This window comes from Saimiri boliviensis, chromosome 8 (assembly GCF_048565385.1).
Source record: "Saimiri boliviensis isolate mSaiBol1 chromosome 8, mSaiBol1.pri, whole genome shotgun sequence".
Lineage (NCBI taxonomy): Eukaryota > Metazoa > Chordata > Mammalia > Primates > Cebidae > Saimiri > Saimiri boliviensis.
In genome coordinates this window covers 37,384,549-38,474,987 of record NC_133456.1, presented here as the reverse complement: position 1 = coordinate 38,474,987, position 1,090,439 = coordinate 37,384,549, and the positions used below count along the sequence as shown (strand labels likewise).

General features: G+C 40.0%; 12 protein-coding genes, 1 non-coding gene and 2 pseudogenes across 46 annotated transcripts; 6 read left to right on the top strand and 9 right to left on the bottom strand.

Moving 5' to 3' along the window:
• Window positions 1–12,009: 12,009 nt before the first annotated feature.
• CCDC80 (coiled-coil domain containing 80) lies at window positions 12,010–48,408 on the bottom strand. Of its 2 annotated transcripts, XM_010345992.3 has the most exons (9): window positions 48,113–48,408; window positions 47,533–48,025; window positions 45,236–47,130; window positions 37,017–37,173; window positions 25,640–25,776; window positions 23,685–23,833; window positions 16,541–16,644; window positions 13,922–14,002; window positions 12,010–12,505 (listed from the first exon to the last, which is right to left on the bottom strand). In XM_010345992.3, the coding sequence occupies exons 3-9, from the start codon at window positions 47,105–47,107 to the stop codon at window positions 12,159–12,161; spliced, it is 2,847 nt and encodes a 948-aa protein (XP_010344294.3). In that variant the 5' UTR covers window positions 47,108–47,130; window positions 47,533–48,025; window positions 48,113–48,408; the 3' UTR covers window positions 12,010–12,158. The 2 variants fall into 2 exon arrangements, with proteins under 2 accessions (XP_010344294.3, XP_039333279.2); XM_039477345.2 differs by lacking the exons at window positions 47,533–48,025; window positions 48,113–48,408 and having other exon boundaries at window positions 45,236–47,140.
• Window positions 48,409–187,458: 139,050 nt separating this feature from the next.
• LOC101044972 (cell surface glycoprotein CD200 receptor 2) lies at window positions 187,459–226,916 on the bottom strand. Of its 6 annotated transcripts, none has more exons than XM_074404372.1 (9): window positions 224,595–224,685; window positions 215,030–215,292; window positions 208,747–208,815; window positions 203,478–203,543; window positions 201,522–201,839; window positions 201,178–201,426; window positions 195,120–195,246; window positions 194,688–194,753; window positions 187,459–191,858 (listed from the first exon to the last, which is right to left on the bottom strand). In XM_074404372.1, exons 2-9 carry the CDS (start codon window positions 215,073–215,075, stop codon window positions 191,690–191,692), a joined length of 1,110 nt encoding a protein of 369 aa, XP_074260473.1. In that variant the 5' UTR covers window positions 215,076–215,292; window positions 224,595–224,685; the 3' UTR covers window positions 187,459–191,689. The 6 variants fall into 6 exon arrangements, with proteins under 6 accessions (XP_074260473.1, XP_074260474.1, XP_074260472.1 ...); XM_074404373.1 differs by lacking the exon at window positions 215,030–215,292 and adding an exon at window positions 221,160–221,240 and having other exon boundaries at window positions 224,595–224,679; XM_074404371.1 differs by having other exon boundaries at window positions 215,030–217,182; window positions 224,595–224,642.
• GTPBP8 (GTP binding protein 8) lies at window positions 195,183–351,762 on the top strand. Of its 3 annotated transcripts, XR_012518781.1 has the most exons (10): window positions 195,183–195,264; window positions 304,437–304,530; window positions 314,966–315,058; window positions 316,215–316,976; window positions 318,583–318,681; window positions 320,362–320,492; window positions 322,404–322,503; window positions 325,023–325,141; window positions 348,499–348,576; window positions 351,675–351,762. XR_012518781.1 is itself a non-coding variant. In XM_074404381.1 (9 exons), the coding sequence occupies exons 4-9, from the start codon at window positions 316,641–316,643 to the stop codon at window positions 332,809–332,811; spliced, it is 891 nt and encodes a 296-aa protein (XP_074260482.1). In that variant the 5' UTR covers window positions 195,183–195,264; window positions 304,437–304,530; window positions 314,966–315,058; window positions 316,215–316,640; the 3' UTR covers window positions 332,812–339,285. The 3 variants fall into 3 exon arrangements, 2 of the variants coding, with proteins under 2 accessions (XP_074260482.1, XP_003935505.2); XM_074404381.1 differs by lacking the exons at window positions 348,499–348,576; window positions 351,675–351,762 and adding an exon at window positions 332,706–339,285; XM_003935456.4 differs by lacking the exons at window positions 348,499–348,576; window positions 351,675–351,762 and adding an exon at window positions 326,645–330,223.
• CD200R1 (CD200 receptor 1) lies at window positions 247,111–300,442 on the bottom strand. 2 transcript variants are annotated; one of them, XM_074404344.1, is made up of 8 exons: window positions 300,108–300,442; window positions 273,144–273,227; window positions 258,815–258,889; window positions 256,924–257,241; window positions 256,555–256,800; window positions 251,314–251,419; window positions 250,727–250,772; window positions 247,112–249,905 (listed from the first exon to the last, which is right to left on the bottom strand). In XM_074404344.1, exons 1-8 carry the CDS (start codon window positions 300,172–300,174, stop codon window positions 249,783–249,785), a joined length of 1,065 nt encoding a protein of 354 aa, XP_074260445.1. In that variant the 5' UTR covers window positions 300,175–300,442; the 3' UTR covers window positions 247,112–249,782. The 2 variants fall into 2 exon arrangements, with proteins under 2 accessions (XP_074260446.1, XP_074260445.1); XM_074404345.1 differs by lacking the exon at window positions 273,144–273,227 and having other exon boundaries at window positions 247,111–249,905.
• Window positions 330,222–346,423, bottom strand: RMP64 (ribonuclease MRP subunit p64). Its single transcript, XM_010345988.3, has 9 exons — window positions 346,284–346,423; window positions 344,267–344,421; window positions 340,685–340,764; window positions 340,025–340,150; window positions 339,208–339,285; window positions 337,221–337,582; window positions 336,817–336,878; window positions 334,049–334,290; window positions 330,222–331,280 (listed from the first exon to the last, which is right to left on the bottom strand). Exons 1-9 carry the CDS (start codon window positions 346,384–346,386, stop codon window positions 330,815–330,817), a joined length of 1,674 nt encoding a protein of 557 aa, XP_010344290.2. The 5' UTR covers window positions 346,387–346,423; the 3' UTR covers window positions 330,222–330,814.
• Window positions 351,677–600,314, top strand: BOC (BOC cell adhesion associated, oncogene regulated). 12 transcript variants are annotated; one of them, XM_074404353.1, is made up of 20 exons: window positions 523,313–524,100; window positions 529,293–529,380; window positions 562,578–562,756; window positions 563,398–563,676; window positions 580,923–581,069; window positions 583,263–583,406; window positions 584,866–585,159; window positions 585,529–585,801; window positions 586,857–587,164; window positions 590,856–591,018; window positions 591,401–591,511; window positions 591,959–592,165; window positions 592,533–592,714; window positions 593,259–593,364; window positions 593,717–593,839; window positions 596,339–596,560; window positions 597,247–597,482; window positions 597,696–597,772; window positions 598,266–598,459; window positions 599,550–600,314. In XM_074404353.1, the coding sequence occupies exons 3-20, from the start codon at window positions 562,678–562,680 to the stop codon at window positions 599,735–599,737; spliced, it is 3,333 nt and encodes a 1,110-aa protein (XP_074260454.1). In that variant the 5' UTR covers window positions 523,313–524,100; window positions 529,293–529,380; window positions 562,578–562,677; the 3' UTR covers window positions 599,738–600,314. The 12 variants fall into 12 exon arrangements, with proteins under 12 accessions (XP_074260452.1, XP_074260455.1, XP_074260454.1 ...); XM_039477327.2 differs by having other exon boundaries at window positions 529,293–529,384; XM_074404351.1 differs by lacking the exons at window positions 523,313–524,100; window positions 529,293–529,380 and adding an exon at window positions 351,677–351,766.
• CFAP44 (cilia and flagella associated protein 44) lies at window positions 599,787–737,660 on the bottom strand. Of its 6 annotated transcripts, none has more exons than XM_074404347.1 (36): window positions 737,570–737,660; window positions 732,463–732,693; window positions 724,936–725,037; window positions 718,930–719,076; window positions 717,874–718,027; window positions 712,029–712,191; window positions 706,217–706,319; window positions 700,789–701,005; window positions 698,650–698,764; window positions 695,777–695,941; window positions 693,577–693,732; window positions 693,240–693,287; window positions 692,553–692,652; window positions 691,917–692,011; window positions 688,531–688,740; window positions 687,442–687,552; window positions 676,603–676,764; window positions 675,161–675,397; window positions 666,448–666,593; window positions 665,501–665,771; window positions 662,679–662,734; window positions 662,347–662,509; window positions 661,578–661,708; window positions 654,362–654,558; window positions 650,697–650,871; window positions 642,767–642,944; window positions 638,898–639,398; window positions 636,095–636,298; window positions 634,640–634,835; window positions 623,203–623,313; window positions 621,617–621,747; window positions 620,435–620,551; window positions 619,334–619,535; window positions 611,849–612,009; window positions 609,842–609,976; window positions 599,787–606,067 (listed from the first exon to the last, which is right to left on the bottom strand). In XM_074404347.1, exons 3-36 carry the CDS (start codon window positions 725,030–725,032, stop codon window positions 605,891–605,893), a joined length of 5,532 nt encoding a protein of 1,843 aa, XP_074260448.1. In that variant the 5' UTR covers window positions 725,033–725,037; window positions 732,463–732,693; window positions 737,570–737,660; the 3' UTR covers window positions 599,787–605,890. The 6 variants fall into 6 exon arrangements, 5 of the variants coding, with proteins under 5 accessions (XP_074260448.1, XP_003935502.4, XP_074260450.1 ...); XM_003935453.4 differs by lacking the exon at window positions 737,570–737,660 and adding an exon at window positions 732,787–733,723; XM_074404349.1 differs by lacking the exons at window positions 638,898–639,398; window positions 737,570–737,660 and having other exon boundaries at window positions 732,463–733,723.
• On the top strand, window positions 669,358–671,198 carry LOC120367183 (mitochondrial import receptor subunit TOM6 homolog pseudogene; annotated as a pseudogene).
• Window positions 733,810–802,404, bottom strand: SPICE1 (spindle and centriole associated protein 1). Of its 4 annotated transcripts, XM_074404360.1 has the most exons (19): window positions 798,188–798,277; window positions 791,082–791,167; window positions 789,631–789,729; window positions 786,630–786,677; window positions 782,025–782,168; window positions 777,098–777,191; window positions 776,264–776,370; window positions 772,427–772,545; window positions 764,306–764,445; window positions 763,969–764,106; window positions 763,346–763,611; window positions 761,057–761,188; window positions 756,390–756,537; window positions 754,530–754,775; window positions 745,149–745,633; window positions 742,359–742,539; window positions 740,084–740,186; window positions 739,413–739,500; window positions 733,810–738,191 (listed from the first exon to the last, which is right to left on the bottom strand). In XM_074404360.1, the coding sequence occupies exons 3-19, from the start codon at window positions 789,727–789,729 to the stop codon at window positions 738,138–738,140; spliced, it is 2,592 nt and encodes an 863-aa protein (XP_074260461.1). In that variant the 5' UTR covers window positions 791,082–791,167; window positions 798,188–798,277; the 3' UTR covers window positions 733,810–738,137. The 4 variants fall into 4 exon arrangements, with proteins under 4 accessions (XP_074260461.1, XP_074260464.1, XP_074260463.1 ...); XM_074404363.1 differs by lacking the exons at window positions 791,082–791,167; window positions 798,188–798,277 and adding an exon at window positions 802,284–802,403 and having other exon boundaries at window positions 754,554–754,775; XM_074404362.1 differs by lacking the exon at window positions 791,082–791,167.
• A 12,507-nt stretch (window positions 802,405–814,911) lies between these two features.
• On the top strand, window positions 814,912–900,143 carry SIDT1 (SID1 transmembrane family member 1). Of its 4 annotated transcripts, XM_039477473.2 has the most exons (26): window positions 814,913–815,786; window positions 844,021–844,142; window positions 845,441–845,611; window positions 854,911–854,956; window positions 858,111–858,212; window positions 858,869–858,952; window positions 861,294–861,381; window positions 862,575–862,646; window positions 863,057–863,150; window positions 867,183–867,226; window positions 874,240–874,311; window positions 875,651–875,796; window positions 876,902–876,975; window positions 877,867–877,933; window positions 880,249–880,322; window positions 881,305–881,428; window positions 881,630–881,747; window positions 884,458–884,594; window positions 885,225–885,333; window positions 887,673–887,687; window positions 888,741–888,817; window positions 891,087–891,133; window positions 895,155–895,260; window positions 895,349–895,459; window positions 897,835–897,948; window positions 899,578–900,143. In XM_039477473.2, exons 1-26 carry the CDS (start codon window positions 815,580–815,582, stop codon window positions 899,638–899,640), a joined length of 2,484 nt encoding a protein of 827 aa, XP_039333407.1. In that variant the 5' UTR covers window positions 814,913–815,579; the 3' UTR covers window positions 899,641–900,143. The 4 variants fall into 4 exon arrangements, with proteins under 4 accessions (XP_074260466.1, XP_074260467.1, XP_039333407.1 ...); XM_074404365.1 differs by lacking the exon at window positions 899,578–900,143 and having other exon boundaries at window positions 814,912–815,786; window positions 897,835–898,084; XM_039477474.2 differs by lacking the exon at window positions 887,673–887,687 and having other exon boundaries at window positions 814,914–815,786.
• Window positions 900,144–908,942: 8,799 nt separating this feature from the next.
• USF3 (upstream transcription factor family member 3) lies at window positions 908,943–969,567 on the bottom strand. Its single transcript, XM_003935451.4, has 7 exons — window positions 969,287–969,567; window positions 937,450–937,565; window positions 934,792–934,856; window positions 932,870–932,898; window positions 930,374–930,456; window positions 924,810–924,906; window positions 908,943–921,602 (listed from the first exon to the last, which is right to left on the bottom strand). The coding sequence occupies exons 3-7, from the start codon at window positions 934,836–934,838 to the stop codon at window positions 915,142–915,144; spliced, it is 6,717 nt and encodes a 2,238-aa protein (XP_003935500.3). The 5' UTR covers window positions 934,839–934,856; window positions 937,450–937,565; window positions 969,287–969,567; the 3' UTR covers window positions 908,943–915,141.
• Window positions 959,305–959,432, bottom strand: LOC120367263 (small nucleolar RNA SNORA40). The gene has a single exon (XR_005581681.1). It is a non-coding gene; the product is annotated as a small nucleolar RNA SNORA40 (small nucleolar RNA).
• Window positions 969,568–970,012: 445 nt separating the features above from the next.
• LOC101032434 (U3 small nucleolar ribonucleoprotein MPP10-like) lies at window positions 970,013–977,719 on the top strand (annotated as a pseudogene).
• Window positions 977,720–990,930: 13,211 nt separating this feature from the next.
• NAA50 (N-alpha-acetyltransferase 50, NatE catalytic subunit) lies at window positions 990,931–1,020,471 on the bottom strand. Of its 2 annotated transcripts, none has more exons than XM_010345977.3 (5): window positions 1,020,151–1,020,471; window positions 996,509–996,642; window positions 995,971–996,090; window positions 995,573–995,639; window positions 990,931–993,870 (listed from the first exon to the last, which is right to left on the bottom strand). In XM_010345977.3, exons 1-5 carry the CDS (start codon window positions 1,020,156–1,020,158, stop codon window positions 993,693–993,695), a joined length of 507 nt encoding a protein of 168 aa, XP_010344279.1. In that variant the 5' UTR covers window positions 1,020,159–1,020,471; the 3' UTR covers window positions 990,931–993,692. The 2 variants fall into 2 exon arrangements, with proteins under 2 accessions (XP_010344279.1, XP_003935499.1); XM_003935450.4 differs by having other exon boundaries at window positions 996,509–996,645; window positions 1,020,151–1,020,470.
• A 591-nt stretch (window positions 1,020,472–1,021,062) lies between these two features.
• ATP6V1A (ATPase H+ transporting V1 subunit A) lies at window positions 1,021,063–1,089,787 on the top strand. 2 transcript variants are annotated; one of them, XM_003935448.4, is made up of 15 exons: window positions 1,021,063–1,021,316; window positions 1,048,556–1,048,650; window positions 1,051,157–1,051,285; window positions 1,054,292–1,054,506; window positions 1,054,764–1,054,901; window positions 1,057,221–1,057,372; window positions 1,060,203–1,060,365; window positions 1,061,514–1,061,622; window positions 1,066,696–1,066,818; window positions 1,066,914–1,067,028; window positions 1,067,785–1,067,848; window positions 1,069,939–1,070,142; window positions 1,081,016–1,081,110; window positions 1,083,325–1,083,496; window positions 1,087,088–1,089,787. In XM_003935448.4, the coding sequence occupies exons 2-15, from the start codon at window positions 1,048,566–1,048,568 to the stop codon at window positions 1,087,178–1,087,180; spliced, it is 1,857 nt and encodes a 618-aa protein (XP_003935497.1). In that variant the 5' UTR covers window positions 1,021,063–1,021,316; window positions 1,048,556–1,048,565; the 3' UTR covers window positions 1,087,181–1,089,787. The 2 variants fall into 2 exon arrangements, with proteins under 2 accessions (XP_003935497.1, XP_074260444.1); XM_074404343.1 differs by lacking the exon at window positions 1,021,063–1,021,316 and adding an exon at window positions 1,047,511–1,048,292.
• Window positions 1,089,788–1,090,439: the final 652 nt, after the last annotated feature.

Below are 1,090,439 nucleotides of genomic sequence, written 5' to 3'. Positions count from 1 at the left end.
TTTCTTTGGCATGTGGACATCCAATTTTCTCAACCCTATTTGTTGAAAAGACTGTTCCCCCATTGATTAGTCTTGTTATCCATGTCAATACTAATTTGACTACATATGTGAGGGTTTATTTCTGGAATCTTTGTTCTCTTCCATTGGTCTGTATGTCTATCTTTATGGCAGTATTATACTCTTTTGATTACTATAGCTTTGTAGTAAATTTTAAAATCTAGACATAAAAGTCTTTGGCTTTGTTCTTCGTTTTAAAGATTGTTTTGGTTATACAGGGTCCCTTGATTTTCTATGTAAGTTTTAGGATGGGTTTTTCCATTTCTTTAAAAAAAAAAAAATTAGATTTTGATAGGGATTGCATTAAATCTGTAGATCATTTTAGTTAGTATTAAAAGTTTAATAAAATTGTCTTGCAATTTATATACATCTTTTCATTTAGTTATATCTTTGATCTTCAGAAATGTTTTGTAGTCTTCGTTGTAGAAGTCTTTTACCTCCCTGGTTAAGTTAATTTCTAAGTAATTTGGGTTTGATTTGGTTTTGTTTTTTGTGTATGGTTTTTTGGGTGTTTTTTTGTTTTTGTTTTTGTTTTTTTTTGAGATGGAGTTTCACTCTGTTGCCCTGGCTGGAATGCAGTGGCGTGATCTTGGCTCACTGCAACCTTCAACTCCTGAGTTCAAGAGATTTTCCTGCCTTAAGAAATTATGTATCATCATCAGTTCTCTCAATGGTTCAGAGAACTGTTCTGTGTGGAAAACTTCAGACATTTACAGCAATGAGTCATATATTGATTCAAAAAATTCTGGTTTAAAGTGGGAAAATGTTTTTTTTTTTTTTTTTTTTTTTTGAGACGGAGTTTTGCTCTTGTTACCCAGGCTGGAGTGCAATGGCGCGATCTTGGCTCACCGCAACCTCCGCCTCCTAGGTTCAGGCAATTCTCCTGCCTCAGCCTCCTGAGTGGCTGGGATTACAGGCACATGCCACCATGCCCAGCTAATTTTTTGTATTTTTAGTAGAGACGGGGTTTCACCATGTTGACCAGGATGGTCTCGATCTCTTGACCTTGTGATCCACCCGCCTTGGCCTCCCAAAGTGCTGGGATTACAGGCTTGAGCCACCGCGCCCGGCGGAAAATGTTTTATGAATAGCTTTGTTATTTAGCTTATTGTTTCCCTTTTATGTTATTAGAGAGTGATACATGATAAGTCTTTAAGCACTCCTTAAACAAATGTAAAATAAAAATTCTAAGTAATAAAAAGGCATTGTATTTAGTTAGCAGCATACTTTCTTAGTAGGATATACAATTGTGGTGCCTTTTAGAATTTATGCTGTCATAATTTGTTAACTTGGAAGTTCCTTTTAAACTTTTTTTTATTACATATAGTTTTTTAAAGAATGATTTACCTTTTAGTTTATTAATCCCAGTTATCACAACTAGTTAAACTTAATTTGTTCATGACATAACTTCCTCATTCATAATTTTTTAATGCTAATTCACCTATCAGCTGGAAGCACTCTTTAATAGTAATTTTTCTTTTCTGAAAGAATTTTGACTGATACATTTCCTGAGGTTTGGTATATATATCTTTAGCATCTAATAATTATGTACTAGCTCCAGATTTTGTCTATTTATCTTACTACTCAAAGAGGTTTTGCATTTTTTATTACTTTATATAGCCATTTAATACAAGGGGCAGCTTGTCTGGAAAATAATTTGAGTCGGGTGACTCAAATTATTTTTTTCCGTCAGAAATTAATGTTTTTTGTTTTGTGTAAAATTACCAAGAAGTTTAAGGTTTCCTTGCTATATTTTAAGTGTGTAGGGGTGTGTGTGTGTGTGTGTGTGTGTGTGTGTGTGTGTTTCTTTGTAGATAAGCAATTTTTTAAGCCTGAGTGTTTGTATGCCTTTTATATAGGCCCTTTCTTTAAAGTTCCTGTGTACTCATCTTTAAACAGTTTAACATTCCAGTTGGGCCTAATATTTGCTAAAAAGAAAAAAAAGAAAAAATAGCATAGATAGCATATTCCTTACATAATTCCTCTTTTCCTGGACAATGTTTGAATTCCGTCTTTAACTTATTCTAAAGGGCTGGAAGCTACTTTAAGAATGTGATCTTTTCCTGGACAATGTTTGAATTCCATCTTTAACTTATTCTAAAGGGCTGGAAGCTACTTTAAGAATGTGAAAGGAAGGCAGGGACCATAGAGAATTACAGTGAGGGAATTTTGTGGGTGTGTGCTTTTCCTCTACATTTCTTGAAACTCCTGCTTTGAGAGCCAGTTCCACACAGATAACAATTACTACTGTCTCCTTTTTGTGAGGAGGGGCTATCAGTTGAATTTTAGTTTCTTCCCTTATTTTAGATTAAGTGCCCTAATTTGTTGAGAAATCCGGTTAAGTGAAGTTCCTTGAAAGCAGCACATAATTTTTCACTAAAGCTGTGTAATTGGTAATTAGAATTTTTTATATTTTATTCTTACAAATACTATATAATATTTTATGTTTTATATTTGTCTCATATATTTAATATGAAATACTTTAACATTTTAGATTTAATATTTTGTATATATGTAAATATATATATTCCACCCTGCAAAACCAGAATCTACACAGCATAATCAAAAAAACCTTTTATTTACAGGCAAAGAATATAGTACAAGAGGAAAAAGAGAATACAGATGACATTGGGGGTCCAAGAGACATTCCATACTTAAGCTCTGCAATATCCTTGTTTGCACACATATACCACACTGCCTTCATTTTCTCCAGCTTATAGATTTGTGTAAGAAATCTTGACTTTGAGAGCTCAAAGTCATTCCCAACAGGGTCTTTATGTCTCTTTGGTCATGTTATCAGCTAGGCTTACTTAATGTAAGTAATGTAAGGCCAGTTGGAAACCGTCATTAAAGAAACACCCTGATGGTCACCAGAGTAGTTTCAGACATTAAACACCACGTCATAAATCCCACTGCTCTTATATTGGCCCTGGAGACAAAACCAAACATTCTAATGACCCCAGAGATTATGACAGCATTTTCTAGTCTAATTAAACCATGGTCTTCATATACCTTTACCACACCTCCTTCCTCCAATTAGGAAGCTAGGTGGGTCAGAAGGAAAAAATAAAGGCAGAGTATAATGATGTCACCCATCTTTTTGGCCTCTCAGCCACAGCTGATCCTTCCATGGGCAATAGATGATGTGTTAATTATTTTTCCTACTGCAGGGTTTCTTCATGTTGGGATGATGCATAGGCACACAAAGCTCAAAGTGCAAGTCTAAGGATATTCTCTAGTTTCAATCTTGGTGAAATTTTCTTCTATGAATTCATTACTTTTTATTTAGTTTATTTCAGGGAGTGGGTAGTGTCTTTTAATGAATTAATACAAGTGTCACCATCTTTCATGGACATCCAGACAATTTCTTAAAGATGGGAAAGGTAAAAAGTCTTCAGGAGAAATTGTGCCTGAACTGTGAGTATCCAGAAGCCATTGACTCATGTTAATGGTGGAGCCCATATGAAGTACTTGCTAAAATCATGTGGTGCTTGAAAGAAAGAGCAGTGTTATAATTCTATCTTCCAAAAGACTACATAACCATTATCACTCATCATCTCTCCCTGGTCCCTTCCACCTGCCATTCCCCCATAAAAACCCATAATTGATGATACATACTAACTTATAATTAACTGTTTACCTAACTGTTCTCTACTAGTCTGAGCCCCTGTACAGAGAAATGTCAGTTTTGTATTCCTGGTTCCTGGCAAAGTACATATTAAATAGTATAAATACAATAAATATTTGAATTATCGTATAACTTGAGTCTAAACTTTAGTATCCTGTATTAAGAACTGGGTTGATCAAATGGTTCTTTGCACATATCAAGGCTTTCAACTCTTCCCAACCAGATCTTACCAATTTTGGGCATATGCCTGCCTCTGCCTACCCCATTCTAATTTGGCACTTTAAAGATAGTTCATGATAAGAAGCAAGCCAAAGATGGAAAAGAGAGCTAAGGCTACAGGAGGAATTTACTCTTTAACATTTGGGGGCAGGAAAATGAGGCTTGCCTACAGCAGAGACTGGCTGTCTTCCAGAAATGGTTTGCCAAGGTGTTCCCCACCTCGCTTTTTCTTGGATCCTTTTGCATTACAGATAGTCTTGGGAAGGGTGGCACCTTTACCCTATCAGTTACACCTAATCAATTGTAATCATCTGAGAGCCAGAATTATCACTGATAGAGGGGCCTGGGAAAGGAGAAAAGGACCAGGAGAGAGGGGGAAAAAAAAAAAAAAAAAAAAAAAGAACGTTTGCCCATGGGTGGTCTTGGCTATTTAAAATCACCAGCGTATTCACCCGGCTCCCTAGGCACATGTATCAACCCATGGATTAAAGAAGGTATAGGACCATTCTTTTGCTTTCTGGAAGGAAAGCACTGACATTTAAGATCTGTGCAGTCTGCCCAGGGGCTTCTCAGTTTGTCCAGGCTTTAGGATGTTAGATTATGTGTTTGTGGTCTCAAGTTAGGAAACTGTGTTGAAGAACAAATATGTGCCATATTAGAGGGACTCTTTAGATTTTTAAGATGTTCACAGTCCTCACCTACCTGATGTCCTTGGAAGTCCAGTCTGGCTGTAAGGAGATGATGAGGGGTTCTGTGTGTTGGAGGTGATGACCTCATTGAGTCTCAACCACAGCAGTTCATTATGTGGGAAAGAATTCAATGGAGTCATTTAATACCTTTCCCCATTCCTACAAAAATCTGGAACTGGGTTCTGAACTAGGAAGTCTGGGCTCCCTGAGAATTGGACGTCAGTTTAACCACAGGAAGCCTCTAAATTTAGCATTCTACTTACAAAGGGCCAATAAAAATTTGTAAGTGTCACAAACTTAGGAACTTAGGTATCTAGTCTTCTCTGTCATTTTGTAATAAGAAACTGAGGCCCAGAGGTAAAACATCTCACCTCCGGTCACACAGGGAAGTACGTGGCAGGGCAAGTGCAGCCACCCAGTTTTCCCAAGTCCAGTGGCCTTTTCATGATACCCATTGATTTCTGTTACAGCTGGCCCTTTGCCCCTCATCACCAAATCTTAACTCTTTTGACTTTAATTACCTGCAAAATTAGGAAATCTGGCATCAGGAGCTTTGCACAACTTGGAGAGAACTGAGGAGAAGTAGTTAGCATGTTAACAGTGCCTCACTTGGACCTGAAGTGAAGAGCACTCACCAAGCCACACCCCACTATCTGCATACCCCAAACCTTGAAGTAAAGGGCAGCCAAGGAAGAGAAAGGGAAAAAAAGCAATCCAGCAGAGGGAGCAAGGAGCATGGTGGCAGAGAAACAGAGGCTCTTTCCAAGGGCCTTCTATTTCTCTAGAATCTCCACACATTCAGTGCTGAGATACATTAAGAAGGTCCCACTGAGGCCATCATTTCACCTACTCTTGAGCTGCTTTCATCCTCCAGGCTTCTAGAAGTTGAGAAAGTATGAGCTTCATTATTAATTATATTACAGAAAATGAGACCAATAGTGTTCTGTCCACTTCCCTGTGTCTGTACCTCCTGCCTATATAGCAGGAAAGGATCTTTCTGCTGAACTGATACTCACCTTAGAGCCCTAAGAGATGTCTGGTGAAAAGTAGTTTTTTATTTTTTGTCTTTTGAGATGGAGTCTCACTCTGTTGCCCAGGCTGGAGTGCAGTGGCGTGATCTCAGCTCAGTGTAACCTCCGCCTCCTGGGTTAAAGCAATGCTCCTGCCTCAGCCTCCCGAGTAGCTGGGACTACAGGTGTATGCCACTACGCCCAGCTAAGTTTTGTATTTTTAGTAGAGATGGGGTTTCACCATATTGGCCAGGCTGGTCTTGAACTCCTGACCTCGTGATCCACCTACCATGACCTCCCAAAGTGCTGGGATTACAGGCGTGAGCGACTGTGCCCAGCCTGAAAAGTAGTTTTTGAAGAGTCTTGTGACAACCAGCAACCTTGGCAAATCTGTGTCCTCAAGAGTCTTTCAGATTTCCCCAACTCTACAGAATGCTTTTCTTTCTAAATGCCATAATCTATCATCCTTCTCAAAAATTATAAAATTATATTTTGTTTCACTTATTTATTTGGGAGTTTGGTAAGAAATGTTTGGGAGGAAATGCTTTTATGGAAAAACTACTCAGATTTCAAACTACCTAGTCTATACTACCACAAGACAGAGATTCAGGTTAGCTAGTTCTCTAATCCTCACATTTTCGGAGATATACCTTGGATTTTTCCAAATTATAGAATTTGAGGACATTTACCAATAGCATCTTCCTCTGAATGTATTTCGGTCCCTTTGCTAAGCTATGGCTTATTTTATAGTCCTCCAGGTGATGATCTGTGACTTCTCTGCCTGCTCATTAGCGAAAGAAATGCTCAGATACATTTCTAACTCTTACCTCAATGCCAATAAACTGGAGAAATGCTTAAAAAAGTAATTTCAGGTTGTAAAAAGAAGTATTGTCTTTTTTTTTTTTTTTTAATCTAGCAGAAGCTAGAACCCTATTATTATTCTAAGAGTACATTTTCTATTATTCCTATCTAATTCATTTTCTTGGGAGATGAAACTCTGCTTTTTTATTTATTTATTTATTTATTTATTTATTTTTTTGAGACAGGGCCTCACTCTGTCACCCAGGATGATGGAGTGCTGTGGCATGATCACGGCCTCCTAGGCTCAAGCGATTCTTTCGCTTCAGCCTCCTGAGTAGCTGGAACCACAGACACACACCGCCATGCCCAACTAATTTTTTGCATTTTTTGTAGAGGCAGGGTTTTGCCATGTTGCCCAGGTTGGTCTTAAAGTCCTGGGTTCAAGCGATTGTCCACCTCGGTTTCCCAAAGTGTTGGGATTACAGGCATGAGCCACTGTTCCTGGCTCCCTCGTTATTATATTTCCAGAAATTGAGATGATTTGGGTCCTTAGAAATTGTCATTACACAATTTTAGAAGCAAAGGTAGAAAAATCCATTTTTATTGGCAACTTTGGGCTGTGCTTCATCCTGGCAAAAATTTAAGAGCAGTACACTTGACCTGGCTCACATTCCTGCACACCTCAAACAGCTGGTACAGACTGCCCAAGAAAAAATGAAGGAGGGAAGTGCCCCACCAAGGAAGAGGGGTGAGATAGGAGCATAATTCACACACTAAGAACTGAGTTCTAAATTCACTTGAGTTTTCTGGAGCTCTTTTGCCTGTAAAACAAGGAAGAATTAATGGCCTTTATGGAGAATGAATGGCAGAATAAGTGATTTGTCAAGCTCATTGAACTATAAGTTCCATTTTTACTGTCATTTATTTATAACAAAGTTCAGATATAATGACAAATCTGAACATACAGTAGGCACAGACAAGCCTATAGCAAATATTCACACGGTTTGAATGCATTTATTAATCTCTGTGCTTATTAGTATTAATAACAATACTAAAATTATTTGGAGAATTAATGATTAATAACAGTGGGAAATAGCCATCCCATTATTGACAGAGGATGGTGCCATCATCATGCTAAATGCCCATCTGAAGGCAAGCTCATAAATATTACTTGACATATTACTTGATAAATATTTGTTGAAAAACGAAATGTTGTAAAGAAGCAAGGATGGCTGGGCATGGTGGAGAATGCCAGTAGTCCAGGCTGCTTGGGAGACTGAGGTGGGAGGATTGCTTGAGCCTGGGAAGCAGAGTTTGCAGTAAGCCAAGATTGTACCACTGCACTCCAGCCTGGGTGACAGAGTGAGACCCTCTCCAAAAAAAAAAAAAAAAAGGAAAAGGAGGGAGAAAGAAAGTTGACTTTGATATGTCATATGATTAAACATGTGCAGATCATGTGGGTTGCTGCCTCCATCCCCTCGTCACCTATATCTGTCTTTTTTCCCCGTTATCCCTCCCAAAGCTCCCCACCCTGCTGCTGTCCCTCCCCTGCCTGCCCCACAGACCCCAGTGTGTGATGCTCCCCTCCCTGTGTGCACATGTACTGCAGAACATAAAGTACAATAAAAAAATAAAAGAATACTCTGAGCAATCCAAAGACACAGTGCAATCTCTGTCAAAATAATGACATTCTTTACAGAAATAGAAAAAAATCTTAAAAACAAAAACGCTTTTTTAAAAGACAAGGATTATACTCCTTTGCATTCCAGCTACACTTGGGTCCATTGTAATTTGGCAACTTTTGCCTTGAAAACAAAAAGAATCCCTGAATATAATATCTTTCCTTGTAATTTTTAAATAAGATGCCAGTATGGTAATGGGTCCATTAGCAAGTAAGTACAGGCACATCTTTATTTTATTATACTTCTCAGATACTGCATTTTTTTACGAATTGTAGGTTTGTGGCAACCCTGCATCAAGGAAATCTGTTGACATCATTTTTCAAATAGCATGTACTCACTTCATGTCTCTGGGTCACATTTTGGTAATTCTTGCAATATTTCACACTGATTCATTATTATATCTGTTATTAAAACCTGTAGTGAATGATCTTTGATGTTACTATTATAATTACTTCAGGGCACCACAAACCACACATGTAACATACTTCTTATAAACTTAACAAATGTTGTGTATGTTCTCACTGCTCCAGTCACAACCATTTTTCCATCTTTCTCCTTCTCAGGCCTCCTTAGTCCCTCAGGCACAATATTGAAACTGACCAATTAATAACCCTAAAATAATGTACAGGTATTCAAGTGAAAGGAAGACTTGCACATCTTTCACTTTAAATCAAAAGCTAAAAATGAATAAGCTTAGTGAGGAAGATGTGTCAAAAGCTGAGACAGGCTGAAAGCTAAACCTCTTATGCCAAACAACCAAATTGTAAATGCAAAGGAAAAGTTTTTGAAGGAAGTTAAAAGTGCTACTTCGGTGAACACATGAATGTTAAGAAAGTAAAACAGCCTTATTGCTGATATGGAGAAACTCTGAGTCATCTAAATAGAAGATCAAACCAGCCACAAAATTCCCTTAAGCCAAAGCCTAATTCAGAGCAAAGCCTTAACTCTCTTCAATTCTATGAAAGCTAAGAGAGGTAAGGAAGCTTCAGAAAAAAAGTTTGAAGCTAGCAGAGTCTGGTTCGTGAGTTTTAAGAAAAGAAGCCTTGTTCATCCATAAAAGTGCAAAGTGAAGCAGCAAATGTTGATGTAGAAGTTGAAGTAAGTTATCCAGAAGATCTAGCTAAGATAATTAATGAAGTTGACTACACTAAACAATAGATTTTCAAAGGAGGTGAAACAGCCTTACACTGGAAACGGATGCCATCTCAGACTTAAGTAGTCAGTGTCTCACTTCAAAGCTTCAAAGGACAGGCTTACTCTCTCGTGTTAGAGGTTAATGCGGCTGGTAACTTTAAGTTGAAATCAATGCGCATTTACGATTCCCCTAAATGTAGGACTTTTCAGAATTACGCTAAGTCTACTCTGCCTGTGCTCTACAAATTAAACAACGAAGCCTGAATGACAGCATGTCTATGGGCAACATGGTTTACTGGATATTTTAAGCCCTCGTTTTTGAGTCTTACTGCTCAGAAAAAAAGACTTTAAAAATACTGCTGTTCAGGCTAGGCGCGATGGCTCACACCTGTAATCCCAGCACTTTGGTAGGCCAAGGCAGGCACATCACCTGAGTTTAAGACCAGCGTGACTAACATGGTGAAACCCCATCTCTACTAAAAATACAAAAATTAGCTGGTGTAGTGGTAGGCACCTGTAATCCCAGCTACTCAGGCTGAGGCAGGAGAATCGCTTGAACCCAGGAGGCGGGGATTGCAGTGAGCCGAGATGGTGCCATTGCACTCCAGCCTGGGCGACAGAGTGAGACTCTGTCTTAAAAAAAAAAAAAAAAAGGTATATATACATAGTATGTATATATATAGTATGTATATATGTTTCATATATATTTTATATATAAAACAAATTATATATAAATTATATATATAATATAGAGGTCAATGCAGCTGGTGACTTTAAGTTGAAATCAATGCTCATTTATCATTCCCCTAAATCCTAGGACTTTTCAGAATTATGCTAAATCTACTCTGCCTGTGCTCTATAAATGGATCAACAAAGCCTGAAGGAATTATATATATAAATTATATAATACATATAATTTGTAATTTACATATACATATATAATTATATATAATTTATACATAAAATTATATATAATTCTATACAAATTATAAAATATATAAATTATATAATTATATATTAATATATTCTATAATAAATTATATATCATAATTACATATAAATTAATATATAATTTATATTATATTCATTATATATTATATAAATATTTAAAATATATTTATATGATTATCCATGGTTATATATTAATTTATATAAAATTATAATTTATGTTATAGAATATATTAATATTAATATACATATATTAATATTTTCATGCCTGCTAACACAACATCTATTCTGCAGCACATGAATCGAGGAGTCATTTACACTTTTAAGTTGTGTTATTTAAGAAATACATTTTGTATGGCTACAGCTGTCATAGATTGTGATTCCGCTGATGGACCTGGGCAAAGTAAATTAACCTTCTGGAAATGATTCATCATTCTAGATGCCATTAAGAATACGTGATTCATGGGAGAAGGTCCAAATATGATGATTAATAAGTTTGGAAGCTGATTTCATCCCTCATGGATGATTTTAAGGGGTTCAAGACATCATTGGAGGAAGCTCTGCTACAGATAGGGTGGAAATAGCAAGAGAACTAGAATTAGAAGTGGAGCCTGATGATGTAACTGAATTGCTGCAATCTCATTATAAAAGTTTAACAGATGAAGGCTTGCTTCTTATGAATGAATGAAGAAAGTGATTTCTTGAGATGGAATCTACTCTTGTGTAAGTTGCTATATAGATTATTGAAACGACAACAGAGGACTTAGAATATTTCATAAATGTTGCTAATACAGCAGCAACAGAGTTTAAGAGGATTGGCTTCAATATCAAAAGAAGTGGTACTGTGGGTAAAATGCTGTCATACAGCATCAATTGCTACAGAGAAATCTTTCATGAAGAAAATGTAAATCAAAGTGGCAAAATTCATTGCTGTCTTATTTTAAGAAATTGCCAGTCACTCCAAACTTCAATAACCACCACCCTGATCATTCAGCATCCATCAACATCAAAGCAAAAAGATTATGATCATTAGCAATTTTTGGCAATAAAGTATTTTTAAAATAAAATACATACCTTTTTTAGACATAAAGCTATGGCACACTTAATAGACTGCAATAGAGTGTAAACATAACTTTCCTATGCACTGAGAAACCAAAAATTTTATGTGACTCACTATCATGATAGCTTCTCTATTATGGTTGTCTGGAACTGATTCTGTAATATCTCCAAGGTATGTCTGTGTTGCACAGGGGGTAAAGTGTGAGGGGTCTAGATTTTTCATGCCAGAAATTCCATAGCAGCCTACTAGAACTCTGGAAGTATCACGTCTGGCTGCAGTGCCAGATTCTGGTGAGGATTTCTTGGACCCTGATTTATGTATGAAAAAACACTAAAGATAACAGAAACAGGGCAGAAAGTGGCTGTAACAAAGCTGGCTTGGTACTTTCTCTGGTTATTGTGACCAGTATCACTGGACTCCTGTCATATCAAGTTTCATAAAAGAAACTCATACAAAGCAGAGCTATTAATTATTTTCAGACTGGCATTTCAAAAAGTGTTAATTTCAATGTGTTAAAAGTTATTTGTTCTTTGTTTTATCTTTTCAGATGTTTTCTGAAAACATTTGTGGCGTGATCTTTAATTTTAACAGTTTTCACTTACCAATTAACACAAAAGTAAGGAAAGAGCTATAAATACATATTTTATATAATTTTATATACCAAGAAAAGGAAAATAATATCTATTTTCAGTATCATCATTTAGCCCTAGAGCCTCTCCAGCTAGAATAACATTTCTTTTAAATGTCTTTATGATTTAAGGTTTCAATAATAACTCATGAATAGGTGAAAGTTTGCTATTTATTTAATCTTAGAAAAACACTGAAAAAAAAAAGGGAATGTAGTATGCAGTGTGGAAGAATGGCGCTGGCCACATGTGGTTTTAGCAGCTGCAGAGAAAACTGGCTGAGGCTAAGGTTACATATTTCTGTTCAGTAAGGGTATCCATGGTGATAACTTTCATGATGACGATAGTCATCCTGGTAACCATCCTGGTATCCTTGGTGGTAACTATGGTAACCATAGCCTGCATACTCATCTTCTGGGCAGCGCATCCCCAGTGACTGCTGTATCGCCATTTCCTGTCTTCGAAGTTGCATCGAATCAATTAAATCGTACACAATCACCATAGACCACATTGGGGAAGGATACCAGGATTTGACATTTCCGTCTTTTCCAACTAGAAGCATGGAGAAGTACTCCGGGCTCACTTGAAAATAGTTACGAATGTCTTTCACCAGATGGGCTGGTACATCTTCTCGCTCAACAACAGAGCTCCCTAGAATAACATTGGAATAGTTGTTGTTAGTGGATTAAGGAGTCAAAGCCCATGAAAATATTAAAGTGAGAAGAAATCACTGTGAGAATAGGGAGGACCCATAAACCTGTTCTCTCTAGTTCAAAATCTAAGTAAAGAAGTTTGCTGGGGCTTTTTCTGCTAGAAATTATATGTCCTTGTTGTTCTGCAACATGATTAGTATCAAACTTTGGGGCACATAGTGTGTCTTTTGTAGGAATGTTACAAAATATACTACCAATTCCTTAATCCCAGCAAGATTAATTTTTCCTTAAAATTTGTCACTAACAAGGATTATAAAGTTTTTAATTCGAAGTTTATTTCCAATTAGTTTAGTTACTTCTCTGTAACCAAAGCTTTCCTTTTGACACACCTTTATAATAAAAAGCTTATTTCATTGTTAAAAGTGAACATATCAATTATGTTAAGGTCTAGATGTACATTTAAACTATTGTGGATAGTGAAAAGAATAAAGGGGAAAAAGAAAAGGAGCTGATACTTTCACATCTGCTGTGTCCAGCACTCTGCCAAGTATTTTACACACGTTATTTTATTTAAAAAGCTTGGTTTTGGAAGAGAAGACTGGATTTGCTTTCTGAAACCTTCAGTCCACAGTCATTTTCTTTTATTTTTCTTTTTCTTTCTTCCTTTCTTTTTTTTTTTTTTTTTTTTTTTTTTTTTTTTGAGATGGAGTCTTGCTCTGTTGCCCAGGTTGGAGTGCTACAGTGGTGTGATCTTGGCTCACCACAACCTCTCCCTCCCAGGTTCCTGCCTCAGGCTCCCTGGTAGCTGGGATTACAGGCCCACACCAGCACACCTGGCTAATTTTTGTATTTTTAATAGAGATGGGGTTTCACCATATTGGCCAGGCTGGCCTTGAGCTCCTGACCTCAAGTGTTCCACCTGCCTTGGCCTCCCGAGGTGCTAGGATTACAGGCATGAGCCACCATGCCCAGCCTAATAGTCATTTTCTTTCAGCTTCTCTGAGCCTTTAAGTGTATGTCCTTATCTACTGAAAGAGAATCAATGAGCTATGACCTATGTGCCCAAATAAAACTATTGTGAGAATTAAATGATATAAAATAGAAGAAAATGCTTTGTAAACTATAAGTGCCTATATGGACCCCAAAAAGCATGATTTTAGTTAAGAAAAATAGATATCTTTACTGTTACTTTGAATGGTTTTATATTAAAAAATATTATTAGTTCTCATACTCCACACCCCTTCCCGTACGTATCCCATGCACACAACGTGCACACATGCACAAATGCATGAGGTGGGAGGAAGATTCAATGAACTTTGTTCACTTAGAGGTACACCCCTGTTGGCATATAACATAATGTAATTTAACTGAACTTAACACTAGTTCATACTGTTTCAAGAAAACAACACATTACCATTAATTGGGAACAGTTCTAACACTCCCCCAACTTCCTCTCCAGTGCCTAAAAGCTTCAGAATGGTTATGTGGCGCAGACCTGAGAGAAAAAAGAAAACCATAGAATTAGAGGAAAGGATTAGAAGTCATCTTTTACTTCAAAGCCCTGATATCTGACAATTAAAAATCTCTTAAATTTAAAAAGAATATAGAGCATAACCTGATTGAGAAGAATAATCTATTTTAAATATTTACCATAGGAAGGAAATACTTTTTAAAACCTTGAAGAAGACCAACTGATTCTCATTCTACTAAATTACAAAAAAAAAAAAAGAAGCCATTAGAACATTAAAATATCTGAGCTGATCTAAGCTAGTGTTCTGAATTTATAACAGCTTTTATAGATAACTTTCAGAGAGAAGACTACAGATTTGATCAATTGTGATGGTTAAAGAAATTGTTCGCTTCCTCACACAAAACTGTTGGCTTAAAGGATAGGTTTTTAATCACTAAATTAGAGGATTCAAAGAAAAAACATTTAGGCAAGCATAGCTTGCTTTCATATCCTCTGCTAAAGTTTCAGGACAGGAGGGAAGGTCATGCCTTGGTAGCTTGTTGGAATTCTTTTGAAGACAAAGTGCACATGAAGAGATTCCAGAGAAAGAAAATAGGAGGCCAAAGGGACTGTCAAGCCATCATATCAAGCTTTCACAGTTTCAAATAAAATCCCAGCCTAGTCAGGGTAATAACTTGGAACTAATTATAAGGTGGTTGGTGCTGTTTATTGTCCAGGTGAGAAAATTGAACACTGCCATGGAAGGGCTCTTCTAAGGAGAAGCTAAAATCCAGGCAAAATGCTATTCAAAAAAATTTTTTTTCACCTTTACTCTTTTACCAGAGAAGTGAAATATTCTGTTCTACATATCAGTTAGTCATGTTTTCCAAAGGGAAGATCACGAATTTAATTATTCATTAATTAATATATTTGAACATGACTTGTTCACATTTCGGGAATATTACAAAAGGATTTGCTTTCACCAATGTGACATAGGCTCTGTGTGCAGAGATTTAAAAATAAAGTACCACCAAATAGCTGCCACAAAAGTATCTTTGGAAAATTAACAACCTTGGCTTTATTTATATTTTTCTTGTAAAGGTTCTTAACTGCTGTAAGAACTTCTGTCTTAACTGGCAGCATTGGTGCCTATAAATAATTTAAAGGGTGCTTAAGAATACTGGCACAATCAAATCTGTATGTTAACGTGAAGTCTTAAATTATTAACCTTGGTCATAGGAGTATAAACAAAAATTTCTGAATTTTCTATTGTTTTTACCATTATGAGCTTGGTTTTGGCCTTCCTTGAGTTAATTCATATCTTAAAATTAAAATGTACTTATAATCTACACATACTGGGTCATAACAAGGACCTTGACTGTGTTGATGCTTTTCAAAACGTACACTGCTGCCCTTTTTTTAAAAAATCAAGTATATTTTCTGACTAAGAGATGATTCTTCCTCCTAGTAGAGCATCAAAATAATGATGATTCATCTATGTTCCATGGAGAATTTTTTAATCTGTTGTCCTTAGCTACTTCCCCCTGCCTGCCCTGCCCAGTGAATCTCTCAAAATTCTCCTTCTGCAGAGGCATATCTCACAGGAGATTTCACTTATGACTTCTACTTTTGAAATTGTAGTCATCTCTTGATTCATCAATGAACTTAGTAGTAAGTTCTATTAACTATTCATTTTACCACTGCCTATATATCCAGATCCAAAATGATATTAGCTCTTTTAGGACACTAGAATAAAAATGTTTGTTAAGTAAAGCATATATTAGTTTTCAAACTACTGAGCAATTCACTACAAAAACAAAACAAAACAAAACAAAAAACATGTTTTCCTTTGGCCTGCTTGTTTTAAAAATAAGGTTGTATTTAAGAGATCTTTCTACTTTCTTAGTGCTCTGCTATAGATAAAAATCCTTTTATTTAAGGTTTTTTAAAATATACTTTAAGTTCTGGGGTACATGTGCAAAATGTACAAGTTTGTTACATAGGTATACACATGCCATGGTGGTTGCTGCATCTATCACCCCGTCATCTACATTAGGTATTTCTCCTAATGATAAAAAAAAAATTCTTTCACTACATCTTCTGAGTTTTGAAGATAAAAATCCTTTTTAAGAGAAGGGCAATATAGCCTGCTTCAATTAATATATTAATTCTCAGAGCCATTACTATAAAAAGATATTTAATCTATGGAGTATCCAATGATGGTATATAAGTAGATATTCAAGTATTACCTAAGTGAATGATAATACCTAAGTGAGATAAAACAAAAAAAAAGCGGAAGACAAATAATACAGATCATTAAAAGTAAATCAGAAGATATTTTCAAACACATGAACGAAGAAGAACTGAAGAGGAGAGAATATTGAAGGAAATAAAAAAAGTCCACAGTCAACTAAAGCTCCAGTCTGAAAGCAACGTTATACTCAATATAATAGAGTATGTGTCTGGAAACCTACAGTCTGAACTGGGAATCATTTTGATGATCTCAGGTTCTATGTTCCATTTTAGAATTGACTGGGAGGAGAGTGGTATGAGAAAGCAGTAATGAGATGGCTTCCCACTCACCAAAATTGCATGCCTGACCACTGAGGGCAGAGAGCTGCTGTGAATAGGCCCAGTCTTCATCGTTAGGAGCAGAAATCACCAGCAACCGCCTCCTCCACCGGAACCTGGAAAAAAGGCAGAAGGACACCATTACTGCTTACTGATTTAAACAATAGAAACCAGTGTAGGAAACCAGAGTGACTTGGGCTATCAGTTTTTTTCTGTGCCCAGAAAAACAAAACAAAACAAAACACTGACCCTTAGAATTGTCCCATAGCTTCTCAAAGCCATGATTACCACACTCCTGTATTTTTTCTGTTGTCACTTCAGTCTTTCTGCTTTGCCATTTGCATGACGTGTCAAGCATGAGTGTGGTCACCATGACTAATGAGGTCACTTGGGGAGAGATGAAGCTCTCAGATGCAATGAAGACGGGCCAAAATTGTACATTAAACTGTAGCAACAGAAATGAGAAACTCAGAAGATAACTGAAGAGAACTGGTCTTAGAAGAGTTCCTGGTAGAGTTTGGAGGGGGTTTAGAAATGAATATATGGATAGGAAATAGAGTAAAACTGTAAAAAAAACTTTAGAGTAAAATAAAACTGAATTTTAAGTAGATTACAGTGACAGAAAAAAGGAAAATGGGAAAGTGATTTAAAGGTTCAAAGAGGATTCCTGGAAAAACAAAACCCTATGTACCTTCCTCCGTCACCTCAGGTTCTTCCAGCAGCAAATGCAATTTCTAAAATGTACCCTATTATTAATAAGAGCCAATGCTAACAAAGTACTTCTATGAAGTGGAATGGTATTAAACCCAGAACCATAGGATTTTAGAATATATAGTAAACTTGGTTTCTGCTTTTACAGTTCCAACACAGTAGAGTAGTAGAAAAAGCTTTTGTCTTTTTGGGTGGTGTTGAGCGTGTCACTCAATTCACCAAAGTTTCAGTTTTTCCTTACTTCTAAAATCAAAAATAGCAGTATGTTATTCACAGGCAAGAATTAAACTCTAAACCTATCAGTGCAAGTTATCCACATGATGACATGGATATAGAAGATTATGTCTTAATCTGCAGGTTTCTAGATGTAGAACTTTATCTATTAACAGACATTGACACTATCCATCACAGCACTGTAAAATAACCTATTCAGTCCTTAGGTTTGTGTATCATTTTATAGCTCACTTTCACCAATGCAATACGGTTCTTCATTAGATGTCAGTGAGGCTGCAGGTTATTTTCCCCATTATGCAGATAACAAAACAAGGCTTAGAGAAGTGAATATCTTGCCAACTAGTAAATCTAAGAGACGTTACCAAAATACAGACACTTCTCTGACTCCTGGTCCAGTGGTTTCCCTGATCTACCACCCTCAGAGACACTGATACTTTGGCTGGTGCTATCAGTGTCTGCAAGAGGGTATAAAAAAAAAAAAGAGGGTATAAAAGAGAGAGGGTATGCATCTAAGGGGCAACTGTATACAGTTGTCTCAACTTCAATCTTCACTGGAGTTTTGCTTTTTGCCTTCAGTGCAGGTGACCACAGGGTGCTAGTACATTCAAAGGGCTGACAGCCAGTTAATTTTATTCATGGCTTTGCTCCCATGAATTTTATTCATGGCTTTGCTCCTACACTGGTTTCTAGCATCAGGAGTGAACATGAGCATTTTCAACTACAAAGAAAATGGCATCTTGAGGGAATAGTGGTTTGGGTGAATGAGAGAAAATGATAGTTTGATGAAACATAACCTCTGAATGGACGCCTGTTGCAAGGCTTGCCAAGTATTGCTTGCTGTGACATTACATTCACTTCCTCTGCTTGTTGTTTTTTAAAGGGAAAGAAAAACTAAAATCTCTACTGAGGACAGGGAGAGGAATGTGTCTGGCACAGAGGGGAAGAGAGGAGTCTCTGAGACTGTCCAGGGTTTCTTAGGAAAGGGAACAGTGACTGCTGTTGGATCACAATCATGACAGTCTCTGGTACTTCTCCTGCTTCCGTAGGAGGCATGCCAGACCAGCGCTGGCCCCCTAGCCAGTGTGCAAACCAGACCAGCCTTCCTGGCCTCACACTGAGCTGTAGGGTGTCCTGGAAGGGGCTATTTTAGGTGAGGTCTATTTTGGTTTGTTTACCTATGTGCACCACTGAATGCAGTCCTGATTGGAGAGGGATGGGATCTCAGACTCTCTGTCCCAGACACAACTAAGAGAAGGTCATTTCCCCTAAGTAATGATTCATCTTCCCACAGACCTTCACATTAAGTTGCAATGTCCCAGCTCATGACACTGAAGGAAATAACTTCCAAAAGATGTAACAAGAGTTGTGAAACTGACCTAGACCCTTATTTTAGACAAATTGTTTTTCTGTCACTTTAGCTTCCCACCAAATAAAAACTTTACAAGCTATGAATGTGTTTGCTTCTCTTAACTGGCACGCCCAAATTAGTATGCATTTGCCCACTCTTTGGGGCTTCCGTCTTAGGGAAAGGTGATTATACCCTGAACCAAATGAGTGCTGCTTGAAGACTAGACTGGCTTCAGGGTCTGGTGAGCTGAAACTAGCCTGTGTAAACCCACCAACCACTCAGCACACTTGAAGGAAAATTCCCATTTGGATACTGGTTTAATCGCAGAATTGTAATTTTTCTTTTTTATTTCTCTTTGCCTGGGTTTCAATTCTGGAGTATTTACTAAATCTTTCTGTTAACTCTTGCTTTATGGCAAAGTTCTCTATAGGACCAGAATAACTGACCCTAGGGACTACTAATAAGTAGCTTTTATTGAGTACTTGCTTTGTACTAGGTACTGGGGCATCATTACCTTTAGTATTGAATGTACCCTTCACAATAGTCTTAAACAAAAATACACTTATTATTTTCATTTTACAAATGAGAAAACTGAAGCCCAGAGTGGTTAAGTAATTAGCTCAGGGTCAGACAGTTAGTAAATGGAGTAACCTAGAATCAAACTCATTTTGTCTTGCTCGTGCCTTTAAGTAGTACACTATTCCACTTTAATCCTTCAAATCAATTATAATTATTAGCGGAATGATCTTAGGAGTGGTGACCACAAGCCAGGCACAGCCATGGGACATCCAAATTGTAATTATATGTATCTCTGAATATCCATAAAAGATATATATTCCTGTAATGGTAATTAATAATATAAGAGCCCATAAAACCCTTACATTAGATGGGAAATACATTTACATATCTTAGGACCCTGTCTAGTTCAAAAGACTTTAGATGTATAATGTTTGTACATTTCTTAAGAATCAAAGAAATATAAAAGTTAAGTAATCAACCTACAGGAGTATTACAGGAGTTTGTGAGTGAAAAAAAATTGAGATGTCAGCTTTCCCTTTCAAATTTGAAACCCATAAGATAGTGTTTATAAAAAGACACTCTACCTAGGGATGGTGAGAAGAATCTCTGAGGATGTCTGTGACTGTCAACTCATGACTGGCTCAAATCTCTGGTTTTAAGTAACATCCATGAACTGGATAACTGTCTGTTTTATAGTGTGGGCAACCTGAGTTCACTGGGATAGATCACTAGCCCTGGAAGATTTAGAATTAAGAAGAAAAAGTTTCCAAAGACTCAAAATCATAGTAATATAGTAATAGTAATTATATGTGTGTGTATATATATATGTTTGTATATAGGTATATATATTTATATATATACGCACATATATGTATAATTTATATTATTGTGAAGCTTAAGAGAATTTGGCCTAAAAAAATGACAACTTGAAACTCCAAATTAGAACGTGTAATTAAGTCATCAGTTTAGATGCGTGGCTAACTTGAAATCTTACTAAATGTATGCAGTTTTTGGAACATCTAAGAAAACATTAGATTTACTGTATTTGTAAGATTAACTTATTAAACTTACAGATATTTAAGTACTCAGAGATTTTGTTTGCTTAATTTCAAATAATTAAAAAAATGTATTAAATGTATAATGCCTATGTGAAATGATGAAGTTGATTAATTACTGGGTTTATAAGCAAGATCAAACATTATTCAAAGCCTTCTTAAAAGTGATGGCAAAAATTTGCTAGTTTATAAATAGAAAGATAAAATTTAGAAGCCTAATTCAAAGGTTTGGGAACTGAGGTCTTGAATTTATAACTTGGAATATATTTACAACTGTTAAAATAAAAAATAAACTCCTAAAGAAGTTCTAGCTTAAAAAGAAAAAAGAAAAGCATCTAAAGAATTTTTTTAAAAAGCTCTTAGTGTAAATCATTTGTTTCTTTCTTTCTTTTCTTTTTGTTTTTTTTTTTTTGTTTTTTTTTTTTTGAGACAGAGTCTCACTGTCACCAGGCTGGAGTGCAGTGGCATGATCTCAGCTCACTACAACCTCCACCTCCCAGGTCCAAGTGATTCTCCTGCCTCAGCCTCCCAAGTAGCTGGGGGTACAGGTGTGCGCCACCACATCCAGCTAAGTTTTGTGTATTTTTAATAGGGACGGGATTTCACCATGTTGGCCAGGATGGTCTCCATCTCTTGACCTCATGATCTGCCCACCTCGGCCTCCCAAAGTGCTGGGATTACAGGTGTCAGCAACTGTGCCTGGCCATCATAAATCTCTTCAATTATTGTCATCTAGAGTGATGATCTTGGATCAGAAGTTGGTGTTTTAGTGCCCCCCCCCGCCTCCCCCCTCCCCCAGAGATAAGCCATTGTTCAGTGAAGCTCAGAGCCCTTTCTCAGTGGAGGGTGGGCTTAAGGCTGAATTGAGTTTTAAGTCCTTATGGAAGTGTGTGCCTTCTATTTCCATTTCGGATACTTGTACTGCATTAAGAATTTGGATGAAGGAAGAGCCCCAGGTTCCTTTCAAGTCCAAAATTCTGTTCTTTTAAGAGTACCTTCCTTTGCTTCAAATGCTAGGCCTTCAGGTTCAGAACTAATAAAAATTCACATTATATTTTCAAAAGGAGCATAAGATTAGAAGGTAGATTTAGAGATTCAGATTATCTCAGGATACTGACTCTTAGAGCTGACACTAGCTCAGTGATGAGAGAAAGTTACTTAATCTCCACTGGCATCAGTTCTCTCTCCTGCATCATGACAATAGTCACAGTATTTAGATCATGGGATTCTTGCAAGGGTAAAACTAGGGAATGAAGGTGAAGTGCTTGGCACAGAGATTAGCACACAAAAAGTGATGACAGGTGTAATGGCAATGTTAAATGGAGATGGATGAAGATAGATAGAGCTGCTTGTATCGTTATTTTCATTTTATGGGTGAGAGATTTTTGAGGCAGGTTAATTGAAAAGAATAGGGTCAACATAGCCAGTAAGTTGCAGACTTAAAAGTTGGAATAAGGCCGGGCGCCGTGGCTCAAGCCTGTAATCCCAGCACTTTGGGAGGCCGAGGCGGGTGGATCACAAGGTCGAGAGATTGAGACCATCCTGGTCAACAAGGTGAAACCCCGTCTCTACTAAAAATACAAAAAATTAGCTGGGCATGGTGGTGTGTGCCTGTAATCCCAGCTACTCAGGAGGCTGAGGCAGGAGAATTGCTTGAACCCAGGAGGCAGAGGTTGCGGTGAGCCAAGATCGCGCCATTGCACTCCAGCCTGGGCAACAAGAGCGAAACTCCGTCTCCAAAAAAAAAAAAAAGTTGGAATAATGGTAAATTCTACTCTCTTTGTATATCATGATGTTATATCTTAAAAGACCCAAGCCTCACGAATCTATAGAAATTCAGATTATCAACTTAGTAATCATATCTTTCTTAATGTTGTGACCTACATATAGAGAATGTGCTTTTAGAAACATGAGTAAAGATTCTGCTTGGAGGCTCAAGCACTAAATGCATTACGTGCTTGCTCGGTTTCTGGAGTCCCTTAACCTCACAGTATAGTTGGAATGGTATTTATACTGAGACCTCTGTGAGTTTGTTGTGTATGGATTTCTGCAGCTTTACACTTCCTAGGGCCCCAGAGTCACTGCAGAAGGTTCATCCTACATTGCGGGAGGAGAGGAGAAGGGAGAAAAGTGGGTTTGTCAGAGGTGTTTAAACCAAAGCAACTCCATCTTAAATAGGAGCTGGGTCAAATTAGGCTAAAACCTACTGGGTTGCATTCCCAGACAGTTAAGGCATTCTAAGTCACAGGATGAAACAGGAGGTCAGCACAAAATACAGGTCATAAAGACCATGCAGATAAAACAGCTCGCAGTAAAGGGGCCAGCCAAAAACCACCTAAATAAAAATGGCGATGAGAGTGATTTCTGGTCATCCTCACTGCTATGCTCCCACCAGCACGATGGCAGTTTACAAATGCCATGGAAACATCAGGAAGTCACCCTATATGGTCTATAAAGGAGAGCCATGTGTAATCTACCCCTTGTTTAGCATATCATCAAAAAATAACCATAAAAATGGGCAACAAGCAGCCCTGGGGGCTGCTCTGTCTATGGAGTAGCTATTCTTTTATTCCTTTACTTTCTTAATAAACTTGCTTTCACTTTGCACTGTGGATTTGCCCTGAATTCTTTCTTGTGTGAGATCCAAGAACCCTCTCTTGGGGTCTGGACTGGGACCCCTGTCCTGTAACAGATTGAGTTGTTTATGTGCTATGGCTATGCTTCTCCCCCATGGACACTGGGGTTGCTAGAAGACGGCCTTCAATAAATGACACTGTTGAAAAAAATCATGAAACTGGGTCAAGAGGATTTCTCCTTTTGAGGTCTTAGTGGGGCTTTTGTTGCTTCCTGCAGAGCTGGAAGGAAGCGGAAAATCAAGCACAGTGTGCCAAATCCTGTTTGGAACCAGAAGGGGCCTAATAAATCAATATGTAAAATAAAAATACTACATGCAGAGCTCTCCAGATTTACTGATGGAGTAAATTAACCTACTTGGAAGGTCAGAATTTTATTCTCTGTACCAACAAAAGAACAGAAAAGAGAGAAAAGACCTATCCAGAGCCACCAAATCCATATTGACACTTGGAGCTGAACCCAGCCAGCCTTGCAACCAAAGCCGTTTCAACAGGACAAGACTAAGCCCAGTGGCCAGACTACTCCAAGATTACTCTCTGTACTGCAAGGTTACTCTCTGTAAACACACGTGGGCTTTGTGTTTCTTTGGCATTTGCATGAGCTCACTCAGAACGAATTTGCACCTTCCTCTTTAGCGACTCCAAAGGTGATGTACCTGGATAGGAAGTTCTCCAGGGACTGCTTTTTGTCCTCCTTGCAAACAATGCCCTCCTTCTTCTGCTTCTCCATATCTTTGATTCGGGACTGGAAAGTATCGATCAGATCAAACACAGACTTCATTGTTATTGGCACCTCATAGTATTGCTGTTTAAGAAAGAATAGAATGCATTTAATGTACAAGTGCATCTCTTCTCTCTATTCAGAGAATAGAGAACTGTGAGAATTCAGGGGAGCTCTGGGGAAATCTTTGAAATCAGAGCCTGGAGGACTCATTGCTTCATAAATGCTCTCCTGCAATAGGGCTCTCTGCTGATGTTTTGAGGATCGGAGTCCATGAAACAACTGCCTCTTTTACAAGGAATTCTTAACTATGCTCCTTTTATTGGAAAGGGTCCATGCCTTCCTCACCATACAAGTCCTAGGTTCACCCCTCTACCTTTGGGACTAAGCTGGTTCCTATTTACTATACAACTGGAGAAGAAGTGAGAAACAGTGTTCCTAACACAGGGAACTAAATGGAATGACATGTTCGAGTGTGTAATTTGAGCAATAAGAGTAAATTTCCACCAAGTCCTGTTCTGTGGTCCCAGGGATTGTTTTACTGAGTAAGCATCACTTAATATTAAGTCATGTTTGCTTACATATTCTCAGAAATAAGTTGGGATCCAAAAAAAAGAAAGAAAGAAGTTGGGATCCAACTGAAAGACAGTGAAATTCGGGTTCCTGAATTACAGCTGCCTGGACTTATAAAAGCAACCTGAGGTAGATTCAGGTGCTGGCTGAGTATAATCAGCATAAGCTGGAGAGCAGCCTGGACATGGCCTGAAGCTCTGTCCTCAGTGGGAGTTCAGTAAATCACAGAATGTAAGAGCTGGTAAGGACCTTAGAGATTATTTGGCTCCAATTCTCTCATTAAAGATGGGGCAACACACGTGCAGAATGAACTAATGATGCCATCTCTCCAGATCAAGAAAAATATTGTGTGTTGGGTCAGCTGTTGTAATAGCACGGACAGCCTTTTTCCCCCTAAAGATTCTCACACAAGCATGGTATATGGATGACATTGTCATGAACAATTTTTATGTTCCCCATTTCACATGGTTTCAGAATCCTGGAATTTTAAAAGAACATTTTGATAAGTTGTTTTAAAAATTGTTTAGGGAATGCGTTAGAGAGGTATTAAGATAAACTTTAGTAAAATGTATTTTTAGTGTTACAGTGCCAGTATGCCAGATTGTTAAGACAGTGGGTTCTGGAGCCAGCCTGTTTGGGAATGAAGCTCAACACTAACTGGTGGATGACCTTGGGATAGTTACTTAACCATTCTGGGCCTCTGTTTTTTCCTTTGTGAAACAAAAATAATACTAGCATTTATCTTAGACGTGTGAGATAAGGATTGCAAAGGGTTGAACACAGGGCCAGGCATAAGAAAAGCACTTGATAAAGTAACTTTTTGTTATTGTTATTATTACATGGCATGGTTTTTCATGGTTCAGAAGCTTTGTCCATAAGCATAGAAAGAAAGTGGTTATAAAACCCCAAAGTCTTGTCCACAATGGATCAGGAGGCAAAAATCCCTCTGAGATAGGCCTGTGTTAAATATGGGTTTCCTGAAGGCAGAGACCACTCTTCACCTTTTATCTCCAGGACCTGGCACATCATAGCTATTTAATCAGTGTCTTATGAATGTACAACATTGGTGTTAGAAAAGAATTTAGTCTGAGTCAGGTAGCTGGGCTGTGGGAAGTCACTCCAACTCAGTCTTTTCTAGAAACCACATTTTTGGATGCAAATTCATAGGACAACCTGGAAAATTTGGCCCATCTCAAAACCCTCCCGTTTATAAAATAATTTATGCTTACTCATACCTTGAATGGACTCATTAACAAAACAATTCAGATTTGCTATTCTAAGAAATAGCACTACATTATTCAAAATAAGAAACTGTACCTTGACTCTCAGATCCACGTCTGTTAGCACCATGAAGAAATCATTGTAGGTCATGCCGTACTCTTTCCTCAGCTCGCTGATGAGATGCTGGTCTACCAAGTCTTCATCATCCACCACTCGCATGGGTTTCTCATTATCTTAGGGCAAATAAAATGTGAATAAATATGGGTGTAGTAAGGCAGAAATCATTGGGAAGTGAATGGGTGAAGGCTCTGGGGCTAATCACACCAGGCTTCATTAGTTTTATATATTCGATTCACACTGCGTTTGAACAAAAGGTTTCAGAGTAAATTAATAAATATAGAAACAAACACATGAATAAAGTTTTGAAAGCTACTCTTCTATAGATGATCAAGGTTCTATCTCTGTTTATCCTGTTCATAGCAAACAGAGTGGAGACTGTTGAGTCATGCCTAGGAGAAGACTGCCATCTCACCCAGGGAGTGAGTCTTCACCCTCACAGGGAACTAGACTAACCCAGGCACTTTTGTTAAGTTCTATTTCTATTAAACGTAATTCTGAGTCTCCTCATTTTTAGTATAGAATTACCTTTGGGACCCAGTAAGCATGACATACCTGTAGAGAAAAATAGAGTTTCTGTTGAAACCTAGTCACAGGTTCATTTTGGCTCCAAAAGAAGTCAAGCTATTCATAATGCAAATTTTGTAAGTGAATGTAGTTTCAAACAAAATGTGACCATTTATGGAAACTTTAAATCACTATTTTTTTTCAATTATCAACACCCCCAAGTCAATCCTTATAATTCAGAATGGTTCCTGAAGGTGTCACTAGGTTAATGGGAAGCATGAAAATCAAGATATCAGTGGCTTTATATGGCAACTTGTATGTTGGGAAAGCATTTTAACGTTTTCGAGAACAGAAGAGCTTTATTTACTTCTTCTCTTTCAAGTCACAGTATATCTCTCAACCCTACCAAAACTTTTATCTGTAAAATAATCCCCTATATTAAAAACAAATGTGAAAAAATTGAAGTTAGCAAATATGTAATAACAGGAAAAACAAAAATGAGAGCCTGTCACTATTACCAACATCACTACCCAGTGAATAGTACTGTAGTATACTACGATGCCACAGTAAAAGCAACCACAATTTTGCAGACAAGACGTTATAATTTGAGTACCAGAGACATTGCTCTTTATTAGTGAAAGGGGACAATTATAATTTAACTGTTACTTTTGTTTATTTGATTAGGATTGTTGAAAGTGTATAAACAAGCAGCCTTATTTCTCCAAAGCAAATCAAAATGACAGGGGAAAGAATCTGTTTTCCTTCCCAAAGTTGTAACAGTGCTTCATGGAGGTAGTCCAAAGGAACAGGAGCTGAGAGCCTATATGAGAACAAGCACTGTCTGCAACATAAAAAATGATAGGCCTCATGCATAAAAACTATTTTTCAAGTGTATTTTGTTATTAGCAAAATTTAAATTAATTTACAATTATTGGACTCATGTTTTAAAATATGTATTGTTGAGTATAAAAAGCAAGTTGCAAAACAAAATGCATAGTATGACTTTATTCTTCATTAGAAAGAAATAAAAATGAAAGAATATATATTCATATGGAAATACACATAGGAAAAAGTCCACAGGAAAAAGTGAAGTGAAAACTTTTATTGTTTACTCTGCATACCTGTTATTCAAATTTTAATGAGGAACATATTTAACTTTGTGACTAGTAATAATAATAATAAAAATCATTGAAAAACTACTTTTTCTAAACGTCCTTAACAACTAATGTTCTGATTCTGAGACTTTACAAACCTGATTTTACCTTGTACTTAGGAATTACAATTTTTAATTCCCAGCATACATTCATTCTTACTTTTGTAATATTTATCACCAATGTAATATTTATCACCAATGTTCAGAGTTGATTCTGTGCTGAGTAATAGATTCAGAAATTAATAACTCGGACAGAGTTCAAGCTCCTGTTTAGAACCAGAATTAGACCATTAGAATCTACTTAATGGATAAAGTAACAAAAACCACTGAATAGCTCAGATGGGAGGAAGTTGGAGATTGCAGCAGATTTTTAATATAGAACCAATTCATCCCCGTCCCCCGCCCCATGCCTATACTGTTTGCCCAATAACTTCAGTTTCTTCATATGGAAAATGAGTTGAGCTGTACTTCTTCTTGATTCTGAGCTCATCTATATCACTTACTTTGGCCAATGGGATACTAGTACAATGACATAGCAGAGGCTAGAAATGGGCCTATGTGGTTAGGGATTGTTCTTACTTCTGCCATTGCCGTGAGAATATGTCCACGCCAGCTTGCTAGGGGATCAGTCAAGCCAAACTACCTTGTTCTCATTTTAACCAAGGCTACCCCAGGTCAGCTGACAGCCCATTGACCCCCCAACATCTGTACAAGCTCAGCCAAGATCAGCAGAACCTCCTACCCAACTTATAGCCAACTGCAGATACATGAGCAAACCTAACCAGGCCCAGCTCAGATCAGCTGAACCCTAGAAACTTGTCACTAAATGAATGTTTACTGTATGTTCCACTAATGTTTGTGGTCTTTGCTACCTCGCCTTATTATGGCAATAGATAACTGAATATAGACATTATCTGCACCACCACCCCCCCGCCGCCATCACATTATTAAGGTTGAAACTAAGGAAACTGTAGTGGACACGATGGTGTGCTGTCCAGATCCTATGTTCAGAACTAAGGTTGCTGTGAATATAAGCAGCTAGATCTTTGACAATTGATCTGCTTAGAAGAGAGCCATCTTTCCCCAAGACACACCCCTACCCGGGGATAGCTCACATTCAATGGTTGATGTAGTAGAAGAGGGGATAGATATAAAAGCTATCCCCTTTGTCTCAAAGTGGGCAATTCTGAAGAGACTCTATTGCAGCTCAAATTCTCCCTGTCCAGTCTTGTATCCTTCACCCCTCATAAGTATTGTTTCGAGAATATACCACTTTAACTGCCTGCAGGCAAAACTCAGAGTCTCAGAATCTGTTTCTCAGAGAATCTAATCTGTCAAGACCCTAAGGTGAGGAATGACTTGCTCAAGTTCACATTGTAGGTTAATGATAGAGTAAGGATAGGACTCAGGTGGCATGATCTCATTCCCACCCAGTATTCTTCTGCTATGCCAAAATGCCTCATGGTCAAGGGTAAAGAGGACCCAGGACCAAGATTTAAGGTAAACTTTGCTTTACTAGTACATGGCAAGAAACCAACTTCATAGCCTATTTTCTTTCAAAAAAATGTTTTCTGAAATATTTCAACCAACATTAAAAATAAAATATTTTGCACTCTCAGATTACAGGAATATTTACATGTTTCTGCTGAGTAGGAGAATCTGCCAAAGGAAAATAATGAAAGTACTGATCATCACTGGATCAGACTAAGGTGGGGGCAACTCAACAGCAGGAGAGAGTCCACTCTATGCCAGTATGTGTGAAGCCACATCCTGTCTCAGCTCCTGCTCCTGCTACAGGTCTTTCTTGAACTCTGTATTTTGTCTAAATTGGGAATTGGTAAACCAGAGGTTCTCTTTAGTCTGGAAAAGCAACATAGACTTGGCAGGTTCTTGTTAAATTTATCCAACTTCTATTTAAACTCACTAATCCTTGTAAGGATTACAGAGCTTAGAAGGATAAATTCTTTTTTTTAAATTATTATTATTATTTTTGAGATGGAGTCTTGCTCTTTCACCCAAGCTGGAGTGCAGTGGCGCAACCTTGGCTCACTACAACCTCTGCCTCTGTGGTTCAAGTGATCCTTCCACCTCAGCCTCTTGAGTAACTGGGATTACAGGCATGTGCCACTATGCCCAGCTGATTTTTGTTGTTGTTGTTGTATTTTTAGTAGAGACAGGGTTTTGCCATGTTGGCCAGGCTGGTCTCATACTCTTGACCTCAAGTGATTTGCCCACCTCAGCCTTTCAAAGTGCTGGGATTATAGGCATGAGTTACTACACTCAGCCAGAAGGAAAAATTCTTTAGGAAACAGTCTCTAAACTATCTACATGCTTCTGATCCAGCTAACATGCTTCATAAATTCAATCCCATTTGCTGGGATTATTGAGGTGAGGGATAGCCAGGGAAAGTGAACTCTGTATGTGCTGATAAGGACTGGCCCTAGAGGTGGGACATGTGCCTAGAGTGCCATCCTTTAAAAATTCCAACCCCAACATTAGTCAAATTCAGGTAGTACTAAATTTCTTCATGTATTTTTCCTTTCACAACTAATTATAGACAGCAATGACACTGCAGAAAATTCAGCTTCAGTTGTAACATATCAAACACCAACTGCATGCTAGACATTATGCCTAAAGCTTCTGTCTGTAACTGCTTTCCTTGTGACATCCATGGATTCTCCTCCTCCAACCTTCTCTTGCCTAAATTCAGGCAATTTCACCAATGCCTGGACTACTTGCATTGCTTCAAGAGTTCCCAACCTCTTCTAGCAGTTTTCAAAAGTATGATCCACTATCCACCTTCATCACAATCACCAGGAGTCCTTGTTAAAATTACAATCCTTGGATCCAGGTCAATTGACTCAGAATCACTGGTGGTAATGCCCAGGAATCTGCATTTTAAAAGTTTGCTGGGTAGTTGTTATGCATTCTAAGGACAAAGAGCTACTGTCCCAGAGGAGAAAATCCAAATCCTTGTCATAGCATACAAGATCATTTATGGCATTATTTAACTTACCTATTAACTCTTCCTCCATACATTATGCTCCAGCCCTCTCTTTTCAGTCTCTAGAAACACGCCCTCTCTTCTTGGAATGCTAATCCCCATGAGTACTCCTTATTGTCTATGCAGGAGGTCTTTACCTCACTTCTGCACTCAACATTTTGGCATTCTTCTGTAATAATGTGAATCACCTTCCATTGCAACCAATTGTTTACATATCTGTCTTTCCCCTAGATATGAATAATCCTATGATAGGGACTGAGTTTTGGTCATCTTTTATATCCTTTCAGCCTGGCACAGTTCCTAGCATACAACCAGCATTCAGTAAAGATTTGGTAATCATTATACATCTCCCCTAAGAAGGGTATCATATGAAAAAGACAGTAGTAAGGTATAGCTAAGGTGAGTGATTCTGGGACTGTGTGGAAAACCCACCATAAAACCTTCACAATTTCCTTTGATCTTGTGAACCTGCAACACAGTCTAATGTAATTTGAGAAAACACATTCCTATATATTTATTTTCTAAATTTGGTTTTGCATGCATTAGATCTTTTAAATAAAACATATTTGTAAGGCATTTAAAATATATTCTTTTCAAGAAGTCAGTAGGGGCCAAAAATCTCTTGGTTGTGCTTTAGATAAACCTGGAGATAGATGCCGGAAGAAGCTAAATTGCTTTTACCCCAAGAACATTGCCAGAAGTGCTGAGCAGTCCATGGCAGGTAATTTCAGTTATGATAACCTTAACCTCCAGCTGCGACTTACTTCCTTTTGATTGGAAATAGAAAGTTTAAATTACTTTGCAATTGATCTACTTACTCCTCTTTTACTCTATGAGTGGGTCATTTTCCTATCTACTACCCTACTGTGGGAGGAGTGATCTGATTGAATTTATAGGTGGGACTACCCTGGCCATTTCCTGATCACTTGTTCTCTAGAAAGAGCAACTTGTCTTATTTAATAGTGTGTCCTGTCCAACTGATTTGCTGTCCTACAGATTGACTCCATCAAACTTTACAGTTATTTAAAATATATTTGAAAAATATATTCAGAAATATTTAGTGACTACATATGGTTTACATATAAAGTTTGAATTCATCTTGGTATTAGAAATCTAATTTCAGGTGCCAAACTACATTTCTAGCCCTCTCTTTCCCTCTTGTCCTCTACTCAGCCTTCTGCTCTAGGTCAAATCTAATAGCAAATCAGAATCATCTGAGCAACATTTGAAAATATAGATTCCTGGACCTCATTCCTAAACAAATGAGTCATTATCTTGGAGTAGAAAGGGACGTCTGAACTTTTTTCCAATTTATATAGAGTACCTACTCATTGAGATGAAAAAGATGACAACCCAATAGAAAAATGGACAAAGAACACTAAAAAGGAAATGTAAATGTTCCCTAAACACGAAAAGGTGTTCAATCATATGCATAAAAAGAGAAACACAAACCAACACTACCCTATACTTATACCATTTTTCACATACTACAATAGCCAAAAGTATCCAAAAGTTTGATCACATACATTAATTGGAGAGATTTGGGGAAATAAACACTTTTAAACATTGCTGGTGGATTTGTAACACAATTCAACTTGTATGGAGAGAAATCAGGAAATATCAACTCAAACTACATTTTCTATTTGGTCTAACAATCCTGCTTCTTAGATGTACACACAATGTCACAATTAATAGTAACCTTGTTCATATATCACTCTATGTATGTGTGATACATGTTTAAGAACAAAATATTGAAAATAGTCCAAGTGTCCACAGACAAAATGTTTAAACCATAATAGAATCTCAGAAGTTTTTGATAAGAAATGGGGAAGATTGCTATATACTCATAAAAAAAGATCCTAGAAATATTTTTAGTGAAAAAAGCAAGGTGTGGAACAATATACATAAAATACATGCTATATTTTGTATAAAAAGAAAAAATGTATAGGTATTTATTTGTATTTGTCTTAAAAAGTACTAAATGAATAAATAAGGAATTATAAGATTACCTGTGGGGGCAGAGAATAGTGGGGTAAAGGGGTCAAGAATGGATACAAGACTTGTCTGTAGAAAACCTTTTTATACAGTTTTGACTTTGGAAATTAAAAAAAAAATTTCTTTGAAAAATTAAAAACAAAAATGCCTTGATCGAGTCATCACCCTATCAAAAAAAAGGCTACTCATTTTTCAAGGCCCTTCCATTAAATCAAGCTACTTTTCAAAATTCTCTGATATTTTTAATACCTTATCTGATGACTACAATTGGAAGAGCAAATCCCTCTGCTACATTCTTCAAACACTTGTCGTGTAACATTTGACATAGCAGGCACTTTCCCCCTTTGGAATGTCTGGGATTAGTCTTGACATTGATATGCTTGATGTTGGATGCAGCAAGGTCAGTGGACTGAGAAGACCGAGCAGGTTAGGAGACAGGCTCTCTAGTCCCCAGGGCACAGAATGATTGATAAGTAAAGATTAAGTAAGCAAGGGGGGACACACAGCTGGTATGTGGAAGTCTGAACACTCATCCAGCCTCTCCCCCCAGCTTAGTGTTGCAGGGTCTAGAGAAGGCAGCTGCCAGGCACTGTCACTACTGATGAAAGGAGGAGTTGGGGGCAAAGGGTCAATTTTTTAGGACTGCCCCAGAGGCAAAGCAGTATCTTTGAATTGTTATGGATCCTGATGACTATAAGGCTTCTCTAGAAAGAAAAATTCTATTCAGCAGGATCAAAGACAGAAAGGGTATTTTAGGCTGATTTGTATACTATCATTCTCATTTAAATTTATCTATCTATCTATCTATCTATCTATCTATCTATCTATCTATCTATCATTTTGAGACAGAATCTCACTCTGTCACCCAGGTTAGAGTGCACTGGCAGGATCTCGGCTCACTGCAACCTTCGCCTCAGGTCCAATTCTCCTGCCTCAACCTCCCAAGTAGTTGGAATTACAGGCATGCACCACCACTCCCAGCTAAGTTTTGTACTTTTAGTAGAGATGGGATTTCACCACATTGGCCAGGCTGGTCTCGAACCCCTAGCCTCAAGTGATCCACCCACCTTGGCCTCCCAAAGTGTTGGGATTACAGGCGTGAGCCACTGTGCCCGGCCTATCATTCTTATTTTAGAAATTCACTTATCAAGTCCTTAGATAGTAAGAAATCAACATTTTCTCCCTCCTTGTTGCCATATTCCATGAACTTTGCCACCTCTCTTGATTACCCTCAAACTCTCCTTTCTTTAAAAGAAGCTATAAAAAAACTTCCCTTGCCCTATTAAATGTCCTGGGTATTCTAGCTCTTAATATCTGGTGATAAAATGCCAATGTTAAAATATTTTTCATCTCTAAATATTGCTAAGAAAGAAACATGCTGGCTGTATGTTTCCCCCTACTTCTTTTTTCATTCTGCAGTGAAGTGCCTTTAGCCAGCAACTTCTTCCTGTATGACAAACTTTGTAATCCATTCACTTAACATACACACCCAACATTCCTGTCCTTGACTGATATTTTATACCACTAACAAGAAAGAATGACTCTATATGTTAGGCCATTTTAAACGCCACATGCAATATATTCTGTGCTGATAAAACCAGATAGGCATTGGAATTTGCTCAAGCATAAATAACTTCCCTTTAGATGAAAGCCTAAAATCTTACTTAAGGTAAGTTTCTTGGTGTTTGTAGGTTCATCAGTGGTGTCCAAAGATGTTTAGCAAGATGGACCAGCTGGTGAGTACAGCCCACACTGTAGTTGGAAGCGCGCCACTGCTTTCAAGGGCCAGAAAAGTCTGGAATAGTAGGCAGGGCTTGATTTATTTTTAAGGAAAAGTAAGGCCATCTGATAGATTTCCAACTGAAAATCAGTCAAGGCTGGAGTTTGGTTCACTGAGCCCATGGCTCATGCCAATTCTTATTTTCCCATGGCTGACTCCCAGTCTTGGCTGAAAGTGCTACAACCTTTCCCATAAGGGTAACCTGGGACATGACACAGGGAGAGAGAGGCCTTCCAGGAATTAGAAGAGAAACAAAATAAAGGATCCCCCTCCCCAAAATCAGGTCCAGGCTGCCATTCAGTGAGGAAAATGCGCAAATCATAAAACCTGATTTCCAATAAGGCAGAAAAAAAAAAAAAAAACCCTCAGCCCTTCTACAGTTCATATTCAATCCAGATGTCTAGAAAACAGCAGGATTATGCTAAAAATTTGCCAAGGCAGTACCAGATGCCTATAATGGGACCATGTAGAAGTTGAGGTGGAAGCTATAATGATTTTTCCAGACCCCTCTGAAATAAGGAATGAGAACACTTTGTGAAAGCGTTAGTAGGTAACACGTTTGACACTGGGAACACCTGGTTTGTGAGGGCTTTCATCACTAGCCAGCACCAGTCTCTGTGAGGGAGTGAATACTTGCTTCCTTTCTGGACATCTGGAGTGCAATTAAGCTCACTGCCCTCATGCTATTATTTGAAAAATCCAGGAAACAAATGGTTGAATCCTAATTAATCAATAAATATGTGGCTTTGTAGTATTAGTCTCTTGGCCTTCAGTTTTATCACCAAGAATAGTAATGAAGCCTGATGTGAATGATCTGTTGTGAGGGTTCATGTGTCAACATTGTGTAATCAGCACAAAGCAATTACAAGTATTTTGGTTATAGGTGCTCTAGTGACAAGTGTGACTTGATCATTGATCTCCACATGACTACCAGATCAAATGGTGATGCGGAGGATGACCACATAACAGTGCCTGTTACCTGACCGGTACTTCTGTCCACTATCTTCTTTAATCCTGTGAAACAGATATGACTGTCTTCTAAACAAAGACTTAGGAGTAGCTTTCCCCAGGTCACACAAGTAAATTGTGACCCTGGATTTAAATCTATCTATCTCCAGAATTTATTTTGTGTCTTTTGTTTGTATGATCCTTATTGTTGTTGTTTTGGTTAAGGAAATTCCTTTTTGCTTTTTCTCCCCCTAAATATACACATAGTGCAGAGTAAATGTCCAAAAATGAATCATCAGCCCAAATAATTTATGATGGGATATTGGAAAGGATGCCATCTCAGAGGAAGATGGGCTATTTAAAGTAGAGAATGCACAACTGATACTTTACACTGGATCAGCTCTAGATATCTGCTGTATAACATTGTACCTATAGTTATCAATACTGTATTGCGCACTTAAAATGTATTAAAAGATTTCACATTAGCTATACTTACCACAATAAAAAAATATGAATTAGAAAGCTAGACCATATTCAAATCAAGTTGACATTATCATGACATAATATAACTGATATGTGTTCAATTATACTACAATCGTATGATAGAAAAATCTGTGAGATAATATATTACATGTATTGAAGTTAAATGTTAACATATAGGCCGGGCGCGGTGTCTCAAGCCTGTAATCCCAGCACTTTGGGAGGCTGAGGCGGGTGGATCACAAGGTCAAGAGATCAAGACCATCCTGGTCAACATGGTGAAACCCTGTCTCTACTAAAAATACAAAAAATTAGCTGGGCATGGTGGCGCGTGCCTGTAATCCCAGCTACTCAGGAGGCTGAGGCAGGGTAATTGCCTGAACCCAGGAGGCGGAGGTTGTGGTGAGCCGAGATCGCGCCATTGCACTCCAGCCAGGGTAACAAGAGCGAAACTCTGTCTCAAAAAAAAAAAAAAAAAAAAAGTTAACATATAATTTGTTATATATTATTAAATATATTTTTATAATCCTTCAGGTGCCTTTAGATAAAGTATGTTTTATGAAAACTATATAGAATATGAAAACAATGGAATATAAAGAATTACTCTAAGGGATTTTTTTTTTCTAGATAAAACATGAACAACAACAACAAAACAGTAGAAAATACATATAAGAAAAACATTCTTTAAAAAATATAAAGCCCTAGAAATGCAATAATTGTAAACGAACCAGGTGGGTCAGATTTTGGGCTTCTGACTATGAAGCTTAACTAATCACAGTAAATCATCTTGCAGTGTTCTCATGAGAACTGCAATGAGTTAGAGCTCAGCTGCCCAACACTGGGCTGTATGCCTCATGAGTCTCAAATGCACCATTAATATGTAAAATTGTGAAAACCCTAAATTCATCCAAATTTTTCTGCTCTCCGAAAGGACTTGAGTGCAGTTCAGTCCATATTTTCAGTGACTTTTCATTTATCTTAAGAGCTTCTCTCAGCTCTGGTTAATTCCTTCCTGAAGCTTGCCAGAGTCAAGTACTTCCAAGAGTCTGGCAAGTCCCATCTGAGATGAGCCACCTGCAGCACAGAGTCTGCAGGAAGATCAGATGGGGCTGCTCACAGGCAAGAAGACTCAGTAGCCAGAAGAAAATGTCTGACTGCCTCTGATTCTCTCCCTGTATTACTTTGTACACTGTTGTAATATAATAATACACTGTATTACTTTCCCCATTTTCTTCCACTTTACTGACTTTCAGACAATAGAGTGTTTGCATATTTTTCTTTTTAAAGTGTTGAAAACTTAAACTGGAACCATCCTGGAATGGCTATTTAAATAAGCAGGCAAACTGGCCTGTGTTACCACAACCAAAGAGCCCTCTGAACATCTGCATTTTCTTCTGGGTCCTTGGGTCCCCCATGTACCTCTCCTATAAAGCTTGTCCCACCTTAGATATGAGAAAAACAACAATATAATGAAAATGTTGAAGAGAACCTAGCTGAAAGTGGTCGATTTTCATGGTGCTGTTGTTGACAGGGCCGAAGATGGTGATGACAGATATTTTCCTGGTGGCCATCTTGCAGAAACTTTCCAGATATTCATCACGTTGTTGCACATACATATTGTTCTCAGCCTTGGGAGCAGTGATCAGCTGGAGGTGGGTGAAGACAAACAAATACTAATTTATAGTGATAGTTTCACACTGGGGCAAAACCCAAAGAGAGGATTTGGAAGAGAGGGCTGGTAGTGACTGCATCTAAGCTACAGATACCCTGCTGAACAGTTAGCATAATTAGGGCCAAAAAGGGCCATTTGGAAAGGCCTCCTTTTGTCTCCAAGACAGCTTAGAGTTTTCTACCCACTTCCATTATTTACCTTCATTACTAGTCTCCATGTGTCTCGGTTTTCTCATTTGTGAACTCTGCACAGGAATACTTATTTTGCAAGGCTGTTGTGAACATTACATGAATACTTGGCATGCAATAATTGTTCAATAAGTGTTATCTTTCTGCCTCAATTTTGATCTTCATTATTCTCATTGGCTGATTAGATATTGGTTAATTCAGTGGTTGCCACTGTTACTCACATTTCACAGAGCTAAGAAAGTTTTATAGTCAGGCCCTGGGCACTATGAAACATTCTGAGATTTAGAACTTTTAGAAAACCTTGCAGAAGGGTTTTTTGATGACTTTTAGTCCTATGTTTTGTCACATAGAATATATTCATTGTCACACTAGGCCTGCACAAGGTTAGTGGTGTTTGTCTTTTGATATTGCAGTTTTCCAACAGGATGTTTTTTACTTTAAGTTTAGCCGTCTCTGTAGCTCAGACCTGGTATTTTTCACCTAATCCTCTGTCTTTCATCCTCACTCTGTGACCCCTGTCTTCTGGGAAAAAAAAGAAGAAAGACAAAGCAATCAAAGAAATAACTTTAGTCATCAGCGATCTGAGAAAATGCAATTTATTTTGGATGCAGTGAGGATAACCCTATTTTTAAGAGATTCTCTTGAATCTTTTCTCTGAGAATGTCTCACTGTTTTTATCTAACCTCATACAAAAGCTTCTTTACTCTCTTGATTATTTTAATTACCCTTCTCTGAGCCTTCTCCAATTTTACGAGGTCTTCTTGAGCTGAACCTAGAACTGTGGTGTTCCACACTCCACAAGCTAGTGGGTACAGGGCTGCTAACCTTGGAGGTGAGAGGATGTGAAATTTTATTCTGATGATGACCAGGTCTTTGCTGAGATCCTTGATCCCACATAGTTCACCAGGCTGATATCTGCAATGAACACTGCTTGGCCTTTGTTGTGTCATCACTAAGCTCGGAGGCAAAACTCCATAAATTATTTCTCTGTAAACAACTTCTTGCATTTGACTAAATGCAAATTTATCAGTCAGTTTTCTTGCATTTGACTAAATTCAAACTTATCAACCAATTTTCTATTTATCCACCTAACCTTATAACCTGTTTCTGAAGTTTATGACTATTAGCTTGGCATTTTTTCAGAGGGCAAGTCACCAGGCTGTGTACCTCTTCCAACTATTTTATCAAAAATGGTTAATAAATCTGGTCTCAGCTTGATCCTGCTGTTTATTTTTCTCCATCAGAAACGTCTGTATCACTGCCTGTGGGCTTTCCCTTCTAAGAATTCTCTCCACATGACAAAATACTCTTCCTTGAGGAAACTAAACATGTTCAATCGCCTTTGAATGGAACATTAACAAAGGTTTTTCTGGGATGAAGTTTTTGTTTTGTTTTGTTTTTCAGATCCTAATTAATTTTAAATAGATATGCTCTAGTTTATTTTTAATGTGTTTCTATGCCTGTTCATATATACATTCTGGGTAGGAAATGTTTGTTTTAGGAACATAATTTCCCATGGGGAAAAACAAAATTTCTCCAAATTTATTCATTGATTCACGTTTAGCCTTAAAACAAGATTTAAGGCAGCTATAAAAAGATGTGGTGATGGTATTTTTAGTTGCTTGGTTTGTCTTTAATTAGTTTTATGGCATCTGAAAATATTTTTTCAGATTTTGATGGGAGCCCAGATTCCTAAGTTTTATTTTAAGTCGGTATATTTTAGGTATTTTTTTCTGACTGTCACGTGCTCAAAAGCACGCTATTCTGCAATAAATAAAATGAATGTTTAAGTAAAAACACAAAATGGTAAAAACAAAGGTAACAGAAAGGGACTTAATATTTATGGTTTTGGATTCCCTGTTCTAAATTAAGGATAACCCCATATTTAGAATATATTTAAAAGAGTTTCTAAGGCAAAGCTGCTGAGATGTCAGATGACAGAAAATTGCCTGTTTCTGTAGCTTCAGATTCATACATAGATTCCATTTCATTCATCTCATACTTTGCCTTACAATCCATGGACAGGGCATGGTATGATAGGATTTGAAGAGTCCTCAACCCTCCTCTAGTCATCTCCCCCTGTATATATTGGGAATTTCAGATAGTATGTAATCACATAGAACCTAATCCTCCCCTGTGTGGTAGGCTCTCCCACACAGCTCTATACACAGTGGCGTGAGGCCATGGATACCCAGTGGGAATCTCACTTAAATAAATAAGAGCCTCTGATGTTTATTTTCACGTCAGACCTTTTGCCCGAGAAGGCCTTTAACCACCAGTAAGGTGATGTTCATTTTGCAGGACTCACTTTCTAACTTCTGGCCCTCCCCATTCTGGCCCTGGGCTCCCTTTTGGTAATGTCCTCTTTTACCTGCCTTACCTGACCTCTTGACCCCCTAGAGCCAGACCAGTCTAAATTAGGAAATGAAAGGCATCTTGGACAGAGAGACACAGAGAAAGAATAATTCCAGTCAAAGTCAGGGTGCTGTCATTTCAGTCCTAATTCAATCCCGGGCTTGCTTGTAGCCTGAATAAACCACTTACTCTTCTGAACCTCAGCTTTGTCATTGTTAAAATGAAACAACCTTCCTGCCAACCTCATCGTGTTGTGAGAACTGAGCAAAAGTAAATATATCTGTATATCTTTATAGGTACATAAAATACACTTATTACAGATTTATTTATTCCTAATAAATAAAAAATGTGTCCCCCAAGCACCTGCAGGTATGTCACCTCTGAACAAGTCACCCACAAGCCTTACCTCTGTCTTTGCCCTTGTCACCCTCCTACCTTGGAAGCCTGCCCCCTTCCTTCCCTAAATCTGAATCTGACTTTCAATGCATCATCTTCCTTAAAGTCTTTTCTAGCATTCAGGGATCACTTCCTCCTTTTAATTATTGTTCTCATTGTCTGCCCCGCCACTTGGAATTTAAATATTTCCTTCATTTACCATATAACTGTCACATCTCCCCAGGCAGAATGTAAGCTCCACAGACCGTATTACTGTCCTGTAGATGGTAGAGGCATAAATGCTGGCCAACACTCCTCAGGTTACATAGATCACCCCAGTCAGAGGAGAGGAGAGGGACTCAGGAACAAAAGGTTCCCGTGGTTATGAATGTCTAGATGCAGGCTACAACTTTACCAGTTGGTAAAGACACTTTCCCTTGCATTTAATCTGCTCCTCAAGTTTGCAACAGAGAAAATAGAGAAGGCTGATGGTCTGAACCCATTACAGGGACTCTCTCCCTGTGTTTTGACATCTCCATCCCATTCACTTTCTAGTTTGGCAGTATTTCAGGCAGTGTTTAAAATGGAAACGATTTCCAGTCCCCTCTTCCTAAAAAGAGCATCTTAGAACTCCTCAGTAAACATTATTTTCCATCACTTGGCCTCTTTCCAGTTTGATGGCAATAAATTAGGGCATGTATCCTGAATTTAAAACTGTGTTGTATTTCTTTTTCATGCTTCTGTTCCAACTGGTGTGTTGGCTCAATGAGCCTCAGAGGATAAGGAAGCCTGTTTGCATAAGTAAAGAGAGCAAACAGCAATGGAAAAAAGCTAGAGGGAAGATATTTTAAATCTCAGATTATTCAAAATACTGTGTTAGGCTCAAAACACTAGATTTTTTTTATAGGATTCTGAAAAATAACTTTAAAGCTAGTAGTCTGCCTTAATGCAACAGGAAACCTCCAATCCTTTCCTAAAATTAAACCAAATAAGTAGATTGTTGCCCCAATGCACAGATGTTTGAAGTAAGGTTGAATATATTAACCCACTTGAATTACAGGAGATTCAGTCACCAAAGAATGCTTAAACTTGCACTTGAATTCGTGCAATTCAGCATTTGAGGTCCCTTGTTAAACTGACAAGTGAATAGATCTCAGAGCGCAGAATGATGGCTTGTCAGCTCTTCCCCATAGTCCAATGTTTTGGTGATAAACAGCTTACCTATACTCCCACTATCATCAGCCCCAAACTTAACACCAAGCGGGTTGAAGGATTAGGTTAACTGGAATCCAATCTATTGTTTTTGACTGAATGCCTGGAAAGCCAGAGAACTGAGCGCAGAGAACTCGCCATGTATTAAAGGCAGAAACTCCGCATTTGTGCTTAGCAATCCCTTGCTACTTATCTGGGTGATTCAAAGTTGAAAATAATTTTTTTTTTTTTTTTTTTTTTGAGACGGAGTTTCGCTCTTGTTACCCAGGCTGGAGGTAATGCAATGGCGCAATCTCGGCTCACCGCAACTTCTACCTCCTGGGCTCAGGCAATTCTCCTGCCTCAGCCTCCTGAGTAGCTGGGATTACAGGCACGCACCACCATGCCCAGCTTGTTTTTTGTATTTTTAGTAGAGACGGGGTTTCACCATGTTGACCAGGATGATCTCAATCTCTCGACCTCGTCCGTGATCCACCCGCCTCGGCCTCCCAAAGTGTTGGGATTACAGGCTTGAGCCACCGCACCCGGCGAAAATAAATTTTTTAATTTCTTTGTATTCATATTTATTAATTTTGAAAATTCATATTTATTAACTAGCAAGATCATTCCTCAGTTTCCCCTTTACTTTATGGCATATTCCACAGGAAGCTCGTACCCACAAGAATTCAGAAAGGGAGATTGGCCTAAATTTGAGCTTTCAACTGAAGCAGACCTGAGTTCTAAATCTGACTTCACCACATATTAGCTATATATTTTGGGTAACTTCAGCTTCTGTTTTCTCATGTGTAGAAAGGAGTTAATAAGTCATTCCTTGAGGGACTGTTGTGAGAATTAAACCACACAGTCTCATCAAAGTACCTTGCAGGCCATGCCCTTCTTTGTCGATAGGTTTAGAGGCAGGAGGTTCAAAAGAGTGAAAACTAGTCTAAAAATAGGACGCTTTGCTCCACCTGCAGCTCCTGTGAAGGCCTCTGGGAAGCCATCCGTCCAACTGTGACCTACACCATTGCTGCCAGTGTTTCTCTAAGTAATTGTTAAGTAGCAGTTATGCGATATGTCCACATCTAAAGAATGGTATAAATAAAGACAAAGCACTAAGGATTTACAATAAATGGTAGTTAGGTACCAGGTTACTGAAAAACTGAAAAGAGGAGCTGAAAGTCCTGCACAATTTCTTGGAATGTAAACCTTCTTTCAGTTAGAGCATACTGGTTAAGGCCAGCTGGAGGTAGCTGTTCTCAGCCATACTTAAACAGCTTGAGAGTGCTAAACTTTAATGAATAGTAGTCGAATCACTGAGCTTCCTGAGTAACATTAGCCAAGTTTGATGGGAAAACTGAGTGGAAAAGGAGAAATGGCACCAACAATGTTTTTCACCCATTGGGCTCCTCTCTGGTGAAAAATTCTTTTTTCTCCATCTTTTGCTTTTGTATCTTGTTTATTTCATCTGATCTTTTCTAATCCATTCTTACTTTAGACATCATTAGCTCTTCAGAAGACACATCTCTGATATGATCATCAGCTGGCGACACATAGGATCAAAGCCTGAAAAGCCTTGTGTTAGTGTTTTCTTTCTAATAACAAACCTGGTTCTCTCACTAGCCCAAAGAACCAGCACTGCCAGGAGCAATTCCAGCTGGTTTCTGTTTTGCCTCACATGACATCAGTAGAAACTGTCATTTGAGTTTCATTTGCTAGAAATTTATAACCAGGGATACTGTTAAAAGCAGAAAGGGCCCAGCTGGGCTTTCAGATCCCCGACTAAGGGAGTGGTGAGAAGCAGGGAGAAATGAAAAGCATTACTCATATCAGGGATACACTATGAAAACCCCTTTCTTTTGATTCACAAGCTAGCAGCAATGGGAAATATTTGCCAGTCGGGTGCACAATTACAATCCTGACATTTTGCCCACGATTTTTTTTTTTTAAAACCTGATCATGAGGAACACTTTGCCTGCCCTGTTGGCTGAATGAAAAGAGTTTAGTGATGTACTTTGGTGGGCTGGACAAAGTTGTAGGTACTCAGCATTGGAGCAAACCACTAATGCTTTCCCATGCCCCAAAAAGAGCAGTTTGCTCCCCACAGGGTCCCTAACAGACACTGAAGTATCAGGTGGAGTTTTACCCTGAAATCTGATTTCTTTTTTGTTCTAATGGGAACATTCCCATTTAAATTTATGTACTCTGAGAATATCCAAGCAGCTGTTAAACTACTCTAACAGCCTGTCACCTAATAACCTAAGTTTATATAGACACTTTAAGGCTCTGGTTAGATATTGCACCAATGTACATAAAATACATAACAAAACACACACAGGCACACACACAAATCCTTAGAATCAACCAGAGCTAGGTTTTGCTCTAATACATAAACCCACTATCTATGTTAACAGCTAAGAGAATTTGAGATATGCCTCACTCATGATAAACATCACAAGGAACTTTGCTCTGAGTAATATTTCAAATGCACATTTAAACTTTCTGAAACCACTTACAATAAATGGGCACCAGAGTCACTCTGCCCAGATCATTAACCCAAATTTAGGCTAGTGTGGAAAACCTACAAGATCTTCTCAGAAATGCCTGGAGAAAAGAGTTTCTGTCTTTTTTGGTGGGGGGAATGCAGGCTGTGCAGTCACCTTGTGGGGGTGGGTTCATTCAGGAGGATGGGTGCTGCCCTCAATGGCATGAGTTGATTCTCTCACCCAGGCATCTGAGAAAATCATTCTGATTCACATTACCCAACATCAATTTACTGACCTTTTACTTAGAATTAATGGTAACAATATCCTTTTCCTCCTTGACAGCCTGGATTAAAAAGCTAGCCTTGAGAAGCCAGGGATAGAAATTTTGGAGGGTCACTAAAAGAGGGAAGGAGAAGACATGAAGAGGAGAAGGAGTCATTTGCACATCACCGATAAAAACTGCCCTTATATGTAGGATGGGCTCATTCCTGCCCAAAGCCCTCATTTAGTGGTGGCACGTGATGGTCAAAAGAGAGGGTTGCTGAGATAAATCTGTGACTTATTCAACACGAGTGGTAGAACCGCAGACCAAGGGCAAGTAGGGATGGCTTGTCTCCTTTTTGACACACAGGTGCACAGGCACATGCACATATTCATTTTACAGTGACCTGGAGAAACTGACATCTAGATTTCAAATTCAGGTGTATCTCTAGAGTACTGGAAATTGAAGCAATCAACCCAGTTCCCCACATTCCACTCTGGCTCTTCCTAGCAGTTGGATAGGGATGGAAGAGGTAGCTTTTAAGGGGAGAAGATTTCTGCCAGCTAATTTTAAAAGGACCCATGACGGTCACACCAACAAGGACTCTTCCCTACTGTCAGTCATGCCCACTACGCACCCAGGCTGTCTTACTTTCCTCATTGAGTGCTCCGATGTTGATACAGACCTAATTAGAGAAAGAGGGGGCCTCTGCTATTGTCTCATAGACATGATCCTAGTTCCTAAGTCAGACAGAGAGAAATGCTTTTATTAAGATGTGACTGAAGTCAGTGCACTCTCTTTTAGGAATTTCATCATTCTTTTCATCCTTTGGACTTGGTAAATGGGACCTGTGTCCAGAAATATCCCTTAGAAAAGAGTGGTAGAAATGAAGGAAGAAGTTGACTACAGGTGCTCCCCTGTGCTCATGTCTAGGGTTCCCCAACCACTGACTTTGTACCACAGGGCCATGAGTTGTGTGAGCAGAACTTCGTAGGGCACTAAACCAGAAGGAGCTACTGGCCTGCTGCCCTCTTTTGCCAGACTTCTGATCTTCTTCACACAGTACAGGGTCAGCCACAGTCTGGCATCTAGCAACATGATTTTTACAAAATCAGCAAAACAGACATTAACATGCCCTGCCTCAGCCCATAGAACAATGCCAAGGAGAAAGCTACTTACAAGGAGCCTTCGCTTGCCTTCAAAGGACCCCAGCAGGTCGGCCACTGACTTCCTGGGACTCTGTGTGAACTGTTTGGTGGTGGGTTTCTGATAGCCGTCCTGTTCTGTTTTCGCTCCTTTTTTCTTCTTGCTCTTCTCTTTCTCTTGCTTGCTCTTTTTCTCAGACTTCTTCATTTGCTTTTCACTCTTAAGTAACTTGTCTGGGTTCTCATTCTTCATCTTTTTTTTCTTCTCCTTCTCGGGTTTCTCAAGCTTTTCATGCTTTTTAGACTCTTTTGCTTTTTTAAGGGGAATGTTCCCCACCTGCAGCTCCTCCTCCAGCTGAGAGGCAGTAGGCCGGCTGAGGTCATACTTATCCTCGTACTCATTACTAAGAATTTTGTCCTGGGCCTTCTTTTTGGGAGGTTTCTCCTTTGCTGGCTTGGGATGACCTGGCACCACATTTGGGTCTCGGTGGCCGTGTTCCCGCCTGTCCATGCGGTTGTCTCGGAAACGGCCTGGGCCAGCAGCCCTTGTGCTGGGCTCTGAGACGGTGGTGGGAGGGGCATCTGTGAAGCCCTCTAAGCTGGTGGCCTTGCTGGGCCTCCTGGTGGTCTGTGGCCTCTCCCTGTGCTGATCCTTCCGGGGTGGAGGGTAAAGATTCTCTGAGACTGAGGGTCCCCTAGCAGTGATCACCTCAGTGGTTGTTGGGGGCCTGTGGGAAGGTAAGGGGGTCCAGGGTCTCTGCGTGGTGGGAAAGGCAGTGGTGGTCATAGGTCTTGCAGCAACTGTTAAGACCCGGGACGTGGATCGAGTTGCTGTTGTGGCTGGAGCAGGAGGAAGGGTGGTAGCCCTGGGGGTTGAGGGAGGGGAGTGCAAAGCCACTGTAGTGGTGGCCATCTTTCTCAGGACCTTCATCCGACTCTCTCCGGTTGGTGGGACCTGTGCTCTCCTTGGGTCCTCTTTCCTCTTCTCACTGCCCAGGCTCTGCCTTCCTGCTCCGCCATCATTCCCCTCCTCCACTACCTGGCCCTCTACACCAGCTGCCTTACATTTCTGGACAAAGCCCTTCTGCCTGATCTTCTCGATCCTGCGGATGGGACCCTGGTCAATGACCTCGTACATGGCTTCCAGCCTGACGGGGTAAGGGTAGCGCTCCTCCACTTGCAGTGTCTTTTTCAGCAGCACCATGCCAAACTTGCCCTTCTCCAGCTTCAGAAAGCTCATCAGCTTAGGGATGAGGCTAGGGTCCAGGGGCTGCTCCAGGATCTGGCCCTCGCTGGTGATCCTTCTCACCTTGCCTCCTTCCTCACCTGCCTGGTGGAAGAGTACAATCTGCTGGATGTGCCTCTCCGCCAGCTCGCAGTACACATCGTCTTTCAGCAGGCTCATCATGAGGCGGTAGTAGCCTTCTGAGGCATGAGGGGCTGAGATGACCCATACTCTGTTCTTCCCTGCAAAGCTGGCAAGGATGTTGGGAGAGCTGGACCCCGAAGGGAAACGCAACATTCTCGACCGAGCTGAAGACCCCTCATCTCTGATCATCTCACGAGGAGAGCTCCTGGCTGCTGGTCTTTGTTCAGGTCTCATGGGGGCCCCATTGATGTCCAAGCGGGCTGGCCGCTCTGTTGGGCGAGCTAGTCTCAACACTGGAACACTCCTCCTTCTCTGGAGAGGCTGAAGGTTTGGTTCTTCCATAGTGGATCTCTCAATTCCACGAGACCTCCCAGTGTGCCTCAGAAACCGAGCTGGCCTACTGCTGTCCCGGGAAACCAAAGGCACTTTCCGCCCTCCATGGCTGTCTCTAATCGTGGCATGGGGGTGGGGTTCTGAGCCACACACTAGCCACATAGCCAACAGCATGGTGAAATGGGGTCCCATTCTCCACGTCATTGTGTAATCCACTTTGCGATGCACTGAGGTCATAAGACAAAGGGGAAGGGGAAATAAAGAAAGAAAATCATTTAACTGGAAACAGAACATCATTTAACTGGTCATTTTCTTTTTCTCTATCCCAGCCAAGGGGAGGGGAAAAGGGTGGTTAGAGAAGAAGGAGGCAGGTCAGGAGATGGAAAATGGGATGAGATCCTGTTACTTTCAAGCCCCTATAATTTGTCAGTGTTTAACAGAGACAGTTACATTAAGCAAGAAATCCAATTCAATTCCCCAGGGAGCAGGCTTGCACTGTTTCAACTAAATGCTGTGGATTCTCCAAAGAAAATGCAAACTAGCATATTAATTATTCACATTTCATCTCTTCAAATAAGCAACAAAGAAACAAATAAACAGACCAAAGACAGAAAGGATTACACACTTACATGGTGGCTCATAGAGATGGAATGCAGAGAGTTGCAAAAGAAATCAGAAGTTTGGTTCCCAGGACAGTTTCCTAGATGAACTACTTTTCCTCCCAGCCCTCTCTCTCTTTTCCGAGGCTGAGCAATACAAAAGGGGTGTGCTGCAGCTCCAGCTTTCAGGGCACCGCCACAGATCCACAGCCTGTCCTGATCTGAGAGCTGAGCCGATTTCTTTTCTTTCTGGCTGTGTCTTTTTACCTTCTGGACAAGTAGGATGAGGTGAAAGGAGCTGTCCTTCTAAGTCTTTGTATCTCCATTTGTCTGCAGTTTCTCCTTGGTCTCGTGTGTCTGTGTGTGCCAGTCCCTTGTGCCGACACAGGACGCCCCTTAAAGTCCAGTCCTGGCGATTTCTGAATCTCACTCTTTCCCTCTTCTTATCTCCCTTTCCCCCACAGTCTGGCTTAGGCTCTTTGTTTCCGGGCGTAAAAGCACTGGGATTAATATGTTTTCCAGGCTGAGGGAAAACACAGGAATGTAATGTTGAAAAAGGACTTTTTTTTTTCTTTTCCTATGCTTCTCTCCTCCCTTTATTTCTCCCTACCTTTTTCCTCCTCTTTTTCTTCTGCTTTTTCTTCTTTCTCTTCCTGGATTCAGTCCCAGAAATGTTAGGACTACATCAGTTTTGCTCCAAACCAAACTCAAACAACAGCAGCCACTGGAAATCAAGAAAACTTCACTAAGAATTTAACAGATCAGCAAAACACCGCCTCCTTCCCATTTCAGCATGTTCAGAGTGGACTCAGTGAGGAGGGAGTAGGGCTGTTCTTTGGGGTGGGGGAACGTCTTGAAACTTCACACATCATCATAAATCACTTTAGAATAGGATGACTGGGGACTTAACCCCTTCCAAACCAAGTCATCGGGGTACCCTCTCTTCAAGTCTGTTCTTACACTGCACTTTGGAAGGAGGAAATTCTCAGATTTCTGCATCAGGCTGCAGGCTTTTTTTAGAGACAGTTACTTATTTGGGTCAGGGTGCTTGGCTGTGCAGACACAGACAGTATATATGTATTTATAGTCCCATGTGTATATTTTTATATCTTTCTCCCTGCTTTGTGCTTTTAGTTTGAGGTTGGAAAAGCCCATGGAAAACATGACTAGCTTGTTTTTATTTTATGCTAATTGGGGATCATATTACTGTGGTCTTGGTCCTAGTTTCTCCTTGGCATGTAAAGAAGCTGGTAAAAGATTAGAAATGCAGGCAATGGCTGCAAGTGGAGATTGCAGTTGACTATTACATCAGGGAATGGGCATTATCATCTCTAGCTTCAAAGCTCTGGCTGCAGATGGTAGACTAAGGGTTTCCTTGGAGGTCTCGAGTCATTGATTGTGAGTGTGAGTGTGTGTGTGTGTGTGTGTGTGTGTGTGTAGTGCAATATTTTCCTCTGCAGAGGCTTTAGATGTCTGAAGGGCTTTAGGCAATCCATAGACGTACCCTTACCAGGTTCCTAGAGAGAGAGTGAGGCAGCTTTGGGCTTTTACCTCCTGGGTCTCCCATGAGGATTCAGTGAAGAAGGAAGGGGCCTCAGGTTACACGGATATTTCTTCTGGCCATGCTGGGCGGCTGACTTTCCAAGTCACTGTTAACTGCCACCAACAGTGGCAAGCCAGGGTCGTCAGAAACCTTGCAAGCTCAGTCATGCAAATAGCATCCCTCACTGGATCAGACTTCATCCCTAGTTGTTACGCCCTGATCAGCCCCATCTTGCCCTGGTCACATTTGGCTTTTTTTATATAAGCTACAAGCGTGGAACTGAGAAAGTCCTTTATAGAGGTTAACTGTAGAGCTGCCAGGCTACACCTTGAAGTCCAAGGGGTACCAAGAAGGATGGCTGGCCCTGCTGTGGCATTCCCTCGGAACCTTGTGAAGACATTAACAAAAGAGGGCTTCAGGCAGAGACCCTCAGTCCACTGGAGTCATAGATTGCAGCCTTCATGGGATTCACCTGTTGGGTTGATCAACCTAGGCTCGTGCTAAGTTGGAGGGTCCTAGATGTTACTTCCTTCCTCATAATTTCCTAATGCATTCTACACCATCCTTATTGGGCTTTCTCCCTTCCGTCTTTTTATTTCCTTTTCTCTTCTCTCCGCTTAGAACAACTACCATTTGGTGAGCATTTTCATATGAAGCTTTGGGCTTACGATTTTCATGTATTCTTTTATTTAACTTTCACAACATCCTTAGGAAGTAAATAGAATGATCCTCATTTTATAGATGGGCAAACTGAGGCTTGGTGAGTTTAAACAAACTGCCTATTGTCCACAAACGGTAAGTAGTAGCTATGAAATTTGAACCCAGGTTTAAAACAGTCTACAAAGCCTGATGTTATCCTGCCTCCCTCTTTCATCTTCTACCCATACCTTCAGTTTTCTCTTCCTTCAATTCCTTTGTGCGCCTCCCACATTCATAGAAGAGTTTCATTTACTTGTTCAACCAGAGTTCTTATACTTGTGGAGCCCTACTGTCTGGAATAATTGTGTAACTGTACTTTTTGCTTTTCTCAATAGGTCCTTAGAGCCCTTATTTATGTTGAATAAGTCATGACTTACACAAACCTCTCCATGACGTGCACAACATTTGTCACCGGTGCGCTGGTAAAGCTGAAATACAGCCACTTCAGCAACCTAGAGTTGACCCTGAGGAGCCACCCCAACCCTGAGTTGTGCCTGTCTTGCTAGGACCTCAGGCTATTTTCCCTCTGTGAGCTTCAATCACCAGATGGCGCACTAAACACATACAGCAGACGGGACCTACTACTCTACCACCTCCGTTACTCCCCGCCCCAAATGCTTTCCTCCAGTCTGTTTTCACACACAGATACAGAAACACACACTGGCAAAATGGGGCTTCTCGCGCTTGTTCTCATCTCAATGCCTAAACCCTTACCTGGGGCTTCAGAAAATCCCCTTGAAGAAGTCTGGGAGGCATGTAACTAATAAGAGCAATGATACATTCTCATTCATTCATTTCCGGGGAAGCCTATAATGATTTATGGCTTGTAATGATTCTCAGTTCCAAGCCCGTTATTTAAGAGCTGTGTATTTTTTTTAAGTCCCCCACTTAGATCCTATTTTTCTGCAACATAAGAAAGAAACAATTAAACAATTAGTGCAAGGGGGTTAGAGGGCAGTAAGGTTGGTGATTTATGGAAGGACATTGATGTTGAGTAAGAAAAAGGTAAAAGGAAGAAAAATTTAAAGTAGATTTTAGAAATGCTAATTTGGGGATTAATTGACAGGAAACAAGCTGACATTAGTTTTATAGTAATTTGTGGGGAGGAAAAGAAAGAATGTACAAACCAGAACTGCTTTGGAGAAACTAGGGTGGGGGTAGTTATTTGATGAAAGCTGGAGTGAATGTAAGAAGGCGTCCAGAAAGGAGTCTGCTAACTGGTCAGGCTCATACTGATCCAAGACTTCAGCAACCTGGGACCCAGGCTTAGGGGAACACGCTGTGCCAGGCACGCTAGAGAACCCAAGAGTTTCTGTCACCTGCCCTTGGTTCTCATGCACAAAGTAACACGCAGAGATGTTACTGAATTCAAACATTGTCCTGTAGCTCAAAAAAAGCATTTGCTTAAGAGGAAACAAGAATAAAAAGAAAAGGAGAGGAAAACAACAGGCTCTTCAGGTGTGATTTTGGTGGGAAACCACCTCTCCTGCTCTGTGATCATCAATCAGTATCTCCAGCAAGAGAATTAGCAGAACCATTTTACCACACCTTTGTGGCAGAGACACGCAATACTTACACTGAGGATGCTGCTATGTGTTTTTTTCTTTCAATTTGCAGGACTCCATCAAATATTCCATCTCAGGCTGCATTTATGTCCTTCAGAATGAAAACAGAATTCTCTTTCTCAGTATCCACAATGTCGGACAGATTGAAGGAATAAGTTGCAAGGTCGAGGGAAAGCTGAGGATGACTATGAATGCAGGGTGCTGCTGCAGCCCAGGTGATAGAGTGAGCTGGAGGGCTCCCGGGTGCCGGTGGGACCTTGACCCTAGCCAGTGTACAGGCTCTTGACACAGTCAAAAGAAATAATTCAAGGATATTCTAACCTGCCACATCAAGAGTCTCCTCAATTGTGATGACCATGCCTTTTATGGGAGCTGCCGGGGACGCTAGAGAACCCCAGGGTTTCTGTCACCTGCCCTTCATTCTCTTGCACAAAGTAACACTCAGAGATATTACTGAACTGAATTCAATCATTGTCCTATAGCTCAGAAAAAGCATTTGCTTAAGAGGAAACAAGAATAAAAAGAAAAGGAGAGGAAAACAACAGGCTCTTCAGGTGTGATTTTGGTGGGAAACCACCTCAGTCCTCAGTTATAGCCATTATGGCATCGGGTGTCCTCCTCTCCCTTCAGAGCTGAGGGCAATCCCTTTTCTAATGGTCCTCCGGCTTGCATTGAGGACAGGATCTGGGTAGGCTTCTCTGGATAGGACAGCCCTTGCTTCAGTGTCCTAGCTTCCCACACTTGAAGCAGCAACCATTGCCTGCAGCTTTGCTGTTGGGGCTTTTTGGTCCACGGCAAAGCATCTTCCTGGGTGACCCTGAGGTTGCAGGGTGCTGCTTACAGTGACTGCTATCGTTTGGGCTGGTTGTCTATCCCATTGCTTGCCATTTGGGTCATTTCAGCCTTTTCAGCCCTGTCCCTATTATCGAATACCCCAAAAGCTACATCAAACATTTCATTAATAGGTTTGTAGAGTCCTAAAGTCGATTTCTGTAATGTTCTTCTTATGTCATGTGCTGACTGGCTAATAAAGTGTGTCTCTAGTAAAATTTGGCCAGCATCAGCACTGGCATCCATGCTAGTATATGTTCTTAGGTCCTTCACAAAGGCGCCCCTGGAACAAAGCTCAGTTTTCATCCTTTTCTTATATCTCTTATTTTATCATAGTTCACAGGCTAAGTGGTATATGGTTTTGTTCCCTCCACCAAACACGTCACCATATGATTTTTCTTAGATCAACCTGGCCCTGTTGATAGTTCCAGTAAGGGTCATTGTTAGGCACAGGTGTGGCCCCCACAGTTTATTGTTCAGGGTCCCCAGCAGACAAGCTGTCAGCATCAGCCTGGGCCTCTGCCCAAATACGCTGCTATTCCTCAGGGGTGCAATACGTGGACAAGATAATACGAGTATCTCCCTAAGTTAATTCAAATGAGCCCAAAGCTTCTCCGTGAATTTAGTAGATCCTCTCAAAACTGGCCCAACCTCTGCCTGCGTTGTGCTAGTTCACACATTGAAAAAGGTACATGTACCCAGATGATCCCAGCATCCCCTTTGGCCACCTCCCTAAGTGGGCATAACTTAGAACGGTCAGAAAGATAAGAGGTGCTGTGGCAGGCAACCCCAGCAGGGCTGTGTTCCTTTGGCAGGGAAGGGCATATAGGTTGGTAAGGAGGCAGACTAATGGGAGTTTGGGGGCTGGAGATGGTAGAACTAGCAGAAGACTGGGGAGTTGAAGGTGGATTTGGGTGAGATGGAGGAGCTGAGGGTGCTGGAACTGGGTCCAGGTTAAGAGGTTGGGGGAGGCTCTGAGGAGGTCTATTTCCCTAAAGGGGATCACCCAGGATATCTGGTTCCTCATTTGGTTCCTCTAAAGGAATACGGGTGTAACAAAGGCAGCAATTCCCATGAAGGTAGAGTTCTGATAAGAGCCATGAAGGCCTATACATATGGTGTTTTAGTCCATTTCTCATGATGTTTACAAAAAAGATCTAATTATAAGACAGTGTTAAAATTCAGGGTCCTGTTCTCTGGCCATTGCAATTCATTTTCTAAAACAGAGTTACTCCTGGTTCTGACTTGTCTTGGGCATGACATGAAAGAGAGAAGAAGGGGGAAATAGCAGTTTGGTTCCCTCATGGAGGGACCATTCCTGGCATTTATGAAATGCCAGGTGTAGGAGTGTAGCTCTTATGACTAGCCAGCTCCAAGGCCAGGCCAGGCAGACAGGCATCCCTGTCCCCATAACTGGCTACCTTGGCATTCAGGCATCCCTGGACCCCTATTGTGACCCAGGTATCTGATCCCCTGGGGCTTTGAAAACAGGAAGCCTTTTGAGGTCAAGTAAGATGAATTGTGGGCCTAATTTGAAAGCACAAAGCCTGTCAATATTCATGTGAATGTTTATCACCAAGTAAAACTTGGGAGTAACGATGATTCGGCATGGCCAGTAAACAAGGACCTTGAAGGAACCGCTTAAGAACCATAGGCCTGCATTTGGCATTCTAGAGGGTAGTATCTAAGAGGCCCATCTTTCTGTGTCCAAAGAGTTCACTAAGCTTTTGTGTGAAGTATGAGGAAGTAACGTGAGAAGAGAAAATCACAAAATCAGAGTTTAAGGAAAAACAGGAAAGAGAAACCGGTTCCCAACCATTTATAACCGGACACCCACTGTCATGGCACTCACGGGTATATGGTTTAATGTGTTCATGAGTGTATAATCAGGTCTAGGTCGAATCCAGCTCCACGTTGGGGCCAGGAAGTCTTAGCCAGCTTGGTCAGTTGGTTTTTCAGGACTCTTGGTCCCTGGTGTTTCAGGATCTTATCCTCCTTATCTTTAACCAGGGTCAGTGTCTTGGTGCAGCTGGTCTCCTGAGAAAACAAAAGACCCTTCCCAGGAAAATGTCATAGTGCTCCTTGGAAGCTGTCTCGCCACTGCACGATACGGATTTTACTCTACCATCCTCATTAGCCTCCTGGCAGGGAGGACCCTGGTGCCCCAGAACAATTCAATATTGATCAAAACCTTCCCTCTTCCACTTGCGGTCACTCAGGGTAAACCAGGTTTTCTGGCAGTAAGTAGCAGATGCGCTACAGGTGAGGGGAGTTAGGCTGTGGTTAGTTCCAAGGAACATGAGAGAATGTAGTAGTAACTCCTGAGAATAAGAAGACTCTGACTAAGGTCAGAGTGGGACTTACCAACTGCTGGTGCTTCTAAAATGAAGATGACAATGCTCCAGGCCAGATTGCCATGAGGATGACGCCTGAGGGCTTGGGGAGCTCCCTAAATGCTGGTGAGACCTCAACTCCAGCCCGTGTCTATGCTCTTGACACCATTTTGCGAATGAGTTCAAGGATGAGTTGGAAAATAGTAAAAGTAGGAGATTTCCTGCAAAGGAAGAAGTACACACTCAAGAAAAGAAGGTGCCGGGTGCGGGGGCTCAAGCCTGTAATCCCAGCACTTTGGGAGGCTGAGGCGGGTGGATCACAAGGTCAAGAGATCAAGACCATCCTAGTCAACATGGTGAAACCCCGTCTCTACTAAAAATACAAAAAATTAGCTGGGCATGGTGGCGCGTGCCTGTAATCCCAGCTACTCAGGAGGCTGAGGCAGGAGAATTGCCTGAACCCAGGAGGCAGAGGTTGCAGTGAGCCGAGATCGCGCCATTGCACTCCAGCCTGGGTAACAAGAGCGAAACTCCGTCTCAAAAAAAGAAAAAAAAAAAAAAAGAAAAGAAGGTATGGGTATACTCAAGAGAGAGTCACACAGTAGGGTTTGGGGTTTCTGTCTTTACCAGTTTCTTTAACGAAGGTGGGTAATATTCATGAAGATTCCTGAAAAAAGGTGGAGATTTTTTTGGAACTGTGGTGCCACCGATTTTTATACCAAGTATGGGTGTTCCCAGAACCATCATGGCACTCGTGGATGTGTGATTCAGCGTGTTCATGAGTGCATAATGAGGTCCTAGGTGAAACCTAGGTCGAATCCATCTCCATGTTGGGGCCAATTGGTTTTAGCCAGCTTGGTCCATTGGTTTTTCAGAATTCTTGGTCACGAGTTTTTCAGGATCTTATTAGCACATATCTTCTGAAGCTATTTCCTTTTGCTAGACATGTGAAACTGCTGCCTGCGATTTTCTAATTTCCCCCAACTACCCTGTATTATTCCTTTCTCACAGGGAGGTTCTGAGAAAGGGTAACCCCCAAAAAGAAACACTCAGTATTGTCCATGAAATCTCAACAAAGTCACATGTTTAATCCAAAATTGGCGGAAATGTGTACTTAAAAATAAGTTACCTAATGGAATAATGGTCAAAGCTCTCAAGAACAGTTGTTAATATTCTTTCTTTATGCATTTATTTTTAATTACTTAGGTTTCTGTGGAAAACCTGTAGGCACTTTTTTCCCTATTGAAGGTTGTTTAATAAGAAAATGTCCATCTCCTAGTTAGAGCACATTAAAGATCTTGCCCTAGCAGAAATTAAGGAGCTGTGTGAATGACCTAAAGATTCATTTTAAATCTCTAAAGTGAGTGATTTAAAGTTCAAATATTTATTGATTGCTATTTTATGTAAAAGACGTGAACTTGTGGGCATACGAATTTGCCACTTGGGAGATTAATGCTTGGCTTTGGAAGGGGCGGATTCAAAGTCTTTATCATTGGTTATTTAATGCGTACAAAAGATTAGTATCAATTGGATTTGAAGGAGAACATTCTGATTTTACCTCTCTCCATGCCCTTAGGTATGGCCAAGAATAGAGAGATGATACAATTTTTTTTCTCATTTCTTTCAACTTTTCTTTCAAATGTTTGGCAAAAGTACAGACTGTGCACTGGAATGATAGAGAACCAAGCAGCCTCTCCACACTAGAAATTCACAGCCCATTGGAAAAGATAAACAAATACTATACTCTCCACAGCAGTGCTGCCAACCTTCTCTGCATGTAGAAGTTCAGTGCTGACCACAGCTGCAGCCAGGATGCACAGAGTTCATTTCTGTTGGAGAATTTGCCTCTTCAGTGCCTTCAGCAGGCTTTCCACAGAAAGAGGCTTGCCATGGCAGCAACTGTGTGTCACCTGGAACATCTCACTTGGTATGTCCTTTTGGCTCTAGAGTCCCCAAGAGTCCCAGACACTCTGTCTGGCAGAATGTGTTGTGTCTTATTTTCTTGGCCCTGCCCCTGTCCTGCCAGCATTGCCCTATTCTTCAATGGTCAGTTCACTATACTGCCCTTGCATGCCAGGTTTTGATCACATCACTGAGAATATCACCTTACATCACAAAGGGCAAACCAACAGGATGGCAGCTCATTCATTCCACAGATATTTACTCAATGCAAGGCACTATTCTAGTTACTAGGGATACACCAATGAACATTCCCTGATCCCAGACAGCTTACATTACAATGGTGGGAAACAGACAATAAAAGGAAAAACAGATATGCCTAAGCCTGCATACATACTTGAAAGATATTTTTTTTTTAAAGGAAGGGAGTAAAAGGTGATGAAGGGGAAGAGGCCGTTTTAGATACCCTTATCCAAAGAAAAGGATTTGAAGCGAGAATGGAAAGCAAGTCACTCACGTATTGGGGGAGGGAAGACCATTCAGAGTAGAGGGAGCTGTGAGTGCACAGGCACTGACGCAGGGGCTATTTCACAAGCATGTCTCAGAAGAGCAATGTTGGCCGATTTTAAGCAAGAATGTGGCAAAACCTGATATATGATTTAAAAGGAATGCCAGGAATGCTGCCTGGAGCATAGAGTATGGCGGCAAGAATGACAACAGTGAACCGGTGAGGAAGATAATGTAGCTGGACAAGTGAAAGGGGCAGTCTGTTGAACCTGGGTGCTAGTGGTAGGGTAAGTGTAGAAAATTCACTCCATTTGGTATATATTTTGAAGACAGAGCTGACAGGAACAGTTTGGGGCACAGCAAATCAAACATTTTGTTTGAAATTTCTGTAGGGCACTCTGATACAGATGCCAAGCAGGCAGTTAGATACATGAGTCTGGACTTCGAGGAGGGCTGACGCTGGAATTGTAAATTTGAGAGGCGATTTAAAGCAAGCTTGTCCAACCTGTGGCCCATGGGCAGCATGCAGCCCAGGATGGCCTTCAATGAAGCCCAACACAATTTGTAAACTTTCTTAAAACATTGTGAGATTTTATTATTTATTTATTTATTTATTTTAGTTAATCAGCTATCATTAGTGTTAGTGTATTTTTTATGTGTAGCCCAAGACAATTCATCTTCCTCCAGTGTGGCCCAGAGAACCCAAACATTGGACACCCTTGATTTAAAGGCTAAGGCTAGAAGAAATTCCTTAGAGACTGGGAGAAGAAGAAAAGCAGTGAAGAACATGGAGGAGGAACAGCTAGTGTCATGGGAGAAAGGCAAAAGCACGAGGTGTTTTTCAGTAGCCCGCAGCTGGGATCATGTGCCTTCTTTGGCCCTTTCTCCACAGGTCCTTGCTACATTGGTCCGCATTCAGCTTGTTCATCAGTGTCCAGGTCCTGCGTCACCTCCTCCACTGGGTTTCTCCAGATGCACCAACCCAGACAGCTCTCTCTTCTTTGAGATCAATTCTGTAGAGCATTACTCATCTGATGATCTTTCTGTACTTCACACATAGGTTCTTGTTCTTCTAAGCAGATCTTTAGCTTCTAAGAACATGCAGTAGTATTATAGTATGTTGCATCCTTCTTATCATTCCGGTATATAGTAAAAATACAAAAATTATAAGCGTATGTCAATCAAATACATTTAAAAACAAAGATGGAAAACCCTAGAAGGCAACCCAACTATGAATTATCATATTAAAGAAGGAAAGAAATGAAGAAAAAAACTTGACACTGTTATTGAACCAGGGAGTCTCTTTAGCTCTATGTACTAAATAATAAGAGTGGAAACAGAAGACATAGCACTGTAAATCATCAAAAGTAAACTTCTTTTTTTTTTTTGAGACAGAGTCTCACTCTGTCACCCAGGCCAGAGTGCAGTGGTGCTATTTCAGCTCACTGAAACCTCTGCCTCCTGGGTTCAAGTGATTCTACTCCCTCAGTCTCCCAAGTAGCTGGGATTACAGGTGTGTGCCACCATGCCTGGCTAAAATTTTTTTTTTTGTATTTTTAGTAGAGTTGGGGTTTTACCATGTTGGCCAGGCTGGTCTCAAACTTCTGACCTCAGGTCATCCACATGCCTCAGCCTCTCAAAGTGCTGGGATAGCAGGCATGAGCCACCGTGCCCAGCCTACATTCACACTGTTATGCAACCATCACCACTGTCCATCTCTAGAACTTTTCCATTATCCCAAACTGAAACTTGGTACCCAGTAAACAATAACTTCCTGCTTTCCCTTCTCCTTAGTCTCCGGTAACCACTATTCTACTTTTCGTTTCTTTGAATTTGACTGTGAGTAGTTATTCTTAATGAATGAACCCAACCGTGTCTACCGCAATGCTAATACTCAACTAATGGTGGGAGAAATAATACCTATGCAAAAGCGGTCATAAACTCTTAACATCAAGCGTAAGGCAAAAGGCTATCAAAACAGCATAGATAGCCACAAGGGAGGCTGAAGTGGAAGGATGGCTTGAGGCTAAGAGTTTGAGGCTGCAGTGAGTTAGGATCACACGACTGCACTCCAGGGTCAGAAGGAACTCAAGGGTCAGACAAAGGTGCTAAACACCAAACACAAACAGAAATTATTGAAAAATAGGAAATTTACCTGTTGACTATTAAGTACCGCTATGCCAATTTGTCATGAAATCAGAAGCCAGGACAATATGTGCACTTTGTGTCTCCTGTTTGCTTTCAACTCTGTGGCTGCAGTAGTCTTCCAGTTGGTCCTCCAGCCAGCAGACTCATCCTCTTTAATTCATCCTCCAGTGGCCCTCACTATAATTTTCCTAAAAATATCAATGTTTCATTCCTGCTGCAAATTCCTTGACATTTTTCTCATTCCCTTCAAGTTACATTTCAGCATCTCAATGAGGCTGTTACAAGCCTTCCCATGGTCTATCCCACTTGTATCTTCTTGGCTTCCCTACACTCTTGAATGCCTACTCTTCAGACCAGCTCTCTCATCATTCCTAGGACACCTTCTCCTCTCTCATATCTTGGCATTCATGGTTATGATATTCCTTCCATCTGGAAAGCTCCTCCCTCTTCACCTTGCATCTTCCTGCTAATTTTTATTCATCCTTCAAGACTCTTCTCAAATGTCATGTCATAACACTTAGATTAATTTTCTGACTTCTTCCCAATCAGACTGAATTTGGTGCCCCTCTCTATATCTCTGTGAAAACCCATGGGTTTCACTGTTTAACATATATCATTTCTAGTCTGTTCCTTTACCCTAAACATTAAGCAATTTGAAGACAAGGACTGTGTCCTCAAGATCTAGCACAGTTTGATTAGCAGATGGTAAACGCCAATTACAATTTGTTGAATGAGTGAATAATCTAACAAACAAATGCAAACTCATAAGCTTTTTATTAAGGCAGCATTTCAGTATAAGCAGAGAACTGTTTTCTGGTTTAATCAGAAAAGGAAACTCAGTGTTTAAGCAAACATTGATAACCCTTAAATGTAAATGTGAGAATCTCTGACTATACCTAGGTATTTGTATTTTATTTCTTTAAACTCACCCAAAGTTTAGCATTACTTAAATATATTTATATTTATGTCTGTCTACACACACAAGCAAATATATGTTTACAGATATATATAGACATATCTGTAAATATGTATATGTATATATACATATAATCTATACACACAAGCAAATATGTATATATTTGTGTGTGCAGATATATTATACACACATACATATACACATACATATCTGTAAACTGATGTACCTATAAGGTTCACACTTTTGATATTATCTCATTCTTGCAAGGAATAGTTTTTCTTGTCAATGAATACAGTGAGATATTTTTTACTCTGTGGCCCTTTCAAATATATACCAGGTAACCAATCAGATACTGTGAAATGACACAGTGTGATTTCTGAGTCTAGGTCATAAAAGACATTATGACTTCTGCTTTTTCCTTCTTGGATGACTTGCTCTGAGGGAAGCCAACTGCCATCCTGTGAAAATGCTCAAGTAGCTCCTTGGAGAGCTCCATATGCAAAGAAAATGAGGATTCCTGGCAGCAGCCTGCCCTGACTTGTCTTCCTCATGAGTGGGCCGTCTCAGAACATATTCTCCAACTCCATTCCAGGCTTCAGGTGACTACAGCCCTAATGAACTTCTCAACTGCAACCTCATGAGAGACCCCAAGACAGAACCACACTCAGTTATGCTGTTCCCAAATTCCTGACTTACAGAAACTGTGTGAAATAATACATGTCTATTGTTTCTTTAAGTTCGGGCCTTATATATTATGTAGAAATAGATAACTAATATCCTTGACATTTAGGTTGAGGAGGTTCACACTTTTTTAAAAAAAAAAAAATGAATGTTTAAAAGCAACTGAAAGCAATAAAAAAATTAATAGAATTGACTCCATTGCTGGGTTGCAAAGAAGACATCAACTAGAATAACCTTTTCATTAACCTTATCCAAACCAGGATTCTGAGAATGAAAGAAGAACACTTTTAATAATTATAAGAGAACACCAAGTATAAACTGGTATGGTTACAGGAAAACCAGGACAGGCAGTCACCCTATATGTCACCTGACCTGAAAAGAGATCAGCTGGAAAAAATTATCACTGGGTGTAACCAGCGAAGAATGGTATAACCAGCTCAGGCTATGAGAAGCAGCCCAGGACACCAGAGAAGCCTGGGAACTTTTTGGGCTAATATACAGCATGAAATTAAAACTAAAACCTGGAGAATTGAGTAAAAAAAAGGTGTTGCTTCTCAAGTGAGCAGAGAACTTCAGAGAGATAACTCAAGGATCCCTGGACCTAGAAGTTCCCTGAGCTGGGAAGTAGGTCGTGATCTTGGCAGTAATAGTGGAAATCTAATAATGATCTGAAGTTGAATTCAGCTGAAAGGAATAATGAGATGCCTGCAATATAATATCTGAGTGGAGCTTGCTACCCTGAGACTTCCTCCTGCAAAGTAGTTTTGGAGTTCTAACTACCAGATGAGTATGACATAGAAGACACCCTGGAGAAGTCCAAGAGGAATGCATGGCTTCAGGGCTGTGATCATCAGGAGAAAACCACTTGGTGGTTTGAGTGTGGGCTGAGCGAGAATTACCAGAATTACGAAGCATGCTAGACACACCTCACAGGGCATATTGAATAGTGAACATTCCCATATATGAATGGAGAGCAGAGCCACACAGCCTTTGTTTCCAATTAAACAGCAGCTTACTAGCATGATTGGAAATTGAGGAGCAGTGATGCTGTTAATCAAGGGTTTTAACAACTTGGTTATTTAAAAGTTTGCCTAGGTCTAAACTTGGAATAAGATGGAAAGAATCTGTTTTTATCATGTGGGGCCTAAATTAACCTGGCTATACAAAAAGTTGCTTTTTTTTTTTTAAGGAAAAGAAAGGCAGAAAGAAGATGTGGTTTAAATTTTATTTTTAAGAACAAAATAGCTTATTGTATATATGTATATCTGTGTATATATGTATATATATACTTTTTTTTTTTTAAGACAGAATTTCGTTCTTGTTGCCTAGGCTACAGTGCAGTGGCATGATCTTAGCTCATTGAAACCTCTGCCTCCTAGGTTCAAGCAATTCTCCTGCCTCAGCCTCCCAAGTAGCTGGGATTACAGGCATGAGCCACAATGCCCTGCTAATTTTTTTTGTATTTTTAGTACAGATGGGGGCTTCACCATTTTGGCCAGGCTGGTCTTGAACTCCTGACCTCAGGTGATCCACTCATCTTGGCCTCCCAAAGTGCTGGGATTATAGGCATGAGCCACTGCACCTGGTGCTTATGTTATTTTTTAAAAATTGTGGCTTTATTTGTAATGTAATAGTGTCTCAAAATAGATGGCCATTAAAACATGACACATTTACACCTGTTCATGGTGAGCAGGTATATCTGAATTATCAAGATTTTGTATGAGTGATTATGGTAGAAATATAGCATAAAACAATATCTTAAATCCAGAGGTTATTTTTTAGTTTTTTTAAACAAATATTTTATTATGTACAAGTGAATAGTATCCACCCAATTTATTGATGTGACACAGGTACTTGAGGAAATATTTAAAACTATTCTATACATATTCAGAACTTGACAAATTGATGATTTAAAGAACCGATCTCTCTCCTGTTTTTCAATTACAGCACAAGCTAGTTAAATGTTCACTCAGCTATTCAAAATCAGCTTACTTCTGTAAAAAGAATAACACAGTCGCTTTTCGTTCTCCTTTTTCTCTGCTGTGTGTGCCAGCATCCTTTCAGCTGTACTTTCACATGCCCAAATATTAGAGAATATTTCAGCTTACTGTAAGGAAAATGTTCCATCGAGCTGTTTGGAGATGGGGAGAGATGCGTGGGGAGGCAGAAAGCACCCTGTTGGAGAAGATGTTAAATTGAAGTGGGAGGAAGGACCCTTAACAGAGAACTTAAGCCTTAGGTGCCTTTTATAAAATTTATGAACTCAGCTGTTGGTTATAAATATACAATCTTTGGGACAAGGCGGCAAGGTGAAGCATTTGAAGAGGAGGCCCTGAGGTACCATTCTCTATGGGAGATCTTCAGTTACTTGCTCATTATTAGGAAAAAGGGTTTAGCCTCTGGCTGCCTTTCTTAGTTACATAATCTTTTCATCCTTGAGGGCTCAACCCTAAGGCACTGGTTGCTTATTTGAATGAAGAGCATTTTAAATTCTGGACTTTGAATTTGTTAAAAGCTTATCTGGTTGGCTTGGCATCATTTTCTCCTATGGTGGTAAATTCATGCCAGATGTATTTATTTAATACAATGACTTTTATGTGAGGTAATAGGACAAAGTCTTCAGCTACCCATCTTGTTCCTACTTTGTTAGTTTTCCTTGCCTTGGGAATGGGCAGCCTTCTCTCATCTTTGCCCCTGGCTCCAAACACACCCAGCAAAGCACTGAGAACTACTCTGTGGGACATACCAAGACAGTGTCTCATGCTCTCTGGAGATCATCATAGAAATGTGATGATGAAGGTTACAAATATGTAGATCCTTCTCTTTGTGTTTGTCATCCAGACACCCTGTGAATGCTGGCAAAAACTGTTCTTATTCTCCAAATATTCACTGGCATGTATTTGTGTAGTAAAATTATGTTTCAGGTTTGGAATTTTTTAAAAAAATGAACATCTGTTACTCTCTTTCAGTGGAGAGGTTCTGGACACAGCTGAGCAGGGCAACTTGGCTTTATCCACGATCTCTGTAAAGTCACAAATGGAGATTGTTGTCGGCAGCTTTTTGTTGATTGGCTGACCAGCTGCCACTCATCTCCACAGCTGGTTTGGCTCTGAGAGGCTCATGGGAGAGGAGAGGGTCAGGGTCAGGTTGTTCTGTGCACACAGCCCGTGGGAGCTCCAGGAGCAGGGATAGATGATTTGATCAGCCATTACTGAATACTAAAGTCATAGCCCTGAGTGGGTGTGAGGGAGGGAGAGGGTTTGGTATGTGCCTTTTAAGATGTTGAATCATGGCAACTTAGTTTTTCGAGCAATCATTTTTACCTCCTGTTGTCTCTCTTCCCTATTTCTATGATATTAAATAATAGAGACTGTGACCTGTGCTAGGGTAAATGTACTAAAGAGTGCTTTATTTTGTTCCAAAGAAATATGATCTTTGGGTCCATTTTATGAGTTCCATATTATTTTGAGAAGGAAGTTTGTCTTCAATGTGCCTCAGTACTCCTGAATACAAAAATACTTCAGGATCCATAGACTGTGAGCTTCTAGACCCTGGATTTCAAGAGGGCCAAAATACAAGGTTAAACGCACTCTTTCCGAATTCTTCAGCAAAATTATATGAATAGTCACAACAACACATCCTATTTGCAGCTGTAGATACTCTTCCTGACTCAAGGCACACAATTCCTGATTCACAGCTCCAGCCGACTTACTGTCTTGCTCAGTTTCCTCTGATGGCTCTCAGCTGTCAAAAGTAATACTATGCAGCCATAAAAAAGGATGAGTTTATGTCTTTTGCAGGGACATGGACAAAGCTGGAAACCATCATTCTCAGCAAACTGACACAAGAGCAGAAAACCAAACACGGCATGTTCTCACTCATAAGTGGGTGTTGAACAATGAGAACACATGGACACAGGGAGGGGAACATCACACACAGAGGCCTGTTGGGGGTGGAGGAGATAGGGGAGGGATAGCAGAGGATGGAGATTAGGGGAGGGACAGCATTAGGAGAAATACGTAATGTAGATGACAGGATGATGGATGTAGCAAATCACCATGGCATGTGTATAACTATGTAACAAACCTGCATGTTCTACACATGTACCCCAGAACTTAAAAATAATAAAAGAAAAAAAAATATCTAACAACAGATTTTTTTTTTTTTAAGGTACAGGTCATACTCTTTAGCTCAGCATTCGAAGTCCTCTATGTTCTGATCCCAAACTACTTCTCCAGAGTCGTTGCTGACTACTGCCGTTAATGCCTCTTTCAATCTAACTAAATGCGTTACACACTGTTTTTTTGTTGTTGCCCCTGGTTCTCCCACTTCTGCACCTTTGCATGTTCTGTTCTCTGATTTCCTCTAGTCCACATGCCCCCTAATTGTCTAGACCCAGTTCAAATGCATCTGCTCCATAAAGTCTTCCCTGAGCCCTCTCTAGCTGCACCAATTTCTGTCTCCTCCAAATATCAAATCATTTTCCCCATCCCTCTCTCAAAGCACCTATTAGTACTTTCTGCCTGGAGTTGAATTAATAGCTCATAGTGCCAGTTGTTTTACTTTCCTCCAGCAGAAGCAGGCAGAACCTATGTCTAGTTCACCTTTCTACTTTTCCTACAGCCTTACAAATAGCATGTGCTTGATATATTTTTGTTACAAATGCAGCAATTAATATTTGTAGAGAACTTCAGAATTTACAAAGTAAATTCACATTCATTACTTCACTTAATTTTCAAAAGTGAAAGCAGAAAGAACAGGATTTTTTCAGTTACAGATAGGAAAAAGAGAAAGGGAACCAACCTTTAATCAGAATTAACTTTTACTTATGTATCAAATTATTATTTATAACATTATTAATGTCTGCCTCTGCTGCCATATTGTTAAACTCCATAAAAACAAGAGCCATGCCTATTTTTTCACTGTTATATTTCCATTGCCTGGCATGGTGTTAAAAAGGCAAACATTGTTGAATGAATAAATGAGTGAATAATATGAGCCAAGCGGTGGGTTGAGTGTACTATATTTACCATTTTACCCTCACAGAAGGTATTATCTTCATTTCACAGCCAAGGAAATGTAGTCTCCGGAACACACAGTGCTTATGTTTGTAGCTGGAATTGAAACCCTGATGATACCTTTCAACTGGTATTATTTTATTGAAACCTTTATAAACTCCTGTTTATGTGATTATATTATACAATTGTAGATAGCATGTAGTTTTCCATCACGCAATCCGCCTCCCATGAGGTAGGTGCCTTTAAGTTGTTTTTCTTTTGTTGATATTATTGTTGTTGTTTACCCCAATTGCTTTCTAATTCTGTTTTTAAAAAGAATTGTTCAGAATTGTTTAACTTGACTTAAATATTCGTCTTTGTTAATTACAGACACCAGAGTTAAAAATAGTGGATAAAGTGTTAGTCACTATTGCCAAGTCCAATAGCATGATCGTGTGAGGGTAATTGGGAATGCATTCTTGAAAGGCAGGGGATAATTTTCTAAAGACTTCTCTACCTCTACTGTAGTTCTCTACTTTCCTCTAAAAGAACTTTTTTTTTTTTTAAAGTCGGGGTTTCACCATGTTGGTCAGGCTGGTCTTGAACTCCTGACCTCAGGTGATCTGCCCACCTTGGCCTCCAAAGTGCTTGGATTACAGGCGTGAGCCACCGTGCCTGCCAGAACTGTTTTCTATCTAAGAGTAAATAATAATTAAATTCTCATCTCTATTTTGTGATAAGTAATCCAGAAGAATATTTATAGTTACATTTTGATGATTCTCTTTGAAGAGAGGAAATGAATATGTGCTGAGTGACCTTTTTGTCAGGCCAGAACTTTATTTTATTTATTTTATTTTATTTTTGAGATGAAGACTTGCTCTGTCACCCAGGCTGGAGTGCAATGGTGCTATCTCAGCTCACTGCAACCTCCTCCTCCTGGGTTCAAGTGATTCTCCTGCCTTAGCCTCCTGCATAGCTAAGATTACAGGCAGCTGCCACCATACCTGGCTAATTTTTGTATTTTTAGTAAAGATGGGATTTCACCATGTTAACCAGGCTGGTCTCGAACTCCTGACCTCAAATGATCCACCTACCTCAGCCTCCCAAAGTGCTTAGATTACAGGCATAAGTCACTACACTTGGCCCAGTGCTAGAACTTTTTAGGTGAATAACCTGATGAAGTAAATATTATCATCACTGATATATCATTTTATTTATGTATTTTTTTATTCCAACTTTTATTTTAGATTCAGAGAGTACATGTGAAGATTTGTTACATGGATATATTGCATGGTGCTCATATATTTGGGGTACCATTGATCCTATCACTTAGCTAGTGAGCATAATACCTAATGTTTTTTCAAGATTTCCCCCTCTCCCTCCCTCTCCACTCTAGTAGTCCCGAGTGTCTACTGTTCCCATCTTTATGTCCATGTATACTCAATGCTTAGCTCCCATTTATAAGTGAGAACACGCAGTGCCTGGTTTTCTGTTCCCACATTAATCCACTTAGGATAGTGATCTCCAGCTGTATCTATCTTGCTGAAAAGGACAAGATTTTGTTCTTTTTTTATGGCTGTGTAGTGTTCCGTTGTGTATCTATTCCACATTTTCTTTATCCAACCCACTGTTGATGGGCACCTAGGTTGAGTTTATGTCTTTGCTATTGTGAATAGGTTGAGTCTATGTCTTTGCTATTGTGAATAGTGCCGTAATAAACATACAAGTATACAATTACCTGTGTCTTTTTGGTAGAATGATTTATTTACCCCGTAATGGGATTACTGGGTCAAACGGTAGTTCTATTTTAAATACTTTGAGAAATCTCTAAATGGCTTTCCACAGTGATTAAACTAATTTACATTCCCTCCAACAACATATAATGTTCCCTTTTCTCTGCAGCCCCGCCGGCATCTGTTGTTTTTTGACTTTTTATTAATAGCCATTCTGACTGATGTGAGTTGGTATCTCAATGTGGTTTTAATTTGCATTTCTCTGATGGTTAGTGATGTTATAATTTTTTGATATGTTTGTTGGCTGCTTGTATCTCTTCATTTGAGAAGCATCCGTGTCTTTTGTCTATTTTTTAATAGTGTTATTTGTTATTTGCTTGTTGAATTATTTAAGTTCCTTACAGATTCTGAATGTTAGACCTTTGTCAGATGCATAGTTTGCAAATATTTTCTACCAGTCTGTTTATTCTGTTGATAGTTTCTTTTGCTGTGCAGCAGCTCTTTAATTATATCTCACTTATCAATGTTTGGTTTTGTTGCAATTGCTTTTGAAGACTTAGTCATTACTCCTTTCGTAAGGTTAATATCCAGAATGATGTTTCCTAGGTTTTCTTCTGGTATTCTTAGGGTTTGAGGTGTTACATTTGAGTCTTCACTTAATCTTAAGTTATTTTTGTATATGGTGAAAAGTAGTGGTCCAGTTTCATTCTTCATATGGCTAGCCAGCTATCCCAGTGCCATTTATTGAATGGGGAGTCTCTTCCCCATTGCTTATTTTTGTTGACTTTGTCAAAGATCAGATGGCTGTAGGTGTGTAGCTTTATTCCTGAATTATCTATTCTGTTCCATAGGTCTATGTGTCTGTTTTCGTACCAGTACCATGATGTTTGGTTACGTGTATTTGAAATCACGTAATATGATACTTTCAGCTTTGTTCTTTTTTCTTATGATTTCTTTGGCTATTCAGGCTCTTTTTTGGTTCCATACAAATTTTAGAATAGTTTTTTCTAGTTCTGTGAAAAGTGACAGAACTAGAAAAAACTAGTTCTGGTAGTTTTTTGGTAGTTTGATAGGAATAGCATTGAATGCGTAGATAGCTTTGACAGTATGGCCATTTTAATGGTACTGATTCTTCTGATCCATGAACATGGAATATTTTTTCATTTGTTTGTGCCATTTATGATTACTTTGAGCAGTGTTTTGTAGTTCTCCTTTTAAAGATTTTTCAGCTCCTTGGTTAGATGTATTCCTAGGTATTTTATTCTTTTTGTGGCTATTGTGAATGGGATTCAATTCTTGATTTGGCTCTTAGTTTGAATGTCATTTGTGAATAGAAATGCTACTGATTTTTGCATATTGACGTTTGTGTCCTAAAACTCTACTGAAGTCATTTGTCAGTTACAGGAGCTGCCAAAGTCTTTAGAGTTTTCTAGGTAGGAAATCATAGCATCAGTAAAGATAGACAGTTTGACTTCTTTTCTTAGTTGGATGCCTTTTATTTATTACATTATCACTGCAACCTGTCGGCATGATTCTCCAGAGACAAGGTAGACGGGAACATTTTTATTTGGAAATCGTAGCAGTTTCTGGATTACCCAATGGTCTAGCTCCTGTTGCCCTATTAAATAAAAGATAGTATATAAATGTAAATGTAATTTTTTCTTCCTTAATTCAAAGAGAGTAATTTTGAGTGTGTTACAATTCTGATTTCATTAAGGTTAAATGGAATTTTAGTCAATATTTTTAATTTAAGTGATTAGCCCACAGGAAATCCTAAAATCGAAGTCACTGGGTCTATGTTTGGTTTTAACAGAATGCTTGCCAATTTTTAAGTTCTGAAGGCAAGTTCCCTAGCAACTCGAAGTTCCAGAAAGAAAAGTATTCACACAGTTGTAGCCAAAACTTCTTGTATGAGAATAAACAGTATGACCATTTGTGGTCATAATTCGTACATGGCTTTTATCTGTCTGGTATTAGAGAACAATAAGAAAAACACATGGTTTGGAGAAGAGAAAAGAAAAATTATTAGATGTAAAGGCAAAATGATTATCCAGCTGAAAGATGGACTCTTTTTTGCCTGTAGAAAAGAGTCTAATGAGAAAAGGACAGTGAGGTGGAAGGTCATTTCTGTCAAACCTTAATTTGAGTAAACATTAAACTATCACAAACTCTGCAAAGGCTTGTAATGAAATTAACTAGTAGATTAAAATCTATACAGGCAGAGCATGGTGGCTCATGCCTGTAATCCCAGTACTTTGGGAGGCCAAGGCGGGCAGATCACTTGAGGTCAGGAGTTCAAGATCAGCCTGGCCAACATGGTAAAACCCTGTCTTTACTAAAAATTTAAAAATTAACTGGGCATGGTGGCATGCACCTGTAATCCCAGCTACTCAGGTGGCTGAGGCAGGAGAATCCCTTGAAACCTAGGAGGTGGAGGTTGCAGTGAGCCAAGATTGCGCCACTGCACTCTAGCCTGGGTGACAGAGCAAGACTCTGTCTCAAAAAAAAAAAAAATATATATATATATATATATATATGTGTGTGTGTGTGTGTGTGTGTGTGTGTGTGTATATACACAAAAAATTGTATTATAATAGTTTATGACACTGTTTTATTCCATAACTCAGTAGATATTCTAGGTGTTGCTTGAGCCACTGAAACAGATACACAGACCAACCTAGTCTTTTTCACATATACTATGCTGATGTCAGTTATTCTTGCAAGTGAATTACAAGGCGTTGTACTTTTATGCATTTTAAGCAAATGGATCAGCACCACACTGAATATTTTTGGAAGATTTTTAAAATAGCTCAGGAAATTCTATTTTCAAGGGTTTTTTTTTTTTAGGTATATAGAGAAAGAGTAATACCTAATAACATTAAATTATTTTCAGCAACAAAACCACTTATTAATGGAAGCATTATTTTTATAAAGCTATTTTTAGAGTGTGAGTTTCTTTTGAAAAGCAATTATCTTCTCACGAATTTTTTAAATACTGTTTACCTGGAAAGAAGATGTGAAATTTACTTTAAAAATATCTTCTATATGGTATACCATCAGGTTTGTTTAAGGCATAATTTTACCTCATTTTGTGGCTGACAGTCTATACAGAAAAATACAGAAAAGTGACAGTTTTGATATTTTTTATTCTTTCTTTAAATTTTAATTGTTAGTATTATCTTCAAGATATGGATTTTTGTTTTTTATAGAAATCTTTTTTGTGCCACTTTTCCATTTTATGAGATTAGGTTAAACCAAACACTGTAACTGTAAATACACTTAGCCAAGCACACATAAATCACAATACATTACAAGCAAGCCAGCCAGTGAAGATGCTTGTCAAACCTCCATGGTGGGAGGTTCTACCCTTCCCGTGGGATCTCACATGTGTCTATGATATATGACCATCTGATATTCAGATCCAGTGAGGGAGCCCATATCAATCTGTAACATAAATAGAAGAGAGCTATTTTTATTGTTTTATGTATATTTTTAAAGCAGGATCAGGGAGGGAAAACATGGGGAGAAATGCCAGATGTAGGTGACGGAGAGATGGAGGCAGCAAACCACATTGCCATGTATGTACCTATGTAACAATACTGCATGATCCGCACATGTACCCCAGAACCTAAAGTACAATAAAAAAAATAATATTAAAAACACACGCACACACACAAATACAAATAGAAGTTCTGATGTTTTCTTCACATACTTCAGTAGAATATCTTGTGCAACTCTGTGGTGATTCAGCCCAATTGGAAATTACTAAGCAATTTGAAATCAACTGCACTTTATGATATCCGTTCATTTTACAATTAATGACAATATCATAATGAGGGCACTACCTCACTCCTTCCAAAATGTTCTTGTGTACAAACATGACAGTTCAATCCAGAAAATTAATGAACAAGCCTATCCTTCTACCTTCCAGTAATGGGAACCAATCCCAGACCTTGGACTCTATTCTGCCTCAGTGTAAGTGTATTTGGGGCTGGGAAGTGGATTTCAGTCCAGCACCACTGACTGTGGGAAGTAAGGCACGGAGGGCTAAGGCAAAATTGGCCACGAGACGTGGCCCCAGCACTCAGCTGCAGGGCCAGTTCTTTATTCCAGTCCTTGTGTATCAGTATTTCTTCCTTTTACAGGCTCACTCCACTTTAGCTGCAAGTCAGATCTATAGTACAGAGTCAGATTTGGCTCAGTAGTTTGCCAATGTAGAGATGTAGACCCTCATCTTCTCCCTTTTAGTGCCGAGTTTAGACTTCAAAGCATAACATGTTCTTCCATCCTTTTTGTTCCCCAGACAATGAGACAGTTACCTTCTAATGGTAGCCACCTATAGTGATTCCAAACAATATCCTTTATCTCAACCTCAAGAACCTAAGGAACATTGATCTCAGTGAGTTCAAGGTGGTTTTCTAGCTCCTTTTCTGTTCGTTTGTTTTTAGAGAGTTTCACTCTTGTCACCCAGGCTGGAGTGCAATGGCATGATTTTGGCTCACTGCAACCTCTGCCTCCCAGGTTCAAGAGATTCTCCTGCCTCAGCCTCCCAAGTAGCTGGGATTATAGTATAGGTATGTGCCACCATGCTCGGCAAATTTTGTATTTTTAGTAGAGATGGGGTTTCATCATGTTGGTCAGGCCGGTTTCGAACTCCTGACTTCAAGTGATCCACCACACCTCGGCCTCCCAAAGTGCCAGGATTACAGGTGTGAGCCACTGCACCTGGCCACTCTTTCTTTTTGAAGTAAAGAAAACAAAAACAAATTCTATCTCCAGCTGGGCCTGCTGCTACAAAATTGAATACATACTGTGTTCAAGGCAATGTGCTAAAACATTCACAGTCACTGTCTTATTTAATATTCACGCAAGGCTATGAGGTAGATATGATTATTATCTCCATTTTATAGATGAACAAATTGAGCCTTAGAGAGGTCACAAAACTGGCACAGTTCAGAAAATGGAGGTTCTATGACACAAACACAAGCTCAACTCAAACACGCATAATATAAGCATGCTGTATTATAATTCATAATTGTATGTATAGACAGCAATGGCTATCTACCAAAATTATGCTCTGTAGTACAATGGAATATTTGCCCTCAATTAGGTCACAGTCTGGAGAGGCAAAGACAAATATGTAACAAAAGAGAATGGCAAAGATTGCTGGGACAATAGAGAAAAGAGAACACCTAACTCTTCCTGGTTGGGAATCAGAGAAAGTGCCACATAGGAAGAAACTCGTGAGCTCATCTTTGGGGAATTAGTAGACATTAGCCAGGCAGAAAAGGCTAGTGGTCATTCCTGGTAGAGGAATGCAAAGGCAGGAAGGCTTAAGAGAATCTGGCACATTGCAGAACAGTAAATTCTTTCCATAGTCAGAACAGAAGACATGGGATTTTGAATACGAAATGGAAGAGCGATAAGAGATAGAGATAAAAGGGAGAAGGCAGAACACAGAGAACTTTGCATGCTATGCAAGGGCTTTGGACTTTTTCCAAGCACAACCAAAAAAAAAAGGTCATTGAAGGACTGTCTGTAACATGACCACATTTGTGTCTTAGATAACTTTAAGAATAGATTAGAAGATTTTTATAAGGGTTAGAGCCTTGGGTAGAAAAATTGCAATAGTTCATGACACCCTTTTATTTCGTAACTCAGTAGGCATCCCAGGTGTGGCTTAAACCACAGAGACAGATACGCAGACCAACCTAGTCATTTTCACACCTTTCAGAGTTGAGGGTCTAAAACCACCCAGATCTCCTAAGGCCACTTACTCATTCACTAATTTCTTAATTCAATAGTCCTGAATTTGACAGTTGTTTTCCAAGTGCTAAGCTCAGACTTAGAGCAAACTCTTAAATTCAGTTTTTCCCAAGACAAACCCACATCCTCTAATCTAAACTAAGACAGACTGAACAGGCTCTTCCCCCTATGCAGTAGAGATGTAAAGTTACCATTATATACATCTCTCTCTGCCCTCCACTCCCTAGCAGTTACCTTTGTGTATATATCTTACTACCAGAACCCCACCAGGAACACTAGTCATATGGGTCCCTCCCTCTAGATAATCACCTGTGGTGACAGAGTGCTCTGCAGAGATTTCTGCAGAGGGACGGCAGACTATTGTGGGATAAGTGCTAAACAGGAATCAGAACTGCATTGACTGAAAGATGCCAGTATCTTTCCTTAGCAGACCAATCTGTGGAAAGACGAAAATTTCTGTGTGGTTTGTAGAGACATTTCAAATAAAACCCACATCATATTCACAAAGGAAATGATTCATTTCAGGCTCACCAATCCAGAAAAGATGAAAATTTTTGCCTTCTTGCTTGCATAGATCATCTGGATTCTCAGTGTAAGAACAGGAACCAACACACCATACCAACATACTTTATTTTTTGCTATGCTTTTCTTTCCAGATTCTACATTGTTGCTGTCTTCGCTAGTCTCAATAACAAAAATTTATTTGAAGATCTATTGTGTGCAAAGCACTCAACAGGGCACAGAAAAAAAAAAATGTGTGAAGAGTATTACTGTCCTTGAGATCAGTCTAAAAGAGGCAGAAAAAAAGGTTCATAAGAAAAAAATAATACATGGAATATGCTATGTACTAAGTACAAGGTATAGGTAATGATTTCACCCAAAGAAGAAATTTATCTGAATTGACAGGACAGGGAGGTACTAAATTATCAGAGAGAACAATCCTGGAGGGGCTCACAGAAGAATAGTGTGAACACAAGAACTGGAAAATAATATTTAACATTCACACTACATTGCTAAACTGTTCTGGGCACTGTATACATCTTAATTTATTTTATTCCTTATAGCCTTATAAGTTCTAAATTATCTCTTATATTAAAGATGGGGTGAATACAGCACATTTAATGATTTGCCCAAGGTCATGGAGCTAAGAGACTGTTAACCACTCTTCTATATAACACAGCATAGAACGTGTAAACAGCAGACAGGCTTCAGCCAGGGGCAGTAGGAGAGAGTAGAGGTGGGCAAGGGTGTGTGTGGGGCAGATGGCAAAATCTGAAGGGAGCGAGGCCACTCACAGAATTGCCTCTCAAAACCTGATACTCTCAAGGTATGTAACAGCCTGAAAGCCATTCACTTCTGAATTTTAAGAATCAGCTCATTTTATATTTAAAAACATAGGTAATTTCAAAAATCAGAACTCAAGTGGTACAATCTTCCAGAATCACAGACTGCAGTAGTATTTGGATTCAATGGGAAACTGGGGCAAGTGGTATTTTGTGCATCTACAGAAATGAATATTAACATCGCCTTCAATTGTTAAAATGTACTAATTAGTACTTCTCTAGAATCAGTACTTACAGAACTGACATTTGCGTGAACATCAATTTTAATTTTAAAAAAACCTCATGAATATTGTTTGGCCTCTTAATTTATCCCTCTCTCTGGGATTGTTTCTTGCCCCTCCTTCTTTCTGCCAAAAGCCAGAGACAGTGAGCAGTGACATCCTGAACAGGTCATTCCAATGCTCATCAGGGTGGAAATGTGAAGTCAGCTCGCCTCCTCCCAACTCTGGTCAAAGGAGACTGCTCTGGTTTAAGGAGAGGCGAGAAGAGTAGAGGCCGGTGGCAGAATGGTGACATCGTTGGCATTTTAGGAAGGGAAATCTTCTGTAACCAAATAGACCTCAGTTGAATTGACACTATCTATTCTGGAACAAATTCACAGAACTCTTTCCTAGCCCAAAGCATGTTAGGAAAACAATGACCTCATTTAAAGGGGCAGAGAACCGTTAGATGAAGACTTCATTAGACAAGGTTACCTGAAAAGGGAAAAAAAAAAAATCAACATCTGAGTTTCACAAGTGCCTTAAAAAAAGTTGCTGAGGGAAAAGCCACTAACTCTCTCCTCTCCATTCTTCCTTTAGTTCTAGCTCAAACATCACCCAAAATCCACACTCTTATTTTGAGATTTTGTTCGTTTCTATAGTTTTGTTCCTCTTCCCCCTCCTGAAGTTTTTAAAATTTTGAAAACTTTTCAGTCTTATGACATTCATTTTCACACCTTCGACAGCTTCTATGTTTCTGAATCCTTTTGGTGAGCCCAGGTTTCCCAGACAAGCCTCACTTCAAGATAAAACAGGAGGCAGACTCATGTCAGGCATGAGATAAAATGTCTCTTTTTTTCTTACTGGCTGGACAGAGACTTTCTACATAGCCTCATAGTTCTCTGGAGTCCAGGAAAGGCATGATCAAGGACAGGGCCAACCAGGAGTTATAAACAATGTTTCAGACTGCTTAGAGGAGACCCCTCTATGCGGCTTCAACTTCCCAGGACCAGAGAGGGAATGTGGAGAAGGCACCTTTCCCATCCTCTCCTTGTCTCTGAATAGGTGATACTTACTTAAGGTACGCATACTGATTTGTAATTGTTCAGATCTTCTGGAAATAATTTTTTAAAACATAAAATTGTACAAAGTTCCCCGGTGGAAGAACAAAACATATCAGGTACTTAATTACTTAAAATATTTATTGAATGGATGAAAGCAATAACCAGCATGCAGAGTGGAAATAGAAGCAGTGTGATTCTCAGGAGAAGTGTAGCATCCATGGAGGACGTGGATCTTGCAAGGGAAGGTACCTATGAAGAGTGAGTGGTGCTGTTGGGGGAGCTGGGCCTGGCGTGTGATTTGCTGTTTGGAAAGTCAGAAGGTGATCAGTGTTTCTCATCCTGGCTGAGAAACAAACACAAGGAGTCAGGATCTGCGGCTTCCTGGGAGGCAACAGGGCCAGACAAGACAGTTCAGACGGGACTAGAAAAGGAAGCACAGGGAAGCAATTGGCAAAAAGGTTTTCCAATAGTCAGAGATGGTGACAAGCTGGTCCCACTTGCTTGGGCCAAAATACTTAGAGCAATAAGTTGGCTTTATAAGGTAAATTGTAAAGTAGACAGTGTTGATCCATATCTAATTTAGGTGTCCTCATGATTTTCTTAAAAAATTATTATACATTTTAATTCTCTTGGTTGTTTTCCAGTTTTTTTCAATGCTTCTTGTTAAATGTTAATTTGAATCTCTTCTCCCAAAGCCACCGTATACATGAGTCTTTATTTTGAGCTTTTTTTTTCCTTCTATTTATTTCCTGAATTCAGTCAATACTCTTTATTTCTTCCTGGCTGGCCTTTGTTTGTTTATTTTATAGTCCACCTGGGTTTTTGTTTTTCAATTTTTGATTCACCTTAAATACAAGTAAGCAAGGCTGGAAAGAGATGTGTATTTGTGGAAGCCATGGCCAGGCAGAGAAAGGAGCATCTGCAAAGGTACTGGGGCAGGAGGAAACCTATCTTATTTGAGCAAAATTAAGAAAACCCACATGGCTGGATTAGAGGAGCAATGCGATTGTTCTTATTATGTGCCAGGCACTGTTTTAATCCTCATAACAGCACTACAAGCAAGATAAGAGTTTTAGCCTCATTTCACCAATGAGGAAGTGAGGCACAGACCAGTTAAGTAATTTACTCAAAACACACAGAAAATAGAGCCAGAGAATAATCTGCCTCTACTTTCTACACTAGGAGGAGGAGGAAAAGAAAGAGGAGGAGGAGGAGAGGAAAGTAGAAGGGGAGAGCGAGGAAGAGGTGGGGGAAGACTAGGACAGGTGAAAGGTAACAGGGTGCCCCAGCAGGTAGGGTCTTGCAGAGCATTCCTGGGACTCCGACTTTTACTCTGAGTGAGATAGGACATCATGGTAAGATTCTAATCAAGGAAGTGACATAATTTCATTCACACTGGAAAAGGATCCCTCTGGCTGCTGGGTGGAAATAGAAGCAGTGTGATTCTCAGGAGAGGGGAAGCATCAATGTAAGAGAGGAAATGATGGAAGCAGGAAGGCCAGTTAGGAAGCTATTAAAGTAACACAGGGTGTCAGATCAGCTGATATTCACAGATTCTGATTTTTCATGCTCCAAAAAATCCCATTTTTATGTTTCTTTAAACATATTGGCAGCTAATTCAAGCCTTTCCAAAACATTGTGCCTGCTCATCAAAAGACATGTTGACAAACACCACCCCCTTCCCCCAGCACACACCTACACATGCATACCTTCTGCTCTTGCATGCCTCTCTCAAGGCTGAGCTGTTTTTCTGAATGTGCCGCAATGAATCAGCTGCTTAGTCATCTCTGGAGTGCGGGAGTTAGTAGAACAGCAAAGAGGCATTACAAACCCCATAGCGCCTTTCACTTCCTTGAGCAGTATTTATTCTGCTCTCCACCTCATTCTGTCCAAACTGTTGGAGAGGCCCCATCCACTCACTCTCCCTGCCTTTCTAGCCCTTATTCTCTCAAATGCAGTCACAGAGGAGGTAAGAGAGAAAATCCTGGTTGGTGGCAGACATTTTCCTAGTATCGTTTTTCTTGCCTCTGGAGGCATGCGATCCTAAGTTATAAATGCCCCCTTCACATTTGAAACTATATTTTGCAAGCCCTGGTAAGGCAGCTGCGCAAAGCTTACAGGGAGAACAGAAGTGTGCAAGCTTTTTTTTTTTTTTTTTTTAAATTCCCTCCTTAATAAAACCATACCAATTGATGCAGATGAGCCCACTAGCCACCAGTAGATATCTGGTATCAGTCTGAAAATTCTAGACCTGATTTCTGAGGTGTGTATGAGCTTTGGCCTTTGTTTTAATAACCAAAGGCTGAGATTTTCTTTGGGAGGAAGGTCCTCTCCCATTCTTTATGCATTTTTTGTTTGTATAAATTTAACAGGTACAAGTGAAATTTTGCTACATGTATATATTGATTGCATAGTGGAAGCCTTGGCTTTTACTGGATTTGCTACCTGAAAATGTAATTTGTACCCATTAAGTAATTTCTCATAATCTCCCCACCTTCTGTGCTCCCACCCTTCCAAGTCTCTAGTGTCTATCATTCCGCACTCTTTGCCCATGTGTACACATTATTTAGCTCCCGCTTATAAGTGAAAGCATACAGTATTTGACTTTGATTTTCTGTTTCTGGGTTGTTTCACTTGTGGCAATGGCCTCCAGTTCCATCCATGTCACTGCAAAATACATTATTTCATTCTTTTTTATGGCTGAATAGTATTCAATTGTGTATATATACCACATTTTCTTTATACAGTTACCCATTGATAAGACACTTAAGTTGAGTCCATATCTTTGTTATTGACCACACATTTTTTTAGATGTGGTTACAACAGCAACATACTTGTCAGGTCAGCCTCGGGACGGCAGCAAGAACTTCTATATTTGCATCTGGAAGCAAATGTTTCTTCTTAGCAGCTGGCAAGAGAATTTCCTAAGGGAGAAATGGCTTTGTTAGCAATGAGGAGGGTAAAAGACACAACCTTGGTCTTCAGTGAAGAAGGAAAGTAGATGGAAGACTGGGACCAAGCACTGCAGAGGAAATATGAAGAATGAGTCTGGCTGGAGAAGGGAGGGGAGGCTTAGAGAAACAGGTAGCTGCAGGAGGCGGGAGATGGAGCAGCACTTTGGGAGATGTGACTTTCCTATCAATCTCCAGATCTCCACTAAAATTGCCAAAAAAAAAAAAAAAAAGTTCTGGAGATGCTTAGTGTGATTGAATTTGCTGTAAAAACTGGTGAAGGACCTTGAGCATTAATTAAGGTTGGCCTGGAGCAGGAACAGAGTCACCTGCACAAATAAGGCAGAGTCAGGTCTAGGCTGAATTACTCGACACAGACAGCGAGGTGTTATACAGTCAGGATGCAGTTGCAGGACAGGTGCGGAGCAAGATCTGGACTATTTATCACCCCAAACCCAGTTCTGGGTGATTCTTTCTGGCCTTCATTCAGCCCTCCTCCCTGGCTCTGTGGAGGTCTCTCTTCTAGTCTAGTATTTCTCATTCAAGACAGCAAGCACAGTTCAACAATTAAATGAGTTCTTTGTCTCACTTGAGGTAGTGAGTGTGGTTGTCAATAACGATTTAAATCCTGACTTTGCCAGTTTTAGCACTAAGTATTTGGTTTAGTCCATCTGTTTTCCAATTATGAAATGGTCTAACAGGGCTATCTATCTCACAGGGATGTTGTGAATGTTAAATAACTAACATATATAAAGTATTTAAAATTATGCCTAGTGCATGGCAATATCTTAGCAAATATACTTACTTCTTATTACTTCATTTCTGATAGAAAAAAGGGAATTGAGCCACAGTATCAAAACTTCCATTTTTGTTCACTGAATATATTTTCAAAACTTCAATCTATGGTCATAGTTTTATTTTTTAAATGTTTTGTTATTTAGGTATAATTGACATATAATAAACTATACATACTTAAAGTGTCAGTTTGATGAATTTTGAGGCTGTATCTATGTCTAGCTATGAAACCATCACCACAGTCAAGAGAATGAACACTTACATCATCCCCCAAAATTTCCTTGGGCCCTGTCTTGGTCTTTCAGGGCTGCTATAACGAAATATCATAAATTGGGTAGCTTATAAACAACAGAAATTTATTCCTCACAGTTCTTGAGGCTGTACAAGATCAAGGCACTGGCAGATTCAGTGTCTGGTGATAGCTCTGTCTCTGCTTCATAGGCAGAGCCTTCTCCTTGTGTCCCCACAAGGTAGAAGGGGCAAAGGGGCTCCTGTGGGCCTGTCTTATGGGGTAACAATCTTATTCACGAGGGCTCCTCCCTCATGACCTAATCACCTCCGAAAAGGGCTCACCTCATAATACCATCACCTTGGGGGGTTTGGGTTTCAGCATATAAATTTGGGGGGAACACAAACATTCAGACCACAACTATCTTCTTGGGATTCCCTCCCTCCCAGTTTTCCACATTCCCCTTTACCCCCTGCTCTCCCAGCAAACTATCGATTTGCTTTTTGTCACTTGATTCGTTTGCATTTCCTAAAATTTTACATAAATAGAATCACACTCTGTCTTCTTTCACCCAGGATAACTTTTAATTTCCATCCATGTTGCTCCATGTATCAATCATTCCTTTCATTGCTGAGTAAGTAGTATTCCATTGAATACATATGATACAATTTATCTATTCACCTGTAGATAGATATTTGAGTTGTTTCCATAAAGCTGTTGTGAGTATTTGTGTACAAGTCTTCATGTGGACATAGGTTTTTATTTATCTCATGTGAATACCTAAGAGAAGTGGCTAAACAATAGAGTAGATATATTTTTAATTTTGTAAGAAGCTGCCAAACTCTTTTCCAAAGTAGTTGTGTCAGTTTTACATCTCCATAAATAGTTATTCCACATTTTCATCCACATCTTCACACCAAATTTAGCCATTCTAATAGGTTTGTAGTGTTATCTCATTGGGATTTTAATTTGCATTTCTCTAATGACTAAGTATATTGAGCATCTTGGCATTTGCTTACTCATCATCTGAATATCTTCTTTAATGAAGAGAAGTATCTGTTCAAATATCTTGCCTAGTTTTAACAGTTTTCTACTACTGACTTTTGTAAATTCTTTAATATTCTGGATACAAGTTCTTTCTCAAATACACACTTTGCAAATATTTCATCCCAGCCTGTGGCTTGTCTTTTCATTCTCTTAACAGTGTTTCTGATGAGCAGATAATTATCATTTTTATAAAGTCCAATTTAACTTTTTCTCTTTTTAATGGATAGTGTCTTTGATGTTGGGTAAAAGAAATTTTTGCCTAACAGGTACCCAAAGATTTTCTCACATGTCTCATCCAGAAGTGTTAAGTTTTGGTTTTACACTTAGGTCTATAAACCATCTTTATGTATTTTTAATATGGTTTGAGACATAGACCAAAGTTCTTTTGGTTTTGTTTGGCATAAATATATTCACTTATTTCAGCAGAATCTTTTTTTAGTTTTTTAATTTAGTTAATTATTTCATTTTCTTAAAATATTATGTCAGCACTACACTGCTGGAATAAACACAATCTGATCATAATATATTACCCCTTGTACATATTATTGGATTCATATTGCTAAAATCTAACATTTTTGCATTCATATTCACAAGGGATATTATACTATGGTTCTCTCGCTCTCTCTCTCTCTTTTTTTTTTTTTTTTTTTTTTTTTTCTGAGACAAGAGTCTTGCTCTGTTGCCCAGGCTGGAGTGCAGTGGCACAATCTCAGCTCATTGCAACCTCCAACTCCTGGGTTCGAGCGATTCTCCTGCCTTAGCCTCCTGAGTAGCTGGGATTACAGACATGTACTACCACTCCCAGCTAATTTTCGTATTTTTAGTAGAGATGGGGTTTCACCATGTTAAGTTGGCTGGTCTCAAACTCCTAGCCTCATTATCAGTCCGCCTTGGCCTTCAAAAGTGCTGGGATTACAGGCGTCAGCGACCGTGCCTCGCAGGGTAATAGCCTCATAGAATGAACTGGAACTACTCTTTTAATTCTTGGAAGAGCTTGAGAAGGATTGGTGATAATTCTTCTTTAAATATTTGCTAGAATTCTTCAGTGAAGCAATATGGTCTTGCACTTTTCTTTGGGAGGTTTTTAATTACTGATTTAATCTTTTCACTTGTTATAGATATGTTCGAACTTTCTGGTTTTTTTTTTTTTTTTTTAGTCTGTTTTGATAGTTTTTGACCCACTGGTTATTCAAGAGTGTGTTGTTTCATTTCCATCTATTTGTGAATTTCCTAAATTATTATCTGTTATTGATTTCTGATTTTATTCCATTGTCACCAAAAAGCATATTTTATATGATTTCAGTCATTTAAAATTTACTGATCTAGATACACTCTTTAAACCAAGCCTATATTAAGATCGCTTTAGCATCTGTCAAGCTAGATCCATTCCTGATGAGATGGAGTTTCTTTTGAAGCCAGGTAATCTTGTACAGGCTGCATGTCACCAGTGAGGGCTGGGCTTAACCTTCCTATCTGGGTTTCTTCCTACCTAACACCACAAATCATCTGCCTGGTATAATTTCAGAAATGCCCCTCTTTCTGTGGTGGGTAGAGCCAAAGTTATCCCAATCCCAGGCAGATTAGTTCAGTAGACTGACATAAATGTAATGTTTATACTTGTGAGGTTACTTTGCAAAAGCTGTTTTATTAAATTCCAGTGAGTGCTAGGAAGATGTGGTTAGAATTCTGATGGCAGGGTTTTTCTTCATTACAGGTTTCATTTCCCTACCTGGCATCCACTCAACATCCCTTTCATCGACTGCTGAAATCAGAACAATAAACCATTCCCTTCCTCAGAAGTCTCAACAAAATTCCCCCTCATAACAATCTCATATTTCCTGGCCTCTGCCAATTCTTTAGGATGTTTCAGGATCTTTTTCCCTTAGTCTCTGAAGACCTTAGTTACAAGGATTTATAAAAGAGTGCATTGAAGTATCCTCAGGCAAGTATGATTCGGAGCTCGCTTCGGAGTTATTTATCTGAGGAAATATCTAAGCCAATGAGTTGAGACCTAAGTTTAGATTCTTTAAAGAGAAGGGAAGCAGAATAGGTAAATAGACACGTGGGTACATAGAATAGTTTGCAGGTTCCTTTTGTGACATGGCTGCACCATCATGGTCAGGTCAAAGAAACCCTTAGAGGCTCTTTTTTCACCACTTAAAAACAGGAACATTACACAGAGCTTCTAAGTATACTGTGATAGTCGCCACAAATACAAATGTCCCACTTTTCTTTCATTGCTTCTCTTTGGGAGCTGCCACCAGGCAAACGGGGATGTCTTAGTTATGATTTTGTTTGACGCACAGGATATTCCTGACTCGACGAACTGAGAATACTAATGAAATAGTTTCTTTAAAAAGTTTCTAACTTCAGGCCAGGCACAGTGGCTCACACCTGTAATCCCAGTACTTTGAGAGGCTGAGGCAGGTGATCACCTGAGGTCAGGAGTTCAAGACAAGCCTGGCCAACATGGTGAAACCCTGTCTCTACCAAAAATACAAAAATTAGCAGGGCATAGTGGCAGGAGCCTATACTCCCAGCTACTTGGGAGGCTGAGACAGGAGAATTGCTTGAACCTGGGAGGCAGAGGTTGCAGTGAGCTGAGATTGCACCATTGCACTCCAGCCTGGGCAACAACAGCACTTTGGGAGGCTGAGTCAGATGGACCACCTGAGGTCAAGGGTTCTAGACCAGCCTGACCAACAAGGTGAAATCCCGTTTCTAATAAAAATACAAAAATTTAGCTGGGCATCTTAGAGGGTGCCTGTAATCCCAACTACTCAGGAGGCTGAGGTAAGAGAATCGCTTGAACCCAAGAGGCGGAGGTTGCAGTGAGCCGAGACTGCCATCGCACTTCAGCCTGGATGACTGGGTGAGACTATCTCAAAAAAAAAAAAAGTTTAACTTCATATTAAATATCAAGGTAAGGGAATTAATATCTAGTTGCAAGAAAGAGTAATATAACCTGGAACAAAACTTATAAAAATACAAATCTCTAAACCTGCATATGGACGACTATTTATTACTAAATTCAGCTGTTGCAATCACCATTTAATTCAATTTAACTCTAGTTCAAACTCTAAGACATAAGAACAAAATTCACCCTGACTTCTTTCCTAGACTCAAGAATTTTTTTTTTCTACCTGAGCTAGAAGGCTAAAGCATCTTGATTCCGTAGTGACTCTAAATAGCCCTAAATAATAACTTTTAATAACAGTTTTCTTCCTTGATTGGCTTAAATGACCAAAATAATATGGACTCAAATTATATTTATAATTATGAAAGCATCTGTTTTCTCTTTTCCTTTACCAATATATAGGCCCTAGCTGTTTTTATTAAAGGTGTCTTAGCAGTTTGATTCTACCAGGACCAGGCCTTTTTTTTCCAGATTATTTAAAAACATGTTTGAACTTAATAGAACAATGTTAAGCAAAGTTGTATAGTAGTTTTCTTACATACAGATTTGTTGGGTGTCTGCCATGTAGCTTATTTAAAACAAATGTTTGCTACCAGGTTAGATGCCTCCGACCCCCAACCCTTCATAGCCTACTTTTCCTTTTTTTTTTTTTTTTTTTTTTTTTTTTGAGACGGAGTTTTTGCTCTTGTTACCCAGGCTGGAGTGCAATGGCACAATCTCGTCTCACCGCAACCTCCGCCTCCTGGGTTCAGGCAGTTCTCCTGCCTCAGCCTCCTGAGTAGCTGGGATTACAGGCACGTGCCACCATGCCCAGCTAATTTTTTGTATTTATAGTAGAGACAGGGTTTCACCGTGTTGACCAGGATGGTCTCGATCTCTTGACTTCGTGATCCACCCGCCTCGGCCTCCCAAAGTGCTGGGATTACAGGCATGAGCCACTGCACTTGGCCCACAGCCTACTTTTTCTTAACGTATTCCAAGGAAGGTAAACACATTGCTAAAGAAAATATAACACATTGTGAATACAACTGAAAATATTTTATTAACTCTTTTGTGATTCATTCTTAGCAATGTTCCAATGAGTACACAGACTCATACAATTGAGAATTTTAAAATTATTAGTCAAATATTCACTCTCCTCCTTTTCATTTAACCAGTAATGGGTGTAGTCCTTATCCTATATTCTCCATGAATATTTCTCAGATACTGTTAGAAGTGTGATCCTCCATAGTCCTGTGGATTTACCTCTGATTTTGTCTTACCTGAGAACAAATCCTAATTTCCAATCCATTTGTCCTTGAGAGAGAAGACACAACTTTGTCTCTTTCTATGCACCTTTTTATTTCTAGAAGAAGCACCACACCGTCCTGTTTTCAAAGTATTTTAACACTTTGAGTGTTCAAACAAGTCTAGAGAGGTATATCTACCCCCTCCCCAGTTGTCCGCCAAAATTTTTTCTCAGTGTTCAAAATTTTCAGTGTATAAAGTTCCACTCTCCTATCAAATTCTGTCCATGTGTCCTGAGTCATCATATAAGAAATAAGTAACTCCTTCTGATACATGATTGTTTAACAGGTTGCCCCTCCCAGGGATACTTGCATTTAGAAGAAGATGCCTGGAGGTAGACAGCCTACAACCTTGGACAGCCTACATCCGTGGCAGTCATGTGCTGAGTTCTGGAAAATGACATACTGTCTAACCAGAATCCATGTGTGGGCTCCTGTAACAGATCTGAAAAGAAAGTAGCTTAGTCCAATTTGCCCAGAAACACTGACTGGGGGCTGCACTCTAAGGTGACACATTCTCCAGCACCATTTCTAACATAACCAGTCTGTAGATACCAGCTGGCACATGGAATAGCCAGCGAGGTCAGGGAGGAAGTGGTAAAAACAAAAGGATAGAGGAATTCCAGAGACAGAGAGCATTAGTGCTGATTGAGCATTGTGGATTAGTTCTTGTCACTCAACTATAAAGCGGGGTCAACTGCATCAAAGGAAATAAATGACTGATGCTGTTTTATCTGTCTTTACATTCTCCCTTTTATTCTGGGAATAGTGTTTGGAGTATCTTAAGCCCTGGAGCTAAGACTGGAGCCATTCAGCTCCAGACTCGACCACTTAGTTACTAAGAACACTTGGGTGGATTTTTGATCTTCCCTGTGCCTTGGTTACCTCTTTCGTTAAGTGGAAATAAAAATGCTTTCTATCTCATAGAGTTGCTTTGAGAATTTAAGGACTTAATATATATTAATTTTTAAAAAGATTAGTGCCCAATACAGAGTAAGCACTATGTAAGACTTTGTTACTGTGCTAATCTTCAAAAGGGAAAATCAGTGGATAAGATTTAAAAAGTTTTTGATAGAGAGCTTGAAAGACGGTCAGATTTGGGATTTATTTCCTTGGAGCATTCTTAAGCCTTTCACCACCTGGACTTCATCTGATTCTTTCTGCCGCCTGCTTCTTTATGGGGGGAAAAAGAAAAGGCAGAAGGTTCTCAGACTTGAAACGAATTATTACTGTTGCTAAGGTTCCTCTTCTTTCCACCCTTGGGTCTGCTCAGGAAAGAAAGCAATTTGTAGGTCTGAAATTAACATTTTCCTTCTCTAACTGGGCTTCGCTGGCTAAAACAATATTAGAACTCATGTTTCCCAGTGAAGATGGGCTTTGTCATACAAGCCAGACAGGCTTGCAGGCTATGTCTGACTAGGATTGACAGCAACTATGTCGCTGATGAGCCATAAACCAAACAAAACTTTAGGGCTTTGGAGTTTAGACAATAGCCGAGTTACAAGGGTACTGTCCCAGAAGGGACCATGCTTATTTTTTGCAGACCTGGACAATGAAATGGCTGTGTCTTTCAAAATAATTTCCCAGGTCTTTGCTTTACTGAGATGTGCCTTTCCTGTGACAACAGAGAATTTCCAACATGGGGAGAAAGCAGGTTCCCTCTCACAATCTTCAGGACAGCTTGATTGACTATAATTTGCAATCTTTCAAATCTGCAGGACACTAGCAAGTACTGACTTCTTCATGCTGGGAAAAAACATACTGGCCCAGAGAGGAAGATGTTGTTTTGATTGGCAACTTAGCCAAACAGAGAGATTATTGCAAATTCAGATGGGTGGAGGGTTTCTCAGAAACTCTTAGTAATGGCCAGAGGATATGCCATGGTCTGAGATAGATGCTTAGCCAAAGATAATGTCCCACAGGAGGCTAGCTGGTTTCAAGTGAAATAGGTCCAACAGTCCAGGACCAGCCCTAGGTTCCAAATGGCAAAGGGAGACTCGTTGGCATTCTGAACACTCTTCAAAATCCCCTTCTTCTGGGATGCTCATTATGTCCAGAGGGGAAAAAGACTAATAAAACCATTCTCATTAAGATGTTTAGGTCTCAATGTGAATCTTCATCCATATTCTAGAGTTATTTAGTTTTTGAAAGAGAACTGAAAAAGAGATTAGTCACCTCCCAGCGTAAATTCCAAAGGTAGAATTCCAGGACGTGTGTAATCCATCATATTATCATCACCTATGACACCACCTTCTTCTCACTCACAAGGCTAATCCTGAAGCACTTTCCTGAACAAACGGTTCCATTCTATAAACATTTAAGGGTGATAATGTGCAAGGATTTATGATTCCAAACCAGTGGAATGCTGCACAGAAGTTGAGGGACCTCGGGCAGCAGTTAGACATTGGATAAAATCCTTGCTTCACCTTTTACAGGCTTTATGAGTTTCAACCTCTTGACTTTTCATTTGCAAAACAGAACTGATAAACTTACCTCCTTATAAGGCTGCAGTGGGGTATTTGGTAAGACGAAGGTCTTTGCACAGTGCCTGACATATAGTAAGGGCTCAGTAGATGCTACTTGTGTGCACTATTAAGTAGAACCCAAGCACATGCAAGAATAGGTTCTTTAAAGCTCAGCTGATGACTACTTTGATCACTGAAGTCCTAGCACCTGGCACAGGGTGAATACTCAACAAGTACTTGTTAAGCGAATAAAGTTACAAGTTTTTCCCTGCTTCATTTACCCACAAGCCCATAAACTTCATCTCTTGCTTCCTCTATCACAAAGGAACTTTGATAGAGCCAGAGGAAAGAGTACCATGAGTAGGTGAAGTTGGTTATGCTAACAGGACTGGTCAAAACTTAAAAACAGCAAGAGCCTAGTGAGAAGACTGCAGCCAAGAGGAACCAGACGTCTGGAAGGTCACAATTAGGAACCGGGAAGACGGAGAGACTGAATAAAAGGGCAGGTCCAGGGCACGCAGATTCTGTGTGCTGCTTTTTCCAAGGACTGGCTGTGCTGGGAATTGCAGCAAGCTGAATCCACCAAAGTTGAAACATAAAAGCTTCTTTCGAGTTTTGCCAGAAACTGTGTGTGACTCATTCCAGGTAGGATGTAAAAGACCATGTTCAATAACCAGACACATATGTATTTATTGTGCTCCACCCTTTTTCTCCCTGATTCCCTTCTCCCTCTCCCTCCAGGATTTCCTTCCATTTATAGGCTTGATGGGAATGGCAAGAGTTGGGAAGCTCTGCTTCTTTACATTGTTAAACTTGAGGCAGCAATCTGCTTTTATAAGCATCAGTAAAACCAGTGTTGTCACCTCATTTCTGTGAAAATTAGATTCAGTTTTTGTTTCAATTAAATAAAATAAGTGGTCTGTACTCAGATGGTTGAATGCAGGAAGATTGTTGATCACAAACTTATCAGTTGTTAGTCACAGATCTAAAGTTTCCCTCACTCTGGTCAACCTATTTGATGTACTGTGTCCTAACTTCTTCTTAGCAGGAATGTTCCATCAAGGGGAACATTTCTAGCCTTGGGTTTTAAAGCCCTCAGCTCACCAGCTCACCACCTCATGGAGGAAGAGAAAGTATCATATGGAAGTATGTTTTCAGTCTTGCAGACAGTGGTTGGAGATTGCAAAGCCAACCTGAAATAGGTGTGGTTTTTTGTTTTGTTTTCAGCTAAAATTGCTTGCTGGTATTGGCAGGAGGCTTAGTAGAAAAGCAGGGAAGAATTTGTCCCTGGCAGTTTTTAAATACATAAAAAGCCGGCATTTGCTTTGCAAGCACATGTCTCCTATGCTTTGTGGGCTCCTGCCCGCAGTAGGCAAGCAGTTTACTCTTTGTCTACCATACTCACCATGCTTCCGAAGACTCCTTCAATGTTGATTCCCCATTTGGTTCAAACTCTCTGACCTATAGCAGTTTTACTACTACATCAGCATTGAGAGTAGGCAGCAGCATAGATGTCAAAAGAAAAAGACCTTTGGCTTATTTTTAACACCCTATTGTTCAACCTTTGTTGTTACTGCATTAGTGACTTTTCTGCTTTCATTCCGTGGTTCTCTACTTCTGTAGCTATCCTTTCTTTAGTTCTTTTAATAAACATTATTCATACTTCCCTTTCCTACTTTTTAAAAATCCTAATTGTCTCAGGCCAGTAGCAGCCTTGCCAGACACAGGCCCAGTGGACCGGGCACCAAAGCTAGGAATGCGGGGCAAGCTGAATCCAAAGGTCACAGGGGCACAGGAAAATCCTAGGACACAAAGGTCCCAGTGCAGGTTGCACAGGAGAGACAGGTGGCTAAGTTAGACACCATATATAGACTAGGTGCTGATGCCAGGAGCAAGTAGCATAAAAAGTAAAAACTAAAGCCAGAATTCAAACCAGGAGCACTGAGAACCATGGGTCTAGTTTCAGAGGTAAATTAGCAAGGAATGGCCTTTTAACCACTGGAATAACTACCCTTAATTGAATACTGACCATGGACCAGAAACTCTGCGTGATGCCTTACACATATCGAAACTTTGCATGGGTTAGTCTCCATAATCCCTCATGTGCAGATGAAGAAACTGAGGCCCAGAACTGAAAGTTCCTTGGCTACACCACAATTTAGACCTAGGTGTGTATGACTATAAGCCATCCTCTTTCCATGAGTCTCACTGCCACTGAATAAGCTTTTGGCATTCTATGTCCGGCTACCTCTTCTTATTTTAAAACAACAGCAACAACAAAACTCTTTTATTTTAGACTCAGGGATACATGTGCAGGTTTGTTATACAGATAAACTCATGTCCCAGGGGTTTGAGGTACAGATTATTTTGTCACCCAGGTACTAAGCCTAATACCCATAGGTATTATTTCTGCTCCTCTCCATCCTCTCACCCTCCACCCTCTGGTAGGCCCCCATGTCTGTTGTTCCCTCTCTGTGTCCATGTGCTTCATCATTTAGCTCCCACTTAAAAGTGAGAACATGTTATATTGGTTTTCTGTTCCTGTGTTAGTGTGTTAAGGATAATGGACTTCAGCTCCAACCATGCCCCTGCAAAGGACCTGGTCATATTCTTTTTTATGGCTGCATAGTATTCTATGGTGCATATGTGCCACATTTTCTTTATTCAGTCTATCATTGATGGACAGTTGGTTTGATTCCATGTCTTTGCTATTGTGAATAATGCTGCAGTGAACATACATGTGCATGTGTTTTTATAACAGAATACTTTATATTCCTTTGGGTGTATACCCAGTAATGCCATTGCTGAGTAAAATGGTATTTCTGTTTTTATGTCTTTGAGAATTCGCCACACTGTTTTCCACAATGGCTGAACTAATTTACACTCCCACTAATAGTGTATAGTGTCCCTTTTTCTCCACAAACTCACCAGCATCTGCTATTTTTAAATTTTTAAATAATAGCTATTCTGACTGGTGTTAGCTGGTATCTCATTGAGGTTTTGATTGGCATTTCTCTAATGATCGGTGATACTGAGCTTTTTTTCATATGCTTGTTGGCTGCATGTATGTCTTCTTTTGAAAAGTGTCTGTTCATGTCCTTTGCCTACTTTTTAATGGGGTTGTTTTTTTCTTTCTTATAAATGTCTTTAAGTTCCTTATAGATGCTAAATATTAGACCTTTGTCAGATGCATAGTTTGCAAAAATTTTCTCCTATAATGTAGGTTGCCTGTTTACCCTGTTGACAGATTTTTTTTGCTGTGCAGAAACTCTTTAGTTTAATTAGATCCCATTGGTCATTTTTGCTTTTGTTGCAATTGCTTTTGGCATCTTTATCATGAAATATTTACCAGTTCTTTTGTCCTGAATGGTATTGCCTTGGTTGTCTGCCAGGGTTTTTATAGTTTTAGGTTTTACATTTAAGTCTTTAATTGATCTTGAGTTAATTTTTGAATATGGTGTAGGGAAGGGATCCACTTTTAATCTTTCACATGTGGCCAACCAGTTATCCCAGCACCTATTGCTTTCCCTTTTGTTTGTTTTTGTCAGATTTGTTGAAGATCAGATAGTTGTAGGTGTACAGTCTTATTTCTGGTTCTCTATTCTGTTGCATTGGTCTATGCGTCTGTTTTTGTACCAGTACCATGCTGCTTTGGTTACTGTAGCCCTGTAATATAGTTTAAAGTCATGTAGTGTGATGCCTCTAGCTTTGTTCTTTTGCATAGGATTGCCTTGACTGTTCAGGCTCATTTTTGGTTTTATATGAATTTTAGAATAGTTTTATCTCATTTGTGAAGAATGTCAATGGTAGTTTAATAGGCATAGCATTGAATCTATAAATTGCTTTGGGCAGTATGGCCACTTTAATGATATTGATTCTTCCTATCCATGAGTGTGGAATGTTTTCCATTTGTTTGTGTCATCTCTGATTTATTTGAGCAGTGGTTTGTAGTTGTCCTTGTAGAGATATTTCACCTCCCTAGTTAGCTGTATTTCTAGATATTTCATTCTTTTGTGTCCTTTGTGAATGGGAATTCACAATTGGGTAAAGCAGTTGAGGGATCATCATGACTAGATTGCAGCTCCAACTCAGCTGGGCAGAGAAGCATGTGGAGGATTGTATCATGAATTTTAGTTCCAGAAAGACTGAAGAACAAATCAGGAATCCCGAGAGGACCCACAGGCTTGGGTATTTCTTTATAGCAATGTAATAATAGATTAATACAGCTTTCAAACTAGAGAGGTATCTACCTTTAGTGTCCCACTTTGGTTAAAAATCTGAATGATCTGATTGATATTATTTGGCTCTTTGTCCTCCCTACCCCACAAATTTCATGTGAATTATAATCCTCAGTGTTGGGGAAGGGACCTGGTAGGAAGTGTCTGGATCATGGGAGCGGGTTTCCCCATTGCTGTCCTCATGGTAGTGAGTGAGTTCTCATGAGATCTGGTTGTTCACAAGTGTGTGGCACTTCCCCCTTTGCTCCCTCTTCCTCCTGCTCTGGCCATGTGAAAACCTGCCTTGCTTCCCCTTCCCCTTCCACCATGATTGCACATTTCCTGAGACCTTCCCACCCATGCTTTCTGTACAGCCTATGGAACTGTGAATCAATTAAACCTCTTTTCTTCATAAATTACCCACTCTCAGGTATGTCTTTATAGCAATGTGAGAACGGACTCATACACCCATTTTGTAAATGGTTTTTTGAGAGGTCACACAAACCATTATCAGTTCTTAATGGAATAGTAGAAAAAACATTGCTTCTGGAGTCCAGGATGAATTCAAATCTCTGTCTTGCACTATACCAGCTGAGAAAATTCAGCCAGGAATCAATCATTTTATGAAAACAACAATAGTATCGTACTTCATAGTAATTAAATGAGGTGATAGTATATAATGTGGCTAACTCCAGGGCCTGAACACATAGAGGTACTAAGTAAGAATCTGTCATGGAGTAGACTATTATGAAATGGGTCACAGGACAAATAGGTTTTCATGAATGTAATAACTAGCCAATTGGCTAGGCACTGTTCTAAGAGTTTTACAAATGCAGACTCAGAGGCCAGGTGCAGTGGCTCATGCCTGTAATCCCAGCACTTTGGGAGGCCAATGCAATAGGATCGATCACTTGAACCTAGGAGGTTGAGGCTGCAGCTCAGATTGTGCCACTACACTCCAGCCTGAGCGACAGAGGGAGGCCTTGTCTCTAAAAAAAAACACAAAAAACGCAGGCTCTTTCAGTTCTCACAAAAACCTGTGAAATAGGTACTATTATTATTTCTATTTAATAGATATGGAAATTAAGATAAAGACAGATTAATTTGACCAACATTTGAGCTTGTATTAGTCAAAGGTTATTTTTAATTCTTCTACAGCTTCATAAACCACCCTGAAATCTCAGTGACTTCACACAGTCCAAGTTTTCTTCCTTGCTCATGTCACAGGCCAGTTAGACATTCAGTGAAGGCCATTGTGCAGGGATTCAGAGTTCCCACCAAAGGTGAGAAATACCAACTTTTAGGTTCTCAGAATCCTCTTGTCGACTCTGCATCTGGGCTGGGGAAAGAATAAGAAAGAGCTTAAAGCAGTCTCTCAACCTCAGTATTTGTATGATTAATTTTATGTGTCAATTTGGGTTGGTTAAGGGATGCCCAAATAACTGGTAAAGTATAATTTCTGGCATGTGTATGAGAGTATTTCTGGAAGAGATTGGAATTTGAATCAACAGACTGAGTAAGGAAGATCTGCCCTCAGCAATGTGGGTGGCAACATCTTAACTCATTGAGGGCTTAAATAGTACAATAGAGAAAGAACAAATTCTCTCTCTTCTTGAGCTGGAACATCCATCTTCTCCTGCACTTGGGCACCTGTGTTTCTGGTTCTTGTGTCTTCCAACTCTGGGACTTTCACCAGGTACCTCTCAGTTCTTTGGCTTTCTGCCTCTGTCAGGGCTTTAGACCCAGACTGAATTATATCACTGGTTTTTCTGGGTCCCCAACTGGCAAATTTAATACTTCTAAAACTCCATAATTGTGTGAGCCAATCCTCATAATAAATCTCCTGTTACATGTATCTGTGTATATCCTAATTGCTTCTATTTCTCTGAAGAACCATAATATGATATTATTGGTATTTTGGACTGGATTATTTCTCATTTGTTGTTCTGTGCATTATAAGATGTTTAGCAGTATCTCTGGCTGCCAGTGGCCACCTGCCAGTTGTGACAAGGGGTAGGGGGGTATATGTGTGTATACATCAGTGTATGTCCCTCAGTTGAGAATAGTGGCCTAAAGAATCACTCCAAGGTTTTCAAGGTTAAGCTAGAAAGTGGTCATACTTCTTTTACCCAAATTTTATTGCCTAGAACTCAAATGGCCACATGTAAGTTCTTGAGAGTTGGAAAGCGTAATCTAGCAATGTGTCCAGGAAGAAGAGGAGGTCTGGAAAGATTAGATGAGCAATGTTGGATTCCCTTGAGAGATATAGACCTCCAAAAACATGCTAAAAGCTTGAGAGAAGCTAGCAAAGATATTCAGGACATTCTAAACAGTATTGGAGACAAAACAACACTTTTTTTTTTTTTTTTTTTTTTTTGAGAAGGTGTCTCGCTCTGTCTCCTAGGCTGGAGTGCAGTGGCATGATCTTGGCTCACTATAACCTCCACCTTTCAGGTTCAAGCGATTCTCCTGCCTCAGCCTCCCGAGTAGCTGGGAGGCTACCATCACACCTGGTTCATTTTTGTATTTTTACTAGAGACAGGATTTTACCATGTTGGCCAGGCTGGTCTTGAACTCCTGACCTCAGGTGATCTGCCTGCCTTGGCCTTCCAAAGTGCTGGGATTACAGGTGTGAGCCACTGTGCCCGGCCAAAAACATATGACTATCAAGATTTTTTTCATGGCTGATATCATCAACCTATATAGTTCTGCCAGAATACAAAGTCACTACAATAAAGCACTAGATGCCATGTTTCCTGGCTATATATATTTGTCAGATAACACCAAAAAGCAATCAACATTTTGCAATGATCTGTGGAAAGCTGAACATGGGAATAAAGCTGGGATGATAGGAATATTTTCATGAGGCTATCTAGTGCATTCCAAGCGCATTCCAGAAAGATGGGCATCTGCAATATGTAGACCAGGAGTGCAAGAGAGCTAGAACTGCATTTTTGGGAGAGGGAAAAGTGGAGAATCTTTGCATACATGTCACAAATAATGAAGAGTCAAAAACAAGGAGAGGTAGAAGCAAGAGTAAAGTTGCCATTCATTTACCATCAACGGTTTCAAGTGAATATTTTGGCCTACTGTAAAGGCATGTTGTAAAGTTGATTAATAAGTGATGTTTCCTAAAATCCTACTTGAAGCACTGGTATTTTTGTATTTCAAAGCAGGTTAGGTCATTTTTTCTATACAGAAAAAACCTATGTCTTTTGTAAGGATCATATCTAAATTATAGTTGGCTCCTGTTGGTGCATTAAAAAAAAAAAAACTTTAAATAGGCCGGGCACAGTAGCTCATGCCCGTATTCCTAGCACTTTGGGAGGCTGAAGTAGGCAGATCACCTGAGGCCAGGAGTTTAAGAGCAGCCTGGCCAGCAAGGTGAAACCCCATCTTACTAAAAAGACAAAAATCAGCAGACATGGTGGCACGTGCCTGTAGTCCTAGCTACTCGGGAGGCTGAGGCACGAGAATCGCTTGAACCCAGGAGATAGAGGTTGCAGTGAGCTGAGATCGAGCCACTCCACTCCAGCCTAGGTGATAGACTGACTCTATCACACACACACACACACACACACACACACACACACACACGCAACCTTTAAATATCCCTAATTTTCCCTGCTTTATGGCAATGAAATTAAAGTCAAAATGTTTCTTGAGCTTTTTATTATATGGTTTGAGGAAAATTATTTCTCAGCTGCCTAGTTTGGACATTTTTCTCCTTACTATGTAATCATATCAAAAAGAACTAGAAACTCTCAAGTTTCTACCAACAGGCACCAAATCAAATTCTAGGAGCCAAGGCTGGCTTCTCCAACCACTCTTAGCTCCATCCCACCCAACCCCTGCCCTAAGTAAAAGACAGCAACACTACATCTTTGTGCCAATAAAACAGTCTAATTCAGCCTAGGTCAATGGGTTAAAAAAGTAGTCTTCTAATAAATTAAAGTTATTGATAGCCTAAGTCTCACTAAAATTAATAATTTCATTTTTTGAAAATAACTATAAAAGCTAATGAAGAAATGAAGAAAAGGGAAAAAGGATGGAGAAAAAGAAGAAAGGAGGAGAGTTAGATATTCTGAGCTCGTAGATAAGTCTTGAAAGAGAATTTATTTCCCGCCTTATACAATACAAATGGTCCCCAACTTACAATGATTTAACATTTTCAGCTTTATGATAGGCTTATCAAGACATAACCGGATGGATTTCAACTTACGATATTTTCAACTTACAATAAATGTATGGAGATGTAAACCCATCATAAAGAGCATCTGTAGACCTCATTAGTTACATTTTCCAGAGAGTGGAAGAAAAAGTCTGAGTCATGAAATGACATTAACTGTTAACGAGAGACAATGACTTTAGATGTTTCTACTAAGGAACAAATTTGTAACCACAACTAACAGAAGCGTGCATATGTACATTAATTCACCAAAGTTATTGAGAAATGCTATATACAAAACACTCTCCTAAATTGGCAGATGAGGGATGGAAAAGGTGAGAAAAATGTAGTATGTTTCCTCAACAAATTTGAAATATAGTACGGATGTCAGCTAAGTCAACGAAATACAAGTACACAAAATACTTGTCACACACAAGTAAACAAAATAAAGAACAGAGAAGGGAGGGGAGAGACATGGAGTGGAGATGGGACAGGGAGGGGAGGCATGGAGGAGACTGAAGGATTGAAATTTCCTGACTGAGGAAAGAAATGGGGTACAGATTTAAAAACAAGAGTTCTGAAGAAGCATAGTGAGGCTGCCAACATGAAGAATCTCTCTCCTTTCTGGGCAAGATCATACTTGGTTCTCTGGATTATGATGAAATGGAAGTGTCAGGGCACTAAGAGAAACCATAAGGGTTTACATGCCCTTTATTATCCATCAAATGTAGTGCCAAGCCATCCCCAGCAATTACTCACATGACTGTCTGTCCTCTGCCTGAAAATGGGATTCTTCATTTCTCCGAAGGTTCTGGGCCCCAGGTCTGGCATTGCTCCCTCAGTGACCTGAGGCTGTCAGCAAGAGGGTGTGCCTTGTGTGGTACAGTATCATCCTATCACTACTCTTCTGTCAAATTCGGAATATTATTTCCGAATATTCGGCAGGTTTCTCTTTCTTCTTTTAGACATACAAAAAAGCAAGCCAGAACTGAAGAAAACAGAATGAATTGGAGAAATTTATTGCTTTAGCCAAGTGCCTGTTCTCAGGCTTCTGATAAAAGGGTCCTCTTCCACTATCATTAAGCTGTGGAGGCTTGGCCTGAGAGAGTAAAAATAAAGCCTGCTGTGCAAACTTGCAAACCTAGTGCATAACAGAGAAAATAATCATTTGCCGGTTGTAAAAACAAACAAAAACAAACAAAAAAAAAAACCAAAAAACAAAAAAGCAAGCAGGCACCTTTCAAGTTAAATGGGCCTTTTAGTAGTGAAATTGGCAATATTACATGTTCTCTTTCCTTGATGCAATATGCAACTCAGCTCTTGGAGAGCTACAGTGTGATGGTTAAAGGTATGGATTTTGGAGTCAGTTAGTTTGGGTCTGAATTTTGGTTCTACTACCTATTGCTGTGTGACCTTGGATATGTTTCTTAACTTTTCTTCAGTTTCCTTCCTAACCTGTAAATGTGGGATAATAGTAGTAATACTTTATAGAGTCATTATAAAGTGATTAAAAGAAATTATCCATTAAAGAATTAATAATAGTACTAGGGTCACAATATGAGTTTAGTAAATGCTGGTTATTAATAACATTACTTTTAAGAACCAGGGAATCGTGATATAATATTAATTCTTCATGTTTTTCTTTTTTTATTTTGAGTTCTGGGGTACATGTGCAGATCATGCAGGATTGTTGCACAGGTACACATGCCATGGTGGTTTGCTGCATCCATCCCCCCAACATTACATTAGGTATTTCTCCTAATGTTATCCCTCCCCAATGCCCCCACCCCGTACTCTTGCTCCCCTAGTTGCCCCCCCAACAGGCCTCGGTGTGTGATGCTCCCCTCCCTGTGTCCATGTGTTCTCATTGTTAACACCCACTTATGAGTGAGAACATGCAGTGTTTGATTTTCCATTCTTGTGTCAGTTTGCTGAGAATGATGGTTTCCAGGTTCATCCATGTCCCTAAAAAGGACATGAACTCATCCTTTTGTATGGCTGCATAGTATTCCATGGTGTATATGTGCCACATTTTCTTTATCTAGTCTATCATTGATGGGCATTTGGGTTGGTTCCAGGTCTTTACTATTTTGTAAACAGTGCCACAGTGAACATACGTATGCATGTGTCTTTATAGTAGAATGATTTGTAATCCTTTGGATATATACCCACTAATGGGATTGCTAGGTCAAATGGTATTTCTATTTCTGGATCTTTGGTGAATTTCCACACTGTCTTCCACAATGGTCAAACTAATTTACACTCCCACCAACAGTGCAAAAGCATTCCTATTTCTCCGCATCCTCTCCAGCATCTGTTGTCTCCAGATATTTTTTCTTTTTTTTATTTGCAGCTTTTCCAGGTGCATGTCTCCAGAGTTTTTAATGATTGCCATCTAACTGGTGTGAGATGGTATCTCAATGTGGTTTTGATTTGCATTTCTCTAATGACCAGTGATGATGAGCTTTTTTTCATATGTTTGTTGGCTGTATAAATGTCTTCTTTTGAAAAGTGTCTGTTCATATCCTTTGCCCACTTTTTGATGGGGTTGCTTTTTTCTTGTAAATGTGTTTTAGTTCTTTGTAGATTCTGGATATTAGCCCTTTGTCAGATGGGTAGATTGCAAAATTTTTTTCCCATTCTGTTGGTTGCTGGTTCACTCTAATGATAATTTCTTTTGCTGTGCAGAAGCTCTTAAGTTTAATTCGATTCCATATGTCTATTTTGTCTTTTGTTGCCATTGCTTTGGTGTTTTAGTCATGAAGTCCTTGCTTATGCCTTTGTCCTGAATGGTATTGACTAGGTTTTTTTCCTCGGGTTTTTATGGTGTTAGGCTATGTTTAAATCTGGAGTTAATTTTTGTATAAAGTGTAAGGAGGAGGTCCAGTTTCAGCCTTCTGCATATGGCTAGCCAGTTTCCCTAACACCATTTATTATATAGGGAATCCTTTCCCCATTGCTTGTTTATGTCAGGTTTGTCAAAGATTTGATGGTTATAGATGTGTGGCATTACTTTTGAGGCCTCTGTTCTGTTCCATTGGTCTATATCTTTGGTACCAGTACCATGCTGTGTTGATTACAGTAGCCTTATAGTATAGTTCAGGTGTCCCCAAACTTTTTACACAGGGGGCCAGTTCACTGTCCCTCAGACCGTTGGAGGGCTGCCACATACTGTGCTCCTCTCACTGACCACCAATGAAAGAGGTGCCCCTTCCTGAAGTGTGGCGGGGGGCCGGATAAATGGCCTCAGGGGGCCGCATGCAGCCCGCGGGCCGTAGTTTGGGGACGCCTGGTATAGTTTGAAGTCAGGTAGTGGTGATGCTTCTAGCTTTGTTTTTTTTTGTTTGTTTTTTGTTTTTTTGCTTAGGATTATCTTGGCTATGTGGGCTCTTTTTCGGTTCCATATGAAGTTTAAGATGTTTTTTTCCAGTTCTGTGAAGAAGGTCAATGGTAGCTTGATGGAGGTAGCATTGAATCTATAAATTACTTTGGGCAGTATGGCCATTTTCACGATATTGATTTTCCCTAACCATGAGCATGGAATGTTTTTCCATCTGTTTGTGTCCTCTTTTATTTCCTTGAGCAGTGGTTTGTAGTTCTCCTTGAAGAGGCTCTTCACATCCCTTGTAAGTTGTATTCCTAGGTATTTTATTCTCTTTGTAGCAATTGTGAATGGGAGTTTGCTCATGATTTGGCTCTCTGTTTGTCTGTTTTTGGTGTATAGGAATGCTTGTGATTTTATTCACATTGATTTTGTATCCTGAGACTTTGCTGAAGTTGCCTATCAGCTTGAGATTTTGAGCTGAGATGATGGGGTTTTGTAAATATACAGTCATGTTGTCTGCAAATAGGGACAATTTGACTTCCTCTTTTCCTAATCGAATACCCTTTCATAAAAAGGAAAAATTATGGTTATCAGGGGAGCTCAGTTCCCATGGTGTAAGTAGAAGGCTCTTCCTGTCTCCCATTGCAGAAAAAAAAAAAAAAAAAAGTCAGTAATGGTCCATAGATCCAGAGATACAGCTCTGTTTTCTCTAGAAGTCTGGCTGCCTATCACTAGATTTGTCTTTGCCAACAAAAGTATCTTACACATCACCATCAGAGAAAGACAGTGGCACTAGGCTTGGGAGCCATTGTCTGGTTACTTCTGAGATGTTACCCCCAATTTCCATTACCCAACATAGTAACAAATTTTTCCAGATTTGTGTCACATCAAAAGTTTTTAAGTATTCCATTTACATCTTTATTCCAGTTATTGATAACACATCATACAGGATTTCACCAGGAACAAAGACGTATATGTGGGTTTCTCTACAAGTGTAATTCAGTACATTTTGTTCTACAGAGCTCCTACTGCAGCTTTCTTTCTACTAAAGCATTGTCTCTCCCTCTCTGTCTTGCTCACTCTCACTCTTCCTCTCTCACCTCTCCCCTCTCTATCTTTCTGGCTCTTCCTCCCTTCATACTCCTTAGTTCATGATATACTGTGACATTGGTCTGTCCAAGTTCTTTTTATCACCATACCCCAACGTCTCCAAATCATTCTCATATGTCTAATTAATTCATGTATGTGTTTATAAATCTACTTTCAAAATATGCATGATTTTGCTATGTGTATTTTAGAACACATAATTGATATTCTATTATGTATATATCATTCTATTTCTTACTTTTTTTACCCAGTACCATCTTTTTTAGCTCCATACATGAAGCTGTCTACTTCTAGTCTGCTGGTTCTAACTGCTGCAAGATGCTTCCTGGCATTCACCTACCACATGTGATTAGCCACTTTTCCCCTGATGGACACCCTGATTATTTCCAATTCCCTATCACCACCAAAATGGCTGGAATAAATTATGAACCTGCCTAAGTTCATAATTATAAACCTGAGATATATATCAAAAGGGCCAAATTGCTGGGTTGTGACATACATACAGTAGATCTGACCAAGAGCTGCCACTTTGCTCCTTGATGTGGCTGCACCAGCTGGAGTAGCCTTAGTTATCACCCTTCACACAGCATCTCACAATCGTAAGCCCTATCTCTTTATGTCTTCACAGTTATGTTCTGAAATTGCATTGACCACCTGTATTAAATGCAAATTCTATTAGTTTGTAGCCATTCTTTATGCATTGGAATATATAGTAAGACAGGGTCATAAATTTACTTGTTGATCTCTTCCTTGATATTTTCTTGTTAGAATTAACTGAGCACTTTCTTGGCAATGGTTCTTCCAATGCTGTATCAGTTAACCACCAGACTTATTTTAGATCTTTATATATGGTTTATTTTCACCTCGTTTTCTTTCATATTCAGGTTAAATCCATTCTGAACAGGTTAGAAGTTCTCCTATCAAACAGTTTTCCTTTTCTCATCGCTGCATATCGTCCCTTGCCAAGGTTCAGATGTTCTGGCATGAAAAATCATGGCCTACAACACTTTAAAACAATTTCTGTGGCCAATGGTTCACTTCCCCAATGGCTTTTCCTCTTCCAAGTGCTCCGAATGCCTTGATTTGTAGTCTGGACTTCAAAGTCACCAACAATACATTCCAGATCCCTTTGGCTGCTATATTATTAATTCCGAAAGAGATCAGCAAAACAGCCAGCAGTTAATGGGTTTCAGGAGAGATGGGGCTGCTACTTTTTCAGAAGATTGAATCACCCTTCCTCTGAGTTACTTTCTTTACACATTAACTTCCAGACAATGGTTTCAATTCCATTGATCTTTTGGGATATTGTTCCTCCCAGTTTCTCCTGTGGTTTATTTTCTCCATCTTTGAGTCTTATGATAGGTGAGGAAATTGATTTTTTGTTGCAAACCTCCAAAAAATTTTCTGATATATTTGTTGAAAAAAATTGCATGTAAGAGGGCCCACACAGTTCAAACCTGTGTTATTCAAGAATCAGCTGTACTTTACATACCACTCTGGTACAGAATCGTTTATAGAAGCCTTTCTTTACATTAAGCCAGCTGGCAGAATAACCTTTTTCAAGCAATGGATGGCACAACTATTTGCAAAGTGAGCCCTTGAAGAGTTCACAGTTAGTTTAATCCCCTTGGGTGAAAAACAAACAAACAGACAAACAAAAACACTTGTTCCTAAGATATGATGATTTGCAAAACAATAAAATCCCCACATAATTGTAGGCAGACAATATTGAATTTAGAGCAGTACCTGCGTGAATGCCTAATCTAGGCAAAAGGCCTCAAATACAGGATCTGGCTCCGCCCCTAGGGAAGGCTGTTTAGCAGACATTTATAGTATGATCACAGTGTTTACTAATTCTATAAAAATAATACCTCATCTCTGTTAAAAGTCTGAAAAGACTTCTAGATTGTTTTATAATCTTAGCCAGATATGTATAATTACTTCTTTTTACTGTGTAATTTTCCTATTTGATAAATAATTTAAGTACTTTCATCTATATTATCATTCACTGTTTTGCATTATAAATTGTAAGTATTTAAAGAAGTTGTATACATTTTTTAATTCACTTTTATAAAGTTTGGTACTTTCTCTTATTAGGAAAGTTTGTAAAAGACTTTGAAATGGGCACGGAGATTACTTGGTATCTCTTTTGGCTTTCTCTTAACTACCACAACAAATTACCACTATAGAGGCAGAAAGATGTGATACTTTTCCTCACCCATCGTAAGGGTCAAGCTGGATACTCCTATAACAAAAGACAGGTTAGCAAGAAAAAAGCATAACATATTACTTAATCAAAGTTTAATATGGCACAGGAGTCTTCAGAAATGAAGTCCCAGGGGTCAGATGCAGTGGCTCATGCCTGTAATCCCAACACTTTGAGAGGCCAAGGCCAACAGATTGCTTGAGGCCAGGAGTTCAAGACCAGCCTGGCTAACATGGTGAAACCCTGTCTCTACTAAAATTACAAAAATTAGCCAGGCATGGTGGTGTATACCTGTAATTCCAGCTATGTTGGGAGGCTAAGGCAGAAGAATTGCTTGAACTCAGGAGGTGGAGGTTGCAGCAAGCGGAGATCGTGCCATGGCACTCCAGCCTGGGCGACATGTAAGGCTCTGCCCCCCCCACCAAAAAAAAAAAAAAAAGAAAGAAAGGGAGAGAAAGAAAAAGAAAAAGAAATAAAAACTCAAAGGTGCAGAGGAAACTGTATATTTTTATGCTTAGGTTTGATGAAGAATGGACAGCTGTGTAGAAATGTGACTGGATCTAATGGAACAGACTGATAGGGGAAACCTGGCAAGATCTGTCTGCTCAGCTTCTTCCTGTCCTCTCTCTATAGCATTCCTTTCCCCCAGGTATGGGGCAGGCCCCTTCTGGAATGAGCGCCTTAGGAAATATTTTCAGGCAAGTTAGGTTAGAAAATTTCTTTTTTGATCAGTTCTCGCACAGAAAATAGGTGAAGGTCACAATGACTTCTTGGTTCTGAGACCCTCCCAATCTCTTTTATTATATAATACTCTAATATTATAACATTATAATAGTGTTTTCTGAGCCCTAACATCATAAACCTAGTAGATCAAAACAACACAAATTTATTATTTTACATCTTTGGAGGTGAGAAATCTGAAATGGGTCTCTCTAAGCTAAAATCAAAGTGTTGATAAAGCCCGATTTCTTCCAAAGGCTGTAGGGGAAAATCTATTTTCTTGCCTTCCCAGCTTCTAGAGGTCACTTGTATTCCTTGGCTTGTGGTCTCTTGTGCTGTATCCAAAGCCAGCAGTGTGGTATCTTCAAATCTCTGACTGTGACCTCTCCCTCTGCCCTGCTTTTCTATTTTAAAGGACATTTGTGGTTACATTAGGTCCATCTGGATAAACCAGTACAATTTCCTTATTTTAAAGTCATTTGATTAGCAAACTGAATTCCATCTACAACCTTCATTCCCATTTTCCACATCACATAACATATTAATAGGTTTTGGGAATTAGGACATAGACATCTGGGGTTGGGGGGGTTGGAGGGGCACCATTCTACCTACCACAGTGTCCTTTCACTGGAATGCTCATTGCTATCTAATGGACAACCTGGGAGTTTTATCTGATTCTATAGGAACATTCTCCTTGCTTTGACAAGGCTGTTTACTATTTGCCAGGCTTTGGAATGAAAGCTGTGCATAATCTCATTTAATATCTAAACTAGTGATATCCCCATCTTACTAAAGGAGAAGCTGAGCCTTAGAACCAGTGTCATTTGTTCAAAGTCACATGGCACATTTTCTCTTTCTATGGATCTTAGCCTAATTTGCTAAGGCACATATAACAAAATATAGATTAACAAGAGAAAAGCATGCCAATGTATTTACATATTCCATATGCAAAGGTGCCATATTTTGGGATGGCATGTCCTGATCCCCATAACTGTTTTATTACTTCATTAGTTGAAGAAACTGAGGGTGATGCAAATAAGTTTTTCTGTAGAAATACAAATGCATTTTGTCTAATTGGTATATAATTGCTTCATGGCTTGTAGGAAAGATTATTATTTATTTATTTATTTTTGAGACAGAGTCTTGCTTTGTCACCCAGCATGGAGTGCAGTGGCACAATCTCAGCTTACTGCAACCCCTGCCTCCTGGGCTCAAGCGATTCTCATGCCTCAGCCTCCCGAGTAGCTGAGACTACAGGCATGCACCACTACACCTGGCTAATTTTTGTATTTTTAGTAGACATGGAGTTTCACCATATTGGCCAGGCTGGTCTTGAACTCCTGACCTCAAGTGATCAGCCCACCTCAGCCTCCCAAAGTACTGGGATTACAGACATGAGCCACCATGCCCGGCCTGAAAGATAATTTCAAACATTACATTTTATTGTCCTATAGATACTAAATAATTCTGCAACTAGTAAATTTATTTCTGCATTGCTGATTGCCTGTATGTGTCTATTTTTTAGTTTCTCTTTGAATCAGTTTCAACATGTTACTGATTCCTCCATTAACTAATGTATTAAATAAAATCTTTGACATGTATTCAATTTACATTCAGATGACAGTGATTATTTTATTTTTTAATTAAATTTTGACACACTTGAAATTACCCAATAGCCAAGAATTATCTGCCTGAATAATCTACAGAAGCTGATACTCTCTAAAATAGTATTTCACCAGATACACTCTATCTAACAGAAATTCCATGGGTGTTAATAAATATTCCCTGAGGGAAGGGTTTCATTTTTAAATAATTTGGGGAATTTTTTTATTCAAAGGACCTCTTGCAGCACTAGTATTTCATGTACAACATTTTAGAAAATTTTATTGTAGGCCAAGTGCGGTGACTCAGTCCTGTAATCTCAGCACTTTGGGAGGCCGAGGCAGGCAGATCACCTGAGGTCAGGAGTTCTAGACCAGCCTGGCCAACATTGTAAAACCCTTCTCTAATAAAAATATGAAAATTGGCGGGTGTGGTGGCACGCACCAGTAGTCCCAGCTACTTGTGGATGCTGAGGCAGAAACATCACTTGAACCCAGAAGGCGGAGGTTGCAGTGAACCAAGATCACGCCACTGCACTCCAGCCTAGGCAACAGAGTGAGACTCTGTCTCAAAATAAAAAGAAAAGAAAATTTTATTCGAGGTTCTTGGATCATTGTAAACCATTAGCCAAGACCCACATAAAATTACAGTGCTCATGTCAAAAAAAAATTATTCTATTTCTTTGCCTTAGTTTTACCAACTTCAAAATGTTCTTGGCTGTCTGGCTGTCTTTAACTAAAGCCCGCTTGCAACCAGTAGGTTGTAGGTGTATGGGTGTGTCTCAGGATATTTCTGATTTTTGTTTGATTTGATTTTTTTTCTAGATACTCAAGAGATTGAGACAGGATTTAAATATCAAATTATTGATTTATAATGGATCATCAGTGGCCCAGAAGCTCATGTTCATCATTCAAGATTCCACCTTCCTGGTAACAGCAGGCCTGGTGGCTGGTAGTCAAATGACTCTTTGGTGACTGTGAATCAGAGTAAAATGAGGTATGTACTCTCTCAGATCAAGTAATAATAACAAAGTATGATAATAATCACTAACATTATAGATGTTTACTATTTGCCAGGCCCTGGGCTGAACACAGTGCATAATATCATTTAATATCTAAACTAGTGTTATCTTCATCTTACTAAAGAAGAAGCTGAGCCTCAGAGCCAGTGAGTCACTTGTTCAAAGTCACATGGCACAGGCTGAGCTGTGATTGAGGCCCACACAGTAGTGAGCATTATAATTCACAGGCCCACAGTTTTTTGGATGATTGGGGCCAGATGTAGTTCAGATTTCTGAATTTTTAAGATTTCAGAGAAGTAAACAGTTCATATACTGTACATTAAACGCCCCCCAGTGGGAACTGTACCTGTTAACACTCCCAGGGGAATAACGGCAGCCTCTTATGATTAAACACATTAATATATCTCTCATAAAAGATAAAAATACTCACATTAAGATAATAAAGACTATAAAAGTCTCCATATTTCAGGTAAACATTGCTGCAAATGGGTCTCAAAAGAGTTTCCATTTTCAGAGTTTTTTGAGTTTTAGAACTTCACACAAAGGATTCTACTGCACTGTTCACAAGGTTCAGTATCTCTCTTTCCAAGGTAGTTCTGTAGTGCTGATTTTTTTTTTCTTTTGAGACTGAGTCTTGCTCTGCCGCCCAGGCTCCAGTGCAGTGGTGTGATCTCGGCTCACTGCAACCTCCTCCTCCTGGCTTCAAGCGATTCTCCTGCCTCAGCTTCTCGAGTAGGTAGGACTACAGGTGCATGCCACCACACCCAGCTAATTTTTTTTTGTATTTTTTAGTAGAGACGGGGTTTCACCGTGTTAGCTAGGATGTTCTCAATCTTTGATCTTGTGATCCTCCCGCCTCTGCCTCCCAAAGTGCTGGGATTACAGGTGTGAGCCACCGCGCCCAGCCATACTGCTGATTCTTGCTCTTTTAGGTTTGTTGAGCCAAGAGGCCAGCTTTCTAGCTCCAGGTTTTCTTGAGTCAGGGTAAAATACATTTGGCCTCTAGGGGGAGCTCCAGGCCTCTAGTTTCACTCACACCCCAATCTACACCCACAAAAGCAAAGCGCTGCAATCCCAAAGAGGAGCTGTACAACTGGACGTGTCAAGAAGGACTTAACATCGAGCCACCACACAAAGGCTGTGGTCTCTTTCTCCCAGCATTTTCTTCTCTGGGAGTATGCTTTTCCTCTGCACACGTGGTGCAATAGATGTCCAGGAGCTGCTCCTGGCTGTGGTTCACCTCCCTGAGAGAGCACGAGGTGGACACTGTCCATAGAACAGTGTCCCATAGGGCATAAGAATGTGGAGGCCGGCTCTCCCTTTCCTTGGCAGGCTTTCCTACTGCCCTTCCTTGCCATCAGCGTTGTGCAATAGAAAAGTCAGAAGCTCGGTGGTTCATGCCTGTAATTCTAGCACTTTGGGAAGGCCGAGGCAGGCGGATCACGAGGTCAAGAGATCTTGGCCAACATGGTGAAACCCCATCTCTACTAAAAATACAAAAATTAACTGGGCGTGGTGGCGGGCACCTGTAATCCCAGCTGCTCGGGAGGCTGAGGCAGGAGAATCGCTTGAACCCGGGAGAGGAAGGTTGCAGTGAGCAGAGATCGTGCCACTGCACCACTCCAGCCTGGGCAAGAGGGTGAGACTGTCTCAAAAAAAAAAAAAAAAGAAAGAAAGAAAGAAAAGAAAAAGAAAAGTCAGAAGCTTTGCTTTGAGTCCAAAGAGAAAATGTTTTTGTTTGTTTTTTAATGATTTTCTTTAAAGGCAGCAGAAGTATATCTGTGTCCTAGGCGTGCTGCACAGGGTGCCTCATTGAAACTTGGATAACAGTTCAAAGAAGCAAATGAACATTTTCTGGTCTTCTGCTAAATGCCTGTTTTCCCACATGAGAAAGGTGGCTGTAGAAAGACTGTTCCCTAGGTTCCCAGACAAACCCCGTTCCTTTCCCATTCAGAAACAATTTATAAATACAGTTGTCTAGGTGCTTTGTTTTGGTTGCATTTCAAACCTGCTTTCTTTCATTTACACCTTGAATTTAATGCTTTTAGACTTTCTCAGGTTCCCATTTATGGGAATTCTTTTGGTTGTGCCTCAAGCTAGCTCATTGCATTCATTGTGTGTTATATTTCACCAGTTTAGCTTTCAGCAATAACTGTGTACTCAGGGTTGGTATTCAAACCTCTGAGCAACTGAAAAGACACAGGCACCAACCAATTAGAACAGATGCTAGCTATAAATAACCCACTCAGCTGTGCGGTGCCATGCACACAGGTGGAGCCTCAGGCTGGCTGGTGTGAACTATGTAAGAATCTGGTCTATGATTCCATTCTAGCTTCTATTCCTACTTTGTACTTGGCCCACTTGTGAAATATGTCTTCATGCAACGTTGAGGAAGGGCAGTAAAAAGAATTTCTATTGCCATAAAAAATATATAATTCATGCTACAGTGCCACACAAAATCAATGCTAGTATAACCACCCAAGGGGTTCACCTTGCCTGTTGCCTAGACGGAGCGAATTCATCAAGACAGGGAAATTACGATAGAGAAAGAGTCATTCAGCTGTGCGGGAGACTAGAGTTTTATTATTACTCAAGTCGGTCTCCTTGAGCATTCAGGGAGCAGAGTTTTGTTTTGCTGTTTTGTTTTGTTTTGTTTTTATTATACTTTAGGTTCTGGGGTCCATGTGCAGATCATGCAGGTATATGCATGACCATGTGGTTTGCTGCCTCCATCCCCTTGTCACATGTATCTAGCATTTCTCCCCATGTTATTCCTCCCCAACCTCCCTACCGTCCCCCCCCCATCCTGCTGTCACTTTCCTAGTCCCCCGACCCCAACAGACCCCAGTGTGTGACAGGGAGCAGAGTTTTTAAGGATAACTTGGTGGGTTTGGGGAAGCCAGTGATCCAGGAGCGCTGATTGACAGGGATGAAATCATAGAGAGTCAAAGCTGTCTTCTTGTGCTGAGTTGGTTCCCGGGGTCGGGATGGAGGTTGGGAAGTACACAAGATCATATGAGCCAGTTTACTGATCTGGGTGGTGCCAGCTGATCCATCAAGGGCAGGGTCTGCAAAAATATCTCAAGCACTGATCTTAGGAGCAGTTTAGGGAGGGTCAAAATCTTGTAGTTTCCAGTTGCATGACTCCTAAACCATAGTCGCTAACCTTAGCCAACCTTAGTCCTACAAAGGCAATCTAGTCCCCAGGAAGAACGAGGTCTGCTTTGGGAAAGGACTGTTACTGTCTTTTCTTTAAACTGTAAACTAAGTTTCTCCCAAAGTCAGTTCGTCCTACACCCAGGAATGAACAAGGACAGCTTGGAGGTTAGAAGCAAGATGGAGTCAGTTAAGTTAGATCTCTTTCACTGTCTCAGTCATAATTTTGCAAAGGCAGTTGCAATCGTGCGAATTATTCTCACTACCTACCTCTGTGTAGTATGAAAGGAACTATTCTCCGGTAGAAGCCGATATCTCTATCTGAAAGGCAGGATGTGGCCTCTAAGAACCTGCTCTTACTTTTAAACGGACAGGTCCTAAGAGACCGCATCAAGCCTTCAGCTCACAAAGAATTGCTGCTGGTACCATTCAAATTATTCACTCTAGAAATCCCCCAAAATATACTTCTTAAACCTGTTAACTATAACCTTCCACTATAGCAGCATAGACTACCAGAAGCCCAAAATACACATTTCATTTAAATAGCTTTGAGCTTTGTGAAGCGTTAAGTACTGAACTGCTCATTGTACATAACTCAAAGTGTCTACCTCAGGGGTGTTTTCTGCACACATTAGTCAATGGCATCTCCTAACAAACTATGACATGCCATTTGCAGCTCTACTAGGCATTCTAAGTATCAGAAAAAAAGAAAAGAATTAACATATGAGATTCTTACATGCAGTTGTGAGTAACAGCAGGGAAAAGCAATACAACAGAGGTCTCTGGGCAGAAAGTTCTTATCAGAAAAATTCTGTGGGCTTGTAATAATACCCAGACACTGAGTTAGCTTCTAATGCAAAAGCACAAAATATTGACATTAGAAGGAATATTAATATAACCTCTCACTCTATAGAGGAGAAGGCAAAATTTTCAACTGCATCTTAATTTTAATTGAAGCATTTAGAGGAGTTTTCTGATGGATGTACATAAAACATGCTCTATGCAAATTGGCTTTATGGTGTCCTTGGTTGGAGCATTTCTATTACATAAATCATGAAATGACTGCTATTGGAAAAATTTCCCCTTTATATTTCTCTACACTAGAGAACCTGATATAGAATATGAAGAACCTTTTATCCTCTTCCATTCATTTTTTTCAGGGGCTCTTTTTTGGTTCATCATTGTAGGTTCAAGGACAGCTCTGTAAAGAATTTTGAAAATTCAGACACTCAACCAATTTGCAGCTATCCTAACCCAGTACTGTTGAAAGCGTGTTCACAGACTACTGACGACTGTTTCTTATCAGTTCATGACACGATTCATATTGAAATTGAGAACTGCATTTAGAATGTTGTAATAATTTTAAATCCCTTAAAGGTAATGACAAAAAAGAGGGGTTTATATTTTGTGGATTCATCTATGAGGAACTGGGAATTTAAAAGAACTAGCTGGTTTTTAACCCCAGATATTTTGAGAAGCACTGTCCTAACTTGTGGTCTTTTCAATTGCCAGTGATATGCTTTTGATTCATAATTATATAATGATATAATGAACTCTTTTCTCCAAAGATTTATACAGAATTTCGTTGTTTAAAAACAAATATATATATCTACACACACACACAGAGTAAAATACATACATTCTATATATGTGTATATATGCTATATGAGGCATAATATATATACAAACTCATAGTATACATGTGTATATATACACATATATATGTAATACATGCATATGTATATACAAGGGATTATTTTTACTGGACCTTGTGCCTGATTTTGTACTTAGTATTGTATCTGTGTGTTTGTGTGTGTGTGTCTGTATTTGGTGACAGAAACAGTGTGATCTAGTTTCTGACTCACTTAGCCTCTCCTGGGCCAACAATAGCCCCCGAAATGCTTTCTCAGGCTCCTGTGGCTTCATGAAGCACAGTCTAAAAAACACTGTCTTTTTCTATTAGTGGACAGCATGAACAAGTGATAGTAGAAACAACCGAAATGAGCAGAACTGACAAGAATTTATAGTAAGTTAGAAAAAATAAAGGCAAGCATAGACTCAGAAACATAGGTATCTCTCCTGAAAAATGTCCCAGAAATGATAGCCACGAGTCAATTATTACATTTATCTTTGAAAGTTCAACCTGTAATGAGTTATCCATAACCTTCTGTGGTTCCACCTAATTATGTGTTTTGCATGTTTTGAGAGAAATGCAGAATTTCCTGTAGGGTGCTGTGGTTTTCATCGTTTGGTTGATATCGTGAACATCCAGGGCCAGCTTTCCTCAAGTTCAAAGACAGGAAAACACAGACACCAATGAAGAAGTTACAAACCTCCTGATACTCTATTGACCCTGACTTAGAAGAGTTAAGTAGCTGGAAACAGTGACCCGATTAATCAGAGGAAGTAGAATGGGACCTCTTTAGCAATACTACTTGAAAGAACTTGCTACAGCCCCAGGTCATGTGCTACATAAGACATCTGAGCTCCCCCAAAATTTACCTGGGTACAACAGTCAGTGCACCACGGGAAGCCTGCACTGCTGAGGACACTGAAAAGGTAGAGTGCCAACGGGCCCATCCATAGGTCAAAGTGAGCACATATGCCCCTTGGTGAACTGTCAAGATGAAGCACTTAGTTGTAGCTCTGCTGAGTTCATGGAGAAGGCAGCACACATAATGCATTTATGAAAGTGCCCAAAGGTTGAAAGAACCCTGTGTCCTGACTTTCCTGGTTGCATTCTCTCATCTACATAGCAGATGGACTCCTCTCCGTGCTGACAAACTTAGTATGGTTTGAATTAGCAAATGCTACTCCAAGGTATTGCCATTCCATTTGTCTTTGTCTTTTTTTCTTAAAACAGAGCCTTGCTCTGTCACCCAGGCTGGAATGTAGTGGCTCCATCTCGGCTCACTGCAACCTCTGCCTCCCGGGTTCAAGTGATTCTCCCGCCTCAGCTTCCTGAGTAGCTGGGATTACAGGCATCTGCCACCACACCCAGCTAATTTTTGTGTTTTTCGTAGAGACAGGGTTTTGCCATGTTGGCCAGGTTTGTCTCAAACTCCTGACCACCTGCCTTGGTCCCCCAAAGTGCTGGGATTATAGGCCTGAGCCACTGCACCCAGCCTGATTTCTCTTTTTCTTTAATTGCAGAAGCTCTAATATGTAAGTTGGAAGGTTCTTATCTCACTTTAAACTTATCTTTTTGAGTCCTGCAGACAACAGAGGAGGTGGGTAGGAGGACAGGAAATATTTTAAAGAATCTGAGAAGACATCTCTTCAATCTGAGGTAGCAGCTATGTTTTATTTCATTTTTCCACTGCTCCGAATGATCTCTTCAAATCATGTGACTTATGAGATAGTGACAGATAATACAGGAGTTCATGATTGCAGCATCATTTCATCTAGAAAGATCTCAGTGCAACTTGTAAGATTTATATCGCTTTCTAGCCATGAGTTACAAATTAATATACTTTTGTAACAACACTCTAAAGACAGTAACCTCAACATTTCACAGAATAATTTTGAAATAGTATGTTTGAACATCAACTTTGATGTTCAATTAGCAAATGTACCTTTAATTTGAAGCAATAGAATATTTCATGAAGACACTGGAAATAACTGGAGACCATTTTTTCTACTTTACATATAGGTGAAATTTAGGCCAAGAAATGTTAGAGGGTGTTGTAAATTCTGTGACTATACTCCACTTTTTTAGGTTTCTGACCATTAAATTAGGGTTCATTCAAATGGTGTTTTTTTCAGAGGTAAAACCTTTCATAGTTTTTCATACCACAAAATTTTCTAGCCTCGCATAGAGAATTAAAAAAAAAAAAAGGTAAAACTTGACATAGGGGTAAGAAAATTAAACCACCTTTTGATATTTTGGGATTTCCAAACCAAGACTGTGCTGTCCAAAAATGTATTACCACCTACAATATTAAGTTTTAGGGGAAATATCTTTTTAAATATCAGTTGTCCTTCTAGATTATTCTTCTTTCAACCAGAAGACCTAAAAACTGAATAGGGAGTTAATGAAGACATTAGAGGCTGTTTACCTTAAAGCTTGAAGTGCTAGAATCTTAAAATTATTTCATTTTGAATGCCTCTCTGGGAGAGATGACAAGGAGAGAGAGAAAGAGATTTGTAGGTCATAGGGTCATAATGAAATGTTCATTTCTCTATGTACAGCCTGAAGGTTGAGATGGGAGAAAGTAGTGAATTGCTTGATAGAACATCTTGCAGTTGATGTATCCATTCAGCAGTTGGTAACCTAAGAGGAAGCATATCCAGGTGGGGTGAAGAGAAAATTGGTGAAGATGACGTGAGATTTATTTTCATTCTCCCAGGTCAGGGAAAAGGATCCAGGAAGGGAAGAAGCATGAGAGTAAAGCAACCTATCTTGCAAATTATGCTACAAACTCCTAATTACACCATATAAAAAATTTTATGTACTTTTCATGAGGGTTTAAAATTGGCTTGGCCTCAAAGGGAGGTGAAAAGTTTGGGATTCCAGTCCACCCTTATCCTCCCCTTTGATGCCACAAAGATAGATCACAGTCTCTCAAGCCAAGAAGATGCATTTTGCCAAAACTAACCTGTCTGGAACCATATTGGGTATGAAATCTCAAAATTATGATTTTATAATGAGTTTGCACAGTCATTATGAAAAATATGATAGTTTTACCACATAGGCCAGCCAGGGTTTATTCCATTGGATTTCGGTTTGTAATGCAAACATTGTGATCAGGAGTATTTTCGTAAGAGACTCGATAGTCTTCCTTTTTAAAGCTTTCAAAGTATTCAATTATCACAATTGTCTGTGTCTGGTTACCACAGTGGTTTGGAGTACTAAACAGGGCAAGGTCAGAAGTTTGATCTCTTTAGGTCAGCTGGCCTTTTCAGTTCCATGTCACTGCCAGGATGAATAAGAGCTTCCTGGCCCTAAAATATATGTAGTTTATACCTTCTTATACATGGTAACTACTATGATTAGCATCATAATCAACCATTATAATTCTAGCTGGAAGTTTTGCTTATAAATTCATTCAACAAATATTTACTGAGCAATATATTAGGCACCACCCCACTTTCTCTTCCACTGGACAACTCTTCATACTCCTTTAAAATCTAAGAAAATATCATTTCCTGCCCTCCCTATTGCTATTGAATATGATCAGTAATAAATAAGAGTAATACCAGTCAGAGTGTTAGGGGTCTTCCCTAACACTCCTCCCATACAGTCACTGACTAATTACTTTCCCCATTCTACAGTGAGGCACAGTGACTTCTCTTATGTAACACTATTATAATTGTAACAAAATAATCAGCTATTATTTAATGTCCATTTCACTCACAATTGGATGGAAAGGTTGAACAGGGCCCTTTTATTTATGACGCATCTTCACTATCTAGCAAAGTGTCCAGCATATAAAATATTCTTTGGATTAGATGGATGATTGAAAGGTTGTGATATAAAGACCAAAGGTTCTGCGAGGACCAGAGGCTGTGAAAATGGGCTAGAAGCTGCTGCTCTAAACCCTGGTGTGTATGTGGATGGGACAAAGGAGTGGGAGAAGAGTACACTACGAAGAGGAGCAATATGACGCAGACACTCAGTAAGGAATCTTAGGGAAGACACTCAGGAATATGCTGCTAATTTGTACAGAAGATAAATTTATGAGATTTTACTTTTTTGAGAAATTAATCAATTTTCCTGTTCGTATACATTATGAATTCCAAGACATGGATGCACACACACACATTTAAAAACTGTACTGAAGAGTGCATAAAGATTTCCAGATGAAAGTATCTAAAAATAGCTCTAGCATAGTTATCATCCCATACAATAAGTCAAATACTTAAACAAATGTTCTGCAACACAGAGAACTTAGAAACGTCCTGGAATCAGAGATTGGAAAAGAAGAAATCTCTTCTTTCTGGAGAAACAATTAGGGCTTTTTTTTTTTTTTCCAAGGAATTCATTAAAAGAAGCAGTTTTAAGCAAGTATTTTCTTATATCTTTTACTTTCTGATTTCTTTCCAAACCAGATGAAAAGTACCAATTAAGAAGTCTAAGTCTGCTGCTTCGAATTTTCTTACATTTGCAATGAAGAGATGCAGTTTCTTTATGAGTTCTGCCCTCCCTATTGTTTTTACCTTAGTATTCTCCAGGCTTCATGGATTTAAGCCATGTCATAGCTGGCTGAGCCTTATCAATGACCTATTCCAGCTTGATCACTTTGCAGTTGAAGAAAACAGAGGGGTGGAGAGAATTGCCTATGCTAGTTGCTGGCAACCAGAACCCAGGCCTCTGTACTCCCTGTCCATCCAGTATTCTTTCTCTGGACCACATAGTCTCCCAGAATGAGCCGTGTTTGTATGTGTTTTGGAAAAGGGTGGATGAGAGGATGAGACAATGCCCAGGATTTGAGACTAACTAATCACTTATGTGACCATGAACAGCATTAGGCCAAAGGGATCCAGACTCCCATGCACCCTAAGGAGCCAAAGGATATAATAATCTTTTAGCATAGAAATGAGAGACTTGAAATGCTGCCTGATGTCTGCAAAAGAGCTTCTGACATCCTAAAGGAACTCAGATTTGGAATCCCTAACCTAAAAAAAAAAAAAGTGGCAGGAAAAGGATTTGGAATATTAATTTGTTATTTATTGAAATTACAGAATTAGGTCTGCATCAAATCAACATTTGGAGAGTATATTTTCTACCATCCTTAAAGTGTATTTTGAGAATACAATCAATAACAGACAAAAGTAATACCAGACAGAAAAATGAATACGTTCCCGGACCTCCTCATCTATACATCACTCCCACTTAATTAAAGAAGGTAAGATATGGAAGCCAGATTGGAAAAGAGACAGCCAGGGTAATTTTGTCACTTCAGTGACATGTCAGAAGTCTTGTAAAATATGCAAATGAGTGTAGGCCCACCAGACATCACCTAATGAAGATTAATGTATATGAACCACCTAAGCAAAGATAGCATATAATGAAGAGCAAAACACCAAATCAAGCTCTTCTGTGCTAAGGAGCTTCAGAGAGCTGACTTTCATCTGCTTGTGAAGTAAATAGAGAGTTGAGACCTGGCCGTGTGCCTGGTCAGCTCACCCCTGGAGCTCAGCACATCTGGGCCCTGACTTTACAAAGAAAAGCAAGGAACCATGTAATTTTCATAGTCTTTTGGCCCCAAAGATTCTTCAATCCGTTCCCAATCTGTCAGGGTGCTAATCTGTTTTGAACATTTGGTCCTTCTTTCCAGAATGTCTTCCCAGAGTAACCCAACCCTTCCTCCAAAGTGCCAGTACAGCCTAACTTCTGTGCTTCTCTCAGCTGGAATTCTACTGCACACACATCTGGCTGGCTGGCTTGTTTCCCTAGTAATTTAGAAGCTGCTTGAAAAAAAATCTGACTTTTAACATGCATATTGGTCAGTGGTCTGCAATGCTTTGCCCTGTGAGTGTTCATTTTAAAAATGTGGCCTCATACATATAATACCTATGAAAAAATGCCAGTATCTACTAGGCAGGAAGTCATTGTGTTCTTTCTAAACACTCTCAAAACTATGGTTGTTATATACATGGAGGTAGTGAGGCTTGTGAGGAACAGAAGGTAAAAGAGAAAAAGATCCTTTATCATTTAAATGGTCCTAAGAAACTAACTTACATGTTCTATTTTTAATCGCTCATATAACTGTAACCCGTATACAACCAGGCCTGGTCACTCCTGCTTTGAAGCGAGGTGCAGCCAAGGGTAATAGTTAAATCGCATCACTCTGACTCAGAAGACTTTCAAGAATTTACTAGATCTTTGCCGTGATTTCTTTAAAACTTCCTAAAAATCCTCTTTAGAGACCTTTTCTTCTTAATTTTATGTTGCCATTGACACCTTCCCTCAAATTTTAGCAGCTAAAGTCCTCCATCTAGTTGTATATCAAAGAACACGTTGATGTAACAAAGGAGAGCCATGTAAATTATTTCATTGTTTAGCTTAATGAACATTTATCGAGCACTAGCTGTGTACCATTCACTGTTTTAAGCTTCATGGTGACAAAATAAATAAGACATAAGACACAATCCCTCCCTATTGATGATGAAATAGCAGGGCAGGCAACATCGCTGTCTCCATTTTATAGGAAAGAATCTACACTCAGAGATTAAGGGAGACTATACAGCAGGTGGTGGTGATGTCTGAACTAGACCAAGGACTGTCTCATTTTTTGCAGATTGAAAAACATGAGGCCAGGTGCGGTGGCTCACACCTGGCCAACATAGTGAAACCCAATCTCTACTGAAAATACAAAAATTAGCCAGGCATGGTGGCAGGTGTCTGTAGTCCCAGCAACTTGAGAGGCTGAGGCATGAGAATCACTTGAACCTGAGAGTGGAGGCTGCAGTGGGCTGAGGTCACTGCACGCCAGCCTGGGCGATAGAGTGCAACTGCATCTCAAAAAAAAAAAAAAAAGAAAAAAGAAAAACATGAACTATTTCACAAACAAAAGAAAAACCACAAAACTATTTGACAAAGAAACCCCACAAAACTTATAGTTAGTTAAAATTCATGAACTGTCATAGGAATAATAATCTTAGTCAACTTGGAGTTGGAAAATGATTTTCTATATACCATGTGAGACAAAGCGACAAAAAACCTGTGTTTGCTCATTTCCATTTGCTACTAAAATTTCAAAAAGCCTCTGACTCTATGATGATGTTCAGCTCTCTTGAAAGATGTTTTGGAGACAGAACACATAGAGCACACACCTTCCTCCCACCTCATGTCTTTTGCCTGAGTCATTATATTTCTTAAAAGATAAATTACCCTAGTCCTTGCCTTTTCCTGCACATAAGATAACGTCTGACAGAGTTAGTGATTATGCTTCTGTAATCTATAACCAGATGTATTTTTACACCCAAACTTTGAGGTGATTCTGAGCAAGTTTCATGTGATTTTGCAAGTATAGAACCCGTACCACCAATATAAGCTGTGGTCTAAAATACTATGCTGAAATCGGTCTGACAGAACCACTCTGGGTCTGTAAACAGTAGTCTATAGTCCTCACTAAGACTTCTGAACAAAATTAACTTTAATTCTTTAAAAGCTTGATTTTTTTCTTTAGTGAAAAGATATATTTAGTCAATTGAGCTCCTGTAGCAGTGCTGTCTAATAGAACTTTCTGAATAAATGGAAATATCCTCTGCCACCTAATGGAGTAGTCACTAGCCACATGCAACTACTGAGCCCTTGAAATGTGGCTGGTGCAACTGAGAAACTGAATTATTTTATCTGATTTTAATAAATTTACATTTAAATCTTCACATGACTAGTGGCTGCTGTATTAGCACAGCTGTATAACGTGCACATCATGCTAACCTTGGGGATGGCCAAGGATCTCCTCTTACTGGAGAATAATCTTCCCCTTAACAGACAGAAGGGATATTTAACAGATATTTAGCATGTTTTAATATTTTGGGTGGTATAGGTTCAAGTATGGTTGAAAGAGAAACAGACTAGAGAAACGTGCTAACAGGCAGCTTTCCATGAAACAATTGACTGACCATCATTCCACATGCTGGTCCCTGGTAGGAGATGGATGATCTGTCTGCAGAGACAGGCAGTTGTACTTGCAGTGATAGAGAAAATGAGCTTGTGCTTACAGAAGTCTGTTTCTAAATGAAAGGGTTGGCTATTTTTATCTGTGTAAACCTAGACATATTACTGAATATTAATAAGCTCTGTGGTCTGAAATGAAGTGGTTGAAGATGGGAGAGAAAGAAATATTTTTCTTCCTTTTAATAAGAGACAAGCGGCCGGGCACGGTGGCTCACACCTGTAATCCCAGCACTTTGGAAGGCTGAGGTGGGCGGATCACGAGGTCAAGAGATCGAGACCATCCTGGTCAACATGGTGAAACCCCGTCTCTACTAAAAATACAAAAATTAGCTGGGCGTGGTGGCACATGCCTGTAGTCCCAGCTCAGGAGGCTGAGGCAGAAGAATTGCTTGAACCCAGGAGGCGGAGGTTGCAGTGAGCTGAGATCGCGCCATTGCACTCCAGCCTGGGTAACAAGAGCGAAACTCCGTCTCAAAAAAAAAAAAAAAAAAAAAAGAGACAAGCAAATCTGAAACTTTAAGTCTTTGTCTGTGCACACCGGAAAAATATTTCAGTCCTTAAAACTTCAAGAGTTGGCTCAACAGAAGGCAGGCTGTGTTTTCTCTATTATCACTTATTCCCATAATCCTCTGACTGGCACACTGTAGTATCTAAGGATTTTTCTAATAAAAGCACACCTGATTTTTCTTACTCATTTTGCATTCTCACACCACAAGAATATCCAAGCTGCTCAGTGTAACAACATTTCACCTAAGCCAAGGATACTGGGGAGTTTTGGTGACCAGAGCCCAGGTGATTTAATAATAAAAGAGAAATTTAAAATGAAACACTTTCAACAGATCCATTCCACCAGCCCATTTTGACATGATCAAGCAGAGGACAAACAGAAGCCAACATTCATGACGCGCTAAGGACATCATAATCTTCTTCCCTTAATTATAAAAAATTATTCTAAACATACAAGAGACAACATATGGTAATATAAAGGTAACAGGATATGAGTTTTTAACCGGTTTTAATATGGTGACGTCACTACCTGTTTTCTGTTTTTCTTTTCTTCTTTGCAATGGAAGGAGTGATTAAACCCATTCTAGGAGGGAGGAAACTTTCTCTGCCCCTGCTCAGTTCCTATCATTCCCCACACCCAGGAGGGAAGGCAAATATTTCTTCTCCCTTCTAGGATGTGTATGATGACTAAGCCTCCCTACCCTGGAAAGAGAAGTTAGTTTTTGGTTGTTAGTGATTTGAGCCCTGGATTTCACAGTTATTGAGGATTATTGCACCAAAGAAAATGAACTAGTAGAGGGCTTTGAGCCTGAGGGATAGAGGGTCCAGAACTGGCACTCTGGAAAGTACTAAAAGTAGGGGATAATGAGCAAAAGAAAAGGGGTATTACTAGATGGGGAGAACTATCTGGGAATAGAGGATGGGGCAGAGAAGGTGGATAAAGGGGCATTGAGCAGGAAATACAGGGTGAAGAATTGGAAAATAGTCTTGAACATGAGAATCATAGTTTTCTCAATTTACCACTCAGTGCTCTCACAAGTGAGAATCATCTTACAAATCTGTGCACAAGACCTCAGTGGGGGAGGGACTGTTTCTCCATCTGTATCATGACTTCACTAAATTGACTGCCCAATAAGCATAGCAACCTTTCTTGCCACAGAATGTTGTCATGCTATTTGCAGTAGCACTCCATGGGCCATCTTGCTACCATATTCCAAAATACCTTAAGCCTGAGGGGCTCCCTGGACTCTTCCACAGGTCATAGGGAGGAGTCTCTTCAACTGTATGTGGGAAGATTGAATGACAGAAGTTTACATCTAAGCTGGGATAGAGACCTTTAAGTAGAAAGCTCTGTGACATTAAGTATAGTCAACTGCTGATTGCTCCTCTAGTATCTATTCCCTTTTCCATCTTTTCCAAACAGATCCCAAATATTTTTAGGTGTCCGCTACCCCTTTTCTTTGTAGTCCTTGTTACTTAGGGGAAGCTGACCCTATTCTCAGTTTGGGGGTAGCGTCTTACGGATCCAAGCATGGTTATCCCATCTCCATTGTCAGTGATTGGTCCAGGACTCAGGCTTAAGCCAATTTTCTCATGCTATTCCCTCCTTGTTTCAGCTACTGGTCCAGGGCTGGGGAATGTGAACTACCTGGGATACTGACCCAGTTAGACAAAAGGAAAGAACTTTTATTTCAAGATTGGAAGAGGTGCGATTGCTTTATCCTGCTGGACATTTAAAAAAAAAAAAAAAAGCATACCTCCTTGATTCCTAATGGCAGCTATCTTATAATCCCATATAACCCCAACAACCATACAACATCTTATAATCCTCTAAAATTGAGGCGCTAACCTTAAGATGTTCAAAAGTTGTGACACAGAGAGAGGTGGAAAATATCTTCGTGTCTGAAAACATTGTTGAGTCATGAAATCAGCCATTTTTGCAGCCCACCCTACCTATGGATTTATTCAGTTCCTTGTTTAAATTAGTTTTCTTGATGTTTTCTACTACTTGTAGAACTGGCTTAAAATCTTTATCACAAACACCCAGGAAGTATTTAATAGAAAATTACTTTTCTATTAAAACCCAGAACTTTCAATTATTATCCAGAATGGAAAATCCAGTGTAGACATAAGTAGCTGATTAAGCAGCTCCAAATCTATCCCCCCATATCTCACACTTCTACGTGGGGTTCTCCAAAGTTAGACACTGTAGCCACCACCTTATTTGGCCCCAGAGGTGTGTAAATTCCCTTTTAAAAAGTCAGATGTAGATACAATCAAGCTGTAACTTCGAAGACAACTTTGTTACATGCCAAGAGAGAACAACAGGGACATAAGCAAAGAATATACCAGTGGATCAAATTTGTCTGACTTTCAAAATACTACATAATTGTTTCATAGCTAGCTGGGGCCTGGGCTCACAGACATTGTCCTATTCCTTGTCTTAATAGCTGAGATGTTTACCAAAATTGACCCAGCTTCACATAGGATCCTACTCAGGCTTCTAACTTCCTCCTAATTGACCTCAACATAGAGAGCACCATTTTAAAATCTGTCCCTCTGGAGTTCCCTTTTAGGACTTTGATAAATTTTAATGTAAGATTTCCACTTGAGTTCTAGTCAAGAGAGTCTATATCTGGCAGTGTTTCTCAAAATCTGATTCAAGAACCACCCACAGTAGGATCTCCAGGGATTATCATTTAAAATGCAGCTTCCTAGGCCCCAGCCTAAGGATTATGATTCAATAAGTCTTAAGTGGCACCCAGGAATCTACATTTTAGCCAGTTTCTTTGATGATTGTTCCCAAGATAAAAATTTTAAACTCTGTTTCAAGAATAGCTTTAACTTTTACAAATCAAGCAGTAAGGGTAGCCTGTATATCATGCTATAATTAAACAAACATGCAAATAGAATTCTCCATAAATGTACATATAGTAGTTATTTTGGACTTTTAATTCTGGCCTATAGCTGCAGTTATATAAGCCATTTTCGATATTCTGTTTTTTTCTTAAACAATCCAAATATATACTTTTATTTTTAAACCAGAAGAATGAGTACAACATGACAAAATGTTTGTTCTCTCCTGGGTTTAAAGAATTATAGTGAAAGTCCATATATACATTTCTTTTTAAAATGGGAATATCACAAGAAGCATATGGAAAGATATATCTAAGGCTGCACATAGAATTTTGATGGAAATAATTTGATTTACAATAAATTGTAAAGAGTACTAAACACATATTAGAAACAGAATGCTAACATATTAGAATGCAAGGGTGACTAAAAAGCAAAAGAAAAGGCTCATTCCTACCCATAACATAATAAGAAGGGCCCTCCTATGGCAGCGTATCTCCCTCACCCATCTAGTCACCACCCACACCCACCCACCCATTGTTTTCTGTTTCTACATCACATTTCTTTAATTTATTATGTTTCAGGCTGCTATAACCTTACATCATTATGTGGAAAGTCATATTTAAGTAGCATGTAAATCTACTCTAAACAGTTTATTTGAATGCATGTAATTGTTACTTAGGTGGAATGCCTTTGCTGTAATGACACCCAGGTCAGAAAAGTTTCACTAGGGTCTCCCAGAAGCAGCTGTCTATTCAAAGATTTAACTACTAGTAATTTATTTGATGTCATAGCCAAAGAATAAAGGGTCAGGGAGAGGTGAAGTGAAACAGAGAAGAGAAAAAAGAATAACAGGGTGTGATAATGAGCCATTTACTTCTGCAGCAACTGGGACTTATCCCACAGGGGACCTTTAGGACACTACATATAGCACATCTCAGAGTTTTCCCAACCAAAGTGTAAGGAACTGGGGTATTTATTCACCAATTGCCTTTCATCATTGAAAGGTTGAGGGATGCTCCAGGAACACCATCTTTCCAAGCACTTCTCTTGCCCTTCTTGTGTGGTGTTGACTGGCCTGGTTCTCAGGAGCTTCGAGTAGAAAGCCATCAGCATGTAAGGAACTGGTGAGTGCTGAGAGGATACAGATTGGGCACCAGCAGTGTCTGCCGCAGTCTAGACTTTGCACCACTGAGATTCTTTTCAGGTCCCATGTTAAATGAACACAGCCCTGACACTGATTTTTCAGGAGGTGATTGGTCAGAATTTTTTAAATTGTTTTTATTTTTTAAGTTTTGAGATGGAGTTTTGCTCTTGTTACCTAGGCTGGCGTGTAATGGTGCAATCTCAGCTCACCACAACCTCTGCCTCCCAGGTTCAAATGTTTCTCCTGCCTCAAGCCTCCTGAGTAGCTGGGATTACAGGCATACGCCAGCTAATTTTTTTTTAGTAGAGACGGGGTTTCTCTATGTTGGTCAGGCTGGTCTCGAACTCCCAGCCTCAGGTTATCTACCCGCCTCAGCCTCCCAAAGTGCTGGGATTACAGGCATGAGCCACTGTACCTGGCCCAGAATTTCAAAAGAAGGAAAAAAAAAAAAAAGAAAGAAAGACAACAGAAAGTTTAATAGGGTAAGATACAATCTAGACCGCTGTATTTGAGCTGCAGTTGATCCCAAAGTCACCCTTGATAACTATTATCTCGCTCCTCTACTCCTTGTTTAGCAGTCCTGTTAGTCTATGTTATTTGCTTGGTGTGATATCATAGACTTTCATTCCTGAGGGATCTGAAACCCTAATTACCATGCTCTTATTAAACTACTACTGCTTGAATTGCCTGGTCATAAGGATCACAACGTATGAACTCAATAAAAAGTGCCCCAATGATTTTCCTGAGTTCTAGACATCTTTCCTGCTGGCATTTTGTTAGAGCAATCCTATTTCTTTACAGTAATCAGGACCAATGACCACTCCCACTATAGTAATTCTTGCCTTTATGTTGATCTAATAGTATGTGGAATCCAAAATGACTAGGTGTAAATTATATCTTTAAGTAAGAAGATCTCAAAGAGAGGTCTGAAGAGTTCTGGGAGTTCCCAAGACAGTTTTAGGGGGCGACAGAGGTCCACTATTTTCAACTGCATATCTGCAAGAGACCAAATTTTCTTCACGTACTTAAACCAAAACAACATACTACAACAGAGTGAATACTGAAGCAGATATGAGAATCTATCTCTTATTAAATCAGATGTTAAAAAGATTTGGAAAAATATAAAACAATGGCATTCTCTCATTAAATCTTTTTGTTTTGGAAAGAATTCATTTTTCATTAAAATGTGTTATAAAAAACAATAAATATAATGGGTTTACTATGGATATTTAAAAAATATTACTAAATACTACAATTTTTTTTTTTAAGTTTTAATTACGGACAGGGTATTTAGTGATGGAGAAAACCCACAAAAATAAAACTCATTGGTCTGCAAAGAGTGTAAAGATTCCTGAGAGCAAAATATGTGAGACCTCTGCTTTAGGTTTAATGGCACACTGACAGTATTCCCTAATAATTGCGACCCTTCCCTATGATAAAAAAAACTTCAGACAAATTAAATTGTATGGAGTTCAATTGAGCAAGAAAAAAAATGACTCACAAATCAGGCAGCCTCCAGAATCATAGCTGAATAAGAGAGATTCCAGGGATGCCTTTTGATCAGAACAAATTTATAAACAGAAAAAGCAAAGTGACATACAGAAATCGGAAGTGAGGTACAGAACAGCTGGATTAGTTACAGCAGGCATCCCCAAACTACGGCCTGCGGGCCGCATGCGGCCCCCGCCGCACTTCAGGAAGGGGCACCTCTTTCATTGGTGGTCAGTGACAGGAGCACAGTATGTGGTGGCCCTCCAACGGTCTGAGGGACAGTGAACTGCCCCCCTGTGTACAAAGTCTGGGGACGTCTGAGTTACAGGTTGGCGTTTGCCTTACTTGAACAGTCTGAACACTTGGTACTGTGGTTGAAGTATCGTTGTTGGAATTGGCCAATACTCAGCTATTGTTACAGGTACATATTCTTACGTTAGGTTTTCAATCTTGTCTGCTTAATAAGTTAGGTTCCTGTTGGTCCACAGGGATTCAAATATAGAAGTAGGGAGTCCTTCTCAGGCTGTATTTAGTTCCCTTTAACACCTGTGAACTAGTACCTCCACTGCAGCAGAGCTTAAAAGTGCTAGACTGGAAAGTACAAATGTCCAGAGAGGGTCACTGGGAGTGACAGTGAGGGAAACCACTTCTACCACTGGTTTCTTGACCTATGTATTATAACTTTTGAGTCACCGAACCATCTAATGGCTATAGATTCAATGTTTAGGGTGGGCATGGTGGCTTTTGCCTGTAATCCCAGCACTTTGGGAGGCTGAGGCGGATGGATCACTTGAGGTCAGGAGCTCAAGACCAGCCTAGCCAACGTGGCAAAAACGTGTCTCCACTAAAAATACAAAAATTAGCCAGGCACAGTAGCTTATGTCTGTAATCCCAGCTACTTGAGAGGCCGAGGCAGGAGAATCCCTTAAACTCAGGAAGTGGAAATTACAGTGAGCTGAGATTGAGCCACTGCATTCCAGCCTGGCAACAGAGCAAAATTCTGTCTTTAAAAAAATTTGCATCTTTCCAACTCTGCAGGGTATCATTCCCAAATAAGCATATTAGTTGTACTTTAAAAAATGATATTATGAAAATTTTCTAACATACACAAAAGTAGATAGTACAGTATAAGGAACCTCTGTATCTAGCATCCATATTCAACAGTTGTCAAAATTATGTAACATGGTTTATCTTTATTCCTTTGTTTAATTTTTCCTCTTTTGCTCTGCCTATGTCATTTTGAAATTCTTTTACATTTTTTGAGATATAATTGAAGTACACTTCACACATTCAGATACACCCTTAAAGTCATCACGAAAATCAAGTAACAAACATTTCCATCACTTCCAAAAATTTTCTTCATCATGCCTGTTTGTGATTCATTCCTCCATCCTCCACTGTCCTCAGGCAACCACTGATCTGTTTTGTCACTGTAGATTAGTTGCATTTTTCTATAATTTTATGTAAATGTGTTAAAAATATTAATTACAAGCCCAAGACTGAGGTAGCTCTGGGGCTCTGGGTCCCTACATAAGCAGACCAAAACCCAACTTACTGTAAATAAAACAAAGCTTAACCAGTCAGAAACTAGCAACTAACCTCTAATTAGGGACTTTCCACTGGAATGGTCCAAATAAGCTTACTGCTCCACTCTGACCAATTTTTAAAAATTATTTTGCCTTGCTTTCTCATTTAGCTTATAAAATTGTTCCCCTCATACACCTTTAGGGAAGCTTCCAAGCCACTTGTGGTCTGGAGTTGCCTGATTCATGAATCCCTGTTTGCCGAAATACACTCTGGATTATTTTAATGTGCCTCAGTTTATTTTTAAACAAATCAAATTATATAATATGTGCTCTTTTTTTTGCTTGGATTCCTTTATTCAGCCTAATTATTTTGAGATTTCTGCACTGATATGATTTGGCCATGACCCCACCCAAATCTCACCTTCAATTGTAGTTCTTATAACCCCCACATGTTGAGGGGGGACCTGGTGGGGGGTAATTTAATCATGGGAGTGGTTACCCTCATGCTCTTCTTATGATAGTGAGTTTGCATGAGAGTTGATGGCTTTATAAGGGGCTTTCCCTCCTTTTGTTTAACACTTCTCCTTCCTGCCGTCATGTGAAGAAGTATGTGTTTAGCTTCCCCTTCTGCCCCATGATTGTAAGTTTCTTGAGGCCTCCTCAGCCATGCGGAACTGTGAGTTAATTAAACCTCTTTCCTTTCTAAATTGCCAAGTCTTAGGCAGTTCTTTATAGCAGCATGAGAACCAACTAATACATACACATTGTTACATATCTCAATAATTTATCAATTTTACTGTCAAGTAGTTTCCCACTGTATGAATATAAAGTCATGTGCTGAGTTACAGTGCTTTGGTCAAGGACAGACTACATATATGACAGTGGTCTCATAAGATTATAATACTGCATTTTTACATACCTTTTCTATGGTTAGATATACAAACACTTATCATTGTGTTACAAATGCCCATGGTTTTTAGTATAGTAACATGCTGTACGGGTTTGTAGCCTAGGAACAATAGATTATAGCATATAGCCTAGGTGTGTAGTAGGCTATACCATGCAGATTTTTAAAAGTACACTCTATAATGTTTGCACATAAATAAAATTGCCTACTGACACATTTCTTGGAATGTATCAATTTCATTAAGTGAGGCATGGCTGTACTGTAATCTGTTGATCCTTTCACCTGTTGATATACATTTGAGCTGTTTCCAGGTTTTGGTTACTAAAAATAAAGCAGGTATGAATGTTTGTATGTAAGTCTTTTTTTTCTTTTTCTTTTTCTTTCTTTCTAAAGAAGAAGTATGCAAGTCTTTATGGGGGTGTAGGTCTTCTGTTTTCTAAGAGCGAGCTGGCCTGGTCTATTTTGTTTTGTTTTTTGGTTCTTGTTTTTAGTCTTTTAAGGAACTGTCAAACTAACTTTCTTTCAAAATAGTTGTTTCATTTTACATTTCCACTAATAGTCCAGTTGCTCCATATCCTTACCAAAACTTGGCTGGTCACTTATTTTTGTTATTGCAATAGGTGTGTACTGATATCTCACTGTGGTTTTAGTTCATATTTCCCTAATGACTAATTATGTTAAGCATGTTTTCATGTTAATTTATCATTCATATGTCTTCTTATGTGAAGTGTCTGAATAAGACTTTTGCTTATCTTCTTATATTTAAGGGTTTTTATGTTTTAGAAACAAGTCCTTTGGTAGATATACCTGTTGCAAACATTTTGTTCAAATTTGTGGCTTGTCCTTTTGCTTTCTTTTGAAGAACAAATATTTTTATTTTGATGAAGTCCAATTTTATAATTCTTTTTCTTGTATGGTTTTTGCTTTTTATGATCTGAGAAATCTTTCTTTACCCCATTGTAGCAAAGCAAAGATTTTCTCTTATGATGTTTTCTTTTTTTTTTTTTTTTTTGAGACGGAGTTTCGCTCTTGTTACCCAGGCTGGAGTGCAATGGCGCGATCTCGGCTCACCACAACCTCCGCCTCCTGGGTTCAGGCAATTCTCCTGCCTCAGCCTCCTGAGTAGCTGGGATTACAGGCACGCGCCACCATGCCCAGCTAATTTTTTGTATTTTTAGTAGAGACGGGGTTTCACCATGTTGACCAGGATGGTCTCGATCTCTTGACCTTGTGATCCACCTGCCTCGGCCTCCCAAAGTGCTGGGATTACAGGCGTGAGCCACTGCGCCTGGCTGATTCTTTCTGATGTTTTACAATTTTACATTTTATATTTAGGCCCTTCATCCATTTCAGAATAACTTTTGTGTATGCTGTGAGGTAGAAGTTGATATTTTTCATATTCAATGATGAGGAAGGTCGAGCCTCCCATGTGAAAGTTGAGCATCAACTTTCTGAAAAGATTTTTTTGTTTCTCATTAAATTGATATTGCCCCTTTGTAATCAATCAATTGATCATGTGTCTGTGAGTCTATTTCTAGACTCTATTCTGTTGCATTGATAGGTTAATAGATATATAATCTTTTTACCAATGCCAAAATGTATTATTATGACTTTATAATAAGTCCAGAAATCAGGAAGAATAAATCCTCCAGCTTTGTTCCTTTTTTGAAAAATCACTTAGGTTATTTTAGGTGTTTTTCACTTCCATATATAATTTCAAATCAATTTTCTAACGTTTACAAAAGAGCTTGCTGGAATTTTTATTAGTATTGCACTGACAAATTAGGTGATAATTGAAATCTTCATGATCTCAAGTCTTCTAATTCATAATCATGGTATGCGCCCCATTTACTTAGGTCTTCTCAAACTTCTCTCAGCATGCTTTGCAATTTTGAGTGTAGAGTTCTTGGACATTTTTTATTACAGTTATTCCTAAGTATTTTATGTTGTCCAGTTGCTATTGCAAATGGAATTGTATTTTTTCAATTTAATTTTCCTATTGTTTGCTAGTGATGTATAAGGAACAATTGATTGTTGTATATTAACCTTGTATCCTGTGGCATTGCTAAATTCATTCATTAGTTCTAGCAGTTGTTTTGTAGAGTTCTTAATATTTGCTGCATGAACAATCATACATCTGCAAATTCTTCCTTTCAAATTTTTATGCCTTTTTAAAAAATTATACTGGCTAAACCTTCAAAACATGATAAATAGAAGTGGAGAGTGTGTGCAGGGACATTTTTCTTGATTTAAGATATAACAATTCAGTCTTTCACCAGTAAGAATAATATTCACTGTACGGTTTGTTTCTTTTGTGTTTATCAGTTTAAAGACGTTTCCTACTCTTCGTAGCTTTTTGATAGGGTGCTGAATATTTGAAATGCTTTATCTGCACATATTGAAACAATATGATTCTTCACCTTTATTCTGTTAATATAGTGAATGACAATTGATTTTTGAATGTTAAAGCAAACTTGCATTTCTAACATAAAACTTACTTGACGATGCTCTATTATCTTTTCAATATATTATTGGATTCTGTCTGTTGACATTTTCTGTTTTATTGAGTTTTCTTCTTCATTGTTTTCTTTCTTTGTGTTTACTTTGCTCCTGCTTTTTCAGATTCTGCAGGTGAAAACTTACGTCATTGTTTTTAGACCTTGCAGATTTTCTAATATAAGCATTTAAAGCTATAGTTTCTCTTTGCATTCTTGTTTTTATTCAGATCAACATGTTTTCTAATTTCCCTTGTGCTTTCATCTTTCATCCATGACTAGAAATATGTAATGGTCAAGGAATACATTATGTCTGAATTTGACCTTTCTAATTTTATTAATTGCATTAAGAATTATCTGGTTATAAATTTATAACAATACCATGTATTAGATAATATTATTTTACAAACAATGAAACTGAGACTTAGAGTTCTACAGCTGGAAAGGACAGAATCAAGATTCCAGTCCAGATAATCAGACTCTAGATCTGGTGCTAGGAAGGGCCATGTGAGATAATGTCTGCCTGCTTTCAGGCCTCAGGGTATTAGCCATGTGTGCTCTGTGGCATGGGCCCTTCAGAAACCTAACTCTGCTAACAAATTCTTCTCAGCTGGGTAACCAACAAGGCATTGCTCTGTCTGCATTAACAACTTCTGGCACCCAGACAAGGACAGGAACGGGGCTGTCATGGGAACTAAGAATCATCTTTTGCTGTGGGCCCTCCAGAGCAGGATCCTGCACTCCACCCTCAGCTGATCCATGGCACTAAGCACACAGGGGGGTCCCTGACATGAACTTTCAGGATGAGGTAAAGGGAGGGTCTGCAGCATCCCAGTCATTTCATGCAGCAGCTGCTTGGGCCCAAGCTTGCTGTGGAACTGCAAGGATGGCTCCATTCCAGGAGCTGGTGAGGAAGGTCCAGCCTCCCATTGAAAGCTCAAGGCACCAGGTGGCCTCTCTTGGGACTGATGTTCTTTGAGCACAGACCATTTTTCTGGCGTGTAGTGTTCTTGGTTACAATTTATATTGACTCAGCTGCAGGCACTCTGCTGACACAGCTGTGTTGTCCTCTGAAGATTGTTAATTCCCCATATAAATGTAATGATACACATGTATAAGCTTTGGTCTGGGTCTGGCTGGAAAATAAATGAGCAATTGCCCCCTCTCCAAAATTACATAGGAGCCCTAAACCCATGGTAGAGGTTACTACTAAATCTAGACATCTTGTATTAGTTAATGCTTTGCTAGCCAGGCTTTAAATCATGCCACTCATATTGTTCTCTCTCACATACACCCCTTCTACAAATTCACCATCCTTCACCCTGCCACTAATACTTTTCTGTGAGATGTATGGAATGCAGCCTGAAAGAGGACCTCCATTTTGTAACAAGGAAACTGAAGTCCAGGTAGAAAGAGTAACTCACCCAAGGTGAAGCTAGACCAGAAATCAGAAGCAGGAGGTCTTTGTTCTGTAAACTTTGTAGTAGAGTACAGCACCCTGGGTTAAGCACGGTGGCCATGCTCTGCCTGTCAACCTATATATACTATTTAATGGAAACTGTCAGTTCCACAGGGATGTTTGAAAGATAAATAGCTTCTCTGCATTTCCTATAGATCCTGTATTAGTTTCCTGTGGCCACCATAATTACCATAAATGTGGTGGCTTAAAGCAACAGGAATTCATTCTCTCACCATTCTGGAGGCTGGAAGTCTGGAATTCAAGTGTGAGCAGTGCTGGTTCTTTCTGGAGACTCTGAGGGAGAATCAGTTCCATGCTTCTTTTCTAGTTTCTGCCGGAAAGTACTAGTATTTTTGGCTTGTAGATGTACCGTCATCTTCACATCACCTTCTCCTCTGTATGTCTCTTACAAGTTTACTTGTTATTAATTTGGGGCCCACTTGAATCATCCAGGATGAGCTCATCTCAAAACCCTTAACTTCATTATATCTGCAAAGAACCTTTTTCTAAACAAGGTCTCATTCACAGGTTCTGGGCATAAAGACAGGGACAAGTATCTGGGGGAGCAGAACCCCCATTTACCTCACTACGGGTTCCATGTGTCCTATTCCTTTGTATTAAAGTTATCTGAAATTGCTACATGCTAAAGCTAAGTAAAATACCAGATTCCATCATTAATTTAAGTAAGAAAATATTATTGAGTTTTTAGTATGAGACAGGAATTCAGCTGGGGATAAAGAAACAAGTGAGATATACCATAACATACCTAACTGTAATCTAATAACAGGCCCACATGCAACTGATCCAAACACTGGCGAGGTACATGCACAGGAGCAGGTATTAGGCCATCATCTTGTTGGAGACATACTTAGCATATATGAGTAATTTTAACAACAAAAGAAATCTTTCCTAAAATCTCACTCACAGTTAAAGGACATGCCATCATTTCCCTTGCTTCTGGTGGGAACCCAGCATACAGAAGATGATAGTACAAGTTGACAGAGTTAAGACATCAAATCCAACTCTTTGAAAATACTTCATGTGGTGTAGAGCAGAGCTCTGGCCAGTTTCATCTTTGATTTCTATGGTCAGACCCTCTGAAAGTGAATATGGAGCTCCAGTGACTTTTCACTGTATCAAGTAATCATTCCCAAAAGGCAATGAAGAATGAAAAGATGAGACTCGATAAATGAGAAGTGCGTTTCCCTATAGCAAAAAAAAGTCACTGCTTCAAGTCTTTCTTTCCTATGGAAACCCTAGAAACAAGAGCATGTTCTCATGGAGGTCCACATTCTCTCTTAATTAAGAGACTGGTCCACTTTACTAACTTTTTCCATCAATGCAGATTTCATGGCTAATTCACTAAGACAATACCCCTAAACCACCAGAATTTACAGGAATCAAAATTACTGAATGAATTGTGTCTAAAGTTAAGGGAGTGCCAAATGCTTTTAACTCCACTTCCTACTCCATTCCATTACCCCAGGTATGGCATTCAGTAGATTTTTTCTTCTCTGATTCTGACCCCAGTTCAGTGAGTTGGAGCCAGATTTAGAAGCAGATGCGGTTCAATGCTGTCTTAATGCAGCAATCTCTGAAAGACAGTGGCGAACAGAAAAGGAGAAGGAACAGTTTATACCTCTATGGATGCATATTCCTCAAGTTTGCTGGAAATATTAGAAAAGATTTAATCCCCTCTAATTTGAGAAGATTAAAGCTTAAAAGTCATCTCAAGGAAAGCACTGTGTTCTGCCACCACGCTGCTGGCATGGGCCACAGATGAGATCAGGGCCCAAGACTTTCTAGGTTTGAGCTTCTTTTACCTAAAAGAGAGTGGGAAGGACAGCGAGGGAGAGAGGGAGAGAGGGAGATGGGGGGAGAGAGTGGGGGAAAGAGAGAGAGGGAGAGAGAGAGAGAAGGGGGGGCGGAGAAAGCGCAGGTGCGCACAAGCACACAAGCCTTTTGACTTAAGTAAATGGCCTGATTCCAAGCCCAACTTGCCAAAGTGCCAGGATCAGGTGTTTCAGAAAAAGGAATCAGAATGGAGGCACCCACAAGAAAGGCCTTGATTTGGATTCTAACTTAAAATTGCATTTCCAGACAGCAGAAGGATGCACTCCTGCCTAATTCTCCCTGCTGTTGTAATGACCAGAATAATTCTGGTCCACATCCATTCTTATTTGGTTGGTTACATTTGATCCTGAGGCCATGAAATTGGCCAGTTGATTATACCCTTTCAGAATGGTTCTCTCTGGGAACTGCAGTCTCATGTTACACTGGATGGGAAGTTTCCTTGTGGTTTTTACTCCTACAAAAAATGCACTTCTTTCTCCCAAAGCAAGTCTCCTAGGCCCTTCCCAGTGTCTCTAATAATTCTTCTTTGCCCTTCTCTCATATTGTAGAAGATTCCCAGGTTGTAACCTCGAAATTTCATTACTTAGGATTGTTTATCCCCAGTGTCACAAGAACATGAAAGACTTACCCACCCTGACCACTCTTCCTTTCTGGGGCACACTCCAGAAATGCAGCCACAGCCATCTTCCTTACGTGTGTGAGACTGCAGCTTTGATATTTGCTAATAAAATTTGGCAACACGTGGTCCCAAGTACTTAGTTTTCTTGGGACATTTTCTAGAATATTTATGTTCTCAGATTTGATTATTCAGTCCACAAAAAATCTGCCCCTTAGTCCTGTCTCGAGCATTTGCATTCAGTCTCTTTTGTCTCTGGGGAAACAAGTGAGCCTTAGGCCACAAAAGATGCTCTAATTTGCCCATCCCTTTGTGATAGCAAGAATTATCCAGCCAAAGACTGGAATAAAACTATCACTACTTATTTCCTATTTTACCTTGAGGACAAAATGATCACACGTAAAAAAAAAAAAAAAAAAAAAAAAAGATAGTCAAGTTTGGGAGAGGGACAGAGAGAGATAAAAATGGTGGTTTCATTTAGCAAAATTATTATGTTCATATTTTCCAATTTGGTTAGTCCACACTTGCTTTATTTTCCCTGTTTGTGTTCACCTTAGTGAGGTTATTTTCCCAGGGTGTGAGTTATAGATAGTCCATGCAAGTGTTTTCTTGGATAACCTTTGGATCTAAGTAGCATGAGGTCATGATTCTGCAGTTTACGTGTGAAGATGATAGGAGTGAAAAGAATGGGCCAGAATTAAGGCCATTTAAACAAAAAATTAATTGTGAAGAGAATAACCTTCAGCAGCCCCCTTCCTGAACTTTCCTAAATCAATTTTATGATAGTACCTTTTATTATAAGGAGAAATCGTCTCTATACATAGGCTTTCAAAGATCAGAGCTCTTCAGTCCCTGCTATACTGACCATTATTTAACCTTAATATTTAAGATTCTTTCTGTCCATTCACTTCCTTCCACTGAAGACTTTATGTCAACTCCCATCCCTCAATAAAAAAGAGCTAGAAAGTTCAACTGTGTTTTGACTAATAAAAAGAAGAAAGAAAATGGAATGAAGCCTAAAAATGTGACTCCAGAATGACCAAATTATTAGAGTAAGGAACATCTCAAATAAGAAATGCATTCTAGTCTGAAAAAATTTTTAGGGATAGAATAAACCAGTGGTGGTGAAATAGTTTGAGATAGATGAAATGCTGTGTCTTTTCTGGACTGGCAATAATTCTCCAGTGGGCCATGTTTTTAAAGCACAGAGTATATTGAGTTTGCTTTTCATTTAAGAAAAAAGCACTCAAGATCATCAGGAAAAATACTGAAAAATATAGAACAGGAAAGAGGAAAAACAAACCCACAAGAAACACCCACTTATAGTCCTACCAGATTAGAAACAATTTTGGGAGTCTGTGGAATTCTTTGAAAAGAACATGACCTTTGAAATTAAGAGAGATATGGATTAATTAATTAATTTTTGAGATGAAATCTCACTCTGTCACCCAGGCTGGAGTGCAATGGTGTGAACTCAGTTCACTGCAACCTCTGCCTCCTGGGTTCAAGCAATTCTCTTGCCTCAGCCTCCCGTGTCACTGGTACTATGGCTGCATACCCCCATGCCCGGCTAACTTTTGGATTTTTACTAGAGACAGAGTTTTGCCATGTTGGCCAGGCTGATCTCCAACTCCTGGCCTCAAGTGATCTAACTGCCTGAGCCTCCCAAAGTGCTGGAATTACAAGTATGAGCCACCACACCTGGCCAAGATCTGGATTTAAATCCACTTCCAAGCTGTGTGACCTTGGACAAATCTCTTCGAGTAGATGCTTAATAAATGGAAATTGAACAACAAATCTGATCATTTTTTGATATCAGAGTCACTGTAGAGGGATACTCACTTTCTCTATTCATGTACCTCACTGAGTTTAAGATCAATGTTTAACTATCTTTAATGTTCCTGATTTGGCTTATTTTTCATTGTTACGATCTGAGTTCCACGTTACTGGCTTCTTCATTCAGCCAGTAACTGCAACTCCATTGCAGCCTTATTTTACCTAAGTCTATTGTTGTAGCTCTTACCTTTCTCCCCACAGGAAGCCTTCTCTAGCCCTTTCCAAGGACACTTTCAGTCCCTACCTACTAGCCGTGGCATGCCAATGACGTCCTACTCTTCATCTTGAAAGAGGGAGCAGCCTGGGAATCTGTTGCTGCAAGCCCTCCTTCTTAGTTCTCAAAGTAAACAAAGGTTAAAATGAAAATGGTTATGATGAATCATATTGATGGCTGTGTTTTGAAGAACTTCCTGTAGTATTATGTCAACGTGATAAATTAATTCCAAATTCAAATGTTGGAAAAGCTACTGCACCTCTCGCCCACTGCTTTTTGTAGTGTGCTTTGGTAGAGCACCCACTGACGCAAGTCCTTCTCACACAGCTTGCAGAGCAGCACCCAAGAGTCCTGGGGGCTGCCCTCTCAAATGGAATGAAAATGAAAGTCGATGTAAAAACTCTTCATTACCCAGGCTGCTGAAAGAGCCTTCTGGAGCTCACCGATGAAATTCAAAAAGCTCGAGCAGTAGGAAGCCTTGATGCTTATTGAAAACCAAAGGAAAGCGAAACAATAAACCACCTTGTTTATGAACACCTTTCCTGGGATTAGGTGAAGTCACGCTTTCTGAAAAGCCGTGGGTTGTGAAATTAGTTTGACAGAGGCAGTTCAGAATTAAAAAAAAAAAATAAGGAAAGCATTTAAGTAGAAGATAGATAGTACAGGTAGATACTGTTTTACAAACTTTCATATGTGTGTGTGTGTGTGTGTGTGTTTGTGTGTGTGTCTTTGTAAAGCAAATATTGCTTCCCATGGTCACAGTTAGAAAGGTTTAAAAACTTTTCCCATGGTCTGAATGTTTGTGTCCCTCAATTCATAGTTGAAATCTAACCCCCAAGGTGATGGTATTAAGAGCTGGGGCCTTGAGAGGTGATTAAGTCATGAGGGCAGCACCTTCATGCGTAGAAGTAGTGTTCTTCTAATAGAGGCCCAAGGAACTTGTAAGTCCCTTCTTCCATGTGAGGACACATAGCAGGTGCCGTCTATGAGGAACAGGACCTTACCAAATGCTAGATCTACTGGTGTCTTGATCTTGGACTCCCCAGTCCCCAGAACTGTAAGCATTACGTTTCTGTTTTTTATAAATTTCCCAGTCTAAGGCATTTTGCTGTAGCAGCCTGGATGGACTGAAACAACCTTTGTGATAGGACTTGGGCCTGGAGTAAGAGCAGAGTAGCACTAGGAGTTTGAAAGAGCCTTGGAGAAAAGAACAAGGCAGTGATGGGGACTGGCATGTGCTGGGTGGGTACCAAAGAGAATTCTCTTCACAATTCTGCCAAATTCCTGCACATATATGCATGTACACCAAAACACACCATACCCTACATACATATTTGCCTATTCCTAACACTGCTCTTCAAAATCCCTAATATGTTCCCACTTGCTGCCTCCACCATAAGTGCCAGAGACTCCATCCTTGCTCTGAGAGAATCTTCTTGGAAAATATCAGTCCAGGTGGATGTCCACAGGAAGAACATTAGAAACAATGACAGACCTCTGTTTCTTTCTTGGGCTGGGTATAAATGCTAATGCAAGAGTGATCAGCCTTGCATATCACATATATGTTTACATATCTTCCTATTTTAGAATTTCTGCTTGGGAATATTTAGATTAATAAGAATATTATATGTACAAATATTGTATGAACAAAGTCTCCAGTTTTAGGTTAGATTGCTAAGCAGTTGTAATTCAAATACGAACAAACTTGAAGTTTTATGTTCTTAGCCACATCATGTGCTCTACAAATGTGACAGTCTTTCCTACGGAAGGTCCAATTAAACCACAGCCTCCTCTCAGTTCTCTCTAAATCAAGGAGAGAATGTGTATGTTGTTCCTTCTTCCTATGTCTTTATCTCAAGATGTACCTTGGGAAGGCTGCTGTCAGACAGCTGAGCTAAAGCCACAAAGACTGCATCTAACGCTCCTCCTGTGGGTACATTTGACATGTTCTCACATCTTATCACCACGGAAATCCCACAGAGAGAGTATGAGAGTGAGGGAAAGGAGAACTGAAAAGGACTCACCCACAAGACATTACTGCCATGCCCAGAAGCAGGTTGGTGAGAGGTGGAAGCAGCCCCCTGGATCTCTTCAGCTGCTGGATCTATCCAGCCCCTCATAGGGTGTGGGATGCTGAGCTGTGTCCCAGCTTCCTTCCCTCCCTCCTTTGGGGCTGAAAGGCAGCTTCAACTTCATCTTTCAAGTTTCTTTCCTGCCATTCCTCCCCTGACCCTCAGCCCTATGACTCTGTCCCATAACATTTACTGCAGTAGGCAGATGTTCAGATCATCTCACCCAGGAAACCCACCTCAGAGAATTTTGCCGCTTCTATTATCCTCTGAAATTTTTATTTCTATAATTATTTACCTTAGTTTTGGTGTGTCTTGTTGCATATTTAATCATTAGCATCCTATGGGTTTTTTGTACTATGCTATTTCTTTGTGTTCCTTTTCAAGCTTTCTTACAAAAACCAACTATTATGCCAGTTTGGCAGAGTGCCCTTATATTTCATAGATGCTGCCTGATTTATGAATTGCTAAAAAAAAAAAAAGCCAGCCGGGCGCGGTGGCTCAAGCCTGTAATCCCAGCACTTTGGGAGGCCGAGGTGGGCGGATCACAAGGTCAAGAGATCGAGACTATCCTGGCCAACATGGTGAAACCCCGTCTCTACTAAAAATACAAAAATTAGCTGGGCGTGGTAGCACGTGCCTGTAGTCCCAGCTATTCGGGAGGCTGAGGCAGGAGAATTGCCTGAACCCAGGAGGCGGAGGTTGCAGTGAGCGGAGATTGTGCCATTGCACTCCAGCCTAGCGCCTGGTGACAGAATGAGACTCGGTCTCAAAAAAAAAAAAAAAAAAAAAAAAAAAAAAAAAAAAAGCCAATAAATCACTGAACCACATCTATTGAAATTTTGTTTTTTGACATTGTAAGTATGAAAAAGAGCCTCATCAGTCTTTGACATAGAACACAATATAGCCCAAGAGTGGGGTGTGTGAGCATCAAGAGAATGGAAAAGCCAAACGGAAAGACCACCAAAAAGACAGTTGAATCTGGATGTGATATTTGGGGCAGTGGAATGAGCTTCAAAGGATAGAACTTATACCATGTAGGAGAGTATAAACATGTTGTATCAGGTGGCTTCTCAGGAGCATTATATGGCAAGTTCTAGTTAGTTTTTAGTCTTCAACACTGTAATATGATTGACAACATTTCCTAACATTAAACAGGCTGTATCATGTAAGCAAAGATTTCTTAAACAGATTACAAAAATAAATTGCTTATACAGAAAAAGATTAATAAAGTACACTTCATTAATTCTAAGAACTTCTCATTAAAAAATACCATTAAGAGAATGAAAGCCACACACTGAAAAAAAAAATATTTGCAACTCATGTATCATTTGCAACCCATGTATCCAACAAATAATTCAATACTTAAAGTACTTAAAGAAATCACACATGTCAATAAGAAAAAGACAGTTGACTCAAATACAGTGACCCCTTGAACAATGCAGGGGTTGGGAGGGGAAGCAACCCCCATGCAGTCAAAAATGTAAGTATAACTTTTGACTCCCCAGAAACTTAACTACTACTAGTCTACTGTTGACCAGAAGCTTATTGAGAGCATAAACAGTTGGTTTGCACATATTTTGTATGTTCTATGCATTATGTACTATCTTCTTTCAATAAAGTAAGCTAAAGAAAAGAAAATAATATACAAGAGAAGTTATATTTACTATTCATTAAGTGGAAATGAAACATCCTAGAAGTCTTCATCCTCGTCATCTTCACTTTGAGTAGGCTGAGGAAGAGGAGGTGTTGGTCTTGCTGTCTCAGGGGTGGTGGAAGCAGAAGGAAATCTGCATGTAAGTGGATTTGTCCAGTTCAAACCCATGTTGTTTGAGGGTCCATTGTAAATGCAATTCTACAAGAGGAGAGGCAAGTGGTAAAAAACTTGAACTTCACAAGATATTCAGGGAAATGCAAATTGAAACCATCCTTTGCCAAATTCCTACACGTATATACATGTACACCAAACCACACCACACCTTACATACACAGCCAGCTTGTCCCCCAACTAGAGCCATATCTTCTACCGACACAGTGTCAGAGAAGAAGGAGGCAACTTAAAATAAGTGTTGTGAGAATAAAATCTCCAGGAACTGAAAGAAACAGAGTTCTCTTGCCAATAGGACTCTTAAAAATGACATTTTATAGTCGTTGTGCATTTGCCAAAAACTGTCCTGTTAAATCATTGCTTGAAGTCTGTCTGATTACAACATTAACTATGAATTAATTCTCCATCTGTATAGGAAACAATGATATGCAGTAATGTAAACTATGTCCATGTTTAACTCATTTAGAAATACTGGCAAGAGGCTGGGTGTGGTCCCAGCACTCTAGGAGGCCGAGTTGGGTGACCTGAGGTCAAGAGTTAAAGACCAGCCTGGTCAACATAGTGAAACCCCGTCTCTACTAAAAATACAAAAATTAGCTGGGCGTGATGGAGGGTGTCTGTAATCCCAGATACTCAGGAGGCTGAGGCAGGAGAATTACTTGAACCTGAGAGGCGGAGGTTGCAGTGAGCCAAGATCACCCAATTGCACTCCAGCCTGGGGGATAAGAGTGAAACTCCATCTCAAAAAAAAAAAAAAAAGGAAAAGAAAAGAATACTGGCAAGAGTGAACTGAGAGATGCTTATTTACAGACAAACATGCCATGCAGGTGTGGGCGTGTTGTGAACAATGCCAAGTGTTAGGGTCAGCTGCCACTAGAGATGATACATGAGATATAAATAAGGTTCTCAAAAGTCTGCAATAATGTCTTATTTCTATGCAACCTAGGAAAAATTTAATTAAAATAATTTTACTATCATCCCTGAAGGCATGGTCCTTGCTTTGAGATCTTCATCAGGTAATACTGGGAAATGCCTCTGTTTCTGGGAAACAGGAGGCTATTTCTATAGATAAAACCAGTGGTTGCCAGGACCATTAATAGAGGAGTTCTGTAAACCACAGGGCTAAACCTCTGTGCCAGGACCTGTGTCAAGTGCAAGATCAGCTGATAATTTGCAGGGTTGCTTCCTCTGTGACCCGCTTCTCTCCACATCTGTCAAACGGGAGGAAATGAACTTATATAATGAGGTGGAATAAAACAGTAGGTAGAATGTACACATATTGCAGGACTCTGCTGCTCACTGAAAGGAGCCCTGAAGTGCAAGAGAATGAATGTGCCTTCTCTGATCCTCCCTAAAGTAGAAATGGAGCTTTTAATCTAGTTTCATGAAGGGAATTATTGTAGGGGGGCAGGATATGAAACTCAGGAGAAGAGAGCAGAATGAAGCACATCATCAGTTCATGGTGCCCAATCATCATCATTCTGGGTGAGGCTCTTTCTTGTTTTGTTTGCTCTATTTTGTTTCATATGAGTCATCTCTGGCTTCTACTTGCCCCCAACCTCCCACAATAGGTAATCACTAAATGTTCTTGTTTGTAGCAATACATTTGAAATTTTATGATGTTGCATTCTCTATTCTAAATATATATATGGTAGTAACTATAGAACTCATTCCTTCTCTTCTTTTTTCATTCAGCATTGTGCTTTTAGAGTTGTCCATGGGCTTGAAACACGCTGTTCCATATTTACCTGCCCATTCCCAGTGGAGGAGACAGAAGTAGAGCATCAAGCATAATGGTTAGGACTGCATCGATTGCCTGGAAGCACACCCTATTCACCAGCTATGTGAACTTAGCCCATTTACTCCACCTCTCATACCTTACTTTTCTCATTTCTGAAATGGAGATGTAAGGTGCTTAATCTCATCATTATTTTTATTCCCACACCCGGTGCTGCAGTGAACACCCTCATACACATCCCTTTATGGGTCCAAGCCCGGGTCTGTCTGGGGTGTAGGCTCTAGATAGGGATGGCTGGGCCACAGGGCATAGACACACTTCATTTTACCATGTACTAACAAACTGCTCTCCAGAATGACTGCCCCAGTCTACAATCCCACCATCAGGTCCTGAGCATTCCGGGAAAGCTTTTCACAGCCAGAGAGAGCACAGACTTTAATGTTTCCCCTCCAGTTGCACTGACATCATCTGTCTGAGAGACTTCTGTCCAAGTGGGATGGAGAAACAGCTCTAAGACATGTGGCTGATTTACGAGTCTGTGCTATTCTGCACTCTAGAGCCCTAAGCCCTGTGGAGATTATCAAATAAAGTGAAATGAGATTCACCCTAGTGGGGTGGAGAGGTCCAACCTGCTTCCCCATGGGTTTCTGACCTGCACATCCTAGAAGAATGTAGACCTTCAGTTCATTCCCTGAGGGTAAAATCTGTCTTTGGAAAGCATTGTCACTGATGGATGACATCAGCCCAGGACAACAGGCAGAGAACCACTAAGGGAAGGACAGCCCTGCAGTGGCTCAAGGACCTGGAGAAGGCTGATGCAACTTAATGGGTCAGGGGCACTGAATGTCCCTTATTCCAGAAAATTATTCTATTGTCAAAGATCTCTCCACAGCCTGGAGAATACCAAAAATGCCACTATTTAACTCAGTCTTTGGAATTCAACCCATATTTTCTCTGGAAGACCATGCACTATCAACAGTTACCTTGGAGGGCTCTGGGCTCAACACCTGTTAGTACCAGAGAGTGTAAAAAATCTAAGCAGTAGTCACTGAAGAACTTGGACATTTGATTATTGTTTGGTGGGTGAAGCAGGAGATGTGTGTCTCAGGCTCGCTGGGGATGGTGAATATAGTTCCAGGAGAGACTCTGAGGCTCATGCAAGTGTGCCATTGAATTCCATTATGGCATCTACATCACCATAAAGATATTAAACCTAATAGCTTCCAATAATCCCAAATCTAAGTCTGGGATTAAATATCCTCCAAAATACTCCTTTTGATGAGAGGCAAGTCGGTAAAATTTTGTTTCCTCTGTGTATGTCTCCCTCATAAGGGTTCATTCAACTTCAAAAGCAGAAATCATGCAGTTCACCCATTGCCTCACCCACTGGCGAGCTGTTTCTTACTTGGTCAGCCTCCCTTCTAAAAAGTAATGCTCTGGGGCCGGGTACGGTGGCTCACGCCTATAATCCCAGCACTTTGCGAGGCCGAGGCGTGTGGATCACGAGGTCAAGAGATCGAGACCATCCTGGTCAACAAGGTGAAACCCCGTCTCGACTAAAAATACAAAAATTAGCTGGGCATAGTGGCGCGCGCCTGTAGCCCTAGCTACTCGGGAGGCTGAGGTAGAAGAATTACTTGAACTCAGGAGGTGGAGGTTGCAGTGAGCCGAGATCGCGCCATTGCACTCCAGCTCGGGTTAACAAGAGCGAAACTCCATCTCAAAAAAAAAAAAAAAAAAGTAATGCTCTGACTCCCAATTGTGCTGAAGCTGGTAGGAAGTGAAATTGACACTTGGATATATATGACGGTTAGTAGCTCCCGGGGATGAGAAGCAGAGAAAGAAGTTCTGAATCACGTGATGAGCAAGCAGCTTCCTACCTAGTGAAGTAACAATCATCTGATGCAGATGGGCTGGGGCTTTCACACTCTGGTCTCAGCACAGTCTGCTAGGTATTCACATTTTTGGATGCTAGAGAAGATGATCAAAAAAGATTTAAATTGGCATAGCAATGGATCGCTAATTTTAAATGTTGTTTTTTATTACTTTTGATTCCATGTAATTTTTTCTGTACAGCAATAAGCTGACATCTAGCAACAGATATTTGCTGATGAAGGAGAAGTCAATGCAAGACAGGTTCTGAGATCTCCCTGAGGCTTGAAACCATCCTCACTTTCCTACATGGCCATTGATACCATAAGGTAAATATTGATTAAAATTAAAGAAATGTTGAAATCTAGTATAAACATCTCAGCTGGAGGGTGATCAAGCCACAGTTGAAGAATTAGTTGGAGGTGTGACAAGATGGGGATCTTGGGGGCCTGAAGCCTGGGCCAACAGCTGCTCAAGAGAAAGAAAGATCAAGGTCCTGTGAGGACCAGGGTTAGAAAGTGGACCAGCCTAAGAAACGACGCTTACAATGAACCCCTTAGAGATAGCAGGCACTGATGTTGCGAAGGCAAGGATGAATTAAACAAGGAGCATCGATGGAAGAGGCTGTTGAAAGTTGACTCTGGAGCTGGGCTTAAGGACAGGGATCTGGTGTGCAGGCAGTGAGGGGTGCTGGGATGAGTAAAATCACAAGGCATAAAAGAAGTAGAGGCTTTAGACGGGTTTAGAAAGAGTTCTGTTACAGTTTCCCCTTTCCCATGTTTTCTCCCTTTACAGCATATTCCACCCCCATTTCCTCCTCCCACTCCTGCATATGGGCAGTGGGACTCAAGCTAGACCCCATGGCATCCAGAGGAAGGCATCTTCTGGGGGTTTGTTGCCCCAATTTTGTCAAATTGGTATCATTGACTGTTCTTGTTTTCATCTTCTGGAACCAGGCCCTGCTGGATTCAAGCCTCTGTGGCCCTCCAAGTGAGGCTCCCAACCCCACCCAAAGGTTTTCCCTGCCCCAGAGTAGACAGGTCCAAGAAGAAAATTTACCCAATCTTGCCCAGCCATCTGGGTCCTGGACTCAATCACTTTGGTCTCTATCCCTGACTTTGACCCCCAATACTTGTTCATAGTAGACATTTATTGGTAATTTGATTAACCCAATATACTGCTCTGTCTTGTTTGTACCTCCAAATCTTCTTCCTCATTTAGTTTCACTTTTTCCTGTTTTCTCATATGGTATAACTAAAAGCTGTGCTCTGCGCTCTCCAGGCTCAGCACTCCAAGGAACAGAAGACACTACAATTTGAATTTCCCCTATTAAGTCCACATCAATAACTCCTCTGTGAATTCTGACTCCTTGAACATTAAGACTAGATCTTCCTAGAAGTAAGCCCACGGTTCCAGGGTGTAAAAGGCCACAAACTCCTATAGATATTTTTTGCAGTGGTTCTCCTGGTAAAATGCTTACCCTTTGAGAGCCGCACAATTCTACTGCTGTACTCCCAGCTGTGGCGGGGAACAAGCATTGTATAAGGATCAGAGAATAGTTCATACTGGATAGGCCCCGGTTTGGATCGGGGTCTGAGGTGGGCCCCTCAGCCTGTTTCCCGAAATCGGATTTCCTTCCTTGTCAAACTTTGAATGACACTGACTTGCCCAATGCCTTCCTTTTCTACATCTGAGATGTAGAAAAGGGCTCCGTAACCCATTGCTTTAAAGAAGGTAAAAGCCTTTTTTGCCCTTTTCTGCATTCCTTTCTTGTATGACCTTTTCCCCCCCACAATTGTAACATGCTCCAGGAAAAACCGCATCCCCTTTAAGTCCAGCCATAGCTTGTGCCAGCAAAGAAGCTTTATGCAAACTTCCCCCTATTCCATCACACACCTTGATGTAATCCACGAAGTGAGCTTTCCCTTAAGTGGCCGTAAAGCAGCCTGGCATTCAGAATTAGCATTGTCAAACGCTAGTAAGTGTAAAACATAATCCTGAGCCTCTGTGTCTGATATGGCCTTTCTTACGACTTGCAATTGAGCTATAAAGTCGGCATATGGCTCTTTCGGCCCCTGCTTAATAGCTCCAAAGGAAGAGTTCCCCCCCCCCCCCCCCCCCCCCGCTTCCTGTTGTAATTTTCTCCTAAGCTCTTAATCACACCTTCCTAATCTGCTCTATGACTAAATCAGCCATAGCGGCTTGAGCCTGCAAAGAAGCCCATACACTAGTTTCTGTAAGCTGTTCCAAGGCAATATTAATTGGAGGTTGAACATTAGTTATATTAGCTCCAATATTAGCTTCGTCAGTCCACCAGGTCCTGAACTGCAAAAACTGAGACGGCAATAAACAAATTTGGGTTAAAGTATCCCAGTTTATTGGAATCAGCCACTAAGAAGTAGCTACATTCTTTAACAAGCCTAGCCCACACGGAGACCCAGGCCCATATTGGCTGATGGCCTATGTAAACTCCTTCAGCAATTTGAAGGGAAGGGGCTCAAAAGCAAGCTCTACTTTCCCCTGCTGATCTTGAGGGTGTACAACAACTGGAAATTGCCATGGCTCCAAATATCCCTCTTTCCTCACTTGTTGAATTCCGGCTTGGATGGAACTGGTTACCATAGTTCTAGGAATACAAATGCCAATAGAAGCAGAGGTAGAAATATTGCGAGAATCTGGCCATCTCTCAACAAGATATTGAGGGGGTGCTGACAGGCACACCCTTTCCTCATTTGACTTCTCATCCTTTTGCTATAATTTCTCTACATACTTCATCACACTCCTTCTCCTCTCCCGAATCCTTTTCCTCATCCTGTCTGAAACAGCTCCAGGGCAGAATGCACCAAAGCCCAAACAGACCACACCAGAATAGAAATATCCTTTACTCTCCTCTATGTACCTTCCATAAAGTAGTACTCACTTTTTCCCATTCCTCCTTGCTCAACACTTCCTTCTCAGGAAACCAGGGACAAAATTCCTCAACCACATCAAAAAACTGTGTTAAACTGTCAGCATTAGCTCCGATTCCCCCTCTCTTAAGCAGCTGACAAAGCAAACCAGAACAAGCGTCTAGCTTGCTTGACCCTTGTCCCATGTTACCCCAGTATTACCCAGCTCCCCCAGCTCACCCTGGGAGATTTTCTCAAGAGTTCTTGGGCCAATTCCAAACTCCCTCAACTAACCCTGGGAGATTTTTTTCAAAAGTTCTCGGTCTACTTCCGGGTTCTCCCTAAGTCATATGTGAGATTCTTTCAAAAGTTCCCGGGCTACTTCTGAGCTCCCCAACTTATATCAGGGATTTTTTCCAAGAGTTCTTGGGGTTACCTTCAGCTTAGCCTCTCCTCTCTCCATTGCTCTGGCAACTCTTCATCCCAAGTTTGAGTCCCCACACTTGGACGCCACTTACTGAGTACCAGCTCAGCTGGGAGGCCTCCACCCAGGTGGCACTGAAGGCAATGAGAGGCAAACACCCAGACAGAACAGCAAAGTAGATCTAGAGGGAGAGAGGGCAGCAGCCTACTGACCTTAGAGCCTCAGGGGCTGACAGCTTTCCAAGCTAAGAACCCTGAGCAGATTCTGATCCATGTCGTCACTCTCTCTTAACAGGTGATTAGTATTAATAAACAGGTGTTCTGTATTTACTCATAACTCAAAAATATACCAAGTAGGCAGCTGTTACCCACCTACCACTAATTGCAAACTAAAAGGTGTTCTCCGTAAGAGAGCCACAGGGCAGGGTAAATTTAATGCGTCTCAACAGTAAACTTAATATTTCTCAACACCAGAATACAACCCATTACTGCTCATATGGTTTGGCTCTGTTCCCACCCAAATCCCACCTTAAATTGTAACTATAATAATCCCCACATATCAAGGGCAGGACCAGGTGGAGATAATTGAATCATGGGTGTGGTTTTCCCCATACTTTTCTCGTGATAGTGAGTGAGTCTCGTGAGATCTGATGGTTTTGTAAGTGTCTGGCATTTCCCCTGCTGGCATTCACTCTCGCCTGCTGCTTCATGGAGTGGTGACTTCTGCCGTGATTGTAAATGTTTGAGGCCTCTTCAGCCATGTGGAACAACTGAGTTCCCCATGGGCTCCCCATGGCATGAAACTGTGAGTCAGTTAAACCTCTTTTTTTATAAATTACCCAGTCTTGGGTATTTCTTGAAAGCAGTGTGAGAACAGACTAATACAATGTCTTCCCTGAGAGACCTGGGTTGACTACCTAAGAACTCTTTGTAACGTGGTTGAATCCATGGTATCTGATGCTCTAAACTCTATTTGTCCCTGTCTGCCCAGGGAACTTCCTTTCTGTCTCATTGAGGCTCATAGTGACTCTGTGAGCCTCGATGACTGTATGTATCTTAGAATCAGTTTGGGTCTATGATAATAGTTGTGGACTAATTCTCCTACCTTCAGACTCAAGAACTTGTAAGCATATCTTTTTAATGACTCTGCCTTGGCCTTGTCTTGAAGTTCCAACACCCAGGCTTTGCTACATCCTAAAGAACAACCTGATCTACCATTCCTCCCTGATACTGTTGGACTAAAGCCACAACCACAGTAATGAATGCAGTTTCTCTTTTAGTTTCTGGGCCAGGGATCCCGGCACAATGATCCCACAGGCGCACGAGTTTCTGAGGATTGTATTCCCCTCTGCTAGAACTTCTCCTAAATTTCATAGAATAAAGTCCCCCAGACAGAGGTCTAAAGACCAGGACAACAATTCAGAAAGGCTTAGAATGTGAGGTTTAAGAGATGGGAAACTCCTTTGCTTTATTTATGTCTGTTTCCCAATGTCTAGCCCAGGGCTTGGAATTTAGCCTTTGTTCAGTAGTAATCAAATGCATGATTAAGAATATCTAAAAGAGGCTGGGCGCGGTGGCTCAAGCCTGTGATCCCAGCACTTTGGGAGGCCGAGGCGGGTGGATCACAAGGTCAAGAGATCGAGACCATCCTGGTCAACATGGTGAAACCCCGTCTCTACTAAAAATACAAAAAATTAGCTGGGCATGGTGGTGCGTACCTGTAATCCCAGCTACTCAGGAGGCTGAGGCAGGAGAATTGCCTGAACCCAGGAGGCCGAGGTTGCGGTGAGCCAAGATCGCACCATTGCACTCCAGCCTGGGTAACGAGAGCGAAACTCCGTCTCAGAAAAAAAAAAAAAAAAAAAAAAAAAAAAATCTGAAAGAATTATAAATTTGAAAATATGGAATATAACAAATATAGCAAGAGGATTGGGTTCCTCTGTTTTAAGAGAAGACAGTTTTAAGAGGAATTTAACAAAGTTTTAATTGAAAAAAAACTGAAGGACTTAATTAGAGCTGGAATATAAGAAGTAGTATTCAATAATGTTAATAGTATCTGATTCAGTTCAGACTGCCTGAGTTCAAATTCCAGCTTTGATGCTTACTAGGCATGCCAATGTGGGCAAGTTATAGAACCTCTCTAAGCACAGTTTTCTTGTCTGTAAAATGGGAACAATAATGATGCCTGCCTGATGGAACTGTTGTGGAAATTATACGAGATAATACATGGAAAGAACATAGCACCCTGACTACAGGGCCCGCCCCCATCACGGTTAGCTCCTGCCAATAGTAACATAGTGTTAGCATTATCTCAAGCCAACACCAGCATTGTGGTGATGGCTTTCTAGAGATCTGTGTGAACAAGTGTGTCACTGAGCATCCAGGCTTGGAAAGAAAGAAAGTCATGTCTACCCTGGGTTGGAATGTAAATTTCTTGAAAATAAAAACTGTGCTTATTCATCTCTGCATCCCCAGCACCTTGCAAAGTATTGTATGCTTCGTAATCTGTCAATAAGCTTTCGTTCAAGGGTGGGTTCAACCATAGCTTTTCTCTGCCTACAATTCCATATGATGGATCATTGCAATGACAGTGTTATGGTTGCATAGTAAGTATTAGTGCAAACTCTGGTCTCAAGTTAGGTAGTAGTGATATGTTAAGGACATACAGACTAAAACAAAAATAGTCTACATTCTATACATTCAATACATTCCAAGAGAGATTAAAGATATGTCAGGATCCCTCGCCACCCACCCACTCACATAGTGCTATACGTGGACACTCTTGACTTTTATCTTTTTTCTTCGTCAGAAATTCTATTTTCTACCCCCATTTGAAATGTTTTATAAAAATTCTTTGAGGATATTGCAGTTTTGTAGCAGTAATATGGCAATGACCCACCTATATTTCACAATAAAATACTGTAACAAGCAACACCCACAAGCTTTCCAATGGATTCCTCAGCTACCTTCTCTATGACCTATGAAAATAGCAATTTAAAAAAAATCATCAGCATAGAGATGATGAAGACTTTGTCTACAATTTTAATAAACACCATTCAGCACTAGAATAATAGAGCAGAATTAGATGCCTTAGTTTTTAATCTCTAAACACAAATTCTAGATTATGTCAAAATATACAAGTATTCCTGACTTACTACTAGGGTATAGAATAAAGAATGTTTCTAATATGTTCTAGAAAAGTGATAATTATTAGAAATGAGGTAGTATTCCGTAAATAGAAGAAAGTGTACATTAGGATAACATTAAGTTTTTGGATTGAAGTGAGCATTTCTCCTGATTGTCTCAAAGAATGATTACCCACAGTGGCTCAAGCCTGTAATCCCAGCACTTTGGGAGGCCGAGGCGGGTGGATCACGAGGTCAAGAGATCGAGACCATCCTGGTCAACATGGTGAAACCCCGTCTCTACTAAAGGTGCAAAAGATTGGCTGGGCATGGTGGCGCGTGCCTGTAATCCCAGCTACTCCGGAGGCTGAGGCAGGAGAATTGCCTGAACCCAGGAGGCAGAGGTTGTGGTGAGCCGAGATCACGCCATTGCACTCCAGCCTGGGTAACAAGAGCGAAACTCCATCTCAAAAAAAAAAAAAAAAATCCACAAGTGAAGCTGGTTTATTCAGGATAGCGCAGGTAGGATGTATCTGAGGAATCTCACTCTGAACTTATTGTGGCTCCTGGTTAGGATAAGAATAGGATGAAAGATGAGGCCTGGCTCAGTTGCAGTTAATAAAAGCTGGTGACATCTAAGAGGAAATGGATGGATATTCAGGCAAAAAGTCAGCAACACTTTGGTGTTTACAACCCAGTAATCATCTTCATATAGCACCCTCTTCCTGGGAAAAAGAAAGTGTATTCAAAAGATCAAGATTTTAAATCAGAAGGATTATATGGTTAACCATAAAATTAGTCAGAAGTCAATGGTTAGAAATTCTTCAGGTGTATTTCTCTTGTTCGGTAGCATATGTATTTTAAAAGCTATTTAATTCAGAAATGTTTAGATAGGGATGTGTTGATGGAAACTAATCAAGCTTTAAAAACGCTTGTGCAGGCAGATTTATTTTCTTAAATCTTGAATAATTTTGCTGTTAGTATGATCTCTTCAGCAGTCCGGAACAAAATAAGTATACAAATTCTATTCTAGCTTCAAATAACAGAACTCTTCAATAACTCTTTGAAAGATAGAAAAACTGAATCAAGAAAACTTTCATGGCTTTTACCTAGACCCAGGGAAAGTGGAAGATTCCCTAACTATGAGAAAGGCCAGCCTGACCTTTTTGTGAGAAATAAAACCCTGCAGATAGTAGTCAGATGAGGCTTCAGCTTCCCACAGCCCTACCCTGAGTGGCCTATTTTAAATTGGGAACACCCGCCCTGAAACTTCCCATCCCAATCACTTTACTCTGTTTTTTTCCATAGCACTTACTTCCTTCTAATGTGCTATTTACTTTTTACTGTCTGTCTCCCCTCACCAAAATGTAAGCTCTACAGGGGTTAAGGATTTTTGCCAATTTTGTTCATTGCTGTATCTCACCATCCTAGAGCAATCTATTCCTAGTACATAATAGATACTGAATTTGTCTTTATGTAATCAAAACTGGGAGACAGTAGACTAAAGAAGGAAGATCAGAGTCTTAAAGACAAGTGCTAGTGATTCAAACTGAGTTATGAGCAAATAGTGAAATATCTAATAGGGAGGGTCCAACAGCTAAAATTCAGTGAGCCCCAGAATAACAAGCTGCTCAGAAGCTTCAAAGATTGAGAGTCCAGAAGACATTTAATTCTTTGGCAGACACTTTAGGTACCTACTCACTTTCCACTCCCCGCTTTTGCTTACCATCTGAAACCTTCTTTTGGTTATAATAACATTGTGCAACACTCCAGATGGGGATCCATAAATGGACTAAGCCAGTTATGACCATTCTTTTCCCGGTTTCTCAGCCCCTTAGTTCAGGCCAGTGAGAACTAAATAGAAGTCAACTGGGGCCGGGTGCGTTGGCTCACGCCTGTAATCCCAGCACTTTGGGAGGCCGAGGTGAATGGATCATGAGGTCAAGAGATCGAGGCCATTCTGGTCAACATGGTGAAACCCCGTCTCTATTAAAAATACAAAACATTAGCTGGGCATGGTGGCGCGTGCCTGGAATCCCAGCTACTCAGGAGGCTGAGGCAGGAGAATTGCCTGAACCCAGGAGGCAGAGGTTGCGGTGAGCCGAGATCGCGCCATTGCACTCCAGCCTGGGTAACAAGAGCGAAACTCCGTTTCAAAAAAAAAAAAAAAAAAAAAAAAAAGCTGAAGTCAACTGGCACATTATGGAAAATAGAAATTAGTTTTTCTGGTAAATGGAGACATAAATGATTGGCATATCCTTTCTCTCTTCTTCCTATCTTGGACATGGACATGAGCTCTGGAGCTGTACCCGCCATCTCAGGTGCCCAGGGAAAGACCAAGAGAATTATCTTTATTTAATTCACCGTACAGGTTATTTACCTGCTTGTTCCAAAATTTATTTTGCACCCTTATCTGTAAATAAAATTTCCAAACTTCCTTGCCAACTGCCTTCCAGCTAGGTATAGTCATTGGCAGCACTAGGAGGAAATCGAGGAAAAAGAGGAAAGGAGAAACCAAGGAATTTATCTTCCCTTCCTCTGCTTCCAGCGGTATCTCCAGTATTGACATGGCCTTCATAATCCCGGCCAGTGCCAACACTCCCTCTTCCATGGTACCAGCTCCCACCAGACAGCCATCTTACACATCTTACACATCCAGCTCCAGGTGGCTCTGACTTCCAAGCTCTGGCACACACTGTCTCTTTTCTTTGTCCCTTCAGTCCTGTGGTGGTAGTGGCTTCATACTGTTACTAATCTTTAAGATGCTAGTCTTTAAGAAGCCCTGTTTGTCTGCTCAGCTCTTCCAGTCTTTTTGTAACTAGTGCCCTATATTAAATTAGTTCTACTGGACACCTGGCATGAACTGGGCTTTTCTCTCTGGATCCTGATTTATATTACCTCTTATTTGGCGTTTTCATTACTTGACACAACAACTTTTCAAACTGACTCAATCCTTAAGAAATAATTACAAATTCTCTATCTTGTGGACTGGTAGATTCTGGTAAAGTCTGTCCCCTATTTAGGCTCATGGCCTCAGTGGGTAGAGAGAGAGTAAAGACAGCAAATTGGAGTGATTATATATGTGTGCATACATATAGAACCACCTGTTTATGTATGTCTTCACTCTCTCCTTACCCACTGAGGTCATGAGCACCCTCTAAAAGCCATGGCTTCTCCATGCCTGGAAGATTCCAAAATCTGACTCTTCCACATTATACTTGAAACATTCTTTCTTATCTTATCTCTAACTCGCTCCATCCCAATGGCTGTATACCCCGACTCATGCTTTCTGCCAAGCCCTTTAAGATAGATAACTTGTTTAGATAGTCTATCATCTTACCCCAAGATTTCCCCTCCCCAGTTTCTCCCTGGATGTACTCACCTTAACCCATAAAACAAATGATGCACTATTCTGCAGTTCACCAGTGGTCTCTTGGAACCAAAACCAGCCTGGACCTAAAAGCCTCTGGCCTTCTACCTCTGCAAAGAAAGATCCAAACAGTGTGTATGTGTGTATGTGTGTACACATGTACTGGGGGATGAATTTAAAATTTCCTTCTTCTAATGGGTGCAGAACAGGATGGACACTTTGGAGGATAAACATATTTATTACTTCAACCAATCTATGTTTAGCTTTTGCTTTGTGCTTATTCCTCTTCTATATGCAAGGGATACAGCAGTGAACAAAGCAGACAAATTCTTGCCCTCTGGCCTCCTAGAGCTGGTTCTGAATCTCCAGAATGGCAAAGAGAGCCATTTACAGCCAGTAGGTCACGTTTCCATAAAAGATAGGGTCAAAGTTTTGATTTCAAAAGGAATATAAGGTTCTCCTTATAAGGTTAGATTGCGTTGTCCTCCCAAAAAATGAATGCTCATCCTAGCAAGGTGTGGCTTGCTTCCTGGGAAAATCAGCAAGAAAATAAACCAGAATGCTAAGTGACAAGTAGACCAAAGTAAAGTATTGGCAACACTTTTGCTTTCTCTCATTGACTGGAATTTAAACCCTCCTCATCTATAGTCAGCAATTTGGAGGCTCAGTACTTGATACTGCAAAGTATGGTGGCTTGGCGTGCTAAGTACTTCGGACTGAAGGAGATTGGGAGGACCTCAGAAGCAAGGCCTCTCTGACCTTCCCTTGGCCTCTTGTCTTCCACCTCTCTTTCTTCCCTGAAGGGAGTTAGAGAAACCAGAATTCCTCTTCACCGTGGCATATCATTAAAACTAGAACTCAGCTCGCCCAAAGCAAGTTATGAAACCTAGAAATGTCATGCTCTCTCTCCCTTCTCCTTGCAAGACCCTCACTCTATAGAGTCCTGCCCCAGGGAAAGGGATGCTACAGAGAGAGACCAGAAGAATCTGAGCAGACAGCCCTTGCTAGGTTTTCCCATCAGTCTATTATCATTAGATTATTGCCGTTATCATTATCGCACCTTTGTGCCCAGGCACATTTCTACACAGCTGTCCTTTCTTCATCAAACTTCAGTGTAAAAATGGACAGTTTTCCCTGGGTCTTTGGGTCTTCATTTCTGGAAGTTCCCACGTGACATAAGACTTTGTTATGCTTTTTGCTTATTAAACTTTTTGCTGTAAGAATATTGGTCATGATCCTAATGATGGGTAAGGAAAGGCATCGTACCTTTCTGCCCTGATGCAATCTCCGAGTTAGAGTCTTCATCAGAATTCAGTCCAGGACTGAGGCACCTAAAGTGTGAAGGGTATGTGAGGTGAAAATAAATCTAGGGACTCCAAGTTCACTAAGCCAAAGTGAAAAGTCAAGCTAGGAACTGCTTAGGGCAAACTTGCCTCCCATTCTATTCCTTAAAAAGATAGCCACTAAGCAGCAAATGCACATCAATCAAACAAAAACTACATACCTCCCTCATAATTTGTCCACAAGGAAATTCCTTGCAGACAAAGGACAGACAGAACTCAAAGTTATCCCTCCGCTCACTGAAATAAATGCACATCTAATTTGCTTCCTTTGGAAATACTAATCAGAAACTCAAAAAAATGCAATTGTTTGTCTCTTATCCACCTATGACCTGGAAGCCCTCTCCCCATTTTGAGTTGTTTTACCTTGCTGAAATGAACCAGTGTATAGCTTACATATATTGATTGATGTCTCCTGCCTCCCTAAAAATGTATAAAACCAAGCTGTGCCACGACCACCTTGGGCACATGATGTCAGCACCTCCCGAGGCTTCGTCATAGGCTAGTCCTTAACCTTGGCAAAAAAAAAAAAATCTTCCTAAATTAACTGAGCTCTGTCTCTGATATTTGGGGTTTATAGATGCAAAAAGGGAGTGGATAGCAGGGAGGAGGATGACTGAATTTCTTACCAAGAAAGAGTGGAATTGTCAGAGAAAATAGAGAAAGAATGAGTGGGAGGGAAAAAGAGAGGGAGAAGAGAGAGACATAGAGAGAGATAAGACAGAGTGTCTTCATGGGACTCCCCTCCTTTTGAAGGTATGAATACATCACTCCCTCCACAGCTATACTCGAAGAGATGTTCTTTAAGGTTCTTTAAGAGATGTTCTATTCAGCATTAATATTCCAGGATCTAAGATCTAAAGCAGGATGGGAAAAAAAAAATCCTCAAATTTATTACCTGGATTTTTTTCATTTTAATTTTGTTTTTTACTTTAAGTGCATACTATATCTGGCATTTCTCCCCATGTTATCCCTCCCCACCCTCTCCAACCCCCAATGTCTCTCCCCTACCCCCTCAACTGCCCCCAGTATGTGATGCCCCTCTCCCTTAGTCCATGTGTTCTCATTGTTCAACACCCACCTATGAGTGAGAGCATGCAGTGTTTGGCTTTCTGTTCTTGTGTCAGTTTGCTAAGAATGATGGTTTCCAGATTCATCCAAGTCCCTACAAAGGACATGAACTCATCATTTTTTATGGCTGCGTAGTATTCCATTGTGTGTATGTATCACATTTTCTTTGTCCAGTCTATCATTGATGAGCATTTGGGTTGTTGGTTCTAGGTCTTTGCTATTGTACACAGGACAGCAATGAATATACGTGTGCATGTGTCTTTATAGTAGAATGATTTATAGTTCTTCAGGTATATACCCAGTAATGGGATTGCTGGGTCAAATGGAATTTCTCTTTCTAGATCCTTGAGAAATCGCCACACTGTCTTCCACAATGGTTGAACTAATTTACACTCCCACCAACTGTGAAAGAGTGTTCCTATTTCTCCACATCCTCTCCAGCATCTGGTGTCTCCAGATTTTTTTTTTTTTTTTTTTTGAGATGGAGTTTCGCTCTTGTTACCCAGGCTGGAGTACAATGGCGTGATCTCGGCTCACCGCAACCTCCGCCTCCTGGGTTCAGGCAATTCTCCTGCCTCAGCCTCCTAAGTAGTTGGGATTACAGGCACGCGCCACCATGCCGAGCTAATTTTTTGTATTTTTAGTAGAGACGGGGTTTCGCCATGTTGACCAGGTTGGTCTCGATCTCTTGACCTCGTGATCCACCTGCCTTGGCCTCCCAAAGTGCTGGGATTACAGGCTTGAGCCACCGCGCCTGGCCTTGTCTCCAGATTTTTAATGATCGCCATTCTAACTGGCTTGAGATGATATCTCAATGTGGTTTTGATTTGCATTTCTCTAATGACCAGTGATGATGAGCATATGTTTGTTGGCCTCATATATGTCTTCTTTTGAAAAGTGTCTGTTCATATCCTTTGCCCACTTTTGAATGGGGTTGATTTTTTCTTGTAAATCCGTTTTAGTTCTTTGTCGATTCTGGATATTCACCCTTTGTCAGTTGGGTAGATTGCAAAAATTTTTTCCCATTCTGTTGGTTGCTGGTTTGCTGTAATGATGATTTCTTTTGCTGTACAGAAGCTCTGAATTTTAATTAGATCCCATTTGTCTATCTTGGCTTTTATTGCCATTGCTTTTGGTGTTTTAATCATGAAGTCCTTGCCTATGCCTATGTCCTTGATGGTTTTGCCTGTGTTTTCTTACAGTGTTTTTATGGTGTTACGTTGCTATATTTAAATCTTTAATTCATCTGGAGTTAATTTTAGTGTAAGGTGACAGGTAGAAGTCCAGTTTCTGCTTTCTGCACATGGCTAGCCAGTTTTCCCAACACCATTTATTAAACATGGAGTCCTTTCCCCCTTGCTTGTTTTTGTCAGGTTTGTCAAAGATGAAATGGTTGTAGATGTGTGGTGTTGCTTCTGGGGCCTCTTTTCTGTTCTGTTGGTCTATGTCTCTGTTTTGGTACCAGTACCATGCTGTTTTGATTACTGTAGCCTTGTAGTATAGTTTGAAGTCCAGCAGTGTGATGCCTCCAGCTTTGTTCTTTTTGCTTAGGATTGTTTTGGCTACGCAGGTTCTCTTGTGGTTCTGTATGAAGTTTAAAGCAGTTTTTTCCAGTTCTGTGAAGAAGGTGATTGGTAGCTTGATGGGGATAGTGTTGAATCTATAAATTACTTTGGGCAGTATGGCCATTTTCACAATATTGATTCTTCCTAACCATGAGCATGGTATGTTTTTCCATCTGTTTATGTCCTCTGTTATTTCATTGAGCAGTGGTTTCTAGTTCTCCCTGAAGAGATCCTTTACATCCTTTGTTAGTTGTATTCCTAGGTATTTTATTCTCTTTGTGGCAATTGTGAATGGGAGTTTGCTCTTGATTTGGCTCTCTGTTTGTCTGTTATTGGTATATAGAAATGCTTGTGATTTCTGCACACTGATTTTGTGTCCTGAGACTTTGCTAAAGTTGCTTATCAGTTTAAGAAGATTTGGGGCTGAGACAATGGGGCCTTCTAGATCAATCATGTTATCTGCAAATAGAGACAGTTTGACTTCTTCCTTTCCTAATTGAATACCTTTATTTCTTTTTATTGCCTGATTGCTCTGGCTAGAACTTCCAATACTATATTGAATAGGAGTGGTGAAAGAGGGCATCCTTGTCTAGTGCCTGATTTCAAAGGGAATTCTTCCAGCCTTTGCCCATTCAGTATGATATTGGCTGTAGGTTTGTCATATATAGCTCTTATCATTTTATATGTTCCATTGATACCTAGTTTATTGAGAATTTTTAGCATGAAGGGCTGTTGAATTTTGTCAAAGGCCTTCTCTGCATCTATTGAGATAATCATGTGGTTTTTGTCTTTGGTTCCATTTATGTGATGGATTACATTTATGGATTTGTGTATATTGAACCAGCCTTGCTTCCCTGGTATGAAGCCAACTTGATCGTGATGGATAAGCTTCTTGATGTGCTGTTGCAATCTGTTTGCCAGTATTTTATTGAAGATTTTTGCATCTATGTTCATCATGGATATTGGCCTGAAGTTTTCTATTTTAGTTAAGTCTCTGCCTGGTTTTGGTATCAGGATGATGTTGGTCTCGTAAAATGAGTTAGGGAGGACTCCCTCCTTTTGTATTGTTTGATACAGTTTCAGAAGGAATGGAACCAGCTCTTCTTTGTACATCTGGTAGAATTCAGCTGTGAACCCATCCGGACCTGGACTTTTTTTGGTTGGTAGGCTATTGCTTGCTGCCTCTATTTCTGCCATTGTTACTGGCCTATTCAGGGTTTCAGCTTCCTCCTGGTTTAGTCTTGGTAGAGTACAAGTGTCTAAGAATTTATCCATTTCTTCCTCGTTTACTGGTGTATGTGCATAGAGCTGTTTGTAATAATCTCTGATGGTAGTTTGTATTTCTGTGGGATCAGTGGTGATATCCCATTTATTGTTTTTTATTGTATCTATTTGATTCTTCTCCTTTTTCTTTTTTATTAATTGGCTAGTGGTCTATTTTGTTGATCTTTTCAAAAAACAAGTTCCTGGATTTATTGATTTTTTTTTTTTTAAGGTTTTTTGTGTCTCTATCTCCTTCAGTTCTGCTCTGATCTTCCGTTATTTCTTGTCGTCCGCTAGCTTTCGAGTTTTTATCTTCCTCCTCTGGCTCTTTCAATTTTGATGATAGGGTGTCAATTTTAGATCTTTCCTTGTTTCTCATATGGACATTTATTGCTATAAATTTCCCTCTCAACACTGCTTTAAAGGTGTCCCAGAGATTCTGATAAGTTATGTCTTCATTCTGATTGGTTTCTAAGAACATCTTTATTTCTGCCTTCATTTCATTGTGTATCTAGTTGACACTCAGAAGCAAGTTGTTCAGTTTCCAAGTGGTTGTGTGGGTTTGAATGTGTTTCTTAATCCTGAGTTATAGTCTGATTGTGCTGTGGTCTGATTGACTGTTTGTTACGATTTCCATTCTTTTGCATTTGTTGAGGAGTGATTTACTTCCAATGATGTGGTCAATTTTAGAGTAAGTGCAATGTGATGCTGAGAAAAATGTATATTCTGTGGATTTGGGGTGGAGCGTTCTATATATGTCTATTAGATCCGCTTAGTCCAGCTCTGCATTCAAGTCCTGGTTATCCTTGTTAATTTTCTGTCTCGTCGATTTGTCTAATATTGACAGTGGAGCTTTGAAGTCTCCCACTATTATTGTGTGGGAGTCTAAATCTCGTTTTAGGTCATTAAGAACTTGCTTTATGTATTTGGATTCTCCTATGTTGGGTGTGTATATATTTAGGATAGTTAGCTCTTCTTGTTGGATTGATCCTTTTACCATTATGTAGTGTCCTTCTTTGTCTCTTTTGATATTTGTTGGTTTGAAGTCCATTTTATCAGAGATTAGGATTGCCACCCCTGCTTTTTTTTGTTCTCCATTTGCTTGGTAAATCTTCTTCCATCCCTTTATTTTGAGTCTGTGTATGTCTTTGTTTGTGAGATGGGTTTCCTGAATACAGCACACTGATGGGTCTTGACTTTTTATCCAGTTTGCCAGTCTATGTCTTTTGATTGGGGTGTTTAGGCTGTTTGCAATCAATGTTAATATTGGTATGTGTGAATTTGATCCTGCCATTTTGTTACTGGCTGTAGTTTTCTTTCCCATTAGTTGACTCACTTTCTTCATTGCATTTTTGGTCTTTGCCAATTGGTGTGCTTTTGCAGTGACTGGTACTTGTTCCTTTCTGTACTTAGTGTGTCTTTCAGGAGCTCTTGTAGGGCAGGTCTGGTGGTGATGAAATCGCTCAGTAATTGCTTGTCCGTAAAGGATTTTATTTCTCCTTCACTTACGAAGCTTAGTTTGGCTGGATATGAGATTCTGAGTTGAAAGTTCTTTTCTTTAAGGATGTTGAATATTGGCCCTCACTCTCTTCTGGCTTGTAGGGTTTCTGCCAAGAGATCCCCTGTGGGTCTGATCAGCTTCCCTCTGTGGGTGACCTGATCTTTCTCTCTGGCTGCCCTTAGCATTTTTTCCTTCATTTCATCCCTGGTGAATCTGATGATTATGTGCCTTGGGGTTGCTCTTCTTGAGGAATATCTTTGTGGTGTTCTCTGTATTTCTTGAATTTGAATGTTGGACTGCCTTGCTAGGTTTGGGAAGTTCTCCTGGATAATATCCTGGAGCACGTTTTTCAGCTTGAATTCATTCTCCTCATCATATTCAAGTACACTGATCAAGCATAGATTAGGTCTTTTCATATAATCCCATATTTCTTGGAGGTTTTGTTCATTTCTTTTCACTTTTTTCTCTTGCCTTGCCTTCTCTTTTTATTTCATTGAATTGATCTTCAATCTCTGACATACTTCCTTCTGCTTGATTGATTTCGATATTAAAACTTGTGTTTCTTTATGTAGTTCTCGTGATGTGTTTTTTAACTCCATCAAAAGCTGGTTATTTTAGTTAGCATTTCATCTAACCTTTTTTCAAGGTTTCTGGTTTCTTTGCATTGAGATCTAACTCAATGCAAGTTCCTTTAGCTCAGAAAAGTTTGTTATTATCCACCTTCTGAAGCCTGTTTCTGTCAACTTGTTGCAGTCCTTCTGAGTCATATTGTCTTCCCGTGTTGTTGAGGAGTTGTGATCCCTTGAAGTAGAAGAGGTGATCTTTGATGATTTCATCTTTTTTGCACTGCTTTTTTTTCCCATCTTTGTGAAATTAGCTGGCTGTGGTGTCAGGGAGCTGCTTGATGAGGTCGCTTGTCTGCCTGTCGAGGTGCTACTGGGTTTCTAGGGACTCCTTCAGGTTACTAGGGAAGCTTCCTGCTGTCTTTTTTGTTTACACTGGGGGTTTAGGCCTGCCTCTTCCACTGACCTGGAGGTGCTGCTGGGTGGTCAAGAATGCAGTCCTGTTGCTAGGTAGGCTTCCTGTGTTTTTTGTTAAAACATGTAGCCCAGTCCCACCCCTCTAATGGTGGGTTGTGCCCTTCCTCCGCTGGGCTGGATCATTCAGGGTTCAGCTCAGACTGTGGGCACTGGCTATGCAACCCACTAGAGTCAGAGCTTCAGCCCTCTGGGGTTTGTTGGGGAGAGTAGGGACCCACCCAGCCTCACCCAGCTGTCTCCCCATTTTAGCTTCCCCTCTCTCCGGAGCCCTCCCAGCTGCTCCATCCGCAGTAGGTCCTCCAGCTTACAGCTCCCTCTCTCTCTGGGCCTGGGGAGGGGGCAATAGCTCAGTCCGCAGGCTCTCCCAGCTGGCATTTGGGCTTATGTGTCTGTTTAGGTCTGTGTGCCAATTCAGGACACCATCCTGGATTATTGTTCAACTCTACACTTTTAATTCCTGATGCTTGACTGGCAAAGATCCCCTGTTCTGTGTATTGCTGAGGCTTTGGGGGAAGCGCTGTATCTGAACTGGAATGCCACAGGGGGAGCCTCCGACTTGCCAGTCAGATGCACTTTCTGGGTGAAGCAGCACGCTTCCCTGCCTAGGTCTGCCCTGCGTGGGCTTTGCTCACTGTCGGACCAGACCTGTTGAAATGCACCTGGTACCTCAGGTGGAGCTAGGAGATCTCTGGATTTCTGCATCTCTCTTGCTGGGTGTTGTACGCTGGAGCTGTATCTATTCAGCTATCTTGGAGAGTCTCCTTGGGAATCTTTAACTGGATTTTATCTCATTTGATAATGCTCAACATTTCTTAAGAACACTTTTTTAAATTAGTTCTCATAAAGAAATAAAAAGTACATTCTAATTTTCAAAAGTAGTTATGAATTTTAATGCTTTATGTGTCTCAAGAAAGGTCTAAGTTTGGTCAACTTGGTTGAACTCATTTCTATAATCATGATAAAAATTCCTTCTAAAAGCAAGAAATAACTGCTATATTAAACTGAAGTGAGACCTTTGAAATATTCTAATACTTACTTTGCCTTTATAATCCAGCTTAATCTTCACATCTACCCTACCCTTAAGTTTTGTATTTATAGGTGTGGAGATTGGGCTTTGGAAAGCTGAATAACCTGCTCAGTCACCTGGCCAGTGGTGATGGAGCTGGGATCTGAACTCTTGCAGATCGATAGCTAGCTATTTATTTCAGTATCCTTTTTTTCTTTCTTTTTTTTTTTTCTTTAAACTATGCGTGACGAAATTCACCTGATCCACTATCCTATATTGTCTCGGATACACTAGAGGATGTTACAGTGTCAAAGACAGTAAGAAAAGTCTTGAACTGTGTTTGCTTTACTCTTCCCTATGAAAGTGAAAACAGAAATGCTTTGTGTTTCTTTTTCTCTAATGAACATATATTGCTTTATTTCATCAACTGATTGGAATTATTCAGAGCAGAAAATATTTCCTAAACAACAACAACAACAAAATAATTTGAGCCAACAATTGTAAAGCTAAGCAGAACTCAAGATACTGTTTCCCAAAACAGACTGCTGTGGTTTGAATGTACCCCTTCAGTTCATATGTTGAAAACTTAATCCCCAATGCAACAGTGTTGAGTGGTGGGACCTTTAAGAGGTAATTGGGTCATGAAGGCTCTGCCCTGATGTGGATATAAACATGGTTAGGATGAATTCAGCCCCCTTCCATCATCCCCAAACTTGTGCTTTCTTGCCCTCTGCCTTCCTCCATAGGATGATGCAGCAAGAAGACCCTTGCCAGATGTGGGCCCCAAGACCTTGGACTCCCAGCCTCCAGAATGGTGAGAAATAAATCTTTATTCTTTATCAGTTACTCAGGCTCGGGTATTCTGTTACAGCAGCACAAAATGAACTATGACACAGACAGACCACTTCGTATTTAATTAGAGCAGCACACATCCCAACCATATACAGAAACAGCTGTTTTGTGTGTTTTTCAACAGCAGGAGCACCATTTTGATGGTTTTATCATCATCACTGTGAGAAATTTAAGTGCCAAGCAGAATATATTTCCAGGTTTCAGGAGAGAGGCAGGAATTTTAGCAATTACTTCCATGTGAACTTTCTGTCTAGCTTACTTAACACAGGATTTTTAGCCTGCATGGTAAATAAGCTTTTGGGGTATTGGAGTGTTTACATATATCCTCTCTAAGTTTGAAAGGGAATTTCCTCCAGTGAAATGGATGTGAAAATAATAGATGAAGGAATTCGTAAGTGCTCCAGCACCTAATGCAAAGGCACCATGAGATTGTACCCCACACACATTCTGTTCGGTAATGAGCTTATGAGTACCAGCTTCAAGGCAACTAGTCTGAAAGGACACTGAAGAGCTTTCTATTCTAAAGACCCTTATTTTCCAGCTTCCTTATCTTTAAGTGAGGAGATTATCAGCAACAAAACTATGTATATCACTTCCTACAAAATCCTTGCTCCCTTATCCACATCGATTCATCCAGTTTCAAAAAGGAAATACAACAAACTTTATCACCCTCACTCAATGGTCTCACTGCAGCAAATCTTTGTGGTCTGCAGCGTAATTTTCCAGATCATTGGAACAGATCCATTTTCCAGATATTTGTGAACACCTGCTGACTGCCTTAGCAGTGGGGGTAAGCAACAACCAGCATAGCCCAAGTTTATCTTTATTTTTATTTTTAGTTAAAAATAAGAGCATAGTCAGATGGCACTCTGGGGCTGGGATTGTGAATGAAAGGATATAGAAACCACAAAGAAAAGGGGAGAGAGAAAGAATGGCAAAATTCAGTTATAGGGGGCTGGCTTTTATAAAAAATATTTTTTAATGCCTTTGACCTGACAGCTACTGATAGAGTTTATGAGTTCAACTGGCTCCATCTGTGTTGAATCTACAATGAAGATCAGTCCTCTCCTAAATTCCCAGACTCCTCCAACAAAGTGTTATATTATTCCACAGGTTAGGAGATTTAGAGCATTGGTTCACTAACATTGTATGTAGAAATTGGGAACCATGGTTCTCAGGCTGACTTATGTAATGGAATCCCTTAAAAGCTTAAAAGCTACTGATGCCTAGACCCTCACCCCCAGCATTTTGGATTTAATTAGGCTAGATACAATCTAGATATCAGAATTTTGAAACTCTTGCCAACGATTTCTGGTTCTAGACAAGAGTGAGACCCAATGCTCTCAAACCTGCCTTCTTGAAACAACCTTTGCAAAATTATGACTGAGGCAATGAAAGAGATCTAACTTAATTGATTCCATCTTTCTTCTAACTTCCAAGCCATCCTTATTCATTCCTAAGTGTAGGTTGAACTAACTTTGGGAGAAATTTCGTTTATAGTTTGTAGTTTAAAACAAAGACGATAACAGCCCTTTTTCAAAGCAGACTTCCCTCTTGCCTGGGGACTAGATTGCCTTTGTAAGACTAACATTAGCCACAAGATTAGAAATTAGGATTTAGGAGTCATGCAGCTGGGGGCTACAAGATTCTGACCTTCCCTAAACTGCTCCTAAGATCAGTGCTTCAGATATTTTGCACACCCTGCACTTGATGGATCAGCTGGCACCATCCAGATTGATTAGCTGGCTCACCTGATCTTGTGGCCCCAACCCAGGAAATAACTCAGTACCAAAAGACAACTTTGACTCCTTATGATTTTATCCTTGACCAATCAGCACTCCTGGCTCAGTGGCTTTTCCCACCCACCAAATTGTCTTTAAAAATTCTGCTCCCTGATTGCTCGGGTAGACTGATCGGGGTAATCATAAGACTCCCGTCTCCCACACAGCTGGCTCTGCATGAATGTCTCTTTCTTTATTGCAGTTCCCCTGTCTTGATGAATTGGCTCTGTCTAGGCAGCGGGCAAGGTGAACCCCTTGGGTGGTTACATTCTGAGGCCCAGACTTTCTACCTAAAAATCAGGATTCCTTGGGACACAGTAAGAAGGATTACACAAGTTGTCAGTAAATATGGTCTTGACTATGCGGGGGTCCCCTGTGGCTCTACAAGTCACTACTTGAAAGACTGGGGCTTGAGGACAGATATTTACTGTAGCATACCCACAATGCTGCACTTTCTAGCAATATAAAACCTCACAGATTTGAGTCAAAGCTACCAGGACTAATCAAAACCTGCCCATCCTTCTATCAATAAGTAGATGTAGTAGGCTAAGGATGACTTCTTGGTCTGCTGTTTGCTTCTTGAACATGATATTGAGTCAAGTTGGATTTAAACCATAATCACAAATGAGAGTTCATCTTCTGCCCCATAATTCAGGTTGACCTGGAAAATACATTACCTCCTCCCCAATTCTCATGCCAATCGCATGCATCTGATGCTCAGAGGAGTGAGAATAAAACCAGGATTTCAAATCTCAGAACTTGAAGTATATCCAATTCAAATTTAAAGCATTGCTGAAATGATGCATTTAGCAAAGAACAAGATATCTCTCCTGCCAGTGCCCTGGGGAATATGTGCATAATAAAGGTATTATCCATTTTACATGCAAGTACTTTGTGGAGTTTTCCAGTGTCTCAAATCTAATCACAGTTAAGCCAACAAAGGGATTTATCGGGAGTTTATTTTGCAAGACTGCCACGTGGCTCTGCGAGATATGGTATCCTGTTTTTCCCACTATGCTGAGCCCAAAAATCCCATTAAATAAAGTTAAACTCTTTAGTTATGCAGAAATATAAACAGTCTGCTCAGTGTGGCTTGGTATTATATTTTCATTTAGGAAAAAAAAATTCTAATGCTAAACAGTATTGATCCCTGTAACTCAGAAGTTTGAATATAATAAATTCTAAAATCTTACCAGAAGAAAAGGCACTATATATTCACACACACACACACACACACACACACACACACACACACGTTTTGCCATTTAATGTACTGTAGCTATAGAGTCTACTTGTTAATCAATGATGCCTGAAGAGTTTTTCAGTGGATAAACTTTTAGTATGAAACCCCAGCAGAAGTCTTTATAGCATCAAATCTAAACTATTTTCCTGGTACACAATTAGTTCATCCCAATCTGAACACTTGGTATTGTGTGAACTTGGTAACAGAGTGGAAAAAGATACAAGTAGAGTGGCACATCTCCACTGTTAGGTTTCCATAAGCTAACTATCTAATGTTGCCATGGTCCTCAGTAGGCCAAACCAGTGGAAAATAGATTGTCCAGGGCCAGGTATGATTAGATTCAATCAACTTTTTAACTAAAACAAAATTATTCTATTTCCATGTAAAATTGCGAACTTCAATCCCAAGGAGGAAATCTATTATATACCTTCAGACCTCTACACACTCTCTTTCTACTGACAGTCATAGAAATTCAAGCTGCATCTCCTCAGGTGCATTTCCTTTGATGCAATGATGGGTGATCTGGTAGGAAGTGGTGGCAATGGCAGAAGGTTGTGGAACTAGTTCTTTTGAAAGGACGTTGATAACCCCATTCTACGTTGCATTTTTGTTCACCCACATAGTTGCCTCTGGGTTTTACGTCCACATAAAGGGATATATTCCATTTTCCAAAATGGCTGCAACAATATCTTCATCTTTCCTGCTCTTATCATGTGATCTCCCCACTCCTCTATCTTGAATGGAGTCTAATTCTCCTCCATTTGAATCTGGAAAAAGCATGTGGCTACTCCCACTAGTAGAATATGGCAGAAGTGATGCTGTGTGACTTCAGAGACTAGGTCGTAATAGACAGAGGGAGAAGTCATAAGCCTTCAGTTCATCCTGATGATGATACATGCTTATTCAGGTTTCGTTGTTCTGAGATGCTGTTGAGTCTGGTGTCTCTATAGTGTCCTCTGCTGTCTGTGGGCAGAGCCCTGTGCTAGTGTCCAGCCCCTAAGCTGCAGCTTTCTTCAGTTGTGTCTCCTCCCTGGGTCTCTTCATGGTGCAGGGGGCAATCTGCCACTCTCCACACAGATTTCCATTCACTCCAGTCTTACAGCGTCACTCTTCTCCAAAGACACTGATTTCTCCCCCATATCCCTGGTATATTCCTCTCAAGGGGCTCAGTTATTGGGAACATAAGAGCCAGAAAGATCCATGGTCTACAGTAATTTTTGCTTTCTATGCTCACCATGTAAACCTCTCTTGAGGCAAGGGAGGGCAAAGCTGCCTTCCTGGGAGAATGAGAGGAAAACACATGGCAGAAAGAAAACAATGACATCTCAACAAAACACTCGAACACATTTCACAAGTTATTCCAGAAGCAGCAGCTACTCCTGAAAGTAGCCCTATTTGAACCCGAAGAAATGGGCCTTTTAAAGCGGGTCCTCTAGTTACTGCGGGTCATGTAACAGCCCCTCCACAGAAAGGCTACACCCATTTGAAGCACGATCCATTTGAGAACAATCTTGAGTTTAGCCATGCTATTCTTGGAGGCACATTTCTTGTCATATAGCAATGCTTGTGGGGCTTTCATTTCCTCTCAGTGGAAAATTCAGAACTGAGATGGTCACAGCACCCACAACAATCTTGGGATCTCTCTCTGATCACAATGTCCTTGATTCTTTCTAAGGCGGGATTAACCGACCTTTGCTCTTGAGTTCAGTTTCCCTGCCCACCCCAGTTTCTACCCCATAAGAGATGAGACCTGCCTGCCAGGACATGGGCTTAAATGACCTCTGAGAGGTAAACATTGAGCAGACATTTTCCTGCCCCAGACCCTCCCCTCCAGGAGCATGTCAGCAATGATTCTGAGGTTAGTCAGCCAAAGGCAGCCCTGTCCTACCTGGCTCCTGCCAGAAGCAGCTGCCTTTGAAAACAGCAGAAAGAGCTTTCTCTGTTAGGAGGAAGCAACCGAACCCCTGGCAACAAATAGACCTCATACTTCCCCTTAAGTCACCCACCTGTTTACAGACAGCCCAGAGTAGGGAAAGTGAGGTCAAGGAGCTGCTTCTATTTCCCTCTTTCCTGGGCCCAGGTGACCTGAGAGATGACCTTCAGAACCAGATACCTTTATCTCCTGCCTCGGTGCCTGTGAGACTTGTGATATCAGAGGGGTTCTGCGGAAACCCCTTGTTATCCTTCTGAGAATGGCTAACTTAGAAATCTTTTAAAAGAATATAGATTTTCATGTACAAACTAAGAGAGATACTCTGGAAAACTCCAAGCTATATAGTTTTCAAAGGGTACTTTCCTGAATTAACTTTGATCAGATAACAAGCAGCCTGTCTTTACTCTCTGTTTTTTTTTTTTTATTTCTTTTAGCATCCTCTCGATAAATGAGGTAAACTGAGGCTCAGAGGGATTAAGTAACTCATTTCAGGTTCCAGAGCTGGTAAATTATATAGAATTCCAAAGATTCCAAGCTAAGATTTCTGATTCTCTTTACCCATTTGTAGCCTTTTCAGATATATATTTCACCAAAGCATTTTTAGGTTTATTTGTTAGTTTAAGATAGATGATCTGAGATTGAAACTTTCCAACATTAGGAGAGTCTGAATCCCTGTTAGAAAAAACAGACATGTATTTATGAAAGTCTAAGAAAATCATGTGTCTCTGGAAGAAATCAGTAGATCACAATTAGCAAAGGAAGTCTAAAGGAGTCTCTCTTAATCATGTCACAAAGAGTTGCTTTCTGTTTATAGGTCATTAACTCAATTTGAGCATTAGTGTGTGCAGTGGGTGTGTTTTTTGTGTGTGTATTAGAAGTGTCTGCGGGATAGACAAATAAGCCTTAATATAGAGCAGGGTAAAGCCAAATAATAAGTACATTGTATATAACAGAACAACTAGAGTGTTCTGTAGCTTTGAAAAACATTGTGGCCAAACAAAATGTTCTGCCAGGGGCAACACGGGCTAGCTCTCTATCATCCTAATATGAACGGTCATATTTTCAGGTTCTGTTGGCCTTCGAGGCCCAGCCTAACACACTGTGTTCTTGTGTAGCTGAGTTGCCCAACAAAACCAACAGTTCCATCTGAAGATCAAGAAAGAAAAAATTAATTTTCATTTCCTTTCACAGAACTGTACCTTTTTTTTTTTTTTTTTTTTAGACAGAGTTTTGCTCTTGTTACCCAGGCTGGAGTGCAATGGCACGATCTCGGGTCACTGCAACCTCCACCTCCTGGGTTCAGGCAATTCTCCTGCCTCAGCCTCCTGAGTAGCTGGGATTACAGGCACGTGCCACCACGCCTAATTTTTTGTATTTTTAGTAGAGATGGTGTTTCACCATGTTGACCAGGATGGTCTCGATCTCTCGACCTCGTGATCCACCCGCCTCGGCCTCCCAAAGTGCTGGGATTACAGGCTTGAGCCACCGGGCCCAGCCTGAATTGTACCTTTTTTTAGAGAAATCCTTAGTTCTCAACAAGTGCCTCTAAAGAGAATAAAAAGAAGCACATTTCCTTCGAGAAGCTATAGCATTTTGAAAGCATGTTTTCAATTGGATGAGGGTTTCGTTACAGCCATGTAATAGTAACTACTGTTAATTGAATGTGCAGATACGATACAGATGTTATCTAATTTAACCACCAAGAAAAGTTTGTGAGAAAGGCAGCATTGGTCACATTTTCAGATTCAGAAACTGGGGTTCAAGTATTTTAAGTAATTTGATCAAAAAGAACCTGTGGAAAGTGATGGAGCTTTCTGGCCACAAAGTCTTAGCCACTATGCTATATTGCCTCTCAATTTTACACCAGGGAAAGGCTAAATTATCCACACAGGATAGATGGGAGTTAGCACTAGATGACCAAGAACCAAGTTGTGAGGAACTGTCCTTGTAAATTAGAGGACAACTTTAATTTTGATCTTTGCTTTGAAGGGAACTCACCCCCATAAGCACAGTCTAGTTTTTTGTTGGTTACATTTGTTTTAAAACATACTAAAATTTAAATGTCTTGCTAAAAACACAACTCCTCTCATCTTCTGAAACAAGAGAAAAAAAGTCACATAAAATTATATCCAAATTATTCACATGCAAGAACTTCTCCTGAGCTGATTACATAATTATTTTGTCCTAAAGGAAAATTACATGGAAGTTCAAATGGAGACCTCTGTGGAAGCTTCACTATAAGTATCAGTGACATTGATAATCTTTTTTTTTTTTTTTGAGATGGAGTCTTGTACTGTCACCCAGGCTGGAGTGCAATGGCACGATCTTGGCTTACTGCAACCCCTGCCTCCCAGGTTCAAGTGATTCTACTGCCTCAGCCACTCAAGTAACTGAAATTACAGGTACCTGCCACCAGACCAGCTGATTTTTTTTTTTTTAATAGAGGCAAGTTTTCACTATGTTGGCCAAGCTGGTCTCAAACTCCTGACCTTGTGATCTATCCACATCTCAAAGTGCTGGGATTACAGGCATGAGCCACCATACCCAGCTCTGATAATTTTAAATCACAATAGTTTTCATACAAATCCCATTGTGATATTCTTAGAAAGTAAGAATGATAGCACCAAAAATTGTAAAATAGTGATTAGTTTTGTCTACTTGGCATTGCTAATCCTAAAGTCAAGATACAAAAAAAAAAAAAAAAAAAAAAAAAAATTACAGGTAGAAGTTACTTACAATGCATACATAGACAAAAAAATTATAGCCTGAATATATAATGAATACCCGTAAATCAATAGGAAGCAGTAATCCAATAAAAATAGAGACATAAATATGAACAATGACAAATGACAACACAAGGAAAACAAATGGCTTATGAACAAATGAAAAGCCACTCAACCTCACTGATAATCAAAGACACGTATTTTAAAATCATAAGATGCTCTTTTAATCCTTCAGAGTAGCAAATGATAAAAAGTCAGACAATACCAAGTGTTGGAGATGATATTAAAAAATAAAACCATTAAGGTGTAGGCTAGGCACTATGGCTCACACCTGTAATCTCAATGCTTCCAGGGGCCAAAGCAGAAGGATTGCTTGAGGCCAGGAGTGTGAAACTAGACTGGGCGACACAGCAAGATTACGTCTCTACAAAATAAAATGAAATTAAAGAGTAAATTGACACAATCAGTTAGAAGAACTAGGAGCTAAGACATTTTATATCTTATGTATATGTCAAGAGGTTTTTGTTGTTGTTGTTGTTTTGTTTTGTTTTGTTTTTTTGAGACGGAGTTTCATTCTTGTTTCCCAGGCTGGAGTGCAGTGGTGTGATCTTGGTTCACTGCAACCTCCACCTCCCAGGTTCAAGCAATTCTTCTGCCTCAGCTTTCTAAGTAGCCAAGATTACAGGCATGCACCACACACCCTGCTGATTTTGTATTTTTAGTAGAGATAGGGTTTTGCCCTATCAGTCAGGCTGGTCTTGAACTCCTGACCTCAGGTGATTTACCTACCTCAGCCTCCCAAAGTGCTGGGATTACAGGAGTGAGCCAACATTCCCAGCCTCAAGAGTTTTTTTGTTTTTTTGTTGTTTTTTTTTTCAGGGAAAATCCTTGAAATAAAATTGTTAGGAAGGAAAACTCAATTTACTAAATATAGCTACATTTACAAGAAAAACTCTTGACATATACATAATAAGACATGTAGGATTAGCAGCATTATATGTCATAGTAAAAGTGTAGAGAATATCCATCAATGGTAGAATGTCTAAACAAATTGTGATATATTCAAACAATGAAATATTATTTAGCAATAAAAATGAAAAGTATAGCTACACACAGTAACATGAATAAATACTTCAGACATGAAGAGAAGCAAAAACCATAAATTTCAGGAGAATAAATAAATATGAAATTGTTTATATAGAATTTAAAATATGCAAAATTTTTAAAATATATTTTATAAGCCATCAAACATCCGTGGAAGCTATAGAGAATTTCAAGATGATGACACATCTTAAGTTCAGGACCATGGTTATATCTAGAAGGTAGAAAGGATATTAAATCAGGGAGGGGCACACAGAGGGCTTTAACTGGATTTGTCAAGTTTTGTTTCTTAAGCTGAAAAGTGGATAAGTTATTTCTCTTTTACTCTTTACATCTTTTTTTTTTAAAAGCAACTCTGTGGGAAAAAAAATCTAATCTGATCAAAAAATGGGCAAAAGATTTAAACAGACATTTCTCAAAAGACAAACAAATGGCAAACAGGCATATGAAAATCTGCTCAACTGGCTGGGTGCGGTGGCTTGTGCCTGTAATGTAATTTCGGCACCTTGGAAGGCTGAGGCAAGTGGATTACTTGGGTCAGGAATTTCAGACCAGCCTGGCCAACAGGGTGAAACTTGGGTCAGGAATTTCAGACCAGCCTGGCCAACAGGGTGAAACTCTGTCTCTACTAAAAATACAGAATTAGCTAGGTGTGGTGGTGCACGCCTGTAGTCCCAGCTGCTCAGGAGTCTGAGGCAGGAGAATCAGTTGAACCGGGAAGGCAGAGGTTACAGTGGGCTGAGATCATGCCACTGCACTCCAGCCTGGGCAACAGAGCAAGACTCTGGCTGGAAAAAAAAAAAAAAAAAGTGCTCGAAATCATTGATCATCAGAGAAATAAAAATTAAAAGTAAAACTATAATGAAATATCATCTTACCCTAGTTAAAATGGCTTATATCCTAAAGACAGGCAATAACATTTTATAAACTTTTGAAGGTACCCCCAGAGACCAACACCCTTTCTCCAAGTGAGCAAAGTGAAGGGCTGCTTGTTGCCTTTGGAATGAATATCTTTCTTTTGACCATGGCTATCACTAAACTCACAAGAAGTTACATTTCAGATGAAACAATGAAGACAACTCAGAAGCCCATTCTGGAAGAATAAGAAACTCTCTATTTACCCTTAGCTCCTGTTTCAACAACACTCAGGAACCCACTAGTGTGGATTCCAGGCTTTGCCATCAGTGTGGGAGCTGGTGTGAAAAGGAGGACTAACTTTTAAAGGCAGAGATAGATTTGGGTTTGAATTTTAGCTTTTTCAGCTTCTTCATCTGTAATACAAAACTAAGAAGACAAATCTACTTCACTGGGTTTTTATGAGGATGAAATTAGTTACTTCATATAAAATGCCTGGTATATGTAAGTGCCCATAAGAAATACAAATCAGCAGTCTAGGAAAGTCTATTCTTATTCTCTTTCTTGCTCTTTTTCTCTCTAAGATGTCTGCCATTTTCAAATTTGCCCTGTAACTAAATATTTTCTTTCAGATTCCCTTTCCTGAGGTTTATGGTGACATGCACCCTAATTCACTGTTAGAGAGTCAATTTTCTAGTTATTTCTAAACTTGGAAAAAAAAGAAAAGATATTAAAATGTTCCACTTATTCATAGTTCTTGCTCCCTTAGAAGCACTAGTGGAGGTCAATTAAGACCATTACCTCAGAGTGCTCAGACATTATTAAAACAAATTACTCTGGGTCAGTATAAGGGGAGCCTTAACACTCATTCCAGCAGAGGAGGTTGGGAGGCCCCCCTGAGAAAAAGTGAAAGAATGGATCTCTTGTTGGCTCACACATGACATTATTTAGAAATGGTTTGTTTTTCTAATATGACCAGATGGCTCCCAGCCACATATAAAAACACTCCAAACTACACTGATTTGCTTGATAAGTGTCCTGCAAAATGCAGTTAACCTAGACTGAAGGGCATGTGTCTATCTGGGGGTAAACCTTATTCAAGGATTGTATGGTCTGCTGATGAGAGCTCTTCCTTGAGAATATTAAAATATCAATGTTAGAAGGAAAAGCACTTGGTTGAGCCAGAAGTTGTAGGTTTGGATATTTACCCCAGTACTTCCTGGTGAGGTGGCATGAGTACACTGTTTGGTTTCTAGGCCTCTGTTCCTTCATTCGTGAAGCAGGGATTATAATACTGTAACTCACAGAGTTCTGGTAAGATTTAAGTGAATATTGTGAAAGACTCTGGAATGAAGCCAGATGCCTAGTAAGCACTCAACAGATATTAGGTAAAATATTAACTGACAGTAGATCAACTTGGACATGTGTTTTCAAACTTTAGATTCGTGTTTCAAGATGGTAGGGAACATAATGGAGTCGAAAGAAGTTTTCGACTCGCAGCCAAGGGGCTGGGGGGAAACACATTGGCTGGGTGGCTCTGAACACATTTCTCAACTTTTCTGAGTCTTATTTTATTTTTTTAATTTTTAAAAAATTTTTGTGGGCACATAGTAGCTATATATATTTATGGGATACATGAGATGCTTTGATACAAGCATGCAGTGTGACATAATGAGTCTTATTTTCTTAATTTACAAAATGGGGCATCATCACATAAAGTATCTTCTCTCTCTACTTTCTAGGATCATTGAAAGAAACAAAGTTTATCTTTGTGTGTCTCCAACCTTCACATTCTGTATTCCTTCTGTCTCTAAAAGTAATAACCATCGTTAAGCATGTATTTGTGTTTTCTTAAATTACTACCTTCTGATGGAATAGTCTTTAAAAAATTCAGTGAAAGAATTATAGCTGTGCTTTGGAATTCTAGTCTTCTCTCAGGGAGCGCTTTATATATAAAGGCAAACAGCAACTCCAGAACAGAATACTAGTAACGGTAATTAGGATAATTATTTATCTCTGGAGAAACACCACCATCTTCTGTGACCTTGTGCTTGCAAGTTCAATCAGATGAAATAATTCCATAATAGTTTAAATTCTAGAACTACCTTGACTCAGAATCTGAGTAATAGTTTCTGAACACTCTAGAAATCAAACAGTATAGCCACTTGGCTGCGTTGTTGGCTTAATCAAAAGATAAGGTCTGTAATAGCCTGAGTTCTTGAAGGGTTCAGACTCAGTGAGTTGGGTGGTATTCTAGCACATGGGGTATGCATGGAAGTTTACAGAACATGGCCTGGAGGAAAATAATTCTTTTTAGATTTTAGTTTGACTGAAAAGAAATATTCAAGTTTATTTGTCTTATCTCTCTTAAAAAAAAAAAAACCAAAAATCTGTTCCATTGGTCTATAGCTCTGTTTGGGTACCAGTATGGTACCCGAACAGAGGCCCTGGAGGTAAAGCCACACATCTACAACCATCTGATCTTTGACAAACCTGTCAAAAACAAGCAATGGGGAAAGGAGTCTCTGTTTAATAAATGGTGTTGGGAAAAGTGGCTAGCCATGTGCAGAAAGCAGAAACTGGACCCCTTCCTGACACCTTACACTAAAATTAACTCCAGATGGATTAAAGACTTAAACATGGCCAGGCGCGGTGGCTCAAGCCTGTAATCCCAGCACTTTGGGAGGCCGAGGCGGGTTGATCACGAGGTCGAGAAATCGAGACCATCCTGGTCAACCTGGTGAAACCCCGTCTCTACTAAAAATACAAAAAATTAGCTGGGCATGGTGGCACGTGCCTGTAATCCCAGCTACTCAGGAGGCTGAGCCAGGAGAATTGCCTGAACCCAGGAGGCAGAGGTTGCGGTGAGCCGAGATCGCGCCATTGCACTCCAGCCTGGGTAACAAGAGCGAAACTCTGTCTCAAAAAAAAAAAGAAGACTTAAACATAAGACCTAACATAAAAACCCTAGAAGAAAATCTACGCAAAACCATTCAGGACATAGGCATAGGCAAGGACTTCATGACTAAAACACCAAAAGCATTGGCAACAAAAGCCAAAATAGACAAATGGCATCTAATTAAAGTTAAGCGTTTCTGCACAGCAAAAGAAACAATCTTTAGGGTGAACCAGCAACCAACAGAATGGGAAAAAAATCTTTGCAATCTACCCATCTGACAAAGGCCTAATATCCAGAATCTACAAAGAACTAAAGCAGATTTATAAGAAAAAAACAAACCCATTCAAAAGGGGGTGAAGGATATGAACAGACACTTCAAAAGAAGGCATTCATGAGGCCAACAAACATATGAAAAAATGTTCATCATCACCGGCCATCAGAGAAATGCAAATCAAAACCACATTGAGATACTATCTCATGCCAGTTAGAATGGTGATCATTAAAAAATCAGGAGACAACAGATGCTGGAGAGAATGGGGAGAAAAAGGAACACTTATACACTGTAGGTGAGAGTGTAAATTAGTTCAACCGTTGTGGAAGACTGTGGCGATTCCTCAAGGGTCTAGAAATAGAAATTCCATTTGACCCAGCAATCCCGTTATTGGGTATATACCCAAAGGATTATAAATCTTTCTATAATAAAGATACATGCACACATATGTTCACTGTGGCACTGTTTATAATAGCAAAGACTTGGAACCAACCCAAATGCCCATCAATTATAGACTTGACAAAATGTGGCACATATACACCATGGAATACTATGCTGCCATAAAAAACGACAAGTTCGTGTCCTTTGTAGGGACTTGGATGAATCTGGAAACCATTCTCAGCAAACTGACACAAGAACAGAAAACTAAACACCACATGTTCTCACTCATAGGTGGGTGTTGAACAAGAACACGTGGACACAGGAGGGAGCATCACACACTGGGGTTGGTAGTGGGGAGCTAAGGGAGGAACAGTCAGGGAAGGGAGGGTTGGGAGAGAGAACACAGGGAGAAATGCCAGTTGCAGGTGACAGGGGGATGGAGGAAGCAAACCACCTGATCAAGTATGTACCTATCCAACAATCCGGCGTAATCAACTCATGTACCCCAGAACCTAAAGTACCATTAAAAAAACCAACTTTCTTTAATGTTTAAGTTATACATGAATACATTCTTAAAAAAGTAAATTCTTGGATAAAGTTTGTCTCCTTAATCATTACTCCCCTTCTTAAAGGTGACTACTATTCATCGTGCATCCTTCCAGAACTGTTTTCTCTGAATTTCTTAGCACATATATGTTGTGTAGAAATATATAGTTTCATGAATATGCATTTGTACATTAATAATACAAACTATTCTATGACTAGCTTTTTACTCTACAATGTGTATTAAGAGGGAATTCCAGGTCAGTTTTGCAGATAGCAACCTCAGTCTTTTTAACTGTTGTATAGTACTCTGTAGCATGAATGTGCTTTTTTTTTTTTTTTAAAGACAGGGTCTCTTCTCTGTCGCCCAGGCTGGAGTGCAGTGGCGCAACCTTGTTCACTGCAACCTCCACCTCCGAGGTTCAAGCGATTCTCTAACCTCAGCTCCAGAGTAGCTGGGATTACAGGTCCATGCCACCACAACCCAGCTAATTTTTGTGTTTTTAGTAGAGGTGGGATTTCACCATGTTGGCCAGGCTGCAATATGCTACCTTTTGTTTAAGTGTCTTCCTACTGACTTACGAGTGAGTCATTTCGAATATTTTCCTCTTACAGATACTGTTGCAATAAATATATTTGTTCATGCCTTCTTAGGCACATGTATAGATATGAAAAAAGTAATTACTGATGTTAGGATATACACGTTAAAAGCTATAACACTGACAAATTATCTTCCCACATGCCTGTCCTAGTTTATACTCTCATCAGCAGTGTGTCATGGAACCCATTTCCCTGTACTTTCACCAAGATTTAATAGCAAATATTTCATTTTTTGCTTAATGAGAAGAAAATGTTATCTTATTATAGTTTTTATTTGTATTTATTAGTTTTGTAGAAATATTTATTACCTTTTCACAAGTGTATTGCTTATGTGTATTTTTCTTCAGTAAACTACCTGCTAATATATACTTAAGTCTTCTCTGGACTTTATTCTTTGAATCTATTTGCATTTTCCTGCATAGATGCCACATTTACTTAATTAATCTAGCTTTTCTAGCTTTTTAATATGCTTTAATATGTTAAGAAGGGGTCTTTTTTCCGAACTTTTTACTTGCAAATTACTTACACAAGGAAATATCTAATCTCACATTATACTTGTCACCAAATGACAGATATTATTCTCCATTTCTTAGAAATGAAGAAATAAAACCACAAAATGTACAAAGTCAGATCTAAAACCCATATCTTTGGCTCCAGACTTTTCTTCTGAAGTTCTGCAGTTATACTCAGATGCCACAGAACCATAGGATCTTAGAGGGAAGTAATTTAGGGAAGAATTATCTAATCTAAATTCTGCTTTCTACAGATGAGTAAACTAACGTATGGGAAAGCTAAGTACCTAAAACCAAGTACTAGAACACAGATCTTCAGGTTTTTGTTCAGTTAGGTTTCTATAATGGCAGTACTTCATAAACAAATGCTAGTGGGTTTTTTCCCCTATCACTGTCTGGAAAGAGGGGGAAAAAAATTAGAATCATTGTAAGACTGTTAGTTTTTTTCAGTTTTTAAATTATGAAATAAAGGGAAATAAATTGTCAAGGTTGAGACTGGGCACATGTGAGTTCAAACTCAGGAGACTTTTATATGTTTATAGCAGCTCTGTGGGAGCTATGGGGAATAAAAGCATTCCCAGTTACAATAATGAATATAGTCTGTTTATCTACTGCCCACCTCCTAGGTATCTCAAGCATTTCACAGTGCTGCATCTGTAAGCAAGGATGGGCAAATGTGTCCAGAACAAGCAGTTGTAACTATTGTGAGGCCCCATCTGGAACAGAAGGTGATTCAAGCTCTTTCTTTGATTGGAATCTTTCACACCTTGGTTTTCAGCATTCTGAGCTGGGAAACATGTGAATACTGAATTTCCACAGCCATCTCATTTCACCTGATAGTACTTATTTTTGCCTGAGCAAAGAACAAGATCAGTTTAACCTGCATCTCAAACTTCAAAAGAGTTGTAACTACTCCTGGAAAGAGAGAGACAGGAGGCTGCCCGTGCATCAACATCCTCTGGATTTTCAGCCAGAATGGAAAAAAAAAAAAAAAAAAAAAAAAGACAACACGTGAAGTTCTGACCAAGTTTGGGCCCACAGTCTCAGATCCTCTGACTTACATAGCAGGAAGGAGAGAGTCCCATGTGGGGTCATGAACCACATTGCCTGATTGAATAATTTGTGCTCATTTCTGGGTCCTCATCTTGGCTATCTGACTGCTTGCATGTATTCCATTCATAGTCCTCAGGCAAATTCTTTAAGGTTTTGGGTTGCATTTTTCATTTCCATTTGTTATAAATAATAGGTCAGGACACATGTCTTGAATAGCCTAAGATCTAAAACATATGTTTGTGCAATGAGACCACAGAGGTAGAACTACAGAACGTGAAGCCAATTTTATTTTTAGAAAAGACTGTTGTCGTTCAACGTATTTATTTTAAAAGTAATTTTTGTTTATCCAGTATGTCATGCTATTAAGAAACATATCAGGCCGGGCGTGGTGGCTCACGCCTGTAATCCCAGCACTTTGGGAGGCCGAGGAGGGTGGATCACAAGGTCAAGAGATCGAGACCATCCTGGTCAACATGGTGAAACGCCGTCTCTACTAAAAATACAAAAAATTACCTGGGCATGGTGGCACGTGCCTGTAATCCCAGCTACTCAGGAGGCTGAGGCAGGAGAATTGCCTGAACCCAGGCGGCAGAGGTTGCGGTGAGCCGAGATCGCGCCATTGCACTCCAGCCTGGGTAACAAGAGCGAAACTCCGTCTCAAAAAAAAAAAAAAAAAAAAACATATCAGATAAGAAGGCCAAGCTCCTGCCCTCCAGGAGTTCATAATCTCATTCCTCAATGTCCCTTCTTCATGCTCAAAGAGTACCAGTTTGAAGAACTGGGGGTCCCAAAAGTAATAAAGTGAAGTTGAAGGGGAGTACACTTTCCCCTCAGGCAGTCCCAAGCCAGTGAAGAATCCCTACGAGTTTTCTTCAGGCCCTTCAGTGGGAATGTAGAATAGCTGTATGGACCTCTCAACTATACATGGTAGCTTTGGTCTAATTTATAAAACTGTTCCTTTGTTCCCTTTGAGACTGCAGTTCTCCTATCTGCACACACACTTTCCTGGCTCTGCAGCAGAAACTTAGTTACAAGACCCATTTCTTAGGTCATCCTGTCCTACTCTTTGGGTGAAGAAGTTTCCTCCTTCTCAGATATTCCTGCCGTGAACTTTATGTCTTCCTTCACAAACTTTGCAGACACTTTCCTGCTCCTTCTGGAGATTTCTGGTCCTAGAACAGTTCCACTATTACCACTCCGCCGCCGCCGCCGCCGCCGCCGCCGCCGCCGCCGCCGCCGCCGCCGCCTCCTCCTCCTCCTCCTCCTCCTCCTCCTCCTCTTCTTCCTCCTCCTCCTCCTCCTCCTCCTCCTCTTTCTTCCCCTTTTCCATTTTCTAGAAAAATAAGGTCTAAGAGATAATGATGTTGTGGTACAATCCTGAGTTAGGATCCTGACTCCACCACTTAATAATCGGAGCTTCAATGCTCTTGACTGTAAAATAGATTAAAACATTCATACCTACCTGCCTCAGCAGACTGATGAAATGATTAAGGTATATGAAGCAGATACCTCTATAAGTATTGGCTCAAGTCTCCTTTTTCTAATTAAATCCCAAATTGCTCTTTTAGGCTATATACCATCCAACTCTGGTCTGTGGTCATCTTTCTTACTTTTTTTTTTTTTTTAAAAAAAAGCATACTTGGCTTTAATCCCCGATTTTCTCCCTAGACAGTTTTCTCTGTCCTCTGAGCATTGCCTTCAATTGGCCGAGCCAGCGTTGTCTCCAGTGATGTTCAGCTTTCCTCGCCACCACCACGACCACCACCACTAGGTTGTTGTAAACTGTAGATCACAGGACCCCCTTCTAAGACATCCCCGTTATATACCTCCTAGAGGTCCTGTGATATGTTGATTAGTTGCCTCTTTATTGAGATGGGTGAAAAGGGAACACTGATTTGCAGCACGCTCTAAGTAGTCTTACCACAGCCTACCTCAGCTACCAATGGTTTAACAATCAGCTTACAAATATCCTGAATATTTAATAATACGTTTTTCAACCTAGCAAGAGCTGGCTTCAGTATACAGCTGATACACGTTCCAGCTAAATATTCTTCTTGATTCAAAGGGATCTTTTTATAACTCTGTAACAAATTTCATAGGACCTTCTACTATGTCTTGCCTCCACCATTAGTTTGTAGCCCATTTGCAGGGCTGAAATGATTGACGTACCATTGAACTCAGCAAATTCCTCAGTTTTTTCTGGACTAGAACTCGACTTACCTCAGATAGCAAACCATTGTCTTTGCCCCCAAGAATTTAGTTACTTGAATATATTTTCTTTCTTTTCTTCTTTCTTTTCATCTTAAATGTGATGTTATTTATTTAAATCCAAAGAGACACGTGCTGTAGGCTGGGTGTTTTCGTCCCTCTAAAATTCATGTGTTGAAATCCTAACCCCCAATGTGAAACTATTAGGAGGTAGGGCCTTTGGGAAATGATTAGGTTATGAGAGCAGAGCCTCTTATGAAAGAGACTCTGTATAGCCCCATTGCCCCTTCTGCCAGAGAGGACACAGCAAGAAGGTGGCTGTTCATGAAGCAGGAAGCAAGCCCTCAGACCCTGAACCTGCTGGATTCTTGCTTTTGGGCTTCCCAGCCCCCAGAATGAGAAATAAATTTCTGTTGCTTATAGTTATACAGTGTATGGTATTCTGTTTTAGCAGCCCAAACAGACTAAGACAGACATATATACAAATAATTTCACTTAGACCTGAGAAGGAGAAACCTGTCAAAATTCTTTCCATTTCTTAGTTGATTTTGTGAGAGCAGCAGCAGAATGAGAAGAGTCTGAGTTAAACTCATGAGAGTTAAACAAGAGAAAGACAGACTTGTCCTAAAGCATGAAAAATAATTGATCTTTGTCTTTCAAGCATCTGTGTCTAAAATTGCATGATGAAACACAATTCTAGATGAAAAGAATCTAATGCTTTAAAATAATTTAAAACCTTTCCACACAGCCAAACGATGCTCCAAAAAGAGCACATCTCCTTAATTTTCTAATTTATCATTTTATTCTGATAATTTTTGAAAGAGGACCAGGAAGTATCTTTCTTTCAATAAAGAAATTCCAAATTGGCTTTAGTTGAAAAAAATTCTCGACTCTTTTTGTGACACATTTGAATTTCTGGGTTTTGCTTTATCATTATAATTTAATGGATTCAACAAAGCTTTTGGCTCTCAAATCAAGTGATTATGATAACCTCATTTGTGTCTATATATCCCAGAGTCACATGGGTTGTGGATCCATTTGAATGCACTACTTTTGTGCAATGAACTAGATAGTTCACACATTCCTATTTTGCTTTGGCTGAAGTCTGCCAGCTTCCAGTGATCCTCTCCTCCTGGCATTCATGCCCCAATGTAGTTCCTTTCTACACTGATTAGGAATGACTTGTGTTTCCAATAGAATATTGTACAGAAATAGAAATGTCTGATGTGTGTGTGTGTATGTGTTGTTTTTGTTTTTGAGACAGTGTCTCACTTCGTCACTCAGGCTGGAGTGCAGTGGCACAGTCTCGGCTTACTGCAACCTCTGCTTCCTGGACTCAAGTGATCCTCCCTCCTTAGCCTCCTGAGTAGCCAGGCCTACAGGCATGTGCCATGATGCCCGGATAATTTTTCTTTTTCAATTTTTATAGAGATGAGGTCTCACTATATTACCCAGGCTAGTCTGAAACTCTTGGGCTCAAGCAATCCTTCTAGTTTGGCCTCCCAAAGTGCTGGAATTACAGGTGTAAGCCACTGTGCCTGGTTGAAATGTCATTTAAAAGCTTCTGCTTTCCTCTCTCTTGGATCACTAACAGCTTCCACATCATGAGAGCCCCAGGAGAGCATTCAAACAGCCCTATGGAGAGGTCTATGTGGTGAGGAACAGAAGCTTCCTGCCAACCCTAGGCATCAACTGTCAGCATGTGAATAAGCTGCCTTTGAAGTGAATCCTGAAACCCAAATCGAGCTTTCAGAGGACTGCAGCCCCAGCTGACATTTTGATTGCCACATCATGAGAGCTCTCGAGTCAGAACCATACAGCGAAGCTGCCACTGAATTCCCAACCAATAGAAACTGTGAAATAATGCTTACTTTTACTTAAAGGTGCTGTTTTTAGTAAATTTGTTATGCAGCAATAGAAAACTAATACATTTAGGTAGAGATTTAAAACCCACTATTAAGCCAGTGTTTTATAAGCCTTTCAGGGTCAGTTGATGCAAAAAAATTCCACATTAATTCCTGTAGTAGACAATACTGAGTTTTTAAGACCCCCTTGGCCTTTGAACTCCCTTTAACTGCTGTGAATTCTCTATCTTCTGGGTCTTGGTGACAGGCTGAGCATTTTCTTTCACCCTAGACCCAGAAAAGGTAAGATGTGCACTTGCCAACCTAGGATCTTGAATCAAGCAACAGCTAGTGATATAAACAGGTGGACTATGAGAGATGGAGCAGTGTCTAATGCCCAGTGGCAGTAGAGACAGTAGAGTAAGCTGCAACCACACAGATTCCATGAGATACCCTAGATTCCTTAGTAAATGTGTTTTGTGCTTAAATCAGCATCTTCTGTGTGCATATGGTATCATGGTAGGTACAACTGAAGTTACAGTAGAAGAATCAAACACATCAAACGACTGTTTTCAACATTAACTGCCCAAGAGAGAGGATTACCTCATTCTGGTCAATTGAATCTGTCTTCAAAAGTGCCAGTTAATTGACACGAAGAAGCTAAGTCACAATGAGGAAAGATAAAGGTTAAAAGGCACAGTTTCTAAGAGAAATCGTTAGAGATATACATCAGTACACCTTGAGTCTGAGTCCTCACGCACTGGTGATTCAGAAGTGAAATGTTTTACAAAGCCTAAATTCTTTTCCTTCAGTGGCTTTATATTTAAATGTGTAGTAACTTACTAAAAATAATTTCAAACCTTTAATAAACTTCAGGAAACAGAAGGCATCAAGATATGGAAAACAAAATCAATTTTAAATGAATACTAGTTATAGAGCAATGACACGTAGAAAATAAAATTTAACTTGCACACAATTTAACATGCCTAGAATTGAAACCAGCTCTAAAAGTATGAGATGGTTATAAACATCAGATTTTTATACTGTTTTCCCAAATAATTAAGAAGGAATATCCACGACAGAACTTGGATTTAATGTTTCATCTTTTTCCTCATATGCCTTTGATTAATTTTGAGTTACAAATTCACATAAATTTTGGTATTTAGGCTGCTAAGCAGATCTGTAGGCAGGCCAGAGAAATTCTAGAGGAAGAAGAAACAAAAGTGCAGAATCACAGCTTTTTGCAAACAGTATTTGGCCAGCTGCATCCCAGCCTCATTTGGATCTGCTCTTAGTAGCCTGTCAGCTTTAACCTCAGTCCCTCTCCATGGCCTTAGCAACTCCTAAAACTCTTGCTCTACCTTTTGGCAGGAAAGTATGTTGGATTGTTTTACTTTTTATATTTTGGAAATACTTAATAACACAGAGTACATAAATACATTCTTGGTACAAAATTCAAAGATTACAGAGCAAGCCCTTCTTCACCACCACCCACTGTCTATGCCTGCAACCTTCCAGACATTTTTCCATGTACATATTAAACTATATATGTACAGGCAGATGTAAAGCCCAGCCTTAACTCTGATGTGTAAGAAAAAATTATTTAAAGGATAATTCATAAAAAAAAAAATTACTCCCAGTCCATTAACCCCTTCTCTTCTCCCTTCCATCATAGTTACATCTAAATTTGGTGATGGTTAGAAAACTATCTTGTCCTCCAAATCATTTGTGCCGTAGGCATTTAGGGAGAAAACGCTTGTTCCCATCTTTTCAGCTCTTTAGAACTGGAGACTGCCTTTACCCCATTAATGTTGGAAGGGTAAGACTCAGTCACCTACCTGCAGTGCTATTATAGCAAGAGAATTCCTGCAATGCCATCCAGGTTCTTCTCTACCAAAACTCCCTTTGGGGTCTTTCACTTTCTGGGTACTGCCTGGGAGAGGTAGCTCCCCCCAAGGGAATCCACAGTCCCATTGTTTGCCCCATTTGCCCTGCCCCTCTCAGTTCAAGGAATTTTTGTTCTGTTTTGCTTTTTAGGCTGGGGGGGGGGTATAATGAGACAGAAGACTCAGAATTCCCTCTGTCCTCCTGAAGCTTTGATGCTTTTAAAAAGCAGAGATTGGAAGAGACATGTAGCTGATATTTCCACCTTTTGTCCACTTAACGTCTTTCTGCTGAGGTAATGAGTCTAGAATGGCCATGTTAGAAACAGGAAGGAACGAGGAGACAGTGAAATTATTAGAATAATATTACAAAAAAGAAATTATTTTGTACATATTCTGCATGAATTATATAATTCTATATGAATTACTCTGTAAATTTCTTTTTCTTCTTGTCAATATGCCTAGGTGAGTTTTCTATGTTGCTATATATAGTTCAATGTTATTCATTCAGTAACAATGTATTGTGTCCCTATACTATTTCAGGCAATATGTGCTGGGGCTCCCTGTATGACACTGGAGAAACAGACTACATGTCTATTTTCATCAGACTTACATTTTAGACAGGGAGGAAGATAACAGCCAAATAAGCATGTGCATAACTAATACAATAACCTGAAGTGATAGGTGCTATGAAGACCAAGAAAGTGTGTAAAAGGACATAGTCAGGAGTGGTATTTCAGTCAGAGAAGGCCGCTCTGCTGAGGCAAACTCATTGCTTTTAGCTGCTGCATAGCATTACATTTTCCTAAAAAAGGATAGTGAGGTTCACTTCTCATTTTTTTTTTTTTTTTTTTTTGGCGATTACAAATCATGTTGTAATACTTACCTCCTTATGCACACAAATCAGTAGTACTTTGAGTAGACACTAAAAAGTAGAATTGCTAGGTCATACTTGAAAATTGCTGTCTGAAATGGATAATTTCCACTCATTAGAAACTGCACGTTCCCTACACTTCTCTTAGTAGTTAATACTATCAAAATTATTAATTTTATCAATGTGATGTGTGAAAAAAATGATATCTCAGTTATTTTTAATTGGCACTTCCCTTATTACTCTTTAGTTTGAATATTATTTCAAATGTGTATTAAACATTTATTTTTCCTATCTTGTAAAATGACATCTTATTTCCTTTGCCCATGTTTTTGTGTTTCTGTCTTTTCCTGTCTTTTTCTTTTGATTTGTTGGCATTCATATATTCAATTTGTCGTACGTATGTTGCAAATGTTTTATCTCATTCTTTGTTATCTAGAACTTTATTCATTCATGTTGATGAAAGTATCCATGTATCCCTTTAGTGGTCATATATTTCTCAGTCCTCATGTTTTCAAATTCAAATTCAGTGTATATTTGTTAAATATTCACTATATATAAGACATTGTGCTAGGCAGTTTGAAAAACATCAAAGTAAATGAGATATGGTGTCTGCCCTCATGAATCTCACAATTTATTGGTGGGTACACATGAAAACAAACACCTGTAAAGCCAAGGGCCTTGATCATCCACAAAATACTATAAAAAGAATTGCTATGGTAGAGCAATGCCTAAGTCAGAACCAGGAACCTAGGAAATTTTCATAGATACAGTCGCTTTGAAGAGAAAACAGCCTATTGTAAGACGGGTTGAAAGTAAAGACCTCCGTCTTAGGAAAAACAGCATAAACCAAGGCAGAAAATGCAGCAAGGAAGGGCTAGAGAGAAATTTCTAAGAAAGCTGGACAGTGGGTGTGAAAATAGGAATAAAAGGAGTGTGGTAGAGAACAGACTGAAAAGGTAGACACAACTATTTAATCTTTTATCTATTAATAAGAAATACCGAGAAATTCCACACTTTCTCGTCCTTTTGAAAGATAGTCATTAAAGAAAAGAACAGCTGACTCTGAGAAGTTAGGCACAGATCTGGAGTGACTGGGTCGACACAGCCTCACTCTAGTATTGGAGGACAGCTGAAGGTGCATTGTCACACGGCCTGTGTGTATGCCTGTGTGCACTGCCGGTGGATCTGCTGGTTTCCACCGGGCCAGAGCCCTTGCCCAAGAACAGCTGCAATGTGCAAGTCTTCTTGAGTCTGTTTTACCATCCTGCAGAGGTAAGAGTTGGATAATTTATGCACTATGACTTCACAGTCCTCTAGGGAGGCTGCCAAGAAAAGCATGTTTTGGATAGAAATCTGAAAAAAAAAAAAAAAAAAAAGAAAGAAAGAAAAAGAAAAATGTAAAAACCTAAGCCCAGTTTGGCATAGGGATAGGGTTTCACATCCAACTCCTCCCTAGGTTCTGCCATTTAATCATCCTCCAGGATGCAAGGGCTGCCATGGGTTACCAGGGATAGCGATTAGGCATCCTTGAGCCGCATCAGCAAACACCGTCTCCTGATAGGCAACTGGCAGGTAATGGTTTTGGGTTTTAGTTGTGAGAGAGTGGTGGGAAATGTTACCAACAGCTGACCTCCTTTGCCCCTGCTGAAATAGCGGCCTTCCGCTGCACATTTTTATGTTGCTTTGGGGAGAGTGACAAAAGACAGATGCTTCTTGCCGGAATGCCAGTTGTTTAATCATTCTTTCTGGTCCCAAGACATTTACTGTAGCTTCTTGGAGCTGACATCTTGGGCCGCTCCTTGGTTTTCAATGTCTTGTAAATTGTGTTGCAACTTTCCATTACATGGAATATGGGAAAGTTTGTGGGAGAGTTTTTTGAAGGTGTTATGATGCAGATGGTGTCCTCAGGCAAAAAGCCTTAAAGTTGGGAGTGCAGGAATTGCAAATAAACTGTAGGCTCTCTAGTGGGACACAAAATCCGTAACCTGGTCAGGCTCCTGTCTCCCACACAGCCTCACTCAGGTCCACAGAAGTGTTTATGTCCATTCCAAGGCTCGGCAGTAACATCTGAGGTTAAAGTTCCCAACAGCATGACCTGACCACACCGTGCCCACTACAGAGGAGACCTGCTTCCTCTCTAGATTGTGTGGTCCCCACAGCACCCCAGGAAGCTGCATGGTAGATAAAATGTCCTTCAGAATTAACCTCTCATCTTAGCCACAGACTGCCCTCCTCAGCAGGTCTCTTGCTCTCTCTTTTCAGAAAGATAACATTAAGGATAAACTGAAAAGGTGTAATGTAGTCAGGCATTTTTATTATCTTAAGGAACAAGAGTAAATGATTAGTCTCATAAACATGTGTGTGTGTGTGTGTGTGTGTGTGTGTGTGTGTATACATATACATACACACACATACACATAACTTGTTTCCCAGTAGGATGATATGCTTAGGAACAGGCAAATCATGACAGTGATTTGGAAAGATATTCATATTCTTTTCATTCTTTTCCCCTAAAAGTCATAACATTTGGTTGAACTTCATGATTCCTCTTGTTTTACTGTATCTTATTAAATTTACTTTTTCTAAACCAGGTGTGGTGGCTCAAGCCTGTAATCCCAGCACTTTGGGAGGCCTAGGCAGGCAAATTATAGGTTAGGAGTTCGAGACCAGCCTGGCCAACATGGTGAAATACCATCTCTACTAAAAATACAAAAATTAGCTGGATGTGGTGGTGGACACCTGTAATCTCAGCTGCTCAGGAGGCTGAGGCAGGAGAATCGCTTGAACCTAGGAGGCAGAGGTTGTAGTAAGCTGAGACTGCGCCATTGCACTCCAACCTGGGTGACAGAGAGACTCTGTCTCAAAAAAAAAAAAAAGAAGAAATAAATATATTTTTTTGTGTGAGCCCGGGAATGATTTTTCTCACCCTCATGTTATGTTTATAAATTTTCTTGATTAGCACCATGACCTCCTTCTCTTGTGCTGAGATGCTTATTTCTTTCTTCTCTGGTAACTATTATACTCTGAAGAGCTCTCTCCTCAATATGTGGGAGCTTCAAACTGAAGAAGACACAACTAAAAATGTTGTGTCCGTGTGTTGGCCCCTGTGTCTTAGGGAGAAGAGACATTCTGGGGAGGAACACACTCACATTTTGTTGATGTACCAATGTGTGCATGAGGAGCATTTGGAAACAGTAGGAAGGATAATAAGACTTTGTGTTTCTATAACACTTTTCACGTGGACATTTAGAAACATATAAAGATTATCCTCCAAACCCTCTCTTCAGCAGGATTAAAACCAAGAAAAAATTTCATATTTTATCAAGAAAAATCAAAGGAGAAGTGTCTCAACTCTGCCAGCTGTACCCAGCTCAGAAACCAAGTCCCACCCTTCTGAGATTAGAGACATCATCTGTCAGACCTGCTGTCTCTTGCTGGCCTCTCTTTGGTTCTCTACTTTGTATAAACCAATGTTCTTGGCTCCTTATTTAATCTAAAAATCAGTGTTGGGTGAATCAGTCAGAATATTTGGACATTCTGTTCAGAAAACATTATAAATTGATCAAGATTTGCTTGTCCTGCAAAACTCTCCTGGCATTCTTAATAGCAGTTTTCTGTCCTCAGATGACTTTATGAAATGTAGAGTTTGTGTGAGGAGATCTGGACAATTTCCCCATTGCCCTGAAAGAGACACACCCTGCCACACCTCTGCCTTCATCCATGCTGTCCTCTCCTCCCAGCATGCCTCTCTTCCCTGTTCTCATCCACCTGCAATGTTCTTACGTGCCTTCTAAAATTCAGTTCGACTGTTATCATCCCCCTCATCAGGCTTCACATGCATTCTTCATTTCTCCTTCTTAACAAAGCCCCAATTTTGCTCAAGTCCCGTTCATTCCTCTCCCACAAGATGTGTGTCTAGTGAAAGGTGTTGATCTTAGTCTCATCTCCATGAAAGGACTAATCTTCATAAGCATAATCTCATTCCCTTTGTCAGGGTTTGGCTAAAGAATTGTCATATGGTCTTGGCCAATAAGACAGGAGGGAAAGCATGTGGAGGGCTCTCAGTCCTCACTAGTAAGAAAGAGATGGTCAGCCCTCTTCCCTTCGTTGTGCCATGTCTGACTATGGCCTAATGGTGGCTGCCTTCCTCTCAGGAGCAAACCAAGTAGGTCAGCTGGCTTTTTAGTAAACACTCCATGGTCACTTACCTCCGAGAGTCTCAGTTTCCTCTTTTACAAAATGAGGAAGTTGACCCCATTTATCTGTAGCTTCCTTTTAACTTTAGAATACCATGTATGCCTCTAAAAGATGATGGGGGAAAAGATATGGAGGAGGACCTAGGAGTGAAGAAGGCCAGCTAATTTTATTTGTCAGCAGCTATTTGCATTTTAGCGTTTGGGTGATCTTAACTTTCCAGTTTAAGAAACAAGTACTAATCTTGGTTTAACCACTAAGATATCCTCCTATTTCCCCTTTCCCTGAAGTGAATCTATTAATATCCCTTTATCTTGTTTCGTAAACAAAATGTTTTTACTAAAATTAAGTGGAGAGGGTAGTACAATTCAAGTTTAAGAGCCAAAAAGATTTTTTTCCCTGAATTTCAAGTAAAACCATTTTATCCTCCTGTAATTGTTCTAAAACCACCCAAGAAGATCTAAAGAGTTTATAAATGGAGAAGAAGTATGGAAATTTTTTGATGCAGGATTACATTGCTTAAGGTTAGTAGATCTTAGCTTGCTTCAAAATGTTAAGAGACTTAAGTTGAAGCACCATCTAGTGGTTCTCAGCTGTGTTCTGCTAAAAGTTGCTCCCAGTCTCCCTCTATTTAGGACCACAGTTAATTTGATGGGCATAAATACCATTGACCCTTGAACAGCAAGTTTAAAGTGCACAGATCTATTTATATGTGGGATGCTTCCATTTCTTCAGCCCCTGAGACAGCAAAACCAACCTCTCTACTTCCTCCTCCTCCTCAGGTTACTCAGTGTGACGAGAACAAGGATGAAGACCTTCATGATGATTTACTTCCACTGAATGAATAGTACATATATTTTCTCTTCCTTATGATTTTCTTAATGTTTTATTTCCTCTAGCTTGCTTTATTGTGAGAATACAGTATACAATACATTTAACATACAAAGTATGTGTTAATCAACTATTTATGTTATCAGCAAGGTTTCTGGTCGACAGTAGGCTGTTACAGTAGTTACGTTTTGGAGGAGTCAAAAGTTTTATGCAGCTTTTCTACTGCATGGAGGGTTAGTACCTCTAACCACCATGTTGTTCAAAGATTAGCTCTATATGAACACATATACGTGTTCAGAAAAACGAATATGGAGTTTTTAATCTTTATGTAGGACTGGGAGGATGGGGGTAGTAGCTATAGCTTTTTACTCTTTCAGTCTAATATTTCCCACCCAGAAAAATTATGGCAGCGAGAATGGGATAAAGAAATAACATGAAGTCACATAAATCTCTTCTAGAAATCATGAAGTTCATCCAGTGGAAAAAAAGAATTAATACAAGAAAGTTTCATAGATTTCAGTTCTTCTGTTTCTCCTGCTCACATCCTCTTTAAAAGCCCACACCAATATCTTTATCTTCCTTCTGAATTGCATAATGTAGACGTGTTCTCACACATCTAGGTACTGGCTAACAATTAGATCATTTTTACATACCTCCAAGTTCTCAAGCTCTTCTCTACCACAAGCCCAGAAGATCTTTTATATAACCAACAATTTTTTTAAAGTGTCATAGAGATAACTCTCATACCTATGATTCCTATCTTCTGAAGTTACATCCTTTCATTACCTCTATGGCAATAATGAAAATGGACCATAACAATTTCACATGAGTGGGAACATCTGTTTCATTGTCACTAGGGGAAGAACAAAAATTGGGCGTGAGAACATACATGAGTAGAAAATAACTTGTAGCAACATTGACACAAACCTTCATATTAACAAACTAGGTATTTGCATCAATTAGGATTAAGTTTAGCTATGTGTAGTGTAAAACTGAAAATAACACTGGCAAGAACAAAATTTTATTCACTCTCACACAAAAGAAGTCAATGAATAGATGGTTGAGAGTTTGTAGGGAAACTTCATGGTCATCAAGCCCAGGATCCTTCTTCCATCTTTCTTTTCTTCTGTCCTACTGAGTGGTTTCTGTCCTCAGCATCACCCATGGCCCAAGTTGGCTGCTGGACCATCACTCATCTCACCCGTGTTGCAGTCCGGGAAACAAGGAAGAGAAGCAAGAGAGGACCCTTCCTTTCTCTTTAAAGAGCTTTCCTGGAAATACTCCACAAGATTTGTATTTATATCTCAGTTACCAGAACTTACGCAAGTGGGCATAATCAGCAAAGGAAACTGAGAAATGCCTTTTAGCTAAGTACATTCCAACAATAAATTAAATTGGAGTTATGCTATTAAGCAATGTGTCAGTTACCTAAGATACCAAGAATTCTGTGTAATAACCATAAAACCTCTGTGGCAACAATTGCTAATATACCTGAGATCAAGTGGAGGTCAAGTCTTCTGATCTTGACTGCACTTCCTCATGTGTTTAGGGGATGGCTGACTATTGCATCTTCTAGACTGGCCTCAACAGAGAGGTAGGGGTGGGACTGATGGGACTCAGCTTTGCTCTGCATGGTTCTCATCCTCCATCTGGCTGGGCCAGGCACGTTCTCATGGAGTATCAAGTAGAACAGAAGTTCCTGAGACCTGTGCTCAAAACAGGTACACTAACACTTCCATCTCATTGTATTGGCCAAAGCAAACTGCATAGGATGGATAAATATGTACTGTCTGTATGGAGAGAACTCTAAAGTCAACTGAAAAACTGCATGGATAGAAGGAGAGGTGAAGATGCAGACTCATGAGTATAATCATCTTTCACAAGGAGAAAGGGGAGGATGGGCTTTGGACCAGTGATAAGGCTTGGCTGTGTCCCAACCCAAATCTCATCTTGAATTGCAGCCCTCGTAATTCCCATGTTATGGAAGTCAATTCTATATTGTAGCTCCCATAATCAATTCCATAATCAATAGAAATCAATTCCAATTATAGCTCCCATAATTCCCACGTGTTATGGGAAGGATCTGGTGGGAGGTAATTGAATCATGGGAGCAGGTCTTTCCCATGCTGTTCTCAAGGTGGTGAATAAGTCTCATGAGATCTGATAGTTTTATAAATGAAACTTGCACACACTTTCTCTTTGCCTGCCACCACGTAAGACATAGGCTTGCTCCTCTCTGCCTTCTAACATGATTGTGAGGCCTCCCCAGCCCTGTGGAACTGTGAGTCAATTAAACCTTTTCATTTATAAATTACCTAGTCTTGGGTATGACTTTATTAGCAGTGTGAGAACAGCCTAATACAACCAGGTAACCATCAATCCCTGCCACAGTATTTTTTAGTCTGTTACAGAATTGTATTAGTAGACTGCTTCCCATTCTATACCCTGTCTTAAACATAAAGGAATTATAATAAAAAAGAAAGGCACACAAGAGCTTACATCATATTATATATATGTATATATATTGTGGGCAGAGACTGGGCTATATGTCACAGTGAACCTGATTCCTTTTCTTTCAAGGCAGCTACACTATATTTTCCAACTTCTGTGGGTGTTAGAATAGCTATGTTACTAAGAACTAACCAATGGAATGTGAGCAGAAGTGATTACTACTCCAAGCCTGGCCCATAAATACCTCCCACATAACATCCTTCATTCTCTCTCCCTGTTTCCTATTCACCAGCTGAACTAGAGAATACTCTGAGAAGGACAGAGCCATAGGATAAAATGATATCTTAAAGTAAACAGCCTTCCTCCACCACTGCCTCGGCCTCACCAACTGCACTGTAGTGTGATGTGAGCAAGAATTAAATTTTTGTGGTTTGAATACACTGAGATGTAGGGCCTGTTTGTTTCAGCAATTAAATGATCATATGCATATAATATGACCCAATATTATACATTCATTTTTTTCCGTAGGATTTTGCTAAAAATAAAAGTAATAGACCAAATCACCTGCGTATTAGTTCGTTTTCATGCTGCTGATAAAGACATACCTGAAACTTGCAACAAAAAGAGGTTTAATTGGACTTAGAGTTCCACATGGCTGGGAAGCCTCAGAATCATGGGGGGAGGTAAAAGGCACTTCTTACATGGTGGCAGCAAGAAAAAATGGGGAAGAAGCAAAAGCGGAAACCCTTGATAAACCCTTCAGATCTTGTGAGACTTACTCACTATCATGAGAATGGCGTGGGAAAGACCAGTGCTCATGATTCAATTACCGTTTCCTGGGTCCGTCCCACAACACATGAGAAATCTGGGTGATAGAATTCAAGTTGAGATTTTGGTGGGGGCACAGCCAAATCATATCAATCTGCTAATTTAAATGAGAGATGTCTTCTTTTAAATGAAAATACTTTTTACTATATGATTACCATCTGTATGAAGTGAATATTGGATCTCAGTTTACAATGGCCCTAGAAGATAAAAGGATTTCACTAATATCTTACTCTTACCATCATTAATCCATCCAACTGCTGAAATCTGAGTGTAAACAAGAGAGGGAGTTGAGACATTCGAGGTCTAAAAAGTAAGGGGACATTCAGTGTTATCTCCAGTGACCCTGACATTTTCTTAGTGGAGATCAACTTAAACAATTTCTGCTAAAATGTAAATACTGCTAAAAATGACGTAGCCATTTACTCAATAATCAGTCCAAACATGCAATACTACTGCCCCACTAATTGCTAGCAAGGAAGTAATGGATGAAAGGTCAGCTGCTAGCTGACTTGCAGACAGTGTTTGCAGTGGTTCCTGCCATTGCAGCGTTGATTAGCATCTTGTGTGTGCAGAGGAGCCAAGAAGCTAAGAGGAAAGCACCATTCAAAGAACCTAAAGGGTGTAGAAAAACTGCCCAGCATCGTCATTTGCCTTTTGCTGAGCCATCTTCCTCTTTAGTTTGAAAAGCAGTTGTTTCACTTTTGCAAATAAAAATTGACTAAGGGAAATGGGAAAGTAGATAAAGTATCCTAGGCATTTACAACGGCAGGCCCCAAAGCTTTTGCATGTGTACTTAACACTGTATGCTAAGAGTCTGAAATAGGTCTTGGTAACTATTAGTCCATTTTCACACAGCTATAACGAATTCCTCAAAACCGGGTAATTTATGAAGGAAAGAGGTTTAATTGACTCACAGTTCCCATGGCTTGGGATGTCCCAACAGACTTACAGTCACAGCAGATGGCAAGGGGAAGCAAGGCATGTCTTACATGGTGGCAGATGGGAGAGCGAGCAGGGAAAACTGCCGCTTATAAAACTATCAGACCTTGTGGGAACTTTCTCACTGTCATAAGAACATCATGGGGGAAACCGCCCCCATGATCCAATCACCTACACCAAGTCCCTCCCTCAACACATCAACACATGGGGATTACAATTGGGGATGAAATTTGGGTGGAGGCACAGCACCAAACCATATCAGTAACTATCACATCAAGTTACAGAAGTTAAGATAGACTTTGAACATGAAGGCTTACTGCAAATGGCTGCTTTTTTGTGATGTCTCAAATGTAAGTTGACTTCCAGCTCCTTCGACTTTCATTCTTTGGGGAAAAAAGAAACACATGAACTATATGATTAAGCAGGAATGAACACAAGCTCTTTACAGAGAAATTTGAAACATTTGAGAAGCCCTAGAAACTTTATTTCCCCCACCACATTCTCAAGCTGTGGGCTAGGCCACTTCTCTCCTAGATCAAAGCCACAGTGAAGCAGAAGTCCTTGCCCCACTGCTGCAGGCATCTGTGCCTGGGCTCTCAGTTTTACTGATGCCTTCACATTAAAGAAGGGGCTGGAGGGAGAATACAGCATACCAAGAGTGTCAAGCTTTTCCCAGTACATTGTAAACTCAAAATGTTACAATGATTTTTTTTCCTACTGTGTCTTGCTTTTCAGGCTTCAGTTCCTACCTGACATCATTTATCCTCCGGAAGAAAACAAATCCCGTGGTGACCAGAATCACCACAAAAAGAGAGAATTTCATATAAAGAATGATCAGTAAGGAGGACGACGCTGGAGATCCTGAGCTTCTGAGACCTTTAAACACAGACAGGGGTAAGAAATCATTTCAAGGATTCTTCTAATTACAAATTAGAGTCAATCATTTTAAAGAACACTTAAAAGTATTCTTAAGAGTTCACAGACTGTCATAATCATAAAAGCTTCTAAATTACAACTCAAATGTTACTAATATATCATTCTTTCATGGCAGAATTGAGGAACCATGCTTGTGTTTTGTACACGGTAGGTTTCTGACAAATGTCTTCTGAACAAATAAATGCACACTACACATTGCTGATACTTTTCAATTTTATAAGAAAAACAATATGTTTTCGCCAGTATGTATTAACTGCCTATGCAAATATTAGCCTTTGAAAGAGTATTACTCTTAATATTTGGGGTATGATCTGATAACACTTTCCACACAGTGAAGTGATTTTCTTACTTAGTTGATGTAACCTCTTTCGTAAGGTGTTTTATGTCTTCCTACTTTCATTTTATTTATCTGTGAAATGACCCTAAGAATTACTGAAAGGATAAATCAAACTAGGAACATCATTCTTTTTTTTTTTTTTTTTTTTTTGAGATGGAGTTTCAGACTGTCTCTCAGGCTCTAGTGCAGAGGCATGATCTCGGCTCACTGCAACCTCTACCTCCTGGGTTCAAGCAATTCTCCTACCTCAGCCTCCTTAGTAACTGGGATTACAGGCACACACCACACAGCCCAACTAATTTTTGTATTTCTAGCAGAGACGGGGTTTCGTCATGTTGGCCAGGCTAGTCTCAAACTCCTGACCTCAGGTGATACGCCCGCCTGGGCCTCCCAAAGTGTTGGGATTACAGGTGTGAGCTACCACACCCGGCCAGGAACATCATTCTGAAGTCTTTTATCCTATGAAATTGGCCAGCTAGGCTGGGCATGGTGGCTCATGCCTGTAATCCCAGTGCTTTGGGAGGCCAAGGTGGGTGGATCACCTAAGGTCAGGAGTTCAAGACCAGCCAAACCAATATGGTGAACCCCGTCTCTACTGAAATACAAAAATTAGTTGGGTGTGGTGGCACGCGCCTATAATCTCAGCTACTCAGGAGGCTGAAGCAGAAGAATCGCTTGAACCCAGGAGGCGGCAGAGGTTGCAGTGAGCCGAGATCCTGAGACTGTACTCCAGGCCGGGCGACAGTGTGACACTCCGTCTCAAAAAAAAAAAAAAAAAAAAAAAAAGAAGAAGAAAGAAATTGGCCACCTAAAGAGTCTGATTACTGGCTCCAAGAGGTCATTTTATCCTGTTAAATAATCTTAAATAACCTGCTCAAAGACTAAACTAGAAAGATGTCAGATAACCCTAGGCATTATGAGGAAATAAGAAAACAATATGGTTACAGTCCTCAAAATATCTCACAAACCAACTGGAGAAGTCAGATCCATACAAATGAAAAGACAACTTATATGAAAGAAAAATAAAAGCTCAAGACCCCAATTCACTATGCCAAATGGGAAAAATTAAGCTGAAAGCTGAGTCAGGCAAGCAACTGCCTTTCCTTTTATTCCTCAGCAGATAGCTACAGATAAAACGTAGATTTCTTCACAAGTAGTTACTCTGTGTTCGCCTTATCATAATTGACTATCCCCCTACCTGCTCCTTTTCTCTTACATCTGAATTACCATACCCTTCCTCTTTCCCCTCCAATGCACTTTTACCCTTTAGACATTGAAGCCCTCAAAGTCATCTTTGGAGAAAGGCACAGATCACCAACTGTTTCTCTGATTCTGGTGGTGGTTTTTTTTTTTTTTTAATCTGTGCAAATTGTTCCAAACCTTGGCAAAATAAACTTCCAAATTAATTGAGGCCTGTCTCAAAATGTTTTAGTTTAAATGTACAAGAGAGAAAACAGTGCTGGATGAACATTACAGATGATAAATCGTCTAAGGAATAAAAGCATTTAATCAACTCTAACAGGGAGGCTAGGGAGAGGTAGGACTTGAACTGAGCCTTGCTAGTCTACAGGATTGAAAAGGTTAAAAGAAGAAGGACTTTTCAAGCTAAAGAAACAATCTGAGAAAACTGTAAAAGATGAGTTCACCTAAGTCATATTTAGAGGATAGAATGGAATATATAGAGATGAATCTGCAGTGACTTGAACCTAATTCTGCAGTTATTTGTATTATGTCAGGTACTATGCCAGACTTAAGGAATACAAAAATCAAAGAAGTGGTTCTAACTCTCAAGGAGAGTCACAGAAGTAAGTGGTTGTAATATAATAAGAAACATATATTTGGTCTTTGGCCGCCAGTTCCTGGCACAGTTCCAAGGATTTTTCCTAAACTCCTTGGAAATCCCACAGTGATCCATCTCTTGTATGCTAATGGGATAAGTGGTGGCTGGGCCTTCAGAATGGGGCTGGTAATTAGAAAGACCAAGGTATGGTTAGAGGGTTGAAACTCACCCCCCACAACCACCCTCCCTTCCACTGACCTCCTGGGAGGGGGGAAGGGCTAGAGATTGAGCTCATAACCAATGCCCAATAATTTAATCAGTCATACCTGTATAACAGAGCCTATACAACAACCCTATACAACAGAGTCTGGAGAGCTATCTGGGTTGGGAGATTTTCCCAGCTGGTGAACACACTGAGGGACTGGGAGGTTGGCACTCCCCGAGATATCATGGAAGCTCTTTTCTCCATACCTTGCCCTATGCATCTCTTCCTTTTGTCTCTTCCTGAGTTGGATACTTTATAGTAAATCAGTCATAGTAAATAAAGTCGCATTCCTAAGTGTGAAAATAAGTGATTTAAAAATCTAAGCTGTTGGTACTTTAAAATATTTTGAGCCTTAACGGAATACGATTATGAGACCTGAGTTATGTAAACAAGCAGCTATGACCTAGGGAGCCATAACTTTTGTTTTGCTCATTGTACATTAGCCTTTTTCCTTACCTACCTTATCCCTTTGGAGTCTGTGTTACCTGAATGGCTTTTCTCAGACTCTCGCTTAAATAAACTCTTTTAAACTGGATTGTGATCCTTTTGATTATATCAGGTTAACATGAGTTCTGTGAGCCATTTTAGCAAATTATTAAACCTGACAAGGGAATGATGGGAACTCCCTGAATTTATAGCCAGTTGATTAGAAGTTCAGGTGGCAACCTGGGACTCGTAACAGGTATCTGAAGTGAGGAAAATCTTATGAGACTGAGCCCTTAACCTGTGCAGTCTGTGCTAACTCCAGGTAGTCAGTGTCTGAATTGAATTGTAGGACACCTAGTTGGTATCTGGAGAGTTGGAGAATTAGTTGATGTAGGGAAAAAACACATGCATTTGGTGTCAGAAGCATTGTGAATGAAAGCAGTGCCGAGCAGTCCAATTACAGGGCTGTGGAGGTACTTTGACAGAGGAATGCATAAGCATTCTGTGAGCACAGAGGAGGAATAGCTAACTGAACTTCAAGGCAGGAGAAAATCATCCCAGAGGATCAATGTCAAACTAAGTCTTAAAACTTCAACAGGGATCAATCAAATGTAATGGAAGAGGAGGGTACAGGGAAAGAAGTACCTTATGGAGAGGTAGAAATTGCATGTAAAAGGGAACAGAGGAATACATGCATGGGGTACAGGATAGAGATCAGTGAGACACAAGGCTAATGAGAGCAGCCGGTTGAGATTGTTAAAGCATTTCACTTGATGTAAAGCAAAGAGATTATGTAAGTAGGAGAGTGGCATTTTAGGAAGGTCCCTCCAGAAACAGTAGATGGGATAAATTGGAGGAAAGTAACCTGGGGCCAAGAAGATTTGTTACAAGGACATTATAATAATCCTGATATGAGATACTATTTCACCAACTAAGACAGTAGGGAGAAAGAAAAAGAGCCAGATGTAGGAAAAAAATTAAGGTCAAATCAACAAAACATCATAACTGGCATTGAATATGGGGATAAGAAAGAGAAATATTGTAGAATATTCTAACATTTCTAGCTTGAGTCATTTATCAAGATATACAGATGTAGGGCTCACAAAGGGGTAGTGGAGAATTGTTTCAGAAATATGTAAGTAGAGGTGCCCTTGATGCCTCCAGGTGATGCTGTCCAGTTGGAATGTGGTTTTGGTCACTGTGTAGCCAAGGAGAGAAATCTGAGCAAAACTATAGATTTGAGAGTCAGGAATTAGACAGTGGTTGAAACCACGGACATGGATGAGATGACTTAAAGAACAAAGGTACAATAAAGAGATGGATAAAGATGGAATACATAGAAATGTGTCCATTCGTGGGGTGAACTGATGAAATGAATCTATTTAAGAAAAAAATAGGTTGACAAAGTTAAGAAAAGAACCAAGTGAGAATAGGAGAAAAACACATCAGAAGGGAGAAGAAACCGTAACAACTACTACTATTAAAAAGCAAATAAATAAAAAATTTAAAACTATATTGTATAAAATTATATTATGATATTTTAAATTAGTTAGTAATTATAAATATTACAAAGAAGCTAATTAAGTGAACAAAAAATGCAATATTTATATTTTATTTGGCATCTGAGAGATGCTTTTTGTCAGGGCATTTTCTCCGCAGGGAGACACAAATGAGTTAAGGGATAAATGTGAGGTGATACAGAAGAGACAGTAAGTGTAGACTCCTCTTTAAAAAAAAGTCTTCAATATGAGTAGAAGCCAAGAGTTAAATGTTTGACGAAGTCATAACACCAAGTTTTTAGATATGAAAGAAAAATAGGTATGTTTTATGAGCAACTTTAGGAAAAAATGATTTAAGGAACAAAAAAATTAAGCAAAAGAGAGGTGAATGAAGCAAAGCTCCTAAGGAGGTAAAGGGGGACAAAGGTTTAGAATATACGTTGAATGTTGGTACTATAGAAGCGAAGATCAGATAATACCAAAGATAAATGCACTGATCCATAGATAAAATGTATGAAGTAAGAATTTAGACTCGATGGGAGATTGATCATGGAAAACACAGTTAAAGAATATATGGTTGCCTTTTGGGGTGAGAAATATGTTCTAAAATTGATTGTAGCAGTGGTCACACAAACATTGAAGTGCATGCTTTAAATGGTTGAATTGTATGTTATATAAATTAGATGTCAATAAAGCTGATGTAAAAAAGAAAATAAACAGGAAAAATTAATATGATTATGTTTAATATTAGTATAATTATTAAAATAGGTAATTTTTATTAATAAGATAAATATAATGCCAATATTTATTAATATAAGGCAGTCTAGTGGCTAACATTTGCTAAGTATCAATTATGTAGTAGGTGTATATTAATACAATTAAATATATAACATGTTTTTTATATATCTACTTTTATTTAATTAAACCAGTAATCCTATTAGGTGGGTCTCATTATCTTCATTTAACAGGTAAAGAATCATGAGACAGAGTTTTAAGTTCAAGTTCATATAGCTGGTGAACAAAAAGCCATGAAAGCTTTGCTCCTAATCACAAGAGTCTCCTGTCCAAAACAATATAAAGATGTAGACCTTATCTTTTCATCCTTGCATCACCAGCTTCAAACTTATAAATAGAATTCAATAACTATCTGGTGAATTAATTAATAGATTGCTTTTAGATGATGAGATGGGGAAGAAATACTTGTGTCTTATTCAGAGTAACATAGTGATAACGACTACAAGAAATAAAAATCAGAAAGGAAATAACTGTCATTCTGGGCTATCTACTGAACAAAGATTGTTAAAACTATATAAAACTCTTGATATTTCATATCAAGAATTAATCTTAAAGTAAGAGCCTATATATCACAAATTTAGCAAAATATATTTTTATGGCTGTTCCACTAAAAGATAGATTCCAGCATTGCAATGCATTTCTCAGTTTTAGAGAATATTTTCAAACTAGGAGCTCAAATTTTCCTACCTGGTGTTTGATTATTCATTATTTTCTGTGGAAGAAAAAGTTGAGCATTAAATTTACTCTTCTACAAGAAACAGACACTTACCTAAATTCAACTTTATGGACAGACTTCTGTTGCCAGTCAAATGGGAGACACGGCAGGTCGCCGTAGACACATCGTGGCCCTCCCAGTGGCATGTACTCTTAACAGTCACTGTGCCATCGTCCCAGTATTTTTGCTCAGTGACACAATCCCCCTCTGGGATCCAGGAGATCTGTGCAGCTGGCTTCCCTGCACCTGCCTTGCATACCACAGTTCCATTCCTGCTTTGAAACAGGGTCACTTCAGGAGTAACTGCAGAAACAAAAGGGAAAAAAGAATTCAGAGAGACACTTGTTTCAGTCACAGATCTGATGATGTGAACTATCACAATATATGATGCTCCTTACCTAACACTTGGAGGTCATATCCACGATGGAAATTCCCGTCAGGTGCTCCCATTTTGCATCTGTAATACCCGTCATGAGTGATGGCCACTGGATGAATCTGAAGGGCAGGATTCTGATCAGGTCTAGAGACCCAGGTTATTCTCTCATCAGTACAGTTGGTTTCCTTGGTCTCATTTGTTTCTTTCCTGTAGGCTTTTTTACAGGAAGGCTGGTCTCTCAGGATTATTTCCCATGTTATTATGATCAAACATTTTAATGCGATAGGAGGGCAACGAAGCACAGTGTTTTTACCCATCAGTACAGGCCATGAAGTGTTAACTGGATGCATACGTGAAAGGAGAATGATAAAGAAAATCTTGATGAAGACTTCAGGCGCTATGTTTATTCATAGTAGTATATTACATGAAGTTGTATTAGAACATAAATTTGCTGATCTTATTCCAGAAATATTAGGCTTACACAAGAAAATAACATTCACAAAATATAAATAATATATTGAATCCAATCTAGAAATTAACACATTTTCTCTAGTTTTATGTATTATTAGAAAAACAGTATACATAATATTGTATTCTGAAATAGAATAAAGTATTCTGAAATCAATTCAGGAGTTTTAATATCTAGAAACAGAGAAGAAAACAGAATTGTAAATTAAACAACAAAGGCAGTGTTCTACATCTAATCTTTAGGTGGTAGAGACTACTTTATTTATCATACAATTCATGTGCCTTGTAAGGGAAAGTGGAAAAACTGGTAATGTGATTGTCTCCTCCTTTGTTTTGGTGAGCACAGGAACATCAGTAACATCAAAGTTAAATGCCTGTCTCTAAGGTTGTTATTTCAGACAAGCAAAAATGTGGAAAGTTTATAGCTCTTTCATTAAAGGTAACTAATATGGCATTCAGGTTTAGCTAGCTGGACATTTCTTAAGTTTATTTTTTGTTTAGTGAGAGCCATAGATCTTTAAAAAAAACTATAATTTTACCAGCTGAGCCATCGCATGTAAATTTAAAAAAAAAATGCCTAGGAGCTGAAATTTTCTTACCTAGAAATGTTCAGAAATACGTATTTCTAATTTAAAAAGTAGTGTGGCATATATTTTTTAAAATGCTTTATTTTCCTTTGGACATTTATCAGGAAAAAGTTTTATTGTAAATTCGTGACGTTGTCAAACATAGCCTTTGGATATTTTCCTTCCTTCCTATTTAGTCACACGTACAATCCCAGACAGTTCAGTGGTAAACTTTGCTGATAGATTTTATTTCTGTGTATTCAATGAAACGTCAGAAGTAAATGTGTAAGTCGACCCTTTTCTGTCCGTCTTTTAAAAAAGTAAAAAGTAAGCCATACATCCTACACATCCTACAAGCATCTTCCGACATAGATTCTCATGCATTTCATAAGCTGCCACAATGTTTCCACAATGGATCAGGGTTTACTGAGAGGTAATTATTCTGTCACTACTCACCTGTAAGTTAAAAAGGTGAGTGTCAGAGATGTCATCACTATAGCATAAGCAGAATCAGTTGCAGAGGGGCAAACCCTTATGTGGATGACGTTTATTTTTGCTAAACCCTACACTTAATATCTCTCCTCTCCTGTTTTGGTGTTACCCGTCTCTTTTACAGTACTTTAACCCTTGTATTTCACAGTCAAATAATGATCACATAACTAGATGCAGAAAGAGGTAGGACTTTAATGCAGACCTCAAAGGTCCTTAAATCCGCGCTCCTTCCACCATGCCACCTTAGCAAAGGTTCAGAGGCAAGCAAGAAGATGGCTTGTTTGGAAAACTAGAGACTGGGACATTCAGGGTCCCTCATACCACAGCACTCAGATCAACATGTTCTTCAAGTAGTCATAAGGCCGGCCTCCAGCCAGGCCATCGGCTAACAATTCTACTGAAGTTCAGCTTTCCATGCCTCAGTCTTGGCCACTACTAAGGAAGCATATTACCTTCTTGGAAAACTGTTGAATTGTTCTGCGTCATCTGCTTTTCATCCATACATGAACTACTTGAAACTGGAACATAGTTACAGAAGAATAAATGAAATCAATTTTATATATTCAGAATGGAAGCAAGTATTTCCCCACAAAGTCTTACTCAACATGAAGACAATTAGTTAATAACTAAAATTATATAAAAATTATTGTAAAAAAGAAATTAGAAGTTATGCCATTATTAGAGGAAAAAACATGTTAACATCTTTAAAAGTATGCTTATAAGCAATTAATAATGATTTCTCATTCATGAGACACTTTGTTTAATCAACCAGTTTGTGTGAGGTAACCATGCCTCCCCCATTCCTCCTTTCCTAGCCAAGATTGGTCCACATGGGCATCTCACATGAGCTAGTCCAATTATACTCCTTTCTCCAAATGCTGGAGAGAGCATCTTTAAATGAAATTACTCTGCACATTTTTTTTCCTTCTTAACCTAACTCCTCTAAAAGAGAGAAAAAATTGAACATAAAACTGGAATGATTACTAACCAGGAAGTAGCTCTATAGACACTCTTGTTGCTAGTCACGTGGCTATCACAAGGTCATGGTAGGCACATTGCGGCCCTCTCAGTGGCATGTACTCCCAGCAGTCACTGTGCCATTGCCCCAGTATTCTTTCTCAGTGACACAATCTCCCTGTGGAGTCCAGGAGATCTATGCAGCTGGCTTCGCTGCAACTGCCTTGCACACCACAGTTCTATTTATGCTTTGAAACACTGTCACTTCAAGGAGAATTGCAGAAAGGTAAAGAAAAAGTGCTTCAATCTTAACATAAAGAATATGAAATTTAGAGAGACATTTGTTCCTTACTTAACACTTGGTAAGGTTCAGACTAGGTCCTTCAGGTCCCCCGACGGCCTAGGGGAATGACTGCTGTAGTAATTCTCAAAGCGTGGTTTTTCAGATGGCTAGGGATAACCAAGACCCTTTCAATGGACATTATCATGGGTAATATCTGCGATGGCAGTTTCCATCAGGTGTTACTGTTATTCACCTGAGGACAACTGGATCAATCTGAAGGGCAAGATTCTAGTCAGGACTGGAGGCCCACGTTACATACTCTTGTCATTGTAGTTTTTTTCCATTGTCTCATTTCTATCTCTCCTGTAGGCTTTGATGCAGGAAGATTTGTCTCTGATGAGTGTTTCCCATGCTGTTACCATCACACTTATCAGTAGGATGGGATGGCAACAGAGCGCAACTTTTGTATCCATTAGTACAGACAGTGAACTGCTAACTGGACACAATAAGGAGAAAAAAATGATAAAAATTTCTACAGGTCAATTTCTTCTACTGGGTCTCAATTAAAATCCCATAAAACCTTTCTTTCTCTTAAGTGGGTATTTTACCCACCCTGGATATAAAAGGTTGGTTGGAAATAGTTCAGCTTGCAACTCAAACATTTGATACAAATGCATTTCCTCAAAATAACCATCATGCTTTGGGTATGCAAGAAAAATGCATTAAATGTATTTCCAATTTCATCATGTAGAATATTGAAAAGATACCATATATAAGGCTTGAGATGTAATACATTAATAATTTTTACTGAATCACCAAGGACAATTTTAGGGAATTGTATGTGTGTGCATGAGTGAGTGAAGAATACAACTATTGGTACAAGTTGGTGCCTGTTATGGGTTGAATTTTATATCTCAAAATTTATATGTTGAAGTCCTAACCATCAGAGATGTGACCTTATTTGAAAATAAAATCATTACATATATAACTAGCTAAGGTAAAGTCATACTGGAGTTGAATGAGCCCCTAATGCAATACAATTGGTGTTTTCATAAAAAAAAAAAAAAAAAAAAAGCAAATTGGACACAGATATGGACACAGGAAAAGCTTCATGTAAGAATTGGAGGTATGCTGCCTAAGCCAGGAAATACCAGAAGCTAGGAGAAAGGCTTGAAACAGATCCTTTCGTAGTGCCTTCAGAGGGAGAATGGCCCTGCCAACACGTTGATCTCAGGGTTTTCATTTCTAGAACTGTAACACAATAAGGTTCTGTTGCCTCCACCTCTCAGTTAATGGTTCTTTGTTACAACAGCCCTAGCTAACTAATACAGTGAGTGCTCTGCACTTTATTCATGCTAAGGCACCAGTAATTTTAAACAACAGTTCAACTGTACTATCAGGGAAAATATCAATAGAAAGGCAAATACCATCACTGTATTATCATTATTATTATTGTAACTCATTTGTACCGAGGGGACCCACTGAAAGGGTCTTGGTTGTCCTCAGCCGTCTGAAAGCGATTCCCCTAGTCCTTCACCAAAGGACCTATGATCATGTGTTTGGGTAGCCATAACTGGGGAAAAAGGAATACAAAGATCTTTTGAGGGTTGTTTGAATACTAATCTGAACTGATCTTGATACCCAAGAACACAAAGAACACTAAGGGCCTCCTGTTAGAGTAGGAACATATTGGAATCAGGTAATAAAAGAAATCCTGAGTCTGGTTCATGTCACAGTAGACTTTCAAATTCCACAGACTTATCCAGTGGTGATTTTTCAATTGCTGAATAATTAGAACAAGCATACTTAGCAGCTTGCAGATCCTCTTTTTGTTCCTTGATCTGTAAAGTAAGAGCTATTATAATAGGACAGTCCAAGAGAAATCCCCCAAACCACCCACCTTGGCCAAGACAGTAAATAAATATTAATATTGAAGACCTGAGGAAGAGTCTCCTCTCAGAGACTTAAAGTATGCTAAAATAGTGATCCCCATCATATCTCCTACTTAATTTACCTGTTTGATCCCTGCAAAACACTGGATGGTGAATTGCAGTAGGCCAATGCAAAATTACCAATATGTTAGCCCCAACTGCAGCTACTTTGCCAGATAAGCTACCTTTACTAGCAATACTCCAGTTGTAGAATACGGTTATCGATTTGGTAAATGCCTTATTTTCAATATTCATCAGGAAGGAATATCAGAAGTTTGTTTGTATCCCACAGGAGAGTAAGCAATATACAAATATGGTCTTGCCTTAATTTCTACTTGCATGTACCGTGTAATCTAAAAAGATCTAGGCTGTCTAGGCATTCAACAGAAACCATCACATTGGTCTACTATATTGATGACATATCAATTAGATCTTCTGAGCAAAAAGTGAGAGGTATTATGAATGCCTTAGTCAATCACATGCATTCCAGAGGTGAGAAATAAATTCTACGAAGATTTAGGGCCTGAAAAATCAGTAATGTTTTTAGTAGTCCAGTGGTCTGAATCCTACCATATAGCTCCTCCCAAGAAAAGGACAAATTATTGAACCTTACTTCCTACCACTGAGTAGAACAGCACTTGGTTTTGGAGGTAGCCTGCTGTATATTTGAGATTACTGCTCTAACCCTCTAATAGAATGAGAGTCCAGGTGTGTTCCAGACCAAGAAAGAAATCTGTAACAGGTCCCTGACAAGTTCATAAAATCAGGCAGATCTGTGATACCAGGAGATTCTGTGATAAAGGTGCAATGTGAAGCCTCAGAGAAGTCCAGTAGGACAGTCACAGTGCAGGCCAGGGTTTCTGGGGTAAATCCATGTCATCTGAAGCAGATAACTAGTTACCTTTTAAAAAACAGCTCATGGAATGCTAGGGGACCCTGGTGAAGACTGAGCATCTAATTATAGGATATGAAATAATCAGGCTCCTACAACAACCCATTATAAGCTAGATACTATTAGACTCACCAAACCATAAAGTAAAGTGGGCCCAGCAGCAATCCATTGTAAAACAGAAGTGGTACACTGGGGATCAGGCTCCAGCCTCAAAAGAACACCAGTCATTTGAGAGAACAAATAGTTCAGGCCCCCACTTCATATACCACTGTTATCCTGTCATCTCTCTCTTAACTCACATCTAAGCCCTCCCTGTGAGTTCTCTAGGACCAAAACCCAAAGCTTAGCTGTTGGATGAGTTGCCTCAGTCTGTGATATAAGCCAAAAGTGGGCTGCTGCAGCACTGTAGCCCCACTCTGGTCTGGCCCTGAAAGACAGTGATGATGAAAAATACCGAAGTAAGAAATGATACCGTAATAAAGTAGATAAACTAATGAGCAGTGGCAAATGGTTTGGCTTGTTTGGTTAGAGACCTGGAAGAGTCAAGATTGGGAAGTAGAGGCTAAGAAGGTGTCAGGTAGAGGCATGTGGATGCATTCAGAAATGGTCTGCTTGATGGAGCACTGGCATAGCCTCTTGAAGGCACAGCTGAAATTTGGAAATAATATCTTATGAAGATGGGACACCATCCTTTAGGATGATGCTGTGTCCTCAGTTCATAGTTTAAACTGGATCTGAGAGACAAGGAGTAGAAGTAGGGGTCTCACTCACCATCATTCTTCTATACTGATATGTGGAATCTTTACCTCTGCATTTACAAGTGAAACTAGCTTAGAAATTTTTTGTACACTAACTTTGTCAAGATTTGATATCTGAGTTATATTTGCAAAATTTAGAAAACATTTCTTCTTTCTCTATGGAAAAACTAAATGGCATAAATATTATCTGTTCTTTAAAGGCTTAAAATAATATAAACTATTTCTCTTACATAGCAATCTAAGGCCACACATTTTTGGCAGTAATTCTCAATTTCTTCTGTGGTTCTGTATCTATTCATGCAGTTCTTCTTTTGACTTTATTACTACCCTTTCTACTTCCTTCCACTATTTGACTGCAACTTGACTTTTCAGGCTCCAGTCTCACTGCAATCCAGCAGGCACACTAAACTCCTCCCACCCCAGACTACTTCTATTGACTGAACATTTTATGTTCCTTTCTACCCTGTACCTTAGTCCACAATGATCTCCTGGACTCTTTTTTCCAATAATTTATGCTTTCTGAAATCCTTCTAGAGCCTGTGCAAAAGCCACTCTCTGTAATACACTAATTTTGTATTATAGTGCTCATCTCATTCTACCTTGTAATATAATTCTGTGTCCTTGTCTAATTCCAAGACCAGAATATATAGACTAGTTGAAGGTACTGTAAGTTTTCTTCTTTTAACTTCTATTTTACCAAGCACATTTTTGTGTGCTACTAAGAAATCTACATGTTTGGTTTTTGTTGTTGTTGAATTAAATTGAATAAGTAGTTGGTCCTCAAGCAATGGTGTGCAGAGACTTATCTATTACAATTGCACACAGGACAAATGATCATGTAAATGTTTCTAATGATGATCCAACCCTCCCATCAAACTGGTTATTAAGCGAGCATTTTACCTTCATTAAGAAATATTCTCTGGCTCTGCATTTCCAGTTGTGTCATCAGACAGGAATTATTATCTGAAGCTAGAAAACATTTACAGAAGAAATAGGGAGAAAATTTAAAAATTTTATTTACTGAAATGGACTAGAATCCCCTGATTTTGTATAAGATGATCACAGAAAACATTTCAGTTCTTAAATTAGTTAACAATCACACTAAAAATCACAGAAACCTCTACATAAATCAGCAGTCAGACCATAACCAGATAAATGGATATATGACAGGATTTTGACATTTCTTTTGCACAGTTATGAATAAATGATTCATCCAATGTTACTATAACAGATCAGCCTCCACCAGTCTTTTGCCAGGCACACCCACTTCTAATCAGTGGAAGAGTTCAATGCAGGCCCCCGGAGTAAAGTTCCATTTCCAGAACTATTATAGAAATGATAACCTCCTCTACTTCAAAGAAAAAACTTAGAAGTATTGGATAAACTAGAACATTCTTGTTTCAAATGCATGGCTGAACTTGCAAAAAAAATGCTAAGGGAAACTTCTCAAGGTAAAAATAACAAGGAAACAGGAAACCACAAGATAATTTGCTGGTCTCAATAACATAAAGCCTTTTAAAAATAATTACTGAGATAAATTTAAATGTATTGTGATTTGTTTTATGGCTCATTTAGTGGTCTGCCTTGATAAACATTCTGTGTTCACCTGAAAAAATGTGTATCCTCCTGTGAGAGCTAGTTTTATGTGTCAAGTTGGCTAGTGTATAGTATTCAATCATTCAGTCAAGCAAACACTAATTTCGGCATTACTGTAAAGGTATTTTGTAGGTGTGGTTAATAACTACAATAAATTGATTTTAAGTAAAGGAGATTATTCTCAATAAAGTAGGTGGGCCTCACTCAATCCATTGAAAGGCCTTAAGAGAAAAAGTAAGGTTTTCCGGAGTAAGAAAAAAAATTCTTCCTCAAGACTGCAGCATTAGTTGCGTTAGTTTCTGCCCAAGAGTTTCCAGACAACCAGTCCACCCTATAAATTTCAAACTTACCAGCTTCCACAATTGCAGCAATCAATTGCTTGAAATAACACACACACACACACACACACACACACGTATATACACTCATACATACACATACTTTCTACTCATTGTGTTTCTCTGGTGGAACCCTGACTGATACAGATTTGGTACCATAAGTGGTCCTCAAGAAACAGAATCATAAGGATGAATTTTCAGAATTAGTCCTGAGTTTTCTGGAATTGGTCATCTAATCTAGTTAAATTTAAAAGCACTAATGACTGTATTTCTAGTGCTAGAGGGCACACTGAAAGTCTATGGCCATGAAGTAACAATGGAGATATGCAAAATGTCACCATTGGATGGGCCTAGTCAAATACTTACAAAAGACAAGGTCTGAGTTGTATTTGATACATTTTACCATAATGAGATTGGCTGGTTTCTCCTAATTTGCTGGGCAAATGGAGAAAGAAAAAGATGAGTTCAGGGTTTCAAATTCTCAACTTAAACTATATGAGTGAACTGAAAATTTCTATGTCTGCCATGAAAGAACCCCCATCTTCTCAGCAAGGCTGAAGTTTCCAGAAACCAAAACTCATCCTGTAAATGGCTGAATGACAACACAAACTGAATTCCTAACCTGTCAGGGTATCTCTGCTATAGTGAGGTTATTGACTGGAAAGGAATGGGATCCTGAAATTGGAATGTGAACATAGGAGCAAAAGCCAAGGAAACTGAGCATGTAAAATCTCTAAAATCTCCTAAGTCTTTGCCCATAGAAGCAGCCTTCCCACCCCCATTTGGAGATGTTAACCGCCTGCTTGGCCTGAAGAAACTATAATGACTTTTCTTCAATTAGTTGCAGAAACAGAACAGAAAGACACTTTCTGTTCTTAGGATCTCCCCACTCACTCCTCTTTGCTTCCAGACTTATAATTAGACTCCAGTCCCAGCAGGGCCCAAAGAGTGAGGTATGGTGTGACCCACAAGGAGGTATACTACACACCAGAAGATCTATATGATTTCTCCAATGTATACAGTTATAAATTTGGACAATACATATAGAAATGAAGATTAAGAATGTGAAATAATGAAAAAGACAAAGCTGAATGAGGCCAAATTATTAACATGAACCCACTAAGCAGAGATTCTAGATTCAATGCTGTAACTCCAGGCATTAGAAATGGCTCTGTGTGTGTTAGTCAGTTCTGCCACTGATATCAAGAAACACCCAAGACTGGGCAATTTATAAAGAAAAAGGGTTTAATTGGCTCATGGTTCCATAGGCTGTACAGGATGCATGGTGGCATCTGCTGCTAGGAAGGCCTCAGGGGGCTTTTATTCACGGCAAAAGGCAAAGCCAGAACTGGCATGTTCACACAGCCAGGGCTGGAGGAAGAGGGTGTGGGTGGAGGATGCTACACACTTCTAAACAACCAGATCTCATAACTCACTCACTCACTGTCATGCAAACAGCACTGAGGCAATAGTGCCAACACATTCATAAGAACACCACCTCCATGATCCAATCACCTCCCACCAGACCCCACCTCTCACACTGGGAATTACAATTAGACATGAGATTTAGTGAGGACACAGACCCAAACCATATCCCTATTCGTTTGTTTAGTGGGCCGAAACATGGACCAAATTGTGGTCTACACTAAGTAAAAATAAAATATCAGAACTGCTTCAGTATATGGAAAAATGAGAGAGCCAGAGAAAAACAGTTCCAAAATCTGCATATAAACTCACCCCATTTCTTGCTAGAATTCTAGCTAGAAAAACTTTCAAATTGTTAATACATGAGTGTTAATATGTGAACAATGTCATTACATGAGTGTTAATAAATGAACAATGTCATTTCTTTCTGGAAAACATGCTGATTGTGACTGTGATTATTATATAAATTATACATTTGATATTATTTAAAAGTGATGGTTGTTGATTTGATTCTTATGAGCTATTAGTATCACACAGTCCAAAGCGATTTCATAACCACAGATCTGCTCCTTAATCCTAGTCAGGGATATGGAGTGTATGTTAGTAATAGCAAAAGAAAAGAGGCAAACATATATCGATGGCTTAATATGGTTTGGTTCTGTGTCCCCACCCAAATCTCATTTTGAATTACGATCCTGAGTGGCACCTGGTTGGAGGTGATTGGATCATGGGGTGGTTTCTTCTCCCCCTAGTGCTGTCTCATGATAGAGTTCTCACAAGATCTGCTTGTTTAAAAGTATGTAGCACCTCCCCACCTTCTGCTGGACATTTGAAGACATGCTTGCTTCCCCTTTACCTTTCCACCATGATTTTAAGTTTTCTGAGGCCACCCCAGCCAAGCTTCCTGTACAGCCTCTGGAACAGTGAGCCAATTAAACCTCTTTTCTTTATAAATTAACCATTCTTGGGTAGTTCTTTTAGCAATGTGAGAATGAACTAATATGTGGTTACTTAATGCCCAGAGAATAGGCAAAGGTACAGCTCAAACCTGTGTGGAGCCTAGAAAATTTCTCATGTGGGACAGGTATAGCAAAACACAACCATATGCATCCATCACCACAGTTTGCCATCTTGCTCTGAGTGACTCTAGCCCCTGCTGAGTGCCAGGCTGGCAGAAGGAAGGGCTGCCTTTCCCACAGGACTACTGTGTGTCTAAGCTACCCTTGTCCATCAGCCCCATTCAAGGCCCATGCCTGGCCACTCCTGAAATAGGGTGCACACAAAAGAGCCTCCATTTCCCCACCTGAGTGTTTTGCAGTGGCCTGGGAGCAGTTTGGCCTCCCCAGCACACCTGGTGCTCAGTCCTGAGGGGTCAGAGGATAAAACCATACACTCAATCCCAATATCCAGCATTCAAGCACACCACCCAGAGGTATCAAGATGAGATCTGCCACCTGAGTTCAAGCCAGGGAAGAGCCCCCAATCTCAGAACACTGAGAAGAGTGAAGAGTAGGTTTGTGTTTTGGCATGGTAGTTGGGTGTCCCTTTATCCATGAGACTGGTCAAATAGGGGTTTAGCCTATTGGTCAGCTGCAGCTTCTGCCCAAGGGATCTTCCTAGACAGGAAGAGAGAGTAAGCAACTTAGAAAACATATTTGAGGATACAGTCCTGAAAAATTTACCCAATTTCACTGAAGAGGTCGACATGCAAATTCGAGAAATTCAGAGAATTGCAAGATACTACACAAGATGACCATCTCCAAGACACATAGTCATTAGACTTTCCAAGGTCAATGTGAAATAAAATCTTACAAGCAACTGGAGAAAAGGGCCGGCTCACTTACAAAAGAACCCCATCGGATTAACAGCAGACATCTCAGCAGAAAGCATATAAGCCAGAAGCGATTGGGGTCTATTTTCAGTATCCTTAGAGAAAAGAAATTCCAACTAAGAATTTCATACTCTCCAAACTGTGCTTTGAAAGCAAAGAGAAATACAATCTTTCCTAAGCAAGCAAACACTAAGAGAATTCATTGCCACTAGGCCAACCTTACCAGAGATCCTGAAGGGAGTTGTAAACATACAAATTTAAGAACAATATCTGCTGCTACAAAGACACACTTAACTACACAGCCCTATAAAGCAACTACACAATCAAGACTACAAAGCAAACAGCTAACAACATCACAACAGGATCAATACTTCACATATCAATATTAATCTGGAATTAAGCAACCTAAATGCCCCACTTAAAAGGCACAGAGTGGCAAGTTGTGTAAAAGAACAAGAACTAACCATCTGCTGCCTTTCAGAGACCTGTCTCACATGTAACAACACAGATGGGCTGAAAGTAAAGGGGTGGAAAAAGATCTATCACACAAATGGAAGACGAGCAGGGGTTACTATTCTCACATGAGATAAACCAAAATTTAAACCAACAATAGAAAAGGACAAAGAAGAGCATTACATAATGATAAAGGGTTCAAATAAACAAAAATACTTAACTATCCTACATATATACATGCCTGACATTGGAGCACTCAGAATAAAAAAAAACAACAACACATATTTGTAAACTTACGGAGAGACTTAGTGACTTAAGAATAGCTGGAGACTTCAACATCCCACTGACATCATTAGATCATCAAGGCAGAAACTAACCAAAAAATTCTGGTCTTAAATGTAATATTTGCTCAGTTGGATCTAACAGACATCTATACCCACATCTCCACCCAACAACCACAGAATAGCTATTTTTCTCATGACATGGAACATACTCTGAGGTCACCCATATACTTGACCATAAAGCAAGTATCAGTAAGTTCAAAATGTCAAAATATGCCAACCATACTCTCAGACCACAGTGGAATAAAAATAGAAATCAATATCAAGAATGTCTCTGAAAACTATACAATAACATGGAAATTAAACTACTTGATCTTCAATAACTTTTGGGTAGACAATAAAATTAAGGAAGAAATAAAAAAATGTTTAAAATTAATTAAAACAGAGACACGACATATAAAAATCCCTGAGATGCAGCAAAAGCAGTGTTAAGAGGAAAGTTTATAGTGCTGAACACCTACTTCAAGAAGTTAGAAAGCTCTCAAATGAACAATCTAACATCACACTTAGAAGAACTATAAAAACAAGAACAAACTAAACCCAAAGCTAGCAGAAGAAAATAAATTGCTAAAATCAGAGCAGAACTGAATGAAATCGAGATCCAAAAATCTATACAAAGGATCAACAAAACCAAAAGGCAACTCCTTGAAAAGACAAACAAGATCAATAGAGTACTAACTAGATTAACAAAGGAAAAAGAAGATGCGTAAATACAATCAGTTATGACAAAGGTGACATTACAATTGATCTTACAGAAATACAAAAGATCCTCAGAGACTATTCTAAACACCTCTATGCACACAAACTAGAAAAATCTAGAAGAGACTGATGAATTCCTGAAAATACACAACTTCCCAAGATTGAATGAAGAGAAATTAAAACCCTAAGCAGACTAATAAGTTCTCAGACTGAATCAGTAATTTAAAAAATCTACCAACAAAAGAAGCCCAGGACAACTTTTACGTCACAGAAGTTTAGTTTCACTTCAATCCCAGCTTCCAATTACTGTGAATTCAGCTAGTCACCTAGTCAGTATACCACCAGGTTAAGGGAACTCAGAAGGAGTTTAATGTACACATTTATCACTGCTGCTAGGACAAGTCAAGAAACACCTTATAAGTAAGTAGATCAAGAGTATCCTCATAATCACTGAAAGAAAGCTTTATTTTTAGCTGAAAATGTCACAGTATCAGACTTACCAGATACCATGATAATGATGGAGATCAGTGACATTGAAGTGGACATCTTCCCCACATATGCATTTGAAGTAGTTTTCTACTTAAACATAAATCCACTTTAAATCAATCAACAGACTTAGTCTGTTTCTCTTGATCACTTTTGTTTGTTCTCTTTTCAACAGGATTGCAAAACATGTTCGTCATCTTGCTGATCTTTAACTTCTGCTTTTATTGCATATGTTTTTGACTGATTAGCCACAGACAGAAAGTGTCAGTGCGTTTTGCTGAGTAATAAACCAAAAAAAACAGTGCTTACTACTTATTGCTTCTCCCACAGCACTGAAGTAACAAGATTAATTATATAACAATTAATTTGAAAAGCAGCGTTTTGAGAGTATAAATTACGTATGGTAAAATGAACATATCTTGAGTATACAGCTTGATGAATTTTTACATATATATGCACTCATCCAATTACTTCTGAAACCAAAGTGTCAATAATTTTTATTACTCAAAGTGTCCTTTGTTCCCTCTGTGCTAATATCTTCTCCTCCAGAGATAAATACTACTTAGACTTCTAATAGCATTAATTCATTCTGACAGTTTTTGAACTTCAAGTACATGGAATTCTTTGCATAGTTTGTTAATGCTGTATAGCAAATTTTAATAATTGTATCCCAATTTATTCCTTTTTCTGTAAATTTAGATTGTCCCAATTTGGGGCTAACATAAAGCTAAGAATATTCTTTTTTTTGTACATAATTTTTGGTCTATGTGTACATTCATTTTCTTGGATATATACCTAGGAATTAAATCGTTAGTTTATAAGATAAGTGTGTTATAAGATATGTGTGTCTTTAATAAGTACTTTCAGTCATGGGTTGAATAGCGCACCCCCTACCAACATTTATTTGTTGAAATTCTAATCCCCAGTACCTCAGAAGATGACCTTATTTGGAAATAGGATCATTGCAGATATAATTAGTTAAGATGTGGCCATCCTGGTCCCTACTCCAATATAACTGGTGCCTTTGATTTATTCTTTTTCTCTTCTTTTGCACTTCTTAGCTTCTTATGGTGTCCTTATAACAAAAGGAAAACTGGGTGCCTACATAGGAACACCATGTAAAGACAAAGGCAGAGATCAGAGTGATGCTTCTTCTACAAGCCAAAGAAAACCAAGTGTTGCCAGAAAACCACTGTAAACTAGGATAGAAGCAAAGATTCTTCCCTCCTGTTTTAAGAGATTAAAGATTCTTTTGATGACAGGACCTACAACACAAAGACTATCTTGGATAGATGAAAGGCAAATCTCTTTGTTACTTATAGCTCCAAACAAAAGACTTCTATGTAGGGCTGCACAGTGACTGCACACAGGGACTGGGTAAAAACACACTGGAGCTGTAGAGAACACCTTATATATATGGCAATTGGAGCAGGATTAGGTTTCCTGAAAACCCTGTGCCTAAGCTAATCTGAATGACTTCACAAGCTCTGGGACATAGCTGACTATCAGATATTCAAATGGGAAGCTGACCAACCATTAGGGGCTCAAAACTGGGACTAGAAGGCATTTTTTTTGACATGAAAACCATGTTAAAATTGACCTCGTGATCTCCACATTAATGTTAAGCTTGATTACTTGACGTATTTGAGTGGCCTAAATTGCAGAAAAGACTTTTAGAGTAGTGCATACATTGGCCTAAATAGCATAAAAAAATTTTTATTATTTTTTCCTTTAAAAGGAGGAAAACAAGCAGGAGTATAAGGGGTCCTTGTAGCCTGGTTCATAACCAAGTTGCACATTGTATGGCCTTAGCCAAGAAAACAGATCTGGGATTTCCAGGATCTCCAACAATATGCTGATTGAATTAAAGTATGTTAAAGCATGAGTTGTATTTTTGTGTGTGTGATAGTAGTCTCATATATTCCAGGGTTCAAGGTGGCAGATCCAACAATTACAGTTTTGGAGAGTATGAAGTTAGTTAAGTAAGATATATGTAAAGATTAGTGACGTTTGTGACCTAGGGGAAGAGGTAGCAGCTGTGGTCATGGATGCGGGGCAGGACGTTGCGGCAGCAAACTGGAGTGGAAAGTGTCAGACGAGGTAGCGGGCAATGGGAGGTCCTCTGTCTGCGGGGTTGAGGGGTGAACCCATATGTGGCAGTTACTTCCTGGAAAAACAAATAATCTCATTAATTATTAGAATGGCACAAAGACCAGTACACTCTACCAGATTTTTCTTTAGGTGTGGAAGTATTAAGAGGTACATTTTGGCAGAGTATAAGGGTATGAAGTAAGCAAATGCTAAATTCAGGGAATGAAACAATTTCTCATATCAAAGGAAGTAAAATGATAAATGTTCTGTGTCCAATTTTTCAGCTCCTTAGGAAAGCCAGCATATGTAATGTTTCTGGGGTGGTGATCTCAGTATCCTGGGTGAAGTTGTTTCTGGGAAAGGGGGCAAAGTCATCTTCAAGGTCAAAGTTGGGCTGAAGCAATATCACCTATAATGTAAAACTGAAACTGGAACTGTGATATGGGACAACCTTTTCAAATGATCACAAACTTGAGTTGATTTGGGTCTTATTTTTGTGGGTCTATGGTACTATAATGAGGCTGAGCCACACGTGGAGTATGAAGGCAATGTTAGGCCTGGGGACTTGACATGCAAATATCATTTAAGTCAAGGAGCTTTGTGGCACACAGTTAGCAAAGGTGGGGTCAGTATCCATGATACTGCTCTAATGTATCAAAGCACCAGAACTGAATAGCATAATTAAAGCCTCAATTAAGTGTGGTTGAATTTAAAATTCCCAGCAGCCCAAGGTTTTGAGTTATGAAATAGGTTTTGCTGCAAATAGATTTTCAATCAGGGATTTCTCCTCCAAGAGAGTCAACTAGACACAGCCAGGAGGAATATCTTCCACTGAGAGACCCGGACATTGGAAAGGCTGGCACACTGCTAGCGTCTGAAGACATTGAGAGCAGATGGAGGGAAAAAGCAGATGCTGGGCTGAAGGAGGAGGAAGATGTGAACCCTACACGGAACAATGGAACACTAGAACTCGCTTCTGGCCGCCAGCGACTCCTACAAAGGCATGGGTTAAATAGGCAAGGAGCAACCCAGTTTCTGAAATCCCAGCAGGAGAAGACCCCTGGACCACCATAGATACTTGAATTGACAGAAAGACCTGCTTAGAGAAGTGATAGAAGTAGAGCTCCTGCTGGTATGAAGCCCAGAGAGTGTGGTCTGGAGCATCTGTAGTGAACCACACAGCCAGGGTTACCCATACTCCTAGGCTCAACTTGCTCCCACAGGAGACTTGAGCCCTAGGGGAACTGTTGGACCTTAAGATTGCAGGGTAATATTGCCCATGGGATGGGGCTGGTTTGACCTGGGCACCTCTTGGTCTGCTGGCCTCTCCCAGGGCTCCAACCTAGTGGCACCTGCTTACAGTGCAGCCGCCAGGTACCTTGGGGGCTCAGATCATAGCTCCTGCACTGGTGGACCATGCCTGACTGGCAGAGTGTTTGGCAGAATAGCCCCTGCAGTCACATCCCAGCTCACCTGTACTCTCCCCCAACCCCCACAGGCTCACCTGTGTCATTTTGCCTGCACACACTCACCCACAGCCACCCCCCCATCACCACATTACTTTGTTGGTGCACGTGTGCACCAGGGGACCTTCCCTTCTCTTACCCACTAGTATGTGTGTGCACATGCACCCTGCTGTGCCACTGCTGCCAATGTGAGTGCACTCCGCCTTTACCCCTTGCAGAGCAGCCATTGTCATTGGAGCATTGGCAAGCATAGAGCACGCTAGCCCTGCCCCCTATTTAATTCTTCTGATATTAAAACAGCAGAATATCAATCTCTCTGATATTGCCACCAGAGAGAAACTTTAGAGGGAGAACAGCAAAACCACCCCTGTCCTGAGCAGCCAAGGCTGCCAGTGTGAATACTCACAGAAGGCACACACAATCCTGCGTCTGCCAGTATCCTGTCCCCATGCTAACACCACGAATAGCACAAATGAGTGCACAGACATTGGAAGGGGCCCTGAACCCCTGAGGGATGATGCCACCATACTGCTGAGAACAACTACATGGAGGCTGGCAGCCTGGCACCAACTAGCACCCTACCAAAGCCCGTGAGCATGCAATCTGACATGCTGCCACTGCCTGTGCTGCTGATACATGTGAACCAGGATGGATCCTGCTGCCACTGCCCTATGAAGTGCTTTGGCTGGCACCACCCATTAGAGTGTTGTGACCAGCATTCTGGAGCACCATGGCACCTCCAATGAAGCAGCTTCCTTCCTAACCTCAAGAAGCCAAAGAACAAAATGAGGGCCCAATACCAGAGCCCTGGAGTTAGAGCATGCACCCAGGGGTCCTGAGCTGAGCCTTGACCCTCTAAAACATTCCAGAAATGAAGCCAGTTGGTTGTTCCCACCTTATACCACAATCAAACACCCAATGTCATCAAATAGGATAAAAGAAAAAGAAAGACCATCCAAAGGACAGTAGCTTCAAAGATAGAAGGAACATCAGTCCACAAAGAGGAGAAAAAACAGCACAAGAACTCTGACAACTACAAAAACCAGAGCATCTTCTTTCCTCCAAATGATCATACTAGATTTTTAAGAATAGTTCTTAACTCAGTTGAGATGGCTCAAATGAGAGAAAGAGAATTCAGAATATGGATTAAAACAAAGATATTGAGATTCAGGAGCATGTTGAAATCCAATTTGAGAAAACTAAGAATCACAATAAAATGATACAGGAGCTGACAGACAAAATAGCCAGAATAGAAAAGAATGTAACCAACCTAATATATCTGAAACCACAATGAAATAATTTTATAATGCATTCATAAGTATGAACAGCAGAATAGAAAAAGCTAAGGAAAGAAACTCAGAGCTTGAAGACTGACTTTTTAAAATAAGACAGTCAGACAAGAATAAAAATAGAGAATGAAAAGAGATAAATAAAACCTCCAAGAAACATGGCATTATTATGTAAAGAGCCTAAATCTACAACTCATTGGCATCCCTGAAAGAGATGGGGGAAATGGAAGCAACTTGGAAAACATTTTTCAGGATATCATCTATGAAAACTTACCCAATCTAGCTAGAGAGGCCAACATTCAAATTCAGAAGTGCAGAGAACCCCCACAAAACACTTCACAAGAAGATCACCCTCAAGATACATCATCATCAGATTCTCCAAGGTCAAAATGAGAGAAAAAAATGTTAAAGGCAGCTAGAGAGAAAGGACTGGTTACCTACAAAAGGTAGCCCATCTGAATAACAGCAAACCTCCCAGCAGAAAACCTACAAGCCAGAAAATACTGGGGTCTATATTCAACATTCTTAGAAATTCCAACCAATAATTTCATATCCAGCCAAACTAACCTTCATAAGCAAAAGAGAAATAAGATCCTTTTTAGACAAGCAAATACTGGGAGAATCTGGTACCACAAGACCTGGCTTATAAGAGGCCCTAAAAGAAGCGCTAAATATGGAAAGAAAAAACTGGTATCAGCCACTATGAAAACACACTTACGTAAACAGACCAGTGACACTATAAAGCAACCACACAAACAAACCAGCATAATAACAACCTAATAACATATGGCTAATAAGATAGATAGTCCTAGGCTAGCTAGAACTGTCTCTGAGTGGTATTTTCAAATTCTCATTGCAGAGATCTTTCACCTCCCTGGATAATTGCATTCCTAGGTATTTTATTCTTCTGTGGCAATTGTAAATGGGATCATATTCCTAATTTGATCAGGAATATGAAGATACCAATTCTCCAATAAAGAAGAAATGAGACAAGATCCAAACAATTACAATCAAAAAGCATAAAGGAAATATTCCACCTCCCCCATGAAAATACAAATAACCATCAGAGACTACTATGAACACCTCTGCACACAAACAAGAAAATCTAGAAGAAATGGATAAATTCCTGGACACATGCACCCACCCAAGACTGCACCAGGAAGAAAAGGAATTCCCAGACCAGTGACAAGTTTTGAAATGAAATCAGACATAAATAGCCTACAAAACAGGAAAAACTCTGGATCAGATGAATTCATAGCCAAATTCTACCCCGTGTACAAAAAAGAGCTAGTACCTACTGAAACTATTCTAAAACATTGAGAAGGAGGGACTCCTCTTCAGTTCATTCTATGAGGTCAGCATCATCCTGATACCAAAACCTGGCAGACAGAATGGAAAAAAAAAAAAAAAAAAGAACACTTCAGGCTAATATCCTTGATAAACATGAATGCAAAATCTCTAACAAAATAGTAGCATAACAAATACAGCAGCACAATAAAAAGCAAATCCACCATGATCAAGTAGGCTTTATCCCTGGAATGCAAAGTGGGTTTAACATACACAAAACAATAAACATGATTCATTACATGAACAGAACTAATTCCAAAAACCACATGATCATCTTAATAGATACAGAAAAGACTTCTGATAAAATTCAACATTGCTTTATGTTAAAAACCTGAAGAAATTAGGTATTGAAGGAATATACTCAAAATAATAAGAGCCATCTATGACAAACCCACAGCCAACATCATGCTGAATGGGCAAAAGCTGGAAGCATTCCCCTTGAAAACTGGCACAAAATAAGGATGCCATCTCTTACCACTCCTATTCAACATGATACTGGAAGTCCTGGCCAAAGCAGTCAGTCAACAGAAAGAAATAAAGGGCATCCAAATAAGAATAGAGGAAGTTAATCTAGCCCTATTTGCAAATGACATTATTCTATATTTATAAAACCTCATAGTCTCAGTCCAAAAGACCCTTATGCTGATAAACAACTTCAGAAAAATTTCAGAATAAAAAAATGACTAGTATTCCTATACAGCAACAACAGCCAATCTAAGAGCCAAATCCGGAATATGATCCCATTCACAATTGTCTCAGAAGAATAAAATACCTAGGAATGAAGCTACCCAGGGAGGTGAAAGATCTCTGCAATGAGAATTCCACAATACCACTCAAAGAAACTGGAGATGACACAAACAAATGGATAAACAGTCCATGCTCATGGATAAGAATCAGTATCATTATAATGGCTCTACTGTCCAAAGCAATTTATAGATTCAATGATCTTTCTATCAAACTACCAAAGAGATTCTTCACTGAAGTAGAAAAAAACTATTTTGAAATTCATATGGAACCAAAAAGAACCCAAATACACAAAACAATACTAAGAAAGAAGAATAATACAGTAGACATCATGCTACCTGACTTCAAACTATACTAAAAGGCTACAGTAATGAAAGCAGCATGGTACTGGTATAAAAACAAACACATAGCCGGGCGCGGTGGCTCAAGCCTGTAATCCCAGCACTTTGGGAGGCTGAGGCGGGTGGATCACAAGGTCAAGAGATCAAGACCATCCTGGTCAATATGGTGAAACCCCGTCTCTACTAAATATACAAAAAATTAGCTGGGCATGGTGGCGTGTGCCTGTAATCCCAGCTACTCAGGAGGCTGAGGCAGGAGAATTGCCTGAACCCAGGAGGCGGAGGTTGCGGTGAGCCGAGATCGCGCCATTGCACTCCAGCCTGGATAACAAGAGCGAAACTCCGTCTCAAAAAAAAAAAAAAAAAAAAAAAAAAAACAAAAAACAAAAAAACCAAACACATAGACCAATGGAACAGAATAGAGAACCCAGAAATAAGACCACTCATCTATAACCATCTGATCTTTGACAAAGCCACCCAAAAAAAGCTATGGGGAAAGGACTCAATAAATGGTGCCGAGATAACTGGCTAGCCATGAGCAAAAGATTAAAAGTGGATCTCTTCCTTACACCATATACAAAAATCAATTCACGATGTAATAAAGACTTAAATGTAAAAACCAAAACTATAAAAAACCTTGGAATACAACATAGGTAATACCATTCTTAACACAGGAACCAGCAAAGATTTCATGACAAACACACCAACAACGATTGCAACAAAAGCAAAAATTGACAATGGAATCTAATTAAACTTAAGAATTTTGAATGGAGGAAAATATTTTCAAACTATGCATTTGACAAAGGTCTAATATTCAGCATCTATAATGAGCTTAAATCAACAAGCAAAAAAAAAAAAACCATTAAAAAGTAGGCAGAGGACACGAACAGACAGAAGACATAAATTCGGAAAACAAGCATTTGAAAAAAAGCTCAATACCACTGATCATTAGAGAAATGCAAATCAAAACTACAATGAGATACCATCTCACACCAGTCAGAATGGCTATTAAAAAGTCAAGGAGTAACAGATTCTGGTGAGGTTGCGGATAAAAGGGAATGTTTATACACTGTTGGTGGGACTATAAATTAGTTCAATCATTATCGAAAGCAGTGTGGAGATTCACTACAAAGCTAAAAACATCATTACCATTCAACCCAGCAATCCCATTACTGGGTATATACCCAAAGGAATATAAAGTAAATATAACATGTTCATCATAAAAACGCATGCACACGTATTTTCACTGTAGCTCTATTTACTATAGCAAAGACATGAAATCAGCCTAAATGTCCATCAATGATAGACTGGATAAAGAAAATGTGGTACATTTACACCATGGAATACTATGCAGCCATACAAAAGAATGAAATTATGTCCTTTACAGGAACATGAATGGAGCTAGAGGCCATTATCCTCAGCAAACTAACACAGAAATGGAAAATCAAATACTGCGTGTTCTCGCCTATAAGTGGGAGCTAAATCAGAGCACATGGACACAAAAAAAGGAACAACAGACACTGAAACCTACCTGAGTGCAAAGGGTGGGAGGAAGAAGAAGAGCAGAAAAAAATAACTATTGAATATTAAGCTTAGTATCTGGATAATGAAATAATCTGTACAACACACCCCTATAGCACGAGTTTTCATATATAATAAACCTGCACACATACTCCTTAACCTAAAATAAAAATTAAAGAAAACGATTGTCTATTATATGGTCTGATTTGTGTGTATGTTTTTAATAGAGGACAGGTTGTTTGCTAATTAAAGTATCTGTGCCTGCAGTTGGAGCTCCAGACGGTAGCCACACCCTTCCATTTAGCCAGTTTCTATGGGCCCTTTGCCTCCATTTTCACTTTGGTTGGTGATGGGCAAGCCAGTGAGGTTTTGGAGCTTCAGGGTTTGCATTAGCCAAACTCAGTGGCATTTAGGCCCCAGTATTTGTCATATTGGGTTGAAACAATAGCTTACTCGAAGAGGGTTTGGGTCTTTGGATTACCAAAAACACTGAAACCAGTATTAACAAGACCAACGGTCAACAGAATGACGTGCAGCTACCCTTGAAAGTCTTTTGTTGTCTGATTTTAATTTTTTTCAGCATGTTTATCACCAAGGAGGGGTTGTCTGGTTTTATAATTATAGGATATGGTTAACTTTATTACTATCTCCAAATATGATTTTTTATTTACTAACTAGAGTTTTCTATCTCCCTTCTTGGCAACACACACTGTCTGCGAGAATGACCTTGGAAACCAGGATCAGTTCCCTGAAGGGAATCAAAGAGCTCAAATTAATTACCTCTTATGACCCAAATATTCAGGAAGGTTTTTCTGGGTGGTGGAACGTCAGATATAAATGGGTCCTCTATCTCATGGGTAGGTACTTGGCCGTTGGGGCAATCTATGATTAATAGGCCCCAGGAGAGTATGTCTTCCATCTTGCTTCCAGCCCTATGTGGACAGGATCAAAAATCCCTAAAGACAGAGGCAGAGGAGACATTATTAAATGGTCTCAGATATAATGAGCATCACATACTAGGATATGAAACATAGCCTTATTAAATATAGGAAAGGGTGATTTAAAACCTTTCTAAAATTGATATGAGGTATAAATTAGCTAAGGAGACTTGAATTAAGAAAGATTGAAGTCTGAGGCAACAAAGACCCATTTAGGGGTTTATTTGCTAGAGAGGCCCTTTAAAAAAGTTGTTAAAGGAAACCATTATGTCTCTCAATTAAACAGACTGTCTAGGGAGATAACGGCCATGGATTTAATAGCCCCAGATAAAGGAAGTGGTTGAGGTGTGCCCTCATTCAGGTGCTCAAAAAGGGGAACTTTCTGGCCTATAGCCACCAGGACCTCTAAACTGAGCCAAGACAGCTTTAAAAACAGCACTAACAAGTTGTCAGAATGAACCAGCCCTGCCGACTGACACCTTGATCTCAGATTTATATTAACAGTTGTCAGAATGAACCAGCCCTGCTGACTGACACCTTGATCTCAGATATCTATCCTCCAGAACGGTGAAAGAATACATTTCTGTTGCTTAAGCCATTTAGTTTGGTAGTATTTTATTACAGTAGCCCTAGCAAACTAATACACTTCCAAACTAGCAATGCCATTTTTCATACCCATCAGTTGCAGAGGGCAGGTTTTACCACATCCTCACCACATCTCCTACCCCAATTATCCAAATTTCTTTTTGCAGTCATGATTATCCTCCTTTTAAGTAGTCAACAGCCCTTGTGGTTAGTGCTAACATGTTAGTCCACACCATTCCATTAATAGAGCATAGTTCATTTGTATGGTCATTATGATGCTCTAAAATTTTCTGATAACATGTATTTTTCAAAAGATAAAGCGTTTAATCCTTTCTCAGACCTTGAGAATATTACCAAAGTTTATTCTAAACTATTTTTCATCATATGGTTTTAAATAATATACAGCGTACACAGCTATCAAAATATACACAAGTTCATTCTTCTGTGTTATTTACTCAAATTTTCCAGTAGAATTTACATAAGCTGCTACACCAGAACTTTGATAACAACATGGAAAACAAAAGATGAAAATTGTATTATGTCATTTGTCAGTTTCCCTAATGATTTTTCTTTTTTTCTCTCTCTCTTAAATGTTGCAAGTCACTAAAAGACATTTATCAATTACACAGAAAAGTCATTTGACAAAATTCAACACCAATTGTCTTATTCTTCCCAGGCTACCATAAAATACCACATACTGTGTGGTTTAAACAACAGAAATTTATTTCTCACAGTTCTAGAGACCAGAAGTTCAATATTAAGATGCCACCAAGGTTGGTTTCTGGTGAGGTTTCTCTTCCTGGCTTATGCAGAGAGAGGGAGATCTCTAATGCCTCTTCCTTTTCTTATAAGAAAACCAGTCCTATAGAATTAGAGTTTCACCTTTATAACCTCATTTAATCTTAATTACTTCCTTAAAAGCTTTATCTCCCCAAATGGTTATGTTTGGGATTCAAGCTTTAACATATGGATTTTAAGAGGACACAATTCAGTCCATAACACCAATTCATAATGAAAACTCAGAAAAATAGGAATAGAAAGGGTACGTCTCCAACTTGGTAAAGAGCATCTGTAAAAACCTATAGATGACATTATACTTAATGGTGAAAAACTGAATGCTTTTCCCTTAAATATAGTAAACAAGGCAAGAATGTCAGGTCTCACAACTCTTATTCAATGAAGTATTGAAGGTTGTAGCCAGTGCAATAAAGTAAGAAAAGGAAATAAAAGACATACCAGTGAGAAAAAAAGAAATAAAACTGTTTCTACTTGGAGATTACCTGATGGAAATGTTACCAGGAAGTGTGGGAGTACTCGGTTCTTGCTTTACCTCAGAGAAAGAATTCAGCCAAAAGGCAATTTAACGAAGAGAGCAGAGAGTTTACTGAAGATAAATAAAGTACACTCCAAGGAAAAAGTGGGCTGGTCTGGCTGGAAAACAGCAGCCGTAGCAGCCAAGTTTAAGTAGTAACAGAATATTTAAAGAGGTAGTACACCCTGAAAGATGAGGCAGAGCAGGCTGCTGAAAAGAGAGTTGAGTCACCAGCCCTGAGACTTCTGCATTGTGGTTTTTATTATGTTAGACGCTTAAGTTCCTCATCTGTCTCAAGTCTCCACTTTGTCTTTGTCCAGTTTTCCACTTCCGTATTAAGTCTCCACCTTCCCCCCACCCCTCAATGCTGAGATCCTGCCCCGGGTTTGTGTGATTCCCCCTTATAGTCAGTGGATGCACATGTGCAGGCCTGATAATCGATACAAATCCTACCTAATGGTGCATTGCTCATGACTCCCACCCCAGGAAGGTTGTAGTGAGGTTAAATCTGCACTTACTAGATCTGCATATCTCTCAGGAATTTCCCCTTTGTGCTTTTTTCCTTCTTATTAGCATGTAGCTAGCTACATTCTGACAGTTTAACAGCAGAATGAGCAATTACTGGGTGTCTTTAAGGGGCGTTTCTTTCTGCATTGGTATCTCTCCTCCTTTCTACTCACATTTGACTAATTGCCCACCCACTCCAGCATTAGAGATGTTATTAGTATGCAGGTTTGCAATGATCCCTGAGTGGGTGAGGCTTCCCAGATGTCCCTTTCTCACAGGCTCCCCCTCCTGCTATCTGCCTACTCTAACAGAAATGTTTTCTATTTTAACTGTGTCAGTGTCAATATCTTGCTTGTATTATTGTTCTAAAGTTTTGCAGAATGTTAGCATTGGAGAAAACCGAGTGAAGGGCATGTAGAATATCTCTATATTACTTCTTACAATTACCTGTGACTCTACAATCATCTCAAAGTAAAAAGTTTAATTTGAAAAATTAAAGTTAAAAAGAAATTTCATTATCTGTCACTTGTAAGTGTTCATAAAGATTCGTTTTCCAATAAAAAAAAATTAACTAGGCATGGTGATGCATGCCTGTAGGCCCAGCTACTCAGGAGGATGAGTTGGGAGGATCACCTGAGCCCAGAAGTTTAAGGCTGCATTGAGCTATCATCACACCACTGCAGTCTTGCTTGAGCAACAGAGCGAGACCCTGTCTCTTAAAAAATAATGAGATTCTTTTTCCACCTTAGATGTTACAAATAACTAAGGTGTATTTTTCATTACAGAAAATACATGTGACAGAAACTTCACTGTTTTGCTCATTTTAAATTGTACAATTCACTGACATTTCATTACATTTACAATGCTGTGCAGCCATCACCACTGCCAAGTTCTAGAAGATTTTCATCACCCTGGAAAGAACATTTGTACCCATTAGACAGTCACTCCCGATTCCTCCTAACCCAGGCCTTCATAAACAGGAATCTGCTCTCTATCACTGTGGATTGGCCTATTTTGGGTATTTCACACAAGTGAAATCATATACCACATGGCCTTTTTGTCTGGTTTCTTTCACATTGTATTATGTTTTAAAGGTTCATCCATGTCATAGTGACTATCAGTATTTCATTTCTTTTCACATTTGAATAATATTCAGTTGTTTGAATATATTACATTTTGTTTATACATGTAACAACTGATGGATTTGGGATTTGTTTCTTACTTTGGCTGTTGTAAATAGTGCAGCTGTGAACATTAGTGTGCAAGTTTTTGCGCATCTATTTGCAATTATTTTGATATATGCTGAAATTGCTGTATACCATGTTGTAATTCATATTTAATTTATTGAAACTGTGGTTCTCAGTGGCTTCATCATTGTACATTCCCACCAGCAATATATGAGGTTTCCAGTTTCTCCACATCCTTGCCAATACTTTTTATTTTCCAATGTAAAAATTAGCACTATTGGCCGGGAGTGGTGGCTCACGCCTGTAATCCTAGCACTTTGGGAGGCCGAGTTTGAGACCAGCCTGACCAACACCCTGTCTCTACTAAAAATACAAAAATTAGCTAGGTATAGTGGTGGTCACCTGTAATCCCAGCTACTTGGGAGGTTGAGGCAGGGGAATTGCTTGAACCTGGGAGACGGAGGTTGCAGTGAGCAGAGTGAAGTGTATCACTGCACTTCAGCCTGAGCAACAGAGCGAGACTCCGTCTCAAAAAAAAAAAAAAAAAAAAAGAGTTCAACATCTGTTTTTTTTTTTTTGTCTTTTTGATAATAGCCATTCTAACTAACTAGGGTAAGATAATATGTCACTGTGATTTCGATCGGCATTTCCCCAATGATTAGTGATGTTGAACATTTTTCATATGCCTCTTGGCCATTTGTATGTCTTGTTTTCAGATATAAAACAGATTCTTTACCCACTATTTAATGAGATTATTTGGTTTTGTGCTGTTGTCTGAGTTCTTTGTATATTCTGAATATTAGTCCCTTGTCAAATGGATATTTTGCAAATATTTTCTCCCCTTCCATAGGTCGTCTTCATTCTGTTGTTTCGTTCCTTTGCTATGCAGAAGCTTTTTAGTTTAATGCAGTCCCATTTTTCTACTTTTGTTTTTGTTACTTGTGCTTTTGAGGTCTTAGCCATAAAACTTTGCCTAGACTAGTGTCCTGGAGTGTTTGCTCTATGTTTTCTTCTAGTAATTTTATAGTTTCAGGTCCTATGTAGAACTTTAATTTCAATCTGTTTTGAGTTGGCTTTTTTATATGGTAAGAGATAGGAACCTAGTATATGAGATTGGAACTTAATACATGAATATTCCTCTGTCGTTGAATATCTAGTTTTCCCAGCACCACTGATTAAAGAGAATGTCTTTTCCCCAGTGTGTGTTCTTGACATCTTTGTCAGTTGGCTGTAAATACATGTATTTATATCTGGGTTCCTTATTCTGTTCTAATTGGTCTATGTGTCTATTTTTATCCCAATAACATGCTGTTTTGGTTACTATAGCCTTGTAATAGATGTTTCAAGTAAGGTAGACGGAGAGCAATGCCATCAGCTGTGTTATTTTTACTCAGAATTGCCTTGACTCTTTAGGCTCTTTTTTGGTCCATAGAATTTTAGGATTGTTTCTATTTCTGTGAAAAAATGTCATGGGTATTTTGAGAGAGACTGCATTGAATCTAGATTTTTGGGGGGTAATATGGTCATTTTAACAATATTAAATATTTCAGTCCATGAGTACACAATGTCTTTTTATTTGTTCCCTCTTTAATTTATTTCATCAGTGTTTTGTACTTTTTCTTATAAAGGTCTTTTACCTCTAGGGTAAAATTTATCCTTAGGGTTTTTTGGGGGGTGCACAGATTGTAAATGAGATTGCTTTACTGGTTTCCTTTTTAGCTAGTTTGTTTTTGGTATATAGAAATGCTACTGATTTTTTTGTATGTTTATTTTGCATCTGGTAACTCTACTGATTTATCAGATCTAAGAGGTTTTTGGTGGAGTCTTCAGGTTTTTCTAGATATAACATCATGTCCTCTGCAAAGAGGGACAATTTGAATTTTTCTTTACCAGTTTGGGTACCTTTTATTTCCTTCTGTTGTCTGACTGCTCTGGCTAGCACTTCTATTACTAGACTGAATAAGAGTGGTGAAAATGGGCATTTTTATCTTATTTCAATCCTTTGAGAAAAGGCTTTCAGCTTTTCCCCATTCAATATGATATTAACTGGAGTTTTGTCATCTATGGCATTTATTATATTGATGTATGTTCTTTTTTTGCCTAGTTTGTTGAATTTTTATCATGAAGAGATGCTGAATTTTATCAAATGATTTTTCTGTGTCTATTGAAATGATCATGAAATTTTAGTCCTTCATTCTGTTGAGGTGACGTATTATAGTTACTGATTTGCATATGTTGAACCATTCATGCATTCCTGGGATAAATCCCGCTAGATAAGTCCCACTTGATTATAATGTATTATCTTTGTATTGTTGGATTTAGTTTGCTGGTACTTTGTTGAGAATTTTTGTATCTGTGTTGATCAGTGATATTGGCCTATAGTTTTCTTTTTGGTTTGTCCTTGTATAGTTTGCAATTAGGGCAATTCTGGCATCATAAAATGAGTTAAGAAGAATTCCTTCACCTTCAATTTTTTGAAATAGTTTGATAATAATTGGTGCTCATTATTCCTCATAAATTTGGTAACATTCAGCAGTGAAACCATCTAGTCCTGGGCTTTTCTATGAAATTTGTTATTATTGATTCAATCTCATTACTTGTTATTGGTCACTTCAAGTTTTATATTTCTTTCTGATCCAATCTTGGTAGGATGTATGTGTTCAGGAATTCCTTTATTTCCTCTAGGTAACCCAGTTTGTCAGCATATAATTGTTCATAATAGTCTTTGATGATATTTGTATTTCTGTGGTGTCAGTTATAACATCTTCTTTTCTGTTCTTAATTTTGTTTATTTGGGTCTTCTCTCTTTTTTTCATGGTTAATATAACTAGCAGTTTATCAGCTTTATTTCTCTCTTTAAGAAACAACTTTTCATTTCATTCATCATTTATATTTTTTTAGTCTCCATTTCATTCAGTTTGCTTTGATCTTTATTATTTCCTTTCTTCTACTGATTTTGGCTTTGGCTTATTATTGCTTTTCTAGTTCCTTGAGGTACATCATTAAGTTGCTTATTTAAAATATTTCTACTGTTTTTTAAATTGGGGGTTTTTATTGAGGTAAAATATGCATATAAAATTTATCATCTTTACCGTGTTTTTAATTTTTGTGAGTACCTAGGAGGTATATATATTTATGGGGTATAAGGGATATTTTGATATAGACATACAATGTATAATCATCACATCGGGGTAAGTGAGGTATCCGTCATCTCAAGAATTATTCGGTGTGTTACAAACAATCTAATTGTACTCTTGTTGTTATCTTTAAATCACAGCAGGTGACATTAGTCAGGCTTTTGGGCTATCAATTACTACATCCTACTAATTCTTTCTAACTATATTTTTGTACCTATTAACCATCCTCACTTCCCTTCCACCACCCCCAACGCTATCCTTGCCAGCCTGTGGTAAGTAACCATTATTCTACTCTCTATCATCTTGAGTTCAGCCATTTTAATTTTTAGCTCTAATAAATAAGTGAGAACATGAAAAGTTTCTCTTTTTTGTGCCTGTCTTATTTCACTTAACATAATGACCTCCAGTTCCATCCATATTGTTGCAAATGAAAGGATATCATTTTTGGTGGCTGAATGGATAGTGCTCTATTGTTTATACAGATATTGTTTATCTGTTGACAGATGCTTCGGTTGCTTCCAAATCTTGACTATTGTGAGTAGTGCTGCAATAAACATAGGAGTGCAGACATCTATCTCTTCGAGATACTGACTTCCCTTTTTGGGGGTATACACCTAGCAGTGGAATAACTGATCATATGTTAGCTCTATTTCTGAAGATTCTCCAAATCATTCTCCATATGTGCAAATTGACATTCTCACCCCCCAACAATGTGTAAGGATTCTGTTTTCTCCACATCTTTGCCAGCATTTGCCTTTCTTTTGGATAAAAGCCATTTTGACTGGGGTGAGATAATACCTCAATGTAGTTTTTATTTGCATTTGTCTGATAATCAATGATGTTGAGCACCTTTTCACATACCTGTTTGCCATGTGTATGTCTTCTTTTGAAAAATGTCTATTCAGATCTTTCGTCCATTTTTGAATTGAAATATTAAATTTTTCCTATAGAATTGTTTGAACTCCTTACGTATTCTTGTTATTAATCCTTTGTTAGATGAATAGTTTGCTAATATTTTCTCCCATTCTGTTAGGTGTCTTTTCACTTTGTTAATTGTTTCTTTTGCTGTGCAGAAGCTTTTTAACTAGACATGATACCATTTGTCCATTTTTGCTTTGGTTGCCTGCGCTTATAAAGTATTACTCAAGAAATCATTGCTCAGTCCAATGTCCTAGAGAGTTTCCCCAATGTTTTCTTTTAGTAGTTTTATCTTTTAAGATCTTAAATTCTTAAATCCATTTTGATTTGATTTTTGTATATGATGAGAGATAAGGATTTAATTTCATTCTTCTATATATGGATATCTAGGTTTCCAGCACCATTTATTGAAAAGGCTATATTTTCTTCAGTGTATGTTCTTGGCACCTCTGTGGAAAATGAGTTCACTGTACATATATAGATTTGTTTCCATATTCTCTGTTCTGTTCCATTGATCTATGTGTCTGCTTCTATGCCAGCACCATGCTGTTTTGGTTACTATAGCTCTGTAGTAAATTTTGAAGTCAGATAGTGTGATGGCTCCTGCTTTGTTCCTTTTGTTCAGTGTTGCTTTGGCTATTCAGGATCTTTTGTGATCTTATATAGATTTTAGGATTTTTTTCTATTGATATGAAGAGTGCCATTGGTATTTTGATAGGGATTGTATTGAATTTTTTAACTGCTCTGGGTGGTGTGAATATTGTGATTCTTCCAATCCATGAACATAAAATCTTTTCGTATTTTTGTGTGTGTTCTTTTCAATTTCTTTTACCAGAGTTTTATAGTTTCCCTTATAAAGAATTTTCACTTCTTTGATTGTATTAATTGCAACATATTTTAAATTTTTGTAGCTCTTATAAATTGAATTGCTTTCTTCATTCTTTTTCAGATTGTTCACTATTGGAATATGTAAACACTACTGATTTTTCCATGTTGGTTTTGTATCCTGCAAATTTACTGAATTTGTTTATCAGTTCCAACAGTTTCTTGGTGGAGTCTTTAGTTTTTTCTAGGTATAAGATCATGTTGTCTGCAAACAAAGTTAATTTGACTACTTCCTTTCCTATCTCTATGCTATTTCTTTTTCTTTCCTAATTGCTCTCTACAGGAGTTCCAGTGTTATGAATAAAAGTGTTGAAAATGGGCATTCTTCTTTTATTTCAGTCACTAGAGAAAAAGCTTTCAATTTATCCCCATTCAATACAATGTTAGCTGTGTTTTTGTCTATATAGCTTTTATTATTTTGAGATATGTTTCCTCTATACCTATATTGATGAGGGTATTTATCATAAAGGGAAGTCAAATTTTATCAAATGCCTTCTTAACATCTATTGAAATAGTCATTTTTTTTTTCTTGGTTCTGTTAATATGATGTATCACATTTATTGATTTGTGTACATTGAACTATCCCTGCTTCCCTGGGATGAATCTTACTTGATTATGGTGACTAATCTTTTTAATGTGGTGTTGAATCCAGTTTGTGAGTATTTTGTTGAGGATTTTTGCATCTATGCTCAGCAGTGATATTCACCAGTATATCTTTCTTTTTTTGTGTTACATCTTTGTGTGATTTTGCAATCAGGGTAATGCTGTCCTCATAAAATATGTTAGGAAGGATTTCCTTGCCTTCAATTTTTTGGAATAGTTTAATAAGAATTGGAGTTCATTCTTCTTCATAAGTTTGACAGAATTCAGCATTGAAGCCATCAAGGCCTGGGCTTTTTTTTTTTTTTTTTTTTGGGTGAAATAGTTTTTGCTACAATTTTGGTCTCATTACTCATTATTGGCTTGTTGAAGTTTTCTATTTATTCTCTCTTATTTAGTCTAGCTAAAGACTTGTTAATTTTGTTTATCTTTCAAAACACCAATTTTTCACTTCATCTTTTGTATTTTTTAGTCATTATTTAGTTATGCTCTGATCTTTATTATTTCTTTCCTTCTACAAATTTTGGGTTTGGTTTGTTCTTGCTTTTTTTATTCCTTGAGGTTTATTGTTACATTGTTTATTTGAAATCTTTTTACTTGGTAAATGTAGCCATTTATTGCTATAAACTTCTCTCTTAGTACTGCTTTTGCTGTTTCTCAGAAGTTTTGGCAGGTCATGTTTTCATTTTCATTTGTTTAAAGAATTTTTTTATTTTCTTCTAGTGCCTTCATCTTTGCAATGACCATTCAGGAGCATGTTGTTTCATTTTCATATATTCAAACCTTTACAAATTTCCTCTTGTTATTGATTTCTAGTTTAATCCCATTGTGGTTTCAGAAGTTAGTTAATATGATTTTGACTTTTAAAATTTGTTCAGACTTGTTTTGTGACCTAACACATGATCTATTCTGGAGAAGATTCCATGTGCTGATGAGAAAAATGTGCTTTCTGTAGTTGTTGAATAAAATGTTCTGTAAATATCTGTTAAGTCCATTTGGTCTGTGATATAGTCTAGATTCAGTGTTTATTTGTTGATTTTTTTGTGTAAATAATCTGTCCAAGTCTGTAAGTGGGGTGTTGAAGTCCCCAACTCTTATTGTATTGCAGTTTATTTCTCTCTTTAGTTCTAATAATATTTACCTTATATATCTGGGTGTTCTGGTATTAGGTGCATATATATTTAGAATTGTTACATGCTCTTGCTGAATTGATCCCTTTATCATTATATAATGACATCTTTTGTCTCTTTTTACTATTTTTGGCTTGAAGTCTGCTTTATTTGACATAAGAATAGTTATTCCCACTCACTTTTGGTTTCCATGTGCCTGGGACATCATTTTCTATTCATTCATTCTGTATCTGTACAGGTGAAGCGAGTTTTTTTAGAGGCAGCATAGATTTTTTTTAAAAAAAATTCAATCTATATCTTTTAAGTATTTAATCCATTTACATTCAAGATTACGATTCATGTATGAGAACTTATTCATGTCATTTTTTAAATTGTTTTCTGGTTCTTTTGCATATCCTTTGTTCCTATCTTTCTCTTGAGTTGTTTATTATCGTGGTTTGGTGGTTTTCCGTAGTGATAACATTTGAGTTCTCTGCCTTATTTGTGTGTATGTTCTACCAGTGAGTTTTATACTTTCATCTGTTTTCATGATGGTAAAAATCATTCTTTTACTTCCAGGTGTAAAACTGCCTTAAACATTTCTTGTAGAGCTGATCTAGTGGTAATAAATTTTCTCAGCATTTTTTGTGTCTCAGAAAACTTTATTTTTCTTCATTTATAAAGGATGATTGCTTGGTATAATATTCTTAATTGGCAGGAGGTTTTTTTTTTTTGTCCCCCCTCCTCCTTTTAATATATCATTCCAGTCTCATCTGGCCTGTAAGGTTCTGCTGAGAAATTGACTGGTAGTCTGATGGGGATTCCATTATATGTGACTTGACACTTTTATCTTGCTGTTTTACAATTCTGTTTTTCTCTTTAACTTTTGATAGTTTGATTATAAAGTACTACGAGGGACAGCACCAGGTAGAACCTGCCTGTCCTTAGGCCGGCACAGGTGTAGGCTGTAGTGGGTGGATCAGAGGAATCCCCATGACCCCAGGTAGCATGCTCAAGTGGCAGCAGCAGTGGCAGCAGTGGTTGGGGAGAGCCTATTCTCAGAAGCATGTAAGTGTGCTGAGGCCCTGCTGTTGAGGAGAGAGTTTCTGTTAGTGGCAGCTAACCCAGGCAGGCAGCTTTCATGTGTTTTGCCCTAGAGTTGTTTCAGACTGAAGGAGGATGAAGACAATTCAGGAGAAGATTCAGGAGAGGAGGAGTGTGATAAAGTATGTAAAGAAATTATAGAGCAGAAAGATGAAAACTCAAATGAGGAAAAGTTGTGCCCGTTGGCCTCCTCATCAGTATCTTGTCGAGGGATGGCCAGGTTCTCCCAGTATTTCTACCTCTGCTTCTGTTGGCATTTGTATTCCTAGAACTACGGTAACCACTTCAGGCATTTGTATTCCTAGAATTAAGGTAACTGGTTTCACCCAGGTTGGAATTCAAGTGAGAAAAGAGGGAGGAGATTTGGTGGCAGGGCAATTTCCAGTTGTTGTACACCCTCAAGATCAGCAGGGCAAGTATGGGTTGCTTTTGCACCTCTTCCCTTCAAACTGCTGAAGGAGTTTAAGCAGGCCATTAGCCAGTATGGGCCTGAGTCTCCGTTTATGCTACGATTATTAAGGAACGTAGCTATTTCTTACCAGCTGATTCCGAAAGAGCTCATTTCAGAAAACAGGCTGAGGCCGATCCAAACCAGGCCGCCTCGGGCCGATCCAAACCAGGGCCTATCCAGTACGAGCTATTCCCTCATTCCTATACAATGCTTGTTCCCGGCCTGGCTGGGAATGCAGCAGTACATTTGCGCAGCTCTCAAAGGATAAGCATTTTACCAGGAGCGCCACCGCAAAAAATATCTATAGGATTTTGTGGCCCTTTACCCCCCAGAACTGTGAGTTTACTTCTAGAAAGATTTAATCTTACTGCTCAAGGAGTTAGAGTTCATATAGGAGTTATGGATGTGGACTTTATAGGGGAAATTCAAATTGTAGTGTCGTCTTCTGTTCCCTGGAGTGATGAGCCTGGGGAACTCAGAGCACAGCTTTTAGGTACACCACATGAAAAACAGGAGGAGGTGAAATTAGAACGAGAGGACTTGGAGGCACAAGCAAACAAGACAGAACAGCATATTGGTTAAATCAGATTACTGGTAAGCATCCTACATGTGAGATTACGGTTCAAGGAAAGGAATTTATAGGACTGGTAGATACTGGAGCAGATGTTTCTATTATTTTCCAACATTGACCACTTTCTTGGCCCATGGAAAATGCTCAGTTCAATGTGCTGGGAGTGGGGCAAGCCTCTGAAGTGTATCAAAGTAGTCACATTTTAACCTGCATGGGGCCTGAGGGACAGCTTGGAACTATTCAGCCTATGGTGATGCGAATCACTGTTAACTTGTGGGGAAGAGATTTGTTAGAGCAATGGGGAGCTCAGGTTTTAATACCTGAACAATCATGTAGCCCCGCCCCCTCCCCCCCAGGACATCAAACAATGCAGGGTAAGAGCTATGTGCCTGGGATGAGATTGGAAGAAAATTTGCAGAGCCCAGAGGAATTTTTAGAAATTAAAGGACAAAATTATCACCAGGATTTAGGATATTCTTTTTGATGGTGGCTATTGTTGAGCCTCCAGAGCCTATCGCTTTGAAATGGATGACAAACAAACCTATATGGATAAAGCAATGGCTGCTGACAAAAGACAAACTGGAGGCTTTAGAAAATCTGGTTACTGAACAACACTTGAATAAACAAACCAAGGAAGAAACTGTAAGGCAATTGAGCTGGATGGTGAAATCCACTCACAAAGAATTGGGAAAGAGGTAATAACCTGGAGGAGAGGATTTGCTTGTATTTCTGCAAGTCCAAATCACTAACCAGTGGTGGTACCATCCAGACATTTAAAGCTCTACTATAAGCCAAATACCAAACAAGAGACCCGCAGAGCACCCCCACCCCACTCGAAGGGATGGCGAGACTAACATTGAGGTGGAGTACTTCTCCCAAGAGAAGAACACACCAAACATCATCACTGACTTGGAGTCAAATTAAAGAAGCTGTCTCAAATAGTGGAGGAGAACCTGAAGGAAACAGAACAGCCTATTATGGGAATCATGATGATGGTTATCATGATTAAAGTGAGTCTTTCTGAGTTTGGGATAGAAGTACGTAAAAGAAAGTTTCACGCATTGGGCATATATTCTTTCCTCTGTTTAATGATCTCTGGCCTTAGTATTTTTTATAATAATTTAGGAAATAAAGCAACAATATTCTGACCATCAAAATCTTAATGCAAATAAAGGAAAGAATGGTCCCCTAAATTAAAAATGTTAATCTGGAGAGATTGTGTTATGATAGAGGCTGAAGTGCTGTGAGATTATTTCTGTGGAATTATTGTTGATTCCCCTAAGGGGATGCTGAGTGTTTGATTGCACCAGTCAGTCCTCTTGTAGTAACAGAAAGCTCAGATGATGGATAAAGAACTACAGTTATTTAGAATTTATACATACTAAGATCAACAACCCAATTATCTGGAGACATGGGGCATTAGTAGGACCATGACCAAAAATAATAGGCCAATGTTGCGAGCTGAATAAAAAGAACTTTGAAAAATACCTATGGCTCTAAAACCAATATAAGTGTGGGAAGGAAAATATAATAGAGAATCAGACCCTAGTTCTTATTCATTAGAGGTGTGCGGGAAATAAAAGCTCTTTAAATTCAGAGCTGTGTCAAACCCCCCATAACTGCTTTATGCTTTTATACATTTACTTATTTCAAGAGAAGCAAGTGTATTTGATCCATGATTCAGATCCAATTGTAATTTATTGAACTATGTCCCATTCCTGAAGAATGTCAATGGTAGTTTAATCAGAATAGCATTAAATCTATAAATTACTTTGGACAGTATAGCTATTTTCACAATATTGATTCTTCCTTCCTATCCATGAGCATGGACTGTTATTCCATCTGCTTGTGTCCTCTTTAATTTCTTTGAGTAATTCTCCTTGAAGCGGTCCTTCACTTCCCTTGTTAGCTATATTCCTAGGTATTTGATCATTTTTGTGGCAATTGTGAATGGGAGTTTATTCATAATTTGGCTCTCTGCTTGTCTGTTTTTGGTGTATAGGAAGGTTTGTGACTTCTGCACATTGATTTTCTATACTGAAACTTTGCTGAAGTTGCTTATAAGCTTAAGCTTTCGGGCTGAGTAAATGGGGTTTTCTAGAAATAAAATCATGTCATATGCAAAAAAAGATAATTTGACTTCCTCTCCAACTATTTTGAATATGCTTTATTTTTTCCTCTTGCCTGATTGCCCTGGACAGAACTTCCAATATGTTGAATAAGATTGGTGAGAGAGGGCACCCTTGTCTTGTGCCAGTTTTCAAGGGGAATGCTTCCACCTTTTCCCCCTTCAGTATGATATTGACTATAGTTTGTGATAAATAGCGCTTATCATTTCGAGGTATATTCCTTCAAAACTCCCAATTTATCTTTCTTTTGACATAAAGAAAGATCTTGAGTTTTATTGAAAGTCTTTTCTGCATCTATTGAGATAATCATGTGGTTTTTGTCTTTAGTTCTGTTTATATGCTGAATTACATTTATGGATTTGTGCATGTTGAACCAGCTTTCCAACTTTCTTCTTTTAATGGTGCAAAGACATGCTCTAAGAATTATCGCAAAGTCACAAGACTCTTTTCAAATAACAAGACTTCCTTAAAGCCTTGCTATTTCAAATGTGCTTTACAGATCATCAGTAGCAGCAGCAGCAGTAGCAGCACTCGGAAGCTTGTTAGGAATGCAGAACAGTAGGCCCCCACCCAATGACTATTCTGAACTTCTTGGCCACAAAAACAAGGAAGAGAAGAATAAAACTGAGTATGTTTAAGGACATGAAAAAGTATTCTAGTGAAAGTACTTCTACTGAAAAAATATTCTAATGTATTTTTCTAATTATGATTTTTTTCTCTACTTCACCCAGCACCCCTCAGCCTCCCCCCAACTTGGCCAACAGACTTACCAGCTATGAAAAAAAAAATTGTGAACAATATCCCCAAAGCTGAAGCCATCTTCCAAAGGGAGTTTCTTCTATTTTTTTCCTATCCCTGTCTCCATGTTTTCTTCTACATTATAATAGGCCCAGTTGTATTATTTTACTTCTCTTGCTCTGCTTCATTAGCACTGATGAGAAATCCCCTGCTCTTCTAGAAGATTGTATTTCTGACTCATGAGCAACTTAAAAAGAAGCATTTCCTGTTTGCATAGTTGAGCTGATAATGACTGTATTTTTTGCTTTGTGCTTTTATACATTTACTTATTTCAAAAGAAGTATGTATATTTGACCCATGATTCAGATCCAGTTGTCATTGGTTGAACTATGTCCGAGATACTGTCAAAATGGTTCTTATGAGGGATGTATAATCATATTTTTTTATAGATAAGGAAGTAGAGATTCCAAAGGTTAAGAAACTTATCCTAAGTCAATTAATGATACAGTAGAAGAACCAGGAGAGAAACAAAGATCTTTTCATAAGTAATTTTCCTTACTTTGTATTGCATTTTGTATGTGTGTCTATGTATATTTGTTGGTATTTTTTTGTGTGTAGTTTATGAAAGAAGTAAAAGGGTATGCACTTTAACACAGAAATCACTGAGGCAGACAGTATTTAAAAGTAACATGCTCATAATACAAAAAAAAGAAGACCACAATACAAATAATTCTCCACCGAAATGACCATATTAGCCTCTTCTACTTCATAATGTCTACTAAATATCTCTTTCCATCTCTTTGTTCAGTTTGTTTTTTGGCTAAAGGGGTTTAGAATATGCTCTTCTCTTCTGCAAACTCATGGTTGCTATGTGGGTTGCAAAGATAAAGACAGATAATGCTGAACTTTCTGCCCAAAAATTCTCCTTACATCTTCCTGACCACACAATAATCCTGCCCTTGGATTTTCCTGTGTGTTCGTCCCACCTACTTTCAATGGTTCATACTCGTTTCAGTTTAGCTAGACAAAAGGAATGGTTAGTGATAATTTTGTATGAAAAAGGTGGATAAAACTATGCACATTTGTTAACTTTCTAGACTATATAATTATCACCAGGATCAGATTCTTGTCTCCAAATAGATCATTCCTCTGCACATTTGAAGGTTAAATCGGGATTTTTAGTGAAAGAACAAAGCAGTTCTATCCTCCATATCTTGCCCACTCTCTATTTCGAGTTGATTTTTGTGGAGGCTATAAGGTAAAGGCCTAATTTTATTCTTTTATATAGGAATATTCAATTTCTCCAGTATCAGTTGTTGAAGAGACTGCCCCTATTGTGTATTCTTGGAATCCTAGTTGAAGATCAATTGACCATATATGCATACATTTATTTCTGGGGTCTCTATTCTATCATGCTGGTCTGTATATGTCTGTATGCCAGTAGCATACTGTTTTAATTGCTGTTAACTTTGGCCAGACATGGTGGCTCACGCCTGTAATCACAGCACTTTGGAAGGCTGAGGCAGGTGGATCACCTGAGATCAGGAGTTTGAGACCAGCCTGGCCAACATGACAAAGCCCAGTCTCTACTAAAAATACAAAAATAGCCGGGCATTGGTGGTGCATGCCTGTAATCCCAGCTACTTAGGAGGCTGAGGCAGGAGAATTACTTGAACCCAGGAGGCAGAGATTGTGGTGAGCTGAGATCATGCCATTGCATTCCAGCCTGGGCAACAAGAACAAAACTCCATCTCAAAATATAAAATAAAATTACTGTAGCTTTGTAGTATTTTTTGATATAGGGAACTGTAATGCCTCCAAGTTTATTCTTGGCTGTTTAAGGTCTTTTGTGGTTCCATATGAATTTTATAATTGATTTTCTATCTCTGTAAAAGTGTCATGGAATTTTGATAAGGATTGAATTCAATCCATGGATCTTTGTAGTGTCTTAGCCTATTTTACAGCTATAGGCTGTAAAATACCACAGATTGAGTAATTTGCAAACAAAAGAAATCTATTTCTCACAGTTCTGAAGGCTGAGATGTTCAAGATTAAGGCACCAGTAGATTAGGTGTCTGATGAGTGCTACTGTCTACTCCAAAAACAATGCCTTCTTGATGCATCATCAGCAGAGTAGGTTTGTTGTGGGCAAACTTGCCCCTATCTTCCTCTTTAATAAGGTGGTAGTTCATTCATGATGGTGAAGCCTTCATAGCCTAATCACTTCTGAAGGACCCCTCCTCTTAATGCTGTTGCATTGAAGATTAAGTTTCAACATGAGTTTTGGAGGGGATACAAACATGAAAATCACAGCAGGTAGAATAAACATGGTAACAATATTAAGTCTTCCAATCCATGAACACAGAATGTCTTTCCATTTGTTTCTGTCTTCATTAATCTCTTTCATCAATGTTTTGTAATTTTCAGTGAACAAATATTTCGCTTGCTTAGATCAGCTTATTTATAAGTATTTTATTTTTTGATGTTGTTGTAAATAGGATTTTTTCTCATTTTCTTTTCAGATAGTTTGTTACTAGTATATAGAAATGCAACTGATTTTAGTATGTTGATGAAAGTTCATAAATACATGGAAGTTAAATAATGCATTTTCAGACAATCATTGGGTCAAAAAATAAAAGGGGATATAAAAAACACCCGACATGTACAACATACCAAAACTCCTAAAATACAGAAAAAACAGTAGTAAAAGGGAAGTTTATAGCAATGAATCCCTACATTAAAAAGAAGAAAAACCACAAATAAAAAACTAACTCTACACCCCAAGGAACCAGGATAATAATAACGAACTAAATCCAAAGTTATCAGAAGAGGGAAATAATAAAGATAAATAAAACAGAGATATAATAACAATAGAAAAACATCAGTGCAACTAAGGTTGGCTTTTTGAAAGATAAAATTCGCAAGCCTTTAGGCTAAGAAAAAAAGAAAAGACAAAATCAGAAATAAAGGTGAAACATTCCAACTGTTGCCATAGAAATAAAAAGATTTTAGGAGACTATGAACAATTTTATGCCAACAAGCTATATAACCTACAAGAAATGAATACTGTACATTCTTAGAAACATACCACCTACCAAGACTCAATCATAAAGTAATAGAAAGACTTATAACTAATAAGATTGAAGTCGGAATCAGAAAACTCCCAAGAAAGAAAGGCCCAGAGCCTGATGCCTTCACTGGAAAAATGTACCTAACATCTAACAAATAATGTATACCAGTTGTTCTCAAACTCCTTCAAAATCTTGAATAGGAAGGAACACTTCCAAACTGATTTTATGAGGCCAGCATTACCTTGATGTCAAAATCAGAACAAGGTACCACAAGAAAACTACAGCCCAATATCCCTGATGAAGATAGCTGCAAAAATCTTCAAGTGACTCCTAGTAATATTTGCTCCAAACCAATAGCCATAGAGATGATCTTTTTACATAAAACAGGGGATCTGCGATGGTAATTTTATAGCGGGGAGAAAGGTGTTAGCTGCTATAATGAATGAAGACAAATGAAAAGGTGATACATTTGTTATGGATTGAATTGTGTTCCCCTAACATTTACACATTGAAGTCCTAGCTCCTAATACTTCAGACAGGGTCACTTTAGGGATAATCAAGTTAAAATGAAGTCATTAGGGTGGGCCCTAGTCTAATATGATAAGAATCCTTATATTAAGGGGGAATTTGGAGACAGACATATACACAGGGAAATGTCATGTGAACATGAAAGTGGCCATGATGGTTAATATTAGGTGTCAACTTGGATTGAAGGGTGTCTAAATAGCTGGTAAGGCATTGTTTCTAGGTGTGTCTGTAAGGGTGTTGTCAGAGGAGGTTAACATTTGAGTCAGTAGACTGACAGAGGAAAACCCATCCCCAGTGTGGGTGGGCACCATCCAGTCAGCTGCCAGCACAGCTAGAACAAAGCAGGTGGAAGAAAGTGAGATAAGCTGGCTTGCTAAGTCTTCTGGCTTTCATCTTTCTCTTGTGCTGGATGCTTCCTGCCCTTGAACATCATACTCCAGGTTCTTCAGCCTTTGGACTCTTGAAGTTACACCAGTGGTTTGACAGAGGCCCTCGGGCCTTCAGCCACAGACCGAAGCCTGCATAGGTGAATTCCCTACTTTTGAGACTTTTGGACTTGAATTGAGCCACTGCTGGCTTCCTACCTCCTCCACTTGCAGACAGTTTATTATGGGACTTCATCTTCTGAAACTATCCCAAAGAATAGAAAGGAGGTAGTCCCCCCTAACTCATTTTATGAGGCCAGCATCATCCTGATACCAAAATCTACCAGAGGCACAACAAAAAAAGAAAATTTCAGGTCAATATCTCTGATGAACATCAGGGTGAAAATCCTCAATAAAATACTGGTAAACCAAATCCAGCAGCACATCAAAAAGCATATCCACAACAATCAGCTGGTCTTCATCCGAGGGATGCAAGGCTGCTTCAACATACACTAATCAATAAACCTAATCCATCACATAAACAGTACCACTGTCAAAAACCACATGATTATCTCAATAAATGCAGAAAAGGCCTTTGATAAAATTGAACATCCCTTCACTCTAGAAACTCTCAATGAACTAGGTATCAATGGAATGTATCTTAAAATAATAAGAACTGTTTATGACAAACCCACAGCCAGTATCACACTGAATGGGCAAAAGCTGATAACATTCCCTTTGAAAACTAGCACAAGACAAGGATGTCCTCTGTCACCATTCCTATTCAACATAGTATTGGAAGTTCTGGCCAGGGCAATCAGGCAAGAGAAGGATATATAGAATATTCATATAGGAAGAAAGGAAGTCATATTGTCTCTGTTTGCAGATGACATGGTTGTATATTTAGAAAACCTCATCTTCTCAGCCCCAAATCTCCTTAAGCTGATAAGCAACTTCAGCAAAGTCTCAGGATACACAATCAATGTGCAAAAATCACAAGCATTCCTATACACCAATAATAGACAAATAGCCAAATCATGAGTGAACTCCCATTCACAATTGCTACAAAGAGAATAAAATACCTAGAAATACAACTTGCAAGGGATGTGAAGGACCTCTTCAAGGACAACTACAAAACGCTGCTCAAGGGAATAACGAGGACACAAACAAATGGAAAAACATTCCATGCTCATGGATAGGAAGAATCAGTATCAGGAAAATGACCACATTGCCCAAAGTAATGTATAGATTCAGTGCTATACCCATCAAGCTACTATTGACTTTCTTCAGAGAATTATAAAAAAATTACTTTAAATTTTGTATGGAACTGAAAAAGAGCCCATATAGCCAAGACGATCCTAAGCAAAAAGAACAAAGCAGGAGGAAGCTGGGTGAGGTGGCTAACACCTATAATCCCAGCACTTTGGGAGGCCAAGGCAGGTGGATCGCAAGGTCAGGAGTTCAAGACCAGCCTGGCCAACATGGTGAAACCCCGTCTCTACTAAAAATACAAAAATTAGCCGGGCCTGGCAGCACATGCCTGTACTCCCAGATAGGAGGCTGAGGCAGGAGAACCGCTTGAACCCAGGAGGCAGAGGTTGCAGTGAGCTAAGATGGCACCACTGTCCTCCAGCCTGGGTGACAGAAAGAGATTCCATCTCAAAAGAAAAAAAAAAAAAGGCTTGTGGCATCATGCTGCCTGACTTCAAACTATGCTACAAGCTACAATAGTCAAAACAGCATGATATTGGTACCAAAACAGAGATATAGATCAGTGGATCAGAACAGAGGCCTCAGAAATCATGCCACACATCTACAACCATCTGATCTTTGACAAACCTGACAAAAACAATCAATGGAGAAAAGCTTCTCTATTTAATAAATGGTGTTGGGAAAACTGGCTAGCCATATGCAGAACACTGCTGCTGGACCCCTTCCTTACATCTTATACAAAATTCAACTGAAGATGGATTAAAGATGTAAATGTAAGACCTAAAACCATAAAACTCTAGAACAAAACCTAGATAATGCCACTCAGGACATAGGCATGGCCAAAGACTTTTAGTGTTTTCATGACGAAAACACTAAAAGCAATGGCAAAAAAAAAGCCAAAATTGACAAATGGGATCTAATTAAACTGAAGAGATTCTGCACATCAAAAGAAACTATCATCAGAGTGGCAACCTACAGAATGGGGAAAAAATTTTGCGATCTATCCATCTTACAAAGGGCTAATACCCAGAATCTACAAGGAACTTAAATATATTTACAAGAAAAAAACAAACCACCCCATCAGAAGATGGGCAAAGGATATGAACAGACACTTCTCAAAAGAAGACATTTATGTGGCCAAGAAACATAAAAAAAAATGCTCATCATCACTGATTGTTAGAGAAATGCAAATCAAAACCACAATGAGATACCATTTCATGCCGGTTAGAATGGTGATTATTAAAAAGTCAGGAAAGAACAGATGCTGGAGCAGATGTAGAGAAATAGGAATGCTTTTACACATATGTTTATTGAAGCACTGTTCACAATAGCAAAGACCCAAATGCCCATTAATGATAGACTGGATAAACAACATGTGGTACATATACACCATGGAATACTGTGCAGCCATACAAAAGGATGAATTCATGTCCTTTGCAGGGACATGGATGAAGCTGGAAACCATCCTTCTCAGCAAACTATCACAGGAACAGGCAACCAAACACCACATGTTCTTACTCATAAGTGGGAGTTGAACAATGAGAACACATGGACACAGGGAGGGGAGCATCACACACCAGGGCCTGTTGGGTGTGGGGAGCCAGGGGAGAAATAGCATTACCAGAAATACCTAATGTAGATGACAGGTACTTCTTCTTTTTTTTGGTTGGACTTCTTTTCTCATAATTATTTTGAGAAATATCTAAACATTGATACTTTATACTTTTTATTGCAAATAGTGAATTTTATAACTAAAATTATAAACTAATATATAAATATATACAATATATATTATATAAATCATTTATAATTATATATTATAAAACATAATATATTATATATTATGTAATAATATATAATATATACATTATATAATTTATTGTATATTATATATTAGTTTATAATTTTAGTTATTAAATTCAATATTTGCAATAAAACGTACAAAGCATCAATGTGTAGATATTTCTCAAAATAATTATAATGAGAAAAAAAGTCCAACCAAAATAAAAATAGCTATTGTATGATTCTCTTTATGGAAAATTCTAGAAAATGCAAACTAATGCATAGCTACAGAAAGCAAATCAGAGATTGCCTTGGGAGTGAGCGATGAAGAGGAACAAGATTGTAGGGACAGGCTCACAAAGAAACAAGAAAATTTTGGAGGATGATGGATAAGTTTATTACCTTGATTATGCTGATAGCTTTACAGATGTAAAGTTAGGTCAACATTTACCAAACCATACATTTTAAATGTGTCAATATTTAACAAACTGTACACTTAAATATATCAATTATATCTCAGTAAAGCTATTTTCAGAAGTTTGCAAATGAAGCATAGACTCAATAGATGTATATTTATGATGAATAAATTTCACGTAACTGGAGATGTTGAAAGACAGAGAGAGACAGAGAGAAAATTAACAAATCTAGCAAAGCAAAGGAAAAGATACAAAATGGGGTGGGGAGAAAGCACAGTAAATGAGACATATAAAATGAGATTTGTAAAATGTAATTGACTATGTAAGTAATCGCACCTAACTCCATCTCAGCCTCTGCTTCCTGGATGACCTTGCTGACCTACCAGATATAATCTCTAGATTTTCTAATTTGACAGGTCTAGCATGGGTTTGGAGAATATGTATAATTTTTTTATATGATCTATAATGTTCACCCTTGTTCCAGCTCATAGTTGAGATTTTAGTACAATTATTTTCTGTACAATACTTAACTTTCATAAATTATCGTGAAGTCTTTACTATGATGTCAGTTAACATGCCTGTTTTGGCATTATCAAGTTAAGAGGTAAGTATAGTACTGTCTTACTTTATCAGTAATTTTTAAAAATATGGTCTTGGACCTAAGTTAACTATGAGGCTTAGCTCAACCAGGGTTGGATGAAGAATTATTAAATTTCAAGGACAGTGTAATCATGTTTCTTATGAACATTGCTTGGTCATATTTATATGTAGAAACCTAATGGACTCTGTTTTTTGGCCAAGTCAAAATGTTTTGATCAAAATATCAGGTGCCAAGTGTCATTAGATTAGCTTTATATCCAAAATAGACTAAGAATCCTTTTAAGGATTAAAGTCCATAGTAACTGAAATGTCTAGAGGGAGAAAAATGTAAGAGAAAATAGATGTCTTAAAAGTCTCAGATGGCATGATTGAAGAATGAATACATTTTGTTTTAATTTCTATCATGACCAAAAAAACTTCTAATTTTTTTTCTTCTATGGAGCAAATAGACTTATTTTTTATAATTAAAAAATAATTTCATGATATTAAAAATGATTACACATTGCCAATATTTGACTCTACAGAAATATGGAGGGGAGGGACATGCCATCCCATGGCCACTCTCTTGTCATGTAGCTCATATCTTATAAATAATGCCCCATGTCCTTTATGGTGCATATTTTGCTGCTGATATGGTCATTAGACATTCATTATTCAATAAATGTAGCACAATAAAATGTATACCCTAAAAATACTTGATTCCAATGTAGCACATCTGCAAAACTGTTAGGCATCAAGTATCAACACCTCTGTAGAGATATAATGAGTTCAGAATAAGCTAATGTTCTCATAGGTGCATTCACTCTCATACAAACATGACCAAAAATATAAATTCATTTTTATTAAATAGTATAATTCTTATTATAATCTCACATCATATTTAATCTGGTTGATTAAAAAGAAAAATCGGCAACTGTAGAAGCAGGAATCTTACAGATATTACAATAGAAATTCAAAGAAAGGCACATTTAAACAATGTTGGAGGGAATTTGACATATGTATTTGACACAATTTGACATATATGTCAATGGTAAAATTTATAAACCCTTTGTCATGACAATTCCACTTAAGGATATTCTACAGATATACTCAAACAAAAACAAAGAGACATAGTCACAAGAAACATTCTATGTGGTGTTGTTTATACCACAAACAAAACTTCAAAGAAATAAACAAAACTTAAAAGAATCTAAATGTCCATCATTAGAGTTGTGCTTAATTAAATAACGATATAACTATACAATGGAATTTTATATAGCCATTAAAAAGAATGAGGTAGCTCTACTTGTCATGATATAAAATGATCTCTAAGACTTATATTATTTGGTTTTCATATGTATAGAACAGTATTGCAGTGTATTCTTCCCACTGGTGCCTTAGCAAAGATATCTGTGTGTATATTTAAATAGACATATAAATGGACACATATACCATAGGCATATAGACATGTCATATGTACATAAAAATATTCTGAAAGGATACACAAGAAACTGTTCATGATTGTTCCTTCTTCAGTTATTTCTGGAGGAAATTTGGTTTTCATTATTTACTGTCCTGCAAAATTTGAATATTTGGTCATCAGCATGTATTTTCTTTGAAGTAATATCAGTTCTTCAGAGAACTAGCTGGTAGCTAAGAATCTAAAATTCCAATTATACAAGGGTATAAATGAAAATTCATTAAAATGTCTTCTGTACATTCCAAGAACCTTGGAAAACCTAATTTCAATATAAGTCTTCATTCTGGAACTGTAAGAAAATCAGACAGTAATTATAATGTATCTTGTTTGTTGTTGTTGTTGTTTGGTGCAAGAGTCCAACAAATTATAAAGCATGGAGGTTTGTGCCAGCTTCACTTTGTAATGCCTGAGATACCTTCACCTTGTTTGTAGTATCATAGAGAGGATTGTTTTTCTCGGTGTAGCTTGCATAGGGCTGCATTTCATCCTAAGAAAGAACTCAAAGTTAAAATCAACTCAAAAGAATCTATAGAAACTATCTGTATTCTTGGAGCAGTAACCCATAGCTCTATTTCTAACAGGTGCTCCAGAGTGCTTATAATTATGTTTCTAGGCTTATATAAACATAAGAGCAGGCTTTGTTCTAATGTTTTATCAAAAAGTGTTTATCAATTACACAAGTCTCTGTGTAGAGACAATGGCTCTGTGAAAGTAGGAATGGAGATGAATGAAGTGATATGAGAAATATTCCAAAGGAGAGCTTTGGAGACTTAGTAAGCTACCTATAATAAGAGATTAAGGAGCAGGATATGTTTTAAGTTTGTGTAAGAGAGAAATGATGATAGTATTGAAAAGGAAAAAGTAGAGATTTTTCTAATGCCTTAGAAAGCATTTCATTGATTGCATGTAACTACTCTTCTTTGGTACATGAAGGAATTGTAATTATTTACCCAAATGTAAAAATTAACATGCACTTTGTCTCCCAAGATCCTGCCCTATTCTCCCAAGATCCTGCCCTAAATTGATGAAAATAAACACCAATTCAGTTTCTCCAAAGATTACAGTCCAAAGAAGGGAGACAAACATCATGTGTGTTAGGATATGGTTCATGAAGTGAAAATGTGGATCTAGAGTGATGTATAAATAGTATTTGATAGATAATGAACAAAGTAATTACACATATAAGCATTGTAAATCAGAACTGTTTGTTTTTCAACTGAAACACTAATATTGACACAAACTACAAATTAAGTTGCTAGATTTTACAGACTATTGGCTTAAGTTTGTAAGTATTCTTTTTTATCTTACCTCCTCAACAACTGGAGTAGCTTCTGTTTTATTCCATTTATATTTTCTATAAAAATAAAATAAACTGAAGTGAATGGAAGAAACATCATTGTTTAGATTGAAAATGGGAAAAATAAGACAGTATACTATTGACAATTGTGGTTAATTTTGATAGAAGCCATAATAAATCGGAAGGAAACTACTAGAAATGAGTGAAGAATACTGCTCGTGATTAATAACCCCAAGCAAGAATATTCTGGATTTTGAAAAAGGAAATGCAATTATGCAATATAAGCTTGATGCAATTGAATGAATGTAACAACTCCTCTTTCGTACATGAAGAAATTCTAATTATTTACTCAAATGTAAAAATTAACATGCACTTTCTCCCCCAAGATCCTGTCCTAAATGGCCTGATTTTCCAGGCTTCTATGCAAAAGCAACCTAGCAAAATTTCTGTCATCATTCAAAGTAGTCCAAGTCTAATGCTCTCAAGATTTGATTATGGGAAATTTGATGTTAACATCCTAATATACCTCAATCAGTTCCATATTTCTGACTCTTTTCTAGCCTAATTAAGCTGAAGAAGAAAAATCATCAGTCAATACCTGCAGCCACTGATTTTCAATAACACAATGAATCCCACGATGATCAAAATAATAGCAAGGATGATATATGTAATATATAATTTTGCTGATATTTTGGCACCTGCAACTACAAACACAAAAATATAGGATTCAAATGTGGTACAATCCAAATAATGTACTATCTTATTATTCAGTGACAAAAACAGGCAATGGGGAAAGGAGTCCCTGTTTAATAAATGGTGTTGGGAAAAGTGGCTAGCCATGTGCTGAAACTGGACCCCTTCCTGACACCTTACACTAAAATTAACTCCAGATGGATTAAAGTCTTAAACATAAGACCTAACACCATAAAAACACTAGAATAAAATCTAGGCAAAACCATTCAGGACATAGGCATAGGCAAGGACTTCATGACCAAAACACCAAAAGCATTGGCAACAAAAGCCAAAATAGACAAATGGGACCTAATCAAACTCCACAGCTTCTGCACAGCAAAAGAAACAATCATTAGAGTGAATCGGCAACCAACAGAATGGGAAAAAATTTTTGCAGTCTACCCATCTGACAAAGGGCTAATATCCAGAATCTACAAAGAACTAAAACAGACAAGAAAAAAACAAGCCCATTCAAAAGTGGGCAAATGATATGAACAGACACTTTACAAAAGAAGACATACATGAGGCCAACAAACATGAAAAAATGCTCATCATCACTGGTCATTAGAGAAATGCAAATCAAAACTACATTGAGATACCATCTCACACCAGTTCGAATGGTGATCATTAAAAAATCTGGAGACAGCCGGGTGCGGTGGCTCAAGCCTGTAATCCCAGCACTTTGGGAGGCCAAGGTGGGTGGATCACGAGGTGAAGAGATTGAGACCATCCTGGTCAACACGGTGAAACCCCGTCTCTACTAAAAATACAAAAAATTAGCTGGGCATGGTGGCACGTGCCTGTAATCCCAGCTACTCAGGAGGCTGAGGCAGGAAAATTGCCTGAACCCAGGAGGCAGAGGTTGCGGTGAGCCAAGATCGCACCATTGCACTCCAGTCTGGGTAACGAGAGCGAAACTCCGACTCAGAAAAAAAAAAAATCTGGAGACAATAGACGCTGGAGAGGATGTGAAGAAATAGGAACACTTTTACACTGTTGATGGGAGTATAAATTAGTTCAACCATTGTGGAAGACAGTGTGGCAATTCCTCAATGACCTAAAAATAGAAATTCCATTTGACCCAGCAATCCCATTACTGGGTATATATCCAAAGGATTATAAATCATTCTACTGTAAGGACACATGCACATGAATGTTCATTGCAGCACTGTTTACAATAGCAAAGACCTGGAACCAACCCAAATGCCCATCAATGATAGACTGGACAGGGAAAATGTGGCACATATACACCGTGGAATATTATGCAGCCATCAAAACTATCATTCTCAGCAAACTGACACAAGAACAGAAAATCAAACACTGCATGTTCTCACTCATAGGTGGGTGTTGAACAATGAGAACACATGGACGCAGGGAGGGGAGCATCACACACTGGGGTCTGTCGGGGGGAAATAGGGGAGGGACAGCAGGGGGTGGGGAGTTGGGGAGAGATAACATGGGGGGAAATGCCAGATATAGATGATGGGGAGGAAGGCAGCAAATCACACTGCCATGTGTGTACCTATGCAACAATCTTGCATGTTCTTCACATGTACTCCAAAACCTAAAATGCAATAAAAATTAAAAAAAGAAATGTGCTATCAAACCATAAAAGACATGGAGGAATTTCAAATGTATATTACTAAGTGAAACATGCCCATCTGGAAAGATTACATATCGTATGATTCCAATTGTAAGACATTATGGAAAAGACAAAACTAGGGGAATAGTCAATAAATCATTGACTATGGTGAGGAAGGAGGGAGGAATAGGAAGAGCAAGGAGGATTGTGTAGGACAATAAAGCTGTTCTGTATAATACTATACTGGTGGATACATGTCATTACACATTTGTCCAAACGCACGCAATGTACAACACCAGGAGTGAACTCTAATGTATAAAGTATGGGCTTTGGGTGGTAGTGTTGCATCAGTGGAGGTTCAACAATTCTAATAAATGTAACACTGTGGTGCAGGATACCTGTAGGTGGGGGAGGTGGGCATGGGCAAGGGCAGGGGTTATATGAGAAGTTTCTGTACTTTCCACTCAGTTTTGCTGTGAACCTAAAACTGCTCTAAAAATTAATGTCTACTAAAAATAAAGTTAACTATATTTATATCCATGTCTATAGATGTAGATGGCTCAATAATGTCTCACATTACATGAAATTCATATCTGTAGTTTCATTTTCAATACTTCTGATCCATTAATAGTTTAAGAATTATTAAAATTGCTTTTTCAATGCAGACTCCACAGTTTTCAGCAAGACATCACCTTATATTAGGATTTTGTTGCTTTAAAGATTCATGAGGGGTGAATTCCTACCACTCTTTTATACCAGAGTGTTTCTTCCCTCCAACATTCATAAATGGGCAGTAATGGCATTTATTAATAAATAGGCAATTTTAAGGAAAGTACTTGGAAAAGTAACCCTAATTCTGCAATCATCTTTCTGCCAGGGCATTGAAATTAAAATGAATATATAGCAGACACTCTATTTATTAGCTGCCAGCAGCAATACAAAACTCTGATAAGCATGCAAGTCAACAAAGGAATTGCCAACTTGAGAGGCAATGATTTGCAAACTATGCTCCTGGTGTTGCGTGAATATGGCTCAGGGGCAGCAGAAGGAGATGAAGTGGAAACTGAGCAGGCTGGTGTCTGGTCCTTTCACTTTCCTTCCAAAGTTGATGTTTTTAAATATTGCATTTCTCCATATGTTATATGAAAATGGAATGTTTGGTTTCACTGTTTAAAACAACATTTTTTAAAACCCTTGTTTTCCAACCACTAAGCTCTCTCTCATTGAGTGTGTACTAGAGAGGCTGAAGATCCATGGTGCAAAGAAGACATCAGGGACATCCTTGCACTACATAGGAATTTGAACAAGAAGTTCCCTTCAATTCTGAGACACTATAAATCTGACATCATATTCTAATATGAAATGGCGAGATTTCATACATAACCAAGGCACAACTGCTCTTTTCAGTAAATACTACTAAAAAAATGACTTAAATAATAGATATAAAAAAAAATCGTGGTTTCAACACATGAGATTTTTCTCTTCTCCCTCATTAAAACTTACTAAAGTGTGAGTAAAAAGATTTTTTTAGTGTAGATCTACAAAGACGAAATGAAGAGGGATGAAGACAAGAACAGATGAAAGATTTCACACTATTTTTAAGTGAGAAATGAATAGAAAACTGGCTTATGATTTACAAGATAGAATAAATAAAAACCTTAGTACACACAAAAACTCCAGGAAGCCTCTAGAGTAGGAAGCACCAAATGTAGAAAAAGGAGTGTGTGGAGGGGTGAAGAGTGGGGCTAAAAGTTCAGAGCTTCTCTGAAAGTTTGTCTTGAGAACAGGCAGGTCGCCACGTCTCCTGCCCCATCTTAGGTCGCACACCTTTCCCAGCCGGCAGGAAAAGGGGAGATTGGCAGATTGGCCTAGAGACGATGACTGGAGAGACTCCAAAGTCAAGGATCCGGACATCAGGGAGGGTGAGAATAACATACCACACTGAATACAGGCAGAAAGGAAAGTCTGATTCTCAAACAGTGCCGCACTCACATGCACACTCGCACACATACACACACTGTTCTCTCCCTTCCCAAGCACTGGTAGGCTTAGCTCTCCAAGGCCAGAGACTGCTGAGTTAATTTCTGCAGAGCCTGAACAGCCCCAGAGAAAAGGCCTTCAGCTATATAACAAATCTGCTAATTAATAAAAAATCACGCAGCTCTTTTTCACTGTACTGAAGCTAACTGGTTGGCAAACACAACCATTAACTAGTAGAACTTCCAGTTAGCTCATTAGTACTCACTTCAAAATGGTCCATACCCAAGGACTACCAAAGAGTTAAGGAAAGTCTCATATATGAAGGAAAGAGTTAATGTGTAGGAGACAAAAGAAACTCAGATTACGTAGATTCAGGCTAAGAAGAGGATTGAGGCGGTGAGAGTGTCCAGGACAATAGCCGTACAGCAGGTCTAGAGGCCGGTCGGGAGACTAGACCAAGCACGTAGAAAAATTCAAGAAGGAATGACTTTGAGAAAAAAATAGAACTAACAGCTTACCTAATAAATCTGCCCATATGGAACATATTACTAAAGGGTTCTCTAGTTTTGTCAGTAGGCTTAGTGATAGTTTACAACAGGTACCTACATTCTTACGGAAACAAGAGGTAAAGCAATAATAAAGTCCAAAAAAGTGTCATTCAAAAGGGAAAGCATGAGTGTATTTCTTGATTCAGCACTTAACAGTACTTAAATATTCAGTTTAAAGGGAGCATAGGCTATCGCATTACCTCAATTGAAGTTTGAAGGAAATAAAGAGGGTAATGTGAAATCCTCATCTACCGTAAGAAGTTGTGATTACATAATGTCTAAATTTGATACAGTAAGAAATAGCAGTATGCACACATTAGATAAAAATGACACCAATTACTAGAAGAAACACTGGAAAATTTGAAAGTACCTACCTCTGGGGAGTTTAATGAAGATGGCAGTTGGGTTGGAAAGACAGGGGTAGGGCTAATGGTTTTCATGAAGCCTTACAGAACAATTGCACTTTCAATATGTTTGTTGATATTTAATCATTTTAAAATAACAAGAACTGAGAGTAGGATGAGAGCAGAGTAAATAAACAGTAATGAACTGAATCATAATGTTATTATAAGACATTTAAGAAATTCAGTGATGAAAAGCCTAGAAAATAAAATTACACCAAACTAAAAATTCATAAAAGCAACTTATGAGTGAATGTATTCTTCTAATAAAACCATAATTATGTGCTTCAAAGTATACTTTATTTTTCAATAAGCCATAAGTATTATTTTTAAAAGAATACTCATGCCAATTAACTACTAGCATAGTAGTGGACATTAATCATAGAATTAAATGGCATTCTGAAAAAGGGCTTTTTACAACAAATGCTTGGACTATTCTCTGAAACATATCTCTTTATTTTGGTCAGGGAAGAGATAAAAATGTACAGTGGAGAGAGCATCCTTGAACAAAATCTATTTGCACACCTTTTTTTTTTTTTCCTAATATAATTCCTTTAAAAGAATGGGAAAAAGTCAAAACTAAAACCATTACTGACCAGGAGGTAGCTCTATGTCCAGACTCTTGTTGCCAGTCAAATGGGAGACATGACACGTCACGGTAGACACATCGTGGCCCTCCCAGTGGCATGTACTCTTAACAGTCACTGTGCCATTGTCCCAGTATTTTTGCTCAGTGACACAATCCCCCTCTGGGATCCAGGAGATCTGTGCAGCTGGCTTCCCTGCACCTGCCTTGCATACAGTTCCATTCCTGCTTTGAAACAGGGTCACTTCAGGAGTAACTGCAGAAACAAAAGGGAAAAAAATGCTTCGGTTTTCACATAAAGCATATGGAATTTAAAGAGACACTTGCTTCAGTCACAAATCTGGTGATGTGAAATACCACAATATATGATGCTCCTTACCTAACACTTGGAGGTGATATCCACGATGGAAATTCCCGTCAGGCGCTCCCATTATGCATCTGTAATACCCGTCATGAGTGATGGCCACTGGATGAATCTGAAGGTCCGAATTCTGATCAGGTCTAGACACCCAGGTTATTCTCTCATCAGTACAATTGGTTTCCTTGGTCTCATTTGTTCCTTTCCTGTAGGCTTTTTTACAGGAAGGCTGGTCTCTCAGGATTATTTCCCATGTTATTATGATCAAACATTTTAATGCGATAGGAGGGCAATGAAGCACAGCGTTTTTACCCATCAGTATAGGCCATGAAGTATTTACTGGACGCATACATGAAAGGAGAATGATAAAAGAAAATAAAGGATTTCATGTGTTACATTTATTAACATATCACATGAAGTTACACTAGAACATAACTTTGCTGGTGATCTTATTCCAAAATATTAGACTTTCATAAAAAATTAAAATTCACAAAATAAAAATAATATATTAAAACGAATCCAGAGATTAACCAATTTTCTCCTGTATTATGTATTATTAGAAATATATACATTTGATAAAGTATTTTTATATTCACTCAGAAGTTTTACTATCTAGGAACAAAGAGAATTGTAAATTAAACAACAAAGCAATGTTCTACATCTAATCTTTAGGTGGTGGAAACTATTGTCTTTATCATACAATTTATGTGCCATAGGAAAGAAAATGGAAAAATTAGTGATGTGGTTGTCTCCTCCTCAGCTCTGGTGAGCCCAAAAAAGTCTATCTCTATTTATGTTTTTGTTTTGAACAAACATAAATGTGGTTAGTATTAATATATAGTTATTTCTTTTAAAGTAACTAATATGGCATTTGGGTTGAACTAGCTAGAAATTTTGTTCAGTTCATTTTTCATTTAAGGAATCACAAAGTCAGTAAAATCCACAGATAAAAAAAAAAAAACACTTATTTCACCAGTTGAGCCATCCCATAAAAATGAAAAATGATTATGCCTACTGATAAGAGATGCTTAGAAATATTTATTTCTTGTGAAAGTGTAGTGTGATATATAATTTTTAAGAAAGATTTATTTCCCTTTAAACATTTTTCTTAAGTATTGTATAGCAAATCCATTAAATTATCAAATATAGCCTTTGGATGAGTTTTCATTCCTTCCTATTTAGTCACACATACACACTTTCAGATAGTTCAGCTGTGAACTTAACTCACAGATTTTATTTCTGTATACCCAATCCAGTTATCAACACTATATGTGTAAGTTGATCCCTGTCCATCATTTAAAGGAAAAATTAAGCCCTGCATCCTACAAGCATCTTCCAAAATAAAACCTCACACATCACATAAATCAACAAGTTGGTGACTTGGTAAGGGTTTGGTGAGAGGTAATTAGTCATCTAAAGTATCTGTCACTACTCACCTGTAACAAAGGTGAGTGTCAGTGGTTTCATCACTATAGCATCAGCAGAATCAGCTATAAAGGGGCTAACCTTTATGTGGATGAAGGATGTTTTTGCTAAACCCTGTATTTAATATCTCTCGTATCCTGTTTTGGTGTCACCTGTCTTTTATGTGGTTTGTATTCCAGCCCTTGCATTTCACAGCAAATTAATAAACTCATAACTAGATGAAGAAAGAGATAGTACTTTAACATAGATCTGAGAGGTAGTGAAATCCCTGCTTCTTCCACCACTACACCTTAGCAAAGCTTCAGAGGCTTATTTGGAGAACAACCAGAGGTTGGGTCATTCAGGATCCTTCATATCACAGTATTAAGATCACCGCATTCTTCAAGTAGTTATAAGACTGGCTTCCAGTCAGGCCATCAGCTAATATTTCTAAGAAAGCTCAACTTTCCATCCCTCAGTGCTGGCCATGACTAAGGAAGCGTTTTACCTTCTGTGGGAAGTGCTGAATTGTTCTGTGTAATCTGTGTTCCATCCATACATGAACTGCTTGAGGCTAGAAAATCTTTAGAAAAGAATAAATAAAATCAATTTTATGTACTTAGAGTAGAAGCCAGCATTTCTTCACAAAGTCTTAATCAACATGATAGGCAATCAGTTAACGATAATTACACAGAAATCACTGTAAAATTGTAATACCATTGATTTGATTTTAAAAAAAGGAAAGAAATCATTGTAAAACAGAAGTTAGAAGTCATGTCATCAAATGTGTTAATATCTTGAAAGTTATAAGTGGTTAATCAATAATTCTCCTTCATGATATACTTTGTTTTGAACTATTTTGAAAATTGTAAGCCTGCGTCTACTGCATCCTTCTTCCCCAGCCAGGAAGATTGGTCCATGCGAGCAGCTCACATGAGCTGGTCCAGTTATATCCCTTCCTTCAGCTACCGCTTCTTTATCAAAGTTATTTGTCCAATGTTGGGGGTGAATACAGCATTGCCCTTTCTCAAGAATTTTAGAAGCCAAACTGAGAAGGATCCATCCATCTCTGTTCATTTCTCATTTTTCTACTTATTAGAGTACAAAGGGAAAAATATAGCAGAAGCAAATGTCAGCAAGATCGCTGACTGAGGCCCCTGGTGCACATCTACTCCACAATAAAGGACCAAGCAATGAATAGATGGCTAAGATTCTACTGGAGTATCTAAGGGAGAGTGCAGGAGAGCAGCAGAGGAGTGGGGAGGTGCCTGTGGTCATCAGAAGCTCAGGAGGGAAGCATATAAGTACTCTGCCTCTGGCACCCCATCTTCCCACCTGGTGGACATACATCAGACCAGCTGAGCAGCTGGGGAACTGTGCCTAGGGCCTGAGAAATAACCTTGTGTTCCCACTCCCAGCAGACATGTCCCCAGACTGGCTGAGTGGCTGTCCACCCACTCTAGAACCTAAGAAAGCCCAGTGGGTCCACCCCGCGAAGACATGCCCTGAGGATAGCCAAGCAACCATGTGCTTGTGCCCCTGGCTGGGGAAACAGCCCCATAATCCCAAACCCAGCAAGCCAGATGCCAGGTTGAGTAATCCATCATGTGTACACAAGCACCCATGACCTGAAAAACAAACTGGCAAACCAACTCCCAGCAAAGCTGTGCCACTGCTGCCACAAACTCTCACCACCTAGGTCACAGGAACATTTGCAAACGTCACTAAAATGGATTATATATGAAAAAGTTTTCTCCTAAGGAGCCTATACCATAAAATTAGAAGAGGCAAAATTGTGCCAGATGTGTAAGTATCAACATAGAAAAACATCAAACATCAAAAAGCAAGAAAATATAATAGACCCCCCCAAAGGAACACAGTAATTCTCCAATAGCAGAACCAATTATAAGGCAATATCCAAAATGCCAGAAGAAGAATTCAAAATAGCAATCTTAAGGAAACTCAGATAAAGGAGAATACAGATAAACAAATAAAATCCGGAAAACAATTTGTGATTTAAATGGAAAATTCAACAAAGAGATAGCTATCATAAAAAAAGAGCCAAACAAATTTTAGAGCTGAAAAAGTCAATGAATGAAATATAACAATTTTTCAACAACAGTATGGAAAAATTAGAAGAAAGGATTTCTGAACTTGAAGACAGGTCTTTTGAACTAATACATGAGGATTTAAAAGGAAAAAAAATTTTTTAAATAAAGTTTACAGGATTTATGAGACACCAGTAAGCAAAAAACGTTCACATTGTAAAATTCTGGAAGGCGAAAAGAAAGAAAAAGGCATAGAAAACACATTTAATAAAATAATAGCAAAAAATTTTGCAAGTCTTGGGAGAGAGAGAGATATCCAAATCCAGGAAGTGCAAAATTCTCCAAATAGATTCAACCCAAATACATCCTCTCTAAGGGACTAAGAGACATTATAGTCAAATTATCAAAAGTCGAAGACAAAGAAAGAATTATAAAACCAACAAGAGAAAAGAATCAAGCCAAATATAAGGGAATCCCCATTATACTGATAGCAGATTTCTCATCAGAAACCTTACAGGCCAAGAGAAAATTGAATGATGCATTCAAAATACTGAAAGAAAATAACTATCAGTCAATATTATATTCAGCAAAACTACCCTTTAGAAATAAAGGAGAGACAGTCAACAACCAGAAAAAAATATATATATCAAATGACAGATGTAAATTCTCATCTATCAAACAACCTTGAACGTAAATTGATTCAATTTCCCAAGTAAAAGATTTAGACCGGCCAAGTGGATTAAAAACAAAGACACAATCAGGCATGGTGGCTCATGCTGAGGAGGATGCATCAACTGAGGTCAAGAGTTTGAGACCAGCCTTGCCCATATGGTGAAATCCCATCTTTTCTAAAAATACAAAAATTAGCCAGGCATGGTGGCAGACATCTGTAATCCCAGCTACTTGGGAGGCTGAGGCAGGAGAATTGCTTGAACCTGGGAGGTGGAGGTTGCAATGAGCCAAGATCATGCCACTGCACTCTACCCCCCTGGGCAACAGAGCAAGACTCCATCTAAAAACAAACAAACAAACAAACAAAAACACTACTATCATGAGAACAGCATGAGGGTAACCACCCCTATTATTAAATTACTTCCCACCAGGTTCCTCTCACCACACATGGAAATTATAGAAAATAAATTCAAGATGAGACTTGGGTGGTGACACAGCCAAACCATATCAGAAGGGGTCTACTTTCAGTTTTCTGTAGAGGGCTAGCCAGCTGTCCCAGCACCATTTATTAAATAGGGAATCCTTTCCCCATTGCTTGTTTTTGTCAGGTTTGCCAAAAATAAGATGGTTGTAGGTGTGCAGTGTTGTTTCTGGATTCTCTATTCTGTTCCATTGATCTATGTATCTGTCCTTTACAACTACCATGCTGTTTGGGTTACTGTAGCCCTATAGTATAGTTTGAAGTCAGGTAGCGTGGTGCCCCCAGCTTTGTTCTTTTTGCTTAGGATTGCCTTGGCTATTTGGGCTCTATTTTGTTTCCATATGAATTTTAAAATGGTTTTTTCTAATTCTGTGAAGAATGTCAATTATAGTTTAATGGGAATAGCATTGAATCTATAAATTACTTTGACCATTTTCACAATATTGATTCTTCTTATCTGTAAGCATGGAATTGTTTTTCCATTGTTTGTGTTATCTATGATTTCTTTGAGTAGTGGTTTATGGTTCTCTTTAAAGAGGTCTTTCACTTCCTTATTAGCTGTATTCCTAAATATTTTTTTTTATTTTTTGTGGCAACTGTGAATGGGAGTTCATTTGTGATTTGGCTCTTGCCTGTTGATTTGTAGGGATACTAGCAATTTTTGCATATCGATTTTTGTATCCTGAAACTTTGCAGAAGTTACTACTAACCAGGTTAAGAAGCCTTTGGGCTGAGATGATGGGGTTTTCTAAATATAGAATCATGTCATGTGCAAACAAAGATAATTTGACCTCCTCTATTTTTATCAGAATTTTTTTTGTTCCTTTCTTTTGTCAGCAACTTCCAATACTATGTTAAATAGAAGTGGTGAGAGGGGACATCCTTGTCTTGTGCTGGTTTTCAAAAGGAATGCTTCCAGCTTTTGCCCATTCAGTATGATATGAGCTGTGGGTTTGTAAAAAGATTAACAAACTTCACAAGCCATTAGCTAAGTGAACAATGAAAAATAGAGAGAAAACAAATTAATAAAATCAGAAACAAAAAGGAGACATAATCACCGAGACCACATAAATACAGATGATCATTAGAAACTATTATGAACAACTACACACAAATAAATTCAAAAGATTAGAGGAAACTGATAAATTCCTGGATACAGACAACCAGCCAACTTTAAACAAAAAAAGAAATGGGAAACCTGAGCCTTCCAATAATGAGTAATGAGATTGAATTAGTAATGAAAAGTCTCCCAGAAAAGAAAAGTCCAGAAACAAATGGCTTCACAGCTTAATTTTTTTTTAATTACAAAGATTTTTATTCAGATTTTTTCCCTTTATAAGATACATAAATAGCTGGGTTTAGTAAAGACCCTTTTGAGACCATTCCTGTGCTGAATAATATTCACAGAATAATCATACATCAGTCTTATTATTTCCTCAGTAGCATTTTAAAAATTATATTTTAAGTTCTGGGATACATGTGCAGAATGTGCATGTTTGTTACATAGGTACACACATGCCATGGTGTTTGCTCCAACCATCGACTCATCATTTACATTAGGTATTTCTCATAATGCTATTCCTCCCCAACCCCCCACTTACAGGCCCCTGTGTGTGATGTTCCCCTCCCTGTGTCCAGGTGTTCTCATTGTTCAACTACCACTTATGAGTGAGAATATGCGGTATTTGGTTTTCTGATCCTGAGTTAGTTTGCTGAGAATGATGGTTTCCAGCTTCATCCATGTCCCTGCAAATGACATGAACTCATCCTTTTGTATGGTTTCATAGTATTCCATGGTATATATGTGCCACATGTTCTTCATCCAGTCTATCATTGATGGACATTTGGGTTTGCTCCAAGTCTTTGTTATTGCAAACAGTGCTGCAATAAACATATGAGTGCATGTGTCTTTACAGTAGAATGATTTATAATCCTTTGGGCATATACCCAGTAATAAAAGATTTCTGGATCAAATGATATTTCTGGTTCAAGATCCTTGGGAAATCACCACACTATCTTCTACAATGGTTGAACTAATTTAGACTCCCACAAACCATGTAAAAGTGTTCCTTTTTCTCCACACCCTCTCCAGCAGCTGTTGTTTTCTGACTTTTTAATAATCACCATTCTAACTGGCATGAGATGGTATCTCATTGTGGTTTTGTTATGCATTTCTCTAATGACCAGTGATAATGAGCTTTTTAAAATATGTTTGTTGGCCAAATCATCGTCTTCTTTTGAGAAGTGTCTGTTCATATCCTTCACCCAGTTTTTGATGGGGTTGTTTGTCTTTTTCTTATAAATTTGTTTAGGTTCCTTGTAGATTCTGAATATTAGCCCTTTGTCAAATGGATAGATGGCAAAAATGTTCTTCTATTCAGTGGGTGGCCTGCTTATTATGATAAGCTTCTTTTGCTGTGCAGAATCTCTTTAGTTTAATTACATCCCATTTGTCAATTTTACCTTTTGTTACCATTGCTTTTGGTGTTTTAGTCATGAAGTCTTTGGCCATGCCTATGTTCTGAAGGGTATTGCATAGGTTTTCTTCTAGGGTTTTATGGTTTTAGATTTTACCTTTAAGTCTTTAATGCATCTTGAGTTAAATTTTGTATAAGATATAAGGAAGGGATCCAGTTTCAGTTTTCTGCATATGGCTAGCCAGTTTTCCCAACACAATTTAATAAATATGTAATCCTTTCCCCATTGTTTGTTTTTTCAGGTTTGTCAAAGATCAGATGGTTGTAAATGTATGGCATTATTTCAGAGGCCTCTGTTCTGTTCCATTGGTCTGTATGTCTGTTTTGGTACCAGTGCCATGCTGTTTTGGTTACTGTAGCATTGTAGTATAGTTTGAAGTCAGGTAGCATGATGTCTCCAGCTTTATTCTTTTTGCTTAGGATTGTCTTGGCTATGTGGGCTGTTTTTTGGTTCTATGTGAAATTTAAAGTAGTTTTTTCTAGTTCTGTGAAGAAAGTAGTAGCTTGACGGGGATAGCACTGAATCTATACATTACTTTGTGCAATGTGGTCATTTTTCTGATACTGATTCTTCCTATCCATGAGCATGGAATGTTTTTCCATTTGTTTGTGTCCTCATTATTTCCTTGAGCAGTGGTTTTTAGTTCTCTTTGAAGAGGTCCTTCACATTCCTTGTGAATTGTATTTCTAGGTGTTTTATTCTCTTTGTAGCAATTGTGAATGGGAGTTCACTCATGATTTGGCTATTTGTATATTATTGGTATATAGGAATGCTTGTGATTTTTGCACATTGATTGTGTATCCTGAGACTTTGCTGAAGTTGCTTATCAGCTTAAGGAGATTTGGGGCTGAGAAGATGAGGTTTTCTAAATATACAACCATGTCATCTGGAAACAGAGACAATTTACCTTCCTCTCCTCTTATTTGAATACTCTGTATTCTTTATCTTGCCTGATTGCCCTGACCAGAACTTCCAATACTATGTTGAATACGAGTGGTGACAGAGGGCATCTTTGTCACCAGTTTTCAAAGGGAATGCTTGCTTCCAGATTTTGCCCATTCAGTGTGATGTTGGCTGTGGGTTTGTCATAAATAGCTCTTATTATTTTGAGATACATTCAATCAATACCTAGTTTATTGAGAGTTTGTAGCATGAAGGGGTGTTGAATTTTCTCAAAGGTCTTTTCTGCATCTATTGAGATAATCATATGGTTTCTGTCTTTGGTTCTGTTTATATGATGCATTACATTTCTTGATTTACATATGCTGAACCAACCTTTCATCCCAGGTATGAAGCCGAGTTAATTGTGGTGGATAAGCTTTTCAGTGTACTGCTGGATTCAATTTGCCAGTTTTTTATTGAGGATTTTCACATTAATGTTCATCAGAGATATTGGCCTGAAATTTTCTTTTTTGTTGTGTATCTGTCAGGTTTTGGTGTCAGGATGATGCTGGCCTCATAAAATGAGTTAGGGAGGAGTCCCTCTTTTTCTATTGTTTGGAATAGCTTTAGAAGGCCTTTTACCAGCCCCTCTTTTTACCTCTGGTATTATTTGGCTGTGAATCTGTCTGGTCCTAAGCTTGTTTTTGGCTGTAGACTATTAATTACTGTCTCAATTTCAGAACTTGTTATTGGTCTATTCAGGGATTCAACTTCTTCCTGGTTTAGTTTTGGGAGGATGTATGTGTTCAGGAATTTATCCTTTTTTTTTTCTAGATTTTCTAGTTTATCTGCTTAGAGTTGTCTATAGTGTTCTCTGATGATAGTTTGTATTTCTGTGAGATTAGTGGTGATATCACCTTTATCATTTTTTATTGTATTTGTTTGATTCTTCTCTCTTTTATTTTTTATTAGTCTGGTTAGCAGTCTATCTATTTAGGTATTCTTTTCCAAAAAACCAGCTCCTAGTTTCATTGATTTTTTTTGAAGGGTTTTTCGTGTCTCTATCTCCTTCAGTTCTGCTCTGATCTTAGTTATTTCTTGTCTTCTGCTAGCTATTGAATTTGTTTGCTCTTGCTTCTCTAGTTCTTCTAATAGTGATGTTAGGGTATCGATTTTAGATCTTTTCTCCTTTCTCCTATGGGCATTTAGTGTTATAAATTTCTTTCTACACACTGCTTTAGCTGTGTCCAAGAGATTCTAGTACAGTGTGTCTTTGTTCTCATTGATTTCAAAGAACTTATTTATTTCTGACTCAATTTTGTTATTTACTCAGTAGTCATTAAGGAGCAGATGGCTCAGTTTTCATATACTTGTGTGGTTTTAAGTGAGTTTTTTATTCCTGAGTTCTAATTTGATTGCACTGTGGTCTGAGAGACTGTTTGTTATGATTTCTGTGCCTTTGCATTTGCTGAGGAGTGTTTTACTTCCAATTATGTGGTCAGTTTTAGAATATGTGTGATATGGTGCTGAGAAGAATATATATTCTGTTGATGTGGGGTGGAGAGTTCTGTAGATGTCTAGTAGATCCAGTTGGTCCAGAACTGAATTCAAGTCCTGAATATCCTTATTAATTTTCTGTCTCATTGAACTAATATTGACAGTGGGATGTTAAAGTCTCTCATTACTATTGTGTGGGAGTCTAAGTCTCTTTGTAGGCATCTAAGAACTTGCTTTATGAATCTGTCTGCTCCTGTATAGGGTGTACATATATTTAGGATAGTTAGCTCTTCTTGTTGCATTTATCCCTTTACCATTATGTAATACCCCTTTTTTTTTTCTTTCTTTTTTTAATCTTTGTTGGTTTAAAGTCTGGAGACTAGGGTTACAACCCCTGCTTTTTTCTTTTTCCTTTTTCTTTTTTTTTTGGTTTCCATTTGCTTGGTAAATAGTCCTCCATCCCTTTATTTTGAGCCTATGTGTGTCTTGGCATATGACATGGGTCTCCTGAATACAGAGCGCCAATGAGTCTTGACTCTTTATTCAGTTTGCAAGTCAGTGTCTTTTAATTGGGGCATTGAGCTCATTGATATTTAAGGTTAATATTGGTACATGTAAATTTGATCCTGTCATAATGCTAGCTGGTTATTTTGCCCGTTAGTTGATGCAGTTCTTTCATAGTGTTGATGATCTTTACAATTTGGTATGTTTTTGCAGTGGCTGGTACTGGTTTTTCCTTTCCATATTTAATGCTTCCTTCAGAAGCTCATGTAACGCAGACCTGGTGGTGATAAAAATCTCTCAGCATTTACTTGTCTGTAGAGGATATTATTTCGCCTTCACTTATGAAACTTAGTTTGGCTGGATATGCAATTCTGGGCTGAAAATTCTTTTTTTTAAGAATGTCGAATATTGGCTCCCATTCTCTTCTGGCTTGTTGAGTTTCTGCAGGAAGATCCACTGTAAGTCTGATGGGTTTCCCTTTGTGGATAACCCTACCTTTCTCTCTGGCTGCCCTTAACATTTTTTCCTTCATTTCAACCTTGGTGAATTTGACGATTATGTGTATTGGGGTTGCTCTTCTTCAGGTGTATCTTTGTGTCTCTTAGATTTCTTTCTTCAGTGTTTTATGGTTTTTCTTGCAGAGATCTTTCATCTCCTTGGTTAAATTTGTTCCTAGATTATTTATTTATTTTTGTAGCTATTGTAAAATGAGATTGCTTTCTTGAGTTCTTTTTCATCTGGTTTGTTGTTTGTATATAGAAATGCTACTAAGTTTTCTATGTTGCATTCCAGCCCAGATACTATGCTTTTCCCACGGTCTTTGCAACCCACAGACCAGGAGATTCCCTCAGGTGCCTATGCCACCAGGGCCCTGGGTTTCAAGCACAAAACTAGGTGGCCATTTGAGCAGATACCAAGCTAGCTGCAGGTTTTTGTTTTTGTTTTTGTTTTTTTTTTCCAATACCCCAGTGGCATCTGGAATACCAGCGAGGCAGAACTGTTAACTCTTCTGGAAAGGGGGTTGAAGTCAGGGAACCAACTAAGTCATGGTCTACCCCAGTGGATCCCACCACCGCAGAGCCCATCAAGCTAAGATCCACTGGCTTGAAATTCTTGCTGCCAGCACAGAAGTCTAAAGTTGACCTGGGATGCTTGAGCTTAGTGGGAGGAGGGGCATCTGCCATTACTGAGGCTTGAGTAGGTAGTTTTCCCCTCACAGTGTAAACAAAGACACCAGGAAAGTCAAACTGGGCAGAGCCCACCACAGCTCTGCAAATCTGCTGTTGCCAGATTGCCTCTCTAGATTGCTTCTCTCTGGGCATGTCATCTCAGAAAGAGAGGCAGCATCTCCAGTTAGGGGTTTATAGATAAAACTCCCATCTCTCTGGGACAGAGTACTTGGGGGAAAGGGTGGTTGTGGGCTCAGCTTTAGCAGACTTAAACATTTCTGCCTGCTGGGTCTGAAGAGAACATTGGACCTCCCAGCACAGCACTTGAGCTCTGCTAAGGGACAGACTACCTCCTCAAGTGGGTCCCTGGCCCCCATGCCTCCTGACTGGGAGATACCTCCAAGCAAGGGTTGACAGATATCTCACACTGGAGAGCTCTGGCTGGCATCTGGTGGGTTCCCCTCTGGGATGAAGCTTCCAGAGGAAGGAACAGGCAGCAATCTTTGCTGTTCTGCAGCCTATGCTGGTGATACCCAAGCAAACAGGGTCTGGAGTGGACCTCCAGCAAGCTCCAGCAGACCTGCAGCAGAGGAGCCTGACTGTTAGAAGGAAACCTAACAAACGGAAAAGAGTAGCACCAACATCAACAAAAAGAACATCCACACAGAAACCTCATTTGAAGGTCACCAACATCAAAGGCCAAAGGTAGATAAATTCACGAAGATGAGGAAAAACCAGCACAAAAAGGCTGAAAATCCCAAAAACCAGAACGCCTCTTCTCCTCCAAAGGATCACAACTCCTCACCAGAAAGGGAACAAAACTGGACCAAGAAAGAGTTTGACAAATTGACAGAAGTAGGCTTCAGAAGGTGGACTAGAATAACTCTCGGTAAATTGGGATAAAAAGAAACTTTCTCAACTTAAAGAATATCTACAGAATAAAGCAGAAGCAGGAGACGAACAAAGATGAGAGTCCTCACCTAGTTCACCTACTTCAACTTGCCAATTCCATAGTTTCTGAGAGCAACGTGCATTCCTTCCCTTTCGCTCTGTAGAATTTTTTGCAATCACAATTGTTTTAACCTATTTCAAATTATGTTTTTGAATAGTTGCTATATTATGGTTTTTAAAAAATAAAAGAAAGAAAATGGAATACTATGAAGAATTCTATGCCCACAAATTTGGTAATACAGATGAAATAAACCAATTTGTTAAAAGACAAAACCTGGGCCGGGCGCGGTGGCTCACGCCTGTAATCCCAGCACTTTGGGAGGCCGAGGCGGGTGGATCACGAGGTCAAGAGATCGAGACTATTCTGGTCAACATGGTGAAACCCTGTCTCTACTAAAAATACAAAATAAAAATAAAAATAAAAATAAAATTAGCTGGGCATGGTGGCACGTGTCTGTAATCCCAGCTACTCAGGAGGCTGAGGCAGGAGAATTGCTTGAACCCAGGAGGCGGAGGTTGCGGTGAGCCAAGATCGCGCATTGCACTCCAGCCTGGGTAACAAGAGCGAAACTCCGTCTCAAAAAAAAAAAAAAAAAAAAAAAAAGACAAAACCTGCCAAAACAATTTGGCCATTTAAACAGGACTCTATCTATTAATTAAACTGAAGGAGAAAGAGGTAAATTAAACAGAACTATATCTATTAAATAAATTAAATCAATAATTAATAAACTTTCAGAACATTTAGCACTAGGCCTAGATGGGTTCAGTGATCAATTTTGTTAAATATTTAAGGAAGAAATTATACCAATTCTTATAATCTCTTTCAGAAACCGAAGTGGAGGGAATGCTTCCTAGCTCATTCTGTAAGGTTGACATTATCCTAATACCTAAACCAGACAAAAGCATTACTAAAAAAGAACACGACAGACCAGTATCTCTCATAGACATACATCTTAAAATCATCAGTAAAATATTAGCAAATCAAATCCAAGAAGGTATTAAAAGAATTATATTTCATGACCAAATAGAGTTTATTCCAGATATGCATGGCTGGCTCAAAATTCAAAAATTAATTAATATCATCCATCACATCAGTAGGCTAAATGAAAAAAAATGATCATTTCAATCGATACAGAAAAAGCATTTGACAAAATTTAACACTCATTTATGAGTTTTTAAAAACTCTCAGTAAACTGGGATAAAAAGAAACTTTCTCGACTTAAAGAATATCTACAAGAAACTCTATAGCTAACATCATAATTAATGCTGAAAGCTTTCTCACTGTGATCAGAAACAAGGCAGGGATGACTATTTTCACCACTGCTTTTCAACTGGAATTTCTAACCAATGCAATGACAAGAAAAAAAAAAAAATAAATGGATCAAGATTGGTAATGAAGGAATAAAATTGTCTTTGTTCATACATGACATAATTATCTATGTAAAGCATCTGAAAGAATTAACAAAAAAAAAAAATAAGGAATTAGTTTTGTATGTTAACCTTGTATTTTACAAGTCAATCACTTTCCTATAAGCCAGCAGTGAACAAGTGGAATTTGAAATTAAAAACACGATACCATTTATATTAGCATCCACAAAGTGAAATACTTAGGTATAAGTCTAACAAAATATGTGCAACATCTATATGAAGAAAACGATGAAACTCTGATGAAAAAGAACCAAAGAAAATCGAAGTAAATGGAGAGAGACCTTGTGTTTGCAGCTAGGGTGAATCAATATTATCAAAATGCCAGTTTTTCCCACTTGATCTATGGATTCAACACAATCCCCATCATAATCTCAGCACGTTATTTTATGGATATAAACAAACTGATTTTTAAGTTTATCTAGAGACGCAAAAACCTCAGAATAGTCAACACATTGAAGGAGAACAAAGTTGGGGGCGTGACACTATCCAACTTCAAGATTTACTATAAAGCTACAATAATCAAGACAGCGTGGTATTAGCAAAAGAATACATAGATAAGTAAATGAAACCAAATAGAGAGCTTAGAAATAGACTTACGTAAATATTATATTTGGCAAATTAGCAAAGGCAATACATTGGAGTCTTTTGAACAAATGATATTGGAACAACTGGACATCCATATGCAAAAATAAATTGAATCTAGATAAAGATCTCACACCTTTCACAAAAATGTACTCAAAATGAATCAGTGACCTAAATATAAAATGCAAAATTAAAAAAAAAAATCCTAAAAGGTAACATAAGAGAAAGTCTAAATGACCTTTGGTTTGGCAGTGATATTTTAGCTATCACAGTAAAGGCATAATCCATGAAATAAAGAATTAATAAGCTGGAATTCAGAAAAATTAAAAATTTCTACTCTGCAAAAGACACTGTCAAGAGAATGAAAAGACAAGCTACATACTAGAAAAAAAAACACAGTCATTCTTGTTACAAATGGGGGATTGGTTCAATCACCCCATGGATACCAAAATCCACAGATGCTCATATACCTTGTATAAAATGGCTTAGTATTTGCATATAACCACCTGTATTCTTTAAATCAACTCTACATTACTTATAATACCTAATACAACGCCTGTATATCACTACATCCAGAGGATTCAATGTAGTATGGCAAATTCAAGTTTTGCTTTTTAGAAGTTTGTGGAATTCTTTCCAAATATTTCCAATCTATGATTGGTTGATTTGAAACCCATGGATAAAGAGGGCCAACTGTATTAGCAAAATATGTATTCAATAAAAGACTGTTACCCAAAACACATAAAGAACTCTTAAAAGTCAGCAATATGCAAGGAAACAACCAGATTAAAAAACAGGTTAAAAATCTTGACAGACACTTTACCAAAGAAGACATACATGGAAAATGTATCTATGTATGGAAAATAAGCATATGAAAAGATGCTCTACATCATATATCATCAAAGAAAGGCAAATTAAAACAACAGTGAGAACCACTACACACCAAAGGCGAGGAGTGGAGCAACAGGTACTTTCATTAATTACTAGCAGGAAAGTAAAGTGGTACCTCTACTTTGAAATACAGTTTGGCAGTTTCTTACAAAACTAAGCAATCTCTTACCATGCGATCCAATCATGTTTTTTCTTATTTACCCAAAGAGTTAAAAACTTACATTCATACAAAAACCTGTGCATGGATGTTAATTGCAGCTTTTTTTATAATTGCCAAAACTTGATAGCAGCCAAGATGTTTTTTTAGCAGGCAAATACATAAATAAACTGTGGTCTAGTCAAACAATGGAATATTATTCAGTACTAAACAAATGAACCATTAAGACATGAAAAGTCATGGGGACACTTAAATGCATATTTTAAAGTGAAAAAAGCCAATCTGAAAATGCTGTATACTGTAACATTCCAATGATATAACACTTTGGAAAAGACACAGCTATGGAGACAGGATATCAGTATTGCCTGTAGTTAGCTGGCAGGGAAGGATGAATAAGTAAAACAGAGAGGATTTTTAGGGCAGTGAAATTAGTCTGTAAAATGCTATCATGGTGGAGATATGTCATTATATATTTGCCGGAAAACATTAAATCCAATCCTAAGCATGGCCCCTAATGCAAACATTGGACTTTGGGTGATAATGCTGGTGTTTCAATGTAGGTTCCTTAATTCTAACAAATGTACCACTCTAGTCAGGTATGTTGATAATGGGGGAGGCCTTGCATGTGTGGGAGCAGAGGTTACATGGAAAATCTCTGTACTTTCCACTAAATTTTGCTATGATCCTAACACTTCTCTAAAAAATAAAGTCTATTAACTTTTCTGTTTCATTGTTAATTATAATGGCAAACAAAAATTTTGGAGACAATCGGGTTGAGAGAGGATGTGGAAAATATATCATTGACACCCATTAAGAAATGCTTAGTAACAAGTGCTCTGGGATAATAATCTAGGTTTCAAAAGTTGAATAAAAAATTTTTGAATAGACCATGGGTTTGTTTAGTGATCCCATTCTTAAAATAGGTACTCAATAAGCATAGGAATAATTTCAGAATGAAAAATGTATCAACACTCTTAAATATAATATCATTTAGATAATACAGATAATGCATGAGACAATTCAAGATCTAAAATGTAAACCCTATATGGACATCAAGCACTCCCCTACTAGAATTATCATTAAAAGATGCACACTACCTAAAGTGAGATTCTCCTTGCTATTCTGCAGTATTAATGAGTTGTTTGGTCGAGCAGCACCCTCTGCTTCTGAATGTATGCATTCTGAAAAAGACATGGGGGTAGAGAGAGAAATATGCATTAATAGATCTGACTCCTAGTTAAAATCATATTTTTTCACATTCTTCAGACTATTTTTGTATTGCAGATGCCAATGAATATCTAAATTATGACAGCTAAGCAAAAGTCTCGGCACAATGTGTCCCAGTATGAACTTTTGACTTGCTCTTCCTCACTGATTGGCATAGTCCTGCTTTAAGCCCAGCATACCCATCATCCCCCTCTTGCTTTATATGCAAGTCTTCTTCCAGGCTTATATGCATTTAGTCTATCTCTGAGTGTGGAAGAAAATGATTGACTGTCTTTTACAGGCTTTTCAAGCACCAATGAGAAGGTAGAAAAAGTTTAGTGGTGATGTATTGATTGGATGCTGGTATGAAACAAAAGGATTTTCCTAAGCATCATTGAAATCACATCACAGAGTCTCTGATGGGAAAAAGGTCCCCAAACTTTTTGGCACCAAGGATCCATTTGAGGAAGATAATTTTTCCACAGACAAGGGGAAAGGGAGAGCAGTGGTTCCTGGATGAAACTGTTTCACCTCTGATCATCAGGCATAAGTTAGATTCTCATAAGGAATGCACAACCTAGATTCCTGGCATACACAGTTCAAAACAGGGCTCATGCTCCTATGAGAATCAAATGCCTCCAACTGATCTGACAAGAGGTGGATTCAGGCCACAATTCTCACTCACTTGCCACATGCCTCCTGCTGTGCAGCACAGTCCCTAACAGGCCCCGGGGTTGGTGACTGGTGATATAGACAATGGCCTATTAAGTTTACATTTTTGTCAGCCAAGCTCTTAGTGGGAATTGGTAGTACACATCTTTTAAGCAGCAGTTATTGGCAAAGTACTCTGCTAGGCGCAGAGATATCATAATAAACAATACCCCTTTTTTCCAAGAGTTTAAGGTCCAGGAGAGACAGCAGTTAGGGAAACAATTATAATGTAAAGTTTTCAGTGCAGTGACCAAAGTTGCATGTGATGTACAGAAGTTTAAAAGAAGAGATGTTTAAATTCCAGGAAAACAGGAGTAAGAGATTAAAAAAAACTTTCCTATACTGAGTAATGTTTTAGCTGGATCTAAGTACATGAGGAGTTTTCCAAGAAAATAGAAGGGAAAATGTGAACAAAAATAATGGCATTTGAAGAAGGTACAAAGCCAAATAAAAATTTACAAGAGTTATAAATAGTTTAGTATTGCCATGAAGTGAGAAAACCTGGTTGTGTAATTGGAGTTGAGGCTGGCTATCAGCAGGCTCTAACTGTGCAAGGCACAAAGCTCCTAGAAAGTGTTCACAAGGAAAAGGTAACGCTCGTAGCTTATCTATAGTGAGTGTATCTGACTAGCAAAGAGAAACATTTTAGAGTAAAATTTAAGGCTCAGTGTTATTCTGGAAATTTTTTTTAATCTAGTGCCCCTCTCAGCTGCCATTTTCTTTAACAAACTGTTCTTTTAAGATAATAATTTGTTGAATGAGTAGAGTAGGAATAGAGTTTGGGTAATTTGCTTATGTTCTTTATTTCCATCTCTCTATGACTAGCAGATATTATTATTCTTATTTTACAGATAAAGAAATGTAGATTAAGTGATTAAACAATTTGACCAAGACTACCTGGCTAGTAAGCTGCTTCGGTTACCCAATTATAAATCTTAGTGCAAGTAAGCCTTACTTGCACTTACATCAGTAGAAATCACAGGCTAGACCATAAGAAATAGGCTAGGATATATACACAACCCAAATTAACCCAAATCGAAGTGAGTCTAAGCCATGTTACTGCAAGAGCACTGAGAGACAAACTTTTAAAAGAGAAGATCGAATGTCAAGTCCATAAAATCAGGATTACCAAGACATCTGGACACAGACAGTATGAATTCTGGATCTGAATGGGATTGGTTAAGTTAGGGAAGAGACAATTGTCAGAATTCATGGGCTTAGAATAGAGGCTTGCACAGTTCCCTGGTACATGGCTGGATCAAGCTGGATTAAAAATAAAGGTCAACCCAAACCTATAGTGAACCAGACTAAACATATGGACAGAGAGTTTATGGAAAAAGAAGTAAAAATGTCTCTTAGTCATATGAAAAGATATTCCACATTAATCATGGTAAGAGGAATGCAAATTAAAAGTATTTGGAAATACCATTTCTTATCTCTAACTGGCAAAATCCAACAGTTTAATAACATACACTGTTGGGTGAGGTTGTGGAGAGATAGGTATGTCTATATGTTGGTATTGTTCAATTTTTTAGTGCGGAAGAAAGGAGATATAGATGTAAAATAAGTAAGTTTAAAGCACTTCGGGAAGCTGAGGTGGGCAGATCATGAGGTCAGGAGATCAAGACCATCCTGGTTAACACGGTGAAACCCCATCTCTACTAAAAACACAAAAAATTAGCTGGGCATGGTGGCAGGCATCTGTAGTCCCTGCTAGTTGGGAGTCTGAGGCAGAAGAATCACTTGAACCCAGGTGGCAGGGTTTCAGTGAGCTGAGATCAGACCACTGCACTCCAGCCTGGGCGACAGAGCAAGACTCTGTCTCAAAACAAACAAACAACAGCAACAAAAAAAACCTCAGTCCTAAATTTTAATCAAAAGTGTCAATATCAACTCATGATGCATTTTTATCTTTCAAAATACATATATCTTATCTCCTGCTATGTTGAGGGATAATTCATTACATAGTTATAAACAACTAATGTAGTTATCAACCACATTGACCTCATTGATATTTTTAGAACCTAACCCAACATCTGCAGAATACATTTTTTGCAAGTGCACATCGTATATTCACTGAGTTTGACCACATTCTGTGCCACAAAACAAGTCTCAAAAAGTTTAAGAAAGTGAAGTCATATAAAAGATGTTCTCCAACCAAAACAGAATTAAATTAAAAATCAATTGCAACGAGATTTTTAAGAAAATGCCAAATATTTAGGAATCAAACACATTTCTAAGCAACCCTTTGCTCAAAGAGGAAATTCATAAGTTAGTTTTCACTGGATAATGAAAATACAACATACAAATTTGAAATAAGCAGCTAACACAGTGGATTTAGAAAAAGTATTACCTTGAGGTGCTAATTTTAAAGGAAAAAAATGTATGCAATTCACCCATAGAAGCAAGAAATAGAGGAGAGCAAAGACAATGAGAAATCTAAGAGTAGAAATAAATAAAACAGGAAACAAGCAATGCAAAAAATTAAGGAAACCAAAACCTGGTTTTTTGAAAAGATCATCAACATTTATAAACCAACAACTAGACTGATCAGGAAAAAAATAGAAAGAACACAAATCTCTAATATCAGGAAGGAAAGAAGGGCCATTCATATAGATTTACATTCGTGAAAGGAAAAGTGAGGGAATCTTATTAAGATTATTATGCTAATCAAATTCAATAACAGTTGAAATGGACAAGTTCGTTGAAGACAAAGCTTTTGAAACTTAAGAATAAAAAAATCTGAAAACCTTATATCTTTAAAAAACTGAATTTGTTGATAAAAAGCCTTCTATCAAACTGGCTACACTGACGAATTTAAGCAAACATGTAAGGAAGAAGTAATAGTAATTTTACACACAAACCCTTTTAGAAAATCAAGGAGACAACACTTTCTAACTCATTTTATGAAAGTAAAATTAACCATAGATCAAAACCATATAAACACATTACAAATTAAAAAACAATGACCAGCAGCACTTACAAATGATACAAATTTTTTTCACAAAATATTAACAAATCAAATATTGCACTATGTAAGAAGTGAAGTATTAGGTATATAATTTCCACAGATACACTTTAACAGTTTGAGCAAGTTTTTTTCCCTAGAACTAATTGAACTTAGTAAAGTAAAAATATAAAATACTAATACTATTTCAAAACAACTATATTTTTCTATACTAGCACAAAAATTGAAAAATGAAAATTTTAAAATTTACAGTAATGCAAAAAATACCTAGTAAAAAAGGTAATAAAAGATGATAAGACCTGTACACTGAAAACTATAAAACATTGCAGAGTAAATTCAATAAATCCTGTATAATGGAAAGTCCCAATGTTATTAAGATGTCAATTCTCCTCAAGAACAGTCTCAATCAAAATGTGGTAGTCTTTTCTGTGGAAATTGCAAAGATGATTCTAAAATTTATATATAAATGGAAACCTAGAATAGCCAAATCTATTTGTTTAGAAAGAATAACAAAAAGAGAGAGAGAGAGAGAGAGAGAGAGAGATCTACTTAAGTTTAAGCTTCACTCTGAAGCTGCAATAATCAGAACAATCTGGCATTGGCTAAAAGATAATCACATTTATCAGTGAAATATAATGCATAATCCAGAAATAGACACACACATATATACTTTATTAATTTTATCTCCTTGGTTAAATTTATCTATTAGTATTTTATTTTCTGTATCTATTAAAAATGAGATTTTTTAAAAATTTCCTTCTCAGATAGTTCACTGTTAGTGTGTAGAAAAGCTACTGCTTGTTAATGTTGATTTTGTATCCTGCAACTTTACTAAATTCATTTTTTAGTTCTAAGAGTTTTTGGTGGAGTCTTTGAGTTTTCCATATATAAGGTCATGTTGTCTGCAAACAGGAACAATTAGACTTCTTAATTTTCTCTCTGGATCCCTTTATTTCTTTCATTTCCCTAATTGCTCTGGCTAGAACTTTCAGCATTATGAGGAAATATTATTAACAACTTTATGCTTCCAGTACCATGTTGAATAGAAGTGGCAAGAATGGGCATCCTTGTCTTGTTTCTGATCTTAGACGTAAGACTTTCATTTTCCCCCACTAAGTGTGATGTCAGCTGTGAGTTTTTTATATATAACCATTAATGTATTGAGGTACCTTCCTTCTATACCTAATTTATTGAGAATTTTTATCATGAAAGGATGTTGAATTTTTTTAAGGCTTTTTTGCATCTGTAGAAATAATCATACGGTTTCTGTTCTTCATTCTCTTCATGAGATGTATCATGTTTATTGGTTTGTGTATGTTGATCCTTACATCTCTGGATGAAGCCCACTTGATCATGATTAATGGTCTTTTTAATCTGCTATTTAATTTGGCTTGCTAGCATCTTGTTAAAGACTTTTGCACTTATGTTTACCAGGGATATTGGCCTGTAGTTTTCTTTTTCTGTAGTGTCCTTGTCTTATTTGGGTGTGAGGATAATTCTGGCCTTGTAAAATGACTTTAGAAGTATTCCTTCCTCTTCAATTTTTGGAAGAATGAAAAGAATTGGTATTCTTCTTTACAAGTTTGGTAGAATTCAGCAGTTCCTGAGCCAACAGCTCCTGGACTTCTCTTTGATGGATGACTTTTTGTTACTGATTTAATCTCCTTACTCATTACTGGGCTGTTCAATTTTTTTATTTCTTCATAATTCAATCTTGGTAGGATATGTCCAGGAATTTATCAATTTCTCCTAGCTTATCCAACTTGTTGGCATATAATTGTTTGTAATAGCTTCTTGTAATCCTTCATATTTCTGCAGTATCAATTGTAATTTCTCCTTTTTCATTCTAATTTTATTGATGTCTCTTTTTTTCTTAGTTTAGTTGTAGGTTTGTTGATTTTATCATTTTAAAAAGGAACTCGTTTCGTCCCTTTTTTTCTATTGTTTTTCTAGTCTCTATTTTATTTATTTATGTTCTGGTATTTATTTTTTGCGTCCTTCTACTAACTTTGGGCTCAGTTTGTTCTTGTTTTTCTGGTTCTTTACTTTCAACATTAGGTCTTCTTTCCTGATGTAGGCATTTACTTTATTGCTATAAATCTTCCTTTTATAACTATTTTTGTTGTATCCCATAGGTCTTGGTATGTTGTGTTTCCACTTTCATTTGTCTCAATAATTTTTTTTTATTTTTCTTTTAATTTTACTAGCCAATTGGTTGTTTAGGAGTATGTTGTTTAATTTTCACGTATTTGTGAAGCTCCTCCTGTTATTGATTTCAGATTTATATGATTATGGTCAGAGGGGATACTTGATATGATCCCAATTGTAAAAATTTGTTAAAATTTGCTTTGTGCCTGTGATATTGTAAAATGTACATTTGGGTTTTGACCCTGTTTCCTGACATACATCTCCTAAAATTCTTAAAGTCTCCAAAGTGATGTCTTTTGCATATGCTCATTAGCTGACTGGTGGTTAGTAGCTTCAGGGTGGTGGCTGGTCACTGGGAAGACCAGGGCATGATTACCTGGTTTACTTTCAGCCTCACCCTTCAACCTCTGGGGAGAGTAAAAGTGCTGAAGGTTATGTTGATCACCAATGGCCAATAACTAATCAATCATGTTTGTGTAATGAAGCCTACATAAAAATCCAAAGGACTGGGTTTAGAAAGTTTCCAGATAGCTAAACATACAGAGGTTACTAGAAAGTGGTGTACCTGGAAAGAGCATGGAAATTTTGCACCCCTTCCCACATGCCTTGCCCTATGCACTTTTTCATCTATATTGTTTGTATTATCTTTTATAATAAGCTATTAACAATAAGTAAGTGTTTCACTGAGTTCTATGAGCTGTTCTAGAAAATAAACCCAAGGAGGGGGTCATGGGAACCCAGACTTATAGCCAGGCAGTCAGAAGCACAGGCAAAATAACCTGAGGCTTGTAATAGGTATCAGAACTGGGGAGGGAAGGCACCGTCTTAGGGACTGAGCCCCTTAACCTATGCGATTTGATGTTTTCTTCAAGGAAATAGCGTCAGAATTGAATTGAATCAGGATACAACCAGCTGGTGTACACTGCAAAATTCATTGTTTGGTGTGTAGAAAACAAACAAACTTTTGGTCACAGAAGTCGTCTGTGTTGATTGCTATGGTGTGAGAGCAAAGGAAAAACAATTTGAGTTGTTTTTCCACTCAAAGTAGTCTAACCTATGATCTAACCTAGAGAATGTTTCATGTGATATTGAGAAAAATGTGTATTCTGCAGCTGTTGGATGGAATGTTCTGTATATGTCTGGTAGGTCCATTTGTTCTACAATGTAGTTTAAATGTAATGTCTCATTGATTTTTTTGCCTGGATGATCTGCCCATTGCTAAAAGCGGGGTACTGAAGTCCACTAATGTTATTTTCTTGCAGTCTATCTCTCCCTTTAAATCTATTAATACCTGATTTTTATATTTAGGTGCTTCAATATTGGATACATATATATTTACAATTGTCATATGCTCTTACAGAATCGACCTCTTTTTTATTATTTAAAGACCTTTTTGGTCTCTCTTCACAGTTTTTGACTTAAAGTCTATTTAATCTTATATAAGCATGGTTATTCCTGCTCGCTTTTGGTTTCCATTGCATGGAATATCTTTCAGTGCATGTGTCCTTACAGGTGAAGTGAGTCTCTGTAGGCAGCATATAGTTGGGTCATTTTTTTTTTAAACCAGTCAGCCACAATGTGTCTTTTGATTAAGAAACTTAATACATTTGCGCTCAAGGTGATTATTAATAGATAAGAACTTATGACTACTATTGTGTAAATTCCTTTTTTGCTGTTTTGTAAATCTTTTGTTCCTTTCTTCCATTCTTACTATTTTTTTCTTTGTGGCTAATTTTCTCTAGTGGTATGTTTGATTCCTTGCTTTTGACTGTGTATCTACTATAGGTTTTTGCTTTGTGACTGCCTTGAGGCTTACAAAAATATCTTATGGTTATAACAGTTTATTTTAAGGTGATAATAACTTAACTTTGATAACAAAAAGAAAACGGCTACATTTTTATTTTACTCACCACTCACTTCCTAACATTTTAAATGTTTGATGTCACCCTTAGCATCTTTTATATTGCATATCCCTTAAAAATGATTCCAGTTGTTTAATTTGAAATCATTTTACATTTTAACCTTCAAACTAAAGATATAAGTGATTTACAGACCACCATTACAGTATTAAAATATTCGGAATTTGACTATGAGTTTTATGCTTTTAGATGTTTTTGTATAACTCATTAGTGTCCTTTTCCTTCAGCTTGAAGAATGTCCTTTAGCATGTCTTTTTATTATTATTTATTTATTTATTTATTTGAGATGGAGTCTTGCTCTGTGGCCCAGGCCGGAGTGCAGTGGCATGATGTCGGCTCATTGCAACCTCCATTTCCCGGGTTCAAATAATTCTCCTGTCTCAGTCTCCCAAGTAGATGTGATTACAGGTGCCTGCCACCACTTATAAGACAGGTCTGGTGGTGAGAAATTCCCTCGGCTTCTGTTTATCTGAGAAAGTCTCTCTCTCCTTCATTTCTTAAGGACAGTTTTGCTAGTTACAGTATTCATGCTTGACAGGGTTTTATTTTTATTTTTATTTTTCAGGTATTTAAATACATCATCCTACTCTCTTCTGGCCCATAAGGTTTCTGCTGAGAAGTCCGCTTCTAGGCACACTGGAGCTCCTTTTCATGTTATCGCTTCTTTTCTTTTGCTGCCGTTAGGATCCTCTCTTTGCTTTTGATTTTTGACAGTTTGATTCTAATATGTCTTCGGGTAGTCTTACTTGAATTGAATCTAATTATAGAGGTTTGATTTTCCTTTAGCTGAATATTTTTATCTTTCTTCAGGTTTGGAAAGCTTTTTGCTATTATTTCCCTAAGTAAGTTTTCTATCCCTTAATCCTTCTCTTCTCCCTCTTGAACTCCAATGACTCAAACACTTTGTTCTTTTGATGCTGTCTCACAAATCCTGTGAGCCTTCATTTCTTTTCATTCTTTTTTTCTCCTATGACTATATATTTTCGAATAACTTGTTTCAAGTTGACAGATTCTTCCTTTTGCTTGATAATTCTACTGTTGACATTCTACATTATATTTTTCATTTTGTTCATTGTATTTTTGAGCTCCAGGATTTCCGTTTGATTTTTTTCAAGATTATTTCAGTCTCTCCATTAGATTTCCTTTTCTGGTCACTCAGTATTTTCCTAATTTCATTGAATTGTTTCTCTATGTTTTCTTGAACTTTGCTGAGCTTCCTTAAAACAGTTATTTTGAACTCTATCAGGCTCTTCAGACATGCCTTTGTGGTTGGTCACTGTCACTTTATTTTGTCTCTCTGGTGATGTCATGTTTCCCTGATGTGCTTGATCCTTGCGGCCTTGCTCAATATCTATGTTTTTGAAGAAGGAGGCACTTCATAAATTTATAAATTGACTCTGGGAATGCTTTTCAACAGTAAGCTTTTCCAGAGATCCTGGGAAGACCTACTGCCATGACTCCTATTGTGGCTACTGGAGAACTGGGTGCACCCTAAGCCTAGTACTGCTATTGCCAGACTGGAATCCCTTGGCCACTGAGATTGGTTTAGTGTTGGAGTGCACCCAGTGCCATGTGGTCACTGAGGCATGCCTGCCTCTGAGGTTTGTTCAGAGACAGAGGACATTGTAGTTAGCTAGCAGTGATGCACAGTGCCGACTGAGTTTGTCTCACATGGATTATGGGTTCTCACCTGGTGCTGGGGGGGTCTGGAGTCCATGGGCACCAGCCTGCAGTCAGGGCTCATGAGAATCTTCCCAGTGCTGGATTTTACTTTGGTGGGCCCAGTGTTAGGGTCCAACGCAAATTTCTATGTTTGTTTCCCTCTCTTTCCCCCAGGTAGACAGTATTTCTCATCACAATGTGCTGTCTAGAATTGGGTAAGAGGTGACATAAGTAATTTAAAACTGACCTCCTCTTCAACATATCTTTTCTTATTAATATACTTATAACTAGGCACTGTGTTCTCTCACTTGGTTTCTTTAGCTCTTGTGAAGGTATTTTCATGTATAAATAGTTGTTCAAATTGATGTTTATATGGGGGAATGATTGCTAAGGAGTTCAGAGACCAAGGACAATGTAGTCAACTGGCAGTGATGCAGACTGCTGATTGAGTTTGCTTCACATGGGTTATGGGTTCCCGCCTGGTGCTGGGGTGAGTCACCTTCTTGCTCCACCCTCAACCAATCTATTGATTTTAAATAAAAGTGTTAAGGCAATTTTAAAAAGAGCTACAAGTTATTCAACAACACATGTTGAAAAAGCTAGTATATATATGCAAAAAAATAAACCTCAACCTTTTTTACACGTACACCAAAACAGTTCTCTTTAATTGGATTATTGGCTTCAATGTAAAAGCTGAAACTATAATACCCCTAGAAGAAAATATATAAGAGAATCTCTCACTTTGACATAGGCAAAGATTTATTGGGACATAAATAGAACAAGCCATGAAAAGAAATTTGATAAATTGGACATTAACAATATTTAAATATTTTGCTTTTAGAAAGATATCATTAAGATAATGAAAGACAAACCAGAGTAAAAGAAAGTATTTGCAATATACATATCTAACAAAAGACTGCTATGTAGATTATGTTAAGAACTGCTACAATTCGGTAACTTTGAAAATCAGTTTTAAAATCTGGACAAATGATTTAAACAAGCTTCCTCATCAAAAAATAAAAAGATATTAAAATGGTCAATAGATACATGGAAAGATGTTCAGTATTAGTAACCATAAAGTAAATGCAGATATAAAACATAGTGAGATAATGATTACACACCTATAAGTATGATAAAATTAGAAAGACCAATAAATCCTGGCAAGAATGTGGAGAAATTAAAACTTTCATACATTACTAGTGGGAATGTAAAATAATGTAAATTACACTGGTAAATTTCTGGCAGGTTTTTTTAAAAAATTCAAACATATGCCCACTGTATTACTTGGACATTCCAACTGTATTTACCTAAGAGAAATGGATACATGTACACAGAAGACTTACGCATGAATGTTCATAGTGGCATTATTTGCAAATATTTATTCAAGATTGCCAAAAACTGGAAACAACTTAAATGTCAATTAATAGTTAAATGAATCATTTATCCATACAGTGGAATAAACCAACCACAAAAAGGAGGACACAATATTGACATATCTCAAAATCATCCTACTAAGTGAAAGTACCAGACAGGCACAAAAGAATGCATGCTACATACTACAAAAACATACTGCTACTAATATAAGATGCTAAGTAATCTCTGGTGACAAAGAACAGATCAGTGATTGCCTGCAAATGAGGGTGAAGGCAGGGATGGACTAAAGTTACATGAGAAATATTTTGGAAAATGATGAAAATGTTTTGTATCTTGTTTGTTGTGATGATTCACAAGTATATCAACTGTCAGCATTTATCAAATTATAGTAGCTTGGGGGTTTAACACATGTAAAATTAGAATATACATCCACACAAATAAATACAAAACAGAATCTAAACAAAGATCTTTCACAGTGGAAATAATGTTTTAAAAAAACCCATTTCTATCGAAGTCAAAATCATCAGAAGAATGTTTTTGTGATTTTACTACTAGCGAAACCTCTTACTCACTTTGAGCACCAGAAGTTTCCTTTCCCAAATCATCATTGTCACATGCTTGAGCAAGCATATACCACCCACACCCAGAAACTTAGGCATGACTGTGCAAGCCCATACTTTATGGAGGTTTCCTCCAGTGAGGAAAAAAAAAAAAAGGCTCTCAGAAACAGCACATGATTTTCTTGTTATCTTAAGCAGTTTTTATTTATTGTAAAATGCTGTGCTCTGCATAATCTACTCTCTTAAAAAACTTAGAGACAGACATTTCTGAAACGTCACCATTCCTGTTAAAAACACCTAATTCGGTAACTATTACTAACCAAAAGAGAACGAGGATTATTTCATACTTAAATTTCATACTGAACATTGTTGCTAATATTCATGAATTATTTCTAATGTATGGAGATGGAAAATAAGGACAATATTCTGCCCGTTCATTCAGTTGCAGGTCTTCTGGAGGAATACAAACTAAGTTAGGAGTCTGATGAACGAACTTCAAACTAAAAGTCAACTTGGGGCCAAACTGTGGACTAACTAATGTGACTATGATTTTATAAGATAACCGTATTAGCTGCAAAAGAGAATAGTGTATAGGTTTAGTTTTGACATTTCTATGGACATTCTCTATAGGACTTGGGGCCTCTGTGGTGGTAATGAGCTAAGTAGAATTCATTCTTATTGTTTATTATAATCTTTACTGTTATTTAAATTTTAATGAATTTACTATAGGACTTCAAAAAGTAGAACACAAACTAAATATACATTAAAATCTAAAAATATCCTGGAATTTTACTTGAGGAAAACCAAATACAATTATTTCACTCTATATTTGGTGAGTCAAGATTTTAACCCTTGAAGTCTGTTTTCTTTCAAACTTCCGTAAGTCTTAAAGTTTCTTTCAAACTTCAATAAATCTTCAAAGTTATTATAACAAATGTAGAGATGAACCGCTATGGATTATGCATGGATTAAGCATTAAACAATTTCTAATGGCTTGAAAATATTACTTTTACTTCTTCCTTTCTTACTTCTTTCTGGAATCTTTTTAGATAACTAAATGAATTACATGCTCTCATTTTCCCTTCAGTAAAACGTATACTATCATTCTTACCCACTTTAACAAATAAGGAATTACTCATGAAAGGTATTCAAAGTACATTACAAACTGAAGAATTAAGTCAATTGCAATTACGTACATTTCTCCTAAAGATTCAAGGTTTCATTTTAAATGAATGCAGCTTTTTAACTGAGATCTTAATCACACACAGACTCAGAAATTCAAATTAGGCTGCCAGAGCAACTTTTATGTGCCTACACTAAGCATATGACTTTTTTTTCTCATCACCAGTATGGTAAAGTTAATACAACACAGAACCTTTTACTCTGAATTTCCTGGAAAAATTAATGTTTGCCATTTTAACAAAATGAAATGCAACATGGTTTTCAAATGAAAACATTCTTGTTCACATGTCTCATAGCATATTATCTTAATTGTTGTTCCTTTGAAGAAGGAAATAAATTGAAATAGTAAATATGAGATTTGTTTTATAAAATCATGTTTGTTACTTATGAACCAGAATTTTTCCAGGGAAAAAAACTATTTTGCAAACATTTGAAATTTTAGAATAAAAGTTATTTATATTAACAACATTATATGGACAACAATTACAAACTTAAACATCGATAAATCTCAACTGTAATGAGTAAATGAAAGACATTATAAAGTAATATACACAGTATCATTCCATGTATGCACCATTACCAAAAAAGACAAAATAAAGTATGGTGTTCAGGATTCCACACACATGATAAAATGTAAAGAAAATCAATGAATAACTATCCCTCAAACGGAATGATTAGCTTAAAAAACAATGACTACATTTAGAGCAGAGGTGGGGGGATGTAACTGGGGAGGAATTGGCAATAGTCTGTTCTTAACTTACATAGGATTCAATGTATAATTATTCTCTAAAATGTATGTAAATCATATACAATATATATTTCATGTTAATATAAAAGAAAACTAAAGTAAGCCTAAAGAAATACAAAAAGTACAGATGAGTACTTACTTTTTTACTTTTAGCATTTTAAAACACAATTTGAAGAATTATTTCATATGTTAATGTTCTGACACTTTATGAAACTGATTTTAATCGTTAAAGATATCTAGTTAGTAGCAGACAACACCAAATTAGATGTTCAGTTTAAAAAAGTAGGGGAGGGGGTGAAAAATCAAAGTTCTGGCAGAGACAAATAGAGACAAAAACTTCAAAATTAAAATTAGAAAAGTGACTAACATTTGGGCTCTTTCATTTATTACCCTTGGAGTCTTGCAGGGGTTACTTTCTAAACCCCACTTGCTTCATCTACACATATGAGAATGTAGTATCTGATATCAGTGGTCACTCAGATTCCTAAAGGGAAAGATGACTATTTATGTCATTGATAAATAGTATTATGAGAAATAGCTAGTCATGTGGGAAAATAAAATCAGATTCTCATTTCACTTCTCATATCAAAATAAAACAAAAGATTCAACTATACAAAACATAAAAGTACTAGAAGAAAACATAAGTAATTGTTTTTTTAATCTTAAAAGAGATGGCATGAGTAAAATCATTGTTTGCCGGACTCAGAGGCTTCCTGGGATGCAGGACATTTCGTGCTAAAACTAGGGAAAAAGTTCCAGGCAAACTGAGGCAGTTTTTCACCTTCAGTGAAGAAATCTTTCTAATCCTGATATAAAACATGGACACCATAAAGAAAAATATTGAGAAGTCTGACTCTAGAGAGAATTTAAAACTTCTGTATGACAAAAAAGAAAAAGAAAAATACGTAAAATAATGCTGCCAAGCAAAAACCTGGGGGATGCTTGCAGCATTTAAAATAAACAAAGACTAATTTCCTTCAAAAAATATGCTGAAAACACATAAACCAATAAAAAAAATAAGAGATGGACAACTCAACTGAAAACAAAGGCAAGGATATGAACAGGCTGACAAAAGATTAAACATGTTAAAGGTGATATAGCTAGTAATTATAATTCTACTCTTTAGGTACAACCTAGAGATGAAAAAATACAGATGGGTTATTAAAAAAACTGTGAGAAGTGTTTAGAAAAGTAACAAGTTTCAAAACAATAACTCAATAATGAATTTGATGGATGGACAAAATTTAGAGAGCAACACAAATTATGCTAATATATTTGGCCCTAATTTTTAAAGGCAATATAAAGTCGGTAGCAGTTATTAGGGCACAGTGCTAATAAAAGCTATCTTACTGGCCTGTTTTATTTTTTGAGTTTTGATTTTTGGTTTGGGGAGTATTTTTTTGAGGAAGTTACTGTCACAAACTCCAAAACTAGTTAACAGAGACAAACATGTCTCTAACCTAAGGCAGATGTTGTACAAATGTGTATCACTGATCACAAAGGACAACATGTTCAATGGATGTGTAAATATTGAATTCATATTCATATTAACATATGCAAAGATACATGTACTAGGATACTAATTCTAGCATTGTTTTCCCAAAAATCTGAAAACAGTTTTGAAATTGTAATTTTAAAAAACTGAAAACAACCAAAAAGTTAATCTGTAGGGGACTAATGAAATGTTATAAAATAATATATAAGAAAAGCTTTGAAAACCACAAAATATCATTAAATTGTCATTCTTAAATGCTTATAAATGCAGACCCAGTGCTAAGTACTTTACATGCATCATTGGACTTAATCCTTACTGCCACCCCAGACAGGGATTATAGATAAAAATCTCCAAATTTTATTCTTAATTGGCAGCTGATTTTTTAAAAAAAATTACATGCATCAGCTAAAGGTGTCTGCAAGCCAGATGTAGCCCATGAACTGCCAAACTGCAGTCTTTGATGTTAGAGAAGAGGCCGAAACTAGAGCCTTGAAAACATTGTTAATTAGGGATCTCTTGGAGGCATTACACTTAACAAAAACAATGAAGAAAAGTAGGAAGTAAATGCAGTGCCTTAAAGACAAATTACATGGTTTGGCTGTGTCCCCACCCAAATCTGATCTTGAATTCCGACATATTGTGGGAGGGACCCAGTAGGAAGTAACTGAATCATGGGAGCAGGTCTGTCCCATGTTGTTCTCATGATAGTGAATAAGTCTTACAAGATTTGATGGCTTTAAAAAAGGAGTTCCCCTGCACAAACTCTCTTCTCTTGTCTGCTGCCATGTGAGATGTGCCTTTCATCTTCCACCATTATTGTGAGGCCTTCCCAGTCACATGGAACTGTAAGTCCATTAAACCTCTTTCTTTTGTAAATTGTCCAGTCTCAGGTATGTCTTTATCAGCAGTGTGAAAACAGACTAATACAGTAAATTGGTACCAGAAGAGTGAGGTGCTGCTGAAAAGATGCCCAAAAATGTGGAAGTGAGTTTGGAACTGGGTAGCAGGCAGGCTGGAACAGTTTGGAGGGCTCAGAAGAAGACAGGAAAATGTGGGAAAGTTAGAAACTCCCTAGAGACTTGCTGAATGGCTTTGGCCAAAATGCTGATAATGATATGGACAATGAAATCCAGGCTGAGGTGGTCTCAAATGAAGATGAGGATCTTGTTGGGAACTGGAGCAGAGGTGACTTTTGCTATGTTTTAGCAAAGAGACTGGCAGCATTTTACCCCCCTGCCCTAGAGATTTGTGGAACTTTGAACTTGAGAGACACAATTTAGGGTATCTGGTGGAAAAATATTCTAAGCAGCAAAGTATTCAAGATGTGACTTGGGTGCTGTTAAAGGCATTTATTTTATAAGCAAAGCAGAGCATAAAAGCTAGGAAAATTTGCAGCCTGACAGTGTGGTAGAAAAGAAAATCCCATTTTCTGAGGAGAAATTCAAGCCAGCTGCAGAAATTTACATAAGTAACAAGGAGCTGAATGTTAATCCCTAAGACAATGGGGAAAGTGTGTCCAGGGCATGTCAGAGGTCTTCACAGCAGCCCCTCCCATCAAGGCCTGGAGGCTTAGGAGAAAAAAAAAAATGGTTTCATGGGCCAGGTCTGGGGTCCCCATGCTGTGTGCAGCATAGGGACTTGGTGCCCTGTGTCCCAGCTGCTCCAGCCATGGCTGAACAGGGCCAACATACAGCTCAGGCCATGGCTTCAGAGGGTGCAAGCCTCAAACTTTGGCAGCTTCCATATGGTGTTGAGCCTGCCAGTACACAGAAGTCAAGAACTGGGGTTTGAGAACCTTAGCCTAGATTTCAAAGGCTGTATGGAAATGCCTGGATGTCCAGGCAGAAGTTTGCTGCAGGGGCAGGACTCCCATGGAGAACCTCTACTTGGGCAGTGTGGAAGGGAAATGTGGGGTTGGAGTCCCCACACAGAGTTCCTACTGAGGCACTGCCTAGTGAAGCTGTAAGAAGAGGACCACCATTCTCCAGACCCCAGAATGGTAGATCCATTGACAGCCTGCACTGTGCCCCTGGAAAAGACACTCAACACCGGCCCATGAAAGCAGCCGGGAGGGAGACTGTACCCTGCAAAGCCTCAGAGGCAGAGCTGCCAAAGACTATGGAAACCCACGTCTTGGATCAGCATGACCTGGATGTGAGACATGGAGTCAAAGGAGATCATTTTGAACCTTCAAAATCCAGCCCTGCTGGATTTTGGACTTGCATGGAGCCTGTAGCCCCTTTGTTTTGGCCAATTTCTCCCATTTGGAATGACTGTATTTCCCAATGCCTGTCCTCCCATTACATCTAGGAAGTAACTAACTTGCTTTTGATTTTACAGGATCATAGGTGGAAGAGTCTTCCCCTGATGAGACTTTAAACTGTGGACTTTTGAGTTAATGCTAAAATGAGTTAAGTCTTTGGGGAACTGTTGGGAAGGCATGATTGGTTTTGAAATGTGAGGACATGAGATTTGGGAGGGTCCAGGGGAAGAATGATATGGTTTGGCTGTGTCCCCAACCAAATCCCATCTTAAATTCCCACATGTTGTGGGAGGGACCCAATGGGATGTATTTGAATCACGGGGGCAGGTCTTTCTTGTGCTGCTCTTGTGAAAGTGAGTAAGTTTCATGACATCTGATGGTTTTAAAAATGGGAGTTTCCCTGCACAAGCTCTCTTCTCTTGTCTTCTGCCACGTAAGATGTGCCTTTCACCTTCCACCGTTACTGTGAGGTCTTCCCAACCATGTGGAGCTGTAAGTGTATTAAACCTCTTTCTTTTGTAAATTGTCCAGTCTCAGGTATGTCTTTACCAGCAGCATGAAAACATACTACTATACACCAAGTAAAGAGGAGGTTTCAAGACAGGAAGAATCCATATCAAATCATGTGGAGAAAAGTCTTAAACTACGAATTAAGAAGCTTTGAGTTTTGGTAATAAGAAGGTCATGAGTGACCTTAAGATCTGAAAGAGAGTAAGTTTGACAAAGAAGTACAAGTGGAAACCAGATTGAAAGGGGCTGACCAGAGGTAATGGAGTCAACAAATGTGGATTTAGTCTTTCAAGAATGCTGACCTTGAAAGAATGGGAGAAATGAGACTGGTTTTATCCTTTCATGTCAAACTTGAAAGAGAGACAGATGTGGCAACATCAGGAGATATGAGGGATCAAGAAGATATTTAACAATAGAGGAGAACATAGCACGTTTGTAGACAGAGAGAGAGCGAGCCAGAAGTTACAAGAATGAGGAAGCTAACTGGTCAACCAGGATCCTGGAGGTACTAGAAGGAAAGAGACAAAGAGAAGGTTTGCTTTTGAAAAGACTGATATTTCATCTCTGAGAGGGGAACAAAAAGGGTAAGAGCTATTACAGACACAAACATTTTGACAAGTAGCTTGGTAGAGCTCAGGGAATGACAGCTGGAATGAGACCAGGTTCCTGCTCTCAGAAACCTTCCCATCTGTGGGCATTAAAGAAGTCCACACTGAAAAATGGTAAATCAGGAGGTGAGCAGCTGTCTGCAAAGGAAACAAGGATAGTTGGGGTACTGAGAAAACTGGGAAAGACCTAGGGCAGTGCTCTGAACCCCGCCTCCCATCAGAATACCCTTGGTCTAGACTTGTGAAAGTCTAGATCTCTATACACTGGAAAAATCTGATTAAGCAGGTTTGAGCTCTATAGGCAATTTTAGGCTCTATAGGGATTCTGTCTGGCAACTACCTTTATATCACTGGATTAGAACTATCCCTGGGGAACAGCTAAGGAAAAGACAATTAAAGATAAATAAGATAATTTTTGGAGAATAAAACTAGATTTTATTATTAGGAATCCGTAAACATTTACCATTTGGACATTTTTTTCCAAGAACTTATCGGCACCACAAAATGAATCATATAACCAGATATTCTCATATTAAGTAATGGATAAACCTTTAGGCAAAGGTAGCATTTCATGGTAAAGTAACAAAATGGCAGAGAAAAAGAAAAGAAATTACTAAACACCTTAAAACTACATGAACACATACTAGCTGGAAAAATATTTGTTCCAAATCACTGAGTTTTCTCAAATAGTATCCTTTAAACATATTCAGATTTCCCCTATGTTGGTAGAAAAAAAATTATTAGATGCTACTTCCTTTTCTAGCTAGGATCCCTTCTCCTTTCTTTGCTGTCTAACTTCTAGAATGAGTCGTCTGTGCCCACAGCCTCAATTTCCTTCCCACCCACTCCCTCCTCAAAACCAGCAGTCTTGCTGCTCCCACGTCCATCTACTCAAACTGCAATTTTCAAGGTCACCAGCCTTTTACAGTCAAGATTTTGGCCTGTTTTTAGTGCTGGCTTTCCTAAGTTGCTTGGTGGATTTTGATACAATTAATCAGTTTCCTCTCCTCCTAAAACCCCTTTCCAAGCTTTCCCACTACACCCATGCATTCCTTCTCTGTCTCTTTCCCCATCTTCACTGCCTCCTCACGTATCTATTCTGCAATCTGTCTTTCTCCCCGAGCATCATAATGTCAGTATTCACAGAAGTCTCAGCTGCTCTTTCTCTTTACACTTTTCTCCTCTTGCTCCTCAACCTCTTGAACTTCAACTAGATCTCTACACAGGTGATTTCCTCTTGTTTTCAGCACTCCAGTCATGGTTTAGCTCCCTTCATCTGGCCTGTTTGACCAGCCAGGAATGTTCTTCCCTCCACTCTTCTTACCTTGCTGTTTTTGCTCCTCTTCATCTTAAACCTCACTTCCTTGGAAAAGCCTAACTTGACCCTCAAACCAGATTAGACTTACTAATTACACGTTTCTATGTCACTTTATATTTATCCTTATGTACTTCCACATGATTTAATTATTTGCAGTAATTAATTTAATATCTATTTTCCCCACCAGATTTAAGCTCCATGAGAGCAGGACCTATGTCTGTCTTGGTCAAGTGTCCACAGACATGAAGCACGGTGACTGATACATGACAGACTCTAAATTACTGAATGACAGAGTAACCCACCCATATTTTAGCTTTGACTTATTTTTCCTAAACAAGAATCCCAAAATTTAGCTGAAATATTTCCCCACTTGAATGCTTGCTGTCATTTCAAGTGTATCACATCTAAAAGCCATAGATTTTTCTCCCACATACTTGCCCCATCCCTTTCCCCTCTAATTTTTGTACTATGAAGGTGTTCAAAACTCAGCTCATACCCCAGAAAGCTGTGTGATATTATTAGCAATTCCGTGTACACACCTGGGCTTTATTTGCCGCATGTATAAAATGAAAGATTTTTAACTTGAAGGTTTCTAAAGTCCTTCCTTCCTGAGGGCTTTATACCTCTTAATAGTGTCATACACCTCCTTCATTTCACAAATGAGGAAATTACTGTCAAAAGAAGTTAAGCAATTTCTAAAGATGAAACGGCTAGTGGTTAGAGTTACATAACTGATCTTTAGACCCAACACAGAGTTATATTAGTATTTAGAAATTGGTATCTATTGGTATCTATAATTTAAATTGGTATCTATTGGTATCTATAATTACAGATACCAATAGAAATTTTACTAAACATTGTGGAAAAGAAGAATGAAATTTAATTGAGAAAAGTGAAATGTACCAAAACATTCAATGCATGGGGAAAATTTAGAAAGCAAAAAGGCATAATATATTCAATCTTAACATCCAAGGCAATATAACCACTAAGTCAATATTATTCGTAAAAATACAATAACATTTTACAATATGTAGATGAAGAAAGTTTCACTTTTTTATGAGCCAGTGAGTTTCCACAGATAGGAACTATAAATTGTGGGCAAAATATAAAAACAACTACCTGAGGCCACCAGAAAGTGGAGGAAGCAGAAAAATTCTTGAAGGGTGTCAATGCTTGAAAAAACACAATAGCTCAGGGTTGTGGGTGTAGGTTCCATTTTTTATGTAGGTTCCCATTATTTCCCCATTTTTGCTGATGTTAGTCCCAGGAAGAGCTGCAGTGGATACCACATTAGGCAGCTAAAACTCTAATAGAAAACCCACAGTTTTCTGAAGAGCTAGAGAGCAGATTTTAAGGCAGCCTTACTCTCTGAAAAGCAACAGAGTCAAAGTAAAAGAGTTCCAAGTTCTGCACACACTCTACCCATATCTCTGCTGACTTGAAAGCACACATTGCAGGTCACAGTCAAAGCAGATTAGCTAACAGTAAAAGAACTGGTATTTGAGATGCTGTCCAAGGGGTAGAGTTTGTAGTTTGAGTCCAACCAAGTAATATCAAAACTGCAACGTAACAGAATCTGTGCAACATTCAAAACCCAAATAAAACTATTTAATTTACAAAGAACCAAGGAAATGTGGCCCATTCTTAGGAAAAAATACATTAAGAGAGACCAACAACTTCAAGCTGACCCAGATATTAGAATTCTCAGACAAGAGTCTTAAAGCAACATTCAGCTATGCTTGGTGACATAAAGAAAAATATACTCACAATGAATGAATGAAAACACAGAAAAATCTCAGCAGAGAAAAAAAAAACTTTTAACAAATAAATGGAAATCTTAAAATTGAAAAATATAGTATCTAAAATAACATATTCACTAGGGCTTTACAGAAGAATGGAGAGGAGAGAGGAAATTAAAATCATGAGTAAACTTGAATATATAGTAATAGAAATTATTCAATCAAAAGAACAGAAAGACGAGATATTGGGGAAAATACCTATAAAAGGAGAACTAAAAACTAAGAGAACTCCTCACTAGCAGACCTATACTACTAGAAACAGTAGCAGAAATTATTCTGGGATGAAAGAAAATAATACCAGGTAGAAACTTGGAAATTCAAGAAAGAATTAAGAGTATTACATATGGCAACTACAGTGGACATAGTATGTGCCACCAACAATTGCTTTTGACTTTTTGTTCTTGACACGAGGATCACTGTCAACAGACAGTCTTCAGTTTTCAGCCTCTCCAGGGATGACTTCAGCTACTATGACCAAAGTCAGACCCTTCCCAGGGGAGCTCAATCCAATAACTGATTTAGATGGAGGTATAAAGGACCACCATTTTTATTCAATGCATGGCCTCTCTAAGACCACTCTAGCTCCTGAGCTCCCTGTGGGGTCAGGTGAGGGTGTCAATTGGTTTAGATTGCAGGTAGACTTCTCCCTGTGCTCAAAAGCGTCTGTACACAAAACTCTATCTGAGAGTTTAATTTCCAAGAGAACCTGCAACAGCATCAATAACTCAAAGTAGCAGAGATTTTTAAACAAAAGTATTTCTTTAAAAGTGGAAAAACTGGCCAGGTACAGTGCCTTATGCCTGTAATCCCAACAGTTTGAGAGGCCAAGGCAGGAGGATTGCTTGAGCCCAGGAGTTCAAGACCAGCCTGGGCAACATGGGGACACCTTGTCTCTACAAAAAATACAAAAAACATTAGCCTAGCATGGTGGTACACACCTGTAGTCCCAGCTACTTGGGAGCCTAAAACAAGAGGATCACCTGAGCCTTGGAGGCCAAGGCTACAGTAAGCTATGACTGTACCACCGCATTTCAGCCTGAGTGATAGATAGAGTGAGACCCTGTCTCAGAAAAGAAATGGAAAAACTTTTAGCCCTGCTTTAATCCTGGAACTTTTTGATATTGCTTGCCTTAAATACAAATTGGATTTTGGTTTTAGAATGGGGTCTAAGCATACATATTCTAGCTAGAAAATCTTGGAAGTTGTTTGCTTAGTGTTAATGCATGTCATTTCTTCCTGGGAAAAAAACAGCTGATTGTGACTATGTCTATTAAATGAATTATATAAATCAGTGATATTTATTACTATTAATATTATTTGAAAAGTAATGATTGTTGACTTGATTCTTAGGGGCTACTAGCATCACACAGTCCAGATATTTTACAACCACAGATCTGCTCCCAAATCCCAGTCAGGAATTGACAAAGGTATATGAGTGATAATAAGGGAGAAGAGGCAAAAATATGTCAATGGCTACTACATTTTAATCAATGTACAGGTTAATTTTTCAGATATAACATAAAATTAAACAACTACTGGGTTATTTTATTAACTAAATACCATTAGCTGAAATATTCATGATCTTATTGGGAGGAAATTTATCTTCTATAAACTCTCTCATTTGTTCCCATTACCTGATTGCCATCCTCAACCTACTAGAATCCCTATATCTAATGTCTCCTCTTAACCCTCAATTTCAGAAGAGTATCTTCTCCTATTTGAGGGTAAGCACTCAATTGGCACTCCATATTGGCTCCCGTCCTGTCTCTTCTCAGCTCTTCCTATCTTTTGTAGACTAGAAAGAGATAAGTACGGTTCTCAGAGCCCATATCCAAATATCTCTAGTGCTTATTCTGTTCTTTTTGTCTCTATATTTATTCTGTTCATGGAATGGATCATCTACTTCATGAATGATTCGCAAACACTAGAATTTTCTATACAGTCATCCCTCAATGTCTTTGGGAGATTAGTTCTAGGACCCCCAGAGATAGCAAAATTCAAAGAAGCTCAAGTCCCTAATCTAAAATGATGTAGTGTTTGCATATAACCTATGCACAATCTCTCATATACTTTCAATCATCTCTAGATGGCTTATAATACCTAATACAATGTAAACGCTAGATAACCAGCTCTTACACTGAATTGTTTAGGAAATGCCAAGAGCAAAATCTGTACATGTTCAGTGCTAATGAAATCACCCACTTCTTCTCCTTATATTTTCAATCTGAAATTGGTTGAATCCAGGGATGCAATACAGAGGGCTGACTGTATTTCTAAGTGTCTGTAGGAATTTTCATCCTACTTGTCCTCGCTTCCTGTACTGAACTTAACATCTTCCTCCACAAAGAAGCTCCCTTCTCAGTCACAGATATATCTCAGTGGCATCACAGAACTTTTTCAAATGAGAACCCTAGCATAGCTCTTGACTCATGTTTCAAAATAAGTATTTAATCTAGTGCCACTACCACTCAATGGAACACTGTTACCACATCCAAAAATACTACTTAATTATATGATTTTCCTGTTCACCAAAAAACAAGTGGTTCCTCATTGTCTACTGACTAATACCCAGGTTTTTTTACTTAGCTATTAAGGACCCCAAAAATCCAGCCTTATTTCCTGTTGTCATTTAACACATAATTGCTGTTCCTGCAAGCTACGGTTCTTTCTCTCTCTCTGAAGCACCTTGCATTTATACATGCTACATGTCCTATCTTTCCAGTTCCTTTCTCTACGTTTCCCTGTTTATCCAAACCTGTCATTCAAAGCCTAGCTCAAGACCCATCCCCATAAAGCCTTCAACAACTCCAACCCCCTGTAATATCTCCCTCCTTTAGATTTGTACTCGTTTCATACACAATTTCAAGATTTACTGACTTTAAATATTCACGAACTGTTTTATCTTACCTATCTCTTTCTAATTGAGATGGCTAATAACTTTTAACCACTATTCTACACACACACATATACCCATTAATAAGGACTTTTAATTAATTTATTAATTGCTTAAACATGAACACTTAGAGAAAAACACACCTATAAATTATTATAATATGTAAATTCAGAAATGTCACAAACTAGAAAAGGAAGATAGAGCTAAAATTATTAAGGACAAACCCTTCTTTTGCACAATTGTTTTTAATCTTTTTCCATTGTTTGCAAATCTGCCAAAGCTACCTTAGAGCCCTCTCTTGACTTTTATCTCCTCTTCTTGTTACTGCCTGTCCTCTAGTGGAAGATAACAATAAATGAATAAAAATTAGCCCAAAGAAGGAAAGAAGTAGAGGGTTCCTTTTTAGTAACTCATAATCACAAAACAGTAACTTTTACAAAAGATGGAATAATTTTAAATGGAACAGAAAAATACAATTTGAACATACACAAAATCTAGAAGACTAGGGCTAAAAGAAGGAGATGGAAGTGGCACAGGGTGCCAGGGAGGGGGACCAGGTACAAGCTTGGGAATATTGCTCTGACATGCACAATTTAGGTTGTTTTGATTTTTCCCCTCAGGTTTTTCTGGATAAATCTTGTCTACTAACTACGATGCTGCCTGAAGTTACAAGCAAATAAGTAAACAAAAAGAAAATAGGGATACCAAAAATGAATACTATGTTTTACATTTAAGTCATTAGCTCCCTTGCTCCTTTGTTATCTTGTACAAAGCGAGTTCTGTTTGGCAGTATTAATAACAGAGCAGTTTTAGCAATAAAGACATAAAGTCATTTCCCCAAGTGATATGCTTCATCGTAAACCTATCATAATGAATCACTGCATGTAAAGTAATATGCTTTTTTATATCTTGATTTTAAACAAATAACTTGATAGTAACATAAGCACAGACTTCATAGGTCTGATACATGCAGTCTTTCCTAGTTGTATTCAGAAATAGTTTTAAAATGTAAACCTTTCAACCTTTAAAATTGAAAATTATAAATTATGTTTTAATGTTTTTTTTTTTCCCTTTTCCCAAAAGTAACAGTGCAATTTGACATAAACAGCTCCTTGCCTATCCGGCTTTCCCAGCCGAGCTGGGTCCTGCACAGTTTCTATAAGAGTTTTCTACAAGATCTCAACTACTGAAAGATTCAGATCACTTGACTTTTTTTTAGGTAAATAACAGTCTATTAAGACTAAAACTAAGTATTGGCTTGACTTTTTTCACTGGTGCCCTTCAGTGAAAAGCACAGTGGTTAAATAATGAGGAAAACTGCCTACTCAAATGTTTAGCGGTGGTGATGTATGTATATCATTACTGATTGTGATCCTGCCATATTCTAGTCATATCTAACCTTGGGAAAATCATTTCACCTCTCTACGCCTCCATTTCTACCTTTGTAAAATGGAGAGGTGTCTTCCATGTCTACTTCACTGGGTTGCTGTGCAGATCAAAGGGGAAAAAGTATGCTAAAATTCTCGATAGGAAGGTGCAGTCATAGAGTAGTTATTTTGCATGTGCTTACTAGTAAGATTAACATATTGAAAGCAGATTTTTTGCTGGAAGATGAGCAGCATTTTAAAGTCACTCAGAAATGAGGAAAAAAATACCTTTTCTTCTTTCAATTATCAAATTATAACATTTAAAACCAACTATACTCTTCCCTTGCAGCTGCTCCATCTACTAAAAGTGAAACCTGAAAACTCCCTCCCACACCAACTCCTACCAACCTTCTACAGTGAAACCAGGACACCCCCACGTTCTGTATGACTTCTGTAGGAACCTAGATGTTGAGGAGTGTGTTCTCTAACTCATAGTGTCTCTTACAGCCCACACATCTTGAAGATAAATACAGACGTACATCACAGACGTGCCACTGTAACTGTTATATTTTTTTAAGTGCCTTATCATTGAAAGTGACAGAGAGCAATGAACTGTCCTAATCTATGCTACTGGCAATGTGTACCTAAATGAGTTAGGATTCTTTTTTGTTTGTTTGTTTAATTCTTAAGAGAGAAGAGGCTGGGTGCAGTGGCTTATGCCTGTAATCCCAGTGCTTTGAGAGTCTCAGGTGGGAGAATCGCATAAATCTAGGAGCTGAAGATCAGCCTGGACAACATAGCAAGACTACATCTCTATCAAAAAATTTTAAAATTAGCCAAGCATAATGGCACACATCTGTAGTCCTAGATACTCTGGAGGCTGAGTGGGAGGACTGCTTGAGCCCTGGAGTTACAGGCTGCAGTGAGTTATGATGTACTACTGCACTCCAGCCTGGGCAACAGAGCAAGACCCTGTCGCGAAAAAGGGGGTGGGGACGAGAATAAGATAAAGAGGAGCTAAGTGACTTTGATTGCTGCTGGTGTGTATTTGATGTATCCTGCTTCGTTCGAAAAACAGGAGGAAATAAGGAAGTGGGCAGTAAGACAAATACAGATGTGTGTATTACAGTCGGATACAAAGTAAAATAAGTAAGACATGGGAAAAAATGATGGTAAAGTAAACTAGACAACAGGAGTAACCCGTATTTAGCAACCCTCTATATCTATGATTGCAACTGATTTTCATTGCCCCAGAAGAAAGACAGAAAAAAACTCAGGAAGAGCTGAGACCAGGTTTCTCACCATTCTCCCAAAGAAAATTCAGACTTACCAGTCACTAAGAAGACAGTCAAAATCAACAGTAGCCCTAGGTTAGCAGTTCTCCAAGGACAGAGCATTTCTGTTTTCTCTCTTTTTGCCCTTCACTCAGTAATTTTCCTCCACACAGGTACAGAAACAGCTGTGAGCATGGTGAGACCCTTTCCGGTCAACTTCTCGGTACAGAATCCTCTTAGCCCATCAACAGCGAGGCACTCCCTTCTTTCAAGCTCCCTCCTTCACGTCTATGTGGTTTAGCCTGATTAGTAACTTGGGAGAACAGAAGCTTTTCTCTGGAACTTGACACAGCAATAGATTTCCTGTATGAAGCCCTGAAGCAAAGACGGAGGAAGCAGATTGATTGAGTTATCTCTCAGCTCATTGGTTCTCTTCTCACTTCTGCTGTACACAGATAAACTTTACAGCAAGGCATTGAACATGTCCAAAATAAACAGATTTGTCTAAACTTACACTAAAAAGTAAAACAGAATATTTATTTATTTTGTCCCATCCTTGTAAATTTCCCAATCATGATAGAGGTTTCTCCTGGTTGAAGAGCTTTATGGCCTTAGTATTCAAGTCTGGAATATAATAGTTTCCCTTGAAAATTATCATGTGAAATTACTGTCTATAATGGAAGTCAACACAACTCTGTAAGCCTCATAAGTGTATTCGTTTCCTATTGCTACTCTAATAAATTACCACAAACTCACTGGCTCAAGACAATATAACATTTATGATCATCCAGTTCCAAAGATCAGAAGTCTGAAATGGATCTTAGGGGACTAAAATCAAGGTGTTGGCAGGGCTGCACTCCAGCTGGAGGCTTGGGCAGAATTTGTTCTCTGCCTTTTCCAGCAACTAGAGAATGCCTGCATTTCTTGGCTTGTAGCAACATCATTCTGACCTCTGGTCCACGGTCACATCTCCTTCTCTGACTGTGACCCTTCTGCTTCCCTTTTATAAAGACCTTGTGATTATTTTCAGTCCACCCAAATAATCTAACATGATCTCCTAATCTCAAGATCTTTAATTGAAACACATCTGCAAAGTCCGTTTTGCCACGCAAGGTAACATATTCACAGGTTTTAGTAATTAGGACGAAAGTATCTTGTTAGGGGTGAGTGAGGGCATTCTTTTTATCAGAATTCAATAGCTACTGCCAGTCACTTTCACCTTTGAAGAGTTAGACTGATCATTTTAACCAAATTAGAAATAATTACCCATCCTTTATTGGCCACACATCCGGAATTCAGACTCTCCTCCCCCCCCAACCCCAAAAAAACCCTCTTCCTTAAGGTGGCTAGTTCCTATGCTTTTAAGTTATGTTTGAGAGAGGGGGAAATCCTCTATGTGCTAAGAATTTTCTACCCCAAGGCAAAACTGTACAGGAAGGGGAAGAAAACATTGCAAACAGGAAAAAGATTAAACAGCCTGAATTTTTTTCTGTTAGCAGTTTCATCTTCCTTCTTGCCAAACATTATAAATATTCCCCCTTTCCCCTTCTGAAGCTTTTTTTTTCAAGTTAATTAATTTGATGAAGACAGTGAAATCAAGTCCTTGAGGGCACGGAACACGAGAGTATGAGCTATGACAATGGGGAGGCCATAATAAAAACGTCTTTCCTTCTGTCTAATGTTTCACCAGGTGTCGGGAAATTAGTGAGAATACATCATTTAAAATATGGGTAACATCCTGGTTTTCTACCAAATAGAAGTTCAAGTTGGCTGGGAGGGGTGGCTCATGCCTGTAATCCTAGCACTTTTAAGTCTTTGTAAAAGGGAAGCAGAAGGGTCACAGTCAGAGAAGGAGATGTGACCGTGGACCAGAGGTCAGAATGATGTTGCTACAAGCCAAGAAATGCAGGCATTCTCTAGTTGCTGGAAAAGGCAGAGAACAAATTCTGCCCAAGCCCCCAGCTGGAGTGCAGCCCTGCCAACACCTTGATTTTAGTCCCCTAAGATCCATTTCATACTTCTGATCTTCAGGAGGCTGAGGCAGGCAGATTACCTGAGCTCAGGAGTTCGAGACCAGTCCAGACAACATGACAAAACTCCAAACTCCATCTCTACTTTAAAAAAAAAATATATATATATATATATATATTCCCCCCTCGCCAAAGTTAGCCAGGTATGATGATGGTACTCATCTGCAGTCCCAGCTACTCGGGAGGCTGAAGCATGAGAATCGCTTTAACCCAGGAGGGAGAGTTTGCATTAAGCAGAGAGAAATTAAAGTTAAAATTCACACTGGTTTAGGATACAGATAGACATTGGGTTAAGTCTCTGTTGTGCAATTACTAGTCCAGTGATATTGGGAGAGTTTCTTACTCAAGTCTATATCTGTTTACATTATATTGATATGAGCCTTTTCTCATGTCATTAAAAATTCTTGGAGATCATTTAATGTCTGCTCAATGACACAGCCAAAGCTAAACCACAGGAGGGCTAAATGGCCTAAGGCCTCAAAGCAACTTGTTGGCACAGCTGGGAATAAAATGTGCTATATTTTCTAGCCCTGTGTTCTTTTCACTCAACTCCTCTGCTTCAAAATTGCATGCAACAACTTTCATAGACACGCTCCCAAGCACTCACCTGAGGTCAGATCACAATCTGCAAACAGCAGTTTAAGAATCAAGTGGGCCGGGCGCGGTGGCTCAAGCGTGTAATCCCAGCACTTTGGGAGGCCGAGGCGGGTGGATCACGCGGTCAAGAGATCGAGACCATCCTGGTCAACATGGTGAAACTCCGTCTCTACTAAAAATACAGAAAATTAGCTGGGCGTGGTGGCGCGTGCCTGTAATCCCAGCTACTCAGGAGGCTGAGGCAGGAGAATTGCCTGAACCCAGGAGGCGGAGGTTGCGGTGAGCCGAGATTGCACCATTGCACTCCAGCCTGGGTAATGAGAGCAAAACTCCGTCTCAAAAAAAAAAAAAAAAAAAAAAAAAAAGAATCAAGTGATGGGTATCAAAAACCATAACATTTGCAAAATAGATTTGACAGGATGAAAGGTTCTCTCCCTGGTCCTTCATCCTCTCCACCCGCAAACCCCACTCCTGTAACCTCTCAACTCCCACCTTCCACCTTTTATGGAGGGTGGATGTTTAAAACAATAAAGGGACTAAAAGTTTGTTAACATAATCATCCACCAAAGACATGCCACGAAAGTCAGTATAAGAGAAAGATGTGTGTGTCTGGTAATACACCACTCTAAAAACTCTAAAGGCCACAGATTCTCCCTGGTTGGGCCTCTTGGGCACAGGACCCAGGAAGCAAGGCAAAAGAGTGAAAAAGGATGAAGAAACAGGTGTCGTTTAAGCCAGAAACCCAAAACTTTTACTCCACCAGTCTTCCGGGTCTCCTTCAATAATACCAGTTATAAATCAGAGCATACGAGAGAGAAACAGAACAATGTAATGCCAATTAATGTTGTAGTAGCCAAAACAAAAAGACATAGAAGCTTTAGTAAGTTAGAACTATTTTAGGCCATAATTCCCCCAAACCAACACAGTTGGTTTACTCTATCAATTGCTAAACTGAAAATTGATTTAGGTACCTATAAATGCTGTTGAAGTAAACTTCTTCCAATCAGGGGTATTTCTTTCTCTCCAATGTCAGATTCATACTTAGCCACAACTGAAATCATTTAAGATGAAATGTTGCAGTCTTGCCCTTTCATTCCTCCCAATTATGTGGAAGCTTTGCATGGCTCTTGAATACTCACTGCAAAGACTTCATGGACTTTTATTCCTGACTTCTTGTTCCCTGGACCCTTTGTTCCCCAGTAACATTGCCTACCATTCACCTCCTGTATTTGAGTCTTGACTGCCTAGAACTTCAGCACCTGCCTGCCCCTCCTACCATAGCTGAATTTTCTGGATATGTGTCCTTGCAAAATGGGCCGATAACTACTTCCCTTTTCATTGTTACTTTTGGTGAACTCTCTGGCCTAGACATCTGACCTGACTTACCCTTCTCTACACATGCATTATGTGCCCCCCTACACACACACACACACACACACACACACACACACTCACACAAATGTACTAGCTAAAAACTTAGTCCTAATTCCCTCAATCTACCCTGTCCTACTGCTAGCCAAGTACTAACATACCAGAGGAAATCCTTTCACAGAGGAAAAAGAACAGTACCTAATAGTCTAAAGAATCTCAAGGGACTCAAACTCTACAACACTCCACTCTTTTCTTTACTTCCTCTCTGCTCCCATGTACAATAACTAGAGATTTTAATCAATGAATTACCTTGGAGATGCTATAATTCAACGTAAAATTGCATAAAAAGACTGCTTTCCTGGCCATATTTCATTTTCTATTTTCCAGTTCACCTCTCTGTAACCTTCATTGACCCACGCTCTCAAGACTCGTCTGAAATCCTGTATCTTCCTCCATGGACAATCATTAAATGGACTAAATGGTAACTTAAAAGAGCCTCACAAAATGCATATTTCTATTTTTATACCTTCCATTATATTGATTTTTCTTGAAATTTTTTACTCTAATATATGGTTGATCTATGTCACATGCATGAAAATACTTAAAGAGTTAGAAAAAATATGTCACATTGCAATTAATGATTACTTTTTATTATAATTTTATAGATTATACAAAAAGTAAAATTGAGAAATAGTTATTTGAAAATTAAATGTGGGTAGTATTGAAATAAATAAGCAAAATCAGAGTAGAGGAATTAGCAATCACATTTTATATTCAGCTAAATATCAACCGCAAATCTCACTGGTTTTATCCATGGCAGATATTTATCAAGCCCTAAGTTTAACACCCTGGTCTTGTTCTAAGCAGTTTATAAATATTACCTAATTATCTCAGCAATCCTATATAGTAAATACCATTTGCCATTGAGGAAACCCAAAGCAGAGAGGTTATATAAAGTGTCCAAAGCCACACAGCTGAAAAATGATAGAAACAGGATTCAAACCCAAGAAATCTCACTCCAAAGTCTACTTCTTAAACTATGAGGCTAATTAGTCTCTCCTTTACTACCTACTTTTTTGAAGGTGGTAACGGTTTTGTCTCCAATACATCTCCCACATTTCTAACCCCTACTGACTCTATTTATCTATTCATTCACTCTTTCTTCCAATTAGACACCCTTACCATCTCATAATTGGTCTGTTTTCTTTAAGTAAATAAGCAAACCCTGTGCTGTTTCTAATCATCTATTTGCATTAAGATTGCTCTCTGCTGCCACCTGGAGATAATTTGGTGAAACCAATGCTAAGATTTTTGTAAATGTATCTAGCAAATTAAAAAATAACTACACATTAAGATTTTGATCACAAAGTATGCTAACATGCCTAAACATTATACATTTAATTTACATCATTTGGAAACTGCTGAAATATAACAAATGACAACCTGTTAGATAGTACTGATATTACACCTTGAAGAAATGTTGAAAGAGAAAAATTAATCTTTTGAGTTGCCAGAATGGTTTAATAAAAACAGTGCTGCCAGGCATGCTGTTTCATGCTTGTAATCCCAATACTTTAGGAAGCTGAGGCAGGAGGATCACTTGAGCCCAGGAGTTTAAGATGAGCCCAGGTGACATAGTGAGAGCCCATCTCTATAAAATAAAATTTAAGAATTGTTTTTAAAGCAGTAATGTAAAGAAATGGATAAAAGGATGGATGGATGGATGGATGGATGGATGGATGGAAGTCAGATTCCCTACCTGATTGCATGAAAATTTGAGAAGATTGTCATCATTGGGTACTGCGGAATGCAAACTCTAAGATGGAGTTTAATGTGAAAGAGTGTTATTATATTAAGGAGTAACCTCAGATCATCACTTGGGGATAAGAAGGAACAGAAACTGATGTGAATAGGGGAAATCAAACTGTAAGGTAGGCCCACACCAGACTCAGCTAACCCTATGGGAAGCTCTAGAGCTAAAATTTACCCTTAGAGTTGTCCTGTCTTGGCCTGAAATGGCCAGATCTTTACACTTCTGCATCTGTCCTTGGGTAAGGCAATCCATGAAGAGACCAGCCCCTGAACTGAACTGTGGAAAACACTATCAACAATGGAGCAACAAAGTCCTTCACTGAAGGGGGTTGATGGTACCCCACAGTGTCTGCCAATTGAATAAATGTTAGAAAATAATCTACTGTAATTCTAGTCTCAAATACAATGATATTCCACTTGGCCAATTGTCTTTGACTCCCAAGAAACCAAATTAATGGAAAATCTTGCCAAAAATATAACTTTGAAGGAGCTCTGCATTAAGATATTTCCTACCTGAGGCGGTCAGGTAATTTTCATCTGTGTCAACTGAGAAGTCCAGAAGATATGGAAATAAATTTTTAAAAGGAAAAGCCGAGTCATACATCTTGGCTAAAAACTAATATCAAGGCAAAGCATGCTGAAGAGAAACAGGTATCATCGGATCTCCAGAACACCCTGATACTAAAGTCAAGAAGAGCAGAACATTTTAAAAGGAAATATTTCAGACTGAGTCAAGTGGGTTTACCTTAAATGTCTCAGACAGTATTAATTAATAAGTAAATTAGTTCTATATGACTTTCTAACAAAAGAATATGAAACATGAAAATCATATCAGTCAGAGAAGCTTGTATTTGCCTGAAATTTTATTCAAATTTTATTGGGCTTTTCTCAAAGAAATGATCTGTTGATCCATCATGGTTTTATTATATCAGTGGCTTGAAAATTTTGTCCCCAAATTACATATTTGACCACACTATCTTTTATAATATACTGTAACGTTTTCAGTGAATAACTGAAAAATAGTTTAAATTGGCTGAACTCTAAATAGTTAAATTTGCAGTTTAAGAATCTCACAATTTTTTATCTAGTTTTGGGAGTAGCTGTTAGTGTTATGGCCCCTAACTTGAACTTCCTGGGTTCAAACTTCAGTTCGGCCTCTTAGTTTTTGGTTACTCTATTTTTTGTTTTCTGTTCTCAGATGCTATTTGATTCTTTTTTCAAATCTGCAACCATTTTAATAATTTTAGTTTTCCACCAAAGCTTCTAGTCTTTTATGTCCTGGAATATAAAAATAATGCTTTAAAGTCTCTGATCATTCCAATATTTGAAGTAGCTGTGGGTAAATGTCTATTGGTTCTTTCCGTGAAATGTGGTCTCCTCATGTGCCAGGCATCGTGATTTCTTTCTCAAATTGCAGAAAAATTGGAAATGATTTGAGGCCCTGCAAATTTTGTCTTCCTCCATAGAGGAATTTCATTTACTTCTGCCAGGACTCCATAAACATTAGCAATCAGGAATCACCTTAATCCAGTTTTAAGGACTAGAGTTTTCTGTGCAATCAGATCACTCAAATGTAGGTTGCAGTCTATGTGCTATGGCTTGAATGTGTCCTTTATATTTCATGTTGGAAACGAATCCCCAAAGTCATATGCTGATTAGAAGTGCAGCATTTGGAAGGTAAGCAGGATTAGGTAAGGTCATCAAGTTGGGATCCCGATGATGGGACTGCTGGCTTTATAAGAAGAATAAAAGAGACCTGAGCTGACACACACAGTCTTGCTTATTAGCCACGTGATACCCTTCACCATGTTATGATGAAGCAAGAAGGCCCTTACCAGATGCCAGCCCCTCAAACTTGGACTCTCCAGCCTCCAGAACTGTAGGAGATAAATTTCTTTTATAAATTACCCAGTCTGTGGTATTATGTTATAGTTATACAAAAATGGACTAAGACACTATATAAAGGGTGATTGTATTGTCCACACCACCCTACCCCAAACCACTCTTTCCCATTTCAAGAGGCTACCAAAGGCATTGCTAACCTTTCAATCAGCTCTTCTGTATCAATCAGTAAACATCCCCAGGGTAAAAGTAGTTCCAATGCCAGTTTCACCAATCTGTATTTCTTTCTTTTTCTGAATCTTGGTGAGGTAATTCTTCATTACCTTGCCAGAGCACTGATCTGCCATCTGTAGACTTTTAAAATGATTATGTCTAGATTTTCCACTTAGCTTGAGAGGGAAGACTAATCTAAATTTCTTTGTCTGTATCACCTGATGTAAAAGTCCCATCCCTTGATTCTTTACCTCAACTATCAGCAAGTCTTTTTGGTCTCTTCTTTAAAATGTTTCCTGAATTTGACCATTTCACATCATCTCCACTCTACTGGATTAGAAAAGGGGGGATGCTGGGTGCGGTGGCTCACACCTGTAATCCCAGCACTTTGGGAGGCTGAGGCAGGTGGGTCATGAGGCCAGGAGTTCAAGACCAGCCTGACCAACATGGTGAAACCGGTCTCTACTGAAACTACAAAAATGAGCCAGGTGTGTGCACCACCACGCCTGGCTCATGCCTGTAATCCCATCTACTCAGGAGGCTGAGGCAGGAGAATCACTTGAACCCGGGAGGCAAAGGTTGCGGTGAGCCAAGATCACGATATTGCACTCCAGCTTGGGCAAAAAGAGTGGAACCGTCTCAAAAAAAAAAAAGAAAGAAAGAAAAGAAAAGGGGGAATGTAGTTACAGATTCAAATGCCTGTTTTTTAAAACTAAATCACTGTATCATTTAACTTGTGGGCAGCAGTGAAAAGGTACAGATACCAGAAGCCACAGAACACTTGTGTTCAGTGACTGCTTCCATTTTATCACAGCTTTCTGAAATATGTTTTATTAAAGTCATTTTTATTTTGGTCACTTGTAGCATTGATTATGTTGCTGAAACATAAAAGCTCAGATATTTCATACATGAAATTTAAGAATTTTAAAAGTTAGAAGGCCTACACTAAGACATTTTTCTTAAAATAATTTATGCTCCATTGACATCTAAGTTATGTTTTTATGACTATTTTCCTACTAGTGATCTTTCTTTCTGTATGCTTTCTTTTTACTTATCTAATATACTACCAAAAACTTGGAGTGATTTAATATGATTTCAAAATGTGTGTAGGGGAATTTTCTAAAGAATACTGTTATGATTATCTCACCTTGGGAAAAGAAGAAGTAGGAAATATGAAACTGTTGAAAATGTTTGAAAGTTGAATGTTCTGTATTTAGAAAAGGAAATAGATAAGATCTTTTTTGATTTAATATTTCTATCTTTTACTTGGCTAAATATGATAAAGCAATCAAACCTGTAAGAAGTAGTGCTCTGCTTCCTACCCAAAGTATATCCTCCTTTTCTTTCATTTATTCAAGTGACTCCCATAATATCGTTTGGTTTGTTTTTGTTTTTTTAAGATAGAGTTTTGCTCTGTCACCCAGGCTGGAGTGTAGTGGCGCAATCTCAGCTCACTGCAACGTCTGCCTCTCAGGCTCAAGAAATTCCCATGCCTCAGCCTCCTGAGTAGTTGGGATTATAGGTGTGCACCACCATTACTGGCTAATTTTTTGCATTTTCAGTAGAGAAGGGAGTTTCCACCATGTTAGCCAGGTTGGTCTTGTACTCCTGGCCTCAAGCTGATCCACCCACCTTGGCCTCCCAAAATGCTGGGATTACAGGCATGATCCACCGTGCCCAACCTTTATAATATTGTTATTTAAATTTCTTCTTTTCACCTTCACAGCTCTTAACTTTTTAATTTTTTATATTTTTTATCCCTTCCTAATAATCTTTGGATATTCTCCAATCTAATTATCCTGCTTACTACTTTGTTCTTTGAGTTGAAAATATTATTCAACTATTAAACATATCCATTGAGAAATTTACTTCAACAATAATGTCATTCCTATCCAGTATTTCCAACTGGTACTTCTCAGAAGCTTCCTGTTTCATGTTTGCTACATATTCCCTTATCTCTGAGGATATTTTCTGTTTTTATTTTAAATGCTTTGTCCACCAGGTCCATTCATTCTGATTACTTCTAGAATGAATTATCTTTTTCTCCAGTGCTTATGGGTTCATAATGCGAGTTTGTAAGATTATAAGATTATGGTAATATCAGCTATCTTTAAAAAAAGATCAGCTATCTTGGTAAATAATGGTTACCTATAGAGGGGAATGAAAGGCTAGGTTCTGGCTTGTACTAGTCTAGGCAGGAGAAAGATATATCACAGCATTCTGGGCTCAACCACCTGTGTGCCCACCACCCATGAGATCCTGCCTATGAGGTAACCACCTAGTACTACTACACCAGGCATTATTCCTTTCTAGAGAGTAATCACAAAACATCTTTTGAATCTGATTGTCCAGCCCCTAGAGGAGGATGGGGAAGGAGGTTGGAGGGAATGTTCAAGGATGTTGCTGCAGTCAACTCCAGCTAAACGTACTGTTCATACCAGTTGAATCACCAATTCATTGCACTCGTCTCCAGAGGCCCCATACTTTATTACAGGTGGCTGAGACAGCAGCTTTGATAATAACCTCCTTCCACAGGAAGAATTCTAGTTTTGCCATGTCCTATTAAAATGACTAGAAAAGGTCTGTCCCACTTTTCTCAAAAATCTACAGAAAAATCACTTGTATTTAGAGCAAGACCTGGAATACATCTTTCCTACGAGTATACAACCTCACAGTAAGTGCAGATGAAAACTTCTCCTTTTTAAATGCTTTTATCTTTTAATTTATGTGCAGAAAACAGTTCACATAGCAGGCCTATGGCTGCTACCCTTAGAAAGATTTGTTTATAAGATTGCCGCTGGGCTGACGGTTGAGAACTTGATTGGTAAACAGTTTCCTCTATGAATGGAAACTTTCTATTCATGGTGAGTGGCTCACTGTATCTAATCTATTTGTACAAACAATGTGGTACATACTGAACCTGCTTTCCTTTTGCAAATCTTAAATTTCAGTGACTATAGTCAGTCACACAGGGACTAGATGCCTGTATGATCAGCACTCAGTAAAAACCCTGGACTCCTAGGCTCAGGAGAGTTTTCCTAGTAGATAGCATTTCACACATGTTGTTACAACTCGCTGCTGGCAGAATTAATTGCATTAATGTGCAACTTAGAGGATGATTAGAAGCTTGTGCCTAGCTTCCTCCAAACTTCACCTTGAGTGCCTTTTCCCTTTGCCAGGCTTGCTTTGTATTCCTTTGTTCTGGGAAATTATAGGCATAAGTACCACTATATGCTGAGTCCTGTGCATCCTTGCTCACCTAATTTGGGAGCTAGTCTTGAGAACACCTGACATACTCTACCTATGAATAAGGTAAAAATTTGAATATATATCAACATATCTGCCTGTGAATGTTGCCTCATCTCAGGGTGTTAGAAAACATTCCATTCACTTCCAATAAGGTAACGTGATATAAACTAGAGGTGTACTACAAAGTAAACTTGCCCACTAAAATAACCTTGCTTAATACATGACAATAATTAAAATGTTAATGAATTAATCATTCAGAACAGCAAAATCCATACTATTTTCCAACAACAATAAAAAAAAGTCATCTGAGTTTGTTACTGTTACAAAAACACAATTTGAATATGGTAAATAGTATTCCAAATTATTTTCATAGCACTGGTATGACACAGAGTCAAATGCAAAATTACAAATAAAAAAAATTAAGACCACTTAAAGCAATCATTTCTCTCTATTGATAAAAAACAACCTTGAAATAAATGAACCTTTACCCCTCCTCCAGAACCCAAATCATTTCTACAAACTCACCTCCTACATATGAGTACTGTCTGATGGTTAATCTCTAGATCTCTTTAGAGAAATCTGTCAGTACAGTAGGAACAACCTTAAAAGGAAGCTCAAAAAACTTACCTGAAAAAGAAAAAAAATTCTCTAAAGTTAGATATATTCTCTAAAGATACATTAATCAGGTATTTAAAAAACTCAATGCTTTCATGAGCTCCAAAGAAGCTCCAAGATCATGGAAAATATGTCTCTACTAGTTCTTGAAAGATGATAAAATAATAAATCTCAAGAATAATAATTTATAACTTAATTAAGAAATTAAGCCTGGGTGTAGTGGCTTAGGCCTATAATCCCAGCACTTTGGGAGACTAAGGCAGGATGATTTCTTGAGGCTAGGAGTTCAAAACCAACCTGGGCAACATAGTGAGACTCTGTCTCTACAAAAAAAGAAAAGGCAAAAAAAAAAAAAAAAAGCTTTGTAAAATTAGCTGAGGATGGTGGTGAGTGCCTGTTGTCTCAGCTGCTTAGGAGGCTGAGGCAGAAATATCATTTGAGCCCAAGAGGATGAGACTGCAGTGAGTCATGATTGTGCCTACTCCAGCCTGGGCAAAAGAGTGAGACCTTGTCTCTAAAAAAAAAAAAGAAAGAAAGAAAAGAAAGAAATTAGGTGAACAATTCAAACTTGTTGTTCCATCAACGTGTGTCAATGTGTCAGGTAATATCTAAAGTAAAATTTTAAAATGAATGTTGCACAGAAAATTTGAGAAAAATATAATTAAATGTATTTTAAATTTAAATTCTTCATTCAGATCGTAGTTATTACAATTTAAGTAATTTAAGTTATATGTGGAAGGTTCTCCCATGTCATGCTCCTTCACATAAAGCCTCTTTCATCTTCCTTTCTCCCAATATTTTCTTCCTAATACAAGAGTTTGAGATCCCAATTTGAATGTATCCAGGTATTTCTCATGGTTCGTTGGTACTCAGATAAATTTCTGGCATAGCAGGCACTCAATAAATGTTCATTACTGTTGTTAAGACAAGGGGAAAAGTCAGGGGAGGAAAGGTTTGCTGCAAATCAGACATCGAGATGTAATCCGTTCCCTCTCTCTAATTCTAGAAGTAAGTTTTGCTTGAGTCCCTGCTTTTGCTTCTGTCGGGGCATTCAAACCATGTTTAACTTAGGATGGGAGTTCTCTCATGTCCCCAGTATCCCCTACTTACCTAGGACTACAATGCAACCTGCTTCATGTCTTAGAGGGATTCCATAAGCTTTAAACCTATAGGACCTGGACATAAATTGGGATCACTCTGGACCCAATGGCCATTCACAGACATCACAGAACAATTGAGAGGATTCTGCCCTACCTGTCTTCCTTCTATTCTCAGCTCAGCCTGACAGAGTATAACCATGACATGTAGGGCAGATGAATTTTAGCAATAAAAGCTGATTCTAGGGGATGATGTATAAAGTATGTAAATCCGTCAAAATCATATTAGATTTTTAAAACCTTGTTAACTCTGTGGTGAATGACCTCCTCAGCATCAAAACAGAGGCACTTTTGTTTCTCAGAAAGTTGGCCATAAATGCATCCTAAGTCATAGTGGAATAAGCATGTGATTATCTGAGGTAAGCATTCCAGGGAGGAGTACAAGGACAGAGGCAGTTGTGTCTATATGGCTTGCTTGAAAAACAAGGAAGCCAGTGTGGCTGGAATGGAGTAGACAAGGGAAAAATAAAAATAGACGAAGTCAGACAAGAGTGGAAGAAGAAAATGAAAGATCACGTAGGCTCTCTTAGGTTAGTGCAAGGACTTTTTCTTTGAGTGAGACAGGAGGCTCTTGGATTTAGCTTATAGTTTAACTGGATCATGGTTGCTGCCACTGAAATGAGAAAAGTACCCTTGTCCCCCTCGCAGGGCATGTGATGGGGAGTGGCTCACTTCTTCAGGGCCCCACTGCTCAAACCTCAAGAGGAGCATACAGATGGGCAGGTTATAGGGCTCCGACACCACGGCAGTGTCTGGGGTGGATGTTTACAGCTCCTGAAGCCCCAGTGGGTGTGTGCTACCGTGTGCTCTTTTAGTTTTGCCTTCTATAGGTGGCCTGTGTTAACCAGCTCAATTAGACCCCTCTGCCTTTACAGAGGGCTTTCGGTATCCTGGGTTCTTGCCTTGATGTACTGGAAGAATTGGATCACACACGTGGGCTTGGAGAATGAGTGCATGGTTTTATTGAGTGAAAGTAGCTCTCAGCAGATGGGTAAGCCGGAAGAGAGATGGTTTTCCCCTGGAGTTGAGCCACTCAGTGTCACTCCAACTGCCCCAGCCAAACTCTGCATCATTCTGCCGGCCCATGACCTGCTGGCAAACAGCCAACATCCTCTTGACATCCAGCAGCTGTGTCTTCTTCCATCGATGTGTTTCTCTCAACATCCAGCCGCTTGTGTGTCTGCCTGCTAGGATCTCAGGGTTTTTATAGGCACAGGATGGGGGCATGGCAGACCAGCATGGTTTTGGGAAATGCAACATTTGGGCACAAAGCCAGGAGTGCCTGTCCTCACCTAGGTCTGTGGGCACAGGCTGGGGACGGAGCTCTAGCCATGGACCTGCCCTTTTCCTCCTGGCACTTCCCTGTCTCCCTTCTGTATCATCATGGTGCAAATATACTGAAGGGGGCAGAGGGCAAAGGTGGGTGATCAATTTGAAAGCTACTGCAATAATCTAGGTGGGAGATAACGGTGGCTTATATCACGGTGGTAACAGTGGATGTCGAAAAAAAGTGTCCAATTCAGGATATGTTTTGAAGGTAAAGCCAAGAGGATTGCTAACGACTTAGACTTGGGGAAAAAGAAAAAGAAGTCCCGAATTTCTCCCAAGACTTTTGGCTAGATCAATTGGAGGAATGGAGATGCCATTTAAAAGGAAAGAAGAACAGATTATGGGACAATTCAAGAATATTAGAAATTCTATTTTGGACATGGTAAATGGGAGGCACATATTAGATGGCAAGGTTTTCTAATCTACAGTCCTCATTTTCCCTGCTTGGACTAAAACCGTATTCTGAATCTTAGCCCTGACCTAGGCCTGATCTAGCAGGCTAGATCCCTGACTCCCAATCTACACTTACTGGCTAAGGTCCTACTGCACACACAAAAAGATCACCTGGAACCAAGATGATGCCAACAACCAGATTCACAGTACTATTGCCAGAACCCAGAAAATCCTGTTGCAACATCTGATCCACCAGACATGATTCCCTTCAACACTAATTTTGTTTTTATTTTTTTATTTTTACAGGGACAGACTCTCGTTTTGTTGCCCAGGCTGGACTTGAACTCCCAGGCTCAAGCGATCCTCCTGCTTTGGCCTCCCAAAGTGCCAGGATTACAGGTGTGAGCCTCTTTTCATGGACTATGACAATTCCCTGTAGACCAGATTATTTCCATTGCAGCTGTACCATGGGGTTAGTTATTATAAACAAATTCCTCCCGATTCTAGCTTTCTCCCTTCTCACTAGTAGGTCTCACTGCTGTGTATGTTTCATATTTGACCTTCTGCAAATCAGGAATGAGTTTAATCATGTTGAGGGAAAACATAATAACCTATTATTAACTCTAAACCATCCTTCTGTCGCTTTATGTGCTTTGTTTATATAGATGCTTTTTAAAGGTGAAGTGAAAGAGAAAAAAGATAAATTGTCAAGTGGTTTTACTAGTCATATTTCTTTCCGGTAGACGGTGTGATCCCTCAGACTTTGTGTGACAAGGCAATTTGCTGCAAAAACTGTCCTGTCAAATAATTCTAAAATGTGTCTATTAGTCCTGGAACACCTCTAAAACCTTTCTAAGAATTGCCAAAACCCTTTCATGCTCTTAATTCCAAACCTGGGGCTCCAACGTTTGAAAACAAAATGGCACATACAAAAGCACTTTCAAAGCATATTACATACATAGTAATAAGAATCCCAAATTTCTGATGTATATAACGCAGTGTTATATACACTTTTATATACGGAGGAGAGAGAATCACGAACAGAAAGGCACCCCAAACCCTAATGCAAAGATCAATAAAAAGCCAGCCAGCAGCACATCAGGCTGCTGTATTGGCTGCCCTCAAAGTCATTGGGTCTCTTCATTAATTTTTGTATCATATGTATTCGAGAATTGTCCCGTTTAGTTACTCAACAACTTGGGAAATAGCTCAAGAGGCCATGAGTCACCCTTTCTTTGCTATTTGCTGCTGATGCTTTAGAAAACCTAGTTTTTGGGTTTTTTTTACATATGAATATTTTTGTTATTCATTTATTATGATATCTCTATCTCCCATTCCAGCACTGATCGGCCTTAGGCAGAAATAAGGTCATATTATGAAACGTCCACGAAACAATTTTGTACCATCTGTGCAAAACTGTTTTGGTAAGAAATCTCTAAAATTTAATGACATTTCCTGCAGCTACAGAGAAGGCTGAAATACAAACAGTCCCTTTCCCGAAAACGAGGTGCTATTTCAATCACATTTCTCACCAGCACTTGTCTTTTTTGCAAAGGTGTTTGTTCTAGTGATATGGACGTATGACGAACGTCAACGGTTAAGAAGATAACCAGAAACTGTGAAAATCAAACGTGCCTGGAACGCATCAGTTTCACACTTTTAGTCCTTCGCTTGAGACTCAAGGGCCACACGGCCAGGTAGGTCTTTCACCTCTGGAAAGCGTTAAACATCCTTCCAGTAAGAAATAATCGTTAAGGGCAAGGTGTTAAAGAAATCCAGAGAGCTGTTCCCCGTGGGTCACCGCCTCCCTCCACTTGCCTCCACCCTCCTCCCGCGCACTGAACGCAAAAAGCTTAGACAGGAACGAGCGAGGCCAGAAGAGACTACAACTCCCAGCAGGCGTCGCGGCAGTCGGAGGTCACGCACGGGCAACCCAGGCCCCAGGACTAAAGTCTCGCCGCCGGCCTTGTGGGAGGCGAGAATGGCGGCGTCCGGGCTGCGGCTGCGAGCGGAAAAGCTCTTTGAAATGCTTGCGGTGCTGGGGCGACTGAGCCGCTGTCAGAGCACGTCCCAGGCCTTTGCTGAGGTGCTGCGGCTGCCGAAGCAGCGGCTGAGGAAGCTGCTGTACCCGCTGCAGGAAGTCGAGCGGTACCTCGCCCCCGATTCGAGGAAAGACCTTCACCTGCGGATCTTTAACCCGAGCCCGGAGGACATCGCGAGGGCGGAGAGCGTCTTCACGGCCACTGAGCATAACCGCATCGACTACGTCAGCTCCGCCGTCCGTATCGACCACGCCCCGGACCTCCTCCGGCCGGAGGTGAGAGCCGCGATTCTCACGTTTTGCCTGCGCTTCGGCGTCCCAGCGCTAACCGCTGCCTCAGCCATGGGGCTGGCGGGTGATTTTGCTGTTGTATTTTCTAGCTTTGTGTGGGCGCATATATTATTTTAACTAAATAGGGATATGCCGATGCTCCATGTACGTGGGGATACCCGAGAAACCCATCGTAAGCAGAAAATGCAGTCAGTACCCCATAAGCCCATCGTAAAGTCAAACGTCGTTAAGTCGACCCACTGCCTGGATATCGTTTACATTATTTGGGAATGAATATAGAAGACTTAATGCTTTAAAAGATTTTGAGACTCAAAACTAAGCATTCAAAATAGTAACTTGTCTTTTTGTTTGTTTGTTTGTTTCCTAAATAAGTAGGGAAAACATGCCAGACAAATCAGACAGAATTTAGACAGTGAACAATAGGAAACGAATAAGTTTCACAAATGAGATGATCCTTATCAATAATTAACTTTCCCCTAAACTTCCTATAATGTGCAAAAATAGTAATTATCTCTAGATGGCAATAATGTGGAAAGTTTTTAATAGCAACTTTTATTAGTGAAATTTCGTAAGCATTTTTTCATGTCTTACGATTCAACGATATTCTAAGTCTGCTAAAAGGCAGCTGAACTCTCCATATGTATTTACAGTAACTGCACCGTTGCCCAGAGATTTTTCTTCTAAATATATGTAGAACTATAGTCAGGATTCAGAGTACCTAAATTATTTAATGATTTTTGAGACAGCCATTGCTTTATAATTTAAGCTTCTCAATTACTGGATTTTTTGCAATTTGTTTTTAAAATTCAGTTTTATCAACATATTAGTATGTTTCCTCTGGCAGAGCATTTAAAATTTTGCAGGACTCAGATCAATTAATTTTGAATGTGAATTTTGCAGGATAGGACCCCTGGCCCCTACCTACTAAATGTCCCCCAGTTGTCTTCATAACCAAAAATGCCCTTAAAATCTCCAAAAATGTCCCCCGAGGACCAGTACTGTCCTCATTTAGAACAATTGATTGGTATTGTACCCCTCACCTCCAATACCATGTTCAAAAGCAGAGGAGAAAAGCTTAATTGGAACAGGAGTGGTCAAGGGAAAAGAGTAAGTTTTTAAATTGCGGTGGTGTTACAGTATACAATGGGAGTGCCTGAGAAAATGTGCTTCCAAACATGTAGTAGTACTTTTTCATCAGTTTTGTTGAACTACATCTAGTTTTTACTCCAAAAAGCTTTGTAAATAAGAAATGCTTAATAAAAGTTGTATGTATTATTGAGTAGCGTAGTGAAACTAAAAGCACAGATTCTAGATATACATGTCCTGAGTTCAATTCCCAATTGATTTACTTTCTGTCTGTATAATTTTGGGTTAGTTGTGTTCTCTCGTCCGTAAAATGGGGATAATATCACCTACCTCCTAGGATGCTGTAAAAAAATAAATAAGAAAATATATGCTGAATGCTTAAAATAGTACCTGGCACATTGAATTCATTCAATAAATATTAGCTATGTTACAATTTGAGGGTTTTTTGCAGCTAATGCAGAATATCATATACAGCTAGTACTTACCTTCTTTTTTCTTGTTATAGGTGTGTTTTATAGGCAGAAGCAATGTTGGAAAATCCTCCCTAATCAAGGCTTTATTTTCACTGGCCCCTGACGTTGAAGTCAGAATCTCCAAAACACCAGTATGTTGAAATTTTTAAATATGTTTGGACTATCTCTTGGGTTAACTGGCATGAATAATAAATGTTGGAAGGTATAAGAAATAATTGCTAAGTTCCTAGAGAAGTTATTTCTTTCAAAAAAGTAATAAAGTAAGATATTCTAATGCCTTCATAGTTCTCTGAAGAAAAGGAAGTGTAGCTGGATTTATTTGAGTAGTCTTGACAGTATCTTCAGGAAATATTTCTTTATCCAAATTTTGCAAAGAGTTGCCAAATAAAGTGTCTTATTGTCATTCTATATTTCCTTCTATAAGAGTGATCATCTAGTTCTACACTGATTTTAGGGGAAACAGCTTTTAGGTTGTTTTGCATTTTTCCTCCTATCAGCTTTTCTAAGGTATAATGTACATGAATTAGTTACACACACACATTGGGCATGTTCTTACATGCTTATTATCCTAGCCAGTCTGCTGTAATAGCTGTCATTTTCCTCTACTTTCTTCTCAACAACATGGTCTCTACCAATATCTACGATACCCTTTCTTCAAAATCACGCCCACTTTCTCTCACCTTCTCTGGCCATGGTAAACCTTTCCACCAACCCTAATGTTCACTATACCTGCGCGCGTGCATGCAAGTGCATGCATGCAAGTACGTGCACACGCACACACATACACGCACACTTTTCATTGAGTTGGAACCGTTCTATGAGACTTCACTGGGTCTTTTCTTGCTCCCCACTTCATATAATGATTTTCTGGCTCCATTGCTAATGATTCTTTCCATTCCTTAACCCTCCCATCCTTACTCCTGCCCTGCCTCATAAAATAAATCAGCTAAATTATCACTTCTAGGTAGAGTGATCTCCTTCCTTTTGTGAGAGAACAATGGAGGAAATGTATTTTTGACATTCCCAATCTGTAATTCTAAAATCATTTTCCTATAGACAAATAAACTAGGAACTTAAAATCACCATTTATAAAAATCTTTCGTTTGATAAGGAATGATCTTTATAAGATCCAAACAATTGACTTAACTTTTAAAATTGCCTATAGAATCTTTTCTGATTAATAAATGTCCTATGGACACAAAACTACAAATAAACTACTTTTCACCATCTTTACATGAATTTTAGTTGCACAATTATGTTGTACATGCAATAAATGTTTAATGAAAGCACTAAAATCCACCTAATAAAACATGCAAAATATCTTGATTTTAGGGAAGCAATAGTCTAGGTATAAGACATGGTGATACTTTGGATCTAGGTTATATGAAAACATGTATGACTAATGGTAAGCTTTTTAACTTATCCTTGCCATAATTAGTTTCTCTTTAAAGTGGAGATACATTGTTCATCAGAGAATATTGATTGATGCAGTCACAATTTAGAATAGGGTGAATTTTTCACTAAGGGTTAATGAAATAGGAAAGACTCCAAAATATTTTGCCTACATATTTCTAATAAGGAATCTAAAGTTCTAAGTCATACAGATTCTTTTTGTAAAATGAAGGAAAAAGGAGTATGTTCTAAACTTATCTCCAGCCATTTCTCTTCTGTCTTGTCATCATCAGCATAGTTAAGGTTATATACTTGGATTTTAATAAATATTTATTGATTGAGTGGAAAAGATTTTGAATCATTAAGTAGATGGAAGACATATTTTAAGACAGCTTTTCTTTTTCCATTTACTTAATCAGGGACACACGAAGAAAATGAATTTTTTCAAAGTTGGAAAACATTTTACAGTGGTGGACATGCCAGGGTATGGCTATAGAGCACCTGAAGATTTTGCTGACATGGTAGAGACCTACCTAAAAGAACGAAGCAAGTAAGGAAAATATTTTCTTATAATAATAGGTATACATTTAACCCCAAGGCATGTTTTCATCAGTAGAGTAATACACACATGGTCAACACTTCAGTTTTATCAAATGACTTATTTTATGAGGTCCATTTTATTCTCATAATATTATACAGTATTTAGGACCAAGGTATGTACTGCTTGCTTGTTCTCTGTCTGTAGTTTAGCTGACCCTTAATATTAAATTTAAGTGTTTTCTCAAATTGAGATTGAAACTAAAGAGTAATTCAGCATAGTTTTTTTTTTTTTTTGAGACCAGACACCCAGGCCAGAGTGCAGTGACGCAATCTCGGGTCACTGCAACCTCCATCTCCCAGGTTGAAGTGATTCTTCTGCCTCAGTCACCCGAGTAGCTGGGACTACAGGTATGCGCCACTGTGCCCGGCTCATTTTTGTATTTTTAGTAGAGACAGGGTTTCACCATGTCGGCTTGGCTGGTCTTGAACTCCTGACCTCAGGTGATCTGCCGCCTCAGCCTCCCAAAGTGTGGGATTACAGGCATGAGCTACTACACCCCAGCCCATTAGCTTTTTTTAAAACCAAACTCTTAGTTGGCTAATTTTGAAGAAGAAAATTATTGGTTAAAACCAGCAAATTCTGATCATTTTAAAAATACTTCAGACATCACAGCTGCTGCAAATGTTACCTCTTTTTTGTCTCCTTATATAGTCAAGTGATAGTTCTGTTTCAATAATTGCACAATATATAGAAAATTGATGTTAATCTTTTAAAATGTAAAAAAAAAAGTTTGTAAGTATCTTTGTTGTAACTTTACATGGAGGGTAAAATCAAATATTTACATAGGAAAATGCAAAATATAATGTGTCTGGCTTCTGTTATCTGTTAGTCTTACAGTAATATTAAAAAGTTTCTGGCCGGGCGCGGTGGCTCAAGCCTGTAATCCCAGCACTTTGGGAGGCCGAGGCGGGTGGATCACGAGGTCAAGAGATCAAGACCATCCTGGTCAACATGGTGAAACCCCATCTCTACTAAAAATACAAAACATTAGCTGGGCATGGTGGCGCATGCCTGTAATCCCAGCTTCTCAGGAGGCTGAGGCAGGAGAATTGCCTGAACCCAGGAGGTGGAGGTTGCAGTAAGCCGAGATCGCGCCATTGCACTTCAGCCTGGGTAACAAGAGCGAAACTCCATCTCAAAAAAAAAAAAAAAAAATTCTATACAGGCCAGGCACGGTGGCTCACGCCTGTAATCCCATCACTGTGGGAGGCCGAGGCGAGTAGATTACTTGAGGTCAGAAGTTCGAGACCAGCCTGGCAACATGGCAAAACACTGCATCTACTAAAATTAAAAAATAACAAAAAAAAAATTAGCCAGGCATGGTGGTGCATGCCTTTAAGCCTAGCTGCTTGGGAGACTGAGGTAGAAGAATCACTTGAACCCAGGAGGCAGAGGTTACTGAGCCAAGATCATGCCATTGCATTCGTCTGGGTGATAGAATGAGACTGTGTCTTAAAAAAAAAAAAGTTTCTATAACTTATGGTTAATTTGATTTTTATAATTTATAATCTGTAATTTATGGTTAATTTGTGTCTTTTACTTCTCCTCAAGTTTAAGGTTTTTAGAGGCGGGAACTCACTTATTAATCTATCAAGCCCCAGGCAGAATGTCTTATGTCCAGTATATCCTTATTGAATTAAATTAATATTTAGTGAATTTAGTTATTGACAGTAAATAGAATTGAGACCTACTGGACTGCAGGATAAACTTCTGGCAAATTGATCATTCCTTTTGCCTAAAGAAATTTTTTAGTTTTGGGTTGAGAATTATTCAAAGGAAAATTTCTTAGTATAGTAAGGAAGAGGGGATAAACAGGTATATTTTATATTGCCATTAATCTTCATTTCTACCTTATTATAGCTTGAAGAGAACATTTTTATTAGTGGATAGTGTTGTTGGAATTCAAAAAACAGACAATATTGCCATTGAAATGTGTGAAGAATTTGCATTACCTTATGTGGTAAGTACTTCCTTTGAATCATGGTTGCAATTTAGGTATCAGTTCTATGTGCATCTGTGCATACATGTACCTTTTAACAATTGAGCTTGTATTGCCTCCTCAAAAGATAAAGGAGGGTGTCTTTTGAATAATCTTCAGTTAATCATACATTAATATTAATTAAAGTAAGTTCTATGGCACTTTTATTCTCTTTTCCATCTCTCAGCTGTATGTTTTGAAAATTATAGTCAAAGTAAAGGTTGCTTTAATCTGTTCATTTAATGTTCCTATGTAGTTTTCATATTTTTTTCTTTTTATAGCAACATAAATATTTGTTCAGAACAAGTCAGTAGCTCTTTAATAGCAGCTTGGCAGATAGTACTTATAAGAATGTGAATAAAACTGCAACTTAAAAAGTTGCTTGATTTAAAATTTTAAAATTGTTCCAAGAATATAGCAGCCTCCAATACACACAAGTAGGATTTTTATATTTTTAAATCAAACAAAATTTCTTCTGGGAATTTCTTAGCAGTACTGTTTGTCTTTTGACCTAGAATAGAATACAGAATTGTAGGTTGGTATCCACATTAATTTTGCTTTGTGAGACTTCCAGATAAAACAGCACTCTTAAAGTTTCTTTCCAAAGAAAAGTGAAGAACCCAGTAACTATAATTTTGGTTCAAAATCATGTCAGAAAGCCACTAGTATGTAACAGTGGAGTTTAATACAAATCACATCATATTACTACTAGTTAACCACTTTTATTTTATTCTTGAGGTCATGGAATTCTTGGGGTTTGCAAAAGTCCTATGAAGCATCAGAGATAATTTATAGTTATGAGGAGTCAAAGGACTGATAGTCTACTTAGTAAAAATGCCTAAATATTGCCAAACTAAGTAATAGTATTCCTTATTTGGTATCACAGATACCAGTTTATGAAATCATATATTTTCCTCAATTTTAACTTTAAGGAAATATTACTTTCTTTGTTGGAAAAGGAACTGGAATAGAGAAATTTTATCTGTATCTCCTTTTAAATATCAGTACATTTGCCTTTATAAGGAAAGACTCCCATTTGTGGAGGGATTCACAGGTAATTAGAAACCACACCCTTTCTGCTTCTCATTATGGGAAAAACACTGGAACCATGTTTTTCCTTTGCTCTCATACCACAACAGTTAACACAGAAGACTTCTGTGGCCCAATGTGTTGGGGGTTTTCCCCACCAACAAGCAGAGGACACCGGCTGGGTATCTGAAAATTTGATTCTCATACTGTCTACCTAGAGATAGCATCAGATCCTACATATTAAGGATTCTATTACGGATTCAGTCCCCAAGACTGCCCCTCTCACCCAGCTTCAGACACTAGTCACAATTTTGTGCCTCTAGAATATCGAAACTAGCTTCAAGTCAGGGTTCCCACTACCCCCTTTTTGGGTTTATTTGCTGGAGTGGGTCACAGAACTCAGAGAAACATGTTTACTGATGGTATTATAAAGTATGTTACAAAGAATACAATGAAGATGCACAGAACCTGTGTGTCCTCTTTGGGCATGCCACCCTCTTGAAACCTCCCTGTGTTCAGCTATTTCAAAGCTCTCCAAACCGAGTCTTCCTGAGCTTTTATGGAAGATTCATGACATCAGCATCCCTTCCCCCCGGTATGGGGTGGGACCCTCTCTGCAATGAGGGTCATATGACCCACATCAGAAAGGTGAGGGAAGATCACAAGTCTTGTCTTAGGGCAGGTGAATGAAAGGCAGGAGGTCAGATTTTGTTTCCCGATGCCTAACACATCCAACGTTATAACAAAAGATCATAACAAGGGCTATGGGAGTTATGAGAAAGGAACCATGGACATAAACCAATATATGTATCATGACACTACACACTCCTGCCATTAGCATCTTTTATGACTAAAACGCATAAATGATTTTCCAGGAAATTTAATCATACAGAATCTCACCAGAAATACCTGGTGGATTAAGGTTTTATATTTAATTGATTTTTGTAATCAACCATACTTTGACCTTTCTGCACTATGTACTTGTCTTTGGACAAGTAAAATTCTGGACTGACTTGGAATATAACTAGTAGCTGCAACCTACAAATACACTGATTTCTGATTTTTTCTTTAGAGTATAGGTCAAAAACTGATTACAAATGGGCAATTTTATATAAAGCCAATATTCATTTATATATCCTAAGCTATCAGGTATATTGTGATCATCTAAACATTTATCACAATTGCAAATATGACCCTTCTCATTGATCTTTCCAAGATATTATGGCCCTGTGTGGTTAAAGCACTATAAGCAGCAAACACATACTGTATACTTGATGTGTTTCAGACATTTGCTTATTTAATCTTCACAGTTCCTCCTTTATGGATTTTTGTTATTTTTTAGATGAGGAAATAGGTACAAAGAGATAAAAAATTTACACGGATAACCTAGTTGTAAATGAAATATTGTAGCTAAAATGTGTAAAATTATTAACAACCACTTTCCTAATGCTTAAAAATTTGTTTTCTTATAGATTGTATTAACAAAAATTGACAAATCTTCCAAGGGACATCTTTTAAAACAAGTGCTTGAGATTCAGAAATTTGTTAACACGAAAACTCAAGGATGTTTTCCTCAGTTGTTTGCTGTAAGGTAAGAATGGAATTGTTTTGTTTTCTGGTTTTTAAGGAAGTAATATAAATGAGAATGTTGTTGGTTTTAAATTTTTTGTTTTATTTCAGTAGTTTTTGAGGAACAGGTGGTTTTTGGTTGCATGGAAACATACTTCAGTGGTTATTTCTGAGATTTTAGTGCACCCATCACCTGAGCAGTGTACACTGTACCCTATGTGAAGTCTTTTATCGCTTACCCCTCCCACCTTTCTCTTGGGTCTCCAAAGTCCATTTTATCATTCTTACACCTTTGTGTCCTCATAGCTTAGCTCCCACTTATAAGTGAGAACATACAGTAGTTTGTTTTTCATTCCTGAGTTACTTCACTTAGAATAATGGTCTTCACCTCCATCCAGGTTGCTTCAAATGCCATTATTTTGTTCCATTTTATGGCTGAGTAGTAGTCCACGAAACATTATACCACATTTTCTTTATCCACTTGTTGGTTGAATTGTTTTTATAACTTTATGTACTGAAAACCTGTAATATTATATCAGTGTTTCTTAAATTAAGGTGTCACTTAAAACTAAAGGTATTTGAATGCCAGCCACAGTGGCTCATGCCTGTAATCCCAGCACTTTTGGGAGACTAAGGCAGGTAGATCACCTGAGGTCAGGAGTCTGAGACCAGCCTGGTCAACATGGTGAAACCCTAGCTCTAGAAAAATTTAAAAATATATATATATATAAAATATATATATAATATATATATTTTTTAAATTTATATTTTAATATATATATTTTAATATATATAGTATATATATAATTATATAATATATATATAATTATATATATATATGCATGCCAGGTGTGGTGGCAGACGCCTGTAATCTCAGCTGTTCGAGAGGCTGAGGCAGGAAAATCACTTGAACCCGGAAGGCGGAGGTTGCAGTAAGCCAAAGATCGCACCATTGCACTCCAGCCTGGGTGACAGAGAAAGACTCCATCTCAAAAACAGCAAAAACAAAAAAACTGTAGTATATCCATACCTGAGAAACATTTTGACTGATCTCCATACTGATGGATGGTTGGATATAGAAAGACAGGTAGATAAATAATATATACAATCATATAAAAATAATATATAAAATAATAGTAAATTTTTTGAAAAGTCTAACAAGGTAATTGAATTTTTGTTACAAAAAGAACAAACTAGAATATTAAAAAAATAAAAATAAAAAACCCAGGCAGAATGAAAAAAAAAAAAAAAACAAACTAAAAAAATCAAGACTTATTCTGGAAAACAAAGCAAGATGGAAGGTATACTGAAATTTTTGGAATCATGAAGGAAATGGATGAGATAACATTGATCATCAGATCTTAGACTACTACACGAAGCGGCTGGGGGAAGAGAAGAAAGCTAGAACAGATTAAAAGATGTTCTGCTTTCATGCATGAAATCACAAGAATTTATAAATTTTTTAATTGATGAATTCAGATTTTATCTCTGAGGAAAGGAAGAAAATTATTTTTTCTTTTCACAGTGCTGTGACCTTTTCTGGAATCCATTTACTCAGATGCTTTATAGCAAATATAACAGGAAATCTTGACTTGACTAATTAATGGCTCCCAGTTTAGCTGAAGATTCAAAAAAAAAAGAAAAAGAAAAAGCTTTCTGCTAACTGGAGTTAAATACCTAGAAGAATTTCAACATTAATTTAAATGTGCATCTGTAACTTCCAGGAAGATCATTTCAGCTTTAAAATCTGCAACTTTGAGAAGTCAAAACAAGAATTAGTGCCTCGGGGAAAAAAAGGTTTATAAGTAATTGAATTATGGTGTCCATTGGAACAGATGCCCTATTTTCACAAACTGACAAGAGCATACAGAAGTCTATAAAATGAAAACCTGTTACAACTATGTAGAGAAGGGTTTGCTGTTTTATTGCGCTTTTGTCTTTTAAAGAAAATGTCTACTATGTGTATTTTTTAAAAAACATTAAAATAGGCTAAAAGGAGGCTGCTTTTCTGTTAAGCATCAGTAGGTAAGTTGATGAAATGTTCCTATGTAAGCCTATGTGAGTCCCTATTTGAATATTGAAAACACTCTTGATAAAGTGTTAGTCCATGTTGGAAACAACCAAAAGAACAGAATTCAGGTTCCAGTTCTGATGTTTATTATGTATGTTGGATCTTGGGCAACTTACGTGATTTCTCTGAAATTCATTTGTTACTCTAACCTTGAAAGCTATTAAGATTAAAATGAGCCGGGCGCGGTGGCTCAAGCCTGTAATCCCAGCACTTTGGGAGGCTGAGGCGGGTGGATCACGAGGTCAAGAGATCGAGACCATCCTGGTCAACATGGTGAAACCTCGTCTCTAGTAAAGGTGCAAAAATTAGCTGGGCATGGTGGCGCGTGCCTGTAATCCCAGCTACTCCGGAGGCTGAGGCAGGAGAATTGCCTGAACCCAGCGGGCGGAGGTTGCGGTGAGCCGAGATCGCGCCATTGCACTCCAGCCTGGGTAACAAGAGCGAAACTCTGTCTCAAAAAAAAAAAAAAAAAAAAAAAAGATTAAAATGAATGGTTTTACAAAAGGTAGCATGTGAGAAGACAGCTACACATTTGTAAAGCTAAACCAACAAAGAAATACAGCAAAATTCACAGCTAGATTTATCACATGAAATGTCCTTTCATAAGGCAAGTAACATTTTCACTAGTGAAAAATCAAAAAACAAAAATAGCTTTAGGTAAGAAAACTAATTTGCAAAGGGCAAGAGAAAAAAGCTGACAGGACAGTTTAGACTGCTACATTTAAGGTTCAGAATGGAAAGTTAAAGCCTTTCAAATAAAGTTAATAGAAAAGATTTTTTTTGCAGGTGCCACTGACCTATTCATATAAGTGGCTTAGTTTTTCAAAGTGAAGCTGAATAGTAAGAGATTATAGCTGTAGTGCTGGATAAAAAATTAAAGCTATAAACCAATTTTGTGGCTTTCAGAAAACTCAATCTGAACATATTGTCAGTTGTTTCATAGTTCATGGAATTGGTCTAATTCATGAACTAGCGGTATTTTCAGCCAAAATGATTTTTTAATATAGGCATTCATAAAATACATAAGTGACAAGAATTTTCTTACAAGTCATCTAATTGTCTGCCAGTGTTACTGTACTGCTTTGTCTTATTCTTGGTTCTATAAGCAGAGCCTGAGCCAAAAGCATAAATATATAAATTTGGAAAGTGATCCCAGGGAACAGTGGCAAAATGAAACAAGACAGACAAGCCTATTAATGACATATTCATTGAGTCAGCCAAAACAGACACTAGTGCTAGATCTTGAGGGAACATCTGAGAAGTCTTAGGAAATATGTGTTCTACATACACATAAAGGGAGCAGGTTCTGTGCAGCCTACCCTCAAAGGCTGAGGGTGCTGAGATGCCAAAGAGGCTGCCAAATCCAGTTTGTCAGAAACATTTAATAGGGACTTCTGCACAGAAGCTGTGTCTCAGGCAGTGATGAGACAGTGGATCCCCGCAGTTACCTGCAGACCCAAGGCTTATATGCCATAGAGAAAAGGGCATACATGCTTCAGAAGGAACACGTAAGACACTGAAGTCAACCCTCAGGGAAAGGCAAGAATGCTGTGTGCAGCATAGCATATAATTTGCTTAAGGCCAGGATTTACAGTGAGTATGTATTATTTTAATAGTAGATAAATGTAGAAATCTTAGAGGCATTCCTAGAACAAGTTATCAGAAGTCAACCTGGTAGATTAGTATCCAAGATGGAGTTATTTTAGCTTTACACTGTGCCTCTGAATTTCTTTGATGAGGGGATGGGGTGGCCCCACACCTCTTCCGGGTTGTACATACCCAAGTGCCAGGCAATTCCTGCAGCTGCTCAGAGGCTCAGGGGCAGGAAGTGAGAAGTTCCCCAGAGGAAAAGGCAACATTCAGCCCCTACTTGAAACTGGTTGCCACAGCAGTGACTGTAGTTACGAAGGCCAAGAGGATTTGAAGTGGCACAAAGGAGGTCTCAAACACTGTTCTTATAAATGACCTGTGTGTCCAAAAGTGATAAAGTTGCTACTCACTAGGGCATGGATAATCCCAGCACTTTGGGAGACCAAAGTGCATAGATCTCTTGAGTCCAGTGAGACCAGCCTAAGCAACATGGTATCTCTACAAAAGTGTTTTTTTTTTTTTTAAATTAGCCTTATGGTCCACAAAGCTATATACCAGTTCTCTTACTAATTTACCCTCCATTTCCTAATAGGTAAAGGAAATGTATTGAACACAAGGACACTTAGAAGTTAATGGCCTTTCTGGACTTCTCTGGAATGAAATCTCATTATTATTGTCCATACTTTAAGCCACTAAATAGCTACTATCATTTGGTAGGCAGCAAAAAGGAATATGAAAAGTGACTAAAGATTAAGAAACCAGTTAACAAGAGAGAAGCTAAAGCAGTGTTGATATAACTGGATTTGGGGCCACTTGCATCAAAATCACTCGGGACCCTTGTTAAAAATCCAGGTTTCTGGCCCGTTTATCAGTCTCTGGGAAAGGGCTCATCTGCCACCACGTGATTCTCAAAAAGTCTAACGTTTGAGAACCACTGGTAGAGATAAACTGAGAAAATGCAGAAGGCAGACAGGGAAGGAAGGAAGCCGAAAAGAATGGAAGGGAAATAAAAGGGTGGCTGAGGAAAAGAAGGATGCAGTACATACTACAGTACTGCTTTTTCTTTACATCTCTATGTAACAAAAGTCAAGGGTATGACAAAAGCTTATTAACCTAATTCTAGAAAAGTTAGGACACTGGAAAAATACCTACCTCAAACTTCACATCATTATTTGAAAATACTTAAGACATATACCCTCAGAGCAGTAGTATAAAGCAACATCCCCTATCAGATTACAGCATCAACACCAAATTATAAATGTACTAGCCTCATTCCTGGGTCTATTTTGTGTGTCTCCTAACGTGATTTTCTCATTTTACTTTCTCAACTACTTGTTATCCTGTTGTTTTTCATATGTTGCCATGAACCACTTTATATCCTTTTTGTAAAAAAGGTTTATTTGGAATCAATCACTGGCATCCAAATAAAGAAAATTAAAACTTCTTGGAGAATTCCAAACTCAACTTTAATATAAGATGAACAAATGAACAGAAATAATGGTTGTAACCAGGCCCTGGTAATACAAGCAGTGGCAACGCTTGATGATCAATTCCAATATATAAACAAGACAGCACAATTGTCAGGAGCTACAAACTTTAGTATTAAGAGGCAGAGCTATCTACAATGCAGCTAATAAGGCCAAAGTGACCTTTCAGGTGTTTCCTTGCTACTCCTCATCCTCCCTCATCTACCTCAAGGCACAATGGTTTTTGCAAATGGTTATTAAACTGTCTCAGAGAGACTTACTAGCCTCACTCAAGGAATTACATCTGGTTCTCAAAGGCAGGCTGTGGCAGACTTTTCATCTTAACACCTGGCATGTGGTTGAAGCCAAAAAGAAATACTTGTTGATGAATGGCACAGTGCTACTTTAAATGTAAATCTAACTGAAATGGAATTAATTCCTCTGCAATGCTGCTCTAAAGCAGCTCCTCTGTGAGTCCAGGTGGTACTTCCAGGTCTCAGCAGTTCCAATTAAAACAGAATACTGAACTAGCCTTGTTAATCACTTATTAAGTCTCATGTACGAACATCTAAACTCCCATTAAAGCAAAAATATCATCAATGTCATCTGTCTCCTTAATAGTTCCTGATGTACTGTTTTTATTTCTTTGCATCACCGTGTACGAATAAGTTTCATTTTCATGGATACCTCTAAGATTTTCATGAATCATTTTCCCCTTAGTTTGCATGACAGTCATTGAAACTCCACTACTCAAGAATTGCTTACTCTTAGGGTAGAGATCAGTTCTATACACAGTACAGTGTGCGAGTCTCCACTTAGCACCAGTATCTGCAGCAACATTCTGAGTCCCTTGAGAGAACTGAATTTCCCTTAAAAGAGTCGACTGCAGCTTTCTTTGTGGTTTCCTTTGTCTCCGTAAAAATTTATTCTGTGATCTTCTCTGTCTCAGATGATGCTTTGAAGTTTTAATACCTGAGCCACGAAGAAGGCAGTTGCAAATAGACGTTTTTATGCAGTCTAGTTTCTTCGGCAAACTTTAAAGGACAGAGAGGGGAAAAATCTGGGCTTAAGATGCAGAAAAACATTCTCAAGCACTTTTACCAACTGAGAAGAAAAATACACAACTTATCTACAAATCCAGTGCCTGTGTACAATCCCAGAACCACATCAAAAAATATTAAGAGTTTCACCCCAAAGCTGTTTTTCTTCAGAACACAAATGTCCTCTGATTGAAATGTAGATTTGTCCCCATTTTGCTTTCAAACTCTCACAAGTACAGCTGCCTGGCAATCAGCTGAATGCTGAGATACCTCCATACTTTAGTGTCATAGCTTTTCACTCATAACTGCTAATCTGTTCATAATGTAATGAGTGGGTATGATGAAACATAACAAATGAAAAAATCTGACAGTATATATTTATCCGAATCTGGAGAATCAACTTCATGCTGTGGCAGAAAATGAACAAGGAAAAAGGAATAAAGGCTAAGAGTTTATAAAACAATGTGAAGACAGGGCTTCTGGCCCAGACAAACTAACAGCCGTACCCTTACTATGATTCTGCAAGTTTGGAAATTCAGAAGTACAACAGCTGATCATTTTAGATGTTTTGCTTCCACACAGGGTACACTGCCACAAGGTTTATCCATGCCTTGCTCAATTGTTTCACTATTTGCCATAGATTTTAAAAGATGAGCATGGATAGAAAACTTTGAGGAAGCCCATTATAATAAAGTAAATCATAATCTCTGCTTCCAAACCATTTTCTTTTCTTTTTTTTTTTTTTGAGACAGAGTTTCGCTCTTGTTACCCAGGCTGGAGTGCAATGGCGCGATCTCAGCTCACCGCAACCTCCACCTCCTGGGCTCAGGCAATTCCCCTGCCTCAGCCTCCTGAGTAGCTGGGATTACAGGCACGTGCCACCATGCCCAGCTAATTTTTTGTATCTTTAGTAGAGACAGGGTTTCACCATGTTGACCAGGATGGTCTCGATCTCTCGACCTCGTGATCCACCCGCCTCAGCCTCCCGAAGTGCTGGGATTACAGGCTTGAGCCACCACGCCCGGCTAACCATTTTCTTATCTTACTATAAGCAGTGACTTTTAAGTGGCGAGCAGGTGGGTGTACTTCCAAGTTGAAAGGAAAACAGAGGGCCTGAATTGAGTTCCACATCTAACCCCTTGAGCAAAATCCTCCATTTACCCATCTATGAAATGGGAAACATACTGTGTACCCCACAATGTTATGGACATTCAATAAATTAGAAAGTTTCCTATGAATATTTGAATGAAACAGCAAAACACTGCCATATGAAGGAGCACTGTATCTGGGGGAGTACTGAATAATAGTTTAAGCAATAAACACCAGTTTGCTACCCTTCTCATTAACTTTTAGTTGTTACCTCTGCCTCATCCACCCTTGATTTTAAACCCATTCTTTGTTTTGTTTTGTTTTTTTGAGGTGGAGTCTCACTGTCACCCAGGCTGAAGTGAGTGGTGCAACCTCGGCTCACTACAACCTCTGCCTCCCGGGTTCAAGCGTTCTCCTGTCTCAGCCTCCTGAGTAGCTGGGATTACAGGCATGCACCACCACACCTGGCTAATTTTTGTATTTTCAGTAGAGACGGGGTTTCACCATGTTGGTCAGACTGGTCTTGAACTTCTGATCTTATGATCCACTCACCTCAGCCTCCCAAAGTGCTGGAATTACAGGTGTGAGCCACCACACTCGATCTTTAAACCCAATTTTAAACAGAATGCCTCTCTACATCTCAGACTGCATTTTCAGCCATAGAACAGATCACTTTTAGGTTATTACAGAGCTGTAGGGGGCCCACCTCAATGTAAAAACTCCTCAAGCACTTTATCCCTTAGGAATATTCAACCACTTTTCCCATAGCTCCTAATCAAAATGTGTTACAAAACCCACTGTATACTATTTTTTTTTCTAAAACAGGACTATCTTTTCTGTAAATTAAAAAAAAAATTAACACATTTTCAATAGCTGGTTCATCCCAAGAATGAATTTTGAAGCCCTGAACACCTGTTAGCTAATAGCCATAGCTATGGATAACTATGGATAATAAACTATGGGGTATGCACAGGCTATTTCTTAAAGAAAACATTAAAAAACAGGTCAGAATAATTGCCTCTGTGAAGGTGGAATAGGCTCTTAATACCTATTTGTGTCTGAAATCATTAAGCCCTGAAGTGTCTAATGTCTAACTTCTAACTTCACGTAATGCTTGATGCAATACTGGTTCACAAGCAAAGATAAGCACCCTTAAACAGTTCTGAATATAAAAATCACAGAAAAGAAATCAATATATAGAGTGTCCAGCCACTACAAACAGCAAACCTGACCATGACCCCAGAAGTCTGGTATGGGCCTCATAGGAGGTAGGCACCTTCTGCTTCTGCTCTCATACCCTGATCCCATTGCACTAAAGCTGTCTGCAGAAAAGCTGCCTTTGCCCACAAGACCCTGAGCTCCCTGAAGACCAACTCCTGTCTTTATGCAGTGTATCTTCAGGCTCAGCACACCAGATACTCTTAATGCTTCCTGCATGAGCGAAGAGCATAAATGACTGAAGTCCAATTAACCTGCTTATCTTCTTCCTCCAATGATATATATAGCTTTGCTCTTACAACAAAAGCAACAAATGCAATTGCAGTTTGAGTAAATCCCAATTTAGCCCCGCTGTGGCTGCTGGACATCACATTTAAAGAAAAATGACCTGAATATATGCTTTTACTCATAACAACAGGAAAAGTAAAGAAACATAAATTTTGTTATACACCTACCTAGTACCTTGAGCTTCCAGATGTTTAAGCCGGTTGCTTTTAAGAAGTTTGTTACCCAGAAAAATGGCCTGAGCCTTGAGTTTTTTGCTCCTGCACCATACAACTGCCATTTGGATTTCTTCAGAAAGTTGTGTGAAAGACTCAGCCTCTTGGAATCTTTGCACAAAACTTCTGGCTTGAGAAGTTGATATCACTTTCTGAGAAGAATGCTTGGTTGTCTTTAGTTTAAAATCAAAGCTGGTCTGAAATGTGAAAAGATGAGAAAAATATGACGTGTTACTGATTTGTAATTATATGACAACAGGGAAAGCTAGCTCACAATCAAAATTTAAAAATTAGAATGATCAGTCCTTAAATGCCTGAAGTGATGGATACACCAATCGCCCTGTGATTATTATGCACTATATGTCTGTAACAAAATATCTTATGTACCCCATAAATACATATACCTGCTAGGTAGCCACAAAAATTTTAAAAAATGAATTATCAATCTTTAAGGAAATTTTTTTTGCTAACTAAGCTTTCCTCATGTCTTTAAACCCTGAATTTTTCTCCACTGCTCCAAATACAAGTTGTTTTGTTCCCCCTGTGTACCAGGACAGGTTCCATCTGCAGCTGCATTAGATGGAAACAGGAAAGTTAACATAAATATTCTAACACACATATCTCACACAACAATAAAACCTCACATGATTAAATGCTGGCAAAAGCCTAACTGCAGGGGGTTGGGGGTTGGGGTCACTGAAAAGCCCTTCTCTACATCACTAGACTATCACAACTTGTTTTTCACTTATTTCCATATCCTGAGCAAACATCTTCATTGTTAGAAATGTTTCTGAAAACAGGAAAGACATGGGGCCTTGCAAAGTGCCCAGCAGAGTAGGCCCATTAATCAGCTAATGACTGCTGAACATCTGTTAAAAATGCTCAACTGAGCAACACTTCCAGTTCTACTTCAACCATCTTGACAAAGCACCTTTGCTTCTTCAACCCCTTCTTTCTATATCAAGTCACATTTGGATTTTCTTTTTCTTTTCTGAAAACACATTTACTGTTTCTTTTTCTTTTCTTTTTTTTTTTTTTTGAGATGGAGTTTCGCTCTTGTTACCCAGGTTGGAGTGCAATGGCACCATCTCGGCTCACTGCAAGCTCTACCTCCTGGGTTCAAGCAATTCTCCTGCCTCAGCCTCCCGAGTAGCTGGGACTACATGCGTGCGCCACCATGCCCGGCTAATTTTTCTATTTTTAGTAGAGACGGGGTTTCACCATGTTGACCAGGATGGTCTCGATCTCTTGACCTCGTGATCCACCCGCCTCGGCCTCCTAAAGTGCTGGGATTATAGGCGTGAGCCACCATGCCTGGCCACGTTTACTGTTTTTTAATGAAAATATGTACCTATAACATGATGTGCTCTATTTTTCTGCTTACCTTCTTCCAAATTTCTTACACTTAAAAGGAACTTTAAAAAGAAGTAGAAAATATAAAAGTAACAATCCATGTCAATAGTTTATGTTTACAGAAGTAGTCTGCTTTAAATGCAAGCTAAGCATGTTAGTGCTATTTGCGAAAAATATATTAGCAATTAGTCTTGAATAAGAGGGATGCTGACCCACCAGCTTCAAAACCAGCTCATCTACAAACAGGTGCATGGGCTGCAGAAGTTTGAAGGCTCACAAAGCACCATAGTTCTTGAGACACAGTTGAAAAACTATTCTGGGGACTGGTGAATGGTAACGAAGAGACTACGAAACCATACTGCCTTTATTCAAATCGCAGCCCTGCCATTTATTCACTATGTGGCCTGGCCAACTTTCTTGGCCTTTCTTATGCCTCAATTTCCTCATCTGAAATATGAAAACAGTAATAAGAGTGCCCACCTTACAGAGCTTTTGTGCTATTAATAATTATATGACTTCATGTATATAAAGCACTTAGAACAGTGCCTGGCACAGAAAGTATTATTCCTCACTCTGAATTAATGAATTGGAATGGAAGATGGAGTCCTTAAAGTTCAAGAAAGTACGCTTAAGAATTCTTGAAGTAAACTAACCCATGAAGAATATCAGAAGTAAAGACATTTTGCAAAGACGGGGTTAAAAAAAAAAAAGTCAAGTTACTGAGTAAAACACTAATGCTGATATACTTATATGCTGTTAGGTTCAGAACAAACAGAATTTACAGACATTAATAAATCATGTTAAAACTTGAATCTCAACAACAGTAAAGGAATAGCTTCATGACAAATGATGAGGATGATGAGACCAAAATGGTGACAGTAGCTAATAACATCTAACTGCAATTAAATGCTTGGCACACTCCAGACTCCTGAAGACTTTACCTGCATTAAACTGGCACAACCCTAGAAGGCACATATTACTGTTACAAAACAGAGATTCTAAGAGATCAGGAAACTTACAGAAGGTCACACAGCTAGTACCAAAGCCAGGATTCAAACCATCTGTCTGACTGCAAAGCCTGTACTCTTAACCTGCAGCACAATCCATACTTAATGATAGATCTTGCAGTTACGTTAACATTCTACAGAAACTCCTACTAAAACATTTTTAAAGGTACTCTATTAACTGAATTAACTGGATGTATTAAAAATCCCCTGCCCCTATTCATTCAGAAGCAAACACTGACAATAAGAAGGCATTAAGCTTAGAGCTGGGGATAAAATGAGAAAATTCAATCTCTGCCCTTGGTAAGAAGCATCCTCTACAAATTAGCAGAAATCATAAGCTAAATTTAATGAAGCCAGACAAACCTGAGTAGCTTTGTGTTTCAACTGGTTGCAGAAAGCCCTCACATCAAATTCTGATGACTTTTCTGTGGAGGTGGAAAAATTATAGATAAAAAAACTTAGGCACACTATTTTCAAATCTACAACAAATAATTAAGTGCATGACATTTCTTGCTAAATTACTACATACGAAATAAAGCAAGCAAAAAAACTAGGAAGCTACTACAGAAATAAAAAAACATCTTTAAGTACTCAAGCTTAGAAGGCATAGGTATTACAATACCTCTCTAAAGATAATCAATGTGGGTCAAAATTAAGATGTGAGATATTGAATTCCTTTCCATGCATTGCAGGACTATACTTTGAACAGGTTTCTTTCTATTTGCTTTTTGTTTTACTAGAGTATGTGCTGTATCAAAGCAAATTACCTTTGAAAACTTTCTTATTCTTTACTGGCTGTCCAAGATCCTCATTATTCTGTGTATTTATCTTAATTTGTTCATCATTTTTGGAAATTCCAAGTAAGATTTCTTCAATGGCCTTTGGTGACTGCTCACTTATTAAAAACAGCTTATTTAGCCATTTACTTATTCCTCTAGTTGCAAAAGCTGTAGGTATTTCTTTCTCAAAGACTTCAAAAAATGGCTCTCCTAAAAATTCAGTGATATCAGAAGGAAAGGTAAAATCTTTGAAGTAAGGCATTGGTTGAATCCTAGACACCTCTTGAAGCAATCCAAACAAAGTCTCGTAGAACAAAATCAACCTTTTAAAAACACCTTTATAGAGAACCCTAGAGAAAGAAACAGAAGCTAATTAGCCAGTAATTACAATTTGCAGATCACATAAAAAACTTGCAAGAGTAAAAGCTGAAAATAAATGGCTATCAAGGTCTTCCAGTATGTATAAAAAACTCTATAGTGCACACTTGCAACAGCCAGATTAGTCCAACCCAACAAAAAAATCCCAAGTATAAAATGTTACTCAAGGCTTGGCACAGTGGCTCACACCTGTAATCCTAGCACTATGGGAGGCCAAGGTGGGCAGATCACGAGGTCAGGAGATCAAGACCATACTGGCCAACATGATGAAACTCAGTCTCTACTAAAATGCAAAAAAAAAAAAAAAAAAAAAAATTAGCCAGGCGTGGTGGTGCACGCCTGTAGTCCCAGCTACTGGGGAGGCTGAAGCAGGAGACACCTGAACCCAGGAGGTGGAGGCTGCAGTGAGCCAAGATCTCACCACTGCACTCCAGCCTGGTGACAGAGCAAGATTCCAGCTCAAAAACAAAAAAAAACATTACTCAAAAAACCATACGACAGTCCACCAGGAAAAATATATTTATATTCAAAAACAAAGTACTACATGGAGAAATGTACAAAAGGATGCATATCAAAGACTTAAGTGTGGTTTTATCTAGATGAGATTTTAGGCAAACTTCAGGTTCTTTACATTTTTCTTTAATCTCTTAAAATAGGCATGTATTATTGTAATCAGCAAAAATTAAAGCTATTTTCATTACAGAAAAGTTTCGCAGGTTTAGCATTTTAAAATAATATGATTTGTGATCAAACACTGTTATCTCTGATTAAGAATCAGGATAAAAAACAAAACAATAGGAAATAGTACCTGAGATATCCAGGTTAAGACATCAAAACAAGGTTTTCAATCTCTAAGCACAGAAAAACTTTTTTGCCCCCTCCCAGTGTTTTCTTACATTCATATTAGAGCTAATAATCTTAATTGCTTGAAATGGCCCAAAACAGGCCTTCTTATGAATACAGACAAATTCTAATTATCCATCAGATCAGTTTCACAATTCGTACTGAGAGACATGTAAAAGAACATCTCTTTAGTTTGCAAGTATTATCAGCGTACATTAACTCAATATGCTTAGAAAAGAAGTGGTGTTTCAGGTAGCACATAAGAAGGTCAAAAATTGCATTTATCATTGCCATTACAAATTAGAAACCAAGTGACAGAAGGAATCAAGTGACATAGCCAGCCCAGGAATAGCATCATTTTAAATGGCCTGTTGTAGTGTGACTACGGCCGACAATTATTTATTACTGCAATTCCCAGTCCCAGACAATAATTTTTTTTAATGCTCAATACAAGTCCACTGATGTTTCACTACAACCTACCATGACCTAGATTTCAATGTCACACCAGTCACTCCCAATTTTTTTAGTTGCTCAATGTTGGACTGATCTTGCAGATTGAGATACCAAGCCTACTCCTTTGACATAACCATCAGCACTCGGCTTCCCATCTAACCCCAAAAAACTCTGATCAAATCAAAAAAGAGATACCTGCACCTTCCATAACCCCATAGGAAAGTAAGTTTGAATACCAATAAAAAAACTAGGCTGAAAGGAAATGATAAAGAAATGAAGGATATCAGAGGTATGTACATACCATAACCTGCTCACCAGCCCTACTATCACAAGGTTTAAAATAATGAACTCTTGCAAACGTAGATGTTTCACAGTCCAGCTGGAAAATCAATTTAAGGTGGGAAAACAAAACCAAAGTTAATTTGGATTTTGTTAAGTTTGGAAGTAAAGAGAATTTTCTTTTTTTCTTGAGAAGGAGTTTTTGCTCTTGTTACCCAGACTGGAGTGCAATGGCACAGTCTCGGCTCACCGCAACCTCCGCCTCCTGGGTTCAGGCAATTCTCCTGCCTCAGCCTCCTAAGTAGCTGGGATTACAGGCACACGCCACTATGCCCAGCTGATTTTTTGTATTTTTAGTAGAGACGGGGTTTCACCATGTTGACCAGGATGGTCTCAATCTCTCGACCTCGTGATCCAACCGCCTCGGCCTCCCAAAGTGCTGGGATTACAGGCTTGAGCCACCGCGCCCGGCCAAGAGAATTTTCTTAAAGGTAAGCCTTAAAGCATGTTCTATTGAAGAATTTTAAACTTTAAAATATGGTAATAAACACTCTGCTAGTGCTCCCATTATTAAATTTAATTCTTAAAGTTTAGTTTCTAAGATTAAGAATTTCTAGCTATCAATGCTTTTAGATAATACATGCTGAAGAGTGACAGGCAGTCTCTGGCAATGGCCACATCAGGCAATTCCTGAGAAAAGGAGGCCAAGAAGCAAAAGTTTAAAAATTCCTACAGGTTATAACTCCTATCAAGTGTTAGCTTTCAAACAAAACTACTGTTAAATATATCCAAACAATTTCAATTCAAAAGAAGGTATATTTTAAGAGATTCAAGGATACAGAAATGTTTTGCAGCAGCAGTCCAACAAGCGAAGCAACAACTTGCAGGCTCCCAAAACCTTCATGAGCACCACTTCCATCACTGGCTGACCGGGGATGGCACTGGTATTTACAGGCTGATTTTTACTTGACAAAAAAAAAAAAAAAAAAAAAAGAAAAAGTACGTTACTTTCATTAAACCAAAAAAAAAGGTTTATTTTACATTTACCACTTTATTATAAAGGATATGACAAAAGATTCAAATAAAGAGATGCATAAGGCAAGGTATGGCAGAAGGGGCATAGAGCTTCCATGCCCTCACTGGGTTACCCTTCACGTACATGTTCAGCTATCTGCAAGCTCCCATTACATTTTAAAATATAAAACATTTCTATAGCAGTTTTCAAGTGAAGACTTGCTTTAAGGTCAATTTGAAGTAGTTATATGCAGTAACAGCCCACTGATGTTTTAATACAATCTACCATGACCCAAAGTTCACACTCGTCACTCCCCATACACCAATGTCAGAAGATTACCACGAACACCAGGTACTCCATGTTAAAATTTATACAGCTGAGGTATAATGATTATATTCCAACACCAAGCATAGAGAAATCAAAGGGAGATCACAAGACATTGAGTTCCCACCCTACCACATCACAAAACAACTGGACCACTTACCTGGGAAAAAACAACTCAAACAGTTCTTGAATTGAACCTGCCAAATTCATGTTTTTCAAACGTTTTAGACATTGCTCAACCTGAAAGAAGAAGAGCAGCTCAAATTCATGTGTATGTAATGCAGACATGGTCACTGATTATGACCAGGAAAGAGAAGAGTTCTAGATTTTCAAAGTATGGAAATATGCTAAATACCACAGACTACCTTATTTTTTTTTCAGGTTAGAGAAATCCAAAGTGCAGGCAATTGTTTCTGGTTACAATTTTGGAATTTATCCAGCCAAACACATTTTTTAGATCAGGTGATTCCTAAGAAATTAGCATATGCCACAATGACCCTGATGTTACAAAAGGGACCAAAATGAGTATAGATTATTCTCAAGATTATAATTTTGCTGAGGCAACATGATTTTTAATAGTGAAACTACTCGGCCGGGCGCGGTGGCTCAAGCCTGTAATCCCAGCACTTTGGGAGGCCGAGGCGGGTGGATCACGAGGTCGAGAGATCGAGACCATCCTGGTCAACATGGTGAAACCCCGTCTCTACTAAAAATACAAAATATTAGCTGGGCATGGTGGCATGTGCCTGTAATCCCAGCTACTCAGAAGGCTGAGGCAGGAGAATTGCTTGAACCCAGGAGGCGGAGGTTGCGGTGAGACGAGATCGTGCCATTGCACTCCAGCCTGGGTAACAAGAGCGAAACTCCGTCTCAAAAAAAAAAAAAAAAAAAAAAAAATAGTGAAACTACTCAAACAAGATAGCAAATTATTAACTACTAAATTTCAACAGTCTATAAAGTACCACAGAGATGAGGAAAATGATTGGCTTTAAACACTGAACAAATATATTCCTTGAGTGTATGAAGCTTGTTCTCATGTTCCTCTGCATCTTTCCTCGTCCTCACTTCTCTTGAGTTTTTCCCTTTTGTTTCCTTTTGAACATAGTTCACTTACTGTATTTTCCAAGTGCTTTACCATCTTGCTTTGTCAATACCTCCCTCAAAGGATAGTGTCCAGACTTGAAAACTGAAGATAGGAGCTGACCCTAAAGAATTTAAGGACTGTTCCCTTCATTGTTCTGAAAACCGCTGCTAAAACAGAATCCATAACCTTGGTTCAATTTCTAGAAGTATATTTGCAGCTCTAGCAAGATACTCTAGTTGTCATTGCCCACCCACATTTTTATATCTGTCTAGGTCCGGTCTCATGCTGTCCTTTGTGTTGTATTCCTGAGGACTACAGAATTCCTGCAGCATTTTGTACAAGGCATGGCTCTTACCTTTTTTTAAAAAAAATTTTTAATGCTATTGAGCGCCTAGTGAACACTGTTCTAAGAACTGGATCACAGTGGCAAACAAAAGGGACAAACTATATTGCCCTTGTGGAACTTACGTTATAGCTGGGAGAAAAAGGCAGTCAATCAATGGTAGGTAGTGTTAGGAGTTATGGAGAAAAGTAAAGCAAAGAGGGAGTGCTGAGGGAATTGCAATTTTAAATAGGGTCTGTTTTTTATTTTAGCATTTAGTTAATATTTTACATGTCTTCCTATTTTTACTACTAGATTTTTAGCAACTAGAGATAGAGAAGTTTCTAATACCATTTTATCTCCCAGCATGCCCTACATATACTCCACAAAACAGGAATCAAGACTGTTTTCTGTGTTTCATTTAGGGGACTGTTTACTTACATGAAAGTTCTCTGTAAACCGCGAAATGTTAAGCAGTTATAAGACAGTAGTAGAAGTAATAGCAGCTGCAGCAGCAACATAAGCATAAAACATGTTTCCCACCTAAGGGCTCACATAGAATATAAAATATATACACAAATAACTTCACCACAACACAGACTGTATTAAATGCTTCAAGTACAAAGAGGAGGCCCAAATAGCCAAGAATTAAAAAAAAAAAAAGAATTCAACTTCAGTAATAACCAGAAAAATACAACTTAAAATGAGATTACTATAACATAGACTATCACTGCCAGGAAGGCTTAAAATGCGACTTAATAGGAAGGCCTTTAACAGGCAGACATGGAGAGGCTGGCATTCTAAACATACAGGACAAGGTGAGCAGACTCAGAAGGAGAACAAACAGTGAGCATGTAGGTACGTTAAGAGTTCAGGTTAGCTGGAATAAACACATCTGAACGTGAGACAGAAGCCTGAGCTAATAATAAGACTGAAGAAGCCAGATCACAGATCTTGTAAGCCAAGCTAAAAAGTTTGGTCTTTACTCAGGACACAATGGAGAACCACTAAAAATCAAAGTTGTGTTTTCAGATGATTAACCTGGTTTTCATATTTAGAATATGCCAGAGCTTAGGAAAAGCTGAAGGAGGAAACATCAGTTATGATAGTAAGATAACTAAAAGTTGACAAGGTCTAAGAAAGGAAAATAGCAGCCAGAACTGAAGAGGTGACCAAATGCAGAGGAAGTTTTGCCTTATGGACTGCCTGGATGGGAGGGCTACATAAAAGAGACGAGAGAACACCTAATTTTTATGACTAGGTGATTATTTACAACTAGAAACCAGAAGCAGAAATACATTCATTTTGAGGTCAGCAAGCTTGCTTTTGGATTAAAAAGACTCCAAAAAAAATAAAAGCCAACATAGAATAGAAAATTTAGGGAAGGACCATGATCCCGTATCTTTCTTTGATAAAATCTTCATCCTTTTTACTTTAAGTACTAGGGGTAGAAAACTAACGAGAAAGCACACATCTGTAAGATTAGAGACTACATCTTTTTCATTCCTGTATACACAGCACTACACAGAGGGCCTGGTACACAGAAAGCTCAAAAACACTTGCAAGGTGGCCCTGTCACACAATGGAGAGCCCTCTGACCTTCACAGGCGTCCCCAAACTACAGCCCTCGGGCCGCATGCGGCCCCCTGAGGCCATTTATCCAGCCCCACCCGCCGCACTTCAGGAAGGGGCATCTCTTTCATTGGTGGTCAGTGAGAGGAGCACAGTATGTGGCGGCTCTCCAACGGTCTGAGGGACAGTGAACTGGCCCCTGCGTAAAAAGTTTGGGGACGCCTGAGCTAGAGGGCCCAATTTTGTCTTAAATTCCAGACGTTACATGAAACCGGTATATACCACAACTTGCTATATACCCATTTACTCTAACATGCCACCAATTAGATTATGTACCCCATAATAAGTAAACAGATTTGTTCTTTTTATAATTTTAGCATTTTGATTATGCTCAAGGAACTGCTTCTTAATGTCCAACACTTTGTATTGCTCAAATCCTTTCTCTTTGAGCTCAAATCCTTTTATATACTATCTGTAACAAAGGCACTGTTACAGATAGTATATAATGAAGACAACGTTTAGGTACCCATTAGAAACAAGACTGGGAAAGAATTAACCTAAACATACTTCTTTTCTAAAAAATTACTTTTTGAAATGCTTTCAGGAAAAAAAAAAAAAAAAAAAAGCCCCATGTAACTATGGGCTATAGACCTATATATCACAAATAATTTACTGAGAGTCCCATAAATAGCAAAATAGTAAGTGGCAGTGTGATCTACATTTTCAAGTGAACAGGTTGGGTCTCAACTACAGGGCTTCCTCACCTGTTTGAGGGCCAAATGGGATTTGTGGCGGCCCATTCTGTTGTGATTGCTGTAAAGGACTGCACATAACACATCTGTTTCTGCATCTAAGGCTCGGCTCTTCAGCGATACTGTGACGAGATGGCATTCTTTAATCACATTTGCAATCCAAAGGTCTGAAGCAGAGACATTTAATAAGATTTAGTATGTATTTCTACATTAAGTATATTATATTAAAAACATACTGAAAGAAGCATCTTTCCTTATTTGTTTTAAAGGAATCAAAAACTAATGTAATCAGTCTCAACTGTAAGAACACAAGGATTCTAAGCTTAAGAAAAGCTGGAAAATGGTAACAGATGATATAAAGTCCAGGAAATCATTAAGATAACATCTGGTAAATAAGAATCTCTATCTTCACATTGCATTTTATCATGGTTTAATAATCTTTCATATGAATACTGTGCTGTCAGTTATTTGGTGTACACTTACACCCCCACCTTGAAGGTGGGGCACAAGTCACAACATAGGTAATACTTCTCTAACTCCCCATGTTGCTATGCCTGAAAGCAAGACAGAATGGATAAAATCAGTCTTCAAAATCAAGGGTTCTGTGTTTGGGTATCACTGTAAGGGAGACACAAACATATTCGGAAAAGAAAAAGCACCATAATAACTGGAAATCTTATTTGATGAATGATTGACTGAACACCAGGTGCTCATCAGCAGAGGCTACCTCGTCTGAAAATCTGTAGCAGTCCATAAAGTCGAAGATGTAGTTGATGTGCTATTTATGGCTCTAAGGTTAGCACTAGCATTCTAGGGGGAAGTAAAGGCTGGTTGCTACCTAACAACAATTTTCTTCCTGTCCCAACAACAATCTGAAGGCAGAATGGGCTGCCTCGGGGATGGGTAGTGAGTTGGTGATTTCCCATGCCTGATAGGAATTGTTAAAGAATAGAGAAAAAGGGACGATTAATCTGTAAAGTGTGTAGGAAGGACAGATGGGATAATCTGATAAATGGGATAATGTGTAAAGTGTGTAGGATGGATAGATGGGAAAGAGGATGTGATGATCTAAGTCAAGCTTGTCCAACCCGCCTTACTTTGTTGTTGTTCTATTCTGTTTAGTTTTGGGCTTTTTTGCAGCCAGAAGCCCTGGTTTTTAGTTTGTCTCTAGTGAAAAGAGGGATGAGGAAGGGGCTTTACTGGCCCAACCAGAAACAAACCAAGAACTCATGACTATTCTCTCCCTTTGGGCCCCAGATCTAAGCAGTTAACATTCATAATAGCTACCATTTGAGTGCCCATTTACCATGCCAGGTAGTGTTCCAAATGTTTTCTTCATAATATCAACTCTTTCGTCCCCTACAACAGCCCTATGAGGAAGGTATTTTTATCTCCATTTGAAAGCGAGATTAATGAGGCACAGAAAGGTTCAATAATTCCCTCAAACTCCAGCAAAGGGTAGAGCTAGTATGCGAACCTACTATGTGCTATATACCCTAACAATCCTAAATTACATCATTAGGTATTCCCAACGCCCCAGTGAGGGGTGGTAGGACGACTAGCTCCATTTTACAGATAAGTAGATAGTGTCCCGGTGCTTAGGTGACGTCGACCGCTCCCCGGGGGCAGGGGGCAGGAAAAGGACTGAAAGGGGAAATGGACGGAAGGGTAAACAAGGCTCCCCAAAGCCCGGGCGAGCAAGGGTTCCCAGGCAGCACTGTTCTCCGGCACTAGCTAAGTCCACCTCTCTCCGCCCCCTCTGCTCACGGCTGAACCTCAGTTCTTCACCTCTCCAAGCCCTGCATTAGCACAGTTGGTTCCATGAAGAATTGCAAAGCCAGAGGCCCTACGAGCTCCCCCAGCAAAGTGCAGGGACCGCGCGACCCCTGTGTGTCCCCCCGCGCCCCTTCCCAGCGTCTCCGGGACTTCCCGGGCCCGCCCCCACCCCCACCCCCACCCAACGTGTGCCGGCCCGGCCCGGCGGCCTCCTCCGAAAACATCCCCGGTCCTCGCCCGGCGCCTCACTCACGAAGGGTCACGCTTGGGTGCTGCACCATCACTGCGCTGAGGCTCCCCGCCTTAGGAATCCTCACGCGGTTCCACGGCTCGGAGCCCAGCAGCCTCTCAGCCATCTTGCGAGGCGGCAGACTTAGAAAAGGCGGAGCTACGCGAAAGCACGTAGAACGATCGGAGGAGGGGCGATGGGTCCGGGCGGGAAGGGAGCAGGGGGTGGGACTCGGGCGGGGCCAGGAGCTGGGCTGGGGGCGGCCTTCAGCGAGTAAACGCGTGGGGGCGCTGGAGGGCACCGAATGGTGGGACTGGGAAGGACGTAGGAGTAGACAGTCATCTGTGCATTGGTTACCAACATATGGCGGCATAGAATCAGGGGGGTGTGTTTTGGGGGAACAAAAGCCCCGTCCTGATACTAATCAATCAGAATCTCTGAGAATGGGGTGAAGAAAATGCATTTTATTTAAACTTCGCACAGGGCATTCGGAAGCACAACCAAGTTTGGAACTATTAAATACTTCTAAGCATTTTACGAATATGGAAAATGAGGCCCAGAATTAAGTTGGTGCTTTCACCCCCAATTCTGCCTCAGACATTAGAGGGAAAGGAAGAAATGAAATAAATAGATTTATGCAAGGCCTGGAATTTGTAGCAAAGAAGGAGTGATTTGCTTTGAGTAGTAAAGGAAGCCTCCTTTAATAATGTCCTGAACCACAGAAAAACCTACCATCACCTAAGAGAAACTTGGAAGTCACCTGTCATTCCCACTTTTGTCAGCCTCCAAGACAAGATCATATTCCAAGCTTTACTGATCCTTACCTCTATTATCTTTCTAATAATTCACTTATCCTCAGCCGTATTAATGTCCCTTTACTTAAGTGCTTAAGACTCCCACAGTGACGTATCAGAAAAACATTAGAGTGAGTTTTGGAAACAGACTGCCAAGGTTCCATGCATTTCTAGCTTTGCTGCTTACTAGCTTGTTGATCCCAGGAAAGTTACCACCTCCTCCAGACTTTAGTATCTCTGTGGGTAAAATGAAGATGATAATAATAGTATTAATCTCACAGATTTGTAAAATGCCAAGGCACTCCTGACACACAAACAATAAACATTTACCATAATTGATATTGTTGATGTTTTTACTACTATTTAATGCAAGCAGTCTTTATTGGAACACTTTCCAGGCTCCTTCTGTGCGCCTTTACACATAGTACTGACTCTGCCTGGGCCATCCTCCAAAACACAGTCTCCTTTCTTCAGCTCTGGGGTCATATTTTGAGTAATTCTTCCTCAACACCCCATCCTCACTCACTCCATGATTTGACATAGAGGCATCTTTAATGTATTACCACAGTGCCCCGTGTTGGCCTATGTATTAGTTTTCTATTGCTGCTGTAACAAATTACCACAAATTAATGGCTTGAAATAAGTAGAAGCTATTTTACATTTCTGAAGGTCAGAAATCCAAAATCAGTTTCATTGGACTGAAGTTGGCAGGGCTGGTTCCTTCTGGAGTCTCTAGGGAGTAATTGATTTCCATTCCTTTTCCAGCTTCTAGAGGCTGCCTTCATTCCTTGGCTCGTTTCACTATTCTCCACCTTCATAGTCAGCATGGTACCTTTCAGTCTCCTCTTCTTTTGCTCTCTCTCACCCTCCTGCCTGCCTCCCTCTTAAAAATACCCTTGTGATTACATTGAACCCACCAAGATAATCAGGGCAGTCACTCCATCTCAGAATCTTTGACTTAATCACATCTGTTTTAGAACTCCAAATGCAGGCGCATGTACCTGACAGGCAGCTGATGCCAAATACTGAGATACTGGTGCTTGGATATAGAGAAATATTTATTCGATTTGGCCAAAGTGAGAAGGCAAGAGAGCAAGAGCTCTCAAATCCACAGTAACAAAAAAGAAGCAGGGAGTTTTTATGCAGCTAGAGAGTAAGGGAGAGGGAGTTTCAAGGAATCCAGGGGAAAAGTCTGCATTTCTTCAGCTTCAGATAACACCTTGTGCAGCCATATGTACATGGCAGCTGGTTGCAGTGTCCTTCAAGGAACTCCTTCCTTCTCCAAACTATTCTTATGACCCTGAAGTTATGTCCTCCTGCTTGACAAAGAAACAATACATCGGCAGTTTATAATTACGTTATGGGAACAAGGAATACCGGGCAAAAAGTGAGTGGTTAACATGTACAAGCAAGCAAGGGCCTGATCAAAATTTTCTTTATTTCAGTCACAAAAGAAAAATGCTGGAGTGCTGAAGTCTCAAGTGCCCTGGTTATATATCTACAAAATTCCTTCCCAGTGCAAGGTAACATATTCACAGATTATGGAAATTAGGATGTGAACATCTTTGGGTGGGAGGTGGGGGGATTGTTATTCAGCCTACTACAGCCTTTCTCGTAGAATTTACCTCACTGTTTTGTATTTCTTTGTTTACTTTCATGTCTGTTTCTCCAATGGCATACGAACCTACTGAAGATAGAACTACTACCTCAATGCTTAGTTCAGAGCCTGGCATGTAGTAGGGCCTCAATAAATATTTACTGGCTATATATGAGGTTGTATGATGCTTGAATAGAGTCTTTTGAAGGATGTATAGGAACTCCCCGGGCAGTTAAGGGAAGAAGAATATTACTACAGAGAGGTTTTAAGCAGCATGGGTTTGAAGAATCACTAGTCCTGAGCTAGTACTGCTGGGACATGATTTGTGCTGAGGGATAGAGCTGGGAATACTGGTGTCAGGTCATGGGAAGAATTTGGATTTTTACCTAAAGACCAGTAGTTCAGAAACCTGGCTGATTATCAAAATTGCCTGGATAGCTTTTAAAAATAGAGATTTCAGCTGGGTGCGGTGGCTCACGCCTGAAATCCCAGCACTTTCGAAGGCCAAGGTGGGCGGATCATGAGGTCAGGGATTCGAGACCAGGTTGACCAGCATGGCAAAACCCTACCTCTACTAAAAATACAAAAATTAGCCAAGCATGGTGGCAGGTGCCTGTAATCCCAGCTGCTCAAGAGGCTGAGGCAGGAGAATCGCTTGAACCTGGGAAGCGGAGGCTGCAGTGAGCCAAGATGACGCCACTGCACTCCAGCCTGGACTACAAGAGTGAGACTCCATCTCAAAAAAATAAAATAAATAAATAGAGATTTTCAGGTCCCATTTTAGAAATTCTTATTAGTTCTGAGTAGGGCTGTTTTCAAAAGGTCTTTGTGATGGTAGTCTAGGTTGACGTGACCTCACTATAGGTGATAAAGGAGTCACTCGCTGAGTCTTCAGCAGGGCAATTTTTGTCACCTTGCCTCAGAAGAAGAGCACTCTAGAGAACAGATTTGGGAGGGAAGGGGTTGGAACAGACCTACCTGTTCTATTACAAAAGCTAAGGCCAGAAATGATAGAGGTCCAAACCGTCAAGCATTTCTACTGAATATAGACAGTATGACTTATTTAGATATCTAGCATGGATTGAGAGTATCCCTTATATGAAATGCTTGGGACCAAAATTGTTTCAAATTTCCCAGTTTTTTAGATTTTGGGATAATCGCAAATGCACATGAAATACCTTGGGTATGGGACCCAAGTATGAACATGAAATTTATTTATGTTTGATATACACCTTAAACACATGGCCCGAAGAAATTTTATGTAATATTTTTAACAATTTGGTACATGAAACAAAGTTTGTGTACATCTCAGTCACCCCTTTGGACAATCTGTGGTTGTTTGGTGTCAACATCATTCCTGACTCTGAATTTATATGCTACTGTTAGGCAATCATTATCTTCTGCTTATTCACACATATGTGCTTTGTAGTAAAAAAGAAAATATGATATACCATTAATACAGTGAAAAATAATATGTTCAGGGTAACTTGTATCATCATGTCAGTACTCAAAAAGTTTGGCATTTTGGAGCACTTCAGATTTTGGATTTTCAGATTAAGGATGCTCAACGTGTATTTACATATTTACATGTCTAAAATGATTATATGGTTTGGGTCTGTGTGCCTACCCAAATCTCATGTCGAATTGGAGTTCAGGGGTTCAGGGGTGCCCTCAGTTCCCCTGAGAGGACGTTCTCCAGGTTCTTGGTCTATCACTCCCCAAGAATGGGTGAGGAGACCATGACGCAGTGCGCTCTTAAAAGTAAATACCAGACTCAAAAGCGCGGAAAGTGATTTTATTTAGGTAGAGAAAGAAAAAGAAGGAGAGAGAAAGAAACAGCTAACTCTCACACTGAGTGAGAGAATCCAGAAAGATGGAATCCAGGAGAGGAAAGCAGCTTTCACTCTGAGTGGAAGGGAAGAGAGAGAGATGGAGTTTAGGAGGGGAAGACAGGCTTCCACGAGAGAGTGTGGAAGGGGACTGCAGAGGGGAAATCCAGGAGAGAGAAAGACAGCTTCCACAAAGGGAGTGTTTGTCAAAGGTGTAAGGCCGGTTGCCTCGCTGGGAGCCGATGGACAACACCCACCCCTCTCCATGTCTGATAACAGCATTATCATTCCGGAGGCCTTACTCAGCATCTGGCTTCTCCATGCGGGCTCCCCTCACCCACTTCTGCATTCTGCTTCCAGATCTATATCCAGCACTAGACTATGCACTCTCAGCACTAAACTATGCATTTGAACCCGCCAAAATTTTAAAAAATCCCGACATGCCTTATCCAATGGCAGCTTACTCCATATGTCCTTAGCCAGCCCACCCCTAATAAGTCCCACCTCCCCACCTATAGTGGCTCGCCCCGTCTGGGCCCTGTCTCCCTACAACTAATGAAATTGCCTATGCTTTGTTTCCCCAATATCCAATCAATCACCTCTAACCCCTATAAAACCCCCTCCCCCGAGAAGGTAAGCACGACTTCTCTGGCCCCATCCTGGACCATAGAACCTCGCCCAGGAGTTTAATAAATAGGATTTTCATTTTCGTATACTGGCCTCAGTTTCCTCATTTTGACTTTGCAATATACCTTACAAAAGGGGATCCAAACATGGAGTCTGAAGGGGTGTGGAAGAAGGGGACTTTTAACCTGGGAGGAACCCCCACCTTTCTAAGTCCCCTGGCCAAGGAAAGGAGTTCCTTAGAACTTCCGCTTGGGTGATTGACTCTTAGTTTCTTCCCGGCCCCTGAAATTTACACATAAACAGTTAAATTCCCAGATGGAGAGAGATGGGAGGTGGGCATGGCAGTGGGAAGTTCTTGCCCTTAAAACTACGCCCCCTTGTGGACCCAGAAAGAGACCACATTCTGTCAGAATTATCACCCCCAATTTTGGAAAAGGGGCCTGGTGGGATGCAATTGGATAGTGGGGGCAGAAGTCCCCCTTGCTATTCTGGTAATCGTGAGTTCTCATGACAGCTTGAGAAATGCGTAGTAACTCTTCTTTTGTCCTCTCTCTTCTTCTTTGGCCAGGTAAGATGTTCCTGCTTCCCCTTCACCTTCTGCCATGTTTGTAAGTTTCCTGAGGCTTCCCCAGTCGTGCTTCCTGTACAGCCTGCAGAACTGTGAGTCAAACTTATTTATAAATTATTCAATCTCAGGTAGTTCTTAATAATAATGTGAGAATGTATTAATACAAATGACTTCCACTTAAGTTTGAAATGTGACAAAATACGACATTCAGAAGAAAAATAGATTCAGGTAAGGTGGCAGGGGTGCTACGATAACTTTTGATATGCTGAGTTTGAGATTGCCCATGGCTATCCATGAGAAAATGTGCAATTCGCCGGTTGTATAAATTGGACTATAGCTCAAAACTGATTGCAAAGGGATGAAGTGGAGACTGAATATAGGACAATATTTTTAGTAGCTTAGATAAAAGTGAAAATGGAGTTTATTGGTGACAGAGAGATGCAGGATCAAGAAGAGTATTTTGTTTTGTTCTGATTGTAGGGATAGTATACCAGTCAGGATTCCACCAGCCAAACAGAAACAGTAGGATATATAAAAGGATTTACAGAAAGAAATTGACTTATGCCATTTTTGGAGTCAGATAGGAAAGTCTGAAATTCATAAGGCTGGAAACTCTCAGGCAGTAGCTGAAGCTGAAGTCCACAGGTAGAATTTCTTCTTTCTTCACCCCTTCAGGGAAACCTAAGTTCTATTCTTTAGGCCTTTCAACTGATTGGATCAGGCTCACCCACCTTACCCAGAATAATTTCCTTTACATAAAGTTAACTGATTGCAGACATTAATCACATCTACAGAATACCTTCACAGCAACACCTAAGTTAATATTTGATTGAATGACTGGGTACAGCCTAGCCAAGTTGACACATAAAACTGACCATCACAGATGGAAAACAACTTGATAAAACATATATATATAGGCTAAAGGGAATAATTCGAAGTATGAAAGAAGCTGGATGTAAAAAAAAAAAAAAAAAGGAGAGAATTGTTGGAGAAAGACCCATTACTCATTCAACAAAGTTTCTGAGCATCAGTTGTTTGCCAGACACCATACTGGGAACCAGAAGAAACAAGCAGGAATGGAATCAAGTGCTAAAGTAAAGGGGTTGACTTAAACATCAAAAACTTTTGTTCTCTGAGCCAGGAAGAAAAATAAAAATAGCTATAGATATGGATCTATTTGGGATGGAGTGATAGATAGCTTCTGTGTTCTCAGTGGAGGAAGATTTGAGATCATTACAAAGAGTGGAGGAGGGCAGGGAGGTGGTGTTCTGGATGAGCAATGGATGTTGAAATCTGAGCTTCCTTCAACCAGGGGACATGAAATAAACACAGGCTATATACATTAGAAGGTAAGGTTTTAGGGCCATACTGTAAAAAAAAAATCTCTAGACTGCAAAGGAAGGCTGTCAAAGGCACAAATGACGGCCGGGCGCGGTGGCTCAAGCCTGTAATCCCAGCACTTTGGGAGGCCGAGGCGGGTGGATCACGAGGTCGAGAGATCGAGACCATCCTGGTCAACATGGTGAAACCCCGTCTCTACTAAAAATACAAAAAAATTAGCTGGGCATGGTGGCACGTGCCTGTAATCCCAGCTACTCAGGAGGCTGAGGCAGGAGAATTGCCTGAACCCAGGAGGCGGAGGTTGTGGTGAGCCGAGATCGCGCCATTGCACTCCAGCCTGGGTAACAAGAGCGAAACTCCGTCTCAAAAAAAAAAAAAAAAAAAAAAAAAAAAAAAAAAAAAAAAGGCACAAATGACCATTAAATGTAAAATCTTGTCCATATCATTAGTAATTCATGAAATACAAATTAAAATAATTTTTAGGTTCCACCAAATAGACAAAGAGTAAAAAGCATGGTGTCTGGTGTCGTTAGGGCTTTGCACTAGAGTTTAGCTGCAAAGTTATCCTTTGTTGTAATCATGAAAAAGGAAAGTGACATGGTATCCTCACAATAATTTGATTACTTTCTAATACTTTGACAGTGGAATTTTTTTTATTCCCCACAAAATCATATACAGAAACCAAATATGTAAAAAAAATATATAAAAGTAGGATTGCAGTGGTTAAGGATGTATGGGGGAATGCAGGGCCCTCCCATTAAGGCCATTTTGAGGGCCTGTTTCATGAGGTACTTGCCTGGGATACTTCTAGAACAGTTTGAAACCCACTGTTGTAAATAAATATGTATTCATGTGAGAAATTATTGATGATGCATTAGGATTTTTTTAAGCAGTTCAGAAAACTATATGTCATTCCTTGAAAAAAATACATAGCCACACATTGCGGAAAAGGTCTGGAAGGATCTAAATGAAGGTTATAAAGGATAGATTTTTTTCTTCTTCTATGAGTTGTTTTATTTTTATATTTAGGAAAAAAGAAGTATTGCTGTTGTAATGAGAAAAAAAATTATTTATTTATTTGAGATGGAGTCTTACTCTGTCACCCAGGCTGGAGTGCAGTGACACTATCTTGACTCACTGCAAACTCCACTTTCCGGGTTCAAGCAATTCTCCTGCCTCAGTCTTCCCAGTAGTTGGGATTACAGGCACCCACCATGCCTGGCTAATTTTTGTGTTTTTAGTAGGGGTGGGGTTTCGCCATGTTGGACAGGCTGGTCCCCAAATCCTGACCTCAGGGCATCAGCCTACCTTGGCCTCCCAAAGTGCTGGGATTACAGGCATGAGCCACCTCGCCTGATGAAAAAATTTATTTTTAATGCCAGATTACTGTGTACCAAGATGTTTGTGTGTGTGCATGCACATGACATATGCATGCACAATATATTTAGAGACATATGCCTTTTGGCTTATTCACCTATGGCCTTTCAGCTCTAATCCCATTTTCTATGTTTGCTCTGTGATACTGGGACTGGGGCTCTGCAAACTACTTTGCTAGCTGGTAGATATATCAATATGGGCCACTAGAGGGAGGTTGAAGGCAAGAACAGGAGAGAAAGTATTTCTCTGTTACATTGTCCCTGGCAGTGTTGCCCAGCACTGTATTCACTCCAGGTAACGGCAGTTGGTTCCAGTCCCTGACTCTTTTTGACACACACCCAGAACTACCCTCAAAGGTACTAGCAGCACCAGGATGGTGTTCTGTCCTCAGAGATCTGGGTCCCAATTCTGTAAGTCCTTTTCTCTAAAAAACCTAAACTCTGATAATCCCAAATTTCTTTGCCTGGCTTCTCCAGCTCCAGGGATTATAACTGCTTTTAGTTACATCTTTGCATCTTAGTTCTTAAACATTCATTTAACCAATTCCTTATATTCCTTAAATTATTTCTCGTGGCCAGGCACAGTAATCCTAATACTTTGGGAGGCTGAGGTGGGTGGATCACTTGAGGCTAGGAGTTCCAGACCAGACTGACCCACATGGTGAAACCCCAGCTCTACTAAAAATGCAAAAAATTAGCCAGGCATGGTGGTGCATACTTGTAATCTCAGCTACTTGGGAGTCTAGGGCAGGAGAATCCTTGAACCCGGAAGGAGGAGATTGCAGTGAGCCAAGATTGCGCCATTGCACTCCAGCCTGGGCAACAAGAGCAAAACTCCATCTCAAAAAAAGAGAAATCTTTCTGGTAAAATGTATAACATTATATTGTTCTCTTTTACTAATGGAATCTGACTGGTATGATACTTGGAACCAAAAGTGATCCCAGGAAACAGCCCCTCTAAATGGAATTCTGTGGTTGGTTTGACCATATCCTTAGCTTTAAACACAGGAGTGATGGGGAAATTGGGTCTCAGAAATCCTTGGTATGCTGTAGCATCACACTTAGTCACCTGAGGCTGGCTGTGAGGAAGTGCCCTTGGAAGCCCATTGACTCCATGACTGTTACAGTAGCAGTGATGCTTCTGAGTGCACTGGAAAGTCTACAGAAAGTGACATGCTTAGATATTTAATGCAGCTCAAGTCACAGAGAATCAGGGAGCAACTATGGTGGCCTTAAAATAATCAGTTATTTCTTATAGTTTCATAGCTGAACTTGACCCAAAATTCAGTTGTGTGGGTTGCAAAATTGCAACCTAAATTGAATTCATAGACTCACAGATCTCATATGTGAAAGTTAGAGCATTGATTGGTAGGAAGAAGGACTCTAAGCCTTGGAACTAGTTGAACTTGGGAAAAGCTGAGAATCTTGGAGCAGTCTGTCTTCCTGTGTCTGAGAAGACTTGTATGAAGACCCTATAATAACCTCAAGACTCACCAAAACCACTTCTCATCACCTTTAGAGGTATAACTAAAGTCAGACCTCAGTTTGCTTCAGGGGACAAGTACAAAGTCTAAAATGGAAAGTAGTAGTTTAGACTACAAAGTAATTCCAAAATATTGCATTAGTGACAGAAACTGAAGTAGTGTTGGATTTTAAGGTTATTAGACCATAGAGGATGGAATATAAAGCACTGGACTAGACCAAATGTATCAATATGAGTCATGATATCATTTACTAGAGAGTCTTGTAAAAGGATATATCTAAAGACTTAGGAAAATTAGAATGTTGGAATGGATATATAATCTGTGGTCTGCACATCCACCCCAGCATGACTGTATGTTCTGAGAGAGCTCCAAGGTCATGCCCTCCACTAAGTCATTGAGAAATACATTAATGAGGGGCTATCAGTTTCTTTACAAAGTTCTGCAATGAATGTGTTCTGTAGGTCAAAGTGATGGTAGAAGATACCTTCATTGAAATTGGCTTCTTGATTTCAATGGGATCCCAGAATGAAAAAGGCCAATTGGCAATGATTAATTAGAAGAGACAGTTTGATGCATTTATTATAATGAACATTAGGAATAAAATGGTAACCAGATTGTTTTGACTAGCAAGGAACTTTAGTGGAGGCTATTTAATTGCACTGTCTATAGGAATTAAATAGATTGCACCCCATGAAAATATTACTTCATCTGTATAACAGGAACCAGGAACTTGATTTAAGCTCCAAACTAGAGAGACATAAGTTCTTACTTAGTTTCCAGACTTAACCAAGTTCAACAATGTAGAGTCTCTTGATGGACAGGAAATTCAGGACAAGGATGTTTATCACTGTCATTTATAGTAACAAAAGTATGAGCACATGTAAATACCATTGGGGTTCAAAGTGTGGGACCTTAGAAATTGAGAAAACCACAGAAGCAAGGTCATTCTTTCATATTCTTGCACCTTTCTGCATGACAGCCAGCCATAAAAGAATTATTTGACCTACCTTCCCTGAAAGTAGCCCATAAGACATCACAAGAAGGTGTTCTGCTCTATATCTAGAGGAGATAAAGGAAGACATACAGAAGAATCTGAACAAGCAGGCCTTGCTAAGTTCTCCCCCAACTCCTGTTTATTACCATTATTTCATCCTCTCCTTTGTCTAATCATGTTTCTCCACAACTATCTACTTCTTTCATCAGATTTACCATAAAAATACATATTTTCCCGTAGGTCTTTGGGTCATCATTTCTGAAGGGTTCCATGTCATGCAAAACTTTGTTAAAATATAAATTTTATGTGTTTCCTCTGTTAATCTGTCTTTTGTTATGGGGTGGTAGGGGTCTGTCATGAACCTTGCAATTGGTGAGGAAAAGATACTGCCTTTTGTCCCCTACAATATCCATGTTTCAGGTGTCTGTTGCTGGCTAACCATCAATAACTTAGTGCCTTAAAATAACTATGTGAATGCTTACAGTACTGTGGGGCAGGAATGTGAGCAGGGCTCTGTGGGGTGGCTTGTCTCTCCTCCACATGGTGTTGTTGGCTGGGTGGTGTGACTAGATCAAGAGACTCCCAGATGGCTTCACTTACAAGTCCAGCATTCCTCCCAGGATGGCTCAAGTGGCTGAGGGTGAACTGAGATGCCTGGATCTTTATTCCTATGACTTTATCTGGGCTCACACATATGTGTAGGTCCTCAGTTCTCTTCCATGTGGCTTCTCTCTCCACACAATATCTCATCCTCTAGGACCTCTCTCTCCACACAGACTCTCTACAAATAGGATAATCTGGGCTTCTTTACATAGTACTTAGCTGGGGTCCACCCTGAGCAAAAGCAGATGCTACAAGGCCCCTTAGGATCTGGGCTCAGAAGTCCTCAAATGCTACTTTCATCACATTCTTCTAGCCAAAAATTTATAAGGGCAGCCTAGACTCCAGGAATGAGGAAATAGATCCCCGCTCTTGTTGGGAAAAGCAGTCAAGAATACTACAAAGAGACATGGACACAGGGAGATGTGATTCACTCATTGGGGGCTATTTTTAACAACCTACTACAGCTTAATAAGAAACATTTCCTCTTAGAAATTATGGTATGCCCATAGAATGAAAAACAGTTAGGGTAGGCAAAATGGCTATAGCAAACAGATCCAAAATAAGTAATAGATCAAACACATTAGATGTGTATTCTTACCTATTTCCCCATCTTATTCAACACCTGATTATTCACATTTTAGTTTCTTCCATTCTTGTGACCTTGAAATCTCCCTGGGCCTTGTCATCATCTGCATCCAGCTATATAAAGGGGGAACAGATAACATAGAGGAGACATGCCTGCCTCTCATTACATTCATTACACTCATTACATTCATTCACGGTTTTTGTTTGTTTGTTTGTTTGTTTTGTTTTTGTTTTTGTTTTTTGGCTACACCTAACTGCAAGAGGAGGCCTGGAAACATAGTCTAGTTGCATACCCAGAAAAAAGGAAATATACTAGGTATAGAAGCTTATGCCTGTAATCCTAGCACTTTGGGAGGCTGAGACAGGCAGATCACTTGAGGCCGGGAATTCAAGACCAGCCTGGCCAACATGGTGAAATCCCATCTCTATGAAAAATACAAACATTAGCTGAGCATGGTGATGGATGCCTGTAATTCTAACTATTTGGGAGGCTGAAGCACAGGAATCACTTGAGCCCAAAAGGCGGAGGTTACCGTGAGCCAAGATCACACCATTGCACCCCAGCCTGGGTGACAGAGTGAGACTCTATCTCAAAAAACAAAACAAAACAAAAAAACCGAACAACAGAAGAATTTGCTACAATCATTTTTTTAAAAAGAAATTTTTGATGGCCCAGAGAAGTGCTTGTCACTGCTGTGACTGGCTGGGGCTAGCGTTGCAGGTGGTAAAGGAATTTACCAAGACAGTTTTAGTTAAAGAAAGGCAGGTTTATTAGAGAAAGTATGAAGATGCATTGCAAGGGTGAAACGAGCAGCACAGCAAAGAAGGGGCTGTCTGCAAAGAGCCAGGAGCTGGAGGAAAGTTTTATAGGGTTGTCCTGGAGGGCGTACATATAGAACGAGGTCATGTTGTAGGGCTATGTGCAGAGTGAGGTAATTGTGCCAGTGGCTGTTTGTGGTTAGCTGTCTCAGAACAATTGTTCTCCCCCACATGGGACCCCTTCTTCATTGCTGCTTACTCATCTTAATAGGACTTCACAGTGCTCACATTTTATTAAATGATTAAAGGAGATAATAAAACTGGATACACAACTCCAAGTTGGGAAAGAGGCAAAGGGGGATGCATAACCAGAGTAAAACATAATGCTGAGATATTAATAATAGTTATTTCCAGTTAGTGAGAATATGGAAGTTTTATTTTGTATTATTTGAACTTTCTGAATTGTTCAGTGAACATAAATTACCGCTATAAGATGACATATTATTTTTTAAACGTTAAAATATCTCAATTATAAACACAAAGTGCTCATTTAGCAAGGATCATTGCTGACAATCCATCTCCTGTCTCAACTCCTAGAACCTCATAGAAATGTAGAGAAAAACACCTGCTGATAGCAGTCTATTTTCTGAGGTATTCAGAGGCCAGCGTGCAATTTTAACCAATCTCTAATTTATAAAAGCCATTTCTAAGTCCATTGTTTGAAGAGTAATACATTCTCCTACAAAAAAAAAATGTGAAGGATGATGATAAGAATCCAGGGCCAGCCCACCAAAACCGCTCTACTTCAACCATACACGACATTCCTGCCATTGATCCCATAGAAGCCAACTCTGGATCCCAGGATTGCTACAGAAAAGTGCTTTCCATGGTCAAGGGGAAGACCGCGGGAGCATACCTTTCCTCACCTTGTGTCACCCTCCACCCCAACAAGCCCTAGCAGCCAGAGCAGGAGCTTTGTTTTCCCCACTCTGGTGCATGACTTCAAAAGATTGTAATATATTCTGTGGAAAACGTTCAGCAATATGAAAGCCTTTCCTGGGCCCATGTGTCCTCTCATGGTCCACAACTGGTAGAACAGTCTGGAAATCCTTGAGTTCTGGAGAGCTCCCTGGTCAGTCCTTGGGGAATGCAGGTAGTTATATTGAAAGAACCTGCTTAAGTACAGTTCTTGACATCTGGGCAATCCATTAGGGGAAGATCACTTCAAACTCAACAACGAAGTCTTCATATTTCTTGGGCACTTTGGGGATGGAGAGGTCTTCTCCAGGGGCTTTTCACTGCATGCCAGGCCTGATGACTTCCTTGAATACAATGGGTATGGTCTTGCCGTCCAGAGTGGCCTGTTCACTGTGCAGCCACACAGAGCCTCTCAGAGGCTGATCCTGGCAGGATAGATGACATCTGAGCCATTTTTCTTAAGAATACCATGTGGCTTGTCCTTTAAAACAAAGATGATGTCAGCTGGAATGTTGCTAAAGGTTTGGTCTCCTTCCTTGCTTGGGAAAGGTGATTTTGGTCCCTTATTTCTACCGTGTTTTTACTTCAGTGGTTGAGATCTTGACTAGAAACCAGCTTCCTCACTATGTGGAAAGTGGGAGCTAGGACTTTCTCAGCAATGAGCCTTGCCATGGTGGGAGCACAGAGGCAGAGGGGAGCTACTTCCAGGCCGGGGGCAGGGGCTCCCACAGGGCATGGTCCTGAGGGAGACAGGTGGTGGGATGTTACATGAGGATGACTAGGAAGATGCCAGGGACCCCTAGGATGGGGAAGGGATGTTTTCCTCATTTACTTTTCCCTTCATGGAAGCAGCCATCTTAGAAACTTTGGTTCCTCTCCATCCCAAGAACTCCATTATCCCACTCCCTTTAGTGTCCTCATCTCCAGGAACCTTCACATCCACCTCACTGCAGGTATGCACTGTTCAGCCATATCCCACGTCTTACCCTCAACCAGAGTTTTTCCTTCTCTGAAATCATGAATTTAGACATTTCCCTTTCTGATAATTGGTGCTTATTTTCCAGCTTTCTTACTCAAGTTACTCCTTATAAATCTGATCTTAAACCACACTGAATCACCAGGCCCCAGCACCCTCTCTCCTCTCATCAGTACCCCCACCTTCATCTTTATTTGTGCCCAGTCTGTTTCTTGCCAGCATTCTCAATTCCCTTGCCCCATCATACTTCCAGGAGATTTGCTGGGCAAATGCTCAACTCTATAATAATTCTACTCTGAATTTTCTGGGATTCCAGAAAAAAACAGAAGTCCTTAGATAAGAACTCAACTTTCTAACACCAACCCTACAAACTTACCTGTCTCCAACTCATCCTGTCTTCCATTCCTTCACCTACAACAGATAAGGTGACCTTCCCCTCACCCAAGTCAGATCCTCCCATTTGCATCCTGTTTCCCAAATCCTTCTGCTGTCTCGTAAGTTTCAAGCAATCAGTAAGTCCCTTACTTTATTACATCAACAATAAACTCTTTCCATTGGGTCTTTCCTATGAGTAGTTACACATTAACAGGTCTCTTCCATCTTGGAACAAACAAACTCCTTCCACTCAAGGTTTCTCCACTTGTCCTATCTCCTTTTCCTTCCTTTCCTCCTTCCTTTCTCCTTTCAGGGAAGTAGAGAGAGATGATGAATTCCGCAGCCAAACTCCTTGAAAGCCTAACTCCTACTTCACCAATTAAGTACTTACCTTTCAACCAACTGCAAATTAGTTTCTAAACACTAAAATTACCAGATCAGTCAGCATACCAGCAAGAAGCAGAATTCATCCCACATGGTTAAGGGAAAGAAGCTGTTGACAGAGATACAGGCAGGATGAAGGTGTCAAAACGGAATTGTGAAGCACTCCAAGAGCAGTGACAGAAGGAAGCCGTTATCATTCCTAGGGCTGAAGAGACAAGAGGAGGAAGTAGAACAGTAAGAAAGGGAACCAGGGAGAAGAGGACACCTGGTGGGAATTAAAGTCAAGGAGGGGTGGACTTAACTGCCTAAGAGAAGACACTAAAGTTGGATGGAACTGGGGAAAATGTTCTGCTCCCTCTGTTTCAGTCATCCCATCTACCATTGCTTTCTTGGCCAAACCCAGCTGAAAGCTAGAGTGCAAGAGAGCCTAAGTGATAAAGTCTACAGAGTTCAGCTTTCAGGGGCACAGGGAAGAGGGGAGAATGATGGATAAACAAAACAACCAGAACATGCACCCACAACTCTTTTTTATAAAAGTCAGTGTCTTGTTTTGATATGGTTGCCCACTGCCTCCTTGAAATAATGTCTTCCTGTGGCATGTGTGGCATCATATTTGGCCACTGTTCCCTCCCTCAGGATGCTCCTGCTCAGTTTCTTTAGCTGGTGCCTCTTCCTCTGTCCTTTTCTTTATATTGTTTTTCTCTACAACCCCCCAAGGCTCCATCTATAAGTTGAAAACTCACAAAGGTGTACCTCTAGTTCAGATTTCTTTCCTGAGCTGTAGACTTCAGGGTATGCAACCAGAGTACATCTCTGTATATCTGATGATCTTGAAGCACCTCATATTCAATGTGTCTTCAGTTGAACTCACTTCTCATCCTCCTCCCTGGAAACTCACACTTCTGCCTGTATCTCACTGAATAACATTACTACCCACTCAGTTATCCAATCAATCATCCAAGCCATTCTTTTTCTGCTGATAGAATGATTTTCCAAAAATGAAAAATATCATGATTTACTCCTTTGCTTTCACTGGCTTATTAATTCCATGATAAATCTGAACTTCTTAAAGTGGCTTACAAAGGTTGTGTCAAATGTTTCCAGGTGTTCAATAAGATCTATATTCTCCTCTTATTCCTGGGTGCACAGCTCAACTACTTTTTCTAGATTTGAATTAGGTTTGGCTAAATGACTGAGTTCTAACCAATGGATGCCATTTCCAGACCAGTGCAACTGAAAAAAGCATCTGTCCCTTTTTCACACTCTTTTTCCCCTTCAGCTGTGAAGATCAAGTCCTAAGGGATGGCAAAATCACAAGAAGGAATTATGGCTGGAGGAAAGCCACTGTAGACCAGGAACACCTGCTGGGACCATTAGGTGAACTAGGAATAGATTCATATCAAAAACTGAGTGTAAAGAGGTTAGGTAGCCCAAGGTCATATGGCAAGTATTCAACAGAGCCCAGATTTCAGTCCAGATTGCCTTACACCAAAGGGCAGGTTGATATTCGTGGTGTACTGCTTTTCTTATTATAATTAAGAGTTGTATTCTATTGCTTAATTGGTTGTCTACAGCCAGTAAAAGCTTTTTAAGAAAACGGACCATGTATGCTTGCTAACTATTGACTTTTGGCACCTAGCAGTATATCTGGCATATAATAGGTGCACAATAAATATTCACTGAGCCAGGCATGGTGGCTCATGCCTGTAATCCAGCACTTTGGGAGGCCAAGGTGGGGAGATCGCCTGAGGTCAGGAGTTGAAGACCAACCTGGTCAACATGGCAAAACCCCATCTCTACTAAAAGTACATAAATTAACTGGGCATGGTAGTGGTTGCCTGTAACCCTAGCTACTCTGGAGGCTGAGGCAGAAAAATTGCTTGAACCCGAGAGGTGGAAGTCACAGTAAACTGAGATCATGCCACTGCACCCCAGCCTGGGCAACAGAGTGAGACTTTGTCTCAAATTAAAAAAAAAAAAAAAATATATATATATATATATATATATATATATATATATGTGTGTGTGTGTGTGTGTGTGTGTGTGTGTGTGTATGTATATATATACATACATAGATACATACATACATACATATATAAAATGCTGTGGTCTGAATAGTGTATCCTCCAAAATCCGTATGTTGAAATCCTAGCCCACAAGGTTATGACATTAGGAGCTCAGCCTTTGTGGAGATTACTAGGTCACAAAGTAAAAGCCCTTATGAATGGAATTGGTGCCCTTGTAAGATAGATACAAGGTAGCTCATCTCCTTTCACCTTGTGAGGACACAGTGAGAAGGCACCAACTATGAAGCAGGAAATGAATCCTCCCTAGATATCAAATCTGTGAGTACCTTGATCTTGGACTTCCCAGCCTCCAGAATTGTAAGAAGTAAATATTTATTGTTTATGAGCCACTCAGTTTATGGTATTTTTGTTATAGCAGCCCATTTGGAGTATCACATCAAATGAGTAGCATTGGTGACTTAAGGAGAATATAGTGACAGAGCAGATAAAACAGTTATTCCTCCTTTCTTGTTTTACTGCCTTTGGCTTGGTAAGAGAAGAGTATTTTGAGGAAGAGGGCAGAAATCGCATGTGTAAAGGGCAGAGATCAATCAATAGTTGACAGTGTCTGAAATGTCATTAACTCTCACATTTCAAAAGATGCCCGAGAGAAAGTCATTTATACGGCATTTAGGGCTGTCTATAGCTTATTTTCCCAAGAAAAATTATACCTAAGGAAGAAATTTTCAATTTTTTGTTATGTAGAATGAGTTTACGTCCAAATCTTATTCACACTTTAGTTTCTAGTTCAGAAGTTCCTTGTTTCACCTGCCCCCAAAACAGCAAGTAAGCTCCTTCATCTCTGAATTCTTTTTTTTTTTTTTTTTTTTTTGGTGGGGGGAAAGACAGAGTCTCACTGTGTGGCCCAGGCTGGAGTGCAGTGGCGCCATCTTGGCTCACTGCAACCTCCGCTTCCCAGGTTCAAGAGATTCTCCTGTCTCAGCCTCCTGAGTAGCTAATTATTTTGTCTACTAATTTTTGTATTTTTAGTACAGACGGGGTTTCACCATGTTGGCCAGTATGGTCTCAAACTCCTGACCTCAAGTGATTCGCCCACCTCGGCCTCCCAAAGTGCTGGGATTACAGGCATGAGCCACCACACCAGGCCCTCGTTTCTGAATTCTGATCTCATTTTACCACCACCTCTCTTGTTAGCTGCCCATGGTCTGCCTTGTTCTCAAGACATTTACTCTCAGCTCTGTAAGCACCTTCATGCAGGTGACGAATTCATCTTCCGTAGTGCTGGCATGTGGGTGTTCAGGGAATATTTGTTGAACAAAAACCGAATGAATGAATAAAAAAATCCTTCCTGTATGAACCAATCACTAACTGCATTAAGAATTTCTTAATTCAAAAAGCACAACAGCTCTAGCGGGCACTGGAACACATTTGAAAGTCATACACTGAGTGCATAATATGTTAATATCCCATACTCCAGTCTCCAAAATTTTTCCTTGATTCTAAAAAGGGTAGTAGCAGATTTTAATTAAAATTGCATGCTTCTACCTGGATACACTTGAGAATTTTTACATTTTTAGGGCTTAAAAAGATAAACATATTCTCTTGAAATGTAACTTGTATGCAAAAGTCTTAAGAAGACTTTTGTGTCAAGGAGCTCTCACTTGTGTCAAGGGACTCAGAAGGCATAAGACTAATATGCTTTATTTAAACTTCTGAAATGAATTTTGGTTTGGAATTCGATCTGAACATGTAGGTCTAAACCCTAGTTTACAAACTCAAGTGTATTAATAATTAAAATCTTCTTGGGTCACATGCTGACTTTCACTTTCTGGAAATGTTTTTAAGTGAGCATATAAGAATTTTATGATTATTTCAAAATACACAAAATGTTGACAAAAAGGAAGAGCAAGTGTGGAGAAATGAGAAACCAGTTCTCAGCAAACGAAATAAAAAGAGGATAGAATTAAAGCTCCTGTTGCTGAGAAATCAGATTCTCCTAGAACAACCTTTCCAACTCCATTCATTTAGATTAACATTTTAGTGAAACAATAACTGTAAGTGTAATTGTTCCTCGTAGACCTTTGCACTGACACTTCACAGCATTTGCCACAGAGATCAGTACTGTTATGGCTTGTTCAATACCCGTTCTTTCCACCAGAGTGCAGCAAGAGGCCGCACCCAGATTACTCTCTAAACGAGTCATTCTGTCTTCAGTGAGAAGCCATGTGGCGGAAACTACTAGGTTGCAGCCCTCCTCTGCAAACCAAGATCCACAGCCTCAGACAGAATGGAGACAAATCGCCTTATCCCTGGCAGAAGATTTTCAGATAATCAGAGAAACATCTCACTGGCAAAATGCACATAATTTCAAGTCTTGGCCCCTGAAGAAGGAGTCAGTGGTGGTTTTGGACAGGAATGGCATAACTTAAATGTATTTTCAAGGAGCAGAGTCACCTGATGCTGAGAACAGCTAGACTGAAAAAAAGAAAAGAAAAAAAGTTGATAGATACTTGAATTATTTTATCTGCATTAAATACTAACTGCCCAAGAATTGGACTTGGAGAAAATGAAATCGTTATGTCTGCTCTTTGACAGCCTTGAGACAAAATTTCCAAGTCAAATTTAAACGGCTTCAGATTTGGTTGCTTGTTTTGCTTACTTCTGTCTTGCCAGTTACCTCCTCAGAGTTGGGCAAAGACCAGTAAGATCCCTCTGCTATGGCTGCCAGCAAGTCTGTGCCTGATTTGATGAGATTCTGAAAAGGTACCAGTGCCTCCTCCCTCAAAGGCCTCTCATGGAACATAATACCCTAGAACTATGCCAAGAGACAGCCAAGCCACATTTCACTGTCTGCTGCTGAACCAAGCTCTGAACAGGGGCCATCTTTTCTGCTCAAGAAGTTGTTATTGAATTCTTTCAATTGCTTGCTTTGGGGACAAAAATGGTCAAGAAAGATAGTCTCTGTACAACCAACATTTCCAGGAAACCCATTATTTGTGCATTTTCTGCATACTCACAAACACTCATAAGCACACGCACACATGCCAAGAAATAAAAAGTTTTCAGTTAAGAGAGCCATGTTCCTAAAGGCTTTATCTTTTGCACCAGTATTTATTGCTGTCTATCCTCACAAGATCTACTATGGGAGATGCTGGCATAGTAAGAACTTTGCCTCAGGAGTATATGAGAAAACATAATCAGGCAAAAAGCGAAGGTATTCAAATAAGTACAAGGTACTAAAGTGTGTTACAGCCAACACGTGAACTCACATCTAACTCAGGTCAACTCTGGGATAAAAATAAGCATCAAGTATGTAATCTCCTCACAAGTATTTAGGCACCATGAGAACAGCAATATTTAGTTTCTTGTTCCATCCCAAGTGCCTGGAACATTTCTGATGCTCAATTAATATTTGCCAAATAACAAAAATACTTAGGGAATGTACCACATCAGAGACAAACATACCATCTCTTATAAGTCCATTTTAGACAATCCTTTTATCTCTCCAGCATTAACACACATCATGATTTCTTTAGCTCAACACCAACTGAAGTAGTTGGCTTAGATTTAGGAGCCGTGTTGTATCTAAAGGAGCAAGATGCTCACCCAGGAGAAGTGCGTGGGCAGAATGAATGGAAGACTCCCATCTCACTCTCTGGAATATGGTTTCTGGATTTAGCAAACAAAAACATAAGGTGTTCAGTTACATTTGAATTTTAGATAAGTGAGTTTAGCATGGGACAAACTTATACTCAAAAATATTCATCATGTAACTGAAATTCAAAATGAGCTTGGCCTCCTGTATTTTATCTGGCAATCCTACCATGGGGCATACACTTTCTGAGTGGAAAGGTCGGGGGATTGTCCGACTTCTTCAATTATGACCTCTCTTTCTCTCTGGGCACATAGGTTATATCTTTTTAACTTTAATGTATGAATGCCATTGTAGTATGATGATCACAGTGGATTTCATTTAATCCCTTTAAATGTGCCATCGAAAATCCCAGTATTTGAAAATGTTCCTTGAGCTTAAGGATTTGAGAACCACTAGTATGCAAACTTTAGTAAGCACCCTTCTTTAATCTGAATGAAGGGTGTGCCGTATAATCTTCCTCCCCTTTACGTTGGGAAATTATTTCTGGGCAGATATCTTTGTTTAGAAGGTTGAAAATAGGCTTACCTGGCGCTGTATTTCCTAAGTAACTTCCTGCCAATTATTAACCTCTTCATTATAACATGAGTCTAACAGCTCATTCAGGGGGTGACGCAGGGGTTCCTAATGGAAGAGCGTGGGAAAAAAGGACTGAATTTTAAATGATGATGATACAAACTCAACCTTTCCAACACAAATAAGTCTTAGAAAAAGTGATCCCCAGACTTCTGTTTGAAAACATCTTGTGTTAGTCCTGGACCACAGCCAGTATTTTCTGAGAACCCACACCTAGTTGTTACTCTAAACAAGTGATTAGTTCCTAGTTACAGTCTTAAAGAGACCAGGTCCACCTGAGATCAGCGCTGTGCTTTATGGGTCAACTTAGCCAAAAGGCTCAGCGAATAACCCTGATGCCTTGGGTGGAAGCAGGAGGCGTGGCTGGATGCAGAGGAATCTAGCTAGTAACCAGGCAAAGGATTTGAATAGGTGCTTTTCCATTAGAAAGTCTCTCTTCAAATGACCTCAAAGCTAAAATTGTAGAATTCTGTAAAGAAAATTCTCTTTTGTCACTTATAAGCAATAAAAAATGGTAACATTTTTTATTGAATTATACTATAAATGAATATTGTTGAATCAAATGAGGCTAAGTAAATCAATGAAAATAAAATGTTTACCTTTTCTGGAAGCCTTCATTATATTATAAGGCATTTAAGATATTTTACAAATTAACACCAACCTATCTTTCCAACCTCATCTCTTTCTGCTTCTTTCTAGAACTACTACATTCTAGCCAAAGGTTTCTAAACCTCAGTATTATTGACATTTTGACGGGGAGAATGCTTTGTTGTAGGAACTGTCCTGTGCATTGTAGGATATTTAGTGGCATCTCTGGCCTCTACCCACTGGATACTAGTAGAACATCCCCCAGTGCAAGAGCTTGACAATTAAAAAATGTCTGTAGACGTTGCCAAATGTCCCCTGGGGGGCAAAATCACCCCCATGAAGAACCACTGGGAGCAAAATCACCAGCATTGAGGACCACTGATCTGGCCCATGAGACAACTTTCCCTTCTATGAACACATTTTCTTAAGCTCTACACACACTCGCCCACCACACACACCTTTCGTTCCTGTTCCCTTGACCTAAAACATCCTGCTTTCCCCCTTTCCATTGGCAAACTGGTGCTTATTCTCTGAGGCCTAATTCAAACCCTACCCTATACAGCTTTCCTTACAATCTACACCAACTTCGTTTCCTTTGCCTCCTTAGGCTGCCATGGGCACTGCATACCTCTTTCCTTATACTAATAATGTTGACCGTATGAAGTTGCAATTATTTATTCACCCTTCCCTCCTCCCAAGAGGCTGTTTCTCAAGAGCGAGGTCTGTGTAACTATACTACCCAGCATGGTTTCCTGTGTACGCATGTCTGTGTGTGTGTGTGTGTGTGTGTGTGTGAGAGAGAGAGAGAGAGAGAGAGCGAGAGAGAGAGAGAGTGTGTGTGTGTGTGTGTGTGTGTGTAAATGGACAAATATATACGGCATTCAAGTAAGTGCTTTTTTGAAGTATATAAGCTATACCATTTACTGTATTTCCTAAAGAAATGTGGATTTTAGTTCTCATCAGATAGATTAATTTGTTAGAATAGATCTCACTAGACCTTATGTTCCCCAAATCCGGATTACTATTTTTCCAAATATGCATTGTATTTTCCCATCTCTACAACATTTTGGAAATTGTTTTCTTCACCTGGAGAGTTCTGCTCTCCTTTCTCCCTGTCAAAATCCTCTTCAAACATCACCTCTACTTTTCACAACCCTGGGCAGGCACACACACACACACACACACACACACACACACCATGCATACATACCACATGCACACAACACACACACATGCAACACACATGCTGTGGTCTCTTCCTGAGAGAGCTCTTGCTTTTTTTCTTCTTTTCTAGCTCTCCTCATCTCTGTCTTCTCGCCAATGGTCTCCTCTAAAAAGCTGGATTCTAATCCTTGAAGGCAAAGACTGTATCTTCCTCCTCTTACTTCTGCAGCTCCTCATACAGTGACTTGTACATTCAAAGTATTGAGTAAGAATTAGTTACATTGAAAAGAAAAATTAGAGATTTAGAGATTGTCTTGAAAGCAACCGCTGAATATTTAATTAATATCCGGATAAAATATCTGGACAAAAATGTGGGTAAATACAAAAAGAGAATGGATTTTGACGGCATCAGAGTCAAACTTTAGAAAGATGAACTCATCTGGGCTGGGAAATCATGAAGATGCACCATCAGGCACCCATGGCGGTGCAACGGTGAGGTAAAACCATGACAAAGATGGCAGGGACCATTTCAGAGTAACACGAAATAGGATTGGGTACCTAATAGGAAATGAGGCAAGGGAAAGAGAGGAGTGAGGAATGAATAATATCATTCCAATCCTCAGTGGGTGCTAGGGTGATAACAGCATCACTCATCAAAATATAAAGGCATGGGGGAGAAGGAAAGAAAGTCAGAATTTGAGAAGCCAGTGAGCTACCTCAAGGAAAATATCACAGAAACAATTGGAAATGTGAGAGTGAGGCTCAGAGAAGCTGAAGAACCCAGAGACAGGGTTTGGGAGTCAGTCATCTAGCTGAGGCCAAGGGTCATTAGGGGATCACTAAGGAGTGGGATCTGTGACAAGGGAAGGGAAGAGGGGCTGGTTGGGATGGGAGTAGCTGAGGAACAGGACTACGGAAGCCAGGAGGGAGCAAGGTTTCAAGAAGGTGAACATTTCAAGCATTGAAACGATGCAGAAGTTGGTGAACAAGAGGGCTGGAGATATGCCAATAGACTTGTGGATGGGAGATCTGCTGACTTTTGGGAGATAAGACTCAGTGGGGATCAGGGGCTAAAACCTGTTAGGTCAGCCGTGAAGGAGTGGTGAGAATGTAATGGCTGAGAGAGAGGAAACCAATTTCCTCAACAAATGTGTTAGTAAAAGGAAGGTGATAGGCACCCGAATCCCTTGAGGGAATAGCAGGGTTTTTAAAAGTTTTGTTTGTTTTTAGGTCGTGCAAGGCTGGAACTTGTTTGTTGAAGGAGGGTGAGGAACTGGAAAGTGGATTTTGAAGCACTAAGAAAGAAAACTTAATAAGCAAAATCTCGCAGGTGGGTTGGGACTGGTCTCGCTGAGGAAGGGCTGCCTTTTGAAGGAATAAGGTATCTAGAGAGAAGGAAAGGATGGATTAGGAGTGAGGAGTCACATAACTAAGGTAATGAAGAGAGTGAAAGGACCCACCTGTAGACATTTCCACTCTGCTGGAGCTAGAGAGTAGATGGTGAGCCAATGCCATGGGGTTTGTGAAACTGGACTTCCACATGATCCTGAGACAAATGTCTCAGGAAATTGACAAGATCATTTAAAGGATTAAAAAGCAGCAGTGAGGTCCCAGGATTCCTTTCAGATGGATATATCTCTTTCTGGAAAATTCCATCGCACCCGTCAACAGCCAGTTCAAATGTTCCCTTCTCTGGCTCACCCAGATGGCAACGAAACTCATGGGAGTCATTCTGTCTCCCCGCACCTCCACAACCTTTCTAAAAATATTTACCTTGTTGTATTTGACATTTTATGTTCTCTCATTTGTCTCTCTCAATAGTTCTTAAGTTTCTAATTGGATAAAGATCATAATTTATCTCTAAATTCCTAGTGTCTGGGAACATGGCTAGCATACATTAGGTGCTCAAAGGGTAACAAGTGAGTGAATGAATGGAGAGATGAACACAAGAATGAATAATATTTTCCCCACTAGTGGAAGCTGACTTTTGCTTATAGCATCATTAATTCATGAGAGGACGGAGAGTTCCAAGGAAGACTGGTCTTCTTTTCTGGCTACACAAGATCAGAGAAAAACTGCACATGTGGCTACATGTGAAGTCAAAGCAAATAAGAACAATCATAGCCATGAAATGAATGTGAAATGCAAATAGGTTTCTCAAAACCCATATGCAGTCCTGAATAGCAGAAGAAAAGAGTGGGAGGATGGGGAACTGAGTGAAGAAAGGGACCAAGCCCAAGAGATAATTTTCAGTTGGGAACAGAATGACTTCCTAAATCATAGAGTGTGTGGTCCAGAAAGCAGAGAGCCACAGATGCCATTACTGTAAAAAGCCCCTCGTGACTTTTTTTTGGGAAAAGTAAAGTCTGTTTTGGATCTGGCTATCTCTCTAGCATAACTTTGCCTTAAAAAGTCATGGCTCTGTAAAATGCTATTTCAGGTGGAATTCAGTTTAATGTGAATACGTGATGCCTTTTGAATCCCTAATTTGTATTCTGCGTGCCTGTCTTTATTTTTCACAACCTTTCTGCTAGTTGGGTGTGATTATCCCTGTTTTACACATAAGGAAACTGAGACAAGGAGCAGATAAGGGAGGAAACTAGGATTGGACACTGGTACACGAAGCCTAGATTAAAGACCAAGTCTTTTTACCTGTAAAACTCATATCTGTCTACTTTACTACACGATGCTCCATCATGTGTAATCAGAAACAGGCAGCCACGGCGATGCGTAGAATCAAGGCCAGCTTTGTGGCACACTACCTGTGAAAGCATATGAACCCCGTGTGTAGAAGGGCCTGGTGCTTGGTTTAATTCTGCTGCTACCATCTTGAAATTTTCGTTTTGCACTGGGCATTTTCATCTTGCACTGGGCCCCACAAATGATGGAGACAGTCCTGCATAGAATCAGAATGTTGGAGCTTGAAGGACTTTGAGAGGTTATCCATTCCACCCCCACCCATCTTGGAGATGAAGAAACTGAGGCACAGACAGTAGAACTGGCCGCCTTTGGTTACACAGCTCATTCGAGTCAGAGCAACAATATAACCCAGGTCCCACAGAATCTTTCCCCTTTGCTGCAGGAGCTTATCTCCAGCCAAAGTATCACTGTGGCTGAGCTGGGTCAACTCATTTTACTCCTGGGCAAATGGCCCTATACTTTTCATGAAACCAAAGGCACATAAACCTGAATGTGATTCCAGCAAAACCACAATGTCTACTCTGTGGTAAAAGAAACCTTTAGCTGAGTGTCTCACCAAACACCTCTCTCTCCTGCCCAAACCTCACCAGCATGCATTTCCTATGCTGGGGGTGCCAGCTCAGCCAGGATCAGGGGGTGGTCATCACCAGGGCAGCCAGAGAGAGGTCAGGCTTAAGGCCAAGCCCCAGCTCCCACTAAAGCTGGCCCAGAGAGGGATGAGCATTGGGCCCAAGGCATTGATATTTCACATCTGCTAAATTGATAGCACATTAAGCCCCTTAAGAAGGGCCTCTTAGAGCTACCCTCAGGTCATTAAGACAAATAACCAAGCATTTGTAAGAGTTTGTGCTCACCTCTTCTATGCCCACATATTTGGACGCTCCAAAAGAGGACATAGTGCTCTGATTGTCAGCCTACAAAGCATGGATTTGCAGCTGGGCGCAGTGGCTTGCGCCTGTAATCCCAACACTTCAGTAGGCTGAGGTGGGCAGATCACTTGAGATCAGGAGTTCAAGACCAGCCTGGCCAACATGGTGAAACCTCATCTCTACTGAGGTTATTCTCTAAATAAAAAATTAGCTGGACATAGTGGCATGTGCCTGTAATCCCAGCTACTTGGGAGGCTGAGGCAGGAGAATACTTGAACTCGGGAGGCAGAGGTTGCAGTTAGCCGAGATCGCCCCACTGCACTCTGGTCTAGGGGACAAAGCTAGACTCCATCTCAAATTTAAAAACAGAAGAAGAAGAAAACATGGATTTGCCTCAGACACACTGGAGTTGGTGGTTCTGCCTAGTGGAGAGCCAGAGCTGAGATGTATTGGACTGTTTCAAAACCACATGTATCTGCCCCAGCCCAAAGGAGAGAAGTAAGGCACATACAGCTGAACAAGGAAACTTGGTTTTGTCTTAAAAGAGCCTCTCTTGGCCAGGCGCAGGGGCTCACGCCTGTAATCCTAGCACTTTGAGAGGCCGTGTTGGGCGAATCACAAGGTCAGGAGTTCGAGACCAGCCTAGCCAATATGGTGAAACCCCGTCTCTACTAAAAATACAAAAATTAGACAGGCATGGTGGCACACATCTGTAGTCCCAGTTACTAAGGAGGCTGAAGCAGAAGAAATGCTTGAACCAGGGGAGGTGGAGGTTGCAGTCAGCTGAGATCGTGCCACTGCACTCCAGCCTGGGCAACAGAGACTCCGTCTAAAAAAAAAAAAAAAAAAAAAGCCTTTCTTAGTTTCTTGGAACTGTGATAAGATTTTGCCTGTAGGAACAGTATGAACAATTTTCAGGTTAGTGTGATAGGACAGACACACATAAGCCCCACCTAGCATGGAAGCAAGATGAGAGCAGGGAATTTTACTTCTTTTGTTCAGTGATGCATCTTGGGTACCTGAACAAGTCCTAGTAGATAGCAGATGCTCAATAATTACTTGATATGCAAATAAACGCTACTGTGATCTTGAAGGATCCTTAAGGCATCCATATAACAATACATAGTATAGGGTCACGGATTTTTTTTCATTTGTTAATAATATGATAACCAAGGAGGGATATTCAGAAACTCTGAGGTGGTAGAATGGGTCCACAGTGTCTTGTGTGTGTTTAATCCAAATGACAGCAAGCAAGGGGGGTAGGGTAGAAATATTAGAATTTACTATTTAATTTATTGGATTATTCCTATATGGCTCTATGGATTTTGACTCATTCCAGAAACTCTACCAGACAATGAGAGTGGGTATTGCCCAGCCTTCACCTCCCTTCCCTTCCCTTCTTGGGATATTCTCTTTCTCTATTCTACACAATCTTGATGGGACTGGAAATCAAGATGCTACTATAGCCATGAGGTGGGCCTAGGAGTCATGAGTGACCAAATATATACCTCTATCTCAGGTCTTTCCATTTTAAGTAGACCAAAGCAAGGATGCAAAAGATAAACAAATGGATGATATTTTTTCCAGCAGCAATGACCAGACAGGGTGGCTCCTGACACCTGGATGTCCTGAGTTTCTCCGGCTCCTCCCTTGCTTCTGAGCTGATTTCTGTGGCTTCTTGTCCTTTATGTGAGCTCTCCAGTATGCCAGCAACACATTCCTCTGTTATTTAAGTTAGCCAGGGTTTGCTTCCATTGCTTGGAGCAGTAGAATCCTATCTGACTCATCTGATTCTGTAACTGTCTGCTAGTTAGCATCAGAAGCTTTGCAAACAAATAGCCCCAACAGGTATTCCAATTAGGAGCAGCCTGGAATTCCCAGGACCTCTCCTCATCTCCACCCCTGATTCTAGTCTAGGATGGGTCATACCTGTTTGATTTTAGGGGGAAACAGGCAAATCATTTGGGGCCATGAGTGCCCCAAGCTTCTATCTGCCTTAACCTCATCTCCCACCATAGAATCACCATCTTTAGAATAGTCCAAAGTCTGCATGACCCTTGGGCTCTGCTGTGGTCTGGGCCTTGAAGGCAGTGATCATGTCTCAGAAATCTTCATTCCCTGTGCTTGGCCCTAAGTAGGCAGTTAGGGTGGCTCCTGACACCTGGAATCAGCTCAGAAATCAGCTCAGAAGCAAGGGAGGAGCCGGAGAAACTCAGGACATGAGAAGTATGCAGATGGCTTAGAGCTGTGGCATTCAATCCTGGTCATACCTTTAAATCACCTCAAAAAAATTTTTAAATCCAGACACTCAGATCAAAAATTCATTTCAGTTGTTCTGGATTAGGACCAGGAATTTTTCTAAGTTTTGTTTTGTTTTGTTTTGTTTTGTTTTGAGACAGAGTCTCGCTGTGTCACCCAGGCTGGAGTGCAATGGCGTGATCTCGGCTCACTGCAACCTCTGCCTCCTGGGTTCAAGGGATTGTCCTGCCTCAGCCACCCAAGTATCTGGGAATACAGGAGTGCATCACCTCACCTGGCTAATTTTTTGGGTTTTGTTGCTGTCATTGTTTGTTTTGTTTTTAGTAGAGACAGGGTTTTGCCATATTGGTCAGGCTGGTCTTGCACTACTGACCTCAGGTAATCCACTTGCCTCAGCCTCCCAAAGTGCTGGGATTACAGGTGTGAACCACTGTGTCCAGTCTCTAAGTTTATTTTTTGAAATAGTTTTAAACCAACAGAAAAATTGCAAGAGTAATCTCTTTACCTGGATTCCCTAATTAATATTTATTAACCTTTTAGGGAGAAATAGATATGTATGTGTGTGTGTGTGTACACATATACACATAAGTGTGAATAGCTATACAGAAGTGTATACATATATGCTTTTTATTTCTTCATATATATGTGTGTGCATATTTATAGAGAAAGAAATGAAACTGAATTTATTATAGTCTTTTTTCTGACATCATGACCCATAACTCCTACAGATTCCAGTGTATACTTTCCCCAAACAAGAACACTCTTCTGTATTACCATATTCTACCTTTCTAATCTGAAAATTGGCATCAATCACACTACCTTCCAGTCCGCTAATCCCTTTCAAGTTTCTCCAACAGTCCCAACACCATGTTTTTCCTCGTTCCAGGAATACCTATTGTCTCACTGTTTCCTTCAGTCTGGAACAGTTCCTTCTTCTTTCTCTGGCTCTGGCTCTGTGTGTCTGGAAGTCTTAAAGAGGACAGACCTTTCATTCATGAGGATGACCCTCAACTTGGCCCAGTTGGATGTTTCCTCAGACTCAGGCCTTGCACTTTTGGCAGAAAGACTGAAGAAATGATGCTGTGCTCTTCTCAGTGTGTCACGTCAGGAGACTCTACTCTCTCAACCAGCCCCACTGTTGGGATGTTAACCTTGGTCACCTGGCAAATTTTTGTCTGGCAAGTTCTCCACTGTGAGGCCACCACTTTTGCTTTGTATTTCATCAGTACCTTCTGGGGAGACATTTCAATGTCACACCAATATTCTATTCCTCATCAAACTTTTACCCAGCAGCTGGGTATCCATGAATGACTCCCATCTTTGTCAGCCACCATAGGTTGACTGCCAGATGGAGACTGTCCATTGCCAACATTTGAAATAGTCTGTGTTCCCCTTCATTTGTTGGTTTATATATTCACTTATTTATATCTGTGTGGACTCATGGATTCTTATTTTATTCATTGAATTTCAATCCAGTATTTTCATTACTTATTTTGGTGCTTTGGTTGTCTCTGATTTGGTCAGTGGGAGCCCCTTCACACTAACTTCTCTCTCCTTTCGACATGTCCCTGTCATTTTTTGAGCACTTCTTTATTTTCTGTCACAAGATAATTCAGGCTTCTCTTGTTCTTTCTTTGCCTTAGCCCTGTAATTAGCCATTCCTCCCAGGAGCTTGGCTCCTTTTTTGTGGAGGGAATATTTAAAAGCCGAGATCTGGGAACTTGGTGTGTATATTGCTAGATGTAGATCTATAATTATATATATATGTGTGTGTTTCAAATATATATATATATTTTATATATATATATATTTGAAAATTCATGAGTTTCTACCAATACTTTTCAGTTTCAATCCAATACCTTAAGATCTCCCTAGATTTTCCTATTTCCATGATTATAACTCTTGTCCCAGATGATAAGAAACATGGATCTGACTATGCTCAATTCATTTGCCTATTTGCTCAGTGGGCTAACTTATTTGCTGAATGTAACCAGTCCCCAGCCTTCCAGCTGCTTCTCTCACCTGCCACCTCTGCATCTTCCCCCACCCCTGTCTTCCTCAGCAATCAGACTGCCTCTTGCCACGTCATCACCACAGCACCCCCTCCTCCCTCACTGTCTTGATCCCTTGGATGAAGATTCAAAGAGAAAAAGAAAGGATTCATATTTTTAAAGGGTTTCCCAAATGATTCTAAGTATGTTGGCAGACTTATGTACATCATTTGGACCACATAAGTAATAGGAAGACAATACTTAAATCTAAGCTTGAGTCCCAAATTATCAAATACACCATATGACATTTTCCTGGAAGCATTCCTTTTTTAGTAAGGATTCAGTGTTTCACAATTAAGAGTGGAGTTGGTAGGCCAGGCGCGGTGGCTCAAGCCTGTAATCCCAGCAGTTTGGGAGGCCGAGGTGTGTGGATCACGAGGTCAAGAGATCAAGACCATCCTGGTCAACATGGTGAAACCCCATCTCTACTAAAAAATACAAAAAATTAGCTGAGCATGGTGGCACATGCCTGTAATCCCAGTTGCTCAGGAGGCTGAGGCAGGAGAATTGCCTGAACCCAGGAGGCAGAGGTTGTGGTGAGCCGAGATCGTGCCATTGCACTCCAGCCTGGGTAACGAGAGTGAAACTTCATCTCAAAAAAAAAAAAAAAAAAAAAGGTGGAGTTGGTAAGCCCCTGGAAGTGACAGGGAGTCATAAGACTTCAGAAACAAGATGGTTTCTTAGTCAATTCAGGCTGCTGCAACAAATTACCAAAGGCTGGATGACTTAAACAACACATATTTATTTGTCACAGTACTAGAGGGTGGAAAGTCCAAAATCAAGGTGCCAGCAGGTCCAGTGTCTAGGGAGGGCCAGCTTCCTGGCTTGCAGATGTATATCGTCTCATGACATCCTCACATGGCAGAGAACAATAAGAGAGAGCAAGCTCTTGGGTCTCTTTCTATAAGGGCACTAATCTTATTGATAAAGGCTCCACCCTCATGATCTAATTACTTCCTAGAGGCCCAACCTTCTCATACCATCACATTGGAGATTAAGATTTCAACATATGGGCCTGGCACAGTGGCTCACGCCTATAATCCCAGCATTTTGGGAGGCCAATGTCAGGAATTTGAGACCAGCCTGACCAACATGGAGAAACCCTGTCCATACTAAAAATACAAAAATTAGCTGGGCATGGTGGCACGATTCTATAGTCTCAGCTACTCAGGAGGCTGAAGCGGGAGAATCACTTGAACCCGGGAGGCAGATGTTGCAGGGAGCTGAGATTGCACCACTGCACTCCAGCCTGGGTGACAAAGCAAGACTCTTCCTCAAAAAAAAAAAAAAAAAAAAAAAAAGAAATTTCAACATACCAATGTGGGGAATAATGCAAACATTCAGTCCATAACAGTTGGTAGAATAGCAGAAGTGGGAAATGCCAAGGGAAAGTACATAATTTTGCTTCAGGCTTGCCCTGCCTGTGTCCTCTCAAAATTATCTCATGTACCCTCTCTGAATGTGCATATGAGTCACTGTTCCCTAATCTAACTTGCAGTTAACCTTTTTTGACTCCTGAACTCTATGAAGAACGTACCTGCTTTAAATTTTTTGAAAGCTTCACTCTATTTCTAGAGGTCTTGTATTTTTTCACTTTGAAGAATGAATTATATTCCTCACTCCTGGTGAGGAATATAACCAGTGGGCACACAGTTTTGTCTTTAGCTCATCTCTACCACTACCTCAGCCTTGACCTCTTATGTCTGTTTTTGGCTGCCTGAACCTTGGACCCCCACTCAGCAACCTCACTGCCTTTTTTATTTAGTCTTTGCAATATGGTCTGGTAGGAATCACAAACCCGGCACTAAACTCCGCAGACCAGAACTGCCAAAGTAGAGCAGTATTAACCCACCTGAGCCAAAGTTATTGCATTTTCTTCAGCTCCACACTAATGAAGAAATTTGTCAAATATTTATTTTGGAAGACAAATTAAAATCAAGTTAATAAGAAAGGAGAGTGAATGATTGAATTCTGTTATTGCCTTTCCTGGCTCCCTATGTTACTGGAAAAAGCCATAAAACCTTATTTGTGCTGTTCATTTTCATATTTTCATGCTTACATTATAGCAGAAAGAAAAGTCAAGGTTGGCTCCAGATGAAACATCTCTGCTTGGAAAAGGAACACTTTGTCCCAAAGCCACAATTGGCACAGCCCTGCAAAGCAAACTTACACAACAAACTCAGGGTAAAAGTCAAATAAGAGAAGAGCTAAAAGGAGACATAACCCAACAGATGGAGCCTCTTTAATTTATTAAAGCTCTGAAAAAGGTCCGTGAAAAATATAGTCAATATCTGGTTTGCTAGATATTGACTATATATTGACCAACAGCAGGTTGGTCTCCAGAATCTTCCTCCAACATGATCATCAGTTCCCAGAGATCATTGTGCATGGTATTTCAAGAAGGAACCCTTGAGTAAATCACAGACCGATGCGGACCCCCCCGCCACCCCCTCCCCCCCAAAAAAAACTTATGTGAAGTAGATGGTGTTCACACTGCTTAAAGTGTAGCACTGGGAGTACCTACCCTTTTCTAAGATAGAAACAGGGAAGCACAGAAGTTACTATGTTTTCATGGGTGTGTGTTTCTACATTGAAAAGAAAAGTATCAGAATGGGAAATGAACATAAATAAAAACAAACCACACCAACTTGTAACCTGAAAAGAATACCACAATAAATAGAATAAATTAGAGCCTGAAGCTAAGACCAGGCTGGGAAATCATTATAATTACATTCCATAAGAAAAATTTTGAAGGTCAGGAAGATTGTTCTGATCAAGGCATAGAGAAATTCAGTCAATCTCGGCTTCACTTATGCTCCTACTATGTGCAGTGCATTGTGTTGACACCATGGACTGATGAAAGAACTAGAAGGTATAGTTCCTTCTAGTTATGCCAGGTCTGTGGTGTGCTGGAATTGGCTAAGACTGACTTGTGGGAACATATTATTAAATATTCAGGAAATTCTTGAGCAGGTTGCTAAACCATTGTTAGCTTGAAGTTAGCCACAAAAGAATATTTAAATCATGAACATGGACAGATGCTACACATCAGGACTTTGTTTTCAGAGAGTCATCTTAACAACACACCACTGCCATAAACATACATAGACCAAGTCCAAGGCTGCGAATGATAGACTTATAAAGATTTGTCTGTCAGCTTGAATGTTGTTGATGTATATAAATGCTACTGATGTGTGTATATTTATTTTGCATCCTGAAACTTTACTGAAGTTGTTTATCAGTTCCAGGAGCCTTTTCACAGAGTGTTTGTGGTTTTGTAGGTACAGAATTGTATCATCTGCAAAGAGAGATAGTTTAACTTCCTTACCTGTTGGGCTATCTTTTATTTCTTCCTCTTTTCTGATGGCTCTGGCTAGCACTTCCAGTACTACGCTGACTATGAATGGTGAGAGTGGGCATCCTTATCTTTTTTCTGTTCTCAAGAGGAATGCTTCTAGCTTTTGTCCATTCAGTATGATGTTGGCTATGGGTTTATCATAGATGGCTGTAATTAGTTTGAAGTGTATTCCTTCAATGCTTAGTTTCTCAAAGGCTTTTCATTGTAAAGAAATGTTTGATCTTATTGAAAGCTTTTTCCACATACATTGAGATGATCATGTGGCTTTTGTTTTTAATTCTGTTTATGTGGTGAACTACATTTATGAATTTGCATATGTTGAACCAATCTTGCATCCCAGGAATGAAGCCTACTTGCTCATGGTGAATTAGCTTTTTGATTTGATGTTGGATTCATTAGCTAGTATTTTGTTGAGGATTTTTATGTCTATGTTTGTCAGGAGTATTGACCTGTAGTTTTGTGGTGGTGGTTGTTGTGTCTTTCCCAGGTTTTTCTATCAGGGTGATGCTGGCTTTGTGGGATTAGGGAGGAGTCCCTTCTCTTCAATTTTTTTGGAATAATTTCGGTAAATTGCTACCAGCTCTTGTTTATACATCTGGTAGAATTTGGTTGTGAATTCATGTGGTACGAAGCTTTCTTTGGTTGGTAGGTTTCTTATTAGTGACTCAATTTCAGAGCTCAATATTGGTCTAATCAAGATTTCAATGTCTTTCTGGTTTAATCTTAGGAGATTATGTGTTTCCAGGAATTTATCCATTTCCTCCAGATTTTCTAGTTAGTGTGTTTATAGGTGTTCATAATAGTTTCTGAGAATCTTATGTATTTCTGTGGGATTGATTATAATGTCACTCTTGTCATTTCTGATTACGTTTATTTGGATCTTCCCTTTCTTTCTTTCTCTCTCTGTTTTTCTGTCTCTCATGTGTGTGCTGATGCATTAATGTAGCTAGTAATCTATCAATCCTGTTTATCCTTTCGGTGAGCCATATGATCATCTCAACAGATGCAGAAAAAACTTCAACATAATCCAACATCACTTCATGATAAAAAGCCTCAACAAACCAGATATTGAATGCATACCTCAAAATAATAAGAACCATCTATGACAAACCCACAGCCAGTATCTTACTGAATAGGCAAAAGCTAGAAGCATTCCCCTCAAGAACCAGAACAAGACCTATTCAATATAGCACTGGAACTGATAGCAAGAGCAGTCAGGCAAGAGAAAGGTATAAGAGACATCCAAATAGGAAAAGAAGAAGTCAAATTATCTCTCTTTATGGATGATATGATTCTATACCTAGAAATCTCTTAACAAGTCCACCAAAAGTTTTCGGCAACTGAAAAACAACATCAGTAAAGTTTCAGGACACAAAATCAAAGTACAAAACTCAGTAGTATTTCTATACACCAATAATGTGCAAGTTGAGAGCCAAATCCAGAATGCAATTCTGTTTATAATTGCCACACACACAAAAATACCTGGAAATACAACAGGCCAAAGAGGTAAAATATCTCTGTAAGGAGAATTACAAGACACTTTTGAAAGAAGTCATAGATGACACAAACAAATGGAAAAACATTCCATACTCATGGATTGGAAGAATCAATATCGTTAAAATAGTCATACTGCCTTGTTAAGCCATTCTTGCACTGCTATAAAGAAATGCCTGAGATTGGGTAATTTATAAGAAAAGAGATTTAACTGGCTCACAGTTTCTGCAGGCTGTACAGGACTCATAGTGGCTTTGCATTGTTTGCTTCAGACCTCAGGAAGCTTCCAGTCCTGGCAGAAGGCAAAGGGGGAGCAGGCACATCACATGGTAAGAATGGGAGCAACCAAGAAAGAAAGTGGGGACAGGGAGGTGCCACACACTTTTAAATGAACAGATCTCACAGAACTCACTCATTAGCGTGAAGACAGCACGAAGCCATGAGGGACCCACCATGACCAAAACACTTTCCACCAATCCCTACCTTCAGCACTGGGGATTTCATTTCAACATGGGATTTGTGCAGGGGCAATATCCAAACTGTACTGCTGCCCAAAGCAATCTACAGATTTAACACTATTCCTATCAAACTACCAATGGCATTTTTACAGAACTAGGAAAAACTATTCTAAAATTTACGTGGAACCAACAACAAGCCCAAAATAGCCAAAGCAAGCCTAGGCAAAAAGAACAAACCTAGAGGCATCACTGTACCCACCTTCAAACTACACTTGTAAGGTATATTAACCCAAAACAGCATAGTACTGCTACAAAAACAGATACATAGACCAATGGAAAATAATAGAAATCCCAGAAATAAAGCCTTATATCTACACCCATCTGATCTTCAACAAAATCAACAAATATAAACAATGGGGAGAGGAGGATTCCTTATTTAATAAATGGTGCTGGGATAGCAGGATAGCCATATGCAGAAGAATGAAACTGGATTTTTAGTTTTCACCATATAAAAAAATTAGCTCAAGATGGATTAGTTTTAAATGTAAGACCTCAAACTGTAAGACTCCTAGAAGAAAACCTAGGAAACACTATTCTGGACACTGGCCTTGGGAAACAATTTATAACTACGTCCTCAAAAGCAATTATAACCAAAACAAAAATTGACAAGTGGGACCTAATTAAATTAAAGAACTCCTGCACAGCAAAAGACACTATCAAAAGAGTAAACAGACAACCTAAAGAATGGGAGAAAATATTTGCAAATGATGCATCCAATGAAAGTCTAATATCCAGAATCTATAAAGAACTTAAACAATTGAACAAGCAAAAAACAACCCCATCAAAAAATGAGCAAAAGACACGAACAGATACTTCTCAAAAAAAGACATGCAAGTGGACAACAAACATATGAAAAAATAAATGCCCAACATCATTAATCATTAGAGAAATGCAAATCAAAACTACAATAAGATACCATTTCACACCAGTCAGAATAACTATTATTAAAATGTCAAAAAACAACAGATGCTGGTGAGGCTGCAGGGAAAGGGGAATGCTTATATATTGTTAGTGGGAATGCAAATTAGTTCAGTCACTGCGGAAAGCTGTTTGGAGATATCTCAAAGTACTTAAGACAGAACTTCCATTCAACCCAACAATCCCATTATTGGGCATATATCCAAAAGAAGACAAATTGTTCTACCAAAAAGACACATCCACTCATATGTTAATCACAGCACTATTCACAATAGCAAATGCATGGATTCAACTTAGGTGCCCATCAGTGGTGGGCTGGATAAAGAAAATGTGGTTCATATACACCATGGAATACTACACAGCCATAAGAAAGAAAGCATCATGTCCTTTGCAGCAACATGGACACAACTGGAGGACATTATTGTAAATGAATTAATACAGGCAAAGAAAACCAAATGTTACATGTTCTCATTTTATAAGTGGGCACTAAATATCAGGAACTCATATACATAAAGATGGCAACAATAGAAACTAGGGAGGAGGGAGAAAGGCATGGGTTGAAAAATTAACTATTGGATACTATGCCTAGTGCCTGGGTGACAAGATCATCCATATCCCAAACCTCGGCGTCACACAATATATCCAGGTAACCATCCTGCACGTGTACCCTCTGAATCTAAAATAAAAGTTAAAAAAAAAGAGAGAAAGAACATGAGGAATGACACTAGAAAGGACACGGTGACCCTATGAAGCCAGTCTCCAGGACAAGGCAAAGCCATTGGTGCCATGGGTAAATTCCTGTTGAAAGCAAGACTCAAGAAAATTGACGGGGTAAAAATATGCGCTTTTTTTGCTTGGCAACCTTAATCACCATCCTCACATCATCCCTAGTCAGGGCCATCCCATCAGCCTATTAGACTTTTAAGGAAAGGCAGAGAGGAGCACAAAGGAAAGAAGGGGAAAATAGAAAAGCTGCTGAGGCATAGAATTCATTGGCTCCTAGAGATGGAAGGGCCTTGAAGATTACCCACCCGACCCAACCCCCTTACTTATAGCTGCGGGAATAAAGCCAAAGAGGCAAAAAAAAGACACCAAGTTTATATAGCTATTTAAGTGGCACAGCCCAGGACAGAAACTTGGTCTCACTCATTATCCCTACAAGATGCCAGGTACTGTGTTGGTTTCTAACTCTGGCTCTTTTACTGCCATACCGTTATGACTTACGAACACATATGGGAAGGCAGTGCGGAATTAAGGGAAGAAATGAAGCTGATTAATCCCTCCCCTCCAAGCCAGCACATTTAGTATTGGTTGTTTCAGAAATAATTTGGTTTATTAATTCCAACCAGGAAGGACCTGCCGACTTAGAAAAGGGATGGGGGCTGAAGAGCTAATCATGAAGATGCTGTGTATGTACCATCTGGTGTACATTGGAAAAAAGTGTCATGTGTCCTAACTTGAGTTCCAAGTCATAATTTCTTCAGTCACAACCTTTACTTCCTAAGAGACTACCAAAAATGAGCTGGTGATTTCAATTTCTTCCAGATGGAAAAATGTTGATGTCATCCCAAACCTTGCCTTTGTGAGAGTCATTTTATTCTTCCCAGCATAATGGAGCAGCTGAAACAGAGGTTTCAGAGTTGGAAGGAGTCCCTGAGACTAAACTGACCCCTCTAGAACCATTTCCTACCTGTGAAGGTTGCACTTCTCAGACTAAGGAGAGAAACTTGTGCTGTGGCTGCACCAGTGGCACCTTCTCGGGAAACAGAATTCGTTCTGTACTTGCCAACCAATTCCTGTTACCAGCATTACACTTATGTTATATTTTAAGAAGAGAGGTTCTTCTTTAGACAGGCTAAATAAAACTTTTGTGAGAGAATGACTCCAGGCTGGTCCTGAAAGGGATGGACGGAATGTATAGCTTGATTGTTCCCCTGCCTCTCTGATTGCAGTGATCATTTCAACAGAAGCAGCAAGCAAGTCAACTTTTGGCAATGTGGACTTTCCTTTGCAAGAGGATTACAGAGGTTTCCTTCAAAGGGTCATTTTGGAGGCTAACATTGGGGGAGAATAATCATCTCAGGTCAATTTTCAAGATTCTTACTTTGTGCCTAATAATTAACTGTATTGCTGAGATGACTCATCACTCATAGCTATGTCCACCAAGCAGATGGTGACCCCACATAGCTGGGAATAAAGTGAAGCTGTAGAGACTGAGAACAAAACAAAACTGAAAACATTTACTACAGACTTTACCCCCTTACCCCCCCCTTTCTCTCTCTCTCTCTCTCTCTCTCTCTCTCTCTCTCTCTCTCTCTCACACACACACACACACACACACACACACACACACAAACATACACAGTCTATAACTAAAATGACAGGAGTGCTTTAGAAGTACCTAATTAAGTCAGCTGAATTCCAAGAAGAGGAATCTTTATTCCAACTTCTCATCAAGGGCTCTGGAAGGATGTTACCACCTAGATCAATGTGGGATATGTTACGTCAATGCAAATCTAGTGGTACAGTGTAGTTAAGCAGAGAAAGGTGCACAAATTTATCTTTCCTAAGCCACTTTCAGTTGCCCATGGCATGTAGAACTCAAATTTAGTTGAGAATCTATCTAAAAAACTTGCCAAAGAGTACCTGTCAGCCTGAGGTGACCCTCAGCAGAAGGGACCACCTGGATCAAGACCAATTATATAATAAAGTCCCAGCTCAATTCCAGAGGGATTCACAGATGAGACAAGAATACCAGGGATGGTTACTGTCCCTGGTGGAGCCAAAAGGGACCTGAACCAGTATGATGCTGGCAACTGACTTTAATGAATGCCTGCAAGTCCAGTGGTGACCAGGTGGACAAAGGACATCTCTATGAGTCCAGAAGAGCAGAAGGCACATAATAGTAAGCACTTAACAAATACATACTCTCCCCTAACTTACGTCTATTTTTCTTTCCTGACTATAGACCCTGGTATCTTTGGGACCAATATTAGATGCAGAAGCAGTAACCTTAACTAGACTGCTTCGCCACCTTCCATGACTGTTCAAGATCTAATTCCTGCTAAAGATTCCCTTACTCAATATCTCTCATCTCCGATCAAACCCTAACTAATTAAAAAAATGGTACCAGGAGTGGTTTCAGAGTAGCAAAACTTTAAAGATGGATTATTGAATTGCCTTTGGGTTTTCTGAAAGTGTTACTCTGATCTGATTAGATTTTACCTACTTCCAGGGGTAAATGACATACTGGTAATTCACAGCATGCAGAGGCAAAATTTATGTAATCATCTTCCACCTGCAAATATAGGTAATAAACTGCCATTAGGAGTCAAAGCTTCTTTTTTTCCAGTAAGTTTTTCGGGAACAGGTGGTGTTTAGTTACATGAGTAAGTTCTTTAGTGGTGATTTCTGAGATTTTGGTGCATCCATCACCCTGGCAGTATACGCTGTACCCAATGTGTAATCTTTTATCCCTCACCCCACTTCCACCCTTTCCCCCAAGTCCCCAAAGTCATTATATCATTCTTATGCCTTTGCATCCTCATAGCTTAGCTCCCACTTACAAGTGAGAACATACAATGTTCGGTTTTCCATTCTTGAGTTACTTCACTTAGAATAATGGTCTCCACTTCCATCTAGATTGCTGCAATTGCCATTATTTCATTCCTTTTTATGGCTAAGTAGTATTCCATGGTATATGTATACCACATTTTCTTTATTCACTCATTGGTTGATGGGCATTTGGGTTGCTTCTATATTTTTGCAACTGGAAATTGGGCTGCTATAAATGTACATGTGTTAAGTGTCTTTTTCATATAATGACTTCCTTTCCTCTGGGTAGATACCCAGGAATAAGACTGCTGGATCAAATGGTAGATCTACTTTTAGTTCTATAAGGAATCTACACTGTTTTCCATAGTGGTTGTACCAGTTTACATTCCCACCAGCTGTGTAAAAGTGTTCCCTTTTCACCACATCCACACCAATATCTATTTTTTTTTAAATTATGGCCATTCTTGCAGAACTAAGGTTGTATTGCACTGTGGTTTTGATTTGCATTTCCCTGATAATTAGTGCTGTTGAGCGTTTTTTCATATGTTTGTTGGCCGTTTGTATATCTTCTTCTAAGAATTGTCTATTCATGTTCTTAGCCCACTTTTTGATGGGATTGTTTTTTTTCTCTTGTTGATTTGAGCTGCTCACAGATTCTGGGTATTAGTCCTTTGTTGGATGTATAGATTGTGAAGGTTTTCTTCACTCTGTGGGTTGTCTTTTTACTCTACTGATTAATTCTTTGGCTGTGCAGAAGTTTTTTTAGTTGAATTAAGTCTCAGCTATTTATCTTTGTTTTTGTTGCATTTGCTTTTGGATTCTTGGTCATGAAGTCTTTATCTAAGTCAATGTTTAGAAGTGTTTTTCCAATGTTACTTTCTAGAATTTTTATGGTTTCAGATCTTAGATTTAAGTCATTGATACTTCTTGAGTTGACTTTTGCATAAGGTGAGAGATGAGGATCCAGTTTCATTCTCCTACATGTGGCTTGCCAATTATCCCAGCACCATTTATTGAATAGGGTGTCATTTCCCTGCTTTATGTTTTTGTTTGCTTTGTCAAAGATCATTTAGCTGTAAGTATTCGGGTTTATTTCTGGGTTCTGTATTCTGTTCCATTGGTTTATGTGCCTATTTTTATACACGTACCTTGCAGTTTTCGTGACTATGAAGTCGAGTAATGTGATGCCTCCAGTTTTGTTCCTTTTGCTTAGTCTTACTTTGGCTATGCAGGCTCTTTTTTGGTTCTATGTGAATGTAAGATTGTTTTTTATAGTTCTGTGAAGAATAATGGTAGTATTTTGGTGGGAATTGCATTGAATTTGTATATTGCTTTTGGCAGTATTGTCATTATCACAATATTGATTCTACACATTCATAAGCATGGCATGTGTTTCCATTTGTTTGTGTTGTCTGTGATTTCTTCCAGCACTATTTTGTGGTTTCTCTTATAATGGTCTTTCACCTCCTTGGTTAGGTATATTCTTAAGTTGTTTTCATTTTTGTTTTCTTTTTGTAGCTATTGTAAAAGGGGGTGAGTTCTTGATTTGATTCTCAGCTTGGTCGTTGTTAGTGTATACCAGAGCTACTGATTTGTGTACATTATTTTTGTATCTTGAAACTTTGCTGAATTGATTTATCAGTTCTAAGACCTCTTGTGGAGTCTTAGAGTTTTTTAGGTGTATGATCATGTCATCTGCACACAGAGACAATTTGAATTTCTTTTTATCGAATTGGATGCCCTTTATTTTTCTTGTCTGATTGTTCTGGCTAGGTCTTCCAGTACTATGCTGAATAGAAGTAGTGAATAGGGGCATCCTTGTCTTGTTCCAGTTCTCAGGGTGGGGGATGCTTTCAACTTTTCCCTATTCAGTATAATGTTGGCTGCAGGTTTGTCATAGGTGGCTTTTATGACCTTAAGCTATTGTCCCTTCTATATCAATTTTGCTGAGGGTTTTGATCATGAAGGGATGCTGGATCTTGTCAAATGCTTTTTCTGTGTCTATTGAGATGATCCATATGATTTTTTGTTTTTAATTCTGTTTATGTGGTGTATCACATTTATTGACTTGAAGATATTAAACCATCCCTGCATCCCTGGTATGAAACCCACTTGATCATAGTGGATTATCTTTTAGATATGCTGTTGGATTCAGTTAGCTAGTATTTTGTCGAGGATTTTTGCATCTACATTCATCAGGGATATTGGTCTGTAGTTTTCTTTGTTATGTCCTTTCCTGGTTTTGGTATTAGGATGATACTGACTGCATAGAATGATATAGAGAGGATTCCCTTTTTTTCTATCTTGTGGAATAGTATCAATAGGATTGATACTAATTCTACTTTGAATGTCTCATAGAATTCAGCTGTGAATCCATCTGGTCCTGGACTTACTTTGTTGGCAATTTTTGTATTACCTTTCAATGTTGCATGTTATTGGTCTGTTTAGAGTTTCTGTTTCTTCCTGGTTTAATCTACAAGGGTTGTATATTTCCAGATATTTATCTATCTCCTCTAGGTTTTCTAGTTTATGTGTTTAAAGGTGTTCATGGTAGCCTTGAATGATCTTTTGTATTTTTGCGGTATTGATTGTAATATTTCCCATTTCATTTCTAATTGAGGTTATTTGGATATTCTCCCTTTTCTTGGTTAATCACATTAATGGTCTATCAGTTTTATTTATCTTTTCAAAGAACCAGCTTTTTGTTTCATTTATCTTTTGTATTGTTTTGTTTGTTTGTTTTAATTTCATTTAGTTCTACTCTGATCTTGATTATTTCTTTTTTTCTTCTGGGTTTGGGTTTGATTTGTTCTTGTTTCTCTAACTCCTTGAGATATGACCATAGAGTGTCTATTTGTGCTCCTTCCCTTTTTGATGACGGTACTTAATGCTATAAACTTTCCTTTAAGCACCACCTTTACCGTATCCCAGAAATTTTGATAAGTTGTGTCACAATTATTGTTCAGTTCAAAGAATTTCTAACTTTCCACCTTGATTTCATTGTGGACCCAAGGATCACTCAGGAGCAGGTTATCTAATTTCCATGTATTTGCATAATTTTTAAATATATTTCATTGCACTTTAGGTTCTGGGGTACATGTGCAGAATGTGCAGAATTGTTGCATAGGTATATACATGGCAATGTGGTTTGCTGCGTCCATCCCAGTCACCTGTATCTGGCATTTCTCCCCATGGTATCCCTCCCCAACTGTCCCTCCCCGAGTCCCCCCAACAGACCCCAGTGTGTGATGCTCCCCTCCCTGTGTCCATGTGTTCTCATTGCTCAACACCCGCCTGTGAGTGAGAACATGCAGTGTTTGATTTTGTGATTTTGTGTCAGTTTGCTGAGAATGATGGTTTCTAGACTCATCCATGTCCCTGCAAAGAACACTAACTCATCGTTTTTTATGGCTGCATAGTATTCCATGGTGTATATGTGCCACATTTTCCTTGTCTAGTCTATCATTGATTGGCATTTGGGTTGGTTCCAGGTCTTTGCTATCGTAAACAGTGCTGCAAATGAACATACATGTGCATGTGTCTTTATAATGGAATTATTTATAATCCTTTGGATATATACCCAGTAATGGGATCACTGGGTCAAATGGAATTTCTATTTCTAGGTCCTTGAGGAATTGCCACACTGTCTTCCACAATGGATGAACTAATTTACACTCCCACCAACAGTGTAAAAGTGTTCCTATTTCTCCACATCCTCTCTAGCATCTGTTGTCTCCAGATTTTTTAATGATCGCTATTCTAACTGGCATAACATTGTATCTCAGTGTAGTTTTGATTTGCATTTCTCTAATGACCAGTGATGATGAGCATTTTTTCATGTTTGTTGGCCTCATATATGTCTTCTTTTGAAAACTGTCTGTTCACCTCCTTTGCCCACTTTTGAATGGGTTTGTTTGTTTTTTTCTTGTAAATCTGGATATCTGTAGATTCTGGATATCAGCCCTTTGTCAGATGGGTAGACTGCAAAAAATTTTCCCCATTCTGTTGGTTGTTGGTTCACTCTAATGACTATTTCTTTTGCTCTACAGAAGCTCTGGAGTTTAATTAGATCCCATTTGTCTATTTTGGCTTTTGTTGCCAATGCTTTTGGTGTTTTAGTCATGAAGTTCTTGCCTATGCCTATGTCCTGAATGGTTTTGCCTAGGTTTTCTTCTAGGGTTTTTATGGTCTTACATCTTATGTTTAAGTCTTTAATCCCTCTGAAGTTAATTTTAGTGTAAGATGTCAGGAAGGAGTCCAGTTTCTGTGTTCTGCACATAGCTAGCCAGTTTTCCCAACACCATTTATTCAACAGGGAATCCTTTTCCCATTGCTTGTTTTTATCAGCTTTGTCAAAGATTAGATGTTTGTAGATGTGTGGCATTGTCTCTGATGCCTCTGTTCTGTTTCATTGGTCTATATCTCTGTTTTGGTACCAGTACCATGCTGTTTTGATGGCTGTAGGCTTATAGTATAGTTTGAAGCCAGGTAGCGTGATGCTTCAAGCTTTGCTCTTTTTGCTTAGAATTGACTCGGCTATGTGGGCTGTCTTTTGGTTCCATATGAAGTTTAAGGTAGTTTTTTCCAGTTTTGTGAAAATGGTCTTAGGTAGCTTGATGGGGATCGTGTTGAATCTCTAAATTACTTTGGGCAGTATGCCATTTTCACAATATTTATTTTTCCTAACCATGAGCATGGAATGTTTATCCATCTGTTTGTGTCCTCTCTTATTTCCTTGAGCAGTGGTTTGTAGTTCTCCTTGAAGAGTTCCTTTACATCCTTTGTTAGTTGTATTCCTAGGAATTTTATTCTCTTTGTAGCAATTGTGAATGGCAGCTTGATTTTGATTTTGCTCTCTTTATGTCTGTTATTGGTATATAGGAATGCTTGTGATTTCTGCACAATGATTTTGTATCCTGAGACTTTGCTGAAGTTGCTTATCAGTTTCAGGAGATTTTGGGCTGAGATGATAGGGTCTTTTAAATATGCAATCTTGTCGTCTGCAAATAGAGACAATTTGACTTCCTCCTTTCCTATTTGAATACCCTTTATTTCTTTTTCTTGCCTGATTGCTCTGGCTAGAACTTCCAATACTATATTGAATAGGAGTGGTGAGAGAGGGCTTCCTTGTCTAGTGCCAGATTTCAAAGGGAATGCTTCCAGTTTTTGCCCATTCAGTATGATATTGGCTTTGGGTTTGTCATAAATAGCTTTTATTATTTTGAGATATGTTCCATCAATACCTAGTTTATTGAGAGTTTTTAGCATAAAATGCTGTTGAATTTTGTCAAAGGCCTTCTCTGTATCTATTGAGATAATCATGTGGTTTTTGTCTTTAGTTATGTTTATGTGGTGGATTATGTTTATAGACTTGTATATGTTGAACCAGTCTTGCATCCCCAGTATGAAACCTACTTGATCATGATGGATAAGCTTTTTGATGTGCTGTTGCATTAGGTTTGCCAGTATTTTATTGAAGATATTTGCATCGATGTTCATTATAGATATTGGCCTGAAGTTTTCTTTTTTTGTTGAGTCTCTGCCGGGTTTTGGTATCAGGATGATGTTGGTCTCATAAAATGATTTGGGAAGGATTCCCTCTTTGTGGATTGTTTGGAATAGTTTCAGAAGGAGTGGTACCAACTCCTTTTTGTATGTCTGGGAGAATTTGGCTGTGAACCCATCTGGACCTGGGCTTTTTGTTGTTGTTGTTGTTGGTATGCTATTAATTGCTGCCTCAACTTCAGCCCTTGTTATTGGTCTATTCAGGGTTTCAACTTCTTCCTAGTTTAGGCCTGGGAGGGTGTAAGTGTCCAGGAATTTATCCATTTCTTCCAGGTTTACTGGTTTATGTGCATAGAGTTGTTTATAGTAATCTCTGATGGTAGTTTGTATTTCTGTGGATTCAGTGATGATATCTCCTTTATGGTTTTTTATTGCATCTATTTGATTCTTCTCTCTTTTCCTTTTTATTACTATGGTTGGTGTTCTGTCTATTTTGTTGATCTTTTCAAAAAACCAGCTCCTGGATTTATTGATTTTTTTTTTTTTTGAGATGGAGTTTCGCTCTTGTTACCCAGGCTGGAGTGCAATGGCACGATCTCGGCTCACTGCAACCTCCGCCTCCTGGGTTCAGGCAATTCTCCTGCCTCAGCCTCCTGAGTAGCTGGGATTACAGGCACGTGCCACCATGTCCAGCTAATTTTTTGTATTTTTAGTAGAGATGGGGTTTGACCATGTTGACCAGGATGGTCTCGATCTCTTGACCTCGTGATCCACCCATCTCGGCCTCCCAAAGTGCTGGTATTACAGGCTTGAGCCACCGTGCCCGGTGATTTATTTATTTTTTGAAGGTGTTTTGTGTGTGTGTGTGTGTCTCTATCTCCTTCAGTTATGCTCTGATCTTAGTTGTTTCTTGTCTTCTGCTAGCTTTTGAGTTTTTTTGATCTTGCTCCTCTAGCTTTCAATTTTGATGATAGGGTGTGGATTTTAGATCTTTCTTTGCTTCTCATGTGGATATTTATTGCTGTAAATTTTCCTCTAGACACTGCTTTAAATGTGTCCCAAAGATTCTGGTACGTTGTGTCTTCATTCTCATTGGTTTCGAAAAACATCTTTATTTCTGCCTTCATTTCATTGTTTATCCAGTCAACATTCAAGAGCCAGTTGCTCAGTTTCCATTGAACTCAGAAGTTGTGCTGTTCTGAGTTAGTTTCTTAATCCTGAGTTCTAATTTGATTGCACTGTGGTCTGAGAGACCGTTATGATTTCCGTTCTTTTGCGTTTGCTGAGGAGTGATTTACTTCCAGTTATGTGGTCAGTTTTAGAGTGGGTGTGATGTGGTGCTGAGAAGAATATATATTCTGTGGATTTGGGGTGGAGAGTTCCATAGATGTCTATTATGTTTGCTTGGCCCAGGTAGGAGTTCAAGTCCTGGATATCCTTGTTAATTTTCTGTCTTGTTGATCTTTCTAATATTGACAGTGGAGTGTTAAAGTCTCCCACTATTGTTTGGGAGTCTTAGTCTCTTTGTAGGGATTTGACAACTTTTAAATTTCTGATATTAACACACATGACTTTTAATCTTCTAGACTGAAACGTGTCAACATTTGAAAATCTGCATAACTCAGTGAACAAATATTTGTCAAATGACCATTGCATGCTATTACTAAATCATATATGATCCATTCAAAGTTCAATATAATGGATTTTAACAGTTTAAATAAATTTTTGTGATATAGTTTCAATTTCACATTGTAATTAACCTTTAAGAAAGTAAATTTACCAAATTTTGGTACAGTATCAAAGAAAAAATTTTAAACTTCTCAGTTTTAATTTCTAAGATGATAAACAATAATAGTTATAATTCAAATAAATAAAAACTCTGGCACTCTTAACAATCTTTAAGAATGCAAAGGTTTCTGAGACCAAAAAGTTTGCAATAGTCTACCACAGGGGAAGGTACCTAAAGGCTTAAGGAGCTCAAAATGAGTGCATTTACCTTGTAAGATCTTCCCCTTCAACTACATCCCCTACGAGAGTCCAGAGGACTATTCTTTTACCAAGTCTATAAGAAATATTCTCAAAAAGGGAGTTCCAGCATTCTTGATCTTTTCTGTGTTGCTCTCTAACTGGTCCCTTGAATTCAGTGGGAATGATTGGATCCAGGAGTGGCAGGCTTAATTATCAGAACCAAGGTGGATGTGGTTACTGTAATGGGCAACACAGCCAAAGCAATAAACAGAATGTTTTGAATCTCAGACCACTGGTTTGGCCACTTCATTTTCATGTCTGTAGCACTGAATATATGGACTGAATATATTAGTGTCTGTAGCACTGAATATATTAGACTGCATACAGTCTAATAAAGTTTTACTTAATTTGGAAAAACAGAAAAGCTCCAGGTTTGCTCAATGGAAGTCTGACTTGAATCACCATAAAGAGACTTGTGACCTCTTAACCAATTCCTAGACTTGAGATAGTTCACAGATCCAAGCACTTTAAATGAAGAGGTGGCTGAACCCTCTTAAGGAAGTTCTCTTAGGCAGCCAAAAACTGTGTGCAGTTGTCCCTAGGTATTCTCAAAAGATTGGTTTTAGGGCCGGGTTTGGTGGCTCATGCCTGTAATCCCAGCACTTTGGGAGGCCAATACAGGTGATCATTTGAGGTCAGGAGTTCCAGACAAGATTGGCCAACATAGTGAAACCCTGTCTCTACTAAAAATACAAAAAATTAGCCTGGCATGGTGGTGGGAGCCTGTGGCTACTTGAAGGCTGAGGCAGGAGAATTGCTTGAACCTGGGAGATGGAGGTTGCAGTTGCTTGAACCCAGGAGATGGAGATTGCAGTGAGTCGAGATCATGCCACTGCATTCCAGCTTGGACGACAGAGCAAGATTCTATCTCAAAAAAAAAAAAAAAAAAAAAAAAAAATTGGTTTTAGGATGCCTCCACAACAGATACCAAAATCCATAGATGCTCAAGTTCCCTCTATAAAATGGTCAAGTATTTTCATATAACCTATGCACATCCTCTCATATACTTTAAATAATCTTCAGATTACCTGTAATACCTAATGCAATGTAAGTGCTATGTAAATGGTTGTTATACTGTATTGCTTTCTATGTGTACTACTTTTTTTTTTCCAAATATTTTTGATCTGTGTTTAGTTGAATCCATGGATGCAAAACCCATGGATGCAGAGCACACAATACAGAGGGTCTGCTGGATCTAAATCATCCTGGCCTTCCCTTCCTAGCAAGAGGTTTATATTCCATCTCTCTAGGGGCTTGAAACTGTTTTAAGTGACCATGGTTTTTCCATTTAAATCTTACCTGTCAAGCTAGTCATCACTTGGTGAAAGACCCCACTTGGGCCAAGAAGTTGAGCCCAAGTCCCCACAAACACTGGGCCCTGCAGCATGGACCTGGTGTCCACAAGATTAAAAGCAACTGACCTTCCCCAATAAGCATGTCCCACTTTGTCTCTGCCTCCTCTCCTCTACAACTCCCTTCTTTAGTTATCAGTCTTCTCTTTTGCTTCTGGCCCATTTTTGCCTTCAGGGTTTTTGTCTGTCAATTCAGTTAGTGGCAGGTCTATTCCATATGAGGGAAGTCTTCTAAATTTGGAATTGAGAAGATACAGGCAAGGTACCAATGTCATGTTATTACTGGCCACAGCTTTACCTCCCATCCCAAAGTAAAGCTATCTCATAAGAATGTTCCAAGTCAGGTGGGATTTGGCCCTGCCATTATTGTTATCTTCTTCTTTTGATACAAAAGAAGTATCAGAGTGCAATGGCGTGATCATAGCCCACTAACCTCAAACTCCTGGGCTCAAGCAATCCTCTTGCCTCAACCTCCCAGAGTGTTGAGATTACAGGCATGAGCCACTTCACTTACCTACTATAGTCTTCTTGAAGGCCTGGCACCACATATTACTCATGAAAAAGTTGGTTCATAGAAGGAGCTCAGGAAATACGTGCTGAATGAATGGATGAATGTTCATTCTCAACCTTGTTGGATGTGAGTGTTGAGAGCAGTGGCCAGAGCACCTGAACACTGCATCTTAGTAGCTGAAGAACCCCAGCTCCATACTTCATATAAGAATATATAATCCATGTGATTCTAGAACAAGCTAAAAGGCATATGCCAGACATACTACTAAGCTAGATAATGACAGGAAAGTGAAATTTCAGCTCCATCCACTGGAGCCCTCAGTCAGCCTTCTGTAATGTGAATTTTCTATGTAGCTGAGTATGTCTCTTTCAGGATGAAACATTTACATTGGAGGTTCTTGAAATTATGTATATATTTTCATTTTTTTATATATTTCATATTTTTCATTTTCTATATGTAGCAACTGAAAATGTAAATATACATAATCAATATATATATAGTATATATTTCAATCTGCCTTCTTAACCAGAGCCTGTTCCACATAATTCACTATGTTTTGAACACCAAATTGTATACTAAATACTAAATGTAGTTTTTGATGTAGTAATCCAGTTTCTGTGGCAATTTGATATGTCTACAAGTCATTCAAGAATGAGGCTGTGTCTCAAAGAATAATTCCAAAGCTAGGTACTGGAGTGAGCTCAACGTTCCCCTAATGTTCTTTATGTTCAGGGGAACAGTTCAAGAACTCTATTTGTTTTATGCCTACTTCACGTCAGGCACTGTGCAAGGGGCAGAGTAGAGAGGAAGAATAAGACTCTGTAAGGACAGAAAGAGCTCAGTCCTCATAGAAGTTCCTTTAGGAGACAGGATGAGAAGTCCTGGGAGCCTTTTTTTCTACAGTTTATCCTCTACCTCATCCAAATTGAATTGTGACCAAATATCTTTTTCAAGGTTCTTTTTCAAACAGTTGCTCTGTTTCTCTTAGAGAAAAAGTTTTTGTAGTGGTGGCAGCAGCAACTCGATGTGTTGAATACTTATGCTAATCAGTGATTTGGCACCAGTTTACTGATTCTTTGGTCTTATTATTTATTATTTATGGAGTGTGGTAAATGCAAATGGCATTTTGCAAAGCATGGAACTCTGAAAATGAAACCCCAGCCTCAAGGCGTTGACTGTCTGATTTAGACATAAACAAAGCACTGAATAAACAATGAGACAACTAGTTGAGATGATGTGGCTGGAAAGGAGGAAAACACTGGGAGACCGAGAAACAGAAGTGGACATGATGGAGGGATTTCCAGGAGGAAAAGTAACATGAAAAATGTGAGCTATTTCAAGAGGAATACAGGGAAGGGGTTAAAAAGGAAACAAAAGGAGCATTGAGGAGAAATTCCCAGGAAAAGAAAGAACTCAATGAGATTTTTTTCTGCATGTGCCTTTTGGTGGGAGAGATGAGAGGCAGGGATGTCTGAGGGGAGAAAACCGTAATGATCAGAGGCAAAGGTGACAAGGTCTTGGACTAGCGTTTCATTTCTGGAGAGGAAGAGAAAAAGATGACAATTGGATGTGCGGGAAGACTTGCTTCTCTACCTGAAAGTCTGAATAAGAAAAGAGGAGAAAAATGGAGAGCTCAGATGATGAGGTTTTTAGCATGGATCAAAAGAGCTGTCAGCTGGGCCTTCTGCACCTGATTTGACTTTTTAGGGTCAGCGTTTTCCTCTTGTTGATTTATATGGAGAGGATCATATTCCTTTTTTTTCTTTTCTTTTTTTGAGACAGTGTCTTGCTCTGTCGCCCAGGCTGGAGTGCAGTGGCATGGTCTCAGCTCACTGCGGGAGTTTGCTCTGCCTCTTGGGTTCAAGTGATTCTCCTGCCTCAGCCTCCCGACTAACTGCGATTACAGGTGGCTGGCACACGCCAGCTAATTTTTGTATTTTTAATAGAGAGTTGGAGTTTCACCATGTTGGCCAGGCTCGTCTCGAACTCCTGGCCTCAAGTGATCCGCCCACCTCAGCCTCCCAAAGTGCTAGGATTATAGGCATGAGCCACCACACCCAGCCAGGATCATACTCTTTTTTTTTTTTTTTTTTTTGAGACAGAGTTTCACTCTTGTTACCCAGGCTGGAGTGCAATGGCGCGATCTCGGCTCACCGCAACCTCCGCCTCCTGGGTTCAGGCAATTCTCCTGCCTCCGCCTCCTGAGTAGCTGGGATTACAGGCACGCGCCACCATGCCCAGCTAATTTTTTGTATTTTTAGTAGAGATGGGATTTCACCATGTTGACCGGGATGGTCTCGATCTCTCGACCTCGTGATCCACCCACCTCGGCCTCCCAAAGTGCTGGGATTACAGGCTTGAGCCACCGCGCCCAGCCTCGTACTCTTAATATCTTACTCAAACTAATAAAATTCACAAAAGCCTGTTATATAAACAGGGATTTAGATGTATTGATTTAGAATCGGTGAGAAAAGTTTCAAGTAACTGGGTAAAAAAGTTAAACCACACAAATAGCATAAGAGAGTAGATAAGAGTATTTCTAGAGATAAAGAGGGATATTTCATAATGATAAGGGAGTCTATTCATCAGGAAAACTTAAAATTATAAGTGAGTATGTATCCAATAACAGAGCTTCAAAATACATAAAGTGAACTTGGACAGACTTAAAGGGAGAAATAAAGTCCACAGTCACAGTGGGAGATTTTAACCCTTTTCTCAGCAACTGATGGAACTAGATAAAAATTAGTAAAGGCATAAATGATTTGAACAGCACTATTAATTACCTTGGCCGAATTAATATATTAGAACACCTTGGCTTGGATGTGGTGGCTCACCCCTATAATAGCAACATGTTGAGAGGCCAAGGTGGGGGGATCATTTGAAGCAAGGAGTTCAAGACCAGCCTGGGCAACATGGCAAGACCCTGTCTCTGCAAAAAAAAAATTTTAAATTATCTAGGTGTGGTGGTATGCACTTGTAGTCCTAACTACTTGGGAGGCTGAGGCAGTAGGATTGCTTAAGCCCAGGATTTGTAGCTTGCAGTGAGCTATGATCATGCCATTGTATTCCTGCCTGGGCAACAGAGCAAGACCTCATCTCTTAAAAAATAAAAACAGTTATAATGTGCACCTTTTAAAGTTTGCACAGTATGGAGGCAAGAGGAAAGATTGAAGGTAAAGATAAAAATAAGCTGTTGGAAATTTTGTAGAAAGACATGTTGAATGACATTGATCTTACAGAAAGGTGTGTGGATTTCAGCCTAGGAATGATGGATTCTATGCCTCATTCTATCCTGCTGAGTTACCATGCACTAGAGATTTAATTTCTGTAAACCTGTTTCTCTATCTGAAAGATGAGAACAATAACAAATGCCACTCACCACTATCCTAAAGCTTAAGTAATGTTTGTAAATGCTTTGAGCATTTTGGAAGGGCAAGAGTTTTATGAATACAACACATTATTTAGAAAAGCAAAAGGACATGATCAGAGAAGACTTGGAGTGTCTCCCTCTACATAGCCTTTTAATGAGATTCCTCTTTTCGTCTTATAAGGGAAGAAAACCAAATCAGGAGATGACTAATCTCACTGGCTAATCTCTTCCCTTAATGCTCTCTGGACACACAATCTTCTCCTAAAAAAGTATGCTGGAATTTTGTCGTTCAGATTTCCTCATCAGTATAAATACATTCTTTCCTAGAAATATAATAGTGAAAGATGAAGGCTGTGGTTTTTTGAGGAGCTGGCTCTGGGCCCAACAGGCAGATGTTCTTGATCTTTTGCTGTACCTTGGATCTTGTGTAAATCACAGTGTTGTTCAACTTCCTTCCTCATCTGTGCAATTGGAATAAAAGTGCCACTCTCTGGGAGGTCAAATGGACATTAATTAGCTGTGTTTTTGTGTTTTTTATTGTTTTTCTTTTTGAGATGGAGTCTCACTCTCACCCAGGCTGGAGTGCAGTGGTGCGATCTCAGCTCACTGCAACCTCTACCTCCCTCGTTCAAGAATTCCCCTGCCTCAGAGGCTGGATGCGTTGGTGGCTCACACCTGTAATCCTAGAACTTTGGGAGGCCAAGGCGGGTGAATCACCTAAGGTTGAGAGTTTGAGGCCAGCCTGATCAACATGAAGAAAGCCTGTTTCTACTAAAAATACAAAATTAGCCTCGTGTGGTGGCGAATGCCTATAATCCCACCTACTTGGGAGGCTAAGGCAGGAGAATTACTTGAATCCTAGAGGCAGAGGTTGTTGTGAACCAAGATTGTGCCATTGCACTCTAGCCTGGGCAACAAGAGTGAAACTCTGTCTCAAACAACATCAACAACAACAGCAACAACAACAACAACAACAACAACAAAGAATTCCCCCACCTCAGCCTCCTGAGTAGCTGAGATTACAGGCGCACACCACCATGCCCAGCTAATTTTTTTTTTTTTTTTTTTTTTTTTTGTATTTTTAGTAGAGATGGGGTTTCACCATGTTGGCCAGACTGATCTGAACATGACCTCAGGCAATCCGCCCACCTCCGCCTTCCAAAGTCCTGACATTACAGGTGTGAGACACCACACCCAGCTGCTGTGTTTTCTTTTCCTCCGTTGATATTTCAGCATTCTCTTCAGTCATTAGTCAGAACAACACTTCTAGAAGTTACTTCAATCCCACGACCACAAAATTCTTGATGGAAATGTATATGAAAGGATCTGGGAAGTTTACTAATCATTAAAGATTGGGGTTTCTGGTGAATTTCCTGCGATTTGAATTTTTAAAAGGCACAAGAAACCTTTGCCAAATCTATTGACCCCTTTCAATTAATGCATTTCATTAAGCACACCAAAATATAAGAGTTTTTTCCTCACTCTGCTGGTTATCTCTTTGTCACTGTTTCTCTCTGAATCTCTCTGGGTTTCACTCTTTTTCACGCTTTCTCTACTCTGTTTCTCTCTCTTTTCCCTAAGATTTAGTGGACATGTGAAAATGAGTTTAGCTGAGGTGTAATAATAAAGTTAGCCACCTTGCAGCCTCACTAGGAAATAGAATTCTGTTAAACACAACTGTCATCAAACTCATTAGCGCCTCCTCCCCTTGCCTTCTTGCCATTGGGTCACTAACCAGTTACAGTGTTTTTCTCTCTGCTCTCCAGTCCCCCTGGTTTCAGGTTTTGTTCTCTCCTTCCTGCTTTCTGCACTGCCTGCCCTGTTGAAGATGCAGGGGCTGCCCCTGCTGCCACCACTGCCGCCACCCCCCAGCAGACAGAAAGGCTAAAATGTCAAAAGATGCATGGTCGCCTCTGAAAAAAGTGCAGATCAGCCCTGAAAGGGGATAAATATGATAGGGGGCCCAATAATAACAGTGCGCACTTGTTAACTACGCAAATCCAGCAGGAGCTGGGGGCAGGGAGGGCGGGCACGGTGGAGAATAGAAGCTGCCCGGGCAGGAGCCCCTTGGGGGAGAGTGGAGGGGGGTCCTCCAGCAGCCACCATCAATTATATGGGCTGGTTTTGTTTTGTTTTGTGAGGTCTGAGCTGAGGCTCAGCTGATGGGGCAGGGGGGTGTGGAGGGGGTGAATAAGGGATTTTACCCAAACCAGTGACTCTGAATGGAGGTCTCGGGCTCAGTTGAGGGGGCCTCCGCAGTGAGAGCTTGAAAAGAGTGCCTTTGGGTTATGCAAGGGAAAGGGGAGGTGGGGCAAGGTGGGGGCGAGGTGGGGGCTGGGGGACATTTGAGGTGGGAGGGGTAGGGGAAGGAGGAGAATAGCACAATAATGGGAAAAAGGAGGCCAGCTTCTGCGCTCTCATTTCTCACAATGAGTCCCATGTGGTTCTCTTTATCTCAGCCTTTCAGCAGTCAATAGAGGGAGCTTTTTTATTTTCAACTCTAAGTATACAGCCACCCTAACCCACAACACACACACACACACACACACAGTCCTACCAGTGTGGACAGTGAGCAAAACATTTGAAATGTCTGAAGTTATTTCCCCTGCACAGGTTTGCCGGATTTTCTATCCTCCTGCCAGACCCGTATTTATGGGACATTCACTCCTCCACGACTGCTCTGTCTCTCTTGCCCCACCTTCACCTCCCTAGGCTTGATTCCCTCCTCCTCTGTTATACACCCCTCCCCCTCCCCTCCATGGATGCCTCCGAAACTCCAGAAAGGTTGAAGGGAGAGGAGGTTCTTGACTCTCTGTCATGAGTCATATGATGACAGGTAAAGTGGAGATGGATGATGGAGTGATGTTGATTGCAACCCATAAAAAAGCAAAACTAAAAGATTAAAGCAAGCCCCAGCTTGAAGTTCAGACTGTTTTAAGGCATAGAAAAGAACAAACATATTTTTTGTGTGTGGTGGACCTCTCTGAAATGTTAAGTCCCCATTTAGAGAAGTCCCTTTCAATTTGTTCTTAAGTCTATGACTGAAGCAGCCACAGCCTCTGAACTTACTTAGCTCGATAGAAAATAATTTGTCCATTTTTCAAACAATATTGTTATATATTCTCATAGGGTGCCTGAATTTGAATAGGTACAGCATTCTCAACCTGTGGTGGAAGCTTTTAGAAACAGATTCCAGGCCTCACCTCCCCAAGATTCTGCATCAGCAGCTGTGAATGGGGCAGTGCGTGTGTGTGTGTGTGTGTGTGTGTGCGCCTGTGAGAGAGAGAGAGAGAGAAAGAGACAGAGATTAATCTTGTTATACACTGCCATTTGAAAATCTCAAAACTAAGTAAAGTGTTTCCCTTTAGTTAGATCAGGGAAGTATTCGTCAAATAACAGTCACTAATTATGCTGGGAAATTGAGCCAAACCCATCTCTGCTACCAAGCATTGTAGCTGGATGAAAGAAAAGAAAGGAAGAAAGAATCATGGTCATCACCAAGAAATGAAGGGGGAAGGTACGAACAAATGAAAATAACAATAACCTCAAGGAATTGTTTAGTACCAGGCATTTTTTTCTACAAGGATGGTTACCCCATTGGAAGCAGGAATGAGACTCGTCTTAAGCAACTTACTCAAGGTCACACACCCAATAAAATGGCAGAGCCAGAATTCCTTCCTGTGCTTGAATGATCTGTGCAACATGCACAGAACTGGGTAAGACCCCAGGAATGGGGAAAGGAGTCAGGCAGCAATCCAGAAACAGACTCTCCCAAGGCAATAAGAAGGCTCCTGAGTGTTGCTTATGCACTCAACATCAATGAACTGTGGGGTGGCTCCTGGCTGTTGGTTTCTCAAGAAGTACTCCAAACCTTTCTCACCTCTTAAAAATCTTCCTGTCTCTTCCTTCTAATCCAGCTTGCTCTGCTAAGCAAAGTAACCTGTAACAGGCATAGAAAGAAAATGAATATTGCTTTCATATTTTTCTCTGCATAGGGAGATGTACTTTTAGGTCTCCCTCACATGACAAGAAAATTACAGTTGTCCTTTTTTTGGCTCCATTTCCAGTCTCGTGAAGGTGCAGCTGTGTTGGCTTGGCCATGAGGATTGGAGAGGTACAAAAGAGGGCAGGAGAGGGGATGGCTCCCATTTTGCCACCCTGGCAGCTCTCAACCAGCTCTGCTCCAGCCAACCCTTCTTAGTACTTAAGTCCTTTTTCAACTACACAAAGCGATGCTCCCACAGGGTTTAGATGAGCTCATCTCCTGTCTAAAGTGCGTCAAGGGCTGGAATACTGCCTCATACTTCTCCATCCCTGACCCCAGTGCTGATACAGTGCTCAGTAAATTATTGTCCTTTGGTTGATTTGCAACAAGTGCTTTTTAAATTGGAATGCACAGGGTTGAAATAGTCCCTCAGTTGTTCTGGGTCACCATTCTTGGTGTACTATGGTTTCTGGATATTCCCAGTTGAGGTATATTAACCTCATGTGGCCTCACTGGACAGCCACTTTGACCAACACCTGTCATTCTGTTGCCTTCACCAACACCTGTCATTCTGTTGCCCACTTCATTCTCCCCAGCCCGTTGTGTTGGTTCCACATCCCTGAGTCATGCCCACTGTCTCCTGTCTTATTCCAGTGTTTGTGCTGACTTGACAAATTACTCTCATCTTAACTACAGTGTAGAAAGAGTTTTTATTCAACTTTTACCAATTTCCTGATACCATGTTCAGTCCAAACCTTCTCGATGCTTTGGCTTTACCTCAAATTTCCATCCTATTTCTTTCTCTTTCCTAAAGAGAAGTCCACACATTCTAATTTTGTTATGACTTGCCTGTGCCTTAATCTTTTGTCATCTGGTTTCCGCTCTTCATGCTATGTTGTCCACACCAGGAAAGGCACGTTAGCCTTGAAGAATCTGTCCTTGATCTCGTCTTGCATGGTTTCTCTGCAGCCTTTGATGCTGTGGGCCACTGCCTGGTCCTGACACTCCCTCTTGCTTTTGCTTCTTTAACGCTCTATGTGCCTCTATTTCTTCTGCTACTGCTATTTCTCCATCCAGGCCTTTCTGAGACTCAATCTCTGCTTGGTTTTCCTTAGAGGCAACTTTCACTCCCATGACTTCAGTATGACCACCTGTACACCAGGTCACACTTCCAGTTGTCTACTGGATTTTTCCGCTTGTCCATCCCACTATGACTTAAAACTTGAGATATCTCAAGCTGGATTTATTCCCCCTTCCAAAACTGCTTGTTTTCTTCTACTAACTTTAAGGCTCAAGATCTCAGCCAATCCATTAATTATAATAGTCCATCAGTCATGAAAGTATATGATTCCTTTAGATCTATTCTCTGTCTATCCCATCTATTCCGTTTCTGCCACCACCCTAATTCTGACCCTTTTGTCCCCATATAAACTGTTGAAATTAATCTCTTAAAATATTTGTTGTAGGATTTTATGTGCAGTGGCTTATGCCAGTAATCCCAGCACTTTGGGAAGCCAAGGGGGGCGGATCACGAGGTCACAAGTTCAAGACCAGCCTGGCCAACATGTTGAAACCCTGTCTCTACTAAAGACACGAAAAATTAGCTGGATGTGGTGGCTTGCACCTGTAGTCCCAGCTACTCGAGAGGCTGAGGCAGGTGAATTGCTTGAACCCAGGAGGCGGAGATTGCAATGAGCCGAGATTGCATCACTGCACTACAGCCTGGGTGACAGTGTGAGACTCCATCTCAAAAAAAAAAAACAAAACAAAACAAACAAAAAAAACTTTAAAAAAATGTGCTCTTCTACTCAAAACATGTTACAGGATCAAATCCAACCTTCTTCACCTAACATTCAAGACCTCCCTTAATCCAATCCCAACTTTGTTGTTCCCACCATTTCTTCCTCTATTATATTTGCCTTGAAGAAATAAATCAGTTTAGTGAAACTGTTCTGCTCATAAGCTCCCAAACACTTCATATCCACACAATTGTTCATGTCCTTCCACCTACCTGCTACATCCGTCCCTCATATTCCCATTGCTTCTGGCCTAACCTTCCTTCAACTCTACCTTTCAAAACAGCTTCCTTGACCATCTCAATTTAAATTAACCTCTTCCTCTCATAAACTCCCTTTGACTCCATTAAGCTCCTGGCAGTTTATGAAATTATGTAAATTCCAGTTTATATGATAAATGATTGCTTCGTTTTTCTTACATTATCTTTCTTAAGAGATTGTTTGCTCCTTCTGGATTTGATCCCCTAGCTGGCACCTGGCTCAGGCTTAATTAATGCTGTTTGTTCTTGTGTGAGTTTCCATGAACGTATAAATACAAGTTGCTTTTGCAAATTGAGTTCCAAGCCCCTATGTTTATAAGAGCAAATGCTATGTGCAGGTATGGATATTCTGTTGTACTTATTTCTAAACAAAATTTTATTTATTGGCTACCTATGTGTCTTGGTCCGTTTGTGCTGTTGTAACAGAATAGCACAGACTGGGTAATTTATAATGAACATATATTTATTGGCTTACAGTTCCAGAGGTTGGGAAGTCCAATGTCAAGGTTCAGGCATCTGGAGAGGGCTTTCTTTTTGCATCATAACGTGGCAGAAGACATCCCACTAGTATAAACACAGGTTTAGGTACCTCACCTTACACATTTTGCCTTTTTTTTTTTTTTTTTTGAGACGGAGTTTCGCTCTTGTTACCCAGGCAGGAGCGCAATGGTGCAATCTTGGCTCACCGCAACCTCCGCCTCCTGGGTTCAGGCAATTCTCCTGTCTCAGCCTCCTGAGTAGCTGGGATTACAGGCATGTGCCACCATGCCCAGCTAATTTTTTGTATTTTTAGTAGAGACGGGGTTTCACCATGTTGACCAGGATGGTCTCGATCTCTTGACCTTGTGATCCACACGCCTCGGCCTCCCAAAGTGCTGGGATTACAGGCTTGAGCCAACGCCCGGCCACATTTTGCCTTTTCTTTAGCAGATCAGGAAAGGAGAAGCAGGGTACACAGCAAGTTGTATTCTCTTCCAAGCAACTTCATTTATTATACAGTGGCTAATTTCTTTCTTTCATCGTGCCAAGTAACTGTACCATTTAAAGTGAAAAAAAAAAGAAAGAGAGGAATGAAGGAAGGAAGGAGGGAGGAAGGGAGGGAAAGAGAGAGAGAAAGAAAGAAAGAAAGTTTGTATAATAATAGGGTCTGATTCCCTCCTCCTCTGTTATACACATTCAAGAGTGTGGTGTGGAAAATATAGAAATTTACACTTGACAAACACCTTTACTATCTCCAGGACATGAATTAATTTGCTGTTTCCAAGCACCTGTCACATTCATTCACCAAAAAGGAAATATACAAGAGTCATAGATATAAATGTATAATTCCTTATATGTAGAAACAAAATATTTATTAATGAAATTCTTGCTTCTTTAATTCAGGTTAGAGTCAGTCTATCTGACTCCAAGCTCCCCATTTCTGGCCATGATGGTGAGGTGATGTCCTTCTACTCAGTGTGTATGTGAACTAGCAAAATGGCATTACCTGGGAGCTTGTTAGAAGTGCAGCATCTCAGAACCTTTCTCAGAATCAGCATTTTAACAAGATTTCCAGGTAATTTAAATGCACATTAAAGTTTGAAAATCACTAAAGTAAGGCAGATGTAATAACAAGACAGCATTGGAAATTCCTCTCAGAGGCATTACATGAAGCCTCATGGTTCTGTTGGAATCTTAATGCACTATGTGGATGGTGATGGGTTGACAATATAATGTAGCTGCAGTTTGCAGACCCGAGTCCTCCTCTGGGCAGTGTCCTCCCAGTAATACCCCAGACTTCAAGAGCCCTGAAATAGATGCTTGCCACCTTACTGATTTCCACTGAGGAAATCTCTCTGAGAGTCACATTCCACCTACTCTACCCCCTCACTTGTTTCCATCATATTACCCTCTTCCTGAGACTCCCCCTCTGCCTTCCTGTAGATGTCTAGATGAAACAGGATGGAAGTGTCTCACTGCATCTGCCCTTAACTCCCCTATATACCCTGCCCTAGGCCATGCCCCAGGAGAGGAAGGAGCTGAAACTGTGTATAAGTCAGGGACTAATTGCCCCAGACAGTGTTTTCCTCTACTGTGTCATCCTCTATTACCTTTACTCTGTCATCTTACTTTTTTTTCTTTCTTTTTTTTTTTTTTTTTTTTTTTTTTTGAGATAGAGTTTTGCTCTTGTTGCCCGGGCTGGAGTGCAACAGTATGATCTTGGCTCACCGCAACCTCTGCCTCCCGGGTTCAAGTGATTCTCCTGCCTCAGCCTCCCAGGTAGCTGGGGTTACAGGCATGCGCCACCATACCTGGCTGATTTTGTATTTTTAGTGGAAATGGGGTTTCTCCATGTTGGTCAGGCTGGTCTCGAACTTCTGACCTCAGGTGATCCATCCACCTCTTCCTCCCAAGCTGCTGGGATTACAAGTGTGAGCCACCGTGCTTGGCCTACTCTGTCATCTTTCTTAAACCCATCCAGAGAAATATAATCACTTTAAGCATTGTATTTACTATTGTCTATTAGATCTGCTCTTTTCCTATCAGGTTTTTCTAAGTGTATCTTTGTTTTGAATCTTAAGGAAGGCTTGGTACTTAAAGATAGCAAGCCAGAAACAGGCATTCCATTTTGGTGTGAAGCTGGTTCTCCTGAACCCTGAGAACAACCGTAGCATCACATCTTCAAAACTTCATTCAGTCATTCATTTTCAATAAACATTATCGAGCTCCTACTTGTCCATGGACTGCAACAAAAACTCTTATTCCATGGAGTGCAACAACGACAAAAAGTTGTCCTTATGACGACTCATTCTAATGGAAGAAGCAGTCAATAAGCACATAAACATAATACTATTTCAGATACTGAGTTGGGCTATAGAAAGAATATAATAGAGTAATGGGAAAGAACACCTGGGTATAAGTTGTGAACCCCCCCTTACCTTGAGAGGTCAGGGAATAACTGTGTTTGGTGTCATTTGAGCTCAGATATAAAAGATGAGAGGGAGACAACTATTGAAATATCTAGAACAGGTGGTCCAGGCAATGGTGACATCAAGAGCAAAGGTCATGAGGCAGATCCTGTTATGATAAACATTTGGGGTGAGTAAGGAAGGGGAGAGAGGGAGAAGAAATGGCTAAAACAAGCCCTTGGCCTCAAGTCTTTAGGAATCAGTGGAATGATCTAGGCATGGTAGGAGGAAGAGGGAGAAAATATTGGAAAGTAGAGAAGAAAGAACAAGAGGTAGAGGAAAGAAACAGAAAGACATGAGAGTGGTAGGAGATGGCCACGTACAATTCACTGCCCAAGCCACTGGCCAGCACGAGTGCAGTGGGCTCCCTCCCTGGAGTCTGTGACCAAAGAGAGTGTTTCTTCTTTAGAGGGAGGAAAGCTGCAAAAGGAAAATATACTAATAAGCCAGAGGCAAAGGAGGCCCTTAGTAACAAGAAACCTTCAGAAGAGAGAACTTAGGAATCAGATCCTAGCAAAGATATAAGCTGGAATTTTCAAGCTGTGTTATTTGCAGAGGTTATAAGGACATTTCAGAGCCTCCTACTCTGAGAGTTCTCATAGTCCTAGGCGGCATTCACACACACAGGTCGGTATATGAATATATGAGTGTATGTGTATATCCTGTGTGTTGGGATCATGGGGGTGGTGCCTGGGCAGAGGAAAAGAAGGGAAGGCCATTAAAAGCCTTGCTGAGAAAGGTATTTCTTGCAGACAAAAAAGAATCAGGCCCCTCACTCCCTACTGAGCCCATTTCTCCTGCCTTTACCCGAGCTGTCAGGCATGAATCCCTGTAGCATTCCGTAACTAATTGACAGTAATGGGGGCCATTAGGAGTCTAAGAATACATGGCATTACCCGGCGTGCATTGGAAAGAAGGGGGGCTGCTTCAGGAGCAGCTGTGGGGAAAATAAAGGCTGTCTTTTAAACTTTTTTTTTCCCCTTAATCAAAGGTAGGAGGTAGAATAAGGAAAAGCAGATTTAGGCAAACTTCTCCTCTAGCTTAAAAATAAAAAATTATAAATCTCATATCTTATCCTGAGCTAATTTCCCAGGATACTGTGTCTGCCACAGAGAAGAAACAGATGGAATTCCAATTAACCCTAGGGCCCCCTGTGAAATCTATATTGTACCCTCTGGATTTACAACATATTGTAATATATGACTGCAGGCTCTGGAGATTCCAACGCAAATCAACCCTCTTTATTCCAGAGGTTCAGAAAACTACTACAAAAGCCCACTTCAGAATCAAAAGTGACCAGTTTCTTACAACTTCATCTTCAGAGTTGAAACCCGGTTTTAATTTTGTAGCAGTTTATTTATTGAGCAGTCCCCATGTTTTTATAAGAGAAGACATTTATTTTTTTTTCCTTTTATGAATGATGATATTGACAGACTAAAACTATTTATGCCAAAAAGAAAACTGGGAAAAGGTACAGCATTATGACACCTTGATGAATGATTCACCATACACTCACAGTCACTTATCATCATTTATTATAGCTAAAGGATTTTTATATTTAAAAAATCATACCTTTATAGAATGTAGTCTTTAATAGCAAAGATATTTGAAATCAAAATAAAAGCAGTTACCTCTGCTATGAATATCACATGAAGTTGTAAATTTTGCAACCATTTTAAGAATTCAAGTGGTTTTTCAAAGTCGGGATTGTTTGTAAGGTCCCTATAAACTTATGTGTCTGACTTTCATGTCTTTTATTATTGGCCTCACCTCTCTGCATTTGTTCTTCATTTCAAAAATAATATTTGCATAAATCTTCAACTTCTCACACTCGCAAAAACTTTCAAAATTAATTTGGACCTTTTGATATTAAGGAAAAATTTTTTGTGCATTTTTCTTACAAGACTGCTTTTCCGTAAAATTATATGTAGACTCAAATCTTGCATCACCTTCTGTAGAGATGAATTTTCCCCATACAGTGGTACGGACTCCTTTTCTCTGTGGATTGCTGTTGTGTTACCCAGCTCATTTTATGAAAAATTTGCCTCTGGACCCTTGGGGACTGTCTCTAGGAAATCAGATCAGCAAACTTCCTGTCTTCTGAGAAAAGTAACTTTGGAGAATTGAAATGTGTCTTTTTAAGGGATTGCAATATGAAGGCTCCTCCTCATTCCAAGGTAACCATGAGGAACTGAGGACATACGCTTCCCTCAGAAGCACAATCTGTTAGTGATGTTGAGAGCTGGGCAGAGTAAAAAGAGCCATCATTCAGGGACCTAAGATATTGTTTATCCCCACTTTGCTGTTTCATGGAGGTAAATAAGGCAGTTGCTGGAATGTTCCTCTACAAATTGTCACAACAAAGGAGTTCTCCAGCCTGCTCTTCTTTCCTCTATCAAATGCACAGCCTTGCAGGACCACTGGGGAACGCTTCTTTCTCCCTGTGTCTACCAGCATGTGGCCAGGCCAAAAGGGACCGTGACATGGTGAGGGCATCCCTCCCAAATCAAGCAGAGCTTGAATGTGGCACAGGGACTGGGGGCCACCAAGGAAGTTCAAAGAACTGATCAATTTGCTCTTCAGGCAGGTTAGGAACATTGGCTCAGAGGCTGGAAGAAGGTTCTTCTAGTGGAACAAGCTCCTCTTATTTTTAACGAGGTTGCTTCATCCCCTTAAACCACCCTTAAATTAGAAAAAAAAAAGTGATTTTAAATAGGCTGAACATTTGTCTGTTTAGGACATCTTAATATCGGGCAATCAAAGGTCATTTTGATGTAATCATTAAGGTTTATTTCCTCATCTGAACAAAAACATGGATTTGTTATTAAACCCAGACTAGCATTCATTTAACCTGTCTCATTCTCATCCTAGATATCATTTATTCTGGAAAGAAAAAATATGTAGCCACTTAAAAATAATATACAAACCACATGTTAAGATTGACTGAGTTTTAGTTTGCTTTTTTAACCTTTTGTGTGTGCTTATTATATATAAATAATAAAAGTCAATTCTTCTATAACACTGTGTCCAGGCATTATTCTAAATGCTTTATATGCAGTAATTATCGAATCATCACAATACTCTATGAGGTATTATTATCGTCTTTTTCCTAAGAGAGAATATTGGTAACACAAACAGTATTTGGAATACGTTTGTTTCTTAGCCTTTAGGGGTTATAGCAGGGATCAGGTTTTCTGATTCCTGATCATTCACAGAAATTGAAAGTGACATCTTTCAAAATATAGTCAGTATGGTTTCTCTTCTTCCTCCCCGGCCCCCTCTCGCACCCCCTACTACCGCTTCTTCCAGTCTGTCCTGAATTCTGCACTCTATTTTCAACTTCTTATTGCGGCTCCTTCACTTTCAGTCTTCCTGTATTTATTTTTATCCTATTAATTTCATGTTCCAACACTACCAGAAGTTAAGGGCAAGATGAAAGAAGAAGCAAAGGACAATACAGGAGGTATTCTAAAGTTATCTGCAAAACTTCACGATTGGATACAGTGGGAAAAGCATGCTGAAGAACTCAATTGAAAACATATATATGATTGGTGAAATGTTTTGCTATTACTTTACCTTTTCTTTCTTTTCTTTTCCGGGTTGGTTTTACTATTTTACCATGATTTTTCCCTGAGGTTCAAAAAGAAATCTATTTTCCTGTCAGTTTTTCCCAAAAGTCTTCACTCAGCCTTTCCCATAGGTATCTATTCCCTTCTCACTGCCAAACCCTTGTTTATTATCTTGGCTTGAAACTGTTCTCTCTTCATTTGCCTTATGCATATCTTAGCCTCAGAACCAAGTTCCAAAGAAAATGGCAATTGTTTTTCTTTGCAGTTTCTGCAGTTTTGTTTTGAAAGTTAGACAAATTTGTTGAGCTGAATTAGGGAGAGTTGCGATATATACATGCCGTATTTCCCTGATGTATGATTGCTAAGTATGAAAGCACTGAACTGATTGGGAAACTGCACCAAATAAACACAGTATCGCAGCAGGAATAGGAGAAACATTGGTCTGGACTGGGCCAGATGCTGGCATATAGAAAGATAATCTTAGGTGGGGACAGAAGCCCAGACAGCAGCAAACAAGGTCTGGAGTCAAGCTTAAGCCCACTGTCATAGTGGGACCATATGAGGAAGATAGTCTAGAATTTTGGAAGAGGCTAAGGCTGAGGTTACAGCTGAGCAGTAAGATTGAGTTTCCTCTAGGCCAAAGAAGATATATTTTCTGTATCATTTGTAGAGAAGAGTCCAGGAGAAATGTCTACACTGAGAATGGAAAGCACACTCCTGGGACAGTAGAGGTGAAGATGCTCAAGGAAAAGCGCAATGATGGCTGAATGACTTGCCAGGAAAATTTGATTGCACTGTGATGACAGAGCTGATTCCAGGACCTCGTTTTTGTGGTTTCAAAAACTCTTCATTTATTATCTGAAGATTGCCTTTCATACCATAGGTATGAGTTTTGGCCTTTCATCTTCTGTGTCCCTGAAAGCTCCAAGGGAGTCATTGTTTAAGGAAGATCAAATTCTGCTTGTGAGAGCAGTCCTTGCGAACTGACCTGAACTTGGGACCAGGCACCGTTGGCAATGACAGCCACTCAAGCCCAACACTGTTGCTATTTCGTACCATATCTTTTTCTACGTACAGGCATACCTGGGAGATATTGAGGGTGCGGTTCCAGACCACTGCAGTCAAGCAAATATCACAATAAAGCAAGTCACAAAAATTTTTGCGTTTCCCAGTGCATATAAAAGTTATGTTTGCACTACACAGTAGTCTATTAAGAGTGCAATAGCATTACGTCTAAAACAACAATGTACATACCTTAATTTAAAACTACTTTAATGCTAAAAATTGCTAATGATCATCTGAGCCTTAAGCAAGTCGTGATCTTTTTGCTGGTAGAGGGTTTTGCCTCGATGTTGACAGCTGCTGACTGATCGGGGTGGTGAATATTGAAGGTAGGGGTGACTGCATTTTCTTAAACTAAGACAACAACGAAGTTTGCCACATTGACTGCTTCTTCCTTTCACAATAGATTTCTCTTACCATGCCATGCTGTGTGATAGCATTCTACCCATATTTCTTTCAAAATTGGAGTCGATCCTCTCAAACCTGCCACTGCTTTATCAACTAAGTTTATGTAATATTCTAAATCCTTTGTTGTCATTTCAACAATGTTCACAGCATCTTTATCAGGAGTAGTTATTTTACCAAGAAACTACTTTCTTTGCTCATATATCAGAAGCAACTCATTCAAGTTTATCATGAGATTGCAGCAATTCAGTAATAGCTTCAGGCTTTACTTATAATTTGGGTTCTCTTGCTATTTCTATCACATCTACAATTACTTCCTCTGCTGAACTCTAGAACCCCTCAAAGTCTTTCATAAGGGTTAAAATCAACTTCTTCCAAACTCCTGTTAATGTTGATATTTTGACCTCCTCCCATGAATCAAGAATGTCTTTCACGTCCTTTGTAGGGACATGGATGAACCTGGAAACCATCATTCTCAGCAAACTGACACAAGAGCAGAAAATCAAACACCGTATATTCTCACTCATAGGCGGGTGCTGAACAATGAGAACACAAGGACACAGGGAGGGGAACACTACACACTGGGGTCCGTTGGGGGGAAATGGGGGAGGGGCGGGGGGCGGGGAAGTGGGAAGAGATAGCATGGGGAGAAATGACAGATACAGGTGAGGGGACGGAAGGCAGCAAACCACACTGCCATGTGTGTACCTATGCAACAATCTTGCATGTTCATCACATGTACCCCGAAACCTAAAATGCAATAAAATAAAATTAAAAAAAAAAAAGAATGTCTTTAATAGCATTTAGAGTGGTGAATCCTTTCCAGAATGTTTTCAATTTACTTTTCCCAAATCCATCAGAGGAATCACTCTCTATGGCAGCTATTGCCTTACAACATTTATTTCTTAAAAAAACAATGAGGCTTGAAAGTAAAAATTACTCCTTGATTCTTGGGCTATAGAATGGATGTTGTATTAGCAGACATGTAAACAGCATTAATCTCTTTGTGCATCTCCATCAGAGCTCTTAGGTGACCAGGTACATTGTTATGAGCCATAATATTTTACAGGAATCTTTTCTTCTGAGCAGAAGATCGCAACAGTGGGCTTAAAATATTCAGTAAACCGTGCTGTAAACAGATGTGCTGTCATCCAGGCCTTATTGTTCCACATATAGAGCACAGGTAGAATAGATTTAGTATAATTCTCAAGGGCCCTAGTAGTTTCAAAATGGTAAATAAGCATTTACTTCAACTTAAAGTCACCAACTGCATTAGTCCCTAGGAAGAGATTACTCAAGGCCTGTCTTTTGAAGTTGAAGTCAGGTATTGACTTCTCCTCCTTAGCTATAAAAGTCCTAGATGGCATCTTCTTTCAATCTTATATTGTCTTGTCTATATCCAAAATCTACTGTGTAATGTAGTCACTCTTGTCGATGACCTTAGCTGGATCTTCTGGCTAAGTTGCTGCAGCTTCTACATTAGCACTTGCCTCTTCCCCTGGCACTTGTATGTTATGGAGATGGCTTCTTTCCTTACACCCCCTGAACCAACCTCTGCTAACCTCAAGCTTTTCTTCTGCGGTTTCCTCACCTCTCCCAGCCTTCGTGGAATTGAAGAGAGTTAGAGCCTTTCTCTGAAACAGGTTTTGGCTTAAGGGAATGTTGTGTCTGGTTTGATCTTCTATCCAAACTCAAACTTTCTGTGTATGAACAATAAGGCTGTTTTGCTCTCTTATTATTCATGTATTCACTGGAGTTGCACTTTTAATTTCCTTCAATAACTTTCTTTTATATTTACAACTAGCTAACTGATACAAGCAGCCTAGCATTTGTTCTGTCTCAGCTTTCAGCATGGCTTCCTTGCTAACCTTAATTATTTCTAGCTTTTGACCGAATGTGAAAAATGTGAAACTCTTTCTTTCAACTTAACTCTTAGAGACCATTGTAGAGTTATTAACTGGTCTAATTTCGGTATTATTGTGTCTCAGGGAATAGGGAAGCTTGAGGAGAGGGAGAAAGAGATAGAGAAATGTTTGGTCAGGGGAGCAGTCAAAACACACACATTGGTCAGTTAAGTTTGTTGTCTTATGTGGATTTTGGTTGTGGCATCCCAAAACAATTACAGTAGTAACACAGAAGACTACCGATCACAGATTACCCATAATAGATGTAATATAACAAAAAAGTTTGAAATATTATGATAATGTGACAAAGAGATGTGAAATGAGCACATGATGTTAGAAAAACGGTGCCAGTAGATTTGCTCAATTCAGGGTTACCACAAATGTTCAGTTTGCAACAAATGCCGTATCTGTGAAGAGCAGTAAGTGAAGTACGACAAAATGAGGTATGCTTATATTAGCAAGCTGTTTTCATACCTTCAGAAGTCATTTCATCTCTCTCGTTAAGAATGGTAAAATAAATTGGCATTCATATAGTATCTTTCCAGCAAACAGCTCAAAAGTCAGTAATGACGAAAGGGTCCTTTCTTTTTTTTAATTAATAGACTTTATCTTTAGAACAGTTTTAAGTTTACAGAAAAATTGAACAAAAAATACAGAGAGTTCCCACATAGTCCCTCCTCCACCCCATTTCCTCATCTTCTTCTCCACAGATTCCCCTATTTTTAACATATTGTATTAGTGTGATATGTGTGTTATCATAGATGAGCAACATTGATACATTATTAACTATAGTCTATAGTTTACATTAAGGTTTACTATCTGTTATACATTCTGTGGATTTTTGACAAACATATAATAAAATACATCCACCATTATGGTATCTGTCAGACAGAATAGGTTCACTCCTCTAAAAATCACCTGTGCTCCACCAATTTATCCCTTCCATCCTCCCTCTCTCTACCAGAGTCTCTGGCAATCACTGATCTTTTTATTGTCTTTATAATTTTGCTTCATATGGTTAGGATATACAATTATACAATATGTAGCATCTTCAAATTGGCTTCTCTCACTTAGAAATATGCATTTAAGGCTGGGCGTGGTGGCTCACGTTTGTAATCCCAGCACTTTGGGAGGCTGAGATGGGCAGATCATGAGGTCAGGAGATCGCAACCCTACTGGCCAACATGGTGAAATCCCATCTCTACTAAAATACAAAAAAAAAATAATAATAATAAGTGGGCATGGTGGCATGCCCCTTCCCAGCAACTCGGAAGGCTGAGACAAGAGAATCACTTGAACCCAGGCAGCAGAGGTTGCAGTGAGCCGAGATCGTGCCACTGCACTCCAGCTGGGTGACAGAGCAAGACTCCATCTCAAAAAAAAAAAAAAAAAAAAAAAAAAAAAAGAGAGAGAGAGAGAGAGAGAAATATGCATTAAGCCTCCTCCATGTCTTTTTGTGGCTTGATAGCTCACTTCTTTTTATTGCTGTATAATAATCTATTGTATGGGTGAACCACAGTTTGTTTATCCATTGGCCTACTAAAGGACATTCCAGTTTTGGCAGCATCGGTGCTGGACGTTTCTCTCATTTTGAAGTTAAGTGACAGAGAAGCAAGCTTCCCAGAATTTTTTGCCCCCATATTTTCCCAGCTGTTTTATTGACTGGCTTGGTCCATGGCTCTGGTAACTATTTCCCTACAACTGTTCTTGATTCTCCTCCAAGCTTAATATGGCAGAGGTTAAAGTCATAGTTATTTCCAAATTGTTGGATAGCTGATCCCAGACCAGGGCAAGATGAGCACCACCATTGCAGAGGAGAGATAGTCTCAGCTGACCCAGAGAGGCCAATCCCACTAGGACCTGTGGCCCATAGAACATGAACTTCCATCCTAGAAGCCATTTGGCAAAACAGTTTTCAGCCACATGCTACAGACAGCTTTCGTCTTCTGAAGCCAGTCCCTGGTGTCTTAGTTTGAGCTGCTCTAATGGAACACCATAGGTCAGGTAGCTCACACAACAGACATTTATCTCTCACAATTCTAGAGGCTGGTAAGTCCAAGATCAAGGCAGTAGGCAATTTGTTGTCTGGTGAGGGCATACTTTCAAGTTTGCAAATGGCCATCTTCTGGTTGTATCTTCACAGGGCCAAGAGAGATTATTTCTCTCTCATATTTCTCCTTATATGGTATTAATGTCATCACGAATGGCCTACCCTCATGTCCTAATTACCTCCCAAAGGCCCTGCCTCCTAATGTAATCACACAGAGAGGATTTCACCATATAAGTGGAGTGGGGTACCACAACCTTTCAATCCATAACACCCAGCTAGATACTAGTTAACTATAGTAACTATCTACCAGCTGGATAGATACTATAGTTACACCCACCCTTCATACCTTTCCACCCGTGTCTTTTTAAACCCTGCTCAGCCTCAGGGAAATAGTCACCATGTCCTTTCCACTTAAAAAGAGAGAGTGTTCGCCGGGCGTGGTGGCTCACACCTGCAATCCCAGCACTTTGGGAGCCCGAGGTGGGTAGGTCACCTGAGGTCAGGAGTTTGAGACCAGCCTGACCAACAAGGTGAAACCCCATCTCTACTAAAAATACAAAAATTAGCCAGGAATGGTGGCGGGCGCCTGTAATCCCAGCTACTTGGGAGGCTGAGGCAAGCAATTCTTGGGAGAATCTCTTGAACCCAGGAGGTAGAGGCTGCAATGAACCGAGATTGTGCCATTACACTCCAGCCTGGATGACAGAGCAAGACTCTATCTCAAAAAAAAAGAGAGGGTCTTGGTAATTAGGACCATCCATTTTCAATTTCTTCTGTTGGTTCCTTTGCTGTTAGTTTGCTGTTCTCTTGACTTCTACATACACTTAACATGCACTTTGGTTTTTTTGTTATTTTTCTTTTCAAGGAATGTGAGGTGTTCCACTATCAAAATTGCAGAGGTGGTCTGTCTCCTCAGGCTCTGCTCTTTGTGACTTCCTTTCTACCCACCCTGTGGTGCTTCTATACTCACCTCAGTACCAGGACTCAGTACCTCGGTACTCAGTACCTCGGAACCTGGATCCTTTCATGGCCTGCTCTCAGGCTTTCTTGTCATCCCAATGATCCAAAACTGTTTTCAATAAACAGTTGAAAAGAGTTTAGGCACTGCCCTGACCTTATTGCATTCAAATAAGGAATTGCCAAGATAAGCCAGAAGTAGACTAGAATGTGTGAAACTGCAAGATGCCAGACCCTACCTCAAGGCAGCGGCAGTGGCTGTCCTGAGATGGTGGAAGGGCAAAGCCTCCCCTCCTAGTTAGCCCCTCACTTAGACCTGTCTCAACATCTATTGGAAATTTTTATATCACATAATTCATCTGCTAACATTCCTTGAAGAGGGTCCAATTTTCAGTGTTCTTGGCTGGGAGTTCACCCTTCACAGGGATCTGTTCTTCTAAGAGCTCCTCATCGGGGGAGGGACCATCACGCCTCCTGTCAGCAAAGTAGGCGTCTTCTGGCCTGGCCCAAGCAATCACTCCCACTTTGTTGAACTTTCTGTAAAACATGGCAACAGCACTTAATATGGGATTACCCACAAGCCTGCACATCGAAGCTTTAGAGGAAAGGCGACAACCCTGTACCTGTCAATGGCAGAAAAGGGGTTGGGAAGGATGCAGGTGTTTAAAGACAGCACATGAAGCAGGAAAAGAAATAGCACGAATTAGGGATAAAATCTTGGCAGTCCTGAGGTGGAAGGTAGCCGAGAAAAGGTGAGAAGCAATGAGGATGAATTGAGTGAGATGGTTTCATTATGATGTGTCTTATGTACCAAGATCTCTGTGGATACAGAGGTAAAGAAGACAGTTTGTTCTCAAGGTCTGGTGTGGCCATGAAAACACTTCTCCATTTGTCACTCAAATAGCCACACTGGGTTTGAGTTGGGCAAAAGCCATTGATCATCCTACCACCAGAACACTTGAGTCAGCGCTGCCTTGTTTCATAAGCAGAAGAAGCAAGGCAGTAGGTTCTCATTTGAATGTTTGCAAAGTACCTTCCATGTTTTCTGAGCCACACTTCAAAGGGATTTATGTACATTATCTCAGATTACTCAGTTACCTCTATCTTAAATAGTCAGTGAAAGCAAGAAAGGTTAAGTGACTTACACAAGGACACACAGCTAGTAATTTTTAGAGCCTGGGTCCAACTAGTTCCAAAGTGCCTTTGTATGCCCAGTAGGTGATTTGAATTCAGCTTCTCTACTCCCCTACTTAAGACCCTTCTCCTACTAAGAAAATGAAATTTTACAATTAGATATTTATTCCTTTATCTAAGCACTTTATTCTTAGATGAATTTTCATTAAGAGGAATAAGCCATTAAAAAGTTTGCCATTAATGTATCCTGGCTAAGAACATATTTATGAAAGAATTTCCTGCAAGAAAATTTTGATTTGTGTGCATGTAGAGTGGGGAGCAGTCAGAAAAATGGTGAAATGAAAGACCAGCACAGAAAACAGAGGCAAAGGTAGACAACATCTTTGCTTACACCTCACATTTTTGAGGGCACAAGTGGAGAAGCCCTGCTCATCCTCACTTCTCACTCTGTCCAGGGACCTTATTACACCCCAGAGTTTCAGTGAGTGGGAGGAAGCTGGAGAGGAGAATACTGGCAATGGCAGAGATGCGGGCGGGAAGGGGGGTGGTGCAGGGAGGGTGGAGACAAAGGGGGAAGTAACTTTTTAAATAAAAAATGATAAGTGTTGAATGGAATGGCTAATCCTGGGGAGCCCTGAGAATGCCAGACCGCCAAGCGAGGGCCTCTCTTTTTTTCACTGTTCTTTTTCTTTTCTTTTTAATTTTCTTTTATTTAATTTCGCTGCAGCACGTATAATCAATTACAGACTGAATCGGGATAAAGGGAGGGGAAGCACTTTAATTCATAAATCAATTTTATACGGTCATCAGTCAGGTTGTGAATGCAAATACCTCTGTCGGTTTAGGTTATTCAGAATTAATTGACTCCCACCGGGCTGGGCTGCAGATGGAGAGGGGCTTTCTCACAAAGTCTGCTCCGCCCGGCATGGGGGCCGACCACTTCCTCCCTCCCTCCTCTGGCCCTCTGGCTACACCCCCCTTCTCCTTTACCCTCTGGGCCCCAAACATGGAGATGATGGGGGTGGGCATCCAGCAAGAAGCTGGGTGAATAAGAGCCCAGAAAGGCTGTTTGAAGAAGGAAGGGGATACACAGAAAGATGAAAGCCCCCAAACAAACCCTCTTCAGCCCAGGCTCTGCAGAGACACCTTTATGTGATTAGAAATGCTTAACTTTCAAGGGTCTGCTTTTAAGTTCTCTTGAGCTTCTTAAGTAAGAAAGAAAAAAGAAAACAAACAGAAAAACCAGAGGCCCTGGGCTGAAGCTGAAGGGATATCATTCAGAAACCACTGGGTTGCAGGGTTTGTGTAGTTGCCAGATTTTAGCAGCCAGAGAGCAGCCCAGGACAGAGGCGGAGACGCCAGTAGGCCCAGTGAAAGTGAGTATGAAGGCCCTGCCCAGGGTACCAGAGGGAGTAGCCCTGGGCTGTGGCCCTGCAGCAGAGGACGGAGAGAGAGAGAATAAATGATGGCGTCGAACCGGCTGACCAAGGCTTCCTAGTTGAGTTGCATCTGTTTCCTAAGTTAGGGTCTTCTGTCTGCAGGCGTTCATTCTAATTTGGAAAAGACACGCACCCATCCACCCACACATTCAACATATTTTGACCTCGACTTTGCCACTTTTTACCCTCAGCTAAATATACTTCTCATTGTGCTGCTCCAATTCAGACTGCCTTACTGGTTTTCAGCACTGTCCTCCTACAAGGGAATCACCCAGAACGTTTGTTTGTTTTGTTTTTCTGTTTGTTTTTTTTTCATGTTTTTATCCAGGGCCACGCCTACAATTCCGCTTTAATTGGTCATGAGTCGATTCCAGGGAATTGGTGCTTTTTAATAGGGTTACAGATGAATTCAAAGTGAAGCAAGGGTTGGAACCACTGAAGCATCCGAGGACAATGGTGGACAACTCTAAAAACCCATGCTTCCCTCCCCAGTCCCCATTCCCTTCCCACAGCCTGGCAGTGTTTCTGAAAGTGTGCTCCCTTGGAATTACATTAGAAAAAGTAAAACAAAAGCATTGGTAAGAAAAACAGGAACAAAATAAAATTTGGGAATATGTATGTTGTAGATTCCCTGGCCTCCTCCAGACACACTAGTCAAATCTCTGGAAAAATTTAGAATTTACACAAACTCCCAGTAAGTGTGGGAACCCCTGCTGAGGCAAAGCACCAAGACGTTTGCACTGTCTTTATTAACATCAAATCCTAGCCTGCCTGGTATGCATCACATTTTGCCTTGACGCATAGCAGTTGCATTTGTGGGTTTTGTCAGAGAGCTCTCCTGAGAGACCAGAACTTGAATCTGGGAGCAAAATGAAAACAATCTATTAGATGAGATGATCTCAAAGGCTGCACATTCCAAAACATGAGTTCTTTGAGACCCGTATTGAGACATTTAAAAATCTGCTGCAAAACTCTTCTGCATTTTTAATTTAACCAGCAGTTAAATAATCTTTAATACTTGTATGTATGTAAATGAGCCATATCCATTTATTTTAAAAGGCTAAGAGGAATTCTTGGAAATGCTTCATTAGTCATTCATTTGTACTACCATATGCTACTGAAAGCAATAAAACTGCTTTTCTTTTAAAATTTTCAGAACTTTAGGCTTCTTTCCCAAGTCAGACTTGACTTCCTCTCCAAAAAGTCTGAAGGTCTTAATGGAGATTAAGTGTGTGTTTTCTCTTGCTGTACTTAGCCAGCAGCAAAGAGAAATTTGGGCAGGGGGTGGTCCAGAATGAAAGGGCATCTTGTTCACAAAGCCCTGGGTTTCTAAGGTAGATAATCTGAGGTCATGAGTCAAGGTAGACATCCATAGCGGGGAAAAAAATCCTTAGACCATTCAGGCAGTATGGCAGAGTGAATACACAGTTTCAACATCAGTACTGCCCAGCTTCATGATGTACATTGGACAAGATATAGCACCTCTCTGTGCTTCAGTTTCTTCCTCTTTAAAATGGCAATGTTAACAGTAGGTACCTCATGGGGTTATCGTGAAGAGTAAATGACATAAAGTATCTAAAATCCTAAGCAGAAAGCAAGCCCAATAAATGACAGCATTTGCTCTGATTGAGAGAGGCCATGGATGAGTGGTAATCAATGGACCTGTTAGTCTGATTTGGTCTTCCCAGTAGCATCAGCATCACCTGGAACTCTATTAGAAATGCAAAATCTAGGGCCCCAGAACTACTGAACAGCAACTCAGAGGTAGGACCTAGCAGCCTATGTTTCAGCAAGCCTTGCAGGTGATTCTAAACCACATTACAGCTAGAGAACTACCGGGCTAAGCTAAGAGCTGGAGGCTGGAGTTTTGGAGAACAGTAAGAATCTCCTGGCTGGGCCTGGGGGCTCATGCCTGTAATCCCACCACTTTGGGAGGCCGAGGTGGGCAGATCACCTGAGGTCACGCATTTGAGACCGGCCTGAACAACATGGAGAAACCCTGCCTCTACTAAAAATACAAAATTAGCCAGCTGTGGTGACTCATGCCTGTAATGCCAGCTACTCGGGAGGCTGAGGCAGGAGAATTGCTGGAACCCTGGAGGTGGAGGTTGTGGTGAGCCAAGATAGCACCATTGCACTCCAGCCTGGGCAACAAGAGCGAAACTCTGTCTCAAAAAAAAAGAATCTCCTTAGAGTCAGGCAGTTTGTGGTAAAGAAAGAGGTTGGATTTAGCTCTCTACATAGGAAACTAAGACAAATTGTCTTACACAATTATAAGTCTGGGATTGGGAAGAAAGGAAGTTTGCTGGGACTGCAGCCTGGAGTATCCAACTAAAGGATGGAAATCTCACCAGTAACCGTGGGCCTCGTACAACAGCATTGTTTGCAAACCCTTGCCACAGACAGCATCTTGTCAACCTCAAGACCTCAGGAAACCTTCCTACCCCCATACCAAGACCCAGGGGTGCCTCCAGCCTCATTTGCCCTGGGACTTCAGCAAACTACACTACCCAACTGTGTCACCAGATGAGAGCAGAAAAGTCTGAACCTCCTTCCCTAGACTTGTGCAGAGAGGGAGAACCTGCCGGAAAAAAGAGTTACAGAAGAGCCATCTCAGCCATGTCGCTTTGAGATGCCAGTAGCATATATGCATAGTCCTTTCCTTCTCCCACAGTAAGGAGTCTCACAGTGCCAGAAGGTAGAGATGGGGGGAAGGCAGTCAGGAGGGGCGGATACTAAAGAATTTGGAAGTTATCTGCAGAAAGGTTATTTTTTTTTAAATATCTGAAAAAAGAGAAAAGATAGTGAAGTTTGGGGCTTCAGAGGGAAACAGCATATTCAGATTTACGAGTGGCTAAAAGAGGCATAGGTAGGAGCTAAAGGAGGTGGCAGGAAGGTGCTGGTTTAAGGGATCTACTTCCCTTTATAGGAAATAAAAGGTATTATATTTTCCTCATCCGATGCAAGGTTCATGACTGATGTCTCTATAACAAAAGACAGATTTTAGAGAAAAGCCAGAAATAGAGAAAAGCATAACAAATTTATTTAACCAGAGTTTTACATGACAGGGGAACCTTCAGAGATGAAGACCCAAAGATTCAGGGAAAACTGTCTTTTTATGCTTGGATTTGTTAAGGAATGAAGAGTTGTGCAGAAGTGTGATTGGACGAAAGGGGGATGATCTAATGTTGCAAAACTAGGAGAGCTTAGTAAGGCTTGTTGGTTCAGATTCTTCTTGACATCTCTGTGTCTCCATTCCTTTCTGCTAGGTGTAGGGCAGGACATCTGGCATATGAGGGTCTTAGGATGTCCTTTCAGGAGAGGCAGGTCAGAGAATTCTTTTATGGCTAGCTCTCTCTTCTTAGAAAGGAAGAAGAAGATCAGAGAACTTCTTACCTCTGTGATTTTCTCATTTCCAAGGTGCTGTGTTGTGTTTGGGGGTAGTGTGTCCTGCACCTATCACGTTTAACAAACAATTACTGAGCACCTACTGGGTACCGGATACTCTGCCAGGCTCTGAGAGGACAGAAATGCATAAGACACAATTCCTGCCCTCAAGACCGCCTTTCCAAAAGAAGAGAGGAGAAAAAATTCACACATTTCCCCCATCCCAAAATGACATCTGAAGAAAGGAAACAAAAAGGGTAACTGCCAATGCGTCTTTAAACATTTGACTCAAATTCGAGCTTTTCTGGTTCGGCAACCAGCTGAACTTCTCCCTCTCCTTTACATGCGCGCGTGTGCGCACACACACACACACACAGAGGCATGCATGTGTGTGTATATACACATTCTGTAGCACCCGTGTCCTCGTCCAGCTGGCCAGCAAAGGATGGGCCTAGTTATTGCTGACCCTGCTAGTACTTCAATTTTGATCAGAGAGGTATTAGAAGTTAATTAAAGAAACAACATCCTAGTAGTTTCTGGCACGTAAGCCAACTCCAACCTAACCTTTCGATGAGGTAAGGTTAAAGGAATCTGATAAACACATTTAATTTCCTGTGAAATGAACAGGGATTTAGAAACTAAGAAAGAAGTGGGATTTAGACAAATTACATTTTGGGTTTTATCTCACAGGACACATAAAACCCTTTTGTTCTATTTATTTTAGTTCCAGGCCCACTGGATCTCACCCACCCTTGACATGCACCTCCATTACCTATCTAACCCTCAGCCTCCCAGGGTCTCCTGGACTTTCCCCTTCCTTGGGGAAAGAAGTCAAAGCGACATTGTTGTGATGCAATGGCCAGGACTGGGGTCACATGGCTCCCTCCAGATCTGTCCCAGTGGTCCCTTTCCCAGGTTCCTGTCCCACTTTCACACTTTGTCTAAACGTGATACAATATTTCTGGGGCAGAAAGGAGACTCTAAAAGGGGCCCCTTTGTTACTCTCCGTGCACTACCCCGCAAGGTGTCCTGAGACCTGTTCACTTGATCCCGGAAGGAAAAAATGAGTGTTTATTCCCTCTCAGACCTCTGCTGATATTTGCTTTTCAGCTAAGTTCAAGACAGCCAAATGAATTTTTCAGAAAGACCACAGCTGGCTTGTCAGGACCTAGGTAACAAGATGATAATAATTGAGAGAGGAAAAATCCCAGAGACCCTTGTGTATCATTTTCACAAAGTTTTCTTCTGGGTATCCTTATGTGTTCATGGCTATTCATTGCTTCTCTTCTGTTGTGCTCACTGGCAATTTTCCTCTGCCTCTTCTTCTTCTCTATAGTTTTCCCAAAAGCATAAGCTATGTGTCTCTGATCCTGAGCAAAGTTAATTTGAAAATTTTTAAAGAACATTTCATAGACAAAACACAACCCCAGCTGCAGCTGGAGGCTGCTGGGATTTCTGTGTCTTGTTTTAATTCATGGCCCCTTTCATGAAATCTGGGGCAGTTAATGAAAAAAAAAAAAAAGAGGAGGAGGGGGAAGAGAGGCATGAACTTTTATACCCAACATGGGACTTCAGAAGAATGTACAGCCATATTCTCTGGAGACCATTAAGATTCTTTTTTTTTTTTTTTTTGAGATGGAGTCTCACCCTGTTGCCCAGGCTGGGGTGCAGTGGGGTGATCTTGGCTCACTGCAACCTCCACCTCCCAGGTTCAAATGATTCTCCTGCCTCGGCCTCCCAAGTAGCTGGGATTACAGGTGCCCGCCACCATGCCCGGCTATTTTTTGTATTTTTAGTAGAGATGAGGTTTCGCCATGGTGGTCAGGCTGGTCTCAAACTTCTGACCTCGTGATCTTCCCACCTTGGTCTCCCAAAGTGCCGGGATTACAGGCCTGAGCCACTGCGCCTGGTCAAGACTGTTAAGATTTTATTGCCCTAGTACCAGCAGTTACAATGCTCTATAGAACTCATAGCTAGGCCCATGCCAGGGATTCCCCAGCTCACTAAAGCTGGAAGAAAGCTATCTGGACTGCAGAGTTCACTTTAGGAAGAGAGAGGGAGTTTGCTTAAAGCGGGATGTGGGTTGGAGGAAGGATAGAAGCCCAGAAAGTAAGTAAGGTGTTACAAAGTCACACCTTAGGCCTGCAGTCAGACAGGGCTGGCTGTGGGTAACTTTCTGCTATTTAGTAGCTGAGGATATTAAGCAAGTGCTTTAGTCATGCCAAGACTCAGTTTTCCCATCTGTGAACTGGAGGTCATAATAGCATCTGCCTTGTTAGATTGTTGTGAGGTTTCGATAAGATAAAGTCTGAAAAGAATTTGGCACAGTGCCTGGTTCACGGTAAAAGTTTGATCAGTATTATTTTCTATTATCATAATTATAAATAATGGCATGCAGCAAAGGAGAGGCTTCGAGTAGAGTCCACACTTTCTCTCCCTAAATGTGAGTATGTATGGAGAACAGACAAACATTCTGACATCCAAACAGCCCCTTCCGTGTGACGCTCTCCTCCAAGCCTGCTGGGTACCTTGAGTGTGAGGGCAAAGAGTAGTAAAAAGGAAGAAAAATGAAAGAAAAAAGAAGAGACCAGCAAAACAGAAGAGATTTGCTGGGGATAGGGAGCACTGGGGTGGCAGGGTGTGGGGTGGGCAGGAATGATTGGGAAAAGACGTGCAGAAGAAAACTAAGAGAAAGAAATGAATACGGAAATGGTCAGAAATGGAAAGAAGTTTTGGAGCTGGATGTGGATGGAGCAGGAAATGTGGAGGAGAGGCGTAGGAGTCTAAAAATGTACAGGTTTTGATTTGCTGGCCAACACCTCCTCTGGGGAGGTAACAACTCCTGAAAGCCATGAACTTTTCAAAAGGAACCTACACAGCACAGCCAACCTTCTTGAAGAACATGCAACCTCACTGTGTACTTTCTGTCAGCCTCAATTCCTTCCCCACAGCTTTCACCAAGCCATTGATAAATGACGCACCCTTCTCTCCCACAATCTCACACTCAGCTGTAACCCCAAAGAAGACTCTGCTCCTTAAGACATCCTCAGCACTGTGCTGTGCAGGCCTCTGCTGCAAAGGGTAGGAGAAAATTACCCCATGCCTGGAGCTTAGTAAGTGTGCAGTCATGTTGATTGAATGAACAGATGGATGAATAATGTGGTATATATTCAGGCAGGCCTACATACAAGTCAACCAGACTGCTTATGGGATCACTTGAGCCCAGGAGTTTGAAATCATCCTGGGCAATATGGCAAGGCCCTTGTCTCTACAAAAAAAAAAAAAAAAAAATTAGCCAGGTGTGGTGGTGCACGCCTATAGTCCCAGCTACTTGGGAGGCTGAGTTGGGAGAATTCCTTGAACCCAGTACTTTGAGGCTGCAGTGAGCTATGATAGTGCCACTGCACTCCAGCCTAAGGGACAGTAAGATTATCTTTAAAAAAAAAAAAAAAAAAAAAAAAAAAACTTCTCATGGGGGTAGGATTTCTTTCTGGGGAAAAAAAATTTCCTGGAATTAGATGGTGGTGGTGGTTGCACAACTTTCTGAATATATTAAAACCCACTAAACTGTACAGTTTAAAATGGTAAAATGGTACGTGAATTGCATCCCAATAAGTTTTAAAAGCACAAACTGTAGTCAGGGAGAAGCAAATAGTCATGACTAGCACCTCTCTTCCAGTTGCATTCCTTTTTTTTTTTTTTTTTTTTTTTTTTTTTGCTTTCTTCTTCCCACAAGTTATTGGGGTACAGGTGGTATTTGGTTACATGAGTAAGTTCTTTAGTGGTGATTTACAAGATTTTGGCGCACCCATTGCCCAGTTGCCCTCTCGATACTGGGTTCTCTTCTCATCCTTTTGCTGCTTCTCAGGACATAGTAATTATCTTTAAAAGCCTTTCTTTTTTTTTTTCCTTTTTCTTTCTTTCTTTCTTTCTTTTTTTTTTTTTTTTTTTTTTGTTTTGTTTTGGTTTTTGTTTTTCGTTTTTTGAGACAGTCTCACTCTGTTGCCCAGGCTGGAGTACAGTGGCATGATCTCAGCTCACTGCAACCTCCACCTCCTGGGTTCAAGTGATTCTCCTGCCTCAGCCTCCCCAGTAGCTGGGACTAGAGGCACGTGCCACCACATCCCGCTAATTTTTGTATTTTTAGTAGAGACAGGGTTTTAGTAGAGACAGGCCAAGCTAATCTTGAACTCCTGACCTCAAGAGATCCACCCGCCTCGGCCTCCCAAAGTGCTGGGATTACAGGTGTGAGCCACCGCGCCTGGCCAGACTAAAGACCTTTCTCCTATGGTTGGTTGGTTGTTTTTGGATTTTCAAGTGTTCTGGAAATCTTAGTGGGACCAAGAATGGTTAGATCACGTAGAAATAAAGTGGCTATGTAAGAGGGGCTCAGTTCTTTCTTGAACATTTCCCTAAGAGCTGTGTAAACTTTTCAAGCTTGAACAGTCCTCAAGATAAAGATTCACTTTCATAGTAGGCCTCTTTCACGTGGCCCCAGCCACCTGAGGCTCTGCATCAAATAAATTTTTGAGAAACTCTATTGCCTTATTGTCATGTCTGTTAGCCTAATAGTGCCTTTATGGAACACTTTATCTTCCCTGACAGTCAAAAGCATTTAAATGAACAGAAATGGTTTCCCAGACAGGATGGATAGGAAGAACACAATCTAGCAATAGATTCTCCCAGGGGTTTCTTTGGTTGTGTTTTGGTTGTGTATGTGTGTGTGTGTGTATGTGTATGTTTGAGTCAGGGTATCTTACTGTCACCCAAGTTGGAGTGCAGTGACCTGATTTTAGCCCTCTAACCTTGAACCCCTGGGTTCAAGTGATCCTTCCGCCTCAGCCTCCAGAGTCACTGTGGCCAGCTCTCCTGTTCCTTTAACTTTCCTGTTTAGTCGCAATCTCCTTTCTTATACATACCTATAAACACATGGACTCCAATATTAAAAATTTTTGTTTTCTATGGACTCAAGTTTGGTGAGATTATGTGTTTAACAGAGCATTTCTCTAAGGATTTTGTATAGAGCTTACTTCAGGTGCCTGCTTAACACTGGCAAAGGAAACCCCTGAATCTTTTTTTTTTTTTTTGAGACGGAGTTTCGCTCTTGTTACCCAGGCTGGAGTGCAATGGTGCGATCTTGGCTTACTGCAACCTCCGCCTCCTGGGTTCAAGCAATTCTCCTGCCTCAGGAAAATTCTACCCAGTCATTCATTCTACATAACTTGTTACAACCCACTGAGAATCTCAGTTACTGAACTACAAAATGAGCTTTTATCTCTAATGCCTATCATTCCTACAGGCATGCACCACCATGCCCAGCTAATTTTTTGTACTTTTAGTAGAGACATGGTTTCACCATGTTGGCCAGAATGGTCTTGATCTCTTGACCTCGTGATCCGCCCGCCTCGGCCTCCCAAAGTGCTGGGATTACAGGCGTGAGCCACTGCACCCGGCCCCCTGAGTCTTTAACACCATTTAATACATCAGTAACGAACTGTTTAGAAATAATAGGACTTTAGATTTGGGGGCTGGTATCTGCTCTATTCCTGTAAATTAAAAAGGGAATGAGTCCATACATATCTGCATTCCATTCTAAGGTTTGGGGCAAATTTTGAGTCTCCAAGAAACACTGGGAAAAGCAGGATATTCACATTCATATTCCTTCTTCAGCATCCTATCCAAGCAGAATAAAACTGAAAAAATGGAATGCTACCTATTCAAACTTAACTTTGGATCTAAACAAAAAAAGTTTAAATATTCACTCATTCAGGGACTTTATTTGAACTGAGAAGGAGAAAGTTCATTTATTGCCTCAGGAGCTTCTGAAAATTCCACCCAGTCATTCATTCTACATAACTTGTTACAACCCACTGAGAATCTCAGTTACTGAACTACAAAATGAGCTTTTATCTCTAATGCCTACCATTCCTATATTTTTGCCATGATGTCATGATCAGCCAACTAGGGCCTCAAAGGCTCATGAGTTACTGGTGCTATCAACTGAATTGCTTGGCAGTATCATGAGTTGGGAAATTTGTTAAAAATCTAAGTGTATGATTCCCTTTTAGGCTTTGAAAGTTATTGAAGAAAAGCTTTTAGACACTTTTTTTTTTTTTTTGCCTTTGAGGATCCCCTACCTGTTCAAAGACCTCAGGTTGGGAACCACTAACCAAGTACTCTGTAAGGTCCTTTCCAGCTTTAATAGTCTCCGAGTCTGGAAAAAACTAAGCGAATGAATAAATGATGAGTTACCCGGATGCGTCCCTTTTTCCAGCAGGCCCTGCTGATTTGCCCTGTAAAGTAGAGTTGTTTCCCAGCTGGACTGTACCCTCAGAACCAGCTATGACTATCCTCACCCGGGAAAACAATGCAAAACCTTCAGAACTAAAAGAAATAGTCATTATTTGGATTTAAATACTAATTGCTTAATTTCTCCCGAATGTCTTTAGTGTAGAAATTTAAGGAAAACAACTTTTCCTTAGTTATGTCCAGTGACACTCTGTGAATATAGGAGATCAACAGAAACATCCTTTTCTACTGTGCCCCAGACAATTAATGATAAAACTCTTGAGCTCAGAGAGACCCTAGAGAGTCCTTACCCAGTGGGAAACAGCTATTCTGCTGAAATGTAAGAGCAAAGCAAGGGAAAGGAAACAAAAAAGACGTCCAGAAACTTGGAGAGTCTAGGGCTTCTTTCCCAATCCCTGTTTCCTTGTAAAGGGGCTGAGGCCTAGACCCCATACTCGTCCTCTGTCTTTTATACCTCTTAATGGCACATATTGGGTTTCTAGATACTGTGGGGGGCAACCTGTGGTTATTAAACTTCCCTTAGTGCAGAAAATCCAGAATAGTGCTCTTTGCTAGGAAAAAAATGACATCAATGTCAATAGCCCTTCTCAGGGTGGCCACATGGTCACAGGGCTGCCTCTGCAGGCAGAAAGCTTGCCATGTGACTCACTTCGTCCACTTCCATTAAAATTTTTCTTTGCCATTGTCTGACTTTTAAAGATCAAGTTCTTTTTTGACCTCAAGGCCTGGAGTCATCACTCATTTTGGGAAAAGGAGAGTTCCTCGCTATATTTATTCGTGGTCTAACTGAGTTCCTAAGAAGATTTTATACTTCTCTTTGGAATCAAAACAGAAGACGTTATTGAAAGCCATAATTTGTATACTTTTCATTGTACCCCATCAGTCCTCATTCTTCCTTCCCAGAGCACCTTAAGTGGAGTAGTGTCCTTTCCTTGATGCTCCTTCAACAAAGGGCTTTCTATTTTGAGGAAGAATGTGCTATTCACTTCTGTAATGGATGAGCTTCTTCAGAGAAGTTAACTCATTTCCTGGTGATCTGCCACAGACTCTTTGCTTGGTTATTATTTGCTTCTTGGATTGATTTTGTATTGCTCCTCCAGAGAAGTTGGAAAAACACCCAAAGAACTTCTAGAAATGTAGTATTCCCCAAACACTGGTTTTTATTCATAATTACCATTACCATCATCGTCCCTCTGACTGTGATGTTTAAAACCTTCTGTAAACGAATAATCAAAAGCTGAGCATGGTGGATTATGCCTGTAATCCCAGGACTTTGGGGGGTCAAGGCAAGACAATCACTTGAGCACAGGAGTATGAGACCAGCATTGGAAACATAGTGAAACCTTGTCTCTACAAATAATTACAATACAAAAAAAAAAAAAAAAGAAACTCACCAGGCATGGTGACATGCATCTGTAGTTCCAGCTACTGGGAAGGCTGAGGTGGAGGACCACTTCAGCCTGGCCAGTCAAGGCTGCAGTGAGCCATATCACACCACCACACTCTAGCCCTGAAAACAGAGCAAGACCCCATTCCAAATACATACGTACATACAAATGATCAAATGGATTTCCAGTGTCAGAAAAGCAAAAGACTGCTTATTGTTTTCCATCTTATTGACACTTGAACATGAGGCAAACTCATGTTTACCTGTATTTTAAGGAAGTAAACCATGCTCAGAACATTGAGGCTTTTCCTTTAACTCTTTTCCTGGACAGCACCTTCAAATACAAAGATGAAGAGTAGAAACAATTTGTAAACCCTCCTCCATGCTGTGGCTGTGACTGGGTTATCTTGGCTAGTGCTCACCACAGACCCTTGGAGCGGGTGTTATTAATATTACGTGCCTTCTCATTTTTTCACCCACAATGGCTCCTAGTTAACCCTTGATTATCTTTGTTTTGTGCTAAGCTCCTCCATTTGTTTGCTTAGTCCCTCTTATTCCCATAGGCCATTCCCATTTCATCTCCACAACCCTTGTGCAAGGTGTTTAATGTGTATTTGAATGTGTTCTTGCAAAATATATTATTCTGTGCACATTTTTTTTACATAAATGGATTTTAACAATACTTTTTCACATTTAAATCTCTGAAGTCAGGATTCATCTTACAGTAAATGGTACATCATCATTTAATTGGCAAAGCTTTTTTCTTTTTATTGGTACAAAATATGTTAGTCCATTGAACAATTGGCGGTATTTAGATCTGATGAAATATGGTCTATATCACATCCTGTGTTTTACTTCTCTTCCCCCTGGAGTACCCGTTTAAGACCATGCATGCTTCATGTGCTCATCTCATCTGTCACTTCTCATTGCTGCCTAGCCCTCCAAGGAGGACTTTCTGTCCACTCCCAAAGCCTGCCAGGTTGGCCTTATTCCTGGAACCACAAACAGCACTGGAAGCAGCATGCTTGTACTATCCCCTGTGGACCACTGTCAGCATTTCGTAGGGCTATCATATCTAGGATTGAAATCCAGAGTCATATGGTTTGCAAATATTAATTTGACTAAGTATAGCCAGATTACTCTCCAGAATGGCTGTGCTATCTATATTCCCACCAGTGGTACATGAGGGTCCTTTGTGCCCATATCTCTGCCAACTTGGCATTATCCAACTTCCTTATTTTATGTATGAGAAAAGAGATTGTGCTGGTGAACTCTATTTCCTTGATATAGAGAAGAACTCGATATAGATGTAGTTAGTGGTACCAGAGCCTGGACTACACCAAGATACCAGATTGAGCCTATGGCCAGATAGATGAAATATGTGGTTTCTTAATCTGCATTTCTTCTACCAACTAAGAATGTCTCTCAGCTTCTCTGGGCATCAATTGTTCTCATTCCTTAATTAGAGGAGTAGCATTTGACAACATCCAGGGTTCTTTTCCAAATCTCTGATTCCCCAGCTCTGAACACTCTTTGGTCCATCAATAGCAGTTGCTTCTGATGGCAGCTAAGTGCCTTGGGGGCTTCAAGATGTTGGAAAGGAAAGGCTTTCTGGTTGTACCTTTTCATCTAAGTGACAAGGGAACCTAATGAATAATAAAGTGCCCACATTTAACATTATCACCTTTCATATGAGCCTTCTCTCTCAATCTTCCCCACCCTCAATGGAGTCAAGGACCAGAAATAAAAGACAAGGCATTTAGCATATTTTTGCAAAGCTCAAGGGCCTAGATTAGGCCTTGTTCTGGTCTGAAAAGTGATATTTCTGTCCTGGTGAGGGTTGGAGTATATCATTTCACTAAAGGCAAAATCTAAATGGAAATGACATCACCCAAGCAGGGAAAAGCCAAATATCTATCCTCAGTCATTTCTTGAACAGGGATGGAGAGCTGAGATATGAAGTTGCTAGTGCTTTGAGGAATTTTGGCTAAAATGCTCCCTTTTCACTTATTTTTCTGTCCACTGGATGAGAGTATGCAAACTTTGCTGGCTTTCAACCAGCAATCTGAAAGGATCATTAGCGCACGTTTGTATATTCCAGCCTCACAGAGATTGACTTTTTGACAGTTCCTTAAGGAAGAGGAACCCTTCTTGAGCCTCACAGATGAGAGTTTGGCAATTGGTTTCCACCAGGAATCTCCAGATTTAAACTTATCAGCCCTTTCCCATGTCACCTTCTTGTCAGGTTTCCAAATCTCAGAGACCAGAGAGGCTGTATTTTTGCCCAAGTGTCAACTTCCTCTTATCAAGAAGAGAATACATTACTTGCTATGGAGGGAAATTCCAGGGTGAGATTCTCAGGTCCTAGTCTCTAGTCCACAGAGCGTGTGCATCTTACGTTTCTCTGTCTCTCTGTCTCTCTGTCTCTCTCTCTCTCTCTCTCTCTCTCTCTCTGTCTCTCTGTCTGTCTCTCTCTCTGTCTCTGTCTCTCTGTCTCTGTCTCTCTCTCTCTCTCTCTCTCTCTCTCTCTCTCTCTCTGTCTTTCTCTCTCCCCCTCTTTTCCCTGATCCCTTATAGTTCTTATAGTTCCATTCAGAATACCCAGTATACCCCTCTGTCCATCCTTGCATTTTCAAGAGCAGGGTAGGAATTGTTATTGATAGGTACAACTACATGCTCATGTGCCGTCTCATGTAATTCAAACATTTTGGTATCCTAAACAAAGGACACTTAGCTGGCTGTTTCACTCTTGCTTTTCTGCATGAACTGTCCCAGTGGGCCCCTTTGTCAGCAGCAGGATTCAATCTTCTCCCCCTCAACAGCCAAGTTGGGAGATTTATTTTACACTGCATGGCCTGGGTCTGCTTATTGGGAAGAATTGCTTAGCCAGTTCACATCAGCCCTTCAGGGACCTGGATGGGAAATCCAATATCAGCTCACATGGAATATTGCTTTGGCTGAGCTTCTGGGTAATGGTTCAGAGTTCCAACATGCTTGTTTTCACTTACTCTGTAGAGTCACTACTAGGACACAAGGAGCCCTACCTGGCTCAACTGATAGGGATTCCTCTGGTCTGGGGCTCATTGCTTCTTTTTTAAACTTTAATAGCATGTTATAGCAGAAAATGCAGTGCACTGGGAAGCCCTAACTTATCGATCACACTAACTGAGATAAATGAACATTATAATCAGCCTCACATCAGTGCAGGCCAGGTCTGCCTCCACCCCAACTTTTTTTTGACAGTCTTGCCCTGTCACCCAGGCTGGAGTACAGTGGCATGATGTCGGCTCACTGCAACCTCCACCTTCCAGGTTCAAGCAATTCTCCTGCCTCAGCCTCCCGAGCAGCTGGGATTACAGGCACCCGCCACCATTCCCAGCTAATTTTAGTATTTTTAGTAGAGACAGGGTTTTGCCATGTTGGCCAGGTTGGTCTCAAACTCCTGACCTCAGATGATCCACCCACCTGTACCTCCCGAAGTGCTGGGATTACAGGTACGAGACACTGCAACTGGGCAAGTCCAGGTTTTTTACCAAAAGAGTTTTTCAGGAAAACATTCTGTGATTTTTAGAGCTCTTTTTTAGATTTGGAAATTGTAGGTAAGAGACTGTAGACCTAATTATTGAAAAAAGCATGCTAAGCTTTTGACACAAGAAAGTTATAGTTTCAAATGCAATATGAAGTTCAGTTTTCTCATTTGTAAAAAACAAAAACAAGCAAACGAACAAAAACAGGTTATTGTTACTACCTTGCAGTGTTACTTAGAAAATTAAATGAAACATTGTGTGTGTAACACCTGACATCAAGTAACTAAAAAAACCCAAAAAGATATATTTGTTATTTTTAGGATATGTGCAGATATGCAAGGATGAAGAAAAATGAAATATTGAGAGAAACAAGAAACTTAGATTTGGTGAGGCGGATCAACCATAATGGAAAACCTTAACTAGTGTGAGAAGCAGTGGGGGATAAAAGATCCGAAAGATGAAAACTTGATAATGAGCTATTGGGTTCCAGGGAAGGAACATGGCACCTTGGAGCAAAAGAATGGGCCAAAAGTTCAGCTAGAAAAGATTGAGAACCAGCATGTATACCTACCTATTGGATTTGTAAAGAACTAGTCAATGTGTCTGACAGCTTCAAGTAAATTTTTCTCGTAGGACCATCTGATTTTTATCCACCTGGGTATATATCTACCACAACATTTAAGTGCACTTTGAACCAAGTGACTAAATCCATGTTGCACCAAAGCCCGCAAATGGAATTGAGAAAGAAATGCATTACAGCAGCTGCTACTTAGCGCACGCCTCCCTGAAGAGCCGGGCACTGTGCTAAGGCATGTTACGTTCATTCTCCCCTTTGATTCTCACAACGCTATGTGGTATATATTGTTTTCCCCATTCTACATATGAGGAAACTGAGGCTCAGAGAGGTTAAATGATTGCCCAAGGTCACATAGGTAGTGAGTGGCAGAGCTGGAATTCGTTTCAGAGTCTGATTGGCTGCAAGAACCATGTTCATAACCACTGCAATATGTTTATTTCCTGCTGGTGAGCAAGAAATGTCAGTCATTGGTTTTATACGAGAAATTCCTAATCTCTCGGATATTGGAAATGGAAGGCTACCGCAGTGGAGCATTTGTGGGAAAGATCTTGGGCCCCTTCACCACAGTTGCTCCCCGAGATGTGTCCTGGCCCCAGGCTGACATCCACCAGCTACCACCAGCACAGGGCCAGGACCCCACCATTCTTTTTAAAGGGCATACAAACATGTTTTAATTTATCATAAAATCAAAACAAAAAAATGATGAATATAATTTATAGCAGTAGACTTGTAAAAGATAATTTTTAATACTTCTTTTATGGCGAAAGTGTGCATGAAGGCAAAAGTACCCGGGGCCCATGAAATACAGCCTTGCCTGTGTTCTCAAATAATCCAGAAAGTGTGTGGTGTGTAACTGCTATCTTTGCAGAGCACAGGCACCTCTTTCATTCATTTGGGGGGTTATATCATCCTAGAAACCCTTTAGTAGAAAACATGTTGCTTCTTTTGGCAGGCTGTTCTTCTTGGCTAACACAAAAGTTGATACAAATATGTCCAAAAACTCAAATATACAAATGTCAACAGATATTTACGGCTCAAGAAACACAAGCTAAACCCAGGAATAGTATACCCCTGATTTTCCATGGGCATAAATTCACAAGCATCAGGGGACAGCCCTAGGAACTTCAGTGCAAATATACTGACCAATGTGCCCACGTATGCGCGCGCGCGCACACACACACACACACACACACACACACACACACACCCCATTTTTCTCAACAATAAACAAATAGGCCATGAGCCAAGAAGATCAAATTACCATCCCATGAGCAGTTAAAAAGAGAAACATCCCAGATTTGGAGCCTAATTTGCAGAAGGTAAATAAGAGGGTAAGAGCAAGTTGAAAAAGAAGAATGCTTTGCAAATTGAACTGATGTACTATTTTTTTTTTCAAGATCCAAGACCAGTTCTCCTTAATGATGGTTCCCAGAGATTCTCCAATTAAGCATCCCCTGATCTTTGAGGAGTCCAGATCTGCACAACTCGGCAGTAGCATCAGATCTGATCTTTTATGGCCCAGAGACTTGAACTGGGAGTTGAAAGGAGGGGAGAAGGGAAGTGGGTAAAAGCTTTGTGAGGGCTCCATGGTTAAAAACAAGTTCAAAAACAGCTGAAAAGCCAGGGAAGAAACGATCTCATTAATTGGACCCCTTTCACCCCTTTCCTTTCCCATTCCGCCCACAATTCTCTTCCTTCCACAGAATGTACCCAGGCAAAACAGTTGAAAGAAAGGAATTATCCACCCTATTCTCCAAAGCCAAGGGTTTTTATTTTGTTTTTGTTTTTGTTAATTGGGATAAAAATGTGAGGCAACCTCTGGGCAAAACTACTTTGCCTATTTGGAGTCAAATCCCAAATCTATACTGAAAGGAAGATGTATACTTACCTCAATATGGTTTCTGTAATAGTTATTTTACTAGAATATTCAGAGATTTGCATGTTTGGGGCCACAAAGATATAATGCTATCTTTTAAAATAATAGCCACAATAAGTGATAATTCTGCCAGGCACTATGCTAAGTACATTATCTGCAATGATGCCATTTAATCCTCACAGCTTCATAATGTAGGTGCTGTTATTGCAGAAACAGAATTTTATAGAAAAGGAAACTGAAACCTGGAGATGTTAAATACTGTCCTCAAGTCATCACAGCTATTAAGTAGCTCAGATACAATGTAACTCAGATGTGTCATTGTATAATTTACATTGTGAGTTTGTTCTATTATTTATCATTTAATTTTTTTCCAAGCTGTAACTACTAGAAATAATATATTTTTTAAATTGTACTTTTTAAAAAATTTTATTTTTAATTTTTGTGGGTAAATAGTAGGTGTATATATTTATGTAGTACATGAGGTACTTTATATAGGCATTCAATGTGTAATAATCACATCATATTAAATGGAGTATCCATCCCCTCAAGCATTTATTCTTTGTGTTACCAACAATCCAAATATACACTTTTAGGTTTGTTTTTTTTTTTTTTAATGTGACGATGTACTTTTTGTGCAAAAAGCTTTTATCCATTTTTCGATTATTTTATGATTATCTTAGAATAAATTCATATAGTAAGATGTCTGGATCAAATGGCTTATATATTTTTTGGCTCTCACAGTGTGGTGCCAAATTGCATTTTCAAGGACTTTGCCAATTTATGCCGGGAATGTCAACGTAAGAGTGGTGTATTTTTCTTATATACTTTCCAGTACTGTCATTTGCAGATGAGTTTGTCCATTCTCTGGTCACCATTCCACATTCAAAGGCAAGGGTTCCTAGGAATTTCGTTTGAGTGGTCAGTAACATTCCAAGGCTTTGAACAAGCTGGATTATAATGGGCTCGCAAAGGTCCCATTTCCCATCTGTCAGCGAATCCCTTTAATTCTACCAATAGGGACTTTTCCTTTTAGCTTCAGACTTAGAGTGTTTGCAAAATGCCTTCTGGAACGTGTTACTTTAAAATGGCTAACACTATTTACGGTCTCTTGTGAAGATGAGGGACCAGGTTGTTTTAAGAAAGGGAAGCCAGTAACTGGAGTTCTGGCGGGGAGTGGGGAAGGGAAGGGAGTCAGAGAGGATTCAGAGCTAAGAAGGTGCAGGTCCTTTCCCCCTCATTTAGCCAATGTTTTTATTTTTCCTGTTATACCTTTTCAGTGCCAATGCATGGGAATGTAGATTTTGTTTATTCATCCGCTCATTCTTTTTTTTTTTTCTTTTTCAATAAAAAGAGTTTCCCTCTGTTTCTTGGGCTTCAGTGCAGTGGCTCAATCATGGGTCACTGCAGTCTTGAACTCGTGGGCTCAAGCAATCCTTCCACTTCAGCCCCAAGTAGCTAATACTACAGGTGTGTGCCAACATACCTGACTAATTTATTATTATTATTATTATTATTATCATTATCATCATCATCATCATAGTGATAAGGGTCTTGCTCTGTTGCCCAGGATGGTCTCAAACTTCTGTCTTCAAGTGATCCTCCTGCTTCAGCCTCCTAATATGCTGGGATGTGAGCCACCATGCCTGGCCTCCATGTTTTTTTTGAGTGCTTACTCTGATGTAGACTCCAATTATAGACATTGGAGAGGGACACATCAGTGAACAAAACAAAACCTCTATCCTAATGAGGCCTATAATTTAGCAAGGGCAGACAGTCAGACAAATAAGTATATATGTCAGGATGAGATGCATGCTGTAAAATGTCTCTAAAGAGGAAAACTGTCATAAGCCACTGCCTCTTCCTGTGCTGGAGACAGGCAATCCACAGACTCAAGGGTTTGGGGGCATATGTGTGAGACTGGAGGATATGGCAGAAAAGAAAAATTATAGGCAAAGCAAACAAGGCAGTTTTCTGACTCTTATTAGAAAGTACTACAGATTTCCTTCACTTCCCTTAAGAAAGATCTTTGATTTTATTCAGCAAGTCCTTCACTTTGCTGTAAGAACAGCGTTACTGTTCTCTGTCTAGATACAATCTCACTGGTTTATAGCAAAAGATAAAAAAAAAAAAAAAAAAATCCTGCAGGCTTCCCAGGCTTCCCTCCGAGAAGCTCTGTGCTGGAAGGAGTAGAGAAGAAAGCCCTGGGAAAGTCAAGACTTGCCCCAGCCAGCTGAGAGACTTGGGCAAGGCCCTTCACTGCTCTGCCCTGGACCTCTTGGAGCCTAATTAAGTAAAATGAGGAGTACAGACTCTAGAAGGAAGGTCTCTGTGGTCCCATCCAATCAGAACCGTCTTTTTCTACCCCAGCTTACATTTCTGCCTGTGAGCCTTACAAGCACACAACGGGATTAATCCATCAGCTCCACCGGGCTGGGAGAGGGAGGGAGGCAGATGGAGGAAGTATCAATGATACCGCACTCCAGTGAGCACTGAAGAGGCTCCATTCATGGGCCAACAAAACCTGGGAGAAACCTTGGACTTAATCAGCCAAGGAGGCTCCAGCAGCAAGAACAAAAGAAATCAAAGCCTCACAGGACAATGCAGGCACAGCTTCTGTGCTCCTCCTGAGACCTAAACCCACTAGGTCCCCAGCAGACAAGAGGTGGTGGGCGTGAGCACACACACACACACACACACACACACACTCTCTCTCTCTCTCCCTCTCTCTCTCTCTCTCTCTATCTATCTATCTCTGAGGGGTTACAGGTTTCCAGAAGAAAGGAGAGAACAAAGATGTACAGACAAGGAACCTGCAGAATGAAAGTATAGCTGATAGGACTGAACAAGAGCCTCATTCAACATTACCTCTTAGCCCATACTCTAGGAATGCTTACACAGTAGTTTAACTTTTTTTTTTTTTTCAATTAAGACCCATGCTGTACTTAATAAGTGAGGAATGCTTTAATGAGATTCAAAATGAAACTTGCATGCACTTCTGCATAAAACCTTTCAGGGCCCTAGAGTTACTTGTTTCTTAACATAATACAGCAGTTGCAATACTTTGTATCATGCCTTTCCACAGAACATCTAGCTAGGTATATTTCTTTTTGTTCCACATCTAGCTAGGTGTGTATCTTTTAGTTATATGTTAAGACACTCTTCTAGTGAAGTAGGTTGAGATTATGCATCGCTCCTAAGTGGGATGCTTAATCTCAGTTAATAAGTGGGAAAACTGAGGTGGTGTTTCTTATGGCTGCTTATTACCCCTATGAGTGCCACCATAATCACTTGGACCAACTTCACCAATAGCATGATCATTGTCCCTGGTGATGGGAATGAACAGATTGTCATCACCCTTCCATAGGGAAGTGCCAGAAGGAGGGCAGGCAACTAAGATGCCACATAAAACTCAGTAACCTTACTGGAAAGAATGCCTTCTCTGTGCTAATCTAAATGCCACACTCTGTGTCTTTGTTACAGAGAGACAAATACACAGTGAAAATACCTGGAAGATTCTATTATTATCAGGATGAGTCACCAAATTTAATAATTACTTGTTTTTGTTTTGTTGTGTACACCCATGTTTTACATTATGTGACCTTCTGTTCCCCTGTACTATCATAAGTTGCATCTTTCTGAAGTCAATTCTGAGTAAGTTTGTATCCATGAGTATGTGTTAGCTCATGGGCATTGCCTTAAAGAACCAGCTGGAGCTGTCAGCAACCTGTTGTGATGTCTTCAACGAACTCTTTTATTAAATAGCTTTAGGACAAACATTCTTGGCTGAAAAGTCTAGTATAAAAATTAAAAGGAGAGTCCTGTAAACAAAGAATACAGTTTACAGTGTTCAGTTATTTTTCCCTTATAAAATAAGTAAGGGACGTAGAGTTAAAACATTATTTTTGAGTTGTCATGAACAGTAGATGACAGAGATAGTTTTTACTTTTAAGATATGATACCTGTGACTACAACTGAATTGTAGGCAAAACCACAGAAATGCTTCTTTTGCTTGAATTCAGCTATTTTCCTTTTCTGTGCTCTTCTCCCCACTTGTGATTTGTTCTTACCCATGAATTAGGTGGCCGTTGTCATCTTACTGAGTTGCTCTTGATCTTACCCCTGTTCTTTGCTGCTGTCCCTGAGCTGTTTATCTGGGGCCAAATCCACTTCTCTCGTCTCAATACTTTCCAGCCAAGGGTCCTGACTTTCCAGTCCAGGTGCAAGTTCCTGATGCTGGGTAATTGCAGGCATCCTTTCCACAACAGAGAGCTTTGGGGACAGAAGAGCCTTTACACAGCACTCATCAATCTCAAATTCCCCATGGAGGATCTGCCTATGCATTGAGTCTGGCCACTTCAGACCCTTTTCCTGTCATCACAGAGGGAGCCCGAGCTCTTGGCCCGGCCTGTGAGCAGAGCAAAGGCAGTTGCTATCACTGCAAAACCATTTTAAAGCTTTTTGTGTGTATGTGAGGAAAGACTTCTGGTGGGCTTTGTTACATCCTACTGGTTCTCCTCCCACTTCTGTGGTGTAAATGTTTAATTAGGAGCAGGCCACTCCATCATTACAGATCTCACCTTCCCACCCTGGTATATTTCCCAGTGAAAACATGGCTTCTGCAGACCTCAGCCCCTAGAGTTGACCCCTCCGTCTTTACAGGCACTTCCTGCTTTTGGTAGCAATTTTTATCTGAAGGGATTAGAGGTGTTTTGTGCAGCCAGCACACAGTGGAGACAATGCACGTTTGCAGAGTTGAACAGACTGCCAAGAAAGACAGTGCCCTTCTGCTGTAAAATTCCAGTAGAAGTCCCGCGGCTGGGATGGTGACACACACAAGGGTCTAAGGCTCACAGTTAGTGATCATAGTCCACCTTGTAAGCCTTAAGAATACTGAAATATGGCTTTGAGGGGGTAGTTTATATAATATAGGATGAGGTAAGTTAGACATAGGACTTTCCCCATAGTCAAAAATGTTTGAGAGCATTGGAGAAAAGTATAGCCTTGGTAGGAAGCCAAGGGATGGCTACCATCTTTGAAGAGTATCTGCTGTTGTGCCTGAAACTGGGCAGTTCAGCCTATGACACAGAAGGATGCAAAGAAGGCCAACTGATGGCTTTGGCCTCAGAGACTCATCACTGTCCCTTTAGACTCCAGATCCTGACGCCCTTGACATGATTAGAACAGCATCCTCCATGTCCCAGGTGCTGACAGAGACTCCAAGCCATGCATGTGCAAACACACACACACACACACACACACACACACACACACACACACACAGAGAGAGAGAGAGAGAGAGAGAGAGAGAGAGAGAGAGAGAGACCAGTTTGTTAATTTACCCAGAAAAATACAGCTGATAAGAGTACTGGTTGTTCACCCTGGCCTGATCTGCACATTGCCTCAGAATGCAGGTAGTGAATTGAGCTTGGGAAGCATCTCTCCATTGAGATGCTTTAGGCCCTCTCAGCAAGCCAAGGGCAAGAAGACTCTGTCCAGAGATGTTATCGTGCCTGAGTAGGTTTACCAACGTTTGCCTCTGCCACACCCCACCTTTTTCTTTATTCTTAAAGCTGATCATTTCTTCCCACCTACCCCACTCCCCAGACAGACACATTGTGACATTCTTCCAGCAGTATGCATACAACTGCTTGGGTTCTAAGTGCTGCCCTTTCTGTTTCCCTGAGATTTCTCCTAGTTGACCTTGGTTGGTTTCTTAGGTATTCTTAAGTTCTTGGCTCACACATTTATGAATGACTTTTTACTTTACTTCCAGAAATGACTACTTACATCAATTGTGCATGGATTTTAGTGGTTTAACTCTTATTTAAACTGTATTTCAAGTCTTAGAACATATCTTTCTGTGGACTTTAGGCCCTGCAATGACTTTTTAGTCTTCTGGTCTGTTGGTAGAAGCAAACCTTCCAAAGTCCAAGCTCCTGGATGGCAGAGACAGACACTGAACTATGCATTCCAGCTATTATCCTTCCACTGAACTGAACATTACTGGCCTTCACTCCTTCAATGATGCCAGTTTTAAACATTCTTCCCACACTGCACATGGGGAGCTGCGGGCATAGTTAGCTGAACTCTTCCCCAAACCAACTTGTCGAAAGCAGAGGAATCAAATAAGTGATGAAAGCAGCTACAAATGACCTTGTGTGTGAACTGAAAAGTGAGCAACCCACGCCTCAGTTAGGGCCAGGGGCGGAAGTTTAATGGCCCTCCTCAGGGTCATTTTGTTAGTTATAACTTAGAGGATGGTCCCAGCTCTTGAGGTATCACTTGCTCCTCAAACATCTACTCGTGGCCTCTACCATGCTAGGCACGGAGTGTGGGGTAGCATGACTACCAGATGAATAAGGCATCATGCTTGCCCTCCAGGAAGTCACAGCCTAGTGAAGGTAAGATACTGGCTTGCTGGCAAGTGATTCCTGAAAGAAATTATGGAATAATGACTGACAAGAAGGAGAAGGGAATTACCTCAAGAGGCATTCCACCTTGCAGAACCTCATGCAAGCACAAGGCTGTTTCTTTGCTCTAAGAGCACTCGTTCCTCCTTTTTCTTCTCCCTGTCTCTTTTCCCCTGGCCTGTGGGATCTGGCGGCTTGTCTGTGTGATGACTGCACCTGCTGCTCTACAGAATGAGTCACTTCTACCCATCCCCCTGCATAAGCAGCTCCGCACTCCATAAAGGGATCGTGGATCTTCAGATTAAGCATAATTTGAGACAAAGTATTTATTTATTTATTTATTTATTTTAAATTAGAGTGAAAACTCTTATTTGAATATGAATGTGCTTCCCCACTTCATTTGAAGCATAAGGACTGTGTTAATTTCTGTTGGAGAAAAGGGCACAGGAAGGTCCCCTTTAAAAAATGGCACGTTCCCAGTATCCTGAGACCCCAGGGCCAGAAACCTTGGACTAACAAGTGGCAAAAGGCAAAGGAATTAAACCAGCAACAATTAAAGAGCTAACTAGGAAAGTTGGATTGATTTTGGCTGAATTAAATCCCAAAACCATGTAAAATGTTCCAAGAACATGTATTCCTAAAGATTTTATTGTTTATAAAATAATAGGCAACGTATTATAGAATCAGCAATATTTAATAAGTGTCAGTCACCTTACTCAGCACGGGAAACACTGAGCAAGACACAGTCACAGCCGTCGTGGTTTCTTGATGTTTCATCACAGTAAAAGGTACAGCTTCATAAAGGTTCTGCCAGAAGTGAAAGTCAGTCTCTGTCTCTGCCTCTGTCACTGCCTCTGTTTCTGTGTCTGTCTCCATCTCCTCCACCCTCTCTCTTCCCTTTTTTCTTTCTCTCCTCCCCTACACTGATGATGGTCATGAGCACAGTACATTGGCAACTAGCATACTGATGTTCAGGCACTGCTTGTATGGTCCACAATGTGCTACATGATTGTTATCAGTCAGGACAGACTAGGTTATGCTGCAGTAACAACTCTAAAATCTTAGTGGCTTAAATAATAAAGGTTGCCTTTTTACCGAAGCTACATATTCATCACAATTCAGCAAGAATCTTTGCTTACTGTAGTCACCTGGAGTCCCGCGCTGATGGAGTAGCCACCATCTTGAATGCTGCTGGCTATTGTACCAAAGAGAAAAGAAAGCTCTACAAAGTCACAAATAGGCTCCAGGCTCCAGCCTGGAAGTGTCTGTCACATGTTACTTCCACAAAAAAATTCAAAGGTCATAAATAGTTACAAGATCCCACTCAACCATAGGAATTCAAGAAATTCAGTCTTGCCTATGCCCAGAGTAAAGAAAATGAACAATTTTGCAAAAGCACTAGCAACCACTACAATGATGTATAGTGGATTCGACATGCTGACCTAGGCCTAAGATGCTGGGCCACTGGGTGACCTTAGCCTTATCATAGTGAATCTTGTCTCCCCAGCCTCAAAGGAAAGTAGAAAAAGCACAGAACTGGATAGCTTTCCACAATAATATGATACCAGGGTGATCCGTCATGCCACCCTAAAGCCACATAGATAAACACAAAAAATGATGATGAGGGTGGGAAGCTAGTGTAATGAGATGATTAAATGCAGAGACTTAAAAACCGGACAAATTCGAGCTTGCATTCTGGTTCCCCCATTTACTGTTTATGGGAACTTTGGCAAGTTCCTTAACTTTCTGTGTCTCAATTTTCTCATTTACAAAATGGAACGAAGAAAGCTTACTTCCTAAGTTTGTTGTTGGGATGAACTAAGATAAAACATGCAAAGCCCTTAGCCCAGTACCTGGTAACTGACAAGTACTTAGTAAATGGTAGCTGTTATTAGTAGTGTTAGGATTGGAATAATAAGCCAATATTAGCACAATGTCTAAAAGATGATATATAACAAACTAAATAATTTTTTTTTAATCGTTGCCTTTCCTTGAAATGCTCTAAGTGTTAAGAAAATGAGTATGTATAGGCTGAGCACAGTGGCTCACACTTGTAAGCCCAGCACTTTGGGAGGCCAAGGTGGGAGGACTGCTTGAGTCCAGGACTTTGAGACCAACCTGGACAACTTAGTGAGACCTCATGGCTACAAAAAATATTTTTTAAAAAGCCAGGTATGTTAGCATGTGTCTGTAGTCCCCACTACCTGGGTAGCTGAAGTGAGAGGATTGCTTGAATCCAGGAGGCTGAGGTTGCAATTAGTCATGATCAAGCCATGACACATTAGCCTGGGCAACAGAGCCAGACCCTATTTTTAAAAAGAAGAAGAAGAGGAGGAGTACAGGAGAGAGATGACTCCAAGTATTATTCACCTGAGACATTGGTATGCTACATCTGGAATATTAATATCTTTCCCAGCATACATCCTTTGGGGACACTGTGTATGAAATTCCTCAAATAGGTATAGTGGTGAGGAAAATAAGCTCTAGTGTCAGACTGTCTGAGTTAAAATTCAAACTACCAGTATACAGTTCTGTGACCTCAGGCAGCTACCTTTACTTCTTCCTCATCTGTAAAATATTGATAATAATTACATGGTATGGGGTTGCCACGTTGATTAAATATATTAATGTATATGAAACACTTAGCCTAGAGCCTGACATGTAATAGTGACTCAATGGATGTTAGAATTACTAAACATGGGCCAGGCGCGGTGGCTCACGCCTGTAATCCCAGCACTTTGGGAGGCCGAGGTGGGTGGATCACAAAGTCAAGAGATCGAAACCATCCTGGTCAACATGGTGAAACCCCGTCTCTACTAAAAATACAAAAAATTGACTGGGCATGGTGGCGCGTGCCTGTAATCCCAGCTACTCAGGAGGCTGAGGCAGGAGAATTGCCTGAACCCAGGAGGCGGAGGTTGCGGTGAGCCGAGATTGCGCCATTGCACTCCAGCCTGGGTAACAAGAGCAAAACTCCAACTCAAAAAAAAAAAAAAAAAAAAAAAAAGAATTACTAAACATGAGGAAATAAAGACTCCAGAAACTTAAGTCACTTACCTAAGATCACATAGTAATTAGAAAAATTTAAACTCTGGTTTTTCTAAATTCATAGCACATGTGCCTGCATTTTACCATATCATTCCATTATTTACACTTATATAATTGCCCTTACGACTTCATTAATCTTCTGAAATTTGGGTCAAGCCATTCCCAGGCATAGTTTAAGAAAAAGCAAGAAATCATACAGTAGGCTATCACAGTCGCAGGAAGTAAATGGAGTCCCTCCATTTTCAAGACTGGTCCAAAAAGGCTCCTAAATTTGCTTACCCTATAAGAAATGAGAGGTGTTACTTCAGTGTTTGATTACCCACTACTGAGTATCTGTGCTTCATCAGGCTCAGGTACTAGATGAGTTGCTTGTGTTTTCTCATTTCATTTTCACACAGCTCTTTGACAGAAGTACTTATTATCCCCATTTTACTGAGGAGGGAAGCTAAAATTCAAAGGGTTAAGTAACTTACTCAAGGTCACATAGGTAGAAAATGGCAAAATCTCTGAAAGATAAATTAGGTGAAAATCAACTTTTCCATACAATATAATGTTAGTTTTTAAAAAATCTTTGATCAGCATCTTCCAGATCTTCAGAGTAATAAATGCTCATTTTAGAAAATGTTGAAAGTAAAGTCTAAAGAAGCAGGAAATGTTACCCATGATTCTACTGCCCAGTGTCACTCGCTGTTAACGTTAGTACAGTCCCTTTGAGTCCTCATTCCATCTTTCTTGTTCACTGTATAGTTGAGATCATATCATATAATTGTGTAATGCAGTTTTATTCAACTCTAAAGTAGGTATTAGATAATCAAATAGCCAGAATAGTTATGTAACCAGTATTTTAATACACTCTACTTTTTAAGAGAAAGAAGTCAAGGACCACAAAAAGGTGATAGACCTAATTCATTTCAAAAACCCCAACAAAACACTACCAGGCTGTGGCCTGTGGGTGCTATAAATTCCTTTCTGTTTTCCACCCCTTTTCCATCTACAGCTTTGAGGACTGGTGTCCATTTCAATGACCACAGTGATGATTCACAAGCATCACAGATTAAACGATATTTAACAACACTTCCCTCCCTTGGCTTGCAGTTGGACAGGCCAGCACTTGAGCAAGCCAGACTATGCGACCACTCAGTGGACATCAGAAACAGGAGACGGGCCACATCTCCCTCATGTGGCCTGGAACACGTTCCCATTTCCTCTTTTGGTCATTTTTGCTGGCTCTACAGTAGCCCTTTTGTCTCTAGGATCTAAATTTCAGGGCTTCCTTCTCTGCAGCCCTTAGACACTTCTCTGACTAACCATAGACTTGCGGATGATGGTAGCTGGATTGCCTTTGGGTGGTGTCCTTGCTCTGTGGCATAGGAAGCAAAGGAAAGGAGAGAGATGCCATTTGAGATTAATGAAAAATGCTCTCAGCCTAATAAAATCTAAAGATAGCTTCCCCGTGATAAGAATGCATGGCCCCTAAGGGTCCTAAAGGGAGAGCTAGGGGAGGTTCCAGCTGGCCACAGAGATGCTAAAGGTCAGGAGCAGACTTTTAGAGTTTGCTGTTTTATAGGTTTAAGGACCAGGTCTGTGTTTTGATAACTGAACTTGCTAATAGCTGGCCACTTGAGTTGCTGTTTCCAGCTCTTTGTTTTAAATAAGGAGATTCAGCCAGTAATAATGGGAGGAGGTGCAAATGACTTCCCCAGTTGGGAGTGCCTGCTTGTTTTTCCTTCTGCCTAGGCATGCTGATGTGCAGGCCACACTCACAGACTCACACATCTGAGGAGACAGCCCAAGGGAGCCCTGGAATTGTATATTTATATAAGATGTGTGTATAAGAGTGTGTTCAAGTATCAAAATACATAGGTAACCATGGCCAAAAAGAGGAATTCTGTTGCAAGAATTTAAATATACTATTTCTCATACATTTGTTTCTTCATTCATTCCTTTAATAGACATTTATTGAGCACCTGCTGTGAGAAGCACTGTGCTATTTGCTGTGAGACATGCTGAGATTTCTAAAAGGCAGGCCTTTATTTCTCCCTCTTCAGAAGCTTACCATCCAATGAGGGTACTATCTGATCATTCATTAAAGCACACGAAAGTCACCCACAATGAAAGATATTGTGGCAAGACAGGTGCTATAAGAATCCAGAGGAATATGTGTTTGCTTTGGGCTGAAAAGGCATCAGAGAGGATCAGTGGAGGAGGGAGAGATGTGCTAGGAATTGTACAGTAAATATCCAGTGGCAGGAAAAGGCACAGCATACTGGGAGTTTCAAGAAGACTGATTTACCTGGAGAGGATTCTTATGGTAATGTGGATTGAAATAAAATTGGAAACTAAGAGTTGGATTGTATAGGGCCTTGAATGCCAAGTTCAGTTGACTTATAGATGAGGAAGTGGGAGGGAGGTAGCTCCCAAGGTCTCAGAAATCCAGGTGATAGGACTGAAATTCTAACATAAAATGGCTCTTTATTTTCAGAATGGCTTCTAGGCCAGTAAGCCATCAATACACCCTAAGAAAATAAATTCATATGGAATTTGACAAAGTTGGAGAAATAATACAACTTCAAAATAAGGGAGAGCCCTTTAAGTTAAATCTATTAAGAAAAGTTAAATTATGCTGCTTTTTTTTCACCATAATCTAGTGAAAGTTCTATTGCAACCACTGATACAGCTAAATCCCCTTTATTCCAACTCCAAGCTCCTCAAGGAACCTTATGAGTATCAGATGGGGCCATAGGAGAAGACCTGAGAAGCCCCCTTAACGCATTAGCTGCCACCCTGGTCTTGCACTTTGGTCTCTTGAGAGCCTTGCTAGCATGAAGAAGCTTTCTCAAGTGGGATCAGCTCTTGGGACGCTGGCTAAGTTACATTTCTTTTTTCTTTGCTTTTCTTTTCTTTCTTTCTTTCTTTTTTTAAGAGACAGGGAGTCACTATGTTGCCCAGGCTCGTCTCAAACTCCTGGGCTCCAGCAATATTCTGGTCTCATCCTCCTAAAGTCCTGGGATTTCAGGCATGGGCCACCATGTCTGGCTCAACCAAGCCACATTTCTGAATCTTCAAGTTTAAGACTAAAAACCCTGGACTTGCCTTTGTGAATCCACTGAGCGGCTCTTTCCAGACTCTGACTTGGGGCAGTTTACCCGCTTTCCCTATGGGCCTCCTTAAAAAGCACCCAGTCATTCAAAATACACACAGTTCTGGGTGATGGAAAAGTTTAATTAATAGACTTATGTGGATTACATATGCAAATCACCAAGAAGTAAATATAATTAAAAACCTTACACTAGAAAACCCTAAATACGTATACATTTTTTTGATGATTCAAGAACTGCATCACCAAAAGACATAACCAGAATATATCAGAACTCTCAAAACACAACAGAAAACAAACAACTCAATGTAAAAAAAGAAAAAAAAATGGGTAATTAAACAGGCACTTAACCACAAAGGATAGCTAGATGATAAGTAAGTACACAAAAAGTTTTCAAGAGAAAATGTCCATTAAAACTACAATGTGTTACCACTATGCATAAAATAAAAAATACTGACAATACCAAGTGCTGGCAAGGATGCAGAGCAACTGGAAATCTCATGCATTGCATAGGTGAATGCAAAATAGTAAAGCCACTCTGGACAATGGTTTGGTAATTCCTTAAAAGGTTAAACATACACAAACTGTGTGACCCAATAATCCTATCCCTCAGGTTTTCATTCTAGAGAAATGAAAGCTTATGCTCACACAAAAACCTGTACATGCATATTTACAGCAGCTCTAGTCAGAATCACCAAAAACTAAAAACTAACCACCCAATTATCCTTAAATAAGTAAATGGATAACAAAAGCTACTTCAGAATCTTACAGTATTTGGGGGGAACATTATGATCAATTAGTGTCATGAGGGTACATAGGAGGGAAATGGTCATATTTTTTCTTCTACTTACTAAGATTCCAGAGAAAGTGAGGATTCCAGATAAAGTAGGCTCCTTATGTTTATAAGAAAATGTGTAAACATTGGCCATACTGTGAGTTATGAGTGTTTGTGTTGCAGCTAAATGCACAAGTATTGAGCATGAAATGCAGGTTTCAAAAGAGCAGAAGAATAAAGCATGTGAGTGAGAGAAGCAAGAGAAAGGCCGCATGCAGAGTAAATAAAAGCAACTCTGTTCATCAGTGTTGACTTCAACTTCAGAACCAAAGTGAAGCAATCATATGTATGAGTCTATGTATGTGTGTGGTCCATGTTCATTTGGAGAGTCAAAAGCCTTTGATTAAACTTTTTTTAAATTAAGACTCAGAATCATCCAGTATTTAAAAAAACTGATCTCTTTAAGGGGAAGAATGCAATATTTTGATGGACATGAGAACAGACAAACTTAAAGAATTGGGAGAGCAGGAGGTCCTGCCAGAGGAAAGCCTGTCTAAATCCACATATCAGTGCAGGCTGTCTTCGGCTGTCCTACGTGCTAAGGGACATGGCTCAGCATGACCAATCCTCATGATGCATCAGTCACTGCCTCCGTAAACCAGTGACCACTTCCAAAGCAGCAAAATTTATTTTGCTGCAAATCTGTCTCCAGGATCCAAAATTTGTTTAATCAGAGGTGAGAGAGCCATTAGCTGAATGAAATGAAACGTACATTTACCAGCAGCTAGCAATAGAAGTAATAGTGTCTCCCAAAACATTGAACTTGCATTATTTTATAAGCCAGAAATGGGAACCTTCAAAACTTAATTGGGTCCCAACTTAACTTCACTCTATCTTACATTTGCATTCTGAGATGAAATTATTCAAGCCAAGATATTGTAACCAGAAACAAATTTTTCTTTTACTAACCTGATATTGTGCTTCATTTTCTAAGGGTGGCTCCTTCAGGAGTTTGATATTTTTAATGGAAACGTTTGAAAAATAAAAAATTATTTATAGTCTCACAAATTAGACTTATTTGTGGACAAGAGAGGCCTCAAAAGGTGAAATAAACACTATTTCAAATATAGCTACCTAGCATTATTTAATGAGGGGAATCCTAATTCTCCTGTAAACAGAGATGAAGCAATTCAACCACTTTTGAATGTCAAAGGCATACTAGGTTCCTTAGTGACTCTCTCAAACGTTTGTTAATTTCTTTTACATATGAGAAAATCCTTAAGTTTCAATGGAAAAAATAAACATTTTATTCTCACATAATTTCAAAGACTATTGTAACAGGATAGTTTGCTCTAAAGCTCACATCCCAAGTGGAAGGCATTGTTGCAAAAACATTTTACCTGACTGTCCTCATCATCCTATAACTTGTAGAATGCCTGTATTTCTTTCTGTTTCACCAAACTTCTCTGATTCTCTGGCTTCTCTCTTTCAGGATAGGTTCCTGGCCTCCTGTCTACACTTAGTCTCACTTCCCCTGGTCCCTCTCTTCTCTTGCGGTTTATCACTCCTTTCATTTTCCACAATGCCACTCTCATAACTGGATTTGGAATATATAATTTAGAAAAATATATACGTAGAAAATAAACATTTTATTTAGAAAAGAACTATTTCTAGCTATGTTTTATGTAAAGGCTCATTCAGTTCTGTATTTTGAAAAACCAGAAATAAGTTACTTGTCAATTATTTAACTTAATTTTTAAATAGGTATGTGATTCAAAATTTAAAAGGTACACAAAGGTAGTAAAAAATTTCCCTCCTTCTCTTTCTTCCAGCCAGGAGCAACTAATGCCTCAAGTTTCTGATGAATATTTCCAGAGATATGCATATACTGGCAATTACATATATGTGCAGGTGTGTGTGTGTATACAAATATACACATGCACGTGTGTGTGTGTGTGTGTATTCTTTATCTTTCCTAGTTCTTACACAAATGATGAATGATAGCATACTTTACACAAAAGCACCTTGCTTTTTTTTCCTTAGCTATTATACATAGCTTGGCAATTATTCCATATCAACCCAGAGACAACTTTCTCTTTCCTTTTTCTTTTTTTTTTTTTTTTTTTTTGAGATGGAGTTTCGCTCTTGTTACCCAGGCTGGAGTGCAATGGCGCGATCTCGGCTCACCGCAACCTCCGCCTCCTGGGTTCAAGCAATTCTCCTGCCTCAGCCTCCTGAGTAGCTGGGATTACAGGCAAGCGCCACCACGCCCAGCTAATTTTTTGTGTTTTTTTTTTGTTTTTTTTTTTAGTAGAGACGGGGTTTCACCATGTTGACCAGGATGGTCTCGATCTCTCGACCTTGTGATCCACCCGCCTCGGCCTCCCAAAGTGCTGGGATTACAGGCTTGAGCCACCACGCCCGGCCTCTCTTTCCTTTTTCATAGCCATAAAGTATTGCATTGTGTGGATAGTCCATAATTTATTTCAATCTGACCACTACACATATCACTTTGGTTGTTCTTAGTTAAATGATTTCTGCTTTTAGTTTCTACTTTCTACTTTCTTTAGGTTTATTATCATTCACTTCTTTTTATTGACTCTTTGAATCAGATGTTACTTCTTTCATTATCAGTCTTTTTGTTTATTACTCTACATATGGGAGGCTATGAATTTTCCTCTGAGCACTGCTTTAAATTGCACTGCTTAGTTTCTAGTATGTAGTTATTTCTAAATTAGTTTTTGGCACAGAATTGGATTAATTATCATCCTGAATTCATGGCACATCCTCATCATTGGTAAATGCCATTTTTTGTTTAGCTCTTCTGTTTTTTAACATAATTTTTAAAAGTATGGACCCATCATTCAACATGTCTTTACAATAACCTACATTTCACTATATGGCCCCTCCCATTCCCTCTCTCTGCTTCTATCCATACCACTCTCCCAAACACCAGAGATAAATATTATGCTGAATTATTTGTTTTTCATTTCCTTGCTTTCTTTTTTTATATAGCTTTATAGCTTCTATCTACTATCTTTCCTTAAAATATATTTTTATTTTAAATTCAAACATTTTATTTTTTTCTGAATATTAGGTTTGATTTTGATTTTCTTTATGACCCAAGAGTTGCTTTAAGAAGAGTTCTGTGGTTGTTTTTCCTAGGTATTAAAATATTTTGTTTGTTGTATTATCTTGTTTTATTATTAAGATCTGGTGATATTACACTATGAACAGAAAATGCCTTCTGCACTATTTTTACATTTTGGAATTTCTTCGTGTTTTTCTTTGGCTTAAAATGTGTACACTTGTGAATATCCCATAGAATGCTCTGTATCCACCTGTCTGTCTCTCCAATTTTGGAGGCAGTGATTGCCCTGTGATCTCACTTATCTGACAGATCTAAGAACAGTTGCTGATTTTGTAGTTTGTTTGGCTTTTTAAATTGTATATCTTTAAGGTATGCAACATGATATTCTGATATACCTATAAACAGTAAAATGCTTAATCCAGCCAACCAAATTAACCCTCCCATCACTTTCCGTAGTTATTGTCTGTGTGTGTGTGTGTGTGTGTGTGTGTGTGTGTGTGTGTGTGTGTGTGTGTTTAGAGCACCTAAAAAATACTCTCTTAGCAAATTTTCAGCATATGATACAGTAGGATTAACTGTAGTCCTCATGCTGTATCTCTAGGCTTATTAACCCTACATAACTACAAATTTGTACCCTTTGACCTAGTTCTCCGCATTCTGTACCCCTCCCTTCCCCTGGTAACCATCGTTTTACTCTCTGTGCTTGGTTTCTTACTTATTGTTAGAATGGAATGGTGACGCTAAGTTCCTTAGCTGTCAGACTGCAAACCAGAAGTCCTTATGTCAGTATTTAAAAATCAGTTTAGAGGTGATAAACAGTTTATCCTTTCCAAACATATCTTACACAAATCAGCATGGCTCTGAGGTGACAGTTAAGAACCAATTGACATAGAGAAGTTATACAGGTTACCCAAGGCCAAACAGCAGGCTAGCAACTGAGCAAGAATTCAATTTACAGCCTGAATTCCCAGCCTTGTGAGCAGACCGCATTGTCTATAAACAAACTAGCTCACAGCCTAAACTAGATGAATGTGCCTGAAAATAGTTACTTGTGGATGCCAAACTTGGCTTCTTATGCATAGTCAATAAGCAAAAGAATCCAAAGGAATCCCATCCTGGTACACCTTTCTTTGTCTCCCTTCCTATTCATAACTTTTCATTCTAACCTCATCTGTGGAGCCATCCTTGACTATCTTTGCTCTCAGTGATCAACTGTTCTTTTGAATTTGTTTAACTGGAGAGTTGACATGCATAAATTTTGCACTCATTTTTCTCCTGTGGTATTGAGTTATTTAGGTACATGACATACTCGACTAGTTGGATTGTAAGTTTTTTTTGTTTGTTTTTTGAGACGGAGTTTCGCTCTTGTTGCCCAGGCTGGAGTGCAATGGCGCCATCTCGGCTCACTGCAACCTCTGCCTCCTGGGTTCAGGCAATTCTCCTGCCTCAGCCTCCTGAGTAGCTGGGATTACAGGCACGCGCCACCATGCCCAGCTAATTTTTTGTATTTTTAGTAGAGACGGGGTTTCACCATGTTGACCAGGATGGTCTCGATCTCTCGACCTCGTGATCCACCCGCCTCAGCCTCCCAAAGTGCTGGGATTACAGGCTTGAGCCACCGCGCCCGGCGGATTGTAAGTTCTTTAAGAATAGGGCTTGTATTTAGTAGAAAGCCTAGCATAGATCCAGGCACATCATGGGAAATCAATAAACATCTTTTCACTGACTGATTAAATGTAAAACATTACTGGAGAATCTGCTTCACTGTTTGGAAACCTTCTAAAGCATATGTAGCATTAGGTGTGCAATATCCCTGACCATGCTGGGGTGTCAAAAAGTTCTTCTCAAAGCCAAATGAATCATACTCCTATATCTTCCTGTCTCATTCATCTTCACTGTTCAGCAGATTAACCTCCGCACAGGGCCTCTGCACGCACTCTCAGTCACCTCTGGCCTCCTGTACCATCAGTTCCCCCCAGACCTCAAGACTCATCAGCTGCCATAATGCTGCCTCCTGGATTTGCCTGCTCACCTACTACTGAGTCTGAGCCCTGAGTCTGAGCCACACACCCAACCCTCTTTTGCTACAGTGGTTATCCAAAAACGTAGTGAAGAAATTATGGAAATTTTATAGAAAATAAACTAAGGCTATAACAATAGTAGTTAAAAATATAAATAAAATTATGTTCTTTTGGCAGTCTGCAGGTTATCTACTAGAATCCTTCTTCCCCTTCTTCCTGGGCATGTAGCAGAACTAAATTTTCTGGTCTTCCTTGTAGTTAAGTAAAGCCATGTAACTAAATAACTAAACTCTTTCCAAAGATGTAAGTGGAAGTGTTGTATACCCTCAACCGGTATGGGTCAATTATTCTGTGTTCTTCCACACATTTTCTGTGGGCTTGGTGATGTGGCCTTAAGAGTTGGTAGAGCCACAGGGTCCAAGAAGCCATGGTCCATTAACTACCGTATGAAAGAGAGGTGCACTTCAGCAGGAGCATCTCCCTTGAGCAATTATATGAGAAACAATCTTCTATTGTGTTCAAACCATTATGTATTTGAGGTGTATTTGTGACAGCAATTCAGCCTACCCTAATTAATACATCCATTAAGTGAATGAACAAAGGTAGAACTGTTACTCTACTCTTAATAGACTCCAGAGAAGCATATAATTGAGAAGAAAAGAATATTTGCCTAATAACAAAAGGGAAGAAAGCCATAGGTGAATGTGAGTTCTATTTGCGTAAAATAGGATTGAGAAACTTTGTGTGATGAAGGTTGTCATAGCAAAGACCTGGGTTTTTCATTGTTAACTGTCTCATTGGAATTATTATTATCCAATGGATAAAACAGAATTCCTTGGGGACATGTTCCTTGTTAATTTTCAGACCTTACACATATTAGGTATTCAATAAATACTTGTTAACTAAAATTAAATCAAGGGGGTAAGAATCCCAACTCCAGCCCATTTCTAGACATGGACCATAGCCAATTCTTATTAACAAAGTGCAATGTCCAAAAAAGGGAATCAGGGGTAGTAAGGTCTTAAAGCCATTTCAGATGAGAAGCATTGAGGAAATGTAAATGTCTAACCGAGAGAGAGAGACCAGCGGGGGTTGGGGGGGGAGTAGAGAGGGAGGGGGGAGTAGAGAGGGAGAGAGAGAGGTACTGAGAACCACAACTGCTGTTTAATAATTTGAAAAGCTGTCATGGGGAAGAGGAGATGTATTCCACATTCCTTAAAAGTAAAACTGTAACTAAACTTCCATTTTATACAAAAAGAGACTCCCAACAAGTACAGACAATGGAACACGCTGCCTTGGAAAGGATTAAACTTCTCCTTATAGGAAGTACTTCATCCAGGGCTGGCTGCTGCCACTTGGGAACATCGTGGAAGGTTATCCTGCACTGAGTATGAAATTAGAGGTGAAATTCCTTTTGGAAGGTTCCAGGTAGTTCCAAGAGGCTTTCACTGATAAGGCATTTGGGAGACATTCTGTTCCAGGATCACCTGTGATTTCCAGTAGTCTCTGTGCCAATTCCCAGTTGTTCCCACAAAGATGACTCTAGCCATTGCAAGAGGGAAGCACAAAGGAAGTCTGGGAGAAAAGAAGCCACATGCAAAGTCACAAAATTTGTTATCTGGGTATTTTATTCAAAGTCTAGTTTGTGGGGAGAGGAGAGCAGCTGACAAAGACAGACAAAGCTCTTGGTCTCCCATCATCTCCCTTATCAAATTGCATCAGTTTAATGGTGCTTTTAGTCTAGAATACCTAACAAAAAGATAAAGCCAGTTTGATTACTTACATCTTACTGGTTTTAAGAGATCAGTACCTGATGGGAAAGAGGAGAAGCTAACTTTACCATATACTTTTTATGAAGATCAAGCCCAGTTAGACACCAAGGAAGGAATGTCCAAAGTTGATGGTGTGAGGGCTGGAGGCATCTGGGGCACTGGGGAACTGAAGGAGTGGGAGGAAGAGTGGTGAAGAGTTTTGCCTACTCTGCAGTTTAGCCTGAGGCCTTGGTGCCTCTCTGAGAACTTTCTCTGGGCTGAAGACATTGTTTGCCAACACCCAAATTGGGATGTCAGGACTTGTTTATAAACTGAAAACAGCTCACCACAGCTTATCCTCATCTTCTCAGTCTAGGCCAGTTTGGTCTCCTCAGGTTCAGGCCCAGGTCTCTTTATCCCTCTCTCTGGGAGAAAGAAGCAGGGAAGAAAAAGAAGGATGCTCTCTGTGCTAAATGTCTTCCCACGAAGAAAGAGTATATCAACTGTCTATTCTCATGTGAGTCCAGTCACCACTCCCCGCCAACCCCAGCAATTTATTCCTTCTATGTTCAGTATGATTCCAGTATGACTCTGCAGTTTCTTTTTCAACGGACTTCTAGAATCCATCTACAAAGAATGCCAGGTGGTGGCCCTTAAATATCCAGAAACCTAACAAAGAGTACCGGACACTGCAGATACCTAAGAAATGGAATAAGATAGACACTACCAGTTATCGGGCTGTGAGAGAGGGGAGTTATGGGTGAATTGCATTCAAGGAAGCCTTCACAGAGGAAGAGAAGGTGAACCTGAATCTTAAGATTTAGTTATATAAAGAGAAAGCAAGGGAATTTCAGGTTGGAAAGACTATGCAGGGAAAAGGGAATGTAAGAGTCTGTTGAGAGCCAATGTGTGAGAGTCTGACTGGATGAATTTATTGGAGAAATTGAATACTCTGTGCAACAAGCTCTCATCACCCACAGCCTCCAAGGACTAACCAGCTCCATCCATGGTTGTTTATGAGTCTCTAGACAGGGATGAACATTCTGTGGTTGAATCTGGTAGATTAGAGAACGTGCATGTAACGTTTACCTTCAAGGAATATGGCAAAACCTCTCATGAAGTTTTCAGATAAAATGGAGAAAAGTTGCCTGGAGAAAAGCATGATTAAATAAATTTACAGCTGGTTCAATCACTCGACCAAATTTGTACTCATCTCTTGCCCCCAGCTCTACCACTGTTCAAGTTTTCCCTATCTCTGTGATGGATTATTCATCCAATGGAAATGGTAGTGGGTTCTTAAAAATAAGTCATCTCACACAGATTAGAGTATCCCTGGAGATTCCCAGGATATGTATTGTCTCAACAAAGGTACTTATTGAGCTTAAAGGGTATTTTAGGTCCTTTCTCCAGGACCTAAATGTAGGACATTTAGAAACCATGTTTCTAAATGTGTCACATAGTACTCGGGACTTTTATATTTTCTAGTTCTAGAGTAGTGACACATTTTATTCAGGTTGACATTGGATATCCTAGATCATTTAAATAAATGTTTCCATTTAAACCAACTCAAGAAGTAAGAATAAGAAATTCAGGCTAGGCACAGTGGCTGACGCCTGTAATTCCAGCATTTTAGGAGGCTGAACGAGGAGGACTGCTTGAGCCCAGGAGTTTGAGACCAGCCTGGGCAACCATAGTGAGACTCTGTCTCCACAAAAAAAATTTTAAAAATTATGCAGATGCGGTAGTGCACACCTGTAATCTCAGCTACCCAAGAGGACAAGGCAGGAGGATCACTTGAGCCCAGGAGTTTGAGGCTACAGTGAGCTATGACCATGCCACTGCACTCCAGCCTGGGTGACAGAGCAAAACTCTATCTCAAGAAATAATAATAATAAAGAAAAGTTCAAATGCCAGTGCCACACATAATGTTTTTGCTATTGAAAAACATGACTTAGGCTGTGTTTTACCGACTAATACTCTCTGACTCACACAATTACAGTGGTTGACCTACATCTGCAAGTCCATGTAAAATACATGCAAATGAGATGACAACAGTGAAAAGAGAGAAAAGAGACGGCTGATCATAGAATGGAAGGAAGGGTGAGAAATGTCTTATAATTCATTAAGACTCAAATAGAGATATCTCATTGTTTGTTTTAAGGCACTGGCTCTACTGAGAAACAAATAAAAATTAAAATATATATAAATATAATCTAAAGGACAGCCTGGATATGCGGAACATCATGACTCAAAAAGCACCAAACCAGCAGAGTCCATCCAGCAAACAAACTGTAAAATGCCAAAGCATCCTTTCTCCGGCATCACTTTGAAAAGTTGAGAATCACTTTCCTGGCAAGTCTTGAGGAATAAGCACCTAATGGCAAGTCTAACCTGGAAGTCACAGTAGGGAGATGTAAGCACTCTTGAAATCCCTTCTCTCCCCAGCATTGTGAGAGTTCGGACTGAGTTTATGAGAACCGTTTTTACAAATCACAGGAGCGTATGAACTGTGGATGATCAAGGAGAGTCTTCATTTCCGAAAGATAGATGCTTCCGTGGACAAGATGGGGCTGCCCCAAAGCTATAATCTGTCCGCCTGAGGGGGCTGGTTGTGGCAGAACCTATATGACAGTTTGAGCAGAAATTTCTTCCAAAGGGGAAAACATTTCCACCTTTTGTTTCTAAGTTTCACCTTCCTCCCCCCTCCCCTGAAGTTCTTAAAACAGTAGTAATTATTTTTTTCCTAAGAGAATGCTGCCATTTTTGTCAGCATGGGCTTTGAACTGCTTTGACTTTTTCTCTAAACTTGCTGGCACAGAAAACTTGTTGCTGAGTTAATGAAAAGGGCGAACATTTTGAATAAGATAGAAAAGCACAGAGAAGACCTCCTTGAGAGACTACAGAGACTAGAGGTTTGTCTTTGCTCGTCAGATGTTGATAGTGCCCAGGAGCCACTCTAGCACTTAGGGCAGTGTCATATGGTACCAAGACAGGTACTTGTGTCAAATTGAGAGATAGGAGTGAGAGCATGTGATCAGATAAGATAGGAAGTGAATCAGTTGAAAGGAGAAAGCTTCCATCACACTGGTCATTGTGGCCTCCTCTTGGAGCTTTGCCTGCACGGGGAGTCTGTGGACCTTTCACAATTCATGTACCAGTGGACTTGCAGGTTAATCAGGAGAAAGCTGTCCATTAATCCAATCATAAGTACAAATACAGTCAACATTTTCACACATTCACCAACCTCAATGGACCATGAAGTCTACAGGCAGCACTTAACATTTAAAAAGGGAGAGGTCTGATCAAAATGACTTGAAAATCCCCTAAATTGTCCTTCGAGAACATTATTATACCATTGTGTGAGACCAAAATATGCCACCCCAAAATATGAAGGATTTTTGAACTGAAGGTAATTAAAAAGAAATAGATGCAGGAAAGCTCGCTGCCTTTTCTCTATTTGCCTAAAAGCAGGACATAGATTTATAAAGACAATAGGTATCCTGCACCCCATCACCCCACTTCTACCAGAGAGAACAAAGGTTTACCACTAAAGACAACTTGGAACTCTTATAAACCTGGAGATGGTTCCAGAGCAATCTACACAAACAAGCTTTACTAACCAGCCTTTAATTTGCCTTCCCCCAAGTTGCCACCCCTAGAGACCCAAAGTCTTTTTCCTTTGTCTTGCCACTTCTTTTAAAATGCTGAAGATATTACATAAACTGGAATTCAAAGCCACCTTTTTGAGAACTACTCCCTGGTGTCTCTCATGTATATATAAATATGCATATTAATATATGAATGTGCATATTAATGAACTTCTGCTTGTTTTTCTCTTGTTAATCTATCTTCTGTTACAGTGGGCTAGATAGGGTTCCTATCTAAGGACTTCTGAAAGTTGAAGAAAAAGTTATTTTTCTTTCCCTACACTATTTTTCAACAAAAGCAGTGTAACTTGTTGGGTATTTTCATTCAGTTGGGTAGAAGATAAAGCAGTGAACTTTTATTTAAAGAACAATTTTTTATTTTAAAAAAATCTTATTTCCTTAAACATAAATTCACTGATATTATGAGATCTATCTGAGAACCAAGACCAGAGAGGCCAAGGGAAGAGGAGATTCACATCTCTCAGCTCACCCAAGATTCCTGCTCATTGTGTTGAAAGATGGGCAAATCATCCTTACTATTTGAATGGCACTCTGTCACTTTCTCTTGCTCTCTCTTGCTTTATTTAGCCTAACGTACCGTTGAACTCATATCAATTAAACACAGAACTTTACTCCATAATTCATTAACATATCCTCTCCCACTCCCCAAGAGCCTAAGAGAAAGCTAGAGAAATAAAAAGACCCAGAGCTTAAGCCTCAGGACAAATTGGCTTCTGGGAAGTGCCTCTGCTTTTGGCTGCTGTCTTTCTAAATGTATGCCCCAGATCCCAGCCCTAAATTACGGCACTTCTCCCATTTATGATACCTCCTCCACCTTTAAGTGTTCTTTACACAATTCTTGGATGAGGCATTGGGTCCAAAGACCTTGAGAAAGAAGGAAATACAGATTTATGGGAAAGGGACCTGGAAAATCTCAAACAGACACATCTTTATTGCAACCGTCTGAGTCTGTGGGAGAGAGAACAGGGCCCAGAAGGATCAGCTCTGAATTTGTTCCAACTCTAGACTTAACTCCCTTCTTTCCGAGCTCCCCACTCGGGCCAACATTTTAATCTTTCAATCTCTCTCCCTCCCTCATCATCCCTGTTTATTCACCTTTTCCATTCCCTCGTCTCATTTTCTCATTCTTTCTGATTGCCCCACTCTCTCGCACTCATATCCCCTTGCGTATCATCTTTCTGTTGGAGCCTGCACTCGTGGCCTCCTTCCAAGAGCAGCAGGTTTGAATCAGCTCCAGTTGAAAGTGAAGGCAGGAGGTGGGGGTGGCGTGAGGCCAGGAGGGGAATAGCCACTTTCTGATGGCCAATGTACAGTAAGCACAGCCCTCCACCCTGCCTCCACGCGCTCTCTCTGCCCAGATCCCCCTCCACACACAGGTATGTACGACAGAAGACCTAATAATCCCCTACAGGGAAAACCAGAGTCCCCATGCCCAATACAGCAGCTGGTTTCCATTAGATGTTCCAAGCCCTATAAATATTCTCTTTTCTCACTTATCTCTTATTATTTTTCCTTTCCCTTTCTCATGTTCCCGCCTCCGGATTCCCTCCTGGGAGGAGGCCTAAATTAAGTCAGGAAGGCTTGCCAAACTTTGCATTAGCCATCCTGTCATGCCCCAGGCCTCTGGCTCAGCACAGCCCAGAGAATAGCTTCTTGTTTGTCCAGTTTGCTGCTCCCCACGCCAAAGGCTGATGTGCCCCCAGGAGAGAGGAAGGGTTGAGCTCAGCCTGAGCTGGAGAGTGTGGCTGGAGCCACCTCACCTGTGCATTCTGGGTTGTGTTCTTGGCTAAGCCTGTGGAGTCCTCTGTCAAGGTTGTCTCGTCCATAGCAGTGGATATGTACAGTGTGTTGTGCACAGCTCTGGAGGGCAACATTCTGGGGTTCAGATCCCGGGGCCTTTGTTCACAGGGGATCTGACCTCAGGCAAGTTACATAACCTTTCTCATTTGTACCATTGTGCTGATAACACCCACCTCAAAGGACGGTTAAGAAGATGAAAATGAAGTTACTAATGGGAAAACATTTAGCTCAAGGTCTGCAGGTGGCAGATGCTGGTGCTCCTCTCTTGCCCCTACCTGTAGGATTTACTGTAGGAAAACCTGTCCTCCTCCTCCACCAGCCTCCTACCCCTTGCAAACAGTTACAGAGTTTAATTAACTGAACAATTACAGACTCTGAATACCCAAAGGCCTGACTTGGGGAGCATACAAATGTTTACTTTTTGTTCTCTCTCCTCCAGCCTATTTTAAGATAAAGAAAGAAGCAGAGAAAAAGTGAATATAAAATCCCTAAATTAGAACCATGTTTACAATTATTAGTACTTCTTATAAACTAGGCGGCAAGAAGCTATGTCATTGTTGAGCCAGTGACCCCAGAGCAAAAGTTTCTCCAGAGGTTGGGGAGAGGGAGGAACTCAAGAACCTCATCCTAAATTGAAGTGATTAAGGGTACAGCCACTTGGGTCGGACTCTCTCTGGACCTGGACTTAAGCTCCAAATCTCCCAGCTGCTGGGCCTAAACAAGTTACTGACCTCACTATGCTGCTTTTCCTCATCGTAAATGAGGCTAACAGTAGTACTGTCAGAGGCATGTACAGAGAAACTTCATCTTGAATAGGGGCTGGGTAAAATGAGGCTGACATCTACTTGGCTGCATTCCCAGACAGTTAAAGAATTCCAAGTCAGAGGATGAGATAGGAGGTTGGCACAAGATACAAGTATTAAAGTCTTACTGATAAAACAGCTTGAGTAAAGGCCAGCCAAAACCCACCAAAACCAAGATGGCAATGAGAGTGACCTCTGGTCGTCCTCACTGCTACATTCCCACCAGAGCCATGACAGTTTACATATGCCATGGCGTCATCAGGAAGTTACCCTATATGATCTAAAAAGGGGAGGCATGAATAATCCATTCTTGGTTTAGTATATAATAAAGAGGTAACCATAAAAATGGGCACCCAGCAGCCCTTGGCTCTGCTCTGTCTATGGAGCAGCCATTCTTTTTTCGTTTACTTTCCTAATAAACTTGCTTTCACTTTACTGTATGTACTCGCCCCAAATTCTCTCTTGCGTGAGATCCAAGTACCCTCTCTTACGGTCTGGATTAGGAACGCTTCCTGGTAATAGTACTACTGACTTTATAGGGTTGCTACAAAGACTAAATGAGCTAATATAGTTCACCAACCTTTGAATAGCGCCTGGCAGAGTAAGTATGCAGCACATGCTGGTCATCCTTCCCATTCGGTAAATCAGTCCTAGTTTCGTATAGCCTGGCTCCTTCATCATGGCCATTCCCAAACTGACCCATATGCATGGGCAGTAATACAGCTGGGATTTGCTCCTCCCACCTCTGCATGCTCCTCAGAAGAAGTCTAGCCACTTTGGTGGCTCTGGGTAAATTTCAGTCCTCACTGTGGAACAAACTCTGGAACCTCCTAACCAACTGGCCTTTTCAAGCAGGATGAACCTTTCGGAGACCATGCACTGTGAGTAGCAGGGATGCCTTTCCTGTGCCCCAAACACCCATGCCGATCATCTCCATGGCCTTCCTGAGACCAGAGCCTTCATCTGGGAATGCAGCCCATGACAAGCAACACACTACCAGCCAAATAGAGCCAAGAGTCTTCAGATTATTTCAGGAAAACCACGGTGCTGGTCTGTCGTCTCTGCACGTCTCCTGGGCTGAGGGTGAATGAAGGGTATTCCCCTCCCAGCACAGAGGCACGTATAGCACAGAATCCCAAAATCTTAAGTCCACAGAATTGATTCCCCTGTCCTCTGCACATGAACCAATCTAGACTAATGGCACTTCATAAAATGACTATTTTCTGTATTTCTTGTTAATTTCTTTGCCATATAAGTCAGCCTTGTCATACACTGTGGAGTCAGCTAGACCTGGTTCTGTCACTTCCTCAGTGATTGACTTTGGTCAAGTTCTTTAACCTCTCTGAACCTCCATTCATTAACCTATAAAATGGGGCTAACAAGCTTACAGCTTTAAAGATATATCACATTTTCCTCAATAGACTTTAACCATGGATATTCACTTTTATGACTACTTATTCTGACATTTTACTACAATTTAATCCCACTTCCTTTTATTCTATCCTTAGTGCAGTGAGAAAACAGCTGGTCACCATCATTCCTATATATAACTACCTTCCAGAGACCTGAAAACAGTTAATAAATCATTCTTCAGCCTCTGAACTTTAGGCTAAATAATGTCAATTTCCTTAATCTTCCTCCTAAGATCCTATCTGAAAATCTCGAGTAATTTTATTTTTGCCTTCTGGTCTCTCTAAAAATGAACACATCAGATTTCAGTGCCTAAACATGAATGTATTATTGTAACAAGGCCCTGAAAAAATTTTGGACTGTTTAATTCATCCAATTCATCCTCAAGTTGGGGTGCCCACTAGTATCCTCCCTATCTTTTATTTTTGCAGATAAAATGTTAGATCATTCAAACATAAAATAGAGAAGAAAGGCCCGTGTTTATTTCTTTAAGAAGGCAGCCTTGCAACTTGTTAAACTTTATCCCATTTGCTGCGGTAGGGGAAAAAAAAAAAAAAACGGGGAGAGAGCTACCAAAAGGAACTCTGAAGGAAATCGTTAGAGTAAGGAGAAAAGCTCTTAAAGAGACGTTTCTTGCCCTCTGAACTTTTCTTGCTCAATTCTGTTCTCCCATGGTGACAGTGCAGCTAATATAAGTCTGTGCTCCACTGGGCCCCTGCTGAGCCAGGCCGGGGTAGGACAGGAAATCACCACTCAGAAAATAAATGACCTGTCCCAGAGCCTTTTGTTAATGAGTCCAGGGCTTAATAAATCAAGGTGACCCAGTCTCAAGAAACACAAGCCTGTTTAAAACGAAAAAAACCAAACCCCGAAGCCCCAGAGGTGAAGAGGAGGAGAAGGGAGAGAGAGGACTGCAGGGAGTCCTTATAAATCACACCCAAACGAAACTAGTGCAGATGTTTTCCAGTTTCAGAGCCACTCAAGAGGCAGAGAATAGACGCATGTGAACGTGAATGGAAAGAGCTATCTGTTTTGAGGGAAGACAGGAGACCGCCAGCTAGCTCAGCGAGACGGGGCCCCTCCTCTCGCTCAGTGTCTCGGGCATTTAGTGGCACTGTCTGCAAGCTCCTTTTTAATGTTCTTCAGGCTGTCACTGTCCGCTCTGCTTTTTCACTTCTCCGGGGTCTCCCTGTAATCAGCATGGCAGGAGTGTCTGAAGAAGGGTAAATACTTAAATCCTCTTGGTGGAGAAAACCAAGACCCTCTTGTCAAATGTGGGTCCCAGCTTTCTACAGTGGAAGGCCTCTGTAAAAAGAGAGGGGTGGGCCGGCAAATCATGGGAGAGTCTTCACTTATCAAGTAAATTGCAAGCTCTCTGAATGTGATATCTAAGAAAAAAATAGAAAACAAAAATGTCAGGCTGGAAGTAAATATTCCATTACATGGCAGAGAAATGCGGCCCTATAGATCTAGGGTGAGGTATAATGTGAGACTCAGTTACTTGCAGAGGGCTTCATGTGGAGCTAAAATACACTGGTGAGACAGGGGTCACTGGCTCTGTTTTATAAATGAAGAAATTGGGGCAAAAAGCAGGAATAACAACATAGGCATTTCTAATGCACTTTACAGTTTGTAAAGGGTTTTCACAAACATCATTTCATTTGGACACTGCCTGGATAGTAGGCTGTTCTTCTTTTGCTATAGATGAGGAAATCTGGGATAAGAAAGAAGTTTAAAACTTCTCCAGGTTACACAGCCAGTGTGTGCAGGAACGCAGGCCCACACCCAACTCTTAATTCTGAAACTGTTGTTTTTCTATTCAACCACAGCTATTTAATAGTTGCCAGGGTTCTATGATGGGCTATAGGGTGCTAGGAAAGTATGCTGAAAAAGAGGATAAACTTTGGCAAAGGTCTGTTATTGTCTAGATTTTGTTGTGGTGGTGGTGGTTTGTTTGTTTTTTAGTCCTCTTTACCATGCTTTAATGTTTAGTGTTTAGTAGCAGCTGGGAAGTAGATGAGTGGACAAGTGGAAACTGTAGCCAAAGATTTTTTTTACCATAATTCCATCACGTAAAACTCATCATTCAGTCATTCTCTCCTTTCCTTATAAGCATGGCCTCCTCTGCTCATTCTCTTTTATTAGCCATCATTTTTAAAGAAATAGCAACACATCACAGCTTTTTAAAAAATTATTTCCTATGCTGAATTCAACCCCATCATATACCTCTGCAAGCTATATATATATATGTATATGTATATATTTCAATATTTATATTAAATATATATTTAATATATATATTTAATTTTGAAAAATATAATATATTTTTCGATATATATATTAAATATATATATATATTGAAAAATGTAATATATTATATTTTTCAAAATTCTTTCATGTCTGTTACCTTCTCTGAACTTGTTAATCAGGATTGTAATTTACCCTTGAAGAAACTGAGACCAGAGTGACTTGCCCATGATTTCTCCACAAGTTAGAAAGTAGATCCATCCTCCTAGCCTGGATTGCCTCCCGAGGAGACACAGTTTTTCATGTTGGTTTTCTTCATATTACCCTAGTTCTGCAGTAAGACAGATATCACCTTCTCCCAGCAGGACTCTCCATGAACTCCTTATGTCAATTCCCCCTCCTTTTGAAATAAAATAATGAGCATCAGTCTCAAATCCAAATAGAAGCCAAGCATTTGCCCAACCACACAATGTCCTCAACCACAATAGGAAGATGCCACGGCAGGCTGCCTAAAATAAACCAAAATAAACCCATAGCTTTTAATTGCCCAGGACCTAGATATGTAGAACAGCAGGCACACCCATGAAAATTACGACTGTTCCAAGTATTTTAAGTCAAATAGTAGCCTTCTACCAAGGCAGACCATGGCTTGAGGTTTCCTTTCCTTGTTTTTTTGTTTGTTTTTTTGGTTTTTGGTTTTGGTTTTTGCTTTGTTTTCTGTTTTGGGTCTGCTCTTTGAGTCCAAATCTTTCATATTGAGATGTTGACTTTCAGCTGGGTGCCCAGAAGCAAGACTCCCAGTATGTGAGCATTCCAGTGAATTCTGCCATGTCATGCTTCTGTTATGAAAGTCAGTCATTCATTCCACAAATACTCTTGAATTCTGAACTATGTAAAGTGACTATGTTCAGTGCTGAAAAAGATTGAAACTTACTTTTTTTAACACTCTCCTTGCCATTAACTAGCAGAGAGAATTTAGGCAAGACTTTCTCTCTTTATGGACGTCAGTTCCTGCCTCTGTAAAATGAAAGTATAGCTTGTTTGGTCTCCAAGTCGTAACCCTGCTGCTCTACAGTTCCTGGGAATCTGTGATGATGGAATAGGCTTGGGTACAGCACCTAGTTTTGATATACTATTGCAAAGAACTGGCAAAGGAGGAGGGAGAAGTGGAGATGATATTTTGCAAGGAAATCAAATTGCAGATTGTTAGTGTGGCTACTGAGTTTTCAAATTCCATTTTATACGTCGCTAAAAAATTCTCAAATACAAGTATGTGTATCAGCTCATGCATAATATTTTTCACTCTTTTGTTTTAACTAACATTATTTTGTATATACATTCTGTGTATCAAAAAGTGTAGCTTGTCTTTTTTCTTTTCTTTTTGTTTTTTTGAGACAGAGTCTCGTTCTATCACTCAGGCTGGAGTGCTGTGGTACAATCATTTCTCACTGCAGCCTCAACTTCCTGGGCTCAAGGGATCCTCCCATCTCACTTTCCTGAGTAGCTGAGGTTACAGGTGCATGCCACCATATTGGAGTAATTTTTTTTTTTTTTTTGTAGACACAGAGTCTCACTATGCTGAACCATTAGGCTCAAGCCATTCTCCCACTTCAGCCTCTTAAAGTGCTGATATAGGCATGAGCCACAGCAACCAGCCTTTTATTTATTTTTGATAACGTAAAAATAAAGTAATTTTTTCACTAACTTCTATAAGGTTGTCTATATTTTCATTTCTTTCATTATTTTTGGGCTCATCTGTTTTCTCTGTGTTGAGTAATTTTCTGTGTTTCCCCTATTTGAAGAGTTTATTCATGTCTTTTGACCTTGTGTTTAGTAATATTGGAAAAACATGTTAAGGTTTACGTAGATCAAATTCTTAGGCAGTGCTGATATTATGGATTCCCAAATGTGAATACATTTGTCATCAGGGTGGTGGAGAGTTTTATCTTTGCTCACTGAAGTATTCCAAACACTTAAAATAATGGCAGGCACACAGTAAAGGAGGTGCCCAATATGCAATTAATGCGTTACTACATTATCATTAATATTTATGAGATACCCACAGCATGTTGGGACAAATGTGAGCACTTCACATTTGCATTGGATGGTGAGAAGAAAATAAGGTCAAAACAGCAAGGGAGAGGGAGTTGTTTCGCACTTTAGAATTTTAAAAAATCCATACCAGGTGAAGAAGGCAAGGTAAGAAGCTGCTAAGGAGTCCATTGAAGTAATGACTAGACACTGCCAAAACATGACACAGGTATTTGACTATGTTGTGCATATGAATATGTCAGACTAACTTCAGTATTATCACAAGGCAAATTTAATTCAAGAAACAAACATTTTCTCAGCCATTACTATTATATGCAGGGACTGAGCTAGCCACAGAATACTCATTAGTGTACACAACACAGGGTACACTGTACACTCCCCTGTGCAGTCCCACCCTGGGCAGCATGATAAAACCCTATCTCTACAAAAAAATACAAGCATGAGCCAAGAGTGTTGAGTGTCACGTGCCTGTAGTCACAGCTACCTGTGGTCTGAGGCTGAGGGATCTCTTGAGCTCGGGAGGTTGAGGATGCAGTGAGCTAAGATCACACCACTGCACTCCAGCCTAAGTAACAAAGTGAGACCCCGTTTCCAAACAAAAAACAAATAAACAAAAATTAGTTCCCATGTATCTGTACAATGGAATACCATTCATCAAGAAAAAGGAGTCAACCACTGATACGCACTACAACATGGTTAAACCTCAAAACTCTTATGCTAAGTGAAAGAAGTGAGATACCAAAAAAATACATAGTGTATGATTCTGTTTATTTGAAATGTCCAGAAAAATTTATAGTAGATCAGTGGTTGCCCAGGGCTGGGGTGGGAATGGGGTGACTGCAAATGAGCATGAGGGATCTCTTATGGCTGATGAATCATTCTAACACTAGACTATGGTAATGATTGCACAACTCTGTAAATCTGCTGAAACACCATTGAATTGTACACTTAAAATGAGTGGATGTTATGGCATGTAAATTATACTTCGATAAAACTGTTTAAAAAAAAAGTGACAAACATAACCTGTATACTCTCAAAGCAAAGCAAAACACAGTCCCCAGAGCAGAGGGACAAGTAGAACACTGTCTGTTAAAGATTGCCATTGGGATGAGCCCAGGGGCCAACAGGAGCACTGGGATACTTAACCCAATCTAGGGGCTGAGAGGAAGTTTCCCAAACAAGATGGTATTCCAGGTAGAATGAATGGGAAGTGAGAGAGTAGGAAAGGCACCACAGTAAGTCAGTGACAATAGCATTCATGTCCTGGAAGGTGATGCTGAAGGCAATGCCCACCTTCATTTGAGTTTACCAGATTTCAGAAGAAGTTAAACACTGGAAAATACTTTGTATTTGAATTATAACTACTATTTATGAAGCACCTTGCCACAAGTCAAGAACTTTACGTTCAGTAACAACAATCCTGCAAGACAGGATTACAGATGAATAAACTAAGGCAAAGAGAGACTATATATATATATATATATATGTTACATACTTAGTATGAAATAACAGAGCTGACATTCAGACACAGGCCTGAGTCTGAAACCCATGCTTTTCCCATCCCACTGTCTGCTTTTGCCACCACACAGACACGTAACTATTATGGGATAGGAAATTAATTAATTAATGGCCTTTGCTGAGAAGAATGTAGGTTTTTCTGATGTACTTTAAAGAATTCGTGGAACCCATCTGCAAAGAGTTTTGTAAATGCAGTTAAACAAGGTCTCAGAATCATGGCCTTTGTAATTTATCACTGTCCCTAGCACACTGCTTTGTATACAGCAAGCAGGCATTTGAAATGTGCTATCCTTAGCTTAGGATGTGCAAGTAAAATTCAATGTTCTTGATTCAACATAATTTAAAGGACATTTAACTTCCAATTCTTCTCCCTGAATAGTTGGCAAATTCTGGAAGGACACAGAAATCCAGTCTGTAGCACAAAGCTCTAATAAAAAAAAAAAAATCCTTATTAAATTTCTTTCAATAATAATTTTAAATGATCACACAAAGTGCTTAAGATGATATGACCAAAACAGAAACATGATTTCTTTAAAACCATGTTATTTCTCCTTTAGATTTTTTTGAGAATTTCTCCTTCCCCTTATCTTTGGCCCAGGTGGTCCAAGTGTATCTACCCTTTATGGGAAAATTGTGAGTCCACTTGGGTGAGGCAAAGACACACATTCCTCTCTTTAAAGAACAGACTTGCATTCCTATGAGTAAAATAAATTAGGCCCAGTTTCTCTGTCCATTAATTACATGGAATAAACAATCTTCTCCTGTTCGGGGCAAAGCACAGGAGACCAGCACAAATTTCCTCCACAGGCTCAGGGGAAAGATTACTTGACCATTCAGGAGAATGCCTGTGGTCTGGGAGGACTCAGAGAATTGGAACAGGCCAGATTCTGCTGCCAGATGTTTCTAAGAAATCCGCTAATGGAGACAATCCCATGATATGATCCACAGAGGATTGCTGCTTTTCGGGTAGAGGAGGCTAGAATTGCACAAGATCAACAGAGTGAGAAGGAATTTGCATCCGACTCTGACCCTGGGGAGTATCCCAATCTTCAATCCTAAAGACAGCATATGGAATCTTGGAAATGTATGGGGCCAGGTACTTATATTACTCTAGAGTCTTAGAATATGCCAGGAACTTCACCCTGAGGAGGGTGCTCAGGGTAGAGGATGAAGGGGCAGTAGGAATAAAGTAATGCATGGCCTCTGATGGTCTATAGCTAAATTAAACATACTGGGATTTGCAAGAGAATGGAATATTATCATGAAGAATCTAAAGGAGAGGAGAAATACAGCAAATGAGAGAAGTTTCAGAGTTGAAAATGTGTTTGTGGTTCTTGCCTTTACACACTGGTGACTGATACTGCTATTCATTATCCCCATCAACTAAGACATCCTCAATTTTATTATGAGCTGCAGCAATGCACCCAGTTAAAACATCAGCTTCCCAGATGGCTTTGCAGGGTAGGGAGGCCATGTGATCCACTTCTGGCCAATGAGAGGTAAGCAGAATTCGCTAAGACGGGATTTATTATAGAAAACCCACAGGGCTTTGGCCTTTGCCCTTAACTTCTCTTCCTGATTGAAGTGTGGCCAGAATAGCCACCATCTTTGGAGCACGAGAAGGAACACTGAATGATAGTCTGGCAAGCTGAAATATGAAATCAGCCTAGACCCTTGATGGGTCCCAGCAAACACTGCACACCTCTGGGCTGTTCCCTCTACTTTTTATTACATGATATATATCTTGTTTAAATTACTGTTGCTTAGTAATTAAGCATAACCCTCTGATAGCAATCTGAATTCAGTTAAACTTAACAATAATTACCTATAATGTGCCAAGTACTGTGCTAGGTTTGGGAATGCAAAAATGAAGAAGATAAAACCCACTACCCTCAAAAAGTTTACAATCAACTGCACGCAAGAAGATAAGCAACTCATTTATAGTGTAGTTTTTGCTTAAAGTGCTATGGAAACAAAATAATTATGAGTATTAACAAGAAAGCAAAATACACTGGGGTAAATTCTATGGAATTTATCTCAGTATCTCCTCAAACCTTCGTGCATATGTGGGTGAATCCCATTAACTCACCGAATGTTCACAATTCCTATTCCTGATACAATCTGCCAAATCCTGGAGTCACAGTTATTTTGTTCTCCTGTAAGTACCACTTTACGCTTGTTTATTTTCGCTGGTGGGGTCAGAGGACCTCCATGTTTCCTAAGTAAATTTTTCAAACCCTTGTCAATTCCTTATACACAGAGAAACCCCAAGAAATCCGTGGAAAAATAAACTCAATCTCCAAGAGTGGTAGTAACAAGGGACAGTTTGGTCTGAAGCACACCATGAGTTGAATGCCGGAGTTCAGTAGCAGCGTTTTAACCCAACAGTAGCACCTACTTCAGCAACTCTCGTCTCTGCCTGTTTCCCTAGTTTTCTGTGACTCTCTCCCTCTGTGTCTTTCCCTCTTGCCCTATTTACCTTCTGCCCATCGTCCCTCTCTAGTCTCCTGGATGGTATCTAATGCTCCCATTTTCTCACACTCCATCTCTCTCTCCCTTATTCAACCATGAATTGAGACTTTAAAATTTGTTAAAGCTTATGTGCTGTATTTGTTGAGATCTTTATCCAAGATTTTAGTTTATGAGGTTGATGATTAGATTAACTGATAATTCTCAAAGACAAAAATAAGTTGCCTCATTTGTTTGAAGTAATATACTGACCTATTTAAAACTTAGAAGGTTTGAAAGGAAATAGGTAAAATACCTCCTTCACATTTCTCTCTCAGCCACCTTGCTCTTTTGCTTAAAACAACCAACATTGCTAGTTTTTTGTGTATCCTTGCAGAGCTATTTCATATATACAAGTAAATGGATAGGTGTATTTCCCCACTTTGTCTCACAAAAAGATGGCATACTCTATGCATTATTTTGTACTTTGCTTTTTTCCACTTAATGTATTTCTAAAATCTTTCTAGGTCAGTACATAAAAATCATTCTCATTCTGTTTTAAGCTGAAAAATGTTTCCTTGTATAAATGTATCATAATTTAACTAATCACCTATTGATGGGCACTTAAATTGTTGCCAATATTTTATTATTTCAATAATACTGCAATGAATTGCATCATTCTTGCATCATTTGACAGATGAGAGTATATTTTAAGATAAATCCCTAGAAGGGAGCCAAATGGTGTGCTCATTTGTAATTATAATAAATTTTGCCGTATTTTCTTTCTTAAAATATACTATTTTATAGTCCCACTTACAGTATATGGGGGTGCCTATTCCCCTACTATTTCCCTAAGTCTTCACCAACAGTTTATCAAGCTTTTTTGACTTTGTCAATTTAATAGGTGAAAAACTGTTTGTCAGTATATTTTAATTAGTTTATTTTGTTGTGAATAAGGCTGTTCATCGTTCACATATTTTATAGCTATTAGTATATTATTTTCTGTTAAATCTTTGCTAATATTTATTCTTTCTTCTATTGGGTTAGTAGGGATCTTTAAACTGATATTGTTGGAGTTCTTTATTAGGAAAATTGATCGTTTGTCTGTGATACAAGATGCCACAATGCACATTTTTCCCTAGTGTTTCGTGTGTCTTTTTTTTTTTTTTTTTTTAGAAACAAGGTTATCTGTCATCCAGGCTGGAGTGCAGTAAGTAGCACAATCATAACTCACTACCTTCAAACTCCTGGGCTCAAGCTATTCTCCTGCCTCAGCCTCCAAGTAACTGGGATTACAGGCATATGACACCACATCTAGCTATTCTTTTATTTTTTCTTTTATTTTTTTGCAGAGACAGGGTCTTGCTATGTTGCCCAGGCTAGTCTTGAGTCTTGAACTCCTGGGCTCAAAACATCCTCCTGCCTTGACCTCACAAAGTGCTGAGATTATAGGTGTGAACAATCACCACACCTGGCCACCAAGGATTTTCACCTTGCAGAGATGTTTCTTTTATATATTTAGTCAAATTTATTTATCTTTTCCTTTCTAATTTCTAGGTTTTGTTTTATACTTAGAAAGACCTTCTTATAGGAGAGATGTGAGTTGATATCTTCTACTTATGCATTATATTGAATGTCAATCAACATGTTTTTTCTTATATGATTGCAAGTTAGCAAATGATCAGGAATCAATGCTGACGTTGCAGGGAGAGGGAGGTATGTGGCAATAAGAATTGGATTCTTCGACTCCCAGTTGTGTTGTGAGGCCAGAGCACTCGGCCTTATTCTGCTATACACCCCATCTGTTTGTCTGCTTTAGGCAAATGAACATGCCCAAAGTGCTGCAGGTGAGGTGTATGTGAAATGAGAATGCTAACATGCTTTCATGACATATGTGCATGAATATTTTAATTTGTTTATCTGCACATCAAGCATCATGTCTTCTTCCGGACAGCTAGGTGCTGCCTGTCTACATCATGTCATTGCTATTGTTTGTCCTCATAGGGAATAATTCTGACATGGGAGATATAGCAAAACTCCTTATAGATTTAAAAAAAAAAAATCCCCCAGTGTATTGTAGTGAGAAAGGGGAGGGAGGGTCACTCCATCAACACGTATAGTCCTTGACTGAGCAGGGCTTGAGTGAGAGCCAAGCTTAGACCTGTGTGTAGGGAGGCAATTATAGCTAGAGCCATCCTGCCCTTTCTGTCCTCCTCTCTTCTCCAGCCTTAGCCTCCCAGCCTCATGGGGCCCACAGTCCTCCTTCAGATGAGGCCAGTGTCTCAGCCAACCCCTGACATAGGAAAAGCTGCCATCCTAGAGGATCAGAAAGGCCCCACCAGTCAGGAAGAGTAATTCTGATGATGTCAGCTTCTAAGTTTTCAGAAGCAACAGCCCCCTTGGCCAGTGTTGTTACAACATGAGAAGAGCAGAAAAGCTGGCCACTGAGGAACCCCAACACTGTTACAGAGCATCTTGGCTTTCTTCCAAGGAGCACCACTTAGGCTTTGAAGATTTGTCCTTGGATTTTACTTTTTAGGACTTAATGAGACAACATTATGCCTACACAAGATTCTGAACGGAGCAGAGTGGTCCAGAAGCTCTGCTAACATGGAGTCATATGTGGTAGGCCTCTCTAAGGATATTATCCTCAATCATTAGATTGTTCAGGGCTTGGGCTTTAGGCAGGTGGATGGTGGAGATACAGGAGGTCCAGAAGGATAGATTGAGGAGTATCCACAGAGATCAGAATGAGTTTGGGTGCCCAGAGGCCAGGCCACCTCAAGTCTATGTCATAGACTGTGTCGTGAACATAGAATCTTGATATAGAGTTAGAAGTGGGGGCTGAAGGATAGATGAAGGTGTTTTTATAGCCTTATAGCTCTGTGTGAGAGATGGCAGAGGCCTCCAGATGCCCTTCTCCTGTACCCTGCACAGTTGCCATCGGATTATGTGATAAAATCACTTAACATTTGGGCATTAGTTATCTCAGGTGTGAGACATGGCTGACTTTGCTGGTTTTAGGAGGGCCCCACCTATTTCTGATTTGAGTAGAGAGAAGAGCGGATTCCTTTAAGTTGGGAGTTGCAGGAGAGCTGAGCAGGAGGCTGTGTCTGAATGGATAACTTATATCTGGGGGACTTGTACTGATAGATCCCTCTGATGTTCCCTGAGTTAAGATTCAGGTGGTTTGAAGGCATTTTTTACCTGAAACTATGGAGGTAACTCGAGGCTTCAGCACAGGAAGAGACCAAGAGCCATACGAGAAATGGCTGTAAGTTGTAGACTAAAAGGTAAGTTAATCAGCCAGCAGGAAAGGAAAAAATCACCATTCATTCATTAGCCACTGTTTATTGCACCTTATGTGTCAGATACTGTTAAGATGCCAGGGGTATGGCAGTGAATAAGACAAAGTCCTTGTTTGCAGGGTATTTATATTCTAGTGTGAGAGACAGATGATAAACAAGATACATTACATTTATAATAAGATTATAAATAAGATATATATGTATGTAACAGTGGCAATCATTGCTAATCAACCCAGGGAGGAGACGAGGTAGATAGCTAAGTGATGGAAGGAGGATGCTATTTTAGATTGGGTGGTCTAAGAGTGACTTGGTGGTAATGATATGACATTTGAGCAGAACTGGAATGAAGTGAGGGAGTGAGTCGTGCAAACATTGAGGGAAAGCGCTTCCAAGTCTAAGGTAACAGTAATAACAGAGGCAGGAGTGTGCTAGGTGTATGAAGTGCCACATGGAGACCCCTGTGGTTGGAAATAGTGAGGGTGGCATCGTAAGAGATAAGGACACAGAGGTTGGGCCAAGCAGATGCATAATGTAAGTCACATAGGGCCTTGCAGACTGTAGTGAGGATTTAGGAATGTGTTCCGAGTGAGATAAGAGACCACTGGCAGGTCACATGCTCATCAGATTATTAGAGGGCCTGGAAGCCACTATACAGCTTTGTGTGATTTTTCCAGTGCTGGACTTACCTCCTAGCCTGTGAACAGATTGTGCCCCCCAGACCTCCAATTACAGGGAAAATAGTTGGACCCTTTCAACCACCAACTGTGCAGTTCTGGGAAAAAGACATAAACAAACACTACACATCTCAGGCCACTTGAGCAAAGCCTTCCTCATCTGTATGCCTGTGGCTACAATTGTGACCTTGTAGGTAGGGACTTTGCTGTCCCCAACTTGAGTTGTACCATATGTACCAGTAAGTGGCTATTGCTGGAACATTCAGGAAACTGCTTCTATTTCCTCATCCCTGAACATCTCATAGACCAGGCCTCTGCTTAACATCTCATAGACCAGGCCTCTGCTTAACAGAACCTGACAGGACACCTGCTAGGCCCATTTTCTTCCACCTGGAACAAACTACTGGCGGGTCTTCCCAAGTTTCGTCCTCACATAGGAAGTGAGACATCCCCTCCAACTTTCCATATAGTTAAAGAACAAGATGTGTCTAATGTATTCATAGGTTCAGTCTGGAAAATTTTGCACTTCTCATAAGATTCAAATGCACTAGCAGTCATACACACAGAAGTATCCCAGACCCCAGAAGCTGATTTCTGTCAGAGAAATCACCTTGAAGCCTTAAAAAATACAGGCGGTGTTATTGTTTGTATGTTTGGTTTTAATCATAAATTTCTTAAATACACACACACTAAAGTCATAGTGCTGTAAAAGACTATTTAATAACCAGAAAGTTGTTCAAATGAAGCAGCATGGGCAAGGCTGTGGAGAAAAGGAATGCCTCTATACTGTTGCTGGGAGTGTAAATCAGTTCAACCATTGTGGAAGACAGTTTTGGTGATTCCTCAAGGGTCTAGAAATAGAAACACCATTTGACCCAGCAATGCCATTGCAGAGTATATACCCAAAGGAATATAAATCATTCTAATATAGAGGCACATGCATACGTATGTTTACTGCAGCACTATTTACAATAGCCAAGACTTGGAACCAACTCAAATGCCCATCAGTGACAGACTGGATAAAGAAAATGTGGCACATATACACCATGGAACACTATGCAGCCATAAAAAAGAATGAGATCATGTCCTTTGCAGGGACATAGATGAAGCTGGAAGCCATCATTCTCAGCAAACTAATACAGGAACAGAAAACCAAACATCGCATGTTCTCACTCATAAGTGGGAGTTGAACAAGGCAAACACATGGACACAGGGAGGGGAACATCACATACCATGACCTGGCGGGGGTAGGGGGTAAGGGGAGGGAGAGCATTAAGACAAGCACCTAATGCACGCAGGGCTTAAAACCTAGATAAAGGGTTGTTAGGTGCAGCAAACCACCATGGCACATGTATACCTATGTAACAAACCTGCACGTTCTGCACATGTATCCCACAGCTTAAAGTAAAGAAAAGGAAACAGCGTGTTCATATGATTGTGTGTGTGTTCTAAGCATAGGCAAATATGCACAGACCTACCAAAGTGATAAGAACAGGAGTGATTTTAATTTTAATTTTTCAAGTGTAGATTTTCCAATTTAAAACATATTTTACAAAATTCTAACATTCCAAACAAATGGATGTAATGTTAGAAAGTCACAGTCTCAACCTCAGTCTTCCCATTAACCGTTCTACAGGAAAGGGCTGGTATATTATTCCAACAAATCCCCTTTGAAATAGAGCACGTGTATGTAGTAAACATTCATTCATTGATCTCCTGACCCACTGACTGATGCCCTGCTTTTTTCAGGCACTTGCACATGGCTTAGAATCATTTACACACAGGAACACAGCATCAGAAAAGATTTCAGAAATGATCTTGCCCAACCGCCAGCTCAATGCGCAGCTCTTTCTGCTGCATCCCTGACCGGGGCTCTTCTGTCCTCTGCTTAATCACGTCCCCGGCTGGAGACACCAGGGCAGTGAGACCCGCTGCTGGTGGAGGGTGGCTCCCATCTTGCTGAGAGGAAATATCTAACTCCCACTCACAGATCCTAGCCCCAGATCTATGGCATTTCATAGTTCTAAGTACTCATCTCACAGGAAATAAAAGAATTGGAGGGTTGGAATTTTCTTCGTCTTTTTTTGTTGTTTTGTTTTAAAGATCTCTTTAGTGTTTCCTAGTTTTCTTTCCATGCTGTTTGGCTTTGCTCAGAGACTTGCCTTATTCTCTTTCTCTGTGTCTGTTTCTTTCTCCCCGAGGCAAAGCACCATAAGCTTATTGCTCCCACTTCATCTGGCCCCCTTTCTTCAGCAGGCGGTCCCTACATGAATTTCCTACCCCACAGATAGCTGACTTTCTTTGTCTTTTCTCTTCTATTGCCATCATGTTTTTCCCCCTTTCTTATTCAGAACTTCTTATTCTCGTTCCCTTTAAGGGTCATATTAAAACAGTTGGAGACATTATAATATTTTAATGACTCTCTGAATACGAATAAAAATAAAAGCAGTATTTAGTTATAAATCAAGTTTAGGATAGACCACATTTTTTCCAGATATTCACAATAATGATTATTTTGATACTTTTTAGAAAATGTTTGTATTGTGGTAAAATACACAAAACGTGAAATTTACCATTTTAAAATGTAAAATTCAGGGGCATTGAGTACATTTACAATGTGACACAACCATCGCTATCAAGTTCCAGAACTTTTTCCTTGCTCCAAAGGGAAACCCCATGCCCATGAAGCAATCACTCTCCATTCTTCCCTCCTCAACCCGCTGGCAACAACTGAGCTGTGTACTGTCACTATGGGGATTTGCCATTTCTGGGTACTTCATATGAATAAAATTATACAATATGGCCAGGTGCAGTGGCTCACGCCTGTAATCCCAACACTTTGGGAGCCCAAGGTGGGCGGATCACGAGGTCAAGAGATCAAGACCATCCCGGCTAACATGGTGAAACACCGTCTCTACTAAAAAATACAAAAATTAGCTGGGCATGGTGGCACGTGCCTGCAGTCCCAGCTACTTAGGAGGCTGAGGCAGGAGAATTGCTTGTACCCAGGAGGCAGAGATTGCAGTGAGCCGAGGTTGTGCCACTGCATTCCAGCCTGGCACCTGGCAACAGAGCAAGACTCTGTCTCAAAAAAAAAAAAATCATACAATATGTGGTATTTTATGTATGGCCCCTTTCACTTAGAAAAATGTTCTCAAGATTCATCTCTATCATTACCTGTATTGGGACATTCCTTTTTATGGCCAAATAATATTCTACTATATGCGTATGCCACATTTTGTTTATCCATTCATCAGCTGATGGTCATCTGGTTTTTTTCCGTCTTTTGGCTATTATGAATAGCCAAAATATTTGTGTACAAGTTTTTGCTTGAACCTGAATTTTATTTTTTGAGGTGTTAATCTTTCCTCCAAAACCAAAATGTGTTTTTTTGTTTCTTGCTGGGAGCATGGGTGGGTAGACCGCTTTCCTATCGTCCTAGGCAATGCCTAGCCTGTCACTGGTAATCTCTGTCTTTTTCTCTATTTCTTTCACTCTCTGCTTGCCTGCACAAATTTGCCTGTATATGTCGGTTCTCCCCTACTTAAACAATTTGGAATTCATATTGGCAAGTAAATTTCCTCCCTCTTACAGAGGTGATTAAAAAAAAATAATAAGTACAGTGAATGTGTCCAATTCAGAAACGCCTTGGGCTTCAGTTCTTAGCTTCCCCTAAGAAGGCCTCCTTCCAAGTGGATTCCAGGAAAGCAGGCTCCAGGAGCTCTAGCCAGCAGAGGCCCTGCCTCAGGCCTTAGCTCATAAAGCCAAGGTGTGTCTGAGTCCCTCAACTCTGTCAGGCTTAGAACTTGAGCCTTCACTCACTGGCTGCTGTCAAGAGTTCAGTGCTCCCTGCCAAGCCCTCGGAAAGCTGGAGGCCAGAGAGAAAAGGCAAGAGGCATGGGATTTCTGCCTGCAGATGGGAATGGGACTCACACTCCCCACATAGGGTTTCTCTGTGAGCAACCACAGCCATTATCAGTATCACATCACAAAACACAGTCTGATTATCTTGCCTTCTCTTTTGCCTCCTCTTAGAGATGCAGATACGATTGCTCCTTTCCCCTTTGCCTCCAAGCCTTTTCCTGTCTTTGCCCCTCTCCCCTGTCCTCCACAGCTCTGGCTTTCCCAGGTCTGTTTTTCTGTTGCTTTTCCACCAAAGGCTCTCCTGTTCTCTCCTGTCCCTTTGATTCCTCCCCCTCCTTTCATCCTGCAAATCTTTCTCTATCGACTCCCTGTCTCCTTGCCTTTCTCGGTGTGCCTTTCGGATCTGTTTCCTTTGACACTGGTCCCAGGCCCGCTGCCAAGTTTCAGACCCATTAGTGAGGTGCCTTGCTGACTGAAACACAAATCAAGACTGATCCGGGTACAATTAGCAGCTGCTCACACCTCATCTGGAAAGCATTAGCCAGCACTGAGAGCCGAGGGAGGGAAGCACAGGGAAATATTGATGCCAAACAGAATAGAGCTCCTACTTTTAGAGCATGAAAGGGTCCTGACCCAGTAGACATGTAACTGAAAATAAGATACAAATGGACAATGCAAAGTTGAGAGGCATGTCAACTTACCTTGGCTACTCTTTAGCATCTACGCAAGCAACACAGGCTCCCTAACACAATTCAGGTGTATAAATAGCATCCAGGAAAAGGGATGTCTGTTTCATTTAATCCAGGTAATTCTAACACTTGTGTGATCCAGGAGTCCTCTGCTCTCTTGCAAAATTCTATCTTGGTACTGTTTCTAAAAATTTAATGTGCAAAAGCATCACCTGGCATTGAGCTAACAATGCAGATTCTAATTGACTGCGACTGGAGAGGGGCCTGAGATTCCGCATTTATATCAAGCTGATTGGTGAAGCACACTTTAACTAAGGGTCTAGGAAAATTTAAGACATATAACTTTGGTCAAGTACCCTCCCAGTACTCTGTCCTTCTTCGTTGGAGCACTCACAATTAAGGATGAATGATATAATTAGCTGTTTGATGCCTGTCTTCCCAACTGAAAGGCAAGGACCAGGCCTGTCTTGTTCTCTTTTGTATACTCAGTACTAGCCCAATATGTTGCATATAGTAGGTGTTCAATAAACATTTCACAAGTGAATTTTTACAAGTGAATGAACAAGCTTAATTCCTAAGGCCCATCAAGTCACTCCTCTTTCAGAAAGCCTTCCTAGGCTTACCTGCCTGGTGGCATTTCATCATTTCCCCTGTGCCTTATCTTAGCCCCTCAGGTAGATCATTAGCTGCTTGAAACTGGGACTTTGTCTTCTGGGCTTTTTAAAATGTCCTTTTTTTCTCCCTTCCTCTCACTCCCCATCATAGTAAGGGCTTGCTCTAGTGGGCATTTAACGTTAGTTGATTGATTGAGAGACCCTAGAATGAGGCCAAGTTCTATTCAGACTTCAGTTATAATGCTCGAGGGGTGGCTGGATTTTGGCTTGGACAAAAGCCAAGATTTTTTACATGCCCCAGTGGAAAACCTTTAATACCACCTAACATATTGTGGGGTAGGAAGGCTAAGGCATTATGTGTGTACAAAATCAAGCAATGTAATTCTGTGAGGCTCCCAAGGCAGTTATAAATCAGGCCACTGCAGAGGGGTAACTGCAGGCTGTGGCCATTACTTCACTCCTGTTTTCTCAACTGAAAACGATGGCTCACATTTGCCAGGCTTTACTTGCAGGGGTGGGGGCTGCCGTTCCCCAGGATTGGGCAGACCATTTCTCTTGGAAATACAGAAAACTGACTCACAGAGTTCTACCAAAGATAGGAGAACCTGGTCTTGTTTAGAACTAATCAAATGCCCCAAGTATTTTTCAAACATTCAGGGCTGTGTAAAATGCAAAGTGCTTTTGTCAAGCACTCCTCCCACACCCCATAATATTAAAGCATGCATATTTTAAGGGACATTGAATCCATATGCTTTTTATTTACTTACTCTTAAATCATCAAAATATTATTATGAAAATCTGTTTGACATCTAAGAAACTTTATGAGCATAATTTGGAAGTTTAAAAAACCTTGCTTTTAGGGAAAAAAACAAAACAGTAAGTCGTGCTTTTCCAAAAGCACATTGCTTTTAACACAAAGAGACTTGAGGGCCTTTCAAGCATTCTGATTTCCCAGGGCTTGAGGGGTTCCACGCCGGCACAACACACTCTGATATTTCTCATCTCTCCAGTGAGTCGCAAATGGAAGTCTCAGGCATGGCAGGCTTGGGCTGCTGCACTTGAGTTGAATCTGTGACCCTATAATACCTGACGGTGACAAAGCTTAATCTGTCTGCAAACTCCCAAGCATATTTTACAAATACCCCAGATGCATGTTCAGTGTGTATTTCTGCAAAGTGTGTGACTGTCGCCTGATTATCTTCTTAAGCAGATAAGACATAAATCCCAGAGTGTTAGAGACAACTTTTGAAGTTCAAAAGAAGTATCTGGCAATGAAAATCTACCACAATGCAGCTCAAAGATTTCATTCTGCGAAATAGACTTGCAGTGATCTGATTGATCTCAGGGTGAGGCATGAGGCAGGAAATGTGGGATGTCCCATGTTGTCTGTTAAGGTCTTGTTTGAAATTGTCCATGAAAACTGAGAGCCACCACTTTGGTCTCTGAGTTCTGATTCCAAGGTGGAATAGTGTAATGAGTGGGGTGTGTGACTTTCAAAACAATGCAGATGTACACACATACACACGTATAGAGCATTTGTATGCAAATGTCCTATAGTAACACAATGAATCCAGAGCATGTGAGCAATAGAGAAGGTAAGAGATTCTGATGGAAGAAGAATTGCAGTGTGCCTAACACAAAGAAGCAGCTCAGTGCATAATTGTTGAATGGGAAGTGACTGGATGTTGCTGGAATAAGTAACAGGAGGTCTGGATCCATGACTCCCTAGTCCCAGACAACAGGCTCACCTCTTCCAAGGTAGGGACATGAGGTTTGAGGTAAGAGGAGATTAAGAGGTAGCTGCAGGACAGGGAGCAGTGGCCTAAGCAAGTGGTGGGAAGCAGAGGTACGAAATGATACACATTCCCCAGGCCTCCCCAGTGTCCTCCCTTTTCTGCTGCCTTAGAGCTCAGCCTGAAATGAAATGAGTAGAGCCCTGCCTGGACAGTGAGTCCCCAGTCATGGTACTCAGCATCCGAGTTAACCACTCAGTAGACCTTCACTGAGGGCCCGTCAAGCGTGACACTGCTATTGTCTCAGAGCCACAATGGTGGAGAACATTTCAGTCCCCAGCCTCACAGTTTGCAGTCTGGCAAAGAACGACCAGCTTCCCTCCTGTCTGCCCTAGATTCAAGAGAGTGCCGATGGAAGCAACAGGACAGGAGACGTGAGGAAGAGATGGGCTAGAGAGCACTCAACCCAGAGCAGATGTGAGGGGCAAAAGAAAAGGTGGCATTAAGGACCCGTTCAAGTCTCAGCATCCCGGAGGATGGTGAGGATACAGCAAAAACGAGTACAAAAGGAGAAAAGCAGTTGAACGTGATGATAACAGGGTCTTTGGAGCCTACCTACGAAGTCTGGTGGGATAACCTTGTAAAGTGGGAAGAGGGAGGCCTTTCTTGGTACATTTTGGGAGGGAAAAATGACTGCCTAGAAAGTTCATATGCCAGCAGCAAGAAGAAGAGCAGAATGGGATGAGAGAGCATAAAAGCCCTTCTCGAGGAGGTTAAGTTCTGGCCGGGTGTGGCCATCAGAGACCAGCAGAGACAACTGGCTGTCTGGCCTGAGTTCACCTACATCAGAACCAGCACATCTCTCTGTCTCATTTCTGATCACTGCAAATATTTTCAAAATGAAAGAAAAGAGTAATCTCACATCCCAATAAACTGGATCAGATGTGTGTGCTTCAGTGGGTAGTGGTAAATCTACTTATGGAAAATTGTATTCAGAAACGCCTGACACCAGCACTTAAATTCCATGGCACACATGGAATGAATTGAGAAGATAGCCAAACTTACAAACTTACAAATATTCCACCCACACTGTGTAATATGGCATCCTGATGCGTTCAGGAAATCGAAGAACAGTGTGGTAAGACAGCCCCTCAACGGCTAAACGTGGCCACCTTAGCATAGACTAGATTCTCCTTTCTTTTTTGAGATAGAATCTTGCTCTGTCACCCAGACTGGAGTGCAGTGGTGTGATCATGAATCACTGCAGCCTCAAACTCCTGAGCTCAAGTGATGCTCGCATCTGAGTCTCCCAAGCACCTGAGACTAGAGGCCTGTGCCACCATAATTGACTATTTTGTTTTATTTTTATTTTATTTTATTTTTAGAGATGGGGGCCTCATGATGTTACCCAGGCTGGTCTTGAATTTTTGGATTCAAGCAATCCTCTCACCTCAGCCTTCTGAGTTGCTAGGATTACAGGTATGAGCCACCATGTCCAGTGGACTGGATTCTTTATGAAATTTTGATATCACTAAGTATTGGGCCAGTCTCATCATTTTCTTTTTTTAACTTTTATTTTAGGTTTGGGGTTGCATATGAAGGTTTGTTGTATAGGTAAACTGATGTCACAATGGTTTGTTGTACAGATTATTTCATCACCCAGGTATTAAGCCCAATACCCAATAATTATTTTTTTCGGCTCCTCTTCCTCCTCCCATCTTCCACCCTCAAGTAGACCTGACTGTCTATTGTTCCCTTTTTTATGTTTATGAGTTCTCATCATTTAACTCCCACTTGTAAGTTTGAACAGAATATACATCTGTTCCTATGTTAGTTTGCTAAGGATAATAGCTTCCAGCTCTATCCATGTTCCTACGAAAGACATAATCTTGTTCTTTTTTAATGGCTGCATAATATTCTATGAGGTATATGTGCCACATTTTCTTTATATAATCTGTCATTGATGGGCATTTAGGTTGATTCCATGACTTTGCTATTGTAAATAGTGCTGCAATGAACATTCCTGTGCATGTGTCTTTATAATAGAATGATTTATTATCCTCTGGGTATATACCCAGTAATGGGATTGCTGGGTCAAATGGTAGTTCTGCTTTTAGCTCTTTGAGGAATCACCATACTGCTTTCCATAATGGTTGAACTAATTTACACTCCCACCAATAGCGTATAAATGTTCCCTTTTCTCAGCAACCTCAACAACATCTGTTACTTTTTATCTTCTTGATAATAGCCATACTGACTGGTATGAGGTAGTACCTCATTGTGGTTTTCATTTGTATTTCCCTAATGATCAGTGATATTGAGCTTTTTTCATATGCTTGTTGATTGCATGTATGTTTTCTTTTGAAAAGTATCTGTTCATATCCTTGTCCACTTTTTAATGAGGTTTTGTCCTGTAAATTTGTTTAAGTTTCTGATAGATGCTGTATATTATACCTTTGTCTGATGTGTAGTTTGCAAATACTTTCTCCCATCCTGTAGGTTGTCTGTTTACTCTGTTGATAGTTTTGTGCTGTCAGAAGCTCTGCACAGACGCCCTTAAATTTAATTAGAACCCATTTTTCAACTTATGCTTTTGTTGTGATCGCTTTTGGTGTCTTTGTCATGAAATATTGCCCCTTCCTATGTTCAGGATGTTGTTGTTAGGTTGCCTTCTAGGGTTTTAATATTTTGGGTTTTACCTTTAAGTCTTTGATCCATCTCGAGTTCAATTGTATCATTTTCTGAAAAGAAATAATCCCCACATTCTAAATCCCCTCTGGCCATTTAGAATGCTTTGGAATATTCATTGTTTTGAGGAGCTAAAATGTTGCAGATAACAAAGGATTTATCTTTTTTGATTTCCTGTCTACTTTCTGACTGAGTTCCAGATGGATAAGGTTCTTAGACAAATTCTGGTTAGATTAGGCAATGATATTAATAAAAAATAGCCATCATTCATTGATCATTGTAATGCTAACTATGTGAAGTATTTAACCTACAGTATCATTTAATCCTCACTCTATGAGGTAACTATTTTATTTCTAGACTGGAGATGAAAGAATCTCATACCTTGCCCAAGTTCCCAAAGCTAATTAGCTGCAGAACTGGCCTCACTAGGCCTGGCTGACTCCAGAGCCCAAGCTCCTATCACAGAAGATGCTGTGTTCCCGTTCCTGTTCCTTCAACGTAATCAAAAGTACTTTTAAATGTCTCCAGTCTTTAGGGTTGGAGCTAGATCTTTTTGAAGGAGATAAAGAGGATAAGAAGAAGGGGAAGGGAGAAGAGGAAGCAGTAGTCAAGAATCCAGGTCTTTCAATGAGAACACATGGACACAGGGAGCGGAACATCACATACCAGGGCCTGTCAGGCCTGTAGGGGAGGGATAGCATTAGGAGAAACACCTAATGTAGATGACGGGTTGATGGGTGCAGCAAACCACCATGGCACGTGTATACTTATGTAACAAACTTGCACATTCTGCACATGTATCCCAGAACTTAAAGGATCCAGTTCTTTAAAAACCTCAAGGAAACAACAGTGCTAAAAATAGTATTATTTTATATTGGTAGGTCCTTTAAAAATGTTTGTTCAGTGGTTCAGAAATAAGCAAGGTTTCCCTAACTATTAGAGAAAGAATACTTTTTTTCTCCTTTCTATAGCTGAAATCTCTCATCTATGCTGACTCTACCTCCGAATGCATGGCAAAACCAGCCAGGAAACCTTTCTCACAGAAATGTCAAGGACTTGGATTTGAATTGTGTAATTTCCCTTCAGAGGCCATCCTTAGGAATTGTGTGCTTTTCATTTTGAAGAATTTCTGTCTTTGGTTACCTGACATCTGAATAAATGCTAACGATCTCACCAGTCAGTCCACAGAGTCCATTGTTTATGTGCTTCAGCTGTAGTGGGAGACAGGCGGATAAACACAAAAGAAGGAAAAGAGAGTGCTCCTTCCTGCTTGCAAGATGCTTTCCATCTCATCCAGCAGAGAACCTGGTCTAAGAGGGACAGAAGGAATGTGTCTATTCTATAAGGGAACAGAGGCCAGAAACCAGCAAGGCTGTGGACCTAACCAGCTGTAAAGGCAGAGAAGTTTTAAACAGAAAAGGCTGCTGGGCCTTGGCATGTATTTTGCAATGGTTTGTGGTGTGAGGGATGTTTGGAGCAACTGTAAACAGGAACTGCTATGTCCTTATTAGGAATAATCACTTCTCCAGGCAAAGAAGGGGCTATCGAGGGTTTTAAAGATGTTTTACGCTTAAGGTTTCCTTTCTCCCTCCTAGCCCAGCCTTTTCTCCCCATTCCTCCTGTAGGAACTCACTGAAACTGTACTGCATAGTTGCTCTTTGAGATTGCTGCTTGGCAGGACCCAAGAAAAAAAAATCCAGGGACTCCATCTGGCTGGATTCACCTTGAGCCTACCTGCTCACAAGAGCTATTTATTCCCCCAAAACTGAGCCTAGTATACTTCTTTCTACAGAATGGCCTTCAGAGCTATCCAGCAGGCCTGGTAACTTTTACCAAAGCCAGAACACTGGGCAAGACTTCAGGGGTTGGGGATGAGTATTCAGCAGCCTGTATTTGGAGAGCCAAGAGCTTAGTAGAAAGTAGGGTGTAGCCAGACGCGGTGGCTCACGCCTGTAATCCCAGCACTTTGGGAGGCCGAGGCGGGTGGATCACGAGGTCAAGAGATCGAGACCATCTTGGTCAGCAAGGTGAAACCCTGTCTCTACTAAAAATACAAAAATTAGCTGGGCATGGTGGTGCACGCCTGTAATCCCAGCTACTCAGGAGGCTGAGGCAGGAGAATTGCTTGAACCCAGGAGGCGGAGGTTGCGGTGAGCCAAGATTGTGCCATTGCACTCCAGCCTGGGTAACAACAGCGAAACTCTGTCTCCAAAAAAAAAAAAAAAGAAAGAAAGAAAGAAAGTAGGGTGTATGGAAAGAACATATTAGTGCTTCAATTTCCCTGTAGGAACGGGCAGATAAACTCTCAGGCCTCAATGCCTGAGGTGATTGCCCAGGGGCAGCTTTGATCCAGTATCACCTGTACAGAGGTGATTAAAACATAGGCTATGGCAACAAACAATATGGGTCAAAATTCTGGCTCTGCTTCTTCCTAGATGCATCTGCTTGGGAATTAAAGTGAGATGTGGCAAAAAGCTGAATTTAGGAGGGAAATGAAGAGTCTTTTAGAAGTCTAGCCATAGGCCAGACCACCTTGAGGAGGTGAAGGCTATTTATAAACATTGGGGATTAAGGAGACTGAGCAAATTTGGAGGAAAAGGTAAAGTCAGTTTTTCTCATTTTGAGAGTCAAGAATGAATGAAATATTCAAGTGAAGATGGCAGTAGGCAGTTAGAAAAACAGAAATAGAGTTTAGAGAGCGGTTAGAATGAAATTTTCTTCATTAATTATCCATTTATGATCCCATTTTATTTATTTTATCTTTAATAATATGAAGAAAACTATGAACCTACTGATAGCACAAGAACTAACCATTACCAATAACTCAAATCTACAAAGTCTTCATCCATATCCAGCCCTTCACCTCAGAGAAACCATGATTTGAAATTCTGTGTCTATCATTCCTTTTCTTTGTTTTCTGTTTTATTACAAATATATTCTTGTGTAAAAAGTAAATTGATTAATTTTTCTTGTTTTTAAACTTTATAAAGAGGTTATACTATAATGTCTGCTGGGACTTACTTTTGTCACTCCAATTACATCACTAAGATTTACCCATGTTCAGTGCAGCTGAATATCATTAATTTTCACTACTGCATAATATTCCATTGCATTAATATATACAATTGATTTATCTCTTGTCATTGGTCATATGAGTTGTTTCTAATTTTTTGCAAGCTATGGACATTTTTTCATATGACTCCTGGGACATAGATCTAAGAGTTTTCCTTTGGCATATACCTAGGAGTGGAATTAATCAGGGAAGTGACTGTCAAAGTTTGTCCAGGGAAACCATGTAAAGCAAGAAAAGAAGCAGACTGGGGTCATATTCTTAGAAACATATACATTCAAGTATGTAGAAGAAGAAGAGGAGCCAGAGAAGGAAATTGAAATGGGTGGCAGAAGAGAGGAAGTGCACTCAGGAGAGAGGAGGGTTTCTTAAAGACAGGGTGACCAGCATCAAAGGATGCTGCAGAGGCCATTTGAGGAGAATAAGATTGAAAAAAGGCCAGTGATCTTTGACAAAGCTATTTGTGGCTTTGTGGACTGCTGAGGGTAGAAGCCAGATATCAAGGAATTAAGGCTGAGTTGTGAGGGGAGAATGGGGTGTAGAATAATACTGTCATTATAAATACCATTTGGATAATTTGGCAGTGGATTGAGGGATAGATATAGAAAGTTAGAGGAGACGGCAGAGCTGACACATGATTTTTAATATGTTAGTTTTTTTTTTTTAAGGATGGAGAAGACTTATGTTTATAGATTCAGAAGTAGAAGCCAATGGGAAGGTAGATGAAGAAGCAAGAGAGGTTCGTTGCAGAGGAAGGTCTTTTAAGGATCTGGAGAGGATAGAATGCGAAGCATAAGTTTGTTCTTGGCAAGGAGGAAGAACTCTATGTCTCTGAGATAGAGAAGTTGAGAAAGAATGCATCAAAAAATTATCGTCATCATCATCATCATAGCAAGTTACATGTATGGGGTGTATCATGTAAAAGACCCTAAACTCATCCATAAACAAATATTATCTCACTTAATCCTCTAAACAGCCCTGTGGCATGAGTACTTTTATCATCGCTATTATAATTTTCATTTCACAGAAGAGGAAACTGAAGCTCAGAGACATGACTAGACCCAGCTAGCTGGTTGAGGGTATGTGCTGTCAATCAGTACATGTAAGCTGAGAATTAGGAAAGCAGAACAAGCCTGAGCTAATGGCCAAAGCTCAGAGCTGAAGGAAATCAGAAATGTTAGAGGAATGGAAAGGCTTGAACTAGGCACTCTTGGGAATGTGACAACAAATCAGAAAAGGGAAGTAAACATATTGGGCTCCTACTATGTTTCAGACTAAGTGCTAGGACCTTTACATACATTGACTTATTTCAATAGAGATAAGTAAGAAGATGACTAAGAAGTAGCAAGGGCCCAGTGGTGACTGGAAAGCATCCAAATATACCGGAATCAAACAGTCTGGGTTTTCTCCAGTATGCTCAAGTGCCAAGGACAAGAATCTGGAAAAGACAGTGTGGTTGAGACCAGGTTGGGGAGACACATAGTAGAAGCCAAGAGGCAGGGGTGTTGAGGAGGTCAGAGAGAAACATTTACTGGTTGCCCATGAGGACTCCCATGGGAAGGAAGGTGAATAAAGTCATAGAAAAAGAGACTGAGATGGGGCTGGAGGAAGATCAATGGACTAAAGCTCACAAAGTGGTACAAAGCCAATCACTGGCATGAGTAGGAGGGAGGTGGAAAGGCAAGAGCTTAAGGCATAGAGGACTTTCATGATTTGGAATCCTAGAGGCTGAGGAGCCGAGGGCTGAGAGGTTTGCAGTGTGGTCACCCGGGTGGGTGCTGAAAGAGAAGAGGGTGTAGATGAATGCCACTGAGACTGAGAAAACAGAAGGCTCAGGTACACATAGCACTTGTCATTTTGTTATTTTATAATCTTCATAGCTGCCCCATGGGGTAGGTGTTTCTAGAGACATTACACAGATGACCAAATTGAGGCTCCCCCAATTCAGAAGAAGCAGCAGAACGATGTGAACCAAATTTCTGTGTCCTAGTTCCCCTCTTCCTCTTCTTGGCAGAATATTTTCACTCACCATTCAAGAATCAGTTCAAATATCATCTCCAAGAAGGGTTTGACACTCCCAAGACTGGGTCCAATACCCTGCTTCTAGGATTTCATGATTCCTTTTTCACCTTTGTCCCAATTACTCATTTATTTGTCTCTTGCTAGTCTAGAAGAAAGTGACGGTGCCTCGATTTATTTCCAGGGCCTGGCACCATTATTGAGCTGAGATGGAGTCAGTAAATGTTTGTGGAATGAATTAATGTGTTGGAAAACAATAGACTGGGCTTAGAGACATGCCAAACCTACGAGTCTCCATTTGTGCTATTTGGATATACAGTCCGTATACATTTCATTTGTGGAAAAAATGGTTATTTATTTAAAAAAATAATAATAAGTTCAGCGTGGCAGGGGTAAATAGAAGAGCAGCCAAGAGACGCAAGCGGGGGGAGTGAAGGAAGGGGTGGGCTCATGTGGACAGGAATGAGTTTGGAAAAGAGAGTAGGAAATACAATTAGACCAGTATAGGATACATGTTTGCCGAATTACTTAAGTCATTAATCAAAAGCTCCCAATTTCCTTGGAGGGCAACTAGGGTTTCATCTAGTGTTCTCAGATAAAGGTCTAGATAAAACTAGACAGAACTAGATAAAACCTTTGTTACTCTCCAAAAAAATCCTACCTTCATCACTCACTCTTCCTCAACCCCAGAAGAATCCTCCTCCTCTCCTCAACTGCCCACCACAGCCTTGCTTCATTCCCTGTTCTTCACACCAACCTTCCCTTCCAACCCCAACTCCCCCAAACCTCCCAATTCCCTCACACATGTCACTGCCTCTACACGCACACACATTCATGCACACACACACACACACACACACACACACACACACACACACCCTACATCATCCCAACCCCAGATGAGCATCTGCACTTGCTTTCTCCCTGGCTGTTTCTTCTCTCTCATTCCCAGACTGGGAGAAGAGAAAGCCTGTTTTCAGTTAGGGCTTTGGTCACACACAGATGCGTTTTCCATTACTCTTGTTTTTCCTCTTGAAGTGTAGCATTTCCAATTAATGCTCTACAGGGGAGGCGGCCATGCATTAACCACCCCACATGGGCTTGTGAAGAGGGGAAGGGAAGCAGGGCCCTTGGAGGCCTGACCTGGACTGCCTGCAACTGACCCCTGCACAGGCTGCAACAGGAGCTTCCTCCCCTTTGGGTTAGAGAAGGTGACCCTGTGGACACATCGCCTATCTCTATGGCTAAGGTCTGTGAAATAGACACTCTCCTAATACCTTGTACTGACCCTCTAGCAGCCTAAAGACACGAAAAAAACCTTGTCTGGTGAGATCCTGAAATTCATCTTGCTTTATCGTAAAACTCTAGGGAAAAAGTTAGAAAGCAAGGACTACAACAGACTCAGGAAAATCAACAAGGATTTATCCCTCATGGATCTCCTGTTTTGTTCATAACTCTAGAACATATAATTTCCCCCACAAATTACCGTGGGGTGTAAGTGAAAACATGAAGGAATTCCTCTGCCCCCTATGGAGAGCTTCAGCACATGTGATAAAAGGAAAGACACGAGATTTCTTTGGAACTTGGATGCTGAGCAGTTGATTCAGCTCTTGTCACTAGTCCTCACCCATCAGCTCCACACACAGGAAATTCAAATTTGAGTCTTCAGAAAATGATAGATTGCCATTTCATGGGTCCCGAAGTTTGGTCAAGAATTGTCAAAACTGCGAGTATTTTACTTATAAATGCCAAGCGTTGTGATAACAGCCCTTGGGGTGATTTTTGTGAACTACAATAAGCCAGGCCTGGAGCTTCATGATCACTATGATGTGTGTCAGGGGTTGACTGCCATGATCGTGTGATACACCAGGACTGTCATGGAGAAATTCCATCCTCACAGAGGGCCCAGACTCCATTGTTTTGCCCGTTTGCATCTCCACTTCAAGAATCCTTAATACTGGGTTTCATGGCTGGAGATTCATCTGATTGATTCTGGGATTGGTGAAGGGATTGGGGCAGTCCTTTTCAGCAGTAGGAAGAACAAAGGCCATGGGAAATGAGTGGTAGGAAACAGCAGGGAGATGAGAGGTATTTGAAAGGAGGAATAGAAGATTACTGTCGGATTTCAGGCCCAGAGAACTCTAACAGTGAAGGACACATGCTATTTATAATTGTAGGCAAAATAGGCTTGATTTCACCGTGAAAGCCTTGGGTCCCCTCTCCTACACACCAGGTCCAGTTATCCAAAGTCTCATCTACCTAGAAGACAAGGTGCATCCTGCTCTGATTCCTAGCCTACTGTATCCTCTCCAGAGTCTCATCTACTTTCTGAAGTGAATTTAAAGGAACTAAGTGGAAGAGGGGATCCTGGTTAACCCACACACCTGGAAATACATCACTATTTCATATTTCACGTCTGCCTTGAGTTTTATCATCAGCAACTTATTTATTTGCATAGTTTGTACTTGTAATAATGTTTCACACCGAGATGCTTATTTTTAAGAACATATCTTGTAGTTAAAAATTCTTAGGAATGGAAATATGATTTGAGAAATACAGTCAGCAATATGCATTGCATATTTCTTACCTTCAGATTACAGGAATGGGCACTTTGGAGATAAAATACAGAAAGTATGATCCTAGACCTCTAGAAGCAAACCATCCGCTGTGGTTTCAAGGTTTTTGTCCCCGTCAAAACTCATATTAAAACTTAATCTCCTATGCAACAGTGTTGGACGCTGGAGCCTAATGAAAGGTATTTAGGTCATTAGGGCTCTGCCCTCATGAATGGACTAATGTCACTATAAAAAGCGCTTTCTGGAGTGGGCTCACTTCAAGGTCTTCTGCCACATGAGGAACAGCATTCCCTCCTCTGAAACATGCAACATTCAAGGCGCCCATCCGGGAAGCAGAGAGAGTAGCCCTCATCAACTATCAAACCTGCCAGCACCTTGATCTGTGACCTCCCAGCCTTCAAAACTGTGAGAAATAAATTTCTGCTTTTTATAAATTACCCAGCCTCAAATATTCTGTGATAGTAGCACTGACCAGACTAAGACACCTTCCAAATGGAGAGGCATAATTTGCCCAAAGGATAATTAGGTGCTTCACTACTCAGGCTAGTAGGGGAGGGGACCTGATCTACTTTTAACAGGATAGTTTCAAAAAGCTTCTCTAAAATGATGCATTTAAGCCAAGACCTGAAGAATGGAAAAGAGTCACCCTTACAAAGAACAGGTGAAATTCTTTCTAGGGAGAGGAACCAGAACATGTAAAGTCCCTGAGGCTGAAAAGAGCTTGTTCAAGGAAATTAAAAATATAATTGAGATATTATTACACATAAAAATTTATATACCGTAGTTCTACTTAGTATGAAAATACATTTTCTATGTTATTAATTTTTTAAGTTTCAATGATCATATAGTAGTCTATAAATGTAATTTGCATAACAATACCCTTCATGAATAGTTTTCAACTTTTTGCTTTCACAGAAAATAGCAGCACAGCTTTATACATAAATACATAGAAATACATGCCTATATAAATATTTTCTGATTTGCTTATTTTTCTTCAGGAAAATTTGCCAGGAATGAAACTATCATTTGATGCATAAACATTTTCCAATTAAATTACTTTCCAGAAAGTTGCCTATATTACTATTTTACCAGCAATATATGAAAGCCATTCTAAAAGCAATGATAATTTGAGCAGGATTTTAAATATGAAATATTAAACAAATCCTTAGTGTGGAAAATAATTTAAAATTATTGAGAAATGGTAGGAATGGAAGTTGTTTCAAAATATGTAGACTCAAATATACATAAGAATTCGTTTAAGGTAAAAGTATTCTCAAATCATTAAATATCTTTGGAAAAAGTTTATATTTGGAAAAAAATTTAAATTATCTCCTTATCTCATACCATAGACTGAATAATACAGTGCTCAATTAACTTTGTTGATAGGTTCTTGGAAACTGAGACTTTAAGTGAAACGATGTATAACAAAGCCAATTTTATCATAGCCTAATTAATATAAACAAGAATTAGGTTTCTACAACATATTTCTGGTTACAAAAACATCTAAATAAAGACCCCAAACACTTATACTACTAAACATTGAAGTAAATTTGAGCTATACATATATTTAAGAAAGATTAATGAAAACAAGAATTATTAACCCAATTTTTGGTGAATCAGTGAGTGATGGTCGTCACCACAGTGTTGGTGACTTAAATCAATAAATGTTTGAGAAACAAAATTGTAAGGAACACCTCATACCACCACACAGTTCAAAAACGAACAATAATAAACACGGTGGGCTCACAGAGCACTTTCATTCCACAGTGCTTATCATCATGCATTTGTGTGGCTATTATAGACTTGATGAATTTTTTTAAATAATAATTTACATTCATTCATCCATTCATTTTCCAACCTGCTTATTTCCATTCAGAGTTGCAGGAGGCTGAAGCCTTTCCCACCAGCAAGGGCACATGGCCCCGGACAGGACTCCATCCCATCGCAGGTGTCCTCACACCCAACCGCAATCACTCAGACCAGGACCATTTAGACACATCAATTCCTCTAGCATGCGTATCTTTGGGGTGTAGAAGGAAACTGGATTACCTGGAAAAACCCCACACAGACATGGGGAGAATGTGCAAACTCCACACAGATAGTGGCCTGGTGGGAAATCACATTTCTTTTTCTTATCAGTGTTTTAATGAAATGATGCTAAACTAAAGGACCTGCTCTACATTCCAGATGACTGAAAACATAAATGTAAAAGAGGTATACTTATAGGGGAAGAGAAGCATAAAAGTCAAGGGAGAAAAGATTAACTAACTGCATACGGATTCAAACTTTTGTATTTCAAAAGTCCTGTAGACATAAATTCATCCTCTAAAGTACTACAGGAGGTTTCTGAATAGTAGTAGCTAACATGTACTGAATGCTCACCAGGCACTCTGCTATTTACTTAATTTGCTTATTATTATTTAATTCTCACAAGAATCGTATGATTCTATTACAGATTATTTTCTCTCCTGTCATTAGGTAATAATTTTTTACTGTAACAGATGGACACTGTAACTATCTACCTGTGCCTCATAGGTGCCCGGGATTTTATAGCCGTTAGTCATGGAGCTGAGCTGAACCGGGTGGTCTCTCTTAAGCCTCGTCGATTTACCCAGGACGCTTACTCGGCATTCTCCCTTTGCAGTGCTTCCTCAGCCATGAGCCTGGCCTGCTTGGCAGTCATTTGCCCATCCATTACTCTGGAATTGCTTGTCTCACTCCTATCTCACTCATCCCAAGGCCAAAGACTACAGTTTTGTGAACACTGATTCACTCTGACTTTTCCTCTATTGTCTAAGCCAACCCAGGAAAAGGCACCATAGAAACAGAAAATATTATTAAAGCTTATATCACAAATCCAGGGATCATTTACACTGGGCTCAGACTGAAAACCGATATGTTTATCAGGAAAGATAACACTTGTCCACAGAGTGCTTTCCAGGCCATAGGATAAACAGGGGGAGCCGCCAGCTTGACCTCAAGGCAGAGCATCTGCATGAGGCTGGGGAGCCCGTGCTCTGTCCACCTCCAACAAAAACAGGCTGCTGACTTCATCCAGCTTCCAGTCCTCTCCCAGACAAGTCCCAGCTCTCAGCCACAGGCATCTTCCTCTACGCATTTTTATTGTAAGAAGATATTCAAGAATAATTAACAAAGTAGAAATAAATAATTTCTCAGAAAAGAGCTAAAAGGCTAAATACGTATAATGTAATTAAACAATGACAAACACTGGCCCCTTCAACAACTTGGCAATTCCCTTGGAGAAGGCATTGGGTAGGCTGGCCTGTGGGCCAAGGATCAGGAGATGACTCACCCCAACATGGGCCTCATTGGTCAGATGCCTCCTCCATTTACTTGTGAAAACAGCACAGAACTAGACCTGACTTCAAATCCTGACTCTGCCACTTTAGCAAAATCCTTAGTCTAAGACTTAGTCCTAAGTCACAGTTTCATTACCTGCTAAATGGCAATAATATTTTCTAACTCTTAGAAATGTTTTGGTGATTAGTGATTATAAAGTATTCAATAAATGTTATTAACCTATTTTCAGAATGGAACTTATGATTTCCTCATTCCTACTATTTTTCCTGACTTCCCTTTCTGATCCTCTCTCTCTTTCTTAATAAAAGAAAATGATTACAGTAATAAATTCACATGGATTAAGAAAAGCAAGTAATACTAAAGGGGCAATGATAAAAAGCAAGAGCCACATCTCTCACTCTTCTCAAACTGAGTCTTACTCTACAAAAGTAACTATTTTTAATATTTTCTCTGGCAATTATCTCCATATTTCTGATAATAAGCTTATATGATTTTTTTCATTTTTAAATAAAATTTTTACATGCTAAAAAAAATTTCCAACACTGCAAAAAGAACCACGTGTGCCTGACATGGACACGTGGCTCTCAGGTCTTGGAGTGATTGACCAAGGACCCCAGTCCTGTACTCTGAAATCCATCCCCACACACAGACGCCATGATTCAAGGGTGCCAGGGATATGAAGGCAGGACTATTCTCGGGAGATGACGGACTCCTTGGAAGAGCAACTTTGGCTCTTCCTCAGATTGCACCACATATAACATTTTTCTTATCCAACCTTCCTTCCTTCACAGACTTGCATCATGGTCTCCAGAGGATACTTGGCCTCATGGGCTCTTCCATCTCCCTCCCCATTTTCCCTCACAGATGTGCCCCAATAAATCTCTTGCACTTATCCTGCCTTGACATCAGCTCCTTGGAAGACCTGAACTAACACAGTGGTGCCAAGAGTGGTCTGAGAATAGGAGGCAATAAAATGAGGTTCTGAGACTGACTCCCAAACGACAAGTAAGCAAAGAGAACACGATCCTGAATGATGTACATAGCACAGATGGCCTCCAACATGCAGTGGTCATCAAATCACTAAAGATTTCTCTAGTGGTGACCTGGGAAAATGTCTCATGATGGAGAATGTCATGGCAGATGCAATGAGTCAAGCAGTTGAAAAACTCTGGGGGAAACAGTGTCTACAGAGACAGTGGGGTGTCCGGTTATAGCTAAGATGTATTGACTCCCTGCAGAGAGATTATGAGGAACTGAGGGCTATTAATAAGTAGTTGAAGACTAAATTCGAGAGCCAGAAGGCCTCCTTGGTAACTTACAAAGATGCAGCTGAGAATACAATGAGGAAAAGACAAATCTGATAGTTAAAGTTGCAGAGCTTCAGAACATTTAAGCATTAAGGCAAGGTAGGACTGCTATGCTAAAGTCAGGGCCCTGGTTGGAAAATACTAGGACCCTGAACCATGGAATGGGATCATCAGCAAAGATTTCTCTGAAGATGTTGATTCTACAGCCACCTCCCTCTTAAACCTTCAGAGTTTGCGGACGTGGCCCAGGGTTTCCTAGTGATGGTAACATTACCCCTGTGCTGGAAGATGCTGCCAATATCCCTTTCCCAGAGGACACACACTGTCTAGAACTTCCCCCAATCTTCTCTCTAGACTGATACCCCAAATCCCAACATAACCAGGCTAGGGAATTGCTCAGCTTGGTGAAAGAGGAGACAGATTATACATCAAAAGAGCTACAAAAATTAGCCAGCATGTCCCACAAGAAGCCAAGGGAATATTACTGTGACTGGATTTTTTTTAGGGCACTTGATTAAGGGAATTAGAAGATGAAACAGGATTACCAAGATTTTATTGACTTTGGGACACTTTTTTGGGATACAGGATTTAACGTCTTGGCAAGGACTCTAGGAAATGAAGAAAACTTGCATCTGGAGTGACTCTTTGAGGCTGGAAGAAAGTGGTGGCCTGTGCTGAGTGGAGTACAAATGCTCATGCTCAGGAGGAAAGAAAGAGGCTAAGGAAAGTGGGCTTGCAGGGATGATACATGCCTTAAAGTCATAGTCTTCTTCTTTTTCTTTTTTCTTTGAGTTGGAACGTTTTAATATGAGTGATATCTACAAATTACATTATAATATGCATATGTTCTCTTAAGCAAACAAGACATTTATAAATGTATTTGTTGGTAAATTATGCTTTTGTTTTTATTTTTTTTTAATTTTATGTTTTTTTAAATGTTTATTTTTATTTCAATAGTTATGGGGGACCAGGTGGTGTTTGGTTGCAGGGAGAAATTCTTTAGTGGTGATTTCGGAGATTTCAGTGCACTTATCACCTGAGCAGTGTACACTGTACCCAACGTGTCGTATTTTAACTTTCATTCCCCTCCCACCCTTCCCCCTGAATCCCCAAAAACCATTATATCATTCTTATGCCTTTGTGCCTTTATAGCTTAGCTCCCACTTATAAGTGAGAACATATGATGTTTGGTTTTTCATTCCTAAGTTACTTCATTTAGAATAGTGGTCTCCTCCAACTCCATCCAGGTTGCTTCAAATTCCATTATTTCACTCCTTTTTATGGCTGAGTAGTATTCTATGATATATGTACATGCCACATTTTCTTCATCTACTCTTTGGCTGATAGGCATTTAGGATGGTTCTATATTTTTGCAATTGCAGATTGCACTGCTATAAACATGTCATTTTCGTATAATGACTTCTTTTCCTCTAGTAGTGGGGTCGCTGGATCAAACAGTAGTTCTGCTTTTAGCTCTTTAAGGAATCTTCATACTGTTGTCCGTAGTGGTCGTACTAGTTTACATTCCCACCAGCAGTGTAAATGTTCCCTTTTTACCACATCCAGGCCAACATCTGTTATTTTTTGATTTTTTAATTATAGTAAAGGCTTATTCTTTATTTACTTTATTCACAACACAGCTAAAGTGCTACTTCCTCCTGGAAGACTTATTCAATTTTTTGCATCCCTTCCACATCCCTCTCCCAGGATCCTTGAAACTCTGGGTCTCTCAAAGCACTGGCTGAGCCTCTCTCAGAGCATCTGTTACGGAAAGTCATACGAGCTTCCTGAGGGCAGAGGCCTGCCTATTCACCACATGTCTCCACAACTAAACAGACTGGCTGGTACAAAATAGGAATTCAGGAATTATTTGTTCAAGAAAAATAACTGAATGTGCTTTTCTGTCTTTTTAAGAAGTATCCCCCTTCTAAGTTTGCCATGTGGTCTGCGTTTAGTGCTCGGTGCATGATAGCATTCGAAAATTATTTGGTGAATGAATGGACGTTATTGCTACCTTGTTTTTTTCCAGGGAAACTTTAAAGCCCTACGTCTTATCACCTTAGAATCAACCGGCTAAATCTGATAAACTACTTTATGCTAAAGTACTAATGGGAAGGGGCTGAAATTCAGGCTCTCAGGAAGTGGTGAGCGTTTGAACTGAGGCTGTTTAGAAACCTAATTTTTATTATCCCTGAAGACCCCAATAGACTAATGGGCCAACCACTAGTCTGACTGGGGCCCCTGCCTACCTGGATAATGGAGCTGGAGAAACCAAAAATCATGGAGAGAAAGAGAGAGAAACAGAGACAGACAACACCAGTGGGGGCTATGTTTAAATGACAAGACTGCAGCCCAATGAGACAAAGACATTTCGCTGTCCAAACGGAAGTAGTGACTATGCTTGCAGGCTTTCGGGATGAGAAATGGGCCTACAGAATAAAGTCCAATGGGAACAAACAGTAAACATGAATTAATATTGGGAATCATCCTGATTTTCATACCTCCTCTCCAAAGGGGCAGCAGTTATTATTTGTTTGGTTAATAGATCAACCTGGGTACAAATCTGTGGTGTTTAGTAGATCAAATTCACTAGGTAATAAGCCAAATATTATTTCTCGTCCTCCATACCCACAGACTCCGTGGCTATGGAGGACAAGAAATCTTTTTTAATTGAATGTACTTGGAAGGGAACTGAAACCCAAATGCACATGTATGTTTCCATATTTATGCACACACATGTCACCTATCTGCACGCATCCTTGGACATGGAGCGAGACACAGCACTAAAGATATCTTTTATTTTTCTTTTTGCTCATCTTTCTGCAAGGCAGAAGTAGGTTACTCAGTCTTCTCTCCCAGGATGGCTTACAGCATTTCTTCAATTCAATTATGCAATTTAGGGCATAAATCAAAGTTTGTGGCCACTCAGAGTTTTAACCCAGGGTCTTTCAGGTAAACAGAGAATGTTGGCTCTGAGGAAAAGTTTCTTGCATGGGGTGCCGGGAGGCAAGGAGACTTTCTAGTTTCACCACTTTTCTCCCTTGGCTTTTCTAGGCATGATTCTGTTGTGGGGCCTGGGGGCCTGAAGCCAGGAGAGGGTTAGCAAATGTTTCCCGTCAGTGTTTCTGAGGATTCCTGACAGAGCCCATCAGAGTTGCCTTTTATCACCACTGCACGCTTTAGTGAGTCTGTCGTGACTCGCAGACATTGTGTTCCTGGCTGGATTAATCCTGCCTGCATTCATACTCAGGATGTGGGCCACAGGGAGGAAGCGGGGCAGGGAGAAGAAAAAGAGGGGAAAGAGGCAGAGGGGGGACAGTCAGAAAAGAGGCGAGAAGAAAAAAAGAGACTTTGAAAGTGTCAAGTGGTAGACCTAGGAAGAAAAAATAAAGAACTAATTTGAAAAACTGGAGCAAAATACAGTTTGCACAAATTAAAGCTAAAAAAAAAAAAAAAAAAATCTAAAATGGAAAGCAAAAAAGGGACCCGTAAAAAGGGTAAATCCGAAGTCCCAGAATGTGAGAGGCATAAACGGGCTCAAGCTCCAGGCTGGCACTGCCAGAGGAGGCTCATTCTATTTTTCGAAGTTTATAAAGCAAATTGATCACTCATTGGCCACATTATTGAAGCCCTTCTATGTGCAGGCCCCATCCTGTGACTCATTGGAGAAGTTGTCATGTACACAGTTCTGCCATAAGCTTATTCTAAGGCATAGAGAAGGATATTTCATACATCAGAATCTTGATTTTGCTGTCAGTAAATCTGGGACCCAATTCAAACCTACCAGAAAAGCACTTTGGCATTCCCTTGATGAAAGATATTTTGGAAAGAAAAAGCCGACTAGCTTGGCACACAATGAATTGTAGTAGGAAGGTGCATTTGCATCTCAGTGCCACAAAGAGCTTCCCTGTCTGGATTGGCTGACACGTCAGGCTCTTCCAGTGCTGTGGTTCTGAAAGTCTAGCTTCTCACTAGAAATAATAGAGGCACAGATTCATACGGTCTCTGTCACTCTGAGTGAGCATCTTGGGGACAAAGATGAAACCTACTTCGTTTCTATGTCCTCTCTGCATACCTGATACTCAGTAGGTGCTCAGTTAATTTGGCATTGAGAAGAATCAGGAAAGGTATCAGAGAAGCTGTAAGTAGGCGCTGAGCCTTGAAGCCTAAATGGACTGCCTGCATTTGGTATACAGAAGTTATTCGGTAAGAGAAGCTTAGTGAGTTTGTGGAGAGGAAAAGAAAAGTAAGACAGAAGTACAGAGGAATAAAATGCATGCTAAATTCAAGGAACAGAGAGGTGGTTACGTGTGGCCAGGTCATTGTTCCCCCAAAACTGCTAGAGGAACCAGTTTTGACATGCAGATTCCTGAGGTCTCTACACCCAGAAATTCTGATTTGGTAGCCCTGAGGTTCAGCAATGGCGTCTCCATTTTAAACAAGCACTGCCAGTGTATTTTGTTACAGACAGTCTGCAAACTATACATTGGGAAAAACAAGCACAGAGATTGGAGGGCAGAGAAAGGCGGGTGAGTGGCATGAGTGCATGGAAAAATGAGCCCAGGGTTGGTTGAGAAGAGTTTGGAGTCTGTCCAGGAAGGGAGCCCTCCAAGGTTTCTAAGCAGCGTAGAGACAGGGCCAGATCTGTGATGGAAATCAACCGTTCTCTACTAAAGCTCAGGTCGTTTTCTCGTTGCTTCTGCTCCATTAGATGTCATTGCTTCAAGGGCCCTGAACAAATAGCATTTCATGAAAGCCTCCAGGTTTTGCAGGATCCAGAGTTCCAGTTACCAGTGGAATGTGAAGTTCACAGGCCGCGTTCGAGCTTGCAGGGAGAGGATTAATTAGGTAAAAAGGCAGTTGCACACATAAGTGGGTGCCCACACCCCAGTCTGGCCTGCTGTTTTGGTGCACTCATTCAGGCATACAATACTCTCTTCAGCGCTAAGCGCCACCTCTTGAAACAAGTTAAAAAGCAAGTTCCAAGTGAGATGCCCAAGTGCTATGTTTTACACAGACTAATGATCAACAGCTTTCTGTTTTTATGGGCCTGGCAACCAGACTGGGCTCACACGGCTAAGGACACTATAGAAAAGAATTGCTGCTTCAAACATCTGACTGCACAGCCAACTGCTGGAAAATATGTTTCAGGTTTATAAAAAAGTGGTTTTTTTACTAAAATTATTTGTTTCTAAAAACTTACGCATTGTGGGGTTGTTTTACATTTTAAAATGCTGTATATTTCATTTTGTATTGGGGCAGCAAAATTAAAATTAATATTTATAATGTGTTTTAGTCTTTTTTTTTTTTTTTTGAGACAGAGTCTTGCTCTGTTTCCCAGACTGGAGTGCAATGGTGCCATCTCAGTTCACTGCAACTTCCACTTCCCAGGTTCAAGTGATTCTCCTGCCTCAGCCTCCTCAGTAGCTGGGATTACAGGCACCCACCACCATGCCCGGCTGATTTTTCTATTTTTAGTAGAGACGGGGTTTTGCCATGTTGGCCAGGCTGGTCTCGAACTCCTGACCTCACCTTGGCCTCCCAAAGTGCTGGGATTACAGGTGTGAGCCACTGCGCCTGGCCTGTTTTAGGCTTTAATAAATACTTTCTCATGTATAACACCTTTGATTTTCAAAATAATCTTGTGAGCTAGCTATTATCATTATCCTCATTTCATAGATGAGAAAACAAACTGTTAAGTTTCATGACATGTTTAAAGCCACACAGTGAGAAATCATGGGGCAAAAGCCAGCCTCAGGTCTTCTGATCACAAGATCCATAATTGCTAGAGGAATCCCCACTGTCAATGAGAATGAGGATATGTCAGCTTTTACCCTCACACCTGCACAGTATGCTATAGTTCTGCTCCACTGCTCGTTGCCTCAACATTTTGTTCATTTCAAATGCCCATGACAGAGAATGAGGTGGGTAGGGTCACCGGCATCATGTATGCATTGATGGTTGACTGGATTGTACAGTTAATGATGGTGAGAATATCACTTGGGGCAGCTTGTCCAAATACTTTGTACTTAAAGTATCTCTCAAGACCCTGAAAACAGGATTGCCTATAAGTAAAATATAAAGTTAGCTCTAACAGACAATAAGAGCTATTCCAAGTCACCTTGGAGGCAGAATGTCTCTCAACGTTGTAAGATGTGCATAACTTAATATGTCTAAGAAAATGTGGTAGCGTTCATGTGAGCTCTGCATAGGGAAAAGCATCCCAACAACTTGATCCTTGCAGACCTAGTGACGTGGACACCTTCACCATAATAATAGATGTCATTCAATGGTCAGACCAAAAATACTAACCTCTCTGGGTTATTTCCATGCTAAGAGAGGCGATTCTGGAACTTGACCTCTCTGTTTAGGATGTCTGTGAGACCCTGTGACATACAAGCCACCAGACTATCTGGGCGACTCCCAACCTGGCTTCTGCCCAAGAACTCACTTCTTTTGAAACATCCTGAGCAAATCCTGGATCTGATGCTCACAGCTCTGCATTGGCCTTTAACACGTGGGCAGGTCAGCACTTGCCCATGGCTGCTTGAATGGTCCTCCAGTTTTTAAATGCGTGATTGAAAATGAGAAATGGTGATTTTTCTGCTTGGCTTTTCTGTACGATTTTTTTTTCTTCTTTCTTTTTTTTTTTTACATTTTCCACCTCTCTGTTATGTTGTGCATTTCTGACCTCTCTTCCGTGCTTACTGTGCATTTTGTCCTTCAAAGAATTTCAGACATGCCTCTGCCCTTCTTTCTTCTTCCAGTCTCCCCTTTTAACAGCATGGTCCCCATTCATTTTTTCAACTTTGTATTCTAAGCAATTTTAGACAGAAAAGTTGCAGTGAGTTCCCATATGCCCTTCACCCAGTTCCCCTATTGTTGTTATCTTTCACAATCAAATCCAATAATCAAAACTAAGGAAATTGTTATCATTACAATACTATTAAAACTATGGACTTTATTTGGATATTACCAGCTTTTTTATTAACGTCCTTCTGTTCTAGGATTCAATCCAGGATCCCATGTTGTCTTCAGTCATCATCTCTCCTTGGTCTTCTCAGTCTACGAGAAGCTCCTTTTCTTGACCTTGACACTTCTGAAGAGCATTGGTCAGTTATTTTGCAGAATGTCACTCAATTCTAGTATAGTTAATGTTTTCTACTTTGGGGCAAGAATACCACAGAAATGATATGCCCTTCTCGGTGCATCGCACTAACGGAACCTAAAGTCAATATGCCTGTGGTTTTTTGTTTGTTTGTTTGTTTGTTTGTTTGTTTGTTTTTGCTGTTAATGTTTTTTTTTGTTGTTGTTTTCAGAGACAGGATCTCACTCTGTTACCTAGGCTGGAGTGCAATGGCATGATCGTAGCTCACTGTAAACTTGAACTCCTGGGCTCAAGCAGTCCTCCTGCCTTAGCATCCCAAATAGCTGGGACTGCAGGTGCATGCCACCAAGCTTGGCTAATATGTCTTATTACTAGTGATATTAACATTGGTCATGTGGTTAAGGTGGTATCTGCTGGGTTTCTTCATTGTAAGGTAATTCTTTCTTAAGCCTCATGGTTAATAAATATCTTGGGGGTGATATTTTGAGACCACTGAAATTTTAGCATTGATCAATGGATCTTGAAAAATTATTGCTGTAGCATTCTAATAAATACTTTCTATTTCCCTAACTCCTTATGTATTTATTATTTGAAAGTCTTCTTTAAGGAAGAGTTGCCATTCTACTGTATTTATTTATCCAATTATTTATTTACAGCAGTAAGGATTCATAAATATTTATTGTGTTCTATGGGCTATAATCCGATACAGTTGCTACTTATTTTACTGTTGTTCTTTGGCTGGTAAGTTGCAGTGGCAAAGAGGTTAGAGGACCTAATTAGCTAAGTAAGAGCACCACATACACAAGGCCTGGACACTAATTATCCTGGAACGTTCCTAAGAAGTTCTGTATGTGGAGGAAAGGAATGGAGTCAGGTGGGGAAATGGTTGGAGACCACAGTGGGACAGCACTTAATAATGATCAGTGTGAAAGGGTTAGTGTGCTTTGCTAAGGAGTTTGATTTTTATCCTAAAAGTGGTCAGTGATGTCAATGAATAATTTTGGGGGTAAGTGTATGACATGATCAAAGTTGCCATTTCTAAAGATGTCTGCATCAGGAATGTGGAAATGCACCAGTGAGGGAGGCAGATGGAAGGCAGGGAGATTAATCAAGAGTCTGCTGTAATATTCCATGTGAGAAATGATGAAGGTCTGGACTAGGACAGTTGGAGAAGAGACTGGGTACAGGTTCTGAAGAGATCTAGGATGTGGCATTATAGGAGGTAGTGATGACCATTGCCTGTGATGAATGAAGAGAAGGAGGTGTTAAGGATGATTCCCAGGTTTCTCTCTCAGACAATATAATTGTGTTGTTACTAAGGCTGTTTGATTTAAAACTAATTTGTTTGGTGGGTGCAGTGGCTCACGCCTGTAATCTCAGCACTTTGGGAGGTTGAGGCTAGCGAATCACTAGGTCAGAAGTTGGAGACCAGCCTGGCTAACATGGTGAAACCCCATCTCTACTAAAAATACAAAAATTAACCAGGCATGGCGGTGTGCACCTGTAATCCCAGCTACTCAGGAGGCTGAGGCAGGAGAATCGCTTGAAGCCGGGAAGCAGAAGTTGCAGTGAGCCAACATTGTGCCACTGCACTCCAGCCTGGCAACGGAGCAAGACTCTGTCTCAAAAAAAAAAAAAAAGAAAGAAAGAAAGAAAGAAAGAAAGAAAGAAAGAAAGAAAGAAAGAAAGAAAAGACTAATTTGTTTTTAAATATCAGACATGGTGAGAGAAGCAGATTGCTTTTCTACTAAATAAGTAGGGCTTTGCTAATATTACACAAATTCATTGAGGAGGGGTCAAATGTAAGAAAGTTTCGCTGTTCACTCCCGTCATTCCTAGATCACATTGGAGAAGAAAGGAGAGGATCCCAATCCCAAGGAAGGTAGCGGGTTATAATTTCAGATAGGGTTGAGTTTGGTGTGTCCAGCAGCGCCATGACTTATACAGCCAACGCAGTTGCACAGAGCCTTGCACTCAGAAGGGCACTGTGCTCAATTTTAATTTCTGGGGCTACCGTTGTGAAATTTTTAATGAACTTATCTTTGAATTTGTATTTTGAAAGTGAAAGTCTATGAGATAATAGAACATTCACTGGAGGTTTGGAGCCTCAGCTCATGTGTAGTCCTGCCTGCCCCTGCCTCCTTCCTCCCTGGGACAGGTTCTCAACTTCTCACTCCCTTGCACCCTGGTACCCTAGCCTCCGGTGATCTCTCTCTTTGCACCCCTACTCCATGACCTCAGTCACTCTCTGCCACTGGCAGGGTCCTGGGTGTAAGCATGAGGAGGTTCAGGGTAAGGCATGTACCCCATTCACCTCGAAGAAGGGCAAGGCAGTGGCTGTTGCCACCCTAAGCTGGCAGCTCTTGGGCGTATTCAGCCAGTGACTTGGCAGGGACTTCCGGCCCACCCCTTAGCATGTCTCAGTCTGGAGGTTACAATCTCTTAGGGATCATCTCTCTTCTGTGGGTTATGAGAAATGGAAATTGACTTCTCCACTCCTTCTGGGACCCTGCATTTTTGTTTTACACCCTGCAAATCATGTAAGCAAACCCTAGTGTTGGCTGATGACAAAAAAAGCATGGATGGAATTGTTCTAACTCATTGTATCTTTCAGGAAATGCGATCCTTTCTTTTCCCATCAGAAGAGGAAAAAGACATTCTACCATAAGATCAGAGAGGGTGTAAAGCAGAGACCAGGTCAGGGACAAATTCTATTGCTGTAAGCTTTTCAAGTCCTTCTTTTATGAGGTCAGCTAAGCATAATTCTGATTTTTATTGATTGTGGATATTCTGGGGATGGGCTACACCTACATGATAACTCACAAATCATTTTTTTATTGCAGTAAAAAACACAACATTAAATTTGTCACCTTAACCATTTTTAAGTGTATGGCTCAGTAGTGTTAAATATATTCACATTATTGTCCAACAGAATTCTAGAAAGTTTTTATCTTGCAACACTGAAAATCTAAACCCCCTAAACACTACTTCTCCCTATACTCTATCCCCAGTCCTTGGTAATCACCTTTCTACTTTCTGTCTCTATGATTCTGACTACCTTAGATAATTCATATGAGTGGGATCATACAGTATTGTCTTTTTATGACTGGTTCATTTTTTCAGTGTAATGTCCTTCAGACTAATCCATGTTATTGCATGTGAAAGGATTTCCTTCATTTATAAGGCTGCATAATATTCCATTTTTGTATGGATATACCACATCTTGTTTATGCACTCATCCGTCTAAGGACATCTGGGTTGCTTCTACCTCCTGGTTATTGTGAATAGTACTGCAATGAACAAGGGAGTACAGATATCTCTTGAAGATGCTGATTTCAATTATTTTGGATCTGTACCAGAAATGGGATTGCTGGATCATACAGTAGTTCCATTTTTAATTTTTTGATAAACCACCATACTGCTTTCCTTAATAACTGTACCACTTTAAATTTCCACCAACATTGTTCAAGGGTTCAAATTTCTCTGCATCCTCATTAACACTTAATTTAGGTGGTTTTTTTTTTTTTTTTTGAGAGTTGCCAACTTATAACATCGAATTGTGGCTTTGATTTGCATTTCCCTAATTATTAGTGATGTTGACTATCTTTTCATATACCTATTGACTGTTTACATATCTTCTTTGGGTAAATCCCTATTCAAATCTTTTGTCCACTTTTAAATGAGGTTACTTGGTTTTTTGTTGTTGAGTTAAAGTTTAGCTATTCTGGATATTAACTCCTTATCAGATATATTACTTGCAATTATTTTCTTTTTTCTTTAAGTTCCAGGATACATGTGCAGAACGTGCAGATTTGTTACATAGGTATACACGTGCCATGGTGGTTTGTTGCACCCATCAACCCGTCATCTACATTAGGTATTTCTCCTAATACTATCCATCCTCTAGCCCTCCACCCCCTGATAGGCCCTGGTGTGTGATGTTCCCCTCCCTGTGTCTGTATATTCTCATTGTTCAACACCCACTTATGAGTGAGAACATGTGGTGTTTGGTTTTCTGTTCCTGTGTTAGTTTGCTGAGAATGATGGATTCCAGTTTCATCTGTGTCCCTGCAAAGGACATGTACTCATCTTTTTTTATGGCAGCATAATATTCCATGGTATATCTGTGCAACATTTTCTTTATCCAATCTATCATTGATAGGCATTGATGGTTCCAATTCTTTGTTATTGTGAACAGCACTGCAATCAACATACCTGTGCATCTGTCTTTATAGTAGAATAATTTATAATCCTTTGAGTAACTACCCAGTAATGGGATTACTGGGTCAAATGGCATTTCTGGTTCCAGATTTTTGAGTAATCACACCACACTGTCCTCCACAATGGTTGAACTAATTTACACCCCCATCAATGTGTAAAAGTGTTTCTATTTCTCCACATTCTCTCCAGCATCTGTTGTTTCCTTTTTAATGATTGCCATTCTTTTTTTTTTTAATTATTGCATTTGAGGTTTGGGGGTACATGTGAAGAACATGCAAGATTGTTGCATATTAATGATTGCATATTAATGATTAATGATTGCATATTAATGAATGGCAATCATTTCATTGTGGTTTTGATTTGCATTTCTTTAATGACCAGTGATGATGAGCTTTTTTTCATGTTTTTTGGCCACATAAATGTCTTCTTTTGAAAAGTGTCTGTTCATATCCTTTGCCCACTTTTTGATGGGGTTGTTTATTTCTTGTAAATTTGTTTAAGTTCTTTGTAGATTCTGGATATTAGCCCTTTGTCAGATGGATACATTGCAAAAATTTTCTCCCATTCTGTAGGTTGCCTGTTCATGCTGATGATAGTTTCTTTTGCTGTGCAGAACCTCTTTAGTTTAATTAGGTCCAATTTGTCAAGCTGGCTTTGTTGCCATTGCTTTTGGTGTTTTAGTCATGAAGTCTTTGCCCATGCCTATGTCCTGAATGGCATTGCCTAGGTTTTCTTCTAGGGTTCTTACGGTTTTAGGTCTTACCTTTAAGTCTTTAATCCATGTTGAGTTAATTTTTGTATATGGTATAACGAAGTGATCCAGTTTCAGTTTTCAATTTGCAATTATTTTCTACCATTTTGTAGGCTCCTTTTCACTCTATTTCTTTTGTTGTACAGAAGTTTTTAAGTTTGATATAGTCCCCTTTGCCTATTTAAAAATTTTATTCCTTGTCCTCTCAATGCCATAGTCAAGAAATGGAAATTGTTTTTAAATCTAATCTCCTGTAGCTTTTCTTCTAGGAGTTTAATAGTTTTAGGTCATACTTTTAGGTCTTTAATAACTTTGAGTTAATTTTTTGTAATAATGAAAGGTAAGTGTTCAACTTCATTCTTTTATGTGTGGTCATCTAGTTTTTTTAATCACCATTTGATGAACAGACTGTCCTTTCCCCGTAGTGTAGTCTTGGCTCCCTTGTTGAAAATCATTCAGCCATATATACAATGGTTTGTTTCTAGGCTATCTATTCTATTACATTGGTCTATATATGTATCTTTGTGATAGTACAACATTCCCTTAACTACTATTACTTTGTAATGTGTTTTGAAGGCAGAAAATATGAGCCTTCTGACTTTCTTCTTTTTCAAGATTCTTTTGGCCGTTCGGGGTTTCTTGAGTTTCCATATGACTTTTAAGATGATTTTATTTCTGTAAAAAAAAAATGCCTTTGGGATTTTGGTAGGGGTAAATCTATAGACTGCTTTAGGTCCACAAATGATTTGTAAGACATAAAAACACTCACAAATAAGTGTACATCTAAAACTGGCAAAATATGAATGTGGCTAATGAGTTTATCAATGTCAGTTGTTAAGATATTGTACTATAGTTAGGTTAGCTATTGTGCTATAGTCAGGGGAACTGGATGAAAGGTATATAGAATCTCTCTATATTGTGTCTTACAACTCATGTGACTCAGAAGGAAAACTAAAAAACAAAACATTTAGCTCCAAGTCAGTCATATGCTATCATTTCAAATATACCATTAGTATCTAAATGCAAAATACTGTATAATACACATACAGCTTTATATCTAAGACAAAACAGGCTTTACCTGCTTTAGGCAAGGTCCTGTGTTTAGTTTTAAAACTGTAATTCCACCTCAGGCCCAGTATCAGTTACTAGTATTCTTTTAACATTTTGGACCATGTTGATCCATTAGGCTTCAACTGCTGTAACAGGGATACTTGATTTTGCTCCTTCTTCATCCACTTCATATATTTATATATTGGGCATCTACCGTGTGCCAGATGTCATGCCAAACATGAGGGTACAAAGATGAAACAGATTGCCTTTGTGCTTAAGGATATTTCAGCAAGAAGACAGTTAGATCCATAATTATAATTACAATGCTCATGGCAGATGCCAGACAAAGGCAAGAAAAGTGTTTCATTGGTGGACAATCAGAGTTGGACTTGAGTAAGTCTTCCTAGAGAAAGTGATGTTAGAGAAAAGTCTGAAAGGGTAAGTAGGAGTTTGGTGAGTAGAAAAGAGGAGAAAATGTTGAAATCAGAAGTAAATAAAGTGGGCAGGCTGGAAAGCATGAGAAATTGTGGTTCTTTGAGGAAGGGCAAGGAGATGCTGGAGCACAAGATACAGTTTGGTGGGGCCTGAGGAGCCAGCCTAGGGAGTGCAGCTGGACCAGCCCAGGAGGCACTTGCGCCAGATATCAAGGGAAGTGGGGAGCCATCGAAGAAAGGGAAGGACATCATCTCTCCTGGATAAACAAATACAAGGCTTATAGATAGATATTGCTTTTTAAATGATTAGAAATCAGTGAACTATGAGATTAACATTCCTGGTCCCTCCTTATCCCAGGTACAGGTTCATATGCAAGGCACTTATTAAATTGGGACCACAAATAAATTCCATGTTCTAGTTGATGAATCCAACCAATAAAAGGCAAAGAATATACAACTGGTTTCTGATTCTCAGTGGGAGAGGTGGCAGGGAGGCTCCTACAACGCCACCAGCCCCAGAATCTTATCTTCCTGTCGATTCCCCTCCCTTTCTCATAGCTCTGCCTGCAGGTCCACGGAGACCAGAGAGGCTGGTCAACCTTCCCTCCATGCTCAGGACAGCAGAGCAGCTTGGGCCTCCTTTTTAAATTCTGCTCATGAGTGCAGGACTTGAAGAAGTCGGGTAGGATGGAGTAGGTTCAGGCATAGTTGGTTTCCTGATGCTGTGGCCAGAAGTCTCAGAGAATCCCTGGTATCTTATGAAGGAGAAGGAAAATAACATATGTAGAACAAAACAAGGCAGCATGATACCTGCCTCAAAGCTCGCACTGGCAGCTTTGGCGTTAGATTCTGCCTGGCTGAGTTCCCAGAACGTGGATTCCCCTCCGTGGAAGCATCCTGTTGCTAAAAGCCCTTACAAGATGTGTGAGAAACTTCTTCCCTCCTAAATAACTGACTGAACAAATTTAACAGAGGCTGTTACCCACTGAGTTTGGTATCAAAGCTCTGAAGTCCAGTTCTCTTTGAGTTTTTGCTTTCATTTGGAATCTCACACCCCTGCCCTCTTGGCTGCCGTCGCTGCACGATATCAAACAGCTGGAGTCTGGGCAGCTCCAGAATCCAACTTTCTCAGCCTAACAAGTGAGGGGGTGGGGGAAGAACCAACGGCCGGAATGGAAGAAGGTGGGGGTTTCATAGAGGACGAAAGGGGGCTGTGCTTGCTTTAGAGAATCTGGTATCTTAGAAAAGTGGTCTCACGTGGAATTCGGTGTCAACAGGCTCTATTTGTCTAGGGCTTCAGGACTGTGCAAAATCAAACACACAGAAGTGGCCTTGGACTATTCTAGTTTTAATTTCTCTACCCCAGCTTCATCTCTCAAACTTTTACTAATATTACTGCCATTTATTGAGTGCCTACCAAGGGTTATATTTTAAAATATATGTATATGTATATATGTGTGTATATATCTATATATGTGTGTGTGTATATCTATCTATCTATCTATATATATATATATAGAGAGAGAGAGAGAGAGAAATAGTACATGTATAGTATTTTCCATTTTCACAGAAACTAGGGTTTAGAGAGGTAATTGTCCAAGCGAATGCAGCTTAAGACTGGATTCAAACCGATTTGTCTTGATTTCATAATATTCCTTTTTAAAAAATCTCCTCCTCAGCTGGGCACAGTGGCTCATGCCTGTAGTCCCAGCACTTTCAAAGGATAAGGTAGGTGGATCACTTGAGCCTAGGAGTTGAAGACCAGCCTGGCCAACATGGAGAAAACCCATCTCTGCTAAAACTATAAAAATTAGCTGGGCATGGGGTTGTGCACGTGTAATTCCAGCTATCTGGTGGCTGAGGTAGGAGAATTGCTTCAACCCATGAGGCAGGAGTTGCAGTGAGCCAAGATTGTACCACTGCACTCCAGCCAGAGCAACAGAGTGAGATCCTGTCTCTAAATAGATAAATAAAATATCATCCTCCCCCAGGGTACCCTTGTCTGTAGGGAGCCTTGTGGGGATCTGGTGATTAATCTGTAAAAGTCGACAGAACACAGGGCCAATAGGAATGCCTGAGCTGGCAGCCCGGGGCTGGAGAAATCACTCCCAACCAGTTCAACCTGTATAAGGAATAGATGGCATCATACCAGGCTCACCTGTAATTCTGCCTGAACCATGCAATTTAGAGTTTAATTATATGCTGTCTTGCATTGTTTCTACTAATTGTTGCATAGGTCAATCTTATACTTTCATTCATCATTCTTCCTTCAGTCAACAAATATTTTAGAGAAACTGGGCACATTTCTTCTCCCGCAGCTCTTGCAATACCCAGCATAGAAAAGTAAGCCAACTCAGATAACTAGTTAATGGCCCAGTCAAGAGCAAATGAGGGCTAATTTTCCTAATTATAAATTAATGGATTATGTTATGCATTTTGAAATCGTATTGAGATATTGCCTCAATAAATAGAAACTTTATACATTCAAGATCTTGAATTGTAAAGCAGAAAGTTGGGTTGATGAATATTTTGTTTTCAGTACTGTTTATCAAGATAAAATGTCTTTATCTAAATATAACCTTTGGGAAGAGTTATATGTACAAAAGCCAATTTACTAATTACTGTTAAAACTATGAAAGTTGGTATCTCATTTTTAATCTTAACCCATACATCAGAACTCCATTCTCCTGCTGTATGTAATATCCTTAGACTCTTATATTAGTTACAGTTAGTAAGATATGTTACTTCTTGGAATGACCGAATGTCTCTTTCAAAAAAAAGGAAAACACCCCTTGGAAAGTCCATAAAATATTTCTTAATGGGTAGACAAAATTTGGGCATTTTCTTTTTCTTTCTTTTTTTTTTTTTTTTTTGAGATGGAATTTCGCTCTTGTTACCCAGGCTGGAGTGCAATGGCACAATCTTGGCTCACCACAACCTCTGCCACCTGGGTTCAAGCAATTCTCCTGCCCCAGCCTCCCGAGTAGCGGGGACTACAGGCACCTGCCACCATGCCCAGCTAATTTTTTTTGTATTTTTAGTAGAGACGGGGTTTCATCATGTTGACTAGGATGGTCTTGATCTCTTGACCTTGCAATCCACCCGCGTCAGCCTCCCAAGTGCTGGGATTATATACATGAGCCACCGTGCCCAGCCTAATTCGGGCATTTTCTAAACAGATTTTTACTCCAAGAAGTAGCCTGCAATTCACAAAATAGTTGTGAAGTAGTGTGTTGCACTGGAAAAATCTTGGGTTTTGGAATTCGTACCACCATTTGGTTGTTGGGGATCTCAGGCACTTTACTTAATTTTCCTTATCTGTAACATGGAGATAATTGAACCTCTAGCACGAGGTCGTAATGGGGACTCAAGATGGAAGGTACACATCGAATCCAGGAGACAGACTGAGAGAGGAAGGTGCTCAATAAACGTTAGCTTATTTCTCAGAGGCTTGTTGAAAAGACTGAATAAAATCATAAATATGATTGAGTTCATCGAGTAAGCAATTAGTGTTCAACTCTTCCCATTGGAGTGTTGTTTCCACTAAAGGGAATATTTGGCAGTTGTTTTAATTATCATTCAGTGTAATCATTCAAACTAGATAATTCAATCAAGTCTTCACTTGGGACCTGTGTTTGAAGATCTCATTGTTGCTTTTAATTAAAATAATCTGAGAGATGGATATGTACATTGGACCCACTGGAGGACAATTTTCTAATACCAACTAAAAGCATTTAAAATGTTATATCCTATCCACTGATCCCAAACTCCTACTTATATGAATTATTAGGAAATAATCAGAACAATAAAGATTTATAACGAGATGCTTAGTCAAATGCAATACAGGATAATAATAAAAATAGGAACAATCTAAATATGTAAAAATAGAAGAATGGTTGAATAAATAACAGTCTTTCTCTTTGATGGAATAGTAGGCAGCAGTTAAGTCAAATTTTGAAGAAGATTAGATGATATGGGGAAAATAATTATTAAAATGTTAAAAGCACGGTAACAACCTGTATGAACAATGAATCCAAATTTATAAAATATGAAAGTACCAGATAAATCAGTGAAGAAGCTGACTCCCACCTGAATTACCAAATGCATTAAAAAATTGTATGAAATAGGCCGGACACAGTGGCTCACAACTCTAATCCCAGCACTTTGGGAGGCCGAGGTGGGAGGATCACCTGAGGTCAAGAGTTCGACACCAACCTGGTCAACATGGTAAAACCTTGTCTCTACTGAAAATACAAAAATCAGCCAGGTGTGGTGGCATGTGCCTATAATCCCAGCTACTCAGTAGGCTGAGGCAGGAGAAAATGCTTGAACCCAGGAGGCAGAGGTTGCAGTGAGCCAAGATCTTGATACTGCACTCCATCCAGCCTGGGCAACAGAGCAAGACTCTATCTCAAAAAAAAAAAAAAAAAAAAAAAAGAAATATTGAATAAACAGACACCAATTATTGTTTTCCCTTTAAATGTCTTCCAATTCTGATTCAATTAGAATCATATACTCAGTGTAGATAACGTGTATATTTGTAATTGATGAGAAACCAAAACAAGAAAGAAAAATGACTAGAAAAAACACTCCATTATGTTAATAACAATCTTATCCCTGGATAGTAAGTTTAAGTTGATTTTCTTCTTTTTTGTATTTTTCCGTATTTTCTAAACTTTTTTCAGTACACATATTTTATAATCAGGAAAGCTGATTTGTACTAAAACAAAAAAATCATCAAGTCCTTCTTTCTGGACTACATTTTAATAATTTTCTTGGCATAATCGTCTCTCAGATATGCTTCACAATCAAGGAGATTCCTGTTTATATGATACAGGTAGAGTATCTACAGCACATTGAGAGGAAACCATGTCTTTTCATGTCACTCACTGAATTCCTTCCAATTTATTCTGCACAGCCTAGCAACATAATGACTTACATAGATCTACAGTCCCTGCTTACCTCCCCCTTTTCCCCCCACCAAGCATTATAAATTGTGCAATGATCACTTTTTTATGCTTCCTTCTTGTTGGAGGCCCATAAAGTTTCCAAGAAAGCAAGGTGCTAGAGGTAAATCACCATCAACAGAATGGATCGTAGCAAAAAGCACCCTACAAAATTCGGACTCCACCTAACTGTTTTGAAATGGCTAGGGATGCTGGAGTGGGTGGGGTGGGTTAGGATACAGACAGTAATTGAAAGGGGAGGAGAGAATTAGGCAAGAAATACCTTTCAGGCAAAACGGCTGGGGAGAAAATTCAGAGACGCGTTGTTCTTACAGCACTAATCGTATATGTTTGGTTGTCTAATATTCTTGGATTTGATAAGAACCAACACATAGTCCTTGTTGTCATTGACAGAACCCCAGTTTGTATGTACATTATTCATATTCCTCGTTGTGTTTCGGGGGAAAAAGACATTTTAGCCTTTTTTAAAAGTTACTGATTTAATTTCATGTTATTTGGTTGCATGAAGTTGCCCATAACCACTAAGGATTATCAAGATTTTTGTGCAGACTTATACATGTCTAAGATCCTTTTATCAAGGCAGTTATGATCATCATTTTCCTGCCTTTACCCCACCATCACCAAACACTCAGTTAAATATAGATTAACATTTTTACATAACCACTCAACATAACGCTTAAGAATGGAATTTCCTCTCTGTGACAGAACCCAGGAACTAAATCCTAAATACATAATGTTGGTATATTGAAGATGAAATTAAAATTGTCCTTCAGTTTTGAGGCCATGTGTGAAGTTTAACCATATTGTAAAATATCTGTTCTGTATTAGAAATAGCTAGTTGACAGCTTATGCTTCTCAAAATTCATATTGTTATGTACACAAACTAAGTTTCTATATGTGAAGTTAGTGAGTCTTTTTGTGTTACTCCAAAATAAAGGCAATGATTTATTTTTTCCCAGTGCCAATACAATTTTGAGCTAAGCACTCAAGGGGGGTACTTTACATTTTAAAGCTAGAAACAGCAACAGCTGTATGGGAAACCAGACAAAGCATTGACTTTTAAATGTAGACTTTTAAAATAAACTGTTTTCTTTTGAAACTACAATTAGAATAGTTAATATTCATCCACAAACCATTATTATGTGTACATTATTGTTGCTATTGTGAAATAGAGAATTTTATTTATTTTTATGCCAGCTTATATTGTGAGAACACATTTAGTCAGTTTGATTTTTATCAATCTTGTTAATGCTTGTCCTTGGAACATCTTTCGCGTGTTCAAGGTTTGTAGCTGAAAAGTTTACTGTAAAAAAAATCAAAAACAAAAAAATGTTTTTACAGAATAAATTTATTGGAATGTGAAAAAAATAAACATAATCACATTAATACAAAGATCGATAAAAACAATTAATGTATCTGAGGTACTGACAGTGTGCTTGATGCTGCCAGCAGAAATAAGTCCTCTTATATTAAGTTGTGATCTGCATTCTGCCTAAACTATAAGAAAGGTTCTCAGCAGGCTGGGTGCAGTGGCTCACGCCTGTAACCCCAGCATTTTGGGAGGCTGAGGTGGGCGTATCACCAACATAGTGAAAACCCGTCTCTACTATTAAAAAAAAAAATGCAAAAATTAGCCAAACGTGGTGGTGGGCACTTGTAATATCAGCTACTGGGGAGCGGGGATGGGGAGGAAAAAGGGAGTGGAGGGGAGAGGGAGGAGGAAGAGGAGGGAGAGGTGCTAGTAAGGACTGTTAATAGTCTTTGTGTTCTGTTGTGTTCTAATGCTTTAACTCAGAGCCCATAGCTGTGTGGACCCAAAGACCAGAGTAAGAGAATGGAGAGTCCTAGGAGAAAGGTGACAGAAGGGGTAGAAGGTACCTTTGAGATGTCAAGCAATGAATAGTATATACAGGAATTTAGAAGAATGAATCTGAGACCTTCATGCATCGTATTCTCATTGAGTAGTACTTGGAATAATCTTTGAAAAACAAAAGGCTGGATAGCTGCTTGGGGCCCTTGGGGAGAGAGAGTGTTTTCACTGCAGATGAAGCTGGCAGGCCCATTCCCTTGGGGGAATTAAAAGTTCTGTACCCAGGGTGGACCCCAGGCCTTGCAGTCCTGAATTGTGCCTCAGAAGGAGGACAAAAGAAAGTGGAAGCTGGCCGGGCGCGGTGGCTCAAGCCTGTAATCCCAGCACTTTGGGAGGCCGAGGCAGGTGGATCACAAGGTCGAGAGATCGAGACCAACCTGGTCAACATGGTGAAACCCCGTCTCTACTAAAAATACAAAAAATTAGCTGGGCATGGTGGCGCGTGCCTGTAATCCCAGCTACTCAGGAGGCTGAGGCAGGAGAATTGCCTGAACCCAGGAGGCGGAGGTTGCGGTGAGCCGAGATCATGCCATTGCACTCCAGCCTGGGTAACTAGAGTGATACTCCGTCTCAGAAAAAAGGAAAAAAAAAAAAAAAAGTGGAAGCTAATATAGTAATTGGCTGGGAGTAAAATAGGTCTTTGAGACTGTTGGGGGAGATTGCTGGAGATTAAAAGAGAAGGAAAATTAGGGTGATTAAATAGGAAAAGAAAATGTAGGTGGGTCATTCATAGAGGGAGTTCAGAGTCCTTTTCACCTTCTTGCTGAAAACGGATCGTCCTCCAGATCCATTTTGCCACAGGAACATGCCTAAGGATCCAAGCACAGAGCTGAAAGTATTTGATAAATCAATAAAGAATTTGGCTTCTGCCTGAATGACCAAACACAGGAGAAAAAATAGTGCAACATATAGAATAAAATAAATTTATGTTTCCTTTGTAAAGGTCTTTTGGTTCAGATTAATTACAGTCATATACTCAGTGTAAAGTATGTATTTTTACTGACAAGAAACAATAAAAAACAAAGCAGGGCTAGGCGCAGTGGCTCAGGCCTGTAATTTTAGCACTCTGGGAGGCGGAGGTGGGCAGCTCACTTGAGGACAGGTGTTGGAGATCATCCTGGCCAACATGGCGGAAACCCCATCTCTACTAAAAAATACAAAAATTAGCCGGGCATGGTGGGGGGCCCCTGTAATCCCAGCTACTTGGGAGGCTGAAACTAGAGAATCTCTTGAACCCAGGAAGCAGGCATTGCAGTGAGCCGAGATTGCGCCACAAGGTTAAGAGATCAAGACCATCCTGGCCAACATGGTGAAACACCTTTAAAAAATACAAAAATTAGCTGGGCGTGGTGGCACGCGCTTGTAGTCCCAGCTACTCGGGAAGCTGAGGCAGAAGAATTGCTTGAACCTGGGAGGTGAAGGTTGCAGTGAGCCGGGATACACACACCCCAGAGGCCCTGAAAGGTTAAATGACTTTTCCAAAGTCACAGTGACTTCCTGACTCCCAGTGCAGCTATCCTGCCACACAGGGAAGGCAGCACCCCCATTCACCCTGCTACTAGCCTGCCTGTCTTATTTCTAGGACAGCTTCCTCACCACCTTGGCACAAACTCCCAGTTCACTTTAAACAAATGGCTTAGCCCTGCTGGGTCTTGGTTTTCTCAGCTGCAATGAAGATATGACATGGATGATCGTTCACAATCTATATTTCATTCCTAAAGAATAAGAAGAGAACCCAATTTGCCACCAACTCAGCATTTGCTTTCTCACTACCCTGGAAAAGTAGCTTTTAAAACGTAGCCCCTGACCAGCAGCATCAGCATCACCTGGGAACCTATTAGAAATGCAAATTCCCAGGTGCGCCTAATGAATCAGAAACGCTGGAGGTGGGGCCTAGCGAAGGGATTTAACAAGCCTTCCAGGGAGTCCTGCTACAGCTCAAGTTTGACAACCACTGCTTTAAATGTTTTCTGACCGCGCACGCGTACACTTACACGTAGGTACCCAACTTTTCCGTAGCCACTACCACTCGCCACCAATGACCCCAGCCCCAGCCCCAGCTCTCCCTCCCCATTCCTCGCGGCTCCATCCTGGGATGATAAATCGAGGTCAGGGCGCTGTCAATGGAGGACGCGGCAAACCCTCCCCAAACGACCGAGGGGGTCGGGGGAAGCAGCGTTAAGGCTTCCTGAGACTGGTTTCTTTATCGTTTTCTCCACGGCCGCTGCCCCATTTTCTAATGAGTTTGCTTTTAATGATTTATCCAACAGTTTGTTTGCAAAAGACCATTGAGAGGTGGGTGTCAGGAAAGTCTTGGGAGAAGAGACTGGGTGAAAGGAGGGAAGGGGTGTACATGGAAGAGCAAAGGTGCGAAGTGAAGCTAAAGAGAAAGTGGGAGCCTCAGGGGAGCCCCGGGTTCGGGAAAACGGCAGAAGATGGTGCTTTTGGTATGGGAAAGAAAAGTTGGAGGAGAGCGTGGGTCTGAGGCGCAGCAAAAAGTGGGTGCTAATGGGAAAACTGCCGTAGAGTTTGGGGGACTTTTTTTTTTCCAGCTTCCTTTCCAAGACTTTTTCTTTGCTCCATTTTGCTCCTCCTCCTCCTCCCCGACTCCTCCACTCCCCCCCCGCCTCCTCGCGCGGTAATGGGAGGCTCCTAGGCAGGAGAAGCAAAAGGAGGAATTGTTTGCGAGTTCAGTCATCCAAAAAAGCTTCTTCCATATGGAGGGACCGGGTGCGCTGGGCGCGGCGTCCCCTGCCTCGTTCCCCTGCTGCCGCGGCCGCCGCTTCCTGCAGCGGGGACCCTGAGCCCCGGCCCGCCGGTGTCAGCCGCCGCGCGCGCACACACACACTCACACACGCACCTAGAGACACACGCACACACACGGCGCGCACACGCACGCGCCCTCCCTCTCCGGTCGGCGACTTCTCCGGCCGGGGCTCCTTTGTTGCTCCCGCCGCGGCCGCTCGCCCGTGTTGTGTGTCTGCGGTGTCACCGCGCGTGTTGTGTGTCCGTGCGGCGCGGCGCTGTGTGGCTCTCTCCGCGCCCACCACGCTGGCCCCCGGGCCCCGGCTCGCCCTCTCCAGGCGCCGGCTGCACCAGAGGTGAGTCACGTCGCTGAAGTTTGTTTTCTTTTCATAAAAAGTTGTGTTTATTGTTGGTTCGGGGAGCAGAGGGGGCAGGAGGCGGCCGCAGGCCGAGGCAGCGCCAGGCGAGGGTCTGCCGGGGGACGTGCGGGCGGTGGGAGCCGGGTCCGAGCGCTCGGCTGGGCGCCCGGGGCTGGGAGCTGCGGCCGTGGCTGGGCGCGCGGGGCGAGGAGGGCGGCGGGGGTCCCGGGGGCTGCAGCCGCTGCGAGGCGCACATCTCGTTCCCTGCCGGGCGGTCTGGCCAAGCGGTGGTGGTTTCGCCCCCGCGGTTGCCGGAAGCTTCTTGGGTGGAAGAAGGGCCGGGCCAGTCTCCCAAACTTCCCCGAAGACTGACACCAGCGCCCCGGCCTCAGGCGCCAGGCCGTGGGGGGAACCCGAGGGGTGGCGGCAAGTGCGTGGAGTCACTCGACACACACTCAACCTCTTCGCGGGGTGAGGGTTTCTCATAGTTGGCGTCTTCTAAAGGAGAAAAAACACTGAAATGAGGGACTCAGCGGACCAGGCGCGATGCAGCCTGAGGGAAGCATCCCTAGCTGCGGGCGCAGAGGGGCGAGGCCAAAGCCGAGTGACCCGAGCTGTCTGCGGGGCTGGGGCAACGGTGAGAGAGGGGTGTGTGTGTGTGAGTGTGTTCCCGCCCGCAGCGTCCTCCTGGGGTTGTGCTCTTGGGTTTTTTATTGGTGTAACTGTGAGAAGGTGTGGGAAATGAATCTCTGGGTGAAAAGGGGCTGTGGGGAGGACGGAGAACCCAGTAAGAATTTTCTGCGGGGGTTTGGAAGGGCCTGATTGATTTTCAGGATGCTCAATGTGAATTTGCTTTTCCAGGTGATGGGAGAATGTTGAGGGGTGGGAGGCAGGCAGACCTGAAGGAGTTAATGGAGCCTTGGGGATTTGTTTTGCTGAGTTTTGTTTTGGGGATGCGGGTGGCAGTGGCAGAGTTGCCTGAAACAGGGTTGTGCTCCTCCAGAGATGTGGCAGTAGAGCTAAGAATACCCAAACCACACACCAGCAATCCCAAACAGGCACTTTCTGGGTGTGGTGGGGTGTTCTGCTGCTCCCCTCATCACTTCTCTGCAAGTTCAAATGGGTTCGCATAAGTTTTTGACCCAGAGTTAACCCCTTGGGTGGACTGAGTGAAGATTATATTTTGGTTTCAGGCCTTTGTGCCACCTCCAGATGCACTGTGCCCAGCACACGTTTGTCACCTAGTTCTTTGTTGCCCAGAACTCTACACACATTGACCATTGGATGAATGTCATTTTAAAGCTGCTTCAGTGTGCAAACATTTCTGATTTATTCCACGACTGGGTTCTAAACAGGCAGCCCAGCTCTGGGATGGTTTTTCATCCCTTTGGTTACAGCCAATAAATCAATCTTCGTTTTCTCAAGGGCAACATGGAAAATATTAAACCACAGTCTTGTTGGGTTGGGTGTGGGGGCTAGCATGCCCATACATCTGGGTGACCTGTTTGCTGGACTTAAAGTAAATCTGAGGCCAGAGGTTAGCCATTCTGAGGTGTGTAACAGGTTTCCCAGAAACATTTCTGAGGTCTTTTAATTGGTACTTTTTAATGGTCTCATAATTGAGACTCAGAAGCTTCTCGTGGTAATCTTGAAGCAGCGTGGGGTCAGTGGGACAGAGGCCGGGTAGAAACAGCATTAGAGTTGTTATTTTCCTGCTATATGAGTTTTTCAAATGAGTTTATGCAAAGAGGTAAAAATGAAAGAAGGAAGAGTTGCCTTACTGGGCCACTTTGCTGACACTCCCCTCCCCTGTATAGATTTGTCACTTAGAATTTGGCCCTGGGGGAGGCTGGAGGCTGTCTACACACCTATGAAGCCTGAGGATTGAGACCTCAGATACAGTCCCTTTTATCCTCTATCGAGATACTTCAGAAAGGCAACATTGCAAGAGATGTTCCCTAGGGAGAAACTGTCTCCCATGCTATAGACCAGGCGTCCCCAGACTTTTTACACAGGGGGCCAGTTCACTGTCCCTCAGACTGTTGGAGGGCCTCCACATACTGTGCTCCTCTCACTGACCACCAATGAAAGAGGTGCCCCTTCCTGAAGTACGGCGGGCGGGGGGGGGGGGCGGTTAAATGGTCTCAGGGGGCCGCATGCGGCCCGCGGGCAGTAGTTTGGGGATGCCTGCTGTAGACCATTGGCCTTACTTGGAAAAAGAGCTTGCTAGAAGCCAGGATGATTGGTTCTTTAACTACACCTGGAGAGGAGGACCCTGCTTAGCTGTTAAGTGGAAGAAAGAGGACCTTGCTTAGCTATTAATTGGAAGAGAGAGGACCCTGCTTAGCTGTAATTGGTCAGCCAACCTGTGATAAGGAGTGTAATTTATGTTCCTTTCCACTCTCCAAATGGGTCCAGAGATTTTCCTTTCTTTGAAGTGCTTTTTCAAGTGTTTGGAATCCCAGCTCTCTTCAACAGCATGGTTTCCATACCCTAAGAATGAATAAGAGATTTTACTCATGAAGTAATTCAGTTGACTTCCACATGGTCCCGCAGGGTTTTTTAAAAGGAGGGCAAGAAGTGAGCCTGATGTGTCATAGTGTTCCATGTGCCCTAGGGGGTCTGGGTTCAAATATCCGCAAAGCCACTAATGTGGCTAATGAATTAGGGTTTGTCACTGTGCCTTTTAAACTACAACAGAAAACTCAGGTGCACCAAATAATTGCTATCCAATACCTTGTGGCCTCTGAATAAGAAAATACTAGGCACCAAAAGATACTATATGTTTCGAATTTGCTTTCTTTCCTCCAAACTTTAAGCCCTCTTGCTATCTGGGAAAACATGGGAGAGGGGAAAAGAATCAAAATTTGGCTGGGAGAGGAAATAAAACAATATGTTCCATTTAGAAAAATCTATTTACTTTAACATATGTAACTTCTTGTCATCTTCATACTTCAATTCGGCAAACATTCATAGTGCATCAGACACCAGGCTGAAAACTTCCTTGTCCCAGGAGAGTAAGCTTTCTTAGTCAAAGGATGGTTCCTCCTCAGTTTTTCTTTTTATTTATTTTATTATTTTATTTTTTATTGTACTTTAGGTTCAGGGGTACCTGTGCAGATCATGCAGGGTTGTTGCACAGGAACTCACATGGCAAAGTGGTTTGCTGCCTCCATTGCCCCATCACCTATATCTGGCATTTCGCCCCATGTTATTCCTCCTCAACCTCCCCACCCCCTGTTGTCCCTACCCTAGCCCCCCACCAAGAGACCCCAGTGTGTGATACATCCCTCCCTGTGTCCAGGTGTTCTCATTGTTCAGTACCTGCCTATGAGTATGAACACGCAGTGTTTGATTTTCTGTTCTTGTGTCAGTTTGCTGAGAATGATGGTTTCCAGATTCATCCATGTCCTTACAAGGGACATGAACTCATCGTTTTTGACTGCATAGTATTCCATGGTGTATATGTGCCACATTTTCCCTGTCCAGTCTATCACTGATGGGCATTTGGGTTGGTTCCAGGTCTTTGCTATTGTAAACAGTGTCGCAACCTCCTCAGTTTTTATTTATTTACAAGCATCTACTTCTAATTAAGAAAATGTTTTTAAAATTATCCACAATCCTATGCTGCAGTGTGACTTGTGTTGTTTATCATGTGCATACATACTTTTGACATAGTTGTGATAAGAGTATAAACTTTTGTCATCACACAGCCCTGATGTAGCTCTACATTTTTAACCAAAGACTCACAGAGAACAGATATAGCCAACTACTCTGCTATTGGTTGGAAAGACCCAAATCCTAAGTGTGCTCCCGCATGGAGCCTTAACATGTAACATTTTCATAATTTATGAGGTTGACTCAAATATTCGGGATTGGGGATGGGATGGGAGAGGGTGATTGTTTTTAATCTATAAATCTGTGTTTATGAAAAGCTTGCCTAAAGAAGGTTTTGCCTCGTTGGGGCCCTCAGGGTTGGTAATGGATAGAGAAGAGGAGGTGGAATGCAGGAAAGAAGGTTTAGAGGATCCATCTCAAATGGCACTGCCTTTTAGGAGGGTTAGGAAACGGGGGTTGGAATCTAAGCTCTGCCTGTGGACTCCACTTACACTGACTCAAACCACTGAACTAATCATCTGTTCCTACATCTCTGCTGCCAGAGTTGGACACCTTCCCCAAGTTTGCCTGCTCTTTTCCTGCCCATCCTTTTATTATTCCACCATCTTTTTCGTTCCTTCCACCACCATGCTTATTGATGCCCTTGACAATTGTTGCTGGCACATGGCTGGGCCCTCTAGTGCCAGTCTGTGACCATCCCACCCATTCTCTGAGTCTTATAATCAGATTACACCCAGCTTAAAAACAACCTAGGTTTAAAATCCAAATTTCTTTCTTTATTATTATTATTATTTTTTAATTGGAAACAGAATGTCACTCTGTCACCCAGGCTGGAATACAGTGGCACGATCTCGGCTCCCTTCTACTTCCACCTCCCAGATTCAAGTGATTCTCTTGCCTTAACCTCCCACGTAGCTGGGACTGCAGGCGCATGCCACCACATCTGGCTGATTTTTTTATTTTTAGTAGAGATGGGGTTTTACCATATTGGTCAGGCTGGTCTTGAACTCCTGACCTCAGGTGATCCACCTGCCTTGGCCTCCCAGAGTGCTGGGATTACAGGCGTGACACCACGCCCAGCCTAGAATCCAAATTTCTTAATGCTTTGCTGTGTGGCTCTGTCCCACCTAATGATAATATGACTTCAGTAGGAGCCATCTTCTCCAATCTAGTAGCTGACCCTTGATTTTTGCTGAGTTCATTCCTTGTCCTCTGTCTTATCACCCCAAATCCCTTCCATGTAAGCCTAATTTTTTATGAGGCCTGCTTATAATGTGTTCTTAAGAAATATTTGATGACTACTGATGAAAATGGACTACTGAACACAAAGATAATGGTTTTGTAAAGTGCAATCACTGTTGTATATCCTTTTTCATTTCAGCAAGGAGCCAGGAAACTGGACACTTCAGGAGGCCTATGGTTTTAGAAAAATCTCTTTTCTTCTGTTTTCTTATTTATAAAATGTACTGATAAAGAATTACTACGGTCTATAACGATTCACCTTGTAAAAAGCAAATACTTCAGAACTATTTATTTTGTTCAAAAGACAAGATAATATTCTTTTTCCTTAGTTTCAGAACAAGCTTCCTGGAACCCATGACCCATGAAGTCTTGTCAACATTCATACTGTCTGAGGGTAGCAGCTCAAAAGTAGAAGAAGTAGGTGAGGTTTTCTGTTCAGTCTGATATCTCTGACCTATTAGGTCAGCCATTTGTTCATGTTTTGTGTTACCACTTGAAGATAGTGTTTCTTATCCGCAAGTATTGGGAGTTCAACTTTGAGGGGAATCTGGACTGAACTTCAGGTTAGTTCCAGTTCAGCTCATATGCTCTTTTAGTCAAAACCTGTGATGGCGATGTGCACCCCGTTGCTCTGGGGCAAGCTCTGTCAGACATGTTAAATACAAACCATTTACTATGGGATTTGGAGTCCAAGCTTGCTGTGAAAAAGTCCTGTGTAGGTTTGGGTGAGGAAAGCCATGTGTTTATGTCTCTGTCAGTGGTATCACAGCGAATCCTTGTGGTCTGATGTGCTGAGCAATGTTTATCTCACAAAAATCAGCAGGATTGTGCTTCTTCACATCTTCTGAAATAAAATTAGGAAATAATTTCTCTTTTCCTAATGGTGAATTTGGCCTTCTCTTCAAAGAAGGCCTTTGATGTTTGGGGCAGGATTATTGGGCAGTAAGAGGAAATCCAAGCAGAAAGACACAGTTAATGTAATTCAGTTGCCAGAGAAAATGTGGAGGAAAGTCTCAACCCGTTCTCCTGGTTAGCAATAGGAAAGAGCATAATATGGGTAGGGTGGGTAGGGCTGGAGAAAAGTTATTGGAAGCTGAGCAAAGGAATGTTTATTCTTCTCCACAGTGAGTTTGGACAGTGTTAGACAAGAGGAAGGTGATGAAGTATGTGGATGTTGGCGCCTTCATCCTTTGAACAAGCTTTTATTAAGTGTTTGCTGTGTGCCTGGCGTCAGGCGTGGGTGGGCAGGAATTAGTACCAGAGCCGATGCCGTCCAGAATCCTACTGCTGACAGGAAGGGAAACACAGAGCACTGCAAGGCAAACTCTAGGGTTGAAGTACTTGGAATGGGTCCATTAAGAAAGACTTCTTGGCCTGGCGAGGTTGCTCATGCCTGTAATCACAACGCTTTCGGAGGCCAAAGTAGGAAGATCACCTGAACCCAGGTGTTCCAGGCCAGCCTGGGCAATATGGCAAAACTCTGTCTCTACAAAAAAAAAAAAACCCAAAAATTAGCCGGGCATGGTGGCATGTGCCTGTAATCCTAGCTACTTGGGAGACTGAGGCAGGAGGATCACTTGAGCTCAGGAGGTTGAGATTGCAGTGAGCTGAGATGGCGCCACTGCACCCCAGTCTGAGTGACAGGGTGTGACCCTATCTCAAAAAAAAAAAAAAAGAAAAGAAACAAAAGAAAAAAAGATTGGATAACATTGAAAGGTCAAATTGTGCCAAAAAAAAAGAAAGAAGAAAGACTTCTTGAGAGAGAGGAGTTGCTGCATTCTCAGGCAAAGTCTTATAAGCAGAGATGGGACCAGCAGTATGAAAATGTCCTTTTATCTCTCCCTGTATGTGTTGTTCATTATGTTCTTCCTTAAAACTCCTTTTTTTCTCAGTGAATGGTTGGTCTCAGTATGCTGGAGACTCAACATTTCACATTCAGAATAGTTGTTTTTAAAATACTTTTTGGAAAGTTAAAACGTGGTATCTGCATTAACTGTGTAAGCTCAGAAATCTGGGTCTTAAGTGCCTAAAACCAGTTATTGAGTAGCTTCCTGGGAGAAAAGGAGAAATGCATGATTTTTAAAAAAATTTCATCTGTGTGAGATTTTAGCCGAGAATCCTAGAAATACATGCCTGAATTCAACTTTTTACCTTTCAATTCCATTTGCCATTTGTTTGACCGTCTGTGGCTCTGAAAGCGTTCCCAGAGTACCAAGTGAGGGGACATTTATTTTAAGGACATGAAAGTTGCCGGGCTCTCAGGTTGCTCAGAAACCTCCTAGACTGTTGAGAGGAAAATAGCACACAGGATGGGAGCTTCGGTGAGGCAAGCGGAGCCCGTGGAACTGGCTGGCCGTGGGGGCCTTGGAGCCCTCTTCCTTCCCCCACTAAGTCCACGGGACTTTGGAAGAGAGCCCTCCCCCACCTTCCCTTGCTCTGCCAATATTTTTCCAGATTGCTCCCTGCCAAGTGCCTTTACTAGTCTGAGCTTACCTACTAGTACAATCCTAGCAGCTTTATTAGGTGTGGGTCATAGTTAATTGGAGAGGAAAATTGGGAGCTTCTGGGTTTATTAGTTTTTCTATGAAAGCAGAGGCTGCTCTTAAAGATTTCAGAAATCATCTTCCCCACCTGTCTTTCTGTTTTCAGTCTTAGGACTATCATTCCACAGTGGTGTTAGGATAGCTCTTCCTTCTTACATAGCTGTGCCGAAGTGAGAGAGACTTCATAATGCAGTTAGCACAGTGCCCTCTTTTGCAAATGACACCACATAAAGTCATGGAAATTCACAGCTGTTTACCTCTGTCATTATGAATGGATGTTTTGTACTGAACAAGTTATATAACAAGTTACATACAGCGGACTGTGTTATAGCCAAGAGTTAGAGTCTAATGGATCATCGAATGTACAGGCCTCTGAAATAATCACCTGCAATTCTGCCTTGAGAGTTCTGGTGGTCTGCCATCTGTGAAGGCCCCATAGTCAGGTGCTTTTCATTCTATAGGCTTCTGTTGCAGAGCTGGAGGCTGGGGAGTTAGGCCTGGCTTTGCCTGTCTGGACTGTGGCAGCTTGCCAGAAAGTTTCACTGGGTGGTCTTCAACAATGGGAGAAGGCGGGTGGGGGAGCTCTGCTCTCGTCCCCAAAGAGGAACAACAAGGTGGCTTTCTATAGGTGGGTTTCACATTGGCAACCAATCCCTTTGTCACTGACACACCATACAGGTCTTGAGTGTGGGTGAAAAGAATTGAACAGGTTGCCTGAAGGTGGTACTGTGATGGGGTTAATTTGTGTTCTCTTGATTTTACAAATGAAGCCTTGTGTTTATGTGGCAAGCCTCCCTCCCAAGAGAAGGAGCACACACAAGCAGCAGGTACTCCTCATCGTGTGAGGGGAGAATTATTCTCACTTGTCATGGGAGACGCACACCTCCCAGTGCAGCCTTTCGCCCCATCGCTTAGACAATCAGCCGTGGACCTGGGGCGCAAGCTGAGGTCGGCTAGTCTCCGTGCCAAAGAGGCAGAGCTGCCTGCCTGTGCTGCCCTTCCAGCAATGGAGAGAATGATAACTGCCATTTAGTGAGCACCTACTCTGTGCCAGTCTTTGTGTTAAAGCACCACGAGCATTATCCGTGCAATCCCCCAGCAGTCCTGTGAAAATGGGCATTATTACCCTATTCTGCAGACGAGGAAGCTGAAGCTTAAATAACTGTAGTGACTTGTTCTGGTCTCACAGCTGATCCATGGCAGAGCCAAGATTTCATTGCAGGTCTGCTGAGTCCAAAACTTGAGTTTTTCAAGAAAAAGAAGTGAAGCAAGCTTTCTCTCAAAGCAGAGCTCTTCTAGCTTGGGAAAACTGTTTCTTTTGCTACTAAGTGTAAAGGGGAGGTGAAGGTCTTTATGAGACTTGCCATTAAGAGACTTAAGTTTAAAACTGGGACTACAGCTAGGAGATTTTGAATGGCTCAGTAGCAGCCCCATGAGAGAAGCCAGGCTTTGTGGCTCGGCCAGTGTCACACTTTGCAGCCAGCGGCTTTGTGGCATAGCTGGTGTCAGACTTCGCAGCTAGTGGCTTTGTGCCACAGCTGCAAACTTTACAGGCAGTGGTGAAAGCCACCTTCACCTTAGGTTTCATCTTAGAATATGTCTGTTGATTATTTTTTTCCCCCTTCCCCTGGAACGTTGTCTGAATTGGCTGTCCTGAGTCTGTGCTTCCACTGTACCTGCCAGGTGAATCCTTTTGCTCCTAGGATCTCTGCAAGTCTGATCAAGCAGGTCCTCCATGCTCTTGGTGGGGCGAGGGGGAGAAGATATTTGGCCCAGTAGATACTTTTTACTGGTCAGGAGAAGTGGTGGCTTGTACAGAAAATACCCTGGGGAAGGAAGTCGCAGCTTTGACAGACAGGTAACTGACAGAAGATGCTACCTTCCAGGCAAATACTCAAAGAGCAGCCACCAGAAAGAATTCGACAGGCAGTTACCTGCAGAACAACAAAGCAGACCTTTCTACTGGCTTAGGAGAGTGAATGGCAATTTGGTTGCAGAGGACATGTAGTTAGTTACTCTTGTTCCTTGTTTTTCTGTGACAAACATGGAAAACTTGAAGCCGAGGTGTTCTGGGTTTGGGGGCACACAGGGCACCTGGGCTTAAGGGATAATTATGTGACCAGCTACTTGGGTAATGGAGAGGAAGTCATGGAAACTCAGTGTGCCTTTATTTCCCTGTCTTTATACGCTGCCTCCTCAGAACATTATGAAGAAGCAGTGAAAGGTGAGAAGTTTTCCCTCTAATGTGAGAAGTGCCTTCTCACCCTCAGAAGCCCAAGGCCGTTGGCCTCTGTGCTTACCCAAGATGAGTTAGGAGACGAGAAATTCTAGGGAACTGGCCAGAGGTTAGAGTCTGGGCACAAGGGATTCATCTGCTTCTGTGGTTCCTTTTTTATTTTCTCAGGGCAGAAGCCTGGATTGGTGGCATTTTGGTCGTATTGTTAGAGACACTCCTGGATCCGTCCAGACAAGCTGCCTTTCCCGGCCTCGTGGGACCAGGCAATGAAGGGTCTCAGGTCCAGGAGGAATTGAGAGAGGAAAAGAACTCATGGCCAAATAATTCTGGTTAGCATTCTTTTTTGAGAGAGGAAGGAACAGAGGCATCTGTGGAGTTTCTGGAGCTCCCATCTGAGAGGACAGAAGTCAGGAATGAATCTTATTAGAAGAAGGGTGAAGTGCTGGGAAAGACGGCTGTGTTGCAGGAAGGAGCCTTATTTCTGGAGTCACTTCCAGGTTTGAGATTGTGCAGCATCCTGGTTGAGGGGAAGCTTTGGAACCAGACAAGCCAGTGCTTCAGTTCTAGCTTTGCCAGTTGTTAGGTGTGTGACCCTGGGCAAATTACATAGACTCCGAGAACCAGTTTCTTAGGATTATTGCAAAGGAGAGGCAAGATAATCCACATAAAACATACGAAATGTACTGGGGGCAACCAGTAGAAGGTAGCTGTTATTAGGGAAGGAAAGAGGAACAGAGTGAAAGGAGGTTACTGATGGGATTGGGCAGCTAGGAGGATGAGCAGGTGGGAGAGCCCACTGATAGAGCCCCCACTGACTCAAGGTTTACAGAGACAAGGAAATGTGAGGATGGAGAGATACAGGAGCACGCGGAGGGGCAAGGCCCTGCCCCAGGTGCGGCATTCCATACCAGTCCTTGGCCCTGCTCACTGGATAGATAAACCCCCCAGACCTTCCCCTCTGCTTCTTCCCCTTCTCAGTGTATCCCATTCTCCCAGGTGTGCCAAAAATCTTGGAGTCATCCTTGACTCTGTTCTTTCTCTCATGCTCCTCTTTAAATTGGCCACTCCCACAGCCACATCAGCCTCCTTGCTGCGCCTCACGCTGGCTGGGCAGCCTCCTCCCAGGGGCTTTGTGCTTGCATTTGCCCACTGTCTGGAAGGCTCCTCCCCAGATGCCTGCACAGCCTCCTCCCTCTTTTCATAGGCCCCCTGCTTCATGGTCACCTGAACCTGGCCACACTTTATTAAACAGCACTGCCACCATCATTCTCTCTCCCTTTAACCTCATTTCTTTTCCTCCATGTTTTCACCTCCTGGCTTGTGTTTATTTGTTCTCTTGGTTACTGCCCGCCTCCCCTCTAGACTGAAGATCAGTGAAATCAGGGACTTTGTTTTCTTCCTATCTTCCTAGTGCCTGGAATAGAACCTGGTTGGTAAGTGGTGCTCAATTTTTTTTCTTTTTTTGTCAGTTTGCAGGCCTCTTCTGAATCTCAAAAGGGATGTAATAGAAGTTTCAAGCAAAATGAAATAGTTACATATCGATTTACGAAAGAAAATGCATTCTAGAGTATATGTATATGTATATGGGGAAAAATAAGAGAGGTCCTGAGAATGCTAATATTAGAGCATCTGTTTCAGAGAAGCCAAGAAGCAGTGTGCAAGGCTGCAACAGAAAGAGCCAGTGTCTTCTCTTTTCCTCAAGGTAACTGTCCTCGGGAATATCTGTGGGTGTAGCAGTTGCTCCATGTCAGGGGATGTAAGCATGGATGTCCAGTCTGCCCTTCCTCATCATGTAAGAGGAAGCTGTTGATCATCTGCTTTGTGCACAGCACTGTGCTAGGCCTGGCTGGGAGATGCAGGGGCCCAGCTCCTTCTCTTATCCCACCAGCAGTTTGCAGTCTGGTTGTTCATCTGGGATTTCCTGAGTGTGCCTGGCGCATCCACTTTGCCATTCTACTCCCTTAGCAACATGAGTTGAATTGGACTTCTGTTGAATCTGGTTTGGAACCACGAGCCAAGTACATGGGGTGAATTTTAAAACAGTTTAGTTTTCCACACACCAGAGAGCTTGTGGTAGGGCCAGCCCTGTGCCAGGCACACAGGTGACAGAGACAGTGGTCGCTACCCTTGGAGAGTTGACAGGCTGTGGAAGTAAGGAACTGCGCATTTGAATGGTCACCCAGAGGGGGACAGATCTGACTTAAATTGCGTCCCAGTCACTTCTGACCTGGTTCTAGATTTAGAAGCTGAGAAAAAATAAAAATAGGGATAAAGATCCCAAGAGGTCTTGTGCTGACACCAGAGGTGGACAGATGTGCCTGAGAAATTGCACAGGCAAATCCCAAACCCCATCTGTAAGCCTCTCGGGGAGCTGGGAGAATAGCCGAAGCCTCTGGCTCCAGTTTTGTTTGGTTTTGTTTTTAATTAAAAGCCCTTTTCAAAAACAGTTTCAGGTGTATAGAAAGAGTTAAGCCAAAAAATCCTATACAGACTTGCCGTTCCAGTTTCCCCCAGTCACTTAACCCCCACCAGGGTCCCCTACTATTAAAATCTTATGTCAGTGTGGTTTATCTGTTAAAATCGATGAGCCAATATTGACACATTATTATTAACTAAAGTCCATGGTTTACATTAGGGTTCACTCTTTCGTGTTGTACATTTTCTGGGTTTGACAAAATGTGTGATGACCTATATCCACCATTACAGAATCATACAGAATCATAGTTTCACTGTCTAAAAATCCCCTGTGCTCCACCTATTCATCTCCCCTTCCCTCCCCAAGCCCCTGGCAACCACCAATCTACTATTGTCTCTCTAGTTTTGCCTTTTCCTGAATGTCATGCAGTTGGAATCACATAGCCTATAGCCTTTTCAAGAGCAGCTTCTTTCACTTGGCAATCCCCTTCAGTTTTAAGTATGGCTTTCTCTCCTTCCCTGCCCCATACACACTTCCAGCTGGGGAGCAGGGACTGGAAAAGGAGGAGCCCAAAGCTGTATGCTGAGACCCGTCCCCCACCCCCAACCAGAGCCCTTCGGGTCTGCAGTGTGGTCCCTTTACCGGCTTCCACGGAACATGCTGGCCCCGGCGCTACTGGAGTTTAACCCAGCCTGGTAAACTGTCAGGAGCTGCCTGTGTTTGGGTTCCACATCTGGAAATATCAGCTATGCAGACCTTCCCATCCCTAAGCAGAAAGACACGAGGAGCACATGGGCTGTTTGCCTTCCTCCTCAGTAGTTTGTTTTACTTGCTTTGGAGCCGCGGAGAGCAGTGGGGAAGTGAGCATCCCCTGGGCAGGCAGCGCTCTTGCATGCCTCCATCCACATCCGGTGGTGGTGGCAGGCCACAGGTCCCTCAGCTTCTGAAGTTTCTGCTTTTGATCCCACCCAGATTCCAGCCGTGTCTGTGTTGAGTCCTGAGAATGATTGAGCACTAGAACCTGTTTTGTGGTCATTAAGGAGGAAGACCAGTAAGGCATGACAAGTTTGAGGGCATTTTCCCTGCAAAGAAGTGCCTCTTTCTTGAGTCAGCCTTGAAGATTAGGGTTCCCTGGGAGTTTGGTAGCAGAACCCCCAGGATTCAGAACACTCACCAGCCACTCTCAACACAAGGCACTCTGGAGGACAGGTGATGATGGTGGATTTTACGTGGCATAGAATAAAGAAGCTCCTCCAAGCCCACTCCAACTCTGGACTACATTTAAGAGAAATGAAAGTGCATGTGAATTGGAGGGGTCACGTGGACCATCTGATCCAGGCTGAAAAGCTCTCGGGGCTGAGGAAGGTAGACAGGATTCCAACCCTGAGGAGCAGGGCTTAAACTTAAACCTGCTGGGCACAGTGGCTCATGCCTATAATCTCATCACTTTAGAGACCAAGGCAGGCAGACTTCTGGAGGACAGGAGGTCAAGACCAGCCTGGCCAACATGGCAAAACCCCATCTCTACTAAAAATACAAAAATAAGTCGGGTGTGGTGGTGCACACCTGTAATCCCAGCTATCCAGGAGGCTGAGGCACAAGAATCACTTGAACCCAGGAGGTAGAGGTTGCAGTGAGCAGAGATTGCACCATTGCACTCCAGCCTGGGTGACACACACAGCAAGACCCTGTCTCAAAAAAAAAAAAAAAAAAAAAAATTAAACTCCCAGGTTCTGTTGTTTCAACTTTGGAGTAAATAGAGAGCTTAGGCCAGCCAGTGTCTTCTCATGCTGAAAGACACTAGCCAGGTATTTATTTCAGAGTTCAGTACAGAGGAGGACTGAGGCTCACACAGCAATTCAGAATGTCAGCTTTTGGACTATGGAAATTCCATGCTGAAGATCCAAGTCCACACCACCTCCCCCTCTGGTTTTCTTTTCTTCACATGGCCCATCCTCCAATCTATAGCCTGATTGGAGGCCATTCAGTGGCTCTGCCTACCCCACATAAGTGCAGACTAATACGTGTCCCAGGTTTGTCCCTGAGATTGTGAATGCTAATGCGATGGACTGTTTAAAGCCCTGTTAGCTCTTCAGAGAATCACACTTTACTGGCAAGCTAGCCTTGCTTTTGTTAATTATGGAATCAGGGTGCAGTCTTCTGGTGCCTGTCTTTCTAGGTCTAACTGTAGAGACTGCGAGGCTGTAACAGTGATTGTTAACCATCAACCCTTCTAGAAGACTTGGCTGTTGCCTCAGTATACCTGGAGAGGCAGATAATAGAGAACTACTGGTTAGTGTGGGACCCATGTTCCCTACCAAATCCAGCCTTCACTTCTAAATCTCCCTTTCTACATTCTGCCCCCGGAGTAGGTACGGTGATAGTCCCGAGAAAGAATCCCAAACTGGCTTCCGTAGATACGCACCAGGTAGTGTGTTTATGAGAGGGGGCCACATTTTCTGAAAGAGAAGACAAGTATATGATCTGACAAAGCATTTGTTTCTTTTGTTTTTTCTTAATGTTGAGTGGGGAGGGTGGAGGAATCTCAGAAAAGCTAATTTATAAATACCTCGTAATACATGAAAAAAAACCCACTTTTATCATAAGGAGTGGCATTCTGCACAGTAGGGCTGTCCAGACCCTCCCAATGATGTGGTCTTATGTCAGAGCAGGAGGTGTAGTGAGCACAGAATGGGTCTTTCTCTGCGTGGGGGGCTTCACCGAGTGCTGGTGGAAAGAAGTCTCTGGTGTGGTCTGGGTCTTTTCTAGTACTTTCTCTCCAGAGCAACCTGTAGACATGAGGGTGGGCTCCTGGATTTACTGACCACCATCCCATGTCCTTCTCCAGGAATAGCCAGCCTCCAAAGCATTGGAACAGGGAGGCCCCTTAATAACTAAGTTCCAGATCCCTTGAAAGTCAGGAAGTAAAGAGGAACTGTGTGTCCAATTGCGATGGAATCTTAAACAGGCAGAACTAACTTTCCCCACATGAGACATTAACCAAAATGCCAATGTTAATAACCTTAATCTGGATGGGGGAATGGTAGTGAGACCTCATTTCTGTGCATCTAGGCCAAGATGAACCTGGCTAGGGGTGGTGACCTGTCTCCCTTGTGGGAAAAAGGCTACCCACTCAAGCTTGTGATGCCCACTGCAGCCTGCTACTCCTCTGTCATTTGAGTTTTAGCACTGAACTGCACACCTGGGAAATGGCAGAACCTCAGCAGGGGAATCCTCTTTTGCAACTGGTGGAGCCTAGGAGCAGGAGGCTAGAATTATCCCCACCCCCTCAGCTCCTTCCCTTCTTCATGCTTCTCCAATTCCCCACACTTTGCTCCTGCTGTAAACAGTGGTGCCTGATCCAGCTGGCAAGGCTCCATGTGTTACCTGAGAGCAGCACATTCATGCCTCTTCAGTCAGTTGCCACAGGGGCCTGAAGACATTTGCAGCCATCAGAGTTGCCTTTCAATTGACCAGTTAACAGATACTGAGCACTAGGCCTACTGCCTTCAAGATAATCTGGATTCTGGTCTCTGAATATTTCTCAGATGACAAGAGGTCATACTGCCTTGAATTGCATGATCCGTATAATCATAGAAGAGTGTATGGCTTAGGGTAGGGGCTTTGGTGGTCTCCATTATCATTATTATTAGTTTGGCTTGAGATGAGCTGATGATTTATAATTCTCCCACAAGAGCCCATATTCTTGGAGAATGTGGCTATGAAGAGTTTTGGCAATTATGCTATGTTATATAGGTAGAGAAGTGGAGGCCCAAGGAAAAGTAATATGTTCATAAGCCCAAGCTGGCTTCCTTTATGGGTCTGCACCTGGACCTCAAGGCCTCTGTGCATGGTCTGTTCTAAAGCAGTGAAAGCCAGCCAGACTTGGTGACTTGTCAGGGGTGAGATATGCACAGTCCTGGGAAAAGCCCTTCCTGGATAGGGAAGCCCCAGAAAGATGGGAGTGGGGGACAGCCAGATGGCTCCCAGTGTTGAGTCCAGAAAGCCAGGGAGATAGGTTTCCTCTGGCTGTGACCAGCAGTCCTCTTTTCGGGGGTAGGGCCGCCTCTTTGGCTCAACCTTGAAGAACCCGCTTTTCCACCAAAACCTGGGCACTCACTGAAACCTGCCTGACAATGCAACTTGCCTTAATTGAAAGGACATTGGGTGGTTGGGTGAGTGGGGGTTTCTGCATGTTGGTGCAGGATTGGAAAGGTTTGAGAGGATCTTAGTCTAGTTATCCTATTGAAAACTAGTGTTTTATTTTGTAATTAAAAAAAAAAAAATTGAGCTGGGTGTGGTGGTTCACACCTGTAATCCCAGCACTTTGAGACGCCAAGGTGGGTGGATTCTGAGGTCAGGAGTTAGAGACCAGCCTGGCCAATGTGGTGAAACCCCTTCTCTACTAAAATTACAAAAGTTAGCTGGGCGTGGTGGTGCTCGCCTGTAATCCCAGCTACTCAGGAGGCTGAGGGAGAAGAATTGCTTAACTCGGGAGGTGGAGGTTGCAGTGAGCTGAGATTGTGCCAGTGCGTTCCAGCCTGGGCAACAGAGTAAGACTCTGTCTCCAAAAAAAAAAGGAAAAAAAAATCTTTAACTTTTAAAAACTCAAAGAGATATAAAAGCACAAAGCATAGTATGAACCCTGTCTACCCATCACCCAGATTCAGCAGTTACCAAGACAAACAAGTATTTGAGTTTTTTAAAAAATACGATTTTGTTTTCATGACTGTGCTCTATATGCAGGATAGGTCAAAGATGGATGCCCAAGGTTACTCTTTCCAAAAGAAGTGTGTAGTCCAGCTTTCCTACCACCTTCCAAGAGTGAGGTGGAAAGGAAGAGCTTTGGCCAGGGTACTAGGGTTCGCTTTGCGATTGCTCCCTGGTGCTCCAAGATGTTTCTGTGCACTCCTTTACCAGATGTTGAGCTTGAATTTTATCCTTGGATTCCCAGGGCCTACTATTTAATGGCTGTTCAATAAGCATTACTGACTTGTGAGGCAAGTGATTTCATGAGATAGTGACTTTCCCTCTGGACAGGTTTAAGTAAGTTAGTGCTTAGCTCACCATCCTGGGGGGACGGGACAGATGATGGTGTAGAGTTGAGATGGGGCCATTATTCGAACCCCTAGGGGACACTGAGAGGGAAGGACACAGCCTCTCAGGTGAAGGGTTAGGAGTGCAGGGCTCCTGATTTTGCTGAGAAGGAGGAAGTCAGCAAGAAGGAAGAACAGGTGAGATTGGGGCAGATCTGTTCTCTGTGCCTGGCCCCCATGATTCAGTCAATCGCAGGCCCTGGGTGATGTGGGTCAGGATTATGAGAACGGAGACTCCATCTCCAGACCCTTTTTCTGGGTGGCCATAAGCAGCCTGCAAGCCACCTGCACCACTAGGTCCCACGTGCCATTCCAAGGACTGCTTTACTCATTTTGGAGTTGGAGGGAGACAGCAGGCAAGGCAAGGGGCTGTTCCAAGTGTAGGGGGAGTGGGATCCACTTCCTGTCTCTGGAGCTCTCTGCAGTCTGGCCGTTCTGAGCTCCTCTGGGGCAGGGCTGGGTGGGATATGAAATGGAACATGCAGGGACAGGAGGGACCCTGATCCTAGGGTGCAGCAGAGGCCTCAGGCAGGGTGTCTCTAAGGCTCTGATTTTCAGCAGGCAACCTGCCCCTCCCATCCCTGCCTGGTCTCTTTCAGTTTAAACTTCCAGCCTGATCCTCTCCTCCCATACATGCATGATGTATGTGTGTGAGTGTTTTAATTTTTATTCTTGGCAGAAGTTAAGACACAAGATGGATTTGGAAGGAGATTAAACCAGTCTGGGTATATGTTGGGCAGCAGGCAGCCTCATTCCTGGAGTGGGAGGGCCGGGAAGGAGTGGGGCCCCCTGGCTCTGAGGTGGGAGTGGAGGGTTGTCTCCTCCCCCAGCAGGAACCCAACTGAAACTAGAAGCTGAGCTGTTAACCCTTTGGGTTGTCAAACAACCAGTTTCAGCAAGCCAAAGCCCTCTGGTCTGGTCTGGTGTGAAGAGGATGTGGGACCCTTGGATGGCCAGCACCTGCTCTGCTTCTCAGTGGTCTGTCACAAGCCCCTGGAAGCTGCTGGCCTTGTTAAATTTATCATTGATGGCTTCTCAGACTTCGATGGGCAGTCACTTACATTTGCAAGTGCTTGGAAAACATCCCTCCTCTGCTAGCTTCTGTCTTGGGGCCATCCTATCCCTGCCCCCAGTGGCAATTGTTCCTGGCCCCAGTCTGCGGCAGTCACTGTGGCTCAGGGACCTGTTTGTCACCTTTGCCACTGTAGAGGCTGCCTTTGCCCCCAGAGTAGGTGTTCTTTGCAGTGGCAGCTGCCTCTTTGGTCTTAATTTCTGTGCAAAGAAGAGAAAACGAGGAATCTGAAAAGCCAGGAAACATCTGGGGAAATCTGAGAGAAGCTTTTTGGGAAAAAATGCTTTCTTCCTTAAAATGTATTAAGATATTTAATTTGTGGGAGAAAAAAATACTTATTTTTAGCTTTAAAAAATTATAAGAGTTTCTTTGAAATGATATAGTAAGGAACATCTTTATGCAAAGTTCTCAATTTCAACCACCATATCCAGTGCAGAGCATTTATATTCCTTACCGAAGTGACGTCAAAATCTATGACAGAAACACCTGCAGTGGGATTCCCAACCCTGGCTGCACATCACAATTTCCAGGAAGGAGTGGTGAAAATATTGATTCAAGCACCCCTCCCCGCAGAGATTCTAACTTCATTTGCTTGAGGTGCTGCCCAGACATTGTTATATATTTAAGTGTCTCCAGGTGATTCTCCTGTGCAGTCAGAATTGGGAGCTTCACATCTAATGTTATCAGAGAACAGAAGGAAGATGAGAGAGCCTATGTTAAGAAATGAGAAGGAGCTGCTTGTCTCTCAGTACGTGGTAGTGCGTATAACTTGGATCCTAGATTCAAAGCGCGGCTGCCGATCTTTGGTCTGTATTCATACTCAGACACTCAGGACTGACTCTGTAGGTCTGGAGAACTTTCGGGAGCACATCTTCAGGGGTACGGATACAGAGTACATTGTGAGAATCCGCCAAACCAATTCATCCTGAAACATGGTGGCTAGGGCATGACGCCAACTCAGACTGACTGCTTTTTTTCTGCCTTTCTTAATTTCTGTTCTGAAAACAGTTTTGTTGTGTAACTCTTTTAAGCTGCCAAGGACACCAAGACCAGCAAGCAGGGGAAACAGACACTCTAGGCCAGGCGTCCCCAAACTATGGCCCACAGGCTGCCCTCTGAGGCCATTTATCCGGCCCCCCCCCCGCCGCACTTCAGGAAGGGGCACCTCTTTCATTGGTGGTCAGTGAGAGGAGCACAGTATGTGGCGGCCCTCCAACGGTCTGAGGGACAGTGAACTGGCCCCCTGTATAAAAAGTTTGGGGACGCCTGCTCTAGGCCTTGAATCCTTTACTTAAGCAAGTTCCTTCAACTCTCTGGGTCTCACTTGCTGCATCTGTAAAATGGAATGAGAATACTACCTACCTCATATAGTTGTTTAGTGGTTAGACAAGATCATTCATGTGTATTAGCTCATTATCTTGTACGTATTAATCCAACAAGTGATCAAATAAGATTGATAGTTTCTTTTCGTTCTAAATATGTGCCTCAATCCCATATTGCAACAAAATCTAGTATACTACATTCAATAAATCTCAATAATTTTTAACTTGCATTTACAAATCAGTAGGAAATTAGTAATTTAGCAGGAAAAAAGGCAATCTTTAAATGTTAACCTGCTCAACATGACTTTCAGCAAACTATTAGGTGATATATTTTGTATGACTTACTAAACAAAGTAATTTCAGATCTATAAAGCTTGTTAACAAAATAGTAAATGTGTTTTCATCTTTTTTTTTTCCATAATGCTTATCCATATTGTGTGAATACAACAGAATCCTGGAATTAGGGGAAGTGTTCTTTATAAGCTGAAGGAGTTGATTGCTGGAGATTAGACACAGAAAATTCCTTAGCTGTGAGAATGGGGCAAGGAGCAACATTTATGGTTGAGGGGGTGGCTGGGAAATGAGGCCTAAGGGAGGATGGGAAGATTAAAATATCGGTGGCGACATGAGAATATTTGAAGATAGCTTTTTTCGAATTTGCCTTTTTAATTACAAAAGTGATGCTACATACCTAGTTTGATTATTTCTGCGGCACTTAAGGCAAAAAGGGCAAATCCACTGACGTTCAGCGATAACTGACATTAAAATTTAAGTGTCTCCTGACGTGTTCCTGTGACAACCCAAATAACTCCCAGCACATATTCGTATGTAACGTTTTTAATGATAAAAATGGGATCCTGCTGGTTTGCAAATTGCTTTAGGACATTCTCCTGGAACCTCTTAGGCCAGTATTCCTCAAAGTGTATTTGGTGAAGACCTCATTACTAGTGGTACACTGAGGGGGAAAAAAGGGTAGTTTTGTCAAATGAGTCCAGGTTTGTGGTCAAGTGAGTCCAAGTCTGTGGGTACACACTTTAGTATGTATTCTCTCCCTCTCTTGGCAATTCCCGATGCACAAAGCATGCTAAAGGCACTGAAAAGTCCTGCAGTAAAGAAATCTGATTAGCTTTCCTTAACATAGCATTTTCCTAAATTATTTTTGGTAACATTTTAATATCTGGTAGGTTTTTAGAAATTTCCTCACTAATCTTTCTACCGCTACACCCCCCACCCCTTTGCCACTATAACCTTGTGAGATAGGCAGGAAAACAGCCCATCTGTTCATTTAATCAGCAAGTACTTACTGTACTCCCACTATGTGCCAAGCATTGTGATTGATGCTGGGGATATGTGAATGAGCAAGATAGAAGGCTCTCTGCCCTCACAGACTCTCACTGTTTGCCTACAGCATAGTGATGGTATTAGTCACATCCATCATTCGTCATGATGGATGGCTGTGCTCTGTGCACCTGGGAATGGCAGAACCTCAGCAGGGGGATCCTCTTTGCAACTGGTGGAGCCTAGGAGCAGGAGGCTAAAATTATCCCCACCCCCTCTGCTCCTTCCCTTCTTCATGCCTCTCCAATTCCCCACACTTTGCTCCTGCTGTAAACAGTGGTGCCTGATCCAGCTGGCAAGGCTCCATGTGTTTGTTTTCTCTGTATGTGCCAGCCTTGCACCAAGGCCACTGAGCTTCCCAAGTTGGGGAGAGCTGGCAGGGGGTGGGGTGGGGGGCTTCCAGCAGAAGGCAGGGACTGATTGACAGACCAACTGGAGCATGCTTCAGATTTCCAAACTGATATTTATTTAAGTTTTAGGTAATTTAAAAGGGCTTTGTAATTGAGAAAGGAAGGATTGGGGATGAAGTCGGGGACTGAATGTGTATATCTGGGGGTCAGAGAGGTGGCAAAGAAAGTGGGTTTGTATGAGGTCAGATGGGAAAAAAAGTAAACTGTCATGACTCTAAAGCTTACTTAGCAGCTGGAGCTGTTTGCTGTGCGAGGGTGTGTGTGGGGGGGTGGGGGTGCGTGCATGTGCATGTGCCTGTCTTGGAGGTAGAGAACGCACATGTCCAGGGCATGATGGTGGGCCAGACTGTGTGGAGGTATCCAGCCCCTGAGATATTGCCTCTTCTTAAACCTCTTTTGTTGAAATACTAGGGATGAATTTGCAGTAAGCATTAGACTAATGAAAATATTCCTAAAAGTAACCCTAAAAGGAGTTACTCAGATTTAGTAAGTTGCTGTCACTTATGGAATACCTACTTAGTCCCGTTCATTCATTGTTATAGATGTTTACTGATCTAATCTGTTTTTCCTTCAGCATCCCTATGCAAGTTGATTTTGTTGGCCTATGCCAAACTGGTTCCTTTGAAAGGTCAGGGTAAGAGTTTCTTGCTTGCATAAAAGTCTAAGAGGGATGTTGCCCATGTCACAGTGCAGCCAGATGTGAACTGAGGAGTGGTAGCTTCTCATCTCCCATCTTGGCACTGACTTCAGCAGTTTAACTATTTTACCCCAAGGCTTAGCTTTTTATTTGAATGTGTCAGATTTCCTGCAAGCATGCTTAAGCATGTTAGGGCTTGGGTGTGTGTGTTGCGGGGGGGGGGGGTGTGTGTGTGTGTGTCCATCTTCAGGTTGGGGCTAGCTTTGCCTGGCATCTGTTTGAATTAGCCCCAGAGAAGGCCAAGATGAAGCAGCCTGATCCTCATTCAGTCCAAGTCACAGCACCTGGGACCTATTTTGAGTCGTGTGTCGGGTATAAATGGGGGCCTAGGGCCATTGGTTGTTTAATCGTCATGAGGAAGGGGCACAGAGAATGACTGCAAGTGACAGCTTAATCGGAATTGGTGGCGATTATGTTGCATAACAGAGAAAATCAAAGTGAGTCTTTTTAACCCCCAAGCCTTCCTAAATGCCCAGCTTCTCATACTAAGAAAACAGCTCCTCACTAGTCTATCTGACTACAGTGCTCTCTCCCTCCCACCTTTGCATCTCAGGTGCATTAATTCATTCAACAGGTGTTTGCTTTGTAACCAGAAATGTGGTAGATGCTGAAGATGCCTTGTGAATAAGATCATTGCTATTCCTGAGCCCTTGGTCTAACAGTCAGGTGAAACCTAAATACTTAACAGTGTGCTGAGCTCTGGGGGCATGAAGAGCTGGGGCCTCACCACTGTCTTGTGGGCTGTCTGACATAGAGGGGGTACTTGAGACCTGTCTATCGAATGGAAACGAGCGTCCTCATGCACCTACTTCTGTTTACATTCTTCTTCTCCACATTCAGCCCACCCTCACCCACCCCACGCTTGGAAGGTCTTGTGTCCTGCCTGCCTTCTCTACTAAGTAAGAACCACAGTGGGCTCTCAAACCAAATCCCTAAGGGAGATAGGAATGGGAATATTAGAGACTCATGTATCACCTTCTCCTGCTCAAGCTCCACTTTGCAGCCAGAGTCCCACCTGGGATTCATGAGATCCAAACTCCATGGACCAGGTAGGCCTGGAAAAGACCTTGGCAGTAGGAGGTCTTTACAGCTTAGCAGACATTCAGAGTTCCTGCTACATGTTGAGGAGGGAGACTTACAAACAAGTAAGTTACACCGGAGTGTGAAAATGACAGTGTGGGTGATAAAGCTGAAGCTTAAGTGTCTATAGCTCTAGGGCTTTTTCCTGCCTTAATTGACAGACTTTGACATATCTTCCAGGACTATGTATGGAATGAATCTAGATGATCTGAAAGGGAATTGTTTTAAATTTGTGAAGGAAGCTACATTAAGAACTGACCTTCCAATGTACTGAGGAGGGCCTAAGTGTGTGTGTGCACACGCGCGCGTGTGCCCGTGTACAAGGGCATGTGTGCACAGGTGTGTAGGAACCTGTGAATTATCATTCTTCTGATGTCTTTGTTAGTGTTTCTGGCTCCTTGACTGTTCTTAGTAAAATCCGCAGTTTATCTTGTAGCTTAACTTTTCTTGAGGTCATGCTACATTTTAATTTTGGTATAATGGAATGATGTTCTCAAAGCTGAAGGGGACTAGGTCGGAAGCTCATTGAAGACTGGAGGCTGTGCCTTGTTTTCCTCTACATCCCCTCAGCCTTTTGAACAGTGTGTGGCGCCTAGAGGGTGCTCAGTGTCAGCACTGAACTGCACCCAGTGCCACCCCAGGGACCTGTGCTTCTCCTCGGGAGTGACTTTGGGATTGGCAGCTGTTATGACTGCTCCTCTCAGCGTGAACACTAAGCAGAGGGCCCTGTTTTTACTCCACTTAGGAGCCAAATCCTGTTGCTCCCGGGAGCATTTCTTGGGGTAATACACCATGTTTTTCTCAAGGCTCCATTGTTCTCCATAGGCACTCTCAGATGGAGTCAGTGCTCCTCTTCCTCTGATCCTCTTCATAATAGTGTAGTAAGGTTTGTGTTCACACACTGGTTGCTGGTCAAATGGGCTCCGTTTCCTTTGTGTTAAGAGATAGGACTTTAAGCTCTTATAAGTGCTGTGCTGGTCCTGGGACTGTTTGTTTGTATGCCTTTTTGGTACTGTCTACTACAGGCTCTAAACAATTCTTTAACATGGATTGTTTTGTCAACTCTGAGCACCTAAAGGTTGGGAAGTAGATGCTTGTATTTCCTTTCCAGCCACGATAGTAGCATTTTAGTTCATTTTACATGACTTGTGTGGGTATAGCCCTGGTCATATGTTGTCATTAGAAACAGGGAGGGAGAAAAAGAACAGGTGGTTTTGTTGTGGCTTTGTGCATTCACTGAACGAGGTCAGAGGTGAGCTCCTTTCTGGGGCTGGGAGTGGGGTCCAGGAGGGATTATAGGGGTATGTTTTCCTTTATATAAACACTTCTCCACAACGTCTTGTCTCAGTTGACCTACTGTTTGATGAGGATATTTTCTTTTTCCCTCTGAACAAGTAGAGACACTGTGAAGAAATTATAATTATTATTGTCATTATCATCAAGAGTGCAGAGAGGGCATACGTGGGGAAGGGTGAAGAGGTTATTAGCTTAAGTGATGCTAAATGCTGACTAGTGTTGGGTAGAGATGAAGACATTAGGAACTAAATCTTGCCACAAACTTGGGAACGCTAGAGCTTTCTCCATGGATCCCTATTCCACAGCGCTATTTCAAGGGTCTGTAAAACATTATATGGAATTTATTTAAAGAAAAAAAAAGAATATTTCTTGAACTTCTGATGCATGCGTGTAGGGTGGAAAAGTCAACCCATTGCTTAATTTTGTATAGGAAAGAACAACGAGATGATATCATGTGTGTTTAGAATGGTTAAAATATATTATGTCTGGCAAGGATGTGGAGAAAAAAGAAAGCTTATATATTGTTGGTGGAAATGTAACTTAGTACAGCCCCTGTGGAAAACAATATGGAGGTTTCTCAGAGAACTGAAAATAGAAGTATCATTGATCCAGCAAGCCCATTATTATCTACCCAAAGGAGAGGAAATCATTACATAAAAAGGATACCTGCACCTCTATGTTTATAGCAGCACTATATCATAATAGCAAAGACATGCAATTAACATAAATGTCTATCAATGGAAGATTGGATAAAGAAAATGTGGTGTGTATATATATATATATATATATATACACCCATGGAATACCGCTCAGCCATAAAAAAGAATGAAATCATGTCTTTTGCAGCAACATAGAAGGAATTGGAAGTTTTTCTCTTAAGCAAAGTAACTCAGAAGCAAATCCAAGTACCATGTGTTCTCACTTGTAAATGGGAACTGAATAATGTGTACACATGGACATAGAGTATGGAATGATAGACGTTGGGCACTTGGAAGGGTGGGAGGGTAGGAAGCGGGTGAGAGGGATAAGAAACTACCTAATTGGTATGATGTACATAATTGGGTGATGGTTACACTAACACGATATATCCATGTAACAACAATTCACTCGTTATCCATGTAACAAAGTGCACTTATAACCCCTAAATCTACAAAAATTAAAAAAAAATTTTAAATAGTGAGCAGTGAACATTTTTTTTTAATGGCGCATGTCTTCAGGTCTTAAAGGATGTTGATCTACAAGCCAAAAAGGTGGCAGTGCCACTGCATTAAAGCAGGCATCCAGTGAGTCGCCTCTGGAAGAAAAGTTTCATGACCCCTGACTCCCAAATTATGGCATGATTGGTATATGCCAGCTTTCATGTGCACATTATCTTAACTTTTTAAATAGTTCGTCAAAGTATTATCATTCTTACTTTCACAAAGTATTAACTGATGCTCCACGACATTAAGTAACTCATCCAAGGTTATCTTCTGTGAAGGGTAGAAGAGCTTCAGAAGCCAAAGCTTATCATTCTTCAGTAACTGATCCTGCTGAGCTCCAATGCTGTCACTTAGTAGAGAAGCTTTGTCTATAATAAAATTTGAGATGAGACCTAACGCCCTGTGTGATAGAACATCAGGAAGGGTTTTGATAACATATCAAAATGGGACCAGTAATACTCCTTGGGAGGTAAAGATTAAAAGTGATCATGGATATGAAGCAGCCAGCTGTGGGCTTAGCACATAGGAGCTGGACAAAACTAGGTGCCTTTCCCACATCCCTGACCTCATCCCTCCTGCCTTTCTCATGCTCTTCTCTTGATCTTCTTAAGCCTGAACCTGTCCTCTTTCTCACTCCATAACTTTCTTATTTCTCCCTCTTCCAACCCCCTTTGCCTCCCTCCTACCCAGTTTCCAACTCAGGGCCATGGTGATAGTGGCACAGGCATGGTCTCATCCTAGATTAGATTCTGTTGCAGTCCAGTGGCTATAGGAAGCCTGGAGCCATGAGCTCAGTTGGGTGTTCATTTTGGAAGATGAGATGAGAAGGAAAACCAAAGATGCTTTTGGAATAGAACGTCAAGGCACAGGAGCATCTGCAGAGGCTCAGCCTTCTGTCCTTAAAGAGCTTAGAAACTCATCAACATCCAACTCTGCTCCAAGACTGCCCACACTGATGTGGGGACCTTTTGGTTTTGAAAAATACAGGTCACATTTACAGTCATTTCCCTGCAGGAAAAAAAAATTGGTTCCACCATTAATAACAGTGTGTCTCTCTCTGTGTGCCATACATGTCCTTGGTCAGGCTAACATTCTTTCTCAATCCTAGATTTCTAATCTGACCAAACCCTTCAATCCAACAAACATTGAAAAGGTACCTACAATGTGCCAAGGCTGTAGGTGCTAGGGTTACCAAGATAAATTTGACACATCCTCGCCTTCAGTGAGCTTAACAGTCTGGGGTCAAAAGAAAGAGATAAGAGGTGTATGACGCACAGATGCATGATTGAACCCAGAAATCCCTGTGGAAATGTTATATGAGCTTATTTGAGATGCTGTGGGAACCGGAATGAGGAGGTGACATTTGAGATAAGATCTAAAGATAATTAGGAGGTGTTCCATGGGTGGAATGAAGGGAGAAGGGAAAGGTGGTTCCGGTAGAAGGAATAGAGAATATGAAAATGCAGCCTCCCCTGATTTTAGGGCTTACAGGAGGCAGTCACAGGAAAGGTTGACTGGAATCCAGTTATAAAGAGCCTAGAAGGCTTTGCACTGGAATTTGAACTTTAATTATGCTCAGATGGAGAGCAATCAAAGATGTGTCTATTCACTTATTCTTTTTTTTTTTAAACTGAACTCCAAGTAGGAAAAAGAATCATTAAAAAAAATCATAGTTCCTCCACATTTTCAAATCAGCTGCTTTTTAGAATGTTCTAGGCCTCATCCAGAAGTTCACTTGCCTTTTATGAAATGAGATCTATATTACTTATCTTTTAAACGTTTATTTTCATGTTGCTACTTGAGCTTTATAATTATCATCTTAATAGCTGCATAATAGTCCATCAATTATTATGCTATAATTTACAGAAAGCAGCATGGTAGAATGAAAAGAACCAAGGTTTTTAGGATCAGGCAGACCTGGTTCAAATCTTAACTCTGAGATTTACCATCTATGTGATCTTGGACAAGATTTTAATCACTCTGAACTTCAGTTTCCTAATCTATAAAATGGGTTGACCATACATACACCTTCCAGGACTACTGCGAGATTGTCAAATTCAGTGAATTACGACTGTGGCCTACAGGAGGTACTTGCCAAAGGAATGGTAGCTTCCCAGTTACCATTTACTGTTTGGTTGAGCTTAATGTTTTAGAAAGAAGGCAATGCAGAGGCAGATTAGATGGAGAGAAGAGGAAGCCTGAGAGCCAGTTTGAGGGCTCTAGACCAGTGCTGTTCAAGAAATCAGCCACTAGCCCATGTGGCTGTTGGGCACCTGAATGTGGCTAGTCTAAATTGGATGTGCAGTAAACATAAAATACACAGAATGAAAAAATGTAAAATAACTCAATTTTTATCTTGATTACATGTTGAAATTATATTTTGGATATATCCTGTTAAAAGACATTGAAATGATCTTCACGTGTTTTTTAACATGGCTACTAGAAAATTAAAAATTACATAGGGGGCTGGAATTATATTTCTGTTGGACGACATGGCTCATGCCAGAAGTAGAGTCCATGAAACTGACCAGATACTGGGGCGGAGAAGCAGGGAGAAGCAGGAGACAAGATGACTCCAAGATTGGGCAGCCAAGTAGGTCGAAAATCTTTTCATGGCTTTAGGGAAGGTAGGAGAAGATTAGACAAGTTTATGTTTGTATAAGCAGGTCATTAATGGGTGTCCTCTGAGCGGTGACACAAAAGGCAAGGATTTGGTTCAGACTAGAATAACTGTCCCTGCCTTCCTTATGAGATGGCCATTCAGGCTTCTTCCATGTCACATACTGTACATGCTTTCATTCCTGCATAGACTTGTTAGGGATACTTCTTCCCACGCCTGTATGTCACAGCCCACATGATGGGGTTATCACCAGGTTCAGAGCATACTTGGTGCTCAGGGGCTTCTGGAGTGAAAGATGACTAACCAGTGTGCTCTTTGCAGAGAAGGTTGGGAAGAGCTTGGCTGCTCTGTGGTGCCCCCAGAATGCTCCAAGACTGACTTGCCAGAGAGCTCCAGATACTTCTGCTTCCCCTTTTGTGGAGCTCTCTTCTAACCCATGAAATATGCTGAGTCATGGTAGCCCAGGGTAGGACTGTGTAGAAAAAATAAATTTCAGGGAAGGCTTCCACAGGGAGGCTAACTGTTCGCAAAGCCGTGTTAGACGCAGCTCAGTGTGTCTCTCCACTACTCTCGCTTTTCTAAGATTCCAAGAGTCATCAGGGAGTTCATACCAAGGACCAAGTAGTTGAAACTGGCTTCTGGATAGCGTTTCAGATAACCAAATGATACTTGGGTTTGAGAGCCAGGCATTGAAATTGTACCTGGCCTCTGAAATAGCCAGCATACCATTCCCTGCAGGAGTGTTGGGATATAGGGCCTTGGGTTGAGCTAGAAAACTGGAGATCGATGATGCATCTCAGCAACAGGTAAGAGCAAGGAACGTAGAATATGTCAAGCTTAGAAGGCAAAAATCCACAACAAGCAGCAACAATTGGTTTTAGCGATTTCAGCTGACTTTGCCTACCTGGCATTGGTACTGGAGGAGAGAATAACAAAGGACGTCTGTGAGATACTCGCCCCACCCTGGCAGGGTCATTGCTGCACCTGCAGTGGGAGCCTTTTGCCTCTCCTAAAGCCATTTTCATCTGCCGCAGCTCCAACTGTGGTTGTCAGGTAGTGTTTCAAGTTCTTTGTCAGCAGTAGCAAAACTCTAGGAGCATGTGTTCATTCAGAAATCATTTATTGAACTCCTTCTATGTGTCAGATATACCACAGGATTAAAGTTTCAACTGTAGGGAAATATATGAGTCCTTTTAATTTTCCTTTCCTTTTTTTCTATCCTGATTTAAATTTGTGATTTTTTACAATCACAGAACAAATCGTTTTAGGTTTTACAGGTTGTGAAAACTACTTATTTTTCCTTTGAGGAATTCTGTCTTGGTTATGAATTTTCTTTTTGTTGCAAAGATGGGAGAAATTTACTCTGTTTCCTTCCTATGTTCCCTGGCCCTCCTTTCCTATTGAGCATTGGAGGGAAGATGCCCTTAGACCTCAGGCATCCCCAAGCCTGACTTCCAGCAGGTATACTTGTGAGAAGGTCCAGCCTACTGAAGAACCCACTCCCTTAATGCAGAGAGGCCCCTTGTGCCCGTGGCTTGGCTGTGGCAGACCACAGCTGTCACCTCCTCCTCAGCCAGAGCCAGGCAAACCAGAGGAGGAAATGGGCCCCACCTGGCACACTGGTGGGTCCTCTGCCTCCATGGGGGCCCTTTATTTCTAAAGTGGTTTCATCCCAGCACCACATCTGTGATTTCTCAAGGCCACTGGAGAGCTGAGAATTGGCCACAGGCCTGATAGCCCAGGAGGGTAGGTGTCACTGGCCTTAATGACCTTGTGTGACTGGGATTGTGTTGATAGGGCTGGGGTGAGGATTCCAGAGAGTGTTAGAAATACCTAGGCATAGGTGGCTAACTAACTATGAAGGTTTCTGTCCCTGAAGGCCCTGATGGGTGGGTGCTCTGCCAGAGACCATGCTCACCCATACTCTCTAAGACGTGTACACAGTTCAAACGTGCACACATCTGCACACACAACACCAAGTATTCGTGGCCCCATGTGGATGCTGCACCGCTCTCTCCCTCTGCTCTCCCGGGAACTCCTGCTTCTCACTTCTTCCCACCCCCCAGTACCACCATAGCAGTCCTCACTCCTAATCCCAAAGTCTAGCCTTTCCACCAGCCCCAGCCTCTCTAGATTAGAGCTCTCTGGAGACCAGGACCTTTTGAAAGGAAGAAAGAAAGGGAAAGGGAGGAAAAACAGAAAAAAAGTGGGAAACAGAAGAATGAAACCGGGAAGGGGCAGTGGTGCCTTGAGCTATCTCACTGCATTACAATGACTATGGACTCTATTAAGCTCCGTTCTGCCTGTTAGTGTTTCCCGGGGCAACACAGCCCCCATATGGCAAGCATGCAGCAGATTAGGGTAGGACCCCCGGGCCGCATTGAAGGCCAGTGGCTTGACTGGCAGTTGAACCCCCTCCCCACCTCCCCCTACTCCTCACACTTGACACTGCCTGTGTTTATCTAAAGCAAGGAGGGGGGGCCATTTGAAAGGTTTTTGTCTTGGCTCAGAGAAGGGAGAGGAGGAGGCTGGAGGCAGGGTGGAGAGAGGGAGGATGAGGGAGGAAGGAGGGTGGAGGTGGGGCAGAAAGGGGAGAGGCAAGGAGGGAAGGCTTCATAAATATTCAAGAGGAGCTCTGAATGGAGAGAGAGAAATAAAGCAGATGGAATTCGTGTTAAAGAACAGCACAATCACCCTGTTTTGAGCCCTCCAAAAACAAAAAAAAAGAAAAGAGAACGGCCTTCTAGGAGGGTAGAAGCTGCGTTTATCCAATTAGCAGGGTTGTCAAATTGAATTTATATGGAATAGGGGTGGGGAAATTGAGCGGGGAGTGTAGAAGAAAGGAAGTGGTTTTCCTTTTCTTTCAGTTTTCCAGTTTCGAAGTAAAGCCCCCCACACCATGGGTATATGTGTAGATTAAAAAACAACAACAACAACAAAAAACTCTTTAAAGAAATAAGGTCATTTTGGGGAAAGGGTAGGAGTGACAAAACTCCCCAGTAACTTTTTCCTCCAGTGCTGGAGGTGGGAGAGGGTTAGATGTGTTTTACCAAAAGCTCAGTGGGCAAATCAAGAGGTAAGACCTCTCCTTGACTGACATGGCAGAGGTGGCTTCTCTCTGTGGGGGGTTCCTCCACGGAGGAAGATGCTGCATCCTCCTCCTCCCCTTTCTGCTTGCCTTGATGGTGAGTGGAAATAGGCTCTGTCTGTCAGCACCTTGTTATAAATTCTGGGTTCAGTGAGAGGAACCCAGGTTTGGCTGATCTCCCCAAAATACCACTGTGATGGTGTAATTCCCTTGCTCAAAAACCATCACTAACTCTCTCCTTCTGTGGTATGAATTTTAAACTCTTTTCTCTGGTCATCCACAGTCAGACCCAAGCTCAGTGTCCTGACTTGTCTCTTTTCATTCTTCTGGGTACGTCTCCAAAGTGGGGTGCGAGTGCTAAGGGGAATATAAGCAATACCATTGGAGCACTGTTAGATTACAGTAGAGATTCCCTTAATGTCTATTTCTGCCTAACAAAGGCATAGGAAAGAAATTCAGCTTTGCTAATATTTAATATAAGAGTTGGCCGTGGGACCTTTGGTCTGTACATTAGGCTGTCATGTGTCACAACAGTGTCCCAGGCATCTCCATGGGTAAACGGCCTGACAGTGTGGGGGCCTCACTCATTCATTCACTCCCCAGTTTTCCTGCTCTGCCTTAAGTGGATTTACAGATTATATTATTTAGTTTAACTAAATTAACTCTCACAAAAGGACAAGTGGCTTAAAGAGATTGCTACAAAGAAACTGTGGGTTGAAGAGAAGGCTGGTAATCCAAGCACATGCAAACAGGAAGAAAACAGCCGAGCTGGCCCTTTTCAAGCCACAGGAGGGAGTAAAAACAGTGATAATGAAATCATTTCTGATGAGAAGTCAACAAAATAATTAACAGCCAAGCCGACTATTTGAAAGAGATTACACCCATATCATTAGTGATGATACTAGTCCTAAATAGGCGTTCTGCCTTAAGCTATTAGCTAATGATATTTTAAGACAATCATGTTTAGGGAGTTATTAAAATGTGGTTTCATTTTCACCTACTCTTTTTTTAACATTTTGGTTCTGCAGTGCATGTATTTAATTTATAAGTAAAGAAGTATGCATGTATTAGGGGTGTTTGCCCAGAAGATTTCACTCAGGTGGTATCAGGATTAGGGAAGTTTAGAGTCCACTATTACTGATAAGCTCCACTGCTTGACACACATGCTGCAAACACGAGACTAGCATTCCCACCAGGTCAGTACCACCTTCCCGCTGTGCCCTCCTCCTCCCTCCTTGTAACTACCTCAAGAGGCCCAGTTTCAAATCTTATTTCCAGAACATCTTCCCTTAAGACCTGAAACTGAAAACACTCTTCTGCCTCAGCTCTCACTTGCCGCTTCACATTGGTGACTTGAGCTGATTGGTGAACATATTAAAGAATGCTAATGTTGTTACAGGAGAATAATCACAAAATTTCAGTGGTTTTGTGCAACAAGGGTTTATTTCTTCTCATGTCTGTCACATCTTGAGCTGATTGCTTTGATCTTATAGCTGTGCCTTCTGAGCCATGTGACGTATGGTCACCAGACTGGAGAAGCAAAGATGGCAGCGTCTGTCAATCTCTTAACCCCCATGCCCAGTAGCGACACAGGAAGTTCACTTACACTTCATTGGCCAGCACTAGTCACATGGCCCTAAGCTCACTGCAGAGGAAGCTAGGACATGAAGAGGAGCTTGGATATTCTCTGGGTGCTAGTGAATTTATGTCCCAAATGTTGCTTTAAGCTCCTAAGGACTGAATCCATCTTCTAATCACCATGCCTTGCATACTGTGTTGTATGTGGTCAAGTATAGCAATATTTTTTTCTTCCCAATAATATGAATAATTAAAAGTCACAGCACACATCTTTTTGTTAACAGAAGACGCATACAGAAAATCTGGATGAGGAATAAGGTAAAATATACTTAGGGGCTGGCCAGAGCATGGCTCATACTTAAAAACATCAAACCATTGCTTTTTTCTCCCCTATTTGACATCAGAGTGTTCTGGGTAGATGCTCCAGGTACTAGTCTAGAACTTCGTTGTCTCATTTGGCAACCACTCAACCTATATGGCTATTTAAATTAAAGAAAATTTAAAATTCAGTGCCGTAGTCACATTAGCTACATTTTGAGAGTTTAATAGCCGTGAGTGGCTAGTGTTTTAAACAGCACAAATATAGAACATTTCCATCATTGCAGAAAATTCTACTGAAGAGGCTTGTGCAGTGAACAATAGGAGATTTTTATAGATTAGAATTTAGATGATGAAAAGATAAAAATGATCACACAGAAAGTTACTGTGATAATGATCCAGGTAACATTATTCTTATGTATGAGGAAGCAAATTAGGAAACATTCTAAAATTGGCTCTAAAACCATTTCTAGCCTGTTGGTTAATGTGGTTCCAAAAACAATTTGCTAGGAGGTAGTGTCAGGCTAGTACAAGGAGCACTGGACTAGGAGTGGGAAGACCTGACTTGTACCGTGAAATCTCCCTTCTGAATTGACTGGGAGACCTTCTACGAATCACTTAGATTCATTCAGCCTTGACATATCATTCGTGACACTCAAAACACATTAGGCATTACTCTAGGATACTTTTTTATTTTCTCTGAGGTCCCTTCTAATTAAAAAAAAAAAAGTTTTAATTAAGTCTGTGTGTCAAGTACACCTTTTAAAGTAAAAATGACCTTTGTTTTTTGTATATATTTAGAAATATACAACCTGATGTTTTCATAAACTTTGTTTTTTCAGAGGCCTTGCTTGTTGCCCAGGCGGGAAGGCAGGGTAATGTACATCCTAGCTCACTGCAGCCCCAAACTCCTGCACTCAAGTGATCCTCCTACCTCAGCCTTGTTGGCAAACCTCTTTCTTAATTCCTTTGCCTAAGTCTATCTACACTCCCATACTCAGCCCTCTGAAAATTAAATTCATTTATTTCCCCAATATTTGCCTCAACGCCTCTCTTCTGTGCAGGAGTACCACCCTCTTTCTTGAGATGGAGTCTGCCAACACTTGGACCCCAGACACTTGGCACCACCTTCTAGGAGCAAAGCTTTCCCTGCCTTTAAGACAATTGGGAAAGGTAAATCTTGTTCTACAAAATTGGAAGCATGCAAAAAAATAAAAAAAGCAACTTGGAGCAGGATTTTTTTTCTTTTTCATGTAGCTAACCCCTCTCAACCAATGGAACAAAAGAATTTGTCAGATCGTATTCTTGCCACTAGAAGAATGTTTTTAAGAAAGTCTCTTTGTGCTGTCTGCTACATCACACTCTCTCCTATTCAGCTCACCTTTGTTATTGGTCTTAGGACATCCAAAGGGCATGTTTTGTGTTTTAGATCATAGAAGCTTCCCTTTCTGCAGCAGCTGCTGTGACATGGGTGTCCGGAGGATGAGCTGGAGGCTTTTTTTTGTGGTGTTGTCTCACTCTTGGTCCAGTTAGTCAGCCAGCCCTCTTGGGAGGAAGTAGAGCTGGCCTCCTCCTGATGATCGACTCTCAGTTGTTTGTAATTTTCTCAAAAAACAAATACTCTAAGGCTACAGTTTCTCAGCATTCGTCTTAACCCCAGAGTGTGTTTTGTTGTTGTTTTTAGAAAGTTTCAAGAACATCTGTTTGGAGGAGATTATTTTGGTGGGAATATGTATGTCAGCAGTTAAATGTCTCAGACCCATTTTTTTTCTTTTTTTGTGTCCAAATAACCCTTTAAAATGTCAAGTACCTAGGCTTCAATAATAAATCAAATGATTTTGATATGTATATGTTTTTTATTTATCCCCTTTTCCTCAGAAAATGCCAAAGGAAAATAAGAAGGATCTGGATATGTTTTTCATTGGCAAGAAAAATACTAGGCCTTACTGTTGCCTTCGCCCAATTTTTAAATTGTACCTTGTTCATTTCACAACGGGTCAATGTTATGCTGCAGTTAGGTTCTCCAACTTAAGCCTCACTTGCCTTTTTCCCCTGAACATTGAAATGAAGTTCACAGATAACTGAATCTCTAGTATTATGTTTCTAGACCAAACTCACTAGCTAACTTGGTTCAAAAAGTAGCTCAGTTTCCCCAGATACTAAATAAAATGCATCATACCTCCAGTGACCAATCCCCAATCTCCCCCTCAACATAGCCATATTTTTTGGTCACAGTTCTGCTTGTACATCAGTAAGACCCCACAGATCCTGTTTTGGGGTCCTTAAAATGGTACTTCTTACAACTCTGTTGTGGGGATTAATGGGTTAACTCCTTACTCCCTCTCTGGATACCTGCCTCTTCTGACTCCCTCTCACTCCCGAATACATTCTCTTCTCCTTGCTGTTTCTGAAGCAGGATGGCGGCTGGTGCAGTGACAGTGTCTGTTTCCATTTTGAACCTTATAAATTACAGAGTGTGCAGAAGTAACAGGAGTTGCTTGGCTGATCCTCGTTAAGCAGGAGGGGGTCTGGGCTGAATTTCCTCAGTAAAATCTTTGTTGCTTTTACAACCCAAACACCACTGTAGCCACACTGTACTCACATAAGAAACAACCCTCCCGTTCCTCTTCTGCTTGTCCTCTTTTGCCCTTCATTGATTTATGTTCATTTTCTGTCTCTCTACCTCCCTTCTTCCCTTCCATCCTCCCTCCTTCCCTTCTTCCCTTCCCTCCTTGGGGCATGGAAGGAACACTTGCTCTCAATTTCCTTAAGGGGCTGGGGAAATTAGGGCATGTCTTGAACAAGTGAGTTCCCTAAAACCAAGAATGGGAACTCATGCAATGTTCTATATACCTTATCTCATTGGGGAAAAGCAAATTAGAGGATTAAAGCAAGTATCTGGAAAATTGAGAGGAGCCCAAAAGCTTACTTTTTGGTATAAACTTTCCCTCTAGAAATCACTGTTAAAATGCTCCACTGTTCTACATCATACTATTCCAACTCTGCTTGCTAAACACCCACTGGATACAGAACCATGATAGGAAAAAAAAAAAAAATGGGGAAAAGGCTGCTATTGTGATTTAAAGCACAGAAGTTTGGAATCGGCCGAAACTGGGTTTTAGTCCAGGCCTACTGTTAAATTCTGGAACTCAACTTTCTCACCTGTAAAATGGGGATCTAAGTCCTTGCATTGCAGGGCTGACAAGAAGATTAAGAGAAAGACCTTGTATAAGAGCTTAGCGAGTATCTGGAGTAGTGGCAGGCACCCCCAGCTCTCCACCACCGCAGCCCCTCCCAGTTGTACTCACATCCTTTGCAGCTTTCATGAATTTTACTTTGCCAATAACATAACCCTTTGATTTGCTGGATTGTTTGAAAAAGAGCAAAAGCTCTCTCTCTACACCAATGGGAAATTATCTTAACTTGCCAGGAAATAACTTTTGAAAAACTTCTTTAAAAATGTTCTTTCAAATCCCTTTTGGAAACTGTCCCCTTTTTCTGTCCCAGAATAGCGCTGGAGTTTTGTAAGTCCTCTGATGTCGAAGTCCTGAGGCAAAGGGAGAAAATACAAACCAATGGGAAGGAACTCTTAGAAAACATTCTGAGCAGTCACAGAATGCTAGGGGCTGGGGTCCTCCCTCTGGTTTGGAGAGGTGCTCCCTGGGCAGTGTGGACCTGGGCCTCTTCACTCCCTCAGCAGGCAGGCAGAAGACCAAAGGACCCCAGGTCTTGGGGAAGGGAAAGGTATAGGTGAACCCCAAGCACTTCCCAGCACAGAGCAGCAGTCCCGTGTCAGACGCGCTGGGTGTCTCCTTTCTTTGAGCAGACTGTGCAGGCATCCTGAACTCCAGGACTGGCCAGCACAACGCATCTCTCAGTTGAGAAGCTTAACTTCTCTTGAGTTTTCAATGGTGACTGTAAATCTTCGAGAGAGCTCCGGTTAGGTAACTTGGTCTACAAGAATTAACATTTTGAATATATGTGACGCTCCTATAAACATACTATTAATATTGCCACAGGTGAATGATCCACTGTGCGGATCACTGGAATGTTGCCTTCAACATTATCTAAACTCATCCGACTGGAATGTTGCCTTCAATATTATCTGAACTCACCCCAAGGCCTCCCTGCCTAATAAGGCTGTTGATACCCTGTCCTTATTTGCTAATGTTTTATAAACCCATCAGTGAAAAGCACATAAGCAGAATCTTGGTTTTGGCTGTGACAGAATGTGTGTGTGTGTGTGTGTGTGTGTGTGTGTGTGTGTGTGTGTGTGTTACAATATACACTTGCCCATGTGATTTTGACAAATCTTGTAAGGACCATAGCTTAAGAAAGGCATACAAAATAGTGCCTTCTGGAATGGGAGATGCCACTGTTCCAGGCAGAGAGGGTGGCTGATAGCTGAAGTGTGTTATCAGATGGCTGGTGGTGCACTGTGGTCTGAGCCTCAAAGCAGTGTTGTTCTGGGTGGAGAGACATGTTGGGTAATCAAGAACATAGATTTTGTAGAGATGGAAAAGCTCAAAATTTCTAGCACCAGGAGCAGAGAGAAGTGGGAGCCAGTGAGGGAAATGAAAACAAGGCTCTATGTCCTCAGAAAGTGAGGAATCTTGCCTGGCTTATGACTTTGGGCTGTGTTTGTTCCTGCAGAAGTAGATGTTACGAACAAGCTGAGGAGAGCAGGGTGATTGCAGAAATAAAAGGGAGTTCACAGGGATATAGGCATAGAGCTGGGGTGAGGAGAATCAAAGCAGGAAATCTTACATGAGCCACTGAGACTTTAGGATTCATTCACTTAGTAGCATCCCCTGCACGGGCATTCGGTGTCCATCACACACATGGCACTGCTGTCCCATGGTAGTCTGCACTAGCCACGTGGCTTGGCACATGGCTGTGACCAGCTGGCCTTTTGCAAGCAAAGAGTAAGAACAGTCTCATCTGTTCTAGCGTCTGTGCCTGATAGTCACTGTCCTGTGCCATGGACATGGCTGCAAGCCTCAGCCTCTCTGTATCCTCTGCCCCTCATCCTTATTGCTACCCATCCACTGGGCAAGACTCCAGCATTCTTACTGCAATAAAATCGCCTAGCTAGAGAAAGAGCTCAAGGGGGCAACTTACAAGAAACTTCTTTTAGATGAGAAATGGCATGGTAGTGTTCTTCGGTCTTCCAACGGCATGACTAGGTCTATACTTTGAATGTTACCAACAGGATGCAAGGGACAGAGCCAGGCCCCATAGCTCCCACAGGTGCACCCCAGGCACCTCATCATGGCCATTGCTCTTCCTTTCTCTCTTACAGCAGAGTGTTGCCGGGGAAGGCAGTATCTCTTTGTGTGACCCTGGCGGCTTATGGGACATTGGCTTCAGACCTTCTGTGATACACTGTGCTGCGTGGGACGATGACGTGGAGAGGAAAGAGGCCCGAGGTGACACTGGCTTGCCTCCTCTTAGCCACAGCAGGGTGCCTTGCTGACCTGAGTGAGTGCTTTCCTTCCCTTTTCCTGCCCTTAGAGTCTAATGGAAGCGTTCAGCATTCTACAATAACTCTTTAAAAAGGCCTTCTCTACCTGGATTTCAGAGAACACTTTATTCTCATTGGCCTTCAGGGACATAAGAATACAAGATTAGCCGCGATCACAGCAATGTCATATTGGTTTCAGTTTGGTATTTGACTCACTTCAAAGCTATGCCAAAGGAGGAGGATAAGTAATAATAACTGCTTTTTATTGTGCACTTGACACGGTAGGCAATTTACACACATTGTTTGGAAGCCTCATGACAACCCTGTGAGGAAAGCATTTTTAGCCTCATTTTACAGGTAGGAAACTGAGACTTCACAAGGCTAGAGTCATATGGCTTAGAAGTAGTGGCACTGGGATGAGACTCAGGTCTGTCCAAATGCAAAGCCCAAGCTCTTGCTTTTACAATACTTTCTCACTCCAGATCTACTCTTGGGGACAAAGGCAGGTTGCAAAATGGACAGGAGCAGTAGAGTTGGAGAAAGACCAACTCCCCTGGTGGCCACTTCTGGAAGACTTCCTGGGTGCAGTGCTTCTAAAAACATGATACTGTTTTCTTGGGGGCATCTGTTCATTGCTGCATCCTTGTTCTTCTTCCAGATGATGTCCCTCAGGTCACTGTCCAGCCTTCATCCACTGTCCAAAAGCCCGGAGGCACTGTGATCCTGGGCTGCGTGGTGGAACCCCCAAGGATGAATGTAACCTGGCGCCTGAATGGGAAGGAGCTGAGTGGCTCAGATGATGCTCTGGGTGTCCTCATCACCCATGGGACCCTCGTCATCACTGCCCTTAACAACCACACTGTGGGACGGTACCAGTGTGTGGCCTGGATGCCTGCGGGAGCTGTGGCCAGCGTACCAGCCACTGTGACACTAGCCAGTGAGTCTGCTCCTTTGCTGCCCTGCCATGGTGCAGTTGCTCCTTGCGTCTCCCACCCCAAAGCCCCCACCATTCATGCTGCCTCTTACTAGTCTTAGCATACAAGGGCCCTTAACTGCTGAAATTTCAAATCAGAATGGTGGCTGCCTAGTAATGCCCAGTGATGGGGGACCCCTGTGCCCTTGGGAAACCTCACTCTGAATAGAGACTGTATCTGGAGTGAGTGTCTACAGAGAGGGGAATTGGTCAGTGCTCTTAATGTGGCAGAGCTATTTCATGGGCCCCAGAGCAGGGCCATGCCATGCCTTCTTAGCTGGTCATCCTGTGGCTGTAGGTGCCCTGTACCAACTGCTTACCACCCCTTCCAGACCCTCACTCCACTCTCATCACCGTTACAGTCGGAGCAGGGAGAGACAGGATGCCAAGAGACGTGGGCATGGCCACATGTAGTCTGGCAGAGCCCACCCAGTCCATACGTAGCCTCCTGTCTCTCTGTGAGGGACAAGCATAGTCCACAAGCCTGGAAGATGAATATTAGAACATAATGAAAAGGAAACTGTGGCAAAGGGATAAAGGGATGCAGAGAAAAGAAACAAGGAAGAGATGAGGTGATGGTTTGGACCAAGGAAAATGCCAAGAGTATAAAATGCTCAATCTACCTCTTATTTTCTGGTTTTCCATTCTTTTATTTAGGTGTTACAGTCAGTATAGGACAGTTTATTAAAGTCAGTATGTCTGTGGACATTCCGCTTGTGATATAGAAATTGTGTTACCTCTGACCTCTATTTTTTCCTCTTACCATGACAAGGAACATAGGTTCTCAGACCAACATGTGGAAACCAAGGGCCAAATGGCTTCCAAGGTCCCTTACAAGACAGGTGTTTCTAGTTGCCATTATATTTATTCTACCTTATGAGGACCCATTGTGTGAGGCTAGATGGAAGTGAGTAAATAGGCATCCTGCCTTTGCGTATGACTCCCACGTGGTGTGCTATGTCCTAGGCACAACACATACAGTATCTGATTTTGTACTCGCTGTACGTATGGGCACATGAGACTTGATGGATTAAATACACCACTGAAGGCTGGAGAGCAGCCCTGACACCCATTCTTCTGTGCTGAGCCTGTGGCAAGGAAACTTAAAGACTTGCCTCCAATTTGGCCCCTTGCCTGGGGCCTGAGGTGTAGAAAATAGAGAAACTTGTTGAGACCTTAATGATATTTGGATTTAAACTTTGAGAAGATTTCCAGGGCTTGTTCCCTCATTACTCAGCAGCACCTCCTTATCCATGAAAGCCCTGCTTTGGGCGTCCAGGTCACCACCATCATCATCACCCTCGTGGGTGACGTGGTTCCAGGAGGGTGGCAGTGCTACATCATGGGGCTTACCTAAGGCGGCCAACTTTTGAAATGCCCTCTCTATCCAAATCAGCTGGGGTCCCTGGGCTGTGTGAAGCTTGAGTCCTGCTAAGGCGGCCAACTTTTGAAATGCCCTCTCTATCCAAATCAGCTGGGGTCCCTGGGCTGTGTGAAGCTTGAGTCCTGAGAAGAGGGCAGGAAGGGAGGGAGAAGTAGTAAGAGAATGGAGGAAAGCCCCTAATGCCCTCTGTCCCCAGATCCCTGGAGGAGCTTCACTCTACGACACAGTGCAATGCAGGCTGCAGGCAGGATTCCACTTTTCTTGGGAAAGTCATGCAGCCCTGCCCTTTTCTCAGAGGGAAGGCAGAGTGTGTCCTCGGCTGTCTCCCTGAGCAGCCAGGCTGACTCTGGGCTGCACCTCGGAGCCCCCCTCACAATGGAGCCACTCGTCTTTGTGGCGGAAGGAGCACCCATGGGATCTGAGTGCCTGGCCTCTGGGAAGCAGCCTGTGAGGGCTCAGGGAGGGAGGCAGGCCATGGGTGGCCAGGGGGGCCTCCTTTCCGGCTGTGCTTGTTGGGTGAGGGCTGCTAGGAGGCTTAGGTGAGGGAGTAGAGGGTGGGGAGGGGTCATCTCATCACATCGAGAAGGGATGAGGTCAGAACTATACTTCCTATTATTATATACTTCCTGCCTCCACCTTCATATTTTCAAATTATAATTGCGTTATATAATGTTTAGGATATATAGAATTAATCTCTCCTAAACCTGCTATCTTCATATAACCACCACTGTAGTTTTGGAGTGTAACTTTCCAGTCTTTATCCCTGCCCATATTTTTATATTGTAAAGATACAATGAATATATAGTTTCTATTCTTTTTTGTCTGTTGATGTTGTATGATAAGCATTCTCCATTGGCCATATGACCATGTTTACTTTTTTTATTGAGTATAAAATGCACACAAGGCCTGGCATATAGAGATCAGAGGTAATTATTACAATATGGTTTAGACTTGCAATCCCAGCGCTTTGGGAGTCTGAAGCAGGAGGATCATTTGAAGTTGGGATTTTGAGAGCAGCCTAGGAACAAAAAAATTTTCTACCAATTTTTTTAAAAAAAATTGCCAGGTGTAGTGGTGCGCACTTGTAGTGTTAGCTGTTTCGGAGGTGGAAAGACTGCTGGAGCCCAGGAGGTCGAGGCTGGGGTGAGCCAGCCTCTTACAAATGAGATGTGCCCTTTTTTGGAGACCCTGTCTCCAACCGATGCATTTTTTTTTCATGTACGTCCACCCAGGTAACTACCCCCTACATCCCCACATACCCCTTCCTAGTTAATCCAACCTCCCAGCCCCCACCAGTACTTAGGATTATAATTACCAATGGTCCTAGAACATCCCCCACCTTCCCTTTTCCTGTCCCTGGGCAATTAGGGCGCTTCCATTTGTTGTTACAAATGAGATGTGCCTTTTAGCAATGCGTGTGCCCTTAAAGAACAACACTGCGCATCCAACAGGGAGGTTTCATCTGCAAACAGGCAGCACGAGTCTGGAGACACAAGACCATAACCAGTCATTTGGCCTAATTAGGAGCCAGGCTGAATCTTTTATTGTTTGGAAAAGGGAGAGTTGGAGAGTGGAAGATTTATCTTGGAGCTGTCCTTCTGCTTCAAGGTGTATCTGTGTGAGGAGAGACAATTTATTAGCCTTCATTTAAAAAATATTCCTGGCTGCTTCTCTCTCTAGTGCTTGAGGGGATCTGTGGCTGGCAGAAAGGACAAAGGGAAGTGTTTGGTTGCAACCCAAGAAGGCACAGTGAGAGAAGAAGGGCCTTGTGCAGAAGCTGAGCTGGTCTCATTTGAAAGCCAAGAACTATTGGCTTGTCATTTAGACATGAATCAGAAGGCAAAATGTTTGAGCCTGACTAGAAGGAAGAAGTGCTGAAAGTTGAGAGAGCAGGCATGGGGGGCTGTGTCATGGAGCGGAGGGAGTTGGTGGAGTGGAAATGCAAAGCTTGGAGGAGGCAGCAACGAGGTGGCAGGAAGGCGGGTGGGGGCAAGAGAAACGGGTACTGTCTTTGGGTTAATGCCATTGGGGGATCTGGCCCAGATGCAGCAGTAGATTAAGTTTCTGAAAGCACATTCCTGAGCAGAATAGGGGCTGTGTTTTCCTGGTTGGCTGATGTATGAGGGAGGCTGAGTGGTAGACGGGATTACCGAAGGCACGGTCTGCACTTAGAGGAAAGGCTGGGCAGCGGCATGCCAGAGCACACGCGTGCACACCCACACACACTCAGCATGTTAGCCTTGAAATTCTCCTCTGGCCTCTTCGCCATGCTTTCCCGTGTTCATCCTCGCACAGAGCAGCTGCTGTCTGGCCTACCTGGCAAGCTGCCGCCTCCTGCTTCCAGCCTCTAGAAATCACTGGGAGCTATAGATGATGGGACCTAGGACCTGGTTTGAGGATTCAGGGGTGGAGAGGAGGCCTCTAGTGGAAGAATTTTTCTGGTGCAATGTTGGGAGCTGGGGGGGTCCACTTGGACTTCACACTGACCAGGTGACATCATCTTTTGATTTTCAGTAAAATGGAGTCGGAAGTCGACTCACCTGAAGCGTCTCACCTGTGCACACACACGCTCCCTCCACCCCAGCTTGTCCCGGCCACGTCGATAATGGCTGCAGCATGCTCTGTGGAGGTGTCCATCTCGCTCTCCTCTGTGAAGGGTGTTTTCTTTCCTATTTAACTTAAATTTTTTAAAAAATCAGTCTCTCTTGCTGCTGTTGCCCAGCTTCAGATCATCATGTCCAATTCTTGCTTTTTGAAATGCTTTTAACTGTGTACTCCTTCCTTTCACTTCCCTTTCTTTTCACAAGCCTCACACCAGGCAGCCAACTGCTCTGCACAGCTCAGCTGTTCCCAGCCTGCCCCCCTGCCAGTGGGCACTCCACTCCTTCCTACTGGACGCTGAGTTCCACCTCAGACCTGTTCTCAACACGGCATGGCAAGGAGTTAGAGCCGACTCACTGGAGCTGGCAGTGGGAAAGCTGTTCTCAACCTTTTACCTCTAACAGTCAGCCGTTAATACTTCTTTATTTTTAACTTTAAAAAATTTTCGATAATTCTTCCAATTCTCTCATCATCTCTTGGTCCCACTGGTAGCTGAAAATAGGTGGTACCTAGGTAGCTACCTATAATTCTGAACTTGGGAATTTCAGTCCTCAAGTTAATGTGAAGTCTTAAGTTGCAGCTGGTATAATAGAGAACAGATTGGTCACCGCTCCTTAAGGCCTCTGAGTGCTGAGACCAGGCATATACTCCTGAATGGTCCTGTCTCTGGAGTCAGAGATCAGCAGGAAAGGTGACTGACAAGAAAGGAAGGAGTCCTCCTTGGCGCTCATCCTCATGACTCTGTGACTTTGAGAAAATGTCCAAAGTGACCAGGGACCCTTTGTGACCATAATTTAATTTAACCCATGAATAAAATAAGCCAACTAGTATAGTGGAAAAACAATTATAAAAAAATGTATTAAATTCTGGGTTTAAGCCTTAGCTCTGCTACTTAAGTGTTAAATGATTTTGGGCAAATCACTTGGCCTTTAGATTGCCACAGCTGTGAAATGAAAGCAATAATTACATCACCAGTCTCGTGGATTTGTTTGAGGATAACTGGGAGAATCTATGATGTTAGTATTTGGGAGCATTTTAGAAATCTCCGACTTTGTTTGTTCACGCCTGTGGCCGGCACACATTTCTGGAGTGTCCCCTTTCTGGAGGCTCTGAAGCCCGTGTCTAGCCCTGTGCTGCCCAGCTCCATCCTGGGAGTGACCCTTAGGAAGACGGTCCAGAGGGTGGCAGAGCTTCCAGTCAAAACCAGAACCAATAGAGGACAGGCTTGTTATAAAGAGAAACTAACCCACGTCCTGTGACTTTCTTAGTTCCTTAAGTACACGTGTTCTCTATCCAAGATTCCCACCTCCAGCTGCCTTCCCGAGCAGCCACAGTATCACGGCGCATTGTCAGTGTAGCCTGCAGACCTGCTCATTAATGCTCCTGTGGCTTCACTGCTGCCCACTCACCTGCTGCCCCATCCAGACAGCTGTGGTTTTGCACTGACAGGCTGGGCTGACCCTGGCCTTCAGCATGGTGAATTCTATAGACAGAAGCCATGTCTCTTTGCTCAGCTCCCCTAACCTCTAATTCCCGTCACACACTTCACTAAGGTCATCTAGGTTCTGACTGTGAACTAGAATAGTCCATAGTCCATTAGGGACCATTGTAGACATTTCTTTCTTAAAATATTTCTAGCTTCCTTTATCTCTGTATTAGGGTTCTCCAGAGAAGCAGAACTGATTGTGTGTGTGTGTGTGTGTGTGTGTGTGTGTGTGTGTGTGTGTATTACATTTAATTTTGTATACATAAAGTATAATTATATATTATACAAAGAGTTATTTTAAAGCATTAGCTCATGCAGGCTGTAGGTTCATGTACAATGTAAGAATTGATGTTGCAGTCTTGAGGGTAAAAGGAGGAAACTCAGGTAGATTTACTGTGTTGTCTTGTTCTCTGGAAAACATGTCTTTGCTATTAACACCCTCAATGATCAAATGAGGGCTATCCCATTAGGGAGGGTAATCTTTTACTCAAAGTCTGATTGTAAATGTTAATTACATCTAAAACATACCTTGACAGCATATCTAGATGAGTGTTTGAGCAAACAACTGGCCCCATTGTCTAGCAAAGTTGATGCATGAAATTAATCATCACAGCTCCCTACTGTCCACCTGAACCACCTGCCTGGGGTTGTTTTTGAAACATGTCTCTTTGGAGGCATTGTGAAGAAATTAGATTTTCCATAGTCCAGCTCCCAGTGTCATTAATGACACCTTTAGAGAGAGAGATGTTTTCACAGTGTCAGGACAATGGTTATTCCTTAACCTTTATGGAACCACGAACTCCATTCACACCTCTGGGTGCTTTGGATTTCAGCCTTGGGTGGAGCTGCACCACTGGAAGATGCAGACACCGAGACGCTGTTGCCCCAGCCCCTACCAGAGATTCGTTCACTGGTGTTAGAAACAGCTTCATGAAGCCCTCTTACCTTGCCACGGGCATACTGTTTGGACCCTCTTTGGCTACAGGTGTCTCAGAGCAAAACTGTAATTTAATTTGGGCAATCTTATTAAGACCATCCTTTCCTAATTTTCCCCTAGTCTTGATTTTAAAATAAACATATATAATCTGTCTCTTGATATTTTTCAAGTTTTTTTCCCTCAACTCCTCTCTGAAGTGTAGGAGTGGAGAGGATGAGAGAAGAAACAAGCAAGAACTCAATTAATAAAAAGAATCTTTTATTTCCGACAGTCACTGTAGTTTACTTCCCAAAATATCTTTTCTTACTACAATTAACAATCTTCCTCTTTAATGTTGTCCTCAGCACTTTACAACTTAACAATGCATTCTGTTTCTAAAGACTTCTATTCAATAAGACCAAAGTTCATGAGTCCCGCTTGAAAAATAGCAATGCACTCATCCTCCAGTGCTGACCCCTATATTTGGATGTTTTGGAGATTGGTACCCTAAGAATTGGGAAGCATTTAGAATTTCTAACAGTAAGGTCTGGTCCTGGCCATTGAACATCTCTCAGTCTAGTGGAGAAGGTGGACTTTTTTTAAACACAGTAGTCATAAAGCAAGGCAGCCCCATGAGTTTCCTGACAGAGATGTGAACAGATTTTCATGGGAGCTCAGCTAGCAAGGATTTATTTCCATTTCAAGGGATTGCGGAAGACTCAGGAGTTGATCCTTGAAGAATATGTGCAAGACAACCTTGATTTTTAGTTTCCGAGTCTTCACGTAACCTTTCTCGGAACTTTAACAACCAGCATTGGTTGTTAAAGTTCCGAGAAAGGTTACGTGAAGACTCGGAAATTAAAAATTTCTGCTCTCAACATTGTGTATTCAGACCTAGGTGCAGTTCAGTTTCTGGGGTGGCACTGCCACTGCCACAGTACGTTTCATTTCCATAATGAGATATTTCCATGGTGAACTCAATCGAATTCTTTTTTTTTTTTTTTTTGAGACGGAGTTTCGCTCTTGTTACCCAGGCTGGAGTGCAATGGCGCGATCTCGGCTCACCGCAACCTCCGCCTCCTGGGTTCAGGCAATTCTCCTGCCTCAGCCTCCTGAGTAGCTGGGATTATAGGCACGCGCCACCATGCCCAGCTAATTTTTTGTATTTTTAGTAGAGACGGGGTTTCACCATGTTGACCAGGTTGGTCTCGATCTCTCGACCTTGTGATCCACCCGCCTCGGCCTCCCAAAGTGCTGGGATTACAGGCTTGAGCCACCGCGCCCGGCCTCGAATTCTTAATCTAGCTACCAAGTGACTGTCTTTTTCTCCATCCTGTTCCCCCCTCCTCTCAAGTGCTCACTGTTTCTCATCTCTTTTCTCTTTGGGTATGAACATTTTGTGATTAAGAAAGAATTTTCTCCAGTAGTTCTGACTTCCACCCCAGTCTGGTTCAGTCAGCCAGGGACTCCCTGACAAAACAGGAGGAGCCATGCGCTCCAAACTGGAAAAACATCGGTGTGTTGGCTTGGGTGTCAGGGAATCCTGTACAAGCTTTTTGCTTTGGGATGAAGGGATGGCAGTGAGAAGAAGGGTTGTGGGGAAAGAAAACACAGGTGGTTTCCTAAGCTGCCCCAGGAGGGGAAGGAGATTTGCAGCTGGGGCCGAGTGTGAGTCTGTCTTGGCTGGGAGAGACAAAGAGACAGCTCCACACAGGGGGACCGAGTTGGAAAAGGAGAGCCTGCTTGAGCTTGAAATGTAGTTGTTCCGTGCTGTAAGTTATGTGTATTTTACTTTGCCAGTTGGGCAAGAAAATGATTGAAAGATGGCTGAGATCCAAAAGGTACCGAGCAACTTGAGCATCTTAATAGGAAATGAATAAGGAATACCTTATAGCATTAGGACAAAATTATATTAACTCTTTCTGTTTTCCCCTGGATACAGGCAGAAGCCCATAGCTCACAAGAATTTTCCCTTGTACTCTGGTGAAATCTTCAAATGGCGTTGGCCACATGCATCCTGTTAGCCCCGGTGTAAGCACCCCAGACAGATCTGTGCTGTAAGTTCTACTCAGAGCATCTTGGCGCAAATGTCTGCCCCAAGCAGCCAGGGTCCCGTTCTGTGTTTATCAGAAGTCACCACCAAACAGACCTCAAGTTCATAGTGCATCTTCTACCAAGGACACCCTTAAGCACTCTTAACCCACCCCACCCTTGTCCCTAATTGGTTCTTTGTACTCACAGCCAAATGGTTAAATAAAATCCTAGGTTCATTTTCTAAGTAAAAGGGAAAGGCCATGTAGCATGTTGATTCATTGAGCCAAAAGGCAGTTTGAGGAGCCTTTTCCAGAAGCCAAGGGAAAGATTGATTTGCTTGCTCGGAATCATTGGACTCTTTTAAGGAGCACGATGCAAGATGATTCCTTTAAAACATGAAAGAAAACCGAGAGGGCAAATGAGCCCTCGGTTCCCCCGCTTTTTTAAAAACAGCTTCACATCTCAGCATGCCCTGTTTCTCGTGTGTGTGGAAAAGTTTAGCAATTTCTGCTTTGACTTTGTTTTCAGACTTTCAGCCATTTTTGGGATCTGGTAATAATCTTGAGCTCTATAGAACAGCGAGGTCTGTCCTGCAAATAGACGTAGCATTCACATCCAAATTAAAGGATGATCGCTTAATAATGAGAAAAAAATGTAAGCGAAAGAAAAACTTGGTGAGGTGAAAACAGCATTTCTTTTCCGCCTTTCACTCAGGCCCACTTTGTGACTCGTACTTGCTCCTAGCTTTTGTAATGGTAGTTCCTCAGCTGGCAGCGTTCTTCTCCATCCCGCTCCTCAGAAGGTTCCCCCCTCCCTTGTGTTACTAATTCCCTCTCAGTTTTCAAGACCTCCGGTATCTTCTCTAGGAATGTGTCTTGACCCCTTCAACTTCCAAGTCTAGAGCAGGTTCTCTTCCTGCCCTCCTTCGTACCTTGGGTTTGTGTCCACAGCCCTTTCATGCCTCTGCCTGGAGGGCAGGAACTGCTATTATGCATCTGTGTCCACTGTCCACAAGGCCTGGCATATAGCATAGGCCTTTTGTGAATATCTTGAAAGAGAAAGACTCCCAGATAAAACATGTTTGAGGTCTAGAAGATTTAAAAGGCCATACAAAGGGTAAATTAACAGTTTCTGAACTTTCTCTCCAAATTCTGATATATTAAAAGTTTTCAAGAAGTAAATAAGAAAAGGTAAAGCAGGAACTCAGGATGCAAACAGGTTGAAGATACAAATAGATTCAAGAAAGATTGAGAAAAATTGATGAATGTCAGAAGCATACAACAGTGTTTGAAAGAAATTGAGGTGTTGGAGGAAACTCTGGAAGCTTAGGGAGATGCCAATGAATGCATCTCCATGACCTAACACAGGGCTCCCAACCCCCAGGTGGCGGACCAGTACCAGCCCATGGCCTGTGAGGAACCAGGTTGCACAGCAGGAGGTGAGCAGTGGACCAACAAGCATTACCACCAGAGAGCCACCTCCTGTCAGATCAGGGGTGGCATCAGATTCTGTTCGAGTAGAATAGAATATAACAGAATAGGGCGAACCCTACTGTGAACTAGGCATGAGAGGGATTTAGGAGGTTGTGTGCTCCTTATGAGAATCTAACTACTGTCTGATGATGTGAGATGGAACAGTTTTATCCCAAAACCATCCCCTCAGTCTCCCCACCCCTGGTTCATGGAAAAATTGTCTTCCATGAGACTGGTCCCTGATGACAGAAAGGTTGGAGACCACTGTCCTAAGAGATACCTTAAGGAGCAGTTAGGAGTTGGTGGATGGGATTGGTGCCACCGAGGCTGATGGGAGCATGCAGTTCCCAGGTGTGTGGGAAGGAAAAACAGGCCCCAGTGTGGGCCTCACTGCCCTGTCCCTCCCACCTGGAGTTCCATTCATCAGGGCCACACCAAAGTGCTCATCCCCATTCTGTCTCTGAGCTCCTCAGCCTCCGCTTTCATTCCTCCCTCTCTTCCTGTGCAGGCCGCCAGCCCTTCCGAAGCCTGTGCCAGGATCCAGCTCTGGCTCTGATGAGTTCAGACCACCAGGACTCACATTAATTTTCCCACTGCTAAGTTTATAGTTTATATTTGGTTGATCAGAGAAATATGTGTGATGTGGGTTGCTGGCAAGTAAATCTTTTTTTCCTTCTCTCTTTCTTCAGTATATTTTTTTCTAACTATTTCATTCCTTCATCTAGTCCAAAAGAAACTCCCCAGTTCTGCTAACCAGCCCTACCTCAGAGCAGCCCTGAAGTCGCGTAGATGAGATGGTCTACAGACATCTTCTGTGTTCATCTGGCTGCCAGACTCAGTGGAGACATGGCTCCATCCTTGACTTGGTCTTTGAGGATTAATCACATTTCTTGTTCTCTTATGTCTTTTTTAAAATAAAATATTTTTAATTGGTTCAAGCCAAGAAATTCCTGAAGCCTAAGGCCAATTCATTGCAAATGATTTAATGACATTGCAAAATAGGTTCCTTTTTAGTCTCTCTCCTTCTGCCTCTCCCACTCCTCCCTTTAGGCTTGCTTTCTCCTCCTGCCCACCCCCAGATTTCTCTCTCCTATCTTGACTTTGACTTTTGGCCCTCATCTCCCAGGCTCTTTCATCTCTTCCCCAATCTCAACTTTCTCCCACTGCTGAAATCTGGGTGCAAATCCCACCTCAACTCAAAGGGAAAGAAAAAAACAAGATTTAACAACTAATGTGTTTGGCATCTACAAAGATTTTTGTCTTCTTCTTTTTCCCCGTGGAAACTGTTTTCTTTACATAAAAGAGAGCATGCCTTGCTTTCATCAGAAAGTGTGTTTGAGATATTTTGTGTCATGTTTCCATGGTTGTCAGGAAAGAGCTTGGGAGCCAAAATTATTTGTGCAACTGGACAGGCAGAAAAAATAAATCCCAAAGAGAGCAAACATATTTATCCACTCTCCTGGGCTGCAAAGGGAGGAGCAGTACTCTCTGCCAACCATGTTTCTAAGTTTCTCTGTAGATCACGGTGTTAACTTAGGCTGGAGTGCTGATGGAGGTGGTGAGGACACACTGTAGAATACCACACCACGTTTGTGAATTGCTGTGTCCTTCCTTGTCTATGCGATTAAAAGCTTCCTGTGGTTAGGAGCAGTGTCTTTTCTTCTGTGTATTTTCTCTAGTGCTTGGCATAGTAGACAATTCTGCAGCACCTGACTTGCTAAATGAATGACTGGATGATGCCCGGAGGGATGGTATTTTACCAAATGCTGGTTTTGTCTGCTTTGTGTTGTGAGCTGCAGGGGTCTGTGTGCCTGAGCTAAACGTCTTGGTCACTACCCCAAATGTGTGGCTTCTGAGATGCTTGCCCAGGCCACAGTGAACCCCAGCTACTCACCAGGTGCCAGGCTTTCTGACCCCATGAGAGCACCGTGAGGCTCCAGCCTTTCCTCTGTTTCTGTAGTGTTCTACATCCTCAGCAGATAACTGCCATGGCTTTTCACTTGCAGACCATTTTATTTCAGAGGGCTAACCTTGGGGCCATGCCATGCCATAGTTCCTCAAGTGACTTGGGGGTCGAGAACCATGTTGGAACTTTTTGTCCATCAATGAAGCAGTTTGGGACACAAGAGAGCCCCTCTATTGGCCAGAGGCAACATAGTGAGGAATATCAAGGACGCTTCATCTTCTCAGACACTATAGCCAAGTGCGTCTGATAGCCATGAGCCAGAGGCATCCCGTAGTAACTTCACTTCCCCTGCACCTCAGCCATCTCTCAAAAAGGGACTGAGGTGCAGGGAAGGACCAAAGGATCAGCATGCCACTGAGTAGTGCTTCATTAGGGAAGAATCCTCTGTGCTTTGTAGCATTAGCCACAGGTGCAGCAAGGGACAAGTTGAGGCTTGGAGGTGGTGACAGTTGGGTAATAGAATTATCCACCAGCCCAGAAAGTTGCTAGTGGCCCTGAGGCTGCTAAGCCATCCTGGGAGCATTGCCACATGAGCCCCATGCAGTGCCCCGTGACCTGGTGGATCCCATCCAAACCTCTGTGGAGGAGTGCAGGCTTGTCCCGTGATCCCCAGGAACAGGCAGGAGAGTAGGACAGGACTGTAAGTGAGAAGGACCTGCATGTGTAGAAGGCCAAAATTTAAGTATTCAGCAGAGCTCATGGATATGGGGATATTGTTAACTCCATGAAGCATCCAGCGGATGGTGGGGTCTTACTTGTCTTCTTACTTCAAACACAATCAGACTCCAATTTGCAGCCTAAGGGAGGATGCAGGAGAAGAAGGAATGAAGAACTCTCTTGGAAGTGACTTAGGTTTATGGTTTACACCTGGGGCATGTAACTGAGACCCAACATATCCTGTAGTTGGACACGTAAAGTCCATGAAAATTGGGGGATAAGCCTACAAGGAATATTTGACAGTTTATGTTACGAGAATGCGTGAACATACACCAAATATTGTAATGTAATTCATAGTTCTGCCGAGCCTTTTATTAAGAAAGGATGGAGGCTAGAAGGTGGTGAGAAAGCAAGAGACTCAAGATAAAATGTGCCAATTTGCAGTTTCACATGGGATCCTGCTGATGGCAGCCACATCCACGTGCCTTTCACAGTCTTTAATTTGCTGTCTGTTTTCCCATAGCCAGAAGGATCTGTGCCTGATGTACCTTTGAAGGTGAAGAGAAAGCACAGAGTACATCACATGATGTGTGTCTGAACACATCCCTGTAACCTGTGTGTTTAGGCCTCCTACAGAAGTTATCTGTCAGAGTGTACATCTTCCCTTTGGAAACTGAGCTCCCAGAAGGAAGGAACTGGGCCGGATTCTGTATGGAGCCTAATATATGGGCTTTCTCAGAAATCGCAAAGCTCTGTGACAAGTAAATAAGGTCAGTAAACTCAGAGATGGCCCCAAAGACCAGGACTTCTGACCTGTTGGGAGCCGAGAAGCAAGAGTGGGCCAACTAGCTGTTTGATTAATGTGGACAAGTTAATGAAGTAGTTGGAAAATGCACAAAGAGAGAATGCGAAAGAAGGGTGCGAGGGGAGGGAAGATAAGAGGATTAAAGCTGCAAAAACATGGCTCTAATGGATTTCTCAAACACACCAGCCAACAGGCAAGGGCAGGTGTCCTGTCAAACCATTTCCCTAAGAAACCTGATCGGTCTTTCTGCAGCGGAGGCCTGCTAACCTCGTTTGTAATTGAAGGGCCTGTCCCTTATTTCCAGTGAAGCACACTGAGCAGCCTAGGGATTCAGCCAGGAAACGAGTTTTGCAGACAAAGGCGCCTGGGAACAGGCTGGTTTCCTTCATATGTGCCAGCTACAGCTCCTCTCTTCATCTGCCCCTTCTGATTGCTGATTAGATTGTTATTGATCATGAACTCTCCACCCTTCCCTGGCCCCCTTCCTGTCCAAAAACACTAGAAAAAGGGGGGTCCTCTGATTTTCAGATCATTATTCACTTCATTATTCTGCCTTTGATCCCTGAGTGAAACTCAAGTTTTACTTAGGCAGCCAAAAATTGGGAGTGTTTTAAGCTAAGGCTTAAGCTGCGGAGGCACAGAGAGGGGACAGGGCCAACGACCAAACTTCTGCTTATTTGTTTTGAAGCCAGGAAGGCTCGCCTGCCGGTTGCCCCTTGTGGGGAGCTGGATGCCCAGCTGGAGTGCCCTCGGTCCTGCCTGCACAGGCCGTTGTGCACATGTTGGCATCAGAACAGAGGGGCTGTCTGGCTGCATGGCTGACCGGTGCCCAACTTCATGCTCCCCCACTGCACAGCCTTCTGTCTCCAACTGAGCAGCTGTCAGAGGGTTCAGCAGGAGCCAAGAGGGGCTTTTAAAAAGACAGTGTTTTCTACCACTGGGTTGCTGAGGTGGGTGCCTGGATAAGTCCTCAATTACAATGGGCAGGAGCCTGGGGAGATGGCGTCCTGGTGCCACACTCCTTTCAGTTGCTCACATCTTTCTTGCAAAATGATCTGCTAGGTTTAAGTATATTCTTTGCTTGAGGCAAATTCCTTGGAATGAGGTAAGAAAAGGAGGAGGAAAAAAAGAAAATTTCTTGGTGGAGTAGTTTGGGATTTATTCGACCGTGGAGGAGAGTGCTTCACAGCGCCTGAGGAATTTTCCAGATGCCTCTAAGCTCACAAGCACTCACAGCTCACTTTGTGGGAAGCCTCCTGACTTGGCAGGTACAGGGCGCCCTGGCCTGAAGGAAGATTAAGGCCTTTGCATTTTTTAAGTAAACTGCTTTCAGAAAACAAAGTTACCAATATTTAGCCAGAACATGTTGAGCTCAAGCAGTTCCTTTCCCATAGTCCAAACCTTCCTCCTCTCTGAGAGAAAACTCATTAGCTGTCTTGGCTGAGAGGCTTAGCCAGGACTGGCTAAATAATTTGTGGGACCAAATGCTCGGTGAAAATGTAGGGTCCCTTGTTGAAGCATTATTAAGAATTTTAAGATGGTGAAAGCAGAACATTAAATCAAGTGTCATCCCCATCAAGTGCAGGAGCAGGTTGCATAGCCATCAAGCTGGCCTTGGGCTCAGCCTTCCAAACTGTATTTAGCAAGGACTTAGAAAGCATTTGCTATATCCTTAGTACTATGCAATAGAGCTTCGGGTTAGGGGTGAGGAGTAAAAGTTAATAGGCTTCCCACGAGGAATTTATAATTTATTTAGGGTCAGCTATCACACACAAAACATGAAATAATTTTGAAATCATTATTTAAAGCCCAGGAGGCCCTACACTTACCCATAGGAAGGAATCTATGAGAGATCTCACCTTGACAGGCATTGTGCTTGTTCTGCCTGGGAAGTGAAATGGGGCAATAGAAGGGAATCAGCCAATCACTTTTATTTTGAGAGAGAGAGAGAGAGAGAGAGAGAGAGAGAGACAGACAGACAGACAGACAGAGAGAGAGTGTATATACATAGTGTGTGGGTACATAGTAAATGTGTATATCGGGTGCATGAGATGTTTTGACACAGGCATGCAATGTGAACTAAGCACATCATGGTGAACGGAATAGCCATCCTGCCACTGTTTTCACCACACCACTTATTGAATAGTGTATATTTCTTACAGCACATTTATTAGACCTATTTCACCTCTTCCCTCAGACCCCGCATAACCTCTTAAGAAACATTCTATTTGCAAAATAGCTACCATTGGCCACACTTAGACATAATGTTCATAGAACATCGGTTGTGCTGGGCTCTTGTCCGTAAGTTCAAAATGTAGATCAACTTCAACTATGAATTTGAATTTCTAGGCAGCATAATGGGCAACTTGTACCTAACTCATGGAGCTCAGCATTCATTCATTTATTTATTAACATTTATTCATTCAACACTGGCCAAGTGTGTACTTGGGCCAGGACCTGAGTTAGGTTCAGGAGACACAGACAGGAACAAGACTCGGTCTCTGCCCCTAAAGAGTTCACAGTCTAATGTTGTAATCAAAGGGACATCAGTCCTTTAACAGAAACAATAGAGCTTTCCTCTGCTGTGTTGGCTTGAAGTGACTAAGAGCTGCTGGAACATTCCATTAAGTGGGAAACCTCCTGACCTCGCTGAGTACCTTAATCACCAGGCCCTCCTAGGGTGACTCCGGTTTGTTTTCGGTAATTATCTCTTGTCTTCTGTGAGAAACCTGACTCCAGCCCTCTCTGGTTTCCCAGTGGAAACAACAGCATAGGCAGGTGCAGTCCTGCAGTCAGCCCCAACAGGAGGGGCTGAGCAGAATTTGGTGTGGCCAGCATTTGGAACAGGTGCCTCCAGGGCTTTCTGAGAACCTTTAGGAGGAGAGTGTCTGGGTAAAATATTTCCATCTGTCTTATACTCCATTAGTTTTGTTTCTCCTCTGAAATTCAGCTATAATCCTGAAAAACATTTCCATCTTAGAATGCATGCATTTTTGTTGTGCAAGTGGCCCCTCTTTATTCAGCAGCATCAGTGATTTGGCTCATACAAAGAGATTTGTTGTTTGGACTCTTGGATTGTTTGGCAAACATTTTGCTCTTATTCTAGATGGCTATCTGTGCTCTCCCAGTTTAGATCCCACGGTGCCAAGCCAGGAGAGATGGCCATGGGGCTGCCAGAGACCAGCCTCGTGTGAGGACCCTGGCTCCTCCCCAATCTACTGCCATTAAGCCATGGTCCTGGCAGATCCCTCTTTGCCTTAGAAAACCCTTAGAGCATCCAGAGTCCTGCCCCCAGCCCCATGGAAGGATCGTCCATGACATGGGGTGTGGCTCCCAAGCAGCAAGAATCAGCCTTCTGGTTACAACCATGGTCAGCAATCACGTGGAATCTCAGAGCTGTCACTTGTCATCATGGATGCCTAAGAAGAACCTGGGAAGGCTGTTCTTAATCAAATTGGAGAAAAGACATCAAGTATTCTCTTTCATTGTTCCCATCCATCTCCATTAGCCAAATCTTTTGACAGCCCTGCTAGGACATTTGTACCTTGACTGATGCACTTCTGGGGTGAATCAGCAGAGCCAACTTGTCCCCACATCTCAGGGTAACAGAAGAGGCTGGTCTGAGCCAGAGACACCACTTGATGGGATTCTCTCTGCACCTTCCCCCAGCTTGTATATACAAAGTGAACCCCATCAGTGATGAGGGCCCCACATTCTTATAAACTCTGGTAGACAACAAGGGGCTGGAGGAAGAACTCAGAGGACGCCCTGAGAATCCCCCTAGGTACGAGCTTTGTCATGACTGACAACACCAAGGCCCAAGCCCACCCTGAAATGTCACGCTTTTGCTCTGTTCTCCTCTAACCAGCACCTTCCCTTCTCTTCACAGATCTCCAGGACTTCAAGTTAGATGTGCAGCACGTGATTGAAGTGGATGAGGGAAACACAGCAGTCATTGCCTGCCACCTGCCTGAGAGCCACCCCAAAGCCCAGGTCCGGTACAGCGTCAAACAAGAGTGGCTGGAGGCCTCCAGAGGTGAGTGGGCAGGAGCCCAGAGGCCAAGGCTGAGGCCAGAAGGGGAGCTGGCCGCCTCTGACCACTCGCTGCTCAACAAGGCTAGGGCAGTCGACTCTTCAACGTGCCAGCAGCCCTGTCCTCATGCTGGCCAGCTGTCTCCTCCCTTTTTTTTTTTTTTCTTCTTTTAAGAGATAGGGTCTTGTTCTGTTACCCAAGCTGTAGTGTAGTGGCACAATCAGAGCTCACTGCAGTCTCCGTCATCAGGGCTCAAGAGATCTCCTTCCTCAGCCTCCTGAGTAGCTAGGACTACAGGCACATGTTACCATGCTTGGCTAACTTTATTTTTTATTTGTTACAGAGACAGAGTCTTGCTCTGTTGCCCAGGCTGGTCTAGAACTCCTGAGCTCAAGCAATCCTCCCGCCTTGGCTGGAATTAGGCTTGAACCACCATGCTTGGCCATGTCTTCTCTCTTGGTATTAATCCTGTAGGGTCCCAAAGCAGGGGGCTTCCATTATGGAAGTCCTCTGTCTTAGCATGAGGAATTTCTTTATCCTTGCAGGCTCCAGATGTTCCTGAGATGCTGCTGTTCCATCCAGGTTCTCAGCACATGGCTCTGGATGCTGCCTTTGGAAGCTCTGTGCCTTCAGGCACACACAGGAAGGCTGCCTGATAAGAGGCATTCATGGAGCCCCATGGTTCCCTAGCAGGAGGTGGAGCTCTTCCCCATGCAGCAGAGAGCAGTCTTTGTAGTGGACTTCATTTTTCCCTCTCCCTATTTGCCTGGCCAACAGAGTGAGACCTTGTCTCAAAAAAAAAAAAAAAAAATATATATATATATATATATATATATACACACACACACACACACACACACACACATATATATACATATATATTTAAAGGTATATATATTATATTTAATATATATTATATTAAATATATATTTTTAAAGACATATATATATATACACACACACCTTTAAAAATCATCTATTGATTTTAAGATTTTTTTTTAACTCTTTCTGGTTATGCAAGGAATATATGTTCACTATAGAAAACTTAGGAAATATAGAAAACTGTTTTCAAAAGGGTGAAACCCCTAATCCAGCCACTCTGAACTAACTGGAGAGCAGGGAAGAAGAGCATTAATCTGTACTGTCCCCAGCAGAAGGTTGGCAGCAGCCTCTGGGAGAGGCCTGCCTGCCCCATCAGGCCACGGGTTTCTCCCCCTCCATCTGGCCCTTGCTAAGCACCTTATATCTGGGTGGCCCAGCAGCAGGCAGGCACCAGGCTTGGCAACAGCACAGCTCCCAGGAGGGGCCACTAGAGCAAAGCTCAGCACTGACGGCCATAGCTTTGCCTGCCAGGAAGCCAAATGCCACCCTAGTTGCTGGGGTGTCCAGGAGCTGTGAATCTACCTCCTGGCTACAGAACCTGAACACCTCTGGGGGCCCATGGCATGGCACCCCTGGACCAGGAGCAGACAGAGCCTAACAGGCCCCTGATGCAGAAGAAAGGATTTCAGTGGCATTGATGGGGAGGGCGGGGTCGGGAGTCAGAATATTCCTCTCCAAGTGGCAGAGATGCAATAATGAGGTGACTCTGAGTGATGGCTGTGACTGATGGGAAGATTTGCCAGTCATTTGGGAAGGGAAAATGATGGGAAGTTCCAAAGTCAATTTCCTCCTTCCTGGAGGCTTGCAGAAATGATGATCTCATCTCCCATGTGTGCAGCCTGGGCCTCTCAATCCTTACAATGGCCCTGAGGCCGCCTTTTTACAAATGAGGAAACTGGATCAGAGAGGTTAAATAACTTGCCCGAGATCACACAGTTAATACCTGGCAGATCCAGAGCATGAGACCATGGCTGATTCTAAATCGTGCTTTCTTTCCAGCCTCACCAGCTCCCCTGAAAGTATAAAATGCTCTTCCATAGACCTATGCACTAACTTGGGGCAGTTAGTCAACCAGCCTGTTAGCTGGTTGGTTAGTTACTTCTTCTTTCTGGCATTCTGTTCTGCTTGGTGCAAGGTTTTATGGGAAGAAGGCATCTTAGGCTTGGGCTTGTGAGGACCCAGGTGGACATCAGCTCCTAGCGCCTGCCCAGCCTGCCCCCATTCTTCCACGCACCTCTCCTTTGTGGAAGCTGCAGAGTGCGGCATTCTGAACCCAAACTCATCCCATCTTCCCCTGGCCCTGCCCTTTCCACAGATAACTACCTGATCATGCCCTCGGGGAACCTCCAGATTGTGAATGCCAGCCAGGAGGATGAGGGCATGTACAAGTGTGCGGCCTACAACCCAGTGACCCAGGAAGTGAAAACCTCCGGCTCCAGCGACAGGCTGCGTGTGCGCCGTAAGGCCCGGGCCCACCTGCTGGGGGGCAGAGGGTGTCACTGATGGGCTCGCAAAGATGGGAATGGAGGTAGATACCTGGAGGTGCCACATCCCAGCTGCGGTTCTGTGTGCACTGGCTTTGGCCAGGGAGAACCCCTGGGACTCAACCAGGTGTTCTCTCCCCTCTGGCCAGCTTTGGGGCCAGCCTCTCACAGCACATAGCCCTTGGGCTGGCTCTGGCAAGTGACTGTGCCTGCTGCCACACCTGCCTGTTAGGAGGTTTCCTTCACTGTTACTTTGCAGTTGGGATGGGTCAGAATGTGTGTGCTGGGGCAGGATGGTAAGCCTTGTCTCAAGCTCAGCAGTGGACACAGCCTAGAACAGATGCCCACGTGGGAGGCCTTCAGGCCGCCTTTCTGCCCTACGTGAGGTTTCTGGCCCTGCACTGTCTGCACTGATGAGATGTGCCCAGCACTGCCCTCTGGTGAGCGTCCAGGAGGCCCACGTGCTCTCAAATGCACAGGAAAACAGCAGCTACCTTTCCATGTACTTGTCTGGAGTCCCTGCCTATTCAGAGGAGTGACATCTTACACGGAGTTAGAGTTGACACAGAGGTGGAATCACTGTGAGGCTAAAGGAGCTAAATCCCATAGTTCTTCACTCACCAACAGAGGCCTCTCCAGGGCCTAATTTTCTATCATTTTCTATTCTTTTTGGGGACTCCGATATTGTATAAATTTCAGGTGTTAGAAAATCTGGGTCTGCCCCTGGTTAGCATATAAGGCAGAATTGGTCCCTGTGCTCCTCCAAGGTCGCTGAGGAACAGCACACACTAGAGAGTAAATGTGCCTTTCAATGAGTTCTGTGCAGTTTGTTCCCAGTGTTGAGAAAAGATCACAGCTTCCCCAGCTGTGCACCTGGATTAGTACATAGGTGATTTGCATTTGGGGACCTTGCAATATGAGAAATGCATGTGTTTAAACAGTGGATTCCATTCAGCTCAGTGGGAGGCTAGCTCTGAGATGCTCACTGTGAGAGACACTTGGGCCTCAGAACCGTAGGGTGGGGCTGGAGGCATGGCAGATTCTTGTTTTCCATCTCATCTTCAGCCCCACAGTGCACTTACTGAGTGCAAGCAGGAAGAAACATCTGTGCCATTTAAATAGCCTCTCCTCCCCCTCACCTTTCTCTCCTTGCCAACACTCATAGTTAACTGTGCATATGTTGTGTTGATGCTGCTGTTCTTCTGTGTTCTCTCATTTCTTACTCATAACAGCTCTCTGCAGAAGAAGCCCTTCTTTCTGATAAGGACACCAAGTCCCAGGGGAGTTCTGTAGCATGCCCCACTCTACATAGGTCGAAACACCTGGAATGACTGTTTGATCCCATCTCCACGCTCTCTGGGACTGCCTCCTGGGGATGCTGTACAGGACATCCTGGTCCACATGCCTCTGTCCTTGCCCTCCTTGCCCCTCCAGGCTCCACTGCTGAGGCTGCCCGCATCATCTACCCACCGGAGGCCCAAACCATCATTGTCACCAAAGGCCAGAGTCTCATTCTTGAGTGTGTAGCCAGTGGAATCCCACCCCCACGAGTCACCTGGGCCAAGGATGGGTCCAGTGTCACTGGCTACAACAAGACACGCTTCCTGCTGAGCAACCTCCTCATCGACACCACCAGCGAGGAGGACTCGGGCACCTACCGCTGCATGGCGGACAATGGGGTGGGGCAGCCTGGGGCAGCGGTCATCCTCTATAATGTCCAGGTGTTCGGTGAGTGTCTGCTGTGGACTCTCTTCTCCTTGGCCTTCTTTCTCTCTGGTCTGGGCAGCCTTTCTAGAAACGTAACCCAAGCTCACAGAGGGTTAGCATCTTGTGAAAGGCCACATACTGAGGGAGTAACAGAGGCACGCTGAGGAGTCACGGCTCCTCGGATCCCAGAGCCGGGACACGCAGTCCTGAGGCCCTCCTGTTGTGACTCATGGTGGAGGCTTCGGACCTCTCCTTGCCTCTATTCTGCCCGTTAGGAAAAAGCAACAGCCAAACGGCAGGGGAGCCGCTCCTAACTGCGTCCCTCCCAGCCCATCTGGCCCTGGGACAGACAGACTCGGCCCTTCTCACCCTGCTCTGGTTTCCTGGCAGAACCCCCTGAGGTCACCATGGAGCTGTCCCAGCTGGTCATCCCCTGGGGCCAGAGTGCCAAGCTCACCTGCGAGGTGCGCGGGAACCCCCCGCCCTCTGTGCTGTGGCTGAGAAATGCCGCGCCCGTGATCTCCAGCCAGCGCCTCCGGCTCTCCCGCAGGGCCCTGCGCGTGCTCAGCATGGGGCCGGAGGATGAAGGCGTCTACCAGTGCATGGCCGAGAACGAAGTCGGGAGCGCCCACGCTGTGGTCCAGCTGCGGACTTCCAGGCCAAGTGAGTGTAGCCCAGGGGTCTGAGATTCCAGCTGAAGACTCACTGAATCCTTTTCTCAAATGAAATCTAATTTGGAACCCCAGTATATAAGATAGAGAAAAGTAGCTTATAGTTGTAAACTCAAATTCATATAAACTTAATAAATCAGAAGTGCAGATTTTCACTAATGAAAACCCATTTAATTGTTGTATCAAAAAATAAATTTCCATGGAACCCAGTTTGACAACCACCGCTCTAGAGCTTTGGTAAAGAAACGGCAGTCTGTCCTTCTCAGCAAGCTTCATTCCAGTTAGGGCCTGTGCCAGCTGGGCAGTGACCGTGCTCAGCCTTGGGAGAGGTAATATGGGGGACGCAGAGCAACGCGGCAAAGACCCCGCCCTCAAGAACTCATCTATGGAGACGAAACTTAGGAGGGAGACAACCTGAGAAAAATGCAGCAATGAATACAGCACAGTGCTAAGTCGGCATTATGGGGTGCCCATGTCCTGTGGTGGGGAAGGTCAGGTACAGGAGAGAAGGTGCTGGCAGATCCTGTGCAAACCTCCTGAAGGAAGCACCGCCCCTCCTGGCCTTGCAGACTCTCGGGAGATTCCGAGTTGGGTTCATGTCTCAAGTTCCCAGTAGGAAAAGGCCCACATGGTGCCGCAGTGTTAAGATCCCACCATGAAGGCACAGCCCCATCCCCAGCCTAGGTCAAGAAGGAAGGCGCAGGGTTCCTGGGCCTCAGGAGCAAATTGAGTTAGTTCACTGGAGATGCACTTCACATGGACTCGAGAACAGCAGGCCACAGAGATGTTTGCTTGCCATGCCCAAGCCACCCTTGAGCCCCTGGCAAGGCAGGCCAGGCAGGCCAGGCTGCCTTCTCCTTCCGGCAGGACAGGGACACAGGCGCTGTCTTCCACAGAGCCAGGCTGGGCAGCACAGCGGGTGGTGGTCGGGCTGATGGTGGGCCCCAGTTGCCTCTCTGACTTCTTTCTGTTTTCTCCCCAGGAACAACAGCTCAGCAGGTAAACCAGGGGACTCACGTTTCCTTCTCCTTCCTGTCGGTCCTCCAGGCACAACCCCAAGGCTATGGCAGGATGCTGAGCCGGCCACTGGCACGCCTCCTGCACCACCCTCCAATCCCGGCAGCCCTGAGCAGATGCTGAGAGGGCAACCGGCGCTCCCCAGACCCTCGACGGCAGTACAGCCTGCTTCCCCGCAGTGTCCAGGAGAGAAGGGGCAGGGGGCTCCCGCCGAGGCCCCCATCATCCTCAGCTCGCCCCGCACCTCCAAGACCGACTCATATGAACTGGTGTGGCGGCCTCGGCATGAGGGCGGTGGCCGGGCACCGATCCTCTACTATGTGGTGAAACACCGCAAGGTATGGCCCTGGTGTGGCACCGCTACCTCCCCTGCATAGCCCTCCCTGCAAGGCTGAGCAGAGTCACTGCCTCCTGGCCATCTCCCCTTGAGCTCCTGAAGCCTGAACCAGTAAGCCCCACCTCTAATCAGGCCCTTCTGTCTCCTCCCATGTCCATCCGTGCCACCTCCCAGGAGGCTGGTTGTGAGATGGGCCTGTGGGACCCTAGAAGGCCCAGGAAAAAGCCTTGTGCCTGCATCCAGTACTAAGCTCTCTGCACTCATTTCTCAGAAGCTCGCACAAGCTTCTAGTCCCTGAGGAGACGGTGAACAGTCTCCCTGGTAACCATGACCCTCCCCCTGCTTCCCTCTGCCGTTTGTTGTTATTACATTTCACTTTTTCACGAAAGTTAAGCTGTGCTGGGTACATACCTGCAGGAACCCTGGCATGGTAAGCCAGCTGTAATGCCAGGAAAACAAATATTTGTGAACAAGTGTTTTCTTTGTAGGCTCCAAAATACCCTCTCTGTTCTCAGAATCCGTCAGGGCTGGGGCTTGACAAGTGGGCATTTGAGCTCAAAGCACATCGTGTTGTTCAGACCTCAGCTATTTCTCCTTGACAGAAGTAGTCTGTACAGGCGAATGTTTCAGGAGCTGTCAGGAAGGGAATCTCCGGCTCTGATAGGATGTGGGGGCAGAGCCTAGTCCGGCCAATGCTCCTGGACACTGTGCTGTGAGGCAGGGCAGGGTCCCTAGGCCACCACTGTCACTCAAGGCTGTGCTCTTACCCTGCAGGGATAAGGACATGAAATTCCCCGCAACAAAATGTCCTTGAAAATGTTTCTGTTCACTCCAGGTTTACGCCATTTTCATTCTAAGGCCATTTGATAGTAGAAAACTATTATTCTTAAATGGATTTTTAAAAATTGTATTTGATAAATATAGCATATACATGCTGAATTTTATTATGCATTGGTATTACTTTTGCTTATAAAAAAGCTATGTGCACCTGATGGAAAATATATGAATGTAGAATTAAAAGTATTTATCCACTCCTTCCCACCTCCAAAAACAAGCAGGCAAGAAAACACAACCCACCCTGCACAGTGGAGTGTGCTACTCCCTACCTTGCAGCCCTGGCCCCTGACTGCTATTCTGTTCTTTTCCCTTACATCCTCTCCTAGAAGATCTTGGGTCACCACAAGCCAACAGAGACCCTGGGGTTGTCAGAAAGACACCTAAGGCAGAGCACACCCACACCCCCTCTGCTGCCTCCCTAGAGGCAGGGGGGTGGCGGGGAGCAGTCTCATTAGTCCTCCACCTGCTGGCCTCTTCATAGGCAGCCAGCAGAGCGGCTGAATGAGTTTTTAACAAAAAGCAGCATTGTTCATATGTTACAGGACAGGGCTGCTCCTAATCCTATTTCCCCATGTAACTGGACACCTCAATCTCAGAGTTGTAGACAAAGATCAGGGCAGGCCAAACGCCCATGGTTCCCAGGAGACAAAACCCAGTGTGAGAGCAAGAATAATATTTTTCAGGCCAATAGGTGGCCATGAAGCAGCCTCGCACAAGAGGCTGACTGGCAAAGGCCGTGCCGTGGTGATCCGGAAATGCCAGGCTCAGGCTGCATTCACCCTCTCAGTGTGTGTGACAGTGACTAATTACCCTTCTATTTCTTATTTTCATTTCTGGGCCCAGTGGAAGTGTGAGGCCAGCGCTGGGAGGGCAGGGGTGCCTGGGGCGCAGGGGAAGTGAGAGTCCAGACAGGCCCCTGCTGTGTCTGGCTTCTCTCAGGCTCCAGCCTGGGGGCTCTTCAGCCTGGGGTTGCCAAGGCAGAAGTTCTGGCTTGAAAGCAGTTTCTTTCTTACAGAACTAACAAGTCTTACAGATCACCCAGAAAAGAATTTGAAATCAAAAGTTAGCATTTGGACTGTTTTTTTCATCCCCCTTCTTTTGCTGGGGATTGGGAACCATTCAGCTAATTTTCACTATTTCACATGCGCGAAGCAAGTTTCATTTCCTGGTGCATCTGCAGACCCTGGGCTACTGTGTTTGGGTTTCCAGCACCACTGGGGAGTCTCAGTTTGTAAAAACTTCTTCTCCCCTTGGAACAAATCCTGGAAGCCTGACAATGAGCCCAGACCATTCCTGTGCCTTGAATGGTAGGTTTTGTTCGACTTTGGAATATTCTGCTCAGGGAAAAGAGCTTTTCATTCCAGCTGTTTTCTTCCTTCAGCAAACCACAACTTCAGGTTCCAGCAGGCTCTCTGGGACGTACAGAGTTGGCAGTAAAGTCCTTTGTCCCGAAAGCTGGTGGGGCGGGGCGCGGGGGCTGAAATGAACAGCCTCTGAGCTTCACCTGTTGGTGAGCCTGGAGCTCCCTTGCTTTTTCCTTTAAAGAGCTAGGAATTTGGTTGGGCACGGTAGCTCAAGCCTGTAATCCCAGCACTTTGGGAGGCTGAGGCGGGTAGATCACGAGGTCAAGAGATCGAGACCATCCTGGTCAACATGGTGAAACCCCGTCTCTACTAAAAATACAAAAACATTAGCTGGGCGTGGTGGCACGTGCCTGTAATCCCAGCTACTCGGGAGGCTGAGGCAGGAGAATTACCTGAACCCAGGAGGCGGAGGTTGCGGTGAGCCAAGATCACGCCATTGCACTCCAGCCTGGGTAACAAGAGTGAAACTCCGTCTCAAAAAAAAAAAAAAAAAAAAAAAAAAAGCTAGGAATTTGCAGCTATTAATTTGTGACCATCATAGTCACAATTCATCCACAGTTTGTAAGTTCTGAGCAAAGACTGGAGGCAGGAGCAGAAACAAAGAGGAAGTGGGGAGGGGCCAGGCGTTTGCTGGGAACCTACTGTACACCAAGCTCACTGCAGGACACTTTACATGAGTTCTCTCATTTAATCTTCAGAATAACCTGGGAGATTTTATTTGCCTCGTTGGTGAAGTGCAAAGCTTACAGGTCAGAGAGTTAGGAGACTTGCTCTGAGTTATGCAACCGGCATTTGAACCCAGGACTTTGGATCCCAGACTCTTCTTCCAGGGATAGGGTGCAGAGCTCTTTGGAGTCAAGTCACAGTTTCTGTGCTCACTAGCCATGTGGCCTAGAGCAAACTGCTCATTTCTCTAAACTTTAGCCTCATTATTTGTGAAGTGGGAACAATATTAACACCAATCACTTGGGCTATCTCGAGGAAAAGGAAGTAGCGCCTGTAAACTGCTTAGTTCCCGCCTAGCACCAGGTAAGCGCTAGCAACAAATGTTGCTGTTTCAGTGGCTGCTGATACTTTCACTATCTTTCTCATCATTGTGTCTCATTAGAATATAAACAGAGGGAACTGCATTTAGTTTACATACAGAAGGAGAAAGAAAGCAAAACATGGAGATTCTTTGAAATACAGGGAGAGAAGGTCTTTGGAGGCGTTCTCAGCAATATCAGTCAGGCTGTCTGACTTCTTTACTGAGGTTTCTTTGATGAGATCATTAGACGAGGGATCAGGGAAACTGACTGTCCCAGCGAGGTTGGTGTCCTATAGCCAGGGATGGGGGACAGTCTGAGTCTGTGCCACCCCCAATTCCAACCTGGCCCATCGTCCTTCCCCTCCTCCTGCCCTCTTGGGCTCAGTGCTGCTTTCCTTGCAAACCACAACCCACTGGTTGCTCGAGGCTGAGATGCCAGTCCTTATACCAGCTACCTTCTCCAGCAGGTCACAAACTCCTCTGATGATTGGACCATCTCTGGCATTCCAGCCAACCAGCACCACCTGACCCTCAGCAAACTTGACCCCGGGAGCTTGTATGAAGTGGAGATGGCAGCTTACAACTGTGCAGGCAAGGGCCAGACAGCCATGGTCACCTTCCGAACTGGTGAGAGTCAAACACTGCCCTTTGCTTGGGGTTTCCATGGGTCTAAGCAGGTTCTACCAGCCCAGCTGTTCACCTCGAACTTTATCTGTCCTTCCAGCTACCGCCCCCTTGTGGCTTGTGTGTCACACTGAGGTCCCCGCTCTCATTAGGACAGTTGCCAGCCGGCCTCTCCGGTGCCCCTTCGTTCCTCTCGCACAGGGGCCAGCAGCAGTACCACAGCACAGCCAGGCTCGCCAAGGCTCAGCCCACACCTTCAGGGCCCAGGATGCTTATTGGCATCACTTCGTCATGCCCCTCAGCAGAGTCTCAGGCAAAAAGGACTCTGGGAGGGAGATCTAATGCCTGCTTCTTCCCTTGCTGACTGCAACCCATTTCCACCCAGGACGGCGGCCCAAACCTGAGATCGTGGCCAGCAAGGAGCAGCAGATCCAGAGAGACGACCCTGGAGCCAGCCCCCAGAGCAGCAGCCAGTCGGATCATGGCCGCCTCTCCCGTAAGCCCCGAGCAGCAGGGACTGGGACGTGCAGTCAGGACTGGAACTGCCTCAGAGGGCCTGTTCCCAAGGCCGAATGGGGTCTTGCTTCTGTAGGTCCAGGATTTTTATGACATTTTCTTGGCATCTCCCAGTTAACCACAATGAGGAAACGTAGTCTGTAGCTTTTCAAATAAAAGTCTGGCGTTGATGCTGGGATTGCTGACCGGGTGCATCCAGAGAGCAGCAGTGGCCCTTCGGCCCTCAGACTCTGGCTTTTGCAGAAGGAAGGCACGAGGGGTCTTAGCTCAAAGGCTTCCCCCAGCAGAGGACGGCCCAGGCAGCCGTGGGGAGGTGTGATGCGAACACCGGTGGCTGGAGAGCTGTGGGGAGGAGCAGGCCAGGCGCAGTGCGCAGCCAGCCTCATGCCACCCGGCTTCCTTCCTCACCGAGTACGGTCTTCCCCAGCCCCGGAAGCTCCCGACAGGCCCACCATCTCCATGGCCTCTGAGACCTCCGTGTATGTGACCTGGATCCCCCGTGGCAATGGTGGGTTCCCAATCCAGTCCTTCCGTGTGGAGTACAAGAAGCTCAAGAAAGTGGGAGACTGGATTCTGGCCACCAGCGCGATCGCCCCCTCGCGGCTCTCCGTGGAGATCACAGGCCTAGAGAAAGGTGGGGGCCTGGCCATGCAGCGGCCTGATCCCCCGGCTGCCCCGACTGCCCGGAGGAGGATGGCGAGCCTGGGAGCCCCTTCCCTGGGCCCAGGCCTTCACCCTCCAGCATGCTCGGGTGCCGCTGCCTGTGGTGTTCACCACGGTCCTACACGCCCTCCGCCTCCCTCTCTCCGGAGGGGCATCCAGAGCCTTCTCCCTCGAAGCTCCGCTCCCACAAGGGCGGGCGTTCTTGTGAGGCCTTTTGAGAACTCGCTTTGGGGAAGGGCTGCCCACAAGACCCCTCCAGGTCCGGGGCCTTGAAAGGCGGTGGGAGACTCAGGCGGTGTCTCCCAGCTCCTGAGTTCAGTGCGTGTCCCTCTCACCAGGCACCTCCTACAAGTTCCGAGTCCGGGCTCTGAACATGCTGGGGGAGAGCGAGCCTAGCGCCCCCTCTCGGCCCTACGTGGTGTCGGGCTACAGCGGCCGCGTGTACGAGAGGCCGGTGGCGGGTCCTTACATCACCTTCACGGACGCCGTCAATGAGACCACCATCATGCTCAAGTGGATGGTAAGCGGGCCTGGCCTCGTTCTGAGCGGAAGATGGCCTACCCCAAACACCCTTGCCTGTGAACCTGGGGATCAGACTCCCCTGAACAGGGCACCCGAAAGCCTTATCAGTGGAATTTGGGAGGCTCTTAGTGGCTGGAGCTGCTCTATAGTCTCCTGTTGATTCTGGTGCCTTGACCTGGTAGACCTCACCCTCCTTCCTGCCCTTCCCCTGACACCACAGGGGATCCCAATAGAATCGTTCAGGTCCCCTTCTCAGCCATAGGGGCCCCTCACATGTCCGGGGGTGGGGGGTCAGAAGCAATTGAAGTCTTTGGAGAAATGGCAATTTGTTTCTTCTCTTCAAAAGCTTAGGGACCTCTAGGCTAAATAATGAGTAATTTCACAGCATTTTTTGGAGAACCTCAGGGACATGGCATTCGAAGGCTTTGTCAGGGGCCCCGGTGAAATCCAGACTCCGGCTGGGGGAACTTTCATACACCAGTGGTTTTGCTTTGATGTTTCCTCTGCCCATTGTCAACGTGTTTCTTCTCCATTCCTTCTAGTACATCCCAGCAAGTAACAACAACACCCCGATCCATGGCTTTTATATCTATTACCGACCCACAGACAGTGACAACGATAGTGACTACAAGAAGGATATGGTGGAAGGTGAGAAACACTTCTGTGTTTAAGTTTCTGTGTGATAGTGTCCTCCGCTGGCATGGGGGACAAGGTATTGGTGAAATCTGGTGAAGCATAAACCTGTGTCTGAGCTCCATGTCACTAGCTCATTCATAATACCCTTGAAACTGTCTATTTCATGAACCCACATGATGATGGGACAGTAGGAACATGGGTGGACACCAAGAACATCTCCTCCAGCGTTGCTCCACACATCATCCCTGTGCCAGTCAGTGGCATCCTCCCCCGCCCACTGCCCCAGCTGAGTCTGACTGTGAGATTGGGATCAAGAAAATGATAAACACATTGCCGTGCATGATTCTCTGACTCTGTTTCCCAGGGGACAGGTACTGGCACTCTATCAGCCACCTGCAGCCAGAGACCTCCTATGACATTAAGATGCAATGCTTCAATGAAGGAGGGGAGAGCGAGTTCAGCAACGTGATGATCTGTGAGACCAAAGGTATGCCCTTTGGGTTTTCTCTCCTGTCTTGGTGTTTCCAGTGAAGGAAGGCAAAGTCACCACTCCCTGTGCCATGCTGGTCTCTTTCCCAGGAAGACTCTTTGTTTTCCAAGGACCCTCAGACTTTTTGCTCTGATTTGTCTGTGCCTAATACCAAACAGGCCATCGTGACACTTTTAGCGAACTTAGTAATTAACTCACCCATGAACTCATGGGATAGATTTTTCTTAAGTTGGGAACTTCCTACAAATCCTTTATTCCTGCAGTGATATTTGGTACTTACATTGGTTGGTTTATTTTATTTATTTATTTATTTTTTTGAGACGGAGTTTCGCTCTTGTTACCCAGGCTGGAGTGCAATGGAGCGATCTTGGCTCACTGCAACCTCCGTCTCCTGGGCTCAGGCAATTCTCCTGCCTCAGCCTCCTAAGTAGCTGGGATTACAGGCATGCACCACCACGCCCAGCTAGTTTTTTTGTATTTTTAGTAGAGACGGGGTTTCACCATGTTGACCAGGATGGTCTTGATCTTTCGACCTCGTGATCCACCCGCCTCGGCCTCCCAAAGTGCTGGGATTACAGGCTTGAGCCACCGCGCCCGGCCTGGTTGGTTTATTTAACTGAACTACAATCACATGAGATGGGAAAGGAAGTATCAGGAAGCTGTATACTTTCCACCAAGGCCATGCAGCCAGTTAGGGGTAAAGCACGCTTTGGGCCAGGATTGTCTAACTACAAGCCCAGCCCCTTTCTATTACACTTAAAACATGTTAAACATAGTCACATAATAACTTGATAATATTTGCACATTGGTCAGATGGGGAGACAGCATTGTATCTCCATTTTGCAGATACTGAAAGTGAGATAAAGCAGTTGTATTGCAAAGAACATAATCGGGAGAAGATCACAAAGGAATAGGAATAGCGACAGAACGATACATTTTCCTGTCATCAAGGCAACAGCATTCTCTCTCCTGCTTCACTGACTTTGTCGCTCAGCATTTCCTGCCTCTGTGTCTCTCCCTGCCCTCTTCCATCATGTACATGGGAGGGAGGGCAGATCCATGCACAGCCCAGAATCCGGAATCACCTGGTGCAGGGAGTGCCCAGAGAGAGGAAGAGGCTTCCTAAAGCCTTCACACCGATCTTCTGGAAGGACTGAATTTAGGCCAGGGATGAGGAGGGAATGGCCTGGGGACAGGCCAAGCCTGGACGTAGCTCCAGCACTGGGAAGGAAGTTATGGGAATAAATGCCCAGGGAGGAGGCCTCTGAGGATGCTGTGAGATAAGCTGGTGCAGTCAGGAAGAGCAGGAGCCACCTAAGGCTGTGAGGTAGGGGAGGGTCGCCAGTGGATTTGTCTGTTGAGATGGGTCACTGGTGACTGTGCAGGGAATGGGCTGAAGGTTGAGAACCGGGGTGTCAAGTAAAGGTGAAGATAAGGGATGTGTGGGTGGAGGTGTGGGCGGGATCAGGGACTGCTTGCATGCCAGGGCTGGGAGAGAGTGAAAGGAGTTAAGAAAAACTTTAAGGTTTCCAGCTGGAAGTACAGCACAGGTGATGTTGCCACTTACTGAAATGGCAACAGCAAGAAGAGAAACAGATTTCATGGGAAAGGAACAAGGTAAAACCACTTGGAGGCTTACTGAGTCTTGGATTCTTTGGAGACATTGAAATGAAGTGTCTGATAAGCAGGACTCCTGCCCCAGGCAGGGGGTCCAGATGGGGAGATTGGTTTGGGGGTCTTTAGGATCCAGGTGGAAGTCACAGGACTAGGTGAGAATACACGGAGTACAGACAGGGAGGAACCAGGAAGCCTCCCAGTGTCTGCGGAAGCAGATGGCACAGAGAGAGAAGGAGAGGTGTACAGAGCAGCAGAGAGGTGGGGGACGTCAGGGGACAGAGTCCAAAAGCCAGGGGAGATGACAGCCACTAAGGCCAGCAGGGTCAGATACACCTTGTAAAAGCAGAGCTGCAGTGAGGAGCTGATGGCCTTGACTCCACTTCTGAATTGGCATCTCACGTGTACTGTGTGTCCTTGTGAGGCCCGGAACGCCTGTCTTCCTGCTGTGATCCATGCTAATACCGAGTACTTCATGTCTCAATCCACCAGGAAGAACAACTTTGTGGGTAAATTCTTCCATCCCCAGTTCTTTTTCTGGCTTCCTGCATTTTGACTATTTTCTTCCATAAGTTCACTCTTTGTTCTTCCCAGAAGCACTACCCCACTTCCGCCAGAAGGACCCAGTCCATAGCTCACAGATATCTCAGGCTCTGCTTTGAAATGTTAGGGTCAGGTCTTTGCCACAACCCCAGATTTCGCATTAGATGCTAATTTCATGCTGAGTGTGGACACCATGCAAATAAGGGATTTTGAGGCTGTATCTTTTGAGTTTGACCCTATTTCCCACACCCATGGAATGGGGGTATTTTATTTTTCTATTTGTTGTGAAGGAAATGTCGAAGAAATAGATACTGACTCGAGTTTTGTCCACAATTACAGCTCGGAAGTCTTCTGGCCAGCCTGGTCGACTGCCACCTCCAACTCTGCCCCCCCCACAGCCACCCCCTCCTGAAACCATAGAGCGACCTGTGGGCACTGGGGCCATGGTGGCTCGCTCCAGCGACCTGCCCTATCTGATTGTTGGGGTTGTCCTGGGCTCCATCGTTCTCATCATCGTCACCTTCATCCCCTTCTGCTTGTGGAGGGCCTGGTCCAAGCAAAGTGAGTGACGCTTTCAGTGGGGGGAGGCTGGGTGGGAAAGGGGGCCTCCCAGCCCACCACGGTGGACTCTGCCCAGGTCTGCGTCCACGGAGAGCTCAAGCCCAAAACCCCGAAGGTCTCTGAGGTCAGAGAACACCCCATGACTGGGCCCTCCCTGCAGCTCACAGACCTCAGCTCAGGGAGGAGGAAGGAGTGAAAGTTGGGCTGTCTTCTCTGCACCTCTGGAGCTCGGGACCTATATGGCTCCATCTTGGGTGTCTGAAGCTGCTCCCCTGACCTCACGTTCATACTTACAGTCCATCCCGCCTCTTCGCTGGGCACTGAACTGCCTTCAGCTGGAATCTGACTTACAGTCACTGATTTCTGCTTCATATGGCAACACATCTGGCCAACTTGCCTCCTCTAAATATTGCTCATTCTTTTCACTCACCACCTCCTGTCCCCAAGCCATGGACCCTGTATCTCCCCACTTTTCTTCCTGCAGAAGAGTCCAGGTGTCAGGCAGAAATGGGCAACATCAAGAAGACTCTAAGGGAAAACGTTCTGCATCTGTTGGGCACTGTCAACTCCCTGCCTACGTCCTTCCCCCTGTGTGGCCAGGAGTCTCCTGAGATCGTTGTGGGGCTTTTCCAAACCGTCGCAGGCTACCTCGGCCTAAGCACACCTTTGTCTTTCTCCTCTTCCAGAACATACAACAGACCTGGGTTTTCCTCGAAGTGCCCTTCCACCCTCTGCCTGCCCATATACTATGGTGCCATTGGGAGGACTCCCAGGCCACCAGGCCAGCGGAGAGCCCTACCTCAGTGGCATCAGTGGACGGGCCTGTGCCAACGGGATCCACATGAACAGGGCCTGCCCCATGGCTGCAGTGGGCCACCTGGGCATGAAGCCACAGCAGCACTGCCCAGGCGAGCTGCAGCAGGTAGCACACTCTTGGGTGTGGGTGGCAGGTAGGGGACACTGAGGAAGGAGTGGCTGGGCTGCCGAGGGGGCCTCCTCCCTCCTAGGGTCTCAGCCTGGGCTGTTGGGCCAGGCTTTCCTTAGTCAGGAAGAAATGTTCCTGTTGATCTGTGAACACTGGAAAGTTACTTGGACTCCCCGGCGTGGCCGTCTCATTATTCTTCCTTTTGAGCAGCAGAATGACACGGGCAGCCTGCTGAGGCAGAACCTTCTTGGCAATGGATACGACCCCCAAAATCACCAGATCACCAGGTAACCAGGCCTCTCCCCTTTCCCTCCCAAGCCCCACAGCTTCATTTTCCCTTTAGCTCCTCAAATCCAAGGTCAGTCACTGAGAGCCAAGCAGCAGCGCTGCACTCAGGGGTCCCCGCGGCTGACAACCATGCTCCTCTGAGCCGTCGCCCTAATGGGCAGTTGCGATGCCCTTGCTGCCTGGGGGCATGGGTTGGTACCTCAGAATCCTCCCTCACTAGGCAGCTCAGAAGCACCCACCACAACTGACTTTGCCCATAGGCCTCTGGACACCTGACTCCACATCCTCCCACCTAGAATACAATGGAAATGTAGTAGAATGATCAGTGGAAATGATGGCGTGGCACCTCTTGATATCCAAAGGGGAGAGCAGCCCTTGCCCCATCTGAGCTCTCACCAGCTCTGATGCCCTCAGACAGGGAGACAGCCGGCAGGAGGATGGGGTGACAGGCCCACCCTGCCCCGCCTTCCCATCTGGGCTTGTGCACTGCAGGGGTCCAGAGTCTAGCCCGGATGAGGGCTTTTTCTTATACACGCTGCCTGACGACTCCACTCACCAGCTGCTGCAGCCCCACCACGACTGCTGCCAACGCCAGGAGCCACCTGCTGCTGTGGGCCAGTCAGGGGTGAGGAGAGCCCCCGAGAATCCTGGCCTGGAAGCAGCGTGGGACCCTCCATTTCACTCAGGTCGGTGCCAGGAGCAGGGCAGGGAAATTGAACAGGCTGGGGTGATATGAGGTAGGCATCCACAAGCCAGTAGTAACAGTCTTAAAGGTAGGGCTTGGTAAGGAGCCAGCTGCAGCCTTTATATGGGAGGGATGGGGCATCGAGGGTGGCTGGCCACTTTCCTTCACTGCTGAAGGCCCAGCAGGTCTGTGGGATGTCCAGGTGGGTCCACTCCAACATTATAAGCTGCTGTCCTCAGCCTCTGAGAAAAAGGTGGCTTTTCCATTTTGGAGAAGAAAGCCCTTTCTGGTTTCTGCATTTCAAGGTCATACACAAATTCCATTTGCCCCTCATCACACAACAGCCATTCTCTAATCATTCTGAAATGCCTTTCTTTGTTGAGGCTTGTCTCTTAATTAAGGAATAAGGTTGCCTCAATCATTAAGGAGCCAAGTTCTTAGAAACATCATCATCATAACTCTGCTTCCACAGAACTTTTTCTCCACGGGGTTTGAGGCCATTCATGCTAAGCCCATCCCATTGTCTCCCTGCTAGTCTCCTTGGACATCAGTGGATACTTGGTGATACAGGCTAGTTCAGAGGAACAGCTAATTAATGTTTCTTAGCCTCTCTGTGTGCATGTCCATTCATAGGCAGATCCTGGCCTCTGTCTCTAGGAGACTTAAATTTAAAAGATGCTGAGTCCTAAAGCTCAACCCAACATCATTTAAACTGGCCCATGGCAATCCGGGGGGACTGGATGGTGAGTGGGATGACCGTAACCAGAAGCTATAGCAAAGAGTGGACTAGCAGCCCAAACATAGAAAGAGCAGAGCTTCCGTCTATATTTCACGGGCTTCACTGACTTCATCTGCTCCGGTGGTGCAAGTGTCTCTGTGGTCCTAGTATGAGTGGGAAATGGGTGGCAAGTAGCCCTCCTTGTTTCAGTGAGAGGGCTTGGAGGGAAAATAATGCCCTCAGAGGCTTCTGTCCCTTTTTCGGAGCCAGTGTAACCACCTTCCACCACAGATAAGAGACTGGCCCAATGCCCCTGGGTGCTGGTTCCTCAGTCAGTCTGGATTTTCATGTTCCGTGCTCTTTCTCCCCTTAGGGCCCCCATGCTGCTTGGGCCTTGTACCAGTTGAAGAGGTGGACAGTCCTGACTCCTGCCAAGTGGGTGGAGGAGACTGGTGTCCCCAGCACCCCACGGGGGCCTGCGTCGGACAGGAACCTGGGATGCGGCTCTCGCCGGGACCACCGGTGCACGTGTCTTTCGAAACACCACCTCCCACAATTTAGGCAGAAGCTGATATCCCAGAAAGACTATATATTGTTTTTTCTTTCTTAAAAAAAAAACAGAGAAAATTGGTATTTATTTTTCTATTATAGCCATATTTATATATTTATGCACTTGTAAATAAATGTGTATGTTTTATAATTCTGGAGCGACATAAGGAATCCTATCCGTTGAGGTTGGAGAGGGAAAATAAAGAAGCTGTCACCTAAGAGAAATCACCCAGAAAAGCACCGCACAGGCTGGTGTGGGCCCGACTCCTCACCTGGGGCCTCTGCAGTGGCAGAGGAGGCTGTGGGAGGCCCACAGATAAGCTGACGAGAGGAAGGATCCCAGGCACGTGGTTCATCAGGACCACAAGGGAAAAGCAAGGGTCACGGTATCACAGCCCGGAGACACCCACACAGCTGGCTGGATCCGGTGCTACTGGAAACATTTTCCTAAGATGGCTATAAGAACAGACCAAGATGTGTACAGCACTATGAGCATTAAAAATCCTTCCAGAATCAATAACCCGTGGCAGCATATCTCTGTAAAAACAAACCCTGTAACTTCTAAATAAATGTTTAGTCTTCCCTGTAACCTTCGACTGAGTCATGTCTGAGTCAGCATTTTCTTTAGATGTTAGAATTCAGTCTCTGGATATTTGAAGAAAATACCCACTTGCAATATTTTCAGGTCCATCAGACATGAGATCTGGAAAAGGTAGCAAATGTGTGTGTTTTTTTAAAGAGTGAATGTCAGTTGTGCTTGGATGAATGCAGAACACATGACTGTTTAGTCCAGAAGGAAGCTGTTGTCCAACAGACCAGGAAAAACAGATTCACAGTTCTCTTACCAACTGGACTTGAGATGAAGTTCAGGTCATATGGAAGAAATAAAACTTATCTTTTTAATATAGGTATATGTTGAAGACCAAATATTTTCTCCAAAATACTATTTGGCTAAGTGCTGTGCCACACATGAACATATGGTGCGTGATAAATTCACTTCCCTTCTTTCCAAAGAGACACCAACACTGCCAGAATAGTTGACTCACTAGTTTAAAATCAACATTTACTTACTGTCATCCAACCAGAGGATCAAGCATAGATTCTTCTGCAACTGAAATTTTAAAATCTCTACATGTGGAAGTGGAACTAGATGGTGACCGACACAATGAAAACCTTACTACACTTGTGAGTTTTGGGGCTGGGGAGTGTGGGGGTGGGGTATATTTTCTAGATTTCAGTAAAATTGACTTAAATGAAATGCCACTTGAGACAATCTCGTTAAGTTGCGGGGTGGGAGGGGAGGAGGCGAGGTACGGGGTGCGGGCGCAGACCCTGGCTTCTAAACAAAGAATTCTACAAATGGGGTCCCAGGGAAGCCTGGGGCATTGAGTCACTCTGACTGTTTAGTGCAAGTGCATCCTCTGCTGGCCAAAGTAAGTATAGCACCTGCCATTCCTCAGACTTTTGCATCCTTTTTCCCTCAAATAGCTAGAAGTCAGAACTTCTTATGGAAATGCAGCATGGTTTTCAGGAAAGCAGTATTTAAAAAATATTTTTTAAAAAGGACTGCAAGCAACATATAAATAAAAGGAAATGAGAAGCAGAGACGAGAAAAAATAAGATACTACGATTTCAGACACTCCCACAGCTCACTTCCGGAGTGGGCAGGGCTGACATGCTCTCAACCATTGCTTTGCTATCCAGGGGCTGCCCTGCCCAATCTGAGCTGTAATTCACCTTCTAGCCCCACTGGCTTTTACATTTTTTCCTTTTTTTCTCCTTGATGATCTAAGGTAGTTGTCAAAATTAATTTTGGTGACTTTACTGACGTGATATATGAAACATCTGCTTTCTGCGTAGCACTGGAATCATAACACTGAATGGTTTTAGTTCTAAGGAAAAACTTAGCACATGGCTCACAGAGATCCCTAAGGGTGGGAGCCTGCTGTGGTGGGACAGGCTGACTGGCAGGCATGAGCAACTCCTTTACTGCAAAGTTGTGACAGAGGTTTTTTTCTTCCAATGCTGAGATTGATTATCGGTGATACTATGGATGGGAGTTTAGAATAACCAAGTTATATGGACAACTGATTCACAAGTAACTCAGTGTAGGCAGATTGTTGGCCTCACCCTCAGAGGTGAGGCCACTCCTCTGGGAGCACGGCAGGAGGCTGGCAAGTGTGCCCCAGGAGCAGGACAGCCTCCCAGCAGCCACCCCTTACCTGCCCCGCCCATGCCACACCCTGCTGGTATACTTGTGTTTGAAGCTTAACTTCCCAAAGACTCAGATGCTCTAACTTTACAGATTTAAAGCCAGAGGTATCACATTACCTGATTTCAAACTATACTACAAGACTACAGTAATCAAAACAGCATAGTACTGGTATGAAAAGAGAGATATAGACCAATGGAACAGAAGAGAGGCCCTGGAGGCAATGCCACACATCTACAGCTAGCTGATCTTCAACAAACTGGACAAAAGCAATAGGGAAAGGATTCCCTGTTTAACAAATGGTGTTGGGGAAACTGGCTAGCGTGTGCAGAAAGCAGAAACTGGACCCCTTCCTGACACCTTACACTAAAATAATCCACCTGTAGATAAAAGACTTAAACGTAAGACCTAACACCATAAAAACCCTAGAAGAAAACCTAGGCAAAACCATCCAGGACATAGGCATAGGCAAGGACTTCATGACTAAAACACCAAAAGCACTGGCAATAAAAGCCAAAATAGACAAATGGGACCTAATTAAACTCCAGAGCTTCTGCACAGCAAAAGAAGTAATCATTAGAGTGAACCCACAACCAAGAGAATGGGAAAAAAATTTTTGCAATCTACCCATCTGACAAAGGGCTAATATCCAGAATCTACAAAGAACTAAAACAGATTTACAAGGAAAAAACAAACCCATCCAAAAGTGGGCAAAGGATGGAACAGACACTTTCCAAAAGAAGACATATATGAGGCCAACGAACATATGAAAAAATGCTCATCATCACTGGTCATTAGAGAAATGCAAATCAACCACACTGAGATACCATCTCAAGCAAGTTAGAATGGCGATCATTAAAAAATCAAGACAACAGATGCTGGAGAGGATGTGGAGAAACAGGAACACTTTTACACTGTTGGTGGGGGTGTGAATTAGTTCAACCATTGTGGAAGACAGTGTGGTGCTTCCTCAAGAACCTAGAAATAGAAATTCCATTTGACCCAAGCAATCCCATTACTGGGTATATATCCAAAGAATTACAAATCATTCTATTATAAAGACATATGTATATATATATGTTCATAGCGGCACTGTTTACAATAGCAAAGACCTGGAACCAACCCAAATGCCCATCAACGATAGACTGGACAAGGAAAATGTGGCATATATACACCATGGAATACTATGCAGCCATAAGTTTGCGTCTTTGTAGGGACATGGATCAATCTGGAAACCATCATTCTCAGTAAACTGACACAAAAACAGAAAATCAAACACTGCATGTTCTCACGGGCAGGTGATGAACAATGAGAACACATGGACACAGGGAGGAGAGCATCACACACTGGGGTCTGTTGTGGGGGGCCAAGGGAGGGACGGCGGAAGGGGGATGGGGAGGTTGAGGAGGGATAACATGGGGAGAAATGCCAGATGTAGGTGACGGGGAGACGGAGGCAGCAAACCACATTGCCATGTGTGTACCTGTGCAACAATCCTGCATGATCTGCACATGTACCCCAGAACCTCAAGTGCAATTAAAAAAAAGACTAAGCCTGGAATCAAATTGAAATGAACCTAAAGCTATCAACATATTTTGTCCAATTCAAAATAAAGTAATTGAGTGTTAACTGTCTTGTCAATTCCCAAACATGCAAAGGAAGCCCTGAATATTATAGAATTAACTAGTGACTTAGTCTAGCTTAGTTTGGGAATATATAATTATCTCGATTAGTTTTACTCTCCGTTGAAATAAATACACATTGAATCCTGACGTGCCTCTCGTGTAGACTCACGATTCATTCTTGCTGCAATCAGAATCATAGAATTTCAGAATGGAAGGAACCTCGGAGCTTCTACCAATCCTTCATTTATCAGATAATGAAATAAGGCCCAGGAAGATAATGTAACTTCTCCTGATTCTCTACAACTACCAAGGGGATGGTATCCCCTCAAGACCTTTCTCGGAGACCAGCCACTCTCTCCAAGCAGCTGCTACTTGTGGCCACCAGCCCCCACAAGGGCCCCCGTAACCCCAACCTGGTATTCACACCCTGTTCAGTCCCCTACCACATTACACAGGGTCAGCCTGTGACCCATGTGACAATTGTGACAGTATGTCACTTCTGAGCTTAGGCTGTAAAACGTAAAAGACTGTGTCTCTTGTGTGCGTCGTTCTCTCTTGCTGCCCCCTCACTCTTGGATCACTTGCTCTGGGAGAAGTCATGTCCTGAGCATGAAGAGGTCCACATGGCGAGGAACGGAGGCCCTGCCAAACGGCCAAGGGAGTGAATTGGTTAGTAGCCCCTCCAGCTCCAGCCAAGCTTCAGAGGGCAGCAGCCCCAGCTCCCAGTGTGACTGCAACTCCATGAGACCCTAAGCCAGAACACCCGGCCAAGCTGTCCCGTTTCCTGGACCTCAGAAACCCTCTTACCCCTGGGTGAGAGGATAAGTTTGTAAGTGTGGGGGTAATTTTTTACCACAATAAATAAGAAACTCGGAGCTATGACTAGCATACTTTAAAAAATACTTGAAAGGCACACATGGTTTAGGATATACAACACAGAAAGTGATTTTTTTAAAAAGTGGGTGCTGTCCAGTAGAGAAGTGACTGCATCAGAAATTAATGGTGACAAATGCAAACAATGAAGTATTCTGACCTCTTAAATAGGAATATGAAAGAATCTTAGGAAGACAATAGGCCACCTCTAAGAACATTCTGATGTACAAAGAAAGCAAGTCCTGTTTCTAATTTTGGGGGGAGATTAACAGGCTAATCACAGATGAGGAAGACTTGGCATTGCTGAGCTCCCTGGTACATTTATTCAAAGTTGCCTTCTTCACCCGCCCTTCTCAGTGACCAACTTACCCTGGGATAGCCTCAACTGAGTAACTCATTAATACAGAGCTCTTAATCTAACGAGCTATGCTGTTACTAACAGGACCCCAAATGTCAGTGAGATTATCCTTCAACGGTTACAGCCATAAGCCTCAATGAGAACCTACTCCCCAACCAAAAGGATACTCTTACATTAGCTTAAAATGTTATGAGTAATCAAAAGTGATTGTTAAAGATGATCTCTAAATCTAAATCTATTTCATTATCTCCTCCTCTGTATCAAACCCAGCAAATGACCCAAGTAAAAGCTGAAAGAAAATGGCAGAGGACATGAGAAACTTTAGGGAAAACTTAGAATTCTGATGGAGTTGCAGAAAGCTTTAGAGAAAAGCCTCCTTGTTGACCGTTTTATAAAGTTTGCTCCTCTGCTCCACTCAGATCCGAGGAGCCTACAAAAATTGTGGGCAAGCCAAGAAGGCTGGTTATTTTCCTGCTTTCTGCCAACCCAAAGCAAACTGCTGTGCCATGTCTGTCTGTATTTCCTGAATCCTGAACCCTCAAATAACTGCTTTATGAAGTCTACCATGCCAAAACTGAAATTTGCATTTCTATTCTAAGATATCATTGGCAAAATGTCTTTTTCTTCTGCATTCTCTCAGAGTACACTTAAAAACATCTAAGTTTATTTTCTAAGGATCAAGAAAACAAAGTTTTCTCATTAATTGCTGAATGATAGTTTTTCTTGCCAATGGCTAAAAATTCAGCATACCCCCAAATCGAATTTTCCTAAAACAAAATACATGACAGATGTTTTGCTGCAATGATGAGACACAGCTTTCTGAGGCTTCCTATTCAATCTAGAAGGTTCCAAACATCTGAAATGATTCCATTCTACAACAGAGGTTGGGTGCTGCAGTTGGTTCTAAGATAATCAAATTGTAGAGAGATTCTTAAAGCTACATGACTGGATCTGGTTTTAGACTTTCAGACAAAATACTTTAAAATCACTTTAAAATGATAAGATTGTTGCAGGTGACAAGGAGACAGAACTCTGAGTGAGTTATGTGAGAAATCTTGCATGGGTTTGCGAAAACAGCAAACTCAGAGGTCCATGGGCTACATCTCATTCTCGTGTGGAGACTGAATGGGTGGGAGGATAAGGCCGCCTTTCCTACGCAAAAGAGCAATCTCTTCCTTTAAGGCTGAAATCCTTTCCGCCTGGAGTTGGATCAGTTCAGTGACCTCCTCTCTTGCCACAGTATCTGCTTCTCGAGGGCCCTGGAAGGCATTGCCCTGTTGAAAGAAAACACCTCCCTGAAGAAGCATCATTTGGCATGTGAAAAACTCCATGTCCTTATACCGTGTATCTGTGATGAGTGCTGGCCTGACAGTCACCTTAAACAGCCACTGCTTTTTACTCTTAGGAGCTTTAGGTTCCTCCGCTAAAATCTCACCATTAGAAATGTGTGCCTTTGGACTAATGAACAACTCTTCAAGTGAAAATCCTCTTTGGGTGCGTGCACTTTAAGCTAGCTCAGTCACTCATTAGAGAGTTCATCTCTGGAATAATAAAAGACTGTGTCTTTTCCGATTTCTTTCCCCATCCAGCTGACTCCTACTTGGGTTTCACACATCATTTTCAGGGAGGCCTTCTTTGCCCCATGGACTAGGTTAGGATTTTCTGCTTTCCGTTTTATTGAAACATCCATTATACATATACACCACTATAATTTATAGAATGAACCATATAATATTTATGATATTTGACAATTTTTAAATCTAAAAGAATGGCAATTTAATATGGTATGACCGAAGTGCTTGTTTGATATCTATCTTCCTTGGTAGATCCTGTCTTTTAGAGACAAAGCCTCACCACTCTGTCCAATGCCTGCCCTAGTGCTTTCTGCATAAGTAGATGCTCAGTAACATTTGAATGCATGAATACATCTGTGAGAGGAAAGACATAATACTGGCATGGTGCCCACTCTGTGGAAGGTGCTTTGCAGATGCGGTCTCACCTAATCCCCAAAACAGTTGTATCATTCCAGTTTTACAGATAAGGCCACTGAGACTCAGAGAGTCATTAACGAGCCAAGTCAAGCAGGAAGCAGGGTTAGAAACAGGTTGCCTGATGCTAAAGTCCACACTTTTTCTGTTACTCCTATGTACTGCAGCAGACCTTCAGAGTAAGTAAGGGTTACCCAATATCCTCTGCCTCTTCTCCCTTGCTCATCTTTTTATTTATTAAGTTCTGGGATACATGTGCCGATCTTGCAAGATTGTTACATAGGTATACACATGCCATGGTGGTTTGCTGCATCTACCTCCCCTGTCACCCACATTAGGTATTTTTCCTAATGTTACACCTCCCCAACCTCCCTACCACCTGCTATCCCTCCCCTGGCTCCCCACCTCCAACAGACCCCAGTGTGATGTTTCCCCTCCCTGTGTCCATGTGTTCTCATTGTTCAACACCCACTTATGAGTGAGAACATGTGGTGTTTGGTTTTCTGTTCTTGTGTCAGTTTACTGAGAATGATGGTTTCCAGATTCACCCATGTCCCTGCAAAGGACATAAACTCATCCTTTTCTATGGTGCATAGTATTCCATAGTGTATATGTGCCACATTTTCTTTATCCAGTCTATCGTTGATGGGCATTTGGGTTGCTTCCAAGTCTTTGCTATTGTAAACAGTGCTGCAATGAACATACGTGTGCATGTGTCTTTATCGTAGAACGATTTATAATCCCTTGGGTGTATACCTAGTAATGGGATTGCTGGGTCATAATGATATGTCTATTTCTAGATCCTTGAGGAATCGCCACACTGTCCTCCACAATAGTTGAACTAATTTATACACTCACTTTTATTTTAGAGGCCATGAAAGCTAAACACTAACCTTACACATTTTCTCTTCCAGCTAGAGGGAGCTATGTGGCTATAATCTGAAACTTTTGCTTCTTAATAAAAGGGACTGAAGAGGCTGGTGCATGGATGTGAAACATAGGAGCTGAAGCAGCTGTCGTCCGACTTTGAAGGAAACTTTGGGAAAATCACAGAGTTACCAGCTCTGGCACCATGGGCCTACAAAACCAAAGCCTGTACAGTCATCTCCCTCTAGACTTCTTGCCAAGTGAGAAAAACGACTCCTATTTAAGCTCCTCTCAATAGGGCGTCCAGTTACTTGCAGCTAAAAGCATGCCTGATTCACCAACGCATGCCCAGTCATTCCAGTTGGTTACTTTGAAGTCTCCTAACTTTCCCCTCCTTCTTCTCACCAGATTCAATCAAATTTTGGCTACTCTTACTTTAAAATGTCTTTTGACATTTGACACATTTTTGTTGTCATCAACTATATCCCAATGCATGCCTACATCATTGTTAAGAAGCAATGGTCAATTCTAAGAAGCAATGGAGTCAGCATTGGAGGCAGACAGACCTGAATTTCAAAACTAACTTCACCATGCGTTAGCTCTCAGAGCTTCAGCAAGTTACTGAACTCCTCTGAGCTTTAGAAAGTAGTGTTTTGAGGATGAAATGAGATATCCTATGTGAAGAGACCATGCATGTGAAGATATTCTGTGTAAAGAGACAGATACTAGTAATTTCCTCTCCCATTCAACTGACCTCCTGCCTCTAAGCTTTTCCCTCTTCAACGTGTCTGGACTGATCAAAGCACATCAAGTCAACAAATGTTGACTGACTGCTCAGTCTGTGAAGATTTGGGTTAGGCATTAACCTTGTCAAACACTGCCTTGATCGTTCACTTAAAAGTTACTCGTAGGCTGGGCGTGGTGGCTCAAGCCTGTAATTCCAGCACTTTGGGAGGCCGAGGCGGGTGGATCACAAGGTCAAGAGATCGAGACCATCCTGGTCAACATGGTGAAACCCCGTCTCCACTAAAAATACAAAAAATTAGCTGGGCATGGCGGCGCGTGCCTGTAATCCCAGCTACTCAGGAGGCTGAGGCAGGAGAATTGCCTGAACCCAGGAGGCGGAGGTTGCGGTGAGCCGAGATCGCGCCATTGCACTCCAGCCTGGGTAACAAGAGCGAAACTCCATCTCAAAAAAAAAAAAAAAGTTACTCGTAGAAAAAGGCCCCTGAATATTCAAATTCTAGTCTTCCTTTCACATCTAATCTTCAATTATAAGCCTTCTAAATCCTTCTAATTCATATTTCATGGAATAAACAGCATTACTTCTTACTTTAAAACTTTTGCTTGGACCAGTGATTCTTAAACTCTACCATGCTTCAGAATCCCCGGGAAGGCTGGTTAATGCAGACTGCTGGGCTCTCCCCAAGGGCTTCTGAAGCAGTACAACTGGGGTGGCACCCTAGGCCCTGCGTTTCAAACAAGTTCCCTGGTGAGGCTGATGCGCTTCTTCAGGGGACCAAACTGTGAGAACACCTAGCTTAGACCATTTCCAGGGTGCTGAAAGAAAACATAAAGCAAAGAAGACCAAGGGCAACAGCTGGTCTTTTTGCAGGTAATATTGTAAGTATGTAACATAGAGTTTAGAATATGCCATACATGTGTTAAGTCCCTAGAGGGCAAGACTTGGATTGGGTAAATATTTATTATCTACCACATACAATGTATTAAGTGCAATGTTAGGCTGACTAAATATTAGATAATAGCAAGTTGAAACCCACACAAAGTAACAAGCATTTAAATAAGATAACAGGGTAGACTTCACCATTCAAGATGCCCACTTCAAGTCAAATGAAATAAACAGATATTGGAAATAAATGTTTGACGCCAAACTCAGGGAGTATAATGGTGTCATTATTTATACCTAAGTAACCTTACCTCTCCAGGACCAAGGCAATTCTATTGATTAATACTTATATGAGTTCATGGCACCCAAGAGGCATTCAATAAAGCTAGTCCCTCAGGCCCACTGTAACGTGACTAACACCAACTCTGAGTCCTTAGGGATGCAGATGGCCCGGAAGTGGTCCAAGATCAAGCAAGTTTGTTTAAATGCTTAACATTCTTGTGAATAAGCTACCTTTAACAGAGCTTCCTCAATTCTGAAAAAGGGTCTGAAGAAAAAGAACGTACCTGCTGATTCTGTAGCGTATTCAACCGAGAATCAAGTTTCTTCTTTTCAATACACAAATCATTCATCTGATAAAGCTTTCTGGTGTGTTCTTTTGTCTTCATCATCAGCTCCCATCGCATTTGAGCAATTTTTTGCTACCAGGGGATGCAAAACAGATGTAGTAAGTAAGAAAGGAAATGAAGAAAAATGAGTGTCCAGATTTGGTCAGAATCAGGCAAATGGAGCAACGTGCACACATGAAAATACAATCAGAAGCCAATGTGAAAATAACAAACAACTGCATTGGGCCTGGTTTGATTAAAGATAAGAATATAAGTATGCTTGAGAATAGGAGTAGGTATAAATAAGATAGAGATGGGCATCACTGTATTCTTGAAGAATGAAATTAGTATGCATACTGATTGCTGGTACTCATTACTTAAAAGGAAGGATGATAATTTAAGCAGCTAACTTTTCTACATTGCTCTTTCTGGTCTTGGCCTGGGATCCTTAAGGTAGATGGCTTGAATGGCCATACATCTGTATAATGGCTTTCTTTTGTTTTCTTGTTGCTCCGTCAGTTGCTCATTGCAATCTCGAGCTTTTGGGCTCAAGTGATCCTCCGCCTAAGCCTCCCAAGTACCTGGGACTACTGGTGCGCAACACCATACCCAGCTAATATTTTATTTTATTTTTTATAGAGACAGGGTCTCACTATATTGCCCAGGCTTCCAGAAAATTATTTTAGATTGCATATGTTATCTGCAGCATTCCCTTAATAGGGACCAGTCCCACTGACATGAACACTATTTGCTTCTTTAAACTACACTGGTACATCTTAGATTAGAAAAGTTGAGATGGGACCACTGCACAACACAGCACTAGGAAGCACTCCTCCTACCCCATCTGCTAAAGAAATAAGACAGGAAACTGGAGGCATCATCATGATTTGTGGACTTATAAGATCTTTGTCAAAGCTCCTACCTCTGAATCAGGCTGGAACCAGGGCACGGCTCATCTCATGGCTCAGGGAACAATATGTAAGCATTAACATCCTCTAAGATTCTGTCACCCAAATAGTCTATGCCGTGTTACAAAATTTATTACTTAGAGGTGTTTCATAATTTCCAAATTGGTACAGCATACAAAAGCCATCGGTAATACAACTCGAGCCTGAGAGGATAGCTGCTCCTTTTCTAAAGCTGTCAGAGCGTTTCTAATTTTTTCAAAAATTTAGCTTCAGGCATACATGTCCAAGTTTGTTACTTGGATATATTGTATAATAGTGAGGTTTGGGTTTCTAGTGGACCCATCACCCAAATAGCGAACCCTCTACCGAATAGGTAATTTTTCAACCCTCTCCACTGCCACCCTCCCTGCTTGGGGAGTCCCCAGTGTTTATTATTTTCGTCTTTGTGTCCACATGTACCCATTGTTTAGCTCCCACTTATAAGTGAGAACATGCAGTATTTGATTTTCTGTTTCTGGGTTATTTCATTTAGGGTAATGGCCTCCAGCTCTATCTGTTTCTGCAAAGGACATGATTTCATTCTTTTTATAGCTGCATAGTAATTCATGGTATTCCATATACATATACATACACACAGCACATTTTCTTGATCTGACTGGTGTGAGATGATATCTCATTATCTCATTGTGGTTTTAATTTTCATTTCTCTGGTTAGTGCTATTGGGCATTTTTTAAGATATTTTTTGTCCGCAGAGCATTTATACATTAACGTAGGCCTCACAAAATGAGATCTCTCCATAATCTTTCATCTATTTCACATCATATTTATAGGCACCCTGGGCCCCAAAACCCAGTGCTGGTGCCCTCACTCCAAGATAAACAAGTCCCTCTAACTAAGTGAACAGGAAGGAAGCCGAGGCAGGCCTAAGATCCTGGGGCAGCCAAAGGGTGTCCATGGACCAGCTCCAGATGCTTCACAGGTACCTCTTCCAGCTCCCTGGAATTTCTTGCCTCCAGCCAGATGCAACCAAAGATCACCTGCCCTTCTCCTCCTTACCTCCCACATCTTCATCTCCTTCGCATTCGCAAGCTCCTTTCGAAGTTTTCTGATCTTTAGTTCTTCAAGTGTTGTATTAACAGAAAGTGTCTGAAGGGCTTCTAGGTTTACCACACGGCCAAACTTGCTGATCATGAGTTGACGCACTGTCTCCTCCATTTCTAAAAGAAGACAGTCACTGGCTCAGGTTGTTCAATGGCTCCCATTGTTATAAATGAACACCAGGAACGGTCAAGTTCTAAGGAACTGCTTTTGCAAGACGCTGAAAGATTTGATGTCATCAGTGATTTTTCTTCTGTGACTTTTTGCCTGCTGCTTTCCTCATTTAAAATGCCAGTTTTAAAATGTCTTTTCACCTTCCGAATCCTGTGTGAAACTGACTCACTGTTCCCAACTGGCTTACATACTGATCCACCCCTCCTCAGACTGCTAACGGGCACCAACTAGATTACGAGTTTTGCCTTTTTTCTAATATGGAGCTTTACAGCATCTAGCATTAAGAATAGAGCAGGCACTTCAGAAAAGTCTCCGACTTACTCCAAGTAAATAATGACAGTCCCTTTGGGAATTCAGAAGGCCCTGCATGGCCGGCCTGCCTGCCCTCCTTTCTCTCCCCACTGCTTTCTTATGCCTCTCCTCCTCAGCACCCTACTCTAAACATACTGGCCTCCTCTGTGCTTCTCAGACATGCCAGATTCACCCCAGCCTCAGTTCCTTCAATCTGAACTGCTCTTCCCCAGAGATCCGCATGGCCTGCTCCTCCCAGCCCATTCACTAAAAGCAAGTGGAGACTGGAGCTGTGACTAAGAGCAGGCTCTTACCCTCTAACCAGGGACAGCTGCATATAATCAGACGTGCTGCCTTTCCACGGACCCTTTCCCTGTCTCTCTCGGACCTCAGCACTTTTTTTCTCAATCCATTTTAAATTTTTCTTCTTAGTAATTAACTAGCATGTAATATCTAACATGCAATATATTTTACTTTTGATAGTTCTTTCCCCAGTGTGAAAACACTAGAACACCTCTCCAAGAAAACAATCTTATGACGGGACTTTCTCAGTGACCATACTGTCCCCTAAGTGAAGTTTGAAGACCCTAATATGTAGCAAGATGATTCAATTCTTTTACAGTGCAGAAATTTGTATTTGGGCATAACTGTTACGATTTACGTTTGAATTAGAATAGCATAATTGGCATGGCTGCCATTGTACACAATCCAGGAGGGGCTATGCACTTTCTGCTGTAGATGAGTGGTGCCCCAGGGACATGCATCATGTGGTGGTGGCTACCGTCATCAGTGAGGCAAATGAAATGACAATGGATGCTGTGCACCTGTGTGCTGGCCTGTGGCTACCTGCCTGACCTCTCTCAGTAAGAACTTTGATTCCCCTCAGGCAGTCCGACCCCCATACAAGGGGTTGCCCTCTCACATGGTAGCCATATATACCAGAACGTGTAGTCTGGTCCTTGCCAGCTCCATTGTGGAGCCAGCCTAATGTCTTTCTCCTGAGCTGACAAGGCCAACTAGTGCTCACTGGGGACATAAAGTCTTCTGGAACACTCACCACCCACCTTCTCCATGGCCATGAGCTGTGCTCCCCCTAAAATGGAGAGAACTTACTCCTTCTCACCCCCATGTTCTAGGCTCTCCTATTCTTCTCCATTGGATCTAGGCATAGAGAAAGGCAACAAGCCAACTGCAGTGCAGTGTTATTCATCACTTCTAAGCCGTACGGTCCAGCCACATATCCCACTTCTGGGCACATATCCAAAAGAAATGGAAGTAGAGACATACACAGATATTTGTACATTCATGTTCATCACAGTACAATTCACAATAGCCAAAAAGTAGGAGGCAATCCAATTGCCCATTGACAAATAAATGGGTGAACAAAATGTGGCATGTACGTATAATGGAATATTATTTGCCTTAAAAAGGAAGAAAATTGTGACACATGCTACAATATGGAGGAACCTGAAAGCCATTATGCTAAAGGAAATAAGCCAGTCACAAAAAGACAAATACTGTATTATTCTCCTCACTACAGAGAACTTCAAGTAGTCAAGTTCGTAGAGACAGGAAGTAGAGTGGCAATTTCCTGGAGCTGAGGGAGACAAAATTGGGAGTTAGTCTTTAGTGGAGTTTGGGAAGATGAAAATGCTCTGGAGGTGGATGCTGGTGATAGCTGCACAATCATATGAATGTACTTAGTGCCACTGGACTGTCCACTTACAAACAGTTGAAATAGTAAATTTTAACATACCTTGCACTGCAATTTAAAAAATAGACTTAGAAATTATTAACCCTAAAATAAAAGATTGATAAATTAAAATCACAGTTATTGTTCATCAAAAGCCACCATAAAACAATCAACAAAGTAAAAAGATGACCCACAGAATGGGAGAAAATATTTGCAAACTATTCATCTGACAAGGGGTTAGTAACCAGAATATATAAGGAGCCCAAACAACTCTATAGGAAAATATCCACTAATCCAGTTTTTAAATGGGCAAAAGATCTGAAGAGACATTTCTCAAAAGAAGACATACTGGCAAACAGGCGTATGAAAAGGTGCTCAACAGCACTGGTCATCAGAGAAATGCAAATCAAAACTACAAAGGGATATCATCTTACCCCTGTTAAAACGGCTTTTACCCAAAAAACAGGCAGTAACAAATGCTGGTGAGGATGCAGAGAAATTGAAACTGTCATACACTGTTAGTGGGAATGTAAATTAGTACAGCCACTTGGAGAGCAGTTTGCAGATTCTTCAAAAAATTAAAAACAGAGCTACCATATAGTGCAGCAATCCCACTGCTAGATAATTACCCAAAAGAAAGGGAATCAGTATATTGAAGAGATACCTACACTCCCATATTTATTGCAGCAGTATTCACAATAGCTAAGATTTAGAAGCAAATTAACTGTCCATTAACAATGGATAAAGATAGATAAAGAAAATGTGGTACCTGTAGACAATGGGGTACTATTCAGCCATTAAAAAATAAGATCCATCTGGGCACAGTGACTCATACCTGTAATCCTAAAGCCTCTGAGTCTGAGGCAGGTGGACTGCTTGAGCCCAGCCTGGGCAAAATAGCAAGATTCCATACATGCAAAAAATATTAGCCAGGTGTCGGGGTGTACACCTGTACTCCTAGCTACCCAGGAGGCTGAAGCAGAAGGATCACCTGAGCCCAGGAGGTCAAGGCTATAGTGAGCCCTGATTGTGTTACTGCACTCCAGCCTGGGAGACAGAGTGAGACCCTGTCTCAAAGAGTGAGAGATCTTGTCATTTGCAATAAAATGTATGGAACTGAAGTCATTACATGAAGTGAAATGAGCCAGGCACATAAAGACAAACTTTGCATGCTCTCACTCAGTTGTAGGAGCTAAAAATTAAAACAACTGAACTGATGGAGATAGAGACTAGATAGTTACTAGCATCTGGGAAGGATGGTGAGGTGGGGGATGTGGGAATGGTTAATGGGTACAAAAATAGAATGAATAAGACCTGGTATTTGATAGCCCAACAGGGTTACTATAGTCAGTAATAACTTAATTGCACATTTAAAAATAACTAAAAGAGTATAATTGTATTGTTTGCAACACAAAAGATAAATGCTTAAGGTGATGATACCCCATTTACCCTGATGTAATTATTAGACAACGTATCTCTGTATCAAAATACCCCATGTATCTCATAAATATACATCCCAACTATGTACCCACAAAAAAAAAGAATTTAAAACAAAATTTTAATTACCTTTAAAAAGCCTCAGCTGGGTGTGGTGGCTCATGCCTGTAATCCCAACACTTTGGGAGGCCAAAGGGTGTGGATCACCTAAGATCGGGCGTTCAAGACTAGCCTGACCAGCATGAAGAAACTCCATCACTACTAAAAATACAAAAAATTAGCCGGGCGTGGTGATGCATGCCTGTAATCCCAGCTACTTGGGAGGCTGAGGCAGGATAATGGCTTAAACCTGGAAGGTGAAGGTTGATGTGAGCCAAGATCACACCATTGCACTCCAGCCTGGGTAACAAGAGTGAAACTCAGTCTCAAAAAAAAAAAAAAAAAAAAAAAAAAAGCCTCCATAAAAATGAAAACAAAAAAACAAAGGCAGATATTTGGAAAACATATAAGCAACAAAGAATTAGTATACAAAATTAATTTCTACATATCAACTTTTAAAAGGCAAACAAATCAAGAGAAAAATGAACAAAATACATGAACAGACATTTTATAGAATGGGAAACACTAAAGGCCCAAAGACATACAAAATGTGCTTAACCTTATTAGTGGTGAGGAAAATGCAATTAAGACCATGAGTTACCACTTTATACTTTCCAGTTTTGCGAAAATTTGAAGTCTAATAAGATTATTTACTTTCAATGATGTATGTAGCTCAAAGGGGACTCTTAAGTACCACTGTTTGGAGTGTAATTGGTATAATCATTCTGGAAGACAAGTTAACATTGTTTAAACCCTTATATGCCTTATGACCCAGCTGTTCTACTTTTAGGTATGAAACCCTTATACTTTTAGAAATGCCTGTAAACATATACCATGTACAGGAATTTTCATAGGAGAATTGTCAAAGCAAAAAAATATAAAACAATTTAAATCTCCACTGTCAGCAGAAAAACAAGTAATTTTGGTAGAATCATGTATTTGACAACAATGAAAACAAACAACAGCTGTATGCTATACCACACCTAATCTTATGAATATAATATTAAATCAAAGAGTATGTTTCAAATGGCTACATCTGGTATAATATTTCTACCAAGTCCTAACACAATATACTATTTAGAAATACATATAAATATGTTATAACTTTTTTTAATGAAAGGGAAGGCTAAACATAAAATTGGGAATAGTAGTTGTCTCTGAATATGGGGAGACAGAGAATAAGACAGAAAGAATGCACACAGGCAGATGTTACAGGGTTGCTAATATAGTTAATAAGTTGGGTGGTGGGTTCCCAGGATTCATTCTGTTGCAATAATCCACCACTTATACGTATGTTCCACATATCAGATATTACGAAAGTGTTTTAAAAGACAATTATCTTTATACTATACATCTTATACTATATACTTTACAACACAGAAGTGTTTTAAAAGATAATTATCTTTACACTACACAACTTATACTATATACTTCAATTTTAAGTGGGTTAAAAACCCAAATGTGAAGGGCACTACTAATTAGGAAACTACTGAAAACGATCTTTTAAAATTGACAAAAGTTGTATATATGTACCATGTACAACATGCTGTTTTGAAATACACATACACTATGGAATGGCATTGAGCTAATCAACTTACACATTACCTCACATACTTTCTTTTCCTTGTTGTGAGAACCCTTAAAATTTACTCTTAGCAATTTTCAAGAATATAATACATTGTTATTAACTATAGTCATCATACTGTACAATAGATCTCTTGAAATTGTTCTTTGAATCTCACTGAAATTTTGTATCCTGTGGCCAACATCTCCGCAAACTGTACCCTGACCCACAACCACAGACCCTGGTAACCATCATTGTATTCTGTTTCTATGAGTTTAACTTTTTTATACTCTGCTTATAAGTGATGTCAGGTGGCATTTTCTTCCTGTGCCTCTTATTTCACTTACCATATTGTCCTCCAAGTTTATCCATGCTGTTGCACATAATAGGATTTCCATCTTTAACGCTGAATAGTATTTCATTGTGTACATATAGCACATTTTCTTAGCTGTGCATCTATTCATGGACACTTAGGTTGATTCTGTATCTTGGCAATTGCAAACAGCACTGCAGTGAACATGGGAATGCAGATATCTCTTCTGCATGCTGATTACTAATTTCAGTTTCTTTGGATATATACCCACGAGTGGAATTGCTACACCAAAAAATATCTTTAGGACCTCAAAATAGGAAAGGATTTCTTAAGCAAGACACACACATACACATAGTGCATAAACCATAATTAAGTAGATTGATAAAAAATTACTATATTAAGATTTAAAACATCTGTAACCAAAAGATTCACGAGATAAAGTTAAAAAAAAAAAAAAAAAAAGAAAAAAAAAGATGGCTGGGCACAGTGGCTCACTCCTGTAATCCCAGCACTTTGGAAGGCCAAGGCGGGCAGATCATCAGAGGTCAGGAGTTTGAGACCAGCCTGGCCAACATGGAGAAACCCTATCTCTACTAAAAAATACAAAAATTAGCTAGGCATGGTGGCATGTGCCTATAATTGTAGCTACTCGGGAGGCTGAGGCAGAAGAATTGCTTGACCCAAGGAGGTAGAGGTTTCAGTGAACCGAGATCGTACCACTGCACTCCAGCCTAGGTAACAGAGTAAGACTCCATCTCCAAAAAAAAAAAAAAAAAAAAAGACAAGCTACAAACCAGAAGAGATTTGCAGTGCATTTAATGGACAAGACTATATTAAGAACTCCCTAAAATCAATTTAAAAACAAAAAATAGGAACTGAAAATGGGCAAAAGATAGGACAGGCAAGTTACAGAAAATAAATAGCAAATAAATGTATATAAAGATGTTTAATTTCACCAGCAATCAAAAAAATGTAAATAAAAACCACAGTGAAATATATTAACATCTTGCAGGCTGGCAAAAATATTAACGTCTGATAGTATCAAGTGTTGCGGACAATACGGAGCCTGAGCAATTCTCACATACTGCCAGGGGGAGGAGAAATTTGTTCAACCCCTTTGGGGGCAACTTGGCAATATCCAGGAGAGCTGAAAATGTCCATATCCCTCTGCAACCCAGAGATCCAGTACTAGGATTCACCTTCTTACACATGCGCACAGGGAGATTTGTACAAGTAGGTTTACTGTAACATTGTCTATAAATATGAAAAATAAGAAATATCCTAAATATCCATCAATAGGAGGTTAAAGAAATAAAGTCTTTAGTATTCATACAATGGAATAGTGTAGCAGTAAAATGAATAAACTATCTGTAGCTTACAAATAAGTCAAAATTTCATTAAATAAAGTAAACCACAAAATGATATAACTATCATCACAGTTAAAAACAATGCAGGGTATGTCTCTATATTGTGTGTGGACACATCCATATATATGTGTGCATACCTGGAGTGAAACCTGAAGAAGGAGCAGCAGAATCGCATTAGAAAGAGGTGGGGCTTCGACTGTATCTCAATGTATTCTTTCTTAAGCTGGGTAGTGGGTACTTGGTTATTACTGTATTATTCTATATTTCAGTCATACACAAAGAGAAGATGATTCTATGATAAAAGATTTCTCCCTTTAAAATAGGACATGAATTTTTCACGGTAACAGGAGAAATAGTGAGCAGGAAGATGTAAAGCTGTTCTTATTTCCCTTCTCAGTGGTTCTGAGTCTGCAATTACTGTTTTCACAATTGGAGACAGTCGCCTGGAAAAGCCCCTTTCTTACCAATAAGCCTTGCTAGCAAGGTGGTGGGCTTAGATACTCACTCTGTATGGCTTTTGTCATTTCTTTCTTTTCTCGGATGAGCTGTTTGCGTCTCTCTCTCCATTCTTTGTTAAGTTTTTGCTGCTTGGCATTTTCCTCCTGGAGCTCATGGATTCGTTCTTGCAGCCGTCTCAAGGCATGGTTAGAGAAGACCAAAGTCCCAGAAAGATCACTAGGTATTTCTCCAAATACCACATACTCTATCTACAAGCAGAACACAAGTCAAAAGAAAAAAGAAAACAAAGACACAGATTTCGTATGGCAACAGAAAGCATAGGAGGTGCACTTCTTTCTCTGCCCCTTGTTTAGCTCATCTTTGGGCTCCTCCATCTTCCTCACCGAGTGACAGTGGCCAGGCAGACACAGAGAGATGTTGTCAGAGAGAAAGCCACGTCACATCTCTGTGGGGAGAGCAAGTCCTCCCACACAGATCATGCCTATTATCTACTGTATAACAACCTGACAAACATTTCAAGGCTGGCGTACTATGCTACACATAGCTCATCCAGTTTGGGTCAGGTTATAGAAAACATACATAAAGCTGATCTTGTTGTTTTCCTAAAATACAGCTTTTTCTTTTAACCTGACAAAAGGTAATACAATGAGCCTTTTCTCTCAGTGATATGTATTTCCGCAATTTAATGTAAGTTGCAATTCAAGTAGAAATGAATAAGAAAAGTAAAAAAGAAAAAATATTTCCTTTTTGTCTTGACCTCCCTCACCAATGAGTAGAGACTAAGCAAAGGTCATTTTAGCATCATTAGTCCATGCGCAGGGAAAGACAGTGTGAAAAGTGACATTGGTGTAAGAGCCATGGTTTCACCTCTGAGCCATTCCATTCTTAAATCATAGGCTCTTCATTTCTCTAGACTTGAAATGACTGATTTCCAAAATGCTAATGAGCCAGAGGGAAACAGGCATGTTTTGATGTTAGTCTTTTATAACAATCTGACAGTGGATAAGACAATTTAGTGTCATCTTTCAGGTAGAATTCTCAGCAAAGAACCACGATTCTCCCCGTTAGTGAACCATGAATCTTTCTCTGAAAAGTTTGGGTGTGATGACTCTTAGACAAGAGTGGAGCAACTCTCTAGATGCATCACCTGGTGGAGCTTGAGCGGAATCACAACCAGCAGTTCATTCAGCCGCTGCTGCTTCTCTCGCTGATAAGCCTCCAGGGCTTCCTCTGCTGCATTCAGATTAGCTGCCACAATTTTCACCTGTAGAAAGCCCAGTGTTGTGAAATGGTGACAAGACTCAGTGAACATACACCTAAAGGTGGTGAATGACGGCATCTTGGGAGGAAATAAAGCATCAGCAGAATCTGCTTTGTTGGGCTGTGATTAAGTGCACGAACCCAGTTTGCAACTCAGGAATGCATATTATTTTCTTTCTGCCAAGTTATAATCCACGTCACTCTTTCAATCATTTCTATGACTCCAGAGTTATGTTTTGTGAATAAAAGCCTAGAAGACATGTCTTCATGTCCCCTCTATCTTCTGCATGAAAAGCAGCCCTCAGCATGGAATGTCTTTGACAGAATGGTGGGAATCTTTTTTGATCATAATGACTTCGACAAATTAAAGTTTCATTGCTTTAAAGCAATGAAACTGCTAACTATAGTATTTCTAAAGCACATTCTTCATGTCCTAGATAACCTAAAAGTTTTCCAAATCATTTCCTATTTGCAAGAGGAGAAATAATACATCAAAAATATTTCTGAACATGAATCAAGTTAAATGATGTCACTCTACAGAAGAGTACCTAAGAGGGAAAGTAGGCAGATTAAGGCAGAAATTGATCAATATTATGCCAGAAGTTTAGCTTGGTAATCTCCAATATGGGATGCATGTACCCCAGAGAATCAACAAAATAATCTATTGGGGTATAAACTGAAAATGTCAGTTTATATTTCTACTTATTTTTATCTTGTTCTATTTAATTTCTGTTTTTAGGATGTTTCATACTGAACAAAATATATAACAGTTCATAAATACAATTTATAAATACATGGACATTTATTATATGGGGAGGGGCTTCATTTTCTTTTTTTTTACTGATAGAGTAATGTCATCAGAAAAGTCTGGAGACCCATGACTGAGATAAAGTAACTCCAATTATCCAAAGAGCAATGTCCCCCACCACCCTCTCACCAGGGAGAAACAAACCTGGCCTTAACATTTGAAATGCTTTTTTCTGAGAAGTCCTAACATTGCCATTGCTATGAAATGGCAATATTACAGCAAAGAGAATGTATAGCATTTTGAGAGGATAAATAAGCCTACTTTTTTTGACAATGTCTCATATTCCTTTTTGAGGTTATCAACAATTTTCTTTTCTTCAACTAAAGCCTCCTCAATGTCCAGCCTTTTCTCTCGAAGTTGAAGGGCCAGCTCAAAAAGGGTCACATCACAATCTGCCAAGAGAATTAAAATAAAAACCAGCCTCGTCTGTTATGGAATGTGGTAGTACTAGAACTGTGAACTTCAGAGATTCAGAATCAATAATGTCTATTTATGGATGCACTGTAGCAAGCTTTTAAGACACTTATGGCTTAATTGTTCCAGGTTGAAATTATTAATAGCCATAATAATAATAATGGTATTGATATTCTGAGCAGTACTCGGAAGCAGGCTTTGTGCTAAGCCCTTTATGTACATTATCTCACTCAAGTCTCATGGACCCCACAAGGCAGAAACTACTGTTCCCATATATAAGCGAAGACCTTAAGTCTCAGAGAGGTGACATAACTGGTGTGTAACAGAATGGGATTCAAGTACGTTATCTCTCTATTATTTCTACAGTATCACACTAAGAGCCACATTTATCCACCAAGTAATAGAGAATATAGAAACAAAATACTAAAATAGAATTCAGGAAGCTTAGGTCCAGCCCTCATGGTACACCATACTGTGAGTCATTGCTCAAGCCATTATCCTGCATAAAATGAGCTGCATTAGAAGGTTTGTGTGCTCTATTTCACTCATAAATATTATGATTTTTAAGACCATCATATTCAAACGTAAAGATACAAACTTTATCTGAAATTAAACTTTTAAAATTTAATTAAAACTTTATTTGAAATGTCTAGAAAAACAAATTATAGATCCCAAAACTTGTTTTTTCTCTATTGAACCATTCACCTATTGAGACTGTAAGAAATTGGTCTGGCAGCTCCTGACTGGTCTCACCAGTGAAAAGGGTGAATATGAACCGCCAACCCTTTCCAGGAAACTAGGCAAAATGCCCTTACAAAGATTCAGATCACACAAAAATCTGAATAGATTTGTCAAATAAGGAGATTATTGTAAAATAAATATGCAAATTAGTCTGGCATTTCTCTATAAAATTAAACTTGCTATATAATTTATAACTCTGAATCAACTGTCAATTGTCTGCCTATTATTTGTCACTCATAAATGGCTGCCTAAGAGAACAGATAATAAATCATCCAGAGGGCCACCAAAAGTATTGGTTAACACTTTCCCTGACCATGCTATTGGAAATAGCAATGTTCCTCTCCATGCTCACTCCTGCATGCCCTTCATTTCTTTTCCCATAGTATGTACTACTTTCTAAGATTCTGTTTGTCTTTCTCCACTAAACTATAAGCTCCATGAGGATGGAGAAGTTTATTTTAAACTTTGATGTATCCCTAGCATCAGATAAATGCCTGGCACATAGAAGTTAAATATTTTTGAATAAATATCCTTATTCTTTTAAAAAAGGCACTCATTAGACTCTATTTCATACATTTTAAATCATCCTTTCTTTGAATTACCAGAGAACAGACAAACAAAAAAATGGCCTTCTCAGTATTGTCAATCAATAGTGACACTTCACAGAGAATACAAGACTTTATCTAACTTACTTGATGGGCAAATAGAATCATCAAAAACCTCATCTTCAGATCCAGACTCATCCTCATCACTCTCCAAGCTAGATTCTTCTTCACTTGATTCCTCACTTTCCTCATCTTCATCTAAGGAAAGATGAGGACATTGTTAACAAGAAAGCTTCCATATTAAACTAAATACTAGATTTTTAAAGTAAACTATTTTTCAATGACTCAGTCACTAGCAAAATAACTTGATCAATGTAAGAGTTTTAAATGGTTAAAGACACGAAGAACACAAACCCAAATGCCTGCAGAAGGTTGTGCAGTTACTATAAATGGAAGTCAGAGGGGCCTGAGATCAGGTTGCCAAGCTGCAGATGTTGTAGTCCACCTAACACACAGTTAGTGAAATAGACTCACAATTCCGAACTCATGGATCTCTAAAATCAGAAGTGATTCCTTCCTTCCTTCCCTCCTTTCCTCCTTCCCCTTCTTTCCCTTTTTCTCTTTCTTCCCATCATCCCTCCCTCCCTTTTTCTTCCCTCTTTCCTTCCCTCCTTCCTCCCTCCCTCCTTCCTCCCCCTCCCCTCTCCCCTTCCCTCCTTCCTTCCTCCCCCTCCCCTCTCCCCTTCCCTCCTTCCCTCCTTCCTCCCTCCCTCCTTCCTCCCCCTCCCCTCTCCCCTTTCCTCCTTCCTTCCTTCATTCCTTCATTCCTGGATCTGGCTTTGTTGCCCAGACTGTAGTGCAGTGGCACAATCTCAGCTCACTGCAACCTTTGCCTCCTGGGCTCAAGCAATCCTCTCACATCATCATGTCCAGCTAATATATGTATTATTATTCTTATTTTTGTAGAGACAGGGTTTCGCCATGTTGGCCAGGCTGGTCCCAAAATCCTGGGCTCAAGAGATCCACATACCTGGGCCCCCCAAAGTGCTGGGATTACAGGCATGAGCCACTGGGCCTGACCCTGAAAAGATTTTCTTAAGTTTTATGAGCTGAAATCATGCTATTTATAGTCTTTATTTAACTTGGTATGAATATTCATGTTTTGCTGCAGAAGTACTAAGATGTTTGATCTTGGGATTCTGTACCACAACTTGCTAGTGGTATCATGTTGACAAAGACTCTGTCCTTTAACCTAACTCGAGTCAGGCTTCTCTGAGTCCTTTTTCCGACTACAGTAGTTCCTGATCTTGAGTTGTGTCCCGAACCTATTTAGTCTGATTGCAGCAAGAATCCTGCAAGTTAATTTGGAAAAAAAATTCCCCACTTTTGATAATCTGGTCAAATTCCTCATCACTCTGCCCTTATCACCTGGCTTGCCCTCAGCAAATGTCCTCCTAAAACAGTCTACTACATAATTACCCTACTTCTCAGAAATTTTCTGTCCACTGATCTCCACCCTCTGTTCCTTGGCTATAAATCTCCACATGGCCTTGTTGTATCCAGAGTTCACCCCCATCTCTCTTCCCTGTTACAAAAACCCCATACGGTAGTCCCCCTGAATAAAGTCAGCCTTATTGTTTTTATTAAACGTCAGGAGTGATTTATATCATATCATATATAATAGCTTCAGAAATATTTCTGAACACTAAAATACATCTGTCCCCAAGGGTTTTGGATAAGGGATTGCAGACCTTTCCACTCCAACCTGCCCCATTTTCTTTTAAAACACCTTGAGGCCATCTATGACCTACAGATCACCAATTTACAATTAATGCAGCTAAACACTATGTGCAAAACAAACATAAGATGACTCTGAAAAAATGGAGAGAAGAAAATAGAGCAACTACACGCCTTAGAACCTGAGGAACAACACTGTGGCAAGTTCCTTGGATATTCTTTCAGCCTCATCTATCCCAGACTCAGAGATGAATAAGTTGGCAGCCTAGAAACACCAACAGATCTATAGATATAGAAAGTCCCAACGAAAGCTTGCTTTCTCTAGCCCAGGAATGGTGTAGCATAGTAAGACAGAAAACTTTTAGACAATAACTATTCTATTCCAACCAAACACCATGGAAAAAACTCAGGTGCAATCCCCAACCAAATCAGCAAAGGTGAAGTGGGGAGGCTAGACGTTTCACCCTCACAGGGCTGTAATTAGGTGTCCCAACGCTCCCCCCGGATGATGTTAGAGAAGGTCAAGAAGGAAGCCAGGACACTTATTCACGCTGGCTGGTAACCAGCCTCGCCCCCACCCTCACCACCAAGATGGCTGTGGAGGCCACATGATAGCCTGACTTCCACTCCCAAGGGCATTAACAAGGTACTCTTCCCCCTCCCCTCAGGGGTGGTATCAGAAGAATACTAACAGAGTCAGGACTGTCATCATTATCCATAAGTACTCGCCATCCCCGCCAGGTTGATCATAGAAACCACACGGGGAGCTGGAACTCCCACCCATGCACAGCAGTAACAAAGAGGTCCCCCCTTTCTTGGGTGACCCTTTCCTTGTCAGAGAAGTGTTTGAGAATTTCAAGTAAAACAGACGATTTAAATAAGATACAAAGTCTCATAATATAAAATGAAAGTTTTTAGGATTCAATTAAAAGTTACTCATACCAAAAGCCTGGAAGATATCTGATATGGTTTGGATCTGTGTCCCCATCAAATCTCATGTTGAATTGTAATCCCCAGTGTTGGAGGAGGGGCCTGGTGGGAGGTTATTGGACCATCAGGGAGGAGGTTTAGCACCATCCCCTCAGTGATGTTCTCATGATAGTGAGTGAGTCATCATGAGAGCTGGTTGTTTTAAAAGTGTGGTACATAGTGCCTTCTCCCTCACTCTCTTGGTCCTGGCTCCTGCCACATAAGACGCCTGCTCCTGCTTTGCCTTCTGCCATGAGTAAAAGCTCCCAAAGGCCTCCCCAGAAACAGGTACTGCCATGCGTCCTTGACAGCCTGTGGAACCATGAGCCAATTAAACCTCTTTTCTTATAACTTACCCAATATCAGGTATTTTTTACAGCAATGCAAGAATAGACTAATGCAATCTCCGACTGAGTGGAAAAAGAAAACCAATAGTTGTCAAGACTAAGATGACAGAGACATTAGAATTATCTGATAAAGTATTTTAAACAGCCATGATAAAAATGCTTCCATGAGCCAAATTTGAACATACTTGAAGGACATGGAAAAAATGCAAAGCCTCAGCAAAGAAACAGAACCAAGTAAAAATTTAAAAACTGAGTATCACAATAACCAAGTGATATGGTTTGGCTCTGTGTCCCCGTCCAAATCTCATCTTGAGTTATACTCCCATAATGCCCATGTTTGTGGGAGAGATAAACTGGGAGATAATTTGAATCATGGGGGCAGTTCCCTGCATACTGCTGTCGTGGTAGTGAGTAAGTCTCATGAGATCTGATGGTTTTATCAGGGTTTTCGCTTTTGCATCTTTCTCATTTTCTCTTGCCACTGCCATGTAAGAAGTGCCTTTTACTTCCTGCCACGATTCTGAGGCCTCCCCAGCCACCTGCAAGTGTAAGTCCAATTAAACCTCTTTTTCTTCCCAGACTTTGGTATGTCTTTATTAGCAGCATTAAAATGGACTAATACAGTAAATTGGTACCAGTAGAATGGGGAGCTGCTGAAAAGATACCTGAAAATGTGGAAGCAACTTTGGAACTGGGTAACAGGCAGAGGCTGGGAACAGTTTGGAGGGCTCAGAAGAAGATAGGAAAATGTGAGAAAGTTTGGGATTTCCTAGAGACTTATTGAATGGGTTTGACCAAAAGCCTGACAGTGATATGGACAATAAGGTCCAGGCTGAGGTGGTCTCAGATGGAGATGAGAAACTCGTTGGGAACTGGAGCAAAGATGACTCCTGTTTCGGCAAAGAGACCGGTGGTATTTTTGCCCCTGTCCTAGAGATTTGTGGAACTTTGAACTTGAGACAGATGATTTAGAGTATCTGGTGGAAGAAATTTCTAAGCAGCAAAGCATTCAAGAAGTTAGTGGGTACTGTTAAAGGCCTTCAGTTTTAAAGGGAAACAGAACATAAAAGCTTGGAAAATTTACAGCCAGGAGAGAGTAGGGCCAGCTTTCCAGTGGGACTGGGACACATCCTCTCTGCAAGTCACTCCCAGGGCCCATGCCTTGCCACCCTGCAGGAGCAGGTCCACAGCACAGCCCCTGAAGCCCAGCCTGAGTGCATTGCTGCACCTGAGTAGTTTCCTGGTAACTACAGAGCAAATCAGATTTCCAGGGCTGTGGATCACCGCTAAAGAGTCTCAAGAGTATGGAGCCAGCACTTGAGTTGGGGAGGAGCCCTCACTCTCAGAGTGAGGTGAGACGGGTGAGACGCATGGATTCCTGGGCTGGAGTCACAGTGGGGCTTTCCTCCCTTTGCAGGGCCAGTCCAGAAAGAATGTGGCATATCTCCCTGCTACAGTCTTTGTGCAAGGGGGCCCCATGGCCTGGAACACCCAACAACAACAACAAAACACAGGTACAGTGCCAGTAATTGGAGTGGGCTCCTCCAAGGCCCAGGAATGGACCTGGTAAGTGGGCCATCTCTCCCACTCCTTCACCCCTACTTCAGAGCACACCTGCAAACACAAAGAAGTACTAAAGAGCTGTGCTGCTGGGTATTAACGCAGCTACTGGCCACTACTCTTAAGTGCCATCTACTGGACTGTGGCCCAAACTACAACACCAAAAATTATCCTGCTAATATACATACCTGTGAAACCAAGCACAATTCACCACACACAAAGATCCTATACAGAGCCCTTGCCCTTGAAGACATCCATAAATGAAGCCAACTGACTGTAATTAACTTACACCACAGTTCAAAACACAGCAGCTCTCCCAGATGAGAATCAGCATAAGAACTCTGGCAATTCAAAAAGACAGATGTTCGTTCCCCCTTCCTCCAAAGAAGTCTACGAGCTCCCCAGAAAAAGTTCTTAACAGTCTAAAATGACTGAAATGACAAACAAAGTTCAGAATCTGGATGGCTGGGAATCTCACTGAGATTCAGGAGATAGTTGAAACCCAATCCAAAGAATTCAGTAAAATGATCCAAGAGCTGAAAGATGAAATAAGAAAGAAGAAAAACAAACTTTTTAAAGTTATTAAACCAAACCATTTTAAGAAAGAAGAAATCCAAACTTCTAGGGCTAAAAAACTCACTACAAGAATTTCATAATACAACTGGAATATTAACAGCAGACTAGACTAAGATGAGGAAAGAATCTCAGAGCTCAAAAACTGCTTCTTTGAATCAACTCAGTCAGACAAAAATTTAAAAAAAAATTTAATGAACCAAATCTCTGAAAAATATGGGGATATGGCATTCTATAAAGAGAACAAATCTGTGATTCATTGGTACTCCTGAGAAAGAAAACAAGCAACTTGTTAAATATATTTGAGAATACATTCCACAAAAATTTCCCTAATTGCATTAGAGAGTTTAACATACAAACCCAAAAATACAAAGAACCCCAGCTAGATACTATACAAGATGACCAACCCAAGGCACATAGTCATCAGATTTACCAAGGACAATGCAAAATTTTAAAAATCTTAAAGGTAGCTAGAGAGAAATTTCAAGTCACACACAGAGGGGACCCTATCAGGTTAGCAGTAGACCGCTGAGCAGAAATCTTTCAAGCAAGAAGAGATTGGGGCCCTATTTTCAGTGTCCTTATAAAGAAAAGAAATTCCAACCAAGAATTTCACATCCTGCCATACTACATTTCGTAAGTGAAGGAGAAACAAAATCCTTCTCAGGTAAGCAAATGCTGAGGGAGTAATTTCAACTAGACCAGTCTTACAAGGCGTCCTTCAGGCAATGTTAAACATGGACTCAAAAAAAAAAAAAAAAAAACCTGCTACCACAAAAACACACTTTAGCACACTGCTGACAGGCACTATAAAGCAGCTACAAAATCAAGCCTACATAACAACCAGCTAACATCATGACAGGATCAAAATCACACATATCTATACTAATTGAATGCAAATGGGCTAAACACCCCACTTAAAAGTTAAAGTGCCAAACTGGATAAAAAGGCAAGAACAAACTATCTGTTGTCTTCAAGAGACCCATCTCAGATATAATTATGCCCATTGGCTTAAAGTAAAAGGATGGAAAAAGATCTATCATGTAAATGGAAAACAAAAAAAGAGCAGGAGTTTCTATTCTTGTATTGCTAAAACAGACTTTAATAAAAATTAAGAATGATAATGAAGAGCATCACATGATAATAGAGTACAATCCAACAGGAAGACTTAACTATCCTAAATATATATGCACCCAACGTTAGAGCATGCAGATTTATAAAACAAGTTCTTCCTGACCTACAAAAAGATTTAGACAACCACATAATAATAGTGTGAGACCTCAACATCCCACTGACAGCATTAGACAGCTTATCAAGGCAGAAAACAGAAAAACTCTGGACTTAAACTCAACACTTGACCAATTGTACCTAACACATATCTACAGAATACTCAACCCAACAACCCAGAATATACATTTTTTCTCATCTGTACAGAGAACATATTCTAAGATTGACCACATGCTTGGTCATAAAGCAAGTCTCAATAAATTGAGAAAAATTAAAATCATACCAAGCACACTGTCAGACCATAGTGCAATAAAAATAGAAATCAGGCCGGGCGTGGTGGCTCATGCCTGTAATCCCAGCACTTTGGAAGGCCGAGGCAGGTGGATCACAAGGTCAAGAGATCGAGACCATCCTGGTCAACATGGTGAAACCTCGTCTCTACTAAAAATACAAAAATTAGCTGGGCATGGTGACACACACCTGTAGTCCCAGCTACTCACTCGGGAGGCTGAGGCAGGAGAATCGCTTGAACCCAGGAGGCGGAGGTTGCGGTGAGCCGAGATTGCACCATTGCACTCCAGTCTGGGTAAGAAGAGTGAAATTCCATCTCAAAAAAAAAGAAATCAATATTAAGAAGAGCTCTCAAAACTACACAAAGACATGGAAATTAAACAACTTGCTCCTGGAGAACTACTCAATGAATATCAAAATTTAGACAGAAATTAAGCAATTTTTTGAACTCAATAAAAATAGGGACTCAACATACTGAAATCTCTGGAATGCAGCCAAAGCAGTGTTAAGAGGATAGTTCATATCCCTAAATGCCTTCATCATGAAATTAGAAATATCTCAAATTAATTTAAAGGAACTAAGGGAACAAAGAACAACCCCAAAGCTAACAGAAGAAAATAAATAACTATAATTACAGAAGAACTTAATGAAGTTGAGATATAAAAATCCATACAAAATATTCATGTGACCAAGAGGTTTTTTCAAAAAATAAACAAGACTGATACATCATTAGTTAGGTTAACAAAGAAAAGAAAATGAGAAGATCCAAATAAGTACAATTAGAAATGACAAAGATGGCATTACAACTCATCCCGCAGAAATACTAAAGATACTCAGAGACTATTATGAACACTTCTATGCATGCAAACTAGAATGGATAAATTCCTGGAAATACATAATCTCCCAAGATTGAATCAGAAAGAGATTAAAACCATGAATAGAACAATATTGAGTTCTGAAATTGAATCAGTAATAAAAAAATATGTAACAATGAAAAAAAAAAGCCCTGGGTCAGATGAATTCACTATTCTAAGTGGGATTATGTTCATTATTTGGCTCTCAGACTGTACATTATTGGTGTATAGAAATGCTACTGACTTTGTATTCTAAAACTCTGCTAAAAATAATTACTGGTTCTAGTAGGTTCTTCATAATCTTTAGGGTTTTCTAAACATAGAATCATATTATCAGCAAAGAGAATTAGTTTGACTTCTTTTCCAACTAGAAAAAAACAAAAACTATTCTAAAATATGTATGTAACCAAAAAGGAGCTCAAATAGCCAACACAATCCCAAGCAAAAGAGGCATCAACACATTACCTAACTTCAAACTACAAAGTTATAGTAACCAAAACAGCCCAGTCCTGGTACAAAAACAGAGAGATGCATAGACCAAAATAACAGAACAGAAAACTCAGAAATAAAGTTGTACACCTACAATCATCTTATCTTCAACAAGGTTGACAAAAACATGCAATGGGGAAAGACGTTCCTATTCGATAAATGGTATTGGGATAACTGGCTAGCCACAGACAACCTACAGAATGGAAGAAAATATTCACAAACGATGCATCCAACAAGAGACTAATATCCATAATCTATAGCGAAAAACAAATAACTTCATTAAACAATGGGCAAAGGACATGAACAGACACTACACAAAAGACAACATACAAGCAGGTAACAAACATGAAAAACTGTTCATCACTATTAATAATTAGAGAAGTACAAATCAAAACCACAATGAGATACCATCTCACATCAGTCAGAATAACTATTATTAAAAAGTCAAAAACAAAAAAACAAGAGCCCATGGAGAAATGGGAGCACTTATACAACATTGGTGGGAATGTAAATTAGTTCAGCCACTGTGGAAAGCAGTTTGGACATTTCTCAAAGAACTTAAAAGTGAGCCACCATTTGACCCAGCAATCCTATTAGTGGGCATATACACAAAGGAAAATAGATCATTATACCGAAAAGTACACTCATGTTCACTGCCATGTGCATTAGTCTGTTCTCATACTGCTAACAAAGACATACCCAAGATGGAGTAATTTATAAAGGAATGAGGTTTAATTGACTTATAACTCAGCATGGCTGGAGATGCCTCAGGAGACTTACAATCATGGTAGAAGGGGAAGCAAACATGTCCTTTTCCACATGGCAGCAGGAAGGAGAAGTGCAGACTGAAGTAGTGGGGAGAAGCCCCTTATAAAGCCACCAGATCTCATGAGAACTCACTCGCTATCACCAGGATAGTAGTATGGGGGTAACTTGCCCCCATGATTCAATTACCTCCCACCAGATCCCTCCCATGACATGTGAGGATTATGGGAACTACAATTCAAGATAAGATGTGGGTAGCGACACAGCCAAACCACAACACCATGCTATCCACAACAGCAAAGACATGTAATCAACCTAGGTGCCTATCAATGGTGGATTGGACAAAAAAAAAATCTACATATACACCAATGAATACTACACAGCCATAAAAAAGAATGAAATCACGACCTTTGCAGAAACATGGATGGAGCTGGAGGCCAACATCCTAAGCAAATTCACACAGGAACAGAAAACCAAATACTACATATTTTCATTCATAAGTGAGAGCAAAAAACATCGAGCATACATGGACATAAGCATGGGAGCACTAGACATTGCAGATTATTACAGTGGTGAGGGAAGAAGGAGGGGGAACATTGGTTGAAAAACTGCCTATTTGGTACTATGCTCACTATCTGGGTGCAATATACCAATGTAACAATCCTTCACATGTGCCCCCTGTATTTAAAATAAAAGATGAATTTTTTTTTAGAAAAAAGGAATGCAACAGGTAATATTACTACAGATCCTGGAGACACTAAAAAGATAAGGCTATTCATGCATAAATTTGGCATCTTAAATGAAATATACCAACTTCTCAAAAAAACCCACAAACTACCATGACTCACCCAATATGAAACAGATCATTTGAATAGCCCTATAACTATTAAGAAAGTTGAATTTGTAATTTAAAAACTCCCCCAAAAGAAATCTTCAAGTCCAAATACTTTTACTGGAGAATTCTACTTAATGTTTAAAGAATAGTTACCACCAATTCAACAAAAGATTTCCAGAAAATCAAATGGAAAGGAAAATTTTCTGATTCATATTATGAAGCTAGTATATCCTGATACTAAAACCAGACAAAGACAGTACAAAAAAGAAAAACTACAGAAAAATAATCTTCATGAATAGAGGGAAAAAATTTCTTAATGAAATATTAGCAAATAGAAGTCATCAATATATAAAAGGAATTTCTTACTATGCCAAGGAAGGTGTATTTCAGAAATGCAATTCTGATTTAATAATCCATAATCAGCCAATGCAATCTACCATATTAACAAGTTAAAAGAAAATCACATGATCAATCAGTGTAGACAGGCATCTGACAAATTTCCACCACCATTCATGATAAAAATTCATGAAAAAGAGGAACAGAGAGGAACTTCCTCAACTTAATAGAGTACCTATAACATAGCTACAGGTAATATTATACTTTACATTGAAAATCAAGGAAGAAGGTCAGCTCTCAGCACTCTATTTAAACATAGTATTGGATGTTCTAGCCATGGAATAAGGCAAGAAAATGAAATAGTCATACTGATCAGAAATAAATGAAACTGCCAACATTTTATTATTTATAAGATGAAATTATTAGGTGAAATTATTTTGCCATTATTAAAAGTAATGTCAAAAACCACAATTACTGTTACACCAATATAATATCATCTCCATAGAAACTCCCAAGGAATCTACCAAAACCTCTTAGAACTAATAAGTAAGGTTACAAGATATAGCTAAACATGTAAAATATACTAGTAGCAATGAACAGGAGGATATTGAGATTAAAAATACAGTATCATTTAAAATCACTAATAAAGGAAATATGTGTAAATCTAACAAAACAAATTATATATTGAAAACTATATACAATTTTGATCAAAGAAACTGAGGTTCTAAATAAATAGAGACATATTGTGCCTTGTAATAGAAAACTCAATGTAGTAAAGATACCGGTTGTCTCCAATTAAATATACAGTTTTACAAAATTGCTATCAAATTTCCAACAAGATTTTTTATTGATATAAACAAGATTGTTCTAAAATATGGAAATACCAAGGAGCTAGAACAGCTACAACAATTTTGCAAAAGAGTAATAAAGTAGGAGGAATTAGTCTGCCTGATTTAAGGGCTCAATATGTAGCTACAACAATCAAGACTGTAGTATTGGTGAAAAGACTGACACATAGATCAATGGAACCGAATACAGGACCTAGAAATATCCACACAAAGATGCCCAAATGATCTTGACAAAGATCAAAGCAATTCAACTGAAGAGAGACAATCTTTTCAACAAATGCTACTACAGTAAATGAAAAGGCAAGCTATACACAAGGAAAAAATATTTCCAAACCACATATCTGACACAGCACTAATATATAGAATACATAAAGAATCCTCAAAATTCAACTGTAAAGCAAACAATCCTATTGAAACACAGGCAAAAGGAGACATTACACCAAACAAGATATACATATGGCAAATAAATACATGAAAGATGTGCTTATTAAACTACACTATGCTAACTCATAGCAGACACACAAAAACACACATGTACACGTGCAAACACACACACACACACACACACACACAGATTAACTCCAGGTGTTTGAAGACCTTAAGGTTTATGTCTTCTCCTCTTTAACCCCTACAGTGTCTCTACGTTGTCTGTGTTGCAGTGAAGAAAACAGGATATCTAATAGGTCCCTCAGTTACTCTCTATTCCATGTTAATGAGAGAAAATAGGATCATATGCAAGAAAGAAATACAAACCAGCATCTCCTTCAGCCTCTTTTTTCTTTACCCGTTTAATCTTCTTTTTTAGAACCTTCATGAGGAAGTTTGCAAATTTATTGTTTTCTCCAATGGCTGTTTGAAAACCAGCGTAGAGTGCCTTTTCTTGCTCCTGGAGTTTGGCGATTTCATTCTTTTTCTCTTCCATCTCTTTAAGAGTTTCGTTTATTTTCCACTAAATGAATAAAAACAATGACAAATGATAAATACTTCTGATAAACCAAGTTCAGAGAGTAATGTGCTTTACAATGCAAGGTTACAGTTAACGAAATGTATTTTTAAAACTTCTTAAAAGAAGTTTGCATTTCTGGCCGGGCATGGTGGCCACACCTGTAATCCCAGCACTTTGGGAGGCCAAGGCGGATGGATCATGAGGTCAGGAGATCGAGACCATCCTGCCAGCAAGGTGAAACCCTGTCTCTACTAAAAATACAAAAATTAGCTGGGTATGGTGGTGCATGTCTGTAATCTCAGCTACTACGGAGGCTGAGGCAGGAGATCTGCTTGAACCTGGGAGGCGAAGGTTGCAGTGACCAAGATCATGCCACTGCACTCCAGCCTGGCAACAGAGCAAGACTTCGTCTCAAAAAAAAAAAAAAGAGGTTTATATTTCTGATGTTTGCAGAACCATCCATTTATTGGTTAACATTTTATAATTCCTTTGTAAAAACCAGTTAAGTTCAGAATTAGAAAGATCAGCTTTTTAGTGCTGATTTCCCCCAAAATCTAAATTAAATTTAATTTTTTTGTAATATGTGGATGTCAGCTAATATTTTTGCATGTGTGGTCTCAAAAACAAAAGATTTTATACTGATATATAACTAAAACAAAGATACATATAATTTCTGGTGAAGCTAATATACCTTAAAAAGAATGTTACTATTTAGCATATAGTATCCATTTAATAGCTTTGTTTTAATCTTTTGAAACAAAGCTAGTATAATTTAAATGTAATATATAAATATAACAAATAAAGGAACTTCATTTCTTATGATATTCAATCATATATTACACTGAAGCTATCATACTTAGGAAACTCACCAGCTTCTTTTTCAGTTATTTTCATAACGGTAACATATAATCAAAACACAATTTTATATCATAGCTTACTTTTTTGTTTGTTTGTTTGCTTTTGGGAGCCCAGCCCACCAGGCTGGAGTAAAGTGGCACAATCAAAGGCTCACTTTTGAAAATTCTACTCTATCTTATAGAGTATTAGACCCAATGCACTAAAAAATCTGAATCATTTCTCTCTGACCATGAATACTAAAGATGGAGAGTAGGTAGGAATAACAGGAAAAAGGAGGAGGGGAAAGAAGACAAGGAGGAGGTGAGGGCTAGAAAAAGGGGAAAATTGAGTTAAGAAGAAAAGGAAATCAAGTTTTTCCATAACCAAGGGAATAGCCAGCTACATTTCTTCTTCCCCACTCATACTTGCATGTACTGTTCCTCTTTGTCTAAGGAATTAACACGCTCTTGAAGTATGTTCTCTTGCTTTTCAAAATTCTTCAGGAGAAGCATTTCTTGAAATAAGGTGACGTGGTGCAGGTCAGATAATTTCATCTGAATATCTAGTTTCAGTTTCTGATGTCTAAGAAGACGGAGTTCTGCATCAAAAGTGACAATCAGTTCTTTGATCTGAGATAGAAAAAAGATTTGAGGATGTATTAGAAGACTTGGATAAATGCATTTTTAAACTATCTAACAGTACTAAAGTGAAATCATTTTTTGTTATGTCCTCGTGGATGGAGAAGTGTGTGGGTATGTAGTCACAAAAATTAATTCATTAATAACATTAAATTTACATAAATTAATTTATTTAGTAGGAATTCTTTAACTATAGTCCTTCCAGCTATTTCTTCACCACTGACTAAGCCATCAATCAAGAATGCCCTTCTTGCTGTACTGTGCAGCTTATGAGCTCTCTGAATGGGTAGTGTTTCTGTCTCCGCTTCATTCTCCACAGTATCTCTGCAATCCCTTTTATATAGTAAGCACAAATAAATACATTTCTCAACTTATGTTGAAAATTTTCAAACCTACAGAATGGTAAATATTTTTAAATAGATAAAATAATCATGGAGCCACAAAAAATCTGTTCAATCTTTTTATAAGATTGTAGTAATTAAGGTCAAAGGTAGTTTTCCTGATAAGAACTTAAGAATCCCAAGTCCTGGTCCAGACCTTATTTCATTATGGTCCTACTAATTTTAAGTCCTCAATTTTGTTCTGATTTTGGTACAGCATTCCCCCGCAGCATCACAAGGGAGATGAAGAGGCCAAGAGAGCCCCAAGCACTGATTCTCCTGAGGAAACTAGAATAGGAAGAGACAAACCATTCTGTATTTTTCATTAGTTTGAATATGATAGATGGCCTCAACTGTCAAAAGCCTATAGTAAGTGAGGCCTCAGACTGGGGCTGGGGGGAGAAAGAGATCTGTGGGTTTGGCGGAGTGAAACTACTAGAGAAATTTAAAGAGCTGAAAAGAAAAAAAAAAAAACAGAAGAAAAAACTAAATTTTTATGTAACTATGGCTACAGACTATATGTTTGGGCTCCCCTTTAAAGCTTGTTTAACAAACTCGAATTATTCCTGAATTTATTTAGAGGCAGGCCTATATTTTCTTCAGTGCAACACCATTCTTAAACTAAACCGAATAGGTCTCCAAGTCTGTAAGGATTACACTTGGTTTTTCTCTCTGACCCCAACAGCCCATAAGCTTTGTGAGGATTGGGAACATGTCTTTAAGTATCGTTGTATCCCTAATCCTATCTATCACTGTCACTGCACATAGAACACCTAATAAATATTTGTTAAATTAATAAATTAGTTACAATTAAATCAATCAAATTCTTTTTTTTTTTTTTTTTTTAGACGGAGTTTCGCTCTTGTTACCCAGGCTGGAGTGCAATGGCACGATCTCAGCTCACCGCAACCTCCGCCTCCTGGGTTCAGGCAATTCTCCTGCCTCAGCCTCCTGAGTAGCTGGGATTATAGGCACGTGCCACCATGCCCAGCTAATTTTTTGTATTTTTAGTAGAGACGGGGTTTCACCACGTTGACCAGGTTGGTCTCGATCTCTCGACCTTGTGATCCACCCGCCTCGGCCTCCCAAAGTGCTGGGATTACAGGCTTGAGCCACCGCGCCCGGCCATCAATCAAATTCTTTGACTGAATATCTATGATATGTTTGACATTGTCCTAGACGATGTGGAGGAATCAGAAGTCTATGTGTCCTGTTACTCAAGGGTTGCATAATTTAATTTTCAAGATAAAACTAATACCCATGAAGCAGCAAAGAAAATTAGTGTAAAATATGAGATGCTTATTACAGGTGAACCTGGAGTTTGGAAAGAAGGAGGGTATATGTAATGTGGGGGGAAAATGCTGGAGAAAGTTTGGAACCGGGCCATGCTTTGAATGATAACTCAGCTCTGGAAGGAAGTCCTTGCAGGTAGAAGGAAATAGCAAAGGAAAAAGCACAGATAGAAAACTCAGAAAGGTGTGGGAGGAAAAGGTGAAGTGGAGAGAGGCAAGAATGATGAGGAAACAGGACTGGACAAAGAAGAGATAATGGTGAAGAAGATGTCTGGGAAGCTATTGATGTCATTGCAGGGTGGAGCTGGAAAGACTCACTGAGGAAGGGGACTCCACATGGTGGCAGCAGAGAGTTCTCTATCCAAGAAAGGTTCTTTCACGATCAAAGAACATCCCGCCCAACAGGCCCTAGTCTACTCCTGATTTTCCTAGAAATAAAAATAGTTGCCATTCCAGCTCCAGAACAATCTCAACCCCGGTAATCACTATAAACACTTCTACTAATAGAACAAACCACATATTAGAGACAAAGGATGGTATGAAAAGCAGAGAGTGCCCTGTTTCTCTGGAAAATTTTAAACTATGTTCCATCCATCATCTAAAAGCTGCTCCTCCACTTCCCCTTTATGATGACTTCAGTTAGATGCCAAGTAACTAAAACATGGGCTTGCCCTTCACTCTTGGTCAGCTTTCCAAAACAAAACAAAAAAAGTTTGAAAGCTCTGTAGTTCTGGGAAGAGCACAATGATTTCCAGAAGACCAAGGATGGGGAAGAAGCCAAGCCATCACTGAGTGGTGAGCTGGTCAGGGTTTGGGAAAGGTTCATGCAGAGAAATTTAAAATAAACAAACAAAAAAACCAGGCCCAATTTTTCCCCTTATCTTCTCTTTTTCAGCTGTAACTAGGAACACCCCTTACCCTGTTGACCAAATACTGTTGCATGTACACATGTTTAATCTCATCCCTCTTCATAATTTCCAGCTCCACATCCGTTGGCTCTGCCTTTTCAAATTCCATAAACTTTGGTATATCTAGGCTGAGTGTAGATGCCCTTGATGACCTAGATATTGAATCTCGGGTTGTCAAATCCCCATTCTTTCCAGAAGAGAGCTTGAGGAATCCTCCACCTGGGCCTCCAGACACTGTCTGCTCCACTTGGGGGGACTTTGCATCTATACTTTTCATACGCTGTCGCTCAAAATTTAGGAGAGTTTCTTCATCATACTGAAATCTCTTTTCTGGAACTTCTTCTGGGTGTATCTGAGGAATTTTGGGAATAGGTATGTGCTTGGATACATGAAGAGTTGACTGAATGTTCTTCAGTTCTTGTACCAGGCACTGTATTTCCTCTACAACAGCCACTTTAAGGTCTCTAAGAGAGAGGATGCACTTGTTCATATGCCTTTTCTTTCCATGGACCTGAAAAAAAAGAAGAGGAAGGAAACAAAGGTGCAGCCCTCTGACAAATAATTGTGTGGAATATGACCTGCTCTTTTTCCTTGCCTAGAGACCTAGCAAAAATTCAAGATAAAAATTCATCTGATCATACCTTTTTACCACCAAGTTGTCCTTTTCGTTAACATTTAGGCTTTTTTCCATTTAGCCTCTCCAAGATGGAAGGACAGTGCAGATGCGACCTCTGGTATCTCTTGGCTTCCCACAATTTGTTCCCTACAGCTGGCTCGTGTGGCTGAGTTCCCTTACCAGAACTTCCTTCATCACTACATGGAAGTCCTTCCTGGAGCCTTAGTCTAGCTGGATAGTCTCTCCAGGGAGGAAGGGGAAGGCCCTTAATGCATTTCCCTGCTGGAACTTTGAATCCCTTTGGCTTAGACTCACTTAGGGCTGCCTACCTAGGCCCAAACTACAGCTTAGCCTATTTTCATTCTGCATTTTGGCCACATGATTATTGTTACTCCTTGTATAGGCAAGGCCAGGATTCTGAATTTTAGCAGCATGTCACACCAAGAGACTGCAGTTTCTTTCCTTCATTCCTTCTCCATTTATGTAAGCCAAGCTGTGTCTCTGCTTCCAGGCACAGGTGCTATACACTCCCATTGCTCTTTCATTACCAGCTCTCTCCCTGGTCTGTTTTCTAAATGCCATTCCCAGAGCCTGAGAGCACACGCAACCCTACCTCCTGCATGCAGTTAGGCTGCTAGATTGTCCAAAGGCCATGAAGAGTTACTTTGCATGTACAGTTTTTTAAAGATCAAAAGTCACTCTTTCAAGTAGTCTTACAAAAGCTACATATGTATTTACTTTCTGCAAAGCAGAAAACTGTAATAACATAGAGGAAATGCTCTGCATACTTGAAAATAAACCTTTAAAGCACTAAGGTTTAAACTCAAAAGCCAGCAGCTGGGTGAATGGACAACTACCTCTTAAGTATCTGAAGGATTGTAGATTAGCCCAACAAGAACAAACCCACATCACTGATGGCTGTAAGGCCTATCTCTTTAAGGAACCTCTTTACACATCAACTCTTTCTAGTTTTTCACATACCACACAAACCTAAACACTGGCTGGAAAAAAAGACAGATAATACACTACTTAAAAAATATTTAATACTTTCAATGATTTTCAATTTGACCGTAACAATAAAGACCATTTATGGATTTTGACCATTAAATTAACCCTGTGTGTACTAGACATGGTATTAATACTCTTTCTACAGATGAAATAAATGACTTAGGGAGATTTTTATGACTTAGCAGGTTCATATGGCTAGGTGGCAGAGTTGGATACAGAACTCCAGTCTTCTGACTTGTAGAACAAGGTGTTCTGATTTTATTTTAATAAAGCAAATTTCAGTGTAATGTAGTTAAGTTGAAAATATCATACCTGCCCACCTCCTCTAGCTAGAGCATGAAATTTCAGGTTGGATAAATTGTGGTCTTAAGAACATTTCTCTATGATGATTGATGTAACATGATAAATAAAAATTACCTTGGAAGAACAACTAGGAAAACAATCCAAATGGTCATTACTAAAATGTCCAAATTGTCCATTTTGATGAGAAACACACAGTTACGAGCTATGAAAATGTTATTTGTGGATATGAATTGCCAGGCCAAGACCCTTGTGCTGCTGGGATGTAACTCTTTGGTGAAACAGAAGACACCCCTTCCTCAGGACACTTCATTTGCATTTGACAGAAAATTATAAAAATATTCAAAAATACTATTAATAGATCTGAGCTGTGATAGGCACCCTCTCCAATGTGATGCCTTGAAAAGTACAAGCTCCACAACCATGTTAGGTCACTGTGTGTCTAGTTCTCCTCAGAGTAGTAGCTCAGATAACCTCTAAGCTTTTAAGCACAAAAAGTCACTTGTCAGTTCAAATGGTGATTAAGGAATTAATATAGCAGGAAGAGGAACTTTCAAAAGAAAATGAGGATCAGACATCACGATGATAGAAAATGGTTTGGAGGAATGCAGAGAAAATAACAAAGAAATAAATTAGCACTGCGTTGCCTACAACAGTTTCAATGTCCTACAAAAAAAAAAAAAGGCTAAACAATGACCTTTTTTTTTTTTAATTGTACTTTAGGGTCTGGGGTACATGTGCAGATCATGCAGGATTGTTACATAGGTACATATATGGCAAGGTGGTTTGCTGCCTTCATTCCCCTATCACCTATATCTGGTATTTCTCCCCTCGTTATCCTTCCCCACCCCCTGCTGTCCCTCCCTTAGCCCCCCGCAACTGACCACAGTGTGTGATGCTCCGTGTCCACATGTTCTAATAGTTTAACACCCGACTATGAGTGATAACATGAGGTGTTTTGTTTTCTGTTCTTGTGTCAGTTTACTGAGAATGATGGTTTCCAGATTCATCCATGTCCCTATGAAGGACAGGAACTCGTTTCTCATGGCTGTGTAGTATTCCATGGTGTATATGTGCCACATTTTCTTTATCCAGTCTATCGTTGACGGACATTTGGGTTGGTTCCAGGTCTTTGCTATTGTAAGTGTGGCATAGAACATACACGTGCATGTGTCTTTATAATAGAACAATTTATAATTATTTGGGTATATACCCAGTAATGGGACTGCTGGGTCAAATGGAATTTCTATTTCTAGGCCCTTGAGGAATCTCCACACTGTCTTCCACAGTGGTTGCACTAATTTGCACTCCCACCGACAGTGTAAAAGTGTTCCTATTTCTCCACATCCTCTCCAGCATCTGCTGTCTCCAGATTTTTTAATGATTGAACAATGGCTTTTTGAATCTAAGTCCTTGGTTGTCCATGGCAACCTCCAATGAGGATTTGTCTGAATTTTAGAGGTTCAAAGTCCACAAAATACAATGCTTACCCATGAAACTGGTATTGAAACATGGTATTTTAAGAAAAGCTCAAAGACAGAGTCTTCTAAGAAATGCTAACTCAACAAAGATGTATTACTACTTCTAATAAGGCCACAGCAAAAGAGATAGATACATTCATCAAACTCCGACCTAGATTCCCAGATATCCTTGATGACCCTGCCATACCTGTCAGGTAGTACCCATCTATAACCCTCGGATACACTGTAAGTATTCACAGCTGGTTCTTTCATATTAGCTGACTAACCATGGACAAATCTCTTGTCCTCTCTGGGCCTCAGTTTCCTCACTTGTAAAAAGAGGACATTCTAGATAATCATGATAGTCTTTTCCAGTTCTTAATTTCTATGGTTATATATTCTTATTGACCAGAGAAGGAAATGAGTGGTTTTAGCAGAATTTAATTAAAAACCCAGGGTACTTTCTCCATTGTCATAAAATCTGTAGATAAGTACCAAAGAATCTAGGTGTCCTAGTTCCTCTTCCTTCTTGGCGGCATTTATTCTCATGTGCTCAGGTATCTTGTAGTCTGGGGCTGTCTTCAGATTGAAATCTCCCATACACACCTGGGCTTCTTTGATGGCTTGAAGATCTTTGGGATCTTCAAAGTCATCATCAGGTTTACTCTTGTATCTATTAGAAAAACAGACAACACAGACACAAATATGACAATAAACTCTATTTTGTCTACTTTAGGTATATATTCAAATTTAATCATGGAACAAAAGTATAATTTCAAATCTATAATGCTCCTTTTGTCACAGAGCCCAAGCAGTTTTTAAAATTCAATTACTAAAGTATCCCAAGCAAAATAATATACGGTTATATAAATAGGAACCAATCACTAGATTGTACTGAAATAATCTGAATTACTGTTAGGCTTTGGTTCACTTCTTTGTAATTCGTATGAACATTGTTATTTATTCTCTCGATATAAATTAAGCCTTGTAAATTAGGTGGGTTTTTAATGACTGAAAAGTCAATTGAACTTTTTAATTGCATACGCTTGCTGTAAATTTTCAGAAAAGGTATCTAGTTTAAGATGATAGCACGAACACACATATTTGCCTCTCCCTCTGTCCCCAAATCCCCTGAAAATGACAGTACAGAAGTACAAAAGGTTGTAAATTATCAGGAAAGCTAAGAATGGAATAGAAAGCCATGAGTAAATCAGTGACACTGAGCCAGTTCTGGAAGATAGAAAGAAGATCAAATTATATTAATTAATAAACCAGATCAAACTATAGCCCTGAATACCCAACAAGATAAAGCAACAAAAAGGACTGAATATTATCTTCTTGGTGAAGTCCCTAGAATGCTCCAAGCACAAAGAGAGCAGGTATAGGGAGCGGAATGGAATGCTAGACATATTTGGCAAAATTAATTAAAGGATTGGGGAAAAACATTGCTTAAACCAGTTGGGCCCTCCCAAACTTTCCCACCTGCACACACAAAACAGTGGCAATCTGTATATCTAGACTACAATTAAAGAACTACTCTCTACAGAAACTGAACTCTTTGCTTGGGAAGTACTAAAGTATCTAAGGGTATGGGCTACCAACTCATACCCTTAGATACTTTGGTACTAATAAAAGGCCCTTAACTGGGAGATCTTAACACACCTGTCTAAGTTTTAAAAGTGAAGTCTACTAGACAACACGAGCACGTGCACACAGCAGTTAGTCAGCCCTTGCCTTTAAGAGAAAGTTCTTTTAAGGAAACAGACATGCAAAATTCCAGAGGAAACCCATCATCTATTATATTAAATGACAATCATTTATTTCTGTAAAACTGCACTAAAATGAAGGATTAATATTTTTAAAGGAAAGGAGAAGGGGAGAAAGGAGATGAAAGAAACAAAAAGGAAGGGAAGAGAAGAGCTACTTCTGCTTCTGTCCATGTGAGAGGAACAGGGGCCTTTATCATCCTCATATAATATAAACAATCAGAAAACTGAACAAAAAATATGGGAAACAACTATGTTCAGACATTGAACGTAAACAGCATAAAACTGTAATTCTTTAGAAAAGTAAAAAGATGTGATCCTTATTATCTCCTGGCTGCTGCACAGAGGAAATTACCAGCCTACAGAGTAGGATCAGGATCCCAAACACAGCCCAGCGAACTCACTCACTGAGGAGGCAGAGATTACAGTACAGGGAGGCCAAATTTGGTACTAAGAATTTGTGGAAAAGAATATCAGAGGTACACAAAGAAACACCTCTGGAAATCTACATAGGGCCTTAACTTTTCGGCTGAGTATTAATCTGTACATGTGCAATGTGAACCACCATGAAGCTGGGCAAAGAACTTCCAGGAAAAGTACAATTACTGGGAAATTGTAGAACAAATAAGTCTCATAGTTTACACATAGCTAGGAACCACTCATGTTCCCACCAGTTGGAGAGAGCTTGTTGAATACAGGGGACATTCAAGAAAAACCCTTAAAAACTCATGCCTTCAGAGAGAGAGAGACATAGAAGATATGAAAAACATCATCAAACACCTTGTCCAAATTGACATTTATAGAACACTACAGCAAGCAATGCAAGAAAGCATACCCTTTTCAAGCACACATTGAACTTTTATGTAGACAGACTCCATGTGCGGGGCCATAACACAGTTCTCAATACATCTTTAAAAACTTATACAGACTATTTTCTATGATCACAAACAACTAAATTAGAAATCTAACAGGGAAATATTTCTGAAACCACAAATCTTTGGAAACTAAGCTGCAAGTCAAGGAAGTAATCACGAGGATATTAGAAGTACTTTGGACTAAGTGATAATAAGTACCTACCATATGAAAATGTGTAATGCAGCTAACTTAGTGCTTAGGAGAAAATATATACTTTAAATGTTTATATTAGAAAAAAAAGAAGGACATAGAATCAAAGCCCATACACAGGTTTATAAGTTAAGAATCAAGAAAGTAAAAGCTAATGAAACCTAAGTTAACTAGAAGGTAAGAAATTATAAAAATAATAGTAAAATGACAGAGAAAGTAGACCAAACAATATTTTAAAATCTATTCCCCAAAGCTAGTTCTTTGAAAAGATTGATAATGTGGGTAAATCACTAGCTGGAATGACCAAGAAAAAGAAAGAATTTAAAAATTAACAATAAAACAGAGGACATTAAAACAGATACTACAAAAATAAAAATAAACATAGGAGAATAATATAAACCACTTTATGCCAATAAAATTGACAACTTAGATAAAATGCACAAATTCCTTCAAAGACACAAATTATAAAAACTGACTCAAGAAGAAATAGAACATTTGTATAGCACTGTAACACTCAAAATTTTAAATTTATATTTAAAAGTATCCCTCAAAGAATACTTCCATATGAATTCATTGAAAAATTCCCTAGTAAAGCAGAAGAAAACAGAAATCTAAAAAATAGAACAAAAGAAAACAAAATATAGAATACAGATGTAAGCCCTAAATATAAATAAGTACATAAATATAAATGGTCTAAATACACCACTGAATGACAGAAATGGGCAGTGTGGATTTAAAAACAAAATTATATGTTGTCTAGTGAAATTAGTGAAGACACTAACTTCAAATATAAAAGTATAGGTAGGTTGAGTTAAAGGCTGGAAACAGTTATATCATTTAAACACTGAATGCTTTCCCTCTAAGATAAGAAACAAAGAGTGGATGCTAGTTCTTTCCACTCTATTTCAATATAATACTGGAAGTTCTAGCCAGTCCAATAAGAAAATGAAATAAGATGCATACAGATTAGAAATAAAACTCCCTGCTTCCAAATGACATGACTGTCTACACATGAAATATCAAGAAACCTACTAAATAAAAAAAATTCTTAGAACTGAGACAGTTCAGAAAGGTCACAGGATACTAGATAAACATACAAAAGCCAATTGTATTTCTATACTAGCAGTAGTGAATGTGAACAGAGAGACACCAGTATTAAAAACACAATACCATTTAAAATTGCTAAAAAAAGAAATACTTATGTGCAAATCTAATAAAATATGTATAGAACTTTTATGCTGAAAACAGCAAAACACTGATGAAAGAAATCAAAGATCTAAATAAATGGAAAGTCATACTATGTCCATAGATTAGAAGACTCAACACAATAAAGATACCAATTCTCCCCAAAGTAATACACTGCTTTGACATAATTCTTACTGAAATTATGGCAAGATTTTTTATACATATAGACAAGATTTTTCTGAAATTTATATGGAAAGAGAAAGTAATCAGAATGTCTAAAATAATTTTGAAAGAGAATAGAATGAGGGGAATCACTCTACTGGATTTCAAGATCTATTATATAGATATAGGAATCAAGACAGTGTAGTGTTGGTAAAAGAATAGATATACAGATCAATGGACTTGAAGGGGAACCCAGAAATAGGCCCACATAAACATGTCCAAATGATTTCTGACAAAGGGGCAAAAGAAATTCAATGGAGGAAATGTCTTTTCAACAAAAATGCTAGAGTAATTGGACATCCATAAGAAAAAAAACAAATCTCAACCTAACTCTTATACCTGATTTTAAAATTAGCTTAAATATAAAATGAAAAAAAAACTATAAAATGTTAAAACAAAAATAAGATAAAGTATTTAGGACCTAGGGCTAGGCAGAGTTCCTAGACCTCACACCAAAATCAAGATTTATATAAGGAAAAATTGATAAACTGAACATCAACTAAATCAAAAACTGTTGCTCTGTGACAAACTCTGTTAAGGGGGGCCGAGTGTGGTGGCTCACATCTGTAACCCCAGAACTTTGGGAGGCCAGCGGGGGCAGATCACTTGAGGTCAGGAATTCCAAACCAGCCTGGCCAACAAGATGAAACCCTGTCTCTACTTTAAAAAATACAAAAGTTAGTGGGGCATGATGGCACATGCTTGTAATCCCAGCTATGAGGGAGGATCATTTGAACCTGAGTTTGCAGTGAGCCAAGATACTCCACTGCACTCTAGCCTGGGCAAAAGCACGAGACTCTGTCTCAAAAAAAAAAAAAAAAAAAAAAAAAGAAGAAGAAGAAAAGAAAAGAAAAAGAACAAACTCTGTGAAGGGACTGAAAAGACAAGTTACAGACTAAGAGAAAGTATTTATAAACTGTATCTCCAACACAAGGACTAGTACCTAGAATATATAAAGAAGTCTAAAATCTCAACAGTAAAAGAGGAAACAATCCTATTCAAACATGAGCAAAAGACATGAAGAGTCACAACACCAAAAATATACAGATGGCAAATAAACCAATGAAAATATGTGCTTGTCAAGTAAAACTACCTTACACCAGATTTTTGTTAAATCCCCAAATCTCTCTGCTGCTTGCAGAGCATACTGCTTTTCAGTGTCCATCAGAGTCTGATTGAAAAGTAACACCTTTCTCCAAGAGAGTTCAAATATTTGGGTGGAATTCTGGAAAGCCTCTCAGGGTCATCTAAGAGTTACCAAGATTCCTCTTAATTTGCTTTAAGTACTGTAGGGAGAAGGGGGCCTGGGCCTTGCTGGGTCCAAATTCACTGGGCATCTGTTGGACGGGCAAGAGAGAGACTGGCGCTTGTTTAGGGCAAGAATTTCTAGGAGGGGGAAAGTGAGTGGCTGAAGCTGGATAAGGAGGTCAGGGTGGATCCAGAGGAGAAGGCTGGAGAGAGGTGACTCTTCTGCTGGGGGTGCCTCTGAGACTCGTATCTTTAATTCCCTGGGCTTACTCCTTGCAGCCTTCCCTGAGATGGCCAGCAGGAGGGCTGGATCAATCAATCCTACACTGTCAGCAAATGTCTGGACTGCCTCGCAAGCTACAGAAAGCTCGAACATATGGAGCCTCAGACCATCTGTCCTCTCACATCTATAGAAAAATTCCAACTGCTGAATGGTATCAAAATGAATGGTTCCTTCCTGAGGTCAAGCCAGTCCTTCCTGTAAATCATAATTTGGCCAAGCCTTTGTGCAGAGGGATATAAGGGGTCAGATTCTGAGGGTCAAAGTAGTCTCGATGGTTCAGGATATACTCCAGAGGAGTATAAGCTGGGGATGATGAAGAGAACTTATTGCCCATTCTGAAAGACAGGGAAGAGAGGTGTCCCTCATTCCCTTCCTTCTTTCAGTGAAAATTCAGGGTGTGATGGAGAGAGGAAGAGTGCATCCTCCTTTCACTTTCCATCCATTATCCTTGAGCTGGCCATAGGTACCACTGCAGTATATACCCAGGAAGCAGGGGAAACCTGGAGAATAGGAATTAACCACCCTCACCTATGCCTCCATTTCTCCCTGCTGTCAGCAAACTGAATTCCCTGGGCCTGTTGATGCCATGCAGCATGGCTTCTTTCTGTGGGGTAGGAAGTTTAGTCGGCAGGAATTGGTCCTACTTTACATTGTGCCTGTTGCCTGGCTTTGGATCCCTCAGACCTGGTTTTCCTTTCTAGGGACTCAGATGAAAGCTTGGAATCGAGGTTGGGACTGAAGAAGTATTTTAGAGGCTGTATCTACTTAGAGTGTCTCAAATGTGCCTGCCAAATGTGCAGTTCTCAGCCAGCAGGGGCCATTCCTGTTAACTCTCTTATCAGAAACAGAACTGGGGGCGGGGGCAGGGGGCAGCGGGGAGGGGAGCCCTTTCACTTAGAAAAGAGAAAAACAGTTTAAGGGGCAAAAAGGGAAGAGCTTCTGGGGGAAGAACCCCTTGCTTAGTGCAACTGGGCCTTTCTAATCCTGATATCTTTCCCTCAGATCAGACTAGGTTAAATTCCTTGGCCAGGGGAGGAGAGGTTCCATTGGTATGGTGGGCAAGAAGCACTTGTCTGTTGACCCTGCAGGGCTGCAGCTACTGTCATGGCTTTCTCCCACCCTGCTCGTGACTGTTATGCTTGGCCCTTGCCTGCTGCGGGCATGCCCAGGCACCCAAGCTGGGAGGAAAAAGGGTAAGGAGAGGTGCCCTGAGCCGTGCATGCCTGCAGCTGTTGAGTTGGAGGCATACGTGGCACCTCTAGGAACAGCTGGTCCGATTTGCACCTTCAGCAGCTGAGCCTAATGCTCATCGTACTTAGTAACATTTCCACGGCTTATAGCAAAACTCCTAACATTATAAAGAAAGACCTAAGAGTCATTTCAAAGACAGAAAAGAGACAAAGTCTGGGGGTTTTGACTTCCCACTTAGGGTGGAGTTTTTAAAACTCAGAGAAGGAAAAAGGAGCATCTCACCTGCAGGAAAAAGAGAGGTGGCAGGGTTTTAGAAGAGAGGCAGATTCAAAAGTTTGGCATTCACCCACACTCACCTTCTGCAATCCCGGACAAGCCCCCAGTTGCAATGAGAAAGATTCCCTTGTCCCCCTCAAAGGGTATGTGATAGGGGTGCTCCACTGCTCAAGCCTCTAGGGGGAGCATACAAACAGGCAAGCCGTGGGACTCCAACCCCAGGCAGTGTCTAGGCATGAATGTTTACAGCTGAAGCCCCAATGGGCATGTGTTACAGGGTCTCTCTTAGTTTGCTGTCTAACGGCAGCCTGTGTTAGCCAGCTCAATTAGACCCCCTTCCTTATCACAAGGATGGAGGGATTTCTGTATCCCATTGTTTCTTGCCTTGGTGTACTAGAAGAATCAGATCACATGTGGGCTTGGAGAATGAATGCGAATTTTTATTGAATGGAAGTAGCTCTCCCCAGTGGGAGAGCCAGAAGGGTTTTTCCCTGGAATTGGGCCACTTGGCAGCCCCAGCCAACTGTGCCGCCAAACTCTGCCTCATCCCACTGGTCAGTGGCCTGCCAGCTTGCCGGCATCTGTTGATAGCTGTCAGCCTGCGCTTTCTCCTGCATGTTCTAGATAGTTGCTTGTGTCTTCTTCAACCAATGTGTCCCTCATGACATCCAGCCACTTGTGTGTCTGCCTCTAGGGTGTCAGGTTTTTAAATACCCAGGATGGGGACATGGCAGACCAGGGTGGTCTTGGGAAATGCAACATTTGGGCAGGAAATGCCTGTCCTCACCTAGGTCCCTGGAGGTAGAGCCCTAGCCAGGGACCATGCCTTTCTCTACCCAGCACTTCCCTTCCCCGCTTCCATATCATTTAAAGGGACCACACCCTTCCCTTCCTAACACTCCCATATCAATACTAGACTTTTTTTTTTTTTTTTGAGAAAGAAGTTAACCTCAGATGGTTAATGATAAAAAGTCAAAACTGTAAGATATTAGAAGAACATACAAGAGAATACGTTTATCATTTTGAGATAGAAAAGCATTTCTTAATTATTAAAAATCATTCTGATTATACTTTCTATTTTTTTTACTTTTGCATTTAAATGGTAATGTCAATAAATATAAAGATTTTTAAGATATATTATTTTGGGGCTCGAATATTAAAAAGATTACAGTTTAGGTAAAAAACTCACAGTTCCTCCCATTCTTTTTTTCGCTGTTGAATCTTCAGTTGTGCTCTTTCAGCTTTTAATATAAGTTTTCTCGTTTTCTCGATTTGATTTTTCACCATAATTTCACTTAGAGTTTTAGGCCGAAATTTCTTCCCTTTTTCTATTATTGATTCTTCTTGTGCAGTAACACTCTCACCTATACAGAGAATCAACATTTTTTTAGTCATTTTCAGACATAAAAACAATACTTGCAAATACTGTTTTTAATCTACCAAATAAAAAAAATGCAGAGAATATGTTGAATTTGTAAATCAAAGTATTTATTGAGCACCAGGTGCAGTGGTTCACACCTGTAATATCAGGACTTTGGGAGGCTGAAGCAAGCAGATCACTTGAGGTCAGGAGTTTCAGACCAGCCTGGGCAACGTGGTGAAACCCCATCTCTACTAAACATACAAAAATTAGCCAGCCATTGTGGTGTGTACCTGTAATTTCAGCTACTTGAGAGGCTGAGGCAGGAGAATTGCTTGAACCCAGGAGGTGGAGGCTGCAGTAAACTGAAATCTCAGCACTGCACTCCAGCCTGGGAAACAGAGCAAAATTCCATCTCCAAAACAAAAACAAAAAAGTATTTATTGACCAACTACTATGAATTCAACCCCATAATAAGTACTGTGCAATGCCAAAATGAAAAGATCTAAGTCACATTTTTTGCTTTTAAGAACCTTATTAAAAGTTGGCAAGGTAAGACATAAATTAAACAATTAGAGATCAAGATAAATGATGGTGAACCACTAACATGTTGGGAAGGAGTGTTTGTGACATGATGGTGGGGAAAAGGAGAAAAATCGAGAGTAAGTCCAATTTGATACATACGATTTGAGGTGGTGCATACCAACTGAAGTGCTCTGTGGCCAACTAAAAACTCGTCAGAAACACAATCAAATAATTCAAAAATTATTGGATTTATGGCCAGGCTCGGTGGCTCACACCTATAATCCTAGCACTCTGGGAGGCTGAGGTGGGCAGATTACCTGAGCTCAGGAGTTTGAGACCAGCCTGACCAACATGGTAAGACTCCCATCTCTACTAAAAATACGAAAAAATAATTAGTTGGGTGTGGTAGCACGAACCTGTAATCCCAGTTACTCAGGAGGCTGAAGTACCAGAGTTGCTTGAACCTGGGAGGCAGAAGTTGCAGTGAGCCAAGATTGCAACACTTCACTCCAGCCTTGGGGACAGAGAGAGACTATGTCTCAAAAAAAAAAAAAAAAGGAAAGAAAAGTAAAGAAAATAAAATAAAATTGGCTTTATCAACTAGCAATTTTTTTTTTTTTTTTTTTTTTTTTTTTTTGAGACAGAGTCTCACTTTGTCTCCTAGGCTGGAGTGCAATGGTGCAATCTTGGCTCACTGCAACCTCTGCCTCTGGGGTTAAAGTGATTCTCCTGCCACAGCCTCCCAAGTAGCTGGGACTACAGGCATGTGCCATCATGCCCAACTAATTACTGTATTTTTGTAGAGATGGGGTTTCAGCATGTTGGCCAGGCTGGTCTTGAATTCCTGACCTCAAGTGATCCACCCGCCTTTGCCTCCCAAAGTGCTGGGATTGCAGGGTGAGCCACCGCACCTGATCTACTAACAAGTTTCTATTAGGTAATTACTCTATTCATGTTTAAGCTACATATAGACATGAAAAGTTAAATAACATGAGATATTTATATAGTTACAAATAACTATTTCATTATATTTCATATTTCAAATATATGGTGGTATAGAGAAAAAGTTTATGTGGCCAGGGTGGTCATGGGAAGGCTTTATGAAACAAAAGTAATTTAAGCTAGATCCCAAGAATTGGTAGAATTCAGAAAGGAAAGGAGTGAAGAGGTCACTCCAGCAGGAGCCTGGGTGTGGAAGTGCAGGCATAATTAGGGAGCAGCTGTGGGTCAAGATGGCCGGGGCAGACCTAAGTTATTTCTAGTTAAATAATTATAAGCTTGCTTTGCTTATTGTACACTGAAGCTTAAACCCCGAACTAAGCTATATCAAATATTGGTGCAGTAAAATAGAAATCAAGCGGCAACAGGAGGCCTAAGGTAAAGACCATCTGAGAGCGCTGTAAAACCATGGAACACCACGGGGTGGTTGCAGAGTAGGATATACTGCTTTGGTCCCATGAACGCCTTCTCAACATGGAGGCTGCATGAGGATCTTGGAAAGAGGACTTGTGTTAAGATCTCTGAGAAGGGAGGCGACTTCTGCTCACAAGATCCGGGAGGGTCTCTGCAGACCAGAGCTGGCAACGGAGAAAAGGCTTGCAGGGCAGAGATTACTGGAATGCCACAGGCTCTGTCTAGGTTCTCAGAATATAGAGTAATCTTGATTGCTCTGTGTCCAGCCCCGTGATGCACTGGGTGTGATGAAAGCTGCTGGTGCCTTATCCACTAAGCTTCTGACGCAAACGCACCTTGACAGCAACCAGTGGTAGAACTCAGTGTTCCAGGTTTGCATAAGAATCACATATGCTATTGAATACTGCAGACCACACCTCCCACTTGGCTATCTTGCCTACCTTAGTTTCAAGGCCTCTCCCAACAGTTTCAAGTCCTCCCCTTATCATCCCTTCCTGCTCCCCCACCCCTCAATTAACAAGTATATACACCTAATAAAGGCACATGGAGCCCAGAGCCCAGAGCTCAGTGCCAACACGGTTCACCCCATGAGAAAGTGTACTGGACTCCTGGACCCATGCTGTGAACTTCTACTCTCGTATCTTTATTTCCTTTTCTCACTCCCTTGTTACTGCCGGGACACAGGGCACCCACATACAGGCTTGGGCTCATTCCCAACAAGCAGCAGGCAGGACAAAAGACTAAACAGGTGTTGAACAGTATGAGAAGGCGCTACTAGAAACACAGAATAGGGATAGATTGTGGAAGGATTAAGCACCAGGACAGCAGTTCTAGAATTTATCCTAGAATCAAAAAAAAAAAAAAAAAGACATTAAAGAGTTCTCAGTGAGGAAGATAAACCAATCTTAATGTTCGTATTGTATCACGGTCAATAGCCTAAATCTAGCCAGGCTGCAGCAGCACCTTTTATTTACTGTTGATTGGCTCTCCAAGCCATTTCCAGAATTCTTGTTCTTTTCCTACTCATCTGCAGTCATCTTGCGGAAAGCCACAAGGAACAGGCTGAAGGGATTAGAGGTACTACTTTCATACCTGTATTCTCTGCTCATTCTGTTTAAAGCATATGTTCTTGGAAAACAGTCTGAAATGCAGTGTTTTAGCCCCACACTCTGGGATGGGGCCCAGGAATCTGAAAAGAACCACTGCCTAGAACCTAGCATCTGGGGAAATCCTAGATTTAACAATAGCCAGATGTGGCAAGTAAGCAAACAGCAGCATCCAGTCCTCTCACCCACTCTCGTCACATGACCGGGGTAGGGCTTCTTACAAACTACATTAAAGACGACAGCAGGCATGGAGCATTTGTTGGAAAAATGTGGCCTCTCATTCTCAGCTATACCATATACTTTTGTCTCTCTTGATTATTTACTCCAAAGCAAACCATCATGGAGGAAGAGGTACAAGAGATTGAGCTCAAGCACCAAAGAAGGTACAGTGGTTCTGCCCACAGACAATTCAGTTTTGAAAGCTTAGGAAATAAGAATTTAAAAGCCAACCTGCATCTCTCTGGCTGTCCTTTCTTCCAGTTCCCTCTTTTTCAAACCTGTCCAGTTTGCTTGGTCTTCTCTCTGACTGACTTGCTCGTCTGAATTTGGAGTACTTAGAGGGCTGCACCAGCCTGTAAGAGGTTATCTTGTGGTCACTTTGTATGGCATGAACCACAATAGTATCACTTTCCAAAGGATCACGAAATCTGAAAAAATAAAACAAGTATTTTCAATAGTCACCATTTTGATCATTCTGCATAATTACTAAGTAACAAAATAAAACTATGTTATTTTTATTATCATTATACTGTGCTAGACTCAGATTTTAACAATGTATACCAACAGGATGTCATGGAGATTGAATTGGACTTGATTAAAGAGCAAATACAGTCTTTCTAATGAAAAGACTGAACAACTCATTATTAATCACTATAATACCAGTGTTTTGCTAATATGTGGGAAAATGAAAATTTTGCAGGCAGACTGCAGTTTAATGGCAAATAGATCATATCAAACTCTGAGGAAATATAATCCACCTCTCTACATATTATTTATAATAGACTATATATTATATATTATGTAGCTATATATCTACACATATACCTATATATAATAGATTGTTATATATTATTACATATAATAGTTATATATTATAGATATATATTATCTATCTATAATAGATATACCTATATCTATTATAGATATAGCATGAGATATCTATATAAATTATAGATATCTACTATAATATATAATCTATATATAATTATCTACAATACATTATAATTATCTATAATATGTAATATATAGTTTGTGTTTTGTTGCATAGATATATGAATAAATCTAACATGTAATTATATAAATAAATATATAAATATCTGTGTGTCAGTGAAGAGTCTCTAAATCAAAAAGTAGAAAAACAATTTTTAACACTCATTCCCTAGAAACTAAAGAATATTCATTCTTCATCTCACTAAAGCATTATGCATCTCACATACATTTTGTTTTTTTTTTAAATTACATTGTATGTGTGGTGTATATATGTGTGTGTTTACATACATGTGGCAATGCAATTTATTTGTATGTAGTAACTGTAAGGAGAGCAGAGCTTGAGCAGTTGAATAAAAGTACAGACCTCCTAATTTCTACTCTTTGCCCCTCAGTTTTTCATATTTAATAACATTTCATGAAAATCCCCATCTATTGGATTCCTCCATTCGCCTCTGTAAAAAAACATTAAGCTCAGGAAATCATACTAATCTCCAGTTCATCTTTCTCTCATAGCCCACATTGTCTTCTTTTTTAAAAAGCTCTTCATCCATATGTCAATTTTTAAAATTAATTAAAAATTTTTTTCATCAATTACCTTGTTATTTGGGGGCATTGGTTCATAATTATCTCTCTCACACACACACACACACACACACACACACACACACATTTAATTTTGGAATTTATTTTTGCATATATTGATTATTCCTAGCTTGTTTGCCTTTCTTACTATTTTTCTAACTTAATCTTTTAAACTCTATGTCTCCTTTTAAAATTATTTACTATTTCTTTTTAATTTTCCCTTTTCGTTCATAGTACTTTCTCGTCTCTTTAAGACTTATTTTCCTTTATGTTTTTGCCCACTGGAACTTTTAAATTTTAGCCTTTCCATGAGACTGGAAAATATAGCTGGTTTTGATCACATAAAAATTTAAAACTTCTGCATAGTTAGAAAAATATGAACAAAGTTTAAGGCAAATGGCAGAGTAGGAGAAAGCATCTACAATATGCAGAATAAAAGACAAATATCTGTAATATAGACAAAGAGGCTAAAATTAAAAATAATGGGGGAAATAAACAGAACCCAAAGAAAAAATGAACAAGAAATTTAAACAGACAATTCTCAGAAGAATAAATATAAATAAACTATAGGCATATGAAAGGAAATGCTGACCCCACCAATAATCAAAAGGATTAAATTATTCAACCAAGAGTTATTTTATTTGGCCTATTATATTGGTAAAAATGAAAACATTAGTAATACACAGTGTTATTTGGTGGTACAACTTTAACCTCTCACCACATTCCAATCAGATAGGTTCTTATTTTCTTCTTCCATATATGTTCCCTGAAAACATGATGCTATGGTGGACGGAGGGTGCCCAGATCAGGGACGGAAAGCAGGAGTTAAGGAAAAGAGTATTTGATAACAAGAATGGTGGGGAGGCAGAGGTGAACCTGACTTGAAGGAGGATGGGCAAGTGGGTCCTAGAGCTGTGGGCACTTGTTCCCTGCATCTGAAAGCATCTGGGGAGATGGTAAGGCCTTAAGAGTGATGTCCGTATGTGTGTTTGATCTATGGCACAGCAGGCTCCTGGCCTCACAAAACACTGCCTGCTCCAGCAGAGCACAGAAACCACAGAATCAAAGGACCAAAAGAAGCAGGTAGACTGGGAAAATGACACAATGAGTTTCAGTAGTACTGAGACTGACTGTCCTATCTTCTTGATGAAAGACCAGAGTCAAAGTCAGATTTAATTTAAACAACAAAAAAGCCATGTATTTACATACCTAAGTTTGCAAGTTAGGATTCATATATATATATATATATATATACACACACACACACACACACACACAAATATACACACACACACACACTTATAAATATACTGTGAATACTTATTAAAGCCAAACATGGGCTGCTATGTTGAGAGTTCTTCCTGAAAGGAACTTCTTCACCACTTTCATCTTTTAGCAGGTAGCAATCTGTTTATAATTCAGCGATTCAAATATTGAAGTATTATCCAGAAATTCACCTATTCAGAGATGTAATACCTGGTAAAAAGTGCTATAATTTTCAGGGTGAAGTCCCAGAGAGGAGATAGCAGCACAAGAGAAACAGAGATAGACAGACCCAGAGTCAGAGAGAGAAAGAGCTCTGAAGATCTGGAGAGGGTTCCCTTCCACTCTGCAATTAAGCACTAATCAGCACTCCATGAGGAGGAGTCTACCTGAGGCTGGGAAAAGAACCACCAGAAAGGAACAGGCAGAATAATCCACAGATCTCACACAATTGAAATAGCTGATAATAAACCTGCTAATACATAAACCTGATAATACATAGTCTACTCAGAAGAGTGTTGTCTGAGTAGCTGGAAAACCATTAGCCCTAGACTAAAGGCTGCCCTGATCTCACCTAACAAAGACCAAAGGCAAGCCTCAGAAAAACAAAACCAAACTTTTTCCAAAACAAAGCTCAAGGGTATTTTAAAGAACACAGAGATTAAGATGGCGGGTAGGAGGCAGGACTAGCTTGCAGTTCCGGACAGAGCATTGTATGGAGACTCACAACATGAACTTTTACTCCAAGAACTACCACAGGAACATACCCAGAAAACTTGAGAAAATCCACAGACCCTTTGAAGGAACTGGATCACCCATGCAGGCTCCCTGAGATGCCAAAAAACCTGAATCTGCTTGCTTTCTTAATGGGGAGGCTCCTGGTCTGGGGCAGTTCTCAGCCCTGCTCAGCAGCTGTCTGGAGATAGACTTGCTTTGGTGGAAGTGAGACCAACCTTTAGGACTCTGGGCTGCATGGGAGCAGTCAGGCCTGTAACTACCAGCTTTCCCCAACTTCCCTGTAAGACTCAGCAAAGGCAGTCATAATCCCTCTGGGAATATAACTCTATTGGACTGGGAACCACACCCCCATCCCCACAGCAGCCACAGCAGCAAACCCCACCCAAGGAGAGGCTGAGCTCAGACACACCTATCCCTGCCCTCACCTGGTGGTCTTTCTCTACATGCCCTGGTACCTGAAAACAAAGGTCATAATCTTGGGAGCTCTATAGGGCCCTGCCTGAGAAACCTGCATACTTAACCAGGTGTTCGTAGGGCAAGTTTGCATCCTCCCTACAGGACTGCAGCTCACGGGCTCTTGAAATGGCCACCTCCTGGCTGAAGCCAACCAACACAAAATGAGCACACTAAACAAAAGCATAACCAAGGACCCTCACAGAGTCTGCTACACTCCCCTGCTACCTCCACTGGAGCAGGTACTGGTATCCACGGCTGCAAGATCTGAAGATGGATCACATCACGGGTCTCTTTGCAGACACTCCTCAGTACCAGCCCGGAGCTTGGTAGCTCTGCTGGGACTCAGGTGAAAGGACAGGGTATGGTGAAGGATAAAAGACTACACAATGGGTACAGTGTACACTGCTCAGGTGATGGGTACACCAAAATCTCGGAAATCACCACTAAAAGACTTTTCACATAACCAATACCACCTGTTCCCTAAAAACCTATTGAAATTTTAAGAAGTTTTTTAAGTATACAGAAATATCTAGCACCTACAGTGTAAAATTTACCAGGCAGACAGGCCAAAAGCATAAAAATATAACCCCAAAAAAAAGTATTTTAAAAAGCATAAAAATACAACACAAAATGAACAGAAATAATTAGTCAATAGAAAGATACACAGAAATGACACAGATAATATAACCACCAAAGACATTAAAGCAGTTATATTCTTCATTTATATATAATATGTATAATTATATATTACACATAGAATATAGATAATTACTATAATATATTCTACATTTTTAAGAAGGTAGAGGAAAGCATGCATTAAAGTGAGGAAAATTTTTAGCTACTGCACTAGGAAGTCAGTAAAAATGACTAATAATAAATGTATATAAATATATTATTTATATATATAATTGTGACCACTATGAAAATATTAAAACTGATTCTTTTAAAGACATATGTTTATGTAAGATAATATTATTTAAATGTCTATTATTCTTAAATAGGAATTTATTCCTTAAATGTCTATTTTTCCACAGATTCCAAGTAATTCCAATAAAAATTTTAGCAGGCATTTTCTAAAAATTGACAAGTTGATTCTATGCAAAGACCTTAACCAGTCTTGGAGATGAAGAACAAAGGTGGAGGATTTACAGTATTAGATGTCAAGAGTTAATTAAGACAGAGTGACACTGGCAGCTGGGTGGACAGACACAGGCCAATAAGACAGAATAGAGTTCAGAAACAGACCCACGAATGTACAGTTACCTGACTTATGACAAAAGCATCACTACAATCTGGTATAGAACAGATGGTCTTTCAACAAACAATCCTAGGTCAACTGGGTATCAGTATAAAAACAAATGACGTGATCTCACACCGCTTATAAAAATTATTCAAGACGGATAATGGAAAAACAATAGAGCTTCTAGAAGAAAACACAGAATTATTTTATGAATTGGGAGTAGGCAAAGGTTCTCTAAGTATAACACAAAAGCATTAATCTTTTTTTAAAAAGACTTCATTAAAAGAAAAAACTTCTATTCAACAAACAACTCCATTAAGAGTAAAGCCACATACTAGAGCAAGATATTTGACATATGCAAACACACATATACACATACACACACGTCATATATATAGGCACTCATATATGTATATAAATAACCAAAGCTCATATGCAGATGTAAATAATTCCCACAGCCAGTTTTAAAAATGGACAAAAGACTGGAACAAACACTTAACAATAGAAAATATAAAAATGATGGTAAATACATGAAAAAGGACTGAAAATCACTCATCAGGGAGATGTCAGTTTAAACCATATAGAGATGCCACCACAGAATAGCTGGAATTTAAAGGGCTGACAACCCCAAGCACGAGTATTACGGATTTGTGTCCCCCAAAAAGCGAGGTTGAGGTCCCAATCCCCAACACCTCGGAGTGTGACTCTATTTGAAACTAGGGTTTTGCTATAGGTAATCAAGCTATAATGAAATAATTACAGCAGGCCTTAATGAAACGTAACTCGTGTTCTTATAAAAAGGGGAAATTTGGACACAGAGATAGACATGCACAGGGAAAACCGTATGAAGAGACACAGGGAGAACATCGAGTGAAAGCAGAAGGTTTGGACTGACAGATTCACGAGCCAAGAAAACCAAAAGTTGCTGGCAAACCACCAGAAGCTTGGAGAGAGGTATAGAACAGATTCTGCCCCACCAAGTCCTCAGAAAGAACCAACTTGTCTGACACTTTGATTTTGGACTTCTAGACTCCAGAAGTGTGAGACAATAAATAAGCAGTTTTAAGCCAATCAGTTTGTGGTACTTTTTTTACAGGAGCCCTAAGAAACTAACACAATGGGAAGCAATAGGGATTCTCATACATTGATGGTAAGAGTGTAAGTTGATCAAACCATTTTGAAAAACTGACAGGATCTAATAAAACTAAACATGCATATAACCTATGCCCTAGCAGTTCCACAATTGCATATATAACCAACAGAAATAAGCACTTATATCCATCAAAAAACATACACAATGTTCACAGTAGTGTTATTTATGGTACCCCAAAACCAGAAACAACTCAAATATCTATTAACAGTAGAAGGGATAAACTGTGGTATAATCATTTTAAAGAACTATTAAAAAGCAATGGAACAGAATACACTACTGCTACATGTAACAACACTGATAATCTTAGACATCATGAGTTTAAAAAAAAAAAAAAAAAGCCAATTGCAAAAGAATCCATACTGTAATACTCTATTTATATGGAATTCACAAACCAAACTAATATATGGCAATAAAGATTCAACTTTGGAGAATAAGTATTTCCTGGGGTGAGGATACATGGGGGAACTTGCTGAAATGCTATAAATGTTCTCTATCTTAATCTGAATAGTACATATATTTATCTGTAAAAACTTTTCAAGATGTTCAGTTAAGATTTACATACTTTACTTATATAAATTACATCTCAATAAATGACAAAAAAACAAACAAACAATCAATCATTTCCTCTGGAAGTCAAATTGATGCATGACAGGTATAAAACCACAGGTGGTTGTCTTTTATTTCAAGTCCTTTGATTCTATTTGAATTTTTGTTTCTTAATACATACATGTTCATTAATTAACTTGATATAAAATAAATAATTCATCAAAAGAGAAAGTAAATATGTATTGTATAATTTAAAAAATCTAAGTGTTAAACTAATTTCCCACATTTAAACTAGAAAGGGGAGTACAGAAAGCTCAGGAAAATACCAGTAGCAGTAACAAGACGATTCCTTGAGATTTCAGGTTAGTGGGCACCTTCCAGAGCCCTCTTATCTGGCCACTTCACTGACACTACTATACACTGTGTTACTCAAACATGTGCTCTCAAACATCTTAGCTTGTAGAGAATATGGATCCTACCGATTCTTTAGCTTCATTAGGCCGAGTTCATGTTTCTCTTTTTCCCAAGCTAATTCCTTTTCTACTTGTTGAATTTTGAAAGCTGTTTTTCTGTTTATCTCATCACGGATTCTGGAATCTACATCAAAATCCTGCAGATAAAAAGATTCGTTCATCAAAATGGGTACTTTATCAACTGTTTCATACAGATTTCAGTTTTGTTCCCAGTTTCATGCTGCATCATAACTCTTCCCCAAATGTCATACACACTCTCCATTATAGGAGAAAAATAGTATATTTTTAACGTTACTTCCACAATATAAGGAGAAATGTTCTTCTCAGTTAACAATAATGCAAATAAAGTTACACATTTTAAGATTTTTTTCCCACAATAAAAATAATGAATACTCTCAGTATTTGGAGAGTACACAGTTATAAAAACTACTCTCACTATCTCAGAGAAACTGCTATTACATAAAAATCGGACATGAGGTAGATCCTCATGGTAACTGATCAATATCTTAACATGTCCCCCGGTGTGACCCCACCCATGAAAGATGGCAGTCTCTGGTGTCTTCTTGACATCACCAAGTTTTTGTAGAATCTCCTTCATAAAGGGCCCCACACTAGAATAAATTAAAAGATGCCCAAAATAAATGTCTGTTGAAATTTTGAAAGAAACAAACAAAAAGAAAGATGATTTTAAGTGTTTCTACTTGTTGGAAAAATAGTCATCTCTAGCCAGAAATAGCATATGTCAAAATAAACATCAAGTTTATATTAGGCTTACTGTTCGTTTAAACTGCATATGCTTTGGTAATTCTTCATTCATTTTTAATAGTTTACAAAATTCATTCCTCAAAGCTTTGATTTGCTCTCTCTTCCTTGCCTTTATTTCTTCCACTTCTTTCATTAATTTGTCATGTTCTCTTTTTCTCCTAGCATTCTCAATACTGAAAACAGAAATTTAAAACAGTAACAGGTTATAATATAGAAACAGCAAAGAAAGAGAAAACTAGTATTCAGTAATTTGAAAATTCATTAAGCTAGGCCAACTTCTGCACTGTCGGTTTGTTTTGCAAAATCTCAGGCCTAGTCAGTACTTATCAAAAAGTCCCATACCTGTAGGCTTTGGGATCTTCAATGTCTTCTGGAATCGGCTCTGTTTCAATTCCAAACTATAAGAAGGGAAGTAAAAGGTTAGCCCTTTAAAATTGCATAGCATTTTCCCTAAAATATCTAGGAAGAAGTAAATTAAAAATGCAAATTGGTTGTTTTTTTTTTTTCTGCCAGTTTCTAATAACTGTAGGTCTGAAAAGCAGTTTCACAAAAAAAAAAAAAAAAAACTAAGAAAAAATTGTAGTTTACTAAACTTACTCGTTTCTGCTTTATTTGAAGGAGTATGTAGGAACAGTCTTAACCTAATCATATGTCTGCAAAATGTTAATATCCCCACAATTTCCCCTCAAAATGTAAATTACTAATGTTCATATGCTATTAACACAGAATTCACAAAAACAATCTAGATCATTTATTTCAAAATGCTGTTTTTCAGTATATCGCTTTATCACATGCATCATTCATCCAAATACCTCACTATGTCCAACAAATATTTCAACATATATATTTTTTTAATTTTAGATAAGCATTTCATATCAGCTTCTCAAAGGAAGACACAAAGTTGAAAATGCAAAGAACAATATAATCCCCCTCCTTGAAAGAGAAAGATATGAAATCAGAAATACAAATCTCCCTTCAGAAAGGAAATCAGTCTAAATTTGAGGGAACTAAGAAGTATATCATTTAAAAGTACTCTGTTTATTCAGATGCTGTGCTGTAAAATGTCTTAGTCTATGATGTTAAAGAAGAATTATAATCCAGGGAACAAAATAGCCTTAGTTTGCTACCTAGTACGTCATAAATAAAATTAAACTTTACTCTCTTTTTCAGAGAAGATAGGTCTCTATTTTGCTATCATTTGTTGTAAATAAATATTCTTGATAAAGTTTTTGATAAAGATATGAAATATAAATCTATGTATTTTTATTAAAGTCAAGGTTTATGACTTTAATAAAAGCAAAGTCAGAAAACATGATCAATATGAGACAGTAGTGGCTAATAAATTGTACTGGCTATTAATCACTTAGGATACAAATTTACTGACTTTTATTTATTTTTTATTCTTGTATTGACCAGAGCTAAGTCCCTTGGTTCTCTAATATCAGTGTGACTTCGAGGATTTGATGCTGATACTGGGACAACTGTCTCCTGGCCACAGCTGTTTCCAAGACGGTTGAGTTAAACAAAGTTCCAAAATACATGCCAATGGATCTCAATCCTAGCTGTACATTAGAATCACATGAAGGATAGTTTATAAAATACTGATGCCTGGACCTCACCTTCAGATATTCTAACTTAATTTTTCTTGGGTAGGCTCCGGCATCTGTACTTCTAGGGCTCCCCAGCTGATTCTAAAGTACAGCAAGGTAAGAACCTTAGACAAGTGCAGAGCTTAGTTGTTTTTTGTTGTTTTTTAAAAAATTTCTAATTTTTCCTGGTTTTTTTTTTTTTTTAATTTTGAGACGGAGTCTCCCTCTGTCACCCAGGCTGGAGTGCAGTAGCACAATCTCGGCTCACTCCAACTTCCACCTCCCGGGTTAAAGCAATTCTCCTGTCTCGGCCTCCAGAGTAGCTGGGACCACAGGTGCCTGCCACCGTGCCCGGCTGATTTTTTGTATTCTTAGTAGAGATGAGGTTTCATCATGTTACCCAGGATGGTCTCAATCTCCTGACCTCATGATCTGCCTGCCTTCGCCTCCCACAGTGCTGGGACTACAGGCATGAGACACTCGTCCCGGTCTAATTTTTCCTTAAAAGCAATGTCTGCTTCAGTGATTTCAGAAATATTGATTGCAGCCATAAATAAAAGAACATGATTATTCAAATGTGGGATAATATCTTTCTATCCAATATGGGTTTCTACAGAGAGGACTGGCACAAGGTAGAAAGACATTTTCTTCTTGTTTATATACTTTCCTTCCTGTAATTCCTTTTTCCTCTCTATATACAGCAGCCCATACTCCAAATTTTGCTATTAGAAGAAATGAAAATTGACCTACTCATATCTTCCCTACATTCTGTATGTGTTCTTTGAAGTAGGCTACTGGCTAAATGGGAAGCCAATATGTTCATAGGAATTTTAGTTGTAATCTTTTTAATACAACTCCTTTCTCCTTAGGAGCAATTCTAATGGTTATTAACTACTGATTTTATCTGAAGGAATTGCCTTAATAATACGAAATCTAAGTTTTATGACCAAAAAAAGGAAATTAATTTGGGGATCTGAACCCCCAAACTTCATCACAAAGCCAACAATCTAGTTCTGCTTTTAAAAAAAATACTTCATACTGAATCATGACCCACATTGTCACATTCTAATACTAAAGAAAGATATTTTTGCAACCCCTGTCAAAAGCATACTTTATGGCATACATACTACATTAGCCCTTACATTGAGTCAATGAATAAACAGAAAGCAAAATACAATCTGAAAAAACTGTGAACTTAGCAAAAAAAAACTTTAAAAAAAGGTTTTTTTAAAATACAAACTTTTGACTACATAGAAAAATGGACATTATGGAGAAATAGATGTTTGAAAACATCTATTTTTTATTTTCAAATTTGAAATAATAAAAAAATTGATTTTTTGATTTTTCTAATTTGGGGGATTCCAATCTTTAATAATAAGGGAAATGCAATACCTTTAATATTTTATATAGGAGCACCAGAAAGTCAAATTATAATACTAGCAGGAAGATTAGACTATAATCACTAGAAGGTGAATGTGCTTAAATAAATTTAAACTTATAAAGAATATGAACAATTTTGATATTAGCATTTTGAATAAAGTTTGTTATTAATTAACCAGTTAATTAATTACATACCCTGGGAGATGGCACCTTGGCCTTGATGCCTTTCCTTAGCATAAATTCAGAAAAAATGTTGAAAACAAAGATATTACCATCTCCTCCAGTAGTCACCAAGAAACGATCATCAAAGCTACTAGCAATACTTTTAATACATCCATAGTTATTGTCATGCATATTGAAGTGCCAATAGTTCACCAAACTGGTCAATGAAGGATCATTCTCATTTAGGACATAGACTCGAATTGCTCCATTTTTCATTCCACAAAACATCATAATTTTGTTAATGCTATGAAACAAAAAATGTAAATTATTCTTCCCAATAATCTGAAAATAATGCTTAATTTCAAGTCAATTAACAAATAGCTAAATTAATAACAAAGGTGTCATGGACTGAGTTGTACACCCCCAAAATTAATATATTGAAGCCGTAACCCCTAATACTTCAGGATGTAACTGCATTGAGATAAGGCCTTTAAAGAGGTAATTAAGTTAAAATGAGAATACCAGGGTAGGTTCTAATCCAGTCTGCCTGGTGTCCTCATAAGAAGAGATTAGGACACACAGACAGACATCGTGATAGCACACAGCCAGAGAAAAGACTGTGTAAGAAGGCAGGTATCTGTAAGTCAATGAGAGAGGCCTCAAGAGAAACCAACCTGCTGATACCTTGATCTTGAAACTCTAGCCTCCAGAATTGTGAGAAGAAAAAAATTCTGCTGTTTAAGCCACCTAGTCTGTGATGTCTTATTGTGGCAGCCCTAACATACTAATACAAAAGAATAGAGAACTATAATTTCAGGATTAGCTTTGATTCTATTTATTCATTTGATTTATTTAACCAAATATTTTTTGAATACTCCTTCATTTGGATGGATCTCTAAAAATTGACAATATCCATGATGGACAAAAGCATGGACACTAATGGGATATGGTTTTTTAAAGCTTTTTGAAATACCACTCACTTGAAAGTGATAGTTTGGATGGGATTATCATCTGTATTCTCAAGATAACGAACATCAAAAGGTTCATCTTTTTGTTCTTCGAAATTATTGCTTTCATCACAAGGGGGGAACTCACAGTGATACAGAAAACCAGAATCATAGTCACCCTGGAAAAGAGATAAGTAACATAGAAGGTGGTACTTGAATACAACACACATAAATGCATGAGAATTTTTTGATTATTTCAATTTTGAAAATAAAAAATAGATGTTTTCAAACATCTATTTCTACGTAATTTCTATTATAGATTTATTTCTATAAATCATCTCCGTTATCCATTTACACACAACTATATAATAATAAAAACCATATGATGATTTGTTTCCACTTAAAAATCATTATAAGAGAGAGATCACCTCTGACTCCCTACAGAATTTCATTTTATTTCTTCAAGTATTATTCTGCATAAGCAGTAACAAATAATAGGGTTTTGCAGTTCCTTGTTTTTACAGCTAGTTTTCAGTCTAAGGAAACTGTAAACACTGTTAACTTTCCAGGAAAGGCTATTTCTGAAAAATTTATCCTCCTAGTGAGAAGACAAATGATCAACTGGAAGAGCAATACTGCTCCAACTCTAATGTCCTTATTACTGAGATTCCTTATTACAGGAAACAAATTGAAGGTCAGGACAACTTTATGAACAATAAATAAATAAAGAGAAGGTAACAATATGATCACCTCTGAAAATCAAATTACTAAAGTTTTCACTTTTGACAATGTCAGACTAGATTGTTTCAGCCAAACTCTCCCACTGAGAACAACCAGAACAAATTTTCTTTATTTTTTATTTTTTCACCTTGGGTATTTTTATTGTCAAGTCAGTTCACAATCTAATGGTTCAGGATTAATGACCAGTTTAAATATATAACCATCAACAGAGAGTTTGCAGAAGGTTAATCACATTTTCAATTTTGTTTATATAAAATTTTAAGCCTTTTTTAATGCAAGGCAATAAACAAAGTAACATTCTGGGTTACTAACAGCATAATCTGTGATAATATGAATAAATAACTAGATTTGTAATACTGATATATTATGGTAGTCAAAATAATATAATACATTTTCTGGACAGCATAAAGACATTTATCCTATTCAAATAACCAATTTCAACCATGTATTTACTGATTCAAATTTTGAATCATACAGCTCTAATACTGATATATATTCATGTATGAATTCTTTAAAAAGCACATATTGTAACAACCAAAATTTTTTTTAATATTATACTTTAAATTCTGGGGTACATGTGCAGATCGTACAGGATTGTTACGTACGTATACACATGCCATGGTGTTTGCTGCATCCATCTCCTCATCACCTACATTAGGTATTTCTTCTGTTATCCCTCCCTAAATTCCCCCTTGCTATCCCTCCTCTAGGCCCCCACCCCACAACCGGCCCTGGTGTGTGATGTTCCCCTCCTTGTGTCCCATGTGTTCTCATTGTTCAACACCCACTTATGAGTGATAATGTGCGGTGTTTGATTTTTTGTTCTTGTGTCAGTTTGCTGAGAATGATTGTTTCCAGCTTCCTCCATGTCCCTGCAAATACGAACTCATCCTTTTTTATGGCTGCATAGTATTCCATGGTGTATATGTGTCATATTTTCTTTATCCAGTCTATTGTTGATGGGCATCTCCATAAGTTCCAAGTCTTTGCTATTGTGAACAGTGCCACAGTGAACATACATGTGCATGTGTCTTTATAATAGAATGATTTATAATCCTTTGGGTATATACCAAAGGATTGCTGGGTAAAATGGTATTTCTATTTCTAGATCCTTGACGAATCCCCACACTGTATTCCACAATGGTTGAACTAATTTACACTCCCACCAACAGTGTAAAACTGCTCCTATTTCTCCATATCCTCTCTGGCATCTTTTGTCTCCCGATTTTTTAATGATTGCCATTCTCACTGGCATGAGATGGTATCTCAATGTGATTTTGATTTGCATTTCTCTAATGACCAGTGATGATGAGCATTTTTTCATATGTTTGTTGGCTGCATAAATGTCTTGAAAACATTCCATGCTCATGGTTAGGAAGAATCAACATCATAAAAATGGCCATTCTGCCTAAAGTAATTTATACATTACATGCTATCCCCATCAAGCTACCATTGATCATCTTCACAGAACTGGAAAAAACCACCTTAAACTTCATATGGAACCAAAAAAGAGCCCTCATAGCCAAGACAACCCTAAGGAAAAAAAAAAAAAGCAAAGCTGGAGGCATCACAATACTTGACTTCAAACTATACTACAAGGCTAAAGTAATCAAAACAGCATGGTACTGGCACCAAAACAGAGATATAGACCAATGGATCAGAACAGAGGCCTCAGATGGAACATCACACATCTCCCACCATCTGAACTTTGACAAACCTGACAAAAACAAGCAATGGAGAAAGGAGTCCCTGTTTAATAAATGGTGTTGGGAAAACTGGCTAGCCATGTGCAGAAAGCTAAAACTGGACCCCTTCCTTATACCTTATACAAAAATTAACCCCAGATGGATTAAAGATTTAAACATAAGACCTAACACCATAAAAACCCTAGAAGAAAACCTAGTCAATACCATTCAGGACATAGGCATAGGCAAGGACTCCATGACTAAAACACCAAAAGCAATGACAACAGAAGCCAAAATAGACAAATGGGATCTAATTAAACTTAAGAGCTTCTGCACAGCAAAAGAAACAATCATTAGAGTGAACCGGCAACCAACAGAATGAGAAAAAATGTTTGCAATCTACCCATCTGACAAAGGGCTAATATCCAGAATCTACGAAGAACTTAAACAAATTTACAAGAAAAAAACAACCCCATCAAAAAGTAGACAATGGATATGAACAGAAAAAATTTTCGAAATGGAAAGCTATCAAAACAGCAAGATCCAAAAACGAAGGAAAGCCAGAAGTGAGCTTGGCATTTGACATTGCTTTACTCCCTGGGGCAATTGTCAGTTATTAAAGTGGCAGCTGAGAGGCTACAAAGCTGGATGGGGCTATCTGCAGTCTCATGGACTTACGTAGAAAGAAATAATCATTTCCCGGGTTCAAGCATCTCAAAGAGATATCTGAACACCTACCTCATTAATAGCAGCATTATTCACAATAGCCAAAAGGTAAGAGCAATCCAAGTGTCTTTTTTTTTTTTTTGAGATAGGGTCTCACTCTGTCACCCAGACTGGAATGCAGTGGTGTGATCTGGGCTCACTGCAACTTCCACCTCTGAAGTTCAAGCGATTCTCCTGTCTTCTCAGCCTCCTGGGTAGCTGGGATTGCAGGTTAGAAACAGGGTTTCACCATATTGGCCAGGTTGGTCCTGAATTCCTGGCCTCAAGTGATCCACTCACCTTGGAAAGTGCTAAGTGTTAAGATTACAGGCATGAGCTACCAAGCCTGGTCCCAAGTGTCTATTGATAACTGAGTATATAAGCAAAATATGGTACATACCTAAAATGGGGTATTATTCGGCCTTGAAAAGAAAGGAAATTGACATATGCTGCATCATGGATGAAACTTGGGGAAATTATCCCAAGTGAAACAAGTCAGTCATAATGAGATAGATATTATATAATTTCACTTATTTGAGGTACTTACAGTAATCAAAATCATAGAGAAAGAAACTAGAGTGATGGTTGCCAGAGGCCGGGTAAAGGGAAGAGTCAGGAGTTAGCCTCTGATGAGTATGGGAGTTTCTACGTTACAGGATGAGGATGACGGTGGAGACGGATGTTGGTGATGACTTCACAACATTGTGAGTACGTTTACTACTACTAAGCTGTACACTTAAAAATGGTTAAGATGGCAAAATTTATGTTATATGTCTTTTACTTCAATAAAAAACAGAAATACAAAGTTTAAAATAAAAGACAGTTACAAAGCTGGAACAGAGATCTGAAAAAAATAAGCTAAAGCATGGAGAGAGAGAAAAAGGATGGAAAAATTCTTTTGATGACGTAAGATACAGATGGAACATAATGAAAAGGATGTAATACACATAAAGTTGGGATCCCAGAATGAGAGAGTGAAAAGATAGGCCAGAAGCAGCATTGCGGTAGACAATGGCTAAGAATTTTCCAAAACTGAAAAGATATGTTGAAATTTAGAGTGCTATGAACTGCTAACAAAACAAAAATCTTAAAGCAAGAAAAATACATTAACTAGATCCAAAAGTAGTAATTAAGATACAATAGACACATTAGCCTTCAAAAAAAAAGAGGAAAAGCATGACATTGCTGGCTAAATGAAAGACAGAAGATGATAAAACAATACTGTAAAAGTTTTGGAAAAATATTTAGCAAAAATAAAAGCAAAAGGAACACACTTTAAAACAAAGCAAAACAAAAACAAAGCCCAAAAAGCAAAAGACAGAGAATTAGTTACCAGCAAGCCTCCACTTAAAAAAAAAAATTATTAGTCTATTGTTTAGGTAAAAGGTACAAATTACAAAGATGTGGAAAGTAATTAAGAGTAAGGGAAAGGCAAAAAGGTATTACTCTGGCTTCCAGTAGAGTCCTCATGAGTGCAGCTGGCACAGCAAATAAAGCTCTTGAAATACCATGTAATATGGGAAACTGGCTTCAGGGTGTCTACACCAAGAGGTATGATAGAGGAGGAATTTGATCCTCAATCTGGAACTCTTTGTTGCACTTTGGCTTGCGAGGAACTTGAGTCACATTAACCTCATTCAGCCAGGGGTGTAGCCAAGTAGACAAATGGAATCTTGTGCTATTCCTGAACCTTCCAACAACAGAGCCTACAATCTGTGATCACAAGATATACCCTGATGGTAGCTGAAGTCTGATTCAGATGAGCAACTTCCCTATCCCTTACTAGTTTCCTTTTGTTCCTTGAGTCCACTCAGAATTCCCTTCTCTAATCAGCAGACAGGCTAAGTTAAAGTATAGCCTCTGTTCTGTAAATTTCTGCACGTAGTTCCTAAGCTTTTTCAGAAGATGATCTTTGTTCTTTTCCTAAGAGCAACAATATTTTAACAAATATTGGAAATAAAGACTGCACAAAGATCCCCCCAAAAAAGTAGGAAAGATAAACCAGAATGATATTAATGATAAAAAAAAAAAACAATACCAAAATGCATTCTTAGGTGGGGTGGGGTAGGGTGAAGAGGATACATGATGTTAAAGTATTCTAAGGTAATTTTCTCTGGAACTAATAAAAGAATTTATACTAAAATTAAGTAAATCTATATTATGCTCTTTAAAATCGCCTCTAGGCTGGGCACTGTGACTCTCACTTGTAATCCCAGCACTCTGAGAGGCCAAGACAGGTAGATCACTTGAGGTCAGGAGTTCGAGATCAGCCTGGCCAACATGGTCAAACCTGTCCCTACTAAAAATACAGAAATTAATCATGCATGGTAGCACACACCTGTAATCCCTGCTACTCAGGAGGCTAAGGCAGGAGAATCACTTGAACCTGAAAAGTACAGGCTGCAGTGAGCTGAGATGGCACCACTGCACTCTAGCCTGCACAACAGAGTGAGACTGTGTCTCAAAAATACAAATAAATAAGTAAATGAAATCACCTCTAAAAGAGTAGTAAAAGAATGTATACCTCATAATCTAGTAGAGGAACAAAATTATGGGGAAAAAATACCTAATAATAGAAGGTAAAAAAGGGAAAGAGAAGTAGTTTAGAATGAGTGTGACAAATAGAAATAGATACTAGATTTAAACTAAAATATATCAGTAATTACATTAAATATAAATGAACAGTACTTTTTTAAAAGACAAAGATTATCCTATAGGATTCTTTTAAGCCTAAACATATACTGTTTGCAAGAGACCTACTTTTGATATAAGGGTGTCAAATGGTAAAGGAAAGAGGAGAATCCTTAATAACTCAAGGTTTTGGCATAGTAACTAAGTGGATGATTGTCTCATTCACTGAGATGGGGATGGAGCAGGTTTGTATGGGGCAAGTAGGGTTTAAAAGTAATGTCTTGGACAGCTTAATTTTGAGGTGCCAAGGAGCACTGTCAAGTTGGATATAGAGGTCAGGACTAGAGATAAATATTTGAGATTCACAGGAAGACAAGTAATATTTAAAGCCATGAGACTGGATAAAGTTACCTTAGCAAGAGAGGGCCCAAGGCCACACTCTGGAGTATTTCAAACATCAAAGCTTGTTCTGTAAATGAGAAGCCAGCAAAAGAGGGTGAAAAGGAGTGGCCACAAGAGTGCAATGTCTTAGAAGCCAAGTGAAGAAAGCATTTGAGAAGTATGAGGGGTCAACTCTGTTAAATGCTTCCAAAAAGTCAAATGGACAGAGAATTGACCTCTGAGTTTGTCAGTATGTTCATCATTAGTGAGGTGATGGAGATAGAAGCCCAACTGGAAAGGGTTGCAGATCAAATAGGAGGTGAAGAGGTGAAGCCACTGATTACAGATGATTCTTTCAATAACTTTTTCTGTAACAGAGCAGTGGGAGAAAAGAAAAGAGAGGTTAAGGAAAGAAAATTAAGATTAGTACTAGAGCATGTTTTTATGCTTATGATAAGAACTACATAGAAAAGACAGATACAGGAAACCAAGAGGTTTATCTCAGGAGCAAAATTTTTGAGAAAATTACAAGGGATGGGATTTAGGGGCCATTGGGAACAGTATCCTTGGAGAGCTGCAAGGGACTGTTCTCCAATTGTAACAATAGGCAAAGCAGACAAAAGGTATATAGATTCCCTATAGGGTGCTACATCTAATTGAGACAAGAAAAGCAAATTCCATCTGATTGCTTTTATTTTCTCTGTGAAATGTGAGATAAGGTTATCAGTGAAGAGTAAGAGAAGGTACAAAATGTTTGAGGGGAGAAGAAAGACTTAAAGCGATAATTTGGAAAGTGAAGACGGCTGGGCAGTAGAATTGGCCTGTAGTGTGACTATCGATTTGAGAACTGCAGCCATTACTTCACAATGAGACTGGGTTTTCTTCGGCATCTGTTTGGCTGCAGGCACAGAGTTGTCAGATTGTTGGCTCAAGCTTTGCCACCTCTCTTAACTATGTTTTAACCTTGTTCACCGTGTGGTTTAATGGATAAGAGCCTGAACCCTGGACCCAGATTGCCTGAGTCCAGATCCTCATTTCACCTCTCATTACTTATATGGCCTTGGAAAAAATACCTAACATTTCCATGCCTTCGTTTCTTCATATATAAAATGCAAAAAAATAATAGCACTTATTTTATAGTTGGTTAAGTAAATTACTTAGAAATGTACCTGGTACAGAATAAGTAGGTTGTCGTATTCAGCAAATGAAAATAAAGGACACCTATTAAATTCAAATTTCAAATAAACAAATAATTTTCAGTCTAAGTATGTACTATGTACTTTTACTTGGAAACCCTAAGAGTAAGCACTTAATATAGGTGGGGTGTTCTGTTTGTGTTTTATCGTTGTTGTTGAGATGGGGTCTCACTATATTACACAGGCTGACCATGAACTCCTGGGCTCAAGCTGTCCTCCCACCTCAGCGTCTTGAGTAGCTGGGACTGCAGGCATGCAGCTCTGCCCTTAGCTGAAATATGTTTGTTAAATAATGAGTAACTTTTGCATCTATATTTCCAGGGCACTGGAAATCTATTGCACTGTATTACAGTTAATTGTTTCTGCACCTCTTTTCCTCAAATGAAGACTCCCTGAAGGGAGGAAACATCTTTTCTTTAACCTTTTATCCTCTGAACTCCATACAATAGTAGTCATTTATAACTGTTTTGTAAAACACAGAAGACAGGCAGAAAGGGGAGAGGAACTAATAAATGACGTCTTATGATGCCGCCGATGCTTTTTTCCATCCTTCTTTCTGCTTGCCTCCTTAGAAGTTACTACAAAAGATACATTTCTAGGAAAAGTTGAGGAGGAGAGAGGTCAACACTCATCACTCTTTACAGCAACAGTCCTTGGCTGGTCAGTGTCCTGGTAGGACCAGTGGTGAATTAGTAATGATCTTCCACAGACATATTTATGAATTTCTTCTGGTGGATGGAACTGAAAATTGTGACAAAATTACAATGAAGGAAATCTTGCTTTGCAGTATTTCCTAAAAAAAAAAATGTGTAAGTGGAGGATGTACTCCTGCAGCACTGTGATACGCCCTGGTACTTTCTTCTGAATATCCATTTTTCCTTTCTTCCTTATTAGCCAAGTTCTGATTTTGCCTAGGGTGGCAATTAGACCATCTAAAAACGCTTATCTTCCTAGACTTGCATATGGCCGCACAGCACAGTTTTAGATAATGAGATGCAAGCAAAAGTATACTGGATAGTACTTCCATGAAAGCTATTCTTTTCAAGATTAAAAAACAACAGTCTTGGCTAGAAAACCCCCTGGCCTTTTTTCTTTCACACTTGATCCTTCTCCACTTTGACCTGCCTGGAGCATGTTATGACTGACAAGAAGAAAATAGATAATCTATAAACTAGAGATTTATCTGCACAATTGTCTTCACAAGTAGACATATAAAAAAGATGTTAAGAATATTTAAAAACAACTATACCCCACATTCATTCACCAAAACTTGCATCTTCAACAGTAAATAAATGAAATCTTAAATGATTTCATAAATGAAATCTTAAGAGTAAGAAAGAATGAAGTTATAATAACTATAAACTATATTGAAATATGTTTGAGGTAAAAATTGTTATTGCTACTTACCAAAGAAACCCAGAACTTCCCTGGCTCTGAGTAAAATCCACAGAGGATGCGAGAGGGGGTTAATGGAATAAAGATTTCAGGTAATGGCTCTTCCTCCTCCTCCTCCTCCTCTTCCTCTTTCTGAAATTCTTTTTCTCCATCTTCTCCCATCTCTGCCGCTAGCTTATTCCTCCTTTCTTCCCTTATTTTCTCCTTCAACTTCTTTTGTTTCTCTCTCTTTTCAATTTCTATTAATCTCTTTTAAAAGAAACATTAAGTAGGTATAAAAAGAACTATGACTAATTTGTTCATTTACACCACTGGGGATGACCAAAAAAACAGAAAGAAGATACAGTTCCTAGAAAAACTCACAGCTCTGTTAACAGATAATGTTTAAAAATAGTCACCAATATCACAATATATTTTTATCATTAAAACTTTTAAATCATTGGGATGACTCATTTTTGTTTTACCCCCCATCAGTCTTGGTTCTATAGAAATTATTCAGTCATTTTTTTCCTAACAGAGAAGCTAAATCTAGCTTCTCTTAGAGCCTGTCACTAGTAACCCAAGAGTTAGGTAGACTGAAACAGTCCACAAGGAAAATTGTTTCCAACTTTAGTAACACTTTGAGTTTGGTCTTCATCATCTACCAACTGTCCTTTGCAAAAGCCCTCTGACAGTGGTATTTCTCTCTCTTACTTTTTACCACTTCATTCTGCTCAACTCTCAGAATTACATTCCTAACTTTTGTATCATCACATGAATCCCCTCCTCACAAAATCACAATGGATCACAACAGTCTAAAATGAAATGTCTTGGCTGGCATTTAAGGCACCCCATGCATTGATCACAGACTCTTGCAACACTCCTCCACAAATTGCCTCTATTTTACTGATCTATTCCTCATTTCTTGAAAACATTCAAAACTCTGCATTTTTGTGGGATGTTCTTCCAACTTTTATTGCCATCGTCCTATTTTCAACTCTCAAAATTCCCCCTATTTTTTTTTTAAGACAGTGTCTCACTCTGTCACCTGGGCTGAAGTACAGTTGTGCAATCATAGCTCACTGCAGCCATAAACTCCCAGACTCAAGTGATCCTCCCATCTCAGCCTCCCAAAGTTCTGGGATTACAGGCATGAGCCAATGTGCCTGGCCCCTCCTATTCTTTAGGTACTAAATGGCACCTCCATGCAGTCATCTTTGACTTCTTCCTATCCCTCTATCAGAATCCTCTCTCTTTTCCTCTGCACACCTCTAAAATTTCCTTCTGCACATTTAGATTTCAGTATCTATTCACTATTGCCTTCTAATAACTGTTTTCCTGCCAGATTATAAACTCCTTAATTTCAGGGCCTATGTTTTATTCTTTTTTGTATTCCCTTAGCACTTAACACAGGATATTTTATATTCTAAGGAAAGGAAATTATTAGAAGATAATTCTTCAAGAATAGTTCATACCAGAATCTTAGATTTGACACTTGAGAAATGAAAACATTTTATGCACATGTCTTTGATTTCATAGGAAATTACATCACGATCATCTACTTCTTGCTGTATGGTTGGAAATGGAGCTTCAAGAATATAGCCATTTTCACAGAAAATTAGTAAAGTACTTTCAGGCTAAAAAAGAAAAACATATTTACATTTAAGCAAATTTTTAAAAGCATAGTTTAAAAAGATTATAAATTAAAAATTATAATTATATTAGCCATATTTAAAACACACTTAATTCAGTTATTGGTAAAAAGTCAAGTTTAATAATTATTATATAGTCATAAGTACCAATTATTGTATCATTATTAATTAATGATGTAATTATTGCATTTACATTCAGTTCCTTCATAGATGCCATAACATATGTGATTCATATATGTTTTTTGATTTTCTGATCAATATATGAGGTTGGGAAATCTGTTAGCATAAGGGACCAAATATTAAAATTAGGACTGCCAAGGAAAGTCTGCGTGTGTGGATGGTGTAGTCAGTCTCAGTTTACTTTGATGGCTCATCCTCTATCTGCTTCAGTTCAACAAATGTGGATGTTCCCAAGGCTTTTGTCCTCTTCCCTTTTCTCTCTCTCCATAAGCATTTTCTGGGAAATCTTATAGCCTTTATTACCACTTACATGCAATTAAATCTTAAATTAATCTCTACACCCCAGACCTCTCTCTCTTGGCTCCAAAACCATGTATTTAATCATGAATGGGAAATCCCCATCTTTATATTTACAGATACACCTTTTGAAATGTTTATTCATTTGGTTATTTCATTCTACAATTTTTTGTTGTGTACATACTAATAAAAGATCAATCTACCAGAAAGTCAAAACAGCTATAAACATATATAAATTCCATCTCAGAGCACCTAAATATATAAAATAAACATTGAGAGAGATGAAGGGAGAAAGTAATACAGTAATAGTAAGACTTCAATGCCCACTTCTAATAATGGATAAACATATAGATAGAAGGTCAATAAAGAAAAGAGCAAGGTCGCAGTGCCTCACATCTGTAATCCCAGCACTTTGGGAAGCCGAGGCAGGTGGATCATCAGAGGTCAGGAGTTCGAGACAAGCCTGGCCAACATGGTCATGTCTCTACCCAAACAAATACAAATATTACCTGGGTGTGGTGGTGTGCCTGTAGTTCCAGTTACTGGGGTAGCTGAGGTGGGAAAATCACTTGAACCCAGGAGGCAGAGGTTGCAGTGAGCTGAGGTCACTCCACTGCCCTCCAGCCTGAGCGAGAGAAAGCCTTCACAAGATGTACAGATACAAACAAGTCTAGACTGTGAAGACTATAATAAATACCTAACTCTTCAACGTTCAGACACAAACAAACATTCATAAGCATCAAGGCCATCCAGTTCCCAGATGGTATCTCCAGACACACCTTGGGACAGAAGGGAACCCACTCCCTTAAAGAGACGGACACAATCCTGGCAGGATTCACCACCTGCTGACTAAAGAGCATGTGGGCCCTGAATAATTAATAGTGGTGGCCTGGTAACACACACTGTGGGCCTTAGATGATACTCTGAGTTAAGCTGGTTTTAGGTATCAGACAGCACATTCCCAACTGTGGTGGCTACGAGATGGGACTTCTTCTGCTTGAGAAAAGTGGAAAGGGAAGAGTCAAGGGGATTTTATCTTGCAATTTAGGTACCAGCTTGGGTACAGTGGAATTGAGCACTAAGAGGGCATCTGGAGTTCCCAATTTCAGGCCTTTGCTCTTGGACAAGACAACAATAGTAAATTCTTCCCCATAATAATTATTTTAAATGTATATGGATTAAACTCCACAATGTAAAGCCATACAGAAGCTGAGTGAATAAAAAAAAAATAAGATCTGGCCAGGTGCAGTGGCTCACGCCTGTAATCCCAGCACTCTGGGAGGCTGAGGCAGGTTAATCATGAGGTCAGGAGATCAAGACCATCCTGGCCAACATGGTGAAATCCCATGGTGGCGCTCACCTGGAGTCCCAGCTACTTGGGAGGCTGAGGCAGGGGAATCACTTAAATCTAGGAGACAGAGGTTGTAGTGAACCAAGATCACACCACCGCACTCCAGCCTGATGACAGAGGAAGACTTCATCTCGGAGAATTCAAAACAGCTGTTCTGAGGAAACTCAGAGAAATTTAATATAACACAGAGAAGGAATTCAGAATCATATTAGATAAATTTAATGAAAGATTAAAATAATTTTCAAAATCAAGCAGAAACTTCTACTGATATATTGAAGAATGCATCAGCATCTTTAAGAGCAGACTTGATCAAACAGAAGAAAGAATTAGTGAGCTTGAAGACAGGCTATTTGAAAATACACAGAGGTGGCCAGGCACAGTGGCTCAAACCTGTAATCCCAGCACTTTGGGAGGCCGAGGCGGGTGGATCACGAGGTCGAGAGATCGAGACCATCCTGGTCAACATGGTGAAACCCCGTCTCTACTAAAAACACAAAAAATTAGCTGGGCATGGTGGCGTGTGCCTGTAATCCCAGCTACTTAGGAGGCTGAGGAAGGAGAATTGCCTGAACCCAGGAGGCGGAGGTTGCGGTGAGCTGAGATTGCGCCATTGGACTCCAGCTGGGTAACAAGAGCGAAACTCCGTCTAAAAAAAAAAAAAAAGAAAATACACAGAGGAGAAAAAATAAAAAAGAATAAAAAAGATTGAAGCATACCTATGAGATCTAGAAAAGTGCCTCTAAAGGGCAAATCTAAATTACTGGCCTTAAAGAGGAGGTAGAGGGATATTGATTGGAGTAGAAAGTTTATTCAAAGGGATAACAGAAAGTTTCCCAAACCTAGAGAAAGTTATCAATATTCAACTACAAGAAGGTTGTAGAACAACAAACAGATTTAACCCAAAGAAAGCTATTTCGAGCCATTTAAAAATCAAAATCTGAAAGGTCAAGGATAAAGAAAGGACCCTAAAAGTAGCAGGAGAAAATAAACACCACACAATGCAGTTCCAATACTTCTGACAGCAGACTGCTCAGTGGAAACCTTACAGGCCAAGAGAGGGTGGTACGACATATTTAAAGTGCTGAAGGAAAAAAAAAAATGCTTTATCCTAGAATAGCATATCCAGTGAAAATATTCTTCAAACATGAAAGAGGAATAAAATTTTCCCAGAAAAACAAAAGCTAAGGGATTTCATTCAATGCCAGACCTGTCCGACAAGAAATGTTAAAGGGAGCTCTTCAACCTGAAAGGAAAGGATGTGAATGAGCAATAAGAAATCATCTGAAGATGAAAAACTCTGTAGTAATAAATACACAGAATTTTATAACACTGTGATTGCAGTATGTAAACTATTCATATCTTAAGTAGAAAGAGTAAAAGATAAACCAACCAAAATTAATAACTTCAATTTTTCAAGACAGAGACAGTACAATAATATATAAACAGAAACAACAGGAAGTTAAAAAAGTTATGAAATTGAAGTGTAGAGTTTTTATTAGTTTTCTTTTTGCTTGTTAGTTTGTAAAATCAGTGTTGTCATCAGTTTAAAATAACAGGTTATAAGATACTATTTGCAATCCTGATGGCAACCTCAATGAAAAAAACATACGATGGATACACAAGAAATTTAAATCATACCACCAGAGAAAATCACCCTCACCTAAGACGTAGATAAGAAGAAAGGAAAGAACAAAGAGAAGACCACAAGTCAACCAGAAAACAAGTAACAAAATGGCTAGAGTAAGTCCTTACTTATCAACAATAACATCCAACGTCAATGGACTAAACTCTCCCAACAAAAGAAATGAGGTGGCTGAATGGATTTAGAAAACAAGACTCAGTGACTTATTGCCTGCAAGAAACACATCTCATCTATGAAGACATATATAGACTGAAAGTAAAGGAACAAAAAGATATTCCATGCAAATGGAAATCAAAATGGAGTAGAAATAGCTAACTTACATCAGACAAAAATAGATTTTAAAACAAAGAAGGTCATTATATAATGATAAAGGGGTCAATTCAGTAAAAGGATATAACAGTTGTAAATATATATATACCAATGCTGGAAAACCCAGGTATATAAACCAAATATTATTAGAGCTAAAGAAAGAGATCAACCCCAATACAATAATAGCTGGACACTACAAGACCCCACTGTCAGCTTTGAACAGATCATCCAGGCAGAAAATGAACAAAGAAACACTGGACTTAATCTGCACTATAGACTAAATGCACCTAACAGATATTTACAGAACTTTTTATCCAATGGCTGCAAAATACACACTATTCTCCTCAGCATGTGGATAATTCTCAAGAACAGACTATATGTTAGTCTACAAAACAAGTCTTAAACATTACAATAAAATGAAATTATATCAAGTATCTTCTCTGACCACAATGGAATAAAACTAGAAATTAATAAAAAGGAATTTTGGAAGCTACATGAACTCACAGGAATTAAACAATAAGTTCCTGAATGACCAGTGGGTCAAAAAGAAATTAAGAAGAAAATTTAAAAATTTCTTGAAACAAATGGACAGTGCAAATACAACATATCAAAATCTCTAGGATACAGTGAAAGCAGTACTAAGAGAAAAGTTTACGGCTATAAGCAACTACATCAAAAAGATAGAAAAACTTCGATTAACTAATGATGCATCTTAAAGAGCTAAAAAAGAGCAAATCAAACCCAAAATTAATAGAAAAAAATAAATTAAAAAGATCAGAACAAAATTAAATGAAACTGAGAGAAGGCAATACAAAAGATCAAATTTAAAAGTTGGTTTTTTCAAAAGATAAATTAACAAACCTTTAACCAGACTAAGAAAAAAAAAGAGAATACTAAAATACATGAAATCAAACATGAAAAAGGAGACATTACGACTGATACCACAGAAATTCAAAAGATCATTAGAGGCTACTATGAACAATGGTATGCCAATAAATTTTAAAACCTTGAAGAAATGGTGAAATTCCTACACATACAACCTACCAAGACTGAACCATAAAAAAATTCAAAACCTGAACAGACCAATTATGAGTAATGAGATCAAAGCCATGATTTAAAAAAAAAAAAAAAAGTCTCCCAGCAAAGAAAAGCCTGGGACCCAATGGCTTCACTGTTGAATTCTACCAAACATTTAAAGAATACCAATCCTGCTCAAACTATTATGAAAAATGAGGAGGAGGGAATACTTCCAAACTCATTCAATGAGGCTAGTACTACCCTAATACCAAAGCCAGACAAACACACATCAAACAAAAGAAAACTACAGGCCAGTATCACTGATGAATGCAGATGTAAAACCTTAAGAAAATACTAGAAAACTGAATTTGACAATACATTAAAAAGATAATTCACCATGGCCAAGTAGGATATATCCCAGGGATGCAAGGATGGTTTAACATATGCAAATCAATCACTGTGATACATCAAACCCTTAGAATGAAGGACAAAAATCAAACGATCATTTCAATTGATGCTGAAAAAGCACTTGATACAATTCAACATCCCATCATAATGAAAACTCTCAAAAAAACTGGGTAGAGAAGGAACATACCTCAACACAACAAAACTTATATATGATAGACCTATAGCTAGTAGCATACTAAATGAAAAAATACAGAAAGCCTTTCCTCTAAGATCTGAAACATGACAAGGATGCCGACTGTTACCACTGTTATTCAACATAGTACTGGAAGTCCTAGATAGAGCAATCAAATAAGAAAGCAATAAAGCGCATCCAAACTAGAAAGAAAGAAGTCAAATTATCCTTGTTTGCAGATTATAAGATCTTACATTTGGTAAAATCTAAAAACTCTGCCAAAAAACTATTAGAACTGGTAAATAAATTCAGTAAAGTTGCAGGATACAAAATCAACACACAAAAATCAATAGCATTTCTATACACAAACAGCAAACAATCCGAAAAAAGATCAAAAGAGTAATCCCACTTACAATAGCTACAGATAAAATAAAATACATAGAAATTAAATTAACCAAAGAAGTGAAAGATCTCTACAATGACAACTGTAAAATATAGATGAAAAAAATTGAAAAGGACACAAAAAAGGAAAGATACTCCATATTCATAGATGGGAAGAATCAATATTGTTAAGATAACCATACTATCCAAAGCAATCTACAAATTGAATGCAATCCCTATACAAACGGCAATCACATTCTTCATACACATAGAAAAAAACCATCCTAAAATTTATACGGAATCATAAAAGACTCAGAATAGACGAAGCTATGCTGAGCAAAAAGAACAAAACTGAATGAATCACATTACCTGACTTCAAATTATACTACAGAGATATAGTAACAAAAACAGCATGGTACTGGCATAAAAACAGAAACACAGGCCAATGGAACAGAATACAGAACCCGGAAACAAATCCATACATCTACAGTGAACTCATTTTTGACAAAGAAGCCAAGAACATACATTGCACAAAGGACAGTTTCTTCAACAAACTGTTTTGGGAAAACTGGATATCTATATGCAGAATAATGAAACTAGACCTCTATCTCTTGCCATATACAAAAATCAAACCAAAACGGACTACAGCCTTAAACTTAAGACCTCAAAACTATGAAACGATTAAAAGAAAACACTGGGGAAACTCTCCAGGACATTGGACTGGGCAAAGATTTCTTGAGTAAGACCCACAAGCACAGGAAACCAAAGCGAAAATGGGCAAATGGAATCACATCGAGTTAAAAAACCTTCTGCACAGCAAAAGAAGCCATCAACAAAGTCAAGAGACACCCCACAGAATCAGAGAAAATATTTGCAAATTATCCATCTGATAAGGAATTAATAACCAGAATATATAAGGAGCTCAAACAGCTCTATGGGGGAAAAAACCTACTAATCCAATTTTTAAATTGGCAAAAGATCTGAAGAGACATTTCTCAAAAGAAAACATACAAATGGCAAACAGGTATATGAAAAAGTGCTCAACATCATTAATTATCAGAGAAATGCAAATAAAAACTACAATGAGATATCATCTCATCCCTGTTAAAATTGCGTTTTTCCAAAAGACAGGCAATGCCAAATGCTGGTGATGATGTGGAGTAAAGTACACTGCTGGTAGGAATGTATGTTAGTACAACCACTATGGAGAGCAGTTTGGGGTTCCTCAAAAAAACTAAAAATGGAGCTAACACATGACCTAGCAATCACTCTGCTGGGTATATACACAAAAGAAAAGAATTCAGTATACTGAAGAGATAATCTGTACCCCCATGTTTATTGCAGCACTATTCACAATAGCCAAGATTTGAAAGCAACCTAAGTGTCCCTCAACAGGTGAATGGATAAAGAAAATGTGGTACATATACACAATGTGCACTCTTCAGCCATAAGAAAGAATGAGATCCTGTGATTTGCAACAACCTGGATGGAGCTGGAAGTCATGTTAAGTGAAAAAAGCCAGGCACAAAAAGACAAATATCACATGGTCTCATTTATTTATGGAAGCCAACAATTAAAACAACTGAACTCAGAGTTAGAGACTAGAATGATGGCTACCAGGGGCTGAGAAGGGGAGTGGGTGTGGCAGTGGGGCACAAAGTGGGGATGGTATATGGATATGAAAAAATAGACAGAATGAATAAGATCTAGTATTTAATAGCACAACACTACAGTCAATAATTTACTACACATTTTAAAATAACTAAAAGAGTATAATTGGATTGTAACACAAAGGATAAATGCTTGAGGTGATGGATATCCCATTTACCATGATATGATTATTATGCATTATATGCCTATAGCAAAATATCTCATGTACCCCATATATACATATACTATGTACCTATAAAAACTAAAAATAATAATTTTAAAAAGACCAGAATGACTCTCAAGATTCTGGCTTTAGTGACAGGGAAAATTGAAATCCAAGAATAATATGGGAGGAAGAAAATGTCTTAGAGAAACGATAATGAACTCCATTTAGACACCTCAAAATTATCTTCACAAAAATAAAAGATCACCAAGTTCTGTCAACTCTCTAAATATCTCTTGTCTACACAGTCTTTCATGCTCTGGTCACATCACAGCTGCCTAACAGATCCACATGCCCCTAACCTGGCTCTCTTGTACTTTCTCCACACTGCTGCCAAAGTGAACATGGTAGTAACCATGGCAGGCAGAATGGTTCTGTGTGTACATGGGACACATCCTTACTGAAACCATCCAAAACCATCAGGCAGAAGCTTAGCTCTTTATGCTCAGGTATGAGATCTGATATTTCAGCTGGTTAAGGGCTAAGACCTATTGCAATTTGGACAATTGAAGTCTGCAGCAGATCAGTTACATACAGTAACTTACTTTTACTTTAGTAATTTGCAAATGATATTAGAAATACTAGTGCTAGCAAGCAGCATTGCCCAAAATGACTTTTAAATTATGCTGAGTGTTTTGGTCTTGTATGCCTACTGTTACAGGATGTTCATCCCCTCCAAATCTCATGTTGAATTTTGATCTCTAATGTTAGACAAGGAGCCTAATGGGAGGTGTTTTGGTCTTGCGTGTGGATGCATCCCAAGTAGATTGATGCCTTCCCTGAGGTGAGTTCTTACCCTATTCATTCCTAGGAGAGCTGGTTATTAAAAAGAGCCTGGCACCTCCCCACTCACTCTTTCGTTTGTTTGTTTGGGATAGGGTCTCACTCTGACACCCAGGCTGGAGAATGGCAGCATGATCTGGGCACACTGCAGCCTGAAGGCATCCTCCTACTTCAACCTCCTGAGTAGCTGGGACTAGAGGCATGTACCACCACACCTTGCTGATTTTTGTATTTTTTGTAAAGATGGGGTTTCACTATGTTGCCCAGGCTTGTCTCAACTCCTGCACTCAAGTGATCCACTTGCCTTGGCCTGCCAAAGTGCTGAGACTGCAGATGTGTGCCACCATGCCCCGTCTCCCCATCTCCCTCTTGCTTCCTTTCTCACTACCTGATCTCTAAAGACTGGCTCCCTTTCGCCTTCTGCCATGACTAGAAGCCTGTCAGGCCCTCACCAGAAGCAGATGCTGGCACCATGCTTCTTGTACAGCCTGCAAAGCCATAAGCCAAATTACCCAGCCTCAAGTATTCCTTTATAGCAACACAATAAAGTAATAATTACTTTTAATTTTTTAAACATATTTTGAAATATGTATAGATTTACGGGAAGTTGAAAAGATAGTACAGAGAGGTATCCCATACCCTTCACTCAGTTTCTGCCACTGGTTACATCTTATGCAACTATACAAAACCACCCAGGACGTGGACATTAGTATAGAATGTGTGTACAGCTCTACATCATTTTTTTGTATGTGTAGATTTGTGTTAATGTCACATACCTATTCCCCTCCCACTCACCACCCCAGCCCCTGGCAAATGTTGGTTTTTCTTTTTAATTTGTACGTAGTGAAGTGAATGAAAGACGTATGATGTTATGTGTTGTGATATACACATTCACGCCTTCTCACAGAGCTTCCTTTGCAACCATCATTCCCTTCACCTGAACCATCTATACCCACCTCGTATCCATCTGCTCATACCCTACCAACTCCTCAAAATCAAGGTACAATACAAAATAACAACTTATTTTAACTTCTTTCTTTCTTGATAGTTCCCTGCTCCAAATTCACAACACACATTGTCTGTATGAGGGGTGTCCAATATTTTGGCTTCCCTGGGTCACACTGGAAAAGGAAGAATTGTCTTGGGCCACACATAAATACACTAACACTAACAATAGCTGATGAGCTAAAAAAAAATTGCAAAATATCTCATAACGTTTTAAGAAAGTTTACAGATTTGTGTTGTGCCTCATTCGAAGCTGTCCTAGGCTGCATGCAGCCCACGGGCTATGGGTTAGACAAGCTTAGTCTATATCATGGATATTTTAGTCACCAATTCCTTTACAAAACCTTATTGTTCAGTGATAAGGTATATTTAATTTTTTAAATGTTATTTTTTTCTCCTTGAGAGATTGGTTATTTAATCCACCACAGTGCCTAGAAAAGATACAAACAATAAGCATTTACTAATTTCAAAAAGCATTTTTAAGGTAATACTAAGATATTTTATAGCCCTTTTATTTAGAAAAGCTTAAAGTGGATTACAAATGTTACTCCAATAATCCTGATGGCACTTCAATGCAATTCATCAGTATTATTATTCTGGCACCTGGCACAGCCCTTGATTTAGGCAGTCAATCAATATTCAGATGACTGAATTATCATATGCTCACATTTAGCAAAACTAGAGACACTAAAAGAGATTAGTAACCAATACAGAATTGCCAATTGCTAAGCAAGAAGCAATAAAAGGATAGAGGAGAAAACAGATGTGGATTGAGGGCAGAGGAGAAGCAGAGATAAAGATGAGAAAGTACATTCAGACCTTAGAATTCAGCTTCTGATTGTCAGAGAAACTGACTGATCCAGGTGAAAGCATTTTTGACATGTCATGCCTGTGGCCAAAAGTCTCCAGTTGTGGAGCAAAGCCTGATATAGCCCTGCATTTTCAGAGCCCTGCAAGTTCATATAACCCTGCATTTTCAAAGCCTGATATAGCCCTGCATTTTCATGGTCAACTAAAAGACCGTGGAAGAGAAAGGCGGCAGTGAGGAGAGGGCAAGGCTCCTGAGTGATGCTCTATGGGCCAACGCCAGCAGCACCACCTGAGCTTTCTGCTGCGGCATCCCTGACCCTCACTGCAAGAACCAAGAGCGGGCTAAAAATTTCACCTGCTATTCTCTATCTACAAGATAGCTTCACTATACAGTAATTGGGAATTAAGCAGGAAGACAAATAATAATGACTTACATGAGAGAAAGGAGACCACGTTAACTGACACACAGGTCCAGGAGTATTAATATAACCAATTGGCTTATAATCATTTTCCACTTCAAAGAAGAAAACAGTTTGATCTTTACTCTAAGGAAAAAGAGACACACCAACCAAATATACATTACTATGAAATCTAGTCTATAGATCCCAAAAAAAGCGTTTAAAAAGCATACAGTATCTCTATCTGCAATGGTCATATATCCCAGATCATTCAGGGAGAATTGTTATTTCAAATACTTGCTCCATTTTCCCCCATGAGAACATTTGGCAAACCATGTGTGTACATGGTTCTGAAAATATGATCACCATACTTTTAGAAATTCACAAAAAATTCTACCATGTATATGCTCACCTATTAGTGCATAAAGAATTTACATGGTTATTCTCTTCATTTACGGCAATTCTCTGTAAGTTCATACCTATGCTGAAACTGATTATAAATAATACAATCTAGCATGATCCCCAGTTGAAATTTTCTATTCACTTAAAATAAGCATTCCAATTTGTAAGAATATATATATATATATATATATATATATATTTTTTTTTTTTTTTTTTTTTTTTGAGACGGAGTTTTGCTCTTGTTAACCAGCCTGGAGTGCAATGGCGCGATCTCAGCTCACCGCAACCTCCGCCTCCTGGGTTCAGGCAATTCTCTTGCCTCAGCCTCCTGAGTAGCTGGGATTACAGGCACGCGCCACCATGCCCAGCTAATGTTTTGTATTTTTAGTAGAGACGGGGTTTCACCATGTTGACCAGGATGGTCTTGATCTCTTGACCTCGTGATCCACCCGCCTCGGCCTCCCAAAGTGCTGGGATTACAAGCTTGAGCCACCGCGCCCGGCAGAATATTTTTAAGTGTTATTCACATGCTCCAGCTCTCTTCTAATTAAAAAAGGGTTATTCACAGACTACACTGAAAGAATATGACTACAAAAAAAGCAAATATGAATATATTGATAGAAAATGGTTTTCAGTAAATAAGTCATGATGAAGTAGGAGGAGTTACAAGGTAATGCTAACTATGAAATTTCAACAAGAAAAGAAAGGAAATGTACTGCTTACCCCTGTAGCTAGAATTTCTCCATCACGCTCATAAGCTAAAGCAGTGACACAAGCAGTATGGGGTTTGAAAACCTGTTTCAACTGAATATCAGCATCCAAAATTTTCTTCCGTCCTGCAAAAACTGTGAGCCCTTTTGGATCATAAAGTTCAAGAAGTCGAACAACTCCATCTTCAAATCCTACAATAATTTGTGCTCCAGTATAGCTTACCTTGGAAAAAATTAAAGACAAGGGACCTGAAATTAGTTGAGAAAGTTGTACTATATAACATATACCTTATTTGGAATTAGGTAATGTAATTTAATATTGGCTGCCGACTGGCAATTCTTTATGCCACTTTCTGGTCATCTCTATCTATTCTAGCATAGTTCCTTATAAACAATGACCACAGGAAGGATCAACAATGGCAATTCAAACATTGAATGAACCAACAGTAGAATGTCTGCCTATCGCATTCTAAGCACCTATCATCGGCAACTCAGTGGTGAACATAAAAAGACTCAGTGCCTGGCTTCACAGAGTTTTGGTCTAGTGAAAGGTACAGACATCAATCATCACATAAATGAGCATGAAATCATGAACTGAAATAAGTGCCAAAAGAAAGAAACATATTGTCTGAAAGCATATAACAAAGAAGGCTGACCTCGACTTAAGGCTTCCCTAAGGAAGAGATGGTAGAGCTGATAACAGAAGGCACAGGAAGGCAGGACAAGCACTCCTAGGAGAGAACATAACTTGTGCAGAAGTACTGTGTCGGGAAATAACAGCACTCAAGAAAAAGTTGTAGTCTGAAAGGGTGACAGAACAATGCTTCCCCCAGCAGCTGGAGAGGAAGACAGGCAGGCAGCAGATTACACAATGGCTTCCATGTTGTGTTAAGAAGAGTCTTCATCCCAGAGCAGCGGAAGGCCATCAGAGTGTTTTTAGCTGGGTTCTGGGGGAAGCGGCGGTGAAATGGTCAGATTTGCTATTTTTAAAATGTCATCCTAGCTGCAGTGTGGAAAATAGACATGAGGTGGTTTAGATACGATGCTGGGAGAACTTCTGAAAGACCTTTTGAGATGGCTTCTGCACTTCAGGAGAACTATTGGTCTGAGTAGTAGAGATGAGAGATTTGGACATACTTTAGGAAGAGGTGTAATGGCCCTACTTGGTGATGTCTGGATACGGGGAATGAGGCAGATGGAGGAGTCAAGAGTGACTGATAATGGCACTTACTGAGACAGAAAAAACTGGAAGGGAGCTAGGTGTGTGTGCGGTTTGTAGTTGCTATTGTTGATTTAGAGAGAAGGATGGTTGGGGATGTGTGAAAGACATGGACTTAGTCTTGAAAACATTGAGTTTGAGGTTCCCTTGAGATTTTAAACTAAAGATGTCATAGTCTGCACCTTAGAGGAAAAGTCTGAGCTAGAGATATAAAACTACCAATGTCTGAACGTACTAAATCTGCTGTCTTGGAAGGCATTCAGGAGAAGAGCAAGAGCCTGGGCATACTCTAGAGCTCAGTGACCATCAGTTATGAGAATTTGGGGAACAAAAAGGCTGTACACCATTCAACTCTAGTTGAGTGTTGTTTACTCAACAAAAACTTACTAAGTGTCTAAAAGTACCAGTAACTATAGAGGCACTGGAGGTACAAAGAAGAATAAGGCCTGGTTTTTCCATGAAAACAAGCAGTCTAATGGGAAAGACAATAAAGCCCATAATCTTAGCAGGCTGTGATAAATGCTTTAAGAGATATATACACAGCACTAAGGGGGAACAAAATCACAGGGGAAGGAGGCCCTAACTCTACTTGGAGATAGATTCATGGAGGGCTATGCAGAGATGATTTCTGACCTGAGCTGAGTCATACAGACTGATGTGTAGCCTTCCAGAAAGGTCAGGGCATATGGAAAAGGGACATTTTAATTGTAGCTTAAAATCCATATTATCATTACTTGTATATAAGCGTAAAAAAAGGAAACATTCTGTGGACATTACATGACCATCTGAATAAACAATTCAATCACCTGGATTGTAGTTTTAAGACTTCAGTTAAGAGTATAAATAGATGAGGATAGTAAGTGAGCCAGACCTGCCAATCCAAATGCTCTGTCATTTCTACTTACTCTAGCCTCATCGTGAAGACGGCTCTGTTCCCTGGACTGAGTTCTCCTGGTCTTGATCCCATCATGAAATTCCCCCTCATTCCATTTATATCCACATTTACTTTTAGCCTGGAATCTTTTCTCTTTAATTTCAACCCAAAACAGTAAAGATTAAATACTCCCCCAAATACTTCCATGGCATTTTAAAGACATGGCTGCAAATCTTTGACATGCCTCCCACGGAGAGATGGGGTTTAAGTCCCCTTCTCTTGATTCTGTTTGGGGCTTGCGAATGTGTAGCTGCTTCACCCAATCAAGTATGGTAGAAGTGGTATTTTGACTTCTGGGGGATGGGCCATAAAAGGCCATCAGCTTCTGCCTTTACTGTTGAAACACTAGATCTTGGAGCCCTGAGCTACCAAGTAAAAAGTGTGTGACTGTCCTGAGGCTGCCATGTTCTGATGAAGCCTAAGCCACATGGAGAGGGTATTCGATATAAACACTTCTGTTGGCAGTCCCAGCTTAGTCTAGCCTTCAAGTCATCCAACCCAGGTGTCAGCCTTGTGATCAGGAAACCTTTGGATTATTCCAGGCCCAGACATTCATGTCTTCCCAGTCGAGTTCCCAGACACTCTGAAGCAGAGACAATCCATCCCTGCTGTCACCTGAATCCCAACGCAATGACCACATGAGCAAAATAAAATGATTATTATTTTATGCCACTATATTTTGAGATAGTTTATTACACAGCAATTGATAAATGGAACAACTCTCTATCCAAACCTATTTTTTTTTCTGTAGTTCTTATCATTATCTAACATAACATGTACTTAACTTACTTATTTTGACTACTATCTGTCTCTGCCTCCCTCCCACTAAAGCATAAGGTCCACAAGGTGCAAGTACTTTTGTCTTTTTATTCACTGCTATATTCCCAGAAAGTAAAACAAGGCTTGGCACATTGTTGGCACTCTGGAAATATTAATAGGATGAATGAAATCAAAGTCAGAGAGATAAAAACTAGATATACAAAGGTCTGTTGGGAAATTGCTTTGCAACATGAAACTATTACAAATCTGCAGGTGGCATAAAAACAGAAATTTTACTAAAAACAAGACCAAACTCATGACAACAATCAAGGAAAAGATTTCTATTACATTCTGACTAAAACAAACTAACTTAAAATTTTTTATTCCCTAAAATTTTGAGTTGACAAATATCTGTATTTCCAAGATAAAGAATTGATATACCATATTTACCAACAGATTCTAATAGTTCATTATAACAAAAACTTACCATTCGGGGTACCCAAACAAGGGCAGTACCTCCTTGTTTGAATTTCATCTGAGTCAAAGGAATTTTGCTGGCAAAATCATAGATTCGAACAGAGCCTACGGAAAGACAGTTTTAAAAGAAAAAAATACATATTTTTGAAGTCTTGGTTTACTTTTTACATGTTGAAAATTGTAACAAGAAATTTCTTAACTAAATCAGTGAATAACTTTCTTTTGTAAAAAATTTTCATGTACAACCTCAAACAGGTAATTCACAAACATGAATAATAAAAAGGATACCAGATGATTGACTGGTGGGTCAATTTTACCTTGCAAAATCCATGTGGATTTGCCTTAAGAAGGAAGAAAGGAGAAGGAAAAACATAGAAAAAAAAACTACAAATGTGGACAATATCAAAATGAGCAGCATTTTCATGAACAATTTATAGATGGTGTCCTTACTTTAACCTCTCACAATAACCATGGCTGTTGCATTTTGGGCCCTCTCCTCTCTGCAGCTCCCTTCACTTGCATTCAAGAGGCTCCCCTTTTGGGAAAATTCTCAAATGCTCCTAAGTCAAACACATATAAAAATTGTATTGTATTGCAATTAAACAAAACAAGGCCAGATCTATTTTAATGAAGAGTTTCTACTTACAGTCCAAGGCAGTTGTGGCCATGAGGTAAGTGAGAGGAGAAACAGCCACGGCTTCAATAGCTCCAGAATGGAAGGAGAAGAGGCATTCTGGGTCCTGGGTCTGAGAACAGACAGACAGCTTACTGGATCTCAAAGACAGGGTTCACATATTTTTAAAAATGTAAATAGAACAATATAACATATGTGTGATTTTATTTGGATAGAAATAAGAAAAAGCACAAAAAGCTAGAAAGAACACTGGATTTCAGAATCAGGAGAACCAGATAGAGTCCTGGGCTTTGCCCTTAATGGCTGTGTGATTTTGCACAAGTCACCCCAAATTCTAGTTTCCATTTCTTCATCTGTAAAATGAGATGATAACAGCTGCTTGCCTACTAAATAGGAGAGTGATGAGGATCACGAGATAAAATAAATGAAAATTCCATATATTTATAAAAACTATAAAGCATATATCATGTTAGGTATTGTCACTGCCACTTTTCTGGTAAATTATGCTATGAGACAGATTCTTTTCTATGTAAAATCATAACGAGAGAATTCTCAAGAGTAGCACATGTTGAGCAAGTTTTTTATGAGAACCATGATCAAATATGGAGAAAGATAAAGAATACTTTAAAGGCAAACAACACTTTATTTTTGTATTTTGCTATAAAAGTTAAGGGAAGATAAGAGTAATAGGCAACTTACAATATTTGAAAAACTGAGGTCAAGCTTCCATATGGCTCCATTGGCATCCTAAAAAAATTAAATACCCAATAGTATTTTATCATTGTCAACTTTCATCAAAATTTTAAAATGTTCTTCCTATGATTTATTAAAATAAGGACACGCAATATCAAAAGCTTGCATATAAAGTATAATTAAAATTTAATAAAAAACAACTTCGATATTTTAGAATACAACCACACAATAAACAATCTCATAACACACAGTCAAATGGACTTGTAGTCAACTCAATCATATCATTATTTTAATTTTTTGTCCATGTAATGTTAAAGAGCCAAGAGAGAAGAATGCAACATACCTGAGCCAACCAAAAGTTATTTCCAGTTTCACTCATTTTTATCATAGAGAAGAGTTTCACATTCTTGTCTACTTGAAGTTCATTAATAGGCTCTATCTCCAACAATCCAGTCTCATCTATTATATCAGCAGTGTCTATTGTCTCAAAATCCCATATCTTGTAAAATGAAAATACTTTAATCAATCAATACTTTCTGAACATTTATTTTCTAAGCCAGAAAAACCCTGATTTTTTTTTCAAAAGTCATTTATTTTTCTTTCATGAAAAGTAACAATGAATAGGTATAATAAGAACACCAGCCAAAACCTGACCCCTGGAATTTCATTCTGAACTGAGGTATAAGTTATTATAGGTTCCTTTGTATTTAAAAAAGTTAGTAAGAAAGTACAGCCTTCCTGAAGAACTTCATTTTATCCAAAAAAATTTTTATTTCAAGGTTTCTATTAGGTCTCTTTTTACATAAAGTGGCCATTAGGAGTACATGGTTTGGCTGTTCAGCAAGACATTACAATGAGCCTTGTTTTCTAAATACCAGTAGGCCCTTGGAAAGGGGAAATATACCTTCTTGCTTAATGATTCAAGCACTATCTCATTATAAGCAAAGAACATAAATGTAGATAAAGTCTCCATTAGAAAATGTTTCTCTTCCTGAATATTAATATTTCACCCTTTACTATCTCATAATAAGTGAGATAGCAAATGTTACTATCTCACAGTGAGACAGTAAAGTGTAGGTGGTTGTCCTTTGGGAGAGGAATACTACAGGAAGAGTGAGGGAGGTTTCACCTCATGGTGGCAGGGAGACTCAGAAGGACTTCCCCTGTGAGGGGCCAAAGCTCATTCTGCACATTTCTGGTGACATACCCTGCCATATGATCCTAGACTGCATAACTGAGACTTTGAGAAAGAACTCCAGGGGACTGTCTCAGATTAGCCTGGTTGGGGGAAGAGGGAAATATCTGAGGGTCAGGGTTAGTAGGGTTAGGGATCAGACTAGGATCAGATTAACTTCTGGGAGTTGGGGTAGGTTTTTTCTAAGGGGTAAGAGGTAGAGATTTACAGTGTGAAGGACTGAAAAGACAAGGGCAGGCTCTGAAAAGAGAGGCAAGCTTAGGAATTACTGGGGTCCATGAAGAAATCCTCTGCGAAATATTTAACTTCTTTTCTCCTGAGATTTTCTCCCACTTGGTATTTAGACATTTTGGGGTAACATATATCTTGGAAAAACGGCAAATATATGACAAAATTAAGGACACAAAGCTCCCCAGAGTCATGTGTGAAATCCAGCAAGATTAAACGTAATATTGTAAATGTTAAAACCTACACTGGGGCTCAAAAAGCCAGTGGTAAGAGGACCCACTGTTGGAGATATGGATTAAACAATATATTAAACACAGTAAGCTCAATCGGTGGCAACAGAGTGACCAGACTTTTAAAAAAATACAATCTTACTTTTGATAACACTTCTGAAACAAATGTCAGTAGAACACTGCCACTTTCTTATGAAAGGCCCCACTTAAAATATCTCTCAAGAGGACTACAAGGCAAATCACAAAGCTACAGGTTGACCAGCCACAGCAGGATACTCATCAACAGAAAGTGCTACACAGAGTGGGTGGGAGAAGTGTGACAATAATAGCAAGGGGGACTTAGAAGCTGGAGCAGTGTTCCAGCTTAGCCCAGGCTTTTGGCAAGAGACTGTCCACAAGAGGAAGCAAGTGAGTTCCTTAGCATACGGAGCAAGAAGAGTGTAGCATTCACAGGCAAACTCCATCAGTTCACCTCTGGGTGTATTGCCAATTGGTAACTTCAGTAAAAAATAACTAAGAAATGTTCAGCACGTTTGTTCCTAGAACATGAACCATTCATATGAAGCCTCTGGAAGGATATGTGGGTCTACTGTTTATCCTGTTCTAACATGAGTTTTCATCTTCCGAAGCTATTATTTCAACAGAATCCAAATAACAAGAGGCCCTCTTAATTTACTGCACTTTACCCTCAGCGGTAAAGTGCAGTAAATTAATTTTGATGAGAATGCAAATATTTATCACAAGAGAAGCATTATTTAAAGTGAGTTGGCCTTGGGAATAAATGACTACGGATCTCCTTCACAAAATAACCTTTATGAGAAATAAAACCCTTTGGGTGATCTACAAGCCTTAAACATGGGTGCTACCATCCAAGTATCAAGAAAACTTACCCTAACAAATCCATCTGACCCAACAGTGATAACTTCACCCTCATACAGCATTATCTGGTTAATAGGACCATTGTGACATGACTTGCTTGTACCTCGACAGAGCTCCACTTTGATCAGACCACTTTCCCAAAGCAGCATGTTACCCCATTCTGACCCTGAGAGCACCTGGCAGGTATGTGGAAAAAAGGAATGTGCATTAAAACAGGTAAGTGTACATATTCATGCCTCAAATAGTAGGTGAAAATTATTTTTAAGGTTATCTTTATTGATTATAAAATTTTTAAATGGAAAAATAAAAAAATACAGAAAGAAAGACCTACTACCCCAGATGCAACTACTAATAACATTTTGATATATTTCCTTCTAGCATTATGATCAGTTTTGCATCTTTGTGATTAGGCTGAATGTTGTTGGTAACTGTTCATTGATGTACACAATAGACTTCTTGGCACGTCTCTTAGGATAAAATACAGGAGTGGAATTAGATGACAGTCTACTTTTTAGGTGTAATACTATCAAATTTTAGAGATTAGGTAACTTGTAAGGCCAGTCCTGAATTAAGTAGATTATGGCATAATAGTACCCAACTTCAAACAAAGATAATCATCTAAAACTTTCTCAAATTAATCCATTTAATTTGGCATTTCCCCAAGTGCATACCACCAAACATTAGTTCTTAAGATGTTTAACATGTGTCTCAAAATGAAGTAATATTTATTGAGCACTGACTCTGTGCCAGGCACTGGTTCAGTACTTTAAATATGTTAAGTTATTTAATGCAAAAAAAAACATATGAACTAGATACATTTATCAGGGATACCATGTACAGTTGTGCATGTTGGGTACTTCATTCTCCTAGAAGAAACAGCTTTTTTCTGACTACACACAAAAAAAACAAATGGGCCAATGGTAGCCCTGACTATTATTATCCCCATTTTACAGAGGAAAACACTGAAGCACAAACTTGCCCAAAACTACCCAGTGAGCTTAAAGCTTCCTATTCTGACTACACAGCCTTAGAATGCAGACGCTAGGATAAACAAAGTCAAACAACTTTATTTTCTCTAGGATCACTGGTAACTTTTAACAGGAAGTATTTGCTGGGAATCACCAAGGGGAATTTTTCAGTACAAAGGAATTTGACTTAAAAAGTCTTATTATTATTATTTTTTTTAGAAGCAAGATGGAGTCAACAAAGGAAAAAAAGAAAAAAAACAGTCTTAATTTTATGGAGCTTCTGTACAGACTGATATTCCATAAAAAAGCACTTTGGGAAACTCTATTCTAATTTTGCCTGCATGCTCTAGAAGTCTGCATTTTCATTTCCCTCTCTAGAGAAATTTCATTTCTCTCTTTCTAGAGAAACATGATTTTATTCAGTCTTTTATCCCTTGGGTCTACCTATTTTTTAACAACCCTACCGACTTTACTGATTGTGTTCTTAAGCCTCGGCCATTTATGATAGAGTTTTTAGACTTATTTTCTTCTGTCCAGTGATGAAAGCCAGGAATGGTGACAAAAATCTATAAGGCATTTCTTTCTGAAATGTCACTCATATCTAGCTTTCCTTTTCCATTTGTTCTGAGAAGTCTAGGCCCTTGATCACCTCTTTTCAGATGACAGCAACAGTTTCCATTCTAGCCCATTTCCTTGACTCCAGATTTCCCTTTGTCAAATCAACCTGGCGTTTTATGGCCAAATTTGTTTATTACTTCTTTCATTTGCAAGTCTACTCTTCCCATGTAGAGTAGTTCTGCCTAAATATCAAACTCCTTGTACACTAGGGCCCAGTCATACTTCTCAACTGAAATTTTCCACTCTTTGTCAACATAAATGGTTTATTCCAGTCTGCCCTCTAAAACTCTGATATTTACTTCTAACACTAAACACTTCCTTTAGTTGGTCTATCATTTAAAACGTTTTTTTTCTTCCCTATAGCTATACAAATTCTACCAACCCTTTAAAAGATCTATCTCATACCATGTTTTTAACGAGGATTCTATGCATCTTTATCTTAGCTTAATTTTTACAGTATTGAGAATTTGAAGCTGGAATGATTTAAGATCATCTCATGGATTTAGATACATAGTTTAGCCAGCATCCAAGGCTTTTTAATTCCTCCTATATATCATGCTTTTGAATTGAGAATATTTAGTCAGGTAGATGACTAGACCACTTGGTTCCTTAGAGTAACATTTGTATGCTGGCATTTACTTACAACTGATATGATCTCAAATAATAATGTATAACTCATTCTAAAAGGACACTAGGTAAAATATTGATGGAGAACTAATCCTAATTATCTATTGTTTCAGGCAATATGCCTATAAATTTTAGAAGATGAAGAAAAGAAACTAACAATATTAAAGAATAAACTAACAGATTGCAGTTGCAGTGTTACAGATGCCTCTATAAAGTGGTTTGCTCTTTCTGAATAATTTGACAATAAAAATAAATGTCACAAAGTTGCATATAACCTTTGACCCAATAAGTCTTCTTCAATCGTGATAGCAAGACAAAATGGGGAAAAATAAATAATATAAATACTGCAATTGTATGACATAATTACAAGTAACAAATATGTCACTATGTTAATATATGAAAATCCTTACATACTTTATATGTGTGTATAAGATTTAGTAAAAAGAAAATAGAAAAATGGTAGTTAAACATAGATTATGACAATTTCAGGGAAATATTTTAATTACAACTGATAATTGAAGAAGTAAAATGAAATGTTCATTACATTTACCATGATACCTGTTATCGGCAGAGCTTGTTAGAATGTAATCTATTTATTTTCATGTATGTATGCTTTCATATATGTACTTGAAAACAAAGTTTTATTATTCTAGAATAGTGGCTATACTCACCTTCCCATCTGGAAGCTCCATGTAGCCCTCTATATCAGTAGTGGTTGTTTTGCCAAATCGACCTAGTGATCCCTGCAGCTTGAGACCTGTGAATGTAAAAGCCATTTCCCAGAACCTACAAACAAACAAGAGACTGAATGCACCTCAAAGATAGTTTACTGATTTTTATTTTACTATGACCCAAACATTTACATATTTTACAGTCACATATACTATTTCACTCATTCATCCGAGTAAGATTTGTTTAGTATCTACTACTTGTCAGGTAAGGTTCTAGGCAATATGAATTCAGCAATGATCAAAACAGGTGAAAAATAAAATTTCCCCCCTCATGCATCTTATATTTTGAGCTGTGTTACCTAATACAGTAGCCTCCAGGTATGTTTGACTATTTAAAGGAATTAACATTAAACAAAATCAAAATTTCAGTGTTTCTGTCACACTATCCAATTTCAAGTGCTTAGTAACTACATGTGGATGGCAGCTACTGTATTAGACAGCATAGAACATTCCCAGTCTGTCAGAAAGTTGTATTAGACAGTATTGTTTTAGAGAATATAAAAGTTTTTCAAAGAGTTCTAATGTATTAGCTGTGTTGAGTGCTTTTCTTGATCACCCGATACCCTCACTTTCTAAGGTATAAAATAAGAAAATTAGTAACACCTACCTCATAAAATTGTTGAAAAATTCTTAGAACAGTGCCTAGCAGATCAAAGCAATCAATAATTCTTATTACTAACATTTTCTTATTCATAGTCTAAACAAATGAACAGACAGGATGATGAAGACCATGTAGAAAAAGAAGACCTATCCAACTAGATATAAAATAGATAATTGAGGGTACCAACAAGCCAATGATACAAAGCCAAAAGCCTATATATCCAATATCATCTCCAAAGGAATGGTAGGTCCCCTGATGACATCCTTCTACATACTCTGTGTTCCTTTATAGCACATATGAAATTAACTGTTCAACGTCTGCCTTTCTCCCAAAGATATGGGGGCATAGAAGAGACAGATTTTACTAAATAATAGAAAAATATAAGAAATTGGAAAACTTTTGTAAATAGCTAGCAGAGGGTTATTTGAGAATTCCCTAATGATCACAATTAAAAATCTGCTCAATTAGTCTATATTTCTAAGAATGAATAATAAAAAGACCAGATCTAAATTGAGACAAGAGGAATTCAGGATGGATAAAAATGTCTTTCTCTTAAAGAGACACTGACAGTCAAATTATGGGCAGATCTGGGGTGGTAGAAGGTTTACATAAAGACATGAGACCAAGTGGAACAAAGATAGAGAAAGATAAGATCATTCCATCCTGGAAATAGATAAGGGTATGATATAATGAAAAGAGCGTGGAGTTTGGAGCAAGACCTAAGATCAGGAGTAAGCTCTGTCACTGTTTTGTATTGAGTGTTCCTTGTCAGGAATGATACTGTGATAATTCTTGTTTTACAGATAAAGACTAAATTGCTACAAACAAGAAATTTAGTAGTGGATGTGAAAACTTAATATGAACTTGGAAATATCATCCTAATGTGAGTTATTAAGACACTACACAAACTCTTTTAGGACGTGGAACCTACAAGAAGGCAGCAGGCTGTATTTAAAAGCCCTTATTGGTCAGGCACGGTGGCTCAGGCCTGTAATCTCAGCACTTTGGGAGGCTTAGACGGGCAGATCACCTGAGGTCGGGAGTTCAAGACCAGCCTGACCAACATGCAGAAACCCGTCTCTACTAAAAACACAAAATTAGCTGGGCATGGTGGCGGGCACCTGTAGTCCCAGCGACTCAGGAGACTGAGGCAGGAGAATCGCTTGAACCCAGGAGGCGGAGGTGTGGTGAGCCGAGATCACACCACTGCACTCCAGCCTGGGTAACAAGAGCGAAACTCCATCTCAATTAAAAAAAAAAAAGTCCTTATGTTATCTATGCTCCTTGCAGAAATAAAATCCCACATATATAATTAGAAAAGATGCATTACTAATTAGCTTTTAAAATAACGTATTTTTAAATAATTCTAATGTTAACTAAAACTCAAAAAAAAAAAAAAAAAGTCTCTAGCTCTTAGTGCTTCTTAGAAAAATACCCCTGTGATATCTACTAGCACCTCTATTGGTTACCCAACCTACTTGATGTGGCCTGATCCCGATGTAGTAAGCTGCTCTTCATTATCAGGATTGAAAGTAACCTTAAAAACTTCCTGAGAAAAAGCCTTTGTCCTCAGTATGGGTTGTTCTTCTTTCCAATTCCAGATAGTCAGTGTGTAGTCTGGGTTGCTACCAACAGAGGCCAGCAAGGTACCGCTGTAGTTAAAGTCCACATAAGCATATCCCTTCTCAGTCCCATCTGGAAGGATAAATGGGAGTCTAATAAATAAAGACACATTTATTCATGTCAAAAGCATATTGTAACAAAAACAGAGAGGGAGTCAGCTCATGGTGATATAAGAATGCCAACAATACCCTCAAAGAACAATTCCAAAAACATTCACCATCTTTGGCTTTAGAATGAATTATGTGATATGAAGGGGGAGGGTAAAGGAGCTTTAATCACATATTGCATGAGTATTCCACTTCATGACAGAGGGAGAAACACAAACACATATTAGATAGCACTAGAGTGACTCCATCTGGGATAGAAGCTGAGACTTAGTGGGCTTCATTCCCAGGAGGTTGGACATTCTAACTCACAAGATGAGATAGGTGGCACAAGATACAGGTCAAAAGACCCCATGGATAAAACAGGATGTGATAAAGAAGTTGGCCAAAACCCACTACAGTCAAGAAGGTGATGAAAGCCACCTCTGGTCATCCTCACTACTAGTTATATGCTAATTATAATGCAATAGTATGCTATAGGACAGTCCCACCAGTGCCATAACAGTTTATAAATACCGAGAATAACTATGAGTAGTCTTAGCTGAGTAACCCAAGCCACTGCTCAGCCTATGGAGTAACCATTCTTTTATTCCTTTACTTTCTTAAACCTGTTTTCATTTTGCTCTATGGATTCCCCTCAAATTCTTTCTTGCGTGAGGTCTAACAACCTTCTCTTGGGGTCTGGATCAGGACCCCATTCCTATAACAATTCCATTAAATCTTTTTTTATTTATTCTTTTAAAAAGGGGGGGATACATGTGCAGATCATGGAGGTTTGTTACATAGGTTTATGCGTGCCATGGTGGTTTGCTTCACCTATTGACCCATCTTCTAAGTTCCCTCCCCTCACCCTTCACCCACCAACAGGCCCTGGTGTGTGTTGTTCCCCTCTCTGTGTCCATGTGCTCTCAATGTTCAACTCCCACTTATGAGTGAGAACATGCGGTGTTTGGTTTTCTATTCCTTTGTTAGTTTGCTGAGGATGATGGCTTCCAGCTTCATCCATGTCCCTGCAAAGGACATAATCTCTTTACTTTTTATGGCTGAATAGTACTCCGTGGTGTATATGTACCACGTTTTGTTTATCTACTCTATCATTGATGAGCATTTGGGTTGGTTCCATGTCTTTGCTATTGTAAATACTGTTGCAATGAACATATGCGTACAGGTGTTTATAGTACAATGATTTATATTCCTTTGGGTGTATACCCAGTAATAGCATTGCTGGGTCAAATGGTATTTCTGGTTCTAGAGCCCTTGAGGAATCACCACACTGTCTTCAACAATGGTTTAATTAATTTACATTCCCACCAACAGTGTAAAAGTGTTCCTATTTTTCCACAGCCTCGCCAGCATCTATTGTTTCCTAACTTTTTAATGATCACCATTCTAACTGGCATGAGATGGCATCTCATTGTAGTTTTGATTTGCATTTTTCTGATAATCAGTGATGTTGAGCTTTTTTTCATATGCTTCCTGGCTGCATAAATGTCTTCTTTTGAGAAGTATCTGTTCATATCCTTTGCCCACTTTTTGATGGAGTTTTTTTTTTCTTATAAATATGCTTAAGTTCCTTGTAAATTCTGGGTATTAGATCTTTGTCAGACGGGTAGATTGCAAAAATTTTCTCCCACTCTGTAGGTTGCCTGTTCACTCTGATAATAGTTTCTTTTGCTGTGCAGAAGCTCTATAGTTTCATTAGATCCCATTTGTCAATTTTGGCTTTTGTTGCCATTGCTTTTGGCTTTTTTGCCATGAAGTTTTTGCCTAGGCCTATGTCTCAAATGGTATTGCCTAGGTTTTCTTCTAGGGTTTTTATGGTTTGGGGTTTTACACTTAAGTCTTTAATCCACCTTGAGTTAATTTTTGTATACGTTGTAAAGAAAAGGTCCAGTTTCAGTTTTCTGCATGTAACTAGCCAGTTTTCCCAGCACCATTTACTGAATAGAAAATCCTTTCCCCATTGCTTGTTTTTGTGAGGTTTGTTGAGCATCAGATGATTGTAGATGTGTGGTGTTTTTTCTGAGGTCTCTGTTCTGCTCCATTGGTCTATATGTCTGTTTTGGTACCAGTACAATGCTGTTTTGGTTACTGCAGCCTTGTAGTATAGTTTGAACTCATGTAGTGTGATGCTTCCAGCTTTGCTCTTTTTGCTTAGGACTGCCTTGACTATATGGGGTCTTCCTCGATTCCACATGAAACTTAAGATAGCTTTTTCTAATTCTGTGAAGAATGTCAATGGTAGTTTGATAGGAATAGCATTGAATCTATAAATTACTTTGGTAGTATGGCCATTTTCATGATATTCATTCTTTCTATCCATGAACATGGAATGTTTTTCCATTTGTTTGTGTTGTCTGTTACTTCCTTGAGCAGTGGTTTGTGGTTCTCCTTTAAAAGGTCCTTCACATCCCTTGTTAGTTGTATTCCTAGTTTTTTATTCTTTTTGCAGTGATTGTGAATGGAATTTCATTCATTATTTGGCTCTCTGCTTGCCCATTATTGGTGTATAGGAATGCTTGTGATTTTTGCACACTGATTTTGTATCCTGAGACTTTGCTGAAGTTGCTTATCGGTTCAAGAAGTTTTTGGGCTGAGAAGATGGAGTTTTCTAAATATAAAATCATGTCATCTGCAAACAGAGACAACTTGACTTCCTCTTTTCCTATTTGAATACACTTTCTTTCTCTTGCCTAATTGCCCTGGCCAGAACTTCCAATAATATGTTGAATAAGAGTGGTGAGAGAGGGCATCCTTGTCTTATACCGGTTTTCAAACAGAATGCTTCCAGCTTTTGCCTATTCAATATGATATTGGCTGTGGGTTTGTCATAAATAGCATTTATTATTTTAAGATAGATTCCATTAATACATGGTTTATTGAGAGTTTTTAACATGAAGCGATGTTGAATTTTAACAAAGGCCTCTTCTGCATCTATTGAGATAATCATGTGGTTTTTGTCTTTGGTTCTGTTTATGTGATGGATTATGTTTATTGATTTGCATATGTTAAACCAGCCTTGCATCCCAGAGATGAAGGTGTCTTGATTGTGGTAGGTTTTTTGATGTGCTGCTAGATTTGGTTTGCCAGTATTTTACTGAGGATTTTTGCAGTGATGTTCAACAGAGATATTGGCCTGAGGTTTACTTTTTTTGTTGTGTCTCTTCCTGGTTTTGGTATCAGGATGATGCTGGCTTCATAAAATGAGTTAGGAAGGACTCCCTCCTTTTCAAATGTCTGAAATAGTTTCAGAAGGAATGGTACTAGCTCCTTTTTGTACCTGTTAGAATTCAGCTTTGAATCCCTCTGGTCCTAGACTATTTTTGGTTGGTAGGCTATTAATTACTGCCTCAATTTTAGAGCTCATTATTGGTCTATTCAGGGATTTGATTTCTTTCTGGTTTAGTCTTGGTAGGGTGTATGCATTCAAGAATTTATCCATTTCTTCTAAATTTTCTAGCTTGTTTGTGTAGAGGTGTTTATAGTATTCTCTGATGGTAATTTGTATTTCTGTGGGGTCAGTGGTGATATCCTCTTTATCATTTTTTATTGTGTCCATTTGATTCTTTTCTCTTTTCATTAGTCTAGCTAGTGGTCTATCTATGTTGTTAATTATTTAAAAAAAAAAAACAGCTCCTGGATTCATTGACTTTTTTTGGAGGGTTTTTCTGTCTATATCTCCTTTAGTTTTTCTCTGATCTTGGTTATTTCTTGTCTTCTGCTAGCTTTTGGATTAGTTTTCTCTTGCCTCTCTAGTTCTTTTAATTGTGATGTTAGGGTGTTGATTTGAGATCTTTCCTGCTTTCTCTTGTGGGCATTTAGTGCTATAAATTTCCCTCTTAACACCGTTTTAGCTGTGTCCCAGAGATTCTGGTACATTGTCTTTTTGTTCTCATTGGTTTTCAAGAACTTCCTGATTTCTGCCTTAATTTCATTATTTACACAGGAGGCATTCAGGAGCAGGTTTTTCAATTTCCATAAAATTGTGTGGTTTTGAGTGAGTTTCTTAATCCCAAGTTCTAATTTGATTGTACTGTGGGCTGAGAGACTGTTTATTGTGATTTCAGTTCAGTTTGTTATGATTTGCATTTGCATTTGCTGAGGAGTGTTTTACTTCCAATTACATGATTGATTTTAGAATAAGTGTCATGTAGCACTGAGAAGAATGTATATTCTCTTGATCTGTAGTACAGAGTTATGTAGACATCTGCTAGGTCCACTTGATCCAGAGCTGAGTTTAAATCCTGCATATCCTTGTTAATTTTTTGTGTTGTTGATCTGTCTAATACTGACAATGGAGTGTTAAAGTCTCCCACTATTATTGTGTGAGAGTCTATGTTTCTTTGCAGGTCTCTAAGAATTTATGAATCTGGGTGCTCCTGTACTGGGTGCATATATATTCAGAATAGTTAGCTCTTCTTGAATTGTTCCCATTACCATTATATAATGCCCTTCTTTGTCTTTTTTGATCTGTGTTAAAGTCTGTTTTGTTAGAGACTAGGATTGCAACCCCTGCTTTTTTTTCTTTTTTCTTTCCATTTGCTTGGTAAATTTTCCTCCATCCCTTTTATTTGAGCCAGTGTGTATCTTTACAGGTAAGATGGGTCTCCTGAGTAACAGCACACCTATGGGCCTTGACTCCTTATCCAATTTGCCAGTCTGTGTCTTTTGTTTTGGTTTTAGGTTTGTTTGTTTGTTTGTTTTGAGATGGAGTTTTGCTCTTATTGCCCAGGCTGGAGTAAAATGGCATAATCTCAGCTCATCTCAACCTCCAACTCCCAGGTTCAGGTGATTCACCTGCCTTTGCCTCCCAAGTAGCTGGGATTACAGGCATGTGCCACCATGCCTGGCTAATTTTGTATTTTGAGTAGAGATGGGATTTCTCTTTGTTGGTCAGCATGGTCTTGAACTCCTGACCTCAGGTGATCTGCCCACCTAAGCCTCCCAAAGTACAGGTGTGAGCCACCACATCTGCCCAGTCTGTGTCTTTTAATTGGGGCATTTAGCCCATTTACATTTAAAGTTAGTATTGTTATATGTGAATTTGAATAAATCTCTTTTCTATCTTCCACTAGTTCTGTTTCTCTGGAGAACCCTGACTTATCAAATACTGTCACACTTTCTTCAGAATGTTGTTATCCTTGAACATGAAATATTTTATATATGCTTCTGGACTCACCTCGAAGGATTCTGTAGGGTCTCAGAGATGGAAATTCATAGATGATAATATTTGGAAAACTCCCTTTTTCAGCTACTGTGAAGTAAGTTTTATGTGGATGAACCTACAAAAGATAAAATGTCACCAAAATAGTAACAGAAAAATTTTCATATAGTTGGACTAATGCAGTATTTAGCATTATTTCATAATTTCTGTAGGCTTTACTTCAATAGAAAATTTGAAAATGGGTATCCAATAAATATTTTGATGATGAATATAATTTAAACTGAAAACTAGAAAAATACACATTTTAAGTTTTACTTTAAGACAGTCATTTCTGCCGGACGCGGTGGCTCAAGCCTGTAATCCCAGCACTTTGGGAGGCCGAGGCGGGTGGATCACAACGTCGAGAGATCGATACCATCCTGGTCAACATGGTGAAACCCCGTCTCTACTAAAAATACAAAAAATTAGCTGGGCATGGTGGCACGTGCCTGTAATCCCAGCTACTCAGGAGGCTAAGGCAGGAGAATTGCCTGAACCCAGGAGGCGGAGGTTGCGGTGAGCTGAGATGGCGCCATTGCACTCCAGCCTGGGTAACAAGAGTGAAACTCCGCCTCAAAACAAAACAAAACAAAACAAAACAAAACAAAAACAGATTGCAAGCCCTACCCCCCAGAGCAAGCGTCTCCAAACTTTTTACACAGGGGGACAGTTCACTGTCCCTCAGACCGTTGGAGGGCCGCCACATACTTTGCTCCTCTCACTGACCATCAATGAAAGAGGTGCTCCTTCCTGAAGTGCGGAGGGGAGCTGGATAAATGGCCTCAGGGGGCCGCATGTGGCCCCGGGGTGGGCTGTAGTTTGGGGATGCCTGCCCCAGAGTTTCTGACTTAATAGGTCAGGCTGGGACTCGAGAATTTGCATTTACATGTCTGACAAAATGATTTCTAACAAGATGATTTACATTCTGACAAGGTGATTGACATTCTAACAAGGTGATGTTGATATGGCTAGTTTGGAGACTTTGCTTTGAGAACTGCTAAGTGGAATCAATTGTCTACCCTCCATATAAATCAACCTAAATTTTGTATAGAAAAATTCATGGAGCCGGGCGCGGTGGCTCACGCCTGTAATTCCAGCACTTTGGGAGGCTGAGGCGGGTGGATCACGAGGTCAAGAGATCGAGACCATCCTGGTCAACGTGGTGAAACCCCGTTTCTACTAAAAATACAAAAAAATTAGCTGGGCATGGTGGCACGTGCCTGTAATCCCAGCTACTCAGGAGGCCGAGGCAGGAGAATTGCCTGAATCCAGGAGGCGGAGGTTGCGGTGAGCCGAGATCGCGCCATTGCACTCCAGCCTGGGTAACAAGAGTGAAACTCTTGTCTCAAAAAAAAAAAAAAAAGAAAAAGAAAAAAAAAGAAAAATTCATGGAATGTATGAAATTCTTGTTTCTAGACCAGGTTATATCACAATTTTTTAAATTTCACTGTGGACAAAACTTACCACAAATGAATGTAAACTTACTAGAAGTGAGAAAGATATAATACTTGAAAGCCAGACACAGAGGAAAATATAGTAAGTATGCCCTGGATAAACTGTTGTGTCAGTAATTTTAAAGATAGCTATATAAGTTGGATAGAATAATATGTTTATTTCTGTTATTTTTATCTATTGGTAAGCCAAATATGTAGGAAGAGTTAATGGCCAGCCAAAAATTGAAAATAAAAATAAGCTGTTACAAGAATAAGCTATTTAAAACACACATTATACTTATAAAATTCTGTTTTCAGATATTATTTCACATCTCCTAATTATATATAAGACAAAGAGCCTGGTTCTCAGTTATAAATTGCTAATCCTGGTACCCAAGATAACATTATTTCCTTTATATTTTACACCAACCTTTTGAGCTTAGATACCACTACTATCTCCATCTTATTGATGAGTAAACCGAGTCACAGAGTTTAAGTAACTTGACTGCAGTAACAGAGTCTACAGTGTGTTAATGTAAGAGATAGTATTCAAGCCAAGTGTTGAAGTCAAGAAAAAATGTGACAAGAAATAGCAGATCTCAAGGAGGTAGGGGAAATGGATTAAGACCATATCTATCTGATTCCCATTTATAAAGAAATACGGTATGGAACATATGGTCAAAGAAATTTGGATGAAGATCCAGACAAATCCTTTACCCTTCTAGGTCTTGTCTACAGTAAGTTTAAAAATTTCTGCCTAATGCAAGGTTCTTTGAAGTGACTGTACTATGGACTATACCATGGTAACCCCTGTGACCCACACATATGCCTCCATATGGCCTCCTGGAGCCAGAAAGCCTAAGGTAACAGAAAAACCACAAAAGGAGATGAATAGCTAGCTCCTGCAGTGCTTGATTAACCCACCTTGTGACATTCCACCCTTGCTCCTGCCTCAACCATTCCTCCCTCAACTGATAAGTCAACCTTGTGACACTGGACTTCTGACACTGCCCCCACCAACAGCACCCACCTGGCATGCAAAAATTGCCCTGTACTATAACTTCTGTAACTTTCCACTGCCTACATCAAATCTATAAAACCAACTCCTAACCCACTGCTCTTCACTGACTCTCTTTTCTAAATCAGCCTACTCATACCCAGGTGAATAAAACAGCCTCTTTGTTCACATAAAGCCTGTTTAGGTGGTCTCTTCATTCACAGCGTGCCTAACATGTCTCATATTGGAAATTGCTGTAGGGTTGAGTTTGGGAGATGGATTGATTGATTGATTTAGACAGAGTCTCACTCACTCTGTCACCCAGGCTGGAGTGCTGTGGCATGATCTCTGCTGACTGCAACCACTGCCTACCAGGCTCAAGCAATTCTCGTGTCTCAGCGTCCTGAGTAGCTGGGATTACAGGGGTATGCAACCACACCTGGTTTATTTTTACATTTTTAGTAGAGATGGGGTTTCACCATGTTGGCCAGGCTGGCCCTGAGCTCACCCCCCAGCCTCTAAAGTGCTACGATTACAGGCACGGGCCACCATGCCCAGCCAGGAGTTTTGTTTTTAGTGAAGACCCGTACTTAATCATTTACTTTACATTCAACGTAGAGATTTACCCTAACTTTTCCAGGTAGGGTGCCCAAACACTTTTCTCATAGTTTTCTCATAGCTTTGCTACAGTATTTCTCATCCTTACCTGGATAACTGTTTCAGAAAAGATGAGGTAATATGGACAGCAGAGGCAAGGCCTGTCACAACCCAGGCTTCAACAGCTCCAGCACACACAGACAAAAGTCCTTATGGACATAAAATTGCTCAACATCCAGGTGAAGGAGGATTAGGATTAGCTTATTTATTTATTTTTAGGATGGAGTTTCGCTCTTATTGCCCAGGCTGGAGTGCAGTGGTGCAATCTCAGCTTACTGCAAGCTTTGCCTCCCAGGTTCAAGCAGTTCTCCTGCCTCAGCCTCCTGAGGTAGCTGGGATCACAGGTGTATGCCACCATGCTAAGCTAATTTTGCATTTTTAGTAGAGACGGGTTTTCTCCATATTGGTCAGGCTGATCTAGAACTTCCAACCTCAAGTGATCCACCCACCTGGCCTCCCCAAGTGCTGGGATTATAGGCAGAGCCACTGAGCACAGCCAGGATTAGCATCCTTGACCTCACTACACCTCTGACTACCGTACTCAAACCAAATTATTTTATAACGAAATAGAAAAATAGATGGATTAAATACTTAAACATAAGACCTAACACCATAAAAACCCTAGAAGAAAATCCAGGCAAAATCATTCAGGACATAGGCGTAGGCAAGGACTTCATGACCAAAACATCAAAAGCATTGGCAACAAAAGCCAAAATAGACAAATGGGACCTAATCAAACTCCACAGCTTCTGCGTGGCAAAAGAAACAGTCATTAGAGTGAATCAGCAACCAACAGAATGGGAAAAAATTTTTGCAATTTACCCATCTGACAAAGGGCTGATATCCAGAATTTACAAAGAGCTAAAACAGATTTGCAATAAAAAAAAAAAGCCCATTCAAAAGTGGGCGAAGGATATGAACAGACACTTTACAAAAGAAGACATACATGAGGCCAAAAAGCATATGAAAAAAATGTTCATCACTGGTCATTAGAGAAATGCAAATCAAAACTACATTGAGGTACCATCTCACGCCAGTTAGAATGGCGATCATTAACAGCGAAACTCCGTCTCAAAAAAAAAAAAAAATCTGGAGACAACAGATGCTGGAGAGGATGTGGAGAAATAGGAACACTTTTACACTGTTGGTGGGAGTGTCAATTAATTCAACCATTGTGGAAGACAGTGTGATGATTCCTCAAGGACCTAGAAATAGAAATTCCATTTGACCCAGCAATCCCATTACTGGGTATATATCCAAAGGATTATAAATCATTCTACTATAAGGACACACGCACACAAATGTTCACTGCAGCACTGTTTACAATGGCAAAGACCTGAAACCAACCTAAATGCCCATCAATGATAGACTGGACAAGGAAAATGTGGCACATATACACCATGGAATATTATGCAGCCATCAAAAACGATGAGTTCATGTCCTTTGCAGGGACATGGATGAACCTGGAAACCATCATTCTCGGCAAACTGACACAAGAGCAGAAAATCAAACACCGCATGTTCTCACTCATAGGCAGGTGTTGGAAAAGGAGAACACATGGACATGGGAGGGGAGCACTACACACTGGGGTCTGTTGGGGGGAAATAGGGGAGGGACGGGGGGTGGGGAGTTGGGGAGAGTTAGCATGGGGAGAAATGCCAGATATAGGTGATGGGGAGGAAGGCAGCAAATCACACTGCCACATGTGTATCTATGCAACAGTCTTGCATGTTCTTCACATGTACCCCCAAACCTAAAATGCAATAAAAAAATAGAAAAACAGAAATTTAAAAACTATTATTGACCACAAAGTAATAGATAAATATTTGACAATTAGGCGTTTCCTCGTCCCCTGCAGATGGTGTGGACCTCAGGGCTCCTGAAACCTCATAGGCCCCAGTTGACTTCCCTCCACAAAATCCACGACCCTCAAGTTGGGCCCATGGCTATCAGTACACAGGTATTATCACATTAATTGCCACATTATCATGTAAGGTACTTGTGTGTCAATTTTTTTTTTTTCAAATATAGGTCTTGTCTCTTTAGATGGATTTTAAACTCTGAATTTATAGAGGTCATGAGTTCTTCTTCATTTAAATTCCCCGCTATATATTCTGTGTACTGTTGGATGCACAGTATTACATAATAAATTATTGCTGAAGTTATTAGTCTTGTAACAAACTCCCTGAGGACATGAACTTTTATCATGTATATATGCTATATATAGATAGATGATCAAGAAAGAAACAAACATGATAGTATATTTCACTCCATACATCTCAATATATCATGTTTCCATTGTAACCTATGTCCACATCCTATGTCTCACATTTTCCTCACTTTCTCCATTCCCATGGCCATGTGCCTGCTCCAGTTTTCAGATTAAGAATTGTTAAAATGTCTTCACTCACTTCCACTTCTAATCTAAATGTGAAAAACTTGTACGACTAGTCATAACCTCTATAAAAGCGTTTCCTTATCTGCAAAAATAAATAATATTATAATTGTGCATAGAGGCAATGACAGTGAATGTAGTGGCTGTAATAACTGAATTGAAAATGCCTGAGAATAAAGACAGTTGTGCATCTCATGTGAATCCATAACACTGTGCATAGTGTTGGCATCTAACAACCATGTTGGCTGGTCCACAGAACAAGCAAAAAACATACATTATTTTTTTTCTAATTGATCAAAGACATACCCCAATAATGCCAATTCCTTCACCACTGCTACTTCGCAGGTAGACCTGTTCCTTGGTTTTCAAATGCAGAAAGATCACTTGGTTCCCAGCTATGTACACTGCGATACTGTCATCCAGAAGTTGCAGGTTGGCTCGCTTTCTGCAGTCATAACCAAAAGAATGTCTGAGGGAAGCTGCTAAGGAAAAGTGAAAAACAACACCATCCCAGGGATTGGAAAAGTGAAGAAATAAATGTATCTTAGATGAAGATATGAGGTTGAAGTAGTTGAATTTTTACCCTAAAACTCATGAATTTTCTATGTATCACTAACAATTTTGTTTTTAAATTAGGTGAGGAAAAAAAAGGCCTGAACAGGAAAAAAACAAATAAATAAACAAATCAGGTGACTATCCCTATACTCTGATTTAGTTAATATTTTGATTTTCCTGGGGAATCCTGAGAGCCCATTAATTGTTTTTGCAAAAATAAACAAGGTTAAACCTATTTGCGTACCACAGACAGCAAAGTTGTCACCTGGATTTTATTTTCCTATCTTCCACTAAAACTAAATCATGCTGTATAACATGGGAGAAAGTCTGTATCTTCATCACCTTTGCATTCACACTGCCTGCTAAATTTGCTGACTAACCATAACAAAAATATTACGTAGGCAAATTCCAACATGTTTGTAAAATTCTAATACACCATTTGATAATATGATTATAATAAATTCACATAAATATAACTAAAATTTAATTCATATCAACAAATTATGAAAACTTATTAATATATAGCATATAAATATACATGTAATTAATAGACTAACATTTCTTTTCTGAGCTTATTAGTATATGTATGGGTGTGTAGGTAAGTAGCGTGTGTATGTGTTTGTGTGTGTGTATGCTATAAAACAAAATTGTACTGATTCAAAAGAGAGTGGGACCTACTAAACTAAAGAGTTTCTGCACAGCAAAATAAACCATCAACAGATTAAACAGCCAACCTACAGAACAGGAGAAAAAGTTCCCAAACTATTCATCTGACAAAGGGCTAATATCCAAAATCTGTAAGAGACTTAAAGAAATCAACAAGAAAAAAATAATCCCACTGTCAGCAGGCAGAGGACTTCAATAGACACTTTTCAAAAGAAGACATACAGGTAGCCAGCAAACATGAAAAATGCTCAGCACCACTAATCATCAGTGAGACACAAATCAAAACCACAGTGAGATACTATCTCATACCACTCAGAAAGGCTATCATTAAAAAGTCAAAAAATAAGAGATGTTGGTGAGGCTGCAGACAAAAGTGAACGCTTATATGCTATTAGTGAGAATATAAATTCGTTCAGCCACTGTGGAAAGCAGTTTGGCGGTTTCTCAAAGAATTAAAAATAGAACTACCATTCAATCTAGCAATCCCATTGCTGGGGATATACCCAAAGGAAAATCATTGTACCAAAAAGACACATGCACTCATATGTTTATCACAGCACTATTTATAACAGTGAAGACATGGAATCCACCTAGGTTCCCATCAGTGGTGCACTGGATAAAGAAAATGTGGCATATATACACCATGAAATACTATACAGCCATGAAAACAATGAAATCATGTCCTGTGCATCAACATGGATGCAGCTGGACACCATTATCCTAAGCAAATTCATGTAGAAACAGAAAACCAAATATTGCATGTTTTCACTTATAAGTGGGAACTAAATGTTGGGTACACACAGACATAAAGACAGGAACAACAGATACTAGGGATTCCAAAGTGGGGCGAGGGAGGGGACAAAGGCTGAAAACCTTCCTATTGGGTACTATGTTCACTTGTGGGTGATGAGATCAACCTAATGTCAGTATCACACAATATATTCTTATAATAAACCTGCATGTGTACCCTCTGTCTAAAATAAAAATAATTTTTTAAGAAGAGGTATAAAAATCTAAGTTATATTAAACATATTTTAAATGTATATTGTAAGTTTGTCAAAATTAATATACCCAAAATATAAACATAATAAGTGAAACCAATCTATGAAAAAAATTAGAGTTGACAAGAGAAGCATATCCCATAGGGTAGCTTAACCAGATAGATTCTTTGTTCACAAGAATTTGTTGCTTAACATCTAAGTTGAAGGATCATTGGAGGAATTTGTATTTCTTGTGCCCTTGTTTAAAATCAAATTGTGATTTTAGAGGATTCCACTTATTCATAAGTACAAATTTTCACAAAAGAAATCTTAAAGTTTAACAAGAAAATGTAGAATGTAACAAGAGGAGATTTAAATTAATGCAATTTAAATTGTGAAATATAAAGAAATTATAACGAAGTATAAGCAGCCTCTCTTGTTACCAAATAGTTAAACTGAAAGAGATAACCAGACATGGTGGCTGACACTTGTAATCCCAGCACTTTGGGAGGCCGAGGTGGGCAGATGAGGTTGGAGTTCAAGACCAGCCTGGCCAACATGGTGAAACTTCATCTCTACTAAAGATATAAAAATTAGCCAGGCATGGTAGCACACCTGTAATCCCAGCTACTAGGGAGGCTGAGGCAGGAGAATCACTTGAACCTGGGAGGCAGAGGTTGCAGTGAGTGGAGATCGTGCCATTGAACTCCAGCCTAGGTGACAGGGTGAGACTTCATCTCAGAAAAAAAAGAAAAAAAAAAAGAGAAAGAGATAAAGCATTTCAGGGTACTGGATCTGTTCAAGGAAAAGAAATTCGTCTTTTTTCTTCTCTTCAAACCACTACCCTCACTTTCCCTTCCTCCCTTTCGTTTTTTCCCCTCTTCCCAGGTGGCAATATAATACCTCAGAAGGCTAAAAGCATGTGAGTAGCTATGAGAATAGAAATGGGTTACCATTTCTTCACTACCTTAGATGAAAACAGGAATTGGAGAAATTATCATTTATCTAATATTATCATCTTTAAGTGGGAAAACTCCCTTTTACATGCTGCTGTCCTGATAAAAGGGCAAGCCAGAATGGGTCAGATTGTTAACTTCTCAAATTCTCACCCTCTAAATTACAGCTCACTTAGGGCAGAGGCTGCGTCTCTCCATCTCCATTTCCCAGAATGCCTAGCACATTGTCTTCAGCCTATTAGTTATTCAGAAAATGTTTGTTGAATGAATCAATTCATTAATTTGTGCGTAACTGGAATCGGATCCTTTCCTTTTTCTTTTTTTTTTTTTTTCTTTTTTTGAGATAGGATCTCACTTTGTCACCCAGGCTGGAGTTCAGCGACATGAACACGGTTCCCTGCAGCCTCAAACTTCCCAGGCTCAAGAGCTCCTCCCACCTCAGCCACCCAAGTAGCTGGGACTACAGGTGTGCACCATATCTGGCTAATTTTTGTGGTTTTTTTCCCATGTCGCCCAGACTGGTCTCGAATTCCTGACCTCAAGTGATCTGCCTGCCAAGTCTCCCAAGATGCTAGGATTACAGGCGTGAGCCACTGCACCTGGCCTGATCCTTTCCTTTTAATCCCAGACACAGCAGCAGACACTTAGTGGAGTTCTGAAAATCTTAAAATCTGTTTTGATGTACCTTCAGTGCTCTTTGTCTTATCTCACCCTCTCTTCTAGCTTGCCTCTTCTTAAATTCCTGTCGAAGACCCAGAACTTTCAATGTTTGTCCACAGTCATCTAGGAACTTCTCTTTAAAACTGTTTAAACATTGTCAAGCTCTGTATAATGTCTTCTAAAATTATACCATGGTTTATGTGATACTTTATAAATGGCCCATTTCTTGCTCTTAAAAGAAAACTTAAAATTAAGTTTTCTTAAAAGCCAAATTAAATTTAACAGAGTTTAACTGAGCAAAGAATAATTCAAGAATGGGGCAGCCTTCTCAGCCAGAGTAGGCCCAGAGATTCCAGCCCAGCCACATGCAGGAAGATTTATGGACTGAAAAAGAAAAGTGATGTATAGAAAACAAAAATGAACTATAGAAATAGCCAAACTGGTTACAGCTGGGTGTCTGCCCTATTTTAACACAGTTTCAATAGTTGGCCACCTTTGATTGATGAAAACTTGAGTAACTGGCTCAGAGTAGACTTGATTCTAACTCCCTTTAGGTTATAGTTCACCACGTACAGTGAAACCTTTAGGCCAAACTTAAACTATGTAAGGAGGCAGCTTTAGGCTAAACTTGATTTAACACTGCTAAAATTTAAAAGACATAAATTTAAAAACTGAATTAGAATCAATGTCATATATTAATAATCATTAAAGGGTTAATTAAAAGAGTACTTAGGGAATGCATGATGGCTGACTCATTCCTCCTAGAATTCCTCACAAGATACAGGGATTGTATTTGTTCCATCTCCAGAGAACAGAACTAAATCTAATGGGGGGCATCCCAGCGAGGCAGGATTTTATTCAAGGTCCAAAAACCTCTCTAGTGAGACATCCAAAAGTGAGGTAAGCTACTCTGTGATTTTTTTGGTGTTGAAAATGTTTAAGAAAAGGGTATAGTTTATACAACCACCCATCTAGCATGAACAGAGAGAATTCATATGTTGGAATAAAAGTTGAGGTTCTTCTGACTCTGAATCTAGGCATGTTTCTCTAATACAGACCCTCCCATCCTGCAACAGTGACAAGGTGGCTCACTGCCAAACCATTTCGGAGAGTTTTTCCAGAGTACATATACCCAAGTCCCTCTCCACACAGAACTAGCATAGTAGGTCCGGGAAGGCATCAGAGCATTGCGTACTTTAGGAAAAACTTCCAGGGGATTCTAACATACCACTCCAGCCCATTTGGGGGGAAAAAAAAAAAAAAAAAAACGGCTAAAAGGAAGTAAACAGCATAACTTTTGTCAGAAACTTGTCCAAAGACCAGGAGAAAAAAAGCCATGAAGAGAGAAAATTCCAGGTTACAAGATAATTCAGCATGAATTAGTTTAGTCACACCTGAGATTTAACAACATGTTCTATTTTTATGTTTTCATGTAAAAAGCAAAACTGAGTCAGTGAGTATCGTAAGTATTCACTATCTCTCTAAGTATTCCTTATGTAAGAGGCCAGTCAGTGGTTTCAGCCATGTGGTGACAAACACTAACTATCCAAAAGGCGAGCCCAGTAACTTGCCGACTACGGACCTCAATGGAAACTGTCTTCTAACTACGTGCATCGCAAGCCTAACATCACCATGTGACGGCAAACACTAAATACCCTTGTCAGTTATCCCCAGTTCCACGTATCTCCAAAGGCTCTTATTCTCCAGACCAATAAAAATTTGCTATTTTGTGCCCTATTTCCTAAGAATTGTCTTCTCTGACAGTTCATCTGATATATAATGTGAAAATACTAATGCCTTGCAATGGACAGACACGAAAGTGTTTCAAGAAGGGACATCGATGATTTAACAGGCAATGGCAAAAGTAAATGGGAATAAGACGCCTCTGGTTTCCTTCACTCAGGTCTTGTGAACTGCAGTCTTTCCACTTGTGCAAAGGACAGCCAGAAAAACATCATTTCTCTGTATGGTTATTTGGCATCAAACAAAAGCTTAGTTTAAATTAAGATCATGCATTTCTATCAAATCTCTAAGAATTCAAGCTTCTTAGAATTATCTAAGATGGGCTGGCACACTTTTAAAGGGCAGGTAGTAAATAGTTTCGGCTTTGTGAGCCAGATGGTCTCTGTCACAGCTACTTATGTCTGCCCTTGCTGTGTGATGGCAGCCATAATAAACAAAACGTAAGCAAATAGATGTAGCTGTGTTGCAATAAAATCTGATTTACAAAAACAGGTGGGAAGGCAGATTTGGGCTCCCTGGGCTGTAGATGGCTGACCTCTGGCCTAAGAAATGAAAATCCCAAAATCATACATAATTAGCCAGGGTGGATACACGAGTGTGAGAAGATCCAGCGGTATGTCTGAATCCTGAGTCACAAAAGGCATCGAAGCAAGCTCCATATAATCATAGAAGAAACTCTCTGATATTTTCTTTTTAACTTCCTCTTCTGCCTCTTCCACAGCTGGAGCAGGGGGTTGCTGAGATACTAAAAAATTAAAATAATTTAAGAAGAGTGATATGGTTTGGCTGTGTCCCCACCCAAATCTTATCTTGAATTGTAGTCCCCATAATCTCCACAAGTCATGGGAGGGACCTGGTAGGAGGTAATTGGATCTTAGGGGCTGTTACCTCCATGCTGTTCTCATGATGGTGAATGAGTTCTCACATGATCTGATGGTTTTATAAGGGGCATTCCCCTCCTTCACTCTGCACTTCTCCTTCCTGCCATCATAGGAAGAAGGTGTTTGCTTCCCTTTCTGCCATGGTTGTAGGTTTCCTGAGGCCTCCCCAGCCATGCAGAACTGTGAGTTAAGTAAACCTCTTTCCTTTAAAAATTACTCAGTCTCAGGTATATCTTTATTAGCTGCATAAGACTAATACAGAGTGTCTAGTGAATACAAAATTGTATTTCCCAGGGACAGGAGGAATGTACGCAGCCTGCGATACACTTGCCGTAAGTACTACCACTGGCCTGAATATAGGACACAGTCATCAATGAGCATGGAAGGAAAAGCCATCATGCCCACATGCATCGGGAGTAAATGCTGAGCTCTGGTCATGGCACAACAGTCTCCAAGGGCAACTCCCAATTACTTCCAAAGGAGAGGTGAACTCCCACTAATGTGTAGTAGAGCTGTTTTTATACCGTCTCAAAACCCTGAAGAATAAGTATGAGAGTTCTGTATGTGATCCTCAGAAATAAAAACCACAAGTCTAGGGCTGCTAACGTACCCTACCGAAATATGCACAATACTTGTCCTTTTATCATTCCCACACATACACACATCCTGTAGATTTTTCTTTCTATAGATTTATAACTGTTCAACTTATCTGGCTATTTGTCTTTAAAACAGTGACAATTACTGATAGAAAACTAATAATACCTACCTGTAGTGCTTTGCAAATCTTCATACTGATATGTACTCAAACTTCCTTCCAAATGTTCCTCATCTGAGTCTTCTTCTGATTCTTCCCCTTCAGTCAATGTTTTATCTGTGGCATCTTCTAAAAATTTGTTATCTTCTTTAACAGGAGCTATTAAAATTTGTTTTAATAACTTCTAAATTTTGATTAAACGTTTTCTTATTTCTAAAATAGCTAAAACTTTCAATTTGCTTGTGCTCTAGACGTAATAAATTTTAATACATACTCAAAAGTTTCTAGAAGAATCATTTTAGTTGGTCAGTCTTGTAACTTTACAAAATAGAAAAGCCTTTTCTGTTTGTTAATCTCCATTTTCACTTCATTTGCAGTCTATTTCCTATCACTAACTACTTAAAGGAAGGAAAAGATAAAGAAAAAAAAGAGAGGTTAGTATGCTGCTATCATAATTTCAACTAAATTCAATTTTACCAACTTTTATAGGGAACCCGTTATGTTAAAGACAAATAAAGCTTATTGAAGCGTAACTTTCTCCGAGTATGATGATTTTGCTTGGAAGTGGTATCCCAGGAACAAGTTGGAATATTGGCTTTAGGACAAGCTGGGAATGAGAACTGGAATATGAGTAGAATGGCCCCAGGTATAAGCCAACATTCAGATCAAGTCCAAACATGGATATGGTTAAAATAGACAATGCCAAGTAGGATAGGTATACTCTCATATTGGGTTAGGTGAACTTTCAGAAGAACAAGGAAGAAATGGCAAGTGTACTACTAGCTACCAGGGCTACATAGTAGATCTGAGATGAGACTAAAAGATTAGAAACAACAACCAAGACTAATATGAGTAAGACAGAAAATCTGGGCCAGCCTGGATTCCCCAAGGGAGGGTCCTAGAGAACTACGCTCTCATAATACCTTAGCTCTTTCTTGTGACTGGGGCAACCAAAGACTATTTCCTCATTTCAAGATTAGGGCACTACAAGAGTAACACTCCTCCTAACCTCTGGCTTCCCTGGAAAAGGAGCTAGAACTGATAGATGAGGTAGGTGATCACCTGTTAATGAATTGAGAGTGAATACAGATGAAGGAGAGGAGGTATTAAAAAATAATGGAGATTCTGAGCCTGGGAAAAGGGTGGTGCCACTGATAGAATACTGGACTTTGGAAAGCAAACAAACAAACAAAAACTAATTTGCCAGGAAGTAGGCACATTAAATCAAGCTGGCAAATCAGCAAACTTAGGCAACTTTGTGAGAGCTGGATATTTCTATAATTTTTATAATCCTAAAATAGACTGGTGGAAAACTTATGGTTTGAAGAATAAATCGGTATTTGCCTTTCCATTCTTGGAAATAATCTAAAATCAACATTGAGAATAAATGCCAAAAACAAAAACTCCATTTTTTGGTAGAACTAGAAGCAGTTAAAACCCCAAATCACAAATAGATGGCAGGACCACTGGCAAAAGGGCTGGCAGAATTAATGAAGACTGAACAAGGATGGGTGCAGGAGAAAGCAATGGAAGGTGACCAAGGAGATAGGAAGGCCATAACTGTAGATATTCAAAAGAACCTGCTGGGATTTTGGCTGTATGACCCATAATTCCATATGTGAGTTTCTTCCATTTGTTTGTTTGTTTCCTCCAGCCAACGGATGTGGGAAGCTTTGGGATCTCTCCTCTCTGGCTACCAGAGAGATACTGCGTCCTTCAAACAGTCTGCTTCTAGGATTCCTTATTTACCCCTACCTTTTCCATGAGATTCACAACACTATACGAAAGCCTACAAATGCTATGGTTGCACGTACAGAAAAATCCATAAGAGCTACTTTATAAAAAATTCACAAGAACTAAATTATAATTTATTGTAATTTTGAAAAGAGTTCAGTATGATTACTGCATAAAACAACAATATACAAAAATTAACAGTAGGCATGTCTACTTTGGCTATTATGAAGTAACTAGTGCCAGGCTGCTCTCTTACTGTGATTGCGGAATTCGTTTTTCTTTAACTTTACTTTTGCTTCGTGTATTGTGATGCTGTTACTAGGTGCACACATATTTATGAGTATTATGTTTTCTTATTAACTGATCTTTTTATCCTTATGAAATGTCCCTCTTTGTCACTGGTAGTGCTCTTTGCCTTGAAGTCTATTTTATCTGGTAGAAATATAGCCACTCCAGCCTTGTTACGCTTACTTTTTGCATGATATATCTTTATCCATCCATTTACTTTCAACCTATTTGTGTCATTATACTTCATGTATATCTTCTCTAAGCATAATATAGTTGGTTCTTATTTTTATTAGCCATACCGATAATCTCTGCCTTTTTATATTAATGTTCAGTTAACTAATAATTAATGTAATTATTGATAATGGTTGGATTTTAATAACATAAGCATGCAAAATTAACAAATAACATTTGATAATTTATTTTGTGTTTTTCTTCTCCTACCTCCCTTTTTCCCCTTTTTCTCTTTCCATATTTTCTTTTAGATTATTTCCTCTTTAGAATTCTATTTAAATTTCTGTTGGCTTTTTAGCAATTCTGTGTTTTATTTTATTAGTGGTTGCTTCAGAGAATATATAACAACTTTTCAGTCTACTTAGAGTTACTATTAATTATAATAACACATATAGTTCAGCAATTGATAGAACAACTAGTCTAAAACTTAGTAAAGAAATAGATGATCTGAACATCACTATTAACCATCGTGATCTGGCATTTATAAAACACTACATCTACCAATACAGGATGCACATTCAAGCACACATGGGTCATTTACCAAGACAGATCACTTGCTGGGACATAAGACCAGTTTTAATACATTTAAATGGATTGAAATCATATAGAATATATATGTTCTCTGAAAACAACAGATGTAAGTTAGAAACCAGTAATGATTAGATACCTTAAAAAAAAAAGTCAAATATTTGAAAATTAAATTACACAATAAAAACAATGCATGGGTCAAGGAGAAATCAAGAAATTAAAAAAATTTTCAAATTAAATTATTAAAATACAATATATTAAAATTGAGATACAGCTAAAGCAGTCTTCGGAAAGAAATACAGCTTTCAACACATATGTAAGAAAAAAACAAAAGTCAAAAAAAATCAATGGCCTAAAGTTTCACCTCAAGAAACTGGAAAAATAAATGAAAAAACAACAACAAAGTAAATTAGCAAAGCCAAAATCTTAGTCTTTGAAAAGTTCAACAATATTGACAAGCTACTAGCTAGACCAATGAAGAAATGAAAGCGAAACAACATATATCTCCAACATCAAGAATGAAAACAGATCTTACGAAGTTATATCAACAAATTTGACAATTTAGAAGAGAAGTGAGCAAATTCCATTAAAGACACAAACTTGCAAAACTTAGTAAAGAAGAAACAGTACAGCCATCTGTTTAAAAAATTGAACTCATGGTTAAAATTTTCCCACTAATTAAAAAAATTCCAGGCCCAGGCAGCCTTACTGGAAAATTCTTCCAAGCATTTAAGGAAGAAATAATACCAATTCTACACAAAATATTTCTGAAAATAGAAAAGAACAAAATACTTCCCAAAATTATTAAATAAGGTCTGTAATAATTTAGTCCTTTGATAAGACTCAGAAATCAATGCCTTAGTACCTAACAGTCCTTCACCCTTGTGAGAAATGATGGATGGTTTATCTGGCACACTCGACCTAAATTTCTTAATAGAACTCAGAGATAGCAGAAACCTCTTACTAAGTATGGGGACAAGTCTACTCCAACTTCTCTGCTTGGGTGGAGTACAAGGACTTTTATTCATTCTGCATGAGAATTCCAAAGAGTAAAAACTTACCCTGATGTGTTAGCAAGCCTGAGAGCAAATTCCAGGCATGGGGGGAATGCAGCTATCAGGTATGAGGCTGAACCAGGAGAGAGACATCTTCACACAGCAACAAGATACAGGATGTTTAGAATGCCAGAAAATTATTTCACATTATCATTTGGGGTTCTAAGACCAACGAAGTGTGAACTAATTAATGAGCTGAGCACTGGGCCAGGTCATACTTGAAAAGATCTGCCCCTAAGAGGGTCTGATCCTAAGGAAGGGAGGTCCTGAATGCAGTGCTAGACAAAGGGTCATTATCATTAAATCCATCAAGGGAAAGGTGACAGTAGCATCCAGGAAAACACTGCCGAGGACTGGAAACTAACACGTAGACAATCCTCTATCAGAAATGTAGGGAGCACAGAAAAATGAAAAAGGAAACACAAGGAAGGAACAAACTAAAGTGTCTGAGGTAAGCGATACAATCATACTTTCTGGAAAGAACTCGAGTGGTGGTGTGGAGGGAGATCTGTACAGGAAGATTTGGGCAGAAATCCACGCTGCAAGAGTGCAAACCAGAGAAGATAAATGCCTACAATAAAATATAATGTGGAGAAACTGTGGATTTACAAGACATGTCTGAGATAGATTAAAAGAAGTTAGTACAAATTTTGCATGTGTATGGATTTTCTGAGGACCTCATCTTGTCTAGGTGAACAGTCAAAATAAAATTTCTAAAATTATATTTAGGATTAGAACCTTAAAAAGATTCCACTAAGATACCTAACATTATGATAGTCCGAGCCAGCCACCTTTCAAAAATCCTAGTTATAAATTCCTTTTTAATTCCATTGAAGTCTATGAAATTCTTCTACATGTTATCCTATTTAATTCCTGAGTGACTCATAACTGTTGTTTCAATGGGTGAGAAAATCGAGGCTCAGAAAGATGTGATAATTTTTCCAAGATCAAGCATCTCTAAATGGTAGATCCAGGACTCAAAACTAAAGTCCAGGTCTCTTTCCACTACACTGTATCCGAAAAGTCCATTAAAGACTGACTACCTCTCACAGGAGAACTCTAGACTACACAGGTGGATAGGTTATTATCAACCTGTGTGCCAGGAGCTGTGATAAACAAGTCAAACACAGACTGCTCTCAAGGAACTGTGAGTTTTGTTAAGAGAAAACCATTTCTGTTCTATAAACTCAGATAGGCACTACTTAAAAATTATTTTGCTCACTTCATCTACTTGATTGTAAAAAAAAAAAAAAGAAAAAAGAAAAAATTACTTTGCCTATTTTTGACTTTTTAGAAAATTTTTATTTTTACTGAAGTACATGCCCATAACTTAAAAAGTCAAGTAATGCTAAAAGACTTGTTTTTAAAATATTCAACTTAAAAAAATACTCAACTTTTCCCTGCTTAACAGCCTTCTCTTACCTCTCCAGAAGTATCACTTTTCACTTTTAATCTTCTTTGTTCTGATACTTAGCTCCATATTTCTAAACAATATGGCTATAATGCTCTCTCTAGTCACTTTTAGACCATGTTTGTTGTGAGATTAAGAATGTTAAACCTCTATCACCACTTGCTATCTCTGCCTTGCAATATATAAAGCACTACAAAACTATAGTGAAGTTCATGTTTACTGTTTTTAGTATATTGGCTTAATAATGCTCATTCCTGAGTTAAGAATTTATTATTTCCTTCTTGAACAACCCACTTTTCTATAGCTAATAATTATCTCATTTATTTTCACTTCTTAACTTTCTGGAATCTCCTGATAAGTCTTCCCACAGCTTGCCATAGTTCTATAAATTCCACTCAATTCAATTTTCTACCTGCATCTATCAGATAATCTATTATTTAACATTTTTTAACTTTCCTGGAGGTGAAACTTCTTTCCTTGCTTTAGTCATAAAAAAATTGCTCTCTGTATGGCTGCCCAGGTGTCGTCCTGGGTGTTACGTTTGCCTTAGTTTTATTTTGAATCCCTTATATCCTGGACTCCATGTAGTCTTTTTTTCTTTGCTAACTCCATCATTTTTATGAAGCCCATCTTCCTACAGCTTTATGGGAAAAGGGACTATAAGAGACCTATTTTATAAGAGTCTATTCTTTCTATTCTACTATAAAAACTGACTCTTTGTTTACCTAAATGTAATACTTTTAAAAGTGTGTATGTATAATCTTTACTTACATCTTGATTCCGATTTAGACCTCAGAGAATGCTTCCCATCACTCTTTGATCTACCTGATTTCTCCCCATCGGTATCCTGATCATCTGGTTCCTTCATTTCCTCTGTAAGTACAAAATTGGGATGAGAAAAGGATAATGCTATAAAGTAGAAATTAACAGATTTCCCCCTAACAAATTTTATAAGCACCAAACACCATGTGTGTGTACAGGATCCAGGATGACCCACCAGCAAGAAGGTTCAGCTACCATCAGAGACCGCTGATCTCTGCAAAACAGCTAATTCTAATCACAGATTCTCCTTCTCTAGGTAAACTTGTCATTATGGTGCACTTTGGTTTTCCAGAGGTCTACAGTGAAACACATTACCAAAGTCCGTCTTTTCCCCAAATGCTTCACCATGAAAATTAACCTTCTGCCACGCTATGTTGGTCCATCCCTCCCTCCCTCTCTTTCCATTTTCAAATTCCCTTGGAGTTACTTTTCAGTTTTTAAAATTTTTTTCTAGCACACCTGCAGTGTAGCAAGTTTTATGTTGGATACTAAATTACAAAACTGGAAAAGAGAAATATGGCCCCCAATTTTATGGAGCTTGTTTCGAAAGACAGATACTAAACAAGCAATTAATATAATGAGTGCTACAAAAAGGAAAACATAGGGTGCTGTAGGCACATGTAGCAAGAAGTGTAAAACATGACAGGAGGCTAGAGAAGAGGTGTTTGAGACACAGATGACGGTCAGGAGTTGGCCAGGCGTAGAATGTGAAAGGTACGTTAGGCACATCAGAGAGGGCTGTATCTTTAAAGGGCTGCACGCAGTCTACTGGCCAGAGTAGGAGGGTAAAATGGATAGCAAAAAGGATACACCATGGAATACTATGCAGCCATAAAAAAGATGAGTTCATGGCCTTTGCAGGGACATGGATGAAACTGGAAACCGTCATTCTCAGCAAACTGACATAAGAACAGAAAACCAAACACTGCATGTTCTCACTCAAGTGAGTGCTGAACAATGAGAACATACAGACATAGGGAGGGGAACATCATACACTGAGGCCTGGGAGGTGGGGGCTTAGGGGAGCAATAGCAGGGGATGGGGAGATTATGGAGGGATAGCATTGGGAGAAATACCTAATGTAGATGATGGGGCAATGGATGCAGCAAACCACCACCATGGCACGTGTGTACCTATGTAACAAACCTGCACAATCTGTGCATGTACCCCAGGACTTAGAGTATAATAAATAAATTTTTTAAAAGAAAAATGGAGATGGGTAGCATATCATTAAGTTGTCTCTAAGCTTTGCTAAGAAGTCATACCTTATTTCTTTAACAACTAAAAACCATTAAAGGATTTTAAAGAGGAGGGTGACACAACAGGTTTTCTCTGCCCTTTGTCTATATTGCAGCTTTTCATATATTTGAAAACAGCTTCCTTCCAAGTCTTCACTTCTCTATACTAAACACCTAATGTTTCCTCAACATTCTTCTATGATATGCCTGGCAAGCAGAATGGAACACTGGTTCTATTTGGATCAGATTTATAGTTAGATTAGGGTTTGAATCCCAGTACTGACATATAACTAGCTAATTAAACTACATGAATTCCTCAACTGTAAAGGGAATGAAGAAAAAACTTTTTACAAGTCTGCTATGAGGATTACTAACCTGCCACATTGTTATACCTTCCTGGTATCTGAAGATAGCTGGTTTGCCTAAAGCAGATGTGGTATACTACATGATCAAAGTACAAAGCAGAGCGTAGTATGATGACTGCCTCCCTTTAACTGGGCATTAGGGTTCATTCCATGTTTTCTTGCGGTGACATCATAATGATGCCTTCTTTTGATCTGGGGGATAACAGTATATTATCTAAACATTTGTCTTATAAACTATTATCAAGAAAGATATGGGCGGGTGCAGTGGCTCATGCCTGTCATCTTGGCAGTTTGACAGGCTGAGGCAGGAGGACTGCTTGAGCCCCGGAGTCAGAGACCAACAGGAGAAACATAGCAAGACCCTGTCTGTATTAGTTTGTTCTCACACCGCTAATAAAGACATACCTGATAATGGGTAATTTATAAAGGAAAGAGATTTAATTGACTCACAGTTTAGCATGGCTAGGGAAGCCTCAGGAAACTGACAATCATAGTAGAAAGGGAAGCAAACACCTCTTTCTTCCCATGGTGGCAGCAAGGACAAGTGCAGAGCAAAGGGGAATAAAACCCCTTATAAAACCATCATTTTGTGAGAACTCAGTATCACAAAAACAGGATGAGGTAACTGCCCCATGATTCAATTACCTCCCATCAGGTCCCTCCTATGACACATGGGGCTTGTGAGAACTACAGTTCAAAATCCGATTTGGGTGGGGACACAGCCAAATCATCTCTACAAAAAAATTAAAATGGCCAGGCATAGTGATGTATGCCTGTAGTCCCAGCTACTCAGGAGGCTGAGGCAGGAGGATCACATAAGCTGGGGAGTTTGAGACTGCAGTGAGCTAGGATCACACCACTGCACTCCAGCCCAAGTGACAGAGAAAGACCCTGCTTCTAAAATTAAAAAAAAAAAAAAAAAAAAAAAAAAGATATGGTCTAACATGATACTTACGTTAATAAGTTTTATATTTTGGAGGCATTCTTCTGGGTTACGAAAATAATGTTTTACTTTTTAAAAAGTGTGTGTGTGTGTGTGTGTTTTTACATGTTTTTCATTTCCTTTCTTTTTTAGCTGGGAATCTTCCTTCCTCTTTCTCTCTCCATCCTTTCTTCCTTTTCTCCTTCACTTCCTTCCTCTTTTCTTTCCTGCCACCTAAATTGTAGAATATATGCTCTTTGGGGTTTGGGGGGTGGGGCTAGGAATCAAACAGCAGAAAACTTTAACTAGCAAAATCTTTTAAAACTCACATTCTGTCATTCAGTATATTTTCTATTTCTTCCAGTTTTGGACACATGGACTTCTGTGTTACTCTATAGTAACTGATTTTTTTTTTTTAAAGAAAGAATTATCCAGGCAATTCAGTTATTACAGATCTTAGTTATAAATTACCACATATTGTGAGTAAAATTGTTCAGATAGATACAAACACACCTAAATGCTATTTCCTCCTTTGTTTTCCTAATTTAATTCTTAAAACTACTGAGTATATTATTATGCTAGGCACTGCAGTGGTCCCTGCTTTCTTGCTGGCTGTTACACAAGAGTCCTTCTAAGTTCCAGAGGTCACTCTCATTCCTTCACTTACAGTGCCCTTTAAAGCCAGGAATAAAGGATCAAGTTCCTCCTAGTGATTCGAATCTCATTATTTTATTTCCTGCTATCATAAGCCTCATGACTTCACGAGATCACTTTCTACTTTTCAGTCTTCTTTTTCCTGAATACATTTATTTTTTAACATACTATAACTGAATGTTAACTGGATATAGATTCTAATAAAAGAGCCCATAGTTTATTCATAAGATAATCACAAGGTGAGTAAAAACCAATTATGGTAACTAAATCACTCTGAAAACAAAGGAGTTGAACCGAAACAAAAAGTTGGTGTCAAGACAAAATCACCACACTTCATTCTGTGCTACCTTAAACAGTCTATTCCTCAAATGGCTAATACTACCATGTAATAAACTTTCATATCGCAAACCCAGTTAATGTCAGGTTGTGTACAATGTGGGAGAAAATACTGGAACCCAAGGAATTTGCCCAGTGTTCTGAAGTAGCAATACCAGAAAATAAATACTAGGATCTATTCCTAGCTTTTCTGGGTCAAAAAAAAGTGACCGAAGAACCTGTAAAAAGCAGTAGAGCAGCAGGTCAGGTGGGAGAGGCTCCTGTTCTCCTGGAGATTATCAGTAAAACTGGTGAGGTCGAAGAAGGTATTTTTGTTTTTTTGTTTTAACAACAAAGGGATTGGGAAGCTGTATTGTAAGCTGCAGAGACTTTGGAGCCAGAGAGACTTGGGTTCACATCCAAGAAACAAGTTCCTTAACCTCTTGGTCCTTTAATATGTAAACTAGGGGTGACAGGGTTATTTGGTAGAGTTGTTGTAAATATTAAACGAGATCTTTTATATACAGAATTTTCAACTTTGCACTTTAAAATCACTTGGAAAACTTAAAAACATACCATTAACAGGGTCTCATTCTCCAGATAATTCTTTCACATAGTCAGGCATAAGAACCGGTTAGAAATCATGAGTTTATATAAAACACCTACTAGGCACTCAGAAATGGCAATTGTTTTTACCATACTCCTATTCTCTTTGACACAGATAAAATCATGGAATCTTCAGAGTTGAAAGAGGACTTACCTAGTTTAACTTCCTATCCCATAAAGGTCACACATCCTCAGTATCAATCCCAGCAATGTAGAAAAGTAGTCTAGTGTGTTGGCCAGAGCTGAGAATACTGGCTACAGAGTCAGTCTGACTAGGTTTAAATTTTGGCTCATCCTCTTCCTGGTTGTGAGGTGTTAACCAAGTATTTAATTGCCATGCGCCTCAGTATTTCCATCTTTAAAATGCAGCACCTACTGCATAAGTTTGTTCTGAGTCAACACAGAAAAGCTCTAAGAATGGTACATGGCACTCAATATGTAAAATGGTTGCAGGAACGAATGTATTAATATATTCCTCAATAAATAAACAAATGAAAGAACAAGATGGCCAGTCAGCTTCAATTTAAATATTTCGGGTAAGTGAGTGAGCACATTCCGTCAATGCTCAGCTCTAGTTCTTAGCACATATTACATTAAGCTGAAATCTGTCTCCCTGCAACTTGGATCCATGTGACACTTGCTTTTTCTTCTGAGAACACACAGAACAAGTTTTTCTGTGTACTTCAGCTATTCAAATAATTGTAGTTGGCTCTCAGTTCTCTCCAGATCTCCCCTTTTTCCAGAGAAAGTACCCCAACTATTTCAATTATTCCTCAATGACAAGTTTCCAACTTTTCCTTACCACCCTGATAGCTCAAGAAGTTAATTCCTAATGCATCATATATCCCTCCTAATTTTATATGTTCTCTGTAAGATCTGAACACTTTTCAGAAGACAGGAACTACCACTTCTCTTCTTTCCAGAAGAGAGGAATTACCTTTGTAGACATTCATTGTATTCCTGTAAGGCAGTCAAAGTCTGAGTTCTAGACCATGTTCTACCTTTTACCAGTAAACTAGTTAGGTTTGGGAGTCTACTTATAAAAACTAGCATAAATTTAATTTCATTAGATCCAGGCCTATTGGTCCAGCCTATGGCCAATTCTTTTAACTAACTCATTAGTTTGACTATACAGTTTTGAGTTGTGAAAGTTGCCAGAATTGAACGGAGTCATCAGTGTTAAAAAAGAACCCTGACAAATGGAGCTGGGGAAGGCTATGAAGAGTGGGTTCTCACACTTGTATGCTGGATAAGTATCCCAAAAGACTGCAAAGACCACACCCTTGGACAAAAGCCATCACAACCTTACACACACACCAAAAAAATACTTCTACAAGGATGTCTGCCCAACAACTGCCTGTCCAACCTCAGTCTAGCATCACACTTACTGTTGATCTTTGTAGCCAGGGATCATTCTCTCAAAATAATTCTATAATCTCTTTCATTTTTCCTTTAAAAACCTTTGTCTTCTTTTACCTCCCTGAATATACACACAGTTTACCATGGCAGGCATATTCCATTGCAATGCCTTACTCCTGAATAAACATCATTTTCTTTTAGAAAGCCTCTCTTTGTATGTTATTTAGGTTGACAGGGTCAACCCTAAGGAAGTATAAAGAAAACGGGAAAATAATAGTCACATTGATGCAGAGGAGTGTGTTGCTAGAATGTTGGCTGGATGCCAGACAGAGCGCTCTCTAAGGTGACATTATTCTGATTCATTCACCAGAGTCCAGGGTCTTGTCCTCAGGCTCACAAGCTCACTCAATCCCTGTGCCAGAGGTGGTTATTTAAGATTCACAGTGACTGATGTATAAAACAGACTCTCGATTTTTACTTTGCAATGTGAAATACAGCTGTGGAGAAAAAAAGTAATAGCTTGTATTTTTTAATGTTTACTATGTATTTGACACATATTCTATTTAATTTCTACGCATAATATCACATAGTTCTCAAAACGACCCTAAGAGGCAGGTGCCTTTTTAAAAATATATTTATTTATTTGTTTTTATTTACTTATTTATTTGAGATGGAGTCTCACTTTATCACCCAGGCTGGAATGCAGTAGTGTGATCTTGGCTCACTGCAACCTCCATCTCCTGGGTTCAAGCGATTCTCATGTCTCAGTCTTCTAGTAGCTGAGATTACAAGTACCCACCACCAAGCCCTAATTTTGGCATTTTTAGCAGAGGTGGAGTTTCCCCATGTTGGCCAGGCTGCTCTCAAACTCCTGACCTCAGGTGATCTACCCAGCTTGGCCTCCCAAAGTGCTGGGATTCCAGGCACGAGCCACTGTGCATGGCCTGTTATTTTAACATCTTGCTATCCATTATTATTATTGTCATTATTTTACAGATGAGAAAGCACCACATTTACTCTGAATCTGTCCCTCTAGCCCAACTCATGTAACTCATGTAAATGATTTACAAGTCCTGTTACTAAGCAGCCAGTGAGTAAGCCTTTTGAATTCCTCCCCTTCCTTCAATTCCTACCGTCCCTGCTGTCCCTCTGTAGTTCCAGTTCTCATTGTGTCTCACTCTACATTACTGCGTCATACTTTGTCTTCCCTTCTCTAATCCATTTTCTACATGATCTCTTATATTTTTAAAATACAGCTTTTAACGTATCACTCTTGTTGAAAACCTCTAATGGCTCATCATTGCCATCAAATAAGAGCTCAGATTCCTCGCCCTGGCGTAAAGGTCCCTTGTCAGAGGGTCTGTAGCTTACTGCAGCTCAGCTATGGCCACTCCCTCTCCCCCTAGCCTCTTCAGCCCTTCTCCTCTCAAAGGTTTTCATCAGTACGCACCCTGAGCAACTCATGATTGATTGGACACGCTGAGCAGCATACTTGTATGCGACTGTCTTTGCCTATTATTCAGCAAATATTTATTGTGCACCTACTGTATGCCACCATGTGCTAAGCACTTCACTTGTATTATCCTATTGAATAATAACAAGAACTTCATTAATTCGCATTATCACCTTCCTTTCTGGAGATGAGGAAGCCGAAGTGCAGAGGGGCCAGCGTGCCAAGCAGCCCCAGCACTTTACCTGCAGACTCACCGCTGCCCTCATCTGGTCAGGTCTAAGCCATGCTCCTGCCACCTGGCTGACTTCCACCCCCTCAGACTGACAGACAGCATCTCGCAGGCAGGAACCGTGCACGGTGTCCAGCTCTGAGCCCGAGAATACTACTCTGGCTTCAAAAGTGTGCTGAGATGCCGCAGGGAGGACGAAGGCTGTGTTTCAGCACAGCCTGGGGAACACTGGTCCAGCCTGAGAGAAGCACAAGTGGGGTTCACTGCCCTCTGAGCCATAAACAGATTTAAGGGGGAGGGTGTGGGAACTGCCTGCTGCTGAGATCCAAACTCACCGAAGGCCCGGACCGCAGCTCCTCTCTTACTCCTCTCTTCGCAGCACCTGCCCGAGGCCTCCGTTGACTACGGTTACCGCGGCAACGCCACCGCTCTTCCAGGCAGGCGGAGCCCGGTGGCCGTGGGGCGCATGCGCGGCAGGCGTCCAGCTTTGCAGGTGACCCAGCAGCAGTGACACCGGGAACCGGGTACCATCCACTCTCCGGTCGGGCCTTTTCTGCCTCGTGACACTGGTTCAAAGCCAAACAGAAAAGCCCGACGTTTATTATCCCCTAAAGGACGTCATGTAGATAAATAAATGACATGAATACTGTCGAAGATACCTGCCCGATATTCCAAAATGGCCCAGTTGGGCCCTGATCGCGGTGTTCCTATGTTGCGGTTTTAACTTTGATTTTTAAGAGGGGCCCTGGGAGATGGTAGACAGCTTGCTGGCAACATCAACAACAAAGATACATAGTGGAGTTATTATTTTTTAAGCTATATTATCTCTGTTGGCTTTTAAGAGTAAATAAGGTTTTATGCCGTGGGTTTCTTGGTCACAGGGCACAAAGTAGCGGCCTCCCTTGACAGATGTCTAAGCTTAGCAGTTTGGGCAACTTCTCTGTAGTACAGTGGTCATTCTGTTTTTAAAGTACTAGCCTAACGTTATTAGTTACAAAATACTGTTTTTAAAAGTTAAAACATTGCAATATCTTACAAAGGACTTTGTATCCAGAATGTATAAAGAACTCTTATAATTCAATAAGAAAAAACTACCCAATTTCTTAAATGGGCAAAGGATTGGAATACTTTACCAAATCAGGTACATACATGGCCAACAAGCACATGGAAGGATGCTTTAACAGTAGTCATAGGGGAGATACAAACCACAATACATGTAACTCCATATCCACAAAGGGGTAAAACTGTTCCAAGACTGCCAACGCCAAATGCAGAAGTACATGGAGGACTTACATACTCTGCTGCTGGGAATGTAAAATGGCATAACCACTTTGGAAAACTATTTGGTAGTCTCTTCCACAGTTAAACATACACAAAGCCATTCCACATCCAAGAGAGTCTAGAGACTTGGGCAAAGTGCTTGCATAGGACTTAATGAGATGGACTGGAAAGAGACAAAAGGAATCTTAGCAATGATAAACACTGTGTCTTAATTGTGGCAGCAATTATGGGTATATACAACTGCCAGAAGCCAATAAACTGTTCTCTTTAAATTGATATATTGTATATAAATTATTTCTCAATAAAATTGGCAAGAAAAAATTGCTATAATTTGTTTATTAGTTTCCACAATATTACATAAATACCATGCACTTATTTGCAATATGGAAATGTCCTTGCTATTATTAAATGGTATATATAGGTGCCAGAAAAGATAAAAATAGGGTAAACTTATTTTTAAACAGCATATTTTCAAATCATATGCACAGCATGTTTTCTTTCAACCTCTAGGTATCTCCTCAGGTGAAATGTCTCTAAATTTCAAGCACTGTGTGCAATTATTAATTTGAGAAAAACAATAAATTCACTATACCATGTCTTTAAAAAAATGGAAACATGGGGAAACAGTATATTTATTTATACAATAAAAAAACTGGCAATGATCATTACTGAGTGCTTATCATGAGTCAAGCTCTGCACTCAGGCCATTTACATATGCTTGCCTCACTTAATCCTCACAAACCCCTAAGGAACACGTATTATTATGTCTAACTTTCAAATGGAAAGGATGAGACTAATTTGTCCAACGTACATAGCTCAAATGGCAGAAACAGCATCTGAAGGCAAGCTTTCTGGTTTCAGTACTTGGATCCTCAGCTACTGTACTATATTAGTTCCCATAACTAATTAGGAAAAGTCCAATAATTGCAAGTTCAAGTCTTGGTTTTATTTCTTACAAGCATTCTGTCATTAGACAACTTTCTTCACCTCTAGAGCTCAGTTTCCTCATCTGTAAAGGTGTTGGGAAAGGAGGAAACATTTACATACCTCTAATTCATAAGGCTACTAAGAGGTTTAAATGAGATAATGGTGTTTATCTTAGTGTCTGCAACAGTAATGGCTCAATAAGGAATAGCTGTTATTATTATGCTACTTCCATACTACACACACTGTATAACAAATTTACTATCCATCAAAAAGCAGCCCAGCATAGGCTTCAGAGAAAGACGGCTTAAGTTCCCATTCTAGTGCCACCATTCTCTAGTTGTGTGACCTTGAGAAAACACCTCATTGTACTTCAGTTTCCTCATCTGCAAAATGAAGATAATAGTACCTATTTCATAAGGTGTCATGAAGCACATAGAGTGGCTACAACAGTGCCTAGTACATAGTTAACAGTTAGTGTTAACAGTTAAATTATTATTAAATTCTGCTAACCAAAATCATTTTGTTGTACAGCATAGGAATGATTGTATCATAACTGTGGATGTTATCAATTCAGTTATCTCTGCCAACCTGTAATTTGGAAAACTATAAATTTCAGGTTGAGCAAGTTATTAGCTGTTTTCTGGGGCATATTAGAGAAGTCACATGTTATCCAAATATATGATTCTAAACACAAGTAATCCCAGTTTGAATTGTTAAAAGTAAATACAAATGTAGTACATTATAGTCAAACATAGCAGAGTTCACCCATATCCAGTGCTATAGATCAACAGCATGCATCAGAATTACCTGAATAGGCATCTTTTTTTTTTTTTTTTTTTTTTTTTTTTTTTTTTTTTTTTTGAGATGGGTCTCACTGTGTTGCCCAGGCTGGAGTGCAGTGGTGGTGCAATCTCAGCTCATTGCAATCTCTGCTTCCCAGGCTCAAGCAAATCTCCAGCCTCGTCCTCCTGAGTAGCTGGGACTATGGTTGTGAGCCACCAATGCCCAGCTAATTTTTGGAGAGACAGGGTTTCACCATGTTGCCCAAGCTGGTCTCAAACTCCTAAGTGCAAAGCAATCTGCCACCTCAACCTCCCAAAGTACTGGGATTATAGATGTAAGCCACTGTGCCCAGCCCCAAACGGCTTTTTAAAACAGACACCAGAGTTTCTGATTCAATAGGTCTGTGGTGGGACCCAAGAATTTTCATTTCTAACAAGTACCCCAGGTTATGCTGATGCTGCAGATTCACACTTTTGAGATCTACTTATGCAGAGGGGTCTGCAGGCTGATAAAAGAGGCCCAGCCAGGCACGGTGGCTCACGCCTGTAATCATAGCACTTTGGGAGGCTGAGGCGGGCAGATCACGAGGTCAAGAGATCGAGATCATCCTGGCCAACATGGTGAAAAACCGTCTCTACTAAAAATACAAAAAAAATTAGCCAGGCGTGGTGGTGCACACCTGTAGTCCCAGCTACTTGGGAGGCTGAGGCAGGAGAACTGCTTGAACCCGGGAGACGGAGGCTGCGGTGAGCCAGAGGCTGCAGTGTGCCAAGACTGCGCCACTGCACTCCAGCCTGGCACCTGGTGACAGAGTAAGACTCTATCTCGGGGGCGGGGGGGGGGGGATGAGGCCCCAAGGTAGTTTATCACTTCAAATCAAAGGATCACCAGTTTATGATCTGGGGGTGACAAGCATCTTTATAATGTTTCACAAATCTGGCTGCACGCAGGAATCATCTGAAGACATTCTTAAAAACGCTGATGTTTGTGTCCCGCCACAAGGGATTCTAATTTAATTGATCTGTGTGAGACAACGGTAATGGGGATTTCAGAAGGTCCCCAGATAACTAACGGCAGCCAAAACGGAGAAGCACTGCCTCAGAAGGCCTAAGAAAGAAATGGCTCTTTTCCTTTCATCTATTATTCTTGGAGTTTTTTCAATCTACTTTTGTATTTTATCAGCAAAACCGATGTTAACAGGACGGACACTTAAACGTCGGTCCCAAGGGTTACCAGTGAACTAGTGATACAAGTCTTTTGCAATCGTTGGGAACCTGGGCTGCACACTAGAATCATTTTGAGCAGCTTTTTAAAATACCATGCCAATACCACCCCCTACGTGGTCATTTGGTGTTAGTATTTTTTTAAATGCTCCCCAAGCTGAGAATCATGGCTTTTAAGGTTTAAAGGAATATACAAAGAAAAAAATTAACAGCCAACAAGTTGAAACATTAGGGAAAATGTATGTCAAAATAATACATTCACAAACAAGAAGAAAACTTGACATTTCAATATTATAAGGAGTAACACTAAAATTAGGCTTATATCCCAGATAGGGATAGTATCTATTGAATACTAAGTTTCAAAAAGTGCAATAAAGATGAAAGAATCTGCAGTAACGCAAATGAATACAGATGACTTCGCATTAAAAAATCCAGTGATTTTTAAATAATTATTTCTGCCACCACAAAAATGAAAAGGCCCAAGTAAAAGCTGCAAAGGATACTTCATAGAACAGTGATTTACAGCTGTGGCAGAAAAGTTATCCAGGTGGTTCAGTGTGCTGTTCCTCTCCACTTCCATCTCACTCAGGTTGACAATTCCTATCATAGGGCCAAGGGGCAAAGCTCATTTAAAAAAAAAAAAAAAAAAGTTTAAAATAGAAATCAACATCTAAGAACCAAATGGGTACCTGGAAAAATCCACTCTGAGCCAGCCACAGCAGCTCATGCCTGTAATACCAGCATTTTGGGAGGCCAAGGCAGATGGATCATTTGGGGTCAGGAGTTCGAGACCAGCCTGGCCAACATAATGAAACCCTATCTCTACTGAAAATACACAAATTAGCTGGGTGTGGTAGCCTGTACCTATAATCCTAGCTACTCAGGAGGCTGAGGCAGGAGAACTGCTTGAACCTGGGAGACTGAGGTTGCGGTAAGCCAGACTGCACAACTGCACTCCAGCCTGGGCAATAGAGCGAGACTCTGTCTCAAAAAGAAAAAAAGAGAAATCTACCCTGAAATATCTGCTTAAATTCAGGGCTGGGAAAAACGATAGCAACATTTTCTATTTAATTGTTTGAAACATTCAATATACCATTAAATCAATGTTAGCACATTTAGGCATTTGAGCTCTAAAATCATTATTTATTTGATTTGTACTACCATTATTGATGACATTTTCACATTTCAAAACTATGTAAGATTTTGTAATAAATACAACCACTCTTACCTACTTAAGCAAATATAAACAAATACTCCCACATCTATTTTTTTAAAGTTGTATATTTCACTTGACAGAAAAAGTGGCAGACAGCAATGACTTCCCATCAAAAATGAAAGAAAAGTGGCTGTTACATTTTTCTGAAGGCCAGACTCTAATCACACAGAGGAATTTTAAGTTCCACTCAAAGCAAATTAGTTCTTCAGGGAAAAAAAATTGAAATGGATCAACATTTAAGATGCACTAAACCTCAAAAAACCCTGAATAAAGATGACAATGGTAAAAATATATTAATCAAAAAAAGACACTTGAAATTCTTAAGAAAGTATTTAAATACAAAACTTTACTTCTCTACAGTCAAAATTTCATTCACCAGGAACTGGAGGCCAGTTGGTTGTGGAAAACTTATTTGAAAAAGTCAAAAAAATAATTGCTTTCTTTCGTTTCTTTGGTATTAATTCACAGGATCTTTGTAGGTTTTACTCAAAAGAAGGATATAAAAACTTAAAAGCAGGGAAATGGGAGCGGAAGGTCAAAAATAAGTTATTAAGAACAAACTCAGTGAGACTTGATTCACTTATGATACATGGGTAGAAAGAGCAAACCAGCCTTCTTCATTCTGTTTTTCAGTCTGTTGAACAAAGACAGAACAAATTTTTATTGTAATCAGAAACATGAGACTACTAAGATTGACAGATAATTTAGACCAAGTGCATAAAACAAAGTCATCCTGTGTCACTGAATGGTACTAGAAAGTAAATTGCAACTGGCAATGTTTATTCTCTAACAGAGATACCATCAAGTAACTAATCCTCTTAGTGATTTAAGAGGTAAGATCTACTGGTCAACAGATCCTCTTTTGGATTTAAGAGTCCAGTGTTTCATAGATATCATGGGTACAAATTTTTTAAATGATAAAAAGACAGTTATTTGATCTTAGTAAATTAAATGTTACTAAATTCTAGGAACTAAGAATAATTTACATAAAATAGCTTAAAGCTTTTGTAGAATATAAGTAGCAGCAAAGAACAAAGCTCCTAGTACTGGACAATTCAGGTATATAAGCCTACCATTTAATTTGAACTAAAAACACCCACTCTTTGATCTAATTATTGAACTCAGTAATAAGAAATGCAAAGATTTTCCCAATGTCAGACAGTTGTTGGCTCAAGTATACAAAATTAATTTTTACAATTTTAAAAATATCCTCACAATTTACTATAACCACTCAAAGGAACTATATTTTACTATACTAGCACCACAGAAAAATGCCTTCTGCAAAAATTTTGAATATAGTACTGTGAAATGCTTAGCTTCTGTACATACATGTGGCACATCAAAATACCTGAAGAAAACATTAAGACATTTATTTTTCCCGGTACCATAACTTACCTAACCAATGGCACAGTCAGATATGGCACCCAGGGATGAAGTGAGAGGAAAAGTGACTGGACCTAGTGCTCTGGCTGTCCCAGACCCCACCCAGTCACAAGGACTGCAGGAAACAATAGCTGAGGAGATCTACAACCCATTCAAGGCACACCTGTGTTTCCTGCCATAATATTTGGGAAGCTCAACCTGAAACCAGTACTTTCCAGTCTTTAAGAACTGCTGAATATCCTACTGCATTTTACCTTATTCCTTAGTCATCCTAGAAAACAGAAGTAGTTTACGGCTTGTTTTCCTAATGAAGGTAAATTAATATTTCTTTTAAGAATTTCATATCAGCTTTAGGATAACAGGAATAGTAATTAAGAATGGAAATCACTAAATCAGCCACCTTCCACCTTCCACCCTCACCTTCATCCTCAGGACCCCCACACACATTTCACAATTACACTTGATGGTGTACCTTTGCTCTTGGATTAAGAGGTGTGAATCTCCCACTTCCTGAGGTGGCATTTAGTGGAGAACAAGAATTACTAGTAGCCCCGGAAGATCTATTTATGAAAAATAAAAGAGAATAAGAGAGTGAGCTATCATTATTAACTTTAAAAGATTATATAGACAACTGACAATTCTCAACACTGTGAAGAGCTCAAAAACAAAATGGCTGACTTAGGTCCAAATGAGGTACATTATTTGTAACTTATTTTCACCAACCTGTAAGTCTTTGTTAATTGATAATGATACGGTTTGGCTGTCCCCCCATCAGAATCACAACTTGAATTGTATCTCCCAGAATTCACACATATTGTGGGAGGGACCCAAGGGGAGGTAACTGAATCACGGCGGCTGCTCTTTCCCATGCTACTCTCCTGAGAGTAAGTCTCATGAGATCTCACGGGTTTAACAGGGGGATCCGCTTTTGCTACTGTTTCATTTTGCTGCTTCCTCATTTTCTCTTGCCACCACCATGTAAAAAGTGCTCTTTCTCGCCAAAATTCTCTTTTCGAATTACCTTACTCTTTGCATGAATTTGTCTCAACCTAAGTCAGATGTTGTACACTTCCTTTTTTCACAAAGAGAATAAAATACATACCAAATTCTTTTTTTTAAGTAAATATTCACACTGCAACCTACCTTCTTGTATTTATCCCACTGACAGGAGAGACAGTACTACATTTTGAGCTTTCTGGGGCTTCTGCTCCTGGAATAGATACCTCAATTGTCCTCTTTCCTCCTTCTAAAATATAAAAATAAACATTGCCTTTCAATGAAATAAAAATGTCACTCAATTTCTATCTTATTGCAAAATTGCACTTTATAAATTTGGTGGTTCTTTCTGTATTTTTTTTATTTTTTAATCTTAGGCCAAGATATACTTAAAAGATTTTAATGAACTGTGAGACAAGAAACTTTAGTTACTAGTGTTAATTCATAGCATGCCAGTTCATAGAGAGCAAGAATCTTCAGACAAGTGACATCATGTCATTGCTGGAAGTAAAAAACAGAAATTAAGAGCTAGCCATAAAAAACTTGAGATCTTTGCCCAAAAGAGTTTACCTAAAGTTTTCCCCCACCAAAAAAAAAAAAAGGAAAAAGGAAATTTCTGAAGTCATTCAGTGAAACTTTAAATCTTTTAAATTGATTATGACTATAAAGGAAGACATTAAAGTGGGAGAGGAAAGTTGGCTGAAGAGCTCCATATGGCCAATTTTAAGTATAATTATGAATATTTTCCATATTTCAGAAGTAGGTAATCAATCAGCATGTATTTGCTAAGTATTTACTAATAAAAGACTTTATGTCCATCACAGGCAGTTTCACAGAGGCTCCTGGCTTTGCTTGATTTCCTGACTTTATGAGATAATAAAACGCTATTTAATTTTACAAAATATTCCCCAGTTACCCTAGAAAACAAAAGAGGTTTTCGATAGCATATTGTTTTTTAAATTTTTATCATTATAGCCCACAGAAGTTTTTTTAAAAATAAGCGTAAGAATTTTACCTATAAAAAGAATACTTTAGAGATAAATCATTGGATGGGAAAGAACAGTTGTAAATTCACAACTTGCTTTGGAACCTGATAAATCACATTATCTCTTTGTCCCTCAGTTTACTTACTTATCGAATAGGCATAATATTAGCCTTATCTACTCTTAAGGTGTGTTGAAGGCTAAATAATATAACAGAAACAAAAGCATATTTTAACCATACAGAAATACTGAAATGGAAGATGTCATATTCAAACACAAAATTATTCTTAAGACTGATCTGCTTTACTTTTCTTCCTTGTACTTAGCACTCATATTATCCCAGATACTGATTTGTTTGTTGCCTGCTCCCCTACTTAAATGCTAGAGTATTCAAGCCCACACATGGCAGGCACATAGTACATGTTCATAGATAGTTGACTGCTTTTATTTATTATAATCAGAAGTCATCTCTAGGCTTCATAACTATGAAGAACAGTAGACAAAACTGTCATTTGAGGAAGCCTAGAATAAACAAAGAGATAGAACACTAGCGGAATGCATTACCCATCTTTTTCCAGTCATTTCCAAAAAAGTCTGCTTTCTGGGTCTGTAATTTCAAAAAGGAAATCATTTCTAATAAGGGGAAAACTCTTCCTGGAAGATATCTTAAAGGTAACCTACTTCAACCAGAAATAAGACATATGAGTTCCCTTCAAACACCAATGTTTGAACATCTCAGAGAACACATCAATTACTAGTATACAGAGCTTTTTCTATTATAGACTTCTCTTTTACTGGGCCAAAATCAATCTCTCTGTACTCTTCATGTAGCTCTACCCCTTGAGGGCTTCAATAATGCAATTTCTGATAAAAAAGCAACTTGATATATACTTCATCAGTATCTTTTTTAATGTGAATATTATGACAATTTTTCAGTTACTATTTTATTAGTCAGAATCCCCTCTAGCTTTTCACATTCCTAAATGTAACAGAAAATTTAATTAATGAGTGAAAATGTTTTAAGAGTTGTACAGAATAAAAACTTATAATTTGCTGCAGATGAAATTCTAAATTAACATTCAGATATTTATATTTCATGCTTAGCTGCAACATATGACCTAAGTAAACCGTACACTATAACAAACCCCATTTAGATGTAGTATAATTTAGGAACTCAGACACCAAATATTAACTATGGGCATCATAGGATAGAAAGAATCAGGAGATTTGCATTCTAGTCCCATTTCTGTCACTTATTCTGTGACTTTGGGGTGTTTCTAAGTAAAATTGAAGGGACCAAAATATACGCTCTGATATTTCTTTTTTATTTTCTTCTCTTCATGCTCTGGTATTTCTTTTGACTCAACATGAACTTGCGAAATCAAGAAAAGTGAAAACCTTCATATTTCCAGTTTTTAAATCATGAATTTGTGACCAACCAGTCCATGCTCTAAGAGGTAACTGAACAGGTGACGTTGGTGGAGAAGGATTCAAACCAACAAGTTTCTGCTGCTCTATCAACTGCAGTAGTTTTCCACGAGCCTCCATACTTTGTCGATTCAATTCTGCAATCCGTTCCTCCATACTACCTGGTGCTAGAGACTGTGCTACTGGAAAAGCCTTTGGGAAAAAAAAGAAGCACAAATTCAATACTGAAAAATCTCTGACACAATTCTGACTTTTCTACTAAGTGCCAGCAAGTTACTATTCATAGCCCTTATATACAAATACGAATCATGAGCACACAGTAGAATTTACAGTCCCTTTGTCTAAGCACATATTCTGGGAAAAGCCTTCCTGTACCTCTTAGTATCTGCAGAGCTGCACAAAAGATCACAAGAGCAAAGAGACTACTCCTAGTGAGCTGGTCTCTAAGTAAATACCACACATCTTTGAAGAGAGATCTGTAGTTTGACAGATTACAAAACAGGATCTGCTATCTTTGAAACAGAAGTTTCTATAATTACAATCTTCAAACATGCATCATTTGACAAAGATTCTGGGAATCTTGTTACTCCTTCTAACCATGTGCCAGCCTCCCCAGGCCACTTTTGGCCTAAGGTATCTGATTCAAGAATAGCTGGTGATTGGAAATAAATATGAGACATATGGTAAAAAATAGCCACCCAAAAAATATAGCATATGTTTAATGTGCTTATGTCATTCCTATTTCATTATTCCTAATTATTTCATTCTTTCATTTCTAAATATTTTATTTCTCTTTGGGAAAAAATAATCCCTAATAAAAAAATCACTGATTTTTAGCTTTATGTCTATTAGAAATGAATAAATAAATAAGAAAAAAAGTATGAAATAAAGATCATTTTGTATTTCCAATTAAAACAAAAGAGGGTAGCAGGGACAGAAATATTAGTGCCTTCTAGCCTGATCTATACACTAATTAAAAAAACAGGCAAGCAAAACATTAGATAGACTCTTCTTTTTTAAACCAAGAGTTGCCTGTTATGAATAATCTTCAAAACTACAAACATATGAATACCTCCCAATGACTCAAACTTGAGGCAGTTGGTATGCACCACTACCAATGACTGCTTCCTACTAGCAACATTCCTTTCTGGCTCCTCTTCTGCCAGTTCCTTCTGTCTACTACTTCCATGATTCAACACCCATATTGTCCTTATTCCTCATGAGCCAGTGCTGATAGAGATGGCCCTTACTCTATGGCCCACCTCACCCTGACCTTCCTCACCAAAGCCCTCCAAGCACTGTTGTTAAAGCCCTTATGGAGGCAGCACCTCAGGAGCCTCTAATCCCCTGTGACAGTCCCCAGCTCCTTCTATCAGAAACTTGATAGGAGCTGACTTGGCTCTAGAAGGGATAAAAGAAAGTGTCTATTATCACTGGAACCAGCATTTGGAGATCTTTGAAAAATTCTCCCTAGCTGGAATTTAGACTTCCTTGTCTCCCCCCGAAACAAGGAAATGAAATTTTAAGTTACCAGGTTAGCCCGCAAAGTTTATTTAGCTTACAAAACTCCTGCACTATAATATGCAGACCTTTGCTACTCAAAGCATGATCCTGAGACCAACAGCACTAGCATCATTTGGGAACTTATTAGAAATGCACAGGTCCAACCTTAGACTTCCTCAATCAGAAACCACATTTTAGCACGATCCCAAAATGATTAATACGCATATTAAAGTCTGGCTTTAATAATCCTTTAAATCATCATTTCTGGCCAGGCATGGTGCCTCACGTGTGTAATCCCAGCGCTTTGGGAGGCTGAGGCAGGCAGATCACTTGTGGTCAGGAGTTTGAGACCAGCCTAGCCAACATGGTGAAACCCTGTCTCTACAAAAAATACAAAAATTCACTGGGCATAGTGGTGCACAGCTCCCAGCTACTTGGGAGGCTGAGGCAGGAGAATCATTTGAACCCAGGAGGCAGAGGTTGCAGAGACCCACGATGACGCCACTGTACTCCAGCCTGGGCAACAGAGTGAGACTCAATCTCAAAAAAAACAAAACAGGCCAGGTACGGTAGCTCACGCCTATAATCCCAGCACTTTGGGAGGTCGAGGCGGGTGAATCACAAGGTCAGGAGTTAGAGACCAGCCTAACCAACTTGGTGAAACTCTGTCCCTACTAAAAATACAAAAATTAGCCGGGTGTGGTGGCATGCACCTGTAATCCCAGCTACTCAGGAGGCTGAGGCAGGAGAACCGCTAGAACCCAGGAGGCTGAGGTTGCAGTAAGCTGAGATCAGGCCACTGAACTCCAGCCTGGGCAACAGAGCAAGACTCCAACTCAAAAACAAAATTTTTAAAACCCCTCATTTCTATAGGAAAATGCATTCTATGTCCTCAGAAATTAACTACTAATGAGTTGAGGACCAATACTCTTATGCGCCACTCCAAGAATAAAAATACTTTCAATCAACGTGTGGCTGTGTGGCAAACATTCAAGTAATGTTAAGTCTGTACTTCATACTTAAAACTTCATTTCTAACTTAGCCTTAGCTTTTCTACACATTTTATCTTTGTCTTTTCATTTATGTAATTTTCCTTTTATGCTGTCTTGTATTGTATGTACAACTGACTGATAAATAGCTTGGACCTCTTGTACTGAGGACATGCCAAAGCATAAGCCATCTAGCCTCAAAGCTTTCTAGGATCACTTCTAAAAAGAAGTTTCTTAAGATGCTCAAGCTAAAGTTCCTTCCTATTTAAATTCCTGTATGTCCCTAATCAATCCTTAAATGTTACTCACAGAAATCATGTCACTTGCACTTTCTTGTTTCTTCAACTCCCGGAGTCCGTCCCCTTGCTCTCCTCCGGGTTCAGTAGTATTATTCATATGTGCCTTGATAGCTGGATTCTGCAGTGTCAACTCAGCAATTCGTGCCACTATGTCCTTTCTTTGTATTAATGCCTCATTTGTTCTCAGCTGCTGCCCATCTCCCAGTACTGGGGGCTCTTCTGAGAATGTGGGGTTTCTTGAATGTTGACCGTTGGAATGGGAATTGCAGAGGGGCTGAGAGAGGTTAACAAAAGGAGACTGAGTTTTGTTCTCCAAATCTTCTCCCATATGAGAGACTCTCCACCTCTGAGTGAAGAGACGACTCTCTTCACTCGAATTCTGAATGTCTGTGTCAATAGGTAAGGTCTTCTGTTCCCAATTTTGTTCCTTCTCCATTATTCCCACAGTTGGAGGAATTCGGGGAGCAGGACGAGTTTGAACAGTCCTTCTCAATACTATAGATAAGAATTAAAAGATAACAAATGTATTATTTTCCCGTACACTGGCACTGTACTTATTAGCCCACCATGGTAGTTATAAAAGTATTTTAATAGAAGGATTTGGCTTCTGAATACCTAAACTATTTTCAGTAGAGAGCACCCCAGCAATGTCACCCCTCATAATCAAGTACAGAGACTTTTTATATCCCTTAAAGCTTTTGTCAGTATCCTCGTGAAAAACCACCTGTCAAGTTCACATTTTAACACACATATTAACTCAAATCTGGGAATCTTGGGGAAAGAGGAAGAATGTGTAGGTACCTAATTTAAATAGCAGGTAGCCAGGAAAGGCCTCTCTGAGGGAGTATTTTTAAATATTTTTAAATAATTTTTAAATAATTACATATGTAATAGGAACTAGAGTAAAGGACACTACAGGCAGAGACAAAAACATATGTGAAAGCTTAAAAAACAGGAAAGAGCAAAGAAATGAGGCCAGCCTACCTGTAGCATAGCAACAAGGAGAGAACTGAAAAAACAGGAGATGAGAGAGGTATGCAGTGGCCGTTTCTGGCAAAACCTTTCAGGCCATGTTAAAAATTTTGTAATTCAATCTAAGAGCAATGAAAAACTAGAGAAGGTCTGGCAATGATTTGATTTACATTTCTTAAATGCTGCAGGTAATTGGAGGATAGCAGAAATGGAAGCAGGAAATCCAGGAAGCAATTGCAATAGTCTAGAAGAAAGATGATAGTAGCTCTGACTAAGGTATACTGGCATTAGAGATCATGAAAAGTAAATAAATTTGAGAAATATTTTGGCAAAGAACTGAGAGCAATGAACTGGAAGTGGGGAGTGAGAAAAACACACAGATCAAGATGACACACATCTTGAGTGGACAGTGATCACATTTACTGAGATGCTGAAGGCAAGAGGAGCGACTTGAGGGAAGGATGCATCAAGAGCTTGAGACGCCCTATGATCCATTTGTGTATCCATCCAAGCAGATGAATATATGGGTTTAAAAATCAAGAGAGACATCCGAAAACAGATATAAAACAGAAAGTCGCTGACATTTAGAAGGTATTAGAAGCCATGAGAATGAGTGAGATTATCCAGAGAGAAGAGTAGAGGGAGAAAAGAAATCAGTCTCAAAACATGAGGAACTCAATTTAGGATCAGGTAAAGGAGGAAAATGCCCGCAATGCATACTAAAATGGAGCAGTTGGAAAGATAAGGAAAATATTACATAAACATGGCATCAAGGAAACAAAGTAGTTAATTGTGCATAATACCACTGTCAGACCTGGAAACATAAGGATAGAAAAGTGTACCCTGGACTTAGTAACAGGCAGGCCACGGGAGCCCTTAGCAAGAGTTGTTTAGGTGGAATGTCCTAACTGAAAGGAGGGATGCTTCTAGTTCAAGACTATAGACTGAGCACACATTTATCTCACCTCCTTTCATTGACAGCATGGACGTATAAAAGGAAATAATAGTCTCAGAAGAGAATCACTAGCAAACAAGATATTTCAGCAAATATCTGGAAGACTGGGAGTAGATGGAAAGTATGTGAAAGAGTACAACTGAGAAAAAAACCACAGTCCAGAATAGACATACATTAGAAGAAAATGACAGGTGAAAGCCAGTATATTTTGGGGGACCCCGAAAAGGCTACAGCCACAAAGCCGACAGGTACAGAGGAAGAAAGTGAGAAGCAGAACTGAAATCTGTGGGATTACTTGAAAATTTGACTACTGTATACTTTTGCCAGTCAAGCTGCTGCATACCACTTCCCTGAACTGTCCTTCTAAGCAAAAAATCAAGGATGGAAACAGCATATGTAAAAGCCCCAACTGAATGGCTGGATCTTGCTTATACACTCCAAAAGGAAGCCCACAGTTAGCATATCATGCCTATATACACAAAGCAACCACATAAGGGAAAGTCTACTGGGAAAACAGACCTAGACTATTACATCACAGAAAAGAAAATTTATGACAGCTACCTATAATATTCAACTTATAATATAAATGGACAACAGAAGAAAAAGCCAAGAAAGGCAAATAGAACAGACCAAGAAGAAAAATTCAGGTACGAAAGAAAATGTAACCGAATTCATAATAGAATTATAACTAGTATCCTCAGAAGAGTTTCTGGAAGATACCGCATTCATAAGTGTCAATGAAAAAAGGACAACAGACAAGGGCTCTTGCTTGGAAATCGAAAATACAATTGACAAAATTTTAAAAATCCAAAAGACAGGCTTGAATATAAAGTCAAAAAATCTTCCAGAATGTAAGAAGGAAGATGCAAGGCCAAATACATTAAAAAAATCCCAATGATTGCGCCGGGCACGGTGGCTCAAGCCTGTAATCCCAGCACTTTGGGAGGCCGAGGCGGGTGGATCACGAGGTCGAGAGTTCGAGACCATCCTGGTCAACATGGTGAAACCCTGTCCCTACTAAAAATACAAAAAACTAGCTGGACGTGGTGGCGCATGCCTGTAATCCCAGCTACTTAGGAGGCTGAGGCAGGAGAATTGCCTGAGCCCAGGAGGCGGAGGTTGCGGTGAGCCGAGATCGCGCCATTGCACTCCAGCCTGGGTAACAAGAGTGAAACTCCATCTCAAAAAAAAAAAAAAAAAAAAAAAAAATCCCAATGATCAACATAAAATTTCTCCAACTAAAGAAAGTCATGTCTTTAGACTGAAAGGTCCAACTAGTGTCTCACAGTGCAAGAAGGTAAAAACCCATATTTAGACATACTTTGTGCAATTTCAGGATAAAAACAGAGATCCTAAAAGCTTTCCCAGAAAAAAAAAGTAGGTCCAATACAAAGAAATAAAAGACATCTCATTATTAGACATCTCAACTGAACACTGAATACTAGAAACCAATGGAATAATGCCTGTAACTTCAAAGATTGAATGGTTGTAGTAGTGTGGTGTTGCTTCTGAGGCCTTTGTTCTGTTCAATTGGTCTATGTCTCTGTTTTGGTACCAGTACCATGCTGTTTTCATTACTGTAGCCTTGTAGTATGGTTTGAAGTCAGGCAATGTGATGCCTCCGGCTTTGTTCTTTTTGCTTAGGACTGTCTTGGCTATGTGGGCTCTCTTTTAGTTCCATATAAAGTTTAAAGTGTTTTTTTTTCCAGTTTTGTGAAGGTCATTGGTAGCCTGATGGGGATAGCATTGAATCTATAAATTACTTTAGGCAACATGGCCATTTTCATGATATTGATTCTTCCTAACCATGAGCACGGAATGTTTTTCCATCTATTTGTGTCCTCTCTTATTTCACTGAGCAGTGGTTTGTGGTTCTCCTTGAAGAGATCCTTTACATCCTTGGTTAGTTGTATACCTAGGTATTTTATTCTCTTTGTAGCAATTGTGAATGGGAGTTCACTCTTGATCTGGTTGTTTGTTATTGGTATATAGGAATGCCTGTGATTTCTGCACATTGATTTTGTATCCTGAGACTTTGCTGAAGTAGCTTATCAGTTTCGGGAGATTTTGGGCTGAAACGATGGGGTCTTCTAAATATACCATCATGTCGTCTGCAAATAAAGACAATTTGACTTCCTCCTTTCCTAATTGAATACCCTTTATTTCTTTTTCTTGCCTGATTGCTCTGGCTAGAACTTCCAATACTATATTGAACAGGAGTGGTGAGAGAGGGCATCCTTGTCTAGTGCCTGATTTCAGAGGGAATGCTTCCAGTTTTTGCCCATTCAGTATGATATTGGCTGTGACAAAACAAGCAATGGGGAAAGGACTCCCTGTTTAATAAACGGTGTTGGGAAAACTGGCTAGCAATGTGCAGAGAGCAGAAACTGGACCCCTTCCTGTCACCTTACAATAAAATTAACTCCAGATGGATTAAAGACTTAAACGTAAGACCTAACACCATAAAAACCCTAGAAGAAAACCTAGGCAAAACCATCCAGGACATAGGCATAGGCAAGGACTTCATGACTAAAACACCAAAAGCAATGGCAACAAAAGCCAAAATAGACAAATGGGGTCTAATTAAACTCCAGAGCTTCTGTACAACAAAAGAAACAATCATTAGATCAAACTGGCAACCAACAGAATGGGAAAAAAATTTGACAATCTACCCATCTGACAAAGGGCTAATATCCATAATCTACAAAAAATTAAAACAGATTTACAAGAAAAAAAAATCCCATTCAAAAGTGGGCAAAGGATATGAACAGTTCTCAAAAGAAAATATATATGAGGGCAACAAACATGAAAAAATGCTCATCATCACTGGTCATTAGAGTAATGCAAATCAAAACCACACTGAGGTATCATCTCATGCCAGTTAGAATGGCAGTCATTAAAAAATCTGGAGACAACAGATGCTGGAGAGAATGTGGAGAAATAGGAACACAATTCCTCAAGGATCTAGAAATAGAAATTCCACTTGACACAGCAATCCCATTACTGGGTATACACCCAAAGGATAATAAATAGTTCTATTACAAAGACACATGCACATGTATGTTCACTGCAACACTGTGTACAATAGCAAAGACCTGGAACCAACCCAAATGCCCATCAATGATAGACTGGACAATGAAAATGTGGCATATATACATCATGGAATACTACACAGCCATAAAAAACAATGAGTTAATGTCCTTTGTAGTGACCTGGATAAATCTGGAAACCATCATTCTCAGCAAACTGACACAAGAACAGAAAACCAAACACCGCATGTTCTCACTCATAGGTGGGTGTTGAACAATGAGAATACGTGGACTCAGGGAGAGGAGCATCACACACTGGGGTCAGCTAGAGGGAGGCGGGCTACAGGAAGGACGGCGGGGGTGGGGATGAGGAGGGATAACATGGGGAGAAATGCTGGATATGGATGAAGGGGGAATGGAGGCAGCAAACCACCTGGTTATGTACGCACCTATGCAACAACCCTGCGCGATCTGCACATGTACCCCAAAACCTAAAGTACAATAAAAAATAATGCCTGTAATTTCTCAGGAAAAAGAACTATTAACCTAGAATTCTTTATCCACATTATCAATCAATCAAGTGTAAGAGAAAAATGACATCATCTTCAGATTTTGAAGAACTGAGAGTTTACCTTGCATACACTTTTGCTGATTCTTTCAGAAAACTGTCAAAGAAAACCAAATAATAAGAAACAGAATCCAGGAAACAGATGATCCAATTCAGGAGTGCAATGATACCAACTCCCAGGATAAGAGCTACGCAGAAGGCCCAGAGAGCAATGAGTGAGGATTGCCACAAATTTAAAGGGCTTTGAGAAGGTGTCTCTGGGATGATAGCAGATTCCAAGCCACAGAGAGCATAACTAAAGGACTTGAAGACATGGTGAAAGCACATTATTGTCAGCAAGAGAGTAAAAGCGATTTGAAAGTCTATGCAAAGCAAAAACTGAACAAGAGAGTCACAGTATAAATACATAACAAACTAAAAGAGTCTGAGCATTTCTAACACGAAATAAGAATACACCTTGATTTTCATAAGAACTTTTTCATTTGGCAGAAGGACTAGCAGTCACAATGGATTAAAAATGAAAATGTAACTGTTACTTATTTGTTTTTACTTTTCAATATGTAAATAGACAAGACATAGGAAACATAGTTGTAATAGAAGATAAGGTTAATCTAATCAAACTTAATCACATGAAAGGGAAGGTGTAATTAACTGAAGGTGGGAGGCAGAAAACAGAGGAGAAGCAGAAGGGAAGAGAAGCTAGTATTCTATGTAGCGGAAATCAAGAAATACTACCTAAAGTTAAAGAATAGCAAGTATTAAAGTGACAAAGAAATTTAAAATAAAAACATAACTATCCAGAGTAGAGAAGAGAGGGTAGGTGTTACTGTGAATTACACTCTCTTCTTTAACAGCGTCTCTAATTATTGTATAAAGTTGGTATCTTAAGAAAAGAGATGCAAAAAATATTTTATATTAATTATGGAGACAATTACCAAATAAACAAAAATCAAATTGGGATAAAAATGTGTATTTTTACAGGTATATACTGTGAAAGTTGTCAGGATCAAAATGGAGCCAGGCATGGTCTCCTATAATCCCAGCACTTTGTGAGGCCAAGGTGGGCAGATTACTTGAGGTCAGGAGTTCAAGATCAGCCTGGCCAACATGGTAAATCCCAGTCTCTACTAATACAAAAAAAAAAAAAAAATAGGTAGCCAGGCCTGGTGGCACAGGGCTGTAATCCCAGTTGTTCGGGAGGCTGAGGCAGGAGAACAGCTTGAACCCAGGAGGCAGAGGTTGCAGTGAGCCAAGATTGCACTCCAACCTGAACAACATAGTGAAACTCCATCTCAAAACAACAACAAAAAAAATTGAGTAACTTGTGTCAGAGCACAAGTGACTTTATCAGAGTCACTCTAACAGACACAAGTGACTGATAAATGGAGCCTTAAAAAGCCATGAAGGAAGGGTTCTCATGCATGTGTGACTGATAACAACAACAATTCAGGAGACTTCAAAAACCAGAACTTGCACAAAGGCCACCACGACCTTGCACAAAAAATAATTCTGCAAGGACATCTGCCCAACAATTGCCTGTCCAACCTTAAGCTGATGCCACCCTTGTTATTGATCCTTGTAGCCAAGGATGGCTATCTCAAAACAACTTAGATAATCCTCCTCATTTCCCCTTTAAAAACTCCTATCTTCCTTTACTTCCCTGAATATGCCCACCATATTCCCATTGCAATGCTCAATCCTGAATAAATATCGGTTTCTTTTAGAGAGCCTTTCTCTGGATGTTATTTAAATTGACAGTACTTTTTTTAATACCATATACAAATAAGAATTAGAATAAACACTTTAAGGAATGAATGGGAGACCGGAAGATGAAATGAAACTGCACACAAATACACACACACAACTTATTCAAGAAGCATGGCTGTAACGAAAGGCAGAAATAAATTAATAGCTAGAGGAATATATTTATGATGTGAAATTCTAGAGCAATACTGTCCAATATGGCAGTTTCTAGCCATATGTGGCTATTTAAGTTAATTAAAATTAAATAAAATTTAAAAGTATGTTCCTCAGTCACACAAGCCACATATCAGGTGTTCACTAGCCCCATGCAGCCAGTGGCACCATTCTGGATGGAGCAGATACAGAACACTTTCATCAATCCAGAAAATTCTATTAGACAAAGCTATCCTAAAAGAGAACTGAATGCTGATGAAGAGCCCCATGTATCACCCATTTTCATCTGCATATTGTTTAACTGAATAATTCTTTATATGTGAGTATTCCAAACACAATGCTTGAAAAATATAATAAAACATCACCAATTCAAATACATATTCGCAAGCAGCTCTGTCTGCACACTGTAAAAGAAACGGGCAGTTATTTTAAATGCATACTTACTGAAGATACTATTAAAATGTTGTCTATAGCAATCCCTGACAAACTTGCTTTAACAAGCATTTAGTACATTTGTGATCAAAGTAAAAATATTTATTGTAACTGTTGCTTACAAAGAACTTTAAGCTATTTTACCATCAACAAAGAAAAATACTTACAACATCTAATAAAAGATCATTAGGTAAGCCTATTAGCAACATGCAAACAGCTGAACAACTACTTTAAAGAATAAAAGTCTAGCCTGAATAGAAATCAGAATTGAACTCATATTTCCTGAATCTTGCCTGAGTTAATAATACTGTCTAGCCCTCTGAAGAGGAAATACTGAATCATACAATGGTAGAGCTAGAGGGAACATTAAAGATAAAGAAATATATTCTCATTTTATAGATGGAAAAACTTAGGTCTAGAAAAGGTTAACTATCTGAGCCTCATGCCTCACAGCTAGTCAACAATAAACAGGCCAAGATACCAGCACTTCTGACTCTCAGCCTGGCACTGTCACCACTGCACCACACTGATCTGACAGATGCTACATCTGCATTATAAATACCAAAACAAAATTTTTAATAGCAAGGATTTGTCATTTTCTTTAACCCCTAGGGATTCTTCATGTCCTTTTGGAAACATACATCCAAGTGCAGAAAATCACACAAAATTTGTATGTCCCAATAATAATTATTTTTCTGTTCCCCTATGTAAGTAAGAACATAAAAAATCTTTTCAAAGAAATAAAAATTCAGGCTAATCAAACCTGAATAATATTTTTCAAAAAACTTTGGAAGAGAGTTTAAGATAGTGGTTCTTTTTTTGACTAAAGAACTCTTTGAAAATGAAAAAACAATAGTTCCAGAAAAAAAAAATGTACACAGAGACAAATTTAATTTTCCCAACAATGAAGTTGTCCATGGAACTTCTGAAGACCATTCATGAACCCTAAGAGTCTTTGAGCTAAGAATTAATAATACATTCTTAACACATTTATTCAAAACTCTACCTGTGAGCTGCAAAAGTAACTCTAAAGCTATTTTTAATTGCCCATTACATTTTATTATAAGATTCCCTCAACTGACTGAGCTGAAAACTTTTGATGAGAAAGAGGTAAATATGATGACCAGATGTGACTTATAAAACCCTTAAAGTCACAGGTCTCACCTTTCATTGGTCTAACTTTCGTTATTCTTTGGAGTATAATCTCTTGCTTTTAGCTCTTTCATATGCTCCTGGCCATAGGGGAAAAAAAAAAAAAAAGGGATTCCCCTTACTCTGCATCTTGATGCTAAGGACTCTGATCTTTCGATCTAAGCTTAAAACTTACAATGTTTAATAAAATAGATATACGATAAAATTAATTAAATGTCACATCACCACAGGTATGACACACATAGTATGAAAATTCCTCCTTCAGCTCAAAGGCTATGGGTGGCAATCAATGTCTTTTTCAATTCTGTTTTTCAGGTAATGGTGAAAACAAGACATTGCACAAATGAAGCATAAAACACAACTTACATGTAAATTTAGAAGAAGCCTTACCGTCCTGCAGAGGAGAGAATTCTGAGTTGCTCTTCTGCCTGGGTGGTGTTAACAACACAGCTGGTTCAAAAATATGTGCTGGAAAATTCTTGGCCAGATTCATGCTATCTGGAGGATTTGGCACCTGAGACAGTTTAACAGGCAACTCTTCCTGTGGGAATTCAACCACTTCTTCCTCTAACACCAATGGCACTGAGACATTGGTATTTACAACTGGACCCTCTGAAGAAGATGAGAGGATATTCGTACAATAGGAACAAAAAGAAACTATGGGCACATTTCAGGTATTTATTCTTAAATGCATCTCAGTAGAGTGCAAAATCCACATGAATCCACATGGCTCCTGGAGCCTTCACTTTCTAGGTTGTATCCTCATCTGCCAATAACTCATGGGCAGGCTCCTGGGGGGCCAGTACTGGGAAGTAGTTACTATTTTTGAGAAAGGCACTAGGACCTCAAAGCCATGAAAAGTGAGCCACTTAGGGAATCCTAAAAAATCAATGTGGCACCCTAGAATGTGGCTTATTCTTTTTTTTCAGACAGGGTCTCACTCTGTCACCCAAGCTGAAGTGCAGTGGAGCAATTCTGGCTCACTACAGCCCTGACCTCCCAGGCTCAGGTGACCTTCCTGCCTCAACCTCCTAAGTAGCAAGGACTACAGGCATGCACCACCACACCCAGCTAATTTTTTGTATTCATTGCAGAGATGGGGTTTCACCATGTTGCCTAGACTGGCAGAATCTTTCATTAATTGTTATGGATAGCTTTTTGATGGTCATAATAAGGAACAAAATGGCTAAAATGGGGCATATTAATGCACTGACTTCCACATACAAGGCTCCTTACAAAACAAGGAGCTTCACAGGTCATGCATTATCACAACATAGTCACATTCCATATTATTTTACAAGAGTTACAAGAGCTGAGATTCAGGAAGATACTACATAAATCTTTAGTCTCACCTACATAAATCTTTCTTTTTCCACAGGCAATAACAAAAATTAACAATAATTCTACAATACACTTAACTCCCAGACCTTCTCACCTATAAGATAATTAAAAGCATTCTCGGTAGTGAAGCTTAACTCAGATAACAGTAAAGCACTAACATATTCCTTGACTCAGATATTAATAGCAAGACTCCACCAGAAGACAGAGACCTGCCCTAGCCATTGACTTTATCTCATGCAAGTTAAATTTTGGTCAGTCACTTCTTAGAATCCATCCCAAGAAAATGGTTTTAAATACATAAAACACTTTCCTTACAGACACTCATCAAAGTCTCACTTAAAAGTAAAAAACATGAAAAACCGGACATGTCCAATTCAGCCTGTAGCATATGATGGCACATGAGATGAGGAAAAAATTTCGAAACAGCACTACCACATACGAACAAAAGTTATGAATTTCTAAAACAGTATTTTTCTCTTTCCAAAGCCATCTCTTCTGAATCTAGGGCACTGCGGCTAAAAGTGCTAGCACTAAAGTCTCACTGGTCTAGGTGTGCAGTTTTGCTTCTTTCTACCTGTGTGACTGCTAAGTTACCAACGCTCTCTTAGCCTCAGTTTCCTCTGAGGATAACACTAATGGAGATAACAATAACACCTACTCATCAGACTATTATGAGATGAATTGAAATGATACATGTAAGACTTAGGTATCTGGCATGAGCAAGCATCCAATATTAGCTGGAAAGGAGTGACAATTGTAGTAGGAACAATACTGTACGTGCATAAACAGTCAATAAGTCTATATAAGTTTAGAGATTTAGGGTTTGGTTTGTTACCTAAGGCCATTACGTCTAATGACAGACTGAGATAATAAGACCACACTCACCTGGACTGTCCATAACTCTTCTACCTGTGGTTCCCCTTTCTGATGCCTGAATTTCTTGTCTATTATTTATCACTGGACAGTTCTTAATAGCATGTGTGAGTGATATAAGTTGCTCATCTGTTGTGACCATATACTGCTGAAGTCTTGCCTGGAGAGGAAAACATATGAAATAGTATTATTAGCATATCAAACATCAAACCACCACCTAGAAAGCAAACCACACAAAGTATATGTGTGTTTACACATGTATAATAGCATCATTTTAAATATTTCAGGAATTTGAGACTTTCATTCAAATTAAAGCAATGCTAGCTATAATTATAAATATTTCAATAGTCCCATGATAGGGAAATAGTTAAATAAATCATGAAATAGTAATTAATAAATACCCTTCTATAACATTAAGAATTAACCTTTCTACAGAGCTTTCCATTTACAGAACCTCTTCATATAGATGTCCCAACTGACTCTTAAGCTACCCGCAAGAGACAGAGATACATGAGGAGGAGGAAACAGTGAAGATCACCCAGGCATTTAAACTGACAAACGTGAACACTCTAAATATTTGTGGTAATGCATATGAAATAATGTTAAGGGAAAAAAGAAAAGCACAAAATTCTGTATGTAATTAATACGAATATTAATTACAACTTGGTTTTTATATATGTGCATAAGAGAGAACACTAAATTTTATATATGTATATATTCTCATATTTGTCTGTGTATATGTGTATGTATTTTTTTTATATTACATAAGGTTTTTTTTTAAATTTAAAAGATCACCCACAAAATACCTTACCCATAGATTTACCGAATGTGTTAAGTGTTTGGAATTCCATTCTTACATGTAAGAGTCAACCAGATTGCCCAGAAGGTTAGATGAATTTGTTTTGTTCTTAATCTTTTCTACAAGGATGATATAAGTAGGTCATCTAAAAACATCAGGTTCGATCACTACCATATAATGCTCATCTTTCTTAAGTTACATATTGGTGTTACGCAAATGGTTCTTAAAAGTAGAGAAAATTGCAGGTAGAAGGAAGAAAAGGAGAGTTCTGTAAATTGCTGACACCCTGTAATAATAACAAAGTAAGAAAATCAAAGGCTGGCAGCCAGTAACAAACTTCTAAGCATATATATCTTTCTCATGCATGCTTAGAGAGATACAGACATTAGATAAAAGTCAGGTGCAGCCAGACATCAGAAATATTAACAGTACTGCTGAATGTAGTAAACATTTTTATACCACCAGCCCAAATTTTTTCCCAAATTCCACACTCATATATCCTGTAGCCTACTCAACACCTCCATCTAGAACTCAAATAGACTTCTCAAACTTAAGCTATATAAAACCACATTCCTCCTAAAGCCTTCTCTACCTCGTAAATGGCAACTTCATCATTTTAACCATTCAGCCCAAAACTTTGGAATTACCCTTGACTCTTTTCCAATATCCTCTGCTTCACTCCATAGTTAATCAATTAGCAGACTCCAGTGGTCAGCCTTCAAAATGTATTCAGAACTTGGGCACTTTTCACACCCAAGCTGCCATGTCTCACCTGAACTATTCCAGTAACTCCTAATTTAATATTCTGCTTTGTTTGGCCATCTACTCTAGTCCCATACTGTTCTCAAACTGTATGCTGAGGCACCTCAGGTCACTAAAGTGAACTTACAGGGGCAGCAGAGGAAAATTTAAATTTTCAAAGGAAATAGTGGTGCTTGCCATCTGTCACACACTGGTGAACTATTAGCTCAAGACAGTTCACAGTCTCAATGTCAGACTACATTACATTACTCTGTCAAATCTTCTCAAGGCTGGGTTTTTAGTCGGTAGGTTAAAAAAAAAACAGTTTTGGAGGAAAATCAGTGTGGAACAGGAATTAAGAATGATTGTATCCCATATGATTCCACACTTTGAGAAGTGGTACAGTGCTCAAAAGGTACATATAACCTATTAGTAAATAATTGTAGTTATTTAAGAGAAAGTATCAGTTTTTCTCAAACAATCGGTTGTTAGAACATAGTTGTTTGGACTTAATAAGCAAAATTGTTAGGGATTCTTTTGGCCTAGGGGTGTTATAAGACACTAAGGGCACTGCGACCCAAGAAAGGGTACCAATCTCTGATCTAGTTTCAACACACCCAGAGTGATCCTCTTAAACCCAAGACAAATCACATCTCTTGTCTTTACATATATGTATTCCCATCTCACTTAGCATAAAAGCCCAAGTCTTTAACCAGCATGCAAGTCCCTATGCAATCCGGCTTACCTGATCTTGTGTTCTGCCTCTCTCTCTTCCCCATACTCTACTCTTGCCACACTGGTCTCCTTGATGAATCTAAGCTCACCAGTCACACTCCCACCACAAGACCTTTGCACTTGCTTTTCCTCTGCCCAGACTGCTCTTCTCTCAGCGACCCACATGCTCACTCCTCACCTCTTCCAGGTCTTGGCTCAAATGTCACTTCCTCAGACAGGCATGACCCATCTCATTTGTAATTGCATCCTACCCCATCTTATGTATTTTCTGTGCCTTTGTGTGCTTTATTTTTCTTTGAAGTACATATCACTCTCTAACTTACTATACTTCCACTTTTTTTTTAGGATTTATTTAGAATGTAAGCTCAATGAGGGTAAAGTTTTCTATATTTTGTTCACTATTCTATTTCCTGTACCTAGAACAGTACCAGGCCCATGGTGGATATTCAATAAATATATATTGAATAAATTAGTACATTTTAAAACTGCACATCTTCCCAGAATTAAAAACATATGTTCTGCAAAAATATGTATAACAAAGTTCATAGCAGTATTATTTGTAACAGACAAAAAGTAAAAATAACCCAAATGTTCATTAACTAATGCAGGGATAAATAAAATATGGTATATCCATACAATAGAGTATCATTGGACAATACAAAGGAACGAAGTACTGATACATGCTAAACATATTAACCTTCAAACATTACGCTAAGTGAAAGAAGGCCACATATTTCATTGTTCCATTTCTACATAATATCCATATTGGGCAAATCCACAAACACAGAAAGTAGGTTAGTGACTGCCAGGAGCTGGTGAGAAGAGAGAATGAAGAGTACTTCTAAAGAGTACAGGATTTCTCTCTAGAGTGAGGAAAATGTTCAAATGTTCTGGATTTAGATAACGGTACTGGCATACAACTTCAAGTATACTAGAAACACTGAATTGTACATTTTAAAAGGGTGGACTTAATGGTATGTGAACTCTATTATCAAGTGTGCGTGTGTGTGTGTGTATGTGTGTGTGTGTGTGTGTAAGACAGGGTCTCACTCTGTCATCTAGGGTAGAGTGTAATGGCAAAATCATAGCTCACTGCAGCTTCAAACTCCTAGGCGCAAGTGATCCTCCTACCTCAGCCTCCCAAGCAGCTAAGACTACAGGCGTATGCCACTGTGCCCAGCTAATATTTTTATTTTTTGTAGACAGGTCTCACTTGTTACCCAGGCTGGTCACAAACTCCTGTCCTCAACTGATCTTCCCACGTCGGCCCTCAAAGTGTTGAGATTAAAGGTGTGAGCCACTAAAGGTGCCTGGCCCTATATTATCAATTTTAAAAAATTATACATCTATATCTAATGTCCATTAACACAAATAATTTATCTTCTAACTACTGTTTGTCTAAATAAGACAAGCGGTTCTCTTCCGGCTAATAAATAATAACCACCATATGAGAACAAAAAAGACGAATAAAATAGACTGTGTACACTCAATAAGCACAGTCTTAGTGACAAGTACATATATAACGTAATTCGGTAAACTCAATACCAATATCCAGTCAGTATCAGAGTTGCACAAAGAAGCAGAGTGCAATGGCACATGCCTATAATCCCAGCACTTTTTAGGGCCAAGGCAGGCAAATCACTTGAGCCCTGGAGTTCAAGATCAGCCTGGGCAACATGATGAAATGCCATCTCTAAAAACATCAAAATTAGCTGGACATGGTGGTGCACCCCTGTAGTCCCAGCAACTTGGGAGGCTAAGGCAGTAGGATCACTTGAGCCCAGGAGGTCCACTCCAGCCTGGGTGTCATGCACTCCAGCCTGGGTGACACAGTGAAACACCATCTCACACACACACAAAAAAGAGAAGTACACAAAGGAAGAATGCTCAATGCAGCATAGAAGCAATGGGTTTTCTAGAAGAGAACTGTGTAAGTCTTTGAAAAAAGAAAAGGCGCAATCAGTCAAGCAGCAAAGAGAACTTTATGTAACAAATATGAAAACACTGTGAACAACTATAAACAGCATCTGATATAACTGCAAAAGGACTCCTCAAAAGCTATCTTCTGCTGTTTTGAAATTACAAGTGGCTATTATAACACTCATTTCACATTTTGGATTAACTACTCTAACAGTGGTAGTTATAATTTAAGTGCAGACTGTCTTCCCACTAAATAATAAGTCTCTTAAAAGACAGGGAGACAGTCCATATACTATTTCCAAGCTTCTACTATAATACCTCCAATGTAATAAATGTTCAATAATAGCTACCACTGATGATAATGAGACTGATAAGTAATCACATCAACACAGTTAAACCAAAAACAACTTTAAGAGAAGCTAGTACATGTTTAAAGATGTTTTATACCACTGAACACATAAAAATTGGGATCTCATCTGAGTACCTGTGTAGCAGCATTTTCTTCTCTAAGAAGAAGAATTTCAGCCGTCAGAGCATCAATGAGCTCTCGATGATCACCTAATACTTGTTCCAATTGTTGCCTTGTCTCTACTTCTTTACGTAACTGGATCTCACTCTACAAAAAAATATCAAATAAACGTCCCCCAACAGCATCACAAGTTGAAAACTAAGTTTCCACTCAAAGTTGGCAAAGAAGATGTTTACAAAGAAGCATATATTATGTGAGAGTAATGACAAAAATTTTTATTAAAAGGTTTACTATATTTAATTAAAGAAAATGTGCTGCTTTATCCTCTTCATTTCTTTAAATAGAATAAAATGAATAAAATGCTACATAAAATTAAGTAGCTACATTTTTTGTAAGAAGAAAATACAGGGATATACATACACATATTGTTTGAATATATACTGACCATCTCTAGAAAAATATACTGGTATCTGGTAATAATAGTTGGCTAAAAGTAAGCAAACAGGCTAACTGTAAGTTAGGGATGAGAGTTAGACTTTTCATTGTACGATCTGCTGTATCTTTGAATTTCATATCATGTAACTGTATCGTCAATTCAAAAATTAAGTTTGTTAAAATACAATTTAAAATAAAATGACTACAACTTTAAATGGTTTAACTTTGTTAAAGCAAGTGATTCACTTAAAAGTACATGCTTCTGGCCGGGGGCAGTGGCTCACGCCTGTAATCCCAGCACTTTGGGAGGCCAAGGCTGGCAGATCATGAAGTGAAGAGATTGAGACCACCCTGGCCAATATGGCAAAACTCCATCTCCACTAAAAATACAAAAATTAGCTGGGCATGGTGGTGTGTGCCCATAGTCTTAACTTCTCAGGAGACTGAGGCAGGAGAATCACTTGAACCCGGGAGGTGGAGGTTGCAGTGAGCCGAGATCACATCACTGCACTCCAGCCTAGCAACATAGCAAGATTCTATCTCCAAACAAAAAAAGTACATGCTTCTAAGCCTGAAATACTTTCCAAGAGCCAGAAGTATACTACTGAAGATTCCTAAGTTAAAGGTGAAAGAATGTTAAGGCTTTAATAGGTCTGACAGTACAACAAATCTTTCATTTAAAGGAATTTTAGAGTCAGGTGTGGTGGCTCATGCCTATAATCCCAACAGCTTAGGAGGCCAAAGCGAGAAGATCACTTTGAGCTCAGGAGTTCGAGATCAGCCTGGGCAACATAGTGAGACTGTGTCTCTATAAAAAAAAAAATACAAAAATTAGCCAGGAGTAGTGGCGTATACCTGTGGTCCCAGCTACTCAGCAGGCTGAGGCTGAAAAATTGCTTAAACTTGGGAGGTGGAGGTTGCAATGAGCTGAGATCATGCCACTACTGCACCATAACCTGGGCAACAGAGTGAGACCCTGTCTCAAAAAAAAAAAAAAAAAGGCAATTCAACTTTAGGAAGACAGCTCTAGAGAAACCGAAACATCTGTAGTAAGGTGTTAGATCTATTTTGTTAAATAATAATTTTCCTTAAACATTTTTGTCATATTTGTACAACAGGCTTAAGTATATAACAGTTTAGATAGATTTTTAAAGATGAAATACATAGCCAACTCTAATTCTGTGGATGGATTATTTGAAATCAAATTAAATAAACAGTTCTTAGTTTATAAATTATTTTTACAATAAAACAACTCCGACTTAGACAATGAAGCTATACATGAGTTACCTATATATTTGAGTTACTTATCTGTATCACATACAGATAACAAAGAATTTTCCAACCTATTACATCTACGGATGATAGGCAATGCCTCTCTCCAAACTGAATGTGGGAGTAGGAAGCAGAGAATAGCAGTAGAATGAAGACACAGTTAACAGTTCCATGTAATGTACAACTGCCAAACAGCAATATTTAATATTAGCACAAGATATAATTATATTAACAGCAGATTTAACCTACTGATTATAATTTGCTAAAGCTCTTATTAAAATTACAATCACTTATCTGAGCATGTATCTACTAATGGCAGAAAAGGATTTAAAGGATAAGCCTGTACTGCAGATAATCTAAAACTGAGGTATTTTAAACAAAGCTATTCAAATTTGGCTGTTCTTTATTTGAAGGCTGCAATAACTGGAGAGTTTTAATGTATTTATATTAGAAGTTTTATTTTTACATTCACATCTGACAGTTTATTATATACTTTTATATCTGATAGTGTGTGTGAATATATTTAGTTGAGAGAGCTTTCTTAAAAATGAGCTGTCTGGCTAAGGGGTAATCACCACTTTGCAAGATTGTTCTTACCTCTTTAAGGTACCGAACCAGGCGACAGAGGGAGCTCACCAGCGACAAAGTGAAGCCTGAAAGACCCTGACTGCTCCCCAGGCCCTTGACCTCACGACCTGTCCACCGCTCATATTCTTCCATTTCATGTTCCACTTCATGTATCATGTGTTTGAGGACATCCAGACTGGAACTAGTCCTATTTGGTAAGTCTGCAGAGGTTGTGCTACCTGATAACATGTTTTTCTTCGGCTTGGAAAGAGCATGCAAATTCGGTTTTCTTTTCACTGATAATGAAAGAAGTCATTCTATTTTAAGATCAGGAAAACGTATGACTAGACAACTACTAGAAAAACCTTTTGACTATTGTTCACAATTTATAAAAGGCTTTTATAGATGATATAGCCATTCCTCTCATAAAAATTAAACAATTTAAACCAGATTTACACTAGCTATAATGAATGCACTAGAACCACTGTTTGAGACTTCCATGTGGTAAGAGACATTTCTTAGCTAAACATTCAACAAACTCTTAGTTGGAACCATGTGGATGAGATTAAGGAAAAAAAAATTACTAAGAGATTAAGACAGCTCTATTAAGTTACATATTTAATAATTCATCTTTGTAAATTAAGGGACTGAACCTTTATTTAACAGCTGTTTTTGCTTCCTTGAGTTCAGCATGTGTCCCACAACAGAGCTTGAGTCTAAAGTCTCAGTAGCTTCTTCAGGCTGAAGCCTGGTTTGGAGTCTCTTGACAGCACTGGTAGCATTGAGAGCAGCTAAAAGATAGAACATTTCCAGAAGTATCTCAGGTGAACAAACATCTTAAGGAAGTATTTCAATTGACAGATCCACCAGTGTTTTAGTCAATTAGGCTAAGGCAGTCAAAACTCAAATAACACTCCTTTAAAAATTACTTCATTCAAGAGTGAACTCAATAAAGCAGGCAACTAGAAATAATGCAAAGGGGAAACAAACCTCTTTGTTCCCCTGATGAAAGAGCAGATGATGGCGTTCCTGGAGGAGTTATTTGTGACTGGGTTGCTATTTTCTGCTGAATATCAGTCCACAACTTATTAATTAACTCAGAATTCTCCTCCGTTAGTTGCTGGAGAAACCTATAAATTATGGGAAAATAAGCTATATAAGAATTTTAATATAAATTAATATAAACATAAATGATAACACCTACTATAGAATAATTCAACAATTAAGAGTTTGTTGAATGGTAGCTAAGAAATGTCTCCCACCACATGTAACTCTGGAAGTGTTTCTACTGCATACATTATAGCTAGTGTAAATCTGGTTTAACTTTTATGAGAGTGCTATTATAGAACAGTAGGTGCTATCATTTAAACTGTCCAAATACTTACATGTTTAATTTGAAGGAGCTTTTAGTAATTCATAATCGAAGAAAAAAATACTGTTCCCTTTAACTGATAGGACAGATAGCAAAAATGCCTATCATCTTAGCGCTGAAAAGAATCATTGCGTTGGCCACCCAGTTTCCTACCTACCTTGGTCCCTAACATAGGCATGTTTGCCCTTTCCGAAGTTTTGTGGTTTGGCTGCATCCTCCTCTCTCTTTCTCTAGAATAAAGTAATTAAGCACATATGGCTCAGCCCTTTTTGGTCTCTGTCCTACAAAGGAGCCTGTCCACAGAGCAGCCAGTCTCTGCTCATCACTGAAGTAAACTGACCACAGCATACTCTGTCCCTGTGTGTCAGGTAGGGGTTAGAGAGAGTGAGAAGAGATGCTGTAGTTTAGGCATTTCTAATTACAAGCACATTGGTTACAGAGCTAAGAATTATGCTGTAAACATCTTTATCACTGATAAGGCTGAAATTTTAATTTTCAACTGTGTGATTCATTTGTCTATTTCTCAAAGTGCTGAAGGTACAGCCTACCTTCTTCTGGAGGTTTAGTATAAAAGCAAGAAAAAAGAGATAAATGAAAGGAAAAACTTTAAGCAAATGGAACCAGGGCTTGGTGTTTTGAGAAGTTTACAGTCTGTCCAAATTGCAAAAGATTAGTAAAGTCACCATTAGGAAAGCATACGCTAGAAAGAAGGATGAGAGTATGGTTGAATAACCTTTTACTCGTTCTGAAGAGATAAAGCATATGATTACTGGATCTTCCTAATGATCTCAGAAGAAGCTAACAATAAAGATGGGATTATCCAGGAACGATCTGTCTATGGAGTAGATTACCATGACATATACAAGACACCTACAAAATCTTTTGAGAATGTTAAACCAACAGAAATACTGTTGGCTTGAATTGAAACACACAAAGGCAGGATGAAATGAAGGAAGGATGCTAGACTCCAAAAAGTCTACAGACTACCTTTCTCAGCCTCTGGTAACCATCATTTTACTCTCTATCTTCCTAAGTTCAATTGTTTTCATTTTTAGCTCCCACAAGTAAGTGAGAACATGTGGCCAGAGGTGCAGATCCATAGGCACAGAGGCCAAGGCCAAAGCCACAGGCACAGACAGCAGATCCATGGATCCAGAAGGGTAAAGACTCAAGTCACAGAGCATTATTTCTAGGCCTTGAAACCTAACAGTATTTGCCCGGCTGAATTTCAAAGTTGCTTGGAACTGCTGATCCCTTTCTTCCTTTTCTCTTGTAAAATGGAAATGTCTATAACTTTCATCCTACGTCTGTCCCATCACGGTATTTTGAAACCAGACAACTTGTTTTCTAGTTTCAGACCACAAATGAAGAATTTTGCACCAGGATGGATCATATCCAGTTCTCCCATAACTGATTTAGTTTATGAGACTTAGGACTTTCAAGCTAACGAGATTTAGATGAGATTTTTGAACCTGAACTGAAGCTGAAAACTGAAGGATATTGGGATGGATCACTGGGGGCCACTGGAAGGACCCCAGTAGGCTAAATAATAACACCTGAAGATGTTCCATGTCCTAAACCCTAGAACCTGTCACTATTACATTATATGGGGAAAAAAAGGGGGTGAGGGGAGCCTCTGCAGATACAATTAAGAATCTTGAGATAGGAGATTATCTTGGGTAGGCCCTAAATGCAATCATGTATATTCCTTTTTAAAAATTTTTTCTTATTTCATGTATAGTCTTATAAGAAACAGGCAGAGGGAGATCTTTGACACCCACACAGAGGAGACGATGATAAGATAGAGGCAGAGGCTGGAGTGATGCAGCCACAATTTCAGAAGCTAGAAGACACAAGCAACAAATTCTCTTCCAGAGCAGCTTCTCCTCCAGAGGAAGCGTGGCCCTACTGATACCTTGATGTCGGCCTAGTGAAACTGATTTTCAATTTCTGGCCCCCAGAACTCGGAAGTAATCAAGTTCTGTTGTTTTAAGCCACCAAACTTGTGAGCTATTTAATATACTTAATTGTAGCTATAAGACAAAAACAAAAATGGGATACCACATGGAAGCATAGTATATAGAAATACTTCATGTTCTGTCAAAGCAAAATATACAGCTAAAAATGGGGAGAAGGATACAGAGAAAATAATGAAAAGAATAGGAACATAGAAAAACTCATTTATTGTACGGACAATAGGTAGACATTTTAAAAAAAAGTTTCAACTTTTTTTTACATGTCATTGTCACATAAAAAGTTTGTTTTTTTTTTTTACATGACAATGACATGTAAAAAAAGAAAACAAGATTAAAGGCTCTATAAAAGGTATATATTCAAAGGTAACCACCAGAACAAATTCCAAACTTCCTAAATACCAAAAGAAATTTTTGAAAAGAAGAGAAACATCACATAGAAAATCTAATTATAGTACAATAAACAGTACTATAAAATGTGACCAAGTTAACATTAAACATATCAATAAGTGTTATCAGCTTACTTCAATTAAAAGAAGAATATTTTCAAACTGTCTAACAAGGCAAGACTGAACTCTACATTGAATACAAGAGACATACTTGATACAAAATAATTTCAAAAGGCCAAATATATTAAAGATCTAAAATACAGAAGGCTAAATGTAAAAAGCAAAGATAAGCCAGGAAATTGGAGACAAGAAAAAAGCAGAGGTTTCATTCCTGGTATCAGACGAAGTAGAAATGAAATCAAAAGGTATTAAATGTGACAAAGCATACTTTATAATGGTAAAAGCTATAAATCACAAAGAAGATGTAACACTTACATTTCAAAAAACATGTACCAAAAAACACAATTATGACTTTTATAAGAAAGGAAGTATTTAACTCTAAACAATTAAATATACTTAAACATAAAATGCAAAGAGAAACAGAAACATACTAGTAGTAGGAGACTTTAATAAACCATTCTCAGTAGAAAATAGTGGAAAAATAAGGATACAAAAGTAGTAAACAACATAATCAATGAGGTAGCTCTATGGATATACATTTAGAACTTTATACCTTGGTAGAGTATATACTTTTTTCTCAGGCACACACATGAAACATTTGTAAAAATTTGTAAAAATAAAACATCATGAAGTTCCACAAGTAGAAATATTACAAATCACATTCTGAATATACTGTAATAAAACTAGAAAAACAAAGAGGCTCTGGAAAACCTTTAAAAAATCTTCTATTAGACAACTCTTAAGTAAACATGAAAATATAAACTGAAATTACTTCATTCCTAAAGTAACAAAACACTACATACCAGAATGTATGGTACACATTTACAGTAGTGATTAGAGTAGAATTCAGAGCCCTAAACGTGTTTATCAATTAAAAATAAATGAAAATGAATGTTTTAAATTCTCAATTAGGTTTACTAGAAAAACAAAGTAAACAAAAAAAAGCACAGGGAAGGAAATAAAGATAAAAGCAAAAATTGATGAGAAGAAATCAGAAAACTGGACCTCTACTAAATTAAAAATCTTAGTTCTTTGAAAAATTCATAAAATAGGCAAACTGCTAAAAACCTAATTTTAAGAAAGACAGCAAACCCAAATAAATGAGAGCAAGTAAGCACTGAAACATTTTTTTTAGAAGTATAGAGATTATTGGCACACCTCTATGGAAACACACTGATTAACCTAGATGAAATGGAAATTTTCCTAAGAAAATATAACTTACGCCGGGCACGGTGGTTCAAGCCTGTAATCCCAGCACTTTGGGAGGCCGAGGCGGGTGGATCACGAGGTCGAGAGTTCGAGACCATCCTGGTCGACGTGGTGAAACCCCGTCTCTACTAAAAATACAAAAAATCAGCTGGGCATGGTGGCACGTGCCTGTAATCCCAGCTACTCAGGAGGCTGAGGCAGGAGAATTGCCTGAACCCAGGAGGCGGAGGTTGTGGTGAGCCGAGATCGCGCCATTGCACTCCAGCCTGGGTAACAAGAGCGAAACTCCGTCTCAAAAAAAAAAAAAGAAAAGAAAAGAAAAAGAAAATATAACTTACAAAAATTGGCTTGAGAAGAAACACCAGCTTAAATAAAGAAGCAAAGTTCTTATGGCACTTCCCCACCAAAAAAGCACGAGGAGCAAACAGTTTCAGAGGAGGAAAGCTATCAGCCTCAAAAAATGGATAGTCTCAGTGCTATATAAATTGTTCCAGGACTTAAAAAATTAGAAAAATCTTCCAGATGGTTCTTATGAAATCAAGTATTACATTGTTACCTCAACTTGATAAAGGCTACAGATCTAAACTACAGACAATATAATTTTTGAATTTTAACCCAAGAATACTAAAGAAAATAGTAACAACCTCCAATACTCCATTAATGAAAATAACACATTACGGTCAAATAGAATTTACTGCAGAAATGCGGGAATGGTGCAATATTAGGAAGTCCATGATATAATGTATCACACTGAGACGTAAGCAGAAAACTCATGATTATCTCTATATTAAAGTCTGATAAAATTAACACTCATTACCGATTTAAAAACACTCAAGAAAACATGAGTTTATTGGTATTTCCTTAGCATTATTTTTTTAAAAATATGTATCTGGGTATGGTGGTTATATGCCTGTAGTCCCAGCTACTACGGGCTGAGGGAGGCTGAGGTGGGAGGATCACCTGAGCTGTGATCACGCCACTGCACTCTGGCTGGGGTAACAGAGTGAGACCCTGTCTCAAAAAAGACTAAAAATAACAATTTTTAAAATGTAAAGAAAGAAAGAAAAAAAAAAAAGACCTCAGTACTAAAGCCAGGACCTTACTTAAGGGGAAACAACAGAAGCATTTTCATGCAATCAAAAACAAAGCAAGGATCCCCACTATGCCATTATTATTGAACACTGTCCTGTAACAAAAGAAACCAATTAGAGGTGTAAGAGTTAGAAAACAGGAAAACAATGTCTATTTGCAGATGGCATGATAGTCAACTTAGAAACCCTTAGAAAATCAGTGCTAAAACTAATTCAACCAAGATTCAGTAAGGTAACAGAATATCAGGATAACAGAGGGAAATCAGCAGCCTTCATAAAAACAAAGAATAACTAGTTAGGGGGTATAATGGAAGACAAAATTCCATTTAAAAGAACAGCAAAAACTCCAAAATACTCCTGAAAAACAGAAAAGTAGATTTTTAACAAAAATATACTATGCTCTTAGATAGTAAAACTCAACATCATAAAGACGCTAGTTCACTCTAGTTAATTTAATAATAAAACATGGAATACTAGCCTGGCACGGTGGTTTACGCCTGTAATCCCAGCACTGTGGGAGGCTGAGGTGGGCGGGTCATGAGCTCAAGAGATCGAGACCATCCTGGCCAAAATGGTGAAACCCTGTCTCTACCAAAAATACAAAAAATTAGCCGGGTGTGGTGATGTGCACCTGTAGTCCTACCTATCCAGGAGGCTGAGGCAACAAGACCCTAACTTGACCTCAACAACAACAACAACAAAAAGATTTAAAGATTTCCACGGGCCAGAGGACACAGCAAAGTAAAAAAAAATTTTTTTTTGAGACGGAGTTTCTCTCTTGTTACCCAGAGTGCAATGGCGCCATCTCGGCTCACTGCAACCTCCGCCTCCTGGGTTCAGGCAATTCTCCTGCCTCAGCCTCCTGAGCAGCTGGGATTACAGGCACACGCCACCATGCCCAGCTAATTTTTTGTATTTTTAGTAGAGACGGAGTTTCACCACGTTGACCAGGATGGTCTTGATCTCTTGACCTCGTGATCCACCCACTTCGGTCTCCCAAAGTGCTGGGATTACAGGCGTGAGCCACCGCGCCCGGCCGAAAACATCTTTTTATACAATTGTGTCAAGAAGAGAGGTAAAAACCTAAAACAATACAAATAGAATCAAATGAACCTAATTATATTTCAAACAAACACAATAACCCTTTAAAAATCTGCTAACAATCTTGAACTCTACTTAGTAGGTTTATTTTTGCAGTAGTATGGGTGCAGCAATTCCAAAACCACTTTCTATGTATTGCAGGATTGAATGTGAATCAATATACTTGCGTAATGCTTGGAGACATGCTGCTCAGTGTTAAAGAAGAGCAATACAAATATGGAATAAAAGAGGACCAAGATAAAACCAGTAGTGTTAAATTGGACTTGGAGCTATCAGTGTAAATTCATGATTTATTGCTAAATAGACAGAAAACTAGATACTAATATAGATATGTTCACATACATATGACTACAGGTATATATGTATGAGTGCATACATATGTATCTGTTAGTCTAAAAACCATTATGTCAGGGTCAATAAGCACATCTAATACTTAGATCTTGATTTCTAAACACCCTCCTTTAATAAAATGAACCAAGGATTCTTGAAGAAATGTTTGATTCTAGGGAAAAGGAAGACAAAGTATAAGAGCTATGTTGTGCCAGAAATCAAATGTTAAAGAAGATACGTTAAAAGGACACAGGAGTTACTTGAAGAAGCTCCCAAATATGTGACAAGTGGACATCAAAATAAATAAAAGATAAAAGAGTATAATCCATTGAAGGAAAGTGGCAGACATCATTGTAACCAAACAACGAAAGTTAACAGCACCAATAATGAAACCAAGGTATCACTCACTGTCTCTTGATATGATACACCGATGACTTAGCATCACTTTAGGGGTATTCCTGCCCAAAATGTATAAGTGAGCTGAGTCTAATAATGAAGAAATTATAGAAATTATAAGACAAAGTCAAGTTAGAGAGAATTCTGCAAAATAACTGCGCTGTACTTCTCCAAAACCATACAAATGTCATAAAAAGTAATGAAACACTAAGATTAGGAGATTCCAGATTTTTTTTTAAATGAAAGATATGAAAACTAAATACAGTAAGTGATTATGACTGTTTCTTCATCATTCAAAACAACATAAATAACATTATTGGGACAACTGGAGAAATCTAAATAAGGTCTATAGATTAGATAATAGCATTAAATCAATGTAATTTCCTGATTGTGGTCATTGTACTGATTTTATCTGAATGAATGCTCTTTTTCTTAGGAACCACACACTGAAGTATTTAGGGATAAAGTAATATGAAGTATGCAACTTACTTCCAAATGGTTCTTTAACAATGTGTGTCAATTGCAAAGACATGGAACCTAAGTGCCTATCAACAAATGAGTGGATAAAGAAAATGTGCTATAGGTACACCATGGAATACTACTCAGCCATACACACACTCACACAAAAAATAATGTCTTCTGCAGCAACTTGGATGGAGTTGGAGACAATTATGCTAAGTGAAGGAACTCAGGAATGGAAAACCAAATTCTGCATGTTCTCACTTTCTAAGGAGCTAAGCTATGGGTACGCAAAGGCATAAGGAGTGATATTAACAGACTTTGGAGACTCAGACGGAGAAGGGTGGGAGACAGATGAGGGATTAAAAAAACTACTTATTAGGTGCAATGTATATTATTCAGGTAATGGGTGCACATGTGCATGCATGCATCTCAGAAAAGGAGATAAAATGATAAAACAAATGTGGAAAATGTTAATAATTGATGTATCTCAGTAAAGAGTATATAAGAGCTTTTTATAATATCCCTGCAAATTATTTTGAATATCAAAATAAACAAATTTTTAAACAAAAGTAAACTCCCATTTAATAAAAAATGATGCAATAAACAAACACTGAAATGGCCATGGAAAAAAGCTAGGAGTTATAAATATTTATGCCACGTATACATACCTGTCTGTATTCGTGTTAGACTGAGAGTTGAGAGAGTTATCAAACTCATTCTCATTCTCACTTTCTCCTGACTGGCTATTCACAATTCCTTCTTCTTCACTGTCTACATCATTAAGAGCCTGTCTCAACAAAACAATAAAAACAGCACAAGTTGAGTGTATATACACACTCATACTTTCTCTTTTTTCTGTCATAACAGAAAAGAGGTCCCTTCTCCTAAGCCCTCCACATGTTCTAGAACACAAATCCTCTCACATCCTTCCACTCCTATCTATTATCCTGTCTCTCTACCACATTTCCAACCTCTCTCTGCAGTGGCTTCAGTTGACCAACATTTAAACGTGAGCAAGCCTCTTCCATCTTACCCTGACCCCATACTTATCTTAAGCTACATATACCTTCTTTCTTCTACCACCAAACTTCAAAGAGTTGTTCTGCCCTCCTCACTCACCACCTATGCCCTGCAACTTTGCTTCTGCCCTACTGCTCTATTCAATCTGCTCTCTACAAGGTCAACTTCAACACACTTACTCCTAAATCAAATGGATATGTCTGTCTTTGTCTTCCCTTACTTTTCTGACCACTCATTTCTTTCCTTTAAAATCTACTTGGCCAGGTGTGGTGGCTCATGCCTATAATTCTAGCACTTTGGAAGGCTAAGACGGATGGATCACTTGAGCCCAGGAGTTGAAGACCAGCCTGAACAAAATGGCAAAACCATATCTCTATAAAAAAAAAAAAAAAATACAAAAATCAGTCAAGTGAGAATAGCCCACGCCTATAGTCTCAGCTACTCAGGAGGCCGAGGAGAAAGGACAACCTGAGCCCAGGAAGGTCGAGGTTGCAGTGAGTTGTAATTGTACCACTGCATTCCAGCCTGGGCAACAGAACAAGGCCCTGCCTCAAAAAAAAAAAAAAAAAAAAAAACTACTTGATACACGTTTCCTTTAACTCCCATAATACTGTATTTTCTTAGATTTTTCTCCTACTCTTCTGGCCATTCCTTCCCAATCACCTTTACTGATCTTATGTTTCTACCCCTTGCTTTTATCTGATGTGACTAATGTCACATCACACCTGCTAGGTAAGCACTCAATAAATTTTAGCTATTATTATCCAGTCTTGTTTGGTACAAACGTTACACATAGAAGGTGCAATACACTTAAGAAAGAGCAAATCTAGCAACCACAACTAGCATTTGTTGCTATTTAAACTTTTAAAATGTTTACCACAGGGCCTGTATCAACCTTTTCTCCCCTCATCTGATCCACTTTGAGTGGTTATATCTAATTCCAAAACTGTAACTACAATTGAAATGCTATTAATTTCCAAACCTCTATCTTCATGCCCAGATCTGTCCTAAGCCCTAGACATTCATATTCAACTGGCCTATAAGATATCCCTATTCTGGCCTATATAGGCACAGTAGCTCATTCCTATAATCTTAGCATTTTAAGAGGCAGGAGGATCGCTTGAGCCCAGGAGTTTGAGATCAACTTGGGCAACATGGCAAAACCCCGTCACTACCAAAAATACAAAAATTAGGCAGGCATGGTGGCGTGCACCTGTTTTATCAGCTACTCAGGAGGCTTAGGCAGGAGGACTGCTTGAGCCCAGGAGGTGGAGGCTGCAGTGAGTCATGATTGTGCCACTGCATTCCAGCCTGAGTGACATAGCAAGACCCTGTCTCAAAAACAAGATATCCCTACTTAACAGGTCCCAAGTAAACAGCTTCCTAACCCCTCCCACCATTCTTCCAGATACTTTGTTCCTGCCAATATTACCTAAGACAATGAACAGTGTCACCATCTACTCAAATGCTCAAGCCAGCAAATGAGGAGTTATCCTTCTTTCTCCCCTGTCCTGTCCTATCGGTCACCCAATCCTGCCAACTCTACCTCATTTTAACCACTCTCAAGTCTATCCCTACTCTCCTCTATTTCCTTCCCTACTGACACTACTTTGGGTCAGGCCCTCACCACTTCTCACTAAGACGTCCACCAAGTCTTCAAACCAGACCCTCTCTCCCGCCTTGTCCCTTCCACAATCCATCTTCCACACTATTCTGGATCTCATCATGACTTCACACTTTAAAATCCTTCAGTGGCTCTACTTTTACTTTCCAGTCCTTAGCCCTTCAGGACCTAGGTCCAGCTTGTCTCTCTAACCTCAAATCCTGCCACTTCCCCAACCCAATGACAGAGACATGCCTTAATCATCTACGTATCCTAGCATCTAGTGCATGATCTGAAATATTACATGATGAGTAAGTGAGTAGGTTCAGTCTCACTAATTCCTATATGGATGAAGAAATTAGGACCCAGAGAACTTAAGTAATACAGTAAAAATTTCATTTTTTCTTGGTGACTCAAGATTATCTATAGCAACACCAATTTCCTTTCTGATGTATAGCAGTCCTCTGCTTATCTATTAAGGTGTCTTCTCTCTCCTCCCTGACATTCTTTTCTGCTATCTCTGCTTTGAGAGGCTCCCATCACTGTTTTTCATCTGCTATCAGCTGTAAATTGAGAAAGAACTTAAACCAGGTAGGCAAATTAGTTGAATCAGTAATAGTAATTTGAAATTCTACTGCTGTATTAACGGTAATAGGCTCAGGTGTGAGAATAGACTCTTCAACACAATAAAATCTGACTGCTTTATTCCATGTTTCTGGGATACATTGTGTACTTGTTTCCAGGCTCCAAATAACCGAAAACAGTGCTTAAAGTACGACTGAAATAAATATGGCTAATGGATATGGCTATTTAAAATATGTATAACACTTTACTTAACTGCCTTTGGAAGTATGAAACATAATCTATCTTTTATAATTCTGGACTGTTGAGAAATGTTAAGTTTATGAATATTGATACTGAGAAATGTTAAGTTTATGAATATTGAGAAATGCTGAGTGTATGGTAAAATATATTGTTTCCTAGAAAGAACGATGGCAAGGAAAACCTAGCCCTGCCCCCACCCCTCCCACCCCGCAAGAAAACTACTTGGGGCATTCCAAAGTGGCAGGACAATGTATCAATATCATACACAGGTTAAAACAATTCTTCAAGATATCTGACCCTGCCCCCGTGGCTCCCTCGTGGAGAATACTTTTTAGTTTGTATGTGTTCACTGGTAAGCAGGCACCAGCTGCCTACTTGGCATATTTTGTGTTATGCGAAAATACCGAACATCTGTTTGATAATAATCACCTGTTCAGAGGGAATAACTGTGTGGGTCAGAGTCCACTCGAGGCCTTCAGCCTAGAATACAGTCAGCCCCTGAGGCTCTCAGTTCGGAAGGCTGCTGGCCCCTTGAATAGTACCACTTTGCTGTCCTATCTTAGCGTCTGCCTCTCAGTTCCTTCTGCGCCACCTGGGTGGGGGTCTCTGGCCGAGCTGGCTCTGAGTACTGGATCTTTCAACTCCCTGGGATCACCTGACTCCAAGTGGAAAGGCTCCCTGCTCTTTCTATAATGATCGATGGCAGTCTTGTGGAGCCACATGGCCTAGATTTGAATCCCATCTTTGATGCAAACTATGTAATCTTGGCCAAGTCACTTAATTTTTCTCAGCTTCAGTTTCCTCATCTGCCAAATGGTGATAATAACAGTACATACACCTACTAGGTAAGCACTCAATAAATTTTAGCTACTATCATCCAGTCTTGTTCGGTACAAACATTTCTCACAGAAACTGCAATACACTTAAGTAAAAACAAATCTAGCCACCACAAGTAGCATTTGTTGATATTTAAACTTTTAAAATGTTTACCACAAGGCCTATACAATTTAAACTTCCTTTCAGCATGAGTGTTATAGCTGTGAGTAGAGCACATTACCTGAGGTTCTATGACAGACTCATTAAAAATAGATTGGGTGACAGGGTCTTGATTTACCACAATGGGACTCTGAGAGGAATCAGGAGCCACTGTTATATTTGGAAACCCTGCAAAAGGAAAAGAAGTTCTGATGATTTGTTTCATTTAACTAAACTGACTTCACAAGTTCTATACTGCATATACTCTACATACTGCCCCATACTTGATCATCATATGAAAATCTTAAACAGCAGATCACATTAATGTAGTGCTTACTATATGCCAGGCACTGTTCTAAATTTACTTGCATCTATTAACTCATTCTACCCTCACAAAACCCTATAAGTACTAATATTATTTCACAGATCAGTAAACTGAAACTCATGGACTTTAAATAACTAGCCCAGAGTAACATTAATAAATTACCAAGCCAGAATTCAAACATTATATGAAAAACTAATGATGTTTCTAGAAGATAAAAAATGAACTATACACACATTAAAATAAATAATACGTGTATCTGACAAGAGGCAACGTTCCTCTGAGAGAATGAAGTTGCTTTAGGTTTCAAACTAAGCTTCACTCAAGTCATTTTAAAATTACAAAATCCTGTACTTTACACAAGATATTTTAGTTGATTAAAACAATTTACTTTTCCTTAGCTGAATTAATATATAGTTAATATTCTTATGGAAAGAGATTATAATAATCCTAACCCTAACAACCCTTGTAAATCCACCCTACAATACTTGTAATATAAATATGATGCCTAAGAAAGGCCTTTAAGTTCTTCCACATAGTCAGTTGTGGGCTATAACTTAATAAGGAAGAGAAGCTTTTGTTTGAATTGAATACCTGTGCGCCTACGAGGAAACAGCTCTTTTGCTGCAGCTATCAGATGATCAGATTTCTCCAATACATCCTGCATCTGATATTGATCAGAAAGAATCTAGATACATGTTAATGACAAATATGATTATTCAGATAAACATATTTACTTTTCAACTTGCAAAAGTAAAGACCATAAAAAGGCCCAAAGCATGAAAATAACCATAGGCTACCTTCCTAAAATCCTTCAGTAGCAATATCCTTAAGTACCAGTAGATGGGGCTATGATAATAATTAGTGGTTTTCAAATGCTTGACTCCAAAGAAATACAATTAAATTGTGACCCACGACATTTACATACACGCAAATATATTTACATATATATGTATGTGTATACACACACACACACACACACACACACGTTTTAATTAGTCTTGCTCTATGAGAACCATATTTTCTTAATTTCGATTCCATTTTCAAAATGTTGGCTGCAGCCCACTAACTTCACAATTCATTAACAAATTATAATCCATAGTTAGAAAAACACAGATTGAAGATATGAATCTCTGAGCTATAAACTTAGAAGGTGTTTCAGCCACTACAGTGAATTCAGAATCCACTAATGTGTCATGACCTACAATTTTAAAAACGTAAGATATGAGTTTTAGGATTAAACAAAAAATGTGATGCTTCTATGTTTAAAAACAGGTCAGTTTTTTACCCTGGAGAGGTAGAAACACAATAACTACCACTACAGTAGTGCCTCTGATTATCACTTTCAATTTAGAAACTTTCATATATATTATAAGCAAGGCCGCAGGCTAGAATAAAAGCCAAATAATTTTCTATGCACCACCACCAGATGGCATTGTTAAGTTAAAAGTACTTGGAAACTGCTCAGTTTCCAACATGGACTCAAATTGATAAAACATCTGGTAACAAATACTCTTAACAGAATTTCTCTATACAATGGAATCAAGCACATACATGATGTGACCTCAGTTATTGTTTTAGGATGCAGAAAGAAAAATAACAAGAGTCACATTCTTAATTTTTCCCTTTCTTCTCCTTCTATAACCAAGCAGGTTGGCAGGCTCAGTGAGAATAAAGCCCTAAATTTATTCCTTCCACAAAGAGTAAGCTTTGGAATGGTTTCAGGTCAAGAGCACAGTTAGAGCCAAAAGAGTGAAACGCTAGTCCCAGTCAACAACCCTTCCCCAGACCTACAAGGGTGTTATATGGATATGAACTCACTGAAAACCTATATACCACTCTAGAGATGTGTGAGAATTTTGCTGTATCTGGAGATGTTTGAGAATTTACATTATCCCACAAACCAAGTGGGAACAATTATGAGCTTAGCCATCTTCCAAGTACAATTATGAGCTTAAGAAAACAATGTGAATGAATGAGTATAATCTTTCAATACACTAAAAAAATTATACAAAGCTTGTTTCCTAGTAACAATTTTAAGTTTATTTTTTTTAAAAAAAAGCATTGACCTATCAAAATAAAGAAACAGAATTGACACCTAAAGATTATAAGTAATAATCTTGTTAACCATATTGAGTTTTTTTTTTTTTTTTTATAATGAGGTCTCATGTAAAAGCCATTATGTGTCACCTTCTGCTAGTCCAAGCTTGCCCAACCCGTGGTACAGGATGGCTGTGAATGCGGCCTAATACAAATTTGTAAATTTTCTTAAAACATTGAGGTTTTTTGCACTTTTTTTTTTAAAGCTCATTAGCTATCATTAGTGCATTTTATGTGTGGCCCAAGACAATTCTTTTTCCAGTGTGCCCCAGGGAAACCAAAAGATTGGATATCCCTGTTTAGTCTCTGCCCTTGGGAAAAAATGGTTTGAGTGGCCAAAGATCAGTGTATGGCTTTTATTTCTTCTTTCTAGAATTATAACTCCTCTCATAAAGCCCATCCTCTTGATAGGTAAACTGATCTCTACAAGCCTAATTGTATATATTACTCCTCAAATGAGTTTGCAGAGCACAAACTTAAACCTGTGACTGGTGGTACACAAGATGAATTTTCAAAGGATCAAAGTCTCCACACACACAAAAAAAATTATCAGAAACTGTCATCTTAGCCCTTTTGTACCACGGTAATAGATACCAGGTGGAACTGGGAAATTACAAAGAGACTTTAGGAGTTACTACATTTTGGGGATTTATAAGACCTTTATGAAAGCCTCCCTCTCCCTGAGTGAGAGTGAACTCCAATTTGCTTGATTCCCATGGCATGGGTACATCTTACAGCAAATGAAATCTAAGATTATGCAGGCCAAACAGCTTTCTCTTAATTTATGTTCACCTAGGAGTCCAGCTTCAGGTGGATGGGTTCTGTTAGTATTAATAGATAATGATTAAGCTTATGTGGATATGCCTAAGAAGGCTTCTGTCTTTGGTCCACTGACTGCATCCCTTAAACAGAGACATTGCAAATTTAGCAACACTGAAATAAAAGATGCACATATCCACTGACTAAACAATTCTACTTTTAAAAATTTATCCTACAAATCTACGTGTACCCAAAAACATTTTCAAGGATATTTATTACATTATTGATAGTATCAAGATAGAAAACAATTTGTGGGTAACTGACACTACTACTTAAGTATCCGGTAATGTTCATTTTGTTTCTCCTTTAACAGCAGAACTCCTGCATTTTAGCCAATTACATGGCTGGATTTCCCAACCATCTTCGTAGGTGGGAATGGCCACATGATGACTTTCTGGCCAACAGGATATATGTAATAGGAGTAGCATGCACTGTTCTTCCTGTTTCCTTCTGGCTGGCATATAACTGAAGGAAGCTACTATGGCCATTTTGTATTCAGAGACAAGCCATGTAATGAAGGACTGCAGAGTTCCCTACCAGCTACCACTTTCCTCTCAACTCCTTCATGAAATAGGAATAAATTTGTTTAAAACAAAACATATAGTAAGGTCTTTTTTATTTCCAGAAGCTTAAACTGTACTCTAATACACAACCTAAGTGTTCACCAACAAAGCACTAGATAAATGTGGTACATCTATATGCTACTGGCCATCAAAAAGAAAAAGTAGATGTCTAAGTACCGACAGGGAATTATCTCCAAGAAATGCTAGTAAAGAGAAAACACCTGAATCCCAACACGTCCTCAATCCCTACAGCACATTAAAATTATATAGGAACTCTCTAAAGAACACCTACATGGGGCCACATCCCAAGCTAACTAATTCTGAATCTCTGGGTACAGAATCCAGATATAGTTATACAGATAGAGTGGTGTTTTTTGTTTGTTTTTTTGTTTTGGTTTTTGTTTTTTTGAGACAGATTGTCACTCTATTGCCCAGGCTGGAGTGTAATGGCACAATCTTGGCTCACTGCAACCTGGGTTGAAGCAATTGTCCTACCTCAGCCTCCCGAGTAGCTGGGACTACAGGCACTCACCACTGCGCCCAGCTAATTTTGGGGGTTTTTTGGTGGTGGTGTTGTTTTTGAGACAGGCTGGGGTGCAATGGCACAATCTCAGCACACTGCAACCTCTGCCTCCTGGGTTCAAGCGATTCTCCAACTTCAGCCTCCCAAGTAGTTGGGATTACAGGCACCAGCCACTATGGCTGGCTAATTTTTGTGTTTTTGTAGAGACAGGTTTCACCATGTTGGCCAGGCTGGTCTTGAACTCCTGACCAGGTGATCCGCCTGCCTTGGCCTCCCAAAATGCTGGGATTACAGGCATGAGCCGCCATGCCCAGCTGTTACACATTTTTTTTAACAGAGCTTCTTGACTATGACTGATTGTAATGTGCAGTGAGAGTTGAGAACAACTACACTAGTGCCTGAGGCAGCAGATCTACAAAAAGAAGGCAAAGAAATGTCACTCATCCTCTCTCACCACCCTTCTTTAAACACCTTCTTCTACCACATCTATAACTTATATGAGAAATACAGGACATTAGCAGGAACCATAGGGAAAGGAAATAGAAGCCCAGAGTCTGATGCAATCCAAGCAGGCTGCCTTTCTTCATGGTCAGATCTGTGTTTTCACACCTTTCACTGAGAATTACCACACAGCATTTAAATGTATGCGACTTGTCCAAGATCACCAAAAGGTAATTATCAGTAAAGAAGCATTCTCTCAATCAAGCCACTGTTCTTTTCTCAAGCTCATGTAAACATTTATTTGGGAGATATTATTCTTTCCGGTATCTCTAAGACTGAGACTTTATTTCAATAAGAAGCCTAACAAATTGCTCAAAAAACAATGTATGATTCGAAGCTACCATAAAGGTCAGATAGCTAAGTGCTGTAAATAAGCTTCAATCTGAACAAGAAGCAACACTCCAGACAAAGCACATTCCTTTACAATGACTTCAGCTCAAATTTTAAAGGGTTATTTGCTGTAGTTTCCTCTTATTTCCCATATTGTTTATCCCTACATGTCTGATTACTTATCCAAACACCCATGTCTGGCAAAAGGTTAAGCCAAAGACAAGTTGCTTACTACTCAGTTGGACAAACATACAACATTATTATCTTGTGTCTTTTTTTTTCAAAGTAATCTAACAGCACTGCTGTTGAACTAAGAAAAATAATTATAGCAGCTTATATACAAAAGGAGGAATAAGCAAAGACTGTGCTCATCACTTTTTAAGTATACCACTGAAATCTCATAACAATACAACCAAACAATAATTTTAAATATGAGAAAATTCAGGCTAAAAAGTTAAATAATTTACTGAGGGTCACATAGCTAGTATGTCGTACAACAGAAATTCAACCCACCAAACTAGACTCCAATCACTCTGTTGCTTTTTTTGAAATCCACATGTAGATTACTGAATAAGAATGCAGTGATTACTAGAGTCACTCCAATGTGAATCAAACTGAGGGGAAAAACAAAGAACTCTATTTATCTCCTTTTTCTCTTTCTAACTCTAATGCAGTTTAGCATTACCTCCTTCATGATAGACAATCTTCTTTTCTCCAGATTTGAAGTTTCTGGTTTCTGCTTCCTCAATTTTCTCTTCAAAGCTTTTTCTTGGAGTTCCCAGTGTACTAACGCTCTATTCTTTGATTTGTGTATTTCATGACGACGTACCTGCACAGAAGAGAAAAGAACATAATGGGGAGAAATACCAGATACAGGTAACAGGGGATGGAGGCAACAAACCACATGCCATGTATGTACCTATGCAAAAATTCTGCATGTTCTGCAAATGTACCTCAGAACCTAAAGTGCAATAAAATGTGTGTGTGTGTGTGTGTGTGTGTGTGTGCGCGCACGCATAACATAAAGGAACGTTTTAGACACGAAGAAGTGGCCTATTCAGATGGTGAGACCACCTACTCGTTTGTCACTTTTTAAACTTCTTCTGGTCCAATATATGCATATTTATATATATTCACAGCCAAAATTTTCAGTCCCCTAAATTTTCAAAAACGACCTTCAGGAAATAAGTATATAGAACTGGTAAACGCACCTAAAAGATATACTGAAAGAAATATCAATTTCTACTACTTTTCTGCAAGACTATCCAGCAAGCTAGTGTTTTTCAACCCACAGGTTGGGGCTCATTTAATGGATGATAAAAATCAATTCATGGGTCAAAATCAGCTTTTTTTTTTTTTTTTTTAACATACACACACATTGAGCACAATGTAAAAGGTACAAAATCCACTGAGTCATCTTTAGCAAAGACACACTCATTTCATGATAATCACATCACTACCAAGAACTAATAATGCAGTGTGTTCACAGCCCTTCACTGGCTTCATGTGGAAGTGGGTCACTGAAAATACAGAAGTCAGGGAAGTAGAGCTCCTGAAGTAGAAGAAGAGATATAGAGATATGAGTCACAGGTCTTAAGTGTTAGAGGAGAGGAGGGTTCACTAAGGCAGCTAAAAATAAAATTAGATACTTGGTTTTACAAGCACTCTAGTATTCAGAACTATGAACATGAACATACGTGATAAAATGTACTGCTGAGTTTTCTCCAGTAAATAGAAAATCAATCCATTAAAGAAACAACCACAAATATAACACATGGATTCTGACTCACAAAAAACAAATGAAGATGACTTTTTTTAGACAATTGAGGAGATTTGAATATGGGCTGAGTATTAGGTGATACCAAAAAATTATATTTACTTTTGTTGGATGTAATAATGGCACTGTGATTATGCTGAAAAAAAGACTTATATTTTTTAAAATGCAAACTGAATATGTAAGCACAGAATGATGTATTCTCTTGAATTTGCTTTAAAAAATTTTAGTGAAAAAAGAAAAAGGTAAGATAAAGGAAGCAACTATGGCAAATTTTTAATAACTATTGTATCTGGGTGAACAGTACATAGTAGTTATTTCTATTCTTGTCTCCATTTTCCCATGAGTTTGAAATTTTTCATTTAAAAACTGTTAAGTCCATTGGGCATCACTATTATTCCCAATAAATAGTTAATGAGCACCTATCAGGATTAAGACTCCCAGGTACACAAAGATGTATAGGATATGGTCTGTATCTCTCAAAAGCATTAATAATCTGCCCATGGAGACTGGCCATATCCACATAAAGACAAATTACATGAATTAGATGTCATTTACTCAATGTCTTTGTTAGATAGTAAGACCAACAATAGTTTAGAGGAGATAATTGGTCAGTTTCAAAAAACAGGACTTCAAACTTACTATAAAACTATAGTAGCCGGGTGCGGTGGCTCACGCCTGTAATCCTAACACTTTGAGAGGCCGAGGTGGGTGGATCACCTGAAGCCGGGAGCTCAAGACCAGCCTGGCCATCATGGTGAAACCCCATCTTTCGGAAAAAAAAAAAAAAAAAAAAAGAAATACAAAAAAGTTAGCGGGCCGTGTTGGCACGTGCCTGTAGTGTAGTCCCAGCTGCCCACTCACTCGGGAGGCTGAGGTGGGAGAATCACTTGATCCCAGGGGGCAGAGGCTCCACTGAGCCTGGGTGACAGAGCAAGACTGCTTCTCGAAAACGTCAGAATGAGGCCAGGCGCGGTGGCTCACGCCTGTAATCCTAGCACTTTGGGAGGCCGAGGTGGGTGGATCACCTGAGGTCAGGAGTTGAAGACCAGCCTGACCATCATGGAGAAGCCCCATCTTTAAAAAAGAAAACAAAAGCCGGCGCGGTGGCTCAAGCCCGTAATCCCAGCACTTTGGGAGGCCGAGGCGGGTGGATCACGGGGTCAAGAGATCGAGACCATCCTGGTCAACATGGTGAAACCCCGTCTCTACTAAAATACAAAAAATTAGCTGGGCATGGTGGCGTGTGCCTGTAATCCCAGCTACTCAGGAGGCTGAGGCAGGAGAATTGCCTGAACCCAGGAGGCGGAGGTTGCGGTGAGCCGAGATCGCGCCATTGCACTCCAGCCTGGGTAACAAGAGCGAAACTCCGTCTCAAAAAAAGAAAAAAAACTATAGTAATCAAGACAGTGTGGTACTGGCGTAAGGATCAACAAATCAGTGGAATTGAGAGTGCTGAATAAACATTTATATTTATAGACAAGTGATTTTTCAACAAGAGTTCCAAGATAATTCAATGGGGAAAAAATAGTCTTTCCAATAAATGCTGTTTGAACAATGATTATCCCTTAGTGAAAAATAAAGTTGGGCTCCCCTCCTACCATACACCATACAGAAAAATTAACTTAAAATGAATCACAGTTCTACATATAAGAGATACAACTATAAAACTCTTAAAAGAAAACATGGGCTTATACCTTTGTGAACCTCGGGTTAGGTAACAGTTTGTTCAACATAACACTAAAAACTCTAGTGAAAAAATAAAAAACATGTAAATTTGACTTCATCAAAATTAAAAACTTTCCAGCTTAAAGGACACCATCAAGATACTGAAAAAACAATGAAGAAAATGGAAGAAAATATCTGCAAATCGTATCTGATAAGGAATTTATATCCAGAATATATAATTTTTATAACTCAACGATAAAAGCACAAATAATCCAATTTTTAAATGACTAAGGTATTTGAATAGACATTTCTCCAAAGAATATATTACAAATGGCCGAAAAGTACATTAAAAGGATGCTTAACATCATCTGTCATCAGGCAAATGCAAACTGCAACCAAAATGAGATAGCACTTTACACCTACTAAGAGAAGGAAAATGAAAAAGGTAACAGTAGCAACAATGTGGGGAAACTGGAAGCCTCATAGATGCTGGTGGGGATGTAAATGGTGCAGCCACTTTGTAAAACAGTTTGATAATTATTCCAAGTTAATATGGAGAAATTATATGACTCAGCAATTCTACTCCTAGATGTATACATATAAAATAACTGATAATATGTTTGCACAAAACTTGTACATGAATGTTCACAGCAGCATTATTCCTAACAACGCAAAAGCAGAAACAATGCAAATGTCCACCAACTGAACAACAGATAAATAAAATGGTGGATCCATACAATGGAATATTATTTGACAATTATAAGGAATAAAGAACTAATATGGGCTGGGCATGATGGCCAACACCTGTAATCCCAGCACTTTGGGAGGCTGAGGTGGGCAGATTCCTTGAGCCTAGGAGTTCAAGATGAGCCTGAGCAAGACAGCAAAACCCTATGTCTGCAAAAAATACAAAAATTAGCCAGGTGTGGTGGCATGCACCTGTAGTCCCAGGTACTCAAGAAGCTGAGGTGGACATGGCTTGAGCCCAGGAGGTGGAGACTGCAGTAAGTGGAGACTGATATATGCTAAGACAGGGATGAACCTTGAAAACATTATAAGAGAAAGAAGTTAAACACAAAAGGCCACATATTGTATTCCATGCATATGAAATATCCAGAACAGGCAAATAACATAAAAGCATGAAATAAATTGGTCATTGCTACAAACTGGGAGGAACTGGGCATAAGGAGTGACTATTAATGGACATATGGCTTCATTTTGGGATAATGAAAACATTCATGTTGGCACAACTCTGAATATACCAAAAATCACCAAACTATACACTAGGAACAGGTTTTATGGTATATGAACTATATCTCAATAAATCTTAAAAAAAAAAAAAAAAAAAACCTAAGTGGAAACTTTAAAAAAAGTAGAACTTGAACTAGGATAAGGAAGTAAGATTTGAACACGTAGAAAAGAAGGTACAGAAACTGTTCCAAGTAAGGAATACGGGCTCAGACATGGAAATATTCATGGCATATTCAAGGGATAAATTATTACACTAACTAGAACAATATGTTTGTATAGGGAAGTAACAAATAATGCTGAAAATATCTACAGATTGTTTTAAAAGGCAGATAGATGTACATAGGGCAGTACTAGATTGAAGAGATTTCAGCTATAAACCCAACACATTTAATGAAATTCGAATACATACTAATTGATATTCCCAGCTAAAATCAGGAAGTCCAGAAGATAAGCTTTTTGATTTTATATAGACATAAACAAGATTAAACATAAGTGAACAACGTCTAGGAAGTGCATATAGTTTCTATTCTGAAAGTTACAAGTCAAATACCAAACAAAACACTGAATAAATGACTTCAGCTTTGATAATGAACTTACCAGATCTTCAGGAGTTGACCGATGAACTGTTAGATCAGTCACAGTATTCTGTAAAAAAAAAAAAAAAAAAAAAGGTGGCCTTTCTTTAAAAAAGAAAAAAAAAGTTTTCTTATAAAATATACACACTTACTGGATTTTAATGGCTAAAATGGTTTCAAAATCCTAGGATCAAAAACTCTTTCTAGGAACAAGTATTACCAATTTAGATATTAACATATACTAGTTAGGTGTATTTATAGAAAATAACAGACTAATTTTAGATGTCTTACAGAAAATACTGTATTCACCAAGCAGTCATACATTATATTAAAACAATGAAATATTGAAAATGAACATATGGTATATGAATAAATGGCAGTATATATTTAAAATGAGTACATTTAACTGAAGTTTTAGTTTTCACACTGTGTTCTATGGAATCCCAGTATTCCACAATGTAACTCTAAAGTTTCCTAAAAGAAAGTGTGATCACTGGCCGGGCACAGTGTCTCGCGTCTGTAATCCCAGCACTTTGGGAGGTCGAGGCAGGTGGATCACCTGAGGTCAGGAGTTCGAGACCAGCCTGACCAACATGGCAAAACCCTGTCTCTATCAAAAATACAAAAATTAGCTGGGTGTGGTGGTGGGCGCCCATAATCCCAGCTACTCGGGAGGCTGATGCAAAGGAATCTTGCAAGGAAATACCTCTACAAGGAGGTAGAGGCTGCAGTGAGCCAAGATTATGCCACTGCACTCCAGCCTTGGCAACAAAACGAGACTCCATCTCAAAAAAAAAAAAAAAAAAGTGTGATCACTATAGAGGTTCAGTTTGTGTCTGCAAACATCTTAAGCATAGATGCTACTACAATGAAAGATGAAATGTGAGGGCAATGCATAATTTCACAAAATGTGAAAAGTCACTTAAAAGGCACTAAACTAACATGGCAGGGCTACCACACTGCACAACTCTTGCAAGTTATCATTAATATCGGAGTCCGTGTAAATAGCACCCTCTGAAATTGTGTGGTACACAGCATGCACAGTTCAAGGTAGCAACACTGTAACTTGGCCCTTTCCAAAGCAACTTCAGCCATTTTGCTACATAGATTTGGTAAGGCAGGAAATAAAATAAGTTAGTTTCACTTCTAAGTGAGGAGGAATACAAAGAGTCAAAATAGATTCTGATCAAAGACTAAACTCTTTGGCCATGATTTATATTTGGCTCAAGGCTTTTCTATATGAAAACTGTTATTACTTTTACACTGATTTAGAAAGGTAAAAATAAAAGCCAAGCATGGTGGTGTGTGCTTGTAGTCTCAACTACTCAGGAGGCTCAGGAGGTTGAGGCAGGAAGATCGCGTCACAAGCCTAGGAGTTTGAGGCCAGCCTTGGCAAAATAGCAAGGCTTTGTCTCAAAAAAAAAAAAAAAGGAAAAGGTACTACATGAGAATTGTTTTTAATAATCATTTAAAAACTCAGGCATACAGATAAATGGTATGCTTGAAATTTGTTCTCATGGAAGAAAATAATTCCATCAATACTAGTTGTTTAAAACTTTTTGAAATTGCTTTTAAATCTAATCTACAAGCCATTTCAGAAAATGTCTCACTATTTTTATCAAGACAGTATTAATCAGTTTAATCTCTTCTCCGTCATTTACCATTTACTACAAACGACTTATGACTATTTTCCAAGTTCAGTCTACCTTCAAAAAACAAAACATTTTTCCAGCACTGCAGATAATAAAAAGTAAATGAGGAAGATTCTTAATGCAATTTCAAATGATAGGTTTCAATTAAGTTTTGAGCAATAGCAGCATACCGGAATCAATGCAGTCATCCCACAGTATCAGGGATCCCCACATATATCAAAATCCACACATACTCAAATCCTACATAATTGCATCTCCACGATGCAAACCCACATATGGGTTTTGCATATGTATTTTCAATCCATCTTTGGTTGTAGAGGTAGAACCCAAGGATACAGCCAACTATATTTATTGAAAAAAAAAAATTTTCATGTATAAGTGAACCCATGAAGCTCAAAGGTGATGTTCTTCAAAAGTCAACTGTACTGAACTTCCCAAAGTAACCACTGTGAAGGGGAAAATACTTATGTTATCATATTTTTTTTTCCTATTTATCAATTTCTATACCTTAGAGTCACATTATTATTATTAAAATTTTATGGCCAGACAGCAACAAAAGAAGTCCCCCTCCCCCACTTCAAAGGCTGTCAGTTTGCCCAGGATATCTGGCTAACATGGTAGGTTGCAAACCAGAAGATTCCACGTTTAAAAGAATCCTTGAGATCCAAACTAGCTACCCAGGAGGCTAAGGCAGAAGGATCGCTGGAGTCCAGGAGTTTAAGGTTGCAGTGAGCTACTATGGCAACACGTCACTCCAGCCTGAGTGACGGAGCATGACCCTGTCTCTTAAAAAAAAGATACAAATCCCCATGGTAACACCATGCAGTATTCAGGTTCGGAGCCAGAAATAATATGGCACAGGTACTTGAGACTTGTCTTACATTGTAAGAGAACATTTGCTCTGGAAGTGAGCAATTTATGGGATAAAAGAGCAAAGATCACCTATTTTTTTCAGCCAAAAATGGCACTCACATGGTTATGAAATCACTGGTTACTCTGAACAAATCTTAAAAAGGTACCAAAAAAATTCACAGACTTCAGTGACACCGGCAAGCTGGAGCTGCCTTTATGCAGTGAGTTCTCAAAGTGAAAGTGAGAAGACTTTCTTTTAAATATGCTCCCCATTCCCTTAAGATTCCAATTCTTCAAAGGAGACAGAGGTTACAGTTTGGACGTGTGTATTCCAAAAACTCCCCCCAAAGGATTCTGCTCTTCCCTCCAAGACCTAGACTATCACATGCCCAGAAACCTATTCCAGCCTATTACATGATGAGCCCCATTCAGAACACCATCTTGCATGACTAGGGCTGTATCTCTGTGTCCATTCCTACAGAGTCATGTTACATTATTTACTATCCCACCTATACTCACATCCCATTCTTGTTTCACTGAAGTTTTCTTCTTCTTCACTTTCAGTGTCTTTCTTACACCAACTCGGGGACCATAGCGGTTCACTCTGACAAATGACATCTAGGAATAATAATCATGTTAACTTTTTAAAATACAAGAAAAAGCAATAAGCATCACCAGAGTGGGGGGAGACCTAAAAAAACACATTTTAAAATGTCAGAAGAAAAACTTAAGCATGATGAAAGGAACAGGCTATTAAAATACTTAGTTCTTTCATTTTACAACTAATAAAAGTTGGTACTGTTAATTATAATAAAAGAGGTCTCAAGTCAATAACATGTATATATATAACTAATAAAGAACTCTTAAGAATGCAAAAATCATGGCCTAAAGCAGAGAACTAAAACAGTAGTCATAAGCTATGTCATCAGTTACACACATTCACAATTAGTAGAAAATAGCCCAGTTAAAGCTAATAATATGAATGTAAGGTAAAGGGAGGAAAGGGCAAAAGAAAGTTGGAGTTCTTTTTTAAGCACTCTAATACTCAAAATCAATACCAGGTACATATGTGCTTACCTGAAAATAAAGGTAGCTAACCTTTAGAGAATAAATGAGGTATGATACCACCTCTAATATCTAATATATCTGTCACATAATGCTAAATGGGGCTGATTTTTTTCTATTGCTGCTAAACAAATTAATAATTATTGATTTTAAACTATAATTTTTAAATTGCCAACATTGGCTTGCCACTGTTTAAATAGCAATGCTAAGGACACTAGACTACATATTATATCAAATTAGAAAAATGCCCATAATCCCCAAACACCAGGATTTTACAATATATATATATGACTTTTAAAAAGCAATATATACACATATGACGACTGCTGCAGAACCTTTTAACCTACCTAAATTACAGAACTTTCCAGCTGACCCCCTTACTCCCAATTAGCCTAAAACAAGAATTCTAGTATTTTCCTTAAGTACTTCTTTAAAAAAAATTTATTACTATAAATGTCTAAATATAAGTATTTAAGATTTGTCCTCAATCTTCCTTGCACTCTGTACTCTCTCTTAACAAGAACATTCACTCCTTAAACATGGTATCTAATTTCAGCATTTACAATTCAGCCAAAGAAAATAAGTCACCTATAAGTTAGAGAACAACATTTAAGTATTATGATGGTAACGATGATGATAGCAGAGGTAGTAATGATGGCATCGGCTAACACATACTGTGTGCTTACTATAAGCCAGATACTATTTTAAGCTCTTTAAACATTATTTTCTTGAATCTTCACAATAACCCCATCAGGTACTTAATAGTTATTCCTCATTTTACAGATGAGAAAACTAATAGACATAAGTTAACCAACCATGAAGGTCACACAGTAAGTAGCAGAGCCATAAGTACCATTTAAAAAGATATGAAATATAAAAGAACTAAGAGTCTAAAACAAACTTACATTTTTAGTCAGTTTACTTTCAACAAGGATGGCAAGACAATTCAATGGGAAAAGAATAGTCTTTTCAACAGATGGTGCTGGGACAACTGGATACACATATGAAAAAGAATGAAGTCAGAATCCTACCTCACACCATATTCAAAAATTAAATTGACATAAGTTAAATACATGGATTTAAATACATAGAGCTAAAACTATAAAACTCTTAGAAGAAAACAGGAATAAATCTTCATGAGCCTTGAGTTAAGCAATGGTTTCTGAGAAATGACACAAAAAGCACAAGCAACCAAAGAAAAAAATAAATTCACCTTAATCAAAATTAAGAATGTTGGTGCTTCAAAGGCACAATCAAGAAGACGAACACAACCAACAGAATGGGAGAAAGTATCTGCAAATCATTTATCTGACAAAGGACTTGAATCCAGACTGTATAAAGAATTGTTACAACTCAACAATTTTTAAAATCCGATTTAAAAACGCGAATAGGACTTGAATAGACATTTCTCCAAGGAAGATACTATACATGGCTAATAAGCACATGAAAAGATGTTCAACATAATTAGTCATTAGAGAATTACCAATCAAAAGCACAATCAGATACCACCTCACACCGACTAGGATCGATATAATCAAAAAGATGGACAACAACAAGCACTGGCAAGAATATGGAGAAACTAGAATCCTCACATATTGCTCATGGAATATAAAATGGTGTAGGCAGTCTGGAAACAGTTGGCAATTCCTCAACAAGTTAAACACAAGAGTAACCACATGACCCAGCAAATCCACTCACATATTTACTACAACCAAAAAAACTGAAAACTTAAGTCTACATAAAAACTTGTATATGAAAGGTGACGGCAGCATTTTTAACAGACAAAAACTAGAGACATCCTAAATGTCCACCAACTGATGATTGTATTAATAAAATGCAGTATATCTACACAACGGAATATTACTTGGCAATAATAAGCAATAATGTACTGATAATATGCTACAACATGAATGAATCTTGAAAGGGTTCTAAACACAGAAGGTCCCATATTGTTTGATATCATTTATATGATGTGTCTAGAATAAGCAAATCCACAGAGACGTAGATTAGTGATTACCAGCATCTAGAGACAGCATAGAATGGAGAATGACTACTAATGGGTATAGGGTTTCTTTGGGGAGTGAAGAAAATGTTCTGGAATTAGATGTTAGTTGCACAATTATGTGAATAGACTAAAAACCTCTGAACCATACGCTTTAAAGGGTGAATTACAGCTTAATAAAGCTGTTATTTTAAAAGATATGAAAACAATTGTTATTCAAAGAAATGAGTCTAGTGTATTTTAAACACTTAGATCTCAACTTACTCTGCAAAAACAAAGAGGAGTCATAAAACGTCAGTATACCTATATGATGAATTATGTATCCATTAAAATTACATTAAGGAAAATGTTTCAAATTATATTAAGGAAAATACATAAGAAGTATAAAAAGTAGAATACAGAACTCAATGTATGGTATATTCTCAATGATGCTGGAATACAGGTATTCCTAATAAAGCACTTATCTCTACTAAGAGCTTCACATTTGATCCCACAACCCTGTGAGGCCTGTTCTGTCTTGAGAGACAATATAGTATAAAGGCTAAGAATGCAGTCTGGAATCACTGTCTGGGTTTACATCTCAGCTTTGTCACTAACTATAAAACAGAACCAATTAAATCTGTAAGTGCTTAGAATCCCAGCTGATATGGTTTGGCTGTGTCCCCAACCAAATCTCATCTTGAATCATAATCCCATAATCCCCATTATAAAATACATGCACACATATGTTCACTGCAGCGTTATTCACAATAGCAACGACATGAAATCAACCCAAATGCCCATGATTGATAGACTGGATAAAGAATTGTGGTACATATACATCAATGAATACTATGCAGCCATAAAAAAGAATGAGATCATGTCCTTTGCAGAGACATGGATGGAGCTGGAAGCCATTATCCTCAGCAAATGAATGCAGGAACAGAAAACCAAACACATGTTCTCAATGATAAGTGGGTGCTGAACAATGAGAATACACGGACACTGGCAGGGGAACAGCACACACTGGGGACTGTCAGACAGCCGGGGGGCGAGGGGGGGAGCATCAGGAAAAATAGCTAATCCATGCTACGTTGAATACCTAGGTGATAGGTTGATAGATGCAGCAAACCACACATTTACCTATGAAACAAACCTGCACATGTCGCAGAAACAAAACCTTAAAATAGATCTAGAAACTTGAAACAAAACTTTAAAATATTAAGAATATTAAAATTCAAAAAAATGAAAAATGAAGCTTAGAGAAAGTATATAGCTCAAAGTCATACAAATAATAATGAGCAGAGCCGGGAGCTGACACTCAAGACCAGGTCTGACTAATTCTAAAGCACATGCCAGAAAAACCTTGCCAGAAATTGGTTACCTCTGTTTGGTTCTATATTTCCCAAACTTTCTACAATGAACCTATGTTACTCTTAAAAATAGGGAAAAAATTATTTCAAGTTACATTCAGAAATTTTATTCATTCAGAAGCTAAAATTCCACCAGGCTCAATTCTGAAAAATCAGGCATGATTCTGAAATATGCAAAGGCTTATGAGTAGTCAAAAACAGCTGTCCAAAGGTCCAAGCACTTGTTTTCTCTCACAGGTGAGGCCCTTGATATACCAATATCAAAAATTTAGAAAAAGATGCAGTATCTTTTTTTTTTTTTATTATTGCACTTTAGGTTCTGGGGTACATGTGCAGAACATGTATGATTGCTGCATAGGTACATACATGGCAACGTGGTTTGCTGCCTCCAACCCCCTGTCACCTCTATCTGGCATTTCTCCCAATGTAATCCCTCCCCAACATCCCTACCTCATGCTGTCCCTCCCCTATTTCAACCCCCATAGACTCCAGTGCGTGATGCTCCCCTCCCTGTGTCCATGTGTTCTCATTGTTCAACACCCACCTATGTATGAGTGAGAACATGCGGTGTTTGATTTTCTGTTCTTGTGTCAGTTTGCTGAGAATGATGGTTTCCAGATTCATCCATGTCCCTACAAAGGACAGGAATTCATCATCTTTTATGGCTGGTAGTATTCCATGTTGCATATGTGCCACATTTTCCTTGTCCAGTCTATCATCGATGGGCATTTGGGTTGGTTCCAGGCCTTTGCTATTGTAAACAGTGCCACAATGAATATATGTGTGCATGTGTCTTTATAATAGAACATAAACCTTTGGATATATACCCAGTAATGGGATGGCTGGGTCAAATGGAATTTCTATTGCTAGGTCCTTGAGGAATCGCAGTATCTTTTTAATCATAGAAACTTGTACACTAATAGTGACTTATCATAGTAAATTCAACATATCCAAACAAAAACTTTTTCAAGCAAAGATACGGAAATTAATATAAACACACACACCAAAAAAAATGGTTAAAAATGGTTGTGGTCACCTTAAAATTATTCCCAGTGATTTGTGGTACTTAGATAATCTCCTCCCTTTAAGTATGAGAAGGACCTCTAACTTGTTTTAGCCAATGAAATAAGGCAAATGTGAGGACAGATGTCATTCTTGTGATTATTTTACACAAGAATGTGTAACCATATCTGTCTTAGAAGACCATAGCAGAAGATGTTTTCCTGCTGGCCTTGAAGACACAAACTACCAAGTTGTAACTCTCTATGGAAAAAGCCAGAGACAAGGAATTCAAGGAGCTGCAGGCAGCCTTTAGGACCTGAGGACGGTCCTCAGTAAGAAACTAGGGCAAGGTGGGAAGGTGATGAGGCTCAATCATAAAGCCACAAAGAAATAAATTCTGCCAACAATGTACATGCATGTAGGAATGGATTTTTTACCAAGTTGAGCCCCCAGATGAGAATGCAGACTGGCCAACAACTTGATTACAGCTTTGGAAGACCCTAAGCAGAGAATCTAAGCCATGTCCAAACTCATAACCCACAGAAATTGTGAAATGATGAATAGTAATTGTTGTAGGACACTAAATCTGTAGTAGTTTACTGTGTACGGTGGGATGACACAGGTACAGCTAAGCTGCTGTCCCATCTTTGCCTTTCTCTTGCCATCCAACTTCATGAAGAGGTACACTTTAGCCTGTATTTGCTAATCCTTAGTTCTCCCTCCAAGTTTCATTAATTACAAAAACTCTGACCCCACCTTTGCACTGAAAAGCATTCTCTTGAACACCACCAATTATAGTAACCACACTTTTCTTAACCAAGGATCAAACACTGTGGTCTAACAAAGGAATTGTGTGCCACTTACAGAAACCAGAGAGCGTAAGTGCGCTATAGTTCATTGTCAAAATGTTTAAGACTAGAGGTATTCTGATGGTTTACAGTGTTAAGACATCAAGTATTAAGATTAGCAGAGCCAAGAAAATCTATGCCTGTTTGGAGAAACTGAAATATTAATAGCCCTTTCCAGCTCTGCACACTCCCATTCCTAGAAGCCCTCTCCTCCCTTGGCTTCCAGGACACCCTTTCTCCTGTCTTTCTTCTATGATATTCTCCTTTTCTTCATGGGCTCTATTGCCCCCTCTGCACACACAACTTAATCAATGATCTCCATCCAGTTCTACCTCAGTTCTCAGTCCTCTTGTCTTTTCATTAGATACCCTCTCCTTTCATTAATTATTTGGGGGAATGCAGCACAAGCACTGGCTAGGCATTAGAGATACAAGTAAACTAAGTAAACTAAATGAAGACACTAGTAAACAAGTCTAATATGGTGCCAGCTCTCATAGAGCTGCTCTCTTGATCATCAAGGCGCAGTTCACATCCTGCCTCAGTGATCTCACCGACTCCCTTGAGCAAAGCTATGAATGTATGGACACACAAACATACTGTGAAAATGAGTCCCAAATCAATGATTCACACCTTTCCTCAAAACGTCAAACACAGTGGCTCGCATCTGTAATTCCAGCAACTCAAGAGGCTGAGGCAGGAGGATCGCTTGAGGCAGCTCAAGATCAGCCTGTGCAACATAGTGAGACCCTGTCTCTAATTTTTTTTTTTTTTAATTAGCCAGGAGTGGCAGCGAGTGCCTATAGTTCCAGCTACTCAGGAGACTGAGGTGGGAGGACTGCTTGAGCCCAGTAGTTGGAGGCTGCAGTGAGCTATGATGGTGCCCCTGCACTCTATCCTGTGCAACAGTGTGTGACTTTGTCTCTTAAAATAAACAAAACAAAAACACCAAATGCTCAATTTCTAACTACCTACTGTACACATCTCCAAAATACCACAAATACAGTATATCAAAATACAGCTCATCATCATATCTCAGATCTCTACTTGCTGATATACACTGGTTGACTCGATAAATATGTTGAATTAAGCTGAATTTACAGAATTACAATCTTCCAGCTCCTCCAATTTAAAACCTCAGCATCACCTGTTCCTTATCCCTTGGTGAATCCGATAAGGAATCTAGCTCCTCCAATTTAAAACCTCAGCATCACCTGTTCCACATCTCTTGGTGAATCAGATAAAGAATCTAGCTCCTCCAATTTAAAACTTCAGCATCACCTGTTTCTTATCACTTGGTGACTCAGATAAGGAATCTAGCTCCTCCAATTTAAAACCTCAGCATCACCTGTTCCTTATATCTTGGTGCATTTAACTTTTTCTCTAAAAATGTCTCTTGCCCGCTCTTCTCCATCTCTACGAAAAATATTTTCGTTCAGGCTCTCATTATTCTAATTAGTCTCCCTTTCACTCCTCACTCACTTCATCATCCATCTATTAATTTAACTAATATTTCGAAAGCACCACCTAAGAGCGAGGCACCAGCTATAACAAGCAAGTAGAATAGTCTATGCCCCTCCAGAGTTTAGAGTTTCTAAGAGGACCAAATAAAATAAGTATTTTCAACAAAGGGTAGCATGAGAAGTAAATTGTGTGCCATGAAAATACCTAACTAACTCTGTGCGTTAAGAAAAAGCTGCCTCCTCTCTGTAATAACCTCAGAAATGTTTGCACTGACCGAGAGCTAAAATATGAATAAAAGTTAGAAGCAGGAGAAAAAATATTCCAGGCAAGGGAAAATGCATTTACGAAGAGTTTGAGAAGTTCAGTTCAATTGACAAAGATCTGAGAGGATGAGAGGTTAAAGAAGGAAGAAAGGCAGAGGGCAGATTGTATTCTTGTGAGCCACGGCAATTGGAACACTATCCTAAAGACTGCAGGAAGCCACTGAAGAATTTTAAACGGGGACAGCTATGACGGGATTAGGTAAATCCACGGACTGGTGTGGAAAACTGATCAAAGAGAAACAACTCTTTCCAAACACTGTTGATTTAAAAAAAAAAAAATTTTTTTTAAAAATCAACGCTACCTATATGCATGGATAGAGAATAGATCTCAACCCTTTACTTACTTCCTCTAAAGATTCGAATGGCTCCCCATGATCAAGCGGAATTCAACTCAGCTTGGCATTAAGACCCTCTCCCCCTTTTGGCCCGGCTGACCTTTCTTTCCAGCCTTCTCTCACATCTTCCGCCAATCCTAAAACCAAGCTCTTGCCTCACATATAGTTGCAACCATTCTTTTCTCTCTGCTTTGAACACCCGTCAGGCTCACTCTTTTCTCTACCGCGTTAACTTCCAGGGACTTCTCAAAACTCACACAGGCGAAGCCTTCTGAGAAGCCCCTCTCTGCCATCCATCGGTTTAAATGACTCTCCCGGTCCCAAAGCACCCTGGGTAGTTCGCCTCTCTCCTGCTAGACGGTAAATCCCCCGAACGCTACAATCGAGTACTCCCTATTTCCAGCTGTGTGCAAAAGCGCCCAAAAGCGGTGCGCACGGGCACACTCGGGGTGCTCTGGCGCCGCGCACAAACACACCCTGACACGCACCCTGACACGCACTTGCACTCTCAAAACACAGAGCCGCCGCAGCGCTTCCTAAGTCATGATTCCCCAACCGGACGCCTGCCTCCCAGGGAGCAGAGAGACGCCACCACCACCACCGCTCTCCCCTTCTCGTTTTTTGTAACCCAAGGTCCCTAAGGCTCCTTGGGACTGCGAGCTGAAAACCTCCAAGCCATCATCTCAACCTGCTTTGCCGTTTCCCGACCGCCGCCGCCACCGCAACTTCAAGCTCCGGAACAGCGGAGCACGCCACAGGTTTACCCAGCCCGCGGCTTCCGGACTGTTGCCTAGGTTACCAGAGCCCCGCCCCCACGCCCTTGCGTATATCCGGCGAGCCCAGTGCGCAGGCGCCTCCCAAAGCATTCAGGTGGTGGTGTTTCTTGCTCTCCGAAAGTGTGGTCTCTGCAAGGTTCAGGGCAAATCATTAAAGAATAGGCATTTAGCATTAGCCAGTACTTCCAGAATTCTCTAAAAGAAAGATGTTTCTGGACTCACCAGACTTCACATTTCACATAATTTGCTTTTATCTCTATTTGTTTAAAATGTTTAGTACTGTAATCCCAGCACTTTGGGAGACATGAGCAGGAGGATTGCTTGAGCCCAGGAATTTGAGACAAATGTGGACAAGATGGCAAGACCCTGTCTCTACAAAAAAATTTAAAGAATTAGTTGGGCTTGGGTGTATGCCTGTGGTTCCAGCTACTCAGGAGGCTGAAGTGGGAGGATTGCTTGAGCCCAGGAGGTCAAAGCCACAGGGAGCCAATCGTGCCACTGCACTCCAGCCTGGGCTACAAAGCAAGACCCTGTCTCAAAAAAAAAAATAATAAATAATAATGCTTATTACAACCTACAAATGTGCTGGAGAACTAGGTTGTATGGAGGGTGAAAAACAAGCAAGGTAGGATTTACATCATGATAGCAGACAGTTATCAATGACAAAAATATCAAACTAAAATTATGATGAGTGCTAAGAAGGAAGCACTGTAACCAAATACTTAGCTTATTATTATAGTAATATTTGAATTACTCAGGAAAGCTGAAACAGGAGTAGGCTAGTGGGGAAAGGAAAAGCCTCCCTGCAGAAGGAGATGCATGTGCAAAAACATGGAAAATGCAAGGGACAGGAAGAAGTTCCAGTGTGTCTGAAGTTTAGAGAACATTGGGAAGTTGGTGTTTCTCATTAGAATCTCATTAACTTGGTGTTTCTCATTAGAATAGAAGAAAGCAAGAAGACAGAATAACAGTTCAAACATATTCAAAGGGAACAAATTGTCAACCTAGAATCCTTATACTATTCCCTTTTTTTTTTTTTTTTTTTTTTTTTAGATAGAGTCTCACTCTGTCACCCAGGATGGAATGCAGTGGCACAATCTCAGCTCACTGCAACCTCCACCTACCGGGTTCAAGCAATTCTCCTGCCTTAGCTTCCCGAGTAGCTGGGACTACAGGTGCATACCACCACACACGGCTAATTTTTGTATTTTTAATAGACAGGATTTCTCCGTGTTGGTCAGTCTGGTCTTGAATTCCTGACCTCAGGTGATCTGCCCTCCTTGGTCTCCCAAAGCGCTGAGATTACAGGCGTGAGCCACCACACCTGACCCTTATACTATTCCTGATACCACTTAAAGATAGACTATAAACCCTAAAGCCACCACTAAAACAATAAAAGTTATTGTTAAAAGCCTACAAAAGTCGTATAAAGGATAATGAGACAAATACTTGATTAATCTAAAAGTATAAAACAAAAAAAAACTAAGAAAATAGAGAAATAGAAAAGAAATAGCAAGATGACAGACTCATATCATGAACCATATTAAATGTAAATTGCCTCAACTTTCTGATTAAAAGGCAGATTGTCACATTATCAGAGATCGTACTGATAGTACTACAGTGTGAAATTGAAAAATCCACAATTATAGTCAAAGATTTCAGTGCCCCTTTCTGAATAACCTATAATTAAAGTAAGCAGAAAATCTACAAGTTTATAAGAGATTTGAACAATCTTGACCTGATTGGCATTTACAGAACACTCCAACAATCAACAGAATATACATGGTTCTTAAGCATGTACAGAAAGTTTAGAATATGGACAATAAACTGGACCATAAAACAAATTCCAATAAATTCAAAAGGATTCAAGTCATGCAAGATATGTTCTCTGACCATAATGTAATTAAATTAAAAATCAATAACAGAATAATTCTTAGAAAATTCCTCAAAATTTGGGGAATAAAAGAACACACTTGTAAACAAGCCATTGCTATGGTCTGAATGTGTCCCACAAAATTTATATGTGACAGTTTGCCAATGTGATAGTATTAAAAGGTGGGGCTTTCAGGAGGTGATTAGATTCTGAAGGCTCTGTCCATTGTGAATGGGGTTCGTACCTTTAAAAAAAATCTTTAGGAAGCCCGTTTGGTCCTTTTGCCCCTTTTGCCCTTCTGCTATGTAAAGACACAGCATTCACCCTTCCACCTTATGAGGACACTGTACACTGAAATTGCTAGTGCCTTGATCTTGGACTTCCCAGGCTCCAGAACCATGGGAAACAAATTTCTGTTATTTATAAATTACCCAGTTGAAGGTATTTCATTATAGTAGCCCAAAGGGAATAAAACAGAAATTGGTACTGAAAAGTGGGGTGATGCTGTAACAATTACCTAAAAATATGGAAACAGCTTTGGAACTGGATAATTGGGAAAGGCTGGACTATAAAGGGATGTGACTATAAAGGGCTCAGAAGAACAGGAGAGCTGTAAAAACAAAAAGTCTCAGTCTGAAGTGGTCATCATCAAAGTGTTGGCAGTAAATGAAATTCTGATGAGGTCTCAAGCGAAAATAAGAAACAAAATATTGGAAACTGGACAATAGGCCAACCTGGTTTTTAAGTGGTAAGAACTTGGTTAAATTGTGTTTGTGTCCTAATGTTTTGTGAAAGAAGGAATCCAATATCCAATCTTAATAGAAACCTCTCAGACAACTAGAAATAGCAAGAAACTTCCTCGACCTGATTAAGTACATCTACAAAAGACTTACACCTAATGTGATACATAATGGTGAAAGACTGGACTGGATGCTTTCCTCCTTAGATCAGTAGAAGACAAGAATGTCTGGTCTCTCTACATCTATTCAGCATTGTACTGTAGGTTCCAGTCAGTGCCATCAGACAGAAAAAATAAATAAAAAGCATTCAGATTGTATAGGAAAAATGTCTTTATTCCCAGTGGAGTGAATGTCTTTGTAAAAACTCAATAAAATCTATAAAAAGAGGCCAGGCATGGTGGCTCACACCTGTCATCCCAGCACTTTAGGAGGCTGAAGCAGGAGGACTGCCTGAGGCCAGGAGTTTCAGGCCAGACTGAGCAACATAACAAGATATTGTCTCCAAAAAAAAAAAAACACATGGTAACTTGGCATAGTGGCTTGTGCCTATGGTTCTAGCTATTCAAGAGGCTGAGGCAGAAGGATTACTTGAGCCCAGGGGTTCTACTCAGGGAGCTGAAGTGGGAGGATCCCTTGAGCCCATTAGGTCAGGGTTACAGTAAACTATGATGATGCAACTGCACTGTATCTTGGATGACAGAGCAAGACCCTGTAGAAAGGAAGAAAGAAAAAGAAAAAGAAAGAAAGGAAGGAAGGAGAAAAGAAAAGAAGAGAGAGAGAGAAAGGAGGGAGGGAGGGAGGGAAGGAGGGAAGGAAAGAGAATCTTCAAAAAGAAAAATGCCGTTAGAATTAATACATGAATTTAGTGAAGTTGCAAGATACAAGATCAACATACAAATATTGAGTGTAGGCCAGGCATAGTGGTTCATGCCTGTAAACCTAGCATCTTGGAAGACTAAGGCAGGCCAATCACTTGAGGTCAGAAGTTTGAGATCAGCTTGGCCAACATGGTGAAACCCCGTCTCTACTGAACATACAAAAATAAGCCGGGCATGATGGTGGACACCTGTAGTCCCAGCTACTTGGGAAGCTGAGGCACGAAAATTGCTTGAACCCGGGAGGTGGAGGTTGCAGTGAACCGAGATTGCGCCACTGCACTCCAGCCTGGGCAAGAGAACAAGACTCTGTCTCAAAAAAATATATGTATATATTGAGTGTAATTCCACATATTAACAATGAACTATTAGAAATAGAATATCTTAAATGCGTTTTATGACATCAAAAAATTAAATATTTAGATATAAATCTAACAAAAGATATGAAAGCCTTGTATATTACAAACTACAAAGTATTGCTGAGAGATATTTTTAAAGACCTAAATTTGTAAAGACATACCTCATTCATGGGTTGGAAGACTCCATATTGTTCGATGTCACTTACTTCAAACTGATCTCATATATTCAAGTAATCCCAGTCAAAATCCCAAAAGGTTTTTTGTAGAAATTAATAAGCTGATTCTGTAATTCATATGAAAATGCAAAGGACCTAGAATAGACAAAACAACTTTGAAAAACAGCAAAATGATGTTACTGTAACTACCTAATTTCAACACTTATTATAAAGCTACAATAATCAAAATAGCATAATATTAGTTGAAAAATACACAAATATATCAGTGAAACAGGATAGAAATAAACTCATGCATGTATGGACAGCTGATTCTCCTCAAAGGTGCAGACATAATACAGTGGAGAAAGGACAGATCATTCAGTAAATATTTCTTAAATAATTGTATATACATGTACAAATAATGGATCTATATCCTATACCATATGCAAAAAAAAAAATTAAAAACATGTCATTGACCTAAATGTAAAATCTAAAACCATACACTCCTAAAAGAAAACACTGGAAAAAATATATGGTTTAGATCTTAGATATGATGCCAAAAGCACAATCCATAAAATAATAAATCAATACATTGAATTTAATAAAAATTAAAAACCTCTTTGAATCACCTGCTAAGTGATCAGAGAAGCCACAGACTGGGAGAAAATCCTTGCAAAGTATATATCTGGTTAAAAGACATATCAGAAATGTGTTTTAAACTCTCAAAACTCATCAATAAGAAAACAAGCCAATTTTTAAAAGCTGGGCAAAAGATTTTAGCAGGCACCTCATTAAACAAGATATGCAAATGTCAAATAAGCATCTGAAAATGTGCTCAACATCATTAGCCGTTAGAGAACTACAACTTAACACCACGGTGAGATACCACTACACCCCTATTGGCATGGCTAAAAATTAAAAGACTGACCATACCAAGTGTCATTGAGGATGTGGAGGATGTGGCACTCTCATACAGTGCTGGTGGGAATGTAAAATGTTTCACAACTTTGGCAAATAATTTGGCAGTTTCTCATACAGTTAAAACACACTACTGTATGATCAAGTCATTCCATTTCTGGACCTTTACTAAAGGGAAAAAAAAAATAGGTTCTTACAAAGACTTATCCATGAAAGTAGCTTTATTTGTAATAGCCAATCACTGGGGTAAGGAAACAGATATCCATCAACAGATGAATGAAAAAATTAGAATAGATTATTGTATATTCTAAAACACTGCACAGTAATAAAAACTAATAAACTATTCATAAACACGACAATATAGATGAATCTGAAAATAACTATGCTGAGTGAAAGAAGCCAAATTTTAAGTACATACCGTGTGATTACATTTACATAAAACTCCAGAAAATGAAAGCTAATGTAGAACGATGGCAGGTGAGTGGTTCCTTAGGAATGGAAAGGGAGCAGGGAGGGGCAGTAAAGGTAGACTTAAAAGCGTGAGAAAACTTTGGAAGGTGATGGATATTTATTCTGTTGACTGCGGTGATGGTCCCACAGGTACATGTGTGTATATAACATAGGTGACTTGCGTGCGTGTGTGCGTGTGTGTATGTGTGTGTGTCAAAATTTATTAAATGGTATGCTTTAAATATATAAAGTTGGTTGTCAGTTATACCTCTAGAAAGCTATTTATTTGGCCTTTTCTGGTTGCTCCAAATATGGTCTAAACATGCTCCCCAAACCATAAGATGTCCAGCCACTCTGTTTTAGTAGAACCGGGGTTTCACCGTGTTGGTAATCCACATCCAGATTCCTTATACCCTTAATCAGAGCATTCCTGTAATTTTCCCTTTATTTCACTATAAACCTTTCCACTCCCTTGCCTGTCTTTGAGTCTCTGCCAAATGCAAAATCCCTTACTATGAATATCAAGCTCTGAATAAATGGCCTTTGTTTATTCTCGTTTAAGTGATCTTCATTTATTTCCACTGTGTGTCTGTGTGTGTGTGTGTGTGTGTGTGTGTGTGTGTGTGTGTGCGTGTGTGTGTTTATGCAGTTTTACTACATTGTTGGATTTTCCTTACTACCCGTCTTGAGTACCACTCTAAGTTAAGATGCCTAAACTGGGATATAAGTCATATGAATATCTGGTTGGTTTCTGCGGGGGGCGCAGGGATAGGGAAGTAGGGAAGCTGGCAGCCATGGCCAAGTCTTGACCATTCTGGGCTACCTGCCGCAGAGGTTTGTCCAATCGTCCTTTGATTGTCCTTCGAATCCTCAATCTCTCAGCCCTTTCTCTTTTCTCTTTTTTTTTTCTTTTCCTTTTTTTTTTTTTTTTTTTTGAAATGGAGTTTCACTCTGCTGCTAAGACTGGAGTGCAATGTCATGATCTCTACTCACTGCAACCTCTGACTCCTGGGTTCAAGCGATTCTTCTGCCTCCCGAGAAGCTGGAATTACAGATGTGCACCACCATGCCAGTCTAATTTTTGTATTTTTAGTAGAGACATGATTTTATCATGTTGGCCAGGCTGGTATCAAACTCCTGACCATGGGTGATCTGCCCACCTCAGCCTCCCAAAATGCTGTGATTACAGGTGTGAGCCACTGTACCTGGCCTCAGCCCTTTTTTTTTTTTTTTTTTTTTTTTTTTGTCATTCTCTCACTTGCAAGAGCTTGACCAATTCAGGAAAGGCTAAATATCCATCCATATCTTTACCACTTGGGGATTCTCCAGTTATCTCCATAGTCAACCATATTGCAAGATCTTCTTGACCTTTTTCTTGTGTCATCATCATGATACCTGATGAAAGAGCAGCACAGAAACATATAAAACTTCAGATAGAATGCAAAGAACCAACATCATGATGGTTATTGATATAAACAACAATAATTAACAGTCCACATAAGATGCTTCAGAACCAGTTGCCTAACCCAGGCCAAGAGAATTAAGTCCTGAAGGCCATGAGGATCAATCTTAAAGAGCCAATTAGTGCTTTTGTTCAGATGTTGTTTAGCATGTCTTACCTTGCCTGTTTCATATAGCAAGAAGGGTAGGGTCCAGCCCTTCTCTACCGGTGTGAGTCAAGAGACTGTAGAAATAAAGACACAATACACCAAGATCAAGAGAAAAAGAGTTTGGGCCCAGGTGTCCACTATCACCAGTTCGAGGAGAGACCAGTAGTGGCCCCAAGTGTCTGGACACTCTGACTTTATTAGGTATAAAACAGGTGGGCAGGGTAAGTAGGGCGAATCTTCAAACAGATCTCATGTCTAAGGAACAAGGGACCCAGAACTTACAAGTAGCCAAAGCAGAGGGCAGCAAGATTCGTCAGCACTTTATGTTATGCTTGCCAAGTAAGAACAAAGGCTTCAAAAATTATGCTGCTTATTATCTTCAAAAAGATACTCATGATACTTAATATTCAACTGGGTGCAGAAGTAGGGAGTGAAAGCAGACACAGACTGCAATCAATATAGCACAGCACCACATAGAGACAAGCCCCGGGGTTGCTGCAGGTTGAGCTGAGTGATATCAGTCCTTCCACAAGGGCGCGGGGGAGTGGAGCGTTCTCCCACTCGCCCAAGGACAGGGAATGTTCCTCTCCAAGGTCTGCTGAGTACGGGTGCTTCCCCAACCACTGGCACTACCGCAGAGATTTTAGATGCCCTCCAGCAACCCTTATGCGGGTGTGGCAGAGAGCTTGGTTTCCGCATTCAACAGTTTATCTCTGCTGATCGCCACCAATTGAGATGTTCGACAGAAATTAATGCTCTTGCCTCATGGCCACATTTCATAGTGTCCCTTATCAGTACCTGACCACAGCAACCCGAAGTTCCTAGATAATTATGTGTAAAGTATAAGAAGGTTTTAATCAAGGCTTAATATTCAATGAGACTAATATCTAATGCTAACACAACATCCTTGATTTATACTTTTACAAATACAAACAAGAAATCTCAACCACTCTTTTTAATAGAACAAGGGTAGACATAAATTTTCTAGCAAAGTTTCGTTTTCGATGTAACAAGAATGATAATTTATGTCATTTAGTAAACTGACAGCTTAGACCACAGTATTTACAAAAAGAGCAAACAGTTACTTTAATATAGACTATAAACAGATTAATACTATTTTAATGTGTAAAGATACTGCTTTTAGTACTCCTTTGAGAATTGTTTTGAGTTCATTTTGTTTTTAAAATGATAAAATTATCTGTCATTTTAAATTATTTTAGAAGCATATTTCACAAAATAGAACAAAGTGTTATACTGTTATTCAGCTGATATTATTTTGCCTGCCTATAATAGTGATGCACTAATAATGCTATGGTTATTTTACTTTTTGTTGTGAGGGCTTTTTTTTTTTTTTTGCTTGCTTTTTATTGTCACTTTATTTGTCTTTGTATCTAGCAACTCTCTTATTTAATAATTTTATACAGTTTTATATCATTTAATTTGTTCAACAAATATGTTCTCATTGCCTACTCTGTGCTGGGCACTGTTCCAGATTTTGTGGAAGATCAATAAATAAAATAAACAAAAAACCCTGAAAAAAAAAGACTAATATCTAATTACTCATGATACTTAATATTCAACAAGACTAATATCTAATCACTCATGACACCTATTCCTAACTAGATTCTTCTTTCTATATTCTATTTATTAAACAGGAACTGGCTGAGGCATCAGTCTCCTGCCTTGGCACTTATGACACTTTCCACTCACAAAGAAGTGTATTTAACAGCAACATAGACACCACCATGACTAGCAAACAAGAAATCAAGAGCAGTAAAATTGTCCATCACTGCTCATGCAATGAATTGACATTGATCTTTATTCCCTCCAGGGCTGAGGGGGTATCATTAATAACTTCTGCCAGAGTTAATGATAAGTTTCTTATAGTCTCGTTCTATTTGTATGATTCGCAGCATTGAGAAGACAGCTCTGATTGTTCATATAAACAATGAGTCAATAATTCCTTCACACAGAGTACTTGAATAATCAAGGTGGCCTCCTTTTGGAGTTTGCATCCAAATCAGAATTTTCGACCTTGGTGATTTACAAAATTAGAGTCTCTGTATACAGACAACTCTTGGAATACTGTTGTTGAAGTGCATGAAGTGTTAGTCTGAGGTAAAGAATACTAACTGAGGTAAAGAAGACCGTTATTTCCTGGCTGCAAAGGAAATAATAGCCTTAGAGACCACAGGTAAATGCAAGAAAAAAAGATGTTTATGACATGAAGTCAGAACGAAGGACTTAGATTTGCTGGGTGACATATTTGGATATCTACCAGTCTTTTTTAGGTGACAAGTATTTGGCTTATTAACCTTCAAAGATTGTTGAATTCAAATTTAGAATTATCAGAGTTTGTATACCTCAGTTGGAAACATAAAATCACGCAGCATTTTATAGACTGAAAGGGCTGGAGATTTTCAGCAAGGAAATTATTCAACCCATTCTGAAAACAGACAAACCCCATCTGAAAGCGTTCAAAGGGACTTTGAGGCTTGGTTCTTGGGCATGCCTCACCTTTATAATTTTTCCAGGATTATGTTGTTCACAAGTAACACATGATCCCAAAACAATCTCAGCTGTCTTTTAGAGTTTCCTCACCAATGTTGATTTAAGGTAATAATCAATTTGTCTTTAACATGATGAGTAGTTTCATGGAGAAATTCAGCTGATACTCATTCGAAATCACCTGAGGCCACCAAATGGCCATCTTGAGTTTCAACGATTACCAGAGATATGATCCATTAACAAATAACATATAACATAAGGTCAGGATTTTCTTCCTTTTTTTTTTTTTTTTTTTTTTTTTGAGATGGAGTTTTGCTCTTTTTACCCAGGTCGGAGTGCAATGGTGGTGCACTCTTGGCTCACTGCAATCTCCACTTCCCAGGTTCAAGTGATTCTCCTCCTGCCTCAGCATCTTGAGTAGTTGAGATTACAGGTGCCCACCACCACAACTAGCTAACTATTTTTGTATTTTTAGTAGAGACAGGTTTTATCACATTGGCCAGGCTGACCTTGAACTCATGACCTCAGGTGATGCACCCGCCTCAGCCTCCCAAAGTGCTGGGATTACAGGTGTGAGCCACCACATCCAGCCAAGATCAGGATTTTCAATGAGAGTTACTAATAAATCTGAGCAAAGTATTTAAAGTTCTCTAACTAAGGCAAGACATTCACGAGGTTCCCCTTCTTTTGGTAAGTTCAGGAGGATGGCGGGATTCAGGGCGCTGCAGCAGTGAATAGTAATGTGAGATGGAGAGTGCAGCCAGAGCTCATAGGAGGTTAATTATGCCTCAACGGGTGGTAAAGTCTGTACTGCATGAGGAAGCATCAGGTCAAGCAGAGAGCCTAGAACTAATTCAGCAGAAGATTCGACCAGTTTTATAGTGGTGGTAATGTCCTAAGACAACCTTGGATTTGCAACTCGATTGAGGGTGAGGCTATAGTAAGTGATAGGTTTTCGATAGTTCCTATGAAGTTGAATTAAAATGCTGAGATTTGTCCAGAACACTCATGCACACATAAATAGACAAAGGTTTTAGTTAGGGATGCCTAGGAAAGGAGGCAACAGAAGAGCTGTCTTCAGATTATAGGAGGCTTTTTCTATACTTGGGCTCTCAGAACAGAGAAACTCTTACTGAAGACTTAGCCGTTTCATAAAGAGGTGTCACAATCTCAGGAAAATTTGGCATCTGTTGACAAGAACATCCCGTTAGACCTAGAAATCATTTCAAGTGTAGTTTTCTGGTGTCCTACAATATGTCTGGATAGTATTTAGGCTGTTAGAAGAAAACGCTTTCCCTCTGCACTAAATGAACTACGTTTCGGCAAAACTCTGTGTTTTAAAACTTTATGTCCCTTTTTTGCTAAGGCTGAGAGTAAGTAAGTGGAATCTTTTTACCAACTTCTCTAAACACCATAGATCATTCATATATATATATATATATATATGTCAGAACTGAATCGCAAGAGAAATTTGGATCTTTCAGTTCTTAAGTAAGGGCATAGGAAAAGCAGGAATGGGTTTCAGTGAACCCCTCTGTCATCCTCTAAGATGAGGGCAAAAGGTATTGACTATCCTGGTGTAATGCAACAGTGGAAAGGCAGAGCAATTATCCACTACAATGAAGCAAGTGGTGTGGGGAGGAATTGAAAAGATTGTATTTGGGTTGGGCACTAAGGAAAAGTAAGGATAACAGTTTTATTTGTGTGTGTGAGATCTTGAACAAGTCAATATCCCTGTCCATTTGATTTCTTTATTGGCAGGTCAGGAATGTTACAAGGGGTAGTGCAGGTTATAAAAAGGCCTTAGGAGAAATAATGCCTTCAGCTATAAGTTTGAGGCTTCCTTTGCTCCTGGATTTAAGAGATATTGGGAAAGTTTGGGTAGCAGTTTGGAAGGATATATCTGACTTTTAGTAGATTCTGGTCCAATTACTTTTCTATGTCAGTGGAAATTTTAGCCAATAGAACATCAGGTATGGAATCAAATCTTCACCTGAAGTATACAACAAGAACAGTGGAGATGTCAAAGGTCTATAAAAACCAGATACAACTTGATTGTAAACAGAATCCTCTGAAACCCCAAGAAATCTTTCCTCTGGAATGCGTTTAATATTATGATTCCATAGGCAAAGCATAGCTCTACCTATTAAACTTGTAGGAATGGTTTCACAAAGCAGGAGGGAATGTTTTTCAGTCAAGGGTGCAAAGGTTAAGGTTAAGTGAGAGAGACAGGAAAAAAAAAAATGTGTGGGTTATTTGAAACACCTACCACTTGTGTGCTATGTTTGGTCCCAGGAAGAAGTTAAGCAAAGATGGCAGGGTTTAATGTAGAAAGACTAGTGTTGTCAGAATGTATTTTCTAGGCCAGGCCTAGTGGCTCACCCCTGTAATCCCAGCACTTTGGGAGGCTGAGGCAAGTGGATCACTTGAGGCCAGGAGTTCAAGACCAGCCTGGCCAACATGGTAAAACCCCCCTCTCTACTAAAACTACAAAAATTAGCCAGGCTTGGCGATACATGCCTATAATCCCAGCTGCTTGGGAGGCTAAGGCACCAGAATCACTTGAACCTGGGAAGCAGAAGTTGCAGTGAGGTGAGATCGTGCCACTGCATTCCAGCCTGCAGGACAGAGGGAGTCTGTCTAAAAAAAAGAAGACAGTATTTTCTAGTAGTCGACCCCAAAATCCAACTGCCTCATATAGTTACATCTTGTTTGTTTTTTTTGTTCACACGATTGAATTAAGTTCAGTCAACTTTTTTCTGGAAATGTTTCAGGTATGTCTTTTTTGAAGCTTTGAAAAAACTTTGAAACTTTGATCTGTTTTACTGGTGTTTGTGTTTTGTTTTGGGATTTTTTGACTCTCAGGTTTATTGTAGAAAGAGAACTTTCTGTGTCAGTTCAATCAGTCTTTGCTATCCAGTATCTGATGTTCCAACCAACATATGTGCAAACTGATATAGATCAGGTACTCCTGGGTCTTAGACATCCCCCCAAATTCCAAATTATTCTATGACTACTTGCTCTTTGTTTTGAGTTTAGAGAAATCTTCAGTGATAGTTCTTAATTCATCTTGGATCCAAGGTTTAAATTCTACAGTTGCCTACGTACCTAGCTCATGGGAGGGATGCATCCTCAGAAGCAAATGGCATTTTGGGTTTTAAGAGGACTGTTGGAGAAGACAGGGGGTCTACCTGAGGGGAAGGCAAAAAAACGAGCTGCAGAAAAAGAAAGATCAGCACAATAAAGGAGAAGAAGAAAAACTGAACATAGAGAGACAACTGGAAACCACGAAAGAGCAGGAGTAGGATCTACCAAGGAAATGATTGTACTTTGTTGTTGTTTAAGTCTTCAGGTTGCTCATTTGCTTTAACCAAAGAATCTTAGAGTCAAGCAATTTTAGAACTGAGATTCATTTACAGACCTTTGCATACCGATTCAAAAATTATCCATTGCATCTGAGAAATCATTTTCTCTTTCTTTTCTAAGGAGCTTCTCAGCTAAATTTTTAAGTCCAGTGTTGCCCAGCATGGCCATTGAAGGCCCAGATCATAATCTTTGGTGAAATTATGCCATTTGGAGAAGTGGGGACTAGAATTAGAATTGTAATAAGTGTACATGTAAGAAAAATGAGTTTTTCCTGGAGGAGTAGAAAAAACTGACTTAAATAACCTCATATGAGATGGCCACAGTTAAAAGCAAAGTTTGTGTACTTTGCATCTCGAGCCTCGCACCTTGATGATGAGCTGCCTCTGAATGCATACCTGACAACCTGTCTCCCCGGGCAGGTGTAACACCAGAGAGAATGCTCTCTTTGGATCAAAACCAAACTCTCAGAACAAAAATCTAGATGAGAGGATAATCTTATCTAGCTTTATTGGTAACTCACAGCAAAGTTTCTCCTAATTAATGTCAGTCAAATGAGAACTGCACTGGTCTGGGAGGCCAGCTCAAATTAAAGGCCTATAGGCGCTATGCATGTGCCGTACTGTGTTCCAGACAGCATAATGTGGAACAGAAGCAGAAAAGAGAGAAAGCAGGGATGAAAAGGAGTAGCCTGACTCCACCAAATATGCCAATCAAATGGGAACTGATAACAAAATCTGGGTACCAAAGTGAGACTAGATAGCCAAAGAACTCAAAATCAAAGAAGAGAGTTCAGAAGCAGTGCTGACCCAACTAGTCAATGCAGACTCAACGAGCCGCATGCAGCAAGGCACAAGAAGCCTTTGTGGGTACTGCACCTGGCAGAGAACTGGGATCCACGGTAACAGGCAGTGCAGACAGTATGTCCACGGAACATTTAAGAAAACTACAGAAACAAGATCACACAAATGAAAACAAACAGAGGCTAATTATTCAGAGCTTGTTCTGGCAAAGGAGTTGGCCACCATCACTTCTGTTTGGTACAGACTCAAGGCAGGTAGGGGAGTAAGGAAACCTCATAGCAATAAAAAGGGGAAGGTTTCAGGTATGCTCTGATTGGATCTTGCTGTTGGAAGCTGGAGGCAGGCTAGGTAGGAGCAGGGCATTTTGTGGTTTGAGAAAAATATTTGACTTTCTCTGATTGATCCTAAATTGGAAGCAAGGGCAAAACATTGAGAAATAGACTCATTGACCAAGTCCTAATTCTTTTGGGCCATTTGCTACAGCAGCTATAGCTTGACTTCCTGGACTGGTTGCTGCGAAAGCTGTGGTTTGGCTTCCTGAGCTGATTGCTGCAGAAATTGTGAGTCAGAGTTGTACTACTGTTTATGGTCTGGCCATTGCCCATTTGCATATTCAGTCTCTCACAGTAGAATCCTGACATTGTAGATATTTAGAGAAAAAGAGTAGAAGGACGGTCACCAGAGGCTGGGAAGGGTATTGGGAGAGTTGGGAAAGGGAGGTGGGGATGGTTAATGGATGCAAAAAAAAAAAAAATGGAATGAATAAGGTGTAGTATTTGATTGCACAATAAGCTATAGTCAACAATAATTTAATTGTAAATTTTAAAAGCATGAAAAAAGTATAATTGGATTGTTTGTAACACTCTGGATAAATGCTTGAAGTGATGGATACCCCAATTTCCATGATGTGATTATTATGCATTGCATGCCTATATCAAAATATTTCATATACTCCATACATATATATCTCTACTATATACCCATGAAAAATTAAAAATAAAATTCCTTTAAAAAAGAAAAAGAAAAAAACCACCTGCCTAATGGACCATATTTTATTTTTCAGCTATTGAATGAACAGCCACACCGTAACAATATTTGTTCACTCAATGCTCTAAACTTTTTAATGTACTTTCAGATACATTATTCCCTCTTTTATTATTACAACAACCTTGTGATCCTGAGAGGTTAATTACTTAAGGTCACTGAATGACTTTTGGCTAGAATAAGGATTACATAATATTACGGAATGATTTGCAATATATAACTCAAATTGTCAGGTATAGTTACGTACAAATGGCTTTCAAATAAATATTTTGGGTGTCATACTATGACGAAGGATCTGGTCCAATTGCTTCTACTAGTTCAGTTGCTTAAAGGTGAGATAAAATCTTGAAGGAACGACCATAGCTCCCTTCAAATACCTACAAGTCTGTCATGTGGAAGAAGGATTAGGTTTATTCCTACGACTCTAGAAGACAGAACTAGTACTTGTGAGTGGGAGAGAGGCAGATTTCAACAAAGAATATGAAATATCTTTCTAATAATGAGACGCTTGCCCCCCAAAAGAAGGCATCGCCTTGTGAAAGAGCCAGTTCCTCATCTCTTATAGTGTTTACATAGAACTCTATAATCCTACACCTTCAGAGAGTCCTTGAACTGGTCACACCAGCTAATCTCCAGGACCTTCATAAATTTCAAGTTTATGAAATTTTGTTGAACTTTGAAAAGATGCATAGATATTTTCAATACAGCAGTTTAAAGTCATTCAAATTCTGGATGAAATTAGTATGTTATGCTCCTCAAAAACAATGTGTTCAATTTTAAGTTTTACTCCCAGACTCTTCTTTGAATTAGTATTTTTGCCCATATGCCCACACATTTTCAAGAACATTTCCTTTCTTCCTTCCTTCCTTCCTTCCTTTCTTCTTTCCATCCATCCTTCCTTCCTTCCTTCCAAGACAGGGTCCTGCTCTGTCACTCAGGCTGAGGTGCAGTGGAGTAACCATAGATCATTCCAGTCTCAATCTCCCAGTCTCAAGCAATCCTCCCACCTCAGCCTCCCAAGTAGCTAGGAATACAGGCATGCACCACAACGCCCAGCTATTTTTTTTTAATTATTTTTTTGGTAGAGATGGGGTTTCACCATGTTGCCCAGACTGGCCATGAACCCCTGGCCTCAAGCTATCCTGCCTCCCACCTCAGCTTCCCAAAGTGCTGGGATTAGCATGAGCCACTACACCTGGCCAAGAACATTTAAAACTTCGAAAATGAAAATTGCCCTAATACGGAGTCATCTAACTTAATCTTTCATCAGCACTGTTTTCTGATTTCACAGAAAACTTTACAGCAAATGTATTACATTCATTCTTGATGTTTTAAGAAATTAAAGGAATTAGACAAGGTAAAAACAAAAAATCCATCTTTTTAAAGATGGTAAGTACTATGATTTTAATCTGTAATCTTAAATTTTTGAACAAGATCTCTTTCTTCTTAGTAGCTTCTTTTTAAATGGTCCTTCAGGTGGAACACAATTGTATTCTTTTTCTAGTATACAAGTAACGAAGCTGAAGTAAAACGGTGAGTTCTCTTCCACACCTAAATTGTGATTGTTCAATGTTCATTCTCACCCTGCTCCTTATCTGACTTTTAAACTCTTTAAATCTAATCCCCTGATTTTTTACCGGAAGGGTATTTCCTTTTTATGATGGGCTGTGGTTTCTGCCTTTAAGAAAGCAATTTAGAATCCTGGGGATTCTCCTGGAATCTAGAAGAAGTCACTGAAATGGTAAAGTAGGCAGGAGGCTGGGTTGGAAAGAAATGCCTTCTGCATAAATCTAGTTAGTCTGAGTCTTTTTTGACAACTTCCGGGACCAGACTTCAGGCAGTGCTGGAAATTGTTCTCTTTACCATATCTTTTTTTTCTTTACTGTACATATTTACATACATACACATATGGTGAGGGAGAGAACGTGGTGACGTGAGACTCTCCTTGGAGAGTAGGAGGTAATAAAGAAATAAAACAGGTGTCTGAGGAGAGGTTCTACTAGAGGAGAATAGAGAGTAACCATCGTTCAGACAGGCAAGAGTTCTCTGCAGGTAGCAGTCTGGGAAAGTGAACTCGCTCACCCTCTTGGGGACGGGCTCTTTTGCTTTCTATTTCTTCTCCTGCAGCCAGGGTGCACGCGTATTTGAAACAGACCGAATTTCCTCTTCCATGTGGGATCACGTTGACTTTTCGAGACTATTGGATATTTCTTTATAATGACTCCAGTGCCTTTTTGTTATTGCTGTTGTTGAGGTTGAGGGAGAAGAGATCGGTCTAAATTCCGGTTGGGTAAGTGGGGGGGATTCTCGGCGATGAGAAAGCGGGGACTTCGAAGCCGGAGGAAAAAGCAGCAGCCCCCCATCCCCACTTCTCCCGTCCCCGCTACTCTCCACCCGTGACCTCCCGTGGAGACCCCAGGCGGCAGCATCAATATCTGATCGGCCCTCGTCAGCGCGCTGCCAGCTCTGGCCGACTGGGCTCGCCAGGCATCGCCCGCGCGGCGCTGAAGCCGACGCCCGGCCCTGCACCGGGCTTTGGGAGGACCTTCTGCGCTCGCCCCCTCCCCGGCGTGGCTGGGCTTCCGAGTCTAGGCGCGGTGCCCACCATGCTCGCGCTGCTCTGCGCGATGCCCTGGCTCCTGCTGGCGGCGGCGCCCGGGCACCCGGCGAAATCCCCCAGGCAGCTCCCAGCACCGCGCCGCGACCCCAGGGAACCTGCCAGGGGCGCTGATTTTGACCATGTCTACACCGGGGTGGTGAGCCTGAGCACCGAGAACATCTTCTCCTTCAACTACACCAGCCAGCCCGGCCAGGTAAGACACTTGCTCCCCTCGCTCGACTCCTAGAACTTGCCAGACCTCAGAGCCACGTCGTTGCTTTGGAGTTCCCCGGGAATTGACCTTGGGAGACCTCGGGGACCGGGGGACGTTCGTTCCCTTTCTCCTCCAAAGCAATCACTGCTCGCGCTGCCGCAGCACGCCTTGGGGGCAACTCTGCTTCGCCTCGCGCCTCCCTGGCCTGGTCACGGGCATTTCTGGGCTTTGCAGAGCCGCCAGTTCCCCGAGCCGTCTGCGGGTCCTGGCTCCCTGCCGGGCCTTTCTCTAGGAAAATCCTGATTTCCAGGGCTGCGGGCTGCGGTGCGGAGCGCGCAGAAGGACCGAACCTCGGTTCCCAGTCCCCTGCAGGCAAGAACCCTCATTTCAAGTGGATGATTCAGCCAGACCCTTCTATTTCATAGCGCATGGGGAGGGAGAGATGTTCAGAATCTAAAATGGAAATTGTGTGAGAATGGACGGAAGCCGCAGAACCTCTGTGCATTCAATAGTCACTTCCTGCGTTTCTGTACCATTGTCACACGTATGTGCTTCAGAGACGCCAGAAGACCGGGGCAAAGATGTGAGAACTGCAGCCATGGGATGATCCATCCAGGTTCTGATTTTAAACACGGAGGGATGAATTTGTGAAAGTTCTAGACCTATTTTTGAAAAAGAGTTGAGGGAAGATTGGGGGTGGGGGGAATGTTCCAGAGACTATCCCTTTGACATATATACCCAGATTATATAATGTAAGAAAATGCATATAGTTCATTTCTTTCCTCTAATGTGGCACCTCTGGAGCACAGGCGGGGGGCGGGGATGCGGAGAGAGAGAGAGGACTCCCCAGTGTACCAACCTCTGGATCTTCTTCTCATATAAATGTGTTCATGTATCCTTTAACTATACCAGCATCCTCTACCCTCTAGAAAAATTCCAGAACCAGATGGTCAGGATACCATGGTATGCCTCCCTCTTTGATTCTCACTCCAGATCAGAACTAGAAAACGTCTCACATAGTGAGGGTGCTTTGTATTGGGCCGGGGGGACGAACGTGCCTAGCACTGCTCCCAGACATCTTCCAGCTCCCCGTTGTCAGGAAGTGCCCTGAGTGCCCCATCTCCATTCTGGCACCAAATCCTATGGCACTGTCACCATGGCAGCACAGCCCTCACCCTGCTCTGTCCTCCAGTAACCTTCAGGTTATGTGTTCCATAGTGAGCAGAGTGGCTATGTGCAGAGCCATTCCACGGTAGACAAGTGAAAGCCTGCAGTTTTTGTTTTCCAAACCCCACATACCCAACCTCTTTCTGCCTAGCGTGGGAGTACCCATCGGTCGGCTGACATATTGCACGGGAGGTGTGTTCCCAGTCCTGTGATTGGCTGGGAGCAGAAAAAAGTCTGAAAACTCCATGATTTCTGGAGTAAGTCTCAGCTTCCCCCAAATCATTGGTAAGAAAACTCAAATTACGTGGCCGACTAAATCCTGACATCAGGTTTTGGTATTTCTTGCAGTTCTACTTAGAGACAGACTATCTGCTTTTGAATTGTTGCTTTTACATTTTCCGCTTAGTATTTCGTTGAGTTTTGCACTTGAGATCACCTGCTTGACTTCCCTAAAACCTTCCTTAGCAAACTTTGAGATATTGAGGGCAGGGGCAAAGTCATGTTCATCTCTGCACACCAGTACCTAGCACAGAGAATGGCACATAAGAGGTTTATAAGCCAGGCATGGTGGCTCACACCTGTAATCTCAGCACTCTGGAGGCCAAGGTGGGAGTATTGCTCGAGACCAGGAGTTCAAGACGAGACTGGTCAACATAATGAGACCCTCTCTCTACAAAATATTTTTAAATTAGCTGGGTGTGATGGCACAGGTGCCTGTAGTCCCAGCTACTTAGGAGGCCGAGGCAGGAGGATCACTTGAGCGCAAGAGTTTGAGGCTGCAGCGAGCTGAGATCTTGTCACTTCCTTCCTACCTGGGACAGAGTGATATGCTGTCTTTTAAAAAACAAATTTCTTTTTAAAGAGGGTTATAAACATTTTTTCCAAAAATGAACAAGTAAGTGAAGAAATGGTTAAAATATCTTTAAGCTAAAGCTAAATAAAATGAAATGTATACTGTTTTCAATTCAATCATCTGAAAAATGTGAGATCATTTCAGACAAAAACATAAAAACAAATTTCTTGCTGGGCGCAGTAGCTCATGCCTGTAATCCCAGCCCTTTGGGAGGCTGAGGTGAAGAGATCAGATCATCCTGGCCAATATGGCAAAACCCCGTCTCTACTAAAAATACAAAAATCAGCTGGGTGTGGTGGCATGCACCTGTAGTCTCAGCTACTCAGGAGTCTGAAGCCGGAGAATCGCTTGAACCTGGGAGGCAGAGGTTGCAGTGAGCTGAGATCGCACCACTGCACTCCATCCTGGTGACAGAGCAAGACTCCATCTCAAAAAAAAAAAATTATTTTTTCTTTCATAAAACAAATGTGGTTTTTATAAAAACACATTTTAAAAATTGTTCTATTATGATGTGCTATTTTGTCTGTGTGTGAACATGTCCTTTATTTTATGAAACAGTTTTTAAAATATCTTTGAATGACATAATAAAAAGTTGACAACCCAAGCAGTCCCTAGAATGTTTATTAAAATATTACTAATCTGAGAAATACAAAGCTGGGAACCATGGGAACAGGAGATAACAAGAATTTCAATTATTTTAATGCCAGTATGCACAATAGAAACCAGATGTCCTCAAATCTTACAGCTTTCTGGGACCAATCTTTAATATGCAAATGTGGTAGTAGGAAATTACCCTCCCCTTCTCATCAGCCAGTATTTCTGTTGTTTTCTCCAGAGAAGACATTCTCTTGATCTGTCTGGCCAAACCATTACTCTTGGTTCCTACTAATGGCCTACTCTCTTCTTGGTTCTTTTTGTCCTGTGTTAGATACCAGCCGCCCCTTCTTGTAGGAACCCAAAGCTGTTGGATGTAGCAGAATTTTACTGAAAGTTTGGAATAACATAGAGGAACTACGTCATAGCACAAGATAGGTGATAGATTAAATCAGAAACCCAGGTCATGCTGTTCCCACAATTTACCACCAGGGGGATTTCAAGAGAGTGATGCTCTCTTTTAGGCGCTGGTTTGTCACTATCTTCTTGGCCATCCCCTCACACCCCCTCAAATGCTGACGCCCACCCTCTATACTTTTCATACTCTCCCATGTTGTGCAATTTTTGCCCATTGCTCATCCCCTACTCACTAAGGGACTCTGCTAAATGGACATGTATGATCCCAGATCTATGAGCTTTAGAGCAGAAGCTTGGACATGACTGCTTTTCCTTTAATCTGCACAAAGTCTTGATAGGGTAAGTCTTTCTGCCCTGCAGGGTCATTACCCACCTCCCCTCTTCAGTGCAAGAGATAATTTGGTTTAGGAAAAAAATGTCTAGTTTTTGAGCTTTAATCTTTTTCTTTTTCTTCAAGCCACTGTTGCTTGCCATTATTTTTCCTGTGCTGGGAGGAGAGTCTGTTCTAAGTTTAGGCTTAAATTCAGGAAGCTGTTGCGGGAGCCATTGCTCCTAATCTTGCCTTTCAGCCACTGTATCTCTTGTACCAAACTGTCCCAGAGAACTTTTAGCCAAGCTTATGTCATACTAGTTAGCTGAACTCAGCACCAGGAAAAGTCTCATATGCCTTCCAGGCATAGGGTAATGTAAATATGAAGTTGCCTTTAAAAAAAAAAATCACTCAGAGTATGGAGTGATTGCTTTAAATAAGAATGATGAAAATAACAATTGGAGGTGCAGGTTAGGCAAGATCCTGATTCGTTTCATTTCTCTGGAGGGAAGTGTCTGGAGACTCTCTTTAAGAAGAGAAGAGCTATACTGTACAAACAGGGTGTTCTGTAACCACAGGGCTCAGCCAGACTAGAAGGAAATTATCTTGTTGGGAAAGTCGCCAGGGATATGTTTGACTGGGACAGAGGGCACAAATGCAGGTTTACTGGGAAATGAGAATACCCTTGTAAAGACAGGTGGCAGCAACAATCAGATGTTTCTATTTGAGCTAGATGGTGATAAGAAACGCTTAAATAAAATCTAACCACTGTGCGACATGCTGGTTTCTCTGAGATTTTCCTGTAAGAATTTACTTTGCCATAGATTTTTTAATTTGAAATATTTCCCTGGAAATATTTCTTTTATTTCATTTATTAACTAAGGTGTTTATATTTTAATGATATATATTATACTTTTCCATGCCCAATGAACAACCTTCAGCTTTGTTAATATAAACCAGTAATTGTATACCTAGAACCAGTTAAACCAGTCTCTTGGATCCAGATTCAAAAAGCCTACCCAGTCCTTACGAACAATGAAATGCCCATGTGAATACTCCAGTGGTAACTTCTAGCTACATGCATTATAGTTACATGGAAGAATGTAAAACTTTGATATGATGGCCTGAGTTCTCCCTGTCTCCTATAGGAATGCTTATTCTTTTTTTTTTTTTTTTTTTTTTTTTTGAGACGGAGTTTCGCTCTTGTTACCCAGGCTGGAGTGCAATGGCGCGATCTCGGCTCACCGCAACCTCCGCCTCCTGGGTTCAGGCAATTCTCCTGCCTCAGCCTCCTGAGTAGCTGGGATTACAGGCAGGCGCCACTATGCCCAGCTAATTTTTTGTATTTTTAGTAGAGACAGGGTTTCACCATGTCGACCAGGATGGTCTAGAACTCTCAACCTCGTGATCCACCTGCCTCGGCCTCCCAAAGTGCTGGGATTACAGGCTTGAGCCACCGCGCCCGGCTTAGGAATGCTTATTCTTTATATACTGAGACCAAGAAGCCTTCTCTGCTGTCCTCCCACGTCCTTTTGCTCAATTGCACTCGTGCTTGTTAGAGGAAAGACTCATCTCATTAGCACATTTTCTGAATGACTGAATTGTCTCAGTCCATCTAGGTTGATATAACAGACCACCATCGTCAAATCCCATGTCTGGTGAGGGCCTGCTTCCTGGCTTATAAACAAATTCCTTCTTGCTGTGTCCTCACATGGCCAAGACAGCAAAGAGAGAAGCGTAGTCTTTCATGTGTCTTTTTTTTTTTTTTTTTTTTTTTTTTTCAGAGACAGATCTTCACTCTGTCAGGCAGGCTAGAGCGCAGTGGCACAATCTCAGGTCACTGCAACCCTTGCCTCCCAGGTTCAAGGGATTCTAGTGCCTCAGCCTCCAGAGTAGCTGGGATTACAGGCATGTGCTACCGCAGCTGGCTCATTTTTAAATTTTTAGTGGAGACAGGGTTTCTCCATGTTGGCCAGGCTGGTCTCAAACTCCTGATCTCAGGTGATCTGCCCAACTCAGCCTACCAAAGTGCTGGGATTACAGCCACCATGTCTCACCCAATTAGTTCATTTTGAGAATTCATGAGGCCAACACTGTTCGAGAATGTTTTATACCTCCTGAAGCATCCTTACACTTACCCAAAAATTGGAGCCTCCAAAACCCTCCACAGTTTCAACTGCTGTTCTCAGATTGGCCCTGCAGTCTTCTCACTGAGCACTTTTTGAAGGATTTTAGGGTTCTCTGATTCTTAGAGCCATCAGAGCTCCATGCCTTCCCTCTGCTTCCATCCACACAATTGCCACTGCTATGGAGGTGTTGAAGTTGTTGATAACTTGCTCCCACCCACTTGTGTTTTGGCGTTTTTAGGGATACCTCGTCAACTTGGGATTTTTTTTTTAAAGACGTTCTCCACAGAATGTCGGTTCTGTATCCCAGTTGTTCTGTTTCCACAGGGGCTATTCAGAAAGATTCAAAAATGTGTGCTTCTACTGACACTTTCTTCAGAGAATTCTCTATTTGTTGCTTCTTTTTCTGTAACTTTAAATTTTGAAATAACTTCAAACTTACAAGAAAGTGAGAACAGTGTAAAGAACACCAATATGCCCTTCTCTCGTTTCCCAGTTATTAACATTTTGGCAAATTTGCTTTATTATTCATTCTCCCTATAAGCAAATTATTTTTTCTGAAACACTTGAGAGTAAGTTGCAGACATGCTGCTCTTTCTTTGTTCCTAAATACTTCAATGTATGTTTCTTTTGAATAAGGGCATTTTCTTATATAGCCATTAAACAGTTACCAAATCACAAAATTAACACTTATAAAATGCTTCTACTTTAATCTATATAGCTTATTCAAATTTCAGCAACTTTCCAATAATGTATTTTTAAAGCAAAGGGTTTTTTTTCTCCCTTTTGGTCCAGGATCCAATCCTGGAACACACATTGCATTTAATTATCATGAGTTTTTAGTCTCCTTAATCTTAATCGAGAACATTTCCTTGTTCTTTCTTTGTCTTTCAGGAGTTCAACATTTTTGAAGAGTATAGCCAGTTTTGTAGAATGTTTCACAATTCAGATTTGTCTGATGTTTCCTCATTATTAGATCCAGGCTATACATTTTTGACAGAACACACAGAACTGACATTGCATCCTTAGTGCATCATATCAGAGGGACATGATATTGTGTTTTCCTATTACTAGTGTGGTTAACCCTGGTTACTTAAGATGGTTTCTTCCATATTTCTCCACTATCAAGTTACTATTTTCCTTTTATAATTAAAAAGTGATTTGTGGGCTGGGTGCACGCCTATAATCCCAGCACTTTGGGAAGCCAAGGTGGGTGGATCACCTGAAGTCAGGAGTTCGAGACTAGCCTGACCTATATGACAAAACCCCATCTCTACTAAAAATACAAAAATTAGCCGAGCATGGTGGTGGGCACCTGTAATCCCAGCTACTAGGGAGGCTGAGGCAGGAGAACTGCTTGAACCCGAGAGGCGGAGGTTGCGGTGAGCTGAGATTGGGCCATTGCACTCCATCCTGGACAACAGAATAAGACTCATCTTAAAAAAAAAAAGCCATTTGTGAAGTAATACCTTGATATTATGTAAAGAGTCTATGCCTCATCAAACTTTCAACAACTAGTTTTAGCATCCATTGATTATTCTTGCCTGAATTAGATTTTACTATGATGGTTTCCAACTAGTGATCTTGTGATTCACTGTTCCTCCTACATTTATCAGTTAATATTCTACTGTAAGAAAGAGATTTTTCTTCTCTCATTTATTTATTTACTTATTTATTTATATCAGTATGGGCACACAGATTCTTATTTGATCCAATTATTGCTTTCATTTACATTAAAATCTTGTTATAAACAACCTTGTTATAAACAAAGTATTTTACATAGTGGGTATAGATAAGAAGCTCTCTCACTCTAACACAGAAAGCAGGTTTTTTCTCTCCTCTCCCCGGCACTAGTAAAATTATATTTCAGTGACTTTCAGGGAACCACAAGGAAAGATGACATGATTGGTTGTCATCATGTCATCTTTTGGGTTTCATAATCCATATTATCTGTTGGGCCACCTGCAAATCTGTCCCTAGACCATTCAATACTTTTACTAATTATCAGTTTTGAATTTAGACTTAAAGAGATAAGTACATGATTTTTTTTCCATGAAAAACTGAAAGCCTGAATAGTGAAACAAATTGTGTCAGTGATACCTAAGGCAAAGTACCTCATTTGAGGTCCACAGTTTTACTCAAGTCATGGACTGTTGTGTTCTCAAGATATTTTCTATAGTATAGGTTTTCATTAGCGGTTTCTGGAATATGATAAACTTTGCATTGTTTCTGGGGAATAAGATTGCAGAAGATTTTAATGCTCTTTTCTGAACTTTTATGAATTTTTTCAACATTTCACAGTAAACACGTTTTAGTTTTACCTAAGTAAGGAAAACAAACAACTAAGAGGCAGAGCAATACTGGAGATGAGCATGGGATAGGGTACCAGGAGACGTGTTTTTATCCCCTTCACTACCTGGAGACCTTCATCAAATCCTGTTCTCCCACTGACATTTGTTTTCCCCACTGATAAGATGAGAGGATTAATGCTTTCTTGAAGCATTAAGAGTCTTTTTTTTTTTTTTTTTTTTTTTTTTTTGAGAGGGAGTTTCCCTCTTGTTACCCAGGCTGGAGAACAATGGCACGATCTCAGCTCACCGCAACCTCCGCCTCCTGGGTTCAGGCAATTCTCCTGCCTCAGCCTCCTGAGTAGCTCGGATTACAGGCACGCACCACCATGCCCAGCTAATTTTTTGTATTTTTTTTAGTCGAGACGGGGTTTCACCATGTTGACCAGGATGGTCTCGATCTCTTGACCTCGTGATCCACCCACCTCGGCCTCCCAAAGTGCTGGGATTACAGGCGTGAGCCACCGCGCCTGGCCCCAAGAGTCATTGTTCTTTTTCCACAATGTGTCAGATTGTAATTCTTTTTCTTAACTATAGCCAAGTAGAATAAGCTTCTTGCCGAAAAGAACATTTCTAACTCTTTGTCTCATAAAAGGAAGCAAATGAAAATTTTACTGTTTCTTTAAGACTATTTTTCTTCTTCCTTTTTAGAAATTTCCCGTAGAGTTCTTCACTTCTTGGAAGTGATTTTATTTTGGTTTGTTTGGTTTCCATCCATCCTGTCACATATGCTGAACTTATATTCCAGTTCCCTTTTTTCCCTTGCTGATTCCTGCTGAGTACCATGTCAATAAGATTGCTATCATGTTGAGTTTGGCTTTTTAGTTGTTGTTTTGTTTTACTTTTTTACTGCTGTGATAGTCCCTTCTGAGATATTTTAAGCATCTGATACAATGTATAGAGATTTTCAGCCTTTCTTCTTACTTTTGGTTTCAGCTTGTTACTTGAAGTATCTTCCATATCATTTCTTTCTCTCTGTGGACTTGAATCTAAAAGACCAAGATACTTATTCTCGAAGATACTTGTGATACCTTGAAACTTCTTTGTTGCTGGAAGATGCCAGCATTTCTTTCTTCTTTTCAAATAGAAATAAGAACACAGTTTTCACGTTATCACATGTTGCCATGCAGTTCCCTAGAGTATGATAGCCACCTCTTCCTACATCGTTTAACTTTGGAGCTAACAGAAATTTCATGTCAACACACCACGATGGTGCATTAATGATTCAAAAGCATAAGTAATGAGCTATTTGAAATGAGGTCTCACTATCCTTTGTGCTTATTTGAAAAGGAAAATATCAAACATATCATGGACCTGACAGTCGATATAATCAGTGTTTTCTATTTCACACATACATAAAAACCAAAGGAAAAAACCCAACATTTATAATCATTCCTTCTTTTCTTTCCTTGGATATTTTGAAAGTGAAAACTTTGTAGTTTTCTTAATACATTAGTTGGCTATGCTAGCAAACAAACAAACAAACAAAAACACCTGAAAATGTGTCTTTTGCTTAAAAACTGAAATCAGCAATAAGAACAACATTGTATTCTATTAAGTCCTCAAAGATCCTTTGGCTTTCATATATCATAGGTTTCTAAAAATATGTGTAAAAATAGTTTATGTAGGGAAGCTATTGACTTTCATGTTAAAAGATAGCATTCCACAAAATAGAGAACCCAGAAATAAAACCACATATTTTGTTTTTGTTTTTGTTTTTGTTTTGAGATGGAGTTTCACTCTTGTTACCCAGGCTGGAGTGCAATGGCGCGATCTCGGCTCACCACAACCTCCGCCTCCTGGGTTCAGGCAATTCTCCTGCCTCAGCCTCCTTAAATCCACATATTTTAAATGGTGCTGGGAAAACTGGATATCCATATGCAGAAGAATGACAGTTGACCCCTCTCCCTCTCCCTCACCATATAAAAAAATTAACTCAAAATAAAATAATGACTTAAATGTAAAACTGAAAACTATGCAACTGCTTGAAGAAAACACAAGGAAACATTTCAGGACATTGGTCTCAGCAAAAATTCTATAGAGAAGACCTCAAAACCATAAGCAACACAAGCAAAAATAAATAGATAAATGAGATTATATCAAACTAAAAAGCTTTTGCACATCAAATAAAACAACCAAGACGGTAAAAGACAATAAGCAGAATGGGAGAAAATATTCACAAACTATTCATCCAACAAAAGATTAATATCCAGAGTGTACAAGGACTCAAACAACTCAACAGCAAAGCACAAATTATCCAATTTAAAAATGGACAAATAAGCTGAATAGACATTTCTCAAAAGAAGACATACAAATGTTCAAGAGAAATGTGAAAAAAATGCTCAGCATCACCAATCATCAGGAAAATGCAAATCAGAACCACATCTAAATAGCATCTTACCCCAGTTAGAATGACTGTTATCAAAAAGACAACAAATGCTGGCAAGCATGCAGAGAAAAGAGAAGTCATAACACACTGTTTATGAGAATGTAAATTAGTAGGGTCATTATAGTATTGAGGTTTCTCAAAAACTAAAAATAGAACTACTATATGATCCAGCAATCTCACTACTGAGTAATATATCCAAAAGAAAGGAAATCAGTTTGTCAAAAAGATATTTGCACACCCATGATTGTTGCAGCACTATTCACAATAGCTGAACTATGGAATCAACCTAAGTGTCCATCAACAGATGAATGAATAAAGAAAATGTGATATACATAATAGAATACTACATGTACAATGGAATAATATTCAGCCATTTAAAAAAAGAATGAAATCCTGTCATCTGCAGCAACATGGATAAACTTGAAGGACATTATGTTAAGTGAAATTAGTCACGCACAGAAAAACAAATACCGCATGTTCTTATTCATATGTGGAGGCTAAAAAGAATTAGTCTCATAGAAGTACAGAGTAGAATAATGGTTGCTAGTGGCTGAAAAGGGTAGGTGGGAGAGATAGCCAAAGGTTGGTTAAAGGACCCAAATTTATAGCTAGATAGGAGGAATAAGTCCTAGTATTCTATAGCATTGTAGGATGACTATAATTAACAACAGTGAACTATATATTTTCAAATAGCTGGAAGAGCTTATTTTGAATGTTTCCAACACAAAGATATGATAAATGGTTGAGGTAATGGATATGCTAATTACCCTGATTTGGTCATTACACATTCCATGCATGTATCAAAATATTACACTGTCCCCAGAAATATGTACCATGTGTATGTGTCAATTAAAAATAATAAAAGCAAAAAACTGTTTAAAAAAGAGTGTGTTCCTGTATGGGTAAAATTAAAGCTGAGTGTTATACAGCAAATGTAAGTTATTTATTCAATGTTATTTATAATAAAATTAATTTAAAATTATTGTTGAAATAATTCCTTACTTTGAATTTTCATTTCCTCAGTTTTCTTTCTTTCTTTAATTCTTTTTTTTTTTTTTTTTTTTTTGCTGTGACAATAATAAACAAAAAAAGTTGATTTTGCCATTAGAAAGAAGGACATGAGATGCTGATTTTTGTTCAAGACTGAACAGGGCATTTTCCAGCAAGTTGAGCAAGAAGAGTGAAGTTGGTTTAAAGGTATCTTATATTGAAAAGTGTGTCCGGAGAAAGTTGAATATACACCTTCTTTTCTAATAAGAGAGCTATTTATAATTCACTTCCCTGCCACAGCTCCCAATAATCAGGAAATTGTCTCCCTGTTTGGACCACTGAAAAGCATTTTAGGAGCTATTTGTCAAATCACAATTTTAAGAAACATTTTTTGGACCTAGCCTTCTACAGTTGGTCTCAAGGCTGGCCAGGGGTGATAATACATAGTTATTAATAGTCAAGTACGATTTATTTAAAGGTGAGGACCACTTAAGTTTTGGTTAAACTCTAAGCATTTGAATAAAATACTTTATTTCTGAAAATGATGGCAAAATTAAAGTTTACAATGAAGTAATATGTTGTCCTGAGTAAAAGCATTTTCTGGTTAGCTGGAATACTTAGAGCTGACACCTTGGACCTTCAAAAGCATATACAAGTTTGCCCCTTCCTCTGCCTAAGCCAGGATTCTAAAGTATTTTGACTTCATTTGCTTCCTCATTGATACCTTCTCTCCACGCCACCCCCATAAAATTTTCCCCTTTATTAACATCTTTCATTATTGAAGTGCACTAATAGTGAACCAATATGTATTTATTATTAACTAAAATCTGTATTTTACATTAGGGTTCACTCTTGGTGTTGCACAGTTCTACAGATTTTGAGAAATGCATAATGTTGTATATCCACCATTATGGCATGTACAGAATAGTTTCACCCCGCTTTGCCTTGTCACATCTTTACAATGTACTACTCTTTGTCTAATTCAGTATGTAAGTACTCAAATCTAACTGTGTCTTTAGGTCTTCATTTCCTCATGAGGGTGTCCGTGTCACAAAAAAATGTATATTAATTTTGTGTGCTTTTCTCCTCTTGATCTATCTTAGGCCAATTTAATTTTCAATATTCTGTGTTCCATTAATTCATCCTTGATTCCCTCCTCTTGAACCACTGACAACCACTGATTTTGTTTTATTTTTATTGTCTCTATAGTTTTGCCTTTTCCAGAATGCCATGTAGTTGTGAAGGAGTTCAGAACATGCCACTCCCCAATATGCTACTCTGGCATATTGACTATTTTGAATTAAAAGCACTTGAAAAACAACAGATGCAAGAAGATCACTCTGACCCTCATTCTGTTTCTTAAAAGCAGGAAATGTAATTCATGTGAAAGATACTCTCTCTATACTAAAAGGAAAGTAACAGTCTCATCATCAAGGGTGAGGAGTTGAGAAAGGTCATCTCGTACAAACATTATTAGACTAACCCTTATCTTCCTAGCCACTTCTCCCTGCCATTAACTACCTTAGCCCAAGCCCCTCTGCCTGGTCACATCTTTACAATTTACTACTCTTTGTCTAATTCAGTATATAAGTATTCAAATCTAACTGTGTCTTTGGGTCTTCATTTCCTCATGAGGGTGTCTGTGTCACAAAAAATTTATATTAACTTTGTATGCTTTTCTCCTGTTGATCTATCTTAGGCCAATTTTATTTTCAGACCTAGCCAGGACCCTAAGAAGGCAGAAGTTGGAATCATACAGCTTGTAGATGTTTCTACTTGCTTCTTTTGCATAGCAATATGTAAAACATTAAGGTTCCTCCATGTCTTTTCATGGCTTGATGCCTCATTTCTTTTTAATGCTGAATAATATTTCATTGTCTGGATATAACATAGTGTGTTTATCCATACCTTTATTGAAGGACATCTTGGTTGCTATCAATTTTCAGCAATTATGAATAAAGCTGCTATAAACTGTGGGGGGGGGTTGTGTGGACATAAGTTTTCAACTAATTTGGGTAAATACCTAGGTGTATGATTGCTGGAGTATGTAGTAAGACTATGTTTAGCTTCGTAAGAAAGTGTCAAACCGTCTTTCTTCTAAAGTGACTGTATCATTTTGAATTACCACCATCAATGAATGAGAGTTCCTGTTGCTCCACAACCTCATCAACATTTGTAGGTATCAGAATTTTGTCTTTTAGCCATTCTAATAATTGTATGGTTCTAATAAGCATTCATTCTAATAAGCATCTGATTGTTGCTTTAGTTTACAGTTCCCTTTAATTGCAGATTCCAACATTGTTGAGCATATTTTCATATGCTTGTTTACCATCTATATATCTTCTTTGTGAGGTGTCTTTTTAGATCTTTTGCCTATTTTTAAATTTGGTTGTTTGATTCATTACTGTTGAGTTTTAAGAGTTCTTCGTAGATTTTGGATACCAGTCCTTTATCAGATAAACATTTTATGAATATTTTCTCCCTGTCTGAGCCTTGTCTTTTCCTTTTCTTAGTAGTGTCTTACACAGAGCAGACATTTTTATTTTAATAAAGTATCATATTAATTTTTTTCATTGATCAGGCTTTTAATGATGTACATAAAAAGCTGTCACCAAATAAAAAGTCACCTAGATTTTTCTCCTCTGCTATCTTTTGGAAGTTTTATAGTTTTTCATTTTACATTTAGGTATATAATCCATTTTGAGTTAATTTTTGTGAATGATATAAGGCCTCTGTGTAGATGGGAGTTTTTTCTACATATGCCGTCCAGTTGTTCCAGCATCATTTGTTGAAAATATCTCCCTATATTTTTAGTATTACTATTGTGTGCATGTTTACATTTATACTTTGCCTTGGTGCGAAGTCTTGGAAGCAGCTCAACACCTGGTACTCAGTGTTCTTATCTTCATTCTCAACCTTCCCTTCTGCTATCAGCCTTGCTAAACTCGACCATTCTCTTATAACTCCCTTTCCTTATGCATCTGTGTCTCTCTACTTCTCCTATCTTTTTTGTCTTTCCAATTTCTTATTAACATGGTCGGCCCATCAAGATTCTCCCTCTTTTCTGGGCAATATCCTGTGGTTGTTTGAGGCTTTGCTAATGGCAAGCATATTCTATTTTCTTAGAATAGAGATAAATTTTGTTCTTTACTTTCTGATTCAGAGCCATGATGAATAATCTCAGTTGCTAGAGGGCTGATGCCCCATTATCAAGGTTTTGCTATAGTGTTCCAGTGGTGGAACTTTATCTTCAAGTGGTGGAAGATGAAGAACATGTGTTCCTTAGGCAGTCAGTATATATTTGTGTTGATGTCATGTGCCATCATTTCCTTTATCCAAGTCAACAAGCTTATCTTTGTCAACTCTCTTTAGCTACAGAAAGATAATTGGAGACTTTTTGCATTTGAGACTTTTTTATGGTTTTTTTTCCCCATCACTAAAAGAAACACATAAAAATCCTTTGAAACTATAAGAGGTAGCTATATTTTGAGCACTCAAAGGACCTTTTTAAAAAATTGGTTTTTTCTTGAAATTTTATTTTATTTCTCTTTTAACTTTTATTTTAAGTTCAGGGGTACCTGTGCAGGTTTGTTATATAGGTAATTTGTGTCATGGGGCTTTGTTGTACAGATTATTTCATCACCCAGATTATTTTATCACCCAACTCGGTTATTTTTCCTGATCTTCTCTCTCCTCCCATCCTCCACCCTCCAGTAGGCCCCAATGTGTGTTGTTCCCTCTTTGTGTCCATGTGTTCTCATCATTTAGCTTTCACTTATATGTGAGAACATGTGTTATTTGGTTTTCTGTTCCCGTGTTAGTTTGCTAAGGATTATGATCTCCAGCTCCATTCATGTCCCTGCAAAAGACATAATCTCATTCTTTTTTATGGCTGAAAAAAAGACACCAGTATTCCATGATGTCTATGTGCCACATTTTCTTTATTCAATCTATCATTGATGGGCATTTGGGTTAATTCTATGTCTCTGCTAATGTGAATGGTGCTGCAGTGAATATATGCATGCAGGTGTCTTTATAATAGAATGATTTACATTCCTTTGGGCATATACCCAGTAATGTGATTACTGGGTCAAATGGTATTTCTGTTTTTAGGAAAAGTGCCTTTTACATCCCCCAGTCTCTTCCCATTTAACAGAGAAGAAAACTGAGATTCAGTGATATAAATTACTTGCCCAAAATCATGTACTAGTTTGAAGCATAGCTAGGAATGCAATTCAAGTTCCTAAGGGTATTTCCTCAGTGTATTTCAACTAAATCACAAGATGTGCCCACGGGAGCACATTGGCTATGCTTATCAACAACCATAAAAATAATTTTTAAATATCATACCATATTTTCACAGTCATGTATTTTGATTGTGTAATTTAAGACTATATCTGACTCCCTTACGATTACTGAAAACTTAAAAGAGATTTTTTATTATTGTTTTCCCCTTATGAATTGTCCAGCCATCCATTTGTCTGTATACCAGGCAAGCAGGGTTGATATTAAGTAAAACCGTGAAGTTGTCACACTTTCTTTAGTGTTTTAAAGAGCCACAGCCTCCCATGTACCATGGTCTTACTCTGACTCTCTGTGGATCCCAGGGGGTAAGCTTTAGTTGTGAAGAGGAAGATGTTTACAGATGATTGGTGTGTGTGTGTGTGTGTAGCATGTGTGTGTGTTTTATTTCCATCAATGCTGGATTCCTCTTCGTGCCAGGAACAGGGCAGCTTGGAGACCCAAGCAGTTAGCCTGTTATTTCATGGAAGTGTTATTCCTGAGAACTGGTATTTCTGGGTCCCCACTAAGCAGCCATGAAGATAAGCCATGACAAACAGGACTAACCAACTATTTCTGTCCCTCTAGATTAAATTGCCCTTTTGTGGACAAAGTGACTCACATCTATCTTAAATAACCTCCTACCTGGGAGCATATGTTATGAGCCAAAAAGTTAACATTTGAGTACCCACAGTTGTATTTTCTTCTTTTCCCCTACCTTCTAAATAATATCCTGTATTTGTTTCCCTTTTCTCTCTATACCACCTTCACCAGGGATGAAGAATTGTAGCTTTCTGAGAGTCAGACGATATTGATCTGTGCAGCAAAGGGATAGACATTGGAGGATAAGGACAAACAGTGGTGAGATCTAGGGGTGCAATAAGATTTGGGGAGATCTGTAGACAGGGAGACGCTAAAATAGCTGAGAGGTGTGAGTGCCACGGACAGAAAACGAAAGAGGACATAGGTTCCTGTGTGGGTCTTAGCTACAAACAACAGAAATCAACTGGCAAATATAAGCAGAGAAAGAATTCATTTAAAAGATGCCCAGTAGCTCACAAACATTAAGTTACCAGGCTCAGACAGCATTTGGGGACCAAGGAAGACTACACTGCAGGATATTATAGCAGCAGTCATGCCACAGGAATGGTTTGGTTGGGGTTTTTCCTTGACACCACCACCTCCACTGCCACCAGATATGGTCACCCCTTGACCCTGCTGCTGTGGACACCATCGATATCACCATTGCCAGTGAACTCTAAACTCTCCCTTCATTTTCATGTCATTTACTCACAATTGAATGTACCAAATGGGCAAACTAGCCAAGCATGGGTCCTGTATCTGGCCCCTTTGACATCTATAGGCAGCCTTGCATCCTACAAAACTCATACAGTGGGGTGGAGTGGGGGTGGTTCCTCCAGAACATGCAAGGGTTTTGGATGCTGAGTAACCCCAAAACCAACCCCATCAAACATTTTCATGGAGGGAGCTGAAGCTGGGGCATTTGTTGGAAATGGCTTCGTGGGCCCAGACATAGGCAAGGATCGATATGTAGTAGGGTAGAAAGCTGGGGTGCTGCTGCCATTTCCCATACCTTCATCCGTTTAATGAGAAGCATCTCCTCTGAGCATCAGAGTGAATTAAAGTGGTATGGATCATCTCTGCCACAATGATCTCTCCACGATTAGAAATGGTTTTCTCTCTTAAACATGGACTTCCTTAAGTTGTCTTGAAGAAGAAGATGTTTACAGACGATTGGTTTTGTCTCATTTAGAAAGCAGTTTCCTTTAGGTAATACTTACACCCTGAAAAACATGTATTTAAAATTATAAAAGGCACCAGTTTGGCGATAAATTCTATTACAAAAATAAATGGCTGATAAGTGTCAGATCATAACTCTTATAATCATAACAGTAATTTTCTACTGCTTTTTCCTCTTCACAGCATTAATTAAGTAGGCCCCAGAACAGCTCTAGAAGACACTTGCCTGCAATGCATAGAAATAAAATCCAGGGCACGGATACTTGAGTTCTGCCTCAAACCAGAAAAATAATTATTTTTCCTTTTCTAATCCCCTCACAGGAGTATGAGATCTAGCAAGAGATAGAGAGAAAGAGACAGGAAAGATAAAGAGGAGAAAAGCAATCATGCACAGGAGATGACCACATTCAGATACCTGCAAGGAGGCTGAACCAACCCAGGCTGATGGCTGCCTCCCAGGAGTCTGGGGATGTCTAAAGCCAGAGGGAGGTCAGTGGCACTGAGAAACCAATGCATCCGGCCCCAGTGGCTCACGCCTGTAATCCCAGCACTTTGGGAGGCTGAGGTGGTGGACACCTGAGGCCAGGAGTTCAAGACTAGCCTGGCAAACATGGTGAAATCCCATGTCTACTAAAAATATAAAACATTAGCTGGGCGTGGTGGTGCCTGACTATAACCCCAGCTACTTGGGAGGCTGAGACAGGAGAATCACTTGAACCGAGGAGGCAGAAGTTGCAGTGAGCCGAGATTGTGTCATTGCACTCGAGCTGGGCAACAAAAGCGAAACTCCATCTCAAAATAATAATAATAATAATAAAGGAAAGAGACCAATGCAAAAACTGAGAAATGTGGAGAAGCAGAAAACGATTAGCTCTTGGAGTGAGAGGCAAAGATAGCTCAGAATTGGTTAGACTCTACAGGACTTAATATCTTTATACCAGTTCCTGTGAAAAAATATCCAAGACAACATTTCTCAAAGTATGTTCCATGGAACAACTGCTCTGTAAGATAGTCTTGCTATTTGTTGCATATTAAAAGAGTCCCAAGTGTAAGGGAGCTTAGCCATGTTTTGACTGCCCAGTCCGAACCCCATTTGATACGGTTTGGCCATGTTCCCACTCAAATTGTAGCTCTTATAATCCCCATGTGTCATGAGAGGGGACCAGTGGGCGGTAACTGAATAATGGGGGTGGTTTTTCCCATGCTGTTCTTGTGATTGTGATGTCTCAGAAGATCTAATGGCTTTATAAAGAGCAGTTCCCCTGCATATGCTGTCTTGCCTGCCACCATGTAAGACGTGCCTTTGCTGCTCCTTTGCCTTCTGCCACGATTGTGAAGCCTCCCCAGCCATGTGGAACTGTGAGTCCATTAAACTTCTTTTTCTTTCTAAATCATCCAGTGTTGGGTATTTCTTCATAGTAGTATGAAAATGGATTAATACAGCATTCTTACATGTTTGGGGGAAATTCTCCATTTCGTGAGTGTTAGCTAGAGGTAGAACCCTTTTCACAACAGACTTTTTCATCCCACCTCTTATTTTTACCCCCCTCCACCACCAAGCTCCGGCATGGGCATGTGGCCAAGGTGCTGCCAATCAGATCTGCTTTCTCTCGACTTTGACTTGGGAAACAATGCAAGGAAGCAGCTGTTCAGCAGCCACAGAGGCAACATAGAGTTTCCAGGGATGAGCATGGCAACAATTCTGTCCTTAGAGTAAAAAGCCCCAACTGCCCCAACATGATTTATAACACTCTTCAGGATTATAATAGCCCTTCATGCACCTCAGTCTCCAGCCAAACTAATATTCTCTTAATTCTTCAAATACGCTTCTTTCACCATCTCTCTTCTTCCTTGTGTTTACTACATTGTCCCCTTTGTTTAGAAATTTATCTTGCCCTGCCCTCCCCCTACTTTTCTGGTTAATTCCTACTCATCCTTTAGGAAAATATTCCCCCAGAATGTATGTCATGCAATCCCCACAGGAACTTGAATGTCAATATAATGGCCTGTTTGCAAACCTCTGATATTGAAGAGAAGTGTGCTATGTGTACACTGCTGATTAATGTATCTCCTGTGTCCAGAACAATGCCTGGCACAGGATAGGCAGTCAAACATTTATTGATTGAACAGAGTTCATCAGAAAGTAGGCAGAATCTGACTGTGCTTTTTTTCTGTATGCTTGGCCTGCCAATGACTATCCCTCTCTTTAATGTTTTCCCATGTTTTTATTCAATTGAACATTTTAATGTAAACCTAGATCATAAACCAAAGGATGAAGGCTTATATGACTGTATTTATTCTAGATTATAGTTGGCATAATTAAATTGGCAAGATGAGGTCTGGAAACTGCCTCTTTCTAGAAAAGTGCTCTGAGTACAAAATGCTGAGAATTTAAAAGTATAGGGAATAAATAGCTCCCAAGGAATAAACTGCACTTTATGAATGCACTCTTCCAGGCTAGCTAGAAGTCAGGCTGTGAAAGGAAATTAATATCCTACATGACACAGACTGTATAATTTTTTTGCCAAGGGTGATTGGGCTTACAAGTGTGTCTCCACACATAGACAGCAGTCAATAACTGATCAACTAATCAATGGATGGGAATGGAAACAGCTCTGCCTTCTGCACTCCCTGGTGCTCTTTGAAGTCACAAAACACAGTCCCACTTCATCCACCATTTGACCGATGAAGCTGCCCAGGGATATAGGTAGTCTGGGTGTTACTGTTCCCATTCTACAATTAAAGACACCGAGGCCCAGATAACTTAAGTGATTTGTCCAAGGCCACCTAGCTAGTAGGTGTTAGTGCCAGAAATAAAATCTAGGTCTACATCTCTTTCTTTATTATACTGTAAGTGTATAGAAGATAGTTTTAAAGGCTGAATCGGACTGAGGGAATCTTAAACAGTCACATCGATAACTATAGAAATTATTTTAATGCTTATCTTTTTAAAAAAAAAAAAAAGCATAATTGTGATTGAAGTAGTTCAACTCCCTGCAGTAGTTATGAAAAGCTTGGGATGAAATGCTCCATTTAATGAGAATTGCTAGCTTCTGAAAAGAAAGGGATTCAGGACTGCAAGGCTGCTTTGCTAAGGGGCAGCTGTTTTTATATAACAGTCACTGGACTCTCCCAGAAGTCCCATCTTCAGTCAGCCAGCTGTGACATGCAATCCCATGAAGAGGCTTGGCAGTGTTAAAAAGTAAACTGAAGCACAATAAGAATTTAAAGAGTGTATTTGAGCAAACAGAGATGCATCAGTGAGGCAGCTCCAAACCAGAAGTGGTTTCCTGGGCTCAGCCAAGGGAACACAAGCAGAAAGCTTTGATAGGGTGAAAACAGAAATGAAGAAAAGAAAATATTTTATTGGTTCAATTTCACAACTGCTTTACTTGGTCTATCCTGCTGGAAAGTTCCTAGTTACAGAGCTATAAGTTAGTTTGTGGCTTCTGATTGGTTTGCCTCAAGTTTCATCTTTTGTTTTCATTTTTGACAGAATCTGGCTCTGTTGCCCAGGCTGGAGTGCAGTGCAGTGGCACAATCAGCTCACTGCAATCTCGCCTCCTGGGTTCAAGCAATTCTTCTGTCTCAGCCTCCCAAGTAGCTGGGATTACAGGTGCCAACGACCACCACCCCCAGCTAATTTTTGTATTTTTATTAGAGACGGGGTCTCACCATATTGGTCAGGCTGGTCTTGAACTCCTGACCTCTGGTGATCCACCCGCCTCGGCCTCCCAAAGTGCTGCGATTACAGGCATGAACCATCGCACCTGTGATCCCAACTTATATTTGCAAGTTGAGCAAGTCTCAGGACATTTATGAGGCCTAATTGGCTTTGTCTGCTCAGGAATTTTTCAGGCCTGGTCTCCGTGTTAATTTAACAGCAAGTAAGTAAAAGCTGAAGATAATATGACAGTGAGGGAATGGTAGTGTTTTGGAGAATGGTTTATTTCTTTAAAATCCTACAAACCTCATATTATGGGTTGATTTATTGTCCAAAAAATATATGTTGAAGTCCTAACCCCTAGAACCTATGAATGTGAACTTATTTGGAAGTATTGTCTTCGTAGATGTGATCAAGTTAAGATGAGGTCATTAGGGTTCCAATCCAGTATGACTGAAATACTTCTAAGAAGAGGGAAATCTGGACACAGGCACACACAGAGAACAGCATGTGAAGACAGAGACACCCAGGGGAACGCTATATAACAACAGAGGCAGAGAAGGGAGTGATGAGCACACCAAGGAATGCCAGGGGTTGACAGACACCACCAGAAGCCAGGAAGAGGCAAGGAAGGTTTCTATCCAGAGGAAAGTCTCACAGGGTCTTGGCCCAGCTAACACCTTGATTCAGACTTCTAGTCTGAAGAACTATGAAAGAAAAACTTTATGTTGTTTCAAGCCACCTACTTTGTGGTACCTTGTTACAGCATCCTAGGAAACTAACCTGATGATACAGAATCAAGGCTTGCACATTACTGTTCAATATAATACCAACTTCATTTGGGTCCCCTGGCTATATTTATTTTCCAGGGCAGAAAAATGGAGAAATGAGCTATGTGAATGAGGCCAAAGACAAAGCAAAGTTCTGCAGCTGGCTGAGACCTAAAGAGAAGCAGTTAGTGCTTCTTCAGCACCACATCCTGAAATACAGTTTCCATTTGCATACGAGAGACAGAAGGAGAGAGAGAGACAGATGGGGTGTACTAAATAATGGAAATCAATAATATCTGATTCGTAACCTAATATTCCAAATAACAGAGGCTGCAGTCTCATTATTTTAGCAAAAATAAACTAGATTCCTGAATTGAATTCATTTCCATTCTCTTATGCAACAGAAATATATTCCTTATAATTTTGTACTGACATGCTGAAACAGTAAAAGGAGAGTCTCCAAGCTTTAAGACCTTTTGTAACTGTGATCTATATAATATCAGAGATGTAAGTATTTAAATAGTTCTCTCTTAGCTAGCTATAATTCAATTTCCTGCTTGTAGTAAACACAGGAAGCAAACAAGATTTATGTAATAAAGTGCTCTTGTTGTCATGACAACAGGAAGCAGCAACAAGAGGAAAAATCTTAGCTCTTAGAAATGGCCTTTCACAAGGTGTCAGGGCCCATTAAGCATGGTCAATACCCTGTCCTTCATTTAGGTTTGCCTTTACACAGCTTTCTTCGCTGCTGCAAATGTAATCCAATTTTCTCAGCTGCACATTAGCCTGGGGAAAGGCAAAGCAAATTTTTATATTCTTTCCTGGAGGTAATCCACTATCTGTTCATCTTGAAAAACTGCCCAGTGGCTTCTATCTTCTATTCTAACATACTTTTTTGCAATTTATTACGGCCAGTATCTCTGAGTTTGTTTTCATAAGGACTAGTAAGAACATTATTAAATAATAAAAAAGATAAGTGGATTGTAAAAGCCAGATCAGGAATAAAATGAGGGTGTGGAGATGAACAGTGAAGTGGGATAAACGAGGCAGTGATATGTCTGTTCTACCAGTCCAGTGTCAGCCTCAGCAAACGCCAGCTTCCAGACCAGCTCTGACATTGGTGATCTCACGGGTGTACATCTCAAATACTGGGCAGTTGGCAAGCTGCTGACAAATGAACTATCCATTATACGGTTTCTTTGGAACAATCCTTCCCAAAGTGTAGTCCCCACCCGTGTAAATCAGAATCCCCCAGCCACTTGTTAAAAATTTATATTTTTAAGTTCTATTCTTGATCTGCTGAGCTAGAAATGCTGGGGGTTGACTTGAGGGATTTGCTTTGCTAAAAAGCAGACTAAAATTTGAAAATCTTTGCCTTAGATCAAAGTGTGAAGAAAAAATTGAAGGAAATCCTGTCTGACATTAAGTACTTAAGAACGGAGGAGGAGGTTGCATCTTAGGTGAAAAAAGGGAGGCAGACAAGCTCCTTAGGTTTTATCTCTGTTCTAACAACTATAGATTTTAAGCCAAACCAAAGTGTGCTCTAAAAACACATGCTATGTAATCCTGGTGAGTGTCTGTATTACAGCCTCAAAAGTGAGCCTGCTTCTAAGCTAATGCACTCTGCCAGGCACTAAGGATGCCAAAGATAAAGTCTGCATCTTCCTAGAAGAGCCAAGGAGGTAAACTAGCAGTTAAAATATTCTATGGTGCACAGTGAGATGCAACTTTACACCCACTAGGATGGCTACATTCAAAAAGACAGATAGTGACAAGTGTTGGCAAGGATACAGAGAAACTGGAGCCCTTATATATTGCTTGCTAGGTAAATTATTGGAATGTAAAATGACTACCTCTTTGGAAGACATGTTGGCAGTTCCACAAAAAGTGAAGCATAGTTACCATCTCTCCCAGCAATTCTACTCATAGGCATATACCCAAAAGAACTGAAAATATATGTTCACATGAAAATTTCTGGCCGGGCGCGGTGGCTCAAGCCTGTAATCCCAGCACTTTGGGAGGCCGAGACGGGTGGATCACGAGGTCAAGAGATCGAGACCATCCTGGTCAACGTGGTGAAACCCCGTCTCTGCTGAAAATACTAAAAATCAGCTGGGCATGGTGGCACGTGCCTGTAATCCCAGCTACTCAGGAGGCTGAGGCAGGAGAATTGCTTGAACCCAGGAGGCGGAGGTTGCGGTGAGCCGAGATCGCGCCATTGCACTCCAGCCTGGGTAACAAGAGTGAAACTCCGTCTCAAAAAAAAAAAAAAAGAAAAGAAAAGAAAATTTGTATGCAAATGTTCATAGCAACATTTATGATAGCTAAAAAGAGAAAACAACCAAATGTCCATCAACCAAAGAATGGATAAGCATGATGTGGTATATGCATGAAATGGAATATTATTTAGTAATAAAAAGGAATAAAGTACTGATATATACTACAACATGGATTAACCTTAAAAACATTATGCTAAGGAAATAAGCCAGATACAGAAGGGCACATTATTCCATTTATTTGAAATATAGGCAAATCCATAAAGACAAAAATTAGATTAGTGATTGCCAGGGATTGGGGGAAGGAAGGCATGAGGAGTGACTGCCAATGGGTACAGGTTTCTTTTTGGGGTGAGAAAAATGTTCTAGAATTAGATAGCGGTGATGGTTGCACAATTTGGTGAATATATTAAAAACTACTGAATTCTGCACTTTAAAAGAATGGATTGTGTGATATATGAATTATATCTCAATTTGAGTGATAAAAGAAATGGCCAAGAAAAAGTAATAAAGTTGACCGCATTTTAAGAATGCTATGCGTGGTAGAGACACCATGTAGAGGTAATTAGAGGCCACACAGCATCCCTGCAAAAGGAAGGGACACCACCTATTTGGTAGGGTAGGAAAATGTTAAGGAAGACTTCCCCAAGGAAGACTTTAAGAATTAAGATATCCAAAGACCAGTCGACACTGAAGACATTACCCTTTTGAGAAACAGTAATTGGGAATGACAAGGCAGTGGGCGTGCTGGTAGGCAAAGAAACCAGAGACGAAGGCACAGAAGAGATCAAGAAGAGGCTTGAGGGATTCAAATCCATGGAGAAAAGATGAACTTTTAAGTAAGTGATGTTGGGATAACTGGAGAGCCATATGAAACAAAGATAAAATTGCAATCACTCCTTATACCACATACTAGTATTGATGGCGAAGGGATTCGAGGTTTAAATAATTTTTAGGATGAAACCATAAAATACTAAAGGTAAACATGAGTAAATCCTTCAGTAACTAGGAATAATGAAAACTTCCTTGACTATGACTCAAAACCCAGGAAAAAGATTGAGAAATTTGACGACTTGAGTCTAATGAAGCCTCTAGATCTGACTACCAGTTTGCAGGCAATACAGGAGATCAATAAAACCTGTTCAATGACACTGCAGGGTGCAATCAGCAATGCTGGTTCTTCTGCAGACTTGTATTGTTGTTTTGTGAGCTGCTTTCTTTAACAAACAAGTGTCCCCTAAAAGGAGGAAAGGGTACCCTTTGTACTAAAAGAGATTCAAAAGACATATGAACCAAATACAGTGTTCAAATACAACAGATCTTGTTTGTGCCCAATTTTTTTTTAACTAGAGAAAACATTTTGAAACAATTGAAAAATTCAAATGCTATGTGGATGTAAATAATTTTTAAGATTATTAATTTTATCAAGTGGGATAATGGTGTTGTATTTAAGTTAAAAAGATAAGGCTTCGTGTCTTAGAGATATAGACTGAACTGTGGTGCAGATAAATGAGAATATCTTTGGTGTGTTTGTTTCTTTCTTTCTTTTTGATGGATTTTTGCTCTGTGGCTCAGGCTGGAGTGCAATGGGTGATCTCAGTTCACTGAAACCTCCACCTCCCAGGTTCAAGCAGTTCTCCTGCCTCAGTCTCCCGAGTAGCTGGGATTACAGGCAGGCACCATCACACCCAGCTAATTTTGTTTTTTTTTGTAGAGACGGGGTTTCTCCATGTTGGTCAGGCTGGTCTTGAACTCCCGACCTCAGGTGATCCGCCCACCTCAGTCTCTCAAAGGAGATTACAGGCGTGAGCCACTATGTCTGGCCTGGTGTATACTTTCAAATAATCCAGTGGTGGAGGTATATGGGAGATAGGAGATATAAATTAAATATATTTGTTAATAATTATTAAAACTGGATAAGTACATGAGCACTCATTATAGTATTCTTGTTACTTTGGGGTAAATCCAAAAACTCTTCAGAGCCACTGAAGGGGAGTGAGGAATGACAGGTGAAACTGCCCTCCTAGCAAGTGCAACTCTGGTGTCGGAAGACCAGATAGGGGACTATCAAGGAAGGTCACTGTGATGCAGGACTGAGAGAGAGTCACTCTGGGCGGAGAGGAGGATTTGGGTGTGAACAGTATTAAGGAGATGGAAGCAAGGGAGCTCAAGAAGCAGGAATCAAGGATGAATCTCCAGCTTCAGGCTTCAATGAATGGCTACATGATGGGGCCATTCAACAAGCAAGGGAATTCAGAAGAAATTAAAGTTAGGAGTGAAGGGAGTGATGGATTCCATTTCAGACACTTTGAGTATGAGGTGCCTGTGAAGATTCAGAGCTTCAGAAAGAAGTCTCAGTAGAGATATGTGGCAATTCTCAGCTGCAGCATAATTTCCATGGAAACACGTAGAGTGTAGGCACAAGAAAACTCTCCCTTCAGAGCAAGCACTTCCTATCCAATTAGTAAGTTATTCTTGGGCTATTTTAACATTTAAAAAGCAATGCAGTGGCTTGATTAAGGAGAATGATATGAGATATCCAAATGGCAATATATGCTATTCCGTTTCCTCCCAATTTACATTTTGAATGCCCAATACATCATTAGGGATTAATTGCAGGATTTTCTTGTTTTATATTCTTTTTCTTAATAAAGAAATTTTCAAGAGAATACTAAGACATTAGAAAAACAAAATCTCATATGGAAGATCAAATTTTTTTGTTGTTGTTTTTACCCTATCTCTCTTCTATTTTGTTCTCTTCCATGTTGCCTGTGGTATAAAAATTGAAAGAAGGCCAGGGGCAATGTCTCACACCTGTAATCCCAGCACTTTGGGAGGCCGAAGTGGGCCAATCACTTGAGGTCAGGAATTTGAGACCAGCCTGGCCAATATGGTGAAACCCTGTCTCTACTAAAACTACAAAAATTAGCTGGGCATGGTGGTGCACGCCTGTAATCCCAGCTGCTTGAAAGTCTGAGGCACGAAGATCTCTTGAATCCGGGAGGCAGAGTTTGCAGTAAGCCAAAATTGCACCATTGCACTCCAGCCTGGGCAACAGGGGGAGATTCTGTTTAAAAAAAAAAAAAAAAGAAAAGAAAAGAAAAAAAAAAAAACCAATACCATCTAGATCCAAAGTCACTTCCAATTTCCTGTCTTTAAAATAACCATAATAGGGTTAAATTCTTTTTTTTTTTTTGAGACGGCGTTTCACTCGTTACCCAGGCTGGAGTGCAATGGCGCGATCTCGGCTCACCGCAACCTCCGCCTCCTGGGTTCAGGCAATTCTTCTGCCTCAGCGTCCTGAGTAGCTGGGATTACAGGCACGTGCCACCATGCCCAGCTAATTTTTTGTATTTTTAGTAGAGATGGGGTTTCACCATGTTGACCAGGATGGTCTCGATCTCTTGACCTCGTGATCCACCCGCCTCAGCCTCCCAAAGTGCTGGGATTACAGGCTTGAGCCACCGCGCCCAGCCTGGGTTAAATTCTTAATAGGTTTGACATGCGCATATTCAGAAAGACCTATGGAGTTACTGACGTAAAAAAAGCATTTTGTGTCAAGGATTGATTTATACCTCAGAGCAAGAGAAAGAGAAGAATACTCCACCCTGCGATATCTGTTGCTCAGGAGGCGTCATGATTTATTGTTGGTGGGAGCACCAGACCATCTGTTAGGCTTTAATAAAATGTGGTCATGACATTTTTATTTGAAACACAGAATGATCTACCAACCCAAAATTAAAGTTTTTCAGCAATTGAAGGTCTTGTAGGATTTGCTTTTGAAGGAGGGTGGCTTTGTGAACATTGTTATTTTTAGCTATTTGTATCTTTAGCATTTATATTCAGATAAGAAGAAAAGCACATCAGTATCTTTCTTTTTCTATTCTGGGTTCATCCTCAAAATCTTGTGTTGCCTGGTCAGCTCAAACTCCCCAGCTTGCTGTTTGAAGGCTCCATAATTTAGCCTCATCCAAGATTAACTGAATCAGAATTTTGGCAGGTTGGATTTAGGCATCATTTTTTAAAAATCCCCCATGCAATTTCAATGTGCAATCAAAGTTGAGACCCACTCTGGTTACAATATGAATGAGGAGAAACATCTGGGACATTTGGATTGGACATATGGGACATCATGAGAAGACAATGTCAGAAATTAAAGTGTTTCTGAGCCTCATATGACAGCTATGGGGTGTGTATGCATGTGCGTTGTGTGTGTGTGCACACGCGCGAGTGTTTGTGTATGTGCATATGTGCATTTTACATTACCTCTTTCTACCCTCTCATGCAGGTGACTGCCGTGAGAGTGTATGTGAACAGCTCCTCTGAGAATCTCAACTACCCAGTCCTTGTTGTGGTTCGCCAGCAGAAAGAGGTGCTGTCCTGGCAGGTTCCTCTGCTCTTCCAAGGACTGTAAGTGGGTTTTCTCCCAGGCAGCTTTGCTACATTTGGTTTTCTTCAATGTCCTAGAACTTAATTGATCTTTTCCCTAATGAAAGGAAAAATCAGACATTTGGAATGTCGCGACATGACATTCTGCATACAAAGTGCAAATAATGATCATGGTGCATGCCCTGACCTGTTCGCTTTGTTCAATTTTTAGATGAGCACTCTACCTAGATTGGCAACACCTAGAAGAGCTTTTACCATTTTTAAATCATACCAGGATATTCTGTAGCTTTTGGGTACTGGGTTGACCAATAGCCATCCAATGGGCTATGTCCAGCAGTTAACATAAATGAGTAACTCTTCCCCTAATTCTTCATTCAATAATATTTATTGAGCACTATTAAGTGGTGGGTGCTGGAGAGACAGCAGTGGAAAAACAATGAAGTGGCTGCCCTCCTCAAGTTTATATTTTTTCAGGGGAGAAGTGTAAAAGGGACTATCGCACTAATTAAAAAAAGAAAGAGGCCGGGCGCGGTGGCTCAAGCCTGTAATCCCAGCACTTTGGGAGGCCGAGGCGGGTGGATCACGAGGTCAAGAGATCGAGACCATCCTGGTCAACATGGTGAAACCCCGTCTCTACTAAAAATACAAAAATTCAGCTGGGCATGGTGGCACGTGCCTGTAATCCCAGCTACTCAGGAGGCTGAGGCAGGAGAATTGCCTGAACCCAGGAGGCGGAGGTTGCGGTGAGCCGAGATCGTGCCATTGCACTCCAGCCTGGGTAACAAGAGTGAAACTCCGTCTCAAAAAAAAAAAAAGAAAGAAAGAAAGAAAGAAAAACCTGGAAGCCATGCAACATTGTCACATAACATTATTTTTAAAGGTTGAAGAATTTGAGGATTGAAATACTAACTTTGATAGCTTTGACTTGGACTCCAGGGCTTTCTTTACTCTCATTTTAGCAGCAGTTTGAAGACTGGAAAATGGAATCAGCTGGTTGTTTTATCAGGACAGTTTTCCCCTGAAATTGGGTATTTATTCCTCATTGAATTTGAAGAACGGCTTAGCGTAATGTAGACGTCACTGAAGTGAACTGGTCAGCACAGAACAGTCTTCACAGCCCTTTTATCATATCCTACAACCCAACGCCAACAACACTAGTTCTAAAATTACTATTGATAGTTCCAGTCTAAAAATCAAAACATAAGGACTTGAAAACAAATTTGGAGAAAAGCAAAATGAGATAGACTCCTTTCCCTGATCAGTCATTGAGTCTCTTTCTTGTTCTTGTTGATTTTTTCCCCCTATATTGGCTACTTTAGATACCAGAGGAGCTACAACTACCAGGAAGTGAGCCGTACCTTATGTCCCTCCGAAGCAACCAATGAAACGGGACCCTTGGAGCAACTGATATTTGTAGATGTAGCATCCATGGCACCCCTGGGTGCCCAGTACAAACTGCTGGTTACCAAGCTCAAGCACTTCCAGCTCCAGTAAGCGGGATTTTCTCTGTTCATGTCTGTGCTTCCTGCACTTGTGGATCCTCAATTCCTCTTCCATCCTTACAGACTGGTACTCTGGAAGGAAATTATCCACTTAGCGTATGATTTTAGCATCTCCTGAACTCTCCTTCCCATAACTGAGCAGCAGGGCCTTAATCTACACAAAAGAGAGGGAGTGGGGGACTACTGCAGAGGGTAAGAGTGGTTGACCTCACAGGTGAATCTGTTTTCAGGGATCAGGGTGAGGGTTCTGTCCAGCCTGCAGTCCAGGCAAGAATGACTGGTGACTGAATACTTTCGTATTCCCAACCGGTGCCACACTCCTGAAAGAAGTTTTGTTTTAGTTCTAGGGAAGACATTAAGCTATTTTTCTTGTCCTTATTATTATTCCTGTTTTCTCCTCCCAGGTTAGTAACATAGGTAGGAATGTGGCTTTGTCCTTTCTTGGCATGCCTAGTACTGTTTTTCCCGTTTTTTATAAAACTAAAATAAACAGGCAAGCTCATAAAAAAAATAAATAAATAAGCGTGAGACTTGGACACTTCACTAAAGAAGCTACCCAAATGGTCAACCTCATTAGCTATAAGAAATGTAAGTTAAAGCCGTAATGTGATTCCATTACAACTACCAAATTGCCATAACTTGAAAGGCCTACATTCTACCCCTTTGATGTATAACCAACTCCTAGATATCTAATTGTAGTATTCATTCAATGGGATACTACACAAAAATAAAACTGAGGAAACTATTGCTATACCGAACAACATGGATACATCTCACAATGTTGAGAAAAGGAAGCCTGGCCAGACGCAGTGGCCCACGCCTGTATCCCAGCACTTTGGGAAGCTGAGACAAGTGGATCACCTGAGGTCAGGAGTTGGAGACCACCAACATGGTGAAACCCCGTCTCTACTTAAAATACAAAAAAAGTTTAGCTGAGTGTGGTGGCAGGTGCCTGTAGTCCCAGCTAATCAGGAGGCTGAGGCAGGAGAGTGCTTGAACCCAGGAGATGCAGATTGCAGTGAGCTGATATCCCGCCATTGCACTCCAGCCTGGGTGACAGGGTAAGACTCCATCTCAAAAAAAAAAAAAAAAAAGAAGCCAGACAAAAGGAACGTATGCTATTTTATTCCATTTATATAAAATTTAAAGACCGGCAAAGCTATTATGATGTTAGAAGTTAGAATGGTGGTACCTTTGGGGAGGCGAGAAGGGCATGATTATGTTTATCTGATGATAATTTATTTAAATATGTGCTTATAACTGCACACTTTCCTATAATACATGTTTGTTATAGTTCAATTAAAAAGTTAATTTTTTAAAAATCAGAACATTTCAAAATAGTATATGTCACTGTTTTGCAGTTTTTCTGATCAGAATGTTTCTACAGTAAAGTTATCCTTAAATTTAATGCAGTTTATAAAGACATCTGTAGCCAGTAGAGCTGCTAATACAACTCAAATATTTATATTGGTGTTCTCTGCACTCCTTGACATAGTGTCATACCCATACAGAAAGACGGGCAGATGAATGAATGAATGGTCAGAAGGATGGAGAAGTAGTCACAGCATTTTTTTCTCAAGTCCCTCCATTAATTCTGGTGTTGAAAAGGTGACGTGATAATTTTAAGAGCCATGAACACTCTGTCCTCCACAAGAACAAGGAGAAAAAGATTCTCTGGTGAATAAGATCCTCCCAAAGCAGTTAAATCGGAGGCTCTAGGTTTGGGCACCGGTAAATCATTTAAAGTTCCCCAGGTGATTCTAATGTGTAGCCAGAGTTGGGAACCACTACCCTAAAGCAATTTTAAATATGGTACTTCAGTTTAATTTAATATATAGTTTTTGAGACCGAGTCTTGCTCTGTCACCAGGCTGGAGTGCAAGTGGCACAGTCTCAGCTCACTGCAACCTCCACCACCTGGGTTCAAGCGATTCTTGTGCCTCAGCCTCCTGAGTAGCTGGGATTACAGGTGTGTGCCACGACACCCAGCGGATTTCTGTATTTTTAGTAGAGATGGGGTTTGACCATATTGCCCAGGCTAGTCTTGAACTCCTGGGCTCGAGCAATCCACCCACCTCAGCCTCCCAAAGTGCTGGTATTACAGGCACGAGCAACTGTGTCTGGCATAATAATAATTTAAAAATCTACTTATGATATTTAACCATATAGGACTACACATTTGATGGGAGTTACACATTTAATGGGAGTGGCAACACGTTACCGTACTTGCACAGAGCACAGTTTGAACTGCAGAGAAGCCTTGCCTTTATCAACTGATCTGTCTTTAATCAATCAATAAAGTGTCACCTGGTAGCAGTGGCAGTGCCACTTGGTGGTGGCATATTTGACTTGTAGGAATGGTCTTCTGTAAGTTAATTAGAACCTTTCGAGAAGTGAATTCTGTGAAAATAGAGTCACAGCTGTAGCACGTGTTAATGAATTATTTGCATGCAGGTGAAACTGCAAATCTATTCCCTCACATTGTTTTCTGTTTTTACCCATAATTGACTTAGCCTCAGCAAGCAGACTTCAAGAGCATTTCAAAATCACATATTTACTAGGGCTTTTTATAAGAACAAGTTAAACCTGAGAAGAGATGATAGTTAAGATATATGTCTCTTCCTCTCTGGGTCCACCAGCCTCGCTGGTGACCTGGAAATCCAGAGGTTGAGGTGATGGGGAAGAGCTGAGTATTGTGATGAGAACTGGGCTCAGGCATTGAGACAAACACTGAAGAAGTAATTCAAAATCTCTAAGATTGAAGTTTCTATTGTATGTTTTTGAATGGCAGACTGTAAATGTATATAGAACACATTTTAGGAATTTTTTTCCCCTAGAATCATACATTTTAAGAATTGAAGGACCTTTGGGAAGCTAATCCACCTGCCTCAGTTTTACAGATGAGCAAACTGATGCCCAGAGAAGTTAAGTGACTTGTTCAAATTTACACAGCCAGGAAAGGACAAAATCAAGACTAAATTGTGCTTCCAACTCCCAGTCTGTGGTCTTCTCAACATAACATGCTATTTCTACTTTCTACTTAAAACTGTTCTCCTAATTTTTTGTGTTTCTCTAAATATGTTTCTTGATTCCATAAAACATTTATTTAAATCCAACTTTACTAGTGGAGCACAGTGGTTTCTGTCTGTAATCCCAGCTACTCAGGAGGCTGAGGCAGGAGGATAACTTAAGGCCAGGTGTTCAAGACTAGCCTGGGCAACATAGTCTGTAAAAAAATTAAAAATAAGAAAATTAGCCAGACACGATGGTGTATGCCTGTAGATCTAGTTACTCAGGAGGTACAGCAAGAGGACTGATTGAGCCCAGCAGTTTGAGGCTGCTGTGAGCTATGATTGTGTCACTGCACTCCAGGCTGAGCAACAAAATGAGACCCCATCTCTACAAAATTCCGTTAAAAATGAATCAACTCTGCTTTAAAGCATTACTGCCTGCCATCTACCTATCTATCCTCTGCACACACACACACACACACACACACATAGAGCTGTGCCATTACTCTTTTTCTACACTCCAGTGCCCAGGTATTCAGTGTTGTTGGAAAGTGAAATTACAGGTGGGGAACAGCAGATAGCTACAAAAACAGGCAAGCATGCGGTCATGGGGTAGGAGAATCTTAGGAAGGGCATTAGGAAATTTAAACGGGCCTGGTGTGGTGGCTCACACCTGTAATCCTAGCACTTAGGGAGGCTTAGGCAGGCAAATCACCTGAGGTCAGGAGTTCAAGACCATCTGGCCAACATGGTGAAACCCGTCTCTACTAAACATACAAAAACTAGCCTGGCGTGGTGGCGCATTCCTGTAATCCCAGCTACCTGGGGGCTGAGGCAGGAGAATCATTTGAACCCGGGAGGCAAAGGCTGCAGTGAGCTGAGATTGCACCACTGCACTCCAGCCTGGGCCATAGAGCAAGAAAAAGAGAGAAAGAAAGAAAGAGAGAGAGAAAGGGAGAAAAAGAAGGAAAGAAAGAAAGGAAGAAAGGAAAGAAAGAAAGAAATTTAAACAATTGTCTATATTGTGATCGATGTGTGGAGAAGGGATTTGAAGAGGACAAACAGGACGGAGAGAAATTAGAAGCCTGATGCAGTGGTCAAGATAAACAATGAGGAAGTGAATTGAAATATTGAGAGTTGAAATTGATTAGATATGAGGGGAAAGAGAAAAGAGTCATTGTAGCTTATAGACAGTGGGGCCACTAAGAGAAACTGATTAGATGATAACTTCACTTTGGGACAGGTTGAGTTTGAAGTACAGATATCTGACAAAGTGTTGCATATATACTAACATGACACTAGGGGAGAGCTCCAAGTTATAGTTAAGCAGACTAGTGCAGTCTTCGGGAACACTTGGAGATGCCTGGTCCACGTGATGCCTGGGCAAGACGGAGTTACAGGAGACAGGGCTGGGGAAACAGGCACTGCCCAACTTTAATCTTTAAGATGTTGGACGCTAGACTATGGAGTAGAACTTCATGTTTCAGCTTATGGGAGCCATTAAAGGATTGTGAACAACAGAATAGCATTAACAGATCTGATTTCTAGAGATGACTTTAGAGGTAGCATGGAAGATGAATTGCACAGAAGAAAGATGAGGGGTAAATAGGCAAACGAAAAGTTATTTGAATGGGGAAGAATAAAAAGTGATTAGAACTGAATGTATATGGCAGCAACAAGGTTGTAAGGGAAAAAAAGAGTCAAATAGTACACATGGAGATAATTTGTAATTCAGCAAATATATGCTGGCAGAATAAAATTTTTAGTCCTCCATGAATACTTGCAGGCTTCAACCCTTCCCTAGCCTTCCAAGTAGGGATCTTGAGTCTGTTTTAAGAAGAGAGAGTATGTGAGTGAGATAGCTCAGCTACCATGCTGTGAAAAGTAATAGATTTTTTGAAGAAATGAGTGGAGAAGAGGTTTTTAGACCATTTTGCTATGTGTCATACTACATAATCACCTTTTGGTAGTTTGGAAGAGACTACAATAAAGATTTACATTACTTTTTTTTCTCCTAAGGATGCTGTACTGGGAAAAGATGGTGCTGCAGATGGAGGCAGGTTACTTTCACACTAATAGAATGAGTAGGACCTGGTGATCAATCAGGTGTGGAAGGCAACAGAAAGGGGGTAGTCCAAGATGACTCCTACAGTGATGTCAGAAGTCTGGTGAGGTTTACTGACAAAAGGACATAGCAGGTCAGGATCAGGAAAGTAACATCACATTCTCTTTTAAAATGTGGAGTTTGAGGTGCTCCAGGGATGGTCAAGTGTAGAAGCTCAGCAGGGGACCACACTTCTGTGACTGGAGCTCAGGAGATGGCCCTGGGCTGGATATAGAGCCTTGAGATTCACTAGGATCATTGTGGTATTTACAGCAGCTGGAAACACATTTTAAAATGAGATAATCAAGAACAAGGCTGTGGGTAACATTCTTATTTAAGGGATGGTCTGAGAAACTGAAGCCATTATAAGGGTCTGAGTAAGACACAGCCAGAAGTGTGGGAGAAATCATTTGGGGTTAAGTCACTGGATTTAGCAATTAAATGGTGCTATGATCTCAATGTTTGCATTCCCCAAAATTCATATCAAAATCTCCACGGTGATGGTACTTGGAGGTGGGGCCTTTGGGAGGTGATTAGGTTGGGAGAGTGGAGCCCTTGTGAATGGGATTAATACCTTTATGAAAGAGTCCCCAAAAAGGCCCTTTGTCCTTTACACCACATGAGGATGTAGTGAGAAGGCACCATCTATGAGGAAGCAGGCTCTTATCAGACACCAAATCTATTGGCACCTTGATCTTGAACCTCCTAACCTGTAAACCTGTAAGAAACAATAGATTTCTGTTCTTCATAAGCCACCCAGTTGACAGTATTTTTGTTATAGCTGCTTGAATAGACTATGACAGGAGGTGACTGTTACCTTAGCAAAGGCTATTACAAGAGGGTGGTGGAGAATGAATCCTGATAGCAGTGGGTGGAGGAAAGAATGAAAGAGATAAACATTGGAATACTAGAAGCAGCTGGTTTGTGAAGAAAGGACAGATATAGAATGACATTAAAGAATGGAGATCCAGGGGAAAGGGAGGCATTTGGATGGGGCATTTGTTATTTATTTTGAAAATGGTTGAGACTAGAATATATTTATAAACAAAGAGGTAGAAAGGCAAATTCACCTGATAGGAGAGTTGGATATTTGTAGAAGGAAAGTCCCAGAGAAGGATAGAAAGAATGGGAATTCAGTACATGAGTGCGGAGTTTATACTCAGACCGGAGGAATGACAGGCAGAGGGTTACCGACAAGAAGGTGGGTGGGAAAGCTGCAGTCCTGAAGGGAGTCCGTGGCAGATGGCGGGAGGAAAGAACAGGGAATGACATTCTGAAGTTCATAGTTCAAGTGAATAAGAGGATATAATTTCCTTCAACAAACAAAGGAGCGGTTTGGAATGCCCACTGCACTCTGTGCTAGGGGCTTGTTAACACAAGATGAGTAAGATGCTGTGAATCTCAGTCCTGTCTGGTACTCACCTCGAAAACTACTGAAAGTTTGTCCTGCCTCTCTTTCTACTTACTCTTTCATCCCACCCCTTTTCTTTTTCTTCTACTTTATTACTCTCCTGTCTATATTTCTTCTCCCTCTCTCCACCTCCCCCATGGGCCCCCCTCTGCCTCCTCTCCTCTCCTGACTTCCCTATCTGCACCCCCGTCTCTCAATACATCCATTTTTTTACCCTTCTCTCCTTTCTTGAAATAGCCGAAACAAGGAAACGAATTGTTTTTTAGCCTCTTATGTTTAACAAATAAACATAACATAAACATGTTAAAATGTGTTTAATTTTTAAAACAAATCAGTTGAAATTTTTATACTTCTTTCTCTAAAACTAACAATGCATGAGTTTCAGTTAGCTTTGTTCTACTGTTGATGACCCATAGTAAAACAAACTTTCCCCACCTCTGTTGGATCTATGTGGAAGGAAGCAAAATATTTCACCTGCGATAGATAAAATGTTTATTTTGCACGTACTGGTGACTCCATGAGAGACAGAGGACTTAAATGATAGTCTTAGAGACAGTAACATGTTTTCCAAGTTTGCATGCATTGTATTAGCAAATAAAACATAAAGAACCACACCAGAAAGTGAAAAAACAGAAAGAAAAGAAAAACAGAAAGTGAATATCAAATCTCCATACATTTAGTTATTATGACTGAAACCCAAATGATGGGGAAAATTAAAATGTCTGCCCAAAAAATATGGGTTGCTTCTGCAAATGTCATGCTATCTATCATGAGGAATCAATGGACTTGAAAGATGAGGGTGCAGATAAGACAGTCAGGAGATGTCACATTGCCAGCCAAGAAAATCATGTCCTCTTTGTTCCTCTGATCTGGTAACAAAGAGAGTTGAAGGTCCCATGTTGTCCCAGTAACAGTGGGAGACACGCCCAGAGTGCTGAAAGGGCGCTACCCAGCCCACACACAGTATCAAAGGCCCAAACTCTGGCCAAGGAATCTCTGGAGCAGAAACATAACTGGGTTTGACACTCACTTTGGCTTCTTAGGTGACTTAAGGACAGAGGTTTTCAGTTGTGCTTCGGAAGAACCAATCCTCAATATTGACTACAATTTCTGTTGCAAGTAGATATATAAAAATTGCATCTGTTGTTCGGAGCTAAATTCCAAGCCCAGTCCGATGACAGCCTAAATTGTGGTCATTACCTTTATGAATAGCGCTCAAATTTTATGACTTCTAAATAACACCTCTAATTATATACCTCTTGCTTAAATGTCTCAACTTGCCCTTTCTAAAGAAATCTTTAATTTTAAAACAGGTATTTAATTTTTACAAAAGGAAAATTGGAGTGGAAAGAAAAAAATCTTCAGAGAGCCCCGGGGAATGAAGCTGATGAGAGATTCCAGAAGTTCAAATTCAGATGCCCAGAAATGCAGGGCACACTGGAGGGGTGGGGACATGCACCCCCAGGTGTGGCATTTCAGCAGCCTGGGGATCTGAGACTGCTGTGGACTTGTGTGCATGATCTTCATGGCTAACAATGAGACAAGAGCCAGAGAGAACAAAAGCCCAAGGCAGCCCTTATAAACTAGAGAGAAGACCACGTGTCTTTGTGACAAACTCTTGAACTGTTTCACAGATGCTAATGGCAGACAGCCCTCTATGCTACCAACTTATGCTCCTATCTCTTCATGCTGTTTTTTGTTTGTTTTTCTTTTTTTCTTTTTCTTTTTTTGAGATGGAGTCTTGCCCTGTTGCCCAGGCTAGAGTGCAGTGGCACGGTCTTGGCTCACTGTAACCTCCACCTCCTGGGTTCAAGCAATTCTCCTGCCTCAGCCTCCCCGGTAGCTGGGATTACAGGTGCGTGCCACCACACCCAACTAATTTTTGTATTTTTAGTAGAGGCAGGGTTTCACCATGTTGGCCTGGCTGGTCTCAAACTCCTGACCTCGTGATCCGCCCACCTCGGCCTCCCAAAGGGCTGGGATTACAGGCATGAGCCACCACGCCAGGCCTCTTCACACTCTCCTTTCTTCGATGCCTAGATCATTGCTGTCTTACATGGAAGAATGAAAATATCTAATAACATAATTTGCAGTAAATTACTAATTGGAGAGAAAAAAAACCCTCTTTTGGTGTATTTCTATTTTAAAGGAGGGTCTTGGAAGGCAATGCCTAATCCAAAGGGAACTAAATCTTGGAGAATTTCAGCCAGTGTGGCAGGCAGTCAGGGAGGTATTTGGGGATAGGAAGGGCATGCCTCTGTCCTGAGACACCATCCCATGTAGTTATCTGTTCCCCATGCTTTGTAAAAAATGATCCATTTTGCCATGGGTCCATCAAAATGATTTTGAAATAGTATCTACATTATCCAAAAGGATCTTGAACTTGGGTTTCCTCTCTCTTTCAGCTAACTTCTGTTACCTAAACCCTGGCTTGATTGTAAAATCAAGTGCAAGAGAGTCCCAAGGCAAAAGTGCTTACAAAAGTAAACAAACTACTTTATATTGGTATGGCTTCATGGATATTTAAAGACACAAAAATAATAATCCCTTTCCCCAATTTGGTCGTTCTTGAAAGCTGAAACCACCAAGCCCCATGCAGTCTGCTTTGATAGTTTCATGGGACCAGAACTCCCCTCACCAAGGGTGAAGATCTCCTTGAGTCTAGTTTAAGATGCCTTTCTTTTAAATAAATAATTTTTGCTCACTAACTTATGCTTTTCTCTCACTTTTCTCCTTTCCCTACTGCCACTTACGTTTTTCAGGACAAATGTTGCCTTTCACTTTACTGCCAGCCCCTCTCAGCCTCAGGTAAGTGAAGCGGTTCCAAAAGTCATCAGCATCCTACCTGTTGGTGTTGCCTGTCTGTTAATGAAACTATGTTACTATGGTAGAGTTAGCGTGTGGTGTTGCCCTTGACCTTTCACAATTTGAAGTATATTTGTATTCCACTTTATTCCTTGTGTTACTGGAATTTTGGACACAAGATTTAATCTCATCACCTTAATTGGTATAAAGTGGGTGGCATGATACTTGTTTTCAGGTATTCCTTGGTTCAACCTTCACTGAGCAAATCGTGTGCCCACTCTGCACCAAGCACATTGTTAGACTGCACCTGGTGCTGGAGACACAAGAATGAAGAACAGAGAGACAAAACTTCCACCATCATGAACCCGAGAGGTGGGGGGAAGTGGTACTGGGGACAGGCAGTCAAAAGCTGACACCAAGCGGATACACAAATTATTAATCGACCTGGAAACACAACAAAAATAAGACGGATTTTAATGTTTACAATGTTATAACGGTAATAAATTAGTTTCTCCTGTCATAAAGAAAGAGCCAGAATGTTGACGAAAAATATTAGGAGAATTAGATATTTTTGTTGTGCTCTCCATTATACCATAATCATAAACAGAATAAATACAGGAAAACTTGGATTAAGTCAGGCTGTTTTTCTGGTGTTGTTTCTAGCTACCTTCCTTTTCTCTTTCATAGCTTCTGAAAGACAAAAGTCTACATAATAGCACATTTGAAACAAGTTTATTTGTTGTACGTTTTCTTTAGTTTGTAATATAGCTTTGGTCTTAAATAGCTACTTAGGTTTTGATTTGGAGTAATCAAACTGGGATTGTAAATATACTACAATCCTGTTGTGCTGGTAGATAGTTAACAACTGGTTCTAAAAGAGAAAGCCCTGATGTGTAGCATTTGCCCATTTCTGGGGTGTAAGTACCCCCTATGGCTGATTTTAAGTTCTCATGGTGATGTCATTAACAACTGGGAAATGACTAATACACAATCAGCCCTCCCAAGCCTAAATGAACGAACTCCCACACATCTTTTAAACTTCCAGTCTGTCAAAGTCTCTGCAATGCATATACACTGCCACCCTGTGGCAGGAGAGGGCTAAAGGCCCTTGATAAACTGCCCTCAACATTTATTGACTAATTTCAAGAAATATTTTTAATGAACCAAAACAAGTTCCTTGATAGCTATGAAAGTCTTACTTTTCTCTTAACTAGTCTCATTTTGACCTGCATTTTGTATCCTCTTTGATTACAGGAAATATTTTCTTTTTCTATAAATTCACCCAAATGATCACACGTTCTCAGATAACCTGTGTCAATCACTGTCTATCTCTATTCCAGGAGATAGAAGCAGGTTTCAGAAACTGGGGAGGTAATCAGGACCCAGACAATGATTTTTCAGCCTAAATTCCAGCCATTGCTTTGGATATTTGTCATTCGCTTCTTTCCGGTAAAGGTAGATTGTCAGGCAGGGGTCAAAAACTTTATTTGGGGTTTATGATAATTTACAGATAAAGGTGGTAATAATTTCAGTGGGTGTTTGCTGCTTACACAAAACCAATTACTATCATATATGGGAACATATATGAGGCTCATTATTGCTAACAGTAATCATAGGAATGCTTTTGAGTTACAAAGTATGGTTTCCCTGGGAACCAAGAACACTTGGGAATTCCAGGTTCCTCATCTTTTGAAGGGCCCTGTATTATATGTATTTGAGTCAAGCTCCAAAATTAAGTGGGATCTTGGGGGTATTGCCTTCTGTTATAAGGTATGAATAGACTTCCAACTGCATCAATAATGACACTCCTTAATTCTGAGATAGTTTTTCCCCATCAGAAAGCTCTGGAATATTGAAAAGGATTCCATTTTTATTGCCCTGATACTCAAAATCGGGTTAGCGAATAGGATGTTGAAATACAAAGTTAGGTTTTAACTTGTTTTGCCTCTCTGTACATGAGAGATTTATTAGAGTCTTAACAGGGAGCCTGCTGTGGTTGCTTTTCTCAAACTCTTAATCATAAGTTGAGCATAGCTTCTCAACCAGTTATCATATTTTATAATTATTTGGCAGAATTTCCCTTTCTTCATCATTAGGAAGAAGCTTACAACTTAGACTTAATACATTTTTCCAGTGGATTGATAATCTACGTGGGTAAATAGTACAACCTCTTTCAATTAGAAATGTTTCCAGGCGGGTTGCGGTGGCTCAAGCCTGTAATCCCAGCACTTTGGGAGGCCGAGGCGGGTGGATCACGAGGTCGAGAAATCGAGACCATCCTGGTCAACTGGTGAAACCCCGTCTCTACTAAAAATACAAAAAACTAGGTGGGCATGGTGGCGCGTGCCTGTAATCCCAGCTACTCGGGAGGCTGAGGCAGGAGAATTGCCTGAGCCCAGGAGGCGGAGGTTGCGGTGAGCCAAGATCGCGCCATTGCACTCCAGCCTGGGTAACAAGAGCGAAACTCCGTCTCAAAAAAAAAAAAAGAAAGAAAGAAAGAAATGTTTCCAAATTCTGGTGTTATTTGAGAAATACTTTTAAAATATAATTCAGCCTGACCAAAATTGTGAACATATTTCGGGGGACTCTACGTAAGGCACGGTCTTTGAATCTCTGTATGTTCTCAGTATTTTCCAATCAGCAACTAGATTCTTGAGCAAAAGGGCAATGGGGAGGATAGGTCTAGTGCTAATTCTTGCCTATGGGAAGGTGGTTAAAATTCTTAAAGAACAGGTTTATCTGCTTTTCAATATGGAGTTTTCATGTGTCACACTGACCACACAGAAAGAAGTGAATGTTGTCCCATCTTATATCTCAATTATCCTTAATTCAAAGGTAGTGGGATAATTCTTAAACAGAAAAAGAAATAAAGTATAGCAAAGTTTAGTTGAGAAACAAATGACTACTTCTTTTACCCTAGAGAAAGAAATAGCAACATTGCATAAAATGGCTGTTTTGTCTTATTTACTGTGATATTTCTAATGCCTGGCCCAGAGCCCCGCACAGAGTGAGTTGCTCACTATGTATGAGATGAATACTCACTGAATTCATTAATGGTGATTCACTGAGATTTACATAGGAATTTTGTGCCTAATAGTAGGGGAAACAATTCTATTCATGTAAATATAAATCATGTCTTTCTTTTTCTTATTTTCAGTATTTTCTATACAAGTTTCCCAAAGATGTGGACTCAGTTATCATTAAAGTGGTGTCTGAAATGGCTTATCCATGTTCTGTTGTCTCAGTCCAGAATATCATGGTGAGTGCTGGTAACTTGCCAACCTTCTATTATAGAGCATTATATTATTCCAGAACAAATCAAAGAGAAGGGTGGGAAGCATGCCATCTTCTTACTATGTGTCTCCCTTCCATAACTACCCAACAATATGAACAGTATCTGTGAACATGAGTGGGCAGACTGTGTTTGCAGACACTAATTTGGAGAGGTAAAGAATAGTTAACTCTTCACTAAAATCAACAAAGCAAAGAGGGAAAGGAGGCAGGCAGGGAGGATCATAACAAAGAACCAGCAAGACCAGGCTGTGGGCTCAAGAAAACTAACACTGAACCTTACCATTTGCTCTGTCTTTACATTTTTATTGTAATGTTGAGTTCCTTCTGTCTCCTGAGGTGTTAATGAAAATTGAAAAAAAAAAAAAAAACTGTTATACACCTTAAGACAATAATTTTATAGTTCTCTTCAATATATAGTGACTTTGACCTTAGAGGACGAGGCCCCAAGTCTTAGGAAGACTATGTCATGACTGTTCAAGGGGAAAGCTTTGCCTAGTTCCTGGCTAATAAGGATCCCCTGCTCTGTGATCCAAGCAGAAAGATGCTGACAGGGCCTGCGTGTTGTATGACATTGCATGATGTTACGGATGCTTTCCTTTTTATTCCCCATGCGTGCTGCAGTGCCCAGTGTATGACCTCGACCACAATGTGGAATTTAACGGTGTCTATCAGTCCATGACCAAGAAAGCTGCCATCACACTACAGGTGAGACATCGCTTCTGTAGGCATTCTTGCCAACGGCAGTGCTCAATAGATAGTATTGACTGGGCCAGCAACCAAAAGGGATGGCCATCCACGATGTGCCTAGGATCTCCTTTCTTTCTGATTGTTTAAAAAACTAATATGACTGGCCAGGCACGGTGGCTCATGCCTGTAATCCCAGCACTTTGGGAGGCCAAGGCAAGCGGATCATGACTTCATGATTTCAAGATCATCCTGACCAACATGGTGAAATCCCATCTCCACTAAAAATACAAAAATTAGCTGGGCATGGTGGTGCATGCCTGTAATCCCAACTACTCAGGAGGCTGAGGCAGGAGAATCACTAGAACCTGAGAGGCAGAGGTTGCAGTAAGCCGAGATCCTACCACTGCACTCCAGCCCTAGGCAGCAGAGTGAAACCCGGTCTCAAAAACAAGCAAACAAACAACAACAACACAAATCTAATCAAAGCCTGGGTGATGATAGACAATGCTACTCTGCCAGCTACCCCTTTCCCCTTGTCAATCATTAGAAGCCTATGGTGCTATGGAACATGTATCTGACAGCTTGCTCAGAGAGGTAGGGCCGGAAGATTTCAGTTTACTCATTGGGGGTGTCAATTTAGGGTGAAATTTGTCAGCTCCATTTAAAGGCATTAAACATATTCTAATAATCTATACCAGTAACAGTAAGCAAATGAGGTCTTCAATTCTGAACAGAATGGACAGATTCAAAAGAATATGGACCATATTTGTGCAACAGCTTATCTTGTGGTATTTATAATTAAATTATTATTTCAATTGTAATTTTATAACAAAAATGTCTACATATCATGTAAGCATATTTTCAAGGAGATTTTGCCCCTGCATTGGGAGAGGTACTTACTTAAAATACCTGCAACTTGATTTGTTCCCTAGGGTAAGTTGATACTGTTTATTGAAAAACACGCCAAGAATAAAGAGAAGTTAATTATAATTTAGGTATGAGACCTAAAAATTTCTGTCAGACTTTAATTTTCAAGGGCTTCAGATTTGATATTCCAAATATCTACTCTTACATTTTAGTATTTCTTTCTTAGCATTCCCGCATTATATGATCTCACATAAAAAAAGGACAGAAAAATAACTACAGTAGAGAACTTCAAATTGTACCTCACCAAGGATGCTAAATGAATAAAGGGCATGCATATCAGTACCTCTCTTCCTTGGATGTCTTTGGCAATAAGTCGTTAGTATTCTTTTGGGTCTATGCTTCAGTCTTGAGCCATTTTCTCAGTGTGCCGAAGACGACACCAGAAGTTTAGAGGTTATTTTTTTTTCCCTGAGACGGGGTTTCGCTCTTGTTGCCCAGGCTGGAGTGCAATGGCACGATCACGGCTCACAGTAACCTCTGCCTCCGAGGTTCAAGCAATTCTCCTGCCTCAGCCTCCTGAGTAGCTGGGACTACAGGTGCGCGCCACCATGCCCAGCCAGTTCTTTTTTTTTTTTTTTTTGAGATAAGAGTCTCGCTCGATTTCCAGGCTGGGGTGCAGTGGCGCGATCCCGGCTCACTGCAACTTCCGTTTTCCGGTTTCAAGCAGTTCTCCTGCCTCAGCCTTCCGAGTCGCTGCGACCACAGGCACGCACCACCAGGCCCGGCTAATATTTTGTACTTTTAGTAGAGAAGGGGTTTCACCGTGCTGGCCAGGATGGTCTCCATCTCTTGACCTCGTGATCCGCCCGCCTCGGCCTCCCAAAGTGCTGGGATTACAGGCGTGAGCCACCGCGCCCGGGTTGTTTTGTTTTGTTTTGTTTTTTAAGACAAGCGTTGTAGAACTATAAAGGACCTTAAAGTTCATCTTATCAACTGCACTTCCTTCATGGATAAGGAAATGGGAACATAGAGAAACACACTTAGAGTAAGTCAAAGCCAAGATGATAAGTGAGTCCTCTGCCTCCCTAACCTAAATTATTTCTTTAATGGCTGAATGAGTCCATTTTAGAAAAATTATTTATCATTAGATTCTAAAATAAAAACAGGTAAGCATTGGTTATGAAACATAGGCTATTGACATATTATTTATATGGTGCTTATTACCGTTCTAAGCAGTCAAGTAGGCACAAAATTGATTGAAATCAGAAATGTGTATCTGTTTACCTTAATTTCTTAGACGTAACAATTATCTTAGAGTGGATAATCTGGAGTAGATCATGGGTATGTGAAAGTTCTTTCCGAGGAGTTAGAGGGCAGGGGTGAACTTTATTTTCCTTCTCTTTCCTCTTTCTTTCTGCCCTCACCCCCAGGGACTTTCTCCCTTCTAGCTCTTTCTTACCCACATATCATAAGGTTGTTATGTCTTATGCAGAAGAAGGATTTTCCAGGCGAGCAGTTCTTCGTGGTATTTGTGATAAAGCCTGAAGATTATGCCTGCGGAGGATCTTTCTTCATCCAGGGTAAGAGCTAGTGAGGAACACTTGGCTACTTCAAAACACCTGAAAGGAAGGAGTGAAAGTGAAGCTGAAAGCTCCTCTCTGGTTCCCACTAAGCAAGGGTTAATTCCATCAGCAGTGACTGAGAAAGGCATCTGAGAGATACTTGAGAAAAAAAAAAACAAAAGAAAGTAACGGATCTAAAGGTATTATTGATACTACAAAATGTCATTTTGTACCTATCATCTTTTTCAAGCATTGTATTCCCTCAGGTCATGGAAGAGAAGTTTGCTCAGTTAGCCCTTTACTCAACGAATATTTACTGCCGTGAAGTAATGATCTTACACAGCGGATCAAGGTCCATTCCTTAAGATAGGAGTGGTAGCCAGTAATAATGGAGCTACTTACATTCATCAGTAGTCATTATTTGTGCAGTGATGTACAAGAAAAATTCAGCATTCTCCATCCCAGTTGCTAAAATTATACCTTGCAAAATAGTAAGAAAGCCAACTGCAACAACTTATCCCAATGATAAGGGGTTATATGAGCTCTTAGGCATAGTACAGATAGTTATGATTAACTACCCAGTAGCGACTTTAAGCATAGAATAGGCTCATGACTGAAAACATAGACCACCAGCCAGTGACTAACCACATGTGACCAACACAAAATGTGTTTACGGTTGAGTGTGACATCATTTCCTTGGTATTAATGTTTAGGTGAAATTTCTCCTAGTGTGTTCTTTAACCTCTTGCTTATGTGGCTCCAAAATTTTGCCAATGTCAAATGTTCCTTAGTAATCTACAAGCCCTTTGATGACTATATAAGAGGGAAAAATTTGCACTGGCTAGAAGAAACACACAAACCAAAGGAAGAGGTAGCTTCTATTTTCTCCAAATGTCTGTGGATGTTAGGGGAAGGGTCCACCCCTCTTCATTGGAGAAGGGAGGCTGCAATCTTATTTGCATCTGGTAGTGCTACCAAAATGCACCCAAGCAAAGACCAAATTGAGAGTCTAATGCTAGTCTCCTTAACCAAAAGGGATTTTAGATGGTTTGAAGGTTTAGGGGTTAGATATTCCTCCAGTTCTTGCTAAAATCAGATTCAGCAACTAGAGTTAATTCTGGACATTTTTTGAGCAACTGTTCAGACAAGAGACACAAAAAAATCATCTGATTCATTGTGCTTGTTTTTTGTTTGTTTGTTTTTTTAACCAGAAAAGGAGAACCAGACCTGGAATCTACAGCGAGCAAAGAACCTTAAAGTGACCATTGTTCCTTCCATTAAAGGTCAGTATTGGCCCAGAATGAAGTGGAGAGATTCCTGGGTCAGAAAATCAGTCATATAATTTGATATTACTGTCATCCTTCCCGAGAGAATTGTCATGAGAAAACTAAAGTATATTTACCTTAGAAATTGAACAGCATTTTGTTAAACCCCTCCCAAAAAGAAAGGGAGCTCAATCATGAAGTTGTAGACAGGCAGTCCCTTCCTAGCTTCTACTGGGAAGTCATCACTGTGAAAGGTCCTCACTGTGGATAATGTCTGGGGATCTCCAGTAGCAGTTTTGCTATGAACGAAAATTTCTTAGGAGTTAAGAGTCAGTATGTGGAGGCGGGCCCTTTAAGCTGTCCTGTCTCAGACATAGTCTTCTTTTCTGTCAAAGACAACCTAACCAAAGTTGTTTCTCTCCCTTCAGAATCTGTGTATGTGAAATCCAGTCTTTTCAGTGTCTTCATCTTCCTGTCTTTCTACTTGGGATGCCTGCTTGTTGTGTTTGTTCATTACCTGAGGTAGGTCAAACATTTCTAGAAATGTTAATCCTCTATGCCTGTCTCTGCATAATGCTTGAAGCACAGACTTACAGCCATATTGACTGGCTTCAAATCCCCTTAGCCACTAGTGGTGTGACCTTGGATACTTTGCGACCTTGGAGACGTTGCTCAACTCTCTGTGCTTCAGTTTCCTCATCCATAAAGTGAGATAATAATTTACCCCACAGAATGTATAACTGCAGTGTTTATATATCAATAATATACATATAATAGGTGCTGGTAGAGTGTCAGTTATTTTCATAGTTAATTAAAACTCAGCAAAAAGGCAATTTGTATACCAGAAAGTACTCACTGTAGAGGGTCAGTTTTTCCTAACATGGAGACCTAGAAGCAACTTCAAACATTCTATCAAAAAGTAAATGTAATGCTTAAAATAAATCTTGACGTGCAACAAAAAGCAGGAGTAATGTTCTTTGATATAACATTACCAAGTGCTTTCCTGCTGTTATAACATCAATTTTCCAGTAAAATGTCCCTTGTCGGGGAAGGGGGATAATTGCGCTAATTTAACCAAGGAAATTTCCCTTCCCAAGAGTTTGGAGCCTCTATTGGTACAAGACTTTCTTTGCCTCTCAGCGGGGTTGAACCTTGAGAATTCCATTCTTTGTAGCGCTCTCTGTGAAACAACTACAAAAGAATGGCAGGAGATTTACAATAAACAAATATTCTTTCTCTTCTTAAACATGTAAAGAAAACAAAGCCATCATTGAGTTTTGAGACTATTTGCAAATGAACTCCATCCATGGCTATCTCAGTGATACAACTACTTTTCTTAAGAATATGGGTCCATCTCTGACTCAAAAAATAACTCCCTTGATGACCTGTATGAAATTTTTGAGTTCAGATATTGCCATCAAAAACAGTAGATGACTGCTGGCCAAATCTAGGACCAATTTGAACAAAAAAAAATTATTGATAATAATGAATATAGACCATTGGAAAAAATAGTAATGTATGAGTCCCTGTTGATAAAGGAAGGAAGGGCCTAAACACCTGTGGATACAAATTCAGCAATTCAATAAATTTACGAAAACAGATACCCATCAGAGAAAGGAGCCATTAGCAGATACTGATAGTAGAAAGGAGAAAGAACTCTTGCCTACAGCAAAATGCCAAAAGCTGGCTGGTAAATTTGGCAGATTGCTGGAGTTAGAAAATCATCATTTTGCAAACATCATGTTAAAGACTAGATTTGCTTAAGAATCATTGATGAATGCCAAATCTAGGGTGCAGAAATTTGATGAGGATGAAGATGAGTGCATGGCCTTCAAGTGCATCCTCGCAGATTGCTTAGTAGTTATAAGTGGAAAAAATAGTAGCTTTACAGTGAGAAATCAAACATATTGACTAGGTGATCAAAATTATTATCACCAAGGAAAAGATGGACACTGTGTGCCTCCAGATGTGACACTCTGAGAAGGACATGACAATACTGTTGCAGCATTCCAGAAATGCATATTTGGAGTCTAATCATGGGGGAAAATTAGACAACTCCCAATGGTAAACATTCTATTAAAATGTGTCATAAAGAACAAAGAAAAGTTATGAAAGTATTCCAGGTTGAAGGAGACTAAAGATATGTTACAATGAAAGACAATACTTGATCTCAGACAGGATCTTATGTTACACTAGCAGAAAAACATACAGTAAAAAACATTATTCAGTCAATTGACGAAACTGGAATACAGATAGTAGATTAGCTAAGAATATCAAATCAATATTAAATTTGCTGAATTTGATAACTATATTGTGGTTATGTAAGAGAATATTTTTTGAAATATTTAGGAATAAAAGTTCAGGTCTTGGTTGTATGCAAGTTACTTTCAAACAGTCCAGGAAAAAAAAGTGTGTGTATGTGTGTGTATCTTGTTACATATATATCATATATATTATATATACATACAAAAATTAACTCAAAATGGATCAAAGGCCTAAATATAAAACCCAAAGCTATAAACCTCTTAGAAGAAAATATTGGTATAAATCTTTATAACCTTGGATTAGACTGGTTTCTTAAACATCAAAAGCACAAATTAAGCAATTTTAAAATAGATAAATTGGGCCTTATAAAAATGAAAGCATTTGTGTTTTAAATAACAGTATGAGAAAAATGAATATACAACCTACAAAATGGGAAGAAAATATTTGCTCTCTTTATATCTATACATATAAATATATATATAAATATAAATATATATAGAGAGAGTCTAGTATCCATACTATATGAATAATTCTTACAACTCAATGATAAAAAGACAACCCCATTTTTAAATGGGCAAAGGATTTAAACATAGAGTTATCTCATGTTTAATAATTCCACTCCTAGGCATATACCCAATTTAATTGAAAACATATGTCCACACAAAAATTTGTACACAGATATTCATAACAGTGTTATTCATGATAGCCAAAATGTGAAAACAACCAAAATATCCATTAAGTGCAGGCATATCAATGAAATGTGGTATATCCATACAATAGAATATTATTCAGCTATAAAAAGACTGAAGTACTGATACATACTATAGCATGGATAAATCTTGAAAACATTATGCTAAGTGAAAGAAGCTAGACACAAAAGTTTTATGTAATACGATTGATTTTTAATAAAATGTTCAAAATAGGCATATTTATAGAGACAGAAAGTAGATTAGTGTTTTCCAGGGGATGGGGAATAGGGATTTGGGATTTCTTCTCTTATTTGTTCTTCACAATCACATTGCCAGACATTGAGTCCAAACTGCCCAATCCAGAATACTCATCCTTCCCTTTGATTCTTGTATTCATTATCTATTACCACAACAATGCTACATGAAAAAAAAAAAAAAAAACACTTCAGTGGCACACAGCAATACATGTTTAGGTTTGCTCACAAATCTATGGATCAGCTGGATGGTTCTGTAATCTGGGCTGGGGTCAGAGATCCCAGGTGGAAGTTATCATAGAGTGTGGTCCACTGGCCAATCAACTAGGAGCTAGCTGGGCTGGCCTCAGCACTTGTCTGTCTTCCTGAAGCAGGCTAGCCCAGGCTTATTTGTTTCCAAGAGAGACATCAGAAGAGTGCAAAGCCTTCTAGAGATGCAGGTTCAGAATTAGCACGTTACTTCCCCCTCATTCAGCTGGCCAAGATAAGTCATGAGGATAGTCTAGATTCAAGAAATGAAGATGTAGACTCTACCTTTCAGTCGAAGGAGCTGAAAACAAGGCGAGGTACAGCCATGTTGCAATCAATCTACCACACTCCTCATTTACTAGTTTTTCCTTTGTTCACCAGATACCACCTGCCTTGTTCTAGCTTTGTAAATCATTTAACTCCTCTAATGAAAAATCTTGTCAGTTCACCAAAATCTAGTGCAAATGTGGGTAAAGCCTGTGAATACAAACACATAATCTAAACATATCACCTTCTATGAGTCCATACAATTGCTTTCCAATCGATTGTTAACTAAAATTGTTAAAAAGGAACTTCACCACAGCCTCATTTGCCAGCTATAACAGTCAGGCCAAATCATAACTCTTCTGGGGATGATGAAAATATTCTAGAATCGATAGTGGTGGAATGTATTTGGTTGGTGTGAAAGTAATTGTGGTTCTGACCATTATTTTTGAAGGCAAAAACCACAACTACTTTTGCACCAATCTAGTATTAAAACTCACTAAATTACACACTTTAAATGGTGAATTTTATGGTATGTGAATTACATCTGAAAACTGATGAAAGAAGAAATGATGTATATGCCTGAGAATAAAATTGCTGGGATATATGGTAACTCTGTTTAACTTTTTGAGAAACTGACAAATTTTTCCAAAGTGACTGTACCCTTTTACATTCCCACCAACAAAGTTTCAGAGTTCCAGTTTCTCCATATCCAAAGACACATTTTTAAGAGATCCTAGCAGACAAATCTGCAACAAAATCTGTAGGGAACAAAAATGTAAAATGCTGAGGTTTTTGCTGTCTTAGTAGTATGTATATGTGCTTGTTTGCAGGTTTCAGAGAAAATCCATTGATGGAAGCTTTGGGTCCAATGATGGTAAGAGCAATGCTTGGTTTCAATTCAAAATGGTGTCTCATAGTGTGACAACATTCCATTTCATGCTTATTTTACCTTTCTGCCTTTTGCAATTTACAAACCCTCCCTTGATTCCTATCCCACAGACTAGTCTAACCTGCAATCTTTCTGTGAAAAGCAGAGCTAGTGAAAACCACTTCTATAGTTCAAGGGGTCCAAAGCCCTAGGCTGTAGACTACTGGTACTGGTCCGTGGCCTGTTAGGAGCTGGGCTGCACAGCAGGGGGAGATGAGTGGCAGGTGAGGGAGCATTGGCACCTGAGTTCCGCCTCCTGTCAGATCAGTGACAGCATTAGAACTGTGCATGTGAGGGATCTGGGTTGTGTGCTCCTCATGAGAGTCTAATGCCATATCCCATCCTCACCCCTGTCTGTGGAAAAATTGTCTTTCATGAAACCAGCCCCTAGTTCCAAAAATGTTGAACACTGCTGCTGTAGTTAATAATTATTGACATGTGGAGCTCACACTAAAAACCTTTACAAGGAGTGTCCCTTATAATCGCAGATCATTGGTCAGCCATTCATCTTTTTTAAAAGTTTCACCTTTTCTAGGACAGAATTGTTCATACCTGTCCTATCTCAAAGCTGATATGTGAACAACAGTAAGAATGTATTGTATCGACTCTAATACAGAGTTTACTTTTCCCAAACTGAGACAGAGTCTTTTTTAAGTGTCTAGAAAACTGAAATATTTGACACTAGCAAGTATAATAAAAGTATAACAACTTAGGGGAATCCAGAGTAATTGAATACCCAGCGATCGTAATATATCCTTTCCTCTACTCAGAGTTTGTACAAAGGAATTCAATGACCTGATCTTTTTAACAAACTTAAAAATGTAAATGTCCTCATTTTTCAAAAACCTAAACTCAGTGCTCATAAGTTATTTGGCATAGAGCAAGAATTTGGTTAAAAAGGAATATGAAGTGGAACTTGGGTTTCAAGTCACACATCACAGCTATTTAGGTGTTTTCCACATTTAAATGAGGCCACAGAATCTTAGAAAGACTTAAACTCACTCCCTATCCCCCTCTACCAGGATTATTGCTCCCTTTGCTGGAGACTTTGCTTTTTTTTTTTTTTTTTTTTTTTAATGTTTGTCTCTCTAATGTCAGCATGCCTGTTTTTCCAGCCACCCAAGCGCTTTGTTTTATAAACATTCAACTGTCAATATAAAAGACTGTAAAAGAACACCTGCTGTCATGGCTTTAAAATGCTAAATGCTCCCCTCCCTTTTAGTCATCAAATGTTTAAATGAATTTGTCTGCTCTCTGGATCTCATCTTTTTGCCTACATTGCCTCCAAGTTTTGTGATTAGTTTAGGCCTAGTTGAACTTAGATATACATCCACTCTATCAAATCCCATTGGGTAGCCTCTAAATAAATAGTCTGTCATTTTTTATTGTATGAGCAAAGTCATTTTATTACAATAATATTTATTAGAGGAATTCTGCATTCAGAAGGGTCTGCTGAACATTGAAGTATAGTGAACAAAGCTGAAACTTGAGCCAGATCATTGTTGAGGTTCTGGAAGGCTCTGAAAATTAACTAAGATCTGAAGGTACCCTTCTGATGGTAAGCGAAAACAAATGAGTGACCAAAAAGAGTAAAGATGCATCATTAAGATTCATGTGACTGCAAGTAACAACAGCAACAGCAAAATATATCTCAAACATGCTTAATCAAGAAAGAGACTCCTAGCTCTGGAAGTTGAGCTGAAAGACGGACTTCGGGATTGATGAGTCCAGTGGCTCTGGTCCATTTCCCTGCCATTCCCTTGGCTTCAATTTACTCCCAGGGCTGGCAGTGAGATGGGTCAAGGCTCACACCTTCACCTGACAACAGCAGAGGGATCCTTTTCAGAACCCTCAGCAGCTTCTTGTGTTTCATTGGCCTAGAGTGAATTATACACTTATTGTTAAACCAGTCTCTGCCAAGAACAGATTTACCTACACATCAGATAAACCTTTTAGAATTAAGGTGAGGTCTTCTTCTCTAAGACCAGATTTTCTCAAACTGAGTATTTTTGGCATTATGGGCCAGATAATCCTTTGTCGTTGGGGGCTACTCCATACCTTATAGGATGTTTAATAGCATCCTTCACCTCCATGTACTAGATTCTAGGAGTTGCCCATTCTTGAGGCAACTAAAAATGCCTTCAGGCTTGGTGCAGTGGCTCATGCCTGTAATCTCAGCATTTTGGGAGGCTGAGGTGGGAGGATTTTTGGGCCTACGAGTTTGAGACCAGCCTGGGCAACATAGTGAGACTTTGTCTCTATAAAAACAAAAACTTAACAAAATTAGGTGGGCATGGTGGTGCGCACCTGTGCTCCAGCTACTTCAGAGGCTGATGTGGGAGGATGGCTTGAGCTGAGGATGTTGGGGCTGCAATGAGCTAAGATCACACCACTGTACTCCGGCTTAGGTGACAGAGTCAGACTCCGTCTCAAAAAAAAAAAAATGCCTCCAGACATTGCCAAATGTCTTTTGAGGGACAAAGCTGTTTCTCCACCTCCGCCTGTTTGAGAACCACGGATCTAAATACATGAGGACACCTGAATAAGATGCCAGCTTAGGTAGGAAGTAGAGAATAGGAATGTTCACCGCAAAGGGCTTTGAAATAGGAAGAAAATAAGGAACCTTTGTAATATAGACAGGACACAAGGAATGATGGCATCACCCCCAATGTCACGGCCACTAGTGAGTCAAGACCTGGATGCTTAAACCAAGGGCAGAAGACAAACTCTGTCCAACGGAATAACCCGTGATTTTTTTTAGGCATCTCAAACAGAGCGTTGAGAAACCAACCAGGAGCAAGAGACAGAGGCATGAACCATATCTGGAAGCTAATGAGAGACAGGCAGGGAAGAAGCAAGGACACAGAAACGTCTTTCTCTCCCAAGGCCAGGATCAGTGTGACCATGGGGCATGGGAATTTCAATGGAGCTCAGAGTTACAGGAGGTGCCCTGGGTGCTTATGTCCAGAGAAAATGCTAGAAGCAGCTTCTGAAAGGGGAAGAGGATCCCACTAGACTTAATATAGTGTCTACCCACATCTCTGTGAAGCTAGATATCTATGGAACTTAGCCTAATGCCTTCACCTTAGACGTGGCTGAAGTGGAAGAAATGGAGCCAGGTCCCTACAAGTTGCCAAACTGATGGCAGCTCTCTTGGAGTTAGGAAGGGTGCACTCAAAAGATCTGTGGGCTACTCTGTGTTTGTTTTTCTGTGATATAACTGCAGTTATTTAATGAAACTGTGTGTGAAAAATCTGTGTCGGCGCCAACTACACTAAAAAGCAAAAGAACGTGTTTCATACTTGATGGGATGAAGACCATTAGACCCTGGAGCCTGGATGAGATGGAAATAGTGTGGGCAAAGAGCTGCTCCAGGGATGTTGAAGGGACTTTTTTACTGAACTATGAATGACTGATCATCACTTAGTACCAGAGACAGGGCATCTGTGAGACTCTGAGGGGTACTAAGAAAGGCTCTGTGCTCTAAAAACATCTTTCACTGGCTCCATCCGAGAGAAACCCCACATTTCACATCACTGTTAAAGAGCCTTTACAGAAATTCAGTTACCAACTGAGAAGAATAATGAAGCCACCCCAACAGGCCTCTGGGACCACTTGAGTTTCCACCAGGAACTGCGATCACAGCAGAAGAGGAGGTTACTTTCTCAAGTGCAGGAGCCTGACAAGCCTAATCAGTTATATATTAAGAACCAAAAAGCCAGCCAGGCGTGGTGGCTCAAGCCTGTAGTCCCAGTACTTTGGGAGGCCGAGGCGGGTGGATCACGAGGTCAAGAGGTCGAGACCATCCTGATCAACATGGTGAAACCCCGTCTCTACTAAAAATACAAAAAATTAGCTGGGCATGGTGGCACGTGCCTGTAATCCCAGCTACTCAGGAGGCTGAGGCAGGAGAATTGCCTGAACCCAGGAGGCGGAGGTTGCGGTGAGCCGAGATCGTGCCATTGCACTCCAGCCTGGGTAACAAGAGCAAAACTCCGTCTCAAAAAAAAAAAAAAAAAGAAAGAAAGAAAGAACCAAAAAGCCAACGCTATCATTCCCTGGATACTGGATAGAGCCATTACTGAATCAGCCTCTTTGCCAAGAGTAATGTCTGGTGGGGAAAAGACAAGGAGAGTGCTGAGTTTGGAGGACTCAAAAAACACAGGCTATTCAGCAGCAAGAAGTCTCAAATTCTAGCCCTAGATCTCTACTCTTCTTTTTCTAGTTTTCTTGTCTAGCTTTTCCTTCCAGAGGAATTTTACTTTTACGTCTATCTGCAAAGATGAATGGTTTTCTTCATTTTTTTCTTTAACTATTGAAACAAAACATGGCACTAAGTTGGGATAGGTAGGCAAATGGCATAAACATTAAATTTCAGCTGGATGCGGTGGCTCACACCTGTAATCCCAGCATTTTGGGAGGCTGAGGCTGGTGGATCACGAGGTCAGGAGATTGAGGTTATCCTGGCCAACATGTTGAAACCCCAACTCTACTAAAATACAAAAAATTAGCCAGGTGTGGTGGCACGTGCCTGTAGTCCTAGCTACTCAGGAGGCTGAGGCACGGGAATCACTTGAACGAGGGAGGCCGATATTGCAGTGAGCTGAGATTGCGCCACTGCACTCCAGCTTGGCGACAGAGTGAGACTCCAGCTCAAAAAATATCATGGCCGCTAGTTTCCATCATTTCTGACTCCGTCTTCAGCTTCCACCCTCCTGAGTCTTCAGAGGCAAAATGAGACAAGGCAACTATAAATATGAACCCCCCTGAAAGATGCAAACATGCTCGAAATGAAATTTTTCTCTTCACATAGGGCATTTAACATAAAAAGCAAGGATGAAAGCTTATCCTGTTCTATGTCAGTGAAGTAGACAGATGCAGGGCTAAGCTCAGAGAAACACATATCAAAACAAGTTACCTCATTAAGATGAGCTCATTCACAATCGTATGTGTCTGCTATTTCCAGCCAGAACATCGTGGTCTGTCCTATAAACCGATATTTTGTGTTTAATTCTGCTTTCTATGTACTATACCGTTAAATATGGATATGGATTGCCTTCCCAGACCATACTTGAAGTTTAGAAGGAAATGCCTTGTTTTCTGCATTCTTACAAGGCTTTAGACATAAGCAAAATGAAAAGAATGCTGTTATCCCATGTTGGCCAATCTCATATTTAAATGATGCATATAGAAGTCCACAGAGTGAAAACATTTTTGCATGCTGGCAATTGTATTGCAACGAAAATCTTAGTGCTCTTGTCCATCACAGAAGGCATGGTGTTACAGCTGCCTCAAAACGAACAGAGCCAGCAACAACATCAAAACCAGATCACACTCAGTGATGAGCCAGAGCAGAAAACAGCAATCAGCGATTCATCAAAGTCTGGACAGATCTACACAGCTGGCTTTGTCTTTTTAATGAAGTTGTCACCTAACAAAACAGTGATTGCTTTTCTTTGTGCTTGCTTTGATTTTAGTTTTTGGGTTTTGTTTTGCTTTCGATTACACACACACACACACACACACACACACACACACACACACATAGAACATTGGTTCCCATGAACCATTTCGACCTCCTGCTACAACTGAACTCTAGCATTTTTCTATACACTTCTACTTCCCGTATCAGACGGCTTCCAGTAACACCAAAATGTGCTATGTACATGTAATATCAAAACATCACATTATCATCTCAGTATATACAATTAAAAAATCATTTTTTATAAAAAGAAAGTAAGTTTTCACTGAGACCAATACAATGAGTCAGTATCCATCCACTATCTGACTTGACTGGGCAAACTACTTGATCTCTCAGCATCTCCCTTTTATCATCTTTAAAATGGTGATGATAATATCATCAACCTCCTAGGACTGTTGCAAAGTTAAAAGAGTAAATTCCTGGAAAGAATTTAAACAACTGTCCTACACAGTAGTAGTACAGGTAGTACTGGCAACAGCAATTGTAGCAGCTGCAGCAGTAAAGCTCTGTGCTGTAACTATGGCCAAATCGGTTCTAAATCAAAAAGAGTCAGACAATTTGCATACAACATCTTCATGTGGCACTGTTAGTGTGCTCAAAAGATTTGATCTCTTATACTTAAGAGTCTGAAGATAACCTGTTTCTTTGACTTGAAGTTGGATGAAAAGCATAGATGGTATTGGTGACATGTTACGTACTTAAGCGTTAGCCCAAGAAAAGCCAGGGAACACCAAATTTCTCTAAAAATAAATTTATCAGGGGATCTCCAAGCCTAGTAACAGTGCCAGGGAGCATGCATTCTGAGGGCTACAGTCTGCATTTTGAAGGCCATGATCTGTGCGCTGAGGGCCCTGGGAATAGCTTAGGCTACCAAGAATGCCGCATTAGCCAAAAGCCTTGCTGTCCAGCTGAGCCAACTCTTAGATAAACCACCAAAGAAGAAAAGAAATTGGGCCTCCAAGGCCATTGCATTAGTCTTTCATCAAAGATAATTAAAGGGTAAGTCCAAAACCTGGCTAAAGGTTTTGAACTTACACTTCAATTATTATTCTTCATGGGGGAAATTAATGGACACACACAAAAAATTTAAAACATGATAAAAACCTACAAAGTTGGCTTGCAAAACAGAATATTTTTATTGCCCACCAGTGGAAATGATGGCTGTGTCTCAGTAGAACTGATATGTAAATACTGAAATTTGGATTTCATATAATTTTTACCTGTCATTAAATATTATTCTCTTTTTTTCCCCCCCAATCACTTAAAAGTTTAAAAAAACCCATCTTAGTTGACAGAAACAGGTGGCAGGCTAGATTCAGCATATGGGTCATAGTTTTGGTGACTCCTGTATTAGCGTAAAAAGAAAATCAAACTTAAGATATTGTGGCCTGATGATTCAGGCTACTTAGAATTGTGTTGTGTTGATTTGTTTTAGCAACTAGACATAAAGTGTTTGCCTCTTTGCTTTTTTTAACAGACTCTGGAAATATGGTGGCATCTCATCCCATTGCTGCCAGCACACCCGAAGGGAGCAATTATGGGACAATAGGTATGTTCTACCAGGTCTGTTGATGAAAATGTTTCCTAATTCTCCAGAGAATATGACAGAAAGGCCTTCCAGCCACTAATAATTGGGAAACTGGGCAAAGCAGTTATCTTATGAAATTGTCTTTTACTTGTAAGATGAGTTGGTTGGAGATTTGGAAGCTTCCTCCCAGCTCCAACTTTCTCTAGTTCTGTTGCTGTTTCTTGGCTCTACTAGCCCCACTTGTGCAGAATTCCTTCAGTGGTTGTCATCTAATACTAAGGCCCCCTAGGGACTCTTTCATTTCCTGCCTGGGTTTAGGGCATGAAAGATGTGTTCCAGGGAGCCTGACATCAAATGACCAGTTGTTTCATTCTCAGGTTTCAGTGGAGTAAGGGCGATCAGAAGACTGAGGCAGTGCTGCAGGTGAACACGGCTGTAGCCTACCAACCCTTCATTCTGGCTAACTTCATAATCGAACCTGCTCACTGCCACCCAGTCATTCACGTAGCAAACCCTAGTGTTCCTTAAGTGGCCTGAAAAGAATGGCACCCTAGACCTGTCCTGTTAGGGTAGAAGCACATCGAGCTGCCTGCCCTTCTGTATTGCTTGTGGACCTATGAATGGTGCTCCTTAAAATGTCAGTGTAGAGGGACTGGGAATCCTGTATCCCTGCCCTATTATTCTGTGACTTTGAGAATCATGTGGGCTCAGTGCAGGCTACTTATTTTTAGTTCCGTAAGAACAGGATTTTTTGAAAAACCATCTGAACAGAAGAAATAAAGCGGAAGGTAAGCTCAGCTCATGTGCTCATCAAGCTGCACAAATCCCCATCTGCTCTGGGAAACATTCACGGGAACAGAAGGATTCTTCTTCCTGAGAATGTTGTTTTCATTATATAATCATAGATATGGCATGTGGGCGATTTCTGTGTACAAATACTTTACCCATGAAAAATGTATAGCTGTTAGCTATGTGTGGGTTCACACATATATGCAATAGATGCTATACATAGCTATGTGCATGTGTATGTGTATATATGTTCATATTTTAATATATGAAACATGAAATATAAGTACAATATTATTTTTGTATCCAAATAGTTAACAGAGAAGATGCCCTTAGATTCTAATATGTGGCCAGTCCCGAAGATAGACAAGTTAAATATAAAAACAGGAGAAGAGTAAAAATAAAAGTCCATTGAAAAGGAATGGAGAGAAAGAACACGTCTTGCAAATAAGGAGTTCATTTGGATCAACACAGTGTTTCCTAGAATGAGTCTGCGCTGTGCTTTTTGCAGAGAGGAATGGGCTCCGTAGGCACTCCATGGCTTTTGAAGGCAGACAAGTTGTCTCTGTTTCAGATGAGTCAAGCTCCAGTCCTGGAGGGCCTATGTCCTCCCCCGACGGTGGGCCACCAGGCCAGTCAGACACAGACAGCTCCGTGGAGGAGAGCGACTTCGACACCATGCCAGACGTTGAGAGTGATAAAAACATCATCCGGACCAAGGTGCCCACTCTACCTCACCATACTCTGAGAGGGCAGAAAATTTGGCAGTAGAATAAACTTCAGCAATACTTCAGTTTCCTTTTTTTTTTTCCTTCAGGGAAAGTCAAATTTCCCAGAAGGCTTAAATCAAATGTACCTACAGACTAAAGGCAATACTCTGTTAATTCGCGCCTTTTTTCTCGAGGAAGAAAGTGAGCGCATTAAAGAGCATAGGGCATTAAATAACACTCTCTAGGTCTGAAGTGGCTGACTGTGGACAATAAAGGATGAAGGATCCAACCAGGTGGAAGAAAAGATTCATTTGAGGAGTGCACTGGGGAAAACTCCCTGGTTCTGTGCTTATCATCTTTCAGGAGGAAAGCTCATTTCTTTCTGGCATGTATTTATTATTTTGTGTCATATCCAGCAAAAGATATGAAGGTGAAATGCACAGTTTCAGCCCTATATAATTCAAGAACCATACAGTGGACAGTGCTGAAAGCTGGATAATTTTTTTTTTTTTTTTTTTTTTTTTTTTTTTTTTTTTTTGAGACAGAGTCTCGTTTTGTCACCAGGCTGGAGTGCAATGGCACAATCTCAGCTCACTGCAACCTCCACCTCCTGGGTTCAAGCAATTCTCCTGCCTCAGCCTCCCAAGTAGCTGGGACTACAGGTGCACAGCTAATTTTTTGTATTTTTAGTAGAGACGGGGTTTCATCAAGTTGGCCAGGATGGTCTCCATCTCCTGACCTCGTGATCCATCTACCTCGGCCTCCCAAAGTGCTGGGATTACAGGCGTAAGCCACCGCGCCCGTCCCAATTCTTGACATATAAGAAGCACTCAAGACTCTTAGTGGTTGCCCACATCAGCCAATCCTTAATATTCCAAGGAAAATATTAGGATTTTTATTAAGCTATCATGGGAAAAACAAAATTAAAAGAAAATTCTTAGATAATTTTAATCAAGTAAATTTGATTTACTTTATCAAATTTAGTAAATTGGAATAATTGTATCCCTTGAAGAATTTTAACAATTTTAAATTGAGATATTTGTTAAGTTTGCCTTTGTGTCTCACACATAAAGAGCTGATACAGTTTTGCATTCTTTTTTTATTTGGAATTCCAGATGTTCCTTTACCTGTCCGATTTGTCCAGGAAGGACCGGAGAATTGTCAGCAAAAAATATAAAATTTATTTTTGGTAAGTAGATGACCAGTAGGACCATGGTTCCCTTAAGTAAACATAAAGTTTTCTTTGTAAGGGCCACAAGCACTTAGGCACAAGGTCTTAGTGTTTAGTGAGGTACAGGAGTAGGGGATGATGCTACCAGCCAATGATAAGTAGACCTGCGATGGCCACCCACCTGGACGCAGCCTTTCTCCCAGCCAAGAGGCTGAGCTGCCTTGCAAGGAACCTTCCCTCCCCTCAGAAACCCCCAAGCTGACTATTGCAGTCTTGTGACAGCTCCTCTCATTATTTTCTCTTGCAGGATGCTCTTTTACTTGCATACAGATCACAGAAGGAAATAAGGGACAATGGGGCCACAAGGAATTTCATAGTGGGACCATCAGTTTGGAGCTGGGTTATCTAAGAGACACCACACCCCTTTCATGTGATCTTCATTCATTACTTGCACACTGATGTTTAATCTAACAACAGCCTAAAGAGATAGGCCCTCAAAAATGAGTTGGCTAAACCAGAAGCAGATATTACTTACACTGTTTTACAAATGGTTTTAAGTAAAGAAAGAAAAAAGAATCCCTAATATTTGTTGGGTACCAATCATTAACTTTTAAAAAATACATTTCAGTTAGTATTTTCAGTTTTTGCCTCTGCAACCTAATTATAAGCATCCAAAGGAAGCTTTTCTTTACTTCTTTAATTCCCCTCTAGACAAGATACTGTGTACCAAATGCCCCAGCGCAAGAGGGGAGAGGATGACTAGAGAAATGGGAACCATATAATCATCTTCTGGTTACTTTTGCAAGTTAATTATGGACGTATTGGGTGGAGCATTCTTTAAAAAATATTAACCGAAGACTCCACTGTTCATTTGAAAATAACCATTTCTTGATTTTTCTGCCTTGATAGGAACATCATCACCATCGCTGTGTTTTACGCGCTACCTGTGACCCAGCTGGTCATTACCTACCAGACAGTAAGTGCTGCCCCAGCCCCAGAATCCCAGCTTTCTTTCTGCAGGGAGAGTCTTCACTGTGACTGACAGAGGAACAACTTAGGATCCATTCAGGCATTTCCCACTGGGGTTCCAATTGGAGTTCACCATTGCTTCATCTTTTTTTTTTTTTTTTAGATGGAGTCTTGCTCTGTAGCCCAGGCTGGAGTGCACTGGCACAATCTTGGCTCACTGCAACCTCCACCTCCCAGGTCCTGGTTCAAGCAATTCTTCTGCCTCAGCCTCCCAAGTAGCTGGGATTAAGGCATGCGCCACCATGCCCAGCTAATTTTTGTATTTTTAGTAAAGAAGGGGTTTCACTAGGTTGGCTGGGCTGGTTGAATGCCTGACCTCATGATCCACCTGCCTCGGCCTCCCAAAGTGCTGGGATTACAGGTGTGAGCCACCTCACCTGGCCCTTTTTTTTTTTTTTAAGATGGAGTCTCCCTCTGTCACCCAGGCTGGAGTGCAATGGCACAATGTCAGCTCACTGCAACCTCCACCTCCCAGATTCAAGCAATTCTCCTGCCTCAGCCTCTTGAGTAGCTGGGATTACAGGCATGCGCCACGATGCCCAGCTAATTTTTTGTATTTTTAGTAGAGACGGGGTATCACCATGTTGACCAGGATGGTCTCGATCTCTTGACCTCGTGATCCACCGGCCTCGGCCTCCCAAAGTGCTGGGATTACAGGCTTGAGTCATTGCGCCCGGCTTGCCTCATCTTTAACTTACCTTTCAATCTAGTTCCCAATTGTTTTATCACAAAGGCAGCTGCAATCTCTTGTATTATTTTGTCTACCAGTCTGAAATTATTACCTTGTGCTCATTCAGTTATGATATCTATCAACTGCATCTGTTATATAACACTCTGAGCTTTCTGATCATTATAGGATAATGAATAGAGTAAAGTTCCAGACCAAAACAAAGGAACCTGATAGTTAATCTAGTCTGTGCCTTCCTATTGAGGGTAAATATTTTTTGTAAAATTTAAAACAGCTTCACAGCTGGACACGCCTGTAATCCCAGAACTTTGAGAGGCGTAGGCAGGTGGATTGCCTGAGCTCAGGAGCTCAAGACCAGCCTGGGCAACATGGCAAAACCCTGTCTCTACCAAAAATACAAAAAAAATTAGCTGGGTGTGGTGGCACACACCTGTAGTTCCAGCTACTCAGGAGGCTGAGGTGGGAGGATTGCTTGAGTCTGGGAGGTAGAGGTTGCAGTGAGCCAAGATTCTGCTACTGCACTTCAGCCTGAGTGACAGAGTGAGACTATGTCTCAAAAACAAAAAAAAAGAAAGAAAGAAAGAAAGAAAAGCTTCATGAAACTAACAAAAGATTACAGTAAAAAGAAAATATAAAATTTTTACAGCAAAAATAGTATTAAAGTAGTTTAAGAATCCCCATTCCTCCACAGAACCCTAGGCCAACGTCACTTCAGTGGCCTTCTCTAGAATTTATTACACAGTAGAAAGTCCGTTTACAATAGCACAAAGCTGAAGTTATTTCTAATGCAGTGGCACTCAGACTCTCCTTGCATTAAGCTCACCTGGGAAGCTTTTACAAATCCCAGTGTAAACCATGCCAATTAGATCAGAGCTCTGAGAGAGGAGCCAGGCATCTGTAATGTTTAAACCCCCAGTGATTCCAATGTACGGCCATGTTTGTGTGTGAAGGATTTAATAAAATGTAATCCATTGCCACACTTATTATGTAATGAGGACAGGGACTTCATGAGGTTTGAGTACCACTGTTTATAATCTAAATATTCTCTGCATACTTTGGGGGACCATCAGAAGATACACCTGGACTGTGGTTTGAAAAAGTTCTTGACAGAGATGCTTATAAACAGGGAAAGCTGAACACACATCGCCTTGTCTCTACCTACCTCATGTTTACCAGTTTTACCCAGAAGATGGGACAGCTCTGTATCCCCTCTGCATTCATCTAGAAAATAGTGTGACAGTCCTGAAAGGCAGGTCCCAGTGTTAGCCTCCCTTCATAGTCCTTTCATCATGATAACAAAGTAAACGCATTTGGGTGAATTCCACTTTGGGGATGCATAAGCGGGTACACAGAATATTCCCATTCAAAGCAAGTTGGAAGCTTTTTTGAAAAAAAAAGTGCCTGTGCTGTGTAAGGTGGTAGCTAATGGCCCATCTGTGCAGAGGAGCACTGGTTACATTGTAAACCAGTGACAGTGCATCTCCGTGAGCCCCGCCCACTCTTTGTGATCTCCGGCTGGAGGTTGGAGGACCCAGGAAAAACCACATTTCCTCTTCTCGTTCTTGATTTTACAGGTGGTAAATGTCACTGGCAACCAGGACATCTGTTACTACAACTTCCTCTGTGCTCACCCCTTGGGCGTCCTGAGGTAAACCCAGTCCTCTGGTTGCCCATGAGGCATTTAGAGATGCCTTTCTGTCTAATGCTGTGATTTTGGTTTTTTTAAATACTAAAAACTACTGTGGAAAATGACCCCATTCAAGGGTAAAGAGGAACTAAACCAAGAAGTTGAGACCAGGTATGCGCCTCTCATTTCTGTATGTGGTTCTCCGGAAACATTCCTAAGGATACAGCCTGCTGAGATGAGGGCAGTGACATTTTTTCAAATGTCAGGTCTCTAGCTGTGGTGACATTTGTTCACAGGCATGAGCTGGCAGCCTATTGTTTCATTCGACCCGCTAAACAACCTCATGAGATAGACATTACTATGATCTCTATTTTTAGATGAAGACAGGTGAGGACTTGGCTGAAGGTCCCTCAGCTGCTAAGTAGTGTCAGAACTCAACCCCAGCCCTGTGGCCTCCCAGGCCATGCTCTAGCCACCAGAACTTGGTGACATGGGAAAAGCATTGCCTGGGAGTTGGAAGTCTGGCTTCTTGCTCCAGAGCTGACCCAGCCTTCGTTTCCTCAAATAAAGTTGCTGGCTATGATTGGTTGACACTTTTCTGAAAGTCACAGAGAGCTGAATATCAACACATACAAAGGTCTGCCTGTGAGAACTCAGTCTCACTGTGTAGCTGAAACATTTGCTCGTCTTTGAAGCAGCTGTCCTTCCCAGGACTCATACAATACAAATGCCAACAGGACAAGAGAGGATGGGAGGGTGTTAGGAAGCCAAGCAGGCATGCTTGAGAGAAAACAAGACACCCGTTGTCACTGGCTATGTAAGCAGCATAAAATGAAGGAGTTAGGTTAAAGAGGATTTCTAATACTTTTCTGATCCTGAAACCTTATGGAAAGATTGATGGAAAACACTGATGCTGAGTTTACTCATACCTTCATGCATCATACATCCTCTGGGTCCCTTTGACGGCCTTGACTCTCTCATGGTCTCTCACTCATCCCTGTAGTGCCTTCAACAACATTCTCAGCAATCTGGGCCATGTGCTTCTGGGCATCCTCTTCCTGCTGATAGTCTTGCGCCGGGACATCCTCCATCGGAGAGCCCTAGAAGCCAAGGACATCTTTGCTATGGTGAGGAGAGAGTGGGTGCATGCTAGGAAGGGTTAATGGATCCAAACAGGATCTGCAAAGGGGAGGGACATCTGGCTTGATGGTGTGATGATTTGTTACGTGTAATAAATTACATGAGGCCGGAAGCATGGGCTTCTGGAATAGTGAGGTGGTGGATTTGGCACTAATTAGTATCTATTGACCACCTTTCTCCTTTTTCAGGAGTACGGGATTCCCAAACACTTTGGTCTTTTCTACGCTATGGGCATCGCGCTGATCATGGAAGGGGTGCTCAGTGCCTGCTACCATGTCTGCCCTAATTATTCCAACTTCCAATTCGGTAACTAGAACTTGTATCTATGATACAGATTTGAATCATGAGTTTTATCCTGGAACCCTCCCCAAAAATGCCAAAGTCATGCCTGCAAGATCAAATGGCATTTTATGTGAGTTGAAGTGCTCAGAGAGGACCTCCACACAGAGCATGGCATAATTGAGTAGTTAGATTGCTTTGTGATGAAAGTTATGGAAAACCCAATTTAGGTTGGATTGAATAATAGGACGTCCAGATGTAGAAAGGGTAGAAAGGGTTTGTGGTTGATTTATCTGGTGGCTCTGGCTTCATTTCTCTGTGATCTCTTTGATTGTACCCAGCCTGTTTGTTGGTTTTATCCTCAGGGCAATCTTCCCTGATGGTGGCAAAAGTAGCTATAGCAGGCCTGGGCTTCATAGCTCCTGCCAACAATTCCAGAGGAGGCAGCAAGCTGGCTTCCAGGAGCCTTCAATTAAGAGCAAGATGCTGCTTTTTGAGAAAGCCACAGATAACATCCCTTCACAACTTAATAGGTTAAATAGTCATAAGCCCATTTTTTTTTTTTTTGGGAGACAGAATCTGGCTCTGTTGCCCAGGCTGGAGTGCAGTTGCATAATCTGCGCTCACTGCAATCTCCACCTCAGGGGTTCAAGTGATCCTTTCCCCTCAGCCTCCCCAGTAGCTGGGACTACAGGCACGCACCACGACGCCCAGCTAATTTTTGTATTTTTTGATAGAGAAGGGGTTTCACCATGTTGGCTAGGCTGGTCTCGAATTCCTAACCTCAAATGATCTGCCCACCTATGCCTCCCAAAGAGTTGGGATTACAGGTGTGAGCCACCATGCCTGGCCCCATGAGCCCATTCTTGAATCATTCTCTAAACGCTGGTTAGCTCAGGCCCAGGTTGCTTCGCCAATCAGCAAAAAAAGATGGGACTATCTTTAGACCAATCAGCCCCATCCCTGGAGCCAAAGGTGGGATTAGCTTTCCTGAAGCAAAGGGGCTGGGACGGTGTGCATTTCTGAATTGAAAGAGGGTAAACATTGAGTGAGTACTGAGATGCTGTTAAGAAGGAAAAAGGGAAAAGCTGATGCTGTCTGGCAAGTAGCAATGTCCTCCATGCTCAAGGATGAGGGTTTTTTAAAATGGTCATTTAATGTTTATGCTCTGGCTTCTGGCTGTTAACTCTGAGCACCACAAAAACACTTTTAATAGAGGAAACTGCAAGAATAATATCATTCACCACTCAGAATGAACAGACATCCACATTTAAAAATATATGCCTTAGCTCTATTTTATTTTTTTTTTTTTTGAGGTGGAGTCTTACTGGAGTGTGGTGGTGCAATCTTGGCTCACTGCAGCCTCTGCCTCCCAGGTTCCAGCGATTCTCCCGCCTCAGCCTCCTGGGTAGCTGGAATTACAGGTGCATGCCATCACGCCAAGCTAATTTTTTGTATTTTTAGTAGAGATGAGGTTTTGCCATGTTGGCCAGGCTGGTCTCGAACTCCTGACCTTAGGTGATCTGCCTGCCTCGGCTTCCCACTAGATCTACTTTTTAAGGAATAAAACACTATGATAAAGTTGAGGTCCTGTTTTGATACACTTCAAACTTAATCCCCTCCTTCCCTCCTTCCTCCCATAAAGGCAACAACCATGATTAATTTGACATTTACTTTTCTGGTTTGCTTTTATAATTTTTCTATATTTGCAGCAAATTAATAGTACTTTATCTTACTGTGTTCTGCAGCCTTTTTTTATTCAAGAATATAGTTTTAAGATTTATCAATATTATATCAAAGACAGGTCATTCACTCATTTTAAGGGTTGTCATATTGCATAATAAAAAATATCACATTTATGAATTCCTCTATTGAATAGCATTTAAATGTTACCATATTTTGCCATTATGGACAATGATGCAGTGAGCATCCTTATATAGGCCTCTTCATATGTACGTAAGAGAGGTTCCTTGGGATACCTAGAAGTACAATTTGTTAGTTACTTGGTTTATGCAGCTTCTCTTTTACCAAAAACTGACAAATTTCTCTCCAGAGCACTAATTCCCACTCCCAATAGCTATGTGAGACTTCCTATACACCAGATAATTACTAACATTTGTTATTTTCATAATTTAAAGTTTTCACTAAGTTTTTGAGTAATATAGGGATATTGCATTGTTACAATTATATGCATTTCCACAATTCAAATACAGTAAGCTACATTTTATTTCTAGCTATTTTCCATCACTAGGCTATAAAGCTATAAATGTGCAGTAATTAATGTGGTTATATTTCAGGGTGCTGAGAACAACCTCCCACACCCATCTGGGACTCATTTTATTGTCACACTGCCTGCAGTGTCGCCATTAGGAAATCCTCTGTTGTTGTTGTTGAACAGCGGTATCTAAAACGCATTACCCCTGCAAGTGGGGATAGTTGCTTGTTTATCATATCAGACACTCCTCTTCTGTGAAAGAGGAGTTATTTATTTATTAGATGTTTTCCCTCTGTGACCTAAAGGCAGCCTTGGAGGGGTTTAAAAGTGGAGTACGTCGGGTGTGCCTAGAGAATGTGTCAGGAGGCTGACACGTTAGAGGTCTCCACACCGTCTGAGGGTAGCAAATAGTCCATGGATTGAAGTGAGGGGGTACTCAGAGGCTGAAGGAAAATCTAGAAACTATCATCTCTCTGTCACCTACTGAATCCTGATCGTCTGGCTCCTCTTTTGGGTCCTCAGATACCTCCTTCATGTACATGATCGCTGGCCTGTGCATGCTGAAGCTCTATCAGACCCGCCACCCCGACATCAATGCCAGCGCCTACTCCGCCTACGCCTCCTTCGCTCTGGTCATCATGCTCACCGTCCTTGGAGTGGTGCGTCCCCCACCTTCTTCCATCTGGCTCTCAGAAAGTGCCCCCCTAGGTCCAATAAACAAGCAACAATCAGCTGAACAGGTTTGGATTAACCCAAATCCTCAGTTGATGATATACTTTCATCACTGGACCACTCATGGCACACTTTTACTTAGTTATTTAGTTATTTAGTTTTAAACAATGTATTAGGCACCTGTAAAACTACCACAGGATAATTTTAGTATAAAGCTGGACCTGACTCATGTGAAAGTGGAATAGGGCTATATAAGCTGACTGGAGAGACTGACTTGAAAAAACAGAAACCAGCTTCTAAATATGTGTGGACGACACGTGTTGGCTGTTTTGGTTGTTGGAAGTGCATTCACCCCTACTTTAGATCTGTTGCCCCTTCACCATTGCTATTCAGCTGCCTCTCCTATTTCTCCCCTTTTCCATTTTTATTTGGCCCAGTAACCACTTTTCTTTCCCCCATTCACTGGGCAGTAAGATCCGTGGGAGTTTCTAGAATGGGAGAAAAACAGAATGTGCACACAGCTGTTTTTGACTCTTTACACATATGGGAGAGAGAATGATTTTGTTGAGTTTTTAAGGGAAACCTCAGATGAAGGTAACTTCCATCTTTACTCCTAGGTGTTTGGAAAAAATGACGTGTGGTTCTGGGTTGTCTTCTCTGCAATCCACGTTCTGGCCTCGCTAGCCCTCAGCACCCAGATCTATTACATGGGTCGTTTCAAGATAGGTGAGTTACCTGTTAGTTCTATACTAAACACACAAATCAACCTTAATGAAAAAGCAGACATTGCCTTTACTGATGCTGAAAGTGTCACTGGTCACCATGAACACATGCTCTGAATTCTATGCCATGTTTAATAGCATATATTCTTTCAAGAGCTTCCTCTCCCTTACAGGATAGTGATAAGTTATTACCACTAGTTCTATTTTCAGCTGAGAAAATAAGGTTTGCCACACCTCAGAGATGAGGTGTACCACCAGCCCCTGGTTGCAGACACTTCACAGTCTGCCAGACTGTCACTTGTATTTGGTGAATTGTATCATACCAGTACTTCCACCTAGAGGAACATTTTTCAGTTTGCACCATTTGAAGGGAGTATTTCTCTAACCATGCTAAATGGCTGTCAAGAATGAATTATATATTTTCAGATTCTAGGGCTGGAAATTTTGAGACCAATTTGCTAATCTTAGAGGCAGGACACCTGCTGAGCTCCCTCCAACTTATCAGAGAGCATTGAATGTTTTACAGAAATCAGCTTGCGATCTGCCGTTGGTCAGTCATCATATATGGGAACAGATTCAAGTGGTTTTAGAGCATTTAAATTTTTAAAAATCATTTTAAGTTCCAGGAAGTCAGACTTATATATCCTTTTGTCTATTTCAAGGCAAATTATTGTATGTAAACATAGGCAAAACCTCTGATATTAACAAAGTCCAGAGCAAGAGTGCAAATAAAAGCCTGCATAGCATTGCATAGCATATGTGTAAGAACATCAAAGTTATAAAGCCGATTATAAAGCTATTAAACACATGAAAGGAGGGAGGGAAGGAAAGGAAGGAAGAAAGGAAGGAAGGAAGGAAAAGAAGGAGGAAAGGAAGGAGAGAGGGAGAGAAGGAAGGAAAAATATACCTTCATTGCAACCTAGAAGGCCCAGGTTTAACTTTAGAATTCTTGGTCGAAGAACACTTTTTACTGCCTCTGGTTATGTCTTAAGGAGTCTCACAGGTATGTATGTGGCACCCTTGCCCAACATCTGATGTTCATCCACATCCCCAAAAATAGCCACCACTTGGCCATTCCCTGCCCCTAGAGGTGTGCCCTAGTGGTGCCATCTACCCTCAGGAAGATAGACAAGGGAAGGGAAGGGGGCTATGCAGGCCCTAGAGCAGGCTCGGAGCCTTCTGGGCAGGTTGACACTTCTGAGGCCCCAGAGTTCAAAATTTCCAGAAGGAAAAGAGTCTCTTGGGCCTGCAGACTCCCCACTCATGAAGGAATGAGGCCTCTAAAACATGGGACCCTCTTGCCCACGTCTAAGAGCAATTCTACATAAACGAATGGCTTTATGACTAGAAGACCAAATAGGACAACTATTCATTTTCAAAGGTTAGTTCTTTTGCCGTGGTCAGTAGAGTGACCTTTGGCATGAACACAGCCAGCGCACCTCCAAATCCCCCGTGACTTGAGCCAGTTGTGTAGCACACTTGGCAGGGCACGCTAGTCATGCTCTTCCACCAGACAGAAGGTAAGTGCAGTCACAGAAACTAAACTTACAAAAGGAAAATAATTGGGAGCATCGTTGTTCTGGTTTCTTCCAGAGTTGGAAAAAATAAACTTGACTGCAGATATATGCAATGGTAGTGACTACTAATACACAGGGGAGCTTTAATATATCTATACCACCTTTGCCTTATGCTAAATTATCTTATCTTTTAAAAGAAGTGGTTACAGATGTACCAGACTCAAAAGAAAACTTTTTGTTTTGTTGTGACAATGATTGTGTCTAAATTTAGTCCAGAGGCAGGAAGTTGGATTCCCGGACATGGTTCAGCTGACTCTAACCTTTTTACCCATGTCATAAGCTGCCTCTGCTCTCCAGTCACATGTCCTTTTTCTGTGGCCCTTCAGGCTACACAAGAAAATAAACATGGACACAGGAAAGGCAGCAGCAATGAGGAAGAACATTTTCTCATTAGCTCTCATAAACCGGAGAGCTGCTTCCCCAAGTCACTACTGTGTCGCCCATCTCAGAGCTCTAGGAAAGGACCTGAGGAATTTCTCATGACAGAGGCTGGATGATAAATTGCAAGTGATGCACGAAAGCAGACAGGGAGAGAGAAAACACTTAATTTGCTCTTCGAGGAGTTGAAAACTTCGGAATGTTTGAGACAAGCAGAAAGATCCTGTGTTCTTTTTGACAAGTAAACAACATCTTTACAATCAGAAAGCAAAATTAAAGCTGTCCATCTTGAGAAGAAACAAAATGACCAGTAGTTTACATGTTTGGTTACTTTCTTACACATCTCTCTTTGTTTTTCTCCTTTCTTCTCTGCTTCCTCCTGATTCAGATGTGTCAGACACAGGTAATGTTCAGCCACCCTTTCCGGGCGTCTAGATTGGTTTTGTTTTGTTTTGTTTTGAATCAAAATGACCCACCTGGCTGTCCTGCCAGCCCTGCTCCCTGAACACCCTCTTGCAGGCTGGGCCAGCTCCATGGGGAGGAGGAAGCCAGAGAGAGGGGTGGCTGCACCCACCCTAGCCTGCTTCACGCCTCTTCTGAAATGCCACAGAAACAGGTTTCTCCCTCATGCTTAAATTTACGCGGGGTAACCTTGAGGAGGAATAGGATTCACAACAGAGCTGAGAGCCACACTCTTGAAAATGTTCGCTTTGGGCAGACCCAGACAGGCATTCGATGTCTACGCCGTGGACAGCTCACAGAAACACAGCCCACCTTTGACCCTGACTGTTCATGTAACATTATAACACACACACTTGCTGCATTTCATATCATCCTTTTAAAATGTTTTAAAAAACTTTCCTGTCTTTTTCTCCCCATCTTAACTTACTTTCCCTTGATGATCGTTTCAGTTCAGATAGACTTTCTGAACATACTCAGTAGAGCCTAGGATCCTTTAGTTCAATTGTTACTAAATTATAACTGCTTGAGAAATACAGATCCAAACCTTTATAAGTTAAGATTTCCCATCCTCTAGAAAGAGCATCCTCTGAACCTTTACAGGCTAAGATTTCCCATCCTCTAGAGAGATATTGTGGGTGACCTCACATCTCTACTATAAAGGACACCCACATCTCTATGATAAAGAAAACACCACCAGGGTAAACTGTCAACAAAGGGAAGAATAGCTGAAGGAGACGGAATAAGAGTCGGCCAGCCGCCATGTGCTAGCTGCTTGTGGCCATCTTTCTTGCCTTTCTGCTGTGTGATACATGGATATGGCATCCCTCCATGACAATATCATTTTTTCTAAGCAAATACTTATTGCCCACCTATTAGGTGCAAAGCATTGTAATGCATTTTAATGAAATAAGGATGACATCATTCTGGCCCAACTTCAGAGTATTTGTATTTTCTCTGACTAAGCCTTCTGACCATGCATTTGTGTTATCAGCAGATATGGGAATTTTCCGGCGGGCTGCCATGGTGTTCTACACAGACTGTATCCAGCAGTGTAGCCGACCTCTGTATATGGTATGTGCATGTTCCTGTGTTCTTTGGCCCTCTCCCAGAAAGTAGGGGAATAGTGGGAGGGACAGGCTTGGGGCAGTCACTCAGGGCTCTGAAAATCAAGAGAGCCAGATGGCTGAGGGTGGCTGAGGTCCAGTTAGTGGGGGAAGGAGCATGGTACTTACTTTTTCATAAAAGTCAAGCTAACACGGTCCCATTTATATAAACAAACTATTTGCCAGTATATAATAAAGAAGAAAATATATCTATCCAAGTGTTAAATAGTGATCATTACAGACACATGCTGGGGACTAACACACACTGGGGCCTGTTAGAGGGCTGGGCAGGGTGTGGCATGGAAGGAAGGTGAGGATCAGGAAGAATAGCTAATGGATGCTGGGCTTGATACCTGAATGATGGGATGATCTGTGCAGCAAACCACCATGGCACACATTTACCCATGAAACAAACCTGCACATCCTGCCCATATACCCCTGAACGTAAAATAAAATTTGAAAATAAAAAAAATAATGAAATTTAAACAAAATAAAATAAAAATAAATGAACAGTGATCATAGCTATGGGAGGATCAAGCAGAGTACCCCTATAAATAACCATCCAAAGAGGTACCCTGGTGGAAGTGAAAGGGCACACCACTAATAATCCCCCCAGGCAGCCGGGGTAAGCTGGAAGTTTGGGTAATTATGAATAAGCTGCTATAACATTCATGTGTAGGTTTCTGTGTGGACATAAATTTTCAACTCCTTTTGGTAAAGACCAAAGGGAGCTATTGCTGGATTGTATGGCAGTCATATGTTTAGTTTTGTAAGAAACTGCAACACTGTCTTCCAAAGTGGCTGTGCCATTTGGCATTCCCACCAACAACGAATGAGTGTTACTGTTGCTCCACATCCTCGCCAGCATTTGATGTTGTCACTGTTTGGGGATTTTAGCCATTCTAATAGGTGAACTAATGTTTTTCTATGAAGTTATTTCCTCCAAATTGGATGGATCACCTAAAACATAAAGAATTCCTAGTTTCAAATAGATGAAAGGTTATGCAAATTAAACTATAATCAACTCTCTCCTAAAAGTTTTAAGTAGTATGCAAAGAACAGGGACAGACTGTGAATAAATTTCTGTCCGAGTAATTGTTATTGGTTGATTGATTGATTGAGATAGAGTCTTGCTTTGTCACCCAGGCTGGAGTACAGTGGCACAATCTTGGCTCACTGCAATCTCCACCTCTCAGGTTCAAATGCTCCTCAGGCTTCAGCCTCTCGAGAAGCTGGGCTTACAGGTGTGTGCCACCACATGTGGATAATTTTTTGTATTTTTAGCAGAGAGGGGATTTCATCATGTTGGTCAAGCTGATCTTGAACTCTTGATCTCAGGTGATCCACCTGCCTCAGCCTCCCAAAATGTTGGGATTACAGGCATGAGCCACTGTGTCTCGCCTATTGTCCTTTAAAATGGAATTTTCTCCCTATTTTCTCCCTTACAAGAGTGTATACTGTAGATACACGAGTTTGAGAGTTTCAGGACCCCCTTGGAACCAGAGTAATGGGTACAAAACTAACTCTCTACAGCTGAGGCCTGAAAGTTGCAATAGAGGCTACCAAATAGTACTCTCCAGAAAAATAGTCCTCGATTACACAGTACCAGTGGCAGAGTTCTCTTTTTTTTTTGAGACGGAGTTTCGCTCGTTACCCAGGCTGGAATGCAATGGCGCGATCTCGGCTCACCGCAACCTCCGCCTCCTGGGTTCAGGCAATTCTCCTGCCTCAGCCTCCCGAGTAGCTGGGATTACAGGCACGCACCACCATGCCCAGCTAATTTTTTGTATTTTTAGTAGAGACGGGGATTCACCATGTTGACCAGGATGGTCTTGATCTCTTGACCTTGTGATCCGCCCGCCTCAGCCTCCCAAAGTGCTGGGATTACAGGCTTGAGCCACCATGAAGTAATCAGTGCATACCTCCAGCCTCCCCACTAAGAAGTGGTCCCATGGGTCAGCTCCACTAAATATTGGGGAGAAATAGTCAGAGTCCTACTTTGCTGACCACTTTTTTTTTCATAGGGATGAGGTCAGGTCTATTTGCAGTTGGAAGCCTTGCCATTTAGTCCTTGTATACGATTAATGTCAGATCATAGGTAAGGCTCTCTTAGATCCGTACGAAAATTTTTTCACCAATGCAATTGTTTTCCTATAGTTGATACTTCCACTACAGTAGCTTAAAAGAAAAATAGGGTGTGCAGCCTCTAATTTGATGTTTTCTTTCCTCTTTTCTAGGATAGAATGGTGTTGCTGGTTGTGGGGAATCTGGTTAACTGGTCCTTGTAAGTGGTCTTATGAAAACATGTTTTTACCTTTATTAATGTTGGTAACCCTGTGGTTTAGCTTTCCTTGACTGTCTTTTTTACAGAGAAATCCGAAATTAAGGAGAAGGTAGGACTGCTTGTTCTAGAGCAGGCGTCCCCAAACTTTTTACACAGGGGGCCAGTTCACTGTCCCTCAGACCGTTGGAGGGCTGCCACATACTGTGCTCCTCCACTGACCACCAATGAAAGAGGTGCTCCTTCCTGAAGTGCGGTGGGGGACCGGATAAATGGCCTCAGGGGGCCGCATGTGGCCCGCGGGCCGTAGTTTGGGGACGCCTATTCTAGAGACTCAAAACAGGTATTTTATCTCCTGCAAAGAAGGCAGTAGAACATTCTCGTGCATCAGTTGTAGCCTCTCTTAAAACACTGATGTATTGAGTTCATTTGCACAACAAAATAAACATCAAAACTTGTTAAATCTATGTGGATACGATGGATAGATAGATAGATGGATAGATGGACAGATGGATAGATGGATAGATGGATAGATGGATGGATGGATGGATAGACTAGATGGATAGACAGATGATAGATAGCTAGATGGATAGATAAATAGATGGATAGATAGACAGATGAATGGATGGATGGATAGATAGATGGATGGATAGATAGATAATTATGCCAATGATTGCAAACATGCAACATAGCTTTACACTATTTTGCAAAACTTTTCCATAAAGACTACCCAGTAGGCCTTCTTTTCTGTAGAAATTTTTCTTACTCGTGTGTGTGTGTGTGTGTGTGTGTGTGTGTGTGTGTAGTACCTCATTTCTTTCTTTCCCTCTAGATATCTTTCTTTCTACCTACACCATCATTCTTTCTCTTTCCCCATGGCCTTTGTTCCTCACATGGCTCAAAACAGAACAGTACAACAGATGTATATTTTTGCTAGCCAAAATTACTTTGTGCAACCTATTCTCAACTTAAACAGTTGAATGAGTGAAATATTTTTTTTGATCACTCAAAAAATAAGTAAGTTTAACTACTTTTATTTGTGGGTCCTAGCTGATGAGCTCCTCGGGGTCAGTGGCCTTTGATTTAAAAAAAAAAAAAAAGATTCTCTAATCCCAGTGAACATTAAGGAATGAAGAGGCATGCCTTCAGAAGAAGCCAGAATCAAGTCATGAGAATCTGAGTCTTATTTCAGGGGCATGTGCTTCTGGAAGAAGTTTTTCATGTTGTCACCCCAGGGATTGCCTCAGGATAAGATGCATACTCTTTAAGGATTCCTCCTTTACTGGGGGCAGGTCAAGATGAGAGGATCCTTGGGCAGTGGTCTCTTCTTGACCACGCTTCTAGTAGACTGCACAGTCCTGGTGGCCCTGAAAGAGAGGGCACTGGGAGGAGAAAAGGGACCAACTTCTTGATAATGAACAGCCTTTGACTATAACCCCAGGGACACAGAATCACCTATCTTGGCCCTGTCTCTCACATAAGCAAAACCAAACACATGATTTGCGCACAAGACAAGGCAAATGACCTCTTTTCATAGATAGCTCTGTGGGACAACAGGGGCTCTAGAGATGAAGGCGGTGCAATGGCAGACATACACCGTGATTATCTGATCATGAACTACCGCCTTCTCAGTTGCTCCATAAAGACGTGGAATGATTTCCTATGAATGTTATTTTAAAAAGAATTACTTTCATATGGTCCTGAAGAAGAAAAATGGCGTGTGTGCATACATATGCATGTATTTATATATAGGCATAGAGATGTGTGTACATACATATAAATATATATATAGAGAGAGAGAGAGAAATGATAAAGCAAATGTAACAAAATGCTAATAACTGGAGAATCTGAATGAAGGATATACAAGAATTGCTTCATATACTAAAGATTTCAAAATCTGGGAGGAGAAAATTTTCTCTATTATACAGAAAAAAGTCATTTGAGGCGAGGTGCAGTGGCTCACACTTATAATCCAAACACTGTGGGAGGCTGAAGCAGGAGGATTGCTTGAGCCCAGGAGTTTGAGGTCAGTCTGGGCAACATGGTGAGACCCTCTCTCAAAAAAAAAACAAAGTCAGTTGGAATTCAAAATGAACAAAACAGTCCATTAATAGTAGCTTTACACTTTAAATACTTAGGAATAAATTTTGAGAGATGTACACAATCTTTCTTTACGAAATGTTATTACTGCTGGGCACGGTAGCTCACGCCTGTAATCTAGCACTTTGGGAGGCCCAGGCAGGTGTGGATCACAAGATCAGGAGATGGAGACCATCGTGGCTAACATAGTGAAACCCCATCTCTCTTAAAAATACAAAAAAAATTGGCCATTCCTGGTGGTGGGCGCCTGTAGTCCCAGCTACTCGGAGGCTGAGGCAAGAGAATCGCTTGAACCTGGGAGGCAGAGATTGCAGTGAGCTGAGATGGCGCCACTGCACTCCAGGCTGGGCAACAGAGGGAGACTCCGTCGAGAGAGAGAGGGAGAGAGAGATGTAATTAATACCTTATCAGGAGCCATAAAGAAAATTTAGAGAGACCTCAGGTCCTGGGTGGAAAGATTATTGTAAAGATATTCTTTCTCAAGGTAATACATAAATTTAGAGTTAGAATGGTATTTAAGTTAATAAGCTTTTATTCTAAAATTTATTTACCTAGTTAGGCAAAAATTCCAAAGATCTTTGAAAAAGAGATGAACAGAAGGAAGGAGGGGCAGAGGTGACTAGCCCAGCATTATTCCATAGAACTTTCTGGAGTGATGTAAATGTTACACACATAAGGTCCAATACAGTAACTGTTAGCACATGGATACTGCAAACTTGAAATGTGGCCAATATGACTGAGGAAGTAGATTTTCAATTTTATTTAATTTTAATTAATTTTAATTAAAATAACCATTTGCGGCTACCAAATGGAACAGTGCAGGCTAGCCTAATCAGATAATTTAGAATATTATAAAACAATAATAAAAGGGCAAGGCACTGATTTAAAATTAGAAATTAAAAATATAAGTCAGTAAATCCAATTGGAGGACGGAAACCCAACTAGATAGAGAGATGGAGATTTAAAAATACATATATATATGGATGTGTATTCATTAAAAACCATTTCAAAACAAGGAGATAAGGAAGAATTATGTAATAAAGGAGGTTATAACTGAATAGAAATTTGGAACAAAATTAAAGCTAACTCCAACCAAAAGTAACTGTAGCATTAATTTGAAAACTATGGACAGCGAGCAAAAATTTGGCAATGTGTGTCAAGCCAATTACGGAGATAATTTTGCTTCTATACTAAGGAACTAATCTTAAATGAAAAAAAGATAAGCTCAATGTCTGAAAGTATTCATTTATTCATTGTAGTGTTTCTTATAATAGTGAAAAACTGAAGAATGTGGAGAAACACATCAACAAAAGAGGAAAGATGAGTGTTTACATTAATTCAATTATGGAAACTTTACATGGTTGTTAGAAATGGATGCTTGGAAGAAAGTGTAATAAATTGGAAGTTATTTATATAGGCAAGACACTATGGCTCATGGCTGTAATCTCAAGGCTTTAGGAGGCTGAGGCAACAGGATGGCTTGAGGCCATGAATCCAACACCAGGCTGGGCAACATAGCAAGACCCTGCCTTTACAAAAAAAATGTCAAAAGTTAGCTGGAAGTGGTGGCATGTATCTGTAGTCCTGGCTACCAGAGAGGCTGAAGTGAAAGGATCACTTGAGTCCAGGAGGTGGAGACTGCAGTGAGCCCTGATCATACCACTGCACCCCAGCCGGAGTGAGAGAGTGAGACCCCAACTCTTTGAAAAAAAAACAAAAAACAAAAAACTTACATGTTATTTTTTTAAAAATCTGTTGCATCACGAGGTAAGAGTTTAAAAAAATGAAGTTAACTAAAAATAAAAGTTTTTGTTTTAAAAAAGAAGAACCTGCCCCTTCCCCTTCAAGGGGCTGGGGCATTGGAAAAGCCAATAGTGTTACAAACCCGCTTTCACGGCTGCCCACATTTCTCCCACACCCACAGCGCCCTCTTCGGATTGATATACCGCCCCAGGGACTTTGCTTCCTACATGCTGGGCATCTTCATCTGTAACCTGTTGCTGTACCTGGCCTTTTACATCATCATGAAGGTAAGAGCGGGCACCAGGAGCGGTTGCCTCGGCCCCCGGGCTGGCGCAGGCGGGGTCTTGCGAGGCCGCATCTGGTCTCTCCCGACAGCTCCGCAGCTCCGAGAAGGTCCTCCCAGTGCCGCTGGTCTGCATCGTGGCCACCGCTGTGATGTGGGCTGCCGCCCTGTACTTTTTCTTCCAGAATCTCAGCAGCTGGGAGGTAAGAGGCTAGTTTGCTTCTCCAAGAACTCCTCTCTCCAATTTGCCATTTTGGCCTTTCTACCTCTCTCTCTCAACGTGTTTTCACAGTGTCTAAAATGAAAGTTTTCTCTACAAGGGATGGTTTTTAATAGCCACACATAAATGCACAATAACCACATGTGGTTATCATTCTCAGGATGGCACTTCATAAATCTGTAAGCACTGCAGACGCTGCTGACTTGATCTCCATTGCATATTGTAGGATGGTGGTCCCAGCGGATGCTTAACATGGTCGAAAGCCTTGAGTAGTGTTCATCTTCGCAACTTTCTCATCATCTCCATCCATCAACAAATACCCAAGCGAGAGTGTCATTATGTCCAGTCCATAGACGGCAGAGCCCAGGCCTAGGAAATTAGTGGTGTATCTGAGGCACAGAACAGAAGAAGTCTTAGCATTCCACCACAACCGTCACCACAATAGATTTTGGAACACTTCTGTCACTCTGGAAAGAAACCTGATAGCATTAGCATTCACTCCTCACTTCTCCTTGACTCCTTAGCCCTAAGCAACTGCTAAATCTACCTTTTGTCTCTGCGTATTTGCTTATTCCAGACATTTCATATAAATGGAATCACATCATATGTGGCCTTCGTGTCTGGCTTCTTTCCCTTATGTGTGCTAGGTTCAAGCACGTTGTAACATACTGTAACTAGTACTTGCTGTTACTTGTAACTAGTACTTCCTGTCTAGTCATTGCTGAATAATAATCCACTATACTGATATGCCACATTTTACCCACCTGCTTATCAGTTGATGGACATTTGAATTGTTTCTATTTTTGTGTCTTTATGAATGAATGAATGATGCTGCTGTGAATATTTGTGTACAAGTCTTTTTTTCTTGAGGTAAAATATACATATAAAATTTACCATTGTTATCATTGTAAAGTGTGCAGTTCAGTGATCATAAATACATGTATAGTCTTGTGCTCGCTTCGGCAGCACATATAATAAATACATGTATATTCTTTCGTTTTTCCCCTCATTTCCCTCTCCCCACTACCCTTCCCAGACTCTGGTAACTACCGAGCTGTTCTTTGTCTTCATGAGATCCACTTTTCTAGCTCCCTCATATAAGTGAGAACATGCACTTCACATAATGGCCCCATGTTCCATATGTGTTGCTGCAAATGACAGGATTGTATTCTTTTTTATTGTGCGTGTATGTATGTATATGTACATTTTCTGTGTAGATCTATGGACCATATTGTCTTTGTCCATACTTCCGTTGATGGCTATTTAGATTGACTCCATATTTTGTCTATTGTGAATAATGCTATATAATAAACATGGGAGTGCAGATATCTCTTTAATTTCTTTTCTTCTGGATATATATCAAGTAGTAGAATTGCTGGATCATATGGTAGTTCTATTTTTTCTTTTCTTTTCTTTCCTTTTTTTTTTTTCTTGAGGCAGAGTCTCACTCCATCACCTAGGCTGGAGTGCAATGGCATGATCCTGGCTCACTGCAACACCTCCCAAGTTCAAGTGATTCTCCTGCCTCAGCCTCCTGAGTAGTTGGGATTACAGGCGCCCGCCACCATGCCCAGCTCATCTTTTTTGCATTTTTAGTAGGGACAGGGTTTCACCATGTTGGCCAGGCTGGTCTCAAACTCCTGACCTTAGGTGATCCACTCACCTTGGCCTCCCAAAATGCTGGGATTACAGGCCGAGCCACCGTACCCGGCCATAGCTCAATTTTTAGTTTTTTGAGGAACTTCCACACTGTTCCCCACAGTGGCTGTACCAATCTACATTCCCACCACAGTGGGTGAGGTTCTGTTCCCTCCACATCCTCGCCAGCATCCGTTACTGCCTTTTTGATACAAGCCTTTTTAATAGGGGTGAGGTGATATCTTATTGTACTTTTGACTTGCATTTGTCAGATGATCAATGAAACTTTCATATGCCTGTTTGTCATTTGTATGACTCCTTTTGAGAAATGTCTATTCATATCTTTTGCCCATTTTTAAATTAGATTTTTTCCCTTAGAGTTGTTTGAGCTCCTTATCTATCCTGGTTATTAATTTCTTGTCAGATGGATAGTTTGTAAATATTTTCTCCCATTCTGTGGGTTGTGTCTTCACTTTATTGGTCCATTTCCTTTGCTGTGCAGAAGCTTCGTAGCTTGATGTAATTTCGTTTCTCTATTTTTGTTTTGGTTGCCTGTGCTTTTGAGGTCTTTGTGTACAGGTTTTTGTGTGGATGTGTATTTCCTTGGAAGCTAACTTTTTGAACCAGACAACTAGTAGCATTTTTGTAGCTTTCGGACGCTCAACTCTGAACAGTTGAACTGTGGGAATCTTGCCCATGCCCTGCCTCACTTTCCTCCAGGGAACCCCGGCCGAATCCCGGGAGAAGAATCGCGAGTGTATTCTGCTGGATTTCTTCGACGACCATGACATCTGGCACTTCCTCTCTGCTACTGCTCTGTTTTTCTCATTCTTGGTGAGTTTGTATCTATCTTTTTGTGACTATCTTCTCTGTTTACATCTTGTACTCTCATTTTCTTCTGCTGCTCTTCCTTATATCCTTTTTTTATATTCCTCTCTAATTTTTCTTTCCAATTCCTCTTTGTAATTAAATGTACAGACCATCTTCTTTCTTTCTAAAATTTTGTATCCTTTGGTTAGATCTTTAGTTTTTCTTTACTCTTTGGTATCTTGAGACACAGAGGGACAAAAGTTGCACAGCACAGTTGCACAGCACATTTGTCCTGAATTGGTTATTAGACTCATGTGCCCAGAATTTCCCAGAATTGCTAAATAGCACAGCACATTTGTCCTGAATTGGTTATTAGACCCACGTGCCCAGAATTTCCGCAGGAATGACTTCTAGCAATTCTGATAACATGGGGTTATTCCTTCTTATGCCATACTCACATTCCTCCTCCTCCCCCTCCTCCTCCCCCGTCCTCCTCCCCCTCCTCCTCCTCCTCCTCCCCCTCCCCCTCCCCCCTCCTCCCCCCCCCTCCTCCCCCCTCCTTCCCCCTCCTTCTCCCTCCTCCCCCCTCCTCCTCCTCCTCCTCCTCCTCCTCCTCCTCTTCTGCTTCCTCCGCCTCCTCCTCCTCCTTCTCCTCCTCCTCCTCTCTCCCTGAATATTTCACAAATATGTTACAGATTCCTTGGATAGCAGCTGTGCCTCTGCTGCCTTCTGACCAGTCTGTCCCAAATCTCTCCTGTAGTTTGTCTATTTTTTTGCCCCAACCCTTTTTCAGAAGCCATGCGTATTTATATCAACCCTGGATTATAGTTTCATCCTTTAATCCTAACTTTGACTTTTCCCAATTAGAAGTCCATGGTGCCCGTAGGCAGGTTCAATTGACAACTAACCCTACTAGACTCCACCGCTCCACGCTAAGCAGGCTCAGGCCTGCTGTGTAACTTCAAGAGTGGAGCAGGGCTACCCCCTAGTGGCCACTTTGGGAAGCTTAACCAATCCGTATAAACATTCCTTACGGCTTTTACTTGTGATCATCACTTTCTTGAGAGAGACAGAGACAACAAAAGCGGAACTAAAGGTTCCACGCAGGGACAGTGGTAGTCGAGGGAACTAGAAATAGAGGAGGGTGCATTTCTATATAGCAATACTCTATCCAACAGGACTTCATGCCCTTTAAGTCTTGACCTAAATGTTCCCTTCTAAGTAATGACTTCCCAGGCCACCCTATCAAAATTTTTTACCTCCCCACACCTGAAGCTTCCTATATTTCTTCCCTTATTTAACTTTTATCCTTAGCACTTATTACTATCTAACATGCTACATTTTACTTATGTATTTGTTTCATCTCTAAAGCCCTCTTTAGAATGTAAGCTGCATGCAGAATAGGGATTTTTCTCTTTCATTCCAAACTATATCTCCATAGCAACTGGAATAGCTTCACAAATATTTGAATTAATTGACAAATGAATTGTATAATTATGGTAAGTGCCGATTAAGAGCAAGGCATTGCAGAGAGCTGCAGAGGGCATGAGGGAACTCACAGTTTCCAGTCTGTGGATGTCTCTGAGAGAAAACAGGGACTAAGTGTGACAGTGGCTGTCCATTCCTTTCATTCCTCCATCCCTCTCATTTCAGGTTTTGTTAACTTTGGATGATGACCTTGATGTGGTTCGGAGAGACCAGATCCCTGTCTTCTGAACCTCCAATATTTAGAGGAGGGGAGGGAGCGATCAATCTTGGTGCTGTTTCACCAAAATTACAGTGACTTCAGCAAAGTAACCACTGCCAGATGCTCCACTCACCCTCTGTAGAGCCAACTCTGCGTTCACACAGGAAGGAGAGGGGCTGCAGGAGATTTACACCTGCAAGAAGAGAGGCAGAAGGGGAGCCATGTTGAGGACAAATGCAAACATGAGGAGCTGAGAAACACTTGCTCCTTCCATCTGCAGCTCTAAGTGCGACAGGGACAGATGCTGTATCCAAGTCAACTCGCCATCTTGGGGTCCCTCCCACCCTCATGGAGACTTGCCAGCAATGGCAGAATGCTGCTGCACTCTTCCCTCCACTTGTCGCCCTGCCCGGAAAGGCCAGCAGCTTGGATCTCCTGCCCAGAGACTGCCTTGGCCCCCTTCACACCTCTGCAACACCTGTTGCTCCAGCAGGAGTATGTGGTTCTTTAGAATATGGTGGGGAGGTGACCCCAGGCCCTACTGGGATAGATGTTCTAGTGGCACCAGCTAGCCACCTCCCAGAAGAAACTCCCAGGTTTGCAATGCCATCAGAAGGGCTCAGGAGCGGGGTTTGTCACACATTGCTCTTAACAAGTAACTGTCACTGCGACCAAGGCCTGGGTGCTTATATATTCCTTCATGTCTTCATCTCACTGACCTGTGTGGATCTCATCACTCTGGCTCTGCCTTCTTGGAAAGGCCTTGTCACTCCACAGATGTCTGGCCAGCTTCAAGGCAGAAGGAGAAACAGGAAAAGCCCTTTTAACAGCAACAGGAACAAGAGAAATGACTAACCATACTAAGAGACTGGTAACAGCAGCAGCAGGCAGACAGGCCTCATGGTAAGGACTTGGGCTGCCAGAGCAAATTCAGCGGAGTGAGCAGTACTAACTCGGCCCTCCCATTCACACAGCTCAGTTCTGTGCCCACATCGCCTTTAGGGAAGAAATCAGTGTTCTAACCAGGAACACTACTGCAGGAGTCCTCCACAGCGAGTCGGTCATCTGTCATTGTATGTAGATCAGGGTTCTGGACTTCCTGAAGTTCTCAGAAGCAGCTCTCAGGATGAACATACTGTCCCCTTCCCCTCTTCTTGCAAAGAGTACCGCTCATTTAGTATTGTCTCTCGGTTGCACCTGACTCTCATTCTCTCCCCAGTAAGGTGTTGGAAAACTCAGTATCCAGGTTCCACTCGCACTGTCTGGCAGCTCTGTGTCTGAGAAGTCTTGTATTGACCAGGCCCCCTTGTTGCCTGTAGTATGATGTAATCAGAAAATAGATGTATAAATGTGCACATGGGTGTATATTTGCCTGTGAAATTAAAGTCACCTCTTGCCTCTGCTTTCCTGATCACTCGTTAGAAAAAATGGATCTGGCATTTTTTTTAAGTATTATTCTTTCTCTGAACTGTTTGCACTGTGTTCAAAAACCCATTTTAGAAGTTTGAACAGCAAGCTTTTCCTGATTTTAAAAACATGAAGATGCTTTCAACAAAATATTTTGTGATTTTTTTTAAAGTCCCTAAATGTGTACTTAGTCTTCTGTTATTCTTTATTCTTTTTTTTTTTTTTTTTGAGACAGAGTTTCGCTTTTGTTACCCAGGCTGGAGTGCGATGGCGCGATCTCGGCTCACCGCAACCTCTCCCTCCTGGGTTCAGGCAATTCTCCTGCCTCAGTCTCCTGAGTAGCTGGGATTACAGGCACAAGCCACCATGCCCAGCTAATTTTTTTGTATTTTTAGTAGAGACGGGGTTTCACCATGTTGACCAGGATGGTCTCGATCTCTTGACCTTGTGATCCACCCGCCTCAGCCTCCCAAAGTGCTAGGATTACAGGCTTGAGCCACCGCACCCGGCCCTATTCTTTATTCTTTAAGAAGTGTTGGCTTCCACAGACCATATGAAGGCCACCAATTAAATGGTGGTGTTAATGCAACACGTAAAAAAAAAATTTGCAGGGCGCAGTGGCTCACACCTGTAATCCCAACACTTTGGGAGGCTGAGGCTGGAGGATCACTTGAGCCCAGGAGATGGGGGCTGCAGTGAACTATGATTGTGCCCCTGCACTCCAGCCCGGATGAGAGTGAGACCCCCATCTCTTAAAAAGTAAAAATAAAAATATTGAACCTGTTTATGGCTGCTTTGACCTAATTCTTTATCTTAACGTGCTATGGTTTCTAATCCGCAAAAGACCAAGGAAGGAAATGTGAACAGCGCAGTCCATCCAAGTCGCCCTGTGGCTGAAGTGAATACACGTAAGAGGCATAACCAGGCATAACCTGTTTGGTAGCTTGTTTGGGAAAATGTGAGTGGAAATGGGGAGAGGGCGCTGGAGGAAAGGGTGGACTGTGCTGCTGAAGCCTTTGCTGTTTTCTGATCACGTCTGTCTGTCTTGTGCTACAAAGTCACTGTGGTTAGTTTTGTTCTCTGCAACAGTACCGAAAATCCAGATCAAGCTTGTTTTTACAAATATCAGTTCCAAGGGTACGTGTTGCTAATTCTTTCCACAGTGCCTGTCTCCGGGTTGGGGGACGTGAAGTCATTCAGCTGCGTCTATGGGATTTACACACGTGCTGGGGTGGAGCAGGGCACGGGGAGCTTAAAGAGCTTAGCGAGCCATTTCTGTAGTACAGCATCTGTGCTGACTCTTGCCTGGGTTCATGAACTTCACTCTTTAAAAGAGAAAGGAAGAGTGATGCCCAAAGCTGAGTTCAACAGGAGTGTCCCTGGAGAAAAACAGTCAGTATGAAGAGGCTCTTGGCAAAGTAAGCACAGAAGTAATAAGAGCAGTTCAGCTGGAGTGGGACAGAGATTCGGCAGCCAGAGAAGCAAAGCTGTGCGCACAAAAAATGACCTCTTCACACCTCGGACAAATGCTGGAGAAGCAGCCCCATCTCTTCATGCTCCACGGTTTACTGAGGGATTCGCCCGGTTTTATTTTAGCAGCAGGAGAAGCCAGTGGAAAGCCAGAGTCTAACTGGAGAAGGGACTTTCCATGACTGGAGGAGGTCACCGAGCCAGCTCCTCAGGGCAAAGAAAATGGCAGCTGCTCTCACTTTGTAACTCCAGGCACCCAGCAGAAGGTTCTGTGGGGTCACAAAATGCATGTGTTGGTAAATCAAACACCCAGACCCTCCTCAATCTGGGTGATAGTCTCTCTATCTAAAACTTGGGGAAAAGGCAGGAACAAAGATAAACGCTATTCACAGAAGAAACAGTACAATCTGTGAAAGATTCTGGAGTCCACCTAATTGCTGTGTGCCCTTGGATAAGTGGCTAAAACTCTCGGATCCTCTGCTGGCACATCTCCATGATTCTCCGTGAGAATGGCAGAGGTGGAGGTGTGCGGGGCACCAGGAGCGGTCCTCACACAGAGAGGATCCTCAGCTTACCCTCCTGAATCCCACAGGGAGGCAGGGCAAGACTGGATCTGTCAGCCAGGCTGGGATCTCTCTCCTCCAGGGCTCTTCATTGAAACAACTGTTGCATTTCCTGTCCTCAGCCCCAGGAGGCCCTGAACAGGTTGGGAGGCCGCTTCACCTTCAGAGACGCTGCCCACAGCTGCTCAGCCTCCTCCCGTCCCTACCCCGCTCCTTGTCCTTTGTGGCTCCATTTCCCTGACTCTGGCCCTGAATATCCTTATTCCAACTCAGATTAAAAAAAAAAAAAAAAAATGCTACCAAAGCTAGGGCCAAGTGGCAAGCCTGGCTGTTTATAATGCGACACTTCATCACTGCTGATTCTGCCTGGGAATCTCAAGAAACACCTAGGTTCTCTCCTCTCAAGTAGCTATTACAACCCTGTTTCAGAAAATGCCGCATGCAAACGTTTCCCTCCCTTCCCACCCTGACTACCAAACGTTCTGTAGGGCAACCTTGCATCTTCAGCTGAGAAGAACGCTTCAGCCTGCAGGTGACAAAACGGTCCCCGAAAGGGGAAGCCTGGGTTTGAAATGAACCACTACGAATCTAATGTCCCTAGTGAAACCAAGAAGCACTATCGGTAGATTATATTTGCTCTGCTTGAAGCAATGGAAAATGCTGCTTTACCACGATTCTGCCCAGCTTGTAGTAGTTTTTTTGTTTTTTTTTTAAGCACTGGAGGAGACAAGGTGTATTTGTGTTGCTAAGCTTTAATATATCCTCAGTATGAAGGCACCTTTGTTAACAAGGTTAATTGCATGTTAAATCTTAGGCCTTAACACTCATTAATTCAAGGAATCTGGGGAAGAGTCACAGATCAGCCTTGACCACTGAGTTTCTAGAACACCAGAGCAAGAGAGTTTCAGCTTGGGTCTCCTCTGTAAAAAGAGACCCCTACTCAAAGAACTCCGAGGCAGTGGGGGGCTGTTTGCACTGTACAGCTTTCCTGAAGCATGGTCTTGCTATTCTTACTGTAGTACAAACAAGACTAGATGGCTACTGTGGTTCACGAAGAAGTGCCCTTTGCTCCCCCAGTTTTAGGGAAAAGATCCCTTTCTTAAAAATCTCTAGATTAAGATATTTTATCATTTTCCCTGAACTCTTAAAATTTTTTAAATTCCTTGGCTCTCTTACCTCCTTTAGTCTACCTTGAAGTTCTTATCATCTAAGGTTTATTCATTTCACTAGAGATAAACAATAACTGACATTTATTTAATATAAAAGAGCCTGAAGTCTATGTTACATTTCAGCCAAGTGCTAAATAAAAGCTGGGGGTCCCATCTCCTGTTCCAGCATTATAGTTATGATTTAGAAATCAATAGATTTAAACAGTGGAAGATTTTTAAATCAGGGCAAGAGAAATCTGATATGCAACCTCACCATGGCTTGCTCCTGGGCCCCTGCTTTATATTTAAGCCTTGATTTTGTGTGGGAATTAAGACTCTAGGCAAGACACAGTGGCTTACACCTGTAATCCCAGACTTTGGGAGGCTGAGGCGGGTGGATCACGAGGTCAGGAGTTTGAGACCAGCCTGGCCAACATAGTGAAACCCTGTCTCTACTAAAAATACAAAAAATTAGCTGGGCATGGTGGTGGACACCTATAATCCCAGCTGCTTGAACCCAGGAGCTGGAATTGCAGTGAGCCAAGATCATGCCACTGCACTCCAGCCCCAGCAACAGTGGGAGACTGTCTCAAAAAAAAAAAAAAAAAAAAAGGCTTTAGGTCCTTTAAGCAGAATATTGTCCAGAATAATTCAAATGCTATGTCTTCTAGAGTGCTGCAACATTACCATCCCAGAAAGAGGTGGGTTTGCATTTTATAGTTAGCATTAAATTGCTTACCTGAGCCTTTCACAAAGCTCCCTGGTACCAGGCAGGCGTCTTCTAGGAAACAGGACATATTCAGGCATGAGGTTTACTCTGCTTTTATCTCAACATGGGACACCTTGAGAAGTAATAAGTTTTTTAGGGGGTGCTTTTCCCCTTTATTCTCTCATCACATCTCTGTTCACTTAGAGAAATAAGAAATACAGCTTTAGTAAATAGTCATGAAACATTTGGGCTAGGCACCGTGAGAAACTGGGCACAGCCATGAATGAAATGCGCACATCCCTTCCAGCATGTGCTCTACCGTCCATTAGGGAAGATCGACAAGAAAAAACACATGATTATACTTTGTTTATGATAATCAGGCAAAAAGCTACAAGAAGAGAACATCCTTATAAGAATCTTATCATTAGATGCAGAACAGGAAAAAAATCCAAGTAATTGTCAGCAATGTTTATGCTTAGATTTGTAAAACCCTAACTGCTGACAGCATCTCCCTCACAACCAAATTCCTCAAGAGTAGGCCGGGCGCGGTGGCTCACGCCTGTAATCCCAGCACTTTGGGAGGCCGAGGTGGGCGAATCGTGAGGTCAAGAGATTGAGACCATCCTGACTAACATGGTGAAACCCCATCTCTAAAAAAAAACAAATTTCTTGAGAGCATACTTCGTTCTGGAGGCCTCCCTAAGAGACCTCTTCAGGGAGGTTCAGGCACATCACTTCATTTTAACATTTTTTTTTTTTTTTTTTTGAGACAGAGTCTCGCCCTGTCGCCAAGTCGGAATGTAGTTGCGCGATCTCAGCTCACTGCAACCTTTGCCTCCTGGGTTCAAGCAATTCTCCTACCTCAGCCTCTCGAGTAGCTGGGACTACAGGCTCAGGCCACTACACCCAGATAATTTCTGTATTTTTAGTAGAGACGGGGTTTCACTATGTCGGCCAGGATGGTCTCGATTTCTTTTTTTTTTTTTTTTTTTTTTTTGAGACGGAGTTTCGCTCTTGTTACCCAGGCTGGAGTGCAATGGCGCGATCTCGGCTCACCGCAACCTCCGCCTCCTGGGTTCAGGCAATTCTCCTGCCTCAGCCTCCTGAGTAGCTGGGATTACAGGCACGCACCACCATGCCCAGCTATTTTTTTTTTTTTTTGTATTTTTAGTAGAGACGGGGTTTCACCATGTTGACCAAGATGGTCTCGATCTCTTGACCTTGTGATCCACCCGCCTCGGCCTCCCAAAGTGCTGGGATTACAGGCTTGAGCCACCGCGCCCGGCCGATCTCGATTTCTTGACTTCCTGATCCGCCCGCCTCAGCCTCCGAAAGTGCCGGGATTGCAGGTGTGAGCCACTGCACCCGGCCTGCAGCATTTTTTTAAAATAGGGATATAACCTAATTAAACCATGAATTCTAAGTTCTACACAACTACAATCAGGCTGCAGCCTTTTTCCCAAACCACGTATCTGAATGGAATTAAGCAATCTAAGAAAACACCACCAATCAGACCCACACAGCAGAAAGTTAGTTAAAAGCTGGATGTTAGTATCTTCCCCAAAATCTGTAGCTTATTTGATCACTTGAAAAATTACGTAGCACACTGATACTAGTTAACCAACGTACCTGAATTCTGACCTTATCTAGGAAGCAAATTAGCATCATCTTAATTTCTCACAGGAAGAAAAGGGCAAAGGAGCTGTTGACCCTGACCAACAAAATATATTCTGGTGGAAGCTGCATTTCAGTCGCACATGCAAGGAAGGTGGAAATGAGGATGGGCATGGAAAATACATTTAAAACCTCATTTGTCTTTAACCACAGCCCTGAGACATATGCAGGACAGGTAATAATACCAATAGACAGGTAAGAATGAGAAGTAAAAAGGCACAAAGAAGCTATGCCACTTTCCCAGAATGACAGCCAGGTAACCCGAGGAACACAGAACATAGTGCCTTGCATTTTCCTTTTCTAAAGACTGACTGTGTTGGCTCACACCTGTAATCCCAACACTTTAGGAGGCTAGGAGGGAGGATCATTTGAGCCCAAGAGTTCAAGATCAGCCTGAGCAACACAGTGAGACCCTGCCTCTGCAAAAATTTAAAAATTAGCTGGGCAGGTGGTACACATCTGTAGTCCCAGCTACATAAGTGGCTGAGGCAGAAATATCCCTTGAGCCCAGGAGTTTGAGGTTGCAGTGAGCTATGATCACACCACTGCACTCCAGCCTGGGTGACTACCTCAAAGTGAAAAATCCCCTGGATAGTTTTTTAAAGAGATTTAAGTTATTAAAATTGGCTGGGCATGGTGGCTCAGGCCTGTAATCCCAGCACTTTGGGAGACCAAGGCAGGCAGATCACTTGAGGCCAGGAGTTTGAGATCAGCCTGGGCAACATGGCAAAACTCCATCTCTACTAAAAATATAAAAATTTAGCTGGGCATGATGGCACACACCTGTAGTCCCAGCTACTCAGGAGGCTGAGGCAGAATTGCTTGAACCTGGGAGGCAGAGGTTGCAGTGAGCCGAGATTGCACCATTATTCCAGGCTGGGTCACAGAGACTCTGCCTTAAAAAAAAAAAAAAAAAAAAAAAGTTGTTAAAATTATTTTCTCATTTTCCTTCAGACATCTAAGTGGAAAGCTAATAAAATTCAAAGTATTCCTTTGGTGCAAAAGTAATTGCAGTTTTTGCAATTGCTGTTGATTCCAAAAACTACACTATAACTTTAGGGAGATCAAATTTAAGCACAGAGTTTGCATCTTTATGATTTATATGTCTTTTTGTGGCATTTTAGGGCTTCTTGTATAATCAAAATGTATGTTCCATCTATAACATCTAAATAGGAGCTGGCATACAATAGTAGCAAGTTAGCCCTTCACAGTCAGAATACTGACTTCTAATCTGAAGTCCCAAGAAGGTAGGTCAAGGAAAGTATTGTGAGCTTTAATTTCCTGTAGTACATGTGAAAGTGATGTCTAAGGTCCTCAATTTACCTTTTATTTTTATTTATTTATTTAGAAACGGAGTCTCGCTCTGTTGCCCAGGGTTGGAGTGCAGTGGTGCAATCTTGGCTCACTGTAACCTCCGCCTCCCAGGTTCAAGTCATTGTCCTGCCTCAGCCTCCTGAGTAGCTGGGATTACAGGCACCTGCCACCACGCCCAGCTAATATTTGTATTTTTAGTAGAGATGGGGTTTCACCATGTTGGCCGGGCTGGTCTCGAACTCCTGATCTCAAGTGATCCACGTGGTTCAGCCTCCCAAAGTGCTGGGATTACAGGTGTGAGCTACTGCGCCTGGCCATTTTACCTTTTAAAACATTAGGATATATTTTAGACATTCATAAGACAAAGATTTCAGGCATAAATGTGATCAATACCTGAGCATCTGCTACCCAATGAGGCAGCATATAACAACACTTTTAAGTACTCCTCCCTCCTTGATATCATCCCCCTTCATCCTTTTCTAAGAAGTAGCCATTATCCTGAATTTTGAGTTTATCATTTCCTTAATTTATCATTTTTACCACACCTGTTGGGTAGCCCAAACAATAAACTGTCTGATGTATAGGCATTTAAACTTTACATCACTTTATACTGTACAAGTTCCTCTGCATTTTTTTTGCCTCCAGGCTTCATGAATGTGAGTTTTGCTAGGTGATGTGGGTAGCTATAGTGAAAGACCTCACTCTTGTCTCAAAGTTCTGTGCTTCAGTTTCTTCCACTATAAAAGAAGAAGAGACAGTTTAAATAGATCATCTTGAAATACTCTTTCAGATCTGAAATTCTAATTTTACCTTTTATGAGTATAGAGGTACACAGTTTGTTCTAACAATACAGTTCTGGTCCTAATTATAATTTGAGGTCTGCTGGTTAATCAGGAACACAATCCCTATGGCAAATACGTCATGGCATTATTTTCAGATGTTACAGCAAAATTTAAAGATAATTTGAACAGAAGACTTCGGTGTGCAAGACAAGCCACTTTAATGCAGGTTTCAAGTGGCACATGCAATCATCAGGGAAGACAGAATTTACGATGCAAAAATGCAAAGTTTATTTTCTTAAATAAAATACTATATTCATATCTATACAAATAATTATTACAACCATTAAAATGTTACATTTAACAATAAAAATTTCCAAACTTTAAACAAGAGGATGGTTCAGAATATTCACACCCTAATACAATGCATTTGTAAAAAGATGTCAAAATAAAGAGGGCCTATTCTTATTTACAACTGTAGGACAATCCTGATCATATTATACATTTCTGCTCGGGATTCCATTACAAAACAAATTAGTTTCCATAAGAATTATAAACCAGGTGGTTTACAGTAATAGGACACAACGCGCAGCAGACACTGCAGCCATGGTAATAGATACAAATATTACACTATTGAAAGCACTAAAATTAGTTTTCTGGTGACTGCCCTACAGTAAGCTTCTCACCCAGTGTATCTATAAATAATTTGTGAAGGTAATTATGTTCTCCTCAGATTTTTCAACTTTTTTTTTTTACCAAAGTGAAAATATATCTATATATATGTGTGTGTGTGTGTGTATATATATATATATATATATATATATATAGCCTGCTGAAAGTGGAAGCGAATCTCTTCTTCACAGTAACACAACTGCAGCATCTTAACACTGTGTGGTCCCCTTCTTCTTGGAAGATCAACAGTTCAACTCCCCTTAAAGATTACCACTGTCATCAAGCCCAGTACCTCAGTGACTTCACAGATTAAAAATGATTTGAAGACTTCAGGGGTGGGAGTGCAGAGAAGTCTCAGAAAAGTGAAGGGATTCAGATGCATCTAGCTTTAAGTTCCTATGACATAGTATGGTGTATAGCTGTATACGCAACTGAGGGAAAAAAATTAAATTTCACCTTTTAAAAAAATGTGTTAAATTACAAATAGTTATCTTCTATCTTATGAAATCTCTAATGACAGGATTATGCAGTCATCCAAAATTACCCCAATTTGGATATTATGCCCAATATTTACAACCCAAATTGGCTCATGTTCATGAAGCATCTGACCAAACACATGTGCCAGAAAAAGATTACATTTGATACAGTCTGTGTAAATCTAGAAATAAGGATGTCGAATGACCACCACATAAGAGCTCTGAGTTTAACAGGAGTTTTGCTACTAAGTTTGGTTTTTTTTTGGCTTGTTTTTTGTTTTTTTACAAATCAACATCAAAGATGGCTCAGAGAATGATAAGGCAACAGTGAGAAACATCAGCTGTACTTGTCAAGAAGGTGTCTGATTACACAGCATGTACCATCCCAACTGGCCCTTTGCTGTAACAGAGTGGGTGAGTGATATGTTCCAATAGCTGGTCTAAAGACCAGAGGCACAGTTTCAGGTAAAGTGCGGGAACAGGGTAGAGGCTACAGGTGGAAAGACCTAGAAGCTCTGTGTCCAATAAGGTCCTCATGCTTCTTACCAGTGGGGACTGCCTCAATCTAAATTTAGTGTCCCCCCTCCACAGGCTCTAGTAGAAACCTACACAGGAAGAATAGAATGCAGACAGAATATAGTTAAATCCAAAAAAGTCCCTTTTCTGTCAAACCCTGGGCAAAGAAAAATGGTAACTTTCAGCCAAAAAGGCATCTTGAGAAGAAACTAACTTCTGCCTTTAATTTGCATATAGGTATCATAAAATCGTCCCTCACAGATTAACTTCACTAGTGTGTCTGGTTGTTGGCTATTACCGTTGCCCTCTGGATGTACACAGCCATAGGCGTACAACCTCCAGGCAAAGGCAGCATTTATATAGACAACAGAATTACAAAAATGGCTTCCAGTCTCCTGAAGATATCACTCCAAACCTGTTTCATTTGGGTACCACCTTTGCCCTTTCATTCCTCCATAGGAAAAAAAAAAGGCCAACCAAATCAAGGGGCAGAGCAATATGGCACACTGAAATATTTTAAATCAATTCAGAACTAATTTTGTTTCAAGAAATTCTTGTTACTATTAAGAGAACAGGAAGCATACTGATTTCCAAAGCCAAGACTTGAGAATCACTGATTTGGGAGTATGACTCACTACTACACACTTATCATATATGGTGGGCCCAATAAGTGTTTCAAGGCAAAGGAGTAATCATCCACTAAGGAAATGACCAGCTTCCCTGAGCCCTATTTGACATGGAGCACATGGAAGAGCCTAAGTGCCTACATATCAAAAGAAGCTAACGCTAAGAAGATGCATATTAATAAGATTTTATCCTTTCCCCAAAATTTTAAATTTTACTCTCATTAAAATGTGCTTCCACATTTTTTGGAGTATAAGTTTTAGCCTCTCCATGAAATGGCTGATGTTAGAAGGCAAGAGCGAGGCAAATAAATTATCTTTAAAATACTTATTTTGTATTTTAAGAAAGCTAATTTTTAAAAGTTAATCTTTGTTGCAGTTCAGTATAACCCTGATATGTGACTGGAAAACGCTGCAAAAGAACAACCCCTCCTTTCTCTTTCCCCAGTTCTTATATGTTAAATTTATGAAGCAAGACCATTGAGGAATTCCCACACCTTACCTAGAAAAAAGGTGCCATCTCTGGTACCCCAAAAGGTCTTAAAAACAAAAATTAATTTCCTGAACTGGCATAAAACAACATATAAGCCATCCCAGAGCAAACTGTATTTTCCAAAAAAAAAGAAACAACATCAAACTAGATTCCTTTCATCTACGACTGACACATTAAACATTTACACATGAAGAGAATCCGTACTATTTCCCTCCATTAGAAGTTATTGTTAAATGTTGAAAGGAATCAACCACTTTTTATAACTGATTCTGTGATCAATAATGCTAAAAAAGAGACAGAGAAATGATTTCATCAATGACTCTCATGACTCAGACATAGAGTATTTCTAGAAGTTAAAAATGGTTTTACTTTCTATAATCATACATTAGCAAGCCAAGAATAGTTACATTTATTATAACCAAAATTGACTACGTTTTCTGCCATCCCTTTACCAAAATTATATCCAGATTAACACTAGATGTAACAAATTTCTTGCCAAAAATCATGTAGCTCTAATTATCAAATACTTAATACTGCTAGTAAATCTCATATATTCATACTTTTAAATCAAATAAGGGTACCATGGTCTGAACACTTTCAGAATTGAGCCCATTTATGAACTGAACTCTTACATATACATGCGTACGTCTGTAAAATAATTAGAGCTACACATAAGCAGGAGCCAATTATTCACAGATGGTCACATTTTTCCTTATATGGTCAAGTAAGCCTTACTTAGACTCTTTAAAGATCAAAATGTTATCTTGTTGGAATGAAAGCTCTGAGAAATGCAAATACTATGTCTGAACCCAGCTAAGCAGGAAAATGCAATTAATGCACAGAAATACTTGAAAGTCACAGGCTTTGAGGCCTTTGCATTGCAGTGTTCAAACTGAGCTTCTCCTTAGCCTGTTACCTTACTTTCCATTGTGTCTAGCAGTCCCCAGTCCTTCAGAACTCAACAGCCACCGTAGAGTGAGTGAGTGAGTGAGTGAGTGAGTGTGCATGAGACAGAGAGATGGAGACAGTGATAGAGAGAAGACAGAGTGGAAGAGGGAAAATGAATAGCCAAACACATGGAAAACTGCCCTCCTTGGAATTAGCAGATTGGACCTTTCTAGTACAAAGAAAAACTTGAATGCTGCAGCTTAGAATTCAGTTAAGAGAATTAAAAAGCAAGTCATAAATGCTGCATTTATCCTCAATAAAAAGTTTTAACTACTGTGTTTATCTGTTGTCTTGTTTAAGTAACTTATTCATGAAGCTCTTCTATTCTTCCCCAAGACCATTTTGAAGGAAGAAAATACAGGTTGTTCTTGCTTTGTAAGCAAGAAAAAATACATATTTTTGTTGTCCCTAAGAGGCTGCTTAGTTGGCAGCAGAAAAAGATAGGAGAGTTTGTTAAGAACAATAAAAGAGGCACAACTGACCCTTCTGCTGAGTCTCAAAAAAGAGGTATTCACTGGAGTTAACTGCTCTGACCAACCCTTAGGAAGCTTTTTAGAATTAAAAAAAAAAAGTGGGGGGGAGGGGCGGGAGCAGTGGCTCACACCCGTATTTCCAGCACTTTGGGAGGCCAAACCTGATGTTGGGAGTTCAAGACTGTCCTGGCCAAAATGGCGAAACCCTGTCTCTACTAAAAATACAAAAATTAGCCGGGTGTGGTAGTGCACACCTGTAATCCCAGCTACTCAGGAAGCTGAGGCCCAAGAACTGCTTGAACCCGGAAGGCAGAGGCTGCAGTGAGCCAAGATCATGCTACTGTACACTCCAGCCTGGGTGACAGAATAAGACTCTGTCTAAAAAACAAAAAAGAAAGAAAGAAAAAGAAAAGAAAAGCTAGTCCTTGAGTTCACTTTGTTAACAAAGCAGATAAAACAATTTGTACACATCTCTCCCACCCCATCCCATTTTTGGCAGACTATAACAAGAACAAAAAGTAATGGGCTTCATGGGTTTAAGGAAAGGAATATATACCCTTGTTTTCTTAGTTTTTTTTAAGTTTTCAAATTTCAGTATGGGTTTTTTAATGTATTATAAACTTCTGAGAGGCTTTAAAATACCCCTACCTATATCAACTTCTTCTACGCTTTAGCAGGTCTCAGGTCTCAATTTCCCATTTTCAGATGGCAGGTCTATTTTCAAAGAACCATTTCATACTTTAAAATATGTGTACACATACACACACATACACACAGAGAGACATAAAGACTATATATATTTTTAAAGCACCATTTCACACCTACCAACAAGAAAAATAATAAATTCATATCCTCATTATAATTCTGTTATGAAGGATAATCATGTATACAATGCCATATTTAAAATATAAATACTATCAGTAAATGAAAATAGTGACAGAGCTTAAATCTCTGTTCAGAAATATTTTTAAAGTAAGGCTCAAATAAATGTGTAGATTACAAACACACTATTTCCTGATCAATCCTAATATTTAAATGAATACAAAAGAATTTATTTCAAGATCAAATAAATAGAATGAAAACAGAATACTAAATTAAACTCAGCTGATGAAACATCAATTGTTAACTGAACCCATGCAAAACCTCACAATACAACTAACTGCTTTTACCCTATGGCCTGATGCAAAATGCAAGCACAAAATGGAGAACATGTATGTACCTAACTTTTTAGCTCTTTTTTTTTTTTTTTTTTTTTGAGATGGAGTTTCACTCTTGTTGCCCAGGCTGGAGTGCAATGGTCCAATCTTGGCTCACTGCAACCTCTGCCTCCTGAGTTCAAGCGATTATCCTGCCTCAGCCTCCGGAGTAGTTGGGATTACAAGCACGAGCCACCACAGGCAGCTAATTTTCTATTTTTAGTAGAGACGGGGTCTCTCCATGTTTGTCAGGCCCGTCTCATACCCCCGACCTCAGGTGATCCACCCGCCTCAGCCTCCCAAAGTGCTGGGATTACAGGCATGAGCCACTGTGCTCGGCCAGCTTTCTATTTTTAAGGCTAAATAATTGTCTAAGGAAAACCTAGACTTTAAAGGATCTTGGTACATTGAAGGATAGCGCAGCTCCCTAATTTGAAGAACAAGACAAAAAATTCAGATAATTTATAGATTATTATTTAGAAAGAATCCTCTATCTTAACTAAACTTGAGAATAAAGGCTGATTAAACAATTCATTTATTTGCTAACTACTTGACTTTAACTACGGACATTAAACTCAACATCAGTTCAACATCTGCCACAGGTAAGAAGCTGTTCTAGAGGCTGACATCAGCCAGCACTTGGTTATGAGTCACTGTGTTTTATCAAGCTGCCTATATTTTTCAGTAGCAACTTAACTATATATTCTACAAGTTATCAACAATCAAGTTTAAAAATCTAGGCCTCCCTCCAACTACCCAGCACATGACAAGATGATCTCCCCCAATTTCCAGCTAATTAGTATTTAGGAAATATCAACCTGGAAATGTAAATCTGCTTGGAAAATAAAGAAGTACACCATGTAGTTGAAAATGAAAGATAACTTGTTTTCTGACAACCCAGTATCTGCATCATCTCTGACCTGGCTTCCCTAGATTCAGAACATAACTGAAGACTGATATACAAAGACACACACACATAACCCTTCTCTTCAAGTACATGTCTGTGCCCATACACACACAAATGAATTTATAATCTCACTCATTACCTTTACATTTCATTTATCAGTATTTAAACAGCTGAACTGCAATCATGACCTAGAATATGGCTTATGTTATGGGCAGGTCTGTTTGAGGACTGCTTGGAAGAGTCAGAGGCCGAGGAATTTGCTATTGTAAGCAAAGGTGACATTGCTGAACCATCAGGAAGCGCTGTAGCTATTTCTGGAAACAAAGATGTCATATTAAAATTGGATAAGTGAGAGTTGGTCATGTGCATTGGTGGCATATCTGGGAGAAGAGGAAAACTTGGCTGAGCAAAGCCAACAGGTCTGGGAGGAGACAAAATTGATCCAAAACGGTTATTTAAACTTCCACTGTTTACCTTCTCTGTGCTAGGATTTGAGAACATCTGATTAGAAAAATAGGGGATTGAAATATCATTGGACAGCGTTGGATGAGCAGGAGAGTATGGAGGATAGAAGGAGGGCAGAGTATTTTGCGGATCTACCGGGATGAGGGCTGGAGTTCTAGTGGCACTAGGCTGAGTAACCTGTGGAATGAAAGAAGCATTAGCATTTATTGGTGGATTCATGCCACCCTCGGGAATAAAAGAAAAACCAAAATTTTGTGATAGCGTATGCTGGTCAGGACCTGAATTATCATTAGGTACTTGCGGGCTATCAGGCATGAAACGAACGATACTTCCTCTCTTCTCTGTAGCAGGCTGTTGACGTCCAAGAATCATACTGCCACCAGTAGAAAGAGGAAGATGGGGAAGACTTGGATCAAAGACATTACTTTGCCTTTGGTTTCCAGAACGATTCCTTTCAGGCTGACGAATTTTGGAACCACTGCTATCTTGCAGGGGATGCCTTGATCTCTGGGGAACTGAAGAATTAGCTTGACGTACAGGAGGGCCTTGATCAGCACTTCCATGAGACACAGATGGATGCGGTAGTGCTGGCCTTGCAACCCCATGCATGTTGGTTGTGACTGGAGGGTTCATGTGGCCCTTGGCTGCTTGACTGTCAGTAATCCTCATGGGATTGGATTTTTGTACAGAAACATTGGGGCTTGTGTTTCGACCCTGAATATCTCCTGAGGAAGAGGAACTTGAAAAAGGAATATTCAAGGTGCTGTTCCTGGTGTTAATTGCACCTAAAGACATGTCACAACTTTCCCTATTCTGATTCTCACTCTCTCTTCTAATATGGACATTTTCATGAGTTGGGGGACAATTATATTCAATTGCAGAGGATGGACCACACTGTGTATTCCTCTGATGTTCTGAGAGTGACCTCTGGCTTCCAATGACCTGATCACTGAGGTGAGGGGCAAGTAAGCTCTGCATGAAACTTTGGTGACAAGTATTTTCACTGTCCCTTGACGGAATACCATTTCCTGTTGGGATGCTCTGAACTGGTGGGTAAGGTAATCTCTTCTGACGGTCAATTGGTGGTGGGCCGGTGTTTTGACTAATTCTAAAAGTCTGGGACTGCATACTCCGCAATGATGATACAGGGTTACCTATTTCATTATTTCGTGAAGATTGTACTTCAAAATTACTCTGGGGCTGTTGACTAGCTCCACTTGGTTTAAATGTCTGACAATCAGAAAGGCGGATATCTGAGGCTACAGTATGGTCCACACGACCCTGCATATTATGAATAGCCAAACTCTTATTTCTGGGAACATCAAGATAGCTTCTCATTTCAAGCTGATCTGAAACTCTGGAACCCTGAATCGATATCCCCATTCTCTGCTCTGAATTAGAAGACGTCTTTCCAATGAGTGCCTCAGCAGAATAACTTGAAACTCTATTTCTCTCTGGCCTGTGTGGAGTACAGGTCATGTCTGAAGATCTAGTCACAATACTTGGTTGGGACACCATTTGCTGCTCTAAGCCTCTTGATGTCAAAAGCCTCTGCATTGGATTATGCCCAGATACATGTTCAGATGAAACCCCTGAACCCTGCTGTCTGCTTCCAACTTCCTGCTGTTGGTGCATAATATCTTGATTGAGATGGTTCTGGGGATGGTTATGATGGTTTCGGGTAGTTGAAGGGTTTTCACAGCTCTTCTCTGTCTGGGAGCTTCCAAAGTGTTGCTGCATTTGTTGCTGCAGCTGCTGATGGTGGGGATGTGGCTGGCCACTCTTGGATCGGGACTGGTCAGTTCCATGGTGCTTTGGTTGTAAAGAAAGCTGAGAGGCCTGGGTGCCCTGAACAAGATTCCTCTTTTTCTGCATCTGAACTTCTTGCTGCAGAGTCCTCTGTTGGTGGACATTATGGGGCTGAGAGTGGACAGAGCTCTCTGCATGAGGTACATGATGCTGCATTTGATATAAGTGATGCCTTTCTCTTAACTGCCCTGCTTGTTGTTGTTGCTGCTGCTGCTGCTGCTTTATGTAAAGATGGTTACTATGAAGGTGAGATACCCCTTGAGCTGGAACGTGCTGCTGCAGGGCCTGTAGATGTTGACTTGCTTGGGTTTGCTGCTGCTCAGCAACTGAAGGCTGAGAACCACACTGAACTTCAGCTTGCCTCAATGCAGGAGCTACAAAGTTGTTAGTAGGTGGAAATAATCGTGTAAGGCCATCTCCATGTGCTGGGTTGCTAACAGGCACCGCTGAGTTTGAAGAGTTAGGAGGGATCTGACTGACCATCATTTGAGTTTGATCAGAAATGGTGTCCGGAGTTCTGCTCATCAGGGACATACTTTCAAGCCTGAGGGGGGCTGGCTGACAATGCTTTTGACGTTTAGCTGAAGACAGTAAAAGGTCATCTTGCACAGCACGCTTAGCAGAATCCTTCCGGCTTTCATGACTTGGCTTTAAGAGTGGCTCTTGAATCTGTGAATTTGGTATGGTACTAGTCATAGTATTTAGCTGTTCTTGGGAATATTCAGTCATCAGAGATGGTCCAGGAGGTTGACTGCCGTAGGAACTAGGTGAAATGGTCAGATTAACCGTTGCAGGCACGGTTGTTTGCTCTGAAGTTGGAGATAAACCTGCACAGCTGGCCAGAGGATGGCTGATGCTGCTCTGATGGATAAGATTATTAACGCTTAAACTGGTGATGCTTGGTGGCTGAGGATTTGAAGCCTGTAGAGATGCATTTGATGTTTTAATTCCTAGAGAACAACTTGGTTTTTCAAGGGGCCTCTCCATAGTTGCTTCAGTTGAATCCTGAGAATTAAATTCATTTGGTGTTGCTTCCGCCTGTCCTGTGCCATTTTCTTTAGGTATCTGTGATTTGAAAGGTGGGTCTCCCTCTAATGATGATGCTTCAGAAGGCTTTGAAGCAACTTCCCTTATATCAGTCTGGAGGCCAACTCTTCCCTTTTCAAGGTTTTCCTGGTCAAAAATGGCTCTTGCTGCAAGAGCTACTATATCAGTTTGCTCCACAAAGGTACAACTGTCACATGTGTTAGTTGTTGCATTGCTGGTCACATCTTCTCTCGTTGTTTCAGGAAGCATGGATGCAACTGAGAAACTACGACTACTGCCAGAGCTGGTTGACATGGGAGAGTCAGCCTGCCTACCGGTGATCAAAGAACCATGAATAACCTCCTGATCAGGGAGGCAGGAATGATGCTGTGGAGGATCTCTCTCATCATTGTTCATCAATAAGAGTTCCTGTTTGGGATGTAAATTCACACTGGAATCAACTATTTTAGGATTTTCTGAAGAAAAGTCAGGATGATCCATCTGATCAGAAAGAGAGGATTTCTGAGGATTTTTTTTTTTAGCAAGATCAGACAGCAATGTAGTTAGACCTTGCCCCTTTAAGAGACCTGTGGTTTGCATGGTATCTGATGAATCTTGCTCAACTCTGCAAGGTTCAGCAATGATTTCTACCTCAGAAACACAGTCCGTACTTGTAGTGTTTGTGGTAGATGACAAACCAGAAACCTGAGAAACCAAAATGTGAGGATCGCTTGGAGATGGAATCAACACATTGGCTGAAGTGCAGGGTTTGGCAGCATCTGACAATGCTAAACTATTGGGTGGTTTATCCTGAGACATCTCTTGTTGCAAATTAGGGGTAGAATCTTTGGATTTTGCTTGGGCCATTGCAAAATGTTCACTTGTTACAGATTCTTGAGAGGGTGAGCTGGACTTTTCTGCTGACTTAGATTTGGATGCAGACTCAGGTATTAATGATTGAGAACTTACAACACCCAAAGAATGTGAAGCAGAAACACTCACACTATTTGCCTGGGACACAGAGACAGATGGCAATACAGCAGGGAGGCTTTCCAGCAGTCCATCATTACAAGGTGGTTCTGCTGAGCCTTCAGTGTTGGGACAGTCTAACTTGCTCACATCTCTAACTGGATTCAGGGAACACGCTGACTTGTTTGCTGCTAAGTGTTTCTTGGCACCTGGCTTCTTATTCAGCCTTTTTGACTTCATGTTAGGAGGCAAACAAGCAACAGTGTTCACTGAGGAAGTAGTCACTAGATTATAAGTACTGGCTAGTGTGGCTGAACTATCTGTTGTTACCAGAGGTGCTGCAGTTGTTGTTAATGAAACACAGTTAGCTGGAGTGGTTTGACTATTTGCAGCAGTTTGAGTGTTGGCAGGCTGGCTAATAGACAATTGTACACAGCTTTGCCCAGCCATCTGTGATATGCTTTGATTGAGGCTGGCCAAAGCACCAAATGTATTCAGGGCAACATTGGTATTTGGATCTTCGCTGGTGGTGGGTTGAATAATCTGCATAGGGGTTTGATTTGTAGTTCCTGATGAAGACATCACAGGCTGCAAAGCAAAGAGCTGTCCATTTAAAGAAATGGTTTGAGGCTGTTGGCTTGACATTGTAACAGAAAAAGTTTGTGTTGAGTTAGACATTGATAAAGATGAAGGTCTTGGTAATATGTGGACAAGATGCTTTCCTCCAAAAGTCTGTGGTGTTGAAACATTTTGCACTGAATTATTAGACCCTATTACAGCATTGGCCCCATTGATAGGGAGTCGAACAGAACCAGGAGGTGGAGCAGAGAGGAGTGGCAAAGGATTCTGATTAGCTGCCTGTATGATTACTATCTGTTGACCTACTGTTTGGTTGGGAACTTCTGCCCTCATCACTGCTGGGCATGGGGTGGTGCTGGGTGGTTGAAGAATTATAACATTTTGATTAGTTGGAGCTGCATTAACAGCCGACCCAACTGGCTGAGCCATCTGAATCACTTGCATTGCTGAATTCAGTGGAAGGATATTTTTGGGAGGCTGAGATTTAACTTGTGGCTGAGCAATTAGTGGCTGCATAGGTAAAGATGGACAAGAAGGCAATGTTACAACTACCTGCTCAACTGGCTGCCCATCTGCTGGAAAGGAATTATTCAAGTTGATGCCTGTAGCCAGGTGTCTACTGTGGTTGCTTGTGGTGGGGCTAGTACCAGACTCACTCAACACTGGAGTCACAGCAGAAGATGGTGTCTGGCTTAAGGGCTGAATAGTGTTTCCCGCCAGTTGCAAAGTAGTCCACGTTGTCTGTGTGTTTCCAGCTGAAGAAATGCGGGTAAGGCTATTAATGTTTTTCAAATCTGAAGCACTAACACTTGAAGAAGGCAAAGAACAAGAAAGAGTCCAACCATTGTCCAAAGGGTTTCCTGAAAGAGTGCTTATAGGAACGGTGGCCTTCCCTACTCCAGGGGCAGATGAAGCCACCACTGTAGCTGTACTTGTTGAGTCTGCACTCTTGCTAATGCTCACTGGAGAAGAATCACCTGCAGTTCTGGGAGGCTGGGAGCAGACTGTGGTGGTAACTGAAACAACAAAAGTGTTTTGAACATCACCTCTGAAGTCCCGTATGCTCAGGCAGGACTTGTTTCCATGGTGCACTTCAGTGGCAGTTGCTGAGGAGTTGAGGGGGATGTTCGTAGCACAAGGGGCCATTTTCTTCAATAACTTGGGGTTCTCTTGTCCATTCTTATTTTCAGAAGAATTTTGATCATTTAGACATGTGTCCAAAGAATGATGTTGGTGAGGCTCAGGTCCAATTGAAACGGCAATCAGTGAGCCACCAGTGGCACCAAGCACACTTGATTCGCTTTCAGAGGTGGGAAGCTCGAGAATACTTTGAGCAGAAATGGTAGCAGGAAGACACAGAGGAACAGGCTGGTTGGTAGCCAATGTAGGAACTGTGGTCTGATGCCATGGCTTGTTTTCAGAAGGGTACACTCCAGAAATAGACACAGGAGTCACCAGATTGCAAGTCCTCGGTACTGGCACCACATTGGCGGTCTGCTTTTGTAAATTATGACTAACATTAAAAGTTATCCCCTGAACAGCTGTTCCCTGGCTGTTTCCACCAGGCTGATTCCCGTTGGAATAAACAATAATATTTTTTTGAACCTGGTCACTAGGAATAACAACAGAGACCTTTGAGTTTTTAAGATTTCCTTTCCAGTGAATTGTGGGGTCATCATATAAGCATATGTCATTAGCTTTCAGTAATTCAATATATCGGCCATTTTCTTTTTGGATTTCTTCCAGTTGTTTCCGTAGCTTTTTTATTTCTTCAGCTAGAATATTAAAAACAAAAATTTGAAAATACCTGTGAATGTCAGTATGTACAATAACTTCATAAAGAACTGTGTACTAAACTACTGAATTCTAATTTTAGCATTCTAAATACCTCAACTGAGGCTCTTCAGCTCTTTTTTTAATACAACTTCTTTCTTCTTTTTAATATGATATCTTAAATCCCTCTGCCCTCATTTAAAAAGTGTAAATCTTTAAAGGTCAACTGAAAAATTACTCATAATGCAGAAATCTCAAAATTCCCAATTCAAAAATTTCCAATAGGGCAGCTACACAGGTGAAGTAAGAGAAGACATATTGATATCATGGTAACATGCTGGGAAAGTAACATTGAATATCAACATGCAATTTAAATGCTGCTGCAGCTAACATTACCTATGATGGTAACAGACAGTCTCTTTATTTTTTATTTTATTTTATTTTTTTGAGACAGAGTCTTGCTCTGTGGCCCAGGCCGGAGTGCAGTGGCACAATCTCAGCTCACTGCAACCTCCACCTCCCAGGTTCAAGCAATTCGCCTGCCTCAACCTCCCAAGTAGCTGGGATTACAGGTGTATACCACCGCTCATTGTTAATTTTATATTTTTAGTAGATTCTGGGTTTCACCATGTTGGCTAGGCTGGTCTTGAACACCTGACCTCAAATGATCTGCCCACCTCGGCCTCCAAAAGTGCTGGGATTAGAGGCATGAGCCACCATGCCCAGGCGACAGTCTCTTTTATAAATGGCTTTGGTTTCTATTTTACCCTTTGAAACAATGGAGACAAAAAGGAATAGAACATGTAAGAAGCAAAGTGGCACCAAAGGGCACCAAAGAAAGCATCGACAATGGAACCTGTACTTTGCTAGTTAGGACCAATGCAAGTATGCTACTGAGCAGTGAGGGCATCATCATAGCCCTACTTTCTAAGGTAGATCGCTTCATCTATGAGTCCCACTAATGGGGCAGACTTAGCTGCTGGTATACGCTCTGTGACCCCACACATCCCCATCTGCCATGCCACAGTGGAGGGTATTCTCATTCCTTTTCCAAAGCAGCCCATTCTCCAGTTAACACCGTGTGAGGGAGCCTCAAATGAAAAGTTCTATTCCAACAAAGACGAGCTGTAACTGGCAGATCATTTTTCTTAGTTTAAAACTAAGAGACGAAAGAAAGATACCAGTGTCCATGGACAGTAGAAATTAAAGGACAATCATTATGGACCAAATAATAATCATGGTTCTCACTTACTGCACCTTTACTACCTGGCACATTTCATTCATTGTCTCATTTAATAACAATGACAACTATAACAGCTAACATTTATCAAGCAATTACTATGTGCTAGGCTTCAATCTAAGTTCTTGTATTATCTTGTTTAATCCTCATAAGAACCATGAGATGGCAATTTATATTTTATTATCACCACTTTTAGATATGAGAAACAGGCTCAAAGTAGTTACATAATTTGCCTAAATTCAGCCAGGCAGATACTATGATCATCCTCATTTTAACCTAGGGAAACTGGGACTTGGAGAGGCTAAGTAACTGGCCAAAGAATACTGAGTGAGTAAATGAAGCTGGGACTCAAACCTAAGTGGGCCTGAGTCCAAGGTCATTGCTTTGGCCACTAGGTATGTGTACAGTGAGCATGCAGAGGAAGCCACTGAGAGAAAAACAGAGGATAGAGCAGATGCACAGAAAAAGAACCAGACAAATAATGATCATGACAGAAATAATGAACACAGATTTAGGCTGCCTTAGATACTGCCCCTAACCCCTGGCCTGGTTGGTCAGCTTTTTCTGAGCCCCATGCAACTGATATTTTTCAACAGTTTTCCTTTTTCCTAAAATAACTTGATTGCCTCAGCCTCTGTGCTCTGAAATTAAAGGAGCATTCATTAGAAAAGTCTACTCATCCCCAGGCACGGTGGCTCACTCCTGTAATCCCAACACTTTGGGAGGCTGAGACGGGTGGATTATCTGAAGTCAGGGGTTCGAGACCAGCTTGGCCAACATGGTGAAACCCTGTCTGTACTAAAAATATAAAAATTAGTGCATGGTGGCACATGCCTGTAATCCCAGCTACTTGGGAGGCTGAGGCAGGAGAACTGCTTGAGCCTAGGAGATAGAGGTTGCAGTGAGCTGAGATTGTGCCACTGTACTCTAGCCTGGCTGACATACCAAGACTCTGTCTCAAAAATAAAAAAAGAAAGAAAAGAAATGTCTACTCATCATTCTGTCTTACTCTCCCTTTGCGGAGTGCCTCGAATGGTTACCAAACATGTATCATTTATGTAACTATCTCACTGCATCACAAAAGGACATGGGCCATAAACAACAGCTAACCTAGGTGAGGGGGGAAGCTGCTAATATTTAACCAAAAGTAAACAAGGAGAATTCTGAATGCTGACCTCTTAGGTATGTTTTCTAATATCCTTCCCATCCATTACAACAAACACAGCCCAGCACTGACCTTACCTCAGCCAATTCTGCCCTTTTTATTTTTTCTCCTTTTAAGATGGCCTACTGAGTTGTCAGAGGAAATTCTCTCCCTGCACTTATCAGAGGTGTAAATAAAAGACAACTGCAAACTGGCCTACCCTGAGCTTTACACTTGCCTGGAATATGTTTTTCTGCTGCCACAAGGAAAATTTCTCTTCAATGCTAATGGAAAAAGAGAATTCATTTGATGGCATTAAAAAGTCACCTTGATCTAAAAATCAAATATAACTAAATGATCAGGCAGTTTGATGCATATATTACAAGTAGTATAAACAAAATGAATATTTTGGTCTTTTTTGTTAACGCACACTTAAGTCTTGGCACAGCCATATCCTAACCTTGTTTTTAAGCTACACTGAGCAGAACTCCCCCCTTACATCCTCTTATGGGATTCCCCTAACTGCAATGTCCAATTGGAATAAAGGTGATTTAGCACTACCAGTATCATGAGTTAGGCAAACATGAAATACACAAAAGAGTTCAAAGTCAAAACCATGTATGCCTGAAAGATGAAAGGTGAAGGATAAAGAGCTAGACTAAAATGAATTTATTGGTAGCACTATTCTTCCAGACCCACTGAATGCAGGGTCTTAATATTGTTTTGGGGCCAAAACCTTTCTGTATCCTAATATAAATTTCACTGTGACACCAACACCTAAACATTTTTAAAAACAACAAAAAGTAAGAACTTTTCATCATTTACCTTGTTCGTTGTTTCCTCCATTAAGCAGGAGTTCATCATTTTGCCTTTTCAATTCTGTTATATATTTAAAGGCTTGGTCCAGGATCATATTCTTGCTCTGCCAAAGAAAATTTTAAAAGTTTACAAGTTTCACTGAAGGGTAAGAACTTGCCAGATGAAATTTAAAGATCTGTCTTTATCACATATATATGATATGTATCTTCTCAAAATTTAAAATAGGCACTATACTCAAAAGCTTCTACCGTATATTTTTCATTTATTAATTGTTTATTGGGCATCTAACATGTGGCAGGCACTGTTCTAGGCACTGGGGATATAATAATAAAACACACAAAGTCCCTGTCCTTGAAGAATACACACACACACACACACACACACACACACACACACACAGACGAATGCCATGAAGAAATATTAAGCAGCATAAGGAGGGGGATAGAATGATTTGAGTGATGGCAGAGGTTACTCTGTTACTCTGTGCAAGGGATTGAATGTTTGTGCCCCCTAAAACGCATATGTCTAAATGTGATGGTATCCTCAATGTGGTATCCCCTTATCCCCAACGTGATGGTATTTGGGAGGTAATTAGGTCATGAAGGTAGAGTCCTCATGATGGGATTAGTGCCTTATAAGAAGAGACAAAGAGAGATGATCTCTCGGTCTGCCACTTGAGGATATAACTAGGAAGTGGGTCATCTCCAGGAACTGAACTGGCTGGCACTTGATCTTGGACTTCCCAGCTTCCAGAACTATGAGAAATTAAGCTCTGCAGTCTATGGTATTTTTGTTGTAGCAGCCTGAACTAAGACACTGAGAACATTTGTTGTATATGGAGGTTGGAGAAGTCCCCTGAGTAAGGTGATACCTAAGCAAAAACTGGAAGGAAGTGAAAGGAAGCAGGCCCTGCGGACATATGGGAAGAGGGAGTCCAGACAGCAGGATCAGAAGGGCAGGGACCCTCAGCCAGGCTAACAGTAAGGAGGTAAGCAGAGCTAGAGTGAAGTACATATGGGAATAGTGGTAGAAGAGGCCAGACGCTTTCAAAATTGTGTAAATATTTTGTATTTTAATGTTATTCTTTATTCTGTTTACAACTACAAATTATTCTAAATAATAGGTCAAGAAAGCAATGTCACTTGATTGAGTTTTGGTATCATGCTTCCAGTACACTGTATTCCTAAGCTTTTCCAAAAAAAAAAATGTTATGTTAAAGTATTCCTTTATTCTTAGGCCTAATACATGCCTGTATATATCTTTTTTAAAAACCCAGACAAGGCCAGGTACGGTGGCTCACAGGTATAATCCCAGCACTTTGGGAGGCCAAGGAGAGCAGACACTTGAGGTCAGGAGTTTGAGACCAGCTTGGCCAAAATGGCAAAATCCTGTCTCTACTAAAATTACAAAAAAATTAGCCAGACATGGTGGCACACACCTGTAATCCCAGCTACTCAGCAGGCTGAGACACGAGAAATCGCTTTAACCTGGGAGGCAGAGGTTGCAGTGAATTGAGATCGTGCCACTGCTCTCCAGCCTGGGCAACAGAGCAAGATTCTGTCTCCAAAGAGAAAAAAAACAACAGATAAAAGGATTTTGTATTTCTTTACCTTTAAAAATATATCTTGGTATACCTATGCAACAAACCTGCACATTCTACACATGTACCCCAGAACTTAAGTATAATTTTAAAAACAGATATTATATAAAGAGCAAAATAAAATAAAAATAAAAATATATCTTGGCAATACTTCCATATAGTATCTAAATATCCTTCTTCTTCTTTCTTTTTTATTTTGAGATGGAGTCTTGTTCTGTGGCCCAGGCTGGAGTGCAGTGGCATAATCTCAGCTCACTGCAACCTCCACCTCTCCGGGTCAAGCAATTCTCCTTTCTCAGCCTCCCAAGTAGATGGAACTATAGGCACATGCCATCATGCCTGACTAATTTTTTTTTTTATTATTATTTTTGGTAGAGATGAGGTTTCACCATGTTGGCCAGGCTGGTCTCAAACTCCTGACCTCAGGTGATCCTCCTGCCTTGGCCTCACAGAGTGGTGGGATTACAGGTGTGAGTCACGATGCTCAGCCCCTACTTATTGTTTCTAATGACTGCATTTATTTTATTTACCAGTCTATTATTGATAAATATTTAAGATATCTTAACAGTCATTTCTGGTTTTTATTCTTCAGCCATCAAGAATGTTGCAATGAATATTTAACTTCTACTCCAGGATATATATTATTAGCTATCTCTACTCTTTTTGTGTAGGAATCACTGTGATTTAGTCTTTTGTTTGGCAATTTATAATTCTGAGTTCCTTACAATGAGTCCCAACAGAGACCCAATATATAATCCCAGGCAACTCTTTACTATTAAGAGAAAAATAATATTGTTCTTTTTAAAAACAATCATCTGAACAAAGGCAGAACCTGATAATTCCCAGCCACCTGCCCCTCTACTGCAGACAGAGGCCAAAGCCTGTGAAAAAAATCTTGGTTCTGCTTCTGACAGCCAAATACTGACTTCCTTTGCACATTCTAGCACACCAAGGAAGTTAAATGGTTATGGTTTCCTTTCTTCAGAGAAACTTGCAGGGATGAAAGCCAAGAATAGGAAAATACAATTTTCCTGGGCAAACATGTATGTTTACTGAGTAGCTACCTTCCATTGAGATGTGGAGAAAGAAAAACAAATTAGAAGACATTGTGTATGCCATTGTGTTAAGGAAACAGAAGCAGAATTTTTAAAAAGGCTGAGATATACATATATGGGGCCAGGCACAGTGGTTCACACCTGTAATCCTGGCACTTTGAAAGGCCAAAGTGGGTGGATCACTTGAGGTCAAGAGTTCAAGACCAGCCTGGCCAACATGGCAAAACCCATCTCCACTAAAAGTACAAAAATTAGCCTGGCATGATGGCGAGCACCTGTAACCTCAGCTACTCAGGTGGTTGAGGCAAAAGAATTGCTTGAACCTGGGAGGCAAAGGTTGCAGTGCACCGAGATCATGCCACTGCATTCCAGCCTGGGTGACAGAGCGAGACTCCATCTCAAAAAAACCATATATGGACATCTAAGACCATCCTATAGGGAAGAATGAAAGGAAATGAAGAGTAAGTCCTTTCCAAGGGGATACTGTAGAGAAGCAAACTGATTTGCTCCTTTGACATACTAGGACATCTCAACACTGAGAAGCACCAGCCTCTACAGAAGGTGGGGTGAGGTAAGGGGTTAAATGAGGGTACTGGCCGAAGGACTCCTAATAAAGCAGTAATAAGAACCACCCCCTACCCAGCCCCCACACACATATTCTACACAGCTGGATGACTTTCCCTTCCTGCCCAAACCGCAGGAGACAAGTTTATTTTCTGTGAAATTTGAACCAGAGAATTTCAACCTCGGGGATACTTGGCACAGAAGTGGACAAGATGAGGGTCCTAAGTGGAAACAGGGGGGTGAGTGAAACTCAGCCTACTACAGCACAAGACTCTCTAGCCCCCCAACCCCCTAGCCAGCTCCCAGAATAACGGCAACCAGGCTTTTACTCCTCTTCCCACCAGTCCCACTCCCAGGCAGGACACTGATGGTTCTTCTCTGAGAAAAGAAAAAAAAAAAAAAAAAAGCTATCCCTCATAAGAAAAGAACTACAAGTACTAATATGTTTTAGTTCCACAGCAAGAACAACAAAACTAGAATAGCTTCTCATCATGCAACACTTAGCGCCACCAAAAGACAAACCTATTCAATCAATTTTTTAATGCCTCATTCTCAAGTATGAAAAAAAATAGCTTCAAGTCACTAAACATTTAAGGAAACCCCCCAAAAAGAAAAACAAGACAAAACGGGGATAAAAGGAAATCAGAGGAAATAAACATACATGGAAAAAACTTCAGGAAAAAGCCTACATATACCATTCAGAGGCGAGAAGACATTATTGTATCCACAGACATATGGTAGGAAAAGGAACAGAGATTAAGAAAGAAAGACTCTTGGAAATTAAAAATACAAGAGCTGGAATTAAAAACAGAAGGGCTGGAAGAGGCCAACTGGTTGAGAATGAAAAAGGAGAACACAGGGTTCCAGAAGTAAAGTCTTGAAGAAAGAAAATGGCAAATGGAAATTATGTAGTACATTTGACCTTGAAGAAAACTCTACTAAGAGATGGTTGGAAGTGTGAGAAGAATTAAAGACAACTATATGAAAAATTATGTAAATGGAAACTATGAGGTAATTATTCACTCCTCCCAAAAACAAAAGCAACAAATGAAATATAATAATAGTATACTCCTTGGCTCAACCATGAATAATATTTACAGTTTTAGAAACACAAAAACTGAATACCAATTTAACCAAAAGTTGGATATAATTATATTGGGAGGACTAAAGAAGGAGAAGCCAGGGGAAAAACATAATAATGAGTCAATAGATGATATCTAAGATTGAAAAATTAAGATACAGCAACATAAGTATGTTATTTAGAAATATAACAGTAAAAAAAAAAAAAACAGAAGAAACAGTTGAGAATAGTTGCCTCTGAGGAGCTGTGTTGGGGTTAGGAAGCAGATAGGAGGTTAATGTTTGTTGTTTTACAGTTTTTAGTGCTGTTTGCTATGTGTAACATTAACTTTTTGCATATATTCATTTAATTACAACATTATAATAGTGATTATTGCTTGGGAGTAAGATGCCTATTTATTTATTTATTTATTTATTTATTTTTGAGACGGAGTTTCGCTCTTGTTACCCAGGCTGGAGTGCAATGGCGCGATCTCGGCTCACTGCAACCTCTGCCTCCTGGGTTCAGGCAATTCTCCTGCCTCAGCCTCCTGAGTAGCTGGGATTACAGGCACGCGCCACCATGCCCAGCTAATTTTTTTTTTTGTATTTTTAGTAGAGATGGGGTTTCACCATGTTGACCAGGATGGTCTTGATCTCTTGACCTCGTGATCCACCTGCCTCGGCCTCCCAAAGTGTTGGGATTACATGCGTGAGCCACTGCGCCTGGTCAAATTTATTTTTTTAAACCTTCTTATGCCTTTCAAATTGTTTCAATTTTTTGTTTTGTTTTGTTTTCAGTGAGCACACTTTATCCTCATGACTAGACGAAACCAAAAGGTATCTTCCTTAGACAACACTGTCATACCTTAAGCTAAGATTTTAAGTACTACTGGGGGTTAAGAGGGCATGGAGAATAAATTGTTGAAAAGATCCCTGGAAGATTCTAAGTAAGAATTTAAAAGGAGTAAGAACATGCATTGGCAGAAAAAATGAAAAAATGCCTGGTAATTATAAATAGAGTGGCATATATGTAAACATAGTCATATGATTAATTTAGTAATCAAGAAAAAACTGAAGAGCCTAGAAATTTTATGGCACATTTGACCATGTAGAATCTGTACTAAAAGATTGTTGGAAACATGGGAACAATTAAAACAAGGAAATTATTAACTTCAAAAGAACCATACGTAGAAATAAAAAAGAACAAAAATAATCATTCTAAGCACCAAAACAACTTAGGGAATTATCTGTTCATAAGTAATGAATGAAGAGATGAGTAGACTTCTTACCTGCTTCAGGGCAGGAGAACATGGGATCAGCTCTCCTATTCTGTTTATTCCAGCATTGATTTTCTTCTTTCTATGCCTCTCCACTAAATGGGAGAAAATTCATTTATCAAACCTTAACTACTTAGTCAAAATGCCCTCATTCAACCAGGGTAAAGAAGTTTTAGGTAAAGAAATCCCTAAGAAATTCTTATCAATAGCCAGGCATGGTAGGTCACACTTGCAAATCCAGCACATTGGGAGGCCAAGGAGGGTGGATCACCTTAGGTCAGGAGTTCGAGACCAACCTGGCCAACATGGCAAAACCCCATCTCGACAAAAAATACAAAAATTAGCTGGGCGTGGTGGCACATGCCTGTAGCCCCAGCTACTCGGAAGGCTAAGGCAAGAGAATTGCTTGAAACCCAGGAGATGGAGGTTGCAGTGAGCTGAGATCACACCACTGCTCTCCAGCCAGGGCAAAAGAACAAAACTCTGTCTCGAAAAAAAGAAAAAAGAAAAGAAAGAAATGCTTATTAAACATTATCTACTCTAAATAACTATGATAAGTAAAATGTCTACGATGTCATTTTTAAAGTCTAGTGTTACAGAAATCTACATTAGCAATACTTTTGTTAGCATTTTGTTTTTTCTTTAAGAAAGGGTCTCACTCTGTCACCCACGCTGGAGTGCACTGGCACAACCTAGGCTCACTGCAACCTCCAACTCCCAGATTCAAGCAATTCTCCTGCCTCAGCCTCCGGAGTAGCTGGGATTATGGGCACGCACCACCAGGCCCAACTAATTTTTGTATTTTTAGTAGAGATGGGGTTTCACCATGTTGGCCAGGATAGTCTCAATCTCCTGACCTCCTAATCCGCCTGCCTCAGCCTCTCAAAGTGCTGGGATTACAGACATGAGCCACAGCTCCCAGCCCCTTTTTCCCTTCTTTTCCCATTTTTCCTTTCTTTTTTTTTTTTTTTTTTTTCCTGACAAGGTCTTGTTTTGTTGCCCAGCTGGAGTGCAGTGGCACAATCACAGCTCACTACAGCCTTGACTTCACAGGCTCAAACAATCCTTCCACCTCAGCCTCCAGAGTAGCTAGAACCATAGGCATGCACTACCATGCCTGGCTAATTTTTTATTATTACTTGTAGAGACAAGGTCTCCCTATGTTGCCCAGGCTGGTTTTGAACTCCTGGACTCAAGACATCCTCCTGCCTTGGTCTCCCAAAGTGTTGAAATTACAGGCAGAAGCCATCACACCTGGCTTAGCATCCTTTTTAACTATGCCTAATTAGTCTTTCTTAATAAGTTAGGGTAAGCTCATCTCTTTTTTAATTTGAGACAAAGTCTCGCTCTGTTGCCCAGGCTGGAGTGCAGTTGCATGATCTCGGCTCACTGCATACTCCACCTCCCAGGTTCAAGCAATCCTCCTGCCTCAGCCTCCTGAGTAGCTAGGATTACAGGCATGCACTACCAGGCCCAGCTAATTTTTTGTATTTTTAGTAGAGAGCGGGTTTTGCCATGTTGGCCAGGCTGGTCTCGGACTCCTGACCTCAGGTGATCCACCCACCTCCACCTCCCAAAGTGCTGGGATTACAGGCATGAGCCACCACACCTGGCCAATCCAAGCACTTTGGGAGGTGGAGGTGGGTGGATCACCTGAGGTCAGGAGTCCGAGACTAGCCTGGCCAACATGGCGAAACCCCCTCTCTACTAAAAATTACAAATTAGCTGGGTGTAGTGGAAAGCGACTGTAATCTCAGCTACTCAGGAGGCTTGAGGCAGGAGAATCACTTGAACCCAGGAGGTGGAGGTTACAGTGAACCAAGATTGTACCATTGCACTCCAGCCTGGTACACAGAGCAAGACTGTCTCAAAAAAAAAAAAAAAAAAAAAACCCCCTCTAAAATAATATTTTTTAGACCTGAATGTAGTCCCTAATGGAAAATAAGATGCTATACAGTGTGCTAAATTCCAAATGTATGCACAGTTAATTTTGTGAATGTTTATCTGGCTTTGGCTTATAAGTTCAATATCTGAAATAAAATTCAATATTTATTTTCTACAGTTTTTCCTATAATAGAGCATTACAGAACTGAATTTAAGACTGTTCACATTGCAGGACCCTTTAGGAACTATAGCCTGCTGCCCAACTCTTACCTATACCTCTGGCAGCCAGCCCCCTCGGGAATTGCTGCAAAGATACATACTCTCCATACTATCTACGAGAATAATAACTGGATTACCTTGGTAGGTAAAATCACTTAAAACATTAGCTCCAGGGATACAGTAACCTCTTAAATTATCTAAATAGACGGAATCAGAAGATGATAAACAGCCATCTTCATGAGACTCAGGGAGTATTTTATCAATTAAAAACAATAAAGGAACATTTTCCTAAAACATACTGAATAATGATTCCATGCTTATAACATAAAAACTTATAATCAACTGCAGTATAATTTCATTTTGAATGCAAAAAGTGCTAACAGGTAAAATTTAAGTTGTTTCTACCTGCATTGTGTGTCTCCCGGTTTTTCTTTCTGGAAAAAAAAAAAAAAAAAGTACAGATAAAAGGTAACATGAAAATAATGGGAAAGTATTTTTACCACTTTATACTTTAACAATCATAAAAATAAATTTCATAAATTTGTATTTGTTGCATCAATAAGAAACAATCTGAAGAAACATTTCCTTAATATACATTATGGTATGAAAATTTAATGGCAGAGAACCTCAACATAAATTTAAAAACCACAGGCCAGGCACAGGTGGCTCACACCTCTAATCCCAGCACTTTAGGAGGCCAAGGCAGGCAGATCACGAGGTCAGGAGTTCGAGACCAGCCTGGCCAAGATGGTGAAACCCCATCTCTACTAAAAATACAAAAATTAGCCAGTGTCTCATGCCTGCAATCCCAGCACTTTGGGAGACTGAGGCAGGTGGATCATGAGGTCAGGAGTTCAAGACCAGCCTGACCAAGATGATAAAACCCTGTCTCTACTAAAAATACAAAAATAAGCCAGGTGTGGTAGCAGGCACCTTTAATCCCAGCTACTTGGGAGGCTGAGGCAGGAGAATCGCTTGAACCCGTGAGGTGGAGGTTGCAGTGAGCTGAGATTGTGCCACTGCACTCTAGCCTGGGCAACAGAGCAAGACTCCATCTCAAAAAAAAAAAAAAATTTAGAAGCCACAATTTCTGGAGGTAACTACATTCCATACCCAGAAGTCACAGGGTGGGAAATGAATCAATCATTGAAAAGCTTAATTAACTATTTCAAAATGTAACATAGGTGCTGGTAAATTCACAAAGTGATGTGCCAAGTAGGTGATTTCTGATGTTTGTCCTGGCACCTGGGCCAGTATGGGTGTGGGTGTACAGGAGAGACATGCAACAGTAGAGAGTAATTTTGTAATCCCTAGGTAAGGAGATGTGGTAGCCAATAGCACCCATGCACAGACTGGTATTTGAGCGATCTTGCATTCGTGTACCTTAGGTCGTCCAAACTCTTAAATTTTCTTGAAAGCCAATCTGCTAAAAGCATTGACTTTCCCTTTTATACCCAATTACCAGGAACATTAGCATTCTCTAATAGCTATTCAGTAAGGAAAGAGAATCATGAGTTTAATATTAGTAGAAGCATTAGCCATGCAATACTAAGCAGAAACATTACTAAAGGTGTTAGAAATTCAAGAAAAAAAAAGGTTTTACAAAAAAACAGAAGTAATATTGTGCTGATATGCATTGGCATTAATGGATTATAATGTCACAAAATGTCTCTTCAAACTGACTAGAGCCTAAATGAACTTACAATACACTAAAATTAATAAGATAGGCAAGTAAAAATGTCACTAGAAACAAAACATTCAACATAGATTTGGTAATATATTATTTTAACTACCGACAGTTATTCTTACTTGTTATACTACTAGTAAAATAAAAAGTACAGATAATTTTTTTTTTTTTGAGCTAAGAGTCTAGCTCTGTCACCCAGGCTGGAATGCAATGGTGTGATCTCGGCTCACTGCAACCTTTGCCTCCCAGGTTCAAGCAAATCTCCTGCCTCAGCCTCCTGAGTAGCTGGGACTACATGTAGGCATGTGCCACCATACCCAGCTAATTTTTGTATTTAGAGATGGGGTTTCGCCATGTTGGCCAGGTTGGTCTTGATCTCCTGACATTGGGGGATCCACCTGCCTTGGCCTCCCAAAGTTCTGGATTATAGGCATGAGCCACCACGCCCAGCCAGGACAGATCATTTTTAACTATACACCTCTTTCAGTAAATCTATATTTATCTACAAATATTTTTGGAGAGTAATAATTTCCTAGGTAATTAAATGAAAGTTCTCTAAAGACTACCTATGTAGCAAAATAGGAACTCATTCTGCTTTTATCTACCCAAAGTATATCATGTTGGGGCTGTGGATACATACCTGTGCTGCTTTTTTGTAGGCGTCTCATTCTCTGTCATTTCTGGCATTGTTACAGTAATACGAACCTACGAAAGGATAGAAAGACACACCAAAAAGTTTAGCCATTCTTATAAAAATTGATCAATAGCAATTTGGTTTGAATACTAAAATGCTAAAAAAACTGACATTGAAAAGCACTGGATTCCGTGTTGCTGATAGAAGTATAAGAAAACAGGATAGGGCCGGGCGCGGTGGCTCAAGCCTGTAATCCCAGCACTTTGGGAGGCCGAGGCGGGCGGATCACAAGGTCAAGAGATCGAGACCATCCTGGTCAACATGGTGATACCCCGTCTCTGCTAAAAATACAAAAAATTAGCTGGGCATGGTGGGGCATGCCTGTAATCCCAGCTACTCAGGAGGCTGAGGCAGGAGAATTGCCTGAACCCGGGAGGCGGAGGTTGCAGTGAGCCGAGATCGCGCCATTGCACTCCAGCCTGGGTAACAAGAGCTAAACTCCGTCTCAAAAAAAAAAAAAAAGAAAAGAAAACAGGATAAAAGTACTATAATTAGCAAATATAGAAAATGGTGAATATCAAATGTGAGTTATAGCCAGAAAATGCTTGAGAAAATTTGAGTAGAAAAAGATCATTGCAGCCTTGGAAATCAAGAAAAGCTTAACGGGGATGTGAATTTGAGCAACAGCTGGAAAGATAGGTAGAACACAGTTTTGAATTGGGAGTGCAGACTATTTGTTCATATGAAGTGTTATACAGAATTTAAACCAGAACAACGGTCCCCTACTCTGAACACAAAAAATCAAATGTGACAAGAGCACAAACATGTAATATTCTATACATGAAAGCAGGCATTCATTCACTCACTCATTTGTTGGGCTTTCTTTAACGTCACACTGCTAGAAGTCTCACATCATTTAAATGTCATTAAAATCTGGGTATGAAAATTCTATGCATTTTTTAATTCTCGGGATACTAAAGAATACATGTACTACTGGAAAATATATACACAGATGGAAAAGGCCAGAAAGCAAATACATTAATCTATTAATCAGAGTTAAGTAAGGGTAGTGATATTTTGGTGATTCCATCCTCTTCTCTGACTTTCAAAAATTTCATAATGAAAGCTGTAATGATTTTAAATCCCAGAGATTGACAACTGTATTAGTCCATTCTCATGCTGCTATAAAGAAATACATGAGACTGAGTAATCTGTAAAGGAAAGAGGTTTAATTGACTCATAGTTCCACAGTGCTGGAGAGGCCTCTGGAAACTCAGAATCATGGTGCTCTGTCACCTCTTGAATACTTTGCTGCTTAGAAATTTTTTCCACCGGATAACTTAAATCATCTCTCTCAAGTTCAAAGTTCTACAGCTCTGGGGCAAGGTAAAATCCTTCCAGTCTCTTTGCTAGAGTCACCTTTGCTCTAGTCCCTAAGAAGTTCCTAATCTCCATCTGAGACCACCTCAGCCTGGACTTTGTTGTCCACATTACTATCAGCATTTTGGTCAAAACCATTCAGCAAGTCTCTAGGGAGTTCCAAACTTTCCCACATTTTCCTGTCTTCTTCTGAGCCCTCCAAACTGTTCCAACCTCTGCCTGCCACCCAGTTCCAATGTTGCTTCCACATTATCAGGTATCCTTATATCAGCATTCCACTCCCAGTGCCAATTTACTGTGTTAGTCCATTCTCATCGATTCTATGAAGAAATACTCAAGACTGGGTAATTTATATAGGAAAGAGGTTTCACTGACTCACAGTTCCTCAGGGCTGGGGAGACCCCATGAAACTTACAATCATGTAGAAGAGGAAGCAAACACATCCATCTTTACATGGCGGCAGGAAGGAGAAGTTGTGAGCTAAGTGAGGAAAGCCCCATATAAAACCATCTGATTTCACAAGAACTTCACTATCACAGAGCAGTATGAGGGTAATGGCCCCCATGATTCAATTACCTCCCACTAGGTAATTGAATGACAGATAGGATTACGGGAACTGCAATTCAAGATGAGATTTGGATGGGGACACAGCCAAACCATATCAACGACCTTTCAAAATGGGTCTACCAAGTTGGGATACCTGCTCTGGTATACTGGAGGAGGTGCAAGTTTTTTCCTCTGAAAGAAAAAGTAGCAAGTATGAAATCTGAAGTCAGAAAGCATGAGCTTAAAATTTGGTTCTGCCACTTCCTAGCTGTTAGGTCTTGGGTAAGTTACATAACCTCTCAGGATCTCAGATGCTTCATCTAAATCAAGATAATAACTGTATTACTTTATTGGATTGTTTTGAGCAGGGAATGAAATTTTGCAGGGACAGCACAAGACCTCGTTGCCTAGTAGTAATAAGGATTCAGTAAATGTTAGCTTTAAATGTTAGTGAGATATTTCAGGTTAACTTCAGCCCTAGGAAGGAGGGAGAAGGGTCCTGGGAAATAAGTAGATATGAATGCAGGAAGGGGACGACAGAAAGTACTGACTGAAGCAGTCTGTGTAGAAATGTGTCGTCAAAACTCATGTCCAGCAGCTTATTCCTATTCCATCTTTTCCCTACCATTTGTGAAGTACCTATCAGCCTAAAAGTGATGCGCTCACATTAGGTAACCTTATGGTGATGGGGGACATGTAATTACATAAATAAATGAATAAGCCTTGTGACCTTCTCACCTAAGAACTTGCAGAGTTTCTTCACTTTTGATTCCTGGCTTCAAATGCCTCCCGTTTCTGATCCAAACGTAACATCTTCTGCCAGAAGATGGTCTATAGGTTATGCTTTCTTCTTACTACATAAGAGAAAAATCAATGAATGTTTATAGTTGGTAGGTGCCCATTAGCAGCACGTAAGACAAGGGCTGACAACCTATGACATGCCAGCAGATTTTTAGTACTACGAAGGATGATCCTGAATTCTCCCCACCACTTGAAAGCAAATCAATGCAGTTACTCTCAAAAGTCACCTTCCTATTGGTTACCAATACTCCACTCCCCAAAAGGTGGTAGTCTTACAGCCAATGGATGGTTCCCAGGAGGTGATTCTCTGCTTTCTCTTATGCATTCTCATTGTCCCTTAGGTCCTCTCTAGCTGCTGGTTACTTGAATCCTCCATCTGGGTCTTACCCTAATCTCTGTCCTCAATTCTAAAGTTGTCTTTCCTTCAACTTCCTACCTCCTACTTCTCTAAGAGTGCCTGAAAACTTACATAGGGCCCTACCTCTGAGACAGTGACACTAGGAAGACAGCCCTCAGACCTGTGCATTGTATGTGTTCTAAAAAAATGTAAATTTGGGGGCTTCATTCCAAATATGACAAATGAGAGGTCTGGGAAGGGCCCAGGAATTTGCATTTTCAACAGTCTCCTGGGGTGATCTTCTCCCCTCCCCTCTCCTTTCCTTCTCTTCTCCCTTCCTTCTTCATTCCATTCCTTGATCCCTTCCTCCCTCCCTCCCTTTCTCGCTTCCTTCCTCCCTTCCCTCCTTTCTCTTTTTTTGCTTTTGGTTTTTTAGGTACAGAAAAGTTTTAGAAACTTCAAGAGAGGGATTTGAGGTTTAGTAAGTGCCCCAGGTGATTCTAATAGGAAAAAGGTGGAAACACAGGCAATTATCTTTAATTGGTGAAAGTTAAAGCATCTGACCAATATCCCAGTTCCAGCCTTTCCCCTGCAGCACTTTTGAAACTCTGTAGATAATTTCATATATGTTTAAGGTATATGAAGTAAAAGTTCTAGTTGTCTCAACATCTAGAATCTTTTTTCTGGCCTCAGTCGTTAATAACCAATATGTAGAATCTTAAAGTCAATGACACTAAGGGTCTATCATGTAAGTAAAAACATTGACTGCACTCAGGTGAAAGCCAAGAATTTAACTGAAAGAGGAATACAACTGCAAATCAAAATCATCCCATTTACCAAACACCACTGTGAATATCCTTCTCAATGTAAAATTATTTCTATGTCCAATCATGATACTAAAATCGCATTCCTGATGTCAAAAAAAAAGAACATCTACTGGAAAAGAACTATATAGTATTTTCATGAATCCCTATCCACTTAGTAATTCGCTTAATAAAGAAATTGCATTTTAATAGAATATTTATGTAACTAAATACAAATATACTCTTTAAAACATTTAAAGTGACATAAAAATTTTTTTTAATTTTTTTGTTTTTTGAGACAGTCCTTTTTTTTTTTAAGATGGAGTTTCACCATGATGGCCAGGTTGGTCTTGAACTCCTGACCTCAAGTGATCCACCCACCTTGGCCTCCCAAAGTGCTAGGATTACAGGCGTGAGCCACCGCGCCCGGCTTAATTTTTAAAAATGTTTTTAGATACAGGATTTTGCTCTGTCACCCAGGCTGGTGTGCAGTGGTGTGATTATAGCTCACTGCAGCCTCAAACTCCTGGGCTCAAAAGATCCTCCCACCTCAGCCTCCTAAGTAGCTAGAAATAAAGGCACACACTACTATTCCCAGCTAATTTTTTGTAGTGATGGAATCTCGATGTGCTGCCCAAGCTGGTCTCTCTCTAACGCCTGGCTTCAAGTGAGCCTTCCACCTCAGTCTTCCAAAGTACTTGTAGCCATTGTACCTGGCTCCATTAATATTTTGGCTCCATTAATTTTTGAATGCCAAACGATTACATTAGTAATCTCTGAATTATTATGTTTTTATGGGAGAACTATTTATGAGGTTAGTCAAACCCAGTAGTTCTCAAGTGTGGTGCTCAGATCACCTCAATCAAAATCACATTTTTCAAAACTTTTTCCTTGAGGTAAAATGTACATATAATAAATTGCATAAATCTTATGTTTATGGGTTTTGACAAATGCATACAACTGTGTGACCCAACCCCATCAAGGTACAGAACACCAGAGAAAATTTTTTTTTTTTTTCAAGGCAAAATCTCGCTCTGTCACCCAGGTTTGGAGTGCAGGCGCAATCTCAGTTCAGTGCAACCTCTGCCTTCTTGGTTCAAGTAATTATCTTGCCTCAGCCTTCCTAGTAGCTGGGATTACAGGTGCCTGCCACCATGCCCAGCTAATTTTTGTGTTTTTAGTAGAGACGGGGTTTCACCATGTTGGCCAGCCTGGTCTCAAACTTCTGTCCTCAAGCGACCCACCCACCTCAGCCTCCCAAAGGGCTGGGATTACAGGCATGAGCCACCATGCCCAGCCTGAGAAAGTTCTTTTATGACCCTTTTAAGTCAATCCCTTCCCCTACTCCAGAGGCAAACCCTATCCTAAATATTTTCATCATAGAACTTCATATAAATGTATTGATCGGGAATTCCTTTGTGCCGAGCTTTCACTAAGCATGTTTCTGAAACTCATCTAGTAGATTGTCCATTTTTATTGCTGAGTATAAACATATAACTCCACGTGAATTTGTAACAGAGTTTACCTGTTTTTCTATTGGTGTATACCTGTGCTGTTTCCATGTTTTGGCTACTACAAATAAAGCTGTTATAAACATTCTTGCAAGTCTCTTCATGGATATCATCTTTTGTATCTCTTGGGTGAATATGTAGGAATGAAACTCTTATCCTATACCCTGCAATTCCAATCCTTGGTATCCAACCAAGAGAAATGAAAGATGATATCCACACATTTACATAAGAATGTCTAGGACTGAACACAGTGGCTCACGCCGGGTAACTCCAACACTTTGGGAGGCCAAGTCGGGTGGATCACCTGAGGTCAGGAGCTGGAAACCAGCTTGGCCAACATGGTGAAACCCCATCTCTACTAAAAATATAAAAATTAGCCAGGCATAGTGCACGCACCTATAATTTCAGCTACTCAGAAGGCTGAGGCAGTAGAATCTCTTAAACCCAGAAGGCAGAGGTTACAGTGAGCCAAGATTGCACCACTGCACCCCAGCCTGGGTGATAGAGCAAGACTCTGTCTCAAAAAAAAAAAAAAAAAAAAGAAAGAAAGAAAGAAAAAGAAAAAGAAAATAAAAGAATATTTAGGCCAGGAGCAGTGGTCACATCTATGACGGCAGCACTTTGAGAGGCTGAGACAGGCAGATCATTTGAGCCCAGGAGTTTTAGATCAGCTTGGGCAACATGGCAAAATTCCATACCTACAAAAAAAATTAGCCAGGCATGGTGGCACATACCTGTAGTCCCAGCTACCAGAGGGAGGCTGAGGTGAGAGGATTATTTGAGACCAGGAGGTAGAGGTTGCAGAGAGCTATAATTGCACCACTCAGTCTGGGCGACAGACCAAGACCCTGTCTCAAAAAAAAAAAAAAGAATGTTAGCTAGGTGCAGTGGCTCACACCTGTAATCCTAGCACTTTGGGAGGCCAAGGCAGGCAGACCACTTGAGGTCAGGAGTTCGAGACCAGCCTGGCCAACATAGTGAAACCCTGTCTCTTCTAGAAATACAAAAATTAGCTAGGCATGGTGACATGTGCCTGTAGTACCAACTACTTGGGAGGCTGAGGCAGGAGAATTGCTTGAACCTAGGAGGCAGAGGTTGCAGTGAGGTGAGATCACGCTACTGCACTCCAGCCTGGGCAACAGAGTGAGACTCCATCTCCAAAAAAAAAAAAGAAGAAGAAGAATGTTTAGGCTGAGCACAGTGGCTCATGCCTGTAATTTCAGCACTTTGGGAGCCCAAGGTGGGAGGACTGCTTGCATCTTGGACAACAGGGCAAGACTCTGTCTCTTAAAAAAAAAAAAAAATTAGGCATAGTGGTGCACACTGCCTATGATCCCAGCTACTCAGGAGGCTGAGGTGGAAGGACTGCTTGAGCCTGGGAGGTCAAAGTTGCAGTGAGCACTGTTCCTGCCATTGCACTCCAGCCTGGGTGACAGAGCAAAACCCTGTCTCAAAAAAAAAAAAAAAAAAGTTTAGCGTAGCTTTCTTTGTAATAGCCAAAAGAGTTTTTTATACTTTCTGGATGCCTATCCTTTGTCTGAAATAATGAAATATACTTTGTAAATATTTCCTCCCATTATGTGGCCTGCCTACTCATTTTCTTCATGGTGACTTCTGGTGAGCAAAAGTTTTTGATGAATTGTAAATTACCAATTTTTTTCTTTTATCATTATTCTTTTTTGTGCCCTGTCCATAAAACCTTTACCCATCCAAAAGATATTCTGCTATGATTGTTTCTAGAAGGTTTACACCTTTTTTTTTTTTTTTTTTTTTGAGACAGAGTTTCGCTCTGTTGCCCAGACTGAAGTGCAGTGGTGCAATCTCAGCTCACTGCAACCTGCACCTCCCAGGTTCAAGCAATTCTCTTGCCTCAGCCTCCCAAGTAGCTGGGACTACAAGTGTGTGTCACCATGCCCAGCTAATTTTTGTATTTTTAGTAGAGATGGAGTTGTGCCACGTTGGCCAGGATGGTCTTGAACTCCTGACCTCAAGTGATCTGCCCACCTTGGTGTCAGCCACTACACCTGGCCAAGAAGGCTTGAGCCACCATGCCAGGCCAAGAAGGTTTATAACTTTAACTGTTATATTTAAGTCAACAATCCATATTATATATGGCACAAGGTAGGGGTCAAGGTTCATATTTTCCCCCATATGTATATTTAGTTGTTCCAACATGATTTGCTGAAAACATTTCTTTTCCTCGAAGGACTGTTCTGGCATCTGTGTTGAAAATCAAGTGTCCATATACGCGTGATTCCATTTCTAGACACTCTGTTCTGTTGCTCTCTATCCTTATCTATCCTTGTGCCATTACCACAAAGTCTTGATTATGTACATGCTTAAAATACAGATTCCCATGCCCTACTCCAGACCTAATGAATCAGAATCTTGGGAGGGAAAGGTCCAGGGATATATACTTCTAACAAGCTCTCCAGTTGATTCTTGTGCACCCTAAAGTTTGAGAAGTGTTATATCACTTTAACACTCCTTCCCCTAGAACTTATACAAATTAAGGGACTCACAAATTAAGATCCATATGGAAAGACCAGTAAACTTGGAATTAGGAAACCTGAGCTCTGGTTTTAGATTTGCTACTCAATAACTAAATATAATTTTATTTACCAGGGTGTAAGTTTCTTCATATGTAAAACAAAAGATGGAACTAGACTCAGTCATTCAATTATGGGTTGCATACCTACACTTTCCTAGGAACTGCAGATATAAAGAAGGATAAGACATATCGGCCAATAAGAACACAGGCTGGATCAGTGCTGTCCAAAAGAACTTTGTGCAATAATAAAAATTTTCTTTATCTGTGCTGTTCAATATAGTAATATAGTCACCACTAGTCACATGTGGCTACTACATACTTGAAATGTGTTTGAAATGTGGCTAGTGAGATCAAAGAACAATTCAATTTTATATAATTTTAAGTAATTTAAGTTTAAATAGCTACACACAGAAAGTGGCACCATATTGGGACAGCACAGACAAAGGAAAAAGTAATTAAAAAGATGAAAAACAAAAATTAGTGGATGTGAACTTCCAGGTCTTTATAGTATCCTACAGATATAGAAGATATCACCATTGGGGGAAGCCGAATTAAGAGTACACAGACTCTTTGTGCTATTTCTGTAATTTCCTGTAAGTTTATAATTATTTAAAATAAAGAAAAAGTTTTTTGAGACAGGGTCTTGCTCTGTCATCCGGGCTGGAGTGCATGGCCTACTGTCAGCTCACTGCAACCTCCGCCTCCCAGGCTCAAGCAATCCTCCTGCCTCAACCTCCTGAATAGCTGGGACCACAGGAACATACCACCACACCCTGCTAAGTTCTGGATTTTTTCTAGACATGGTTTCATCATGTTGCCCAGGCTGATCTAGTTTTTTTGTTTGGGTTTTTGGAGTGTTGCTTATTATTATTATTATTATTTTTTAGAAAGGGTCTCACTCTGTTACCCAGGCTGGAGTGCAGTGGCACAATCTCGGCTCCCTGCAATCTCTGCTTCCTGGTCTCAAGCAATTCTTCTGCCTCAGCCTCCCAAGTAGCTGGGATTACAGCTGTGTGCTACCATACTCAGCTAATTTTGGTGTTTTTAGTAGGTTTTGCCATGTTGGCCAGGCTGGTCTCGAACTCCTGAACTCAAGTTATCTGCCTGCCTCCTCCCAAACTGCTGGGATAACAGGAGTGAGCCACTGTGCCCAGCTGGTTTTAAATGCCTGGGCTCAGGCCGGGTGCTGTGGCTCAAGCCTGTAATCCCAGCACTTTGGGAGGCCGAGGCGGATGGATCACGAGGTCAAGAGATCGAGACCAACCTGGTCAACGTGGTGAAACCCCATCTCTACTAAAAATACAAAAAATTAGCTGGGCATGGTGGCGCGTGCCTATGATCCCAGCTACTCAGGAGGCTGAGGCAGGAGAATTGCCTGAACCCAGGAGGCGGAGGTTGCAATGAGCTGAGATCGCGCCATTACACTCCAGCCTGGGTAACAAGAGTGAAACTCCATCTCAAAAAAAAATGCCTGAGCTCAAGTGTTCCTCCCGCCTCAGCCTCCCAAAGTATTGGAATTACACTTGTGATCCCCTGCACCCAGCCTAAAATAAGGTTTTTAAAAGTAAATTTAAAAAGTGTACCATAAAGATTTATTAATAAAATACTATGCATGGACAAAGTATTGAGCCTATATTTTGTGGAACTCAAAGACAGACAGACTTGGAAAATGAGTAGGATTTTACCAGGAAGAGATGGGAGGAAAAGAATATGAGGCAGAAGGAAAAGCAACTGTAAGGGCAATGAAACATTAAAAAACATGGTGAGTCTGAGGGCTGCATAAGGAATGCAGAAAACACAGGAGGGAGGGAAAGAGGCAAGAGGTGAGGGCAGAAAGAGAACTTGAACCAGACTACAAAGAAATTTTCTATGCCTAATAAATGTGTTTGGATTTTATCTTGAGATCAGTTCCCAAATATTAATCTATAAACTAGTATTAGTCTAAAATGAAGTCCCCCTGGTTCTACAGTAAAATGAAAGTGGACAATGAAGTAAGGATTTGGTTATTAACATACAACTTACATACAATAAGTCACTAAAGTAGTCAGCTCAGTGGGTTTTTACATATTCATACACCCACGTAACTACCACTCAGATTAAGATACAGAACATTACTAGCATCTCAAAAGGCTTTCTTGTGGTCCCCACCACTTAATCCCTTGAAGCTTCTTTTAAAAATATACGCTCAAGGCCGGGCGCGGTGGCTCAAGCCTGTAATCCCAGCACTTTGGGAGCCTGAGGCGGGTGGATCACGAGGTCGAGAGATCGAGACCACCCTGGTCAACGTGGTGAAACCCCGTCTCTACTAAAAATACAAAAAATTAGCTGGGCATGGTGGCGCGTGCCTGTAGTCCCAGCTACTCAGGAGGCTGAGGCAGGAGAATTGCTTGAACCCAGGAGGCGGAGGTTGCGGTGAGCCAAGATCGCGCCATTGCACTCCAGCCTGGGTAACAAGAGCGACACTCTGTCTCAAAAAAAAAAAAAAAAAAAAAAAAAATATATATATATATATATATATATATATATATATGCTCAAAAATGTGCTAAAAGCTCATACATTGCTGGTGGGAATGGAAAATGGAAAACAGCTTGGTGGCTCCTCAAAAAGTTAAAAACAGATACTGCAAGACCTAGCAATTTCACTTATAAGTATGTACCCAAGAGAATTGAAAGTATATGTTCAAATGTTTCTAGTAGCAGTATTAATAAGAGCCAAAGAGTTAAAGCAACTCAAATGTCCATCAAATAATAAATGGATAAAATGTGGTGTATCTACACAATGAAGTTTTATTCAGGCTGGGCTGGCGGCTCAGGGCTGTAATCCTGGTACTTTGCGAGGCCAAGGCAGGAAAATTGCTTGAGCTCGGAAGTTCAAGACTAGCTTGGGCAACATGGCGAAACCCCATCTCTATCAAAAATTTAAATATTAGCCAAGCGTGGTGGTGCACACCTGTGATAGTAGCTACTGGGGAGGCTGAGGTGGGAGGATCGCTTCAGTCTGGAAAGTTGAGGCTGTACCATGATTGCATCAGTGCACTCCAGCCTGAGTGACAGAGCAAGACCCTGTCTTGAGAGCAGAGCAGATTAGTCAGCAATAAAAAGACATGAAGTACTGATACTACAGTATGCATGAACCTTGAAAATATTATGCTAAAATAAGCCCAAAACTAAAGGTCACATATTGTATTATTCTATTTATATATAATGTCAAGAATATACAAATCCACACAGACAGGAAGTACATTAGTGGTTGCCAGGGGTAGAAGAAGGTTATGAAGAGTGACTGACTGCTAATAGGTATTGGGTTTCTTTTGTGGATGGCATAGTTGGGTTTTCTTGTTGTTTTGTTTTGTTTTGTTTTGAGCCAGGGTCTCGCTCTGTCACCCATGCTGGAGTGCAGTGGCATTCACAGCTTACTGCAGCCTGGACCTCCCTGGCTCAAGTGACCCTCCCACCTCAGCCTCCCAAGTAACTAAGACTACAAGCATATGCCACCACACCCAGCTAATTTTTTAACTTTTTTTTTATAGAAACAGGGTTTCCCTATGTTGCCCAGGCTGTTCTCAAACTCCTGGGCTCAAGCAATCCTCCTGCGTTGGCCTCCCAAAGTGCTAGGATTACAGGTGTGAGCCACCACACTTAGCCAGTGCTTTTAAATTAGATTATGAAGATGGCTGCACAACTTTGTGAATATGCTAAAAAGCACTGAATTGTACACTATAAAAGGGTGAATGTTGGCCAGGTACAGTGGCTAACACCTGTAATCCCAAGCTTTGGGAGGCTGAAGGGAGGACTGACTGAGCTCAGAATTCAGGACCAGCCTGGGCAACATAGTGAGATTCCCATCTCTACAAAAAATGAAAGAAGTAGCCAGGCATGGTGGTACATGCCTGTATTCTAGCTATTTGGGAGGCTGAAGTGGGAGGATTACTTGAGCCCAGGAGTTCAAGGCTGCAGTGAGCTATGATTGCACCACTGCAGTTCAACCTGCACAACAGAGGGAGACCTTGTTTCTTAAAATATAGGCAGGGGGGCACAGGGGGTGGTGAGTGTTGTAGTACGTACATTGTATCTCAACAAAAAATATAAATCAGGCATTCCCAAACTTTTTCACAGAGGGCCAGTTCACTGTCCCTCAGACCACTGAAGGGCCGCCACATACTGTGCTCCTCTCACTGACCACCAATGAAAGAGGTGCCCCTTCCTGAAGTGCAGCAGGGGGGGGCAGATAAATGGCCTCAGGGGGCCGCATGCGGCCCGCGGGCCGTAGTTTGGGGATGCCTGACATAAATTATAAAATGAGCCGGGTGCGGTTACTCATCCCTGTAATACCAGCACTTTGGGAGGCCAAGGAGGGCAGATCACTTGAGTTCAGGAGTTCGAGACAAGCCTGGCCAACATAGCAAAACCCCCTCTCTACTAAAAATGCAAAACTTAGCCAGGCATGGTGGCAGGTGCCTGTAATCCCAGCTACTCGGGAGGCTGAGGCAGGAGAATCGCTTGAACTCAGGAGGCAGAGATTGCAGTGAGCCAAGATCATGCCACTGTACTATGACTTGATTGAAGGAGTAAGACTCCATCTCAAAAAATAAATAAACTTCAATATGAAGTGAAAAGCAAAAAAGTGAATATGAACACAAAATGTCTGATATCTCCTGATTTAATCAACCCTATGTTCGTAAAAACTTTTAAAAACTCATTTTATTAATATGCATAATCATATAATTATATTCATTATGTAACTATTTGTATACATATACATTGTTTCACTTAATATTAACTAATTTATAACATAAGTAGTATTAAAATAATTCAGTAATTTGTCCACAGTCACACAGTTAATTAATGATGGAGGCAGCATCCTAATTTAGTTCTATCATACTCTGGAGCCCAAGTCCTTAACTATTTTCATAGAGCTTCTCCAAAATTAACCACAGTACTATACATACTAGCAAAACCATATCTCTAACTCTATATTCTCCTTTTTTCAATTTATGTCTTATAGTCCTGGATATATGTAGATAGTACAGGTTGAACACTCCTAATCCAAAAATCCAAAATCTGAATTGCTCCAAAATCCAAAACTTTGAGAGCTGACATGATGCCACAAGTAGAAAATTCCATACCTAACCACAGGTGATGGGTCATAGTCAAAATGCAGTCACAACTTTGTTTCATGCATGAAATTCTTAAAAATATTGTATAAAGTTATCTTCAGGTTCTGTATATAAGGTATATATAAAACATAAATGAATTTAGTGTTCAAACTTGGATCACATCCCCAAGATATCTTATTATGCATATGCAAATATTCAAAAACCAAAAAAAACCTCCAAAATCTGAAACACCTTCTGGTCCCAAGCATTTCAGATAAAGGATACTCGATCTATCATATCTAGTGCAGAAAACCTCTTTTCTCACAAGTTCCCTGACTCATAGGTAACAAAAACATCCACTGAGAGCCAAATCCAAATAAATAATTTATAGTTTTTCACAAAACAAAATATTAAAATCATCTGTTTCTGATGTGTTAAATGTTTAAAATGGAATTCCACTGTTGGGACTGCTTAAAAAAGCAAAAGACTGCCGGGCGCGGTGGCTCAAGCCTGTAATCCCAGCACTTTGGGAGGCTGAGGCGGGTGGATCACGAGGTCGAGAGATCGAGACCATCCTGGTCAACATGGTGAAACCCCGTCTCTACTAAAAATACAAAAAATTAGCTGGGCATGGTGGTGCGTGCCTGTAATCCCAGCTACTCAGGAGGCTGAGGCAGGAGAATTGCCTGAACCCAGGAGGCGGAGGTTGCGGTGAGCCGAGATCGCGCCATTGCACTCCAGCCTGGGTAACAAGAGCGAAACTCCATCTCAAAAAAAAAAAAAAAAAAAAAAAAAAAGCAAAAGACTGGCCAGGCACTGTGGTGCATGTCTATAATCCCTGAACTTTGGGAGGCCAAGGCGGGCAGATTGCTTGAGATACACATGCTGTAATGTCTATCATCTTACTTAATGTTTTGGGTATCTTTGCTCTGTGCTTTGCTATGTGAATTATTATTTGCAGTTATATTCTCCAACATCTTAGGTTAAAAATCTTCTACCTGGTCTCCACCCTGGGTAGCAAGAGCGAAACTCCATCTCAAAAAAAAAAAAAAAAAATCTTCTACCTGGCATGTTCTATTGCCAAGGTTACCTGCTTCAATTCATTAAATCCTAAAGCATCTGGACATCTGTATGAGTGCAGGAACAGCACAGCGGTGCTCATCATACCCAGAGGAATCTTTCCTCTATGTACACGGTTTCAGCAACTGCTTTCCACCTCGGTTGGAACTTGAGACCTACTTATGATATGCTATGTTGTCTTCTGCTTTGTCTAAGTTGTTATCAGAAGTTCTTTTTTCCTTCACCATTAAGAAAATCCTGCGCCAGGCACGGTGGCTCAAGCCTGTAATCCCAGCACTTTGAGAGGCCGAGGTGGGTGGATCACGAGGTCAAGAGATCGAGACCATCCTGGTCAACATGGTGAAACCCCATCGCTACTAAAAAATACAAAACATTAGCTGGGCATGGTGGCGCGTGCCTGTAATCCCAGCTACTCAGGAGGCTGAGGCAGGAGAATTGCCTGAACCCAGGAGGCGGAGGTTGCGGTGACCCGAGATCGCGCCATTGCACTCCAGTCTGGGTAACAAGAGCGAAACTCCGTCTCAAAAAAAAAAAAAAAAAAAAGATAAGAAAAGAAAATCCTACATCCTTCATTCAACAATGCCTTGTGGCTCCTTCCTGTCAATCACATCATCATGTTTGGCATTATTAGTCACAGAGGTTCCTAATGACAATCTTGACATATTATGACACATATAAAAACAGGAAATAATGAAGTCGTGCCACTAGAGCTTTCACTGTGAAGCTGAATCAAACTATATCTTGAGAAAAAGAAATAAGCCAAAGATGTAATTTGCTATACACAGTTTTAAATTTTTATTTTCAAACTACACAAGTAATCTGTTTGCATACAAATTTATTTTTGAAGAATACAGAAATATATAAAGTTAAGTGGAAAAGCTTCTTTAAAGATCCAGTCAGAAATAACTACCATGAACAGCTTGACATTTTTTTAGACCTTTTCCTTGTTCCTAACCATATAAACTGCAAACACTTTTAGCACAAAAATTATATCATAACTAAATTCAAGGAGAACTTCATGCATTAAGGCTTTTTAATACATTCAATCACAAAAATAATGCCTGCTCTTTAAACAGCACAGATGTATATGAAGTACCAACGCCCCGCTACTTGTAGCAGACTGGTAGTATCAATTTCAGACATTTTCTTCCTATGTATGTCCAAGCAACTACTTACGTACACATTAGTAACTGTTACACGGAAAGAGTAGGACACATATTTGAAATCCAAATCCTATAAAATACTTTTTACTGCCAGTTCAAATCTCCTGTAGGATGATTCTACTTGGATAAAATATAGGGCAGACCCCATGACTTTGCTGGTCACAGTTACATAATAAAAATCCTCTAGTCATTTTTAATCACAAAATAATCCACTAGGAACATCTCAGTACAGTTCCTTTGATATGAGTAATGCCTCTCGCTACCCAGTGTCTTACACTCTCCCTCTACCCACCAACTCCTGCCTCTGACCTTACAGCTCCTGTGTCTTTCTGCTGAGACAGGCTTACTGCGGCCAGGTACCCAGATCAGATCCCTCTTGACTGGCCCACATATGATCTACAGAAACACCTCTTAGATGCAACTCCTAGAACCTTACTCTATAGGTATATTCATATACATACAAAAAAAATTCATTCAAGTATATTCATTTCAACTGTTTCAAGTAGCAAAAGATAAGGAAAACATCCTATCAAAAGCAGATTCATAAAATGTCATAGTAGTAAGTTGAACTGTCTGAAGTTGCCTATAGTCAAATTTTTCTGTTTCTTAAAACTGCAGTTGTAGATATCTTTACCCATTGTAGTCATATTATGTGCTGGCGTGCACATGTGTGTGTGTGTTTGTGTCTGTTTGTGTGTGTGTATGTGTAAAAATATGAGAAAGAAAGAGAGTATGTGCATATATACACATACATTTTAAACCTTTCTGCATTTATTTGTCTGCAGTAACACAAATCTGGAGATTTGTTTCTGTACAATCTTAGAGCTTATTTTTAAATGATAATTTATTCCAGGCAGTTATTGTAACTATTATCATATTTGGTCATATTCTGCTCATATTCTGTTTTCTCCCCCCCATTCCTTTTTACTTTTACTTGCCTGATAATTTTTTTCTCTTCCTTTTCCTCAGTGTCTTTCTTCTCCTTGTATTTCTATTCTATTCATGAATATCCTTAACAATTTTAAGAAACATTTTGTAGTGGACATTATTATTACTTTGAGATGGTGTCTCACTCTGTAGCTCAAGCTGAAGTGCAATGGTGTAATCTTGGTTTACTGTAACCTCTGCCTCCAGGGTTCAAGTGATTCTCCTGCTGCAGCCTCCCAAGCAGCTGGGATTATAGGCATGTACCACTACACCCGGCTAATTTTGCATGTTTTTTAGTAGAGACAGGGTTTCGCCATGTTGGTCAAGCTGGTCTCAAACTCCTGACCTCAGGCAATCCACTCGCCTCAGCCTCCCAAAGTGCTAGGAGTACAGGCATGAAACACCATGCCTGACCTGCAGTGGACATTATTGTAATAGATATTTTCTTCTCTCCATTTCATGAAATTCTCCAATTTTTGCTTAGGTATGCTCCCCTGCCCAACCCAGCCCTTGTACTTCCAGTACCAGGTCTTGGCAGGTCTTGGCAAATTCCTTTTCAATAGCCAGAGTGATTATTCCTGGGTTGGTTGGATTATAACAAAGCGAGGACTTTTCTTTAATAGTATGGGTAGCGACACTTTCTCTCCCTGACTTAATACTGAACTTGCAGACATCTTGCAAAAGAGAGAAGCCAGTCCCTGAGGATAAAATTGACACACAAGAAGAAACAAAGCAGAGGCTGGGTGTGGTGGCTCACACCTGTAATCCCAGCACTTTGAGAGGCCAAGGCAGGAAGATCACTTGAGACCATGAGTTCGAAACCAGCTTGGGCAACAAGATGAGAGCCTGCCTCTACAAAAAAAAAAAAAAAAAAAAAAAAAAAAAAAAAAAAGCCAGACATGGTGGGTATGTGCCTGTGGTCTCCGCTACTCAGGAGGCTGAGGCAGGAAGATTGCTTGAGCCCAGGAGGTCGAGCAGTAACTGTGATCACATCACTACAATCCAGCCAGGGGAGTGACAGAGCAAGACTCTGTCAAAGAAAGAAAGAAAAGGAGAAGAAATTAAAAGAAACAAATGCAAAGCAGAGAGGACATTAAAGAAAAGGTATCACCAATAATCTAAAATATCCTAATACTAAATTTTAAATATATGTCCCTCTTATTTAAAAATGTATCTATGGTTTCTTCCTCTCCCACTACAAGTTTTAACATATTCTATTTCTTACTTACAAACTGCCCATCATTTGCCTCTGCCAAACATTTACTGAAATTTTCTAGACTTTCAGTATGAGAATATTCATTCTTCTCCTAGATCTATATTCCATTTATCAAATTTCGTCTTTGTTCTTTTGCACCACATTTCAGAAGAATTCCTTGGTCTAATCCTCTAGTTCAGTGATTTAGTCATCTATTACAACCATGCTGCTATTCAGTCTGCTACTGAAGTTTTTATTTCAGAAAACATGTTTTCAATTTCTAAAAGCTTTCTCATTCTCATTTCTTTTTTCATAGCAACCTATTACTATTTTACAGAAATGGTACTTTCTCAAATCTTTGAGGATACTGTTGAACAAAAAGTATTGCCCTTTGTCTAATACATTCAGTTTGATTTCTCAAAGATTGACTTCTCTATTTGTTCAGCTTGGTAAACAGCTTTCATCCTGTTTTCCTTAAATATTTAATGATTCTTGGTTAAATAAATTGGTGGCTAAAGCTGGTTTTCCCAACACAACAGTTCTGAATTCTGGCTGCACTGCAAAAATCACCTTTTAAAAAATGCTAGCAGCTGGGCATGGTGGCTTATGCCTATAATCCTAGCACTTTGGGAGGCCGAGACAGGTGGATTGCCTGGGCTCAGGAGTTCAAGATCAGCCTGGGCAACACGGTGAAACCCCGTCTCTACCAAAAATACAAATAATTAGCTGGGCATAGCGGCATACAAATGCTGAGGGAGGAGAATTGCTTAAACCTGGGACGCGGAGGTTGCAGTGAGCCAAGATTGCACCATTGTACTCCAGCCTGGGCGCCCAGAAGGAGACTCCATCTCCAAAAAAAAAAAAACAAAAAACAAAAAACAAAAAAAACGCTAGCTAGGTATATTAGCTTACAACTCCAGTTCTAGCTACTCAGAAGGCTGAGGCAGCTGAGTGCAGTGGCTCACGCTTGTAACTCTAGCACTTTGGGAGCCTGAGGCGGGTGGATCACGAAGTCAGGAGTTTGAGACGAGCCTGGCCAAGATGGTAAAACCCTGTCTCTACTAAAAATACAAAAATTATTTGGGCACGTTGGTGGGTGCCTGTAATCCCAGCTCTTTGGGAGGCTGAGGTAGGAGAATCACTTGAACCTGGGAGGCAGAGGTTGCAGTGAGCTGAGATGGCACCATTACACTCTAGCCTGGGCAACAGAGTGAGACTCTATCTCAAAAAAAAAAAAAAAAAAAAAAAGGCCAGGCGCGGTGGCTCAAGCCTGTAATCCCAGCACTTTGGGAGGCCGAGGCGGGTGGATCACGAGGTCAAGAGATCGAGACCAACCTGGTCAACATGGTGAAACCCTGTCTCTACTAAAAATACAAAAAAATTAGCTGGACATGGTGGCGCGTGCCTGTAATCCCAGCTACTCAGGAGGCTGAGGCAGGAGAATTGCCTGAACCCAGGAGGCGGAGGTTGCGGTGAGCCGAGATCGCGCCATTGCACTCCAGCCTGGGTAACAAGAGCGAAACTCCGTCTCAAAAAAAAAAAAAAAAAGAAGGCTGAGGCAAGAGGATACTTGAGCCTGGGAATTCAAGCCTATAGTGAGCCATGATTGTGCCACTGTACTCAAGCCTGAGTGACAAAGCAAGACCCTATCTCTATTTTTTTAAAAAAACCAACCAAACAACAAAAGTTCTTCAGGTGATTTTAATGTGCATCTACCACTAAGAACCACTGCTGTAATATATGTGAAAATCACTCCTCCCTGCCATGAACGTACATGCTGACTATAGGAGTCTGGCTATCAAGAGTATCATATGTGAGAAGAGGCAAGCAGTCAGGCAGGTGCTCCTGAAGAAAGAAGCTCCACATTCACAGTGGCAACCAAAAGTTCTTTAAAGTGTAACCTTGATTTTCTCTCTGGCTATAAAGCCCATGTTGGAGATACTGCCAATTTATATAGATATGTTCTAGTAGCTTAACCTATAGGTAAATGTAATTAGCTATTCTAGTGGGTCTTGGTTCAACAGTTTTGAAATGTGGTAGTTAATTACCTTTTGATTATCTTCAACCCACTCTGACTTTGAAATTTCCTGAGCATGAGGGTTTCCAGAATTGTGTCAGGAAAACTCACTTCACTAATGTTTCTCCTTTATACCTGTATTAGGTTGCAGATTTCTCCACATAGTAAGGTATCAATCTGAACCCATATGCTTTGCATTCTTTATAAATTCCTCAATGGTTCTTTTTAAAAGAGACAAGGTCTCACTATGTTGCCCAGGCTGGTCTCAAACAATCTGCCCACTTTAGCCTCCCCAAGTGCTGGGATTACAGGTGTGCGCCACTATGCCTGGCCTGGTTTAGGTTTTTTGTTTAAATTTTTAATTTTTATGGGTAAATAATAGATGTATATACTTAAGGGATACGTTAGTTATTTTGATACAGGCATACAATGTTAATAATCACATCGGGGCTGGGCGCGGTGGCTCAAGCCTGTAATCCCAGCACTTTGGGAGGCCGAGGCGGGTGGATCATGAGGTCAAGAGATCGAGACCATCCTGGTCAACATGGTGAAACCCCGTCTCTACTAAAAATACAAAAAAATCAGCTGGGCATGGTGGTGCGTGCCTGTAATCCCAGCTACTCAGGGGGCTGAGGCAGGAGAATTGCCTGAACCCAGGAGGCGGAGGTTGCAGTGAGCTGAGATTGTGCCATTGCACTCCAGCCTGGGTAACAAGAGCGAAACTCCGTCTCAAAAAAAACAATAATCACATCGGGGTAAATAGTGTATCCATCACCTCAAGCATTCATCATTTCTTTGTGTTACAAATATTCCAATTATATTCCCTCAGTTATTCTAAAATGTACAATTATTGTTGACTGTATTGTGCTATCACAGCTGATATTCATTGCACCTAACGATATGTATCTGTTAACCATCCCTATTTCCTACTTCACCTCCACTACCCTTCCCAGCCTCTTGTAATCATGATTCTACTCTCTATCTCCATGAGTTCAATGAGTTCAGCTGTTTTAATTCTTAGCTCCCACAAATGAGCGAGGAACGTGTCAAGTTTGTCTTTCTGTGCCTGGCTTATTTCATTTAATGTAACGACCTCCAATTCCATCCCCTTGATTTCTGAAGTATATTTTCAGGGCCAGGTGCAGTGGCTCATGCCTGTAATCCCAACACTTTGGGAGGCTAAGGCGAGTGGATCACCTGAGGTCGGGAGTTCGAGACCAGCCTGACCAACATTGAGAAACCCCATCTCTACTAAAAATACAAAATTAGCTGAGTGTGGTGGCTCATGCCTATAATCCCAGCTACTCGGGAAGCTAGGCAAGAGAATCACTTAAACCCAGGAGGCGGAGGTTGTGGTAAGCCAAGATCATGCCATTGCACTCCAGCCTGGGCAAGAAGAGTGAAACTCCATCTCAAAAAGAGAGAGAGAGAGAAAAAAAAGAAAGTATATTTACACTGGATATTATATTCTAGGATAAAAGTCTTTTTCTTTCAGTACTTCAAATATGTCATCTGACTCTCTTCTGGTCTGTAAGCTTTCTACTGAGTAATGTGCTATCAAACATATTGGAATTGCTTTGTATGTTATTTTTTTATTTTCTCTTGCTTTTAGGATTCTTTTTGTTTGCTTGTTTGTTTGAGATAGAGTCTTGCTCTGTCGTCAGACACCACGGTGGAGTGCAGTGGCTCGATCTCTGCTCACTGCAACTCCGCCGCCCAAGCAAGCAATTATCCTACCTCAGCTTCCTGGGTAGCTGGGACTACAGGCACACACCACCACACCCAGCTAATTTTTTTTTTTGTATTTTTAGTAGAGATGGGATTTCACCATGTTGGCCAGGATGGTCTCAATCTCTTGACCTCGTGGTCCACCCGCCTCGGCCTCCCAAAGTACTGGGATTACAGGCTTGAGCCACCACGCCCGGCCTAGGATCCTTTTTTATTTTTAACCTTTGGGAGTGTGATTATTACATGTCTTAAGGTAGTCTTCTTTAATTTTTCTTGGTGATCTGTAACCTTCTTAGACTTGGATACTGATATCTTTCTCTAGGTTTGGAAAGTTCTCCAATATTATCTCTTTGAGTAATCTTTCTCTCTCAATCTCTCTCTCTACCTCATCTTTAAAACCAGTAACTCTTAGATTTCCCCTTTTGAAGCTGTTTTCTAAATCCTGTAGGCCTGTTTCATAGTTTGTTCTTTTGACTCCTCTGAGTATTTTCATATAGCCTGTCTCCAAGCTCACTAATTCTTTCTTCTGCTTGACCAGTTCTATCTACTGTTTAGAGACTGATGCATTCTTTTTTTTTTTTTTTTTTTGAGACGGAGTTTCGCTCGTTACCCAGGCTGGAGTGCAATGGCGCGATCTCGGCTCACCGCAACCTCCGCCTCCTGGGTTTAGGCAATTCCCCTGCCTCAGCCTCCTGAGTAGCTGGGATTACAGGCACGCATCACCACGCCCAGCTAATTTTTTGTATTTTTAGTAGAGACGAGGTTTCAGCATGTTGACCAGGATGGTCTCCATCTCTTGACCTCGTGATCCACCCGCCTCGGCCTCCCAAAGTGCTGGGATTACAGGCTTGAGCCACCGCACCTGGCGACTGATGCATTCTTTAGTTTGCCTATTGAATTTTTCAGCTCCAGAATTTCTACTTGATTCTTTTTAATTATTTTAATATCTTTGTTAAATTTATCTGACAGGATTCTGAATTTCTTCTCTGTGTTATCTTGGATTTTGTTAAGCTTCCTCAAAACAGCTATTTTGAATTCTGTGTCAAAAAGCACATATCTTTGCCACTCTAGAATTGGTCACTGGTACCTTATTTAGTTCATTCAGTGAGATCATGTTTCCCTGGATGGCCCTGATGCTTGTGGATGTTTGTCAATGTCTGTGCAATGAAAAGTTAGGTATTTTTTCTAGTCTTTTTTGTCTGGGCTGGTTTGTATCCATCCTTCTTAAGAAGGCTTTCTAAGCATTCAACAGGAATTAAGTGTTGTAATCTAAGTCATTGGTCACTGCAGCCGTATGTGCATTAGGGGCACTCCTGAGCCCAGTAATGCTATGACTTTTGCAGAGGTACAACTTTAGTGGTCTTGAGTAAGATATATCAAGCAGAGCCTCTGGTTCTCTTCCCTTATTTTCCCCCAAGCAAATGGAGTCTCTTTCTTCATGCTGAGCTGTCTGGAGTTGGGGGCGGAGTCATGCAATGCTTCTGTGGATGAAACCACTGAGACTTCTGGGTCACACCTGAAGCCAGCAGTTTTGCTGAAGATTTGTGGCAACTGTCTCCTGGCTATCACTCATGTTTATTCAAGCTGAAGGGCTCTTTAGTCAGCAGATGATGAGTCCTGCCAGGACTGGGTCTCTCCCTTCAGGGTAGTAGGTTCCATTCTGGCCTAGTAGCGGGGTCCAGAAATGCATTCCAGGAGCCAAAGCCTGGAATTGGAAACTTTAGGGGTCTCCTTGGTGCTTTATTTTATTGTGGCTGAGCTGAGACCTGAGTTATAAAACAAAGTCCTCTTTATTCTTCCCTCTCCTTTTCTCAAGCAAGTCTCTCCTGATGGCCACGACAGATAAGAATTGTGCTGGGTCACACCTGAAGTGAGCAGTTTTGGGTCTTGCCCAAAGCCCATGGCAACTACTGCCTGGCTACTGCTGATATTTATTCAAAACCCAAGGGCTCTTTAGTCAGCAGGTGGTGAATTCTGCCAGGAGTGTGTCCTTCCCTTTAGGGCAGTAGGTTCCCTTCTGGCCCAGAGTCGGTCTAGAAATGTTATCCAGGAGCTATGGTCTAGATAGAATGTGGGCTTTATTTTACTGTGGCTGCGCTGGTATCCAAGTTGCAAGACAAAGTCCTCTTTACTTTTCCCTTTTCTCCTGGAGCTGTGATGTCTAGAGCTGGAGGAGTGGTGATGCAAGCTCTCCTTTAGTCACCCCAGCTGGCATTTCACTAGGTTATGTACACCCCAAGTCCACTGGCTCCAAGACCAGTACAGCACTAGGACTTGCACAGGAATTGCAGTCCTTGTGGCCTAGACTGTCTTTCAAGTTCATTTAAAACTCCAGAGCACTTTAGCCCTCAGTGGTGGGCTAACCAGAACTCACGTTCCAACTGATGGGATGGAAGATTCCCCTCTGGCAAGGGCTGGTCTAAAAGCTCCTTCTGTTGGCATCAGCTGAATTCTGCCCTGTGTTGCTTTCCACTGTGACAGGGCAGTACTGAATTCCAATGCAAAGTTGCACAATCACTTTGCTCTCCCTCCTCCAAGCACAGAGATTCTCTCTCCATACCATGCTGCATGGCTGGGGGAGCGGGTAAGGGTGGTGTAGGCAATTCAAGGCTGTCTTTCCCTCTTCAGTGTCTCCTTCCTTAATATGATGCTAAAACTAGGTACTGTGATCACTCACCTGATTTTTTTTTCTTTGTAGAGACAGGATCTCACTGTTTTGAGCAAACTGGTCTCAAACTCCTGGCCTTAAGCAATCTTCCACCTCAACCTCCCAACATGCCAGGATTACAGGTGTAAGCCACTGTGCTTGGCTACCTGATAATTTGGTTTTTATGAAGATGCTTTCTTTTTTTCTTTTTTTTTTTTAAGTCAATAAAGTTTTATTCAAGGAATTCCATGTTGTGATTTCTTCTACTGTCCACCAAGGTCACTTTAGATCCTCTAAAGAGCTGGAGTGAAGTTAGCCCTTTATAATGAAATTGATGCTTATTTTAATCCAGTTGTCCTGTCAACCCATAATTCTTTTACTTTGGCTTCTGTCATCTCCTTTGAATATGGATATACTGATGAAGACTTCAAAATTCACCAAGAATCTTTGGGATCTAATTTATTCAATCAATTTACTTTAGGGTCCTTTTTACTATAGGTGGTGGATCTGCCTGTTTCTCAATTTGACACCCTCTCCTAACATGATTGAGTTCAAGTAATATTCACTCAAGAATAGTACAGATGTCTGGAAATATGCCAATATCTTTAACTCCAGACATCATGTTATCAAGAGTCCCACCTTAGTATGGGGATTGCAAGCTTGTGTCACTGTACCTGCCTTGGAACCAACCCTTATGGCTATCAATACTCCCATTAGTTAACTGTCTCAGGTATCATAATATTCCTTTTTACATGTATCAAAACTCCCACTGAACAATGAATTCTAGGTTGCAAAAGAGGATTTATTTTTTGCATCTATCCATAAGTCTTTGTCCACAAGTTAAACAAAAACATACGTAAGTGTAGTTGAAGGTGCTTTCTTATGTGGATAGTTGTTCTGCAGCATGGGGCAATTGCTGGAGGGTTCTATTGAGCCCTCTTGCTCTGCCTCATCCCCTCCTCAGTGTTTGTGATCTATACATGTCAACTTTCCCAGCTTTTCAACAATTACAGTAATTCTTATTTTCCTACTTCCTTATTCTTTTTATTTGTTACTTAACTGGATTTTTTCATTATATAAATGAAATATACTTGTATTTATCTACTCAGATCATACTGAAGGAGTTAACTTGTGAAAAGAAGTACTCTTTTCCTCCTTAAATTTCCTGTTAATACTATTCAAGTATCTATTGCTATGTTACTATTTTCCCCTTTATCTCCTTTATTTTTTGGAAGTTAATATTGCCAGGTGTGGCGGCTCATGCCTGTAATCCCAGCACTTTGGGAGGCCGAGATGGGTGGACCACCCGAGGTCAGGAGTTCAAGACAAGCCTGACCAATGTGGTGAAACCCCGTCTCTACTAAAAAGACAAAATTACACGGGCATGATGGCACATGCCTGTAATCCCAGCTACCAGGGAGCCTGAGGCAGGAGAATCACTTGAACCCAGGAGGCGGAGCCAAGATCATGCCATTGCATTCTAGCCTGGGCAACAACAGCGAACTCCATCTCAAAAAAGGGGCGGGGGGAGAGGGAAGGAAGTGAATACTAAGTCTAGCCCACACTCAAAGTGAGGAGAATTAATCTCTACCTCTTGGAAAAAGGATTATTTATGTAGTCAGAATTATTCTGCAAGGAAAATGCGTCACTTCTCCCCTATTTATTTATTCAACAATTTATTTATATCAGTATGAACTTGTGGAGATTTATTTTGTTCTTCAGATCACAATTCAATGCTAGAGTTAATATGCTGTTTAAATTATGAACACGGTAGCCATTGGGTGCTCTTTTGGATTAGCTCTTATGCCCTTTACACACACACACACACACACACACACACACACACACTCTCTCTCTCTCTCTCTCTTTTCCCCTCCCTCCCTCTCTCTCTCTATCTCTATCTCTCTCTCTGTCTCTCTCTCTCTCTCTTTCTAGTACTTTCTTACTTTTTGGTACTACAAGATACTCCAGACTCATCTTGTGTTTTCCCTGCCCCAATCTTAGAATCAGCTTTCCCTCCAAGAAATTTTTGTTCTTTTCATTAGAGAATGGAATTTAGAAACCAAGATCTAGGTGCTGCCTGTTCTCATAGCTACTGGGGTGTCACTGCTTCCAGGCCTTCTCAGCAGACAGAACTATTAAATAAATTTACATCTACTAACCCAGGTATAGGCATAGACTTACATTTGCTTCTGTATCTATCTGTATTTATATTAAAATGAGCATGAGTTGATACCTATATCTCTGGTTCTAATCTAGCACCATAGGGCTCAGTATAGTCTGCCTCCCTGCTTATTTGTAGTATCTTTCTGACAGTAAGAAATCTGGTTCTCAATGTCTACAATTACTTTTACTAATTTGCTCAATCCTAATATCCATATAAAATGGTTCCAGAATGCTAACTCTACTCCTCATGGTTCTTTTAAGGATCAACTGACATCATACACATCCAAGGTCCTTTAAGGCAGGAACAACTTTGTCCTTTTACCCCAAGGGCTTAGCACAATATGTGCACAATGTGTTACTCAAATGCATATTGAATGAACAATGGTCTTCTGAAACTAGCATAGGTAAATCTATACAAATATAAAATATTATTATAGTCATGAATAAGCTTCCTTTGTAGTATAAGTGTAAAACTGACTCCAGGGTCAGCTAATTCAAAGTTTAACTCCTTGGTTTTATGCTAGTCCCTTGAAATACGATCAGCTACCAGTAATATTTTCTCCTCTGTTACTGAGTGATCCTGACTGCCATCTGTGCAGAGAAAGCCCATTTTGAATTCACACTCAGCAATCCTAGTCTGTCTCCCATCAATTACTCCTAGAGCAGAGGTTCTGAAAACTGACTACTCATCAGAATCATCAGAATTCATTTCCAGAGACGGGTTCAGTATACAGGGTGTAGTGTTCTTGAGGGCAAGTATTTGAGTGTGTTTCACTCACTGATGTACTCTAAGTGCCTAGAATCATGCTAGGCACATAGTGAGTAATCAGCAAGTATTTGTTCACCCATGAAGAAATGGGTGACCGAGGTTTGGTGCAAGAATTTTTCAAAATTCCTGAAATAATTCTAAAGCACAGCCACTGTGGTCATTAACACAGATGCTCTCAAGTCCCCATGTACCCTTCACCTTATATCAATGAGTGAGATGGTATAGTGAACAGGAATAATCTTTGAGGTCAGACTTAGGACCACATCTCAAAGCTGGCAGGTACTGGCTATTTGGTTTTGAAACAAATACCCTTCAGAGTTTCGGCATCCTCACATTTAAAATTGGGAGAGTTTCACCAACTCCTCAGAGGACTGTTACCAGTTTACATGATGACACATTTTATGGATCTGGCAAAGTGCCTGGTACATAGCAGGTGCTCCGTACATGTTAGTTGCCTTTCTTCCATTTCCCCCTTAATTGACTGAAAAGATAGAAGTCATCTGGCCCAAGTTCCTTAACTGGATTCTACATTTACCATAACAGAATTCTGTAAATCTATAAATCTATCCTTTCAGGCCTCCAGAACTTCCTAAAGTTAATTCTTTGATCTGAGAAAAAGGATCCTATATTTGATTCTTTCCTTTTTAGCACTTTATTTTCTCTCTTCCATCTCTCCTTCCAAAATGCAAGGATTTTCCTCACATTAAACAAGAATTTACTGCCTCTCCTGCCTACAACTCCATTTCTCTCCCCATGTTCCTGTGAAACTTCTCACCTCTCCATCTTGCTCAATCTCTCCTAGACCTTCTGACAGGTCTAGCCAACCAAAGCTGTGGTCAGGTGCCATTTTGCACCTGACATTTTCCTCTTGGAAGGATTGGAGGCTGCTGATCTCTCCCTTTGTTGAAATTCTCTCTTCTAGGTTGTCTTTCTCCTCTCCAATTACTCATCCTCTTTCTCTAACATGAACACTCATCTTTCTCCTTTGAGTTCCAAAGCTCAACATTCCTCTTTTTCAGTTTTGCTTTTTCCCTACAAAGGTTCAAATTGTTTCTATGCAAATGCCTTTATGTTTTTGTAAGAAAGCTACCTTTCAACTCTGACTTTGTCCCAAATCTTTGGATAGGCAAAGCTCTCTTCAGAACATTATATTTCAAACAAATTAACAAGTCTGTTTGGAAAGTGTTAAATTCTCTTCTCTCTTAAGAGATCTGTTTCCAAGTTCTCCATCTTATCAATGACATCAAAAGTTTAACCTGGCTCTTGACGCAAAAATAATCTTCATATCTTCCACCAAATCCTATCAACTCTTTCATAATGCTCATCTCTTCCCCTTTGTTATGACCACCTTAGACTAGGCCCCATTTTACACATGTCTGGCCTTAAGGAGTCTTTCTGCCCTCAGCCTTTCTCCCATTTGATGGATTTTATACCTCAATGTCTCAACAGTCTTTTCAATTTGCCATATTTACTGTGTCCTTTCCTGCTTCAGAATCTACAGTACTATTTCCCACCATCTACTGCATTATATCCAAACTCCAGGTTTTGGCATTCATGGCTGTACCTTATTCACTAGCCGGTCTCACCTACTCAATTCCACCTAGTACAACACACATAAAAGTAGGGTTTTCTAGCTTATCATGCCATCTACCCCTCCCTCTTCTTCAATTCAAGTAGGTTTATCCCTGTGCTCTTTATCAGCTAGTTCACTTTGTGCTAAATCCATGCTATTTTCCCACTGAAATGACCTTTCCACTTTGCTCTGTTTATCCAAATCCTACCAACCCTTTAAAGTCCAACGCAAGTCTGTCCTCCTCTATAAAATTTTCCCTACGATTCCTAGCAAAACTAAACCTTCTACCTACATGCTGGACTCTATCACTCTCAATACTTAGTAAACTTCCTACATAACATCCCTTTTCTCTCATATATTATAATCCCTCCTTCCCTCTTAGTGCTTGTCCATTAAAAATATCCTTATTCAGGGCCGGGCGCAGTGGCTCACACCTGTAATCCCAGCACTTAGGAGGCCAAGGAAGGTGGATAACTTGAGCTCAGGAGTTTGAGACCAGTCTGGGAAAGAAACAAGGCAAAACCCCATATCTACCAGAAATACAAAAAATTAGCCAGGTATGGTGCTGCAAACCTGTAATCCTACCTACTCAGGAGGCTGAGGTAGGAGGATGGCTTGAGCCCAGGAGGCAGAGGTTGCAGTGAGCTGAAATCGCACCACTGCACTCCAGCCTGGGTGACAGAGAGAGATCCCATCTCAATAAAAACAAATCCTTAGGCCGGGCACGGTGGCTCAAGCCTGTAATCCCAGCACTTTGGGAGGCTGAAGCGGGTGGATCACAAGGTCGAGAGATCGAGACCATCCTGGTCAACATGGTGAAACCCCGTCTCTACTAAAAATACAAAAAACTAGCTGGGTGTGGTGGCGAGTGCCTGTAATCCCAGCTACTTAGGAAGCTGAGGCAGGAGAATTGCCTGAGCCCAGGAGGCGGAGGTTGCGGTGAGCCGAGATCGCGCCATTGCACTCCAGCCTGGGTAACAAGAGCGAAACTCCGTCTCAAAATAAATAAATAAATAAATAAATAAATAATAAAAAATAAAAAATAAAAAATAATAAAAACAAATCCTTATTCAATTTTTTCTATGTAAACACCTAAAATGATTTTTCTCCTGATCTTGCAACTCCCTACAGGTGTCCCCATTCTTCCTCATAACGATCAGTGTTCTTGAACAAGTCATTTACACTTCCCTCCCTCTCTTCCTCACTTCCCATTCACTCTTCACCCAGCTGTTACCTGACTTTTATTCCTAAAACTGCTTACACCAAGCTCACCAAAAGACTTCCACACTGCCAAATCCGATGAACACTGCCAGAAATCTCTGCTGTTTTGGCCTTCTGATAATAATATCCTGCCTTTCCTTTGGAGATCTTATCTGTCTCATTCCTGAAATCAGGTGGGACCATCAAACATGGGCTCACCTCTGGGGCAGGCATGGGCTTAACTAATAAGACTCCCTATATAAGGAGGAAAGCTGGCTGAGGCTGAATCAGCCCCACGGATCCTTGTGATTCTGTGTGCTCTTGCTCTCCTGGCCTTCCCAAGGCTTCATTATTCTATCTTCCTTTCTTTCTGTGAGTTTATCCAGTATCCTCTGCCTGCTTAAGTTAGCCAAATTCAATTTCTATTGTTTATAACCAAAGAGAAGCTGGTCCCTCAAATGGCACAGAGGTAGATAGTGGTGACACCACAAATTTCTTCTCTCTATTCCCTTCACTTTGGTTTCTGCTGTTTAAGGAATTCATGAGAATCTTCATTACCCTCTTTAAGCTTCCTCTGATCCCTAGAGCAGCAGTCCCCAATCTTTTTGGCACCAGGAACTGGTTTCATGGAAGAGAATTTTCCATGGACAGCAAGTGGAGCGGATGGTTTGGGGATGAAACTGTTCCATCTAGCTTAGGCATGAGATTCTCATAAGGAGCAGGCAAGCTGGATCCCTCACATGTGTGGTTCACAACAGGGCTCCCACTCCTATGAAAATCTAATGCTGCTGCTGATCTGACAGGAGGGTAGCTCACCCCCTGCTATGTGGCCTGTTTCCCAACAGGCCACTTGGGGATCCGTGCCTTAGAGGTTGGACTAAATACCCTTCTTCATACTCCCAAATATCCTGATACTCCACAATGTCTTAACATGAAATACAATCTATATACTTACTAGTTTTCCCCACTAGGTTATAAGCTTCTAAATGGTATAAACTTACTACTCCACTACTGAGTGCTAATTATTGAGAATACAAATATGAAAAAAATCATATGACTCATATTAGTGAGACTACAAACATGAAAAAAAAAAATTCACGTTTGTATCCTCAACAATTAGCCCTCAGTAATTGGGTATAAATGTCTGCTGAAAGAATATCTAGTCTTTCCTTTTTTTTGTATTAATCATTCCATCACAGATTTTACATACTCATGTTTAATTTAGCATCTAATGAATACTCCATTGAGTTCCTTTAACAATCCTCCCAATAAGTCTAAAAAGTTCTTATAAGCTGAGTCCACCATTTACTATTTCTGTTTTCTCTTTAGCACCTAATAGTGTTGGGCACATGGTAAATAATAAATACTTGGTGAACTGAATTAAAAACACAGTATTAGCACACTAATAGAAACAACTTATCATGCCCTACTGATCTAATTAAAAGATCTGGCCTTCTGAAGTAGTGCAATCGTACCCATATGGAAATTTTAATCAGAAAAAGAAAAATTATCCAATTGGACAGTTAACCACTTTTCTCTTAGCAAGAGTTCCACAAATATTTTATGAATAAGTGTACACCTTTACAGCACACAGTAAAAAACTCAAGACACATATACGTCTGTGCATATTAGAAGGAAGATTACATATTTAAAGGGTCTGTCACAACTACAATCACTTAGATTCTACTAACCTTTAACAAATCCATAATAGGAGTATAGGACATAAAAACATTTAATAGCAAAATCAATTAATGCCAAATCAACTTCTGTTCAAGACATATATGGCTATCTTTTTATAATATATAACATGGCAGTCATTTACTCGTTCAAGAGTATTTATTAACTGCCTAGTAATCACAAATGCAATGTTAGGTCCTAAGAATACAAAGATAAAAAGAACACAGTTCCTGTGTTGGTGGAGTTCTACTTCTGCCATGCTGCAATGGTACTGTATTCAAGAATATGTGAATGGTACCCCCCGGAGTTGCTCAGCATGGAGGCTCTGGTTAGCAGTAAGGTGGGGAAGGCATATAAACACACACTTATGGCAATGTGCTAAGTACTAACACAGAAGTAAGTACAAACTGTTATGAGGCCACAGAAGATAAATAACTTACTAACAAAACAAAGACAAGATATGAAAAAAATCCTGATGTCTATACATGAATCCAAAGCCAGTTAAGGTATGAGGAAGCTGCTAACATAATCTAAGATGAAATCAAACCTATGGTTGCAGGAAGAGTCAGAAGGGTTCCAAATCAAACCAATCCAACTTAAAGAAAACCTCTGTAGAAGAGATGAAAAATAAAATATTCCTTATCATTATATTTGAGAACAATGAAACACATACACATAGAATTTAAACTGCCACATACTGTAAGCATAAAGGGAGTCTTTTAAACAACATGTAGCATAAAAGTTCAAAGGGAGTTTATCAATAAGAACTAGAGTAAGCTATCCAGAAAACCTTCACAAAAGTGTAATTAGAACTATTGTTGGCAGGACAGAAGAACAGGGAAAAGGTGTCCATATCCTAAGAAAGGCCAATGTTTTTAACAAAAGCACTGAGGGGAAAGTATGAGTGAAGCCTGATTTAGAAAAGCCCAGAACACAAGATTAGCTTTTGGACATTGTCCTACTCTCATGGGAATTCTCAGCCAGAGTTACTGAACAGAATCACCTGGAGAGCCTGAAAAAACATACCCATGGTAGAGCTTTACTCCAGATCAAAAGTAAGAGAATTTCTGGGGGAAGTGGCCCAGGCATTAAAGACACACAAGGTGATGCTCATGTACAGTCTAGATTGAGAACCACTGGGCTAGAGAATAGAGAGGTAAAGCATGAGATATGATTAAGACTCAAGTTTAAGACCCTATTTATAAACAACAAATTTGAGCTGATTACCTGTTGAAGCTTATCTTCTAACCTGAGTTAAAAATTCTCAGTTTTCTTAGTGTTTCTTTTCCCTTCTTGACAAGGCTAAGCTCTGAAAACAGGAAAAGTACCCATCAATTTCTTATACATAACTGGTTCATTGAGTGTGGCGTCTACAACTTTAGAATTGTACTTCCATGATGTTCCATAGACAACTAATCTAAAAAGTAAGTACTTCAATTCTAAGCTGCTCTTACATCCCTGCAATGCACTGCGTTTATATTAGGGAATGTTCCAGGCTGCATGTGGATTTTACAAAACTCCTACAGAGAGAACCCATTACCTATGTACACCTGAGTCTTTTAGCTTAGACCAGGGGAGTCCAATCTTTTGGCTTCCCTGGGCCACATTGGAAGAAGAATTGTCTTGGGCCACACATAAAATACACTAACATTGACAATAACTGATGAGGAAAAAAAATAAAAATCACAAACAAAAATCTCAACGTTTTAAGAAAGTTTACAAATTTGAGGCTGGGCGCGGTGGCTCATGCCTATAATCCCAGCACTTTGGGAGGCCGAAGCAAGCGGATCACCTGAAGCCAGGAGTGTGAGACCAGCCTGGTCAACATGGAGAAACCCTGTCTATACTGAAAAACACAAAAATTAGCTGGGCTAGTGGCGCACACCTGTAATCTCAGCTAATCAGGAGGCTGATGCAGGAAAATCGCTTGAACCCGGGAGGCAGAGGTTGCAGTGAGCTGAGATTACACCACTGCACTCCAGCCTGGGCGACAGTGGGACGCTGTCTCAAAAAATAAAAAGTTTATGAATTTGTCTTGTTGTCATGGGCCGCATTAAAAGCTGTCCTAGGACGGTGGTTGGACAAGCTTGAATTAGACTAAAGCAAAACGTTAACATTTAAGTATTCATTCTTGCATGGATATATTATACTACTTCTGCTTTCAGAAGTGCAATTACAATGTATTTCAGTTATTTTGCAACAAATACTTTCTGAGTACTTAAAGAGAAACAATATATGTACCCCAAACAGTAACTCTGTACTATGTTAAACAAGAGTCCCCTCTGGGAGAAAAAAGTCATCAAGCTGAATGGAGAGTAGGAGAGCCTGTTGATCCATCGAAAAGTAGGTTTGTCTGTTTGGTTTTCTTTACAAAAGAGCAAACGTGGGAATATGCTTTAGGATCCATGTTACTCACCGTAAGATTTATTCAAGAAATCTGTACGTTGTTTATAGGTAAGGAAATGCCTTCTTTACCTACAAAGTTGGCCACGACTGCCTTGTTTTGTGTAGTGTTAGGTTACTATACCTATTTGATGGTAAAAATGCTATGAGAACAGAAGTTGAAGTTCTGCACTTTGGTTTATGCAGTCTCTTATTTCCAGATAAAGTTAATAAACACAAAGGACCATATCCCAACGTAACGGGGAAGGTTGGGAGGGAGAGTCTTCAAGAGTGAGTGGGGTGAATTCAAATGTCAAAATTGTAAACATGAACAAGAACCAGGAATTTTATATTTCATCCGGATATATGAAAGAAGATTTCAAGAGTTGGTCATTCACTTGCACTGCTTCTATTCAGAAAGTAAAAGAATGGCTTCTAAAACGAAAACATAAGTCTAACACTTCGACAGAGGAGTGAGAGTGAAAAAAAAAAGCCACATGAGTGAGTCTGACGAATGGGTCCGAAAGAAATTCAGAGGGCAAGGAAGGAAGGCGGATGAAGGAGACCGGAGAAGGTGAAGGAGGCGGGCAAAGGCCATCTGGTGTGAACCTGGCTGCCAGCTCTTTATGCACCTAGGGCAGCGTGGGGCCCCTCTCGCCCCCCGTGCATCTAGGAGCTGGGGCGCAGGGCGAGCTCCCCACGGGCCTGGCAGCCCGGGGACGCGGGGCGGCCGGGGAGAAGAAGGGTGCGCACACCGCGGGCGCTGGCACCCCACCAGGCACCGCACGCGGGGCTCCCCAGGAAGGAGTCGCACTTAGCTCAGCCCTGGCCTCAGGGAGCAGGAAGGGGGTGGGTGGAGCTGAGCCCGGGGCCGCCCCCCGGAGCCGCCCCCGCAGCCCCGGCCCCCGCCCCCCGCCCCGGCTGTCAGCGGCCCCCTCCCGCAGTCACTTACCCGCCGGCTGCGCGGTCTCGGCCGCGGTGGCGGCGGCGACGGCGGCGACCCCCGCCTGGGTCATGATCCCAGGAGGGGAAGGCAAGAGTGTCCGACCGTCTGGGCGAATCTCTCCGTCCGCAGCCGCCGCCTGCTCCTCCGGGGCTGGGGGAGCGCGGGCCCAGGCCCTCCTCTCCCCCCGCCCCCGCCGCCTCTTTTTGCGGCCACCGCCGCCGCTGCGAGCCCGAGCCCTCAAGGCCGGAGACCCGGCGGCAGCGCGGCCTCAACTTTCCCAGCCCCCCTCCCCCCCGCCCCTCCCGCGGCCGCCGCTCAGCAAGCGAACAGCCTACCCTGGGCGCGCCGCGCTCCCGCCTCTGTCACTCAACCCACCAATGAGGCTGCGGAACGCTGCCATAGTAGCCAATAAGAAGACAGAATGCCGTTGCGCTACGCTGCAGGGCGGGAGGAGGCGGAGAGAAAACGAAGGAGAGAAGCGGTGTCGGGCGGCCCAATGAGGAGGGCCGGGGGGCGGAGGTGTGCAAGCTGGGTTGAAGGAACAGGAAATATTCTTAAAGGTAGAATGACGGACAGGAAGGAAAGCCAGTAGGTGAATGGGAAAGAGGTGGGCCTGGTTCCTTAAAGGGGACGCCTTGAGAACCTAGAAAAGAAGGTGTTTTAAGAAACTTCTTTGTATCTTGCTCTGTGGTCTCCTTCCTTATCTTTCAGTAGGAGTTTGGAAGTCTAAAAATGGAAAAGGAAGAGGGCACGAAGGCTTTCGGAATAGTTAGCCCCTCTCAGCGTGGAGGGCAGGAAGGTGAGAAGTTGCCTCTTAGTAAACGTGAAGAAGAAAGGAGATAATCAGACGTCTCCGACTTCTCTATAACTGGAAGATTGTTGCTGACTTGACGCTGCTCGCATTCGTTGGCTGTGATCTGTTGTCATCCTCTATTTGCAACAACACACAGATTTCTGCGAACTGGAGATGGCCTTGTTCAGAAATGCCCTGGGGGCCTCCCAGCTGGGACAAGGGAGTTTGGCATTGGGGGATGGGGTTTGAAATCTCAAGCCTGGGTGACTAAAGACCTGGGTCTTGGAGGGGTAGGGCCACGGGTCACGAAACAGAGACCTGAGTGCCCCTAACTCCAAGATGGGTGTGGAGCCTTTGGAACCGTGATCACAACTCCCTTTTCCTCGTTTCGCTTCATATTTTATAACCCCTCCCGAAACAGGTGTCCTCTACCTAGTCGTGGTTGTAGATTTCCAGGCCCTTCCACAACCAGATTTGGGAATATCCCAGATCTTAGATGTCCATGGGCTAACTTCCAGATCAGGTAACTTCCAGAAGGTGCACACAGGGCATGGCATAATGGGAATTACTTAAGTCTGTATACAGAAGCAGCAGCCCTCGCATTGACAAAAAGGGTAAAGGTAAACAGTAACTGAGTCTTATGTTTGTATAGCAGATTGAAAAGCTGTGATGAAACGGAATGCCTGTAATGTTGCTTATAAACCCGTGGCGCTTATAAACCCGTGGCACTAATAAACAGGCTAGAAATTTTCTTTGACTCATCCGTCTAGACACAATGAAGTTCTGCTTAGCCTTTGAACAGACTTGGCACAACCAAATCAAAGCTGCAGATAAGAAAGATTCTACGAGTCAGAGCCATGACAGCAATGCTAATAACATCACCATAAAATTGTATGCTCAGCCATAGGAAACAATTTCCAATGTGTTCAGAATATTAGATATTTCTGGTTAACAAATCATATCTAGGGTATGCATGATTTCCTAAACAACTGCAATGCATCAATTTTTTTTTTTTTTTTTTTTTGAGATGGAGTTTCGCTCTTGTTACCCAGGCTGGAGTGCAATGGCGCGATCTCGGCTCATCGCAATCTCCACCTCCTGGGTTCAAGCAATTCTCCTGCCTCAGCCTCCTGAGTAGCTGGGATTACAGGCACGTGCCACCATGCCCACCTAATTTTTTGTATTTTTAGTAGAGACGGGGTTTCACCATGTTGACCAGGATGGTCTCGATCTCTCGACCTCGTGATTCACCCGCCTCGGCCTCCCAAAGTGCTGGGATTACAGGCTTGAGCCACCGCGCCCGGCCTGCAATGCATCAATTCTAAAGTAAAGCCACACAAATAGTTTTGATGTTTCATGAAACAGAATTTAACAGTTTATTTAGATCACTTTTAAAAATACACATTAATACCTTTCTGGCATGATATAGACTTAGAAAAGCAATTTCTGTTTGATAGTGATCAGAATATTAACTTTTTCAATTAATCCTCATTTCCTAAGTGTAGCCTAAATCCCAAACAGGAATTTTTCTTTTTTCTTTTGTTTTCTCTTTCCACTTGTCTTTTTATTTTCTTTATTTCCTTTCCTTTCCTTTTTCTTTCTTTTCTTTTTCCTGCAACAGGGTCTCCCTCTGTCACCAAGGCTGAAGGTCAGTGGTGCTATAACAGCTCACTGCAGCCTCCACCTCCCAAACTCAAGCAATCCTCCCACCTCAGTCTCCCAAGTAGCTGGGACCACATGCCCAGCAATTATTTTTTGTTTTGGGTAGAGATGGGGGTCACATTATGTTGCCCAGGTTGGTTTTCAACTCCTGGGCTGAAGCCCAGGGATCTTTTCCTTGGCTTTACCCATTTAACATCAGTTTCAGATAATCACACCAGTCCTACTTTCAAACTATCTGGCAGTGCCTACAGTGCCTATAGTGGTGGTAAAATATAATGGCCAAGTGAAACTGGTCTATAGGGCTGTTCATTTTTTTCAAGTGGGCAGAGTCAATCTGATTTTCACCCACATTGTTGAGACTTTCCAATGGTGCTAAAAGACTATTTGCATGACTTAAGAGCGCTTCCTTGCATCCCCAATTTCATATCAAGACCTCTGTTTTTTCCTACTACTGGAGATGAGTGACAGCGGGAGGGCGCTGCTGACAGCTGGGCTGCAGCCAGGGTTGCTGGGAGTACCCGGGCTCAGTTCCACCCACCCGCTTCCTGCTCCCAGAGGAAAGAGCTGAGCAAAGTGCGCCTCCTTCCTAGGGACCCCTGTGGGGTGCCAACACCCGCAGGGTGCGCACCCTTCTTTTCCCCTTTGACCTTGAAGAAAGTGAAGACAGTAAACAACATAAAGACAGCTTGAAAAGAGTGAACTTTGTTTTGCCAGATGACTGAACGTATCGATGTTTTTAAATGGAAAGAAAAATTCTGATAAAGTTAAATCATCTTTGGAAAAAAAACAGGAAAAGATGAATGAAAGAAATTGCATCTTTAGAAAAAGAGTTGTTAGAAAAAAAGCCTTGGCAGCTTCAGGGGGAAGTGACAGCACAGAAGAGGCCAGACAACAGCCTCCTGGAGGAGACCCTGCACTTTGACCATGCTGTCCAGATGGCACCTGTGATTACAGAGGAAACTACCCTTCAACTGGAAGATATCATTAAACAGAGGATAAGAGATCAGGCTTGGGATGATGTAGTATGTAAAGAAAAACCTAAAGAGGATTCATATGAATATAAAAAGCATTTAACCTTAGACCATGAGAAGAGTAAATTGAGCCTTGCTGAAATTTATGGATAGGAGCACATGAAACTCAACCAGCAAAAAACAGCAGCAGAAGAAAATCCAGAGCATGTAGAAATTCACAAGATGATGGATCCCCTCTTCTTAAAATTGGATGCCCTCCCAAACTTCCACTTTATCCCTAAACAGCCTGTACCAGAGATTAAAGTTGTGCCAAATCTGCCAGCCATAACCATGGAGGAAGTAGCCCCAGAGGCTACTGATGTTACTGATGCAGCTCTCCTGGCTCCAGAGCAGATCAAGGAGGAAAATAAAGCTGGAGATGTAAAAACAGCTGCTGAAAAAACAGCTACAGGTAAGAAATGAGAGCAGAGGAAAAAGAAATCTCAAAAGCATATGAAAATAAAGGAGAAGGAGAAGCGGAGAAAACTGCTTGAAAAGAGCAGCCTAAGCCGGGCGCGGTGGCTCAAGCCTGTAATCCCAGCACTTTGGGAGGCTGAGGCGGGTGGATCACGAGGTCAAGAGTTCAAGACCAACCTGGTCAACATGGTGAAACCCCGTCTCTACTAAAAATACAAAAAATTAGCTGGGCATGGTGGCACGTGCCTGTAATCCCAGCTACTCAGGAGGCTGAGGCAGGAGAATTGCCTGAACCCAGGAGGCGGAGGTTGTGGTGAGCCGAGATCGCGCCATTGCACTCCAGCCTGGGTAACAAGAGCGAAACTCCGTCTCAAAAAAAAAAAAAAAAAAAAGAAAAGAGCAGCCTAGATCAAACAGGGAAATACAGCAAAGCAGTAGCTTTGGAGAAGTTAAAACAGCCGACCAAAACTGGCAAAGCTTCCTTCATAAAGGATGAAGGTAAAGACAAAGCCTGAAAGTCCTCTCAAGCATTCTTTTCTAAATTACAAGATCAAGTAAAAATGCAAATCAATGATGCAAAGGAAACAGAAAAGAAAAAGAAGAAAAGACAGGATATCTCTGTTCATAAATTAAAGCTGTAATATATTTTGAATGTAAGGTAAATATTAATGTGAAAGCTTATATTTTGCCATTGTTCTGTTTTATAATAAAATTCTTGAGAACCTTAAAAAAAAAAAATAAAAAAAATAAAAAGATAAGTCTTGGGAGACTGAGGTGGGAGGATCACTTGAGGCTGGGAAATCCAGACCAGCCTGGACAACAAAGAGAGACCCTGTCTGTACTAACAATAAAAAATTTTAAATTAGCTGGTAGCACATACCTGCAGCCTCTGCTACTTGGGAGACTGAGGTGGGAGGATTACTAGAGCCCAGGAGATTGAGGCTGTGGTGAGATATGATCAAGCCACTGTACTCCAGCCTGGGCAACAGAGTGAGACTCCATCTGTTAAATAAATAGATAAATGTTTAAATTTTAAGTGTTTTAAATTAAATTCAAATTGGAGTCAGTCTTCTCAAACCCTGTTGCTGCTTTATCAAATAAATTCACATACTATTCTAATTCCTTTGATGTCATTTCCACAATGTTCACAGCATCCTCACCAGCAATAGAGCCTATCTCATGAAACTACTTTGTTTGCTCATCCATGAAAAGCGACTCCTTAGCCAGATTCAGTGGCTCATACCTGTAATCCTAGCAATTTGGGAGGCTGATGCAGGAGGACTGCTTGAGCCCAGGAGTTTGAGACCAGCTTGGGAAACATGGTGAAAACCTGTCTCTACTAAAAAATTAAAAATTGACTGGGCATGGTGGCATGTGCCTGCGGTCTCAGCTACTCAGGAGACTGAGGTGGGAGGATTGCTTGAGCCCAGGAGATCAAGGCTGCAATGAGCCAGTACATACCACTGCATGTCAGCCTGGGCCACAGAGTAAGACCTTGTCTCAAAAAAAAAAAAAAAAAAAGTTTGTGGAAAAAATGAATTAAAAGATAAAAATTAAAAATATAAACATGAGGCCGGGCGCGGTGGCTCAAGCCTGTAATCCCAGCACTTTGGGAGGCCGAGGCGGGTGGATCACAAGGTCAAGAGATCGAGACCATCCTGGTCAACATGGTGAAACCCTGTCTCTACTAAAAATACAAAAAAATTAGCTGGGCATGGTGGCACGTGCCTGTAATCCCAGCTACTCAGGAGGCTGAGGCGGGAGAATTGCCTGAGCCCAGGAGGCAGAGGTTGCGGTGAGCCGAGATGGCGCCATTGCACTCCAGCCTGGGTAACAAGAGCGAAACTCCGTCTCAAAAAAAAAAATAAATAAATAAATAAATAAATAAATAAATTTTATATATATATATAAACATGATTTCTGAACGTAAAAACTCCATCAACTTCAACTTCAGGATACTTTTGTAAGCAATGATACCAGCAATTTAGTCCATCCTTAAATAACTGGGAGACCTGTAAATTTAACCATGTCAATTCAGTCTTTTTTACTAATTATTAACTGAAGAAATGTGGGTGCCTTTTAAAGATTTTTTTAAGATTAGGAAACATAAAGAAGTCATAAGGAATCAAACCAGGACCATAAGGTGGATGCCTAATGATTTCCCATCAAAACTCATGCAAAATTGCCCTGATTTGATTGGAAGCATAAGCATTGTTGTGGTGAAGACAGACTAGCCAGTGAAAGCTCACCTGGGGATTTTTTCTGCTCAAGCTGTGGTTAACTTTCTTTCTTTTTTTTTTTTTTTTTGAGACGGAGTTTCACTCTTGTTACCCAGGCTGGAGTGCAATGGCGCAATCTCGGCTCACCGCAACCTCCTCCTCCTGGGCTCAGGCAATTCTCCTGCCTCAGCTTCCTGAGTAGCTGGGATTACAGGCATGCGCCACCATGCCCAGCTAATTTTTTGCACTTTTAGTAGAGACGGGGTTTCACCATGTTGACCAGGATGGTCTCGATCTCTCGACCTCGTGATCCACCCGCCTCGGCCTCCCAAAGTGCTGGGATTACAGGCTTGAGCCACCGCGCCCGGCGGTTAACTTTCTTAAAACATTCTCATAATTAGCAGACGTTACTATTTTTGCACCCTCCAGAAAGTCAACAAGCAAAGTGCCTTAAGCATCTCTTGACCAGTTCACTTGTGCTTTGACTGGACCACTTCCACCTCTTGGTAGCCATTGCTTTGATTGTGTTTTGTCTTCAGGACCATACTGGTAAAGCTATGTTTCATGTAGTGTTATAATACTTAGAAGAAATGCTTCAGGATCTTTGTCTCACTTGTTTAAAAATTCCATTGAAAACTTTGCTCTTGTCTGCAACTGATGAGGGCACAACAGTTTTGGTAGCCATCATAAAAGGGAAATTTGTCTCAATTTTAATTTTCAGTCACAATTATGAAGGCAGAATCCATTGAGATGTCTATGGTGTTGGCTATCTTTTTTTTTTTTTTTTTTTTTTTTTTTCTGAGATGGAGTCTTGCTCTGTCACCCAGGTTAGAGTGCAGTGGTGCAATATTGGCTACTGCAACCTCTACCTCCCAGGTACAAGCAATTCTCCTGCCTCAGCCTCCCAAGTACCTGGGATTACAGGCACCCATCACCACATTCAGCTAATTTTTATATTTTTAGTAGAGAGAAGGTTTCATGATCTTGGCCAGGTTGGTCTCAAACTCTTGACCTTGTGATCCACCTGCCTTGGCCTCCCAAAGTGCTGGGATTACAGGCATGAGCCACCACACCCAGCCCATGGTGTTGGCTATTCTGTTGTTAAATCATTGGTCCTCTTCAATTAGGGTGTGAATAAATTTTTTCTTCACAAATTGATGTGGATGGTCTGCAGCTGTGGGCTTCATCTTCGATATCATATCCTTCCTTCCTAAAATTATTTATACATTTTTAAACTGTTGATTTCTTTGGGGCACTGCTCTCATAAACATTTTGTAAAGCACCAAGGACAATGATTTTACCATTCTTCCACCCAAATGTCACCAAAAATTTGTGTTTTGTTTGTTTTTTGAAACAGGATCTCAGTCTGTCACCCAGGATGGAGTACAGTGGCATAAACATGGCTCACTGCAACCTTGACCTCCCAGTCTTAAGCCATCCTCACATCTCAACCTCCCAAGGAGCTGGGATTACAGGTACATGCAACCACGCCTGGCTAAATTTTGTAGTTTTTGTAGAGGCGGAGTTTCATCATGTTTCCCAGGCTGGTCTTGAACTCCTGGGCTCAAGAGGTCTGCCTGCTTCAGCCTCCTGAAGTGTTGGGACTACAAGTATAAGCCACCATGTCTGGCCCATAGATTTGATGTGATGTTTGTTCTTGCTTCAATTTTAGCATTTTTTTTTAAAGAGGGAATCTTGCTCTCTCACCAGGCTAGAGTGCAATGGTATGATCTCAGCTCACTGCAACCTCTGCCTCCCAGGTTCAGGAGATTCCCCGGCCTCAGCCCCCCAAGTAGCTGGGACTACAGGTGCACAACCACCATGCCTGGCTAATTTTTGTATTTTAGTAGAGACAGGGTTTCACCATGTTGGCCAGGATGGTCTCGATCTCCTGACCTCATGATCTACCTGCCTCGGTGGCCTCCTAAAGTGTTGAGATTACAGGCATGAGCCACTACCCCCAGCCAATTTTAGCATTATTTATGTGGGTCTGAAATGGGCTCTTAGAAATTGATGTCTTATCCTTTTTAGTGCCTCAAACTACATCCTGTTCAAACATATTATAACAAGTTAATATAAGTTTATTTTGGTGTGAAAAGTTTTTGAAATCCATGCACATAGATTTTCATAATATGAATTTTCCATGAACTTTTTGAAGACCCCTCTTTTTGGTGGCTACAGCCTTATAAAATGTATTTCCTGAATAATGAGACTTGACAGTTCACATTACTCCTTGATCCATGGGCTGCAGAATGGATACTGTGTTAGCAGGCATCAAACATTAACCTCCTGCACATCTCCAACAGAGCTCTTGGATGACTATGTGCATTGTCAATGAGCAGTAATATTTTGAAAGGAATCTTTTTTCTGAGCAGTGGGCTCAACAATGAGTTTAAAATATTCAGTAAATCATGCTGTAAACAGAGGTGCTGTTTACATCCAGGCTTTATTATTTCACTTATAGAGCATGAGAAGAGTAGACTTAGCCTAATTCTTAGGGCTCTAGGATCGTTAGAATGGTAAATGAGCATCGACTTCAACTGAAAGTCATCAGCTGCATTAGCCCCTAACGAGAGTAAGCCTGTCTTTTGAAGCTTTTAAGCCAGGCATTTACTTCTCCTCTGTAGCTATTAAAGCATTATAAGACATCATCTTTTAAACCAAAAAAAAAAAAGTAGAAAAAATAAAAATAAAAAACAAACAAAAAAATGAAAAAAGAAAAAAAGACATCTTTTAATAGAAAGCTGTTTTGTCTACATTGAAAATCTGGTGTTTAATGTAACCACCTTCATCAATGATCATAGCTAGATCTCCTGGATAACTTGCTGTCGATTCTACATCAGCCCTTGCTTCTTCCCCTTGCACTTTTATGTTACGGTGATGGCTTCTTTCCTTAACCTCATGAACCAATCTCTGCTAGCTTCCAACTTTTCTTCTGCAAGTTTCCTTACCTCTTTCAGGCCTCAGAGGATTAAAGAAAATTAGCACCTTGTTCTGGGTTAGGCTTTGTCTTAAGGGAATGTTGTGGCTGGTTTGATCTTCTATCCAGATCATTAAAATATTCTCTATATCAGCAATAAGGCTGCTTTGCCTTCTTACCATTTGTGTGTTCACTGGAGTAGCACTTTTAATTTCCCTCAATAACTTTTCCTTTGCATTCAAAACTTGGTTGCCTGGTACCAGAGACCTAGCCTTTAGCCTATCTTAGGTTTTAACAAGCCTTCCTTGCTAAGCTTAGTCACCTCTAGCTTTTAATTTCAAATGAGGGACGTGTGACTCTTCCTTTCACTTGAACACTTAGAGAACATTGTAGGGTTATTAATGGGCCTAATTTCAATATTACTGTGGCTCAGGTAGGCCTCAGGAGAGGGAGATGATGGAATGGCTGGTGAGTGGAGCCATCAGAACACACAGTTTTACCAATTAATTTCACTATCTTATACGGGCACAATTTGTGGGGCCCCAAAACAAATACAATAGCAACATCAAAGATCACTGATCACATATCACCATAACCAATATAATATTAATAAAAGTTTGACAAAAAAATTGATAAATGGGACTTAATTAAACTAAAGAGCATCTGCACAGCAAAAGAAACTATCAACAGAGTAAACCGACAACCTACAAAATCAGAGAAAATATTTGCAAACTATTCTTCTGGCAAAGGTCTAACATCAAAAATCGACAAGGAACTCAAACCAATTAACAATCAAAAAAAAAAAACCTACAGTAAAAAGTGGGCAAAGGACATGAATAGGCACTTTTCAAAAGAAGACATACATGCAGCCAATAAGCACATGAAGAAATGCTCAACATCACTAAACGTTAGAGAAAGCAAACCCAAATCACAAGAAGATACCAACTCACACCAGTTAGAATGACTTTTTTTTTCTTTTCACAGAGTCTTACTCTGTCACCCAGGCTGGACTGCAGTGGTGTGATCTCAGCTGGACCTCCTGGCTCAAGGGATCCTCTTACTTCAGACTCCTAAGTAGCTCGGACTACAGGTGCACACCACTATGCCAGCCTAATTTTTGTAGCTTTTGTAGAGAGAGAGTTTCACTATGTTGCACAGGCTGTTCTTGAACTTTTGGACTGAAGTGATCTGCCTACCTGGGCCTCCCAAGATGCTTGAATTACAGGTGTGTGTCACCTCACTTGGCCCTAGAATGGCTATTATTAAAAAGTCGAAAAATGGCCAGACACAGTGGCTCATGCCTGTAATCTCAACACTTTGGGAGGTTGAGGTGGGTGGATCACGAGGTCAGAAGATCGAGACCAACGTGTCTACCATGGTAAAACCCTGTCTCTACTAAAAATACAAAAAATTAGCTGGGCATGGTGGGACGTGACTATAGTTCCAGCTACTTGGGAGGCTGAGGCAGGAGAATCACTTGAACCCAGGAGGGAGAGGTTGCAATGAGCCAAGATTGTGCCACTGCACTCCAGCCTGGGTGACACAGCAAGACTCTATCTCAAAAATAAAAAATAAAAAAGCCAAAAAATAACAGATACTGGGAAGGTTGTTGAGAAAAGGGAATGCTTACACACTACAGGTGGGAAGGTACATTAGTTCAGACACTATAGAAAAGCAGTTTGACGATTTCTGAAAGAACTTAAACAGAACTACCATTTGACCCAGCAATCCTATTGTTGGGTACATACCCAAAGGAATATGAATTGTTCTACCGTGAAGATACATGCACACCTGTGTTCCTCACAGCACTATTTACGATAGAAATACATAGATACAATCTAATTGCCCATCAATTTCAATTATAGACTGGATACAGAAAATATGATACATATACACCATGGGATACTATGCAGCCATAAACAAGAAAAAGGTCATGTCCTTTGCAGCAACATGAATGGAGCTGGAGGCCACTATCCTAACTGAATAAACACAGGAACAGAAAAGCAAATACCGAATATTCTCACTTATAAGTGGGAGCTAAACCTTGAGTACACACGAACCCAAAGAAGGGAACAGACATCGGGGCTTACTTGAAGGTAGAGGGTGGGAGGAGGGTGATGATCCAAAAAGTACCTATGGGATACTATGCTTACTATCTGGGTGACAAAATAATATGTACACCAAACCCTCATGATACACCATTTACCAATATAAGAAGCCTGTACATGTACCCTTGAGCCTAAAATAATGGTTTAAATAAATAGTAAACATTAAAATTACCATGACATTTGGATAACCAGCAATAAGAACAGTTCAGCAATAATGGTTCATCCTTGTCAGCTCCCCTGCTGGAAACTAAATATGTATTCATTGTCTTTGAAAAGAGCAATATGGGGCCGGGCGCGGTGGCTCAAGCCTGTAATCCCAGCACTTTGGGAGGCTGAGGCGGGTGGATCACGAGGTCAAGAGATCGAGACCATCCCGGTCAACATAGTGAAACCCCGTCTCTACTAAAAATACAAAAAATTAGCTGGGCATGGTGGCACGTGCCTGTAATCCCAGCTACTCAGGAGGCTGAGGCAGGAGAATTGCCTGAACCCAGGAGGCGGAAGTTGCGGTGAGCCGAGATCGGGCCATTGCACTCCAGCCTGGGTAACAAGAGCGAAACTCCGTCTCAAACAAAAAAAAAAAAAAAAAAAAAAAAGAAAAGAGCAATATGACATCAAGGTAGATACATTATCCTTTTCTATGAAATCCATTATTTTCTTTTTTTTGAGATGGAGTCTCGCCCTGTTGCCCAGGCTGGAGTGCAATGGTGTGATCTCGGCTCACCGAAACCTCTGCCTCCTGGGTTCAAGCAATTCTCCTGCCTCAGCTTCCCAAGTAGCTGGGATTACAGGCATGTGCCACCATGTCTGGCTAATTTTTTGTATCTTTTAGTAGAGACAGGGTTTCACCATGTTGGCCAAGCTGGTCTCGAACCCCTGACCTCGTGATCCACCCACCTCACCCTCCCAAAGTGGTGGGATTACAGGCGACAATCACCGCGTCTTTTCTTCTTACACTATTTTCTTCTTACACTACATTATCTATCACAGTTTATTATATTCCATGAGACATAGATCATGCTTTGAAAAATCTTCCAATGGGTTTACACCTTCAACTTCAAACACTGGAAAGACTTTTTTTTTTTTTTTTTTTTTTAAGACAAGGTCTCACTCTGGTGCTGGCGCAATCTCGGCTCACTGTAGTCTCTGCCTGCCAGGCTCAAAGGATCCTCCCACCTCAGCTTTTCAAGTAGCTGAGACTACAGGTGCCCACCACCACACCTGGCTAATTTTTGTATTTTTAGTAGAGATGGGGTTTCACCCTGTTTGCCCAGGCTGGTCTCAAACTCCTGAGCTCAAGTGATCTGCCCACCTCACCCTCCCAAAGTGCCACGACTATAGGTGTAAGCCACCATGCCCGGCCTGGAAAGACTATTCTTTACAGTTAATAGTTCCAAACTCCCTGCCAAAAATTAATAACAGTTTAAAATATTACAAGAGTTGCCAAAATATGATAAAGAGACATGAAGTGAGCACATGCTGTTGGAAGAATGGCACTGACAGACTTGCACAATGCAGGGTTGACACAAACCTTCAATTTGAAAAAAGTGCAATACCTGTGATGCTCAATAAAGCAAACTGCAATACAAGATATGCCTGTAGCTGTACTGAGATATAATTGACCTACAGCAAACTGAGCATATCTAAAATGTGTAATGTGATAAAGTTTTGACATATATATACACCTGAGAAACTGTTTCCACAGTAAAAAAAAAAAAAGGGCATATCTTTTTTTTTTTTTTTTTTGAGACAGAGTTTCGCTCTTGTTACCCAGGCTGGAGTGCAATGGCGCGATCTCGGCTCACCGCAACCTCCGCCTCCTGGGTTCAGGCAATTCTCCTGCCTCAGCCTCCAGGTAGCTGGAATTACAGGCACGTGCCACCATGCCCAGCTAATGTTTTGTATTTTTAGTAGAGACAGGGTTTCACCATGTTGACCAGGATGGTCTCGATCTCTTGACCTCGTGATCCACCCGCCTCAGCCTCCCAAAGTGCTGGGATTACAGGCTTGAGCCACCGCACCCGGCCTGAGAGCATATCTTTCTTGCTCCCCAAATTACCTCAGGCTAATTAATTCCCTCCTCTCTTCCCCAGAAAACCACTAATGTACTTTCAGCCACTATACATTAATTTCCATTTTCTATTATTTTACATAAATGGAATCATTATGTACCCCTCTTGTCTATCTTCTTTCATTCAGTGTACTTATTTTTTTCCCCCTTTAAGACAGAGTCTTGTTCTGTTGCCCAGACTGGAGGGCAGTGGCACAATCATAGTTCATTGCAGTTCATTCTTGAACACTTGTGCTCCAGAGAGGCTTTTTTAAGACAGATTCTTGCTATGTAATTCTCCTGCCTCAGCTTCCCAGTGTCAAGATTACAGGCAGGAGCCAACATGCTCAGCCTGTGTTTAGTTTTTAAAAAACTGCCAAACAAAGTTTTTGCAAAGCTTTGCAAAGTTCTGGTACCATTTTATATTCCCACTAGTAGTATATAAGAGTGAATTTTTCCACATCCTTGGCAACACTTTATATGGTCAGTTTATTTTTTATTTTATTATTTTGAGACTGGGTCTCACTCTCTCACCCAGGCTGTATTGCAGTGGTGTGATCATGCCTCACTGCAAACTTTGCTTCCTGGGCTCGAGTGATCCTCCTGCCTCCACCTCCTGAGTAGCAGCTGGGACTACAGGCGCACACCACTATTCCTGGATAATTTTTGTATTTTTAGTAGAGATGGTGTTTCGCCATGTTGCCCAGGCTGATTTCAAACTCCTAGGCTCAAGAGATCTGCCTGTTTTGGCCTCCCAAAGTGTGGGATTACAAGTGTGAGCCACCACGTTCGTCCATGATCAGTCTATTTAAATTTTCATTATTCTAATAGGCACATAACATTTCATTATGACCTTAATTTGCATATCCCCATTGACTAATGATGCTACATATTTTTACATGTGCTTATTAGCCATTTGTATGTCTTTGATGAAGTGTTGTTCAAATTTTTTGCCCACTTTTATTGGGCTGTTTCTTGTTTACTGAGTTTCCAGAGTTGTTTATTATTCTGATTATAAAATAGTCTCAGCTACTCGGGGTGCTGAGGAGGGAGGATCGCTTGAGCCCAGGAGTTCTGGGCTGTTGTGCACTATGCCGATGGGGTGTCTGCACTAACTTCAGCATCAATATGGTGACCTCCTGGGAGCAGAGGACCACCAGGTTGCCTAAGGAGAGGTGAACTGGCCCAGGTTGGAAGTGGAGCAGGTCAAAACTCGCCTGCTGATCAGTAGTGGGATCACGCCTGTGAATAGCCACTGCACTCCAGCCTGGGCAACATAGGGAGACCCCATCTCTAAAAGAAAAAAATCATGAATGGGTGTTGAATTTCAAATATCTTTTCCTGCATCTATTGAGGTAATCATTTAGGACTTTTAATATGATAAATTACATAAACTAGTTTTCAATTGTTAAATCAACCTTTCATTCTTGAGATTAATCCTATTTGATCATAATATATCCTTTTAACATATTGCTGGATTTGATTTGCTAATACTTTCTTAAGGATTTTCCAGTCATAATTGATGAGACATTGGTCTACACTTTTCTTGTAAGGTCTTTGTCTTGTTTTGGTATTGCTATAATGCTGTTCTCATGAGTTGAGCAATATGCTTTTGTTATCTTGAATTGGTATCATATCTTCCTTCAACATTTGATAGAATTCACAAAAGAGGCCATCAGACCTGGGATTTCTTTGTGAGGAAGATTTTAACTACAAATTCAATTTCCTTTATATATACGAGACTATTCAGTTTTCCTATCTCTTTTTTTTTTTTTTTTTTTTTTTTTGAGACAGAGTCTCGCTCTGTCACCAGATGCCAGGCTGGAGTTCAGTGGCACGATCTCGGCTCACTGCATCTCCACCTCCCGGGTTCAAGCAATTCTCCTGCCTCAGCCTCCCGAGTAGCTGGGACTACAGGCGCACACCACCACACCCAGCTAATTTTTGTATTTTTAGTAGAGACGGAGTTTCACCATGTTGGCCAGGATGGTCTTGATCTCTTGACCTCATGATCTGCCTGCCTCGGCCTCCCGAAGTGCTGGGATTACAGGAGTGAGCCACCACACCCGGCTCCTATCTCTTTTTCTTGTGAACACATATTTACTGATATTAACCCATACCATACAATTTACCTATTATGAGTCAAATATATATATATTATGTATTTGAGGTGGAGTTTCTCTCTTGTTGCCCAGACTGGAGTACAATGGCGCAATCTCAGCTCACCACAACCTCTGCCTCCTGGGTTCACTGATTCTCCCGCCTCAGTCTCCAAAGTAGCTGGGATTACAGGCATGTGTCACCATGCCCAGCTAATTTTGTATTTTTAGTGGAGAATGGGTTTCTTCATGTTGGTCAGGCTGGTCTCAAACTCCTGACCTCAAGTAATCCGCCCTGCCTTGGCCTCCCAAAGTGCTGGGATTACAGGCATGAGCCACCATGCCTGGTCTGAACAATTTCTTTCTGTGGATATAGTTGAGGGACACTTGGGTTGTTCTCACCCTGTGGCTGTTATGAATGCTATGAACACTCATGTACAAGTTATCATGTGGACATTTTCATTTCTGATGTATACGTTGCTGAGTTATATGGTGACTGTTTAACCCAGGTGTCCCCAAACTTTTTACACAGGGGGTCAGTTCACTGTCCCTCAGACCATTGGAGGGCTGCCACATACTGTGCTCCTCTCACTGACCACCAATGAAAGAGGTGCCCCTTCCTGAAGTGCGGGGGGGGGTGGGGGCCAGATAAATGGCCTCAGGGGGCCACATGCCGCCCGCAGGCCGTAGTCTGGGGATGCCTGGTTTAACCTTTTGCAAACCCGACTTTCCTCAAATAACGTTAGTAATTTGTCTTTCAAAAATAAAAATGTCCATTTCTTCTAAGTTGTTGTATTGGATGTATTATCTTTTTATTCTAAGTTCTGTAGTGACGTCCCCTGCCATTACTGGTATCAGTAATTAGCCTCTTTTCTTCGATCAGTCTAGTTTATCAATCTTGAAGTTTATCAATGTTATTTTTTGAAAGTGGCAGTTGCTTTGTGTGTTGTTTTGTCTTCAATCTTATTGGTTTCTGCTCCTTTTTTCCTTTTCACCTTACTTTAGATAGCCTTTTTGTTTTGTTTTTTTAAAATGGGAGCCTTGCTCTGTCGCCCAAGCTGGAGCACAACCTTGGCCACCTGGATAGATGGGATTACAGGTGCTCCTGCTTGTAATCCTGCCTCAGCTTCCCGAGTAGCTGGGATTACAGGTACCTGCCACCACGCCTGGCTAATTTTCGTATTTTTAGTAGAGATTGTTTCACCACGTTGGCCAGGCTGGTTTCAAACTCCTGACCTTGTGATCTGCCCACTTTGGCCTCCCAAAGTGCTGGGATTACAGGAGTCACCTTGCCCAGCTGATAGTTTTCATTTTCCTTCTGTTCAAAATATTATCACTTCTGTTGCAACAACTTCTTAGACATGTTATTTAGAAGCGTGTTTAATTTTCAAATATTTAGAGATTTTCCAGATACCAACCTTCTTATATTTTGACTTACAACCCAGGATATGATCTATTTCGGTGAATTTTTAAAAAAGCACTTTATTGAGGTATGACTGACAAAAAGCTGCACATTATCTGAAGTATACAACTTGCTAAGTTTGGAGCTAAGTATCCACCCACGAACCCATCACAATGCTGTATCTGTTATGTCCAGAAGTTTCCTCTCAGCCTCTATTGTTTTGTGATTAAAAAACTTATGTATAAGATTTATCCTCCGCACAAATTTTTAAGTATACATTATTGTTAATTATAGGCACTATGTTGTATGGTAACACCAATCACAGTGCCTGATACAAGGTAAGCTCTCAGTAAGTCTTACTGTCATGAATGAACCCAATGCAATACTAGGCAAAAGTAAAGCCATATTTTAAAAAATTACCTATTCTTTTTCCATTATTTTCTTTTTGCTCTTTTCATTAACAAAATATCTCAATGCTCTTCTTAGAATAGGGGCTCTTTAAAGAGTTAAATTTAATCCCAGCACTTTGGGAGGCCAAGGCGGGTGGATCACAAGGTCAAGAGATCGAGACCATCCTGGTCAACATGGTGAAACCCCGTCTCTACTAAAAATACAAAAAATTAGCTGGGCATGGTGGCGCGTACCTGTAATCCCAGCTACTCAGGAGGCTGAGGCAGAATTGCCTGAGCCCAGGAGGCAGAGGTTGCGGTGAGCCGAGATCGTGCCATTGCACTCCAGCCTGGGCAACAAGAGCAAAACTCCGTCTCAAAAAAAAAAAGTTGAATTTGAGTTGTTTAAACCCCTCTCAACTTAATCAATGCAGAATTTTTGTCCTTTTAAACGTATACATTTGTTAAATTTGACTTTTTTTTTTTTTTTTTTAAAGCAGTGTGATTCTTATTACTTGTAATTTGCAAAGCTCTGGAGTTGGGCTACATTTTTTTTTTTTTAAATCAATTACTTTGGTCCTAGATTATTTTTTCCAATAGCTAAGTTATCTCATATCTGCTACGGGACACACGTTTCCTGTGGTGCTACTATGCCTCAGAAAAGATATTTAATTCTGTAAGCACACTTATAATTTTTGTTCATTCTGAGATGTCTAAAGAACCATGACACAATAATTACTCATTTTGTTTGTAGTAATAGAACCAAACTCAAACCTAATTTAAATTAAGTCTTCTTCAAAATTCTGTAAAATTATGCCTCCCATCCCAACATAGTATCTCATGGCAATTGAAAAAATGTTTACTTTCTACTAGACTGTTAAGCATCTCCATACTTAACAGTCCTTAATTAAAGGGCCATACTCACCTTTTTAACTGTCAGCACTTCATCTCGTGAATACATTCCATGACAATATTTCATGTAAGGCAGCGTACTATGAAGGAGTGAGCGTCTTGTTATTTAAAAATGTCAGTGATTGGTGATAATCCAGGAGTCACGTTCTAAACTTGTCCCAGGGTACATATTACAGGCAAAACTTCCATTTGCTGTGAAGGGACTCTAGACAATTCTATGCAGGGAAAAAGGAAGAAAGGTTTGGCAAGAAAAGACCAAGCTAGTAGATACTGAGTAGTTGTGGAAGTTACACTTGGAGTTAGCAGTGTTGTAACTGTAACAAAGCAAGTAAGACAGGAAATAAATAAAGCAAATAAATCAGGAAACTTGCAGAGAAATGTAACCAAGGTCGTACAGACTTGCTTATATGTAAAACAAACTCAATCAAGTCTCCAGGAGGTCATTACATGCATTTAGGTGCATCATCTGGGGAAGAACTGTTAGTCAGAAACTAAAATGAAGGAAGTAATTTACTCTTTGGATCCTGATGCAAAAGGTCAAATTGTGAAGTAGGTAACTCATTTGTCTGATGATATGATCTCTAGCTGTCACCAGAGCTGACAGTTTTGAAACTGCAGCATGAGAAAGCTAGTCTGTTTTTAAATTGTAGCATGAGAAAGGCCATTTAGAATGAGACAAGCTGCATGAGTCGAGAAACAAGGTACGTATGATGGAATTAGAACCTCTACAATGTTAGGCTAGGCACAGTGGCTCAAGCCTGTAATTCTAGCACTTTGGGAGACTGAGGCAGGATCATCTGAGATCAGAAGTTTGAGAAGAGGCTGGCCAACATGGTGAAACCCTGTCTCCACTAAAAATATAAAAATTAGCCAGGCATGGTGGTGCATAAATCTCAGCTACTCAGCAGGCTGAGACAGCAGAATTTGGTGGAGGTTGCAGTGATACCCGGTGACACTTTGTCTTAAAAATAAAACAACAAAAAACCTCTACAATGTTAGATTATTTCTGCTGCATAAATTCTGAACTTCTATCTCTTTTGTACTCCTTTTCACACTTTTAAGTCTCAGTTCTCCTATGGGAATTAAGGCTTTTTGTTTGTACGGGAGCCAATGTTAGAGAGAAGTCAATGTAGGGAATTCAAAACTAAGGTAAAATGTAGATCCTTGAAGCTGATTAATTTTAGTAAAGAGATGACCTTCACTTAGACATGAATTCTACTTAGACTAGAATTCTACTTACCTTTAATGAGATCACAGAAATTATTTGCCTTGATCCCTAATGTATCCCTAGAGCTCAGAATAGTAGGCACCCAATACATTTGCAGAAACAATGTACAACTTTTATATCCACTAAAGGAAGATCATTTCTAACTTAGGAAGGTGAAAATGAAGAATATTATAAAACTATTTTTAAAGTGCTCTAACAAAGCCCTCATCTTATTAAGGGAACTGGGTTTTACCGTTTAGGCTGTGTATTCAAATTTTACCCGCATAAGCAATTACACATACAGTATCTGACAGTTTTATTATACTTTAGGGGGAAGAGATTGCTAGTGACAAGGATAATTCAAGATTGTTCAAATCTTTTAAGAAGATTTTTGATACTGGCAATTGGTTTCTCAAAGATAAACCAGACAAGCTCTATAAGCATGGACAAATAAAGAAAAGCATTATAATCAGATGTCCTGTGAAAGCTACAGTTATTTAACATGCACTTTAATTTATACTGTTTATCCTTTGAGTTCAGATGCCTTGAGTTTTTGAGGACAGTAAATAAAACAAGTAAAAATGGGATGAAATTAAGCTATGTGGCAAATTAGTTTCAGTTAAAGCAGGAATATCTAATTCAAAGTTTACAAACTCCAAAATATTCCAGCCAATAAAGTAACTTCCCAAATACTGGATTTAAGCTTTCATCACAAATTTTAAAAGGTCTTAATTCTTCTAGATCTAAAATCTAGGCTGTAATAAGTAGCAATTCCTTCATATTAACTTACTGCTCCCAACTATTTCTGAATCAGATCTTGATGCTATTTTTTCTTCTTCTAGAAGCTACTGAGCAAGGAACAAACACAACTTGATTCATTCTAGATAAAAAAAAAAATTTTTCACCTAAGAAATCAAGTATCTTAATTTTAGGGAACTGAAAAGGTTGAGAATTTCTGCCCCAGTAACACATTGTTCTCTGACATTTCTCAATGTTCTACCAAGTTAACTACACATACATTAAGAAATCTGATTCAAGCCCTTTTTCCAATATGACTATATTACTTGGCTGTATCATAAATTAGGACTAACTTCCTAAAGTTCAGCCTTGAACGGGAAAACCAGTTAAGGACACTCTGCCATCGAAAACATTTACACCCTGAAAAATTTCCATAGGCTCACTGTTCCTACTTATGACTTTAGTATCCAATTTCCCAGAAATGTTCAAATCACTCAGTGAGAACAGCATCTCTCTCCCCTCCCCACTGAAATCCCAACCACAAGAGCAGAGCCTTTAGACCGACCATTTTTCTATCCTGAATAACTGTAAAGTGCAGTGCTTTCTAACCCTCATAGAAAATTACTCCCTTTAGAGACTAATAAAACACAACCTAACCAAAACTACTCTGACCTTGGGAGTCAAGTCCAGCATCTTCTCTGAGGTGTGAGAGACAGCCTCCTAGAGGGTCCAATGATATCCACCTCCCAGTATTCACATCCTTGTGTAGTCCCCTCTCCCACACTATACCAGGCTGATTCAATGGTTGCTCTGTGTGACTAATGGAATATGGCAGAAATGATGTCACCTGAGGCTACATCATTAAAAAATAAGGCTTCTGCTCACTTTCATGTATCACCTGCTCTGGGGAAAGCCACATGCCAGTTGCCCATCAGGCAGCCCCATGGTGATACCCACATAATGAGGAACTGAAGCCCAAGGGCCACAAGAGCAAGACATGTGGGAAATGACTCCTCTAGCCTTGTCAAGCTTCAAGATGGCACAGTCCTGGCTAACAGCTTGACGGCAACCTTCTGAGAACTCAAGACAGAACAACCCAGTTAAGCAACTCCTAGATTCCTGACCCAGAACTGTGGGAGATAATACATGTTTATTGTTTTAAACTACAGTAGTAACTAAGACACACTAGACAAGGAGCTTGAATGAAAAAAGCAAAACTCTAATTATAACAATTTTGACTAGAAATAAATACTGAATTAATTGTTAAAATAAAATTCTTAAATTCACGTTTGTTTGATATTCAGGAAAAAGTTTAGAAACCAATTCCCAACTCATTGAACTTCTTCCTTCCTACAAACAAAACAAAGCAAAAACCTGAATGTCATCTGTAACCAATACATATTGCTAATTAGATTGCAGCCTAAAGTGTATTTCTAACAATTACATTCAAAATATAGCAGCAAGACAGTTCCTTGGATCTTATTTTTTCTTTCTCATTGGAACTGAACTGTAGTTATTGGGCAGTGTACCTAGCAAGTCACATAAGATCTGAATTAGAATGCCTTAATTACACCTGGCCTATTTTAATGATTTTAATATTAGACCTTAAAGAAATGTGAAACTAAATTCAAGCAGTAACGAAAACACTACACAATGAGTATGTACAGTTGCTGGCTGTAGAATTCAACAATACAGTTTTGACATTTATAGGTATCACAGATCACTAACAGAACAACACGTTTATTTCAGATGTAACAGCAATGTTAAAATTGACAAGTTTAATTCTTAACTGCACCAAGTATACTTAGCCATTTAAGTATTTTTTTAAAGTTATTCCCTCCAAAAAACTGAGGGAGCTTTTCTTTTCCACCACCACACACCATGGTTTCCCAATAGTTCTCTTTTTGGAGGACTTTTCAATTGATGAGTAAACAAACTGCTTCAGAGATATTTCAGAACTTCTCCCAAATGAAAACTAATCTGGGCATACTATATATTGCATAGATTTCTCTACAGATTCTTTGCTTTAAAACCTAAATGCAACTACCATAAAGTGTAATTTTAACCTATTTGTCCCACAGTAAAAACTATTTTGTCCTGAAAAATATGATGGATATATCCTGTCATTTCCTAGTTAACAGAATTGTTCTACCTCAAAGATAATTATCATCATATATCAAAATAATCAGCTCAACATGGGATATTAGCTCGATCTTTCCTGACTCATAGGCATATGAAGTTGTGCCCGACTTTTTACCTCTTCCACATTTTTCTCCTCCTCCTCCGTAAGTGGATGGAATTATTTAATACAAGTTTGATGTAGGACAATTAACCTTTTATAAACATTTACAGTTTAAGTCACTGAGTAGCGTGGAAAAAGAAACTCTATATATATTGATAGGGAGCCTACACAATTCAAAATTTAATATTTTTCCTCCTTAAATAACATGTACTTGTCATGAGGCAGCTATTCGGTTTTCAATAACCACATTTAGGGATACATTCATAGGACTGATTAGATAGTCCAGGTGAAATGGTTATAGAAATAGAGGCAGTGTCATCTCAGAAAACCATTTATATATCAAAGTCCATTTTGATATCTGGGAAGTTTACAAAAAGGCTGCTGTATTCTTCAAACTAATTACACTTTCTGTAACTCAAGCACTCATCTCTTGGCAAGAGCAAGCTGAAGCTTATCCATGAAGATAAAGGTGCTTAATGCTAAACTTTTCTTCTAAGCTTAGATTTGGATTGTTTAAGAAATGAACATCCCCCAAAAAACCAGCAAGGTCTTTTTACATTTTTACCATCTTAAGATTAGAACTCTATAAACCCATTCATTAACTGTCTTCTTTTTCTGTATTATTATTGGCACTCAAGACTGTTGAAGTCTACTGCACTTTGTACTTTCACATTCTCAAAAACTTAAGGTTATAAAGTGTGCATAAACATTTTATAAAATAATTTTGTCATTTAACATATTTGGAGATGAGACTTTTATACCAGAATTTTACATAAGAGGATAAATACTACAAATGAAACTTCCTTTTAAAGTCAAATGACAGAAAGCTCAAGTCCTGTGCATTATTTTAAAGTCTGAGAAAATTTCTAACTATTGGAGATGGGACTATAAACATAAATATTTCAGATGTCTCCCATCTTACAAAGTTATCAACCTGTCAAAGCCACTCCCTATGTGCCAGAAAATGATCTGGCATAAACCAGTCCTCTCAGTGGAGGAGGTCACAGTGCCATTTGTATTATTAACACTTTACACTTCTGCTTTTCCAAGAATAGAAGCAGTATGTTTAACAATTACCCCTGCCCCAAATCCTTAAACTCAGTATCACAGGCACAGAGTATAAGCAAATCTGGGATGCTCTCCAACAGATATGCAATAGCACTGCTATGTTATTCTCAAAAATACTGCCTAGATATTTTTTCCCGTAAAATCAAATGCTCAGTGGTTACACTTTTAACAGCTGGCACTGGATGACATTAATTGCATTTATTATGTCACAGTCCATCTAAGCTTCCTTTAGGTATTTTTTATTATGTTCAACAGAAAACACCTGCTTCAGGTTTATTTAGGGGTAGTGACCTATAAGGACATCAACTCAATTTTTAAGGTTAGACTATTTTTGGGTTTACTGAAGAAAAAGGAACAGGGAAAAAATTAAATCACAACAAACCTCTTTAAGTCAGTTAAAGGCCATATCTCTAGCTGGGATATTAAAACAAATTAATCTCACCAGCTCATATTCTAAAAGTTAATGCCACTAGTAACAATCAACGGCAGGAAAAACCAACCTGCTAGTAACCAGCCCACTCAATAGCAAAAAAGCAGTTTAACTCAAATATTTAGACAAAGGTATAATACTACCTAAACCAAACTGCCCCACCCACCAGCAAGAAGAGAAGAAATAATTGCTTAATAATCAAAATAAGCTTAGTATTTCTTACAAGGATAACGATGTTCCAACTTCTGAGAGTGTGCTCAGAAGGACTAAAGGTGGAGTGAAGGCAATGCCTAGGGATTAGTATCCCACAAAGTCTTAAAAAACCCAAAGTACCACAAGCACACTCAACTTGTCTATGAATTAGAGAATAAGATATTGCTGCTGCTTCTATTTGTCTTTTGAAATACATAATATTTTGTGGGCTCTGCCATTCAATGTGAAAGCAGGACATTAAATTTGAAATTATTTGACAACTAAATTTTTAGGACCATCTAACTTTAACTGAAAAATTAAACAGATCTCCTTTTCCTTCCTTCAAACCACCTCACAAAAAATAAGAGAAAACAATCCAAACATGATTTTTTTTTAAAGTCCTTGAAAGTATTAAAACTCTTAGAGGAAACAAAAGGAAGAAGGAAAAACAAGAAAAAGAAGGGAGAAAAGCTTTAAAAGAAAATGGGGGGAATCAATGGGCCTCTCTTTTATTTGGCGACAAGCAAGTGCAAGAAAGTTCATTTGTAATTTGTTCAGTTGTCTGTCTTTTGCACATCTGCATTCTGACCAGAAGGAACTTTGAGGTTTTTCTGCAGGACATGAGCATCTGCGGGCTCTATCCTTTTATAGTAGTTCTTCTTTGTCTCGATAATCTCAAAGCCAAACTTCCTGTAGAAGTCAATTGCCGACTCGTTGCTGATCTGGACATGCCTGAGACATAAGAGAATATCAGAAAAAAAATTAAAATTAAGGTTTCATCAGGTTTTAAGCATTCTCCGCAGATACCTCCAAATTGGTTGGAGCTAGAATACTGCAGACATTTGTTACATTCTCTTTACAATTACCAATAATCAACAAAGGTTAGGCATGCTTACCTAAAAGCTTTTGATGAAATTTTATACTTTTAATCTAATCTTATTTAACATTTGTAAGACAGCTGGCTGAGTTTAGAAGGCTCATAGTGTTTATTCTTGTAGTCAACGAAGGGTAAAGTAACATAGCTATCAAAATATTTTTCATTTTAAGAGGAGAAATTATGGCTGGGTGCAGTGGCTCATGCCTTTGTAATCCCAGCACTTTGGGAGGCCAAGGCTGGCAGATCACGAGGTCAGGAGATGGAGATCATCCTGGCCAACATGGCAAAACCCCATCTCTACTAAAATACAAAAAATCAGCCAGGCATGGTGGCGCACACCTGTAGTCCCAGCTACTTGGGAAGCTGAGGAAGGAGAATCGTTTGAACCCAAGGTTTCAGTGAGCAAAGATTGTGCCACTGCACTCCAGCCTGGCCACAGAGTAAGACTGTCTCAAAAAACAAACAAGCAAGCAAGAAAAAAAAAAAAAAAAAAAAAGAAGAAATATTATTCAAAGGCCCTAATAACACACAGAAAAAAATGATGAAAAATAAAAAGCTAGGGTCTCAAAGTTTGAATATATATATTCTTTCTGATTGATCAAAAACATGGTATGTCTTTTTTTTTTTTTATTTAAGACAGAGTCTTGCTGTGTCACTAGGCACCAGGCTGGAGTGCAGTGGTGCAATCTCGGCTCACTGCAACTTCTGCCTCCCAGGTTCAAGCAATTCGCCTCCCTCAGTCTCCTGAGTAGCTGGGACTATAGGCGCACGCCACCACGCCCAGCTAATTTTTGTATTTTTAAGTAGAGACGAGGTTTCATCATGGTCTCAATCTCTTGACCTTGTGGTCTTTCTGCCTTGGTCTCCCAAAGTGCTGGAATTACAGGCATGAACCACTGCGCCCAGCCTGGTATGTCTTTTTTCTTTTTAATTAAGACGGGGTTTCACCATGTTGGTCAGGCTGATCTTGAACTCCCAATCTCAGGTGATCCGTCCGCTTTGGCCTCTAAAGTGCTTGGTTTACAGGTGTGAGCCACCGCACCTGGCCTGGTACGTCTCAAAAATTGTAACACCGTATAATCTCTCACATGGCCAAACTAAATTATGAACATCTATGACTGTGATCTTAGTCATAGCTCTTAATCTATAGTCTCCTGAGATTCAAGTATAATCTCAGCTAGGTAATCCCTGATTTTGATTATGAAACTCTACTAAAAATGATCATGTCACATTATCCCTGAACAAAACACACAAGGTTTTCCACAAGAAAAGTAGTATTTAAAGTCTTGAATGGCTGTGAATTCTGAAGGCCTGAGTTTTAATCCTGATTTCACCCTTATGACTTTGGAGCTCTCATTGTAATATAATAAAGCAATGTGTTCTATCTCAGGTTCCTAATCTACTACTATTAATAAAACAAAACTAACAACCACCCAACTACTTCCATAGTGTTTCCAAAGGCACAATAGTGACCAGATTTTAAAGTTTCTAGTAAAGATTTCTACTGCCAATTTATTAAACCACTTTGATAAGAACATTAAATATTATTTTACTTACAGATAGATGTTGTCAAAAGTACCATCTTTTTCACAGATGTTTAAGACATGATTTAACATTTTAGTTCCTGTTAATAAAACAAACAAATATGTGACTTTGTAAATCAGCCTTTAAATTATACATCTATCCATTTGCCATCTGAACTATTTATTGAGTTCTACATACACAACAAATCTATGTAGGGCTTCTGACAGAATTTCGTTAATAAACATTAGTTATTTTCACCACATTTTATATAATTCAGTAACCCTTTCTCCGTATTCCTTAAAAAGACCCAATTAACTAACGGGGTCAGACACATTGACAAATAATATATTTATGCTTCTCTGAAGTAAAAAAAAAAAAACCAAAAAAAAAAAACACAAAAAACCAAAAAAACCACGCAAATAATTTTTTACCTATTCCTAGCCTTCGGTAAGGTGCCAGACATCCTAGTGTCATGATGTAAAGTCTCTTCTGGTTCTGTGAATGATCCACCCTACAGCATACCGCACCTACAGCAATATCATTGAAATAGGCTGCCAAGGAAAATACAAAGATATAACAACAGAGTAACACATTTTATTTAATCTTTTTCCCTTTTAAAGGACTACACTGTTGCTATCAGCATTAAATTTCATCAACCATTCCATGAATATCAATGACCTCAAAACTCTTACGCCATCTTAGGAAGTTTAAGTCTCCCCTAGAGTATAGTTTAAAAAGTGAAAACTCACAGGCACATACACTAAATAATTAAGAACATTTAGCATTTCTTTTTAAAATTCAATTATTTTATTCGACTGATTTCTCTGAGATTTTTTCTCACAACCTAGACCACTCTCATTTCCTCACTTGTAATATAAGTAAACTAGTTAACTCTTTCTGCTCTATAAAAAACTAGAGTTCAAGAACAGTAAGAAAGAAAAGAAGGGAAGAAAAAAAACTGTATTATACCAAGTTTTGCTAGCTCGCCAACCTCCAGCACATCCTTGTAGAACTTGTCATTGTAGCTGACTGGAAAGATGACCTGATTCAATCTTTTCAACTGTTTAATATTGTGTGGTGTCACATCTCCCAGCTCGATCCGGCTACTGGAACAAATCAAAATGTACTCAATAAAATATAATTAGCCTCATTTGTTAATATGAATATATGAAAGGGGTACTAAGTCTTTTTTACATGATTGATAAATCCAACTCTTTCAGAGTGGCTTTATAGCCTCATGAAGATTACCATTTATAAGCAAATTTTGCCATTCAATATCAGTTCTACTCACTGCTTTCATACAATTACATACACTTAGAGACAAATATGGTACAGAACAACTAACAAAGGCCAGAATAACATTTTAAAAGTGTCAAAATTTTCCTTATTTATAGTTCAGAAAAATTTTAGATACACCTATTTCGGTAAAATTACATCTCATTTGTCCAAGCAATTTATTCTAAGAAAATAATGAAAGTATGCAATACCATTCACATTCTATTCATTGAAAACCATGGTCTAGGAACTACCTACATCAGAGTCACAGAGGTGATATTCAATATTCAAATTCCTGGACACACATACCCCATTTTCAGAACCAGAGTTGCTGGAAATGAAACAAAGGAATACACATTTTGAAAAACACCTCAGTTTGAAAACTATCCATTAAGAAAGCAACAGGAGTGATATGTTTGGCTGTGTCCCGGTCCAAATTTCATCTTATTGTTCCCATAATTCCCACATCATGGGTGGGACCCGGTCAATCATGGAGGCGGCTGCCCTCATGCTGTTCTCGTGATAGCGAGTTCTCACAAGATCTGATAGTTTTAAAAGGGGCCTTTCCCCCTCTTTGCTCTCCTTCTTCCCGCCACCATGTGAAGAATGATGCGTTTGCTTCTCCTTCTACCATGATTAAAGGTTTCTGAGACCTCCCTATCCCTGTGGAACTGTGAGTCAATTAAACCTCTTCCCTTTATGAATTACCCAGTCCTGGGTATGTTTTTATTAGCATCGTGAGAACGGACTTACACAAGGGGCACTCTTAAGAAACCACCAGTAATCAAAACAATTGGTTCCATGAACAAAGAGATTAAAGCTAAAAAGTTAGCCGGGCGCGGTGGCTCAAGCCTGTAATCCCAGCACTTTGGGAGGCTGAGGCGGGTGGATCACGAGGTCGAGAGATCGAGACCAGCCTGGACAACATGGTGAAACCCCGTCTCTACTAAAAATACAAAAAATTAGCTGGGCATGGTGGTGCGTGCCTGTAATCCCAGCTCCTCAGGAGGCTGAGGCAGGAGAATTGCCTGAACCCAGGAGGCGGAGGTTGCGGTGAGCCGAGATCGCGCCATTGCACTCCAGCCTGGGTAACAAGAGCGAAACTCCATCTCAAAAAAAAAAAAAAAAGCTAAAAAGTTTTGAGTTCCAATTTCTAACAAAGTATCAAAGTTGTTTTGCCTGTAGAGCTGTCAACAAAAGAATTTTTAACAGTTGAAGGGAACTTCACTACTGTTAATTAAAGGCAGATCAAATGTGATAAGGCAAACCTGACAGTATTCTACACTCCCCCCAACCCCCAACTCCATCCATATTATTTGCCCAAAAAGAGGGTGTGGTACACTGTAGAGAGAAAAAACACATTTCAACTATATTTAACAACTGACTTCTGTTAACATACACAGAAGCATGCTTGAAAAGGACTGTAATGTGTAGTAGAAATTGTAATTTTAAAAACTGTATTTTCAAATGTTGAAATTTAGATTAAAAAACAAAAAACACCAGCTGGGCATGAAGACCTGTAATCCCAGCACTTTGGGAGGCCAAGGTTAGAGGATCCTTTGAGCCCTGGAGTTCAAGACCATCCTGGGCAATACAGCAAAACTTTATAAGAAATTTTAAAAAAGAGCCGGGCACGGTGGCTCATGCCTGTAATCCTAGCACTTTGGGAGGCCAAGGTGGGTGGATCACCTGAGGTCAGGAGTTCAAGACCAGCTTGGCCGACACGGTTGGCTCCATCTTTAAAAAAAAAAAAAAACAAAAAAAGAAAACAACCACGAGGTGAGGTGGTTTGCACCTATGGTCCCAGCTACCAGCTATTTAGAAGGCTAAAGTGAGAGGATTGCTTTAGCCTGGGAGGCTAAGGCTACAGTAAGCTGTGATTGTTCACCACTGAATTCCAGCCTGAGTGACAGAGAGACTGTCTCAAAAACAAAACAAAACAAAACAAAACAGCAACAATTACAAATTAAAAAAAAAAAAAAAAAAAGAAAAAAGAAATTTCTAAAGTTCATTTATCTGGATAGAGAGGAATATGATGTAATATTTAGCTTACCGTACAATTCTCTAATGTATTACTCTGTAATGCCTAGTTTGGAGAACATTCTGCTTGCTAAGGAGTTATAGGCAAAAACAGAGGAGACTTTGCTCCCCATTTAAATAGTTTGTATGAAGAACACAAAAGACAGCATAAAGCATCCTTCCTCTCATACTTAGCAGTGTTGAAAGGCTTAGATCATTTGAAACCTTTAGTCTTTCTGCTTCAGTTATTTAATTTTTATACCACTGATCTGTATTATTTGTTGCAATCAATTATCTTTGCATATCTTGTGTGTCTTCCTAAAATCTGAAGTTTCCTAGGAACCACACAGATTAAATAAACATACATGTCAGTAAAAGAGTAAGAGATTTATATATTTAAAAAACTTCTCAGCACCATAGGAAAGGCTAAAAAATAAAAAAAAATAGAGATTTTCTTGTCCTAGTCTCTTCCAACTTCTAGCCACTTAAGTATGGCCTTTTCTCATCCCAAATATTTGACAACTGTAATGAATTCCCTGTATGAAATTCATGTTTTCTTTAAATATATTACATCTCATTCACAGAACTCCCCCTCTTCATTAAAGCACACCTGGTTTTTTTCCTTCTTTAAGGCTGAAAGTAAATGACATTTTGCCCAGAACACTTCTCTGACTAAAATCTACTGGACTCACTTTCCCCACTGCCTACCATTCATATAAAAAGAAAAAAAAAAAAAAATCTGTGGATACCGTTATCCTGTAAAATACAGAATCCTTTCTTTTTCTTTTTTTGAGACAGGATTTCACTGTTGCCCAGGCTCACTGCAGCCTCCACTTCCTAGGTTCAAGAGATCTTCTCACCTCAGCCTCATGAGAAGCTGAGACTACAGGCACAGACCACCACGCCCAGCTAATTTTTGAATTTTTGTAAAGGCAGGGTTTCACCATGTTGCCCAGACTGGTCTCCAGTTCCTGAGCTCAAGTGATCCACCTACCTTAGCCTCCCAAAGTTCTAGGCTTACAGGAGTGAGCCACTGTGCCCGGCCAAAATACAGGACCCTTTCAAAATGCTGTAGCAGACAGGGATCACATCTTACCTACATTTTCTGCTGTTTAACTTACCAGAGTGCCACAAGTTGGGTGTAATTCATTTTTTTTTTTTTTTTTTACATATAGTTTATATTAATTCAGAGCACATCATTTGAAAATAAGTTTTAGTATTTAAAAAGTGATTTAATCTTTGCCTAATTAAAACAATACATGTCCTGTTTTTTTTTTTTTTTAAAAAAAAGCACACCACAGAAATGACAAAGGTAAAATATCCTGCAGTAATACACCCAGAAATAAGTTTGCTGATAGTCTTCCAATATTTTTCTAAGCACATATAAATACACATATACGTTTTAAACAAATCTGAGATGTATTTGGTAGCTGTTGGAAAAATTAAGTCGCTTATGAGAAATTAACGATTTTTGCTAGAAACAAATAGGCTAGAACAATTTCAAAGTGTTCACTTAATGTAACCCTGTAAGCAAAACTGAGCTTCAAATACAGTTTAACTCTAACGATATGTCTGACTGAAATGGAATACTTCTGTAATCCTGCTCACTTAGTTCCAAATTATTTTAAGAAGTAGATTTTCTAAATATATCAAAGTAATAACATCAACTTGCAAATTTAGCAAACAACATGTAGTAAAGGCGTAAGCATAAGGGATATGTAGAAATGTCAATAAAATGATAACATTACTTGAATGTAAACAACCAAAAAGCTTTTAGTTAAAATAATCTATAAAAAAATCAAAAGTCCAAAGTCTCTATTAAAAAACTAATCTAATGGAGATTTTAAGAATTCTGTGAATCTAAATTTTTCTAAAGTTCTTAAGAACAGAGTTGCCTATTTAAAAAGCATACCATTTCAATAAATTTGAATATCTATGTGTTATGCATCTGGAATGCAAAGGAATTTATATTTAGTAGGAAAGACAGGTATATACAATGTGCTACTAACAGTGAATGCACATATAGCACAAAAATATTAGAATGAAGGTGACCCTGGGAAACACTTTGAAGAATGACTAGCTTATTCTCTTAAGGCAGGAGATGCAGTCCAATAAAACACACAAAAAATAACAATGATGTAGTCGGAAAACTACAGTCAGTTTGATACGGCTAAATCATCAAGTGTGCTTGTGTGTAAATTCGGAAGCGGAAAAAGAACCAATTTTATGAGGGCCTCATATATCAACACATTTGGTTATCATCTCTATACTTACCTCTTGATAAGTATAGAAATCTCATTCAATCTTGTAGCTGTGTGGCTTTAATGCTGCCAATTCCAAATTTCTGTCTCTAGCCTATCACTCCTGAATTCAACACTACTAAACCCAAGCCATTTCCTGTAGACACTTCAAAGTGAACATACTGTAAACACTTTGGGATCTTTGTTCCCAAATCTGCTTCGCAGTTTTTCCTATGTCAACTGATGGCCTCTCCATCCTTGGCTACAGAATATGTTAACTCCTTCAAGTGTCTGTTCAAATGATATTTCAAAAAGGCTTACTCTGACACGTTTAATTTTTTCTTTTTCTTTTTTTTTTTTTTTTGAGATAGAGTCTCACTCCGTTGCCCAGGCTGAAGCGCAGCAGTACAACCTTGGCTTACTGCAACCTCTGGGTTCAAGGAATCCTCCTGCCTCAGCCTCTCAAGTAGCTGGGATTACAAGCATATGCCACTAGCCCTGGTGAATTTTTGTATTTTTGGTAGAGATGGGGTTTCACCATGTTGGCTAGGCTGGTCTTAACTCACAGCCTCAAGTGATCCGCTTGCCCACCCTGGCCTCCCAAAGTGTTGGAACTATAGGTGTGAGCCACTGCACCTGGCCCTTGTAATATTATTCTTTTTTGTTTTTTAGACTGAGTCTCACCCTGTCACCCAGGATGGAGTGCAGTTGTGCAACCTCAACTCACTGCAACCTCTGCCTCCTGGGTTCAAGTGATTCTCCTGTCTCAGCCTCCTGAGTTGCTTGGACACCTGTAGTCTACCAGGCCCAGTTAATTTTTTTTAGTAGAGACAGTGTTTCACCATATTGGCCAGGCTGGTCTTGAACTCCCGACCTTGTGAGCCACCCACCTCAGCCTCCCAGAGTGCTGGGATTACAGGCGTAAGCCACGGCACCCAACCCACTGTAATATTCTTGATATGTTTTCTTATCAGGGTTATGCTGGCCTCAAAGAAAGTTTGGAAATGTTTCTTACTTCTTGCTGTTTCATTTGATCAATGAATAGAAAGCTCCAAATATTTTCAAATTACATTAATAAGGGCATAAATATTTAATATTTAGTACTACTGTTGATAATTTGACCCTTTTATCATTTTGAAATATCCCTCCTTTTTGTTGGTAATACTCCTTGTCTTAAAGTCTACTTTTTTCATCAATTCACACATACAGCTTTCTTTTTTTTTTTTTAGAAGGAGGTGTTTCAACTCTGCTGCCCAAGCTAGAGTGTAGTAGCACAATCTTGGCTCACTGCAACCTCTGCCTTCCTGCCTCAGGGGATTCTCCTGCTTCTGACTTCCAAGTAGTTGGGACCACAGGTGCATGCCACCACTTCTAGCTAATGGTCTCGAACTTCTGAACTCAAGCAATCCACCTGCCTCAATCTCCAAAAGTGCTGGGATTACAGGCTTAAGCCACCAGACCTGGCCTTACAACTTTCTTCAAATCAAAGTTTCATGTTCTTTTACCCTTTTTTTTTTTTTTTTTTTTACTTTTCCTTGTGTCCTTATATTTAAAGCATGTGTCATGTAAACAGCATATACTTGGATCTTATTTCTTTAATCTGACAATTGGAATAACTAGTCCATTAACATTTAATGGGCCAGGCACAATGACTCACACCTGCAATCCCAGCACTTTGGAAGGCTGAGGCAGGTGGATGACTTGAAGCCAGGAGTTTGATACTGGCCTGGTCAACATGGTGAAACCCTGTCTCTACTAAAAATACAAAAAATTAGCCAGGTGTGGTGGTGGGTGCCTGTAGTCCCAGCTACCCGAGAGGCTGAGGCAGGAGAACTGCTTGAATCCAAGGGGCAGAGGTTATAGTGAGCCGGGATCACACCACTGCACTCCAGCCTGGGAAACAGAACGAGACTGTTCCAAAAAAACCAAAACACAAAAAACCCAGCAATAACAACAAAAAAGATTTAATGTAATTACTGAATTGCTGATTTAGTTGATTCAAGTCCATCAGCTTGCAATTTTCTATTTGTACCAAGTATTAACAGTTCTTCGTTTTCCAGCCTTTTGTGGGAATCAATTTTGATTCATCTCTTGGATTTCAATAAAAAACTTTTTATACCTTACATAAAATTAAATTCATCTTTTTGGTGTATGAGTTTTTACAAATATATATAGTCATGTAACCATTATCAAAATATAGAATAATTCCATTACCTCCAAAACCTCACACACGACCTTTTAAAGTTCAACTGCCAGGTACCCACTAATCTCTTCTCTGTTCCCCATAGTTTTGCCTTTTCAAGAATGTTACATATATGGAATCACAAAATACGTAGCTGCTTGTTTGCTTGCTTTCATTTAGCATAATGCCCGAGACTCACCACAGTGTTGTGTGTATCAATAGCTCATTCTTTGTTAATGCTGAGTGGTATTCCATTATGTGGATGTTACTGTAAATTTATCCTCTTGTTGAAGGGCAGTTCAGTTGTTTATAATTTTTGGAGATTATGAATAAAATTCCCATAAACATTTACATACAGGTTTTGGTGTGAACAAGTTCTTATTCCTCTTAGTAAATCCCTAAGACTGGGAATGCTGGGTCTTAAATGTGTAAGAGTTCTAGCTGTTTTGCATCCTCATCAGCATTTGGCATTAATGTTTAATATTTATGCTATTATAACAGGTATGTAGTGACACCTTATTGTGGTTTTTAATTTGCATGTCCCTAAATAATAAATGCAGTGAGCATCTTTTCATGTATTTCTTTGCCATTCATGTATCACCTTTGATAAAGTATCGGTTCAGATTTTCTGTCCATTTTTTTAAAAACTGTTTTTTCTTGAGTTTTGGGTGTATTATGCATACTTGTCATTTGTAAGTTAGGTATGTTGCAAACAATTTTTACCAGTTTATGGCTTTTTTCATTTTCTTGTTTTTGAGAGTTTTACATTTTGACAAACAGTACTTCTGAGTTGTATTTAAGAAATATTCCTAACTCAAAATCACAAAGATTTTTTTCTTCCAGATGTTTTACATTTAGGTATATGAACTCCCCCTTTCTTAAATCCTCATTTTTTTTAAAGCAACCTTCTTGAGGAATAATTTATATACCATAAAAGCCATGTTTTAAATGCATAAGTCAGTGATTTTTTAAACTATAAAGTTGTGCGACTATCATTGCAATTCAGTTTCGGAACATTCTCATTATATTCCCAAGATTTCTTAGGTGCATCTGCTATCAATCCCCTTTCCTACCCCTAAACAGCCACTAGATCTTTCTCTTTTTACAAATGTGCCTTTACTGGACATTTAAAATAAATGGAAGCACACAATGTTATCTTTTGCACTAGACTTCTTTCATGTAGCATGTTATGTTCACCTGTGTTTTAACACGTCAGCAGTTTGATCTTTTTTTAAATTGAAAGTGATATTTTTATAATTTCTAAAAGATATAAAGACAGGGTTACACCATGTTGGCCAGGCTGGTCTTGAATTCCTGACTTCAGGTGATCCTCCTGCCTCGGCCTCCTAAAGTGCTGAGATTACAGGTGTGAGCCACCAACGCCCAGCCAGCAGTTTCATCTTTTTATTATTGAATAGTAGTCTATTTTGGTATAGTTTATACCTCATTTTGTTTATTCATTCACCAGTTGATGGATATTTGGGCTACATCTGCATCTTGGCTATTATAATGCTGCTATGAATATCGCGTAAAAGTCTGTGTGTGGACATATGCCTTAGTTTTTTTTTTTTTTCCTGGTAGATAACTAGAAGTGGGATTGCTAGGTTATATGACAAATATGCTTAACTTTTAAAGAAACTGCCTGTGGTAGGTATAATAATGTCCCCCAACCACCAAAAGAGGATGTCGATGTCCTAATTCCAGGAAACTTGAATATGTTACTTTACATGGAAGAAAAGACTTTGCAGAAGTGATGAAGACCTTGAGATATGAAGATCAACTATGATTATCCAGACACATCTAATATAATCACGTAAGTCCTTAAGAAACATAGGAGATATGACAACAGAATACTATTCAGACAAAGAGATTTTAAGATGTTCCATGGCTGGCTTTAAAGATGAAGGAAGAGCCAGGAGCCAAGGAATGCAGGTTACCTACAGAAGCTGGAAGAGTCAAGGAAATGGATTCTCCTCAAGGCCCTCTCGGAGAAACACAATCCTACTGTACTAGTATCCTAGGGCTATCTTTAAAAATTACCACAAACTTAGTGGCTTGAAGCAACAAACATATTTTCATATAGTACAGGAGGCTAGAAATTCAAAATCAAGCTGTTAACAGGGCCATGCTCTCTAAACTCTATGAAAGAATTTTCCTTGCCCTTCCAGCTTCTGGTGGCCTCAGGCTTGCTGCAGCCTATCTCCAATCTCTGCTTCCATCTTCACAAGGTCTTTGCGGTTTGTCTGTTTCCTTTCCTCTTCTTATAAGGATACTAAGTCATTATTACATTTAGGACCCACTATAATTCAGCATGAACTCAATTATACCCGCAAAGACCTTTTTTTTTTTTTTGGGAGATGGAGTTTTGCTCTTGCCCAGGCTGGAATTTAGTGGCGCCACCTTGGCTCACCACAACCCCCGCCTCCTGGGGTCAAGCGATTCTTCTACTTTAGCCTCCAGGGTAGTTAGGATTACAGGCATGCACCACCACGCCCAGCTAATTTTGTATTTTTAGTAGAGACCGGGTTTCTCCATGTTGGTCAGGTTGGTCTCCAACTCTCAGCCTCAGGTGATCTGCCTGCCTTGGCCTCCCAAAGTGTGGGATTACAGGCTTGAGCCACTGTGACCAGCCAAAGACCCTATTTCTAACTTAGGTCACACACTGAGGTTCCAGGTAGATAAGAATTTTTGAAGGACACTAGTTTAAAATCACTGCATCTGCCACCTTGAATTAGCCCAGTGAAACCCATTTCAGACATTTAACCACTAAACTGTGGCTGTGCCATTTTATATTTCCATCAGTAATGTATTTGGGTTCCAGTTCTCAACACCTTTTATTGCCTTTCTGCTTTTTTTTCTGTCAAACCTAGTGTCAAATGCTTCTAAGGTATGAATGGGCACTTTAAAAAATGATTTATAAAATGCAGTCTAAACGTTACCCAATGTGACTGAAGCAATGCTAGTGTTAAACAGACAAAAAACTAGATGGTAAAGGGAAATGGACTTTTTAAATGAAAGAATTCCCTTTTAACACATCACTTTGACAGCTGTTTCCTGAAACATAACTAATTCATAGCATATAACCTTTAATTATGGGACTGTGTCAGATTACCAAGGATGTCTATAGTGAGAAAAAGGTCAAAGAACAGAATATAAGAAACACTTGAATTTTAGAGGTGAAACAACAGGAACCTACACAGATGTACAAGAAACAATTTTCAAGAGAATGGATGTAAAAACCTGGAGAGTAATGTTACAAAATCCAAGAATGGATCCCAAACCTGGTTATATACCAGAATCATCTTGCCAGTTAAAACTCCAGGTTCCCAAATTCCACTTTGGCAGTTTTACTTTTGTAATTAAGCTTGTTATGTAAATCATTCAAATTTAACACTTGTCTAAATTAAATTTCCACTGCATGTGTGTAAATTCCTAAATCTGAGAAATCTGTTGAGGGAAACAGGGACTAAGGATCGGCATAGAGAATGGGTCATTGGGGAAAAAAAACTATGCTATATAATAACAATGGATTTCACTTAAACCAGTAAATGAATAGTTTGCTTAGTTCTGATAAGAATGTAATATTGCCGGGCGCGGTGGCTCAAGCCTGTAATCCCAGCACTTTGGGAGGCTGAGGCGGGTGGATCACGAGGTCAAGAGATCAAGACCATCCTGGTCAACATGGTGAAACCCCGTCTCTACTAAAAATACAAAAAATTAGCTGGACATGGTGGCGCGTGCCTGTAATCCCAGCTACTCAGGAGGCTGAGGCAGGAGAATTGCCTGAACCCGGGAGGCGGAGGTTGCGGTGAGCTGAGATCGTGCCATTGCACTCCAGCCTGGATAACAAGAGCGAAACTCTGTCTCCCAAAAAAAAAAAAAAAAAAAAAAAAGTAATATAATGTCACAATGTAAATTATCTTAATTTATCAGTAGTTTAACACCTTTCTTCTGTATATTGCTGGCCTAAGGGTTAAATCACCATGTGGTCACATCTATTTGACCCACACCTTTTTTTTTTTTTTTTTTTTTTTGAGGCAGAGTCTCCCTCTGTGGCCCAGGCTGGAGTGCAGTGGTGCGATCTCAGCTTACTGCAACCTCTGCCTCCCAGGTTTAAGCATTTCTCATGCCTCAGCCTCCTGAGTAGCTGGGACTACAGGCACCTGCCACCATTCCCAGCTAGTTTTTGCATTTTTAGTAGAGATGGGGTTTCACAATGTTGGCCAAGCTGGTCTCGAACTCCTGACCTCCTGCCTAGGCCTCCAAAAGTGCTGGGGTTACAGGTGCGAACCACCGCGCCTGGCCTACCCCACAGTTTTTATTTTTTGTTTCTGGTTTTTAAGTTTGCTGCAATATTCAAATGAAATGATTTTACATAAAGTCTCAAGTTGCGGCTTCTCTTAACTGATTTACCTTATCTGCGTGGTCCCTGTTGGCACCAGAGTTTACAACCCCTACCTGGAGAAAATTGAAGACAGTTGCTAATTAAATAAACTAAATTACTCTCTTAGCTCAAGTAAATTGGTGTAACATGATACTTTTCGTTGTTTTTCAAATCCATAACAATCAAACCCCAAGGCACTTTCATATCACAATTTTTAGACTAAGGAACTGAAAGTGGGACTGTGATGTAAACAAGAAACAGCAACTGCCAAAGTGCCCACAGACACTTTATACGAAGTCCTTAAATGTGAAAAATGCAGTTACTTGCCTGCCTCTTTATAGATTCCCATTGGCTATTAATATGTGCAAGTCCCACAAGATTAGTGTATTATTCAGCATAATTTAATGTATGTAGCTTCTGGGCTTAGAATGTGCTAGTAGGAAATCTTTACTCTTGGCTTACAAATCAAGCAGTATGATGAGATAGACAATGCACACTGAATTTTAGCACAGATTAATATGCATGCAAATGTTTTCAGCTATTTAATGTATTGCCAATTATGCTCGTAATTGTAAAACCATTTAGTAGCAATATTCTGAAAGGCCACAAGATGGGGATATGACTCCACAAAAGTGGGTCTTAGCACAAAGTAGGATTTCCCCCCCACCAAGGAAGGTTTCATTATATTGCCCAGGGGCCTCTAACACCTGGGCTCAAATGATCTTCCAGTGTGGGCCTACAGGCATCACACCACCACACCAGGCTCAAACTGTGACTTTTTTTTTTTTTTTTTATGAGATGGAGTTTCGCTCTTGTTACCCAGGCTGGAGTGCAATGGGGCGATCTCGGCTCACTGCAACCTCCGCCTCCCGGGTTCAGGCAATTCTCCTGCCTCAGCCTCCTGAGTAGCTGGGATTACAGGCACGTGCCACCATGCCCAGCTAATTTTTTTGTATTTTTAGCAGAGACGGGGTTTCACCATGTTGACCAGGATGGTCTCGATCTCTCGACCTCGTGATCCACCCACCTTGGCCTCCCAAAGTACTGGGATTACAGGCTTGAGCCACTCTGCCCGGCCAAACTGTGAATTTTAAAGTTACATAACAAAAAGTGAAAAGGAGGCTGTAATGCCAGCACTTTGGGAGGCTGAGGTGGGCGGATCACGAGGTCAAGAGATCAAGACCATCCTGGACAACATAGTGAAACACCGTCTGTATTAGAAATACAAAAATTTTCTGGGTGAAGCGTGCCTGTAGTCCAAGCTACTCAGGAGGCTGAGGCAGGAGAATCTCTTAAACCCGGGAGGCAGAGGTTGAAGTGAGCCCAGGTCGTGCCACTGCACTCCAACCTGGCAACAGCAAGACTCCATCTCAAAAAAAAAAAAAAAAAAAAAAAAAGTGAAAATGAAGTACAGACAAAGCTTAAAGCCTGTTTATACTGTGAGTATTAAGTGTACTACAGCACATAATTTTAACTGCCTGTTCATTTGTTGTACAGAGTATCTGATATTTTACAGATGACGAAATTGAACCCCCAAGAGACGAATGTATCTGTAGCTATACAGACAATTACAGATAAAGCCAGAATAGAGCCTATGTCTATTAGTTTCCATTGTAGCACAAGATCAGTCACACCATGTTCTGTCAAAGGAGTGATCTTTACTTCTCAAGGTCACTTTTCAAAAAAAGAGAGATCTATTGGGAAACATTTTTCTGATATATACTGATAAAGGTGTATTTGCAAAAAACTCAAAGCATCTTTCAGTGAGGATCAAATGGTCCTTTGATTTAAAAATGTCAAGGGGTTACAAGGAAGGTAATTTTTTTCTTAGCTAGCAGTAGTATTTCTAAACTCTTACCCTGTAGTAAATTACATGAAAAGAAGATTCCTCTAGAAAATAAATTCCTTCAACCTGAAAGTACGCCCATTCAGAATTTATCAAAGCACAGCTTAAATACTAACTGTTCAGAAGGTTTTAACCCGTCATCCACTTCTACCTTATGTGAACTATGTTACTGTTTCTGTCCTTACATGGCACATCTCTGCCCTGCTACGAACATGTATTTTTATACCTTACCTCTTTAAGATTATAGGGCAGGATCTCAAATATTTCAGGGAATTACTAAATTACTTAGTAAGTTCCATCTCATCTAGATTTTACAGCAGGGTTTCTTAATCTCAACAATGGCATTTGGGGCTACATAATTCTTTGTTGTGAGGGGCCTTTCCAGTGCACTGTAAGATACTCAGCAGGATCCCTAGCTTCTACCCACTAGGTGCCAGAACTCTCCCTCATCCTGTTAGGAAAACCAAGTGTCTTCAGACATTATCAATAATTGGGAAGAGGGTGTGGGGGTTGCCCTAGTTGTCAGTCACTGTTCTAGAGATTTAGCGGTAATTTTAAAAGTGAAAGTGGAATCTCAGCACTTTGGGAAGCAAAAGTGGGCAGATGCCTTGAATCCAGGAGTTTGAGATCAGCCTGGGCAACAAGGTGAAACTCTGACTCTATTTCTTTAAAAAAAGCGAAGTTGGGGTGGACCAGCTCTCCAAACTGTATGCCTGCAAGTATCAGAGGTATAAAAATCTCAGCAATTATTTGGTCCGTTACTAATGCTAAATACACACATGGGTACAATCTGCTCAAGACTATAACCTAAAAAAGAATCAAATTATTCTTTGGAAAATTGTTTCCACTGTCATATATTCAGTAAAGAAAGCTCCTTGCCAGCTATGGTTTTTCTTTCACTACTATACAAATGTTAATGTTTTTATTTCCAAATCTCTGAATCCAAGCCATTATTTCTGACTGGTTACTGGTGATCTCCACAAGAATCTCAAATTCAACACATCCAAAAGTGATATCATCAATTTCCGTAAGAAATTAGAACTACCTCTGTGCTCTATGAAGAGCCCACCATTCATCCGATAGAGAAATTTAGTCTTCGATGTATTCTTTATGCCCTATTTTAATCTGTTAATCTTGCTTCCACAAATACCTACAAAACAGAACTGGCACACAACTAGAATCTTTGACCATTTCTATTCAGGTTCAAGCCATTCCCTTTAAAGACAACCAAGGCCCAAGGCCCAGAGGTTGAAACACCTTTTTTTTTTTTTTTTTTTTGAGATGGAGTTTCGCTCTTGTTACCCAGGCTGGAGTGCAATGGCGCGATCTTGGCTCACCGCAACCTCCGCCTCCTGGGTTCAGGCAATTCTCCTGCCTCAGCCTCCTGAGTAGCAGGGATTATAGGCACGCACCACCATGCCCAGCTAATTTTTTTTGTATTTTTAGTAGAGACAGGGGTTTCACCATGTTTACCAGGTTGGTCTCGATCTCTCAACCTTGTGATCCACCTGCCTCGGCCTCCCAAAGTGCTGGGATTACAGGCTTGAGCCACCGCGCCCGGCCTGAAACACCTTTATTAGTGACCCTACTGCTAGTTATCATTTGTAGTGCATAAAACTGAAACTTGGTTGCTTTTAGTTCAATGCTTTTTGCATTATAGTAAGTTTCCTTTAACATAAATAACTATACAGACTAGAAGCGGGGGAATGGAACCAAACATACCTTTAAATAATACCCTATTTTCTGGAAAGAGAAGTGTTTGAAATGCTCCTAAGCACAAAATATTTTCCTTGTTTATTAAGTTTCACCTCTAAAAATTTTTATTTCAGATGACCTGGGCCCTAACATCTCAACCCCACTTTCTAAAGAACATCATCTCTGTTTTATAATTTGAAGTCGATCAGCATCCCAATTAATAACTGGGTAAGTTGTAAAGCAACTTACATCACAAAATGACCAGTAAAAGTGATGTATGTCCCAACTTTACTAAATAATCATCAAACTTTTAAAAAAAGGAAATGTCATTTATTACCTAATCAGCAAAGTAAAACTACAGTTAAAGCAAAATGTGAATATTTACTCAAAGAAAACATGTTAGGAAGTTACTAGTTATTTCTATAATTTAAAAAGCATTCCATGTACTGAATGCACCCCAAAGAAAATTTATACCATTCATGGTTGAAATGTCAGCCACAACATCATCTGTTTTCTTGAGGTTTTTCCAAGTGCCCTTCCTATTCATTAGCCCTTGGAGAAAGGAGGACATTCTCATACACTGCTGTAGAACAAATTGCTACTATGTTTTTGGAGGTCAACCGGCAACAAATATCAGAGCTTTAAAAATGCCAGTACCTTTTGGTATGAAAAATTCATTCTTGGGAAATTATCCAAAAGAAATAATTAAGGATGTGTGTCAGATAGTTTTATGAACAAGCATTCACTAGAGCACTACAGGGGACTGAGGAGATGTCTCTGGAATTGGAGAACAAGGTTTTCCCTTAAGAACAGTTTCTGATAGAGGCAAAATATAGCTTGCACTAGCTCAAGAAACACGAATACTTCCAATTATCTCTTCCCTACCCATTCACAGCAGACCAAGTGACTGAATGACAACAATTTAACCAAAAACCAGAGTCGCCTCAAAATCTTTCACCATAGAGGTATAAACAGCCATAAACTATCTATTGGCCTAGAAGTTGAAACATTTAGAAACATCTACCATCTGGAAAGTAGATTCTAAGGGAACAGAGCCTGTTTTATACACCTTTGGCTTTTAATGGGTTTAGCACAGGCCTGCTCCAACACAAACACAAGTGACATATAAAATTCAAACGTGTTTACTATCTTGGGATGACTTCCTTGATTATCAACAACAAAAAGTTTAGTATCCACATTAACATGAGGAGAAATCATTTTAACACGTAGTCAAAACTTATTTTACCTTAAAAAACTTTTTTTCATTCCAAGTCTTTAAAATCCAGTTTACTACACTTACAGTATAGCCCAATTCAGCTACCCATTTTCCTTAGAAATATTTGATCTGTATTTACATTTCACAAAATTTGTAGTAGATCCACCATATCTAAGTTGTTTCAAAACATACTTAAAAACTGATCAATAACTGACTGTGAGTTTTCTGTTCTTTTTGAGACAGGGTCTCGCTGTCACCCAGGCTGGAGCGCAGTGGCATTATCAAGCCTCACTGAAGTGCAATCTCAACCCCCTGAGCTCAAGCAATTCTCCCACCGTGACTTCCCAAGTAGCTGGGACTATAGGTACACACCATCATACCGAGCTAATTACAATTATTACTATTTTTTTTGTAGAGACGAGGTCTCACTATGTTACAACCCAGGCTAGTCTTGAACTCCAGGGCTCAAGTGATCCTCCTGCTTTGTCCTCCCAAAGTGTTGGGACTACAAGTATGAACCACAGTACCGGCTGAGAATCAGCTGTCACACTTTAAAGTTTAAAATTTAGTTCTTCTGCCTTCATCACTTTTAATTGTCATCACCAATGACAAAAGGTGAACAGTAATCAATTTGGTAAAACAGATTAACAGATTTATAGTACCCTTTAAAGCTTCCATTTTTATGTCTAGTAATGGCTTCCCCACATAGGCAGTATCATCTAGATGATACTAGAGTTTTCAATGACTTCATCATAAGGACTAGTGGTGGTAACAGAAGCTTTATCACTTTGAACTTCACAGATATTATCAAACCGAGACACTGTATCTCCTTCTTTTACATAACATTAACAGTTACTTCTCTGTTTACAGAGGTATAGTAAAAAGAAAAGAAAAAAAGAAACAGTTAACTTCTCTAATTTCTTCAGTGTCTAAGAGTCTGAACTGAACCTGTCCACATACAGCAGTAGGTGTTTTCAGAAAGTAATGTGGATGACTATACTTGAATGAAGGATAATTGAAGAAACACACATAATTTGGCTTCAAAACATGAACATTACTACATGTTGGAAAATAGTGAAACAAATCAGCTGCCCAGCATTCCTGCTTCATGTCCTCAGCTCCCACACTGCAGCCATCTTACCCAGGAAATGACAACTGTGCCACAGATCACAAGGTACATTTCAACTGCTCAATAGCCAACTGTAGCTAGTCAGGACTGTATTGGACAGAACAGTAACATTTTTGCCATTAAGTTAGGCATTGAGTAGAATTAAATGTAACTCTCATGTTCACCATGGGAAGAATGTTTCTACTGGTTACTACTGGCATTCTATAAGTTACTGCAGGCTTTGTTTGAAACAAGATTAAGGCCAATCATTTGAATAATTGAGAAAGAATCGCTTCAGATGTCACACAGCTGAAAGCCATAGGTAGTACCTGGAAGAAAAAATTAGCAGTCAAAAAGGTTCCCAACCGGGCGCAGTGGCTCACACCTGTAATCCCAACACTTTGGGAGGGCAAGCCGGGCAGATGCCCTGAGGTTGGGAATTTGAGGCTCCCTGACCAACATGCAGAAACCCTATCCCTACTAAAAATACAAAATTAGCCAGGCATGGTGGTGCAAGCCTGTAATTCCAGCTACTCAGGAGGCAGAGGTGGCAGTGACCCGAGATTGCACCATTGCACTCCAGCCTGGGCAACAAGACCCTAACTTCACCTCAACAACAACAAAAAGATTTAAAGCTTTCCACAGGCCAGAGGCCGCAGCAAATTTTTTTTTTTTTTTTTTTTTTGAGACGGAGTTTCACTCTTGTTACCCAGGCTGGAGTGCAGTGGCGCGATCTTGGCTCACCGCAGCTTCTGCCTCCTGGTTCAGGCAATTCTCCTGCCTCAGCCTCCTGAGTAGCTGGGACTACAGGCACGCGCCACCATGCCAACAAAGATTAGTTTGGTTTGGGCAGAGCTTTAGATTTAGAAAGATTTTAATTGACAACAGCTAAGGTCCAACAATGTAAAATTAATTTGACCATAAATTACAGTAACAGGAAACACATAATTTAGACCAGTTACGGTTTCCACTCTACTGAGCATATGTACAGTAATATTCGCGTAACAGCAGTCAGGATCTTTGAAATTACGATAAACAGGGAATGTGTCTTGATTTACTAAGATGAGTGCTTGAACTACTAAGTGACTTTAAAAAAATCTTTTCTAACCCAGAAAATATTGATTACTTTTTGTTCAGAGCTTTACAAAGAGCTGTCTGAAATTTCAAGAAGAAATCACACCACTAATGGCAACACGAGTCAACAATGCACACAACTGTATAGGCAGCAGATAGACTTTCTAAATTACACAATTCTATTTATATAGGTGCAAACACTTGATCTTATGCTTTAAGTGGCATAGTTGTGCCACATCATTAAATACTGAAATAAATTTTATTACAAATTACGTCCCTTTTATATCAGTGAGGATTTTTTTTTTTTTTTTTTTTTTTTTGAGATGGAGTTTCACTCATTACCCAGGCTGGAGTGCAATGGCGCGATCTTGGCTCACCGCAACCTCCGCCTCCTGTGTTCAGGCAATTCTCCTGCCTCAGCCTCCCGAGTAGCTGGGATTACAGGCACGCGCCACCATGCCCAGCTAATTTTCTGTATTTTTAGTAGAGACGGGGTTTCACCATGTTGACCAGGATGGTCTCGATCTCTTGACCTCATGATCCACCCGCCTCAGCCTCCCAAAGTGCTGGGATTACAGGCTTGAGCCACCGTGCCCGGCTGAGTGAGGTTTTTTTTTAAAAAACTTATGGTGTAAGTAGGTTGTACTTTATATGAATTCATCTCAACACAGTAAGGGCACATTACAAAGTACTTGTTAAAATTCACTATTTCAGTCAACAAACCACAAATTATGTTTCACAGGAGTATAAACTGCAGGTTTATAGAAGGTGTCAAATGCTACATCAGCCTGACTAGCTTTTGGTTTTGCTGAAAAACAAAACAGCAACATAACCTTTAAAAAAAAAAAAAAAAAAAAAAGTATTTTTTTTGGGGGGGTGGGGGACACCAGGTTTTGCTCTGCTGCCTAGGCTGAAATGTAGTAATAAGATCATGGCTCTCTGTAGCCTTCACCTTCTGGGCTCAAGTGATCCTCCTCCCTGAGCCTCCCATGTAACTGGAACTACAGACATGCACCACCATGCCTGGCTAATTTTTTTTTGCTTGTTTGTTTTTGTTTTAAAAAACACAGTCTTACTCTGTTGACCAGGCTGGAGAGCAGTGGCATGATCTCAGCTCATTACAATCCCATGTTCAAGTGATTCTCCAGGCTGATTTATTGTTTATAGAGGCAAAGTCTCACTATGCTCCTGAGGCTGTTTTGAAAAGTTTTGTTAATGTGTTAGAAACATGCAGTAAAGATCACAAATCTTGTTTATTTACATCTATATATACCTATATCACCAATACCCAAATATACAGAGTATTTCTAGCAGCTCAGAATGCTAGAAATAATCCTTTTGCCCTTTCCCAGTCCATAGGCTGTCAGAGGTAACCACTGTTTTGAGTTCTTAAAGTTTTGTTTCTGACTGCAGAATCTTAAATGGCTTCACTATTCCAATTAGTAAACTACATTGTTCTGTATTTATATTACTGCTACCTACTTTCCCATCTTAGTCATGTATTCACATTTTGTTAAAGACATTTTTATTAGAACTAATTTGCACTTCTTTACTGCAATAGAAGGCTAAATGATTTGGTTTATTATAGTTTCTATTACACAGCCACCTCAGTCATAGTTATCTGTGACATACCTTCTTGCTTGAAATCACCTTCCCTAGAGAACAACAGATAAAATTACCACCCACAAATTCAAACTACAATGTCCCTGGTTCACAAAAATCACCAACCTAAAAAGGAAGCAGTATCTCCTAGTATATCTCAAACTTCTAGATGTGCACATAAATTATATTCAGTAGTTAATAACTGGAAATTTATCTTCTATGGAGGAAAGACATGCCAATACAATGGAATGTCCTACTGCTACTACTAATACTCATAGAAAAAATATGAAGAAAAACCAGATAATCTGCCAGGTGCGATGGCTCACGTCTGTAATCCCAGCACTTTGGGAGGCTGAGGCGGGTGAACCATGAGGTCAGGAGTTCAAGACCAGCCTGGCCAATATACTGATACCCCGTCTCTAAAAATACAAAAAGTTAGCCGGGTGTGCTGATGTGTGCCTGTAGTCCCGGCTATTCAGGAGGGTGAAGCAGAAGAATCACCTGAACCCAGGAGGCAGAGGCTGCAGTGAGCTGAGATCATGCCACTGCACTTCAGCCTGGGTGACAGACTAAGACTCCAACAAAAAAGAGAAGACCAGACCAGACACGTTTTAAGTTTCAATATGACAGGCGATACAGGCAACAAAGTTTTAAATATTTGACTGGTTTTGTGGTGGGAATTCTGCAGTTTCCAATTTTAGATATTTCAATTTACTGCTTACTTAGCTCAATATACAATAGAACACTTAGCAAATAAAATTTCATACCAAAAAAACACATAAAAAGGACCACTTTCATTTTTACAGGCCATTCCAAATTAAGTCAGGACTATAAAACTGACCACATTGTACATGGTGGTACAAGTTTTGGAACTCAAGGTGCTTAACTTATCTTAAACTTTTACTGTTGTAGGTTCAGTGTCCAAGCAAATACAAGTAAGGGTCACACAACTCATTTGTTGAGGGTCTTAAAAACAGAAGCAACAGCACTTTGGGAGGCCAAGGCGGGTGGATCACGAGGTCGAGAGATCAAGACCATCCTGGTCAACATAGTGAAACCCCGTCTCTACTAAAAATACAAAAAACTAGCTGGGCGTGGTGGCGCGTGCCTGTAATCCCAGCTACTCAGGAGGCTGAGGCAGGAGAATTGCTTGAACCCAGGAGGCGGAGGTTACGGTGAGCCGAGATCACGCCATTGCACTCCAGCCTGGGTAACAAGAGCAAAACTCCGTCTAAAAAACAAAACAAAACAAAACAAAACAAAACAAAACAAAACAAAAAAAAAACAGAAGCAAAAAAAATAAAAAATAAAAATGAAAGTTTCATCTCATCTGGGAGTTAGTTCATTTGTTAAGTTAAAGGGATTACTCCTGTGAAATCATCTTAAAGGTTTACAGTAAAGAACACAACTCTAAGCTCCCAATCACAAGAAGTAATAGAAACTTTACAGGCATAGTTACTGGCATAAAGATACAGATTCAATAATTTTAAGTTTCCTCTAAATTTGGCCAGTTACTACTCATTTCTAGGGACCTAGCTCCAACAGGTTACATGTAAATATCCATTTAAAAGAGATAAATTGTTCCATGAATATCTTAAAGGCAGACTGAATAATATGACTGTTCAGCTCCATTTCTATTGCCAAGTTAGCGATCAGAAAGAACATCACACCCGATGGAGACTGAACTAGATTGAAGATTTTGGATCTAAACATACAGAATAATTTCCTGGAGTCCCCCTTTGTAAATCCATGGCAGTTTCAACGTTGGGAACTCTTCAGTCTCATTTTTCTTACTGAACAGAACATGGTAATAAGTAATGAGTGCCTGACAATGAGTACAAAAATGAGTAAGAGACAGCAACCAAACTCAAGAAGTGCAGTATATGCTGCACCAGGTGGCTCATGCCTGTTAATTCTAGCACTTTGGGAGGCAGAGGCTGGTGGACTGCTTGAGCCCAGGAGTTTGAGACCAGCCTGGCCAACATAGTGAGACCTCCGTCTCTACAAAATATACAAAAATTAGCCAGGAGTGGTGGTGCACGCCTGTAGTCCCAACGACTCGGGAGGCTGAGGTGGGAGGATTGCTTGAGCCTGGAAGGCAGGGGTTGCAGTGGCCAAGATCGAGTCACTGCACTCTGGCCTAGGGGACAGGGTAAGACCCTGTATCGAAGGGGGGGGGGGGGAGGAAGAAGAAAGAAAAAAAAGAAGTGCAGCATAGCAGAAAAACAACATTCCCCAAATATGTTGGATTGTATCTAAAATAGCCAAGCTTCCCAGATTATGATTCAAGTGGAGAAAATACTTCCTATACCCGTCAATTAATTTCCCTAACTGGAACTCTTTAGAACTTGAAGTGAAACAATGCAGGTATGGTGAATAGTTCATGGTTCTTAAACTTGAAAGATTCTTAATAACAAAACATACTATTCAATATTAGACTATCCAGTATTTAAAGGAAAATTAGAGTAAGGAAACATGTTACAGACCTAAGACCAAATTAAATTTTCTTGAAATCTCTCCAGTAACCTCAAGCACTGATACACAGAGATAATATTTAGGCCCTTATTTGGGGCAGTATGAGATTACGTTGAAAGCGACTTTTACTTCATCCTCAAAAGGACTGTTGAATAGTTGGAATGGCTTCGCTAACAAAAAACATAGTTAACGATTTCCTAACCGATTTACAACAGCAAACTAAGGCATTGCAGAGAACTTGCTAACGATTATGAGCTTCATTTCTTTCAGGGTAAAAACAAGCTCCAAAACGGCTTATTTAGGCAATGCTTCGGAAGAATGCTATGTAATTAATATATTAAAACTATATAACTTAATGGTAAAGAGACATTTTATAAAAATTTAAACAGTCGAGGCCGGGCGCGGTGGCTCAAGCCTGTAATCCCTGCAGTTTGGGAGGCCGAGGCGGGCGGATCACGAGGTCAAGCGATCGAGACAATCCTGGCCAACATGGTGAAACCTCGCCTCTACTAAAAATACAAAAATCAGCTGGGCGTGGTGGTGTGAGCCTGTAGTCCCAGCTATTCGGGAGGCTGAGGCAGGAGAATTGCTTGAACCCAGGAGGCGGAGGCGGAGGCTGCCGTGAGCCGAGATTGTGCCACTGCACTCCGGGCGCCTGGCGACAGAGTGAGACTCTTTATCTCAAAACAAACAAACAAACAAAAAAAAAACTTTTTTAAACAGTCGACCCAAAATAATTCCTAATTTTATCCAAGAGGCAAACGGTGAAAGACCGAACATTAACTTCGCCAATCACCTGAAAGGAGCAGCGTGGTAAACTACCCAGGAACCCCTCAGCGCTCAGGGGCAACAGTGAACTGCTGAAGCAATAGCTCCACCTACCGATCCACGCTGTACCTCCTTAAATTTGCTGGCACCCCAAGTCTACAGTGATCGCGCTCTCTCCCCCTCCTCCACTCGCTGTGACCCAACCCAAATCTAGTTGAGTCACTAGCTCTTAATACTCATTCCCGTGCTCTTTATTCCGATCTCTTCTTCCTCCAGAAGGTTCTGCACAGCTCCCAAGCGTGAATAAAACTGAAAGGTGTCAAACACCGCCGTCGCAGAGTTGAGTCTGGAGATGGAAGACAACCGAACCCCTCCACCTGGAGCGGCGGCCCGGGGTGGCTCGGCGGTCCGTTCCGGGAGGCCCCAGGCGCCTCACAATAGCCTTTCCGTGTTGCCCTACTCACCGCTCCTCCCCACTCAACCCACACTCGTCCTCCGGACCGAAACCCTAGGACCCTGGGGTCTTGCGTCCGCTGGCCCTTCAGCCCGCCAACAGCCCGAGCCTCGCCTCCGCCCCCTCCGGGAGCCGACCGAACCGAGAAGCCTAGAAATCTCCCTCCGCCGGTCTTCGCCCTGAGACTCTCCTCTCCTTCGCAGCTCTCCTCCTCTACACCGGCCCGGGCCCCTCTACCCCGCCGGCCGAGCCCTGCCCAACTGCCCTTCTCACCCTTTCATCTTCCCCGCCTGCTGAGGCCGTCGTTATCACCGATATCAACGCCGTCGTCGTCGCCGCCCTCAGGTCTCCGCGCCCTCAGCTCGGGCCACTCAACCCCGCAAGCCGGCCCTCTAGCCAGGGCAAGGAGCTGAACTAGCAACGAAGGCCGCGAGAGTCGAGCGAGGGCCTAAATCTCTGGTGGGGGCGGGGGTGTCTCCCGCCGCCGCGCAGGTCCTGCCGCTGCTCCACACGTGCACTCGGGTCTCTCAGCTCCCTCCCGCCGCTGCCGCCAGCCAGACCAGCCGCCGCGCGGTGACCTTTCACCCCGTCCCTCTGCGCGCCGGCGCGTCCGCCGCCTCGCGCGCAGCCGCACTGTTCGCCTCCGCGCACCCTGCCCCCTCCACTCCGGAACCTCCATCTTTCTACCGGACTGTGGCTTCTGGCGTCATTTTCCTCCCTCCCACCTATTACAAAACTACTCGTGGGGCTAGCTTGGTAGGCCCTGGCGGTAAAATCCGGATTTTTCCACCCCTTCATCTCCTGTCTCGTATCCGCAAGATCAGTCTTTCTCGGACCCGTTCTTCCCAGTTTGTGGTCTCCATAGTGACCTTCAAACGCTCTTGCTTCTACTAGGGTTTTATAAAGCCAGTTCTAATAAATGTAAATAAATCTGTAGAAAGCTCAGGTAAGTTAGGTGTTTTAAAACAAATAAACGTAGTTAACAATCGGCCACATAGCTTGGTTACCCTCCAGCACGCTTCCAGTTTTGAGATCACGTGATTGACCCAAACCTCAGAGCCTGGAATTTTACAGGCGGATTCCGGAGGGAAGGAACCCCACAGCCATTTCCGGTCCCTGGAGCGTGGCTAAAACGTCACTTCCTTAGCAATGCGCTTTAACCCTTGCCGTCCACGTTTTCCACATTGTACTTTACAACACAGTCCTTGTGAAAATTTATCCTTATTTCTTTAATCTAAGGAGATTAATATTCAAGGAATCTGTAAAAATACAGGCCCCCAAGATGTAGCGAGTTGGGATGAGGAAGGCAGGGCGGAGCTCGACGTCACATGACTGGTTGGGCCCGCCCCTCTCCTCTGCAGCTGAGGACTTCCCCTCCCTTGGTGACAGAGCCTCTGGGACCTCGGTCGGTACTGTCTCTGCACCTCGCGCCCCAGCAGGTGAGCGGCGGCCGGTAACTGGCGAGGGGTGGGGGCAGAAAGGGTAAAAGGGGTAGAAGAAGGCAGAGGAGAGAGAGAAGGTAGAGTGTGAACGGCGACCTCCCTGCCTGAGACTTCATCCCTGCTGTCACCCTGCATGGGCAAGCAGCTCATTTCCCCTGACCCCCGCTTCCCCAAGTGTGGTCGTCCCCGCTACTTGGGGATTGAGATGTCCACCTTTCCCAGGGTTGGAAGTGAGTGCGGCCATTATGATTCTCTACTCAGAGCCTTTGGGGCTTCGGGTAGCAGATTATTTCAGCCATTCCACAGGGTCTGCGGTAGACACTAGGTCCCATTCCTTAAAGCCCATTCTTTGGCAAAGATCCTCACCGTCCTTACCCTCAGCTCAGGGCTGAGGAGCGGGGAGGTAGCAAAAACCCTGGAGGCAGAGGCGTCTCCGGTGAGACAGGCTTGGGAGGGACTGTCAGAGACGGCCCTCACTGCGGAGTCACTGTGAAGCTTCCCTCCGAATGTGCTTTCTCAGTAATTCTAAGGGTTTTATCTGACATCCCTGCAGGGAAGGTTCCGTAGATGTTCACGTGCTTCACATGGGACTGGAGGGTAAAAGAAGGGCTTTTACTTTTTCTTCTCTGAGGGAGAGGACGGTTGAAGGAATACTGTCTTCAAAGCAGGGGGTGTTAGTAATGCGACAGTCTCGATTAAATGAGGAGGCGTTGAAAAATGGTATTGTGGTGTCGTGGTGTGCGGGAGGCCCAGGCTAGTTTAGGGAAAAGTGAGTAGGGTTCCCTGAAACCGAAGTAAGAAACTGATTGGGTTGGAAATACTGTTAAACCAGATTTATTTGGCCATATGCTTAAAGGTAGAATCAAGTCGAGATGTTGCTGTCTGCACATATTTTCTGCCTTTAATCTTTCCCTTTTTGTCATTTTTCCCTAAAATATTACTTAATTGCCACTCCCAGACTAGTCCTCGACCGGCCTTGTAGTAAATTTAGGTGAAGTAGCATTTGTATCCCTCCTAAGTTTCCCCAATTGTAAAACTCCCGGTGCCCTCTTCAAATTTTGATAAAGAGTATTTTGTGAAAATACAGAAGTTGTTTTGCCCAGATATTGTCCAACCGGAGTACTCCCTTTCTGTCTGTAACTATTACCAGTGTTTCGACCCAAAACAACGGGCTTTAGGGAAGAATGTTTTTCAGTTTGTGGTTAAACTCTTTTTATTTGTACTGCAAACTCGGAAAGTTCCATGCTGCTTTTCACTCTTACATATATTACAAATTCGATATTTAAAATTTAAATTACACCTTAATATGAAAAGTTGTATACTCAGTTAAATCTTATAGTTTTCTAAGATAATTAAAGAAGACTGCTGAAAAATGAGGAAGATGGAATCATCTTTGAGTGGTGGATGTGACTGATTTATTTTTGTTTTTCTGTGTCTTCCAAATGCTATACAATAAACTGGCCTTATTTCATTAAGGAGAACAAAAAGTTAATATTCTAGAATAGTAGCAATTTAACAAAGTATTTTTATTGTAAGTTCAAAATACATAACCTGGCTTATTGATGCTCCTTGCTAGAAAACATAAGATGTTTTCTTGAAGCAACATCTCCTTGAAGATGTTGCTTTCCCCAAGTAATAAAGAAGATTACTATTATCTCTTGTGGATTTACCGTTTTAGTATTTTGAACTTAGGACCCATACTAGACAATAGACTAATATATTGATATATTTATGCCACCATGCTTGCTTTTGATGTGTGTGTGTGTGTGTGTGTGTGTGTGTATAGTTTTAGCCATTAATTTTCTCCATAATAATATTTCCTTGATCTCTAGAGGAGAGAGGGAAAAAAGGAAGTGTTGCTTCATTGACCAGGTGACATTGCACCACAAAAGGAGAATTCCTTAAGTGCCCTGGAAGTCCTAACTAGTCCTGTCTGGCTGATACCAAAATGGGAAAGAGAAAACCAGTTAGAAGCATTGACTACTAGAGGGGAAAATATCTATGAAAGTGGTTGAATGAGTCTGCAGTTTTATTTCACAATTCCCCTAATTTTAGGGAACTTATGAAAGCAATAAGTTAGACCACTGATGAAATGTAGATTAGTAGCGAGAATTGGTGGCTACATTGCTGTTAAGGTTAAATGTGAAAAAAAGCTTTGACATTATGCGTGGATCACACACGTGCACGCGTACACACACACACACACACACACACACACACACACACACATGATTGGAAGCCTGAAAAACATCTCTGAGAGTAGCCTTATCAGTTTATGAGTGTTACATGTAGAAATCTTAACATTTATTAGGGAAGTGTGCTATAAGTCCACTGTTAACTAAAATATAAGGATTTTGTTTTGTTTTAGGCCCCTTGGCACCTCTGGTTTTCTTACCCTGAGGTGTTTCTTGTTTTCAGTGCCTTTACAGATTTTTGCCACCACTAAGAATGCTTTTTCCCCCCATGGGCAGAGGTGGCCACTCACTCATGATGATGATGATAGACTTCTAATCATCATCATCATCATCATCACCATCATCATCATCATCATCTTTTCTATTCTTCAACTTGCACTTCTAGCATTGTATTTAATTGCTGTTTCCTGGGCTGTTCCTCAGCAAATCATAAAGCTTCCAGGACTGTGAACTATAGTACTATTTTGTCTTCAGCACCAGAATACTGAAGTTCCTGAAAGGTACTCAATAAATTGTTTGTTGAATGAATGTTGGACAATTAGACAAGGAAATTAAACCATTTTAATTTTTGCAGATCATAGATCTTCCTAAAATTGTGCACTAAATGTTAACTTTAAAATATAAACTAGTAATAACCTTCAAAATTCATGGAAATACACAGATAAAAACCTCAGGCCAGGCATGGTGGCTCACACCTATAATCCCGGCACTTTAGGAGGCTGAGGCTGGTGGATCACAAGGTCAGGAGCTCGAGACTAGCCTGGCCAATATGGTAAAACCGTCTGTACTAAAAATACAAAAAATTTAGCTGGACATGGTGGCTCATGCCTGTTAATCCCAGCTACTCGAGAGGCTAAGGCAGGAGAATTGCTTGAACCTGGGAGGCAGAGGTTGCAGTGAGCCGAGATTGGGCCACTGCACTCCAGCCTGGGCAACAGAGCAAGACTCTGTCTCGGGGGAAAAAAAAATCAAAAACCTTAGATGGATTTTATTAATGCTGAGACCAACTTATTTTCACAAAATGTTTATTACTAGTAAGTATTTTTATCATCAAAATATGGGAGAGAAGGGAAGAGGAATGAATTGTTCTAAATGAAAAAGTAGCTCTGCATGATCTATAAGTGAACTGGCACTAGACGAAGTCAGAGGATCTTCATTCAGCTCTGCCCCTTTAGTTATATGTCCTTTTTAAGTAATGTTGGGGAGAGATTCAGGTTTGATGCTTAGGAACCTTACTATGACAAAAACTCTAGGTAATTTATGTGAAAATATTTTAAAAACTAAGTGGTGTCTGTAATCCCAGTACTTTGGGAGGCGGAAGCGGACTGGTCACGGATCAGGAGATCAAAACTATCCTGACTAACAGGATGAAATCCCATCTCCACTAAAAAAAAAAAAAAAAAAAAAAAATATATATATATATATATATATATATATATATGTATGTATGTGTGTATATATACACACACACAAAATTAGCTGGGTGTGGTGGCATGTGCCTGGAGTACCAGCTACTCGGGAGGAGAATCAGTTACTTTGATTTTATATACTGAATTTATAAAGAATACTTAAGACATCCCACAGAATTGACTGATGTCCCTGTGAGCAGCAGGTTTGGGGGATGAGGAAAGGAATAGAATTTGGAAAGAACCTATTACCCAAGAACTGGGGGAACAAGAAAAATGTACTTGTAGCAAAAATTCTAAAACAGATTTATTAATTGTATCTGAAAAATATCAAGATAAAGTCTCTTATTTTGGCAACTACAGTGTCTTTGTTTTTTTGTTTTTTTATTTTTTGAAATGGGGTTTCGCTCTTGTTACCCAGGCTGGAGTGCAATGGCCCGATCTCGGCTCACCGCAATCTCCGCCTCCTGGGTTCAGGCAATTCTCCTGCCTCAGCCTCCTGAGTAGCTGGGATTACAGGCACGTGCCACCATGCCCAGCTAATTTTTTTGTATTTTTAGTAGAGACGGGGTTTCAGCATGTTGACCAGGATGGTCTCGATCTCTTGACCTCGTGATCCACCCGCCTCGGCCTCCCAAAGTGCTGGCATTACAGGCTTGAGCCACCGAGCCCGGCGGGACTTTCGAGTCAATGTTTATAAGTTTAAAAATTTTGTCTTTTTTTAAAAAAAAATTTGTCTTTTTAAAAAATTTAAGTGTTTTAATATATTTTTTGTCTATGCGAAATAGACAAAGAAATGTAGAGAACATAATGAAGACATAAACTAGAGTAAAATTCTTTCCTTCCTAAATTGATGATTCACAAGGATTAGTAGTTTTGCAATGGAAAATCTCAGTAAGTTAAACAGTAATTTAAGTATAGCTATCATGAGTTTATGAATCACTTTAATCCTGAAAAAAAATTACCCATTTGTCTTAAGGAAAGATTTTATTAAAACTTTATTGACTTTTCTTTAGTGTTGATTATTATAATAAATCGATTTATTGATTTATGAATGAACTTATTCTTTATACTAAATAAGTTTATTGTAAAGAAATAAACTGTGAGCAATGAGAATGTTTTCCATATAATTTCTGAAGATAATTTTAAAGTTTTGCTATTCTTTTTTTCCCTATGGTGAAATGAAAGAGACTTTGGTTTATGTAAGTGTATTCTTTTATATGTAGTATATACATATTATGCATATAGTTATCCATAGTAAATATTTGTATATAAAATACATAATATGTGTGTGTATAAAGACAGCTGAAGTGGATGTGTATCATTGTAGTAACATATTTATTTTACCCAAAACTACTGAAGTGTTCTTTAGAATTATCTAATGATTTATTTATGTTTGAAATTCCTCTTTCTGTATATTTCTTTTTAGTTAGCTCTAGTTAATAAATTTACAACTATGATTAACTGTTTTGAAAAATTAATGGCATATTATAAGTATTTTCAGATTTAAATGTTAGAAGGAAACACTTTCTTATATCCTAAGGTTTTAAAAAACCGCTATTATTTTTGGTATTGTTATTATGATAACTTATAATAAAAATTTCATTTTGGGATTTTAATGCTATCTGTCGAAACTGTTCTCTTGGTGATAAAACTTTAAAAAAAAATTTTATGTGCAACATGCCACATGTTGTTTCTTTTCTGAAAAATAATTAAGCTTATTTCACTGAAAATAAAATAGGTGGTGTATGATATGATACAGAAGTTCCAGATGTGCTTGAGCAATGAAAAGCAACTAGACTTTATAAGTTTTTAATTCTTAGTTTAATTTTTTAAATGTTTATTTAAAGGTAAAATAGAGAAGACTGACTAAATTGGAAGATACCTATAAAATTGAAAAAAGGGAATGTGTATAGTAGTGACAGTATATACATATGGAAAAAGTTGTAAGGAAATGCATCAAAACAAGTAATTAGATTGATGCAGTAAAAATATTGAGGGCCGAACGTAGTAGCTCATACCTGTAATCCCAGCGCTTTGGGAGGCCAAGGTGGGTGGATCACTTGAGGTCAGGAGTTGGAGACCAGCCTAACCAACATGGTGAAACACTGTCTCTTCTAAAAATAAAAAAATTAGCCAGGTGTGGTGACTCAAACTTTTAATCCCAGCTACTCAGGAGTCTAAGGCAGGAGAATTGCTTGAATCTGGGAGGCGGAGGTTGCAGTGAGCTGAGATCGTGCTACTGCACTCCAGACTAGGTAACAGAGCAAGACTCCCTCTCAAAAAGAAAAGAAAAGAAAAGGAAAAAAAATTGAAAAAAGGGCATATGTATAGTAGTGATAGTATATACATATGGAAAAAGTCATAAGGAAATACATCAAAATAAGTAATTTATTACTATAACTTCTGTATATTTGAGTTCATATTATCAATAGGCATTGCAAAATATTTCTTAATTTGATATGGAAAATTAAGGCACCTAAATAATTCTTTCGTCTTAACTACTTGGATACCTTAAGTGAAATGTTTTGAAATGTTTTGTCTTATCCATATAGCTGAGTAAGTTATTTAATTTTGTAGATGTGTAGATATATTTTTAATCTTAAGTATGTAAGTACAGTAGAATTTTTAAAAGTAGAGTAAATCTCAGTATATAAGAGAATTTACCACATTTCAAAGGGATAATTCAATAGAATGGGGGGAAAAGGCACATACATATCATAAATGTAACTGATACAACTTGCTCATCTAGAAGAAAATAAAATTGAACCCCTACTTTGCAACATATGCAAAAACTGATTTCAGATGGATTAGAGGCTTAAATATAAACCATAAAATATTTAAGATACAAATCTCCTAAATTTTCTTCATACATACAATCTAGATGTAGTTTTTTAAACCAATATGGGAAAACTAACCTAAATGTTATAAAAGTTCAGATAGACACATGAGACTATATAGAAATGAAGGATTCTTTTTTTTTTTTTTTTTGAGATGGAGTTTCGCTCTTGTGGCTCAGGCTGGAGTGCAATGGCACAATCTCGGCTCACTGCAATTTCTGCGTCTCGAGTTCAAGCGATTCTCTTGCTTCAGCCTCCCAAGTAGCTGGGATTACAAGCATACACCACCACACCTGGCTAATTTTGTCTTTTCAGTAGAGGCAGGGTTTCTCCATGTTGGTCAGGCTGGTCTTGAACTCCCAAACTCAGATGATCTGTCTGCCTTAGCCTCCTAAAGTGCTAGGATTACAGGCGTGAGCCACTATGCCCAGCCAGAAATGAAGGATTCTTTAGTGGCAAAAATAAAGACAAAATCAGGTGAAAAAAGGCTTGAAATATATATAACAGACGAGTAAACAGTTGTAAGAACTCTTACCAATTCAGAAAAAGTTCACCCAGTAAACATATTGATAAAACAAGTGACCAGAAGTTTACAGAAGAGAAATTCAAACATTCAACAAACTTAAAAGGATGTGTAACCTTACTGGTAATCAATATAGTAACAATAAAATATTACTTCTCTGATAAGCAAAAATTAAGTGATAAACCTACTGCTAGCAGGGATATGTGGAGAAGGAGTATCTCATAAAATGCTATTGGAGATGTGAAGTGTTAAGAATTTTTTTTCTAGTAAACAATCAGGCAACATCTGTTAATACTGAGAATACATGTATTTTCCACCTATTGGTCTAACTCCAGGTAATCTTTTCCTTAGAAATAAAAGCACCAGTAAGAGTTTACCTGAGTGTTAGTTGCAACAGTGTTTCAATGTCAGTAGTGGCAACAAGTTCGGAACAAAAGGAATACCTGTTAATAGAGGTATTGTTATATAAGTTATGGCCTAGGCATTTTATTGAATGTTGTGAAGCAATTAAATGATAGAAGTTAAATCTACTTGTGATTGGAAAGGATTTCCAAGTACATTCTGAAAGGATTTCTATCATGTATCTTTTTTTTTTTTTTTTTTTCCTGAGACAGGATCTTGCCCTGTCACCCAGATTGGAGTGCACTGGTGCCATCTTGGTTCACTGCAACTTCCTCCTCCCAGGCTTAAGTGATCCTCCTGCCTCAGCCTCCAGAGTAGCTGGGGCTACAGGTGTGCGCCACCACACCTGGCTAATTTTTTGTATTTTTCGTAGAGACAGGGTTTCACCTTATTGCCCAGGCTGTCTATCATGTATCTTAAGAAAAAAAAAGAAAAAAGAAGTACAGAGAAACATTTATAATGATATCTCATTTTTAGAAAACCAGTTGAAAACACCATGAGTTTTGTATATTTTTACCTGGTTGTCACCATTGGAAAGAGGAAATAAGCAGAAAGGAAAGAGATGGAGTATCTCTGGTAACATATTGATATAAAACTACATATTTGTATATAAAATGCATTATAAGAAACAGTGGGCATTTAGGTGATTTACTTTTTTCCTTACATTTTTCTATATGACATGTTTTTTGTTTTTGTTTCTTGAAATGGAGTCTTGCTTTGTTGCTAGGCTGGAGTGCAGTGGGGTGATCTCAGCTCACTGCAACCTCTGCTCCTGGGTTCAAGCGATTCTCCTCCCTCAGCCTCCCAAGTAGCTGGGACTACAGGTGCAAGCCATGACACCCAGCTAATATTTGTCTTTTTAGTAGAGAAGGGGTTTCAACATGTTGGCCAGGATGATCTCCATCTCCTGACCTTGTGATCCATCCACCTCAGCCAAAGTGCTGGGATTACAGGCCTGAGCCACCGTGCCAGCCACATTATATGTTTTTATTTTTACAGTGGACATGAAGTGTTCCTGTAATTACGAAAAACAGGCTGGGCACAGTGGCTCATGCCTGTAATCCCAGCACTTTGGGAGGCTGAGATGGGCAGATCACTTGAGCCCGGGAGTTTGAGACCATCTGGGGCAACATGGCAAGACCCCCTCTCTACCAATAAATTAAAAAAAAAAAAAAAATAGTTGGGCATGTAGTCCCAGCTACTCAAGAAACTGCAGTGGGAGGATCACTTGAGCCCAGGAGTTTGAGGTTGCAGTGAACTGTGAATGTTCCACTGTACTGCAGCCTGGGCATGAGAGCAATGCCGTGTCTCACAAGTTAAAAAAAGAAAAATGTACCAGAAAATGATAGGCATTACTAGATAGGATTACAAATTGGCATGTTATTTTTGGTATGGGTAGTCAGTGCTCTAGACATGCTTTCTACCTTAGAGATATAGAGCATACTGTACAGGTATGGGATCTGTCACCTGACTTAATCATATGACAGAATCGTGAGAAAAGTTCATATCTGGGTTTTGGCACATAAACTAGATTACAAAATTAACTTGCCTTAAGCAAACTTTAAACAAGAATTTCTTTAAAGAAGCAAAAGATAAAGTATTTACAATTATTTAATACTTGATTTCTATCCTTTTTAAAGTATGTAGCCAAGGCAGAAAATGGCAGATGCTTTAGAGTTAGATTTGTTGCGTATTTAAAGTAGCTGTATTTTTTTCTCACATTGGTATTTCTTTCCCTTTTCATTACCAGTTTATTAATTGCATGTCTGTGCTTTAATGTAAGCTGTCTAAAGTCTTTTTTACAAGAGTTGGGATGTATGTAAATAAAAATAATTTAAAAGTATTAACATAGCAAAGAGATGAAGGGCACCAGACTGTGTGAGTCAAGTCCTGGCTCTACTTCCTAGTGGCGTGACTTTGGAGGAGTTACTTGTATCTTTTTGTATTGCATTTTTCTCAGCTTTAAAATAATAATATTTAGCTTCATTGGATGTTGTGAATAGTATAAGAGAAGTGATTGGAATAATAGCTGGCACATAAAAGCCATATATATATTTGCCAGCTGGGTGCAGAGACTCACACCTATAATCCCAGCACTTTGGGAGACCGATGCAGGCAGATTGCTTGAGCCCAGGAATTGAAGAGCAGCCTGGGCAACATGGTGAAACCATGTCTATACCAAAAAAAACCACAAAAATTAGCCAGGCGTGATGGCACGCACTTGTAGTCCCAGGTACTTGGTAGGCTGAGGTGGAAGGATCACTTGAGCATGGGTGGCAGAGGTTGCAGTGAGCTGAGATCTTGCCACTGCAGACCCTGGGTGACAGAGCCAGACCCTGTCTCAGAAATATATATATAATAAATATGTGCTATTATTTGCTCAATTAGGTACAATATATAATAGTTTTACTTGGCTCAATTGTTTTAACAGTCATTGAATCATCCAATAACATTTTTAATTCAGTTTAATGGGTAATACATATACAAATATGGTAAAATGTATATATAAGTGTATTTTCTCTCTCTCTCCTTATTGTTTTTTTCCCCCCATATACTTATCCACAAATGGCAGCAGCTCTTCCTATTATTCTGGACCTTACATTTTTCACTTAAGAATATTATCTTGGAGATCTTTTCACATGGATACAGTTAAAGCTGCCTCATTCAGCCAGGCACGGTGGCTCATGCCTGTAGTCTCAGCACTTTGGGGGGCTGAGGCCAATGGATCACGAGGTCAGGAGTTCAAGACCAGCCTGGCCAGCATGGTGAAACCCCCTCTCTACCAAAGATAGAAAAAATTAGCTGGATGTGGTAGAGCGCACCTGTAATCTCAGCTACTCGGGAGGCGGCAAGTGAATCACTTGAAACCGGAAGGCGGAGATTGCAGTGTGCTGAGATTGTGCAATTGCACTCCAGCCTGGGCAATGGGGTGAGGGTCCATGGGTTGGTGGGGGAAAGCTGCCTCATTCTTTTTAATGATAGTTTAGTATTCAATTGTATTAATATACCCTCATCATCATATGTAACATTTGTTGAGAGTTTACTCCTGATCCAGATGCTTTCTTAATACTCTAGTTGTATTAACTCATGGAAGCCTCATAGCAACCCATGAGATAGGCACGTTTTTCCATATTTAACAAATGAGGAAAATTAGGCACAGGGTGATTAAATGTCCAACAATCACACAACTCATAAGCCCCTACGGCGCAAGATTTGAACCCAGGGAGTCACTTTCCAGAGATTGCTGTCATAATACCACTAAACATGTAGCCTGTCATAGTATTACAAGGTATTTAGCTTCCATACTAATGGACATTCCAGTCTTTTGCTGAAGACACAGTGATATAGTTAATTTTTTTTTTTTTTTTTTTTTTTTGAGATGGACTTTTGCTCTTGCTACCCGGGCTGGAGTGCAATGGCCCGATCTCGGCTCACCGCAACCTCCGCCTCCTGGGTTCAGGCAATTCTCCTGCCTCAGCCTCCTGAGTAGCTGGGGTTACAGGCACGCGCCACCATGCCCAGCTAATATTTTGTATTTTTAGTAGAGACGGGGTTTCACCATGTTGACCAGGATGGTCTCGATCTTTTGACCTCGTGATCCACCCGCCTCGGCCTCCCAAAGTGCTGGGATTACAGGCTTGAGCCACCCACCCGGCCAATATGTTGTTAATAAAACATTTTATACACATACAGTAAATTCCTATAAATGGACTAGCCATGTCAAAGATAAGTATATTTTGAATTTTGGCAGGCACTTCCAAATTGCTCTCCAATTTAGGGAGATGCAGAAGTTCACCTTTGTCCTTAGTAATTTGTCGAAATCTGCCATTTAGCTTCAATCTATGGAAGGTGTGCTTTTAACATTGCCAGCATCCCTGAATTGTGTGTGATCTACTGTCATGTAATAGCCTAAGTTACTGTCATATGGAATTAACGTAACAATGTCAGTATGAGAAAAAGGTGTGACCTTTGTACTTTTTAATAGTATTTTAGATATAACTTGAAATGCTGCTTAATGTGGTTTATACATTGAAATTCCATCAAAGTTTGAATATATATTGTTGAAAGAATAAAATGCTATAATTGCTAATAATTGTTCAAGTTGCTGATTTTATGTACTAAAGCAATTATGTAAGAGTGTTCAAGTAGTTATTAATTTGAACGTTAAGAGTGTGGTAACTAGCTAAATATAGGAATAACTGTGTCTTTTCTTGTGATAAGTGAGTTTTCAATAATCCGTGAGTCCTAGTCTTAGGTAGTGCAAAATTAGGCAGTGAGGGGCTTTATTTAGATGAGTTATAAAATCCACAAGTTATTCTGAGTATAACACACTTGGATTCACGGCCCAATATTTCACTTGTTCAAGAAAGGAAAAAAATATCTCATTGTGAAGCTAAGAAGCAGGTTGACTGACACCAAACTCTTCAATGTGATCCAAAATAGATGCTTAAAATACGAAATCTTCTCAGGTCCCAATCTAGTATACCTGCAGTGCGTGAATGTGGACCTGTAGTACCTGCTTGTTTTACAGTGGAGTGTGTGTGTGTGTGTGTGTGTGTGTGTGTGTGTGCGCGCATGCCTTTTAAATATGACCTCGTTCTCCCTAAGAAACTCTACTGGGGTTAGGGATCGCTTGGGAAGTCGCTATAGAGACAAACAGGCTGTGTAAAACAGTTCTTTAAAGTGAACTAATTCTACCTCAGAGTAGTATAAAGTAACAGAAAATAACTTTCTCTCTACCCCCACCCTCCAAATGAGCCATTGAGCTATATCAACTTTGATGTCCAAATTATTAGAGCTTAAACTGAATCTTGGACCACAAACCCTTCCATGCCTCATAGCACGGAAGTGTATTCAAGATGGAGTTAATATTTTCCTAAATTCTCATTCAAGCTGTTATAAGTCAATATGCCATTAGCCCTGTTCTGAAAATATAGATGAATAAAGTACTTAAGAGGCATATCTGACTTCTACATTTCTGAGCTATTAAGTGACTGTGGAAATTCCCAGAATTAGCTAAACTTGGCAGGACCAGAGGGTGCCCACACAGCCTACTCAGAGCCACATTATTCATTCTAAATAGACAAACAAAAAACTGGTTTGGTTAAGTCTTCATCTGTTCCCCCAATGCTATTTCTAGGGTTAAAATTCTCAAGTTTGCATAAGCCAAATAATTCTTCAGAAATACTCTATTAGTCACCGGGCACGGTGGCTCAAGCCTGTAATCCCAGCACTTTGGGAGGCCAAGGTGGGTGGATCATGAGGTCAAGAGATCAAGACCATCCTGGTCAACATGGTGAAACCCCATCTCTCCTAAAAATACAAAAAATTAGCTGGGCATGGTGGCACGTACCTGTAATCCCAGCTACTCAGGAGGCTGAGGCAGGAGAATTGCCTGAACCCAGGAGGCGGAGGTTGCGGTGAGCCGAGATCACGCCATTGCACTCCAGCCTGGGTAACAAGAGGGAAACTCCGTCCCAAAAAAAAAAAAAAAAGAAATACTTCATTAGTCAACAAATAAAAACCAAAGTGAGTATGTATTCTGTAGAAGCATGCCTTTATAGGAGTCATGGTGGCAATAACTCGTGCTTTTCAAAAAATAATTTTATTGAGATATAATTGGCATGGCTGCACATAAAGTATATAATTGGATAAGTTGTTTTTTTTTTTTTTTTTTTTTTTTTTTTTTTTGAGATGGAGTTTCGCTCTTGTTACCCAGGCTGGAGTGCAAAGGCACGATCTCAGCTCACCGCAACCTCCGCCTCCTGGGTTCAGGCAATTCTCCTGCCTCAGCCTCCTGAGTAGCTGGGATTACAGGCACGCGCTACCACACCCAGCTAGTTTTTTGTATTTTTAGTAGAGATGGGGTTTCACCATGTTGACCAGGATGGTCTCAATCTCTCGACCTCGTGATCCACCCGCCTCAGCCTCCCTAAGTTTTAATATATATATACACACACGAAGCCAGCACTGTAATCAATATAGTGAACATATCCATCACACCCAAAAGAAGTTTCCTTGTGCCTCTCTTTAATGCTGTCCTTCCATACCTCCCCACCTTCCATCCTTAACCATCACTGATCTATTTTCTATCATTATAGGTTAGTTTACATTACATGTATCAATTATTCATATTTTCGTTGCTGAGTATTATTCCATTTTGTGGATATACCATAGTTTGTTTATCCATTCACCCATTGATGAATATTTGTGTTGTGTTTCCACTTTTTGGCCATTATGAATAAAGCTATGAACATTCATGTAAGTCTTTGGACATAAGCTTTCTCATGGGTAAGTAATAAGGAGTAGAATGGCTGAATCATATGGTAGATATAAGTTTAACTTTTTAAGAAACTGCCAAACTGTTTTCCAAAGTGGTTGTACCATTTTACAGTTCTCCTAGCAGTATGTGAGAGTGTTAGTTGTTCTACATCCTTACCAACACTTCCTTTGGTCAGTCTTTTAAAGTTTTAGCTATTTTGATGCTGTGAAATGGCATTTCATTGTGGTCTTAACTTGCATTTTCCTAGTGACTAATGAACTTGAACTTAAGCATCTTTTCATGTACTTTGCTATCTGTCTTCTTTGGTGAAGTGTATGTTCAAATATTTTGCTTATTTTAATTGAGTTTTCCTAGTATTGAGTTTTGATCTTTGTATATTCTGGGTATAAGTTCTTTATCAGGTTTATTTCTGTAAATATTTTCTCCCAGTCTTTACTTTGTCTTTTTGTTCTAACAATGTTTTTTGATGAACAGAAGCTTTAAATTTTCATGTAGTCCAGTTTACCATTTTATTCTTTTATGGATTGTGCTTTTAGTGTTATGTCTAATCCAAGGTCACAAAAGAAGTTTAATAGTTTTAGGTTTTACATTTAGGCCTACCATTTCATTTTTAGATTTTTTTATATAGTTAAGGGTTTTTTTTTGTTTTTTTGCATTTACATATACATTGGTTCTACCACCACTTGTTGAGAACACAATATACTTTCTCCACTGAATTACCTTTATACTTTTGTCAAAAGCTAATTGCTCATGTTTGTGTTGAAGTGGAGCCTTTTTGAGCTGATAAATTTTGTTAAATTTTAAATAATAATACTAGGCAGATTAATAGAGATTAAATTTTATCTATTATAGAATTATATGTGTTCTACTGTTCATAAGATTGAACAAAGTGACAACTAAAATTATTAATAAAAATTATAACTTAATAAATTGAATCAAATTTAATATTTTCTTAATATTTAAGAATAATAATCTTTGATCTTAGAAGATCATTCTGTGAGGGTAATATTTGGATTCAGCTTTGGCCTCAGGTAAATTTTTTTTTTTTTTTTTTTTTTTTTTTTTGAGACGGAGTTTCGCTTTTGTTACCCAGGCTGGAGTGCAATGGCGCGATCTCGGCTCACCGCAACCTCCGCCTCCTGGGTTCAGGCAATTCTCCTGCCTCAGCCTCCTGAATAGCTGGGATTACAGGCACGTGCCACCATGCCCAGCTAATTTTTTGTATTTTTAGTAGAGATTGGGTTTCACCATGTTGACCGGGATGGTCTCGATCTCTCGACCTCGTGATCCACCCACCTCAGCCTCCCAAAGTGCTGGGATTACAGGCTTGAGCCACTGCGCCCGGCTCAGGTAAATATTTTTAAAATCTTGGCCATCAAGCATTAGGCCAGAATGTGTATTCAGTGTACTTTGAAGGTGTTTTCACTCAACTATGAGAGTTGTTTCTTTTTTTTATTTTTATTTTTATTTTGAGACAGAGTCTCACTCTGTTGCCCAGGCTGGAGTACAATGTCACAATCCTGGCTCATTGCAAACTCTGCCTTCCAGGTTCAAGCAATTCTCCTGCCTCAGCCTCCCAAGTAGCTGGGACTACAGGTACCCACCACCACATCCGGCTAATTTTTGTATTTTTAGTAGAGACAAGTTTCACTGTTGTGGCCAGGATGGTCTCAATCACTTGACCTCAGGTGATCTGCCTGCCTCGGCCTCTGAAAGTGCTGGAATTTTTACAGGCCTGAGCCACCGTGCCCGGCCACAATGAGAGTTTCTATTCCCCCCACACCCTTGCCAGTACCATCACTGAGCAGTATTTAGTAATTGCCTACTATGTGCCAAGGCACTTTACTGGATAATTGGGGTGCTCAATAAACAAAGCAGAGGTGGTTTGTCCGCATTTACAGTCTGGCAGTGAAAATAGACATTGAACAGCGTTTTCATCACAAGAGTAGTAAATGCTACAAAGGAACAATGATAAAGACCTTGAGCACATACCAGGGGAGCTGGCAGTTAATTTCTTAGCAAACCACACTATTTAAAACCTCGCCTCTCCCCACAACTAATTTAGTTAAATAAACCCTGGTTGCTAATCATAGCATACTAGGAAAACTGTTAAAAATACAGATTTCTTGCCCTCTGAATTGAAAATGTCTGGACTTTTGACCATAGTCATTATTGAAATCCAGATTGTAAGATGTTTTTTCACCTATCTTAGGCAGCATTCTTTTCCTCTTTTGTCTTTAACTTTATGCTTTAGGGTATATTTCTATTCCATAGATTTTATGAATTCCTGAGTTAGGTGTGACCCTATTTATGTGATACTCTCTTCTAAACGTTGGGTTAATATACCAGAGCACAGTTTATGAACCTTTGTCCTCTTCCATTCCATCCATTAAATAAATGACAGGATGGATCCATTTAAATGTAGACATCATATTTTCTTTTCTTTCTTTCTCTCTCTCTTTTTTTCTTTTTCTTTTTTTTTTTTTTTGAGACAGGGTCTCACTGTGTTGCCCAAGCTGGTCTTGAACTCCTAGGCTCATGTGCAGTCCTCCTGCCTCAGCCTCCCAAGTATTTGAGAATACAGGCATGAGCCACTGTACGTGAACAGCATGATTTAATAGTATAAGTGTAATAGCACTTTGACTACAACACTGTTGATGCTGTCTCTTTTTTGTTTATTGTATGTACATCAGTCTCAAATGCTTACATTGCTTATGTTTGGCTAGTTTAGCTGCTCCTTTTTTTTTTTTTTGGCAAAATGATCAAAATTTGCTCATGAACATTTAAAAGAGTAATGTGGTAATTGTAAAGTTTTAAAAATAAGTTTCTGGTTGTGTGCTGTGGATCACCTGAGATCAGGAGTTCAAGACCAGCCTGACCAACATGGTGAAACCCATGTCTACTAAAAATACAAAATTAGCTGGGTGTGGTGGTACATGCCTGTAATCCCAGCTAGTCAGGAGGCTAAGCCAGGAGAATTGCTTGAACCTGGGAGGCAGAGGTATGATGAGCTGAGATTGAGCCATTGCACTCCAGCCTAGGCAACAACAGCAAAACTCCATCTCCAAAAAAAAAAAAAAAAGTTTCTAAGTATTTTAAGCAATTGCCTTTTTTTTTTTTTTTTGAGACGGAGTTTTCTCTCTTGTTACCCAGGCTGGAGTGCAATGGCGCGATCTCGGCTCGGCACGATCTCAGCTCACCGCAACCTCCGCCTCCTGAGTTTAGGCAATTCTCCTGCCTCAGCCTCCTGAGTAGCTGGGATTACAGGCACGTGCCACCATGCCCAACTAATTTTTTGTATTTTTAGTAGAGACGGGGTTTCACCATGTTGACCAGGATGATCTCGATCTGTTCACCTCGTGATCCACCCGCCTCAGCCTCCCAAAGTGCTGGGATTACAGGCTTGAGCCACCGCGCCCAGCCAAGCAATTGCCTTTTTAAAGTAGTTGTACAGTTTCTAATTTGACTCTTTTTGAAGGTGATAATTTTCCTGCATGATTGCCTGCAATTTTTTTTTTTTTTTTTTTTTTGAGATGGAGTCTTGCTCTGTCGCCAGGCTGGAGTGCAGTGGTATGATCTCACCTCACTGCAACTTCCCCTTCTTAGGTTCAAGCAATTCTCCTGCCTCAGCCTTCTGAGTAGCTGGGATTACAGGCATGCGCCACCACACCCAGCTAATTTTTGTACTTTTAGTAGAGATGGGATTTCGCCATGTTGGCCAGGCTGGTTTCAAAGTCCTGACCTCAGGTGATCCACCCACTTTGGCCTCCCAAAGTGCTGGGATTACAGGCATGAGCCACTGCGCCCAGCCGCCTGTATCTTTTAAAAGAGCAAAGAAGTTATTCCCAGAAGATCCCCAATAGATTTTGCCTTATTTCTTATTGGTCAGATCATCATTTATTATGTGCTTATTTCCAAAGCAGTCAGGGGAACTGGAATTACAGTAATAGGCTTGTCAAATTTTGAACAGAGTTGGCTTTTGGTTGGCAAGGAAAAATTGGGAAACTAAGTATACATAGTGAAATAAATCTGCCACATAAGCCATTCTAATAGGGTTGCTAGGTAGGTGGATTGAAGGAGATGAAAGAGCGTCACAAAATGACTAGTACTATACTCTAAAGATATGATAGGGTATTTAGCTGGTATTCCATTACAATTTCCATTACAATCAATTAGATAGAATGTATTTTTTCAAGTGTTAACATTAAAATAATGCTTCCTTATCAATGAAGTGCCCCAGGATTTTGTATGTGAATAAACATTACCTTGGAAGGTTAGTGTTTAACTTATATATTACCTCATCTTTGCCCCCAACAGCCATACCATCCAAGACTCTGGTTACTAAAATAATTATTTCTGAAATAATGAAGTTATCAAGTGCATTAACCAGCAGCAGTTTGGAGTGGACATTATAGGCAAAAATTTTTTTCCTCTGGTGTTATTTGCCACGGCAGTGTTCTGCAGTGCCTGTTGGGGAGAGACTGATGACTCATTAGCTCAGATGGTTGCCTCTGCTGCCTTTCTGGATTTTTCCTCTTCTGCCACAGGGTTGTTATTTTTGTTTAAATCTTTCACAAATGGGGTGGGGAGAGGAACCCCTGTAACTTGTAACCAAAGAATCTTAGTTGTAAGTTGTATTTACTTTTTATCCTTAAGCAAGGTTGAAGTCAAAACAGCTGAAGGCAACATGTTTATATAATCATTGATTTGATTTCTCTGTGAATGCATCTGCTTATACCACACTGCTTTCAGGAAAGTAGTAATAAGTATTACTGCTTTTATTTCTTTATTTGCTTATTTTTAAGGCATTCTCTCATCCTTTACCCAGGCTGGAGTCCAGCAGCACAATCTCAGCTCACTGCAACCTCCACCTCCTGGGTTCAAGCAGTTCTCCTCCCTAAGCCTCCCAGTAGCTGGGACTACAGTTTTGCACCACCACACTCAGCTAAAATTTTTGTATTTTTTGGTAGAGGCAGGGTTTCACCATATTGGCCAGGCTGGTCTTGAACTCCTGACCTCAAGTAATCCACCTGCCTCGGCCTCCCAAAGTGCTGGGATTACAGGCATGAACTGTCGCACCTGGCCTCATGCTTTTATTTTTTAAATGTTTGGGAACAACAATAGCTGTATAGGCCAGGCGTAGTGGCTCATGCCTATAATCCCAGCACTTTGGGAGGCCAAGGCAGGCAGATCACCTGAGGTTAGGAGTTCAAGACTAGCCTGGTCAACTTGGTGAAACCCTGTCTCTACTAAAAATGCAAAAAATTATCCAGGTATGGTGGCTCATGCCTATAGTCCCAGCTACTTGAGAGGCTGAGGCACAAGAATCACTTGAACCTGGGAGGTGGAGGTTGCACAGAGCCGACATCATACCACTGCACTCCAGCCTGGGTGGCAGACTGAGACTCCATCTCAAAAATAAAAAAGAGAATCAATAGCTGTATATTGTCTTAAGAAGGAGTTATTACTTTGGGAGGCTGAGGTGGGTGGATCACGAGTTCAGGAGTTCAAGACCAGACTGGCCAACATGGTGAAATCCCATCTGTATTAAAAAATACAGAAATTAGCTGGGCATGGTGGTTCATGCCTGTAATCCCAGCTACTTGGAAGGCACAGGTAGGAGAATTGCTTGAACCTGGACCCGGGAGGCAGAGGTTGCAGTGAGCCAAGATCACGCCACCGCATTCCAGCCTGGGCTACAGAGTGAGAGACTCCATCTCAAAAATAAATAATTTTTTTTAAAAAAGGAGTTATTAACTAGCCTATAAAACTATTTTATGTAGCATTAAATCCTATTATATTTTGGACCTTAGAGAGATTTGGGCTAAGATTAATTTTCAGGCCGAGCACAGTGGCTCACACCTCTAATCCCAGCACTTTGGGAGGCTGAGGTGGGTCAGGAGTTTGACAGCAGCTTGGCCAATATGGTGAAACCCCGTCTCTACTAAAAACACAAAAAAATTAGCCGGGCATGGTAGTGTGTGCCTGCAATCCCAGATACTTGGGAGGCTGAGGCAGGAGAATTGCTTGAACCTGGGAGTCAGAGGTTGCAGTGAGCTGAGATCACGCCACTGTCTACACAAACACACATACACACACACACACACACACACACACACACACACAATTAAGTTTTAATGTCTAATTTGCAGTATAATTTGCTTATTGAAAGTTGGTGTTCTAGGAGATTGTTTTAACATTTTAAAAAGCCTATTTTTCATTTAGAGCCATAAGCATTCAGTGATGAAGCAGAAGATTTTAGTGGGGTATTTTTAACTATTCACAGATAATAAGGGTTATAAACAAATTAGTATGGTGTATGACCATGCTTATCAAAATACTATATGTTTAGCCCTATTCAGTCATCAGGTCACTATAGTATGTCTACCTGATGAGTAATTTTTATTTCACTGTGGGGAGGAAACACTTGGATATTTTTCTCTCTTTTTTTCTTTAGTTTTTTCAGTTTCTTATTTTTATGGTTACATAGGTGTATATATTTACAAGGTACATATTTTTCCTATAAATTTTATTGTGTGAATGAAGTAGAGTCTAAAACTTTTTGGAATTCAGAGAATATACAAGAGCATACCAATAATTTCCCTGCTTATAGTAGACTGCTATAGCATCCTGTTTCTTGTTCACATTCTGGGATGGGGTAGATAGAGGAGTGGTTATTCACTTTGATGTTTACTTGGATCAATACATTTGAAAGGAAGAGGGTGGGAGCAGAGTTGGGCAGAGGAAGAAGCTGAGATGTAATGCAAGCCCCACAGAGCCTCAGGCACCCAGTGGGAGAGATCTGGAGTGAGTGTTGCTTGCCAGATTATTCTGCATCAGGCTGAGATAGCTGGGCCTTTGTACCTCCACTGTGTCCATTAAGCAAGTGCACACTGCCCTGCAAGTGGTGTGAATGCAGGCAAGGCAGCTCTCTGCATCTCAGGCTGACCTTGAAGGATTAACAGCTGTTAGTTATTTACTAAACACTGTGGGAGTGCTTTTTGGACTGGGAATATTTGAGCAGACACATGAATGATATGAAGAAATGAATCCTCGAAAAAAGAACATTCTAGGCATGACACAGGAAATAAAGATCCATGTTGCTGTAGCAGATTAAAATGTAAATATTTTTAAATGTCAAAATGCTTTTTTAAAAATGCTGGGAATTTTGCACTTTAAAGCTCGCGTTTTCATAATTTATTATGAAAGATGTGGCAAGAGCAGGTTTCAGGATGTATTTGCAACCACTTCTCTGTATAAAAACATTGGAGTAGAGAAAATGAAAATACTCAGAATCATCATTACATTTTTCTCCACTTAATATTGGCTTTTTAAATTTTATTTTATTTTATTTTTTAGACAATGTCTTGCTCTGTTACCCCAGCTGGAGAGCTGGAGTTCAGTGGCACGATCTTGGCTCACTACAACCTCTGCCTCCCAGATTCAAGTGATTCTCCTGCCTCAGCCTCCTGAGTAGTTGGGATTACAGGCGCATGACACCACACCTAGCTAATTTTTTGGTATTTTTAGTAGAGATGGGGTTTCACTATGTTGATCAGGCTGGTCTCAAACTCCTGACCTCATGATCTACCCGCCTTGGTCTCCCAAAGTGCAAGGATTACTACAGGTGTGAGCCACCCTCACCCAGCCAATATTGGCTTTTTAGAAAGGACAATCATCTTGGTTTGCTAATACAAGAATATTTATGAAAGTAATGTAAATTTATGGATCTGGTAACAGTTATCTTTCAGTAAATTTTGTAGAATTATCACTTAGACTCTTGGTTCTCTTATTAGCATGATGTCACTTCCTAATGTCTGCTATCTTTGGCATAAATTAAATAATATGTACCTAAAAAGAAGTTTAAAACTATAGAATCATTAAAATTCTTGTGTTGGCTAGGATTTTCCAGCTGACTGCTAACCCACAAGACAGCTGAATATGAACAAACCCATTTGGTTTCTGCTAATCATTGCTCATACATTTGGAGGCATGCATTGTTTAGTCTTAAAGGGAAAGCATGTAAATTCCTGTTTAAAAAAATCGGAACAAACATCATTATTCCCTCATAAACTTTAGAATAGCTTTCTGAACCACAGGTTTCAACCATCTATAGGGAAGCTTTACTAGGTATGCTGATGCTTCTTTGTTCATCCCTCCAAGTCTCAGCTTAACCTCCTGTTAAGTCACTTTCATCCTGTCCAAGTCTAGGTTAGATGTCATTGCTTTATGCTCTTCTAAATCTCTAGCCTATAGTACTCCTAAGAGAGCAGATATGTCACCTTATAAGAACTACCTGTTTGTCTTTTCATCCCACCATGCCAGAAGATCCTTGGGCAAAAGATTGTGTCTTACTCCATTATGTTTTCTATCTATAATCCAGCAGCTGGCACATCATCAATGCTTAAAAAAATCCAATTGGTCTTCGAAAATAAAGTTATGATAAAATACACCTGATAACTAGGGGAAAAAAATAGCCAAGTGACTAGATTTGGTTCAGATCACAAGGTAAGAATCACTGGATGCTTTAGAGAAAAGACGATCTTAGCTTATATTGACAGAATAAAATTCCACAAATAAAAAAATAAAAAAGTAGTCATTAGAATTACTTTACTGTTAGGCAAACTGTTAAATGCCTCACAAAAACCCCATTAGATTTTACAGATGAAACTGAGGCTCAAAAGGATGAAAGAATTTGATTTGCCTAAGGACACAACATAAATTCGAAGTTTTCGACGGGAGACAGTGGCTCACACCTGTAATCCCAGCACTTTGGGAGGCTGAGGCGGGTGGATCATGAGGTCAAGAGATCGAGACCATTTGGCCAGCATAGTGAAACCTGGTCTCTACTAAAAATGCAAAGATTAGCTGGGCATGGTTGTGCGTGCCTGTAGTCATAGCTACTCTGGAGGCCGAGGCAGAATTGCATGAACCAGGAAGTTGGAGGTTGCAGTAAGCTGAGATTGTGCCACTGCATTCCAGCCTGGCAACAGAACCAGATTCAGTCTTAAAAAAAAAAAAAAAAAAAAAAAAAATTCAAAGTCTTCAAATCATGATATTTGTCTCTCAATAAAAAGAAGCATTTAGGGTCAGGTGCAGTAGCTCATGCCTATAATCCCAACACTTCGGGAGGCCAGGGTGGGCAGATCACTTGAGGTTGTAAGTTCGAGATCAGCCTGGCCAACATGGGGAAACCCCGTCTCTGCTAAAAATTCAAAAATTATCTGGGCATAGTGGCGCATGCTGTAGTTCCACTTAACTCAGGAGGCTGAGGCACAAGAATTGCTTGAACCTAGGAGGCGAAGGTTGTAGTGAGCAAGGATCATGCCACTGCACTACAACCTGGGCAGCAAAATGAGACTGTCTTAAAAAAAAAAAAAAAAAAAAAAGCAGAATTCAGAACCGATGAAGCAGCACTCTTTAGTACTCATTCGTACAGCATCTAGAATCTTGTTTTATCTGTACCATTTAAAGAAAATAGTGACATCATGAAATACTTATAGAAAAGAGTAGTCTCAGGAGTGGGGGACAGTATGAAATGAGTATGTTTGAGGGACAGTGGCAGGCACTAAAGAGAATTTGCTTGGAGGGGAAGCATACTTTGTATGGCTATGGTAATTGGAAAAAATAGGGCCAAAGGATAGAAGTTAAGGGAAGTAGATTTAGGTTGGATATGAGGGATGGTATTTCTAAAAACAGAATGGCTTTTTCCAAATTGAGGACCTATATTCAAATAGTGTTACTGAAGACATTTTTGTAAGCATTTTACATTTCACAAGGAACTTTTTTCTTTTTTTTGAAACGGAGTTTCCTTCTTGTCACCCAGGCTGGAATGCAGTGGCGTGATCTCGGCTCACTGCAACCTCCACCTCCCGGGTTCAAGCGATTCTCCTGCCTCAGCCTCCTGAGTAGCTGGAATTACAGATGCCCAACACAATGCCTAGCTAATTTTTGTACTTTTAGTACAGACGAGGTTTCACCCTCTTGGTCAGGTTGGTCTCGAACTCCTGATATCAGGTGATCCACGCACCGTGGCCTCCTAAAGTGCTGGGATTACCAGCATGAGCCACTGTGCTCAGCCACAAGGAACCTTTAAATAAATTTGTAATGCAGTCACAAGTCTGGGGTAGGTGGTAGCATTATTATTGTTTTTCAAATGCAGATATTAGGAGATTTTGATTTGTCCCAGATGTTTTGCAGCATGTTATTGATAGGACCAGAATGTGATCCCAAGTCTGCTGACCCAAGATCTCATGCTGTTTCCACGTTAATGAGCAGATGACCATGTATCATGAATGCTATAGAGGAAATATCCGTATCTGAGGAGGAACTTAAGACTGTTTATGATTGTCAGTTTCTTCTCTGACCGAAAATCTTTGATTTTTGGAAGATTGAAATTTCACCTCATTCATTTGTTCACTACTTCTTTGAAGACTTTTCCCAACCTATTTTCAAATTAAATATATTTGTCTTTAACTCTTCTTTCTGTTTTCCCCTGTATTCTCTCATAGTTTCTAGGAAGTCTCATTCCAATTTTTACGATTCTGTATCTGTTCTTAATGACTTCTTCTACTGTATCTTCAGGAAGCCAGGAATCCTAATAAATTTCTGCTGGGCATGGTGGCTCATGTCTATAATCTCAGCACTGGTACCCCGAGGAAAGCAGATTACTTGAGCCCAGGAGTTTGAGGCCAATCTGGGCAACATGGTGAAACCCTGTCTTTACAATAAATGTAAAAATTAGCTGGGTGTGATGGAGCACATTTGTCATGCCAGCTACTGAGTGGGGTGAGGAGAGGGGGCAGCTGAGGTGATTACTTGAGCCCAGGAGGTCAAGGCTGAAGTGAGCCGTGATCGTGCCACTGCACTCCAGCCTGTGTGACAGCGAGAACTTGCTCAAAGAAACAAAAACAAAAACTTACTTTACAACTACCTGTTCACTATACTTCATCCATATTGGTCTACACTTCTTCCTGTTGAAATCAGTTTCTCCTCTGCTCCCAACGTGGCGTTTGTACCTCAACTGAGCATTTAAGTCATGTTGCTTCACTGTACAGCTGTTTAAAGCTTCAAAAGCTCTGTAAACATGTGATAAATGGAATTCCATTGACATTGAAGACTTACCTATTTCCAAAGCTTTTTCAACTTATCCTGCCTCTCCTACTTTAATTCTGTTAATGTAATTGAGTACCATTTTTCTCATAATAGTTCTTCCTCAATAGTTCTTTCCTTGTGTTTATCAGATAAAGGCCACTTGTTATCTTGGTAGTCAGTTCAAGGCCTGCAAATTAGTCTTTACCCTTACATCCTTATTTCTCACTGCTGCCCTAATATAAATCTTTTATACCAGTCAGGCTGGTCTGTTCACTATTCCTGAATGTTTTATTTTTATTCTTTTGTTATTGGCACCACCCCCCAACAATGTCTTTGCTACCTTTCCTTTTCTGTTCTACCTGACCTTCAAGATGTCTTCTCTAAACATTCTAATATTTGAACTTTCAGTAAATAAGAGTATATTATTTGGTACTTTATCACTTATTAATCTATGACTCTTTCTTTGTGGTTATTTTGGGACATTATTTAGCTTTCCCTATGTACATGCATTTCATCTCCCTCATTAAATTGGTAATAGTTATTAAAGTGTACCAGCAGTCAAAAATAAACTTTCTCCTTTGGAATCTGTTACCAGTTTTTAATGTGAACTTGGATAGTTCGTGTTTTTTAGATTGTATGTCTATAAAGTAAGAGGTTGAAATGAATTTCTTAAACAATTTGGTGTGATTCACTAAAAGAAAAAAGGAAAACCGTTCCTAGTTAAAATTTAAAGATAGGTAATAAATAAATACTTTTAAAATAAATAAAATATATCATTTGTTACATGTGAAAAGTGCTATGGTATAAAATAAAGTAAGGAAGGAGGGAGGATGTTGCAGTTTTAAGTAAATGGGCAGAGAAGCCTCATGGCGAATGTGACGTTTGAGTAAAGATCTGAAGGAATGCTGAACATGGTGGCTCACACCTGTAATCCCAACACTTTTGGGAAGCCAAGGCCAGAGAATTACTTGAGTCCAGGTGTTCAAGACCAGCCTAGGCAACATAGTGAGATCCTTCACGAAAATAAAATAAAATTAGCCAGATGTGGCAGCACACACCTGTGGTACCAGGTACTAGGAAGGATGAGGTGGGAGGATTTCTTGAGCCCAGGAAGTTGAGTCTGCAGTGAGCCATGATCATACCACTGTACTCCCACCTAGTTGACAGAGCCACACCCTGTGTTAAAAAAAAAATAAAAAAACTCTGAAGGAGGCCGGGGGCGGTGGCTCACACCTGTAATCCGAGCACTTTGGGAGGCCGAGGCGGGTGGATCATGAGGTCAAGAGATCGAGACCATTCTGGTTAACATGGTGAAACCCCGTCTCTACTAAAAATACAAAAATTAGCTGGGCATGGTGGCGCGTGCCTGTAATCCCAGCTACTCAGGAGGCTGAGGCAGGAGAATTGCCTGAATCCAGGAGACGGAGGTTGCGGTGAGCCGAGATCGTGCTATTGCACTCCAGCCTGGGTAACAAGAGTGAAACTCCGTCTCAATTTAAAAACAAAACAAAACAAAACAAAACAAAACAAAACTCTGAAGGAGGTGTAGGAGCAGATACTTTGGAGAAGAACATTTTAAGCAGAAGGAACAACCTGTGCAAAGGCCCTGAGGTAGAATGTGCTTGTGTTTTTGAGAACTGACAAAGAGTCAGTATGTATATGCAGCATGATTAAGCAAAAGAGTAGTTGGAGAAGTCAGAGCGGTAATTGAGGATGGGGTTGTTAGAGGGCTGCATAAGTTGTTGAGAAGACTTCATGTTTTTATCAGTACTTATTGATATTTCCTATGAAATGCCTAACATAGAGATATAATTCAGTTGTGATACAACCATCAGGCATCCAGGAAGAGGGTACTTTTAACTACATTTTAGGAATTTTGGCTGGGTTCAGTGGCTCACATCTGTATTCCCAGCACTTTGGGAAGCTGAGTTGGGCGGATCACTTGAGGTCAGGAGTTTGAGAACAGCCTGGCCAATATGGCAAAACACTATCTCTACTAAAAATAAAAAAATCAGCTGTGCATGATCACATGCACTTGTAATTCCAGCTATCGTGGAGGCTGAGGCACAGGAATTGCTTGGGAAGCAGAGGTTGCAGTAAGCAGAGATCCCTCTACCTCATTCTGCCTGGGTGATGGAGTTAGATTCTGTCTCAAAACAAGCAAACAAACAAAAACACTAGCTGGGCATGGTGCTACACACCTGTAGCCATAGCTACTTGGAAGGTTAAGGTGAGAGGGCCGCTAGAGTCCAGGCGTTTGAGACTGCAGTGAGCTATGACTGTACCAACACACTCTAGCCTGGGTGACAGAGAGCCTCTTAAATTTTTTTTTTTTTTTAAATTAAGGAAAAGGAAATTTTTATATTCTACTTTGAAGAAGTATAATAACTCAAGAGTACACCAAAGATGAGAATGATCTCATCTTAGTGGACTACCTGTATTGGTTCTTTTGCTTTAGAGTTTATAATTATAACATTTTTAAATTTACCGTAGGTAAACTAACATGATGGATTTTTCCAAGCTACCCAAAATACTCGATGAAGATAAAGAGAGCACATTTGGTTATGTGCATGGGGTCTCAGGACCTGGTAAGTAATACATTATAATCTCAAAGTAAGGATATCTAACTTTGATTAATGTCTTTTCAAATTATTTTACATAGAAATATACAACTTTCTGTTTACCTGCATACATTCTGTTTGTCCTTAGAAGATCTCATAGTGACTATAAGACTGAAGTAGTGTCTCTATCATAAGGGCTCATCTAGCATTGATTATCTAAATTTGATAATTATTATTAAGGTGTTACTTTGTGATATCCTGTTATGATTGTATAAATGTATAACCAGTATTTAGTTTTATATATGTCTTAATTTTTTGTTAAATTTGAGATTTTAAAAAAAACTATGAAGTTTATAGCTTTTAATATGTATGTAATGCCTTGCATATAGTAGGTATTCATTAAATGTTAATTTGCTTTGAACTTTAATAATTCAAATGCTCAGAGCATTTCTCAGCAATATTAGCTTTTCCTCTTTGCATTTATGAAACTTTTTGAGTAAGTGTCACGTTATTAACCACCTGTGGGAAAAAAGTTTTAGGACCCAAACTTTATGTCCATTCTGCCAAAATGTGGAGTGCTGCTTTTTAAATAATAAATCTTACTCCAGTATTTGTTTTGTTAACTGAATACTCCCACTACAAAATGTGATTGAGAGTCAGTTTCTCTAAGTAAAACCTGCTCAGTGATTTATTATCCTTAAAACCTCATGCTATATAGTCTTTTTCTTGTTCTAGTTACAGTAGAGGTGATGACAGTTTTTTCTATGTTGATGCAAATGAAGACTGTCAGTCACTGTGCCTCATTTTTCTCCCCTGAAAACTTGGTGTTTGAGCTTGATTTCATTGGCAAGTTATAAAAAGGTTATCAGTATCTTTTGCCATGTAGAGAAATAATTGTCCTTTACTGATCATAAGGGTCTTTAGGATGGACAGGTTAAACCCAAGAACTTGTAGAGCAAAGGCAAAAGACCATCAAAGAATTTAGGAAAAAATACTCTGTGACAATGTGTAGTAAACTGCTCCTGGAAACAATTTTTAATTCTTTTTTTTTAATATTTAAAAAATGTTACTTTAAGTTCTGGGATACATGTGCAGAAAGTGTAGGTTTGTTACATAGGTATACATGTGCCATGGTGGTTTGCTGTACCTATCACCCATCATCTAGGTTTTAAGCCCTGCATGCATTAGGCATTTGTCCTAATGCTCTTCCTCCCCCTGCCCCCTGCAATTTGTAATTCTTAAGTATTTAATAAGGTAATAGAACAGTGGCATCCTTTTTTGGCTTATGAAATATGATTTTAAATCTCTGGTATTTCAATGCATCTTAATTCTTAAGTAATAGGTATGGAGGTAAATATTTATAGAATGAATAAGTCTTCATTGTTTTAACAGTTAATTAACTATTAAACTATAATAGTTTCCCCAGAAGTATTACCTATTACATAGTTCGAATCAATTGTATCAGAAGGCTAAATATTAAAAATTGATTTATTTTTACACATATCTAAAAATATGGCAACCTTCCTTCCCTGCTAGAAAAGTCATTTTTGCTTACTAGACAACATGGTCCAAAAAGTAAGTTCAAATTTTGGTTCAGTATGTATATAAGGCTTCTTAGTGGGGACTTTACTGGGTGGCAGTGGTTGATTATTAATATTCTTATGGCCTATGAAAAAAATTTTTGTAGATGTGTCTGTGAACTTTTTTAGTAGAGTTATTATTAGTTTATCAGAAAGGTCCATGTCCCAGAAGAGTTTTAAGGCACTGGTATAAATTGTTAGAAAGTAAAGATGTTGCTTTAGGTCTTATCTCTCAAAGGAAACATTCTACCATACTACTAGCTAAACCATTTATTCCAATCAATTTCTATTTTTTTTTTTTTTTTTTTTTTTTGAGACAGAGTCTCACTCTGTCACCAGCGGCCAGGCTGGGGTGCAGTGGCGTGATCTTGGCTCACTGCAACCTCCGCCTCTCGGGTTGAAGCACTTCTCCTGCCTCAGCCTCCCAAGTAGCTGTAAATACAGGCACATCCCAGCTAATTTTTTTTTTTTTAGTAAAGACAGGATTTCACCATGTTGGCATGGATGGTCTCGATCTCTTGACCTCGTGATCCACCCGCCTTGGCTTCCCAAAGTGCTGGGATGACAGGCATGATCCACTGCTCCCGGCCTCCGATTTCTACTTTTAAAAGTTTTTTTTTTTATTGTCCCAAAGCCTTCACTCCGTGTACCATAGCAACTCCCAGAACATATCTGAATCCTACCAGGTAAGTTTGCCATGCAGAACTTGAAATGTCTGAAAAATTTTCATGTATATTAAGTAAATAAAACATCTTTGGCTTACCTTTTTATATCATGTACTAAAAATATATCTTTATGTGAAACTACCAGTATATTCCATAGTAGGTTTTTATCGTTCTTATGAATCTATGAGAGAGATATGTTATTGGGCTTATTGGGTGTTTCAGTCATTTGTGACTATTCAAAGAGCACTAGAGTCTTAAGTCATCAAAATAGTCTTTTGCTGTCTTCAGTGGTTACAGCCTGTGACATGGCGGGTGCAGCCATGTATGAGCTGGTGAGAGTGGGCCACAGCGAGTTGGTTGGAGAGATTATTCGATTGGAGGGCGACATGGCTACTATTCAGGTGTATGAAGAAACATGTATCCTTTTTGGCTCAATTTCCTGCCTCATTCTGTATTTCAAAATTTAAGGATTTAGGCCAGGCACAGTGGGTGGCTCACAGCTTTAATCCCAGCACTTTGGGGGGCCAAGGCAGGCAGTTCACTTGAGGTCAGGAATTCGAGACCAGCCTGGCCAACATGGTGAAACCCCATTTCTAGTAAAAATATGAAAATCAGTTGGGCATGGTGGTAGGCACCTGTAATCCCAGCTACTCAGAAAGCTGAGGCAGGAGAATAGCTTGAACTGGGGAGGCAGAGGTTGCAATGAGCTGAGATCACACCACTGCACTACAGCCTGGGCTACAGAGCAAGACTCTGTCTCAGAAAAGGGAAAAAAAAAATTAAGGATTTAAGCCAGAGGTGGACGCAGCAAAGTAGCAGCAACTAATAATATTAGAAGCATGAAATGCTGGTGTTGTGAAGAGACCTGAATTACCCAAGGGTGTGTTAAACAAAGAGAAAAAGGTGCTATGAATTAATACTCTTATTTTAAGAAATTAGTATCATCTTGTGAACTTTCATTGCTGTTATTGCTTCAGTAATTCATGAACTTCAGGGGGACCAACTGAATTTTTTCTTCAGTGGGACATATGTTGTTGAAGAAAGTGTAAACAGAGTAACAATATTGATTTTTGTGGATAACATTCTCCAATCATGACTTCAGTTTAAAATAGTAAGTCCATAAATAAATCGGTCACCATTCTATTCTAATAGCACTGTGTGACATATTACATTTCAGTTTTAGTACTAGGAAACCTTTACTATTTGGTTATCATAATTTTGGCTTTTAAACATATTTATTTTCAATTTTCTATGAAAAATAAACGTAAAGGCTTAAGCCTAGTGAAGAGGTATCACTTTTTGAGTGCTTATGCATGTATTTTATTTTTATTTTCAAAATCAGCATTAATACTTTGAGTATTAAGATTTATTTGGTACAACATTTTTGCCATTCTAAAACACATACATGCAGATAACTAATCTCTCTATAGTACTGGGTGCCAATTTAAAACAAAATCATCCAAAAATTTTAAATAACAATCGAAGTTTTTGTAGCTATGAAATCATGACTAATCAAAAATAATTTTTTCTATTGTTACTTTTATCTTCTGTTCAATTTTTCACATGATTTGAAGATTTAAAATAAATGAAAATATAGTCACAACCCTTCTTGCCTTTGTTGTCTTGTATCTGGCCATTTATCAAAACACATACACACCTCCATGCACATATGTAACCACTTTTATAGTTCCCTTTATTGTATATTCTTCTAGTTTAGTAATTACATACATGAGCAAATACTAATATTTGTATTTTTCTTTCCTTTTTCCCACAGGATAGCATATTACATGTACTGTTACACACCTTGCTTTTTTTTCACTTAAAAGTATATGTATTGTAGAAAATAGATATGTAATAAATAGAGTAAAATGTTAAAGATAGAATATAGCTGGTAGAAATGGAGAGTCTACTGTAAAATTCTTTCAACTTTGTTGTTGTTCTGAAAATTTTCATAATCAAAATTGGAAATGAAAATACATAGTCTAGGGGCTGGGTGCTCCCAGCACTTTGGGAAGCCAAGGTGAGTGGATCACTTGAGGTCGGGAGTTCGAGACGAGCCTGACCAACGTGTAGAAACCCTGTCTCTACTAAAAATACAAAATTAGCTGGGCATGGTGGTACATGCCTGTAATCCCAGCTACTTGGGAGGCTGAGGCAGTTGAATCGCTTGAATCCAGGAGGTGGAGGTTGCGGTAAACCAAGATCACACCTTTGCAGTCCAGCCTGGGCAAAGAGAGCGAAACCCCGTCTCAAACAAACAAAAAAAAAAAAAAAAAAAAAAAAAAGAAAAAAAGAAAAAAGAAAAAAAAAGAAAAGAAAAGAAAATACATATGTTTAGAGATCTTTCTAGAATTCATGACATGATAACACTAGTTCTTTGTTTTACAGCCATATAATAATTCCATCATATAAATTTACCATTATTTATTTACTTAAATAACCACTTAATGATAGAAGTTTTGGTTTCTAGTCTTTGGTTGTTTTAAAGTGCTACAGTGTAATTATAGTAAGAATTCACAGAAGTTGGATTCCTAGGTCAAGACATCCATTTTGAGTTTTGATAAATTTTGCTAAATTGCCATCAGTAAAAGTTGTACTGATTTTATTCCTGTCAACGAATGTGTGAGAACAAAGTGGACTCATTATGCTTATTTATGTTTTATTTTCCCTATTTGTATGTTCTCAAAATAACTTTATGCTTAAGATTTTAGGTTTTGTCCAAGTACTAATACCCTTATTAGAAGACTGATACTCCTCAGCAGTATATGTGAAGCAGTGTATTAGCTTCTATTTTTAGCCCTGTGGTTTCTAAACTTTGCAGAGGCACTCTGGGAAGCTGCAGCAAACTCATGTGATACTGGGATATTTTAATTTTTGAGGCAAACACAGGAATGTTAGACATATTATTAGACACCACATGAACTAGTAACTTGAGATAATAAACAGTTTCATTATGTTGCTATACTATATTTTTGTGAGTTATATCTTTGCAAAGCTGAGATTTTGGCAGTTGCTAAGCTACAAAAGCAAGTAACGTGAAAATCAAAATGGAACAGGTTTCCAATTGATTGCAAGTTTGGAAAATTATCTAGTTCTCCAAAGGCATATACATTCATAAGAATGACGGATATTTAGGACTGAAATTAATGTTCTTTTTTCTTTCAACTTATGCACATATTTTTTCAGATTGCTACTCAGTAGTTAGGACATATATACATAGTAGGTTATTTAGACATAAATATTTAATCTTTTGTCCTGGGACACTGAAAAAATCAGTGAAACACTACTAATGCTGTGAACTGAGAAAGTTTGGGAACTTCTGTTTTCACTTCTTGAGTGTAATTTCCTTGTTAATCTGTGGTATTTCCTGTTAATAGTGTCTTTAAACCTTTATAGTGGGTTTTCCTTAGCTGCTGTTTTTAGCTGGTGTGTCTGTTGGAGATCCTGTACTTCGCACTGGTAAACCCCTCTCTGTTGAGCTTGGTCCTGGCATTATGGGAGCCATTTTTGATGGTATTCAAAGACCTTTGTCGGATATCAGCAGTCAGACCCAAAGCATCTACATCCCCAGAGGAGTAAATGTGTCTGCTCTTAGCAGAGATATCAAATGGGACTTTACACCTTCCAAAAACCTACGGGTATGTGTGTAACCAAGAATTTCTGAAGTTATTGAAAGAATGTAAAATGAATGTTTAGTGAACTATGTTGTACTCTTAGTCCAAATAAAAACAAACTACAGAATGCTGGTTTACATTTTTTCTTAACTGTACTTCATGAGATTTTAGAACTAATGTTTTATTGATAAATCCGGCAAATGGTTTAAATTATAGCAACAGGGGCAAGTTCTACTTGACATTTATTTGAAAATTAAACAGCAAATACATTTATTTTCTAGATTGGTAGTCATATCACTGGCGGAGATATTTATGGAATTGTCAATGAGAACTCGCTTATCAAACACAAAATCATGTTACCCCCACGAAACAGAGGAACTGTAACTTACATTGCTCCACCTGGGAACTATGATACCTCCGTAAGTATCATTTAAACTTTATCCTGCAGAGTGACCCTATTTTTATATGATAGTTGCCCAGTTTTAGTGCCCTAAGTAATTAAAGGATTGATATTTAATATATAGGTTTTTGAGTAACTCCTATAATTTTTGAAGGGTCTTTTTTGTTTTTAACTTGGATTTAGGGATAAAAAAGCAGAATATATCGTTTCTTTTTAAAGAATTTAACACTTTTCTATTGTTTTAATTGATGCTGCCTTTATTTAAACCCCTGATTGGTTAGGCATAGAGTAGACTTTGATTTTAACGGTATATCAATATTCACATAATAATTACATAATGGAGCCTTTGAATTCTTTTTTTGGCTGGGGGGACAGGGTCTTCCTGTGCTGCTGAGGCTATAATGCAATGGTGCAATCATAGCTAACCACAGCCTCAACCCGCCGGGCTCATGCAATTATCTCACCTCAGCCTCCTGAGTACCTGGGACCTCAGGCACATGCCACCATGCCCAGCTAATTTTTAAATTTTTTTTTTTAGAGACAGGGTCTCACTCTTGCCCAGGCTGGTCTTGAACGTCTATATTCAAGTGATCCTTCTGCCTCAGCCTCCCAAAAGTGCTGGGATCACAGGTGTAAGCTACCATGCCTGGCCTTGAATTAAAACTTTGATCTTTAATGTTATTTACAGTCTCGTAATACCAAATACACTAGGCCCATAATCTTTATGGGCATGAAGATGAATTTATTGAAAAGACTATCATAGCATATAATTTTCTCCCAATAAAATGTGATAAGAAATAACAGTTTTTTAATGATAAGAGTAAGGCTGTGCTCCATAAGATATAGAAAACAAGAGTTAAGATTGGGATTTGGGGCAGTCAACTAGACTCGCACACTAGCTTAGAGACTCGCTCTCAATGGAGGATTTGAATTCATATATCAACAAAATTAGAGATTTCTGTAGGGCCATGGACGTTGGAGCTGTTTGCAAATGGTTGAAACCATTTCAGTGTTCACAAATGTTATTGTATTTCTCATTACCTATTTGCTTTTATAAATATTTAATTTAAATATTTATTCCTGGGGCTTATGGGCAATGTAATAAATAAATATTTAGAAATATTCAACTTTCTGTTTTTGGGGAATTGGGGACGGAGTCTCGCTCTGTCACCCAGGCTGGGGTGCAATGGCACAATCTCGGCTCACTGCAACCTCCACCTCCTGGGTTCAAGCGATTCTCCTGCCTCAGCCTTCCAAGTAGCTGGGATTACAGGTGCCCACCACCACACCTGGCTAATTTGGTTTTTTGTATTTTTAGTAGAGACATGGTTCCACCATGTTGGTCAGGCTGGTCTTGAATTCCTGACCTCATGATCCGCCCCCCTCGGCTTCCCAAAGTTCTGGGATTACAGGCGTGAGCCACTGTGCTTGGCCATATTCAATTTTCTTAAACATTTTAGGGTCCTTCCCAGATAGGTATTTTTCATTAAAGCAGTATAAAATCATTATAATAATGTAAACAAAACAAAAGAGGAAAATAAATTACAAAGGCATTCACTTCTCCTTTCTCCCTCTCCCTGAAACATCCTATTTTATATTCTTTAAGATTTCTCCTGGGCTGGGTGTGGTGGCTTACACCCGTAATCCCAGTACTCTGGGAGGCCAAGGCAGGTGGACCACCTGAGGACAGGAGTTCAAGACCAGCCTGGCCAATATGGTGAAACCCCATCTACTAAAAAATACAAAAATTAGCTGGGCATGATGGTGGGTGCCTGTAATCCCAGCTACTTGGGAGGCTGAGGCACGAGAATCACTTGAACCTGGGAGGCAGAGGTTGCAGTGAACTGAGATTACGCCACTACACTTTAGCTTCTGCAACAGAGTGAAATTCGCTCTAAACAAACAAACAAAAATTTCTCCCAAGCATTTACATATAATTTATTCAGCTGTTTCTTTGTTGCTTAATATACTTCTTTCTTTCTTTTCTTTTTTTTTTTTTTAAGAGATTAGGTGTCACTATGTTGCCCAGGGTGCTGGAACTGTTGGGCTCAAGCAATCCTCCTGCCTCAGTTTTCTGAGTAGTTGGGATTACAGTTACAAGCCTGATATACTCCATTCTAAAAAAAAACTCAGAAATTTTGCTTTTAATTATTTAAAAAGTAATAAATGTACCAGGTTAAAAAAAAAAAACTAGGACTATCCATAATAATTATAATAAAGAGTATAAATCTCTCTTCACACTTACATTCCTTCCCCCAACAAGAATTGGGTTACTTTGATATTTAAGGAAGAAATATTCACAAATTTGACCATACCAAATATTGCTGTACTTTTATAGGATGTTGTCTTGGAGCTCGAATTTGAAGGTGTAAAGGAGAAGTTCACCATGGTGCAAGTATGGCCTGTACGTCAAGTTCGACCTGTCACTGAGAAGCTGCCAGCCAATCATCCTCTGTTGACTGGCCAGAGAGTCCTTGATGCCCTTTTTCCGTAAGTTTGAGATGTCTCACAGTTTTCCTTCAGAGTTATTATATGTGCTTATGTTTTTATTACCTTTGTAGATAAAGGGTTTATGTGTTTAATACTGTAATCCATTTTATCTAGAGTAATAATGGTGAATTAAATATATTTATCTTTTGCTAGCGCTTATTATAAATTCAAACCATTGAAGACTTTTTTCATGGTTACCCACAAAAAGTATTATTTGTTAAACTTTTCTGAAAAAATAAAATTTTCTGAAGAAAATCTGTACCAAAACAATATAACTGTGTTTCCTTTGTTTTTGTTTTTAATTGAGACAGGCTATCACTCTGTCGCCCAGGCTGGAATGCAGTGGCATGATCTCAGCTCATTGCAACCTCTGCTGCCCAGGCTCAAACAATCCTCCTATCTCACCCTCCCAAGTAGCTGGGACAGGCATGCACTACCACACCCAGCTAATTTTTTATATTTTTGGTAGAGACCGGTTTTGACTATGCTGCTTAGGCTGATCTTAAACTCCTGAGCTCAAGTGATCCACCTGCCTTGAGCTCCCAAAGTGCTAGGATTACAGGCGTGAGCCACCGCAACTGGCCACAATGTTTCTTAAGTTATTCTAGGCTGGGAACCAAGACAGAAGCCACAGTCAAATAACTGGGATAGCATTTGGAAGAGGGAAAGAAGATGGTACAGAATGTGCTTTTAAGTGCTGTAGTGTACTCACAGCTCTGAAGAAACAAGGCTTTAATCTCTCTCTTTTTTTTTTTTTTTTGAGACGGAGTTTCACTCTTGTTACCCACCCAGGCTGGAGTGCAATGGCGCCATCTCGGCTCACTGCAACCTCCGCCTCCTGGGTTCAGGCAATTCTCCTGCGTCAACCTCCCAAGTAGCTGGGATTACAGGCACGCGCCACCATGCCCAGCTAATGTTTTGTATTTTTAGTAGAGACGGGGTTTCACCTTGTTGACCAGGATGGTCTCGATCTCTTGACCTTGTGATTCACCCGCCTCGGCCTCCCAAAGTGCTGGGATTACAGGCTTGAGCCACCGCGCCCGGCCTTAATCTCTTTTTTGGTGAAGGAAATATCTGTAGTCATCAGGGAATCCAGGGGATTGATTTAATCCCAAACTCCATACCTGGGATAAATCAAACTTAGAGGCAAGCAAAATGGATACCCAACTTCAAGTTTGATGCTATATCTACTCCTTGATTTAATATTATTAAATAATTCAGATGACAGAGCAAGGGGGAAAATGCCCTATTTAATGACAAAGAAGTAAATACTCCAATTATCTGTAGCTTTCAACTGATGTCTATTTTTGGCTTAAGCCCCTCTGTAACCAATTGTATAATTTTATGATAAACTGATTTTGTGATGTACAAAGTTCAAATGATTTAAGTATATATTATTACTAAGCAATTTATTATGTCACTGAATAAACGAAAAGCATGCACAGGAATAGATTTCCCAGCATAAAGTATGTATTTAATTTATTTGCTTGTATAACTTTTTAAAAATAAAGAATTGTGGTATAACTTTTTTAAAATAATTAGTAGATTTATGTCACCATAAATTGATGATTTCTATTAAAAGTAATAGCAAAGGGCTGGGTGTGGTGGCTCAAGCCTGTAATCCCAGCAGTTTGGGAGGCCAAGGTGGGTGGATCACAAGGTCAGGAGTTCGAGACCAGTCTGGCCAATATGGTGAAATCCTGTCTCTACTAAAAATACAAAAAAATGAGCCAGACATGATGGCACACACCTGTAATCCCAGCTACTCAGGAGGCTGAGCCAGGAGAATTGCTTGAACCGAGGGAGCAGAGGTTACAGTGAGCCAAGATCACGCCACTGCACTCCGGTGTGGGCGACAGAGCGAGACTCCATCTTGGGGGGAGGAAATGGCAAAAACTGCAATTATTTTTGCACTGACCTAAGTAAAATCAACTGGGCTCTCTCTGTTGCCCAGCAGTCTTTCTTAATTTGTTGTCTGCTCTTTCCATTTTCTATGGCTGCTTAAAAACCATAAACCGTAGGCCGGGCGCGGTGGCTCAAGCCTGTAATCCCAGCACTTTGGGAGGCCGAGGCGGGTGGATCACGAGGTCGAGAGATCGAGACCATCCTGGTCAACATGGTGAAACCCCGTCTCTACTAAAAGTGCAAAAAATTAGCTGGGAATGGTGGCACGTGCCTGTAATCCCAGCTACTCAGGAGGCTGAGGCAGGAGAATTGCCTGAGCCCAGGAGACGGAGGTTGCGGTGAGCCGAGATCGCGCCATTGCACTCCAGCCTGGGTAACAAGAGCGAAACTCCGTCTCAAAAAAAAAAAAAAAAAAAAAAAAACCATAAACCATCTCCTATGTCTCTCTTTCTCTCTCTCTGTCTCTCTCTCTCTCTCTCTCTTTTTAAGAAATGGGTTATCACTCTGGCCTAGGCTGGAATGCAATGGCTAGATCATAGTTGACTGTAACCTCAAACTCCTGGGCTCCAGCTGTCCTCCTGTCCAGCCTTCTGAATAGCTAGGCCATAGGCATGTACCACCATGCCCTTCTAATTTCTAAATTTTTTTGTAGAGACTGGGTCTTGCTCTTTTGCCCACACTGGTCTTGAACTCCTGGGCTCAGGCAGCTCTCCCACCTCAGTCTCCCAAAGCATTGGGATTACAGGCATAAGCCTCTGTGCCAAGCCTTTTTTTATCTTATTATTTTCATATATCCCTCTTCTCCAGTTTATGGAATATGTTTCATAGCGCTTTCTTTAGCTTGTGTTTTTGTGTTCCTTACCTACTTTATTTATTAACATCTATTAGCAAGTCAAGTAATCCATACTTTGTTTTCTTTGTTTAGGTGTGTCCAGGGAGGAACTACTGCTATCCCTGGAGCCTTTGGCTGTGGAAAGACAGTGATATCACAGTCCCTATCCAAGTATTCTAACAGTGATGTAATCATCTATGTAGGATGTGGTGAAAGAGGAAATGAGATGTCTGAAGTCCTCCGGGACTTCCCAGAGGTCTGTATAAAGCTTCAGATAATATCCTAGAGAAAATACCACTAATCTGTGTTCTTTGACAATTAATAAAGCTTTGTGTTGCGTCTGGAGCAATGCTGTCATTTGTCAAGCATCTTCTAAGGAATTTTAAAATTATATTTGTAATTATATTTGTATATTCAAGAAAAGGAATTTTAATTCTTTTGTTGTTGCTGTTGTTGAAACGGAATCTCGCTCTGTCACCAGGCTAGAGTGCAGCGACACGATCTTGGCTCGCTGCAACATCTACCTCCCAGGTTCAAGCGATTCCCCTGCCTCAGCCTCCTGAGTAGCAGGGACTAAAGGCTTGTGCCACCACACCAAGCTAATTTTTGTATTTTTAGCAGAGCCAATTTTTGTATATTTTGTATTTTTGTTTCACCATGTTGGCCAGGCTGGTCACGATCTCGTGACCTTGTGATCCGCCCTCTTCAACTTCCCAAAGTGCTGGGATTACAGGTGTGAGCCACTGCGCTGGCCAGTTTCGCCCTTTTTGTCCAGGCTAGAGTGCAGTGGTGCAATCTCAACTCACTGCAACCTCTGCCTCCTGGGGTCAAGCGATTCTCCTGCCTCGGCCTCCCAAGTAGCTGAGATTACAGGCACACGCCACCACACACAACTAATTTTGTATTTTTAGTAGAGACAGGGTTTCACCATGTTGTCCAGGCTTGTCTTGAACTCCTGACCTCCATTAATCCACCCACCTTGGCCTACCAAAGTGCTGGGATTATAGGCATGAGCCACCATAACCGGCCAGGAATTTTCATTCTTAAGTCAAACACTTGAAAGTTTCTTTTTGTGGTCCGGTGGTTTTTACTTATTGGGAGAAAGATGAAATAAACATTTATAGATGTGACCTTTTCTTATGATTTATGATCTAGATTATTATAGTAATATTTCTTTTTTCATAAAATATTTACTTATGAAATTGAAATAATATGTCTTCTTCATAGCACCATGGAGTAGGAAAGAGAGTTTGAAGTGGTGCGGAATATTAGTTTAGGAACAGTGACTGTAAGAGGCATTAAATATGGGCAAAAGTTGTAAAAAAAAAAAAAAACGGGGGAGGGCCAAAATCTAAAATGTTACATTAGAAATTGGAGATTCACTAATATGTATTTTACCTGTAGCTCACAATGGAGGTTGATGGTAAAGTAGAGTCAATTATGAAGAGGACAGCTTTGGTAGCCAATACCTCCAATATGCCTGTTGCTGCTAGAGAAGCCTCTATTTATACTGGTGAGTATATAATTGGAATAAAAGCAGTTAACATCTGTTCTTAAGTGTAAAGCTAGCACCAAACTTTTCTAAATAACAGTTTGCTTTCATTATAAAATATCTCTATACATATAAGCACATTCCTAGCTTTTAAAATATTTTACGTGGCTAGGCAGGTGGATCATTTGAGGTCAGGAGTTTGGGACCAGCCTGGTCAATATGGTGAAACCCCATTTCTACTAAAAACACAAAAAATTGGCTGGGTGTGATGGCGGGCATATGTAATCCCAGCTACTCAGGAGGCTGAGACAGGAGAATTGCTTGAACCCAGGAGGTGGAGGTTGCAGTGAGCCGAGATTGTGCCATTGCACTCCAGCCTGGGCAACAAGAACAACACGCTGTCTCAAAAAAAAAATACATACATACATATATATATATATATATATATATATATACACACACACACACACAATATATATACACACACATATATATGTATTTTTGTTTTATATTTTAAATATATATATTACTTATTATATCTTCAGAATAAGTGAATATAAGATATTTATAGAGCTGCCTCAATCTTTTTTTTTTTTTGAGTCATGGTCTCGCTCTGTTGCTCAGGTGATCTGCCTGCCTTGGCCTCCCGAAGTGCTAGGATTACGGGTGTGAGCCACCATGCCTAGCCTGATGTATCTTATACTACCTCTTTTCACTACACGTTTTTTAATTGATCTAGCTTTTAAATATACTTGTACCTGTGTAACGTGAATTATCAGCTTTGGATTAATATATTTTGACTGGGGATATAAAAGATAAGACAATTCATTAATTAATGACCTTCCGTCTTTGGTTCCATTTCCATCCCTGCTTTTATGTCTACGTTTTCAGGATTTATAAAACTTAAAATTCTATTCTGTAGCCATAAAGCCAATATTTGAATTAGCTTTAGGCCTACATTAAAATGGAGTTAATGCTCACTAGCTCCCTTGGCTATAATTTCTCCATTTCTTGATTGACTAAAATTTGACTTTTGGAAGTTTCTTCAAGAAGACTTACGGCAACTATGTTATCTAAATTCTTGTTTCTTCATAAATTTGATTTTTTTTCTACTGCCTTTAAATTTTAATAGTAGTTTGGCTGCATACAAAATTTCTGATCAATATTTCTTTCTTTGAGAACTAGTATTAAATGCTGGGGACAGATCTGAGGCTGGCCTGCTTTTTTTCCTTTTGTAGGTGATTTTTCTCTTATTTCCTAAAGGACTTTCTCTTTAAATTTGAAGTCTCTTAACTTTATTAGGATATATCCCAATGTTGATAGTTTCAATAAATTTTTCTGAAAGTATATACCCTTTTAATTTATGAATATGTTTTTTATTTTGGAAAAATTTAGAAAATTACACCTGAAACTTTTTCATCGTGGCTGTCTTCTTTAAATATACCAACTAGACATACTAGATTTTTGTTATCTGTTTTCCATATGCATCGTTTCCTCTCTAATCCTTTTTATTTAGCCTTTTGTCTGTTCACAGGATAAATGGTATTTACTCTTTGTGTTGCTTCTAATGAAACATTTACTTCTATTTCTTTTTATTCTGCCAGCTCATGAGGCATCTCTCTTATCTTGCTCCATGTGCCTTGAGATTTTATTTTGTAGTAGTCTGCTTTATTAGGATTTTTTTTTTTTTTTTTTTTAAATTAACCATGGTCACAGTTTTCATTTGTATTCTTTGGCAAGTTATTTGGCCATCATATTCTTCTCTTCTGTCTTTTTTCTTATCTTTGTTTAGATATCCTATTCTGATATTTATTATTACTCTTACTCATCTTTGTAGGAGATGGGTGGGTGGCTGCGACTGTGGTCCAGAGTAGCAGGAATTCTTCATGATAACTTGTGAAGTTTATCATGGCATGCATCTGTGTAAGGAAGTTATTTTACTCTTCTTGGCTGATACCAGAAATCAGCAACTATAAGGCCATTCACAGTGAATTGTTCCCCCCCCCCCCCGCCTCACCTACTTTTTAGTTAGTGAAAATAGAGTACCTACTTCTGTTTTGTTCATCCCTGTGTTCCTGCTTCTCTTTGATGCCAAACTGGGTATAAGGAACTCCTGTGACTGGCCATGTCACTTTTTGCAATGTTCCAAACAAAGCACTCTTGCTCCTCAGGATGTACCTTCAAGTTTGCAGTGGTTTATCTGAGATTCATGGCTTCATATAATTCTTGACATTTTTCCCTACTCTTACTTGGTTTTTACCTCATTTAGGTGACTTTTTTTATTATATTGTTGTGGGACTATGTCTCCTGGTTTTTAATGATTAAATTTGTATTTCTGTATTTCTCGTTCTCCTTGTTTGGTGGTAACTTTTATGAGAAAGAGACAGTGACATATTCACCTACCATTTTAAGAAAGCTACCTTAGTCTTTTAAATGGCTGCACAGTATCACTTTATATGGATATATCATAATTTAACTGGCATCTTTTTGGTGGACTATTGGATTCTTTATCTGTGTTTGTAATAGGCAGCACTAAAACATCCTTATACATATATTCTTACATTGTTCTTTGTATGTTTTGCATGCATGTTCCTTTGCGTGTTGTTTTTCCTTAGAGACAGGGTCTTGCTCTATCACCTAGGCTGGAGTGCAGGTCATGGTTCACTGTAGCCTTGACCTTGTGGTCTCAGGGGATCTTTTCATCTCACCCTCCCAAGTAGCTGAGGCTACATACATGAGCCACCATGCCTGGCTAATTTTTTTATTTTCTGTAAGGATGGGTCTCATCATGGTACCCAGGATGGGCAACTCCTAGCCTCAAGAGATCATCCTGCCAATTCATCTGTTAATGGTGATTTTATATTCTGATTGCCCTTCAAAAGGGCTAACAGTGGACAAGAGTTTCTTTCTCCTTCTTAACATCTTCATCAATGCTAGTTTTTTCAACATGTTCTTATGATAATTATCAACCATATGGAAAAGTTGAAAGAATATTACAGTGAATACCATGTACCTGGCACCTAGATTTGACAACTGAAATTTTAACTATTCTTGCTTTATTAGATACCTGTTAAATCTGTATTTAACAATGAACTAGCATCTTTCCTGTGTGTATGAACCATTTAAAAACTGCCTTGTGTTCATTTTCCTTTTGGATGATAGTTATTTTTCATACTGGTTTCTAAAAGCTCTTTTTTTTTGTTTTTGAGACAAAGTCTCACTCATTCATCCAGGCTGGAGTGCAATAGTACGATCTCGGCTCACTGCAGCCTCTGCCTCCTGCCTGCGTTCAAGCAATTCTCCGGCCTCAGCCTCCCTAGTAGCTGGGATTACAGGCACACACCACCAACACATCTGTCTTAATTTTTGTATTTTTAGTAGAGATAGGGTTTCACCATGTTGGCCAGGCTGGTCTCAAACTCCTGACCTCAGGGGATCCACCCACCTTGGCCTCCCAAAGTACTGGGATTACAGGCATGAGCCACCGTACCTGGCCAGAAACTCTTTGATTAATGAATTAATGCATCCTTTATCTGTCGTGAGTTGCAAATATGTCCCAGTTTGTTTGTTTCTTGATTTTGTCTGAGGCATATTTTTCTTGTAGGCATTGATACCTGTAGGTCTGTCAGAGAATTCTCACTTATGTGTATTTGTCTTTTCTGCCATTTCTTTCTAATTATCACAAGTATCTGTGACATTTTAATCACAGATTTAAAACACAGCATGCTTGTATAAGAAAGGATCTGTTCTTATCATTAGATTGGAATATGTGATAATTATTGTGTTGTTGAAGCCTTAATATTGATAATGTTTCTTTTTTTTTTTTTTTAGCCAAATTTGGCGGTGGGGGGTTGTATACCAAATTTAGTGACACTAATGTTAATAAGTTCTAATAACCCACTACCATTGGACCAGCTGATAGTGTTTCTTAAAGACTTTCCTCATGGGACCATTTTATGAATGCCTCAACAGTCAGTATTTTTTATTCTGAAAGATACAATATGATAAATAGTAAAGTGCTAAATTTTCCATTAATTATGTTAATTTTACTTATATAAACCTCTGTTTCTTTACTAGTACAATAAAGAAGCCATGGCATTAGCTTTTGGAACTTTTATAACAATACATTTTTCATAATATCTTAGAGTTTTCTAGCACTTCGTACTTTTAAAATGATACTTATTTAATATATTTCACTTAATCTGCTATATAGAAGTATATGTGGCAGGCAGCATTATTCCATTTTTAATTGATTAGGAAACCACACTGGGAAATCAAGTTATTTTGCTAAGGTTAGTGACAGAATATGAACTAGAACCCAAGACTTGTTTCTGTATGTTATCTGCTTATAAGTGATTTACTGTCTAAATTTACAGGATAGAACCTGATCTGCATAGCAGAATAATCCGGACAATTGAGATATTACTCATTTTAATAACATTTGTTACTTTTGAAAAGTAACCACCCAAGCTGATGGGTTAAGGATTATTTTTGGATGCATGCATGTTTGTGTATGTGTATGTGATATATATAGAGAAACTACATTTGAAAATTAATTTCAGGCTTAATTATTTCAACAAAGAATAGAGAAAATCATTTCCTGCTTTCTAAAAATATTAGGGTAAGCTAGGTTATGGCATCAAATAATTCCAAATGTATATTTGCTCAATATAATAGATGTTTATTTCAAGTGTTCAGGGGACTCTTTACTCTGTCATTCTGGGCTGCAATCCATGCTGAAATGAGCTCTACCATTTTCAACACATGGCTTCCAGGGTTACTGGGAGTTCTCTCCATTTCAGTAGGCCAGAAGGAAGAAAGAGTATGAAAAAGCATGTGACTTGTCTGGCCATAGAACACATTATTTTGACTTGAATTTTGTTAGCCAGAGATCAGTTATGTGGCCATGTCTAAGTGCACATGATGCTAGGAAACATAGTTCAGTGTGTGCCCAGAAGAAGAAAAAGCAGATTTGAGGGAGTGGCTAGCAATCTACCTTGTGTACTTATTGCTTTAAAGTTTTCTTAAGGGTGGGAAAAAACAGGATTTTGTATGCTAACATTGTAACTTATAATAATATTCTTCCCAATTTAGGAATCACACTGTCAGAGTACTTCCGTGACATGGGCTATCATGTCAGTATGATGGCTGACTCTACCTCTAGATGGGCTGAGGCCCTTAGAGAAATCTCTGGTCGTTTAGCTGAAATGCCTGCAGGTAAGTCTGTTTATTGCTTATCATGTAAACAGGGCTGATAGGATTTTCGGGGCTGGCTTAGAAACTCTCTTTTAAAATGTATTTTCCTTTTTCAGATAGCGGATATCCAGCTTATCTTGGTGCCCGTCTGGCCTCTTTTTATGAAAGAGCAGGCAGAGTGAAATGTCTTGGAAATCCTGAAAGAGAAGGGAGTGTCAGCATTGTAGGAGCGTAAGCACCCAAACTATTTACTTTGCAAAAGAAAAAAAGTCACAGATGTATCAAAGAGAGAAAAAGAGTCACTTATTTTAAAGAGAGAATGTTTAGCTTCCACTGGGAGCAATGGTTCTTAAGGAGGGTTGCACTCCAGAGTCACCTCAGGAGCTCTTTGAAGATGTGCATGTTTAGGCAATTTCTACATATTTTGGTTCCATAGGTTTGACTTTAATTTATATATTTATCTGTTTAATTTAGATATTTATTTAATTTTTGTAATTCAGAAAATTATAGACATATTAAGGTGGGATTGCATCATAGTAAAAGGAAAGTGAAGATTCATGATTACTACATAAAGCTATACTTTTTTCCTGGAGCTTTTCCTTCTTGCTTCATCTATTTGATTAGAATAATAAAATTGATTATAATAGAATATGTATCTCATGTCTCATACTAGAAGGTGTTCTGTAGTTTTCATTCTTGTTTACAACTTAGATACTGGCTTTTAAGATTCTTAGGTAAAAGTTTCTTTCCAAAGGTCATTTCTAAAGTTATTTACACTAAACAGTTTTTACTTTAAAATTGACTTTCAAAAAAATTTAACATTTATATTTTATTTTTTGTTTATTGCATTTCTAATGACTGTATTTTTTTTAAAAAACTAAGCAGTTTTTACTTTAAAATTGACTTTCAAAAAAATTTAACATTTATATTTTATTTTTTGTTTATTGTATTTCTAATGACCGTATTTTTTTTTTTTTTTTAATTTAGAGTTTCTCCACCTGGTGGTGATTTTTCTGATCCAGTTACATCTGCTACTCTTGGCATTGTTCAGGTACGTCTTTCCCTAGTGCAGTCAACTTCCAAGTCTTTCCTCCTCTCCACAGACGCTGCTGTTCTAATACGATCTAATGTAATAATTGTAAAGTATTTAATTTACTCTCTAAGGATAGGCAATAGTAAAGTCCGTTTTAGGAACAGTCTTAACTCTGAGAGCCTTTATTACTGTCTATTTTTTTCTTAGCTGTTTATATAGGATTTATAATAAACTTAATAATATATAAGTGGAAAATATATCCAGGTGGCAAAAGTTTTATTAGTATTAGAGTAATACCATCCTTTTAGTCATAGTAACCCTAGTTATAGAAACAAAGAGGCCCAGAAATGTGTAATACCCAGAAGTTATTTCTCTTCATAGTATGGTCCAAGGCTCTCTTCTGTTTAGTAATAATTCAGAGTCCAGGATTCCGTCCATCTTGTGACTCCACTGTCACCTAGCCTGGTGATCATCTGCATCTAGCTGACACAAGGGAAAACTGTGGAGAAGGCATATCCACCTTTTTTGAACCTTGGGTTCAAAAGTGACACATTGACTGCACTCATTCTATTAGCTACCACAGCCACGTGAAAGTAAGGCTGGAAAATGCAATTTCTGTCTAGGCATTTGCTTCCCAGTGACAAAACATGAATTTTAGTGGATAGCTAGTTAGCCCAAACAAAAAATGTGTACAAATCAGAGCTATAGTTAAAAACAAACAAACTTGACATATGTGTGTTATTCATGTGGGAAAAAAAGAATATTTACCTGTGTTTCTGACAGTATCAGATAAAAGGAAGTGGCAGAGGCTAAATTTACAGCACTCAAACTCTTGATCACTTGCCAGAATTTTATGTTTTAAATTATGGGGAAAGAGGGAACAGAGTTGGGAATGCATGGAATACCTGTGAATTTTTGCCCTTACAAAAATCACTGTCAGATGTTACTGGATTGGCTCTGTGAATGATAGGGAACTCAATTTTTAGTAGAGGCAGGGTTTCACCATGTTGGCCAGGCTGGTCTTGAGTTTTGACCTCACATGATTCACCCACCTCAGCCTTCCAAAGTGCTGGGATTATAGGCCTGAGCCACATGCCTGGCCCAGAACAGTTGAGGTTTATTTTTTTGGGATAGAGTCTCGCTCCCATCATGCAGGCTGGAGTGCAGTGTCGAGATATGGGCTCACTGCAACCTCCACCTCCTGGGTTCAGGCGATTCTCCTTCCTCAGCCTCCTGAGTAGCTAGGACTACAGGTGTGCACCATCACACCCGGCTAATTTTTGTATTTTCAGTAGAGACGGGATTTTACCGTGTTGGCCAGGCTGGTCTCGAACTCCTGACCTCAGGTGATCCACCTGCCTCAGCCTCCCAAAATGCTAAGATTACAGGTATGAGCCACCACGCCCAGCCAGTTAGAGGTTTTTAATCAAAGTAAAGTGTGTATTCCATCTACATAAACCTGTTCTGGTTCATCTATTTATTGTACTGTAATAATCTTCCAAAGAGTCAATTAATTTTTCTTTTTGCTATCTGATTTGACACCCTATTAAGAAAGTTCAGGTAAATTTTAAATTTGATTTGTAGATATTACCCACCTTAAAAATGAAAGGAATACATTATTGTCATTTTCTACAAGTTTTATTCTGTTTCAATGATACTTAGTATATACTAAAATGTATGATTTGACCAATGAATTATAGAATTGCATATTTAGGGGCCAACATGGCGGCTCATGCCTGTAATCCTAGCACTTTGGGAGGCTGAGGTGGGCAGATCACGTGAGGTCAGGAGTTCGAGACCAGCCTGGCCAACGTGATGAAACCCTATCTCTACTAAAAATGCAAAAATTAGCCGGGCTTGATGGCTCATGCGTGCAGTCCTAGCTACTCGGGAGGCTGAGGAAGGAGAATCATTTGAATGTGGGAGGTAGAGGTTGTAGTGAGCTGAGATCATGCCACTGCACTCCAGCCTGGGTGACAGAGCCAGACTCTGTCTCAAAAAAAAGAAAAAAGAGTTGCATAGTTAGGACAAATACGCTTTAGTATTTTTTTTCTACTTTTGTTTTTTAAGAAAAATTACTGTTTTTTTGTTGTTGTTTTTTTAATCAGGTGTTCTGGGGCTTAGATAAGAAACTAGCTCAGCGTAAGCATTTCCCCTCTGTCAATTGGCTCATCAGCTACAGCAAGTATATGCGTGCCTTGGATGAGTATTATGACAAACACTTCACAGAGTTTGTTCCTCTGAGGACCAAAGCTAAGGAAATTCTGCAGGAAGAAGAAGACCTGGCAGAAATTGTACAGCTTGTGGGAAAGGTGAGTTGTTAAATTCCATGGAAGATAGATTGGTGGGTTACACTGCAGTGTTATAAGGACAGATAGAGACTTGGATATTGCAGATTCTTGCCTAGCAAAATAATATTTATTACATATTTCTAATTGAAATTTTTTATTCTTTATAGTACTTAGCATGGTCCTTGGGTATATTGTAGGCAAGAAAGAAAGACTTGATTTACTTTTATCTTGAAATGGAATATACCCATCACCTACCAAATTAGAGGTGGTAGAGTTAGGATTTGTTAACATGCATTTATATAGCAATGTTAGGGCTAGGTATCAGAAGGATTGGCTTCTAGTTCCTCCAATAATTAGCTATGTGACCTTAAACAAGTGACTTATTTCCTGTGTCTGTATCTTGATGCTTCAAGGAAAGATGGTGTAATTAAATTTGGACAAACTAAATGCCAGAATGAAAAGACTTCTCAGATAGTATGCAATGCTAGTTAGTACTCAGAGTCCTCTGTCTGGTTGTGTTCTTTTTAATATATATTTTAAAGTCACTTCCTAATTTATTCCAACAAAGGTTAATATTTGGAGATAGCTAACATTCTAGCATGTATTACTACTTATTATTTATAGAATACTCTGCCCAATATGAGAAGCAAGAAACAGAAGAACTGCAAAATCAGATAAAAACAATACAAGAAAGGAAAACTGTAGACTAATATTGTTGATGAATGTAGGTATAAAATGTAGGTATGAATGTAGATACTTAATAAAATATTAAATATTAATGTACAAGGTCCAGTAGAATATTAAAGACAACAAAATGATTCATAATGAGCAAGTAAATTTTATCTCAGGAATGTCCATATTAGGCACAGAAAATCTTCTGTGGTTCACTAATGTAATAATATGGAAAAAGGATATCTCAGTCAATGTGGAAAAATATTTGAAGCTTATTACCATTTTTAGAAAAATCTTAGCAAACAAGAAATAGAAGGGAACTTCCTTAATGTGTAAAAAAGTAGTATAATAAGACCTAGGGAAACCACTTTACTTAATGTAGAAATTTCAGATGCATTTCATTTAAAAATTAGGATTAAGACAAGAATGCCTAATCTCATGACTGTGTTCATGAGAATACCAGAGATCATAACCAATGATGTAAGAAGAGAAAAAAGAAAAGTTATAAAGAGAGAGATAACAATGTCATTGTTTGTAGATAATATGCTTGTATACTAGAAATTTAACAGAATTAACAGAAACAGAAATAATAAAGAGTTCACTGGGGGGTTCTGATTCAAGATAAACACAAATCAAGAATCTCTGTACACTAGCAATACCAACTAGAAAATAAAAGTCAAAATAAGATGTTCAGGGGGAAGATGGCCGACTAGGAACAGTCAGGATTGCAGCTCCCAGTGAAAGTGCTGAGGGTGAATGGACGCTGCATTTCCAAATGGATTTTTATTGCCCACAGACCAGGAGATTCCCAGGTGGAGGAGCCCCACGGGTTGCCAGTGTGGCTGTTTTGACCGGTGCGGCTGTTTTGGCCTGCGTGGCTGTTTTGGCCCCCGCGGCTACTTTGCCGGCGGCCAGGTGCGGTGGTTCTCTGTACAAAATACACTGGTCCAGGTGCCCTCTTAGCTGGCGATTGAAGCTCCGGGAAGGCAGATCGCCCATTCATCTGATTTAAAAGGGGAAATAGGGAGCCAGGCCAGGAGATTCCTGGACAAAAAAAGCCGCCTGTCTCAGCCGGTGCAGTGAGTTGCCGCACAGGAAATCACATAGATCCCGGCACCTTTTCAACAGGTGACTGGAACACCTGGGAGAGAGTCCACCGTTCAACTGGAAAGAAAAAAAAAAAAAAAAAAAGACTCTGAGTCAGGGAACCAGGTGATCAGGCTCAGCTGGTCCCACCCTCTGCAGAAAAAAAAAACCAGTAACTGAAAACGCTCTGGGTTGACAGTTTCACAACAAGCACAGCTAAACCTGGGACAGTCCAGCTCTGTGGGGGAGGACGTCCACCATTACTGAGGCACTCCACCACTACGTAGGCAGTCCGCCATCGCTGAGGCAGCCCGCCATTGCCGAGGCAACCAGCCACTACAGAGAGAGTTTGCTGCTACAGAGGCGGGCCACCATTGCCGAGGCAGTTCTAACTACATGTAAACAGGACTGCAGGGAAGATCATATGGCAGGTGGGTGGAGCCCACAGCAGCTCAGCAAAGCCTCTGCAGGCAGACAGTGACTAGACTGCCTCTCGCTGGGCAGGGCAGCCCTGAAGAAAAAAAAAAAAAGGCAGCAGCACAATGGAAACTCATAAATAAAGCCCTAACTCCCTGGGACAGGGCACCTGGGGGAAAAAAAAGGGGAGTTTATGAGTTCTGCTGCAGCAGACCTAAACGTACCTGCCCAGCAACTCTGAATGAATAACAGAGCTCACAGCTCAGCACTTGAGCTCCAATAAAGAACAGACTGTCTCCTCAAGCAGCTCCCTGACCCTCATATATTCAAAGAGTCACCTCACAAAGGAGAGAACAGACCACATAATTGGAAGCAAATCACTCCTCAGCAAATGCAAAATAATGGAAATCTTAACAGTCTCTCAGACCATAGTGCAATCGAGTTAGAACTCAGAATGCAGAAACTAACTCAAAACCACACAGCTTCATGGAAACTGAACAACTGGCTCTTGAATGTTGACTGGATAAACAATGAAATGAAGGCAGAAATAAAGATGTTCTTCAAAACCGAGACCAAAGACACAACATACCAGAATCTCTGGGACACATTTAAAGCAGTCTCTAGAGGAAAATATATAGCAATAAGTGCCCACATGAGAAGCAAGGAGAGATCTAAAAAATTGACACCCTAGCATCAAAATTGAAAGAGCTAGAGGAGCAAGATAAAAAAAACTCAAAACCTAGCAGAAGACAAGAAATAACTAAGATCAGAGCAGAACTGAAGGAGATAGAGACACAAAAAAACCCTTCAAAAAATCAATAAATCCAGGAGCTGGTTTTTCGAAAAGATCAACAAAATACACAGACCATTAGCCAGATTAATAAAAAAGAAAAGAGAGAATAACCAAATCGATGCAATAAAAAACGATAAAGGGGATATCACCACAGATTCCACAGAAATTCAAACCATCATCAGAGATTATTACAAACAACTCTAGGCACATAAACTAGTAAACCTGGAAGAAATGGACAAATTCCTGGACACTTGCCTCCTCCCAAGCCTAAACCAGGAAGAAGTCAAAACCCTGAATAGACCAATAACAAGGTCTGAAGTTGAGGCAGCAATTAAGAGCCTACCACCCAAAAAAAGCCCAGATCCAGATGGCTTCATAGCCAAATTCTACCACACACACAAAGAGGAGCTGGTACCATTCCTTCTGAAACTATTCCAAATAATCCAAGAAGAGGAAATTCTTCCCAAATCACTTTATGAGACCAACATCATCCTGATACCAAAACCCAGCAGAGACTCAACAAGAAAAGAAAACTTCAGGCCAATATCCATGATGAACATAGATGCAAAAAGCTTCAATAAAATACTGGCAAGCCAATTGCAACAGCACATCAAAAAGCTTATCCACCATGATCAAGTAGGCTTCATCTCAGGGATGCAAGGCTGGTTCAACATACGCAAGTCCATAAACGTAATTCACCACATAAACAGAACCAAAGACAAAAACCACATGATTATCTCAATTGATGCAGAGAAGGCCTTTGACAAAATTCAACAGCCCTTTATGCTGAAAACCCTCAATAAACTAGGTATTGATGGAACATATCTCAAAATAATAAAAGCTATTTACAACAAACCCACAGCCAATATCATACTGAATGGGCAAAAACTGGAAGCATTCCCTTTGAAATCTGGCACTAGACAAGGATGCCCTCTCTCACCACTCCTATTCAATATAGTACTGGAAGTTCTAGCCAGAGCAGTCAGGCAAGAAAAAGAAACAAAGGTTATTCAAATAGGAAATCAGGAAGTCAAACTGTCTCTATTTGCAGATGACATGATTGTATATCTAGAAGACCCCATCGTCTCAGCCCAAAATCTCCTGAAACTGATAAGCAACTTCAGCAAAGTCTCAGGATACAAAATCAATGTGCAAAAATCACAAGCATTCCTATATACCAATAACAGACTTAAAGAGAGCCAAATCAAGAAGGAACTGCCATTCACAATTGCTACGAAGAGAATAAAATACCTAGAAATACAACTAACAAGGAACATAAAGGACCTCTTCAAGGAGAACTACAAGCCACTGCTCAGCGAAATAAGAGAGGACATAAACAGATGGAGAAACATTCCATGTTCATGGTTAGGAAGAATCAATATCGTGAAAATAGCCATACTGCCCAAAGTAATTTACAGATTCAGTGCTATCCCCATCAAGCTACCAACGACCTTCTTCACAGAGCTGGAAAAAAACACCTTAAACTTCATATGGAACCAAAAGAGAGCCCGCATAGCCAAGTCAATTCTAAGCAAAAAGAACAAAGCAGGAGGCATCACACTACCGGACTTCAAACTATACTACAAGGCTATGGTAATCAAAACAGCATGGTACTGGTACCAAAACAGAGATATAGACCAATGGAACAGAACAGAGGCCTCGGAGGCAACACAACATATCTACAACCATTCGATCTTTGACAAACCTGACAAAAACAAGCAATGGGGAAATGATTCCCTGTTTAATAGATGGTGTTGGGAAAACTGGCTAGCCATATGCAGAAAGCAGAAACTGGATTCCTTCCTGACACCTTACACTAAAATTAACTCCAGATGGATTAAAGACTTAAACATAAGACCCAACCTTATGAAAACCCTAGAAGAAAATCTAGGCAAAACCATTCAGGACATAGGCATAGGCAAGGACTTCATGACCAGAACACCAACAGCATTGGCAACAAAAGCCAAAATAGACAAATGGGACCTAATCAAACTCCACAGCTTCTGCGTGGCAAAAGAAACAGTCATTAGAGTGAATCAGCAACCAACAGAATGGGAAAAAATTTTTGCAGTCTACCCATCTGACAAAGAGCTGATACCCAGAATTTACAAAGAACTAAAACAGATCTACAAGAAAAACCAAACAAGCCCATTCAAAAGTGGGCGAAGGATATGAACAGACACTTTACAAAAGAAGACATACAGGAGGCCAACAAACGTATGAAAAAATGCTCGTCATCACTGGTCATTACAGAAATGCAAATCAAAACTACATTGAGATACCATCTCATGCTAGTTCAAATGACGATCATTAAAAAATCTACAGACAACAGATACTGGAGAGGATGTGGAGAAATAGGAACACTTTTACACTGTTGGTGGGAGTGTAAATTAGTTCAACCATTATGGAAGACAGTGTGGTGATTCCTTAAGGACCTAGAAATAGAAATTCCATTTGATCTGGCAATCCCATTACTGGGTATATATCCAAAGGATTATAAATCGTTCTACTGTAAGGACACATGCACACGAATGTTCATTGCAGCACAGTTTACAATAGCAAAGACCTGGAACCAACCCAAATGCCCATCGATGGTAGACTGGACAAGGAAAATGTGGCACATATACACCATGGAATATTATGCAGCCATCAAAAACGATGAGTTCGTGTCCTTTGTAGGGACATGGATGAATCTGGAAACCATCAATCTCAGCAAACTGACACAAGAACAGAAAATCAAACACCACATGTTCTCACTCATAGGTGGGTGTTGAACAATGGGAACACGTGGACACAGGGAGGGGAGCACTACACACTGGGGTCGGTTGGGGGGAGATGGGGGAGGGATAATGGGGGGTGGGGAGTTGGGGAGAGATAGCATGGGGAGAAACACCAGATATAGGTGAAGGGGAAGAAGGCAGCAAATCACACTGCCATGTGTGTACCTATGCAACAATCTTGCATGTTCTCCACATGTACCCCAAAACCTAAAATGCAATTAAAAAAAAAAAAAAAGATGCTCACAATAGCAACAAAAACTGTAGGAACTAGCCAGAAATATATATATCTTCTATGAAAACCACTTTTAAACTAACAAATGAAACAGAAGATGATCTAAAAACAAAAATAGTCTATTCTCTTAGATGGAATGACTTATTAGAAAGATGCCACTTTTTGGCCAGGCACAGTGGCTCACGCCTGTAATCCCAGCACTTTGGAAGGCTGAGGCAGGCAGATCATGAGGTCAGGAGTTCAAGACCCACCTGGCCAGCATGGTGAAATCCTGTCTTTACTAAAAATACAAAAAATTAGCCGGGCATGGTGGCACATGCCTTTAATCCCAGCTACATGGGAGGCTGAGGCAGGAGAATTGCTTGAACCTGGGAAGCAGAGGTTGCAGTGAGCTGAGACTGCGCCACTGCACTCCAGCCTGGGTGAGAGAGTAAGAGACTCCATCTCAAAAAAAAAAAAAGATGCCGCTTCTCTTTAATCTGTAAATTCAGTGTAACACCAATCTAAAGTTCATTTGATTGCACAAAGATTCACAACTTGAAATAAGAATAGTAAAGTGGGGGCCAGGTGGTGGCTCACACCTATAATTCCAGCACTTTGGGAGGCTGAGGCAGGCAGATTACGAGGTCAAGAGATCAAGACTATCCTGGCCAACATGGTAAAACTTCGTCTCTATTAAAAATACAAAAAATAGGCCGGGCGCAGTGGCTCACGCCTGTAATCCCAGCACTTTGGGAGGCCGAGGCGGGTGGATCACAAGGTCAAGAGATTGAGACCATCCTGGTCAACATGGTGAAACCCCGTCTCTACTAAAAATACAAAAAATTAGCTGGGCATGGTGGCGCATGCCTGTAATCCCAGCTACTCAGGAGGCTGAGGCAGGAGAATTGCCTGAACCCAGGAGGCGGAGGTTGTGGTGAGCCGAGATCGCGCCATTGCACTCCAGCCTGGGTAACGAGAGCGACACTCTGTCTCAAAAAAATAAAAAAATAAAAAAATCAGCTGGGCATGGTGATGTGCACCTGTAGTCTCAGCTACTCAGGTGGCTGAGGCAGGAGGATCGCTTGAACCTGGGAGATGGAAGTTGCAGTGAACTGAGATCATGGCATTGCACTCCGGCCTGGGCAACAAGAGCGAAACTCCGTCTCAAAAAACAAAAACCGGCAGGGCTCGGTAGCTCAAGCCTGTAATCCCAGCACTTTGGGAGGCTGAGGCCAGCGGATCATAAGGTCAGGAGTTTGAGACCAGCCTGGCCGATATGGCGAAACCCTGTCTCTACTAAAAATACAAAACTTAGCTGGGCGTGGTGGTGGGTGCCTGTAGTCCCAACTACTTGGCAAGCTGAGGCAGGAGAATCACTTGAACTTGGGAGGCAGAGGTTGCAGCACTCCAGCCTGGGCAACAGAGCAAAATGCTGACTCAAGAAAAAAGAACTAAAGAATAGTGAAGTGGGAGTTTTTCCCCTATTGGATAAGGGGAAATACAAAACCATAGTAATAAAAATAGTGTGGTATTTATAAAATAGCAAGCCAATAGACCAGTGGAACAGAACAGAGATAGACTTGTGACCGTATAAACCATTGATACTGCAAAGATGGTACCTTAAATCACGTGAGGAGAGGATAGATTGTTTCAGTCTGTGGTAGAAAACTGTTTATTATTCCCAGGAAAACAAATTTGAATTGTTTTCTAATTCCACATACAAAGTTAGAATTCAGATAGATTCACAATTTACGTGGGAAAGGTAAGACTTTCAGATTAATAGAAAATAAATACTAAGAGAATATCTTTGTGATCTAGAGTTGGAAAAGGACTTCTTAAATAAACCCCTTAACATTAGCCTTAAAACAAAACAAAACAAAAAGAAGAGTTTTTTGATTACATAAAGGCCTACCATGGATAAATGTAACAGACCAGTGACATTGGGAGAGGAAGTTTGTGACATCTAAAACTGATGGACTGGCTGGGCATTGTGACTCACACCTGTAATCCCAGCGCTTTGGGAGGCTGAGGCAAGTGGATGGCTTGACTCCAGGAGTTCAAGACCAGCCTGGGCAACATGGCAAGACCTTGTCTCTACAAGGTCTTTGGGGAATATATAAAATTAGCTGGATATAGTGGTGTGCGCCTGTAGTCACAGCTACTTGCAAAGCTGAGGTGGGATGATCACTTGAGCTCAGGAGGTTGAGACTACAGTGAAAGGAGACTGTGCCACTGCACTCCATCCTGGGTGACAGTGTTAGACCCTCTCTCTATTTTTAAAAATGCGTAATAACAAGATTAAAATGTTTAGAAAAATTTTTAATTTCAAAAATACTTTTTAAAAAATTTAGGAAAGAAAAAACTGATGGACTAATGTCTAAAATCTACAAAGATCTCCTGTAAGTTAACAAGAAGACTGGAACTTCAACAGAAATGTGGCCAAAGAAAGAACAAACCGATTATAGAAAAGGAATCCCAAAAGACTAACGGGCCTATGAAGAATTGCTTGAAGAACACTGAGAACATCACATTATACTAGTTAGAATGTTAAATATTGCCATGTGTTGTGGGGATGGAGGAACTGGTGTATTCTTAGGTGGGTAGATTGTCTGGTGCTGCCATTGTGGATAGCAGTCTGATAGGACTTGTTTACATACCTGGGACCTAGCATACCTGTTTCTGGATATTTATCTCCAAAGAAATTCTCAAACAGTCCTTAAGTGGATGTTTGTGGTGGTGGGGAATTAGAGGAAATCTGAATGTCTTCTACTGCTAGCAAAAGCTGGAAGGTAAAATAGGGAAGGTACACACCGGATGAAATGTACCAGAGCTGGAAGCAGCAGACCATGTGATACCCAGCAGCATGGTGGATCAAAACAAAGTACCAAACTAAAGACAGAAGTAAGAATGCTTTACATAATTAAAGACACTTGCACAAAATATAATACACATTTTACATGAATTTATATAAATAAAAGGATACACATAAAATATTATTTAATAATTACCTGTGGTTAAGAGAGGACTAGAGATAAAAGGGATTTTAAAAAGAAAAACTGGAGACCTAATCTCAAGGCTGCTAGGGCGATTGTAAAAGTTAGGACTTTTGAGGTAGTGATATTTAAAGGATTAAGCTCTGTAACTTAGCTATACTAGTAAAATAGCACTCAGACATAGATGATGATGATGATGATGATGATTATTATGATTATTATTGAGACGGAGTTTCGCTCTTGTTACCCAGGCTGGAGTGCAATGGCGCAATCTCGGCTCACCGCAACCTCTGCCTCCTGTGTTCAGGCAATTCTCCTGCCTCAGCCTCCTGAGTAGCTCGGATTACAGGCATGTGCCACCATGCCCAGCTACTTTTTTGTATTTTTAGTAGAGACGGGGTTTCACCGTGTTGACCAGGATGGTCTCGATCTCTTGACCTCGTGATCCACCCGCCTCAGCCTCTCAAAGTGCTGGGATTACAGGCTTGAGCCACCGTGCCCGTCCCAGACATAGATTAATAATACATATTTACTGTACTTCATAGTTCTAAATACCATGTAATGTTTCTAAAATTCAGCTATGTATGAGCTATATAGACTTTTGTGAAACAAACCTAAGACTGAGAATTTAAATAATTAAGATAGCAAGCTATGATGTGAAGAGGTACTTCAAGAAAAGAACATCAAGCTTTTTGCCACCCATGTTTGTTGGTTTTTTGTTTTTTTGAGACAAGGTCTCGCTCTGTCACCCAGGCTGTAGTGCAGTGGCACGATCTCAGCTCACTGCAATCTCCGTCTACCTCCCAGGCTCAAGCAATCCTCCCAAGTAGCTGGGACTACATGCGCCTGCCACCACGCCTGGCTAATTTTTGTATTTTTAGTAGAAACAGGTTTTCACTATGTCGCCCAAGCTGGTCTCGCCCTCCTGAGCTCAAGCAGTCCTCCCACCTCAGCTTCCCAAGGTGCTGGAATTACCAGCATTAGCCACTGCACCCGGACCCATGTTCTTAACAGCACTGTTCACAATAGCCAGGAAGTGGAAGCAACCCAATGTCCTTCTATGGATGAATGCATTAAAAAAATGTGGTATATACATACAATAAGATATTGTTCAGCCTTAAAAAGGAAGGAGCTCCTGCTGGGCATGGTGGCTCACGCCTGTAATCCTAGTACTTTGGGAGGCTGAGGCAGGCGTATCACAAGATCAGGAGTTCAAGACCAGACTGGCCAATATGGTGAAACCCTGTCTCTACTAAAAATACCAAAAAATTAGCTGGACATGGTAGTTCATGCCTGTAATCCCAGCTATTTGGGAGGCTGAGGTAGGAGAACTGCTTGAACTGGGACCTGGGAGGTTGCAGTGAGCAGAGACGGTGCCACTGTACTCTAGCCTGGGCCACAGAGCGAGACTCCATCTCAAAAAAAAAAAAAAAAAAAAAAAGGAAGAAGCTCCTGTCACATGCTTCAGTACAGATGAAACTTGAGGGCATTATGCTAAGTAAAATAAGCTGGTCACAAAAGGACAAATAATGTATAATTTCATTTTTATGAGGTATCTAAAATAGTCAAATTCATAGAAACAGAAAGTAGAATAGTGGTTACCAGGGCCTGAGGGGAGGAGAGAAAGGAGTTACTGTTTAATGGAGGTAATGTTTCAGACTTGCAAGATGGAAAAGCTCTAGAGATCTGTTTCACAGTAATGGGAATGCACATACTACTACTGCACTATATAATTAAAAATGGAAAAGATGGTAAATTTTATGTTATATGCTTTTTAACCTCAGTCTTAAAAGCACATCAATAAAAAAGCAGTTATAAGTAAATTTATAAACGATAGCTGATTGTGTGTGGATTATATAGTTTCTACTTGTTAATTAATTGCCACCATCGATCTTACATTTCAGAGTAACTGTCTAAAAATATCTTTTTTCTCTTCCAGGCTTCTTTAGCAGAAACAGATAAAATCACTCTGGAGGTAGCAAAACTTATCAAAGATGATTTCCTACAACAAAATGGATATACTCCTTATGACAGGTAAGCTATTTTGATTTCCTTTTTTTATTTGAGGATTTTCCATTGTGTTTTGGTAAAGGAGTATACATTAAAAACCTTATTTTATTCTCATACAAGCTCATACACTCTTGACTTAATGGATTGGTTTGTGTATTGGTAGTAGACATCTAATGATCTAATATGTCCCCTATCTTGATTTGCTCATTTGTCCAATTATGACAGTATTTTCACTCACACATTCATCTATAATTAGATTTAATTGTGGCTTAGTGCAGAGCCTGGGGATTATTCCCTCCTTCAGAAGCCTTCTTCATTTCTTTCCACTGCCCATGTCTCCTTTATTCTCTTGTGTTGTTGTTGTTTTGAGACAGGGTCTCACTCTGTCACGCAGGCTAGATTTGCAGTGGCGCGGTCTCGGCTCACTGCAGCCTCAGCTTCCTGACAGTTCTGCTACCTCAGCCTCTTAAGTGGCTAGGACTGCAGGTACCCGCCGTCATGCCCAGCTCATTGTTTTTGGTAGAGACTGAGTTTTGCCGTGTTCTCCAGGCTGGTCTCCAACTCCTAGGCTCAAGCAATACACCCACCTCAGCCTCCCAAAGTACTAGGACTCACAGGCATGAGCCAACACACCTGGCTTCTTTTACTCTTTTCCTAAATAATTACATTCTGCTTTCCTGCCTCACTTCCCAAGAGTTCTATTGCTTACTTTCTACCAGGGTCCCTGTTACAGTGCTACATCTCCTACTCAGTGCTTTTTTTTTTTTTTTTTTTTTCATTATTATTAATACTACTACCAAGACTTGTTTAAAGTTCTTGTTTCTTTTGAACTTTGAGAATTTAGCCCTTTCATGCCAGGTTATCTTTTCTTACTCAAATCATATTTGACCCCATATAAGACTGAAGAAGGAACTGAGCCAATAGAAGGATTAACAGAATGTAGGGCAAGCAGTAAATATGCCAGTGTATCAGTAAGCCCCAGAAATCTGCTATACTGGGAACTTATGAGGCTTCCAGGAACCGCCTACACAAAGATAACTCAACAAGGGAAAAATTCTTTGGAAAAGGCGTAATAGGAGTATGTGTGAAATTATGTATGCAGATGTGTTTAAACGTGTCCGTAAGTTGTAAGGATGTGTGTGACTGAAGTTGAACATTTGTTCATGTGTCTGTTGTTTAAAAGTATGGGCAAATGAATATGAACACATTAAGAAAAAAAGAGGCTGCTGGGCACTGTGGCTCACACCTGTAATCCCAGCTCTTAGGGAGGCAGAAGCGGGAGGATAGCTTGAGCCCAGGAGTTCTAGACCTGCCTGGGCAATATAGCAAGACCCTGTTCTCCACAAAAAGGAAAAAAAGCAAAAAGACACACACACAGACACACACACACACCCGCACGCGCACACACACACCCGCACACACACAAATAAGCATAACTCCCCTCAAAGAAAAAAGAGGCTACTACTAACTTCAGGAATTTGCAGTTTCCTGCTCCCCTATTACTCATTAAACCTAATCCACTGTCACAAGGGAGTCTTTACAACTCAGTTTTTTTTACCATTTGGGTTACTTATTTAACTGCATTGTCAAAAAACCCTCAGAGAGTCATTAAATTATAGCAATACTGTTTCATTGTTTCTCCTGCTTGATGATTTTAACAGAAAAAATTAAAATTTACCCTTAAAAGAAATAATATATATCTTTTTTTTTTTTTTTTTTTTTTGAGACGGAGTTTCGCTCTTGTTACCCAGGCTGGAGTGCAATGGCGCGATCTCGGCTCACCGCAACCTCCGCCTCCTGGGTTCAGGCAATTCTCCTGCCTCAGCCTCCTGAGTAGCTGGGATTACAGACACGCACCACCATGCCCAGTTAATTTTTTGTATTTTTAGTAGAGACGGGGTTTCACCATGTTGACCAGGATGGTCTTGATCTCTTGATCTTGTGATCCACCCGCCTCGACCTCCCAAAGTGCTGGGATTACAGGCTTGAGCCACCGCACCCGGCCAATAATATATATCTTAATCTATCCCATATCCTGAGACAACTCTGCCCAAAAACTCTGGTTAAGTGTTGTTGGTCTTTTCACTATTATTTTTTAATTCCTTATGTATCATCTAATAAATATAAGCAATCTACATACTGAGCTAAAGAAAACTAAGGCTCTAGTAGTTTTATATTAAGTATGAAGCTGTTTTGGAGTTTATTTTTGTTAATTCTTTTGACCTTCATTTATTCTAGGTTCTGCCCATTCTACAAGACAGTAGGGATGCTGTCCAACATGATTGCATTTTATGATATGGCACGTAGAGCTGTTGAAACCACTGCCCAGAGTGACAATAAAATCACATGGTCCATTATTCGTGAGCACATGGGAGACATCCTGTATAAACTTTCCTCCATGAAATTCAAGGTATATTTTATTTCTGCTGCAACTTTTTTAAGTTAGAAATGCTTCTTTTTAATTTTTCTAGCTATTTGAGTCCCAAACCTGGGATATAAAATTGCTATTACCATTTTCACACATGTTCAGGTTTTGTAAAACCAGTAGAGGCCTCAAAGTTATGTTCAAATCGGAATTCTAATGATAAAAATTAGTTTATCAGCCAGGCACAGTGGCTCTCATGCCTGTAATCCCAGCACTTTCAGAGGCTGAGGCAGGAGGATGACTTGAGCCCAGGAGTTCAAGACCAGCCTGGGCAACACATTGAAATCCTGTCTCTACAAAAAGTATGAAAGATTAGCCAGGTATAGGGGCACACACCTGTAGTCTCAGCTACCTTGGAGGCTGAGGTTGAGGCTGCAGTGTGCCATGATTGTACCACTACACTCCAGCCTGGGCGGCAAAGTGAGACCTAGTCTCAAAAAAAAAAAATTATTCTGTCACGTCTAAAATAAATGCTGGTATGTTTTCTCTTTTGTCTTAGCTGCCAGGCAAATTAGGGGTTACTTCGTAGCTGAGCAACAGTTACCTTACTCCAAGTGCCTATTAACATCTAGCCCATGTGTTCTTCTGAAATGACATCTTCTCTGTTTACTTCTTTTAAATATCATGTACAGCATGTCATTTTTAAACTTTTTCTTTTTTTGAGATGGAATCTCGCTCTGTCACCCAGGCTGGAGTGCAGTGGCATGATCTTGGCTCACTGCAACCTCTACTTCCCAGGTTCAAGTGGTTCTCCTGCCTCAGCCTCCCAAGTCTGGGTTTATGGGCACCTGCCACCACACCCAGCTAATTTTTGTATTTTTGGTAGAGACAGGGTTTCACCATGTTGTCCAGGTTGGTTTCGAACTCCTGACCTCAGGTGATCCCCCCGCCTTGGCCTCCCAATGTGCTGGGATTACAGGTGTGAGCCACCGTGCCCAGCTGTGTTTTAACTTTTAAGTGGTCTCTTGTTCTTTTGGAAGTACACAAGATAAAAATAGATAATTAAATGAAATTAATAGGAACTTACTCGGAACTCAGATGTGTAAGTTTTTTTTTAAAATATTTGATCAGTTGAATTGTATTTATTTCTGTAATGACATCCAGGCATATTTACTAACCACCTACTGAGAATGATTCTCTGAGTGTATATGTAATATAAAAATTTTAAAATAATACATGTATTTTGTGTGTGTGTGTGTGTTTGCACTGTAGATTGAAAGTAAACCCGTACAAATAGATACTAACTATATAATTTAAAAACATTTACACCTTTTTGGTCTTATTTCACCTTGAGATATATAAACCAAGGAAGTAATTAGAATTTTGGAATTTTGAGATGGATATACAAGGTTGTTTATTAAATTTCTTTCCTTTTTTCTTTTTCTTTTTTTTTTTGAGACGGAGTTTCACTCTTGTTACCCAGGCTGGAGTGCAATGGCTCGATCTCCGCTCACCGCAACCTCCGCCTCCTGGGTTCAGGCAATTCTCCTGCCTCAGCCTCCTGAGTAGCTGGGATTACAGGCACGTGCCACCATGCCCAGCTAGTTTTTTGCACTTTTAGTAGAGACGGGGTTTCACCATGTTGACCAGGATGGTCTCGATCTCTCGACCTCGTGATCCACCCGCCTCGGCCTCCCAAAGTGCTGGGATTACAGGCTTGAGCCACCGCGCCCGGCTTCCTTTTTTCTTTTTCTTTTTCTTTTCTTTTCTTTTCTTTTTTTTTTTTTTTTTTTTGAGACAGAGTCTTGCTCTGTCATCCAGGCTGGAGTACAGTGGCACAATCCCAGCTGACTGCAACCTCTGCCTGCCAGTTTCAAGCAATTCTCCCTGCCTCAGCCTCCCAAGTCGCTAGGATTACAGGTGCATGTCACCACACCCAGCTAATTTTTGTATTTTTAGTAGAGATGGAGTTTTGCTATGTTGGCCAGGCTGGTCTCAGACTCCTGTCTTCAGGTGATCTGCCCACCTTGCCTTCCCAAAGTGCTGGGATTACAGGCATGAGCCACTATGCCTGGCCAAATTTCTTAAGTGTCACCCAAGAATGAGCAGAGCCAACAGTACATTATGGTGTGTCCATAAGATAGATACTATGAAGGAATTACCATTTTTGTCAAATATTCAAAGACATGGAGAAACACTTCTGGGGCACAGAGTGAAAAAACTTCCATATGTAATCTGTTCCAAATACTGTCTCAAAAAACTATATATTCATAGGAAGAGGATGAAAAAAATATATACCTGTAGTAATGATGATTTCCATTTACATGCTTATTCTATCAAATTAACATCACAGGTATTTTTTAATGTCATTAGTCTTCTGTAGCATTACTTTTTGGCTGGAGAGTAATATTTTTCTAAGACACTTAGAAAATTTCCAGTTATTGCTGTGGATGACCATGTAGTCATATGTAGTTGGTTTTGTGCATTTTCTTAGTATGGAGTCACAGTAGAGGAATGATTGGGTTAGAGAACTGGAACATTTTACAGTCTCTTTTTTTTTTTTTTTTTTTTTTTTTGAGACAGAATCTTGCTCTGTTGCCAGGCTGGAGTGCAGTGGCATGATCTCAGCTCACTGCCACCTCCACCATCTCCCAAATTCAAGTAATTCTCCTGCCTCAGCCTCCCGAGTAGCTGGGATTACAGACAGGCGCCACCATGCCCAGCTAATTTTTGTATTTTTAATAGAGATGGGTTTTTTCCATGTTGGCCAGATGGTCTAGATTTCCTGACCTCATGATCCGTCCTCCCAAAGTGCCGGGATTGTAGGCATGAGCCACTGCACCCAGCTAGTCTCTTTTATACATCTGACTCAGTAAGTTGCTTTTCATAAGAATTTTAAATAATGGTGCATTTTAACATTATTTCCTAAGTTTTACTTTTCCATCTTAGTGTGATACTACCAGATGTTTAGCAAATTCTGTTTTGATTAAATTAATTTCTGATTATCATGCGTGAAGTCATATGCATCTAATATATGAAGTGGCATAATTTCCCACTTTGTGCACATTGTTGAGTATAAAGGCTTTGGTCATTGAATGTGGCTATCAGGTAAAACACAAAATTTAAATTTTGTTTTCTTTCTCTTTGGCTGGATTTGTAACCTTAAGTAAAAGGGAAAATGAGTATAGTTTTAACTCCTGCCCGTGGTTTACCAGTGTCCCTCTCTAAACCTAGTACTCAAAAATATATAAAATACAAGTAACTTGGGCCACGTGTGGTGGCTCACACCTGTAATCTCAGCACTTTGGGAGGCCACGGCAAGTGGATCATCACTTGAGGTTGGGAGTTCAAGACCAGCCTGGCCAACATGGTGAAACCCTGTCTCTACTAAAAATACAAAAAAAATTTGCCAGGTGTGATGGTGGGTGCCTTTAATCCTAGCTACTTGGGAGACTGAGGCATGAGAATCACTTGAAGCCAGGAAGCACAGGTTGCAGTGCATCACTGCACTCCAGCCTGGGTGACAGAGCAAGACTCTGTCTCAAAAAAAAAAAAAAAAAAAAAAAGAAGTAACTTACCATACATAATGAAAATTACTTTCCAAATGTGAGCTGAATTTGTAATGTCTTCTCTCAGGATCCAGTCAAAGATGGTGAGGCAAAGATCAAGAGCGACTATGCACAACTTCTTGAAGATATGCAGAATGCATTCCGTAGCCTTGAAGATTAGAGGCCTTGAAGATTAGAACTGTGATTTCCTTTTCCTCAGCAAGCTCCTATGTGTATATTTTCCTAAATTTCTCATCTCAAACCTTTTGCTTCTTTATTGTGCAGCTTTGAGACTAGTGCCTATGTGTGTTATCATTTGTTTCCCTGTTTTTTTGGTAGGTCTTATATAAAACAAACATTCCTTTGTTCTAGTGTTGTGAAGGGCCTCCCTCTTCCTTTGTCTGAAGTGGTGAATATAGTAAATATGTATAATAGTTACACTACTGTAAACTTGTATGTAGGGTGTGTCCCTTTCCTCTTTGTCCTAGGTGTGCCCTTTCCTCATCTCTATTAAATTGTAAACAGGACTACTGCATGTACTGTCTTTGCAGTGAATTTGGAATGGAAGGCCAGATTTCTATACCTTTTGAACAGGTACTTTGTGAAATAATTCATTGTCTGTTGAGGTCATTGACAGCTTGCCATTTTGCAAAGGAATTGCTTTGCAGGAAATGTTTAGTTTTCAAAAACATGACTGATGTTTCAATTATGCATTGCTTCCCCCAATATAAATCAGGAGTATTTGTGGGAAACTGTTGGGAACTGTACTCTTTTTTTATTATTATTATTACTTTTTGAGATGGAGTTTTGCTTTTGTTGCCCAGGCTGGAGTGCAGTGGTACGATTTCGGCTCACTGCAACCTTCACCTCCTGGGTTCAAGTGATTCTCCTGCCTCAGCCTCCCAAGTAGCTGGGATTACAGGCATATGCCACCACGCCCAGCTAATTTTGTATTTTTAATAGAAATGGGGTTTCTCCATGTTGATCAGGCTAGTCTCGAACTCCTGACCTCAGGTGATCCACCTGCCTCAGCCTCCCAAAGTGCTGGGATTACAGGTGTGAGCTACCATGCCTGGTCAGAAACTATACTCTTTTAAAAATAGGTATTTGTGGGGCTCACACAATATATGAAACAGTACCCTCTAAAAAAGAAGAAAAAAGAGTCGGGGGGTCAAACTTAGATCAACATTGTCTTATTAAAGCATAGTTTATTTCACTAGAAAAAATTTAGTATCAAAGATTATTATGTACTTCATTACTAGGAAGTTCTTTTTACAGTTACATTTAAAACAATCACTGAAAACTTGATCCACATTACACCCTCTTTATTTTCCTCAACTGTCTTGGAAGCTGAAGCTTCTGAAAGTCATGTGGCAAGTGTGATGGGCAGTAAAATGCCAGAGAAAATGTTTAGTAGCAATTAAAGGCTGTTTGCACCTTTAAGGACCAGCTGGGCTGTAGTGATTCCCAGGGCCAGAGTGGCATTTATGTTTTTACAAAATGATGACATATGTCACATGTTTGCATGTTTGTTTGCTTGTTAAATTTTTGAACAACCAGTTGACCAATCCTAGAAAATGCTAATTTCTTTCATATGGTTTTTGGTTTACTGGCATAAAAGGCTTCTCAGAATATATATGGCCACAGCAACATACCAGTTTCCATCCTAATGGGGATGAAATTAATTTTGTATCTACTGATAACAGAATCTGGGTCACATGAAAAAAAGATCATTTCATTCCGTCTTTGAAGTGTATGTTTAAAATAATAATTTATGTGTCTGCATATTGCAGAACAGCTCTGAGAGCAACAGTTTCCCATTAAGTCTGACCCATAGTGCTGGCACGGTTGCTTCCTCTTTGGGAAGAGGAAAGGGTACGTGAACATGGCTAACAATCTCAAATCCCCAAATTGTGATGGTATAAACAAAGGATTTATTTCATGCCTCAGTATGTTATTATTTAAATTTTTAGAGAATGCCTATCTCTTGGTCTATTAAGGAAAGAAGCAATCAGTAGAAAATTCAGGATACTTTTGTTTAAATCCTTGCAGATTACATGTTTTTACAGTGGCCTGCTATTGAGGAAAGGTATTCTTCCATACAACTTGTTTTAACCTTTGAGAATATTGACAGATAGAAATTATGCAGTGGTTTGTTGAGATACAGACTTAATGGTGCTGTTTGGTCAGTTGCTTCCACAGTGGCCTCCCCCAAGAGGCCCTAAGACTAGTAGAAATTAAAAGGATTTCAAAAACTTTCTATTCCTATCTTAAACATACCAGCAAACTAGGATTGTGATAGCAATGAATGGTATGATGAAGACAGTTTGACCAAATTTGTTTCTTTTACTGTTTTGAAATTGAAATCATTCTTACTCCCTTTAAGAATGTTGATGTATGAGTGTGAAGATGCTAGAGAACCTATGCTTAGATATTCATCGTGAGTCTCCCTTCACCTGTTACAGAATTTCAGATTGGTCACTGATAGTATGTGTTTCTTTAGTAAGAATGTGTTAAAATTACAATGATCTTTTAAAAAGATGATGCAGTTCTATATTTATTGTGCTGTGCCTGGTCCTAAGTGGAGCCAGTCAAACAAGTTTCGTATGTATTTTTCCAGTGTTAATCTCACACATGGTACCCTTTGGAGATTTCCTTCCATCCTGAAGAACGAATAGAAGAGACCATATATATTGCCTCCTTATCCTTGAGATTTCACTACCTTTATGTTAAAAGTTGTGTATAATTGTTAAAATCTATGAAAGAATAAAAAGTGAATTTAAATTAACATTTTTATCTTTTTCTATTTTTTAAGGCACAATCTGCTAGAAAACATGTACCTTGTATCTTGACTTACTGTTTTGGTACCTTTTAAAATGTCTTCCTTCCTTTTTATAGATTGTTACTTAAGATTATGGAATTGAATTGGAGCCCTCACTATAGCCTTCAAAAAGTCCCAAAATTGTATCTCACTATGTTTTGGAAATAGAATACACAGAATCCCATCCCATTCTGAATTTCTCTTTTTTTTTTTTTCTTTTTTTGAGACAGAGTCTCGCTCTGTCACCAGGCTAGAGTGCAACGCACAATCTCGGCTTACTGCAACCTCTGCCTCCCAGGTTCAAGTGGTTATCCTGCATCAGCTTCCTGAGTAGCTGGGACTATAGGAATGCGCCACCATGCCCAGCTAATTTTTTTTTTTCTTTTTTTTTTTTTTTTTTTTTTTTGAGATGGAGTTTCGCTCTTGTTACCCAGGCTGGAGTGCAATGGCGCGATCTCGGCTCATCGCAACCTCCGCCTCCTGGGTTCAGGCAATTCTTCTGCCTCAGCCTCCCGAGTAGCTGGGATTATAGGCACGAGCCACCATGCCCAGCTAATTTTTTGCACTTTTAGTAGAGACGGGGTTTCACCATGTTAACCAGGATGGTCTCGATCTCTTG

Excerpts from the sequence above, each read along its gene's own strand:
- CD200R1 (XM_074404344.1), bottom strand. The coding sequence starts at position 300,174 with ATGCTCTGTCCTTGGAGAACTGCTAACCTAGGGCTACTGTTGATTTTG. Across the intron at positions 258,890-273,143 it reads CAAGGAGAATCTCACTTTAG|ATTTTCTAGCCTCAAGCAGT; the intron begins GTAGTGTGCATC and ends TCTTTTCTAAAG. Across the intron at positions 249,906-250,726 it reads CTACTCCAGTTGTTGAGGAG|GATGAAATGCAGCCCTATGC; the intron begins GTAAGATAAAAA and ends GTTCTTTCTTAG.
- SPICE1 (XM_074404360.1), bottom strand. The coding sequence starts at position 789,729 with ATGTCATTTGTCAGAGTGAACCGCTATGGTCCCCGAGTTGGTGTAAGA. Across the intron at positions 763,612-763,968 it reads AAAACAGCTGTTAAATAAAG|TGAAAAGAAAACCGAATTTG; the intron begins GTTCAGTCCCTT and ends TTTCATTATCAG. Across the intron at positions 740,187-742,358 it reads ACCTCTTAGAGCATGGACTG|AAGGAGGAAAGAGGACAATT; the intron begins GTTGGTCACAAA and ends TTTATATTTTAG.
- SIDT1 (XM_074404365.1), top strand. The coding sequence starts at position 815,580 with ATGCTCGCGCTGCTCTGCGCGATGCCCTGGCTCCTGCTGGCGGCGGCG. Across the intron at positions 845,612-854,910 it reads CTCAAGCACTTCCAGCTCCA|GACAAATGTTGCCTTTCACT; the intron begins GTAAGCGGGATT and ends TACGTTTTTCAG. Across the intron at positions 877,934-880,248 it reads TGGTCATTACCTACCAGACA|GTGGTAAATGTCACTGGCAA; the intron begins GTAAGTGCTGCC and ends TTGATTTTACAG.
- GTPBP8 (XM_074404381.1), top strand. The coding sequence starts at position 316,641 with ATGGCGGCGTCCGGGCTGCGGCTGCGAGCGGAAAAGCTCTTTGAAATG. Across the intron at positions 320,493-322,403 it reads TACCTAAAAGAACGAAGCAA|CTTGAAGAGAACATTTTTAT; the intron begins GTAAGGAAAATA and ends ACCTTATTATAG. Across the intron at positions 325,142-332,705 it reads CCTCAGTTGTTTGCTGTAAG|GTGGAGTCTCACTGTCACCC; the intron begins GTAAGAATGGAA and ends TGTTTTTTTGAG.
- CFAP44 (XM_074404347.1), bottom strand. The coding sequence starts at position 725,032 with ATGAAGGAACCAGATGATCAGGATACCGATGGGGAGAAATCAGGTAGA. Across the intron at positions 718,028-718,929 it reads AGATTTGCAAAGCACTACAG|TATCTCAGCAACCCCCTGCT; the intron begins GTAGGTATTATT and ends TTAATTTTTTAG. Across the intron at positions 662,510-662,678 it reads GAAGATCCCAAAGCCTACAG|TATTGAGAATGCTAGGAGAA; the intron begins GTATGGGACTTT and ends TTCTGTTTTCAG.
- RMP64 (XM_010345988.3), bottom strand. The coding sequence starts at position 346,386 with ATGGCTGAGAGGCTGCTGGGCTCCGAGCCGTGGAACCGCGTGAGGATT. Across the intron at positions 344,422-346,283 it reads GCACCCAAGCGTGACCCTTC|ACCTTTGGATTGCAAATGTG; the intron begins GTGAGTGAGGCG and ends TCTCTGCTTCAG. Across the intron at positions 340,151-340,684 it reads TTTGAGTTGTTTTTTCCCAG|TAAAAATCAGCCTGTAAATA; the intron begins GTAAGTGGTCCA and ends TTTTTTGTCAAG.
- NAA50 (XM_003935450.4), bottom strand. Across the intron at positions 996,091-996,508 it reads TGGCGAGCTAGCAAAACTTG|CCTATTTCAATGATATTGCT; the intron begins GTATAATACAGT and ends TTTCCTTGGCAG. Across the intron at positions 995,640-995,970 it reads TTACCGAAGGCTAGGAATAG|GAACTAAAATGTTAAATCAT; the intron begins GTAAAAAATTAT and ends TTTTATTAACAG.
- BOC (XM_074404351.1), top strand. The coding sequence starts at position 562,678 with ATGACGTGGAGAGGAAAGAGGCCCGAGGTGACACTGGCTTGCCTCCTC. Across the intron at positions 591,019-591,400 it reads CATGGTCACCTTCCGAACTG|GACGGCGGCCCAAACCTGAG; the intron begins GTGAGAGTCAAA and ends ATTTCCACCCAG. Across the intron at positions 592,166-592,532 it reads GATCACAGGCCTAGAGAAAG|GCACCTCCTACAAGTTCCGA; the intron begins GTGGGGGCCTGG and ends CCCTCTCACCAG.
- LOC101044972 (XM_074404370.1), bottom strand. The coding sequence starts at position 224,733 with ATGGAAGACATACTCTCCTGGGGCCTATTAATCATAGATTGCCCCAAC. Across the intron at positions 201,840-203,477 it reads TTCAACAGTTTTCCAAGAAG|TTAACACTTCATGGCCTGTA; the intron begins GTAATATGCTTC and ends GTATGCATCCAG. Across the intron at positions 201,427-201,521 it reads ATATGACCTCCAAGTGTTAG|TTACTCCTGAAGTGACCCTG; the intron begins GTAAGGAGCATC and ends TTGTTTCTGCAG.
- USF3 (XM_003935451.4), bottom strand. The coding sequence starts at position 934,838 with ATGCCAGAAATGACAGAGAATGAGACGCCTACAAAAAAGCAGCACAG. Across the intron at positions 932,899-934,791 it reads CCTACAAAAAAGCAGCACAG|AAAGAAAAACCGGGAGACAC; the intron begins GTATGTATCCAC and ends TTTTTTTTCCAG. Across the intron at positions 924,907-930,373 it reads GTTCTCCTGCCCTGAAGCAG|AGCAAGAATATGATCCTGGA; the intron begins GTAAGAAGTCTA and ends TTTCTTTGGCAG.
- CCDC80 (XM_039477345.2), bottom strand. The coding sequence starts at position 47,140 with ATGACCTCAGTGCATCGCAAAGTGGATTACACAATGACGTGGAGAATG. Across the intron at positions 37,174-45,235 it reads AAGGCAAGCGAAGGCTCCTT|CTGATCACTGCTCCCAAGGC; the intron begins GTAAGTAGCTTT and ends ACCCACCTCCAG. Across the intron at positions 23,834-25,639 it reads ACGTGGATCTGAGAGTCAAG|CAATACTATGAGGTGCCAAT; the intron begins GTACAGTTTCTT and ends TTTCTTAAACAG.
- ATP6V1A (XM_003935448.4), top strand. The coding sequence starts at position 1,048,566 with ATGATGGATTTTTCCAAGCTACCCAAAATACTCGATGAAGATAAAGAG. Across the intron at positions 1,048,651-1,051,156 it reads GCATGGGGTCTCAGGACCTG|TGGTTACAGCCTGTGACATG; the intron begins GTAAGTAATACA and ends TGCTGTCTTCAG. Across the intron at positions 1,067,849-1,069,938 it reads CTACTCTTGGCATTGTTCAG|GTGTTCTGGGGCTTAGATAA; the intron begins GTACGTCTTTCC and ends TTTTTTAATCAG.